This window comes from Penicillium coprophilum (genome assembly GCF_028826855.1).
Source record: "Penicillium coprophilum strain IBT 35676 chromosome Unknown utg000004l_segment0_segment0, whole genome shotgun sequence".
In the NCBI taxonomy this organism is placed as follows: Eukaryota; Fungi; Ascomycota; class Eurotiomycetes; order Eurotiales; family Aspergillaceae; genus Penicillium; species Penicillium coprophilum.
Window position 1 is genome coordinate 3,998,106 of NW_026622723.1, and position 1,067,254 is coordinate 5,065,359.

The 1,067,254-nt window shown below is 48.3% G+C and overlaps 391 protein-coding genes across 391 annotated transcripts in view, besides 2 other annotated features; 194 read left to right on the plus strand and 197 right to left on the minus strand.

The window, feature by feature from the left end:
- Positions 1-2,175: 2,175 nt before the first annotated feature.
- On the plus strand, positions 2,176-2,822 carry N7500_005957 (Zn(II)2Cys6 transcription factor domain-containing protein; the record flags this gene model as incomplete). The annotated part of the gene is made up of 2 exons (XM_056677101.1): positions 2,176-2,352; positions 2,457-2,822. 2 exons carry the CDS (start codon positions 2,176-2,178, stop codon positions 2,820-2,822), a joined length of 543 nt encoding a protein of 180 aa, XP_056532101.1.
- A 1,283-nt stretch (positions 2,823-4,105) lies between these two features.
- N7500_005958 (Zn(II)2Cys6 transcription factor) lies at positions 4,106-6,565 on the plus strand (the record flags this gene model as incomplete). Its single annotated transcript, XM_056677102.1, has 4 exons — positions 4,106-5,001; positions 5,053-5,487; positions 5,559-6,438; positions 6,521-6,565. 4 exons carry the CDS (start codon positions 4,106-4,108, stop codon positions 6,563-6,565), a joined length of 2,256 nt encoding a protein of 751 aa, XP_056532102.1.
- Positions 6,566-6,702: 137 nt separating this feature from the next.
- Positions 6,703-9,498, minus strand: N7500_005959 (ATP-binding protein; the record flags this gene model as incomplete). The annotated part of the gene is made up of 2 exons (XM_056677103.1): positions 6,703-7,719; positions 7,774-9,498. The coding sequence occupies 2 exons, from the start codon at positions 9,496-9,498 to the stop codon at positions 6,703-6,705; spliced, it is 2,742 nt and encodes a 913-aa protein (XP_056532103.1).
- A 444-nt stretch (positions 9,499-9,942) lies between these two features.
- Positions 9,943-13,022, plus strand: N7500_005960 (serine/threonine-protein kinase; the record flags this gene model as incomplete). The annotated part of the gene is made up of 4 exons (XM_056677104.1): positions 9,943-10,177; positions 10,228-12,119; positions 12,175-12,237; positions 12,294-13,022. 4 exons carry the CDS (start codon positions 9,943-9,945, stop codon positions 13,020-13,022), a joined length of 2,919 nt encoding a protein of 972 aa, XP_056532104.1.
- A 579-nt stretch (positions 13,023-13,601) lies between these two features.
- Positions 13,602-16,946, minus strand: N7500_005961 (DUF3591 domain-containing protein; the record flags this gene model as incomplete). The annotated part of the gene is made up of 1 exon (XM_056677105.1): positions 13,602-16,946. One exon carries the CDS (start codon positions 16,944-16,946, stop codon positions 13,602-13,604), a length of 3,345 nt encoding a protein of 1,114 aa, XP_056532105.1.
- Positions 16,947-17,401: 455 nt separating this feature from the next.
- On the minus strand, positions 17,402-18,258 carry N7500_005962 (RNA methyltransferase; the record flags this gene model as incomplete). The annotated part of the gene is made up of 4 exons (XM_056677106.1): positions 17,402-17,646; positions 17,696-17,988; positions 18,038-18,136; positions 18,185-18,258. The coding sequence occupies 4 exons, from the start codon at positions 18,256-18,258 to the stop codon at positions 17,402-17,404; spliced, it is 711 nt and encodes a 236-aa protein (XP_056532106.1).
- A 175-nt stretch (positions 18,259-18,433) lies between these two features.
- N7500_005963 (uncharacterized protein) lies at positions 18,434-19,612 on the plus strand (the record flags this gene model as incomplete). Its single annotated transcript, XM_056677107.1, has 4 exons — positions 18,434-18,607; positions 18,668-18,751; positions 18,805-19,279; positions 19,323-19,612. 4 exons carry the CDS (start codon positions 18,434-18,436, stop codon positions 19,610-19,612), a joined length of 1,023 nt encoding a protein of 340 aa, XP_056532107.1.
- Positions 19,613-19,860: 248 nt separating this feature from the next.
- On the minus strand, positions 19,861-20,779 carry N7500_005964 (MICOS complex subunit MIC26/MIC27; the record flags this gene model as incomplete). Its single annotated transcript, XM_056677108.1, has 3 exons — positions 19,861-20,499; positions 20,577-20,669; positions 20,753-20,779. The coding sequence occupies 3 exons, from the start codon at positions 20,777-20,779 to the stop codon at positions 19,861-19,863; spliced, it is 759 nt and encodes a 252-aa protein (XP_056532108.1).
- Positions 20,780-20,992: 213 nt separating this feature from the next.
- On the plus strand, positions 20,993-23,380 carry N7500_005965 (mitochondrial intermediate peptidase; the record flags this gene model as incomplete). Its single annotated transcript, XM_056677109.1, has 1 exon — positions 20,993-23,380. The coding sequence occupies one exon, from the start codon at positions 20,993-20,995 to the stop codon at positions 23,378-23,380; it is 2,388 nt and encodes a 795-aa protein (XP_056532109.1).
- A 999-nt stretch (positions 23,381-24,379) lies between these two features.
- Positions 24,380-25,267, plus strand: N7500_005966 (uncharacterized protein; the record flags this gene model as incomplete). The annotated part of the gene is made up of 1 exon (XM_056677110.1): positions 24,380-25,267. The coding sequence occupies one exon, from the start codon at positions 24,380-24,382 to the stop codon at positions 25,265-25,267; it is 888 nt and encodes a 295-aa protein (XP_056532110.1).
- Positions 25,268-27,913: 2,646 nt separating this feature from the next.
- N7500_005967 (putative RING finger domain protein) lies at positions 27,914-29,435 on the minus strand (the record flags this gene model as incomplete). Its single annotated transcript, XM_056677111.1, has 4 exons — positions 27,914-28,187; positions 28,244-28,684; positions 28,737-29,251; positions 29,310-29,435. Coding segments are annotated over 4 exons (1,356 nt in total), but the record flags the coding sequence as incomplete, so codon positions are not given.
- A 750-nt stretch (positions 29,436-30,185) lies between these two features.
- On the minus strand, positions 30,186-31,765 carry N7500_005968 (FKBP-type peptidyl-prolyl cis-trans isomerase; the record flags this gene model as incomplete). The annotated part of the gene is made up of 3 exons (XM_056677112.1): positions 30,186-31,127; positions 31,191-31,625; positions 31,679-31,765. The coding sequence occupies 3 exons, from the start codon at positions 31,763-31,765 to the stop codon at positions 30,186-30,188; spliced, it is 1,464 nt and encodes a 487-aa protein (XP_056532112.1).
- A 330-nt stretch (positions 31,766-32,095) lies between these two features.
- On the plus strand, positions 32,096-35,648 carry N7500_005969 (putative DNA damage repair protein Mus42; the record flags this gene model as incomplete). The annotated part of the gene is made up of 2 exons (XM_056677113.1): positions 32,096-32,150; positions 32,200-35,648. 2 exons carry the CDS (start codon positions 32,096-32,098, stop codon positions 35,646-35,648), a joined length of 3,504 nt encoding a protein of 1,167 aa, XP_056532113.1.
- A 320-nt stretch (positions 35,649-35,968) lies between these two features.
- Positions 35,969-37,497, plus strand: N7500_005970 (uncharacterized protein; the record flags this gene model as incomplete). Its single annotated transcript, XM_056677114.1, has 3 exons — positions 35,969-36,880; positions 36,936-37,076; positions 37,129-37,497. 3 exons carry the CDS (start codon positions 35,969-35,971, stop codon positions 37,495-37,497), a joined length of 1,422 nt encoding a protein of 473 aa, XP_056532114.1.
- A 565-nt stretch (positions 37,498-38,062) lies between these two features.
- Positions 38,063-39,889, minus strand: zrfD (putative plasma membrane zinc ion transporter; the record flags this gene model as incomplete). The annotated part of the gene is made up of 4 exons (XM_056677115.1): positions 38,063-38,321; positions 38,374-38,473; positions 38,533-39,594; positions 39,646-39,889. 4 exons carry the CDS (start codon positions 39,887-39,889, stop codon positions 38,063-38,065), a joined length of 1,665 nt encoding a protein of 554 aa, XP_056532115.1.
- A 642-nt stretch (positions 39,890-40,531) lies between these two features.
- N7500_005972 (serine/threonine-protein phosphatase 2A activator) lies at positions 40,532-42,078 on the minus strand (the record flags this gene model as incomplete). Its single annotated transcript, XM_056677116.1, has 3 exons — positions 40,532-40,984; positions 41,037-41,388; positions 41,453-42,078. The coding sequence occupies 3 exons, from the start codon at positions 42,076-42,078 to the stop codon at positions 40,532-40,534; spliced, it is 1,431 nt and encodes a 476-aa protein (XP_056532116.1).
- Positions 42,079-42,451: 373 nt separating this feature from the next.
- N7500_005973 (uncharacterized protein) lies at positions 42,452-44,088 on the plus strand (the record flags this gene model as incomplete). Its single annotated transcript, XM_056677117.1, has 2 exons — positions 42,452-43,925; positions 43,976-44,088. 2 exons carry the CDS (start codon positions 42,452-42,454, stop codon positions 44,086-44,088), a joined length of 1,587 nt encoding a protein of 528 aa, XP_056532117.1.
- Positions 44,089-45,182: 1,094 nt separating this feature from the next.
- Positions 45,183-49,356, plus strand: N7500_005974 (M protein repeat protein; the record flags this gene model as incomplete). Its single annotated transcript, XM_056677118.1, has 3 exons — positions 45,183-48,956; positions 49,072-49,142; positions 49,194-49,356. The coding sequence occupies 3 exons, from the start codon at positions 45,183-45,185 to the stop codon at positions 49,354-49,356; spliced, it is 4,008 nt and encodes a 1,335-aa protein (XP_056532118.1).
- Positions 49,357-49,781: 425 nt separating this feature from the next.
- N7500_005975 (Saf4/Yju2 family protein) lies at positions 49,782-51,006 on the minus strand (the record flags this gene model as incomplete). The annotated part of the gene is made up of 3 exons (XM_056677119.1): positions 49,782-50,871; positions 50,925-50,934; positions 50,994-51,006. The coding sequence occupies 3 exons, from the start codon at positions 51,004-51,006 to the stop codon at positions 49,782-49,784; spliced, it is 1,113 nt and encodes a 370-aa protein (XP_056532119.1).
- Positions 51,007-51,598: 592 nt separating this feature from the next.
- N7500_005976 (uncharacterized protein) lies at positions 51,599-52,156 on the plus strand (the record flags this gene model as incomplete). The annotated part of the gene is made up of 2 exons (XM_056677120.1): positions 51,599-51,678; positions 51,727-52,156. 2 exons carry the CDS (start codon positions 51,599-51,601, stop codon positions 52,154-52,156), a joined length of 510 nt encoding a protein of 169 aa, XP_056532120.1.
- A 3,625-nt stretch (positions 52,157-55,781) lies between these two features.
- Positions 55,782-56,716, minus strand: N7500_005977 (aromatic alcohol reductase; the record flags this gene model as incomplete). Its single annotated transcript, XM_056677121.1, has 2 exons — positions 55,782-56,633; positions 56,687-56,716. 2 exons carry the CDS (start codon positions 56,714-56,716, stop codon positions 55,782-55,784), a joined length of 882 nt encoding a protein of 293 aa, XP_056532121.1.
- A 1,348-nt stretch (positions 56,717-58,064) lies between these two features.
- N7500_005978 (Transketolase C-terminal/Pyruvate-ferredoxin oxidoreductase domain II) lies at positions 58,065-59,345 on the minus strand (the record flags this gene model as incomplete). The annotated part of the gene is made up of 2 exons (XM_056677122.1): positions 58,065-58,728; positions 58,786-59,345. 2 exons carry the CDS (start codon positions 59,343-59,345, stop codon positions 58,065-58,067), a joined length of 1,224 nt encoding a protein of 407 aa, XP_056532122.1.
- A 644-nt stretch (positions 59,346-59,989) lies between these two features.
- N7500_005979 (argininosuccinate synthase) lies at positions 59,990-61,694 on the plus strand. The gene is made up of 8 exons (XM_056677123.1): positions 59,990-60,023; positions 60,132-60,174; positions 60,229-60,270; positions 60,326-60,346; positions 60,401-60,597; positions 60,651-61,219; positions 61,270-61,345; positions 61,394-61,694. The coding sequence occupies exons 1-8, from the start codon at positions 60,009-60,011 to the stop codon at positions 61,679-61,681; spliced, it is 1,251 nt and encodes a 416-aa protein (XP_056532123.1). The 5' UTR covers positions 59,990-60,008; the 3' UTR covers positions 61,682-61,694.
- A 364-nt stretch (positions 61,695-62,058) lies between these two features.
- On the minus strand, positions 62,059-63,684 carry N7500_005980 (putative salicylate hydroxylase; the record flags this gene model as incomplete). Its single annotated transcript, XM_056677124.1, has 7 exons — positions 62,059-62,093; positions 62,145-62,473; positions 62,531-63,269; positions 63,317-63,374; positions 63,434-63,518; positions 63,574-63,582; positions 63,638-63,684. 7 exons carry the CDS (start codon positions 63,682-63,684, stop codon positions 62,059-62,061), a joined length of 1,302 nt encoding a protein of 433 aa, XP_056532124.1.
- A 1,348-nt stretch (positions 63,685-65,032) lies between these two features.
- Positions 65,033-65,358, minus strand: N7500_005981 (uncharacterized protein; the record flags this gene model as incomplete). The annotated part of the gene is made up of 2 exons (XM_056677125.1): positions 65,033-65,184; positions 65,256-65,358. The coding sequence occupies 2 exons, from the start codon at positions 65,356-65,358 to the stop codon at positions 65,033-65,035; spliced, it is 255 nt and encodes an 84-aa protein (XP_056532125.1).
- Positions 65,359-65,419: 61 nt separating this feature from the next.
- On the minus strand, positions 65,420-66,880 carry N7500_005982 (uncharacterized protein; the record flags this gene model as incomplete). The annotated part of the gene is made up of 2 exons (XM_056677126.1): positions 65,420-66,769; positions 66,821-66,880. 2 exons carry the CDS (start codon positions 66,878-66,880, stop codon positions 65,420-65,422), a joined length of 1,410 nt encoding a protein of 469 aa, XP_056532126.1.
- Positions 66,881-68,635: 1,755 nt separating this feature from the next.
- On the plus strand, positions 68,636-71,806 carry N7500_005983 (glutamine amidotransferase subunit DUG2; the record flags this gene model as incomplete). The annotated part of the gene is made up of 6 exons (XM_056677127.1): positions 68,636-68,833; positions 68,898-69,023; positions 69,077-69,208; positions 69,260-69,802; positions 69,861-70,047; positions 70,101-71,806. 6 exons carry the CDS (start codon positions 68,636-68,638, stop codon positions 71,804-71,806), a joined length of 2,892 nt encoding a protein of 963 aa, XP_056532127.1.
- A 472-nt stretch (positions 71,807-72,278) lies between these two features.
- N7500_005984 (putative LaeA-like methyltransferase) lies at positions 72,279-73,481 on the plus strand (the record flags this gene model as incomplete). The annotated part of the gene is made up of 4 exons (XM_056677128.1): positions 72,279-72,337; positions 72,536-72,637; positions 72,723-72,988; positions 73,057-73,481. 4 exons carry the CDS (start codon positions 72,279-72,281, stop codon positions 73,479-73,481), a joined length of 852 nt encoding a protein of 283 aa, XP_056532128.1.
- Positions 73,482-73,883: 402 nt separating this feature from the next.
- On the plus strand, positions 73,884-75,673 carry N7500_005985 (MDR family MFS transporter; the record flags this gene model as incomplete). Its single annotated transcript, XM_056677129.1, has 4 exons — positions 73,884-73,967; positions 74,017-74,354; positions 74,429-74,888; positions 74,939-75,673. 4 exons carry the CDS (start codon positions 73,884-73,886, stop codon positions 75,671-75,673), a joined length of 1,617 nt encoding a protein of 538 aa, XP_056532129.1.
- Positions 75,674-76,222: 549 nt separating this feature from the next.
- On the minus strand, positions 76,223-78,938 carry N7500_005986 (beta-glucosidase; the record flags this gene model as incomplete). The annotated part of the gene is made up of 4 exons (XM_056677130.1): positions 76,223-77,006; positions 77,053-77,804; positions 77,857-78,108; positions 78,159-78,938. The coding sequence occupies 4 exons, from the start codon at positions 78,936-78,938 to the stop codon at positions 76,223-76,225; spliced, it is 2,568 nt and encodes an 855-aa protein (XP_056532130.1).
- A 657-nt stretch (positions 78,939-79,595) lies between these two features.
- N7500_005987 (peroxiredoxin) lies at positions 79,596-80,525 on the minus strand (the record flags this gene model as incomplete). The annotated part of the gene is made up of 4 exons (XM_056677131.1): positions 79,596-80,024; positions 80,084-80,161; positions 80,215-80,318; positions 80,378-80,525. The coding sequence occupies 4 exons, from the start codon at positions 80,523-80,525 to the stop codon at positions 79,596-79,598; spliced, it is 759 nt and encodes a 252-aa protein (XP_056532131.1).
- A 2,970-nt stretch (positions 80,526-83,495) lies between these two features.
- On the plus strand, positions 83,496-87,949 carry N7500_005988 (putative DUF21 and CBS domain protein (Mam3); the record flags this gene model as incomplete). Its single annotated transcript, XM_056677132.1, has 5 exons — positions 83,496-83,635; positions 83,897-85,367; positions 85,501-85,617; positions 85,653-85,931; positions 85,997-87,949. 5 exons carry the CDS (start codon positions 83,496-83,498, stop codon positions 87,947-87,949), a joined length of 3,960 nt encoding a protein of 1,319 aa, XP_056532132.1.
- Positions 87,950-88,746: 797 nt separating this feature from the next.
- N7500_005989 (putative C2H2 finger domain protein) lies at positions 88,747-90,282 on the minus strand (the record flags this gene model as incomplete). The annotated part of the gene is made up of 3 exons (XM_056677133.1): positions 88,747-88,764; positions 88,817-90,005; positions 90,083-90,282. 3 exons carry the CDS (start codon positions 90,280-90,282, stop codon positions 88,747-88,749), a joined length of 1,407 nt encoding a protein of 468 aa, XP_056532133.1.
- A 493-nt stretch (positions 90,283-90,775) lies between these two features.
- N7500_005990 (HECT domain protein) lies at positions 90,776-94,924 on the plus strand (the record flags this gene model as incomplete). The annotated part of the gene is made up of 3 exons (XM_056677134.1): positions 90,776-90,978; positions 91,050-94,746; positions 94,802-94,924. The coding sequence occupies 3 exons, from the start codon at positions 90,776-90,778 to the stop codon at positions 94,922-94,924; spliced, it is 4,023 nt and encodes a 1,340-aa protein (XP_056532134.1).
- Positions 94,925-95,418: 494 nt separating this feature from the next.
- Positions 95,419-96,593, plus strand: N7500_005991 (uncharacterized protein; the record flags this gene model as incomplete). Its single annotated transcript, XM_056677135.1, has 5 exons — positions 95,419-95,454; positions 95,560-95,895; positions 95,979-96,141; positions 96,202-96,485; positions 96,546-96,593. 5 exons carry the CDS (start codon positions 95,419-95,421, stop codon positions 96,591-96,593), a joined length of 867 nt encoding a protein of 288 aa, XP_056532135.1.
- Positions 96,594-99,145: 2,552 nt separating this feature from the next.
- On the plus strand, positions 99,146-100,758 carry N7500_005992 (uncharacterized protein; the record flags this gene model as incomplete). Its single annotated transcript, XM_056677136.1, has 3 exons — positions 99,146-99,167; positions 99,246-100,002; positions 100,068-100,758. 3 exons carry the CDS (start codon positions 99,146-99,148, stop codon positions 100,756-100,758), a joined length of 1,470 nt encoding a protein of 489 aa, XP_056532136.1.
- Positions 100,759-101,037: 279 nt separating this feature from the next.
- N7500_005993 (uncharacterized protein) lies at positions 101,038-101,717 on the minus strand (the record flags this gene model as incomplete). Its single annotated transcript, XM_056677137.1, has 2 exons — positions 101,038-101,541; positions 101,664-101,717. 2 exons carry the CDS (start codon positions 101,715-101,717, stop codon positions 101,038-101,040), a joined length of 558 nt encoding a protein of 185 aa, XP_056532137.1.
- A 1,147-nt stretch (positions 101,718-102,864) lies between these two features.
- N7500_005994 (Zn(II)2Cys6 transcription factor domain-containing protein) lies at positions 102,865-104,533 on the plus strand (the record flags this gene model as incomplete). Its single annotated transcript, XM_056677138.1, has 2 exons — positions 102,865-102,921; positions 102,971-104,533. The coding sequence occupies 2 exons, from the start codon at positions 102,865-102,867 to the stop codon at positions 104,531-104,533; spliced, it is 1,620 nt and encodes a 539-aa protein (XP_056532138.1).
- Positions 104,534-104,704: 171 nt separating this feature from the next.
- Positions 104,705-106,313, minus strand: N7500_005995 (hydroxyacid-oxoacid transhydrogenase; the record flags this gene model as incomplete). Its single annotated transcript, XM_056677139.1, has 3 exons — positions 104,705-105,711; positions 105,767-105,825; positions 105,889-106,313. 3 exons carry the CDS (start codon positions 106,311-106,313, stop codon positions 104,705-104,707), a joined length of 1,491 nt encoding a protein of 496 aa, XP_056532139.1.
- Positions 106,314-106,594: 281 nt separating this feature from the next.
- N7500_005996 (Bys1 family protein) lies at positions 106,595-107,191 on the minus strand (the record flags this gene model as incomplete). Its single annotated transcript, XM_056677140.1, has 1 exon — positions 106,595-107,191. The coding sequence occupies one exon, from the start codon at positions 107,189-107,191 to the stop codon at positions 106,595-106,597; it is 597 nt and encodes a 198-aa protein (XP_056532140.1).
- Positions 107,192-108,564: 1,373 nt separating this feature from the next.
- N7500_005997 (arylsulfotransferase family protein) lies at positions 108,565-110,046 on the minus strand (the record flags this gene model as incomplete). Its single annotated transcript, XM_056677141.1, has 1 exon — positions 108,565-110,046. The coding sequence occupies one exon, from the start codon at positions 110,044-110,046 to the stop codon at positions 108,565-108,567; it is 1,482 nt and encodes a 493-aa protein (XP_056532141.1).
- A 2,544-nt stretch (positions 110,047-112,590) lies between these two features.
- Positions 112,591-113,702, plus strand: N7500_005998 (uncharacterized protein; the record flags this gene model as incomplete). The annotated part of the gene is made up of 4 exons (XM_056677142.1): positions 112,591-112,749; positions 112,816-113,102; positions 113,183-113,396; positions 113,451-113,702. The coding sequence occupies 4 exons, from the start codon at positions 112,591-112,593 to the stop codon at positions 113,700-113,702; spliced, it is 912 nt and encodes a 303-aa protein (XP_056532142.1).
- Positions 113,703-114,578: 876 nt separating this feature from the next.
- Positions 114,579-115,836, plus strand: N7500_005999 (zinc-dependent alcohol dehydrogenase; the record flags this gene model as incomplete). The annotated part of the gene is made up of 4 exons (XM_056677143.1): positions 114,579-114,729; positions 114,782-115,155; positions 115,209-115,287; positions 115,352-115,836. The coding sequence occupies 4 exons, from the start codon at positions 114,579-114,581 to the stop codon at positions 115,834-115,836; spliced, it is 1,089 nt and encodes a 362-aa protein (XP_056532143.1).
- A 28-nt stretch (positions 115,837-115,864) lies between these two features.
- N7500_006000 (putative C6 transcription factor) lies at positions 115,865-116,918 on the minus strand (the record flags this gene model as incomplete). Its single annotated transcript, XM_056677144.1, has 3 exons — positions 115,865-116,220; positions 116,281-116,741; positions 116,791-116,918. The coding sequence occupies 3 exons, from the start codon at positions 116,916-116,918 to the stop codon at positions 115,865-115,867; spliced, it is 945 nt and encodes a 314-aa protein (XP_056532144.1).
- A 959-nt stretch (positions 116,919-117,877) lies between these two features.
- On the plus strand, positions 117,878-118,502 carry N7500_006001 (DUF967 domain protein; the record flags this gene model as incomplete). The annotated part of the gene is made up of 2 exons (XM_056677145.1): positions 117,878-117,904; positions 117,957-118,502. The coding sequence occupies 2 exons, from the start codon at positions 117,878-117,880 to the stop codon at positions 118,500-118,502; spliced, it is 573 nt and encodes a 190-aa protein (XP_056532145.1).
- Positions 118,503-118,858: 356 nt separating this feature from the next.
- Positions 118,859-120,997, minus strand: bipA (Hsp70 family ATPase KAR2; the record flags this gene model as incomplete). The annotated part of the gene is made up of 3 exons (XM_056677146.1): positions 118,859-120,533; positions 120,587-120,751; positions 120,816-120,997. The coding sequence occupies 3 exons, from the start codon at positions 120,995-120,997 to the stop codon at positions 118,859-118,861; spliced, it is 2,022 nt and encodes a 673-aa protein (XP_056532146.1).
- Positions 120,998-122,009: 1,012 nt separating this feature from the next.
- N7500_006003 (putative translation elongation factor EF-1 subunit) lies at positions 122,010-124,829 on the minus strand (the record flags this gene model as incomplete). The annotated part of the gene is made up of 5 exons (XM_056677147.1): positions 122,010-123,217; positions 123,280-123,462; positions 123,513-124,253; positions 124,456-124,506; positions 124,601-124,829. 5 exons carry the CDS (start codon positions 124,827-124,829, stop codon positions 122,010-122,012), a joined length of 2,412 nt encoding a protein of 803 aa, XP_056532147.1.
- A 424-nt stretch (positions 124,830-125,253) lies between these two features.
- N7500_006004 (Translation elongation/initiation factor/Ribosomal beta-barrel) lies at positions 125,254-126,972 on the minus strand (the record flags this gene model as incomplete). The annotated part of the gene is made up of 5 exons (XM_056677148.1): positions 125,254-125,459; positions 125,521-126,200; positions 126,285-126,541; positions 126,599-126,739; positions 126,793-126,972. The coding sequence occupies 5 exons, from the start codon at positions 126,970-126,972 to the stop codon at positions 125,254-125,256; spliced, it is 1,464 nt and encodes a 487-aa protein (XP_056532148.1).
- Positions 126,973-127,327: 355 nt separating this feature from the next.
- N7500_006005 (fumarylacetoacetate hydrolase family protein) lies at positions 127,328-128,393 on the plus strand (the record flags this gene model as incomplete). Its single annotated transcript, XM_056677149.1, has 4 exons — positions 127,328-127,604; positions 127,658-127,794; positions 127,862-128,231; positions 128,287-128,393. The coding sequence occupies 4 exons, from the start codon at positions 127,328-127,330 to the stop codon at positions 128,391-128,393; spliced, it is 891 nt and encodes a 296-aa protein (XP_056532149.1).
- A 935-nt stretch (positions 128,394-129,328) lies between these two features.
- Positions 129,329-131,597, plus strand: N7500_006006 (putative monooxygenase; the record flags this gene model as incomplete). The annotated part of the gene is made up of 8 exons (XM_056677150.1): positions 129,329-129,412; positions 129,464-129,590; positions 129,650-129,775; positions 129,845-130,073; positions 130,132-130,272; positions 130,327-130,395; positions 130,455-130,628; positions 130,712-131,597. 8 exons carry the CDS (start codon positions 129,329-129,331, stop codon positions 131,595-131,597), a joined length of 1,836 nt encoding a protein of 611 aa, XP_056532150.1.
- Positions 131,598-132,455: 858 nt separating this feature from the next.
- N7500_006007 (uncharacterized protein) lies at positions 132,456-133,542 on the minus strand (the record flags this gene model as incomplete). The annotated part of the gene is made up of 2 exons (XM_056677151.1): positions 132,456-133,000; positions 133,065-133,542. The coding sequence occupies 2 exons, from the start codon at positions 133,540-133,542 to the stop codon at positions 132,456-132,458; spliced, it is 1,023 nt and encodes a 340-aa protein (XP_056532151.1).
- A 715-nt stretch (positions 133,543-134,257) lies between these two features.
- On the plus strand, positions 134,258-135,382 carry N7500_006008 (fungal specific transcription factor domain-containing protein; the record flags this gene model as incomplete). The annotated part of the gene is made up of 1 exon (XM_056677152.1): positions 134,258-135,382. The coding sequence occupies one exon, from the start codon at positions 134,258-134,260 to the stop codon at positions 135,380-135,382; it is 1,125 nt and encodes a 374-aa protein (XP_056532152.1).
- Positions 135,383-136,096: 714 nt separating this feature from the next.
- Positions 136,097-136,999, minus strand: N7500_006009 (fungal specific transcription factor domain-containing protein; the record flags this gene model as incomplete). The annotated part of the gene is made up of 1 exon (XM_056677153.1): positions 136,097-136,999. One exon carries the CDS (start codon positions 136,997-136,999, stop codon positions 136,097-136,099), a length of 903 nt encoding a protein of 300 aa, XP_056532153.1.
- Positions 137,000-140,573: 3,574 nt separating this feature from the next.
- On the plus strand, positions 140,574-141,075 carry N7500_006010 (uncharacterized protein; the record flags this gene model as incomplete). Its single annotated transcript, XM_056677154.1, has 3 exons — positions 140,574-140,592; positions 140,673-140,880; positions 140,922-141,075. 3 exons carry the CDS (start codon positions 140,574-140,576, stop codon positions 141,073-141,075), a joined length of 381 nt encoding a protein of 126 aa, XP_056532154.1.
- Positions 141,076-142,022: 947 nt separating this feature from the next.
- N7500_006011 (uncharacterized protein) lies at positions 142,023-143,231 on the plus strand (the record flags this gene model as incomplete). The annotated part of the gene is made up of 1 exon (XM_056677155.1): positions 142,023-143,231. One exon carries the CDS (start codon positions 142,023-142,025, stop codon positions 143,229-143,231), a length of 1,209 nt encoding a protein of 402 aa, XP_056532155.1.
- Positions 143,232-143,411: 180 nt separating this feature from the next.
- On the minus strand, positions 143,412-143,657 carry N7500_006012 (uncharacterized protein; the record flags this gene model as incomplete). Its single annotated transcript, XM_056677156.1, has 1 exon — positions 143,412-143,657. One exon carries the CDS (start codon positions 143,655-143,657, stop codon positions 143,412-143,414), a length of 246 nt encoding a protein of 81 aa, XP_056532156.1.
- Positions 143,658-143,909: 252 nt separating this feature from the next.
- pan2n2 (poly(A)-specific ribonuclease) lies at positions 143,910-147,531 on the minus strand (the record flags this gene model as incomplete). The annotated part of the gene is made up of 4 exons (XM_056677157.1): positions 143,910-144,813; positions 144,873-145,991; positions 146,045-147,336; positions 147,403-147,531. 4 exons carry the CDS (start codon positions 147,529-147,531, stop codon positions 143,910-143,912), a joined length of 3,444 nt encoding a protein of 1,147 aa, XP_056532157.1.
- Positions 147,532-148,241: 710 nt separating this feature from the next.
- On the minus strand, positions 148,242-150,837 carry N7500_006014 (Zn(II)2Cys6 transcription factor; the record flags this gene model as incomplete). The annotated part of the gene is made up of 9 exons (XM_056677158.1): positions 148,242-148,804; positions 148,898-149,081; positions 149,138-149,313; positions 149,366-149,514; positions 149,566-149,690; positions 149,745-150,292; positions 150,356-150,579; positions 150,632-150,751; positions 150,806-150,837. 9 exons carry the CDS (start codon positions 150,835-150,837, stop codon positions 148,242-148,244), a joined length of 2,121 nt encoding a protein of 706 aa, XP_056532158.1.
- A 165-nt stretch (positions 150,838-151,002) lies between these two features.
- On the minus strand, positions 151,003-151,992 carry N7500_006015 (type 1 glutamine amidotransferase; the record flags this gene model as incomplete). Its single annotated transcript, XM_056677159.1, has 1 exon — positions 151,003-151,992. The coding sequence occupies one exon, from the start codon at positions 151,990-151,992 to the stop codon at positions 151,003-151,005; it is 990 nt and encodes a 329-aa protein (XP_056532159.1).
- Positions 151,993-152,705: 713 nt separating this feature from the next.
- N7500_006016 (uncharacterized protein) lies at positions 152,706-153,465 on the plus strand (the record flags this gene model as incomplete). Its single annotated transcript, XM_056677160.1, has 2 exons — positions 152,706-153,362; positions 153,415-153,465. The coding sequence occupies 2 exons, from the start codon at positions 152,706-152,708 to the stop codon at positions 153,463-153,465; spliced, it is 708 nt and encodes a 235-aa protein (XP_056532160.1).
- Positions 153,466-153,621: 156 nt separating this feature from the next.
- Positions 153,622-154,425, minus strand: N7500_006017 (uncharacterized protein; the record flags this gene model as incomplete). The annotated part of the gene is made up of 1 exon (XM_056677161.1): positions 153,622-154,425. The coding sequence occupies one exon, from the start codon at positions 154,423-154,425 to the stop codon at positions 153,622-153,624; it is 804 nt and encodes a 267-aa protein (XP_056532161.1).
- A 1,805-nt stretch (positions 154,426-156,230) lies between these two features.
- Positions 156,231-158,717, minus strand: N7500_006018 (ESCRT-0 subunit protein HSE1; the record flags this gene model as incomplete). Its single annotated transcript, XM_056677162.1, has 9 exons — positions 156,231-156,865; positions 156,922-157,122; positions 157,181-157,816; positions 157,868-157,988; positions 158,052-158,150; positions 158,227-158,302; positions 158,381-158,415; positions 158,496-158,545; positions 158,678-158,717. 9 exons carry the CDS (start codon positions 158,715-158,717, stop codon positions 156,231-156,233), a joined length of 1,893 nt encoding a protein of 630 aa, XP_056532162.1.
- Positions 158,718-159,783: 1,066 nt separating this feature from the next.
- Positions 159,784-162,424, minus strand: pakA (mitogen-activated protein kinase kinase kinase kinase STE20; the record flags this gene model as incomplete). The annotated part of the gene is made up of 5 exons (XM_056677163.1): positions 159,784-159,888; positions 159,955-160,289; positions 160,339-160,438; positions 160,503-161,681; positions 161,768-162,424. 5 exons carry the CDS (start codon positions 162,422-162,424, stop codon positions 159,784-159,786), a joined length of 2,376 nt encoding a protein of 791 aa, XP_056532163.1.
- Positions 162,425-164,841: 2,417 nt separating this feature from the next.
- Positions 164,842-166,118, plus strand: N7500_006020 (uncharacterized protein; the record flags this gene model as incomplete). The annotated part of the gene is made up of 2 exons (XM_056677164.1): positions 164,842-165,235; positions 165,301-166,118. 2 exons carry the CDS (start codon positions 164,842-164,844, stop codon positions 166,116-166,118), a joined length of 1,212 nt encoding a protein of 403 aa, XP_056532164.1.
- Positions 166,119-168,007: 1,889 nt separating this feature from the next.
- On the plus strand, positions 168,008-169,107 carry N7500_006021 (Glycoside hydrolase family 43; the record flags this gene model as incomplete). The annotated part of the gene is made up of 3 exons (XM_056677165.1): positions 168,008-168,268; positions 168,339-168,809; positions 168,862-169,107. 3 exons carry the CDS (start codon positions 168,008-168,010, stop codon positions 169,105-169,107), a joined length of 978 nt encoding a protein of 325 aa, XP_056532165.1.
- Positions 169,108-171,085: 1,978 nt separating this feature from the next.
- On the plus strand, positions 171,086-175,147 carry N7500_006022 (putative RNA binding effector protein Scp160; the record flags this gene model as incomplete). The annotated part of the gene is made up of 5 exons (XM_056677166.1): positions 171,086-171,482; positions 171,538-171,785; positions 171,844-174,118; positions 174,172-174,764; positions 174,818-175,147. The coding sequence occupies 5 exons, from the start codon at positions 171,086-171,088 to the stop codon at positions 175,145-175,147; spliced, it is 3,843 nt and encodes a 1,280-aa protein (XP_056532166.1).
- A 787-nt stretch (positions 175,148-175,934) lies between these two features.
- Positions 175,935-176,706, minus strand: N7500_006023 (cytochrome b5-like heme/steroid binding domain-containing protein; the record flags this gene model as incomplete). Its single annotated transcript, XM_056677167.1, has 3 exons — positions 175,935-176,102; positions 176,261-176,393; positions 176,588-176,706. 3 exons carry the CDS (start codon positions 176,704-176,706, stop codon positions 175,935-175,937), a joined length of 420 nt encoding a protein of 139 aa, XP_056532167.1.
- Positions 176,707-177,482: 776 nt separating this feature from the next.
- N7500_006024 (putative ubiquitin C-terminal hydrolase) lies at positions 177,483-180,721 on the minus strand (the record flags this gene model as incomplete). The annotated part of the gene is made up of 2 exons (XM_056677168.1): positions 177,483-180,521; positions 180,578-180,721. The coding sequence occupies 2 exons, from the start codon at positions 180,719-180,721 to the stop codon at positions 177,483-177,485; spliced, it is 3,183 nt and encodes a 1,060-aa protein (XP_056532168.1).
- A 490-nt stretch (positions 180,722-181,211) lies between these two features.
- vps27 (ESCRT-0 subunit protein VPS27) lies at positions 181,212-183,596 on the plus strand (the record flags this gene model as incomplete). Its single annotated transcript, XM_056677169.1, has 5 exons — positions 181,212-181,279; positions 181,374-181,506; positions 181,570-181,851; positions 181,911-182,682; positions 182,737-183,596. 5 exons carry the CDS (start codon positions 181,212-181,214, stop codon positions 183,594-183,596), a joined length of 2,115 nt encoding a protein of 704 aa, XP_056532169.1.
- Positions 183,597-184,192: 596 nt separating this feature from the next.
- On the plus strand, positions 184,193-186,065 carry N7500_006026 (uncharacterized protein; the record flags this gene model as incomplete). The annotated part of the gene is given in 2 exon segments (XM_056677170.1): positions 184,193-185,066; positions 185,077-186,065. The coding sequence occupies 2 exon segments, from the start codon at positions 184,193-184,195 to the stop codon at positions 186,063-186,065; spliced, it is 1,863 nt and encodes a 620-aa protein (XP_056532170.1).
- A 307-nt stretch (positions 186,066-186,372) lies between these two features.
- N7500_006027 (cytochrome P450) lies at positions 186,373-188,228 on the plus strand (the record flags this gene model as incomplete). Its single annotated transcript, XM_056677171.1, has 4 exons — positions 186,373-186,696; positions 186,763-186,960; positions 187,030-188,109; positions 188,172-188,228. The coding sequence occupies 4 exons, from the start codon at positions 186,373-186,375 to the stop codon at positions 188,226-188,228; spliced, it is 1,659 nt and encodes a 552-aa protein (XP_056532171.1).
- Positions 188,229-188,626: 398 nt separating this feature from the next.
- Positions 188,627-193,528, minus strand: N7500_006028 (BTB domain and ankyrin repeat protein; the record flags this gene model as incomplete). The annotated part of the gene is made up of 1 exon (XM_056677172.1): positions 188,627-193,528. The coding sequence occupies one exon, from the start codon at positions 193,526-193,528 to the stop codon at positions 188,627-188,629; it is 4,902 nt and encodes a 1,633-aa protein (XP_056532172.1).
- A 1,026-nt stretch (positions 193,529-194,554) lies between these two features.
- N7500_006029 (uncharacterized protein) lies at positions 194,555-196,455 on the minus strand (the record flags this gene model as incomplete). Its single annotated transcript, XM_056677173.1, has 7 exons — positions 194,555-194,888; positions 194,950-195,212; positions 195,303-195,462; positions 195,571-195,818; positions 195,865-196,002; positions 196,058-196,126; positions 196,192-196,455. The coding sequence occupies 7 exons, from the start codon at positions 196,453-196,455 to the stop codon at positions 194,555-194,557; spliced, it is 1,476 nt and encodes a 491-aa protein (XP_056532173.1).
- An 802-nt stretch (positions 196,456-197,257) lies between these two features.
- N7500_006030 (uncharacterized protein) lies at positions 197,258-197,692 on the minus strand (the record flags this gene model as incomplete). The annotated part of the gene is made up of 1 exon (XM_056677174.1): positions 197,258-197,692. The coding sequence occupies one exon, from the start codon at positions 197,690-197,692 to the stop codon at positions 197,258-197,260; it is 435 nt and encodes a 144-aa protein (XP_056532174.1).
- A 2,169-nt stretch (positions 197,693-199,861) lies between these two features.
- N7500_006031 (Lipase secreted) lies at positions 199,862-201,271 on the plus strand (the record flags this gene model as incomplete). The annotated part of the gene is made up of 1 exon (XM_056677175.1): positions 199,862-201,271. One exon carries the CDS (start codon positions 199,862-199,864, stop codon positions 201,269-201,271), a length of 1,410 nt encoding a protein of 469 aa, XP_056532175.1.
- Positions 201,272-202,280: 1,009 nt separating this feature from the next.
- On the plus strand, positions 202,281-205,385 carry N7500_006032 (uncharacterized protein; the record flags this gene model as incomplete). The annotated part of the gene is made up of 4 exons (XM_056677176.1): positions 202,281-202,517; positions 202,592-202,690; positions 202,795-203,755; positions 203,854-205,385. The coding sequence occupies 4 exons, from the start codon at positions 202,281-202,283 to the stop codon at positions 205,383-205,385; spliced, it is 2,829 nt and encodes a 942-aa protein (XP_056532176.1).
- A 1,291-nt stretch (positions 205,386-206,676) lies between these two features.
- N7500_006033 (NADP(+)-dependent, decarboxylating phosphogluconate dehydrogenase) lies at positions 206,677-208,640 on the minus strand (the record flags this gene model as incomplete). The annotated part of the gene is made up of 5 exons (XM_056677177.1): positions 206,677-207,117; positions 207,178-207,606; positions 207,661-208,112; positions 208,174-208,310; positions 208,624-208,640. 5 exons carry the CDS (start codon positions 208,638-208,640, stop codon positions 206,677-206,679), a joined length of 1,476 nt encoding a protein of 491 aa, XP_056532177.1.
- A 1,005-nt stretch (positions 208,641-209,645) lies between these two features.
- Positions 209,646-210,698, plus strand: N7500_006034 (RNP domain protein; the record flags this gene model as incomplete). Its single annotated transcript, XM_056677178.1, has 1 exon — positions 209,646-210,698. One exon carries the CDS (start codon positions 209,646-209,648, stop codon positions 210,696-210,698), a length of 1,053 nt encoding a protein of 350 aa, XP_056532178.1.
- Positions 210,699-212,452: 1,754 nt separating this feature from the next.
- N7500_006035 (uncharacterized protein) lies at positions 212,453-217,104 on the minus strand (the record flags this gene model as incomplete). The annotated part of the gene is made up of 6 exons (XM_056677179.1): positions 212,453-213,090; positions 213,148-213,798; positions 213,846-215,033; positions 215,090-216,667; positions 216,728-217,013; positions 217,063-217,104. The coding sequence occupies 6 exons, from the start codon at positions 217,102-217,104 to the stop codon at positions 212,453-212,455; spliced, it is 4,383 nt and encodes a 1,460-aa protein (XP_056532179.1).
- Positions 217,105-217,613: 509 nt separating this feature from the next.
- N7500_006036 (WD repeat NOL10/ENP2 family protein) lies at positions 217,614-219,860 on the plus strand (the record flags this gene model as incomplete). Its single annotated transcript, XM_056677180.1, has 2 exons — positions 217,614-217,830; positions 217,891-219,860. 2 exons carry the CDS (start codon positions 217,614-217,616, stop codon positions 219,858-219,860), a joined length of 2,187 nt encoding a protein of 728 aa, XP_056532180.1.
- Positions 219,861-222,990: 3,130 nt separating this feature from the next.
- N7500_006037 (mRNA splicing protein SMD1) lies at positions 222,991-223,582 on the minus strand (the record flags this gene model as incomplete). Its single annotated transcript, XM_056677181.1, has 3 exons — positions 222,991-223,304; positions 223,419-223,468; positions 223,569-223,582. The coding sequence occupies 3 exons, from the start codon at positions 223,580-223,582 to the stop codon at positions 222,991-222,993; spliced, it is 378 nt and encodes a 125-aa protein (XP_056532181.1).
- A 2,592-nt stretch (positions 223,583-226,174) lies between these two features.
- Positions 226,175-227,641, plus strand: N7500_006038 (uncharacterized protein; the record flags this gene model as incomplete). The annotated part of the gene is made up of 6 exons (XM_056677182.1): positions 226,175-226,572; positions 226,638-226,717; positions 226,769-226,994; positions 227,046-227,120; positions 227,189-227,245; positions 227,308-227,641. The coding sequence occupies 6 exons, from the start codon at positions 226,175-226,177 to the stop codon at positions 227,639-227,641; spliced, it is 1,170 nt and encodes a 389-aa protein (XP_056532182.1).
- Positions 227,642-227,986: 345 nt separating this feature from the next.
- Positions 227,987-230,911, plus strand: N7500_006039 (uncharacterized protein; the record flags this gene model as incomplete). The annotated part of the gene is made up of 1 exon (XM_056677183.1): positions 227,987-230,911. One exon carries the CDS (start codon positions 227,987-227,989, stop codon positions 230,909-230,911), a length of 2,925 nt encoding a protein of 974 aa, XP_056532183.1.
- A 608-nt stretch (positions 230,912-231,519) lies between these two features.
- On the minus strand, positions 231,520-232,410 carry N7500_006040 (anticodon-binding domain-containing protein; the record flags this gene model as incomplete). The annotated part of the gene is made up of 3 exons (XM_056677184.1): positions 231,520-231,633; positions 231,699-232,209; positions 232,280-232,410. 3 exons carry the CDS (start codon positions 232,408-232,410, stop codon positions 231,520-231,522), a joined length of 756 nt encoding a protein of 251 aa, XP_056532184.1.
- Positions 232,411-234,191: 1,781 nt separating this feature from the next.
- Positions 234,192-234,506, minus strand: N7500_006041 (uncharacterized protein; the record flags this gene model as incomplete). Its single annotated transcript, XM_056677185.1, has 1 exon — positions 234,192-234,506. The coding sequence occupies one exon, from the start codon at positions 234,504-234,506 to the stop codon at positions 234,192-234,194; it is 315 nt and encodes a 104-aa protein (XP_056532185.1).
- A 1,443-nt stretch (positions 234,507-235,949) lies between these two features.
- Positions 235,950-237,756, plus strand: N7500_006042 (uncharacterized protein; the record flags this gene model as incomplete). The annotated part of the gene is made up of 4 exons (XM_056677186.1): positions 235,950-236,244; positions 236,304-236,877; positions 236,929-237,211; positions 237,289-237,756. The coding sequence occupies 4 exons, from the start codon at positions 235,950-235,952 to the stop codon at positions 237,754-237,756; spliced, it is 1,620 nt and encodes a 539-aa protein (XP_056532186.1).
- Positions 237,757-237,884: 128 nt separating this feature from the next.
- On the minus strand, positions 237,885-238,661 carry N7500_006043 (S-adenosylmethionine-dependent methyltransferase; the record flags this gene model as incomplete). Its single annotated transcript, XM_056677187.1, has 1 exon — positions 237,885-238,661. The coding sequence occupies one exon, from the start codon at positions 238,659-238,661 to the stop codon at positions 237,885-237,887; it is 777 nt and encodes a 258-aa protein (XP_056532187.1).
- A 347-nt stretch (positions 238,662-239,008) lies between these two features.
- On the plus strand, positions 239,009-239,576 carry N7500_006044 (succinate dehydrogenase assembly factor 3; the record flags this gene model as incomplete). Its single annotated transcript, XM_056677188.1, has 3 exons — positions 239,009-239,224; positions 239,337-239,436; positions 239,506-239,576. 3 exons carry the CDS (start codon positions 239,009-239,011, stop codon positions 239,574-239,576), a joined length of 387 nt encoding a protein of 128 aa, XP_056532188.1.
- A 713-nt stretch (positions 239,577-240,289) lies between these two features.
- On the plus strand, positions 240,290-241,102 carry N7500_006045 (GNAT family N-acetyltransferase; the record flags this gene model as incomplete). The annotated part of the gene is made up of 3 exons (XM_056677189.1): positions 240,290-240,671; positions 240,742-240,851; positions 240,932-241,102. 3 exons carry the CDS (start codon positions 240,290-240,292, stop codon positions 241,100-241,102), a joined length of 663 nt encoding a protein of 220 aa, XP_056532189.1.
- A 580-nt stretch (positions 241,103-241,682) lies between these two features.
- N7500_006046 (KAR9 family protein) lies at positions 241,683-244,775 on the minus strand (the record flags this gene model as incomplete). Its single annotated transcript, XM_056677190.1, has 1 exon — positions 241,683-244,775. One exon carries the CDS (start codon positions 244,773-244,775, stop codon positions 241,683-241,685), a length of 3,093 nt encoding a protein of 1,030 aa, XP_056532190.1.
- A 909-nt stretch (positions 244,776-245,684) lies between these two features.
- Positions 245,685-247,194, minus strand: N7500_006047 (uncharacterized protein; the record flags this gene model as incomplete). Its single annotated transcript, XM_056677191.1, is given in 2 exon segments — positions 245,685-246,686; positions 246,706-247,194. 2 exon segments carry the CDS (start codon positions 247,192-247,194, stop codon positions 245,685-245,687), a joined length of 1,491 nt encoding a protein of 496 aa, XP_056532191.1.
- Positions 247,195-247,842: 648 nt separating this feature from the next.
- Positions 247,843-249,051, minus strand: N7500_006048 (alternative oxidase; the record flags this gene model as incomplete). The annotated part of the gene is made up of 3 exons (XM_056677192.1): positions 247,843-248,380; positions 248,452-248,742; positions 248,795-249,051. 3 exons carry the CDS (start codon positions 249,049-249,051, stop codon positions 247,843-247,845), a joined length of 1,086 nt encoding a protein of 361 aa, XP_056532192.1.
- A 1,106-nt stretch (positions 249,052-250,157) lies between these two features.
- On the minus strand, positions 250,158-250,770 carry N7500_006049 (acylphosphatase; the record flags this gene model as incomplete). The annotated part of the gene is made up of 5 exons (XM_056677193.1): positions 250,158-250,337; positions 250,391-250,460; positions 250,533-250,545; positions 250,619-250,649; positions 250,756-250,770. The coding sequence occupies 5 exons, from the start codon at positions 250,768-250,770 to the stop codon at positions 250,158-250,160; spliced, it is 309 nt and encodes a 102-aa protein (XP_056532193.1).
- Positions 250,771-251,488: 718 nt separating this feature from the next.
- Positions 251,489-253,601, plus strand: N7500_006050 (putative glycerol:H+ symporter (Gup1); the record flags this gene model as incomplete). Its single annotated transcript, XM_056677194.1, has 4 exons — positions 251,489-251,732; positions 251,796-251,863; positions 251,941-252,519; positions 252,588-253,601. The coding sequence occupies 4 exons, from the start codon at positions 251,489-251,491 to the stop codon at positions 253,599-253,601; spliced, it is 1,905 nt and encodes a 634-aa protein (XP_056532194.1).
- Positions 253,602-253,830: 229 nt separating this feature from the next.
- N7500_006051 (putative HIT finger domain protein) lies at positions 253,831-254,688 on the minus strand (the record flags this gene model as incomplete). Its single annotated transcript, XM_056677195.1, has 1 exon — positions 253,831-254,688. The coding sequence occupies one exon, from the start codon at positions 254,686-254,688 to the stop codon at positions 253,831-253,833; it is 858 nt and encodes a 285-aa protein (XP_056532195.1).
- A 369-nt stretch (positions 254,689-255,057) lies between these two features.
- N7500_006052 (uncharacterized protein) lies at positions 255,058-255,565 on the minus strand (the record flags this gene model as incomplete). Its single annotated transcript, XM_056677196.1, has 3 exons — positions 255,058-255,138; positions 255,253-255,358; positions 255,432-255,565. The coding sequence occupies 3 exons, from the start codon at positions 255,563-255,565 to the stop codon at positions 255,058-255,060; spliced, it is 321 nt and encodes a 106-aa protein (XP_056532196.1).
- A 964-nt stretch (positions 255,566-256,529) lies between these two features.
- On the minus strand, positions 256,530-256,879 carry N7500_006053 (uncharacterized protein; the record flags this gene model as incomplete). The annotated part of the gene is made up of 2 exons (XM_056677197.1): positions 256,530-256,722; positions 256,791-256,879. 2 exons carry the CDS (start codon positions 256,877-256,879, stop codon positions 256,530-256,532), a joined length of 282 nt encoding a protein of 93 aa, XP_056532197.1.
- Positions 256,880-257,140: 261 nt separating this feature from the next.
- On the minus strand, positions 257,141-263,024 carry N7500_006054 (dopey family protein; the record flags this gene model as incomplete). The annotated part of the gene is made up of 8 exons (XM_056677198.1): positions 257,141-258,409; positions 258,462-259,927; positions 259,982-260,208; positions 260,260-260,543; positions 260,638-262,485; positions 262,545-262,694; positions 262,746-262,870; positions 262,934-263,024. The coding sequence occupies 8 exons, from the start codon at positions 263,022-263,024 to the stop codon at positions 257,141-257,143; spliced, it is 5,460 nt and encodes a 1,819-aa protein (XP_056532198.1).
- Positions 263,025-263,300: 276 nt separating this feature from the next.
- On the plus strand, positions 263,301-265,443 carry N7500_006055 (guanine nucleotide exchange factor MON1; the record flags this gene model as incomplete). The annotated part of the gene is made up of 4 exons (XM_056677199.1): positions 263,301-263,919; positions 263,967-264,823; positions 264,882-265,063; positions 265,131-265,443. 4 exons carry the CDS (start codon positions 263,301-263,303, stop codon positions 265,441-265,443), a joined length of 1,971 nt encoding a protein of 656 aa, XP_056532199.1.
- Positions 265,444-265,688: 245 nt separating this feature from the next.
- N7500_006056 (proline iminopeptidase) lies at positions 265,689-267,631 on the minus strand (the record flags this gene model as incomplete). Its single annotated transcript, XM_056677200.1, has 9 exons — positions 265,689-266,000; positions 266,077-266,173; positions 266,238-266,376; positions 266,434-266,454; positions 266,504-266,668; positions 266,721-266,806; positions 266,876-267,120; positions 267,182-267,435; positions 267,508-267,631. 9 exons carry the CDS (start codon positions 267,629-267,631, stop codon positions 265,689-265,691), a joined length of 1,443 nt encoding a protein of 480 aa, XP_056532200.1.
- A 361-nt stretch (positions 267,632-267,992) lies between these two features.
- N7500_006057 (Major facilitator superfamily domain general substrate transporter) lies at positions 267,993-270,099 on the minus strand (the record flags this gene model as incomplete). The annotated part of the gene is made up of 7 exons (XM_056677201.1): positions 267,993-268,327; positions 268,407-268,774; positions 268,830-269,186; positions 269,239-269,445; positions 269,503-269,626; positions 269,748-269,881; positions 269,939-270,099. 7 exons carry the CDS (start codon positions 270,097-270,099, stop codon positions 267,993-267,995), a joined length of 1,686 nt encoding a protein of 561 aa, XP_056532201.1.
- A 1,453-nt stretch (positions 270,100-271,552) lies between these two features.
- On the plus strand, positions 271,553-273,067 carry N7500_006058 (pyridoxal phosphate-dependent decarboxylase family protein; the record flags this gene model as incomplete). Its single annotated transcript, XM_056677202.1, has 1 exon — positions 271,553-273,067. One exon carries the CDS (start codon positions 271,553-271,555, stop codon positions 273,065-273,067), a length of 1,515 nt encoding a protein of 504 aa, XP_056532202.1.
- A 57-nt stretch (positions 273,068-273,124) lies between these two features.
- On the minus strand, positions 273,125-275,256 carry N7500_006059 (putative Kelch repeats protein; the record flags this gene model as incomplete). Its single annotated transcript, XM_056677203.1, has 3 exons — positions 273,125-274,552; positions 274,608-274,753; positions 274,812-275,256. The coding sequence occupies 3 exons, from the start codon at positions 275,254-275,256 to the stop codon at positions 273,125-273,127; spliced, it is 2,019 nt and encodes a 672-aa protein (XP_056532203.1).
- Positions 275,257-275,632: 376 nt separating this feature from the next.
- N7500_006060 (uncharacterized protein) lies at positions 275,633-280,299 on the plus strand (the record flags this gene model as incomplete). Its single annotated transcript, XM_056677204.1, has 3 exons — positions 275,633-275,948; positions 276,013-279,551; positions 279,610-280,299. The coding sequence occupies 3 exons, from the start codon at positions 275,633-275,635 to the stop codon at positions 280,297-280,299; spliced, it is 4,545 nt and encodes a 1,514-aa protein (XP_056532204.1).
- Positions 280,300-280,545: 246 nt separating this feature from the next.
- Positions 280,546-281,628, minus strand: N7500_006061 (uncharacterized protein; the record flags this gene model as incomplete). Its single annotated transcript, XM_056677205.1, has 2 exons — positions 280,546-281,394; positions 281,443-281,628. The coding sequence occupies 2 exons, from the start codon at positions 281,626-281,628 to the stop codon at positions 280,546-280,548; spliced, it is 1,035 nt and encodes a 344-aa protein (XP_056532205.1).
- Positions 281,629-282,408: 780 nt separating this feature from the next.
- Positions 282,409-283,930, plus strand: N7500_006062 (telomere maintenance protein PBP2; the record flags this gene model as incomplete). The annotated part of the gene is made up of 2 exons (XM_056677206.1): positions 282,409-282,906; positions 282,965-283,930. The coding sequence occupies 2 exons, from the start codon at positions 282,409-282,411 to the stop codon at positions 283,928-283,930; spliced, it is 1,464 nt and encodes a 487-aa protein (XP_056532206.1).
- A 381-nt stretch (positions 283,931-284,311) lies between these two features.
- Positions 284,312-285,084, minus strand: N7500_006063 (uncharacterized protein; the record flags this gene model as incomplete). Its single annotated transcript, XM_056677207.1, has 2 exons — positions 284,312-284,814; positions 284,898-285,084. The coding sequence occupies 2 exons, from the start codon at positions 285,082-285,084 to the stop codon at positions 284,312-284,314; spliced, it is 690 nt and encodes a 229-aa protein (XP_056532207.1).
- Positions 285,085-286,103: 1,019 nt separating this feature from the next.
- On the minus strand, positions 286,104-286,466 carry N7500_006064 (uncharacterized protein; the record flags this gene model as incomplete). The annotated part of the gene is made up of 1 exon (XM_056677208.1): positions 286,104-286,466. The coding sequence occupies one exon, from the start codon at positions 286,464-286,466 to the stop codon at positions 286,104-286,106; it is 363 nt and encodes a 120-aa protein (XP_056532208.1).
- A 653-nt stretch (positions 286,467-287,119) lies between these two features.
- Positions 287,120-291,977, minus strand: N7500_006065 (FG-nucleoporin NUP159; the record flags this gene model as incomplete). The annotated part of the gene is made up of 3 exons (XM_056677209.1): positions 287,120-291,096; positions 291,153-291,834; positions 291,891-291,977. 3 exons carry the CDS (start codon positions 291,975-291,977, stop codon positions 287,120-287,122), a joined length of 4,746 nt encoding a protein of 1,581 aa, XP_056532209.1.
- A 511-nt stretch (positions 291,978-292,488) lies between these two features.
- Positions 292,489-293,497, plus strand: pup1 (proteasome core particle subunit beta 2; the record flags this gene model as incomplete). Its single annotated transcript, XM_056677210.1, has 3 exons — positions 292,489-292,650; positions 292,723-292,770; positions 292,838-293,497. The coding sequence occupies exons 1-3, from the start codon at positions 292,525-292,527 to the stop codon at positions 293,495-293,497; spliced, it is 834 nt and encodes a 277-aa protein (XP_056532210.1). The 5' UTR covers positions 292,489-292,524.
- A 317-nt stretch (positions 293,498-293,814) lies between these two features.
- N7500_006067 (uncharacterized protein) lies at positions 293,815-296,119 on the minus strand (the record flags this gene model as incomplete). The annotated part of the gene is made up of 2 exons (XM_056677211.1): positions 293,815-295,751; positions 295,807-296,119. 2 exons carry the CDS (start codon positions 296,117-296,119, stop codon positions 293,815-293,817), a joined length of 2,250 nt encoding a protein of 749 aa, XP_056532211.1.
- A 569-nt stretch (positions 296,120-296,688) lies between these two features.
- Positions 296,689-297,967, minus strand: N7500_006068 (class I SAM-dependent methyltransferase; the record flags this gene model as incomplete). The annotated part of the gene is made up of 5 exons (XM_056677212.1): positions 296,689-297,395; positions 297,459-297,620; positions 297,679-297,758; positions 297,827-297,843; positions 297,950-297,967. 5 exons carry the CDS (start codon positions 297,965-297,967, stop codon positions 296,689-296,691), a joined length of 984 nt encoding a protein of 327 aa, XP_056532212.1.
- Positions 297,968-302,753: 4,786 nt separating this feature from the next.
- N7500_006069 (uncharacterized protein) lies at positions 302,754-305,756 on the plus strand (the record flags this gene model as incomplete). The annotated part of the gene is made up of 5 exons (XM_056677213.1): positions 302,754-303,320; positions 303,373-303,576; positions 303,630-303,987; positions 304,043-304,954; positions 305,002-305,756. 5 exons carry the CDS (start codon positions 302,754-302,756, stop codon positions 305,754-305,756), a joined length of 2,796 nt encoding a protein of 931 aa, XP_056532213.1.
- Positions 305,757-306,305: 549 nt separating this feature from the next.
- N7500_006070 (uncharacterized protein) lies at positions 306,306-308,288 on the plus strand (the record flags this gene model as incomplete). The annotated part of the gene is made up of 1 exon (XM_056677214.1): positions 306,306-308,288. The coding sequence occupies one exon, from the start codon at positions 306,306-306,308 to the stop codon at positions 308,286-308,288; it is 1,983 nt and encodes a 660-aa protein (XP_056532214.1).
- Positions 308,289-308,514: 226 nt separating this feature from the next.
- Positions 308,515-309,767, plus strand: N7500_006071 (BSD domain-containing protein; the record flags this gene model as incomplete). Its single annotated transcript, XM_056677215.1, has 2 exons — positions 308,515-309,421; positions 309,484-309,767. 2 exons carry the CDS (start codon positions 308,515-308,517, stop codon positions 309,765-309,767), a joined length of 1,191 nt encoding a protein of 396 aa, XP_056532215.1.
- Positions 309,768-310,302: 535 nt separating this feature from the next.
- N7500_006072 (RanGTP-binding protein) lies at positions 310,303-312,468 on the minus strand (the record flags this gene model as incomplete). Its single annotated transcript, XM_056677216.1, has 5 exons — positions 310,303-312,031; positions 312,084-312,184; positions 312,247-312,304; positions 312,362-312,393; positions 312,448-312,468. The coding sequence occupies 5 exons, from the start codon at positions 312,466-312,468 to the stop codon at positions 310,303-310,305; spliced, it is 1,941 nt and encodes a 646-aa protein (XP_056532216.1).
- A 445-nt stretch (positions 312,469-312,913) lies between these two features.
- N7500_006073 (translation termination factor GTPase eRF3) lies at positions 312,914-315,117 on the plus strand (the record flags this gene model as incomplete). Its single annotated transcript, XM_056677217.1, has 2 exons — positions 312,914-314,998; positions 315,055-315,117. 2 exons carry the CDS (start codon positions 312,914-312,916, stop codon positions 315,115-315,117), a joined length of 2,148 nt encoding a protein of 715 aa, XP_056532217.1.
- Positions 315,118-315,533: 416 nt separating this feature from the next.
- On the minus strand, positions 315,534-316,097 carry N7500_006074 (pre-rRNA-processing TSR2 family protein; the record flags this gene model as incomplete). Its single annotated transcript, XM_056677218.1, has 1 exon — positions 315,534-316,097. One exon carries the CDS (start codon positions 316,095-316,097, stop codon positions 315,534-315,536), a length of 564 nt encoding a protein of 187 aa, XP_056532218.1.
- Positions 316,098-318,447: 2,350 nt separating this feature from the next.
- N7500_006075 (uncharacterized protein) lies at positions 318,448-319,210 on the minus strand (the record flags this gene model as incomplete). Its single annotated transcript, XM_056677219.1, has 2 exons — positions 318,448-318,625; positions 318,672-319,210. Coding segments are annotated over 2 exons (717 nt in total), but the record flags the coding sequence as incomplete, so codon positions are not given.
- A 1,019-nt stretch (positions 319,211-320,229) lies between these two features.
- N7500_006076 (uncharacterized protein) lies at positions 320,230-320,841 on the minus strand (the record flags this gene model as incomplete). Its single annotated transcript, XM_056677220.1, has 1 exon — positions 320,230-320,841. The coding sequence occupies one exon, from the start codon at positions 320,839-320,841 to the stop codon at positions 320,230-320,232; it is 612 nt and encodes a 203-aa protein (XP_056532220.1).
- Positions 320,842-321,278: 437 nt separating this feature from the next.
- On the minus strand, positions 321,279-322,493 carry N7500_006077 (uncharacterized protein; the record flags this gene model as incomplete). The annotated part of the gene is made up of 2 exons (XM_056677221.1): positions 321,279-321,891; positions 321,949-322,493. 2 exons carry the CDS (start codon positions 322,491-322,493, stop codon positions 321,279-321,281), a joined length of 1,158 nt encoding a protein of 385 aa, XP_056532221.1.
- Positions 322,494-323,151: 658 nt separating this feature from the next.
- Positions 323,152-323,430, minus strand: N7500_006078 (uncharacterized protein; the record flags this gene model as incomplete). The annotated part of the gene is made up of 1 exon (XM_056677222.1): positions 323,152-323,430. One exon carries the CDS (start codon positions 323,428-323,430, stop codon positions 323,152-323,154), a length of 279 nt encoding a protein of 92 aa, XP_056532222.1.
- A 2,632-nt stretch (positions 323,431-326,062) lies between these two features.
- Positions 326,063-330,172, plus strand: N7500_006079 (putative alpha-1,3-glucanase; the record flags this gene model as incomplete). The annotated part of the gene is made up of 4 exons (XM_056677223.1): positions 326,063-326,149; positions 326,214-328,525; positions 328,575-329,415; positions 329,465-330,172. 4 exons carry the CDS (start codon positions 326,063-326,065, stop codon positions 330,170-330,172), a joined length of 3,948 nt encoding a protein of 1,315 aa, XP_056532223.1.
- A 2,070-nt stretch (positions 330,173-332,242) lies between these two features.
- On the plus strand, positions 332,243-334,418 carry N7500_006080 (Phenylalanine ammonia-lyase; the record flags this gene model as incomplete). The annotated part of the gene is made up of 2 exons (XM_056677224.1): positions 332,243-332,415; positions 332,489-334,418. The coding sequence occupies 2 exons, from the start codon at positions 332,243-332,245 to the stop codon at positions 334,416-334,418; spliced, it is 2,103 nt and encodes a 700-aa protein (XP_056532224.1).
- Positions 334,419-334,616: 198 nt separating this feature from the next.
- N7500_006081 (uncharacterized protein) lies at positions 334,617-336,083 on the minus strand (the record flags this gene model as incomplete). Its single annotated transcript, XM_056677225.1, has 5 exons — positions 334,617-334,779; positions 334,836-335,368; positions 335,412-335,462; positions 335,511-335,789; positions 335,844-336,083. 5 exons carry the CDS (start codon positions 336,081-336,083, stop codon positions 334,617-334,619), a joined length of 1,266 nt encoding a protein of 421 aa, XP_056532225.1.
- Positions 336,084-336,620: 537 nt separating this feature from the next.
- Positions 336,621-337,770, minus strand: N7500_006082 (uncharacterized protein; the record flags this gene model as incomplete). Its single annotated transcript, XM_056677226.1, has 3 exons — positions 336,621-336,934; positions 336,988-337,064; positions 337,112-337,770. The coding sequence occupies 3 exons, from the start codon at positions 337,768-337,770 to the stop codon at positions 336,621-336,623; spliced, it is 1,050 nt and encodes a 349-aa protein (XP_056532226.1).
- A 584-nt stretch (positions 337,771-338,354) lies between these two features.
- Positions 338,355-341,204, plus strand: N7500_006083 (non-ribosomal peptide synthetase; the record flags this gene model as incomplete). The annotated part of the gene is made up of 1 exon (XM_056677227.1): positions 338,355-341,204. The coding sequence occupies one exon, from the start codon at positions 338,355-338,357 to the stop codon at positions 341,202-341,204; it is 2,850 nt and encodes a 949-aa protein (XP_056532227.1).
- A 1,005-nt stretch (positions 341,205-342,209) lies between these two features.
- Positions 342,210-345,894, plus strand: N7500_006084 (uncharacterized protein; the record flags this gene model as incomplete). Its single annotated transcript, XM_056677228.1, has 6 exons — positions 342,210-342,320; positions 342,374-342,481; positions 342,840-342,892; positions 342,953-343,108; positions 343,165-343,614; positions 344,070-345,894. 6 exons carry the CDS (start codon positions 342,210-342,212, stop codon positions 345,892-345,894), a joined length of 2,703 nt encoding a protein of 900 aa, XP_056532228.1.
- A 3,767-nt stretch (positions 345,895-349,661) lies between these two features.
- Positions 349,662-350,132, minus strand: N7500_006085 (nuclear transport factor 2 family protein; the record flags this gene model as incomplete). Its single annotated transcript, XM_056677229.1, has 1 exon — positions 349,662-350,132. One exon carries the CDS (start codon positions 350,130-350,132, stop codon positions 349,662-349,664), a length of 471 nt encoding a protein of 156 aa, XP_056532229.1.
- Positions 350,133-350,759: 627 nt separating this feature from the next.
- N7500_006086 (DUF1993 domain-containing protein) lies at positions 350,760-351,272 on the plus strand (the record flags this gene model as incomplete). Its single annotated transcript, XM_056677230.1, has 1 exon — positions 350,760-351,272. The coding sequence occupies one exon, from the start codon at positions 350,760-350,762 to the stop codon at positions 351,270-351,272; it is 513 nt and encodes a 170-aa protein (XP_056532230.1).
- A 1,935-nt stretch (positions 351,273-353,207) lies between these two features.
- On the plus strand, positions 353,208-358,219 carry N7500_006087 (non-ribosomal peptide synthetase; the record flags this gene model as incomplete). Its single annotated transcript, XM_056677231.1, has 3 exons — positions 353,208-353,230; positions 353,330-354,142; positions 354,193-358,219. The coding sequence occupies 3 exons, from the start codon at positions 353,208-353,210 to the stop codon at positions 358,217-358,219; spliced, it is 4,863 nt and encodes a 1,620-aa protein (XP_056532231.1).
- Positions 358,220-358,619: 400 nt separating this feature from the next.
- N7500_006088 (Chloroperoxidase) lies at positions 358,620-359,361 on the minus strand (the record flags this gene model as incomplete). Its single annotated transcript, XM_056677232.1, has 2 exons — positions 358,620-359,197; positions 359,259-359,361. The coding sequence occupies 2 exons, from the start codon at positions 359,359-359,361 to the stop codon at positions 358,620-358,622; spliced, it is 681 nt and encodes a 226-aa protein (XP_056532232.1).
- A 965-nt stretch (positions 359,362-360,326) lies between these two features.
- N7500_006089 (uncharacterized protein) lies at positions 360,327-362,054 on the plus strand (the record flags this gene model as incomplete). Its single annotated transcript, XM_056677233.1, has 3 exons — positions 360,327-360,348; positions 360,402-360,435; positions 360,560-362,054. The coding sequence occupies 3 exons, from the start codon at positions 360,327-360,329 to the stop codon at positions 362,052-362,054; spliced, it is 1,551 nt and encodes a 516-aa protein (XP_056532233.1).
- An 849-nt stretch (positions 362,055-362,903) lies between these two features.
- N7500_006090 (type 1 glutamine amidotransferase domain-containing protein) lies at positions 362,904-365,197 on the plus strand (the record flags this gene model as incomplete). Its single annotated transcript, XM_056677234.1, has 2 exons — positions 362,904-363,641; positions 365,018-365,197. 2 exons carry the CDS (start codon positions 362,904-362,906, stop codon positions 365,195-365,197), a joined length of 918 nt encoding a protein of 305 aa, XP_056532234.1.
- Positions 365,198-371,848: 6,651 nt separating this feature from the next.
- On the minus strand, positions 371,849-372,553 carry N7500_006091 (uncharacterized protein; the record flags this gene model as incomplete). The annotated part of the gene is made up of 1 exon (XM_056677235.1): positions 371,849-372,553. One exon carries the CDS (start codon positions 372,551-372,553, stop codon positions 371,849-371,851), a length of 705 nt encoding a protein of 234 aa, XP_056532235.1.
- Positions 372,554-373,886: 1,333 nt separating this feature from the next.
- On the plus strand, positions 373,887-379,138 carry N7500_006092 (putative ABC transporter; the record flags this gene model as incomplete). Its single annotated transcript, XM_056677236.1, has 14 exons — positions 373,887-374,408; positions 374,460-374,631; positions 374,678-375,581; positions 375,636-375,758; positions 375,812-375,910; positions 375,960-376,084; positions 376,132-376,900; positions 376,953-377,030; positions 377,081-377,642; positions 377,694-377,945; positions 378,002-378,291; positions 378,346-378,799; positions 378,894-378,938; positions 379,004-379,138. The coding sequence occupies 14 exons, from the start codon at positions 373,887-373,889 to the stop codon at positions 379,136-379,138; spliced, it is 4,530 nt and encodes a 1,509-aa protein (XP_056532236.1).
- A 574-nt stretch (positions 379,139-379,712) lies between these two features.
- On the plus strand, positions 379,713-381,474 carry N7500_006093 (uncharacterized protein; the record flags this gene model as incomplete). The annotated part of the gene is made up of 3 exons (XM_056677237.1): positions 379,713-380,281; positions 380,335-380,861; positions 380,933-381,474. The coding sequence occupies 3 exons, from the start codon at positions 379,713-379,715 to the stop codon at positions 381,472-381,474; spliced, it is 1,638 nt and encodes a 545-aa protein (XP_056532237.1).
- Positions 381,475-381,745: 271 nt separating this feature from the next.
- On the minus strand, positions 381,746-383,629 carry gmdA (putative general amidase GmdA; the record flags this gene model as incomplete). Its single annotated transcript, XM_056677238.1, has 4 exons — positions 381,746-381,879; positions 381,931-382,339; positions 382,398-383,279; positions 383,354-383,629. 4 exons carry the CDS (start codon positions 383,627-383,629, stop codon positions 381,746-381,748), a joined length of 1,701 nt encoding a protein of 566 aa, XP_056532238.1.
- A 447-nt stretch (positions 383,630-384,076) lies between these two features.
- Positions 384,077-385,196, minus strand: alkB (oxidoreductase, 2OG-Fe(II) oxygenase family; the record flags this gene model as incomplete). The annotated part of the gene is made up of 2 exons (XM_056677239.1): positions 384,077-384,831; positions 384,902-385,196. The coding sequence occupies 2 exons, from the start codon at positions 385,194-385,196 to the stop codon at positions 384,077-384,079; spliced, it is 1,050 nt and encodes a 349-aa protein (XP_056532239.1).
- A 358-nt stretch (positions 385,197-385,554) lies between these two features.
- On the plus strand, positions 385,555-386,702 carry nimX (cyclin-dependent serine/threonine-protein kinase CDC28; the record flags this gene model as incomplete). The annotated part of the gene is made up of 4 exons (XM_056677240.1): positions 385,555-385,603; positions 385,666-386,171; positions 386,232-386,395; positions 386,447-386,702. The coding sequence occupies 4 exons, from the start codon at positions 385,555-385,557 to the stop codon at positions 386,700-386,702; spliced, it is 975 nt and encodes a 324-aa protein (XP_056532240.1).
- Positions 386,703-387,494: 792 nt separating this feature from the next.
- Positions 387,495-390,231, plus strand: N7500_006097 (uncharacterized protein; the record flags this gene model as incomplete). The annotated part of the gene is made up of 5 exons (XM_056677241.1): positions 387,495-387,926; positions 387,987-388,173; positions 388,230-388,918; positions 388,968-389,159; positions 389,212-390,231. The coding sequence occupies 5 exons, from the start codon at positions 387,495-387,497 to the stop codon at positions 390,229-390,231; spliced, it is 2,520 nt and encodes an 839-aa protein (XP_056532241.1).
- A 716-nt stretch (positions 390,232-390,947) lies between these two features.
- N7500_006098 (uncharacterized protein) lies at positions 390,948-392,216 on the plus strand (the record flags this gene model as incomplete). Its single annotated transcript, XM_056677242.1, has 1 exon — positions 390,948-392,216. One exon carries the CDS (start codon positions 390,948-390,950, stop codon positions 392,214-392,216), a length of 1,269 nt encoding a protein of 422 aa, XP_056532242.1.
- A 288-nt stretch (positions 392,217-392,504) lies between these two features.
- N7500_006099 (transcription factor domain-containing protein) lies at positions 392,505-395,726 on the minus strand (the record flags this gene model as incomplete). Its single annotated transcript, XM_056677243.1, has 8 exons — positions 392,505-393,423; positions 393,479-393,634; positions 393,681-393,905; positions 393,955-394,087; positions 394,150-394,358; positions 394,410-395,399; positions 395,492-395,574; positions 395,640-395,726. The coding sequence occupies 8 exons, from the start codon at positions 395,724-395,726 to the stop codon at positions 392,505-392,507; spliced, it is 2,802 nt and encodes a 933-aa protein (XP_056532243.1).
- Positions 395,727-396,104: 378 nt separating this feature from the next.
- N7500_006100 (lactoylglutathione lyase GLO1) lies at positions 396,105-397,343 on the minus strand (the record flags this gene model as incomplete). Its single annotated transcript, XM_056677244.1, has 4 exons — positions 396,105-396,280; positions 396,336-397,082; positions 397,138-397,185; positions 397,235-397,343. 4 exons carry the CDS (start codon positions 397,341-397,343, stop codon positions 396,105-396,107), a joined length of 1,080 nt encoding a protein of 359 aa, XP_056532244.1.
- A 1,016-nt stretch (positions 397,344-398,359) lies between these two features.
- N7500_006101 (uncharacterized protein) lies at positions 398,360-399,503 on the plus strand (the record flags this gene model as incomplete). Its single annotated transcript, XM_056677245.1, has 2 exons — positions 398,360-398,829; positions 398,882-399,503. The coding sequence occupies 2 exons, from the start codon at positions 398,360-398,362 to the stop codon at positions 399,501-399,503; spliced, it is 1,092 nt and encodes a 363-aa protein (XP_056532245.1).
- Positions 399,504-399,869: 366 nt separating this feature from the next.
- N7500_006102 (PH domain protein) lies at positions 399,870-401,546 on the minus strand (the record flags this gene model as incomplete). Its single annotated transcript, XM_056677246.1, has 3 exons — positions 399,870-401,180; positions 401,237-401,362; positions 401,427-401,546. 3 exons carry the CDS (start codon positions 401,544-401,546, stop codon positions 399,870-399,872), a joined length of 1,557 nt encoding a protein of 518 aa, XP_056532246.1.
- Positions 401,547-402,851: 1,305 nt separating this feature from the next.
- On the minus strand, positions 402,852-404,888 carry N7500_006103 (arrestin family protein; the record flags this gene model as incomplete). Its single annotated transcript, XM_056677247.1, has 5 exons — positions 402,852-403,727; positions 403,782-404,207; positions 404,258-404,576; positions 404,630-404,773; positions 404,827-404,888. The coding sequence occupies 5 exons, from the start codon at positions 404,886-404,888 to the stop codon at positions 402,852-402,854; spliced, it is 1,827 nt and encodes a 608-aa protein (XP_056532247.1).
- A 4,742-nt stretch (positions 404,889-409,630) lies between these two features.
- N7500_006104 (SNARE domain- containing protein) lies at positions 409,631-410,129 on the minus strand (the record flags this gene model as incomplete). Its single annotated transcript, XM_056677248.1, has 3 exons — positions 409,631-409,789; positions 409,908-410,016; positions 410,104-410,129. The coding sequence occupies 3 exons, from the start codon at positions 410,127-410,129 to the stop codon at positions 409,631-409,633; spliced, it is 294 nt and encodes a 97-aa protein (XP_056532248.1).
- Positions 410,130-411,892: 1,763 nt separating this feature from the next.
- N7500_006105 (fungal specific transcription factor domain-containing protein) lies at positions 411,893-413,300 on the plus strand (the record flags this gene model as incomplete). Its single annotated transcript, XM_056677249.1, has 2 exons — positions 411,893-412,732; positions 412,788-413,300. 2 exons carry the CDS (start codon positions 411,893-411,895, stop codon positions 413,298-413,300), a joined length of 1,353 nt encoding a protein of 450 aa, XP_056532249.1.
- A 161-nt stretch (positions 413,301-413,461) lies between these two features.
- On the plus strand, positions 413,462-414,809 carry N7500_006106 (NAD(P)/FAD-dependent oxidoreductase; the record flags this gene model as incomplete). Its single annotated transcript, XM_056677250.1, has 2 exons — positions 413,462-414,552; positions 414,617-414,809. The coding sequence occupies 2 exons, from the start codon at positions 413,462-413,464 to the stop codon at positions 414,807-414,809; spliced, it is 1,284 nt and encodes a 427-aa protein (XP_056532250.1).
- Positions 414,810-415,415: 606 nt separating this feature from the next.
- Positions 415,416-416,537, minus strand: N7500_006107 (RTA1 domain-containing protein; the record flags this gene model as incomplete). The annotated part of the gene is made up of 2 exons (XM_056677251.1): positions 415,416-416,361; positions 416,416-416,537. The coding sequence occupies 2 exons, from the start codon at positions 416,535-416,537 to the stop codon at positions 415,416-415,418; spliced, it is 1,068 nt and encodes a 355-aa protein (XP_056532251.1).
- Positions 416,538-416,952: 415 nt separating this feature from the next.
- On the plus strand, positions 416,953-418,454 carry N7500_006108 (transcriptional regulator family TF; the record flags this gene model as incomplete). Its single annotated transcript, XM_056677252.1, has 2 exons — positions 416,953-417,714; positions 417,768-418,454. 2 exons carry the CDS (start codon positions 416,953-416,955, stop codon positions 418,452-418,454), a joined length of 1,449 nt encoding a protein of 482 aa, XP_056532252.1.
- A 1,587-nt stretch (positions 418,455-420,041) lies between these two features.
- On the plus strand, positions 420,042-421,151 carry N7500_006109 (ankyrin repeat domain-containing protein; the record flags this gene model as incomplete). The annotated part of the gene is made up of 1 exon (XM_056677253.1): positions 420,042-421,151. The coding sequence occupies one exon, from the start codon at positions 420,042-420,044 to the stop codon at positions 421,149-421,151; it is 1,110 nt and encodes a 369-aa protein (XP_056532253.1).
- A 605-nt stretch (positions 421,152-421,756) lies between these two features.
- Positions 421,757-425,760, plus strand: N7500_006110 (dynamin family protein; the record flags this gene model as incomplete). The annotated part of the gene is made up of 8 exons (XM_056677254.1): positions 421,757-421,988; positions 422,149-422,427; positions 423,401-423,429; positions 423,549-423,824; positions 423,877-424,024; positions 424,074-424,161; positions 424,310-424,403; positions 424,453-425,760. 8 exons carry the CDS (start codon positions 421,757-421,759, stop codon positions 425,758-425,760), a joined length of 2,454 nt encoding a protein of 817 aa, XP_056532254.1.
- Positions 425,761-428,580: 2,820 nt separating this feature from the next.
- Positions 428,581-428,586: a sequence feature (Protein overlapping with rRNA (N7500_006111, KAJ5164281.1) was converted to a misc_feature.).
- Positions 428,587-428,870: 284 nt separating this feature from the next.
- Positions 428,871-429,110: a sequence feature (Protein overlapping with rRNA (N7500_006111, KAJ5164281.1) was converted to a misc_feature.).
- Positions 429,111-430,018: 908 nt separating this feature from the next.
- On the minus strand, positions 430,019-430,267 carry N7500_006112 (protein kinase; the record flags this gene model as incomplete). Its single annotated transcript, XM_056677256.1, has 2 exons — positions 430,019-430,183; positions 430,253-430,267. The coding sequence occupies 2 exons, from the start codon at positions 430,265-430,267 to the stop codon at positions 430,019-430,021; spliced, it is 180 nt and encodes a 59-aa protein (XP_056532256.1).
- A 550-nt stretch (positions 430,268-430,817) lies between these two features.
- On the plus strand, positions 430,818-431,052 carry N7500_006113 (uncharacterized protein; the record flags this gene model as incomplete). The annotated part of the gene is made up of 2 exons (XM_056677257.1): positions 430,818-430,952; positions 430,987-431,052. 2 exons carry the CDS (start codon positions 430,818-430,820, stop codon positions 431,050-431,052), a joined length of 201 nt encoding a protein of 66 aa, XP_056532257.1.
- A 953-nt stretch (positions 431,053-432,005) lies between these two features.
- On the plus strand, positions 432,006-433,751 carry N7500_006114 (uncharacterized protein; the record flags this gene model as incomplete). Its single annotated transcript, XM_056677258.1, has 3 exons — positions 432,006-432,689; positions 432,747-433,133; positions 433,191-433,751. The coding sequence occupies 3 exons, from the start codon at positions 432,006-432,008 to the stop codon at positions 433,749-433,751; spliced, it is 1,632 nt and encodes a 543-aa protein (XP_056532258.1).
- Positions 433,752-435,381: 1,630 nt separating this feature from the next.
- On the plus strand, positions 435,382-436,795 carry N7500_006115 (GPI anchored serine-threonine rich family protein; the record flags this gene model as incomplete). Its single annotated transcript, XM_056677259.1, has 6 exons — positions 435,382-435,430; positions 435,480-435,558; positions 435,616-435,756; positions 435,812-436,137; positions 436,278-436,564; positions 436,691-436,795. 6 exons carry the CDS (start codon positions 435,382-435,384, stop codon positions 436,793-436,795), a joined length of 987 nt encoding a protein of 328 aa, XP_056532259.1.
- Positions 436,796-437,580: 785 nt separating this feature from the next.
- Positions 437,581-439,442, minus strand: N7500_006116 (WD40 repeat domain-containing protein; the record flags this gene model as incomplete). Its single annotated transcript, XM_056677260.1, has 5 exons — positions 437,581-437,627; positions 437,679-437,754; positions 437,810-438,293; positions 438,348-439,281; positions 439,367-439,442. 5 exons carry the CDS (start codon positions 439,440-439,442, stop codon positions 437,581-437,583), a joined length of 1,617 nt encoding a protein of 538 aa, XP_056532260.1.
- A 719-nt stretch (positions 439,443-440,161) lies between these two features.
- On the minus strand, positions 440,162-442,106 carry gem1 (ERMES complex Ca(2+)-binding regulatory GTPase GEM1; the record flags this gene model as incomplete). The annotated part of the gene is made up of 2 exons (XM_056677261.1): positions 440,162-442,050; positions 442,097-442,106. 2 exons carry the CDS (start codon positions 442,104-442,106, stop codon positions 440,162-440,164), a joined length of 1,899 nt encoding a protein of 632 aa, XP_056532261.1.
- A 625-nt stretch (positions 442,107-442,731) lies between these two features.
- N7500_006118 (SYLF and SH3 domain-containing protein) lies at positions 442,732-444,152 on the plus strand (the record flags this gene model as incomplete). The annotated part of the gene is made up of 4 exons (XM_056677262.1): positions 442,732-442,774; positions 442,857-442,960; positions 443,021-444,078; positions 444,131-444,152. The coding sequence occupies 4 exons, from the start codon at positions 442,732-442,734 to the stop codon at positions 444,150-444,152; spliced, it is 1,227 nt and encodes a 408-aa protein (XP_056532262.1).
- A 1,393-nt stretch (positions 444,153-445,545) lies between these two features.
- Positions 445,546-448,427, plus strand: N7500_006119 (putative telomere silencing protein Zds1; the record flags this gene model as incomplete). Its single annotated transcript, XM_056677263.1, has 3 exons — positions 445,546-445,551; positions 445,742-448,141; positions 448,200-448,427. The coding sequence occupies 3 exons, from the start codon at positions 445,546-445,548 to the stop codon at positions 448,425-448,427; spliced, it is 2,634 nt and encodes an 877-aa protein (XP_056532263.1).
- Positions 448,428-449,675: 1,248 nt separating this feature from the next.
- On the minus strand, positions 449,676-450,155 carry N7500_006120 (YciI family protein; the record flags this gene model as incomplete). Its single annotated transcript, XM_056677264.1, has 3 exons — positions 449,676-449,708; positions 449,797-450,016; positions 450,079-450,155. The coding sequence occupies 3 exons, from the start codon at positions 450,153-450,155 to the stop codon at positions 449,676-449,678; spliced, it is 330 nt and encodes a 109-aa protein (XP_056532264.1).
- Positions 450,156-451,545: 1,390 nt separating this feature from the next.
- N7500_006121 (Peptide methionine sulfoxide reductase MrsB) lies at positions 451,546-454,743 on the plus strand (the record flags this gene model as incomplete). The annotated part of the gene is made up of 5 exons (XM_056677265.1): positions 451,546-451,575; positions 451,674-453,281; positions 453,752-453,977; positions 454,051-454,417; positions 454,707-454,743. The coding sequence occupies 5 exons, from the start codon at positions 451,546-451,548 to the stop codon at positions 454,741-454,743; spliced, it is 2,268 nt and encodes a 755-aa protein (XP_056532265.1).
- A 53-nt stretch (positions 454,744-454,796) lies between these two features.
- N7500_006122 (uncharacterized protein) lies at positions 454,797-456,762 on the plus strand (the record flags this gene model as incomplete). The annotated part of the gene is made up of 5 exons (XM_056677266.1): positions 454,797-454,905; positions 455,004-455,172; positions 455,224-455,268; positions 455,329-455,431; positions 455,485-456,762. The coding sequence occupies 5 exons, from the start codon at positions 454,797-454,799 to the stop codon at positions 456,760-456,762; spliced, it is 1,704 nt and encodes a 567-aa protein (XP_056532266.1).
- Positions 456,763-459,028: 2,266 nt separating this feature from the next.
- N7500_006123 (uncharacterized protein) lies at positions 459,029-463,809 on the plus strand (the record flags this gene model as incomplete). Its single annotated transcript, XM_056677267.1, has 8 exons — positions 459,029-459,223; positions 459,285-460,072; positions 460,123-461,834; positions 461,906-462,228; positions 462,274-462,437; positions 462,497-462,546; positions 462,614-463,010; positions 463,059-463,809. The coding sequence occupies 8 exons, from the start codon at positions 459,029-459,031 to the stop codon at positions 463,807-463,809; spliced, it is 4,380 nt and encodes a 1,459-aa protein (XP_056532267.1).
- A 468-nt stretch (positions 463,810-464,277) lies between these two features.
- N7500_006124 (putative integral membrane protein) lies at positions 464,278-465,602 on the minus strand (the record flags this gene model as incomplete). The annotated part of the gene is made up of 4 exons (XM_056677268.1): positions 464,278-464,693; positions 464,779-464,846; positions 464,901-465,274; positions 465,342-465,602. The coding sequence occupies 4 exons, from the start codon at positions 465,600-465,602 to the stop codon at positions 464,278-464,280; spliced, it is 1,119 nt and encodes a 372-aa protein (XP_056532268.1).
- Positions 465,603-468,531: 2,929 nt separating this feature from the next.
- On the plus strand, positions 468,532-470,847 carry N7500_006125 (putative C6 transcription factor; the record flags this gene model as incomplete). Its single annotated transcript, XM_056677269.1, has 3 exons — positions 468,532-469,017; positions 469,076-469,564; positions 469,639-470,847. The coding sequence occupies 3 exons, from the start codon at positions 468,532-468,534 to the stop codon at positions 470,845-470,847; spliced, it is 2,184 nt and encodes a 727-aa protein (XP_056532269.1).
- A 1,656-nt stretch (positions 470,848-472,503) lies between these two features.
- N7500_006126 (carotenoid oxygenase family protein) lies at positions 472,504-474,234 on the plus strand (the record flags this gene model as incomplete). Its single annotated transcript, XM_056677270.1, has 2 exons — positions 472,504-472,587; positions 472,636-474,234. The coding sequence occupies 2 exons, from the start codon at positions 472,504-472,506 to the stop codon at positions 474,232-474,234; spliced, it is 1,683 nt and encodes a 560-aa protein (XP_056532270.1).
- Positions 474,235-474,511: 277 nt separating this feature from the next.
- On the minus strand, positions 474,512-475,935 carry N7500_006127 (uncharacterized protein; the record flags this gene model as incomplete). The annotated part of the gene is made up of 2 exons (XM_056677271.1): positions 474,512-475,291; positions 475,348-475,935. Coding segments are annotated over 2 exons (1,368 nt in total), but the record flags the coding sequence as incomplete, so codon positions are not given.
- Positions 475,936-476,592: 657 nt separating this feature from the next.
- N7500_006128 (uncharacterized protein) lies at positions 476,593-477,556 on the plus strand (the record flags this gene model as incomplete). Its single annotated transcript, XM_056677272.1, has 4 exons — positions 476,593-476,731; positions 476,798-476,933; positions 477,002-477,257; positions 477,311-477,556. 4 exons carry the CDS (start codon positions 476,593-476,595, stop codon positions 477,554-477,556), a joined length of 777 nt encoding a protein of 258 aa, XP_056532272.1.
- A 548-nt stretch (positions 477,557-478,104) lies between these two features.
- Positions 478,105-480,445, minus strand: N7500_006129 (putative chromatin remodeling complex subunit (Rsc9); the record flags this gene model as incomplete). Its single annotated transcript, XM_056677273.1, has 3 exons — positions 478,105-479,960; positions 480,016-480,354; positions 480,412-480,445. The coding sequence occupies 3 exons, from the start codon at positions 480,443-480,445 to the stop codon at positions 478,105-478,107; spliced, it is 2,229 nt and encodes a 742-aa protein (XP_056532273.1).
- A 1,086-nt stretch (positions 480,446-481,531) lies between these two features.
- N7500_006130 (uncharacterized protein) lies at positions 481,532-483,146 on the plus strand (the record flags this gene model as incomplete). Its single annotated transcript, XM_056677274.1, has 4 exons — positions 481,532-481,747; positions 481,815-481,949; positions 482,020-482,275; positions 482,332-483,146. The coding sequence occupies 4 exons, from the start codon at positions 481,532-481,534 to the stop codon at positions 483,144-483,146; spliced, it is 1,422 nt and encodes a 473-aa protein (XP_056532274.1).
- A 353-nt stretch (positions 483,147-483,499) lies between these two features.
- On the minus strand, positions 483,500-486,162 carry N7500_006131 (putative C6 finger domain protein; the record flags this gene model as incomplete). Its single annotated transcript, XM_056677275.1, has 5 exons — positions 483,500-484,377; positions 484,436-485,025; positions 485,084-485,527; positions 485,580-485,692; positions 485,764-486,162. The coding sequence occupies 5 exons, from the start codon at positions 486,160-486,162 to the stop codon at positions 483,500-483,502; spliced, it is 2,424 nt and encodes an 807-aa protein (XP_056532275.1).
- A 2,791-nt stretch (positions 486,163-488,953) lies between these two features.
- Positions 488,954-490,550, plus strand: N7500_006132 (copper fist DNA-binding domain-containing protein; the record flags this gene model as incomplete). Its single annotated transcript, XM_056677276.1, has 2 exons — positions 488,954-489,029; positions 489,082-490,550. The coding sequence occupies 2 exons, from the start codon at positions 488,954-488,956 to the stop codon at positions 490,548-490,550; spliced, it is 1,545 nt and encodes a 514-aa protein (XP_056532276.1).
- Positions 490,551-494,163: 3,613 nt separating this feature from the next.
- N7500_006133 (Zn(II)2Cys6 transcription factor domain-containing protein) lies at positions 494,164-495,148 on the minus strand (the record flags this gene model as incomplete). Its single annotated transcript, XM_056677277.1, has 3 exons — positions 494,164-494,899; positions 494,956-495,112; positions 495,136-495,148. The coding sequence occupies 3 exons, from the start codon at positions 495,146-495,148 to the stop codon at positions 494,164-494,166; spliced, it is 906 nt and encodes a 301-aa protein (XP_056532277.1).
- Positions 495,149-495,824: 676 nt separating this feature from the next.
- Positions 495,825-496,850, plus strand: N7500_006134 (endonuclease/exonuclease/phosphatase family protein; the record flags this gene model as incomplete). The annotated part of the gene is made up of 1 exon (XM_056677278.1): positions 495,825-496,850. The coding sequence occupies one exon, from the start codon at positions 495,825-495,827 to the stop codon at positions 496,848-496,850; it is 1,026 nt and encodes a 341-aa protein (XP_056532278.1).
- A 536-nt stretch (positions 496,851-497,386) lies between these two features.
- Positions 497,387-499,308, minus strand: N7500_006135 (putative alanine aminotransferase; the record flags this gene model as incomplete). The annotated part of the gene is made up of 3 exons (XM_056677279.1): positions 497,387-497,641; positions 497,696-498,948; positions 499,185-499,308. 3 exons carry the CDS (start codon positions 499,306-499,308, stop codon positions 497,387-497,389), a joined length of 1,632 nt encoding a protein of 543 aa, XP_056532279.1.
- A 572-nt stretch (positions 499,309-499,880) lies between these two features.
- Positions 499,881-501,480, minus strand: N7500_006136 (proteasome regulatory particle lid subunit RPN7; the record flags this gene model as incomplete). The annotated part of the gene is made up of 3 exons (XM_056677280.1): positions 499,881-500,073; positions 500,129-500,955; positions 501,019-501,480. The coding sequence occupies 3 exons, from the start codon at positions 501,478-501,480 to the stop codon at positions 499,881-499,883; spliced, it is 1,482 nt and encodes a 493-aa protein (XP_056532280.1).
- Positions 501,481-502,932: 1,452 nt separating this feature from the next.
- Positions 502,933-504,746, plus strand: N7500_006137 (putative MFS phospholipid transporter (Git1); the record flags this gene model as incomplete). The annotated part of the gene is made up of 6 exons (XM_056677281.1): positions 502,933-503,106; positions 503,206-503,804; positions 503,854-503,872; positions 503,937-504,247; positions 504,310-504,580; positions 504,633-504,746. 6 exons carry the CDS (start codon positions 502,933-502,935, stop codon positions 504,744-504,746), a joined length of 1,488 nt encoding a protein of 495 aa, XP_056532281.1.
- A 1,475-nt stretch (positions 504,747-506,221) lies between these two features.
- Positions 506,222-507,192, plus strand: N7500_006138 (PEX11 family protein; the record flags this gene model as incomplete). The annotated part of the gene is made up of 3 exons (XM_056677282.1): positions 506,222-506,288; positions 506,483-506,960; positions 507,021-507,192. 3 exons carry the CDS (start codon positions 506,222-506,224, stop codon positions 507,190-507,192), a joined length of 717 nt encoding a protein of 238 aa, XP_056532282.1.
- A 2,026-nt stretch (positions 507,193-509,218) lies between these two features.
- On the minus strand, positions 509,219-510,289 carry N7500_006139 (CAZyme family CE10; the record flags this gene model as incomplete). Its single annotated transcript, XM_056677283.1, has 1 exon — positions 509,219-510,289. The coding sequence occupies one exon, from the start codon at positions 510,287-510,289 to the stop codon at positions 509,219-509,221; it is 1,071 nt and encodes a 356-aa protein (XP_056532283.1).
- Positions 510,290-510,818: 529 nt separating this feature from the next.
- Positions 510,819-511,401, plus strand: N7500_006140 (uncharacterized protein; the record flags this gene model as incomplete). The annotated part of the gene is made up of 2 exons (XM_056677284.1): positions 510,819-510,968; positions 511,033-511,401. The coding sequence occupies 2 exons, from the start codon at positions 510,819-510,821 to the stop codon at positions 511,399-511,401; spliced, it is 519 nt and encodes a 172-aa protein (XP_056532284.1).
- A 3,104-nt stretch (positions 511,402-514,505) lies between these two features.
- Positions 514,506-516,804, plus strand: acuF (phosphoenolpyruvate carboxykinase PCK1; the record flags this gene model as incomplete). Its single annotated transcript, XM_056677285.1, has 4 exons — positions 514,506-514,687; positions 514,747-514,822; positions 514,906-515,106; positions 515,464-516,804. 4 exons carry the CDS (start codon positions 514,506-514,508, stop codon positions 516,802-516,804), a joined length of 1,800 nt encoding a protein of 599 aa, XP_056532285.1.
- Positions 516,805-517,494: 690 nt separating this feature from the next.
- Positions 517,495-518,942, minus strand: N7500_006142 (cytochrome P450; the record flags this gene model as incomplete). Its single annotated transcript, XM_056677286.1, has 7 exons — positions 517,495-517,693; positions 517,750-517,910; positions 517,979-518,134; positions 518,187-518,471; positions 518,533-518,624; positions 518,678-518,792; positions 518,853-518,942. 7 exons carry the CDS (start codon positions 518,940-518,942, stop codon positions 517,495-517,497), a joined length of 1,098 nt encoding a protein of 365 aa, XP_056532286.1.
- Positions 518,943-519,938: 996 nt separating this feature from the next.
- Positions 519,939-520,163, minus strand: N7500_006143 (uncharacterized protein; the record flags this gene model as incomplete). The annotated part of the gene is made up of 1 exon (XM_056677287.1): positions 519,939-520,163. One exon carries the CDS (start codon positions 520,161-520,163, stop codon positions 519,939-519,941), a length of 225 nt encoding a protein of 74 aa, XP_056532287.1.
- A 1,666-nt stretch (positions 520,164-521,829) lies between these two features.
- N7500_006144 (uncharacterized protein) lies at positions 521,830-522,735 on the plus strand (the record flags this gene model as incomplete). The annotated part of the gene is made up of 3 exons (XM_056677288.1): positions 521,830-521,861; positions 521,915-522,140; positions 522,250-522,735. 3 exons carry the CDS (start codon positions 521,830-521,832, stop codon positions 522,733-522,735), a joined length of 744 nt encoding a protein of 247 aa, XP_056532288.1.
- Positions 522,736-525,551: 2,816 nt separating this feature from the next.
- Positions 525,552-526,597, plus strand: N7500_006145 (putative mitochondrial dicarboxylate carrier protein; the record flags this gene model as incomplete). Its single annotated transcript, XM_056677289.1, has 2 exons — positions 525,552-526,492; positions 526,549-526,597. The coding sequence occupies 2 exons, from the start codon at positions 525,552-525,554 to the stop codon at positions 526,595-526,597; spliced, it is 990 nt and encodes a 329-aa protein (XP_056532289.1).
- Positions 526,598-527,651: 1,054 nt separating this feature from the next.
- Positions 527,652-529,405, minus strand: N7500_006146 (DUF895 domain membrane protein; the record flags this gene model as incomplete). The annotated part of the gene is made up of 4 exons (XM_056677290.1): positions 527,652-527,970; positions 528,027-528,655; positions 528,732-529,046; positions 529,169-529,405. The coding sequence occupies 4 exons, from the start codon at positions 529,403-529,405 to the stop codon at positions 527,652-527,654; spliced, it is 1,500 nt and encodes a 499-aa protein (XP_056532290.1).
- Positions 529,406-531,323: 1,918 nt separating this feature from the next.
- N7500_006147 (SUMO ligase MMS21) lies at positions 531,324-533,475 on the minus strand (the record flags this gene model as incomplete). Its single annotated transcript, XM_056677291.1, has 2 exons — positions 531,324-532,680; positions 532,748-533,475. 2 exons carry the CDS (start codon positions 533,473-533,475, stop codon positions 531,324-531,326), a joined length of 2,085 nt encoding a protein of 694 aa, XP_056532291.1.
- A 1,806-nt stretch (positions 533,476-535,281) lies between these two features.
- On the minus strand, positions 535,282-537,012 carry abd1 (mRNA (guanine-N7)-methyltransferase; the record flags this gene model as incomplete). Its single annotated transcript, XM_056677292.1, has 3 exons — positions 535,282-535,316; positions 535,373-535,539; positions 535,592-537,012. The coding sequence occupies 3 exons, from the start codon at positions 537,010-537,012 to the stop codon at positions 535,282-535,284; spliced, it is 1,623 nt and encodes a 540-aa protein (XP_056532292.1).
- Positions 537,013-537,496: 484 nt separating this feature from the next.
- N7500_006149 (uncharacterized protein) lies at positions 537,497-538,965 on the minus strand (the record flags this gene model as incomplete). The annotated part of the gene is made up of 3 exons (XM_056677293.1): positions 537,497-538,248; positions 538,304-538,387; positions 538,452-538,965. The coding sequence occupies 3 exons, from the start codon at positions 538,963-538,965 to the stop codon at positions 537,497-537,499; spliced, it is 1,350 nt and encodes a 449-aa protein (XP_056532293.1).
- A 338-nt stretch (positions 538,966-539,303) lies between these two features.
- On the plus strand, positions 539,304-540,868 carry cox15 (cytochrome c oxidase assembly protein cox15; the record flags this gene model as incomplete). The annotated part of the gene is made up of 2 exons (XM_056677294.1): positions 539,304-539,680; positions 539,755-540,868. 2 exons carry the CDS (start codon positions 539,304-539,306, stop codon positions 540,866-540,868), a joined length of 1,491 nt encoding a protein of 496 aa, XP_056532294.1.
- A 338-nt stretch (positions 540,869-541,206) lies between these two features.
- Positions 541,207-542,502, minus strand: N7500_006151 (uncharacterized protein; the record flags this gene model as incomplete). The annotated part of the gene is made up of 3 exons (XM_056677295.1): positions 541,207-542,130; positions 542,191-542,223; positions 542,275-542,502. The coding sequence occupies 3 exons, from the start codon at positions 542,500-542,502 to the stop codon at positions 541,207-541,209; spliced, it is 1,185 nt and encodes a 394-aa protein (XP_056532295.1).
- A 607-nt stretch (positions 542,503-543,109) lies between these two features.
- N7500_006152 (lysine--tRNA ligase KRS1) lies at positions 543,110-545,235 on the minus strand (the record flags this gene model as incomplete). Its single annotated transcript, XM_056677296.1, has 4 exons — positions 543,110-543,509; positions 543,643-544,163; positions 544,212-544,949; positions 545,014-545,235. 4 exons carry the CDS (start codon positions 545,233-545,235, stop codon positions 543,110-543,112), a joined length of 1,881 nt encoding a protein of 626 aa, XP_056532296.1.
- Positions 545,236-546,868: 1,633 nt separating this feature from the next.
- Positions 546,869-549,307, plus strand: N7500_006153 (putative dynamin GTPase; the record flags this gene model as incomplete). The annotated part of the gene is made up of 3 exons (XM_056677297.1): positions 546,869-548,866; positions 548,916-549,057; positions 549,120-549,307. The coding sequence occupies 3 exons, from the start codon at positions 546,869-546,871 to the stop codon at positions 549,305-549,307; spliced, it is 2,328 nt and encodes a 775-aa protein (XP_056532297.1).
- Positions 549,308-549,981: 674 nt separating this feature from the next.
- On the minus strand, positions 549,982-550,334 carry N7500_006154 (uncharacterized protein; the record flags this gene model as incomplete). Its single annotated transcript, XM_056677298.1, has 2 exons — positions 549,982-550,096; positions 550,240-550,334. The coding sequence occupies 2 exons, from the start codon at positions 550,332-550,334 to the stop codon at positions 549,982-549,984; spliced, it is 210 nt and encodes a 69-aa protein (XP_056532298.1).
- A 1,387-nt stretch (positions 550,335-551,721) lies between these two features.
- N7500_006155 (alpha/beta hydrolase) lies at positions 551,722-552,517 on the minus strand (the record flags this gene model as incomplete). Its single annotated transcript, XM_056677299.1, has 2 exons — positions 551,722-552,045; positions 552,110-552,517. The coding sequence occupies 2 exons, from the start codon at positions 552,515-552,517 to the stop codon at positions 551,722-551,724; spliced, it is 732 nt and encodes a 243-aa protein (XP_056532299.1).
- Positions 552,518-553,082: 565 nt separating this feature from the next.
- On the plus strand, positions 553,083-554,441 carry N7500_006156 (uncharacterized protein; the record flags this gene model as incomplete). Its single annotated transcript, XM_056677300.1, has 5 exons — positions 553,083-553,244; positions 553,309-553,345; positions 553,410-553,477; positions 553,553-553,926; positions 554,012-554,441. 5 exons carry the CDS (start codon positions 553,083-553,085, stop codon positions 554,439-554,441), a joined length of 1,071 nt encoding a protein of 356 aa, XP_056532300.1.
- Positions 554,442-554,994: 553 nt separating this feature from the next.
- N7500_006157 (uncharacterized protein) lies at positions 554,995-556,644 on the plus strand (the record flags this gene model as incomplete). The annotated part of the gene is made up of 2 exons (XM_056677301.1): positions 554,995-555,456; positions 555,514-556,644. 2 exons carry the CDS (start codon positions 554,995-554,997, stop codon positions 556,642-556,644), a joined length of 1,593 nt encoding a protein of 530 aa, XP_056532301.1.
- A 505-nt stretch (positions 556,645-557,149) lies between these two features.
- Positions 557,150-558,649, plus strand: N7500_006158 (mannose-1-phosphate guanylyltransferase; the record flags this gene model as incomplete). The annotated part of the gene is made up of 4 exons (XM_056677302.1): positions 557,150-557,212; positions 557,263-557,319; positions 557,394-558,569; positions 558,623-558,649. The coding sequence occupies 4 exons, from the start codon at positions 557,150-557,152 to the stop codon at positions 558,647-558,649; spliced, it is 1,323 nt and encodes a 440-aa protein (XP_056532302.1).
- Positions 558,650-559,052: 403 nt separating this feature from the next.
- On the minus strand, positions 559,053-559,929 carry N7500_006159 (uncharacterized protein; the record flags this gene model as incomplete). The annotated part of the gene is made up of 2 exons (XM_056677303.1): positions 559,053-559,715; positions 559,768-559,929. The coding sequence occupies 2 exons, from the start codon at positions 559,927-559,929 to the stop codon at positions 559,053-559,055; spliced, it is 825 nt and encodes a 274-aa protein (XP_056532303.1).
- A 235-nt stretch (positions 559,930-560,164) lies between these two features.
- N7500_006160 (putative oxidoreductase, FAD-binding) lies at positions 560,165-561,937 on the minus strand (the record flags this gene model as incomplete). Its single annotated transcript, XM_056677304.1, has 1 exon — positions 560,165-561,937. The coding sequence occupies one exon, from the start codon at positions 561,935-561,937 to the stop codon at positions 560,165-560,167; it is 1,773 nt and encodes a 590-aa protein (XP_056532304.1).
- Positions 561,938-562,931: 994 nt separating this feature from the next.
- On the minus strand, positions 562,932-567,828 carry N7500_006161 (uncharacterized protein; the record flags this gene model as incomplete). Its single annotated transcript, XM_056677305.1, has 6 exons — positions 562,932-563,250; positions 563,293-564,971; positions 565,113-565,615; positions 565,680-567,069; positions 567,131-567,590; positions 567,632-567,828. 6 exons carry the CDS (start codon positions 567,826-567,828, stop codon positions 562,932-562,934), a joined length of 4,548 nt encoding a protein of 1,515 aa, XP_056532305.1.
- Positions 567,829-568,636: 808 nt separating this feature from the next.
- On the minus strand, positions 568,637-569,507 carry N7500_006162 (uncharacterized protein; the record flags this gene model as incomplete). Its single annotated transcript, XM_056677306.1, has 4 exons — positions 568,637-568,842; positions 568,902-569,091; positions 569,174-569,400; positions 569,450-569,507. 4 exons carry the CDS (start codon positions 569,505-569,507, stop codon positions 568,637-568,639), a joined length of 681 nt encoding a protein of 226 aa, XP_056532306.1.
- A 1,622-nt stretch (positions 569,508-571,129) lies between these two features.
- N7500_006163 (P-loop containing nucleoside triphosphate hydrolase protein) lies at positions 571,130-575,158 on the plus strand (the record flags this gene model as incomplete). Its single annotated transcript, XM_056677307.1, has 5 exons — positions 571,130-571,379; positions 571,464-571,696; positions 571,758-572,288; positions 572,350-573,612; positions 573,656-575,158. The coding sequence occupies 5 exons, from the start codon at positions 571,130-571,132 to the stop codon at positions 575,156-575,158; spliced, it is 3,780 nt and encodes a 1,259-aa protein (XP_056532307.1).
- Positions 575,159-575,903: 745 nt separating this feature from the next.
- Positions 575,904-577,704, plus strand: N7500_006164 (MFS general substrate transporter; the record flags this gene model as incomplete). The annotated part of the gene is made up of 6 exons (XM_056677308.1): positions 575,904-576,255; positions 576,338-576,451; positions 576,507-576,663; positions 576,691-577,096; positions 577,167-577,302; positions 577,400-577,704. The coding sequence occupies 6 exons, from the start codon at positions 575,904-575,906 to the stop codon at positions 577,702-577,704; spliced, it is 1,470 nt and encodes a 489-aa protein (XP_056532308.1).
- A 622-nt stretch (positions 577,705-578,326) lies between these two features.
- On the minus strand, positions 578,327-579,519 carry N7500_006165 (uncharacterized protein; the record flags this gene model as incomplete). The annotated part of the gene is made up of 2 exons (XM_056677309.1): positions 578,327-579,317; positions 579,380-579,519. The coding sequence occupies 2 exons, from the start codon at positions 579,517-579,519 to the stop codon at positions 578,327-578,329; spliced, it is 1,131 nt and encodes a 376-aa protein (XP_056532309.1).
- A 1,445-nt stretch (positions 579,520-580,964) lies between these two features.
- On the minus strand, positions 580,965-581,417 carry N7500_006166 (uncharacterized protein; the record flags this gene model as incomplete). The annotated part of the gene is made up of 1 exon (XM_056677310.1): positions 580,965-581,417. The coding sequence occupies one exon, from the start codon at positions 581,415-581,417 to the stop codon at positions 580,965-580,967; it is 453 nt and encodes a 150-aa protein (XP_056532310.1).
- A 19,115-nt stretch (positions 581,418-600,532) lies between these two features.
- Positions 600,533-601,332, plus strand: N7500_006167 (uncharacterized protein; the record flags this gene model as incomplete). The annotated part of the gene is made up of 3 exons (XM_056677311.1): positions 600,533-600,548; positions 600,606-600,956; positions 601,055-601,332. The coding sequence occupies 3 exons, from the start codon at positions 600,533-600,535 to the stop codon at positions 601,330-601,332; spliced, it is 645 nt and encodes a 214-aa protein (XP_056532311.1).
- A 790-nt stretch (positions 601,333-602,122) lies between these two features.
- Positions 602,123-602,428, plus strand: N7500_006168 (Zinc finger RING-type; the record flags this gene model as incomplete). Its single annotated transcript, XM_056677312.1, has 1 exon — positions 602,123-602,428. One exon carries the CDS (start codon positions 602,123-602,125, stop codon positions 602,426-602,428), a length of 306 nt encoding a protein of 101 aa, XP_056532312.1.
- An 832-nt stretch (positions 602,429-603,260) lies between these two features.
- N7500_006169 (uncharacterized protein) lies at positions 603,261-607,891 on the minus strand (the record flags this gene model as incomplete). Its single annotated transcript, XM_056677313.1, has 6 exons — positions 603,261-605,345; positions 605,381-605,948; positions 606,012-606,198; positions 606,565-607,543; positions 607,596-607,749; positions 607,803-607,891. The coding sequence occupies 6 exons, from the start codon at positions 607,889-607,891 to the stop codon at positions 603,261-603,263; spliced, it is 4,062 nt and encodes a 1,353-aa protein (XP_056532313.1).
- A 415-nt stretch (positions 607,892-608,306) lies between these two features.
- On the plus strand, positions 608,307-610,037 carry N7500_006170 (putative transcription factor Rap1; the record flags this gene model as incomplete). The annotated part of the gene is made up of 4 exons (XM_056677314.1): positions 608,307-608,414; positions 608,471-608,556; positions 608,610-608,850; positions 608,952-610,037. 4 exons carry the CDS (start codon positions 608,307-608,309, stop codon positions 610,035-610,037), a joined length of 1,521 nt encoding a protein of 506 aa, XP_056532314.1.
- A 347-nt stretch (positions 610,038-610,384) lies between these two features.
- Positions 610,385-611,459, minus strand: N7500_006171 (chromo domain-containing protein; the record flags this gene model as incomplete). The annotated part of the gene is made up of 7 exons (XM_056677315.1): positions 610,385-610,403; positions 610,470-610,495; positions 610,553-610,949; positions 611,013-611,092; positions 611,145-611,187; positions 611,238-611,376; positions 611,453-611,459. The coding sequence occupies 7 exons, from the start codon at positions 611,457-611,459 to the stop codon at positions 610,385-610,387; spliced, it is 711 nt and encodes a 236-aa protein (XP_056532315.1).
- Positions 611,460-611,803: 344 nt separating this feature from the next.
- Positions 611,804-614,029, plus strand: N7500_006172 (chaperonin-containing T-complex subunit CCT5; the record flags this gene model as incomplete). The annotated part of the gene is made up of 10 exons (XM_056677316.1): positions 611,804-611,813; positions 611,889-611,906; positions 611,967-612,015; positions 612,110-612,203; positions 612,256-612,339; positions 612,413-612,702; positions 612,756-613,404; positions 613,464-613,782; positions 613,844-613,932; positions 613,985-614,029. The coding sequence occupies 10 exons, from the start codon at positions 611,804-611,806 to the stop codon at positions 614,027-614,029; spliced, it is 1,647 nt and encodes a 548-aa protein (XP_056532316.1).
- A 10,745-nt stretch (positions 614,030-624,774) lies between these two features.
- On the plus strand, positions 624,775-626,594 carry N7500_006173 (uncharacterized protein; the record flags this gene model as incomplete). Its single annotated transcript, XM_056677317.1, has 2 exons — positions 624,775-624,868; positions 624,925-626,594. 2 exons carry the CDS (start codon positions 624,775-624,777, stop codon positions 626,592-626,594), a joined length of 1,764 nt encoding a protein of 587 aa, XP_056532317.1.
- A 6,365-nt stretch (positions 626,595-632,959) lies between these two features.
- N7500_006174 (CHY zinc finger protein) lies at positions 632,960-636,509 on the plus strand (the record flags this gene model as incomplete). The annotated part of the gene is made up of 11 exons (XM_056677318.1): positions 632,960-633,011; positions 633,338-633,478; positions 633,762-635,381; positions 635,442-635,529; positions 635,585-635,697; positions 635,758-635,805; positions 635,863-635,897; positions 635,953-636,041; positions 636,106-636,141; positions 636,200-636,390; positions 636,445-636,509. 11 exons carry the CDS (start codon positions 632,960-632,962, stop codon positions 636,507-636,509), a joined length of 2,478 nt encoding a protein of 825 aa, XP_056532318.1.
- A 686-nt stretch (positions 636,510-637,195) lies between these two features.
- N7500_006175 (4-hydroxyphenylpyruvate dioxygenase family protein) lies at positions 637,196-638,584 on the minus strand (the record flags this gene model as incomplete). The annotated part of the gene is made up of 4 exons (XM_056677319.1): positions 637,196-637,330; positions 637,387-637,744; positions 637,805-637,864; positions 637,923-638,584. 4 exons carry the CDS (start codon positions 638,582-638,584, stop codon positions 637,196-637,198), a joined length of 1,215 nt encoding a protein of 404 aa, XP_056532319.1.
- Positions 638,585-638,972: 388 nt separating this feature from the next.
- On the plus strand, positions 638,973-639,752 carry hmgX (the record flags this gene model as incomplete). The annotated part of the gene is made up of 1 exon (XM_056677320.1): positions 638,973-639,752. The coding sequence occupies one exon, from the start codon at positions 638,973-638,975 to the stop codon at positions 639,750-639,752; it is 780 nt and encodes a 259-aa protein (XP_056532320.1).
- A 189-nt stretch (positions 639,753-639,941) lies between these two features.
- On the minus strand, positions 639,942-641,447 carry hmgA (putative homogentisate 1,2-dioxygenase (HmgA); the record flags this gene model as incomplete). The annotated part of the gene is made up of 4 exons (XM_056677321.1): positions 639,942-640,065; positions 640,124-640,771; positions 640,823-641,332; positions 641,380-641,447. 4 exons carry the CDS (start codon positions 641,445-641,447, stop codon positions 639,942-639,944), a joined length of 1,350 nt encoding a protein of 449 aa, XP_056532321.1.
- Positions 641,448-641,711: 264 nt separating this feature from the next.
- Positions 641,712-643,001, plus strand: fahA (fumarylacetoacetate hydrolase FahA; the record flags this gene model as incomplete). Its single annotated transcript, XM_056677322.1, has 1 exon — positions 641,712-643,001. The coding sequence occupies one exon, from the start codon at positions 641,712-641,714 to the stop codon at positions 642,999-643,001; it is 1,290 nt and encodes a 429-aa protein (XP_056532322.1).
- A 230-nt stretch (positions 643,002-643,231) lies between these two features.
- maiA (maleylacetoacetate isomerase MaiA) lies at positions 643,232-643,912 on the minus strand (the record flags this gene model as incomplete). The annotated part of the gene is made up of 1 exon (XM_056677323.1): positions 643,232-643,912. The coding sequence occupies one exon, from the start codon at positions 643,910-643,912 to the stop codon at positions 643,232-643,234; it is 681 nt and encodes a 226-aa protein (XP_056532323.1).
- A 689-nt stretch (positions 643,913-644,601) lies between these two features.
- On the plus strand, positions 644,602-648,723 carry N7500_006180 (Peptidase T2 asparaginase 2; the record flags this gene model as incomplete). The annotated part of the gene is made up of 4 exons (XM_056677324.1): positions 644,602-644,806; positions 644,870-645,494; positions 645,550-647,160; positions 647,400-648,723. 4 exons carry the CDS (start codon positions 644,602-644,604, stop codon positions 648,721-648,723), a joined length of 3,765 nt encoding a protein of 1,254 aa, XP_056532324.1.
- Positions 648,724-649,442: 719 nt separating this feature from the next.
- N7500_006181 (cytochrome P450) lies at positions 649,443-651,187 on the minus strand (the record flags this gene model as incomplete). Its single annotated transcript, XM_056677325.1, has 3 exons — positions 649,443-650,597; positions 650,658-650,930; positions 650,984-651,187. The coding sequence occupies 3 exons, from the start codon at positions 651,185-651,187 to the stop codon at positions 649,443-649,445; spliced, it is 1,632 nt and encodes a 543-aa protein (XP_056532325.1).
- A 2,446-nt stretch (positions 651,188-653,633) lies between these two features.
- On the plus strand, positions 653,634-655,693 carry N7500_006182 (uncharacterized protein; the record flags this gene model as incomplete). Its single annotated transcript, XM_056677326.1, has 3 exons — positions 653,634-653,696; positions 653,759-654,185; positions 654,240-655,693. The coding sequence occupies 3 exons, from the start codon at positions 653,634-653,636 to the stop codon at positions 655,691-655,693; spliced, it is 1,944 nt and encodes a 647-aa protein (XP_056532326.1).
- Positions 655,694-656,106: 413 nt separating this feature from the next.
- On the minus strand, positions 656,107-659,130 carry N7500_006183 (TAPT1 family protein; the record flags this gene model as incomplete). Its single annotated transcript, XM_056677327.1, has 1 exon — positions 656,107-659,130. One exon carries the CDS (start codon positions 659,128-659,130, stop codon positions 656,107-656,109), a length of 3,024 nt encoding a protein of 1,007 aa, XP_056532327.1.
- A 632-nt stretch (positions 659,131-659,762) lies between these two features.
- On the plus strand, positions 659,763-661,970 carry N7500_006184 (ankyrin repeat domain-containing protein; the record flags this gene model as incomplete). Its single annotated transcript, XM_056677328.1, has 1 exon — positions 659,763-661,970. The coding sequence occupies one exon, from the start codon at positions 659,763-659,765 to the stop codon at positions 661,968-661,970; it is 2,208 nt and encodes a 735-aa protein (XP_056532328.1).
- Positions 661,971-662,821: 851 nt separating this feature from the next.
- N7500_006185 (Short-chain dehydrogenase/reductase SDR) lies at positions 662,822-663,813 on the plus strand (the record flags this gene model as incomplete). The annotated part of the gene is made up of 5 exons (XM_056677329.1): positions 662,822-662,842; positions 662,911-663,401; positions 663,471-663,521; positions 663,583-663,682; positions 663,739-663,813. 5 exons carry the CDS (start codon positions 662,822-662,824, stop codon positions 663,811-663,813), a joined length of 738 nt encoding a protein of 245 aa, XP_056532329.1.
- A 1,299-nt stretch (positions 663,814-665,112) lies between these two features.
- On the minus strand, positions 665,113-666,279 carry N7500_006186 (S-methyl-5-thioadenosine phosphorylase; the record flags this gene model as incomplete). The annotated part of the gene is made up of 3 exons (XM_056677330.1): positions 665,113-665,507; positions 665,573-666,082; positions 666,165-666,279. The coding sequence occupies 3 exons, from the start codon at positions 666,277-666,279 to the stop codon at positions 665,113-665,115; spliced, it is 1,020 nt and encodes a 339-aa protein (XP_056532330.1).
- A 279-nt stretch (positions 666,280-666,558) lies between these two features.
- Positions 666,559-668,097, minus strand: N7500_006187 (6-phosphogluconate dehydrogenase, decarboxylating; the record flags this gene model as incomplete). The annotated part of the gene is made up of 1 exon (XM_056677331.1): positions 666,559-668,097. The coding sequence occupies one exon, from the start codon at positions 668,095-668,097 to the stop codon at positions 666,559-666,561; it is 1,539 nt and encodes a 512-aa protein (XP_056532331.1).
- A 583-nt stretch (positions 668,098-668,680) lies between these two features.
- On the plus strand, positions 668,681-669,789 carry N7500_006188 (sugar phosphate isomerase/epimerase family protein; the record flags this gene model as incomplete). The annotated part of the gene is made up of 2 exons (XM_056677332.1): positions 668,681-669,070; positions 669,136-669,789. 2 exons carry the CDS (start codon positions 668,681-668,683, stop codon positions 669,787-669,789), a joined length of 1,044 nt encoding a protein of 347 aa, XP_056532332.1.
- A 227-nt stretch (positions 669,790-670,016) lies between these two features.
- prnC (delta-1-pyrroline-5-carboxylate dehydrogenase prnC) lies at positions 670,017-671,857 on the minus strand (the record flags this gene model as incomplete). The annotated part of the gene is made up of 3 exons (XM_056677333.1): positions 670,017-671,507; positions 671,563-671,670; positions 671,732-671,857. 3 exons carry the CDS (start codon positions 671,855-671,857, stop codon positions 670,017-670,019), a joined length of 1,725 nt encoding a protein of 574 aa, XP_056532333.1.
- Positions 671,858-672,528: 671 nt separating this feature from the next.
- On the minus strand, positions 672,529-674,473 carry N7500_006190 (uncharacterized protein; the record flags this gene model as incomplete). The annotated part of the gene is made up of 6 exons (XM_056677334.1): positions 672,529-672,891; positions 672,950-673,752; positions 673,813-673,922; positions 673,989-674,001; positions 674,058-674,210; positions 674,263-674,473. 6 exons carry the CDS (start codon positions 674,471-674,473, stop codon positions 672,529-672,531), a joined length of 1,653 nt encoding a protein of 550 aa, XP_056532334.1.
- Positions 674,474-675,863: 1,390 nt separating this feature from the next.
- Positions 675,864-677,359, plus strand: N7500_006191 (proline dehydrogenase family protein; the record flags this gene model as incomplete). The annotated part of the gene is made up of 2 exons (XM_056677335.1): positions 675,864-676,444; positions 676,501-677,359. The coding sequence occupies 2 exons, from the start codon at positions 675,864-675,866 to the stop codon at positions 677,357-677,359; spliced, it is 1,440 nt and encodes a 479-aa protein (XP_056532335.1).
- Positions 677,360-677,854: 495 nt separating this feature from the next.
- Positions 677,855-678,910, plus strand: N7500_006192 (putative proline utilization protein PrnX; the record flags this gene model as incomplete). Its single annotated transcript, XM_056677336.1, has 1 exon — positions 677,855-678,910. One exon carries the CDS (start codon positions 677,855-677,857, stop codon positions 678,908-678,910), a length of 1,056 nt encoding a protein of 351 aa, XP_056532336.1.
- Positions 678,911-679,746: 836 nt separating this feature from the next.
- N7500_006193 (Zn(II)2Cys6 transcription factor) lies at positions 679,747-682,475 on the plus strand (the record flags this gene model as incomplete). The annotated part of the gene is made up of 5 exons (XM_056677337.1): positions 679,747-679,826; positions 679,881-680,012; positions 680,077-680,342; positions 680,401-680,486; positions 680,538-682,475. 5 exons carry the CDS (start codon positions 679,747-679,749, stop codon positions 682,473-682,475), a joined length of 2,502 nt encoding a protein of 833 aa, XP_056532337.1.
- A 327-nt stretch (positions 682,476-682,802) lies between these two features.
- On the minus strand, positions 682,803-684,206 carry N7500_006194 (BUD22 family protein; the record flags this gene model as incomplete). The annotated part of the gene is made up of 2 exons (XM_056677338.1): positions 682,803-683,894; positions 683,955-684,206. 2 exons carry the CDS (start codon positions 684,204-684,206, stop codon positions 682,803-682,805), a joined length of 1,344 nt encoding a protein of 447 aa, XP_056532338.1.
- Positions 684,207-684,661: 455 nt separating this feature from the next.
- Positions 684,662-685,689, minus strand: N7500_006195 (complex I 30 kDa subunit family protein; the record flags this gene model as incomplete). The annotated part of the gene is made up of 3 exons (XM_056677339.1): positions 685,483-685,689; positions 684,769-685,418; positions 684,662-684,712 (listed from the first exon to the last, which is right to left on the minus strand). The coding sequence occupies exons 1-3, from the start codon at positions 685,649-685,651 to the stop codon at positions 684,662-684,664; spliced, it is 870 nt and encodes a 289-aa protein (XP_056532339.1). The 5' UTR covers positions 685,652-685,689.
- A 344-nt stretch (positions 685,690-686,033) lies between these two features.
- N7500_006196 (CCR4-NOT core ubiquitin-protein ligase subunit MOT2) lies at positions 686,034-691,577 on the plus strand (the record flags this gene model as incomplete). The annotated part of the gene is made up of 7 exons (XM_056677340.1): positions 686,034-686,086; positions 686,141-686,207; positions 686,321-686,436; positions 686,497-688,355; positions 688,385-688,678; positions 689,408-690,585; positions 690,633-691,577. 7 exons carry the CDS (start codon positions 686,034-686,036, stop codon positions 691,575-691,577), a joined length of 4,512 nt encoding a protein of 1,503 aa, XP_056532340.1.
- A 1,070-nt stretch (positions 691,578-692,647) lies between these two features.
- Positions 692,648-693,466, plus strand: N7500_006197 (spherulation-specific family 4 protein; the record flags this gene model as incomplete). Its single annotated transcript, XM_056677341.1, has 1 exon — positions 692,648-693,466. One exon carries the CDS (start codon positions 692,648-692,650, stop codon positions 693,464-693,466), a length of 819 nt encoding a protein of 272 aa, XP_056532341.1.
- A 267-nt stretch (positions 693,467-693,733) lies between these two features.
- Positions 693,734-695,308, minus strand: N7500_006198 (thiamine pyrophosphate-dependent dehydrogenase E1 component subunit alpha; the record flags this gene model as incomplete). The annotated part of the gene is made up of 5 exons (XM_056677342.1): positions 693,734-694,504; positions 694,559-694,768; positions 694,826-694,887; positions 694,940-695,127; positions 695,205-695,308. 5 exons carry the CDS (start codon positions 695,306-695,308, stop codon positions 693,734-693,736), a joined length of 1,335 nt encoding a protein of 444 aa, XP_056532342.1.
- A 238-nt stretch (positions 695,309-695,546) lies between these two features.
- On the minus strand, positions 695,547-696,029 carry N7500_006199 (Dehydrogenase E1 component; the record flags this gene model as incomplete). Its single annotated transcript, XM_056677343.1, has 1 exon — positions 695,547-696,029. The coding sequence occupies one exon, from the start codon at positions 696,027-696,029 to the stop codon at positions 695,547-695,549; it is 483 nt and encodes a 160-aa protein (XP_056532343.1).
- Positions 696,030-696,303: 274 nt separating this feature from the next.
- N7500_006200 (tyrosine-protein phosphatase) lies at positions 696,304-697,250 on the plus strand (the record flags this gene model as incomplete). Its single annotated transcript, XM_056677344.1, has 2 exons — positions 696,304-696,805; positions 696,901-697,250. The coding sequence occupies 2 exons, from the start codon at positions 696,304-696,306 to the stop codon at positions 697,248-697,250; spliced, it is 852 nt and encodes a 283-aa protein (XP_056532344.1).
- A 564-nt stretch (positions 697,251-697,814) lies between these two features.
- N7500_006201 (uncharacterized protein) lies at positions 697,815-700,821 on the plus strand (the record flags this gene model as incomplete). The annotated part of the gene is given in 6 exon segments (XM_056677345.1): positions 697,815-697,998; positions 698,021-698,051; positions 698,108-698,188; positions 698,238-698,464; positions 698,514-699,665; positions 699,680-700,821. 6 exon segments carry the CDS (start codon positions 697,815-697,817, stop codon positions 700,819-700,821), a joined length of 2,817 nt encoding a protein of 938 aa, XP_056532345.1.
- Positions 700,822-700,971: 150 nt separating this feature from the next.
- N7500_006202 (beta-N-acetylhexosaminidase family protein) lies at positions 700,972-702,915 on the minus strand (the record flags this gene model as incomplete). Its single annotated transcript, XM_056677346.1, has 1 exon — positions 700,972-702,915. One exon carries the CDS (start codon positions 702,913-702,915, stop codon positions 700,972-700,974), a length of 1,944 nt encoding a protein of 647 aa, XP_056532346.1.
- A 2,034-nt stretch (positions 702,916-704,949) lies between these two features.
- On the minus strand, positions 704,950-706,369 carry N7500_006203 (UPF0075 domain protein; the record flags this gene model as incomplete). The annotated part of the gene is made up of 3 exons (XM_056677347.1): positions 704,950-706,116; positions 706,172-706,246; positions 706,292-706,369. 3 exons carry the CDS (start codon positions 706,367-706,369, stop codon positions 704,950-704,952), a joined length of 1,320 nt encoding a protein of 439 aa, XP_056532347.1.
- A 387-nt stretch (positions 706,370-706,756) lies between these two features.
- N7500_006204 (putative MFS sugar transporter) lies at positions 706,757-708,796 on the plus strand (the record flags this gene model as incomplete). Its single annotated transcript, XM_056677348.1, has 8 exons — positions 706,757-707,150; positions 707,229-707,318; positions 707,400-707,809; positions 707,870-708,061; positions 708,112-708,206; positions 708,265-708,421; positions 708,475-708,535; positions 708,600-708,796. 8 exons carry the CDS (start codon positions 706,757-706,759, stop codon positions 708,794-708,796), a joined length of 1,596 nt encoding a protein of 531 aa, XP_056532348.1.
- A 655-nt stretch (positions 708,797-709,451) lies between these two features.
- On the plus strand, positions 709,452-711,741 carry N7500_006205 (putative C6 transcription factor; the record flags this gene model as incomplete). The annotated part of the gene is made up of 5 exons (XM_056677349.1): positions 709,452-710,038; positions 710,093-710,433; positions 710,565-711,175; positions 711,229-711,320; positions 711,375-711,741. 5 exons carry the CDS (start codon positions 709,452-709,454, stop codon positions 711,739-711,741), a joined length of 1,998 nt encoding a protein of 665 aa, XP_056532349.1.
- Positions 711,742-713,284: 1,543 nt separating this feature from the next.
- On the plus strand, positions 713,285-714,984 carry N7500_006206 (putative proline permease; the record flags this gene model as incomplete). The annotated part of the gene is made up of 2 exons (XM_056677350.1): positions 713,285-713,619; positions 713,679-714,984. The coding sequence occupies 2 exons, from the start codon at positions 713,285-713,287 to the stop codon at positions 714,982-714,984; spliced, it is 1,641 nt and encodes a 546-aa protein (XP_056532350.1).
- A 508-nt stretch (positions 714,985-715,492) lies between these two features.
- On the plus strand, positions 715,493-716,524 carry N7500_006207 (class I SAM-dependent methyltransferase; the record flags this gene model as incomplete). The annotated part of the gene is made up of 2 exons (XM_056677351.1): positions 715,493-715,679; positions 715,770-716,524. 2 exons carry the CDS (start codon positions 715,493-715,495, stop codon positions 716,522-716,524), a joined length of 942 nt encoding a protein of 313 aa, XP_056532351.1.
- Positions 716,525-716,831: 307 nt separating this feature from the next.
- On the minus strand, positions 716,832-718,255 carry N7500_006208 (Sugar isomerase (SIS); the record flags this gene model as incomplete). Its single annotated transcript, XM_056677352.1, has 2 exons — positions 716,832-717,779; positions 717,887-718,255. The coding sequence occupies 2 exons, from the start codon at positions 718,253-718,255 to the stop codon at positions 716,832-716,834; spliced, it is 1,317 nt and encodes a 438-aa protein (XP_056532352.1).
- A 723-nt stretch (positions 718,256-718,978) lies between these two features.
- Positions 718,979-719,956, minus strand: N7500_006209 (nicotinamide/nicotinic acid mononucleotide adenylyltransferase; the record flags this gene model as incomplete). Its single annotated transcript, XM_056677353.1, has 3 exons — positions 718,979-719,242; positions 719,304-719,577; positions 719,646-719,956. 3 exons carry the CDS (start codon positions 719,954-719,956, stop codon positions 718,979-718,981), a joined length of 849 nt encoding a protein of 282 aa, XP_056532353.1.
- A 1,755-nt stretch (positions 719,957-721,711) lies between these two features.
- On the minus strand, positions 721,712-722,422 carry N7500_006210 (uncharacterized protein; the record flags this gene model as incomplete). Its single annotated transcript, XM_056677354.1, is given in 3 exon segments — positions 721,712-721,804; positions 721,983-722,159; positions 722,174-722,422. Coding segments are annotated over 3 exon segments (519 nt in total), but the record flags the coding sequence as incomplete, so codon positions are not given.
- Positions 722,423-724,116: 1,694 nt separating this feature from the next.
- On the plus strand, positions 724,117-730,082 carry N7500_006211 (HECT-type E3 ubiquitin transferase UFD4; the record flags this gene model as incomplete). Its single annotated transcript, XM_056677355.1, has 5 exons — positions 724,117-724,211; positions 724,520-724,795; positions 724,857-724,936; positions 725,020-729,825; positions 729,886-730,082. The coding sequence occupies 5 exons, from the start codon at positions 724,117-724,119 to the stop codon at positions 730,080-730,082; spliced, it is 5,454 nt and encodes a 1,817-aa protein (XP_056532355.1).
- A 484-nt stretch (positions 730,083-730,566) lies between these two features.
- On the plus strand, positions 730,567-731,407 carry N7500_006212 (uncharacterized protein; the record flags this gene model as incomplete). The annotated part of the gene is made up of 4 exons (XM_056677356.1): positions 730,567-730,620; positions 730,679-730,720; positions 730,783-731,226; positions 731,285-731,407. The coding sequence occupies 4 exons, from the start codon at positions 730,567-730,569 to the stop codon at positions 731,405-731,407; spliced, it is 663 nt and encodes a 220-aa protein (XP_056532356.1).
- Positions 731,408-731,990: 583 nt separating this feature from the next.
- Positions 731,991-732,908, minus strand: N7500_006213 (PaaI family thioesterase; the record flags this gene model as incomplete). The annotated part of the gene is made up of 2 exons (XM_056677357.1): positions 731,991-732,017; positions 732,078-732,908. 2 exons carry the CDS (start codon positions 732,906-732,908, stop codon positions 731,991-731,993), a joined length of 858 nt encoding a protein of 285 aa, XP_056532357.1.
- Positions 732,909-733,172: 264 nt separating this feature from the next.
- N7500_006214 (uncharacterized protein) lies at positions 733,173-733,432 on the minus strand (the record flags this gene model as incomplete). The annotated part of the gene is made up of 2 exons (XM_056677358.1): positions 733,173-733,297; positions 733,330-733,432. 2 exons carry the CDS (start codon positions 733,430-733,432, stop codon positions 733,173-733,175), a joined length of 228 nt encoding a protein of 75 aa, XP_056532358.1.
- Positions 733,433-733,573: 141 nt separating this feature from the next.
- Positions 733,574-734,266, plus strand: N7500_006215 (uncharacterized protein; the record flags this gene model as incomplete). Its single annotated transcript, XM_056677359.1, has 1 exon — positions 733,574-734,266. The coding sequence occupies one exon, from the start codon at positions 733,574-733,576 to the stop codon at positions 734,264-734,266; it is 693 nt and encodes a 230-aa protein (XP_056532359.1).
- Positions 734,267-735,279: 1,013 nt separating this feature from the next.
- Positions 735,280-736,754, minus strand: N7500_006216 (URC4/urg3 family protein; the record flags this gene model as incomplete). The annotated part of the gene is made up of 4 exons (XM_056677360.1): positions 735,280-735,905; positions 735,983-736,156; positions 736,213-736,540; positions 736,599-736,754. The coding sequence occupies 4 exons, from the start codon at positions 736,752-736,754 to the stop codon at positions 735,280-735,282; spliced, it is 1,284 nt and encodes a 427-aa protein (XP_056532360.1).
- Positions 736,755-737,065: 311 nt separating this feature from the next.
- mak5 (ATP-dependent RNA helicase MAK5) lies at positions 737,066-739,482 on the minus strand (the record flags this gene model as incomplete). Its single annotated transcript, XM_056677361.1, has 3 exons — positions 737,066-737,944; positions 738,000-739,178; positions 739,243-739,482. The coding sequence occupies 3 exons, from the start codon at positions 739,480-739,482 to the stop codon at positions 737,066-737,068; spliced, it is 2,298 nt and encodes a 765-aa protein (XP_056532361.1).
- Positions 739,483-739,683: 201 nt separating this feature from the next.
- Positions 739,684-740,988, plus strand: N7500_006218 (tRNA methyltransferase TRM7; the record flags this gene model as incomplete). Its single annotated transcript, XM_056677362.1, has 1 exon — positions 739,684-740,988. One exon carries the CDS (start codon positions 739,684-739,686, stop codon positions 740,986-740,988), a length of 1,305 nt encoding a protein of 434 aa, XP_056532362.1.
- A 316-nt stretch (positions 740,989-741,304) lies between these two features.
- N7500_006219 (sulfite reductase subunit alpha) lies at positions 741,305-744,446 on the minus strand (the record flags this gene model as incomplete). The annotated part of the gene is made up of 2 exons (XM_056677363.1): positions 741,305-741,763; positions 741,813-744,446. The coding sequence occupies 2 exons, from the start codon at positions 744,444-744,446 to the stop codon at positions 741,305-741,307; spliced, it is 3,093 nt and encodes a 1,030-aa protein (XP_056532363.1).
- Positions 744,447-745,502: 1,056 nt separating this feature from the next.
- N7500_006220 (acyl-CoA dehydrogenase family protein) lies at positions 745,503-747,004 on the plus strand (the record flags this gene model as incomplete). The annotated part of the gene is made up of 4 exons (XM_056677364.1): positions 745,503-745,835; positions 745,904-746,154; positions 746,209-746,816; positions 746,871-747,004. The coding sequence occupies 4 exons, from the start codon at positions 745,503-745,505 to the stop codon at positions 747,002-747,004; spliced, it is 1,326 nt and encodes a 441-aa protein (XP_056532364.1).
- A 507-nt stretch (positions 747,005-747,511) lies between these two features.
- On the minus strand, positions 747,512-748,837 carry N7500_006221 (ankyrin repeat domain-containing protein; the record flags this gene model as incomplete). The annotated part of the gene is made up of 1 exon (XM_056677365.1): positions 747,512-748,837. The coding sequence occupies one exon, from the start codon at positions 748,835-748,837 to the stop codon at positions 747,512-747,514; it is 1,326 nt and encodes a 441-aa protein (XP_056532365.1).
- Positions 748,838-750,552: 1,715 nt separating this feature from the next.
- On the plus strand, positions 750,553-751,368 carry N7500_006222 (uncharacterized protein; the record flags this gene model as incomplete). The annotated part of the gene is made up of 2 exons (XM_056677366.1): positions 750,553-750,591; positions 750,697-751,368. The coding sequence occupies 2 exons, from the start codon at positions 750,553-750,555 to the stop codon at positions 751,366-751,368; spliced, it is 711 nt and encodes a 236-aa protein (XP_056532366.1).
- A 191-nt stretch (positions 751,369-751,559) lies between these two features.
- N7500_006223 (uncharacterized protein) lies at positions 751,560-752,051 on the minus strand (the record flags this gene model as incomplete). The annotated part of the gene is made up of 1 exon (XM_056677367.1): positions 751,560-752,051. The coding sequence occupies one exon, from the start codon at positions 752,049-752,051 to the stop codon at positions 751,560-751,562; it is 492 nt and encodes a 163-aa protein (XP_056532367.1).
- A 1,487-nt stretch (positions 752,052-753,538) lies between these two features.
- On the minus strand, positions 753,539-754,263 carry N7500_006224 (uncharacterized protein; the record flags this gene model as incomplete). The annotated part of the gene is made up of 3 exons (XM_056677368.1): positions 753,539-753,778; positions 753,819-753,903; positions 754,067-754,263. Coding segments are annotated over 3 exons (522 nt in total), but the record flags the coding sequence as incomplete, so codon positions are not given.
- A 1,348-nt stretch (positions 754,264-755,611) lies between these two features.
- On the plus strand, positions 755,612-756,515 carry N7500_006225 (uncharacterized protein; the record flags this gene model as incomplete). The annotated part of the gene is made up of 2 exons (XM_056677369.1): positions 755,612-755,720; positions 756,175-756,515. The coding sequence occupies 2 exons, from the start codon at positions 755,612-755,614 to the stop codon at positions 756,513-756,515; spliced, it is 450 nt and encodes a 149-aa protein (XP_056532369.1).
- A 1,222-nt stretch (positions 756,516-757,737) lies between these two features.
- On the minus strand, positions 757,738-758,776 carry pre9 (proteasome core particle subunit alpha 3; the record flags this gene model as incomplete). Its single annotated transcript, XM_056677370.1, has 4 exons — positions 757,738-757,941; positions 758,006-758,424; positions 758,507-758,721; positions 758,753-758,776. The coding sequence occupies 4 exons, from the start codon at positions 758,774-758,776 to the stop codon at positions 757,802-757,804; spliced, it is 798 nt and encodes a 265-aa protein (XP_056532370.1). The 3' UTR covers positions 757,738-757,801.
- A 269-nt stretch (positions 758,777-759,045) lies between these two features.
- Positions 759,046-760,785, plus strand: N7500_006227 (uncharacterized protein; the record flags this gene model as incomplete). Its single annotated transcript, XM_056677371.1, has 2 exons — positions 759,046-759,115; positions 759,173-760,785. 2 exons carry the CDS (start codon positions 759,046-759,048, stop codon positions 760,783-760,785), a joined length of 1,683 nt encoding a protein of 560 aa, XP_056532371.1.
- A 178-nt stretch (positions 760,786-760,963) lies between these two features.
- N7500_006228 (uncharacterized protein) lies at positions 760,964-761,725 on the minus strand (the record flags this gene model as incomplete). Its single annotated transcript, XM_056677372.1, has 1 exon — positions 760,964-761,725. One exon carries the CDS (start codon positions 761,723-761,725, stop codon positions 760,964-760,966), a length of 762 nt encoding a protein of 253 aa, XP_056532372.1.
- Positions 761,726-762,447: 722 nt separating this feature from the next.
- N7500_006229 (uncharacterized protein) lies at positions 762,448-765,069 on the plus strand (the record flags this gene model as incomplete). Its single annotated transcript, XM_056677373.1, is given in 4 exon segments — positions 762,448-762,454; positions 762,506-762,714; positions 762,726-763,229; positions 763,288-765,069. 4 exon segments carry the CDS (start codon positions 762,448-762,450, stop codon positions 765,067-765,069), a joined length of 2,502 nt encoding a protein of 833 aa, XP_056532373.1.
- A 1,609-nt stretch (positions 765,070-766,678) lies between these two features.
- On the minus strand, positions 766,679-767,700 carry N7500_006230 (LUC7 domain-containing protein; the record flags this gene model as incomplete). The annotated part of the gene is made up of 3 exons (XM_056677374.1): positions 766,679-767,158; positions 767,234-767,565; positions 767,658-767,700. The coding sequence occupies 3 exons, from the start codon at positions 767,698-767,700 to the stop codon at positions 766,679-766,681; spliced, it is 855 nt and encodes a 284-aa protein (XP_056532374.1).
- A 339-nt stretch (positions 767,701-768,039) lies between these two features.
- On the plus strand, positions 768,040-769,944 carry gpi16 (GPI-anchored transamidase subunit GPI16; the record flags this gene model as incomplete). The annotated part of the gene is made up of 3 exons (XM_056677375.1): positions 768,040-768,410; positions 768,466-768,860; positions 768,914-769,944. 3 exons carry the CDS (start codon positions 768,040-768,042, stop codon positions 769,942-769,944), a joined length of 1,797 nt encoding a protein of 598 aa, XP_056532375.1.
- Positions 769,945-770,194: 250 nt separating this feature from the next.
- N7500_006232 (uncharacterized protein) lies at positions 770,195-772,341 on the minus strand (the record flags this gene model as incomplete). Its single annotated transcript, XM_056677376.1, has 2 exons — positions 770,195-770,855; positions 770,912-772,341. The coding sequence occupies 2 exons, from the start codon at positions 772,339-772,341 to the stop codon at positions 770,195-770,197; spliced, it is 2,091 nt and encodes a 696-aa protein (XP_056532376.1).
- Positions 772,342-773,472: 1,131 nt separating this feature from the next.
- N7500_006233 (alpha/beta hydrolase) lies at positions 773,473-774,821 on the minus strand (the record flags this gene model as incomplete). Its single annotated transcript, XM_056677377.1, has 5 exons — positions 773,473-773,777; positions 773,854-774,148; positions 774,209-774,363; positions 774,434-774,559; positions 774,626-774,821. The coding sequence occupies 5 exons, from the start codon at positions 774,819-774,821 to the stop codon at positions 773,473-773,475; spliced, it is 1,077 nt and encodes a 358-aa protein (XP_056532377.1).
- Positions 774,822-775,218: 397 nt separating this feature from the next.
- On the plus strand, positions 775,219-777,252 carry N7500_006234 (Major facilitator superfamily domain general substrate transporter; the record flags this gene model as incomplete). The annotated part of the gene is made up of 8 exons (XM_056677378.1): positions 775,219-775,359; positions 775,412-775,467; positions 775,535-775,662; positions 775,717-776,107; positions 776,156-776,405; positions 776,458-776,614; positions 776,668-776,914; positions 776,976-777,252. 8 exons carry the CDS (start codon positions 775,219-775,221, stop codon positions 777,250-777,252), a joined length of 1,647 nt encoding a protein of 548 aa, XP_056532378.1.
- A 796-nt stretch (positions 777,253-778,048) lies between these two features.
- Positions 778,049-779,361, plus strand: N7500_006235 (FAD-dependent oxidoreductase; the record flags this gene model as incomplete). Its single annotated transcript, XM_056677379.1, has 5 exons — positions 778,049-778,077; positions 778,148-778,267; positions 778,338-778,536; positions 778,594-778,997; positions 779,055-779,361. 5 exons carry the CDS (start codon positions 778,049-778,051, stop codon positions 779,359-779,361), a joined length of 1,059 nt encoding a protein of 352 aa, XP_056532379.1.
- A 258-nt stretch (positions 779,362-779,619) lies between these two features.
- On the minus strand, positions 779,620-780,074 carry N7500_006236 (uncharacterized protein; the record flags this gene model as incomplete). Its single annotated transcript, XM_056677380.1, has 2 exons — positions 779,620-779,862; positions 779,925-780,074. The coding sequence occupies 2 exons, from the start codon at positions 780,072-780,074 to the stop codon at positions 779,620-779,622; spliced, it is 393 nt and encodes a 130-aa protein (XP_056532380.1).
- Positions 780,075-781,234: 1,160 nt separating this feature from the next.
- On the minus strand, positions 781,235-782,642 carry N7500_006237 (putative MFS monocarboxylate transporter; the record flags this gene model as incomplete). The annotated part of the gene is made up of 3 exons (XM_056677381.1): positions 781,235-782,143; positions 782,193-782,430; positions 782,485-782,642. 3 exons carry the CDS (start codon positions 782,640-782,642, stop codon positions 781,235-781,237), a joined length of 1,305 nt encoding a protein of 434 aa, XP_056532381.1.
- A 1,067-nt stretch (positions 782,643-783,709) lies between these two features.
- N7500_006238 (kinesin) lies at positions 783,710-786,510 on the plus strand (the record flags this gene model as incomplete). The annotated part of the gene is made up of 3 exons (XM_056677382.1): positions 783,710-784,005; positions 784,054-785,353; positions 785,431-786,510. 3 exons carry the CDS (start codon positions 783,710-783,712, stop codon positions 786,508-786,510), a joined length of 2,676 nt encoding a protein of 891 aa, XP_056532382.1.
- An 889-nt stretch (positions 786,511-787,399) lies between these two features.
- N7500_006239 (uncharacterized protein) lies at positions 787,400-788,723 on the minus strand (the record flags this gene model as incomplete). The annotated part of the gene is made up of 2 exons (XM_056677383.1): positions 787,400-788,161; positions 788,220-788,723. The coding sequence occupies 2 exons, from the start codon at positions 788,721-788,723 to the stop codon at positions 787,400-787,402; spliced, it is 1,266 nt and encodes a 421-aa protein (XP_056532383.1).
- Positions 788,724-789,215: 492 nt separating this feature from the next.
- faeB-2 (putative feruloyl esterase) lies at positions 789,216-790,848 on the minus strand (the record flags this gene model as incomplete). The annotated part of the gene is made up of 2 exons (XM_056677384.1): positions 789,216-790,459; positions 790,509-790,848. The coding sequence occupies 2 exons, from the start codon at positions 790,846-790,848 to the stop codon at positions 789,216-789,218; spliced, it is 1,584 nt and encodes a 527-aa protein (XP_056532384.1).
- An 852-nt stretch (positions 790,849-791,700) lies between these two features.
- N7500_006241 (Amidase) lies at positions 791,701-793,666 on the minus strand (the record flags this gene model as incomplete). Its single annotated transcript, XM_056677385.1, has 6 exons — positions 791,701-792,062; positions 792,124-792,307; positions 792,365-792,786; positions 792,842-792,983; positions 793,046-793,327; positions 793,385-793,666. 6 exons carry the CDS (start codon positions 793,664-793,666, stop codon positions 791,701-791,703), a joined length of 1,674 nt encoding a protein of 557 aa, XP_056532385.1.
- A 1,113-nt stretch (positions 793,667-794,779) lies between these two features.
- Positions 794,780-795,971, plus strand: N7500_006242 (uncharacterized protein; the record flags this gene model as incomplete). Its single annotated transcript, XM_056677386.1, has 2 exons — positions 794,780-794,972; positions 795,040-795,971. The coding sequence occupies 2 exons, from the start codon at positions 794,780-794,782 to the stop codon at positions 795,969-795,971; spliced, it is 1,125 nt and encodes a 374-aa protein (XP_056532386.1).
- A 393-nt stretch (positions 795,972-796,364) lies between these two features.
- On the minus strand, positions 796,365-796,881 carry N7500_006243 (uncharacterized protein; the record flags this gene model as incomplete). Its single annotated transcript, XM_056677387.1, has 2 exons — positions 796,365-796,377; positions 796,436-796,881. The coding sequence occupies 2 exons, from the start codon at positions 796,879-796,881 to the stop codon at positions 796,365-796,367; spliced, it is 459 nt and encodes a 152-aa protein (XP_056532387.1).
- Positions 796,882-797,114: 233 nt separating this feature from the next.
- N7500_006244 (GMC family oxidoreductase) lies at positions 797,115-798,832 on the minus strand (the record flags this gene model as incomplete). The annotated part of the gene is made up of 2 exons (XM_056677388.1): positions 797,115-798,551; positions 798,611-798,832. Coding segments are annotated over 2 exons (1,659 nt in total), but the record flags the coding sequence as incomplete, so codon positions are not given.
- A 397-nt stretch (positions 798,833-799,229) lies between these two features.
- Positions 799,230-800,886, plus strand: N7500_006245 (uncharacterized protein; the record flags this gene model as incomplete). The annotated part of the gene is made up of 2 exons (XM_056677389.1): positions 799,230-799,395; positions 799,448-800,886. 2 exons carry the CDS (start codon positions 799,230-799,232, stop codon positions 800,884-800,886), a joined length of 1,605 nt encoding a protein of 534 aa, XP_056532389.1.
- An 851-nt stretch (positions 800,887-801,737) lies between these two features.
- On the plus strand, positions 801,738-803,516 carry N7500_006246 (uncharacterized protein; the record flags this gene model as incomplete). The annotated part of the gene is made up of 1 exon (XM_056677390.1): positions 801,738-803,516. One exon carries the CDS (start codon positions 801,738-801,740, stop codon positions 803,514-803,516), a length of 1,779 nt encoding a protein of 592 aa, XP_056532390.1.
- A 798-nt stretch (positions 803,517-804,314) lies between these two features.
- N7500_006247 (uncharacterized protein) lies at positions 804,315-805,373 on the plus strand (the record flags this gene model as incomplete). The annotated part of the gene is made up of 1 exon (XM_056677391.1): positions 804,315-805,373. The coding sequence occupies one exon, from the start codon at positions 804,315-804,317 to the stop codon at positions 805,371-805,373; it is 1,059 nt and encodes a 352-aa protein (XP_056532391.1).
- A 53-nt stretch (positions 805,374-805,426) lies between these two features.
- Positions 805,427-806,131, minus strand: N7500_006248 (uncharacterized protein; the record flags this gene model as incomplete). Its single annotated transcript, XM_056677392.1, has 2 exons — positions 805,427-805,753; positions 805,844-806,131. The coding sequence occupies 2 exons, from the start codon at positions 806,129-806,131 to the stop codon at positions 805,427-805,429; spliced, it is 615 nt and encodes a 204-aa protein (XP_056532392.1).
- Positions 806,132-806,725: 594 nt separating this feature from the next.
- N7500_006249 (LSB5 family protein) lies at positions 806,726-808,098 on the minus strand (the record flags this gene model as incomplete). Its single annotated transcript, XM_056677393.1, has 5 exons — positions 806,726-806,738; positions 806,790-807,421; positions 807,465-807,816; positions 807,866-808,017; positions 808,084-808,098. The coding sequence occupies 5 exons, from the start codon at positions 808,096-808,098 to the stop codon at positions 806,726-806,728; spliced, it is 1,164 nt and encodes a 387-aa protein (XP_056532393.1).
- A 671-nt stretch (positions 808,099-808,769) lies between these two features.
- Positions 808,770-810,002, plus strand: N7500_006250 (3'(2'),5'-bisphosphate nucleotidase; the record flags this gene model as incomplete). Its single annotated transcript, XM_056677394.1, has 1 exon — positions 808,770-810,002. One exon carries the CDS (start codon positions 808,770-808,772, stop codon positions 810,000-810,002), a length of 1,233 nt encoding a protein of 410 aa, XP_056532394.1.
- Positions 810,003-810,200: 198 nt separating this feature from the next.
- Positions 810,201-810,983, minus strand: N7500_006251 (mitochondrial 54S ribosomal protein uL6m; the record flags this gene model as incomplete). Its single annotated transcript, XM_056677395.1, has 3 exons — positions 810,201-810,574; positions 810,650-810,763; positions 810,824-810,983. 3 exons carry the CDS (start codon positions 810,981-810,983, stop codon positions 810,201-810,203), a joined length of 648 nt encoding a protein of 215 aa, XP_056532395.1.
- Positions 810,984-813,256: 2,273 nt separating this feature from the next.
- Positions 813,257-815,070, plus strand: N7500_006252 (uncharacterized protein; the record flags this gene model as incomplete). The annotated part of the gene is made up of 6 exons (XM_056677396.1): positions 813,257-813,341; positions 813,388-814,202; positions 814,256-814,477; positions 814,544-814,600; positions 814,648-814,981; positions 815,033-815,070. The coding sequence occupies 6 exons, from the start codon at positions 813,257-813,259 to the stop codon at positions 815,068-815,070; spliced, it is 1,551 nt and encodes a 516-aa protein (XP_056532396.1).
- Positions 815,071-815,641: 571 nt separating this feature from the next.
- On the plus strand, positions 815,642-816,451 carry N7500_006253 (uncharacterized protein; the record flags this gene model as incomplete). The annotated part of the gene is made up of 4 exons (XM_056677397.1): positions 815,642-815,654; positions 815,735-815,941; positions 816,017-816,382; positions 816,435-816,451. The coding sequence occupies 4 exons, from the start codon at positions 815,642-815,644 to the stop codon at positions 816,449-816,451; spliced, it is 603 nt and encodes a 200-aa protein (XP_056532397.1).
- Positions 816,452-816,791: 340 nt separating this feature from the next.
- Positions 816,792-817,830, minus strand: N7500_006254 (DUF2011 domain-containing protein; the record flags this gene model as incomplete). The annotated part of the gene is made up of 3 exons (XM_056677398.1): positions 816,792-817,142; positions 817,201-817,738; positions 817,805-817,830. 3 exons carry the CDS (start codon positions 817,828-817,830, stop codon positions 816,792-816,794), a joined length of 915 nt encoding a protein of 304 aa, XP_056532398.1.
- Positions 817,831-818,194: 364 nt separating this feature from the next.
- On the plus strand, positions 818,195-818,906 carry N7500_006255 (LAMTOR1/MEH1 family protein; the record flags this gene model as incomplete). The annotated part of the gene is made up of 3 exons (XM_056677399.1): positions 818,195-818,245; positions 818,366-818,517; positions 818,612-818,906. The coding sequence occupies 3 exons, from the start codon at positions 818,195-818,197 to the stop codon at positions 818,904-818,906; spliced, it is 498 nt and encodes a 165-aa protein (XP_056532399.1).
- A 956-nt stretch (positions 818,907-819,862) lies between these two features.
- Positions 819,863-820,969, minus strand: N7500_006256 (E2 ubiquitin-conjugating protein UBC8; the record flags this gene model as incomplete). Its single annotated transcript, XM_056677400.1, has 6 exons — positions 819,863-819,999; positions 820,061-820,242; positions 820,305-820,419; positions 820,470-820,507; positions 820,718-820,794; positions 820,937-820,969. The coding sequence occupies 6 exons, from the start codon at positions 820,967-820,969 to the stop codon at positions 819,863-819,865; spliced, it is 582 nt and encodes a 193-aa protein (XP_056532400.1).
- Positions 820,970-823,154: 2,185 nt separating this feature from the next.
- Positions 823,155-828,672, plus strand: N7500_006257 (uncharacterized protein; the record flags this gene model as incomplete). The annotated part of the gene is made up of 5 exons (XM_056677401.1): positions 823,155-824,075; positions 824,136-824,384; positions 824,443-824,764; positions 824,827-826,540; positions 826,605-828,672. 5 exons carry the CDS (start codon positions 823,155-823,157, stop codon positions 828,670-828,672), a joined length of 5,274 nt encoding a protein of 1,757 aa, XP_056532401.1.
- A 257-nt stretch (positions 828,673-828,929) lies between these two features.
- Positions 828,930-829,785, minus strand: N7500_006258 (pyridoxamine 5'-phosphate oxidase family protein; the record flags this gene model as incomplete). The annotated part of the gene is made up of 2 exons (XM_056677402.1): positions 828,930-829,669; positions 829,722-829,785. The coding sequence occupies 2 exons, from the start codon at positions 829,783-829,785 to the stop codon at positions 828,930-828,932; spliced, it is 804 nt and encodes a 267-aa protein (XP_056532402.1).
- Positions 829,786-830,157: 372 nt separating this feature from the next.
- Positions 830,158-832,141, plus strand: N7500_006259 (aminopeptidase P family protein; the record flags this gene model as incomplete). The annotated part of the gene is made up of 10 exons (XM_056677403.1): positions 830,158-830,353; positions 830,409-830,573; positions 830,640-830,800; positions 830,858-831,250; positions 831,301-831,344; positions 831,398-831,431; positions 831,490-831,711; positions 831,760-831,878; positions 831,931-832,057; positions 832,112-832,141. The coding sequence occupies 10 exons, from the start codon at positions 830,158-830,160 to the stop codon at positions 832,139-832,141; spliced, it is 1,491 nt and encodes a 496-aa protein (XP_056532403.1).
- Positions 832,142-832,830: 689 nt separating this feature from the next.
- N7500_006260 (protein serine/threonine kinase activating protein nimO) lies at positions 832,831-834,942 on the plus strand (the record flags this gene model as incomplete). Its single annotated transcript, XM_056677404.1, has 3 exons — positions 832,831-833,325; positions 833,439-834,767; positions 834,823-834,942. The coding sequence occupies 3 exons, from the start codon at positions 832,831-832,833 to the stop codon at positions 834,940-834,942; spliced, it is 1,944 nt and encodes a 647-aa protein (XP_056532404.1).
- A 1,845-nt stretch (positions 834,943-836,787) lies between these two features.
- N7500_006261 (3-methyl-2-oxobutanoate hydroxymethyltransferase ECM31) lies at positions 836,788-837,934 on the plus strand (the record flags this gene model as incomplete). Its single annotated transcript, XM_056677405.1, has 2 exons — positions 836,788-837,246; positions 837,311-837,934. 2 exons carry the CDS (start codon positions 836,788-836,790, stop codon positions 837,932-837,934), a joined length of 1,083 nt encoding a protein of 360 aa, XP_056532405.1.
- A 115-nt stretch (positions 837,935-838,049) lies between these two features.
- N7500_006262 (ubiquitin-like protein ATG12) lies at positions 838,050-838,677 on the minus strand (the record flags this gene model as incomplete). Its single annotated transcript, XM_056677406.1, has 3 exons — positions 838,050-838,109; positions 838,166-838,365; positions 838,431-838,677. 3 exons carry the CDS (start codon positions 838,675-838,677, stop codon positions 838,050-838,052), a joined length of 507 nt encoding a protein of 168 aa, XP_056532406.1.
- A 1,035-nt stretch (positions 838,678-839,712) lies between these two features.
- On the plus strand, positions 839,713-840,374 carry N7500_006263 (kinase-like domain-containing protein; the record flags this gene model as incomplete). The annotated part of the gene is given in 2 exon segments (XM_056677407.1): positions 839,713-840,318; positions 840,336-840,374. The coding sequence occupies 2 exon segments, from the start codon at positions 839,713-839,715 to the stop codon at positions 840,372-840,374; spliced, it is 645 nt and encodes a 214-aa protein (XP_056532407.1).
- Positions 840,375-840,858: 484 nt separating this feature from the next.
- On the plus strand, positions 840,859-841,695 carry N7500_006264 (uncharacterized protein; the record flags this gene model as incomplete). Its single annotated transcript, XM_056677408.1, has 1 exon — positions 840,859-841,695. The coding sequence occupies one exon, from the start codon at positions 840,859-840,861 to the stop codon at positions 841,693-841,695; it is 837 nt and encodes a 278-aa protein (XP_056532408.1).
- Positions 841,696-842,140: 445 nt separating this feature from the next.
- Positions 842,141-843,176, minus strand: N7500_006265 (uncharacterized protein; the record flags this gene model as incomplete). The annotated part of the gene is made up of 2 exons (XM_056677409.1): positions 842,141-842,561; positions 842,614-843,176. The coding sequence occupies 2 exons, from the start codon at positions 843,174-843,176 to the stop codon at positions 842,141-842,143; spliced, it is 984 nt and encodes a 327-aa protein (XP_056532409.1).
- A 3,294-nt stretch (positions 843,177-846,470) lies between these two features.
- N7500_006266 (uncharacterized protein) lies at positions 846,471-846,984 on the plus strand (the record flags this gene model as incomplete). The annotated part of the gene is made up of 3 exons (XM_056677410.1): positions 846,471-846,512; positions 846,565-846,709; positions 846,794-846,984. 3 exons carry the CDS (start codon positions 846,471-846,473, stop codon positions 846,982-846,984), a joined length of 378 nt encoding a protein of 125 aa, XP_056532410.1.
- A 557-nt stretch (positions 846,985-847,541) lies between these two features.
- On the plus strand, positions 847,542-848,566 carry N7500_006267 (SIR2 family NAD-dependent protein deacylase; the record flags this gene model as incomplete). Its single annotated transcript, XM_056677411.1, has 2 exons — positions 847,542-847,881; positions 847,947-848,566. 2 exons carry the CDS (start codon positions 847,542-847,544, stop codon positions 848,564-848,566), a joined length of 960 nt encoding a protein of 319 aa, XP_056532411.1.
- Positions 848,567-848,884: 318 nt separating this feature from the next.
- Positions 848,885-851,399, plus strand: N7500_006268 (uncharacterized protein; the record flags this gene model as incomplete). Its single annotated transcript, XM_056677412.1, has 14 exons — positions 848,885-849,002; positions 849,069-849,102; positions 849,154-849,203; positions 849,253-849,347; positions 849,398-849,543; positions 849,597-849,780; positions 849,849-849,918; positions 849,969-850,253; positions 850,306-850,356; positions 850,422-850,729; positions 850,777-850,877; positions 850,929-851,101; positions 851,155-851,317; positions 851,372-851,399. 14 exons carry the CDS (start codon positions 848,885-848,887, stop codon positions 851,397-851,399), a joined length of 1,806 nt encoding a protein of 601 aa, XP_056532412.1.
- Positions 851,400-852,819: 1,420 nt separating this feature from the next.
- Positions 852,820-856,259, plus strand: N7500_006269 (putative SNF2 family helicase/ATPase; the record flags this gene model as incomplete). The annotated part of the gene is made up of 2 exons (XM_056677413.1): positions 852,820-855,798; positions 855,852-856,259. 2 exons carry the CDS (start codon positions 852,820-852,822, stop codon positions 856,257-856,259), a joined length of 3,387 nt encoding a protein of 1,128 aa, XP_056532413.1.
- A 733-nt stretch (positions 856,260-856,992) lies between these two features.
- Positions 856,993-857,405, minus strand: N7500_006270 (uncharacterized protein; the record flags this gene model as incomplete). The annotated part of the gene is made up of 2 exons (XM_056677414.1): positions 856,993-857,175; positions 857,205-857,405. 2 exons carry the CDS (start codon positions 857,403-857,405, stop codon positions 856,993-856,995), a joined length of 384 nt encoding a protein of 127 aa, XP_056532414.1.
- A 265-nt stretch (positions 857,406-857,670) lies between these two features.
- Positions 857,671-861,593, plus strand: N7500_006271 (hybrid sensor histidine kinase/response regulator; the record flags this gene model as incomplete). Its single annotated transcript, XM_056677415.1, has 2 exons — positions 857,671-861,225; positions 861,300-861,593. 2 exons carry the CDS (start codon positions 857,671-857,673, stop codon positions 861,591-861,593), a joined length of 3,849 nt encoding a protein of 1,282 aa, XP_056532415.1.
- A 182-nt stretch (positions 861,594-861,775) lies between these two features.
- exg2 (putative exo-beta-1,3-glucanase) lies at positions 861,776-864,504 on the minus strand (the record flags this gene model as incomplete). Its single annotated transcript, XM_056677416.1, has 3 exons — positions 861,776-862,187; positions 862,240-863,252; positions 863,305-864,504. 3 exons carry the CDS (start codon positions 864,502-864,504, stop codon positions 861,776-861,778), a joined length of 2,625 nt encoding a protein of 874 aa, XP_056532416.1.
- Positions 864,505-865,717: 1,213 nt separating this feature from the next.
- N7500_006273 (serine/threonine-protein kinase) lies at positions 865,718-867,764 on the minus strand (the record flags this gene model as incomplete). The annotated part of the gene is made up of 8 exons (XM_056677417.1): positions 865,718-866,055; positions 866,115-866,272; positions 866,329-866,813; positions 866,865-867,020; positions 867,080-867,284; positions 867,335-867,446; positions 867,506-867,628; positions 867,722-867,764. The coding sequence occupies 8 exons, from the start codon at positions 867,762-867,764 to the stop codon at positions 865,718-865,720; spliced, it is 1,620 nt and encodes a 539-aa protein (XP_056532417.1).
- A 2,486-nt stretch (positions 867,765-870,250) lies between these two features.
- N7500_006274 (uncharacterized protein) lies at positions 870,251-874,421 on the plus strand (the record flags this gene model as incomplete). Its single annotated transcript, XM_056677418.1, is given in 7 exon segments — positions 870,251-870,468; positions 870,540-871,844; positions 871,903-872,623; positions 872,677-872,727; positions 872,776-873,578; positions 873,593-874,332; positions 874,378-874,421. The coding sequence occupies 7 exon segments, from the start codon at positions 870,251-870,253 to the stop codon at positions 874,419-874,421; spliced, it is 3,882 nt and encodes a 1,293-aa protein (XP_056532418.1).
- Positions 874,422-875,025: 604 nt separating this feature from the next.
- On the minus strand, positions 875,026-875,403 carry N7500_006275 (mitochondrial 54S ribosomal protein bL33m). The gene is made up of 2 exons (XM_056677419.1): positions 875,361-875,403; positions 875,026-875,206 (listed from the first exon to the last, which is right to left on the minus strand). The coding sequence occupies exons 1-2, from the start codon at positions 875,371-875,373 to the stop codon at positions 875,037-875,039; spliced, it is 183 nt and encodes a 60-aa protein (XP_056532419.1). The 5' UTR covers positions 875,374-875,403; the 3' UTR covers positions 875,026-875,036.
- A 1,549-nt stretch (positions 875,404-876,952) lies between these two features.
- N7500_006276 (glycoside hydrolase family 75 protein) lies at positions 876,953-878,145 on the plus strand (the record flags this gene model as incomplete). The annotated part of the gene is made up of 6 exons (XM_056677420.1): positions 876,953-877,222; positions 877,274-877,339; positions 877,391-877,527; positions 877,586-877,734; positions 877,786-878,022; positions 878,072-878,145. The coding sequence occupies 6 exons, from the start codon at positions 876,953-876,955 to the stop codon at positions 878,143-878,145; spliced, it is 933 nt and encodes a 310-aa protein (XP_056532420.1).
- A 2,761-nt stretch (positions 878,146-880,906) lies between these two features.
- On the plus strand, positions 880,907-882,373 carry N7500_006277 (endo alpha-1,4 polygalactosaminidase; the record flags this gene model as incomplete). The annotated part of the gene is made up of 1 exon (XM_056677421.1): positions 880,907-882,373. The coding sequence occupies one exon, from the start codon at positions 880,907-880,909 to the stop codon at positions 882,371-882,373; it is 1,467 nt and encodes a 488-aa protein (XP_056532421.1).
- A 477-nt stretch (positions 882,374-882,850) lies between these two features.
- N7500_006278 (uncharacterized protein) lies at positions 882,851-884,538 on the minus strand (the record flags this gene model as incomplete). The annotated part of the gene is made up of 2 exons (XM_056677422.1): positions 882,851-884,298; positions 884,367-884,538. 2 exons carry the CDS (start codon positions 884,536-884,538, stop codon positions 882,851-882,853), a joined length of 1,620 nt encoding a protein of 539 aa, XP_056532422.1.
- A 607-nt stretch (positions 884,539-885,145) lies between these two features.
- N7500_006279 (Major facilitator superfamily domain general substrate transporter) lies at positions 885,146-886,712 on the minus strand (the record flags this gene model as incomplete). Its single annotated transcript, XM_056677423.1, has 4 exons — positions 885,146-885,519; positions 885,573-885,663; positions 885,737-885,869; positions 885,979-886,712. 4 exons carry the CDS (start codon positions 886,710-886,712, stop codon positions 885,146-885,148), a joined length of 1,332 nt encoding a protein of 443 aa, XP_056532423.1.
- A 1,669-nt stretch (positions 886,713-888,381) lies between these two features.
- Positions 888,382-889,614, plus strand: N7500_006280 (Oxoglutarate/iron-dependent dioxygenase; the record flags this gene model as incomplete). Its single annotated transcript, XM_056677424.1, has 3 exons — positions 888,382-888,768; positions 888,824-889,265; positions 889,307-889,614. The coding sequence occupies 3 exons, from the start codon at positions 888,382-888,384 to the stop codon at positions 889,612-889,614; spliced, it is 1,137 nt and encodes a 378-aa protein (XP_056532424.1).
- Positions 889,615-890,841: 1,227 nt separating this feature from the next.
- N7500_006281 (uncharacterized protein) lies at positions 890,842-891,501 on the minus strand (the record flags this gene model as incomplete). The annotated part of the gene is made up of 1 exon (XM_056677425.1): positions 890,842-891,501. The coding sequence occupies one exon, from the start codon at positions 891,499-891,501 to the stop codon at positions 890,842-890,844; it is 660 nt and encodes a 219-aa protein (XP_056532425.1).
- Positions 891,502-898,776: 7,275 nt separating this feature from the next.
- N7500_006282 (uncharacterized protein) lies at positions 898,777-901,044 on the plus strand (the record flags this gene model as incomplete). The annotated part of the gene is made up of 9 exons (XM_056677426.1): positions 898,777-899,198; positions 899,260-899,296; positions 899,358-899,535; positions 899,593-899,704; positions 899,763-900,050; positions 900,124-900,201; positions 900,276-900,603; positions 900,672-900,738; positions 900,800-901,044. 9 exons carry the CDS (start codon positions 898,777-898,779, stop codon positions 901,042-901,044), a joined length of 1,755 nt encoding a protein of 584 aa, XP_056532426.1.
- A 616-nt stretch (positions 901,045-901,660) lies between these two features.
- N7500_006283 (uncharacterized protein) lies at positions 901,661-902,226 on the plus strand (the record flags this gene model as incomplete). The annotated part of the gene is made up of 4 exons (XM_056677427.1): positions 901,661-901,666; positions 901,814-901,871; positions 901,895-902,181; positions 902,209-902,226. The coding sequence occupies 4 exons, from the start codon at positions 901,661-901,663 to the stop codon at positions 902,224-902,226; spliced, it is 369 nt and encodes a 122-aa protein (XP_056532427.1).
- Positions 902,227-902,607: 381 nt separating this feature from the next.
- Positions 902,608-904,544, plus strand: N7500_006284 (MDR family MFS transporter; the record flags this gene model as incomplete). Its single annotated transcript, XM_056677428.1, has 5 exons — positions 902,608-902,870; positions 902,939-903,242; positions 903,303-903,719; positions 903,780-903,798; positions 903,853-904,544. The coding sequence occupies 5 exons, from the start codon at positions 902,608-902,610 to the stop codon at positions 904,542-904,544; spliced, it is 1,695 nt and encodes a 564-aa protein (XP_056532428.1).
- Positions 904,545-905,846: 1,302 nt separating this feature from the next.
- On the minus strand, positions 905,847-906,950 carry N7500_006285 (uncharacterized protein; the record flags this gene model as incomplete). The annotated part of the gene is made up of 1 exon (XM_056677429.1): positions 905,847-906,950. The coding sequence occupies one exon, from the start codon at positions 906,948-906,950 to the stop codon at positions 905,847-905,849; it is 1,104 nt and encodes a 367-aa protein (XP_056532429.1).
- A 2,450-nt stretch (positions 906,951-909,400) lies between these two features.
- N7500_006286 (putative zinc metallopeptidase) lies at positions 909,401-910,727 on the plus strand (the record flags this gene model as incomplete). The annotated part of the gene is made up of 2 exons (XM_056677430.1): positions 909,401-909,413; positions 909,469-910,727. 2 exons carry the CDS (start codon positions 909,401-909,403, stop codon positions 910,725-910,727), a joined length of 1,272 nt encoding a protein of 423 aa, XP_056532430.1.
- Positions 910,728-910,913: 186 nt separating this feature from the next.
- N7500_006287 (NAD(P)-dependent alcohol dehydrogenase) lies at positions 910,914-911,932 on the plus strand (the record flags this gene model as incomplete). The annotated part of the gene is made up of 2 exons (XM_056677431.1): positions 910,914-911,390; positions 911,450-911,932. The coding sequence occupies 2 exons, from the start codon at positions 910,914-910,916 to the stop codon at positions 911,930-911,932; spliced, it is 960 nt and encodes a 319-aa protein (XP_056532431.1).
- A 592-nt stretch (positions 911,933-912,524) lies between these two features.
- N7500_006288 (uncharacterized protein) lies at positions 912,525-913,057 on the plus strand (the record flags this gene model as incomplete). Its single annotated transcript, XM_056677432.1, has 2 exons — positions 912,525-912,950; positions 913,004-913,057. The coding sequence occupies 2 exons, from the start codon at positions 912,525-912,527 to the stop codon at positions 913,055-913,057; spliced, it is 480 nt and encodes a 159-aa protein (XP_056532432.1).
- A 705-nt stretch (positions 913,058-913,762) lies between these two features.
- Positions 913,763-915,928, minus strand: N7500_006289 (DUF726 domain protein; the record flags this gene model as incomplete). Its single annotated transcript, XM_056677433.1, has 1 exon — positions 913,763-915,928. One exon carries the CDS (start codon positions 915,926-915,928, stop codon positions 913,763-913,765), a length of 2,166 nt encoding a protein of 721 aa, XP_056532433.1.
- Positions 915,929-916,160: 232 nt separating this feature from the next.
- N7500_006290 (Asp-tRNA(Asn)/Glu-tRNA(Gln) amidotransferase subunit GatC) lies at positions 916,161-916,736 on the minus strand (the record flags this gene model as incomplete). The annotated part of the gene is made up of 1 exon (XM_056677434.1): positions 916,161-916,736. The coding sequence occupies one exon, from the start codon at positions 916,734-916,736 to the stop codon at positions 916,161-916,163; it is 576 nt and encodes a 191-aa protein (XP_056532434.1).
- A 196-nt stretch (positions 916,737-916,932) lies between these two features.
- On the plus strand, positions 916,933-918,200 carry sec17 (alpha-soluble NSF attachment protein SEC17; the record flags this gene model as incomplete). Its single annotated transcript, XM_056677435.1, has 5 exons — positions 916,933-917,070; positions 917,156-917,279; positions 917,341-917,647; positions 917,727-917,901; positions 917,961-918,200. 5 exons carry the CDS (start codon positions 916,933-916,935, stop codon positions 918,198-918,200), a joined length of 984 nt encoding a protein of 327 aa, XP_056532435.1.
- Positions 918,201-918,644: 444 nt separating this feature from the next.
- N7500_006292 (small subunit rRNA maturation protein TSR1) lies at positions 918,645-921,128 on the minus strand (the record flags this gene model as incomplete). Its single annotated transcript, XM_056677436.1, has 2 exons — positions 918,645-920,956; positions 921,020-921,128. 2 exons carry the CDS (start codon positions 921,126-921,128, stop codon positions 918,645-918,647), a joined length of 2,421 nt encoding a protein of 806 aa, XP_056532436.1.
- A 309-nt stretch (positions 921,129-921,437) lies between these two features.
- N7500_006293 (WDR46/Utp7 family protein) lies at positions 921,438-923,093 on the plus strand (the record flags this gene model as incomplete). The annotated part of the gene is made up of 2 exons (XM_056677437.1): positions 921,438-922,067; positions 922,128-923,093. The coding sequence occupies 2 exons, from the start codon at positions 921,438-921,440 to the stop codon at positions 923,091-923,093; spliced, it is 1,596 nt and encodes a 531-aa protein (XP_056532437.1).
- Positions 923,094-923,400: 307 nt separating this feature from the next.
- On the minus strand, positions 923,401-924,415 carry N7500_006294 (urease accessory protein UreG; the record flags this gene model as incomplete). Its single annotated transcript, XM_056677438.1, has 3 exons — positions 923,401-923,941; positions 924,047-924,145; positions 924,240-924,415. The coding sequence occupies 3 exons, from the start codon at positions 924,413-924,415 to the stop codon at positions 923,401-923,403; spliced, it is 816 nt and encodes a 271-aa protein (XP_056532438.1).
- A 790-nt stretch (positions 924,416-925,205) lies between these two features.
- N7500_006295 (uncharacterized protein) lies at positions 925,206-928,123 on the minus strand (the record flags this gene model as incomplete). The annotated part of the gene is made up of 3 exons (XM_056677439.1): positions 925,206-926,534; positions 926,590-927,728; positions 927,889-928,123. The coding sequence occupies 3 exons, from the start codon at positions 928,121-928,123 to the stop codon at positions 925,206-925,208; spliced, it is 2,703 nt and encodes a 900-aa protein (XP_056532439.1).
- Positions 928,124-931,523: 3,400 nt separating this feature from the next.
- On the plus strand, positions 931,524-934,388 carry N7500_006296 (ATP-binding protein; the record flags this gene model as incomplete). The annotated part of the gene is made up of 1 exon (XM_056677440.1): positions 931,524-934,388. One exon carries the CDS (start codon positions 931,524-931,526, stop codon positions 934,386-934,388), a length of 2,865 nt encoding a protein of 954 aa, XP_056532440.1.
- Positions 934,389-935,582: 1,194 nt separating this feature from the next.
- Positions 935,583-936,282, plus strand: N7500_006297 (uncharacterized protein; the record flags this gene model as incomplete). Its single annotated transcript, XM_056677441.1, has 5 exons — positions 935,583-935,588; positions 935,645-935,661; positions 935,718-935,969; positions 936,037-936,085; positions 936,151-936,282. 5 exons carry the CDS (start codon positions 935,583-935,585, stop codon positions 936,280-936,282), a joined length of 456 nt encoding a protein of 151 aa, XP_056532441.1.
- A 625-nt stretch (positions 936,283-936,907) lies between these two features.
- N7500_006298 (DUF4050 domain-containing protein) lies at positions 936,908-938,098 on the plus strand (the record flags this gene model as incomplete). Its single annotated transcript, XM_056677442.1, has 1 exon — positions 936,908-938,098. One exon carries the CDS (start codon positions 936,908-936,910, stop codon positions 938,096-938,098), a length of 1,191 nt encoding a protein of 396 aa, XP_056532442.1.
- A 292-nt stretch (positions 938,099-938,390) lies between these two features.
- N7500_006299 (uncharacterized protein) lies at positions 938,391-941,853 on the minus strand (the record flags this gene model as incomplete). Its single annotated transcript, XM_056677443.1, has 7 exons — positions 938,391-938,780; positions 938,860-939,219; positions 939,303-939,885; positions 940,356-940,884; positions 940,949-941,080; positions 941,141-941,672; positions 941,725-941,853. The coding sequence occupies 7 exons, from the start codon at positions 941,851-941,853 to the stop codon at positions 938,391-938,393; spliced, it is 2,655 nt and encodes an 884-aa protein (XP_056532443.1).
- A 1,060-nt stretch (positions 941,854-942,913) lies between these two features.
- N7500_006300 (uncharacterized protein) lies at positions 942,914-949,834 on the minus strand (the record flags this gene model as incomplete). The annotated part of the gene is made up of 1 exon (XM_056677444.1): positions 942,914-949,834. One exon carries the CDS (start codon positions 949,832-949,834, stop codon positions 942,914-942,916), a length of 6,921 nt encoding a protein of 2,306 aa, XP_056532444.1.
- A 303-nt stretch (positions 949,835-950,137) lies between these two features.
- On the plus strand, positions 950,138-950,425 carry N7500_006301 (uncharacterized protein; the record flags this gene model as incomplete). Its single annotated transcript, XM_056677445.1, has 2 exons — positions 950,138-950,192; positions 950,268-950,425. 2 exons carry the CDS (start codon positions 950,138-950,140, stop codon positions 950,423-950,425), a joined length of 213 nt encoding a protein of 70 aa, XP_056532445.1.
- Positions 950,426-950,781: 356 nt separating this feature from the next.
- Positions 950,782-952,230, minus strand: N7500_006302 (PAPA-1-like domain-containing protein; the record flags this gene model as incomplete). Its single annotated transcript, XM_056677446.1, has 3 exons — positions 950,782-951,204; positions 951,264-951,370; positions 951,426-952,230. 3 exons carry the CDS (start codon positions 952,228-952,230, stop codon positions 950,782-950,784), a joined length of 1,335 nt encoding a protein of 444 aa, XP_056532446.1.
- Positions 952,231-953,109: 879 nt separating this feature from the next.
- Positions 953,110-954,453, plus strand: N7500_006303 (peroxisomal membrane protein PEX14; the record flags this gene model as incomplete). The annotated part of the gene is made up of 1 exon (XM_056677447.1): positions 953,110-954,453. The coding sequence occupies one exon, from the start codon at positions 953,110-953,112 to the stop codon at positions 954,451-954,453; it is 1,344 nt and encodes a 447-aa protein (XP_056532447.1).
- A 450-nt stretch (positions 954,454-954,903) lies between these two features.
- sec31 (putative protein transport protein (SEC31)) lies at positions 954,904-959,126 on the minus strand (the record flags this gene model as incomplete). Its single annotated transcript, XM_056677448.1, has 9 exons — positions 954,904-954,948; positions 955,002-955,300; positions 955,350-956,359; positions 956,403-958,084; positions 958,141-958,227; positions 958,285-958,518; positions 958,572-958,677; positions 958,740-958,856; positions 958,918-959,126. 9 exons carry the CDS (start codon positions 959,124-959,126, stop codon positions 954,904-954,906), a joined length of 3,789 nt encoding a protein of 1,262 aa, XP_056532448.1.
- Positions 959,127-959,572: 446 nt separating this feature from the next.
- Positions 959,573-960,090, plus strand: N7500_006305 (RNA-binding protein; the record flags this gene model as incomplete). The annotated part of the gene is made up of 2 exons (XM_056677449.1): positions 959,573-959,893; positions 959,953-960,090. 2 exons carry the CDS (start codon positions 959,573-959,575, stop codon positions 960,088-960,090), a joined length of 459 nt encoding a protein of 152 aa, XP_056532449.1.
- Positions 960,091-960,363: 273 nt separating this feature from the next.
- Positions 960,364-960,981, minus strand: N7500_006306 (uncharacterized protein; the record flags this gene model as incomplete). The annotated part of the gene is made up of 5 exons (XM_056677450.1): positions 960,364-960,463; positions 960,601-960,613; positions 960,677-960,739; positions 960,840-960,855; positions 960,922-960,981. 5 exons carry the CDS (start codon positions 960,979-960,981, stop codon positions 960,364-960,366), a joined length of 252 nt encoding a protein of 83 aa, XP_056532450.1.
- Positions 960,982-961,251: 270 nt separating this feature from the next.
- N7500_006307 (cytochrome c oxidase subunit VIb) lies at positions 961,252-961,913 on the plus strand (the record flags this gene model as incomplete). Its single annotated transcript, XM_056677451.1, has 5 exons — positions 961,252-961,318; positions 961,519-961,549; positions 961,614-961,695; positions 961,756-961,819; positions 961,879-961,913. The coding sequence occupies 5 exons, from the start codon at positions 961,252-961,254 to the stop codon at positions 961,911-961,913; spliced, it is 279 nt and encodes a 92-aa protein (XP_056532451.1).
- A 705-nt stretch (positions 961,914-962,618) lies between these two features.
- Positions 962,619-963,820, minus strand: N7500_006308 (uncharacterized protein; the record flags this gene model as incomplete). Its single annotated transcript, XM_056677452.1, has 4 exons — positions 962,619-963,314; positions 963,416-963,514; positions 963,605-963,609; positions 963,664-963,820. 4 exons carry the CDS (start codon positions 963,818-963,820, stop codon positions 962,619-962,621), a joined length of 957 nt encoding a protein of 318 aa, XP_056532452.1.
- A 1,078-nt stretch (positions 963,821-964,898) lies between these two features.
- N7500_006309 (phenylalanine--tRNA ligase) lies at positions 964,899-966,443 on the plus strand (the record flags this gene model as incomplete). Its single annotated transcript, XM_056677453.1, has 1 exon — positions 964,899-966,443. The coding sequence occupies one exon, from the start codon at positions 964,899-964,901 to the stop codon at positions 966,441-966,443; it is 1,545 nt and encodes a 514-aa protein (XP_056532453.1).
- A 565-nt stretch (positions 966,444-967,008) lies between these two features.
- grpE (mitochondrial nucleotide exchange factor MGE1) lies at positions 967,009-967,896 on the minus strand (the record flags this gene model as incomplete). The annotated part of the gene is made up of 3 exons (XM_056677454.1): positions 967,009-967,041; positions 967,113-967,538; positions 967,621-967,896. 3 exons carry the CDS (start codon positions 967,894-967,896, stop codon positions 967,009-967,011), a joined length of 735 nt encoding a protein of 244 aa, XP_056532454.1.
- Positions 967,897-968,731: 835 nt separating this feature from the next.
- N7500_006311 (2-hydroxyacid dehydrogenase) lies at positions 968,732-969,739 on the minus strand (the record flags this gene model as incomplete). Its single annotated transcript, XM_056677455.1, has 1 exon — positions 968,732-969,739. One exon carries the CDS (start codon positions 969,737-969,739, stop codon positions 968,732-968,734), a length of 1,008 nt encoding a protein of 335 aa, XP_056532455.1.
- Positions 969,740-971,273: 1,534 nt separating this feature from the next.
- N7500_006312 (zinc-dependent alcohol dehydrogenase family protein) lies at positions 971,274-972,430 on the plus strand (the record flags this gene model as incomplete). Its single annotated transcript, XM_056677456.1, has 3 exons — positions 971,274-971,790; positions 971,841-972,198; positions 972,256-972,430. 3 exons carry the CDS (start codon positions 971,274-971,276, stop codon positions 972,428-972,430), a joined length of 1,050 nt encoding a protein of 349 aa, XP_056532456.1.
- Positions 972,431-972,743: 313 nt separating this feature from the next.
- On the minus strand, positions 972,744-973,543 carry N7500_006313 (uncharacterized protein; the record flags this gene model as incomplete). Its single annotated transcript, XM_056677457.1, has 2 exons — positions 972,744-973,413; positions 973,464-973,543. 2 exons carry the CDS (start codon positions 973,541-973,543, stop codon positions 972,744-972,746), a joined length of 750 nt encoding a protein of 249 aa, XP_056532457.1.
- Positions 973,544-973,963: 420 nt separating this feature from the next.
- N7500_006314 (putative methionine permease) lies at positions 973,964-975,748 on the minus strand (the record flags this gene model as incomplete). Its single annotated transcript, XM_056677458.1, has 4 exons — positions 973,964-974,102; positions 974,149-974,549; positions 974,603-975,331; positions 975,395-975,748. The coding sequence occupies 4 exons, from the start codon at positions 975,746-975,748 to the stop codon at positions 973,964-973,966; spliced, it is 1,623 nt and encodes a 540-aa protein (XP_056532458.1).
- A 475-nt stretch (positions 975,749-976,223) lies between these two features.
- Positions 976,224-978,292, minus strand: N7500_006315 (uncharacterized protein; the record flags this gene model as incomplete). The annotated part of the gene is made up of 10 exons (XM_056677459.1): positions 976,224-976,239; positions 976,293-976,495; positions 976,553-976,588; positions 976,641-976,843; positions 976,900-976,966; positions 977,015-977,225; positions 977,280-977,445; positions 977,498-977,760; positions 977,818-977,990; positions 978,044-978,292. The coding sequence occupies 10 exons, from the start codon at positions 978,290-978,292 to the stop codon at positions 976,224-976,226; spliced, it is 1,587 nt and encodes a 528-aa protein (XP_056532459.1).
- A 454-nt stretch (positions 978,293-978,746) lies between these two features.
- On the plus strand, positions 978,747-980,422 carry N7500_006316 (uncharacterized protein; the record flags this gene model as incomplete). The annotated part of the gene is made up of 7 exons (XM_056677460.1): positions 978,747-978,920; positions 978,983-979,074; positions 979,131-979,380; positions 979,431-979,559; positions 979,613-979,649; positions 979,703-979,821; positions 979,871-980,422. 7 exons carry the CDS (start codon positions 978,747-978,749, stop codon positions 980,420-980,422), a joined length of 1,353 nt encoding a protein of 450 aa, XP_056532460.1.
- Positions 980,423-981,563: 1,141 nt separating this feature from the next.
- On the plus strand, positions 981,564-982,415 carry cbpA (putative calcineurin binding protein; the record flags this gene model as incomplete). Its single annotated transcript, XM_056677461.1, has 1 exon — positions 981,564-982,415. The coding sequence occupies one exon, from the start codon at positions 981,564-981,566 to the stop codon at positions 982,413-982,415; it is 852 nt and encodes a 283-aa protein (XP_056532461.1).
- Positions 982,416-983,219: 804 nt separating this feature from the next.
- Positions 983,220-984,353, minus strand: N7500_006318 (DNA-directed RNA polymerase II core subunit RPB3; the record flags this gene model as incomplete). The annotated part of the gene is made up of 3 exons (XM_056677462.1): positions 983,220-983,607; positions 983,679-984,244; positions 984,300-984,353. 3 exons carry the CDS (start codon positions 984,351-984,353, stop codon positions 983,220-983,222), a joined length of 1,008 nt encoding a protein of 335 aa, XP_056532462.1.
- An 866-nt stretch (positions 984,354-985,219) lies between these two features.
- On the minus strand, positions 985,220-985,801 carry N7500_006319 (NUDIX hydrolase; the record flags this gene model as incomplete). The annotated part of the gene is made up of 2 exons (XM_056677463.1): positions 985,220-985,647; positions 985,753-985,801. The coding sequence occupies 2 exons, from the start codon at positions 985,799-985,801 to the stop codon at positions 985,220-985,222; spliced, it is 477 nt and encodes a 158-aa protein (XP_056532463.1).
- A 1,122-nt stretch (positions 985,802-986,923) lies between these two features.
- Positions 986,924-988,889, plus strand: N7500_006320 (arginyltransferase; the record flags this gene model as incomplete). The annotated part of the gene is made up of 9 exons (XM_056677464.1): positions 986,924-986,978; positions 987,168-987,212; positions 987,301-987,376; positions 987,434-987,619; positions 987,677-988,081; positions 988,147-988,244; positions 988,304-988,369; positions 988,455-988,705; positions 988,764-988,889. 9 exons carry the CDS (start codon positions 986,924-986,926, stop codon positions 988,887-988,889), a joined length of 1,308 nt encoding a protein of 435 aa, XP_056532464.1.
- Positions 988,890-991,528: 2,639 nt separating this feature from the next.
- N7500_006321 (undecaprenyl diphosphate synthase family protein) lies at positions 991,529-992,387 on the plus strand (the record flags this gene model as incomplete). The annotated part of the gene is made up of 2 exons (XM_056677465.1): positions 991,529-991,726; positions 991,791-992,387. 2 exons carry the CDS (start codon positions 991,529-991,531, stop codon positions 992,385-992,387), a joined length of 795 nt encoding a protein of 264 aa, XP_056532465.1.
- Positions 992,388-992,469: 82 nt separating this feature from the next.
- N7500_006322 (ATP-grasp fold subdomain 1) lies at positions 992,470-993,719 on the minus strand (the record flags this gene model as incomplete). Its single annotated transcript, XM_056677466.1, has 3 exons — positions 992,470-992,628; positions 992,685-993,520; positions 993,578-993,719. The coding sequence occupies 3 exons, from the start codon at positions 993,717-993,719 to the stop codon at positions 992,470-992,472; spliced, it is 1,137 nt and encodes a 378-aa protein (XP_056532466.1).
- A 1,387-nt stretch (positions 993,720-995,106) lies between these two features.
- N7500_006323 (uncharacterized protein) lies at positions 995,107-997,063 on the minus strand (the record flags this gene model as incomplete). The annotated part of the gene is made up of 3 exons (XM_056677467.1): positions 995,107-996,410; positions 996,495-996,608; positions 996,751-997,063. 3 exons carry the CDS (start codon positions 997,061-997,063, stop codon positions 995,107-995,109), a joined length of 1,731 nt encoding a protein of 576 aa, XP_056532467.1.
- A 938-nt stretch (positions 997,064-998,001) lies between these two features.
- On the minus strand, positions 998,002-998,875 carry N7500_006324 (c-type cytochrome; the record flags this gene model as incomplete). Its single annotated transcript, XM_056677468.1, has 5 exons — positions 998,002-998,026; positions 998,077-998,171; positions 998,223-998,381; positions 998,450-998,481; positions 998,842-998,875. The coding sequence occupies 5 exons, from the start codon at positions 998,873-998,875 to the stop codon at positions 998,002-998,004; spliced, it is 345 nt and encodes a 114-aa protein (XP_056532468.1).
- Positions 998,876-999,909: 1,034 nt separating this feature from the next.
- Positions 999,910-1,000,796, plus strand: N7500_006325 (uncharacterized protein; the record flags this gene model as incomplete). The annotated part of the gene is made up of 2 exons (XM_056677469.1): positions 999,910-1,000,293; positions 1,000,407-1,000,796. 2 exons carry the CDS (start codon positions 999,910-999,912, stop codon positions 1,000,794-1,000,796), a joined length of 774 nt encoding a protein of 257 aa, XP_056532469.1.
- A 423-nt stretch (positions 1,000,797-1,001,219) lies between these two features.
- On the minus strand, positions 1,001,220-1,002,453 carry N7500_006326 (exosome non-catalytic core subunit RRP42; the record flags this gene model as incomplete). The annotated part of the gene is made up of 2 exons (XM_056677470.1): positions 1,001,220-1,001,825; positions 1,001,905-1,002,453. The coding sequence occupies 2 exons, from the start codon at positions 1,002,451-1,002,453 to the stop codon at positions 1,001,220-1,001,222; spliced, it is 1,155 nt and encodes a 384-aa protein (XP_056532470.1).
- Positions 1,002,454-1,003,835: 1,382 nt separating this feature from the next.
- N7500_006327 (serine/threonine-protein kinase) lies at positions 1,003,836-1,006,186 on the minus strand (the record flags this gene model as incomplete). Its single annotated transcript, XM_056677471.1, has 3 exons — positions 1,003,836-1,005,316; positions 1,005,360-1,005,966; positions 1,006,022-1,006,186. The coding sequence occupies 3 exons, from the start codon at positions 1,006,184-1,006,186 to the stop codon at positions 1,003,836-1,003,838; spliced, it is 2,253 nt and encodes a 750-aa protein (XP_056532471.1).
- Positions 1,006,187-1,011,485: 5,299 nt separating this feature from the next.
- On the plus strand, positions 1,011,486-1,012,560 carry N7500_006328 (uncharacterized protein; the record flags this gene model as incomplete). The annotated part of the gene is made up of 5 exons (XM_056677472.1): positions 1,011,486-1,011,556; positions 1,011,689-1,011,923; positions 1,011,998-1,012,207; positions 1,012,282-1,012,383; positions 1,012,447-1,012,560. The coding sequence occupies 5 exons, from the start codon at positions 1,011,486-1,011,488 to the stop codon at positions 1,012,558-1,012,560; spliced, it is 732 nt and encodes a 243-aa protein (XP_056532472.1).
- Positions 1,012,561-1,014,400: 1,840 nt separating this feature from the next.
- N7500_006329 (uncharacterized protein) lies at positions 1,014,401-1,016,434 on the plus strand (the record flags this gene model as incomplete). Its single annotated transcript, XM_056677473.1, has 3 exons — positions 1,014,401-1,015,150; positions 1,015,210-1,015,312; positions 1,015,365-1,016,434. The coding sequence occupies 3 exons, from the start codon at positions 1,014,401-1,014,403 to the stop codon at positions 1,016,432-1,016,434; spliced, it is 1,923 nt and encodes a 640-aa protein (XP_056532473.1).
- Positions 1,016,435-1,017,613: 1,179 nt separating this feature from the next.
- On the minus strand, positions 1,017,614-1,018,795 carry N7500_006330 (OB-fold domain-containing protein; the record flags this gene model as incomplete). Its single annotated transcript, XM_056677474.1, is given in 3 exon segments — positions 1,017,614-1,018,180; positions 1,018,192-1,018,328; positions 1,018,663-1,018,795. 3 exon segments carry the CDS (start codon positions 1,018,793-1,018,795, stop codon positions 1,017,614-1,017,616), a joined length of 837 nt encoding a protein of 278 aa, XP_056532474.1.
- A 335-nt stretch (positions 1,018,796-1,019,130) lies between these two features.
- N7500_006331 (putative DRAP deaminase) lies at positions 1,019,131-1,019,811 on the minus strand (the record flags this gene model as incomplete). The annotated part of the gene is made up of 1 exon (XM_056677475.1): positions 1,019,131-1,019,811. One exon carries the CDS (start codon positions 1,019,809-1,019,811, stop codon positions 1,019,131-1,019,133), a length of 681 nt encoding a protein of 226 aa, XP_056532475.1.
- A 388-nt stretch (positions 1,019,812-1,020,199) lies between these two features.
- N7500_006332 (DnaJ domain protein) lies at positions 1,020,200-1,021,150 on the plus strand (the record flags this gene model as incomplete). Its single annotated transcript, XM_056677476.1, has 2 exons — positions 1,020,200-1,020,353; positions 1,020,411-1,021,150. 2 exons carry the CDS (start codon positions 1,020,200-1,020,202, stop codon positions 1,021,148-1,021,150), a joined length of 894 nt encoding a protein of 297 aa, XP_056532476.1.
- A 571-nt stretch (positions 1,021,151-1,021,721) lies between these two features.
- On the plus strand, positions 1,021,722-1,023,796 carry N7500_006333 (universal stress protein family domain protein; the record flags this gene model as incomplete). Its single annotated transcript, XM_056677477.1, has 4 exons — positions 1,021,722-1,022,655; positions 1,022,711-1,023,444; positions 1,023,507-1,023,568; positions 1,023,619-1,023,796. The coding sequence occupies 4 exons, from the start codon at positions 1,021,722-1,021,724 to the stop codon at positions 1,023,794-1,023,796; spliced, it is 1,908 nt and encodes a 635-aa protein (XP_056532477.1).
- Positions 1,023,797-1,024,425: 629 nt separating this feature from the next.
- N7500_006334 (H(+)-transporting V1 sector ATPase subunit B) lies at positions 1,024,426-1,026,344 on the plus strand (the record flags this gene model as incomplete). The annotated part of the gene is made up of 8 exons (XM_056677478.1): positions 1,024,426-1,024,524; positions 1,024,588-1,024,672; positions 1,024,739-1,024,758; positions 1,024,815-1,024,850; positions 1,024,906-1,025,067; positions 1,025,124-1,025,712; positions 1,025,771-1,025,989; positions 1,026,058-1,026,344. The coding sequence occupies 8 exons, from the start codon at positions 1,024,426-1,024,428 to the stop codon at positions 1,026,342-1,026,344; spliced, it is 1,497 nt and encodes a 498-aa protein (XP_056532478.1).
- A 598-nt stretch (positions 1,026,345-1,026,942) lies between these two features.
- On the minus strand, positions 1,026,943-1,029,261 carry trpB (tryptophan synthase TRP5; the record flags this gene model as incomplete). Its single annotated transcript, XM_056677479.1, has 3 exons — positions 1,026,943-1,028,674; positions 1,028,752-1,029,055; positions 1,029,126-1,029,261. 3 exons carry the CDS (start codon positions 1,029,259-1,029,261, stop codon positions 1,026,943-1,026,945), a joined length of 2,172 nt encoding a protein of 723 aa, XP_056532479.1.
- A 1,323-nt stretch (positions 1,029,262-1,030,584) lies between these two features.
- medA (transcriptional regulator medA) lies at positions 1,030,585-1,032,957 on the minus strand (the record flags this gene model as incomplete). The annotated part of the gene is made up of 3 exons (XM_056677480.1): positions 1,030,585-1,030,923; positions 1,031,107-1,032,596; positions 1,032,666-1,032,957. 3 exons carry the CDS (start codon positions 1,032,955-1,032,957, stop codon positions 1,030,585-1,030,587), a joined length of 2,121 nt encoding a protein of 706 aa, XP_056532480.1.
- Positions 1,032,958-1,041,416: 8,459 nt separating this feature from the next.
- On the minus strand, positions 1,041,417-1,042,209 carry N7500_006337 (uncharacterized protein; the record flags this gene model as incomplete). The annotated part of the gene is made up of 3 exons (XM_056677481.1): positions 1,041,417-1,041,578; positions 1,041,643-1,042,011; positions 1,042,078-1,042,209. 3 exons carry the CDS (start codon positions 1,042,207-1,042,209, stop codon positions 1,041,417-1,041,419), a joined length of 663 nt encoding a protein of 220 aa, XP_056532481.1.
- Positions 1,042,210-1,042,491: 282 nt separating this feature from the next.
- N7500_006338 (putative alcohol dehydrogenase) lies at positions 1,042,492-1,043,655 on the minus strand (the record flags this gene model as incomplete). The annotated part of the gene is made up of 2 exons (XM_056677482.1): positions 1,042,492-1,042,788; positions 1,042,846-1,043,655. 2 exons carry the CDS (start codon positions 1,043,653-1,043,655, stop codon positions 1,042,492-1,042,494), a joined length of 1,107 nt encoding a protein of 368 aa, XP_056532482.1.
- A 1,077-nt stretch (positions 1,043,656-1,044,732) lies between these two features.
- Positions 1,044,733-1,045,203, plus strand: N7500_006339 (uncharacterized protein; the record flags this gene model as incomplete). The annotated part of the gene is made up of 2 exons (XM_056677483.1): positions 1,044,733-1,044,858; positions 1,044,922-1,045,203. 2 exons carry the CDS (start codon positions 1,044,733-1,044,735, stop codon positions 1,045,201-1,045,203), a joined length of 408 nt encoding a protein of 135 aa, XP_056532483.1.
- A 575-nt stretch (positions 1,045,204-1,045,778) lies between these two features.
- On the minus strand, positions 1,045,779-1,046,957 carry N7500_006340 (uncharacterized protein; the record flags this gene model as incomplete). Its single annotated transcript, XM_056677484.1, has 1 exon — positions 1,045,779-1,046,957. The coding sequence occupies one exon, from the start codon at positions 1,046,955-1,046,957 to the stop codon at positions 1,045,779-1,045,781; it is 1,179 nt and encodes a 392-aa protein (XP_056532484.1).
- A 994-nt stretch (positions 1,046,958-1,047,951) lies between these two features.
- Positions 1,047,952-1,048,165, plus strand: N7500_006341 (uncharacterized protein; the record flags this gene model as incomplete). The annotated part of the gene is made up of 2 exons (XM_056677485.1): positions 1,047,952-1,047,986; positions 1,048,045-1,048,165. Coding segments are annotated over 2 exons (156 nt in total), but the record flags the coding sequence as incomplete, so codon positions are not given.
- Positions 1,048,166-1,048,331: 166 nt separating this feature from the next.
- Positions 1,048,332-1,053,101, plus strand: N7500_006342 (GYF domain-containing protein; the record flags this gene model as incomplete). Its single annotated transcript, XM_056677486.1, has 4 exons — positions 1,048,332-1,048,426; positions 1,048,568-1,048,994; positions 1,049,053-1,052,728; positions 1,052,785-1,053,101. 4 exons carry the CDS (start codon positions 1,048,332-1,048,334, stop codon positions 1,053,099-1,053,101), a joined length of 4,515 nt encoding a protein of 1,504 aa, XP_056532486.1.
- Positions 1,053,102-1,054,108: 1,007 nt separating this feature from the next.
- On the plus strand, positions 1,054,109-1,055,170 carry N7500_006343 (ankyrin repeat domain-containing protein; the record flags this gene model as incomplete). Its single annotated transcript, XM_056677487.1, has 1 exon — positions 1,054,109-1,055,170. The coding sequence occupies one exon, from the start codon at positions 1,054,109-1,054,111 to the stop codon at positions 1,055,168-1,055,170; it is 1,062 nt and encodes a 353-aa protein (XP_056532487.1).
- Positions 1,055,171-1,056,630: 1,460 nt separating this feature from the next.
- N7500_006344 (MIP/aquaporin family protein) lies at positions 1,056,631-1,057,796 on the minus strand (the record flags this gene model as incomplete). Its single annotated transcript, XM_056677488.1, has 3 exons — positions 1,056,631-1,056,795; positions 1,056,865-1,057,411; positions 1,057,474-1,057,796. The coding sequence occupies 3 exons, from the start codon at positions 1,057,794-1,057,796 to the stop codon at positions 1,056,631-1,056,633; spliced, it is 1,035 nt and encodes a 344-aa protein (XP_056532488.1).
- Positions 1,057,797-1,059,356: 1,560 nt separating this feature from the next.
- Positions 1,059,357-1,061,404, plus strand: N7500_006345 (glycerol kinase; the record flags this gene model as incomplete). Its single annotated transcript, XM_056677489.1, has 5 exons — positions 1,059,357-1,059,490; positions 1,059,560-1,060,545; positions 1,060,599-1,060,765; positions 1,060,830-1,061,234; positions 1,061,279-1,061,404. 5 exons carry the CDS (start codon positions 1,059,357-1,059,359, stop codon positions 1,061,402-1,061,404), a joined length of 1,818 nt encoding a protein of 605 aa, XP_056532489.1.
- A 541-nt stretch (positions 1,061,405-1,061,945) lies between these two features.
- N7500_006346 (cytochrome P450) lies at positions 1,061,946-1,063,661 on the minus strand (the record flags this gene model as incomplete). Its single annotated transcript, XM_056677490.1, has 2 exons — positions 1,061,946-1,062,846; positions 1,062,937-1,063,661. The coding sequence occupies 2 exons, from the start codon at positions 1,063,659-1,063,661 to the stop codon at positions 1,061,946-1,061,948; spliced, it is 1,626 nt and encodes a 541-aa protein (XP_056532490.1).
- Positions 1,063,662-1,064,920: 1,259 nt separating this feature from the next.
- Positions 1,064,921-1,066,434, plus strand: N7500_006347 (mRNA-binding protein NAB2; the record flags this gene model as incomplete). The annotated part of the gene is made up of 2 exons (XM_056677491.1): positions 1,064,921-1,065,339; positions 1,065,405-1,066,434. The coding sequence occupies 2 exons, from the start codon at positions 1,064,921-1,064,923 to the stop codon at positions 1,066,432-1,066,434; spliced, it is 1,449 nt and encodes a 482-aa protein (XP_056532491.1).
- Positions 1,066,435-1,066,874: 440 nt separating this feature from the next.
- The window catches only part of hem14 (oxygen-dependent protoporphyrinogen oxidase), a gene marked incomplete at both ends in the record, with an annotated part of 1,985 nt that continues 1,605 nt past the window's right edge, over positions 1,066,875-1,067,254 (plus strand). Inside the window, 2 exons of the mRNA XM_056677492.1 lie at positions 1,066,875-1,067,177; positions 1,067,247-1,067,254. The exon at positions 1,067,247-1,067,254 is cut by the window's right edge and continues 709 nt beyond it. Coding sequence (XP_056532492.1) covers positions 1,066,875-1,067,177; positions 1,067,247-1,067,254 — 311 coding nt within the window. The remainder of the gene's footprint in view (positions 1,067,178-1,067,246) is intronic.

The following is a 1,067,254-nucleotide window of genomic DNA, read 5'->3' on the forward strand; positions in this document are numbered from 1 at the left end:
CGCTCTTCTTAGTGCCTTGGTGCCGAGAAACACTAAGTTAGGGCAATAATGTAACGGTGTACGGAGTAGACATATTGTGGATGATTGCTCTAGGGTAGCTTGGGGAGCTTTCTTCCTTGCGTCGCCGTACCTACTCCTCCATAAGGGATAAGTCAGGAATACGTACGGAGTGTGCTGTAAATGGGTTCTAGGGGCTATATAAAGTTGTGGCGCCGAGGATCTGTGAAACAGACGCAAAAGCTGTACTGATAGAAGCATGGGGGTTTAGGATAGGCAGGATAGGATGTGGTACGGAATATGTAGTATTGACACGGATCAAGTAGTGCAGAGGTTGCAGCTGTGCATATAGAATACTCCACACTTTGTACCGCTTCTTCGAGTAGACATTATATGTGGATGAGATTTGGATCAGAGACGGTTCTTCACATCCCTGCAGTTATAGGCCCTTCTCGCTTGATATCCGAGCCATGGGACTTTGGAAGCTTTCAAAGTTTTGTGGAGGCAAATCATGAATGGCGCGGAATTATTCTCCTGAGAATGAGTGGACGTCAGACAGCTATGACCAAGTTCGCGACATGTTCTTGCTTTTTTCCTTTCTCTTTTTTCTTTCCACCGAAAAAAAGAAAAAGAAAAAGAAAAGAAAAACAGTGGTTACAGCTCAAGGATGTATACTCTGTATAGCACACGGTGAAGTCTCTAGTAAGGAACATGACCATGGAACACTTCCAAGCTAGTTGGCCTGTCATTGCTACGCCCACAATTAGGTCCACTTGTGTGTTCTTGCTAACCAGATAGGTAAGCTACGTGTAACTTAAATGTTGGTTACAATCAGGGAGCAATATATCCCCCTACACAGGAATTTGAATACATGTCAAAAATCTCAGCAAGTTGTGGAACAAATAGTAAAAGCCCCGAATCCGGTACCACATAGATATAGTATACTCTCGGTTTCTATTGACTGATAGCTTGAAAGTGTGCTTGAAGCTCACATCCATCCGAAGTCAGAAGTGGCGAGTAAAATGGAAATTAGTACGGTGGCAAAACGGCCATAAGTGGGGTTTGTCACCTTAGGATTTCCGTTGACAGAAACACATGAATATTCTTATATAGGATGTACAACATAGTACAACATAGGTACATCCAAAACCGGGGTTATCTTCCGGAACCTTTAAGCGAGTGTTACGAGGGTTCTTCAGAGAAAAAGGGGGACAATCTATGGGACTCTAGATTTTTCGATCGACAGGACTGAAAATGGTCTTTTCCGAGCCAAATGCATTTGAATGTCAAGAGAAAAGACAGAAAAATAATCCAGATCGACCAATGATGTTCAAATGATATCGATCCTAGAATACAGATCCGTAGCCCTGAGACATGATTTCAGGTAGGAACGTGGCTGAGCCTATCAATTACCCTGGAAAATAACTCCGGGGTAAATGAATTAGGGTTGTAGGTATACAATCTAGGATGGATCTAGGGTGTAGGATATGGATAGGATAGAGGCTGGAAAGGATATAGAAGGCTATGAAGCATATTACACAAGATCATGGTAATCGACATATTCTATCTATTGTATCTTGATCGTTCGATTCCGTCAACTCCGTAGCAAGGCTATGAAGTCCGATCCCTTGTACTCCGTACTCCGTACGGAGTACTGATTTACCCCCAGCTCCTCGATATTCCCCTGATTTTGATATTCATTTTGACAGCCAATGTCTTATATACATATCAAGCATTTTCTGGGGGTTTGGGGGGTTTTTCTCTCACATCTTTTGACATCTGTTACTTATTTTTGCGACATACCTAGGCCCACATCCGCCACTCGATCCCTTTTTCCCTTTTTTTTTTTTTCTTTAATTCTTCCCTGTTATTTTCTCTGATTCTGATTTTCCTGTTTTTTAAGGATTTCTATTTCTATTTCTTTTATTTTATTTTCCATTACCTCCCCTCCCCCCCCCACTTGGTCCTCATTTTCCTCCTAATCGAGAGGCGCACAGTGCAGAATTCATTGAGGTCTAGCACGGCCCCAGGGCCCCTCTTCTCGGTCTCCAGTCTATAATTCGTTCTATTGTCCATCTCCCATGTGACTTGCTTGATTATCATGCTTTCAAATGGTGGTTAGATAGAAAGTTGGGTTTCTGATTTGTGATTTACGTTTGCGCTTCACTTTTGCGCTTGATGAGTGAACAGACACCCCGAGGCTATAGGCCTCTTGCACCTCGCACCAGACTCCTCGGTGGTAGCGGAGGGGATGGAGGAGAGGGAGGGAGTCCTGCTGGCGGGAATGCACCAGAAGAGAAACGTATGAGACGAGCATCGACCGCTTGTACAGAGTGTCAAAAACGCCGAACTAGGGTACACATTACACTTCCTATTTTCCTGAACATCTCTTCCTTGTTTCTAATCCATATGGAAATCAAATTAATCTGACATCTTATCTTCTTCTTATGTTTTGCTAGTGTACCGGCCCACCTCATTGCACCGAATGCTCAACCCACGCCCGCGAATGTGTCTTCGATGAAGCTGCCGACAGACGCCGGAAGGCCTCCGCCAAGCGAATCCAGGACCAATTGGACCATTTCCGCTCATTTGTGGACGATCTCATCGGGCTCATTCGAGACAGTGATGGCCCGACGGTGCAATTAATCGTCAACACCATACGATCGGGAGCAACCCCTGGAGAGATTCGAGACACTCTCACTCGGATCTTGGAAGATCACCATCAACCCACCCTTTCAGACATGCGCGACTCACACTCACACCTGAACCTAAACATTACTCCAAACAATCACATGGGCAATTACTTCAACCCCCTCGTTGATTGAATCCGACCTTTCGGGCAGTATACGCATCCCTGGACCAATATGTCCCAGCTTTATCCCCGTTCTTCCCCGACTCGCCGAAATTTCTCGATCCCAAAATCGAATCCAACAAATCTGGTTGTTTCATAGCGTTGCCTTCATAGCTTTTATATGTGTGTTTCTCCCGAGATGAAGCCAGCCGTCACATTATCCCTCGTTCTAGCTGTGTGACCAGCTCTCGATCTTTATGTTTATTGCCGTATCTCGAGACAGATTGAGATCTCGCAAAGAAACCAAGACTGTTCCTATCCTCTTACCCGAAGCCTAGATATCTTTTTTCTTTTTGTCGCATATCCTTTGCCATCCCAGAAGGGGCTTTTGATAGCTCGCAAAAAAAGAATTGCGGAGAGTCCCGATATACCTTCACAGAAGTGATCATGTCCAGAGATACCCACTTATAGCTTGTCACCTTCAGACTTTGTTTCTCGGGTTGGAGTTACATTCCGGGGGTGTTTGTGGTTTTGGAGAAAATGGGATTTTCTTTTCATATATTGACTCTTCCACGCAATTGAGCCTGACATGTTACTCGTTCAAGTCGTTCTCGGGTTTGGGGTAGAGAACATGCATATCCAATGTCTCCCCATTGCCTTGACTTACTCGGCTATATATGGTAGTCTAACGAGATCTTCCGGAAGGTATTTTCTGGTCAAGTACCTGGAGCTAGGGCTGATCTTCTTCCCTCATTCTCATCCTCATAGCCTTGATCCATAGCTCAAGGATTCTTCGGCAGGCTTTGTTCCAACCTCGATTCGATCAAATACTAATATGCTCCCTCGGTCTATGTCTGTGCTTTGTCTCCAGATCGAGCTCTCTGTTGGAATCCATAATCATACTTACATGTGCCGATCAAACCGTCTCCTAATTTCTATCTGATGGACAGTGCCAACGTCTGTGCTTTCCCAGCTAACAAGTGTACACGTCTATGGTAAATTTGCCTACTACGGTTCATATAAGAATATGAAATATCCGCTCAACTAGCTACAGAGAGCAAGATGATATCTATACGATCGTCGCATTCCATGAATAGCCTGATGAAACCCTAGGGAGATGATCTCAATCACCGGTGTAGTTCATATATCTAAAGTCACGAGAATCCGGGGAGGTGGAGGCATCCCCGCGACCGGAGACTTGCCGAGATCTTGTGCTTTGCCAACTTCCCCCTCTTCCTCGATACTTCTCTTTTCATCTATCTCCTTTCGATATTTCCCGGGATTGAATTTCCTGCGGCTTGTCTTGCCGATCTCAATATGACAACCACTAGCGTTGCCATGCAATCTCGGCCCGCGATCAAGCTAAATGAAATCACAGAGTTGCCGTCTAACAAGAGGAAAGCATCCGACAGATTAAAAGATGGTGTTGCACACCGTCAGAAGATTACCAGAGCCTGTGACTCATGTAAAGTAAAGAAAACCAGGTGCACGGGTACTCTACCATGCACAAGATGTACACGACTGTCACTGCCATGCAAATACAACGCCGCATACTCTCGGGGGTTACCACCAGACCCTCTTCCTGCATCGCCGAGTCCACTGACCCCGACTGGTCGTGCACTACAGGATATGGATAGGCAAACCTCAACCAGCCCCAATCTACAGGGAAATGATCGGGACTCGGTTGTGACCGACAATCTACTTCCCAACAAAAACCAGCACCAGCATGTGATATCAACACGGAACTCACCAGAGCCAGGATCAACCGATTTCGAGGGTAATTACCTCGGTCCTGCATCCGGCGTGTCGTTTATCAATCGCGTGTGGAGCCGTCTGCATCAAGATGAAACGACGCACTATCCGGATGAGCTCCAAAATGAGTCCTCGCGGAATACAGCTGTCTTCATGTTTGGCGACAAGCCTTACTCAAATTCCCAAGAGGCAGAGTTTACCCTCCCGTCTCTGGAAAAGGCACTGGAGCTGGTGGGAATATACTTCGATTACTCGATGGTGACTTATCGGTTCGTGCACAGGGGCAATGTGGAAGCGTGGACTAGACAGGTTTACCAAAATAACATCGGTCTCTCTAACCTCCCCGTGGGGAATATGGTGGCTCGGACTGCTATAGTTCTCATTATAATTGCTGTGAGTACTTTGTACGTGGAAATGAGGCCTGGGGGAATGCATGGTGGGCAGGGTGAGAGACTAGAAAGGTCAGCAATCTCTTGATGCGGCGGGAAGATTGGCTTACTGAGATATTACAGTGAGCGCTGGTATGCAGCGTCGAAATACATGTCTTCCCTCGAGTCAGGGCCGCCACGATTGGAAACCATCCAGGCCCGACTGGGTCAATGTCTATATTTGCTGTCATCGTCACGGGCTAACGAATGCTGGTACTCATTCGGCACGACAATGCAGATTGTGACTGCACTCGGACTACACAGGAAACAGCCAGCCAAAGTCTCAAATAACAGGTGCTCTTATCTAGAATTGGAGCTCCGCAAGCGCATTTTCTGGAGTGTGTACACTCTAGACAAATACCTAAGCATTATGTTTGGAAGACCCCGACTGCTTCACGACGAGGACATCGACCAAGAACTACCGAACGAGACGAACGACGAAGATTTACTTGAAGAAGATCCGACTCGAAGAACAGGATCCACGGACAGCATGATGATTGCCTCTATACTTCATTACCGGTGAGTCTCGCATACCTCCTACCCCTGCACTTATACTCATATAATACCTGGGCGCCTAACACAAAATCCAGACTCGGTCGAATTCTAGGCGATATATCCCGCCAACTATATAGTATAAACACCCTCCCTCGAGACTCCCCCCTCGAGACCGCAATCCGCCTAACCGCCGAACTCGAAAAATGGAAAGAAACCGCGCCCCCGTTATTCAACAGTGTTCACCCAACCAGTCTCATCCCGCCTCTTTGCCGCCAAAGCCAAGTCCTTCAACTCGCCTACTCTCATGCCATGATTCATGTCACTCGCTCGTTCCTCTTGAACGATTTCACAGACCTCAGCCGCAGACCGACAGTCCCACACCCGATGGTCAGCCCGCACGTCCAGAAATGTATCCAGGCTGCTGAGGACATCATGACGATAGTCGACGGCCTTGCGCATCAGGGTGTGCTTATTCAGTCCTTCTGGTTCACACACTACGTGGGCTTCTGTGCTGTTTTGGTCGTTTACATCCATACGATTCAACAGCATCGTAAATCATTGGACGGGTCTAGCTCAGCCTCGGTCTCTTCGGTCGGAAGTCCCGATGACCCAGATAAATTGCGCCAAATTTTTTCTCTTGCTGAATCTTGTCAGCAACACCTTGCCGAAGCCACGCGCAAGAACTGTCCAAGTCGTCGCTATGGCATTATTCTGGAGGAGCTGAGACGGGAAGTTCATCGACAGATTGGACCCAATGGACTCGTTGAAAATGGGGCTCATTCTTCTGGTGAAAATGATAATTCATATGTCTCGGGGGAAGTTTCACAAAATACTGATGTGAAATCTGTCTACTTTGACCCCCAGATGGTTGATTTTATGATGCAACCATCCGATGTGATGGTAAATGCCGGAGACGATGCAGGCTTCCTTGAGAGCTTCGAGGGATCTATCTGGTGGGCTCAGCTTGACTCATGGGTATGTTTACGTTTTCCTTGACGAGTACGAGTACGGGAAGTCAATCGCTTATACAGAGCTTTTGTTGACACTTCTTCTCTAGGCTTTGTCTAATCTCCCTAATGACTCATCTTCATTTAGCATTTAAGCACAGAATGGATGTAGCTCATGGATCATAAAGTCCAAATCGCGTTCAATTGCAAATATCCTGCTACAGCTCGCGTCACATTCTAGCCATCCTTCCCTCAACACGCTATCCAGTCATAAATTTGGATTCAGTGGCGCTCAAGACTGCATGAGACTACCACGGTGTATGTTCTCCAAGTAGTCATCAAACTTTGCAGACACCTCAATAACATCCTTGAGATGATTGTGCGTGAGAATCTCTTTTTTCCACTTCGCGTATTGACGAGCAGTGGTTATGGCATTCCGAATCTGCCGACCATTCAAATTCTCCCTTTGAAGCACATCCAAGCTTCCCATAAGATTCTCAACGTCAATAGCATCTTCATCAAACTTATCCAGTCGCTGGATAAAAGTCTTCCAGATGATTCGTCGCTGCTCTTCGCCGAGAGGGGGATAGTGCAGTGCCAACTGTATGCGCGATTTGAACGCTTCGTCGAATGTGCCTACCCGGTTGGTGGTCAATATCAGAATACCTTCAAAATACTCCACCACGCGTAGGAATGCCGATACGAGCGCGTTCCGGTTCAGATCTTCCAGACCGCGCTGCTCGAGGAAAACATCTGCTTCATCGAGCAAGACTACGCAGTCCCAGATCTTGCCCAGGTGTAGCACGGATTCGAGGTATTTCTCCACCTCCTCTGGCTTAGTGCCGACGTCGCCACATGTGACTCGGTACAGAGGCCTCTCGGCTATCTCAGCCACACTCTCTGCAGTCAGTGTTTTGCCTGTTCCGGGTCCACCATGCAGAAGCAAGATAAGCCCATTGCCTTTGCCGGCGATCAGATCTGCTGAGTATTCAGGCTCGACGTAGCTGGTCACTAGTGCTTCAATGAGATCTCTGGATTTGAAGTCAATGGCTAGACTCTCGAAGGCGTCTTTATTCCACTCAACATGCGAGATGCGGTCGACCGAGAGATCGAACCATTTCTTACGCCGGAGATTGAACCCCGTCACCCTCGGAGGCATCAACATACTGAAAGGCTCTGGCGGGGGTTGATCTCTGAACATGAATCGGTCATCGAGTGTGCATTTACGTGGGCCGTCACGCAAGTACCCGATCGGGACTGGATGTAGTCTTTTGTATGTCTTCATGTCTATGATGTATCGGTCGTCGGTCTAGTAACTATAGTTAGTTCGAGTCATCATGGAAGGCTGGCAACCAACACATACCATGGTCTGGAAGTTCTCTTCCTCGGTTGCTAGATAGGACACATACTTCTGTGTGCGGAATGTCCAGAAAATCTCACCACGGCGCCGAAGCTTCTGGATGAGATAATCATGGGCATACTTGATTGGATATACCGCAAGGTCTGTGATAGCACACTCTTTGTCTAGGTCATCGTTGGGTAGACGAAGGGTAGAATCGTGTGGCAAATAATCCACTTCCAGCGACGACGGGCTCTCCACGGCACGCTGTGACTTTGGCATCTCAAAATTGAGCCTAGTCTCGTATTTATAGAATTCGCCATCGAATTCCCAGGTCTGGGCATTGATCCACCAAAAAGCATTGCCAGTGCCATCAGTATCTAGGCTTTGAGATGGCCATCCCCTGGCTACATAACCTATATGCTCCTTGTTTTGGGTTGAAATTAAGATATGGTTAGGCTTGAATAGATATTGAACGTACTCCGAGCGAATTCTGCCTTTCTCGAAAAGCAGGTCTGCTGCAGTGTATTCATTGCCGCAAGCCTTTTGGACATAGTCCATGAAGAGGTCAAATTGTCTTTGTGCCTCGGAGCTCAGGCCTCGTTTGATTTCCGATTCTACAGCGCCCCTGTTGTGGTAGACGAAGAGGTACGGCGACTGGACCTCTCCCATGTGTCGGAAGCTGCTTTGCATGGATTGAAATTCTTTGCCCCTAAGAAAATCTGCGATCACGTCTTTGAGATCTTCAGAAACCGGAAAAATCGACTCGCTGAATGGTTTTGGCTTGCCATAATTTGTGTCCGATGATTGCCTCTCAGCTCTTCTTTTGTAGTTGCGAAAGACTACAAAGGATATGTCTCTGTTGAGAGCGAGGTACAGCTCGAAGTTGACCAGTCGATCATTGCAGCGCAAATATGGCGCACCCATGTTTCGCTGGATGAGTTCAGGTGGGTCAGTATAGATCCCCATCCATGGAGACCTGGGGTAAGACCTTGGCCTAGGTCTAGCCTTGCGTTGCTTGTGACTTGGGCTGAAATATTCGTCACTATCGTCCGTGCTTTGATCATCACTCGGAGACGTGTTATCTTTCTCAATCCTGTAGAGGATCTGATACTTTGAGGCTATCGGCAGGGCAGGTTTTCCTTCAAGCTCCCGGACCTTATCTCGGAGAGCTGTAATTTGGGCCTTGAGGTCATTGGCCTCTGATAAAGAGACACTTCCTTGGCTGGGAGGGGTATATGTGTCTGAGTGAACGCTGTTTGCATACTGTGGATCTATATTGTAGTAGTTCACAGACTGAGGACTCGGAACTTGGTGTCTTTCAGAATCGTATGGGAGCCTGGCGGGATATGCCGGGTACTGGGCATACTGATAAGGAACAGGACCCGGCGGGAAAGGGCCTGGCATGCTTTGATTGTCGACTGCAGTTGGCCCGAAAGAAGGGGCATGGATATGAGGCTCAACCGGCCTATCATATGGGCTGCCCTTGGAGGCAGCCATCTTGTTTCGTCGAGCGACGTTCTCCCGTTCATGCAGCATCAGTTGGAATGAGTAGTCCAGGTTATTGTGTTCTTCCTGTTTCGTTCTGGGATTTGGAATGTAAGAAGCATCATCAGAAGGAGGGGCTCTCCCTTGGAACGAAGCAGGGAGCGGTTGCTCTTGTGAGGTGTCTTTGCTCAAGTCTTCGGAGATAGTGTTGGTCATATAAAGCTCATCACCTGAGCGAGCTGACTTTGAATGAGGATACATTCCCACACACAGCAAAGACGCCTTTCAAGATAAATCAAATGAACTGTTCTACTGTCCAGAGAGAGTGGGAAACACACATTAAATAGGGAAACAGGAGATTCCGATCCCGACCACCCCCACGTCTTGAGCCTCTGAATTGTCATGTGGTGTGGCTGTGTGCATTCATATTGGGCTGGTTATATTTTCATGCATAGATACCTATCTCATGCACGTTGATGTCTTCCAGTTCTCCAAGCGCATCAGGTCCGTCGGATTATACAGGTCGGGTGGTGCTTACCCTCTTCCGCAGTTGCCAGCCCTAACAACATGAGTCCTCCCCTACAACCAGCTGCACTTTGAGCTTCATGCTTCATGCTTCATGCTCCATGCTTCATACATATATCCAATATATTGTTAAGGTCCACAAATGTGTCATTCATCGTTCATTGACTCTGAGAGGCAAAAATGACAACCTCCAGGAAAAAGGATGCAAATCGACGAAGTCTTTTCAATCTCTGGATCCCAACTAAAGTCGTTGTCTCTGGAAAGACAAACACATCTCCAACTGACTCTACTACAACAGAAAGCCCGGCATCAGAGCCAATTATCCCAGGGGCGGGAAAGGATCGGCTTAGAGTTCGTTTGACTCGCAGTGGCTCCAAAATCTTACTCTTGCTGGGCTTACGTGGTTCATCCAAGAGTGAGTGGTGTCTTTCCCTCTATAAACCATTTACTGACTATCTGCCGCAGGTAACAAGGGGTTCAGTGTCGATACTGATTGCTGTGATTCCGTGAAGGCCGGCGAGCAAAGCCCAGATCCCTCAAACTCATCCACCCCGAGTGGTAATGGCGATGATAGCCCAGGATATCTCACTGCAGTTGAGTCCCCACAAAGTGAACCACTACCTGTCACTCCTTCACTCAATGCCGCCACTGAAGGGGTTGAAACTTTATCTGAACCCCTACCCGACCTACGACCATCACCCGAGAGTGAGGGCGAATCGGCTGTTGTCGACGTGCAGCAACATGCCACAGGTCAGAACTCTTTACCAACTACTATCACTGGGCAACAGAGCCCAACAAATCCAAAATTCGTCGATCGCTTTTCGCATAAGATCTCACTAGCCTTTGGCCAGCCCACTGTAATACGCCGTGCGCATCTTCGGTCAAGGCCAAGTATTTTGCTCGGCAATTCTCCAGTAATGGACGACCTGAGCAAACAGAGTGATGGTGCCAATGATAGCTCAGACCCATCAACTAGCCCTAGTAGCGGTGCGTCTCCTGCTGGTGGGAAGTCTACTCCACTCACTCCACTCACGTCCGGAGGGCCTTCTCCTGCCTCAGATAAAGACAAGCTGCATGATGGGCACGACACCGCAGTGACACACTGGCCCTCTCTCTCCGAGATCAATGAAACAGCCAGTCAATGTGAACCCAATGCAATCACTATATCCCCGTCAATTAAAACAGTGGAAGCGACATCGGTGGCGAAGATTTACTTGGAACTTTACTTCAACTCCATTTTCCAAAACAGAGAACCCCGTCAGCAACGCCAGCTCGAATTGGAACAGCATATATATGCATTTGAGCTCACACCCGAAGAGCGGCTGATGACAAGACACAACTGGATCTTGCGAGAGAACGATTACCTGCGACAGTGCCGAGTGCTCAAATCAAATCGATACTGCACTCGAAGGGAAAACGCCATCTCTGCCGCCGGTTATAAAGCCATCAAGATATTGGGGAAAGGAAGCTTTGGCGTTGTGCGTCTTGTTCGAGAGAAAGGCTGTGATTTGGAAAACTCCGATGAAGACGACCCTCTGGCTCTTAAAGACAACAATGTCCAATCTAGATCAAATCCTCTTGGAGCTCTAATGTCTGCTGTCGAAGGTGCTAAACAAAGCCGTCGAAGATATATGACCGGCGAAAAAAAGGAGGTATATGCCATGAAAGTCATCAAAAAGGCAGAGATGATCCGCAACTCCCAGGAAGGCCATATTCGAGCAGAAAGAGATTTCCTTGTTGCCTCTGAGACCTCTCGCTGGGTTGTTCCTTTAATCACCAGCTTCCAAGATGCCAACAATCTGTATCTTGTGATGGATTACATGGTTGGTGGTGACTTTTTGGGGCTACTGATTCGCAAAGACACACTCCGCGAGGACTGGGCACGTTTTTACGTCGCCGAAATGATATTGTGCATCGAGGAGGCACATAGACTCTGTTGGATTCATCGCGATGTCAAGCCCGATAACTTCCTCATCTCTGCGTCGGGCCATTTGAAGATTTCTGACTTCGGTCTGGCTTTTAATGGGCATTGGTCACACGATCAAGCCTACTACAACAGCCATCGCTACTGTTTACTGGAGAAACTTGGCATTGATGTCCAGGGTGACTCTGAAGACCAGAAGGAGGCTGCGGAAACGAAAGAGCTTGCGCCTGAAATACAATTGCACAACCTGAATGACTATACTCTTCATGAACCATCCTCGGCAAGTTTGCTGGATTGGAGAGACAGCAAGGGACGACGCAGATTCGCAAAGAGTGTGGTTGGAACCAGCCAGTACATGGCACCAGAGGTCATTCGCGGTGAAATGTATGACGGGCGATGCGACTGGTGGAGTTTGGGTATCATTCTTTACGAGGTAGGTCGCTCGGTATTCACGTTCCGTGTGTATCGAATTCTCATGGCGTTTTCAGTGTCTATATGGTTTCACGCCCTTTGCCTGCGAAAATCGCCACGATACAAAGATCAAGATTCTTGTGAGTATTTTCTTAGTAGTTCCCCTTCCGCTAAGCACATTCTGAAAATCCTCAAGCAACACGCAAGAACCCTGCGATTTCCACGAGAGAAGTCTACGGACAAGTTAGTCTCCCAGGACGCCATGGATCTGATTACCAGGATTCTCCAAGAGCGCGAATATCGCCTGTGCTCTCCCAAGTATCAAGCCAATGATATTCTGAGTGGACGTCCTATCTCAACTCAACTGCTATACTCTATGGACCCGCGGTACAGAAATATCGCGAGCTACTACGTATACCCCAACGATGCAGCAGACATCAAGATTCATCCTTTCTTCCGGGGTATCCGATGGCAAGAACTCCACATGTGCCAACCACCAATGGTGCCTAGAGTCAGGAACTGGGAGGACACTAGATATTTCGATGACTGGAAGTTGCCCGGCGATATTGCTGAGAATCCTGCTGGTACTGACTCGGAGGATGTTGACCAAGACCCTGACGAGGTCCTCCCCAGGAATCAAGAAATAATTCCAGTGAAGGACGCTGCGCCGCCAGTTGCTGAGACTACCCCACGTGCAGCACCGGAACAGGCGAATGACGCCGAAAAGAAAAGGGAGAAGAGGCGACCCCGCGATAAAATCCTCCGAGACAAACAAATGAGCAAGACAGTCTTGGACATTCGCAAAAAGGGCGCTTTTCTAGGGTATACATACCGGCGACCCAACGACATCGCTTTGGCTTTCAGCGCAGATCGAGGGCGTCAGCCGTATACCAGAGGTCAGTTGGCCGGCCTCTATACATCGTGATTATACAAAGCAAAGCCATGGAATGGGGAGCTTACGCCCTACTCAATTTGTAACAAACCTGTCAGCTATTATTATATCTCCATTCACTCGAGAAACCACCATCCTTTCGGCGGGTCAAACACATCCGCATAGCCCTCTTTTCGTTTTTTAGAGCGCCTCATTCTCTCATAGATGATTGTTCGCCGTTGTTGGAACGACAAACTTCACTCCACTCTCCCTCTTATGTATTCTTAGGAATGAATATATTATTATGGACATAAGGTGTTGACCTACTGTGTACAAAAAGTGCCGTTATCAGGTTGAAAACATGCTATTTCCTATGATACTTCATCAAAGATGAATGAAGTGAAACACCCAAAATAAGAAGCGACAACAGGGGGCAGTTCATAAAGACAGCAGGGAGCAAGTGCCTATGTATGGTCTCAAATCATGTCTGACGGGCAGGGAACCGGGGTATCGGAGAGCAAATTCAGAACAGAGAGGCTTTTATGGGGTATCAAATTCGGAGTAGATGGATATAAGGGGGGGAATGATGAAGGGAAAACGTGTATAATTGGCGAAAAAACAAGCGAACTGATTTCACAGAACCGGGGCGCTCATGGAGAAAGCCGAATCGGTGACTCGATCCTCGGGCTTCATAGTACCATTGAGCAGTGGGCAAAGCTTCTTGTTTGTTTTGATGTGCCCGACCTGACCGCAGTTAGCACACTTGCGCTGAGTACCAGCAGGCTTGCCGTCCGGATCACCGGAGCGAGGTATGCCCTTTTGCTTCTCGCGGGCGAAACGACGCTCCTTGTTGCGGTTGAGACGGCCAAGCTCGGCTTCGATCAACTTCCTGTTGCGAGCATCGACTTCTGGGTCACCCGTAGGCTGAAGAGATTCCAGCTTGGTATGCATGGCTTCGTTGTGGTGACGGTGTTGGATGTAGTGCCTGATCACTCGGGGATCGAAAACATGTTGTTCTTTCTCCACAATTTCGCCGTTGTCCAGCTTGACCTGGCGGGTGATGCGCAACACTTTGCCGCGCTGGCTGTTGAAACTCATTTTGCTGAACTGACTTGTTGTCTCATCGTCACGACGATATGGTCCAGGTGTTGGTGCTTCGGATCGGGGTGTTGGTTTGTTGAATTGATCATGGTATTCCTCTTCTTGATCGACGTCGCTTTCCTGGTCGGAATGCTCGATGGTGGAGGACAAGCTACTTTTCTGAGCATCCCAGATCCGACGAATGGATGTTTCGTATGATCTTTGCTGGCGGGCAACATTGTAGCTGTGACCTCCAAGCTCCTTCAGTCGTTGTGCGTCCAGCTTATCCTCAACACTTTCGCCAATAGCCTTGAACCCGCCTTTCATGCTTGTTTTGATAAAGTTATAGCCCTCGCCACGGCCGGTGGGATCTCCTTCGCCATGAAGTTTCAGCATAGCCTTGCCCTGGGAGGCCAACAAGAAGTTGCGAGTTGCCTTCCAGGGAGCCATCTGCTGTTCAAAGCTCTCGAATTCTTCATCTTCTTCGTTTTCGCCGCCAGTCTCGGCATCATTGCCATAGCCGGTGTCGTGGAGATGCTGCTGTCCAATCTGCATTGATTCAAGAAGACAAACATCTTCGGGCTGGACCCACGAGCGGATTGTATCTTGGTCTGGGAGAACTGGATCCAGTGGCTTCCAGTATTTAGTATCTTTGTCATGTTGAAGGAAATCCTTGACCTTCTGTCGGTTCTGCATATCGGTAGTGTTTGGTATGTGAGCTGTAACATCGCTGATTGCGAGTCGCTCATCCGGGCTCTTTTTCAATAAACGATACACTAGCATCTTCATGCGATTTTTCGCGACAGTTGTCACCTTGCGCGAATGGGGTCCGGGAATGTCGACCGATGGGAATTGTTGTCCGGCAACGTAGAAATTTTCGATGTTGCGCAGGTAATAGTTACTTCCGCCAACTCCAGTAGTGTTGCGGACCACGAGGAAGTCCGTTGACTTCGGTTGGTGCGGGAATAGCGGTGCTCGGTACATGGAGTTTGAGATTGCGGGGGAGATTTCGCCAGGGTCAACATGGCCAAAAATTGAGTAGGGACTTTTGTCTTGGGGCAAGAGAACAACTGTCTCGCCGATATCTGCCCTTGGGCGAGTGGGATCATCAATGTTCTTTCGTCGGTAATAATTGATGAAACGGTTGCACATGCCGAAGTTGGCTAGCGTCATAGGTAGCTCTTCGGAGTACTCTACCAGCAAGACATTGGAGTTGTCTCCCATAGACAATGCCTTTGTAGAATCATAGACAGTTTTCGCATCTTTACCACGAAAGTGCTTGCGTCTAAGTTGAACGGGGTTCTTGAACCAAGCCGTTTGCCCAGGTCGGAAGGCCATAGCAGGTCGGTGGAAAGACCTAGCTTCAGCCTTGGCCAGCTCAGTCTTGTAGTACGGCCACTGCAAACGTAGGGCTGGCAGGGCGTGCTCAAGTGTGACATTACCGAGGGTACTGCGGATCTTGTTCTGATGATTCTGTTTGAGCATATCATATGCTTGATCATTCGAAATGTTATATCTCTGAGTGAGACGGCGTGTCAGATTCAGGTCCACTTCATCCCTGGTCCGAGGCGCAGCGTGTTTCGGCTTGTTTGCGACGGCATCCACTCTTAATTCGTCAACGAGAATGTTTGGATCATTGAGGTCAATTGTGACTCTTTTCGCGACTTTCATTGTCGCTTGTTCTGGGTCATCCAATAATGGGATATCAATATGTGATAGAGCAATGACATCCATTGGAGTCGGGCCGGTTTTTCGCTTCTTGGTCGGAAGCTCAGTCTCCATGAGCCAGTCGGCTTCATCCTCATCAAAGTTGCCATCTGTTCTTTTTGCCAATGGCATCTCTTCTAGATCAACGTTGGAGACATCATCCTTAACATCCCAATCCACACAAATTGTTCGAAGATCCTGCATGGTGAAACCACCCGGCAGTACTTCATCTCCGTCCATGTCATCCAAATCAATGTCTTCCTTTGCATCTTCCTCTGCCTCTCCTCGCTCGTCTTCGCGGTCCGATTGCGTGATCATCACCAAGCCAAGACTCTCATGGTCCAGGCCACGCTTCAAGGGTTGACCGGTTCTGAATGTACGTTCATGATCAGCCGCCAGCTCAATATTCACTTTCGTGGGCAGGACAGGCTTGGGTGGTTTGGTCGGCTGTTTCCCAATGAAAATGGCCTTCTTGTGGGGAATCAACTCGAGCCAACGTGGAAGAGTGTTGCGGTCGAACGAAGGAAATAAGGAATGTAATAGCTCTTCGTGGTTCTCAGGTGGCGCAGGTGGGTTTTCAACGCCTGACATGGCAAACAACTGCTGCTGAAGTTTCCAAGCGCGGAGTTCCACGGGATTCATGTCTTCAGACAATATACTGTCATCATCTGGGAATTCATCCTCCTCCATCATAGGTTCTGGTTGTGGTTCCGGAGCGGACGGGATAGGCGGTAGGTCAACAGGCACATCTGTTAATGGCATTTCTTCGTCTTCGAATAGGCCACGGGTGGAATCATCCTGTCCAGCAGGAGGCGGCGAAAAAGAACCTTCGCCAAAAAGATCATCAAGATTGTCATCGTGAGTCTGAGCCCCCTCTACCTGGTCACCAAATAGATCATCGCCGTTTCCGAAAAGAGCGGCGTCGTCCGAGCCCAGGTTCGCGAAAGGATCTTGATTGTTATCCACTGTAGGCAAGGCTGCCGCTGGGCGTCCGACGTCTTCTTCCTCCGGAAGTTCATCGTCGTCAAAATCCTCGTAGTCGATTGCATCATCAGCTTTTTCACCAACTTCCAGATCACGCGACAAAAAATCTAGAGAGGGGCCGTTATCTTCATAGCTGTTCAGTTGTCGCATCACATCGTCGAAATCAGTATCTTCCCCCTCCGGGGCCTTCGGTGTTGCGTGAGGCATGATAGGCGACTGCGCTTTTGTTTGAGGTGAGAAGAGTATTGTAAATGGAGAAAGCGTTAGATTCAACAAGTTGGTGAGAGAGATCGTAGGCTAAGAATGTAGGCGCGAGCCAGACAAGGCGACGACGCGATTCAGAATATGAACATCTGGGTATTATGCGAGTCTGCGGTTTGAACGTGGTTTTCGCCGTGGCTGTAGTCGCGCAGAGGAGAGGATAAGGAGGGGCGTGGTCGGACAGGTGGTCGGAGAGAGAAAACGGGTTTCCAAGATAATGCGCAAGGGACGGGCCACGCTAACCTGATAAGGTAATCAGCTTGATGCCTGAAGTTCAATACTTGAGGGTTCAATAGGATCTCTTCAATAAAGGCAACGAGAAACAATAGAGAATAATGATACATTTTTGGAAGTAAAAATACATTTCATGAGATTATTGTCAGATCAATGGTAAGCATAAGTCATGACACATTGAAATCGCCATAGAAAATACACAATGCCTTGCTTGCACCCTCCATGCAATAGTGCATTACTGTAGCCTTCTCGCCTTGCGGAACTAGCTTTGCAATCTGTTTCAGATCAGAGGTCCTTGGGATGTAAAGAACCATGTGCTTGCTGAATACTGAGTATTCATCATACAATCTTTGGAGGGTATATGGCTCCATAGTCTTCAGGTTGAATACCTGATCTGAACGATATCCCGGGCCTGCTACGTTTAGTTCATGTCACAGAGGCAAAGATTAGGGGACACTTACCTCCCCACGGTGGACTCGCAAAGACGACACTGTACGGCGCCAATTCTTTCAGTTGATTCTTGATAATCTCGAAACAATCGCCTTCAAACCATGTGATCTTGTCCTCCACGCCATAAATTTTCGCATTATGCTTTGCGCACTTTAGGACAGCAGGATTTTTTTCAATCGCGTAGATTCGTTTCCATTTTCCGGTCAAGGCAAATGCAATGGTGTTTCCGCCTGCGCCAGCGAAGGCATCCACGAGAATACTGCGCCCAGCAGGCGCTGACTTGGCAATCTGTGCAGCTATTTTGCTAAGCAAATGTTAGTAGAAAGTCCGTGTTGTAGAAAAGAGTCACGAACTTGGCGACTGGTTCTGGTGTGACGCCAAACCAAGCATCATCCGTCAACCATACACCATCATCGTACTTGGAAAATATCCGGTAGCGTTGTGCCCAGTAGCTGGTAATTGGGTTAGCATTGGTATTTTTCGATGACAATGACACTTACTTCTGGATATCCCAGGGCACCTCGTGCAAGCTGCTGTAGTGGTGCACCTCTGGAGGCGCGTCTTCGTCTGCCATGATGCAGTGCAGCGATAAAGCGAGATGATCGATTCATCGATAACTGATAAAGATGGATCATGTTTGCATGGTTTGCATGTGTATCTGGCCAGCTCGCCCAGGTAAACACACCTGACCACAGCTGCCTTATTCATCAATCGATCACCTCTCGCAATCTGAATTATAGCAGATAATTATGTTTGGCGCATTAAATCGCTTCATCGGTCGGCTAGACGGGGAGCCTGGCCAGCAGCCTCGCAACGGCCCCAGTGACAATGCATTCGGTTTCCAGGTCCTCCGCAACAAAGACCCAGAACTGCCCCTAGAGCCATGGTTTGACTTTATTGTGGGCATCAACGGTCATACAATTGTGAGTATAGAGGATCGTTTTGATCGCCCGCAACATAACATCACTCACACTGACATACAGGAAGATCCAGACCCGAACCTCTTTGCGACAGAATGTCGAAATTGCGCCGGGGGAAGCGTGACACTTGAGGTGTGGAGTGCGAAGGTAACCGTGCTAAAATGATACATCTGATTCCAGCTAAATTTATATCCTATCAGGGTCAGCGAACACACACAGTCACTCATCCTATACCGCCAACGAACCCCTCCCTCGGCCTCGCTCTGCAGCTTGCTCCCCTCTCTTCTACACAAAACATCTGGCATGTTATTGCAATTCCGTCACCCCTCAGCCCCGCATACCGAGCCGGGTTGCTACCTTACTCAGATTATATCATTGGAACCCCCAGCGGGACATTAAGAGGGGAGTCGGCACTCGGGGAGTTGGTTGAAGATCATCTAAATCGCACGCTGGTTCTGTGGGTTTACAATAGCGAATTCGATGTGGTTCGCGAGGTTGAGCTTGTTCCTACCAGAGGCTGGGGTGGCGAGGGCGCCCTTGGTGCAGAGTTAGGATTCGGTGCTCTTCACAGACTGCCCATTGGACTTGGAGAAGAGGTTGAGGGACCAGGGGAAGTCGTATTCGAGACACGCGAGGATGGCACTGCTGCCCCGGTGGGCGGGCCCTGCAAACGCTGTCCCGGGAATCACAGCTCCGCCAAGTAACTTCCTGGTTCCAGCAAACATCACAGCGCCCCCGCCCCTAGCCTCCGCTCAAGCAAGAGTTGCTTCGCCGTTAGAGAGCAGATCACCCGCTAGCCGTCGTGCGGGGAAATCACGGCCAGCGGCTTCGCCTAACAGGGCCTTTGATGATTATTTCGCCGAGGGCGAAGAGAAAAGTCGGGCGCAAGACTATGCGCCGTCACGGCATGGAACTCCACTACCCCCGCCGCCGAAGGCAGGAGTCTCGTCCTCTCACTCGGGGAGCCCTGCGCCGGAAGGATCACCAGGGCCTGCGCAGGAAGAATGAAAAGCTTAGAGGAATCAGAAATCAATTTAATGTAGAGTATGATAAAATCAAATTATATCGATCATCGCAAGCTACCTATTCCCATGTACAAGCGTACCCTCATAGGTGCTCTTGTTGGGCCACCAAGTTTATCACTGAACGATTGGAACAAAAGAAATCAATCCGGTTATGTCTTCGGATCTACGAGTTTTAAGCGTACATGTGCAATAAATGATTCCGCGCTATAGCCCCAAACAGCCGGGCTATACCTAGTGGCCCTTGCTCACCAGCTGCTCCAGCTTCTTCCGGGTGTCACCAATCTTCTCCTCCATCATCTGGCGCGCCATTGCACTGTGCGCAATGCCGGTATACCAGATGTGCTCCGCACGCTCACGGGCAGCCGAGTGCTTTTCCGCAAGGGCGGGGACCTTCTTCTCGTACTCCCAAACCAAGTCTCCGACATTCCGCATTGTCACGGGCAGGAGGGTGTAGGCAGCAGCAGTACCGAAAGCAAGCGGTGATGCAGTGCGGAGGAGGATGCCACGGTTACGCGAGACAATCGAGCCAGCCATGGCGGCCACGACGACGTAGACACCGCCGGGCAGGAGACGCTCGCCGGACTCGGCAGAAGGTGCAAGCGAGGCTACGGTATTGGTGAAGCAGTTTTCGATGTTGAGGGCCCGAGACAGGAAGTTGTTGAAGCCCTGCTCTGCGGCAAGGGAGTGTGAGTAGAGGAAGAGGCGAGCTTGTCGGACCTGAGCGGTCAGGATGTCTGTCGGGGTGGGCGAAGAGGGAGCTGGTTGGGCAGCTGGCGCAGAGATCAGCTTGGGGGTGGCAGGCGCAGCAACCTGGGAGGGCTTGGATTGTTCGGGGATGTCGGCTGGGAAGTCATCGTAGATAGGTTTCCGCTATATTAGGGAAGCATTCGGGTGTCAGGCCAGGTCTCTCGGACATTCAATAAAGCTAGGAATAGATATGGTCATACAAGGTCTCGGGGTTCTTCTGCAAATGCTGTCTTCTTAGGGTAGAGAGCAATACCACCCGCAAGGAGAGTGGCTGCGATCGGAGCCACAGCCCGCTGTGCACGAATCAGCATGGAAACGGGACATTGGGGAATCAATTGCATCCAAATTGAGAGCATGCAAATATATAAAGACATACCTGTTGCAACATCGGCCGGAATGACATCCTGAGGGTGTGGGGGGGAAGGAGAATGGGGGCAGCTGGTAGTGAGGATGAAGCAAAGTCGTGTTGGAGCAAGACGGGAATTCTTCGGCTCGGCGGAACCTCCAGAAAACTCCGTCATTGCCCGTTCTCCTTGACTCTATGTTTCTTTGAATAGGGGATTTGTGAATTCACAATTTCCGATGGTTTTAATCTGCTTTTGATACAATCTCTACAATGCTTCGCCCTTTGCGACGAACATGGACATATCGCAAATGCCTAAATCTGCGGCCTCAATATCGAGCCTTCGAGAGCGCCGCATCCTCTCCGTCAACATCGTTTGAGTACGTTTCAGCAGATAACAGTGCACCAAGCAAGAAGACCGATGACCATACCCTACGCCGTGTTTTTGACTCCCAACCGTTCTGGAATGAATTCTCCCAGCAGCGCCCAACCACAGTCTCAAAGCGAGCCGGATTGGTCCAAAACCAATACCTGACAAGCCCCGAGGGCTTTAGAACATTCGCAAATGTCTCGCTGCAAAGATGCCAGGCTATAGTAGCCAAGGTTCTTGCCGCCTCGACGGTTGAAGAATACAGGGCTCTGGCACGAGACCTTGACCAACTGAGCGATCTCCTGTGTCGTGTCATCGATCTGTCCGATTTCATTCGAACCATTCACCCTGATCCGCAGATACAAGAAGCAGCCACGCAGGCGTGGGCTCTCATGTTCGAGTATATGAACGTTTTGAACACAACTACAGGGCTTCATGAACAGCTCAATAAGGCCTTGAATAACCCCGATGTGACATCATACTGGACTGAGGCAGAACGGATCGTGGCACAGATCCTCAACAAGGATTTCTCGAACTCTGCAATTCATATGCCGCCCAATGTCAGGCAGCGGTTTGTGAATCTCTCGAATGATGTGAGCCAGTTAGGTTCCGATTTCATGAATGGCGCGGAGCCCGCAAGGTCCCAGGTAGTCTTTGGTGCCAACAGCCTCCAAGGATTGGATCCTATGGTTATCTCCAAAATCAAGCGGTGGAATAAGAAAGCACCAGTGCCAACAATGGGAATAGTCCCTCGACTTGCTCTACGCTCGGTGCATGATGAACAAGTTCGCAAAGACATCTATCTCGCCACTCGAACATCCAGCAAGCGCCAAATTCAAAGATTGGAGGAGCTTCTCATGAAAAGGGCAGAGTTGGCACAATTGACAGGCTACAATAGCTTTGCGCACATGACTCTCGGCGACAAAATGGCCAAGACACCGGAAGCAGTATCGAACTTTTTGACTTCACTTATATCAAGCAACCAAGGTCCAGTCCGGGAAGAACTTTCCAAGCTCCAGGAGTTGAAGGGAAGCTCCTCCATGCAGCCCTGGGACCACGCGTACTACGTTCACAAGCGCGTCCTAGCGTACTCCCAAGCTCGACGCTCTCGTCACATGGGTGTTATCAATGAGTTCTTTTCCTTGGGAACAGTTATGCAAGGCCTCTCTCGACTGTTTGACCGTTTGTACGGTGTGCGTCTAGTCCCTCATGAAGCATTGCCCGGCGAGACTTGGCATCCTGACGTTCGTCGATTGGATGTAGTGGATGAATCAGATAATCATATTGCAGTCGTCTACTGTGACTTGTTTACACGACCGAGCAAACACCCGAATCCGGCTCACTTTACTCTGCGCTGCTCGCGCGAAATATCTGCAGAGGAAGTCGCTGAGTGTGCGGCTATGAACGAATCTGCACACCCAAATGACGGCATGGCCACTGGTGTAGATCCACAGACTAAATCTTTGCGCCAACTCCCAACCATTGCCCTCGTTTGTGATTTCCAGGAACCTCAGGCCAATGGCACCGGTCAGCCAACCCTCTTGAGTGAGCAGAGTGTTCGCACCTTATTCCACGAGATGGGCCATGCTGTCCACTCCATTCTGGGCCAGACGCCCCTACAGTCCATTTCCGGTACTCGATGCGCCACGGACTTCGCCGAGCTTCCCTCTGTATTGATGGAGAGTTTTGCGACTGCGCCAGAGGTACTGAGACTCTATGCGCGACACTGGAAGACCGATGAGCCTCTATCTGAGAGCATGATGCAAAGCATGGAGCTAGACCGCACTGCGCATGGGTCCATCTATGGTGCTGTTGAGAATGAAGCACAGATCCTCATGGCGCTCGTTGATCAGGCATATCACTCGATCCCAGCTGAAATTAGCTCAGCTGGCATTGATTCCACCGATATCTATCATCGAGTCTTTTCGGAGCATTCCAGTCTGCCCGACCCCAATAATGTCCAGCCACGTACCTCTTGGCAGGGCTTCTTTGGTCACTTGTATGGCTACGGTGCCACATACTACAGCTACATCTTTGACCGAGCGATCGCGAACAAACTCTGGCAAGACGTCTTCCTGTCTGGTCGGGCGGCAACTGACCGCGCCGCCGGCGAGCGATACAAGAACGAAGTCCTCCGCTGGGGTGGTGGCCGCAATGGCTGGCAATGTGTAGCTGGGGTCCTGGGGAGCAGCAATCCCTCCAATACCGACGGACGGCTGGCTGAAGGTGGTGATGAGGCCATGCGTGAGGTCGGTCGCTGGGGGCTCGGGCGCGAAGGCGTGTCCGGATAATATAATAGTGTACTCTTATTTGCTTTCTAGTACATCTATATCTGCCTTGAAGGGCTTTTTAAATAATCAAAACATAGGTTCATGATATGATTTGGCCCTTGTCAATTAAACTCTTAACGATTGACCAGGTTTAGACCAAGACAGATGACTATAAGGGTCGAATACGACCGCACGGACATGCTATTTATCTGAACCATAACCAATGGGAGCCTATGTAATCCAGTGATCTCCTGCATTGGACGCAACGTCCGAGACTAGGCTACTAAGTAGCGTTGGGGGCCAATGGCGGGGGTGACGAGAAATGTCTCACTGCCCCTTTGTCTTGTACTTCGGATAATTTAGTAGAATGACACCCTGTTTACGCTGGAAAAGCCTTCGGGGAGGTGGGTAGGTACGGAGTAGACAATATCCTCTCTTAGTGAACTAGAATAGACAAAGTATGAGTTTCCCATGGACCTTATCGCACGTTGACACCTAGTCGCATCCGGGCAATGCTCTCTGACGTCCTTCCACATTCGGTCTGCATGGTGGCTTGTTATAGCGGGACGCCCTGGTAGCCTGTGCTAACAGGCGAACTGTGATCTTGTATATTGCCTAGGCAAGGCACATGCTATTAAGATCTGCGTCTAATCTACCCAAATCTCCCTGAGTACTTTAATAGATCTATTTCACCAGAGGTACATTGTGTTGAATGTTTAGAGTACCTCTGGGCTTGAGCATCTAGGCCTTCTTATCTTCTTATACCTGTAATCAAACCTGCAATATAAGTCCAGATCCTTCCCCCCATCTACTTCGTGAGGATTCACCGCTATCTCTTGCTCGGTATATGGGATATTGCAATTTCAACTTCCTTTCATCTGACCCCTGCTCAATCAAACTAACCGTTGGCTGCGTTTGGAGAAATTACATATTCCCAGCCTGACCTTCAATCTTCTTCTTCTTCTTCTTCTTCTTCTTCTTCTCTCATACTCACCGTTCACATCAGTCTATGCTATCAAAATGCCCAATGTCCACATTGTCAATGACAATGCTTCCTTTGTTTCAAGTGACACCTTCTCTACTCGAGATTCAGAGCAACCACGAAACTTCCTCCGTCGAACAAGCACAGTTTCCCAGCTCACAAGAAGGGTGTCGAAGAGAATATCTCAAACAATCCTCAGGACCGGAGGTCAAGAACATCAGCTGAGCGAAATGAATCTCAAAAGCCTCAACGACCCAACAATTATCGACTCACACAACCTAAGCTCGCCAGCTCACCGAGCTCATGATGTTAGGATATACGACCATATTTATGAAGAGATCGAGGAGGAATGCCCTGCTCTTGACGTAGGAGCAGTGAGAGAGATGCGTCTTCAACAATCATACGCTGCCTTCTGTCAAAACTTTACGCTATCGGGGATGACAACAATGAGTAGGACGTTCGACTTATCAATGGGAATGGAGGCGGCAAAGGAACACAAATGGGCCTCTCACACAGACCAGACTCTCCAAGGCAATGACACATCTGAGCTTTTGAGTTCTGATACCGATACCGACCACATAAGGGCCCGTTCAAGGCCCAGCCCAGACACCGTCGCATTTCCAATATCATGCCTATCTACAGATCTTGACAAGAAACCCATATCACACTCGACAACCGTCGATGGACCCTCTTTGGACTTGCCAGTCATAGGGCGGGCAAAAGTCGAGACAGATTACAAGATAATACCCACCTCCAATCACCCTCAGCCGCCACCTCACATCATCACCCCAACTGGCTGGATGGACATGCAGCGCGAAAAGCGAGAAAGCAAAGCATCTCGACGGCATAAAGTCATATTTCCAATACGGTCGTGGTTTATGACAAGTCAGCCCTCCTGGGGGCGGAGGTATGAAGTCCTTGAATAACGGTTTTTGCTGTCAACGGGTCCTACCGTCAAACAAAGCAAAAGCAGGTTTGGGATATTGGATGGCTTTCAAATTGGCTGGCTGTATTTTAAATGGAACTTTATCTTAATCACACTGTTCATTCTTGCTTTTGCTTAAAAACATCTCAGCATCACATGCCTGGATCCCGCATGGGCGATCTCATCTCATCTTCTAGACACCTGAATACTACGGAGTATATACGCCAGTCTTGAGAAGGGTCGGGATTTAGGTCTTAGTTTGTGTGGTTGAACCTCGTGAGGCTTATCATCGTATCATGCAAGATACAATAGGTCCATGGGTATTTAGAGACATCTACTTATCAATACGAGTCTGCCGAAGCCACAAACCTTCAGAGAGCAAGGCAAGCAAACCACATAGGCACATAATCATACCTTTCTTCGCTTATTCAGAGTGATCTTTACTTAAAGAAGAATCTCGGGCATATCAAAGAAATGTGGTTCATCAAAGGGGCTGAGATACGGCATTGTGGGATACTAGTAAGACAGTCGTGATCCCGATCTCTGCTCGAAGAACTTGATTCTTGTACGCCACCATTTTATGTTACAAGTAACCTTCAAAGAGTCCTAGACAGTTCGCCATTCAACTCGGATCCGAGATCATATGACAGCAGTTGCCACCACAGACGGTCAGTTTCACGATGCAGATCTTATCACCTATGGCAGATCGACCTGTCAAATTATGCAACGATCTGGGGTACAATTCCTTGAGAGGGCCTAGATGAAAAAAGAAAGGAGAAGAAACGGCGAGAATCAGTCTATTACGATACTTTTCCGGGTATGCTCAATCTGTAGTATCAAACGGTAACAACGGCTATCTCCCGGTCCATACGGTAATTGCCATTCTGACCTGCTAGGAGACCAATGGGGCTGTCAGGATTTGTAACATACGCTTGCGCTGGGTGTCTCCAATAACTCCTGCTCCAATTGTTCGAATAACCATTTCGAGCTCATGAATTATACCTATGGTTTTCGCCCTAAGTGCCGAACTAGCATGTATGCTCGAGCAAACGGTGGATAGCATGGTGATATTCTCGGCATTCGTGTGAGCGTTTGGGGGATAAAGTTCATATATTTTGACTTCTAGTAAATAAAGTCTACATTTGAGAAGTGTCAATCTTAACTCGGTGTTGGATATTTAATGAATAGGAATCTCGGGGTTTACCGAAGAATCTGCTTTCCTTGGGAAACAGAACCCTTTTCATTAGGTGCTGAAGAGTCTGAACTTTCAAAAAATTAGTATCGAAGGCTTAATATCTACTTTCTTTGACCTCTGACTTCAGGGCTTCACGGGGGATTATCCAGATGGAGATTTCCAAGCACTTCGATCCAGCTTTTCTCTTGATCTGGCCCTTCATTGGACGAACTGAAACATTACATGCTATACACTGGATGGCGACGCTCAGGGTGGACCTCTATGGGAGAAGATTGCATCTCATGGTAGGATGATTGTAACCTCTAAGATATCTAGATAAAAAAAACGCAAACTAGCTAATATTATATTATATATTTTGACCAGCACTACTCCGTAGTCGGAAATATATAACCAGCCACAACATTAGGTAAAAAACCAATAATAGATTAAAAAAATGAAAGGTATACCAAAAAGGTGTACACGATCAGAAAAATATGTAGCAAACCGTGCGCAACACGTAGAATCAATCAAATAACATCGAACGCACATAGTAGACGGAGGCTATTATTGAGCATCCTATGTACTCCGTAGGCTAGTAAACCCGAAAGGACACCTTTGGACGAGGTACCCAACCCTCAATAAAATAGTGAAAAAGAAAAAGCTAACCATAATATGACAGTTGAAGAAAAAGAAGAAAAAAAGTTCTTATAGAGCGGATTTGATGTATAGTGAAAAACCAAAAAAATGGACTTGCAGGGAATCGAACCCTGGACCACTCCCATGCTAAGGGAGTATTATACCACTAAACCACAAGCCCAATTTGATGGAAGAGGCATCCATTTAGTAATATATCAAGCACAGTTAATGTATTGTAGAAATTGTTCATGGATGGATAAAATGGATACGATTCCGTAATTCTAGACTATAGGACTATCATACGTCGCACATGGTGATAGATATCGCCACTATGACCTCGACCCTAAGGATCGAAGGGCGAGCTTCTACACACAAATGGCACCCATGGATCATAAACAAGCTGGAACAGCAATGATATTTCAGGTGTGATGCAAGGAGAAGCCGAACCAATGTTGCAGCCTTGTACTGTCTTGGAAGAGGAAATAAATCCTGCGAATTTGTCACGAGAGAGAATATCCCTATGAATGTGCGCTGGTTGATCCAGAGACAGGACGACAACGTGTGAGCTGAAGTATGTACATGGCGTAGCGGAGGAAACAATTTTACAAAAAGGACTCTCGGGGAAATCCCAGACAAGTTTCATTCATCTGTCGCGCGGAGTAAAAGTCGCTCAAAGAAGGGGGTATGAAGGGATGGAAAAATTGCCTGAAGAAAAAAAGAAGTGAACATGTCGAAGCCCTAAACCTGACAAATGAAGCATGGTGTGAAACACATCCCGAAAACCAAGGGGAGAAAGAGGCCCGCTGCGTGAAAATTATAACTGATGTATCCATTATTTTATGCACTGCCTCCAAATCGGTTCGTAAACCAATTTGTGATTCCCCCTCCACTGCTACCCTCACCTCGGCTAGGCCGTCGGTTGCTGGGTTGCCCTCCCTCTGGAGGAGGGGACCGACGGGGTGAAACCCGTGGAGAAATTAGGCTCGGCAATGAAGATAATGAGGATCGATCGCTGCGCACAGTGCGAGGAGAACTGTGACGTCGTTGGGATCTAGACTGCTCGGGGCTATCCTGGATCACTACCGGATTCTCACAGGTGCCTTCTCCGCTCCTGTGTAATATGCCATCAGCTGAAAGTTCTTGTCTACACAACTCAGATAGACTTACGCTGTGTTTGTATTGATGCTGCGCCGGCAATGGGGACAAGTGTCATGCTGGGTCAGCCAGGCATGAATGCAGTTGAAATGAAACCAGTGCGTGCATGGTAGCACAGTGACTTCCAAGCCGAGTTCGACATTCTCCATACAAATCGAACACTCTGCTTTCCCTTCCGACCCCATCATCTCTTCATTGACCTTTCTCTTCGGCAAAGCTCGGACAGCAGCATCAGATGCTGGCGGTGCCGCAGTGCTGGTCCCTCCAGTATTCTCAACCAGTTGTGTGATGACTCGGTCAAGCTCCTCTTGTGAATATACTGCATCCTCACTTCTACTCATGTTGAGGATGGCTGACAATATAGAAAGAGCATGTGGGCCTGTCGGGCCCCGAGCTCCACGCGCGCGTGGGGTAGTTTGTAACCCAATGTCAGCACGAATGGCGTCCATAAGTCTAGATTCTGATTAGTCTACAAATAGTCACATTGAGCAGAGCCATCGCATACTCAGCTAAGTCTGTTGGAGTGCGGTTATGAGGTTGCGGTGCATCTGTATTGCGGGGAGATAGGCCTGGGTGACGGCCCGTGAGGTGGTCGTCCTCGAGCCAGTCGGGGGAGGTAGATGATTGAGCATGGAAGGGATCCTCCCCAAATCCCCTGTATCCACGAGGGTTTGGTTCCATTAAAGCTTGGAGCATTGTGTCAAAGCTTTGCATCATCATTGGAAAAGGGTTCGGGCCATTGTTGCGCTGACCACCGGGTAATCCGCCATCAAGCGTCGCGCTGCTGAATGAGAAACGTCCGTCGGGAGATCTATATGTATGCAAGGAGGAATATAGAGGAGTGTCGCCTGGGGGAGGAGCGCCGCCTGCGAAAAACCCAGGGCGATGTCGTTCCTGTGTGTCTCGTTCCCATGGGTTGTTGTCTATCCACGGATTGACGCGTGGAGGCGACGAGGAATCGGCACGGTGTGAAGGGGAATTTGGGGAAGCTTCTGAAGGCTGCTCTGGGGGAATTTCAATCTAGAGAAAACAAGGTTGTTAAAATGGAATAAACCGAGAGAGAAGGCATTCACTGTACTATTTCTGTGAACTCAGATTCACAATGCGGGCACGTCAAACCGCCATCTTTGAGCCAAACTCCGCCACAGGCGTGACAGAACATGCGGTCGCCGTTTTCCATGTCGCGATACAAACTGATAATCACCTAGAGAGATATAAAATGTTGTACAACGCAGACGTTAGGATTGAAGCTGATAGAATCGATAAGCGCCAGAACAGTCACGAGTCATGGCCTTATCTGCGGGGAGGATCACTGTTGGTTAGATGGTCATGATTTCATTGGACAAAGAATAACAGGAAGGGAGTAATGTAGAATGGTGGCAAGTCAATGTTTTAAGAGAGGATAATTGAGGTGTGATTAATCGATTAGGAGCCCCAGAGGGTCGGAGGCAATGACGTGGATTAGCAATCGCCTCCTTGAGGCAAATGGGGACCCGTTGACTTATATCTAAAAACTACATGGAACAAAGAACACCCATGTTGTGTGTAGGCAAAAATAGATGAGCATGCATCAGGCAGCCTTATTTTCTCTTGATTAGCATGGTTCCGTATCGGGCAATTTGTTGCGGCAAGAAGATGAAGTATACAGCCCTATGTTATTATGGTTGTTTTTCAACAGAAAAAGTAGTGAAGCCTCTTTTTACACAGGAATTGAAAAAGACTCAATCATATGATCAATTCAGAAGAAAAGTAGTACAAAGTATATAATAAACAGCAATAAATGGTCACTTTTTCCATGCAGGGATACAAATTCCTCGCGATCATCTCATCCCTGCCAGATGCAGTGGGGGAGTGAACTGAAAAAAGAGACAGCAATGGATATCACAGGAATGATGCAATTGAACCGGTACCCTCAAACACCCCGATGAAAAGACGGATGGCAATCTCGAGCAGTTTACTTAATCTCGAGGAGCTTGACGTCGAAGATAAGCTTGGAGTTGCCGGGGATGCCGGGGAGGGCCTTCTTGCCGTATGCGAGAGCAGGAGGGATGGAGATGCGACGCTCGCCACCGACAGCCATGCCGGCGACACCAATGTCCCAACCCTTGATGACCTCACCCTTTCCGAGCTTGAAGGTGAAAGGCTTGCCCTTCTTGTTCGAGTCGAAAACCTTGCCGTCCTCGAGCTTGCCGATGTAGCGCATGGCGACAGTGTTACCGCTCTTGGCAGCAACACCCTTTCCAAGCTTCTTGTCGTCAATCTTGACGCCACGAATCTCCTTGACGCCGAGAGTGCCAGTAGGCTTGTCTCCAGAGGGAGTAGGGCCTTGTTCAAGGTTCTTGGCGAACTGGACCTTCTTATCGGTCTTAGCCTCCTTCTTGTCCTCCTTGACATCCTTCTTGGCCTCCTTAGGCTCAACAGCGGCGGCATCGCCGTTGTTCTTCTTGAGCTTCTTCTGCTGGGCCTTGGTCAAGGCGGGCTCCTCAGCCTTGGTAGATTTGGCCTTGTTGGCCTTGGCCATCAGATCATCGAGGGTGACCTCATCCTCGGCGGCGCGCTTGTTCTTACCCTTCTTCGACTCGACAAGCTTGGGAGCCTCCTCCTCGCTCTCGATTTCGGTGATTCTGGGGTCCTCCATGTCATCAAGGTCATCACTCTCATCGTCATCCTGCATGGCGATGAGGTCTTCCATGTCGAGCTCATCCTCATCGGGAGACAAATCGTAGTCATCCTCGTCCTCATCATCGTGGTCGTGATCATGGTCGTGGTCGTGGTCGTGACCCTCATCGAGACCAATGACGTAGTTACCAGTGAGGAAGACAGTGTGGTTACCGGTGACCTTGAAGAACACGGGCTCACCCTCGCAGACAGTGATATCCAGAGGCTGTTGGTAGTTCTACAAGGGTATTAGACGTCAATGATCAACTAGCCGTGAAACTCAAGGGAGTATTGGTCTTACCTGGCTGGGGCTGAGGGTGCAGATAACATTCTCATCGAGCTCCAAGCCTTCCTCGGACTCGGAGTCCTCATCGTCAAGGGCAGGGCCCTTGCCCTTGATGAGCTTGGAGATAGCAGCCTTCAGGTCGAAATCCTCATCATCCTCCTCCTCATCATCATCTTCCTCCATAGCGTCCTCGAGGTCCTTGAGGGCAGCGGCGGCCTTAAGCTTGCGGGCCTTCTCCTTGTCGCTAGGGCCACCGTTGGACTCCTCCTCATCAGAATCCTCTTCATCCTCATCACTGTAGTCCTCGTCATCCTCATCATCCTCATCGAGGTCAAGACCGGGAGGAGCGCGAACAATCTTCAGGGTGGAGCGGGAAGGCTTGCTCGAGTCCTGGTCATCCTCGAACTCTGGGGCCTCATCGGGGTCGATAGCGGCCATGCTGATGCGGAACTGGATTAAATGTCAGCACAAGCTATCACCTAATTGATCACAATGAAACTGACCGAAGCAGCAGCGTTGGGAACTGCTTGAACCATGGCACCGGGAGGAACCCGGAGCGCATAGACTGCGACAGGCTGAACAGCAGACATTGTGAATTATTAGATTGAATTGGAGAGATGGAAGAAATATCAAATCCAAGAGAGAATGAACCACGTGGAAAAAGATGTGGATGAAGGAAAGAAAAGGGAAGAAAAGAAAAGATGCTACCAAGCAACAAATGCGGCAAAAAATTGGGAGAAAAAAAAATCAATCAATGATATCAACGAAGCGTTCACCGCTAAGGTATTGCCATAGGTGACCGCTTCCTATAAGCTTGGATCCACGTGATGATTGCCGAGCTTGGCGTGAGAGCGCAATAAGCTTCTCTCTTTTACCTCTCTGTACTTTCTTGTTAGTCAAAATGGTCGTCGTAGCCCAACATGGGCTCCCGGCATGAGATAAACTCTAGTGCAGTGCGCAAACGCATTGAAAACCGTAGGTTCTGTCCAAATTTGAGTCTCCGCTCTTATCTGACAGTCTCTAGATGACTTCCACGATGAAGGAGGGGAGGAGTATGAGGCCTCTAGCTTTGGTGGTTTTGGAGACTACATGCGCCGGAAAAAATTGAAGTTACAGAATCTTGATGCGGAAATTCGAGCTTCAGCTGGCGATTGCTCGCCAATATTCCGTGGTGTAGTTGCCCATGTCAATGGATACACTCAACCTTCCCTGCAAGATCTGCATCGTCTGATAGTTAGCCATGGGGGTGGCTTTCTTCAATATCTAGATGGAAAGACTGCAGCCACTCATATCATCGCCAGCGCTCTGACACCCAAGAAGCGTGAAGAGTTTCGCCGCTACCGCATAGTGAAACCTGCGTGGGTGACAGACAGCATCAAAGCAGGACGTCTGCTGCCATGGGATGAATTTAGAGTAGTAGATGAAGGTCAGGCACAGAGGGTGCTCAAGTTTGATGATGGCCGGTTTATCAGCCAGACAAATAGCCCTCGCCCAGGTTACAAAGATCAGTCAAAGACTAGCTGGTATAACTCTCAGATCCGAGATATGAGCACCACTGAAGGGGGCTTTTGCTCTTCACCCAAGCCTGCGATCCCGTCTGCGTTGTCTGAAGCTTCACAGATGGTCGCATCCACCACACCGAGCCAGCCATCTCAGTCAGACTATGGTGATTTCCCTAGCTTCACTCTAGCGGAAGAGGAGGAAGCTCATGGCATTCAGGATCAACTAGAGGCACCAGTCGGTGATGCAACACAAGCTATAATGCCACATCAATTTCCCAATCCCAATCAATTGCCCACTTCACCAGATCCAGTCGTTGACCTCGAACCAACCTCACTTCTCGAACAAACTGAGGCAAAAAAGCCCAACTTGACCTCTGAAGAGTACAACGCACAGCTGCTTTCTGACCCACGGATGCACAATTCCTCTGTTGTCAATCCGGAATTTCTGCAGCAGTATTATAAGGAGTCTCGCCTCCATCATTTGTCAACCTGGAAGGCTGATTTGAAAGCCCAACTGCAAGCCGCAATGAAGGAGAATGCACAGTCACAGATATCGAAAAAGAAACCCGTGCCTGGATCGAGGCGGTACATTCTACACGTGGACTTCGACTCATTCTTTGCAGCTGTCTCACTTCTGAATCATCCCGAGCTCAAAGACAAGCCAGTTGCTATCGCTCATGGATCTGGATCAGGCTCCGAGATTGCTAGTTGTAATTATCCTGCACGTGCCCGAGGCGTCAAGAATGGGATGTGGATGAAAGGTGCTTTGCAATTATGCCCTGACCTCAAAGTCCTGCCTTATGACTTCCCTGCGTATGAAGATGCGAGTCGCAAGTTTTATACGTCGATACTTGCCATTGATGGTACTGTGCAGAGCGTTAGTATCGATGAGGCTTTGATTGATGTCACAAATTTATGTGTGGAAGCTGGCGGGTCAGACGGAAAGGCTATATCTGAAGGGTCGATTTACCGCGAGCAGGCCAAAGCGGACGAAATTGCTCAAGGTCTACGCGATTCAATCAAAGAAAAGACCGGATGCGCAGTCTCTGTCGGAATTGGCAACAATATTTTGCTTGCGAAAGTGTCTCTCAGAAAAGCCAAGCCTGCAGGGCAGTTTCAATTAAAGCCAGATGCTGTTCTAGACTTTATTGGAGATCTCACCGTCCGTGATCTTCCTGGAGTGGGCAATAGCATGGCAATGAAACTCGAAGAGCTAGGTGTCAAGTTCGTCAAAGACATCAGAAATCTCCCGAAAGAGAGACTGATATCTGGTTTAGGACCCAAAACTGGAATCAAATTGTGGGAGTACACTCGTGGAATCGATCGAACAGAAGTCGGCGACCAAGCCATGCGGAAATCCGTTTCGGCCGAGGTCAACTGGGGCATTAGATTTGTCAATCAGGACCAAGCAGATGACTTTGTGCGGTCTCTGTGCGACGAGCTGAATCGAAGATTGATGGAAAATCTGGTGAAGGGAAAACAGCTCACATTAAAGGTTATGCGCCGATCGATGGACGCTCCACTGGAACCGGTCAAGCATCTCGGTCATGGAAAGTGTGATACATTCAACAAGAGCGTCGCTCTTGGCGTTGCAACCAATGTACCAGAGGTCATTGGGAAGGAAGCAATATCGATGTTAAGAAGTTTCAATTTTTCACCAGGAGACTTGAGAGGTCTAGGTGTGCAAATGACCAAACTTGAACCAATCAAGTCTGGCCCTTCAGGTCCTTCAGGCCACGAGAGCAGCCAGCGGCAACTCAACTTCCATAGGTCTCCACCTCGCAAGAAGGTCATTCCAGATGTAGACCCCGACGAGCTGGAGAGTCCACAGAAAGATGACTCCGTTCGTATTCAAGCGGACCCAGTACTTGGCGATAGTGCCCACAAGCCACTCAATATATCCGGGTCCCAGTTTATTATGCCCACTCAAGCCGATCCCAAAGTCCTCGCTGAATTGCCCACGGATATCAGATCAAGGCTTGTTGCACAAGCAAAGCCGCGCCGGGATTCTCGCTCTGGGTCTCCTTGTCCTCCCCCGCGCGAAGGCCGACAGTCCGCTCAAGCAGACCTTCCCCCCCAGTCCCAACTGGACCCAGATGCATTGGCTGCATTACCAGAAGATGTCCGCAAAGAAGTACTGGGATATTATAACCACTCAGCCACTATCGCTGCGCCGCCGCCCGCGCCGGCAGTACCAGAGTCACGCCCATCAACCTCCAGCTCTCTCAAGCTGAGAAGACCGGTCTCACCACCCAAAAAGAGACGTGGCCGCCCACCCAAGTCGGCAACGATTTTGAACAAGCCTAAGCCCAAACCTTTGAACCAATCAAGCTTTGGGTTCGTTCTTCCACGCCCAGCAGCCGTATCTAATAATTTTGATGATGACACCTTGTCTAGACAAGCGTCACCAATCGTCGAAGAGCGAGTCGAACCTTCAGCTGAATTTCTGGCTGCTTTACCCGAAGATATCAGACAAGAACTCCTTGAAGAACAAAAACGTTTGCAACAGCGCTCGCGAGGTATTGAAACTGCGCAAAGACCTCCATCTCGGGCACAGGAGGCTCCTCATTCTGCACCAATTGCCGTAGAGAAGCTTCTACCTCTACCCCCTCTCCCCAAGCGTCCCGTCTTTACATCACAGCACTTATCCCAACTGCCAGACCTACGAAATGCTGTTGGCTCATGGCATGAAGTATTTGCAACGGGCGGCCCATATGGTGAAGACGTCACTTCGTTATGTAAATATCTGTCCAGTGTGACATTACATGAGAAGGATGTCGACAAAGCTGTTTCTGTAGTACGCTGGTTGATGTGGTTGGTTGGTGAACACTCGCAGCAGCAGAGGCCTCAAGAGCCACCAGGGTCCCGACCCGAGGGAACTATAAACTGGGAAGAGGCTATAGAGACTATGCAGTACAGTGTCCAGGTGGCTCTGGAACAGAGAGAGCTTCCCCCAGTGGACTTTTCGTAAATTGATACCCGAATATGAGACATCACAATCATTGACTGTACATAACTAGTTGAGACTACGAAGTTGAATAATTCATACCAAATCTGCATAAATATGCTTTACATATATATGACCAGTTGGTAGGTAGCCCTGTAGATGGGCCAGCTGAGTCCCAGCTAGGCAAATTGGAACAAGAGAATATCGAACATAACAATGGGGAAAAATGGAGTGTATCGAAAAGAGGGCGGCAAGATCGGAGTGGAGTCGTGGCATGCCCCACGTCTATTCTCCGATCCCCTATCTTCTTCCCCATACTTACACTCTTTTTAGACAAGCTTACCATGCCGCCTGTCACCAATGGTCAGTTCTCCTTCAACGTCGACACATTCTATGTCGCCACGTCTGGAGGACAGATCCACCGCCGTGCAGCGCCGGCTGAGATAAAAGCCCTTTACGATACATCGACTACAGACAAAAGCACACCCGACCACCCAGGTCATTGGTATGAAGCACAGCTCCTTCACTATGGTCTCCCACCATCAAAGGTCAAGGCGACTGCCAAGATGAGACTCTTGAAAGCTGTGCAAAACGGCGGCCTGAGTGTTCCCGAGGAAAGCCTACAAATCGAAAAGAATCTGAAAAAGGAATGGAAGAAACAGGATTCAAATGACCAAGCACAGGTCAATACCAAGATCACGACGACGAAGACTGTTACCACCAAGACTATTACAGTTTCCAAGACTACTGCGTCCAAGACCCCTGAGAGCAAGACTACTGCATCTAAAGGTGTGAATAAACCTACATTGCCCAAGGCTGCTGCCAAAACCTCAGCTGTTAAATCCGCGGCTACCAAAACTGCTACGCCCAAGGTCGCTCTTACCAAGAAAGATACCGCACCCAAGACCGTTGCCCCCAAACCCACTGCAGCTAAATCTACAGCGGCCAAACTTGCCACGATTAAAGCTGCTCTTGAAGCTGCAAAACCTGCTTCGATCAAGGCTGCTGCTAAATCCGCTGGTGGGAAGTCCGCGGCTGCTAAGCCTACAACGCCTAAGGCTGCCCCAGGCAAGAGAAAGAGGGCCTCGGACGACGAGACACCTGATCAACCGCAGATCGCCAAACGTCGCGTGAATAGCAAAAAGGCACAAGACAACGCGAATGCGTCCAAAAACAGGCACTACAAATCGAGCGGGTGGTCTGAGCAGCCTGAGCACCTCGATGCACCTCCCTCGTACGAATCCGCCTGCAGAACGGTAAATATATTCTCCCTTATTCACGAAAGAACACTTACCTAACTTGCCTGATCAGGGCGGAGGAGATTCTTTTGATTCCCTTTTCGATGTGAGCGAGGATTTTGGCCATCATAGGGAGCCCGACACGAACGCAGATCCACCATCTCCGCCCCGAGCCCTGAAGAAAACCCTGGGCATGCTCAACGGGACGTACAAAGTTCGGTCCTCCGACATCAAACGGAACTGACCGGACGCTATACCATCTGAAGGACTCACGTTATCTCTCCGCCTCAATGGAACGGAGATATGGGGGGGCATATGAATTCGGAGCGTTTGAGGGTGTATTGTGGATGCCAGAACGACCTATGAAGTCTTCGTTTGACAGAGTCCCGTTTAAATGGCGTGGGCGGGAGACCGGTGAGGGTGAAATGAGCTATGAAGACGACCAAGAGGGTTGGATTGAGTTCCTGGGCGATGGTGATATTGTTGGGATGATCAGCTGCTATGGAGATCTCCATTTTCGAGGCCAACGGATCGATAGCTCTGTCCGAACAGCAAGTGATCTGCGTAGCGAATGGGATGGCTACAATGACGAAGCTTGGGCAGAGGAGAACAGGCGCCGATGGGGTGGGTGGTAAATGGTGAATGCTAGGCAGTGGATAGCTTGATTCAATGATCCCTAGGTGGTCTACTTGACTCTAGCTCAGGATAGTTTGCCAATATCCTCCCTGGGTGGCCAAGTGAGTGAGAGACACGAGGTCATCTAATTGCTGGGTGGAACAATGACCACGGGATTCCATCCTCTTCAAGGAGTAGTTTGGAGGATTACCTTTTTTTTTTTTTTTTCTATCTCGTTCTGAATGTTACTTTGAATCCCTTCCCTCGGCTTGTCTCAGATGGTGGAATATATCCAACAGGATATCCTTGTATTGCTCTGGCTTCTCTTGTATTGATCCTGCTTGGGAGGTGATACTCATGGTATTCTCACGCACTTGACACTGCGGGTTACAACCAACCCGCTTACCGGTCTATATCCTAACGCTATAGATACTGGAAAATGGAACATGATAACGCCGTCAATCAGCGTTCTATATACACGTTTATGCCCGAAAGTTAGACCAGTTGTGGGTCTACTGACGAAGAAATCCAACTGTCCAACCTTTGACACACCAAAGATTCTAGAACACCTAAATCCCAGAATTCTTAGGCCCAGGCACCGACAATGCTCATACAGAAAGCACCCAAAAATACCAAGATGCAGGCATAAACCCTTCTCTTTCCACGGAGAATGCGCCAACTCTCGTCACTGAGAAAGTCTTCCGACATCAATTCCACGAGCGAGGCAAAAATCAGAAGTCCAGCTGACATGGCATTCATGACGCCAACGACAAGTAGACCAACCTCCGAGTCGGGGCTGTAGAGGGTATGGGTTGCGAGACCAATAGCTTGCCCGATCGGGGTTCTAGACCTCTGTCAGCACTGTTGAGTCCGTTGTAAGCGGGGAATTAACTTACGTGCATCCGTATGCAAGGGACATGATCCAAGGCTGGATTTGCTTTTCTGACCAGGGAAGCGAGGCAATCCGGGATCCAAGCGCCAGGCCTTCAAATGTTTCTATAGTCGGTTTAGTCAAATGCATTGCTCCGATCAACAGACGGAGATGGAGAACTTACGATGGAATACAATGGCAATCAGCAGAATCACAAATTCACTGCCGACTGATACGCTGAGTGACATGCCGATAAACACACTGTGGAAAAGAATGCCCATCTCAAGAAGGTAGACCTGCATGGTCTCTTTTTTCTGCTTTTGCTCAGGGGTCAAGACGAAGTTGTCTTCATGACGCTCCACGTCTGTCTGGATAGTCCCGTTATCCTTCTCGTGATGGGTTGGAGCATCAGGCGCAGATGCAACGCGAACTATATCTTCAGTGCCTTCGCCCATGCGATTGATAGCTCGGCTTATGCTCGCGGATCTTCCAATTAGCGGACCCATGTCTCGCAAATGGGATCGGCCATCATTTCCAACGGATTGTGAGCTAGGCGCTCTAGAATTGTCCGAACAGTCAGGAACATCGATGGTTGGAATTGGAGCTACCATCGCACCATCAGGGCAGGAGGCTGGCCTTGAGACTGGACTCCGGTTTCCCCCACGGCAGATATTCTGCGCTGGACTGAATACCATTTCGATGACTGTAACGAGGAAGATACCACCCAAGGCAATGGCACCCGGCATAGCTGGGTAATCCTTTGTCCAGAAATTAGATAGACATGGGTCTCCTAGCGAAGTAAATGCCGTGGGAAGAAGATGCACAAATGCTGTGGCGATGAGGACACCCGTTCCAAAATGAGTAACGAAGAAAAGGAACGCGGGTGGGATATGCATCCGTGGGAATCGAGTTGCAAGGATGGGGAATGCGCATGCAATACTCGAAGTGCCTAGGATGATGAAGAGGGCCGCAACGTGCAATGGTAGGTCGTATGCACCGCGGGTACCTCCCTGAGCACAACTGGATCGTTTGACTGGCTCTGTATACTGCTGGGTAACAGGTGCTTCCAGTATGAGGGGTGGTTTAGATGTGAAATATCTCTTCAGACTGTCGAAGGAAATGATTGCCGAGACAAGAAGCACAGAGAGGAGCCACAGGGCCCAATCCTTGATACTCTGATATGATGGGAAAACATTTGACAGTCCTTGATCGATTTCATGAATAGTATTTTGGGGAGCGAGGCGTCCTGTTCAGTTGTTAGAATTGATTATTAGAATATTCGCCTTGCTGTTCATACCTGACATTGTCAGGGACGCCTCGCACCCCACGCTAAAATGACTCCCCGCATCCTTTTCTTCTAGCGGATGAACAACTTTCCAATTACTTCCCCGTAAAATACCTGGAGACTCATCGTCTTTGTTCTCGCGCGTGTTTGAGATGCCATTGAGATCTTGACGGGTAGTCAGGTCGGGAGAAAGAAAGCGCGGGTTCTGATTCCACCCATCTTGCAGTAATTCATCGGTCCGGGATGGGCAATTCATGATGCTACAATGAATCTTCTAACTAAATGAACTCAAGAGGTGAAAATTACGATTAATTCGCCCCAAATGCCCAGGGCGATGAGGCAGCGATCCCGAGGTCTTGGCATTGGGTGGATTCCGGCCCGATTTTACTTGGCAGTGATCCAGCGATTATCGCCGTGATTCGCCTAGACAGCCTATTCGGTCCGGTATTGGCCGAACCACAACCTCCGGGGGCGAAATGCTTGTGTTGCAAGTCTAAGACATGAAACCGAGGTTATTGGAATATGAATTTAGGGGTTCCCGGCGGTGATATGCTACTACGACTGGGGTATAATGCTCAGTTGATGCTTGGACCGACTTTCGTGCTATACCGCCGCTAGTAATCAAGCAAAGCCGATGTGATAAGCTGTGCTAAAGAAAACCTCCCCACACATAATTGGGTCAAGCGCAGGCAGTAGAGGGGACCGCTCAGAGCTCATACGAAAGAACCCAAGAAAAAGGACACCTGAGCGAGGTTGATCAAAATTTGCAGACTATTACGAGTGGCAAAGGGAAAGCACCCAGGGCCCAACTTCTGGTTGGGTTGATGTGTGTCTACAAATTGATGCAGGAACAAGAGGCCATAGTGTACATTAAAAATCGTATTAGTTTTCTCCGTAATCATTTCGCCCAGGGAGCCTTGGTGTGCACATCGCCATTTCCATCCTGTGAATGTGAAGGCCGAGGTTGGACAGACCAAGGCGCTCTGGTGGGTGCCATGGGACCTGGAGGCATCCTTGAAGTATCTGGAAGAACAGAGGGAGCCCGGGTTGCACCGCTAGGCATGGAGGTTGGGACTCCTTCTCTTCTCATCCCCGCCCATGGAGCTGCTGTCGAGACCATTGGGGGAACAGACTGCGTGCCTGCCCCAGGCATAGGACGCGCACCGGCAACAGATGGAGGGCCGCAATCTGGCGCAACAGGGCGTGCCTGAGGACCAGATGTGGCATGAACCGTGGAAGGAGGCAGAGGGGCATTTGGATCACGGTCCCAGCTGAATAATGACCCGAAAGGGAAGTGCTGTACCACGGGGAATTTCGAGAGGACTTCCGCGTTATACATCTTGATCATTCCCTGGTGTGACTGGTCAGCGCGAACATTCCCAGTAATTATCAATATTGCGAACCTTATTGATCTTGCCCCAGCCAGCTGGAATGCCAGAAATGTCAAACAACATGCGACTGTGTTCCCAGAATGGACCTCTCTTAACATCATAAATAAAACCGATAGCGGAAAAATAGAGATTAGTTCGGCGTTCCCTTTGAACAATATTTGCATTAGCGACCCCGCCCGGGTCAGGTGCATTTTCCAGTGAGCCTTCTTCGGGAGTTAGGTCATTGTCTGTGATTGCAGGTGAGAGTTGTGCAGATCCAAAGATATAAGGGGCGAAGGAATGATCATCAAGACCCCAGACGCCGTGGGAGCCAGCAGGTTCAAGATTGTAGGTCTTGATGAGCAGTCTGACAAGTTCCAGATATCTAAGTGGTGTCAGTCAGTAAGGGACGAAGCATGTCTGGCGTGGCAAATTCTTGGTGGACGTACGGATGAAACACCCCGACCACGATAGCTCGTTCCTCGACGCCTGGACCGGCCGCGGGAAATCCATTCAGCCTCCATATGCCACACAGGAAAGCCAAGAAGCTCAGTTCATGACCAGTACCATAGTCCAGTCGCTGGCCGCTTCCCCAGCTGCCCAAAAAATATGATTTCAACTCCATCTCCGCCGTTAGGTCCCCGTTCGATGATCCCCTATCCAAGAGGTCGGCGGGTAGGCATTCCCTCAGTAGGTTGGATGCACGACTTTCGACCACCTCACACCACCTTCGAAAGCTTATATTTCCAAACCTCCGCGGGCCGGTATCTGGTGGGACCTCCTGTATGATATCTTCGAGTTTCGAGAGAAGTCGCTGCAATTGTCGGACCGGAGCGGAATATTGTATCGCATCGCTGTTTAGAGGCCATGTCTGTATAGTATCGTCGGCCAGCTTCACTGGAAACATAGATCGGTTGAGTTGTAGTATCCACGTCATGATATTAGTATAGGCTTTGGAGGTCAAGAAAGTCGAAACATCTTGCGATTCGTGGATCTTCTTGATCGGTTCGACAAAATTGTGCGGCTCAGAAGATTCCAAAGTGGGCAACACACGAATAACTAAGCCATTAGCCATGTTTGCTGAGCTTCTGAAAAAATATTTGAGGCTGAAGTGGGATGAATGAGAGAAGATTGGAGTGGAAGCGGGATGTTATCTGCGGCTCCACTAGAGCTCCCGTGCCGCGTCTTCTACGGTTCTTTTTAACTTCCCCACGCGTCACCGAAGATGGCGCCAAAAAGATCCAGTCGATCTACCGACTACAGCCTTGGACTTTTGAATAATATCAATGCACTCGGGCGCGATGTACCAAATACACAAAACCCCAAACGGCGTCGCACCCATGCCAACGTCTTTGAGGTTCCTATCTCCCCCCTCCCCGACAAAATCTGGAAAGAGTCCTCAAACCGACCTAAAAATTACAAGACGGTCGGGATTGAGAGACCGCACAATGCCTGAACTCGCTCAACCGGATTCACACCCCGGAGTTTCCGACAACGAAAAAGACAAGGAGCATAGCAATGACGAATCTGGGTCAAGCGACCACGAGTCCGAATACAATCAAGATGGATCCGGTAGTAGTGAAGAGGAACAATTGGTTGATGTCAGCGATGAGGTTCAGCTCGAGCCTGAACACGATCCGTTTCCCGAATCAGTGGATCTGTTCCCAGCCGAAGATGAGGACCAAGCTGATCATCAGGTTGTACATGAATCCAGAGAGGCACCAGATGACACACCTAGAGACGGATTTGAACCTGACGAAGAGGATGTAGATGGTCGAGCGGGAAAGGAAGCTAGAGATGCACAAGCCAATGCATCCGAAGGCGAATCCAAATATGGAGAAGAAGAAGAAGAAGAAGAAGAAGAAGAAGAAGAAGAAGAAGAAGAAGAAGCAGATGATCAAGCTGCTGAAGAAGTCGAAGACGCGCAAGCCATTGCGTCTGAGGACAGATCCGAATACGCAGATGAAGAGGAGGCAGATGATGATTCTTCACTCGAAGTCCAGAATCATCCACCAGCCCCCCAGCAGGTCGCAACTGCGAATATTCTCGAGGTGCAGATCCTCGAGAGTATACCAAGAACCCAAAGAGATGGCACACCTATGGATCGTGTGTCAGAAAATGCTCGAAATTCTCAGAATGCCTCATCGCAGCTTCCGGAAGTACCAGAGACACCGACATTCCAGCCATCTCGCCCAGATCAGGGCCCTCAAAGCACTCGCCCCAATATCTTCACGTGGCTAACCGAGACGACCAAAGAATCTGCTTTTCAGGATACCTGGGAAGCAATCCGCAAAACAAGGAAATCCCTTAAGGCCCACGCTGATCCCTCTACAAAAGGGCATTTCAGAGATATCATGAAGCTCATTGAGCGGTTACGAAAACTGTTTGAAACCATGACCAACGATCCTGCTTCAGCTTCCTCCTCGAAAAAACAGTGCAGTCTCATCGCCAACAGCATTTTTAAAGAAAACCAGTGGATCATTTACACCGAAGCACCCGAAGATGAAGAGAATGGTGCACACCTGGTAAATCAACTCGAAGCCCATGTTGTTCCCCGTCTGATTGACTTGATCATACTCGGATTCAAGACCTACAAGACTCTACATGATGGGACAGCACGACATTTTCGCATCATCCTCGATTTGATTTGGGGATCCTGTGATAGGATATCTTCCCTCGCCCAGATGAATTATGTGATTAGTGGGAGCGTGATGGCTCATTCTAGAAGACTGGTGCACCATGTGAAGACTCTCAAGGATGCACTTAAAGACGGCAGGCTACGAGAGATACCCCATCGCGTTCACCAACGCCCTCTACCGTACAGGCACTTTGAGTTGGAAGAGGTTGACAGCCATATCTCTTGTGGACGATGGACCTATGCGGAAAAGACCGCCCTCCGAGATGGTTTGCAACTGTATGAGGGTAAGTCTTTTCATTTCTGATGCTGTATGATGTTCTGACGTTATCAATAGGAGAAGATCGGTACATTGATATCAAATGTGACAACACAATCGGCGGTCGACTCTCTGATCGGATCTTACAACATATCCAGAGCCAAGCCATCAAACTCGGGGATGACTTATGATCCAAGCAAGTATGCATGGGTTAAGATAGACACAGATACATGTAAATAGTAGACTTGATTTCAAAATACCCGAGAAGTTCATAAAATACCAAACCAGATTTGAAAATTTCCGGGGTCGGCAAACCACAAGCGAACCACAGGCTTCCTTTTGTATATCCATGGATACCCAAGTATTATATCCACAATGTATATGCCTCGGCTAAAGCCCTACTATCTTTCTCTATGAGGGCAGATATTTTGGTAAAATTCACTGTGTCATTGACACTGAATATAGGAATTTTATTCTTGGGCTCCTGGCTCTGTGAGACATCTATGGTACCTACATACCCTTAAGATATATATACTAGTACTGTGGTATGGAGATGGGGCCATTGTGATAGACATAGACATATCTATAAAGCTGCAGAGCAAAGAATGAGCATACTAATTGATCCAGTCAAGGTCCGCATCTAGAAATAAAAAGATTGCTAAGACAATGCAAGGGGATACCCCGGACCCATTTAGGGGTTTGTCTATAGAGAAAGCAAAAGTATACAACGGCGATCCCACCCCCCTCCTAAATTGACACCGCTTTCTCTTTTTCCCGCTTTCCCCTTTTCTCCCCCAAAGTATCTCGACACCAATTGGCTTTGTCGGTTTATTTGCTTTTTCTTTTTTACAATTGTGGTTTGGACTTCTCTTAGTCCGGAGATCAGTTGAGTAATTGTGAAAGAATTGGAACGGTTGGGCGGCGCGTGAGTACATTCCTCTCTTTTCTGCATGTTTGTTTATAGACGGGAGCTTCGGTTGAGCTGGACAATGGCACTCAGTTATGCCATGGGTACAGTTGGATCATTTTGCGCAACTGGAGCAGATTTTAGGGTTGTACTCAGCATGCTACAAGCTCCTGAAAAGGCCATTGGAGTGACCTGAATTTGAGAGCTCGAAGCTGAGGTTCAAAGCAAACCGGCTGGACAATCAGGTGTTTAGGGGGTTCGAATTTGCTCAACTAAAGCTGACGACGCTTTTCGCAGACAGCTCACACGTACACGCCAGCTGAACTTTACCGCGGAGCTTGCCGTCTCTAATACTTTAATCCCGAACAATCTACCGATATGTCCTCAAACGACGAACCGGTCGTCGCCCCTGCTCCTGTGGAGGTCGATGAAAATGAGCCCCCGGCTACCCCGATAGAGGCGAGCGTCGTCTCCGAGGGCGAGGAGTTGGTTAAGCCTAGTCCCGATGTATCGAAGGAGAACCCGGCCGCCTCTCTGGCCAAGACCAGCCCTGGTACACCTGGTATCGCGAAGCGTCCTGTGTCTGGAACAGCTACCACCAAACGGCCCACGTCATCCTCTGCATCCAAACCCACGACGGGCACCACCCGCACGACCACCGCCAGTACCCTGAACAAACCTCCCACTCGTCCCTCGACCACGACTACCACCCGGAAGCCATTGAGCACCTCGACTGTCTCGTCTCATCGGTCTCGCATGTCAGTCAGCAGCTCTGCAGACGAGAAGCCTCGGTCTGTGGCGAGCTCGGGAGACGAGAGGCGGGGAATATCTGGCACTGCGAAGCGCATGTCTATGGCTGGTACCGCCTCCACCCGCCCCCCTCTCAAACCCACCTCGTCTTCCATCGATCGTAGATCGAGTGTTGCCGGCACCACCGCCGAGAGGAAGCCCGCCACCACAACTGCGCGTACCGCGACGTCGACGAGCAAGCCCGTGGGTAGGCTGACTTCATCAGCGACACCTGCAAGCCGAACTGCCGCTTCCACCTCCACCACTAGACCTGCTACTACTCGGGCAACCTCGTCTACGAGCAATGTTAAATCTGCCATTGCGACCGATCCCAAGAAGCGATTGAGTACGCTACCTGGCTCAACTGCCCGAGCTGGTGATTCTGAGAAGCTACAAGCCCTTCAAACTAAGCTCACAGAGAGCGAGGAGACCGTGGCCAATTTGAAGACTGAGTTGCAGGCTGTCAATGAGAAATTAAGCCAGCTTTCTGTCTCGGCCGAAGAACCCTTGGGTGATGCTAGTGCCACCGAGGCCATTCGTGCGAGTCACACCGCAGAGATTGAGAAGTTGGCATCGGCCCATACCGAGGAGCTCCAGGCCCTGCAAGCGCAACTAGAAGAAGCAGAGTCCCAACGGAAAGAGCTGGAGGAAAGCTCGCAAAAGGAATTGGAGGAAGCTAGACAATCCGCCGCTGCCCAAGGAGACGACAAGACAGTTGCCCTTCTTGATGAGCTCAAGTCAGCACACCAAACTCAACTTGAGGCCATCCAAACAGAGCTGGCAGAGCACAAGTCTGCAGCTGCTCACTTTGAAGAGCAGATTGGCGCTTTGAAACAGGAACTTGAGTTCCAGCAGCTTGCACTAAAGGAAGAGAAAGCCCAAGCCCTTGACCACTTCAACCGAGAACTCAAGGGTCGTGACCAGGTCATGGAGAACCTTAACATAGAGATTGTGAAGCTGAATACGCTCAAGGAACAGGAAGTTCGCGCTGCCGAAGAGGCTGCTCAAGAGAGTGTCTCTAGCCTTCAAGAGCAAGTAGCCTCCCTTGAGGCGAAGCTTGCTGCGGCCGAGTCTGTCACCCAGGAAAGCTCTGTGCAGAGCACTTTGATTGCCGATAAGGATCAAGAAATCACCGAGCTCAGACAGGCCCTGGAGAAGATTCAAAGTGAGCTGCAGGAGACACGCGATACAGCGGCCACTGAACTGTCATCAAAGATCAAGGAGCTGGAGACTGCCAATGAGGCTGCTATCGCAAGCCTCAAGGCTGAACACGAAGTTGCTATTGGTGATATTTCGGCTTCCCACGCAGAAAAACTCGCTGTTGCTATGGCGGCGGCAGAATCGAGCGGCACAGAACACACCGCACAACTCCAGGAACTCCGTGACGCCCTCGAGGCGTCTAAGGCCACTGCCCAGAAGGCACAAGAAGATGCTGTTACTGAGCTTAAGACAAGCCATGAAGCAGAACTAAAATTGCTGCAAGAAAAGCTGGAGGCTTCCGAGACTGCCCTCGGCGAGTCCCGCCGTGCATTGGATGAGGGCAATGCCTCTGCACAAGACCTTGCTATCCAAGAGATTGACGCTCTTAGACATAAATGTGAGTCGCTGGAATCGCAGCTGTCAACTGGCACTGGGAAAATCAATGAGCTGCTCGAAGAGATGCAGAGCAAGCAAGCCGAAGCCGAAGCTATCCACCGCACTCTACGGGATGTCGAAGATCACTCCAAGCAAGAGGGTGCTCAGAAGGACAACAAGATGAAGGCACTGGAGCAGAAGGCCGCAGAGGCTGTAGCCATTCTCGAGAAGCACACCTTGGAGGCTGCCGATGTGTCGGAAAAGCACGCACAAGCCTTGGAAGAGTTGAAGGCTGAGCATGCTGCCCACCTTGCATCCGAATTGGAGCGGGCTAAGGAGGCATCGGGATCCCATGACAGTGCTCTGAGTGATCTGCAGGCGCAGCACGATGAGTTGCTAGCCGCAAACAAGGATTTGGAGTCTATGTACGCCACCCGGGTCCAGTCGCTTGAGGCTGAATTGAAGACGGCACTTGAAAGCCACGCCCGTGAGATCGCCACCCACACTGAGGGTCGCGAAAAGGAGGCCGCTGAAATTCAGAATCGATTTGAAGAGACCCAGGCAAAGTTGCAAGCCGAGCTTTCTGCTTTGCAGAGTTATAGCAAAGCTGACACCGAGCTTCACGAGCAACAAATCGCGGAGCTGCAAAAGGGCTTCGAAGAGACCCGAGCCAAGCTCCAGGCTGAGATTGAGACCGCCCAAATATCCAAGGCTGCTGAGATCGATGCTGAGCATAGCAAGGCAATTGCTGAATTGCAGCAAGGATTTGAAGAGACCCAAGCCAAACTTCAGGCTGAGATCAAGGCTGCCCAAACATCCAAGGCTGTTGAGATCGATGCTGAGCACAGCAAGGCGATTGCTGAACTGCAGCAAGGATTTGAAGAGACCAAAGCCAAACTCCGGGCTGAAATTGAGGCTGTTCAAGCCTCAAAGGCCGCTGAGATTGATGCCGAGCACGGAAAGGCAATTGAACAGCTTCTAACCATGCACGACTCCAAGCTGTCCGGCCTTAGAGAGGAGCTCGAAACCTCGAACAGGGTCAAGATTGACGATCTTCAGAAGGCCCATGATGCAACACTGGCTAGTGTTAGCGAGCAGTTGTCTCAGGCCAAGGCTGTTGCCCAAGACACTTCCGCTCTTGATGACTTAAAGGCCACAGTCGCCGATCTGCAGGCCAAGCTTGCTGACTCTGCGAAGGCCCACCTTGCGGTACAGGAATCAGCTGCCACTGCTTCCAGGGAAATCGAGGGTCGCTACTCAGCTGAGCTCGCCAAGATCCAGGCTGACCATGCTACCCTTGGAGATAAATACCAAGCCGCTGTCGCCCAGGTGAGTGAACTGGAGAAGCTTGCCAAGGACTCGGACAGCCAGAAGTCGCATCTTGAGTCGATTATGAAGCAGCTTTCCGAGTCCCGCGATCAACTTCTTAAGGTTAAGGCCGATAACGCCGCCATCTCCGACTCGCTCGTTGATTGCAAAAACCAAAACAAGACCCTGTCCGAGAAGCTCGAAGCTGGTGAACGTGACCTGAACGACCAGATCGACAAGAACATGGGTCTCCTCAACCAGCTTGGCGATGTTGATTCCGACATCTCTGCCAGCCGGCGACGGGTCCGCGAACTCGAAACCGAGCTCGCAGTTTTGAAAGCAGACAGCGGGGAGAAGAGCAGCTCCTCGGGCTTGGAGGCTAGCCGCTGGGCGACAGCTGATGAGGGGAGCGAGAACGCTGAAGATGGGGGTCCAGCCACAACGGAAGGTGAGGACCTAGGCCCATCCATTGAGGGAACGGTGGGAGATCCCCGATTGAAGAAGTCTTCCTACTCATCAGATCTTCCCGCATTCCACCCATTTACATGATTATGAAGACTATATCAGCGTACACAGAGACTAATGCATTCCATAGATGGCAAGCATCCAGGAGCAGCTTAAGCACATCCGAACAGCCAATGATGATTGGTACAGCGAGCACCACAGGTAAGTCAAATATATGGTCGTGTTAATAAAAACCAATGCTGATTTCTCTAGACTCATTGGCGAACTTGCCAATCTCTCCCGGCAAGCATCCTCCGAGTCTCCCAGCCTCTCGACCACGCCCACCTCAGAAGTCCCACCAGCCCCCGAGCCAGAACCTGCTCGCGCTCGCGCAGCAACAGTCTCATTTTTCGGCAAACGCCAAATCTCGCGTTGAATTGGCATCCCCCTGAGCGCTTAGTCGTGATGCAGCATGACTTTCTTTTGTTGAATCCTGCTTCACTCTCTGCTCTTGTGATTCTACTGTATGTAATAACTACGCAGAATACCCTGTCTTATTATGTCGGGGTTTTCCCACTATTCTTGTTTCAATATCTTTATCCTACACATACAACTTGTCTGAGTTGAACTTCGTACCATCCAATTTGCGTCACCACAATGGCTATATTGGCTGGTTCTTAAGTAGGGAGTGATATACAAATGGTGACATGCTCGTATCAACTGTGCTGAGAGGGATAATCCAAGCGCAATGCTATGATTGAAAGTCAAAAACAAAAGTGGGTATCTTAATACACAATACAACAAAGTTCGATGAACGCTTCTCTTGATGTTCGGAAATAGTCCACGAAGCTGGGTTCAAGATCACTCCGAGTCGGAAGCGTAGCTGACCAGCGCTGGTGCTGGTGTCACGGCAGAGGCATCAAATTCTGTGCGGCTGGGAGTTTCACGGATGGACGAAGTTGATGAAGGGACGGTTGAAGCGACGGTTTTTCTCTTTTTGATACTAGGTTGCCATGCATTCGGATTACTTGCATCTTCGGCCAAGAACGGATCAATGATAGCACGAGTGTTCCCAGCCAGCTCGCGGCGGAGAGTAGCTTTCCGTGTCGCAACCAGATCATCCTTCCTAGGCCGCTTCGAAGAGCGAGACTTATTCTCTCCCGGCCCCATCTTTTGTGCAGGCTTTTCCGCTGGCTGCTCGAACATAGGCCGAATGCGAGTCACGCGGGCAGCATGCGAGCCAACATCAGCCGGGTTCTCACCAAACTCCACCATGCGCGCTCTCTGCCGATCCCCCTCAGTCTCATCCAACAACTCAATCCCAAGACTCATTTTATCCTTGAGGGCCTCGGTCTTCGCCGCGGCCTTCTCAAGGCCCTTCCTCTCTTGCCGGAAAGTCCTCCTCAACCGCATAGACTTCTCATACGGATCCTCCCAATCACGATTTTGTCGTTCCTGAAGCTCAAGAATGCGAGTCGCTTCTGTCTTCGCACGATTCTTGTCCTCGATCTTCCCCTCAATCTTCGAAAACGGATCCTTCTCCGCGGGGTCCATCTCTCGCGCGTACGGTTTGATGGCAATTTCGCCGGGCTGCAGCTCTTTGTCTTCGCCAGTATCCCGCTTGCGCCCGCCTTCGGTAACAACGTACGCCGTGTTTTTAGGGTCGGTCTTTATTTCGATAGTTCCGCCGCAGACGGTGTGTTTCATGCGGAAAGTGTAAATTGGTGTCGAGTAGTAGTTGCCGACTTTTTTCTTCTCTGCATTGAAGCGCACACCTTGGCCGATGATTATAGGGTGCGGTTTGCAGTTGTCGCACCATACTGCGAAGGGCATCTCGAAGCGCACGACTAATGCGCCGGTTGTGTGTAGGTGACGCGCGCGCGCGCCGAGTGCGTGCTTCCCCGCAAGTTTGTTTCCCGTTGTCACTCCTTCTTGGTCTGGCGGGACGTATCTTTTGGAGATATCAGCTGGGGGTTATGTGGAGATTTGAGCGTTCTTACTAACCGTCCCATGTCTAGTGAAATCATGTTAGTGGCTGTTTCGCATGTTCTTTGAGATGGGATCGGGACTTACTGAAGCCCTGCATCTTGGGCGAGCTGGATGGTTACTACGCTTTCTGTGTAGTTAGAGATCAGTGAGTATGTAGTAAGTTGGAGAGCTTGTCCGAGTTGATAGTGTCGTAGACGAAGTTATCGACAGACCTCGGGGCGGACTGTGGTCGGAGATAGCGGGGTTAAGCCAGCTGACTCATCACTTCCTTTTCATTCATTGGTCTGGGGGATCCCATAGCATCTGCCTATACTTGAAATTGGCATTACCTGGAAAGGAAAAAAATAATAATAATATATACACTGTTTAACAAACTAGACTAGGAAAAGAGCCTAGTGGAGTAACTACAATGATGGCGCTTGATACATCGACTTATATCGATCTCATACTTACAGCACGAATCGCCATACTTCAAAGGTTCGTCATACACTTCAAGTTGAGACAAGGTATTTTGAATAACTTTTCAGCCAAGACTCTTTATGAAGTTGAGGGGCTTTTGTGTGGGAGTTTAAGTCTTCCGACATTTACCAGTTGATCACTTCAGAGGTCACCTTCGCACCCTCTTTTCTACTTCTCCTTTCTTGCAAAACCCCTAGTGCGCTTTGATCGTCTGATAGTTCCTCTGCAAGATGGACCACGATACACTCCAAAATAAAAAGTCCCTGATATTGGTATTGCTTCCAAAAGACGTGAAAGACAAGCTCGGCAGGTTCGAAGCACAGCTGCAGCCGAAGAATACAAGTTAACCATTCAACAGGCCAGGAGAGATAGATCCCGATAGGGGGGTGGCACTTCTTAAATGGAAATCCGAAATCGAAAGTCAAAGAGATATATTGAATGGATTTCAAATAGCCACAGTTTTATCGCTAGGAGAGGAAGCAGAACAGACGTCGTCGCCTAAGAAAACGAAGACGTTCGTCAGGTTTACCTTTTCCGTGTATCAGAAGCTAGTCCAAACTCTCAGGGATATCATGCGTTCTTTGAAACCTCCGACTGCGGCTGACCCTGAATCATTCCAGTTCGAGGTCTGTACCTCCTGTAGAGAAGTCTACAGCGAAGTCTTCAAGACTCAGTGCTCCCACTTCTATTGCAGGAATTGCTTAATCCGCATGGTCACGAATTCTTTGGAAGATGCATCCTTGTTTCCCCTCAATGCTGTCAAATGCCAATTGAAGGATCAGAATTGACGAAAATGATAGGCCCTGCATTGGGCCAAGAACAAAAGAAGAGGCAAGTTGAGCTCAGCGACCCAGACCAAACTTACTGTTCAGATCCAGCATGCTCTCAATACATCTTCCCAGCAACAAGGAGATTTTGGCCAGATTTCATTTTTAAAACTGGTTGCACGTGCAAGTGTGGTTTACGCACGTGTAGGAAGTGTGAGAGAAGAGCCCACAGGGGCAGGTGTCTATATCAGCTGGACCAGTCATTGGAGAAATCGATGCAGCAGGAGAAATGGCAACGGTGCACTAGATGCGGCCGTGTGATTGAGCTCAACGAGGGCTGTCCTCACATCACGTGTCTTTTTCAGCCCTTTCCAAGCCCACTAAGCTACTCACGAAGCCCTTTACTGACACCTGATAGTTGTGTTTGCAGAGCCCAGTGATGCTACTGCTGTGGGAAGAAGTGGAAGACTTGCGGTTGTTCGAAGGTGGTACAGAGGCCAAACTATCAAATTTGATGAATCTAAGCGATCCAAGAATCACCTTGCAGATAATAGAACGGGGGTCATTCTGATGAGCTTGATCCGCAGAGTAAGGTATGTGGTTTGAGTACGTTTGGCTTGGAGAAATATGGGATATTATCTATCAGAAATCTGCTATCGCTCAGCGTACTTAGCCAGTTGGCCATGATATATTGCCAAGCGAGATAGGAAATATGCCTATGGCCATACATATGTGTAACAGAATGGTGTAGAGAACTTTCACGGTTCTACATGTAGAAGATCAGTATGTTAATTTGCCGATCATCGGCGCCACTCCTATCCTCATGCGAGCTAGAAATCCACACTTGAAGGTCTAGAAGACACTGATGGTCCTCAAATTAAAGTCATTGAATTATCACTAGTAGTATGTTATGCAGTATCAGTTACTTGTGCTGTGTGGGGGCCATGTATTCTAGGCATTCCCATACATATGGGGTTACGTAGTATCATTCTCACCACGAACTGATTTGCTTCTTTTACCTCTTTCACAGAAACTTCAGTATATATTCAGATTTCTTTCTGGTATGCCTTTGACTTCATACCAGTCAAAGTCCTTCTTCATCACATTGACTATGATAAAGATCAAGATACAAAATCTCAAGTTCTAGTCTTACAGCTATTCCTGGTGACAACCAACAAGGGGACCACAGTGCAAAAGAGAATACAAATAACACAGAAACTCACGCTTTACTGGAACAACCTTCAGCATGAGCAACTTCAACATGGGCACAGCGATGTCAATGGGACTAGAAACAGAGAATGATTTGTCCAAATACGAGAGCAGAAGATCTCCTTCAAACTCCCTCCCTATCGCCATTCAGCAACTTGGTGACTCACTCGAAAATGCCATCAACCTGGACAGCTCCCCAGAATCCGAGATTTGGCGTGAATGTGTCTCCTGCCGGGACGATCAACCCCAAGGCGATATGATCAAAACGAAGTGCTCCCACTTCTATTGCAGAGCTTGCTTGATCCGCCTGTTCACGAATTCTTTGCGCGATGAATCCTTGTTTCCCCCTAAATGCTGCCACAGGTCAATTGCAGCCTCAGAGGAGATGATTGGATCTGCATTGGTTCAAAAATACAAGGAGAAGGCGATCGAGCTCAGCGATCCAGATAGGACATATTGTTCCAATTCGAAGTGTGCTGAATATCTCCCACAAAAGGTCACACGCAATGAAATCTGCAAATGCACGAGCTGTGGGGTACACACATGTAGGAAGTGCAAAAAGCACGCCCATGGGGGAAAGTGTGTATATAAGCTCGATGCTCTCTTGGAGGAATTGGCGGAATCCAAGAGATGGCAGCGGTGCTCTAACTGCAGTCGTCTGATTGAGCTCACCACCGGCTGTAACCACATCATGTAAGGATGATTTTATTTGACATTGAACAGTTATCTGCCATTTCACACAGTGCAGATTTTGGGACTTACATCTGTCTACTAGGTGCTTTTGCAAGTTCGAATTTTGTTATTTTTGCGGAAAACAGTGGAAAACGTGCAAATGTATCTACGCAGAGGAAGATTACCTTTACGAACGACCGTGAACTAGCAACGCCCAAGGGACCGCTTCGGGTTTGCCTCGGAATGGACAGAATATGACATAACTTGGCATTCGGGAGATGGCTATGGATGCGATTGAAGCGCAGTTGAATTGGAAGGGCAATACATATGGTCTGCACAGTTGTCCTTGGGGTCAATCATTCTCGTTTACTTCTCAAGAATGATCAAATTGCTCAATCATTTACCATCTTCTCAAATGCTTGCCCTAAGAAAGTTGACAAGACGATCACTTTAGCGCTTGATATTTCAACACTTGAGTAACAGTCCTACGGAATTAGACACAGAATTTAGATTGGATCTTCTTGATTTGTATAGATTTTAGTATGCATTCTGCAAATACGATACATTGCTATTCTTTACAGAATCCATAATTCTGCTCATGACTTTACTTCAAAGGGAAGATTTGACAAACAAGCCCATCATTTTTGATCTTTCAAGAACTGTTTTAGCTTGCTTTGCATGAGTATTCGGTATTTGCCCATAATCTCAATAGACCTCTACATGGAGTTTGATATGGATTCAGGCCAAGATGAGCATACCGACCGAACACTGAACAAAATGGCCAAAGATATCATCGCGGATAATAGCGATGAGAAGTTATCTGAAATCTGGAGAGATGTCACTGAAAGCAAGGAAGAAATCAAGATGCATGATTGTGTATCTTGTACGGAAAAAAATATCCAGTGTCGGATTTTATCCAAACAGAATGCACCGACAGTTATTGCCGCGAATGTATTGAGCGCCTTTTTCAAAATTCTCTTGCGATCAATGCCTTGATTCCTCCTCGATGCTACCGCCTACCGATTTATCCTTCTACCGCCGTCGAGGATATGATAGGCATCGCGATGGTGAAGAGATGCAAGGAACGGGAGACGGAAGCCAGCGATTCTCGTGGTACTTATTATTCAAACTCAACTTGTGCTCGCCATATCCTGCCAAAACATTATCCACCGTGGGGCAGGCACCTGCGAGTTCTGGCATCACTCGAACTTGCACCCAATGCAAAAAGCAAGGAAATAGAGGGGACTGCACCTATGTGGACGCCAATATATACAACGGGGCTCAGGACGAGGAGAAAACCAATGATAAATTACTGCAAAAACAAAGAGGAAGAGGACCATTAATTGTTCCTATCGCTCAGTATCAAGACCTCATTCAAGAGTTGAATGGAAGTTCAAAGGCTATGCCCTTGCGGTAAGCAAATAAAATCTGGCAAGACCAGTGATATAGGAAAGTTAACGATATGGTATAGTCTAATGTGCTTAATTTGCTTGCCCTTGATATGTGTTGATGAACTGGACCTACACAGCTTACATTGGTTAGATCTAGGTCCTAGGAGCTCGATGGCAACTCTGAAGGCCAGCATTGCAATCAAATAAAAACATAATAACGATCACAGTCCACGCTCTGATAAGTATAGCAAGAGTGTAATTCATTGAATACACCTGCCTTCTCTTGAGGATAATCCTCGAGCTATAGGAGATGATAACCTAATAAAAGCATATGTGCGTGACATATGAGGCTAATTACATATTGAAGAGAGTATTCACTGGGGGATAAGACCGCGGATCTCCTCCTTGGACAGAGTCTTCAAGCCAAACAAATCGTTAGAAAGCTTCTCAGGATCGAAAAGAGAGCCATGTCCTTCACCGAAGATACCCCGCAGAACGAATTTCGTAGCAAAAATTCCCGGGTTAGGGGCCGGCTTAGCCAGTTCTGCATAAGCCTCCTGTTCCAGGTCTGTAGTATGAACAATCTTCGTCTCAACGCTCTTGCCAGACAATTCCAGCAGCTCATTCTGTGTGACTCTGGCCTCATTGATATAGACTGTGGAGTTCTTAGTGGCTTCGAGGTTGTTGACAATCCCAACAATTCCCTTGCCGATACCACTGAGAGTCGTTGAGCTAAAACGGCGATCCCCACCATCATATAACACAGCCGGACCAGCAAGATTGAGAATGAAGCCTTTCTCAAGACCCCAGTCAAGGAAGGGACCAGTAATGAGCAGTGAGTAACTGAGGCCCGATTTCTGAGCGACGGTCTTGAGATGTTCCTGAACGCTGACTTTATCGCCAAAAGCAGGCAATTTAGCAATGGTGGGATTCGTAGTGTCGCAGCCGTATTCCGAAGGAATGAATCGCTTCACGCCAGTTGCAACTGCTGCATCAACCAAGCGTAGATGGATGGGCTTGGGGACAGCGCCGACACCGAGAGTGTTGACTACAACATCCTGACCAGACAGCGCGGCCTTGAGCGAGTCGAGAGACTCATAGTCCACTTCTGCAACATGGGCACGGGAGTCAAATGATTTGCTACTGCCTTTTCTGGTGAGAACAGTCACGTCAAAGCCTGCGGTGAGCAGCTCTTTGAGCACGGCAGGACCGAGATTTCCGCTAGCCTGGAGATCATGTTAACCAATGGAAAGGTATGAAGGGCATTGGATTGACATACTCCTACAAGGGCAACCTTGGTGCTCGTCATGTTGATGTTGAGATATAAATCGGTGAAGATAATACCGATCTTTTTTTTTTCGATGAGAAAGGATTGTAGGTCTGGATAAAATATTTAGAATCAAATTGTTATGTGTGGAATGTCTACTTCGAAGCCCGACGCCCCTTATATAACCTCAATTATGATGCCATCCATGGCATATTCGTGATACTCGCATATTTTGGGGTGATTACAACATCCGGATTTGTCTAGGGTTGATTTCTAAAGGCATGCCCAGGTGTCATGGCGGAATTACGGCCGAGCCTATGTGAGGGCTTACGAATCAGGACCTCCGAGGTCGGGATATTTCCAAAATGGGAATACTCCGAGTCCTACATAGCCCTGAACGATGAACATGTGTTTTAGATACTTCTGGTCTCTGCACTTGGTAAAACTTTTCATTTAAAATAATCTTGAAGTGACATAAATGCTTGGTATCATTCCTCAAATTCTACCCGGAATAAGTAATATCCTTGAAATATCCAACCCATTCGGAACTCCTTGTGCCTCTGTTAGAACCTATGCATTTGGCAATTATTGCAGGCTTGGAGTCCACAATTACTGCGTTCGAGAATGTAGACAAGGATCCAGCCACCACATTCCTCACATTGAGTGGGGATATTACGCCTTTTCCACGCTACGTCATGATCACAATCATGCTCTGCGATTAGGGATTGAGTTGCTTGTTCAACAGCCTGCGGAATGATTGCGTTTTAGCCTAAGTGGCCACAAAGTCAAGGACATCTTATGTGGATGAGAGAAAATCCTCACACTATGATTGCATTCGCTACGGAGCTCAACGAGATGGCTGCTTTTCGTGCATCTTTGCAACCCTTCTGCCCTTCCGAGCCCCAGGACCTCTACACGATCATAAATCCCCGAAAGGGTATGAATACTTTGAGACAGACGGTGGATAGGCATTCGCATAGCTGTGTACTCACAACATAGGTTTAGAGTAGATGTGATTGAGATGAGTTAAGACAAATTGAGATCAAACAGGATACCTGGGTAGAGAGCTTGGGAAGATCGAAGAAAGGATAAAGATAGGTCGAGGGAGAGTGAAGGAAAAAAAAAAAAAGGCCCTCGAAGACAGGTGTGGTCTCTAGGGCATTATGCGAAAGCCCCAAAAAGAATTGAAAAGCGACACACATATTCTAGCAAGGAACGCTATGTAAAATTGTGAAGCTATTGAAAACAATTGTAATTTGTGTCAACATTTCATGCACTTTTTCTTTTGCTTGCAATTTCTTGCACTTGGTCATCACTAGACTGCAATTGAATAATGTGATCTGATAGGGATGACCTGCGTATTATTATAATATCCTACGGGGCATCCAGTTCAATATTCGAGTGTTTGTTTAATTGCGTCGTAGATTCCTTGAATAAGACGGTTGGTTAGTGATAATGGGAATAAGACAAAGGGCCTCGGATACTCACTTGCAACATCGGGCAGAATGAATTGCTCATAGCTCAGCCCAGTATGTGTGCTCCACCCAGCAACTCGTTTGACGGGGGCTTCGAGACGTAAGAATGCACTTTCTTGTATCGTGGATGCAACCTCTGCACCCACACCGTAGTTGATCATGCTCTCATGTACGACAATGGCCCGACCAGTCTTCTTGACACTGTTGATGACAGTTTGCCTATCCCAGGGATATATGGTTCGCAGATCAATAAGTTCCACATTGACACCCGGCATGGTCTTCTCAATGGCGGAGATAGCAGAAGAGCACAAGTAAAGAGGCTGTCCATATGAAATGATGGTCAAGTCCTTGCCAGGTTTGATAACCTCCGCCTTGCTGAGCGGAATGGTGTAATATTCGTTCGGGACATATTCCACAGCTGCACGGTAGAGGATCTTAGGTTCCATAAAAAGCACTGGATCATTGTGCTCGAAGATAGAAGACAGTAAAAGTCCTTTTGCTTGAGCAGGGGACCGTGGCATAACTACCCGCAAGCCGGGAATGTGTGCGAAAAGCGACTCTGGCGATTGAGAGTGATATCTATTCGAGCCAATTAGCATATCAATTTGCTTGGCACTAGGATACAACATGACATACAGAGCACCGTGTCCAACTGCACCGCACGGCATGCGGATGACGAGACCTCCAACATTGATACCTGTCCCACCTTCTCGATACCGGAACTTGGCCGCCTCATTCACAATCTGATCGAATGCTGGAAATACGTAGTCGGCGAATTGGATCTCAGCTATGGGCTTCATCCCTTCCGCTGCCGCTCCAATTGCAAAACCCGCAATGCCTTGTTCTGTCAAGGGGGTATTGAACACTCGATCCGACCCAAATTCTGTTTGTAGATCCATCGAGCATCGGAAAACACCTCCAAATCCAACGTCCTCGCCAAACACGATAGTTCGATCGGATTTAGATAGTGCTGTCCGCATTGCTGAGTTGATCGCTTGGTAGAGGTTGAGTCGTTTACTTGTGGCACCTGCCGGGTACTCTGATGTACTTGACAAGGAGGCTGCAGTGTGGTGTAATATTGGGGTGGTTTTGTAGTCAATAGGTAGGTTCAGCTTTGCTGCTGGAGTAGGAGCTCCAGAGTAAAACCGCCGAGGAGCTTGGGCGAGAGATCGCAAACAATTTCGTGAGGAAGCCATGTCTGGCTAGAATTGCGAAATATGGACAAAATGTAAATACATAGATTTTCTTCTCCGTAGGGATGATTGCCTTATAAATTTACTCCTTGTTCATTGTCCGGGGCATTGCGCGGGGAAACCGCCGCGGATAGCCGAGATAATGCAAATTGCGCAAACCAGTCAAACTAGTCAAACGGGAGCTATGACGAAGTGTGATGGCCCCGGGTCTGGACAACACAGTAGTCCAGGGCAATATTATATGCGCTATAGAACATAGAATGCAGACGGGGGTATATGCTGGTTTTAATGCTCTCTCTTGGAAATGTCTACGGGCCTCTAGTCGACTCGATCTTGTCGGGAGATATGTGAATACGTCAAACACGAAACACACACTCATTCTCTTCATAGGAAAACATAATAACCCTCGGAATTGAGAATTCTGGATTAGTTCCACTGGTTTACATATATGAAAGCCATTGGACTTATGTCTTGAGGCTCTGTGACTGTGTCGGATTTGATTCGGACTTGGAGGGGCAATGATGATCTTATCAGGGCTATCACCTTCGGACCCGTGACTTGTTCCCCGGCCCACCAAAATCGCCTTTTTTTCCCAATGACTCAACCTTTCCTTTCCTTTATACTCCACGTTTATTAGTCTTTTTGAATTCTATTCAATTCCTCAAAATGGCACAGGGAAAGGTATGAACCATTGCTTCCGCCTCCTTCTCAGGTCCCAACTTCAATTCCTTATTTCTTATCCCACACCGCCACCTGCTCCACACTTTCTCTGACAGTTGAATCGCACAGGTTTGCCTCGCCTACTCCGGCGGTCTCGATACCAGCTGCATCTGTATGAATACTATCGGTCAATTGATTCACCACAGCTACTAACACTGAGCTTCAGTGAAGTACCTCATCGAGGAGGGCTATGAGGTCGTCTGTTTCAGTAAGTCGTGATTCAAGGCCATGTCAATCAAGATCAAGTACTAATATGAACATAGTGGCCGATGTTGGCCAGGAAGGTAATTCAATCCTGTCGACATATCATCCGACACCGATCTAATAACTATTCGCAGAGGACTTCGAGGCTGCCCGCGAGAAGGCCCTGAAGATTGGTGCCCTCAAGTGCGAGATTATTGACATCCGCCGCGAGTTCATCGAGGAGCTTTGCTTCCCCGCCATTGCTTGCAATGCCGTCTACGAGAATGTCTACTTGCTCGGTACCTCCCTGGCTCGCCCCGTTATTGCCCGTGCCCAGATTGAGGTCGCCCAGGTACGCTTTCCTTCCCCGCCAGCAGAAAAGATGTCATACTGACCCAAATTTAGCGCGAGGGCTGCTTCGCTGTCTCCCACGGCTGCACTGGTAAGGGTAACGATCAGGTCCGCTTCGAGCTTGCATTCTACGCTCTCCAGCCCGATATCAAGGTCATTGCCCCGTGGCGCGAACCCGTCTTCTACGAGCGCTTCAAGGGCCGTCAGGACCTGCTCGACTACGCCGCGGAGAAGGGTATCCCCGTCACCTCTACCAAGTCTAAGCCCTGGTCTATGGACGAGAACCTTGCCCACTGCTCTTACGAGGCTGGCATTCTGGAGGACCCCGATACCACTCCTCCCGCCGATATGTGGAAGCTCACCCAGGATCCCCTGACCGCTCCCGATCAGCCTGAGGACTTCACCCTCTACTTCGAGAAGGGTGTTCCCGTCAAGCTCGAGTACACCGAGGGTGGCAAGCAGAAGGTTGCTACTGACTCCGTCGAGCTCTTCCTCGCCGCTAACACCATTGCCCGCCGCAACGGTGTTGGCCGTATCGATATCGTCGAGAACCGTTTCATCGGTATCAAGTCCCGCGGTTGCTACGAGACCCCTGGTCTTACCTGCCTGCGCTCTGCCCATCTGTAAGTATTCTGCTACGAAATGTTGATCAGCGTTACTAACTTGTGTTCAGTGATCTTGAAGGTCTTGTCATGGACCGTGAGGTCCGTGCTCTGCGCGATTCTTTCGTCACCTACAACTACTCCAAGGTAAGCACGATCTTTCGGATATTTGATTGTCTGATCTAACATATCCAGCTCCTATACAACGGCATGTACTTCTCTCCTGAGCGCGAGTTCCTCGAGGCCTCCATCACCGCTTCTCAGAAGTCCGTCAACGGCCAGGTCCGCTGCCGCGCCTACAAGGGCACCATGTCCATCCTCGGTCGCTCCTCCGAGACCGAGAAGCTCTACGACATGAGCGAGTCTTCCATGGATGAGATTGGTGACTTCTCCCCCGCTGAGACCACTGGCTTCATCAACGTCTCTGCCATCCGTCTCAAGAAGTACGGCCAGATGAAGGCCGCCGCTGGTGAGAGACTGTAAATTATGCCTCCAGAACCATGACATGTCATCTTCAATTGTGAATGATTGGAATGCCAAATGTTGACCATCCCTGGCTTCCTGGGGCCAACATGTCAAGTCTCCTTGTCTAATATTCCACCGATTTATGATGGATGGTCTTGGGCTTGAATGACTGTATAATGAACTAGAAAAAATATTAGCACTTTGGGAATTGGTATTAAAATTGCAATGTCTAGGATGAATTCAACGAAATTCCATATTCATTATGTCCAAGAGAATTTGATTCTCGAAAATGTTTAGATTTCTAAGATTATGTAGTCTAATTTTAGCCGTTTCTATCTAGACACTCAATGGCGATGCAACCGGGATATGAACGAGTGATGCATCGTACCGATAGCCTACAGATTCACATTAACCTTGAGCGGCTCTTGATCTTTTGCGCACAAATTAGCCCATGGTTACCAGAGATATGAAGGGGACATACCATTCCAAGTATCCAATGCCGCCTTCTCTGCGTCCCAGCCCCAAAGGAATTCCTGTGTCCTGCGATCCGACCACTTATCAGGATTATTTTCGCCGACTGAAGCCTTGAATTGCGCGTCTCGGGCAATTTGCTCGGGCCCATCTGGCAAATGCAACGTGATACGATTGTCCGATCCAGACTGCTGCACCATTTCAGCACGCTTTTTCCGGGACCTTTCATAAGCACTCAATGCTATCGGAATTTCCTCGCGTGATGAGATAGTCGACAACACGACGCCGAGCGCAGCCGCATCTTCAACAGCCTGAGCAGCACCTTGGGCAATATACGGACTAGACCAGCGAGATTAGTTTTCGAGGCCAATTCAGTTGAAGTTCATGAGCACATACAGCATGGGATGACACGCGTCACCGATCAGAGCGACAGATCCACGAACCCATGTCTTCAATGGATGATGCAAACATAATTCCCACTCTAATACTTCGTTATCACTGACTAGGTCAATCAATTTCCCCACGCTACTATCCCACCCTTCATAGTTGTCAGCCATAGCCTGCTTGGAACCCTGTGTGGTCCAAGACTCATCAACGTCATGGCTATCGGGATGAAGTAAAACCACATTGTACAGCTCATGCTTTCGCACAGGGTAGGCGACAATATGGCGCGAAGGGCCCAACCAACGAGTCGCCCGCGGCTCGTCAATGAGCTTCTTCAATTCAGGATCCTGCTCCATCATGTGCCGGGGTAGCATGATGCGGTACGCCGCGTCGCCAGTGGCAACTGCTTTAACAGTCGAGTCTTCGAGCAGGTGAGTACGGATGATGGACTTGATGCCGTCTGCACCGATCACCACGTCGCCGTGGATGATTTCACCGTTGGCGAGAGTAACATTGGCTGGGCTAAACTGCACGTGTGTGACAAATGAGTTCTCGCGGAGCTTGACGTTGGGAAGGGCTGTGGCCCTGTTGATGATAGCATTGTGCAGGTCTGCGCGGTGAATCACGACTTGCTGACCGAATGTCTTGTTCACTGGCATTGTGGCGAGGAGGTCGCCGTTGTCCCATCTTCGGACTTGGATGTGCTCTAGAGCTACGTCTTGGGTGTGAATTAAGTCCGAGACGCCCCAACCTAGTACTGGTCAGTATGCTTGTTTGATTCGCGGATGTCAAACTCACGCTCTAATAGTCGCATCATGTTTGGGGACACTTGGATCCCAGCTCCCACTTCCATAATCTATGATGAATGGTTAGTCTTTTGGGATACCATAGGTTTCCCTTTTCGATGGCGCATACCTTCGGTGCAGCTTCAAGGATAGTGACACGGTGCCCTCGCAGACCTAATGTGAGGGCTGCCGCCATACCACCGATGCCTGGTTCACTATTGTTAACACCATTTCTATCAGGGCAATGCAGCCCCTTCGCTCAGGAATCACATACCGGCACTATAAAACATCAATACAACAACCTCACAGGACCCATGCACATTGGAATACATACCCAACAACAATCACCTCTAGAGGTACACTTGCCATTGGAACCTCCATCCTGGTTTCTTTTCGATTTTCACTATAATCGGAGGACGAGAAAGATATGTGATAAAAATACAGAGCCCGGAAGGACTATTTCTGGGTTGGCAAAGCCAGGCCTTGCAGTATTTGGAGATTATCACCTCGAGTCTATTCAAGGGAGTGTGCCGTTCCACCTGCTCGAGATACTCCGGGAAAGAGAAGGATGGAATTGCCCAAAAGCCGAAGATAAACTTGCTACTTTAGCGCCTCCACAACCCTCTTATTCCTATATCGGGGGGATTCGTATGGAGACACAATGTGGATTCGCAAAGGGGGTTCCCCTGGCTGTCCCAGCAGTGCTAAGATACCGTTGCAGATTTAGACCAGAGACTCCATGTTGCATGTATGGTATTTGTCATTTTGCAATGACAAAATCAAAGCCATGTACTAATATGTGGTGGAAGTCCCTTTGCTGTTCGGGCCGGTAATGGGGGCCAGGAACGGGCCACGCAGAACCGGCTGTTTGAGATCCCTCCATTTGCCGACACAAATCAATTTCTTGCGGCCCATGAAACTGAGTTTTGTGACTTCAATCCTTACTGTTCTGAGCCATATTGCATGTTGTGTCTTGACAGTGTGTACGGCAGATATTCGGACTGTGTATTGTCGATGAGGTATTCTGATTGACTGCTCGATCAGTATCTCGCGAATTTATCAAGTAGCCAACCACTACTTTGTAAAACTCAGGTGACGGCCTGACTCAATCGGAGTGTCCCATCGAGATCATTGCTGACATGCGCCTATGTCCCAAAGTCAGTTCACCGAAAAGGAACTCTCAATCAGGTCAACGATACAACATCATTCACGGTAGAAACTTACCTTTCCAGTCAAATGCTGTTGCTCAGGTATCAAAAGCTCCTATACTTCCTATAAAAGTCTTTTGCCCCAAAAAGACCAAGGTTTGGAAAGCCAAACATCTAGATAGTGGAATGCGGAAATGGAGATGACTTGTTCAGGAAGCAAGAAGTTCAAACGCAGCTGAACAAATAGATTTACCATATTCGAACATGTATCCTTACCTATTAAGTGACATTTCATTGGCTATGCCAAGACCCGTGGATTCACGCTCATAGAGATGGTACATGTACTGTCTATCTCATAAATAATGGACCCCTTAACACTCACAAAGCTAGAGGCTGATCGTTAATCTACTTAGGGCCGTGATCATACACTAGATTATGTGCGTGTCTTCTTCATTCTTACTCAAGACGTAGAGGCGCGATCCATAGTCGTGGTTTTGCAATCAAAAATCAACAGCATTAATTATTTGCATCAGTTGAATGAAATTGATGGATGATTAGGCAGATTGGGATAGTTGTGGCTTCTAGGTATTGATAGCAAAGGACAAGTTGCAGAACCTGTTGATAAACAATCTTGATTTTGGAAGATACAATTGATCCAATTTTTTCCTGGTTGATGAGTATATGATACAGCAGATACCGACAATAAACGCCAAAACATGCTTGCGTGAAGAAACTGCATTGCTGAAAGTAGTTGGAGAAAGAAGAAGCATAGAATAGGTGGTATGCCCAAAAGAAATATAGAACGTGAAAGAGCGACATAGAAGTCATAGGTCGTCGTAAGAAGCGTTGGGTGAATCAACGTAGCTGCATGAATCGCATAAAGTGCATACCCACCCATTAATGACATCAGGGAGGCTGAATATATGTATGTACCAGTAATGATTCTGTCGGTGGCAAGAATGTGAGGTTCAGGAGGAAGAGGTGAACATAAGTCGTAGCCGGCTGGGACCTTTCTTTTTCTCCTTAGGCCGTTTCTCTGTTTCAGAGACATAGGTGCTATGTTTAGATGGGGTGCGACTGGGGGCATAACTGGGAGCTCGACTGTGAGATTTGCTTGGTGTTCTGCTGGGCGCTTTGCTGGGCGCTTGTGATGGCGCCTTGGACCTGGATGAACTTCGCCCGAAGAATCCACTCGGTGGCTCTGAGGGAGCTCTTGATCTCCGTTCGTGCCGCTCTGACGGTGCGTGCGTCGGAGCCCGGGTACTACGTGAACGGCGGGAGCGTCGAGACGAAGCGACCGAGGCATCTTCGTCGAATTTGAAACGAGGGTCCCGTCGCGCACGAGCAGTGGTCACATCAATGCCCGACATGGCCGCTGCGGTGGGTGTGATGAATTCGCCATCAACAGAGGTTCCAACGCTGTGGGCTTGTTCGTCAGCGACGCCGCGTCTCCACATTTCAACAGAACTGAGATCGTCGGTGTTCAACTCCATCATTTCTTCCATTTCCATTTCCGTTTCCGGTTCGGCTGGCTTTCCTTCTTCCCCAATAGCGCCGGCTTTGATTCTTTGGATAATCTTGTATCCTCCAAACATGACCACGGTCACGCCTAGACCGACACCGGCAGCGATGAGGAATTGAGGGCTGGAAAGAAGGGCAAAAACGGCTGGCGAGGCTGACTTGAGCGCGGTTAATGCTGCGGGCGCCATCTTGCGCCCCAGGTTGCTGATCTCCGCTAGAGTCAAGGCGACGGCGGCCATGGCATCTGGGTTCTTCTGGAGATGGGCGATGGTTGCGGTAGCACCATGTTGTACGCAATGTGCTTCTTCGAGAAGCCACTGTGCCCGATTGACAAGACTATCAAGTTGTTGTTGATCGGTTTGGGGATCTGGGGGGTTGTATCGAGATAAGGCTGCATGAGAGGCGTCCCCATATGCAAGATCCATGTCGATATGTGCATCAGATCTTGATCGAGCCGTTGATGGGCGAGGGGCATCTCGGGTCGCCACATCGTGATGAGTATGACGGCGGGCTATTGTCTGTGTGGGCTCATAATGAGAGTCCCGCCGTGATACAACTGTTTGTCCATCATCGTAGTGAGACGAAGCACGATGACTGCGGCCACTGTGATGTCTTGACCTGGTCCCACGGCTTCGTCGAGATGGGGCTACCGATGGTGAGTCATCGATCTGATAGTTGGCGAGTCCTTGGAGTGCTTGCTGTTCTGCAATTTTTGCATTGCGTTCTGATTGGAAGGCGGACTTGCGCTCGCGATAGGCGTTTTTGGCATGGCTGAAAACACCAAATAGTTGCTTACTCTAGTACTTGTCAGAATGCGGGGTCGATGTTCCTCAGAAGAGCGAACTGACCGTGCTCACAACTTTGCCGGACTTGTCAATCACAGCGATCGTTTGACCAAAGGGCGCCATAGCAAATAGCAAGTCGTTGCGACGACCTTACCGATAAGCAGTCATCAAATGGTCGAGATCGACGGCTGACAAGGAAGCGGTGTAGGGGTAAGAAATGGGTTTCAAAGAAATTCCCGGGGTATAGATCACAAGTAAAGTATGAAAGAACTAGGCGCGGTATAAAAGAAGAAGCAAGGCACAGTCTGGGAAAGTTCTTCTGACAGTTAATAAGGCAGTTGGGTTGTTCACCTCAGGCCTTGCTCAGTGCAAAAGTCCGATCGGAAGCGTCCCAACGAGGCTTTAAAGACGTAGAAGTGATGCGGACAATATGGAGCAGGGAGGCTGGGGATCAAGCACATCCACGTTGGGCAGAGCAACGAACAGCGGGCCAAGCTGCAGGAACTACAGGGCAGAATGGTTGGGTGCCACTTTTGGAGGCAGACACGTATCAAAAACTCGGTAGGTTCAATGAGCTCATATCACATATCACACTTGAAAGTTGTTGGGCGCCAAAGCGATCCTTGCGGTATAGCTGCATGTGGCGGAACCCGGAAGAGAATTTCCAGGGAATTCAAGATCACATTATTATATTTAGATGCACAGGAAGAAAAGGCAAAGAGATAATCCCGACTTTTTGACATAGCGTGCTTTGACATTTTAGCTGTTGAACGGTGTACTCCGTATGGAAGAAGTGCAAATGTGCAAAGAGCGGTGACATCTGACATTTGATTGGCTCACGGGGTCACCGTCACTGTGGCTGGTGTGCAAAGTCAAACATATCAGCTATCTGTGGCGGTGCTGAGGCTTGAACATGTGAGCATGGCTCGATAGTCCCCGAGACTGAGTTCTTTTTTCCCTTCAGGGATATATGTGTAGCTACAGAGTACTGATTCAACGGATAATCCCGAAATAGATTAAAGATCAGAATGGCGCCATTTCTGTTGTATCACTCGAATCCGAGTTTTCAAGGGTCTTGTAAGATGACCCTGGGCACATTGATCACAGATGGGTACATGCAGGCCAATGTTCTTAGTCCAGAACTGAAGGACGAAAGCCATCAGGGGTTGTACCTAGTAGGTCTCGGGCAGAGTCTAGTCATACCGACGGAGTACATGTAGGTATCTTTCTCCCTTATCAATAATAAAGAGCGAAGATTTCAAGATTGAAGTGCAGATCAACGTCGGTGTGCAATTCATTGTCTTCTCCATATTGGACCGTTTTCATTGATACTTCAAACTCACTCGACCTGAGTCCTCAATCTATCTTGAATATATCCTATACCCCTATATTATGGTCGGCCGTCGCCCCCATGCCCCCTTAGCACGGCTATTGTGGGAGCCAAGGTGCGTCTCATTGTGATACGTTTCAAGGATATTTGACCTCAGTGAATGGACATGCGACCGAGACATAGACAAGCCAACCTAAATTAATTGAAGAACTAATTGTTGTTCTATATAGAAGAACTTGTTGCTGGAACCAAAGGGATGCTAGGGATGGTGAGTCAGATATTTTATCGATGATGCAATTTTTGTTGTTTTTATTGCTTTTTCCCCCCTGTACCGCCTTGAGGATTTATAATTCCTTCATATTCCTCCAATTTGTTAAGAAATAAAAGAAAACATTGAAGTTCTTCAACCTCAAAAAAAGAAAAGAATGGAGTGAATTCGGGAGATTTCCAGTGTTCTGTTTGGTTGATTTGAAGCGGAGCGCATCCGAGAACACCAAACATCACTTCACTTTGCACTACCAAATATCAACCATTGGATTGGACTGATCATGGATTTAGTCGAATCAGAGAGCACCTCTGAGGAGGACCAGAAAAACTGGGAATCTGATTCTCATACTCAAGACCCCAATGCCCTTCCAAATAGTGACTGCGGCATCGGCCACCGCGTACTCGCCAGTCGCTCCGTTCTCGCTCTGGCCGTTGATGAACAGTGTGTTTTTGCTGGCCTGCAGGGAGGTGACATTGTGGTTAGTTTGAATCATTTCAAGTCCGCAATATTCTTGATAGGCCAGAGGCTGACCGTTTCATCAGGCATGGTCCCTTGAAACCTATGATCTCGTGGTTTCTGTCCATGCACACAAAGAGAGTGTGCTAGGCCTATATCTCTCTGAAGATGGAAATTTACTATTTTCAAGTGGAGGTGACTCGGTGGTCAACGTAAGTCATAGATACCAAGAATATCGCGAACCCGAGATTAATGACGCGGACAGGTGTGGTCCACGCGAACATTTGAACGTCTCTACTCGATTTATTCACACCACGATGTAGGCGATATATTCACGGTAGTCTATTCATCACAAAACCAAACCATTTATTGTGGTGCGCAAAACACAAGTATACAGGTACCTGACCCTTGTCTGCACCCCTATTTAACGACATTCTAACTCGGACAGTGGTGCGACCTCTCCGAGGAAGGGTCAACATTGAATCAAGCATCGTCTGCCCATCCATCTAAGCGGACGCATCGCTTCTTTGATTCCCGAGGACCGGACGGTACTCGCGCTCCAGGATCATCGGATGGTGCCCTCTCTGACGGTGGCCGTGTGTTGAGCTTCAAGCGGGATCACCATAAGCTCTTCGCGCACCATGGCTACGTCTACTCCATGCTTCTAGTCAAAGGCCTTGTCGAGACCGCTCCTTCTGAGGAGGTTCTTCTGACTGGTGCGGGCGATGGTGTGGTGAAGTTGTGGCGTCTGGGTCAGGGTCCCGGCGCGGCTCCATCCCAGATCGCCAAGCTGCAAAATGTAGATCCTGTGCTGACTGTTGCTGTCGAGGGATCACTACTCTACTGCGGATTGGCTGGCGGTGCGCTTAACATTTGGAATTTGGATTCTCAGCAGCTCGTTAAGCGGATCACTAGGCATACTGGAGATCTGTGGGCTGTGCACGTTATCCAGGGTATCGCTATCTGTGGTGACTCTAGTGGAACAGTCAAGGTATGTATTGATCTAGATTTTCGTCGCTTGTGAATCGACCTCCGCTGACCACTGGTAGAAATTCAACTCACGATTCGAAGAGGTCGGTGGCTGGGTTGCTCATGAGGGCACCATGCTCGCCTCAGCTGCCGGACGGTTCAAGGATCGCCAGATCTACGCCACTGGTGGAAACGACAACTCAGTAGGAATCTGGGATCTGACTGAATTCTTTATGACCCAGGAAGAGCTGCCTCCTATCAGCAATGGTACGTCCCATGCACGCCGCTCGCGTCGAAAACCCGCTAATTTTTCAACCTAGACGAAATGGTGAATAGTCTTGCCAAATTTGTATCTTTCAAGACGATTTCAGCAAGTCCCAAATTCGCCGGCGAATGCAACCAGGGTGCTGCGTTCCTTCGGCGGCACTGCAACTACCTCGGTGCCAAGACCAAGCTCCTGACTACCGGCCAGGATACCAATCCCATTGTCTTTGCTAGATTTAACGCTACCTCACCTGAGAAGGTGGACAAAACTATTCTTTTCTATGGTCATTATGATGTTGTGGGTGCAGAGACGAACCGACCCAAGTGGAGGACAGATCCTTATCAGCTTACCTCCATCAATGGATTTCTATACGGCCGTGGTGTGTCTGATAACAAGGGGCCTATCCTGGCATCACTATATGCCGCAGCTGATCTCGCCCGGACGAAGACCTTGCGATGCAACGTCATTTTCCTCATTGAGGGCGAGGAGGAGTCCGGATCTCAAGGTTTCCACGAAGCGGTCCGCGAGCACAAGGCTCAGATCGGATCCGTGGACTGGGTTCTGCTCGCCAACAGTTACTGGCTTGATGACTACAACCCATGCTTAACTTACGGGCTACGCGGTGTTGTACATGCCAACTTGATCGTTACAAGTGACCACCCCGATCTTCACAGTGGTATCGACGGCAGTACATTGCTGGATGAACCAGTCAAGGATATTACCATGCTCCTGTCCACAATCGTGGGACGTAAAGGCAAAATCAATCTGCCCGGCTTCCACGACGCTGTTAGGCCCCTCACAAGTGCCGAGCAGAAGCGGTTCGAGGCCATTGCCGATGTATTGCTTCTGCAGCACCCAGAGATCCCTGACAGCCAGGCGCTGATCAAGTCGCTGATGTATCGCTGGCGCGAACCCGCCTTGACTGTCCACTCGGTGGAAGTTCCTGGCAGCAAGAGCGCAACGACCATCGCGCGCCGAGCCAAAGCAACCTTGTCAATCCGTATCGTACCGGATCAGCATGCGGACGAAGTTGCAGCCGACCTCACCGCTTATGCACAAGAGCAATTTGCGCTGCTCGACTCACAAAATGACCTCACAGTCGAAATCACCGGCAAATCCGACGCCTGGCTCGGAGACCCCGATAACGAAATCTTCGCCACGCTGTCAGAGGCGATCACCGCAGCATGGACCCCGGCGCAAGAGGACCCGAAACGCCAATACCCCCCTATCCCGCAATCCACAAACACTCACCCAGCGACCGAGCCCAAACCTAGCGCGGGCCCAATCCCCGAACTCCGCCGCAAAGACTCTGACGAAAGTCTGGCCTCTCATGTTGAGCGGGTCATCACCTCGACAACGACCTCATCAGCAGGCAAAGAAGCCGCGCGCAAACGGTCCTCGCAAACAGCCGCCACGGTGCCAACGTCCTCCACCCTCACCCAAGCCACACCAACGTCGGCTGAGGAGTCAGTTGCATTGCCAATTCGGACCAAGTCTGATCCGGATGTCAAACCCCCCACAAGCAGCGCACCAGATGCGTCTGGTGTAACTAAAGTGAAACCGATGTTCATCCGTGAGGGTGGATCCATCCCGACAATCCGGTTCTTGGAAAAGGAGTTTTCAGCGCCGGCAGCTAACTTGCCTTGTGGACAGGCGAGTGACAACGCCCACTTGGATAACGAGCGCATGCGGGTGGAGAATTTGTATAAGAGCCGAGAAATCTTCCGGTATGTGTTTGCTAACTTGGTGGATAAGTCTTGAGCGCTTTGTCCCCTTTTTTTAGGTCTTATTTTTTTGTAAAAATATCAATCTCCTGGCATGTATATGATGTGTATATTTTCGGCCCCCAATAGTCTGTAGACTCAATGGGCTATCGTCGCCCGACTGGGGTGTAATGCCGTAAAGGGCAAGACCCTGTCTCTCGAAGCAGATCTCCCCATTTTCTCCGCCACTCCATCTGGTGTCCCGTGTCCCATGGCCATCCTCTCTGGAACCCGCTACGCCATTAGGCGCTCCATTCTTGGCGTGGGCATAGGGGCTATTTTTTTTTCTTTGTGTGCTGGCATGGAGAGTCCGAGCTAAAACATTGGTGATCTCTTATATTTTTATCTTTAGGAGTCCTCCGTGCACACGAGATATTCCAATATAAAAAGAAGGTAATGGACAGTTCCATTTGAATCCTCTCCCACCGACACTTTTCACTTGTTCAGCTTTTTTGGTATCTCAATTCAAGATGGGCAGTATCGGTGATCAAGTTTACCTACTGGATCGAGATGAGGTCGAGACTCAGCGGTATGTGACTTTGGTTTTCTTTTTTTGGATCTCTTGAAATGAATGGTCAAAATTTCCGATGTCTGAAAGATATTATTTCGTGTTCCAAGATATCAAGATATTCCCACATATTCCCACACATAATCCCCAGATTTTCCCTGCAGCCCAACCCGACAGTTCGGTAGCCCCGTTTTTGGGACTTTTGCTGACCTTTGATAGCCTCAATAATCAGCATCGCTTTTTAGTTGATTTATCCAATCTCATCCACCCTTCCATACCAAAAGATCTTACAGCCGTTGCCGACTTGGGTACTGGTACAGGGTATGTCTCTCTCCCAATTTTTGAAAAAAAAAAAGGGAAAGAAAGAAAGAAAGAAAATTGCTACATAGAAGCTAATCTACCGCAGTGTCTGGCTCGAAGATGTCGCCAATTTACTTCCCAACAAATCAGTCTACCTCCATGGCTTTGACATCTCATCGGCACAGTACCCACGAGGCCACGAGATTCCCCGACCTGACCAAAAGCCAATCCCACTAAGCGTTCACGACGCCCTTCACCCATTTCCAACAGAGCATTGTGGCCGATACGACCTCGTGCACATCCGACTTCTGACAGCAGGCCTGCAACAAGGTGATTATACACGAGTGCTTGCCAATGCGCGGGCTTTACTAAGTATGTTCTGTCCTCCACTAGAACACTGGCCAACATTCAACTCCCAACTAACAACCTTGAAACTGCAGAACCAAACGGCTGGATCCAATGGGAAGAAGTCGATCACACGGCTTTCTGCACAGATGCAGTACCAGAGCCAGCTGCGATAACTCGGATGCGGGACTCCGTGGTCGAAGCGATGCTGAAACTAGGCCTGTGGCCGTTCGCCCCAACGCGTGTGTACGAGGAGGTCTCGGCAAACGGGTTCACCGACGTCGTCCGTGAGACTTACACTACTGTTGGGAAGGAGCATATGCGGCCTACCGCACAGAAATGGGTCGCTAATGCGATGCGAGCGCTGGTGCCAGCTTCGATGGTAGTTACTGGCGAAGCTAAGGATGCCGATCAGGCACGTGTGGTTGTTGAGGGATTGATTCGTGAGTTTGAGGCTCATTGTGAGTCTGCGACAGCGCTGATTAATTTTGGGGTTACGGTTGGTCGGAGGGTGGATTAATGTTTCCGTGCAGATTGGTTCAATGCCTTCCTAGGGTCTTTTAGAAATAAGGAAACAATATTCATAAAAACATCACTTTTGCTGGCATTGAGTTAAAACATACATGTAGTATATATGTTGTGAGTAGCGCTTTCACAAAGATTCCTGTGTTCACCATAATTCGCTATGAAAACCACTGGTCAGTGAAAATCAGCCTTGAAGGATTCATGTACTAATACTGCATCTTCGCACACAAGTCTCATCTGTATATATCATAAACATCAGTGTCCATTTCCCGATTAGTATACATGTAGACAGGAACCGTAGAGCGCCCCCAAATGCCCCACAAAACCGATCCGGCGAGAAAAATATTTTCAGGCTGTCACATCCTAAAGACTAGAACCTCAAAATCTCAGATCTACCATGGCGGCATCAATGGAAATCCAGGAGGCTCCGTCCAAAGGGCGAAGCAAAATTCAAGTTACCGCAATTATGGTAGCGCTTGCAGTAAGAGATCAAATCAAAGACCGCAGATTCACCTACTAAATTGCACTAGTTGGCGATGTTTATTGCCGCACTGGATCAAACCATCATGGCTACAGCAATTCCAACAATCGCTGCCTACTTCCACTCCTCTGCTGGTTATACGTGGATTGGCGGAGCGTATCTGCTCAGCTCTGCCGCCAGCGCATGCATCTGGGCCAAGCTCTCTGATATTTGGGGCCGGAAACCTATCTTGCTCTTGGCTGTTGCGTGGTTTTTCCTCAGTTCGATTCTTTGCGCTGCTGCTACGAGTATGGAAATGTTGATTGCGGGCCGGGCGCTCCAGGGTGTTGCTGGTGGTGGTTTGCTTCAGCTGGTTACGATTATCATCTCTGATTTATTCAGTGTCAGGTAAGATATCTTGATTTTTACTTGCAGTTGGCTATCTATACCTTGCATATGGGCTTGTACTGACTTTGTGATAGACATCGCAGTTTATATCTCGGCCTGATGGAAGTCATGTGGGCTTTCGCTGGTGGTGTTGGGCCCCTACTCGGCGGTGCATTCAGTCAGTATGTCACCTGGAGATGGACTTACTGGATCAATCTTCCTATCTCTGGGGTAACATTTGTCCTCCTTTTCTTCTTCTTGGACGTGCACAATCCACAGACGAAAATCATGGATGGCGTCCGCGCTATCGACTGGTTCGGCAGTGTCTCCGTTCTAGGCCTTACTCTCATGCTTCTATTGGGATTGGACTTTGGTGGCGAGACATTTGCCTGGAGCTCACCCCAAGTGATCTGTCTAATTGTCTTTGGGTCTTTATGTTCCCTGCTGTTTATCTACAGTGAGAAGAAACTAGCCAAGTATCCCTTGATGCCTATGGATATCTTCGCTCGATCCTCTAACATTGCTACCTTGCTAGTAGCATTTGCGCATGGCTTCGTCAGTATCTTTATCTTATTGATCATCTTCAATCACTAACAAACCTATAGGTCTTCATCGCTGGGGAATACTACATCCCCCTCTACCTGCAATCCGTGCACGGCTCCTCACCAATGGGCTCTGGTGTCCTGATTCTCCCGCTTGTTGTCATGGAAGCATGCTCTGGTATGATTGCCGGTGCAATCATCCACCGCACAGGTCGATACCTTGAACTCGTTTGGATCGGCCTGGTACTAATGACCATTGGCAACGGGCTGTATATCAACCTCGGCGTGGGATCATCCGTCGGCGAAATAGTCGGGTACCAGATCATCAGCGGTCTGGGAGCTGGATTCCTCTTCCAAACACCCATTATCGCCATCCAGGCCATGGTCTCTCAAGAAGACACGGCCACGGCCACGGCAACAATTGGCTTCATTCGCAACATGGCAACCGCGGCGTCCATCGTCATTGGCGGTGTTGTCTTCCAGAATAGTATGGGCCAAAAGCAGTCCAGCCTATTGGCTTCCGGTATGTCGGATAGTATGGCGGCTCAAATGTCTGGGGATTCAGCTGCTGCCAGTATCGAGTCGATTAAATTCATTACCGATCCGGCGCAGCTGCTTGCTGTTCGGGAGGCTTTCGCTTGGAGTTTGAGAAATATGTGGATCCTTTACACGTGCATGTCTGCTGTTGGTGTCTTCTTTTCGGTTTTTATTCTCAAGACTAAGCTCAATAAGGAGCATGTCGAGACTAAAACGGGATTGAATGTCGAGAAGACACCGGTCACTGAGGACGGCATATAGATCATTTGCAATATACTGACCTCCTGATGTAATGCTATATGTTTACGCAATTCATTTCTGTAAATTTACTATCTCGCATGGGGTTCGATCTGAGTCCGACGAGGACGAAGGGATTAATAGTAAATGGGACGCCCAATCAAGGTTAAAGATGCATATCATCCGACCCACCTGCGCTGTTGATGGGTTTTGACTCATCTTATCCCCCAAGCTGCGTCAGATTGGAGCAAAAATCACCAAAACTCGAATTTGTCAATTCAAGATAAAAAAATTATTCACGTAAAGTTATGTAAAGCGTAATAGTATATTCAAACGCAACCACACAAACAAACAAGAAGTTAACGCAGACAAGCAAGACAAGCAAGACAAGCAAGACAAGCAAGACAAGCAAGACAAGCAAGACAAGCAAGACAAGCAAGACAAGCAAGACAAGCAAGACAAGCAAGACAAGCAAGACAAGCAAGACAAGCAAGACAAGCAAGACAAGCAAGACAAGCAAGACAAGCAAGACAAGCAAGACAAGCAAGACAAGCATCAAGAGTGAGCACTCCCTTATTTAGCGGAACACTTTCCGCCAACCACACAGAGAACAGGCAGATCAGCAACACTATTGCCAACCCAGATCTTAATGCCCTGTCCATTGACAGGAGCCTTCCAATCCTGTACTACAACATCCCAAACACTGACATCTTTCCGAGTAAGATGCAGCGTGACCGTCTCACTCTGACCAGGAGCGAGTTCCTTTGTCTTCTCAAACTGTCGGAGTTGCAAGGCCGGCGTATCCTGAGCCAGATCAGATGGAAGTTCAACGTACAGTTGGGCAACAGCCTTGCCACTTCGTTTACCCGTATTCTGGACCTCCACCTGAACCGAAAGAACAGTCTCAAAGAGAGCGGGATTTCCACCCTCGCCGCCTCCGGCCTGGGGAACTGCATGCGGCTCGGTGCTGTAGCCGTCCGGATAGGCGTATTTCTTCGTCGCAGTGATTGCCTGCGGCTTGTCCAGATAGGGGTAGAGGTAGCGCCAGATGCGAGTGAAGCTGGTAGAGGACCAGGCAACTTCTGATGCGTCTGGAATACTGGTATTGTAGGAAGGGGTCGACGGCTTGGTGGGTCGTGCAGCTGGGTAGGCTGAGTCTAGCGGAATTCCCGTTGACAGGGAAGGCTGGGAGAATTTGAAGGTGGTGTAGGAGAGGCCGTGGCCAAACGGATACCGAGGGGTGATATTGGCCTTAATGAAGTGACGGTAGTCGATGTATAGCCCCTCGGTATAGGTATCCTGGATCTGTCCAAACGGTTGGTTGATCAAGTCAACGCTATCCGGGTAATCATCCTCGCTGCGGGGAATAGTGTATGGCATGTGGCCACTTGGACTATAGTCACCAAAGAGGACATCGGTAAAGGGAGTTTCCAGCTTCTTGTCCGGGGAGATGGGCCACAACCACTGCTTTCACGGATTTGAGTTCAATCCACTCTTCCATCAGAATGGGCCCGACGGTGTGGACAATCACGACTACATTGGAAAACTTTTCTGCTGCTGCTTTGACAAGATCGTCACCATTGTGCCAAGCATTAAGTCCCGCTTTAGTTCGATCTCCTGGGTTTCCTTCGACTGTGATGAAGTTTTCACCTGAATCAGCGCTGATGAAAACAAGTGCTATATCGTTGGCATTGGCGGTAACGTCTGATGGGAACTTGTCCGTGATGTGGAACTCGGCATTCTTAGTGATATTAGATATTGCCTCTTCGGGTGTGATGAGATAGGGTAGTCTGGCGGTGCCACTGCCCCAGCCCATGGTCAATACGCCCTTGTTGCATCCTTTGTCGGCGCATGAGTTGAGACCATCTGGATTTCCACCTGCATCTGTTCCAAAGACCTTGAGGGAATCATTCCGGTGCAATGGAAGAATTTCCATGTCGTTCTTTAGCAAAGTGATTGCTTCCCGTGCGACGGCTCTCGCAGTGACATTGTGATCGCCCTTCACATCGATGAATTGGTTCACGACACCAGATGGAGAAAATAGAGCTCCGGGATAAAGTGGGCCTTCCTTATTCTGGGTATTGGTCGAGAAGTTTGGTAACGGATAGTCCTTGTCCTGTCCGTGTTTGTACCAAGTAGCAACGATACGTTGGACCTAGACGCGTATATTAGACACGAGGTAAGGTCCCAGATAACAAACCACGTACCATATCATTGAGCCGGTTAACGGGGACGCTTCCATTCAAGATCGAACGTGACAGCTCAGCACCCCAATATGAGTCTCCAAACAAGGGAACTGCTCCGTCGCCGGGCATTGACATATCCAAGCCAGCTATAGCGGACGCAACACCGGAGTAATGACCAAGCCAGTCTGTCATCACAAACCCTTGAAAGCCAAGCTCATCCTTGAGAATATCGTTGAGCAACTTGCTGTTTTGAGAGCACGCAGAGCTGTTGACCTATGATAATTCAACGACACAGACACGAGAATAGAATTGGAGAGACCTACGTCGGAATAAGCTGTCATCAAAGATCCAACACCCGCATGAACACCTTGGGCAAACGGCCAGAGGTACAGCTCATGCAATGTGCGATCGTCAATATTGGACGAATACCCCTGGGTGACAACACTGCTCATGCGGTACATTTCTTGCTCATTACCAATGTAATGCTTGATGGCCGCAATAGCGCCTGTGCTCTGCATACCCTTCACAGTTTGGGCACCTCCATAACCCTGGAGAATGGGGTCAGCACCAAAGCTTTCCCAGTTCCGTCCACCGCGTGGCTTGCGTCCAAGTGCTCCTACGGACGGCCCGAGGAGCACGTTGACTCCCTTGCCGCGCGCTTCTTCGCCGAGCCCAACACCTCGCTCATACATAAGATCTTTGTTGAAGGTTGCGCCAACGGTAATACCAGGTGGGAAAGCAGTGTTGTGGTCCGAGTTGCGGACTCCCAGAGGACTGTCCTGGAGGCACAGGTTGGGCACACCCAGGCGAGGCACGCTTCCTGTCTGTCCTACACAGGGTCCCATGAAGAAGCCAGTGCCTGTTGTCAGGTTGACCTTCTCGGCCAGAGTCATATTACTGACAAGCCGATGCGCTTTGGAGTAGGCTTCACTCCAGTCTGGAATCCAGCCTCCCGGAGGGGTGGGATAATATGGAGGCGATTCATAGCCTTCTTCTGCTCTCTCGTGCAGGTGTGTAGTAGACTCATATTCGTCTGGCACTGGGGAAGCCAGGAGAAGCGGGGTTAAAAGAGAGACTAGAGCTAGATGTGCCCAAGGAGCCATTGTGACTTATGAACAAAAAAAAAGGAGCAGATAAAGAAAAAGATTGTATTTGGGCCAGTCAAGCGAACGAGTGCATTATTTCCTCTAGATTGGAAAGTTCAGTGGAAAGTTCACTACAAACTAGCATCCCAGAAGATTATAAGAAAACTGCAGACCCCGTGGACGGGCAACGAGTTGCAGAACAGGGAAGAAGCAACGTCCGCGTGCACATCTCGGAGAAATGCATATCCTTGCTGGATTCGAGGAGGATCGTCATGAGTTCCTGTTCACATTTCACTTGGCAGCGCAGTGAGCACGAGGACTTGTCACAATTGTTCAAAGATCGACTCGTGGTGAATCTACTAGTGAATTCACTTGCATAACCGAGACTTACTGGACAAAAATCCAAAGGCTGTGCCTTTGACAAAAGTACATACTACCTGCTAATTAGCCGGATTATCCTTGCCCGGACGAGACATGGTGTCAGGGGCATCGATGATAAAATATGCAACCCCATCACGCCCCCTTTTCTCGAGACCTATGCTACGGCATCCTCCAATTCATATTCAATACTCCATAGTTCCAAGATATTACTTCAAGTACGGAGTAGAGCACATGACACCATTTAACCAAGATTGAAGTATTCAGTTTCATACATTGTTCTACATGTTCACGTCTTTAGATCTTGGTATAACGCAGGTAAGGCTTAACCTCGCGAACTTCACCAAACTTCTTCTGGGCATCCGGTGTACTGACGGTGGGCGGGACAATAACATCATCGCCAACATTCCAGTCGATAGGGGTGGCTACACCTTTCTTATCACCAGTCTGCAGGGAGTCGATGACCCGCAGGACCTCCGCGGAGTTTCGGCCCGTCGAGGCGGGGTACATCATAGTCAGACGTATCTTCTTGCTCGGATCGATGATAAACACGGAGCGAATGGTAAACGCGATAGCCTCCTGCCCGATGTGATCCTCGTCGATCATGTCGTAGAGGAAGGCGACCTTGCGGTCGGCATCCGCAATGATTGGGAATTGGACTTGTGTCGAGCCAACTTCGTTGATGTCCTTAATCCACTGGTCGTGGGAGCCGAGCTCATTGGCACTCTACAGAGAAGGGGCGCATCAGCTAAGGCTCTGTAGGCGTTGTAATAGCGCGGACTCACCAATCCAATCATCTTGACTCCGCGTGCGTCGAACTCATTCTGCAGTCGGGCAAAGGCGCCTAATTCGGTTGTACACACCTAATCATAGATGTTAGTTCAGTGTCTTCATACAGTATATCGGCGAGAAATACGGGTGTGAAGTCGGCAGGGTGGGAGAAGAGGATGGTCCACTTATCGCCGATGAACTCGTGGAAGTCAATCTCGCCCTGGGTGGTCAGTGCCTTGAAATTGGGGGCTATAGTGTGTTAGCATAATCTAGTAAATGCAACCAATTCAATTCTGTTGCAACTGTACCAATTGAGCCCAGGCGCAGACGCGGCTGTTCAACCTGGGCCGAGAAGAACCGGCGGAAAGCTGGCGCACGGGGTAGCTGTGCAGCCCACGGGACCCGTTGAGCAGCTCTGAATGCACCGAACATCTGAGGGGCGATTTTGGAAGCCATGATTGCTAGTGAAAATGAATTCCAAGATTCCAAAGTTGACTCGAGAGCTCACCCCTGTCGTGGATCCATCCAAGACGTCATCAAATCTGACTAATCACCCACTTTACCCGCCTCGGGCTCAGATACACAGACGCTTTTGTCCTTTGAATATGCTATGAGAAAAGATACCACCAGTATTTCACCATTAGAGCCCAAAAAATACCGTAACAAGAGCCACGGCTCTTGTATGGTGCCTAGAAGCCCCATATATGACGTTTGACGTTTGACATTTGCCTTTCATTGAATATAAATGTGTACATTCTATTGAGGGTCATGCGTATGCGACATGAAATATAGGTGTTGTGCAGATTTACGGAGCCAAGCGAAATATCACCAATATCACCAACGCCCGAGCTCATACTTACTGGACTTGCTGCTATCTTTTCTGACATCATTTTTCCAGATTGTATCGAAATTGGGAAAATAATGATCAGACATTCCCTTTACTCATGGGCCGTGTGTCTGCAGCGCAGAGGACAATGTTACTGTCGCCTCAGATGTTGATATAATACCCTCAAATCAGTCGGAGCATCAAGCTACCTCCCATTCGTAAATTCCCATCATCGTCACGCAGTCATCAATCTCATCCAAGCTCTGGCAGACCGATCCAATGAGGATCAACGACGACCGCGAGAAAGACATTCGCAGTTGGCTAAATGTGAACACACGTCTACAACAAGAGATTCTCACTGATGACAACGCATAAGAGCATTTTCCCGACTACCCAGGCGTCCTTGAACTTTATATACCACTCCCATTCCCGATTCTGTTAGCCGATTTCCTTCGACAAGTGATGTTGTACACCGACGGAGGAATTTAGAGCGATCTTGACGTGACATGTCACCAACCGATTTGTACTTGAATCCTGGAACAATACCAGAAATAAACAAATGTCGTTGTGGGTTCGGGATTTGATGGGCTTCAGTTCACGAGTTGGACGTCCATGACAAAACCGAAGACAAGCGATACCGTGGAGACCATCAATCTTGCCATATATGTACTGAAAGCATGTGCTGCACAGCACAATATGACCACTGTTGAGCTTAGGACGACGATCATCAGCAGCAATAGGGTAGATGCTGCGGTCACACGTGCGATGACTATGAAGATATTGGGTGTTCCTTTCAAGCTAACATGACCGGCCTCTTGACGATGTCCAATATTTTCACAGGTCCACAGATATACCCTGAGAATCAGTGTGGTCAATTCGTCTATCATCTGCCCTTCTGGCACTGATCATCCGTTGACAGGACCAGAAGGACGCGACTGCGAAACTTGCCATCAAAACAGCTCTCAATAAAGTGATTCTACTAGAACATTAACCAAGGTCAGACCCCATTCTTATTAGCAATAACTACAGTTCACCCTGGTACAGTCTGGCTGCCGACCTAGAACGTGCTCCGGAATAAGGCGGTCCATCAAATCCTAACCCCGATAAATGGTTCAGAGCCGACGACCATCATTGAGAGCATTCAGAGCCCATGGAAAGTAATATAGCCGATGAATAATAGTTGGAGGCTGAGTACAATGTTTCCGCTGACCAACTCGTGATTCCACCTTCCAAACATCCACCAGCGCAATAAGCGCAATTGACATTGTTGGTAAGAATCTTAGTAGGAAAGGTAAAGGCCAGACAATCTGCAAGCTACTGAGCAGTCTTACTTGCCCCCAGATACAAATTTGTCGATATCTCACTTTGAGGTATTATTTAAACCACATTTCCTCATACCCGCTGTGGCAACTAGCCTTGGATGCGATACCAGATGCATAACAGCCATGGTTCGAAGCTTTTGTGGCCCAGAAAATGGCCCGAGAGAGGGCTAAGTAGTGACTCTGGGCGAATCCTCATGCAATTGGCTGACACGAAAATCATTGTTGTCATGAACACAAGGGCCCAGTGGAGGAGCCAGTAAAAGCAGTGCCATCCTCAAAGGCCTTCCCCCAACGAGAGCATATAACAGCCAAAGGGGATACAACATCTGTTTACCAAATATCGTCCATTGGGGGAGGGGGCCAACTCCTTCGGATCCTTCGTTTTAACGCATACCACAAAGGACAAGCTGTGCCACGTCGCTACATTTGGTCCGCCTCATCCTCATCGCAGGCACTGGTTTGTCACAACAAATCATCTCTGAAGTTCGAAGAAAAAAGAAGCCACGGCAAGGAGGTCCGACACGGCGATTCCCAACGTCTTCCGGGAACCCGGGATATCAAACTTCGGGGGATATCCCGGGGGGGGGGGCTTGGCGCGCGAAGGATTGGGTCATTCTCGAGTCCGGCTGCTAGCCGTTGAAGACACCATAAGATAGTCTTCGATATTGAAGAGCCAGTTTTATCCGGTACTTACAGTTTTCGAAATGAGTTGCTTGTTCAAAAGATTGATGGCCCGCGCTGACATATACATACACCCAAAGTGCTCGGCTTGAGAGTGACTTTTGACGAGCAAGCATTGACTCGACAACCATGTAGACAGAGAAATTGATTCCCAATCAACAAAAGCCTCAATGGTAGAATGTGGAAGGCTGGGACAACCATTGTTCCGTTATCAGATCTTGTGACGTCAGACCGATGGGTACACCTGCCTGCATACAGTACAGAAGGTTCCAAGGCTCATGGATGTGCCCCACACGGGCCGCAAAGCTTAATCTATTGATATACTCCACAAAAGTAGCAATTGCAATGTTTCCCTATTCTACATGGCCATTGATGCTATTATTCTGATTGTTTATTCAAGAAATGCCTGGAGGTAAGTAGGCTGGGCGTTGTTTGAATAGGTATTCGCTCGTTTTAGGAAGGTGCACTCGGTTTAAGAACGAACGCTCAGTTTAGGAAGGAGCGCGTAGGACTGCTATTTAAACCCCAAACGTTGTTTTGATTTCTTTTCTTCTTTCTTCTCTCTCCCATCTTTCTCTTTTTACTTTGCAAGCCACAATGTCTAGCACTTCGTCGTTTGTGTTCCTTGTGCTGCTTGCCGCTATGGCGGCACACTGGCGCCGTGATCTCTTTGAACTTGTTGGAAGTGTGGTGGTGGTTGCTTGGGTGGTGGTTGTGGGGGCTTGCTGTCGAAGCAGGTAAGTTTGGCAGATTTCGTCCCTCAAGTAGCCCCTCCGAAGGGTCAAATTGTGGGCCATGTCTCATAACACCAAAGCATCCCAAGTCCCATCCCAAGTCCCATCCCAAGTCCCATCCCAAGTCCCATCCCAAGTCCCATCCAATTACCCATCCAATTACCCATCCAAATACCCATCCAAATACCCATCCAAATACCCATCCAAATACCCATCCAAATACCCATCCATGGTAGACCATTGAGACTAACAATGACTGAGTAGCTCCCGTGCTTGGCTCGCTACCTTGCTACACAATGTAGCAAAGTTGGCCTTGGAGCCAACAATTGAGGATGTCAACGCCGAGGCCAGGGAGGCCGAGGCCAAGGAAAACGTGAGGCTGAGAGCCCAGATGGTGGATTTGGAGCAGCAGCTCCGTGGCACGGAGGCACGAGCACGTTATTCCGAGATAGCCCGGGAGACCGAAAAGAAGCGCCACGACAAGGAGGTCCGACGACTGGATGCTCAATTGGCGTCCGTCTCCCGCGGTATCAAGGAATCCCTGCGCGCGAAGGATCAGGTCCTTGGCGAGTGTCGCCACTGGCGGCGCAAGTTTGAGGATCTGGAAGACCTACAGCGACAGGCCCAGGAAAACCCTGTTCGTGGGATCCAGGGACGTGCTCGTTGGGCCCCGGCCAAGAAATACGGAATTACGAAGCGGGAACGTGTTCGACCGGCAAGAAAGTTGACTGCCATTGCGCAGGTGGCGATCGTCAATGCGGTGTGTGAGTCCAAGCTGGCTAGTTGTGAGTCCAAACTGGCCAGTTTCGAGAGCGAGGCAAGAGACTATGTGGCCCGCACAACTGACCAAATTGGGTCTCTTCACGCCGCCGCCACCTCGCTCAGCGAGGAAAACGCATACCTCAAGCAGCAGATCCAGGCAAAGCCCGATATCACCCACGAGCTGGCCCAGCAGCGACTGGATGAAGCGGTGCAGCGCACAATGGTGTTTGCTGACCAGCAGCATGAGGAGCGTGTCAACTCGCTGAAGCAGACTTATCTCAAGGAGCTGATGGCAGCCAAGGTCGACTACGAGAGGAAATTAAACGAGGCAATGGAGGCAATCAAGGCAAAGGAAATCGCACTTGCCCAGCAGCGTGAGGTGGCTGAGGGAACGGCACGTGAAGTCAGTTCCCTGAAGCAGAAAATTGCCACTCAGGAAGCGCAGATGGGCGAGCTGCGTAATACCAACGCCAAGATTGCCGGTGACCTACAGGTCACGAAGGAAGCACGAGACAAGCTTACCACCGAGCTGGAGCAAGAAACAGCACAGGTGGTCAAGTACGTGCAGAAGAAGGATTGGTACTCACGTACCAACAAGGAACTCAAGGCCAAGTACGAGAACTTACTGGCCGAGAACGAGGGACTTGTGAGGGGTCGCGAGGACCTTGAGTTGGAGATTGAAGAACTAAAGAACGCACTGGACATTGCCGCCGAGCAGCAGGGGGCATGGGAGGAGCATGCTCACGAGGCGGATGCCAAGGCCCGGAAGGCAGATGCCAAGGCCCAGAAGGCAGATGCGAAGGTGGCAAAGCTGGAGGACGACAACCGGATGCTGGTGGACCACAACGAGGAGCTGTTCTGCACTTCAATTGCAGCTGATCTCCAACACCAGAAGACCCTAGAAAAAGTGGGAAACCTCGAGCAAAAAGTTCAAGACTACCAGACAGCAGAGGCGTCGGACATCACGTCGGCGGTCCAGGGTTTTGGGATGGATGCTGATTAAGCAACGGTCCCGGCCTCCCGACCCCCGATCTCCGCCACCCTGCTCAGTTGCTCACTCTATTGTCGTCCTCCTCCCAGTGCGTTCTCGTTCTAACCATCTCAAGGTACCCCCCTCTCCTTCCTTCCTTCCCGTTGGCTTTGTTAATTCCCTCACCCCCCCTTCATCTGCCCCATCCCCATCTGCTCTCCCTCTCCCTCTCCCCTTTTCGTCCCGACCGAGGGTCATTGCTCATTACATCACAGCATGTCCCCTTAGTCACTCACTTACGCTTCTCTTATGAATTCTTCGCCTTATCGCTCGTTTGCCGCTCGGCCATTGTTGCTGAGTCTGGCCAAGCTTCTCCTCGTTGCCGTCTCGCAAATTCCTTTCGCCGCTGGTGCGCCTACATTCTCACCTCTTTTTCTATCGTCCCGCGACACAGAATCACCAAAGGAACCGAGCGATCCAAGCTTATGGCTTTACTTGGGATTTTCAGCCGCTCTTGTGTTGAGCGGTGGAGCGTTTGCGGGTCTTACGATTGCCTTGATGGGACAGGTCAGCTCTTCCAAAGCGGCTAAAGATTCCGCGATGAACCAGACTGACATCCTGTCTGCTTACAGGATGAAGTTTATCTCCAAGTCATCAAGACCTCTGGCGAAGGGCATGAAAGGAAAAACGCTACTAGCGTTCTCAAACTCTTGAACCATGGAAAACATTGGGTTCTTGTCACCCTCCTCCTCAGCAATGTCATCACGAATGAAACTCTACCCATCGTCCTTGACCGAACACTTGGCGGTGGTTGGCCGGCTGTTTTAGGAAGCACGGCTTTGATTGTCATCTTCGGCGAGATTGTTCCGCAGTCCATCTGCGTCCGTTACGGTCTTCCTATCGGTGCCTGGATGGCACCTTGTGTTTTGGTCTTGATGTACATCATGTCTCCAGTCGCATGGCCTATCGCAAAATTGCTAGATAGACTCCTTGGAGAGGACCATGGTACCATTTACAAAAAGGCCGGACTTAAAACTCTCGTTACCCTCCACAAAACCTTGGGCGAAGCCGGAGAACAACTCAACTCCGATGAAGTGACCATTATCAGTGCAGTGCTCGACCTCAAGGAGAAATCAGTAGGCAGTATCATGACACCAATGAACGATGTTTTCACTATGTCTGCCGACACTGTCTTGGACGAACGCACGATGGATCACATTCTTTCCCAAGGGTACTCCCGCATTCCCATCCACGCGCCCGACAATCCTATGAATTTTGTTGGTATGCTCCTTGTCAAAATGCTCATTACATACGATCCGGAAGATTGCAAACATGTTCGCGATTTTGCTTTGGCTACACTTCCTGAAACACGACCGGAAACCAGCTGTCTGGATATCGTGAATTTCTTCCAAGAAGGCAAGTCCCATATGGTTCTTGTCTCTGAATATCCTAGTGAGGATCGTGGCGCTCTTGGAGTCGTCACCCTGGAAGATGTCATTGAAGAATTGATCGGCGAAGAAATCATTGACGAATCTGATGTCTTCATTGATGTACACAAAGCCATCCGACGAATGACACCTGCACCCAAGTCTCGTGTTGCAAAAGGGCGCATTGTCGAGGAACCTCCTTTGAATGGGTCTGTTATCACGGATGGCGACTTGATCGATGTGGATTCCACAAAACTATCATCTTCCCCCAAGCCTTCCGACTTGACTCGACGCCGTAGTTCGGCGGAAGCACCTCTTCCCCGCTTTCAACTCCGCAAAACCAATACCGATATCAACACCGACTCGGCAGGTGAATGGGTCACACAAGTCGGCACCACTGATGAGATTCGGGAGCACCTTAAGCATCTTGGTCCCTCCAACCTGGCCAGTCGGCCCCGTCAAACCCGTTACCATTCAGTCAAGATCAAGCGCAACAGCGCTTCTCCGTCCCGTTCCGCACAAACAGAGTTTGAGTCCGGACAAAGCACCTCTGACTCCCAAAAGCTCATCCCTTCCTCTACTGGATATCAAGGCGGTATAGGTGCAGGCTTGCTCAACTCCGCTGGACAAGATGCCAAAGATGGTGCGCATGCCCTCAAACTTGGCTACGGTACCATGAGTTCCAACGATACTGTGAGCAAAGGAACCGGTGCTCAGCAATACAAAGACCTTCCCCACGTCTCCATTCCTGAAGCTGTCCGCGAGGAGCATGAAGACCAACCGCGTTCTGGGTCGACGCGGAAGGCTAGTAGTGACGAAGGCAGTGTTGAATCGTCCGATACTCCAGGCTTCATTTACCACCATCGCGGGCCGGCGCGCAGTGGAAGCATTACAGAACAGGTTGTGGATGTTAATGGTATTCGCAAAGTTGTTCTTCACGCAAATTGTTCAAGTTCTTCAGAAGGTGAATCTCATTCACCTGGCCATCATCGCGACCACCGTCATGCCGATGGTGCGGTTGTCAATACTGATGATACAAAACCAGAAAACCCCGACAGTGCGCACGCAAAGTCCAAAAGGAAGCGCCGCCGAAAGAAGCACAGCAAAGCTTCAAAATCTGATGGTGGCCCCTCAGAGGACCAGCCGTTACTTCAATGAGTCGTTACTTCCAATGTTACTTGAATTTTCGTTACTTCAATGAAATATTACATAGTGTTAAATGAATCAGTCAAGATGATTTCCCTACTAGCAGACTGAATTGTACTCATTTTTCTTTGTAAGAGGATATGCCAAATATGCCAAATGAGAAGCCAAAGGTCTTTAACAATCCGCGGAAGGATTGGATAAACTGTATGAGTATTTGGGATTAGGTTGTAAAGTCATTGAGTCCGTAGCCTGACCCGGAAATTTTCTACGCATTTAAACGAAAAGTTGGAGAAGGAAAATAGGCATGCTGTCACCCCTAGTCTAACCTCAAGACACAGATATTGTGCAGATTTGCTTCGAATTTCTCAGACTAGATACATAAATGCTCTTTCCAAAAGAGCCCCTCATCCCCCAAATAACAGGATAAGACGACCTAAGGACAACAAAAGGTATATGCAACATGTGATCGTTATCCATCCATCCATCATAAAGTTGTTCAATGTTCGGTGAGGCCTCGTTAAAACCGCCCAGGTTGAAAAACTCATTTGAGAAAATGGCCCGGCTCGGAAAGAGTACCTCACGTAGTGGGTTCGTTGACTCGAAATGATTGCAGACAGAAACCCATAGGCTGCCAAAAGTTGAGCAGTCTTCGTGCACGGAGGTAACGGGCGTGCAGCTTGAAGTGGTGCAATGGTTGTCGATGCATTGCGAGTATTGGCGAATGTTTCGTCGGTGATGTCCAAAAGACGATGTCGTAAATGAAAACTAGTCGATTGATGTGATTTCCCGTTGGTGCTGTGATGAAGCGATCATTGCAAAAGGGGATCCTAGTAAAAAGTTAGTTTTGCAAAACAAATGAACAGTATAGATTGAACATACGCGGAAGTGCTTCTGGTGATTGTTGGCACGCTGGACACGGGCAACATAACGATTCTCTTGGCGAAGGGCACGAGTTCTCTCGCGGCGATCGGCAATGAGAGCAGCTTCCTTTTGCTCTTCGGTGACTCCAATCATGCCCATGCCACCGTTGGCACGAGTGACAAGAGCGCGGTGATGGTTGTTGCGGACACGGGGAGGTTCTTCCTCAATTTCTCCATTTGCGATAGCAAGCTGGCGAGCAGCTCGTTCGGCGGCCGAGGGGTATTTGTGCAGGTTTTGCTTGTAGTATTTGGCAAGCGAACGATGGCCGACACTCTTTCCAGATGGAAGGTGGAGCTCATAATCTGCTTCGTAGGCACCTGATGCGTTTCGGTATGAGTCAAGGTCATCCTCGTCGACAGAGGATGCAGAACTGTCGGTTTCCCAGCCTTGGTCCTCTCCATCACCGTTCACGTTGACGCCACCGCTCTCAGTGGCGGATTCATCCTCATCGTCGGAGTAGGTGCTCCGGAAATCGTAGTATTGGCCAATTTCAACTTGTTCTTCTTCGGATTCAAAGGCGATCATGCAATGACTCTTGTCGCGCATGTGGGTTTGTATGGCTTGCGCGTCGTTTTTGATGGCGTGGCAGTAGAGACATTCGAAGTTTTCGGTAATCTTTCGGTAAAGATAGTTCAAGAGGCCATCGAGATCCGCCAAATACTTTTGTTCGGGGATAAACATGCCATGATCTTTGCGCATGTGGTCCACGTTGGTGTGAATATCGGTTGAATCGGTTTTGCAGAAGAGACAGCGAGATGGCGAGAAGTTGTCTTTCTTGATATCTGCTTCCATATCCTCGTCTTCTTCTTCATCAATAGTGGCAGTCTTGAGGCCCTCGGTGACCTTGCTGACGTCATTGTCAGACTTAGTCACGGGTTCGCCGAGAGAGAAGGCGGAACTCTGGACGGAGGCAGCGTCGCCATCCTTACGTAGGCTAGCCGCACGTTGCTTATGCTTCGAGCTGTTGATGTGATTTTGGTACGAGTTTTCGCTGTAGAAAGCCTTGTTGCATGTGTGGCAGGTCTTTTCATACGAAGCCTTGGCGGCGGCTTCGTTAGATGTAGCTTTGGCGGCAAGTACTTTTTCGTTGAAAGTTTCGAGAGTGACGGGTGGCAGGGAAGCGATGCGACGCTTCATGTTGTATAAACTAGGTCATATAAGCTACTGAATTCACAAAGCAAAAAGAGAAATAGAGGGGGAAAAAACAGAAAATTTCAAACTTACTGCCAGTCCTTGCGCATGTGGTCTCTCTGCGCATCGCTGCGTTGGAAAGCAACAAGACAGGTGTTGCAAGTGTATTGCAGCGAGGCTGCATCTTGGTTGGTCGAAGACATATCGATGGGTTTTCCAGAGTCGTGGGTGGTTGAAAGGGTGGGTTTTCCCTGTGGGTTGTGGGATGAATATTTGTTGTAGGCGGGGTACATATGAAGGCTCTGCCTTCACCTGATTTCAATAATTTTTTGATGATCTGAGTATAGATTGTTGATGAAATCGATGAAAGTGATGGGACCGAGATAGATGTAAAAGAGAAGAATGAAAGAAAATGCTCTCGCAAGTCAGTCTTCAAGTACCTTAGACCGTCGTCCAGGGTTGATCTTCTGAATTTACTTTTCTTATCGAGCGACTAAACCCCTCTGCAATGGTACTAGTACTATCTCGGTCATTGGGCTAACCGTAAACGGTTTAGTGACTTCCAAAAAGGCTGGCGGGCTGAGTAATCCAGGCCTAGCCGGACTATTTGACTTCCGACAGCTCCGATGCCAAAGGGGGATAATAGTGTGCCTGAGGCATTATAGTCTTACATAGGTGAGCTGTCGCATCTTACTCTCTATTCAACACGTGGAGACGAACAATTTACTAGTGCCATTACTCCCATACAGCCATCCTCACTCCCTCAGATATGCTATTCTGTTAAAAATGACAAGGCTCCGCGGAGGTTCTATTGATGACCCAGCCATCACGCGATCCCCCGGCGGGCGAACTCACAGTTATCGGTCAAAACTCCCACCAAACGCACCGGATGCGCTCATACACAACACCATTGAAGTATCTGATCCCTCAAGGGTCCTCCCCCGATATCGCGATGATCGAAGACGAAAATTTAATAGCTTGGTGCGCAGGTGAGTGAAACCTCAATCATTGGGCCCCGACCTTTTGACTCCGCATGACACTAACTGGTTTCTTGAAAAAGGTACAAAGCTCAACTGCTTCACGGCTGCGATGATCCCTCGTGTCGAACCACTACATGTGCCAGTCACCGCAGAAGACTCAGTGAAGCTCCATACCGTCGATATACGGAACTGAGCGCGAGGACCCTGGCATGCTACCTCGCTAGCTTAGACGATGCGGAGACCGGTTTATGTCTGAATGTGCCTAAACCTCCACCACAACTAACAGCGGAAGATTACCATCGGATTTCTCTACGTCGAACACGTACACTTGAAGCACAGATAGCAGCGGCTTACAGATCACCAAAACTGGATCAGGACGATGAAGGCCAGTCGGCTCGCAACATGTCCGGGCCCACGCAAGATAGATCAGCCGACTCAAAAGTGAAAGAAGGGAATTATTCACCTCAAATTCCCTCCGGGGGCAACTATATTCAAGACCTCGACCATACCGCCGAACAGCAACTCAAAGACCCCAAATCTTTTACACAGAACCTCTTTGATACAATCTCACTCCGTATGGTCGAGTGGCTTCCTCTTCGCCGTTCCCTAGATGCATTCGAGTCAACGCTCAAGACACCCGCACCCGCACCGGAAGGTCATTCATCCACTGCTGAGAAGCGCCACTTCCATGTCGACAAAGTTTCAGACAGAGATCTTAAAATCCACGGCAGCTCCACACATGCGCGCCAGCCAAGCTGCCAACCACGTACTCCTTCATCACGAACCTCGGGATCTCAGGCCTCCGCAGTTGAGCTCAAGCTTCAGAACCAGCATGTCAAACGACTATCAGTCTCCGAGATCGACCATTGGCGCCAGAGTCCACGTTCAAGCCTTGACGATAAAAGGAAACCAGAATTCAACAAGAAGCTCCCGGTGGCTTCTTCTGATGATTTCGTCAGTTTACCCTCACCGCCAGCGTTAAAGCATCGTCCGCAAAAACACCGCGGAAGAATTGGAGATGTCGATCCAGTACCTTTAAAGGAACAGCGCAAAAGTCAACGGCGTGTCTCCTGGGACAGCCAGAAGTTGCTGGATGAAGTATCTCCTATCAACAGTACGGCAAGCACAGAGCTTATGTCTTCTCCTCCTTTTCCTCCTTCCGTTGCTCTACCCCCCAGTGAGCACACGAAAAAGCAGGCCTCTGCTGAAAACCCGCTAGACACGATCCCACTAGCCCAGACAGTCACTCATCTTACACCCGAGATCATCGATGGCCTGTCACAAGTCATGATAGGATCTGCGGAAGATGCTGATTGCTGGAAAGAGGAACTTGATCGTATCCAGTGCGCTGGCAGTTTTGAGCAGCCGGAATGGTGCTTTGCCTCTCTACGTCAGCGTGAAGTATTTCCGTTCGTTGCTCAAAGTGCATTCTTCGTGTTCAGCAGCCCCAGTCAGATCTTGCACTCCTTTAGTAGCGAGTCAACAGATATTATCGGGGCTACTTCCAGTCGTCTGGATGTTTCCAATTTGCGTTTATCACTACAGCGCTTATTTACAATCTGCCCTTGGGATATTGCACTACATAGCCTGTGGAGCTCTCTCGGCAAGCTCTTTGTTCCCCCACGGGGGTTCACTTCTTCTGGACGGCCATCCCGCCGGTCGTCTCGTAGTTCGACCATGACAGGAGCTGCGCCCCCTCCGGCCGTTCCCCGACGAATGTCTGAGTCTGCCAATGAAGATTATCTGTCGGATCCTGATGCCGCCTACATTGCCACGATTGCCTTGTTCACTTTGGTCAGCTTTGTGCCTCATGTCGACCCGGGGACTTGGAAAGCCGTAGTTCGGATGCGTGCCGCTGGGTCTGTTGCCTCACTATCGGATATGCGCAAGCTGCCTCCGAAGAATGCTCAGCAAGCCGTCGAGGTGACAGACAGATTCGAGCACGAGTTAGGTATCCGCCTCATTGGCCGCCTCGTGCAGGCTCTTACTGCACGACTGGCATACCATGAAATATCAAAGACCTGCCAAGTATACAGCCTAAACCTACCAAATCAACGAAAAATCAGCGTGCTGGACCGCGTGGTTGATTATCTTAGTGAGCATCACATCTCTCAGACTGCTAGCAACGATGGGCCCGGTGGGTCCATTTGCGCAGCCTCCCTCATTGTTGAGTGGCTTCGGACTCTTTTCCTGCGTGAATGGGACGGCAACCCTGAAATGGCTCGGAGCAGCCCAGCCGGTGGTGCCGTTCATATTCTAGCCTCAATGTACAAGGAACGAAATCGGCTAGGTCTCATACCCGAAGACTTCCATACACCTCTTCTCGCAGAGCGGCTGGACCCTTTGGATATGCCTGTGGCATGGGTTGGGGGGCTTCCGAACAACCGAACGATGCACCTGCTATCGTACTCTTTCCTTTTTCCTCCATCTTCCCTTGTGATATACTTCCGAGCTTTGAACTATTCCGCCATGACTAAGTCCTATGAGGCTGCTATGACCACCACGAGACACGTCAATCAGACTGCCTTCGACCCTATTCGAATTTCCGACGGTCATCGACTCCTCACCCGCATGAAAACATCCATGTCGTCCTATTTCGTTCTCGTTGTCCGCCGAGATGATATTCTCTCCGGTGCCTTGAGCCAACTATGGCGGCGTGAAAAGCGCGAACTGATGCGACCCTTGAAGGTACAAATGGGCATGGATGAAGGAGAAGAAGGGCTTGACCATGGTGGAGTTCAGCAAGAGTTCTTCCGCTTGCTCATGGGCCAAGCCTTTGACCCATCTCATGGCATGTTCGTCGTTGACACTCGACACCGCATGTCTTGGTTCCAACCGTGCTCATTGGAACCTCTCTACAAGTTTGAACTCATTGGTCTACTGATGTCTCTTGCGATTTACAATGGCGTGACTCTCCCTGTGAACCTTCCTATTGCCTTCTACCGCAAAGTGCTGGGCTTGAAGGTGAAGCATCTAGAACACATTCGAGATGGATGGCCGGAACTAAGCCACGGGCTCGACACTTTATTGGCATGGAAAGATGGCGACGTCGGCGACATTTTTACCCGAACTTACGAGTTTAGCTTCGAGGCCTTTGGAAGTATAAAGACAATCGACATGCAAAAGATCAATAGGGATACACCGTGGCCTCTTGCTAGCAAAATCGCCACTCCGGCTCCGGCTTCGATATCTATCGCGGGCTCTAGCGCTTGGATGGATGTACCAGCTTACTGCGATCCTGCGACATTAAACTCAACAACCTCCATGACAGCCGAGGAGCTTAAGAATGTCACATCCCGCGAGCCTGCCTCGGGCACGGTTGCCAATTCGGGGTCTGAGTCCATATCGCTTCAGTCCCCTGCACTCCCAGCTGAAGAGGCTGCGCTCGTGACCAATCAGAACCGACATCAGTTTGTCAGGGATTACATCTTCTGGCTTACAGACAAATCCATTCGACCACAGTTCGAAGCCTTCCAAAGGGGTTTCAACACATGTCTGGATCGATCGGCTCTGTCCATGTTTTCCCCAGAAGCCCTCAAAACCGTGGTGGAAGGTATCCAATCCATTGACGTAAAAGAGCTCGAGGACCACACTCGGTACGAGGGTGGATTTAGCCCTAATAATCGTGTCATTCATGACTTTTGGGATATTGTCCGAACATATCCAAATGAAAAGAGGGCCCAGTTACTTGAATTCGTTACTGCGAGTGACCGAGTCCCCGTCAACGGGATCTCGAGCATTATGTTTGTGATCCAAAAAAATGGCGTTGGAGATTCAGTAAGTTCCACTTTCTACAACAGAATATGAAGTGTCATGCTGATTGTTCCTCTAGCGACTCCCTACCAGCCTGACGTGCTTCGGACGTTTGCTTCTGCCAGAGTACTCGTCAAAGGACACCTTGGCGAAGAAGCTTGACAAGGCCCTCGAAAATGCCCAAGGGTTTGGCGTTGCATAGAAGGTGAAATTTCCATTGTTTTACCTATACATACCCATTTGTTCTATAATCCATTGATATGTTGGCATTCTCGGTGCAAATGACCTATTTTCATGAAGTACTCCTTTTTTTCGTACTCGGCCTTATACTAGACATCTGAAGAGGATCCCTCACTACGATAGACAAATCACAGGTTATAGATCTCCATAGGACTCCAGTGCAGAGCTGTGGTTCGCTTGATGATGTGGCGCTACGCAAAATTATATGACCAAGTCGGACTTCTGAGGTCCGGGAGGGATTTATGACTCTTACATTCATTTTCCATTGTATATTTTTATTTTCCGCATATATCTCTTTGTATTGAGAACTCGTGAGTCAAGTATTCCGTAAGGCACTCCGACTTGCATCCCTTGCCTAAGTCCCCGCCACCGCGATAAGAACTCCCGAGATTACTTTCAGGGTCTTCAATACCTGCTTCCTGACGGAAATTGACTAGATCACTCTCAACATTGAACATGCCCCCAATTATCCACTGCGTGCGCCATGCTCAAGTATGTCCATCCCGCGAGCAATGATCTTAGGAAACTCCCAAAGCTTTGACAATTGGCAACCTTGGAAGATGGCCATTTGCTGCTCGATCTAATAGACAATCACAGGGCCTGCACAATCTTTGTACCGCCAACCACGTCATCCAAGATCCTCTTCTCACTGATCTTGGACATGAACAATGCCAAACGCTCCGCAAGAACTTCCCCCGCCATGCCCATATCGATCTAGTAACCGCCTCACCCCTCCGTCGCACCCTCTACACTGCGCTCGAGAGCTTTGCGCCCGTCTTTGAGTCAAAGCCGGACTTGAAGATTATTGCCTTGCCCGATATTCAAGAGATCTCAGACGTTGCATGTGATACTGGCAGCGAGCCCACTGTATTGAAGGAGGAGTTCCAAACAGGTGTTGATCTTGATCTCGTGCATGATGGGTGGAATAACAAGGTATGCTTCTCACTTGCCTACAGATCGAGGGTCGCCTCACTTTTAATCTATACATGGTATACTCACATCGGTCTACCTAAAAGGCATCTGGTCGCTATGCCCCAGTCAACCACGCCCTCAAGCAACGCGCTCGTGCAGCCCGTCGCTGGCTGAAAGCCCGCCCGGAGAAGGAAATTGTCATGGTCACGCACGGCGGATTCTTGCACTACTTCACTGAAGATTGGGAAGACAACAGCCAGTTCCAAGGTATGTGACGTAACGCGCTACTATCACGGGGAAATATACCAACGTTCTCCATTTTCGCAGGTACCGGCTGGTCCAACACCGAGTATCGCACTTTCTCTTTCACCGAGGAAACACACACAGATGATCTGGAGGGATACCCGCTGGATGGTGACAACGCCTCACTTGAGGAGACAAGCGACTCCCGGCAGCGCCGGGGTAAGACTGGACCTGTCCCTAGTCGGGAGGAACAGAAGATCCTGTATAAGAAGGGCATCCAGGGCTGGGGTGACCAGGGATTGCAGATGAGCATCGCCGAACGGGAGGCGGCTAAGGCCACTGGAGGTGAGGAAGTGAATGGCGTTCGGGTATGAAATGGGCAGTGAACAAAAAGGTGTTTTGATGGACAATGCTATTGTACTTTCCAGCTGTCGCATATTGCGACGGCTACAAAGACAGAGCCAATATGTACATAGATCTTCCATAGACTAAAAATAATCTCTTGGGTTTCCAAGGCTTTTTATTCCATTGTTGGTTTACCCGCTTGAGCTCATCTCGCCTTCAGACAGGTTTCAACAAACAATAGAACAAAGCTGACAAGCATGCATTATGTCAACCACTTCATTGTCGAGTCCTTTACTCGTTCTTCATTCTTTTGATCTTTAACTGTGAACAATGACCCTCGGCCTCGGGAACACGATGAACCAGTCTACCGCATCCATTCTGACCTGACAAAGGGCTTGTGTAGGACAACTATGAGTTGGGTCACTCTTTGTGTTGAATAGGATTGCCTATATAATGGCCTTCAGGCCCTTCGCTTTTGAGCCCGTCATCAGGAGCATTCCAGCTCAAAACAGAACTCGACGCCTATCGTCCGCTACTATACATGCGATATATAGAGATTGCGAATCACTTGCGGAGTACCTTTCCCATTCCTTGCAAGATTGACACTGACGCTTTTATCTAGGGCCATTGACATTCGGAATACCTTACCATCATACATTCTTAGGCCACAGGTGGGCGTCCTCCCGGAAGATGATCATTCCTCCCGGAAGATGATCATTGCTAACATATAACGACCTAGGTCAACATCACATTCAACGAGTACCAGTCCGAACATGCTTTAATACCTGTATACGGCCAAGTTCTTTGATCACCCCCATCCCCGCCCTTTGCCTTCCCTACTAACGAGGTTTAGAGACTACAATACCATCTACCATTTCAGGCCATTCGAGTACCCCGTCTTAACTATCATACCACCCCCGGTAGGTCATTCCAGGTGCGAGATATGCTAACAAACTAAATAGGTCCGATCGAGGATATCCACCAAAGAAGATAACCGATGATGACCAACTCAATAGCTAAGTCCTTTATCACCATTGTTGAACACATGATTCAGTACTAACGAACCATAGGCCCGACGCAATCCTTTGTTTGGACATCATCATATAGTTCCCCTAGCAGGTGAGTCATTATTCACCCTCTTGTCACTAATCGCAATCTTTTAGATGCATCCCGACAATATATCCACAACCTTCCATGATCAGCCATTAGCCCGTGAGCTAGATTTGTTACTCCCCTCTGTGACCTGGATTCCGTACTAACGAATATAGCCCGAAATTGATCCTTTTGCCCAAAAGATTGCACAAAGTATTTTCTTTGAAGCAGCTAGGCTAATCCCTCGAGCCCCGTTTGAAACTAGCTCGGATTCTGACAGCCATTCATATCTCACTAGATCATTACAACAAACGGCCGAATGAAGCTCTGACTTCATCCTTGTCTTAAAGACTACCATTTACATGCTTTAAAATATCAAGCAGCTAGGTGATTCCTTTCATCCCGTCGTCCCTAACATATTACAGACATCCACGAATACTTCCAAAGATCCCGACGTGCAGGTCTGTTGTCTCCAGCTCAACCGACCTGCACACTAACTGAGTGTAACCAATCCTTTATATATTCCTCCTAATTCAACTTAAAAAACTGTGATTATTTCGTGGTTAGTCAGTTATTCTTATCTCAGCCTCGAACAGGGTTTGAAAGCACAGCTAAGTCTATCCCTCGAACCTTTGTACTAACATGGGTTATAGAAGCCACCCCTGAATGAGTCAATATAGGCACCACTTGATGATTATGTGGATAAGCATACATAGAAGTCCTTCCTCAGAATATGAACCGAACACTAATTGAGTCTGCAGCGTAGAACTTCCTCCCTTCTTCCCTCCACAAGTTACTCCGACAGCGAAGTCAACCCTTCCTTGCCGCAATCAACATGGGATGATAGTACGTCAACACAAACACACATTTTGCAACTTGAAGCGATATGTATTACACCGAACTCTTCTTGATATTGAACTTGTGGTGCTAAATTGATATAGGGTCGACGAGGGCTTGATATATCCAACAAAATATACGTTGGAGCCTAAAACAGTTTTTAGACAAAATTACCAACGTCGGATATACCTGAGCAAAAATACATAGGCTGAAAACCCCCGAATGTCCGGGTATCTTGAGTTATCGTGGTGATCCGCTTGGTGAAGGCGCTGTTCGGGCAATACAGATGGGTGTTGGGTGGCCTACAAAAAGCAAAGTTAAGCTGTTGACTTCGACTTGAAACACGATATGTGAGAACACTGCTCTTGAGAGCATCCAAATGTAGAAGAATTACTGCAAATCTACAATTTTTGCTGTGATGACAGCATGTAGATCTATGCATTCGATTAGCATACCTGTTTCGTATGTAGATCAACCTTGGAAGACTAAGCGATAGCAATAATTTATAAGCTCGAATGTCACGCATGCCTAGAATGCCGATGCCTATATCTCTCCAGCTTCCAGGGCAGATCTTACCTTGTAGAGTGCTTCAAATGCTGGTGCCTCAATTGACGTACGAATTAGCGGGTATAGGCCTTCTATTTTTAGGTGCCGATCACGAAGTCCCGTGGCGCAGACGAACAGATTTCAACTCCCGAGCGTTCAATATAACTCCCACATGACCAAGGTTGTCTCTTGAATTCCCGATGAGAAGATGATCGATGAAAACCTACCCAGTACGTTGTGAGGAGCCGCTCTGGTCGCAGGCTACGTCATCCCCTGGCTGTGTGATTATCGTACTGACCGCAGCGCAGCGTTCTTCCTCAAGAACAACTCAAAACAACCTCAAATCAGCACGATCTACCATCGTCAACATGGAAATGACCCCGAACCTGCTTACTCGTTGCGTGCTCTGGACCCGGCCGCCCCAACATCACAAAACCGTTACGGAGTCGCGCTGTACGACCCCTACGTGACAGACGTGGTCTACGGCGAGGTCGCTGTGGCTCCAGATTGGACCCAACCGAGTCTGTCGGCAGACACCATACGAGCAAATGGCGGCGTTGTACCGCCCCCCGAACCCATACTCCCTACAGAGTTCACCATCCAACTCTACAATCCTGACCAAGAGATCACAGTGAAATATCATACCAAATCATGGAACAAACCAGCACGGTGGGAATTCGAGATGCCGCAAAACACGTTCCGGGTTCCGTCCACCTCAGCGTTAGACCAGACACAAATCGATCCCTCTCTTGCGGACGTTACTCCGAAGTTGAGGTTCAGCTGGCGCAAGGATGGGAAACTGTCCAAGGATTTGACATGTCTGTTGCATGGTAAAACTTCAACAATTTCGGACACCCGCACAAAGAGCCGTGAGCCAGATATTACGGTCGCTCTATTTCAAGGGCTCAAGGAGCTGACTCTCTACGAGCCCAATCTCTATCGCGTCGAGATGGAGGATACCAAGGGTTTGGAGGTCGTGCTCCTCTTGGCTGCCGTTGCGATTCGAGATATTTTCTTTGGGCCTGCCAAGGAGGCTTTTCATATCACCCCCGGGGGGCTAACCAGGTCCGCAAGCAAGCAGTGGGGCCAACTACATCTGCGGCAACAGCCACACCAGCTGGTGATCCCAGGCGCGATCGGAGGAACTCACAGCCTCGCCCCTCTGGATCAGAAGTGAGCCGCAAGCCATCGAAACCTCGGCTTAGCATCCCGAACTCCTCATCCCCAGCCCCACAGGAGAGGAGGCGACAGGACGAACTCGCAAGACAGGAGGAGGAGCGACGAACCCAGGAGGTTCTCGCCGCAGAGCAAAAAGCACGGCGTCGGCGAGAGGCAGAAGTCGAAAAAGAAACCAAACGTCTGCAGCAGTTATACGGGAGAGAAGAAGAGCAAGCACGAATGCAACAACGTACTCCAGCACCATCTTCCAGGCCCTACCTCCCACCCCGACACACAGGGCCCGGTCAGCCTTATTCCCACCAATACTCTCAATCCTCAGTCCAACTTTCCTCCCAAGCTACAGGCCGTCCCTCCCATCCTCCCCATGGCGTTTCCAACAGCCCATACCTCCATGCACCGGGCCGCATGGATCCCCGAGCCCAATCCTCTACACACCTCATGCAGTCACGACCACAGCAATCACGCCCACAACCCCGACCTCAGTCTTCTGTTATGTTCCACCAACAACCCACCAGCAGCGGTGCGCTCCCAGCGGCATCGAAACCAACGCCTCAAATTCAACCAAAAAAGAGCAGTTTCTTTGGTTTCCGGCGTAACAAAGAAGAAAATACTGTTTCAAAGAAGCGGAGTTCTATGGTCTGATCATCTATACCCTGGCGTTTTTTTATCTTTTCCGGCATCATACTCAGCATTTTGTGGTTATACTTTGTCCTCGTGTCCATCTCATTGTAGTTGCACATCATGTTTTATTGCAGTATATCTACATCACACTTCCTATATGACAAATCCCAAATCTAGTAAGTTGGCGATTCATTAGATACTCTCGCTAGTTAGCGCTGGACCCCAGGCCTTCGACTGTCTGGGTGTTATAAGAGACGAGAAAAGGATGCTCTTCCTAACTAGCTGGTAGTAGGTGACCGGCTACGGGGATGAGTGGGACTTTATGTAAAATGATCTCAGACGCCTCCGCTGTCTAATAGTTCTGTACCTCGATCCTGTTGAGGGCGTCGGAGTCGAATTGCTCAGAGTTGGCGTCATCTCCATAAGGTTCTCGCGACCCCTCACAAGTTCCTCATTCTCGGCCAGTAAGCTCTCGTACTTGGCCTTGAGGTCCTTGTTGGTACGTGAGTACCAATCCTTCTTCTGCACGTACTTGACCACCTGTGCTGTTTCTTGCTCCAGCTCGGTGGTAAGCTTGTCTCGTGCTTCCTTCGTGACCTGTAGGTCACCGGCAATCTTGGCGTTGGTTTCACGCAGCTCGCCCATCTGCGCTTCCTGGGTGGCAAGTCCATGCTTTAGGGAACTGACTTCACGTGCCGTTCCCTCAGCCACCTCACGCTGCTGGGCAAGTGCGACCCATTCGCTTTTCCCTGGCCAATGGCCCTTCAAGAAGGTTATCTCTTCTTTGAGATATATTGAATATCTCTTTAGGCAAGATTTGAATTAGCCAATGGTTCAAGTATAAGCGGAGTAGAGATTCGACTCAAGGGGAGACGTAAGGTGAAGTGTGAGAAAGGTCAAGGGAAGGTAAGGAAGAGAAGAGAGACAGAAGGTGGAGAATGATGCATCTTGTTCCACTCGAAGTCGGCCTCAGTATTCATCATACATAATGAAATATGAGGAGATCAGGATCAAAGACACAATGTTGATAGAAATAGAGTGGAGAGAGGTAGCAGAAGTAAGTGAAGGGATATACATACCTCGAGATATATATAGGGAATAATCGAAGGAGGTAAGTGGACCTATGAAAAGCGTGAGAGGTGTGTAGCAAGAGGGATTGGAGAAGAAGAAGTGAGGAATGGGAGTATAAATACAGAGGGAGGATCGTAAGAGAAGACGAGGTGAGGGGATTGGAAGTTTTTATATTGGGATGTGCGGAGGGAAGGGGTATCAAGGATACCTCCAGAGGGATAGAGGAAAGGAGGATCAAAAGAGACAAGTAAAAAACAGGGGATCATAGGGAATGATGATAGGAAGGAAAGAAGTGGGTGAAGCATAGGTGAGAAGAAGGGGTTATATTTGTTGAGATATAGAGGAAAGAAGAATGCAAAGAAGACGTTAAAAGTGAAGGTAGTCAAGGCAGGAAGAGCCGAGGGTGAAGTGAAAAGGGGAGGTATTGAAATTCCACAGTAGAAAGAGATGATCAAGGCAGGATGGAAAAGGGCAAAAGCGTCGGGAGTGGATGTAGATGTAGCTGTGGATGGTTCTACTGTAGTATCCTGATCCGTCCATTGAGTGATTGTAGAGTGACTGTACTGATTATTTCCAAACCAGCAGAAGGCTCATCTGGTGAGTCGGCCATACTAAGCCCAGTGAGAGCCGAGATAGATTACTCTGTCATGCGATTTTGCTCGGTCTGAATGGATGTCGCAATTTATAAATAGGGGGTTATAAATAGTATTCGCTCGGTCTTGATCCGTTTATGCTGTACCATGAGGTGCCTGGAGTACGGTAGTTTCTAAGGAAAGGAAGAAAAAGGGATGGAAACGCTGAAATTGAATTCCAAGTCCAATCCAAGTGCTAAAGAACAGTCAAAGGGACATCTGAAGATCCAAAATAACCTGAAACGGCTTTTCCCCGCAGAGCCATTTTGACGCTTGGCAAAATGTGAACGGTCAACCAACGCCCAACATCCTAGGGCTGACAGCGCATTCTCCCCCTCAAAATCAGCCTCCAAGATCCCCAAAAGATGGGGACATAAATTCGAGCCTTTTTCCCCCGTGATGACATCTTCTCGATCTTGACACCATGGTGGGAGTTCCGCACAGTACAGGCTGTGCCCTGTGTCGCGAGCGACGAATCAAGGTCAATTTCCAATCCTAAGATTGTGAGGCTGGGCTAATAAAGTCCATAGTGTGACGAGGTGGTCCCAGAGTGTAGCCAATGCCAAAAATATGGTCGTGCCTGTCCGGGGTATAGGAGAACCTTTCGCTTTCAAGACGAAGGACCCAACCTCGCCCGGCGACATCGCTCCAATGCGCGGCGAGGGGGGAGAGACACATTGGCAGGCCCACCCGCATCGGCTACGTCTTCAACCCCAACTGACCGGTCGCCCCCGGCACACGATGAGTCTGCTGCCGCTGCAGATGTAGTGCGCAGCAATGCGATTGCCCTCATGCGGCGACACTCCTCCTTGCGTGGCTGGGATGAGAAAGTGTCGCCGTCGCTGGTGCGCCAGTCCTTCCGTGCCGCACAGCCACAATTATTTCTCAATTTCATCAGCACGTCATTTCCAACGCTCTATTATCATAATCGGTTCCGGTCTGGCGGTGCGCCCGGGTTCGCCGAATACATCGTGATGAATTTTGGCAAAGATGCTTACCTCGACTCCGCAGTTTGCTCCTTGAGCTCGGTCTACTTAGCACACTTGACGCAAGATCAAGCTCTTCTCAAGGCAAGTCGACAAATGTACTCCAAGTCGTTGGGGGCGGTCATCAAGGCCATCCCTCAAGCCGACCATGCCAAATCCGACAACATGCTCTGCACCACCATCATCCTCAGTGTCTTCGAGATGTACGCGCAGACCACGCCCGATGCCTGGGTTGTGCATTCCGATGGCGCCAAGCGATTGATGATAAGCCGAGGCCCAGAAGCGCACGAGTCCGGGTTCGGAAGATACTGTTGGATTGCGTTCCGCGGCTTCTTCATTGCTACATCAGTCTACGAAGGCAAACCCTGCTTCCTAGACCAAGAGGATTGGCAATCCTACGCGATGAAAGTGAGGACCGAAGACGGCCAGAAGTCCGGCGAGTGGTCTATATACGGAGAAATATCCGATCTTGCTTTCATGGAAATCGCCAAATGCCCACGGTATATCAGCGATACCCGCGATCTCCTTTCCGTCTCGACCGAGCCGGACCCAAACGCTATCACAAATCTCACCAAGCGCATACATGATACTTCCCGTCGGCTGCGCTCACTCGCCGCCGAGCTCCGATCCTGTATCAGCGCGCACAGTGAGCGCCAGCAAGGTATCATCCAGCGACCCGGATCCTTCGTGGGCCCCGTACCAGAAATCTTCCCGGATACCGGCCCGTCGCTGCTTCTAAGTGGAGCAGAAAATATGTTAGAGACGTTACAGCAGCTCTCCGACCGTCTTGAAGACCGATTACGCTTTCATTCCGTCGAGGATCATTCGCCGGAGTCGTATGTCGTCACGCCATCCAGCATCGATAGTGAATACCCTATATCCCCTTTTTCCACGACGGCGAAGAACTTCGGCCTCCCCTTTCGCATTCATTCGGAGCTTGGACAGGGTCCATCCAGGACCTCTGATCCAAATGATCCCAGTGCTGTGATCTGGTTAGATCGCATAGCGTCGTCGATGGGTGCCCTCGGCGCAAAGGTCCTCCCGGGTGATAGCTCGAGTGCTTCACTACAGCCGGAGAGCTCACCTCGATTACTGGAGCCCCAATAATCCACCGTGATGCCTGCGTTGACATGAAATGTGATACGACAAGGTATATGCTCCTAGCCGGCCTAGGATGAACTTCCCCCTACCCACACAACATTATCCTCTACTTTTCCGTCCCCACATGAACAAAGAAACAACACAGATATCCATTTGAATTTAGATGTATCTACCACCCTAATAATCCAAAGACTGTTCGAGCAAGTTCCTCAACTCGCCCCTCTCAGCCTCCAACTCCTTACTCAAATTTGGCGCAAGCATAAGCACCCGCTGCTGCGGGATGGTTCCATCAACCAATCCTTCCAAGTCCGCGGCCTTGAAACCTAGATCCTTCAATCCACGGGGCTGATCGCCAAGCGTAACAAGGAACTGCGCAATCGCCTCACCAAGCACTTCACCCGCACTTTCACGCTTAACATTCGAGATATCCACACCAAACGCCTCAGCCGCCGCAAGATGGCGATCGGGGTTTGACGCCGCGGTAAAGCGGAAGACGGCAGGTGCGGTGACAGCCACAGAAACACCGTGAGGGATAATTGTGTGATCGACCTGATAGCCCGCATGCTTATATCCAGGATTCTGGCTGGAGATGGGATAACTCATACCGTGGCAGAGATGAACGCCAGCATTTCCGAAGCCGACACCGGCCAGTGTAGCCGCGAGCAGCATCTCTGACTGTGCTTCGTGGTCATCTGGATCGCGGACTGCGCGCGGTAGGTATTTGACTGTTGCGCGCAGGGAAGCGAGAGAGAAGATGTCAGAGATGGGGTTTGCGCCCTGGTACGCGGGCCGGTTGATGGGGTTTGTCGGGCGCGGGGTGCGCTCGTAGTATGGGATTGCGGTCCAGGATTCGAGAGAGTGGCAGAGGACGTCGAGGCCGGAAGCAGCGGCCACGGCTGAGGGCATGGTGCGGGTGTTGAGCGGGTCGCAGATTCCAAGGGTTGGCTTCATGTTGCGGTGGGCGATGCCTGTTTTGGCTTTCTTGGAGACTAGGTCGAAGATTGCAGTACCTGTTGTCTCCGAGCCCGTGCCTGCTGTTGTTGGGACGGCAACGAGGGGGCGGAGGGGCTTGTCTACGGGGAGACCTTTGCCCAAGGGTGCGTTGACGAAGTCAAGGAAGTCTGCTTCGGGGAATACGGTGTATAGGTTCATTAGTTTGGCCGTGTCAATAACAGAGCCGCCTCCTGTTCTGGTGTTAATTCGTATCTGCCAGGGGGCGGAGATGAGGGAGACACATACCAACCGCCAAGAAGGCATCGGGGTTATAGGGCTTCGCGAAAGCGATGGCTTCCTTCACACTTAATTCAAAAACATATCAGTACCTATACAATAGCCACGCTTCAACCTCGAGAGTGACTTACGAGCTATCCTTGGGCTCGGTGCGAACTTTGTCAAAGATAGTAAACTCAATGCCCTCACGAGTAAGACCCTCAACAGCCTGTTTCATAGCATCCAGCTTGGCGACATTGGAATCGGTGACAATGCACACACGCTTAGCGCCGAGGTTGGTAAAGTCCATTCCGACCTCCTTGGTTGCACCGGGTCCGAAGCGGACGCTAGACGCCGCCATCTCAAAAGCATATTCCTTTTCGCGCGAACGGTCCACAGGTGTGGACATGCGACGCTTCACATGGTTCAGCAGAGAGGAGCTTTGCTTGTGGTTATGGTGATGGCTGGGGTTTTTGTGACACGGGCAGTTGGGTGGGTGAGTATATTGTACTGTGCGTAGCAAGTTCAGGGCCCGATTCGCCGCTGAGGGAGCGACTCTAATAGCTGGAGAAACCATTTTTGTGTGTTGAGAAGAGAGAAAAGTGACGGAGAGTCAATAAATGAAGGAGCCCGAGATAAATTGGGGAAATGCGGGGGGGAAATGCCCCGGACTTCTGGCCGAGACGAACGTCAATTTACTTGCCCCAAGGGGAAAATCCAGTGGGATCCTCCATCTTCTCCATTTTGGAGAACCATTTACTCCCGAGGTTCTTATTTATCGTACGAGAAAAGAGTAATTAATTTGACCTCACTAACGTATCACATAGAAGTCCAAATACGATCTCATACCCTTCCAACCTACAGGTCTCCACACAGCGACAAGACCAAATCCGTCGAAGAATCAACAACCCTCACTTGACTCCCAGCAGGTGGAACCCCGGCTCTCCAGCAAATGGCCGGCTCAGCAGGTCTAAGAGTCACCGTGTACCCCACAAACGGATCACCAAAGACATCGGAGAGATCATACCACACTTTATCCTGTCTCTGACCCTGTTCTTTTGAAGAGGAAAGGTTGTACGCAAAGATCATCTGCGGGGCACTGGTGTACAGCCCATCGCGGTTGGTGCTGATCTTGACTGCGATGCCACCAGTGTCGGGATTCTCGCGGAAGAGCTCCCTATATTGGTCGTTCGGGAGGATGGTTCGCACGGGTAAGACCGTAGAGGCCACGGACCAGATGTAGATGGGGAAATGGCAGTTGTTTTGCACGATTGCATGGCCCAGTCTTTGGTGTGTGGGTGCTGGTGTGCTGGCTGGTATCCATTGGCCATTGCTTGAGGGAGCAAACGCGCCGGAGGGGACGTCTCTCGATTCGAGTTTGTTGTTATGAATTGTTGGGCTGGAGAAGGCGAGAGTGGCCAGCGAGACGAGGGGCAGGATCGATGAGAGATACATCTTGCGTGCTTGTAGAGCTGTCAGAAATACTCTTGCGTTGATGAATCTTGGGTCAAAGGCAGGAATTAGTACAGCTTTATATAGATGTTCCGGTTCAATTGGTATCATTCCTCCTGTTGCTGTGTTGCACTGTGACCCTGGACATTGGATCCAATTCCCCAAGGCAAGATGCCTTTAGACATTTGCTTTGAATCTTGGCTCAGGGGAAATTGGACGCCAAGTTATGTTGTGCGAGGTAGATGTGCAAATGAAGGGATGTGAAAGTACCACGATGTAGCAGCCAAATCGGAGACATATCCGATTGCTCAAAAAAGAATATGAAGAATGTGATCATTCCACTATGTACATAATGATCTCGATTTCTCAGGTTCCCACGTTACAACGAGGAATGTAAGGGCCTTTAATTCTATGTATATCCCGTGTCGAGCATCGGATGAGAAAAGTCAAAACACTAGATATTTTACTCGTGTAGGATCAAAGATATTGAAGAATGTGACTGGCCAGCCCCCTCTAGGTATAACTATTTCAGACTAGAATAGTCAGGCATTGGACTAAGTTGACGAATTATACTGCAACAACCTTTCTAGTCAGTCACACCCGTGGACGGCATGAAACACTCTAGGTAAGCTGGTCGATACTATCCAGAAGCCTTGGCTGGATGGAATCGAGCAAACAAGCATGGGAAACTCCCGTGGCTACGGCCGTTCCACGCATTCATTCTCATTGGGGAATGTGAGCTATCCTTTCGAGAACTTACACGGAGAATTCTTTTCGGTTTGAAACCACCGAGGAATGTCAGATAGAGAATGGTAGTAGCCGATTGTGGAGCTCTATATCCCTCTCTCCAAGAAAGCTTCATCACATAAGACGAACTCAAGGAACAGGAAAAACTCGATTTAGTTCATGTGGCACACCGCAAAGGTCGAATGCTCATTTGTAAAACCATTGACATCTTCAATCTGCGTTGGAGAACATGGTGAGACACCTAACGGCTCCTGTGTGGCACACGAAATGTTTGATTGATGTAACACGATACTGTCATTTACTCGGCATTTCAGTCAAAAAGCCCAAGGGTTGGCATGGCTGGATGATATCTAGATCTGACATTCCAGATATATCCACTTTGTTTAGGCAAAGGACAAGCTTTTGACTCTTCAGATCTTCACCTGAGTACAAGATGGGCCAGGAAACATTGTATGTTCAAAAGACAACACGAAGTATGTACCGCAAGAAAGCGATGATATAAATTATGTGACCATACCAACATGTGGATGAAATGGGGGAGTCAGAAAAGACAGATTCTACCAAGAAAAGGATCACCAAAGCAACTCTGAATAGGTAGTGTGCCAGCTCAAAATGCATCCTAGATCTGCTCAGAATGAGACAATCTCAGAGGTGCTAAGAACCGTCGTCCCTCTGCGAGCGACAACTTGAACAAACTTTGTAGGAGGGTCGGCGATATTAACAGAAGTCTCAAAGCCGGTGCGTTTAGCCATAGCGATCTGAGTGTTGTTGGTAGAAGTGGCAGAGGAAGCCGCGTAGACAACCCAATGGTCATATTCGGTGGCGCCGTTCCAGCTCATGTAGACGGTGGCACCGGAGCTGGTGTTGTCAACCGATACCGAAGGCTTCCAGAAGGGAGTGGCCGTCCACTGGTACCGGTAGCCGCGATAAGAGGCAACGGCATTGTCGTCACCGAACTGAGCGCTGAAGACGACGTTACCGTCACCATCAAACTCCTTGACCTTGGAAATGGATCCGTATGCCAGGAAGGCATGGCTGTCCACTTCACTGAGGAGCTGGTAGCTGCCCTGGCTGACAGAATGCACGGGGTCGTTGGGGTCGGCCAGGGAGCGGAGGCCGGTGACCGTCTTTTTGTTCAGGTCGATGGCTAGACTGATGCCAGTGGACTCGGACTCTTCGTCGGTGGGAGTGTTAGCATTGTTGAAAAGGTTTAGGACGAGACCGTCATCAGTCTCGTTGAAGACACGCATGTCATGTTGCCACGAGAATTCAACATTGCCGATCTGCTTGAAGTCGGCACCGTCCTCGCCACTCACCTGCCACATCACGCTTCCATTGTGGGACAGATAGTAGCCTGACCACATGTGACGCAGCGAGATAAGGTAGCCATGGTTGGTGGTGGTGATGGAGTTGATATGGTAAGCATCATAGGGGGCATCCTGCGTACCGACATCCTTTCCGAGACCCTGGTGGGAGGTGGTCAGAGGAATGTCGGCTTCATGATCAAGCGCACTCCATGAGTGTAGAACTCGGTTGGTAGTGATATCAATCTCGTAGAATTGGCTGTCCAGCATCCACTGGGAGGAGGTCCCGTTGATGGAAGTTAGGTCATGCTGAGTGACGTTGTAGGCGGTGCAAATGAGGGTGTTGCGCGAAGTGATTCGGCTCTCGTGCAGATCACAGTATGAATCCTTGCTTGACCCGTCTGGGGTGACGAAGTCGCCGGTAAGTTGGACAGTGTAAATCTCCTTGTAGGTATCGTCAAGGATATGCACAGTTCCATAACCGTAGCCGATAGACATCATATCTCCGGCCCAGAAAGTGAGAACATCCTTGCCAAAGAGCTTTTGCACCATGAAGTTGGCAGTCACACCTTTGTTGCCTTCGTACACCAGGTCACCCGCATCATCGTAAATGAGCGCAGCGGAGCCGTCGTCCTGAACGTCTCCACGGGGACCAAGAAAGATGTAGCCGGAATCGGTAGTTCCAGTCTTGTTGACTTCGAATTTCGGTGGCTGGAATTCCATCGAGCTGTAAGTTGAATAATCCCAGGCAGTCGCCTGAAGAGAGAGAGCCAGGGCGCTGGCTGCTGTGTACCACCATGGAGCCATATCGAATTGTAACAGAACGACGTGAAAGGAGTGTACTCTATAGCCCAATGAAGGTAAATTCCAAAACGGAGACAGACGATGGGGTCAATAAGGAATGAATTGAGACCTGAAAATGGTAGAAATTCCTTCAAATAATCCAAGAATAAATCCTCGGTAGAATGCAGCCCTGAAGATCATTGCTCTTCTACGGGTATTCCACCAGCGGGGCCAAGTGGGTTGCGATGAAGCCATTGCCCAACCAGGTTGGCCACCAGCTTCAATTTGCTTCAGAGCTGGTGGGACTGTGAATCAATAGCCTTGGTCGTCGTCATTGCTCCACATACAGAGCCACCGAACTGATTGATAAATCGTGGTATGCGCGAAACAAGAGAGATGTTCCAAAGTGATCAGCGCCGGCACGGGAACTAACAGGACGGTATACATCGTAGTGCAACTGCCATCGATCAAGATACCACAGTTGCCTACATTGAAGGCTCGGGCTGAACAACCAGCGTGACGATCAGTCGCAGTTTCCTCGGCTGTGCGGCACTGTGACGTTCCCATCTTTTTGACATGTTTTATGGAGAATATGAGCCGTTTGGGATATCGAGCTGCAAACCTGTGTATATAGCATTGTTCGTGACTTGGTCTTCTATCCGTCATGGTATACTTGGTTCGTAGGTCTGAACTCCGCCATCCCGCTAACATCAATGGCCATCGACAGAACGACCCTATGGTGTACCATATCGACATTCGCTATCAGGAGGAAGAGCAACGTCGCCTTTAGTACTCCCTTGACCAGTCAACGTGGTATTTGACTATGCCACGCATCACCGCGAGAAGTCAGGCTCCGCATTGAAGAGTAATGGTCGGGGGTGTATCGCTGTCGGGAAGAAAGTCTCCAAACTGCCCCGGAAATTGGCTACGGTCATTTTCATGAATAGGGGTGGCAACCAGGATGGTGTTGGCTGAACAGATCATCCTACGGTTTTCAAATTGCTCCAAACCTATATTTCTTTTGTACCTTGTCAGTGATATCGTATGAACCTTTCTTTTCACCGGGAAAATGCCAGTGTGAGCTCCCCCGATCTGTATTTTCTTTTTCTTGTCGTTATAGAATCTTCTAGGGGATTTGGAACAAAGATAGGCGGAGCGAAAGACTAGATTCCACTATATAGGGTGGCACGTACGGGGGGGAGAGAAAAGGGGAGATAGAGGGAAAGACCTAATGTAGCTCCTTTCACCCGAGCCGGCCCAGGGCCCCGAACGTGTTTTAAGATTGCAGGCTTTTCTCGTATATCAAACGCGTATAAGCCCAGCGTACGGGTAACGGCAGGGGAATTAGGGTATCAACATGATTTACCCCGGTGTGTTCGGCTGAGATGTCGAGGAGATCCGGGGTTGGTTGCCTATTTCCAATGATTTTTTCGCGCTAGGTGTGACGGTTAGACGGTTATATCTTGGCCTACGCTGTCTCGTATGATTAGTCTAGGCGCATTAGCAAGTGGCTAGATTAGGACTACCAAACCTGGATTCCCAGTGTTGATGGCTAGGATAGCGCCGACGTCGAAATGAAAGGGAGAGCCACTCAACGGGTGTGGGATCTTTGACGTGGTGAAAAAGGTTGCTTAGGCTTCCCGTCCCACTCGGGTTTATACCCATGCGATCGCATTATATGAGATAGCGCTCGAATATTTGCAAGGTTATATTCCAACATATGGAGTCCTCGGGGATGTTGTCAGAGAGGAACTCTCCAAACGCCGGAGAGTTCTATATCGGACTTCACGGCAGGTATCCCACATGAACCTGTGGAGGTACTGTGGAGGATCAATTTCCAGAGAAATGTGAAACAATTCCCGACTAAAAGCTCGGTTCGAATGACTCTCTAGTCAGGAGTCGAGAGACGGAGAAATAGCGGGAATACGAAGGCCTGAACGTTATAGAGTTTTTAGTGTTCTCTGTTCTCCCTCCATGTTGATGTTCCTGTTCTTTTATTGCTATCGTTAACTCAATGGTCCTTTCAGTATTAACCCATTTGCTCTTTGATAGAAAAAAAAAATAAAAACAAAAAAAAAACAAAATTCCCCGGTGACCGTGCAGTGCCCGTGCAGTAGCTCTCCCCATCTCCCCAAGCGCCTTTCTCCGCAGGCACGGACATCCCGAGTCATATACGGATAAACCCGTCTGGGGATGAATAGGGATGGTTGGAGGGACCAATGGGCATTGGAAGAGAAATGTTTTGACGGTCTATGGAGTAGGTATCCCCATAATTGCCTCCCCTATACCCCTGTCGTAGGCCAGTGGCGCAAATTACTTTGGACAGGATTTTAGCCTGATCATCTTACGGTCTAAATTGCCGTACCAATGTGCGTTATAAATGATTTTCATCTCCTCTGGAGACTTGAAACCCTAATGTTGCGTTTGGATGAAAGCTCTTTGGATGACATGGCTCCATGAAAGTTGCCCTTTTCCTCTACTCTCTCAAACCCTCATCTCAGCTTGATCCTTGTTGACTCCCCCAAAATACCCCTAAGCAACCCACGCTTGACATGAATACACTCGACAATGGCCACCGATCATATCTCGAAGCCCACTGAGGCCGATGCCTTGATCCTCGAAGCTTGGGGTCAGGGCCTGATGGTCGGAAGTCTACTCATTATGGCTGCTATCACTCTGGCCAATATGAAGTCCCATATTCTCTTGCATAAGCTGATCTTCGCCGAGGTAGGTGGAAGTGAAAAAGGCCCATGCATGAGTCCAACCAATGGCTAATCTCTGGATTGTATGTAGCTCATTCTGGGTATGGCCCATGGTACTTTCATCTTCCCCCATGAGCCCGTCTACGGCTGGTATCTATCCGTAACCGCGATCGGTCTGAACATTTCCTGGGCTCTACATAATGTGATCGCCTGGATGAAGAACCGCCCATTCCTCTCGCGAAAGGTCTCCCTCATCTACATAACCACGGTTATTCTCTGTTGGCCCTATTGGGGTCTGGAGATCTATGCCAACTTCACATACTTCAACAATATCAATAAGATTTTTCTGACGACTCGGCCAATGGAGCCATTGTTTCGGTTCGTCATTCCCTTTCCGCTCAAACCTCAGTCCTCTTTGATCTTTGAACCACCTTGGCCCTAACATCCTCCGTCAACAGTGACCCATGGTGGGTCTTCACCACCGCCAGCCTGTTCTGGACAATCAAGCGCGAATACAACTTCGGATTATGGGAGCTAGTGGTAGTCAGCCCACGCTTCGGAATTATGCTAGCGGCAATGTGCCTCTCAATTATCTTCATGATTGTCGACACCTGCAGCGTGCTGAATGTATTTTCCAGCCTCCTTCCAACAGGTGTCGAGCCGTTCTGGAAAGTAAGTCACATCTCCCACCTGTTTTCCATCTCCCCACATCACTAACCACCCCAGCTATCCTTCATCTTTAAATGCCTCTGCGACACAGTCATTCTCGACGATTTCAAAACCGCCCTCGATCACTTGCGTGTACACTGGATGCGCAAGAAGAACGGCGAGTTATTCGTCACTCCGCTTACTGACCCCCACTCCAGCCCTCATGCCAACAGGGTGCACCGGGATCTGGAGAATGGAGATTCACATCTTTCACCTTTGACCCCCACGAAGGGTTCTTACGCCCGTGCAGTACACCTGGACGATGTTTAAAATGTTAACGAAATATCCGATATTCCTCTGAGGGCGCATGACTATCTGAATTACGATTGGTGTCTTGAAGCCAGGGCTTCCAGCTTCGCGTTGTACATATGTTGGGGATGGTGTTCGGGGATTTGAGTCTGGTTTCTTGACCTCGGCGTTTGGGGTGAGGTTATGGCGTACTCGGACATGGACTGAAATTATTGCGATTGTACATACCCCGATTTGCCTGTGAATAGCGATTTGAAGCGTCAAGTTTCAAGAAAAGAGAAAGAAAAAAAAAAGAAGAAGAAATGCTCACCTAGGCCCGATAGTGAATGGAACAGATTCTCGTCTTTTCTATTTGTAGACATCCTTATGTGGGATCAGCAATGCACCCAACCCCCCACCGGAGAATTGACTCGGAGAATTAGCAGGACTTCATGCAGTACCAAATCTATGAAGTTCTTTTCCTGGTCGAACTACCAATAGTGAGGAGTGCCTAGATTGGAAACTCTCTATTTATCCGAATATGTCTCGATATACGCATCTACACACAGGCTGCCTGGGGGCCACACGGTCTAGTTCCACATCTCTCACGAGAATATCACCTTATTTACCAGCTATATTTGGTGTTTGTCCTGAATTGGAGAGAAAAGTAACAAGGCAGAACAGCTTTCCCCGCTCGAGGATGTACATTCCACGCATCACTTGATGTGCTCTCGGAGTATTGGCGTGGTTTATTGATGACACGACATCCCACGATCGATTCTCAATACTACAGTACAAGCTGGAATTTTGGATATAAATATAGTCATGCCGCTTGTTCAATAGCCAGAGTCCTGTCTCGTCAATGCACACTTCAGAGTCAATCCAATCTTTCTTCCGCAAGCTGATATCCCAACAACAATGAACTCCCTCAGCATTCCACAGACCCAAACAGTCGCTCTTGTCCGTTCACTGGGCGGCCAAGTCGAGTTCAAAACAGACTACCCTGTGCCAGTCCCGGGACGCAACGAAGTCCTGGCCAAAGTGCTCTACAGCGGCGTCTGCCAGAGCGGTAGGTGCGCCAGGATGTTATCTGAATAAGGCCCAGGTTAACACACCGACAGACCTTCACACTAAAGCCGGCACCGCAGCCGGACCAGACGGCAACCCGATTACAAAGATCAAGCTGCCACACGTGGGCGGCCATGAAGGTATCGGCCGAGTGGTTGCGCTTGGACCGGATATCACGCACGCTGCGGGTCTGAAAGTCGGTGGGCTGGTTGGGATCCGGTTCGCGAGCCGCATCTGTCGACGCTGCGAATTCTGTCTTGCGGGGACAGAGCAATACTGCGTTGCGAGTACGAACCATCTCCACCATGAAGATGGCTCTTTCCAACAGTATATTGCGCTCGATGCGGATTACTTGACGATTTTGCCTGATGATGTTGATCCAAAGGTTATGGGGCCGGTGCTTTGTGCAGGGTTGACTGCTTATAAGGTGGGTTGGGTACTTTTTCTTGTGCGGTTCGGGCTTAATGAACACTCGAATAGGCCGTGCTGAACGCGAATGTTCGTCCTGGGAATTGGTTGGTGGTGGTTGGGGCCGGAGGTGGCCTCGGACATTTGGCTGGTATGTTTTCTCTTTCTTGTGAGCAATCTGGGATCTGGATTTACAGCCGACTAAAATTGTCCAGTTCAATATGCAAGAGCTCAGGGGGCTCTAGTAATTGGCGTCGACACTGGTCCCGGTAAGGGAGACTTTGTCAGAGGCCTCGGCGCGCAGGAATTTATTGATTTTGCCTCCGAAGACCCCATCAAGAGGGTGCAAGAGATTACTGGCTTGGGTGCACATGCTGCTGTAGTGACAGCTGGTAGTGCAAAGGCATTCGCACATGCCTGCGATATGCTGCGGGTTGGTGGTACTTTGAGTTGCGTTGGTATTCCCCCGGGAAGACCGAGCTTGGAGACTCCCATCTGTACTATTGTGATCAAAGGCCTCAAGATCACCGGCAATCTGGTGGGCTCGCTGAAGGAATGCATGGAGGCTGTTGATCTAGTACGACGTGGTATTGTCAATCCTGTGGTCAAGGTGCGACCGTTCAAGGATTTGGCTCAGATTTATGAGGAGATGGAGAAGGGTGATATCTCGGGTCGGATTGTCCTTCAGATCACAGAATAATTTGGTCAAACTGTCATCAATTTTGATATCAGATTATCTGAAGATCCGATTGTTGTAGCCAATCCAAGAAATCTAGCGTCAATTCATTTTGTTCATCATGCTCGCCGTTTGTTGTGAATCCGGTCATATGAGCCTGCTCAGCCGGTCCATGTTCGCCCGAGTACAAGCCCGCATCTTCCTCCCCAATCGTCAGTAGTCGGGCCGGGGCCGTGACTAGGGCTTCAGCAGTTTTACCACGAAGGATTGACTTTAGCATAGTATCCTGTTCGAGGAAGGGGACGATCTTCTGGTACAATGCATGCAGAAAGTCTTGTGGTCCTAATTCGAACCGCGAGTTTATTCTGTGTGGGGATAAAAGGACCGTGTCCGCGAGTGAGTTGACAACTTCGAAGCATTTCAGTAACTACAAAAGGATGTTAGCCATGTTGTGGGTTTCCTTTCTACCAAAGCTACTAGCCTGATCTCGTCCCAATGGGAGCAAATCCGTTTCACTGAATCCCCGCAGGGCCTGCAATAAGGCACGGCCAATTTGCGCTGGAAATTCAAACTCCAGGACGGATGTAGATGCTGACGATGACAACAGGCCCATAGTCAGTGCTTCCTGCCAAAGAATGGTCCTCATCCACTCCCGCGTGATGTGATAGTCTGCCGTTCGGGTTGAAACGTAATTGACCATACTGAAGCATAGCGAAGCAAGCTTCGCTTCGGTGTCGGTTAAATATGTAGCCGTGGTGATCCCAAGACGCGAGTTACGCCGTATGGAGATTTGATCAAATGCAATAAAGAGCTTGATGAGTTCTATTAACCCTTGGGCATGAATATCGAAATTCGTGTTTGTTTCCAAGTGTATTAATTCAGGTGTGTCAATATATGAAGGGGAGAGACCCAAGTGCAGTGAGTAGCCTCTGTGGAAAGTTAGTAAGTTACTCTGCGAGTTCGTAGTTTCCAGCCTACCTCTCTGATACCCAAAGCAAAGGAAAAATCAAGGCCGTATTTGTAATCAACTCATATTCCTTGCGTGAGGACTGTTCATTCAGTCGCAATATATGAGCTCCGGCCATAGCCTCGTGGATAAACATCATTGCCGAATTTCGTTGATTGACCTTGGCGTGGTACACATGCAAAAAGAAAGACACCAGAACGCTTCTTAGATCCAGACTTCCTCCATGAATATTGCAACATGCCCGCATTCGTAAACAACTCTGAGCCATTGTGGCACTATCGACTGTCCGGCATCCATCCGCCAAGGGATCAAGATGCAACTGAGCCATCGTCGCAGCACAGAGAGCCAGGATGAGACATGAAGTATTCCCAGCATTGCAGTCAAGCCTTTCCGGATATATATCCTCGAGCCTTTGCACAAGGACCTCTGCATTAATTACAGGCCAAACTCCGTATGAACATTGCTGATACAGACGGATCACCGACGCAAGAATAGTTTTCGAAATGCGCTGGGAACTGCAGGCTGTGGTAGATGGATACACGGCCTCATCGCTGGCGTTGTGATTATATGTATTTTCCTGATCATTTTGTGGGTTCCCTATAGATTGAATGTCCGGGAGGTCGGCTTCTCGATTGCTGACTGCTCGTCGGGATTTCGGGCCCCTCCTCTGTGCAGGCCTCAGGTACGTACAGCGCACCCGCTTGACTGCACCGCGACAAGTATCGCAGGGCCAGGAGCCGCTGCATTTCACTTTGCGGGAGATACAGGTATCACAAGCTCGTTTGGGGGCATGGGGACCTAAGTTCTTGACAGTGTGTTGAAGATGCACATTGGAATGCGGAGAGGGTGTATTTTATCAAGGAGGGGTATTCTTCGGCAGGCTTGCCGATGTACATACCTCAGAACATCGTGAGGATCTAGATCGAACGCATAGAAGTGATGGTCGAAACATGAACAGTCTAGAGTTCGGCGACGTCACCGATATGAGAAGAGGAAGGTCCACCCTTACCATCCCCCACTATGTTGTAGAAATACCATTTGATTCCCTCAAACCTCAACTTTTCTTCATTTACCTTAGCAAACTACAGGTCATATATCATGGCTCTATCAGCACCCAGCACGGACGTGAGACTCTCCTTTGTAACAAGCTGGAGCCCATAAGCTAATCAAGAAACAGCCGCAAGTCCTGATCGCGCAAGAAACAAGCACAGACCAAATATTCCACAAGTTCACAGCAGAAACTGCTTGGCAGCTAGGAAATGCACTGAGGGACCGAATCCTTCGCCTCCCGAACGGGCAGCGCAAACCCGCCCTGATTTCCATTGCACTCGCCGGCGGAGTCCCGCTCCACGTAGTGTTTCAGTCTGTGACGGAGAGCGGCACGATCCCGGACAACGAGAACTGGGTGCGACGGAAGCGCAATACCGTGCTCCGCTGGGGTATCTCGAGCTGGGCTATGAGACAGAAGACCATTAGTGGGCTTGCAGCTGGTGCCTCAGGGGATCAGGTCGAGGCTGCTTTTGTTAAAAAGTATGCTGTTCCGAGTGTCACCGGGGGTGCTGTTGCGGATGAGTATGCTATCCATGGCGGTGGGTATCCGATTCGCGTGCATGGTGTTGATGGGATTATTGGTGTGGTTGTTGTTAGTGGGTTGAAGCAGGAGGATGATCATCAGGTTGTCGCGGAGACTATTCAGGCATTTGTGGCCCAACAAGTAAAATAGATGTCGTATTTAGTGCACACTAGAAGAACGTGTGAAAATGGACATTGGAACCTTTAGTACATACGTGCGACACATGGTACTTTTGAAGATAAGAATTCCACACCAAGATTACCAAGGTATGCTGGCGAACAGTATTTGATTCGATGAAAGATCTAGTACGACTTGCCAAATACTACGACAGAATGCTTCTTCAATACAAAATGCAAGGTATCATTGTATTGTATTCTTAGCCGGCGTTCAACCGGGCCTAAAGGTTGGATGGGACACAAATAGTGTCCCGTGTAGATTTAAACACAAAGGTGACTCAAGCAAGAGAAAAAAAATGGAACTCCATGAATAATGCCTCAAAGATAATTTTACAGTTCGTCGTGGTCAAGGGGCTCGTCATCGTCCTCGGGAGGAGAAGCAGAGCCGTAGAGCTTGCTGGTGATGGGGTAAGCAACACCGGAAAGCTGCTCCTTCTGCTCCTCGAAGTCCTCCATGGTCGCGGTGGCGGCGTTGTCCTCGAGCCAGTCGTTGACCTCCTTCACGGCATCGAGGATAGACTGCTTGTCATCCTCGTCGATCTGGCCACCCAGACCATTCTCATCGTTGACCTGGTTCTTCAGGCTGAAGGCGTAGTTCTCGAGGCCGTTACGGGCCTCAATCTTGCCCTTGATGGCCTTATCCTCCTCAGCATACTGCTCGGCCTCCTGGACCATGCGGTCGATCTCCTCCTGGGATAGACGACCCTTGTCGTTGGTGATGGTGATGGACTCAGCCTTGCCAGTGCCCTTATCGGAGGCGCTGACCTTGAGGATTCCATTGGCATCGAGGTCGAAGGCGACCTCGATCTGGGGAACGCCACGGGGCGCGGGGGGAATGTTGGTCAACTCGAACTTGCCGAGCATGTTGTTATCCTTGGTCATCGAGCGCTCACCCTCAAACACCTGGATCAGGACGGTAGGCTGGTTATCAGCGGCGGTCGAGAAAATCTGCGACTTGCGGGTAGGGATAACAGTGTTGCGGGGAATAAGCTTGGTCATCACACCGCCAGTGGTCTCGATACCGAGAGTAAGAGGGTTGACATCCATAAGAACCATATCGACCATGGAGTCATCACCGGAAAGAATACCACCCTGAACGGCGGCACCGAAGGCAACGGCCTCATCAGGGTTGATACCCTTGCTAGCCTTCTTTCCAGCGAAGAACTCCTCGAGAAGAGCCTGGACCTTAGGGATACGGGTAGAACCACCAACAAGAACGATATCATCAACCTCGGACTTCTTGACCTTAGCGTCCTTCAGAACCTGCTCAACAGGCTTGAGGGTCTTCTTGAACAGATCCATGTTGATCTCCTCGAACTTGGCGCGGGTCAGGGTCTCGGAGAAATCCTCGCCATTGTGGAAAGCCTCGATTTCAATGCGGGTAGACATCTGAGAAGAAAGAGTACGCTTGGCCTTCTCAACCTCGCGCTTCAATTTACCCATAGCCTTGAGATCCTTCTTGACATCGGTGTTGTTCTTCTTGTTGTACTGCTTGACGAAGTACTCCATGACACGGTGGTCGAAATCCTCACCACCAAGGTGAGTGTCACCAGCGGTAGCCAGAACCTCGAAGACACCGTTGTCGATAGACAGAAGAGACACATCGAAGGTACCACCACCGAGATCGTAAACAATGACCTGGCGCTCATCACCAGTCTTATCAAGACCGTAGGCGATAGCGGCGGCGGTAGGCTCGTTGACAACGCGGAGGACATTGAGACCGGCGATGGTACCGGCATCCTTGGTGGCCTGGCGCTGGGCGTCATTGAAGTAGGCGGGAACGGTAACAACGGCGTGGGTGACAGTCTTGCCCAAGAAGCTCTCGGCAATCTCCTTCATCTTACCGAGGATCATGGCGGAAATCTCCTCGGGGGTGAAGGTCTTGGCGGACTGGTTAACGTCGACCTTGACTTGGGGCTTGCCATCCTTCTTGACGACCTTGAAGGGGTAGTTCTTGATGTCCTTCTGGATATCCTTGTCATCAAACTTGCGGCCGATCATACGCCTGCGGTGCGTTAGTGCTGGATTCTTGCGGTGATAGGTGTAGTAGAAGCTTACTTAATATCGAAGATGGTGCGCTCGGGGTTAGCGGCGTACTGGTTCTTGGCGGCGTCACCAACAAGGCGCTCCTCATCGGTGAAGGCAACGTAAGACGGGGTAATACGGTTTCCTTGGTCGTTGACAAGAATCTCGACCTTGCCGTTCTGCATCACACCAACACAACTGTATTCCAAGTCAGCAACCTGTCCCATAAAACATGAATGGGTCTCAAACTAAGAAAACGTACGAGTAAGTGGTTCCCAGATCAATACCAATAACATTGCCATAGCTCTCTGGGGAGTTGTCCTCCTGGGCATTGGCAGTGTTTCCAAAGAACGCCAGAGGCGCGACGAGGACGAAAAGGAGGTAGAAGATGGTAGTCCAGGCGAAAGGCTTGGACGCGCCATCGCGTGCGGATAGGCGAGCCATTGTGAAAGGTGTATGTATAAGTGGATCGAACTCCTTTTTTTAACACAAAGCCAGAGAAGCTCTTGTTATGAAAGCTTCGCGCGTGCCGATCTAAACAGCTGCGCGGACGAGTAAACACAAGACGTGTTCGACTCTATGAACCCTTATGTTAGTCGACGATGTGCGGGAAAGGGACCCGGGGCGAAGTGAGGAAATGGGAGAATGGATTGGAGAAGAATCGAAGAGAGAGGACTTCTTGTACACGGATGCGGCCCAGCGGCCATGCTGGCCTTTTCCCAGTTCAGGTCACTTCTCGTGCGCTGATTGGCTGGCATCTGTCTGATAATGGCTGACTCAGAAATCACCCTGCAGCCACACCGCCTTCTTCACCAGGAAGTTGCTCCCCAAAATAGCCTAGTGGCAGGGGTATATCCACGGACTACTCAGGGCTTCCACCAATCAACGACTGCCAAATGATCGAACTTGCTAGAAGGGGCCAAGTGTTCGCCCCCTTCAGGCTCTCGCGATCTACTCCGTCTAAAGTTTACCCGGTTGACTCATGTCTTGGTTATTGACCACGTGTTGCTACATCCCGCTCATATCTTGAAACAGCCTAAGTTGACGGATCATGACAAGTGGCATCTCGATCCAGCACGGGTATACTGAGGACTTACAAAGTACGGAGTAGATTTGGGGGATCTCCGGGTAGGGCGTGGCACAGGGCACCGTGCCCTGTGCCATTTAGTGTACAGCTTATGAGTTTAACTCTAATAGCACTACGGAGTACTCCGTACTCTCACACAATTCAAAAACTTATTCAATCATTGATGTTAGAATTCTATCTCAAATAATATGTGAAATCATATTTAGCGAGCACTGACTGCTGAGCTCAGTGAATGAAGTATTATTTATGCGTGAGAGGGAAAGATATATATAGTTTATAACGGGACGGCTGAGGAAGCAAGATACATAACTTGCGATTAACAAAAAATCAAGGCAAATTACCAATGAGATGATTTTGAATTGACAAAGCTCATTCTAATAAACCAGCAGCCACTGTTGAGCCTCCGGCGCGCAGGACAATCCTGGTCGGTGCCTCCAGAGGAACAGCTTGGTCCATTTCCACAACAACACGCACTACCACGCCTGGACCCACGACTTTAGGGCGTTTCTTGATAGCTACCCCTGACGCTTTGTCTAGAGAGGCAACCAGCTTGCTGATGCGACCTGGCACATGTAGACGTCCACGGTGCACATCCACCTGCATAGGCATCAGGTGTTCAAAGGCCAGAATCTTGGCGGTGAAAGAAGTGATGGTAGGAATGGGAGACGAAGGACGGCAGACAACATCACCGGAACGGAGGTGAATAGGGTCAATATTGGCGATGTGCAAAACAACATTTTGACCTGCTACCGCCCAGTCACATGGTTCGTTGTCCACCTCCAGACTGCGCACCGTTGCTGTTTCACCACTGGGCATGGTCAGGATTTGGTCGCCTATCTGCAAGCTACCTGCGTCGATCCGGCCAGAGATGGAAAGTGGATTCTGCACACCACCTCGGAAGACATCGCCAATCGTCATACGCAATGGTTTTTCAAGGGCATGGGTATATGGCTCCGAGGTTTCAAGTTCTTCAATCAATGTACGACCAGTGTACCAGGATGCACGAGGATCGTCGGTCTGCCGAGAAATGTTGTCACCCAAAACTCCTGAGCACGGCACAAACGAAATATTGGTGTCCTGGAAGCCAGCAGTTGTTAAGAATGCAGATATCTGCTGCTCAATTTCCTCGAACCGTTCATGATCCCATTGTACTGTATCCATCTTGTTCACAGCCACCACAATTTTTTGAACACCCATGCTGCGAACCAGAAGAGCGTGCTCCTTTGTCTGGCCCTTCAACCCTGACTCAAAATTACCTACACTGGAATCAATGACCAGAACAGCAAAGTCTGCCTGACTGGCACCAGCAATCATGTTCGGGACAAAGTCACGGTGACCTGGTGCATCAACAATCGTAAAGGCTGTCTTGTCGGTCTCGAATTTATTGGTGGCGATATCTATCGTCACGCCTCGTGCTCTTTCCTCCGATCCTTGGTCGAGGACCCAGGCTAGCGCGAATGAGCCCTTGCCAATCTTCTCGGCCTCTCGCCGATACCTATCGAGAGTCCTTTGGTCGATGGCACCTTGATCTGCTAACAACCGTCCCATGAGAGTGCTCTTTCCAGCATCAACATGACCTATGTTTTATGTGTCAGTCAAGGTCCGCATCGCATCTTCTCGCGGGAGGAGATCGACTCACCAATAACCACAAAGTTTGCTGATCGCTTGCGGGTGGACTTCTTGTACTCCGACAATACATCAAGATTCTTGCTCTTCACGCTCACTTTGTCTTCTACTGACAAATCTTTCATACCACCTGCCAGATCAGACTGGCCTTTCTTCACCGTTGCCGATTTCGATGCGGCTGATTTCGACTTCATACCTACATATTATTAGGCAATTGCCTTTAAACCTTCCTGCGGATCGCCAAACCTTTCGCTGTGTTTTGTGCGTTGAGAACGACATCGTCGGGGCTCGGTGCTGCAAAGTCAAAAGGTTCAGCATGATCCTGTCCATAGATCCTCAGCAGGTCTGAGCTGTTGGAGTGTAAGTGGCTGGGCTCAGCCGCTGTCGGGCCCGTTGCCGAGCCGACGATAGTGCTGGCAAATGTCGAGGGCGAGGCTCGAATGGTAGGCACTGTTTGCTCGGGTTCTGGTTCTTCTTTCGCTTCAAGCACAACCTTTTGCATCGATTCAGAAACCTCAGACACTGATGGCTTTCTAACCTCAGATGTGGGCTGCTTCAGTGTCGGATGCGAGGAGGAGCTTGGGTTGGCCAAGCGGCGCAAAGACCCAGTACCCTCTGAAGCTTTTGGTGTAGACCTCCCGCTAGCCGCAAGTCTGTCACGAAGGGAGCGTGAAGTGCCCGTTTGATCAAGCGAGGATGTTTTTGGTTGCTCGCATTTGGGAGTTGATGGAGTCGAAGCCTCCGGTAGAGACGGTACTTTCTCGCCCTCTTTCTTCTTCCGGGCTGCAGCGAGGGCGGCCAATTTGGAAAGTTTTCCACCACTCTCCGGTGCACCGCCTAACAGCCCCAAACGTGGGTAGAGTGGCTCAATCAGGATATCCGCTTTCCGATGAGACGGGACGTTGAGCCAGGGACAATCGCGAAAGAAATCGGCAGCCGAGAAGTGTGCCGTAGAAGGAGGAGCGGGATATGCTGGCACTGGAAGACCTGTTAGAACGTTGTTCAATCTTCAATAGCATCAGTTTCGAGCCTCTAGAAATTACATCGGATGGATTGTACCAAGTGTACACACATTTTCATTTGCAAGCAACCGCAGCACCCATGATCTGGGCGAGCAGAATATCTTGTGCCCCAGACCCCGAGCCCAGCGACACTTTAGGACAACAATTCTCCCATAAACACTGCTTACCTGGTTGAATCTTCGATTTCTGAGGCTTCGTGGCTTCCTTCTCTCTTTTACCTGCACGTAGAACTTCGGTTAGCTGAATTTCACAACAAACACGAAATTCCACGAATGCCATGCGGTGTGGCGTATCTGTGCAAATTGAACATACCCCTCAAATAGTTGACTGACTTCTCGATGTCATTGTAGTAGTGCCATAGCGCGTCTTCAACTTCTTGTTTCGTGGCGGTCACTGACGGTTGCCCCGCACCGAGCTGTTGCAAAACAGCGGTAGTACACTGTTGCAGAAACTCCTGTTCCTCAGGATCTTCTAGCGCATCATCATCATCATAGAGATCATCATCGTCATAATCGACATCCTTAATACGGTGTCGAGACATTACGGCGTCAGGGCGATGAGCGAGGGGTAGGTGACGGAGAGACCCTGGACGAACCAGTTATTTACGTAGGCCGAGCATTGCTCATTGAGCCGACCGCCTTTTCCACCGCCTACTCATTTCGAATATCACATTGTCATCCTGTCAACTACAACCTTCCTTGGAACAATAGGTGAGGAGAGTACAACAAATATGGCCCCCCTTAGGCTCTAAACAGGAACCGTGGCTTTTATCACGGTCTACTGGTAAATTACGCTGTCTTTCATCCAACGCATGCCTTCAATTGGCCCGAGAGCTGATTTCCAACTTGAAAACAGCATAGATTTGACAGAAATCACAACCTTGATGCCAAATACTTGAAGCCCAGAATAGCATATCCATTTGCATATTCATCTTCCACTATCTAGCTCCTTGTACAAATCACCCTCTAGCTTTGTGATCTCCAGTGCAGCCAGATAACAGGCAGGACACTTATGACCACCAGCGCAGACAGAAGCCCAGCACAATTTGTAATCCCCACAGTTTCAAACATGGCAGGGAACCAGAAAGGTCCGATGAAACACCATGTCTGGCGAATGAAGCCCAAGAAAATTGACGCAGTGGCGGCGTTATTCGAATGAACGTGCATGATATCTGAAGGAGTTGAATTGTTAGCTCCCGTTTCAGCAACCAAGATAACCTCACACAAACTTACAGTTAATCAAAAAGTTGGAAACCAATTGGTTCCCGAATCCTGCAATACCAATGCCAATGATCGGAGATACCTTGTAGTGCATGGGCAGTGTGTTTCCTAATAGGACACAGAAGACAACCAACCCAACAATCATGGAGACAAAACCCAAGTAACTTGCAACGAGGTAATTCTTGGGATTCACGGCATGCCGTTGCTTTTCCGCTGTTTTTCTGTTCATCAAGCTGAGGACCACAGCGTTGAACAACTCACCAAGGATGGTGCCAACGATGATACCCAGGAACTGGATACCGGTTTGCTCGGGGCCAAGCTCAAAGCGAGTGGCAAACAGTTGAGGGATCTCTACAGTCAGCATTGCAGCTGAGAGACAGAAGATCATACTGTGTGAAAGCACGGGCAGCAGCACGGTCATTTGCTTCCCCATTGAGAAGGGCCGAATAACTTCGGATATGAAGAAAGGTGTGGGATCAATTCGCGAGAATGTGATCAAGTTCATGAAGCCCGACTTGCTGGTTGTCTTCTCCTGCCGGATATATCTCGTCTCGGGGCTGAATAAGAAGTATAAGAGAAATTGCGCGCCACTTATGAGGGTAAAGATCCAATAGATCCACTGCCATCCAAGTCGCTCCGCAACAAATCCCATGACGAATGGACCGGTCAAAGGGCCAAGCGTGACAAAAACACTGAGAATGATGCGTCAGTACCCCATACACTGCATAAACATTTGCAAATAGATTGTCAAGGGATAGAATTCAGGGAAGACTTACGACCAGGTTCCTAACGCGATACCACGTTCGTGCTCTGCAAAAGTTTCCATCACAACAGGAGGCCCAAGAGCAATGGGAGCACCCAGCATGAGAGAACCTAGGATACGGCAAACCAACATGGGTGCGTAACTTTGGCTCTCTGCGCACCCAACATTACAGACCGCCGTGAACAGCGTGGAGATAAGCCACACAGGCCGGCGACCATATCTGGTGGATAGTGGGACTAGAAAGAAGGGCGTAAGGCCCGTACACAAAATCTTTGGGTTGGTTAGCTTCTCGTGACTCGGTGTTGACGGGAATGTTGAATGACTAACATGAATTGAGGTCAAGTAGCTAACGTCCTGAATCTCGATACCAAACTTCTCGGCGAGGGTAGCATAGACGGGAATGATCCCAGCACCAACGAAGTTGGTCACAAGGGCATGGAATGAGATGAGACCCAGGTTGATATTTCTCTGGAATGACCAATTAGTTTTGAGTCCAAGTTTGCTCTGATGAGCAATTTTACCTTGTACTTTGGCCAGTTGACCGGGTGGTTAGGATCATCACCTATGACGGTCGGTGCATTCTTTTTATTCGAATGCTCCATAGGAGGAGATGCATGTTCAACATGGTCGTTCATTGTACTGAAGGCAGCCTCTTCATCTTTCGACTGATAATGATTTGCATCAGCTGGCGGGACAGCCATTTTGTGAAAAGAAGATAGTCAACGGGGACTTCAAAAAAGATGTCCGCTCAATATAGAGAACCATACCTGGCATCTATAAGCCCCGGAATTAGACTTTCACTTTTGTGGGGTGAGAGCTTGGGGAAATTGGTGATATCCAGGTGGGCCTGGCGGGATAACTAGATTTACCGCATCGCCGTCGAAATAGGAGCACTACACACAACCAGCGCTCGCAGCCGAGATGATCAATGGCGGCGAAATTCATGAAATCCCGCTTAGGGCCGGTGGCTTTCACTTAAATTGGAATCTAGCCTGGTACTCGTTTCCAACTACATCTGCAATTCACTTCAATTCCGTCAACTTCTTCTGATCAATAATGTCTGTTGCCTGGGAACGTTTGATCCGATTCATCGCCACAGATGGGCGCACATTGCTTGGTGAACCGGTAATGCCATCGGCGGACTTTGACCTTGGAGATACTACAGAAGAAACCAAGCTGCAAGCCAAAGTGATTACGGGCTCAGATATCTATAACACTACTGGCGAAACCCGTGTCACTGATGAAATTGTGACTGTGTCGAGGCTCCTCGGCCCTTTGACTCCGCAAGATATCCCCATCCTGCGTTGCGTTGGACTTAACTACCTCACACACAGTAAGCATGCGATATTCCTGTGACACAGAAGCCAAGGCTCACCACTCAAATAGTCCGCGAGACTGGACGTTCGACTCCACCCACACCGTCTATTTTCTTCAAGCCAAATACGACGGTCACTGACCACAACGTGAATGTGAAGATCCCTAAGATCGCTCAAGATGAGCAGGCAGATTATGAAGGAGAGTTGGTAAGTTTTCTCCAAAGCTCTCTCTAAAATTTATGACAATTGCTGATTACATATATACAATCTTTAGTGCCTCGTGATAGGTAAAGATGCTAAGGATATCAGCAAGGAGGATGCACTCAGTTACGTAGCTGCCTATACCGTGGGAAATGATGTCTCGTCTCGTAGACTACAGATCGACCGCACTATTGCTGGCCCAGTTCCGCAGTGGGGATTCTCCAAGGGGTTCGATACATTCGCACCTTTGGGCCCCTGCCTTGTACGAAGGGATCTTATCAAGGATCCAAGTGAGCTGCGCCTACAGACTAAGATTGACGGAGAGCTTCGCCAAGATACTCTCGTTTCCGACTTGGTATTCGATTGTGCCGCTCTTGTCTCCTATCTATCGACGGGAACCACCTTGCAGAAAGGCAGTATTATCATGACAGGAACTCCGGGAGGTACGTCAATATCTTTGATTTACGGTTATGAAGGCCCGATGTTGACACTACCTAGGAGTCGGAAATGGCCTCAAACCTCCTCAGTTTATTAGACCTGGAACCCAGATGAACATCAGCGTGTCGCAGATTGGTACTTTGAGGAACGGCGTTGACTTTGTTTGAGTCGCAGGGTCCAACATGTGCTCAGCGCGATTAGACTACTAAAGAAGCAAATGTTGTTATTTTATAACCTTTCTGACTCTACATCGTAAATTGAGCATGACTTGTTCATGTGATAAAATACGGTGCTGTGGATCATTAATATTAACAGGGAAGCATTTGCTTTACTTGTAAGATTCTGTATTTGTATGTGAGCACTCGTCCTGATTTGGGTATGAATCTAACTATAAATCCATGGAGTCCAATATGACAAAATCCAGAGAAAGGTAGGTTGATTTGTTGAGGATGGGAGGGTTACGCTATACCTGGACTACCTCGCCAGACAATCCAGGGAAAGAATCACAAAATTCTCGACTCTTCAATTGTAAGTCTACTAGGGACCATTTGAAAAAAGATGAAATATGTTTGAGGTTCATAAATTGACGAAACGAACAGTCGCAAATTCGCCATGGACTGCCTTTATCAAGTTTGCCATATATCAATAGTACCTAAATACCATTTCCCCCACAATTTACTTAGTGACTAGCGCATGAGCTGGGCCTGGAAACACGGGATGCCCACTCATCAATTTGTATTGAAATATTGCATGGATTGCCCAATCCTGGATGTGGTCTCCATGTGGGACCGTCGGCCGAACTAGATATCGCGCGGCATTATGCGGAAAATGTAGAGCGGCTGCGCGACAACTGAGCCTGTATAGTTCTCTGCGGTAATGCGCGATATCTGTTTTGTAATAAGAATGCTTCGGTAAGAGGAAGTCTTCATCACCCGAGGTCCCTGTTTATAATGTTTATCTCCGCTTTAATGCCGACATAGCTTCACTTTCTTTGCATATATGACCTTGGATTACTCATGCCATTGTAGTCTCACGTATTCGTCTTTCTCTTCCAGCAACTCTTTTTCACTCTATCTCATTAGTCAGTTGCCTGAGTGCAATAATGGAGACAACCGACGTTCTCATTGTCGGAGCAGGGCCCAGCGGCCTCGTCCTTGGAGCTCTGTTGGGTCGTATGGGAATCAAGGTCAGTTTATCGACGTCCAGTGTAGCTAAAGAGGCTAACTACTATTCTTAGGTTGTTGTTCTTGAAAAAGATCAAGAAGTTTGCGAGGACCCTCGCGGAATTGTCGTGAATGGCGATGCGGTTCGAATTTCATACCAGGTCGGGATTGGGGAGGGATTGACCAAAAGAATTGGAAGTGGTGAGTTTGAATATAACTTGCGAATATAATTAAGCCTCTGACACCAATCGCTGTCTCAGATATCGGTGCGCTGAATTTCCACGCTGGAAACTTCCGTGAACGTCCGTTCATGGCTTTTGACTTGCGGCCTGACTGGGCGGAACAATCTCTCTCACAGAATATTACCCAGTTTCAACCAAACTATGGTCAGTTTTATGTGTTTCATTGACGGCAGGATCTTATGCTTCAGTATCATCATTCGCTGACATCTGCAGAACGCGAAATTCGAGCACTCCTCAAGACTATTCCAGCTTGCGATCTTCGTGTGGGCTGCGAGGTTCTCAGCCGCGTAGAGAACGAAGATCATACAATCATTGAATATCGCACTGCAGACGGCACACTTCAGTCTATTCGAACTTCTTGGCTCGTAGGGGCCGATGGAAAGCGTGGGATTGTGAGAAAACGATTTCTTGAGCCAGAAGGAGTCAAACAAGTGGATGCCGTGTAAGTTAGATGATATTTTATCGCAGGCTTGATACTGAGTTCTAACCCCGAGACAAAGCTGGCCATATGTTGGGACCTGGATCGCAGTCAACCTCGAGGTGGACCTGCCCACTCCCAAGACGCACCCTGACTTCCCTCTGTGGGAATTAGGATATACACCAGAGCAAGTGCACAGCAAATTCTGGCCTAATGGATTCCAGTGAGTTCATTCGTTGACAGCCAGTCTGCTCCTGTTTGTGCTAATCAATAAAAGCTTCTGTAATGACACAAATCGACCAGCAGTCAGTGGAAGATTTGGCCCTAAAGGTGCCCGGTTTTGGAGGTAAGCATCTTTTTGTAACGCGAGTGTAGATTATTATGACATGTCTGATCTGTTACTAGACACGAATTCTCCATCGGAAACGAGAAGGAGCCAGAAGATTGCGAGCAAGACTTTTGGAACCAGTTCGGACCTTGGATGGACCTCCCCGGTTCTCAGTTCTCGTCAAAATTGAACGGAATCACAGTCGCATACCCAAGGAACTGCATAAAAGTCATCCGCTGCCGTCCATTCAGGTATGGCTACACATCATCCCAGGTAGCCTTTGGGTTGACAACGAAAGCCCAATTTACTAATTGAATTATTCGATAATATCTAGATTCGCGACAAAAGTTGTAAACCGATGGTACTGCCGCCAAACCATGCTGATCGGTGACGCGGCGCACGTCTTCCCTCCATTCGGTGGCCAGGGCATTGCAACTGGCATCCGAGATGCTCAAGGCCTTGGCTGGCGACTATGTATGATGATCCGTCTCGGTGTAACGGGTGCGTCTCGCGAACGAGTTTTGCAAGGCTGGAGTCAGGAACGTCGCCATGCTTGGGAAGCCGCTACAATATCTACCAAACTCAATGGCTCTATTGCAAATATGGGCTTCGGGTGGCGTGAAAGCATCTACAGGCTTTGTATGCGTCTGCTTTGGTGGCTACCAGGTGGCGCCAAAATTCGCACCCGTCGAGCGTTCAAGGATAAGTTGATCTACAACTCTACCACATGCCCTGATGGTTTCTTTTTGCAGGCTGCAGGTGGTGGGCAGAAGATTGCACAAGTTTGGATGCAGCAAGGGAAAGATCTGCCCCAATTGTCTGATGAAATCCTACTGAACGACAGATCTCACATTGCTGTTCTGGTGTTGGCTAAGAAAGTATCGGACTTTGAACCTGCCTCGGTGGATGCCGCGGTTGAAGAGTTGAAGATGCCATGCGATTTATTGACTCCAGAAAACATTACCTACGTTAACTTGACGGGAGGGGGCCTGGCGAGCAAAAATGGAGTGACAGCATGGAAAACTTGTTCAACGGACGTTTTGGAACAAGCCAATATTACCCCGGTCCTTGCCTACAACAAAGATGCCCTTCAGAACCGGGTGCCATCTTCGGCAAAGTACATCATCTTGCGTCCTGACTTCTTCATTCACTCAGTTGCATCCGATCTGAGCGGACTCAAGGGCAACCTGCAACATGTTAAAGACTATTTCGGGGTCTAAAAATCTGCATCTTTTCGCATTTCGAACCTGTATAGGTTCTTTCATTTGTTCAAGAAGGGGATATTTTGTAAAATTCTGCTTTACTTTATCTCTATTGCATTTTTTTCTTCAACGTATTGAGAACAGACCTTTTCAAGTAGGCCCAAGTTAACTCGTCTAGAGATCCCAAATATGTCATGCCATGATGATTTTGGACAACATTACCATGTTTTCACTGAAAATAGGAGGTAAAAAACGTAGAATACTGGTTAGTTACCATATAGAACATTACCAATCAAGTTAGACCAGACCGAGATATTGGGTGGCGACGATGGGGGCCAGCGGGAGAACTTGTTATGCCGCCGAGCGCGAAGACTTGTCTACCCCATATTTCGGTGAGTCGATGGGGAACCCTAGTTGTTTGTGAGGCTATTCCAAAGTCCTTTCTTTCGCATTATGTTGTACTGGGAAGCTTGGAAAGTCAGGGTTGTACGTGCAAAATCCCAACGCAGCTAGCGTGAATATGCGGGCCATCGAATATCTACAGCATCTTGTTTGCGACGATCAACTTTCACCCTGGATTCCCAAAGTATTTTGTTTCTTTGTTTTCGAATGTAGACATCTTACACATCATCCATCTTTCTGATATACTTCAATAAAATTTGCCAGTTTGTTGTGGTCGCATGAGCTTCTTACACGCAAGACAATATATAGTAGGAACTTTTGGTGAACCAATATGGGCAAGGCAACATCTCAATGGTACCTGATTGGTATACTAAAGAAAGTATATATGTTGTCACTTCAGAACAATATATCAAAATAATTCATAACCAAATAGGCAGCATAAACTCATTTTCCGTTGAAGAAAGTCATCACTTCTCACTGTGCAACACCCGTGGAGGGTCTGATCGGACCCCAAATGTACATCGAAGCTGCGCCTTCACTCTGGAATCTCCCTGTGGGATTTTTCTCATTCACCACGTCACCATCAGCGTAGTGCTCAATGCTATACCCACTAGGATCTTGCCAGTAGTCGAAGATCTGGGATCCGAGAATGTGCCGTCCAACACCCCATACCAGCTTGTGGCCTTTGCTGAGTAGGTATTCGTGTCCAAGTAGCTGGGTGTCAAAGTCTTCCACCTCGAAAGAGCAATGGTGGACACGGTAGTTTACTGGGTAAGTTGAAGGGACCCGGTTGAGGAAGAGTGTGTGGTGGTCGGTGTAAATTGAGCCGTGATCAAGATGCATGAACGTCAAAGTATCAATCTCTTGCCCATTGATCTCTTCATACAAAATATCAGACGGGACGAAGTTGAAATTGCTGGTATAAAAGTCGATGTCCTCGTCAAACATCTTGGTCATGTAGCCATAGTGCCCAAGCTTATGTATCATGGCAGGTCCGAGTTTGAATCGCTGGAATTCTCCTGTCAAGCAAAGACGTGTTAGTTGATATTTACACGTTTGATTGTAGTAAAGTGAGAAACGAACCTTTCCTCTCTTTCTTCAAAGTTGTATTGTACCCTCCTTTATGAACCTCGGTATAGCTGACTGGAGCTTGAGGCTTGGGTCGATCCTGCTGGCCCCAAATAACGTGGATAGCAGCGCCAGAAGGCGATGGAATAGTAACGATTTTGCCACCACCAGGCCTTTTGTGGTCTTGAGTAGGAAATGCTCCTGGGAGAGCGGCACTTTTTGTGAAGTCGGCTTCAGTTTTGGCGATGAAAGCAGCGCCTTTGAACCCTTCATCGTTGGCATTGCCAGGGAGTGCGACGTAGGAAATGGTATCTTGACCCCAACCACGATAGCAAATGGCCGACTCGGTCTTTTCAACGATCTCAAAGCCGAAATCGACTGCAAATGTGTTGAATTTCTCTAGATCAGGATGCGAAAACAACACATGACTGAGTCTTTCGAGTTGGATTTTCTCGGGGTTGTTCGAGACGGGAGGGATGCGACCAGGAGGCATTTTTGAACGAATTTTAGAATGATATTGGCATCAAGATACACCTTTGGCGCATTTATATTTTGATATGGGAGAATGAGATCGGGTTGTTTTCACCGCGCCGCTCGCCGATGCGGAACATCTTGTTCAGCCGACGACAATCGCAATTTGTCAACGATGCTACCCTTTCCGTCTTAGTTATTATAAGCACATACCATATTCGATTTCAAATCCGGAGGTGTTCCGCTATCAGGTACCTCGCACTGTGAACTCTCAAAAATGACCCAAATCAAGAAGCGCAAAAGAGCCGAGAATGCATGTTGTCTCTGTAGAGCCAGAAAAATACGTTGCCATCGAGTGCAAGAAGATGTGGCGTGCACTGCTTGCTCAATCCGGGGGTTTCAATGTGTGAGAGCGTTCAAGTCTATAAGGAGGTACGTCTCGACCAACACTGGGATTACCTCTTGGAATGCTAAAATCGGCTCTTTAGGGGAAAGCCATGGGAAACAACCTCAAATACCAATGATTCTGGATCAGGCAATCATAGCTTATATTCTTCCGAAACCCCCTCCACCTCTAGTGAAGATTATGTATCTCCAAGGGTTGATTTGGAGATCGACTGGGGGACGCCAAAAATAGATTGTGAGATTGTCCTCCCACCACGATAGACCCTCTGCTTAGATTATGCCCTTCTGAGATTATTGACGCATTCGACCCAGGTGTCCAGCGGTTGTCTACTATGCAATCTCCATCCAACCCCGAAAGATCTCTCAATCCAACAAACATCCACAGTGCGAAGAAGAACACAGTGATCATTATACGGGGAAACAACAAACTTGGAGCAGATGAACTTGCCTATTTGACACAAAAGAGCGCTTTCATAATACCACCGCGCCCCTTTCGATTCACGCTTGTTCGAGCCTACATTAACAATATTCATCCTCGTGTGCCATTCGTCGATATCAAGAAATTACTGCACGCCATATCAAAAGAAGATCCGAGCCAACATATTAGCATTTTACTGCTTCAAGCAATATTATTTGCCGGATCTGCCTCCATCAGCGCCGCGGAGCTATCTGCAACAGGCTCTATAAACAAAGCCACTGCTTGTGGTGAATTCTTTGCCCGAGCTCGCAGTTTGTTTGACTTGGATTACGAGAAAGACCGCTTGACGGTCATCAAGTCGCTTGTGCTATTATCCTTTTGGAAAGTCAAGGGAACAGAGAAAGATCCACGACACTGGATGGGTATAGCCGTGTCCCTTGCTTATACAACGGGCTTGCATCGCTTCCCGGATCGCCGAATCTCGGTGGCAAGCCAGCGAGACCATATACGAACCTGGTGGAGCTTGTTTTGCTGTGACAGAATGTTGTCGCTGAGTGCCAAACGGGCTGGCATCATCGATGATGATGCTTTCGAGACCCCAATCTTGACACTGACTGATTTTGAATTTTCAACCTATTCCCCCAGAGAAATCTACGGGTTAGGCACATCAGAAGTATTCCAGGATCTGGAAATTCAAAAACGTCTCGCTTTAATATTCATCGAGAATGTGAAGCTCAGTCTTTGTATTGGCCGGGTTATCACTGCCCTAGAATTTCCGAGAGGAGTTTCGTCTGATTCATTGAGTGACATTTCTGGCGTGAGTCCTTCGCCAGATGGCATCAGCGTGCTCGCCAGATTTTATTGCATACAAGAACTGGAAAGCTGGGTTGCCAGCCTTCCTGCTACCATAACAGAACTTCCGCTGTTTTACTCGCTTTCGAGTGAGGCGAACAAAATATTCCGCTCGCATTATTGTGCGTTGAGAACACTGCAACTTGCAGCCTCGACTCTTATTTACCAATCACTGGAAAACAATTAGTTGGATTGGACTGTGAGATGTTATCACTCTAGCATTGATCACTTCTTTCGCTCAATCGTGGAATATTCCAATTGGGTGTGTTTGGAAAGTAACAAAAGCTCGTTATGCATAATATAATTTATTCGAACACTATTGATAACTCAAAAGAAATGTAACATCAACCTTTTCGGAATCGCTTCTGTAAGGATTGAAAGCCTTTCTAGAGAGCCCGATGAGGGAGACTAGCTTGCTAATATCAACAAAAGACCAGCTTCGTGCTGGCAGAGCTTGAAGCGAATCTATATGTAAATGAAATTAGCCTGAGCCTTCGGACTCGATAAGATTCTGGATTGATGATGAGAACAGCAGTTTGTGTAATATTTGTGCATACCTCTGAGGACACGTGCGATTGGCCACCACGGGGTAAAGCTTTCCAGAGATAGTCTCAACTTCTCAAGACTAATAGCTGCCGGGGAGCTGAAACTTGAACCGGACTCGTCCAGCCCGGACATACCATAAAGCCTCAGTCCACAGTAAGCATGCCAAAGGGCACAGCTGATGACTGGATCAGCATATGCAGAATAGCTGAATTGCCAATGATCGAACAGCGAAGCAATCTTTCGTGCAAAACCAATACTGTCTTTCCAGCTTTTCAGAGACGTCAACGTTGAATCAGATGAAATATCGGTACCCGTCACAATCTGCCTAGTGGGCTCATGTAATATAAGTCGCGCGCTAATGGTATGGTGGGTAAGCAAATCGACCAAGTAAAGATAGAGAAATAGAGAAATAAACGAACGTGTTTAACATGATATTAGTTTCCAGTCGTAACCTGTGTGCATGTTCTTGTTCCATGAGACGTTTAGTTGGACTGAAGAAACTGTCTGGTAGAATTAGGTGGAGGGAGGATAGTATGCGATTGAGGGTATCTGCTCGGGCAATCTCTTCTGGGCACAGTTTTGCATTGAGGCGCTGTTGACATTCGGAGACTGCTCGTAGCAAAGATACGGCAAACAAATGAGTGTTGAATCCATCTCCCGTATCCTGTAGATTGGGGGCCAAGATTGAACTCCAGGACTTGACTGGGTCCATTTCTGGTATCACCGGTACTATTGGTCCCACGGTATCGGCTGTGAAGTCTTGAACAGTCGTCGACACCAAGGCAGTCCCTATCATCCGACAGTCGATCCCGAAAGGGGTCACTGTTGAGACGTTGACTGTGGAGTCTAACTTCCAAATTGTCCACCACACGAACCGCCGCTCTTCCTTTTCGGGGTCGGAGAATTCGGCCAAAGAGTCTACGCTGTCGACCTCATGTAGCCGCGCAGCCAACGCGAGACTCATGGCATCTCTAACGAGTAGCCATGCCCGACGGCTGGGCGCTGACGTATAGTCGTATAATGCAAGGAGACATGCGGTTTTCACGTCGTTCAATTCCACCGGTCGATTCCGATCCATTTCCTGGCGGAATTCTTTATACGCAGCATCGAAATATTGCTGCGGCTGGTCTGAAGAGCCTGAATCAGTGTAACAGCTGATGCCAGCAAATCGAGATGAAACCGCAAACATCGAAAGTAACAGGGCGAGGGGAATCATGTTAGCAGATAGCTCGTCATAGAACAAAGTCTTCCGGAACATCGGGAAGGCGGGTTGGATATGCTCAAAATATAGGTTTAACCTGATTTTTGATTAGCCTTGTCATAACAGTGAAGTGTATGTAGGTTTCGCACAAAGTATCATTTTCCTCTGCATTCATGCTAGCAGCAGTTTGCTCCGTAATATGGCGAATGTGATTTTCCTTGGGAATTATTGAGCTTCGCGGTGATTCCTGATGAGCTGGTGCTATGGTCGGTGGAAGAAGGTTGTCAAGTGGTTGAGAATAATCATGGGCGTCCAGATTTGCCTCGGGTTGGATATTAGATGGTAGCTCAGTACCCAAGGGGTCCCATCCCTCTCCGTCAAATAATATGCCGCAGCTTTGACCTGGTGGAGAATATGGCAGAGCTGATGCATTGCCTCCTTCCACTAGGGTTTGCAGAGTATTTTCCAAGTGACCTGAACATTGAGGATTAGAGAAATCACCAAACCCATAGAAACAGCCTTGGAAATTACTTACGGACTTTATCAAGTAAGGAGCTGGTCCGAGACTGGACCGACCCCTTTGCGGGCCCCGGTCGCCTTTTGGTTTGTCCATATTGGCACTCGAGTCCACTCAGTTGACATCTTGAACAACTTGGCTGTTTCCGATCACCTGGAAAATGGTGAGTTCAGTCTCATAACAGATGTCTCGACTTTTGTTTCTCACATTTTCTCTTTAGTCTGCAACATGCATAGCATTAATATCATGTGTCAGTTTTGAAAGGGAATCCCCGTACCTCTTACAGCTACTACACACTTTCGAAACACTCTTCTGAACTTCAGTCTCGAGTGAAGATGTGTTCATAGTCAAAATCAGTTGAAGATGAATTTCCCCAACCCCCCGCGTTGGATCTAAATACTCCGAGTGGAGTATCCCCCGGATATGGCCAATTACCATTCTGTCAGTCTTTAGTGCCGGCATTTCATTTTGTACCAAGGCCGGCATATCGGAGGATGAGTTCATCCGGCATGTGTAATTCAGAATTAGTAATCCGCTTATATAAGGAAACTGTAATAACGTATTCGGTAAGCGAGCTGGACACGCAAGCGAGCTGGACACCCCACTAAACCCATTGAATTCAACTATATTTTTCTCGACGAAAATACCCTTAAATTTAATCAATTAAATTGATTTATCTAGCTAAACACCTATTGATCTTATGCCCTATTCCCCCACACCCACTGCACCTTGGTGGGGCCCGTTGACGTGGTTCTAATGCTAGCGAAGCACTTCTTGCAGTAGGGGGGGTGCTTCAGCTACTTCTATAGGCTTAGTAATCAATTGAGAAGCTTCTTGAACTGAGAGGCCTTCGTCGGCCTATATCTACTTCCGGGATCTGTTTCGCTTTTGCTTCTGCTTCTCATTTGAAGCGCGTAGTTCGCTTACTTCTTTCTCAAGTAAAGCAGTAGACTACATAGTGATTTGACAGGCCTTCAAAACCTGATTTATCGCATTGTTTAGCGGACTTAGAGGACTCCTCGACCTTGTACGAAGCAAAGCTTTAATTGACGAAGCTTGCTTTTGTAATTGCACATAGTTCGAGGGTGTTTTTGGGTCCCAATCGCTTCCTCTGCTCGGAGGGGGGTTGGGGTTCGGAGTTGAATATTGAGCTTCAAAATCACTTTATCAGGTGAAAAAGGTACTAAACCAGCTGCTTTAAAGCTATTCTTGATAGTCTCTGGTTTATAGGCCTCAATTCGTGCAAGGGGGTATGATTCAAGGAAGTCAAGTTTGTCAATATGGTTGATCCTATATCTCATTTTTGTCTCCACCAACCGACCATACGTATGTTTTAACACCGCAAAACAGCCAATATCAAGAGGCTATAAAAGGTGAGAGGAATGTGGAGGCATATAAATTGGTATAACCCTATTTTGCTCACAAATCTCATCGAATTTAGGGGTTAAATAGCTTCCATGTCCGTCAAGAATTAGAAGCCTATACCCCCCTTCGTATGTAGAGAAGTGCTAGGAATAAAGAGCTTTTCAAGCCAGCGAAGGCCTATTTTATCAGAAGTCCAACCATTAGGACTAACTTCGAATCGCTAGTCATTTAGTAGGCCTTCGAACCATGATTCCATAAAGACTTTGCCTTTAAAAATAATACACAGAGGGAGGGCCTAACCCGACGAATTTGTACACTCAATAGCAGTCACCCATTCGCGATTTCCAGGTTATAAAAGCGAGCGCCGACCGTAGTATTCACTCCTTATTATCACCTTCGCAGTAGCGATTAACCCTATTGCGAAACCAGTCTTATCAAAGTTATAAATATCATCGGGGTCGATTCCAAATTAAAGGATGGTATTTTGAACAAGTGTAAACCACTCTTGAATAATCTTCGGGTCTTCGTACTTCGCACGTTCGTAATTATAGCGTCTCGAGAATCGGGAGGAGAGGAGAGGATACTGTTGTACAAAGTTATAGGTCCATTTTTCGCCAACCGAAATCACCGGGGTAGTTCCACGTTATTGAAGTAAAAGATTCGCCATTTCTCGTATAGTAGCAGGCCGGGGGGCCGCTCCACGTAAATCCATAGAGAGAATCCATTTTTGAAGAGATTCCTCTTCAATTTCGGTCAATTTCGACGAATTAGCGCGAGAAATCGCGCGGTTTTGTACCCCACGGATACGGGTGGAGAGTGTTGACTTCGGTACATTGAATTGGCGTGCTGCCTCACGAATAGAGCGAATTTCTTGTTTTTTAATAGCCTGAATAGCTAGTAATATCCTACCCTCTTGCTCGATTGATTTTTTTGAGCTTTGAGAGCGAATTGGTGGCATAGTGGGTGGTTGAATTGATAAAGTGCTAATTTATGGACGCGTTTTGAGTGGGGTGTCCAGCTCGCTTGCGTGTCCAGCTCGCTTACCGAATACGTTACCGAGACTTGAACACTGATTGGACCCCCACATTTTACGATACCGAATAAATCGACAATATAGCTCTCTTTCTCTTCCCCTATATATAAGAATCCCGTTTCTGTATAGTTCCAGGAGTTAGATTAGGAGAATACTCAAATGTGTTCTGAGAGGACGATATTAGAATGCAATGTGCCCAAAAACGACTTGAGGGACAAAAGAAGCCACATTATCCACAACCCAAGTTCATCAAAAAATAATGTATATACATAATCCCACATCAACTAGTATTGAAATCAAGCATAAATTCCCCAGATATTCATAGGACGGTTGAAGGAGCACACGTACGATGGTCAAATCTGGCCCCAGGGACTCGAACCTGGCCCAGCCGCAATGCTCATAGAAACATGTGTATAGAATGAATCGTTCGACTGTCGCTGGATGGGCCAGAATTCATTCGTCAACCAGACTAAGAGATATGCTTTAATAACCTCATCAGAGCCAACTGTTTCAGATTGACTGACAGGCAAAAGGTGATGTCACCATGCACTAAATCCAGATCCGAGGCACAAGCCCAAATCATCAGAGTCCTACATAAGAAGAAGTGATGTGCCAGCTTCTAACAATGCATACTTCTTCTCTGTATCTCCCTATGCGACTCTCTTGGGTCTTATCAGTCCGAGTCATCACTATTCTTTCCTTGGAATACCCTCAAAATGACTGTCATCCATATCGGTCAGTAATTTGGCGGTACTCCGTTTGATTCGACGAGTCTAGCTGAAACTTGAATGAAGTTATGTTTGAATTTCGTCCAGACGTGGCAGAAGAAACTAGGGGTGATACCATTCGAGCGATGAAGTCTCTCAAAACACTAGATTGTGTAAAGGGCCACCGGCTAGTCGTTGGTGGTCCTTCGATCAACACTCCACCTGAGAGAACCAAGGGCTTTGAAGTTGTACTTCTCAGTTTGCATGAGAATATGACTTCCTATGAGGAATATCGCGACAGCAATGAGCACCAGACGTATGTAACGCTACTTCTCCCCATGCCCCTAAGGACACTAGTAACTACTTCATACTGAGCCTGTTTTTGCCTGATAGCATTACACGGACACACATTTTTCCAAATACAAAAGATATTTTACGATATGATTTTGAGGTGCCTCCAGAGGAAGAACATATGTGGAGTTTCAATGAACGTGAGAGTGGTTCTTCATGAGACAAGCCAGGCAACGGTTACCAGTCCGTGTACTCCTTATACACCCCTCCGAGGGAATACCGTTGAGTTTGTATAATTACATGATCCAAGAATAATAGTATCAATGGACCGTGATTGAACTCCAGCCTTTCAGATAAGCCAGAGGTGGAAATACATATCCAGCTCTACGACTAGTGATAAGTCTAGAACTCCGTTTTCATTTAAGCATGGAAATACGTCTCCAGGCCAAGACCCAATCTCCTTTCTAGGTCTTCTTTTTCTATAATAGAGCGATTCTAGCGTGACATCATGTATTTCGCCAGATGTTGGGCTCCTATAGAGCTTCAGGGTGAAAATACGGTCTAGATCGCCCTCTTCTATGATGATAAGATTTTATGGAAAGAAGTGGCAATGAACCTTCAAGTCTGAAACCAACTTCAAGTCTAAGTCTCGCTCTTTTGTGACGTTGAGATATCATTTATGACGTTGAGGTATCACTGAAATAGGGGGTAGAATACCTTACCGGGTCTATGGCCAATGTCAAGTCTAGATCTCGATGAATCGATCTTGGATGATATTCCATATTTTGGCTGGATATTAAGATTTTATAGGTTATTCTTTGCTAGCGTCGAGTCAAATACTCTCTCATCCTCTTTTAGCCACCAGTACCTTGATCTGCACTCATCCTCAATCAAGCCACGATGTCTCCTGTCCTATATTGGAGTTCTTCTTATCAACGTTTGGGAAAACTTCGTGACCTTTTTTAAAAATATGGTGTGGCAGATATAATTGAGTGTGAATCAGTCAGTAACCTTGAAAGATTACTTGACAAAGAAGTGGTGTTGGTAAATGGGGATCATGAATTCTCATGTGCAGCAATTCGACAGCTCACCTTCTGCAATGTGCGTTTGCCAAAAGCATATGCAGTCTGTGATGGTCCACTGAGGGAAGATCTCTTTGCCATCAAGATGTCAAGTCGTGATCTTCGAGAGCAACTGGAAGTCTGCCAGAACCTTCCCATTGTTGCTCATGATCTAGCAAAGCAGAAAAGTATGGTCACATTTACATACAAAGAATTCTGCTCAAACAGCGCATCTGCTGTCGGTGGATCCTTTTCAGATTCTGGCGTTCGTCAATACTTTGCTAAGGTGGCCAAGGGTCGTGGGGCCCAGAAGCTATCGGACGAGATTCGAATTTACGAAACCTTGCCGGATGATATCCAAGATCATTATCCGCAGCTTCTCTTCGCATCAAGGAAGCAAGGCATCATAACTATGGGAACGGAATTGAAAGATATTCCCAACCTCCGAGACCTCTTGTTGAACAATCATCTCTCCGTGGACGCTGCCACCCGGATATTATCCACAATTCTGGACTTTGAATACAACAAAGCATTTCTAAAGCATAAACAGCCTACTCCCCCACGATACATTCATGATTATCATTTTCATCGTGCCTGGCGTCGCTTAACAATTTCCACCGAGATGGAACCGGTTTTCAGTACACTCATTACTACCCCATGGTTAGAAATCAACGGGCGACGGATCTCAAATGTCCCAGGGATGCTCCACAGGCTAGAACGAGATGACGAGGTGGTCCGGCGCCTGGACCCAGGAGGTGTCTCACCCTTCATCCATGGGGACTTTCATCCCGGAAATATGTTATGCGACATAAATCACGATGATTTCTGGCTCATTGATCCCCGTGGATATCCAGTTTGTGACATATACTATGACTTGGGAAAGTTGGCCCAAAGTACTCGGAGCTGTTATGATCTTCTACATGAAGGTCGACACGAAGTAACATTCACCACAATTGGGGATTGCACGGTCATGAATTACCAATTTACATCATCATGGGCAAGGAAGCTATGGGCAGACCTGGATACTCGCCTACAGCCTATCATCCAGAACTTGTTAAACTCGACTTCAGACGAAGATGTGGATTTGCGCATTCGATTCAATGAAGCAATTCATCTATGTTCCCTCATGCCGTTCTATATCCATGCAGACGCACAGCCATCCGTTGCAATTCCCTTGTTTGCAGCTGGTGCATTGCGTTTGGCAGAGGTGATGGATCTTTTGGGAATCGGGGCCGAGGAATGTGTCTCAAACCATGCTGCTGGGCTTGAACGCCTAAATGAGCTAGGACACACAGAGTGGCAGTTTGAGGGATAGAAATAATAAAAGTGCTAGCCCTCGATAGAGAAATGCAGGTGTATTTACCGCTATTACCCAACGTTGTGGCGGGGCCGTATACAGTGCGTTTGCTATGATCTTGTGTAAACGACCCCTTCATTCAGATAGCTCAAGCTGTTGCTGGTAATATTCTGGTAAATGGTCGTTGTCTGCAAAGAGCTACGTGACATCTGCATCCTTTAGCTGATCATCTCTTTCATCTGGCTCTGTGAGATCCGTGCCATATTGATCAGCGCTCTTATCATCGAAGCTCCCTGAGCAAAGATGTTTGTCATCATTTAGGGGCAAATTGCCAGGAGCGAGCCATGCGGTGGTGACGAGGGATTCATTGAGTGGAGAGTTGGCGATGATTACTCGCGATGCTCGCGACAACAGGCAGGGAAACTTTATACGGTCACTATCCATGATTCAGCTGAAAAAAATGATATACGATCTAAATCAAATACCATATAATTGGTATGTTTATTCAAAATTCGGGTTTCCCACTTTTATCGGGGTTGAAAATGTAGTACGCAGGATACGTTGTTGCGACACACATGATACCAATAGAGCCAAACCAGCCAAGTGAAAAAAGGGTCAGAACATTCATCTATCGAAGTGGGCTACCGCCAAAGAAATCACCGGCGCCAGGTCCAGAAAAGCTCCCATTACTCGGGGTCAACGCAATCGATCGCCTGAAGGCTTGACGGGGGTGGTGGGGGCACTGGGTGTTCCAGCGATGGGAGCGGCCGATGTTGGGGCGATTGGCACCGCGGTCCGTGTGTCCGGGGTACTAGGAGTGTTGCGACCGCTGTCATTCTGCATGGTAACAGCAGTGCCAGGTCGGGAGAGAACAGTGATGGTGCCTCCATTCTTAGGAGGTGGGCGGAATCCTAGTTTAGAGCCTTCGCGGAAGATCTCTTCGAGCATTTGCGAGACAATTCCGGCATCTTCGTATTCCTGGAATTTTTTCCAGAGACGCAAAGCCATGCGAGCATCCTCGATTGAGTCATGGCCTTGTACGGCGTCGGGTGTGGGCTCCTCTTGGATGTGCTCCTTGAAGACAGCCCAGGCCAGGTACCTGAGACTGAGACGGCGGTTCTTCCCAGGGTGGAAGAAGAGATACTGTGTGTCCACAGTCTGTGCCTTGGGCACTTGAATGTTGATTTTACGGAAATCGGAGGCTAGACCATGACCAACAAATACACAGCCGAGGTTTAGAAGCAGCCAAAGCTTCTTGTAAGCAACCTTGAGTGGGACAAGATTATGTTCACTAGTGCGCGGATCCAGGTCGCCAGGCTTGATGCCGGAATACTGGGTCACATAGTCCACAATGGGTTCACGGATGGTGATATAGTCATCAATGAAGGGAACTCCTTCTTGAACACCCACACCGCGCAAGACGGAGACACGGGCCAGCCCGCTCTTGTTGGGGCGTACCATTTCTTGTGATCCGTCTGCCTTGACATCAATCTCGGCTTTTTCGAGATCAACAAACTCGGTGTCCAGTGCGACAGGTGTCCCAGGCTGTGGTTGTTCCTCCTCGGTGAGGGTTTGACACGACTCAACCTGACGACCGCCACTACAAGTCGATCGTTAGTGTTTCTTTTCAAAACCTCAAAGTTAATTTTAAAAACTTACTTCAAAGACCACTCGCGGAATAGGAGGGTTTTATCCAGAAGATTCTTCCAAGAGTCATCAACGACATGGCGCGGGTCTCTCACTTGGTAAGCTAGCACGCAAGGTTGTTTCCAAGGCTGTGTGAATCGGAGTGCTTCGTCTCTGTCAACCTCCGTGACCAAAAAGTCATTGAACAGGTGCCATTTGGCTTGTTCTTCAGACTGAGTACCTGAAATAGAGACATTAACGAAAGATACTAGATGAGGCTTTTGATGTTCCGGGATGTCAATCTCCGCAACCAATCCAACCAGATCATATACCGCGAGCCCCGGTGTTTGATTTTGGATTCGGAGGCGAAGATCATCACCCTCAAAGCACATAACCTGTCCACTAGCATCAACAACAACGCCAACGGCGTCGGGCAACCACCCTGGGATTGCCCAAAGCCGACGGCAAAGGGGGTTGGTCAGGGCGGCATTCAGCATGAGAATCAAAGGCATGCGATGAATGGTCTTGCGAATCGTCACTTGCTGGTAGCGACGACAATAATTGCACCATCCTCGATTTTGTGTCTCTCGTTCGATACTTGCGCGCAGAATATTGGAGAACCGGAATAGGGGATTGCGTCGCGCATGTTTGATGTCGATATTTGGGTAAATCAACTCATTGGCGAGTGAGTTGCCAGGGCGCACAATTTCGTTCTGGCAGAACATGCACCGAATAGACTCAGACGCAATGGTGGCTAAGCGCTGATCGAGCTCCTCGGAACTAGGCTGAATCACCCGGAAGTCTTGTGCTATTTGGGTGAGGAAGAAACGGTTGACTGCTTGGATCGCAGTCGACAGAGATTTGTTGGTAAGATTCTCTTCTAAGAGACCCAGATTTGAGGCTTCTCGGAAGCTGCTAAATGTCTTGAGAAGGTTGGTGGCCTGACAATTTTGTCCACTTGCCTTTTCAAGCATGTCGAACAAATAGCCCAGTTCACACAAAAGACAGTGCTCAAATATGCACGATCCGGCTGCATGATTCAGGGCGAGATTTCGGAAAAGTGGGATAAATTTGAAAAGTTGGAGAAGGGAATTGGTAAAAGAGTTGGCGATGTGAGTCTCAAGCCCAGAGAATGAGGTCTTGTTGTAGAATCTATAGAGAACGTGAGTGAAGGGCAACAAATGAATTTGAACAAAAGGACGTACCGGAAATCAAAGTCATCTACACCGAATCGGCTGTATTTAATCTCCACGTTGCTATATTTGAGTAACGGGTCATCATCGCTCTCTCCGTTGATCTTCGCCCCTGCCAGTGCCTCTGCAGCATCGCCAACCAAGCCGTCTGAATTGCTATAGTCTCGAGCCTTTTCACTCAAAAACTTTGGTGCAATAAGAGCCGGCTCGGCCGTGGTCAGTGCGCGAGTGTTTTCTATTTGGTTTCGACGAGTCTTTCTCGGGTTTGGAGCATGGTGGCCCATCTCTGCGGGGCGTAAATAGGGTAACATGGACTGATCCAATGGAGCCGGTGGGCTGCCAACCTCGAAAAGCAAATGACTTGGCCACGCCGAAAAGAGACGTTCGTGGTAATAAGGCATCCCAACCATGCTTAACGGAGACTCGGGAGACCAATCTATCTGGGAAGATCGTGTGGGGACGTCGGCAAATTCTGTCTCCTTGCTCAATTCGTTGAAATGAACCTTGGTTGGTGAGCCCCATAGGTGAAGGGAGCATTCGGCATCGTTAATGACCAATGCTTCTCCTGATGGTGACAGGTCAATACCAAGCACAAGTGACACATTGGCTTGTCTCAAGTTGACCGAATTGGGATTCATGAGGTCTATCACTTGAAGTTGGCCTGTTTGTGAAGCCACGAAGCTGGTGGTGTGAAGTTTGGGATGCATGCGCACGTATGCTGCTCCAGCATGGAAGGGGATTGGAGGCAGTGGTGTCAATGTTTTTAAGTCATAAACATTGGCTAGAGGATCCACGATTGGGGATCCAAGGTGGCGGACTGAAAAGCCACAGGTGACCAGGAGGTCATTCCGCGCATCCATGTCATTGACACCTGTTCCGTGAGCTTTCCATGACTTGACAACACTGAAGTCCAGCAGACTAAGTGCGTTAACTGATCCGGTATCTGTTGCAGCACAGAGGTATCGACTCTTTTTCATCATTGTGTAGCCATGCTCGGTGGGAAGCTTCTCGACAATTGTGCCCTTGTCAATATCTACGGTGAACATAACGCGCTGAGAACCTGCAACGAGAATTCGGTTGGTCTGAGCGGTGAAGCTCATGCAGCGGAGATCGACCATTTCATCGTGAGTAAGATGCCACTGTGTCAAACCCCGTCGGGTAATCATGTGCACACTCTTTGATGATAGCGAAATCACACCTCTTTCGTGGAATATTATTTGCCGTACTGCGCCCTCGGATACTGGATGCGCTCGAACAGAGGTATAACGTTGTAGCTCCGGCCCATAAAAGGAGGAAACCCTACCCTAGCAAATTGAACACACTCATCAGCATCCCGCCTTGGAAATCCTCCAGCCGAGATCAGCACTCACATATTCATTGCCTGTCCATAGAAGCTCCATCATATCATCAAATGCCGTCGCCGTTGCCACGGTGGGCATCGCATGCGGACTAGGCGGCGGCATTGGGATACGCGACAGCTCATCCCAGTCGGCCTCCATGTTTGTGGTAGGTTCTGTGGTCCAGCTCCAATATCGTGATTATCGTGTGCTTTTTGGCTTTTTTTTTTTTTTTAATGTGCAGGCCTGATAGGACCTTGTGTAAACAGCTGTCTTCACCCACGTGGGAACACAGCGAGTGTGGGCATCGTTCGGCGCGAGGGACGCGATTGCGGGGAAGCTTTCAGACGATTCGGTGGTGGGATTTTGACACGGTGAGGGATTTGGGGTCGAAAGGGCACCAGACGTGATATTCGAAGCTCGGCTCGAGATGCCTGACGCGACGAAATAAGGAACGGTCGGGCTCCGACTGCAGTGCATGCTGCCGGCGAGGAACAGGAACGGTGAGATATTGGCTTGATCACGTGATGGCAGACAACGTTCGATCGCCAAGTCTATGGGGACCAATGCAATCTGGAACTTTAGAGTGAAGATCACCGAGAGCGTTTCTTTCCTTGGAGCATACTTGATTATGAAAAACAAGGGACAAATCTTATAAAAGTGGGCGTGGCTTTCAGATCTAATCTCTAGCGTACGGTAGTCTATTGCCGCCACTTCAGATCTATAGTGATTTCGACCTTTTGTTGGCACCCTGTTTGGCGGTCTTTTTAGCAGTCTTTTCAATGTTTTTCTCGTTAGTTTTCTTGGATATCATTCTGCTAGGATTTCCTGACTAGCTTTAGAGCTAGAAGGATAGAAAATTCCCACTCGCTTTATGGACCGTTAAATACTTTCTCGATCTCCAACCAGTCGATATAGTCAACCCCGGTCAGTGGCAATGTCGGATTGTGAAAACTCGAATAAATCCCTTCTGCGTCCCCGGAAAGATCTAGATCCCAGTCTCCCTGCATATCAAACATTGCGTCTGGTACATCCATGTTAGACCATGGCTCAAGTAATCTGATCTCGTCTTGATGGTCACCCCGAGTGCTTGAGGCCACAGCCATATATGGGGGAGAATCGGAGGAGGTCAACACATCGTGTCTCGGAGCTAGGCTTGGTTCGAGTGTCCGGGGCTTATCATGGGAGCCTGCATCGCTGCTTGGAGTATTTGCATTGAAAATATGATTCGGCCAAACGTGGGAATAAGATTGTGCAATGTCCTGTATGCATCGCTCGGCAGCCAAGTTGCCAGAATGGGATAGAAACTGGAGTACTTTTGATGCTTGATCAAGCGCTGGAGGTGGCTGGCCTTGTGGTTTGTTCAGGAAGCCTACCATGACCAGAACAAATGCCGCGGAGAATGTAGCGTCCAGATCAAAAAAGCCATACCGGGCTTGGGGTCATGTATTAGCTGTTTGTTTTTCAAACATGCAAACATCGCGTGGGATTAGGGTTCGTGGGCTGAAACACTAGAAGAAAGACTCACGGATAGTTTGCTGTTGACGAAGCGATTCAAGAATTGCGAGACTTCTGGTGGCTGCCTCATCACATGTATCACAGAGACGCAGCAGCATACTCGGGGCTGGATTGGGTGACTGCGGCTGTTGCTGGCTCTGAGCTTTGAACCGGGCTCTTTGGAGTAATATTGGCCGTGTACATAGGATAATAGCCTTATGTTGAATTAGAAGCAAATCTAATAATGCGTTCTATTTGGAGGCAGCCTCACCTGAAAAAGCATTAGGTATAATGATGCACCTGTGCGAGTCACCAATTTTAAAGGTCGATTGAAATCCAACATTAAGGATTTGGGAAATGATCGACCTGTGTCATGCAGTTCTTGGAGAATTTGTTGGATTTTTTGGACCAGTTCCAGTTGCGTGATCGACTTGTTTCCATAAAGACCTGTTGTGGGTGCATTAGCACGATGTCAAGAGCTCAACGGCGTGTAGCTTACTTGACATTATATCATCGGTGACACGTGCGATACGGACATTTATGGCAAGGGCAATTGGTGACTGGAACCCCATGGCGTTCCGCGGGAGTTCAGTTTGTAGTTGTCGTTCATCGGCCCCTGCGGCCAATCCAAGGCCCGAGGAGAGGCGCCTGAAAGTGTAAGCTGAGACTCAAATAACTAAAGTTGCAAGAAAAACATACCTGTCGAGCATATATACTGTCCACCACAGTCTTAATCTGTGGGCACTCTGGGAAGGAAGGCAGCGTTGGTCAATCTCCCGTAGGTTGCAACCAAGAGCAATAGCCAGTCGCAGTGCGAGTCCAATCTACCACATGTCAACGAAACCGTGCACGAATATTGCAGGTTTTGCATCACATACATAGAGATATGCATCATGCTTACGGTCACACCACTGCAGATATGTTGCAATCAGTGTCAGGATCTCGACAGCGACAACACCTTCCCCACCCATATGATGCATCGGAGGAAGACGCTTCAAAGCTTCAGCGAACAAGTCCGCTCCAGGTGTCTGCGATGTCGGATGTTTTACATCCATGAGTTTTGCCATGGCCATGACCAAAAGATATTCTGTAAACCAAGGAGAACTTATCTGTCGTTGCCTTGTCTCTGGGGTCTGAAATAGCAACATAAGATCGTCGGAGAAAGATCGTGGATCGAAAAAGTGCTGGCTCACGCCAAGATAAAAGAGGAATTGATCAAGCAAGTGCTGTGATTCCTCCAAAGATGGGAAAGAAACTCCGGCAACATTGCCCACGAGCTCTTTGACCGACTTCCACTGAGGTAATCGATCAATTTGATATTGAAAATTTGAAGTAGATTCATGGAAGTTGTAGTCACTCGAATGTGACCTGTCAAGAAGCGACCTGACTTGAGACTCGAATGCAGGCCCTGAGGTCAGGTCCGTTGCTATACGTAGAGTCAGTTTATATTCGCAAGCAACCCAGGAAGACAGAAACCATATCACGTTACCAGGACTTATAGCAGCATCACTATCAGGATATAGTAGTTCATCCTGCCTCTGATTGGGGCGCTCTTGACTCCCAGTCGTCGAAGAACTTTGTTGCGCGGGTTGACGGCCTGAGGTCGCACCTGGTGCTGCAGGAGACGACAATGAAGAGCCCCCGGCCCCTACAGACTTGGAACTGAGCTGCTCTTCGTAGACTTGAATCTTTTCCAATAAATGTTTCACTTGGCTGATTGACGGTCAGCAAGACTGGTCGGAGGCTATAACAAGCATGAACTGACGCTTCAGAAAACCGTCTGCGACCGGAGTGTCCGAAAGTGCATTCCCAATGGTGTTTGATACAAGCGCGACAAGGCTTCTCACCGGAACATTTTACTTTGCGTCTTCGACATGTTTCACATCTATCCAGTTGTTATCATACATAGCTCCCAGCCGGGGAGGTATTGCACACTTACGCGTTAGTAGATCGTGGGTTGGAGCCCGCCATAAATGTAAAGAGCTTCGTACAGCTAATATTGATATTGATTTTGTAGTCACGATCAAGTCACAAGTGTGAAAACGTATGGATCGGGTGCTCACCCGAGGCTACGGGGACTTCGGCCTGGACCTCCGATGGCCCCGCAATCGATAATCAGGACAATTGCAAAGAATATCACGATGAGGTTGAATTGATATCTGAGCTCAAAATCAAGTCTTCCCCGGCAAAAAACAAAAGGACCGCATCCGCCGCTACCTTGGAATCATCGTGATCTTTACCAAGCACCACAGAGCGCCTGATGTTTTTGAGATGCGAGGCAAGCAGATCTGCAGGCCAGTCAAATTGATTGGCGAACTTATGACAGAGCTCAGCAGTGGCGAACGCATCGAATTCAAAATGACCTTGTAATGTGAGAACATGGCCGGGCTTGTAGAGGCCCTGAATGGGACATTTGAGGCTGCTTCCGACGCTGAGCCACGGTTCAGGCAACATCGGTCCATGTCCCCCAGGAGTTATTGTGCCTTCTGGTGAAGATATCACAGCGTCGCCATGGATGACCTGAATATAGAATGGTTGTTCTGGAGTAAACCGAGCTAGAGGTGGGAAACTCAAGACGAAAGCTGGGTTCAAGGTGATCGGATGCATGCCAATTTCATGACCGTTGGATGAAGGCTCGACAGTTACCTTGAACGATGAGCCATGGGATGTGTAGCTCTTGTCGCTTGCGAGGAGGGCTTGAGCTATAAGTTGATGCCCAAAGCAAGATCCGAAAATCTTGACCATAGGATAGTCTGCATACACCCGCTTGATAAAAGATCGCAAACCCGCAATCCAGTGAAGATCATCATATACGGCTGCTGCTGCTCCGGTGACGAGAATCGCATCGACAGGACCTGGGAAGCCAGGGGCTCGATTTTCTGTCGGCGACCAAGGCGTGACTCGTAATGACTCGAAATGTGGGAATGATCCCCCGACAACGTCAAATGCAGTGATTTTAACGCCTAGAGATGCTCTGTGCTGGTGATATTTGCTTGCATTGATGCGATCTGCGGCGGCAGTAAGAAGAACATTGAATTGTGAGCTGTACAATCCTCGTTTGGCGTAGACGGGATAGCAAGGAATATCGGTGTCAAGGACAGCAATATGGATAGGACGGACAGACATTTTGATCAGAGTAATCACAGACAAAGAAGAAAGATAATGTACAGATTAATCAACTAGCCATTTGTTTCTTTGTCGGGTCTCATCCGAAATCCTCGGGATATGCGGCCGACAGATCAATTACCATATTAATGTTTCTTGACTTTTCATCCAAAATCCTCCCTAATAGAAGGAGAAGTGATTTCTAATATAAAATTGAATGAAAAAGGTTGGCATGCATTCAGATCTGGTTGGATTGGTTACTATTGATATTCGCCTTGCACGGCCTTGAAACAATGAACTCGCAAAAGACTAAGCGAGTCTGAAGTACAACATACTTCAAGTTTACCTACCGTTTCGGGGGGATTTCCACCTTACTTATCTGTTCAGGCAACCTACGGAATAATACCTCGCAGGGGATAAGATCAACTCGTCTAACAATGTTTTGTCGATCATCGACCTCGGGAGACTTTCCTTTCTATAGTTCGCCCCAGAGCTGAGCCTCATCGACATCCCGAGCTGTAATAACACTCGAATCAAAAATCCAGTAAATAAGCGATTCTTGCCAATATGAGTTAAGAGATCGACAGTTTGGATTACGCGAATTATATTAGACGTCAAAGCCGAAAGTGCATCGCCCCAGTACACAGCCAACGCCCTGCCACAACAACCCAGGGACAAAAGCCCACAGCATCCCACCAGAAACTCCCATAGACTTCTTCCACTCGGCCAAAATCATGTCTGGAACCACATACTCCCATGCGCGAATGGACCGTGGTATCACACCCAAAAGCTCTGCCCCACGATATGCCTTGAAAGCACCAGAGCGACAAGTCGCCTTTCGGCAAGAACATATCGCGACGGAGAAAACAACGCTATTATTCAAGCCTCATGGCAATAGCGAGTCAGATCGTGAATATAAGATCTTAGATCAAGAGGGCTATTTAGCATTCACAGCGACTGGTCGAAAATACAATGATCGCTCGTGTCGTGAACTCCGCGACTCGTCCGGGTTACCGTTGTTCGATATCCACACCAAACCCTTGTCAAGTGCTCTAGGTTGGGTTGTTACCTTGCCCGGGAGCAAAATCAGCAAGGTGACAATAGCGAAAGCGACACCTAAGTGGACTTGGAATAGCATCAACTTGGTCTTCTCGTTTCGAAATGGCGCGGCCGAGGATAGAAAACGCGAGACGGACAAGGAGCTCACGCTGATGGTAAAAAAGCACGGGAAGGCACTAGCCTTTTTTGATATTGTGGATGTGGACAGGAGGATTGCTGAATTGCGCGAGAGTATCACCCACAACGAAAGATTGGCTTTGAGAAGAACGAAGCGCGGAGGCCATCGCCCTGCTTTGGATCTCATTGTGAGTCCTGGTGTGGATATTTCGCTGGTAAGTCGAGGCCTTGGCCCTTGAATGAGAGATATCTACTAATACATATTAGGTGACGGTAATTGCAGTCATTGTGTCTGACTGGTTTTTTGGATCGAGTTAATTTGACGGCAGAAGGAGGTTGGCTTTTTTTTTTTTTTTTTTTTATTCATGAAGAAGCGAGCAGCTTCGCGTTATAGACTCAATAAATCATTGTCGATATACTGCCAGCCGTAAAACTAAAGAATCCATCTTCAGCTCTCTGTATGCACAAAATGAATCATAAGTCAAACACTGGCTTGTCCAACCAGGCACTGATTTTGGCTAAAGCAGAAATATCATGCTCCTTTCTCGATATATTGTGGTCCTTGATTTCTCCATCTATCCACCCGTGAGTCCCTCTAATATGCTTCAAGTAGGTTCCAATAGGCTGGCATCCACCAAAATCAATCAAAACAGGCATGCCCTCTTTGCTCACCAAAATGTTCTTGGGAGTCACGTCGTTGTGGGCCAATCCATGTGTATGAAGATGACGGAGAGAGGACTCGAGCGCAGTGATGAAAGACCGCTTCTCGATTTCACCAACTCGGTGATGGAGATAGGTGTACAGATCATAGGGATGTTTGTCGATGACAAGTCCAATGAAGTACCCACGGAGAACCCGACAGCCGTGATAGCGGATTATGTTCGGGTGTGGATGCTGGGACAGCAACTCTAAGACTTCAGCTTCTGCTAGCAAGGCCGCTGAGAGTTGAGACAATACATTGTGTTCCTTCAACACTTTGTACATTTGTGGACTTGGTCGCTTGGTATAGAAATCCTCGGTGGATGTGGTTGGGGCTTGCATCAACTCGATGCCTGGAGCCGGCCACCGCGTGAATACTTCTTCATCGGGAACACTCTTGAGGGTATTGATGACCTGTTCGAAGGTAATCTCGGCTTTGGGAGCTTCAAGCATGCCGTAATAAAAGCTTTCGTTGCCATCAAACAACGCGAAGGAGGTTTGTCTGGTTTTCCCTGGTTCGCTATCGGATATTTCCCATACTTCAGTAAGATCATCCCAGCTGTCAATTTGCGGTAGCATGGTAGCAGCGAGTGCGTATTTTGCAAGGAGAGTTCGTTGGAACTGTTGAGATTGGCTGTGGGAAGTATGTGAAGTGGGCCAAGCGGCTTTGGGGCTATAGGACCCTTACCAATCTAAACGATCAAGTAGATGCATTTATCAACCGCAATACTACCAAGGTAAACAAAGATAGGAGAAACGTGAGGCCAACAAAGAGGGGAACGATGAGTACCCGATGAAACCTGAGGCCCTCAATAAAGAACCCCTGATCCCTGCATCTCTGCCTATCAGACGCACAGCTTGGTTAACCAATGGACGGTAACTGCTTTCTTGAAAGCCGACAAGATATTGCAAAAAGCCATGCATTAACTAGGAGAATTGCGGCGCCATTTGCTTATCTCGGTTATAGTAAGACTTGGTTGCATATGTAGCTGTCAGTCTCACTACTTGATGCTCAACTATTAGACGTTCTACCCATAGAATCGATACAACCAGCGTAGATATCCACACAAGCCAAGGGCACCATGACTAAAGCAACACTTGAACAAGTAGACATGTGCATTTGCCATATCACACATTGCTGATAGAAAAGGTTTGCCCGTCATTCCCATGGTGAGGTAATCAGTACTTGTGGTGACAGATACAACGGAAGGTAGTATCATACATAGACAAGAAGGGAGAGTTGAAAAGGTATTTTTATGTCCGCCTCAAACCATTCTCCAATTTTTTTCCAGGCCAAGCAGACATTCCTTATAACGACAGCGATAATCACTTATTTATGGGCATGTGGATAGATATGAAAAAGGATGGACAGATAGGATACTTAATTTCAAGAGCACTACTACCCCGATCTTCTGTGGAATATTCATATGCAGATTTCGGACGATGTACGCTGCGAAGAATGTCAAAAAAAGATATGTGGCGGTGTTGAAAGCTGAATGTGCATCGCATAGGTACTACAAAAAGTGTTAGCCCGAAAGGAGCTAATGGATCCACTGTTCCCTTACAGTTTGCACAACTGGATTCCGACAGCTTCCTGGGCCCGCAGCCTTATCCCAAAGGAGCGCTACATTGGTACACTGCAAGTAAACATGAACAGCAACTATGGCGTTGGCCACAAACTGTGCAGTAAACAGGGTCCACAGACCAGCACGTAACCTTTTTGTTATACCGAAGATGTTGATAAAGGTGGTAATTGTCAACAGGCGACCAAAGGTGAAGCCTAATATCCCAAATATCTTCCCAATTGTGTTGTATTTGAGAGCCTGAGTACGGTTGTGCTGAGATAGAACCCCCTGGTGCTGGCCCCAGCCATAGTGACACTAGACAGTAATGGTCGATACAAAGGTAAGAATGATGCCCTGCCTCACCTCATCAGTATTGAATATGAAAAGATATATCATGTACATGGAGGCATTATACCGTTGATATGACTAGCGGGGCGTCACTCAGTCCAAGGTGATGAGTGATCCGTGCTTGGGTGTATAGACGCGCGGTAGCGACGACGATAGCGATGGCGGAGAGCGTCCAGCACACTCCGAGTGCTGCTCTCTCTACAGATACGTAGGGTTATGTCTAGGAACGACACTAATATAAGATTATGGCACGGCATGCGGAGACAGAGATCAAGATCCCATATGTACTAACATACAATTGACGACATATTGAACCTGTTGGCTAAATACATGACAGAGAGACATCCAGCAAAGGAGGGATAACGAAACAAAGAATACTGCCTGCAAAGTCACAAATACAAAGCCAGCATTAAAGACAGTCAAGGTGTTTTTCCTATTAATCGAACGAGGGCAGTCATGATTAACTATCAATTACCGATAATAGGAATTTGGATTCGAGCCAGCTGCGCCGCCCTGTGGAGGCTGGTACGCCTGATACTCGCCCGTGCTTGTGGCCGGGGGTGCAGGGCTGTACGGGGTATACTGTGGCTGTTGCGCTGTCCCTGGTACCGGCGGAGGCTGGTGCGATGGAGGAGGTTGATGGGCACCAGGAGAGTTGGGGTACGGGGGTTGTTGCTGTTGTTGCTGGAACTGGTGCGGAATTTGAGGCATAGTTGAGGCAGGCGGAATCTGAGATGTATCATCGGCAGAGTATACCGAGGGCGAGTAGTCTTGCTGCTGCTGTTGCTGTTGCTGCTGTTGGAATTGATGGTGGCCAACAGGGGAGGCTTGGGCAGTTGGAGGGTACGGCACACGCTGGGCGGAAGCAGGAGCAGGGTGATCGACCGGTGAATCATATACGGAGGTCCCTAATTCTTGGGGATGATCGTATGTAGATTGCGGACGGTGTTCAACAGGTTTGTAAGGATCGGGGTGCGGTGACTGATGCGGTACGCCGGTCTGAGCCTGGTTGCGAGGATCAGGGGAGTGAGAGGCAGGACGGTATGGCATAGCCTGCTCACTAACAGGGTATGGTGCGTATGCATTCGCCTGAGTTGGCGTGGTGTCTAGGTAAGTCAAATTAGGATTGGGAGTCGGCGGGTAATTTGTAAACTCCACTAACCTTGAGGCCGGGGAGTAAAGTATCTAGGATCCGCCTGAGGAGCAGAGGGGTACCCGGCAGGCGAGGCGCCAGGATAACCATGCTGTGGCTGGGCAGGTCGTCCATATTGAGGCTGTGCCGGATGGGCTAGCGATGCCTCAAGGAGGGACTCATAGTCGCGACGAGCTTTGATGAACTTTTCATTAAGCTGGGTGAATTCATCTGGGGATGTGTAAGCAAGGCCTCATATCTCAAACCAACAAAACAACTAGCTGGGTACCTTTCTTCTGCGAATATTTTCCAATCAACTCGATAAGTTTTGGACGGATCGCAAGCGTAGCTTGATAGAGTGTAGTGATCTCTTCATTTTCTTGAACATTGAGGTCTGAGTTGCGGGTGCTCAGTAGAGTTAGGAGCTTCTCGACACTCTTGATCTGACCGAAGACATCCGCCTCCATTTGAGCCTCACGCTGCAGTTCATCGACAGTGGGATCTGGAAGTTTCTCCACGTAGTTGAGAGGGAAAATGCCTGTCTGGCCTCTCAAGGAGCCCTTCCACCAATCCTTGTAAACCGATTCCAATACTGCAATGGTATCGCCTTTGCGGAACTGAAGCTCTCCTGGCTCAGATGGCTGGAAGTCGAACAACGCTCTCACACGCGACACGGTAGCTACCGATGTACCTAAGAGAGCAGGTTGAGGCTCAGCGGGCTCTCCTTGATTTTGGGGGGCCGACACAGATGCAGCAGCAGCAGACGAAGCCTCTGCTCGAGGCGCTGCCGCGGCCGCGGCCCCTGGGGTCGCTTTATCCTTAATCGAGAGGGCTAAAGCCATCTGCAATTCCTCTTCCTCCATCTGACGATCAACATCGGTGATCTCACGCTTTCCAGGCTTAGACGGTGGCTGCAGATTTGGGTCTGAAAACAATCAGCGGAGTCCAATATTTTGGGCGTTCAAAAGATACTCACTGGTGGTTTTTAATTTCATGTATGCCTGTTCCATGATTCCAAAATCAGGGTTAGATGCGAACATCGCAGTCCATTCTTCCATGCGCTCCAGAATCTTGGACTTGACTTGTTGGTGCGTATTCTAAACACATCCATGATTAGTATTTGCTATTTTGAGAAAGTCTAAGGTCCCAGATATACTTACACGATCATTTGCCAAGCGTAGTAGCGCATCAGTAAAGCTTCTCGAAGCCAACTCGCGGTGGATCTTGAGCCCGCAGTTTTGTGACAACGAGTTTGCAAGCTAGAAATCGGAATCAGCTATGGTCATAGGCAGGGAGAGTTTGCGCTTTCAGGAGCACGGGGATATGGCGACGAACCTCCAATGTATAGAGCTGGACGTTGGCATTTCGGTGAGCCAGCCTTTTGATCATAGCAGCCACGGCCTCTTTCGCACTACATCGCGGCAAATCGCAATCAGTAATACTCTTGGGGGAGCTTGAGCGAGCCTGCAAGTAAGATCTAGCCACATACCCTGACTCCTCTGAACCAACTTTGTCACAGACATCCTAAACCACGGAAGTCGAATCAGCTCTCGTGTCCCCAAGCCACGGTTGTTCTGGCAATTTCGTATCCATGCACAACGCACCAGAATATATTCCCAGTTCTCGGAGGTCAAATTCTCGTCCGTCGCCTTGGCTATACAGAAATAAATATCGTCAGTAAGTTGTATAAGCAGATTCAATGTGGCTCCGAAGAACTTCCCTCCAAGCTAGCCAGCTGCAGGGGTACAGGATGTATATGAAGAGGCAGAGAACTGATGTGACTTACCAACGGCATCATCAAAGTGGTTCTGCTGCGCGCGAAACATCGCGAATGTATGTCCTCTAACTGTCGCAGGTGATCACTGGATAGTGTGTCGGGCAGCACTGTTCAGCTTCTGACAAGCGGCTGGCCTTGCTTTCACGTCGCCAAAGTCCGACGGTTGATTCCAATTCACCTTGGGTATCAAAAACCACACTGTTTTTCAAGATCCGGTCGTGTAGCTCGTAGCGATGGTTCTCCAGCACTGAATGCGGGGAGTCGACGACAGCAAAGGATGCGGCTCGGCAGGTTGTTGCGGGCGGTGTGAATGTCTCAGAGACAGGGTCTTGGAAAGGAATGGTGTAGCAAGCGACCGGTGTTTTAGTGACAGGTATCTGTTAATCAGGTCCTTGGGAATGATCAGGGACAGTGTTGAGGTACTGTGTACGGGGCGAAACTCGTCACCTGAGTCAGCATATGACGACGGTGCAGCCCGGTTGGGAGACTGCTAGTAGCTTGGATAGTAATTCGTGCAAGTTGACCGGATTTTTCTATATTGTGTCTGCCTGGGAATTGAGCTTCTATTCTTTTCTTTCGTTCTTATTTTTTTCCCTCACTTCACTCTAGGTCTTCGCCCTCCTCATGTAGGCTGCTACATTTCCTCTTCCCACATTTACTGGTCGGTGGCTGAACATACCTCCACTCCGCTATTTTTCTTTAGTACACCTGAGCATATTCTATAGAGACTGGGAAGGTCTTTCTAAGAAAGAGCCGAGTTCGAAGCTCATTAGTTGCTTGTATTCATCAGAAGCTAACAATAACAAGATAGACCAATAGAACTACAAAAAAATTACATAGAAACCATCAATAAGAGGCAGCGAGCGGCAAAGCAGATATCACAGGCAACGTGCTCATGGAATAGTCATTTTCATCAAGAATCGATGTAAAAAAAAAAGTAAACGGGTAGACTGGGTACATAAACGGATTCCAACAACGTACTGTAGTGCACGTCAGGATCTAGAAGAAACATCGGGAGTGACGGGGTATCTGAGCAAGGCGTCAAGAGATATCAAGTACGACGAAATAAAACCGAAACATAGGGGAGGGGAAATGGTCATTCATCAGCATCGTTTTCAAGCACCTCCTTTTTGGGCTTTTTCTTGGGCTCGGCTGAGACGAGCAGCCTTTACCAAGGGGGCAAGATGCGATAGTGGTGCGCAGAGAGACATAAATGGGTGCTAAAGGGAAATATGTCAGTTACCGCTGCAAGTAATGGGAAATGGAAACGAGCAATTAGCAATTACCTTCAGTAGGTCATGAGCCGAGGCCCGCTTCTCTGGGTCAACCTTGAGGGCAAAGTAAAGGAACTCGCGGAAGACGGGGGATAGATTGTGTTCATCTTTGATGGTGGGTGTTCCGTTCGTAGCAATCAGGTAGAGTGCTCGCAATGGAGACTCTGTCAGGTATGGCGGCTCGCCCTCTATCATCTCAATGGCCATAATACCTAAACTCCAGATATCGACTTTGCGGCCATACTCTTTGCGAGTCACAACTTCGGGGGCCATCCAGTACGGGGTACCAACCATGGTGTTCCGCTTGTTCTGCGAGTCATTGATTTGAGCACAGAAACCGAAATCGGCTGAAAAAAATGGTTAGCGTAGTTCAACACAGCACAAGGTCAAACTCACTCAGCTTGATGTTACCATCCATTGCCAGCAGAATGTTGTCGGATTTAATGTCTCGATGAATCACACCCTTGGAATGCAAATGCTGGAGGCCGCTCAGAGTCTACTCAAAATGGTTAGCATCTCATAGCCTGATCTTGAGACGGGACCAATTATCTTGTACTCACCTCTCGGCAAACAGCTGCAATCTGTCCTTCGCTCATAATGTTGAAGGTAACCACGTCTGTCAAACTGCCACCTTCCATGTATTCCATCACAACCCAAAGATCCAGTCCATGTAGGAAGCTCTCTAAGAAGTTCACGATGTTCTTGTGCTTGCTATCTTTCATGACCAATATCTCGTTGATAATCAAATCCTTCTTGGGTTGCAAGTCGAGGTTCATCTGCTTGATGGCAACACAGTTGTTGTGAGGATGCTCATACGCTGTGTACACACCACCAGAAGCACCTTGGCCGATTTTGTTGAAATTGTAGTAGATCTGCGTGGGGTCGCCAGGGTGGCAGATTGCCATCAAGCGTGCCCGGATATCCATAATGCTGCTCTGTCGCTGCTGACGCTGTCTAGGTCTAGCAGCAGGTGGTGCGCGCGTGGTGGGTGACACCCCAGATGAAAGATCCGGTGCCGGAGCAGCGGTTGATGTGGAGATAGTCGGGGGCTGCTGCGCTTGCTGGCGTTGGGTGCGGTTCCTTTCCAGAGTCTGCTGTGCCGCGGCCATGACCTGCTCCTGTTGCCGTTGGTATTGTGTTGGGGATGCGATGACATTCGGAATATTGGGAACGCTGGGTGCAGGGGTGCCATTTCGGGAGCTGGGAGGACTGCGGTGGGGCGATGCTGGCAATGGCTCAGATTCGGGGATGGTCGGAGTGCCAAATGTAGGAGCGTAGGTCTCCTGGGGAGCTCGCTGCGGGGCTCCGTGCGAATTTGAGACCGGGGGTTGAGGAGGAGGGCGGGAGGGGGTCATTCCGGTTGGCGGTTTCGGGGGAGCACGATGAGGCACCATGCCGCCTAGTGGAGGAGACATGGCAGGCGACGCTGCCGGAGGCCCGCGAGGAATCGGTGGGGGCGATCGCGGATTCTCAAAGCTGCTTTCGTGATTCTGCGGAAATCGTGGACTTCCCGGTGGCGATGTTTGTTCTCGTGGGCTGGTAGCTTGTGCGGCTTGAGCAGCTTGCGCATTGTCGAACTTGTGCCAAACTTCGTCATCACTGTCGCCACGAGTGTTCTTTTCGTAGAATCGCATGATATCCATCATAGTCTGTGGGTGCTCTTCCTGCTCCTTCTTCGAGATACCATTCTCCTGTAGTAGTCTCTGCCATTCTTTAGGAAGACCGGTAAATTGTCCGGTCTGGTTGTCGTAGCCAACGTGAGTGACATGGACCGGATTCTCTGGTGCTGAAATTTTCATATTGCGACCGGGGGTTCCAAGCATACTGTCCACAAATCTAGAGAAGCTGGCCTTTTTGCTCTGTCTCGTTCGGGGGCGGCTGGAGGATTGGCATCGTCGGAATAGCGTTTAGCGGCATTCGGAGGCCTCTCAGTCTCACGATGAGCGAAGGGATCCATTCGTTGCGTCAGAGTGGTGAAGCTAGCTGACTGACGAAGTGAGTGGCGTCCGCGGGTGTCGGGGCTGGTGTGGTGAGAGCGGAGTCCGGGCTTTTGCTGGGAATGAGGATCGGTCTCGGCACTGTTCTCGTCCAATGCACTGAGCATGCCCCGCGTTTCGTAAGGGCCGTTCAATTCATCCGAGCTCTGCTCGTTGTAGGAAAAACGGTTGGAACTGCGGGTGCGAGAGCGGGAGGTGAAATTAGAGAAGAAGCCACTTGATTCGTCGTTGGAAGGCGATGGACCGCCACTGTTCTGATCCAGGGATGACGAGGAAGAACCTGGAAATTGGGCGTTGGATCGCGATCGGTTATGCTCGCGACTGCCGCTGGGAGAAGAACGTGGATAGACGGGAGCGGAGGGGGTGCGTTTCAACGATGTGGTGCTTTGATGACTCCGAAGAATGCGCGAACTGAAGCTAGGGGGGTCCTTGTGAAGTTTGCTAGATGCTCGACGGAATTTCAATGGGAAATTATCCTGACTCATGGTGGGCAGATTTCTGTCTCTACACGAGACAGATTGAAATTGGGCCGAGGAGGGGTCAGATGCAGTTTGGTATTTTTTTTTGGGCCAACCAGGTTCGCGACCTGAGGTGATTTACGGCCGCGGAGAATAACCGGGTCCCAGGTGTTTTCGAAGATGGATGGAATGGAAGATTAGAAAAGAGAAGAGAGGAAGTTTAGCACGTGGAGTCTTGAGAAAAGGAGTCGGGTGGCTGGGGGGGTTTCGGGGGGGATTCATGGGGGTTAACAGGTGTATAATCCATCTTACATGTAGACTTCAAATATTTTACAGCTTTACTTTGAATTATCAATCTAAAATATCCCATTTCAGATTATAAGAATAATCTCGGATTCTTCTACCCCGTTTAATATTGGGATCTCTCAACGGCTATATGAGATCCACTATAAACGATACTAAGACATACTCCATACACTTTTCTACATCTTAAAGCAAACAGACTCTTCCCCTTTTTTTTTTGCCCCTGGCAGCTAGCCGAACACGTCCCAAAAAGGTTAAACATGGGTCTGACAGCACTCACATCTTGGGCATTTGGGCCATTGGGATCATTGGGATCATTGGGCCCTGGATCGGGGCAATCACGTTGTAACAAGCCCTCCTATGCGCCGTTGGGTCTCCAATATCTCCCCGTTTGCTACTCAACCAAACACTATCTGTGTACGCGATTTCTGTTTCTCCGTTTCCTTGACTCGGATCAGTCTAGAGCACATGACTTTGGCGTTTACATCCTTTGGGTTCCAATATTATCGAGGTGAAATCAGAGGTCCGGGCTCTAGCCATTTTTGACTGGCCAACTTCCATTCCAAGAGCATGCTCTGAATATCCTTCCAGTCAAGCCCGGATATTTTTAGTGTGTGCAAATGGCAACTTTGGCAGAGATTAGTGCCACTTATATTGTGAGCATTTACATCTCGTTATTTACCTACAGCATATCTACATCCTTATCATGTTCACTATACCAAAGTACTATTTGGGATAATGGGGTCGGCCGAAACTCGGGGATTATTGCCTGAATTATCAGGCCCGTCTCTCTCACATTCGACTTGATATCGCAGAGGTTGGATGCCAAGTGGATCTTTGACGTCACTTGTTCTTTTGAGCTTGAATTTAGCTGAAAATAGAAAGAAAGACCACTTGATCCACTTCAGATCGAAGCTGACCTCGTCGAAATCTATACCAATTTGAACATGTCGCAAATGTCTCTGTCGGGTCAACAGGCAAGCTCTTGATATCCAGCAACATCCAACAAGTCCACTATCCAAATATCAAGTCGGTATGAGTGAGCACCCGCTCACACCTGGGCAACTAACATCGTAGAGTGTCCGAGGCAAATGGCGGCGTCAACCGCGGCAATAATCTCGTCTGGACAAACTCCCTTGGTCCAACCCACCTCGGCCTTTCCATACATCTTCGCTGCCGCTCAGCAACTTGAATCGCCGTCAGTTCAGTTATCTCAATGACATCGCCGTCTATAGTACCAGGTCTGTCTAGTTCACCAATCCAGATTATTCCTAGCGGTAGAGAGTTCTCTTCAATCTGGAGCCGCCGAACCTGCTAAACCAGTTTTACTGCTTTGGTCCTTGATTCCTTGATCCTGTCAATAAGGATGTGCGTGATATTGCTGATGGCTTTGGTCGGCCTAATGGCATCACCTTCTAGCCTGGCCAAAATGGTGGCTTCTTTAATACAGTAGAGACCGATGATGGTGGCTCTAAGGGAGATGCTACTTACTCTGAGCCTGGTTTGTTTCTCGAATCTCACATGTCCATGCAAGTAAAATTGATAGAAAGAATTCTGGGCCCATGGTAATACCTAACAAGATGGAGAAAGGCTATCCTAAGATATGACCATAAGGACCAGGGGATAGGGATTGCTCACATAGCAACCGCTTGTGAGCGTGTACAGTTTTTCTTTTGTTTACCTCGACTACTCTTCTCCCATACCACCCTCCTCCACCTTCCTCCTCACCAAGCTCTCCTCCCATCCTTCTTACAAGTCACAGCCCCTCTGCATCACGAATACAGCCTAACTAGACAGCTCATCTGCTCAGGCTATCCCTTCATAAGTGATAGACCTGGTCTTGTCTTCGTGTTTCCTGCTCTTGTCGTCGCGTATTCAATTCATGATCCTAAAGCCTTACTCGCTTTTTGTCTGGACTCTCCTAATTCGTTCGGCGACGCCTAGCGCGGCGAGTTGTCTCTTGAAGCACTTTGTCTCTTCCAAGGTCTCCTGTCGTCTCTCAATACCGAACACTCTTATTTGTGAAATCTCGCAGGTTTTCTCTTTTTACTGGCCTGTTCGTCTTGACTCTAATTCTCTTGGTTGCATTTTTTTAACCCTCGCGTTGCTCCAGGTGCTTTCCTTTCGGAAAACATAGCATCATGGTCAACACCAAGTCGCCTCCTGCTATTAATGCAGGTGAGGACGCCACAGTCAGCTATTTGTTGTCCCGAGTCTTATCCGGAGGCAAAATCTGCCGGGCAACGGAACTTGCTGCATGCCTCCCTCGGTGGTTTAGCTACGTCAAGGAGAATAAGCCGACTGCCTTAGGTAGCCCAGAGTTACTATGTCGTCTTTTGCTCCCATTCGGCACGCCTGATATCCTGGAACAAATTGAGAGCCTCCAAACCTCTGACTCTCTGACTGATAGACAGAGGTGGATGGTAAAACTCCGTGTCCTCATGGACGATAAAGCAGAGGAAAGGTTGTTGCAGAAGTTGGAATCTTTGCAGGATCAAGAACTATCACTCGAAACTCTTTGTGAGCAAGAAAACGGTAAAGACCCTTTTCACTTTCGCTCTGCGCCGCGGTATACAATACTGACACACGGTAATTTCAAGGAGGTGGTACGGATGATTATCTTGTTGCTGATCCCAAAAGGACCCTCCAATTTGACTATGATATGCGGGATGTGATGATTCGGGGCGACAAATCCGCCATGAGGAAGAATCAGGATGTCTTTTACGTGACCGGCTCCGTTGCCTGGACCGTCCGATCTCCTTACTGGAATGTTGCATTGGCCACCGACAGTGACGGTAATCGATATCTCTCAGATGACGTTTTGGATGCAGTCCTTCCTAAATGGAGGCAAATTCTAACCGGGGAGACGGTCCCGACTCCGAAGTATGGTGTTGTCGATTCTTTTCGTTTGTGGCTGGCTAGTGAGGAGAAAAAGGCCAGTGATCTCGGCAAAATCTGGCCATCGACTCCTGTCAATACTGCTTCTTCGGCTCCGAGGCGCAATTTTATAACTACAGAGCCCTACTCTCGTTACCATTCCTTTAACACGGCCCGTTTCCCCCCATTTGACTCTACCCCCAAAGTCACTGGCAGCGAGCAAACTGAGTTGCTTCGAGCCATACTCACAGAAGTCAAAGAATTGAAGACAATAGTCGGCCAAATTCTCGAGCGCAAGCAAGACCTTGAGACTACAGAAAATCAGATGCATGACTCTTTGCCACAGAGCTATCCTCCTATTCCTCCCGCAATGCAACCTCCAGCACCTCCAGCAATACAGCCCAACTACTTCATGTCACAGGGTCAATTGGTTGGTTCTCAATATCAGCTGGAGTCAGATTTACAGCAAAGCTGGAACTCACAGTACCAAGGCCCGACTACCATGCCAGGCCCGGGACCTAGTTCAGCTCATCGTCTCTAAACCTGCCCATAACTAAGGAAGTGGTGGCATTCATGTACGATTTCGTAGGATGGATTTAAGCGAAAGAAAAACCGAGGGGGCAAAAAAAGCGGAACAGAGAAATATTAAGGAAAGGGTGACGAAAGATGATATGTGGGTAGGCAGCTATGGCTTTCTATCATGTTGAGCACTTGAGGGATCACAGTTGTTCCTCGCAATATCATATGAACGAGTGTGTCTGTTAGAGTCCAAATGAACACAATTTACTCTGCCGCTAGTTATATACAACATCGTATAGGGTATCTATACTATAGTAGTATGTCGACATAAAATAGGTGCAAAGGGCATATTTATTGTATAGAGTCTGGCCTGAATTGAATGTGTATAACGTCCCGGTACATATTAAATCACATTAACATGACATGTCGTCATGGCACATACATGTGAACATCTGACGCAGTTTCCGGATTATCCTGACTGCAATGCATGAGAGTATGTTAAACCTCGGTAAACATAAGACGCTGACAATGTTCATAGATATCCCGCTTGCTAATATCATTATGTCTCAAGTGCATGGGCTACTGATCTGACAGGGAGCAGGGAGTAGGAAACGAGAAACAATTCTTCCACGCCTGTTACTTGTCGTCATGACCGATATTGATATTATTAGAAAACCTCAGCCCTGTACGGAGTAGGCAGTGCGTCGATTAAGTAGACTAACCAAAGCTCTCACAAGCCACCCCAAATGACCCCAGTCCGACCCCAGATCGCTACCAGATTTGGCCCGGATCTCCAATATAGCGGTAAGTCCGATCGCTACCGAGACTCAGCCCAACTAGACGTTCTTGGCACTGACATTACTTGAGAGAAACCACACAGAGATCAAAGCTAACGCACCTCAATGTATTTGGCCCCAAGCGGGGCTGAAGGAGGCTCAATAATGCTAGCCATCTATAGGATGACATAGTATATCGGGTATTTTTCATTGTTTTCCGGTCAAATTGAGCATGGCTTCCCACCTGGACTGATTTATACGAATCATCTCCACTTTGAAGAGAGTTGATCGAATGACGGATTTATACACTCGTTGACTTTCAAATGTACTTGCACTTGTATCTCACATGATTCTTGGATGATTGGCCTACTATCCTCCGTGGTCCACATGGCCGCAGATCATCCACACGGCGTAAACAAGAATCAAGCCACGCAACTTAATGGCGTATGATGTATCCCGTTTTCTTTGTCGTGATAAATTGAGAGAAGGGAATTAAGATTGTAAACCAAAACCTGATATGGAGTCGTGAAACAGATTTCACTAGTTCCAGGTATGTGCTCGCTCCCTTGCTGGTGAGAATGTGGAGACCACAGACACTTGCAGCGAACAACACATGTATGCATGTTATATGTGCCTGCTGCCGAGACTGGTGCCGAGAGCTTTAGTTTATAGCCTTTGGGATCTGAGGGTCGGTGTAGCTCATAGATGTAGATCAAATGAGGTAAAGTTAGTGGTGACTGCGCCTGGCAAGACACATCACATGGATTCCATGTTCACACTAAGGTAACCCTTTATGCAGAAAATTGTTTTTGATTTCTGGCTCCACAGGAGCAGAACTCCTTGGACTTGAATGAATGAGCTCATCCCTTTCGACGCCGACTCCAGCTAGACCGGATTCACTGCTGGCATACGCCTTACATCGCCCACCTGGGCAGACACGATATACAGGGGCTAATGACCAATGATTGGATGAGTTGTCTCTATGCTAAATGCCCGACCTTGTAAGAGCTGCGAGTGGTGTAGGGCAAATCAACATAAATTGGACGCGATCCCTCCCCAGAATGTCAATCTCTTTCTTATTTTTAATTTACTACATCCCAATCCTCTATATCTCCTCTCTTTTTGTCTATACATCATGTTTGGTCTCATACCGCTTTTATTCACTGCGCTCGCTAGTGCCTACCCCAACCGGGGCCCTTGCACAGGCGACTGCTGGGCCCATGACCCTGCTATGATCCAGCGTGTGTCTGATGGGAAGTACTTCCGCTTTTCAACGGGCACCGGTGTCAGAACTCATAGCTCGCCATCGGTGAAGGGTCCATGGACGGACATTGGCTCAGCCTTGCCAGATGGGTCCAAGATTCCCCTGGATGGCGTGGACAAGACGAATATCTGGGTAAGAAACGCCCGAAGATGCTTAGAAAATCATATCAAGTTTCAAATAACTAACACAATTCGTCTGATAGGCCCCTGATGTCCACTTCCAGAGCGACCAGTACTATATGTACTACGTCCTGTCAAAGATCGGCACCCAGAACTCACAGATTGGGGTCGCAACATCCAAGAATATGGAACCCGGTACCTGGACAGATCACGGCAGCGTTGGTCTCCCTGCAAACGACAACTACAATCGTATTGATCCCGCCTGGATTGGTATCGGTAACAAGAACTACATGAACTTTGGCTCCTTCTGGGGCGATATCTACCAGGTCCAGATGGAAACTCCCTTGAAAGTCGGCGGCGCAACTCCTTACCAAATTTCCTGGAACGCTACCCTTAACCACCGCGAGGAGGGCTCGTACGAGTTCAAGCACGGCGATTACTACTATCTCCTCTACTCTGCTGGTATTGCGGGCAAATACACAAAGACATTCCCGGCGAAGGGTGCCGAGTACCACATCCGTGTTTGCCGATCCAAGACCGGTCTTGGTGATTTTGTATGCTTTCCAATATCCTCGCTCACTCCAAATGCTAATACTTCTCTTACAGGTTGATGCCGATGGAAAGTCTTGCAAGGAAACCGGCGGCACTATGCTCCTCTCCAGCCATGGACAGGTCTTTGGACCCGGCGGCCCTGGTGTTGTCCATGACAAGGATCTCGGCGTAGTCATGTACTACCACTACTATCCACTCGCCATCAAAGAGAGCACCACGGTCTCCGACAACGCGAACTACAGGTACGCGTGGAACGTCCTCGGTTGGAAGGACGGCTGGCCTTTCGTGAAGGCCACTTAATGCACATAATGATCATGGCTGGCCCGCGAGGCTGATACATATGTTCTATTTGCTTTTGTTTCTATTGTCAATGATTGGGCTCCTGTACTTTTGGAGGTGGAGGTATTGCACTCATTTATCGATACCCATGCCATCTTGATGTATGTCATGATGCGCTTCGTTTTGTGTCTGGCAAGTCTTGATCATATACATAATATGTTGAATCATAATAATTTGAGACCGATCGATCAGTTGATCTCTGCAAATTTTTGCTCCAGTATGATCCCGTTTCGTGGGATTCAATAAATCAGACATCCCATTCGTATGACCGGCCATAAACATCATGCCGCTCTCTTTAATTCCTCGTATACTCCAAAACATTGAGGGCACCAAGTACAAGATAAACGCAAACCTGTTATATTTGCCGAAGCCAATCCTCTTAATCATGTCGGCAAGCGCTTCAACAACGTCTCCATTGTGTCCACCGTCCAACCCGCAAAACCGCACCAGAATGTTGCAAGGCCCGCATACATGATCAACCAGAAGAATTGTTTCAAACATTCATCTTTTAGCTAATGAGGGTTCCCTTTCTGAAGATTGGCCAAGAAGATGGTTCTCCATTATAATTCTCCATGTGGGCTATACGAGCTGGTTCTGGCATGTAAAGCTTAGAGTGAGGGCATCTGCCAAAACCAGGGGCGACTAGATCACTCGTCGGACCTTGGCCAATGGGGATGAACATGGTTGGGCTGGGAGTGCGTTCAAATAGACAGTAATGACCTTGACGGTTACGGGGGATGGTTCGTGAGTTTGAGAGGCGATAGTCGAGATATATATATATTTTGTGAAGATCCAAAGCATGATTCATATCGACCGATAAGCTGAGCCCGTGCTGACACCAGCAACTAAGGTCGTCTGGACAGGAATCGTGACATGAAATGGTACCAAACATGTGTATCCTATCCATGTAGTACCGCAAATATCCATATCTCACCCAGTACATGGTGCAGGTCCTAAACCCAACCAGATTAGATAAATGGATATTGAATACCTCGGCAGCCAGAATCCCACTTAAGCTTTACGGCAAAGTAGATCATGTATGTATTTGGACAATATACGCCTATATATGAAGTTGACGGTTATTGGAAATGTGCCCTAAAATATCTCCGTAGACTCTGGAGCCACAGTGACGTGCATCATCAATTGGCCACTTGCCGCACTGTGGCCACGTGCGAAATCCAATTGAAGATATAAAATAGATACTGGCAGAGATAACAGAAGTGAATTCATTCTGAAATTCACACAAGTTTTCTGCTTGATTGCTAGGGGTTGTGTTACAACACATCTCCCCCAAAGGCAAACACAGCTATTACAGCAGCAATTATTACGCATTTCAGACTGGACAAGTTCAAGTTCAATTATTATCAATTCAGATCAGTTCCAGAAAGAAAATAATCAAGAAGAAAAAGAGTCAAAAAGGGTCAAAAAGCGCAAGTTGTAGAGGACGGACTCGGAGAAAACTTCCCCGGAGACTCAGAGCTGGCCTTTTCTGTACTCTCTGGATTGTCCGGGGTTCTCGACCTTTTTCTCTTACCTCTCACCTCTCTTCCTCTCTCCCACCTCGCTTCTCACTTTCTCTTCAGGTGGCTCCTCTCTTTGAGCCCCTGTATCCTTCTTTTCTTGATTCTCGGTGCTTTGTCAGTCCAAATCGCTATTGCATTTTCCTGAGCATCCTCGGCATTCTCCTGAACCCCAAGAAAATCTATATATCCCACTCAATTCTAAAAGAGGAAGGATATACTTTCACTTGTGAGTTCTTCCAAAATTCTTGCCATGCCATTGATTCCACCCGAGGTTTAGGTGATCTGTCCTGATCTAACTTGATCGGTTGTTATTGCATACTGACCCGGGCCTGTCGTGATTGCAGGATCCTGTGCATAGCCCATTTACCAACCTTGTCTCCAACCCCGATTTATCTTATCGACCTTCATTATTCGTAATGGCTTCCGAAGCATCCATCTCTGCCAACGGCGGATCCCTCGCTGCTATGTTGGAACAGCAGCACGCCCGCGACGAGTTGCACAAGCCCACTGTGGAGGAGACCGTGGACGAGGAAGACCTCAAGCACCCCCCTCCGACCGTGACACAGCCAGATCAGCCCCTCCTGGTTGACGCTGATACCCCCGAGCCTACCACCCCCGCGCAAACCGCTTCCCCGGCGCCCACCCCCAAGCCCGCCACCAAAAAGGCCCCGGCATTCGATGTTCAATCCGAAGAATTGTTCCCAGCTTTGGGCAGTGGCCCGAAGCCTGCTGCCCCCGCAGCTGCTACATGGGGTGCGAAGAAACCTTCCGCGACCGCTGCTGTCGCCAATGGTTCGCCCGCGAAGTCAATGGGTGCGTGGACTACTTTGAAGCTTCCCAGACTGGACAAATTTTGACAGAGAAACAGAAATTCCTCGTATCATGGCTCTCCCCGGAAAGCACATGGAGCAGCTCCGCCTAGCTCCCTCCCAGATGCAACCCCGTGGACAGATGAAGAAGCCTCTTCGTGATGTCCTCCGGGATATCTCTCGCAGATCAAAGGCGAATGTCGACATGCGCGGTGGCCCCGGTGGCTCAATCATTTTCGAAGGAAAGGGCTCCGTAGATGCAGTGCGCCAGGCTCTCCGCGAAGTGGCTCAGCAGGTTGGATCTAAGGTATGTGGATTGAACCTCTGTAAAACGAGTACTCAGGCTAACTGATTCGTCTTAATAGCAATCTGTCCGTGTTCCGATTCCCACATCTGCGCGCGCTCACATCATTGGCCGTCAAGGTACCGTTGTGCAGGATATCCAGACCCGCACTGGTGCCCGTGTTCAGGTCCCCCGCGCCGATAGCAACGCTGCTGGTGCCGATGATGACGATGATGATACCATTGACATTTTGATTGAGGGAGATGCCGTGGCTGCGGAGATGGCCCGCCGTGAGATCGAGGCCATTGTCAAGGAGCGCGGCTCAAACATGAGCTTCCGATTGAAGACTGTTCCTCCTGAGTTCTTCCCCTTCATTGCAGGTGCACACGATGCCAACGTGCGGGCCATTGAAGAGCGCACAAAAGCGCACATTAATGTTCCCCGCTATGATACTTGGACGAGCCAGCCTCCTCCGCAGGAAGCCAACCCTGGCCAGGTTCAATTCGTGGCTGTGCCTGATAAGCACATTTTGATCTCCGGAGAACGGGCTGCCGCACAGGAGGCTCGGGCTGAGATTGAGCGCTTGGCTGCGCAATTGCACCAGCAGCTTACTCTGCGCCAGCTGGCAATCAACCGTGGCCAACACCAGTTCATTTTGGGCAATGAGGCCGATGCCCTGCACCAGTTCGTTGCACAAACTGGATGTGCCATTGTCCTGCCCCCTTCCTCCGATGAGAGTGAGTTCCTCACCATCACTGGTCCCCTTGACCAGATCGAGGCTGGTATTGAACACGCTATGGATCTTGCGACAAGCATGCAGATGGCTAGCATTGATCTGTCCCGCCAGCATCCCGCTGCTCCCGCCGGTCCCCACGCCCACGCAAGTGCTCTCTCGCAGTACTTACGTCGCCGTCAGGTCATCAAGGAACTTGAATCGACATACGATGCGCACATTGCCCTTCCTCCTAGTGTTGGTGGGCCCATCACTTGGGAGGTGTACTCCCGTGACGGCAAGAACACCATCCGCGCCCGTTCCGATATCATGAACCTAGTCCAAGCTCTACCACCTTCTAGACTCCGCCACGTCCCTGTGGACCCTTACTTCCACCAGTACCTGCGTGATCGAAGCGCAAACACCCTTCAGGGTGATTATGGGGTGCACTTAATGGTGCCTGATGACATCAACTGCCCCGAGGTTGTTCTTGTTTATGAAGGCCCGTCCGCAACTGCTTCCCGTTTCGAGGTCCCTAGACAGCGCCCCTCCCCCGCGGATGTTGCAGCCTTCGAGAAGGGTCTGCAAGAGGCTCAGGATTACCTCCTCAGCACTCTCGGAGACCAGCTTGACATTGTTGCCAAGACGGTTTCCGTTCCTGCCAAGTACCAGGAGAAGGCGCGTAAATTCATCACGCGCGAGCAGGCGGCCAAGGGCGAGGATAGCATCCCTGTGCGTGCCATTGTCGGTGACGCCCAGGGTTCTCAATGTGAGGTTTCTCTCCGTGGTCCCTCAGCCCTGGTGGCTGAACTTGCCGCCAAGGTGGAGGCTTTCGTTGTGGAGCAGGAGAAGGACGACCTGGAGCGTGGTTACACCACTAGCTTTGACTTCCCCCAGAAGTACGCCAACTTCCTGATTGGCAAGCGTGGTGAGAACATCAACAAGCTCCGTGAGGAGTTCGATGTCGATATCAAGGTGGAGAACGGCAAGGTCGAGGTCAAGGGGCCCAAGGCCAAGGCAGATGCCACCCGCATGCGCATTATCAACATGGGCAAGAAGTTGGAAGATGAGACTACTCATATTCTCAAGGTCCCCGCCCAATACCACCGTGAGCTGATTGGCCAGCGTGGAAATCAGGTCAACCGTCTTCAGGATCGTTACTCTGTCCGTGTCCAATTCCCCCGCGCAATTGTTGCCAATGATGACTCCACGGAAACCGGCAGTGATGCTGGTGGTGCTCGTCCCCAGCGTGCTCAGCAGGCTCCCGATGAGGTCCTTGTCAAAGGCCCCAGCAAGGGTGCCGACGCCGCTCGCGACGAGATCCTCAGCTTGCTGCAATATGTCATTGAGCACGGTCATTCCGCCGCCATTTCTGTGGCCCAGAGCCAGGTCGCATCCCTGATCGGCCAGCGCGGCCGCGAGATGGACAAGCTTCGCGCTGATACCGGTGCCCAGATTGATGTCCCTAACGCCAACGATGCGCCGGATGCATCGGGTCGTGTGGAGATTCGGGTCAAGGGTACTAAGCAGCAAGTTGCCGAGGCCAAGAAGATCTTGCAGCAGCGGGCCAGCGAGTTCGATGCCACTGTGACCAAGACCATTGAGGTTGACAAGAAGTATCACAAGGCTTTGATCGGTGGAGGTGGTATGTTATCATGTAAAGTTATATCCTTATTTTCGATTACTGACTGAATATAGGTGCCAGCATCCGCAAAATTGTCACCGAGGCCGGTGGCCCTACTGATGGCAGTGCCGCCAGGATGGTCCGTTTCCCCCGTCCTGAAAGCACCGAATCGACCATCCGCCTCGAGGGCAACGGCAAGATCGTGGATAGCATCATCGCCGCGATCGAAGAGTTCGTCAAGGAGCGCCAAGACCAGGTCACTGAAATCATCGATGTTCCCACCGCCCAGCACCGCATGCTTATTGGCCGTGGAGGTGACACTCGCCGTGGCATCGAGTCCAAGTTCAACGTCACCCTTGATATTCCTAAGCAAGGCTCTGGCCGTACCGATGTGAAGCTTAAGGGCCCTAGCAACGCCGTCCAAAGCGCCAAGGAGCACGTCAAGTCCATGTTGAAGGAGCAGCACACGGAGACCATCGAGATCCCTAGCCACCTGCACTACTTCCTCGCGGACAATGGCCACATCTTCCGCCGCCTGCGCAACGACTATCAGGTCACCGTGGACCACGCCGGCCAGCCCCTGCCTGTCCCTGCCCCCTCCGCCGCCGAAGACACTCGCGCCACACCTGAAGGCACCGACATGCCTCTGATCATTGATGATCCCAACGTCACCGCCGACGCACACTCCTGGACTGTCGTCGACAACAATGCTAAGGAAAGCTCTCCCCCTTCCCCTGGGTTCTCAGCGGCACACCGGAGAACGTGGCCAAGGCCCGGTCGGTCGTCGAGAAGGCTCTCGCTTCCGCGATCCATCAGTCCACTACGGGATATCTGATTCTGCCGGATCCCAAAACTTACCGTTTCGTTGTCGGCCAGGGTGGCAGCCAGATCAACGCCATCCGCAAGAAGACAGGCTGCCGTATCAATGTGCCCAAGGACCAGGCTCTTGGCGAAGCGATTGAGATCCGGGGTAGCCCCAGCGGCCTGGAAGAGGCCAAGGAGATGATCCTCGAGGCCGTGCACAATGGCCTTCACGGTGCTGCGCGGTAGGTAGTTATTCATTATTGCGACTGTGGTTTTGATTTGATCTAGACAACAACTCTTACACCACCCCTTCTCTGCTTTAACTTCGAGCGAGCGGGAACAGTATCATTTTAGTTCTTTTCTTTTGGCTTTTTACTTCAATTCTTGTTTTCATCTTTATTTTTTTGGTATCTATTTCATGAATATTGGATTTTAAAAAGATTTTTTTTTTCCCTTGATCTTTCGCCTTTGACGCTTCTCATTTTACTATATCTTGTTCTTTCGCAGACCGGATTCAACTTGTCTATGTGGAATGGACTGGGTTGATTCTGATAGGTGGGATTCCATAGGTAATTTGACTCGTGGATTAGATATTCTAATCTCTATATAGTACGTACTCTGTACTCCGTACTCCGTACCTATTTGCAAGAACAGGATCGAAGGCTGTGGAACTAAGCTCGGACCTGATATCCTCTCATGCCTGCGCTATTAGCAAGAAAGTGGAGATATTGATGGGGAACAACCCAAAGGAGTAAAGAAATCCGGCCCAGATTGGCTTATCGCTAATTGTCATTTCCATTCCGAAAGATTAATCCAAGTTATGTCGATATGAATAGATAAAAGGGTAATAAAAAACAGAGCTGAATACTCGTAAGGCCCGAAACTCGAAAAAAAAACACACGCTCTCTTTGCTCTTTTAGCCATAGCGACTCCCGTATGACAGGTCTTTCAATCTCAGATCTGCATTCTGACCATAACCGCTTACTAGTTCTCTCACACTCAATCGTCTAAGTTCAAAACACCCTGGACCAGCTTACTGCTGCTGAGCCTGCTGGGCCTGGAGGTAGTTGTATGCGCCGTAGGCAATCGCGCCACCGATGAGGATGACAGCGTAGAGGCCGACGCCGAAGCCGGCGGTGGAGGAAGAAGACGAAGAGTCGGAGGAGGAGGGAGCCTTGGACTTAGGCACGGGGTCACCGGGCTATTTGTTCAAGTTAGTTTTGACACGGATCGTGAATGCGGGTTGGGGCATGTGATTGCGTGGGGTTAAAGGGGAGGCCGAGGGTAGAAGGGAGGCACATGGGATAGTGTGGGGAGAAGTGTTTCCAAGGAGGTTGGGGGTTTGTTTGGGTTGCGTACCATGCGCTTCACTGTGCCGATGAACATCTTTGGGTCGTCGAGGATCGCGCGCGCCTCATCACTGTGGCCGACATCGTCGAAGGCTTCAGTGCAGTCTTGACCGGCGAGATCAAGGAGGACTTCCTCGCCACCGCTGTTAAATTGGTTAGCCGGTTGGTTCTAGCAATCTGGAGTGGGTTAAAGCGATGCGAAACGAGTGAAGATAAAACGTCGAGTTGGCTGCTTTTTTTCTTTCTTTGCTTTCCTCGTCTAATCTCGCTTGTTGTCTTGCTTCGGGGTGTTTGGGGCTAAAATTGGTGGCAGTGGGTAGATATGGAGACAACATACGGGTGCTCCTTGGCGAAATCGGTGCAGTCGTAGATCTTGTCGTTGAGGATCAGGTAGAGATCTTTCTTGGTGGAGTGCTCGGAGACCTCCTGCAGGGTGAGTTCCTTGGTTGCAGACATGGTGAATTGAGGTATCTAAATGGTCCGGTGTTAGGTTTCTGTCGAGACTGGGCAATGAAGAGGGGGGATGTGTGGAGCTGGCGATAGGAGAAAACGGGAAATGTTTGGAGAGGTACGACAACTTACGGGATCTAGGGAGATGAATCCAAAAAGCTTGAGAAATAGCAGAGAAAGCGGGAGAAAGAGAGAGAGAAAGATATCAAAAAAGAAAAAGAACCCCCAACATGTTGCTGGTACGTGCGGCTGGGCGGTCTCGTGTATGTGGGGCCAGGTACCCAGGGACTTTGATGCCGTGAATCACACCCGGGGCTTATAAGGGGAGAGAAAAGGGGAATTTCTCATTGGATGTTATATTACATTCTATCTCATGTTGTAACGTATCTAATTGGAATCTCATACCTCTAGGGTACAGTATGTTGTACTAGATAGTCCTGACGAATCAGGGGGTTGCTTATTAGGTATGAAATCTGGCCTTTTATACAATCTCTAAATCTGCAAAATATAACTATGCTGTACGGAGTACTCCGTAGATATGTCAGAATAGATAACAGCATGGTATATAGAAGATATAAACACAACTGCCTGACTACACTGCCTGATTAACTATAACCTCGGGGATCCAATTCTCGGGTACCGCTGTCGGTGTCCTTCCGCCTTCCGCTTTCCGCTCTCCAATGTGTAAGCACGTACTCCGTAGGGGAGGTTGTGTATGAAATATTCATGTGTATAATAATATACCTCTATCTAAACGTGATCATGACTACAAATCAAAACGCTCATTTCGCTGGAACTCGCTCATAAAACACGATGTACGCCTGCTCATTCTGTAACCGGTCTCGCGCCCGGAGATCTCGCGGATTGAAGTCCGTGGCCCGCTCATCATCGAATTTTCGCCAACACTGCCGCTCCGCATCGCAGACTAGTGAGATGTAATGTCCACTGCCCATCGAAGACCCAATATGCCGCAGCACTGCAAAGGCATCGTAAGTGAAGGGTGGGACCGTGGCACCGGTGGCAGGTGGGACACCGGGCTCCGGAGGGGGAGGGGGAGGGTGAGCAATCACGAAGTCGTCCATCTGTAGACCGTGAAGCGGGAATTCGATTGGGGTGTGGATCTTTCGTGCACTTTGGGTCTTAGATGCGGAAAAGCGCTTGAAGTGAACAACGAGAATCTGGGGCGCGCGGGTGATGATGATCTGCTTAGTTGCCATTCGCTTGCATTTGCAATGTGGGCACTTCCAGACCTCATCGCCGCTCAGCATCTCCTCCTGGCAGTAGCTACGGAGGCACTGATAAATATCACCCGTACCTGTTGGTGGGATTTCAACACTGATGCTGTAGAAGGCCTCATAGGTCGTAGATGTTTGTCGGCAGGTCGTGCAGCGCAGTCGACTGGCATGTTGGCCCGCGAATAACGACGAGATAAAAGACTCCTCTCGGTGACAGTACCGGTCCCATTCAATTCGGGAAACTTTGGTCATTGGCATGCGCTCTCGTTGCATCTCCTCCGAAAAGGTCAAAGGTCGAAGCGGCGTTCGCTGCCAGTTGATATTGAGATCCTCGTGGAGGCAATCTACCACAAAATCAAAGAATTCTTTGGCATCTTGCTGTCGGTCGATGGCCCATTCTCGATTCAAACGTCCACAAAAATTCCGGAATGAGGTAGGCATGATGACCTCGACATCGTTCTTCCATAACGACCTGGTCAGATTCGCATAAAGTCCTGGCATGACGCCCTGAGACCCCTTCCAATTCTTTTGTACATAATGACGAAATCGGTTGTCGATGAAGAACCTACTCAGTGAAATCGTTGCGCTGAGACATTGGATGGTGGAATTCATATAGCAGGTCACACCAAAATTGGTCAAGCCAGTTCGCGGGAGTTTGAGGCGATCTAAGCGGGAGCTTGGAGTGTACAGGGCTGTCTGATTCGCCGAATTCTGGCGTTGTAAATGTGGTTGGATGTGCCGTCCATCGGAGACGCCGCTATAGCTGGGACGGGGCACAGCAGGGGGTGGCCGAGAGGGGGCCACTGAGATGTGTGCAGCATAGTTCGGGGAGGCGGTAGATGGAGGACGGTAGTTCGTCTGTGTCATAGACTGTCGGACATCGTGCGGTTCAGGGAAACGACGCAAGAATGCCTCATATGAGTCGATAAATGGACTTGGTGGCTCTGGTTTAGTCTCCTCGGGTTCCTCCGTCAATGTGTCTTCCTCAGCATAGGTGCTCGTGTCAATCTCCTCGACTTTAGATTTCTCCATCCACTCGGACAACTCTTTCGAGTTCAAAGGAGTGAACTCGCGCAGCCGTCTCTTCCTAATTTCAAGGCTCGAATTTGCACTAGCCATGGTAGGAACTCTGCCGAGAGGTCGGCCGGGTCTAGGCATAGGCTTTCTAGTCTGCAGAGAACTCATGACAGCAGCGGTTGAGGATGTCGCAAGGGATTGTTGCCCTAAAAGATCGATCCAGGCATCCAATCCACCAAGCAAGAGAGCTGGAGGCCGTCCGGCCTTCAACGGCTTGTATGCATTGAACTCGTAAAGAGTATCATAGAGAGCTCTCAAATGAGGTGCTGATGTCCCCACCGGAGATCCAGCAAGATAACTGACTGAATTGGCGTTTTGATCATAGTAAACCACCAGATCGTACTCGTTCCGTTTCTCAAACAAGGCCTGCTCATGCTCCGGTGAATGAACGAGTCGCTCCTCTAGCTCTTCTGCCGACACGTTCTCTTTCAAAACCACGGGTTCTATGCAAATGATAGATTTTGCATACACGTGACCGTTATCATACTGGGCTCGGGCCCGGACATCAATCAGGAGCACATTGAACTTCCGCAGATTTTCAAGAAGGCTCTGCGCAGTTATAGTTGTGCTGTACGGCAAGTCGGGTGAGTTGCTTCGTGTCTCTCGCGCCGAATCCAAACCATTTGGCGTCAGAGATCTATACGGGTTGTCATCAAACCCTCCTCGGGTTGGACTGACACGTGGTGAATTGCTGAATTGCGAGTATCTTAGATTGCCTGAACGTGTGCTTTCTGTTGAGCTCCTCGGTGGGTTTGATGTGGGCTTTGATGGCACAGTGAAGACAGGGCTATAGGCTGGGTCCGGGGCACGTGGTAACGATGTGTTAAGCGGAACCTTCGGTGGAATTGTCGGCACACTAGATGAAGGACCCATGCCACGAGGTCCTAATGGACGTCTTGACGGTGGGGGGCTGTATGTTCCAAGCGGTACGTTTGACGAATGAAGTGGGGTCTGCCCTGCAGATCCTACAATTGGGCTTCCCGGCCCAGCAGTACTTGCTCCCGGCACATACTGGTTGGAAGGCGGAGAAGCCTTGAGTTTGGCAAAACGCTGCGCAAGAAGATCGTCTGGAGGACTGGAGAATCTTTGAGAATGCGCCTCTTTGTCGGGCATTCTTTGAAACTGAGTCGGACTTGGCATTCTAGCTAAGTGTGTTCCAGACTCTCGATTCTCACGGCCTCGTGGTGTGACGGAGGTCTGTTCTGGGGATCTGGATGTAAAGACACCTGTTGGTTGCATACCGCTGACCAAATTATCCTCAATAATGTCCTGCTTGATCGCATCCATAGTGCCTTGCTTGGACCGCACCGCTTTCACTAGACCGGCGAACTCCTTATACCAATCAGGACGTTGGCTGACGGTTCGATAGTCTGGATGGTGAGGAATAAGATTTATAGTAATCTCAGAGGCGCGAAGATACTGGACGTAGGCTTTATCGTTGTAGTTGTCATCTGCGAGGTTCCTGGCCCTTTCGATTGCATCGGCAGCCGTTGGCAAGAGTATACTAAGCTATGATCCCCGTTAATAGGAATGATTCATACAACTTCAGCAAATCTTACACATACCGGCGTAGTGTCATCAACATTTAACGCAGCAGCCTGGTCTTGCAGGTCTTTTATATTGGGGTACCGAGGTCGCCGCGGTGGGATGGGAGGGGCCTTGCCCTTTGGGTACAGATCTTGTCTGTTTACATGTCCGCTAGAAATCATGTCGTCGTCCACCGAGCAAGGCCGCCGCCTGCCCTTCCACGGTGGTATATTGGGGGAGATGGCAAAGTCGCCGCATCGGAGGACATGGTAGATCCAGGCAGCGACAAGCGGACTTAGCACATGGTTATGTCCAAGATAGAGGTGGAGGGAAGGATAGAGCAAGCCACCGGCGTAACCAATCCGCCTAGAAATGAGTCAAGTTCAAATAACAAACACGAATAACGAAAGACAGACTAGAGTACAACATAAAGAGGACAGATCCAGGAACGTAATGCGGGATGCCTCTGGGGTAATCAGATGACAGTACTTCACCGCCCCCAGCCTATGACGCCAGGGGCTTAGTCACTATTGAGGTGCCTAGAAGCTCCTCCTCCAACTTACCAGCCTGATCTTCATATTTGCTGCATTGACGTGTCTTGGCTCTCTGCAACACTACTTTGATCTGTGTGCCGCTCAGTATTAAACGCGCATCGGGTGTTTTGCCTTCACTATGGCAGGCTGGTTTTCTTCAACCTCGCCGCTCGATGAGCAAATCGAGCGGGCGACAGCTTCCTCTTTGTAAGTTTTGAGGACCATCTTGTTGTCATGTCTATATGCCCCAGGGCTACCGGTTGTCCTAAATTGAATGGTCATATGACTAACTTACTACCAGGGAAGACATTGCTCTTAACCTAGAAATATCAGATATGGTTCGATCAAAGAGCGTTCAGCCTAAGGATGGAATGAGGTCTTTGAAACGACGACTCGAGAATAGGAATCCCAACATTCAGCTGGCGACTTTAAAGGTGAAAAATTGCTCCCCGTTGACGATAGGCTTGGAACAAGCGCTGATAAGCCCGCCCCTCCAGTTAACGGATACGTGTGTCAAAAACGGAGGCACACATTTCCTGGCCGAAATCGCGTCCCGGGAATTCATGGATAACCTTGTCTCATTGCTGAAATCTGAAGGTGCACCCCTTAATGCTGAGGTGCAGGGGAAGATATTGGAACTTATTCAGAACTGGGCTATGGCTGCACAGGGCCGTATGGATTTGACGTATTTGGGAGAGACATATCGTAAATTGCAGAGCGAAGGATACCGATTCCCCCCAAAGACAGAAATGAGCGGCAGTATGCTGGAGAGTAGCGCAGTGAGTGTGTCTCGAACCCACCGCTCCGAAGCAGAAGCTAACTTGCGAATTTGTCTCAGCCTCCAGAGTGGATCGACTCTGAAGTTTGTATGCGATGCCGGACTGCGTTCAGTTTTATGAATCGCAAACACCACTGCCGTAACTGCGGCAACGTTTTCGATGCTCAGTGTTCAAGCAAGACCATTCCTTTGCCGCATCTTGGAATTCTCCAGCCAGTCAGAGTAGATGATGGATGTTATGCCAAATTGACCTCCAAGTCATTTGCGCCACCAGGAATTTCGGATCGATTTGCGTTCAAAAACAATTCGATCAGCAAATCTAACACAATGGAACCTCGTGCTGGAAAGGCGGATACAGGATTCGATGAGGATTTGCGTCGAGCGTTGCAAATGAGCCTCGATGAAGCCGAGGGCAAAGTTTCTTCTGGATTCGTCCCGCAGACAGGCAATGCTCCAGAACCCCCCAAAACCGCTCCTGCGACGGACAATGTGGACGAGGAAGATGCAGATCTCAAGGCCGCGATTGAAGCATCCCTGCGGGACATGGAACAGCACAAGCAAAACCATGCGGCCGCATTGAAGAATGTGCCTGCTCCAAGTTCTATCTTGCGCGATACATCTAGCACTCCCACTCCATTGCCTAAAAATCCATACGAACTAACCCCTGTGGAAACTGAGAATATTCATCTTTTCTCTACACTGGTAGATCGGCTCCAGCATCAGCCGCCGGGCACAATTCTGAGAGAGCCGCAGATCCAGGAGCTATATGAGAGTATCGGTGCGCTTCGACCAAAGCTGGCTCGAAGCTATGGAGAGACCATGAGTAAGCACGGTGAGTTTAGCTGTCTCCATTCCCATGTATCGAACTGGAAACTAATCGCCACAGATACATTATTGGATCTTCATGCCAAGCTCTCGACGGTCGTACGTTACTACGATCGGATGCTAGAAGAGCGTCTGACCATTGCCTATTCGCAACATAACCTTGGTCATGGAGCTGTTCCCGGGGCGGCACACTATCCAAATCTTCAGTCAGGGTTCCCTACTCACGCCCCCGACGCCCAAAGCGGAGCCGAAAACTTCTATTATGGAAACCAAATGGAAAGCTCTCGCCTACCTGCTAGCATGTATGCACCGCAACAGGTAAACGGCAACGGGTTCCAAGGTCCACCCAGCGCTGTCCAGAATTCTGCCTACCCATCACAACCCCAACATGGAGCTCCCACAAATGAGTCTTATGGTCAAAATTGGGGTGGAAATACCTATCCGACCCTTGGATCACCTTCACCTAGCAACGCCATTCCCAATAACTATACCAATACCCCAGCACCAAGTGCTCCGGCTCAATATTATGCAGGTTCCCACAACCCAGACTCAGTCAAGTCGCCCGGCGCAGAACCCGCATACCAGCCGTCACCCATTATGCGCCGGGACTCCCAATATCAAGCCAGTGCGCCTCCCAGCGGTCCTACTCCTGTACCCGAGCAACATGCATCTGCTGGTTACGTGCAATCACCGGGCTATTCTGTGCCGCCCACTGCGCCAGCACTTCATCAGCATACAACAGGTCCTTCTCAGTCTTACTATTACCAGTCAGAGGCTCAGCCTCAACAACCCCCTAACACCGTGCCGTCCGCCCACCCCTCAATTAATGCTGGACAACCGGGGCCCTATGCACAGGAGACTTCGCAGCCGCCTTATCAGCAACCAGCCCGACCAGTGGAGGAAAACCTGATTGAGCTATAACTTAATCGCATTTTTTGGGCGTTATTTATGGTTCTGTCTTTGTGTGTTTGTGTGTTTTTCTCCGTCCGATGATACCTGAAGACCTTTAGCAGATTGAATGTGTTTATAGCTTGAAGCGGGTGAATGAAGAGATCTCAAGTATACATGAAAGAGCACTACCTAAGGGCACTTTTTAAGAAAAAGATAATCATTATTACTAGGTCCTTAGTTTGTTCCCCCAGATTCCATTTATAACCCCTTCTGGAGTACTCCGTAGAAGCGTCATATTTGCCTCAGGCATTCCACTACTCTTACCCGCTCCTTAATCGCCGAAGACAGCGAGATCGCCTTCTCGCTTCTTCACTTCTCTAATTCGCCTCGGATCTCTCTCCTATTCTTCTTTTTCGAATTCTATCTGATTCTTCATAATATTACTGGTGCAAACCGGTGTAACCCGGTTTCCAACTATTGAGCCTTGATTGCTTTTGCCTGCATGCCCTCCGATCTGCCGTGAGACCTCTTTACCAACTTGCCTCGGCCAATCCCCACATTCTACGCTCCGTGAGCACAGCTGATTACCCGCCTGTGGCTCCTCTGGGAGCAGTTCGCTTGCCGCCATGCCTACCTCCAACGCCTCAAATACTTCTTCCCCTGTCAAGCGCCCCGGTCTCGGTCGCCGTGCAGTGTCCTCCCATGCAGTCGTCACGCGCACCGCCAATCCTAATGACCTGTCGCTGTCTCACACGCAGAAGACACTTCTACATCATAAACCTCACCGCGCCCATGTTGTTGGTCGCAACCACCACCGAAACCCCTCCACCGGCAAAAACTTCAGCAAACTTCAACGATTCCAACTAGGTCCTGAGACTGCTGGGCGGCATCATCAGCGCAAGAAGTCGGCCCCCGCAACTCCAGTGGCGAGTCCAAAGGAAGGTGGACGCGTTCGCTGGGACAACACTGTGGGTGATCATTCCACCGATCCTTCCATGAAGAGAAACTATTCCACTCCTGTATTACGCCGGAATCCATCAGCTGTTGGCAAGAAAGCCTTGGTGACTGAGCGACCGACCTCCAGCACGGTAAAGAAAAAGACGGTCGGCTTTGAGCTGGGAGATGATGAGACCGACGAGGCTGAGTGGGAAGATACCACACAGTCACCCGAAAGTACGAGGCGCAACTCGGTCGTACCATCCAATCCCAGTGCAGACAATAGCACCGTTCTTGTCGATCACCTTACCTTTGTCAAGCGACCGTATCCTCAAATGCCTCGAGCAACCAGTCTCCCCGAGTCGATCACCACCAAGTTTGTTCGAGAACGCGGTGAGCGAAATGAAGATGAGGATGAGGATGATGAAGCTAAGCAGCAGGACTCGGAAGAAGAGGCTGAGGAGTCTAGTCAGCACACAGAACAAGGCGACAGAGCAACTCGTCTACTAAGCCCTACACACTCATCCAAAGCACCCCCCCGCCATGTCCTCTATCTCGGCTATGGTGAAGCCAGAAGCCAAGAGTCCTAATCCCGCATCGCGTAGTAGTGCATCTCTCAACCTGGCTGCTGGCCAGGACAACGCTCGGCGCACATTCTCTACAACCAGCATGGCCAGTATGCCGGGCTCTCACCCGCAGGCTACCTCATCCTCCATGGAAGGTGGAGTCTCGAGGTTCATTTTGAACAAGAACAGCATGCAGGCATCTTCTCGCACCGATTCAGACCCAAATACCCCCTCGTCGTTCCTCCCGCACTACCACCCTCAAACACCGCCCTCTCCAAACACTGCAGCGGCCAAATTGGCCGCGTCTCCTGCGCGGCCGCGTGGTGCTGACCTGCCTTCTCGCACACAACAGAAGCTATGGCTTCAGCGTACCGCCACCCTCAATAACTCTCCCCCTGATAACCATGGAGTGACCGCAGCAGTTCCACCGTCTGCCATTGACCCAACGTTTATTGCCGCTAGCCATGGCACTTATGACGCCGGCAGAGGGCTCAACGGCGACGGTCGAGCTGGTGGTGCAGGACACGACAGCGAAGCCCGTCACATCCGCAAGGCCTACGAGAAAACGTCTCTAGAATTGATGGTCGTGCGACGTTTTCAGTCCCCCACCGGCCAGAGCTTCGCTCGTCTTCGTCACATCATCCGAGCCAACAAGCCGGAGAAAGGATCAACTCCCGACAAATCAGTCGCCTCAACACCTTCGCTGCCCCTGGCGCAGCAAAACAAACGGCCCAATCGCCTCAGCTCCAGTCCTGCGTCCAAACCCCAATTGCGCAATCCAAACTCCACCGCTTCTGAAGATCCAGCGAAAGATAATCAACCTATCAATACCGCAGAGGCTGCCAAGTCCAACGATCCATCTCATCGCATCCTCTCCACTTCAGCCGAAGCTCCGCGTGACCTGAGCGGTGAAAATGACGAAGCATTCCAGATTAACGACAGCGCCATGCTGATCCGCCGGATGTGGGAGAGCCGAGAGGTCGCCATCCCTGGCTAATCCATGAATTTGCCCCGTGTTCTTTCTCTCGCCATTTATGTTTTATGACGGTTTGCTCTATGGTTCGGCGTTTGCATTCTGTTTTCATTTTCATTCCAGCGATCAGTTTGGACATAAGTTACCTTTGTCCTCTGCACTACACTCTTATATTGATATGATTAGCCAATGCCACACATTTACATGGTAATCACAGCCCCCTACGCCCACTATTTCCAGTAGACCCAAGACAAATTGGCTGCCTGACAGTGGCCCCAGGATATGCGCCGGCTGCTGTGAGATCCGGGGCAGGGGGCGATGGCCTGACCTGATGATTAAGCGCCAATCCTGCCCTCCTGATTTGTCCTACAAAACCCTAACTATATCCATGAACTCATACTGCAACCCTCCAAACTTCTATTTCGTATCGATTTCAGCTATGGATCTTGTCCCATTGGTAGCAGGTCAAATCCTGCACATCGTATACTATACAGTTGGAGTTATACTGGTGTTAGTCGTCCTCAATGTGATCAACCAATTCGTGTTCTACAACAGAAAAGAACCACCGGTTGTCTTTCACTGGGTTCCTTTCATTGGAAGTACAGTCGCTTATGGCATGGATCCGTACCAGTTCTTCTTTGCTTCTCGTGCAAAGGTGTGTATATCTTGTAGCACTCGATGCTTCCAAAGGGAAAGACAGCCTACTAATGAGAACACCTAGTACGGCGACATCTTCACCTTCATTCTGCTAGGCAAGAAAACGACTGTTTACCTCGGAGTCGAAGGCAATGAGTTCATTCTCAATGGAAAGCTGAAAGATGTCAACGCCGAAGAAATTTACGGAAAGCTGACAACGCCTGTCTTCGGATCTGATGTAGTCTACGACTGTCCCAACTCCAAACTCATGGAGCAAAAGAAGGTATATCTGCTTCTGGTCACTCTCCACACATCTCGTATCCAAAGCTCATAATCAACTCCCCCAACATAGTTTATCAAATATGGCTTAAGCCAAGAAGCCCTGGAATCTTACGTCCCCCTAATCGCCGACGAAACAAGCGCCTACATCAAATCATCCCCCAACTTCAAAGGCCAATCTGGCACCGTTGACCTCGCCGCCGCCATGGCCGAGATAACCCTCTTCACGGCAGCCCGCACTCTCCAAGGCGAAGAAGTACGCTCGAAAATGACCTCCGACTTCGCTGAGCTCTTCCATGACCTTGACCTCGGTTTCACCCCAATAAACTTCATGCTCCCCTGGGCACCACTGCCCCACAACCGCAAGCGGGATAAAGCTCACGGGCGTATGCGTGAGATTTATCTGGGCATTATTCAAGCGCGACGGGAAGCCGGAACAGAAGACAACGACAAAGGAAGGGATAAAACCAAAGGCACAGACATGATCTCGAATCTAATGCGCTGCGTATACCGGAATGGGACTCCAATTCCGGACATAGAGATCGCGCATATGATGATCACGCTGCTAATGGCGGGCCAACACTCGTCGTCCGCAATTAGCTGCTGGATCCTTCTCCGACTCGCGTCGCAGCCCGAGATGACGGAGAAGCTGTATGCTGAACAGATCCAGAACTTGGGTGCTGATCTCCCGCCGCTGCAGTACAAGGATATGGAGAAACTTCCGTTGCATCGTAACGTGATCAAAGAGACGTTGCGTATCCACTCATCTATCCACACGCTCATGCGCAAAGTGAAGAATCCGATGCCGGTGCCTGGGACTGACTTTGTTGTTCCGCCCTCGCACACGCTACTCTCTTCGCCTGGTGTTACGGCACGAGATGAGCGGCATTTCCGTGATCCGTTGCGATGGGATCCGCATCGCTGGGAGAGTCGGGTTGAAGTTGAGGATTCTTCTGATACGGTGGATTACGGGTATGGGGCTGTCTCCAAGGGAACGCGCAGTCCGTATTTGCCGTTCGGGGCTGGTAGGCATCGTTGTATCGGTGAGAAATTCGCGTATCTCAATCTGGAGGTTATTGTTGCCACGCTTGTGAGGGAGTTCAGATTTTTCAATCCTGAGGGGAGGGAGGGAGTGCCGGACACGGATTATTCAGTAAGTCTTTCGAAGTTCTTTTGGCTTGCGTGAATGAGGATATGTGGCTGACTTCTTTCTAGTCTCTCTTTTCACGTCCTGTGCAGCCGGCGACTGTGCGCTGGGAAGCCCGTTCATAGGGCTGGAGGAAATACTGTTAGTATTGGGTTTGGTTCTGGGAAAAAGGCGTCTGAAGTATGCATCTTGAAAGAGACAAGTCGATTATACGTTTATAAAAAAAGTAGTGTATCAATCATAGATGGTCTATCACGCTTTATATCGGTCCTTAGAAGTGACCAGCACTTTGATCAACCGCCAAATTTCCCCAAACACATTCTAAATTGATAAAAAAAGAAGACCGAACATTATGAATGAATCAAAGGGGTATGAGCAAATGTTGGGTGATCGCAAGGACCCACTGATATCGTATTTCAAGCAATCATATCTCGATGGACATTTCATAGAAGCCGAAAGTGTACAATAGGCCAACACCTCGAGTATCAAACAGCATAAGAGAAGCCAATGAGAGCTCATAGTTTTATGCATCGCTCTTGCCCCTTCCGCGTTGATTGCCACCTCCACGACGACCATTGGCATTGCCAGCAACACCTCCAGCCCGATTCTTATTCAGGTGTTTTTGAGACTGGGCTGGGGTCTGGCCATTCGGGTTCGTCTTGGGGGTTGTATGCCCGGAGCTTGGAGCCGAGACCCGTCTGTGATCTTGGGGAGTAGATCCATCACCGGGATTCCTGTTGCCTCGACGCCTCCGCTGGCCACCGCCAGCGCCAGGTGCCTTGCCGCCTCGTCCACCTTTTCCAGAGCTCGGTTCATTTGGCTCAGGGTCTACGAGTCCTTGGACACGTTTGCTTTCCTGATCCCACCACTGCTGGAACTCCTGCTCGGCTTGGATCTCTTGCATTTTATGCTTGGCTGTGGCTGCTTCACGAATCGCCTCCTTTTCGGTCTGTTGTTGGAGCAAAATGGTCGACAGAGAGTACGAGCCAGAGAGAGAATGTGACTCTATTGGATCAGGGCGTGGGATGTGACGAATTGATTGAATGGCTGGCTGTGGTGACGTCGTTTGATTGTTATGGGTTGCTGTCGAAGGTCCTGGCATGGACGGTTTCGAATGGGATGAGGGTCGTGGGTTACTTGACACACTGCGGCGTGGTGTTTGCATAGGTGTAGCCACTGGCTTTGACTTTGGCGGCGGGGTGCCAGCCACAGTCTGCCGCATAGTCATGGACCTTTGAGGTGATTTACCCGCTTCAGGAGTTGGAACGCTTTGGCCTGGCAAAGGATCGGGCTGAGGAAGCGACGCTGGAGAAGGTGCTGGCTTTTGCCAGGGGTTCTGTGGTTTATCCTTCGCTTTCTGTTGGGCAGCCAGCTGTTCTTGTATCTGTTGTTGCTGAAGTCTCTTTCTTTCCTTCTGGGAGATTTTGGGTACGAAGCTACCGCTACTTTCGCGTCGATCTGCCATTCCCAGCGTGAGATTTGATACCCGGGACTGTGATGCTTCTCCTATGATGTCTTTGATATCCTTTTTGGAGCTCGAAATCTTTGGTGAAGTCCATGGTCCAGAAGAGGGACTAGATGATGATGCCATGGCTTGTTTCCGATTCTGGACGACTGCCCTGTATTCAGACGGGGACTGTGCTAGTAGTGGGTCTTGCGGGGAAGACATCTGATTCTTCAAGAAACTGAGATCGTTCAAGGACTCGACATCTGGGACGCCTGCCCCCATAGCTGGGAAATCAGAGTATGATCGGTTTTCAGGTATGCCTTCAGTGAATTGAAGTCCACGCATAGCACCCTTGCCCTTCGAAGCACTAGGAGACATAGGCGCTTCATCGTCCATTTGAAACATGAGATCCCCAGCCGACTGCCTCGGCTTCAGCATTGGGCTACCACCAACATTTGGTGACTCTCCAGATACACTGGTCTTTGCTTTGCGCAAAGAAGGAGATGAAGTAACCTTCTCGTTAGGCGCTTGCCGGGCTCGTGCATCGTAAGTTTCGAGACGACCAAGGCGGGACTGCAAAGCCATGGCATCAATCCTTCGTTGCTTATCTGCTTCCACAGAGCTGACAATCTCGGGATATTTCTCGAAGACGTACTCCTCAGAATTGCGCCCACGGGATATGGGCCAGCATGCTAACTGATTCTCGCGGCAGATCAGATCCAACTCCCGAAGGAGGGTAGTATCCAAATCTTCAAGATATCTATTAGCGAGCATGGCCTCGAGATTGAGACAAATATATTCCAGGGCGGCATCCTTGAACTCTGTGACACAGCAGGGGGCGATGGAATTGAGCAGATAGCACACATTGCGCGTTGTGACAAAACGACCGAGCATCTTCTGACACACTTGAGATAGTCGGTCGATCATCAACTCATTTGCCACGAACATTACATCCAGCAGCAAGTCAACGAAGTCATCAAGATCATTGGTTCGGACTTCATCAAACAGCCGTTCCTCTGTATCGGCATACAGGTAACGCATGACGAATTCAAATGTAGAGCGATCAATGTGCTTCAAATCGACATGCACACTCTGATTTGGGTCTGCTTTGCGTGAATCAAGCCACCTTCCACCCGCATAACCATGGAAAAGGGTGTCAAAGAATGGACATCTCTGACACACAACTTGGCTGTGCACTTTAATTGTATCGCCTTTCAGCTGCACAATCACATCTGCGCTGTTAAATAAGAATGGGTCGTTGATGGCATGAGCCATATCCATTTTCAGGCTTCTTTGTGGCTCGACCATTAGACGTGCTGCCCGCTCCAGCGCTGACAGGCCTAGTTGCGTTGAAACCCGCATGACTTCGGTGCGAACTTGCCGGAAACGGGCCGAGTTTGCGGACGAGCTCCTTGCTAGGCGCCAAACATCGAGAGTGCCGTCTGTGTAAAGGAAAAAGACCACATTCATAACGGTCAAGAAATCAACACCTTGGAGGCAGATCTGAGGATGTCCGTCCTTCCCGTATTCAATATCAAATACATCTGGGACGGATGAATAGTATGATTGCCGGAATTCGGCCAATGCCTTTCCCAAGATTTGACTGCGGCCAGCTATAAGAAACTCGTGCACGGGAATACAAGAGTCAGATAGGGAGCTAGTTACCCAAACAGTCCCCTCGGTCCGTACAGAAAGAAATTGGCTTTCAATATCTGAGGATGAAAGTATGGCTCTTTGTATACTTTTTCCGGAGGAAAGTATAAGGGGAATATTCTGAGCGTCATCATCGAGGATAGAGTCTAACTCTTCCAGACCTGGCATTGTAAATGGGGACAACGGCAACATATCATCCCAAAGTCTGCTTTGCTCGACATGAATTTGTTCTCTTGTCACTTCACAATCACGTTGAGCGACAGCGTATGCCCCGAAGGCGTTGCTTCGCACTGCCACTGCCCGTGAGAGACCGGGTATGCGGGCAAACTTGTAATCTTTCGAGGCTCCCTCCTTATTCTTGGTCCGTCGTTCTTTTCTCCACGCAGATCCAGATGTTGTACAAATGATGATCGAACCGTCTTGCCCAACATCAACATCGCTTGCTGCCATGTACGATTTCTTAACGGACCATGCTCGAACAGGAGTGGCTAACGAATTCCGAATTTTTACAGGATTGGTTGTGGACGTTGAAGCCGAAGAGTTATCGGACTTGTTGGCTTGAACAGTGAACACATCACCTGAGCTGGATAATGCACATATAGTGTTGCCTCCACATACAATCTTGACGACACGATTTGCAGTCTTGTCGTATCGGGTTACCATGAAACTATCCCTGATAAATCTTGAGCTCACCTCCAGTGGGAATGAAAGCTTTGAATAACCATATGACGAGAATACCCAGACTTCGTGGTTCTGCAGAAGCACAGACGTAGCACGGTCGATGGCGGCCACCATCTTGATTGGACAATTGAAAAGGGATGCTCCAACGCGCCGTGGTGTCGTCTGTACCTCAAGCGAACGAGCATCGGAGTCAACCAAGCCAAGTTGACCTTCGTTCTTGCCAAACGTATAGAGGCCTGAGGTACTGAAGACCACCGAGTGGATAGACGAAGCTGCTGCGCCTATGATTGTTTCTTTCTTGAACGGGTTGAAGATCTGACGAGGAGTCGTCTGTATGGGTATATCGTTTTTGTTGCTAGTTCTCGGCAAGCCATAGCCAAGTTGTCCGAACTTGTTGCTTCCCCAGCTGAAAATCTCGCCCTGCTCTGTGATTGCCAGGCTATGATCTTGACCCAGAGCAGCCGATACGACTTTCTTGCCCTCTAGTCCACCCGTTTCAATACAAGCAAAGGTGAAACGCGTCGACTCATCTCCTGTTCCTAAGCGCCCTCCAGGTCCAAATCCACACATGAACAGATTAGCCTCAGGGTCATCAGTGATGATAGCGGTATGTAGCTTTGACATGATAATGTCTTGGAACCTCATTGGTTTGTTTGTGATCAGAGTAGGCAGCCCGGTGGATTGGCTCTTGGGAACGCTACCCTCAAGCCCTAGATGTTCCAATTTCTCTTGGTATTCACGGTAAAATCGATGCAAAAGATGCTCGGGCCGCTTCAACGTAATGCGCTCAGGAAATTGTCTGTCATCCTGGTCTCCTAGACCAAGGTTCAGATTTTTGTTGCTTCCTAATGTAAAGATTTCATCGGCGGAAATATTCACAGCCCCTTTCAGGGCAGTCCTAGGAGCGTATAACCCGTCTTCTCCGTCATCTCCAAAGTTCGAAGCAGCAGCATTGGAAGCAGCATCGCTTCCCAGGGCATCGTCATCAAGACCTGAGGTCGGCCAGTCTTCAGAGAGATGCTTGATGTCCCGGGCTCTAATGGTCGCCCCGAAGACGTCAAAGGGACTGCAACCCTCACGGTCTTTGATCTTGATCAGACCACCACTCGGATGGCTCGTATTTCCACCTTTACTGAAGTTCGTCATGTCCTGCACGTCACGCACCATGAGCGCCAGAGCAATTGTGGCGTTCCCGGCGTAAAGAGCCCGGTGCAAAGCGGTCCATCCACTCTCCCAATCCTGCGCATAGATATCGACGAGCGGAACATCCAATAAAGCGCGTGCGAATTTTGAGGCCGTAGGTTTCGTGGACGAAGCGACATGATGCAGCAGTGTGCGGCCGTAATGATCGCGGGCATTAACATCGGCGCGCGACAAAGTCGCGCTCCCGCGCGAGAAGGCCACCCGGTCAGGCACAGAGGCCCCAAGTGATGACTCAAGATTCTTCTTACTTCTCGGTGGATTCGGAGACGAGGCGATCATGGACCCGGGGCTTCCAGCCTTTGATGATGGGTTTGTCGCAGCTCCAGAGGGACCCCCGGAGCCTCCTGCAGCTCGCGGCCCCGCGAACGTCGCGTTCGCCAGAAACCGCTGGAACCGCTCGACATCATCTTGAATGAAACACTCCCAAAGTCTGTTACTCATGTGCCCGGAGTGGTCGACGCGCCGAATCTCTTATCAGACCCAATCTGAGCGTCGCCGTCACCACAGTGGGGTGAACCGCGACGGGGGAGGCTGGGTGTTAAGAGAGCTCCGGTTCAGGGGAAAGGATAAGAATTGCCGACGCTATATAGGTCGACGCGATCTCGATCTCGGTATCACAATTTTTATGGAGCGGATTTGACGCGAAATCGATTGTGGGCTCGGAGTATGCGCGTGTGGCGAAAGTGCTTTGGCGGGGCAACTCGAAAATTTGGAAGAGGAACGAAGGGTGAGCAGGTTGGGAGATGGGAGATGTATGCCTCGGGATGTCTAGATGGTTGGGAAAAGCAAGATCTCCTGGGGGTCGCACTTGTCAGAAATCCGGCCGGTTGACCCTCGATGTCATCCGTGGGTCCGCCCGCACAGTTGACGACAACGGCGTGCGGGTAAAAAGCACATACATGGTCATATCCAGTACGCAGCTGTAAATCTTCATCAATGACTCTGGGTCGTTTCGGACTCCTCTAATTGCTATAAATGAGTTATAATATGTCTCTGGGGTGAAGTATTTAGCAATTTAATCACAAGCAAGTATAGAAAATATGTATTAAAGCGTCGATTTATCAAGTCAAGAGTATGATTTCAATACTGTGGACATCTAAAGCTCATAGACTTACAATTCTTCCCAGGGATTATAATGAAAAATTAGCTTCCATGGTAGAAGTATTCGTTCAAGGAGAAGTAGTTTGGAGGAAAGCCAATAAAACCGTCCATACTATGCATGTCCATACTATACTATGTCTATATGGACGTTATCGTCCTCCAAGGAGCCCATTTGACCAATAACGACGCGCATGTCCCTCCATGCCCCCGGACGAGAGGCGAGGGTCAACCAGGGCAGACCCGTGGGGACCTGATAGGATGCGCTATTATGCATTTACGAGCTAGGCATGTATGATATTCCATTTCATTTCCGTTTTCTCATGTAGAAATTGCGTGGTGACTTGGACAGTCGGTACCGAATCAGATCTACATCGTGATCTTTCGACCAGTCTCCAGGTCCTGAATCCCTTTCTTCAGTTGCGTGCGTCTCCGGCTCAGTGCTGCATTTTCCCCCGCAATATCAGCTAGCTGGTCTTCCGTCAGGTCCGCAACAAATTGGGGCGAGGAAAGTCCAAGCGGTTTGCGTGGTCCGGTGAGCAGACAGCAGCCGGTGGCTTGCATACAGATATTATCAACGAACCGCCTGGATGCCACTGCATAGTAAGCCGCCAGAATATCATGAATGTAACGAATGGTCCGTTGGGTGTTGCTCATTGGGGCTTTGCTCATGCCCTTTATGATCTCATACTGCTCTCGGTGGCTGGTATGATAGTTTTAGCATAGTATTCTACCCATAGATTGAACGCGGGAGTCAAACACACCTTCTCTTTTGAGTCATCTCGAGGGTTTCTTGAAATTTATTGTCCAGCGTCATCAGGTTCATGCGCTCGACGTCGAGAACCATCCGGGTTTGGTCCATTGCTTCCCTGTATCTCTTGGAGAGTTCGTCAACGGGAACACTCACTAACTTGTCGCGGATTTGCTCCTCGGGACAGATAAATAGAAGGACTTCGAGAATGAATGTATGCATGATATCAATCACATCGCTGACATATCCGAGTGCGAGTTCGGTCCATTTTCCAGACTGCTTGTTCATTATGGTGCTCAGTAGCGACGTCTGGAATGTTCCCATTTCGAATCCACGTGAAGCGCGATATTGGTCCTCGATCTATACTAGGATGCTATCACCTGTTGGCTTTTTCATATGCTCCTGTTCGAAGAGAGTACCATCAATGGCGCCACAGTGATCTGAAGCATTCATGTTCTTACGAACAGGAACCTCATCGACCCTCCCATCGTCCTCGCCATCACCATTTCCGTTATTGTTGCCGTCACTGCAAGGTTCAGATTCAGTCTCAGGAACGGGCTCAGGCCCAACTTGCACTGAATTTGGCTGCTGGGCTCCTGTTACCCAATGAAGAAATTTGTACTCGAATCCATACTTTTCCATGTCGGACTTGAAAATATCCATGCGGTTTCTGACTATGGTTGCAAGTCGAGCATCTGGATATCTCTCAAACAGTTCATGTGTGCCATACGAAGTTGCCATGGCCTGCGAGACAATATCTTGAAACTTCGTTACAATGTCGAGTATAAAGCTTCTCTGCCGCTCTGGATTACCTCGCTCGGTACCAAGAGCATAGAGATCCTGCTCCATGGCCTTCAACTTTTGGCCCACCTCGGTGCGCATCTTCATATGTAGGTAGCCAGATCTGTTGAAAAACTAGTAAGATGACGTGACATGCCTTGGGGAACTGGCGACGAATTTGGGTGGTTTGCACATCTTGCAGGCGAATCTTGAGGCCAGCAATGCCAACTTTGTCTCTCGGAAGGTCCATTCCATGGGTAATCTTCGCGGAAGAATTGGACCTCGACTAAATCTCGGTCAGAGCTCTGGTCACGTAGCTGTTGCTGACCGGCATTCCGCACAACAATCCAGCCAAGCTTCAAGGAAGGGGTTTTGCCTTCCACCAAGTCGATGACATTTTCCTCGGCACCCTTATCCACCAAATCAGGTTTGGTAAATACACCCTGTGTGCGACTTCCCTCGAGATCGCACTCACGCTTCTTTTCGTGTCGGCTCTGGTGCGCCGAAAGATGATATGAGTAGCAAATCGTGTGCACAGCCCGCTGTCTCTGGGAAACGGCAATTTTGTAAGACCCTCAAGAACAGAGCTTTTCCCACTAAACTGGTCTCCCACCACAACAAGCTGAGGCAAGTTAACGTATTCAGAGAGGTTGCAAGCTAGGAGCCGATCAATCTTATTCAGCAACACTGGGTCACCGAGCCCTTGGCCTAGCAACTTTGGAGTAGAGACAACCGCCATATTTCTGGCGAGTGAGGATAGGTGAAAGCTAGAAGATTTGGTTTGGATTGTTCTGCTGAATGGGTGAGGAAGAGAGAAGAAAATAGGGATGAAGGAGGGGAGAAGAAGATGATATGAACAGAAAGAAGTGGGAGTTGAATCAGGTTTATGTTCTAGTAACCTCCCAGAATCCAACTCTCATCCTCTATATGTGCCTTTTTGAACTACCAAGTTTGGATGAAAGATATCTTCACTATGCATACCCTTCGATAAGGTTCCTCAGATCCCTTTGGGAATTCAAATATGGCGTCCTTGGGAAGTATTCTGAATTATTTTTCGCACGCTCGGTGTGTCGAATATCAATGTGTGAAATATGAGCTTCACGGCACTATTCGAATTACATCTTTTCACGTCTCAAATACATATACCACCGTGTGCTTGAAGCAGACTCAGTCATGTCTACCGTCGTATCTCAACGCACGCAATTATTTGCGATTAAGACATAATCGTACGTCGGAGGCTACGTATATATCTATCTCGTATTAGGGCATCTACATCATCACCGAGCGTGTGCTACCAGGAAGATGTTTGGTGACAAAATTCGTTAGAGGCGACACCGTGCCTACCTAGGTATCCAGTTACCCATCTACTAGTTTGAATGACCAAATTGTGTTCCTTTCAACCCTCTAACTAAGCTCGTCATTTGATATATTGATATATTGAGTTTATTGAATGTGATAGCAGATACAAAACTTGTTCACACTTCCCATCTTACTGGCCCACCTGGAGATACTGACAGAACAAGAATTTGCGGACCATTTCTCTAATTTGAATAGTCGGGTTTTTCCCACTCGAGAGGGATCACATCCAATATTCTTTTGGTTTCTTCTGTGGTACGGTCATCAATAAGCATCTTCTGGTTAATAGTTACCCTCTTTTGCTGAATTTGGACAAACCACCATGACGCCAGAGCTGCAGCTTGATCTCGAACCGCACGCATATTCTGCCTAGGTGTATTCCACTTGACTGGCAGCGAGATACAATGGTCCCCCAGCCCATGCAGTGGTTGATGGGTCATCGCCGTTCGACCAGCTTTGCACTTTTTGATTACAAAGAGCATAATCTCTTCATCGCTATAGGTACCATTTTTCACCTCCGGTGGGAGTATAACACTGACCCAGCAGTATCCCTTCCCATCGTCGCGAGGATCCGGAATATGGTGCTTTTCGGTTACGAAGGGACTCGCCTGCACACGCATCTCGCCGATTAGTATGGTAGATAAAGCTGAAATCTGACCTTTGGCAAGACAGGCCTGCGTTCTGTTAAATAGTCTCGTGTTCTTCAAAAGACAGTGCTCTATTTGTTGATAGCACCGAGTTATGACAGTACGAAAGGGCAGAAGAGGTTTATATGATAACATCTGACCTGTAATATATCGAGTCTTGCATGGAATAAAGAGAGAGAGAAAAGTAAAAGAACTTTTCCTGCCACAATGGCCTTTACTATTAACAAAGAGACCCGTTTCGTTGTGTCAAAAGTCCGACTTCACCTCGGAATGAGGATAAGCTCCAAAGACTACACCTGTATGTCAGCACCTTGCTTGTGAGGCAAGGCACCAATTGCTCAGCCTAGAGGCCCCCTTTGAAGGGAGAAAAAAAAGGATTTGGCAACTGCGCATTATCTACTTGATAAGTAGACAAAAAAATGAGGCTGACCCGATTTGAACGGATAACCTTGCGAACTGGAGTCGCACGCGCTACCGTTGCGCCACAGCCCCATGTTACAATATTCTGTGTTTTCAACTTATCTATGACCTAACACAACTTTTGTTTAATTGATCCCACAGATAAACTTGCCAATTGAGCAACGAATAAACCTCAGAGTGAATATCCGGGAAAAGCAAGCAGCGTAATAGATAATAAGTGATCTCGATAGTAACATCGTTAGCGGGTAGCTGTCTACGATAGGACTAGGTCAGATATCACGGCGTTCAAACTCAAAAGCTCTTCACACGAAGGTGGAGCCATGTCTCGGACTACCGCAGTTCGACAACTATCGATGACTAGCAAACTTTCTCGGCTTCACAGATCGAGCCGAGAATCCGGAACACCGCCGGATGTTCTGCAATGTAGGTCACAGTACGGAGGACGGAGTAGGGAGTAGGTGATTTACTCCATGCTAAACAAAGAATCAGCCCCAGCTTCTCCACTAAACGGTTCTTCACTGCAAAAATCAAGAGAAAAGCTCATGATTTCGACCACTGAACGGTGTTGAGGAAAATAGAAGAACAGGACGAAAGTCTTGGGGTCTGTCAAGATTACAAATTTGTCCAAGGCGCATAAAAAAGCTGACAAAGTACCTAGACAAGTGCCTGAACCTAAAGTTCTAGAAGAGCTGGGATGATCAACTGTGGGGTGAAACTAGCGCCTCCCCAGCCGTCATTCTGGGGTCTTACGGGTCAATAGGGAGAACTACTCCGTCTTAAGGGGAGAAACCATGAGAAAGGACCGGGGACTCAGACATCCGGGTATAACCTTATAGTATATTGTGAGTTGTGAAAATCCTTAGACCATGAGAAACGTATACTTTGTGCATCTATCTCTTCTACCCAATCGGTCTTATATCCCATTCTAACTTACACTTCTGACTAGGCACCGCCCTTACCAAAACGGGAACTGGTCATCTGCCTCTCAACGTCCTATATTAACACGAAGAATGCAACCCAAGCCCTTTTATGTGGAGCGCCAATGACAAAGTTAACGGCAGCACGTTATGCAAGTACCTGCTTCTTGCAAGATATCCTCCGCATAATGAGGGGTAACGCTAATAAAACGCCGAATTCAAGCGGTGCACCGTATAGGGATACGAAGACAGATGTGCTTATTCTGACCCAACGCGTATCCACGACGTATCCATTGCAGAAGGGGCTTTCTCCGCCATAATGTCTCATCTGCCTCGGGATATCCTCGGATCATTGCATTAGATGTGCCTGATCAGACAGGAAACAAGTTCGTGCGGGGCTGGTGTCGATCCTCCAGGTTGAAAGAATGTTGGACTTCAGCTTTCATCTCGATGTTGAACAAGAAGAAAGAGGTAAACAGATGAGTCTGTCTCTGAAAAGTTTCCTCATAGAACAATCTGCTAATTCTTGTGTTCATTCTGGGGGCTAATGATGTAGAAGTAACATATTAATATGGGGATCTGCAGAGCGTTAGACAGCTATGTCTCGGCCGGAGTAGGTAATTCCATCTTCGGGGACTAGGTGATGATCATCGCCATATTCACCAGCCTCGGTAATAGATATCAATCACATTCACAGGATGAGACCTGTCATGTATAGATCTAAGTATATAATGTGAAGATCATCCTCCCTTTTCTCGTGCAGCAGCAGCATCACAACCCTGACTCTCATAAATAGAGCAGTAAGATGGCATTGTCTATTGCGCGCATGGCGCGCCTTGCCCTGGTTGGCATGATGGCATTCACGTCGATTGCCTCCGCACTGCCTGCGTCTCCCGTCCCTCGCACCACGGTCCAGCCTCCCGATGCGGATCCGTTCTATCAGCCGGCTGCCGACTTCGCATCCAAGGCGCCTGGGACAATCCTGAGCCAACGCAAGATCAATGCCGCGTTCTTCGGCCTCGTCCCGATTGACGTGGAAGCCTATCAGCTGCTTTACCGCACAACTGCAATTGATGGCTCGGCCATCGCAACAGTCACTACGGTCTTCAAACCGAAGAACGCTAAGCTCGATCGTTTGGTCTCCTTCGCCACGGCCTATGATAGCTCTGCGACGAAATGCCAGCCTAGCTATGGCTACCAGCTCGGTGCGCCTCAGGACAGCTTGATCTCTTCGGTCGAGTTATTGATCATTCAGATCTACCTTGCTCTCGGTTATATCGTCGCTTCTCCCGACTATGAGGGCCCCGAGGCTGCCTTTGGACCTGGTCGCCTCGCAGGCATGGGTGTATTGGATGGTATCCGTGCCGTGGAGAACTTCAAAACCTTGGGTCTCGCCGCTAAACCCATGGTTGTCGGTGTCGGCTATTCGGGTGGTGCCATTGCTACCGGCTGGGCAGCCTCTCTGCAGCCCAAGTACGCGTCGGAGCTGAACATCAAGGGCTGGGTGCAGGGTGGAACTCCCTCAAACCTCACCGGCACAATGTATCAGCTTGACAATACAGCCTTCAGTGGCTTCCTCCCCGCAGCGATTGCTGGTCTCTCGAAGCCAAGTGCCTACGGTGCCGAGCTGATCCCGTTCATCAAAAAGATCATAACCCCAGAAGGTCAAAAGGCACTCGATACCGCCTCCTCAGAATGCGCCACTGGGGATCTCTTAGCATTCTTCGAGAAATCGATCCTTGACACTAGCTTCCAAAGTCTGGGCGATGCTTTCATCTTGGACCCGGTCATTCAGTCGGTGTTGGGGCACAATACTATGGGTGTCAACAAGGACGAGACTCCGACGGCACCAACCTTTGTGTACCACGCCAAAAAGGATGAAGTCATCCCCTACGACGACGCCAAAAAGATGGCTGACTCCTGGTGCAACTGGGATGCGAACGTCAAGCTTACTACTTACGCCAGCGGTGGTCACGCGACCACTGAAATCATCGCCATCCCGGATGCCATCAAGTTTGTCCAGAATGCCTTTGCTGGGACGACCAAGGCTGGCTGCCCCAAGAATACTGAGCTTGGCAGTGTTCTCAACCCGCTTGCTCTTGGTGCCAACCTTGAGCCTATTCTGGTGAAGCTCATTGATGCGCTGTTCCATCTGGGTGATCAAGACTCAAAGTTGAAGGCCGACCCCGTCAATGTGCTCAATACCAACCTTTAAGCTCATGCGGACATCAATAAATATTGGCCACAATGAGTGCTGAGGATTTATATAACGCACATTATAGGTTGCTTTCTGACAATCTTTTTGTTTTGGTCATTCAACTCTGAAGTATATAACTCTTTCAATACATAATGTTTATAATCGAATGAAGTTATGACGTTGGATCAGATATACACCATGCTCCAATGAAATATGGGGAAACGTAGGAAGATCCGAATATAAAATACGTAGATATTTATATCAGTATCAGCTGCCCTTGATACTTAATATGTACACACATCCATATGGATGTGAATATATCACGCCTTGTAAGTCGTGATCAGTGCTTATCTGTTCCAGGGTACCCTTGTCTAGGTATCCTTGCGACCGTGTTTTGTACAACAATTCTCTACCTAAATCTAAAGAGCAAGATATAAATGAACAAGAGCCTAGAATATATAGAATATAGGCAGCAAATCCCCGTGTTTACATCATCTGCGTGGCGTTCTAGGCTGACTAGGACACTCGAGACCTGTCGAGTCACCGGATGTGCGTCACAGATGAACTATCTTCATTATTACACCCCTTCTCTCTCTCCCTCTCTCTCTTTCCCTCCACATCCATCTTGTTTATCATTTCTGTTTCACTTTCTCATATATCTCTCGTTTCCCTACGCCTCACCCGGCCATTTCCTCTCAACTGCATTTGCCCGTGCGGAGAAGCTCTAGACTTGCTCCGAAGGTCCCAGGCCGGAGACAACCCTAGACCACATGCTGGGCATCCATTGTCTTATCGTGAATCATTTAGCGTCTCAGATTCAGGAACGTCCTTAGAAGATATCGTTCTCATCGCCTGTTAGCATGGCCCTCAGTACTGGAACCATCGCTGCCCGATTGCGTTCCTGATAACAGATTCCGGCGGTGATAACACTGAATCTACAGCACTTCCGCTCCAGGGTAAGACCATTCCTCTTCTTCACATGCGTGTTCATGGTCGCTAATCACGCGTCCACAACTAGGCGCCCATCATGCATCAACATCCCCGATCATCGGCGGTGCCCTCTCCGGCGCCAAACTTCCCCCTCAGACCGACAGCTCGGGATGACCGCAAAGAACAAGAAACCGCCCCGAGCTCCCCAACCGTCGAGATGGGATCTAATTCTACAAGGGGGCTGGGGATAGAGCCGGGGCCTCAGCCGTCTGAGCAGGGGAGGAGTGCGGCACTGGGAAAGGAGGCCCTGACCCGGTTAAATCAAATAATATCGGTATCGTCGCTCAGATCGCCCCTCCAATGGGCTTATCAGGATGGCTTGTTGATGGCTAATCTTTGGTTCAACAGAATTATCATACAAAAGCTGCTTTGATTATCCTGCACTCACGAGTTGTACTGCCTCCCTCCTATAACAAGGGCTCTGAGTCCCCAAGAGTCAACCGCTGGGTATGTTTCCATCTCATGGTCGGGTTTGGGATGCTTTTTGGAACGGTCAACCACGGTCAACCATATAAAAGTGACAGAAGCTAATTCTATTTCGGTCGCTTTAGTTCAATGTTGAATTAGACGATACAGATGCCCTTCGGGAACCCCTACGACCTTGGAGAACATGCGATGCAACGGACAATCGACCACCACCCCTCGTTATTGAAACATACCTAGACACAAAGGGTCTCACAAATAATCAAAGTTTGGTGATTCTTGATGAGAATGGGAAGCGTTGGGATGTGCGCGAATCGCTCGCGGCGCTTGCGGGCACCCGTGCAAAGCCCTACCAATCGAAAAATGACGAGATTATATTGGAGCGGTGGAGAATCGAGTTGGGAGAGTCCTCAAGTAGGCTTCCGGCGGATTTGGGCTCTATTTTGCCGACTGTGTATAAGAAAAGCATTGTGCTCTTCCGATCCTTATTTACCTACTCCAAATTCTTGCCTGCATGGAGATTCTCTAAACGCAACAAAAAGTTGCGGCAGAGTCCGGCTCTCCAAATCAAGTACCGTGTGGTAGATGGAAGCGCTGCTCCTGATGACCTCTCGCTGGATCATTTGACAGCCCCGTTGAGTGAGGGAAGCGAAAAAGTGGTTGACACCTACGGCTTTGGGGTCACAGAGTCGCCCGCAGGTCCCTTTTCAGTTCAAGTCACGTATCGGACGAACTGCGATTTCCGCGTTGACGACTCGGAAGCGCTCCTGAGCTCGCGATTCATGGGAGCCGACGACGAGATCTTTCGGCCATCGTTGCCTTCAGATGATACCAACCGCCCAAATCCTGAAGTTGGTTCTGTGCCAGTGGAGAGGAGGACCGTTGAAAATCCAGATTGCACACGTGCATACGGCAGCCTCTCGACCTTCCATCAGGTTGGCCCAACAACAGGTGCAAGTCCTATATCAGCACTTCGTGCAATGAGAGATTCGGGCGCGGGGTCTCCATCCCCGACCGACTCACCTAAGAGACTCCTTCCCCCTGCCAAAGTCGTTCCTTCAGGACGCGCTGCGCAGATTGCTGGCGAAGGTGGAGGCTCAAGCTTTCCACGCCGTCCTTCCATTTCATTCCAGCCCTTCAAAGCCCCCCTCTTTCTGCTTCCCCAGCTTTAGCAGACTCTCCCTTAGGTGTGTCTCCCCGTAACTTGTCTTCACGCATGCCCACAGGAACGTCTGCCGATTCGCGTGTTATGCCACCCCCTTCTTCTGCTGCTTCAGCGCGCAGACCTATAACCATTGCCTCCGAGCAAGCTATATCATTCTCTAATTCCGCATCCCCCAAACCTGCTCCGATATCCCGGTACAGCAGTTCCTTCAGTCACCGACGAGGTCGCCTTTCTGCGGGGGCAAACAGACTGGAAGACGACAACTCCAGTGGCCGAGCCAGTGCGACATCATCCAATGCACAACCCGGGTCCGGCCTACTCACAGAAGCTACAGGCACGAGTGCGGAATCCATTCATGCAGATGACGAGAATATATCAGATTTCTTAAAGATGCTTGATTCGAAGAAGGACCTAATGAATTCATCTACCTCCGCATCTATTCAGCCTGGCTCTAGGCAGCCGAACCCCACTGCAGCAGCCCTGGCCCGCTTCCGCGGTATGCGAGATTCCAATGCCGCGTTGTCCGACTCGATGTCACAGTCTATGCATATGCATCGGTCTTCCATTTCTTCGAGCAAGCAACTATCAGGAGTCCCGCCAATGGTTGCGGGCACCTCCATCTCCACAGCTTCTTCTCCTGGGAAACCCATATCTCCTCATACTCCCCACACTCCTGCTATCCGCTCTCGGCTGAGTTCGAACAGCGTTGCGGATGATATCGAAACCGACCACCGCTCAAGAATCCCTCGTATACAGCACGACTCGCCGCTGGAAGAACATCCTGGCATGGAAACTACGCGAGGACCTTCCTCTACCGCAGGTGCTATCGATATCCCAACATCGCCGCGGATTTTCGACCCTAACTACCGTCGCTCGAGCTCTGCAGCTCTGCGCCGGCCGATAGTTACAAGCGAAGATGATGAAATCTTCCCATTCGGCATGCGCAGCCTCAGTCTGGGGGCCGACGAGCCCTCAAACACCGCTCCGAGCGCTACTCAACGGCAGAACGAGTCCCAGAAAAACCAACAATCACCGGCTGAGGACCCAAGTGGCCCATCAGGCTCTGCCACGGGCCCGTATCGGGACAGTGCATCCCTCCGCGGGCAGATGTCTGGACCAACCAGCGCCTCAGTCTCCTCCAACCCCCATGTCTACCAGCCCCGATTCGCCAGCTCCCGTGGCCGCGGCTACTCAGGTGGGCATTCCCTCAGCTCGGCATCGAGCAGCCTCGCCCGGGGCGCTAATCTCGCCCCGCATCTGGCGGAACGTGACCAGGACCGCGATGGCAACGCCAGCGGAAGCAACAGCGGAAACTCCACGTTAGAGATCCGTCGAGGCTCTGCACAGCGACCAGGCACGGGTCGGACGCTGTCCGCACAAGCTCCAGATGACGACGAGCCGCTGCTTTTCGCCATGAGTGATTTCGGCGCCTCGCGGCGCAGCCTTGATGAAGGTAGACATGGGAATCACGGTGGGGCTGAATCAGCCGCTGGGTCCCGGCGTGGTAGTGGGAGACGGGGAGCAGGGCTCCCGGGCTTCCATGTTTGGTCGTGAAGTATAAGTATACATGGTCATTTTATTGATGCTTTTGGTTTTCTATTCTATCTCAACCTCCCTCGCCTACCTTCCAAACATCTATCTTATAACAGTGCGGTTCTCTTAGGCAATTGGTCCTTGTTTTGATTTTCAACCACTTACTACTTGCGCGGTTGGCTGCCAGTGATTTCATAGACTGAACACTCCAATCACAGATTGTTCGTGCGATGTGCATAGAGATTGGGTCTTATTGTTTCGTTCTGGGCGTCTTGTTTATCTCTTTCTTGTTCTTTTTTCTTCACTTTCACTTCACTTTCCATTTTCGAAGTTCTGGGATTTGCTTTGCTAATCTAGCATCTTCCCCTGCATGATTGATACGACCTGATGGTTTTTTTTGGCGACCGACGCTTTTTCTTACGACTATATGATTCTTGATCTATTTGATGATGTTGGCGGTTTTGACTTGGTAGAGCTAAACTATCTATTAAAAAAATTGAAACATTTGTGTCCGTTGCGATAATTGTACCAGGCTGTGACTAGTGAACAGAATACCAACTGAACGACCAGGGCCTCTAAACGCCGCAGATGAATTGTTTGATCGGTTAGGGAGGTTGAGATCATAATCATTTATCTGTAGACGCGCGTGACATGAAGACAATCTTGTTTGTTAGTATGGCTCTAGGTTGGAAAAATATATCGACAGTCTCATAACGGGTTAGACTTATATCTGTAAGACGATAAAGGTAGAACAGCTCTATATTGAGAAAATTATTCTCCTAGAAAGAATGCTGCCCGACTACTACTCTGGCTTCGGCTTCAAATAAATATTCAGCATCATGACGAAAATAGTGCTCTATATGCAGCGAAATTCTGCAATAACCCATAAGATCTATGCAGTTGATCAACATGGAAATATGCACGCCATTGCAAACAAAGCCGTCCAAGTACGGAGTGTAGTGGAACAAGATCGCGAAGCAGCGAGCAAAGATACTTTACATAGTATGGTTTCTCGGTGCTTCTCGCAAGGGGAATACTCAGGTTGGAAAATCTCTATGGACAATTTTCACAATTCCCATGACAGTTCCTCTTCTCGAGCTACAACCAGTGTCATTATTATCAGTTTGAATACGCGCCTTAGACCTCGTATTAGCCTGTGCTGGGCAGAGGCCACTTGAAATGTAGATGGAAAAGAAATATTGAAGAAAGAGACAAATGATTTCGTTACGGATCATGGGTATTCCATGGAGACATCTAAATACATTGAACATCCAATTTTTTTACCCTTCTAACAAACCTCGACTTAACACGCTTATGCGATGTAGGTAGAGGCCGACACGTCACCACCACGGCCGGTCCAGTTAACGTGGATATCCTTGCCCTCGGGGAAGGTCTCGCTGGCGTTCTCGGGCTTGATGCGGAAAGTGTGGGCACCGAAGTAATCACGCTGGGCCTGGAGCAGGTTGGCGGGCAGGTTCTTGGAGCGGTAACCGTCGTAGAAGCTGAGAGCAGTAGAGAAGGCCGGAGCGGGGATACCCCACAGAGCGGTCTTGCTAATCACGTTACGCCAGCCGTTCTGGGCGTTGTTAATGGCCTTGTTGAAGAAGTCGTCAAACAGCAGGTTCTCAAGGTCGGGGTTGTTGCGGTAGGCATTGGTGATATCCTTAAGGAAGACGGAGCGGATGATGCAGCCACCACGCCACATGAGAGCAATGGAAGGCTTGTTGAGCTTCCACTTGTACTCCTTGGCGGCCTATATCAAAGACGGGGGTTAGAAATTGACTATCAATGAGGCTGACAATAATGAACTTACGTTCTGGATGAGCATGAAGCCCTGAGCGTAGGAGATAATCTTGGAAGCGTAAAGAGCCTGCTCAAGGTCGTCGACGAAAGCCTGCTTGTCACCCTCGAACTTGGGGGTGGGACCGCTCAGGATGGTGCTGGCACGGCCACGCTCGTCCTTGAGGGCACTGAGGCAGCGGGAGAAGACAGCCTCACCGATCAGAGTGACGGGCATGCCGAGGTCGAGAGCGTTGATGGCGGTCCACTTGCCGGTACCCTTCTGGCCAGCCTTATCGAGGATCTTGTCAACAAGGGGAGTGCCATCGTTGTCGTTGTAGTAGAGAATATCACGGGTGATCTCAATCAGGAAGGAGTCAAGAACACCGGTGTTCCACTTGGCGAAAACATCACCAATCTCCTTGGAGGAGAGACCAAGACCGCGCTTGAGGATATCGTAGGCCTAAATCATGTCAATTGGTTGCTTGAGCGTATTTTGCTTGAAAGATTGTCTTACCTCACAGATCAGCTGCATATCACCGTACTCAATACCGTTGTGGACCATCTTAACGTAGTGACCAGCACCCTCGTCACCGACCCAGTCGCAGCAGGCCTCACCGTCGCTCTTGGCGGCGATGCTCTGGAAGATGTCCTTAATGTGGGGCCAGGCATCCTCGTTACCACCGGGCATGAGAGAGGGACCGTAACGGGCACCCTCCTCACCACCGGAGACACCGCTGCCGACGAAGCTGATGCCCTTGGAGGAAAGGTACTGAGTGCGGCGGTTGCTGTCGGGGTAGTGGGAGTTACCGCCGTCAATGATGATATCACCCTTCTCGAGGAAAGGCAGAAGGGACTCGATGAAGTCATCGACGGGCTTGCCGGCCATGACGAGGAGCATGATGCGACGGGGGCGCTTGAGCTTGGCACAGAACTCCTTGATGGAGTGGGCACCAACGATGGACTTGCCTGTATTATTATGAGTATTTTTGGAAAGCAAATAGGAGCTGTCATTCTCAGTGAAGCATACCCTTGGCCTCGTTCTCCAAGAAACGGTCAACCTTGGCAGTTGTGCGGTTGAAAGCGCAAACGGTGAATCCGTGATCAGCAACGTTCAGGATCAGGTTCTGGCCCATAACGGCCAGACCGATGAGGCCGAAATCAGCACTGGGAGCAAAATGCGCCGGAGCACCGACATTGATGCCGGCGAGACGGGCGCTATAGTCAGCGATCAATGTCTCTTGTCAATAGCTGGGCAAAAATCACAATGGAAATGAGAACGAAGGGACAGCCGTGGGCTTCCGACAAAGGGCTTTATCTCCATTGGTATCATCTTGCGTGAGCTTCTATCGGAAGACTTCCAAATAGAGCGGTTGCACGATGTCTGAGAAGCATTGAAGATCCATGCGCTCTCCCCAGGATGCAGGGAGGTGTAACCGGGAATTCTGGAATTGGTGGAGAGGGAAGGAAGATCACTTACACAGCTTGGTCAGCCATGACGATGAGATGTGAGATAAGAGGGTGAGTTGGGGAAAAAGATCTAGAGAAGAAAAGGAAGATGAAGAGGGGGAGGGGTGGGAGAGAAGAAGAAGTAGCAGTGGCCCGGCTGACGGAGCAACTCTTCCGTCATCTTTGGGTGGGACATACCGGAGTAACGTGTACCTCACTTGTTATTACTCTCTCCGGTGTAGCGCCAAGTATTAGATACAGGAGCAGAGTCGTCCGGTGTCCAACCCACTTTTACAAAAGCATTATCCGACCCGATTTCAATTACATACTCCGTACTTAGATAGCCTTGTAGACTTATATGTGATTGGAATAGCTTTTCTATGCAATAGCGGGGCATGGAGGGGTAGCTTGAGAACGTTGAGAATTGACATGTGTAGATGTACATGTGGGATATTAAGTATCCGATATAGATCATGATGGAACAGAAATTGGATCATATGTAATCCATGTAATCCATCGAAATCATCCGAATCAACTTGTCCACGCATCGGTGAACTGTTCTGGTAGAAACGGAGAAATCACTTGCCGATGAGTTCATAGCCCGCTACGTACGGGCTAGGCCGCTTTGGGACTAGAGTGGGGGTTACATTTGATCCATGAGTCAGCAGTCTGCTTATGTCACTACTGAGTCAGAAAAGCTTGATCGAGTCATGTGACACAGCGCCATGGCCTAGCCAGCGCATTCAGATACAAAAGTCATTTCTCATTAAACATCCTGATCGAGCGCAGTTCTTGAAGACGCGCATTGTACTAATCATCCAGCCTTATCATATTCATCATTTGCAAGCCGTGCAACGCTTCGCCCCTTGCAAGTGCACATCCTTCGGGTGCCTATCTTAAGCGTCACGTCTGGCGACTGACTGCGGCGTCAGTCAGGCCCTGAAGGTACGTTGCAGTTGCTACTTTGCATCTAGCATTCTCTCTATCTCTCTCTCTCTCTCTCTCTCGCGTGTCTCATTTCTCTCGTTTCCCTTTTCGAATATCCCATTCATCATGTCCCTTCCGCCTCCTCCAGGTCTCAAACAGACTCCCTCGTCGCTTCCGCCCCGCCCACCTCCATCCTCCAGCACTGCGCAGCCTCCCGCCAATGCTGCAGGCCATGGCAGATCTCGACCAACAGGCTACAGCGCCTTCACGGCGTTCCAGCCGCGCGCAGTAGCCTCTAGTCAACCACATCGCGCCAGTAGCCACTCGGTATCGCATCCTCCTGTCTCTGCTGCCGGATACGCAACACCCGCCAACAGCTACGTCAATCACTACCAGCAACCTCAGGCATACCAGAGCGCGCCTTCCTACTATGGACAACCTCAATACGCTGACAACGCATACGGCCCGACCGTCCCACACATTGCGAATCCCTTCGGATCTACGCCCAACCAGTCCAACACGGGGTTCCCACAAAACAGCAACGCCCCTGGCTTCGATGCGGAGACTGAAGCTCAAATTGCGCAGTGGCAGAGCGCCTACAACAAACCCATTGACGATTCCGCCAAGCACCAGCCCGGCTCAGGTGTAAACACCGGAGCTGGAACCCCCACTGTCGGCGCCGGCACTCCTATCCCCCAGGCCGAGTCACAAAAGACAGTCATTCGTTCGGGTGGAGGTGAAACATGGACCGACCCCACCCTCTTGGAGTGGGATCCGGCACACTTCCGTCTTTTTGTGGGTAACCTTGCAGGCGAAGTGACGGACGAGTCCCTGCTGAAGGCATTTTCTCGCTACACATCGGTCCAGAAAGCGCGTGTCGTCCGAGAGAAACGAACGCAGAAAAGTAAAGGCTATGGATTTATTAGCTTCAGCGGAAGCGAGGATTACTTCAAAGCGGGACGAGAAATGCAAGGGAAGTACATCGGTTCACACCCAATCTTACTACGCAAAGCCGAGACCGAGGTTCGCCCAGCTTCGAACCCCAAGCATGGAAAGAAGGGCAAAGGCAAGGGTCCCAGAGGAGACAACGCCGGAGCAGGTGGAGCCGGTGGAAAGGTGAAGCACGATGGAGTCAAAAAATCCGCCAAGACCAAGGGCGGCTTGAAGATTCTGGGTTAAGTCTATGGATGCGACCGGTAATTTCTGTCATGATACCACAACAGATTTTTACATCAGGTGTTTTCCCCCTATTATTAAATATGTATATTATTTGATTCTAGAGAATATAAGAACGATTTGCTCGATGACAGGTCCCATTGTCTTCAGGATAGATCACGTGACCACATCGTTGCCTTGGGCCTTCAAGTCTCATCTTGCATGGACTTCCACCTCTACTTCCGAGGTATCACAGTAAGACCTTCCAAGATTAAAACACCCGTCTTTGAATATTGTTTCATTGTGTGCATTTTTTGGTTCACTTTAGTGCTGTATCTAGGAGAATAAAAAGGATTAACAAGATTTCGATTCTAGTAAAACCAGCTTGACATGTGCACGGCTGTTCTATGTATTCAACACAACTGCTTTATAGTGTACATATGATAGCTGAAATAACTTGAGAATTGCTTTAGCAATTGACTTTTCCATCATACAGAGTACAGAGTACGGAGTACTCCGTAGATTATTTGAAGTATTCCATGTGGTGCCTAGCCACTGTTAGTACAACACATCCCCAGCCCCTCTAAAAACACATGGCTGGGAAAAAAAAGTCCTGTTTAAAACCCATTCACATTCCAGATCCTATTCTCTTTATCTCTCCCTTCTCACATTCTTACGATCTCTTATCTCACTTTTCTCGAAAAAGGAGAGTTGTGTGTTGCAAACAGAGCCTAAGGAGGCTGTATACTGTATACAAACCCGCATTGCTGCCCTGTACACGGCCTACCATCTTGATCTCCACGCCTTTATACCTATCCTATCAACTCAACAAGCAGCGATCAAAGCTCTCTACACACCTTGCAAATCATTTACTCTACTTTTCCATCACGATCTGTTGATCGTTCCCACCCAAGATGGTCCAGCGTAACATCACCATCGCGATCATCATCATCGTCCTCTTCCTCCTTCTTGCAATCGCGGGATTTGCCATTTGGGCGGTAAACAACCATGTCTCATTCTTCTCCAAGAAGAAGGAAGCCGATTCAGAGAGTGCGGACGGGTAATAAGCCAGAGTAGCAGCAAACACTGCACCCTTGACCTAAGCCTTGGGTCTCGCCTTACAGGCATTGATTGCCTCTCTTTCTCTTGGGAACACGCACACATACACGAGCACACACACAAACATTTACGACCACGACATTTTCTGCGACACGATACCCTTTCTTATGGCATTCATTATCTGCCACGATGACGAGCTGCGTTACGAGTCTCTTACGTTGACACACGCCTTTTTTGTACAATTGTTGGCGATTGGAAGCAATCAGTACATAGTACATACGCTGCTTTCGATGTTATCTTTTTTTGGGGTGTTTTCAGGTGGGAGTTAGGGGTCTTTTCTTTCTTGAATGTACTTTGGACGAGGACTTCATTTGGTGCATATTTCTATTGACAGCTTGAAAATATCCTTAGTTAACAAAGTCTCGAAAATAACTTCAATCCATCTCTTACATCTTTTCAAATTTGAATCAGAAGTGAAAACCAAGGACACATTGGTCAGACGTTAAGATGTATCCATTGCTATTGCGCAGAAGATTTTAGCCTTCTCGATATTTTGACAATCATGCACAATAAACAAAAGGAATTCAAATGCACTGCCTCCAAGGGTATACATATCTACCCAAACTAGGTAATAAAACATCCCACCACCGAAAAAGCCTTAACATACATGAGATCCCAAAATAAATAGACCATAACGCCCCAGTATTAAGATGCCTCGCTCAAAAAACATAACTCAAAAGCTCTTGTGCGCGAAGAGCCGTGGCGACATGCCAAGGCAGTGTATTATTTTGTACACTGCATATGCCCTTGGCCCGGGCAAGACAGCCCATGTCCCGATACATACTTAAGGTATCCTTGAGGACGTTATCATGAGATGGAGGAGGACGTGAGGAATAGATGAGATTGACGGAGATTGCAAACACGCCGTCGCCATCAGTAGCGCCTTTGCGGCGGAGGAGATACCCGCTGCATAAGGCGGGTCGGAATTCGGTGAGGTGTGGAGAGCTGTTGAGTCGGTGTGAGAGGATGGCTAGCCAGGAATCATCGCAGATATCAGTGAGCACGGTCTCTGAATCTGTTTCAAGTGACATGTCTGTTGGCGTGGGGGCATTGTAGGCAGCGGGACCGGCGCTGGTTGGAGTGGCTGCATTGCCTGATTGTTCGGGGGATGCAACGCTGGCACTTGGGTTAGGAGTCGAGACAGGGGTCGACAAGGACAGTATATTCAACATAGCCATCGAGATGGGCGGAACTGGTGGCTCAAGGATCAAGTCGGGAATAGTGTTGACAGCTAGGATGGTCAATTCCAAGGATCCGGGTTTTGACTTGTTGTGCTGATCTGCTAGACTAGCCCATGCTGTTTGGATGTGTTAGCGATTTGCCCTCGATATCAGAGAAGATTAAAATGCAGTACCTTCAACCTCATCGGTTTCCATAGGCTCGGTGGTTGCTAGTTGAACTTTCCATCGTGCTTGGAATTTGTCCATGATGTGTTTCGTCGTAGCCCAGATTTCATTCCTGACCTCGGAAATTGGTCTGGCGCCGCCCGACTGGCGATACCGCAGACAGTAGGACATGGTTCTTTGTATGGAACCTGGCAGATCAGACCATGCCACCGATATCCAGCGTTGATCAAGGCTTTTGGAATAGGCAATGTGAAGACTTCGCCCATCTTGAAGCGGCGAAGATCTTTCGGGGGCAAGCCGGAAACTGATGGCTCTCGGGAGAGCGTCAGCCAGAAGCATTGGTGGCGCGCAGAGCAGCGGGCTCATATCGCCATCACTTGGACGGCATCGACTGTAGACTTCCAGGGCTAGATTCAAATAATCTGTCTGCGGGGGTATAACCATCGTCTCGCTCGACATGACGAATTCCAGCGGAATTATCTGCAGAACAAGCTCGTTAGAAATACGAGTCTGTCTTCGCTCGGAACCGGCTATCAATTGCTGGAAAAGATGCCAGAAGGCGGTGCAAATATCTGCTAGTGCCGCAGCATGCGTAAATGGGTTGATGATGTAAACAACATGATTATCAGCACTCGCTGAGGATTGTGAGAGCTCCGAGCCTTGAGAATTGTTAGTATAATCCATGACCGTAGGTGAAAGCACATACCAAGCTGTTCGCATGTTTTCTTCAGTACCTGCATCATAGATTCATAACTAGATGTTTCAGATTGCCATGGCTTCAGCCCGTCTTCAAATGCCACGGACTCGTCTCCTCTCATATGGGTTCCAAGGTTGCAACTTTGGTAGAGAAGACCAAACCGTCTCAGGAACACATCGGCTGCCTCTGACGCAGCTTGTGGATGAATGCAATAAGCAGAAATGTTTTTTGGTCCATGGGCAGGCTCAAGACCAAACGTTTCCCAAAACGATACAGCCGGGGGAAGAGCCTCCAAGTATGCTTTGCCTCGACGCACACGTATGTGGGGCGCTGATAACTTAGAAATGAAGCTTTTCGGGGTATCTTTGGGCGCTGGTGGATGTTGGGGCGGTTGCTGTTGCGGGTGGTTCGTGATAAATTCGTCCTGCAATGATGTGTATCTTTTGAAGTCCAATTTACATGCCTCGCCCAAGAGGGTTGTGTCGTCGAGAATTTGCAGTGGAAGAGACTGGCCCTCGAGATCAAAAAGACCGATTTGCCCATCGAGTGGATGTTTGAGGGAGGACTGTGTGATTTGGTCGACTAGGAGTTGCGCAATTTCAAGCTGACCTTCACGGCGAAGAAGTGCAGGGAGTTGTTGGGGTGGAAATGCCGAGAAATAACCGGTTAAGGTCCAATCTGAAAAGTTGGCTAGAAAATTGCCGAGGAAGGTAGAGTTCTCGGCTGCGTATGCGGGACTTGGTTCTGTACCGGGCATTGTCTTCTCTTGGGATGCAATTGACATCATGTCAGATTCTGAAGGGGCTCGTTTCCGCTTCAGAGAAGGCACCAAGGGCATGGCCGCCGGCGTTGAAACGTGCTCAGACATGATTTCGATACTGTCATCGCTGCTGTCACTGCTCACCGATGCTGATCGTGGACCACCTTCTGAGTGAATGAGAGAGAGACTGGTCCTGTCCCGTTCTTTAAAAGAGCCAGATGCGTTGGCGCTGACTCGGTCACGGTGAGGAATGCCAATCGTGGGTATGGCAGAGTTCTGATCTAACGTGTCCACCAAGCTACCACCGGAGAACCAGAATTTGCCAGTTGCTCCGTACTTTTGATCCCAATCATCGAGTTTCTTTTCAAAGGCCACTGGGTGGTAGTGCCCTTGGCCCCGGTTATCTGTAGGCTGTTGATGACCCTCTCCTTCGGGTCCTGGAAATAATATCTTTTTCACCTCTACTGGACTCAAGGGGGACTGATCGTTTGACCTGCGCGATCCATAGGCGAATGAGCTGGTTCTTCGGGGGCCATGGGCCCCACAGATGACTCTAGGGCTTCGTGGTGTACCGGGGATGTGTGTGCCTCATTTGTTTCGACATGAGTTGAAATTTCCTGTGGCTGATTGGGGAAGGGTTCTTCATGAACCATGGGCTCGGCCTCCGATCCACTCTGAGGATGAGATGCTTCAAGAGCTTCATCTGGATTCTCTACTCGAGAGTCACCGTCCATGTCATCGAAACCAGGGTCATCAAAAAAGCTGAAGTCCGCATCGGTGATACCTTTCGACCCAAAATCTCTTTCGTTCATTTCTCCGAAGAGGTCTTCTTCGTCACTTGCATCATATCGGCCAGTGCCAACCCCGATGCCACTATTCTGGACGGGTGATATATCCGACCCCGATGCATTTCTTCTTGAACCTCGTTGCGTTGCATGAGGTAGTCCAAAGTCAGAGTCCTCAACAAAAGTATCAGATGGGTTTGCATTGTTCAATCCAACTGCTGCAGCTCCGTCCGGGGGAGTTGGGTAAACAAGATTCGTGCTTTGCAAATCGGGATACTGCGCGATTCGGGATAAACTCTCTATGCTTTCCAAGGTTTCGGCCTTGGGTGATGATGGCATTTCTTGGTCTTTTGGTCGTGAGTCTTGCGTGTTAGGAGTATTTTGGGCAGTTTGGGTAATATGATCTAGCTTGAGAGAGCCCACCATTGTTGACCATCGCTCTGCGAAATCTAAGGGTTCGTCACGAAGGGAAGTTTGAGACCCGGAAGAGAAATTTGATGAGCTAGCCCTTCTGAAGCAAAATCTCGCTGGCCATAGCATGCGTTTCAGCGGTAGTGCAGATTGACTATCATCACTCTGTCGCCATGCTTCCCCAGCAAGCCTTGCGAAAAATGGCTCCCAAACCTCCACTTCGACCCAGGGCTCTTCATCAATTGAGTTAACATGCAAGCCAAAATTCCGTAGCCACTGCAAAACATCCATTTTCCATTGAATTCTTTTTGCAGACAGATTCCCAGGGGCAGGGAAGCTCAGAGACGGGACGGTTGGCGAGTCAACATTAGCCGTGACAAGCCTAGCAATAGTCCCGTTTGGGGATAGCCAAAGATCAGTTCCAGGCTGTACGTCAATTATTTCGGCAATGTTCTCGCGTGGACTGCATAGCCGCATTATGCCCGTTTGGGATATAGTCTGAGCGGAAACGGTTATTGTTCCACTCATAGTTAGCTGGATGTTGAGTGTAGTCAAGCAAGAAGTAGAGAGAATGCTATCATTGTTGACATGCGGAGTTTCGTATCCCGACTGTTCGGCGGCAGTGAAAAGGGTGCGTGATCCGAGAGGCAGAGCACCATGGCGTCGAATCAACTGGAGGCCAATTGAACCAGTGACAGCAGATATAAAAGAGGCATAAATGGCCGCTGAACTGCTATAACCATCTTGACGCCGAGATGAGGGTTGGCTCTGGTTCGGTCGTGGCTGCCCAGCGGATTGGGTACCATGCTGACTCTGGTTGTCGGACGACAGACCTTTCACCAAGTCTAGTGACGAGACGCTTCCAAATGCAGAGACTATTGTAATAAGATTAACAATATGGCCTTGGATGAATATTAAGTTGATCATAGACATACCTTTCAAAGTTGTCGTGCCGACGAGGATTTTATTCGATTCCGCGTCACTTCCCCTCACATACAAAGGCTTTAAGCTTTCAAACTCGGGGGTAGGGGAGAATACCCAAAGCCCTAGACGTCTTGGGCATGACGCGAGGCAATTTAAAACTCTCAGTCGAGCCTCTAAATCTTTAAGACGACTCAAGTGCTTGAGAATAGTGTAGCCGTTGGCGGGGCCCTCCTGTGGATTATTTGTGATACCAGCTTCTTCTGTGTATATTCTCCAGTGAATATTGGAGAATCCATCCTGATGACGCGTTAGCACGCTAATGTATACTAGATATTACAACACTCACAATAAGATGTATGTTGGTGTTTGCGCCGCCAGGGAAGTCCATAATTCAACGGTCGCGGACAGCCCCGGAAGCCTTTAAAGATAGATGATATTTTGAGGCTGACTCTGGAAGTCATTTCCAATCGCAAATTGCATGGTCTGTGGCAAGGAGCGAAAGCGCATATCAGAGAGATCAACAAACAGCGAATACATTAGCTGATTGATACCATGTTGCGCGGGATGAAGCGGTCAACAAAGACTAAGATGTCTGGCACAACACTCTCGCTTGTCTGAACTTAGCACTCCAAATGAAACAGCAATGATTTAACCACAAGGCTCATCGCATGAAGTTAACAGAAAGTTGAAATGCGTAATTCCGGGGGACGTTCGCCAGGGACAACTTGAGCCAATCACCAGGCCGGGTTATCACGTGATCGCTATCAGCGGCTTTTTATCGTGGTTTTTTTTTTATCTTTTGCAGGTTTGCTTTCGCCGACACCGATAGGTTGCAAATAAGTTGCAAATCAGCTCAAAACAGCTGGCTCGGCATTCTTCACATCAGAATACACCAGCATGAAGCTGTCCAATCCATCCGAGGTCCCGGTATATACCATATCGGGATCAGACAGTGCTCGCCCGCTTCCCGAATGGCTTGCCAGACGGCGAAAGCGCAGCTTGAAAAATGACCCCGAGTATGCGAATCGTGTTGAATTACTGCAGGACTTTGAATTTGAGGAAGCAAGTCACTGTGTCCGAGTCAGTGAGGACGGAGAATGGGTTATGAGCACAGGTTCGTACTTGGTCACCATCTTTTCTTCAAGAGCGCATACCCTAACACTATTCCTCGCAGGAACTTACAAGCCCCAAATCCACACCCATTACCTTCCGCAATTGTCACTTTCATGGGCGCGCCATACCAGTTCGCTCAATACCACGTTCATCCTTCTCTCTTCCGACTACACCAAGTCCCTCCACCTCCAGTCTGATCGATCTCTCGAGTTCCACACTCCCTCAGGCTGTCATTACACTACCAGACTTCCCAGGTACGGACGTGACATTGTTTATGACCGCCAGTCGACTGAGGTGCTTGTTCCTGCAGTTGGTGTCAATCCAGATGGTATGGGAGAGGTCTACCGATTGAACTTGGAGTTGGGCCGATACATGCGGAGTTTTGAGATCGATGTTGGAGGTGACGATTTTACATCCACGGGTGGTGGAACTCTCCAAGGTGGAATCAACACAGGATCAGTCAACACTGGTGCTATTGCAGAGGAGAGTCACAATTTGTTGGCATTTGGAACTTCATTGGGAACAGTTGAGCTATGGGACCCTAGGGCTAAGGGACGTGCTGGAGTGCTGAGCCCACCCACATCAGTTGGAATACACGATGAGCGAACGGAGATCACGGCTCTAGAATTCAATCGCTCCGGTATGACCCTTGGAACTGGCTCGTCTAATGGCCTCATTCACCTCTACGACTTGCGTTCACCCGTTCCCTTCCATATCAAGGACCAAGGATATGGGTTCCCTATTCACACTCTCCAATTCCTCGAGCAGTCCTCTGCAACACAAGCTGCGACAATCGAACCCAAATTGCTCTCGGCTGATAAGCGCATCATCAAGCTCTGGGATATCGAAGATCAAAAACCTTGGACCTCTGTTGAACCGGCTGTGGACATCAATTCTGTTGCTTGGTGCAAGGATAGCGGCATGCTCCTCACTGCCAATGAAGGCCGACAGCAACACTCATTCTTTATCCCGCAGCTTGGCCCCGCGCCGAGATGGTGCTCATTCTTGGACAACCTGGTTGAAGAGATGGCCGAGGATCCAAATGACCCCAGCGCATTCAAGTCTGCCCAATCCGGTTCTGTTTGGCCCGGTTTCACACTTGTGCCCAGTGAAGAGGTCGCGAAATGGGACGCCAAGCTCATCAAGGCCGGCGGAGAACCCATTGATTTGGCAGCTTACATGCAGTCAGGAAAGATGGTACCTTACTCTAAGGGCTATCAGGTGTCGAACTTTGTTTATAACTCTATCACTGGGTTGTTCCCCGACACTGAGAACCCCAGAGCGAAGAAGGTGGCGGAAATTATGAACAAGGAGCGGGAGAGCCGTATCCGCGGCAAGAAGAAGGTTGCTGTCAAGGTGAACAGGAGATTGGCCGAGAGGATGCTGAACGCAGAAGAGAAGAGGGAGCGCAAGCATGCCAAACGCCTATTGGAAGGCTCGGGCGACCAGGAAATGACCGATGCTGCTGCCGAAGGCGAGGTCAAGAAGGTATTGGGTGGCGGCCGTTTCGCCCAGCTGTTCGAGGACCAGGATTTCGCTGTCGACGAGACCTCACGCGAATTCCAGCTGCTGAACCCCAGTACGGTTCCCCAGGCTGCTGCCTCATCAGCTCCGAGAAAGGAGCGTGGCTTGACGGCAGTCGAGCAAGAAACCATCGACGATGTGCCCGGTTCAAGTTCCGACTCCGACTCCGACAGCGAGGCGGAAAAGCCCGCGAAGACAACAGCTTCCAAAAAGATCTCTTCTGCAGACTACAAGCGGACGAAGCGGCCTCCGCCTCGTATGCAGGTATCTTCCTCGAACCAATCCCACTCCACCCGGGACCGCTCCTTTGGTTCCCGTGCGCAGAACATGAAATCAAAGCCAAAGCCTGCACGACGGGTTGGTGTAGTCGGCGAGCAAGAAATGAGCTTCAACCCGGCCGGGAAGCCGAAACGCGCTGCCCCCGAAGTGCGTTACGACAAGACCGACACATCATTCCGGTCCAAGGAACGCCGCAGTGCTTCCAACAACACTTTCCGCAACATGTAATATGTTTTGCCATTATTGGCCCTTTCTTGTGCCATTTTCTTGACATCATATGTAAAACCTTGTCTAGCCAAGAAGTTATCTTGCCCAAGGTCTACGAATCATGCTCTTGGACCTTTGATCCTCGTCACTGGGTCGAGTCTTCTTACAGGCACCCCTCTCCACTGCCGGGCATTAGGATCAATCACATTGGCAACCTTCATTGCTCTCATGTGCAATTAGGCGCTGTGTGAGGTGGTGCTGTGTTGATCCCAGGACCACACTTTTTGAACCTATGGCAACTTTTTCAATACCCTATTTGCACACTATCTCACCATCATAGACAGCTTTGGTGTGACGCCCGAGAATTCAAAGCTCTGGTGCACATATTTTTTTTGAATGACCACTCTGTATCTTAATGTCTCAAAAGCGATGCCAAAACTCTTGAATCTCATTCAGCTATTTTTTTTTTCCAATTGAATCTACCGACACTCTTCCGACACTATCCCTAGTCAGTTGTACAGTAGATGACTCACCATGCATACTTGGAAGTAGAGACTCACATCATGGGGCAAAATAACTTGGTCGTTTGTTTAGTATGCCCATTCGAGACACTCAGTATCCAAATATATTGCGACTTGTGGCAGACTCGGTCGTGTTGTTAGCTGCATGATTGATTTTAAGGTGTATAGGTCTGAATGTAAAAAGCTCATTTCCCAGCATAAGATTCATGAATTAGACTCCAATTCTGTCTATGGGCACATTCGCGATCGTTAGAACTAGGTGAGCTTGAAGGGGCAAATACTAGATGGTGAGTTTTGATGCATTGTATGCAACGGTGTTCCTCGATGTTCAGAGTATATCGGAATCTGAAACGGAGGGTCCAGAAGTCATTGCCGTTTAACCGACTTCGGTAGAAGGGGTAAAATGATGGGCTATAAACACATCAGATCTACCATATTGTATTGCATATATTACTGACCCTAAGATTATCATTTTAGACTAGTTTCCTAAACAGAATGGAGAACGAGAGGTTGAATTCTAGGCAACATACTCCGTATAGCGCACCATTTTCCTAATATGGAAACCGATAACATATTAAATATCCCCATTGCACTGGTGTACTACTCACTATGTATAGCCATGTAATTGGTTCGATTGAAGTCTCCGAGAACAAATGAAGTCCCCGCAATACCCACGTGGGCTGTCATATTAGATCTGCTACCATTTCCCTTTCATCTCAACGGTTGCCCAGGAGTACCGAGTACGGAATAGACATTTCGCAGTTCCAGACAGATCGAGAGCAGATCGATCGGATTCCGCGTTTTCTGGCCCCCACGTGAAACAAAACGGGACCGGGGGGCATTGAGCAACTCCGTAAAGACAGCAATCTTCTATCCACTCCAGTCCACCATATTTACTTCATTGAGATCGGCGGTGGCGGTTGTACTCTGAGCGGGTCGGGATGGTGCTCCATGCACTTTGTACTAGCGATGATCATGGGATACTTGAATTATTGGCAATATTTATCAAACCTGTAACCGAGAAATGAAGGCTTAGGCATAGGTTATCTATGCCTAAAGCGCTAGTTCGTAATCTCACGCAATCACCAAAAGAAAGATCATATCTGGATACTTCTCAATAGATGATTAGTTGGAAAGATGACTGTGACTCTATATGAAGTACTCCATACCATACCTAGACTTGTATAGAGAGAATTCGAGAGACGATAAAAGAAGATCTGCAGTTGATTTGGCCTTCAAAACATTCCAACCCCACCGGTTTCGGTAATAAAAACCGAGACGTCCTGATTTAGGCATGTACACGGGCATGATGCACGGGAACCCCTGAATAGAAGGTCCTTATCAGCCCCCAAACCACTCCGTACTCCCGTACTATATTAACCCTTGGCACTTGAGAGCCTTTAGCCAGAAACTACCGTGGCAACCCTGGTCTAATGCGCTGGATCAACAGACTCTAGTCCCTCTAGCTAGAAAAGGACTACGGTGACGGCCTTATTGATCCAAATAGTTCGGGACTATGTCCCGGTATTCTTCTAAATACCGAGAACATCTCCGCACGGAACACGGAGTACGGAAGTACAGAGTAGAGCCATTTTGGCAAGGGTTTCACTTCCAAAAGCCCAGACACGGGAAGACTGCCCCGTAAGACAATATTTGTAGTGTTGGCTGAGCTGAGATGGAATTTCTTTTTGTCCCTCTTTGTATGCAGATCGCTGGAGCGAATCCCAGTGGTCATGACAGCGTCTGCAATAGCACTCACGTGTCTCCAATTACCTACCCATTGGGGCAACTTATGACTTGGTGTCCAATTTTACCAATACTCCGTACTCCCGCATCTTGATGTGTACTGGCTTTGCCAAGAGGTCGAGGGGCCGGATAGTAATATATCATGTCTTTCCCGAGAGTAAGCCCTGATATGGGTGTTTTAACGCGACAACTTCCAAGCCCAATAGTGTCTCAGGTGCTTTTTGATAACATGTCTCAAGCTGAATTACCCATCTCGGATGCGGTGTGCGAGGTCCCGCAACCGCCATGTTTCTGTCCGAGAGTGCAACGGAACAAGGTGAGAGGCTAGAACACGAGAATGACAAGATACGTATGTGTTCCATAGGTATGTACAAAATAGCCTTGGACTTATGTGAGAGTTGAACCTACGATGTACATGCTCACAAAATCATATGATGTTTCGATATCTCTTTTGATATTGCTGTGGCCTGGATCATGTTGAGTTTCCTTTTCTAGACCCAAAGTCTCCACTGGCATACTGCCATTGTTGCCTCCACGCTCACATGGCTTGGGGGGCAAAGTAAACGGGGATATTATCACAGCCAAATCGTATGTATCCTTCTGGGGGTGATTCCACTGTACTTTTAATAGCTAATGTTCAGCTACTGTTTCTGCCAAAGCTTGAAACTCTAAACACTTGAGGATTGAGGAGCGCAAATTCAGAGTGGAAGGAAAATCCCCTAAAATTGCTTAATTTTTCGATATGTCACCCACCATCCAAATCGAGACCCTGCCTGGGGAGTAGAAAAAAGGAACAGCAGAATGTATCCCACATGATGCAAATCAAACCGAATTTCAAAGACAGAAACAAACGCCGGTTGTTCTCTGGGAAGAAAACAGAAAATCTAGAATCCACGTCCGCGACCACGACCGCGGGGGGGACCTCCACGGCCTCCACGGCCTCGTGGACCGCCACGGCCACCACCGCGACCACGGTCTGTCTCCTTGCGCGCCTTGTTCTTCGGCTTGGGTGCGTCGTCAACGAGAAGGGTATCAAGGGGAAGACTGTCAGGGAGGATATAATAGCGAATCGTGGAACCGCGGATGTTGATAGTGTCGAGAGAAACGGGGTCACGGCCCTTGGGGGTCATCTTGACAGCCCGGAGGGAAGTGTTCATTTGAGGAGAGACAGACACAATAGTGCCGTGAAGGATTGTACCTAGATGATGGGGTTCCAAGTTAGAGAACGCAGTTCTTCCAACCATTTCGAGTATTGGAATATTTGAGTGGGGGGTTAGGTTGGGGTTTGCGGAGATTGCGCGGGGGTTCTTACCATTCTTCAGCTCAACGGTCACCGTCTCGTTGGCGCATTTCATCAAAAAGCTATAAATATCATCAGACGTCAGCAGGAGTGGATTTGATGGTGCTTGGTGCGCCAGGCGGAGCTGGTGATTGCCGCGCATAGGAAATAATGATCACATACCGGACGAGTTTCATGGTGAATCAGTAAGCTGTAAGCTGAAGACGTTCTCAATTTGATATGAATTGTCAAAGCACTAGCAGATAGCTAGAGATTGTGGGGACAAAAGACGCGTTGGTTTTGGGATGCTGTTGGACCAAAGAGCCAGAGAAGATCTGATCAGGTAAGGCCAATCACGTGATTCCAATTTCACATCTGATTCGAGTTGCGAGGTTCAGATCCGACCTTCTCTATAACAAGGGAACCTTGTGCTGGATATGCCTACTGAATTATACTACATCAAATTTTACCAGCATTGTTCCATCTTCGACATACTTGTCTGAGGCAATGCTTAACCTAGACCAATCTTCCATCAGTCCAACTGTTGAGAAATGTCGAGTTTCTACGCTATCTAAACAAAATTGGACCTTCGGTCCTTGCCAGTAGGCAAAGTGATCAAAATTGGCGTGTGCTTCGACGAGTCTAGCCTTTGGAGAAGTTCCATGAGCTGTAACGGCGTCCATGCACTCATATTTGATATGCAGCTGAGCGGTGTGTCAACATTGCATCGTATCTCATAGGATCAACGGGAATACCATGCTCATATTTCTCCTCGAGCGCTTTGGTCATTGGTCTGAGGTTGGGCAGAGTGATATGATGGATATCGCGGCGCATATCTGCAAGTTCGGCGATTCTCGTCACTTTGTCACCGCACCTTTTAACCATTTCGTTTTCGAGAAACCCCAGAGACTCACAGAGTGAATGGATAGATATGCCAGATCCCGGTATATGAAGTCAGCAAGCCATACTTGAACAGTACAGCCTTGTAAAAGTAAACGAGGCCACATATACGTAGGAACGAGACCCCCAAGCCCGTCGGATGCAGAAAAGAAACCAAATCAATAGAAACCAGAGCGGCATTGAACAGGTTTGATAAGGCTGTTCCTCTCCAATTTTGTCATTATAGATAGTCCCAAGCCCCAAAAGTCCGGAAATCCACAAAACCCGGCTTTGAAAGAAATGTTGAGAACATAACCCTTATTTTCTACGAACTCTTTACTCGGCCACGAGGAACAGAACGATCAACCGTGCATGATATATTAATATGACCAGATGATATACACGGATACATGCATATTTGATCTATGATCTCCAATGCAGAAACCGCACATGTCTTTTGAGCAAACTGATATAACTGCGGACCCCCTGTGGAGTGAGCCGATCAGCGATTTTTTAGCAAGCGCCCTAGTCCAAAGAGCTTAGGGAAGTGACAAATTCTTAGGACGCTAAATTCGAGAACACCATATCATGAATTCCCTGGCAAATTACAACTTGTCTTGGCTGTGTTTTTCTGTAACAAGCTCCACCATTCCTTACAGCTTTGCCATCTTGATACACGACTGCCTACAATAGTCACCCAGCATTCCGGATATTGGTCCATTTTATCCAAGAGTAATTTCACTCCGTACTCCGTACAAAAGTATTTTGAAGCTAAAACGGACCGCCCGAGAGCCTGGTTCTACTAATCCTTACTAAGATGGGATTATCTGGGGCCGGAAGTCTTAGCATTTGCCTAGGGCGTCTAATGCTATCATTTATGTACCTAGATGGGGACTTCGGTACTTTTTAGGTTCTTTAAAAAAACATACATATACTATATAGTCTACATTAGGATATCTGTCATATCGCTCATAACATGTCATCTCCTTTTTCTTTTTTTTTTTTTTTTTTTCTCCAACGGCGCGTTTGTGGGGGCCAAGACTGATAGGGGGACAAGCATCGGGCCGGGGATGGCGGGCTCTTGACTTCATCTTACTGACTTTTTCGTATTTCAATTATGTTTCCCTTTCAAATTGTAGAAATTTGGGCGTATCAGCCACGCACTAGACTATCGAGAGCGTCATGGCCCCCAATCCGCCCCCATTTACTATAATGGGGCTAGAAACCAATGCCCAGGCCAAGATTGTCATCTCCCTTGTTTAAGAGGATCATTACTGTACACACTATGGCCCCAGTCGCAATCAGTTCCGAGACCTTTTCCCGCATATCCTCTTGTTTAACCCGCCATTTGTGGGGGTCAAATTCCCGACTCAGGCTCGTGATAGTTACCATCGGCCCACCTCATATGAAGATCCTGGGATTACTTTTTTTTTTCTTTTTTCTTGTCTTACTGATCTTCTTCTTACAGAACCAACAATTAATTATCTATCACAGATGCAATGAAGATGGTGAACAAGTGGGTAGTGGGAATAAGAGTAGTTGAGTAGACCCGGCACTGATGCATACCAAGTGGCGCACAGGAAATCTAGAAGTTGGTTTTTTTTTTCTGAACTTGTGGGCCAGCAAGGCTACCCAACGGGAACCTCTCAGATCAGAAAACGATTGCGGGGGTCGCTAGTAAACGCCCATGGCTGGATATGGGCTCTTAAATACTTCATCGCGCCCGCTCTGTGCCCCCCAATTGAAATCCTCACAAAGCTTTCGATTGACCATATTGACGACATATATAATTGGGATATCAAATTGTATGTTGGACTTCTCTTATGAGTGCCGTTCCCATTATACTTCCTCTCCCTTCCCTCCACCTCGATGCTTGCAATCTCACAGGTCTGGAACTTATATAGTTCCTAATGTTCCCCGGAGGCTCTGGCTCACAGGAACCCTTTTCTTCCAGCAGGTATCAATCAAATCCACCAAAACTCACGGACTCGCAATCCAACGTTCGGCCTTTGTGTCCACTGATCCAGTCGGTGGAGACTTCGGACTTTTCAGAAGGCATTCTTCCTGGACCTGACTCTCACTGGCCCATTCACCCCATTCAGAGTTCTATTTCTTCTGTGCAAGGCGGTGCACAATCAACACAAGAATTTGCACTGGCGCTTTCCTCACATCACTCCACGAAGCTGGACACCACGGATCAGCCTCACAATCTGACAGGATCGAACTATTCACCCACGGGGTCAATACCCCTGTCTTCTATCGAGGACACAACTGCCATTAAGGAAGAGATTGATTCGGAAGATTCACGGTGCGTCAAACCAAATCGTGAGAAACGACATAATTTCTGTGCTGACTAGGGCATCCCCTCAACAGCGGCCTTGGCATCTCATCATATCCCATGTCAGTAGCATCAGACACTTATTTTGCTGGCCCAATGCAGCAGAACACTCATCGTACGAAGTTTATCCAGACGCGGGTTAAGTGGTGTTGACTGACGCTTCCAGAATATGCGTGGACAAACCGGCCTTATCAGCCTTTGCAGCCGCCATCAGGACAAATGAGTCCGTCATTTCCACCTTCACATCCCTTATACTCTTCGTCGAGCTATCCAATGGGCTATCCCGGCCATACAAACGTGCCAATGCATGGATACCAACCGCAAGAATCTCAATTACCGGCTTCTTATCTCGCAGGACCTGGCAATCCTCCCCGTCACAGCCAGGCTCGAAGGTACTCCGATTGATTACCTGTCCTCGAAACATACTAACATCTCGACTTCAGTCCGCCTATCGCCCGTCCCTTCCACCCTCAATCTGCTTCGAGCACTCCTCAGCCCGGGCAGCCTCTCATGACATCGTATGTTGAATGAACCACCGCTCGAAGGATAAAAGTCCAATAACCCGCTTACTGACATCCAACGGTAGTCCTCCTTATATGATAAACCAACCTGCCTACTACTTTCCCGACACATCATCCATCCCGTGAGTCGAGAATCGATGAGCTTGAAGATTGTAGCCTTACTGACCAGAAACCAAACCATTAGATCACACCCTGCCTCCACCAGCTCTCACCCACCATCGACAGCTGCTCCCGAGCCAATTTATTCTTCACCAGAATCAGCTGCTGCTACAGACTCTGACCATCCAATCCGAGTGCTTAGCTTACGCCCGCGACCGCAGTGCTGGGACCATGGCTGCAATGGTCGTGAGTTCTCAACATTTAGCAATCTCCTCCGCCATCAACGAGAAAAGTCGGGAGTGGTAGCAAAGGCTGAATGCCCAATATGCGGCGCGGTATTTACACGTACAACCGCACGCAATATCCATGTTGCGCAGGGCAAGTGTAAAAGCTCAGGCAGGGAATCATCCGCTGAGTAGATGGGTATACGCACTATTATGATTTTCGGCGTTAAAGCGAAGGCGCTCGGCTCTAGTAGGACTGGATTCCTCCTTATGTATGTGTATTTGGGGAAGCAAAGTATTCTCTGAGAGAAACATGCCTGGTCTAATAGAACTTCTCGTACATACAATTTCTTGGCACCGGACAAACGGCCACGTGATGCTTCGGCCCGTGCCATTTGTGAGTCAGTTCAACGGCGTCACAGATCATTCAATTCTACAACAATGCCTTATTTTTCTCAAGTCTTTTTAGAAGTGCTCTATCTATCGTATCTGTGTCTATTACCAATACCTTTGCTACCAGTCTGAATTGTAACTGTGCCCATGGCATCTATCTTCACCTATGACCCTGACCCACCTCGGGTGTCGTCCCCGTGGTCAACTTCGGGATCATCGACTCCTCAAATCATTGCACCTGGTAGTCGGGGCTTACCCATCCGCACGCGCTCCAGTGCCACTCCACTACGCGCCGACCCTGACTTGTTATCTAACTATGGAATATCCAAACTGGAGCCCGAGCCCCAAGAGGGTCCCACTGAGTACAAAGTGCACCTTTTGCTTCGACCCAGGCGCCCTTATCTCTCAATGTCGACTGGGCATGTAGTAGCGGGTTCATACCACCAAAACCAACGCGTCATGCCAACCCCGTCTATCTCTGCCTCTCCAGGCTTAGAGCCAACCCCAAGACCCATGCAAGCCAAGTCTAGCCAGAGCCGCCATCAACGACTACAAGGGCTGACTACCCAGCTATTATGGCGTTTGCAACAATCCTCACCTTTTCACTCATCCACTACCTCTAACCTTGTGATCCCTGTTCTTCCCGAGGCAGCCCTGGAATTGGGTGTCCCCTCTAAACCCGCTCGCTTGCTTCCCGGTCTTGAAGAGAGCCAAGGTGCCTTGTATGAGATCGGTGTCGGAGATGATGGCACTTTTGTAGGCCTTACGCAAGATGAGTTGGATGAGAGCATGGCCAATCTTCAGGCTATGGCTGCTAGTCTTGGATGCAAGGTTGAGATCCTTCGCCGAGTTGTGGTTGGGAAATGTGAATGGACCGAGGACTTACCATCTGCGACTGCGAATCAACCCAGAAACAACACCGAAAGTCTCTGGGTCGCCGAGGCTCTGGTCAGTCCCGATCTTGACTTCTACAATATTTCTTCGACCAAGCCCAAGAACGACACAGAATCTGCTGCACACCCACAATCTGGCAACACCTCGGCCTTGGACCAGGATTACTCCCATACTGAGCAAATTCGCATTTCGCTCGCAGGTCCAAGCACCGCAGGAAAGTCTTCTCTGCTGGGTGCATTGACTTCTTCTGCGCTTGACAACGGTAGAGGCAAAAGCAGGTTGAGTCTGCTCAAGCATCGGCATGAAATCTCATCGGGCATCACTAGTTCGGTTGCCCAGGAACTGATTGGATACACGGATGGGGTGCCACCAACCGTGATCAACTACGCTTCCGGTAATGTTGCCGGCTGGGATGATATTCATGCCGCTTCGAAGGGAGGTCGTTTGGCTTTCGTGTCCGATCTACCCGGCTCTGTTCGATATTTGAAATCTACGCTGCGAGGACTTGTCAGCTGGGCTCCACATTATGTGATGCTTTGCATTCCAGCCAATTGTGGTTCTGGTTCTGAGACACCCGGAAGTGAACAGGCAGGAACCGAACAATCAGAAATTGATACGTGTTTGTCATATTTAGAACTTTGCCTAAAGTTACAGGTTCCTGTGTTGATTGTCATTACCAAATTGGATCTTGCTTCCCGCAGCGGACTGCGAGACAATCTTGGGAGAGTTTTATCTGCGCTTAAAACAGCTGGAAGACAACCTGCAATGCTACCTGCATCGCCTGCAGGAGATACACCACTTGACCTTCAGCAAGTCAGCACGTTGGATAGCACCCAAGTACAGAAAGTGTTGGCTACGGCTGATGGGAAGTGGGTACACACCGTACCTATCATGCTTACCAGTGCTGTGGATGGCTCTGGTATTGGAAAACTCCATGCCTTCCTTCGATCTCTTCCCATTCCCACGCAACCCTCTCAGAGAACTCTTCATGTCCCTAAAGGATTGTCAATTCCCTCTCATAGCTCCGCCAACATCTTTGATGTAGACGAAGTGTTTGCAATCCCTCCCTCCAAAGTTTATTCTCTAGACTCGGAGAAGGGCGGACAAGAAAACCGCGGCGTGGTTCTCTGCGGCCTAGTCCGTCGCGGGAATATTTCCATCGGCGACGAAATGGTCATCGGCCCCATCTTAGTGGATGTTCCAAACGACCAAGGCAATGAGCCCCAACCACCCGGAGGGTTATTGTCCCGCAGTGGGCCCGGCTCCTCGGGCGATCTCCCGGCATCCTTCCCGCAGAGCTCACTGTCCGGCAAAGATTCACAAGCAAGGTGGCAGCGTATCCGTGTCGTCAGTGTAAGAGATCTCCGGCTTCCTGTCCGGCGCCTAATCAAAGACCAAGTTGGAACCATCGGAATCGAACCCATCGGGCTTTCAGAGGATGGTCGCTTACCGCGATTCGGCCGGATCCGCAAAGGCATGGTTCTCTCAAATTTCAACGCCCCACTCTCGTGCTCAAAAGATACGTCGCCTGCTTCCTCTCTATTAACACTACCCTTCCACACGGGATTTACCGCCACCTTCCGGTCAACCGAGTTCTCGGCTCCAAATTCACCTCCACTTTTGCTTGGCGGTAACGCTATTGCCTACATTGCCAACATTCGAGCTACTGTCCGTGTCATCTGCATGGCGTTAACTGGGACTGGTGAGGAACTATCTTCCGAGCCGCCTTCTCCATCAGAGCCTGAATTCTTCAGTTTCGACGGCGATTCTCATACTCCTAGTGAGAAATCAAACAGCAATACTGGGACAAGCCATAGCGCGGACGGCACAGGTGATGCAGTTCGCCGCCATCCCTCAACAACGGATATCAGCAAAGTAATGTCTGGCGCTGCCTCTGCCTCCATCGTCGGAGTTGCTTCTTCCGCAGAAGCTTTGAAAGAGGACGTCAAGATTACCTTTGCGCTCGTATCTTCTGTTGAATGGGTGGAACTTGGGTCTCAGGTTCTGATCATGCCTGGCGTGTCTATGGCGTCTGTTCCAGCCCAATCTGGGGCCACAGTAGCATCTGCGCCTGGCTCTAGCTCTGCTTGTGGGACGGTGCCTATGTCAGGGTTAGAAGGGTTTGTGGGAACTGTCTGTGAGGTTGTTCCTGGGAGATTTCCAGTCGCGGAAAGCTAGATCGCAATCTTGCATCGCGGAAATTGCTGACACCTTTTTTTTTTTTTTTGTGAGCGTCCTTGTAGACTTTTTAGCCATCTAGATGTCTGTTTTTAGTGTTTATAGCGGGCTTGGTTTTTATTTGATTCCCATGTTTGTCAATAAATGGAGCGAGTCGTTACTGGCTTGTCAGATAGGACGCATCTACAGACTTTCCAGTGATTAAAGAGTGCAATATTATGTCCTAAGAAAAATGTTGTCGTAGCAATCGAGGTTACTATGGATTGTCTAGTATTCTCGGTTTGAGCGCACCGATCCGCCCAAAAACAAGAAACGAGGCAAATCAGTTGGAAGCAATGCGAATGGTCCAACTTGATTGCAGGCAGATATAATTTCTTAATAAGGCAAGTCATCCCCCAAACACCAGCGGTCAGAAACGCGCAGTGTCCCGTCGGATCCGCTTTCGAATCATCTCTATCCCATTGCGATATCGTTTTTTTTCTTCTTTTCGCTTGGGTATCTCCATCAACTTTGTTGATCAAACGCCACTAGGACACTTGAAACAATGCCAGGCCTATCCACGATTTGATCGGAGGACTGCATTTCTGGTATTCGCGTGGCTAGGCACACTATCCACCCTTGCGCTGGTCGTTAGGGACACTGGGGTGGCGAGAAAAGGTGCTAGTCGAGCCAATAGTTGCACTGGCATTGCGAAGCTCAATCTTCTTGCGCTCCATCTCGAGCTAGGTTCCAAGACGTTAGATCCTTTGTTTTACGATTGATGACTGAATTAATTAAAACAACTTACCACCTTGCGCACTCGAGCAAGAGCAGCCGTATCACCCTCCACAATCGACCGACAATCGTCAACGCGGTAAGGAGCAGCAATTGTCACGGCATCGGCGACAATAATATTGTGGCCATTCCATCGCGCGGGCATAGTGCGGCTGAAAGCATCGAACAGGTCTTGGGCCTGAGTAGTAACGCCCTTACCACGACGTGCCTCGCGGTCAAGTGCTTCGCTGATGGCCTTCGACTCGCGGGCCTTGAGCGCACGGGTATCGAGTGCCTGGATCGTGGGTTGTGCATCCGTGAACGAGGACGAGGTGGAGTTCGAGGGCGGGGCGAGTGCAAGGAGCTGGAAGTTCTGGATGCGCGAAATCGGGATCACATGATAGTCGCCATTCTGTGCCTGTTTGGCGTCACCGGGGTTGGGCGCGGGGGCCGTGTTGATGGCCACGAGGTTGGTGATCGGACATGCCGTGAACAATGTACCTTCGAGAATCGATTGAAGTGGCTGCGCGGTTGTAATACGCACGCTAAAACACAAGAACGGAAGATGTCAGCGCTGCGACTATGTATACACCAGCGTTGGCAGATAAGACTCACCGGGCACCGATCGCCCCGCTCAATGCTGCCTCCAAGGGCACTGTGGGCGTTGCCATCCCTGAGCCTACTGCGTTACCAGATTGTTTCTGCGCAGAGGCTTTTACTGAAACCTGGCGCTTGTTCTCCGCCATAGACCTATAGCTTTAATCTCCACGTATGAGCTGCTCGGCGGCCACGATAGACTGATCCCCCAGATGAGAGTCCCGTTGATCGATTGTGGCGCGGTACTCAAGTCCTATATGGGGTCAGGACATTGGAAGCAGATCAGCACAAGTAGAAATCGGCTTGCCCTGCGAGGAGCTATTGCACCCCCGACGGTTGGTGGAGGGTGGGCTGGACGGTGCTGCCAATAGTCTCCTCTGTTGAAAAACGAGCGTGGCTCAAGCGGAGCAGGCAAACTGGCACAACCCCAAAAGAAGAGAACAGAAAACAAGCACCACACCCAAACCAGGAATTTATGGAAGAACGATCGACTCGAGGATTAGATGGCAGGGTCGACGTTGCACGAATGCCCTTTTGGGTTTAGTGCTAACATTCGATTACTTCATCGTCGCCTCAGGCAACAACATAAAACAACATCGTTTCATGCTATTATAGGGCGTTGAAGCGAGTCATTACTATGGATTGTGAATTCCTACCAAGTGTATTACTGATTGAATCACCAATGTATATAGTCAATGTATTGCTATCTCTAAAATGGGGTGGGTACTGCTCCTCCAGTTACTCCAAGGATGTACAACATACAAACAAATTGGGAAATGTTTCTTGTGGAATTTCCAAGCTTAAGGGAATATCTCGAGTATGTTTCTTCATCATTTTATTACTCTCCTTCTCACCATTCTCTCCCCGAAAAGAAAAGAATCTCCAATGTTCTGAAAATGAAACGAACCCATTTTCAGTCTAAATTATGCAATATGTGCGGAGTAAATTGCAGGCCAACAGAAGGAGCGGCAAGCTTTCCAGCCATCGTCGCTCGCAAAGATGTCGACCTTGGGCTTTCTTCTCTTCCTAAACTTACAACAGATAGTTAGCTGCCAATACAGTCTTTTTAGTATCTTGAACAATCCTCTCAGATATTATACTTCTATTCGAATTTCTGGATACTCCCTTTCCCGTCTCAGTTTTCTAGGTGGACTACGCGCGACTGACTATGCTACTTGTTCATAACCCTCTCATTGAATAATTGCTTCGTCGCTGAGGGACCGTTGTGATCACCGCCTTTTTGAAGCCTACACGATTTCGGTTTCTCATAAGGTGCTTCTATACTAGTATCTTCGTCGCTATATCAGAAGTAATACCTAGAAAAGTCGCTTGCATAGACTATGCTTTCCCCGCCTTTTTCTGTAGTCTACCCATTAACACTGGAAAGGGGATCTTAGAGATATTTAAAGGGAATATCTAAAAAGAGCGCTGTAAAAAAAAAGACCCCTGAAAAGACCTGGAGGATATTATAAGCCTGCATCTGCATGAAGAACACCAAAAAAAAATAATGGGCCCGAGCCCGGGATTGAACCGGGGACCTCGCGCAATATTGCTTTGGGTTAACCCTAAGCGCGAATCATACCACTAGACCACCCGGGCGTTTGATGTCATATGCAACAAACTTTGCAATCAAGAGCACAGCGTCTTCTTAAATTATCTCTTCAATAGAGTAATCCCTACAGTGCCATTTAAGCTTCCTACTCTATACGTGCGCTCCGCTAAGGCTGCCGCAAAATCCCCAGTCGCAAAATGTATAAACTCAATATTAGTTGGAAGATAGCTCAAATATATATACGGACTCAATACTAAAAAGTACGACTAGAACACGCTATATCTAGTAGCCCTCATATGATATATCTAGGTCTCAACCTGATTTATACTTTAATATTACTCACAATTTGATAACTTATATCTTAAAAACTGTATTTTATTAGGTTCCCTTACAATATCCGTTTACCACTTCCTGTGTAGGTTCCTCGAATGCATCAATGACATATGTGGGTCTGCTGTCGAGGTTGTTCCGTGTCCAGATTGCTTTCTCGAAGTCCAGTTTAATTTGGGCATCGCTTGTGTATCTCAGGATAATTCCCCAGTAGGTTATTGCGTCGGACATTGTGCAGGCAAGGTCGGAGTATTCCATGTTGTCAAGCTTTTCTTTGAACCACGCTTTCGTGTGTTTCTTGGCCTTCTTGTGTGAGGGTTGTGGCATCGGGGATGCCTCTCTCTTTAGCTTTTGTTTTGCCATGATGGTTTTGGCCACGAGTAGATGGAAGTATGAAGTTGGAATGAAAGGATTGATGAAGTGATGGGTGATTAAGAAGTTGAAATGATAGGTTGAGAAGGCGGGGTCGTGAAGTGAAAGTGAGGTGAAAGTGTCGAAGGTTGAGTAGGCCCAATCACGGAATCAGACTACACATCCGCATACCGAGTACACCCAGACGCTGGGCGGTTATGGCAACCACAAAAGGCCATCAGACAATACCATCCACATTTTCTCGAGATGTAAGGTCAATGGACTTCGTAGCCGTCTCCGTAGACCTCTCGCAGAATTGAAGAATATCAAAGACTCTTGTCTATCTCCCCCTAGTGGGAGTTGTAGTTGCCATGGTGGTTAGTTAGATGAGAAAAAGAAAGTGCGGACTCGTAATTCCCTGCAAGCAGTGGTACTGGTGAAGCAAAGGTTCAGAGGCGAGGAACACTGTTCATTGTTTCATCATGTGCGATGTGCCTATATCACTCTACAGATTAAATGCATTTATGCAGATACAGATGTATAGATCAGATCCGTAGATGCCAACAAGATTCTATCTTCGGTAACTAGATACAATTGGAATACATATATATATATATATATACATGTCTGTACACAGATGTGTACCTCAACTTACAGTTATACTAACACGCGTGCATATGTACCTCCATATGTATATCCCGTGAACGTGGGTTTATTACTAGGACATAATACATGCACCAAGGGTTATATATGCTGTCTAACTATAAACCTACCGAGGTTTCATGAATCCAAACAGAATGTCTGCAAATTCCACCCAAAAATACAGTAAAATCAAAGATGTAAAGTCTCAAATTTCATCTGTGACTAAGGTTCTTTAAACACTGACTAGTTATCTCGTCTCACATTGTATAAGGCTGGACTTGGGCTGGAATTGTGCCAACTGCCAAAAAGCATCTTACAAGCAGACGTATCAAGCGCAAGAGCAAGTTCGAGCTGGTGATTGATCTTGTCATATGCACGAGGAAGACAAGCCCTGCTCATTGAGCGGTAGAAAATACCTTTATTCGAGAGGTCGCTACAGCCAACAGTTGCTCACTACTAGTTTCCAGGGCACTGTTTGCTGTGATGATATGTGCCTGGCGGTGACGAGGTTTTTCCTGCATTATTTAGGGCGGCCATCCAGCATCTCTAGGGGGATTGCTGAGGATTTTTCTGCTTTTTATTTTTATTCCTTCGCTTCGTTCATCGACCTTTCGACTATCTCCAGTTGTGGTTTCATCTTTCCTTAGCCTTGCTGGAATACTTCCATCATGCCAAGCTGCGACAAGCTCCTCCATCCCGCATTATGTGCGAATAACATAAACTCGCCATGTCCTAACAAGACCTCCAAGGTAAACAATGCCTGTAGCCGCTGTCTCTTGGTTGTGGTCAGTTTTTCAACCCTTGACCTTTCAAATGCCGCATCATGTTCTAACCAAGAAATCAAAACAGTACTGCAGCAAAGAATGTCAAAAAGAACATTGGCCCTCGCACAAGGAGGATTGTAATCACAGTCTGGCACAGGATTCATGGAAGCCAGATTGGCATACAGAAGGGCGAGAGCCAACTTTCTTCACAGAAGACCCATCTGAGCCGAACACGAATGAGGGCAAAATATCATGGTGGGGAACTATGCCAGCATTGGATTTGCTGAAACTGGATAGAAATGAAGGCCAGGATGTGCCCCCCAAGATCCGTATTCTTATTGCATGTAAGAGACTACCTGAGCTTCAACAGCCGGTTCCTTTTGATTAACATGCTCCCCAATAGCGTCACACGATATTCGAAACATGATCGAAACAATCGCTCGCCTGCCAGATACGTATTCGGGGCAATGTGAGATCCTGATGAATGGAATACACACCGGGATTTTCGCTCAGAATATCATCCTTCTGTTGACAGCTTTCCATTTTCGACCGGAGGAAGCTGCGCCTATGATGATCCACTTGTGGTATTCGGCTTTGATTCCCGCGTCTGTTCTCGCAGCACTTCAAGCAAAGCTCCAGCCGTCGATCCGGAAAGTCTGCTCCGAGGCTGCACAGAAACGTGCCCTTCAGTATTTCAAATGGATTTGGAAGAAGAACAAATCATCTTTACATGTGGAGCTTTCGAGAGATGATTGGGAACGTCTCCGAGAATCTCTTCAGGTTCCTGGTCGTCTTTCTGCTGCCACGGCTGCCCGTAATCGACAGAAGGTCACATTGCCGACAAACAGCGAGGACCTCCTCCATAGGTCTCTCCATGGACAGCCTCCATATTGGCGTGTCGCCACGTTGAAGTTCCGCCGTGATGGCATATTGTTGCCGTTTGGGTGCTCACGCAAAGATTTTGACACTCCTAACCCGTTAGTCTCTCCGACTCCTCTTTATAATTCTCAGTCCACTTACAAAATTAGGACAATTTTCTCTGCTAGCCATTCTTGGCCCATGCCAGACAATGCAGATCCGCGCACTAGTTGGAACCTTTTGGAGATATGCGATGGACCGCACGCTGCGGGTTATGCTGCGAAGAATGATCTGTACGGCATGATTTTCATCCATCTCCGAGAGACTATCTTGGAGTTCTGTCGCCAAATTTCGAAGCGAGATATTAGCATTCGGCTTCTTTCTATCGATTCACTTGAACTACCGAAATATTTCAACGAGTCGAGCGGACATCCAGGATTTGATCGAATTGAGGTAAATTACTCACTTTGAGTTCCCAACCTGTTTGATCTAGTTCACGATGTTATTGGAACGATGCTAATACGATACAGTCATACGTAACTGCAGAGAAAGATGTGCTTGGGATTGATCTCAACCTCGCCATATTTAGCCAGCTACTGAAGCCGAAGACTCAAAACCCAAAGGCCATGCTGCTTGTCCTCTTTATGCGCGACATTGAAAACATGTGGAATTTTGACTCACTTGGCAGGGACATGGCTCGTGCTGCAAAATACCTCCCCGAACCCGAGTCGTCGCACAGAGACGATGCAGACGAGATGAGACTCAGGCGATCGAGCTCTTTTTTCCGAGATGTCAGTAAATTGTTCGATCTTTACAAAAAGGCAACAGGGTTTAATGGACTCACCAGCAAGTACGGGCTGAAGATGAGGGGCAACAACACAATCGTGGCCCACTGGCCAATGCGACCCGGAAAACATGCTCTCCAGCGTGTGTTTGACATCCTTGAGGCATCCGGCGCCAGTGGTTGTGAGCGCTATGTCGAGTGGGAATGGGCATAATTCTTTTCTCTATTGTGAACTACTACCTAGGCAGCGAGCAATTAGTTGGTGGATGTGTATGTGTCTCCCGATTTCTTGCTCTTCGTCAATTCACTAATGGTATCATCGCTGTTCAATTTATCGAATCATCATGAGCTATCCTCTCTCCATATCCTCACAATGATCAATTTCTCCCACCCAGCCTGCATCCCACTCGAACCCGCCGTCTCAACCTGCCATCCGCCCCAGCCACGGATGCGCTCCATGACCTCATCAGGTCGATTTTGCTTGCAAAGTAAGACATAAGCCACACCACGCACAGATAGCACATCAGGAATAGCCTCAAGCAGCCTGTCCGTAGTTTCCATACCATCAGCTCCGCCGGCATAGGTCAACGATAAAAAGTACGAGTCATTATCAAACTTGGCAGAACGAGACATGGCCTCTGAAACAGCAGGATCATTTTCCGCCGCAGAAGGCAGACGCGGTAGATCCTCAGTCGGAACATAAGGTGGGTTGAAGAGGAGGACATCAACGCTGCCAGGGCGAAGAGGTGCACAAAGATCAGCTGTCAAGGAAGAGATGTGAACTGATTGAGGGGACGGCTGTTGTTCTGCCTGAATGGCTGTCGTTGCGGTTTTCCGCGTTGCGATGCAAGCATTGCGGTTCACATCAGTGCCTAGCGTGAGAATATCACGCCGGCCGAAGATATGTTGAGACTGTGCGGCTGTGAAGGCTAGCACAACACCAGAGCCTGTGCCTACTTCGACGACTAATGGTGATGCCTCTTGGTTCTTTGGGAATCGCTCAGAGAGCCATTTTGATTCGGATGCCGATGACAATGTGTCTAGAAAGAGGTAGGAGTCCTCAGATGGCTCATATATGGTGTCAAAGGACACATGTGAAGTGTCTGGTGTGGGAAGCATGGTGCGTGTGTTTAATACAGCCCGTCTTTTTTAAAAAGAGAATGTCGGTTCGGTCCTTGAAGATAGTGGGGTTATCTCGAGATTATATGCAAAATACGCAAGGCCCCAGGCGATCACAAGTTTCAGGGGAAAAAAATAACAAGGACCAATGTAGTCAATTGAAATTATACGCGGCAATATCAAATCCCAAAATATCAGCAAATGGCAGAGATCAAAAGGGCCAGATCGTCAAAGATCCCGAGACATCCCGACCCGTTGATTCGCGCGTTCGCCTCGCCGCCTTTGCCTCAAAAATCCCCGGAATTATGTCATATCCCCATCTTCCTTCAACATCCTAATTATTCAGAATGCGGATTGCTCAGCGTTTACTTATGGCCACGCCGGCCTCGATCGGCTCCAAATCCAGTCTCAGCGAGGCTCTCGCTCTCCTCCCGCCGCTGCAGCTTTACCGGCGCATTCTACGCGTCCATCGCAAACTCGATCCTGAGATGCGCGTCTTGGGCGATTCTTATGTGAAGAACGAGTTCCGTGCGCACCGCGGTGTGGAAAATCCATTGCATATTGTACGTTTTTTTTCTCTCTTAGTTGGTGTGGTTATACCGAGGTGAAGAGAAGGGGAGATATGGCGGAAGGGAAAGGGCTTGTTGATACAGCTACTAATGTCGGCAATGATAGATCGGGTTCTTGACTGAGTGGCAGCTATATGCGCAGAAGCTGGAGGGCGATCAGTGGGAAGGTGATAAGCTGGACAAGGCCAAGTTGGATAAGATGAGTGGTATGTTGTTCACAGTTGTTTGAACTCTGCCTCGGTCGATCATATTGCTGAACTTGTTTCTTATTGCAGATCAGCAACTTGGACAGTTACTTGAGCTTATGCAGGCTTTGAAGAATGAGGGTGAAGGAGAGAATCAATGAACTTTCTGAAGATTGCACTGGACCGAGGTTGGCACTGCTACACCGAGAATTGGCACTGCTACACCGAGAATTGGCGACATCAACTTCAAACAACGAGGTCTCGGCTGACCCATCAGTCCAAACCGATTCTCGAATGCAGTGCTTGATTTTATGGCAGTCAGACGTGCCTGGTAGGGTCATGCTGGGATATGCAGGCATCTCCCATGCCCCCGCCAGCCCATATGTACATACTATGTGTAGGAATAGAAGAGATGAAGCTTTTACTTGATCTTTCACAAGTTTGACCGGTCAGGTCCGCACCCAGGTTGTATTCCTCATAGAGTATAGTCTTTACAACTAAGAATCTTATGTTAGTTGGAGATTGCGGAACAACTCCGAGTGTTACCTGGGCATGTTCCACACCGTGACGTTTGGCGAGAGATTGACTTGCACCAAAGCAATTTCAGTCCTAGATCCATGTAGCATATTCTAGCAGAGGAACTATTCATGCACGCCAAACTATGTACTCCAACATCAGTGGAGAACGCCCTACCAATGACAAGCTGACTCATGCAAAATCGGCTCCGATACCGAAATGAAGATAGAGAAGACGATATATAAATCGTCAAATCCCTTTGACTACTATACAATTGTTCAATTGAGATTCTATCTTACCTCGAATCTATCCCCAAGCCTATTTATCTCACACATCACGAAAAAATAGTCCACTCACCATGCCCTCCATCCTGGAAGACCCCTCAACCCGCAATCCCCCACCAAAAGCACACACAGATGCAGCGCCGACCCTAACGGCGAGGAAGACCACCCTCCCCAAGTCCTCCTCCGCACCAATGACGCTCTACCCCATCACAGGAGGACCGCAAACAGTCCCAAAGGACCTGATCAAATTCCTGCACGAGGAGTTTAGCGCGGAGATCCTCCGAGGCGGTACATACCCCATGGAGCAGCCGATGGCGCTGGATCAGTTCGCAGACTATTGGTTCGGGACATTTGCAGCTTTGGCAATCTTAGACGATGAGGGGGAGGGCTTAAGGGAGGGAAGAAACTGGGAGAGTGTTTGTATGGGAACTTTTTATATCAAGCCTAACTATCCTGGTATGTGGATCTTACTGCCATATTCGGATAAAATCAATCTCTTTAGGAACAGTCACACTAACTTTAACAGGCCGCTGCTCTCATATCTGCAATGCAGGCTTTCTCACCACCACTGCCGCACGCGGCAAGGGCGTCGGACAGGCTATGGGCGAGGCCTACCTCGAATTTGCCCCGAGACTGGTACGACTTGACCCCCGGCTTTGCGATAGCAGCCTTTGCTCTGCTAAGCACACAACATGCGTGGCTAACTCTTTTCCTAGGGATACACATACTCAGTCTTCAATCTGGTCTTCGCCAATAACCCGGCCTCTATCCGTATCTGGGAGAAGCTAGGATTTAGCGTGATTGGACGGGTCCCCAAAGCTGCGCGGTTGGCGAATAGCGAGGACTTGGTGGATGCATTGATTTTCGGACGTGAGCTGGGAAATTAAATGGAAAGTTTCGGGTTTAGATTGGGCCGTGCATGTTTCAGAGATGAAGTTCATTTTTGAATTGCGGTTTCAAGTATATATATATATCGTGTGATTACGAATGATGAATAGATACTACAATGAGCCAACATCAACATATACAAAGAGTTGCCTGGTTGAAACGAGTCATGTCATTTCCAAGACCAAAAAAGCAAAACTAGATAAAACTACAAGGAATAATATTCACAGGGAAGAGAAGCGCAGTGGTAATCAATGAGAAAATAGAAAATAACCGGGAAACAGATGACCCCAACGCTCAGACCATACCATGCAAACAATGGGGATATCACGCAGAACTTGACTCTTCAAGATGATGGATCCCCTTCGCACGGACTTAACACCGATTCGGAAATCGAGATTGAACCGAGGGGAAGGGGTGTAATGCAGTTTAGAAACACATAGACAAAACAAGGGTCGGAGAGATGCAGATAGGAGGATAGTAGGAGGATAGAATGAGAAGAAGGGAGAGTAGATGGTGAGGGCTATAGGTGGCATAGGAGATGAGCTACGGAAAGATGGGAAATATACAACTCAGTTGTTATTAACGCCAGCGTGGACGCGTATCCACCTTGGGGGCTGCCGGCTCTTTCTCCATTCGCCTGGGAACTGGGAGTAGACTAGTTCGCCTGTTGCTGGAGTGGCCTAACGATGTACCTGGTCGTGCCGGTTTGCTTGGGCTCTCCATCCCAGCTGTAGTTCCTGACACACTTCGACTGAAAGATGTGGGCGGGCCCGCAAAGCTCTGGCGACTGCGAGGTGTGTTTGGCATCCCTGACGGTCGATAGAGCCGGCTGTACGGCGGTGGGTCGAGGAGCGAGGGCCGCGCCGGTGTCGGAGAGGACACATTCCGGCTGGGACTCCGGGAACCAAAGCGGCTCGAGACACGACTGGTTGATCGAAGACCACCGGGAATCGGGGAGGCAGACGTGTCTCGTCGGAAAGAGCCTGGGATTGCTGATGATGGCCGAGGTGTTCGAGCGAGTGGTGTGGATGACTTCCGTATTGTCGAGTTGTAACTAGAAGCCGAATTATTCAGATTCGTACTGGGATTCCAGCGTGGACGATTGGGAATTGAAGATGGAGGCGCTGGTGTACGCGAACGAGCACCTGGAGTCGGGGTGAAGTAGCTTGAGGATCTATACGATGGAGTGGGAGAAACAAGACCTGTCGGTTGAGGGATTGCGGACTTTCGAGTGGTATAACTTGCCGTGGGCTGCGGCAAGCTGGAATAACGACGGTTTGGGGGCATGGTAGAGCGGGCTGTGGCACTTCCAACTGAACTCTCGCGACGGCTTGAGCCGCCCATTGGTGTTGAGGCACGCTTGTACCCGTTGCTGTTAATGATGACTGACGACGCAGGCGAGCTCCCTGGGGTCTCGATTGCACTGCCTGTGGCTGGACTGTCCATGGTCATGATGCTGGAGATTGAGTCTCGTAGCTGGTGGCCTTTGGGAATGTGCACATCTTCAAGAGATGTATCCATCACCCGGATGCTAGCCTTGAGAGCGTCCATGCGGGATGCCATGTCGGAGAGCAGGCGCAGAATCTCACCATTGACAGTCAGGCGGTCGTTGACACCCTTTTGAATGATGGAAACAACACGTTCAATAGCAGGAACATAATGCATTTTCTTCTGCTCAAAGCTTTCAATGAGCTTGGCCAACGTTGATGGATTGTGCAGCTGCATGCCACTCTCCAGCCCGTCTTGTAGCTTTCCAATGCTACGTTCAACCGATTGAAACATCTTTTGTGCCTGGGACCCAGCATTGCGAAACACCAAGATCCACTTGTCTTCCGCCAACTCCTTCAATAGAGCCTCGGCATCGGTCTCAAGAACTTCATAGCTCTTCAGTAAACGCTTTCGTCGGTCCTCAATCTCCTCACATGCGCTCGGGAAAATGGCTTCGGCGCGTCCCTGGAACATTGATAGTCGCATAGGCAAAAACTCCAACGATGCGCGCAATGGCTGCATACGTGCAAAAATAGCCATGAGGTTAGAGTGACTCGTATCGTCCTGCGGTGTTTTGATAACGGGAGTGGCAGACGCCGAGGCCAAGAGCGGTCCAATACTCAGACGGTTCTGCGTATGCCCGCGGCCCTTCGAGGGGGACTCTTCCACAATCGTTTCCAGCTCATTGATGTCAAGACCGCCAGTGATATCACCCGTATCCATCAACGCCTGGTGCCGCTTCTCTTCCATCTCAAATATCAGCCCGCTCAAGTTGTCGACTTCCACACCGACATCGCCCAGTACGTTCGACCAAAGCTCTTCCCATTCCATTGCCAATTCAACTTGCTCTTTTACGCCTTTCAGCTTTTTCTTGATTTGAGTCCAGTTTTCCAGAATGCTCTCCATCTGGCTCACGATAGTGTTCAGGTTATCCGCGTCCACATTCGCAATGTCATCTCGATGTTGGACATTTTCAATAGCCCTAACGTAGACATTGACCAGGGACTCGAACCGCGTGATTGCTTTATCAACCTCATCTAGCCCCTCCCGGCCACCAGCCGCGGCCCATTCCACGTCATCTTCAGAGTCCAAGCCGCTCAGCACATCTGAGGCCTTCTTGATCCAAATTTGAATTTGCTCTGCGGCGCCATTCAAGGCCCGGACTGCAGACAAAGCCGTAGAAATGTTTTCAATGCTTGCCTCGAGCGAGGCTGGTTGTGGGAGAGGGATGGAGGTTAACTGCGAGAGCTGGTTACTGAAGGATGCACGGGAGAAAGAGTATATTGAGTCTGCGCGCTGCAAACCCATTGGGTTGAAATATGATTGAGAGTTGGAAGAAGAGCGTGAGTGCACGGCGTCGGCGGGAGGGGAGTCTTTGGGAGGGGGCTTCGGGGCGGACTCCTCGTCAGCGGACCGTTCCTCTCTTCGTGCGGTATCATCGACATATTTCTCGAAGTCGGTCCGGTCATCCTGGGAATCACTGGGAGGTCGTAGGTTTGGCATGGGGGCTGCGCTTAGCTGCGCGAGAACCGGCTCTGCGACAGACATGGGCGAGGGTGGGCTGATATTTTCCACGGGTTGGGCAGTCACCGGAACAACGATGGGCAGAGTGGGCAGTTCAGGACCGTCGACGACTGCTTCGGATGACTCCGGGCTCTCTCTTTGCGCGTCTGCAATCTCCCGCAGGATGTCCTGGTGGGGTAGCTCCAACTGGTTCGACGCGCTCCGTTTGAACTGGGTTTCTCCCGGTGATATGTTTGTACCATTCCACGCTTGGCCTTTCCTCTTCACTTTGATCGATAGGTCTTGGTGAAGACTATCAAGCTCCTTCAGGTGTTCTTCAGGAATCCGACCGACCGCATTGGCATGCCGGTTTTGCGTTGCGGACTTATTACTGCTGTCCAGCAGCTTGACCCGAGCCGCGAGGGCGGGAGAAAGTCGGCGGAGGATGGATGTTCGGCCGGCGTTTGTTAGCTCAGTAGAGACAGGTTCTTCTTCGTTATTGCTGCTCCCTAAGCTCCAGAGGGATGATTTGGACTTCAGGCGTCGGAGGGTGGAGGTACCGGAGTCATTTGGAGAGACGGGGAGCGCGGGGGTGAGTGACGGGGATGTAGATGTTGAGGTGTTGGGAGGATGCGTCGCGAGGTCGGTCGCAAAATTTGGAGTTTCAGCTGTGGCATGCATGGAGACCGGCCCTGGGGGAATTGAAAGAGCAAAAGGACCAAAGGATGTGGTTCAGACAGGGATACAAGGAATGTTTCGTCTTGTTCGGCGTTCGGTAACAGGGAGACCCCTTCTCACAGTTTAAGGCTGACTTTTTGGCTGTTCAGAGTGTCGGGAAGAAATTCTGCTACATGACAAGGATGCGTAGATGTTCTAGATGCAAAGTCTTGTGAATATGAGGGAGATATCGGGCAGCAACTGTTGAAACAAATCATAAGAGGGATAAAGTGGCCATGTACAGCCGTTTACTCTGCAGAATGGGTACCTCTAGCCCCGTACTACTAACTATGGGGCTGCATGTATCTCCTCGGTATGTAATTCAAGGGGATCAGCGAGATGAAATCATTTCACTTTTTTGGTTTTTGTGATTTATTTTCTTTTGAATTGTTTCAGCTAAATGGTATTGGATGTTTCTAGCACACTACAGATCGAAATCTAACAGTTTAACCCTAGATCATACATATACACTCTCTTTGCACGAGGTCGATCAAGTCACAGTACTCCATACCCCGTAGACGCGTTCATTTAAAAAAAATTAATACCCAAAGGAGTTAGTTCAACATTTCTATATACAGATCAACAACCATATATCCCAACGTAGACTGAGCCCAGAGGTAAGACAAGGGATGTTCAGAGCTTTAATCCGAGGCACGCGTGGAATGAAACAGTAATAAGATATACAATGATATACAATGGATAGAATTCCAAAAGAGACCAATCAAGGGGAAAAAAAAGCCAAAATATGAATGGGCAGAACAGTCGGCGACAATTCAGGGGTATCGTATCAAGTGCCCATAAAGATATCAAAGAAAAAAAAAATCGAGACGCAAACATGAACTTCGAACACTTAAAAGACTTCAAACACTGCGCTCAAATCAACCCAGCACTTGGGGGTCGCCCAGGGTTAGCCGCCTGCCAATCGCGCACTAGCTCTTCACGGACAGTTTTACACCAGGCCAGCAGTGCAGTATCGAACTGCTTCCAAGCAGTAGTCCCACTATTGTGTACAACCCCCATAACATCAACATCCAGCCGAAGCTCCCACCGGAGTTGTGCAGCTTTTACCCAGAACTGAAGATTCTCAGTCTGCCGGTACGGCTTGGCAATGTCTAAGTGGTAAGCCGTGATCTCGCCGAATTGGCGTTTCGACTTCTTGATCGCAAGGTTGTGTAGCTGGACCAGTGCACGGCCGTCCCGGAACCTATCAAGGAACGCGGTGGGAAGCGAGTCACTGGGAGCCTCCTCAACCGGTGTCCAGGTCGGCAAGGAGTCACCGCCAGGCAATAGGCTGCGTAGGAAGGACTCCTCGCGGGAGCGTTCACGACCTCGCCAATCTCCAGCAGCCCAATCCCAGTTCTCCCGTTCTTGGGCTTCAAGGTCTTCGAGCGCTTTTTCGCGGGCGAGCATGGTACGCACAGTCGCAATCCAACCCTGAATCCGCTCACGTTCCTCCTCGCGCAGACCGCTGGCAAAATGCCGCGCAGCCCACCGCTTCAAAACTTCAAGGACGTCAAAAAGCTCCTTGCGGATCTCCCGCTCACTCTTTATTGACGCTAAGCGCTCTGGCTTCTCGTGCGTGGTATAGTAAATTTTGGCTGCGCGGATTGCATTCGTAACATCGTCCAAAATGCACATACCCTGCCTCTCCTCCTTATTCATTGGGGTCGGCACCTGTCCGGATTGATCATCCTCCGGGACATCACCTGGAGAAAGACTCGACCGGAGGATTAGGCGGGGAGGAGGCTCCGCGCCGTTTTCAATTGCCTCAATATTAGTCTCTGCCTTATCCAGCGCGAGCGTAAGCTGCCGACGCAAGAAAATCAGATCTGGGGGCGGGGGGGATGTGGTGCGTTTTGATGCTGTATGTGCTGACTGTGGGGGGCAGCATCACCTCGGCGTCCTCATCGTCCCATTCACCCTCCGCCGGATCTGCCATATCTGTCGGGCTTGCGACCAAGTCATCATTCATATGTCGTTGATTGGGGGTAATCAGAACTCGTGGCACATTATCTCTGTTCTTCTTGCTCTTTTCCCACTCGCGGCCCCTCCCGCTTTTCCCGTCCAGCAATCCCGTCCGGGCAAAATAATATTGTAGGTGAGCGATACTGCCTAAACTCATGACGCTGTCGCGGTGGCGGGCGGATTCGGAGAACTCGGCACCCAATGCACGGGTATATCCATGGCGGCGAGAGGATGTGGATACGGACGATCTGGCATCTGCAGAGGTGGCGGAGGAGGCAGAGCGGGAAGACTCGGAAGAAAATGTGCGATCTGGAGAGGAATATGAAGATATAGCTGGCGTTGCCGGGATAGATGGCGACGGCGAAGAAGCGCGGTTGCGCGCCGCCTTGCAGTCCATGGAATATCGAGGCGCGTCCATCTTGCTTGAATGTTCAAAGCTATATGTCACCGGATCAAATTTAGTGGATCTGAGTCGCGTGAAGATCAATCACCGGAAGGTTCACAGTGACGGGGGAATATTCTGGGGAAAGTGTGACGTTAACAAGGCCTAGACAATTCTCAGACGAGCAACGGCTTTTATATAAATGAATTAATGAAAGGACGGAGGTTTAATGAGACCTGCAGGATCGACGGACGAGAAACTGCTTTTGGGCTAAAAGGGGGTTTCGACTAACGGGGGCTAAAAGGGGAAGCGGGTCAACTGCCCACATGGAGTTGAAAGAGAGTGTTTTGCACCAAAAATAAAAGCCCCCTTTTTGCGATTGCCCAAATGTTATGAAGTCCTCGAATGTGTACGAAGTATATGGAGTATAGTACTTCTCAGGGTGAACCTCTGTTTCTTACCCGGTTGGGCTTAGTGCCCCGCGTTCCATGGTTGGGCTTCTTGCCCGTTGGAACCTCCCAGGCTTGGAAGGCACTAAAGTACCGAGTCCAGGTATACCTTAGACATTGGAACATCTTTGGAGAGACGAGATTCTATTCTATCCTTTCTAACCTAATACCATTCTTGAAACGCCTTAAGAAAAAAAAAAGAAGAAAGAAAAAAAAAAAACTCATGTTGAATGCCTCAAGACTTGGCCTGTGTCGCTTCAATAGAATAGATTTCCTTGCGATCCCAGCCCTCTGGTCTCAAGTTATCAATACTCTTCGTCGGATGCTTTATGGTCGGATCGGTGTACTCAATCTGGTAGGGGTTGGGATCCACATTCTGCTTGAGGTTGGCGAGAGTGTGATTAACCTCGCGGTGCTTGGCTTCGTCCGCGCGGACATACAACAGCAGGTCCCTCATCTTGCGCTTATCCTCTGGCATCCGCCAATATTTGATCGCAATCTCGGGTGCATAAAGATCATTCCACTCCGGGAGCTTGCCCTTCTCGAGTTCCGCAATAGCGCGAGTGTATGTGATGACTGCCTCCTCCTCAAGGTATCCCACAAACCTGTGACAGATGCGTGGAGAGGCCAGATAGGCCAGAAAGAAGCCGTTGAAGAAGACACCCTGAGCGCCGAGAACCATCAAGCGCATGAACCAGCCCGGTTCAGCCAATTTCATGAAGGTAAGGAGATGCATGCGTTCGTTGTATGCTTCTTCGAGCAGAGTTTCAATCCTGGAAGATTTGGGGTTAGCATTGAGGTCATATGAGAGGATCTTGAATCCCGGTGTTCATAATTGACGTACCATCCATTGTCTCGCTTCATCTTGCGAAGACTGCGGAGATGTCGCAGCATGCCGCCCACCATCCCGGGGACACCGGCCACACTTTCCAAGAAGATAAACCGATTGAGCCACTTGCGCTCGGTCATTATGAACCTAGCCGGTAGTTCCTGGCCGGGCTTAGGATGTTTGTATCCTGTCACTGTGTCCATACCCCATCGGAAGAAACGTACAGTTCCCAGGGCAATCCAATCGGACCAGTTTGCGGCTTGTCTGTGGGCAATGCGAATATCTCGCATTTGCTGCTCGGTGTATCTGGCATAGAGTCAGCGTCTGGTGTATATAGAGTAGCTGTGAGTAAACATACACTGGATGCACCCAAGCTGTTTTTACCTCCTTGACATTTGGAGTCTTTGGTGCTGGGAAAAAGTCCTCAATCTGTTTCTGGGGTGTTGACGAGATAGGGCGTTTGGATGTGAGGCTGAGTGGTGATGTACGCTTGCTGGCCCCGCATGTGGGATTGAAGGTTGTAGCTGCAACGCCTGAGTAGGTTCGTACAGCAAGAGGCAGGTATTGCAGCCTTGCTGTAGCCCGCAAGGGAGCCCTCGCTGATAGAGTATTCATGATGTAGCCAAAGAGATCTAGTTTGGGGTCTGTCCCGATTGAAGAAGAAAGTATTGAAGTCAATGAAGGAGGAGATGTGAATGTGAGAAGATGATTCAGATATAAAGAGGTTCTAGGTGAAACCTATGTCGTAGAAGAGAGATGAAGATGGGCTCGCCCAATCTTTAAAGTTTTAAATACATCATCAAAGCAAACCCCTGGTGGGACACGAATAAGATCAGGGACATTGCCAAAAGAAAAATTCAAAGACAGACCCCGGAAATGTTAACGTTGGATGGTTCCTAGGTTGTCCAGATTGGAAATGATGACATTTCGTATACTTCATTGCCCAGGCACTTCATCTTTCCATCGGCCTTTCAGTATATCACCTATCTCTCAATCTTATATTATCATTGCTTTTCTTGAACAAGAAGCGAATAGATCAGCCTTCCCATTATCCCTGCACTATATGCACCATCATTCATTCCATACAGTATTTCCCGAAACGGTCAAGTCCTTGCAGGCAGGTGACATCGGAATGGGTCGGGAGCGGGAGATATGACTCAGCCCGTAACCGCCCTACCGCCGTTTGCAGTAGTAAGTCAATCCCGAGAGATGTTCGATATCAAAGCCCGGACTCTTGGTGTCATTTGACTTCGGGATATTGGAAAAATTCATTCCTTCCATCTCACCGGTGACTGTATTGACCTATTGACCCTGGTACCTGAAAAAAAAGGAGGGAAAATCTGCCCGTTTCCTGCCGATTCACATGCATCTCAATTGTTTTTCTACCTCGAGAGGTTTTTTCGGCATGAAAGATCTATACCTAGGTACGGAGTAGTATATTGATACATACCCAGTGAGCCTGTCAAATGTCATTGTCCGCAGGTCAAGGCCTGCTAACCAGTCTTTGCGGTTGTCGTTCTCCTTCGTTACTTTAATATCCGTCGCCCGCTCATACTATGCTAGTATTCACTTATTAATCACAAAAATGTCTGTTTCGCCATTTCTCTCTACGCGGCCAGGTGGCAACCATTCGGTTTGCTCAGTATGATGAATTAGAGGAATCTCTTTGCCTGTTCGCCACTTGTGTTCCGATCAACCGTATGCTGAAAAAAAGGCAACTCCTAGTTCCCCGATTTGAACATAGACTCTGCCGTTCGCATAACGGCAAAACCCTCCTCGTCATCACGCACATCCAGGTCCCGCTTCTCCAGCTTTACTACGTGAGCCATAGAAGGACCTTTATCAATACGCTGGAGGAATTTCTTCACTTTTTCGTCGCTGCCTTGGGCCTCGCCTTCGACCTGATATAAGATCTAGTTAGCGCTATATCGGAGCACGACAGGACATTGCTGACCCTTCCACAAGTAGTGTTTCTAACCCAGCCCTTGACCTCATCGAGCTTAGCACATTTCTGGGTGAAGTCTCTGTAGTGCACGACAAGTACTGGTTAATCGATGGACTGTGATGTCATCGGTCGAGCTAGGGATGTCTCCTACCTGAAGCCGACACCTAGGGGTTCAAGTCAGTAACAAAGTGAATGGTAATGTTTGAAAATTATGGACAAGCTATGTGGTCTACCCACCTTGAACCGTGCCGTGGACTTTAAAAGCAATCTGAAGTAGATAGAATATCAGTAGGGGTAACTTGTGGCCCTCGTGTTGCAGGCCAGCGATGGGTATAGTATGAGACGGAATAGGAGATACATATCAAGAGACATACTCGTGTGTTTGACATTTTGGCAGACAATATAGACTTAGTTGAAGAGTTGGAGGATGTCTAGGAGTAGAGTTGAAGTGTACGATGTCGATGCCAAGCCCCCGAGAAGATTGTGGCCCCAGCATAATAGTCGACATGTCCTTAAAGAGCCAGGTAGTATGACAGATGCAGCCTCAATTTGGACATGGTTTATTGTTCTATTTTATCAATTTATTCTTTCAAGTCCGCACCTTAATTGGACTCAATTTTCTATAACACACACAGTGCCCAGCTCTGGAGGATCTTGGCGCCCGCAAAGATATATTGCTTAACCCCAAAGGATATATTGCTTAACCCCAAAGGCCTCCGCCTATATCTTTGGTGCAAGATGTACGGAGTGCGTGTTATTCCGTACCAGAAGCTTTGTAGATCTCCCTCAAGCGGATACTTGGGCCTCGGCAATACTCGATGTGATACTGGCTAGCGCTGATTGGGTAAATGGGATCTACGTCTAAAGGGTACCTAGGTAGTCCCTCAATTTAAGTCACGTATGTTGATATGAAATGAAAATCCGTAGCGCCCGGTTCTTTATTCTTGTTTTAATTTACATTGGAATCCTTTGAGATCCGTGTCGAGTTAGTACATTGAGGCCACCTACCAAGTGGCGGTTCCTCGGCCCCTGAGTAAACACTGGAATCTCAAACATCTCCGACTTCAACTTCTCCAAACCCTGTGCCGGCCATGCCACTGTTATAAAATGCCCTCCATTTTCGCCTGGCTTCGGCGGATCTACTCGCTAAACACCCTTGACACCCGTTTCACTTCCACCGCACTCCCTGCCCAAGCCACACGAGGCTCCTCCGCCAAAGATGCCCGCGCCAATGCAATCGCCCAGGGCGCGTCACCTTCACTTTGGCGCACACCAGAATTCTTTGTCTATTACCTGTTCTTTATTGTTCTTGTCCCATTGATGTTCAAGACTGTCATTGATGTCTCGAAGGGTGAGTGCAGGCACTGGAGAAAACGCTGAGCCTCGAAATGCTGATTGGGGATCAATGTCACAGAAAGCCACCCAAGCTACTCTAAATACTCTCACCTTTTGTCAACCGGTTGGATCCCTGGCCGCCAGGTGGTAAGTGCGCCACACTTGGCGTTCAGCTACGTCTACGAGACCATTTCGGACTGACATTGTTGCTCCAACGCCCTTAGGACAACTCCGATTCGCAATATGAAGGCTTTCGCGACAATATCCCTATACTTCTACTACTCTTAATCGCCCATCCTTTGGCTCGCCGTGTTTATCAGTCGCTCACGAGCCGCCCTAAGGTGGAAACGAAACAATTGAGCCATGTAAATGGTGCGGCCGAGGCGCAACTTGAACAGCGAATGCGCTTCGACTTTTGGTTCGGACTGATCTTCATCACAGCGCTTCACGGGGTATCCGCTCTCAAAGTTTTGTCGATTTTATATATCAACTTCCGGATCGGCAAGGATCTTCCTCGTTCATACGTGCCTGCCGCCACATGGATCTTCAACATCTGCGTCTTGTTTGCCAACGAACTAAGCGGTGGTTACTCTTTTGAGCGGATAGCGAAGGTGTTTGCTCCCGGGTCTGGCAAGTTAGAAGATGATGCCACAGTGCTAGTCCAATGGGCTCAGACTCTAGATGATCTCGGGGGACTGATGCCGCGATGGGAGATCTTCTTCAAAGTCACGGTGTTGCGCCTCATTAGCTTCAACATGGATCACCACTGGAGTGCAGACTACCCTGCAGCAAGCCCAATTGAAGTAGGTATTCGCGTGGCCGATAAGCCATTAACCCTTATGTGACAATCAAACTGACCGAATTCTACAAGAAGAAGCAACTGGACCCTGCGGCCCTCTCTGACCGTGAACGGGTCAAGATCCCTGCAGAAGAAACCGCTTTTACATTCCGCAACTACATCGCCTATGTGCTCTACGCACCTTTGTACGTGGCTGGCCCGATCTTGACATTCAACGACTACGTATCTCAACAGCGATATACATCGGCGTCGCTCACTCGAGCTCGCATCATGATGTACGCCGTCCGCTTTGGCCTCACTCTGCTCTGCATGGAGCTTATCCTCCATTATATTTATGCAGTAGCAATCTCCAAAGCTAACCCAGACTGGTCCGTCTTCACCCCGGGCCAACTGAGTATGCTCGCGTTCTTCAACCTGCACATAATCTGGCTGAAACTCCTCATTCCCTGGCGATTCTTCCGTCTCTGGGCCCTTATAGATGGGATTGATCCACCGGAGAACATGGTCCGGTGCATGTCCAACAATTACTCCGCCCTCGCCTTTTGGCGCGGTTGGCACCGCTCCTACAACCGTTGGATCGTCCGCTACGTCTACATCCCTCTTGGCGGCGGCGGTGGCGGACGCCGGCCACCAGGAGCACCCAAACCAGCTTCATCTCCGCAGTCTAAGTTCATGGGAACGTTCCTCCAAGTCCGCAACTTCCTGCTGGTCTTTACCTTCGTCGCCTTATGGCACGATATCAACCTCCGCTTGCTCATGTGGGGCTGGCTCGTTACTCTCTTCGTTCTACCAGAAGTTCTGGGAGGTATGCTTTTCCCGGCCAATCGCTGGCGCTCTCATCCCACTCTATATCGTGTCATCTGTGGCATTGGCTCCGTTGGGAATGTCCTCATGATGATGATCGCAAATTTGGTTGGCTTTGCATTAGGTATGGATGGACTAAAGGATCTGCTTGCCGGCCTAACGGGCTCATACTCTGGCCTGGCATATATGGTTTCCTGCTGCGTAGTACTCTTTGTCGGCGTGCAGGTTATGTTTGAGGTTCGCGAAGACGAGCTCCGCGCGGGAATCAATCTGAAATGTTGAGCCTTTTCACGCAGCCTTTTTCTTTGGGCATGTTAGAAATTTGACTTTACCTATCGCATCGAGAGCCTATCTACATATTGAGATGATAAATAAACAAGTCTTATTTTGGATGTCACATTAATATTTGTCTATTGTACAGTTTTTGGTATCAATTCATCAAGTCATCAGCAGAACAGGGCCAGGTCAAGCTCCTTCTCAATAGTATACAGACACACGCACCAAAAACCTTCTAGAAGAAAGCACCACACCTCGAATCCTCATGAACCTTATAGCAATCCAAGCCACAAGTCCTCAAATGACAATTCTTGCACCGAATCTTCCCCCAATATCCACACATACAACAAAAGTGCCGCCCTGGCCGCCCCGACGTCTGCGGCTTCGCACGCGACGCATTATAAGAAAGCGGCGCCTCCGCCAGAAGCCGCTGCATCAGCCGGTCAGAAGGCACAGGGGGTGCATACGAGCGCAGCAAAGGATCATTATCATATTCAGACTTGATAAGTTTCGGTTTTCGCGACGTCTCATCGTCGACATCAGTTTCAGCATCTGTGGTTTCTCGCGCAGGCGTCGATGCACCTGTTCTCACACCCGCCATAGCCGCCGAGGGACGTTTGACGCCTGCTGTGCTAGCCGGTGTTGAGCTGCGCGCAGCAGCCTTGCCTCCCTTAGCCGCGATGATGTTCGCGCCTCCCGCACCCTGCATGCCAGCTACACCACCACTTCCCGAGGCTATTGCTGCTTCTTCGTCGTCTAGGTGGTTCCGGAAGGTCTTTTGGGATTGTAGGATGCGGCGGACGTTCGAGGTGGTTTTTGCTCGTGTGCCGCGTGCGCCGGCTTCTCGGGCCTGTTTCACCGGTGCTGGGATGGAGACGTCGCGCTGGTTCTCGCGATCTAGTTCGGCGATGTGACGTGCGATCGCGTTCGCTTGTCGGGAGGAAATGTCGCCGCCCTTGCCGGCGTCGCGGATGCCGCGTTTGCGGCCTAGGGTTGGGGCCATGGCTTGTGTGGGGTCGAAGCCCCGGGTTGGGGCGTAGGACCAGCCTGGTGTGGCCGTTGAGGTGTCTGATACAAGTTCGACACGAAACATCTTGGTTTTGCGGTGTTGGGATGGTCTGGTGGTGATGCGGAAGTGGACGATGGCCCGGGGATTTAGTGGCGATTGTGCATTGTTTGTCTTGTTTGCAGCGGAGTCTGGCAGTTGGAGATAGTACAATATAGCAGTAAAGCTTTACTTGATCAATTATTAGGAAAGGAAATGCTGGTATTTGAAATTTTGGGACTAATCTCATGTCAAAAAAGGAAGAAAAAAAAAAACAAGAAAACCAAAAGCTATGCCCCGACCCTTAAAAGAGTGATAGTAGACTGCATGTCTAGTGTTGACAAGCTTTATGCACAGAAATCAAACACACCCAACACCCCAAGCAATAATAGATACACATATCAGACATAATGGCATTTATTTCTTGTTCAATTGATTCACCTTAGACTCCAGCTCTGTAATGTATGACTGGAGCTTGATAGTAGCCTTTTGAAGCGCCTGTAGAGCAGACAATCAGTTATGCAAAGTTCAAAATCAGAAGGAAAATAGAGAGGCCCTCTGAGAGACCCAGATAGTCACTGAGACTCAGCAGTTGGCAAGCTATAGACGTACCGCAATGTCATCAGACAGCATCTCATTGGCCAGGCGGTACTCAGCTAGGATGTACCAGTACACCGACGCGCCAGCAGCGACAGATCCGGTCAGGAACCCAAAGACACTGTCAGGCATTAGCAATAGCACTTAGAAATGCTTGATTGTTGACATTGATCGTCAAGGAGAATTTTCCATACCCTCCTCGGAAAGCTCCTACGGGCTTGCTTGACGGTAGCGGCACGGCGGACTCCCAGCGGGCACGGGATGATGAGAAGGACCGAATACCGATGCGTCCGCGCAAAGGAAGAAAGATCTTGGTGCCAACAGGCATATTGACAATATAATTTCAAGTGTAGAGGGGAAATTTATGGATTGTTTGATGGAAGATGGTGGCAAGGTGAATTTGTTGGAAGTGACGTTGATAAATTGCGGAGGTCCGGGCGGCTCGGAACTTGGAGACCTGAGGCCTTTTTGTATACAAACAAGGGGGAGTCCATATCGAATATAAGACTTGTGAAATCGCCGCCAAATAAGCTCGACCCTATCAATCTTGATCACCACTATTCTATACCCACCAAGCCCTATTGGTCGTTATCCTAGTTAGATCCTTGTACTGGACCTTAATAGGTTCTCCTTTCCATTTACGACCACCGCGACGCCAAAAATAGCTCCCCTTGATAGTACTAGATCACCATTGCCTAGCCTAGCGTAGATCTATAACATACTTCTTCTCCTTCACCTCGGTACCCTCATACTATGAATATCTCTCTCCCTATCGTTTTTTAACCCCCTAGGTTAGCCATAGTAGAATTATTTCCTAGGTGAAAGCCTTTATATTCTCCCCCCCTTATTTTGACATCTAAATACGTCTATAGTACTCCGTAGCTATACCTATACCCCTAGTTTAGTCTAATAGGTATTATTATTGGATACTATTCTCCACAAGGAAACCTAAGCTAGACTAGAATACTTTTCAAATTACGGATAGCTCCCTCCAAATTTTAAAGCTAAAGATATTAGAAGGTCTCGCTATGATCAAGTGTTATTAGCGAAAGTAAGTACTATCTACTCTATAATAATGAGCACCCCTTCCGTGACCAACCTTTAATTCTAATTTATGTAGATCGCGGATATGGTGATCTATTTCCATGCAGATGATAAATGTTTTCGAATTGACGACGCATCCACACCTGCCAATTTGAATCACCTCTCTGCCGCCTACAGAGTGGCGAAAAGCCGCAACCAACGCACCTCCGCTACCAATGCATGCAACAACATTCGTACTCTCTCTTCATTCAGGGTATCCGCACTATAATCGAGTTTTCCACTTCACTGCTGTCCTCCTGACTCTCGCTCATGATGGCGGAGACAGTCCATAGATCCCATCCCCCAAAGAACCTCGCTTTCACGACGCCTTGCGCCGCAACTTCATTTTGCAATTGGATTGTGGGCAGCTGTTCCTCGACTCCATGGTGCGCCAATGCTGTGCTGATGCAATTAAAGCTAGCTTTGGCATCAGAATCTGCACCAAAGAGCCAATTTGTGCAATCGCATACAGTATCTGAAATCCCGTAGGCGTGATGTGGAAGGCCGGACAGGTGCTGGCTGTGGATAGAGTGAAGGAGGGCTTCAGCTGTAGGTGCATCTGGTGTTGCTGCAGGCACGATTACCCGCACAAGTGTTCAATCTACAATGCTGATTCAAGCGGGTCGTTCCTCGTTCCTGCCTGTGGAAACCGGAGGGACGTGTGATTTGGCCCAAAGCTCATCTCTTGGCTTCGAGCGCACGTACATTTCCCCTAGTAGACCTCAGCCGAAGGTGTAATTGTATACATAGAAAGGTCATATTTGGAGTCGCTCTGCGATATCTAGTAACAAAGCTAAAATGCATGAATTTTGGCTTTCGCTTAATTGGCCATTGTGCTCTCGTTGAAGAGATCCGCCAACAAATCATCCCGGCACACTATCAGATCTACGCTGCCCATGCCGTACGTGCTCTCAAACACATAGATACTCAATCGAGCGAAGAATGGCCGTAGGACCCGGTCGACAATCTCGTCCTTGGCTGTCTCTCGGATCCAGTCTGAGATGAGCCATGGCCGTTTAAGACCACTGTGAGCCTGGGGCTCGTTGGGCTCCGTGAGGACCGTGGGTGAGCCTGCACTGCGTGGGCCGAAAGTCTGAGAAACTTCGTCTGCAAGAGCAATGGGCTCCCAGCGGTCTGGCGGATAGACCGCATCAATTGTGTCGGTGACGAAAAGCCATTCAAGGAGCTGGAAGTCATCTGGGGCAAGGACAAGTAGTACGTCGAGAAGCTTGCACGCTTGGAGCAGTGAGTAGGGGTTGTAGAGCTCTGGCTGAGAGCCCTGAGGTACCGCAGAGATGGCTTCTTGTAGTTCCGTGTTGATCAAAGGCCAAAAGGGCGCCATGGTCGAGGCCGAGGTCTTGAGCGCGACTGCTCGAAGGACCATGAATACTTCCGCCCGAGTGGCAGAAGATGGTGACGAGGCGCTGGTCGCCGCAAGAAGGTCTTCCAATTTCTGGAGTAATGCCGGCAATTCACCAACAAAGTAATCGTCGCTAGCGGAAAGCACGAGCAGCGCGATTCGCCGGAGATTGAGCTGCGCTTTGCGATCAGCTTCCAACCGGGCCGCAGAGGCTCCTACGCCGAACATGATACCCGCTGAGCTTGGTGGTGGAAGGCGGACAAGAAGTTCAGATAGCCGTTCCTTGTCGGCAAGAACCCACTGGCGTAGCAGGTCCATCCAGCTGTTCTTTACCAAATCCAACTGCATTCCAAAGAATCGGGCATCATTGAACGCGTCAGATATGTCCTTCTTCCACATTTTCGCCGCAGCTGGTACTTTTGCCATTTGTTGTAGAAGAACCATGACATTACGGTTGAGATTGTTAGGGAAGAGACGTGACCGAATGAGAGGGCCAACTACATTAGTCGAGACACCAGTAATGGCAGTATTGATCCGATCTGAATCACCCAGGGTCGTGATGAACGACGGCATAGAGACCGCTAAAATACTCAACATGTCATCGGGTCCAGTGTGAGAGACCGAGGTACGATCGTGATCCACCGAAGATCTTGCCATAGACCCGGTATCTTGGTTGAGGCCTAGGGGCTTGCTGGTAAAGACTGCGGTAAGGAGTCGTAGGAGAACATCCTGCGATATGACTGTTAGTGGCGATAGTAGAACCAGCAGTGAATATACATACTCCAAGTTCCTTTCGCATCCGGCGATCTTCGCCAAAGGTTGTATTCTCCAACTTTACCCCCAAAATAGCTGCAAATTCAATCAGACGTGGAAGGATCTGTCGGTGCGGGAACGGATTGCTAAGAACATCGCGCAAGAAAGTTGTGCAGTCTGACCAAATCTCATCAAGGACATCATCGTCCAGTGACCGCGCATAAGTAACCAAAAAGCTAGCAAGCTCAGACTCAGAAAGATTGGACGTCAGCGAAGACTTCCGGCTAGGCTCCAACGCACTGGGATTAGTGCGAGTGTAGATTGCGTTGAAAATGGCAGGAATAGTAATTTTGGGGCTTGACCCATCGAGTGTATGGAGGAGATTGAAAATAAGTGACGCTGTCTCCGTGTCAGACTTGGTCCACATTTCCACCAAGGTTTCAAGACACTCGAGTGCCTCTGCGGTGAAGAAGTGCTCCAAGATTCGCCGTGAGCGATTTCTCATTCGCAACGAGGTGTATTGAAATGAGGCAAGAGATTCGCAATCAGGAGGGGATCCGCTATGATCTCCTGCACCCCATGCCCATATGGAGAAGCATAAGCGAACTGCGTCTTGGAAACAGAGAAGAACAGTGAGACGATCATTGGCGGTATTTGGACGATTTTGTCCGCCCTCCGAGTTGAATACTCCAGACACCATATTTCCGAAAAAGCCCTGTGCTTGATCAGGGCTCTTTACTGCTGGAACGTTGGACTCTTCCACGATGAGACGTTCGTGGGCATTTGCGATACAGGTCTCAAGACCACTCAAAAGAGCAATCGTGACATGCTCGGAACGATCCTGCGGCCAATCCTCTGTTTGCTGGAAGGACAACTGGAGTCTATCATATGATGCTCGGATTTCCCTGCAGAAACATTCCACAAGCATCAATAGGATCTGGAATATAGAACCTGAGTATAGAGGGAGCACCTCGCAGAGCAACACTATCCACTTGTCTACAATTTCTCGGGATTTTGGTGAGCTAATACCCTTCAGAAGGCAATTTAGAAGCCGGTCTGGCGGCTGCGGTAGCTGTGGTAGCGATTGTCTCCTGTCTCCCTTGTCACTGGTGAAAGACAAGATTGAAGGACTGGTCAGCCGATCTCGAGAGGCAGCTCGCAAATCTTTCGGCCGAGGAGGCGGTGGTGGTAGATATGCTTGCGCAAATCGCACCTTCAATGCAGCAAGGAGTGCGTCGATCAGTGCACCCTGCACCGTAATACTGCCCCCATCGGAAGATACAAGAAGGCGTTCCACTAAGAACTCATCAATGCCGGACTCCACTAATTCTTCTGCTCCAGGACCAAGAAGAAGTTGCCGCATGAGTTGGAGTGCGTCCTTATGCAGTCGTTCACCATCTAGATTGACTTCCATAGAAGCTGGGGGTAGTGTGCTGACAATTCGAAGACACGCCTCAAATATGGCGGAATGGAGGCTTTTGAAGTCTGCATTTTCTATCCAAGATTCCATATTAGCAACAATCATTCGTGAGAAGATGGACTACCCACCTTCAGAGTTGGGTGTCTCAAGACGCTTCTCATTGCCTAACACATGAGTAAGAAGTGCGACCCATCCATTTTGCGAAAGCGCAGAGATGATATTTGAGGCTGTCTGTAGCAGATAGTCACACTCCTTATAGTCGTCCGGGGAAATTGAGTAATTGCCTATCTTTTTACCGCTGGTTCCATCATGCTCGGACAGCTCATCAATATTTGAGATGACCACATGGAAAACCCTGGTAAAATATTAGATCTAAAAAGCGAGTTGGGACGAGGAGCCGACTTACTTGTGGATAGATGGCAAGTCTTGCAGCCATAGTTGAACGCTCTGCGAACTATCACTTGACTCTTGAGAGAGAAGATCAAGGACAATAAAAAGCGGACGCTCAAGCATAGAGCACTGGTAAGAGAACAGGGTCCCTCCAACATCAACCACTTGCTTTGGTGGCTGCTCATGTGTATTGTGATGACTGTGGTTCCACAAGACATAGAATCGCTCGGCTTGTTCCTCGGACGAGAGGTGGCGGGATGCTGCGGTCGACACATTGACCATTAAGGCTGTCAGGGACGCCTCAACGAGATGGTCAACCCAGGAAATTGAGTGCAGGAGCCATAAGCAGCGCACAGCTTCCACGTGGAATTTTGGACTAAGAGGTGATAAGTACCACCACAGCTGGTTGACAAGGGGGGGTGATCAGATCGCAAGCATCCTCATAGCTGACGTAGAAGCCGGGCGTCTGAATGAAAAACAAACTCGTCACCGTGGAAGTAATTGTCGATATGACTGAGAAGGAGGCGGTGGTTGGCTTGTCCTTCCCTGAACCCAGTCGCCGAGAGAGCGCTTCATACAGTTTTCGGTCTCGTAAAACACGGGACTTTGGAAGCTTCTTGAGCAAAGTCACAAGAACATCGAGTGGTTCATGGAGGGATAGATTGCCATCCCGACTTGCCAGCGCCGCGATAGCTAGTTCATGAGCCTCTCGAATGATCATTTCACCAAGATTCTTGGGAGCATAGGGAAGAGCTGGAAGCTCCAAGCTATTCTTGCTTTGCTCATAGAAATTATGGACAGTTCGCAAGATATCAGTACCGCGGCCCTTTGTATCGTTCCCAGCAGTCTTTTCAGGTCCCGCCTTTCTCGAAAACACACGCTCTGTGAGTAAGCCGGTCAACGATTTGAGAACATTGTTCAATGCAGCGGTCACGGCCTGTTTGTTGGCAGTGCTCTCCTTGGGTGAAATCTCTCTCATTTTCACAAGCACTGACAATGTAAGCAAAGGCACATGGATCTGAACCATGTCCTCCTCGCGCACATTGAAATTCTCAATGATAAACTGTGCAAGATCGAGGTCACGCAACACTTGCTCACTATCAATGTCTATACCAGAAGACCGGTAATCAACTAAACCCAGAAGCTCAGAGAATATCACACCACTTTCAACGCCATCAAAGAAGGCGCTTGCACTGCGGAAAACCTCTTCATAGTGGTTTTGGGGGGCTGTAGATTCAAACGCCTGAACACTGCGCACAGTGGGCAGGAAAACTGCAGGGACAATATATCCACCGATTTCCCAGCGATCCATTAGCGACAGAGCTATGCGGAAGGGTTTGGTTCTATCGGACGGAATGTTCGGTGCTTGTTTGATCATATCCAGTAGACCAGTGACTAATGGCTGTAAGCCTACCCGGCTAAAGTATTGTGATTGTGTGAGTTCGTTTCCATCAACGGAGGCAGAGCCGGCGGTATCCGTCGAGAATTTTCGATCATCCATTGAAGAGCTATCGTTTGGGGAATCCGGTCCTAAGAACCAAGCCCAGAGTCGGCGGTTCAAGCTCATGTCTCGCCGAGTGACCACACCAACTGCTGCGATTACTAAAGTTCGAAGATCGCTAGCCGCAATTTTGCTTTGCAGTATTGGAGAGCTGAGTGGAAGGTAGGTGACAAGAATATCGAGGAAGTTACGTTGGACAAGGAGCTGGTCATCAGATAAGCCCGATGCAACACACCGAATCAAGAGGCCAGGCTCGGGCAGAATGACAGAGTCGGCTGCAGCCAATATCTCCGGTGGGATGTTCTGTGGATCGCTCCCACCAGCCGTGCTTGGTCGACGGTCTGCGATACCTAACTTCGGGAGGTAGCGATTTAAATATGCAAGGACGCCAAGCCGTCGACTAGGGTTCGTGATAGATGCGAGAAAGAGGCATTGCCAGAAATACTGCCCAGATGCCCCGGCCTCAGACGTTCTTTGTGTTTCAAGTTGTCCAGCAGCGTCTCGTAGTTTATTAATTGTGCGCAGTGTTGGCTCAAAATCGTCACTTGTTTCCTCTTCAAGGCCTGGAAGTAGCGCTAGAATGATTGCTTTCAAGGCTGGCCGAATAGCCCATGGTTCCAGATCAACGATATATCCCTCTACCAAAGACAGAAACAGTGGACGGACAGTAAGCGAGGCGAAAGTCAATGTTGGCGCAAGGCCAGGGAGATATAAAGGCAGGTCGTGTGATAATCCCTCAAGCTGATTGTAAACAGATATCAGTAAACACACCATTCAGCCACTCAGGAGGCCATCCATACCTTGATCAAGCCAAATATGTACGTGTAGACTTCAAGTGTCTTTTGGTGCACACCTGATGGTAAGGATGGGTTCAAGCACTGAGCGAGTCGCTTCGACACTAACACTTTATGAGGGACGACGGGCTGATCAGGTGGATGGGTTTGGAGTGCCTAATAATTCATGCTTAGCGATGGTTCAGCTTTCAAGTCGAGCGAGCTCACCTTTAAAAGGCGACCGAGGAACGAGATATAGTCGGCCCATTCTTGGAGAGCGTTGTCGAAGAGCGAAAGCGCTCGTTCAACACTAGATGCATATCGGCGATAGTGCTTGTCTTTTTTGAGTGACCCTACAGACACCAGATATAATTAGACACAGTACTCTCGTGCGATTCTTCGAGGTGAGCACATACCTTCCTTGCCTTGTAAACGGGAACGTGTCAAGGAGCTCTCGGAGCTTGCGGGGGAGTCCGACCTCGGAAAGACACTGGGATCAAGGCTCATGGTGCCAATAACGGACGTGAAATTGTTGTAAAAGCTTTGAACTACCCTCCGTCATATTTAGGACATCGATGATGACCCTGTGGGAAAGGGAGTTGGCGGTTGAATGTTGACTAGAAGACACGCAGGCGGCCACGTTCAATTGTTTTGTTCCGCCTTGGGGTAGCTCCGAGTCGCCGACGTCAACGCCCAGCAACTATCAAAGCGCAAAACACAACTGATCAAAGACTCCGGAAATTTGGAAGAAACAATGAGTATTTAATGGCCTGAAGACCCGCGATGAGCGACCGCGTCAAAAAGCGCATGTCCACAGCGGGGATGAATACACAGCAAGACCCAAAGACCGACGGCCAGCAGCCTGTCGAGACATCAAAGCAATCATATCTTTCCAGCCCATCAATCCCAGATCACGATGGGCACAGCGACAGCTCGGAGGGGGAGCGACCACCTTTACCCCCGCGACCAAATACGTTGAGTCTACTGAACGATGAAACGGGTTCCCGAGCAGCTCTACAGGCAGAGGCAACGACAGCTATCTCACGGACCGATATTGAAACACAATTATCCGAAGCTGAGAGTGCTTACTCGACACTGGCTGTTCGCGGTCTGGGTCAAGGTCCAAAGGCCAGGGTGAGCCTCGGCCAGTTGGCGAGCTCCCGGGCTAGCGAAGCTGGGGACTCTGTTAGTATCAGAAGCTCAATCCCAAACGGCGATTCCGGTGATGTTGAATCGCTTTTCTTGGACTTTGCTGCTTCAGCGCCCGGTAACCAAAGTCGGGGAGCTACAGGTCTACTTGACTTCCCTGAATTTGCAGCGGACGACATAGATGACGATGGAATTATGAGCGAATTTGAAGCAGTTGGCGAGCTTAATGAGGAAGGTGATAATGAAGGTCTGGGTCAATGATCAATGGACTTTTTGTCTCAGAATACTAACCCGAATCAGATCTCCTGCTCCAACGGTGGAAATCAAAGCGCAAGCACTATGTGATCCTCTCCGCCGCTGGTAAGCCGATTTGGACAAGGCATGGCGACAGCGGCCTTATTTCCGGTTATGTCGGGGTCATCCAGACCATAATTTCATTTTATGAAGAAGCAAGTGATCATCTACGAGGCTTCTCCGCTGGTGACACTAGATTTGTTGTATTGACACGAGGATCCTTGCACCTTGTAGCAATCAGCCGTATGATGGAGAGCGATAACCAGCTCCGGCTTCAGCTGGAAGCATTATATATGCAGATTCTGTCTACATTAACACTGCCTTCTTTGACCCATCTCTTCTCGGTGCGGCCCTCTACCGATCTATCGCGGCCCTTACAGGGTTCGGAGTCACTTCTTTCATCTCTGGCAGACAGTTTCACGCGAGGATCTCCATCGACGTTGCTATCGGCATTGGAGTGTCTGAAGATCCGCAAGCAACACCGACAGACTATCAACAATGCACTTCTAAAAACTAAAGCTAACAGTCTTCTATACGGCTTGCTTGTGGCCGGCGGACGACTCGTCAGCGTTGTTCGACCGAAGAAGCACTCGCTACATCCAGGCGATCTACAGCTCTTATTCAACATGGTTTTCGAGGCCGACGGAGTTAAAGCTGGCGGTGGAGAAAGTTGGATTCCCGTCTGTTTGCCTGGCTTCAACAGCAGTGGCTACCTCTACATGTATGTGAGCTTTCTTGACATTCGAGAAGAGATCGAAAACAGCGCAGAGATCACCAAAGATGAGTCTGTTGCCATTGTCCTTATCAGTCCCGACAAAGAAGCTTTCTTTGAGATGCAAGCAATGCGCGATGCTCTTGTGGAGGTGAGATTGAACAATTCTACACAATCGAGTACGACATGTGGCACTGACGAAACAATAGCAAATGGAGAGAAACGGCACTCTGAAGGAGATCAAAACAGCAATTGACAATGGCCGACCCGCAACTACTGATATAGTTCCTGGAACTGTACTCCATCATTTCCTTTACAAATCGCGTGCCAACGTACAATTCACGATGTCATCTTATACCCCTGAATTTTCTTCTGTTACACGACGACGGAGGTGAGTACTGATCCCCCAATGTCCATGACTGTTTTGCAATACTAAATTATTGTGACTGTTTCTGTAGGTTGATGTCGATGTATAACAACTTGCACGCAAGTATCCACGCCAAGAATACCCACGTCAAAGTTCACCATTGCGTTTCGCGGTCAGCCACTTCGTTTGGATGGGTAACCCCTGTATTCGAATTCTATTGTATCGCTGAGCCGAACACTAATCGAAATGCACTTGCCCAAAGCGCTAGTAGGATTGCCCAGTGGGTACAGCGTGAGGAAGAGAGGTTATTCATCATCGGTGGTGCGGTACGTACTTTGCCTCTCTCTCTCTATGATTATTACCGCAAGGGTGAGGACACTGATCACATTGTACAGGTTTTTTGATATATCCTGATATTTTCACACTCAAACAATGAAGAACGTTGCCTGTATATATATACTATCTCATAATTTATTATACCCAGTAATGCGTTCGTGCCAGCTCAATATATATATTTGTTCCGCTGTAACGTATCTTGGTCCTACCTCTACATCTCGAATCATCTCGTAAAAGTTACTAAAAGATATTCTGAATTTATCGTGTAGCTAGAGAATCCATGATACGTACGCAATGAAAGACTGCATATGGACTAATCAATCGAGTCCTCTCTCAGGTTGAAAAGTTGACGCATGACCTCACCCGACTTGCTGCGCAGCGCATCGTGATACATAGTGTTGGTGATAAACTGCTTAGAGTTCTTGATCTTGGCAGCAGTGGCTGTGGCCAAATCAAAGTGAACGTACATGTCATCGATGTAGGTTGCAGCGTAGACTGGCACCTTATTCTTGGCCAGTTGAGCCTCATCGTACAAGGCCGGCCATTCGTCTGTCGTCGCGAGGATTTCAGCTGCTTCTTTGAGCTCGGAGAGTTCCGAGTAGGACTCAAACATATCCTTGAAGACCTAGAAAGTGAAAAATGGTGTCAAATCTTTTTTTTTTGGAAACAATTATGTTTATGGACTTTGCTGGGCTATTTACCATCTCGCCGGTGAAGTAGATCTCTGACAGGGAGTCATTGATTTGGAATTGCGGGTTGCTAGCGCGCAACCTGTCTGCAGCCCAGAGCGATGGCTTTCTATATTCATGGTTAGGCATGGATGGGTCACAGGAAATGGACAGCATGGGGAGCTTATCATTACCCTTGGCAATAGATTGATTCATGCAGAATGGCATAAATGATGTTTTTATCCATACCGCCATTGCTGTCAACTACAGAAAGAGTCGGCAGAGTAAGGAATCCGAACATCTCCAAATCGTTGGTGACTCTGACAATAATATCTAGACCCAAGTTAGTATTTTTTTTGTTGCACTTTTCACGAGAAAAACAAAGCTTACCGTGCAGACTATCGAGCCCACCTAGATCTTGTTAGCTTTAAGACATCGAATGTCTGAATACGGGTCTTACCGTGGAAACCGAGCAAAATGCCCAGCTGTTGGAAGCGAGATGGAGTGAGCAATCCGGATGGCAATGCAACCTTGTTTTGGTTCAAGTATTGCATGATATTCTTAACACGGTCCACGTCCTCAGGATATTTTTCGTAGTAAGCCTCATTTCTCTGCTTGACCTTATCTGTTTTTGTATCAGTGTTATGTATAAACCAGAAGGAAACAGGGGAGTGCACCATAGGTCTTCGCGTAGACAGCATCCGGGCCATTGATAAGAGGGGGAAGGCCACCAGCGAGGAAAGCTTCTCTCAGACCCTCTGGGCTGGAAGATGAAAAGCGTCAGCGGAATTTTCATGGACCAAACGTGGAGTGCGGTGACCTCCAAACATACAACTTTGATAGGTAAGTCACGGCACAGAAGCCACCGAAACTTTGCCCAAGGATACTCCACCGGCGCTGGTCAGCAGGATAATCCTGTGTCAAAACATCACGAATGGCTTCGCAGTCACGAACAATGCTGTCTGCACGGAAGTTCTTGAGGTATTCAGCCTGTTTGATTGCATCTCCTTGGCGGGCAAGGGTTCCCGCTGTGAGAGTCGAACTGAGGCCAGTGCCTCGCTGATCCAGAAAGAGCACCTATATAGAACAGCTGAGCATCAATCTATAATTGGTAGAATTTGCGAAAAGCACGACACACCTGATAACCCTTGCTGAGCACGAATTCAACCCAGGGGTAAGACTGCGGGGCACCACATCCAAAGCCAGGGCCACCTTGCAGGTAGACCAGCCAAGGAAGCTTACCCTCTTTGGTTTCTTTGCCTTCTTCTTTAGTAGGCTCAATAGGTTTGTTCAATCGGCTAATGCTTCGTGCAAAGAGCCTCAGCGTGTCCCCAGTAGGCTTGCTGTAGTCCACAGGGACGTCAAAGAACAACTCGGAAACCCGAAGTTTGCCTGGATAGGGACAGATTTATCAGTTTTGAAACCAGTGGATTAATAAGTGACAATTAACAAGGCAATACAGACCTGAAACATTATGGAACCGTCGATCGATCAGTTTTGCAGCCATATTTGATGTTGACGCGGACTGGAATGAGCGCGCGTTGGTGATGAGCCGTTTTTGCAGCCGCTTTGCGGAGAAATGCACCATTTTTTTTTAGTCTGGACTTTGCTGTTCACCTGCCATCACACAGCCTAGCAAAGGAACATATCTTTCCTTTTTTTTCTTCTTCGGTTTCATAGATTCATAAAGAGATGAATAAACCTAGTGTATATATGACTAGGTATATAGCTATGCCTAATGTCGAATGTATTTTTGTTGGACGCTACGCTCAATATCTTCTTCATCAAGTGATCCTCAAGAGATGCGCTGAATTGGACTATTTTTTGATAATGTTCGATACATTGTAGCAAATTGAAAATGGGCGTAATCGTGAGTGTTTAGTTATAACATCTGCATCCTGTCCGAAACCAAAGCAGTTCCAAGATTGAAAATAAAGAATTGTCCGTTCTCATCCTGGTACCGAACTCGATTGTTTGTTGGCCGCAAGCTGCCGGCCTCTCTTGAGCAGTAGTAGAGTCACTGGTAGCTGAGCAGCTGCAAATCCGATCATGACAACCAGCTGTGTATTGAAACTACTAGCGAAAACGTTCTTCACGTCCGCTTGTAGATGAGCAGGTAGAGTTTTGATCGTTTTCACGTTCTCAAGGAATAGGTGCAGTTCGTGCGATGTCATAACACCCTGTAAACGCTGCGCTAGACGGCCATTTAATATATTAGATGCAATGGCAAGGCCAATAGCACCGCCAAGGAAACGGAGCTGAACCACCGTGCCAGTGGCAATTGCTGCAACAAGGAGTGAAGGTCCAGTTAGTCAATGTATCGGTCACCTTGGAATTAGGGAATTTCTCGGGAGAACACATACCCAGGTCTCTATCCTCGACTATATATGGTGTCGACAGTACCAAGATACCCATTGTCAGACCCATTCCTGTCCCAGCAATGACTAGATAACCAATGTCTGTCGCGTGAAAGCCCCTAGAGGTGGCAATGGTCGAGAGAAGCCCTATACCGACAGTGTGGACTGCGGATCCCACGAGCAGAGTATAAATAAACGGGATGCGTCCCTTAGAGCTGGCGATATTAATAATGGCCGCTGCAATGGCCGCAACGGCAGAATAACCAATCAAAAATATACCGGCATCCAAAGGCGACTTGTCTAACAAAAGCTGTGCTTGCTGTGGAACATAGACCAGGACGACGTTGTATGGTGCGCCGATGATGAACGAAGAACTAAAATTGTGTCAGAAGAAACTGGACCATACTGGTAAGCTTTCAATTAACCCACACAAGAATTCCTATCCATGGGCGATCAAAAAGCCAACGCTTGGGAAATATGGGGTCTTTGCCTGGTATGCCCGAGATGTACCATTCCCAGGCAAAAAAAGCAACCCAGGAGAGTCCAGCTAGGACAAGAAGCGCAATTGCGTCTCTTGATGACCATGAGAATGCCAGGTTTGTTTCGTTCAAGACAGCGACTATCAAGAATGAGCCAGCCATCATCAAAGCCGATCCCATGATATCCAGATTCGCAAACGAGCGATATGAGGCTCGTGTTCGAAATGAAGGAGTGTGCTGATCAAGACCAAAGTTTTTGGGCATCGCAACCATGATAGCAACGATCGCAATAGCGCACAACGGCGCACTGGTGATTGAATTAGCATCTCTGTTAGCTCAGATGCCGAGCAGTTACATACTTCACGAGGAAAGTCCACCGCCAGGCCGAGTCTTGTGCAAGTGCACCCCCAATTATTGGGCCTATCAAAGATGCAAAGACAAGGCAGAATGACATGAGACTGCTGTAGGTCGGAAGCTTTGTTTTAGGAGCTATCTCGTAGACGCACAGGATTGTCAATGCGTATGCACCTGCACCTCCAATACCTTGGAGTGCTCGGAATATTATACTGCCTCAGTAGTTAGCCTCTAGACGGAAAGCAAGTGCAGAACTACGTTAGACCTACAGTTGGTTAACTGTATGAGCACAGCCACACCCAATGGAAAACGCGAGCAGAAGAACAAGAGAAGCGATTGTGGTTTGTTTCCTACCAACTATATCGCTGATTTTTGTCCATATTGCCATAGACCCTGGGAGTAATGTGACGTCAGTAATGAGAGCGCTAGAGACTGTAGGAAGGCGTTTCCGGATACGTATGCTTGGATTAAGACAAAAGAAATAATAATTGTAGGACTGCGTTTCGGATCATACCTGTGTAGGTGGCCAAATATCCAGTAATAATCCAGCTTCTCTTCTCGAAGCCTTCCAGATCATCTGTGATACTCGTGAGAGCCGAGCTTACAATTGTGACATCCAGGTTCGAGAGAAAAAATCCAATTAAGAGTCTGCAGATCATTAGTCGTCGTAATACAAAGCCATATGGCACCTGGCTGAGCACATACCCTGTGGTGGTAAGCATCAGTCTCCATCCTGTCGGGTAAACGATTTCACTTCCTGGAGAAGGTGCTCTCTGTGCCGGCCCCTTTTCTTGGTTGATCCCCCTAGCGCGGCCTTTATTAGCTTGAATTGAAGTTGGCTCTGCAAATTTGATATGGCTAGGCATGATTGTCGGCCTTTCAACGGTCGATGGTGGCTTCAACAGTAGGTGAAGACTGGAGTGGTAGCCATTGTTGCATGAGCGAAAGTTTTGAACGTGACCACTGTCGATGTAGGACCAAGCCCCGCGTTATCTTCACCCCAGGGGCTTCATGTGGAACGCAGGAGACGCGGGATGATAGAATGTGGAATATTTACCTGCAGAAGAAGAGTGATCTGCGCCGATCATTGAACCTAAATACACTGCATTGGATATGGCTTGGCATGGATTTGCTATTCTAGGGCATGCGCAACTTGGATTTGGAATTTTGACCAGTTTTTGAGAGCCTTTTTTGGGTCTTTTCCACTGCTACATGGTCTAGAAGAAGCGATAGCCTTGATCATAGGCATTGGTCCCACTGGTTTTATCTTTGTTATCCGAGACAGCTTCTCCTTGCTCAGGGCTAACTATGTACCCCTGGAATAGGCGTACATGAAGATAAGGTTGCTCAATGTCGTCAAGTAAGGACTTGTGCACTGCCATAAATTCGGAGAGTAACGGAAACTTGTAGTGACTTAGCAACTCATAGACGAAGTCAGGATCAAGCATCCGCTCCGTACCTTGTTACCGAACTTGACAGGTGGTTAGCATCCAATAAGGTGTCAGGGGTAACGTGGAAGAAGGTCTGATGAGGATGAGAAACCGGGGACAATCCTGGAGATAATCTGCATAGTAATCCGTACATACACCAAGTGAGGTCCTAGACAAACGCGGTCGGCACCTAAGGCCCTGCGCTATGAATATCTCTACGGAGTCTAGGGCTATAATAGGCCTCCATCTCCAGCTTATTAGTCAGCTTCTCCAGGAGTTCCAAGGCTATAATACAACTAGAACTTCGGGCGTCGGACTCCGGACTTCAAATTGCCCCATTTTTCCAACGTTCCTTATAGGCGTGTCTTTCAAAGATGTTGAGAACTACCCACTGCCCGCTAAATAACCTCGGGTTTGTCTCCCGCTGGCCATAGTCGAATAAACCAAGTAAATTATTTCAGCACGGAGTACGTAGTATTCCGTATCCTTATAGTAATTGAAACTCTTATCACATGACCCACAATTTTACCAGAACACTCTTGAAGTGGGGGATAAATAGCGTCTACATCTTTTTTAGGATCAATCTACTTAAAAAAGTGTTATGGTAAGATCGTGAGTCACATAATACTTTACACGGTTTAATGGAATATGGCTAGCGGGAGACAAACCCGAAGTAGTTTAGCGGGGGAAGGTGTCGCAATATAAAGAGCATGTCGGTAGCCGCTCCCTATTTGCTTAGAGGTGCTTTTATATATTGTAAGATCTGTCGCTGTTTTTGGGAGGTACAGCCGAACCTTATAGGGAGCCTCAACCTCCAAATCCCGAGACCCCGGTATATTGGTATAAATTGGCGAGGTTGATTGATTCCTCCCGCACACAGATCTCAGTCATGCAAACGGAATTTCAACAAGCTCTATGGAAGGCTGCCCAGGGACCCTGGGAGTCGGGCGTTCTCCCTAGTACCGAGAGCCTGGCGCGAGCTAGAGCTTCTCTGCCCGTGACACTTCCAGATACAGGATCCAGTCTCGAATCTGTCCAGCAACACATCATCAATGATATTGTCCCGGCATTCAACGGAGGAAGCTTAAGTGCCAACTACTATGGTTTCATCACTGGCGGAACTACCCCGGCAGCACTCTTCGCGGACAACGTTGTATCTGTTTACGACCAGAACGTCCAGGTGCATCTTCCAAATCACTCAATTGTCACCGATGTGGAGTACAACGCAATTGGTCTCCTCTTGGATCTCTTTCGACTAGAGCGTTCTATCTGGTACAATGGAACGTTCACTACTGGCGCTACGGCTAGCAACATTCTCGGCCTAGCATGTGGGCGTGAGTTTGTTTTGCAAAAGGCGGCGGAGAGACAAGGCTGTCAACTCCAGAGTGTTGGCGAAGAGGGTCTATTCCAGGTATTGAATGCACTGGGTCTTTCGGGAGTACAGGTGTTATCAACACTGCCACACTCGTCCCTCGTAAAAGCTGCTGGTGTATTGGGCATCGGTCGTGCCAACGTACACAATATCTGCCGAGCCGACGACCCACTCCGCTTTGACATTGATAAGCTTCAAAGAGAGCTTGCGAGAACAGACAAGGTCAGCATCGTCGCGATATCGTGCGGGGAGGTCAATACTGGTCGCTTTGCAACAAGCGGTGCGGACTTGAGAGAAATTCGCCAGCTGTGCGACAAGTACGGAGCTTGGATACATGCCGATGCAGCATTTGGACTATTTAGTCGTGTTCTTGACGAGAGCCCGGAGTTTGCAACAATCAAGAAGGGCAGTGAGGGAATAGAACTGGTGGACTCGATCACCGGTGACGGCCATAAGCTTCTCAATGTTCCCTATGACTGCGGCTTTTTCTTTACTCGACACCCCAATGTGGCATCGCAGGTATTCCAAAATGCAAATGCAGCCTACTTGGCTGCTGGAAGCTCTGATGGCCCTTCCATCCCCTCGCCTTTGAACATTGGAATCGAAAACTCTCGAAGATTCAGAGCGTTGCCGGTTTATGCATCGCTGTTATCGTATGGCAAATCTGGGTATCAAGAAATGCTAGAGCGTCAGATCAGACTTGCCCGGAAAATCTACGGGTGGGTCCTTGAGCATTCTGCGTACACAGCTCTACCACAAGTGTCGTCCAAATCCGAACTGCTTGATCAGACATTTATGACTGTTCTGTTGCGCGCAAACGATGAGAGCTTGAACCGCGAGTTAGGAAGCAGAATTAACGAAAGTTCGCAAATGTTCGTCTCGGGTACTAGCTGGGATGGATACCCTGCTTGCCGCATTGCGATCTCGAATTGGCGAGTTGATGTTGAACGAGATTTTGCGCTGGTGACAGACGTGTTGACAAAGGTTGCCCAGAACCAGGGAGGCATTAATACACAAGAGAAGCAGACTTAGAATCTCAACAATAGGGGCATCAATGCATAAATTCTTTTGACATATTTATAGAGGGTATCAGCGGCGACGACCAGCTCCTCCCATGTTTTCAGTTCGGTCAGACATGCTAACAACCTCTCCAATACCCGCGGCTTCCTGCTCATCTTCCAGAGCCATGATCTCCTCTCGGCTATCCCACCACTTTTCTTCGGACAGGGAGAAAGCTTCCTTGCGCAGTTCCTTGATTGTTTTCTCAGCAGACTGCTCCTTCTCCTTAACAATTTCCATCACGATATTCTGCCATTCTTCAGAAGTGCGGCTGAAGAACTCTCGCAAGCTCTCGAACGGCCGAGGCAAAGGTCGGCTGTCATTGACAATTTGCTCTTCCTCAACCTCGAGTTGTTCCATGTCCTTGGTAACAGATGGCACCGTCACATCTGTCGGGGCAGGTGAAGCAGCATCAATAGACATCGCTTCGGCATCGGCCTCATCCTCTTCGTCCATTTCATCATCGTCGTCTTCATCATCCATGTCTTCGTCACTATCTTCAGCCTCGTTCAAGAGGTTCCAGTTCTCAGGCTCCCTGTAGAATATTTCTTTGACGCCGTCCAGTTTGACTAGATCAATGGAATACATGTCGTCGAAAGTGAATTCTCGGTCGCCCTTTTCAAAAGTACCACCAAAGATGAAAAGAGTATCATCTTGCACTGCTAGCTGGGCATTGAATCGCTGGTGGGGCATTTCGAAGCGAACGACTGAGGGCTTTGTGGGCTCTACGGGCTCCTCTGGTTGGGGCGTGCTTGTTTCCATATCGTCGTCATTTTCATCACGAATTCCGACCTTAGCTTCCAGGGCTTTAAGATTTGCTAAGAGTTCCTCCTCGTCCGCCTTGCCCCTATTTTTAGACTTTGCATTTTGGTTTGCCAGCTGCTTTTTGCCAGGCGCGCGGGGACGTCGCAGGGTCAACGGGAAGAATCGGTTTCTGTCAGTGGTCCAAGCAAAGAGGGTATTGAAGAACTCGCTATCAATGCCCTCCTCAGTTAGTTCCACGTCGTGGACGCCACCAAACATAATTCCACGGCCCTTGTGGTATGCCATGGTAGTACCGACACGGGGCGGATTGGGTGTATTAGCGGGCTTCTTTCGTCGCTCCCATCGGACTGTAGGCACTGTTGATGATGGGGCCTCAGCTGGAGGGGGCGTGATTCTTAGGAACCAAGTATCCTGGTGAACCATGGGGCGGAGAGCCATCTTTTGAGGGCCACCACCCTTTCCTTGCTTACCACCACCCGCAGCTGCCTTCACTCGGGAGTAACCTCCGTAGATGACCGCTCCAGTCTCGTGAGGTAGCAGGGAGAATGATGACCGAGGGTCGGGCTTTTGGGAAGCCAAAGTCAACGTGGGGTTGGACCAGGTATACTGGTTGCAATCATAGATCCACAGGTCCTGCAAGTACTTAGTCTGCTGGGAGGTATCTTGGAATCCACCAAAGAGAATAATGTAGTTCTGTCTTCGTATTAGCTCTCATATTGAAGACTGATGCGGAAATCAAATAATATACCTTGAAATAAGTCATGCGGTGACCACTTCTAGCGGGAGGACTTTTGCCTTTGGACTCGAGACGGGTCCATTCTCTTGTGGCTGTGTCTAGGTGCCAGAAATCATTGTAGTGATAGAACGTGCCTTGCTTCGGCGACGAGAACTCTCCTGCTAATGGTTAGTTTCCGCACGAAAATTTTCAATATACCAAGCAAGACAGTGTTACCTCCAAACATATAGATGCCTCCGGAATTTCCTCCCCGACACCAGGCATGGCCACTTCGAGGCAGGGGACTGTTGGGGCTAGTCACTTCTCTCCATTCGCCGCGATCAATCAAATAGACGAAGAGATTATTGAAGAAAGTGGCATGCGTTCCGTCAAAGTACTCTCCACCGTAAAGGAACAGCTCATTGCGGTTTGATGGAGATGCTAGCAACGTTGCGGACGAACGTGGTATCGGCGGCTCGGAAGGAACTTCAGTGACCTTCAAGAATTTGGCCTGTTCTTCGGCGTACTGGGCCAGAATGGCATCCAAGTCTGCGTCTTCAGCATCGCTGTCTGCATCTTTGCCCTTGGCTTTGGATCTCTTTTCTTTCTGCGCGGTCTTCTTTGACTGCTTTGCTGCTACACGATCCTTGTGCTCGGCGGACTTTTTATTTTTTTTACCCATTTTGGCTCAATGTTGAACACTGGTGAATTTTCGCGATCTGCTTTTCGTGGGGCAAAAATTATGCCTTTCCCCACACCGAATTGCCCCCCCTTCTATAGCAGATCTACGTCCGTAGGTATGTTGCCTTGCACCACTAGATCTTATTTACATTATAACTTTTGCAGATATGAGAACATAGAATAAGAAAGATTGATCTTGTACAGTTTGTGTGTTTTGTTAGTCCAATTTGACCATGTATTTCTCGGTTGAACGTACTTGCTGCCATAGATCTCGATTTGTTTGACCGCTCACGTGCCGACGCGTCCATATCAGTTTCGCGATTGTACCCATTGCTCCAAAACATCAAGATCGACGGCCATGACAGCAATAGGCCCCCATGACGAAGAATAACTTAGCGATTCATCTCAAATGGTTGATAACCCAAGGGAAACCTCTCTGCAATCCTCTGGCTCAAACTAGCCTGCCTGAAGACAATCACGTATCGCAGCAAGCAATTTCCCCCGCCGACGAATCCGCGACTCTCGATGATATCCTTGAAGACGTGGAGGATGAGACGGATGTATCAATGGCTAGATTGCTACCCCAATCGGCAAGCAAGCCTCGAATGCTGAGCCGACACGACGCGGTCCCCACCAGCACTCCATCCACTACAAAGAAACGGGCTTCGCCGAAACAATCAAGCATAGTGCGAGGTATGCCCGAGTAGGACGAATCTTGTTGAAATCATTAGACTGACACTACTTGCACAATTATCAGAGTCTTTCCGAGACCCACCATTATCATCATACAAACCCGCCTGCCAAAAGTCACTTCCATTGCGACCAGATAGTTTCCACGCACCTGGACGTGATGATATTGAATCGATTGATCTGACAGGAGAGCTTGATCAATCCATATTATCATCCTCAGATACTATCCCAGCCAGTGAGCACCGCGTATCATGGGCAGAAGAAAGCACACCATCCGGAACTCGTGAGAAACGCGGCAAAAAGCGCAAAAGCGATGAGTACACATCCGATCTTCTTTCCCCATCGAAACATGCGACCAAGATTCGAACTCCCTCGAAATCGGCTCGGCCTCCCGCCGTTAGAGACGTTGTATCGGAAAAGCCCACCATCGCACGTCAACCAACTCAAGCAACTCACACGAAAACCCAAAGCGCGACAAAACGACCTGAACATACTTCACCTGTTCCCCCACAGAGCCATCGAAAACGAGTGATTGCGGATTCAGATGATGATGAGGATCTCTTTGACGGCTGGGTCGATAATGAAGATACAGCCGATAAGATGATTCTGGATGCCGAGGAGAGTCTGTACCCAATACTCCCCGCGATGAGTCCAGCGGCGGACGAGGAAAAGGTCGAGATCAAACATTCGCAATTGGAATCTACACCCAAAGCAGCTTTTCCAACTGCGCAACCGTCAACTCGGCCGAAGAAAAGGACAGCTGCTAAAGACCCCATACCGTCAACACCTTGGTCGAAGCCGTCCAACTCACCGGAAAGAGATCCGGACCTTGTGAAGTTTTTGGCCCTTGGGAACAATGCTTTCGCGCATGCAATCTCCAAATTGAGGTCTACTCTGCAGAAGAATTCTGAGATAGTTTATCAGCAGGCCATGGAGGGTCAACCAGTCCCAGAATTGATTGCTGAAAACAAGGCTCTTGTCGCTCAGATCGAGGTAATTGAATCGCTACAGAAGCATCAAAACTCGCACAAGGGCAGTGTTTCTCGTAAGCAAGACTTGAAGCAGAATCTGATACATGCGATTTCACAAGGTCTTGACCCAACAACTATGCCAGAAGAGCTTGCGCAGAGTCGAGCAGTCGAGGCAGAGTTGGAGCAAACCGAAAGAGAAATCTGCCAGCTTCTATCCCAAGCCGACATCCTCGAGTTGGCACATGATTGTCCATCCGACCCTTCTCCCCAGAAATTTACTCAGCCTACCTTCGAAGCTCACGCAATCACCCGGGGGGCCCCTCTTTTCTCTTCTTCGCGGGCCGACCTGAACACAGCCCAACAACGATCATCATCAACAAGTCCTAGAAAGACCAAAGAGACACATCGGCCGGATACCTATGAGAACTGTGTTTCTCGGAATATGGGCTCCCCGCCGTTGGGTTCGATGGATCTTGATGAATTCGACTGGAATGTCAGCGACGATGAGATATTGGAGGCGGCAGGGGGCTTCAATGGTGCTCATTCGATACCTGTTCTCGAGCAAGCCAGTCAAACGCGCAAAGTTTTCGCAGAGACCTCCGGCAACATCCTCAAGGCTCCCGTCCCGAAGAAGTCGCCCGGCCATAGCGCCTTCTGGTCAAACCATCCATGGTCTCAAGAAGTAAGGAAAGTGTTGAAAGATCGATTCCACCTCCGCGGATTCCGACCTAATCAACTTGAAGCCATCGATGCAACACTTGCCGGTAAAGATACCTTCATTCTCATGCCTACTGGAGGAGGAAAGTCGCTATGTTATCAATTACCTTCTGTGGTTACGGGCGGACGCACCACTGGAGTGACGATCGTGATATCTCCGTTGCTGAGTCTGATGGAGGATCAAGTATCACATCTCCGGAAGTTGAGCATTAAAGCCTTTATGGTTAATGGCGATACCAACCAGGAAGAAAAATCGTGGATCATGAGCCAGCTCTCAAATGGAGGTGGCGAGGGGATGGAGGTCCTGTACATCACTCCTGAGATGCTCAGTAAAAGCCAAGCCTTGATCAGAGCCCTAGAGAAGCTTCATCGAGCAAAGAGACTAGCACGTCTGGTCATCGACGAGGCCCACTGCGTTAGCCAATGGGGACATGATTTCCGACCTGACTATAAAGAGCTAGGAGAGGTTCGAGCCAGGTTTCCTGGTGTACCTGTTATGGCCCTCACAGCCACCGCCACTGAGAATGTCAAAGTTGACGTGATGCACAATCTCAAAATAACCGATTGTGAAGTGTTTTTGCAGAGTTTCAACCGTCCTAATCTAACCTACGAGGTTCGGTCGAAGGGAAAGAATGATGAAGTTTTGGCCAGCATGGCGGAAACCATTACAAGCTCATACCGGAATCAGTGCGGAATTATCTACTGCCTCTCGCGAAAGACGTGTGATAAAGTTGCAGAAGATCTACGAGAGAAATACCGCCTCAAGGCACTCTCTTATCATGCGGGTATGGCTTCGAAGGCAAAATCGGAAGCTCAGAGTAAGTGGCAGCTGGGCCGAGTGCATATCATTGTTGCCACTATTGCATTCGGAATGGGAATTGACAAGGCCGATGTGCGATTCGTCATGCACCACAGCATCCCAAAGAGTCTCGAGGGTTATTATCAAGAAACCGGTCGTGCTGGTCGAGACGGCAAGCGTTCTGGCTGCTATCTTTACTATGGCTACAAAGATACAGCAACTTTGAAGCGTATGATTGATGCAGGAGATGGCAATGGTCAGCAAAAAGGCCGTCAAAAGCAGATGCTGCGAAATGTGGTTCAATTTTGTGAGAACCGCAGCGATTGCAGACGAGTGCAAGTCCTCGCTTATTTTGCAGAATACTTCCGCCGAGAGGACTGCAACAACACTTGTGACAACTGCAAGTCTGATCTGGTGTTTGAGCTCCATGACTTTACCGAGCAGGCATCCTGGGCCATCAAAATTGTGAGACAATTTCAGAACACACAGGAGAAGGTGACTGTGCTCTACTGCTGTGACATACTTCGTGGAGACTGCAAACGGCCTAAAGCTCCAGAGCATCGCAAGATGCCGGGATATGGAAAGGGATCCGACCTCGACCGTGGAGCAGCCGAACGTCTGTTCTACCGGTTGTTGGGCGAAGATGCATTGGCCGAAGACAACGTGATCAATAAAAGTGACTTTGCTGTTCAGTATCTCATTCTCGGCCGTCGTGCAGCAGAGTATGAGAGTGGCCAGCGGCAAATGAAATTACAGGTTCGTGCCTCGCCAAATAGTAAGACCAAGGCCAGGAGCAAGCCCACGGGTGCCGTGCAGAAGAAAAAGTCAGGCAATTCAAGTGGCGACCCCCAGTCCACCATGGTCTCTTCTCCGGTGCAAGCTGCTCAAGACCGTCGTCTTGATCGTTATCAATACACCGGTGCTCCAGCCGCACATTTCTCAGCCGGTGAGGATAGTGATGGCTTTGAACCGATTCGAACGACTGGCAAATCTCGTCGCACAAATACACGTGAGATGGGTCCTCCAATCACCAGCGATGAGAAGTTGGATCGACTTGATCATATGCATCGTGTAGTCGTGGAGGACTTCCAGGAGCATGCTAAAATCATGCTTCAAGACGTGAGTGTTACCGCAGGTGTCTACTGGTACATCGTCAAGAAACTGACCATCGCTATAGCTTGTTGTTAAGAAGGGACTTCGGTGCCAACCGTTTTCTGATCAGGTGCTACGCGATATGGGAATATCCTTCCCCAAAAGTAAACACATCTTTCTCGATACATTGGAGGACCTAGTTAACAACGAAATAGATCTTACCGAGCTTTCTGCGATCCCGGGTATCGATCCAGACAAGGTACAACGCTACGGCCGGCAGATCCTGGGGTTGGTTGATAATGCAAAGCGGCGCTACCTGGAAATGACGCAGGAAGCAGAAACTAGCGGCGTCGTTCCGGATCCCAACCACCATAACGTCATCAATCTCAGCAGCAGCGATGAGTATAGTGACGACGACTTGTTTATGGATGAGGTTTCTGCCTTTAATCTGGACAATCCTGTCTCGACCGCACCCAATAATGCAACCGAAAACATCACAAGCCGCTACTTCCCTCCACCAGCATCTCCGGGGTATGACTCTGGTGACGACTGGGAATCTGGCACTGCGCCTTCTGGCTCCAAGAGTCGCAAGCGCCAGCCTGCCAGTGGCAAGCGACCTGCCCGACGGAAGCATGGCTCTACTGGCAGCTGGAAGGGCAAAGGCGCGCGAACAAAAGCAAAATCCGCGGATCGTTCTACAAGCCAGTCTTCTGCCCCGCGAAAGAACGCCAGGGCCAAAATCCCCAAGTCCACGATTGGAATGATGCCTATTTGATGTGTTTTTATTGTTCTTTCCCCGCCTTTTGTCGGGATGTTGATGATTGATTTGGCGTTCACGCAAGCATCTCTAGGTGTCCACGGTGGGGTTTTTTTTTCACGGTTTACAGGGAGTAATTCAAGGTACTTCATAGGTGCAGGTTGGTATTTGAAATGTTTACAAGACTAGGATATAACAAGATGCATGTACACATCCACGAATCAATAATACCATGTTCTCAGTCAATCGTGGAAACCTCCACATTCAATTCCCCAGTGAGCGACCAAAATCTATTAGTCGAAGCCGCCGTGCATCTCGAGGGTGAAACTGGGCGATCTTGGCTCTCACCAGGAACCTCGAAGACGCCGAATCGCGCTTCAATTCGATATAGGAGTTGGCCTCCAACATGGCATCGAGAAGAGCATGCATCTCCTTCGCAGCTGCCTCCCTCTTGTTTGTCGAAACCCCGTCCGCGTTACGTTTCATAAACTTATCAATCCGCTGCTGTGATCCGTCTTCTGTTTCTGCCAGTTCTTTTTGCTTCTTGGGTTTGCCGTGCGCCGTATAACCTGCCTTCAGCGTAGCATCTGATATCGTGAAATCATCGCCCACAGTCGGGCCGCCTAGATCCTCCGCAGCAAGCATTGGAGCAAGAGTCTCATCGATGAACTTATCCAACGAGACCTTGAGGCTTGCGGACGTGCGGTCCAGTTCTTTATTTTGCTTTTTCTGCTGGGCGAGCTGCTCGCGTGCCACCTGCGACGGAGTTTGCTCTTCCTTTCTCGTGTTCGCATTACGGATTCTCTGGATCCGCTCTCGGAGCCCGCTTGCGATTGACTGAGAGTCACGTAGATTGGCCTCTTCGACTCGCAGACGCCCGCGGTCCACAGACAGCTGTTCGGCGGTCATTGTGACCGAGACCTTGGTTTCTTGAACAAGTCGTGCCGTTTCTTCTATAGCTAGAAGTGATGGCAACACCGAGTCTGTTGCTGGGAGCTCATCGTTGGACTTGAGAAGCGAGTCGTATGCTTTCTTGGCCCGTCGGGCTTGAGAAACGCGGGCCCAGGTATCGGTGTCCGCTTCTGTTAGGTCAAGGGAATTGAGCTCCCGCAGCTATAACACGTCAATCGGGGCATTCGATCATAATGAGAATCAGCATACCTTGTTCAATTCATCCTGCTGGCGTTTGACTTGCTCTTGAAGTCCTTGCAAGGTTGCATCTAAGCGTCGCGTGTAGACATGCAATGCAGTTCCACTGAGAGGCTCTTTCGCCGCCTCATACTCTGCTTCTTGGCGTTTTTGTGCGAATTTCTGAATCTTCTGCACGGTCTGGTCTGATATGTCCATGCTTATTGAGTAACGCGAGATGTGAATATTTTCCTTCTAGAAGTAACAATATTTTTAAAAATTGTCATTTAGACTTGTAAAATGTTTGAAGCCTTTAGAGGCAATCAAAATATTTGAACACGAGACGAGATGCATCACGCCCATGCAACGCGTCATGTGACCAACCTTCGCGCCCTCGAGTTCCTTCCCCCATCGTCAACTTCACCTCTTCTCCTTACTCACCGTGATTTCGTTTCATCACCTTCATCAATTTGCTTGTTCTCGCCTTTCTTTGCCTTTTTTTCCACCTCATTTTCGTCAATCAAGCTATCAAATCGATCTCGAGTTTAGCCCACACCCTTGACCTCAGATTCAGACGTTATCGGAGGCTACAGTGTGGTACAGCAGGCAACGGTTTCTGGCGCTTGATATCTTACTTGCCTCATTTCCTTTTTCCCATCGCATTCACCCAAGGATCCCATCTTCACCCTTTCCGCTTCCTCATCCCTTTCGAGCATCTCGGCAAAACCCGTGAAGCTTCCCCGGTCGTGACAGCAAAGCCCTCTCACACTTGAATCTACACTTCCTCCCGTCTTCCATCGGCACTTCCTCAGTACCACATTTCCTTCACAGCCTCTCCAATCTTCTCCAAGCACCAATATCCCCTTCAGATCGCCAGCACCAGCACCTTCCGTGGGAAATTCTGGTGTACATAAAACGATCATAAAAGAAGATTTCATTCTTGACACCTTTCCGATTTCACTTGTAAGTGAAAACAAACAGCAGCACAGACTATTCAAAATGTCGGCTTCTCCATCCAACCTTCAATCGGCCAAGCGTCCTCTCGAGGACCCTTCGTCGCCCTCCGGTCCCAATGACCAGCCTGAGGCCAAGCGCCCAGCACTGGACAAAGTAGTCAAGAGCGATGCCGAGGCGGAAACAGATGTATCCAGTAGCCAGGTTCCTGCTGTGGACGGTGCCAAGGATACCCAGGGAGATACCGTGGTTCCCGATGCGCCCAATGGCAAGGGTCTCCCTGTCGACACCCAACCCATCCAATCAACAGCTTCCCAGGCCGACCGAGCAGGATCTGACCAAACCCCCCAGGACGAGTCGAGCTGGGTTCATATTCGTGCTGTGATCTCCAGCCCGGAGGCAGCCACCGTGATTGGAAAGGGAGGTGAGAACGTGTCCCAGATTCGTCGTCTGTCCGGTGCCAAGTGCACTGTCAGTGATTATTCTCGTGGTGCGGTGGAGCGTATCCTGACCGTCAGCGGTCCACAGGATGCTGCTGCCAAGGTGAGTTATCCATTTGATGGATTTTATAAACTACTGGATTGCTAATGACAAATATCAGGCGTTTGGTTTAATCATCCGTACCCTTAACAATGAACCTCTTGAGGCCCCTTCCACTGCCCAGTCCAAGACGTACCCTCTGCGTTTGCTAATTCCTCACATTCTAATCGGTTCCATCATCGGCAAGGGTGGCAGCCGCATTCGCGAGATCCAGGAGGCCTCCGGCGCTCGCCTGAACGCCTCGGATGCTTGTCTCCCTCTTTCCACCGAACGATCACTCGTTATCCTCGGTGTTGCGGACGCCGTTCACATTGCCACTTACTACGTCGCCGTCACCTTGGTCGAACAGCTATCTGAACGTTACGGAGGTCCCGCGGCTTCGGCATATGCCACTCGCAGCGGTGGTCCTGCCGGTGCTGTCCCTGGTGGTATGCAAGTTGTGCCGTATGTTCCTCAGCCCGCCGGCGGCCAATACGGCCATCCCGACACGTTCAAGCGTCACCCTCACTCCAACCGTGCCGGTGCTGGTGCATTCGGTGTTCCCTACCTGCCCGGTCAGCCAGCTCCTGCTCCTGTTCCTCAGACCCCAATGCACTTCCCCGCCGCTCCCCATGCCCCTTACGGCGGTGCAGGACCTCACCAGCCCGCTCCCTACGTTGGTGGTCCTCAACAGCCGACCCCTGGCCGTGGACCCCCAACCGCCCCTGCTCCCGTGGGCGGCGCCATGCCTGGTCAGCCACTGACCCAGCAGATCTATATCCCCAATGACATGGTTGGCGCCATCATCGGCAAAGGAGGTGCTAAAATTAACGAGATCCGCCATCTCAGCGGCAGCGTGATCAAGATCAACGAGCCCCAGGAGAGTAGCAACGAGCGTCTGGTTACTATCACTGGTACCGCGGAGTGCAACCAAATGGCCCTCTACATGCTCTATTCCCGACTTGGTTCGTATTCCCCTTCCCAGGATGAAGATTCTTATGCCCAGGTTCTAACGGATGGACCAGAGAGTGAGAAACACCGAGTCTAAGTCGAGCAGCGCAATACGCTTGCTATGAGAGTCTCATTGCGGGGTTCTGCCCAAAAGTATACGGTGGTTAATGAAGTCTCTTTTTCTTTGCCTTCGATTTCTCTCAGGGTGTTATTCCTTTCCTTTTACTTTCTCGTTGTATCTTATTCCAGGGCGTGTGATTTGATTTTTCTTTGCCTTTCTAATAACAATTCCCGCAATTATCCCTTTGAATCAAGTAGCCCTCTCCCATTACACTACCTGCTCTAATTACCACCGACGTCCTATGATCCACAGAACACAGCTCAAATTACATGCAAGCCCCCAACACTAATCCACGGCGCCTCGCTCTCCTTTCTCTCTTTTTGCCCCCTTCCACTCGTCGCTACCTTCTTGGAACACCTAACCCTCAATCTTTTGAAAACTAACATGTTTCATCTCCAAACCAGGAATAGGCGGCAACATCTTCTCTCTCAGAGGCGCAATACTCGTGATAAACTTCTCCGTCTCCTTAACCTTGAGATGTGTCTCTATATCATCCCAACCAACAGCAAGGAGGTGCGCAAAGACTTCCCCAGTTGGGCTCTTCTCGTGCGGCAGCTTACTTGGCCGGTCGACATGTCCCATCGACCACGACCGCGGCCCTGCTGACTGTGGCAGCTGTTCGACCAGCGTAGTGCGGAGATTAATCAAATCCGCGTTGATTTTTCTTACCGCTAGCACATCGAGATCACTCGGGAACGACAGCGTGCACAGCTCGGTCACGGGGTTTTTGGTCAGTGTTTCTGTGCAGGAGAGTGGTGGGCTAAACGTGACACGGAGTGACGACGGTGGCTGGGAATTATCTGGGGCTAGGAATGGGTCAAGCACTCGGGTGTTTATTGAGCTGCGGGCGTCGGTCCATTCTGTTGGTCTGGTTAGGCCGTAGTTTGTAGGTTGGTGGTTATATTGTAACTTGAGGGCTGTTTCTAGAGGGTGCTGAACTCACCTACAACCCAGACGATAGTGTCTTCGTCTTCGGAGGTACGTCCCCAGGATGAACATTCATGGCCGCTTTGCTGTTGAGCTGCGCGGAAGATATTCAGTAGAGCCTCGCCTTCTTCACTAGATGGATCTTCGGGCTTGACGGAAGATTTGACACGGAAGAAGATGACCTGACTAACGTTGTGAGACATGATGGGCTGGTGCTTTTCCTAATGATAATGTGCTTGGGGGAGATATCAAAATACACATGGCTGATGTCACGGGATGATGTCACTTATAGAATCCCAATTAGGAAACTACCCCTGCACCTTCCTTGTGTAGCCCCTCAAGTACCTTCCTCAAGAGAAGGCCAAGTGCTTGACTTTCCTCTCCCTTCTTCCCTTCTTCCCTTCTTTCCTTCTCTTCCCTCTCTTACCTTCTCTTACCTTCTCATCCCTTCTCGTTTCTCTCTTCCATACCATGCAATCATACATCATGCACATTGACCGGTTTGTCCCTCCCATTCAACCTCACAGTAACTCGACTGTACTTCTTGGCTCTCAGTTCAATCTACCTTACCTACCCTAGCTTCGCATTTGGTCTAGTGAGATGGATATTCTTCTGGGCCTTTGGGGCTTTACACGTGCTATTCCAATTCATCGCCTTCGGGCTTTGGATCGTGTGGCTTCTTGTCTGATCCCAAACTGAAACCATGGCTCATGTCATACACGTGTAGGCATGATCTAGGGTAAGAAGATGCAGAGTATACCTTTCATGGCCTCTAATCTCTGTGTTCTTTGGCACTCTAGGTCCTTTCACCTTCCGTCTCGGGCTAACTATATGCTACAGCTATCTTGTTGAGCTTGTGGCTCAGATGTCTTTCGGCCATTTGGTAATTTATGACCTTGGTGGTGGTTCAACTTCGTTGAGCCAGGATCGCAGACTATAAATTTCGATCAAATTGCGGATTTTACACGTTGGGACTTATTGTTTAGGTGCTATTTGCTAATTATGAAGCTCTGCGTCTTTTTAGGGAGTCCTGTTATTTGTTTCTTTTCAAGTTGGCTGCTTGTTATGTCTATCAGATACCCTCACAGAACCATATCAACTGCACACCTCAAAAATCTCGCCCTTAATCCGATAGAAGAATAGTCACTTGGGTGGTCCTTCTTGGGGGGGGTTTGGTAGTGCTTTGGGTGATCATCTCCATTATCACTGTTTTCTCGTCGAATTAAGGGAAAATCACATTCCGGTCAATATGAACCTTGTGCGCGTGGATCTCTCCAAGCCACCAAAGTGCCAGAGTCTCAGCCAGAGCCATGACTGTATCAATATGTTCCTCATCCCTAGGGTATCCAACAACTGGTAGTGAAAGACAGAAGTGTCGCCGGTAATGCTGCGCGGAAGTAGAAATACTGGTGTTGTGGTTTTGAACCTGCTGAACCACAAACTCCATCAGCTGTTCGTCGCTGTGGGTAAACTTCATTGCTTCAGGGAATTCTACAGTAACCCAGAGAGCGATGTCGTCCTCGGGGTCCACCAGACGCTCCGAGCCCACCATGAAAGGACATCTGTTTGTCTCACGTCCTGCCATTTGGCTTGTATATGTAGATATAATAGGTTGAAAGGAAGACTTGGTTGGAAATATGTTTAGAGGGTTGCTGGTTGATATGGGCTTGAGGACATTGGACTCTTATATGAACTCGAAGTCCTAGGTTAAAACAAAGAAGCTTTGCCATTCATTATAGTACGGCTTTTGATAGACATGTATCTATGTCTTTGATGAACAGCCCTTAGAGCTTGTTATGTTCTATCTTGAGCTCTAAGGACGTGCATTCTCTTTATATGTATTCATTTTGCTCTATGTCATTGATTGAAATATCTTTCTTTGTCAAGCGGTATAGAGGCGTCGAAATATGGAATTGATCGACTTCGACTTCCATGGTAAGAGCAGCAGGTTCCACCTGTGACTTGACAACTACCCAAGTAAACCTCAGGAGCTGGGCTTACATTGAGAAGTGTATGTAGATAGGGCTTGCATTTGATAGCTAATTTAAGCCACTCACCGTGGCGCTGAAAAGAACACCCCGCTACATACATATGTGCATGCCATGACTCCCTGGTCCAATTATGACCATTCACCGGATACCAATCCACGCTGAAAACAAGTTCCCCAAATTTCGGATAAGAATCTTTGAAGAAAACCAAATAAAAGCAGAAAAGACAAAGGGAGGAAAGAAAAACAAACTACCATTCATCGACACCGCGCACCTTGGCCTGTTTGTCCTCGAAGGCCTTCTTCAGGTTGGCATTCAAGTGCTGGCGACGTGACTTCTTGGCCTTGTATTGGATGACATCTTCTTGCAGGAGGGCAGGCTCACCAGCACCCTCCACGCTGCGGAGACGGCTCTGTCTCATCGAGCCATTGATGCTGGCCCGGAAGTTGAGACCGCGCGAGACGGAGTCGGGGGTGTGATAGGCGCTACCGTCGATTGAGCCTCGCGATCCCGGAGTCATGGGAATACGGCCAGCAATGTTCTTGCGAGGAGTAGAGAAGGGAGAACCCTCGCGACTTGGGGGCCCAGTGGGAGCAATGTCCACGCCGAGCTTGCGCATCTGTGCCTCGAGAACATCGATATCTGTGCTCTTTCCCTCCGCCATGCTCATCATTGTAGCAATGGTCTTAGTGACAGCCTCGACGGTTGGTCGGTTCCTGCCTGCGCCATTCGCCTGGGGAATGTCGGCAATTTTGGCACGCAGCAGAGAGACTGCTTGTTCAAGCGCGGCCATCTTGACCTGGACATCTGTGAATGTGGTGCGCAGATCATGCTGGAGCGCACCTTGCTCGGCGGAAAGTGGTGCTTCGAGAATAGCGCCGATGTCAGTGTGCGCATCAAGGGTCTTGCGGATACTTGCGAACTGGCCTCGCAGGGTGACAATCTGCTTTGTGAGCAGGTCACGGCATGCATCGAGTTTTTCATCCACTCCCTGCACCCGCTGCTTGTCCAATGATTCTCCAATCGAAATGATCATCTCTTCAAATCGCTCGATGTCCTTCAAGGCCATCTTCGTGTCGAGAATATCGGCGGGCTGGTCGCTGTTGAGGACCATTACCCACTCGTCAATATCTGAGGGCTTATTGGGCTGCTGATACATGAGGAATCCCGCCAATGACCTAGCATTTATGCCCAATGTATCTACCATAGAGTTGATGTCACGATAGAGTCGTTCGACCTGACCAGCAATCCCTGGCTTCGCGGTTTCGCCCATGTAATTTTGGTGGGGTAGGAATGGATCCAGGGTATCAACGGGCTCAACGGGCTGAGCCAGCTCATCGCGGAGTCTATCATCATCGTCGTCGTCTGACAAAGATAGAGCATCCTCTTCCCGAAGTTGAGCTGCTGCATGTGCGCGTGCTTGCTTCTCTTGCTCTTCGCGAGCAAGATCGCTGGCCTTCCTCATGAGGCCATCACGCTGGGCAATCTGGGTAAGAGATGCCTTACGTGAGTGCAGCGCACCTGTGGACCCCTTACGGGCATGGGGTTTCTCGGAGAATAGCACATTCTTTTTCCCTCCGACCCGAACCGGGCTTGGTGACCGGTAGGGCTCACGATTACCTGGGGCAATGGGACCGGGGGGAGGAAGCAGCGGCTGCTTAGGCATTTCCCCAAATAGCTGCCGGGGAAGGCGGCCTTTGTCATCTGTGTTTCGAGCAGGACTGCTGAAGAATCCTCCGGTGGAGCTTTGCTCAGAAACTGCACCGAACGAACTCTCAGCTGATGGCTTGCATTTGGCGAGTAATGCTTCGTCGTGTGTGATTTCTTCGCCGCTATCACTGAAGTCTGACTCGTGTGCGACCTCGGAGTCTTCGTCGGAGATACCTGATTCATCAGATTCATCTGGAATTGGGACTGCCTCTTCGGAAGATTTGGCTTTTGGTTTTGCGGTAAAGTCGGGCGGCAGAGGTGCGTCCTCGGGGACAACCGCAGCCTCGGGCTTTTTAAGGAAATCTGGGGGAAGGGGAGCGTCGTCTGTCTTGGTTGCAGATTTCTTCTGGGCGATGAAATCAGGAGGGAGAGGAGCGTCATCCGTCTTCGGAGCCAGCTTTTTCTTAGTGATGAAATCGGGGGGGAGAGGAGCATCGTCTGTCTTGGGTGCAATCTTCTTCTGGGTGAGGAAGTCGGGAGGCAGAGGGGCATCATCCGTCTTTAGGGCCGGCTTTTTCTTGGTGATGAAATCGGGAGGAAGAGGAGCGTCGTCTGTCTTGGATGCAGGCTTCTTCTGCGAAAGGAAATCAGGCGGGAGAGGAGCGTCATCTTCAGGTTTCGGTGAAGGCTTCTTCGCTTTAGTGAAATCGGGAGGAAGCGGGGCATCCTCGACAGAGAGATTCGACACGTTAGAGGAAGCAGAAGTATCTCCAGCTGCATAGCTAGCCCGGCTGGTAGAATCCGGTGGCAATGGTGCCTCCACATCGATACTTGATGTGTTAGACCAATTCTTCTTGGGTGTCTCTGTCTTATCAGACAGTACTGACAATGGACTGGTCACGCGGTTTTTGTCGGCATTGGGACCAAACATCGACATAGTGTTCCCAGCCGGGGTTGTTGTCTTTGAACTAAACATTGATGTTGGAGTCTGTGAAGCAGGTTTGCTTACTCCGCCGAAAATTGAGAATGTCTCCTTGTTCACTGGCTCAATATCTTCAGTGTCGTCCATTGATTCACTCGGCGACGAGCTTCCCTGGCGGGATTTTGACACCATATCACCAAAGGAGCCACCAAATGAGAATGCTCCGGAAGAAGATTTGTCTTCTTTTGGCTCATCATTGACAGGCGAGACTTGGCTCTTGAACGTAGACTTGAGCTCAAAGCCACCTTGCGCAGCGCCGCCAAAGGGATTCTTGACTTCATTTGCAGCTGGGGGTGGGAACGAGGTCTGAGGTTTGGCTCCAAAGGGTGAGGCAGAGCTCTTAGCGAAAGCACTTTCACCAGAAGAGGCGGCTGCGAAGGGTGAACCTTTTGACTGTGTTGCGGCGAACGGTGACTCGCCTGACTGCTTCGCCGCAAATGGTGACCCGGTCGGCTTTGCTGTTGCAAAGCCACTGGGGCCGCCTCCACTGGCGTAAGAACCGAATCCGCCACCGCTAGGTGCTGCTCCACTGGCCCCGAATGGGTTTGCTGGGGCATTAGGCTGTCCAAGTCCAGATCCTGTGGCCCCAAATCCAGACGTCCCGAATTTTGGCTGTCCAGGAGTACTAGGGGTGCCGAAGGATACGCCCGGCTGGGACGGGATCCCAAAGGCGGGAGCACCAGCCGGGGTTGATGGCTTTCCAAAGGGCGTGGCAGAGCTTCCACCAAGCTGGGATGGACTGCCAAACGCTGGAGTACTTTGTTTCCCAAAAGCAGTTGCGCCCATGGTCGAAGCACCCATGCGTGATGGGGTACCAAAGGCAGGAGCTCCCGCCGGCTTCCCGAAACCTGACTGGCCGAATGCTGGAGTTCCAAACGAGGACTGGCCAAACGCAGGTTGCTGTGAAGGGGCTGGGGCTGGGGCCGGGGTCGGCGTTGGAGCTATAGCCTGTGGCTGAGTGGGAGCTTGGGTTGTCTGACCAGACGAAATCAACCCAGAATAGGGGATGTTTTGACGAATGGAATCAGCGTAAACGAACCACCACGATGAAAGAATTCCATCATTGTTCAAAAGAAGAACCCCGGGAAGAGGCGTCGAACTCTCCAAGATATCAGAACCCGCAAGTGGTGCAATGACATTTTCTGTGGCTGACAGGTTTGGTGCCAGGCCAATGACTGACGTCTCATCTCCAGAGTCTTTTAACGGAACACTAGCACGTTTGGTATCGTCGCTTACTTCTGTGGTCATGAACTGACCAACATGAAGCTTGGTTCGCTCATCGTTCGCCAGAGGTTGGTCAGATCGCGTGATGAGGCCGAGATCAGTCGACGCAGTCGATGCGACGATCAAGACATCTTTCAAGTGAGGCTTGTAATCTCTGATTCGGGTGATAAATTGAAATGCGGGGCCACGTTTCAGCATGAATCCCATAGTCGAGCAGACTTCTGGCAATTTTTGGATGAGGAACGGTGCCTGCTTACGGCGGGTTATGATGTAGTATGAAGAAGGGGGGTTCATTCCCATATCATCCTCTGCAATGTTTGGTGTGTATGTCACGAAGAAAACATCGTTTTCAAGCCATGAGATTGATGAAACTGTAGAATCGTAAGTAAACACACATCTTTTGGTTCCGATAATGTTTGAAACTTACTGTGGCAATCTCCCTCCAAATCAGATGGCCGAGGAACTTCGGCCTTCTTCGTTCCATCCGGGGTCATCTGGTATCCAGTGCCATCGGCCAATCCAGCAACAAGCTGCTTTCCTTTGTTGCTCCATGAAGCACAACTGACGCCGTCCTTGAGAACCGGGCCATTGGGTCCAGGAACTAGGCTCCCAGCCTTGAGATCGGCGATAAGAAGCTCGCCGTTAACAGTGACCATGGCGACAAGTGTGGAGGAAGGGTCGGGGTTTGGCGCCAGTGCTCGGAGCGACACGCCATTCGTGGGGATTGAAATCGCTGGCTGCGCATTCCCTTGCATGAGGGTGTTTGTATCGAAAACTGAGATTCCGGGGCCATTCTCCGTGGCGAGAATCAAGCCATCGTCTCCCGGAGTGAATGCCACATGTGTGGGACGAGAAGGAAGGGGGATTGTGGCGATGGGTTGGAACGGCTTCGTTTTCTCCATATCTTCTCCAGCCGGCGCCTCGATTGACTTTCTCACGACATCAGCGGTGGTGATTACCAGCGTATCTGGACCAGCGCCAACGATGAGGCCTTTGGTGTGTGCGACAGCCAGAAGTGAGGAAGTAGGAGCAGGAAGCGCGTCGTCGGGCCATGCCGTTGGGAGGAAGCGGATATTTGCGTCCCCAGAGACGCCTTTGAATCCGACCTCCTATAGCTATATTAGAGGGAATGATCATGTTGAGGTAAAGTTGTGGGGGGACATACATCCGTAAAAACATCGGGAAGCTCTGGACCAAGCTCCGCAGCGGCGCTTCCCCCAGCGGGGTTGGATGCACCGAAGTTGAAAGCCATTCTAAGCTTTTCCGAGTTGAATGTCCCAGAGGGAGAACGTGTGCTTTCGCTTAAAGGAGAGATATGTCTGATAGCATTAGGTGAAGGTGAGGTGGGAGGTGTAGAGAACGAGCGTCTATGGAGTGAGTGAGGACTCCGGGAGAAGAGGTTGAGAGTATGCGCGAAAATCTTGGGTTTGCGCGGCTTCCCAGGAATGAGAAGACAGGGAGAGAATAAAAAGGGACACAACGGGTATCGCCGATGCGCAAAGGGTTAGAGAGAGAAGTCAAGAGAGACTACATAGAGAAGAGCATTGAATTGGAAAATAATGTCCGGGCAAAAACACCTTGTTTATGCCTGATAATTAAGGCTCCAATTTAGGCTGCGGGAGCTTCGTCACTCCAAACAGCTCACTTCCTCTTCACTTCCATCTCCAGCTTGCTATCCCATTCGTCCATCCATCCTTCTCGTTCTGCCCCCATACTCGAATTTTGCTCTTGTTTCTTCCTATACATACACTCTATCTTGATAATCAGTTCAGCTGGTCGCGAACACCAGCGTTGTCACGATGCCGGGCTTCGACTTCACAAACTACAACCGCAATGCGGCGCTTCATGCCAGGGGTGTTCCCCTTCCCAAGGCTACAAGTACCGGTACAACAATTGTGGGCTGTATCTACGATAAGGGTGTTGTGGTACGGTCCCAGGCGATGCGAGGAGATTCAAAAGAGCTGTAACCAAGGAGCTAACTCAAATCGCCATTACAGATTGCAGCAGATACCCGAGCTACCAGCGGTCCTATAGTAGCAGACAAGGTAAAATATACGGATCAAATTATGTGCATTTGCTTTTGACAAGCCATCTGACGTTCTTTGTCTTTAGAACTGCGAGAAACTACACTACATCGCGCCGAAGATCTGGTGTGCTGGAGCCGGTACCGCCGCCGATACCGAATTCACCACGGCGCTCATCAGCTCCAACGTCGAACTTCACTCGCTATCAACGGGCCGCGACCCCCGTGTGATCACCTGTATGACGATGCTCAAGCAGCACCTCTTCCGGTACCAGGGTCACATCGGAGCGTACTTGGTTGTTGCAGGCGTTGACCCGACCGGTACGGGATTGTACACTGTGCACGCACACGGATCCACAGACAAGCTGCCGTATGTGACGATGGGTTCTGGATCGCTGGCTGCGATGTCGGTGTTTGAGTCGACCTGGCAACCAAACCTGGACCGACAGGGTGCCATCGACATCTGCGCTGAGGCAATCAAGGCTGGTATCTTCAACGATCTGGGCTCTGGTAGCAATGTCGACGTGTGTGTGATTGAGAAGGACCAGCCCACTCAGCTGCTCCGCAACTACATCAAGCCCAACGAGCGCCCGCAGAAGGAGCGCAACTACCGCTTCCCGCGGGGTACCACTGCTTATCTGGACCAGAGGGTTATCAGCAAGGAAGATATGAAGAAATATGTCACGATCGAAACTCTGTCCGGTGATGATAAGCTTGCTACTGGGGACAGCATGGAAGTTGATACTTAGATATTCTTGGAAATGCACTGACCAGTGATTTTCTTGGGTTGATTTAATGCACGCATGGGTTTCTTCTACCTCATTAGATTTTCTGTACGATGTACTCAGCCAAGACTGCGAATGTTCGTGGAGCCTATGCTACAAGGTTTAGAGCAGGCAGGTATAGCCAGGACAGGAATTCGGAGTTCTCAAAAACTCGATGTGTCTTAATGTAGATTGTATGCTCAGCTCAGCACCCCTGGGCAAGGGAATATTGAAGCAGGGGTATATCGTATCGCTCTATTTTACAAAATTTTCTTGTGTATACATCCATTGACATACCGCATCTACTGCCAGTCAAGCCTCGATCCACCGATTTGAGGCAGAGCAGTGAGCTCTTCAACGACCTCAGGGCCTTCAAACTTTCCAACAATCCAAAGGATGTACTCATACTGAGTAGCCGAGATACGGCGACCGTCGCGGCGGTATCGCACAACACCGGCATGATACATGGCCCGCACGAACTCCGGATCCACGGGCCCGCCGTGTCTTCGAAGATACCGATAAAGCCAGTGAACCATATGGAAGGATTGACATGGCGTGAGGTGCTTGCAGCAGGAGAGAGAAACTGCCAGCTGGTTTATGAGGTCGACCGCAGCATGGGGATCGGGGCATCGGCTGTCCCGCGGGCCCGGATGATATCGCACGAGGACTTTCTCGTCGGGGTGTGGAATTGGCTGCCATGCTTTGTGGAGGCTGATCTTCAATGGGGTGTTGCTGTTGAGAAGTGTGAGGATGGGCCAGATGTTATTAGAGTCGCCTGATCGAACAACAGACAGGATCTCTTCAACTGTGGCTGGGTTGGTGAGGTCCATACGATGGAACATTTGGTCAAAGGTGGTGTGGAAAAGTCGTCGTATTCCCTTATATACGGATGGGTTTTTCCACACTTCTGCTAGGGAGAGCTGGGAGGTTTCGAGTTGTTCGAGGGTTCTGCGGGTCGTTTTTGTAATGGAAGTTTTGCCCTTTTTGTTCAGAGCTAGGAGCAGAAGGCTGTTGTATGGGAGATCGAGGTCATGGATTTCTCGCATGAAGTCCGGAAAGAATTCTCCGCTAGTATCTTGTATCACCGTTTGGTAAAGATTGAGTAATGAGCAGATTGGTTGATCCGTTTCTCTTGCACTCTGGTTGTACATGGGTCCAGTGGATCGGCCAAGTGTTCGTAGAAGCCAGAGTCGCAAAATGATCTGACGTTGAGTTGAGTGGCTCATGGGTGCATGCTTGATCTGTGTTTCAATACATGGGAGAGGGAAATCAAACCAGACCTGTGACTTGGCAACGGTCGAAATGACCTCGGCATTGGAGAGACAATCCCGCCATCTTTCAAGCAATTGATTTCTGGGGACTCTGTCCGCTGAGGACGATGCCAATGACTCTGTTACACGAATGACACAGTCTGCTGCACTGTTCGCATCAAGCTGGCTGAAGATCTTGTCGGGAAACGGCAAGCTTGTCTCCGAATCAACTTCCATGGTTTCCAACCAAGCCTGAACCAAAGCAGAAGGCCATTGGCTGCGACTGTTTGCATCATGGGTCTCGATGATGATTTCCTCGGCAAAACGAAAGCTGCGAGTACGCAAGAGCTCTTCAAGCCAAGCATCAAGAATGCCTCTATCCAGATCATGATACCCGAGAATGTTACAGCACCCGATAGCTTTCCACATTGCCCGGTAGTGCTTCAACAAAGCTTTATGGTCCCATGACCCCAGAGTCTTGTTTCGTTCGACAATAATATTTGGTAAAGCGGTAATGATCAGACAGATCTCATCAGTTGAAATCAACCCCAACTCCAACGCACGATTGATCGCATTCAAAACCGCGGTTCGTTTACCGCGTTTCGTTTTTGTTCGAACGAAGATTTCGATAGCTGCAGCGTAGTTTCCTGATCCCCGGGTATTCATGAATGGATCATCTAGGAACGCAATTGCTTCTGTAAGGTCTGGGTCTGGCCGGGCAAGTAAACGCTCGAATATCTGCCGGCTGTATCGCGGCTCCCGGTGGAGGTCAATTCTTAACCGACGAGTGAAATCCCTTGCATCTTCAATGCCCCAGTTCTTCCCATCCAAGAATTCCTCTAGAGCTTGCTCACGGGTAGATTGATTGGTAAGGTACGACGGAGGAGCATGTGTAGTTTGAAATTCACTGGGTTCGGGTTGGAGCTCTGAGTTCTGGTCGGAGAAGGAGAAAGGTACTGCAGGAGGACCCATAGAATGATCGGCGAGACCTTCAAATAGAGATTAGCAGATAATCAGAAGACTTTGTGTTTTCTTCACACATACTCTGGGTCTCGAATGGTGCTCTCTGCCATGGATGGTCGGTCCATTTCATGTGTTCCCTTCCATTGCGGCCAAACAAACACGCGATATCTTCAGCCGGGCTTCCCCCTATGCTTGCCAGAGCCGTATTTCTTCGCTTTGCTAAGCGTCGCCGTGCTTCCAACGGTCCAGGAACACAACTCCCATGGCGTCGTTGACCGTTGGCGAAGCGACGAAAGGTGGCTGCGAGTAGGTCATCGCTGATCCAGAGATGGTCAAGTGTTGGAGTAGCTGGTGGCTTAAGAGCATGCCGATAGGCATGTCTGCCGAAAGACATGGGATTGGCTATGGCATGTGCAGGCCAATTGCAGTCTTAGGCTTGTCGCAAGCACTCGGAATCAACTTTGGCATGGCTTTCCGGTTCTTGGCGTGATGACTAATCCCGCGTCGACCAGCTTCAGGGCTAGCGTGGACCTGTCAACAGGCCAATCTTGAGACTTCCATTTATCACCTCTGTACGGAATATATTTCGTACAAATGTGCATAATATATTGTCATCCGTAGTGTTTTATTTAGACACCAGTTGCTGGTTAACACATTCTACTTGGTTTCTACGTCTAATCTGGGCTTTATGTCATGTTATGCTATTGAACCGTTTCAAAGCCGAAGTTGTTTGGGCGCCTCGGATGTATACCAAGTTCACATCATTTCATAATGGATAGAAAGAGATTTGTAAAGAAGGCACAAGGAAAGATGTTGAAATTATAAGAACAACGCCAATGCAATGTATGCAAATTTTGGCCTTCCAAGGGTATCACATGCTAATCATCTGGGAGAGGACATAATAGAACGGTGTGATAAAAAAGTAAGACAGTCATGACGAGAAAGAGGGGATATAACAGGAATTCAGGGAGTAGTTTTTCCTTCGTCGGGCAGGGGCTTCCGTCCTGTCACCACATAAAAGTTCATATAGGCATGGACATTTCTATCCTGGATACTCCTCCTCACGTCAACGAGGAAGACCTCAATTTCAGGTTTCGACCAGCCAAGGGCAAGAAAAGGCTTGTATGACCATCCAGACAAGGCATCAAGCCAATTACTCTCACTCCAGGCCCCAAGAGTCCTTAGCTTCTCGTCCTGCGGCCAGGTGTTTGTAGGGATTTTGGTGAGCCGTTCTTCAACATCAACGAACCCTATATCTCTCATATACTGTGCAATCCGGTGGGCGATTCGAAATTGTCTTGGTGGATCTGACTCACGGCCGGAGCGCACATTAAGGTCTACCCAATCGTGCATGGCGTATGCACTGTATCCTCCGTCTAGGTTCTCGGGAGGCATGGTGTCATCGTCGCATTCCGGTTTGGGATCTAATTCTTGACATTCCATGTATCCCCCCGGTTTGAGATGTTTGAATGACTGGCGTATTATACGTTTGAATGATGGCACGGCTCCGGTCATGTGGCCGGTATGAATTAAATCGAAATAGCCGTTCTCCCATATCCAGTCTTCTTCAGTAGCATCATCGACCAGGAAATGGACGTTGGGTGGTACTTCTGTGGGCTGCACTGGTGATAGATCCGTGCCTGTGATTTTGGCGTTTGGAAACAAGGCCGCTGCAATAAGACAATTTTAGATGGTGAGACAGGAATCGTTGAGACCGGAATGGGTGATCGTACACATCTCTATTGGCCATATTCCTGAACCAGTACCAATATCAAGAATATGCTTCGGGTCTTGGAGTGGGACTTGGAATATCTTTCCGTCCATGGCCATTTTGAACATGTGATGTTGCATGTCCAGACGATCCATCTCTTGTTCATCATTGGGGTATACATAAGCTAGCACTGAGTTAGCCATGCTGTGCGAAATCTGACAGAGCCGGGAATGTAAACCAACCTCCCTCGTGGTACTTGTGATAGGTCCTTCCATTTTCGACAGGATAATCGATTACACTGTCAGTCAATGACTGGGTATCACTGTTATGATATGGTCAGTCATTTGGTGGGGCAAAACAGGTGAGACGGGCGAATGGAGATATGATTACCAGTCATCATTCAGTGCCTGCATAGGTTTACGTTAGCAAGAAATAAAACGATAGTCAATTGACCACCAGAATATCGATAGCTATAGAGGATTGATACCGCATCCGCCACGAGAACAAACTTACAGTTGGTATAGCCCCCATGGTCATCTCGTTCTCGTCCAGTAGAATCAATAGTGACCGGTATCAGTTCTAGATGGCAGACGAGCTATCTTCCAAGTGGAATCAGGACTCAAGATTTTCCATTCGAGGTTCCAATATAAGAAAGGAAAAGACGCAAACTGCAGCAGATATTAAAGGAGGGGAAAGAGCCCGACAGCTTGGGTTAAGTTATAATCTGGCAGAGGGCGGACAGTCCCGACAACTATAATTTGCAGGATCGACCTAAATGTTTTGTGAAATGTTCGGAAATCAGAAAACAGACCCCGGTAAGTGGAGTAGAATTCAATGTAAAGTCAGATTCCCAGGCGCTTCAGGCGTGAAATCATTAAAAGCGGAAATTATAACCCACGTATTAGTTTCTGTGGGAAAAAAATAAAATAAAAAAAAAGAGTATAGTGGAAATGATTGGATGGAATTGATATATAGGTATTTCACTGGGTTTGATTTATTTTCTTGTCTTCTCTTTTGTATTCTAAAAGACCTTAAAAGGGCACAACATAGTAAGCCCGTACCCCTTTGAGAACTGAAAAAAAAAATTCAAAAAAAATCTGATATATTCCAGTCGAATCCAAAGACTTTTCCCGATCCGTCTGGAACCCTAGGATGGTACACATGTTATGTGTCCTGGAACTGAACATATTTCGATCACGATCGAAGACTGCTGGGCTCGATCGACCAATAGAGGTGGGTTCCACCTGGCTGGGAATATGCCGCTCAGCCACGGGCCGCCTTCAACCTTGCTGCTGGGATTTACCCATTTCCATTTGGATCAGCAATTTCCATGCATATTCTGTAGTCAGAACGCCGTTAATCCCCGAGGTCCCCTTTTTGTATAAAGTCGACCATGATTTTTAAATTATTGGGGCCTTGATGGATCTCTAAACGGAATTCTTGGCTCCGTAGAAGCGTGGTGTTGGGGTTCCGACTCTCAACGTAAGGTCATACAATCCGTATCGTACAGTTCTTACGCCAAGACCAGCTAGTCACTGCCTATGTCCAGGTTGCTCGGTTCGGGTTGCAATTTCAAAAGACCGGGACAATTCCGGAAGATTTAGAGTATGTATAGGGCTCACAGTTTCCTCGGTTATTCTTATTTGGTATGCGCGTCCCGACCCTAATTGCCAGACTCTTTCTGTATTGAGATCTAGCGGTGGGAAAAGAGGAGGTGATCCATCAGAAATAGCGTCGGGGGCTGGAAGCCTGGGTTTCATCCCAAATTGCTCCAAAAAGGAGGGGCACTAGGTAGATGTGGATGTGCGTCAACATGTACGGAGTACAATAGTTTCCGGTTCTCCGGGTCTGCATATTAATTTCGAGTCTTTTTTTTTCATTTATTTCGGTTATCTGAACTTCCATGTACAGGGTATCACCTATCGTGTACTCCGTATATACGGAATACTACAGCTGCCATCTCGAATCGCTAGACTCAATGACTTTCTATTAATTTGGTGCAGTCAGAAAGGCGTGATCTTATATATGGTGTAGCACTGTATATGGAAATGAACCTATACCACCAAAACATACAAATTGTATGGAATCTATTGTCCTCGGAGTACTCCGATTTAAAAAGTTATCTAAAATATTATGCAAAATGGAAAAATAAAACACGTCAACAATAAGCAGATAAAAATCCCAAGCACAGCATCCCTGCAGCCCGAAAAAAAAGACATGGTCTCGATGCCATGGAGCCGGGATTCCATCCAAAGGGGACAGACACCCCGGAAATTAATTGGGTTAAGTCAAAACAACCTTGAAATTCACCCGGACCCGGTGACTAGGAAAGTTGCTCGGGTTCCAACGTGTCGGTAACGGCCCCAATTTTCGAACTACACACTCTAAGGGCTTTTCAGTCGAATTTCTTTCCCACTTGTCATATGTCGATCTAACCATCTTTTGTTGAACTCCTCGTCTCTGGTGCTACATAAGTACGACGGTAAAATTGTCGATATTCACCGAATCACAAATGAACCGCTCAATCGTCACTCCGCAGTGGAGCAACTCAGTAGTGGAGACAGCTCTTGGCGGTTTATCTCTTTTGAGATCCTTGCCTTAGTCGCTGACATCGAAAAGTACCCACCATAGGTGGAACTTGTACAGAGGGGGACTCTGTTCATGTGGAGAGATAGGATATTGGAATTTACAGGGTCTGTTGGATGTTCACGACCGAGCAACTCCGAACATATATATCTATATATGTACGCCCAAGCCAAGATGCATGTTACACAGATTGCCCAAACTCTGGTAATCAGATAATGGCCTATTAGGTCCGTCTCCAGGAGAAGACCACGTATTCGCTTTTCAATGCTCACGGGGTGAGTCCGTGCATATATCTAGTACCTACTAGGTATGGTTGTGCATCGGAAACTTCAACCAGTGAGTCTGTATTGGACTCTTGGAGGAGCAACTGACAGGCGTGCTTAATCAAATGTATGCAACGTGAATCACTCTAAGCTGCACATTGCTTCCGCCCTCGGTAGGATGCTAACTACATGCACCTGGACGTATGTGCCTGGCTCCATTCTTGACAACTCATCGACTGCTAAAATAGTAAAGGTCTATTGGAAGTACTTTGAACTCCCGTAAGGCATACGGCTTGTTATTCTTGACAGCATGCATATTCAGCCCATCCGCCTTGGGCTACGGGGTACGCTTGATAATACGTGTCTTGCATATTATAACAGTTGCCTGCTGCCCAAAGGGTAGACCGCTCTAGTATTCTCACAGATAATCATTCTCCACAGACGATATCACTGGATTTTATTTTTATTGGCTGCGGGTGAGAAAGGCCTGTTGATCCGAAAGAATTATTATTACTTCGTAGGCCAACCCTCAGCGGCTGATTGCACTAAAGACGCACGGCAATCCAGATACGAAAAATTAACCATAGAAAAAGAATAGAAAAGAAACATCCTCGTTTCCTTTCAGAAATCACCAACGCCTAATAATCAATCCACTCTGAACCCTCTTGTAGGTGCGGGGTGACTTATTCACAGGAATGATCGGCTAGAGAGATCCACACAGTTCAATTCACAGTCTCGGCGAAAAACCCACCACGTTCTCGACTTTGTATATTGGAGGAACGAAATTTTCACAGGGACCCATCGCCTAAGAAAAGCTAAAACTTATTTGGAATTGGAACTGCAAATCATTCGCTACAATCTCAATTTAACTGGCCCTGGGGTGAAGGCCAGACGCCTAGTCGGCACGGTTTAGGATTACGCCAAGGGGACGTGCACCACACAACTGTCAAATGCAAGCGAAAACGTAGATCATGCACGTCTACACTTGGTATAGAGAGGAAAAACTTCCCATCAACGCCGCAAACATCAAATGAGTTGGTGTCAAAATGTTGAAGCTATTGTCAGTGCTGTCTTATTACAGCCTGGTCTCATTTGAAACATTCCCTCCATTGTAGGTTGCCTTCTAGAAGGACCTGTGTCAAATTTCCAGTACACTCTGAATGATCAATTGGCATGCAGGTTATATCCACTGGTGTGACCTCTATTGGTGGGAAGCTGTCCATCCAATGAAATCCACGCGAATCTGCCAGGGAGAACAAAGATTGGCTGAGATACTCATCGGAAGGCAAGTAGGTAGAATAAAATGATACTTCAAACATATGAACATTATTTGTATATGCATGTCGCTTTGCTTGGTATCCCTAATTTCCATATATTTTTGGAAGACAACGTATGATCAGACAACTTGTACAATCATATTGTCAGCTCGTCATGTCTTCTATGATGCTTAGCCGAACAAAGACTCACTGTCAACTACGTGTCTTCAACCCATGTCCCTAGAATTCAATATCTTATCTGGTCACGGAATATTTGGCGTACCAAATTTCAGCGCTTGATTTTATTTCGCCCGTGAAAGTCGTGGTTTGTCATATTCGTGGTCAAAGAGAAGATAAATCAACACTCAAGTAGAGTGATATATATATTAGCGTTCTCGCCCAATTTGGTGGTTTAGACATAAGTTGAAGGGCTTGATAATGCCAGAAAGATCCTTGACTACAGAGATTGTGGACTTTTTAGTTTAATGAAAGACTCATGATAGCATGACCTTTGGTATTCCACGTTAAAGGTCACAATTTCGAAATTAGCGTGGCTGATTATTCGTCATGACAGGCGTGCCAAACCCCTAGGGCAAAGACCCTGATCAGGACATGCACCATTGCATTACCAATCCCGTAGGTGAGAGCATCGATTAGAGCTTGAGCCCCCGAGCAAAGAGCCCTGTCTCTTTCAAGCAAGGGGTGTGTTGTTGAATATGCTACAAAGATCCCCAACCACTGCAATTGCAGGCTTTCCATCAAATTGAAAATTCCAACAGAATGAGGCTTCTTTCAGCTATAAACATGCACTTCATTCAGAGACTGGAAAAATCAAGATATCAACGAATAGATATTTAAATTGGCTAATATATTGATGTATAGGACAAGACGCAAACACTTCACTTCCTAATCGGGTTATATTGATGTCGGCACGGATCAATAAGAATCCGCCATGACGCAACTCGTTATTTGGAAGGATTCGAAGTGCAGTGCATCAGCAAAGCTTCGGCGAGGATATATATCTATTCTGCAAATACTATTTCGAAGCACAAGTGAACATTTCATTCTTCCGGATGTTTTATCCCATTAAATCACCGGGGAGAGCGGGGTACTAAACCGCCAATTCGAGTGCTGACGCGCGACGCGTAGAGCTTCATCTGCCAAAAAGCCTGAAATTTCGCATGATTCTGCATTTCAACGATCTGGCTTGCAATGGTACGCCGAACGCCAGCTCGTTCCACAAGGAGCCGAGCCAATCCCGTCGGTCAACTTAAACGCCAGAGACAGACAGATGATTTTGCTCCGGATGCCTATCGAGAACTGCTGGAGGAGGCCGAAGCCAGAGATCCTGCACAATTTGCTTCAGACAGACCGATAAAGAGGCGGAAGGCTGGGGATATGAAAGCTATCCCTGTGAGATTAGGTACCTCGGAACAAACACATTGGGATGCCGAAGCAAACGACCATAACACACAACCAGTGCAAACTGTTTATGACTCGTCCACATCAGAAGAATCAGACGTTGACTGGGAAGATGTTGAATTACAACAACCATCTGAGTCTTTGGTAAATAGGCATCTTACCTCTCAAGGCGACGATGAGGTACTCCAGATCACACTAGAGCAAAAACCCGAGAAGCAGAAAAAAGCAGCCCAAAGAAGGAAGCCATTGAATGGAGCAGAGAGAAAAGTCAGACTGGACGTGCACAAATGTCACGTTCTCTGCCTTCTTGGCCATGTACAGTTGCGCAACATGTGGTGCAATGACGAGGAATTACAGGTGAGCGTTTGCCGGTTCCAGCATATCAATCAATTGTCTAACAGAAGCATAGGAGTTCTTGAAGAAGACACTGTCTAGAAATGTAGTTGCTCTTCTTCACCCAGATGAGGGTAAACCAAATTACAGCAGATCAACCACGTTCATGGACGGTCTCAACCAGGCTGGAGATGCCTTCGCACGCAGATTTCGGGTCACCAAACCAGGAATGAAACGGGCTCACTGGGTGGAAACTGAAACGCAATTGAAGCAGAAATTGGTATTCTCTACGAGATGTTCCATCAGCAATTATTCACTGACACAAATATATAGAAGTCAATCATGTCGAATGCCGAAGTCTTTCTATCCAAAGAGGATTTCCGAATCCAAGCAAAGATGATGGAAGGATCCCGGGACTTCGGAGCTCAGCTATTCTGTGCCCTATTGCGGTCTGTAGCCGTAGAGGCGAGACTTGTATGCTCGTTGCAACCGTTGCCATTTTCTGGTACCGTGAAAGACATTACGCCATCTAAACCGAAGCCTGAATATATCGTGATATCCTCAGACGATCCTGGATCCTCAACAGATGAACGCAGCAAGGGCGAAAAGTCACCTGCGGCTCAAAGGCCTCGACGGATTGGACAGCCTAAATTCACTCCGTCCCGTGCTCCTCAACCAAAACTCCACTCGGGCATGTGACTTTCAGCGATTGCTTTTACTAGTCTACGCCATACTAACATCCACAGGTTTGATTCCGACACCACGGGAGTCATCATTTCCAGTATTTTGGGTGGAAGCTTTCAATGAAGCTGCACAGAAATGGGTTCCAATTGACCCTGTCGTCACGAAATCCCTTGCCAAACCTTCAAAATTTGAACCGCCCGCGAGCGATTCCTTGAACTTGATGAGCTATGTGGTTGCTTTTGAGGATGACGCATCCGCGAGAGATGTAACTCGCCGATATGTTAAGGCATTTAATGCAAAGACGCGAAAACTCCGCGTGGAAGTCACAAAGAATGGCGAGGAGTGGTGGGATAAGGCGCTAAAGGCCTATGAAAAACCGTTCTTCGAGGACCGGGACGAGGCAGAGATTAGTGAATTAACATCCAAATCAGCAGCTGAGCCCATGCCACGAAATATCCAGGACTTCAAGGACCATCCTGTCTACGCGCTTGAGCGAAACATCCGTCGCAATGAAGTGATCCATCCGAAACGAGTCATTGGGCACGTGGGGCTGGGAAAAAGCACAGCACGGAGTGAGATATCAGAACCCGTCTATCGACGATCTGACGTGCATATTGTACGAAGCTCCGATAGATGGTATCGCCTCGGACGGGATGTTAGAGTTGGCGAGCAGCCTCTTAAGCGTGTTGCTGCCAGTCGAAACAAGGGCGGGGGCTTCAGTGACGAAGAAGATGAAAACGAGCCCCAAGAGACTACACTCTATGCCGAGTTTCAGACAGACATCTATGTCCCACCACCGGTGGTTGATGGAAGGATTCCGAAGAACGCATATGGAAACCTCGACGTCTATGTGCCCAGTATGGTTCCGCCTGGCGGGGTCCACATCAAGCGGCCGGAAGCAGTTCGAGCTGCTCGAATCCTTGGGATTGACTACGCTGACGCAGTCACTGGATTTGAATTTAAAGGCCGCCGTGGTACGGCTGTACTCGGGGAATTGTCATTGCCGCCGAGTACCAGGAAGCGCATGAGGAAGTTTTGAGGGGTCTCGAAGATGAGAGGCGGCACGCTGCGCTGGAGGCAAGAACTGCGGAAGCTCTGCGGGTCTGGCGACTCTTTTTGATGAAGCTTAGGATCGCAGAAAGAGTCAAGGAGTATGCCAGCGATGATGAAGAAAAACAGCCCGAAGACATCGAAGACGAAGCGGATGTTGAAGGTGGTGGTGGTGGTGGTTTCTTTCCCGAACCAGATCAACTAGCCAATAGTCCACCTCAGAAAGCCCCGGGAAACAGCAAAATAGTGCATGATCAGCATTTACCCGAAGACTACACAGAAAGAGAAATTGAACCGTCACTGGAAGAGGAGGAGTATACCCTTGGAGGGGGCTTTCTTCCCGATGACCATGATCCAGCTCCAAACCCGGTGGAACCTCCAAAGCATGCGGGGTTGGCTACAAAACCGACATCGATTCCTGAGAGTATTGCCAGGAATAGAGCATTGAAAGCGCCTCGCTATTCACTGGTGGTGGTCCCAACCCACAGCTCAAAACCGACATCCGCACCTCAGGCCCTCACAGGATCATCTGACAAAGTTCCTATCAGCGTAGAATCTTCCGCAAATGGGGGCTCCAAATCTGCAAGTGTGGTCACTATCTCTCGACCACCGTCACCAGTGCTCAATTATGATTCTGACAGCGAGATCGAGAAGGGGTCTTTGCTTTCTGAGGACCCTGAAGATGAGGATGCAATTCCCGAATGGCTAATGTCTGATGAGGACTAGTCCTTGATGATGAGAACTGTTATATGCTATCTAACTCGCTGAACATGAACTTTTTTTTTTTTCCAAAAGGTCAACTTCCTACCTAAGACTGATTTATTCGCCATCACTCGTATTCGTGATTGTACTCCCAATGTTTGGATTTTGGATTATGTAGCATTATGTTCCTGCTCACTTCAACAGCCCGGCCGGGCTAGCTCAATCGGTAGAGCGTAAGACTCTTAATCTTAAGGCTGCGGGTTCGACCCCCGCGTTCGGCTATTCCTAAAATCAAACCTGAGATTTTCTTTTTTGCTCTTGAAATGAACTTTACTACGTTACGGCGTAGTTGAAATATAATAGTCCGAATTGAAATATTTTGTACATAATGGCATTGTGATTTTTGTTTGTGGTCATTGTTGTGCATGGGCCTGGAAGCCTTGAGATCAAAATGCACGTACCGATATTAGCGACGCGTCGGCGCGAACCGCCTCAGGCACCTGTCCCCTAACGTCATATCTTTTACCTCTAGGCCCCAGTCTCATGTTTCAGCCTTGAACCATTGCTGTTGCGATGAAAGAACCGCATGAATCTAGAAACCTGCCAGAGACTCCTCGAAATCAGTACCGTACCCCGAGAACGCCTAATACACAAGGTCTTCCAACAACTACCACGAAAATCACCGCGCGAAACCGATCACCACAGTCATCGACATCGGCGAGTACTCGTAAACGAACATCACTGTCACGAGTGCAATCTACTCTCACACAGATTGACTTTGTGACACAATCCACACCTACGAATGATGACCAGCTTGGCTACATCGACGAGCATCAACGTCGTAGCGATACTCAAGATACCAATGAGCGGCCAACTGTAGATGATGCGTCCGACAAGGATTCAGACTGCCTCCCTGCTCCACCAGCTCGGTCAGCTCGTATCTCGAAATTCAAGATGAGCGAACGAGATCGCAATACGGACGAACGCCCACAGAAGCGGAGAAGCTCTGCAATCGTCAATCGAGAGACACACCGAGGCCAAGGACCACGAAAAAGCGAGACACCAAGGGCGAGTGTTCGTCCTAGGGGTGGTCGAAAATCCCTGGAAAAGTCAGTGGGAAAACGGGACAAGACATTGACCCAGATGGACTTTGTACGACGTTATATTACCATCGATGATGATGACGACGAGGTGAACATGGGGTATATCCAGCCGACACCGCAAAAGACGGACACAAAAGGTAAACAGACAGATCATACGCCCAAATTGAATCAAGCAAAGCCTACGAAGCGTCATACCCCCGCCAAACGAAAGCACAGAGTCTTTGAAGAAGAGCTGGATCTCTCAACCGGGGAACCTATATCTCAGCAAGACGAAACACAAGACTCAAGTATCGGAAGCGCAGCTGAGGGCAAACAGGCATCTGCAGCTCCTGTTACACCACGGAAGCTTCGGACGCGCGAGATACCTTCTTCACAGACACCGGAAAGCCCTGGTCTAGCTATTATAACCTCATCTCAATTTCGCAGCGCTACTCGCTCTCCTTCAAAACGGAACCCGTCAAATACCAACATTTATCACATGCAATCCATCAAAGAAGAACCGCTGGAAGCTCGGCAAGTGATTGAGGATTCACAAGACCCAGGAGGCGAATCTTTACCACGGCCAACAACATTGGATTCTCCAAGCATCAATCACACTCTGATCCACCCCGATCCAACTCTTACTGAGCAATTTCTTTCATCTGCACCTCCGACGGAGTCGACTGACCAGGAATTGCCCACCCAAGTAAACGGAAACCCGAGAAATGAATACACTAAGACGGAGAGGACAGTTGTCTATGAAACTGATGCGGATTCAGAATACGGAGACTTTGAGGATAGCCTCGATAGGCGTTCCGTGACACCATCCCCAAAGAAACCACACCGAGCAATTGGCCCACCGGACGGCTCACAGGGGATCCAACACAGCCCAGAATCGCCCAAGGATGATTCCCAAGACCTTCCCCTACCAGCTGTGCAATCAAGCCCTGGATTAGATGACGCCCCTCTATCCGAAGGTCCAATGTCTGATGCTTCAATTTACTATCAAAGAATGCACGCAGCTACACAATTCCCGCACGAGCCAATTCCAACGCTAAATACGCAGAAGATGTCTGAGCTATTCCCCCATGGAGGCAGTACCCAGTACACCAATCTGGAGCCATGGAGGCCTTCTCTTCAAAAACAGGCACCGGGGCTGTCCTCACAGACACACACGCAGAGCCAGGAAGGCGAAAAAGAGTCTACTGAAATGGTTCCGGAGTCGTCGCCCATCCGGGAACGAGAACGTAGGATCGAAATAAGCAATGGTTCGTTCCAACGGCCTCGTGTTCCTGGCTCAGTGGTTCAAGTTGAATCCTCGCAGGCGGTGGACCGAGATCCCCAATGGCAGGGCCGAGTCCTCTCTCGCAGTCAGCTTCTTACATCGAGCGTCATGGAGAGCATTCCGCTCCCAAACTTTTGGATGGGAAGTCAGGATAGTGTGGGAGAGCCTTATAGCTTACCTGAAGGATGATGCCTTCGAGGTCATTGTTTAATAATTTATGAATTATGAATAACCACAACATTGTAAAATACGATTACTATATAGATCATCTTTTGTTAACCAATGTGTTTGTATGTTGTAGGTAGTTTTGAAGATCGTCGCAAGCGGGGCGGTCGGGCCATGAACGCGGAGATACTGCAACCTTGTGCTTCCAATCATTTGATCCTCTTCCTTCTTTTCTTACAACTTCCCAATCATGGATATCGCCTACGATCATATTTTAGAGGAGTCATACTCTAACAAAGAGGGAGCCTCCGACTCTAAGCCCCAGGAACCTAACCCCAACCTCAACGATGAGCTACAAGAGACTTTCCGCGCCTTCTCCAACAGTCCGTGGGGCTCCCGAATTGGAGGACTATGGGACAATGTACGCAAACAAGGAGAAACATACTACGAGGGTGCTCGCCAGGAGTATGCAGCTGCTAGCGAAGAAGCTGTGAAAGGATTTTCAGATCTTAGGGAAACACTCGCCGACCGGACAAAGGGGCTGTCTCTCAGCACAGCTTCTGTGACGGGCAGTGGCGAGGGACAAAGTGATGAAACCGCCACACCCAAGGCTGTTGTAGAAGGAGAATCCAGCGACAAGGGAGAAGGCGCTGGCGTTAGTGGAGAAAGCTTTATTGCTCGGTTGAAGGCGGAAGCCGCTCGGCGGCTGAAGGAGATTGAGAAGGCCGAGGAAGCAGCCGATGAAGCGATCTTACGATTCGGGTTGAACATCGGCCAGAAGCTGCGCGAGGCCGTCAGTATTTTACCTCCCGATGCCGATCAGTCCGGCAAGCTTCTTTTCGAGAGCAAGGATGCTGAGGGAAAGCGGGTTATTCATGCTACACGGTTCGAGGCACAGTTGCACGTCATTCATTCAAACCTGGAAAGCTTTAGCAAGGACCCGGTCAGCGACGAGTGGCCTGCGTTCAAAAAGGAGTTCAATGTTGAAAAGAAGACGGACGAGATTGCGGCTGATCTGGAGAAATACCCCGAGCTCCGTTCGGCCATGGAGAAACTCGTGCCGGAGCAGGTGGAATACGTGGAATTTTGGACTCGTTACTACTTCTTGCGTCTCGTTGTGGAGACCGAGGAGAAGAAGCGCAAGGAACTTTTGAAGGGTATATTAAGTCCATCGCTCCGGTAATCTTTGATTTAAGTTCTAACCACTTCTACTCCATAGGTGCCAATGCCGAAGAAGAAGAAGAAGTCGGCTGGGACGACGATTCCGACTCTGAGTCCCAGTCTCCTTCTACTCCGCAGGTCCCCTCTGGAGCCCAGAGTCTCGCTCCCACCAAAGAGACCCAGAAAACCGAGCCTCGCAGGTCACACGACCTGCAATCCCAAGCCGACAGCGAATCCAGCTACGATGTTGTGAGTGGCGCTGCTAGCCGCACACCTGGCAGCCCCAAGGAGAAGAGCCCCACCGCTGCGAAGGCGGACGAGAGCGACGAAGATTGGGAGTAACCCACCTATCTCTTTTCAAGGCCGCATCAGCAAGTGGATCTAAGTTACTTTCGCGGGCACCTGTCTATACCATATATCCTTCAGAGAGCGTGGTCTTGCTGCTGCGCTTGCTAGACACGGCCAATTCCCTGCCGAAGAAATCTGCTTTGGTTGGAGTTCAGGAATATTGGGTCTTTTTTCTTTGGCGTTCCGGGCTTTTCTCTCTCATTTTATTCCCAGTCCTGTTTTCCGCAACATGCTTTCAGCGAGCGATGTTACCTGTCTATGCGGTTGATATCTGAATACGCACGTTATTCTTTCTATCTACATAGTATCTTAACCTGGGGACCTGACTACCTTAGCTCCCAGATGAACCATTAGTCGACCTTTGATGGCCGCTTGAATTATGGCATTCGCCACAACAATTCTACATTGTAGAAAATCAGTCCGAAGGATAGGAAACTAATAAATTTTGTAATGCACTCGCTATCTCATAATCATGATCATAATACATGTACAAGGCATGATAGTTCATGGATTTCCAATTCCTTCCCATTCAATCTGTCGTGCCAGACTTGAGATCCCCCTCATTCGGAGACCTACCCATCTTTTTCGAGAGCGGCGACTCAGCATACGCAGGCCTCATACCACGCAAACCACTTGGACGGACGTTCGGCGAGCCCTTGCGCACTGGGGTCTCCGGTGTACTCTCCCTGGAACGAATATGAAATCCCTGCGCCCGCCCGCCAGGCGAGTAAGAATCGCTGCCATATTGGCGGGGACTACTACCTGGCTCCCAGCCGTACTGATAATCCTCGCCGCGGTGTTTGACAGGGCTTTCATTGTAGGGGTCCCAGCCCACGCGACGGCGGGCCTCAGAGCGGAGCCGCTGACGATGCTGTTCGTCACCGCCAGCGCCGGTGGTGGATGATTCTTCCAGGAAGAAGTTGAGAAGTTCATCGCTGATGGAGAGGTGTGATTGTTGCTGGAATTGCTGGAGGGATGTTAGACGGAGAAGGGTTTCGAGGAGAGAGAGAGATGTGCGGATGTTCTCGAAGTGAGGGTTGGAGACTGTTGTTGTGGCAGCGGCGGATGTGAATGACTGATTTAGCGGAGACAGGGAGTGGGATGAATGCCCCTTTTCATTAAGCGACAGCTTGGCCATCATATTTGGGTCGATTGAGGGTTCATCTGGTTCGGGGTTTTCAGCTTCGGACTCGGTATCAGAGGCTTCATCTTCGTTGTAGACTTCAAATGCGATCCATTCTGGGTCTAGCCCGGGAGGCAGACGCCATTCTTCGGGAATGGAATCTTCATGCAGATAATTCAAGCTGCTAGGATCTGGGTTTCCGCCTCCGTTCAGCTGTGCATCGAGTTGGGCTTGCTCCTCGTCTTCTGGTTCCTCTTCAGATTCTGCGTGAGGGAACTCGTCCTCCACCTCGTCACGTTCCATCATGCGCCGTGGCGGGAGAGCGTTTAGATCCCGTTTCAATAGTAGCACTGGATTGTTTGTTTCGCCCTCTGTGCTGATGTTGAGGATCTTTCCGGTGTCTGCGTAGAAGATCTTTGAAATTTGATGGATAGGAAGAATCTCCCTTATTCCTGCCGAGGTAACACCTTCATATTTCTGGGGCTGTGGATCATTCTCGTCGAATGTGTGGACTCGACCATCATCTAGGTCTTCGATGATCAGGACTTGATAGAAGTATTCATCGGACCCGGCCGGTCCTGGAAGCTTGCTTCTCGGATGTTGATCTGGGGACTGCAGTGAATCTATTGGAACACGACGCAGCTTCAAACGTGCCTTATGCATGACTTCCTTCCACGTGGCCTCGCGGACAGATTCTTCGTCATGAGGTCGCAAGTGGCTGGCAAATAGCATGTACATTGACAAGGTAAAAGTCGGCCCTACCTGAACTGCCTGAGATGGCGTCATTGAATATTGTGTATCTCCTGCCGTGAGAAATGTGCTTGCTTGGAGGAGTCGGGATGGCGACACCGTTGCGGGCAAGTTGGTGGATAATTTGGCCCCAGAGGTGGTTATGGCCAGATTCATCAAGGGCACTGTGTCCTCAATGCGAGCCAACAGCTTCTTGATATCTTTGATAATAAGCTTAATTTCTTTCTCGCTGTTCGTCTGATCTTTGGCTGAGCTGGCTCCTTTGCGTCTCAATTCTTCAGATGCCGCGGCTCTTGCCAACCGCTGCCCTAGCGCTTGGATGTCCCATCTCAAAGATTTTGTGAGGGCGACAGCTGATTCCAATGACGTATTTCCTCGAGCAGCACTAGGCCAATTATGAGCTTTCTAACAATACAACCCAGTGTCGGGTGACTCACATTAATTCAATCATGTCAATAGATGGGGCGATAACTTGGATCTTGCTTTCCAGGCGTTGTTGCAAGGAAAGTAGCTCATCTCTGTCCTCACTTTTGACATTCTGGTCAAGAAAATGAACTGATCAGCGTTGGCTTGTTCCCCAACTGGAAGAAGGTCACTTACTTTGAGCAAGCGCGATGACTGGCGCATTGCATAGCTGGCAGTTATCGCGATTCCTGACCTGCATGACACAGTTTTAGCATTGAGACTATTATTGTTCAGTCATCATCATCCATACCGAATGGCATAATTCATGGCCTGCCGGGTAAGCTGTACGGAATGAATTAGCTGGCTAGCCCCTAACAAGTAATATAGGCGACTAACCCCCGTTAGAAAAGCATCCATCTTGATTAAAGCTAAATGCCAATGGCCTTTAAAATTGTAGCGTAGATTGTATTGGCAAGCGATATAAAAGGCACCTTAACACTGGACCTGCAGACACGGAGGGGTGCTTATCGATAAGAGAAAGGTCAAAGACGACGAGCCCAACTCTCCGAGTACAGGGCTATGCCTCTGAAAAAAGACTATGTAGTGAGATCGGCTCCTTGAAAACCTATGAAACATAAAACAGAGATGAATACCTAATAAGCATTCACTCACCATCTCTCAGAGAAAAAAAAAGACTTAAGGCTGTATCACGTGAAAAGAAAATATCGCGGGGTCTTAGTCATTCACCTGTGCAAAATCAAAAGGCACTGGGGCCCCTCTTATTGACCCAACCTGTTTTTGTCCAAATCCGTTTTGGTTAGTATTTTCGTGTTCTTGATTCAACCTTGGATCTTCTTTCACGATGTCGAACCAAACCCCTGAATCCTGGGAGGATGAGCTTTCCCGACAAGCTGAGGGCGTCAACCTGAACGCACAATCTCGCCCTCAGCCCCAGGCACCCTCTTTCCAACCCGGCGCCGCCTCTTTCACGCCTGGAGCCTCTTCCTTCGTTCCCGGACAGCCGTACCAGCAGTATGCTGGCTACCCCCAGCAGGGATACCCCCAGTACGGCCAGCAACAAGCCTACGGTGGTTACCAGCAACAGCAAGCCTACGGCCAGTACAATGCCTATGCCCAGCAGCCTGGTGGGTTTAATCAGTACAACAATGGACAGCAACAGCAGCAATATGGTGGCTATCAACAGCAGCCTCGCCAGAATGTGCCAGTACAGGCGCAGCAACCCCAGGCTGCAGCACCGGCTCAGTCTGCTCCCAAGTCCGCATCGAATACCGCTCTGCCCAAGACCAAGGTTCTGTCTATCGGCGCAACCTCCTCCAGCGCTGCTCCCAAGACCAAAGTTCTTTCGATTGGCACTCCTACCCCTGCAGCAAAGCCTGCCGACGCCGCCCCCAAGGAAGCCAATGGTGATACTAAGGGCGCTGCGGCTGCTGAGGCAGGCTCAAAGGTGGCGGCCACCAAATCCCTTGATAAGTCTGACAAGGCCGCTGCCACTGGTAAGGCTTCTCCCACGCCAGCTTCTGGTCGCTCTAGCCCTGGACGTTCAAGCCCAGCCCGCGGCGAAACAGCCAAGCAAGCCCGTGAAGCCAATGCTGTCGCAAAGTCGCAGCAAGCTGATGTGGATGAGGCAACTCTGAAGGAAATTTACGGTGAGCGGAGAGAGCATGTCAATGTTGTCTTCATCGGTCACGTCGATGCTGGCAAGTCCACTCTGGGAGGTTCCCTCCTGCACGCCACCGGCATGGTCGATGAGCGTACACTGGATAAATACAAGAAGGAAGCCAAGGAAGCCGGTCGAGAGACCTGGTATCTCTCGTGGGCTCTTGATCTGACCCAGGAGGAACGCTCAAAGGGAAAGACAGTCGAGGTTGGCCGCGCCTTCTTCAAGGTCACCATCCCGCACCCAGAGGGCGATATTGAGCGTCAATTCTCCATTTTGGATGCCCCTGGTCACAAGTCCTATGTTCCCCACATGATTGGTGGTGCTTCTCAAGCCGATCTCGGTTGTTTGGTTATCTCTGCCCGTAAGGGTGAGTACGAGACTGGATTCGAGAAAGGTGGCCAGACCCGTGAGCACGCACTCCTTGCGCGCAACACTGGAGTTAGCAAGTTGATTCTTGCTGTCAACAAAATGGACGACCCTACCGTCGAATGGAGCAAGGCCCGATTCGATGAATGCACCATCAAGGTCATCAAGTTCCTGGAAGCTCTGGGCTACAAGAAATCGGACATCTTCTGCATGCCTATCTCTGCCCAGCGAACTATCGGTATCAAGGACCGAGTTCCCAAAGACGTGTGTGATTGGTATGACGGGCCGTCGCTGCTCGAGTTCTTGACTGCGTTCGAACTTCCCGAGCGTAAGGTCAACGCACCATTCATGATGCCAATCAGCGCGAAGTACCGTGACATGGGTACCATGGCAGAAGGTCGCATTGAGTCCGGTATCATTAAGAAGAGCGGCACTTATCTCATGATGCCTAACCGTGAGGAGGTTCAAATTTCTGCTATGTACGGTGAAACAGAAGAAGAGATCCCTACCGCCAAGGTTGGTGACCAGGTCCGCCTGCGTCTCCGTGGCATTGAAGAAGAAGATTTCTTCCCTGGTTTCGTGCTGTGCTCACCTAAGCGTCCCGTTCACTGCGTTTCTGCTTTCGAAGCCAAGATCCGTATTTTGGATTTGAAGAGCATTTTGACCGCTGGTTTCAACTGTGTGCTGCACGTTCACTCCGCTGTTGAGGAGGTTACTTTCGCAGCTCTTCTCCACAAGCTTGAGCCCGGCACCGGGCGCAAGAGCAAGCGCCCTCCCCAGTTTGCCAGCAAGGGCCAGACCATTATTGCTCGTCTCGAGGTTACCAGCACCGCTGGTGCTGTTTGTGTCGAGACATACGACGAGTACAACCAATTGGGTCGTTTCACCCTTCGTGATCAGGTATGTCTTTTCACATTCTTCTTAATATTATTTCTTCGCTAACATATCGATACCAGGGTCAAACCATTGCTATTGGTATGATTACCAAACTCATCACTGCTGAGACCGAGGCCCAGTAAAGTGCTTTTGCCACCGAGAATACCTGAATGTCCATATTCTCAAAAGCACAATGAATCACCAAAAAAAGCGATGTCAGCGATGTGCTTGCGAGGAGCTCTGAACAGGGAGGTACGGGTGGGCAGAGGTCGCGTAATGATACCACAAACAGCCCACAACTGACGATGATGAACATTTCTTTTTCCACAACATTGCCTCCATAGACTTTTTGCTCCATCTATGAATCCAAGCGGTTGAACCGTATACGGATTCTTGGGTCATCTCCAGCCACATAGGGTAGCACACGCAAGCCATATTTGATGAATGATCAATCATTGGTGATAAATGCATCTATGTAATTTGAAAAGGATATCTATCCGAGGGGTTTCCTCTTGGCACCAAGGTATGAAGATATAAAATGATCAACAAAAGCCCACATCTACCTCTTCTTTCCAACAACCTTCGTAAACCCATCATCATCGATCTCGGGCTCAGCCCGCTCCCTTGGAGCCCGCACCAAGTTAGGCGCATCACCCATCTCAACATCACCTTCCTCACTCTCATCATCCGTCTCCTGATCCTCGTCCCCGGCCTCAACCCTCTGGAACTGACCCGCAGCAGATCGATTTTGGCTCTTCTTCTGGAAATTCTCCAACATTTGCTGAACAGTGCCAAACTCGCCACGATCGATCTGCGTCTTCAGCTCCATGATCATGTCCGCAACGTCCGCGGCGCTCTCGTCATCCACCGCCACGTCAAACTCGTCGTTCATAACCTGGACAAGTACTTCCTCCAGGTCTTCGGCGTCAGTCTCGGGTCGATCAGATAGCATATCGGAGATTGCGCCACACAGCCAGTCCCGCTTCTCGCCTGAGTTGGGGCCACCCCAGTTTGATTGCACGGCTAGTGAGAGCGCCGGCCAACTGTTGATTGTGAGGGTAATGGCTAGGTCTAGGTGATAGGCGGCATCCGCGGACGGCTGGGCTGTGGAAGTTGTCGCCATTTTGGAGGCTGTGTTTTATATGATTGTTGATTCTGAGGTGGGTTGGCGATTATTTTTTTTGGGACGAGTGTTACCCCGCGGTCTCGGTGGAGAAAAGGCGCTTACTGATGGAGTGGGAAACTTTGGGTTGAGTAGTATTGATGGAAGCTTTCAATTTGTTTGCTTTGAGGCTCTCCGCGATGGGTGTATGGTAGTGCAATTGAGCTCTTTTAATATTATCTTGTGTACCTTGGAATTTTTTTTTTTAAAAAAATCCGATTAGATATGATAAGGTCATGTGATCAATTTTCTTGGCACGTTTCAAGGTGGCGCAGGCCAACCTTAAAAAAAAATACTGCATAACATTACCTCGCCGGGTTGGCTTTCCAACTTATATAGACTTGTCCAAAAATTTTACCATCGATAACGAAGGAACTTAGAGGACCAAAAATGAATCTCCGATAGGGGGAATCGAACCCCCGGCTGCCGTGTGAGAGACGGCGATGTTAGCCACTACACCATATCGGAGGAGGACTGCGAACTTCTTTCTTAGGTTTAATCCTAACTTCTTGAGCTTAGCGCACTTGGTCCTTGTGCAGATCCTAGCATTAGCACCTTAGCGATTAGCTTGCATAGCAACCAGGACCTATCTCGCCCCTTCACTCTTATTCAAGGTATTCTTGTTCGAAGCATGGGTGGGTGTCTCAGGCATCTAAACCTGGGGTCACATGACTGCCTCTCTGCTTCTTCCCCCGCTCTCAGTCCTCTTCTCTTCTTTCTTCTCTCTTGTCCGCGCCAGTGTTGTTAGTGATCCGGCTAGGTAGACGCGGTTTAAGTCTCTGATTCTCCGATCCTTCCTTCTCTCAGGTTCTGAGCCCGAGTCTTCTCTCAATTCTGCTCGGACCTGCTAGATAGCAGTCCTCTCAATGAATGTATATGTATAATGCGTCCGAGGTAAAGGATGGACTGACAACGCCCTCAAAAGGACAATTGCTATTGTTGTCAGTTGATAGGTCAAATTCACGTTTTCACTGATTTACAAGCGAGCCTACCTAAATAGTCTTGGAGGTATGCTGAGGTCTATGGATTTAATCTAGGTTATACTAGTCATTCAGAATCAACCGAGAAACTCGCTTAGGCGCGAGCGAATGATCCAATCCTTTTTAGAAACAGGAAATTTTCCAAGCAATCTTAACAATCTATAGAGCTCTGCATTGGGATGAGCTTTCATTGATACCCAGTTTATGATTAGGACACCATTAAGTTCACGTAGACTGCGTCATCGAGCTCCTGGAAACTGGCGCCTGGCAACCACACGCCTCTCCCTCACTAGATAGATCAGACGAAAGCTTCGGGAGATCAATTGCCTGGTTGGAATAGTCATTGGAGGATCTCACAAACAACGCTGTGGATTTGCCTTTGGATACACTTTTACACCTTCTGAAACGATGTTCATTCTGTCAGCTTATGGGTGTATCGACGAATACAGTCTCTTTCGGGGATAAGTGAGCTTCAGTGCTATTTGTTTTCGAGTTGAAGTGCGTAGACTTAGGCAGGGGGTCGCAGGAAACGAGTGGATTTATGGCCTCAACATCGGTTAGGTGAACGAATTGGTTGTCCCTGTTTTCGGTGCTGAGTATACTTATGCAGTGTGGAGAGGAATTGTCTTTATCAAACAAGTTGACTCACTGGTTGGTTCGTCGGAGAGATTGAAAGCCTAGAATCCGAAAATACGAGGACTGAGGCACGAGGAGAGCCCTCCTGCCTTCCTAATTTTCTCGCCTCCATCTCATTTTTCCCATACTTTCATCTCACTCTTCGCACTTCCGAAATTACTATCAACGGCATTCACCTACATCATGGGTAAGCAGATCCACGTGCGTGAGACCGTCAACGAGGCTCTGCCTCCTCTACTGAAGACAGATTTCCATATAGATGCCAATGCCGTACACCGGCTTATTTACAACGGAGGATTGAGTTATTAGCCGAATTGTCAAGATATACGAGCAACAACGGATAACCAACATTGGAGCAGCGGGTTATCGGATACACCCTGAATACCCGCGATCTTGATGATACTAAGGTCTTTGTCGGAGATGAGACAGGTGTACCGGGGAGGTTCCAACAGGCGATTGGTCAAACACTTGGAAAGGTGTTTGAAGCTCAAAGGCTTGATATCCAATTTGCCGATTTCAAATGTCTTCCTAATCTAGGGAAAAAAGTCCCTGATTGTGTTATGAAGACATCAAGGAATGAGTTGAAGCTTGTGGGTGAGTTGAAGGTGCCGTGGACCACTGAAGTGGCACCTGGGTGTTCTCCCTGTCACCAATAGAAACCTGTATCACCACTCCCATTCATAAAGGTTCTCACAAACGCCGGACGCGGGTGGCTTGACCAAGCGGTAATAAGCCAGAATGCAATCCTCCCACTTTTCGTCAGTTGGATACGAACTGCGAAACCCCGAGATCCATAGATCGGCGGATTCTTTGTCCCATATAATCTTTGTGATGTTCTCCCCTCCTGGACCCCAGCCAAAGGACGACATTTCCCTGATTTTGCGTGAGCATGATCTCAAGGACTTAACTCCGCACTTACTCATATGCAGCCCGGAACTTTCGGCGAACGAGATCACGTTTTGGTCGCTCGAATGACCAGAATATCTCCGGAGTGAGGACCTGTCCGCGGACCTTTTCCCAAACAAGATAGGTTATGTATCCTCCGGGTACAGGTCCGTGTTCCCCTTGCACGGATTGGCCATATCCAAGTAGTGAAGGTACACTTTTGCATCCACCTTGTCTGAACTTCTTCCGAGCTTTAGCTTCCTGCTTTTCAAAATGAGGATTTGCCTGTTGGGCTCGAACTTCCGGCAGAAGGAATTTTGTTCCCTCATCAGGACCTTGACAGTAGACTCTCATAAAGGCTTGATTATATGGGAAATGGTGATTGTGACATAGATACTTAGCCTCCCAACCGGATGGTTGTTCGTCAGGATCAGAAGTAGGCTCACGCACTCCATCGATTCTATTCTCATAAAGCTCCTCGTCGATTACCCATGTAGTCGCGTTCAGCCGGAGAGCTACGGAGCCAGGAAGGGCGATCTGAGTGCCTTTGAAAATCTGAGAGATATCAGTCATCTTGAAGGTTACGAGGATAAAAAGGGAAGAGAGTCCTGAGAGAACAGAAGAGGAAAAGAAGGGAAAGTTTTGAAAGAAATGAAGGGAGATAGACTTTGTGGGCCAAATGATCATTTGGTGTCAAAGTCCGAGGTTGAATACATGGATTTACATGGTATTATACCTTGGAGATCATATGACGCTAAGTACCAGGCATACCACATATTAAGTTTAGTCATCATTACCGCTCAGATTGTTGGAATAGCGGGTTTTCTCATTTTAGAAAGAGTTCTTAATAGCTATTGGTTTTTGTACCCTACATTAGAATACGGTCAGATTTCTGTCATTTAGTGGTCATTGTCACGATCTACATGTTGATCACATACCACACTAGATCGTTTAATAGTTAGTTTGTTTCTTTATTTCCTTTGTTTATCTTCTTTGTTCTCCAGATTGCTACTATACCTAATCGGGAAGGGAGATTGGTTGCTTGCAGAGATCCTCTTACTATAAGAACCTCCAGGATCTCTCTCTCTCCCTCTCTCTCCCTCTCTTCCCCATCTTTGCCTTTTTAGTTAGAATGCACTCTTTCTTCTTGATTGACCTGGCATGTAACAGTCATTGGTTTACACCGTGATACACTATGGTACCTAAGGCAACACCTCACTGTGAAATACAACCCCGCAGGCGACCCTCTATGACCTGTAGCGACCATCGGAGGCATAAATTTCTAGCGCTTAGCCTAATATTATATTCCGTCAATTTTACAGCTATTTTTCTTAGCCATCTACAGGAGAAACGTGGAAAGGTGAAACTTGAACGTCCCACAATATTACCTAGGTATATAAAGTGCTTAACCTACACTAATAAGAGAGTTCAAGTCCAGATAATCTATTTTTAAGGCAGAAATCTGGGATATATCTTGACACACTCTCTAGGAATCAAGATATCATGTAAAATGTCCCATATTAATCAAAATGAGTAAGATTATGATTCGACAATTTCCCCGGAACCATATCGAAGACATAGCCTTCATATGATTAACTTCGCCAGAAGCCCGGTTGCATCGTCTCGTCATAGAAATAGTCAATCATCTGAGGTGGCCGAAGATATTCATCATGCCATAAAGCCATGTGAGTCCACGCAAACCGGTCATACATTGAAACGTAGTCCGCGACAGACATGTACATCCAGCCAACATCCTCTTGCTCCTCATCCGTCGTCCCATCATGCCACTCGGAAGCAATTTCGTAGTTTCTTTCCTCGGGGCTCAAATTCCCCCATTGCTTATACATAATCTTCACAACAGGATAGTCCATATGGTCCAAAGACTCCAAGCAGATATCATCAACAAAGAGAGCCAAGTTGAACCGTGCCCCAAAACCGTATTCAGGCCCGGGGAGCTCCCTTTTCTTCTCGAAATGCGATTCAAGAATCCGCTTTAATGTTGCAGGCGTGTCAACCACTTTTGGTAATTGTTCTGCCACCCAGCCATGGAAATGATCGCGCACCTCATGTGAAGTTGCGCCGTCGAACTCCGGCTCGTCATGGATGACGAGGTCATGGGACTCTAAGAGCTCGGTTCTCCCCTTTCCAGGTGGCAAGGAGCGTTCAATGGATTTTTGCACGCGTTGCTGAATGAGCTGGAGCATTTTGTGCCACGCATTGTTGTCTGTGAACGAGCATCGATAAATGCAAAAGCCCCATGGAAGATTTGGTTTTCTCTGAAAATCCGATCGTGTCATTTTGATTCCCTCCAATGGGATCTCTCCCCTGATATTGGGCCTGTAGTTGACATTTTGCAGATGATTTGATGAAAAGGCCGGCGGAACGAGTTGATAACTCGCATTCTGAAGAGCAGCATTGATATGTCAATGGGGAGTCATGCCAGGAAGGATATCTCTAACTGGAAGATTTGGACGAATTTGATATTCTTGACAGACAAGAGAATGAGGCGAGAAGCAGAAGAGTAATATAGGCCACATCACATGACGAGAAATTCCCCCTATGATCTGAATGAATTGAATGTATTTGTCTTCCAATACCTGAGATTGGGGCTCAAAACTTGCATTAAAGAGAACCCATCGTATCATTCAACAATAGTAAACTCGACAAAATTAGACGAAGGGATCATTATGAAAGGCCTTCCATCATTATCATCGGGGTCGACGACATAATCTTGCAGCCAACATGGCAATTTCACTACTGTATTTGCATGCTCTTTGAAATCACCCCAAACCCACCAGTCGACGCAGCCACCACAGTACTGGTAACGATATGTGTCGCCGACCACTGTATCGGGATGCAAGTGGAAATCTTCAAGTTGAAGAGTTTTGACAAAAGATTCTCCGGGTTTAAGGCCGCGGAAATACTCGGAATCCGTGACGTTGATCTCAACATCCGGTTCATCTACAATCCTCCAGCCCGGATTTCTTTCGTTGTCATAATAGGTCTTCCACTGTGTAGAATCCCCGCTTGAATCTTTTGACGGATCGTAATCGGGGCAACGGCGTTGCAGTCGACAGTGACTATGACGAAAAGGATAATTGTGGATGATGATCGGCTTTGTGTCATCATTGATCGCCCCGTGGTCCTCATTCGTAAGACCATCATAGGTAATCTTCATTGTGATAGAGATTCCTTCTGTTCTGGACATTTCTGATGGACTTTCCAGAAACACACATATGCAAGGGGCTCCAGGACTGTGAAAGGTTTATCAGCCAGTATAAAGACGGGTATTGGGTTAGATAATTACGTACATTCGATCCGATTTCTCTATCAGAGAAGGCTCGTACGGTTCTGGCTCTGCAAGTTCTTCCACATCTACGCCGTAAAAAGAGCGAGAGGCCCCACCCGGGATGACAACAAGGGGTAGCCTGGAGTTATCCCCAATTTCTTGCTCCCAATGGTCGCGCAAGGTGCCCCAAGCCCACAAGGCATATTCAGCCCCAAGCCAAACTAGCTCATATCTCTCACCGACCACCATATGATCCAAAAAGGGGCTCATAGAGTTTATATTTCGACTGATAGTTTGTCCAGGAAGAAGTTCTTCTGTTTCAAATTCATATCCTGTGATCTTGACAGTCCGAGGAGGTGGCCGTCCAGGCGTTCCTTCGACCCTTTTTAGACCATCTGGTGTGTGTTGAAAGACTACGAAGCCGGAGGGACCCCATGCATCATATATGCTGCTCCAGCGAAAGATACAGGGCTTATCACAGTCATCCTCTGCCCGACGAATAGTGACAATAATTGCTAGTCTCGGGTTCGAGAGACACACAACTGGGGGCATCGACTCAATCTCCATTGAAAGTCTGGGCGTGTTTGGACTGGGATATTTGTTAGGTTGGAACAATGGCCAGGGGGAAAGGTGGTTGAATCTCACGGTCTATCATGTTCAAAAAATCTCATGTGAGATTTGAGTTCAGGATCCATGGCAGCTGTAAGACAAAGTATCGGCGAGAATAGAATAGGTAGATATAAGCAGGGAAAGAAAAGGATAGCATAAAAAAGAAAGAGAGAGAGAGAGAGAGAGGCCTTTGAACTAGCGGTTGAGGTGGCGTACCCAGGAGCATAGCAATTTAGGTCTTCGGAGCTTTGAAGCTTCCGGTAGTCGGACGTACTAGTATTCACTCCGTACTGAAAGATTCACGATACACTGTATCATAGGACTTGAAAACGGTCAGCTTAAGGCCAATATCAGGCCAAATTGAGGCCCCGAGGCCTCAATGCATTACATTAGGGCCGAAAGTAACCCTGGCCGCTATGCCTTTGCGTGCATAAAATGTCAAATTATAAATTGTTTATGAATATCCTTGGATTTAAAATAGCAGATCGTATTTACTGATGGAAAATGGCACAAGAAAAGGAGTTAATGACATCCCAATAGAGCATATCACTGTAAAGGATCTATGTGACCTGAAAGTCAAAGCCCTAACTATGGTGAGATACATACACATAACGTATCACCCCAGAAGCGGCTGTCTTTCCTCGTCCTCTGCACGCCGTATCTGCTGCAAAGACAACCACAGCAAGAAGCCTTGCCCCAGAGCAAAGAATGCATCGTCGACAGCGACAAACCCAACCATGTGGTACCATGAATTGACAACCATCATGATTGGGTGTTCACCATCTAGATATAGATCCCATGGAACAGAGACTCTTGGGACCCAGGAAATGGCTGAGAGCATGAAAGCAACTGCCTGAAACTTTAGTCCAGTCAGACTCTGAGTTTGTAACGGCATGCAGGCTTGTTGGAATATTCCTATGCCAAGTGGTATGGTCGTAAGATATGGCAGAAGTATGACGGCATGAAGGCCCTGGAAGAGCGCAAGTGGATCCCGCTCAATCTTGGGGCAGTTCGGATAGTGTGGAGGACAGAATATATCAGAAACTGCATCTGCCATAACAGGGACTATGGATACAATGAGAAAGCAGAAATAAAACACTACTGTCAAAGCCTTCCTAAGGCGACTAGTGGGTCTGTAGTAGAGGTTGAGCCCCAACCTAGACATTTTGGTCAGTCTCTGGTCGCTATATGATCACTAGGAAGTGCGATGTATCGAACTCACAGGATATTCCACAATGCCCACACGCCTAGAACTTGAAAAAAATTAACCCAGTCAAGTGCATTACGTGGATGGTGCGTCCAGTAACCTGTCTCAACAGGGAAATTGATAGTGTAATAGAAAACAAAGAGTAAATGCTCCGTGGAACAAACGACATTGAAAAGTAGGTAGAACAATGAAATGTCTCCAGTGCCCTTGTCTAGCCAAGCCTGACGTATACACGGAGCGAAGGAGGCAAATACCAAAATAAGGATAATGCTATTTGCTTGTTAGGGTCTCTGGAAAAATCCGTGGTTCTAGTTCCACATGCGCAGAGAGGAATACTCACAAGCTGACAATAGCTAGCATCATACTGTGCGACTAAATATTAGGACTCGGGGGGATAAGGTGAATGAATGGAATATATTGAAAGAAAGGGGACATGAAAAGTGAAGGGAAGCGCAGAACGAGGTGCCAAAAGGAAGTCAACCAACTAGGAATTCGGACAAAGAGCTGATTATTCCGTACGGAGCATTCTCTAACGAGATAAAGATTCTCATTTCTTTTTCCAACGGCCTCATCTCGAACGGCAGTGTTGTACTCCGGCCTCCGTATGGACTACCGATTATGGTATGTAACCCGTTGCCAAGACATACTAGCAAGATTCAAAGGCGCCTAAACGTTGCATTCGCCTCATCGGTAATAGAGCTAAGCAAGTGGCTCAGAGATTTATCATGAGCTTGGCCTAACTAATATTTAGTCTAATCCAATTCTCTATTAGGGCCACTCCATCGAGCGGGGCCTACAATACACAACACGGCAAAAAAAAGTTCGGTTAGAAAATCACCGTCTCCATTTGCCAAGATCTGCTAGTTCAGTAGCTCAGTAAAGGGACTAGGGACTAATTTATCCCACTATCGCCGGGCACGATATACATAATTAATAAACATCCGATATGGAGTATAGAGATAATAATGAGTTATCAAGCCCCCCCAAGATCTATTAGATGCTAATAGAAAAATTGAAAATTCTGAACCTTTAATTGTGATAACATGAGCTTGATTCACCGCAGAGAGGCATAAGCAGGGAACATTATTAGCAGGAGTCCTGTGGACCTTGTATCAGCACTAGTCGGAAAACTGTCGCGAGTGCTCAAAAGGACAATAATGTCGAGCCTCCGCCAAGCGAGAATCTTATAGACATCCACTTAGCGTACAAATTGTTCTCTTCTCTTTCTTCGCCCAGGCACCTAAAACGGTCAAGTCTATGGTGTCCCAATCTAAGACAAGACTACGGAGTACATATTGAAGAGGGGAACGCTCAAGGCAGTACACTCTGTAGTATACGGGTCGATTCAGCAGTCGTAACTAAGCTTCATACCTTCCAGAGCGCACAAGGCAACCCGGGATAGCAAACCAAAATCAAGCAAGAAAGGCGTAGGAGTGTGTTTCTGCCAATACGCAAACTATCTACTACTCGTAACCTTTGAAACACCAAGGGCTTACATGGCTTATTCACTTGTATAAGCGATCGTAAAGGCGGAGGCGCAAAGTAGCGGAAGAATCCCTCCCCTACCTATTACAATATGTACAACATATGGATATGGACACTCGTTCTTAGCGACTAAGCAATCAGGGCTAGGCGGCGCAAGGACTGCGCCGGCATCAACCGAAGTGGGCCGCTAAACTGTCTCGAGCGAGTTCCTCCTAAACTTATGGCCCCTGCCCAAGAACACCCATGGTCCGCTGATTACTGTCAGGGGCCCCGAATGGTGGCAACTCATGAGAATATCTCTCATGATTTGCCCCGTCGGTACTCACATAGCTGTTGAGATATCACGATTTCACAGAATAATTCGACAGAGATGTATTCAGTATGCCGTTACACCTACGCGAAGACAGGCAATGCCACTAGCTGTATCGAATCTTGCAATAAACAGTAAATTTTAGATGTAGATGTCATTTCGCGAGTGTACTAGGTTGCTCGCCTTCATCGTCTGGTACCTGTGTATTAATCGTATCCAAAGAATTAGGGCTCCCCGAAACTACTTGACGCTAGAATGAATGTTACAACCTAGTCCAATTTCGAAACTACTAGAGATAATAACTGATATACTATAATTTCCACTTCATATCTCGGGTACCGGAATGTGAGCGAGGCTATAGCTCTTTACGGAAAAGTAGACTTCTGTGGTGGAAATTTTCACCTGTTAAATGTCCTGCCCCGGTGGTGTGAGGCGATAGGGGCTTGATTGAAAGATTATAAAAGGACTGTAGGTGTCTAGCAGCGGAGTTTCTCATCAATTTTCCCTCCGCCCACCATTGCGAGAATGAATTGGTTTGCATGGCTTGCCATGGTGGTGACCTTTCAGGTCATCCGCCAGGCGGATGCAAAAGCTGTGTTTGCCCATTTTATGGTATGTACCTCCACTCTAGATGGTATTATCTCAATGTCAAAGAACGATATTAAAAATATTCAAGGTCACAAACTCCGAGAACTATACTGCTTCTGACTGGCAGTCGGACTTCAAGTTGGCCCAGGATGCCCATATCGATGCATTCGCCCTCAACATGGCATGGGAAGACAAGACCAATGACGCTTCCGTGGCCATGGCCTTCACTGCTGCCGAAGCGAAAGGATTCAGGCTATTTTTCTCATTCGACTATGCTGGCAATGGGCCATGGGACCAAGATGTTGTCACCAGCATGATCCAAAAATACAGTTCCAGCTCTTCATACTTCCAGTATGACGGGAAGCCTTTTGTGTCTACTTTTGAAGGACCTGGCAATGCAGATGACTGGGTGACAATCAAAGCAAAAACAAATTGCTTCTTCGTGCCAGACTGGTCTTCTGTCGGTGCCAAGCCGGCCGTGGCATTGGCAAATGGAGTTGCCGACGGATTATTCAGCTGGTCTGCATGGCCATGGGGAAATCAAACCATGGATACCTATACCGATGCCTCCTATATCCAATATCTGGAGGGGAAGCCATACATGATGGCCATTTCTCCTTGGTTTTACACCAATTTGCCAGGATACAACAAGAACTGGCTTTGGAACAGTGGTAGCCTCTGGCATGACCGCTGGCAAGAGCTTTACGCTCTTGATCCAATGCCGGAGTTTGTTGAAATCATCTCTTGGAATGATTACGGGGAATCTCATTACATTGGCCCGATTCGCAAGAACGCTCTGGCTGCCCTTGATATCGGTGAAGCTCCATTCGACTTCGTGACAGGCTACCCCCACGATGGATGGCGTGATATGCTTCCTTTCTTGATTGATTTGTACAAGACTGGAAAGGCCTCGATGGGCAACGATCTAGCTACTTTTTGGTATGCTCCTAATCCGCTAGACTACTGCAACGGTGGGGGAACAACACTCAATACCGCTTCTCAGCTACAGATTGAATACAACCCAAAGGAAACATTGGAAGCTCGAATTTGGGTTATGTCATTATTCAGCAGCGGCAATGCAGCAGTGCTCGTCAACGGTGAATCTGTGAAGTGGGACTACATACCCGATAGCTCGGCGGGAGCTGCTATCCGGTTTGGGAGCGTAGCTGCACCAATCGGAGCGGTTCAAATCATTTTAGTTGTTGGTGACACAATGGGAAAAAGTCCCAAGACCATTGACATTACCACATCATGTGATGGGGGCTTCAACAACTTCAATGCCTGGGTGGGAAGCGTTGGGGGAGGGAGTCCCTATGGTGACCTCTACTCTACTTCATTCGACATAAAAGACCAGAAGTGCGTCCAAGGGAAGGGCGCCTACGATTTCAATGGCCTGTGCAACTTTACCTGCTCTTACGGGTATTGCCCTGTCGGTGCATGCACCTGCGAGCAGATGGATGTTCCCCTCACCAAGCCCAATGCGACGGGTACAATAGGGTTTCCAGCAGAAGGGAAAGATGCCAATTATGTCGGGCTCTGCAGCTTTGCCTGCAACTACGGCTACTGTCCTTCCGCGATGTGTGACAAAACTGAACATGCTATGCCGATTCCTACAGTTTCGGACTTCCTCCCTCCGGCCTGTGTTGCTGGCACTGGTGAGGGTAGTGTCGCCGGGCTATGTTCGTACGCGTGCAACTTTGGGTACTGTCCTATCAACCTTTGTTCATGCACAAAGACAGGGCCTCTCATCCAGCCGCCCGCGCAGACAGAGGGTGCTGGTCAGGCAGGTCCCGGCAATTCGAAAATTTATGACAATTTGTGTGATTTTACCTGTAGCCGGGGTTATTGTCCATCTGGAATCTGCATATCGAAAGACGGCATATCAATTGCAAACATGAACTATCGCTACATTAATTCAGATGCTTCAAAATGTACAGACGCGAATAAGAAGGTGATTGAACTCGAACTCCAGTACGCAGTGGAGATGGCACAGGTGTCTGCCTCCAATCTCGAGACCGGTGTTTATCTTGACACTTTCTTCAATGGCCAAGGTGATACCAAATTTATATCCGACACCAAGAAGACGTTCCAACGAATTGCAAGCCTTCTCGCTGGCAATGATCCAGATTTCCCCCTGTCTCTGGCCTGTGACCCAAAATTGGCAACAGATATGTGCATTGAAGGTTATGTTGCTTATATGAACAACAAAAACAAGCTCTTGACCTTCTGCGCACCCTTTTTCAAAGATCCCATACTTAATTCCAAGAAGCCCCAAATTTGGCCCACCGAAGACGTGCTGGAAGACAAGTCGGTGGATCTTCGCAAGGCTTCCAGAGCAAGGTCTGCCGTTCTTGTACATGAAGCCACACACACAAAGTACGGGATGCTTGATAAACCATTGTAAGTCACTTCAATGATCTTTTCATTGTTCAAACTAATTCTCCGGAAGTACCCGTGACATCGCATACGGCTTCATCAGTTGCTGGAAGCTCGCCCGTGGCACCTTCGATCGTGGATGTTGGCTAGAGGAAGTAAGAAAAGCCAAGGAAGAAGCCGAGAAAGGGAAGCCACCTAAGCCACCCAAGCCAGGCAAGCCAAAGAAAACACCCACTGTTGAATGCCCTGATTCTGGACCAGATGGGAAAGCTATTGAAGGTAAATGCGATCCGGCGTTTGCCAGGAAAAACGCAGAGAATTATCAATTATTGGCAGCAGGTGTCTATTTCACACAGAAAACTCGCCGCGCAATTCCTCTGCCGGCACTCCCCGCTTCCACAAGTGCAACTGAGTGTGTTCTAGCCGACGACTTTATCCAGTGGGATAATGTTAACGAAGATATTCCCGATGTCACCGGCCAGGCACATTTCGGAGACTCTTTCGCCGCAGGAATGGGCACCGGAAAAACACCTACGGCGCAAAAATGCCGAGTTGGATCAAATAATTTCGGCCAACTGCTACACGATTCGTTCGTTGACGGCTTTGATTACCAAAATCTAGCTTGTTCTGGAGACACTGTCGCCGGGCTTTACGACAAGCTTCACGGGTGGCAGAACCCGGCAGTGGACAGCTTGGCCACTATGACGATCGGCGGGAACGACTTGGAATTCTCGAATATTGTCAAGCATTGCCTCCTGAGATATTACAACTCCCCACTTGGTTGGGATGCTGCGTGGTGTTCTCGCTACAAAAGCGCCGCCAAGAAGCTCCTGGCCGATACTGGCGCAGACGGGCTGCAGTATAAATTCACCTCTATTTACCTTCGGATTATTGGCTGGACCCAACAAAATCCTGTAGGTAAATTTTTGTCCTGATTCACGTGGCTGTGCTGACCTGTTGTAGGATTTCAATCTTTACATCGCTGGATATCCACAATTTTTCAATGCGGATACAACACAATGCAATGATATCTCGTTTCGCTACTGGGGATGGGATAAAATAGATCGTACGGACGTTTGGCTGACAACCTCCCTGAGGACTGAGATGAATGACCTGGTGAAATCCCTCAACAAAGTCATCGAAGCCGCGGTCCTTGACGCAAACAAACTGGTCGGCAGAAATGTCACTCACTTTGTCGACGTGGATCCCCGTTTTGAGGGTCACCGCTGGTGTGAGCCGGGTGTGATAGAACCAGATCCGAGTCACATGAGCACTGCCTTTTTCCTCAGCGGGTGGCCGGATATTGAAGAGGGGGCCACGGTTGCGGCAGCGGTTGACGATAGCGCGGAGTTGAGCGTCCTGCAAACAAGTGGCAGTCTCCCACTCCCCGATGGAAACACATGCAACGCAACCCTCGGTGTCGATCCCGATCCTGTCGACGTCTACTGGTGTGATCTCGCGTCAGCAGTTGTGTCCGACCCGGGTGGAGATATCGCGAAGCAAGTTGCACTCGCAAATACAGCGCTTGCCAGCGGCGACTTTACCGCTCAAGATGTGTCGTGGTTTTTGCCAACTCGGCAAATCAAAGCCTTCCATCCGCGAAGTATCGGTATGGCTTTCTACCGCGATGCCATTCTCGCTGTAAGGCAGCAGGTGGAGTACGGCTATTGATGGGTGTTTGAGCTGTTTTTTTCCTTCTAGCATGTCCATATAGATCTCTATTCTCCTACGATCCCCTCCTTCTCCGGAACTGTGGCATGTGGCCGTTGAAGATATTAGTAATGTATCAAAAAAGTCCAATTGTTTTAACTTTCTTCTGTTCCCTGATTATTTTCATAATGGTTGTACTACTGGCTTAATGATGCTCAAGCCCGCTGAGTGCGAAAGGGGAAAAGCAACAATGCCAGCTCTTGCGCCAGAGTGCCCAGGTGATTCCTATGTATCCAAGAATCCACCAATTTTTGCATGACATAAGATATAGGTGAAGCGTGAGTCTTTCTAAGCTGAGAAATTGACGTGCAAAGAATTAGAGATAAGCAAAAGTGACTAGAAAGGCACCAGAAAAAGCGCTCGATCTGCAGACGTCCAGCAGCCTCTGGAAGGATCTAACAGAGTTTTGCCATCTTGCTTGCCAACCTGAATCTAATCTGAGTTTCCTAACACATCCCGCTGTCCATCAACACCTACTCCAGTATTGTCTGACTTTGGAATTGACTCCCCCGATTTAGCTTTCGTGCGAGAGCAGGGAATTTTGATTTTCCTAGTCTCCATCTCAGCATCCGTAGCAGTTTGCTTAATTTCCACAGCGTCGGTTGGCCTTAGAGCCTTGCCACCCCTGTCCTCAAGAGGTAAAACATTAATGAAGTAACGGAGATCGGATAGCTTGGGTAGAGTTTGAGGCAAGTCTGAGTTCTCTCTTTCTTTGATAAATCCAAGGCAGAGGTCTTCAAGAAAAGGCCGTGGAACTTCTTGTCTTTTTCCAAAGCCCTTTGTGGTCGACCTTTGCACCCATATATCCACCGCCAAGAGACGCATTGGGGATTGAGGTAGGGTGTGAGAGTAGATGTAATCGATTGTGTCCACACCAAGAATGCCTAGCGATTCGTCGACCCTTTTTTTACAGACTAGCATCACCTGATTCTGCAGGTCTATCATTTCGAAATTACCTGCAAGAATCCAAAGTCGCACGAGAAAGTCTAGTTTCTCACCCGCAATCAAATCAATGGAATCGTTACCACGATACATCCACAGAATGATTTGAGCGAAAATTTGGGGATCGTCATCCGGAAAGGAAATCACCTGCTCCGTAAGAGGTTGGTCGAAGCGGCGTTGAAACAGGTTATCGAAATAGGGCGAGCAATTACATAATAGCTCTATATGGACGTCAAAGGGGGTTTCTGTTTCTCCCACATCGATCTTCACAATACCGCCACTGAGGTCGCTGTTCAATTTGGTCAGTACGGGAGGGCGAGGTTGTTATGAAGAGCCCACATACGCTTTAAGTAGATGGCTTTTCATCGCAATCGTTTCTCAATGATCCTCTATGTCCGTTGTTATTCCGACACAAGTAACCCCCAAAAGATGTACACAAAGTCAAATCGTATATCGAGGGACGCTTTTGCAACAGTAGCGCCGAGACACAGATGCTCCCAGTCAATACATTTCTAAGCGACTATTTGGCGCTAAGTTATCCACGAGTACCCCCCACTTTGGAGAAAACATCCCGAGATATCTACGGAGTACTCTGTACAACATCAGTCCTTGATTCATCCGAGTAGATCCTCACCATCTGAGCTAAAACATCCCAATAACCCGTGTCCTACCATCGTGAAACAATGTGTAACGAAGGTAGCAAAGCTTCATAGTCTCTAGCAAATCACGGTACTTTGTCGTCGGGTACTCTTGAACGCTTAGCGACTTTGGCCCCCACGTGTGATTGTACGATGCTCCCGTAAGAGCGCTAATGCTTGCTGTTCAATTGGTTTTTTGACTTTGTGATGAAATAAAAATTAAAATCCACTTTCGGAGCGATCATTTCCAGGATCGTACTAGCTCTCAGAGAGATCCTCGATACTGCACCGTCTGGACAGAGAGCCGGAGCCATGCGGTGCCTAGAATTGCTGGACAGGGGTGACCGATTTACATTTATGTCTGTCCCCCCTCGGCTTGCGTTGCTATGATTTCAATTCACCTCCTTCATTGACTAAATCCAATTGCTTCCCACTGGAACATCTTGTGACTATGGGCGAAGCATTCCCGCAGTATCAGAATGGATATGGAAATCCTCAGGGATTGGGGTATATCAGCTCGGTTCTGGATTCATGTACCCAGCTGGACGAAATTGTTGGTCGTGGGCGGAGCATCGTACTTGATGGACAGTCGCTAGACTTGGGTTCAGTCGTCGCGGTCAGCTTGTATGTGCATGTATTCCACCGTCTTCTTCCCGTGAGACAGGTAACCGAATCGAGCACTAACGATATGACGAAGGCGCAAGATTGTGGCCGACATCACTGATAGCGAAAATGTGCTATCTCGAATGGAACGCAGTGTAGATCTACTCGCAGAAAAGCTTGGGAACGGGGAAGTGATATATGGAGTGACTACTGGATTTGGAGGGAGTGCCGACACTCGTACCAACAACTATGCCGCCCTCCAGCAGGCATTGATCCAGCATCACCATTCTGCCGTGGTTCTGCCTGGTGACCGAGGGTCCGCAGCAGGCTCAACGCGCCTGCAAAGTTTGAAAAGCCATGCAATGCCTATTCCCATCGTGAGGGCAGCTATGTTAATTCGATGCAATTCCTTGCTGCGAGCACATTCGGCCGTTCGCATTCAGGTTGTTCAAAATATTCTTGCCCTTCTCGCTCACGATATGACACCAGTCGTACCGCTGAGAGGAAGCATTTCCGCTTGCGGGGATCTCACACCTTTGGCCTACATCTGCGGGGCGATAGAAGGGAATCCTGACATAGCAATGAATTGCGGGGAGGGCCAGAACCATCGAATCATTCCCGCCAGCCAGGCGCTCCAAGAAGCAGGGCTGACCCCGATTGAATTTGGGCCAAAGGAAGGCCTGGGTCTTCTGAATGGAACTGCATTCAGTTGCGGTGCAGCTACTCTAGTTTTGTATGAGGCAAATCAGCTGGTCATTTTGTCGCAATTGCTCACCGCAATGGGGACAGAGGCTTTGCTGGGATCGCGATACAACTATCATCCGTTCATTGCCGAGGCTCGACCTCACCCAGGCCAACTAGAGTCAGCCGCGTTTATCTTCGAGTGTCTAGCTAATTCTAAGTTGGTGCGTGGTGCGGATCCCGACGGGGAAGGCTTAGCGCAAGACCGGTATGCATTGCGCACATCGACGCAGTGGATTGGTCCACAGCTAGAGAACCTCGCACTTGCACTTGAACAAGTCCAGACGGAACTGAACTCTACCACGGACAACCCACTCCTGGATCTTGCTGATGAGCGGGTTCACCACGGAGGAAACTTCCAAGCAGCATCGATAACATCGGCAATGGAGAAGACTATGGGCGCGATGCAGATGTTAGGTAAAATGATTTTCTCGCAGTGCTCCGAGATCCTCAACCCGATGCTTAATAAAGGACTCCCACCAAATCTCAGCGCTGATGATCCGAGTCTTTCGTTTGCATTCAAAGGTGTTGATATCAATATGGCTTCATATATGTCGGAACTAGGATATCTCAACCACCCGGTCAGCAACCATGTGCAGTCCGCAGAGATGCACAATCAAAGTCTGAACTCTCTCGCTTTGATTACAGCTCGTTATGCAGGCGACACTGTCGAGATCCTGGCGTTGATGTCCGCGACATACCTATACGTTCTGTGCCAGGCTCTAGACCTTCGTGCTATGCATCTTGAGTTTGTATCTCAAGCCCGCAAGGAGGTAGATCATGCAAACGCGGAGCTGTTTCAGCCGAGCGGCGCGGGTGCCCAGATCTCACAGAGCCAAGAAATCATCTGGAAAGAACTCATGGGCCACTGGGAAAAAAACAGCACCAGCGATCTGCACAAACGGAGCCAAGTCACTGCCACTGATTCTTTGGGTGTCGTCCTAGATCTTCTGGGCGACCAGGTCGTTGGAAAGGAACTTCGACAATGGAAGAGTAACGTTGCCAATGTGTTGAAAACGAAGTACGAAGAGAACCGGAAACTTTTCTTCGTCAGCAAGTCGGCTGCACCGTATCTCTGTAATTCATCAAAGAAGCTGTATGGATTCGTGCGTCAGACCCTTGGAGTGGCCATGCATCGCGGTCTGGTGGATCATCCGACCTATGACTCCGGCGAAAAAATCGTCAAAGAATCGATCGGATCGAATATCGGCAAGATATATGCGGCTTTACGAGCGGGCGAGTTTCGTGAGGTTATTCTGAGCTGCTGTGACATTGCTCGGTAAGGGGAGGAGTTTCAGGGGACTGTCACATGTCATTTGTTGGTTGACTATGTGGGATCATCACGAAGAGAAATGAAATTCTTATTTTCATCTCAAGAGGGTTACAATACATCTGATTTTGATAAAATTCTTCTTGCTTAGTTGATATCTTGAATTTATTTGATAGATTTCCCGATGACACTGTCTTGGATTCTTCGCACATTAGCCTTCCCAGGTCACCTCCATAATGGCGAGGTACGATTTAGGTGGCTGAAATATTCTGGTAACATTAAATCGTGAGTCTGTATCTCTGAAAAGAGTTTTCCAATCATCTGGTGTACGCTCTTGGGCATTCTGCAAACCGAGCATGTACAAATCATAGTCCCTGGTTTATTTCATCAGTAAATAGTCCTATAACCCCAATGAATATAAAGCTCTTACCGTGCCTCACGCTCTTTCAAGTAATGCGCCTCTCCATAGCCCGGAATGATACGATCGTTGAGAACCACCTTGGCCCCAGGCTTCAAAGCCGGGATCAAAGCCTGCAGAATTTTCCGCGCATACTTATTGGACCAATCATGCAGTACATGACGCAACAAATAAACGTCAGCGCCATGTACCGGTTGGGGTTGGAAGAAGTCATGGGCCTGGAAGCGGATACGATCCTGGAGGTCAGCCGGCAAGGTTTCTTCTGCCTGAGAAATCACCTCGGGCCGATCTTGTACAATGCACTGAATTGTGGGACAGTGATCTGCGAGTGCCCGGGCGATATGGCCAATGCCGCCGCCTACATCGACAACGGTGATATCTGCAGATCCGAACGGGAAGTGATCTACCAGATACCGCGGGGAATAGCCTGGTAGCTGAGCGAGCCAACTCATGGCTGTAGCAAAGACCTTCGCACGTTCAGGCATGTTGGCGAGGGCTTGGAAGACCGGGAGATCAGTGCCATTTTGTATATTCCATCCCTGCTGCTATTAGCCAACTTGCATTGTGAATAGTCACTGGAATGATTACGCTATGTTGTGGCTCTTCAGAGTCGTTGTGTTGCGATACGGCTTCGGCAATCTAGGGAGATCAGCGTTTGAACAGGAGCTTGGTAGAGTTGTCGCATACTTTAAGGGCACCAGGCATGGTCTCGCCGAGTCCGACCAGCATCCAAGCACGCATACCCTCATTCTCCACCAGAACACGGGAGCCAGCTGTGTGGATGAAGAAATCAGGCTTTTCTTGGAAAAAGACATGATAGGTAGCGGCATGAGACATCAATCGGCGAACAATATTCTCATTGCAAGTCACCCGCTCAGCTAGATCTTTGATGGTGGTTCCCTCACTTGGAAAATTCTCAAAGATCTTTAGACGAACCAATGCCAATATACTCAAAGAAGGGTTACGCTAAAGAGGTTAGTCATTTCGAAGATGTCTGATTCCTGATTTCCTTCTACTCACCAATTCAGGGCTACCCAATAGTGAGGGATCGGTTAAGAGATCACGTAGCTCATCTAATAAGCCCAGTAGCTTCATGCGTGCGGCTAGGGCGTTTGAGTCCGGCGCATCGTTCTGCAGGACAGCGGGTAATCCATGCTCGAAAGAAGGCTCGGGGATACCCTGGGAAGACAAATCGCCCACCAGGCTGTGAACAACCTCCGAAATTTCGGTGGCGCGACTGGTCAGATTTGCGCGGTCCATTGAGAGCAATAGTGAGATGTGTTGGAGATTAGTTTGCGAATAGCGCTTTCGAACGGAAGCCACCACGTCTTAAGTGATAACACCTGCAGGTAGTATGTACGTCGGAAACCTAGAATCACATTTGCCCCCTGCTCACTTATACATATGTGGCATGATTTATTCGCAAACCTTGAGAGTGCTGGTCTCACTTGGCTTTCGGGGCCGGTTCCAGCCAAGCCCAGAACCCCTCTGTTCAAAACACGCCATTGCACGCCAGTTGCAACAAGGTAAAACAACGCTAAGGCCATTTTCTATGTTTGCCACGGATGATCTTCCAGAGCAGGGATTATACTAGAATGGTGGGGGCCGAAGGATTTTCACTGCATGGTCGCACCTGGTAGTTCCACGTTAGCCTTTCAAAAGAAAAAAACAAGAACTAGTGCTTACTATGACAAAGTATTGAAAAATCATTGTATTGAATACAGTACAGCATATTTACATTGCATTTAGCGTGACTATGAACCGAAATAAGAGAAGAAAAGGAGAGAAAGTCGAGTCTTAGGAGAAACTTGCAGGCTTAGCTAGCTTGCCTCCGTGATTCCTGTCAAAACTGAGAGAAGATGAGGCTTCTTCTTTGAGCTGACGTCCGAGCGAGCTCATTTCAACATCAAGTTGGTCATCGGGGTCCTTGCGCTGCTTATGAGAATTGATTGAGTAATACTGATCGCTCTTGAAGCGTGAGCCGCTTGAGGAAGAGTGCGCCTTGAGATTCGTGCATGCCTTAAAGAAGGAACGCACAAAGGGCAAAAGGCCGACCATCAAAACAAAATCGTTTTCGATACGATTCCAAATGCCGAGTTGGGCACAGAGGTCTGCTAAGCTTTAGCTTCAAGACTGCTGAGTATCAGTTGGAGAAGACACTCACAGATGAGCTCCACGGGAGGGGGATCGGCAAGCAAGAATGTCATATAGTAGAGCTTGACTACAGAAAAAGCGAAAGCTCTGCGTGGATTAGTTTTGAATTGAGTAGAGGAGATCATCTTACTTACACCAGCCCCAGGCCCATAAGTCCAATCGTACCGACTTTCTTCCAGCGGGCCATTTGCAGCTTCCAAACAACAATAGCTGGATATACGGAGAAGGCAATGTTGATGAACGAGGAGATGCCGCATGAGACGCAGGCGTAGGTGATCTGGGTCGAGCGAGGCCAGCACTTGGCTGTGGGATATTTCCAGGGATTCCATTGTGCGGCCACTGGGTTACACATCACCCAGGTTATTATAAAGCCGCCGACTGCCACTACATTAATTATCACACAAAGGCCCCAGATGGCAATCCGGAGCCAGAGTGCCGGTCGAAACAGGCGAACAAGTAGAATCGCGACGCAGACTTTCGGAAGTTCTATGCTCAAAAACGACCAATTGTTCATCATAATCGCCCAAAACGCAGCCTTGGGGACGGTGCCCGGTTGGTTATTGATGTCGAGATCTTTTGCGGCGTTCAGCGCTATCTGAAGAATGACAGCCTGCACGATAGCGAAGCTCCAGGAAAGGGCTAACATGAGATCTTCCCAATACGACCTTTGAGTTGTATGCCGTAACTGCGCAAATATGCGCATGAAGAATAGCACAGTACTGATGCCCGCGAACGGCCATGTTACCGCAGAGGCAACAATGGCAATGTGATCGATTTGCTCACCAGTAACCATCGTTGAGTTGGTCGGGGAGATGGCCTATCATGATAGGAATAAGTGAACTCTTTGTATTCTCTGTATTCTCAGATAGTCGAAGCGGAGGGGTTTTTCCTGCACTTTTGTGATTGATTTTCTTAGTCGACATGGGTACGGCTAAATGGCGTGCCTAGGCTGATGTCTTATGTGGCCCCCTGCAGGTGTCATCATGCAAGTAGGCAAGCGATGTAACCAACTTTGCTTCAGTGTACATCTTGGCCCCCTGAAGGCGTATTTATAAAAATCGAACCAATTGAACATCGACATACACAGATATCCGGCCTTACATATATGGGCCAATTCCCCCTTAGGGAATTGGGCCAGTGGGTCGAGTATGGACTAAATTTGAGTCTGTGATATTGAACGAATCCCAACTTAGTGTCAAATCCGGCGCTAATTGACTCCAACAATAGGTAGATGATAGTATAAGGCCAAAGAAGCCGATGCCGATGCCGCTGTATAAATCCCCGTTTCCCAAGATGGATGAATGGGCGCATAATCCTTCCATCAATTACCCCTTTCACATCTCATTACGTTTCTCATTTAAAGTCCCAACACCAAATATGGGTTCTGTCTCAAAGGCCAACATCAGATCTCTTCTAGATCAAGTAGGCGCTTTGTCCACCGGAATTGTTGCCTACCCCGAAGGCGACCGGACTCATCCGGTAACGATCAGCTATGCCGAACTGCGCAATCGAGCATTGCAGAGAGCGTCCTGGCTGAAGAGCCGTGCAGAATTCTGTCCCAGAAGTGTCATCCTTGTTCATTTCCAGCGTCATTTGGATAATATCACATGGTTCTGGGCCACTATCCTGGCTGGCAGTGTGCCAGCCCTATCTCCTCCTTTGGTTAGCACGAGCGAGGGTCGTAAAGCCCATTTCAAACATCTGCACAATATGTTGCAAGATCCTTTGCTGCTCAGTCGTCGGGATTTACTTGCAGACTCGTTCGGGGAGAACGAGGTCTTACGTACGGTAGCAGTGGAGGAATTTGAAGATGCTAACCTCAAAGAAACAGCGTTGGACAGTCCTACCTGCAGCCATGTCAATGGAAATGGCGATGTTCATGTCGGCGATAGTGATTTGGCTGTCCTCATGCTGACTTCTGGGAGCTCTGGCAATTGCAAGGCCGTTTGTTTGACACACGAGCAAATGTTTGCCTCGATTCGTGGAAAATTGGCGGTGATGCCAGTCAGCGATGGCAGTTCCGTGCTTAACTGGATTGGTTTAGATCACGTTGCCAGTCTGATGGAAACGCATCTTCTTGCTATGTATGCGGGAGTCGACCAGATCCATATACAGGCACCCGAGGTGCTCAGCAATCCACTGCTCTTCCTGCGGTTACTATCTAAGCACAAAGTCTCCATGACCTTCGCCCCGGACTTTTTCCTGCGCAAGCTTCTGGCAATGTTGGATACGATCTCCGAAGAGGCTAAGCAAGAATTTGACCTCAGCAAGCTACTCTATTTGGTTTCGGGCGGAGAGCCTAACAATGTCGATACTGGCTCACGAGTTACAAGCCACTTGCAAAGCCTAGGAGTTTCACCATCAAACCTCATCACCCCTGGTTTTGGTATGACCGAAATCTGTGCAGGAGCCATTTACAATCGCAACTTCCCTGATATCGATATCAAGGCGCAACGCGAAGCTGGTGCTCTTGGCTCCACAATTCCAGGGATCGAAATACGGATATCGCCCATTGACGCAAACGAGCCAAAAACTGAAACCCAGTCTAATGGCGTGAGCGGTGGCGCGGCCAATAACGCGGGTGTACTGGAAGTACGTGGACCTGTCGTATTCTCAAGCTACTTCAATAATGAAGAGGCTACCAAGGCCGCCTTCACGGAGGATGGATGGTTCCGGACGGGAGATCTTGGTACAATCGATGCCGAGGGCCAGCTAAAACTGGAAGGCCGACTCAAAGAGTTGATCAACATTAATTCTGTCAAATTCCTACCATATGAAATTGAAGGTGCTATTGAACAAGCACGTATTCCAGGAGTGACTCCCTCGTTTGTTGCATGTTTCTCCCATAAGGAAACCAGCACTAGCCCCGAGGAAATTTTTGTCGTATATCAACACGATTTTGCAAGTGATGATATTGAGGCCCGCATGTCGACGCTGCACACGCTGATGCGCACTGTCATTCTGTTTACATCCGCACGGCCACGAGTTCTACCCTTGCCACCTGGCATCCTGGAGAAGACGACTCTAGGAAAGCTCTCACGGCCGAAAATTCAAAATGCGTTGGCAGAAGGAAAATACAAGGATCAGGTACTCTTCAACGACCGGGTACTGCAAGAATACCAGGAGTCGCACTTCTCCGGGCCCAGTAATGATGATGAGCATAAAATTGTGGCGGTTTTCAAGGAAACACTCGGACTTGACAAGGAAGTTAATATTGATATGCCAATTTTAGACACTGGAATCACATCGGTGGATTTGATTCGACTGAAAAGAGCTGTTGAAGTTGATTTTGGGATTGAAGATATTCCCATGATCACCATCATGACCAACACAACCATTCGATCCTTAGCAGAGGCTGTCCAGAAGCTTAAGGCATCAGATCTCAGCAGTGTGTATCAGCCAGTTGTGACACTACAACCACATGGATCCAAGACGCCTTTGTGGCTATTCCATCCGGGAGTCGGCGAAATTCTAGTCTTCCTCGCCTTGGCTCAGCATTTCCCGGACCGACCCATCTACGCAATGCGACCCCGCGGTTTCAACCCAGGCGAGGAAACCTTCCAGGATCTCGCTGACCTCCATGCGACATACTACAATGCCCTAAAGCAAAAACAGCCTACTGGGCCTTATGCCTTAGCGGGATATTCCTATGGCGGAATGGTCGCATTTGAGCTCGCCAAGAAGCTTGAAGCAACTGGTGACGAAGTCAAGTTCATAGGTAGCTTTGACCTACCGCCATACATCAAGCATGTCATGAGCCGACTAGACTGGACAGGGTGTCTGTTACACGTTGCATTCTTCTGTGACCTCTTTTCAGAAGACCGTGCGGATGAATTGTCACCTGAAATACGCTCCTTGTCAAAGTCAGAGCAGCTGGCACGGGTGATGGCTGAAGCGAACCCAGTCCGTAGGGCCGAGTTGGGAATAACACTTTCATCACTGGATACCTGGACCGAAGTGACCTTCTCCCTTGCAAATATCGGTCGTAACTACGATCCATCCGGTACAGTTTCTTGTATGGACGTTTTCTTCTGTGATCCGTTGCGAGGCGTGGCAGCATCGAGGGAAGAGTATCGCTATACACAACTGAACCGTTGGGAGGAGTTTGTCAGTAATGATCTCAAGTTCCATGAGGTGGATGGCCAGCATTATACGATGATCTCCCCAGAACGTGTACCGAAGTTTCAACAGAAGTTGAAAAACGTGCTCTCTGCGAGGGGTCTGTAGCCACATAGTGACTACTTTGATTATATCTCATAACATATTGTCTCCTATCGAGCAAATTGAAGAGCTGTGCCGATCCCTTCGGTGTGAAATATAAACGCCAGTAATTTCATTTCGAGAAATGAGAAATCTTTCAACGAGACTCCGCGTATCATATTTAGATGCATCCCAAGGTTCTTGCAGGTGTTTTCATCCCGAGGTCGTGGCCCAGGTGTTCCATTTTGCTTACAAATAATGCTTACGTGCTACGTGCATTATCCGCCGTGGCCCGCAGAAGTGCTGCACCTCGGGACGTTCAATGGATAGAACTTGATTCTCTAACGTCACGTAATACGCTGTTCTGACACTCTGACCCCCGGAGGCAAAGTAGATCATCCAGTAAAGCTTGACTTGATTCATATGCCACGCCGTGTAGAATCAGACAGAGACTACGGAATACACTTTAAAGGAGAAAGCAGCGGAGCCATCTACAGGAGCGTGCTATAATGTGGAGTCTGGGACACGTTTCGGTACAGTCCCGAACAAAAATTGGGAAAATGGGCTCAAGCGCCAACCTGGGGACTCTGAGCTGTCTGATGTATCCCGACATTGCTTTCATGGCTCTAGACTGAGCAGTACTAGCCGACCGACTGAACGCAAAGCCTTACAACATATGCCTCGATTGAAAAGGGAAAAATACTACTAGATGAGTGAACTATGGGCCGCAGGACAAGTGATTTAATGATCGTCAACCTTGAGGTGCTTCGGTACTCAAAAGGAGTTTGCCGCAGAAATAAAGGTGAAGAAAATCCAGAGTGTGAGAGTTAGCAGAATTTGTGGAGTGAAGTTGGGGTTTTGAGTGATTTTAATTGGCAGGCACGGTAACGCAAAAGCGAGATCAATGCACAACGCTCGATACATCCTAAATTCTAATATCGAAGCTGATTTTTAAGAAACAGGGTAGAAACAGGCTTGTTAATTCTTGTTTCTTGCAAAATTTTCCTATCACATTTCTTTCAGGGTTCCATCATGGTTTCCACTCCCCACGAAGCGCCCTCACCTGAATCTCCATTGGTACCCACAGCCAGTGAGATTCCTGTTGATGGGCGCAGTCCAATTGCGATCGATAATTTTAGCGATGTAAGTAGACGCAACTGGCTTAACGTCATCCGGAATTCAACTCCGTTTTGTAGGACACCAACAGTCAATTCGATGATGATCTCTCCGATCTCACCTCCCTATCGGAGAGCGTATTTGAATTTGAGTATGAGAATGGTCGGCGATATTGCAGTAACCGCACAGTAAGTAGTCTTGCCCAGCCTGTGATTTTGGCACTAAATTGCCAAACCACTCACTGACCTATGGATGACTAGGGAAATTATATGTACTACTTCTACACTTTTCTCTGGAGGCTCTTGGCTAGAAAAACTAACCAAGTTAGGATGCCAAATGACGAGGAAGAGCAGGACCGAATGGATATAGTAAGGCGCCATCCCTAGGGCTGTCTATGTTTCCATGCTGAACTCTTCCTTCAGACACACCATATGTCGGTGAAGCAACACACTCCCGGTGAACGAGCGCTACTGACCAGAGCGATGCAGATGGCTAATGCTATTGGGAGGGGAACTCTACAATGCCCCGATAACTTCATCACCACAGAACATTCTGGACTTGGGAACCGGAACAGGGATCTGGGCTATGGATATTGCCGAGTGAGTTGAATACCTCGTCCTCCATTTTTGTATGCCAGCATGACTTACCCCAAATCCAAGGAAATTTCCTCACGCCCACGTCATTGGAAACGATATCAGCCCTATCCAGCCCAGTTGGGTGGCCCCAAATATCGAGTTCATCGTCGAGGACTTTGAAAGCGAATGGGATTATGAACGAAACCATTTTGATTTTATTCATGCACGATGTCTGGCAGGGTAGGGTCTCTCAATCCCATGTTTTACTGAAAGGAACACTCACGCACACCGAGCAGATGTGTGGCCGACTGGCCCGGGTTTATCGGCCGGATCTACGACCACGTCAAACCCGGCGGTTATTTTGAATCGCACGAGAGTGCCGTGTGGGCCCGGAGCGACGATGGCTCCCTGAAGAATAATTCAGCGCTCATGGAATGGCAACAGGCCCTCAACTTTGCCGGAGAGAAGATCGGCCGGGAGCTGAACATCTATCATAAGCTGAAGAACTGGATGATTGCGGCCGGTTTCAAGGATGTCAGCTTGAGGGTTTACACGCTGCCATTCTCGCCCTGGCCACGCGATCCCCATTTGAAAGCCCTCGGAAAGTACCAGGCAGTACAATTGCAGCAAGCCATCGATTCCTATTCGCTGCGCTTGTACACGCAGGTGCTGGGCTGGGGTTCGGATGCAGCCAAGATTCATAATGCTGTGGTCAAGCAGGAGCTGCGAGATAAGAGGCTACATGCGTATGTCCAAACGTACGACAAAGTCCACTCTCTATAATGGTCCAAGTACTCGTACTAACTATAAGCAGAGTCGCCGTCTATGGAAGAAAGCCTCTTGATCTCTAATATTGTGTGAGAAAGCTAGTCGACGGCCATTCAATCATGAAGAACAAGTTCTCGCGAAGCATCTGATGAATTTGGTTTCTATAGGTCTATTATGCAATAAAATAAATGCGGATTATGCGATTGGCATGGTGTAGTTTATCACATACTCCCGAAGTTGGTCCTGGGTGGACCCGTGGTAATGGAAACGGGACCTCGGGAGGATCCGAAGATGACTCAGCACGATAAAAATCCTCGAAAGCCCTAGAGAGCTCCATAATTAACAACTTCCCGCGAAGAATCCTCTATGAGGGTCTGGTGAGGCAATATTCACTAATTCACATGGCTTTCAATCGCCCACTACCCATCTCCAGGGCGTGGGAGCACCCTGATGCCTACGTTGAAGCTCTCCTCGGCTTCTCGACCACGTCGGTGCTCTTTATGAATTTGTGCGGTGGCGTGCATATGGTCGACTTCCTGACCCGTGAGCCCGACCTCTATACACAAACATTGCCAAAGGAATGGATATCTTTCTTTGAACAGCATGATGTTCAAGATATCATCCGTTTACTACTACGGGAAGACATTGAACACTTAGGAGGCGCCGCCGAGCCTTCCTTAGATCAACGCCGCGGTACTTGGAATGGAGGAGCCTTTCCTCCACAGACCCTCTTGGAATATATATCCAACGTCCGTTTACTGACACTTCAACGCGAAATGTGTCCCTCATCCCCAGAGAGAGTCGAATTGCCAAAGCAAGTTGCTATGCATATGAACCGAAAGAAAGTACACGAAGTTCAATGCTTTTCTCAACATGTTGCATCTTTATCAGAAACTGTCAATAAACACCGAGGTGAACCAGTCACTCATATTGTGGATTTTGGGTCTGGACAGAACTATCTTGGACGGACACTGGCCAGCTCGCCTTACTACAAGCATATCATCGCAATTGAGCGTAAGCATCAGTACATCAACGGTGCCAAGAGCATGGATGTCCGAGCCAAGTTGGCAAAGAATCCGAAGGCTCAAATTTCTCGCAAGACAAAATTTTCATGCGATGGATCCGATGGAACCTCGGAAGTGACTGTTTCTGAAACGACGGAGACCTCCCAACCACCGACAGAGGACTCGCAGGTCTCGGATGTCCCTCTCTTCGAGATGGGCAAGATCAGCCTTCAATCTGACGAACTAGCTGGATGTCCCGTCAAAATTCCACAAGAACAGCTGCCGGAGCCAGAGATCCAGACATGTGGTACTCTCAGCTACATTGAGCATGAAATCCAAGACGGCCACCTAGAGCCCATTATCGAGCATATTATCCAGCCATCTCCCACTGGAGCTTCAGATGATAAACGAAAACAAGATAACGATGCTAGGGTGATGGTAGTTTCCCTTCACTCTTGTGGAAACCTTGTTCACCATGGTCTACGATCCCTGACTCTAAATCCTTCGATTGTGGCCGTTGCTATGATTGGCTGTTGCTACAATTTGTTGACAGAACGCCTCGGTCCAACCACACATAACCTCCCTATTCTTCAATCCCTCCACCCTCGGCTAAAAGAGACTGGAACATCATACGATCCGCATGGGTTCCCTATGTCCAAATATTACGAGAATTACCGAAGCCCCGGGGCAACTACCGGCATGAAGCTTAACATCACAGCTCGTGCGCTGGCCGTGCAGGCTCCATACAATTGGGGCGTCAATGACAGTGAAGTATCCTTCACCCGTCATTTCTTTCGCGCTCTTCTCCAGCGGATCCTCGTTGATCGAGGTATTATTCCTAAACCCTCTGTGCCGGAGGACGGCCCATCGGACAGAATCTTTCCAGAAGCTAGATCTATTATATTAGGAGCATTGCCTAAAGCTGCCTTTAAGTCCTTTACTGCATATGTTCGTGCCGCGACGACCAAGATGAGCCGGGACTCGATATACGGCCCCCAGGTGCAGGAGAAGATCGCTACTCTGACCGATGAGGAGATTCAATGCTACGAGACTCAGTATCTCCATGCGAGGAAAAATATGAGTGTTGTGTGGAGCTTAATGGCGTTTAGTGCTCAGCTTGTCGAGGCTATCATTGTTGTGGATCGGTGGCAATTTCTTCGTGAACAAGACTTGGTCAAAGAATGCTGGGTTGAGCCGGTGTTTGACTACAGTGAGAGTCCACGAAACTTAGCGGTCATTGGACTCAAAAAGTGATGACTGGGAAGAAAGGCTTTTAAGGTGCGGAGAGTTTGAATGAATTGTACGCATATGGAAACTTGTTAGATACCATAGGCTTCCATGCATATAGATCAAACATGCATGATATGGCATCATATTTGGCAGTATAAATAGGATCTCAGTATCCTAAATCATACTTGCTTTCTCGTCCTTCTCTCTCTCAGTCTTACTTCTAGATAGAGAATATCATCATCTTCTCTGTCATAAAAACTCTGGGAAGGAGACATAGATTCATCATCAAGACCCCTGCCCGCAGCTCAACGTAGACAGCTAACTCTCCTGTAGAAGAAACAACCCAGGTTTCTGCCGCAATAGTGCTAGTCCTTTTCCACAACGTTCTGATTCCCAAAAATGACTTAACTTTGTAAACACCCCGTTTCAAGGTCTGAACGCGAGTCAGTTACTCTGCCTGCCCTTCTGAAGTAAGGAAAACTGCAGCTCCTTCCATTCGTCTCTCTCACTCGACAGGATGTCGAGTGAACAGCTCGTAAGTATTGATCCCCACTACCTATTTTTCCCCATCCAGATTCCCAATTCAGCAAGGCTTCAACCATGATTACCATCCTACCAATCACTAGGACATATTATTCGGATATTCGCTTATGGATAGAATAGCCCTCATTCTGCGATTTTTGTTGAAAGACCGGCCATTTAATGGCTGTGTGTAGTGTGGCCGCTGGTGTGGCCATGATGAGCATGACGGTGGCCTTGGCCCGGGTATGACCTATGCGCTGATTTCTCAAATAGAAGGGAAATACTCATTTGGATTTATTGATGCAAACCAGCATTCCCGATTCCCGAAAGTTTCATAGCCGCCCCCGCTCCGACAAGGCCAAGATTATTCGATCGAACTCTTCAGTCTATGATGACCTGAGTCTTCCCTTTCCCACTTCTATAGCCTGACTTTCACTCGGCTCTCACTTCACTTGACTCTCACTTACCCTTCACTATGTTGTGTCACTATATTGCAATACACAAATGTTAGCCAACACTTATAAGCAGAGAAAGCCGTTTCTCTGCTGTATAACGCCCTCAGACGCGATATGCTGGCATGTTTTGCTGCCTCCCCATTCCTGCTCGTGCCCTGTATATAACCCGACCGAACTGGTGAACTGGGTGAAGGAGTGATGTTGCGAGGGCCGGATTTGGAAGAGATGGCGTGCGCACATATAATTATAATCATGATACTCCTTGTAAATAAATGTCCAGGCCAATCGTATATATACCACGACCAAAAATATCATCATCCTTGTCATTGACTCCCACATCCATACATATCATTTCATGTTTTTTGGGCCCTAGTGGGCTTTATAGTAGGCCTAGAGCTCCACAAAGCCCATGGCTCAACAAATAGCCCACTGTGGGTAGGGCCGTGGGCCCCCATCGAACCCATTATTAGGTAGGCGCTGATAAAGCGAACTCTGTAATCGTTGTATTACGACCTTCCGCTGATCGTATAGATTTCAAATTCGAATTTTTAAGTATAGCAAATACCATAAATATATATTTTAATTTTAAACAGAATCTGATAGTTAGACTTCAAGATATAACCGAAAGTTGAATATTGATACTTTGACACTAAATATTTATTTAGATCTTATAGGGAGCATCACCACTTTCTAGTGAACCTCTATAATTTTAAAATCTTTTGATTGACATGTTTTCTGATGTTATTTTACGTGATATGAAGAGAATACTAGTTGTCAATTCTGAAACATTGAATTCGATTCAACATTACCTTAGGGAGTAGGGTAAGAAACAGACGTAAAACAGAGGTAATTTAATTTATCCTAAAAGGGGGGTTCAACTTTTAGATTTGTATTGTTTAGGTCCTAACGGGCCCCATTGAAGCCCAATGAGCCTTCACCCCGGGCCCAAAGCCCAGCCCATTTGCGGGTTGGGGTGGGCTGGGCTTTGGCTTTATGGGCTTTGCGGAGTTCTGACTAGGCCCATAGCCCACCGGAAGGCCTTCCTACCTATGCAGGCAAAGCAACATTGCCAGCGCACTTTTCAACAATCCTTCTTGGGCTCCCAAATACCGCGCAGATTTTCCATCTATCCAGCCCCTCAGCAGTTTGCTTATCCCAACGTGCATAACTAATCATTTCAACAATCCGACCTCACCACCTTCATCATGTCGCGCATTTCGCCGTATCTTTAGAACATTTCCGACTCACTTTTGGCCTCACAACTCTCGACAAGACACCGGTTGTAGACGAATCACACACTCAACTACATTTCGTGAGCTCAAGGATCCCGACATAAGCTTAAGCGGGAGCCACAGCGGGCCGCGGAGAGGGGCCGGGTATCCCGAACGGGAGCTAGAACGGGGCGCTAGAGTTAACCCTCTATCATCTTCATCATCCTGGCAGCTTCATAATTTCGAAATCAGAAGACTTTCAGCGAATTTCGATTTTTTCTTCTTAAAACGGACCATCCCTCCATCAATATAGAATGACACAAATTTTAGTGAACTATAGGCCCCTGCGGGGCTGGCTTCTTTACGAGTAGGAACCGAGTACGAAGGGCGGGATATTGATGAAGCAATATGACCTTTGCTGCTCACTCAGATTGGTGCCCCTTCCTATGGTTCCTTTTTCTATCCCAGTCAGCATATAATCCCAATCCATACCTTCTTTTTCCGGACTTGCTTTTTATACAAGTATTTCGGTCACATTCCGATACAATAGAAAGGTCATTACCAACAGTGCCGTGGAATCTTCGGGTCAAGTTCTAGCATCCTCTGGTGCCACAGATCTCAAATCCTTTTTTACTTCACTATCATTCCTGCTTACGCGCCAGAACTGGAAAATTGGTCAGAAAGTCCAGCCTGGGTCCACCACAACCCCATATTCCATCTAATATAGACCTCCGCAAAGCCCACAGCTCAACCCAGTAATAGGCTGGGCTAAAGGCGCAGAGTGAAAGCTCACTAGGCTTTGAATAGGAGTCTGTTAGGGCCCAAAAAGCACCAAAAAATACAAATATTGCGAAAAACGTGACATTTTTAATTACCATGTGTATAGATCGCGTTTCTCGCCTTTATCTAGGGGTAACACGTTATTATGATAAATGATATTTAGTAAATGAAGGGCTAAATATATTAATCACAATTAAAAACGCAAAAGAACGCGCTGTTCAAAACACCCATAATTGCAGAGGTTCACTACAAAAGAAAGTGGTGGGACAACAATACCCCATAGATCTGAAATATATATCTCTGCATCTATACCAATGATTTCGTCACATCTCGACATTCATTGCTCAGATTTCATTTAAAATCAAACAAAATACATTGATGGTCATTAAAAATAACTAAAAATACAAAAACCAAATTGAAACTCTATACAGTTGGTCGAAGGGCCAGAATACAGCGATTATAAGACGCTAGTTGAACCCCATAATTGGGCTTTGCAGAGGTCTAATCTGATATTGCTGGAAATTTCTATTTGGGACATGGATGGGAGCAGTATAATAGCTACTGGAGAGCCTTAATTTTCGCTGAAGTAAGGAAGGGGGGCTAAAATTGTGATATATTCTGTATGTAGAATACTCTCACTGCATAGCCTCATATAGGGAAAGCCACAACAAAGACCACAATAGACAAAAGAGAAATCTAACAAACTACTTGAGAAAGCAACCGATCATCGAGAAATACCCTAGTGCAACATGACCACTCATCTACTTCTTGATTAATCTTTCCTATACCTCAAGAGTTCTTGATCATGAAAGTCGTAATGCTCTCAGGCCGTCAAGGTGTCAACCCACCCTTCCAAATCCATGTTGAAAATGGAGACATCGCCCCGTGGAACGCCCATCATCGTGGTCAAGCGATGTTTGATCAACCACTTTGTAGTGCTTCCCTCAGTCACTTTCACGAGGCGATCAAAGTATTTGGCTTCGGCGAAAAATGACTTCGCGCCAACGTAATGACTCGCGGAGCAATACGTCGTCGCCTCGGCCGTATCGTTGCTAGTGAGCCGTATAGTTTGTGTGCTCAATGCGTGAAAGGTAGTAACATGCCCGATGGTCTTCTGCAGCTGCTCAATGACAGTGTCGATGCCATGCATGAGGCCAAGCGACCCCGTATAGTCCGCCACACAATCTTCTGTAAATGAACTTTGAAGATCCGTATAGGTGTTTGTGTCAAATGCAATTGCTATGTTTGCAATTGTATTTCTGATGAGCTCGTGATTGGATGTATTTCCCTTCATTGTTTTGATGATTGCTTGGGTTGGACTTTCGATCCAGCGTAACTTGGCTGTTATGAGATGATTGTATCACTCGGAGCGTGCAGATATAAGGTAATACAGAAAAAAAAAACATTGAATGTGATAGGAAGTATATTTCGATTTAAGACGGCATGAGAACGACATGTACCTTTTATAACTCATTGCGAATAAGGAGTGCATTTAATTTGCCAGACCCAGTATACAGCAATTGATTGTAAATGCGGGCAATACGATCTCAAGAAATGCTCCCTTGACCACCCAATATCATGCTCAATTGTTGTTGTCAAGAACCCCAGCAAGGAGAATAGACTACTACATACTCCGTAACGGAACCGGAGTTCCGAGCTAAACCGCTTGGATCCGTGAGCCGCGTCTTGGGGACCGTGCAGATCATCGTCTATTCATTTCTTCGTCTTTCCAGCCTGACAGACACGCGGCGGGGCTTGGCAATTCGATTAATAAGCCATGGATTTGAAATCAAGCGGAGAAGTGGTGAGAATGAGAACTTCATCTGTTGGTACAGAATACATAAGGCTGACATTTCTATTTAGAAAAGATTATTGCTCATCCAAAAAGCTCAAGTACGGAATTCAAAAATCTCAAATCAATATGGCTTCCCCATTCTGCAGTTATACTATCCCCACTTTCACCAGGGGCATCAAGACCCTCTCTGCCCTCCTAAAAAAGGCGGAAGAACATGCGAAAGAAAACAACATCCCGCTTGATGAAGTCCTCAACGCTCGCCTTGTTGAGGATATGAAGCCTCTTTCTTTCCAAATTGTGAGCGTAACAAACACCATCCATAAGACCCTCGCCCGCGCGTCTTTCGTTGAGCCTCCGCCACATGAAGAGCCCGATAAGACCTATGAAGACCTTTACAAGCGCCTCGATCGGACACTTGCGGAGCTGGAAACGGTCGATCTGGCCAATATCGCCTCGAAAGAAGGACAAAAATTCAAGGTTCCACTCGGAAATCATGAATTTGATTGGACATCGGAGGAGTTTTCGGTGCGATTGGCGATCCCCAATTTCTACTTTCATGTCGTGACGGCGTATGGTATTTTGAGGGCGAGAGGTGTGCAGATTGGGAAGATGGATTATCTATCGGAATTTACGGCGTAGCCAAACCCGGTTTCAACCGCTTTAGCCTCACTTGCCGATGCAAATTAAAGTACCTGAGATATGCTGGGCATCTTGGGACCATGTCACCTTGCATACAGGACGGGACGCAACCCATCCTTGTATTTGCTTTGAATTGAATTTGGTACCTTATTCCTGTGGAACTCTATTCCTAGCCCTAAGAATAGCAGTATGCAGCCAATTTCTTGTCATCTACAATGGCCACAACCACGCGATATTCAGAAATATTCAGGATCGGAATAACTATGTTATTCATTATATCTGTTACAATAGCCTTGAAATTTCTCCTGGGTTTGGTGAAAAGTACCTCCATACGGAGTACTCCGTAATGAAGGCGACTTCGTCGTATTCGCCACGTTGGCCCCATTGAGATCATCAGCCTAAGTGTTGATACCTCAGAGCCATCGATGAGATTAAGACTTTCTCACCCCCTCCCACCCCCACAGGCCTGTAAGATTTCCATTAAGCAGTTGCTGAAACGGTCGCTGGTGGGGGGCAATGGCGTTCATGGAATTCATGAATGGAATATCGATTGGAAAAGTCAGAGTTACATCGATCTGCACGGCCCCCGCCAAGTCTCTTGGCAAAAGGTTAGGTTACTTGGCACGAAACGTCCACGAGTATAATCAATTGTATAGATTGCAGATGCGGGAAGGCTGGAAGGGTGGATTGTTTCCCCTTAGTGAGTAGTGGGGTACGACGGTTACATACAAATTGCAGATCACATACATGATACCATTAGGAGTAAATCTTATTATAAGAACCTCACAAAGAGTAGATCATTTCAGTACATTGACCGAATACGGTAAATGGCCAAATTCATCGTCATTTGTATGGGAAAACGCGAAAATTCGCCGTCGTCCGGCCGTTGAGTCCATGTATATGCAATATAAATATACGTAGCGCTCAAAGTCTTAGCTGATCATCCCCAGTAGTTACTCTAAAACTATACACGGCCCGAATCTCGTGGATGCGTACGGAGTCCGACAGGAGATTCCCGTGTTTGACCCATGTGATATGCAGGGCTGGCTTGGCTCTGAATTGCCGATCAGAGATCCTGCGATCTGCATAGATCCATTTTATACCTGGTTTGAACTACTCCATGCAATATTAGTTAGAACCTGATCATCTGGGGCGACTCGAACGTATTGTGTGCACCATGTGTCGAGGCGTAAGATAGACACTTACCCTTAGAATATGTCAGGTATAACGCTAGGTCGTTCAAAATGGGAAGACTCTGCAGCTGGGCTTATCTTTCCTCATTATCATACCGGTGATCTTACTAGATTCGTGAGAAGAACCCCGAGCAGATTAAACACGAAGTTTAATAACAGAAAGCACTTGAAACAGGGGTCTAACTGTAAGGTTCGGCCTCCGGGGAAACTCCAATATCTATCAAGACCCTAGGACCTTAGCACATCACGGCCCGTGGATGGTATACGTGACGATAGCTCTATCTCTAGCCAATACCATCCCGTTGCCCTGCACGATGTTGCGTACTATGCGTGGAGCCGATCTCTCAATCATGAACGGAATTCCGAAGGATGTCGAGATTTGAGATTCAGATGCCGTGCGGATCTTTCTGAATAAGACCCTGGCCCCGTTTGCCGCCGTATTTTCTACGAAGAATCCATGATAAGAATTGAGTATATGATGTGATTTGCAAGCCATTGGTGGATCGAGTGGGTATGACCGGGGTATGAGTTGTGAAGGAGTTGTCCTTTTGGGTAGTATATCGGGATATCACTGGGATGCGGTGGCGGCATGTGCTATGAAGGAGTTCTCCTTGTGATCTGTAAGCCGTGTTGATATTAATAGCGTGCTCTGGCAGCATATAAGTTGTCGAGGGCTTCTCCTTTTGGGTTGTATATCAAGTCAAGTTGAAAAGTTATTTGCACTGGATATACTATATACAAAATGGCGGATCTACCAGGATCTTCGTACGTTTTACCACATCTTCTTATTCTTCTTCTTCCTCTTGTCCTCCCCGTTCCTTGGCTTTTGAATTGAAGTTTCATCCAATTCTGACTGTCAGACAGACTTATAGATCAGCTTCTACGCCTCCGTCGTGAGGCCTCTCACCCAGACTCTGCCCACCACCTCTCCACTCTACTATCCTCGTACACCGGGTCGTGGCCCATTAGGCACCTCATCACAACCTTTCAAGACATTAATAAGTCCGTCCCTGAACATATCAAGGCCAATAACAATGAATCAATTGCACGCCTACGTGCACAAGTCAAAGCAGCCACACCCAACGTTGCAAAATTAATAGGGACAGACTCCCGTCCCGGTCTCATCGATGCCAATACGGGGAGGCACCTGACACATAATGCCATTCGGCAGTTCTTGGAGGGTTTCCAGATTCGCGTTGGCCCTTCCCATCATGGAAAGCCACGCATTGCTGTCATCCTACCTAACGGCCCTCTTATGGCATTGGCTGTTCTTGCTTTCGTCAACAGGTATACCATTGTGCCTATGACATCAAACACGGTGCCAGAGCAACTGCAGGTCGATATAGAAAACTCACAAGCTGATGCTGTTGTCGCGCTGGACGCTGACATTGGCAAGTTGCAGCTAAACAATGGTACACGGCCAGTGTTTGGCATTGAACAGCTTGAAAACATGACTTTCCGTGTGGTCTCCGCACAGAATGCTTCTAGTGGATGCGAGGTTCCTCCCAATTCTGGGGATGATATTGCCATTATCCTGTTCACCAGTGGTACCAGTGGTACCAAGAAGCTGGTTCCCATTACAACTTACAATCTCATTGCGGGTACGATGGCTACCATAGAGTCGGTGGAATTGTCGGAGAAAGATACGTGTCTTAATATGATGCCCCTGAGCCATGTGTATGTCCCCTATACCAAAATATATGATAGGAAAGTACTGACAGCATCAGTGGTGGCATTATGCGCAGTATTTTCTCCCCCATTCTCGCTGGTGGTGCAACGATATGTTGCCCATCGTTTGACCCCAGCATGTTCTGGGACACGGTGGAAACTCCTCATATGTCACCGACTTGGTACTACGCCACACCCACAATGCACCAAATGATCCTCGCGGAGGCTGAACACCGCCCCGATGCTGTCAAACAAAGTGCCATTCAGTTTATCTGCAACGCTGGTGGTGGTCTTCCCCCAACCCTCGCTGTGCAGCTCCATGATCTTTTTCACTGCACTGTCCTCCCCAGCTACGGCATGACTGAATGTATGCCTATTGCTGCGCCACCAAGGGACTACAAGCTTGATCGCCATGGAACCTCCGGACGAATTGTTGGTCCCGAGGTTGCAATTTTGACCGAGAGTGGCGAGCCTGTCTCGCAACCTGGGATGCTCGGACACATCTGCATTCGTGGGTCACCCGCCTTCGAGGGATATCTGACACCCGCAGGCAAAATTGATACCAGCGCATTTAACAAGTCCGGCTGGTTTGATACTGGTGATCTTGGACATCTTGATGCCGACAACTACCTGTATATCACTGGTCGCAGCAAGGAGGTCATTAACCGTGGTGGCGAGATTATATCTCCCGTCGAAGTGGAAAACGCTGTGCTGACTACGGCTAAGGATCCTGAATCCCCGCTGTATGGTCGCGTCACTGAGACACTAGCCTTCTCCGCCCCGGACGAGGTGTTGCAGGAAGTCGTGGGTGTGGTTATCGTCACACCTCCGGGCTTGGCTAGGCCCGATCTTCGTCAGATACACGAAGCACTGCAGCCTATCCTCCACCAGCCTAAGTGGCCGGCTTTGGTAGTATATATGGATGGTGTTCCGAAGGCCAACAACAAGATCCAGCGCATCAAACTCGCTGAGCGATTGTCATTGGAGACATTGACCACGGCCACACCCCTAGCGAACAGGCACTATGAAGCCGTTTGCCCACCCACTGGCGCTCCGCTCACTGCATTAATCCCTAAAAAGGCGTGTGTCATCGATGATAAAATCATTCGCTCGGTTCTTACCAAGAAAGCCAATACCCCTGAGGTGCACGTGCAAATCAACCCGCGCGACGGGCTTGCGCAGGTTGTTTTGTTTGTCCAAAACCCAGATGATAACCATGTGACACCTAGTGAGCTTAGCGATCACCTCGATGGCTACCTCATACCGACTCGTATCATCCTCCTCAAGGGACCCATGCCAGTCGATTTCTACGGAAATCCCGATCAGGCGGCTATCAATGAGGCCATCCACGCTCGAAACTCGGATGGTGATCTGTCGCCAGTTCAGCGCCGCGTGCGGGAGATATTTGCTACGGCTCTATCTTGTGCACCGGATGAAGTATCCGCTGCTACAGACTTTTTTGCTGCTGGAGGTGATAGTCTGAGTGCTGGTCGTCTGGTTTCGCAACTTCGCCGCGAGTTCAGTATCTTCCTGGCTGGTGACGTCCTCTTCCATCACAGCAGCATTGGCGAAATAGAGTACAAGATCACTGAGGCCGTTGCGGTTAAGGCTGCCAAGGGCGACGATGGGGAAGTTGAATTGCCTGGCTGCGAAAAAACATACAGTAGTACGAACCCAATTATCCTGATTCTGCATTTATTCCCGACTGTGATATTCTTCCCCATGAAGCGCGCCTTCCAGTGGATGATGTTCGCCTACGTCGTCGCCGAGTGCTCAAATCGATTTCCCATTCGCGGTAATCTCATCGGTCGCTTGATTCTGGTTGTTTTCGCCGTGATGTCTGCTCGCTTATGCTCACAAATTGTGTCTCCCATCTGCGCCATTGTCTTCAAGTGGCTTGTCATCGGTCGCTATAAGGAGGGAATGTCACCCATGTGGGGCCCGTACCATACGCGCTGGTGGTTGACCCAGAAGGCATCACAGGTATGCGGAAAGGGCCTCTTCAACAACTACAACTGGTCCCGTATCCTCTTCTACCGTCTAATGGGCGCAAAGATTGGAAAGAACGTCACCATGTCCGCATCCGCTAAGCTTGGTGAGTATGATCTGATTGAGATCGGCGACAATGTCGTTTTGGATACCTGCCTTTGTCGCCCGTTCGCCGTGGAACGCAACACCTCTATGCTTTTGAAGCGCATTCGCATTGGCAAGGACTCTTCTATCGGTATCAAGTCCGTTGTCGCTCCTGGTGCCGATATCCCCGAGAGGACCTGCATTGGTCCCAATTCGTCAAGCTGGGAGCTCCAGGACGCCGATGAGTCTAATCGACAATTGCTCACCTCTCAGATCCCTAAGCCTCACTGGGTTTGGATCCTCCTCATTGTTGAGCCAATCAAGCTGTTCACATGGATGGCTGCACGTATTACCTGGATGGGTGGTCTTATTCCTATGGTACTGCAGTTCCCTACCCCTGCGGCCGACATGTTCCGGTCTACCCTAGATTGGTACACCAGTGATGAACGGGTTGCATTCCATATCACCGCCAGAATATGCCGTTCTATTGGTGGTCCAATCGTGCTCTTTATTGCGGTCTTGGTCGTAAAGTCCTTGCTCGATCTCATTTGTGGCAAGCCTAGACCTGGTCCTGCCTCAAGACAGACTACTCGCCAAAAGGTGCGGAGTGCTGTGCTTGCGCAGATTTTGCCTGCAGGTGACATCCATGAGCTCACCCGCCTTACTGGTCGTCACTACGAGTTCGTGTCGATGGCTGTTCGTGCCCTTGGTGGCAAGGTCGGCAAGCATGTCTACTGGCCCAGTGTTGGTCCCGTCACTGTCGACTTTGATCTCATTGAGGTTGGCAACGATGTGGTTTTCGGTTCTCGCTCAACACTGGTGACATCTGATGGCTACGGTCGTGACCGGATTGTGATCGGTGACGGTACTATGGTCGGTGATCGTGTTGTCGCTTTACCAGGTGCTACTATTGGCCGTGAAGCCATGATTGGCTCCGGTGCTTTGCTTCGCCGTAATGGGGAATATCCTGCCAATACTGTCTGGACGGGTAGCAAGGGTGGTGAAGCTATTCAGTTCCCAAGTTCTACTACCACCTCGCCCTCCAGTTCGACTGCCCCGACCATCGTCGGAGACAGTAGCAGCAGCCCCAGTAGCCCCAGCAGTGACAATGAAGATGCAAACACCCTCAACGAGAAGCAGGCCGACCTTGGTAGTAAGAATAAGACCTCTGCAGTTACCGAAATCGTGGAACAGGATACAGATACCTGCAAGCCTTTCGGTCGTGCCTTCTACCGCCGCGAGGCCAACTACTATGTCCTGCGCATGTGGCAAATTGTCATCTATTCTTCCATTTCGGTCATGGCCACTACTGTCTATTGGCTTCTGACTGTTCTGTTCTCTCTTTTTGTTCTCCGTGCTGTCCTAGACCACAGTAATGTTGCTGCATTTAAGCAAGGCGCCTGGCGCCCATTCGCCCTGTACGGCCTTCTGGCCTCAATCCTATCGGTCATCACCGCTGCTCAAGTTTTCCTTGCCTTCGGCATCATTCTTTGCATTAAGTGGACGGTTGTGGGCCGCCGCAAAGAAGGCGCCTATCACTGGGACAAGAGCAGCTACAACCAGCGCTGGCAATTCCTCCTTTCGTGCGAGACGCTGATTAAAGATTGCTATGACGGGGTTGGTCTTCTGCCCATGATATCTGGCTCTGCTTATATTTCCTGGTACTACCGTCTCTTGGGCGCGAAGATTGGAAAGGACTGTGCCATCCACGCCAACGGTAGCCCCAGTATCTTCTTCACCGAGCCCGACCTTCTAACCCTTGGTGACCGTGTCGCTGTCGACGATGCTAGTCTCGTCTGTCACTTGAACTCACGTGGTGGATTCGAGTTACACACCTTGAACGTTGGCGACCGGAGTATTCTACGCGCTGGATCGCGCTTGATGTCCGGCGCTTCGATGGGCCAGGATGCTTGTCTTTTGGAGCACACCTTGGTCCTGTCGGGTGACCATGTTGAGAACGGGGATACGCTTCAGGGATGGCCCGCCGAGGGCTTTGAAGGCAAACGTGCTTAGAATCTTCACATTGCTCTTCTCTCTTTTGGCATTTTTTTTTGTTTTAGATTTGTGTTGGAAAATAAATATATATATACTAGAATCTATCTTCAAGTTGGTAGACATGACTTTAAGAATATTTAATTGTTGCTATGCTGTTAAGAAAACATCAAGGGCTATTTGCGCTAGCATTCTATGTACCCTTTCCTCACATATCACTGACGGCCAATCTCGACAACAATAGTTTTCGTAACGAATCCGGCGTCCAATTTACTAACTCTAAGCGCCCGCTGCCGACACTCTCTTGTCATTTCATTGACATCTTCCATGGTCCTTGGGACTTTAGGCACTTTGTACCCCTCAAGGTAAGGGATACGGTCTTCTTCTATCAGATAGTAAGCATCTATGTATCACAATAGTGTTAATATTGACAGAGATAGCTAGGAAACATACCAAATAGAGCCCGAACCCAAGACTTTGGCGCGGCACCTACTTTCTCATCCCACAACGTCACCAAATAAAGAGCTGTCGTCCCAGGGTTGCCCATAACCTGCATGGAGGAAGCATTGAAGCTGGGATTAGCTCTCTTGGCATCGGCCGCGCGTGCTGCACAGGCTTTACCCGCGCTCTCCACGGTAACATATTGATTCATTTCGGAGCCCAGAGTGTCATAGAGGTTCAGGTTCTTAGCAACCGTCGCCCAAATGTTGTGGTCAAAGTGCACATTGTCACCGAAGTAGATATCATTGCGCGACAGTGAGCCATCGAACTCGATTTCATCGTGTCTTGCTAGATCAAAGAGGTTGAAGGTCGATTGGTTCCCGGTGGTGGAGAGGTTGAAGTTCAATGCTAGATTAAAAAAGCCGTCCATAGACGTGGGCTCATAGTTATAGGCACCAGCTATAGCGGATCGGAAGGTGGGTAGGTCGATGTTTTTCCCTGAACGAGGGAGCCAGCCGTGGTTGGACAAGGCGTTGAGACCAGGGCATGGAGATCGACCTGAGACATATGTTAAATTGCTATTTGGGGACGTCAAGAGAACTTATAATTAGTCACTTACTGTCACCTGGTAGTGGTGGGCGGAACTCATGGCTTTTATGCTCCCAGCCATACGAGCTGGCTGCAAGGCTGAACAGAAGTGTTTTGATCAAGCTTAACTTCATGGCTGTTCGGGTTGATATTGATAAAGTAGATTTGTGATTCAGGTTCTGAAAGCTAGTGCTGGTCTCTCTAGTTCGGCATATATGGGCCTTTATATATCTGTTGTTACTGTAGACCAGCCCATGATCAACGAGCGTATTCAATACGCCCTGCGCGCAAAATATGGAGTCTCAATATTCACATTAGGCTTTCTCAATCCTTGAGCACCGGTCTTTTCTTCGGGATAGGCTTTAAATCATTCATCGCTCCGCGAAGAGTATCTACCCCCTGGCTGCCAAGCCTAAGCGAATACGCACTTGCATGAAGCCGTCACGCTGATTCTCTTGGCGCTTATTCTCGTGGCATTGAACGCGGGAAATTGAATCTTCGACGAATGTCTATTACTTGAATTGCGATAGAAAATGCTTGGAATGTTCTACGGAAATATTTAAGTGTGGCATTTGCCATATAGTAACCATTACACCCACTTAATGCCAAGTATTGACACTGGGGGGCGCAGCGCGGGCTTCAATAATTTTGAGGCTCACAGCCTCCATCCCCGTACTTCGTACTTTCAGCCATTTATATCCTTGATGTTTGATGCGGCTAAGTACCATGCGAGACAGCCCTACTTGAGTCTAGTGGGCCATGAATTTCAACTCTACCGAACTGCCATATAGTCGATCGCCCAATTCCTCAGCCCCTGGGACTAATCCAGCTGAGTCAGACAGCAAATGTGAAGTCGGCATTGGGCAAAGTATTTGGAATTATCAATCTCCAAGGCACTAAGAAGCCACTTAGGCAATGGGATTTGCAATTCTGCAACAGAGCCTCACTTTACTAATTCTTATAACTTCCGATGTTCATCACTCTGGTCTTTCTCACTTACCTTTGGGCTGTCACACATGGATAGATTAGACCAGGACGGTACTTGGATGAAGATCAAGACGCGCAGGCCACATAGAAAGTCGCGATATGGTTGCCAGAAATGCAAAGCACGCAGAATCAAAGTATGTACAACAGATCATCAACAAAAATGAGGATCATTTGCTAATATATACAGTGCGACGAGCTCGAGCCAAAATGTTCAAGATGCAGTAAGATGAATTTGATCTGCCAATATCCCAGAAAATCCAACAAACTAGCCCCGAAAGCTAAATTTGATGAAACGGAACCTTTTCTGGAAGATGAAAGCTCACACATAAACTACGGAGTGAACAGTTCCGAAAGTTCGCGTTGCTCGTCTGCGGCTGTCGGAAGTTCAAGGTCATCACCAGAGGTTCCTGTTGTGCAATCACCACTCGATCTATCGAGACATGAGAGACACCCCAGCTCGCCCTTGCAGTCACAAGGATCGTGGGTCCTTACACCTACGGAGTCTGCACTATTCAATCACTATCTCGAACACACTAGCAAAGACAAGTGCGTTGACGACGAGGACCAATACACTTTGCAGATCGGAATTCCGAATCTAGCTTCCCAGAACAAGGTTCTTATGAAATCCGTGCTGGCATTCTCGGCAGTGTGTAAATGCTGTGATATTATCAACCGCTCGTCAATATCCTGCGCAGACCGTGAACAAGTCCTAATACTTCTGTCTTTCGCCGATGAATATCACATGGAATCACTGCGGGAAATTCAAGCCACTCTATTTGAGACTGATCAATACGATCATATTCTTGCAAATGCGGCTATGATGGGGATGTATGGATCGGGCAGCCACTGTATCCGAATCTGGCTAGCAGAAACATCATCTTCCGACGACCCTGAACGGACCCGGTTTATGCCAAAAAGTTTTCAATGGATCAGTCTCTTCCGCGCTGTTCGCGTAGCCTACACCGGTCTACTCAATGACAGGCTTAAGGCGGAGGATGTAGTTCAACTTGCCCGGGCCGCTTCGCCCATTGATCCTGTCGCAAGTCATGGTTTTCAGATGCATTCGGAATGCAAGGCGTCCACTCCCGTTGGGCAGAAAAATGATCCTCAAGATCATGTTCTGTATCCTATTCTGGCCAATACCGTGGAATCCGCACTACAAAGGCTGGGGAAGAAGGCCAGAGAAATTGTCAGACGCGAGACGGGTGAGTGTGGAAACGAGGAGACACCGGCTACACATACCAACTCCGATGTTCAAGCATGTTTCGTTGCGTTGAAACTATTGAAGAAAATTGTATCTAGGACATTCCTTGATGAAAGTCCCATATCAAATACGCCAGGAAACTCCCATTTCGCTTCCGAGGTCGATGTCAATCCAGTGGGACAAGTCTCCAAAGTTTCGCCCTGGATGCGGAGGTACACCGCCAGAATAACTTCGATGATACCGTCGAGGCTTCCGCGAAGATTTATTATGGCATTTGTACACGAAGCTCCTACAAAGTACTTGAACTTGGTTGAAGACACGATTGGTCTCGTGCAGAACGGTGCACCAGGCCCAGACGACCACGGAATAACATCCCCCTTAAAGGCCATGAATCAGGAGCCGAGTCTAGCACAGCAGTTGGCTGTGGATATATTTTCCCATTGGCTTGTTCTGGTCATGTTGCTAGATAAGGTGTGGTGGATTGGTGGCATTGGAGCTTGGGAACTTGGACGACTTATCTCCTTTCGGCAAAATACACGATTACATATGTCCCTGTGGAAGATTGGTGAAGATTGGTGGCCGGAAAGCATGTTCGAAATTAGTCGACAGTTCAACAAACATCGAGCGAAGGGTTGAGTATGAATTATGAGACGAGATGAACCTCGCGAAGAGAAGACATGAAAGAACGATGTACTTTTCGTCAATATTAAGAATAATCAGAAGTATGACGCGTCCCAGAAGCCGGCATTTCAAGTCCATTGTGCCCGTTAAATTGACATCGTAGACTTGTGTTGAAAAACTTGAGATAGGTGTCAATCCAGCTATTTCGCTTTTCTAGGTCCTCCATCAGATGATTCAGATCTATGTTAGATCCACATTGTGAGAATCCTGGTATGCCTAGCTAATTATGTGAGCATCCATCCTGACGATGGTACTTTTGGCTTCTCATTCGAGAGCCCGACTGCCACTGTTATTATAAGTTTCAACGCCGCTCTCGCAGCGCTGTCATCCAACTGGTCAATATAACCATCGCCAAGCTCCACCCGGGCAGGTTGATGCCACCGTCAACCTCCTTTCCGGTGATGTCTCGGTCTTGTTCAATACACACTGAAAGGATCAGGAAATGAGTCGCGGATGATATCCTCATCCCTAGGGTGGTGCCGCTTCAATTCCGCTTGGATTGCTGCCGCACAACCTTTCTTCCATGCAAAGACATACGGTCCAATTTTGGAGGACTATTCCCGTGATATTCTCAGCCATTGGTTTCTAGGTATTAGTCAAAGAGGATCACTATTTAATTTGTCAACTTGACGAAACCACAAAACCTGATGGGTGGTGGCTAAGTAACAGGAATCTGACACGTCATATCCATGTCATTATGGTCAACTTCTGTATTTGAGGTATATAGAAGACCGGGGAGATCGTAAGAATTTATTTCAATATTTGTGAAAAGTCCAATTCTGATACATCCTGAAACCTGTCATAATGCCCTCTAAGAAAGTCCTCATTATCCTAAGTGACGCGCACTCCTTCCCGCTGAAAAGAACTAGCGGACACGATGCTGGCAAGATAGTCGATCAGCCTTCAGGAGTTTTCCTCCAAGAGCTGGCAAAGCCATTAAACAAAATCCTCAGTGCAGGCCACGAGGTGACATTCGCCTCGCCAAAAGGTCACGAACCTGCCCTAGACCCGAGCAGCCAATCACTCATCGCAAATGCCGGCAATTTCTACGAACGTCAACGCGAATATGATCTTATCGATCGCATGAAGCGCGAGAATGGATTCACTAGCCCCAGGCCATTCGGCACCATCAGCAACGATGAGCTGACTACCTTCGCGGCAGTCTTCATCCCGGGCGGACACGCACCGCTTCAAGATCTAGGCGGAGATGCGGAACTGGGACGGATTCTCCGTTATTTCCACGAGGAGAACAAACCCACGGCTGTGATCTGTCATGGGCCGTACGCTCTGTTGAGTACGAAGAAAGCGGGAGATGGGTCGTTTGTCTATCATGGGTACAAAATTACGTCGTGGAGCGATGCGGAAGAGAAGTTGATGGAGACATTGTGGGGTGGGGAGGTCGAAAAAGTTGAATCGGCGTTGAGAGACGAAGGTGCAATAATGGTTGAAGGTGTACGTGAAAAGACTGGTGGCACCACATTGCATCGGGAACTGGTCTCTGCTGGTAATCCTTTGGCTGCGAACGCTCTTGGTGATCGGTTTGTGAGAATGATCAGTGTATAAGTCTTTCTCTCATGTTGAAGAATATTGTGGGAAACTGTACAATGCCCTTTTTTGCCTCAAAGGAGTCAATGAGTGTGTGATCTGAAAGGTGGATTACCTGCATGTATATATCACTACAACCATGTCAATTCCATGGATTGACTTTGTTATGACCTTCAGTCTAGTGGGTAAATGCTTTGAGCAGTGGCCAGCGTATCTCAAATATAGACTATTGGAGTTGTAATTTCATGATAGACATCTTGTAGAAATCATTGATTTCCATAAACAGATGTCATACTGACGAGCTAGTGGTGCATACCGCAAACACATCTCTATAATTTCACCCAATCCCTTGCACTGTGCTTTTTCGAGTTCCTTCTAGAAGGCAGTAAATCCAAATCGCAAAGAGTATGCCATCTGAAATTTACTTTCATGGCTTACTTGCTATAATAGAAAACCCTCCATAGACCCTCACGGTATGAACTTACTATCAGCAAAGCAATATAGAGACTAATCATGTTAACTCGCAGAGAAGATCAAATGATGCACTTATTGAGGAGCTCTTATGAATTAAACAACATGGATCTGAATAGGTGGCTAGCTATAACGCTTTAGATCCGTTGTTTCTCCGGAGACGTCATGAAGGTCTGGCGTATGATCGGGTTTCAATGGTTAGTTTAAGCATCGTAGTAAGCTTGGTTCACTTCCAAGATTTTTTTGGGAACAACTCCGAGAAGTGAAATGATGTAACAATGATAGCACTCCAAAGCTTTGAACTTGATATGCTCCTCTAGTCCACTTAATCCAAAATCTCTCCCGTCTTAATCCCAATCTGGTTTTATAGCCTTATTGACTATCTTCTAGTTTCATCAACCCATAAGCATGAGCTTTATCCGCCATTACTCTCCACATACAGCAGTAAGACAGCATTTTTACCCATCTGTTGGACTGCGGTCATCTCGACCGACTCCTAGCCAAAGGTTCTTCGCCACCGAAAGACCGAGTGGCCAGGCAAAAAGCTCCCGGTGGTTAGTCTCCTTGATATATATTGCACTGGTCGCCTCTGACTGACACTTAATTCTGTTCGATAGGTTACTTGTATCAATTGGTCTAGGGCTACCAATAACATTTTACCTGTGGCAGAAAGGCGACATAAAGAAGCCTAGCACCATGACCCCTGCTAGAGAGCCACGCGGAGCAAATCAAGAGTACATTCAAGGAGCAGAGGGCAATGAAACGATCGGACAAAATGGTAACTCAGAAACTTTCGATCGCGATGAGGTTTGTTCTTCCCTGTATCCTCCCTTCGCAGCCTGGCTCGCATTATCGCCATTGAACCAGGGAGTCAAGAAAATATAAATCTAACTTTTACATAGCCTCGAGGTATGGGCCCACCTGATGGACCTGGGAGCATCTCACTCAAGCAGGAAGGCCTCGACAATGGGGATACTATGAACCCATTTGTGAACGATCCTGGCAAGAGCAAAAAGGGCGAGGGTGAGACGGACAGTGTCAAAGTAAAGGGAACTGTTAGGTTAGATCGACCTCAGGTTTGAGCTGTGAGATCATTATATCTTTGAATACAAGTAAATCAACAAGCATATTGGATTTAGACCTTTCTGTCAGAGATCATGTGACCTCTGGTTGCTCCCAGCATATCATAGTCTTCATACGTAGATAGCTTTCTCCCTTCTCCACGCATTTCAATACAGTTTTCCAGAGCATATACTGCTTCTTGTAAAACCAGTATTCTCAGGTTATGAGCACCTTGCTCGCCGTGGAATCCTTGCAAATCAAGCATATTCCACGACCTCGAGTCCTCCACTGGGTGCTTACGTCGCACCCCTTGTTGATTTAGACGAATCAAGTCTCATCAACCCCTCGGGGACCCACAAAACCAAGTGGTAAACCCCATTTTTCTTACTGTCACTGGCCAGTCAAAAAGCCGGATTTCAATTCATCCTCCCATTCGTCGAACCTCCCATTCGTCGAACCTCCCATTCGTCGAACCTCCCATTCGTCGAACCTCCCATTCGTCGAACCTCCTATTCGTCGAACCTCCCATTCGTCGAACCTCCCATTCGTCGCACCCCGCCGGTGCTCTACCCACAACCATATCTCATCCCGGCCCTAAGAGGTATAAGGACCTCGATATACAATACTATAAACAAGGTATTAAGGATACCGACCTCGCTAGCAGCTATCCAAAGCTCAAAGGACCATCCAACTAGCGAGATTAGGAGTCTGCTTTCATGACTGCCATCGGTAGTAACAACCGGTACTACGTCGGTATAGCTCTTTATAGGGTTCCTTACCCTATACCTCCACTATACAAAGATACCGGAAACGATTATATTCATAAACTTCTTATCGAAGAAGGCGTTATAGATATTGACACTACTACGATTCGTGCTCGTGGAAGGGAGGTCGTCGAAGACAACAAGCGTCTTATAGAGATCTATCAAGATAGTATCTCGAAGTAGGATCTATACAATAATAAAGTCCTAACTCAGCTTCGCAAGACCCTCGACATCGGGCCTACCTCGTTGATTACTGATATCTTTAACGCTTATACTACCTTTATTAAATTGAGAAACAACTACTATACGACTTTGTACCAAGAATATTATACTCGATACACCAAATTCTATGATTTACGATACAAAGGGGGTTCCGCCTACGATTTTGTTCGTCGATTCTAGGATACACTTCGTGATTTTAACCAGATAGCTGGTTCTTCTTAGAAGATCCTAGCACTGATTAAACTTTGTTAATTTAAACAAGCCCTTATAGAGAATCCACGCTATGCCTCTTTTATTTAGAACCTTATTATCAACGAGAAAGATAAGAACTTTATAGAACGGGTTTATATCCAATTCACTGAGTTAGAAACCACTAATAAATCAATCTCTAGCACTATAGCTTCGGCTAATACGACTATATTATATACGCCTACTTCTTCTTCGACTAATAACACAAAAAAGGATAAGAAAAAGGATAATAAGGAGGCCGAAAACTTAGCCAAAAAAGCTAAGGATAAGACCTCAAAAGGTAAATCCACAGCTTATATAGATATTTTTTGTTATATTCATAGTATATAGGGTAATTATTATACGAATAAGTGTCCCCTTAAAGCCACTGTCTAAGTAAATACTACTAAGCTTTAGGTTCAACCTTAGTAGCCCTAGTAAGTTTCTGTTCCTATACCTAGTTAAATCATAGGCTATATAGATACTACCGGTAATATTGTCACTAATTAGTAGTAGTAGTAATAGCCTCGAGCTAATACTATCTATAATCCTTTCTCTAACCCAGTACCTTAATAAGGACCGCCTACCGGAGATCCATTGCTTAAGTACAATAGCCTCTTCACAAATACTTTATATTTAGGTCATTATATTAAGAAAGATCAAAGTTTATTTAATAAGAGAAAGGACTACTATTATATTTTAAAAGAAGGATATCTTACGGACGATAGCAATAATACTTCACGATAGATAATCGATTTAGGAATAAGTACTTATATAACTCCCTATAGATCTATATTTATTAACTTTAGAGAATATATTCTACTAGTTTCTACGGCTACTAGGGATATTTTTTATATAGAAGGATATAGTGACGTTATTCTTTAATTATAGAATCATAATTATTCCGAATATCTCGCTTTACTTACCTTATAAAAAGTATGGCTAGTACCTCGATTAAGATCTAGTCTTATCTCTATATTAGCTCTCGATAAAGCTAATATAGGCACCTAGGTAAAGAATAGGATAATAACTTTCCTTTATCAAAATAAATCTCTTGGTTTAGCAATAACAATAGTCGGTTATACCACCTACGAAGGTAAACACTACTGGCTAAATTACCTAGGAATTAATAAGCTTAATTATATGATCTCGGTTAATTTACTCTCCGGATCCTTAAATTCAGTGTTCGCCCTAGATAAAATAGCCCCTATTTCTATTAATCTAGTATATCGCTATACCTACTATACCAGTGAAGATTAAGTACGAAAGATAGAGATTTATACTAACGGTATTAAACTTAAGAAAGGTATCGGCGTTATATACCCTTACGCTCCCTATATTAAAGGAAAAGGATATACCTTACCCTTTAGGAAGTAGAAATAGATTAGATCTAAACCTAGAGAGCTGATTTATCTTGATATTTAGGGCCCTATCTTAATTACTTTATACGGTGGTGAACGATATTTTATTACCTTTATAGATAACGCTATATAGTTTATATAGGTATTTCTCCTTAAATTAAGAGTAGAAGTTATAGAGAGATTTATTTAGCTCGAAGCCTATCTAAATATATAGTTTAGATATTTAGTTAAGCGAGTACACAGAGACAATACTATAGAGTATAAGGTACTAGTATCTTACCTTTCTATAAAGGGTATTATTTAGGATCCTATACCTCTATACACTAAGTAATTAAATAGGGTTACTAAGATCAAAAATCGACTTCTTATCGAACCCCTTATTGCTGTTATAACTAAGTATTAACTACCTAAATATCTCTAGGGATATCTTCTTAGAGGCGTTAATTATATAATAAATTGTCTCTATTCCTTACGGATTAGAATATCTCTGTATAAAGCACTCTTTAGGAAGAAACCTAACCTTTTAAACCTTTATGCCCTTGGCTACTAATACTGGTTCTTGATCCCTAAAGAAAAGCGGTCTATAAAGCTAGATTCTCATATAGAAGAAGCTAAATTAATCGCTTATAATAAGGGTGATAATTATATTCTCTATAATATACGCACGAAGAAGATTAAGCGGTCTCGTAATATGATTTTTAACGAGACTCCCGCTAAATAATTACCTGACCCTACCTATGATTTGAATATCGATAGTATAAATCCTGATTAAGAGTATAAACCCCCTAACTATAAACGATATATTCTAGTTGATTTCTTAGATTAGAACACTTTTAGTGATTATTTCGGAACCGAATCGAATCGTCCTTCCTCTCCTCCCTTACCTATAGTCGAAGACTTAGCTAATAAAGATAATACTCCACGAAATAATCTCCTACCGATAAACCCCGTGTTATTCGAGGATAATCCTGAATAGGATCGATACGAAGAAATAGAGGGTAGCTTTAGTAGGAATATAGAGGTATAACGGGAGGATAAAGGTATCCACTTTAACGTAGGTGGATTAGGGGTTCTTGTGGAACCATAGTCTCCTTCCTAGGGGACTATTAGTATAGATCACTCTATGGATTCCTCGCCTTAATTAAATTATTAAGATATAGATATAGTTCCTAATACCTATTAAGATAAAGACTTCACGCCTACTTCTAAACTAGAAGCTCTATAAGCACTAAGGCGTTTAACTTAGATTCGAAAACCTAGTTAAGTATTCCTTAATATAGTGGCTTTAAAATCATTCTTTGATACTAATTTAATAAAGCTATTTACTGATCATCCTAATATATTACTCACTCTCTTTACGGCTACTATATCTAAAGAATTATTTACTACTTTAGATCTTAAGCTAATAGACCCTAGTTTCGAACCTAATAGCTAGAAACAAGCTATATCCTATCTTAAAAAAGATAAATGGCTTCTCGTAGTATATAAGGAATTAAATCGCTACCTAATAAATAGTACCTAGAGACGAATTCCTCGCCTAAATAATAGGGGTAAAAGGGCCCCTCTTACCCTTCGCTAGGTATTCAAGATTAAGTATAACAGCACCTACAAAGCTCGGCTTGTTACCTAAGGCTTTCGCCAAGTCAAAGACCTGGATTTTCACGAGGTATATACTATTATTACTAAGCCTATATCTTTTAAGATCTTTACCGCTATTGTAGCGTCTAAAGGCTAGTACCTTTATTATATTAATATTATTACTACCTTTCTTTATACAGAACTAAAGGAACCAATTTATATTAAGCTTCCTAAGATTCAATATAAGTAGTATCCGGACTATATAGGTCTCCTTAAGAAGACAATTTATAGTCTAAAGTAGAGTCCTAGGGAATAGTATAAGCTTCTTTATAATATCCTCTTATTAATTAGATTCTCGAAGATATAGTTAGATCACTCGATCTTTAAGAAAGAGATTAATTAAATCCCTATCTATATATTGATCTATATCGACGATTTACTTCTATTATCTCCCTTAGAGATAGTAATTGGTTATTTTAAAACCGCTATCTCTAAGCATTTCGATATTTCTGATAAGGGTCCACTTCAAAGATATCTTACTATTGATATCTATAAGGATTAAGATGGTTCAATTTATCTCTCTTAGAAGGATTATATCGACAAAATCCTTACGCACTTCGGCCTCGAAAATTGTAAAGCTATTGTAACTCCTATAGATGAAAAGGACGTGCTTACTCCACGATTAGAATCTAATAGCCTAGCTACAAAGCTAGAAATCAAGGAATATTAGACAAAAATCGGTATATTAGTATAGCTAATGGTGTTAACAAGACCCGATATCTCTTTTACCACTATTAAGCTTACTAAACACGCCAAGAATCCTAGTGAGTAGTATTTTCGCGCTTTAAAAAGGGTATTTCGATACCTTACTAGATCAAGAGATCTAGTTATCTCTTTTCCCTTAATAGCAAATTCATCGGTAGAATCGATTGATTCGACTAAGTCTACCTCTCTAATCGGCTTCTGTGATACCGACTAGGCTGGTCTATATAGTGAAAAAGGTATATTAACCTCCGGATTCCTATTTAAACTAGGGGGTAGTGTTATTTCCTAGACCTCTAAAAAGCAACCCTACGTTACTTTGTCAACTACAGAAAGCGAATATATTACTGAAGCTCTTGCTATATAAGAAGCTTTATAGTTAACATAGTTACTTATCGAATTAGGGATCCCTAGGTTTCTCTATAAACCTATCCCTATCTTTGTAGACAATAATAGAGCAATTGCCCTAGTATCTAACCCGGAATTTCATGCTAATACTAAGTATATCGCGGTTCGATTTTATCGACTTCGTTAAGAAGTGGCTACTGGATCTATTAAATTTATTAAGATTCCCACGGTAAGTATAGCTACTAATAGCCTCACAAAGCTATTACCACGTCTCCTGTTTAAAAGGTGGATTTCATAAATAGGACTATATACCTATCGGAAGCAGCCTACAATTTACATGGATTAATAGAAAGGATCATGATTTGTCCAGGCTTCGGACAATTTGGATCATCTCCTATACTTACTCTGTCCATGAGTGGATCATCTTGAAGACAAATACTCGAAAAATATCTGGTTTTTTACACTGAGGAAAGGGATCTTTTAGGCTAGTATGGGGGGTGCAGACTAGGATTCGCTAGTCGTGGGGGGTGTCAGAGATCATGTGACCTCTGGTTGCTCCCAGTATATCATAGTCTTCATACGTAGATAGCTTTCTCCCTTCTCCACGCATTTCAATACAGTTTTCCAGAGCATATACTGCTTCTTGTAAAACCAGTATTCTCACTTTCCTTTCTCGCACCCTGATAGTGGAAGTGGCAATTCGAGATTTGAATGGGCTCAAGGCTTGTTGAGGTATGTATTAGATGCCCTCTACATGTTCCAGGTCTTGTTGCATTAGTTCAAACATGGTTTCTGATTCGGTCTAGCTTTCATACAACTCATTCAGACCTGAAAAAAAATTGACGGATATGACCAGGTGCAAAAAGATGTCAGGAGCAAAGATAAAAAGATGGCTGGGTGATTCGAGTTCGCCTCCGAAGAGAATTTATTTCCAGTCCAGGACCGCTCAGTTGAATATTACGTCAAAAACGGCGATAGATTCGGACAATAGTGCTAATGCTATGTTTATAATGAACCTCGTACACTTAAGAGGTAGTGGACCTTGGATGACAGTGGCAGTTGAACTCCTAAATCTTATTGACAGCGAAAGACACTGGTGAGGACTAGAAAGAAGGCCTCTCCGAATTCAGAACAAGGAGCTCTACAATCTCTAATATTAGCATCAAGCTTTCTGAGCACTTGTGAAAACGCAGAAACCATTTCTCATCATATCTCGTACAGGCACGGGTAAATTTTGTTATTATCATGGATCTTTGCTTTGTAAAACTTCGCGATTGTTCAATCTGATGAATATAATTATTACCTAGATAAAAGAATAGCCTGATATTTGATCCATACCATACATATTGTACTCAAACCTCAATACGAGTCATAGTGAAAGAGGGCACAGACGAATCCAGAAAGTTCTCTACCACGCATTTGGAAATGCCTTGTGGTAAACATATTCCCCCTTTTGTCGCTGATAGAAACCCATTGCCTCGTCACAGATTTCCGCATTCACAACATTCATTCGGATATCGTATTGTCTGATGCGCTTCTCCATCGGCTCCGCAATTGCCATATACTCAGTTCTGACAACAGCAGTTTGAGCCAGGTCTGCAGTCTGGTGCAGTGCAAGCTGACCACTTCGCAAGATGGAATAGAGCAACCTCATGTTTTCGATTTCATTTTCATAAGCTTCCAAAATATGAATCACAGATAAGAGGGTCGAAAGAGACAGCCCCTGGAAAAGCTTCAGTGAAGCAACACCATTGTTGGTCTCGCTTCGAAGAAAATGACGCCGGAGAACTTGAAGTTCACCTACTCGATAGGTGCGAGCCAGGCCGGCTCCAAGCGAAAGGGCCTCGAGCCGCTCGACATGATATCGATCCTCGTTGTCATCAATCTGATAAAGGCCCAACCAGACTTTCTTCCAGAGTTTCACGATGCGACTCTCCAGTTGGCTGCGCGTTGAGACCGGCTTTTCAAGAGCCGCACCCCCAAAGGTTGTATACTGAGGAGGATCATCAACTTGATCATTTACTTCAGCCTGATTGCATCCTCTGACAGCGCAAATGCCGTGGAGAGGAGATGTGGTCGTAGCAGCACACCACAGCTTAGCACTGAAGTACATGTCAATTTTCCATGATGAAGACAACAGAAAGTTGGAGACCTACTTGCTGCGAGATTTGACTGCACGTTTGGGGGAGGGGGAAGATAAATGGAAGAATTCCAATACCTTCCGGAGGAATCTGTGAGCGCGATGGGGCTTCATTGCTATCAGGGCCGCAAGAAGTGTACTGCACAGTGAGTTTAAGGGTTCTGTAGGCCAAGAAGTACATCTGCTAAAATCTTAGACTGGAGTCTCGAGCTTTATCACTGCTGAGTCTGAGAGTAGTATGTTGTAATCATGGCGTGCTATCCCATTGCTGATCAGGGAATGATAATCCGTTCATACTTTCTTACTGTTCAGTGAATCTCCATAAGCTCTCCAGATAAGTAGCAAGAGCCGACCAGATATTTTGCTATCCCAAGCCTGTAAGATAACTACCGAAACATTCCACGAGTAATTCACGAACAAATAGTTACTCTAGCCTTGGACTAAGAATCGTGGTCAAAATCTGTTTGATACAGTATTAACTACCATTTCGCGGAATGACGAGATCATGATAATAAAATTACTCTCCCCGTCTCTTTTTGGTAAACTGAAATAACTAGACTTTTGTCGTGCCGTAGTAAATAAGTTCGTGAATGTCAACGGGAATCAGTTCCGTGGATGTTTATATTTTCCTATACAGGTAGCCCAGGGGGTAATGCTGACAGCACGGCCCAATCGAACATCATGCCCTGAATCAGGAACCCGAAATAGGCGTCATAGTATTTACAGTCCTTATAGATTATGCGAAAATCACGCAGTGGATTTGATGACTTCCTAATCCGGGATTGAGAAGTTCAAATGCGGAATTATCTATATGCATCGCGTGTATTGAATGACTGGGATTTTCTCAGATACAAAAGACATCCCTACATTAGTTTACGTTTTGGTATAACATGAAGCGTCATTGCTTCGAATAGGTCCACAATGATAAAGATCGCACGGCATAACAGAGATGGTGTAGACAGGGGTACACCTCCTTGCCTGCAGCTGCAACTAACAAAACAAGAAAAAATGAGGTCAAAATAATCTTCTCGGCTCATTTCCGGGCCTTGAGATCTTGTTTCTGCATTGATGCCTGACGTAATCGCTACATTCTTGAGTTCTGCTTTCATTTCCATTCCCTACTGATTCATATCCACATGTAATTTTGGTTGTATTCCCTGTCGGTAACCGTGTCGCGCTCAGCTGCATATGCATCCATGGTCATCCCGTATCACCTTGTCTCATAATCGCGTGTCACAGTCCTGGAGATATTTAGGTTGAGCGTCTGCATTCTGAAAGCTTCCAACTCAACCCAAGAATCAGGACGATGGCAAACGGTGATTCTGCGGAAAGCGAGTCGACGTCAGCTGCAAATCAAGAACATCTTCCTCGCCCTTCCATTTCTTCCTCTAAGAGCTCAACTTCGTCAGTCGATTCGTCTCCACCCGAAGAGTTCGCGCCAATCCGTACCACACCATCAGACTCGCAGGCAGATTCTACAGGGTCAAACCTAGACGAGGATAGTGTCGCGCATACTATATCGCGTCGTCGCAGCTATGCCTCCGGTCATGATACCAAAGGAGAGGAATGGGCCCAGATAGAAAAGCTGGTCTCACGGATGTTCGGTGCTGAGCGTAAGGCAAATTCCGAAGAAGAAAAAACACGACATGTGGGAGTTGTGTGGAAGCATCTCACCGTAAAGGGCGTTGGCATTGGCGCCGCTATCCAACCTACAAATGGGGATTTCTTTCTCGGGTTGCCACGGCTCATTAAGCAACTCTTCACTCGGGGCAAGAAAGGTGCTGGGAGTGGAAAACCACCAATACGGACCATCTTGGATGATTTTACAGTAAGTAAATTCCCCACCGCAAAACCTCGTCTTGACTAACTTTTCATCAAGGGATGTGTGCGCCCAGGGGAGATGCTTCTTGTTCTGGGACGCCCTGGGTCTGGGTGTTCCACTTTCTTGAAAGTACTCGGCAATCAACGAGCGGGCTACGAAAGCATCGAAGGCGATGTACGGTATGATGGCACTGACTCAGAAACTATGAAAAAGCACTTCAGGTCTGAAGGTGTGTACTTGTTCATGCGGTGGTAATTTCAAGCTAAAAGTATCAGTCTTGTACAACCCCGAGGATGATCTCCACTATGCAACTTTGTCTGTGCGTGATACACTCCTCTTTGCCCTGAAGACCCGAACTCCCAACAAAGCCTCACGCATCCCAGGAGAAAGCAGGAAAGAATATCAGCAGACCTTTTTGACGGCCATAGCAAAGTTGTTCTGGATTGAACATGCTTTGGGAACCAAAGTTGGGAACGAACTCATTCGAGGAGTTTCCGGGGGCGAGAAGAAACGAACCTCGATTGCTGAAGCCATGGTCACGAAGGCTAGCACACAGTGCTGGGACAACTCCACCAGGGGCTTGGACGCTAGTACGGCACTGGAGTATGTTCAAAGTTTGCGAAGTTTAACAAACACTGCCAACGTTTCAACAGTGGTAGCTCTCTATCAGGCCTCAGAGAATCTTTTTGATCTTTTTGATAAGGTGATTTTGATTGATGATGGAAAATGCTGTTTTTTTGGACCTAGTCAGGATGCAAAGGTGTATTTCGAGCGGCTGGGCTTTCAATGTCCCCCACGATGGACAACTCCCGACTTTTTGACTTCTGTCGGTGACCCTCATGCAAGACGTGTCAAGGACGGCTGGGATCACCGAATCCCTCGGAATGCAACTGAATTTCAAGCTGCATATCGAAAAAGTGATACCTACAAACGCAACTTAGCAGACATTGAAAGCCTGGAGGGCGATATCGCAGCCGAAAGGCAGGAGAGGGAGGCTGCAAGAAGTAGCACCAAGCGGAAAAACTTCACAGTCTCGTTCTACAAACAGGTTATGATTCTCACGCACCGTCAACTTTTGGTTATGGTTGGTGACAGAAAGTCATTGATTGGAAAGTGGAGTGTAATAACTTTCCAAGCCCTCATTGTAGGTAGCTTGTTTTACAATCTCCCAGATACAAGGTAAGCAATCTACTCTCCCAAAATGACGAGACCCGTATAGCTCACCTTCTCAAGCAATGGTGTATTCACGAGGGGAGGTGTGATGTTCTTCATACTGCTTTTCAATGCATTACTTGCTATGGCAGAGCTGACCGCAGCATTTGAGAGTCGACCAATCTTGCTGAAACATAAAAGCTTGTGAGGACCGCAAATAAAAAGAGAGAAAAAAAGTCAGGATTAACATTCTCTAGCTCTTTCTATCGCCCTTCGGCATATGCACTTGCCCAGGTTGTTGTTGATGTGCCTCTTGTGTTCATACAAGTCGTTATATTTGATATCGTAGTATACTTGTGAGTCCTGTCGGGTGCTTTGAATGAATCAAACTGATGAGTTACGTAGCATGGCAAATCTTGCACGAACAGCTTCACAGTTCTTCATCAATCTACTTATCATTTTCGTTCTCACAATGACCATGTACTCGTTCTTTCGAGCCCTTGGGGCTCTATGTGCCTCGTTGGATGTTGGTAAGTGAAACGCTTCCCGCTATCGAGAAGTCAATAACACTATATAGCCACACGTCTCACTGGTGTCGCTATCCAGGCATTGGTTGTGTATACAGGTGAGCTCAGTTTAATGAATCCTAAACTCGAACAGAATGGCCAACATAATACAGGCTACCTAATTCCTCCATGGAAAATGCACCCGTGGTTAAAGTGGCTCATTTGGATCAATCCTGTACAATACGCATTTGAGGCGCTGATGGCCAATGAGTTCTACAATCTACAGATAAAATGCGAACCACCCTGGATTGTGCCCGATGGGCCAAATGCAGTTCCTGGCCACCAAACCTGTGCAATTCAAGGCAGTGAGCCTGACCAGTTGGTGGTTGATGGTTCTAAGTATATCAAAACAGCATACACCTACACGAGAGCTCACCTTTGGCGAAATATCGGTATTATCATCGGATGGCTGATATTTTTTGTCTGTTTGACAATGATAGGAATGGAATTGCAGAGACCTAATAAGGGGGGCAGCTCGGTGACCGTGTTCAAAAGAAGTGAAGCTCCCAAAGGAGTTCAGGATGCCATCAAAAGATCCGCACCCCCACAAGATGAGGAATCTGCGGAGAAAGATGGCACGGCTTCCAACAAAAGCGACAGCCACTCGACTGAATCCACCGACAAAACTCAGAATGTTGCTAAAAACACAGCAATTTTTACATGGCAAGATGTCAACTACACCATTCCGTACAAGGGTGGACAGAGACAACTATTGCAAAATGTTCAAGGATATGTTAAACCTGGTCGGCTCACTGCATTGATGGGTGCTTCTGGCGCAGGGTAAGATAAAAAGACAATGTTGAGACTGTTCTCGATGCTAATGTCTGGACAGGAAAACCACTTTGCTCAACGCGCTAGCACAGCGAATCAACTTCGGCGTGGTGACGGGCAACTTCTTAGTTGATGGCAGGTAGGGGTCCCTTGACGTATGTGGTCAATTATGCAGTCTAACATTTTCAGTCCTCTCCCAAAGAGTTTCCAGAGAGCGACTGGATTTGCTGAACAGATGGACATCCATGAACCCACTGCTACTGTACGCGAGTCTCTTCGGTTCTCTGCTCTGTTACGGCAACCAAAAGAAATCCCATTACAAGAAAAGTATGATTATTGTGAGACGATCATTGACTTGTTAGAAATGCGGTCCATCGCTGGCGCGACTGTTGGATCCGCGGGCTCAGGTCTCAACCAGGAACAGCGCAAATTGCTTACCATTGCAGTTGAATTGGCAAGTAAGCCGGAACTGTTACTTTTTCTTGACGAGCCGACATCTGGTCTCGATTCTCTGGCAGCATTCAACATTGTACGCTTCCTTCGCCGACTTGCAGATGCCGGTCAGGCTGTACTATGTACAATCCATCAACCTTCTGCAGTGTTGTTCGAGAATTTTGATGAGCTTTTGTTGTTGAAAAGCGGCGGGAGCGTTGTTTATAATGGGCCGCTTGGGAACGACTCCAAGACGCTTATTGAATACTTTGAGCAAAATGGCGGGAGGAAGTGCTCACCAAATGAAAATCCGGCTGAGGTGCGTGTCTCAAAGCATGAGCTCATGTTCCCTGCTCATATTTTTTTCTAGTATATGTTGGAGGTCATTGGAGCCGGAAACCCGGATTACAAGGGGCAAGACTGGGGTGACGTGTGGGCCAACTCGCCAGAATCCAAGCAGCTTTCTGCCGATCTAGAGGATCTCATAGCCTCTCGTCGCAATGCTCAAACCGACGACAATGTCAAAGACGACCGTGAATATGCAATGCCTCTTTCTGCACAAATAGTGGCAGTCACCAAGCGCGCATTTGTGGCCTACTGGAGGGTGCCAGACTACATTATTGTAAGGCGCTCCCTTGCAAATACTGAGCTTGAATGACTGGACTGACCATGATTTAGGGTAAATTCATGCTTCATATATTCACCGGCCTTTTCAACACTTTCACATTCTGGCATCTTGGACATGGCAACATCGACATGCAGTCACGACTCTTCTCTGTTTTTATGACATTGACGATAGCTCCACCACTGATTCAGCAACTCCAACCGCGGTATCTTCATTTCCGGGGCCTCTATGAATCTCGCGAAGCTAACTCCAAGATTTACTCTTGGGCTGCCTTTGTGACGAGCACAATTATCCCAGAACTACCCTACTCAATCGTTGCGGGGTCAATCTACTTTAACTGCTGGTAAGCTTCTCTTGAGTTTAAATGTATTCTTTGCCTCTGACGAAGTTACAAAAGGTACTGGGGAACTTGGTTTCCGCGCAGCTCGTTCATCTCCGGCTACGTTTGGATGTGCCTGATGCTATTTGAAGTATACTATGTTGGACTTGGTCAATTCATCGCTGCCCTTGCACCCAATGAGCTATTTGCCAGCTTGCTTGTGCCGACTTTCTTCACCTTTATTGCTTCATTCTGCGGTGTTGTCGTCCCTTACGCCGCGATGCCGCATTTTTGGCAGTCGTGGATGTACTGGCTTACGCCTTTCCAGTATCTGCTTGAGGCACTGGTTGGAACCATCACCCACGACGTTCCTGTACGCTGCATTGAGCGTGAAGAATCGCACTTTAGTCCTCCGCCTGGCATGACCTGCCAACAATATGCTGGGTCTTATGTCGCGAAAGCCGGTGGATATGTTCGAGACGCTGCGAATGGAATGTGCGCATACTGTCAATACTCGGACGGTGGTCAATATGTAAGTTTTGTACTATCATGAGTGGCTTTTCTTGAATACCTCGATTAGTAGACTTGAAGTATGGCTGACTTTAGGACTTCGCTACACTCTCTAGTCTAAGAGCATCAATGTTTTCTACTCGCACAAGTGGAGAGATTATGTGAGTATCGTGTCTTGTGCCCCTTTGGCCCGCCTTGGAGCTCAGGTAAATCTGACAACTGTTAGGGAATCCTCTGGGGATATATCATCTTCAACTTTGCTCTTGTTTTCGCCTTCTCGTGGTTATATTTGCACGGCGTTCGCAACATGAAACGCTGGCTCAGTGCACGTAAGACGAGAACGGGCAAGGACCGTTCTTGAGCGTGGTTACACTGTGTTTGCCATGCAGTGCAAGTGTGCAGGTCTCTCCAGCCTTCCTGTGTATACTCCCTCTCCGTGTATGTGATTGACTCCACGTAATCTCCGAGTCTTGATCAGGTAGAGGATGTTGCGGCTCTATACTCATAATACATACAAAATCATTCCTGTCTTCTCCGGACAAATAGACCTTTTCCTTGCTTTTGATTTGCCGAAGTACATAGTCTATGTACGCAGTCACATCGATTCTGCTTAGTCCATTGGTTGGAGGCCTTAGTTACATTGCGCAGAGACTACCTCCTACTAGCATAGGTAGCATTCCAATAGTTACACGTATGAAATTCATTAGAGATCAATAAGTCCGACATATGATTGCTGAAATCAATCTCCATGTGCCTTGGCCAACAAAATTGCTCATCGCGCAGCTCCGCGCCCAAAAGCTTGGCATTTTTCTGTCCTCCTTCTCACCTGGCGCGTTGAATTTTGCCTATACCAACTTGTTGCTTCCGGCCTATGCCATGACTTTTTAATTGTACTTGATTATTTCGATCCAAATCCTTCTTCTAATTCACCAATTATGAAGGAAGAGACAGAACCCAGAGAAACCCCCGAAGGCTCGACTGCCGGTGACGAGTCGAAGGCCAGCCTTGCTGCAAAGGATCGCAAATGCCAGTACTGCCAACAGGCGTTTACCTCCTCCTCACTAGGTCGACACCTCGACCAATTCCTCTTCAAGAAGAAACCCGACGGAATCCACGATGTTGAAGAGATCAGACGAATTCGCAGTGGAATCACCCGGCGCCAAGCCCGAACATCCACAGGGAAGAACGAGGGCAGTCCTGAACGAGGCCAGAAAAAGGGTGCATCAGAGCCGTTCACAGCTGCAGACCCGGGGTCGAAGTCGCGCGAGGCTCCGGTGCGCATGATGTTTAACACACCCACCTGGCACGCGACTGGAGTGATCAATGATATCCCCAATCCCAGTCGCGTACCGGATGGGCCACGCATTGCGCCATCGCAGTCTCGGACAGGGTCATTGCAACTGCCGGACTATGCGAGTCGAGGTGCTACTTCCAGCAATCCGGATACGATGCGGGCGCTAGAGCTAGCACTACGCGAGGTGCTTGATAATATCAAAGCTGCGAGGTATGTTAGCTCATTCATCGTTATATCTAACCACGATGCTCACAAAGCATTAGCTCTCGTACCCGACCTCGGCTGTCTCCTTTCGACTTCGACATGCAAGCTCAGACTTTCCCCTCCATGTGTCTGCAGCTGCTCCCTCCTCCACCAAGCCTGTTTGCGACACATCCGTTTCCCTCCTCTACCTCGTTTCCCCTCCAGCCTCCCGGCGTCGAACACCTTGATATAATCCGCCAAGCCCTTCGCTCCAAAGTCGCACAATGGCAGACCGACCAACTCGCAGCAGACTCTACTGGCGCGGCTCACACGAGGCATGGAAATAGCGGGGTGGATCCGAACATGATATATCGGAGCGCACAGCAACACGAAGATATCAGTTTCCGACATTTAGAACTGGCGTTCAATCATTGGAATTCTCTGCCTCACGAGACCCGTCGCGAGGCATGGCAATTGGAGATCACACGCGCATTTGCGCGGGAGGTAGAGAGGCGGAAGTCTTCGGACGAGCAACTCGTTCGAGTGCAACAGGAAGCAAATCAGCTACGCGCACAGGTTGAGCGCCTGGGATCCTGCCAGTGGCCCCGTGAGTTCGCACTGTTTCCCCCGATACCCTCCCCCTACCACGGGAGGTAACGCGGGAACTGGACGCACAAGACAGTCACATCAGCGCGGACTCTACACGATGGGACTATGACAGCGTGGTCGCCAAATGGAAACGTGTTGTTATGCACGATAAAGGCATGGGCCGGATTGGAGTTGGCTACGGAAACCCCCCTCAGCTGGGGGATCCAGAACAAAGTCAGTCCCAGCAAAGCCCTGATGTCCGGCCTCCACGCCCAGGCGAAGACACCACCTCTCATCCGAACCGCCTGCGTCCCTTGCAGTCTGCTACGGCTTTGAGTCCAGAAGCCGCAGCTGTTTCCACCCCTGCTTCATCTAACCACTACGCTTCACCCCATTCCTATGCAGATTCTCGCAGCCCGCCCAGCTCCTTTCCCAGTGGTCTGGCCCAGGCGGGTGCGCTGCCTCCAGCCAAGCGGCAGCGCCTCATGAATGGCTCAGAAGACCCGTCTGGTCCCTCGTCCGAGTCTTCTCATGCTCCTGCTGCAGCTGGTAAACCCTGGGGATCTTCCACACCCCATTTATCCAATCTTGCTGCACCATCGGGACAGACGCCTCCGTCTTCCAGGAATTGATATTTGGAATATATATTTTGTAAAAAAGCATTGAACAAGGCGCTTGGGGGCTATTATTAATATTTTGCATTGATTTTAGGCAATAGGTGGTTTGATCCACTCCGTCTTCTTCGTCTTTCCCTGGATCTATTCGTACTAGAGAATTTCAGGATCAGACGAAATTCCAATGTTTTATCCTAATCGTAGTTCATGCCCATGTGCTCTGTTACAGTGACCTCATACTGACCAGAGGAAAAAAATACGTACTAGATACAGTTTGGTGTACTTGGAACTAGTCTCTCTCCTTCGCATCTAGAGCAATCTCTTCGCCCAGATACTCAGCTAGAGTCAACATTTTCTCTTCCTGCAGCCTCCTGCCTACAAATTGCACCCCCACCGGAGCTCCATCGTAGGTATCGGCATCATCTACACGGCGATCAGTATGGAGTTGTGAGAGGAAGGCACAGGGAAACTCACAGTCCCACTGAATGTTCTCAGAGTCATCGATAGACCCATCAGCCGATTTCGTATCGACCTCCTTGTTTGCAAATGTCACTGGAACCGCAAGACTAGTGTAGTCAAGCAGATTCACAAATCCAGTATATCCTACATAATTGTATTCGCTGGGAATGACGGCAGCATGAGGCGCCAATGGACAAAAGAGCCCATCAACAGGACGCCCTGTGCCTGTCACCTCCGCTGTGCTATGCCAGTAGTCCATGTATTGTTTCTGATACTGACGCTTTGCAACATTGAGCGCGGCAATCTCAGATGCTGTCATTTCAGTACCATGGTCGGCACTGATTACTTGCGGAGCTGGAGATTCTCCAGATAGACTGAAATGATACTTCATGTCTGCGCCGCCGTCCATGTCGAACACTTTACCCTGCTACAAGTTAGTATTGTGCATAATCCCACGTAGGCGCAAAGACAAGGTAACATACAACCAGTTCAACGGCAATAGCGTGGGCAGGAGGTTTCCATTCGATGACTCGATGACCCAACCGCCGGAGCGTTTTCTCGACAATCCTGAGCCCCCGCGCAATAGGCGGATGAACAGGTGCCACGCCATCGTATTTCATAATCCCGAATGCAAGCGTTGATGCCCCACCCCGAGCCTGCTCAATCAATGCCCTGGTCTCCTGAACAATCTCATCTCGCCACGGCAGCTCTAACGCAAGAGGATCGTACAGCCAGGGCTTTTGACTAAGAACAGCCTTGAATAAGAGCGTCAAAGATCTCGCAGTTGGCGCAATCGGCCCGATGACAGATAAGATGGAGCCCTGGCCATCTATCGAGTTCGCAGCACCCTGATAAGGAATCCTGCCCGCCGAAGGACGAAGCCCATAGAGGAAATTAAACCCAGCAGGGACGCGCACACTGCCTCCGATATCAGTGCCAAAACCAGCGGGCGATCCGCGGAGCGCCATCAAGGCGCCCTCGCCGCCGGAACTGCCACCGCAGGATAGCAGCCGGTTCTTGGGGTTCCAGGTGTAGCCGATGATGTTGTTGATGGTTTCCCCGGACATTAAAGTGGCTGGTACGCTGGTCTTGCAGTAGAGGACTGCCCCGAGATTGCGTAGTTCGCGGACGAGTTCGCTTTCTTCTGTGCCGCTGCGCGGGTCGTTTGGTTGGCCTTGGAAGGTATTTATCCAGCCTACATAGCCCATTGTGGTTTCGACGCCTTTCACGTGAAACTGATCTTTGAGACTCACTGGTAGGCCGTGCAGGGGTCCAATTGGGGTTTTGTGTTTTGCGAAGTATTCGTCCTGGTTTTTGGCATCTTCAATTGCTGCTTCGAAAAATACTTCATGGAGACAGCCGACCTAGAGTTTGAGTCATGATAAGCTTTTATCTAGGATTTCATGTTGTATTTTTGTTCATTGTTATATAAACGTACGAGTTGGTGAGCCAGTGCGGCTCGGTGACAGAAGGCTTCTGTCACTTCTACGGCTGACCAGCGTCCTGTGGATGTCTGATTCACAATGTCCACAGCATCTGTCTCCGTGATTTCAATTTCACGCTTGGTGAGATACTGTTGTATATAATGCCCGGTGACATCACGCACTTCTGTAGCTGGGGGTACAGGAGATTTCAGCCGCCATTTCTCGGGGATGGCATTTAGAATTGCCAGGCGTTTGACTTCGCCTTTCAGTTCCCAGGATGTGCCAGCCATTGTGGATTGTAGTTGGATCAATTCCCGAGATCGCCTGAGTTTTCGCAAACAAAATACTTATCCACCAGTGCGGGGTTATCGGTGAGACACTCGGCATGTTGACGCGTCTTCGGCACTTCATCCGGAGGACTTCAGACACATCGCCATATTATTCGTTCTATAGAAGATTGATTCGTCTAAGGGATGATAGATCTCTCCACCGGGATGGACTTCGCGGAAATGGAATCCGCATTGTTATCCAATGAAAAGACAGAGCGACTTGTCAATAGTAGCAACGCTTTTGGATATTGATTGCAAGATGTGGCCGAACTCATTAGAAAAGCACCACTGTCTCTGTGGTTAAGTAGGCCATGATAGCATGTTGTCCATGTCCGGACCAAAGAATCTGAGGATGTTGCTGACGTCTAGATATCCCATTTTCAAATGTGATCTACTCTCTTCAGACGCCTAAGTCGTCATTTGTCGAACGTTCAGGTTGACCCGTTTGCTGGACATCCAACCCTTCCACATCTCGTATGGACCAGGGGGCATCCCTGGAACAGACTCTTCAGAGGATGGCCAGTTGGCCAGCCATTTTGGGCAGGTAGAGGGCAAGATCTTCGGGACTCCGTGCCAGGCGAAGCGCGATTTACCGTTCATGTAGACAGTATCGCCCGAGCGAAGCCGAATGATTTCGCAACCATTCCCATCATCATGACTGGCCAAGAACAATCCATCACATCCAAAACTTACGCTGATCAAACCTACGTCGCACTCCTCACTCACATCCCGATGCACGCTCAGTGTATCCCCGGGGGAATAGAGGTTCAAAATGGCAGCCTGAGCTGAAGTTGCTGGAAAGGCCGCACGTAGCACCTTTGCAATATCTGGCGGGAACTCTGGCGGGGTTCCAGAGGGGTATACTTTGGCGGTCCAGTCGTATTGTCCACCCAATGTCACCCAGCGCAGCTTTTTCTCCAAGAGATTTTGAACTGTCAAAGGCTTGTGCATTTGAGGATCTTTCGGCTGGAAGACACGAGCGGGATCATCTGCAAAGAAAGATTTGGGCATGTGGGTGTCTTCTGATTCTTCGGGGTACGTCACATCATAGTGCAGGTGTAGGTTTGTCTGATGCTCGGGGTTCGGTAAGTCTCGGTGGAATAGTCGAGAGAGCAATTCGATCTGGATAGTAGGAGGAAATAAGGCGGGAATCATCAGGAGACCTGTCAGGAGGTCAGGCATGGCTCTTAGTCCTGCTCGGTCAGTTCCTAATTGAGGCGATACAATGCTAACCGGAGATCGATTTGTGAGCGAATACTGGAATATCCTCGGTCAAGGGAGCATCTTCTGCTGCTGCTGCATGACCTCCGCGGTAGAAATCATCAAATGCCAATCGCAAGTTTTGACTGGACATATACTGCTCGATCGTCACTCCGTCGGGCAGTTGGTCGGGGTCGATCCGTTGTAGGTCAAGGATTGCCGGATCAGTATCAATTTCGGACAAGGCAATCTTGGAATATTTCTTATAGCAAAGTCTCACTGGATCAGGAGGGCGATCGTAAGCACTCAGACCCTTGATCTGCGCCATTGCGAAGAGATGAAGTCAGAGAGAAAGTTGAACAGGGAAGGAAGAGGTACGCGCTTCACCGCCCTACGATAGGCGCGGGGGGTTGTTTGTTTTGTGTCTTCGTCTCCCCACCATTGAAACACTGTCTTGTCAATTATCTCTTCAACGAATTACTTTCTTTCAATCTCCCGGTGAAACTAAGAGAGCGTGCTGTTTCAGCTGTTCTCAGAGATCAACATCCCCAAAGTAAGTAGTGACCAGCCCCTCTCCTTGCTTCTACAAATTCTTCTTGGTAACCTCGCTCCAATCTTTGCCAAATACCCACTCCGGCCCTCCTAGTTTGCAATTGTTAATCTCATCAATAGCAGCAAAGGATTGGATGTCGGCCACCATGGAAAACTACCAGAAAATTGAGAAAATTGGCGAAGGTATGTACCATTGACGCGATTGTTGTCACCCACAGCTTAACTCACGCGTCGATCCCCCATAGGCACCTACGGTGTGGTCTACAAGGCCCGTGAACTCAGTCACCCCAATCGGATCGTTGCACTGAAGAAGATCCGACTCGAAGCCGAAGATGAGGGCGTCCCCAGCACTGCAATCCGCGAAATTTCCCTCCTCAAGGAGATGAAGGACCCCAACATTGTCCAGCTGTTTAACATTGTCCATGCCGATGGCCACAAGCTCTACCTTGTCTTTGAATTCCTCGACTGCGATCTTAAAAAATACATGGAGGCTCTGCCTGTTAGTGACGGCGGGCGAGGGAAGCCCTTGCCTGATGGATTGGGTGGTGTGACCCTGGGCCTCGGAGACGCAATGGTCAAGAAGTTTATGGCCCAGCTGGTCGAGGGCATCCGATACTGCCATAGCCACCGAATTTTGCACCGTGACTTGAAGCCCCAGAATTTGTTGATTAACCGGGAAGGCAACCTGAAGTTGGCCGATTTCGGTCTTGCCAGAGCGTTCGGTGTCCCCCTTCGCACCTACACTCACGAGGTACGCAGTGCATTTTTGACTACACCAGTGAGATTGTCTATTTACTGACTCGAACTAAAGGTTGTCACATTGTGGTACCGTTCTCCAGAAATTCTGCTGGGTGGACGTCAGTACTCCACAGGTGTGGATATGTGGTCGGTGGGCGCCATTTTCGCAGAGATGTGTACACGCAAACCACTTTTCCCCGGTGACTCTGAAATTGACGAGATCTTCAAGATTTTCCGGTAAGAGTGGTGTCTCTCTATGCTATATTCAACCGTATTAACAAATCACAGTGTCCTTGGTACCCCTGGCGAGGACATCTGGCCCGGTGTGACCTCGTTCCCCGATTATAAACCCACTTTCCCCAAGTGGAAGCGCCCTGATGTTGAGATCGTTCCCGGGCTGGAAGAGGCTGGATGCCAGCTCTTGGAGTCTCTGCTCGAGTTTGACCCTGCGCACCGACTGTCGGCCAAGCAGGCCTGCCTCCACCCATACTTCCGGCACGGCACTGCACACTACTCCGGACGTGGTCAAAGTAACGGCTACTAATAGTGTAAAAATTCCTCACATTTTCTGTGTAATATTATTCACAGTGGGGAATGACAGGGCATGTTTTCTTTCTCCTCTTTCGGCGTTCAATGGGGAGTGATATGGAGGGCGGACTTACAGGATACGAAGTGCTTTAGTGAATAACAGGCGTACATACCATTTCTACCCAGATATGACAAAAATGATGTTACCATTGTATTCTCTTTTCAGCCTCAGGACAATATCGGTCAAGAGTTGGCAGCTGAACTTCGCCCCGGGGCCCCACATAACGTTGGGAACTAAGCATCTCCCAGTTTAGTTCCTTTTCCTTGTTTTCCCATTGCTGTCTCACATCTCTACCAATCCTAATCCAATCTAGGCATGACTTGGAATTCATGCTTATTCGTGTGGTCCTTCATAGCAGGGGGCTGAGAAGCGAGGTGGGGGCCGAAAGCACGATGTGTTGTCAGATTCGCTCGTTCGTACACTAGTCCAATGCACATGCAGCCTTACGAACCTTTCTAAGGGATCCCAGCGAATCAATACGAGCGAATTGAGGCTGAGGCTATGCTGTTGGCTCGGACTGGCCGTGTGAGGGGAAAATTGGGGAATGTTCCAATCCTCGATCTTCTTATTTAGAAGAGCAATCCCATTTCCATCCGTGATCGCCATTTTGGAATAGCCAGTGTGACAGGAATAGCCGCCCAAGGATTCCTATAGCGCGTGTCCCTCCGAAAGAAAAAAAAACATTCCCAAAGACAGCAGAACCTAAGACCTCAAGCAAGCAAAACCAACCCAGAGACACCCAAAGCCATGGAGTTTGACGACGAGATGGGCTATGCCGTCGCAGGACCAGGCTCCTCGCGCTCAAACAGCCGACCGCCCCGTCCACGCTGTCAAGCACCCCAGGAATCTGTCAAGCAGTTCTGGGAACAGTTCAATACCAAGTATCCTGGCAAAGTATACACGGTGCTACCGGACAATCCGTACGCACGGACTCGGGCCAAGCGTGTACCAAGCGGTCGTATCCAAGGCCACGAAGCCGTCAAATCGTACGAGCAGGCGCGCCAAGAATGTCGAAAATCCGTCGACCGGATCGTCAAGGAATGTGAGCGTGTGAATCAGAAATATACGGACCCCCACTTCGATATCGAGCTCGACCTAAAGACTGGCCGGAGACACTATCTCGATGGATTGGATAAGCCGAATACGTATATGAGACCCCGAGGCGTGAAGAGAGTGACCGTAAGTTCGAGAGCGATCTGTCATGGAGTGATTGGAGGGTTGCTAATGACGTTCATGTAGGAAATCTTTGAGAATCCGCAGTTCTTCGTTAATGGGCCTACCGCATCAGATGTGCGACAGGGATATGATGGGGATTGCTGGCTTATGGCTGCGCTTTGTACTATGGGCAATAAGGAGGAGCTCATCCGGAAGATTTGTGTTCACCGCAATGAGGATGTCGGGGTTTACGGGTTTGTTTTCCATCGAGGTAAGCATGTGCGCGAAGTCCGATACTTAGAGTCGTGCTGATTTTTCGGTCATCAGACGGCGAGTGGCAGCAATGCATTGTAGATGACAAACTATATCTCCGCGCTGCTGACTATGATGAGTCTGTCGACGAGCGACCCCTCTGGGACGACATAACTCGCACTGATACGGAGGAAGAGTACCGTCGAGTCTGGCAGACGGGCTCGCGGGCACTGTACTTCGCCCAATGTGTCGATGACAATGAGATATGGCTACCCCTTCTAGAGAAAGCCTTTGCAAAGGCCCACGGAGATTATTCCGCTATCGAGGGTGGATTTGTTGGTGAAGCTATCGAGGATCTCACTGGAGGCGTGACGTCTGAGGTCTTATCTAGCAACATCCTGAACAAGGACCGCTTTTGGACCGAGGAACTTATGAAGGTCAACAAGGAATTTCTGTTTGGTTGCGGGACGGGCATGTACTCGAACTGGTTAGATCCCAAGTACCAGGGTCCACCGAGGGATCGCAAGGGTATCGCAGAGGGCCACTCCTATTCCATCATGGAAGCCCGGGAGATCAACGGACATCGGCTGCTGCGATTGAGGTACGTACATGAATTGGCTTGTCAAAGGCAGATGGACGAAAAACTCACAACTACTAGGAACCCATGGGGTCGCAAAGAATGGCACGGTGCCTGGGGTGATGGATCCAAAGAATGGACACCCGAGTGGATGGAAATTCTTGGCCATAAATTTGGCAACGATGGTGTACGTATCAATTGATTGCCCTATCGCTGAATACGCTGACCTGGCCCAGTTCTTCTGGATCTCTTATAAAGACCTCCTTAGGAAGTACCAGCACTTCGACCGGACTCGTCTTTTTGCACTTGAATGGACCATTACCCAGCAATGGACTACCTTGAATGTTCCATGGTCTGCGGATTATCACAGTACCAAATTCATGATGGATGTGACCAAGAGTGGTCCGGTGGTCATCGTCCTATCCCAGGTTCGTGATGCGCTGCTAACTCCTGATCTCTCATGGTGACTGACAGACACAGCTTGATACGCGTTATTTCAAAGGGCTAGCCGGCGAGTATAGCTTCGTGCTCAAATTCCGCCTACAAAAGCAGGGAGAAGAAGATTATCTCGTGCGCAGCCATAGCAGCCACTTCATGGGCCGATCTGTCAACGCCGAGATTGACCTTGACCCGGGTCACTATCACGTCCTGATGAAGATCACTGCTTTCCGTCACGAAGACGTAGCTTCGACTGAGGAAATTGTTCGCCAGGTTGCCTCGACTAGAAGAGAGAAACTGGTGCAAGTCGGCCTTTCATACGACCTCGCGCATGCCAAGGGAATGATAGGCGAGACAGAGCAAGAAAAGTGGGAGCAGGAACGCTTCAAGGAAATTGAGCGAAAAAAGCTTCGCGATGAGATCAAGAAAAAGAAGCAGAAGGATTGGATCCGCAACCAGAAGATGAATGCCCGACAAGAGCGCATGGAAGCACGGCGCGTTACCCGCACCCCCAGTGGTAGCTCCTACGGTCATAACCCCGAACACGATCCTATTCCGAGTCAGATCTTAGCAGAAAAGCCAGTAGAGGATTCTCCCATTGACACTGCAAGCATTTCAAGTGAAACCAGTGACCACCGTGTTAATGGTTCCGTGCCGGTCATCCATGTCAACGGCGGCCAGGGCCTACACGCAAGACACGCAAGCAGTGGCTGGCGACGCGGAGCCGACTCTCCACATCCCAGTCTAGACACTCGCATTGCTACAGAGGCTTTGGATCCGAGTGACCTTGAGATATTAGAAGGATTCGAATTTGATAGCGATCTCGATATGCCTCCTGACGAGGCGAATGTGAAGAACCATCCCCCATCAATGGACCACAATGAGCCTCCTGTCGACCCATGGAATGCTGTCTGCGTTGTGGGACTGCGCGTTTACTCCAAGGATCCGATGTTGGGTTTGCAGGTTGTGCGTCCTGTGCCACCGAATGATGTTGAGGCTCCTCTGGACCGGGACGACCCTGCGGCGTCAGCGACTACCTCTCGGCGAGATGCTTCTTCGTGAAGGGACTCTTCAATTAATTAGTTATCCATTTAGTCCACGGCTCATAACCCATATTTTCGGTTTCATTCAAATTGAACAGCGATACAAAATTGAAATTCGTGCATGATTATTAGCTTACATATGCAGCACTTTGTTTTCGGGTTGCAGAATGATGTGGAGACTACATGCTATTACAATCCAGGTTTTTATAGAATTTATTAAGATGAATATTCTCTTCAAACACACATCATTGCCATTCAAGTGTTTTGATGTTGAGATCTTTCTGTGTAGCCAGATTATTCAGGCATCCTCAGGCATCAATTGCCTTCGGATAGCAAAGCCAACAACCCAAGATCCTTGACAAGTTTTATCAAACATTAAGTGCTTGTTCAATAGTGCTATGCGAGATATTCTCTGCGCGCCCCGCAGGGTAGCCCTTTTTCTGCGTAGCAGCAGAGGAGCCACCCGCATTTCCGTCGCGTATTTCCAGAGCTCGCGGTATTCAACCGTTTCATCTGATTGCACAGATGAGACAATTTCTCTTCCTATTGGAAATAACGGGGCTATATCTCTCCAGTATTTTATACCCTTTTCTATCAGCTATAGCCAAACATGCTAACTTCGTCCCCAGAATTACGCGACCGAGCGCGTGGAGCCGGTCTCAGCAGGGGCAGTCATCCGAAGGCCCAAATGTAATCCTCTACCTCCCGCCTGGACCTTTGTTACAGGGGAATGAGATGAGCGGATCTCAAAAACATGAAACCTCTAAGATCGATTACCAAAAGATCGGCGCTACCAACACCTTGGCCTCTGCAGAAGGTTCACACCAGCATGTCCTGGCATCTACTGCATCTGCATTGGTGGTCACAGTCAACTACCGCCTCGGGGAGATACAAACACAAGTTTCCCCCTCTTCAGATAGAAGCTCTATCTCCCAAGAGCCAGTTGAAGCACCAGACCAAATCCTGGGACCAAGCAACCCTCAAGTCACCTCTTACAAATACCCAACCCCCGTCCACGATACCCTAGCTGGATTTGACTGGATCCAAACCAACCTCCGACCATCTCAACTAGCCATCTTCGGCACACACTTTGGAGGCTCCCTGGCTCTAATGCTAGCTCTAACAGAAGCGCGATCCATCCAAGCCGTCGCCGCCGTAGAACCCATTTGCGACTGGCCGGGTTTAGATGAGTACTGCACACGCGAAAGCACTACCACAACACCCAAGACTGTTTCAAAGGACAATACTGCCTCAATTCCAACACTATCAAAAAACAAGCGCCAACCAAGAAAAAAGACCCCAGCACTACCAGACCTACTCCCCCTCCTTGAAGCCCGCTCAAAATTCTTCTCGACACCAGAACGCTGCTTCGACTCCTTCGCCTCGCCAATCCTCTTCCTCCGCTCTGCAGGCCGGGACGTGCCGCGCACATTCCCGCAGTACCTCACGGGACCGGAATATCCTGTCCCCGTACTGAAGGAGACGCGAAGCACAACAGCTGAGCAATACGGTGCCGCGGACGGGTCGATCTGGGATCGAGATGTGTATCCCGATATGGATGCTGACGAGGTTGATATCAGCACTACTGTTACGCGGCGCCGGAAGGCACTTTCGCGCTGGCCGCCGTTCGGGCTGGATTATGGGCTTAGTGGTGACACGTGGTCTGGGCCTGGAGATGGGATTGGGCGATTGGAGATGGCTTTGCCTTGGGTTCGGGTATTGTTGAGAGAGGATGGTGCTGCTTTGGCCTCTGGTTCTCTGTCCTCGTCTGCGGTTGAGACGAAGAAGAAGAGTAGAGAGGGTGCCGCTGGGGATACGGTTCTTGCTAGACAGGCTGATGAGATGGTCTCTGTTATGCGTCGGGCTTGCTTTTGGGGACGGGAAAAGGGGGTTGGGGAGCGGAGGGTTACTTTATCGAGGGTGGGGACTGATAATAATGGGAGAGAGGAAGTGGGTGATTGGTTCAAAGGTGTGTTTCAGGGCAAAATGGATGATAGAAATTGAAACTTATTGCAATAAATACAAATTCGGATATAAATATCGAATTGTATGTGCGAGGGATTCATAAGGGTCCAGATTTGAAGTATGGAATCGTGGGAATAATGATACATCTATGTAGGCGCCGCTGGTGGAGTGATATATATCAACGGGTTATGCATGTTCATCCGGGTAACAGGGAGAGGGGGAGGACAAATTCGACAACTCGGTAGATTAGATACTCTTGGCAATACCGTAAGTATCCAGACAGGGAAAGCAAAGAACAGAATGATAAAGTGGTCACCCAATAACGATTTATGGCGGCATAGAGCTCCTATAATTTTCCGAGGCCCACCATCCGTCAATGGCCACAACATCTGAGAGCATGTTAGGGTCCTCTGGAAAAGGAGGAGAAGGAATTTGGCCCATGCCATTTAGTGCGTTGCCATTTTGAGTCTCTGACAAAAGACGCATATCCGAGTTGGGGATCCAGTCTAGATCGCCTAGCTGAGACTCCGGAACTGAGACAGGGAAGGGGACTTGGTGTTGATAAGAGTTTTGCTGGTGATATTGGTTATGAGTGGGCATGGTTTGCTGTGAAAGGTGGGAGTATTGGTTGGCCATTACAGATGCTGTTGGCTGATCATGAGAACGGGTCTCAGAAACAGATAAACGGGACTTCTTCCGCATGCCATCCATTCCGTGAACATTGTTAGCACGACTATGCTGTATAGACGGCTTCTGCGAGCCAAGCGAGCCCAAGTTAGCATTGTTATTTTGGCGTTTCGTCGCTGAGCCGGATCGGCGCATGTTTGCTTGCCAGCGTCGCTGGAGGGTAACAAGGTAGTCGCGGGTGCGCTTGGCATTGTCGAATGATTGGCCGAGTTCATCGAGAGCGCGGAAACATAGATTGAGATATGCTACCATTTCTGCGTTGCGGGGGAATGTCGGACTGTCACCCTGTTTGGCTGGACTCATTGGGGAACTGGATACTGTTACGAAGAGAAGCATGAGTGCTGCGCTGAAGATTATCGCTACAACTTGGTTGTTCATGCGGCGGAATGTGTAGTGTTTCTCGAAGAGTTGGAGTATTCGTGCAATGGCGGTTGCTGACTCCACGCACATGCGCCGCGCATGGTGATACCCGGGGCCTTGACGAGGACTGCGGGGCTGGATATAGCTTTTAGAGAGCCATGGGCGGTGGAAGAAGATGATGATCTGATGGTATTGCATGCTACCAGAGACTATTAGTATGACTTCAGGCGCCTATGATATTGATATAAACTTACTGGAGCATCATCAAATGAGGCAATATTGGGGATGTATCATCATCCATATTAATCTTGAGGCTGGAGGGAAGATTTGCCTTCCAGGCGAACAAATCTTCCGTCACTTGGTAGCAGATTCTTTGCAAGTCGTGCCGAGAGATGTCAGAACATCCATACCTAGACATGTTAGCATTGTACTAAATAACACACAAACATCACATACAAAATATGACCAACCGGGGAGATCATCTCCCATAGAACGACAAATTGCCTGCATATTAGCTCCATGGGATTTCTCAGACCGTTCTCGGATAGCGCGTGGGCAGCTTGGTCGCCGTATGGATGCCAGTTTTCTTCCTTTTCGGGATAAAGAGCAGAGCCAGGTTTCGGAACGCCTATGTCCCCAGCATTCATACGGAACGGGCGGCCCAGGTAAAAGCCCCAGAAGCTATATACTGTTAGAGATATAGATGGTGTAAAAAAATAAGAAAACTCACTGGTCTGCGACATAGCTCCCCCAAAAGGTTGCGCGGCGCACATCGGCCTCGAACTGGGTGATATCGCCCTTGTTGACGTAGGATGTCATATCTAGATGCAAACCAAGATCGAAAGCAAGCCGCATAGACATTCCTGTAAAGCCATTGTTCATTCGCGTTGATTCTTTCTCATCTTCAAGATACATCGAAACTTACCACTATACAGCCATCCTCGAGCATCTCGATTTGATGCGCCTTCATGGCAGCTCATAATGACAAGCGCCTGGACAGTAGCAACACAAGGAGAGTCTAGTTCAATTTCCAGAAGGGCCTTGGCGCGATCTGCGAAGAATTCTGAGAGAGACTTAGGAAAAGTGATGAATGTGGGGTGATAGCGAGCCTCGAAGGCGCTCCCAATCGCGCACCTGCAACAAGTCAGGATATCCCTTAAGGACTGGTGATTGAAGGTAACTCACATTGCATTAGTCAGAACCTCTGAGTAGAATGGAGTATCATCCAATTCGTTACGCCATTTAGTTCGTGCCATTAAAAACATCTCTTTGTCGACAATGTATGTACTGGGGTTTTGCCAGGTGAAATAAAGCTCCACAAGATGATCTTCCAGGGCTTGATCAACAGGTTGACCAACCCGGAGATGATTCAGAATATCCTGACCATCATGGCGCACAGTCCGTGCGTCTGGTCGCTGTCGCTGCTGTGTCGCAGAGACGTCCACCAGATTGAGATTGGAGGTAGCACCGTAGAATCGCAGATGGCCGTCGCCCGCAATTTTCAAAGTGCCAATTCGGTGCGACAATTGCTCTATAACGTCATTTTCTGCCTCGTCCTCTTCGTCGGTGTCCGAATCATTTTCTCCGTCATTGGGTAGCTGGCCGAGCAAGACCCCCGGCTGCTGGGCCATGTCCATACCAAGCTGGTAGCTATCCGGGCTCGTCTGGGTGTTGACTGGAATTCTAGGCATTGCAGGGGTGCCCGATCCACCGTTGAGATTGGCATAAATAGTGTCCAGGCTTTCAGCTGTTGGCAAAGTGAAGCCCCAATGGACGAAGTTTTGATTGTCGGAAGCGCCTTGTACCATTCCGAATGGATTCCAGCCCTCGGGCGATGGGACCTTTTCAGTGGGTGGAGTATTTCGCGCTGGGGATGCACCAGAAACTGCCAAATTAGTGACCGGGGTTTGTCCCTTGGGAATTACGGCGGGCGAATCTTGGATCGGGGATTTGCTTGGAATCCCGGCCCTTGGCTCATCGGGTGGCCGTTTGTCATCGGCCGCCGCTGAAGCTTGAGGGAATCCGCGCGGGATCTGGAGGGTATCCAGTACCCTGTTCATCCCAGCCTCATCTTCTGGGTTCATTGGCGGTGGCTCTAGCCCCCGCTCCTGGATAAAATGACAAAGCTGATCAATTCGGGCCGAGAACAGCTCCGTTGATGCTCGAAGAGACACTCTGGTTTAGATTAGTCTTTGAACATTGAGTGTTGTATGCCTGTAAGGGCTGGTTTGTCATTTGGATATGAACAGTGAAGAAGTCCTACTTACTTGCGCTTGTCATCTCCATGTTGGTATTTGCATTCTTTTCCCTTACGCTGACAATTTTGGCAGTTCGGAGTAGCTCCATCACACTGATATCAAGCACATCAGATTATTTCGATCCCACCAAGGCTTTTTGCAAGCTCGGAGCACGTACCCTGATTTTGCTCTCCCGACATGGCACACAGGCGGTTGTAACATGTTTACGGGGTGCCTTTTTTGTTCTCTCTGGATCAGGCGACATGACTTATATATGTTCGAGGCCTCCCCGATTCTTCCCAGTGTTGAAACTTGGGGTTGTGGAGTATGTGGCGATGACTCCCCGCAAATAGGAGATGGACCTGATCACCGTTTAATTCATCCCGCGCAGAGGGTTCAAATTCTCACAGTTTTGATCAAGCCATTGAAAAAAGGAGGTTTATAAATCACAAAAAAAAAAACTTGTCCCCCAAAGAACAAAATATTCTGGGCGGGGGGGAAGAGGATCCACCGCAGCCTATGAAATGGTGGGGGATAAGCAGGGCTGTTGGTCAAGTGACATCCAATTTACACGGAGCACAATATATACATCAACAACAAAAGACGGAGTTAAATAGTACATGTATTGGCTAGAGTATTTGTACTACCAGTCCCCAGTACGCTTGATGCCCTCGTTTTGCACCACCTCAATCCAATATCCATCGGGATCCAAGATAAATGCAATGTTGTGCATCCGTCCATCAGTCAGGCGCTTCTTAAAGCTCACATTCAGAGACTCGAAGCGCTCGCACGCAGCCGGGAGGTCGTCAACAGAGATACCTGGTTCAAATTAGAAACCTTGGCAAACTAATCAGAAGTCGTGTGATCCACTTACAGATATGACCGAAACCTTGGGGCTCAGTGTTACCGTTGTGGTAGACAGGGCCCTCCTGCTTTTCGGTGCCGTAGTTCCAGGTTAACTCGAGCAGACCTTCCCACTCCGCCACTCCATTCTTGCTGCCCTCCTTAATCTCTGGGTTGGACGCAGGGTAACCCAAGAAATATAGGTTGAACTTGTTCTCTGGGTTCTCAATGGTGCGGACCAAAGTCATGCCCATGGATTCCTGATAGAATTTCAAGCTAGCTTCGGCATCCTTCACACGCAGCATGGTGTGGTTCAATCGGTAGCTACCCGGGTCGGTGGTGGTGCTGAGGTTCTCATCGGCGCGACTGATGATCTCAACCCAGTATCCATCGGGATCCTTGGCAAAGGCAATGTGTCGCATACGGCCTTCAGTCAACTTCTTCTGGAAGGGGTAGCCGGCATCTTCGATCCGCTTGCAGGCGGCTTCAATGTTATCAACTGAGATGGCAATGTGGCCGAAACCACGGTGGGGCTCTGTGTTTCCGTTTACCACGCTGTAATTGGGATCGTTCTCAGTGCCGTAGTTGTGAGTCAATTCCAAAACGGCATTACGGTCGGTCCAGTGACGGGTACCCTGGAGAGAGGCGGGACCGTCATATGCCAGGAAGTAATTGCAGAACTTCCACTCAGGCATGTCAATCTTGTTGACCAAGTTCAAACCAAGGAACTTGTAGAATTCCACCGATCGCTGCGGGTCTTTGACCCGCATCATCGTGTCTATCATTCTGCCATGTCAGTGATTGTGTCGAAAGATATTGATCGGTCCACGAACGGTTGAGTTTATAGGTGGAGGTATCGGTAGCCATGGTTGCTAGGGATCCTAGTAACTTGATCAGTAATTGAGCTCTCAGCTGATAAATTGAACATACTGATCGGTACAAATCTTTGCTGGATGGCGGAAAGACGAGCGAACATTTTAGGGGATGGAGGGGCGAAAAGCGAGCTTTTTGTCAGCCGTGAGGAGATTGTGGGGCACATGACGCTATAGCTGGTACAGCTCTTGTAGCTCTTGTAGCCCTTTATAGCTTATAGATGTATATTGTATATAGAGCTGGGATTAGATTCTATATAGTCTAATCACTTGCGATATGTCTAAGCTATGTCAGACTGGTTAACCTATAGGAATGACCTGAACCCTGAAAGGAAATATATAATATATAATAAACATTTTATAACATAGCTAACATAGCTAATATAGCTAAGAATCATATAGCGATGTATATTGTCTATTTTTGAGCTGAATATGAAATGTTATAAGTAGGATACCAGGTACTCTATATATACACCGTAGGCAGCTATATCTCAACGTGTTCAACGTCATGCGGGAACTCCCCACAGGTCCTTCTTATCTCCAATTCCTCTTCTCTTCCTAACACCTCAACATTGAAACTTCACCCTCGAACCCCCCGATTCATCCAATCCAACCCCAGCTTCACATAGACCAGGTTCGTGGAATTCCTCTTGCATGCTCCTCCACACTCGCTCCCCCGCTCCCGGTTGATCCCTTTCCTACCATTGGCCTCATTCTCCCCCGGGCTTCGTGTCGCATCCCGATCGGTCTCTCAATTTTCGACTTTCTCATACTGCCGCGCTTAGCTCTCGGCTTCCACGTATACTCCCCCTCTTCTTCTCCCAATCATGTTTCTGCTCATGTACACACGTCGCTCAGATTTGCCCGATCGCTGAGCTGCTCCAGCGTGGAGCTGCCTCTACGGTCGTACCGGGCCTCATAAGGCTCGCTTTCCCTGTTTTTCCCCCTGTGCCACCGGACACGATTGCAATTACCGTGACTTTTTATTTGAACCAGAGACCCCGTATGCGCATTGAGTCAACGGTTCCGAAGCGCTGCCTGTTCCCCTCATTCCCTGTCATTTAGCTGGCCAAATCCCGGCTATGAGAACATTACCTGCTTCCCTCGTACCCTCTATTCATTAATTTTACCTTTCTTGTGGGGAATAAACAATCGCGTTATAATCTCTGTGGATGCAGTATCTATGGGTGTGAAGATGGCTGAATGCGAATCTCCTCCAGTTCCCGGCTTCTCTGATTCGATCTCCGATTGCTCCTCGACAACTACACCCACATCCCCCTCCCAGCCTCTCTTCGAACCAGAATTTCTGCCTTACTGGGCCCGTTACGAGAGAAAGTGTGCTCAGAACCTACTGGACTACTCTGACGAGCCGATCGAATACGACCACGACGACGAGGACTATCACGACAACTGTTTCTTTTTCCCAGAAGACTGCTCCTGGACACCACCAAAAGATCACATTGCGGAAGATTGCATATCGCAGCAGGAGGAACCAGAGATACAAGAGCAGTACACGCCGCCGGTAGGCCAGGACACCGACACCGACACTGACACCATGATCCCCGGTCTCCCCGATATCAAGATGCTGGACGCAGAGGCGTTAAGCGACCTATTGGAAGATAACCTGTCTCCGCCAGAGATCACAACAATCATGTATGCCCGCCTCGCTTCCATCACAAGATCCACCTAGTAACCCCATCTCTAGTGTCTTCGCAACAAACGGCGCCGTCTTCGCCCACGGCTCCTCCCTCTCCTCACGCCAACTACGCAACCTTAGCGCAACCTACGGCGCCGCCTACACATGCTACGCCAAAACAGCCTCAACCGGCAACCTAACAGGCGTCAATCCAGCCAGCCATCCCTCATCCTACGTGACCGCCAAGTCAATGTCGCTAGGCGACGTAGGCTCGATCGTCTTTGAACTAGACGACTCCGTCGCCGTGGTAACCCGGATCGCGGATAAAGTTCTCGTCGCCGCCGTCGGCCCATCCAGACTAGACACAACCGAGCCAAACGGCGGCACCAACGCCGAATCCATTACCGACAACGGCGTCCTTGACGCTGGAAATGGAACTCTGACCCCCGACGGCTCGCAGGGTGATGTCTCGCGCACACTTGCATCTGTACCTGCGTCCCCGAACCCACCTCACAACGGCCACCGAGACCCGCAGTTTGAAATCGATCGTAGTGCCGATCTTGCACGCCTGGCCAGCTTGAATCTCACTGCTTCGCCGGCTGTATTACTTGCTCTAGAGTCTAAATGCGCTGCGCTAGGACGTTTCCTTGGGGAGAAGTTGGATGACCTTGAAAGTCCGGAGGATTTCTAATTGGAAATGAAAATGTCTACAGCGACGTATGCTGGGACTATTGAGTTAAACCATGCCCGTGTGTATTTCATAGGCTATGTTATGATTTGACGACACATTTCTATCCGCTTTGTGTATTTGATAGTTGAAGGATCATTGATCCGATTAGCGTTGATATTTGATTGCATCTATTTTGAGAAGGAATTTATTAAGAGGTATATATATATCAAGTTGACTGGGGGTGTTTCGCTCGGATGTAATGAACGCTACACCCCAATAAACGGACGTATGCACACGCGTTATATCAATATGTGTGGAGATAATCCAAGTTCAAAACCAAAAGAGCATTTCAAATGCTTGAACAAGCACTAGGAATAACTATCAATCTCATGATTTATCCACAGCAGAGCCGCCGGGCGAGGTGTGGTAGTGGCTAGCTGTGCTGCCCGTGCGGCTAAGAACGGCAGTCGGGCTAGCAGCACCAGTGGCAACAGGAGCAGTGGAAGCAGCAGCTGGAGCAGCAGCCGGAGCAGGCTGGGTATCTTTCTCGGCGTAGGTAGGCGGCAATGGCTGACCGGATACGTTATTGGCGGGGCTGGCAGAGGCAGCAGGCGACGTTGCTGTGGGAGAAGCCTGCGTCGGGGCAGCAGTAGCGATTGCCGGGGCAGCGGTAGCCAGCGTCGGGCCACGGGTAGCGTCCTTAATGACGGTCCACCATTTCTCAGCGTCATTGGGGGTGTGAGCCTTGAAGCTGAGCTCGGTGTTTGTGTGGAAAGCATTTCCAATTTTACCGCTAGAGACATCCTTGCCCTTGACGCTGAACTTGATACCGTCGATAGCGCCGACGACACAGTCTGGCAGGTACAGCGAGAGCTCGGGGGAGGGGTCGCGACGGAAGTCGTCGTTGTCCTTGAACTCGTGCAGATAGCGTGCCGGCGTGACAACGTAGTAGCCGGTGCTGTAGCCCTTGATAACGGCGCGCGAGCGACGCTCGAGGGTGCCCTCAATGAGAGGCTGTGTGGAGCGGTGCTCCATGTTTGGGAAGGTGATACTGGCGAAGGAGCGTGGGGGTGAGTCTGGGTTGACTAAGGCTGCGTCGTTGCGCACGCAGAAGTTGACCCATTCGAAGTCTGGTGGGATGCGCTGCGCTGTGCCGAGGATGTCGGCGTACATGGCGCGCTGGCGCTCGAGTTGGCCGCCCATGTGCTGGTTGAATTGATCCAGGGTGCCTTGCACGGTCTGTAGGACGTGTGCTTCGAACTGCTGGAAGGAGTTCTGCACGGCGAGGATATCCTGGCGGTGGCTGTTTTCCTCGTTTACTTGATTGTGAAGACGGTAGTTGATGCCGCGCTTGAGGAGGTAGGGGTCGTGGTGCGCCTCAATCTTGCTGGAGGCGGCGGCGTCGAAGGTAGCGGCGTTCTGACCTAAGAGCTCGATGTGCTTCTGGGTTAAACCACGCGCCTTTTCGACGGCCTTGGCTCCCTTGGAGGCACCGGTGTTGAGCTCCTTGGACTTGGCCTTGATCTCTTTGTGGAGGCGTTCGAGGGTGGGGAGGACGCCGCTCTTGAGATTCTTTTCGCCGTCCAGGTACATGTTCACCATGCCCTGGGTGTTGTTACGGATGTTTTCAAACAGACCAGCTACGCCGCCCGCGCTGGCACTGAAGTGATGGCCCTCCTTGAGAGGTTCATTCACGGTCTATTCCCATTCTTTGTTAGTCCCGGTTGCTTCGGCTCATTAGGATAGGTACCGACCTTCAAGATCTTCTCGTAATCCTTGGACTGCGACTTTTGAACTTTGGCGGTAGCAGAAACATAATCCTCGAGATATCCGCACATATGCTTCCAGGCTCGAAGACGCTCAAGTAGGAGAGTGGTAGTCTGTAAACACGCGCACTGTCAGTCCAAGGTATTCCTTGTTTTCTTGGACATCGCAAATACAGACCTCACTACTATCAGTCTCAGGAATAGCTTCATCGTCACTCATGGACGTACGACGAGTGAAGGCGCTGCTCACGGTACCAGACCGCTGCGGCAGCTTCACGTCCGCGGGGCTCGTGGACATGGCGGAGAAACAGCGGGATGAGGTCGATGCGTGAATCCAATTCTGTAGCGACAATTCAAGATGCCGAAGCTATCTTGTCCCAAACCTGTGGCTGAAGAGTGATGTGGCTTAAATGAATAATCGGGGGGTTAAAGTTGTGAAAGACTAAGGCGGGGATGCGCTAGTCTATGGCTGGACTAGTTCACCTGGTTAGCAAAGAGATCCATAGTGGAAGAGCAGACTTACAAGTTGACAGAGGTGACAATTCTGCGGAATATTGTCAGATAAAAAGAAAGGGTGAGGGAAATTCATTCTTAACCGATCGACGTTCATGAGGTCATGCCCCTCATCGAGCCCAAAGCCACTAGAACCCTATTAGTCTATCAGGCCTGGCTCGTCCAATATTCAGGTTATTCAGGTTATTCACAGGCTGACTTGGTATATACCATGGACATCTTCAAATGTACCGATGCAAATGCAATACTTCCATCTACACTATACTCGAGGCAAGTTATGTTGACTAGGACCGGATAGCTGGCAACTCTAACCAAACCTAGAACGCAAAATGAACATACACAGGTCCTCATCAAAATTGCCACAAGCCATATACCATGGCAGTCCCCAACGTAACATTTAAAAAGGACACAATGCCATTGAGACTGGAAGAATAAGGAAGAAACTGAGTCCTCAAAGTGCCAGGGGCCCGAGATCCATTACATAATAAGATCGACAGCTAATTTCCTAATCGGGCAATGATATCATCAGTGCAGATGTGAACTCTGCTAAGCATTGAATTGATCTAATCAACAACAAAAAAAATCAAGTACATGAGTTCAAGGCTTCGAATGCGTGGCTCGTGCTAATGGCCATGTGTTTTTGGTTTTTCAATGTCGTGCAGCTCGTTCATATCGGATTCCATTCGTGAGATAGTAAAAAAAGGCAATGAAAAAAAAATGAAAACACCGCGCGTGACCATCTATGGAAATTATTCCTGCCCGTCTATGACCGAACGCCTGAGAAAGAAGATGATAGAAAAGAGATGAAAAGGGGTAGAAAGCTACCATGGGGATAAAGTAGAACGGTTCAGAACAACGTTGCGCTCGAGGATGACCGAGACGAGGGCTCGAAAAGGGTAATTTATGCTAGGGTTGGGCCGTAATCGGTCGTGGGAAAAGAAATGCGAAAAAGTAGAGAGAAAAAGGCGGAAGAAGTGTAAAAGCGCGAGGGGTTCGCGGCAGTCTCAGTGTCCAGCACTGGTACAGCAAGAAGACTTTTGGTGAAAATCGAAGGCGGATCATGGGCGCATCGAAGGATCATGATCACACCTTATGCTCTGGCGCGAGCTTGCACAATTCTAAGTCTGCGGTCCTCATCATCAGCATTGGCGCCGTGAGAGTTGAAAAGGCTGGGGCGATTCTGCACCTCTAGGGGAGTTGCAGTTCCACTTGCACGACCGCTGCGGATATAAGCCTGCTGGGGAGACTGTGGGACTGATAGCGTAGGAAGGCTGCTAGCGATCACAGCGTTGTAATCGGGGAGACCGGAGTCACGGGGACGCACGGCGCAGCGCACTGCAGTCGAATAGCTGGGAACTCGGCTGAGAGTTTCCACCTCGTCGTACTGGGGGTGAAAGGGGGTTGCCATACCCGAGGGAAGGCCTTCGGGTTCCACTTCATCGGATGGTCGACGGGAGAGTTCCGGACTGCCATGGCTGTGTGAGTTTGACCCGGAGGACGGTCCGAAGTAGTCGTTAGGAACACCCAATTGGCGATGAATGTGGTGACTGTCTATTGGGGATTGAGATCCATGCAGCGCTTCGCCAGGAGTGACTGTACCAGGAGTGACGGAGTGGTGGAAGGGACTTGCGTTCAGGTTTGTGAGGCGATGATGCAGTGCCGAAGCTGAGATATTGGTATTGGTTAGGGCGTTCATGGAGGCGAGGTTCTCGGACGAGATGTTGCGACTGAGAGGAGTGAATGGTGTGCCCGGGCCACTGCCGGGACCTGGTGTGCGATAGCCGCTAGGATCCAGCTCGCTATAGAGCTGATCGAAGGTGTGTTCGCCATAGAGGGGAGGGGCCTGGTGTGCAAGCTCGTCGGCGGTAATTCGGGTAGATTGGGGGGTTTGCGCAAGAAGGTTGTTGTTGTCATCGATGGCAAGGTGTGGTGAGATGTAGATCGAAACTGGAAGAGTAGCACGGAGCTGAATTCATGTTAGCCAGGCAGAAGAAAGGTCAATCGTGATATAAGTACTCACCTCACTGACGTGACCGTCAGGATTGTGCAACTGAATACGGAACTTCAACTTGTGGCGGACTTTGATCCCCTTGGTATCAGTATCCTGAAGGCAGCGCGTCAATGTCTGCGGCATATCTAGGATACGCGTGCATTGGTATCCCTCCGCCGTCTCATCAATGACTTCAATGTTATCCTCATCCAGCTCATGCTCGTCGGTCAAGATCGTCCTTGTGACCTTGTATGTATTGCGAATGGAATCGGGGTCTTCTGGATTGAGGGTCAGGTCGTGACTTTCGATCAACTGTGACGTAATTTGACCGATTCGAAGGCCTTTGAGAAGGGGAATCAGTTTGAAATCGACGTGGATGGCGGTTCCGAAGACAATGGCTTTTGTTGGGGTGCTGATAGAATATTCAATCTTGTTGGGCCAGATGTTGTCCACGGACTAGTGGATTCGTCAGTAACAGTATATCGCTTAGGCTGATGGATACTTACCATTGCGTGTGATAGCTCGAGAGCGCTGGGATCTAGAGTTCGGATGATCCTGAGCGGTTTGCGCGCAACGATGTCCTTGACGTATTTGCGACCAATCTCGGCCTTGAAGCGGTACAGCACCCATGTCTCGGTAAGACCTTCCACACTTTCGGGCATAGAGCCTTCAAGTACCACATCGAAAGGGTACTCATAGTTGCCTGCAGGGAGGACCTCAGTTTTTCCTTTACCTGGATCTCGGAAGCTCCAAGTTTTTTCGTAGAAGACTCGCTCGCGCCATGACTTGCGGCCACCAGCGGCTGCACTAGATGGAAGTTGCCAGCTGTGGAAATATTATGTTAATGGTGCTCATTGAAAAGTGATTGCGACACATACCAAACGCGGGACATGCCCGTAAGCTGGAGTCGGAGGTGTTTAATGGTGAGTGGTTCGGACAAACAGAGGATCAGAGTGCCCCGCAGATGCGCGCTCGCAGCTTCATGTTCACCACCACGAAACACGATGTACTCATCATTCAACCTGGATAATGTCAGATATGCAGTTCACATGTGCTGTCGGTAACCCCCACTCACCTAATGTCAAAGTACTTGGCGCTGCTGGCGCTCCCGCCACCACTGAAGAAGCTGAGAGCCATCTTGAATTTGCCCGCAGCAATGGGCCCGTCAAGAAAGTCAGGAGTAAGAAGGATGAGGAAGAGAGAAGAGAAGTAAAAGGATCCAGTCTTGTAAGTATCTGTGTCGGTATTTTTCCGTTTTTTTCGCTATCGCAGATCTACCGGAACATGGCCAGATACGCAAGGCTGGTCCGACTCGCGGGTCCTCAAGTGGAGTGTTCCGGAAGCGGCGATTTATTCTTTTCGTGTTTTTTTCTATTTCTGTTCTCTTTTTCAGTGGCAAGTGAAACTGACTAAGCTTAGAAAATCAAAAGCTAGGCTCCGATAACCTTGGCATATGTTGTATGAATAGATCAAGAGAATACAAGTGAGAACCAGAGGGATTATAAAGAATTTTGAGAGATTCTGAGGAGAACCTTGGGAAGCGTTCTCACCGGTTAATCACATCAAGATGAAGGCCTGGTCTTTTACGTCAGCGCTATCATATGAATGTCAGGCCTTTGGTACATACTGCCTAGGTACATACACATGTGTATCTCCCCTATTGACCACGAATCACTTGGATCATTTACCCTCTTCGGTATCAAATACAAATCACACGGTACTTGAAATTAATTTTGAATCCTATCACATACGTTGTACATGAATGAAATCATTCCTCAATGTACCCCGGTCTTCCGGGTCTTTATTTACCCATTTTATGCATCGTGCCATGCAATGCTGTACATACCGCGGGATCACCCGCATGCTTGCAAGATCTCTTACCTAGGTATGCACAATGTCAACGAACATATCCCTTTTTGAAGTGACACGACATGAAGTGATATAGGTAGGGTTCCAAGGTTCATACTTCAGAACTTAATCGCCAACTTGGACCCCCACTTTGATAATAAACAGGTATCTACAAAATATATCCGAGCTAGTCCTATATGTGCATTCAATCAGTCGCGGCACATGTACTACACGACACCTACCCGGTTCTAGATGGCGCCATTCTTGGATCGTTAGGCGTTTTCAGCCCTCTAACTGCCCGTTCACGCCAAGAGTCAGCACTCTACACCCCGATAAAAGTGATTTCAAAGCAGGCGGTATCTCCCTGCAGGTGGCGTGCCTGAAAATCCCAGGCAAATTCCTGCATGAAATCCTCGCTTTGACTTTGATCTGGCAAGCTTGGCCTATCTTAATCTCGGAGCATTCGGGAAATCACCCAACACTTACATCACCAAAGTCCCTGATGAGCATCGCGGTAAGAGCGGGAACCTGGTATGATAAAGCCCCACCTGGCTGTCAATGCCCGTGGCGTTGTGATAGGTTTTAAAGCGGGTCGGAGAGATTATGAGGCATTTCAACCTTGGGCGGGTAAAAATCAAACAAAGATAAGGTCTCGGGCAACACAAACAGCTAATTACGGTGTGGCCCACTTTGGCGTTGTTTCGGCCACTTTGGAAATAATTTAGGGGGTATCTCAACATCATCACGCTAGAAATCGGCCTGCTCCCGATTGTGCAAAGCCGACCGCGGGCCTAGTCGGGATGCCTTCACGTATCGGGCATTTTCGCTTCACCGGATCGGAATCCCGATGCCGATTTAATCTACCCGAATGCACCTCACCGTGTCTTTTTATACTAGGCTTCCCGGTGTGATATTTAGGCTAAAACCTGTTTTTCTTGAATTATTTTTTTTTTAGAGTGCCACGTCTAGAGCTGGGCAACAATATTCATTCCCATGGTGTGCGACCCGCACTAAGTTCATCTTTCAACCCTGGAACCTTACCTGGGTTGATTGATAGGTCTAGGATTTTCCAAAGACTTGGACAATCGTGATCTCTCACAATCCCTCAAAGTTTCGAAACTAGCCCAGGGTCAAAGCTACAATCTACAAAATTTCAACGGCCCCACCCAGCAGATCATTCAACTTTGGCAGATCCACTATGAAATTCTCGATGGGTTCCAGAACTTCCAAGGTTCTTTCATGTCCCAAGGCTCGGATTGCATCATCCCGAAAGAAAAGTCAATAAACTGGGTACTCTTTGTTTACGCGTTCTGATAACACCGTAATTACCTTGATCGTCGTCATTCTCATTGACTCATTCCCGCTATTTTTATATCTATCCTATATATGTATAGGTTTATATCTACATAGTCATATTTTCACCCACAACATACAGAGTATGTGTGTATCATACTAACGATATATGAAATATGCACAAGCCACGCTACACTGAGCGGAAACCATTGAAAGCTAGAGCTAAACCATATCAACAGATAACAGATGTCAAAGAGCAGATACCTAGGTAGGTATAAACTTGAAATCACAAACAGTAAACACCAGCTGGGCAGGCCTGGAGGTACGGGTAGCTTATCAGCTCGGTTAATATTTTCCGAACTGGCCAGATAAGAGGCACTTTAGGGAAGTGGAACCTTGGAACACCCTGGACCTTCCTACAACTAATAATAATTGTGAATCGCATGTGAAAGATCTAATCCCTACGTAAGATTAATGCCAGAAACTCCTGGTTATTCAAGAATCCGAACAGTTCGTTAGCAAAGACGATTATTGCGTGCATCCAAGCACAGTGCACTACTTATCTTCAGCTGTTCTCATGTCAAATACCTATAGCGTAATACAGTCATCTTCCGGTGATCGCCAGGGGCAAGGTTGAAATGACTAGAGCGGGAACTAAAAAAGATCGCGTGGATCACTAAAAGAATTTTCACGCTTGCAAGGGCCTCGGTTGGACCAATTGTAGACCGCAATCAGTCCACATGAGCAGTCAGGGTATTTGTTTCGGGCTATTTTGTTTCGGGTTTTCCGTTGGTCTAGATTGGGCGTGAGATGTACATACGTAAATACAGCTCGGACTTCTTGTCGACACAGAGCTAGCGCGCCTTCAATGCTTATAATCTAGACATCGATTTCTATGGACCGAACATCTGAAATTGCAAGTCAATTATAGGGAGTCTGATTAAAGAACACCCGGAAACGCCCGACAATTTTCATATACTCGGTTATATCACAGCGGGTTGATCGAAGCCAGGGAGACCATTGACTATGCCCAGCTGCTTAACTTACAAGAGACGGTTGTCCGATCTGGCTCAGCAAGCCTTGAATACCGTCATAGGTATATAGGTAGGTAGCCTCGGCTGTCGGAACTCAATAGCATCCAGCACAACCGGCTTCAATTCCAGAATCATACTGACACCTCGGTAATGAGGATGAATGTCTGCATTTGCCGGGCACGTGGAAGTGCTGCTCGCTTTATGCATCAGTCCATGTCGTCCGCCATAGAACCGGCTCCTCCGATATCACTAGAGGTCGTGCCACTCAAATGTCGTTCTACAACGTTCCATCCGAATTTGAGCCAAATCATCAGGCCGTGTGTGCAGTGTATCCTTGTCTAGGGCTGTGTCTAGGGTCGAACCCTGCGCTGCATACGCATAGTAATGTCAGTGTTGGATCTTGATGCTCTGCACTGGGGACGTTTGATCAGAGACATTCACAATGTTCCAACCGAGATTTACCGAGGCACCAGTGACAGCTTCTACCAAAAATAGCTCTTCCATGATCCCTGTGCCGACCACGACGGAGTTTGAGAATTGTGCGATGAGAATCCATTTCCGAGGGTGCCGTTTGTTGCTGTCGTGATGGCATGGTAACGATGTTTCTAACATGTGGCGGCCACAGAGCCAATGAGATTCAACGATGCATACCTTCACGAATCGCGATTAAACCGAAAACTTGGTACTTTTCCATGAGACTGGTTGCCCCGAGCAAAGGTTAGCTGTCCAAGGCACTTGTGCCGAAAACAGCGTTGTGACGTCAAGGCATGGAATGTGGCACACGACAAAATCTCACCTTGGAAGTGTTCAGCATAACAAATAAACTTTCCCGGTCGGGTCTTCCATTCAATCGAGCGATGAGAAGAAACGGGGTAAACAAGGATCCGAAATGGGCTTCAATGTTTCATTGCCTCCATGGCACCAGGGTTCCATTTCTGATTAGTGTTTCTGACTGCGATCTTGGTAAGGTTAAACTCGCGATCGGTGATTAGAGTTTTTTGGGGTAGACTGAAATATATCTGGGGTGATGGACCACTTGGTGATGTCAATAGAGCCTTCCGAAGAACGGACGGATGTTCAATGACATTGATGAAATTGGCCACCAGGCACATATATCCACCCGATCCGTTGTGTACTTTGATTACGCAAGGAGTAGACACTGGAGCATGACTGAATAGATCTAGTGAGCCTGGAGTGAAGTATGTATTATGTTCACGAGTAATCACAAGTATGAATGACATGGAAAAAAGGGAGGATACAAATGCCAAATTGGGGCAAAATTCAGAGCAAGCTGCTCCAACTCAAAGATCAGAACCACTTGGGCCGGTTTGCAAATCATAAAGACGTCAATCAAGAGAATCCAGAGGTCAAGGAATGACCAAAAAGGGTCGAAGGAGGTAGTGGGAGTCTTGTCATTATTTCTATGGCAGGCACAGCCCGAAATCAGGATGAGTATATCGAGGACGATGGGAAAATCCTGGAGCATAGTAGAGACTGCAAACTGGCATGCCATGACATGTTAAGATTGAGCGAAGCACAGATGCGGTCTGTGAGACGACCACAACCAAGCACCATCAGATAACACGACAAGGTCGGATCATGAATGTTCAATACGAGTCTCGGTCCAGCAAGCGCATCGAATATTGAGGGCGTGGGTGAAAGGGAGCCGAGGAAGCGGCAGGTTGGAAAGACGCAAGAGGTTCTTCAGAAGATCCACCCGAGAATGATATAGAGAACGACACCAGCGGCAACACACATGGCCGCAATTTTCATGACGGCCACAGAATCGCCTTGTTTCGCCATCCGTGTAAGTCGAGTGGCGCTGCCTTTTAGGTTTGTTGAGAAGGAGGAGAACACATCGCTCTAAGGCAAGATTGTCAGTCGCAACTTAACTAGATCAAGTCACCAGTCACAAGTGTCTTAAGGTGACAAGCAAATGTCCTGAATGATTATCGGACCAGAGAAAGGTTGATAAGCATACCGTATGGTCGAGTGTGTCCTGATCCCGCGCATTGTCATGGATATCGATCGTCACGGATCGGAGTGCTGAGACTTTCGAGGATAGGGAATTAAGGAGCGCATTGTTCTGCCTGTTTCATAGTGTCAGCACTCGAATCAAAACATGACTCGTTGCACAGGGGCGTCCGACGGGACAGGGTGGAGAAAGGGGGACATACTGCTCGCGTTCGTAGGCGTCACTCATTTTGGATATCTTCAAAATTTCCCTCAATCTCTTGCGGAGTGTTTGTCAGGAGCAACGCAAAGCCTGAAGAGATTGAAAGACTGTAACAGAAATGAGTGAGGCGGAGTTGAGTGGCCAAAAGCTGCGAAGGCTGGGGAATCGGAGCCGACGTCAGTCTATGGTAGTGACGGATCACATGATCGTCGATCTTCACTATATGGCACATTTCAACTCTTCATCTTTCATCACAACTTGCCAGAAAAATCAAAAAGCGCCAAGTTGAATGGTTTGAAATTGTTCGAGTTGCCAAAATACCCCTTTTAAGTATAGAACACCGGGTCCAAGGTCGCACATAACATACAACGAGTAAATTTGATCACCCCTGCCTCGGATATCATTGTGATAGCATGGGCTGAGCCTGAAGATGTCTTAAGTAACCTTTAGCTCTCCTATTAAAGACTAAATGAGCCCTCGGCTGTTATTTCTGTCATTTTTTCTACTGTTAGAGCCCCTTAGAGCTAAGTGTAATCAACCCTGACTTGGAGTATACTGTAAATGCATTCCAGGCTTAAATAGAGTTATACCGATCAAATTTTCAGTTGGTCACGCTTCTTGGTATACTATCAAAGGGAGATGGCAGAGTAAAAATGTATCAGAACACATTGTAGCGCGGTGATATATATTATAGACATTGAAGAGGAGCTGGGGGAGCTTTGTATGCAGTTCTCTTCAGACCCACATGCGTTCCCCGCCCTGGATCGACATTTTACCCGCGAACAACTTATATCACCACATTTTATGGTGACAAACGCAAAATGGCATCGACTGAAGATGAAAGACCATCGAAACGAGCACGTCAGGCTTGTGAACCATGTCGGTGAGCTTAGATCTTCCAAAGATAAGAGCTCATTTGGACTGACCTTTTTTTTCAGCCGGAAAAAGTCGCGTTGCCCGGGAGAGAAACCGAGCTGCTCATATTGCGAGCGATTGGGTCAGCAGTGCGTGTATGCAGGCCCTGAAACTGGAGAGGAAGGCCCGGGGCACTCCGTGAAGATGATGGCAAGTATCATTGATGCCTATACATGTAGAACAACAACGTATTCTAATGTAGTATAGGAACGACGCATTTCTGGCATTGAGGGAAAGCTGGAACAGTTGATGGAATATATTATGTGTGTTGTCATCTTCTCTATACTCTGCTACATTCGGCTGATTGAAGATGAAGGCGGCCTGCATCATATAACCTCTCTTCGCCAGTTGCCCCAACGAATCACGCTCCGATACCAGAATTTTCCTCCCCTGAGAGCTCTTCTATGTGAGTTGAGCTTCGCATTCTCTTGTCGGATGTGTTTATTGATGAATGAGATAGAAGCGGTTCATCTGGGACCCCCAACGCTCAACTCTATCTGACCTTTTGCAATGCTCAGCCACTTCTGTTATTCCCCCACAGATCCTCTTTAGACTCTCTGGGGAAGCGAGACTCTGAGCTTCTGCTCGCGATTGAAGCTCTTGGGGTCCGCTTCAAAAGACCAGGGGTTAGTGACCAGGATGTACAAATGGAGATTAAGAAAAAGACAGAAAGAGCCTGTCAGGTGGTCATGATGCGTTTAGCATCCGGTACTGTGGAACTATCTACGATCCAGACCCTTTGTCTTTTAAGCATGCTGGAATTCACAGGTACAACAGCACCAGTCTGCATCGTTTTGTTCATTGCTAACTTTTTCATCTGTCCAGCGGGACATATCATTCGTGCAGGGTCTTATACTAGACTCGCCACATATTTGATGAAAAATCTCAGAATATGTGGTCTAGAGTCTCTAAACAACTTGGAAACCGAGCGTGATGAGCGCAAGCTCTGCTACATAACCCTCGTCATGCTTAAGAATATTCAGGGGTCCCTACACCCACCCGGAAATAGCTTGGACTTACTTGCAGAGCCTGGTGAAACCGTCTCTCCGTTGGGAGCCATGATCTTCAACAAAGACACTGCCCGTGGTAACGGCAGTGACTCCAAGCCAGACATTGGCATCGTTGGTAGCAGTGTTTACACCAGCGAGCTGTGGGCGATGGCATGTAATTATGCTGCCAGTCACGTCGGCGTTGATGCTCATCCCCCCTGGTCTCCGAACTCTGATTACACTATGATAAATTTTCGACACTGCGAGCACGAGAGCCTCATGCCACTGAGGTTTCGACTTCATGCAAGTCGCTTCCAAGATTACCCCCCCGCCGAACTTCAGGCTCATCGTGACTACTGGAGCCCATGGCTATTTTTCCAGTTGGTTTGGCATGCGGTACCTTGTTTAGTAAACCATCCGTTTTTGCTATCTATGCGACTTCGCAACTTCCGCAGGACAATGCCTCAGTCATTCCTTCGCAATTCTTTCGAGCAGCTGACCTTCCACTCGGGATGGGTTGTTCATTTTCTCGAGTTGATCGAGACGAAAAGTTTTGAGGTGTCAGACCCGACTATAGGGCAATGCGTGGCAATTGTCGCTACAATCTACCTTCAACATAGTTTTGTCGAGGATCAAGCTTTTAACAGGAAGGCGCAAACGGGATTTGAGAAATGCCTCAGATTTCTACGCAACATGGGGCGTCGGTGGCCACACATCGATCGCCAGGTCAGTTTTCACTCCGCCCCTTTTTTCGGTGCGTTGGTTCTGATATCACCGCTAGGTCCAGCAACTGCAACAACTCAAGGATAGCGTTTCTCCCGGAGGCCTTATGACAGACAACACCGCCCCAGGAGGAATCCATTCTCGTCAGAAGTGGTCCGTTAATCTGCAGCTGTTATGGAAGATCTTAGTATATGCCCATGCAAGCAATACATCAGATCCTGCCGGCGACATCTTCGGCCCGGAGCTTGCCAAAGACAGTATCGGATGCTCAGGGGACCCTTCCGCTGGGGCTATCACCGAGCGTGACTTTGCTTTGATTGGATCCGCTGGAATCTCAGGCCACAAGACAGTGGCTTCCGAGTGTGTCACCTATCCACCGGAGCAGACTGAGGATCCCATACAAGCGCCGACTCAAGCCTCACCGAGAATGGACCTTTCAGGGCTTTCGGGAGATCCCAATATTGAGTTTAGTGGTGGTGACACGTTGTTCCTCCAGCTTCAAGATTACGGGAAGGCATTTGAGGATTGGTTGAGTGTTAATCCAACGTCTGCAGGTGAAGTTGGAATCTAGACGCGTCTTCATCCATCTTCTCACCCGGGGAACACGGACCGGGTGCCGACTTTTCCGGACGCCAAGACCCGGTACTGAGCCCGCCTCGGCATTTTATAACGAACCTCCTCCGACCGATATAGTTTAAAAACACCTCTCTGGCTATTAATCTGTCTTCCAAAATGGCCACAGCTAAGACAGACTCAATCCTGATTGTGGGCGCTGGCGTCTTCGGTCTTTCAACTGCTCTTGAACTCAACAAGCGCGGATACACCGATATCACCGTTGTCGATCGATTTGTCCCACCATCAGCAGATGGAAGTAGCGTTGACATTTCGCGCATCATTCGCGCCGACTATGCAGACCCAGTCTACTCTCAGATGGCCCGTGAGGCATACAATGGATGGACCACCGAGTACAAAGATGAATTCTTCGAATCCGGATTCGCCTTGTTCTCGGAAACGCCCAAGAACGAATACATGGAGAAATCCAAAGCCATCATTCGGGCCGCAGGTGGGAAATTAGATGATCTGACCGATGCCATGGATATCCGCAAAATCTACCCTAGTGTTCAAGCCGACTTTTCCGGCATGAACGGTTACCACAACCCGAAAGGTGGCTGGGCCAATGCTGCAGGCAGTATACAGAAGCTGGCTTCCAAGTGTACTGTTGCGGGTGTTTCAATCATTTCCGGGCCTCGTGGTACTGTTAGTTCTCTGCGTCGGGCGGGCTCGCGTGTCGTTGGTGTCAACCTTGTCGGAGGGCAGGTGTTGCTTGCTTCACAAGTGATCTTGAGCACCGGCGCGTGGACTAACCGTCTTTTGAACATGGGTCATGCGGCATCTTCATCTGGTCAGCCTGTTGGTTTCATTCAGTTGACCGAGGAGGAGGCTCTTGAGATGAGAAAGATCCCAGTCATGATCAACATGAGCTCCGGCGTGTTCTCCTTCCCGCCTACACCAGACACAAATGTTCTCAAGCTTGCGCGCCACGGTTATGGGTATGCAACTGATATTACTGTCAATGTGGATGGTGTTCAGAAATCGCTCTCATCACCGAAGTTCGAGACCAGCAATGCGGCCACTGGATATCTGCCTGATGACGCAGACGAATCTTTGAGGAAGGGTTTGCGTCAGTTCTTCCCCAAGCTGGGTGATCGCCCTTGGATGAACCGTCGACTTTGCTGGTACACAGACACCCCAAATGGTGACTTTATCATAGACCATCATCCAACCATCCAGGGACTGTTCATGGCTACTGGTGGTGCAGGACAGTAAGTGTTGATTGAAATCATCGTTCTGCATGCAAAAGCTTTGTACTAACGTACCTCATCCTAGTGGATTCAAGTTCCTCCCCATTTTGGGCCAATATATCGCGGACTGCTTTGAGAACAAAGCACCCGAAGCTTTGCGCCAAAAGTGGAGGATGAACCCGCCCCAAGATGACTCAGAAGGGCCGATGGCAGGCGATGGAAGCAGAGCAGGTCCTCCGCTCAGGAGACTGACTCCACTTGAACAAGCCAAGCTGTAAATACAGGGTGCGATGATGCAACGATAGTTGAAGCGCTGTTTGTAAGCTCACCGGGCTCTTATAGAGATACACGCTCAATGAAAAATACATATCATGAAGGATTTACAAGATCACAGGACTAGAAACCGTCGTAGTTGGCTGGATTGCGAAGTAGTCCCCGGCGCCGAAATATTGTGATAACGATCCACGACATTGGAGACAGCATGTATAGTACTAGGACACCAAATTGCTATGCTCACCGGATCTTTCTTTGTCCCACAATATAAATAAAACAAGACGGACGGACATTAACAAGCCTACATCTATAGAGGTTCACCGAGCAAATGCACGGTCAGGTCATATAAACTTGGAAGGCAACCAGTCTCTTCGGACTCGACATGATAATTATACTAGACCTTTGATGAGTTCAAACTAATAGTTATGATAGACCAATTCGTAGATCATATAATAAAGACGAATGCATCATATAATTCAGGGCTTAGTTTTAAAAATCTATATGAACATATTGGGAATTATTCGCGTCTCACAGGGAAGAAAAGAGCTGCAAAAAAAGAAAGCACGTTTTGGAAATGGAATATAGACGTCAAATCAGATCACACCCATTATTCAAACAGAAGGACTAAGCGGAGCAAGGTCCCTTTCGTCCTCAAATGCAATCCTCTTGTTGGTAGCAGTCCCCATAGCAAAGCTACCCTCCTTGCACACAGGCCATTCATCCGGTCGTAGCCAATACTTCTCGTGAGAAGGTGTGCCTTTGAGCATCCCCTTCAAATCCAAGGGATCAGCAAAGGTCTCCCACTGAGACCGACGGTCAATCCAGCCGGGGCCCATCCGCTCTGTTCGACCATCAGGGCACAGATAGCGTTCTTTTTCACGAGGTAGATGCCGACCAGGATGCATTAGGTTAAGCCACCAAGTATATAAAAGCATAGGGCCCAGCTCAAATGCATACAGATACCATTCGTTGCTGAGAATAGTTCCACAGTTCTCCCGGCAGCCGAGATCGCTAAACTTCTTGAATGACTCGACCGCACGGAAGATACAGCGCAGCAAGACAAGAGTCGATGTGCCGTAGAGTGTGATGCAGAGTATACGGACGTTTGGCGAGAGCATTCGTGCCCGAGAGCAGCGGACGTGGACAGTCGCAACGACAGCGATCACGCAGCATTCAACAACTGCTTGGAGGACAAGCCCCGCAGCGACGAGCGTCCCGCCGGTTTTGTACTTGTCCAAATCAGAGCCGGCTGATGCATTCTTGGCTGCTCCTGCAACCGTAGTTGCTTCTACAGCAGCGCCCACATAGACAAAGAAGATGAGGACACGGTTTGGGTTGAGGACCGCGTGCATAGGTAAGTAGTTCATGAGGCGTCCAATCAGATTATATGCGGCGGCTGAGTACACCGGTGGGCCGACATAGATGAAGACCGTTGATGCGATATACAAGTTCAGGTTTGTTGGATGGTAACTCGATATGCAGCGGAGAATCCAGCCCGCGGTGAAAAGGGCTCCACCCCAGGAGATGAAGAAGGTGACGCGCCAAAATCGATAGCGACTGTAGGTGTTAGAAGAACCTTGGTCTTTTTCAGCCTGAGTTCTCACTACTTACTAGTTTTGGTAGACATGGAGGAGGAAAGACAATCCAACTAGGGCGGCGAAGACAGCTGGTAATATATGACTTGGATTGTACAAGTAGAGGGTTGTCTCTCTATCTGTGTTATTTGAGGTCATGGTGAAGTCTAATGAATTGCAAATGGAAGCACTGCTGGGGAAGTGCATGTTCTTATATATTCTCTCTCGCCGTGTTGATTTACACATATGAAGCGCTGCATATGTCCCTATCGGGTTAGACAGAGCTCGATGAGATCCAATTCAGCCCCAGCATATACTTCATGACCTGACCAATCAGCGCTGTCCAACTCAGCCTTGCGGAGCGGTACATTTAACCCGAAGCGGTTAGACCTCTCAGCCCGAATAACCTCGAATTGGGCGTTTGAGGCGTTTTCTCCTTCTCCTTGTTAGAGCAATACATCCCAATTTCATAGTCTCCTAGAGTGCTTCCGTACTAGATCAACCCGTACCTGAAGCCCTGCGGTGTCTGTTTTGAGATCTACGCTCCGTTCCCCACACTTGGGCTTTCGCCACCATGCCGGGTGTCCCAACAGGCCGGGCCTGTGACGCGTGTCGAAAACAGAAGAAAAAGGTACGTGCGACAGAATCGAGGCATAGGATACTTTTCCTAATAATATGTCAAGTGCGACGAAAAACAACCTGCATGTGGACGATGTATTCGTTTGAAAGTGACCTGCGTGGGGTCCGGTCAGCAAAGATTCAAGTTCAAACAGGAACAATTTTCCACCAAGTCAAAACAGAGTGGTCAAATGAGTGTCATATCGAGACCACAATCAACAGAAAAGAAAAATCATTCTTTTGGGACCCCCGGGCATGCCCTAGCAATGGAATCACATCGTTGACTAGTTCGTTTGTCGGCGCAATAAAACGATCCACTGACCTCAGATACAATATGTGGTGGTCTTTCGGCATTTACCTGGAAGAGATACCCCGACGACTTGGTAGCAACCAAGCACTTGACAGTGCAGTTGACGCTGTGACTACTATCCACGCAGGGTTCTGCACCCGCCAACCAGCTTCATTTGAAGCACTCGCCAAGTATTCCTCTGCGCTCAAAACCCTAAGAGATCATCTAGATAACCCGCTCCAGGCGAGTGCTTCCAGCACACTGTGTGCCGTGATGCTGCTTCTGGTCTGTCAAACATTCATAGGAAATAACGGGCAAATGGTATCAGGACATGCACAAGGGGCCGCTAGCATTCTAAAAGCGCGGAAGAACTTTGGCCCACGCGATGACTTTGAGCGTAAATTGTTCCTCTCTTTACGCGGAAGTGTGGTAAATCATCTCAGACTCCCACGACCGAGAGCCAAGCTGATCATACCTCCAAGTTATTCGAAGGATTATACAACGATTCCATTGACCTAAGTCCCGAGGAGTGGGATGCCTTAGTCACGAATGACTTTGATCAAAACCAACCCGAAGGCCAGATTTTACGATGTCTAGCAGAAGCCCCGGTCCTGATCAAACGCGGTAAACGAGCTATACGCAACGGCGAAGATTTAACACCCTTGAAAAACGAAGTCCGACCAATATACGAAAAATGCAAATTGATACTAGCAGAATTGAAAGAACGAACAGTCGAAGATAAAACACTGGAGCTCATTCCTAGGACAGAAACATTCATGACTAGGATCCTGCGAGCGCATTATCTCCGCACCTACGGAATTGGCATTGCAATCACAACATTTTTCAATTGCATCCTTCAAGCCCTGGACCCCAGTGACAACGCCTACATATTAGAATCGAGATCTCTGGTTATGGAGACCCTCGTACATGCGCAGAAATCCAATATACATAGACCTGTTGGGGCAGGATATGTAATAATGTGTCTGTCGGCAGCATGGGTCGTCAATTCAGACCCTCACCTGCGCTCAATGGTGGAAGCCGCCTTGATTGACTATTTTGGTGACTTTGTGCCTCATCATGGTTTGAATATATCCCGAGAGCTGGGACAGATGAACGAGAACTTATGTCTCGGGTCAAATGCACAGGTCAATGCACTCTTCAGCCCTTGAGAATATATCATGGCTTGAAATACCAAAGTATAATTCATTGCCTCTATTCTGCGGGGATTAGTGAGAGTAGTTATCAAGAGCCCAGAATGAACACCAGAGCATCAATCTTAGCTCGACGAAGCAGCACTACACCCGGCTATCGAACAATGTGAGAAAATTGGTCGAGCCCCCTCCGCGCGAGCCATTTGGTTGTGTGCTTGTTGTTTTGTGGCACATCTATGTACGGCAGCATGGATATACGTAGTAGAATAGACCTATTGCAATCTCTCGAGGTCTGAAAAATAGTAGTTCATTCATCTTGCTTCCCTCATTCAACAATAGATCATGTACACCGAGCATATGGTCGTCTAGACTCATGGAGACAACCTATCCAGCTAGGTTTAAAATCAGTTCATGAAGAACTTCAAGTGATACGTTTGTTTCCAATACAAATTGTCCCCAAGCTTGACGCAATTCTTTCCCACAATAAGATGCCCTGAGTCTATCCCCCTGGTTCAAGACTTCGAATCCATTGTTCTGCCTTTATATGCAGACGCCACAGGTAAGAATGGGAAAGCAAAACCAGCTTGGAGATTTAAGCACAGTCCTCCTTGTTTACTTCACACATTGATCTACATGGTAGAAAAAGGAATTGGCTTGTGTGCACGATTATTCAGTCTGGGTTATGGCCCTAGGGAAGTCGAAACTCCTGTGGCAAGGTATCATTCACATCTAATTCTTGGTATTTTTCATTCTCGAATGGGTTGGATCAACTGGTTGGTGATATCACCTCTCACGCGACCCAATATATATTGAACGGTCTCTCCATACACACACACATGGAACCATGTTCTGATATTCTGGGAGAATTTGTTATATAGCGAGTTTCACTTTTCAAGAATGCACCTTAAAGGGGTAAGAGCATTTTTGTTGACATGGACCGGGGCTAGGCCTTGGATAACCAATATTTGCCCCAAAATCAGACCTGAAAAAATATTCACTCTCCGAGCTTGCTGAGTTGAAGAAGTAATTGTGGTGGCAGATTGACCTCTCAGGCAAGACATTATATCGCCAATCCACACATTAGAAAGAAGGCCAGGATCTTACTGAGTTGAATAGTAACAAACGGTGTTCTGTCAAAACAGCCTTTCAAGGCTATGAAGCTCATTTATATACCATATATTACTACCGTGGCTACCATGCATCTCTCAGATTCAATCCAGTTTCAATGAGCCCAATAATGCCTAAAGTGAATAGTACAGGAGAGAGGCCTGACAAGGAAAGGCAATCTGTTTGTTGGAAAAACCCTCTAACCATGATGTCTCCATCTGATTAGAATCACATTAGTATCATTCGAAGATCGTGTCAGTACTTCACTTCTCACTTCTTCCCTCGTCTCCCTCTCCTATCTTCTGTCTTCCCAGTTCGGCAGTTTCGAGTCTCTCACCCTTATCCCTCATGCGTTCAAATTTCTTCCTCTGTTCTTGACCCTTACTCGTTCTTCGTCCAAGCAGTTGGCATCTCCATCTTTGTGATTTCTTCCTCCCGGTCGCCTCTCTCACATCCTCAGTACTCGGTACTTTAACCTTGCATATGGTGCCAGCAACCATGTCATTTGTCCACCTACCTACAGAAATCATTCTCATGATTGAGAGCTACCTGGACTCCAAGAAAGACCTCAATGCCTTGATTCGCACGAGCCCACGTTTCACGACCATGTTTGGCGAAAAGCTCTACAAGGCCAATACGGCACACGAACACAATTATGTTATCCTGTGGGCAGCTAAGCGAGGCCTCGATGGCACCATCCGCAAGTGTATCAAGGCCGGCGCCAAGATTACGCTGCGAGATCGATTCCGATCTCATTTGAGAAATACCAATGCTCCCGAGATTATGAACGTCATCCCACGACACCCGAAATCACACCCATTGACTGTAGCAGCCGAAATTGGTTCGATGTCTTGCGTCCGTCTTCTCCTTAACCAGGGTGTGAATCCCAACATCCTCGACGAACACTACGAAACCCCGATGAGACAGGCCGCAGGAAATGGCCATGTGCACATTGTTCAGTATCTACTTGGGAGGTATGAAGGTGCGTTCGTGGGTGCCTTCAAGCTGCGACGGCCCCTTCACCTTGCCGCAGCTCGAGGCCATATGGACGTACTCAAGGCTCTGTTTTCTTTCCTTCAACGTCCTCGTCAATTCCTCGCCGTCAAAGAAGCTGCACAGATTATCCTGTACGAGGGGCTCTGGCACTGCAAAGAAGATGTGGTCAAATATGCACTCCAAAATGGTGCCGATGTGAATGACGAAAGTCTCACCCCGACCTTGCGGTTCGCTCCAGATGTATGTGCGAATGAATTGCCTCATAGACCACGACCCAGACTCCTTCAAGCGCATAAAACTAGGGAACGAATTCAAGGCATCGAAACCCCTGGTTGGTCAGCCGAGATATCGAATACACTCTACGCTGCGCTCATCGGCGGTGATGAAAACCTGCTTCGATTGATCTTTGACCATGGCTGTGACCTTGCTCGGCTGGGGCCCGAGGCCCTACGCTACGCAATTCTCCGTAGAGAGCATAGACTCATCTCTCAATTGATGGGTATGGGAATTACCTTCACCCCTAAGGTCCTTGGTAAGGGTCTCGAAAATGAATCACTGGTTTGGGAACACATGATGAGGAATATCCTGAACGAACTAGGGTTTGAGCATTGACCGGACTGGTCCATTCTTTCCGCGCCATATCACCATCTGATCAAAATGCATATTCTGCTCTCAAAAGAAGCCATTTGATCAATCCCTATTTTTCCGGGCTCGTTCTCCCCGTCTTCTATCCAGGAGTGGAGGAACACAAGGACAGGGGACAACCAATTTCAGAACCAAAAAACCCCAAAACAAAAAAAAGCATTTGAACACTGCAATGTAAGGTCTGCACCGTCACTATTTGATTTCCAGAATTTCCCAAGTAGGCCGCTAAACCAGCTTTCAGTCAGATGAGTCCGTTTACGTAGTAAAATCGTCTACCTAGGTAACTCCACGTAGCGTTTTTTCTATGCCGGGTGGGGCTTTTCTATCTTGGCTGCCGCCGCTTTTATGAGGGCGCTCAGTGTCAGGCTCACTGAGTAAATCTCAGTCCGGGCTCATACACAGTGTAAGTCCTCAATCCGCGGACTGTCCTGCAATGCCCACCCTGGGAGCTCGTTTGCTGATTTTGTAGGTTTGGGATTGGTATTCGTAACACGAAGAGACCGCACTTCGCATCTGGCTATATCCTTCTGGCCCTTGCGCTTGAACATGGCGCACTTTTCCAGGTGCATACTATGAATGATCTGGCACAATTCGATATTTCGAATGGGCCGATTGAGTTACGCTGGAATAATGAATACCTGGAAAAGCCTGTCCTCCGAAATGTTATAGCTGAAGGACCGCAAGACATCCCTCTCGCTAAGGACTTGTTTGGCGAAGGCTTACAGGCAATATTTACTGCTGCTGGTTATAGCAAGACGCCAAAGATTCACGAGATTCGAAAAATTCTTGGGAAAAAGATGGAAGGTAAAGAAGAAACCCGACAATTCTCACATATCGAGAACTGATTCGATATATTCTGATACAGGGAAACATGGGTCTGCGTTGGTCTCACAAATTTATGGCCATAAAGGTTCAGGAACATATCCGAACGACTATTTACGATATTGTTCTTTGGTTGATACAGTTTCAGCTATTTTTGATGAAAAAGATCAATCGGATCACATTGAGTACTTTCAGGAGTTTGAAAGATTCTACGAACCGGGATTGCTGGGTGAGCTCCCAGCGGATATTGAGGAGTACATTCTGGAGAGCCCAGAAATATTGGAGATTGAAAGTCGGATTGATCTGCTTGAAACCCAAACCACCGACAAGAAGTCCATAAGCGCAGAGAAAGTCAACTACAAACAACCCTTACTTCAGCACCGCATTCTTGAATTGGAGAAATACCGGGCTCGCTGGGTGCGTGAGAAACGAGACCAAAGAATCCTCAACAGGGGCAAAGGAGGGCCAATGAATTCATTGGAATTGCCGGTTCTTCGTTCTTTCAAAGAATTGGCGGTTTTCCTAAGTCGGTGCAGGAGCTCCTCGAAGATCAACAAGCAAACTTGCACTTTGGTCGTGAAGACCATCTAGTTGCTTCCTGGCCTTCAAAAGGCAAAAAGGAATTGTTACTGCTCCCCACTGGTCAAGCGGCAAGTAGAATTCCTAGAACCCGCCCTAGAGCATATCTACAACCATAATATAAAGTGAGCGGCAACAAAACTGCATTATTCGTCGAAAAAGCCCTCAAGACAAAATTAGATAATGTACTCCGTATTGTTTCCTTGATTCCAGTATTCCTCAATTACATAAATAGGTACAAGAATGTGACTTCCTTGAGGATGCATCGAGAGGCATTCTTTGGCGATTGCTTCATATTTATCGCAACTACAGTTGTTGGGCACTTACTAAGAGAACGACTAAAAGGGCTCAATTTGACAGTTACATTAGCGCGAGCCTCTTTCGGGCAGCCACCCAGAACCTTCATATCACTAAACTCATATCGTACTGAGTAGGAGAGAGCAGAAGATATTCATATGTCTACCACTATAATCTTACCGGGAAAGAATTTCATCATGTAGCGTGGTATTACTATTGCCAATTGCAATCTTTTTTTCTGTCATTGCAAACTTCAAGCCAGTTACATATCAGGCCCAAAGAAAGTCGGCCAAAGAATGCTACATGGATGGGTGTAATATAGTTACATTCAATCTCGTGGTTGGAATGGGCTTGGATGCAGTGACCAAATGATCATAAATAAAAGGATCCCTAGTTCTTGCCAACCGCCCCGCAGCATCTAAATCAATTCAATCCCCTCAGACCTGCCATTGCTTCTTTTCTTTCATCCTCAAAATCGGCAAGGAAAATGACTAGGAAACGTGCTATAAATCTTACAGGGGCAGACGGGCTGGACAATGAGAAGCGAGTAAGGCTCTTAGGGATTATTGACCGACTTCGAGAACTAGGCATCAGTGAGAATGTCTCTCTTCCCCAGGCAAGTGAATATATCGGATCCGCCCATGGACTCTTACTGATCAATTGTAGCTCGTTGTAGTTGGTGATCAATCGAGCGGCAAGTCATCCCTTCTAGAAGGTTTGACGGGCCTTTCATTTCCTGTGGCCAGTGACCTCTGTACAAGATTTGCCACTCAAATCGTTCTTCGTCGAGCTCCAGAAGGGGAGGGTCAAGCCAGGATCACGATCATTCCAGGACCAACTTCGCGACTTGATGAAACCTTGAATCAAAATCTTCTCGCCTTCGAAAAGACTCTGGCCGCTGCAGACTTCGGATGCCAAGAGTTCGAAGAAATATTCGATCAGGTCCGGATCTCATTTTCCTGGCATTTTAAGACCCGTGTTGATATCATAATAGGCTGCGAGCTGCATGGGCATACCGGGACCAAATGCGAAGAATTTGGAAGATGTCGAAAAAAGATTCTCAGACGATATACTCAAGATTGAGCTCTCAGGTCCAGATCATCGACATCTCAGTGTTGTGGATGTTCCGGGTCTCTTCCACAGTGAGAAGACCCTATACTATTTTAATGATTTTGCTAACCTCGATACAAGATCCGACAAAGTTTCAAACCGAAGAGGACCGTGCCATTATCCGGAAATTAATCGAGGATTATATGACTGACAAGCGTACCATCATCCTGTAAGTGAATAGCTGTCAGAGGATCATAGAAGAATTGTTAGGCTTACATATCGTTAGCGCAGTTATGGATGCACGTAACAATCTTGCCAACCAGGAAGTGTAAGGAAGGTGCTCCCGGTTCGGTGTTGAAAGTGCTCACTTATACTAGGTTTTCAATGGCACGTGCCGCTGACCCAGCAGGTAAACGTACTGTTGGAATCGTCACCAAATGCGATGCGCTGCAGGCAGGAGATGAAGCTGGTGTAAGTGTCTGATTATTTTGAGATGAACGCCATACTGAAAACGCATCAGGTTTTGCGTATCGCTAAAAATGAAGTTGAACGGCTCACTCACGGGTGGTTCGCTGTAAGAAACCGCTCCACAAAGGAAATTCAAGAAGGTGTAACTATCGAGGGCCGACATCGAAAGGAGAAAGAGTTTTTCTCAACGGTGCATCCCTGGACGGAACTCAAGAAAGATCGAGTCGGTATCAATGCCTTGAAAACCTTTTTGGGCCACCTTTTATACGACCACATTCGCTCTGAATTTCCTGCGGTTGTGGCAGATATCGAAAAGCTTTCTCTGGACACGCAAAAAGAGCTGGAGATTCTCGGACCTTGTCGACAAACCCCTGCCGAACAGAGAAGGTTCTTGACACGTCTAGCATCTACTTATCAAAATGAGGTTGATAGAGCATTGACCGGGAACTATAGTGCCGACTTGGAAACACAAAGCCCGCTCAAGCTTCGTATGCACCTGCGGCAGCATGCAGATGATTTCGCTACGTCAATGGCTACAGAGGGTCATGCCAAAGTTTTTTGCACAATTCATGATGAAGACGATCCGGAATTCAGCAGACCAGCAGATGACTTGGAAAACATTTACGACTGGATACGACGTTACTATCTTGAGTCGCGCGGCTCTGAACTACCTGGCACTGTCAACCCTGTTGTGCTCCAGAATATGTTTCGACAACAATCCAGTCCGTGGGAGAAAATTGCGATAGTTTATCTCGAAGAAACTGCCTCTGCAGTGCACTCCTTTAACCAACAAATTTTTGCAAAAATCATCCCCGAAAACGATGTGAGGGAGAAAATAGAAGGAATTCTGTCTCAACCCGGAGAGGAGATATACCGCCAGGCCCACGACCAGCTGCTGATGATAGTGAATGATGAACGAGGAGGAATCCTTCAGACCGTGAACCACTATTTCGCTGACACTTTGTCCTCGATCCGCCAGGAAAGAGTCATAGCCAGACTTGAAGGTCTCGGGTGCCAAGACGGCTTTGATTTCGACATGAAAAGAGTATTGAAAGGTGTTCACTTGAGCAACGAACAACAAGCCGTTTTTGACATACACGATATCTTGAAAGCATACTACAAAGTGGCTATAAAGCGCTTCATGGACAACGTCGTCGTTCAGGTTTCTGAAAGATACATAGTAGGGGAGGAAGGCCCAGTGAAAATGTTTTCACCAGATCTCGTCGGCGGCTTTGATGATGATATGCTGACGGATCTTGCGGGAGAGAACTTCTCCACAGCAAGCCGGCGAAACGACTTGGTATCCATGGCTGCACGGTTGAAAGAGGCATTGGACATTGCGAAACGCGCTGCGCTATAATTTCAGGTATACTGAGTGGTATTTAGTGGTTGGGGAGCCTCCGGATTTCCCCAATAGCGAGGCTGATTTAACATCTCCGCATCGGGTATTTTGTGTGTAGTTCTTCTGGGCATAGGTTTTTCCCACTGGGTTTTCCTATCCCCCAGCGCGAATGCGGGAAGAATTTTTTTTTGTTCTTGTTGCACCTGCGCTTGCCTTTTCACGCGGTTTACATTCTTTTTCTGTTTATTTCTGTTTATTCGAGGTTTTCTGTTATCATCTCCATAAAGTGGAATTTCACAGTACAGACTAGTGCGCTACGCCTGGAAAATGACCTGTGGCTTAAAAAACCCTCAAATCAATTCAGCCGCCGATAATTAGCCAAAGTATTTCCGATGTCCATTTGTTTCAAGTGTAGACCATTATGAGAATCAAAAGTTACGTGACACGCCGGTTCTTCGACTGCCTCAAAAGAGAAGCCCCCAGCTTTGAGAGGAGTCGCCGTACCAGATATCTGTCGGATTACAAAAGAAATGTTCGAGAAACAACCCGGACTATTCAACGTTAATACAGAAGCTATTTTTATTTTGTCATTTATGCAAATGTAATGAATTACTGTCAAGACAGGGATCCAGGGGAAGAGTAACTGTAATAAGTACAGTGTGTTTCAAGAGAGGATTGGAGATAGATTTTCCGTGTGCAAGTGGTGAAACTAATTTTAATCCATCCTGTATATACTTCGCCACAAGAGCAGCCTAACAACGGGAGCGGCAATGGGCCAGGGTAGGCCGTGACGAGGCTCTAAGTTCATGTCGGAGTAAGATACAGCTATGTTACCACTAGACCATAACAAAAACTAAGGTTCCCATTTTTAGCCTAGTGGGCTCATACTGCTGCTTTGTCAGTTCGTGTCAGAAAGTGGATCATTCTAAAAGTGCATACTCGGATATATAGTTGTTGTATCCTGCATCTCGTTCGCGAGAGGGGACAGGGTAAATGAACTCTACTACTACTACTACTACTACTACTACTACTACTACTACTACTACTACTACTACTTTTGCTGCTTCCTGTATATACTTGATAGCGGCCCCAACCCTACTTATACCGGCGTATACTTGAAAGAGTTGGCTCGTGAGCCACAACACGACAACAAACAAAAGATCATAACCTCCCCCTCAGGTTTGTGGGTTAAATCTTACCAAATTATCCTCTGAAAGAGCCGCTTCGATTTCGGTACATTGCCGGTCCAGTCAATAACTTTACGAATACCAAAAGCGGATGGTTAACAAACGATTAGATTTTGAGAATATGCCGCAGCTTCAATTTCATTTAATTAAATATCATGTGCAGTATTCCGCCGGCCCTTTGTACTCGGCTAGGACTGCAGGCCTGGCTGAATAGCCGAAAATAGCGGTGACCAGGGAGTCGCCATCGGGTACCACACCGGTCTGTGTATTGGGGTTTGCGAATGTCGGAGGGTCACGTCTACGTATCTTTGACAAGCGGGAACGCGAAGATGCTATGGCTTAAGCGAATATACCGTATACCAGTGTAAGGCTATCCTGGTCAAGAGTAGAATTTCATTATGACTGGATGGCGGAAAACTAAGATTTGCAGACAGAAAATGCTGGGTGGCCGGAAATTAAATAGGTATATTAACCAGGCTGCATTGGGGGAGGAATGATTCGACGGGTTAGGCAACCTGGTCAATATTTATGCAAACAATTATCTTTAGAGTTATTCAACCGGACTACCTCACAACCTGGTTCATTTGGTCATATCAAGAGAGTTCTTCGAAAATCGTGAGGTTGTGCAAAACGAGTAAATACAACCAACTGTTTACTTCAAACCTCGATTTAGCAGATTGTTCATTTCGTCCAAACATAGGCAATATGATAAGACAAGTAGTGGGTATCTTCACAACCCTAGAGACTTTGATCCAGGTCTTCAGTATGAATATAGAACGCTGAGGGGCAGCAGGTAGAATACGACCTTTTGGTTATCTCGCCAAGTCTCAATAGGTTAGCAAACCATAATGCCGCGTCTTCGCTCCAATATATGAGCTTTTCCTGTTTTCTCGAATATCATGAGTCGATTGAAGGCTTCCAAGTCCTACGACAGGAAGAAGCATGGTCAGACAAGCTCTAGGGCCCGGGGGCAAAATGATGCCTATAAGTTGTGGTGGAATGATACAACCGAAGGACAGGTAAGCGAGACTCTCGATTAACGTGGCATGACCGATAATATATAGTCATTATTGGACACGCGCTCATTAGTGATGGAAGGGGTGAGGGCTCATTTCCAAGCCTATTCGTGTCATCTTCAAAACGTCTCGCCTAATACTCCACCAAGGCCTTCTGAGTTTCTGAAGGAATACTATTGTACCATATAAATCTCTTGTAAATAAGTAATATTTACACCAACCTCGTGAAATGCTTGGATATCTCATAGCGAATGACCTATATCGGTGTCTGGCAATTGATGGAGAAGAACAGGCGCCGCAGAGCAAGCTCACTTACGTAGAGGGGCAATCGTTGGTCTAGCTCAATCAGGTGAAGCACACTATTCGCGTCTAGGTAAATGAAAAAAAGAGCCTTTATAAATAAATTTGGTTTTAGTAAGTGTAATCAGACCGAGATATCAAGCTAGGATATATTCTCTCTTAGATCCTAGTTAATTTAATGCTACTAATTTCCAGGAGAGACTCAAAACATGCGAAAAAAAGCAAAAAACATACAACAGTGAGGATTCGCTGGTGGTCACCCACCCAACTACTAACTCACCGGCGTGTGGCTTAAGTACGGCTGAGCGGACGGGAAGCCCTGTTTTCCACACCCTATGGTCGTATGTACTCAGCAAATAAGTAGAAAAAATTATAGCTATAGTAAAAATTATACGTTAATAGTGGTAAGTGCACTATAGACTGGGTGAGAATCAAAGTGTGGCGGACTTTCGATTCAGTCTCAATACAATGACATCGGCCAGATCGATCTATCTCACTCAGGTCTTGATGAACTCCAACATTGTGAACTCCAACATTGTGTTGTCTTTTGCCACAATGACCTCGAACCTCGCAACATCTTGGTCAGCGAATCATTCTCCGGCAAATTATCTATTACCGCAGACAGAGTGCCACCACCAAGTTTATCAAAGCCGGGAGAATTATCGAGAAATCGAAGAAGAAAGCCATGTCAGGAAATGTTGGCGTTCGAGTGCAGGAAAAGCGGATACAAAGGGAAAAGGTCGAGGAATCTTCCTACATCCGTGAAGGTTGGATCCGCAAAGCAGGGGAGAAAAGTCAAGTGTTCACTAAAGAGGATATGCAAGAACTTGAGAGTGAGATCCTAGAGGAACTAGGATATATCTAGGTGGCATAGCTTAGACCTAATCTCTGGTCAAATGCACTTGCATTATGTTTCTATATCCCGATTTGTCCGTTTTGCGTGTACTCGTCGCCTGGGGGGCATGTTGATTAGCTATCGACCACCCCCTTCCCAAATCCAAGAGTTCTGGCTACATGCACATACGAAGATTGCCTGTATACCCAGCGGTTTAGGCGCCAATCGCCAAAACCCTATGTTGCTGCCTTGATGCATAGCTTTGGCCTGGCTGCCTGAATTAAAGAAGAGTTGAAGTATTCAAATAACTGTCTGAATTAACATAACTAACACTTCCCTGAATAATTAAAGTGGTCTTATTTTTCTGGCATTAACAAGTTTCAAAAATGAAGCTTTTGATCAGCATATAAACCGAGAGATCTCGACTTTCTTGCATGGGTTGTAAGTGTCGGAAATGAAGCTTTTCATCTCCATACAAATGGTAGTATAGCCAGCTAATAAACTACGTAAATCGTGATATACTTATTGACAATGGGGTGTAGAACTAATTAACCCGTACTATTGGATAAAACTAGTATAAATGAAGTTCGTTAAAATTTGGAAGAGGAAAACATATGCGCAGTCATCTTCCCCACATACATATCTCATTGCATTAACCCATCTGATTCCCTAAAAACACCAAATCTTCCTTTGAAGACTGCCTCATCATCCACTCATCTTGAATGAGCTCGTACGGGTTAGCCCTCACTTCTGGATCCCAAACTAGTATCCTACTTATGAAAAGAAGAGCCTACTCTTTTTCCTCACCGATTGGGATTGTGGCGACGAAGTCATCGAGAGAGGTTTCAGGGATTGGCGGTTCGGACGCCCAGTTGCCTCAAAAAGAGAATTGGGTAAACTGAACTTTCGTAAAGTCCAAAGATGTAGGCAGACTTACCCTATTCATCGACATAGGTTGCAACGAGCGGGCTTTCGCGAATCATCTCAAGCGGCAGAGGACCCAGATATCCGATGTATTGGGTTAGTGTTAAGGGGAGTACATACTGATCATTCGCCCGATCAAAGGGGTTGAATAGATTCTTCCCTTCCATAAGCTCAGGTGTCTGGTTGTTTTAGACTTGTGTTGGAGATAATCTTGCAAAGTTTACGCGTGTTGGTACTTACCACCACACCGATAGACCACGCATCCACAGGATACTCCTAAGATAGACCTAATGGGGCCTCCGGGGCTCTGTATAGATCAGACATTGCCAATTTCTAGTTAATTTGCCCTTCTGCTGATCGCATTTGCCCGAAAGCAGCAAGGACCGGGGCGCCTGACAGCTCCAACTTGGTTTGTCGAGACTTTCAAACAGGGGCCGCTCCATCCATCGTGATCATAGGGCTTCTGGGATCCTGCACTTGCTGGTCCTCCACTTTCTTGAGGCTACCATCGTCCTCGAGTTTCATCAGAACATTCTGAGGTGAAATATCTGCTCAAAGTGCGATGAGCGAGTATAAAAGCCGCGACCATCTCACTTGAACCTACTGATGTGTATGAAACCGCAAATTGCATGAAGCCAGTTGACAGAAAGCCACAATCGGTGTATGATTGATTTCAGAAGAAGCTTGGGCAGGATGCTATTTGGAAATGTCTCCTGTAAGACACGCATATTCTAACCCTGATGTTTTGAGGACTATGCAGTAGTGCCGACCATAGTGGAAGCTCCTATCGATTTCAAAGATATCGACTGCAAAATGGGTGAATTGATCCGTATCCGCGACTCGCTTTATGTGCCGCAGAATATCAATTTCGTTAAGAACCGGGGAAGATTCGGTATTATGGCTAACACACACTTTGAGGGAAGTGTACCGCTTTGCACTGTAGACCGGGTAAGTCCTATTACCCCCAAGCAATCTTCCCCAGAGACGCATAGGATTTGCCAACCTCTTATCCCAGAAAAGCCAGATAGTGATCCAGGCTTTGCAATAACCCGGTACTGGCCTTTAAACTCCTCCCCGATTTTAAAGGGATAGTAATGTCTTTCATGATACCACGACAAGCACTGTTCTTCAATAGCTTCTCCAAAAGCTATCGTGTGTTTTGGTCGACTTAATATCAGAGGCACCTGTGGGAGATTCGATCGTGTAGGACACCATATTGATTCAGCGAGAAGACACATTCTGATTGTTGATTGTGTCTCTTGAACATAAGACTACCCCTTGTTGTTTGACATGCCCTCTGTCACATCACATGATCCCCCCCTCGTAGTAGACTTCTACGAGTCCTCCTCTCTTCCCTTCTAGACAGTACACACTGTCTACAATACGACTCTTTTACTTCATATTTGCGATCTCAACTCCGTGGAATTCGGCTCAAACATGCTTTGGGGGGGGTTAACTTAGCTGCTAGCTACTAAGCATATGTGGCATGCCGTCAATATATAGGCCCGCGCGAGATACCGAGTCCACTAGCTAGTGAAAATGTATCAATAAATTGTGCATTTTGACATCTTATTGGAGCTTGTCTAACAATAATACTAGGATTCTGAAGATAGATCATTCCATCAAGGGCTCTATAAGGAAGAATGGAAAGTATCTTGAGTCTCAAAGCGGGTGGAATTAAGTAGAGCCTCTGGAATTCATGACACAATCCTGGAGATAGATACATCCCGAAATCGAAATTCGCCAATAAGGAGACAAAGCAGCAAGCTTACAGCAATAGAAAGGCAATACGGATGCTTGGTGGATTTCTGATTGCCTAGATGCCTGATCAGGATGCGCTTTATGTTTGAGGCTTTGTCCATATCCGGCTATAAAGCTTGCTGTTTTTCTAATCTCGCTTAGCCCTCATCATCGTTCATTTCCCACAAGCCCCTCAGCAACAATATCTCACGATCATCAAGAAGCCCCAGCAAGAGCTTTCTTGTGTGACCACCTGACACTATGGCATCTCCTTATCTTTGCAGGGACACGTTGGAGACAGGGGGGCACATGAAGCTGGTCAAAGCTGACACCGATTCTTCGAGATACGAGAACACCCGCCTGGAAGAGGAGCTCATAACAGCACCCCTATTCTCACTCTCAGCCTGTGAGACTTTGGATAACGACCGTATGAATAGCGAGCAAACTACCAATAGAGAGCGGACATACCCACAGTATGGACTTCTCGGTTTGCGCAATCGATCTGTTGGCAACGCACCGGCACAGGATGATCTGGTGTATGCCAATGTCTCGGCACCGTGGTCTGCCTTCATCTGCGGTAGCCAAGGAAGTGGCAAGAGTCACACCCTGGCATGCCTGCTGGAAAACTCGTTGATCGCATCCTCCCCTGCCGGGAAGCTATCGTCACCTCTTGCTGGGCTGGTTATTCACTATGACAATTTCAGAGCCTTTTCCAGCACGCAGCTTTGCGAGGCGGCGTATCTGCACTCATCAGATATTCCTGTCCGAGTTTTGGTGTCCCCTACCAATTACCTTGCGATGAAAAAGGCATATGAAACACTGGCAGGTGGTTCGAGAATGCTCAAGGTTGAGCCATTGTATCTGCCGCAGAAGGATTTGAATATTGGCATGATGAAAACCCTGATGGGTATCAACAACGGAACCGAGCAGCCTCTCTACATTGAGGTATACCAAAACACCTGTGATTCATGATAACAATGTACTAAAAAACTTTTAACGTAGGTCGTTATGAAGATTCTTCGGGATATGGCCATAGCCAACCAGGGCAAATCCGGATTCAACTACAGCGCATTCAAACGTCGTCTTCAGGGCGAGAATTTCTCGAAAGGCCAGCTTATGCCTCTGAAAATGCGCTTGGAGGTTCTCGAATCGTTTTTTGAGCCTGGATCTGTGCCTGGTGCAGCTCCCCATAAGTCAGAGAAGCATACTGCTGACGATCTCTGGAATTTTCTTCCAGGCACTCTGACAATCATCGATTTGAGCTGCCCCTTTGTTGGCCAGGAAGATGCATGCGCACTTTTCAATATCGCAGTCTCCTTGTTTCTGAATAAGCGTCGCGACGCAGGTCGCATCATTGCCCTGGATGAAGCACACAAGGCTCGTAGATCTGTTCCGATTTCTTGAATCATTCATGCTCTTCCATACTGACACCTGGTTCACTTTTAGTTTATGACTTCGACTTCTCCAGAAGCCGCAGATCTGACAGAGACGCTGCTATCTGTTGTCCGCCAGCAGCGACATCTGGCCGCACGTGTGATAATAGCAACCCAGGAACCAACTCTTGCACCGTCACTGCTTGAGCTTTGCAATGTGACCATTATCCATCGCTTTTCATCACCAGCTTGGTTCAAGGCGATCAAGTCGCATATCGCGGGAGCTGAGATTGGGGAGCTTACTCTGAATACCACGGCGTCGCCGACCATCTTCCACAAAATTGTTCGTCTACGGACTGGGGAGGCTTTGGTATTTTGTCCATCAGCTCTGCTAGACATTGCAAAGCACGATGACCAGCAAAGTCGGGATTTTTCAACTGACTCCTCTTCCATTGGGCCAGATATTCCAGATAGCCCGTCCTCTGAAGAGAGCACTCAGATTCCGACACCCTACTCAGACTCTCAAGATGAGCCAACTTTCCATCGAGTCATCCAGCTTGGGACAGCCTATGCCCACATTCGAATTCGGAATAGGATCACTGTTGACGGTGGTCGCAGTGTGCTTGAGCGTTAAGGTGGCCCCTATGTTGGAGTGCAAATGCAAGGTGCATTACCGTGCATGGAGGATTCCTCGCTATGGGTTGAATTATCTAGAAGGTGTGTTTCTTTGTACTACCTAAAATTTACAAATGATCAATCAAATTCCTGAAATTATCTCTTGACCTCTGTTGCATGTAGGCTTGTTTCCGCATCGGGTCACTGCTTATAGTAGAGATCCGGATAACTGACAGCCCGCTCACAAGACGAATCACCTACAGTGACTAGACCCAATCTTCATTTGAGATTTTCTCAGACATTCCGCGTCATATTTGAGGCTTCGTTAAATGCTTACGACGACAAATGGTCTAGCCCAACAGTGGTGGAATTGCCGGAGAGCACAAGCACACATGCTTGAGACTGAACGGGGGCCTTTTGTTACGACAGCAAGACAAGGATTTCTCCCAACAAGTAACCTAGATACTATATGGGTTATTTCAATATCTCCCAAGAGCTGCCCAATAATTGCTGTTCCGATCTTGTGTTTATGCTTTGTACAACTCTCTATGTACTCCAAAAGCGGCGTCCAAGGTGGCCAATTTGAAATATTAGAGCCTCTCTAATAGCGCAATTTCCTTTGGACTAGTAAACCTGGAAAATCAGCAATTTTCTGTTCATCTCCAAGTCATTTTCGTTTGTGAACCGGGAGGTGGTTGGGAATGTGAAACACCTGTTCCTTGGCTTTGTGCTACTTATATTCATAGCAACCAACAGTACTCAGACTATAATACTTCCGGTGTGCTCAGGCCTTTCGGGGTTATTGTCTTACATTGATCAAGGTATCGAGTGCAATGATAGTCAACAATCATAGAGTAGTAGCTTCAAGTGTCCAAGATGAATTCAAAGGCATGGAAATTTAAAGCTCCGTCCAAGCTTAACTATGGTACTATACTTTATATAAATGTAAGCTCCAGGGGTTTCTTGTGGCTATTTCTCACTGCATTAGCACCAATTGGAAGGTTTCGTAAAGCTCATCACCCCAAAAATCCCTGGCAATCGCCATCGCATACAAATGGGCCGCAGCAGTTACCCTAGGGGTCCCGTGCCCTAAGCAATGACTATCAGTCCACTCAGTATATGAAGAGGCAACATATCATAAAATATTCTCATTGCAATACCAACAGGAACTGTGACGCGCGGCCAGTCAGAATCGAAGATGTTGTACATCATGGATTGAGCTAACTAAAAATTCCCATCTGGGCTGAAAATGAAGTTGCAAGCTACAGAACTAACAGTCCCTCCACTAAATCTCTTAAACTGCAACACAGTAGTGAATTCACATCACGGGGACTAGTAAATGTGGTCCTCGCCTAGCTATCTTGTAGCCCAACAGACATCCGGGAGCACGAGGCGTGATGGATCAAGGCACCACGGGAAATCAGCCCAAAAATAAAGCTTGCCATTGAAATTTCACAAGACTCTGTGAGAGACACAACCTCCTGCAACTGACATTGGGACTATAAAGTATCATATTTCCGTCTTATATCGCCCCTGACTTTGATATCCTCCAACCTAGCGAATATATATTGTGGCCTAATCCTCCAAGCTGGGCACATACTTTCTCGATATAATTCATCTGATATTGATGATCACAGAGACCAATCAACATGCGTGTCAACTTTATCTCTTTCGTGGCTCTAGCCACTACAGCTACAGGTATGGCATTTTGTCCGGGGGAATCCAAACACATCTAATTTGGAATTAGCTCTCCTTGTCACTTCGCCACGAATTGGTGAAAAGATTGACCCCGATATGCCCCTTACTATCAAGTGGCAGACTGTCGCGTAAGCTACCAGAGCTTTGCATGAGCATCGGTAATATACTCATCAAGAATCTTATAGAACGGACCCAGATACCTTCACCATCGAGCTGGTCAACCAAAATGTCTATCCTCCGACAACAGAGGTGGTGGTAGAAGATATAGACTCTTCCAAGGGCTCCTACACCGTCAAAGCAAAGTCATTTACAGGTGTGGACGACGGGTAGGTCCAGTTCGATTGAATTGCATTGGAGCTACTGACCTGATTTTCAATATAGAAAGGGATATCAAATCAACTTCGTCTCTCCAACCAGTGGCATTCTGGCTCAGTCTCAGCAATTCCGAGTCACCGAGCCCGGTGCACTTGCTAGTAGCTCTGGTAAGGAAACCAGCACTGCGCTTGAAACTTCGTCTGCTTCGTCTTTGATGTCTTCCACCGCGTCGACCAGTGATCTTACTTCGACTCCTTCCTCGAATGCTTCCTCTTATCTGTCTTCGACCGCTCACTCCTCCACCAGTGCGTCTACCCCTACCTCGTCCCATTATTCTTCTGCTTCTTCTATCTCCACCCCTACAACATCTTCTCTTATAACCAGCTCTGCAAGTGCGTCTACTTCCATTTTATCTTCTGTCCCTTCCAATCCTGAGGCACCTTCTCATTCCTACTCAACATACGTTCCCATCACTCCTTCCTTCACTCCAGGTGAATCTTCTACTTGGACATATACAACTTCTTATACCAAGACCTTGCTTTCTACCTTGACGCTTACCACTCCCACTTCTTCTTCAGTCTCTTCTATCTCTACACTGGCAACCTCTTCCTCACTCTATTCTACATCTACACCTTCAACCTCTTCTTTCATTACAACGTCATCCTCCATTATATCCACCTCTGCTACCCAGACTACTTCTACTTCCATTATCACTTCGTCTATGTCACCTACCAGATCCACACATTCCATCTCGACTCTCATATCAAGCACTATCTCTCCTACATCCCATTCTACCCATATTTCCACTACCCCTGGTTAGTAAAGACGGAAAACATAACTTCCGAGACAGCATCTTTGCTTTTAACTCAATTACATCAAAAAAAAATCACTAACTCAATCCATAGGATCGACCTCTGCTTCAACCATGACCTCCACTTCGACTAGCATGTCCACCGCTACCCATTCGAGCACCACAACTTCGACAACTACTCGCCGCACGTCTTCGACTACAACCTCCACTGCTACGGAGTCGGCAACTACTACCACTAACGCTGCTGCCATCTTAATTCCCCCTGCTGGAAGTCTGCTTTTGGGTCTGCTCGCTCTGGTCCTTTAAATGCCAAGATTGGTCCTGTGCGGTCCGGCTCTAGGCAACCGGGCAGCTGGGTACTCAGGACCTTAGATATATTCGTTGGAAATAATAGTGGTTCGTGTGGTTCGGATTGGGCAAAGGCTACTACCCTTTGAAGACATTTTGGAACCGAGGGGTTAGTCTATTAGTGATGATTTATTTTGCTTGATGATGCTGATGCTGATGTTGATGATTTGGTCTATGGACCCGTGATATGCCCCTTACATTAATGAGAAATGCGATAACTCTATGCCTGTTTTATAATTTTGGAACTACGCTGCCAATCACATCTTTAAGTTGACCGTTACTCTATTTGCTCCCTATAATCTGACCAGATAGCGAAAAAACAAAGAAACAAAAAAGCGGAAAGGAGCTCGACTTGATTAGTAGAGGAAGCTGAAAACCTCGATTGTGGCCTTTGGGCTAGATTTGATGCCAAGGTCAGCCTCATAGGTCCATATATAGAACGATCCTTAGATGAGTAATCAATATGCATAGATTGGAAAAGGGAATATAGACATGGAAAGATATCATAGATGTGAAAAAAAAAAAAAGAAGAGCAACGCTAAAAAAGTGAACCACCCATTGGTAACCTCCAGGGCCTCCAAGATTGTTGAATCGAGTTCGATCACATGGTACATTTGTGATGGAGCCTTGAGCCATCCTGTACCTGAAAAGCGGACCAAAAGCCGCAACTGGAGCATCATGACTTGACGCTATCGCTGGGTCGATTCCAAGTACGAATATGGCCTGTGTCAGAAGGTTAGTATCATTGGCCACGAGCAATCTCATGATACACACCTTCAAGAGAAGAAGTCATTATGCAATCTTTCTGGAAGCCAAGCCAGCAAGTGGGATCTTCACCAACGATTTTAGACTACGGCTCGGTTAGTATTTTGTAGCTCGTAATCTGGAAGCCAATCGATGCTTACCATGATCGGGGGCAAAAGAGCTGTTCGAGACCGGGGTTCCACGGGGTGACTCGGCGTCTGATCGATATTTTCACTGTACTTTTCGGTTTCATTGGAGTCCGAGCGCACACGGTTGTCACCACTGTCTGCACGGTGGCGGTTGGAAGTTTGTGAATTTGGCAATACGATGCTGGATCGGCTTCGAGTTGAAGCTTGGTGTGCACGAGGACGATGCAGCATTCCAACGCTGAAATCCCACAACAGAAGGCGGCAGTCGTCGCCGACGCTGCCGAACCGATATGTCTTCTGGTCACAGCGCCAAGGGTCAAATGCTACTGATGAAACCCAGGAGTTGTGCCCTTGACATCTGGCAACAACCTTGCGCTCGGGGAAAGACCAAATCGTCAGCAGATCATCCTGGCCTCCGGTTACGATGTATTTGCCATCCGGCGACCAGCAGACGCAGATCAGCCCGCCATAGTAGCTGCGGAAAATATCCAGTACCCTAGAAGGTGTTAGTTGGACCTCATTTGATTATCTTGGTATAAGGCAAACATACTCCTCTTTCAAGTAATCCATAAGCCGCAACGACCCATCCTCGAGAACCACGGCCAAATGCCTCTGATCCGGCGAAAAGGAAAAGCTTGAGATCTTCTGATTTGCCATCTTCCAAAATGAGACCGGATTAGTTTTCTGGTTTTTGGAGTTCACAGATTTAAGGACATCCAATGGTAATCGTTCGACCTCTTCGGAATGGCCATTCGCCTCGGGGGTGAAAAGGGCATCCTCCTTCTCCTTGTCGTACACGACCAGCACACCATTGGCGTGTGATGCCATGAACAAGTTCTCAGACCCAGGAAGCCATTTTATGTGGGTAACGGGGGAGTTGTTGATCACGCCGTTCTTGTTGATCCGAGCGTACTTTTGCGACATGGGCTCATACCAAATAATGTCGCCTGCAGAAGATCCCATCACAATATCCAAATGTGATGATGTCTTGGTGTGTTCGTTGACGTCGTGACAGAGCATGTGTGCTTTGGTGAAAAGAACTTTGGTAAGATGCTCCTCTTTTATGGGCGAACTCAGATCAAGCCATTGGAATGCTCGGTTGATATTCGCAAAAGCAAAAATACCACTCGAATCACGATCGCCCAATCGCTTGGCAGATGTCTCGTGGGTGATGACTCGAGAGACGAAGGAAGAACTGCTCTTGATGATGTTATTCTTGGGCTTCCTTCGCTTCGCTGCGTCCTTGGCTGCCACCGGTGGCGCCGCAAGGGCGGGGTTTCCATCTCCAAACTGGGGAGCTGTAGCAGCCGATTTCAAGAATGTCGGAGGTTTCTTTCGAGGGTCGAGAGTAACAAGAGATAGCTTCACGCCAGAGGTAGGGGGTGTGGGTAGCGTCGCAAGAGGGTTCGGGTTGATGATAGGAGCTTCAGATGGGTGGGGAGGGGGTGTCGCGAGGAGTAGATCATCCTGGAGGATATAGGTTCCTGTCGCAATATAAAATGTGAGCCATCTCTGAGATTCTGAAGGGATTAAGATATTGAGGTGAGATCGACGATCGAGTACACATACCCTCGCCAACTTGCAATGGACACCCACGCTCCGGGTGTGTAATAGTATTATTCGTTTCCACAACAGGGACCGCCATACCGTTTGCCGCCCCCGCCGCATATGCGACAGGGATGGTATAGCGCGGAGGGGGAGGGGGAAGGACACTGCTGTTGTCAGAAAATGAAGTGATATCTGGTAATTGAGACTGGTCCCAAATTATGTCCGTAGTGACAAGAGCCTCAAGTTGCAAATCGAGACCGAGAAGTGAGAGAGGAATGCTTACAACATGACTAGACGTCACTCGTACAGGGTCAATTTGGACGAGAGTGTGACCGTTCAACCTTGGAACCAAATAAGGCAAATGCGCAAACTTTGCCAGGTCCGCGATGGCACTTTTTCCAAACTTTCCTGTCTCGGGTTTTATATATCGATAGCTGCCTCTTATGTATTGTGCCTGGCGTTGAGGCTTGGACTGACGGATGAGGCGCAGGTAAGGCTGCAGGGAAAGCGAGTGAGGATGCGCAATAAGTCGAGGCGTATATATGTACTCGATAACAAGACGTGTATAACAAGATGTGTATATTGATATGAGGATTCGAGGTTCAGAGGTTGGGGGTTTGGAGATACAAGGGAGGGGAGGATCAGCAAGGGAAACGATGTCCGGGGTAACGTTCGAGCGGAGAAGAAACGTCCCTGGCACCGGCTTAACTCCGGCTAAGCCGGATACTAAGTCGATGTGCCTAAGTATCAAAATATCTCATATAACATTTATTTGCATATTAAACTAGTATGGCTAGTATGTCATTGTACATGACCTTAATTTCCGCTTCCAACTCGTCGCCATATCATGACTGCGGCGGCGCCCGCACAAACCACCGCTCCGAGGGCAATTCCCCACGACATCCATTTACCCTCTACATCCTCTTCACTACGCGGGAAAGCGGTGCTGGGCTCCATGGCAGCCTCAGCAATATGGACAAATACCTCCTGGATAGAACTCCATGTAACACTCACATGAAGTGGCGGACTGGGCATGTTCAGCATGGCGGTGTATTCATGGGGTTGGTGCTCGGCTCGCTGGGTCGTCCGGTCCAAGTCGGCCTTGAGGGCAACGAACACACTCGGAAGCTCCTCCAAATAAGGATATTTTGCCAACAATGCAGGAATGTATGAAAATGAGTCCGGGTCCGAGGAATCATATGTGTATGCAATCACGTCGCACTGATCCAGTACTTTCGACTGGTTCTCCAACAAAGCAGGCTCCAGCTCACCTAGTTCGTCTAGAATCAGGTAGCACTGTTTTCCGCCCGGAAGCTCCACTGTATTCACTGCGGTACGTGGTTGGATGGTTGGATGGTAGGTCGTACTGAATCCACGGGAAAGAAGTGCATCGAGCAGGGCCGATTTTCCGGATCCAGGGGCTCCCAGGACATGACATTGGACAACGTTCCGTCCCACACGGCCTGGGCGGCGACGCTTTCTTCGTGGACGTGTGACTTTCAACGCCGCCGTAATAGATTGATCGCTTTGGTCAGAAGGCTCAAAGCCTAGGTATGCCAAGTATTCAAGTGTAGTTTTCGGGGACAGGAAGGTAGTCATACTCCACTGAGCAAGCCAGCCTTGCAGTGTTACATGTCCTGCCTCGTTGCGGACTGTGGAGGACGGGAATGACCCGTCGGCCCATGACGCGGGCAAGCCTGGGGTGGGAGCAAACAAGGACGCAAGTTCAGCTTCATTCAACCCCCCGTCATTATCCTTGTCGGATAGAAGAAAGAGGTTCACAAAGAACCGATAGCCTTCAGGTGACAGTTCGGCAGAGGCGAACGGCGGTACTTCGAATTTCGGGTGTAAGAATTTCTCCTGCAGGGAGAGATTATCCGTGTACTGGAACGCTCGCAAGATGATCCAAACGGTTTCATGTCGCCCTTTCTCCGAGTACAATTTGTTCAGATGAATAAACCCTTGGCAGTCAATTCCCGACTCCGTAACCGAGTCCGGGCACGCTTTTTGTATAGTGTCCTTGATGTGATTAAGATCCGCTTCGTTCAATGGTTTTGAAAAGCACCGGACCTGAAAATCTTCAAGCTCCTTGTCTGATAGATATCCATCACGATCTTTGTCGCAGAGATAGAATATCCTTTGTAAGGCTGCTACCGCAGCAGGCTTCAAAGCCGCCTCCTTGGAATCGAACAGCGGCGCGATCGGGTGAGTGACTGCTTTCTGGCAAACAAAGAAGGCTTCGTTGACATTACGATGCTCCCGAGCACTTGTACGTATACACGAGTCAATTTCCTTAAACTCTGCCATCAAAGGAAGCATCTCCTCCTCAACCACTCGTGTCTCACTGTGACCAGTCGCAAGGTCGGACTTGTTGGCACATAGGACTACCGGGACATTGACACCCAACGAGCGGAAGTATGGCAGCCAGAACAGAGCTACCCGTTCATAGCTGTAGTGATCGGAATAGACGAGGAGAATCACGTTACATTTCCGTATCTCTCGCGCGAGATTGTTGCGTTCCTGGGGAAGGGCCGAGGTGTCGACGACGGTGGTGGTGGTGACATTTTCGGGGGTCCCGAGAGTAGGAGGGATGGTAATCTGGGGGAGCACTGGTTGGATCTTGTTCGTAACAAACACACCTTTGACGAGCGAGGTGATGAGACTGGACTTGCCAGTGCCCTCGTCGCCGCAGACACAAATGCGAACTGAAACCTGTTAGCCGTGTTTCAGAGATTGAGATATCTAACAAACCTAAGGCCATTTTTCGCGTCTAGCGAAGTCACTTATTGATCATAATCTAACCATGGCCTTGTAGTCTCAACCTTGGAAGTGCATGGAGGTGGATTACCTAGGTAAGTTCTAAGGTTCCGGATGAGAGACGACCGCCATATGATAATGGCCTTGGCGCCTGTGGCATCTACAAGTGCACCGATGCTATACAAGGGCCATACAACCTCTGTACAAACAGGAGACTAGAATTTGCTTACAATCTCTTTGTTACTTTTGTCAAAATATATATGAATTCAAAAGTTCGTAAACTGGCACTTTGCCAAGCAACACTCGTTTCGCTCCGCCACAGACAAGATATCTCAAAATTGACAAGATACATGAAGTATCAATGACTACTGATGAGGATGTTTGATCTTGAATTCAATGCTTGGATAGTCCATTGAAATTATCCCCAGAGTTTTCCCTATTAATCCAGCCTCGGAACTCTGCGAGATACGTCTTGAGCCTCCGAACCGGTGTCCCGCGTCAGCCGTCATCACCTGGGCAGGCCCACACCTCAACTGACTAACCGTTACCCTCAAGACAGCAACAGTTTCCTTTTCTCCCTCCCCAAGTCGAGTTTCCATTCTTTTCTACCTCGATAATCGCCACTCAAGATGCCTCTCGGGATCAACAATCCGTTGCCCTCGTCTATGGCCAGTAAGTTTCATCAATCTCCGAATCCCACTTCCCCGCAGTCGTATGCGGCATATCCGGCTGACAGTGGATGCTCATTTAACAGGCGAGTGCAAAAAGGCAGCAAAGATCTTGACATCATTCGTTGATCCTAGGCAATCATTTGGTCCCGACAAGGTCATCCCCCCCGAGATTTTGGCCAATGCGAAGGTAAAAAGCCCATTCGGCCCCGGTTGCAAACCTTCCTGGCTAACAGACTTATCCCTTTAGGGTCTCGCAGTCCTTACGGTTTTAAAGGCCGGTTTCCTAGGCTCTGGTCGATTCGGCTCCGGTATTGTTGTTGCTCGTCTCAGCGATGGTACCTGGTCGGCTCCATCCGCCATCGCGACTGCAGGTGCCGGAGTGGGAGGACAAATCGGGTTTGAGTTGACCGACTTTGTTTTCATTCTCAATGATTCCGCTGCTGTTCGCACATTCTCCCAGGCAGGAACACTGACACTGGGTGGTAATGTATCACTTGCTGCTGGCCCGATTGGCCGAAATGCCGAAGCAGCTGGCGCAGCCAGTATGAAGGGCGTTGCGGCCGTCTTCTCTTACTCAAAGACCAAGGGTCTGTTCGCCGGTGTCAGTCTCGAAGGCAGTATGCTGGTGGAACGCAGGGATGCGAACGAGAAACTGTACCGCAGTCGGGTCTCCGCAAACCAACTCCTCACCGGCAGCATTCGCCCCCCGCCGGCCGCAGATGCTCTGATGCGCGTGCTGAATTCTCGTGCATTCCAGGGAAATGCGCGGGCCTATGGTGACTCCATGTACAATGATATCCCTGTCTATGATGAGAGCCATGACGATGTGGTTTGGGAGGGACGCAAGGGCGATGCCTACGGTCAAGGTACCCAGCGTGGTCGATCCAACACTGAAAATGATTACGAATACCGCGACAGGCCACGCCGCGCGAACACCTGGGCTGATGATGTTTATGATCGGCCTGCCTCGGGACTTGGTCGTTCCGCGACAACCCGGGCCCCTGCCGGCGATACATTTGATAGCTATGGGCGCAACCGGAGTAACACTGCACCGTTCGAGGAGGAATATGTCTATTCAGATCGCAGACCTACCCGCCCAACTGCCCCTAAGCCAGTCTTTCAGCAAAAGACTGGTGCCGCCCAATTGCGGTCAGACCAAGCCGTTGCCCTTTTCACATTCGATGCGGATCAGGAGGGTGATCTTGGATTCAAGAAGGGTGAAATCATTACCATAATGAAGCGCACGGAGAAGGCGGAAGACTGGTGGACTGGTCGCATTGGTGATCGCGTGGGCATCTTCCCCAGGTAAGAAATTATTCCTCTCACTATCGAGAGTTGTTGGCTAATATCCTTGCAGCAACTATGTTGAGGCTTCTTGAGTTTGTGCGTGTCCAATGCTGGTCCATATAGCACACGCTGTGATGAACTTTGATCCACATTTCTCTGGGGCTTAATGAACATACATTTCCCCAACTTTTGCCCTACATATATCCTGGCGCATACGGATTCGTCAAACTCTTTTCATTTCCATTCTTTCGTTTATTTATGATCGAGGTGCCATTTACATTCTTCAGCGTGGAGTTTCTCGTCATGTTTTTTTCCTTGTTCTGGGGGCTCGGGGATACTGTCATTTTGGATCTTTTTGGTTTTTTGCAGAGCATTTCCCATCTGATTATGATTTCCCCCGGGGCTTTTCCAGACTTTGTTCCATCTATGCCTCATTAGTATCTTGTTAGAATTTCAGGTCGAGTTCAGCTTTTAGTCCCATTTGGGTGGCCTAGGCTGACATCTTGGGTTTGATCACATACAATTCCATGCACTCAGCTCTCTCTCTATCTCACGACTGGTTGAAATTTGTGTTCCGGCCTGGACCAACTCGTGTTATTGATAAATTGTATAAACACTTGTATGCTAAGGTGCGCGGCATATCCAGCTATTGTCTTCGGTCCCCGAGATTGAATCAAGTTACACGACGTCCTATGGAATCTCAGGTCCGACCCCATCTACGTTGTCCATAGGAGCATACTATGGGCAAATGGATATGTATTGGCTCTGCCATGGTAAACTTGAACTTTTTGCGTGATCAATCTTCCCAATGTCAATCCGGACCTTGCGTCAAAGATAAATGTAATGAGTCCGAGGGGAGACGATTCAGCCCTTGAGGTACAGAAATGCGGTGTCACGGATCGAAGAAAGATATTATCAGTCAGGTCTGAAAAATAGGCAGTACTTACTTTGGAGTCGAATGTTAGAATCTGAACCAACAGCAGGTATCACTGAATTCAAGTAGAAGAAAGAAATAGAACGTGGAGGATGTAGATCAACCGATCGTCCACCATATCCCCCATTTAAGTGGAGCCAATAAGTTCTCAATGAAATAAGACCTAAAAGACTTTATGGGCCTAAAATCAAGAATTAAAAAAAAGAAGCCCCTAGATAGAAGCTCTTAATATAGAAGGATTACAATTTGAAGGGTAAGATGTCAGGTGCGGAAGTCAGTACACAGTCTCTCACCCTCATCTGCTCTCCGCCCGCTAAACTCCCCCATCCGCCATTCTTCTCTTCTCTTTCCTTTCCTCTCCATCCATGACGCTCATTCGGACTCGGTAGTATCCGAGTATCTACGGCCCTTTGTCTCCATTCCTCTTGCCCCGCTTCGATGACCGGTTCCTCCTTGCTATCCAACGTGGTTGACACTGCCCCCTCCTCCTAAGCTTTCGCCCTTTGGGCTCCGTCTTTGACGTCTTCTGGTTCCTGTACAACTGGCTTCCCATGCAGGTGCGTCGCTTCCTCGGTCCCCGTTTTTTTGGTCCAAGTGGGCGTGACTTTTTGCCGGCCCCCTCAACCTCGAACCCCTCAGGCACAACCATATTCTTGTGGAATTGGACCCCTTCATAAGGACCCCGAGAATAAGATCTCGGCATGCAACTCGCGGATTTGATTCTAATGTTATTTTGTATCCGTTCAGGCTTCCACGAGTGCCCATGAGGCTGGCGGGCATGCGACGCGGAGAGGTCATGCCGCCCATCTATCAATCAGCGATCCAAGCCACCATGTGACAGAAGCCATCGGACACATGTATGACGATGACTACGAGCGTAATGATCTCAGGCGCCTGAGCTATATAACAACCCCTCTCGGCGAGTCAATAACCACCATCCCGCGCGCCGCCGCAGGATCCGAGTCCTCTCTTTCCCCAACCTCACCACATCACCCATCCTCCTCAGATAGGCAAACAATACGGACAAATGGGAATCCGCGGCCGCCGCTTGTTGGAAACCGGTCTTTTGATCGGGAAAGTGATCCCGGGAATTCCGATGGTGCTCGTATGCCTTCAGACACTGCAACGTCCTCTTTTCCTCTGAACGATATCGACTATGAATCGAACCCTGCAGCCGTCGTTCAGGAACTGAACAATCTTGCCGCGATTCGGCGCATGTCGATGGATGTGGCTGCCGCCGGTGACCCTGACCTCCCAGGCTTCGCATCACCCCCCTCGCCCTCGGCCGACGAAGATGACGCCTCCCGGTTGTTCTGGGTTCCGGCGCGACTGCACCCCGAACTGGCTCCGAAAGAATTCAAATCATTTCTCGATAGCAAGGCCGACCATATCAAGCGCAGATCAGGCGAGTATTCAACTTTGGGTTCGGAACGTCAAGGATCTGGAGGTGGTCTTGGTCGGAAGCGCTCCATGTTATCAAGACAAATCGACAATTCTTCCGGTTATACAGATGGTGCGGATCGGTTGGAACATCAACGCTCTCAATCAAGTAAGCGAGCTGGCATGTTGAGTCCCAACTTGCAACAGTTGGAAAGCTTGGTGGATGACACTCAACCGATGAACAAAGAATCACTCGTGCGCGGTATACAGAATATCGATATCACAGGAATTGAGGACAGACCAATCCTGCCCCCCGCACCTCCGGGAAACAGTCTACGCCGATCAACCCGGACACAATACAAGAAAGCGGGCAGTTTGAAAAAGGGCGAAAAGTTGCCCTACTCTAAACGAGTTGGACGGGGGGCATCTGAATCCGCAGGGAGTGATACAGGACCTCCGGTTGTTCTACCATCTCAAGAATCCTCAAATTCGGGGCTCACCCGTGTCTCCACTGATCCTACTCCCAAAACGACACGTGCGGCTCGGGCCCCCTCTGCCTCATCTCATGGGTCAGCTTATGTCCCTAGTTCACCCGTGAGCTCGACATTCGATTCGATTGTCGACCAGCCCGAGCCCGAGGGGGAAGGCTTGTCCGCCTCAGTTGGACAACCGGATGCTGCTCTAGATCGATCTGAGCCAGGAGACGGGGCCAATTCCCGGAAATGGCATTCGCGTATTAGCTCGAATGGCCGATCTACCTTGGACATTGCCGCAGGCGACCAGAAGATCCCTGCGATAATTGAAACACCGCCTGCCACTGAATCCAAACGTATACCAAGTCCCCCTTCACAAACTAGGGGGCCATCGGACCGTGCCGCAGCATCTACACCGTCGTCAAAGCCCGCACCTTTGCATGACCCGGCACCAAAACGTCCCAAAATTCCTCGCCAACCTCCCCACGAACCCGCATCTTCACTCAATGACTTTGCCAATAACCCTCAGATGATACCTGGCAACACCACCCGTACCGACAGTCTTTCATTCATCCCTACTGTTGCAGAGGAACGCAAACCCGAAGAACGAAAATCCGAGAGCAAGAAATCAAAAGACAAGAAGGATTCTGATGGTAGCCGCAAGTCTAGTTGGCACTGGTTGCTGGGCAGCGAAGAAAAAGATAAGAAAAAGGACAAGGACAACGACTCGAAAAAGACCAAGTCAAAGATTGTCGACAAAGCCCATGACAACACACGTCTAGATGTTTTACAGTCATCTATTGAGAGCACTCCGCGGGGACGCGAAAGTCTTGTTCTGGATCGTCTCGATCCGAAGCTTGATGAAGAACGTCGCAAAGACGGCGTGAGGAGAGCGTCGGGAGATTCAAAGAAAGAAAAGGATGGGATTTTCTCTTCTATTTTTGGCGGTGGACGAAAGAAGCACGCTAATGAAGGCCACCACCGAAAACATTTGTCGCGAAACCTTTCTCCCGATCCCCCAATGCGGGTACTTCGCGCCGACGTCGATTATCCATGGTCTCGCTTTTCCATCTTGGAGGAGCGAGCTATCTACCGGATGGCACATATCAAGCTTGCGAATCCAAGGCGAGCTTTGTACTCTCAGGTATTACTGAGCAATTTCATGTACTCATATCTGGCCAAGGTGCAACAGATGCACCCGCAGATGCCAGTTGCTTCATCTGGCTCGTCCCAGAGATCTTCGAAATCAAGAGATCAGCCAGATGAGTATCTGCAATACCAGCGATACCAAGAGGTAAGCAAATATGGCTCCTGTCCTAGCAAAGTAGAAGATCACTAACAGCCTCTCACAGTCACAGGAGCAACAGCAGCAACAACATTACGGGGAAAGTGCCTACGACGACTCTTCCATGTACGACTATGATGACGATCCGCATGATCGCTACGGTAGCCATTCAAGGAGCGACAAGCAGAGCTATGATAATGGCCAAGCTTACGGCCCCGGCCACTACCAGTACGGGCACTCGTCCTTTGGCGACGACGTCCAACTCGACGACGACGATGACGATGATATGTGGTGAATCTGGGGCTGGCATCCTCACTCGATTCCTTTCTACTTTCTTTCCCACACTTCTGCCTTCTCGTTTTTAGCAGCGCACGGAAATACCCATGCTTTTTGTCAGTTCAGGATGTTCCTAGAACATGTACACTCAAGCCGCGTTCTCCCATTTTCATGCATTACACATATCCTTTCACACATGTTTCTCCATAATTCCCCGTGTACCAACTCTCAAGGCGGATCATAGTGTTACACACTCATTAGCATCTTACACCAGGGAAGGTGAATTGAGGCTCTGACAGGGGGGGTGCCCTCTTTGATACTTGCCTCTCTTTTCCTGGCTCGATATCATGATCACCTGGCAGCAGAGGGTGCGGTATGTTCGGCCAACACGCGGGCCGGTTGTGGTGTTTGGGCACAAGCTTTGATTTATCTCTTCGCATAGCGTCTGGGGTTTTCCTTTTTCTATTCTCTCCCTCCTTAACACACCACAATCCTATACTTTGTGTGTTTTTCATTATTTTTTTTTCAAACGCTTAACATCCCCACATGAATGAATTACGGACTCATTGTGTGTTTGTCAATTACTCATCTTGTTGAACTCTGAAAGTTCCCAACATAATGTTAGTTCATACCTAGGTATACCATCAAGATTACTTTGACACTTGGATTTACATTCCCAAGAATAGTTGGTGCCTGGTGCAGCCTCTGTACTTGACGTAGGACTTCAATAATTGGGGTTGGGCAGTAAGCGTCGGGCCGAGTACTCCGTCGTAGATCTAAAATATATGTCCATATTTATCCCAATATTTCCGCGATATCTCAACATATATCGGTCGGAATTTATCTAGGATTGAGACGTACACTAATTAATATAGCTGCTAGTATCATGAATGCTAAAAGCCGAGAGACCATACAATAAGTAGGAGGTTCGAATCCAGCAATTACAAGATGTTAGTTGATCCCCCTAAGTGGGCTATAATAGGGGCCTATATAGGCCCCCACGAATGGGCTTTGAAGGTTAAGCTTATGGCCCACTGCTGGTTGGGCTCTGGGCCAGGGGTCCGGGCCCATTTCTCGGCTTTGCGGTTCACTATGTAGAGACTCTCTTCTGGCCCCACTGCCGAGACCTCAGTGATAATTTATTAGAGTGAACAACCTCAATGCTACAAAATACCCTTTTATATGGACAACATACAGCCAGAGATCGACTGGGGATTACTCTACTCATTGTATTGTATAATTCAGTCTCTGAACCTCACGTAAACTCTCACATATGCTGCTTCTCATAGATGTCGGAAATCTATATTCCTCATAGAAGCGGCTGCCGAACAGCTGCGACATACTACATTTATTAACGATGACTGATGGGGATGAAAGACTCGACTCACAGGTAAGATTTGTGCTTTACTCAAATCCCACACACCACTCGTGGCGTAGATGTCTTTCTCGAGAATGGCGCGGACCTCTTCGGCATTCTTAGCCGAGTACACAATAACGCTACCCTTAAACAAGGCATCTTTTCCCTCTTCGGGATGTTCCTCAAAGATAGCACCTCCATCCACCAGCTTTCCGGCAGCTATTAATGGCTTGATTCCATCGTAATGCACTCTAATCAATTTTAGCTGTGTTCGGCACAAGCTAGCTGTCTAGAAATTCTGGTATATACAGACCTTTTAACTTTTCTTCTGATAGCAAGGACATTTGCATTGTCGGGGAGGATGCAGAGAAATTCTTTTCGTGCTGCCATGAATTTTGCCCTGGTGCTTGAAAAGTTTCGCAAAGGTTGGGAAAAACAGGCTGAAACTGCAGTTCCCTTTGTTCGGAGACAATGGTATAAAAACATGATGAAATTTTCCTTTGATGCTTTAGATAAAAGATAGAAATTTGGTTGAACCATATATTTAGAGGGGCCTGATTGTTCAAAGATATCTTCACGTTAGTAGGCACTCAAAAGTCGGATGGACGCACCGAAGTAAATTGGACTCGGGGTCAGTTCCCGATGTTCGCTATGCGACATTGGTGAAGCTCCTGGACCTTAAAAGGCAAATTTTACACATTAATATCTGACCTTACCTCTTTCTCTTTATAGTAGGGCGTTATGCGTAAGTCAAATATAAGAAGGTTTTTGCAAGAATGAATTTTACATCGGACATACATATTAGTCCTGATACATTTGAGTTACTGGATTGGAGTGGGGTTTCTACTTATCTACTTACTCCTCATCGCTTTTCGATGAAGAAATATAAACCTGTTGTATGGGAGGATTCGGCTAATGGTTTTTGAACGGCAAGCTGGAATCAAGTCATCTCATTTGGAATAATGTGATTTCACGTTATGTCACCTGCTGTTTCATGATTCAAACTTTGAAGACCCTAACATATTGTATGAAGTAATGATAATCCGAGTACAACTAGAGCTAATTGTACACTGTGGTGATAGCTGATGTTGAAATGGGTTACCTACGTACCTAGGGTCCCAATGTATATGTGGGAGAGGAAACAGAACCAGCGGAACCTATAGTTATAGAAACGAACAAGCACTGCACCATCTAAGGCAATCTAGGAAGTCAATAAAGGGTGGCCTCTGCATATAGACTAACTCCTTCGTGCATAATTAAAAGCCTTGGCTTCATAGACACTACGGTTGCTGACATGCGGCAGATAGAGGGATCTATGTAGGTGTAAGTATGGATTCAAGGGTTCTTGCATAGTTGAAGCACATTCAAGTAGAAAGGTTCTTGTTGGAAGTCTTTAAAGCATAAAGGGACAACACCTTTGTCTCTTAATATCCGGTTGGCTTTATGTTTGAGGTTTAGTCACTTCGTTTTAAGCGTTCCCATTACCACGGCACGTGATCTGCGCGTGCATGCGACTTCCTACCTGGGCTACCCCATCCACGTGACCATAGCACGTGACTGCCACATGGATCTGTGATTGGTTTCCCAATCATGATGACCCACATTGATCTCGGTATCTCTACCTATCTTATCGGATGTATCAAGATCATCACCAAAAAAGCCACTTTTCACCTTCGTCACTCCTGCCAACGTCACTTGCAATTGTCCAACCTCACAGTTCTCCACAGGGAATGAGACAAGTACTTTACACATCACTGTAACCAAATCCACCACTACAGCCATGGGGGACCACGACGGTGAGCTCTTTAAGGTATGTCGCGTCCCACTGGTTCACGCACAGTTGAAGCAGAGCTTGTTGCTGCATTGCTTGCTTATCAGGCTCTGGTCTAACGTTGGATCCCTATTTAGGAGCTTGAAAGCACCTACTGTCCGCCAATTGATCCTGCATTGTTTGTTGCGATCGTCTCAGACTTTGACTTGGCGATCCCCGCTCAAGTTGAACAGTTGCATGAAACCCTAGACGTGCTGAACGCGTCTGCTGTCGAGCAAGAGGACTTGCCATTTGATCCCACAGGCACAACCAATCTCCGAAACTCTGATGTCTCAGGATCTTTGATCGATGAATCATCCAACGATGCTCCCTCAGATTTTACAAGCTGGCCATCGCTTGACGATCCGGAACAAGATGGCAACAACCCCGACAACGTCAGTCATGAGGCTCAGAGGCTCAGAGGCTCTAAGCTTGCATACACATTCTTGGGTATGACGACTGCTGACAAGGCACAAAATTTGATCAGCATGTTCCCGAGTATCACCCGCCTAGAAGCTGAACGCATTCTTGAAGACTGTCACGACAACCTTAGTCGTTCCATGGATGTCTTGCTCAATCTTGCTTTTATCGAAGAGACACAAATTGCCAAAGCAGTTCCTCAGGAAACTCCCAAAGAGACCGCTCAGGACAGCCAATCATCCGTTCCCAAGTCAATTGATGGCTTCCAGGCGAAGGACGATTTGAACAGCGGCGGCAAGAAATCCCGAAAGAAGAATAAGCAACAGAAACAACGTCGAGTCGAGTTGGCTTCTCAGGCCATGAACAACACCGCCACTAATAAATGGGAGGCAGGAAAGAAGGACATCGACTTCCTGTCCTCGCGGGCGTGTGCTCTGCAGAGGGAGAAAATTGCATCGACTTATCATGAAAACTCAATGTCACTCTGTGCAACAATCAGAGCCTTGGCACAGGCCCATGCACCCAAGGACATCCATGAGATTGAGGATGACCCTGTACTCGTCACACAAGTTGGGGAGCTCAGTCACAAGTACCCCGGCGTCCAACCCACAACTCTAATTGGCTTGATTCGACTCTCAAATAATCAGATTTCAGCCGTAGATGACCTGGCCGACACCTTGTCTCGTCGGCCTGATCTTACGTCTGTTTCAAATATCATCAGTTTTGTCTCGTCTCCGGTCACCCTTGACGACGAGGAAGAGAATGTGGCTCCCGCTCAGCAGATAGATACTGCTTCGGATTTCATGGACTTCAACGCCGCTGCCGCTGCCGCCAACTCTCACTTCGCAGCCCGATCAGCTGCCCTCGCCCAAGCATCCCAGTCCGCCCGCCGCGCCCGCTCCAACCCCCTCTATGGAGGCGCTTCTGCCTATTACCGGGATGTCGGAAACGAGCAACGTCAGCTCGCCATGCGCCATTTGGCGACAGCTTCCGACCGGCTGGTGGCTCGCCAGTCGTCGCATTCTGACCTGGATCTGCATGGCGTGACAGTCGCCAATGCGGTCAGAATCGCTCGCGATAAGGTGCAGGCATGGTGGGATGGACTGGGAGATCAGAAGTATGTTCGTGGGGGAGGTCAGAGCTCCCACGGTGGGTTCAATATTGTGTGTGGTGTTGGTAACCACTCTCTCGACCGCAAATCACACATTGGACCTGCCGTGTGGAACATGCTGCAGAAAGAGGGTTGGCGTGTGGAGCTCAACCGGGGCTCCATGCTGGTGACCGGAGTGAACCGCCGTTGAAGTTTCTTTGGCTTGTCCTTTTCTTTTTTTTTTTTTTTTTTTCAATCTTCTTTATGTCTGATTTGATGTTGAGATACCCCTGCACTGCTGGAGTTTTCCCAGGTGGGACCTGGTGCCATTTTGAATGAAAAGCATTTATGAACAAAATTAAACAACCGACTTTGGAATAATGTAGATCTGGGGATATACATAAATCTATTTCATGCTATATATCTTGGGAGCAATGTCTAGGCCTGAAAGAGTCCCCGACAGTCTCCCCGCATGATGACGTAAAGGCCCCAACATCAGGCGCCGATATGGGATTAGCCTCACTCCACTCTCATTGCAGGTGCTTCAGTTGCCAGTCACTGCTTATTCTTTTTTCACCTTGCTATAAACGTTGCCTCTACGGTTCATTAGTCTTCTCTATGCGACCCCAATTATCCCGTAATCTTATTTCGCCCTTGAGACACCAGACTATCCCTATCCGACTTGCACCGACATTTTGCTCCTCCCGATTCTTGTCCTCGACGCGCAAGCCTCCGCATTCGAAGACAAGCAACAAGGTGCTTAGAGCTGCACCAACCATTCCGTTTTTTGGTGCCTTCTTCAGTTCCAATCACAACTCTGAGAAATCAACCGACTCTATGTCGCCCCCCGACCAGAGAAGTGAAGACCAGTGGAGAGCTGTTTTGAATCCAGGTTCGTACACCGCGAAGGGGCTTGAAGTCGGAGGCGATACCTGCTTGATCTGTGCTCACACAAATGGCTATAGAACAGTTCCGTATCCTCCGTGAAAAGGGTACTGAGCGCCCTGGCACCGGTGAATATGATTCCCACTACCCGTCGAAGGGCGTCTATAATTGCGCTGGTTGCGATGCGCCGCTTTACACTGCCGACCACAAGTTCAAATCTGGCTGTGGCTGGCCAGCATACTTTGACTCTATCCCTGGTGCTGTAACTAGACATGTTGATAGCACATTTGGTATGAAGCGGACCGAGATCGTGTGCACTAACTGCGGGGGTCACCTCGGCCATGTATTTGAGGGTGAGGGTTATCAGACCCCCACGGATGAGCGTCATTGTGTCAACAGCGTCAGTCTGCGCTTTACAGAAGATACTAGCGCTTTGAAGAATCCTCAGTCCAAAGCTTGATGCGATTTCATGAGGTTCGATCATCGTGCGGGAACTAAGGCTGCAGAAAGGCCGACATGCATGATACGGAGAGGCGTGAGTGGACCAACCAGGTGTTATAGATCTCAGCTCTAAAGAGATTATTCAAGTGGATATTCAAGTAAATAGTACAATATAGCTGATGTGTTTTTTCTTCTAAACATGTATTTACTACTATTGGCTAATGACCCATGTTACTTTATATCAAACTGCGTGACTGGCATTTTCCCCCATCCGTATCCACACCCGCAGCCTTAGGCCGCAACTGTGCCGACCGCCACCTAAGAATAATTAGGTTGCTCTCATTGTTCCCTATCCATTTCACCCATCAATTCTTGAGGCGCTATTATGTCTCGACGTCCTACTCCAGGCCAAGCGGCCCAAAACTCGCAGACTATCAAGGCTCTGCTGAAACTCGAGCACAACAAGATATGTGCCGACTGTAAACGGAACAAGCGTCGGTGATCCCCGATCCCCTCCTTGAGTTGCGCCCACGCTGGCTTCATCTCTGAGGATTTTTCTTGGCGCTCATATACTGAATTGTCTTCCGAATAGATCCGCGATGGGCTTCCTGGAACCTGGGAGTCTTTGTGTGCATCCGGTGCTCGGGCATCCACAGGGGTATGGGCACGCATATCAGCCGAGTCAAGTCCGTAGATCTCGATGCGTGGACCGATGAACAACTTCAGAGCGTTGTGAGATGGGGCAATGGAAGAGCCAATAAGTTCGTCGCAACCAATTGACTGTCTACTGGGCATGGGTTAATAGAATACAGATACTGGGAAGCCAAACTAGCACCCGGCCACGTTCCCTCTGATGCGTAAGTGCATTTGAACGGTCGATCGGTGATGACAGCGTTTCTGACAACTGAGGTGAACAGGAAAATCGAGAATTTCATTCGGACGAAATACGAGAGCAAGCGATGGGTAATGGACGGTGAGATGCCGGACCCTTCCACCCTGGATGACGGCGATGACGATCTGGTGAGTGATCGCACGATAGACCAGCCAGTTAGCAGCAATCACTAACCGACCAGCCTCTTGCGGTCGTACAGGAGAAAGCAAAGATTGAACGTTCTGGTTCGCAACGAGTCCCTGCTCCCAGCCAGCCCCCGGCACACCGTCAACAAGCCTCGATTGATTTATTCGGCGACGATATCTCTCCTCCGCCTCGCCCTAGCACAACTGGACCTACTCCGCGTGCGCCACCCAGACAAGCACAGCCTGCACCAGCCAAGACCCACAAGCCTAATGATTCATTGCTGGGTCTCGACTTCTTTGGTAGCACCCAGCCTTCCACTGGTAGTCACCCGTCTAGCACAGCATCCACACCAGCACCACCAGCCGGAATGTCTCGGCCAGACCTCAAACAGTCAATCTTGTCATTGTACTCGAAGCCGCAGCCAGCACAACCCGTACAGCACCAGCGGGGCAACTCATTCGGCGCCATGTCCTCGCCTCCTGCCCCCTCCCCTTCGTCTCACATGGGCGGTCTAACGGACGCATTTAGTGGACTGAGCTTCCCGACTACTACTTCTCCCCCATCCGCCAAAGCCGCCGAGAAGCCATCGGCATTCTCTAATCTTTCATCTTTCGGCGGCGCCAAGTCGACCCCTGCTGCCCCGAAGGTCACATCGCCCTCGGGATCTGCGGGCGGAGATTTCTTTGATAGCTTAACTTCTCCGACCGTGTCAGCCTCGAAGCCCCAGTCCCGAACGACTTCCGTCTCTTCCCATGGGCAAGATTTCGGATTCGGCGGGTTTACCTCCCCGACTGTCAAGCCTAACCCTCCATCATCCTCCCTGTCGAATGATCTGTTTGGATTTTCTTCGCCTCCTCCTGCATCTGCCTCCCCGGTTTCACCCCCAAAGTCTACTGCAACCTCTCCTCAGCAGGAAATGAAGTCTGCGTTCAATATTTCTGCTCCCCCGATGCAGCCCCCCGCACCCCCTAGAGCCCCATCGGCCAGCGCCGCGAACACAGCAGCAGCCAGCATGATGTCTGGAAGCATTGATCCATGGGGCGGTAACGCATGGAGCACACCAGATCCTGCCCCAGCGCCTGCTGCTTCAGTACGCTCGCCTGCATCTATGATGAAGGTCCCTGACACTTTGACCCCGAACGACGTGGGCCACGGCTGGGGCGCGCCCAGTGCTGCTTCCAAGCCCGCGCCCACTGTGGCAGCGGACGAGGACTTCGGCGGCTGGGCCAGCGCCGCCCCAGTCTCCAACCCTACCTCCACAAGCACGAATAACAACAAGACGTCTGGTGGATTTGGCGGATCTGATGACCTCTTCTCCAATGTTTGGGAGTAAATTATATCCTCGTTGCAAAAGATCCAGAGTTCACGAGCATCTTGAGGTTTCTAGGATTTGCATGATGACATCTGCCTATTTGCAAGCATAATTTCGCATTGCACATTGCACATATGGGTGCCCGTCGTTTTCAAGATTATTCCCTAGAACTATTTTCTCTTTTCTCTTTTTTTGCATCCTTGTCACGAGCCTTTGGTCTTGAAATACGGGCGGCTTTCGAATGTACAATGGGCGGGTCTCATGCATACTGAATGATCAGCTCGTTTTGTTCGCTTCGACATCTGTACACTTGTTACAATGCATTCATAATACCCTAGATCTCGTGTTCGAAAGGATTTGTCGGTAGCCCATGTTAGTAATTGTTGTAATAACTAGACCTATGCATTTTACTTGAAGTTATTTTCCACCTTGCTTTAGTGGCCTAATATGCTGTAGCATACGGGCATTTGAAGTATGCGCCTTGATTGATCTGCGTTAAGGCCTCGGGGGTCTAGGAAAGAATTAGCAAGTGTGTCTTGGTCGAGGCGATAGAAATACTATTGGTGTTTGCTTCTATGATGGCCTCCTAGTCTTCATTTAGTAGAGACGAAATCAAATTGTTATTGGCATGTCTTTTTCTGTTGGTTGGATAACTTTCAAACCGCCAGTGCGCTATAGTAGATTTCGGCAGTATGTTGCAGTATGTTTTGCAATATCAGAATGTCATACATCTGAAGATGCTAATGTCGCGCTAATTCTCCATCATATGTTATACAAGGAGAGTCGTCTGCGCAGTTTAGGCTCTTTCCTTCTTTTTCTCTCTACTATCAAACTAGAAAACGGAAAAGGGAAAGGAAGTATCTACTAAAAAAAACCACTGAGAAGACCGCTAACAAGATGACATACAACGTAGGACCGTAATAGAGGCAACCAAGTATTCTTGTCCGTAAAAGCTCAAAACATAAGTTTAATGCCTGATAATTGAGCCCTGAGTTATTGTATCCTTTACGCTAGATGGGTCAATGCTTAACCACTTGAATCCAAGTATTCTCTGTTCTAAGTTCTATTCTATATACTTTTACGTTCAGGTTGTTCGTATTATAACTCTTTCTTCAACCCGTATAGCAAATTTATAGTTTAAACCGAGTGATCAGCTATGGGAAAATCTGTTATGGCGCACTGGCGTTCAAAAATGGCCACTGGCCCCGTCATCTTCTACCCTATACCATAGGGAATCATCACCATCATCAAGTTACCTACTAGCACGCCTTCCAAGAGCACCAGGGGCTCCTAAGCTCAACATCCCGAGTGTCGACATTTCAATGCCAAGCTGACCTTTAACCAAGCTCGCAGCTCCACAAAAAAGAGCAAGTTGAGCCTCACATCGGCCGGTTTCTTGGCGATGTCAACATCCACATCATCTACTACTAAGAAGAGACTGAAGAGCTTCCTGACAATTTCAATGATGGGCGTCCTGACGGAATCAGGAGCTTGACAAACGTCAGATTTGCTCATGAGTTATCCAGATCGGAGCCAGCCTCAGCGCCAGCGCCACCGCTGCCGAGATTGTGGTAGATGGTCACGTTGACGTCGAAGTCCTGGTCTGCTAAATCCTGCCACTAGCGGGGACATCCCGTCGAGACAGTCTCTTCAGTGGGTCTATGGAGTGAACTGATTAGTATTTCAAGATCTTTCTTTATTTTCCTTTTTGTGTAGTGTTTTGTCCAAGTAGGGATATATATATATACGGTTACTATGTGCCGCTTTTATCTTCAAAAATTGCCCCCCGATGCTTCCGCTGACCCAATGTACTATGTCATGGTATTGCTCTATAGCATAGCAGAGGGATTCAATGGGGTCTCATTTGTCGAACGTCCTTACCGGTGCTCATACGTTCAAAATGGCCGGATTGATGCCTTTGATGAATTTACACATCAGAATTTACTGTGTTTTCTTAATTTCTTTTTTCTCTCAATTTAATTCTTTTCAGAGGGAAACAAATAGAAGCCCATGTGTATGACTGCGCATAATGTGTGCTTACGGTCCAACTCCGAACCCCGATCCCTGCCTCTAGCGCCATTGATTTCTCATCAAGCCTCTATATTAGGCCTCTCGCGCCTTAATATCTTGAGATTTCCCAGCGATTTGTGCTGAAGGATTCTCCTACTTTCTTGTCTTCATGCCCTATGGGTCCATTCACGATGCCTTGACTCGCTTTTGTCCTTCGCTAGAGCATCTGATAATCCAAGTCATTCCAGGTGCCTGATAGCTTGTTACTTAGTACGAAATGCCTTTCAATTCCCAAAATGGTTCGCTTTTTGAACAGAACGGCGAGCAATTTGACTTCAACGTGGACTTTGAGCAGGTCTTCTTCTCCATCATCCCGTCTGCCCTCTTCATAGTGCTCGCAGCATGGAGAATTGTTTCTCTTGCTCGAAAGCCCACCATGGTCAACGCTTCTGCCTTTCGGCTAGGGAAAATGGTGTGTATTATTCTAAATTACCCCACCCCCTAAGTACAGCAGCTTGCTGATATCGTTCCAGAGTGCCATTACAGTGTACGCTGTGCTGCAAATTGCGCTCGTCATCCTGGCCGCTGCAGGTCACTTCGACGCCACAGCCATGTTCATAGCGACCTCAGCCCTCAAGCTGCTAGCGGCTTTTATCATGCTTCCTCTGAGTGATGTTGAGCACACTCGATCACCTCGACCGTCTATGCTATTGATGGGATACCTGCTCTTAACGCTTCTACTAGACGGAGCCCAGTCGAGAACTCTCTACCTGTCCTCCACTCTGGCTACGGAGCGCGCCTACAGCAATCTATTTACTGCTGCTTTGGCTGTTAAAGCTGTCGTGCTACTGCTGGAATCCCAGCATAAGTCCAGGTGGATTCAGGCTGGTTGGAACAAAGATGAGCATAGCCCAGAGGAAACCAGTGGCATAATATCCATTGGTGTCTTCTTTTGGCTCAACCGCTTGTTCCTGTCCGGATACAGCAAAGTCCTTTCCGTCAATGATTTGTACCCCCTGGACGGTGCCATGGACCCAACAAGCCTCCACGAGAAATTCTCTCAACATCTAGACATGGACAAGATGAAGGGCGACAAATTCGGTCTGACCAAGGCCCTCATTCGTACACTTATAGGACCACTTCTCCTCCCTGTCATCCCCCGCTTGGCCCTCTTCGGCTTTTCTATCGCTCAGCCGCTGTTCATTGAGGGGCTTCTAGACTACCTTTCAAAGGATGAGCTCAACCCAAACTTTGGCTATGGATTAATTGGCGCCAGCTTTTTGATCTATACCGGAATTGCTATCAGCTGGGCCTTCTACCGGTAGGCGCTTAGTGAGTGGATTATTTAGGCACCGCTAACATATATACAAGATATTATCATCATCGCATGCGCACTATGCTAAGGTCTATCCTCGTTACTGAGACCTTTATCACGGCCACAAGAGCTCGCATCGGAGCCGACGACAGCGCAGCGCTAACTCTCATGAGTACCGATCTTGAGAGAATTAGAATAGGCTTCCGACAACTACATGATATCTGGGCAAGTCTGATCCAGGTAGTGCTATGTGCGTGGATGTTGAATGGCCGCCTTGGCGTTGTCTTCGTCGTTCCTATCGTCGTCGTGGTTCTCTGCTTCTTGGGCCTAGTCATTCTGATGAATTTTATCGGTACGGCACAGAGAAGATGGATGTCACTAGTCCAGAAGCGCGTTGGCCTGACGGCTGCTATCATTTCCAGCATGAAGAACCTCAAGATATCCGGTCTTTCCTCGTCCGTGAGCACGTTCGTGCAGAAGCTGCGCGTCGAGGAGCTTATAGCGGGAGTTCATTACCGCAAGATCTATATTGGGGCGGCGGTCTTTGGGTTCATTCCGCTGCTCATTAGCCCGGCCGTGACATTTGCCTTTGCCCAGAACCAACACCAACTAGACTCATCGAAGATATTCACAAGTCTCTCTTTCTTGACCCTCATGACGCAGCCTCTATCGCAGATTTTCCAGAGTATTCCCGAAGTTATCTCTGGCCTGGCTTGTATTGGCCGAATTCAGGCATTTCTGGAGTGCGAGACTCGCGAAGACTTTCGTCAAGTCGTAGCCTCCTCTGAAAAAGGCTTTGAAAAGAGCTCGCTCAACCGTGAGCCTTCATACGAGTCCGAAGTGGTTATTGAGAAGGGGAGCTTCGGCTGGGAACAAGACAAGTTCATCCTACAAGACATCAACACCAAAATACCAAAGTCATCTCTTACCCTTGTTGTCGGACCAATTGGATCGGGCAAGTCTACACTTTGCAAGGCACTACTTGGAGAGATTCCCTTTCACCAAGGTAGAGTCACACTAGGTGCAAGGGCCGTGGTCGGATTCTGCGACCAGGCTGCGTTTATAATGAATGGAACCATCAAGGAGAACATAATAGGCTTCTCTCCTGTGGATGAGGATAGATATGCACAGGTGGCTGAGGCAACAGCTCTCAAATTTGACTTCAACACCCTACCACAAGGCGATGAAACAAACGTGGGATCCGACGGTATCTCCCTATCCGGAGGCCAGAAGCAGCGCATTTCCCTAGCACGGGCCCTATACTTACAAGCCCACTTCCTTATTCTCGACGACGTCTTCAGTGGCTTAGATGCGGACACCGAAGAGCAAGTCTTCCGTCAAGTCTTTGGACCAGAAGGATTGTTGAGACGCCGCCAAACCACTGTCTTACTCTGTACGCACAGCGTTCGACATCTACAGGCGGCAGACTACATTATAGCCCTTGGGGACGGTGGCATTAGTGAGCAAGGCACATTCAACACACTGATAGCTGGTGGTGGCTATGTTCACCGTCTGGGCCTGAAGAGATCCGAAAGCGAGACGTCCTCGGAGGAATTAAGTATCGAAAAGAGCGCAGAGGAATCTTCGTCGCCGGTGAAAAATGAAAAAGCGGCCAAGCTTACTGTTGACCCTAATATTGACGCATCGCGGCAAGTTGGAGATGGCACCGTGTATAAGCATTATATCAGAAGTATGGGGTGGCTGCTCGCAGGATCTGCCGTTTTCTTTGCTGTGCTCTGGGGCTTCTTCTTGAACTTTTCGACTATCTGTAAGTATTCCAAATCCTTTGATATGGGGTTGGTTCCAAAGCAGCTCTCAGAGGCTGACGGTCTACTGCAGGGCTTACGTACTGGGTTGGGGACATAAAATCGCAAAGTCCAGCCCACTCTTCGAGTTACTGGGCCGGAATCTACGCGCTCTTTCAGATCTGTGCTTTGATCTCGCTGTTCTTACTTGGTGCCTCCATTTGGATAGTATCCATCAAACGTGCTGGCGCCAACCTGCATGAAGACATCTTAAAGACGCTGTTTCGTGCACCACTTCGCTTTTTCACTGAAACCGACATAGGTGTCACGACTAATCTATTTTCACAAGATTTGAATCTCATTGACACGGAGCTGCCAGATGCCACCGTCAATACCCTGTTCTCGATAATCCAACGCGTGACGAATCAAGACCTGAGTCTAGCAGCTAACATGCATGGATAGATCACACAAGTTGTTGGGCAAATGGCTGTTATGCTCGCGTCGTCTCCCTATTTGGCTATCGCCTTCCCATTTCTCGCCGCCCTGCTTTACGTTCTACAAAAGTTTTACCTGCGCACTTCGAGGCAGCTTCGATTGCTCGACCTGGAAGCCAAGAGCCCGCTATAGTAAGTGAATGGGAGCGTACCGTCAAGTATATTCACTATCGTTGCTGACACACGCTTAGCACACACTTTCTTGATATTGTCAAAGGCATCACAACATTGCGGGCATTCGGTAAGTACCAATCATTACACCTGCTGCGCATTAATTAGATGATTTGTTGCTCACAAATTCTACACAGGCTTCATTCATGAAGATATCAAAAAGAATGCTCGTCTTCTCACTTCGAGCCAGCGGCCTTCGTATCTCCTTCTTATGATCCAGGAATGGCTGAATGTCGTTCTGGATGTGGTAGTCATGCTGTTAGCAGTAGCGCTAACAACGTTCGCCGTGCGCTTTCATTCTAACTCTGCTTTCGCCGGTGCCGCTCTGTACAGTCTTCTGAGTTTTGGAGAGAACCTTGCTGGCATTGTTCTGTTTTGGACCAATCTTGAAACCTCACTTGGCGCAATTGCCAGACTAAAGACATTTAACGAGACCGTAATACCCGAAGACAGAGATGAAGAGGACATCGACGCACCCGAACCGTGGCCTCAGCGTGGGGTGGTGGAACTGAAGGGTGTTTCGGCAAAATATGAGTAAGGATCATAGACCCCATACTAAAACAATGCTAACTATGTTATTAGCGCTGACAATGGTGATGATGTGGCCAAAAGCCTAGCTCTCCGCGATATCCACCTGACCATCAACTCTGGAGAAAAGGTTGCTATTTGTGGTCGCACAGGTAGCGGCAAATCTAGTCTTGTCGCTTTAATTCTCAAGCTCCTCGATCCGATATCCGCCACGGCGGAAAACATTGTGATTGACGATTTACCGCTCCATCGACTAAATCGATCCGTGCTGCGTCAGCGCATCATCGCAGTGCCCCAAGAGGCCGTCTTCTTACCCGACGGATCTACAGTCCAGAAGAATCTTGATATTGCCGAGGAGGCCACCCTAAATGAGTGTAGAACTGTGCTCGAGTCCGTCGGCTTATGGGACATTGTTGAGGAAAGAGGTGGCCTAGCCGGAGGAATGAATGCTTCGAGTTTCAGCGCTGGACAGCGGCAGCTGCTCTCATTTGGCCGAGCCCTGCTCAGACACTCAGTTCGAGAGCGCAAGTTTGGGGCCGCTGGGAAACTAGGTGGCATCCTGCTTCTAGACGAAGTAAGTTCAAGCGTGGACCAAAAGACGGAACGCATCATGCAGGAGATTATTAGAACCGAGTTTACAAACTACACGGTCATTGCGGTCAGCCACCGACTGGACATGATTATGGACTTTGACAGGGTGGTGGTTATGGATACTGGCGATATTGTGGAGGTGGGCAAGCCGGCCGTGTTAGCGCAAGAGACTGGAACTAGATTTGGTGAGCTTGTCAGAGCAGGGAACAAGTAGACATGGGGGTCTTAATGCAGTATTCGGTCAGATTGTTTGAATAGGAGAGTAGCAGTACGTTTGGAATTTAGCAATTTGTGTTGCAAATTTCCTTTCATAATCTTTTCAATACTGCATGTATTGGGAACTAGGACTATACTGTCAGTGCTGAAGAAGAGTAGGATAACAAAGGCCAGCGACTGGACAGAACCGGATATATGTTTGATGTCTCGATTTGACCAAGCCTTAGCGGTCCTTTCAGCGGGCCTCTTGGTTATTCTTCTTTGACATCTTCAAGATAGTGTTCCCCTTTCCAGTCTTATAGCGTATAGGTAAGCGACAGAAAGAAGCGGAAAAGGCATACTTTGTGCAACAGATATATATGACCTCCGATGTATGAGATAAAAGAGAGTACTACCAAACCAAAAGTAGGAAGCAATAAATATATTTAAAGAATGAACTCATTAGGCCAACCCAAATCATTATAGATCAAAAGCTATGCTTCTTCACCAACTCCTTCGTACTACCCATATCATCATTGACAGCAATCTTTGAATGCGAGGTTCTCTCTTGCGTGACATTAGTCGTAACCTTAATACCCACAAAGACCTCCTTCACAGGCTCCTTAGTATAGCTATTAAAGGAGCCAGATAGCGAAAGATCTTCTAGATCATGATCGTATCCTAGGCTATGATCACGCCCACCAACGACAGAAGCTAGGACCTGCGTGTTGCCGTCTCCTGTTATGGCGCTGCGGCCGTTTCGTGAAGGTCGTGCGGTCTTGCTGCGGTAGCCGTTGCTTCGGGTGGAGAAAATGTGCGGTAGGAACTTGGAGAGGAAGGCGCGTGTGCCCGGGAGACAGGCGCAGATAATTGCTACGTTGCACTCCACGGCAGACCATGTTGCTGCACCAACGTTATCATCTGGAGTATTTTGTTAATTTCGCTCGTGGGCCTGAAAAGGTCATTGGCAGGTGTTGTTAGTACTTACAAGTTGGGTCGTCTGAGTTTGAGATAACAAGGAGGGATTTGAGGCGGAGTATACTCGTAATCAGGACACTGGGAGAATCACTGTTAGCATTGTAGAGGAATCGCGTCATATGCTGGACTTACAATCCACCTAGCGCGAAAACAGCCATGAGAGCAAACTTTTGCCTCTTAGGCAGTTGAAGCGATTTCAGGACTGGCATTGGGTATATGAGAATGACAATATCTGTAATAATGTGGATAGCCGAGTTGGAAAACCACAAAGCTTTCTTATCAAAACAGAAACCTGGGACACTTGGATCCCCGAACTTGGCGAGAGGAACACAGTTAGCCCAGGCGCTAATGATGGTCCAGGTTCCGTAGACACCTAGAACACCGATCATGATCCAACATGCTAGGCGCATGCGTGGTGTGGAGAAGACTCGTTTGTATTGAAGAAGGATCGACATCTTTGTGCTGATGAGGCTTGTTTGGTATATAGGAATTGAGGCCCAAAAGTACTGGAAGGTAACTATGTCAATAAGACTGCACTGCGCAAGGGAAGTATTCTGCTGAGGTGGGGCGTACGATCATCTGAGCCTTGAAAATCGAGGCGGGAATATCAATGTAGTGCTCTCCCATGCCATGATAGACTTCGCCTACCATCAGGCCGAAGAAAATCCATGAGAAGCCTAAAGAGACTAGGACGACATAGTCGTCTGCCCCCATCTGCTTCACGAGAAATGCTCGCGTAAATATACGGACGGCAGTAATGAATGTCGCTATAGTCGTAAACACAATGCTAACGGCGAGGGCCTGGTGACCACGGGATGTTGATAATGTTGTCATCGTGTCATGAAGGCGTATATAAATGAGTGAAAGCCAAATGTCGTGCACAGATTGATTCTGAACAGGAAGGTATTCAATGCGCTGAAGGAGAGATCGCAAAGTTCCTCTATTGAATTATAGTAGATATGGACGCCACTTCGTCAATGTTCGAGACGAAGTCTCCCGGGATCATGGTGTGGGGGAATGGCCCGCTTCTTAATACATATGTATAAAAGAGGGAAAAAAGACTGAACTATTCCGCACAAAAAAGAAAAATATGTAGAGAGTAGAAAGCTAAGAGAAACACGAGATCCTCTCCACCCGATTTGAAGATCACCATTCAGCCACCGTGCTAGAAGAATAAACTATATAATTCTTGAAGAGATATTGATATTGGTCCCGTCAGCCTGGTCGTCAAATCCCAGAAACGCTGGCCCCATACTTGTCTGGTGATTATTAGAAACCCGAGACTATGTGATGACCAGTAGTCTCGTTTTGCATCATGATATACGAGAGAGTTGCCAGGATTTGAAGCAAAAATATATACGCGTGTCCAAATTGGGCATAGTCTCCACATGGCATGAACTCTGTCACCAGTGAAACGGCCTCTGATTCGTTGATAAGGCCACTGATCCATGGTAATCGCACGGTCAAAGACCACATAGACGGCCTATACATCCATAATAGGAAACTTTCCCCTTCTGATGTTTGCAATCGCACTAGACGCACATCCCTAAAACGTGGGAAGAATTGCTTTTTTTTTTCCATAATCTGGGATCAACTGGCTCACACAAATGTTCAAATAAGCCCGAGATCATTGGCCCCATAAACCGGGCCCCATAGTAGTGGCGTGAGTGCCTGTGAAGGTAAGCCAAGAACACTAGTCTAACAAAAAAAAACTAATCAGATATTTCACACAAAACGCAGGTGGGTTAAGCTGCAGGATGACTTTGCTTCATATCTGAACCGACCTACCGGTACTCTACTCCGTATGGTTTTTTCACATCATTTATTCATCTATCCGCCTTTCACTCGCTTGCATTTCATACTTGTTGTTCATTCTTGTATGGCTAAATGCCATTGTTGAATGTGTCCGCAAAATCAATAGTGTCAAATAATCCCCATTAAAACCCAAAGAAACAAGGGCAATAGTCCAAGTGGGGGGCAACCGTATTGTTCCTGCGATCTGCAAACACCTCTGCAGCCCAATTTGGTACCTGCACGATCCTGGACCCCAAAAAACTCCAATTTCGGGGAGTTCGGGGATATCTGTTGGTCATCAAAGCAGCTCAATAACATCTACTGCTTTAATCACAGCTGATCACTTTCTCGAACGCTTTATCTGTCGGTGAAATCCAAAAAAAAATTCATAATTGAATGCTGATCTAAATCAATTGATACCCCCAGCCGCTCTTCTCCGAAAAAATGCCGCGTGCACGGTGTCGGAGAATTTGAATCGATAACAGAGCATTGACCGTTAGATGATGCAATTTTTTGTCCATTATTGATTGATATTGTGATCTACTCATGCAAATCCATTCCTGGTTTAGAAACCTCGTCTGTAGAGCGATAAATGAGCCCCGCATGTCCGCTCTATACAACATACGCGCTGTATAATACAAACTATTCTCATTCCCGGTGACATTTCCATGGCCAATATTATCTTTCTAACCCTTTGAGATGCTTTTCTGGGTGTTGCTTCACAAATTTATTACTTGAATATTCTCGAAAATTTCCACTGAGTAGCTAAAACGCTAAGAATGGAGGAAAGATCCGATTGCTATATTCGGTAAATTTTCCTCATTGCTATTAATGTGTCTCTTTAGGGCATCCATTCTACCACCCGGGGTATTGAATCAACTCGCCCTTGAGCCAAAACACAAATATAAATGCCTTGATGGGATTACTGAAGTCCCTCACTGTCGCGATCTCCCGGGTATGGGTCTTGAAGTATGCGACTCGGTCGAACATTCCATACATCGTCACAATGCGAGGATACTTTGTAAAGAAGGGAAACAATCTATATTTTTCTCGTCTGCTATTTGGACATCGAGTTATGAGTTTGATAATGAAAAAGTAGCATTTTAGTATGCTTCGCGAATACTTATACCTAGACATCAAGTTGGATTGATGCAACATCCATCTCGGCGGTTTTCCTTCCAACTTCGCGAGTAACATGGCGAATTATACCTATTTATATCAACTCATGCATTCCGATATCGCCTGTAGATTCTAAGTTAAGATACCCGTGTATGCTAGGCATTGGAGGACGTCCGCCTGTAGAAACTCGGGGGGTTTTTTTTCTAAATTGGGGCTGCTCTAGTCAAGTTAGCATATATACACCCAAGCAAGTACTGATAAATTGACTATATCGTAATAAGTACATAGGCAGCTGGACTATTTCGTCTTTTGCCATGTGAAATCGGTGCAGTCATGTTCTGTGAGGGCATAAAGGTCTCGGTATCTCCAATCGCTCTAGAAAATTGATTGCTTTGGACATAATCATCTTATTCTGAGACGTTGTAATCTGATGGGTCCGATAGAGGTAGAAGGGGAACATTGTTGATTGAAAACAAAGGAATGTTGCGAACTGGAGGATACAAGGCTGTGGGTTGGAGGGTAGCACCTTTCTTGAGTAATACGTAGAATAAGAAGTGTCAACTATCACACACCTTCTTAATTAAAGGAAACACTGTCGTCTAGTTCATAGCTTTAATATCTCTTTTTATACGAACTTGACTCAGCTCATCACAGAACGTACCAATTTGACCTCTGATTGGCCAGGAACATCGAATGTGGATCGATAGGTTTCGCGGGGGTCAAAGCAACAGTCAGGCAGAACCTCGCATGCAAAGGTCTTGAATCTACAACACACATATATGTACATTGAAGTACTCAATTCACCTCAAGTCCATTTGCCTATCCAGACTGATTGGGTCCGCGCAAAATAATGGCCGATCCCGAGGGCCAAGCCGGGACAATCCACTCGCGCTCCTCCGCGCCGCGGGTCCGCCTAACCTGCGAAGCATGTCGCCAGCGCAAAGTGAAATGCGACAAGTCAAGTCCTTGCACAAGCTGCCAGCGACTTGGACTTGTGTGTGTATCGGTCGAGCGTGCGCGTCTCCCGCGCGGTCGCACGCGAAGACCCGAGCGGATTGTAGGCTCAGACAAAGAACTATCCGAGCGGGTAGCGCGACTTGAGAACCTTCTGAAAAGAGTCGCCAATGAGCGGCAGGATAGATTACAGCTTCCTCAAACTACCCCTGCGCCCGCGTATCCATACGCGAAGCAGGAGCCGGTGACAGAGGCTAGCAACGCCGGTCTAGATACCCGGCAGTATCACAATGACTACTTATCCAGTGCAGGCCAGCCACATCTTCCTCGCCCTGCAACTGCATATGTAGGGGGCTCCTTTTGGGAGGATATTATGCAGCAGGTGAGCTTGTTGAATTAATGATTTGCGGATGTCTTTTGACTCATATCCCAATTACTAGACCCAAGAATTACGCAGTGTACTGGAAGGTCGTCTAGAAAATGAAGATCACAATGTCAAAGATTCGGCATCTGGTTTTGGTACATCGCTTGTGAGCTCAGAAAGCCCCGAGAGCTCGTCAAATTCACCTCAAACCAACAAACCATTAAACCTTCAACCCCAAATCCGACATAGGTTATGTGACATTTTCTTCCACAATGTCGATCCTGTCTTCAAAATTCTACACCGGCCGTCCCTGCAAGCATTTATTAAAGATGGCAAACCTTATCTTGACTATGAGCAAGATCACCAGGCGCCAGCCACCCTTGCCTCGGCTATGTATCTTTGCGCTGTGTGCACTCTGGACGAAGTTGAATGCCAGTCAATGTTCAACACGAGCAAAAAGATAATAATTGCAGAATTTCAGAAAGAAACTGAGCTCGCGCTCGCAAGGGCGGACTTTGTCACGACAAACGACCTTACTGTCCTCCAAGCTTATATTATCTCTCTGGTGAGTACGACTACATGTTCCTCCTCTTTCGTGTCCTTTATCTCAAGATGGGAACTTAATATGAACGCTTCTAGCTTGCTGCGCGGTGTCAAGACCAAAGCCGAAGGGTCTGGACCATGCTGAGCATGGCGCTTCGAGTGGGCCAGGCATTATCTCTCCACGTGCGCCAACCGCCATTCACAGTGCGCCCTTTTGAATATGAAATGCGCAAACGAGCATGGCTAGGAATTGGCCTTCTTGATGTAGCAGCTTCTTTAGACAGGGCATCCGAGCCGATGATGCAATCCGCCTGGCTCGATTACAATCTACCGTCAAACATCAACGACGACGACCTATGGTTCGACATGCCTGGGCCAATCCCCGAACACACAGAAGGTAAATTTACCGACATGACGCACACGTTAGTTATCGCAGCTTCAGCGTCCGTGACCCGAACCCTTGCCTTTTCCGACCTCAGCGAGCAAGCTGTAACCATCATGAGTTTACGGCAGCAAGTTGTTCACGATTTCCAGCAAAAGGCATCAGACCTTTTGAGCGGCTGCAGGCCCGACCTATCTGATTTCCAATGGTACGCGCAAAAGACAGCGGGAGTTATGGGTAGCTGGCTGCAGCTAGCATGTCTACGGCCGCTAAAGCGAAGCCGGGACTTCATACCCCCAAAGATTCAAGAGAACGTCCTCCTCAAGATAGCAGCTGATAATCTGCATTGGTCGCAGGAGGCATACGACTACCCAGGCGCCGGGCCTTGGCGATGGTACGGCTCTATGTGGGTTCCGTGGCATGCATTGGCTGTGGCCCTTGCCGAACTCTGCGTCTGTAAAAGCCCGGCGGTGATGTCAAAGTACTGGACTGTCGTTGACAACGTTTACCAGCGCTCGCGACTCATAATTGCAGATTCTGAGCACGGGATGCTCTGGAGGCCTTTGGAGAGGCTCATGTCACAGGCGAGAACTCGTAGAACCGAGCTTCTGGGTATTGAGGCAGTGCCTCGGTATCCTTTCGATAATATGTCTCCCGGGTTACTTTCCAAACAACCCGGGCTTCAACAGGGTCTCACGGATTTTTCGCTTGGGTTGGGAGAGGCCATGTGTGAAACGCAAGAGCCGCAAATCGCGGAATTGCCGACTTCCTTTGCGCCGGTTCCCTGGCCTAATGTGTGGGATGCGATGGATCTCAGTGACCCGACCTTGCAAAACAATTCCGATGACACGGCTTGGCTGAGCTATGAGAACTTTATTGAGAATGTTTACGATAGCGTTGATTCTATTTTCTTGCCGCGGTGAAAACACATATCGGGGAGCCAGTGAAGGGGAGTCCGGATTTCACAGAGATATACATGGATAAATCTCCACTCTTGCCATGACCACCAAATAGACCTTTTATATGAGTTTAATATAATATATGCAAGATCTGCACCTCAGATGGCGCTTGCTCGCAGCTATCAAGCATAATGCAGACCCGGCTCTGACCATCTTGCTCTTATTTTTTTTCATTGGATAGTCCAGGAAAGGCGAGAGAGTATGGAGTCGTTCAATCCTTCAAATTCCAATGACACAGTGTCCTAAGCGGAAAGTACGCCGTCATCATTTTTCGGAGGAACCTGAGCCGAGCTGTTCTCCAATAACATTTGAATATCACATTCAGTTTGTGTCATACCGTCAAGGGCGCATCTTCACCCGATAGCCATACCATTTGGCTCGCAATCAGGCAGTCGATGTATGCCTCATCCCACATGTGACTGAGCGTTACTAAGTATTAGCCTTTCCTATCACCCGAGAACAAACCCACGGCGCCGATCAAGAACTTCCTTATTAGATGGATAAAGCGTTGCAGGGCCAAGGTCCCAACTCGACTCGGAAGCCTTCGGGACCATATCCTTCGCACCTGAACTTTCAGCGGGGATCTCTAGTAAATTCTGCGATGTCGATGACAAGGAAAGCTCGTCTGATATGGATGGTAAGGGTCTCTCGTCGCCGAGAAGCCGTTGATAAGTGCACTGTTTCTCTCGTTGGGTGCATTCAGCACACGGCATTTCCCCACTACAGGCTTTCCTGAGGCTTGCACAACTATCACAAGCACGTTTGTGTTTCCCACCGCGCTCCGGTTCGGGGATTGCATGGCCGCTGTATACACGGGCCTTGCACGATTTCCAATGCCGCCGTAGTACATCTCTGGGTGGCTCTTGTCAGCACACATGACAGGGTGACATCTCTCTCTTTGGAAGTGGTGGAATATGACACACCCTCGGCTGAATGCAGAGCCGCAAAATGAACAGAGGTGGCTCTTTGCCGTGTGATCTGTAGGAAGTCATTACTGTACCGGCCCTGGGTATAATTGGAAACATACGAGTAAGGGCATGGCGTTTCATGTGATCTAATCGCTGAAAATTGGCGGAACATGTTTTACATATCCACATCTTTAGACCTGTCCGGTTTCGGAGTTCCATACTTGTTGTTTTATGGGGGATTGGCATCGGTGTAATAGACGGCCCCGAACAGCATCCGGGGTTGTGGATTATTGATCTGTCGGCAGATTGGCTGTAGACAGCTTTCAAGTGGGTGTATCCCGCTGAGATGTGCCGGATGAAACCAAAATCGAATATGCAATCCGAGATCCAAAGTCAGTTGCAGACTTGGCGCGGCTCGAAATGACGATGATGAGCGAGACTCGGTAATTCGACGCTGACGATTGGTGAGGAAAAGGAGAAGTCGGTTGTGTAATTCAGCCCGTCGCGATTCCCCCGCTAAAAATGACGATCCCCCAAATTAGGCTTGCTAGATAGGAGAGTCTTCGTTTAAAACAAGATAATGAAGTGTTTAGAAATATATATAAAGGGTGAATGGTCAGAAAGAAAGAAAAGACACGCTCTCAGAACTGCTAGCCTGAAACATCAGGCAATTATCTCAAGACCGATCTAACTATCACAACATTGAAAAGAAATGTCTTCTATTGGTCTAGACCCGGCAGTCATGGAGAATTATACCAATGAAGATCATTACAATAACTGGCCCAATGACAAGGGTGTAAGTGAAGTTGTGGACATCTCGAACTAACTTGCTAATCCCTGCTAGTTCGATCCTGAATACGAACAACCCAAGCCCGTCGAGCTATCTATGACTGGACAAATTCCTGCATACGCCGCTGGAATTTTATACCGCACAGGTCCAGGGAAAAGCCAACTTGAAGCAGAAAACGGAGAAACACTGCGGCTCTCCCACTGGTTCGATGGATTCGGTCAAACCCATCGTTTCCAGATATTTGCTCCAGATGATTCTCATACTTCATCTCGGGTCTTCTACAACTCTCGCTTCTCAACCGATGACCTGATCGAGGAAGCAAGAAAGGCGGGATCTCTAGACGCGGTCAGTTTCGGACAGAAACGCGATCCTTGCAAGAGCGTCCTGGGCAAAGTCCAGAGTGAATTTATCCCACAACCCACTCCGTCGAGTAGGAATATATCCGTCACCCTTTCGATCAACGTTCCGGGCCTTGATTCTCACCCTGATGAGTCGACTTCTCGCTGGAGCAATTCCGAAGGAATTAGAACTCTCTACGCGAAGACCGACTATAATGCCTTCAAGAAGCTTGATCCGGAAACCCTGGAGCCTATCGGCCTGGCCTCGCAGACTATCTTGCACCCTGAACTCTCGGGGCAAATCTCTGCATCTCACGCACGCTCAGACCCTATCACGGGAGACATGTTCAACTTCAATCTTACCCTAGGACCAACATGTACATACCGTGTCTTCAGGGTCTCGGCTTCAACGGGGGAAACTACAATTCTAGCAACCTTCCCGGCAACCCCAGCATATCTTCACTCCCTTCTCATCACTGAAGACCATGTTGTTCTTTGTGTGTGGAACGCACACATAAATCCACAGCTGTTGAACTCCTCGTTCATCGAGTCAATCTTGCCAACGGACCCAACTCAGCCGGCAGTGTGGTATGTCATTGACCGTAAGCATGGTAAGGGATTGATCGCGACATACGAAAGCCCTGCATTCTTTTGCTTCCACACTATCAACGCATGGCTCGAACCATCAAAGGAGAATCCCGCAGAGATGGATATTGTGGCAGATGTTGTGAGAGCCAGCAGCTCTGGCTTTTTGCAATCTCTCTATTACGAGAACTTGATTTCTTCGTTGGATACAGCCAAGGAATTTCAAAAGAAGAGAGACGATTCTTTGCGTACATCTTTTACCCGTTTCCGTCTCCCTGCAGTGCCTTCTACTCCATGCACCGACGCTAGGCAAGCAACAGTCGAGTGGTCCGTTTGCAAATCTTTGTCGCCTGAGCTTCCGACTATGAATCCAAAAATAGTCACTCAGAAGCATCGATACGTTTACGCTACGACCTTCCGTGGAGAGGCTACCCTGACAGATGGTATTGTGAAGCTCGATTGTGATACCCAGCAAGTTCAGCTCTGGGCATGCCATGGCCAATCGCCTGGTGAGCCCATTTTCGTTGCTAACCCCGAGGGCACTACCGAGGATGATGGTGTGCTTCTCAGCGTGGTTCTTGACGGGATGCGTGGCAAGAGTTATTTGCTCTGCCTTGATGCTCGTAGCTTGTCGGAAATTGGCCGGGCAAATGTGGATGGGGCTGTTGGGCTGGGATTCCATGGACAGCATGTTCCGACTGTGGGTGGAATTCCTACAGGTGACTACTAAATGTGGAGATCTTTTACAGACATTGTTACTGCCGAATTCCATAGTCTAGTCCTAGCTTCTGCTCTCTCAACTCTTTCATGGAATTACATTGCGCCATGTACTACGATATCTCGTTCTCAGTAGATATCTCTGAACAAGGTGTACTACTAATTATTTCAGAATTAAGTATATGCACATGTTAAAAACTGCGAGGCTAGTATGCTGACTTATGTCTAATCTCATAAATAGGTGCTCGCATGTTTATGTCTCTTCTTCATTTGCCCATCTACTGAGTTGATTATATATCCACATCTTGTAGAACACGAAGTCCTTTTCGCCGAACTACCACCAGGGCTGCTTGTATCCACGCAATTTCTCTATCATGACCAGGGCGATTCCGTAAACTATCAACCACAATTCCAAGTGCAGGGCTAACAGTTAACGGCCCCGCTAGCAGCATCTCATCCTTGAGAAAGTATTCCACAGATTGACAGACTTGATGTCCCACGGATAGGTACGCTCCACAACGGTCAATAGGATTGACTGTACCCATCTCTTCCAAAAGAGGACTTTGATCTAAATCTTGCCCAAGATCCACACAGCTTAGTTTCTGGAGGGATGTGACGCTTTCCAAGTGCTGGTACATATTGGAAAGACCCGACCACAGCATCGTTCGCGTTGCCCAAAGAAGCATCAGTGTAGCAGCTACCTGGGCGTTTAGAAAACAGAAAACGACCGGGAACAAATCCCCAGAATTCCTAAAATCAAAGAAAGGCTCTGTTTGTGAGGGCACCTGCCAGTATAGCACGTCCGACGTTGATTGGCGCATGTCATCATGAATAGCATCCAACTGCTTGTCAATTTGCCAGCATTCACCAATCAAACGGTGGAGTAAATCGAGCTGTTGGACTATACTTAGTTGGGGCAATGACCGCACTCGCTCGAGAATCACAGGGGCTTGGGCGAGGCAATCTACAACGCGATCGTGAGACGTTTTGGATATTTCTGCCCAAGGCTGTTCCATCCAAGTGGGCTCGAACAGAATAGTCGATGTATGGTTCATCAAAGAGAACAGAATCTGAGAGCAATTTCTTTAGCAAACAAACAATACTCCTGGGCTTTCACAAGACCTACCCCTGGGACTCGAACACCAAGAAACAATCGATGTCCCGTGCCCGAAGAATGTGCCCCATGGCCGCGGGATTGGATTAAAGCGATAAGACCACGGCAGTGATTGAAATAGCCTTCTGATCCCAGATTGGGACATTCAAGAGCCTCATACAGACTTAGAGCCATGCACGCCGCCAGGGTTCCATCTTCTCGCATGAGACTAGGATCCCATAATGCTTTCTGTAGCTGTCTAAGACCCTGTGTATAGTAGCTCAGACCTTGCTTGACTAAGGCATGATCGTGAAACATATGTCCAAGCGCCGAGGCTGCGACTGCTGCGCTTGACATCTCCAGTGCTTCACTTTTGGAACGCAACTCCCCAAGTAAGGGAATCCAGGAGCGGGATGCCTGGGGCCAAGGAGATGGGAAACAGTTTAACAGGAAGGCTTGAATCAAGCTTTGGCATTCAATGCGTCTATGTAGTATCGCATAGGCGGAGCTTGTCTCGGTAAAGGAATGGGTAAATTCATTGTCTCGAACCACAGTGGCTGGACTAGAGATAGTGAATTCCAGCTCTGTACTTTCAGTAACGCCCTGTGGAGAAGCAGAAGGTCTGAGAAAGATGTGTGTTTTCTCCGCGGCTGGTTGAACCAACACAAATATTGTATCTTTCTGGTACCCGCCACATACTCGGTTTGAGCGCGTGCATTTGGCACAGATTGGCCTTTGCTGGTCACACTAAGCCCAAGTCAGTGGGGTCTTTATATATGGATCTTACGGCACTCACTGCAATCTTTCTCTTCCGACAGGTGTTGCACCCTCGTGATTTACCAGCTACTCCAACCATCTCGTAAGCCGAGGCTTATATGATGTCGTATTACAACATTGGCAATTCGATTGAAGAACGGGTATCACGACTTGGCAAGTAAGGCTTAGTGCTTCTCGGACTCACTTGGTTTGAGTCAGAGTCAGATTAAGTTCGTGGGCTTTGGAGGCTTTGGGGGGCTCTGGCTAGGTGGAGCCAGTGGAGCTCCAGTGAGCCAATCAAATGCCCGGCCTCTCATGGTTCCCGACGCTAAACCCAAAGAGGTGCTGATCTTGCGAGAGCATCTATGCAGAGGATTTCAGCACAGCCGGGTTGTTTGTCAGGAGAATCGAGGAAGGATGTCTATAAAAGGCTCAATATTCCTCTTACATTCTATATTGATTATTTCTTATTGACAAACTCCTCAGAGGAACAAACTACCCCGAATCAACCTCAAAATCAACATGTTGGGCAGTCATTCAAAATTAAGTATCGCACAGATCGTGTTTTATATACCGGTAACGGCCATTGCGCTCTACTTTGCGTGCTATCGACACAGGCGACCTCGCATGGCATGGATTATCCTGACTTTCTTCTCACTCGGTAAGGATCTTGTTACAAGAGTCTCAAGGTTTCGGATCTAGTATCCCTAACATGATCGGGTTTTAGTTCGTATCACTGCAGGCATCTTGGTCATCATTGCACAGAAGACTTCCAGCACTGGCGTGATGGTAGCTTCGGTCATCTTCCTCAATGCTGGCGTGTTTCCCTTGATCGCAGCAACTTTAGGATTTATTCGAATCATGTAAGTTGACATTGCGGAATACCATACCACTATATGTCATGAATGTTCAACAGTCTAATACACTACAGAGTTGCTCTTGAACGAGACATGAGCCGACAAATTCGGCAATGCTTAGTTGTATCCCGAGTCCTTTTTATTGTCGGGATCGGACTTACCGTTGCAGGCGGGGCTCTGGAAGGAAGCGACACCAACAGTGATGTACTCATCGGCACTAAACTTGTCAAATCCGGATACATCATCGTGGTGGTTTTTGTCGGGTGTTTACTGGCCATGCAAGTGTATTTCTGGACACATCGTTCTTGTCTCTCAGTTACAAGCAGAACGGTTCGTTCGCAGACCCCAACATATCTACCTTTTCAGGGCTAATATCTTCCAAGATTCTCAACGCCACGGCTCTGGCTACGCCCTTCATAGCCGTTCGTATCATATATCTCTTTCTGTCTGTGTTCCAGCCATCCGACTTGAGGTGGAACGACCTGAGTGGTCCAATTGCCCCATTCTTGACTATGGGGTTGTTGATGGAATATTCTGTTGTTACGATCTATCTCATTACGGGGTTCATTATCCCTAGTTGGAGGCATATCTCAAAGCCGGAAATTCTCTTGAGTGAAGCAACAAGGTGACGCGGCTATCGAGCTATAAGAACTCGTGAAGTCTAGGATCGTGGGCTCCTGTTTCATTGGAAGGGAGCCGGGAACCGGAACTTGGAGTACTATACCAATTATCATGTTAATCGTTGTGAATTCTCTTGACCTTTATTCGACACATTTAAACAAGAAAAAGGAAGTAAAACGAAAGAAGGCGTGAATTAAACGAGGCTCAATATACTAACTAATGAATCCCGAATTTCTATCCTAAGAAACGCCGGGAAAGTCAAACATCAGCCACCTACCCATACCTAGGTAGTAATACAACTCCACTCTTCGGGGGCCTTTTTGCGAACTTAGGCTTAGATCAAAGTGACAAGCCATTAAGAACAAAACAGAAACCAGCAAACACCGCAAACATGGCCCTGGCTCTTAAATATTGTACATTTAGACAAAATGGAGGACCGGGGAGCCAGAAAGACAGTGGGAACATGAATAATCAGGGTATTAATCGTACAGAGATATTGATTCATGAGAAAAGAAAAAGAGGTAGTTGCGAGATCGAAAAACATGTGATAGGAAATTTAATAGTCTACCTCTTTCTCAATGACCATGATCAACTCGGTAAGCTCCTTGCGCAACGCACGATTGCGGTCCCAGACTTCGACGATCTTGGGGCGCTGGCTCGTGAAACAGGCCTTCTTCCAGGGAAGACCACCGTATTTCGACGTTGTTCGATTGGGCAGGCCTCGGGCAATGTTGCGCAGCACCAATGCAGCTTTATAGGCCACGCCGAATGGCTCGCCCTTCTCATTAACCGGAGTATCCATATAGTACCATTTACGGACGATTCGCTCTTGAAGAACCACACGCTTGGCGGTTGTGGGCCGTGCATCCGCGGGACGATCCTCGGGTAAATGGGACGAAACGTGGCCGGCAACCATAGATGTGTTCGCGCTGGGCCCAGATGCTCGGAATCGTGAACAATGATCCCATTGACAGGTATGGACGGGAGAATCTGCGGGATCAAGCTTGTATTGACCGGGGGTGTCTGTAGGTTCCAGGTTCATGTGGTCACCGAAAACGTGATTACGAAGATCTGTCGGAGATGTGAAGGCGCGCTGACACATCTTGGAAGGCTTTGAGTTGTCTGCCCATCTGCAGTAGGAATAAGGGAAGCCCTCGAATGTGTGAGCGGTTTCTAGAGGTCGGATGCCCTTGATAATAAATTTAGTGGCAGTGCCGGGGCCATTGATGACCTGTGCTTGAGCGTTTGTGAATGTGTTGCTGACATTCTTGATGAATTCTGCAGCGGGAAGAACGCCCCCTCCAGTCACACGGGGGTCTGCGAATCGGCTTTGGTAGGCTTGCCATAAAGCGATCTGCGTGATCTCGCATTCTGGATCCTCGATAAAGCAGCAACGCAGCCATTGGGAGCTTCGTTCCGGCTCAGATAACTCCATGAGTTTTTCCAAAAGCTCGGGAGAGACACGAGGGATGTCAGTGGGGGGAGGTGCGACTTTTTCTTCCTGAAGAATAGTTTCCTTTTTGGTAGGCCGCGCTTCGTAAGTAAGAAGCGCGACCATGCGAGGAACAAAGACAATTGGGAAATTGAGGACATCCATCAATGTCTCGATATTGTCATGACTGAGCGTGTATTGATACCAAAAGTCCAGCGCACCACTCAGAATATCCTTGTCAAGATCAAGAAGCGTGTGATAGTACATCTGCTGGAGGGTCGGTTTGGTCAGGGTTTCCATGGCCCGGTTCGCATCCGCATCGTCCAGCTCAGTGCCGAAGTGTGTCAAGGCCCACAGAGATCGCACAACATGGGCGCGGTCTGGGGAGTCGAGACAATTCACCAAAGAAATCCACAGCGGATCTTCAGGGTCAGTCCGCAAGAACTTGGTGACCTCTTCCGCAATATCTAGTGCATCATTTTTGATTTCATTGAGTCGAGGTTGATTGGGAGCATTGATCAGGATAACCAAAAAGTCACGCAATAGACCATTTGCGTAACGCGACACATAAAAGGCGTTCTCCTTCAGGAGCACCATGTTTCTCAACACCAACGTAGCCTCTTTGATGTTTCTCAGCCGATGATTGAATTCGTATGTCTCCAGGCTGTCGCCTGGGAGGTTAACTGGAATTTTGCTAATTTTGTCCAGAATATCCCGGGTGCCATGTAGAGAATTGAGCACGTTGACACGGTCAGTTGGCTTCCGAGGATCATACTGGAATTCCCACTTCACCCCTGTGCACAGCTGTGTGATGTCTAGTGCTTTCTGCATCAAAGTTTCCGCAAGCAAGGGAAACCCTTCAAACTTGAATTTATCCCATCGTTGATTCGAAATTTGTACAAGGTGGTATAGTGCGAAGTCGACTTCGTCTGGGATGCCTGATTGCAGGCCATAGTGGGCACGCTTGTAGATGTGATCCGCTAAGACAAGACCGTCAGTATTTCTGATCAATTAATGGGATGCGAGGGGACTAACTCCTTGGAACCTCAAGATATCTCAGTGGGAAATAAGGGTCATGATAATCCAATTGCCGTGGCATTTTCGAAGGGTCACGCAGATGTGCAAAGATGACCGGTCGGTTCCCTGGGGTTGGGACTTCCCTCGTCGACATGGGAATCTGTCGACTGTCTTTTCCTTCCCAGCTATCGACCGCAAACTGCGCACTCTGGGGATTGGCGGCGGGATTAATGTTTACATGATGGGGACTGGTCGATGGTTGTGGTGATGTGAGCCCATGGTGGATGTGTGATCGACGGGCAGGGGTCGTATCGGGGATGAAGGGTTGGTTAATTTTTGGAGCATGGCGCAGGCCCTCTGTTGGTGGTGTTAGTACAGATGACACACCTGTCGGCTGAGAGATGGCAGTCTTACGTCGCAGCGAGGTGCGAGGAGTAGAGGCAGACATTGTACTGTCGAGGGAGCGCGACAGCTTTGCGCCGTTCACGTTTTCAGACACACGAGGTGGTTCTGTCCTCGTAGGGGGGGACGGACAAACTTGAACTCGAAATTCGAGGGGCGGTCGGGGATACGGCCTTCGATCTCAAGATCGCAGACTTCGGAAATATGACTTGAAAGATGCTGCCCTTGATACGTCTTTGTTTGCAAACGAGTCAAGCAGGAGAAATTGAAGGGGTGTCAAACTGGCCACTTCGTTCGGCTTCTGAAAGGTCAAAGTAAGAATTTGATACAACGTTGAGTCTGGCCGCAAGAGGTGATAGCGACGGCCAGTGACTGTGACTCGAGCTGAGTCGCAGTATTCGCGCGTTTGAATGTCGGAGCACTGGATGCGACAGTGAAAAGAGCAAAGTGCTCAGCAGCAATGGCAGTTCTAAGGCAGTAGTAAATTTGCGCGTAGGTGATAAGAGTCAACGAAAAGTTTCAAAAGTAAAATAATCATCAATGCCTTGCGGCCCTGGAGGGCTAGAGCTGGGCTTGCGATCAACGGCACTGATCAGCCAAAAGTCCGCGCTTCTCCAGGGCGCGTTATCGGATTATTAGTTGTTCCCGCTGCTGACTAAGAAATGGCGTTTTGGTATACATTGATGCTTCAGGCATACTGTTTCTTGGATAGGAACAATAGAGACAATAGCAACAATAGACACCGGTTGATTGTTTCATTCCCCGTTTCGAAATAATTCAAATAATCAAGATGAAAACCTCACTTGATTGCTTGGTCAGCCAGACTGTTTCTGGGAGAGCTGTCATATCTTTTCAAGAGCCAACATACCAAAGGTTTAACAATCTGAGGGTATACGTACATACATAGAACTTGCTGAATCATAATGATATAATATAGATATATAACTGCACTCTAATGAGCTTTGCTGATGGTAGACACTGCTCATTAAAAGTGGAAGTGTTGGGCCAAAAGTTCTCGCAAGCTCGCCCTCATCTCGAACATCATTCCACTACGACGATCATCATCATCTATATTATGTCCATGGATGACTCCTGACCTGGCACTGTTGACTAATTGATCTTTTTCTATAAAATGCAGCATCTTCAACCACCAATACCTCCCCAATTCCTTCGTCTAGCCATAGCCAAGTTCTCCCATACAACCACTGCTATTGATCATGTCGGTCCACTGACTTGGAATCATATCCCTGGAAATGGAGATCTGGCTTGCATCTTTGAGAAATTCCTTGACTCCGGGCCAGTCCCATCAAAGATGATTCAGAAAGTGGTTCGAGGCGATAGTATCCTGGTACACCCTCACTCACGCAGAAAGGTTGACAGCTAGCAATGCTGAACATGCGGGTCATCTGATTTAGGAACAGCTTGATCTCGTCTTCTTCACTCGCATGGCAGCAATGCAGGCCCAGCTGATTCCACCCTCAAGGCCACACTTTGCCGTCGTTGTGAAGTCGCCTTGTCTTGCAGTCAAGTATCCTCATGGTGGAACACATGTATGTATATTTTGTGCTAGGCATGACTACGAGTAAGGATTTCTAACAGGAGCATCTTCTGACTCCCCAGATTCGTCGGTTTCAGATCAAGTTCATCACAGAGCGTGACTACTTCACGGCCTTGGCCCTTCTGGGCGAAATAAACTGCCCATTGACAGAAGGCAAAATACCACTTCCAGCAATGCAACGATTCCCTTCAGTGTCATCATGGACATCAGGACATATCTCTTCCATTGGTCCCAGGACTACAAATACAGTGGTAAATTCAACTGGTAGCAATGGAGTCCACTTTTATCCCACTGGGGCATTAGGTTCTGAAAGGACAAGTATGTGACGATTCCCCCAACCACCGCTCAAACAACTAACATTTCCGCTTTGATAGCACCCATTCGAGCATCATCTCCCGCGAGCACTGTCTCACACCCTGTGTCCAGATTTGGCCCTATACCAGCTTTCAATCCCTCATCCAAAAGCACGGAACAGCTAGATTTCTTCCAACTGCCCCATAACTCTGCCCACTTTAAGACCTTTGACAAAGAACCTGATCAACCAAGCTCGCAGCTTTCCACCGTATCTGCCATCCATGACGTCGAGCAATTAAATCAGATGCTCCCTCCCAAGAGAGACCTGCCCTTCTCAAAGCCAACCGCAAAGAAACCGCCCGCTGCAAGCATGACTCGAACAACACAAGAACATTCCCGTTCAGTTCCATCGCCAAGTTGTCAACCTATAAAGTCAACCAAGGATCCAGAACCCCGTCCATATCATCCTGTGGTCGAACCTAGTACTCATTCTGGTGTGCCTGATTCGGATTCCCAAATCTTGTCCCAAACAAATCCTTGTCCCGAGGCAAGCCAGCCATTATTACTATATGAGGAGCCCGCTGTTTCGCAGAACACAGCTCCAATCCGCGAATCCACTGATCAGGTATCTCAAGTACCAAACTTCCTGAACACATCGCACACACAGACTAATCTATCCGACTTGAACTCCAACCACAACACATCTAGCAAGCCAAATGAAAAAGACCCAGCCCTGACAGAAGACCATCTGGCACAGTATCTGTCTTCACCAACAGCTGAGCGGATTGTCTTTCTCGAGAACTGGATGTGCGAGTTGATCGACGATGACAGTTTCATGACTCTGTGCGAGGACGTGGATGGAACATGGAGGCGGTTTGCATTCGGGCAAAAGTAATGAGAGGGTGAAGGACTTCTATTAGCTTGTTCTCTGGTATATTATCTTACTATATCATATCGTACCGTATCATATCATGTCATTGCCATATGGGGGAATGTGACTACAGAAATGGGATATGGGGATATTGATATCTCATATATGAATCATATATGTATTCCATCCAAGAGCTAAACTCTTCATTATCGAGACACGACAACGGCATAAGATAGCAAAGACAAACCTAAGCCATAGAGAAGCCAAACAACGCAAATATTACATAATGAAAAACATTGTCCGAGAGGCCCCCTTTTGTTCAGAAGCTAGACAACAGAAGGATTAAGAAAAGATGCGGCTTGATCGCGAGGCAGACTTTAACGTGTGCGACGGTAGATCAAGCCAGAGAAGACATTCAGATAACCCTCCTTAGTGAGCATAGTGAAGTCAACAACAACACGACCCGACCCGCCCTGTGACTGGGTCAACTGAGGAGCGAGATTCTGCTCGGCTTCGCCCTGCTCATTAGATATACCGGGAGGAGGCGTAGACGGCGCATTCTGACTGACAGAGCCCTCAGCGCCAACAGCAAGATCTGCAAGGTGCTGGAGAGAACGCTGCTCGTTAGGGCCCATGACCGGCTGCTGGGACTTGGCGAGGCCACCGAGGTCAGCTTCCTGTAACTGGCTCTCCTGGGACTTTATACGGCGCCACTCAATAAAGATGCGGATCTTGGAATCCCACTCTGGAGTGCCGAATATATTGTCAAACTCGGAGCCCTCTGCTGCGCGCTTGGAGCGGCGATCGAGGATCTCTTCAACTTTTTCGAGGGTGGCCCAGCATTCGTTTGCGTGTTCTGGGAGAACGGTCGCCTCAAGAAGAGTCATTGAGGCGAGGGCTAGACTGTGTAGATCGAAGGGTGATGGGAGGCGGGATTGCATGGTTGACTTGTGCATCTCGTTGATGACCTCCTGCGCGCAGAAGATGATTTCGTAAGGGCTATATACGAAGACGTGGCGCTTGATGAGCAGACGAACGGTCCAGTATAGTTGGGCCTGGAGGCTCTCGTAAAGTGGGCGAGTGTTGGAGTTTTCGGGTAACTCGTGGATCTGGAATATATCCTCCATCTCCGCTAGACGCTCCAGGGACGAGACAAGGTTCGCGCCGATGATCCGACCCAGACCGGAGTTAGTTTGGCAAACGTTGTGGTCGACAGTAGCCAAAGTGACCATCTCCGAAAGGAACGTCGAGTAAGCTGGTGCAAAAAGGGTCAGCGAAATAGCACAATTGTGAAATAGGGAACGTCAACATACAGGCAATTCCGGTTGTGATTTGGCCAACAACCCTTTCATCTTCACGGCCGCCAATCTCATGACCGGCCAGAACAGTAGCATCTGCCACACTGATGGCGTACCACCGGGCCAAGATGACCAAAGAAACCCAGTTGCGCCGGGTGAGGTTGGCATCCGAGTCAACATCCGGATCCACAGATCGCTTGTTCCTCAGCTGGCCTTGGCTCTTGGCCAACTCGTATCCAAGCTTATTAGCTGCTTGGACTAAGGTGCCCTTGGGGACACCATCTTTCAGGACGAAATTATCTGGTCCACGAGAGTCACAGTCGATAATCATCAGCAAAAGAGACTGAAGCCAGATAAGGTTGACAGAGGTCGTTTGGACAATCAATGGCTGGCGGGTGTGGAACATGAGGAGATCCTGAGCATTATCAAAACCGGTGGTCTTCTCGAAATTTCCCGCCACACGCGACAAGTCAGTTCGAGTGACGCTGTACAATGCATGGCAGAAAATCTCCTGTGCCTCGCGATTGCATTGGTGCAAAAGCTCCAATGTTCGCTCCTTGGTGTGGGGAAGAATTGGCAGTAGGGTGTGGATTTTTTGATAATAACTGCAGTCCGATGTCAGCCGAGTGTCTGGTAGTTACGAGGGTTATACATTGCACGTACGCATCAAGAGCTCCTTCATCCAGAGTCACCGGTGTCATGTCGTCATCGCCTTCATGTTTCGGCAAATCCGTCATCTCAAGGCCACTTGGGAGATCATTCTCATGGCCCGTCGGGTTCCAGAACAGATTACCAGGTTTCGGTGCGCCACCGTTGGCGACAGCTGGGTTATACGGGTCTGCTGCTGTCTCAGACGCGTCGAAGGCATTTTGCGATACGCGTGCGTTGAAAGAAGGTTGTGCAAACGAGGAACTGGGGAGACCTTCGAAGACCGAGTAAGTTCTCTTGCGATTGCCCGAAGTCGATTCCACCGGCGAGGCGAAATCCTGGTAACCCCTCGGGAGCGACACCTCGTTCATGGACTGGTATGGCACGTCAGGCTGGACGATTCCCGGTTGCATCTGGTTCTCGAGAGTATGGAGCCGCTCGGCGAGTTCTTTGATATAACTGTGTCCGTTAGTCATGGCGATTGTTGGGGTGGCGCACTTGTTTTTCCTACCCTTTACTGGGACCGCGCTTCATCGGGACACGACTGAATTGACACACAACGCCTAGGCGTCTGCAGTTGGAGCATGTTTCAAGGCCGGTTTCCGAGCTCGCATCGCAACGGACCTTTAAAAAAAAAAAACGCGTGTTAGCTTCCAGGGTACACAATCGCGTTGGGGGGAAGTTTGTCATCTTACTTTCTTTCGACGGCACTCGTCGCAAGCCCTTGAGATCTTGGATCGTTTCCGCGCACTCTGTTCGCCATAGCTCAAGTCGTGGTTGGGGTCTACGCCCACCTGTTGACTCGGGGGGAACTGGAGCATGTGCTGGTGCTGGTGTTGATCCTCCGAAGAGGTTCGACCCATGTCGGCAGCATTGGAGGAACCCAACACCATAGACTGGCCATGGTGAACACCATTGTTCGTTTCGCCAAGTCCTGGACCAGAGGCATCACGCGAAAGTTCCGCGGACAGCAGCTCATCGGTGGTCATTTGACGGTTGCCATAATACGAAGGCACGCCCTGGGCCATCTGCGCACCGTTAGGAGACGGATAAGAAGGCGCCGGAGGCATGTCAGACTGCTCGCGAGAGTTCATCGCGCGATATATGACCCAAAACCTCACGAAAAATGATGGGTTGTGGGCAAAGCGGGCCTCCGGGAGATGGAGGGAAGAGAGTGTAGGACGCGAGGTGCAAGAAATGAAGTTTCAACTAAAATTTCGCGGGGGAGGAATTTTCAAGGGGGCTAGCGCCGAAAGCGCCGCATTGAGCAACAACATTTGTACAGAGGATTCATTGGTATTAGATATTATTTTGAAGCTATATACAGTTGTTTACTTCCCCGAGTCTTTTTTGGATGATCGCACGGAGGACGGCCTTTCGTTTCTGCGTGTCGAACGGATTAATACTATTTCCCCTTCGGCGTCGGATGAACTACACAAGGTTACTCTGAAATATGCCAAGTTAGAACACTTCGACATCTATTGTACTTCGTTCTGCTATATTTGAACATATTGACTCGGTTTGTACTGATGAGAGTCTACACAAATCCTCTTCAGAGAACCCTGCAAATGTCTACACCGTCCATGTTGAGATGAGCATGTACCTACACCTGTCCCAGTGCCGCCACTTTACGAGGGCGCTCAATGGTGCCTTAGTGAGTATCTAGCATGCTTTTTAAGTGGCAAATGATATATGACTATCCAGCGAATGCTTTCTATATTTTAACATGACTTTCATCCTTCCGGGGATACCTTTCACCTAGCGTCGTAGCTGATGTCCCCGTAGTGGTACTATGTAGTTAAACCAATCATTTTCGAGAAATCGAGAAACCAGTAGTCTTTGGTTACATGTATCGCACCTCTGCCCGACAACCTACGGAAAGTGTCGAATGATTTAGTTTCCTAGACTATCTGTACCAGCCTGATGCCAACAGGTGTCCATGGCTTGAGTTGGAGTCGCTATTATTAATTATGTGAGATCAAATGAATCAAAAAGCATCAAAGAGTATACAATTTATGATTGGTTTACTCCTACCTTTAATTACGTATATCTGGCTATTTCTTTGCGCAATGAGGGCCTGATTGTATCTCAGACTTGCTAATAGTATATCTCCTGGATATCGGCGCTTGTCTTTCTGGCCTATATTAGTAACAACCTACAATATATCTGGTAGTTGACATCTGAGAGAGATAGCGCCACATGGGCACCTTTTTTTTTCTCATCAATAATGATTTTTGGTTTTTGGTTGAGAAACCTGCTGGGCATTAATCGGAGAGACTGTAAATCCCCATATATATCACTTCCAAGTCGCTCGATAGTTATATGGCTTCCACTTACATCATACTCTGTACATACTACCCGGGTAAATTTCCAGGGTAACCAAATCAGTTGAATCACAAAGATATTGTCCATCAATTCCGAATGCAAGAGTATATCTTACCTAACAAATTGCAAACGTAGATAGGGTAAAAAGGATGCCGATCAGGGCCCCAAACTCACTCTGCAGGCCGCTCGAAGCAGGAACACTGACGCCATCAACCCACTTGGGTATGGCACGCATGTGTATTCTTGTGTATTGATACGTAACTATGTATACGTGGACTCCTTCCACTGGCCTTTTTTTTCCCTTTCTCTTCATTTTTTTTTTTCAATGTTTTTCGGTTTTTTTCATTTTTCATTTCTTTCTCTTCTTTTCCAATCCAATTTGTGTTCTATAGTTGAGTACAGGGATTATGGAAAGTTCTTCAGATCAACCGCTAGGACCCTGAAACACAATCTCAGAGATTCAGCCCCAGGCGCACAATATTATTTTCTAGTTTGTGTCCTTTGGAGGGATGTGCGGCCCCAGATTTGGGCTCCATTTTTTTTTATTAGTGGAGTTACGCTAGATTTTTTTTTTTGTTTAGGGAACTCCTATGCGTTTACGTTTATCTATCCGGTTGGGGCTGCCAGTTTGGGCATTAAGATAATTTAATTCAGGTACAGGGAGAAGAGGAGCCGAAGAAAACTAGTAGATAAAAAGAAGCAAAACTAAATTCAAATGTGCGTTGTAAACCCTTTCATGTGGAGTCATGGAAGATCAAGGGATTGCTGGTGTACTGGTGTGCTGGTTTTCTTGATATCATGTACATGGCCAGTATCACACAGTGTCAATTAAATGTAAATTTAGTACCCTGTACCTATTACTGTAGGTGAAAGCAGTTCTAGGCAATCTAAAAGTAGCCAAAGCAGCAAAAGTAGCCAAAATAGCCAAAAGTAGCCAAAATAGTCACAGTCCCCCGTAAGATACGCTCGTACCGGTACGGCCACCTATAAAGACCAGTGGCGCAGCGAAAATCCTCGTCCCATACCCCGTTATTAACGGCTACCCGCCCTCCTTCCTCTCCTCTTCTTTTCCTCTTTCATAGGGTGTCCAACGTCTTCCTTTATCGAACGCTTTTTATCTTGGCCGCCACTACCGGTACTTGGTGTCCTGTCTAACGGCCGGCGCCAAACGGTGCGTAGGCTTGGTCCCCCTCTCTCCTCTCTCTCTCTCTTACTCTCCGATCCCTGACCACCCCCTCCTACCTGCGCCTGAGATACCCTTTGGATTTAAATATTTACCTTTTGTTTTCTGTTCCAATCGAAGACTGTGCGGTGGCTCTCAACGGCATTTTTACACTAGTCCGGCGTTCTGTGAACTCCTCGCATTGGGACCTTCGACTACACGACTATACCCTTTCATTTTGTTTTACTCGGACCGACCTCTTAAAGCGGTCGTTGCCAATCGCCTTGACGGCTTGATATATTGGTCTTTGCAACCAATCTCTTTTATTTCAATACTTCGATTTTCTTTGATATCCTTCGCGAATCATCGCATGTGTACCTTCCAGTAACACCGCAGCGATGCTCATCGATGGTGAAAAGTATGCTTGTGAAGCTTGCGTCCGGGGTCACCGAGTCAGCAGCTGTCACCACAGCGGTACGCCAATCTTAATCATCGTCCAATGAATCACTATGCTAATTCTCCTTAGACCGCCAATTGACCCACATCAACAAAAAAGGCCGCCCAGTCTCTCAATGTGCTCACTGCCGCGGCCTACGCAAGTCTCGGACAACTCACACCCAGTGTGATTGCGGTGACAAGAAGAAGAAGGAAGACTGCCATACCGGCGTTGCCCATGGTCGCTGTGGCTGCTGCCATGGCCAGCGCTGCACCTGTGCACTCAAAAAGGAACACCTGGATACCGTGCCCGAAACAGGTCTTCCCTTCTCTCCACCCCCGCTTACAATTGAGACCCCTCGGAAACCCCCTCTGACGTCTACCAAATCGGAATCGACGCTCACGATTTTCCGCGACGGTCATCATAAACCCGCTCACAAGCATAATGACATGGCCCACAAATGTGGATTGCCTTATACGATCCCACGATCGCATACCATCCACCACCCAGCCGACTTACCTCGTCGGTCCGTGGATCATTTGCCGCTCGGCCAGTCGGCCTTCATCAAGGAACCCCTTAATCTCTCCGAATTCGCCACATCACAACAGACGTCGCAAAATGGTTCTCCCAACAGCGCGCTTGGCTCGGGTGCCGAAGACGATTATAATCCTCCCCCTCGTGATCACTTGTACATCGACAATTTCGCTACGCCAGCACCGCCCGCTCCGTCAATAGACCGGCCCCATGATGTGCTGTCAAACCCAACATCTACCCCCGCAACCATGGACAAATTCCCTCTGGATCAGATTGTCACTAGCGTTCCTCCCCTTGACATCTCCTCTTTCGCCTCCTTCCCGACCACGAGCACCAACTCTCCCATCACCTGTATGGCATTCCAAGAACCTTACCAAGAATGTTATTTTACCTCTCCAGACTCCGACATGCCCCTGGGGTCTGCTGGCATTGGTGCTCCCTCGGTTGACTGGTCAAGTTTCCCTCTATACTCCGACGTGCCCGCTGCAAATAGCACGCAAGCTCCTTCATATGCTAGCTTTGATTATAACGCCTATCCCTCGGGTCTCCCGCCGCCCTCGTCATCCGGGGACATCTCCGAGGTTGACGAATTTGGACCGCTTCCGGGTTTGGGTCATGCTAGCAATGACATGCACGATCTGCACAGCGTAAGCGAAGCTTCTGATATGGAACATTTCCGTGTCAGCTCTGCCTCCTCATTGGTCGGTCTACCTCAGGCGCGTCTCCTGTCATCCAATGACTTGGAATCGATCAACATCGACGACTTCCTCAAGTCGACTAATGAGTCCACCGCTGCCCTCGAGCACCGGCTGCAAGCCAGCATGAGCATGGAGCCAAAACCAGTCCCTGCCCAGGATATCTACACCATGTCACAGATCCCATTGTACAAGCCTATGACGTCGGCCCCGATTACCAGTGCGCCTTCGCCGCCGTCGGACTCCGTTCCTATCTGGCCTGGTCTTTTCGATGCTGGGTCCACTTCGCCCATTGACGACAACTTTTTCCAACAAAACTGGGCTCAGTAAAAAAAAAAATAAACGGTGCTCGTTTATCCTTGCTTATCTTCTCTTCCTCTTTTACTTCCTTCGTCCTGGGGCTTGCTCTCTTGTGGCAATCAACCACCACCTCTACACCGTCTTCACGACCTTGATGAGAGATGATGATAAATGCCTGATTTGTCCTGTTCAATTAGCCAGTCTAGATTCCTTCCTCGATAGCCATTTAATCTAGAAGGGTTTGCGATTTGGACACTTGCACGTGCCTGTACATTCTTTTGCTTTGGCTTCCGTACACGCTTGCTTTTACTTTTGCCTTGCATTCTCGCTGATGTATAGAATATTCTCTATTTGTTCTGTTTTTACATGTACAATGACTCGGGCGGTCCATGTCCATACCACTTGCCTCCGGACAACGATACCCAGATACGTGCACAATGCGGATCAATACAGACCCCAATATTTGCCTTTGAATTTCCATCACCCTGTACCCCATATTTTATTATATAGGGCCGCACAGAACGCTAGCTGATATACCCCAAGCCGATGATATCACGAATCAATTGCCTATCAACTAGGTAACGCAATTTAATACCAACTATGCTACCCCCTGTATTCATCAACACTAGTAGCAATCACCCGGCCCGGAGTCGATCGAATGCGAAGAGGATCCCGGTCAGGCGGGATCTAGCGGTGAGAAAATCCAAGCTACACCCACTGTGGCCCTCAGCTGCCTCATCAGATCGACTCCTGGATTGGTCAAGGTAAATCGTCTAGCCCTAATACCCAACGACCGAGTTACACCTTAATCCTTCACCCTGATCCTTCACCCTGAGACATCTACAAGAGCCTTCCCCAACTTCTGAAACAGGGAAACGGTCTCGACATCGCACAAGGAAATTTACAATACCAAAGAAACAGATTACACACTACTCCGTACCGAGTACGACATTACATAGTATATCACACTACTCCACACTAAACCAGAACTAAGCGTATCCATGCTTCCATATCAGCTATGTACTACATACTAATGTACATATACATACCCCCTACAATAGTTTGGGTATCCCAGAGCAAAGCCCATCCATGCACAATACCGTGCAAGGAAGACCCCTGTACCAACGCCAACCCATAGCTAAGCATTAGCCAAGACCACGCAAGTCAGGACGTGGAGCACGAGGTGCGGTGTGACTACTGTATGCTGCACCTTGCTGTACGATCAGGTGTTGCGTGTTCGATGGAGTGTGAGTGGGTCTGATGTCGATGGCCGGTAACCGAAACCATAGTGTAAGGTGTATGTGAGTGGGTGGATTTGTTTATACGCCTTGCATATGTGGATGGGTCTTGAGTTAGGGATGATGTGCGACGTGCTTGTTGGGATTAGGAAACTGTTGTGGATTTGGATAGATCTAGAAGGATGAATCTAGAAGAATAGACTTAGCAGGATATAGTTCTATTGGTTCTCTGAGGTCATAAATAATTCGGTGTATGTTTTTGTCGTGACTTTTATTTTTGTCTACATACCTCGGAAGGACGGAATCTCACCGCTTCTTTGCTTCTCTTGTGTCACAGGACATGTCAGATTGAGGTATGATGTATATATTTGGTGCTGGGTTATGTGCTAATATCAATCCGGTTGTTGGGATGGAATGCAGATGGGTACTAGGTATCTCCTAGAACACACTCGGACAAGGAATGGAGTTCGGTCTTAGCTCGCTGGTTGAAATAAGGGGTTATCAAGTGGAAGAATAATGGCCCCTGTATGTTCTCTAATGAGTTGGATAAATTATCCCAAGCTGCATATCAGGCTCAAACGCTTAAAGTCTTTGGTTATTACCTGATTGTCTTTGGCTGTCTCTTTTTAGGGTTGCAGTGGGCCCAGCAGAGATCAATCCCTCCCTCTTCCTCATATATATCTTTCCATTATCGTATAAAAAGCGACTCAAGCCACCACGACAGCTAATTCTACCCTGGCCCAGATATTTATGTGTTGGCCAAAGACGATGGATTGGTGATGGCTCGATTGCAGAGAGGGCGAGTCCTACGACATTGACCAAACTATCTAAAATACCCATTGCTCTCATGCCTACATCTTCTGAAACCACCGAGTGTTATTCTGATGGGACATCTACTTCGAGCTTTGCGTGATGTATCGAACAATCGTAGTTTTCAAAATAGCCGCAACTTCCTCAGGTTATAAATATCCCAGGTCAAGCGCAGACTGCTCCTCTCTTCTCCCTTTCTCTCCTCGCGTGAATCTACAATATTATCCAAAAGTAAGTAATACCTATTCTCTATAGTGACAGCCGAGGGAGAAAGAATCACGTAGACACACAGTTCAGAGGTATCTCTGAACCGTTGCCCAAGCTTAACTCTCCATTTGAAAACACCGAATCACCTGTTGACCTGATCCAATATACAGCAACTCAGAATATCCAAAGCCTCTGACCGAAGCGAGGAAAAATTGAGATAGATGACACTTATACCCTTGGTGCAGCATTGATGACTACAATAGTAAATACAGCCATACAAGGAATCTCCATAGCAGAAAGTCTTAGAGAGAACCTGGGCGTGGTTTGGCTACGGCCTGGCCGCGTAGACATTGTGTGCCTGCATCTCCTATTGTATTTATCAGCGCTGGACCAATGGTATAGGTCATCATATCTAGAACTCCTTCTAGCAGAAGTAGGGTGCTGCTTCCATATTTGGATTTGGACGCCTAGTCAAAGATAGTTCCCACGATATCGAAATCCGAGGGTCGATACTGGGGCAGACAGCGTATGCGTTGAAGGGTACCAAGCTTGACTCATCAAATTATCCAAGTATTCCACTACTAATTCCAAGATTATAAAAATAGATATACCTATGGATACTATATCAAATAGTAAAAGCTCCTGCATGAACTCTGAATTCGGCATCGGGAAACTATAGGATCAACGTCAGGATTTGCGGTCATCTTCGAAAACACCAAATATTTGCAAACGAATGAACTCTGACATTTTCATACAAAAGCACAGATAAAAAGCCACTAGGCATTTGGGTGTTGGCCCGCAGATTCAGGCTAATTTACGTGATATTGGTGATGTAGCGTGCATAGATAACGAAATACTACATCTCAACAAACCCTGGAAGGTTACCTCTCTGCGCCTGGGCAATAATCAAGGCTTATCTATGTGGTAATATCACTTACCATCCATAATATATGTGAGCACTAAGCTCGCTATCGCCATCTTGCTGATATCGACGGAAGGTAGTCGTTAAATCGCCCACGTATTATCATAATTCCGAGGGGGTGGTATGACCCTAGAAAATATATTACTAAACCATCATAATTTGTGAACAAGCCCAGGCAGATGTTCAAGCAATTATATCGCCGAGCAGAATCCGGTCGGCAAGCTCATTGCGATAAATCGCTCAGCTATACGAGTGATGCTAGCATTACTCGTTTTCTTTTATTTCCCGTCTTTATACAAACAATAGGGTATATGTGGTCTCATAAAGATCGACTTGCGTCGGTATCCTGGTCTTGCTCTCCTTACGATACTGATCTCGTCCAAGAACTGGATACTAGCAATGTCCACTAGAAATACCGTAAAAGACAAGTAACATGAATCACCAGAGCATTTGCAAGTGGCATAAGCTATTGGGATTTAGCAGCGTCGAGATTGCGATTTTGCCGTTCAAACGCTTCGACCATACATCGAAGCGAGCTAACTGATACTGGTCTGGGTACTCGGCCTTGCAGTCGGTTCCAATTCGGAGCTCGTTCGATAGGCATAGGTCCATGCGTGCCATCTTGCTCAGACGAAGAAATATCGCAGATCAGCTTGTAACCATACTTGAAATGCATTTGTGCCTCAGGGTATTTGTTCTCCAAGCAGCAGATAGAGGTGAAAAGAATGCTAAGGGTAAGAACCCGCCACCAGCCCTCGGGTGAGTATGACTTGAGTAGGTTCTGGACGGCTAGGTTATAGTGGAGAAGGGTATGAACATTGTCAGGCGTTGTAGACGTGCCAACGGGTACAGTAGAAACAGCAGATTCGTGAGCGGACGCGAGACTGATGATGGCGTGCCAGATGGCTCCGTCAAGGTAACAGGCTCTGGGAATCTCTGCCTTCCAAAATGTAGGATCAAAGACGCCTCCTAGCATAGGTGCTGTTACATCCACGAAGAAACGGAAGCTGCGCAGTTCCCTGGGCTTTTTGTCAGGGAGAGGCGGGATAGGGTTGGGTACAGCTTGAAGGGCCCAAGTCGGAGGGTTGTGTGGCTTTGAGAGCTCAGCGGCTGATATAGTCACAAAACTGTCGCATTTTCGGCCGGTAGATACACATTGTGTGCATGCCGGCCTCATGCCGTCGCAAGGTACTTTCCGAGTCCTATCAATGGTGGGTTGGTTAGAGCTCGTCGCTACGCACAGTTTCCGGGAGCGTACCTGCAGGTACCGCACCCATTTCTACCGCTGATGTGTTGGGCTCGTTTAGCCTTAGTGTTTGCGACTCGTGGCTGACTGTCGTCGGCCCTGTGGGCTGTAGTGGGGACCACAATATTGGCCGAGCTCTCGGTAGGTTGCTCTTCTAGCTTCGAGGTGACTTGCAAGTATTGAAACTTGAACCGTCGGGCTCCATTGTTGACACACGGAATCCCTGCGCGAATACACCGCGAACATTTGGGTTTTAACTCATCACACTTCTTTTTTGCTGTCGACACCCCTCACAGGCTCGACTTGATGGAACGCCGGGCATTGAACGGTTGCATACGAGTTTCTGTTCAGGGGGCTCTGCCGAGCGAGGCAAGGCACTAAGATGTGCGGGTAGATAAAGGCTTGGTTCCTGTCTCCGATATTGGCCCCTGAGGGTCTGTTGCAGTTCCTAGTAGGGACCGTGCGACAGGAAGGGTTGTGGGGGCCATTTGTCGTCACTGAAGGACTTGTCAATCTCAACCCTTTTCTCTTACCTTTCCTATGGATATTTGGGGTAATGTATCGAGCAGCAGATAGTCATCTCCAGCTCACTGCCATTGGAGTGATATTCGACCACCGGCGAGTTCCTCATCAGGCCTTGATGTCCTTGCATCAAAGCATGAGATAGTCGCTTTTTCCCGCTTTCTTCACTGCTCTTTTAACTACAAAAGACCAGTAAACTATGAATGTGATGATTTCTACATATTATCACTTCACCCCTGTCACTCCAGCCTGAGGCCTAATGCTTAACTAATCCTAAGGCTACCCCGAGGCCCGGGCAAACCTTCCCAGGACATACACCTCATCAGGCAACCTTGGAAGTAATCAACCTCATCATCATCATGGATATCTACGCACGCGTTCGGACAAGCATAGCGTCCTGGAAACACGACACACCCCTTCCAACTGACCTATCAGCGGATCCAAAATTCCAGTCCTGGCACCAGTTCAACCCCAACTCCAAGCAGTGGGATCCAGTAAGCGCGAATGAAAATGCAGAAGAACCCCACACCGATGGAGCATCATCCGATCTAGTACTATTGACATGGAATATCGACGCACTATCCGAGCGGACGCAAGAACGCGTCACTGAAATTCTCACATTCATCACTCAGCTGAATACCAAGGTCGACGTGATATTCCTGCAAGAAGTTTCACAGCGTGCTTTGCGACTGATCTTGAGCGATGAACGTATCGGCGAATCGTGGTTCTCGAGTGAACATGAGAACTCGCCAACAAGACATTCGTTCACGACAATGACATTAGTTTCCAAAACACGGTTTCGATCACCAAGCTCCGGAATAAGCAGGTTCGCTCTAGGGCCTGTGTGGAGGGTAGCTTTCCCTAGTCACTTTGGAAGAGATGTGCTATTCTGTGATCTCTTCATTTCTTCACCTACAGACGCTTCTTCTACCACACGAGTACGGCTTGCAAACGTTCATTTGGATTCATTGCCGATCAAACCTTCGCACAGACCCAAGCAACTCTCTATTGTCTCCTCTTTTCTGCGTAGTGCAGGCCGCGGGCTGGTTGCTGGTGACTTCAACCCGGTTCTTGAGGAAGATGCCGTTCTCATAGAGTCCAATGGACTTACAGATGCCTGGATAGCCCTTCGTGCCGAAGAACCTGGGTATACATGGGGAGCTGATGGGAAGCAGCGATTTCCGCCAAATCGGATGGACAGAGTTGCGCTGCTTGGTCTCAAAGCGCGTGGAATTGAAATATTGGAGGCTCAGCGAGTGGGGGAGTCAGATGAAGAACAGAACCCTCAAACTGACACGAATACCCCCGAGTCCCAGGAGACTCAGTCTACAGTCACGCTTTGGAGCGATCATCATGGTTTGCTTTGTTCTTTCGGCCTTGAGTGAATAGTGATATTTGCTGCACCTGATATTTGCACTATCTTGATCGGATGGAACAAACGCTTTGTCACCCTTTTTTTTACCGCTAATACCCCCGGCTACTCCCCCTCTTCTCTCATTTGTTTACCTTCATCAGAAGATGACATCAAGGACGGGGACAGGAGGACCGAGATAGAAGAAATTGCTAGTAATCAATGAAGTAAAATTCATTCTCTATAAGAGGAAAGAAATATACAGGACCCAAATCAAACAGAACGATGCAAATGTATACCGTTATTCAAAATGCGATGCATAAGTGTCTCAGAGGAGTATCCAAAAATGAGAATCGAAGATAGCAAGCCCAATAGAGTCAGTAGTCTATAGGTGTCAAGGGCGAACCAATTCCAAATCCATATGCAAATTCAAATATTCCGAACATTGCGTCGTAGAGGGGTATGAACATATCGATATATAAATGGAAGCCGATCCATCTCATATATACGTGAAACAGGTGGCGATGGACGGCCAGTTCACATTTATATACCTTTATGCATTTTAAATGTTCAGCGGTACTTTTCCAAGAACTCGGAGTGGAACTTGACGATGCGCTCAACCCAGTCGGTGCCAGGGGCAAGGAAGGTTGTGCGGAAGTGGAGGGTGTTCTCCTTCTGGCCGAAGCCAGAGCCGGGGACGACGCAGACACCGGTGGCATCCAAAAGGGCCAAGCAGTAGTACTCATCGGCGGCGCGGCCCTCGGCAGCGGCGGCGTCAATGGCCTTTTGGGGGAGGTGAATAGTGGGGAAGAGGTACATAGCACCCTGTTGAGATGATTAGCAAATGTCTAACGATGTGAGCAAGCTTGTAATACATACCTGGGGCTCCTGGAGCTCAACACCCTCCATGCGCTGGAAGGCGTTGAACAGGGAATGGGCGCGCTCGCGCAGACCTTCCGAGATGGAGTTGTACTCCTTTTGGTAGAGCGGGTAGCTAGGATCGCCCTCGAGGGGAGGGTTGACCATGCACTCGAGCAGGCACTGTGAGACGACCGGCGGGCACAGGCCAATGCTGACGAGCTTGTAGATCTGCTCCTGGACAAGGGGGTCGAAGCCAGCAAGCTCGAAGTAGCCACCGCGGTGACCGCACTCACCGACCATACCCTTGGAGATACTGTGAAGTGAGACCAGCTCGACGTCGTCGTACTTGCCGGGTTGCTCCTGCTGAAGCTGGCGAAGACGCTTCTTGAAGGAGACGAACTCGCCCTTGAAAACGTTGGTTTGGTACACCTCATCGGCGATGACCACCAAGTTCTCCGCGGCAGCGACATCAAGGACCTTCTTGATGTCGTCGGCGCTCAGGGAGGCACCGGTAGGGTTACCAGGGTTGATGACAACAATGGCGCGCACATCGGTGCCGGCGGCCTTGGCCTCCTCCATGGACTTGAGGATGGCGTTGACGTCAGTACCCCATGCCTTATCCTCCTCGAGAAGGTAAGGAACGCAGCGAGCATTCAACAGCGTCAAGCTTGCAGTGTAAAGAGGGTACTGGGGAATAGGGACCAGGATACCGGCCTTGGGATCGTTGCAGATGACATTCAGCATGGTGCTCACACCAGACGAGGCACCACTGGTCAGGAACAGGTCCTGAGGGTTGGCAGGGAAGCCATCACGTTTCTCAATGAACTTGGCAACGCTGTCCCGGATACCCGGTGCACCCTGGCTGTGACTGTAGGCACCAACGCTCTGAACATTGGCCAAAAGGGCCTGGGCACGGTCAATCACATCCTGCTTGTATCCAAATGACTCCTTGAGGACCTCGGGGTTCTTCAACAACAAGGGGTTCTCGACGAGACTGAGGACCTGGCGGAAGAAGGTGATGGGCTTTTGGTCGAGCTGTTGGGGGTTACCGATGTTGGCAAAAATGACGCTTTCAAAAGGCAGGGACTTGTCGCCATCGTTCAGACGCTGGCGGTAGGCCTCAGCCTTGACGGCCAATTCACCGCGCACGGCGTATTTGGCCTCCTTGACTTGCTGGTTGATGTTGTCGACGTTGAGACATTTGCGGGTCTGGACGGCCGAGAGGGTGCGCTTAGCGGTAAATGAGACGGTGGTTTGAGTCATGATGGGCTCTGTGTTAACCCGAAAGAGGTTAGTCAGGTCTGGGATGAAGAGACTATGTAGTATCCCTGAAGGTGGGAGGACAATCAAGTATATAAAGGTTGCCGAGAAATTGAGATTGCAACTGGCAATGGGAAGATATGGCCAAGACAAGGAGTCACACCATAAAATGAGGTAAAAAGCCAACGCCAAAGGATTGCGGAGGTCCCAACTATGTAAGCTGGGGTGATATCGGGATCTCACGTACCTGATCTAGCGGAGAGACACCCCGCAGCGCCACGTGCGGCCGGGCGATGTAGGAGGCCATTAGGGCCAAGCGCCCGTAGCGGAGAGGCCCGCATGCTGGATGCGAGCTTATATTGCCAGGACATTTTGACGGATGGTCAATCAAAGATTGGATTGATCAATTAAACAAAGTCCTTTTGGACACCGCCGTCGTGCTTATTCTGCGCTCGGGAGAAGAAGGAGGAAAAAAAATATCTCTGGCCATTGGGCGGTGAGCCACTGACTCAGCATTTCCCCACAAGCCGATTACGATAAGGATGTTTGCGATATCAGACATTTGGAGACACCGGCGGGAGATGCGGCTACAGAGGATTTGGTCCATGAGAATGAAAACTATGCGTATACAGCGTACACATCCCAATTGGAGGATCATCCACGTTCATGCATGATAACATGATCGGCGACGATCATTTTCCGAGGGAAAGTCAGACTGGTTGCCCGATGCTGAGCGATTTTCCGCTGCCCCGTGCGGGTAAAAGGATTTACTTTTTTTTTTGTCAGGGGATGGATCATGTCATGGTGTGGCATGTTATAGGAATTATGGTGTCAATGCGTTCAAGGACACACACAGTAAGATTCTCCATTCAGGCATACATAGTTGATCATAGGTTGTAGTTTTGAGGTCTAAAATGCCTCCCAAGTCCGTAGATGTACCACTTTAACTTCGCTCACTTCCCCGGAGACGCACAGCTTGGCCGTACTTCTGAATCTTGGTGATCAGAGAGTCACCGTGCTTCACCACATCGGCATATTGCTTGTTCTTGTCATCTGGTCGATTCGTCTCGATGATACCATTGACACGATCGATGGTGCATGCGATGCGGTTGTTCGAAATGAACTTGGCAAGATCCCTGTGATTACGGTCAGCAAATGACTTGATATTTGAAGAAATTCGACAGCACATACCGGTCCAAATAGTCCACCGTCACACCGAAGTCGTTAGCCATACCACTCAATCCCACCACACGGTAGCTCTGAAGAAGCTGCTGGTAAGCGCGCAGCCGCATTTCACGAACGAACCAAGCCCGGTGCTCATGCAGATATCGGTCTTGTGTCAGGAACTGATCCTCAACGGCTGCGAGTGCCTTGAAGAACGAGCGGTAGTTACCGTTATAGAGACTGGTGACCAGGTTCGCGAGCGGGGCGAAATCAACTGGCACCTCAGCCTCTATCGGTGCACCGGAGCCGGTTGAGAAAGAGGAGATGTTGACAGCGGTCTTGGCACCGGCGGGTGTGGGCAGTGACGCCGTTGCATCCTTCATCTCCTCATCCCGGGCACCTGGACCTGAGGAGATTTCCCCACTCAGTGCAGCCAATTGGTCTTCCCCGGAGCCAAGGATGGCCTTAATCTCTGGTGCATCCACTACCTTAGCCTTGAAGTCCACACGCTTGAGGGACAATGATCCCGCAAGCACCGAGTAAATCACTAGCGAAGAATAGCTGCAAAGTTCGTAGCTTGTGAATGTAGACAGACTGTCGAGGAGAAGAGGAGCAGCAAGGCTGTAGGAACGAATGGTGAGTAAATGTAATCCCTTGTATGCCTTGAGACGGTTTCTACGGTCCCAGTCTCCACCACTCTCCACCAAGGTCTCTGCTCGCTCAATGGTCTTGTTCACAAACAAAAGGTCGCCGAAAAAGAGTCCAATGCGGAGCATGGCCATCACCAGATCAATCTTGGTGCCGAGGAATCCGGTCTTTTCGAGGAGGGCTTCGTGCGATTCAAGTGCTTTGTCCTATTAGAATAGTGGTGTCAGCTAGCACACTCAAGAAGCTTGATAAACAATATGAATCCTCACCTTATCTCCCACACGAGCCCAGAACTCGGCTCGCTTCCCACGCGCAGCTTGTACCTCGGTCTCCCCAGCAGCCTCTTCTGCGTCATCTTCCTCCTTCTGGAAGGTCTCCAGTTCTTTCTTGTTATCCTCCAGTAGAGACTGGTAGAGATTCTCATCCCAAGGGAAATCAAACTTGAGCGGTGTTTTGCGAGATGCAAGAAGATTGGACGTGATGAGAGGCTTTGTTGAGTTGCCATTTTGTGGGAGCTGTGTTACGCCCTCGCCGGAGTTGTTCAAGATGCCTTCGGTAGGATGGGCGAGATGCCGATAGAAGGGAGCCATTTTTTGCTCCACGATAACATCTTGGAGTTTCTTCAATGATGATTGCTGGACGGCTGGAGCGCATGCTGGGTTGGAGAGGTTGAAGACATGTTGGGCGATAGAGAGGTTAGGGAACTTGATGTATTGCGGATCAGACCCCATGATGACGATGGGGAGCTGGAGATGCTGACCGGAGTAGCACGAGAGAAGAAAAAAGACGATGCAATAGAGCAGGGAGAGGATGGAAGCTGGTGATGTTGGGGATGAGATCAAGCCAGGTGCATCACCGTAATCCGAGCTCAGCTGGCGGAAAGTTCTTCCGTGCCGAGCCTTAGTCTTCGCCCTTCGAACGTCAAGACCAGTCTTGTATGAGATTCGGCCGCATCAGCGTTCAACATATATTTCTTCTTCTATACAAAAGAAATATCTGCACCTCTAGATTTCGCTATTGGGGGATTATATGCTTGCAATACCTTGTGTACTCTGGTTTATAATAGTCACATTAGATCAAGGTCGACCGAAGACATTGTACGTACTTCCTGGGAATACCGTATGTTGATTTTATCCAAGAAAGGCTTTGGTAAACGAACTTCAACTACGGAGTACATGTGCTCCCGTCAAGGCTCAAGCCGAAGACTTAAGCCCGAAGATTCACGGCCTGATATTCCACGAACTTAAGGCTGAACCATTATGAAAATGGTTCCAAATTATCTTGGCCCGAGCATATCACTACTTTAGGGAGTTGGTTCCAAATGCAATCCTTCGAAAACCTTTTCATTTCAATGTTCGAGACTATTGGCCACTTGACGTCTGTAGATTCTCCATAAAACCAGTTCAGTCAAAATCCGGCAGGTGGTTCCAGCCCCCAATCCCAATGGGGTAACTACCAAAGCACGGGCTATATACGATTGCCCATTTCTTCTCGTATCAACATCCACATCCTTGACACTTCGAATGGATGGACCTGTCTGATATAGATGGGAAACCACGTGTTCACTGTCATACTGATATCAAGTCTTCTGCCTGGAATTCTCGGAGTAGCCGACTTTTTTTTATGGCAGACTGCAACATACCCCGACCGGCTTTTCTAGTCCGACACACCATTGGCTGGAGAATCGCCCTTGATATTTACTATGTCTATCATTGGCCTATACATCTTAACAAGCTGAAATCCCCAAAGCTAAATGCTTAGAATGATCAAGCTCGGCGGCTGGGTCCCACCAGATTCCAATACTTGGCCAAATACCGGCCTCTGCACTCTCTGATAGGTACCTGGTACTTATCCCCATGCGCCTTAGATTGATGCTGTTCCCGAGCAATCTTGATGTTTTTTTTATTAATATTTCTTTTTAATATATATATTTTTTAATTGTCTAGCATTTTTTTCCTCCTATGGGCTCTTTATCTTTTTTCACTGCTTCAAATCTCTTCTTTCTCCTCGCTTTCAGAGTGAAAACGCTCCTACTCGATCGACGCGACTCTTGTTATCGTGATCCGGTGACACAGTAACTGTGCATTGGTCTCGTGCCGACTTTACTACCCCTTTCACGCTCAAGCTCGCCGCGTGATTCATCATAGCAAAAGTTTTTGTTGCTACTTCTCAGCACGATCGCAATGGCAGAGCCTCAGTCCTACTCCAAGGAGATGCCTGAGAAGGGCGCGCATCCCCTCGAGGAGCAGCCTGTTGAGCTAGCACCCCTTGACGAGATCAAAAAGGGTCGCTGGGAGCGTAGTTGGCCCACTATTGCCTGTGGTGCTGGTCTGTTTTCTGATGGCTACTTGAATGCGGTATGTTGGGTTTCATGTAGCCCCGCAGCTATACTATTCCACATGAATGTGCAGCTTGGCGAATGTTCATTCATGGCTTACTAACACACTTGTATCTAGATCATTGGTCCTGTCGGTACCATGCTCCAAAAAATCTACGGGGATGGATACACCAACTCGACAGCCCAACAGAATGTCTCTTCGATTGTTTTTGCCGGCACTGTTGTGGGTATGCTGCTATTTGGCTACACTAGTGATCACTGGTCACGCAAATGGTCTTTGATGATCTCCACTATTATCCTGTTTGTCTTTGCAGCTCTCGGTGCTGGCTCATATGGAGCTGGCGGTAGCCTGGGTGGCATGCTTGCTGCTTTGACGGCCTACCGTTTCTTCTTGGGGGTTGGAATCGGCGGAGAATACCCTGCTGGATCAGTAGGCGCGGCGGAGAATACTGGAGAGCTCAAGCAAGGTCATCGCAATCGTTGGTTTGTGATGTTTACCAACTTCCAGATTGATTTCGGTTTCGTGGTTGCTGCTTTGGTGTCCATGATTCTGGTCTTGATCTTCACTGAGAAGCATCTGCATGCTTGCTGGCGTGTGGCTCTGGGGCTGGGAGTAATCCCTCCTCTGAGTCTAATGTACCTCCGACTGAAGTTGAATGAGCCCGAGGAGTTCACCCGGGAGCGCATGCATAAGTTTCCCATCCTGCTGATCATCAAGTGAGTACGACATTCCCCAGTACATTAACTCGTTGGCTAACAAGTTCAGATTCTATTGGAAACGTTTGGTACGAACCCCGTCTACATGCTGCCCCTACCAGCGTGAACTGACCAACTGACTGGGTGTGATAGGCTGTTGTTTCTATTATCTGGTTCCTTTACGACTTTTCTGCCTACAGCTTCGGTATTTATTCTTCTGCTTGGCTATCGATTATCTTAGGTGACAACGCTCCCTTGTGGAAGAGTTTCGGTTGGTCTACCTTGGTCAATTCTTTCTATATTCCAGGTTCCGCCCTTGGAGCTTTCATGAGCGACTGGATTGGCCCTCGCTACACCCTTGCCATTGGTGTTGGGCTCCAGGGCATCATCGGGTTCATCATGGCCGGATGTTACAAATGGCTTGCGACCCCGGAAAACGTGGCAGCCTTCGTTGTTGTATTCGGGTTAGTTTACCAACGGAGTTCTTCGAATTTACCCATTGTCAATGCTAATACTGTGAGAACAGAATCTTCTCTGCCCTCGGTGAGATGGGACCTGGCGACAACATCGGTCTCTGCGCCGCCAAGACTAGCGCGACTGCTATCCGTGGCCAATACTACTCATATGCTGCTGCTTTCGGGAAAATCGGAGCTTTTGTGGGCGCCTATGTGATTCCAGTCATCCAAAAGAACGCACCCAACCCAATCCGCGCAGGCCAGGACCCATTCTTCGTCTCCAGCGCACTGTGTATTTTGGCCGCATTCATGGCCATTTTCATGTTGCCGCAGATTAACCAGGTCTGTATTACTGGATATGGAGTCCATTGTTGATGTGCTGACTTTTTCTCAGGACACCATCACTTTCGAGGATGCTAGGTTCCGCGACTATCTCCAGGCTAATGGCTACGATACCACGACAATGGGCGATCGCAACCGCCAGACCGAAACTCGCGTACAAGAGTAACTTGGTCACCCAATCACTAACCCCACTGCGCCCGACACATATTTGCTCACCCTTTGGGGCTATTGTCTTCCAACCAGCCCTGCTTAATTACGGACTCCACCCATACGCGACAATGCACAATCAGTAATATCAACGAGGAATTTCCATCAATGCGACAGCGACTACCCAACCCTTGCGACCTAAGATATCCGACCCCCTGCCCCTGCGACGTGGCCCATGAATGTATCAGAGACTCGCGGGCATATCCTGCCTAATCTGCTGGTGATTAGGCTAGGTGGCGCATTTTGCTGGACAAAAGATGAGCTCCTGGCTTGTATGATAAACAATTTAATAAGTGGGCACTACAATGTTGCCCACATAACCAGATACATAAAATGGCTCCCACACTAGAGATCGAGACTTTGAGCTTGTTTTACAAACTCCACTTACCTTGCCACTGCCTTTTGTTTCATTTGGTATTCCCGTGTTTTTCAACTACTTGTGATAATATTTCAAATGCGAATGCTCATGGTTCCGGTGTCCATCCAAGATACCCGGGCGACCTTGGAGAAGTTCCAACAACCTTAGCATTGGCCACTGATCTATAAAGCATCCGAAGACTCATTTTACCCACTGTATCTACCATTTAGATCTCAGTGGACTAGCGCATACAGTGATATCAAATGCCGGATAGAACTACATCAGTGTTGCAGTTTGTGAATTCCGCCAATCTCTATTTTTCGCCGATATACCCCGGAATTGCTCTGAAACCGCACGATCCACTTTCAAATATTGTAAATCCAATCTTGCGATGCCTCTTGCCTCTAAGAGCAGATCCGAGGTACTCCGTACTCGATATAGTAAAAGAAACACAGATTCCTTCCACTTTCCTATTGACGACAGAGTTTTTGATAGCCATCATCAAGAGGGTCTGCTAGAAGGGTTATAGTACGGTATCCGGGAGAGCATGGGAAGAAGAATCCATTTGACTGGCCTAGGATGTAATCTGGTCAAGGACCACTATGACAAGAGTGCTTGGTTCAATGTTGATATCTATTTGGTCCCGGAAATTGGAACTAGACAAAATTTGGATATAAGGTGCGAAGGGATCTTCAATGTCGAGGATAAAAGCGATAAAATGTGAGATTATACAGATCTTATAACTCTTCGAATATATGTAGACTCACGTGAAAAGGAACAAGCCGAGTGCACATGCGCATTGAACGATCAAACCAGAGATCAAGCATTTCGTAGTATTTCAAGGGATTTCATACGACTCAGGCCAAAAAGGTCCTTGAATGCTGTATTAATGGTAAATACCATTACATCTTACCTCCGGATCTCCCCCCACACGCACGAGTTCAGCCGAGGTCGGTCCTCCGGCTCCATACGCCGGTCAATTACCGACTCCCCTTTCCTTATGAACTATCACATTTAATTCTTGATATCCTCCATCCTCAGGTGTTTGAAGCTTTTCATCCATTTCCAACACAAAAATGGTCGCCAACACTCTCATCTACCACCCTGCGCTGGCGCACTGGCTCCGCTTCGTCGCGACAACCGGTAAGTGATGACATCCCCAAACTCCAAAAAGCAACCTCCCAGTTTCTCTACGCGTGCACGAACAAAACACTCCCATTTTGCATCGCAACTGCGGCAAAATACCCCTATGTGACGAACACTCGGCCGAGAAACTCAGCTGAGCTCTCCCCCGCCCTTATCCGAGCATTCAAGCTAACCGTATACGCAATCGATAGTCGGCCGCGACAAGCTCCTCCGCACAATCCAATACTTCTCCCGCTTCTACGCGTGGTACCTATACAGGACGAACAAGCCGCAGTCCGCGATCGACCCTTACAATGCCGTGAAGAAGCAGTTCGGCACGACTCGCAAGATTATGCGTATCGGCAAATTCCTCGAGCATCTCAAGGCCGCCGCTATTGCCTTTGATAACAAGAACCCCGTTGACCCCGTTCTGCGCTACTTGGCCATCGGCCGTCAGCTCGGTTATGCCGGTTACCTGACCCTCGACGCCGTCACAGTCATTGATGCGATCGGCATTCGGAAGCTGGCTTCCGCCAAGCGGCTACAGGATTCCGCCTACCGCTCCTGGGGCGCTGGTTTGATTTTCAGCGCCGTGGCTGGTGTTTACACTCTTGTTCGTCTCCAGGAGAAGGAGAAGACTATTGACCGCAAGGAGGGTGAGGGTGTTGTGGAGGCTAAGAAGATTGAGAAGTATGGATTCTTGCTTAATACCCGAATGAAAACTGGATGGTATGCTAACACTGTTGTTAGGGAGCGCTCTGCTGCCCGGATACAGCTCATCTCCGATGTTTGCGATCTGGCCGCGCCCTTGTCTGCCGTTGGTATCGTAAACCTCGACGATGGCCTCGTCGGTATCGCAGGTACCGTCAGCAGTTTGATCGGTGTTTGGTCCCAGTGGCGCAAGACCGCTGTTCCCGTTTAAGTAGTGTATGGTCAGCCCTTGATGAAGTTGGAGGTTAGCGACCCTCTACTTGGGTGATTTCGGGACCCCCGGGCCCAAATGGGAACGAGACGAGGAGGTATCCTTATTGCGCATTCTATATCCTGATGGTTGTTCTTTTCTCTTACGACCAGTCCTATATCTTTTTTTTTTTTTCATTTCAGGGAAATGTCTTCACGTCGTTTCTTTTGTTTTCGTACATAACAATCGCACTTGGTTTCGGATAGATTTGAGTTCATTCCCGTTGTCATATTATTCCTATGAACATATTGATATCCAAGTTCCGCCCTGCCTCATCCTCATGTTATCGCTACTGCACGCAGTCTCATCTCCGATATCATTCATCCGGAACATTCAAATGCATCCTGGCATATTCGAAAGGGTATGATTTAAACAGGGCAGGTCTAGTGAGGTTAGTATAAGCTCACACAGAAATAATGCAGAATCAACTCACAGCACCGCAGGCGCCACAGCTCTTGCCGGAGCCATCAGTGGCGACACCGCACTTGGGGCAGGCAGCGTGTCCGTTCATTGTGAATGAAGTAGGTCTGACAGAGAGTTAGTAACCACCAAGGTCCTCGGGAGATGCAGACAAGACATAGTCCGTACATTTCAAGTAATTTGAAGAATCGCAAATGTGTGAGAAGTCAAGTAGATTGGGAAAATTGCTGACTTTTCTACCCCGCCTGACTGGCTGCCCCGCTAAGGGTCATTTGTTCAGTGGCACATGATTCGATAGCCCTGAAGTGTCACGTACATGCAGTCTATTGACAGATGATCGTTAATAGGTCTGGATAGAGAGACCTTAAAGCACCTTGGAATGGCTTGACTTGGTATCCCGTTTGTTGGTCTCAGAATCTATGCAATCTAGATGCGAATGGAAAGCAAACATATCCCCTACATGAAATGTCTAGTGATAGAACTAGACAAATAGTATTTTTACAAGTAAGCTCGTGCATTGCTCCTTTGGGATACATATAGTTTGGATACATGCCAGACAAATACCTGCAGTTATCCATCCACGTTTGAAGTTCATCGACAACATCTCCACCGTCCTACTGGCCATTGCTATCCACGATTGAACTGACTGACTTGATTCCCAACGACCGGGCGACTGTCCTTATTAACAGGGTCTGGACACAGTCACTTTAGAGACTAAGAGCCGCATATAATGGGGCCACAGCTGCTCAGTCAACAACTGGACGCACTGAGAACGTCCACTCGCTATCGCCTACCATGAAGCTGCTCGACTACAATCATCAGCCAAGGTGATACCCACGTCACGGACACCATCTCAAGCAGTCCAGATTGCTGTGCAGTATAAAAGCAAGGCCGACTATATTAGAGTGAGAGCAGTAATACTCGACATATGATTCGACAAGTTGACTAATTTTTCGCATTGGGAGACTGGGACTGAATAATGACCTTCATAAAAGTCCATACTCCATCTTCCGCTCGTCAGTGATATTGACAAGCCATCTAAGCAAACCAATCGTGATAGTAAGAGTATGCATTATACAATTCACCTCCCTCGTGACCTTGAGCCTGGCATACTGTCAGTCAGCCGATGCCACTCAAAAGTTGGTCTGACGTTACCAAAGCTTTAAAGTAATCTATCATTTTATTCTCTTACTCAATCCAAGTCCTTTATCTCGCTAAAAGACTCTTAGAGAATGTGTCGGCAGAATCAAAATCTACCTAGGGGACCCTACCCTGGACCCTAGAAATAATCATATTTCTCGGCATAGGATCACCATGAAAGATCCCCGCGAGATGAATGTCCTCGAGTATATCCCTGAGCTTCTACAGGTACTCCGATGAGAAACTGGAAAGGTCTATTGACTGCATGTTCGGGACATATTCAGCCGTGGGTTGTAAAAACATCCCAAGGCCGCATAAGCGGCCGCTACCCTTGTGTTCTTTTTTTTCCAAAAGGAATTCGGGGAAGGGTATATGTTGCCGCAAGGGTAATAATGTAGTATGTAAAGAATCAACTTGGTGAATCATCTCAATCCACCTTCCACATCATCTTCAACTGTTTAATAGCATCCGCATACATTCTCTCACGCTTTTGACTTCCCTTCCAAAAAGACGGCTTCTTGTCGAACCCATGCACAACATCCTCAACTACAAACCCACCTACACTCGCCGTCCTCCCTTCCTCAACAAACCCACCAAGCCTTTCCCGAAACGTATTCCCCTCAACAAGCAACTGATCCCACCCACAAGTATAAATCGCGACAGCATGTGGATACGCCGCAGACAATAGAGATGCAGGCGCCAGACCAGGTGAAAGAAAAGGATGCGACATATCCACCCGATCTGTGCCAGGCCGTTTCGGCAGTCCCGCAGCGACAAGATATGAATTGTCAAAGAAATTGAACATCGAAGGGGAGATCATTGATTTCTGTGCGGCGATAGGATTCGTAGCATTGCGCTGTATCCGCGTTCGTGTCCAATCTGTACTGGGGTAGAATACAACCAATCCAGCCAATGCTATCTCCCCGCGTAGCGATGTCCAGCGCTTTTTCTGTAATTCCTCATGAAGCCGGAATGGTACTGCCAGAGCGAGGTTACCACCTGCGCTGAATCCGCTGAGCACAAAGCGCGTTTTGTCAAGGTTGTATTTCTGGGCTTGTTGCCATAGCCATAGTATTGCATCGACGCCGTCTTCCAGGGCGACGGGGAAGGGATGTTCAGGTGCTAGACGGTAATCGAGGCTGACCACTACTGTGTCTGGGTAGGCTTTTAGCACGTATCCAGCCCAGCGGGCATCGTCGAGAGCGTGGCCGATTGAGAAGCCACCGCCGTGGAAATTTATGAGGACGGGGCGGGGCGGGATTGGCTTTGTTTGCTTACGGGGTGAGAGGGGGTTTGAGGGTGCTGTGAAGAAGTAGAGCTGGATCGATCCTGGAGCTTTGCTTATTTTTGAGGGAATGGCGATGTCGATGCTTGGCCTTGGGGGAAGGGGCCAGGAGAGGTATCGGTCTAGTAGGGAGAGAAGGCTTGAGAGTATGCGGTATCTGTGGGCCTTGTTGCTGAGTGTGGCGCGGGATGGAGGGGGCGAGGTGGATGCCATGTTTTATTTGGACGTTTTCTTTGTGAAAAGGAAAGAATGGACGATACGTCTTGTTTATATGGACGAATGATGTAAGTTATTAGTCACTCAGGGCGGGACCTGAATGATCTCTGTCTGATTTTAAACTCAACTGGAAATAGTACGCATTGGGTGTTGATATTAAAAGCAAATTTTTTGTAGGGTGCCCATAACCCCAATGGTGGTAGTATATGACGGTTAGACACATTGTGGAGTCACATCTGGCCCAGGGGTGGAACCAGCTACCAAGTTGCAATCCATGATAGGTACCTAAGTAGTGGGCATGAGTTTGATGAATCTATCGCTAACAGCCTAAGTCGAGACATAAATTCCACCTGATTCTCACTGTCTGGAACTACTATACTCCCGCATGACGCTAGTCCCAACATTAACCCCGTGGGGCTCTTTTGTCTCCATTCCCGAGCCGCATCGAGTAGGTCGGACTCCGAACCTCAAAATAAAGATAGAGATGTCTGCTCGGTTTATAAGTTCCACTGTTCAACTTTCTATCATGTCAGGAGAAAAATATAGACAGTCTCACCCGTCTTTCACACCTCCAAAATGCCCCCCCCCACCCCTAATCGTGCTCTGTGCCCTAAACTCCGGGATCGGCAAGCCGGCTTGGGAGCTTCTTCTCCCCGTCTTCTCCCCGGACTTGAAGGTCCCTAGAGCATACATTACTTTTTTATAACAGACCCTGAATCGTTTCACGGCAAGCTAGCTAGCACTCACTAGTAACCCATTTCATCCAAAGCCTCTCAGCAGCGCAATGCGAAACACCTCATCTTCTCGCAGGCCAGGATCCCCAATCTCCCCACGCCAACGACGTCGGCACGAAATACTACAGCTGGCCTGTGCGTGCAATTCTCTTCGGTCGTGGGCTTGAGTTGGAGGATATCGAAGCATTGCGCGTGAACGTCGCTTGTATCTCGCAAGATCCTGTCCTTTGGATCGCTGGTGACCCAAGCCGAAAGCATCCTCTTGATGCTGTTCCGCCCCCTAACTACCACCAGCTTGTTACTGGCGTTGCACGAAACTTACTCGGTGAATGGGTGGAGGTCGGAGCTACGAGTATTGAGGTTATTTTGTATTAGAATTTTTTGACTCTTTCTAGTTCAAGATATTGATACCCAAAGTCAAGTTACTCTGACGGCCGAGTGCTACTAGAACTTGTCTATATCAAACCACGATACATTTCCTGATTCGAGCTTTGCACATCGACTAAATCCCCAATGGCTATCCGAATCAAACTTGATATCATCATACTCTAATTTGACATTGGCTGGCGAATAACGGCGACAGATCTTAGAATGCTAGAATTTGTACAGGTATTTTCGACTTATATCCTCCAAAGACTGAGACATATTCTTGATCGTCATTGATCTGGTATCCGGCCTATCTCAAAAAGCGATCAGTCCTTGAAAGCTCCTGGTGATTTATTGGGAGAGCCGAGTTCAATTTGGGGAAAGCTATGTAGTGCGGCCCTGGAATGGGGAATACCTGAAAGGTCCTCCGGCCTGAATCACCCATAGAGCTAACAATAGAGTAATCCTGTTGTGCGGATCAATATACAGAAATTCTCGCTTTACTGCACTGGAGAGATGAGACCAATCGACTTCCGTCTAAACGTAAATGCTAACCATCCGACTTGATCGCGTATAGATATATATATATATATATCCGCGTGTGTTCCGCGTTCTTGCCCTTATAAAGGTTATAGGAGTTCCTGGGAATTTGACATCAGCTAAACGAGAATTACTATGATAATTCCAAATTCGAAGTAGTATACTACAGTGGACGGCCCTTTTAGGTCAAGAGATTAGCGTCTACCGTGGCGAACAGCTAAACTATATTGTAGGGATTTCATTTTCAAAAACGCGCAATCTGTTCTTGCACCTGAACTCTCTGGAGATCATGCCCCGTTCTAGTATTTGATGTCACATTTCCTCGCCTTCCTAATCCGCCATTGACGACATATTCAGCTGCCAATGCTACTGTAAAACTCAGAAAATACACATCCTCGACCATAGCGCAATAGGACGTGGCATCGCCAAATTACAATCCAAACCGCATGTAGCATATATTGGAAATCGCCGAGTCAGTAATCTGTGCAGTAATCTGTGCCGTTTGACTGGTGTTAACTTCAGCGCTATACCCCGCATCCGCAGGTCGAGACCACGCGACAATTTCCCCAGATAAAAGCCAAGATGCCAAGAAGTGCGCCTCGACCGAAATGTGTCAAGATCGGAGAAAAATACGTGATGTCAGTCATGGGATCGGAGTCAAATATCCTAGTCTTTTTTTGTATGGATTATTCCAAGGTTGAACCTGTTCATTATTGTACTCCGATGAAGTAATAATATCAATGACGTGCAGCCGAGCGCTAGAGGTAGCCTCGGGGAAAATAGGAGATGAGTCGATCTTAGTTCCCCTTCCAATCGGCCCAGGCCGTTTCGAAATCGGCACTGGTTGGGCAGATATTTTAGATAGATAGACTCGAATGAAAGACAAGAAGCATATCACAACGGGTAAATTAGGAAGCTAAGTTTCAGAAATGATTGGTGATTAATATCAAGCACCGAGAATTTCGTTATGTTGGTGAATGTTGACCCGGATAAGAAAATGTGGGTAAAAGGGGCAAATCCGGGAATGTGTGAATAGAGTCATGGAAGATCACATGGCTTCTACTCCGGAGTATGACTATACATAGTCTGGTTTTGTGGAGGAGAGACAAGGGGAAAACCCCTTTTCTCCACCAGTCCTTACCTCTTCAGGGTGTGAAAAAAGCCTCACAATGGCCGGCAGTTCTAGCAATCAAATATTCGTGTCACACGCAAGGCCAAAAAATGGAAAATGATCAGGCGGATTGAAAAAAGAGAAGCCACTACGTAAGATGAAACAAATCGCGCAAAAATAACTACTTGTTTCACGAAGAATGCAAGGAAATGAAAAAAAAAAAAGCTCACGTTCCCGAGGCCGTAGCCGGTTCGGGATCCGCCGCTAACGGGGAAAAGGATCTGGGGTTGATTTTGCCATACGCCACATCTGTACACAGCCCGACGGCGATGGTGGCCGATAAGAACCCTCAAAATCACGGCAGACCGCCTCATGTGCGAGATTTATGCTTTGAGTCAAGAAATCCGTGTTCCAGGCCATCGCCTTCGGCGTTGGGACGTAATATGCACGGAGTTTGCTTTACTATAGGGCTTGGATTTGGAGACCCAGGTACGGGGAGGCGTCCTATTGCACATGTGTGATTGTTGCTCGGCCAGTGAAAACCAGTCAAACCCTGTAGAAATCAGTATAAACCAGTGAAAATAGGGCTTAGGCCCCAGCGGCAATATCTTCTGCCCACCCGACCATCCTAGGAGGTGGAAATATATGCGTTTTGATTGGTCTCCACCGCCGCCATGGATGGATGCAGGTGCCATCATCCTCGGCTGGTTAAACGCCGTTATTTGCTGCTGAATTTTGTCCGATTTGCAGCCGAACTTGTCGTCATCCGGGGTTCTCAGGAAGAGGATTTTTTGGTCAATTTTTTTGATTTCATTTTCTTCGGGCAGCACATTCCGATATTCGGGTTGATTGAAGCCGAAAATGGGCGATTCTGCCTTGAAAAAAAAAAGATCACTGCCCCGAAGATCGACGATTATGTCAGCCCCCCGCGATTCGAGGTATGAATTCTTGAGATCATCTCAGTGAAGTCATTGTGCGTCATTCTGTGGCTGAAAGAATTATCTAAAAGTTGAAATATATCCAAAATTCAAGTCTAATTCTGAAATGATTGACGAAATTTGTAAAATGGAACCTAGGTTAGATAGGTTAGGGACTTCGCCGCAACCGTCAGAGCAAGCATAAAAGAGCTCATGCACTGGACTCATCAACTTCCCCTTGTAAAACCACTCAAAATTCAAATGAGTGATTTTTGATTCTAGAACGCCTAATCGTTTTTTTCCGCTATTCGCCTTCCCGGTCATAGAGCCCTTGTTAGTTCCGAATCAACTTCGTGTCCACTTGAACCATTCGGGTCAACTCGGACTGCGCCTCGAGGCATTTGCAACCTACGGACTTGATCCCATCACCAACCGCGTGTCCGCTTCAGCTCGGCGTTTCAGCCCCGACATCACCCGTGGAACTGTGGAGAAACACCACGGAAACTGCACGAGAACCTCCCTTCATACCAAGACCGATCGCGACTATGGCCTCTGCCGGAAAGGATTATATACCCCTCGACCGCTCCAACTCTCCTGGTCCTCTGGCATCAGATTTCACTCAACAGCAGATCGCGAAACAACGCAACAATAACTATCACTCTACTTCACTCAGAACAATGGTTGCCACATCTGTAAATCGCACTGCTTTGCACCCTGGTGGTGTTCAGTATGTTACCTTCCTACCTCACTGTCCTCACCTCATCGTCGCTAACCGTCTTTACTTAGGCCTAGCAAGGGTCACACCGAGCTTGAGGAGGAACTTCACGAGACCGCTCACATTGACTACGACCGAGTCTCCATTGTAAGACCTCGCCACCCTTGCGCTTGACATTAGATAATGTCTATGCCATTCTTTACTTTGCTTCATGAACTAACATGAACTAGATTGCCAACCCCTCTGTTCCTGCCCTTTATGAAGATGCTCTTGTCTACGAGACTGGTACTGCTGTCACCTCCAGCGGTGCTTTGAGCGCATACTCCGGTGCTAAGACTGGCCGTTCCCCCTCCGACAAGCGTATCGTCCAAGAGGCTTCATCAGAGAATGAGATCTGGTGGGGACCCGTAAACAAGCCCATGACACTTGATGTGAGTTCCTTTTTTTTTTTTTTTTTTACTTTCTATGCGCCATTTTACTTGATACTTCATTCTCGATGTTGGAGCACACCCTTGCAGATAAGCCCGATGAGATCCACTTGTATCCCTTGCATATGCATCGGAAGGTCAAGCTTTGTGGCAGGACTTCGTGCAACATTTGAGATGCCTTCTCTGCCAATGTATCTCTCATTCCCTTTTGAGAATACTTCCTTCCATCATTTTTTTCCTTTTCGCCTCCACCCATTTGCCCCTCGGCTTTCAGTTGTTGCTCCGCATCCCCGCCCTTCGGCCGAGGCTATCACGTGCATGACGTCAATATAAGGCTGGTGACTAATACATCTTCAACAGGTCTGGCGTATCAACCGTGAGCGTGCTGTCGACTACCTGAACACCCGTAACCGCATCTATGTCGTTGATGGTTACGCCGGCTGGGATGAGCGCTACCGTATCAGCGTTCGCGTTGTTTGCGCTCGCGCCTACCACGCTCTCTTCATGCGCAACATGCTGATCCGCCCCAAGCGTGAGGAGCTCGACCACTTCCACCCCGACTATGTCATCTACAACGCTGGCTCTTTCCCCGCCAACCGCTTCACTGAGGGTATGACCTCCGCCACCTCCGTGGCCATTAACTTCGCCGACAAGGAGATGGTTATTCTCGGTACCGAGTACGCTGGTGAGATGAAGAAGGGTGTCTTCACCGTTCTCTACTACGAGATGCCCGTCAAGCACAACGTCCTCACTCTTCACTCCTCTGCCAACCAGGGTGAGAACGGCGATGTTACTGTCTTCTTCGGTCTGTCCGGTACTGGCAAGACCACCTTGTCCGCTGACCCCAAGCGCAAGCTGATTGGTGACGACGAGCACTGCTGGACCGACACCGGTGTCTTCAACATTGAGGGTGGCTGCTACGCCAAGTGCATCGGTCTCTCTGCCGAGAAGGAGCCCGATATTTTCAACGCCATCCGCTTCGGTTCCGTCCTCGAGAACACTGTCTTCGACCCCATCTCCCGTGTTGTTGACTACGATGATGCCACTCTCACCGAGAACACTCGTTGCGCCTACCCCATTGAGTATATCGAGAACGCCAAGATTCCCTGCGTCAGCGACAACCACCCCACCAACATCATTCTGCTCACCTGTGATGCCCGCGGTGTCCTGCCTCCCATCTCCAAGCTCACCCCCGAGCAGACCATGTTCCACTTCATCTCCGGTTACACCTCCAAGATGGCCGGTACCGAGGATGGTGTCACTGAGCCCCAGGCTACCTTCTCTTCTTGCTTCGCTCAGCCCTTCTTGGCTCTTCACCCCATGCGCTACGCCCACATGCTGGCCGAGAAGATCAAGGAGCACAAGGTCAACGCCTGGCTCCTGAACACCGGCTGGGTTGGCGCCGGTGCCACCACTGGTGGTAAGCGTTGCCCTCTCAAGTACACTCGTGCCATCCTGGACTCCATCCACAACGGCGAGCTCGCCAAGGCCGAGTACGAGACCTACGCTACCTTCAACCTGCCCGTCCCCACCTCCTGCGCCGGTGTCCCCAGTGAGCTCCTCAACCCCGAGAAGAGCTGGACCGCCTCTACTTCCTTCAAGGATGAGGTCACCAAGCTTGCTGTCCTCTTCAACGAGAACTTCAAGAAGTACTCTTCCGAGGCCACCCCCGATGTCCTTGCCGCTGCTCCCCAGGTTTAGAGAGTTGGAGCGACGGTTAAAATTTGCTTTTTCTCCTTGTTTCTTGTTCTCCCAAACAGGTTGAATAAGTCTTTTGCATGGCGTTCTTTTTTTTTTTGGTGATGATCTTTAGATCCTCTCGCCGACGTCTGCCGCTTGTATCGGGACCAGCGATGGATATGTTTTGATTTCCCCCGATCTGGGTTCTGCTTTTGTATTTCGCCATCTATTTCGACTGGCGGAATGGAGTTAGTGATATTAACGAAATATTTTCCTACATGATAGTCAATGCAATCATACATTTCAAGACTGAATTCTTTTGGTAATTTAATAATTGCTTCTCGTAGACCACGCGATTGGGTTGTTTTTGAGCTCTTGCCGACAGTTTCATTGATGTTAAAACCTTGTCAACGATGATTTGTATATAACGACATTGACGTAGCTGTTTAGATCAGCCATTCCCTTTTCCACCATATTCCTTCCGACGACGAAGACTTAATGGTTCGAGGAGTTGTATTGTACTAGCGATGGCAAGGCGGAGTTGACAGAAGATGATGTAGTTCAGCTTGGGGGTATCATCGGAAAACACCTGCAGTTTGAGCCTTCTACTAGGGCATCTGCAAACAATATATTGAATGACCGATGGTTTAGGGATATGGTATAGAAAATGATATCAAAGCCAACAGTTTCTCATTGATACTAAACTTTGACTTAACAACTAGGCAGGCCTGTACGGTCCTGTTCACTTGTCCAGTGATCAGCCAGCACTCTCACTTTGACTGGATGATCAAGATCAACGACGAAATGATCTTTCCAATCCAACTCTGGGCTCGGAAGCGGACTCTCAAGTTCAAGGACGAATCGACTAAAGAGTGTAGTGAGAGTCATTTGCATCTCAAGATACGCTAGACTTTTATGAATTAGTGACGACAGCGAAAAACATAAAAATGATCTGAGCCTGCTCACTGGATTCCGGGACACATGCGACTTCCACCGCCGAATGCTATGATAGCCCTTTCCAGCTCAGGTGTGTTGTCACCTAGCCACCGCTCCGGCTTGAAGACATTCGGCTCTGGGAACAGTACCGGATCTCGGTGGATGGTGTACGGGGACATTGACACAGTCGTCTATGCGATGGTCAGACTTTCCAAAGCTACGATAGAGGTACAGAGTCATATTATCAGAGATTGCTTACACCACCCGGTATGAATTTCCCATCGTAGGATTCGCCTTGTGGCGGGACAATGCGTGGCAGTCTACCTGGGACTGGGGGATACATGCGCAAAGCTTCCTTGATAACGGCTGCCTGGAAGATTGTTAGCGATCCATACGACGCGAAACGGTGTTGGTCCTACGAGATATGGCAGTGTTCGGATCCGTTGCGAATCAAGTTTATCGCGTACAAAAGGCGTTGCTTCTTGTGCCTCCTTGTACACTTGACGTTGGATCTCCGGGGATGAAAGGACATGATAGAGCGCGGTTGTCATGGCGAGTGATACTGTGTCTACCCCTGCACCAACAAGGTTTAGACCATGATTGACCATATCATCTCGGCTAAGATGGATTGATTCTTGCCCTGGCAACGGTGCCATAAGTAAATCGAAGAAAGTGGCATTGTTGTGATTCTTGAGTGGAGTAGACTTGGTTTTATTTCGTTCGATAGCCTTTTCAGCTTGTCGCATACACAACTATGCCCGAAAACCTCAGCAAGTACAGATTACGGATGAGGATAAGGTATGAAGCTCGTACCTCTATCAGACCCGCAAATCCCGGAAATGAGATCTTGAGAACGAAAATCGGCATGTTTACCAGGACGCTCGCGAGATACGGAATATGAATCGCTCGTCGGGGGGTTAGCACATGTTTCCATTTTGGGAGTTTGCTTTGGACATACAGTACCACATCTGTCTGACCATTGTGTCGATGCCATCCCAGAGGTTGCGCGCATACTCGGGTCTGTCGATGAGGTTCATGTTCTCTCCGAAATAGTGTGCAGAGACGATATCTCCCTGGTTTCGCAAGTTTGTGAGAATACACCCGATACACCATAAGATCTAAGGGATTCATACTGCGATTGCGCGGAAGAAAAACTGAGCATCGAAGTTAGTTGAAACCCTGTCGCAGGCATGCTCGATTTTTTTCTGGATATCTCCCGCCATTTGATTAACAGTCTGTTGACTGAAGAGAGGATTCACCCGGCGGCGTAAAATGCGATGCTTATGAGGGTCGCATAGACTTCCTAATGCATTGGGAACGCCCAGATTTCCGTAGAATTTGGGATCTTTGAGGTAATCCGAGTTGACTTTTGAAATTCTGTGGAATTTGGATTAAACTGGTATTTATATGGGTTGTAATCATCTCTGAAACATACTTGTAGTGAAAGTCCAGATCATGGATATGGAGGTGATTTGGTGCGATACGAATTACGTTGGAGTTTAAGAGATGGTTAGCTGAAATGGTCTACTTTCTTGTTGATATCACCTACTGTGTTTTCGATGGAGCTCGTTTATGGATTGTGGGAAGTTGCCCTGGCAGATTATGTCCTGCCATACCTCCCAAAGACTAGAGATCCTCGCTAATGGGGGGGCCAGGAAATTGACTGAGTGGGTGAAACCAATATCGATATATGATGAGAGTGAAAATAGCCCCGATAGATAGGCTGGTAAATAATTGGATTAGACTGGACGAAGAGATCTTGATTTCCGAAAGCATCGTGCGCACTATTACTTAGATACAAATTATCGGTGAGGGAAAAGATTACTAGGTAAGACGGTCTATTTAAACGAAAGGGGGCGAATATCATGTTGCCGTGAGAAATAGGGGGACCAGGTCATGCACAGATTGCCAATAGATCTACGCATTATCGCTTACATTCGGTTGGATGACTTCGATGAACCCCTACATGCCAATCGCATAGCCCTCTCTAACAGGCGAGTCGAGTATGGATTATGCTTCCATCCAATCATAAGCAACCAATGTATTGGGTGCCACATGGATATGTTGTGCATATTACCCTTTGGAGTGAGATTTTCATTTAGATTGCATTGAATACTCTATCACTTCGAATTCAGATCATGATGACTGGCAAACTTCTATTCAAACAAAAGCAAGAAAGGAAAATAATGCTTCGGGTAAGTATGGCCAAATAAGCCAAATCACAGGTAACTTTGTCCTCTCCTTCGTGTTTGGCCTTTTGGAGTGTGGATTTCGGAGTTCTTGTTTCCAAGATCATCTTTGCATGACCGAAGCAGTCTCACCAACTCACAAGCCAAGTCAACCATGAAGTCGCCAGTCTCTTCGTGAAATTTGGCAAAATCGCCACTTAGCGTGTCATAAAATGAGGCAATGAACATGACTAGCGCTTTGCGAGCAGCATCCATGTTGGCATTTGACGACAGAGTGCTTTCATAAATAATCCGAACCGCTTCTGCCAGACAGCCACTAGTTGCTTGGGGAGAAGAGCTGTATTCTTTCATGCAAGGCTCAAAACAGTCCTTCATCTTGGCCAACTTCAACCAGATAATGATAGCCGAACAAATAGACCTTTGCATAGAGCACTATAGCATCTCCCGTGTAGCTTCGAGTGGCGAGCGGGGTGAGAGGTTGAGTATCTTGGTAAAGAAAAAAAAGTGAGTAACCTGAGAGCCAAGTCCAGGATACCCAGGATCTTGGATACTTCAGCTAACTTACCGCTATCAATCCCTGGTCTGGCCAACACTAGATCTAGCTGTAGCCCTGAGTCTCCGCTGTTGATGGCTGGTTGGCATGGGATATCACATTGCCGCAAACCATAACAAAACTTCAGGACACAGTCGATGGTTTCTTCGTCAAAAGCAGACCAGTCCAATGTTTCTTGCCCGGCATTCTTCCATGGCCCAATCAGCCTAGCAGTCAACGCAGAGTTACCCCGAAGTAAAGCACCAGGATGGACGTAAAAGATGGTTTTGCTTTTGCCGACAATGGCCTTCCTCGGATCTTCCACGAAGATGCTTTTTGGGCATTAGTCAAGATTGGAATGAGGCAATGGATATAAAGTGATGTCGGTACCTTTCAAAAGATTTCCCTTCTAGCGACCCCATGATGCATATCACAATTATATTCCACAACTGCATGTGCCAGTGGTCGATGAAGAAAGGTAGAAGAATGAAGAAAATTTATTTGGTATGAAGAGGATATAAAGGTAGACGGAAGGATTATGTTTGTGTGGCTGTATAACAGGCGTCCATCGTCAGTTGAATTTCGCGTTCATCAGACCGACGTTGTGTAACTTCCTACAGATAGGTAGGCAAATAAAGCCCGGAAAGCTGCAGGTGAAACAGAATTGATCAAAGATTCTAAGTGGGTAAAGACAATGAAGTTAAGTGAAGCGATAGTGGAATGAGTAGGCCGACGCTCTGGTTGATTGGACCAGCTTGCATGATAGTAGCTGATAAGATGCTTCTGAAGGTTGCATATATTCTGTATATGTATATATTTGTCGTAATATTTGAAAAGACTTATAAATGAGGCCGATGGATAGGGCTGTCTTGGATAAAATCTGGCTTGCTTTACCTGACCCATGACAAAAATAGATGACCTTGTTGTCTGTCCTGGGCTTGAATTCGTTCTTATAGTTTTGAATATGAGACAAATCACCAGTCAGAATCTTATGCCGACCTCGAGAAGGATGCGGTTCCAAGATAGATCATGATGTTTTGATGTTCAAGGAAACATCCCCGTGTTCCGGGTTTGTTGCGAGTACTTGAGCCTCCCTCCACATTCAAACTTCTCTTCTTATTCAACCGTCTCTTCTCATCATATTTTCTCATACAACCATCTCTCTCCATGGCTTCATTTTGCCAAATACGTCCACCGAGCCCTTCAGCTTTCTAAGAGCAAGTTGCGACAGCTCGTTCTCTCGCCGAAGAGGAACACCCCAATCGAGACCCGGGTGATCGGATCATCAAGTGCGGACCTCTTGATTATCTCAAATTCTTCATCTCATCCTTGATTACACCAATATCGTGAATTCCTCTATCTTTCTTGACACACTGCACGAAGTTCATCATGACCTCAGTCGGGGAAGAGCCATTCAAAAGGTAACAATACCACTTCTTCCTCAACAAAACTCAAAAGCTAACGACCGAAAAAGCATATGGAGGGAAAGCACAATAAAGGCCCTTGTGGGGGAAAACAAGACCGTTTACCATATCCATCCCGGTGCTCTGATCCAAGGCAAATCTGCATTGACCGCCAGGGTGACTGCGCCTTGGAAAAATGCCGGAAAAGAAGAATTGGATTGGTCCGATTTCGATGAAGAAACCATCGACTGTGTCCTGATGTTCTGCTATGCGGAACATTGCAGGGCCCCAGGGCAAGTCCTTCAGACAAAGAGGACCCAATCCTAAAAAAATCATCCACTACACGCAGTAAGTCACCCAGAACAATTCATCTCACGGCCTGCTGATTATGTTAATAGATTCCAAGAAAAGCTTTCCTTCAACTCTTCGAAGCTGCGCGGGAGACGCGCTAGTGCTACATGCGAAGGTCTACTCATTCGCCTTGCGTTACCTTGTCAAAGACCTGCAACACTATGCTCTTGGCCAAATGATAGATTGTTTCGAACCTCTTCTGGAAGAGCATGACTTTTCATCCGAACCAGCGTCTGCCCGTCTAGCAGATACAGTTCGGATTATCTATGGTAACACGCCTTCATCGAATGTTCGCACAGATTATGCTCGAGGGGCGCTGTGCTCTTTCATTGCTCATTGTCAAGAAAAGTTCAGCCAACATTATATTAAGTTCCAAGAAGACACAGGGGAATTCATGAAGGACCTGGCTTACTCACTGTCTAAAATACTGTCTTTAGCTGACCCCGAAAAGGAATTTGACCTAAAGGAGGACCTCAAGAGAGACCTACGGTGGATGATGGCAGTTTCCAACGTGGAAAAAGATATGAGGCTGGATAACTAGCTAAGGAGCTGTCAGAGGGCTGATTTTTTCAGAACAAATGCAGACTGGGTTATTTTGCGAATTTGTGTCCTTTACCATAAAGTATATGTAGAGCTCCTCTGGCGTAGAACCAAAATTAGCAGGCAAGAAAGACCACGACAATACACATCAACGAGCAAAATCTTGTACAGATAATTATAGAGCAATCGATTCAGGGAGCCTTATATAAACCCGATACTTGCATCTATAGTTTCAAGACTATAACATGTATCCTTGTCAATTCGCGTTAGTTCAAACTTGCTTTATGTGTCTTCACTCCCCAGTTGGGTAAGTAATCAAAGACACCCGAAAAGTGCAAATAATAAGAAGCTGGTCAAAGATGTTCAGGGGTCAAATGCCATATAGATCAAATAATGCTCACCGGGAACTTGCAAATCGAAAAATCCCTCACTCCCGCTTCTACATTCCGCCCCCGGCTCTTCAACACAATACCCCGGTCTGACAACGCCATACATAAGAAACCTTCCCGAACTCCCATGCCGGCAGGCCCGTGGGTCTACATCGAGGCTTGAGGCCGGTGGAGTTGCCGACTTGCCGAGAGCCCTTCCCGCGGATAGAAGAGTGATGCGCTTTGAGTTTGATTGACACATTCCCCTTGGGAACTATTAAGGGTTGAGCTTGGCACGGAGTGGATTCCGCGGGGACGTTTGGAGACCTCGGGAGCTATGGGTGCTTGGACTTTCACGATTGGTGGGGTTGCAATAGCGGAAGTTGGTGTTGTTTACAAGGTTTGGTGTGGACAGCAGTTTCCGAGATGAATGTGAGTTCCATTTGTCGGAGGGCGATGCAGGTAGCTGGATGTGTTCATGGAAATTGGAGGTCCGTGGCTATGTGCGTGGGTTGTTTGGTTGGGCATACAGGCTTCGTTAGAATTGGAGGTTCAGGGCTTGATTTACATTCGGGGCCTCGGACTGAGGCATATAACGATTCAAACATGGATTAAACGGGTCGTATACTACCAAACGGTCATATGCGGAAGTTTCTTGCGCATTCACTGCTCATAGTTTAGTCTCATATCACTTTGCTAACCTTCCCTGCCAATTCTACCAGCGAGCCCATCAGAACAAGATCCCGTCTCTTCCCCGTGCCATATTCAGAACAGGTATTCAGGGGTTCACACCCCGGACAAACATATGACGCTATTTCCCGGAGAACAGTCCTCCGTCACATCCTACACACCGACATGCCCGGTCCTCTTGTGAAAATTGAAAGTTGACGACTTATATCCGTAATCGGCAAAATCAAGCAACACACGGAGTAGATGCAGCACTAGAGACGGGGGTGAGAATCCACTGAAGCTTACTTGACATAATAATTGCCGGTCATCGGCGGAAAACGCCAGCAGCAAGCCCCCAAACCGGAGGAATGTGTGTAGACTAGCTCTGTCAACTCAACAATAGTAGCGTGAGCCGCAGCTCCACCCAAGGCAAGGAGGGTCCTTTGAATCTCGACGGATGGGATTGGTGGGCGATTCAAGGGCTGGTGCAAGGGCCCAGGGCCACAACGTCAGCGTCAGCGGAATTATGTCAGGCCGATTGGACTGCCGTGTGAGCATCCCCGGATCGTGGCCCGAGGGAGCGGGAGAATTTTACTCAGGTGGAATAGCCGATCAGACCCATCCGATATAGTTTCGTTCTGATTCTAGACTCTTTGAGAAGTGCCCAACAATTCAAGCACCGATATACGGCTGATCGTGGACCCCGTTTTGCATGGAATGCTCAACGTATTTTGGGGGATAGTTGATCCGGGCTGTGTTCTTGAACCAGATGTGATATTAGTCTTTGTACGGGGTAGTATGAGATGTCCGATGTATGCCCGGGGACGATGTGCCACAGCTCGGCCGAGAAAGAACGCTAATGCATGACCCTTTTCCTGGTCGTAATACCAATACTGATATTTGACGTAGCTCAATCTAAAATATGGGGTCTCTGTATATCCTTGCATATTGAATCAGTATGGGCTTGAAAGCATGGTGTATTTAATCTTGATGCACAGATATTAGCGTCTTTTCTCGGCCGCCGTCGGGTATGTCAGCACGGGATCCCGATACGTTCTCGTGGGGGAACCCAAAAGGGTTTAGCGTGGGTGGATATTCCGAATTTAGCTCGTGGCACTAACGTATCTGCCGTGTGTACATAGTAGACGAGGGTCATGAGAATGTTTGTGTATTAGAAAGTGTTGCACAGTAGACAGAGCTCTGGGAAGTTCAACTTCTCTAACTTGAGCATGTGTATATGGTGAAAGGCAAGTTGAAGGATCGTCAAGCTGCCCCCCCGCATTTTGACAAGCTCCATAGCGTGCAGGGATGTGCATCTTGCATTGATGTAATGATGTAGATATAATTGGGCCACGAAAATCTTGGGGGTCTCGGGCGACACTCGCTCTTGTCTCCATATTGTACTGGCGGGGAACTCGCGGGTAGGTATTCGGTTGATCGGTTGAAGGGAGTAATCTCCGGTTCGGAATGAATATAGGAGTATATAGACAAGGCTCAGGCCCCGTTGGACCAGAGTACTAAAGACACCCCGCACCTCTGTCTTGTGACTTTCTCTTATATTCTTCATCTTCCAACTTGACAACGGTTCATCTGTTGACTGCTATCCTTTCAAAGACTACGTCATCGGTAAGTACCACGGTCCAAGACGTAGACAATCCTGGCTTCTAAATCCACCAAAGAGATCCTACTAACCCTTCGAAAAGGCTTTCTTGTTCGTGCATCTGCCGCTTCTTTTCTACTATACATCGTATTGACCCCGCTTCCAGTATCATACTCCACGATGGCATCCACTATCAAAGACAGCGCCACCGACGCCGCTGTCTCTGCTCAGAACGCAACAAAGTCCGCCATTGAGAACCCCACCGACTTCCTCCACCACCCATACACCCGCGCCGTCCTTCCCTTCGTCAACGGTGGACTTGCCGGCATGACCGCAACAGCCGTGATTCAACCCGTCGACATGGTCAAAGTGCGCCTGCAGCTCGCCGGCGAAGGAGCACGTACCGGTCCCCGTCCCTCCGCTCTGGGAATCACTCGCGACATCATCGCCTCAGGCAAAGTCCTCGATCTCTACACCGGTTTGTCCGCCGGCATCCTCCGCCAAGCCGTCTACACCACCGCCCGTCTGGGATTCTTCGAAACCTTCATCAAGAAGCTCAACGCCAACGCCGAAGCCGCAGGCCGAAAGGTAACCTTCGCCGAGCGTGCCGCGGCAGGACTAACAGCCGGTGGCATCGCAGCCATGATTGGAAACCCAGCCGACTTGGCTCTTGTGCGCATGCAGTCCGACGGACTCAAGGCCCCCGAGGCTCGCGCAAACTACCGTTCCGTCTTTGATGCTCTCGCGCGCATCACTCGCGCCGAGGGACTCGCTGCTTTGTGGGCTGGTGCTTCGCCCACGGTTGTGCGTGCCATGGCTCTCAACATGGGTCAATTGACATTCTTCTCTGAGGCGAAGCAGCAGCTCAAGCAACACACTTCTCTCTCTACTCAGAACCAGACATTTGCGGCGTCCGGTATTGCTGGTTTCTTTGCTAGTTTCTTGTCTCTGCCTTTCGATTTCATCAAGACTCGTCTGCAGAAGCAACAGAAGGATCCTAAGACCGGCGTGCTTCCTTACAAGGGTCTTGTGGATTGTGCGCGCAAGGTTGCCAAGGAAGAGGGTTGGATGCGATTCTATCGTGGCTTCGGAACTTACTACATTCGGATCGCTCCTCATGCGTTAGTTGCCCCCACTATTTTACCCTTATTTTCCCCCCCACTGACTCCATTTGCAGCATGGTCACTCTCATCGTGGCTGATTATCTCAACATCCTCACCAAGTAAACTGGTTTTCTCAGCTTGAAAGCCTGAATCGGGCTTCATTCTTTTACATCGCTCTCCGATTACACATCGCATCGACCTATTGCTGAGTTACGCGATTTAATATTCCTCATGCCACTGTCTATCATTAGACACACGTTCTGCTATTTTTAACATCCATGGGAAGCGCAGCGTCCGGAGGAACACAGCCAATCTGACTCCCGAGACATTTTATGCTCCGCGGTCTGTGTGCATCACACAATCACTCCCTGCAATGAGTCAATGACAAATCAGCCGTGGTAGATTGGGTTCGGACATCATGGTATCGGCGAAGGAGCATCCCCATGTGCAATTTCTTTTTCATTCCCGAAGAGAAAATGGAAATATGTCGGAGGATACGTGGCTGATTTTTTCTCCGAAGTCAGCATGACAACAGAATACAACACATAGTCTTTGTCAAGCGCTTATTTTTCTATTCGTTTTGTTTTTGCTTTCGACAAGCGAATACCCCCTTGTCTTGCTCTTGTTTGCCTCGCCATACTCCATGTCGATGGTCTTACGTCACGATGTCTGCTAGGTAGGATCCTCAGTGGATAGATAGCTTACTTGCCTATCTCATTCTCTTTCGAAAATAAGAAGTCCAATCAGTAGGCTTGAAGATGTGAGCTGACTCGGATCCTTCAGACTTATTCATCCAAGTGTACGATACATTTGTGCACATAGTAAAGTATTTCCATTGTTTATGTGAATGATCCCATTCTACAGGCAAAGCAAAGGCAGGCCTATAGAACAGGAACAGAGAAAAGTATCCACATGCCATCATGAAAGTAAAAGAAAATTCCCCATTAAAACCGATTTCATAAAGATAGAGATGCAAAGTACACCACTGGCACCACGCGAGCCAGATAGTCGGGAATCACAAGGCAACGTCAAAATAAGATCACCAAGGCCCAACCCCGGACTCAAGTACCAGCTCGAGGCACATTTCCAAATCCACCACAAGACGACCCGACGCCCTTGCGCAAAAACGAGAAGAAAAAAAAGATCACATTCCATCCAATTCTCTTCCGAGTTCATATTACTTCTGATTAGATCTTATCATCCCCAACACGCTTGGACTCGATAGCGCCGGGGGAAGCACATCCTCAAGCGTCTCGCCAGTACCCGCAAGCTCGTCTTCCACGGGAACGGTATCCTTAATCTTGAAAAAGACGACGGGGACGGCGATGAGGATCGAGCCGCACAGCAGACCGAAGTTCGAGGCATACTCGTTCATAAATGGGATCTTCCTCTCATCCAGAGACCACATCACAGCCGCACCGGCGGATTGCAAGCCCTTGTAGAAGCCTGCCAAATTGGCGAGCTTACGGCCGGAGTTACCGAGAGCGCCCATGATCCTAGGAAAATGTTAGTTATGAAGTGTAGTAGAAAAAAAAAGAGAAGAAATCTTTACCAGTAAACAAGACCCTGCCAGGCAGCATCGTACATGCCATAGAAGAAGTAAAGGAACATGGGGCCGACATAGCCGGAGGTAGTCCAATCCCAGCCCTTGAAATCTGTAGTCTTGGGATCCACATCCGCACGGGTGTACCGCACCTGCCAAGCGTATCCACTACCCCAGATAACGACCGTGAGGACGAAAAGGACGACCAAGGCGATCTTGGCCCGAAGAGAGCGACGGACGCGTTCAGTGTCGAGCAAAGGACCCATGATCACAGCGGCCACGATCTGCGCAAACCAGTACAGGAAACCGTTCAGGGCCTTGGTGCGAGTGTTGAAGTAAGCGCCGTTGATGGCGTTCTGCTGGTATGTGTAGAACCAGTTGGAGGACCAGAACATGGGGAAGAGGAGGATGATCCACGGCTCGGCACGGACGGTATCCCACAGTCCGACGATCTCGGATTTCCACGAGGGGTTCTTCATGAGGATGACGCGGGAGCCGTCGCGACGGATGACTTTGTCTGCGTCGCAGAGGAACAGGGCAAGAACGGCACCTGCGAACATGAGGACGATGAAGGCAATGTAGGTCCCGTCGCCGACGGTCTTGTTCTCCTTGACATGGATGTTTTGGCCGAGGGGGATCTATATAGATTGTCGTGTTAGTTGTTTGATCCATTGGGCCTATCAAGTTCCGATCAACGGACGGGTCTGGTCTTACCAAGCTACCGATACAGGCGCCGACGTTGAAAATACCCCAGAACCAAGAGAAGTAGCGACCCTTCTGTTGCTCGATCGGGTAGGACATCATGATGGTTCCCTGTGCGGCCCAGAGCAGACCGGCGCACACACCGAGGAAGGCGCCGGCGAAGATATTGAACCCGGGGACATAAGCATGTTCCGAGACGAGCAGACTGATCGAATAAATGCAATAACCGACTCCACCGAAGGAGAGGGAAAGACGGACACCGATACGGTTGACGACAGTTCCGGCGAAGAAACCAACCACGGCGAAAGTACTGTTCAAGGCGATGTTCTGTTGTTGTTAGATAGTGAATCCATGCATGCGACCAATCGGGGGGTCGGGGTATCGCAGTATCAGATGTCAAAGAAGTGGGGAAAAGATAGAGAAACAAAAGTCCCGAGGCTCGATCGTACCATTTTATCAGCCAAGCTGGGATCGGATTTTCCACCACCGCCCATTCCGCTCAGGGCGTTAAACATGCCTGGGCAGAGGAAGCAGACAAAGGCGACCATACCCAGTTGGATGCGTGGGGAGGCATACCAGCTCGTGGAGAACTTGCCGATCTTGGTGTCTTTGTACATCCATCCTGCGGGTCGGGGGGTGTGGACTGGTTCGGCGGACGCTTCGACGGGAGTTTTCCGTTCATCCATTCTGAATGGAGACCGCTGAAGAATAGAAGGTAAGATATGGGATGGTAAGAAGTGTGGGGGAGGAAAGATCAAAAAGGAGACATGGAGATCTTTAAACCAAAAAAATTTCCACCGATTTAGAAAGATAGCAAGCTCGTACAATGTACCCCTGCTTCAGAGAAGTATAGGCCAAGGAGCGCGCTAGGGTTCAGATTACAGATAGATGCGAATTAGCAGGGTAGCATTGAATTTACGGGGGGCCTTTACAATAGACGGGACTTCCATGATCACTACAATTGGCCGGGGGATGCTGCTCTTTGGGGTTTAGGTCCTCGGGGGGTCTGCGCTTTGATAGCAGTGTTACACCCTGATGGCACTGTTTCTTTGTGGGGCCTGGTAGACCGGGGTTGTCGCGTGCGAAATGTAGTATCTGTAGGGTTATCAAGGTAACTATGGGGCTTTTGCTAGAATAGAGTTAACAGATCTGGAGTCACATCTGACACTCAGAGAACAGCAAAGGTGCGTTGGAGGTCCCACAGCTGACTGCGGGGGAGGCACGAGGGCCCTTCGGCAGATGAACTCACGTGATTCGGACATTATTCTGTGATTTCCATCCTGGCCTAGAACACAAGTGATGCATTCCCTCGCTCAATGGAATCTCGAAATATGGGAAGCAAGAGGGTGCTGAAATGAACGTTACCCGAAGCTGCATAGTCAGGGGTCGAATGCCTGATTTAGGGTTAGCGCCTGATTGAGTATGACAGAGACCTTAACACCCAACGCTATATATATTCCCACACAGATCTGTACCCCTAGGTCGATGTGTGAATGCCATGGCAACCGTAAAGCAACATATCATGTATGCCTATGAGAAAAGAGAAGATCAAGCACCTTGTGATGATGATCCAGATGAACCCGAGGGACCTCTACGGTCGGGCCTTCTTCAACGTCTATAATTCCGTGGACCAAGAGATGGATAAGGTGGGAACAACTTCAACCAGTACAGAACGGTGATAAATTACAATACACGGTATAAGGCGGTGTCAACCGGGTTTAAGTTATGCCCAAGTCACCAACCATTCTTACCTAACCATCACGAGAAAACCTTGGAACTCATGAGAGCATCATGTGTATCAGAGACACTGGGCAGACATAAGGCGGAGAATATGCCCAGTGAGAGGATATCCAAGTACATGTGGGTTAGTCAAGCAAGGTAGAACCAGACGAGCGAAAATCAAGGTTCGCCACAGATGTGAGGATAGATTGGATGTAGAACGCTGTGGTTAGCGGCAGCGGGAAGCCCGAGACAGTGGGGAAAATGCAGGAGGTTCGCCAGGGGGCGACGATTGATCAAATTCCCTGGAATTAAAAAGACAAATGATCTAAAAAGAAGTACAATGCCTTCAGGCCATGGCCAAAAATCAAGGCGACCGGTAGGTGTTAGGCTGAGATGGGAAACTGAGTATCATAGAGGGAAAGTCCAGACCCTCGTGGTAGAATGAGATGAAGTTTAGCAGGGTCTAAAATGTGGATATCGCATCCCATATCTACAGCAGGAGTACGGCCGGAAACACCGAGTCTGAACTACTATCAATAATCCCGGGCCTTCTAGATTAAATCTCTGGTTGCATACAACTATGGAAAATCGATTGAAACTGATAGTAGCAGCTGGTGTAGCCGATGAACATCTTGCATATGAGCACGAAATACGGAGTAGCATCGAATTTATTTTGAAATTTCCTAATTTGACAGGCTTGAATATATAGAGGTGTGGCTTGAACTTCGACGCACGATCTATCAGACATATAACCTCACCTTTTAGGTAGTACAATATACCTTTGGATCTCAAAGGACAAAAGTCCCGACTTTGAAACGTTACATCTCGGCTAGATGGAAGGGCACTTCATTCGACGCTAGAAATGGAATGGTATCATGTAGATCAATCACTATGGCTTTCCTCTTCGGATCCACTCTCGACTTTGGGCTCGATATCGCTGTCTCCACTTTCACTTCCACTGCCTTCACTGCCTTCACCGTCACTGTCGCTGCCACTCTCCGTATCACTCTGCTCATTCTCATCCGGCACAGCTTTCTGAGAAGCCACAGCTTCGTGCCCTTCCCCGCCCTCAACATCCCCCTTCACCGCTTCACTCCGACCGTCTGCATTGCGCTCCTCGTTCTCCGTGTCCTTGCTTGGAACCTCCTCACTCCCAACTTCATGTTCAGAGTCAGTCACCGTCTCTTCCTTCTGCTCTAGAGCGTTCTGCGCTGGTTCAATCTCACCATCTTCGGTCTCCGCCTCTTCGTTGTCCGGCTCATTATCCACATCTTCATTGTCAGATTCGTCAGTTTCCATCTCTTCATTCTGCTCTTCTTCATTTTGCGCTGATTCAATCTCACCCTGGTTGGTCTCAGCTTCTTCATTTTCAGATTCGTCAGTTTCCATCTCTTCAGTCTGCTCCTCTCCATTCTGGGCTTGTGCAATCTCACCCTGGTCGGATTCCACTTCTCCATTCTCTGTTTCTTCATCTTGTGCATCCATATCCACCTCTCCATTTTCTTCTCCTTCAATCTCCGCCTCTTCATCTTCCCCTTTTTCACTCTCCCCCTCCGCACTCTCAGCGTCATCGCTAGATTCATCAGATCGAGCGGCAGCAGCCTGGCTAAGCGGCTCCTTTTTGATATGCTGCGAGGCAGGGGCATCAACATCCATAGCATCGTCGTCGCTTTCCACGTCACTACCCAAGGTAATGCCGGTACTTCGATCCTTCTTCTTTCGACCGTCCCCTTCAAGGTGATCATCCTCTTCCTCGCGCCGTTGAAGCTCTTGTGCTCGGCGAACACGACGTAGTAGAACAGGATCTGGCCGCAAATCCTCCGCGCTCAACGGAATAGAACAAACAGGACATTTAACCACATGGACGCGGCGCTGGCCCCGACGAGATGCAGGAGGCGGAATGGTCGTCGAGCTGCGTTTGATCATATCCATAATAGCCTCCCGCTCGAAGCTGTGGGGACACTTGGTGCTCGTCACGGGATCCTGGTAAGGCGTGAGAGTCAATGGGCATTTGAGCGAGATGCGCTCGCGCTCAATGGCAATGTCGTCGTCGGAGTCGGCGGGCGACAGGCGACGGTTCTGGTTGCGCGTACGTGCCGGGACTCCAGATCGCGTATTCGTATCTTCCATGTGCCCAAACCATGTAGATGAGTGGGGCAACGGTGGGACATCGTCACCAGGGAACTTGGAGTCGTGTACCATCCGATAGAACCCGATGTAGGAGTTATTGCTGGCATATCTAGATCGTAGTTGTCAGTCACGGCACTTTCGAGTATAACAGCCACATTTAGGGGCCTATTCCATACCTCTCTGTCAAAGAAAGCTCATTCCATTTCTGAACGCCTTCCGTCAATTTATCGACCAGCTTGCGACTGGGCGGGTTCTGTGCATTGCGCTCCCGCAACTCTCTCTCCTGCGCATCTTCGTAGTCACCGTCGGTGGGATCTTCAGCCCCGTCGGCATCATCATCCTCATTGGCTCTTCGTCTTGCCCGCTGTTGACGGGTCTGTCTGACCCCCAGAGCAGTAGCAACATTCTCACCCTCCTCCCTTTCAATCTGGCCCATCGCATCTGTCAGTCCCTGGAGCTTTATTTCTGAATCGACAACCTGTCGTGTCTTCTCCTCCATCCGCGCAGTAATAGCATCGGCTCGAGTCTCTAACTCAGCAAGCCGCTGGTATTCTTCATTGCTCTCGTCGTCGTCGACATTCTCGTCGCCTTGACTTCGACGCGTCTCTTTTGATTTTTCGTATCGGACCCGGGCATCGCTGAGCCGTTCGTTTACTTCACCGCCGGAGTGTGTGAGTTTCTCGGCGGCATGTTGGAGATGGGCGCGGAGATTGCGGAGATGGTGTGATGCGAGGAGGGTAGCGATTTGGCGCTGACTTTCTGCTGTGAGGGGAGCCTCGGGAGTCTGATATTCCGGCAAAGGTCTTGCTTCCGAGACCGAGGTGTGAGTTGAGGTTCGTCTGCGTGATTGTGCTGATTGTGGATGGGCCTGAGATGACTGCCGTCGGCTTGGTGTTGCCGACATCGTTGTTGGGAGAAATTCCTGTAGATGGCGAGTTGGAGAGTTCCAGGTTACTGTGGGATTTGCTTTGATTCGAATACCGGCTTCCAGGGCATCGACAAAGAAAGGCTATGTAACAAAGCGCATCTCGAAATCCCGACGCGAGACGCGATAGCGCTAGTCCTGTTTGGGGTTATAGATATTAGCGATAAGCCTTATCACTACGGGGTGGGCCTTACCTAGCACCCCAGGTTATACAGAAAAGTCCTCTTTTCCCAAATGCCTTTTTCCCTCCATTTTCTTGCTATCTGCTTATAGAATTGGCGAGAAGAGGAAGACACCCTATAGACCGAAGAAGAATAACCGAGAAGCCCACTGAAAAGCCCGCTGAAAATACTAGTCAAGAGCCCTACACATCTCTTGTTGGAAGCTTTACCTCTAAGCACAAAATGCTAAGATGTACCAACAACACTGGAATTTTGTAGCTCAGCTGACTTGTCCTCGCTAGCTGGAGAAGATCCTGGAAAATGATCAGGCTATAAGCTGCCGCTGTTCTTATACCTTCCACAACACTGTCCTATACGACCTTCACAGATAGCATTTCTTTCAACTACAGAGGGTTCAAACGCTCTTGAATCCCTCCTTGGGGCAAGTCAAGCCAGCGCGTTTATTTGAACTATCTCGTTCGTGTGACAAACTTATTCACGTGACAATAGACATACATTGTTCGTCAAGAAATATCGAAGTATATACCGGTGCTATTTCGTGATACTCGAATGACAAATCCCGGTATAGCGATGCAGTCAGAACAAAACACCGAGGTCTCCTCTATATCAATTCATTCGTGAGAATTGTGCGATGTGATCGGTGGTGGATAAACCCCTGTCATGCCAGTTATATATTCAGCTGGGAGCCTATCCAGAATGATGGAGTCATCACAGGATGCCTTGATTATGGGAACTGACCTACCAATAAGAAGGATTCCTTTTGTTACAAACCTGCATAATCTCCCGAGGTCGTATTTGCGCTGAAACCCGCCCCAATCGGAGGCCAGTTCTAGCGACCTTCACGCACCAATCCAACTGCCATACCAAAGATACGGGGTGGCTTGGCGTCCGTATACACAACTGATCTGAGCACCGATCTGCATTGACAGAATACTATAGCATGACAGCCCGATGCACTGCTCTACTGTCTGACCGTGCACGCTTGTACATATGTATATGTCCCCACCAAGGGACCCAGTGGCTGATCACCCGCCCATAACCCGATCACACCCCACAATCAACCCTAAGAGCCCGGAAATTGACAGCACATAGGACATCTGATGCATCATTAGACCCTGGGCCTGGGCCTCAGTCTGGGCATGTCGCCAGGTCGTTCAATATAGAGCTAGCCTTGGGCGCAGTCCCCACTAAGCCGACGGTTGGTCAGGCTATAGAGGATTTAACCGGGCTTGTGTCGATTTCGATGGGCATCGGGGAGTTCGCTGGGTTACATCTTACGGCTAAGAGGACGCTTGTGAAGGTTCAGGGGTTGATTGGGTTTAAGATGTTTTAGATGGTTACGGATCCTGATGGATTTATAGATGAGAGGGTGTTGGGACTAGTGGACTAGTAGATTAAGGGCAACCGGGGTTTATACTGAGCGAATTGAATATGTCTGCAAATGGGAGTTGGAGATTGTAATGATCAACGGTGATTTATTTCACATGGGTTTTGTTGCAACTCTAGTTATTCCAGGACACAAAAAGATGGTTATTATGCAAATGCTGAGCGACGAAGATTGTACAAATAAGGTGAATGCGAAATTCGAAGTATTCCTAATAGGTTATACCTTGTAGAAGCAGTATGCATGGTAGAAGCCTAGCGACGTCATCTATTAGCGACCGAGAAAATCAAAGCACATTGGGAACACTTACTGGCGGCTTCCTTCTCTTCCTCTGTCATATTCAATGTACCAGTCACACGATCTCTTACGCCCATTCGCTCACTGAGCGGGCCGAGCTCGGGATGATTCTTCTCGTCCTCCCAGATATCCAAAAATGGCTTGCGGTATTGTAGCTCCAGGTTGTAATCTTCGGTCAGGCTGCGTGAAAGTTAGTCATAGATGGTCGTAGGTGGTAATCTCCGACACTTACGCTCGGAAAGCTTCCCATGGAACAACGTATTCGGGAACCTCTTCCACTGCCTCCTTCATGAAGTAACTATACTTCCACCCGAAAGGCGGACGGAAAACCCCATCCTCGGGGGTTGGGCCAGGGAACTGAACGCGGTAGATATCATTGCCCCACTGGGCGCGCTCATCCTCCTCGACTTCACCATCCTCAGGGCCTTCCGGCTCCGCAGGTTTGGCAGCCTCGCGCTCCTTCCGCTGCTTATGAAAAGCGGATACACGGCTGGTAATGACATCGGAGTTTGGGCAAACGCCAATGAAACGACCTCCTTTCTTCAAGCAACCCGCGACATTGCTGAGCATTTGGCGTGTTTTCTCCTCAGTCTCAAAGGCATAGTGAATGGCAAACATACATGTGACGACGTCAAAGCCACCACCACCATAGCGAGAGGCCATGATAGATCCACCAGGGCCAGCATTGGCATCGATACCAACCCGCTGGATGATGTCGATATTGCCCAGCCACTCGCCAAAGCAGTCTTTCGGGTAGAACTCGGCATGGAAAATCGGCTGGGGTGGTCGACGGCCTCGTTGACCACGGCCCGTGCGCATTTGATCATATCGGCCCCGTGCTTGCTCAACCGAGATATTGGCAGGGTCCAGACCGACATAGAGGTCAACCGGCTGAGGCGCCAGCTGCCATTTGCCTAGATCGCCACCCTTACCACAGCCCAGATCCAGTACAAGAAGCTTTTGATCAGCAGAAGGCGGTGGCCCTTGGCTGTCATCCGCCCAGTCCTTGCTATCCTCGAACCGCGCAACAAAGTTCTCATCAGGAGAGAACTTCTGGATCAGGGTACTCTTCACCCAGTTGTTGAAACTTCGTAGACCCTTGATCTTGCTCTCTGTCTTGCGCCACTCACGACCTCTCTCAGGAACCGCGTTGTAGTGTTGTCGGACCACGTCCGTGACGCCACGCTGTTGGGAGTTGCGCATAGCCTCATCATGCTCTGCGCGTTCACGCTCCTCCTGCTTGCGTCGTAGTGTCTCACGGTCTAGGAGTCCCTGTCTCGCTCCACCGCCCGGTCTCTTGCGTTGACGCGGTGCTTCGGGGGAGGGAGAGCGGCGTGGTTGTAGTGGCGATCGAGAGCGTCGGTCTTCGCGTGGTTGGGGGCCGCCTGGGCTGCGGGAACGATTACGGCGCGAGAATACTGACGGTGGGGTTCGACCCCGTTTTCGGAGGGCTTGGTGTCTCTCTTGGAGTCTCTTGCGTTTGATTGCTGCGGTTGATAAATTGCTCGATCCGTCTGCTCCACCATCTCCTTCTATGCTCCTGTGTCTGCCGGTATCTGTTGGAGGGTGTGTCGCATTCGTACGGGCAGGCGAGCGGGGGACTGAGCGTCCTGGAGCTCTATCACGGGCTCCATCTCCGTTGGGATGATCCATGGCGATGTAAACTGTTCGAGTGAGTAATTCGGCAGAACAATGGTCCCGGGAATCTGGTGAGGAAAAAGCGGTGTGTGCTGATATTAGAACAATATTGGAAGAAATAGAGAATTTTATAATGATTTCACAGAAAGATTGTCGGCGGAGTTGTGGAAGTCAGAGTTATATCAGCGCAATGCGGTTCGAACAACCTTGAAAGGCCAATGAGCTCCGGGTCTCGGCCAATCAGAACGATCGAAACCAACCCTAATTCCCATTCATCTCAGGTTGTCTACAATCGTTCAATTAATAAGTTTACAGTCTATAGAGATGAATATACAATCGATGTATTCTTATCATTGCGAAGTGTCGTGTCTCACAATGGCCATAAATCAAAGCTAACTAGAAAACACAAGCCGCTGAAAGACGCACTTTGACCCTCGGAATAAAACCCACGCTCCCAATTAATGTAAAGTTGAACAGAAATGAAGATCGAAATGCAAGATTATTGAGGCAAGACAGGTTTGCGTTTTGGCGACTTGGCTGTCAAAACAGATCTCACTCGTCGAATCTTTGCCCACCACTCCCGATCTGCTTTCTTTTTCGCATCCGCATTTTCTTCCTCGCCTACAGTCTCGGTTGATGTGCCTGGGTCCGTCCGCAGCGTATCAGTAGAAGCCATGGTGCGAAGTCTGCGGCGGTGTTTGACCTTTACGGCCTCCGCGACGATCTGCCACCCAGCGCGGAGTTCTGCCAACTTCTCGTTGGGACGCCCCGTGCCACTTTGGGCAACCTTGTCAATCCAGGGACAATACTCCATGTGCTCATCAGCCACATTTAGGGAAGTATAGACGGTCACATCTCCGTTATCTTTGGGTTTGTACATCCATAGCCCGAGGCGACGGAAACACGCACCACATCCGACCAACCCCGCAGCTCCATCAGAGGCCGTGTCCCAGCCGAGCAATGCGAGCGCCAGTGCAGCGCGATTAACAGGTTTAGGCGTGTCTGTTGGGTTTGGGTTGTCGATGTTTGCAGGTCGAGTCTCTCCATCGGTGTGTACAGCAGGTTTCTCGGCCTCTTTAAACCATTCTTCGGGAAGTCCTTTGATAAGGACATCTAGGTCAAGCCCTTCCGGAGTCTGGATGATATCGTCGGATGGTAATTTATCGCCCATTTCCGATATATTTGTATATCGCTTGTGAAGACCCGATAAGGCAGACTCACAATTTGTCAAAGGAAGATGTTGAATAGTTGCTGATTCAATGTTAGTTCCAGGGTAAAATACTGTGAGCATTAATTTCAGACTCACCGTCACAGCTCTTGTTTCGCCATGGACAATTTTCGCCATGAGCACTGCTTAGCATCTTCGCATACTCATCCACCAGCCTCGCACCTGCAGTTATGTAGGTTAGCAGATAACCAAACGCAGCTGGACCAGCAGTATATGTACTACTCACGGACTTGCTTGCGCTCCTCCACCTTCTCAATGTCGAAACCATCCAGCTCATCGATTTCATCGGGAACCTTCACAACGACTGCGCCGCCACAATCACTCACACAGGTGACGCGCAAAACATCCGTACATATCCAACCGTGTTTCGCCCATTGTACTTCATTGATTGGGGATGGCTTTGAGGTCCACCGGTCGACACGACGGAAGGTCTCTAACCGCTCGAGAAAACGTTCGCGATCCCAAGGAACAAAGGTTGGGCGCTTATTCGAATCCGCAGAGGCAATTCGGTGTCCTGGTCGGGATATTTTGCTGATTGAATTGCGCACTGCTGTGAGCTCCGAGCGGTCGGCACTGGCCAAGCGTACTTTCTTGATCGATAAGTTGGCGGAGATACGGTCTTGCACCGTCGTTGGCGCCGCAGGGGCTGGTTTGGGTGCGTTGTCGGGAGTAAGAGGCTTGGATATTGATTCAAGAACACGGTGAAACTTTCGCTTTTTGGATTCCAGAGCGTAGGACATGTTGGCGCTGCGCTGGGAAGAAAGTCAAGTGATGCGGATCAATACAAAGCTGACGGTTGGAGCTGCGGCGATCACAACGCTCGAGGCGTAGCCGCCTGAGGCACCAACATCGATATTAGGCCCGTACAAAGATAGTCACGGACAAATCTGATTCGAACAATGTAGATGTTAGTATTCTCTCAATTATTGATATTACATTCCGTAGTCAGCAGTTGTGTACTGCTGACAGTGCTATTCCACTCCGACAAATGCTCCGCTGCTGATTGGCCAAAGCATTCCGCGACATCGTACAATCCCCGAACTTCACCAACTTTCTTCCTCACTCATCTGCCTTAACCATGGCTTCTCTGAGGAGCTCTCTGTCGCTCTGGCGGAGTGCTGCGCCTCTTTTGGCTCAGGACTTTTTCACATCTCAATCCCTCCCTAGTCAGCGCTACGCAGCCAAATCAATCCGCCAATTCGGTGCCCTTCAGTTCCGTCAACCCACCAAATCGACCCTTCTCAACAACCAAAACCGCGAATTCTTTACATCCAGTCTCAAGCGTTCAAATGCCGCACCGGCCGTTGCAGAGGCGGTCGCAGAGGGCGCCGCGAAAGGCAAATCGAGCTTCCCTAAAATTAGCGACAAGACCGTTGGCTACTGGCTTCTAGGCAGCGCAGCCAGCGTTTTTGGAATTGTGGTCTTCGGTGGTTTGACACGGTTGACAGAATCTGGGTAAGTGGATTGCAATGCTTGGTTCTCACAATAAGTAAGCTTCCAATGCTAACGGGACATTTTTTTTGGCACAGATTGAGTATCACCGAATGGCGACCTGTTACCGGCTCCCTTCCCCCAATGAACGCAGAACACTGGGAGGATGAGTTTGCAAAGTACCGTGCATCTCCCGAATTCCAACTGCTTAACCCCAACATGACTCTATCCGAGTTCAAGTCGATCTACTATATGGAATGGATTCACCGGCTCTGGGGCCGGTTTGTCGGAATCTCGTTTGTGCTGCCTGCTGTCTACTTCGTCGCCCGGAAGAAGGTCTCCACGCCTATGGCATTGCGTCTCTTTGGAATTGCTGGTCTCATTGGTTTCCAGGGATTCCTTGGCTGGTGGATGGTCAAGTCCGGCTTGAAGGATGATCTCTTTGCTCCGGGCAGTCACCCGCGAGTGAGTCAGTACCGTCTGACTGCTCACTTGGGTGCTGCTTTCGTTTGCTACGTCGCCATGCTGTGGAACGGTCTTGCTATTTTGCGGTCCCATCGGTTGATGGCTGATCCCGCTGCTGGAATCAGTCAGCTGAATGCGTTGCGCGACCCGAAGCTGGCCTTCTTCCGCCGCTCAGTCGCCGGTATCGCTCTCTTGGTATTCACAACTGTCATTTCCGGCGGTCTTGTCGCTGGTCTTGATGCTGGTCTGATTTACAACGAATTCCCATGGATGGGCAAGGGACTCGCACCTCCAAAGGAGGAGCTGTTCGATGCCCGCTACTCCCGTCACGAGGACCGCTCCGATCTTTGGTGGCGTAACATGCTCGAGAATCCTTCTCTTGTTCAGCTTGACCACCGCGTCCTCGCAGTTACCACGTTCACCGTCATTTGCGCTTTAATGGCCTACACGCGCCGCTCACCCACCATGAAGCGCTTCCTGCCGGCACCTGCTAGAAAGGGCGTCCACGGCGTGTTTGCGTTCGCTTGTTGCCAAGTCGGACTTGGTATTACTACTCTCCTCTACCTCGTTCCTACTCCCCTCGCTTCTGCCCACCAGGCTGGCAGCTTGTTCCTTCTGACTTGGGTCATGATCTTGGGCAGCCGGGTTTGGCACCCATCCCGCACAGCCAAGCTGTTGCAGATGGCCGTGAAAGCTCGGTCCCAGCAGCTTTCTAGCACTGCTGCCTCCGCTGTGAAGAGAATCTAAAAGCTTTGCTTCGCGAGTGTATGAATATTTCGACCAGCATTGATTCCGATAATCAATCGCCTTGGTCATTGATACCATCTCCATTCATCTGTTGACTCCAGCAATTATTGAGTCTTATTGTATAACTATTTAGCATTGTAAAAACACATTTTGAAATTAAACAAAATTTATTGGTTGATCTGCCAAACTCCAAATTGATATTCCCCAAAGCAGACCGATTTTTTTGATTAATCCTTTTCTTTCACTCCTTTCATGATTCTTGGCTTCATCTTCCATGCTTTCATACGTGCCTTCCACCATTTTCTTACATCCACTTTCTAGACTTTGGTGATACTTTCTTACTCCGCCATTTTCGAAGGTCTCGCAGCACGCGCAGGGTTGCGCCTTGTAATGACGTACCCAAGGGGCAGACCGTCCTCACCAATAGGGACATCAGACTCATCCTGAGGCCACTCCTCATCTCCAACAATCGACAATGTCATATCAGAATCAGTAGACAGAGCATCAACCTGCAGCTGCAAGCCCCGGCCACGTGCAGCCACTTTCTGTCCAGCTGCCCTGTTTGCCACATTACCAGCGCGAATAGTAGTCCCAGTTCCTTTACGGAAAGATCCAAGATCAAGTAGGGTTTGCGCAGCCCTCAGTTCTGCTGTTGACGCGGGGGATCGACGCTCTTGATTCCCATTCACAGATGGCAAAGATACCGGCATATCGCCGCCGCTCTCGGGGACATGAGTAGCTCCAAAAGAAGCGTGGGCTCGGTCCCCGTTTCGATCGGTCAGACACTTGCGGCAGATTTGCCAACCGCAATTCTGGCAACGAGCCATGCCGTTTTTGTTGCGCTTGTTGCATACATCGCACTTTGCGGTGTGCGCTGCTACCTCCGAGAAATCGACGCCGACTCGTCGTCTCTGGACGCGGTGGTTGGCCCCTGCATCGTGCTTGACCCTTTGGCGATGGACTTGCTCGTTAGGTGGCTGGCGGTTTGTCAAGATTGATCGAGTTCGGCTGGGGGAGACATTCTCTGGGGTACCTGGAGAGAGCGGTCCGCGGAGTGTCGTCTGCGCGGAGCTGAGAGTCGACTGCGTGGGACTTGGTGATGGTTGGGGTTGCTTCAGGCGCAGGGAGAGTTGATGAGTCGGATTTATGTCTGTGTGACGGCCTTGTAAGCTGTACTTTTGGCTTGAGATGGAGGTCCGCGTTCCCTCTTCCTCACCTCTGTCCATGTTCACAGTGGGTTGAAGCACGCTGGCAAAGTCCTGCTGTTTGGATGTTAGCTTTGTATGACACTCGGTCTTGTATATCTATCATTCTGCACGCACATTTCGATAGGCAAATCCTGGCTCTCGAAAAGCCTAACTAGATTTTAGCTTCATGCCTCAGGGGAGAGATGGATGGTAACAAACATTCTGGCTGGGGTCAGGCGGGACAAGCCATCCATTAGCAGGATAAGGCGGATATGGATTGGGAGTGGTGTTGATATTTTGTGGTGAAGACGAGGAACTGTTGTCTATTCCATCATACGTATTGTTAGAAAGATGCGAGCTCATTTGGCTGTGTTTGTTGGCTTCGATAGACTCGTCGAGCTCTCGAAAAGACGGGAGCCTCAATTCTGGGATGCGAGGGAGAGGCATGGTATGACGGGACATGGTTCCAATAGAGCTGCGCTCGATGATATTTGATAGGATTTGAAAGAAGTGTTGCTTTCAGAAAACAGAATAGAAACAGAATGGGGATGTACGAAATGAAAATGGCAAGGCATATGTCGTAGGTGTAGATAAAAGGCTTGGGGTTGATGAAGGTTCTCAGATGCAAGTTGTACTGGGCATTGTTATATACAGTCTCATGGAATCGGATGACCCCTATTAGTTTGAGGGGAGCGCCGGTTGAGGGCAAACAAACAGATCGGAGCTCTCGAGATAAGTTACAGGTATATGTGATCAATTGAGCGGTTGCTCGGCCTCCGATCAACCTCTTTAGGGTTAAATATAGATTAGACGTCCATAGCCTGCCTACTGACGAGCAAGTAACTGACTCGCCTACATGTAGATACCGACTCTGGTTTTGGATTCAGTACAAACACGGAAATATATTCTTTGAAAACTGGCTGTTCAGCCGAGATATTCTTGAGAAACACTATTTTATCTGCTGCATTTATCATAAGACAGAGAATTGCATGCAAACCCCCATGACGCATCACACATCAATAGCATCAACATTATGTTGAGCAATCATATCACTTTATTCATTTGTGGGCTGTATATTCATCGTCAGTGATACCGGCTCGTGGAAATTTGCTGATATTAATAACATACGGATTCCTTCTTCGGGACTGGGCTCGACGCCGGCGACTTCGGCAGCAGTCTTGGGCTCGGCAGCGGTCTTGTCATCCTTCATCATGGGGAAGGTCAAAACCTCCTTGATGCTGTAGTTGTCGGTAAGGAACATAACCAGGCGGTCGATACCCATACCCCAGCCAGCAGTCGGAGGCAGACCGTACTCGAGGGATTGGCAGAAAGTCTCATCAACCATCTGGGCCTCGTCATCACCCTGAGCCTTCTGGTTGGCCTGCTCCTCGAAGCGCATACGCTGGTCGAAGGGATCGTTCAACTCCGTGTAGGCGTTTGTGATCTCCTTGGTACTATAATTACATTCAGTTAGCTAATAGTTCCCCGGAAGCTGATTGGCCAATCCTGGGCAGAGCAAATTTGGACCAATCTTGAGCAGGAAAACTTTGGAGATAACAGGAAGTTACAAGTTGAGTGAGAACTTACCAAACGAAGGCTTCAAATCGCTCACAAAGACCGGAAATTTCGCGGTGTTTCTTGGCCAGTGGTGACATCATCTGGGGGTGACCGGTGATGAAAGTCGGGTTGATGCAAGTATTCTCGATGAACTCGCCAACAAGCTTGTCGAGCATGCGAGCATTAGTTTGAGGAGCCGAGCATTCCACGTTCATCTTCTTCAGAATGCGCTTGAGGAACTGGTTAGTCTCCTCGGTGTGGAGCTGGTCACCGGTAGGGAACTTCTCGCCGCAAGCCTCCTCCAGAGCAGGCATCATCTCCACTCGCCGCCAGGGAGCCTTCCAGTTCACGTTGTAGGTTTCACCAGACTGAGTGTGGAATACTGTCTCATAGCCGCCAGTAACATGCTTGACTAGACCCGAAACAAGATCTTCGGTCGTCTCCATCAGATCGAACACATCTGCATAAGCCTGGTAAAACTCGCAGGAGGTAAACTCGGGGTTGTGAGTGAGATCAATGCCCTCATTTCTGAAGTTCTTGCCCATTTCATACTAGGAATTTTGTTAGCGCAAGCATACGAGCTCGAGGGAGCGACTTACTACTCGGTTCAGTCCTCCTACGACCAGCATTTTGAGGTAGAGCTCGGGGGCGACACGCATGAAGAGCTTCATGTCGAGATCATTATGGTGAGTCACGAAGGGCTTGGCTGTAGCACCCCCAGCAATAGCATTCATCATAGGAGTCTCAACCTCAATGAAATCACGGCTGTCAAAGTAATTGCGGATATAAGACACGATCTTGGCACGAGTTCTGAAGATTTCACGACTACGGTCGTTCATAATGAGATCCAGGTAGCGCTGACGGAAGCGCAGCTCTTTATCCTGGAATCCGTAGTGCTCGGAAGGAATGGCATGCAAGCAAGGTGTCAGGAGAACAACCTCCGTAGCGAAGATAGAAAGTTCACCATCGTCACGGTTCTTGGGGTTGGTTCGGCCGGGGAAACCAACGATACCCACGATATCACCTCGGCGAAGTAGCTCGTGCTGTTCTTCGAAGGGCTTTCCGGTTGCGAACTGAGCTTGACACATCACCTGGAGCTTGACACCCTCCGAACGGATGTCGTAGAAGTTCAGCTTGTTGCCGGAGGTACGCTTGGTGTAGATACGGCCAGCAACGCGAACGGTCACCTCGGGCTTCTGTTCGCCCTTCTGGAGGCCCTCATAGTTCTTGAGGAAATCGCGGAGGTCGGTATCGACATGGAACTTGTGGGGGTAGGGTTCCGGCTGGTTGGTCTCGCGCAACTTCTGGATCTTCTTGCTCCGAATTTCAAAGTATTGCTAAATGATACATTAATTAGCTTCACAGAAACCATTAATTGGCGTAGGAACTAAAAAGACTAACGTTGGGAGTCAAGTTGGCCTCGTCCTCCTCGGCAGATGTTTTCTTCTCGGCCTTAGGCTTGGGGGGAGCAGCAGCCTCCTTCTCCTTCTTCTTGGCGTCCTTCTCACGCTGCTTCTGGCGTCTCTTCAATTCGGTCTTGGAGACTTTCTCGCCGGTGACATCGTCGAGAAGAAGGTTGGCAATGGAGGCGGTAGCCTCTTGAACAGGGTTGGGATCCGCCATAATGTGTGGTTACAGAGAGCAAAAAGTGGGATGGTGGGATGGTGGGATAAGACACTTGAATTTTTGGGCGGGATCGGCATGTCATTTGATTGGACGGTTGCATATCACTCTCCATGTACGCGGGGACCTCAACCCTCATGACTCATTCGGAACTTCACTTTATGAATGGCGAAAAGATAGGGCATTAAAATATTTCCCTTTTGTGAAAATTGTGCTCTTCTGTCCGGACTTGACTCACTCTTCCCTGTTGTCATGTATAGTTCATGGATACTCAATTGGGAGGTAGGGTTTAGGGCACGGATATATCTATATCGTCTTCCAAGAATTCCAATTTCTCTTCCAATGGCACTCTATATGAGCTTAAAAGTGACCTCAGACGGGTCGCTTCTTATATTATATAGACTATTTAACTCAAATATAGTAGGGACTACCTGGCCACAACTCTGGGTAGTCATTACAGCCCTGTCTACCACGGCGTTGCCAACAGCACCACCGGTCTGCTCGATGGTCCTCTCCCTGTAGTGGGTAGTTATTTTTATATGTGCAAAGCATTGATACCTTACTTGCTATCAGAGAGACTTCTACCTACTAGATATTCACGATATTCAATTGTGACAAAACACCCAAAGGACTTTGGTTAAATCTTGGCAGTATCAATTCGGACACAAGGAATCAACTAAGTTCGGCTTTTTGACATATAAAGAGACGCCAGGCTATTATTGACTGCCTAATGCTAACACCATATACTGCCGAGGGGGGCTTAGCTCTCCACTTGTTGCAATTCCTGCCCTGTTCTCCCATGTATTGGCTGGTGACTGTAGGTGCTGGTCATTTAAATTTGTATATCTTCAATTTGATTTATATAGATTTAGCAAGATATGGCATGTGAATGTGGAAGAAAGATGATTTTAATCGCACTTTTTTGCCACGTCGCGGTGTGAACTGTTTTCCATCTCTTCTTGTGCCCTCGTGTAGCTGGTGAGCTCTGGCGTACTTTCTTTTCTTTCTTATTTCTCGTTAGCAATCACTCTGCGTGTATTCTTTACAGGCCATCCTTGCCTTTTCGCTCTTCCTTTTCCACCTGCCTATCTTTCCTCATCATATTTCTTCATCGCCCATCTCCTCATCTTCGAACCCGCCTTTCTCTCCTAACTGCTGATACCAGTCTATTTGTTTCTGCGCCATTTGCTTTTGCCTATCTATTTGAACCCTGGTCGTTTCATGAGCTGTGGTGACCTCCACCCTCTCGGTCAACTTGTTTCAAGCATCATACCTATCTGTGATTTTCTTCCTGCCGTTTTGTGTCTCTTAGTATGTCTCATTTGCCCTGCTCCTTCAGCCAGTGATTATGACCATCACTTCTTGCTTCCTGTCTTCCTGCTTCCATGACTTACAGACTCCTTCTCAGCTCTAGTCTACCACGATGGCAGGTGTGTATGGCCGGGTTCCGAAGTCGGAACCCAACCCAATTATTTGTGAGTCTGGTCTCTCTTGATGTTAATCGCCGCCTTATTAACGAGCTGTCTCATTCTCTAGCTGGCTTGGCTGTTGCAATGCCGGTATCTCATGGCCTACCTGACACCAATCCCCCAATCCAATTCCCGCTGCCTCTCTTGAACATCTCACCAGAGACATGAAAAATCTGGTAAAAAAGATTCAAGACCTCAGCCACTTGGGTATCGAGGATAGCAAAATCATGCTTCCCAAGATATGTGTCGTCGGTGATCAGAGCACCGGGAAAAGCTCCCTTATCGAAGGTATCTCCGAAATCAAGGTGCCTAGATCCGAAGGAACCTGCACGCGATGCCCTTTGGAGATAAATCTTTCCGAGAGCGACGAAAATTGGAAATGCGTGATTCATTTATCACGCCGCTACATCTTTGACCCATCAAAGCGCGTGAAGATGCCGAAAAAGTCAGAGCCCTTGGGGCCATGGATTGCCCTTGGCGGCCAGGATGACGAGCATTTCGTCACCTTAGACAATAAACAAGAAGTGAAAAGGGCTATCTGGTGCGCCCAGCTGGCGATATTGAACCCAAGCACAGACCCACAGGATTTTGTGCCTGGAACTATTGCCGAAATGTCACATATTCCTCAGGTCAAGTTTTCTCCGAACGCCGTTCGTTTGGATATCTCCGGCCCAGGTCTTCCGAACCTATCGTTCTACGATCTTCCTGGAGTGATTAGCCAGACGGAGCAAGATAATGAGAAGTACCTAGTGAATCTCGTCGAGAACCTCGTGAAGGACTACGTTTCTCAGGAGCATTGCATTGTACTCCTCACGCTGCCCATGACAGACGACGCTACGAATTCAAGTGCTGCTCGTCTTGTTCGAGACATCAAAGGTGCAAAGGAGCGTACGCTTGGAGTGTTGACCAAGCCCGATCGGCGACCATCTAGTGAAGCCTTTGACCAATGGCACGAAATTCTGGATGGCAGCAAGTTCAAGCTTGGCCATGGCTACTATGTCATTCGGAACAATCCTAATCCCGTTGTGAGCCACTTGCAAGCCAGGGAGGAGGAAGAAACGTTCTTCAATTCTTCACTGTGGACAAGGGATCTCGCAGCATTCAAAGACCGCTTCGGTACCCGCCAGCTCCAAACGGCGTTATCTGACCTGTTGATGCGTCAGATCTTAGGATCCCTGCCCTCTATCATTGCCCAGATTGATGAAAAGTCAAAAGCCATTGACGCAGAGCTGCAGACATTGCCCAACCCTCCCACTGAAGATGTGCAACGTATTCTCTGGGGCAAAACGTCAGATCTTGAACGGAAGATTCATGAAATTTTTGATGGAACTCCTAGCATTGAGCATGGTTCTTCCCAGCGCAAGCCGCTGCAAGAGCAGTGGAACAAGATTGTCATGGATCTGCAGACCGCACTTGCAAAGACACGTCCTATCTTGGACGTTGCTGCGCGGAAGGACAATGAGGACTTGGCTGAAGTCGTCGATTCAGATTGTGAGATGAAGATTGTAGGCGTCAACATATCAACACCCAAGAAGAGGAAGTCACCCGCGAGTGCTAGTTCTACATCCGAACCTGCAACTCCGAGAAGGACTGTGTACAGCACCTCCTATTTTGAAGGTTCCAAGTCAGCTCGAATCACTCTCCAACAGCTTACCGAACTCAAGATTCGGTCTAACACAGTCGGCGTGCCAAACCAGCTTGACCCTCGTGCGATCGAGAATTTGAACAAAAGAAGTGTTGAACATTGGGGAAAGCTCATGGAGATTTTCCTGAAGGCTACGCATAACCTTGTGCATAGTATGCTGCTTGAAGCTCTGGAGGAAGAATTTGCACAGTACCACCAAACTGGTCTCTATCAGGAGCTCAGTAGAATCTTGAAAGAATTCATGGGCAAGCTTCGCCGCATTCATCTCCAAATCGCAAAGGACTATTGCAAGTCAGAGCACGAGATTCCGTTCACGATGGCGCAGGGTCAACACCAAGCGTTGATGCAGCAAACTTTGACTTTGTTGAAATCTCGGCGTCACAACGCTCGCGCCTTGTGCTGGCTTAAAATTCGTGGCCACGATACATGTGACGAAAAGATTTCCGACAAGATCAAAAAGATTCAACTCGAGCACCTTGGTCCCGATAGGTACTCTCAAGAGATTGAGATGATGGCCGTAAGTCTTTCAAGGAATGTTTCCTACCATTTACTGAATGCTTTCATAGAGCTCGCTGGCCTACTACGATATCGCGTCTTCTCGCTTCTTGGACGTCTTGTGCCAGTCCACTCATATGAAGTTGTTCCGAGCTTGCCGTGCGGGCATCGTGAATACTCTTCGTGATGACTTGGAGATATTCGGCGATAACGGTGAGTATATACATCATGTACGTCGAAAATGACGCTAGTGCTTGTACTAATAAGTAATATAGGTCGTGCGCGCTGTCTCGATCTCATGACGGAGGACCCTGAACGCCAGCATCGCCGTGCTCAGCTACAAAAAGAGCGAGAGAAGTTTTCCAAGGCTCAAGAATGGCTGGACTCTGTTCGGGATGAGGACTTGGAGATGGAAGATGTTGATCACACTGATCTCGCAGACATCAAAGAGGATTGGACCTAATTTACAAATTTGTTTTGTCTTGTGGTCTTGATGACTTACGCCACCACATCAATGTTGATTGAGCCAAATTTGGCTTGAGTTATCTGTTCTTGGGGAGGGCCTGTGATCTTCCCTACATGTTTCGAATACGGTGGAGTGATGGAGCTGTGGATCAAGTGGAAAATTGTAAAAAAAAATGAATGGCATAGCAAAAAAATAAAAAAAAGGAACGTGTACTGATTAACCTCAATTGACAGCATCTACATGCTATAGTTGGAAGAACCATTTCAGAAACAATCATCTAGATGACAAGGTAGTGTTTCACACGGCCCCAGCTTTGTTTTAACAAGTAAAGTTACATATATATGCGGAAACCAAGATAATGTGTTCACATAACCTATAGCAGTCGTGTCATAATTGACCCCTCTAGTGATATATCCACCCGATGGTAAATTTGCTCGAGAGCCGGGGCTACCTGGCAGATGTGCAACTCTGATGGAATCTACTTCAGATGATGAATTTTAATGACCTTGAGAATGAGAATCAATATCAAATGTCTTCGACGTGCCAATCACTTGTGTGTAAGCTCGAGGCTCACTTGTCAGTCAAGCCGGGGAATAAGAGGTATCGGCCGGCGACTGGCTCGCTGCGTTTTCCCCATTACTTTGCGATGAGGATCAAGGAGGCCGAGGTGGTTATTGGCGCCATTCTTGCTTGGATACGGCTTGAACGCCTTGGAGCTTGCGGAGAATGAGAATTGGATTGGGGCAGTAGAGAAACGATTGGAAGAACTCACTGTAGTAAAGCAAACTGGATAAGACATAGTATCGGAAAGCAAGAGAGATGTCGAAACAGAAAAAGAGATAGTGGAAAAGAGCTTACGGGTAGGAAGAAAGGCGAATCAGGTCCACGGATTGATGCAAGACAAGATCGTAAGCAGCCAACACATTTACTCGACATCCATCAGATCCTTGTCTTTCGCGGCCTTCGCAGCAATAATTTCATTGGCCTTGAAGTCCCTCTTGAGATCAATAATGGGTAGAGCCATGGTGTGCTTTTAGGTGAACGTCGAGCATTCGAGAATTGCCTTTGTGGATGCTGGAATGATCTCCTCAATATCTCAGTGATTTTGGCCACAGACATCTTTGGGCTAATCGTTGGAGATAGAGACGGGATTGGCTAGGACAATATCTTGAGCGTTATATTATGATTATTGTTGTCGTCGTCCCCATTGTTTGTGTTGTCTTCATAGTCTTCGTCATCGTCGTCGCCGTCGCCTTCCATACGCATCCACTTCCCCTCAATGAGGTAATCAGAGATTTCGACAGAAACAAGACTATTGTCGAGAGAGATGCCTTTATAGAGCACCTTGATGGTAGGATCCGGAAATCCTTCGTGTATTGAAGAGAGAGAAGGTTATTTTATAAATGACTGGCAGCAAACAATATCATATGACCTCCCACAGGGGGACGGGAAAGATTAGATGAGGAATAAGATATACAATTATAAATAATAAGGTCAAACGTTGCAAGGCGAAAGTAAGATGTAAGTGAGGCAAATTGAGAGCGAAGTATGAGGGAAGTGAGAGCAAGTCAGCCCATAGATAGTCCATACCCTGTGGGCCCTGCAGGCTGAAAGAAAAGATGTAAACATAAAGGAATAAACATAGCAAAGATATGTGTGAATTAGGATCTGTGTACATGTGGAGTAGATTCATATCAATTGATGATGTACCGGCTGATAGATGGTGCGATTTACATGGAGTAGATCTCCTTAATATATACAAGCACCCACTTCGGGGAACATTTTCTTTTTCCGGTCAGCTTTCAATTTCTCTTTGATTTCATTTTTATCATGTATTTTATGTAGGATATGATGAAATTTGGAATGTGAAGGATGTGCTCTTTCGAAAATGATCATCCTTCTACAGTTGAGGACAGGGTTCTCCGTGCAGTCGGAAACATCTGCCGAGGGCCAGATCACCGGGACGAGACTACCAACACACTAACCGTCTGTGTGGGAGCAACCTGGAAGCGATCATAGAGTTGATTGGTGGGATGCCACTCCTTTCTCCACCTTGGAGTACATAACGGCCATACAGCATACCCTATGTATTCAGCCTAAGTACGGATTCGTACTTTGGTCTGGTTTCAACTGCCGAAGCGCTACTCCATGTGTCTCAACCGAGTGCCGTATTTCAAACAAATCTTTTCAAGGGCTATATACAGACTTCCCGAGGACTCCGTACATTTGGGGGCGATTGGGGGCAATTTGTCTCACATCCAATGTGGGGGGGCTTGAGGCGAACAATTAAAATAAGTTTGTCGGCTGTGATATTCGCTCAATGGAGGCTCGATGATATATTAAATAATGCATGGGGCGATTTGAGAAGGATTTTCAAAATCAAGTGAGTCAATCCATAATTGAAAAGCCATTCAGGACTTAACAATCTGCTGTAGGACCTCGGCTAAACGATCTGGCATACTCAAGAACGGCGAGTGCGAGCTGGGCAACCGATAAGTGTTTTCCGGCCCACCCATCTTAGAAGCAAATAGTTCTTGGAATGGGGGTGGCAGGGCACGATCCTGCTCACATACAATATAGGCACAGGAGATGTCGCTCCAGGGCTCATAAGTCGACTCGCCGGAAAACACCGCACGCGAGGTATGTAGTGCTAACGAATTCCACTTCTCCTGCTCTTCGAGAGAGATATCCTGCCAGCCAATCTCTCCGGCACCATCTGCCTGGACGTAATCACCCTATGTACTAGTCAGCTTTGTCCTCTTGTGGCGCACAAAGCAGGTAGTTCTGGGATAGGCTTACCTCGACCTTCATCCAGGGTAGATAATTTCCTCCAAGCATACCCAACAAGCTTTGGCCCTTGTCTAGGGCAAATGCAGCAAGGTATACAACCTTCACAACACCACCAGTCTTGCCCTCGGCTGCACGAGTAGCTTTATTCAGTCCTTCAACAGACGAAGAGGCAACCACGCCGCCATAGGAGTGTCCAACCACGACCAAGTCACGCCCCTCGTCTGCGAGCTTTGTCAGAACACTGCGCAGGGAGGCAGTATCATCAGCTAGAGTCTTAGAAGGCGGCTCCGCGCCAATTGAAGGATGCGCGGGGCACTCGGAGGGAAACCCGAGGGTTTCCAGACGGGAGCGTGTGGCATCAAAGACGGCTGGAACAACCCAGGCACCCAGGGAAAATACGAATGTTGGGCTCGTCATTGGAAGAGACTGGGATTATGAGGCAGATATATTTTATGAGAATGATTACAGAAACAAAGACTATTTACGAAAACCCCAAAGGTGGAATGGCCGGCATATTAGCGTACTCGTAGGTTCACACATTGTTTTCTGGAACACAAGCATAAAATTTATCCTCGTTTCAGGCCTAACCTATCTCAATGCTCCCTGTACGAAGTGTAACTAGACGAAGTGGCGTGGTGTGAGTCCTCGGTTCGCGGTAGCGTTGTTTGATGAAGAAAATCGATCAATGAGCATTAAGCATTGACATTGCCCATGGGACTAGACAAATTGTTCCGTGGAAATTTTTATTGAATCGACTCCTATAGTGCTATACTAGACCTATTCAGGTAATTGGCAATGTAAAATGGCCTTGGCATCTTGGATAAGTCCCACTTTGGCACCTTGGAAGGTAGGGCTAAAGGATTCACATGGCAAATCCTTCGTAGGGGGACTACAATTCTAAATAAATCAAGATCTGCTACCCCTGCTTCTTCAAGATCATTGCTCAATTGTTAGGTATTTCCTGCAAGGTCATGCGATAACAATGGCGTCTAGCGATGCGCATGAGAGTACTCAGCCCAAGCAGCGTATCACGACTATTATTTTTGCCGTGTTGGCCATTTTCTTCTTGGCGCTAAGACTAGTTGCTCGGGGTATGAAACATGTTCAACTAGGAGCGGATGACTGGACTTTGATTCTGGGATTGGTACGCAGCTCTTGATCTCTTCGCATCCAGCCGTCCGTGATAATCCGATCTAATGCCATCCTAGATCTTTACATTAGTTATTGCAGGAATCAACCTTGCCTGTAGGTCTTCATTGAGCATTTGCCAGCGTGTTGCAAGAGTAATTTGAACCAACCATATCGACAGGTATTGAATATGGCATGGGCACACATACTCATACCATCCCTTCCGGGGGCCAATCCATGGTTTTCAAGGTACGAGGAATAGACCCACGTCTGGTCAACTCCAGAGCGTAATCAATGGCGTTATCTAATTATACTTCTTAACAGTTGATCTACGCTTTTGAGCCGCTGTATATCACAACAGCCGGTATTATAAAATTTGCTGTGCTGCTCATGTACTATCGCATCTTCCCTGTCCGTTTTATCAAAATCGGAGGTCTGATCCTTGGTGGAACTACTCTCGCTTGGGTGATTGCCATGGATTTTCTCGCCTTATTTCAGTGCTGGCCCATCGCCAAAGGGTTCAATCCCATGCTTCCTGGTCACTGCATCGTTCTCAAGGGGGCATTGATCGGGAACGGGGTACCGAACTTTGTGATCGACATGTGTATTTTGGCTATGCCAGCAAAACTCATTTGGGGGTTACAGGCAAGTCTGTGGCAGCGTGTATCAATTATATGCGTGTTTTTGACGGGAAGCTTGTAAGTGCCGTCTATGCTTTCCAGGGCTTTTCCAGCAGAGTTTGACGGAGAATTGGATATTTGGACGTGTGCTTACAAGATTTAGCGTCGTGATTGCGAGTATCTATCGCTTCAGTCTGATATTTATATTCGATATCACCGATGTGGCTTGGACCATCGCCGATGCGCAAACTTGGTGTGTCGTTGAAAGCGCTGCAGGTGTCATTTCCGCCTGTTTACCTACCCTCGCCCCTATTGTCAAAATTTTCACCAGAGGCGTGGTTTCAACCGCTCGCTCACTCTCAAAATCAAATCTGACACAGTCTGGAACTGCAGCTCTTTCACAAGTTGATGCTGGTGAGGCAGGGCTGATATGTGGAGAGAACAAGGTGACCATCACAGCTGGTGACGCACATCGTCATAGTAGTGGGAACTATGCGATGGGAGATATGAGCCCTAGCAATCGCGGAAGCTCGCATCTAAAAGGCAAGGGTTGGACGATGATGAATGCCGAAACAGATAGGGACTCAACTTAATATGAATACTTCCACAGCTATGTGAGACAAGCCAGAGCCCTTTTTAGATCACATTCGCTGATGTCCCGACTACTGTGATATCAGGCTTGTGATAGGCCGAATCTTCATTTCTTTTCTATTTTGCATGACCTCAGCCAACATTCGTGAAATAGAGTCATGATGGCATTCAGCCAGAGAACACTTCAAAGAACGAAGATCATAAGATGGCCGATATTGACACTCAACACATCGGCGCACTCTGAGCGGGACCCTAGTTATGACAAGCCAAAGTTGATTTTAGTAATGAACGAAGTCAATCATGCTTTTCCGTATGTTATTCATGAACATTGAAGACTCCATACCATTAACCAAGGGGAATCGCTGTCAAAATAACCCAGGTTTACTCTTAAGGCGGTAAAGAGTATATCGTGCCGCCTTTTTGAAAGGGGGAGTCTCGCACCCAAATGCGCATTGATTTACCTCAACCAATCGACCCCTTTTTCATGTCTGTCAAGACGCAGTCAAGTGTCCTGGCTTGCATTGTGTGCTCTGTCCAATCATAAAAACCCCCGCAATGACACATCGGGGGGCCACCCTGCTGCTGCTCAGGGGTAACACCACCTTGGAGTCAGCGCTGGAGCAAGAGGAGAATGTTCTCCTTGATTTGGATTACCCTGAACAGCGTATTGACTTCTTCGTGCTGCTGTATAGCAATCGAGATGAGATTGAGCGTATTGCATCATATCATCTTGGTCTAGGTCCTTCAGATACTTGCCGGACCGGCGATGTAAACGAATGGGTCCACGGCAGCTTCAATGTCTGCATCCCTCTGTATATCAGCGAACAAAGTCAAGAATTAGGGAAAAGAGCACTTATTCGGTTTCCCTTGCCGTACAAAATAGGGGAATTCAAGAACCCAGGCAATGTGGACGAAAAACTTCGCTGTGAAGCCGCAACATTTATTTGGATACATACGCATTGTCCGGAGATATCCATCCCGCAACTGTGGGGGTTCGGACTCGTCGGGGGTCAAAGTGTACGGAATCTCAATTGGTTGGCTATGAACATGATTTCTGACATATTTTCTATATAGTTTACGAAACCGGAGAGTATCTCCCTTAGCACTAGACTTCTCTGGAATCTCAAAAGATCTATCATGTGGCTGTTTGGACTCACTTTGCCCTGCCCCTACATATCTCATCAACGTGTGTCCTTACTCGATACCGGGTACTTGGTGATGGACTACATTGGCAACTCAGAAGTTCAAATGCTTTCAGAGACATGGGATGAAGACCGTCAAGACCAAGTCAAAAGAAAAACCCTCTTTCGGGGGCTTTCACGTATGATGCTTTCACTAAGTCAGAGACCACTCCCCCGTATAGGATCTTGGACCCTAGACTCGAATGGAGTTTTGCGACTCTCCAATCGACCTCTCACACTTCGGCTTCATCAATTAGAAAATGGTGGAATTCCGACGAACATCAGTCGAAGCTTGACCTACTCAACAGCGGACACATACCACCTCGATCTTTTGTCTTGTCATGATAGTCGCATACGGTATCAGCCCAACTCTATAAACGATGCAGACGATGGCCGAGCCCAGATAGCAAGATTGACGATAATGAAAGCACTCCTACCTCATTTTTCCAACAAAGAGCTTCGAGAAGGGCCTTTACTTTACAGACTTACCGATCTCCATCCTAGCAACATATTCGTTGACAGCGATTGGAATATCAAGTTTGTCATTGATCTCGAATGGGCATGCTCACTCCCGGCGGAGACGTTACGTCCTCCATACTGGTTAACCGGTTGTTCAGTGGATGAACTAACAGAGGAGCACCTTGAAACCTTTCGCGAGGCCTACGAAGAGTTTGTTGGTGTTTTTGAGGAGGAAGAAAAACAATTCTCTCCTATCAACGATGACCATTCTTATAGGACAAATCTTATGAGAAATGGTTGGAAACTTGGAAACTTTTGGTATTTCCATGCTTTAGACAGCCCAAAGGGTCTATTCAACCTGTTCTCTCAACACATATATCCCATTTTTGGACCTTCCAGTCAGTCCAAAGATGATTTTGCACGGGTTGTTTCGGACTTCTGGGCCCCCGATGTTGCAAAAGTGTTAGCGGCCAAGCTCCGAGATAAGGAAGAGTATGAGAGGTCACTTTGTCAAAGGTTCAAAGATGCTGATATTGGCGAGGAAGATCGGGATTCGGGGCATTAAAATGGGTCTGGATATTTCTATACCGAAGGTCTGATGTATCAAAAATGCAAAATTCGGCGGCAGAGAAGCAAAACCTTTCCAAGTTTGACTATTCCAAAGGTGTTTGATGAGTAGTCATGATGTCTATAATCTATGCTCAAACATAAAAGAGCGAGAACGTGAGCTCTGGTAAATGCAATATTCTCTGCTCTTACCTTTGGCCCAAGCCTTGCTCGGGTAGGATGTATAGGAACAGACCCCATACTCCACAACTATCCAGATGATTAGAGTCTGTCGAAATAGCCCTTGTCAAGGAGGATATATCTGTAGGATATGTATAATCAAGATACACTCATTCACACCCATATCAATCACATAAATCAGATCCAAGAAAACATTGAAAAGTGGCCGAAAGGAGTAAAATGTTGTCAGGTGCCCCACTGAAACCACCGTCTTGGCGTCTGGGAGCTTCGGTGTTTCTCTGGCCTTTCCTGGAATTATATCCTCTTCACATCTCCTTGCCGTCATGCTTAATATACCAATGCGCGATAATCACACTACTCAGGCTTCCACCAAGGCCGTGATCTTGGTGAGTGACGGAATCTTCGCGGTAAACAATAGCTGACACCTTGTCCACAGGTCGGAGGCCCCTCAAGAGGTACCCGATTCCGCCCATTGTCACTCGATGTGCCCAAGGTATGCAGTTGCATCTTATTTAAATCTCCGTGGGGACCTGTCACGGACAAAAATTGACACTGCAACTTCCATAGCCCCTATTCGAAGTCGCCGGCCACCCCATCATCCACCACTGCCTAAAGGCGGTGGCCAAGGTCCCCGATGTACGCGAAGTGATGTTGGTCGGATATTACGATGAGAGCGTATTCCGGGATTTTATCAAGGATGCCTCGAAGGAATTCCCCCAGCTTCGCATCCTCTACCTGCGCGAATACACAGCGTTGGGCACCGCAGGTGGCCTATACCACTTCCGTGATGCCATCCTCAAGGGCAAGCCCGAGCGGCTGCTCGTTCTGAACGCCGATGTCTGCTGCTCATTCCCGCTGGGCGAGATGATGCGGTTATTCGAGGAGAAGGACGCCGAAGCTGTGATTCTGGGTACACGGGTGTCAAACGAGACCGCAACGAACTTCGGATGCATCGTATCCGATTCGCACACCAAGCGTGTGCTGCACTACGTCGAGAAGCCCGAGTCGCACATCTCTAACCTGATCAACTGCGGTGTCTACCTTTTCGCTACCGAGTGCATCTTCCCCGCCATTCGCAGCGCCATCAAGCGCCGCACCACCCGCCCCCGCCTCCTCTCGTACCCCTCCTCTGATAACCTGGAATCCTCCTTCATCGCCACCGGAGACGACGAGGACGCCGAGAAGAGCGAGGTTCTCCGTCTGGAGCAGGACATCCTCTCCGATCTGGCCGATAGCAACCGCTTCTTCGTCCACGAAACCAAGGACTTCTGGCGCCAGATCAAGTCCGCTGGCTCTGCCGTGCCTGCCAACGCCCTGTACCTCCAAAAGGCATTCCAGGCCGAGTCCCCTGAACTCACTCCCCCCTCCGCCACCATCGTGCCTCCGGTCTACATCCACCCCACTGCCTCCGTCGACCCCACCGCCAAGCTCGGTCCTAACGTCTCGATCGGCCCGCGTGTCGTGGTCGGCGCTGGTGCCCGTATCAAGGACTCGATCGTTCTTGAGGATGCTGAAATCCGTCACGATGCCTGCGTCATGCACTCGATCATCGGCTGGAGCAGCCGTGTCGGTGCCTGGGCTCGTGTGGAGGGTACACCCATCCCCGTGACCAGCCACTCGACCAGCATTGTCAAGCAGGGTATCAAGGTGCAGAGCATCACCATTCTTGGCAAGGAGTGCGGTGTTGGCGATGAGGTCCGCGTGCAGAACTGCGTGTGCTTGCCTTACAAGGAGCTCAAGCGGGTATGTATTACTCCTTGTTTCTTCGACGTGTCATTGACTAATTTGTCCTATAGGATGTGTGCAACGAGGTCATTATGTAAACGAACTATTGGTCATCTTTGGTCCAAAATCACCCTGATCTTCTCGAGCGGCTTCATTGTCGGGTTTGTCCTCTCTCATCTTATCTTATGGTTGGATGGTTATTTGCTTCGTGAGCGCAGCCGATCTAAGGATCTTTTTGTTTTAATTTATCTAGAACGAACCCAAAATGAAAGAGTCGTTGGATTTCTTGCATTGGTATTCTGCTACCCCTGTGTTTTATCTCGTATGAATACCACATATCTCAGTAAAGGATCCTCGAAACGCCGTCATGCAAATTCCGTATCAACACAAATGATTCAAATAAGAACCTTCAGATGCACCACAGATAAATATCATAAAGTCCCGCTTGCTGTCATGAAAGCAAAGAAAAAGGAAAACGAAAATCAAGTAGCAAGATCCCACTCAGCGATACATAGCAGGATCGTATCCAGTATGCTCGGCAGGCCGTTGGTGCCCATCCTGTTCATAGGCACTAAAGCGCACTCTGGGTGCACCACGGTGACTCATCCCAGGCGCAGAATCATAATAATCCTGCGCATCACCAGCATGAGCATACTCCAAATTGCGCTCATACACCGGCGGTACATGCGTATGGCCCTGGCCATAGGCACCGGACATCGCGGGGGGAACATTATCATAATCGTGCAAAGCAGGCGTGGACTCGCTGTGGCGGTCATCCATCTTGACATCGAATGCGCCCGAGTCATCGAGGCCGGGGTGTGATCCCATAGGATCGTAGACACCGAGACGAGTCTGACGACGGCGCACGACCACGTCTAGCCAGACTGCAGCGATGTAGCTAACCAGACCGGTGACGGTGAATGTGAAGAGGGCTTTGTAGCTCCTGCATACAGCGATGCCGGTCGAATTTCCCCAGTGTGTTGTTGTGCATGTTGTGGTAATTGTGCTTGCTACGCTCCAGCTCAGGAGGCCTAGAGATAGGGCCCAGAGGATTGTTAGGAGGATGTTGACGGATATAGAGAGTTTTGTTGATAGGCCGCAGCTGCAGTGGATTACTGAGGTTAGGAGGATATTGAGGAGGGAGAGGCCTGCTGAGACGAAGAGCTGGGGTTTCCATTAGTATTCTATAGGAGATATAGGTTGGATGTTTGCTTACCACGAGGAATGAATATGGTAATTTGAAGCCATCGGCGTGGAGATGGTAGGTAAACACTGCCAAGATCACGCCTACGACGATTGAGGAGAGGAAGATCAGGAAGCGGATGAGATGAAATGGCAGCGGCGGGTATGCCGAGGGCTTCACTGAAGGTGATTTCATGTCGAGATGTGAATATGTGAAGATGAAGGATAGATTTCGGCCAGAGAAGTTCCTACGCCTACAACATACGGGTCTTGATGATCGGCGCTCCACTTTGACACGTTTGGGGCTGCGTACGCTGCGGCATCTATTTTTATCCAGCAGATTGTCTTGGGTATTTTGGAACTGTTTCGAATAAGTTATTAATTAATGGAGATATTAACGAGAACGTCAGAATCATCATTGCAAGATCCCTTCAATAGTTGAAATCCTCATAAACCACGGTCTTTCCAACAAGCCAATTCAGAATCATCCGCTTTAACGCAACACCAGCGCAAAGAAACCAAACATCCGCTAGCGCGAGGTCTAAATCCTCAGCTTGCATCCTTCGTCGTATCATTTTCACCCCAGACGACTGAATGCCGTCCCACATCTGCCGATCAGCGTCATCGAGCTCCACATTGGTGATAAACAAAGTCGTTGACAGGGGCAACTGTGGCCACCGCTGGAAAATATCATGCACCAGCCCCAAATCATTGAATGAGATTGACCAGAATAATCGCAGTTGGGAAATATCCAATTCTGGAAGCTGTGCGAGAAGGGGTGTGATGCCAATACCACCCGCCACGTAAGGGATGATGGACTTGCCAGTCGATATGTGGAAACTTCCCCCGAATCCCTTGAGTGGTACTTCCAGGCTGGCTCGCTCATCTATGCGAGCGAGATATCCAGTGACGGGGCCATGTCGTCGGACCATGATCTCGAATTGATCAGCGGGTATATCGCGACCGGGATACGAAGACACAGTAAAGGTTCGAACATAGTCATCATTTAGACTGCTTGGATCGTCATCGCGCATGTGGCTATACCCCATATTTAGCTTGTCTTCAAATGACAGTGTGACATACTGTCCCGCACTCCATGAAATCGGTTTGCGGCTGGAGATACGGAACCGAAACCGTTGGATGGACGGGGTGATATCTTCTTTCTTTATCAGCGTGGCCATTGGGGCTGAGCCGCTGTCTTCTTGGGTGCCAGGGATATGTTTCTCATTAACGAGATATCGCACGCTAGGATTGTATGGAGAAGGATCTCCGGGCTCGCCACGAAATGACAGCCCATTTTCAACAAAGATTGCTGCCGCGATGGTGACTCGCACAGCGAGATTCGATCTGGGTAGAATAGCAGCTGCGTCTTTTCCGACTAGTATCTCGGTCGATCCGGTGAAGTAAAGAACGTTGCCGCTGTCAAAATCGGGGACGACAAAACCAGCCAGCGGGGTGGTCTCTAAATTCCCCAGCGTTTGATAGAGTCTATTCCCCGAGTACTCAGGATAAACAAGAACAGCACCGCTAGCACTGTTCGATTCAACGCGCATGAATCCCGGGGGACCACCACGCGTGTTTGTATCCATTGTTGATGCTCCATGAGACGAGGATATAAACATAGTATCCGCACGAGCGAGCAGCTCAATTGCAGTAGGGCTCAATTGTGGTGAGTCGGAGATCAGCTTTGAATCAGACTGCGCTGGTACTATATGCTTCTTGTTCATGTATTTAGGGCAGTTGCCCAAGCTCTCTTCAATATGAACAACCAACTGTGCCTCTCCTGCATCTCCATCGGAGAGTGAGCCTGCCACCATCCTGCCGTACAGCTTCACTCTCCGACGGTTCTCCAAGTCGATTGCCAGCCCCGAGACCATTTTTCCTGTGTATGCATGAGTTTGATTGCCGGTCAATAAGGCCTGCACAACGGGGTCGTATCTGCCGTCCACCTGTGCCCGAAGGTCGACTAGCGATTCGGCAACTGGCATTGCAAAGCCCGCTGTACCGCCCCATATCGTTGACCATGGCCGGCCTTGGGAATCCAATGTACCCAGGGCAAGCAGGGGACATTCTTGAACCAGAGATGCAGCTCTCGGGCTCAGGTACGGAGTAGTCGGGTTGTCACCGTGAGGTACTTTAAGCCAGTGGTGTAATTTCTCCTCGCCCTCGTGCCAGGGCACGGTGCTTGTTACTAGTGAGGTCATTGGGTAGGGAAAATTTAGATACTGAAAAGCTATAAGATCCCCCATGTTCAAGGAGAGTGTTCTTACCTGGGTAAGCGAAGGGATGATTATTCATCTCATTCCGTACAGCCCTGTGTCCAGGCCTTGGGGATGACATATATATATATCTACACCGGAATTTGGGCCGCGCGACATGGCGTTTCTTTTCCGCTCTAGTGCTGATTCACTGCCGCCTTTTGCTCTTTGGGTAGTCAGTACCGAGCGTAGACCCTGGATAGCGCTTCGCAAAACCCAACCCAACCCACAGCCCATTAATGGGGGCCTTATGGGCCCTCATCAAAGCCTGTCTTAACGCTGATAAATCGGTCTCAGTAATCGTTATATTAGAGCTTTCTACTAGTCGTATCAAGTTTGAATCTAGTATGTAGGCTTACAAGACCTAGGTATGCAAGGGTATATTTATATTCTTAATACCCCTTTGGCCTCGCGACGAGGCTATCAAGTCAGTGCGTATATCTATCATCGGGCTATAATTTAGCTTTGAGCAGGTAGACGATGCATCATCCTCACCATACCATGTCTTTGTCTTTATACAAAAAGGTGTACAGTAGTCATTTCCTTCAGTGTGCTAAGAATTTACGCATCTCCATAAGGGGTAGACGGTAACCTAGTCTAGTGGACCTTGAGCGTAATCGAATCATTTTGAAGTTGCTTCGAAGCCCCCTGCTCATCCAAGTGCCCTTTCAAATAGACCGACACTTCATTCTGAAACCCCCTGGAAATCGTGTTCGCATACCTAAAACTGGTCTGACTCTACGATGGGTCCAGATTTATCAGCGGTTGCTCCAGGTGTTCGCTACACCGGGGTGTCATAGTCTTCTTCCATAGCCAAAAAAGACCTATTCTCGCCATAAATGAGAGAAGACAACACCGAAAACACAAGTCAATTCATCAGACAGTCTCCGGTGCTCATCCTGGTGATGGTCGCATGATATCAACCACTCGACCCTGAGTGTCACATCAAACCTGGAGCGTTTCGAGCAATATCTTGAAACCCAATGAAAAAAACCTGCCCAGAGTTCATAGCCAGGGCAACAAGGTTTCCTCTCACAAGATGACAGAGCACATCATAATCTGTAGTAGCTCGCAGAATTTCCTCGCCCTTGTACTCAATCCATTTCGACCCCACTTGGATGTCGCAGTCATTAGGTGAAACATCTAAAACTCCATTTTCTTCATCGTAGCCAATCGTGTATGACTGACTGTTCATTTGAATAATTTGATCATCTGAAAACGACAGTTGTGGCTCCATGATACCGACTTCTTCGTAATAACTGGTATGTTTTAGCATGCCAGAAGCAGTATCCCATACATACATGAACGAAAACCTATAATTTGAGGAGCAAGCAGCTATCAGCCTACTATCAGGTGAAAATGCGATTGAGACGACATGTTGACTATTGTTATCATCGGACCCGAATTGTAACGTGAACAGCAATTTCCTTGAGATGTTATCCCATATACTGATGGTCTTGCCGTTGCCAGCTGCTAATTGCTTTTTGTCACGCGAGAAGGCAAGGATCTTAGCTTCGTGGTTCATTTGGATAGTCTCCAGTGACTTGCCGGAAGCAATGTCCGACACTATGATGGTACCATCTGCAAAACCGGAAGCCATTTGTGTCCCATCGGCCGAGAGCGCCAATGAGCACCCTTCCAAATCAAAGTCAAAGTCAATTGCTCTGATCAGCTCACCGGTGCTAGTCGACCATGTGCGCACTTCCTCCATATGCCAGGCTGTGATGGTCTGGCTATCAGTCGAAAAGACCGGATGTCCCTGATCCCGGCCACCTAACAAGGAGTACAGACGTTTGCCGGTGAGAGAATCCCAAAGAGTGATCGTGGACCCGGCTTCCGAAGCCAGAAGGGTTTGGTCAGGTGAGAACAGCATGTAATTCAAGTCACTGTGCCCCTCTTGGTGGTCCTGCTGCGACCCGCATTGAGACATCTCCCATAGCCTCATACTCTGCTGTCTATTGATTGAAGCCAATAGTCTACTGTCAGGCGACAGAGAAATAAAGTCGGCCGAATCCGCCTGTTTGAGGGTGAACTTCTTCATTCCTGAAAATGTATCCCACATATTGATTTCGCCGTTACGGCAGCCGGCCAAACAGAGTCTCCCGTCTGGTGAAAATGCGATCGACTCGACAGAACCATTGATTCCAGTTAAGGTATGCTTTAATTTGCCCAAATGAAGATCCCAAAGTTTCAAGACTCTCCTTTCAGTCGACTTTGTCAGCAGAAAACAAGTATTGTGTGAGATTGCTATCAGTTCCCCAAATCCCTCGGGGGCTTTGAAGACATCTTTTCGTGTGACTGGGCGAGAAAGCGTATTCCACATGTACACAGTGCCATCACCGGAGGCCGATGACAATGTGTCTCTATCGGGAGAGAACGCCGCTGTCAGAACAGCCTCTCTATCTTCCTCGAGGGTTTGTAAGAGAATAGGTGGATTAAGATTCCACAATGTAGTCGTCTCGCCAGATGACGAAGCCAGCATTTCACCGTTGGGCGAGAACGCCAGTTTGTAGATGTCTCTCACATGGTCCTGCAGGAAAGTGTGCTGACGCAGGCCTATCCCTGTGGTCAGATCCCACAAACTAATCTCCTCCCGCAGAGACGTCCGAGAGCGGTCGACCTGGGCTATGGCCATCATTTTTCCTTTTGAAGAAAACGTGAATGAGGTTACATACAAGTCACCATTTGGTTCAAGAATTTGCTGAAGTGAGCCTGTTGCAGTATTCCAAAGGACCACAGCACTTTGGGATGCTGCAGCAATTGATAAACCATCCGGTGAAAACTCAACCAAGCCATTGAAAGTGTGATTTGAACCTTGTTCAATGGTCTGCAACAATGGCCCCCAGTTTGTCTCTGGCAGGAGCGGCATCTGAGTAATGCATTGGGGCTTGAGTACCTGAAATGCGTTTCTGACTGTACATTCGCTGGGAGAAAATACCAGTCCAGATGCATAAAGCTGAAGGGGCGCCTCTTCCGCCATCTGTTTAAATTTAAGCAGAAACCTCTTAGCATCATACAGGAATCGCCGACAAACGGAGCCCGATTGCATCTAGTTCATCTCAATGGTCAGCGTCCGCACTCCAAAATATCCTTCTCCAGTTGCAGAACAAAAGGCACCCACCGAAACAAAGGACTGTAGTTTATCAAGACTTTGAAGAACCTCATCAAGGTATCCCAGAATGCACATTGCTTCAAACCAGGGAAGCAAGCTGGATTGCAGGAATGAATGAATCGCATCATTATCAGATATAGGAAGCCTAGCTTTCTGCAGATGGTCGACCCAATGTCGACAGGCATACTGAAGCTCCCGAGATAGATGATCGGCGATCCTGTCGTCCTTAATGTCCTCGCGCAAGGCCCCATACCCGTCAAGATGACAGATATTCTTTTTGAGGCCGCCCTTGTCTCTTTTCATCACTCGTATACAACTCAATGTCATCTTTTCATGCATTGCAACTTCATCAACGCCAAACCCATTCTTTTTCGTCTCGGGATCGAGCATGAAATCGCGGAAGGATTTATGGAAGACTCTGACCGGCTCGTCTTGCTTCTCGGATACTTGGAGAACAGATGAGACCGATTTGATTCTAATGATGACATCTTCCAGACGTTTGTTGAGAAGCTCTGCAAGTGGACCTACTGGCAGTGGATCCCCAAGAATGACAATTGCTCCCACAATATCACGAACCTCTTGTAAAACCTCGGTTCGTTCGCTGCTTATCAAGGCCCCTGGTCAACTTGTTTAGAACCGGAAGATAGATAGCCGCCATATTTGCGCTCTCAAGTCTGCTGGCAAGAATTTCACTCAGTGTGGCTTTAGCACCAAAGCGAGTATCCCCCAATTCACGGCAAATGGTCGCAGCAGAGATGAACAGCGGTACGGACATTTTGACAAGCGCATTGATATTTTCTTGTCCTGGCCAATCGACTTCGAGTCCGTCGTCTTTTCTCTCGTCTCTTATCTCGACTAGCCGCTTCTCAAAGAATGATAGAATATCCCGCTTCACCGTTGACTCGTCTATTTTGTGTAAAAGGGCTGTCTGCTCCCCAGTCACAAGGCGTGCGAGGGGACGGGCGACAGGATCCTCTGGTCTACTAGTCAAGAAGATTCGGAGATCAATCGAAAATTGGGGACCCTGAATCTTTGGGAGGAGTTGGATCAGTCGCTTAACGTTTCCATCATCGCACTCATCCAACGCATCAATCACTATGACCAACAGGAGCCTTTGTCCGGTATCTGTGGTAAACCTCGATAAAGGATTTACAAGAATCTCTTGAAATTGTGCTGGAATATCGGACGAAGCAAAGCTCGCTGCATCTATGAAGCTTTGTCGCAGGCCGGGCAAAACATCTGCGAGCTGTCTGGCAATGGTCGATATAAATTTGGAGAGGTTTGCACGATCACTCTCGCCTCTTTTGAAGAAGAAGCTTGCTCCTAAAATTCCTCTTTCTTCCATCGATCTAGCGAGACTGCGCGATATGGTTGACTTCCCGGTTCCTGCCATACCGTTCAGCCAGAAAAAAGGGTCCCCAGAAGAGCCATCAACCCAGTCCATTATGCTTTGGAGAATCTCAACGCGCGTACCTGGAAGACATTCTTCGTGCGGTGAGGGGTCATACGAGTCAAAAACAGCGGTTTTCACGATTGGGAGCTTTGAAAGTTTCCTATCTTCATCAATATCCTCAACGATTTTGAGAATCTTTGCCCCTTGCTTAAACTGTTCTTCTGCCTTTTCAGTCATTTCCAAATAGCGCTGAATGCTAAGCCAGTCCTTCAAACAGGATTCTTGGGTTTCGACTGCCGCTTTAATGCTTGTCAAAGGAAGTTCATTCATTGGGGTAATGATGAGTTTGAGAATTTTTTTCCCCTTGTTGGATTGATGAATTGCTCTCGCCGCTGCTGCGTAACGTAAAACCTCCACATAAATTCCAACCAGGGCGTCTTCCACAAATTTTTTCGTTGCACGGTTTTTATCTCGGTAAGTGGTTTCAACCAGAGTGATTCGAGAAATAGTGCTTGAAAGATATTCAGAAGATTCAAGCCAGGTCTCTTGTTGTTGGCAATAATTTTGTGTGATCTGCGTGATGGTTAGCATACAAAAGTCCTTCTCGTGATTAGGTTGACTCAACACTACTCACATTCAACCCCATAGACACCACAGACCAAGCAGCCGAAGCGTGGCCTGTGGGATCACACGCTAACACTGCCGAAATGCTGTCTTTGAGGACGAGCACGGCGCTAAGAATCCTTTGCGGATAATCACCCACTCTGCTCTCCTTCCTTTTCAGCTCGCGAATCTCGAGATGTCTTCGGGTCGTATCTATCACTGCATCGAGGGCCTTTTCAATGTTCCAGCTAAAGACATTTTCTGACTCATCGCTAGAGCCCGCATTACTTGGTTTCAAAAGACGTTGTTCTTTTTCATCTAGCGTGTCGAAGGCCTCTTTCCAGAGATTCGGAGCCTCATAGCCTCGAGCCTTGTGTGCCGTTGCCTCATGGCTCTCACTTGCTTGCGAATTAATCGACGTAGTAGTTGATGAGGGTGGTGGTCGCACTGGCAGGCCCTCGCCGGGTTGAGGGCTCTTATTTTCGCACGGCCTGTCGTGTGTTCGATGAAAGAATTCTTTGAAAGGACGTACGATCTAATCTTTGTGCCATTTCCCCATTCTTGTGATGCTTTGTTTGGAATGGCTGGGCTCAGTCCTTGAAAATGGCACCCATACCAGTGCGAATGACTTATCACAGCGTTCGGCACGCGTTGGGGTATTTGGGCACCAAAGCGAGATGTGGGGGTGGTGAACAGGGATTCATTCAAGGCAGAGAGGGACGACTGCATCTCATAATCCACTAGACAAATATGCGGGTTTCATCTTCTGCGCGGCCTCATTACCTATCACACTTCCGGGGCTACGCCGTCCGTATCGAGGTGGCGACTCCTAAGTGTCTAATCCCTGGAGGTCGTCATGGAACAAATCACTGAGTGACACGACCCCCCATCAAGAGAAGCATCCCGGTCGTATCCCTGTTGTTTCCAACCACCCATTTTACCACCGAAACCCAACTGGTGAGATGTGATTTGATCAGGCCTGTAGTACAGACGGCTAAGTATGCCACACGGGGCATAACCCTCTCATTGGATGATATTGCCTGGCAGTATATTAGCTCCACTCTAACTCCGGGTACAAAGGGGATGGGGCCAATGATATGTACAATATAAATGGCCGGTTGGGCTTTGAGCATGATGGCGGTTGCAGAGGTCTACTTTTGTTCGCGCCTAAAATTTAGAACTTAGCACTGAGGCACTGTAGATAGTTTCTTCTCTTTACTAGGCTTCGACATACCCTATCTAACATGTTGCTATGTAAGCGGGCAATGCCCGGCGCCCGGGCCTGGGCCAATCTAGGGCTTCCTTTCTCTCTTCGTCGACTCCATACCACGCAATTCACCATTTCGTCCTCCCTTTCCCGTCTCATCATACGTATTATTCAGTCTCCCTCTGTCCGACTGTCAATTATTGTCAAGGTTTATCTACCAAAGTTTCACTTTTGAGACGCATTTCCAGAGAGAGTAGGATCGCAATCAGTGATTAAACCAGCCACCGACCTGCAAGATTTGGAGGTAGAGAACATGTCCTTTCATAATGGTCACTGAATCAGAGAGGACAACCATTTCTTATCAGCCAAAAGCTGATGTTGAAATGCAGGATCTTCACGGAGTAGTTCAAGTAGAACTCCATGTGTATATAACTCTAGGATCTTTCTGAAGAGCTCCTCTATCTTTTGACAGAGAGTTCGTTTTTGGGCTTGCAGGGTGCTGACGGCTCTTTCCATGATCTCCTGGTTGGATTCCACTAGGATACGAAACACGCAGGTTTAGTACGCTATTTAAGCACTACGATATGGAACTTACTACTTGATTGTCCCAGGCCATTTAAACCGTTGATAGCAGTACTGTCTGCCAGTCCATTCCAGCCAGGGGTAGCATAATTCGTAATCTTAACTCCATTTCGGCCCTCCGCCTTGCTATGCTCCATCTGGTTGACCAATGGCAGCTGAGAAATATCGAGGGACGAGTGTGGTGTGAGCAAATGATGATCGGACTAGAATCTATATCAGCATATGGTTCACCTCACCCAGTCCGACATCCGCCATCCGGTGATAAATCAAAACAATGGTGCTTACAGTCTTCACACTATTTGCTCTATCAAGCAGGGATTCAGGTGTTGGGGCTGTGCTGGTCCTCAGATCGCAGGAATTCATCAAGTCCAAAGCACAAGGCCATGGTGGTCGGCAATCCTCGCCTTGTTCAAGTATAGGTGTCGGAATAAAACCTGTCTGACACCAGCTTTCGAATGGTATTTCTTGTCGTGCATGCTCTCCGAGGCTTGTCGTGCGCTTTCTTTTTTCACCTAGACTGATCGTTAGCACAATGCCGACAAATAATTCCAAGACACATACGCCACTTTCGTTGCGCATTCAGATTTTGAATCCTTCTTCGTTCCTCATAGTCTTCCATGCTCGAATTCAAGTCAGTATAATGTTTGAAATCCTGAAGCAAAGCTCAAATACTGAGGAGACTTCAGTCGGGGAGTCACATTCTACTTATAACTCTACGTAGCAGCATGCGGAGCCCAAGTAAGAAGTCGGAGCAGGATTTGAATGCGGAGCACAATGAGCCATGCTATTCATCCCTGTCTAGATCGGATAAAACATCACCTCCTCTTTATCTCTTACGGCGCTAAAGAGACAGATGTGACCCAACCGCATTCATTGCAGGTATGTTGTAAAAAACATCCCAGAATTTTAAAAAAGATCTTTATATCCAGGATACAGAATGACCAATATTTTGTGCAAGTAATTCTCTCCTTACTTGGTATGGTGGATGCCATGATAATGGGCCCCCACAGTACTTGTGAGCTTCTCAACATACTAGGCCGATCCTCCGGCTTGGCCCTTTCAGACCCGTAATTTTGTGCGTATGCAATTTGTACGGAATGTATTTTACTGTGTTGGCATGTTGCCACACAGCCTGAGAAGGAGCGCTAACGTAATTCGGACATGCACCTATATACTTGATTGTTTTTGCCTTGTAATCTTGGTACAAACATTGTTTTGTAGCGGGTAGTATGTAGCTCATGGCTTTTTCTGTGACCAATTTGGTTTATAAATTTCAAAAAAGTGGTATAATTTATGAACCGGGGACGTGCGTGCATTAGCACCCCTCGGCCTGAGCCGTCGTGGCAGGGTTCATGATATCGGTCATAACCTCGGGAGGAAGGTTGGATATTGAGATAAGAGCACCAATAGCAACTCATTGAGATATGCTATACTGATACTATGACTTACTATATGGAGTAAGAAAGAGGGGAATCCTTGTAGACTTCTAAGGTTGTATCCCGCCCCATGCCTGATCTAGTAAATGCTGATGGAGTGACATGGCATCATATTCAATATAGCAACAGTGCATCTAGCCTAGCTGAACATTACCAAGCATCTTTTTGGTTAGCCGCCACAAATATTATCAGGCTTTATCGCCTAAACGCACACAATGGATCTGCAATGGTACTTAAACTATGTGCATCGGTCGGCTGATCGGCTACTGAGCATACTCGCATTTGAGATTATACCAGCATGGCACATATTTGCAACCAAGCGGCTGACGAGGTATTCGGTCCTCAAATTCAAGGATGTCATTATCTAGACTTTACACTTCTGTTCGAACAGATTGTGTTGAGTATCATTCCTTCGGCATGTTTTATTCCCGCGGCGATCTGGAGACTAGAACGACTCCTTAGGCAGTCCACTAAAGTCATATTGCAGCCAAGCAAGCCAGCCGACCGTGCAATCTTTGCTAAAATTATGCTTAACCTTGGCTCGCTGAGCACTCAACTTGTCGTACTCATTCTATGGGCAAGAGCTTCCCAGTATCGCAACCAAGCTACCATTGCATCGGTTTGCCTGTCATTGACATGTTCCCTTTTTGTCTGTGCTCTATCTTCGATGGAGCATAAAAAATCAGTGTCGCCTTCGAATTTGATATGTTTCTATCTCCTGTGCAGCATTTCATTCGATGGAGTACAGGCCCGCACATTGTGGTTGAGGGAGATTCCCCCTAGTATTGCTACAACCTTTACGGCAATGTTGGTCATCCGATTCCTTCTGCTCATAGCAGAGCTTCAAGAGAAACAGAAATATCTCATCCCACCGTTTTCAACGTATCCACCTGAGGCGTTGGGTGGAATGGTCAATCGAGTGGCCTTCTGGTGGCTCAACCCATTATTGACTCGAGGGGCGCGTGGCCTGTTGAATCCCGCCAATCTCTTTTCACTCGATCGCAATCTCAAGGCCGACGAGTTGCAAGAACGCTTCAGTGCGAAATGGCATTCTGGTACGTTCACTTGTATATTTTTCTACGTCATCCCATTAATGATCCATTTTGGGGCTTGAAAGCTCACTTATCGCATCCATATAGCATTGAAACGTTCCACGCAACATCGCCATGTACTTGCCGTGGTTGTACTTTCTTGCGTTCGACGGACATTACTATGGGCAGCTATTCCTCGAATTTGCCTAATCGGTTTCAAGATTGCCCAGCCGCTGCTGCTTTATCGCGTGATAGATTATCTCTCCTCCACCGATACTACAAGCGAGGCTATTGGGAACTCACTTATTGGGGCCACCGTGCTGGTTTACCTTGGTATTGCGGTACGTTTCAAACACCCAAACAACCATTGGATGACTTTTAATGACATCGCAATGTCATTAGGTGACAACAATGTTGTATAAACATGGGATAAATCGTGCCATCACTATGACAAGAAGCATACTAGTGGTGGCTCTATACAAAAAAACACTTTCTCTCGACACCACTATATCAAAAGACGCAGCTGCAATCACGTTGATGAGTACTGATACGGAAAGCATTTGCAATAATCTACTACGGCTTGATGCAATGTTCGCCTCTCCAATCGAAGTGGGGCTCGCCCTGCTCTTTCTTGAAAGAGAAGTCAAACTGGCGTGTTTAGCATCGGTCGGTTGTGCTTTAGTAGCAGTAGCGCTTAGCTATGTCATTGCCAGCTACTCGCCATTACGCCAAAGGGAATGGAATCAAGTGGTCCAAGAGCGTGTTGCAACCACCGCTTCTATCCTTAGAACAATTCAAGGCGTGAAGCTGCTCGGTATATCTTCCTTTGTGCGACGGAGGATATGTGATCTGCGTGATGTGGAGCTCGAGCGGTCTCTGGGGGCTCGCATGTTGATCATGTGGAGAAATGTCATTGGTACGCATTCCCGTGAAGTGATCAGTTGGCAAACCATTATCTCACTGCTTGTTTAAATTGATAGCAAACATACCACAGATTGCTGGGCCAGTTCTCACGTTTGCCATCTTCACACTCGGGGGGAGTGGTACAGTTGAATCAGCACAATCTTTTACAATTCTCGCCCTAATTGGTCTCATAACCCAACCGATTCAGGTCTTCGTCCATGGAATTACCCAATTGGGCGTGGCCCTAGGTTGCTTCGGGCGAATCCAAGATTATCTTTCATTGCCAGGGGTTCACAATGGCCAGAATAATTCCAATAGCACAGAAGATATCGTGGTCGTGACGGAAAAGGGGACCCCCAATGACAGCATAGTTGCGCTTCAAGCTCTGCCGGTGAAAAGTGTACGATATCTTTCAATGCACAATGCAAGCCTGAAATACCCCGGGGCTACGACACCGGTGTTGACTGGTGTGACTATTGAGATTTACCCCTGCACTCTGACGATCGTCACAGGCTCTGTCAGTTCTGGAAAGTCCTCCTTTCTCAAAGGTCTCATCGGAACATTACCTTGTGTTGCTGGTTCTTGCAATATATTCGTGACGATTGCTTACTGCGCACAAGACCCTTGGCTTCCGGACATTCCCATCCGAGCGTTGGTGACTGGGTTTTCTTCCTTCGACAAAAATTGGTATGATACCGTGCTTCATGCTTGTGCTTTGGATGAAGATATTGCTACATTTCCTGGAGGTGACTCCACCCAAGTTGGGTCGGGGGGCGCTGCTTTGAGTGGTGGTCAGAAACAACGCCTGGCTCTTGCGCGATCCGTTTACTCGCGTAGGAAACTCCTTATACTTGATGAGACGCTCAGTGCATTAGACATTGTCACTGCCAAAAAGGTCTTTAACCGCATGCTGGGCCCCCAAGGTCTGTGCAGATCCCTAAACATGGCCGTTATCTTAGCATGCAGCGATCCTCGTTCTTATCCCACTTCTAGTGCAAGTGTTATTACACTAGCTGATGGGACAGTTACCTCTCGGGATCCCTGCGATTTATCTTCAGAAGATGTATCCGTCACACCACATGGGATTGGGATCACAACAACAGATAATACCCACCCCGTGGCTGCTCAAACACAAGATGAGCTGGTAAAAGCACGGGACGATCTGTCGCGCAGAGATGGGGACCTCTCGACCTACAAGTACTACTTCAACTCTATAGGCTGGAGATCCTCTGCAGTCTTTTTAATTCTCATAGTCATCCAGACGTTTGGGTACAAATTTCCCACTCTGTGGCTGATGTACTGGTCAGACGATGAATTTCATTATCCGCTCAGTGTTTATCTGGGCGTATATGGAGTTTGTGCCGCAGTCCAGCTGTTTGGAACAATTATCAGCATAGTCTTTCCTTTTTGTTTCTTTGGTACCAAAAAGCGCTCGTCGTCTGCATGCGCAGCTGTTGATGTCTACTTTGAGGGCACCGTATCTTTTCTTCACCAAGCATGACAGCGGGACACTCCTAAACAAATTCAGTCAAGACCTTTCTCAAATTGACAATCAATTATCGGGTGCGCTTCTTATGACCACTTTTGGTGCCGGCGCCGCCATCGCCGAGGTTATGCTCATTGCTTCTGGCAACAAGTATATTGCCATCACAATTCCGTTCATGATTCTTATGATATATGGCTTACAGAAGTTCTATCTGCGAACTTCACGCCAACTGCGCTTCATGCAACTAGAAGCACAAAGCCCTCTATATACTCATTTTCTAGAGACTGCATTGGGAACAGACACAATTCGTATCTTTGGCTGGGAATCGCCGTGGGTGGCACAATGTCACATTTTAGTTGACGCCGCGCTCCAACCATACTATGCTCTCTTCTGTATCCAACGTTGGCTGGACCTTGTACTGGATCTGGCGGCGGTGGCAATGGCTGTTATAGTGATCAGCATCGCAGTTACGCTACACTCCTCAGTCAATCACGGGGCAATTGCCGTGTCTCTGCTGAACATTCTGAGCTTTAGCAGCAGTCTGTCCTTTCTGATTACTTCATGGACACAGCTGGAGACTTCTCTAGGTGCTGTTGCACGCATTAAAGGTCATGAAGCCACTACCCCTAAAGAGGACGATCCGAACAAGACTATACGGGAGCCTCCCGAAGAATGGCCTGCCCATGGCTCAATCCGATTTGACCACGCTTATACAGGCTATGAAAGCATCGAGCACACTGAGAAGTCAACCCTTCGCGATGTCACTGCCGTCATCAATGCGGGGGAGAAAGTGGCCATTTGCGGTCGAAGCGGAAGCGGCAAGAGCTCTCTTTTACTCCTGATCTTTCGCATGCTTGAGACCAGCGCAGGTGGTGTGTTTATCGATGGCATTAATCTGGGCGAGGTTCCTTGTGGGATTATTCGAGACCGTCTTACTATTATACCACAAGATCCTGTCATGTTGCCTGGATCACTTCGCTTCAACCTGGATCCTAAAGGACAGGCCTCCGATGCCGCAATCCTTTCTTCTTTGAACACAGTAGGATTGCGGGATGATCTCCAAATGGAAAACCACTATCCATTAGATGTGCTGGTGAGCGAAGGAAACTTGACACGTGGCCAGTGGCAATTAGTGAGCTTAGCAAGAGCGCTTCTCCGCAAGGCCCACACCAAGATTCTTGTCTTGGATGAGATTAGTGGCAGCGTGGATGTTAAGACTGAGCGACTAATGTTTCAAGTCATTCAAGATCACTTCAAAGATGCCACAGTGGTTGCAGTCACCCATCGATTGCGATGCATCCAAGATTTTGACAAAATTCTGATCATGAAAGGGGGTGAAATTGTCGAGGAAGGGCCTCCGTCGTACTTGCTTAGCATCCCGAGTCTATTCAAGGAACTCTGGGACGAACAATAGTGCTCTGTTTATGTAGTGTTACTGTTTTACCAGCTTCCGGTGCTGTGTGGTAGATAGAGATGATAGTTTCCTTCTCATTTCTCCTTTCCCGGTTTTCTCTCTCTGTCTAGCACATCACTATAGATTGTCTTTTATTGCTCCCACGCTTCTTTGCTATACAAGAACTAGCTCTTTTCAATCTTATAATCAGTTATAAACAGGAGCAGCAGGACTTGCATTTTGACAAATACCCTTGCTCTCGAGGTCTTCTCTACCTAATCCGTAGGCAGTGCAAATCTCCAGTAGTCACAGTCAAAATACTGCATGATTTGAACATACCCAGATGCATAAATTTCATGGTTCTTTTAGCTCGAAAGTGGGACAAAATCTGGCATGAATCAGGCACAATGCATGCCAAAATCAGATACCAAGAGACCATCAGCCAAAAGAACTATGTGCACAGACATACACCTGGGGTGCAGGTAGCTATCTATACCACTTATCGGAAATTCTAAGAAATTAGGTACCATGTCTAGATATGGACAGTTATTACTCATATATGTAATAATACTGAGCATGGGTACTGACCGACGGAGTCCGCTATCATGCTTCCAATACACCTAATATCCCTGCAGTGCAATCCCTGTTGCAGTCGGCTAATGGGTGTAAAACACTTACCGAGAGGACCCCTCTTGCGCTGTCAGATAACAGTACTTTCTTGTTATACTACATTTCTCGTCTCCGTGTGATAGGAAATCTCAGTAACATGTCTACAATCAGAGCAGTGCATGATGAGAGGGAGCCGACTGTCGCTACCCCTTTACTTCAGGATCACATTCATGGAATCCCTCAGCAGAAATGGAGGGAAAATTCCGATACTCGTGCCCTGGTTATATGCGCTATATTTATCTTCGTCATTAGTTCTGCTTCTTCTTTACAGCTTGCGCCTACGAATCAGCTCCTGGAGCTCTCCGTTTGCCGATCTTACTATAGCTCTACTGACCCCGGTATATTTTCACAAGATGGTAGTTTTTCAGGTGAAGTCTGCAAGATACATGAAATCCAGAGTGAAGTCGCCATTTGGAGAGGATGGCTAGGGCTTGCACAGGCTGCCCCAGGTATGTTGACATATCGCAATCGCTGTTTTACCCGAAGCCCCTTTTTCTTCAGCTCCAAAAGTTTAATTACCAATCACTACAGGTTTGCTGCTCGCTGTACCATATGGGATTCTGGCGCAGTCCACCGGTCGGAAGCTGGTGGTGACCCTCGGACTTACTGGGGAAATCATAGGCGCTATTTGGATTTGGGTCGCTTGTAAGATTGGCGTTTTCATCAAATGTTTCTTTGCTGATACATTAATCTATATTAGGCCACTACTTGGAGCGCCTTTCTATTTGGGTCATGGTCTTATCGGCCAGCATTTGGTGCATTGGGGGAGGGAGTTCTGTTATGTCTTCCATGGTCCTAGCAATGGTCGCGACGTTTACATCACCACGTAGCCGGTATCACTTGAACTCCCGCCTAAAGTAGATACCATGCTAATGATCTGCTAGAACAAGAGCATTCTTTTACATGTCAGTTGTTATCATGGTGTCTGAGCTTCTGTCAGCTCCGCTGAGCTCGTTTCTCATGTCACAATATGGGCCACATATACCCTTCCTCCTCGGAATTCCTCTTGAAATATCAGGATACCTAACTCTTTATCTCTTACCCAACCCGGATATGTTGAAGTCTGATCCACGCAGCATGGATGGGGGTGAATGTGAAGCTCGAGCTAGCTTACCAGCCAAGACTCAGTTTGCTGGGGTGGCTCAGCTGAAAGAAATTTGCTCTTTTGTTCTTTCTCAGCCTGCCCTGATCATGCTTCTTTTTGCTCTCATGGTGAACAAAGTGACCCGTCAAATAGAAGAACTTATCGTTCAGTATACGAGAGTTCGCTATGGCTGGACAATACCCCAGGTATGTATAAATACTTTGATTTCTTGATTTGACGCCCTGAATTGACTTAACGGAATTTTCATATGATCAGAGCGGGTATCTGTTGTCTTTGGTCGCTGCTACACATATCTTTTTATCATGTTCAGTCTTGCCCTGGGCCCACCGCTCGCTATTGGCACGAAATGAAGGGAATGTGGCCCAGGCTGATCTTGTGATGGCAAAAGCAAGTACTTTCTTTCTGAGTTTAGGCCCACTGGTGATGGGCCTTGCATTTCATCCAGCTGGGTTGATGTTGGGTAATCATCTGTCCTCAAATCAATGCAGGTGGTTTACTAATCTTGATTCTGACTCAAGGCTTGTTACTCTTCCTTTCCGGTTCAGGATTTCGCCCTGCAGTGCAATCATACATAACTAGTGCAGTACCGCCGGGGGATATCACGTTGCTCTATGCGTCGCTATCCGTGGTTGATGCCTTGGGATCTCTATCTGCAGCACCGCTGCTTGGATACATGTTAGCCGTTGGAATCCAGATAGGAGGCATGGCGCTGGGTTTACCATTCTTTTTGTCATCAATTCTCTATGGCGTTAGTGCTCTTGGTGTGTGGCGCGCCCACATCAATGTCACCTAAGAGGATGATTGTGGCAGTGTTGAGCTAGGTACCTTATGTGAAACTAGAGAAATGGCTCTGTTTATTTGCCCTCCATCAGACCATGTCGAGCTTTTGGTGGTCTGGAATTATACACCGGCTTATCCTAAAACTTCCCTAATACAGAAATCTGACCGCGAAGTTTCACCTCCAGATATGAGATCCATCACACTGGCCAAGGGTTGAACCCCTATTTTACATTGATTAAATGGCTCAGTCCACATATTTGTTTGTTTGCAAAACATAGTTCATCAGAAAATTTTAGACGATACTGCGTTTAGTTCTACTTGGACTACGCATAAGTAACATGGAGCTGGCAGACCTGATTATGGGAATTGAAGAAAGAACTGTTGAATGCGACATTTCAGGAGACCTAGATACAGATTCATAAACTAATCACACGACAGTCAAAGGAGGAAATGCCACATTGAGGAGAGAGGCTTCGTCTTCATTGTGTTTATATACTAAGGGCCAACCAGTCCCCGGTTTCCATCGGGTCAGAACCTATATCTTATGTCATTCCCTTGGAATGACACGAACGAAGGGCTTGATATCAATCAAGAGTAAATAGATTGTCATGAAAGTGAAGCTATACGCTTTCGACTCAGATACCATTCACGAGAGCGCCGGCCTGCTGGGACTTGAAGCAGAGATTGTGACGGCTCTGGATGCCGTCTGCCGGAGCATCGGTCTGCTGGGACTTGAAGCAGAGATTGTGACGGCTCTGGATACCGTCTGCCGGAGCATCGGTCTGCTGGGACTTGAAGCAGAGATTGTGACGGCTCTGGATACCGTCTGCCGGAGCATCGGTCTGCTGGGACTTGAAGCAGAGATTGTGACGGCTCTGGATGCCGTCTGCCGGAGCATCGGTCTGCTGGGACTTGAAGCAGAGATTGTGACGGCTCTGGATGCCGTCTGCCGGAGCATCGGTCTGCTGGGACTTGAAGCAGAGATTGTGACGGCTCTGGATGCCGTCTGCCGGAGCATCGGTCTGCTGGGACTTGAAGCAGAGATTGTGACGGCTCTGGATGCCGTCTGCCGGAGCATCGGTCTGCTGGGACTTGAAGCAGAGATTGTGACGGCTCTGGATACCATCCTTATCGACATGAGGGCTTGGCTTTTCGACAAACTCCCATACAGTTTGAAAAGCAGGCCCAGTAACCTCGCTTGCAGGGATCGCGGGGACCATGATCGAGTTCCGGCCATAGGTGACTTCCATCAATTGCACATCACTCTGGCTTGCTTCTCTTCCGTGTTCAATCTGGGTGATGCCAACGACATTTTCCAAACCATTTGATTTCACGTATTGACAGAAATCATCGAAAAATGCTTGAGTAAACTGAACTTTTCGCACATTTGGAACCTCCAGCATTGGGACAAAGCGAAATTCGACCGGGTGAAGTTCATTCTCAAACACACGCCAAGTATGCGGTAGGACAGAGCCACCCATCACGGACTCTTCGTGGGCAGCAATTGGCCATGGGGATGAAACAGGTCCCAGCTCCACGAGCTTTTCGTTAGATGCCATCTCAAAGTGGCGGTGCAGAAGTGAGACGGCGAGCTCGTCATTTACACCATGACGCATGAAAATGTCTCTAGATGGTTGTCAGTCTGCCTAAAGTCTTTTACTTGAGCAACAAGATACATGACAACTTACCTAAGCCCGGACTTCAAGTGCTCATAGCCGGCAAGCGTCTCAAAAAGACTAGCAGACTCGTCAACGTCCAATAGGGCGTCAAAAGCGCGATGATCATACTGCGCTTCGAAATATGGCTTTATGATAGCAGGAGTGGCCATTGTTAATTAACTTGTCTGGGAAAAAAAGTATATGGAAGATTTGTGACTGGTAAAGAGATGTTCGTAAGTGATTCAGTGCTTGGTAGGTCAACGTCCTCAACGCAGGGCATATGTCATGAATATATAGTTTCCTCGAGTAAATCAGACAAAGCCTTACCGAATAATCTAATTCGCCGTCTAAACATAGTATCATTGGAAGTTTTTGACCTCAGGGTCTATTACCACAGCAAACCTCAGCGCAAACTAGCACCCAGGGCAATGAACCACCCTTCCCACTCCCCGGCGGTACCACATGAGTGCATGATAAGACACCCCAGGGCCCTTCATGCATTGTGAATCTGCAACATTTATTTTTAGTCATTTTGATTGGAGGTGGTGAAATCTGGCCTTTAGAATGGTAGCATTGGAAGCAGGCAATATTGGGATCGCCAAAAATGGTAATCAAATCGAGTTTCATTGACTGGGCACAGAGTTGGGGTAAATTGGATTCTAGTTTACTAGTATTCGTCAATTGGCTAAGCTTAATATGGTGGAGCCCAAAAGGGGTTTGGTGCTTATAGTGCTTATAGTGCTCATAGTGCTCATAGTGCTTATAGTGCTCATAGTGCTTATAGTGCTTATAGTGCTTTTAGTGCTTTTAGCGCTTATAGCGACTTGAGTGGCTTGAGTAATTATAGTGCTCGAAAGTATGCTCCCTAAGAATCTAGTAAACCAACCTTGAAAGTCTGGGCTCCGGTCTGTTGTCAGCTCGAATCAAAGATGTGGGGATATGAAGATCTGACCCTCTTCCATCTTCCAGCGTGGAAAGGGCAGTGTTACCTTCCTTCTCCGTTCTCCCTCTTCTCTTCCTCCTTTCTTCCTCCTTTCTTCCTCAACTCCATGATTGTCTATCTTCTCCTTACTGGAAACTTACCTGGGTTATCTCGAAAGGTTCCCATTTGCTGTAAGGTGATCACATGTCAACAAAAGTACTGAGTACAAGTATCATTCTTGTTGCATAGGGATTTCCTGTAGCTAGACAATCAATATGGAATCAATTTCATTACTATAGTTATCTATGAGGAGACCACATGCCTGGAAATTGTAGTTGTAGGGGAATCATAATCCCGGAGTCACTGGGGTTTCCTGAGCTCTGAAACGGTTTCACTGTGGTCCTCGATCAGCCCACCAAGTAGCCTATTTCTTATACATTGTATACCTATATTTATAACTATGAGCTGGGAGAAAAAATGATGTTGTCGAATTTCAAAGCTTGATAACTTGATTTCTTCAATTCATTCTCTCACATTGCACTATGTACCTAACCGTAGACATCTCCGGGCAGGTGTCAAAAAGACCAAAAAAGAGAGAAAAAAGGGGAGAAATGACACGAGATATGAGACAAGATTGACCACACCATTTAAATGCTACACACTGCTTGAGTAGTACGATCGAATCGTAATACTCTAGCACGCAGCAGCATAAGGCACAACCTTAAAGCTTTTAGGGTCACCCACATCAATGCAGGTAACCTTGCCTCCATTAACACTCGTGCGCAAAGCCCCGCTGCAGCCGGTGCCCCCATAAAGACAAAGTTTGAACAGTCCACCGCCATTGTATGAGTACCGAGTGCATCCCTGTGCCCCAATTGGTGAGCATCCTTGTTTGGCATGGGATCCAGCAGATGTGGTACCGGTTCCTCTGCATGCTATCGAGCCAGCATAACAGTCGAAGGTCCACGAGGTCTGCAGTAAGGGAGAATTCAATGTGGTATTGCTGATAGCAATGTCGTATGATGAATCTGGCAATGGGGAGGTATGAGCGGTGCCAATGAGTGCGCTGGAGGCGAGGATCAAAAAAATCAAATGTCTTCCACCATGTGGAAGCCATCCATGATCGATTCCGGTGAGCCAAGCCATGCTCGAAAAAGCTCACCGAATGCGTCGATATCGGTTGTAGGGGCTGCGAAGCTAATAGAGAGGCTTTCGCGTGAGGTTTGAGTGACGCCGGGATGGATCTCTCTGAGTGAGTTTTCGATGTAAGAGATATCGTCACTGGAGGGAACTCGCTTCAGTGTCAAGGTGACTTTCATGATTGAGAAATGAGAGCTTCTGTCAACGATTTAAATGAGAGGGGGTGCAAGTTCAATGAAAAGGCTAGATGAAGAGCATGAGATGTGGTGTATGCTCACACATGCGATAAGCCTGCGTATACGTGTAAGATTTCAACAGGTCCGGCTTTCTACCTAGGTAGGCCAATGAGTTTTGATTATCTCTACCAGGATGTATATTAGCGCTTATAGTGCTTACTACATAGTGTTATCAGTGTAGTAGGGGACCTCGCCATCCACTACGGATGGATCTGCCTAGACTTCCGCACCGGCCCACAAAGCCGAAAGCCCAACCCGACCCACCCCGTAAATAGGCCGGGTTTTGGGCCCGGTCCTTAGGCCCATCGATGGGCTATAGGCCCAGGGTGAAAGCCCACTAGGCTTTAATGGGGGCCTAATGGGCCCTAAACAATGTAAATATACCAAGTTAAACCCCCTAAAAGGGTTTTTAGAATTACCCTTCGTTTTACCCCCGTTTCTAACCCTTATTCTAAATGTAATATTTTAATATTTTAGATTATTTAGAATCAAGTACTAGTTATCTGTAAAGGATAAAGGTCCTTTCAATTCTGATACTCGGTCATTTACCTGAGCACGTCATTCACGTCCCGGGGTCAAAGCGGGGTTGATTCGTAATCGGCTCGGCACTCGGTTCGAGTAGATGCGGGGTCTTGTACCCAAGCATAAGAACCCCTAGATCCTTAGGATCCTGTTCCCTCCTGCAAGAGTTAGTCTTGCAACTTGAGACAATACATTGATCCTTTCTCTCCCAATCATTAAGCCTTGTATCTTACCCGGTTGACAGGCCTTACACCTGATAATCGTATACTCTTACATTATCTCTCTATATCACGTTTAAAAATGCGAGAAAGCGCGTAATTTAGATAATTTATAAATTATAGAAGTTTACGTAGAAAGTAGTAGTGTTCCTATATAAACCTAAAATATATATCTCACTAAAATATTAATATTAGCCTATTTTCGGAGTATCTCGACCTTTACTGGTCAGATTTAATTCAAAAATTTCTAGAATATATACTTATATAGCTAGTATAACTCTGAATTCTGAATTTGAACTTTATAGACCTAGTGGAAGGTCGTAATACAGCGATTACAGAGGCCGATAAGATAGGCTTTAATAGGGGCCTATAAGGCCCCCATTAGTGGGCTATAGGTTGGGTCGGGTTTCCAAAGTTAGGCCTATAGCCCACTACGGGTTGGGCTTTAGGCCTAGGGTGGGGGCCTATTTGTGGGCTTTGCGGAAGTCTAGATCTGCCTATCCATATTTAAGTACAGAGGACCTAGTCTGATTATAAATGCACAGAGTATCTAACTGTATGGTGACCTTGTAGATAGCTATATATTGTTGTTGTAATGGGCTGGTACCTCAGGCATTGACCTCATCAGGTAGATAGTGAAGAGGGGAACGCTCAAGGCTATATACTCTAAGGCATATAGGTCGATTCAGCACTCGTAGTTCAGTCTTATACTCGATTTTACATACAAAGGAACCTAGGCATATAGCCTAAGAAGTCAATTAAGAGAGGTATAGAGGTATCTCTTATTTAATCTATCTCTCCTAACTACTTATACCCTCTAACGTATTCGGTAAGCGAGCTACACACGCAAGCGAGCTACGCACCCCACCCAAAACGCGCCCATGAATTAGGACCTAATTAATTCAACCACCCACCATACCACCAATTCGCTCTTAAAGCTCTCAAAAATCAATAGAGTAAGAGGGTAGGATTTTATTAGCTATATAGGCTATTAAGAATTAAGAAATCAGATCTATTCGTGGAGTAGCGCGCTACTACGAAGTCCCCGAATCGATACTTCGGATATACCTATATAGGGTTTAACACCGCGCGATTTCTCGCGTAAATTCTTATAAATTAACTAAAATTAAAGAGGAATCTCTTAAAAAATAGATACTCTCTATAGATTCTTATAGAGCTACCCCCTAGTATTCCTTAGTATAAGAAATAGCGAATCTTCTCCTCGAAAAGTGTAAAACTACCCTAGTTCTTTTAGTTAGCGAAAAATAGGTATATAATTTTATATAATAGCGGCCTTACCTATCCTCTTAGTTCTTAAAATAGTATAATTATAAGTGTATAAAATATAAGGACCTAAAAATTATAGAGAAGTAGTTTAATCTTATTAAAAAAGCTATTATATAATTTAGAATTAACCCTACTAATATTTATAACTTTAATAAGACTAGGTTTATAATAGGCTTAATTACTATAGCGAAAGTAGTTATAAGGAGTAAATTCTATAGTTAGAACTTATTTTTATAACCTAGAAATCGTAAATAGGTAACTACTATTAAGTATATAAATACTTTAGGTTAGGCCCTACCTCTATATATTATTTTTAAAGGTAAAGTCTTTATTAAATTATAGTTTAATAGTAGCCTCTTAGGTAATTAGTACGTTAAAGTTAGTCCTAATAGTTAGACTTCGCTAGCTTAAAAAGGTCTTTATTCCTAGTACTTTATATATAAAAAGGGTATACTAGCTATTAATACTTAATAGCTATAGAAGTTATTTAATACCTAAATTTAATAAAATTTATAAATAAAATAAGGTAATACTAATCTATATATCTCTATACTCCTCTTACCTTTTATAGTCTCTTAATATTAGCTATTTTATAGTATTAAAATATATATATAGTTAGCTAGTTAAATTAAAAATATAGGTTAGGATAAATTATATCGATAAACTTAACTTCCTTAAAGTATACCCCCTTACCTAAATTAAAGCTTTTAAATTAGAGACTATTAGAAATAGCTTCGGAGTAGCTAGTTTAGTACTATTTATACCTAACTAAGTGATTTTAAAGCTTAATATTTAGCTTTAAACCCTAACCCCCCCTAGCTAGAGTAGTGATTTAAGCCGGAATTTTACCCTAAAAACACCCTTTATAGAGAAAGAATTACGTTAATAGGCTTTATTAATTAAAGCTTTACTTTATATAAGGTCTTAAAGCCCACTAAGTCCTTCTAACTATATATTAAACTAGTTTATAAAGGGCTACTATCTTATAATATAAGGTACTATCTTACTCACTAAAGAAAATAAGGATTTACGCGGTACTAATAAGAAGTAGAAGTAAAAATATACTTAGTCCTAAAGGTTAATACCTTCCGAAGAAGGTCTCTTAGTTTAAGAAGCTTCTTAATTAATTACTAGGATAGTAGAAGTAGTGGAAGTACCTATACCCCCACCGTAAATAAGTGACTCGCTAGCTTTATAGCTATATATATAGGCCCCACTAAAGTGTAGTGGCTATAGAAAAATAGGGTATACAATCAATAGGTATATAGGTAGATAGATAATTTTACTATATTTAATTTGTGAGCACTTTAGCAGAAATAATATTATAGCCTAATAGTAGGTTATAATATTTTGTAGGGGAAGGTGTATTAGGTAAGCTTTATCTTATATAATATTGTATTATATAAGATATAGAAAGGTTTATACTTAGCTTAAGTAGATAATAATAGGTGAGAGGTAAGAAAAGTTGTATTGAATTATTATTATCTAGCTAGGAATCCTTCATTCCTTATATAGGCAAGCTCTAGCAGTATAGAATATCATAGAAAGTCATTAATAATAGAATGACTTCATCATGATATCCTAGATTTATAGCGATATATTGTGAGTCATAATATAGTTTACCGTAAATAATATATCTAAGGTTCTCTTAGATACTACCGGTAAAATATATATCTTATCCTCACACACTATAGTATATAAATATATATCTTACAATTACTATTATACTTACACACCCCCTTAATCCTTATAATCTTTATAAGGATTACAAGTATAAGTATATAGTATAAATATATATATATATATATATATATATATATATATATATATTATAGGTCTTTATATAGTATCTAACTTAGCTAGATCTATAAAAGCCTTATATAAGATATTATTAATATTTTTTGTTAAAAAATCTACTAGTATATATTTAGAAGGTATTTAATTAATAGTGATTTTACCTTCTAATAGAGCTTACCTTGTAAAATAGTATATTATTTCAATATATTTTGATCGTTTGTGGAATTCTAGATTCTTAGCTAGTTTCTTAGCTGATTCACTATTAACTAAGATAGTAGGTATACTATTTATATATCCTAGATCTAGCTCTATATTTAATAAATTAAATATATTAGCTAGATATATAGCTTCTTTAGTAGCTTCTTTTAGTGCTATATATTTAGCTTTATAGCTACTAATTGCTATTGTTTTTTGTAGTTAAGAATTCCAACTAATAGGGTTATTAATCCCTATATTAGGGCTTAGGCTAAATATATAGCCTAACGTAGATTTTCGTTAATCTAAATTATTACCCTAATCAGTATTAGAATAGCCCTTTATATATAGGTTATTACCTAAGCATATACTAATCCTATATTAGGATATACTAGTAAATATTTCTAAATCCTATTTAGGGCTATAAAATAGTCCTTACTAGGATTGCTTATATATCTAGTATAGTATATAGTAGCAAAGGTTATATTAGGCCTAGTTTTTAGGGCTAAATAGAGTAAAGACCCTATTTATTTCTGATATTCTTTAATATCTTATAGGCTTATATTTATAGTATTCTTTTTAAGCTTTAAACCCGGTTTACCCGGTATTTTAATAGGCTTATAACTAGGATTATTATAAATAGAGAACTTATTTAATAGTTTCTCTATATATCCCTTTTAGTCTATATATAGTATCTTATCTTTATAGTTAATAGATATACTATTACCTAAGAATATAGATACTATACTAATTTCTTCTATCTTTATATAGTACTTTATTTTAGCTACTATATTATAAATATAGCTTAAATCTTTGTATATTACTAATATATTATTAACGTAATAAATTAGTATATATTGATCTTTAGGATTTATATATATACCTTTATCGTATATAAAGACCTTAAAGTCAAATTTAGCTAATATATTAGATAGATATTTATACTAAAGCCTAGGGCTTTGTTTTAGACTATATAGTGCTTTCTTTAGATAATAGCACTTATTAGGGTTATTATATACTCCTATAGGTAGGATAGTATATATTTTAGTATCTATATTAGTATATATAAAGGTATTTTTAATATTATATTATAGTATATACTAGCCTTTATTAACTACTATTATTAATATTAGATACTAGGACTTAGTTCTATATATAGTAGAAAAGGTTTCTAGGAAATTAATACCTAGTTTTTACTAAAATCCTTAAATTACCTACCTAGCTTTATATCTAATAGTTTTATTACTATTAGTTATATAGTCCTTATCCGGATTAGGACTATTAATAGGTTTTTTCTTAAAAACCTATCTACCCTTAATAGGTTTTATATTAGGTAGTATATCTATTATTTTGTAGGTTTCTTGTTTTTCAAGTTCTTTGACTTCCGCTAAGCAAGCCCTAAACCATTCATCCTTTTTAGGACTATTTATAGCTTTATTAAAGCTATTAGGTTTAGTTAATAGTGAAGCGGTTAATAGAAACCTATTATTTATATTAGTCTTAATAGAGCTAATATAATTAGTTAGTATAGTATCCTTAATAGTATATAATATAGGTATTTAAACTTTAACCCTATATTTAGGATTAGTATTAATTCTAGAGGTTTCTCCTCTAGTTAATACTCTATTATTATTACTTATATTATCCTTAATAGGATTACTAGGATCTATACTAACTTCCCTAGAATTTAAGTCTTTATAACTACTAGGGTTTAGCACTTTAGGATTTAGATCTTTAGGACTAATTAACTTAGTCCTATAGGGATCTATATCTCGAGATATTTCTCTTAGGAATTGATTTTTATATATAGTAATATCCCTAGACTATAGGCATTTTTACCTTTTATAGTCCTATATTTTATAGTGATTATAATCACTATATCCTATTAAAATAGCTTCTTCCTTTCTAGGAGATAGCTTAGTCTTATATTTATTTATATAATAGTAGGCTAAAGAGCCCTAAGTCCTAATATTTATTATATTAGGCTTTACCCTATTTAATGATTTATAAGGGGTTAAAAATCCTAAAGCCCTATATAGGGTCCTATTATATATATAGGTTATAGCTTAGAGTGCTTCTCCCTATAGATAATTAGGGCTTTTAGACTGAATAAGTACTACCCTTACTTTATTAAATAAAGTAAGGTTAATTCTTTCAATTAGCCTATTAGGTTCCTTAGTATAACTAGGAATAGTTATATAACTAATACTATATTTATTTAGGGCTAATTGAAATTGCTTATTAATATATTCTCTGCCTTTATTAGTAAAGAACTATTTAATCTTTCTTTTTATATAATTTTCTATAAAGACCTTAAAATCTTCGAATACTTTATAAGTATTATCTTTAGAATATAATAGGCTAATCTAAAGATATCGAGATTTTTTATCTAGGAAGGTGATATAATACCTATATTTATTATAGGTAGGTAGTAATAGACCACCTAAATCACTATATATCCTATCTAAAATATCAAATTTAGTAGGATTATTTAACTTCCTATATATATATCTATTATCTTTAGATAAAAGATATACTTTACATTTCTTATTAAGGAAAGCCTTAATATATTCTAGGGTTATATTAATCCCTAGGGCCTTTAATAGAATTTTTAAGGGCTATATATTAATATACCCTAGTCTAATATACCACTTTTGTATATTATCCACTATATTACTATCTATAGTCCTTTTAGGAATATAGCTATTATTACTATTAGTAGGTATACTAGGTTAATTAGTCCTAGTAGCTACTATAGTATTTATAGTTCTTTATAATATAGTGGTTTTTATATAATATAAATTATCTCTCTTATTAGCTATAGTAACTATTTTCTTTAAAGGTATATATAAGTATACCTTATTTTTTATAAATAGGGCTATTAAATTAGATAACTAGTGTATACTAATAAGATTAATACCTAGATTAGGTATAGAGAAAATATTTCTTAATAAGTATATATATCTAGTATTAGATTTTATATATATATTACCCTTATAGGTTACTTTAATAGTATTAGCTTTACCCCACTTAACTATAGTAGTGGTAGGCTTAGTAGAAGAAAGATATTATAATTTATATATAGTACTAATAGTGGTAGTACTATTAAGAATAAAATCCACTTTTTCTTTTATAGGATTTAATCCTATATTATCTAGTGGTTTTTTAGTTAATAGTTTAGTACTATATGATAATAGAGGATATACCTCTTCTATATTATTATCTATATCTAGTAGTTAATTATTAGTTTTATTATTAGGCTGATTTTTAACACTAGTATATAGCTCTTTATCTAATTTAGGTAAATTAGATATATTAGATAGTATATCTATATCTTTAGTAGATTTAGGGGTATCTACTATATTAGATATAATCTAATCTTATGATTCTAGCTGTTTAGGAGTCCTAGAGCCTATTAAATTTTTAGCCCTAAAGGATTCCTTAGTAGTAGAAATAGGGGGTTTAATAGTCTTTTTAGCCATTTTACCTTTCGGAATCTAGCCCTCAGGAGCTAGATTAGGAAATAATAGCTAGTAGGTATTAGTATTATAACTAATAACCTTATAGTATTAGTAGTATTTTCCTTTAAAAGGCTTATTTTTATACGATTTATAATACTTATATTTAAGTATTATAATATTCGTATAATAACTACCTTTATATATAGAAGATTCCCTACCCCTAGCTTTATTAATTAAGCTAGAAAACAAGGTTTCCACTATATATAATTTAGGGTTATTTCTTAATAATTGGGTTATATTTTGAATAAACCCTTTATAGTTATTATTTAGACTATTAAGAACCTAGGCTATCACTACCTGATTAGGTAGATCAATACCTTTACCCTTAAGGTCATCTACTAAGGTTTTAACCTTATTAAGATATTCTTCTATTGAATTAAAATCATTTAATCTAGTGTTAAAGAAATCTTTTAGGGTTAAATATTTAGTAGTAAAACCCTTAGGGTTATATAGGGCTTCTAAGCGAAGCTAGGCCTTATTAGCACTCTCTATATCTTTTAGATATAGGAGGGGCCTATTATCACAATAAAGCTTTAAAACAGATATAGCCTTATTGTTTTTAACACCAATAGAAGGAGTTTCTATAGGTATATATAGGTCATCTTTTATTAGGGCTGCTTTCACCCTAATAGACCATATAATATAGTTCTCCGAGCCCCTAAGTTTAGGGAGATATATCTTATCTAGGGAGGCTATAGTAAGATATATAATAAATATCGGAGATCAGGTATATATTGTAGTGGGGGGCCCTATCTCCCACTACGTACTGACCTCGCCTGTCCTATCGTTTACTAAGTGTTTGATTAGGTAATCTAGGAGCGCTAGAGGGTACAAGTAGTTAGGAGAGATAGATTAAAGAAAACACACCCCTATACCTCTCTGGATTGACTTCTCGGGCTATAGGCCTAGGTTCCTTTGTATACAAAATCGAGTATAAAACCGAACTATAAATGCTAAATCGACCTATATACCTTAGAGTATATAGCCTTAAGCGTTCCCCTCTTTATATAGTGACCGACGTAGGGAATTCGTCCTAGGGTAGCTAAGCACACAGCGTAGTAAGTTAACTCTCAATAGAGTATCAAGGAATTAAGCGATTTAGAGAGCTCTAGGGTATCGAAAAAAGGTATAGATATAATTTAACCCTATAAGCTACTAGTAGGTAGGATAGGCTAGTAGAGAAGGACTCTAGGTATCCCCTAGATATATCACTTTAACCGAAAGAAGTAAGTTAAGCTATTATTAGAGCTAGTCCGGTAATTAGTGTAAAGAGGAACAATAGCCTTCTTTTATAACGAGTATACTTAGCTAGTAAGAGGCTTACTAGCTAATAGGCTAGCTAAGCTATCGGAGCTATATATATTAGCGTATATAAAGCCTAAAGAACTATCGATTTTAGCTAAAAGAATTTAGCTAGGAATTAGATATCTCTAGAGTAGTATACTTGTAAGCATAATAGTAATTGTAAGATATATACTATGGTGTGAGAGTATAAGATATATATTTTACCGGTAGTATCTAAGAGAACCTTAGATATATTATCTACGGTAAACTATATTATGACTCACAATATATCGCTATAAATCTAGGATATTATAATGAAGTCATTATATTATTAATGACCTTCTATGATATTCTATACTGCTAGAGCTTGCCTATATAAGGAATGGAGGATTCCTAGCTAGAAAACAATTATTCAATACAACTTTTCTTACCTCGCACCTATTATTATCTACTTAAGCTAAGTATAAACCTTTCTATATCTTATATAATACAATATTATATAAGATAAAGCTTACCTAATACACCTTCCCCTACAAAATATTATAACCTACTATTAGGCTATAATATTATTTCTGCTAAAGTGCTCACAGGTTATGAGCCCGGCTTGCTATATATTTCCTAAATAGGAAATACCGATATATTGCCGAGCCTTCTCCGAATAATTACCTAATTACTATATTTAGTATATTACTAAATATAGTACTATACTATATACTATAAAGTATATAGTGATATATTCTCACAATTATATATAGTATATATTACTATATATATAGTGAGCTATATATATAAGTATACTATTATATATAGTATACTATATATATATACCTAATCTCCGATATTTATTATATATCTTACTATGGCCTCCCTAGATAAGATATATCTCCCTAAACTTAGGGGCTCGGAGAACTATACTATATAGTCTATTAGGGTTAAAGCAGCCCTAATAAAGGATGACCTATATATACCTATAGAAACTCCTTCTATTGGTGTTAAAAACAATAAGGCTATATCTGTTTTAAAGCTTTATTGTGATGATGGGCCCCTCCTATATCTAAAAGATATAGAGAGTGCTAATGAGGCCTGGCTTCGCTTAGAAGCCCTATATAACCCTAAGGGTCTTACTACTGAATATTTAACCCTAAAAGATTTTATTAACACTGGATTAAACGATTTTAATTTAATAGAAGAATATCTTAATAAGGTTAAAACCTTAGTAGATGACCTTAAGGGTAAAGGTATTGATCTACCTAATCAGGTAGTGATAGCCTAGGTTCTTAATAGTCTAAATAATAACTATAAAGGGTTTATTCAAAATATAACCTAATTATTGAGAAATAACCCTAAATCATATATAGTGGAAACCTTATTTTCTAGCTTAATTGATAAAGCTAGGGGTAGGGAATCTTCTATATATAAAGGTAGTTATTATACGAATATTATGATGCTTAAATATAAGCATTATAAATCGTATAAAAATAAGCCTTTTAAAGGAAAATACTGCTAACACTATAAGGTTATTAGTTATAATACTAATACCTACTGGCTATTATTTCCTAATTTAGCTCCTAAGGGCTAGATTCCGAAAGGTAAAAGGGCTAAAAAGACTATTAAACCCCCTATTTCTGCTACTAAGGAATCCTTTAGGGCTAAAACTATAAATTCAATAAGCCCTAGGACTCCTAAACAGCTAGAATCATAAGATTAGATTATATCTAATATAGTAGATACCCCTAAATCTACTAAAGATATAGATATACTATCTAATATATCTAATTTACCTAAATTAGATAAAGAGCTATATACTAGTGTTAAAAATCAGCCTAATAATAAAACTAATAATTAACTACTAGATATAGATAATAATATAGAAGAGGTATATCCTCTATTATTATATAGTACTAAACTATTGACTGAAAAACCACTAGATAATATAGGATTAAATCCTATAAAAGAAAAGGTGGATTTTATTCTTAATAGTGCTGCCACTATTAGTACTATATATAAATTGTAATATCTTTCTTCTGCTGAACCTACTACTACTATAGTAAAGTGGGGTAAAGCTAATACTATTAAAGCAACCTATAAGGGTGATATATATATAAAATCTAATACTAGATATATATACTTATTAAAAAATGTTTTTTATATACCTAATCTAGGTATTAATCTTATTAGTATACACTAGTTATCTGATTTAATAGCCCTATTTATGAAAAATAAGGTATACTTATATACACCTTTAAAGAAAATAGTTACTATAGCTAATAAGAGAGATAATTTATATTATATAAAAACCACTATATTATAAAGAACTATAAATACTATAGTAGCTACTAGGACTAATTAACCTAGTATACCTACTAATAGTAATAATAATAATAGCTATATTCCTAAAAGGACTATAGATAGTAATATAGTGGATAATATACAAAAGTGGTATATAAGACTAGGGTATATTAATATATAGCCCTTAAAAATTCTATTAAAGGCCCTAGGGATTAATATAACCCTAGAATATATTAAGGCTTTCCTTAATAAGAAATGTAAAGTATATCTTTTATCTAAAGATAATAGATATATATATAGGAAGTTAAATAATCCTACTAAATTTGATATTTTAGATAGGATATATAGTGATTTAGGTGGTCTATTACCACCTACCTATAATAAATATAGGTATTATATCACCTTCCTAGATAAAAAATCTCGATATCTTTGGATTAGTCTATTATATTCTAAAGATAATACTTATAAAGCATTCGAAGATTTTAAGGTCTTTATAGAAAATTATACAAAAAGAAAGATTAAATAGTTCTTTACTAATAAAGGCAGAGAATATATTAATAAGCAATTTCAATCAGCCCTAAATAAATATAGTATTAGTTATATAACTATTCCTAGTTATACTAAGGAACCTAATAGGCTAATTGAAAGAATTAACCTTACTTTATTTAATAAAGTAAGGGTAGTGCTTATTCAGTCTAAAAGCCCTAATTATCTATAGGGAGAAGCACTCTAAGCTATGACCTATATATATAATAGGACCCTATATAGAGCTTTAGGACTTTTAACCCCTTATAAATTATTAAATAGGGTAAAGCCTAATATAACTAATATTAGGACTTAGGGCTCTTTAGCCTACTATTATATAAATAAATATAAGACTAAGCTATCTCCTAGAAAGGAAGAAGCTATTTTAATAGGATATAGTGATTATAATCACTATAAAATATAGGACTATAAAAGGCAAAAATGCCTATAGTCTAGGGATATTACTATATATGAAAATTAATTCCTAAGAGAAATATCTCGAGATATAGATCCCTATAGGACTAAGTTAATTAGTCTAAAAGACTTAAATCCTAGTAGTCAAAAAGACTTAAATTCTAGGGAAGTTAGTATAGATCCTAATAGTCCTATTAAGGACAATATAAGTAATAATAATAGAGTATTAACTAGAGGAGAAACCTCTAGAATTGATACTAATCCTAAATATAGGGTCGAAGTCTAAATACCTATATTATATACTATTAAGGATACTATACTAACTAATTATATTAGTTCTATTGAGACTAATATAGATAATAGGTTTCTATTAACCGCTTCACTATTAACTAAACCTAATAGCTTTGATGAAGCTATAAATAGTCCTAAAAAGGATGAATGGTTTAGGGCTTGCTTAGCGGAAGTCAAAGAACTTGAAAAACAAGAAACCTACAAAATAATAGATATACTACCTAATATAAAACCTATTAAGGGTAGATAGGTTTTTAAGAAAAAACCTATTAATAGTCCTAATCCGGATAAGGACTATATAACTAATAGTAATAAAACTATTAGATATAAAGCTAGGTAGGTAATTTAAGGATTTTAGCAAAAACTAGGTGTTGATTTCCTAGAAACCTTTTCTACTATGTGTAGAACTGAGTCCTAGTATCTAATATTAATAATAGCAGTTAATAAAGGCTAGCACGTGCTACAATATAATATTAAAAATACCTTTGTATATACTAATATAGATACTGAAATATATACTATCCTACCTATAGGAGTATATAATAACCCTAATAAGTGCTGTTATCTAAAGAAAGCACTATATAGTCTAAAACAAAGCCCTAGGCTTTAGTATAAATATCTATCTAATATATTAGCTAAATTTGACTTTAAGGTCTTTATATACGATAAAGGTATATATATAAATCCTAAAGATCAATATATACTAATTTGTTACGTTAATGATATATTAGTAATACACAAAGATTTAAGCTATATTTATAATATAGTAGCTAAAATAAAGCACTATATAAAGATAGAAGAAATTGGTATAGTATCTATATTCTTAGGTAATAGTATATCTATTAACTATAAAGATAAGATACTATATATAGACTAAAAGGGATATATAGAGAAACTATTAAATAAGTTCTCTATTTATAATAATCCTAGTTAGAAGCCTATATAAACACCGGGTGAACCGGGTTTAAAGCTTAAAAAGAATATTACAAATACAAGCCCACAAGATATTAAAGAATATCAGAAATAAATAGGGTCTTTACTCTATTTAGCCCTAAAAACTAGGCCTAATATAACCTTTGCTACTATATACTATACTAGATATATAAGCAATCCTAGTAAGGACTATTTTATAGCCCTAAATAGGATTTAGAAATATTTACTAGTATATCCTAATATAGGATTAGTATATAATTGCTTAGGTAATAACCTATATATAAAGGGCTATTCTGATACTGATTGGGGTAATGATTTAGATCAACGAAAATCTATATTAGGCTATATATTTAGCCTAAGCCCTAATATAGGGATTAATAACCCTATTAGTTGGAATTCTTAACTACAAAAAACAATAGCAATTAGTAGCTATGAAGCTGAATATATAGCACTCAAAGAAGCTACTAAAGAAGCTATATATCTAGCTAATATGTTTAATTTATTAAATATAGAGCTAGATCTAGGATATACAAATAGTATACCTACTATCTTAGTTGATAGTGAATTAGCTAAGAAACTAGCTAAGAATCCAGAATTCTATAAACGCTCAAAGTATATTGAAATAATATATTATTTCATAAGGTAAGCTTTATTAGAAGGTAAAATCACTATTAATCAAATACCTTCTAAATATATACTAGCAGACTTTTTAACAAAGAATGTTAATAATATCTTATATAAGGCTTTTATAGATCTAGCTAAGCTAGGTACTATATAAAGACCTATAATATATATATATATATATATATATATATATATATATATATTTATACTATATACTTATACTTGTAATCCTTATAAAGATTATAAGGATTAAGGGGGTGTGTAAGTATAATAGTAATTGTAAGATATATACTATAGTGTGAGAGTATAAGATATATATTTTACCGGTAGTATCTAAGAGAACCTTAGATATATTATCTACGGTAAACTATATTATGACTCACAATATATCGCTATAAATCTGGGATATTATAATAAAGTCATTATATTATTAATGACCTTCTATGATATTCTATACTGCTAGAGCTTGCCTATATAAGGAATAGAGGATTCCTAGCTAGAAAATAATTTATTCAATACAACTTTTCTTACCTCGTACCTATTATTATCTACTTAAGCTAAGTATAAACCTTTCTATATCTTATATAATACAATATTATATAAGATAAAGCTTACCTAATACACCTTCCCCTACAAAATATTATAACCTACTATTAGGCTATAATATTATTTCTGCTAAAGTGCTCACAGAGAGATAGATAAATAGGAAGTTAAGAAGGTCCTAGATACTAGGATATATTATCGGAAGCTATAGTATAGGGTATAATAGGTAGGATATAACCTTAATCTATAGTGGTATCCTACTAGTAATATAATGTATATACCGAGGAAAGTATAGGAATTCTATATATAGTACCCTTCGAAACCTAGTCCTCCTATATATCTATAGGAATAGCTTAATACTAATAACGAAGATCGAGTCCTTAAGGACTATAGGGATAATAATAAGCTAGTATTTAGGGACTAAATATATTCTTAGTTAGGGGTTATATAACGATCTAGAAGGTAGATCTTTTTCTACCGAAAAGATTTCCGCTAAAAGGATTCTACCGAATCTTTCCGCCTTAATAGAGTTTATATTGTTTATATACTTAGTGGTAATAGGGCTATACAAAGGATCCGGTCCTAAAGTTTTCCTTCTTCCTTTTCCTTCTCTCTCTATACTTAGTATTCTCGTTAAAATACACTCTTTTGTTTAAAGAACTAGCTGGTAACAGTAATAGTGGATTGTGTGCGGGAAGTAATCTTTACCTCCTACTAGAGGTTAATCTTATAAGATATACTCTAGTAAGTCTTAGAGAAAGATTTGAATATTATAGCTTCCTAATTAACTACCTATATCACCTAGCTCTATAGTAGATATAGTAGCTTTAAGTATAAGTCACACTTATAGTTCTCCTTAATCATAGTGGCTTCTTCTATAAGCTATATAAACTTAGTAAGGAAATCGGTAAAGCTATCCTTTAGCTTTGTTATTAATTTATAGTACGCTATATAGGCCTTAGTATATTAGTTTAGATTTATAAAAATAGTTTTTAAGTAGATAATTATATCCTTAGTGTCTATATAGGGGTTACTTAACTTAGAGCTTATTTAGGGTCTAATATATAACTAGGCCTTCCCTTTATAACGACTCTATATATAGAGCTTATAGTACACTAGTAATAGGTAGTAATTAGTATTTACTTCGAGTTTCTATCGGATAATAATTTCCTACACTTTAAATCGGACTTCTTTACTATCGCTAAGTATCGGAGTATTAGGTATCTTCGTAGACTTCTAGGTAGTAGCGGCCTCTATAATCGGCGCGCTAACACTAGTCTAGTTCTAGAGATTTATAAGGCGAAAAGTAAGATTACCGCGTTTATAGATAGCGATATCTCGGTAGGTAATCGCCTTATCTCGCTCCTAAGTAAGCGCCTTAATAATTATCTTAGCCTTAATTTTGTTAGAATATAGGATAGCTAACTTATCCTCTAACTCCTAGACTCTCTTTCTTAAGTTCTAGTATTTATAGGCGAGTTTATAAAATCGTTTATAAGTTAGAGTCTTCTATAGTTACTTATAAATAGAGGAGCCTTCTCTATTATTATTATCTTCCTTATATTCACTAGTATTAACTAGTCTCTACGGTTTAGGGATTAGGGTATTTAGGTTATAAGTAACTATCTCTTACTTATTACTATCTTCTTTATTAGGTATAGCGATAGGCTACTTACTATAACTAGTAGCTAGGTTTCGCTTCGATCTAGCTATTCTAATTAGTCGGATATTAGGTTTAGGTTTAGGTTTCGGTTCGGATTAGGTCTTAGCTATATAATACTAAGGAACGAAAGTAGGGTAAAGCGGGACCGAGACTAATTACAATAATAGTCTATATAGTTATACTACTTTGTTAGAATAAGAGTGGTACTTAGTATTATATTACTAGCTAGTTCTTTAAACAAAAGAGTGTATTTCAATAAGAATACTAAGTATAGAGAGAGAAGGAAAAGGAAGAAGGAAAACTTTAGGACCAGATCCTTTGTATAGCCCTATTACCACTAAGTATACAAACAATACAAACTCTATTAAGGCGGAAAGATTCGGCAGAATCCTTTCAGCGGAAATCTTTTCGGCAGAAAAAGATCCACCTTCCAGATCGTCACACCCTTAAGCTCTCTAAATCGCTTAATTCCTTAATACTCTATCGAGAGTTAACTTACTACGCTATATACTTAGCTACCCTAGGATAAATTCCCTACGTCGGTCACTATATAAAGAGGGGAACGCTTAAGGCTATATACTCTAAGGTATATAGGTCGATTTAGTATCTGTAGTTTAGTTTTATACTCAATTTTGTATATAAAGGAACCTAGGCCTATGGCCTAAGAAGTTAATCTAGAGAGGTATAGGGGTGTGTTTTCTTTAATCTATCTCTCCTAACTACTTATACCCTCCAGCGCTCCTAGATTACCTAATCAAACACTCAGTAAACGACAGGACAGGTGAGGTCAATACGTAGTGGGAGATAGGGTCCCCCACTATAATACCTAGAACTATCTTCTAGTAAGATAATACCTATATATATACTATAGGTATTATAGGAGAGTGGTTTAAATAATATAGGGTATATATTAAGGATTAGCCTCTATATTCACCTGATCTTAGCCCTATTAAGCCTTACTAGTAGATACTAAAGGTTAAATTATTAAATATATACCCTAAATTGATAGAAATAGGTAGGAGTGTAGAGGATTAGATATATTTTAAGAGAGCTATATACACTATATAGGATACACTTAATTAGGGTATAATTAATAATTTAATTCGCTCTATACCTAGGAGATTGCTTACTACGCGTAAAGTAAAGGGGTATTATACTAAATATTAAATTTATTAAATTTATTGGCTATTTCTCTATCTATTGATATTAAAATTAATATATATTTACTATATTAGTGGTATAAAATATATAGTTAAATATAGTGATATATATTTGATAGGGTGTGGGTAAAAACTGACTGTTATAGGACTTTTGGTCATAGAGTGTATATTTTAACTAAATAGGATTAGGATAAGAAATTAGAGATATAATAGGAAGATAGTTATAGTATAGAATTATAATTATAAACCCCCCTTAAGTATAAATTCTTAATAAAGATAAAAATAGAGAGCCTTTATTTATAAAGGAGCTAGCCTCGAAAATCCTATTAGAATCGGGGTCTACTAGATAAAGAAAGTATACTACTTTAATAATTCTATTTTAGGCGTAGATAGGGATATCTATATAGGAGAGGGAGGATAATTATAAAGGATAAAGGTCCTTTTAATTCTAATACTTAGTTATTTACCTAAGTACGTTATTTATATCCCGGGGTTAAAGCGGGGTTGATTCGTAATCGGCTTGGCACTCGGTTCGAGTAGATACGGGGTCCTATACCTAAGTATAAGAACCCCTAGATCCTTAGGATCCTGTTCCCTCCTGTAAGAGTTAGTCTTGTAACTTAAGACAATATATTGATCCTTTCTCTCCCAATCATTAAGCCTTGTATCTTACCCAGTTGACAGGCCTTACACCTGATAATCGTATACTCTTATATAGAGTTTCGTCTCTGAAATATATCTCTCTGCCCCTTTACCCCCAATCTAGTTCGCTTAACATAGATTGCCAATATAGACTCCTATACCTTTCTGATCTCTCTTCTTAGACAAAAATATTTCTATATGTACACAATAGTGGGTGTGGATGCGGTGTTGGGAGTGCTAACTAAAGCAACCTATATACGTAAGTGTATACTAGTACCTAGAGCATTGCTTATTTCACTAGATACTCAGTGCTTACGATGCTCATGACGCCTAGGTATACGAAGTACAGTGAATTTGTTTGGCTATCTATAATTACTTGATTGTTAGTCACAACCTAGATACTTCTTGTTGTATACCGCCGATGAATATTGCTCGTTGACATTATGAATTGATGACTGCTAGTAAAGTAGAAAGAGCTAAAAAATATATATATAGTCAGAAGAACAAAAGAAATAAATGTCTCTAGTATGTGGACAAAATCGAAGAGGACACGATGGAACCTGGCTTTAGTCCTATTCTACACACGCAAGAACCCAGCACGCTTTAAAGATTGAAGCTTTCAAAAAAATTAGGGAGGCCAACGAATTTAGTAATCTCGCTCCGAGTTTCAAATATCTTCCTCGCGTCGAAATGTGCGTCATTTGAATATGAGCATATCAATATGAGCCTTCTAGGAGCTTAGATGGCGAGGAACCAATCAGAACTGCCGCGCCGCGTTATCGACTCTGCCTAAAGGGAACTTCTTTATAAAAACAACCAACCCCCAATCCCCATATCCCTATATTCCTTGAACAGCTCAATCTTGTATAGCGAAAAGCAAACAATTTCAGAGGTGTCACACAATACACGGGCTTCCCCCCGCCCCAATTCCTCAAAAAAAACAGCTCCCAAGGCTTTTGAGCCATCCATCCCCCACCATGTCGACCTACGAAAGTACGAACTCCCAGCCCTCAAATAAAATCAGAATCTCCATAACTAACACCATACCAGTTGAACACAACACCACCGATCCCTCAACGGCCCCAACCCCTCGCCGCCGCCGCCCCGACCTCTCCACCTTCTTCTCAACCCTGTCCCAGATCACCCCAGCTCCCGACCACAGACCCCATGCAGTCCCCGTCCCAGGAGATGTGAGCGCAGCATTCTTCTCCCTTGCAGAGGCGCTGGACATGATGCGCCGTGAGGCCGACTCAGCACCGCAAGCCGACGCGCAGGAGGGAACCGATAACGCCAACTCAGATACCGGCCGTGATCTTCTCACCACGATGATCCAGTCATTGCTCGCGCAGGCAGATACGCCACCACGGGAGGTGGAGGGTGTAAATGAAGAATTCTGCGATAGTAAGTGGCATTCCCCTGGCTCGCCTTGTCATCAACTTCACCCCGCAATCGGCGGGGTATTTCTTGACCGTTAGCTAACCATATCTGGGTCTCGCTAGTGCTCGAACGCGTCCCTAAAGCATCCCTTAGACCCGCTGATACATGTCCTATCTGCAACAACCCCTTCGTGGAAGATCCGTATCCGCTCGTCGTTCAGCTGCCCTGCCACCCGACACACCGCTTCGATTTGGAGTGTGTGCGACCCTGGTTGCGCCTGCGTGGGACGTGTCCGCTTGACCGTGTGGATTTTGCGAAGCAATTGAGAGAAAAGGAGGAGGCGAAGAAGAAGCTTGTTGAGGAAGATGAAGAGGAGGAATGGGATGGCATGTATGGCTGAACGGATTGAGAGACTATGCATACATGTGCATTTTAAACTGTCTGTTGTCATGGATATTACATGGCAGTGGTTCATATTCTTAGCATGAGTGAATGACTGTTGCATTTGCATCTATCGATCATGTACATTCTAATGAAATGGATATTCAATGTAGGCTTACTGGTCAGCATATCTTGAACCCGAACAAGAATATCAAGCTTTCGACCGGCCTTTCATGTGAAAAGACGTAAAGATGCCATAGAGGACATTAATGGTGTCTGGGTGTGTGATCTAGGCTTTTGAGATTCCACTGCATGCCCTCGATGATATCCGCGAGTCCTTCCCTCGTTGGCTTTCATACTCTAATTATCGAACTTCCTTTAAAGATCTTTGTTCTCTCTTTGATCTCAGTTCCATTCATGTCTTTGTCTATATATCTGGTGACCTTAACAAAGAGTATACAATTTCATTGTGAAGTTACAGTCTTTGTCGAGGATCTTACCGTAACTCATATATAAATATCAAGTCCCCAAGTCCTAACTGATATAATTTCTCATTCCACATCACATCCTCTTTACAACCTTACAACTCATACAACCCTTCTCTATACTTGAACCGAGTCACAGACAGTGGCTTCTCCGGAGTATCACACAACATTAGGGTATTTCATTCTCCCATTCTTCACTATGCAATTCACTCGCTTACTCCTCAGCAAACTAGGTATCTCCACGTTCATATACCTCCACCACTTACTTCTCACAACCGAGACACCTACTCACCCGTGAGTATCCCACCCCATCCAACCCCTACAATGTCTCCCTCACCCCTGGAGACCTTCGCAATTATTTTCTTTTTTCTTGTACTGGGACTGACCATCATGATAATCATGATTCTTGTCAAGGAGTGGACCGAGTACCAAGCTATGCAGTTTTGGCCGAAATTGCGTAGTACTCACACTCTCGATCTGGAGTCGGGCCTTTACTCACTCAGAGACGAGTTAGTAAAGGACATACAGGAACTGACATGGCGCCTTGAGCAGATGGAAGCAGACATTGGTCGCGGGATCCAGCTTGCTGAATACCTCTCCGAATACCATGATGAACCCCCACTGCCTTGACCGCTTGATAATGTCAGTATGCCTTCCGATAAGAGACGCAAGACACAAAGACCGGATATCTGGATGCCTCCTATGCGTAGGGATAGTGCATGAGATTTCGGCCCGAGTGGGTCACCCCAGTTCTCTACCCCATACTCCCATGTCTTTCGAGGCGGCTCACCTTGATAGAACTGGAGTGGGTAGGGTCATATGAGCCAGACTGGCACTTTAGTGCAGTGCTGGCGGCTGAAGTCCTTTAGGTGAAGCCGAGTTTGGATGTGCATATGGTGGATATGGGGATATGTCTATACCAACCCATATCGACCATAGACACTGTTATTGTTTATTTTAATTTTGGAGATATCTATAAGATGTCTTGCAAAGGTGGTGGAGAGAAGGATCGTAGGTGACTTTCGAGCAGTAATCAACTCATTATCTGTAGTCCTGGTAAAAAGGTCGGATAGAGATAGCTGCCGAGATAACTTGCTAGACACTAATAGGATTAGCAACTACCTTGCTGGTCGAAGGTAGATATAGATTTGCTAATCTTGAAATCAAATGATCTTAGTCGACTAATTTCCAATATCCTGGTAGACAGTAAAGTGGTCTTGTGCCTGTAGAGCAGAATCAGGCCAGGATCTGCAGGCAGAAATATCGGATGTTCAGGCAGCACCGTTGATCCACCTTCCTCTTTTGGAATCCATAGTTCTCGGGGACCGATGGCATCTCCGGTGAGTTTTTGTACAAATCATGGACGGCGCAAAGAACAGTAACTTGGAATTTTCATTCACAGAGACTGAATCTACTCTATATGTAATATTTCAAACTTTCATCACACGTAAGGTCAAGTGTTTCATAAAATTTCCTCGGCCCGAGCCTTGGGTCGGATGGCCAACTTGCCTGCCTGGTTGATCATGGCTTCGTAGCCACTTCGCTCCAGCACACCTCCGTCATTATTGACGACCTCACGAGCCTCGAGTTCCTCAACAAGACGCTGGTTCTCACGGTTACCTTCCAGCAAGAACTTAAGACACATCACAGCATGCTCCTTGATGTATGGGTTGTGGGCGTCAAAGGCGGTGCAGCAAAGAATCGCCTCGACACCACCGTAGCGACGGATCTGCTCTTGAACATCGGGACACTTCCAGACAAGCGAGGAGAGCACAAGCACGACCAACTTCTTGAGGTTGCGCCATTCGAACTCGGAGGGATCCTCTGTGATTGGAGGAGACTCGGGTCGAGAGTCAACGCTGCCGGCGCCGGTGTCGGCAGGGTCTGGGTCGCTGGGATCGTAAGGACGTTCGACGGCGACAGGGGCAGGGGGACTGGCACTGGAAGCTTCGTTGGGGGCGTCCGTTCGGGGAGGAGGCGGAGGGGGTACGGCGCCAAAGGACAATTGGCTCAACTGGCCCTTGGGGATGCTTGCTTCCAACTCCTTGATCAATGTCACCAAATCGTAGACAATCTCCCATTTCACCAGCAGGTTCTTCCAGTCGTTGTTTTCGGTCAAGACGGCGAAGAACTCCAAAAACTGGTAGACACCTTCGTACACCCGTTCCATGTCCCATAGATTGAGCGGGAAGTCCTCCGAGAGAGCCCGCTGGGCGCGGATTTGACCTTGGAGATAGATCAGAGCACAAGTCTCGGGGATGATGTTGCCACGGAAGATGGTAAAGATGTATCGGACAGTGAGAATATCGACTCTGTTGAGTGAACTCGGGTTGCGGGGGATGTTGGGCTGAGCCGAGCCCGTCACCGAAGCAGGAGAATACTTGGCTCTGAAGATGTGGGTGAGTATCTTGATCACAACAGCCTGTGCCGGTGAAATTATGTCCTTCGGCTGGCCGAAGTCCGAGTAGGCATGAGACATTAGGCCGTTCTTGAGCACAGCCTCCATGATCTGGACCATCATCTTGAAGTAGAGCTCGTCGTCGGGGAGATCCCATGCCGCAATGAAAATTAGTAGCTCGCGCAGTAGGTTACGTCCTGTCTCCTGTGTGAGCAGAATATGACAACGGAGCGCTTGCATATTTCTGGATCCATTCCGTTCGCCGCCCTTGAGACCGAAGCTGTCCACGATACCAGCCTGAACAATCATAGGCAAAGCTTCGATTTCTGCCGGTCCAAGGACCAGAGGGATATCTGTCAAAAGACCACGCTGTTGATCACCAGGACGGCCACGATATTCATCGTCTTCCTCTTCTTCATCGTCGCCTTCTCCATCGACGCCATCGTCATCCACATCATCCTCACCATCTCCATCCACGCTTCCGTCAGCCATGTGGTCTAGGCTGTGCGAATCATCATCCCCCACTGTGTGTGTATCGCCGTGGTCATAGTCATGCTCTTCATCGCCATCAATATGGGATGGCTCCTGAAGCCGAGCCATCAGTTCGTCCTTGGCCTCTTGGAGCGTCTCGGCGGCAGATTGAGCTGACCGAGGCATACTGGTATCTTCATCCGTAACAGGTCCATCCACAGCACCAAAGTCGTTGATCTCCGGAAGATCGGCCCAGCAAAGGCGAGGGAAGCCAGCCGTAAGGCTACGATCAATAGTCAGGATGGTCTTCTTCTTAGTGACTTCGTGTTCCTCTTCTTCCTCTTCATGGTCCCTGGGGTTTCCATGCTCCTGGTCTTCGTGGTCTTCAGGCTCTTCATGCTCTTCTTCGGGAAGCGCAGCCGGGAGCTCACGAGCCCGGTCCTGAAGATCGGACCAACCGTCAACCTTGGCCCCAAGGATTGCAGTCAAAGCAGCCCTGATATCCTTGACCTGGTCTGGGTCTCTGCCCATTTCCTGAATAGCGCTGAGATCCCGCCCCAGAATTCTCTCCATGTGATCTTTAATGTTGGCCAGAAGCAGCATGGCAGCCTCTTCCTTGATAGTCGCTGGCTCCCGCGGGAACTTGGCGATAGTCTCCAATAGCAAATCCTCCGCAGTCTGGTCATAAAGCGCGCGAATAGGGGGTTGATAACACGCTCTCCAACTTGCACAATTGGTGCCACTCCTTCTCGCGAGCTGGCGTCGTCCAAAGGCTCCTTGGGCTTTATGATGTTCGTATCAGCAGTTGAATGGTAACCAAATAGATCTAACCAAAGCACCATCTTGCGATGCTCGTTGTGCATGATGAAGTTATGAAGGTACTGGAGGCACGTAATTAGAAGGCGCTTGTACAGGTTGACGACTTTCTGCCATCGTTCCTCGTTCCGCGCATTTTGCTCGCCATCGAAGGCTCGTGCGGTGACGCGAACACATGTGTCGATGAGAGCAAGTATTCTTTGGTCAAATCCTGTTTCTGCCGCGAGGTTCTGTGCCTTCTTGGTTGTGGCGAGGAGGTTGCGGGCGATTGTACACAAATCGTTCAGGCGCTCAATGTCTTTGACCAGCGAAAAATAATTGTATGCGATCAAATTGGCTGATGAGTGTTCATAGCTTGCCGCGGGGCTTTTCCACGCGAAAGATTGGGACTCGAGGACGGGAATTGCTTTGGTGAGGACGTTCGTGAGACCTTGCCAGATATCCGGTGACATACCGAGATTGTGACTAAAAGCGCGCAGCAGATTAGTATAAAAAGCATGCAAACGGTCAATGAGATATTTATCTTACCGAACATCACTCTCCTGGTGTGTCTTGTACAAGATCTGCTTCCCAGCGGCAAGCATATGCTCCAGCCGCTTGTCATCGATCATGCCCCGAACTTCGTAATGGCTCAGGGTCCCTGCAAGGATCACCTTGAGCATAAGCTCGGCTGGCGTGCATAGCGGCTTTGGATCTGCCATCTTGCAAAGAGAATCTCAACGCGAATTCCTTCGAACGATAAACAGCGCGGGGAGATCACAGTGGGATGAGAGAATCAAAGGCTCGGAGTGGAGAGACAAATTTTCCGCCCGCACTAACGTTATCGTTATCGCTCATTCGCCCTTTCTGAGCTCTCCGCCTCAAGGATGCACGTATATACTCTTTGGAAGATCGAAGCTTTAGAGGCTATTTTCATGTAGTCTGTTCATACAGCAAACATCTTTCCCGCTTTTGTTGTCTTAGTTTGAATGTCACTGTCTCCTAGTTGTGGTAGAGACTATATTCCATGTAGATATTCTAGACATTCCATGAAATCAAATTGTCATCAAGATCGATGATATATACAAAGAAGCTTAAATACCGGGTATGTCCTTAGTTCGACGCACAGATAGTCCCACCACGTCCCGAAGATTATACCAAAAGCCCATATCGTAGATGTTGTCGACGTCTCTCATAGAGCGAAGTCGCTTCCATCGAGGGTCAGGAGGTAGGTCTGATTCCGGGCGACGAGCAATGCAATTGGAGTTGGAGGCCAATAAGCATCCTTCAGTTGGAGGTTTTTCATCAGTGACAAGGATTTGATCAGTATGGACAGGCCATAGTTGATCATATGGGTCCATAGGAAGGGGGCTGCTGAAGATGAGACTTCGTCTTGTCTTGAATACAAAGCCGTCTTCCACATCCTCCTTCCAATCAGACCACTTGGCGCTCTCATTGGTTGTCACCCCAGCCCATATGAGATACATATGGTACGCCAGGAAAGATATCGCTAGCGGGGCAGTCATAAGCATTAGTAGAAATACTGCCCCAATTTTGGGGTCGGAAGCGACCACAACGCTCCATGTGTTGATCCAGGCTGTCCAGCCTTGCATGGCCTCCTGTACCTCCGGAGGAAATACTTGCTTCAGCATTTGGGAAAGTAAGGAATGACCAAGGTAGGAGCCGTATATCAACATGACAGAAAGAGAGACCAAGAGTGAGATGAAGTAGACGCAGTTGTTGGCCCCGACGCAGTTCATCAGCCATACACAGTGGTGGTCATGCCGAGAAACACAGGCCTGACAAAAGCTACAGTGCTTACTGCGCGCTGGTTTGAGGAATTTGCAGGTGCTACATCGATGCCCCGGATGAAATAGGACTCGGTCGTACGGATATCGCCTCATCTCTTCCTCATGATTCTCTGCGGTGATGAATGACTTGGTCACAATACACTTGTAAAGCAGGAGATAGGGTAAGGTGATAGCCACAGTTACCCAGAGCCGATGGATGCTCGAAAGCCGAGGCCACGCGGCCGGGACAAAGACGCCCTCTCCAATGACCAGTAAGGAAACAAAGAAAATCTAGTGTGCATGGTTAGTATCTAGACAAGTAACGAGAAGTTTTGAGGCTCACTAGGACAAGCGGGTGGTTCTCTTTCAATACATAGCTGCCAGATCGATTCCAGCCTCGTACTAACCTCCCGCCAAACAAGCAATTGTCGACAGCGGCAATTCCATTTGGAAAGTACACCCACAGTGCCCGATGCAGCCAGGCAACCGGAGTTTTACTTGAGCAGTCAGTGCAAAGCCTCAAAGAGTTGTAAATTGACAACTTCCTCACCGGAAAGCTGGCAGCCTGCCAAATAGCGCGATAAAGGTGAAACCCGAGATCGCTAGAATCACCAGACCAACGGTTCTGAGGGCCCCCATTCTGAAGCTTAAGTTCTCTCGAGAAGTTCAAAGGATATATTATTTGCTCTGCATCCTCTAGCAATACTTTTCGCAGCTCCTATCTTTCTTGACTCGTGATCAGTCAACGCGCTCTCATCGCACGTCGTGAACTTTGTGTATCCACGTGACCGCGTTTCCTGTCTCGGCGTGAACCAACCAATTCATTTATGACCCTTGTCAATTGAGACTACCGATTTCATATACAATAAAACTGAGGACTGAAAGTGAGGCGAACTAGACGACACCTATCTTGCATCACAGGCCGCTGTTTAATGTGGAAAAAGCCCCTTGCGACACGTCAGCACGTGATACCGCGTCGCAGACAAAGCCGGCCTATCTTGAGGGTGGGAAAGCTCGAATAAAAGTCGTGAAGCTTGGACTCACAAGAGCCTAAATGGCCTCGTCTCGAGCTGAGGATACGACAACAAGTCTGTTCCAGGGCGCACGCTTCTGGCTATCTCGAACAGTTCCACAAAGGTCAAGGTTTAAGGAATTAATCAAGGTACTTAGGGAGCGCGTTCTCTGGTGTGGAAAATGCAAAGATTAATGGATACCTAGCAATATGGTGGCACCGTGGTGCTGATGGAGAAGGATGCCGATGTGAAGCTTGTGGATCACGCAAGAAAAGACCTGCCTGAGGACACGTACGGAATCCTTTGCTGCCTTGAAAGCAACTTGTGTACTAATATCGAATCAGCTTCTCTTATCGATATGTAGAGCGTTCGATCAACAAGGGACGACTTGAAGATTTAGAAGCCCACCGGGTTGGGCCATCCGCACCTCGTCCGATGGGTGCATTCAACATCCCTACAAAAAGCACAAGATCATTCTTTACCCTTAAAGAGGATCAAATTTTGTTTGACTGGGTTGCACACTTTGAGAAAGAGCCAGGGGCACCTATCCAAGGCAATAGAATTTACCAGGATTTGAGTGAACTGGTATGATGCTTTCCTGTTACTCTTAAGCCTACGGGACACACACACACACACACACGCACACACACACACACACAAGTCTGATACTGACTGGTAGCACACAGTTTCCAGCCCATCCATGGCAGTCCTGGCGTAGCAGATACATGAAGCACTTGCGTGGCAAGGGCCGTCCAGGGGGCGGCACCCCAGTATCATATTCTGAGCTTTTACAGTCTGCACCACTCCAAGGAGAACGCCCGAAGACCTTACCTGCACGGAGTTCTCCAAAAGATTCCACGGCAAAACGAAGTTCAGGTGTCCCTCAGCTGGTACCATCTGCTCCGGTCCAAGCAGGTATAACAAACAGCCCAAAACGAAAACGAGATCCGGTCCCTGAACCGCCAAACCAGCGGCGGAGGGATGTTTCACCTATGAAAAGAAGAGCAATCGAAGCGTCTACAACTGCAGGCCATTCCTCACGCCGTCCCCGTCCTGATAGTCAGGTACCCCAACCAGAGTCATCAAATGCGGCACCCACACCACCCTTTACTGCACGCTCAGAAAGAGGCTCTGCCTGTGTCTCATCGTCGAGCACAAGACCGCTGCAAGGCCTTGGGATTCCAGATATCTTTCCAGTCACCAATCCTTCCGTACAAACCCCTCGGCGCGTGACTCGGGAAGCTTCACAACCACCACCAAATACAACATCACCGGCGCCGCCGGCTCCACCCCGACCATTGGGGGACAATGCCTTCGCACAGTCCGGCCGATTCAAGAAACAAGCATCCAAAACAAGACCACAAGTCAAGAATATCTTCGAAGACCCAGTGGACCCCATTTTTCTCGAACTTCCATTTTTACCATCAAGCCCAGCATCCGAGGTGGATGACGATGACGCCTCAGATGTGCCCGACGTCGATACTTGGATTGATCAACGCCTGGCTCGGGGTGCCAAGGAATCTCACGTGTTCGATGCTCTGCGATGTACAAGCATGGTCCCAGAGATGGCAGATAAGGTTCTCAGATATCTCAACGCTGGGAAGAGTATTCCCGATGATATGCCCGGAGTCTGGACAGTCGAGGATGATGACTGTTTACAGGCGAAGGAATATTCGCGTGTACACCGAGCGTTGACGAAACACGGCGCGGAAGCGTACAAGGATAGATGGGAGTATTTCAGCATGGCTCGACAGACAGGGCTCATTGAATGAGACCAATGGGATGTGGGATTCGAGAAAGCCCACGAAGGACAGCTACAATGGATGAGTTGCAATTGTGAAGTACATGAACATTAGCGTGTAGCTAGAAACGAAATACTCTCCCAAGACACCGGTATTGACCTGCCCAGAACGCAAAGAGGGAATTGGAACTCAAAACTAAACATCAGTTGAAGGGCAGCAGTGCCATGCTCAAAACGCGTTGATTGCAATAGTCAAAAAGCATTGTAGCGATGGCCACTCGCTATTGCAATTCCGAAAATGAAGAAACAGCCTAGAGATATCACTTGTGGACTATTTTTGAGTTGGTGATATATCAACTTGTCGGCGGACGGATGGATTTAATTATCCTTGAAAACACTATGAGATGTCAGGAATCCATTTCTAGCTTTCATTAGGAGGATGGCTTGAGGGGGTTTGACTCACAGGTGCGATTCATAGAATTTGAGCATCTATTGTGCCGTTTAGTATCATTGTCGCTGTTTCAAGCACGGTGGGGGAAGTCATACTTTCATTGGACACTTTTCATAGCAGGCCTGGACAGACAGTTTCGCCTTGCGTCCATTGTTGAACTCAAGCCAGGCCATGAGACCTGCATCACCCTCCCGGACAATCGTGTCCACCGTTTTAACATCCTTATCCCAGTTCTTCCCCTTGGGAACCCATTGAACGCCATTTTCTTCGGACTCGGCAGAAGGTTGCTTAGTCGTCTCCTTGGGCGCTGACTTTCGGCGCTGTCTCTTAGCTTCGCTCGCTGCGGGAGCCGGTGTGGTCGTAGCAGCCTTCGAATCACCCATAGATTTGCGCTTGCGACCTGGCTTTGCTGCCGCGGGCTTATCTTCGGGCTTCTTCGGCCGACCACCGATCTTCTTGTAGTATGATGTGACAATGTCGCGGGCTCCATCCCTACGGTGTTTGTCAATAAATGCGCGCAGCATATGTCAAAGCTGAGCGAGTGCATAGACGTACATCAGGCCTTCCTCATCTTCCCATGTGTGGTCGTCTATATCTTCATAACCCTTCCACTTCACGAAGAGCTTTAGGGTTCCCTGTAGTTGATTAGTTTCTTGGGACAATGAGGTTGAGTGTTGCGAAACATACATCATCAAGCCAGTCATGTTCAATAATATCCTCGACGACGTAGCTTCGTTCGGTTAGAGACATGTATCCATCAGTCGGGAATGCGCAACTCACAGTCCCTCTTCTTCACCCTCATCCTCCTCTTCGTCTCCTTCGTCTTCCGGGGAGTCCTGGGCATCCTTGCCATTGGTCTCTGGCGCATCTCTGAAAGGAATATCGCCGGATTCCTCGTCGGACAAATCTTCAACGGGAGCTAGGGAATGAACGGGGTCAACCGACATGCTCACCACTGCGCGCGCGACAAATCAACATTGGGAGAGAACACTCACGAGGCATGTTTCGTTTGAAGGGTGAGATAATCTTGGATAGTTTAGAAAACAGATTGGCGACTAGAGGATCAAAACCTCAATTGCAGTAATAAAGTCAGACGAAAGGCTGTCGCATTCAAAGCAATTGGAGTCGAGAAGCAGAAACGCGTTGAAGGCGGACAAGATACGCTATACCGCTTTGGGCAGTCAGAATTTCATTTGTCAAAAGTGCTCTTCGGGAAGCTCCCCCTCAAGGCTCAACTTACAAGTTCACTGCTTTGTCGTGTCACCTACTTTTGATTATCTCTCGGTCTCCTTGTGCCCTCTTTTTTAAAATCTTTATAATTTGCCAGGTGGCAACCCACCGTCAACATGGCAATGCGTAAGGCCGCACCCCCATACCCCTCATTCTTGGAAATGTGCTGTTGCTAACTATGTGGATTTTGATCTTGAACAGAGCTTGATATGTCTAATGGTGATTACTCATTCAATGCCTTGGGACAACTCAGATCCGGTCGCTGACATTAAGGGATAGCTCAGGTCTTGAAAGACGAGCAGGGACGCCCGTTTATTGTCGTTCGGGAGTACGTTCACCGCTACGCCTTATCCTCCGTTTCAAAATACCATTGAGAGTTGGAGGGTTGAGATATGGGGCTGACGGGGATTTTCATAAAATAGTCAGGGAAAAAAGAAGAGACAGCATGGCACTGAGGCCGTTAAGTCACACATTGTTGCCGCAAAGACGGTGGCCAGCATTGTCAAGTCTTCTCTGGTATGGCACTCGACAAGCGATGGATGACAACACATCTGACTCCTGGTTCTAGGGTCCCCGTGGTCTTGATAAGATTCTGATCTCCGCTGACGGCGATATCACCGTCACCAACGATGGCGCAACTATTCTCGGACAGGTTCGACCCCGAAGTCCTTCCCCCGGAGAGATTCAATTCTTGCTCGAGATACTGATATGACGGGTACGGCTAGATGGAGATCACAAACAACGTCGCGAAGCTGCTGGTCGAACTTTCGCAGTCCCAGGACGAGGAGATCGGCGATGGCACGACCGGTGTTGTGGTGCTGGCAGCGGCCATGCTTGAACAAGCCTCGGACCTCATTGACAAAGGGATTCACCCCATCCGTATAGCCGACGGATACGACCAGGCCTGCGAAATTGCCGTTGCCGAGCTCGACAGGATCAGTGATGAAATTACGTTTAGCAGCGATGATCACACCAACCTCCTCAAAGTTGCCAAGACCAGTCTGGGCAGCAAGATGTACGGACTCCTGGCTGTACATTAGTTCTGGTTGATGCTGACAATTTACGTAGTGTCTCCAAGTCTCACGATCAATTCGCCAAGATCGCCGTTGATGCCGTGCTCTCAGTTGCTGACTTCGAGCGCAAGGATGTTGACTTCGAGTTGATCAAGGTTGACGGCAAGGTCGGCGGATCCCTCGAGGACTCTTTGCTTGTCCACGGTGTCATTGTGGACAAGGACTTCTCTCACCCCCAGATGCCCGACGAAGTTCGGGATGCCAAACTGGCTATCTTGACCTGTCCCTTTGAGCCCCCCAAGCCCAAGACCAAGCACAAGCTCGATATCACATCCGTGGAGGAATTCAAGAAGCTCCAAGACTACGAGAAGAACAAGTTCACAGAGATGATTCAGCAGCTGAAGGATTCGGGTGCCAACCTGGTAATCTGCCAGTGGGGTTTCGACGATGAAGCCAACCACCTTTTGCTCCAGAATGACTTGCCTGCCGTTCGTTGGGTTGGCGGTCCTGAGATTGAGTTGATCGCCATTGCCACAAACGGCCGTATTGTGCCCCGCTTCGAGGATCTTACATCTGACAAGCTTGGCTCAGCTGGTGTTGTCCGCGAGATGAGCTTTGGAACTACGAGAGAGAAGATGTTGGTCATCGAGGAGTGCGCCAACACCCGGGCAGTGACGATTTTCGTTCGTGGAAGTAACAAAATGGTGAGTCAATCCCTACACCATATGTACTGCGATGTGCCGGTAGCTAACCTCACCTACAGATCATCGATGAGGCCAAGCGGTCATTACACGATGCTCTGTGTGTTGTCCGCAATTTGGTGCGCGACAACCGTGTGGTCTACGGTGGTGGTGCTGCTGAGATTGCTTGCTCCATCGCCGTTGAGGACGCCGCTGTCAAGAGCCCCGGCATTGAGCAATATGCCATGCGCGCTTTCGCTGATGCGCTGGATGCCGTCCCCTTGGCTCTTTCCGAGAACTCTGGCTTGAGCCCCATTGAGACCCTTGCCTCTATCAAGTCTCGCCAGGTCAAGGAGAAGAACACTCGTCTCGGTGTTGACTGCATGATGACTGGCACCAACGGTACGCCTCTAGAAACCCATTCCCTACTCAGGCCTGTTCATCGACTAATTGAGCTCTGTAGATATGCGTGAGCACTTCGCTATTGACCCCCTGATCGGCAAGCGCCAGCAACTTCTGCTTGCTACCCAGCTGTGCCGTATGGTTCTTAAGGTACTGCTCTCATTCTTCATTCCCATTGCGCTCGATGTTAACCTTTGATCAGATCAACAATGTCATTATCTCCGGTGATGATCAGTCCGAGTTCTAGGTCACCCCATTCTAGTCCTATTCCACGATGGTAAAAGAAAAAAAAACTGATGATTCTGGTTTGCTTGCTATGTAAAAACATGGTCAATTACATAGAACCCTTTTAGTTTCAATAAAAACGAGAGGATTGATAATGTCTCAATCTGGGCACTGCCTTTAGCCTCGCTCATGAGATGAGGATTCGGATATACGACAACTTAGTATTTATGTTGATGTCAATAACCATACGATAGCCCAAAACGGCATCTAATTCCCTACAACTATATGAGCGCCACGCACATACACCGGAGAACCAACCAGACACCTGTTGGTACAACATACTCGTCTTACCCATGATTCCCAAACATCCAAAGTTCCCAATTCGGCCTCACCATTTCTGCCTTTGAACAGCACGACGTCAACCGGAAATCCTTGCCAAAGCCACAGCAAGCGCGAAATACATACCATTACTGCATGTAAAAACAACAAGCGTAGACGGCCGCTTCTGCGGTCTTATGATGTCTTTCTTACAGGGCTTTTTCGTGGTCTTTTCAGTGGTCTTCCAATAGCCTTCACAGTGGGCTTCCCATTTTTTCTTGGATATCTATAAATAGTTTCCCCCTTTCCAGTCTAATCAAGGCGGCAGAAAAAGGCGGAAAGAGCATACTCTGTGCAAGCGACTTTTCTATGTATAACTTCTGATCTAAGCCATTCCACTCAACATTCCCACACCACCAGACAGTTTCATTTTCGTGGGAGATCCGTGCCTCCATTCGGGATTGTGTGGGATTGCCTGTGTTCACGAGGGTCACCCGATATGCCGAGGAACAACGCACCCAAAAGAAGACAGACGCACCACCGCAACATCAACTGACAAATTTGGCTTTTCGGAGTCTGGCTTCCGTTTACCTCGGAGCGCATCTGTGGGGGTGGCTGCGTTTCTGTCATTTCTTCTCTCATAAGGTCTAGATTAATGGACGAATGGAACTAGGTAGCCGGTGACATTTCCTATCATGGGGGACTACGCTGCCTTGTTACCCGGATACGAGTGTGGAATCTTGATATTTAGAATCGGCATTCAGGAAGCGATATATACTTTTTTTTAGATGGCACCTGAAGCCTTACATGCAAGGTTAGGTCATGATGTTCTATCAAATGGACGATGCGTTGGCTTCTTCATTCTCGTCATTCTGTTTCTTCATCCCCCCCCTCAGGATATTATTCGGGATTATCCTCCGATTTGTTTTCTTTTTTCCCGAAGAAATCGTCGCAGGGCGAAGATCAGTCGTCTCTGCACAATATAGAGACCCCACACTCTAGGTAATTTGTACGACGAACAGATGCCGATATCAACAGGAAATAGTAACGATCTACACTATTCATACCCGGAGTGACGTTTCAGTACTCTTTATACATATTCAGAACCATCTCGTTATCCCAAATGTGTTGGGTTGGGTTTTGTTGTATCGATCGTCGTGACCCCAGAAAACTACCTCGGGCAACAAAGTATCGGCCTATAGGACTATCTGGAATTGTGGATTGAACATGAACTCGATAATGCCCATATCTCAGGCAATTATCAGAGCGTTCTTCGCTAGGACGCCTGGATCGGAATTTTGTGGTCAAGGCCGCGTACTAAGTCTCAGTTTTCGTGAGATATATTTCTAGCTCTGCAAAGATGTAACCATCACGAAAAAGACATTATCATTTTCAGGACCTTCCAACCCGTAGATCTAAAGATAGCACCTTGGTCTCTTTCCCCATCTTCCCTTGAATGGGCGTGATAGAGCTTTGAGCTTTGTGCAGGGATTTTGGTGTTGATTGCAGGGTTTCACAAATGCATGGAGGTACGACCCCAGTTCCCCGCGACTCGTGGACCACAAGATTCAGAATTCTGCTATTTACTACAGCTTGACTGAAGGCGAGTACGGCAGGGTTTGGGATCTATAAATATCTCTGTATATGTAGTCTTCTAAGCTCCAGGCATACATAGTGGTATCAGAGGTTCCCTACTAACAGGATTAGGGGCTATTAGCCATCATATTCTGAAAGCCTACTAGAAAGGACCTCAGAAAGGACCGATAGAAAGATGATAACAAAGTGGTTCTTACAGTAGCGCTAGACTTTCTCTATGGAATGTACGAGGGATTTACATATTATAGGGGTTCTAGAGTGGCATATATCGAGTCCATAAAACAATCGCTATAAAGTAGAGAAAGGATCTGTATAAGGGCTTGTACATAGATTGGCACGATGGACCCCCGAGCCTGCTGTAGGTGAGACAGGCCTAGACTAGTTCTTTCTCTCTGTTTCTTCTCACGTGTAGTTGTTGATACTGGGAGCGTTGGTACATTGGAAGCTGACTAGCATGATCTGAAGTGCCCACGACATGTCTACCTTGTACGTTCGAGTTCACATTTACGGGCAGTCAAATGGCGGTCAAATTGACTGGATGAGAAAAGGCCCGACAAGTCATTGAAATATCGTTAGCCAGACCGCAACTGTATACCCAGACACAGAGAAGGAAACAGCCATCCGTATTTTGAGACATCAGCCACGCCAGAAAGCTATCGAACTTGAGATACTGCATTGCAGCACAATTCAAAAGCAAATGAGACAACAGTAAGTGCGGTGCCAGGATAAAGACTTTATAATGTGGACACATTCACCCAACTGGATCGAGCATACCTGTACATAGCATACGGATCCAAGATGCATTGCATCCCGCGGCAGATCAGTTTAAAGTCCCCCATGACCTGCAGCGGGTCGTGTTATAGAGCGTCTTTATTGGAACATTGAAAAATGGGCGACAGCCGCCACTACAGGAGGCAGACGTCAGCTCCAGCATAACCGTAGGTGAGTACGCCGGGGCACAGCGTACCCTGCCTAGGTAGAGTCGGTACTTGTGTACATGGACTGGTTCGAGCTTCCGCGTCGGCCCAAATGCAAATCCATCACTGCGGTGTGACACCACTGACAGGTACGAGAGCAAGCCTTGATCTGGCGCCCATTTTCGTGGCCGGGGCGAGATTGTAATCTGTGGGACAGGCGGATTTAGATTGGTTTCACTGTCCATTCTTCTTTTGCTTTTCATTATCTGGTATATTTTGCGTGGGGAGGGCTGAATCAAGGGTGTGCTGCTGGTCGTGAGTCCTAAATTCTATGCCCTGCAATCTCAATAGGACTGGGCTACGCTGTATAGCCGTGTAGGAGACCAGACGATAGCTTGTGTGTCTGTTTTTACGGTAGTCGACATAGCCGCGCTATGCTTGGAGAAATTTTGTACCGGAGATACTATTTCCGCCGTTCAGATGACCTGGTAGTGGCAGACCCGGCTCCATGTGGAACATGATGAACCATTGAGCATAATGCAGTCAGAATCGATATGTTGGTCAATCTGGGTGTTGGCTGTTGACTCCAAGGGAACTCGGACCAGGGGTCATTATCGCGTCAGCCTCATCGCTAGAATGTGAATTACATAGCTTGTTCACATGGGCATGGATTGACGTGGCTTCGCCCCGCCACAAACCCAGTGGTCGAGGTTTGTGACAACTCGTCTTGGGCATTGATCTCACCGATCTGTATCTGTTTCCGGCCTGAAATAGTCAAATCCTGTGTAAGGCACCTATCATTCCGGAACAATACCTTTTGAGAACATCTGCACGTGTTTCATCTCTTTGTAATCTATTCGCGTCAGCTTGGCCGAAAGCGGCCCGGGGTCCGGGGTCCGGGGTCCTCAATGTTGCTTCCCCGGATTTTGATCCGAAAAATTGTGACATTTTTTCTTCATGGTGAAAGGTTGTATTTGGAATCTACATGTCTACTGTGCAAAACTTCGACACAGAAATGCAAAAGCTGGGTTCGATACCATGTATCCTTCTTGCAAAGCTAGATCGCAAAAGTTAGAGCTCGACCCTCAAGCCCAAACAAACATGTCTGATTATATGTACGTAACAGGCTTTGTTTTCAGTCAACATTTAAATGCTATGCGACAACAGCGGCTCGCGGGGAAGCAGGTGCCAAACCCGGAAGAATTAGCCTGATTGCAGGAGGCTCCATATCCACAGCCTAACGCGCTGGCAGGTGATCAACTGCATAGAACAAACAGAACATCAAAAAGGAACTGCAGGGCTTTGAAGTCAATACCCGGTCCCCGTCCACAATCAGCAGTGACAGGGTGCCAGCGCAAACAATCAAAGAGATGAATCGATGATAAAGCCGTCGCGTGGCGCGGTATCAAAGAAGCCACAGTGACGACTGTACAGAAGAGGCTTGTTATCAATCAGGGATTCCACTCCTGATGGCCCAGGCTACATGCTGATGAAACCCTACATCGCAGCAAAAACAAGCAATCAAACACAGCCATCTCAGCCCATCGCCCGCCACAATCACACGCCGAGAGACACCACACCGGCGGTGATAAGAGAAGACTTTGTATACAGCCGCTACAGCCGTTCTGGTCAAGGGAGAAAGGCAAAGAGAGCCGTCGGGGAATAGCCGCCCTAAATGGCCACCGGATGTCCATGGCCCGATGCAGTCAGCTTGTATTGTGGGGTATCATTGGTTAGACAGCCTAGGATCAGCACGTATATTATCCAATTGTTTGCGCAATGGCAGAGTACCAAAGGATCATAGGGTTTCTAAGTCTTCCGAAGATAGATGAGTCTAGGCTTTTAGTCAGGTGGTTTTGTAAATTGAACTATTTCTGGGAGTCTCTTGTCTTTGATTCCTTCGTATCTCCGACCATCGCACCAAGAAAACCCAATTACGACCTCTTTGGGGAAATGAATGACCTGGGCTTCGTATTGACAATTGGTTTTTCACAAGCATACTTCGTCCAAAAGGAGTTAATAAAAGAACTTGAATCAAAGGTCTCGAAATCCACAATTGAAAATAACCATGGCTGTGACAGGGGCTGTTATTCACCAGCTCAAATACCAGACAGCCCGAACGAGTAAAAAAAGTGAATGAGACTGTCACCAAAATTCAATATGCATTTCTTTATCGGCTTCCCTAGCAGGGTGCTTTCCCAGAAACAATATACAATGACGAGGTGGCGGTTAAAGCATAGGGCCCCAATACTTGCTTTGCTGTATGAAGCAGAGTATAGAACCCTACGGAGTACATAAGGTTCAATATCAAGGGAAGTGGGTCCATAACGTTGAAAAAATGAGAGGAGATATGCCAGGGCTACCAAATACCTGGAAATATGATCTGCAGAAAGTACAGGGCGGATGTATTATTGGGCCACACCTCCAAACAAGGGAGCTGTCGACGATCCGGGCCCAAGGGCCGCACATTAGATATGATGGGCTAGATCTTTCGACGGTATGCACAGATGCCCTCTTCTGTTTTCGCTACGTTGTACTGGTAGAATGAGTAACAGGAATTGCACACATGACCATCCGAGCCGATCATTGTGATGAGTTCTACTCCGTAGATGAGACCGCGATATCGAAGGGCGAGGGTTATAAACCAAAAACAAAGACACAACACCTAGGTCCAGAGCGATCTTCGTCTAGGATAGGGATAAATTGGGTGTCACCTGTTCCAGTAGACCATGATGTTTAGAAGTCGACTGCCTGTACGGAGTACAGAGCGAAATATATGAAAGAAGCCAAAGACAATCGGAAGAAAATGATCGTCGCGGCAATGCAAGTCCTGCTTCCGGCTGGATCGCAGAATCCAGGAACCCACATCCCATCTTCGTCTCAGCCAATTTCACGGGGCCTCCCAGCCTCGCGGATACAGTAAGCTTTGTTCCGATCTGGAAGATTCCCCGGATATCCCTTGTTGAAGGTCACATGCATTATCCAGCAAGTCGATCTTTGCAGAGTAGGGAAACGAAACAAAAGGACACGAACACATCATTACGTACTTAGAGTGCTCCGTACCTGATAGTAGAAGGATATCTCGACTGAATACTGATCCGCCTAACTTGGTATGAATGCTTCTAGATTGAATTCATGGAATCAATTGTCCACCTGACTCTACGAATCTAGAAAACTATGCCCGGCTTCGACTCCCGTAGCCCGCAAGTATCCCTTGTTCGTACCAGTCAACTTTTTAACCTCAAAACTGATAGACCTCTTGGATACCAAGTCTCAAAAAATCTCTGATACCTGATCAATGCCCCCTTTTTAGATCAATTGATCATGGACTAGACCATATCAGACACAAGTAAACACTAAGCGATCTGAGCACGGACATTCATGCCGGGGAAGCGGGCTACAAATAGAGTGGGAAAATAGAGGAATATGATTCGCTACTTAGTTGTTGTGATACAAAGAGAACCGGGGACGCCTAGAGGTCGCTACCCTATCAACTCCCATCGACACTCAATTTTGGATCTATATCAACATCTAATACAAAGAGTCACGAGGTCGATATGGTGGTAAAAGATCAGCGATCCCCCTGAGCTGTGCTCAGATCTTGAGGATGAATCAGAAATGTGGAGTGAATTATTCAAACACATCACCCTCGTACACCGTTATATGCCACTTGTTTGGCTGTCAAGGTAGTGCCAATCACCGACGTCGCGCCCCGTCACATTGAAAGAGGGACAGCTCTGGCCGTTGGTTTGTTGACGCGAAGCGCGAGGATCCAGGAACGGTGACACATTGAAGCTCCATCTATCGTTTCCAAATTACAGGGTTTCCATGTTCTTTTATTATCAGCCGTTGGATCCCTGAGCTCTTTGATACTTCCAGCCACATTACATAGGTGCACCCTGAATATATAGGCGCATTTGTCATCTCGTCTATCGACCCGGCGTATGGTGTTGAATCCCATGCATGAGTCGCGAAATGTTACATGGGGTATATGCTACGATAGGAGATGAACGAATATGCTGTATGACAGTGATACTCGCCCGAGAGAGGATCTGGATACCCCTGACGCGTCAAAATCCCTGTGGATCAAATTCAAGAAGCTGGTACGGAGTACTCCGTATATGCTGTTAGTAGCTCACATAATTGGGTCGGAAATGTAGCTGTCATCGGAAGCCGTGCATATCAACAAGCTAAGGCAGTCGAACCGCTATTGGCGGTTCAATAAGTAAGCAGAAACGGAATTGACCAAAATGAGACAAGAAAATGGGGGTTGAGCCGATGCATTTCCGTGTCACATGGACTCAGGTGATTGACAAGGAACCAACATAGCCCAAATCCATCCAGTGGGAGATTTCGTCAAATCGGGGAAGTCACGAGAGCCCCTGAGGTGGCGCGCTGTTCCTGGAACCCCCACATCATGTGACGTGACTTGCGCGTGACCTTGCCACTTTATGAGCTGCCGGGCGTATTGCTCACATTAGACAAAATGGAGTCCATTCTACCTGGATACACCACTTGTACTGCATAACACTGTGGGTACCAATACCCCAGCGCCTTACTTTACCCTATCGGCATCACACAGTGCTATTGTAACCTGAAGCGCGCTCCGGGGCTCCTCATCATGATTTGCGTCTACATCAGCTGTCATCTGCCACAGCCCCAGGCTCGGTCAAATTCCTCTCTGGCGGCTCGGTCTACCCGTGATCATCCTCGTGGCAATGGTTCTGTACAGCGCATAATATACTAGTGACCCACCCTAACTTTGGTCTCCATTTACCTAGAGGGAATTCTTTCTGTCGCTTGGGAGGACCTCGGCCCGGTATCATGGGATTTTGTCCCCCATGCCTTGGTTGAAGGGGGGTGACTTTCCATTTCCCCAGGCCCGATCTATTGGCAGCCGCAGCCTTAACTGAATCATTATGCAGGGTGCCTAATCAAACGAAGCATCTATGTGCAATTTCATATTGCCACCTGGTACAACCCGAATGCTAGTCAGTGATACAGGAGCTGGACATATAGACGAGTAGATGAATGGATGAGTCAAGAGAGATGAGTTTTTCTGTTGAGTTATCATTGTTCCTCTCATCAGATTGCTCACCGAGAAGACTTCCATATGTCATTGATATTGTTGTGCAAGCTTTGCAGACAGGGGGTCAGCAGCTATGAAAAACTCAGGCTGCACAAGCGGCCAGACAATGCTTTGCATCCTGTAGAGGATTGTGTGGTGTCATACATCCGCAGGGATACGTCTATTACCAACGAACTGTTTTGAACGAATCAGACGACTTGGGTATATCTTTTGCGGTCAAAGAAGATACATAATGGGTGATTGGTAGATACTCTTTCAACTGAGACCTACGAGGGAAATGAGATATCAAACGGTCTTCATACACCGGTTTTTCCGATATATTGATTTGTAGCCTTTTCCATCCGAATCCCCGCAAATCCAACTGGGGCCTCTGGTTACACTCTTGAAAACTCACCTAGTCATCATGACAGCTTGCGAACCTCCACGTCAAATGTTGACAGGGAATAACAGACTTGAATAGATATCTCGGTCAGCTCCAACTCACCTAGGTAAATAGTAGTTATTTGCTCCTATAGCCAAGGATCTCATGGAGCAATATCACATGATAGATGAAACGTGCGCCTGGTGTGACTTTGCCCTGGCAGGGGTCGTGTCCTGGAGGATCGGCCTGCCAGGCGCCCGGTTAGAGGTTTGGAATGATGGAGTAGGGAAAGACACAGTTCCTTTCCGCCAGTCCGAGCCTGAGCCCAAGGGTTGCTGTAAGCGTTTAAACACTCGTGACAGAAAAAAAAAGGCCATCTCTAAACTGGCTTCTTACGTATTGACGCCTTCCTCATGTCGACCGTCATCTGTCAATCCCACCTCTCTTTAGGAAAAGCAAGAAAAACCGAGGACTATGACAGCTGGCAGACTCGTGACTATGTAGCCTGGGTTTGTGACACTGTCGACTGTCGTGTCCTGTTTGAATCAAAGATAGAAAATCTGGCCAGGATGTGTCCGTTCGGAAGATAAGAAAAGAGAAAGGAAAAGGGCGGTAAGGCTGCCTTGCTGCTTTGAGTGAAGCTGTGTGGCTTACCATTTCTTTTTTTCCCCATCCACATGATTGAAGCCTGAAGTGATGTACCAAAATATCCCTCTAAATTCTCACCGATGAAATTGTGTAGAATTTACCTGTTTTTAAACAAAGCAATGCATCTAAAAGAGAACACGATCTACTATGGAATAGGTACGTTTGTTCCCCGGCATGCAGCCTTGGAACCATCCCTTTCTCCCGGCTAATAGCTTGCGGGGGTAAAGAACTGGGGAAGACTACATGAATCAGCCGGAACAGAAGAAACCAAAGGAATGAGGTGCTTACAGGCAGGTGTAATAGTTTTGGAATTATTTGTGTTTCGACCTCTATAATGTCACGCTTGATCCAGGTATAGACTTGAGAATCAACGAGCCCCAAGTTTCATATCTATGATCACAACGTGGCTTAAGATCTTAGACCGATCCCTAGCCCTTTAGACGCGGTGTACCCCATAGTCCGTGTATAGAGTGTCCGTGGCGAAAATAGCTGAAAATAGCTTAAATGCGACTTGAGTTCCGCTAATAGTCAGCAGGACCTTCAGTTCTGTCAGAACCAATAGCTAGTAGTTTGACAGCTCATCAGTCAGTAGACCTTTCTGACACAGTCAGTCTCTTATACAGTAAATCGTCAGTGGCAAGAGGTAGTGCCTAAATGTCAAATGTCCAAACGACCATCGAGATACATTAAGTGGCGTAGAGAGAGCCCTGGTCTGGACTTCCGGCAAGTCACTGCAACTACCGCATTAGAGGTTGTCTTTCGATCAGTACTCCGTACCTACTCCGTACCCTTTTAGCATTTTTCTTTCTCTGTCTTTTTTGGCTCAGGTCACAGGCTTTGGATATCTCTCATTCTTTATAAATGTCCAAGCTCTTTGAAATGTAAGAAACTAGGACATCTCGCGAAGAGCTCCAGGGCTGATATTTAGGTAATCAGGAAATCAAAACGGAAAGTAACATTACCGTAGTATTTTGGTATTTTAGGGAGGAACTCCCGAGGTCGGAGAGGTCAAAAGTACTGGGTAAATACCGTGGGAACCATGGTAGAGGGAATCTCAATACATGGACATGGTATCGATGTAATTAAGGGCCCCGTGATGCGATTGAATTTTCCCCTTCACCGACCCTTATCCTCGGTCTGGAGTTATTTCGGAATTTTTCTTTTTTCTTTTCTCAATTTCCCCTTGTATTGTCATGTTCTTACCAATAATTTCGAAATTCTTAATTTTTTCAAAAAAGAATTCAATTTTTAATTTTCATTTTCCTTTTTTTTTTTTTTTCAATTTTGAATAATTTATTACCGTCCCCCTCTCCTTCCACTCCACTCCACCAAGTGCCGCCCCCCGTCATTCTTATTATCGTTCCGACTCCCTTCCTCTTTTCCTTCTCCAGGATTTTCTATTCACCTTACTCTCAACCTACAATCCCCCTTTTCAATCTCGAAGGATCATCTCAATCCGCTCTTTCGCTACCCGCTCCGTCTCTCCGACTCTTCGCCCCGGAATCTCCGCACTGTGGCGCTCTGACGGAAAATTGACGGACATCTGAGACCCGATTCTTCGCTTCACCTGATCCGAATACTGACGCAACCATCCTTCGCCTGAGCATTCGATTGCATATTTGACACTCAAATCGATTGATCAACTCTTTGCAGCGTAACTGCAAGACCCAGACTCAAATTCTAAGGTCCATTCCAGAAATCGGTTGATTTTTACGAACCTTAACCACCGCATCTCAAGCGCCGTACGACCACTATCGGGGGAGACGGCGACCCCGGAACATCACTCAACGATTTTTCATAATCACAATCGCTCCACTGCTAGTTGTGGCGTTGCAAGAATGCCTTTAACGACACCGGTTCTCACGGTGGACGCGGACAATATTCACAAGGTGGATACCGCCAACGCTCAAAGTCTTCATGGAATGTGGATGGGTGAGTAACAATTTTGCTGGTGCATTAAATCTCGTTATGCTGACTTAAACGGGCAGTCTTTTCGAAATGTGCCGACTACATGGACCAGGGCCGTCGACTTGAAAACCTCAGTTGGCGGTTGTGGACCCGCGAAACCTTCTGTGTCGAACCTGAAAATTCTAACCGCACCTCTGCCCTCCCATTGCTACGATCCGAAGCCGGGGATTTGCCCGAACTTTCCGCCAGTGTCGAGTCGGCCGCGTCTGACCAAGCCGAGCGCATCGAAGCTCATATTAAGCGTCCCAAGTTTTCCGACTATCGACCAGCGGTTGTCCGCGAGGACTCACTAGCCAGCCTTGGCCGTGGCAAGGAGAAGCACATAACCTCGTTGGATTTGGAGCGGATGGTTCTCAACATTAAGGAAAAGAAGCAACTAGAGCCGATGTCTCATCCCGTCGAGGCTCCTGCCCCGGTCGTCGACATCACTCCTCGCCCATCCACCCCTACTCCTACTCCACCCTCTGTTTCGACCGCTCGAAACGTCCCTCACTTCTCCGTCCGACCGACCCCATATCCTCATGAGTCGACTGAGTCATGCTCAACAACTGCCCCAGAGGGCAACGAGAGCGATACTGCACAGGTGAACGCATCCGATACCAGCGTCTCTTCTTCTGGGATTCTTCCCAGCCGGTCCGAATTGGTCAAATCTACCAGTATCGTTCGTGGATTCTCCCCATCACACATCTCATCTTCATTCAGATCGCAACCAAGACTGTCTATCGACCCTAGTCCCTCCCGTTCTACTACGCAGCTGAGGCCTTCGCCCTTGAAGAAGAAGGGAGGCATGTTTACATTGGGCGGATCCTCTGGAGATGACGATGAAAGCTCATTCGAGGAGCGCATGGGTCCACAGGCAGCGCAGGACAACGCGACCGGTGGAGGGTTGAAGCCGAAAAACAACAGCACGAACTCTAAGAAAACTGCTTCCTTCAGCAATCAGGTCTCATCCCACATCATTCCGAACTCGAAGGACATGAATCTACCCGACGAGGACGCCATTGAGACAGATGATGAAGTTTCGGAGAGCGCCATTGAGGATGATGAAGATTCTGATTGGGAAGACTCCATCACAGAAGGTGGCGAGTCCAGCGTTGACGAACGAGGAGAGATGTTCCAAAGGGTTGATTCTCGGCCCAATCTCGTTTCTCGCCGCTCGATGCTCACCATGATGATGCACCAGCCGGCCCGCATGCAAGGGAACGCATTCCGGTCTAGTCCCGCACTTCAACGATCGCGGTTGACCTCACCCAGCGGTCCATCTATTCCACAGTCCCCTCCCAGCAAGGAAGAGGAAAGCTTGGTCATGCGTGGGCCTGATGTTCCTCGATCGAAGCCTATTGTCATGAACACGAACGGCTCACATTCTATGGCACACTCTCCACGAACTACCCGTCGTAACATGCTCGCTACTGAATTGACCGAGTCTCTCCGCCGACATCTTCTCTGGGAACGCCAGCAGAAGAGCGCGACTGCGAACGCCTTCCTCAAGCGTCGCCACACCGCTCACGACGTGAAGAACCTTCAGGAGTACCCTGGCCCCAAGGGACCACACAAAGGAGTTGGTCCAAACCAGGCTAGTGTTGAAGCAGACCCAAACGCCCCTAACTCCGACCTGGGCAAGAATGGTTCGTGGACCAACTACACTACCGACTACGGTCCATGGGAATACCATGTGAAGGGATGGTAGTTGATTCACCCACGATTCAATTCACCTTCGCGTATCTCAATTTTCGCACACTGGCTTTGCAACACAGCACAGCTTTTCCTTGACACGTACGATCACGATCATGCATTGCATATATGGCGCACATCTGGAATTTTTTTTTCTTTCTTCGTTCCCAATGATCTCATCGGCTCCGGGGGCCGCGGTGTTCATCACAGCATTCACTGGGCGTTTGTCCTGCATGGAGATTATGGAACACCCATTTCGACGGCTACTTCTTACGACATTAATATCCATGTACAGCTCATATCTCTTGTGCTTCTTTCGGGTCACCAACGGTTGATGCCACATGGGTATTCTTTTTTCTTCATCTGCTTTTCGAGATATTTCCGGATGGGGGGTTTTATGCCCGAAAGTTCACCAAAAAAATGGTTTTATTTTATCATCTATCTCAGCGCTGCGTCTCTTACTGTATGTCTTTTGACTGCAGAAAACGCCTAGCATTTGTTTTACTACTCCCGATTATCATCGGTGAGATAGTCATGTTCTTTTTCTTTCTCTGCGATACCTGATACCACACGTTTGTCTTGCAATTCTCATCTGGCACCGATCTTCACGGCCGGGCCACCACTTGTACGCTACCTGATGACAGCTAAAAAAACAAAAAATCCAATGAACGAAATCAGAGAATACTTACCCTCACATGCATATCGTATTTCCTTGACTGCAGGCTCAGATATCAGAAATAGAAAGACCTGCGTAGGCCTGAATTGGCGGTCTGGATTTATGTTGTAGTACGCTAGGTAGCTATAGCTCTGCTGCAGAGCACGGAGGATAGCAGAGGTGTGCGATAACGGCGCCAGATCAATCATGCGGAAATTCAGTGTTGACTTTGTGGCGCTGACACGTAGAGGTGAGGAGTCTTCTGGCTGATAGCTTTCTGCATGTACCTAGTATGCAAGAGGTCATGATACGTTTTGATTACATCGCCTAACTGCACGGGTTAAACATTTCTTGACTCCATACATGCGTACTTGCGTTAAAGCCTCGTAGATTCATCTAGAATTGTTGTATGTTGTACTCCCCACAACCTAGGCAATCTATGTTGATCTACAACCACTCCCGGGGTATCAAAAGAAAGGATTCAGTTACACTCCATTATGAATTGAATCATCGCATCGAATTTCCTAATGCAGTACCACCTGCCTAGATAGGTATATGAGAAGACTTCAGTTATCAGTTCACGAATAGACGTTCTACAGGTAATCTCTGCAGATCCCAGGGCGCCAAAAATAATTTGGGTCATGTGGGAAGCGAAAAAAAAGATACAGGGGAGGCCAATCTAAAAGCCGCCCACCCAATATCCCGGGGTCCCCGTTCGGAATGTTGGAAGAGATGTCAAAAGTACCTATCTCTCCCAGAGAACAGTTCGCGCAGATCTAGACCACAAACCAGCAACTCGGATTGATTTCTAATTATAATCGGACCATATATGCATGTGTCATATCGTTTCAAGCTTCAAAGGTCGTGATGCTGGGATATCCTACGAATTCACTTTATACCTCCGTATAAACCGGAATCTTTGAAGAGAGTTTACATAATTACTCCCAAAATCGATCAGATCGACCAGATCCTTCCTCGGCGCCAGCTTCTCCATTCGGCTTCGCACTGGTCGCTGGCACATGCGAGACAGGAAATCATGACATCTTCACATTAGTTTGTGTTAGAGCTCCCGCGGAACTCGGGAGGTGGTGGGCTTGCCATCGACTCGACGAGATAAGTGCTCAGTTCGCGGTGGCTTTCTCGCCTTGCATGATTTGCAGGGCCAGCTCATCGGAGATCTCGGGGTGGGTGGAATTATATGAGAGGGGAAGGGTGATTGGGTTGGGCCTGCGCTAGGTGGCTGGCAAAATGGGTTCTAGGCCCGTAGGTACGTTGAGATTTGTATTTTCCTTGATCTTGATTTGAATCTAGGAGGCTTATTTAGATTGGGATTGTGCTACTGGTACGGAATACTTTGTACGGTGTGAACACTACTGTTTACTTCTAAGGGATGTTGTAGGAAGGGAATCATGTTCCGTTAGGGGGCCTCATTATGACACTATGAGTAATTCTTACATGGATCTGACCTGGGTTGTGCATGATTTCATCATGATTTTGCGCTCGCTTACATTTTGCCATCTCGTTATAGTGGTAGTTGCCTGAAGGATGAGGATTTGGCGTGCAGATCTTGACTAGCTGCACTGAAGGAATGGTATCACGCTGATGTCATCGGCATAATTGTCGTTTCGAGTGCTGACTTGGAGTTGTGCTTATTTTCATTCAGCGATGTGTCAGAGTTGCAATGCCATGGGAGTTTTTATACAAGATACATCGTAGCGCCGGGGTCAGTTCGGGTGTCCACAGTAATCATGTGGCAACTGCACATGACCGGCGCACATGATCCGGGGGTGGAGCCTCGAGGATTTGATGCCCGAGACCCATTTCTATATTGCTCGTCTTCTATCTTCGATCTTTTTCTTACGTCCCATCTCATCTTTGAATGATACCAGTATACATGATGTCGAATATTATCTAAGAGCCCTGAGAATGTGGGACTCGTACGGTTCAGGACAGGGTCTCAGCGAATGACGTATTCACAACCTTTCCTCTCCAAATTTTGAACTGTGGGGATGAAGACTTTTTCCTCCTAAAACGCCCGACACCATCTCCATCCTACGAACCTCTCCAGTCTTTCCGGTCATACCCGGGTCGTGGGGCTCTAACAAGGATCATTCGATGCTAGAGAAACAAAGATCGGAGAGCCAAACAAAGCTAACATGGGTATAACAGACTTCATGTCAGATTGAGGAAAGTACTTAGGAAAAGCCACCTTGGCACACTCTAACCCAGATCGTATACTTTGATATCACAAGCCTCTTTCTTCAGTTGCGGTCCAATAACAGCGAAACAGCCAAGGTGATACAAGAGCTTCTTGAGACATCACCAAATTCTATACATACCCTGTGTGAACATTCCAGCCTCCATCTCCAGAACCCACCTGCCCGGTTAGGGCTAAATCTCTTTTCCGGCCAGATGAGTCTTCTTGATCTCAGCTACCAACAGGCTCAAAGGTGGATACCCCAGTGGGTCATTGACAACCCAGAAACAGACATGATTCGCGGCACCTTTTCCGTGCGTCTCACCGGTACTGAAAGGTTTCTAACTGACGCTGTACGTGTGTGACAGCTTCGGCTCCGCATTTCCTATTTGGGACTTCACACACATTGTTATGTTATAGGTATCGCGTACAGCCCCCCACGGACCTCCCCACGATCAAGGTTGCTTGAGGCGTGGTTAAGAAAAAAGTGGATATCGCCTTCTTGATACAAGATTGACGCCTAACTGGCTCCACGGGTTGGTGATGTGCGCCCGACGTGCAATCGGCAAGCCGATGCAGCATGTAGCATGCAGCATCTTCAAGAAAAGCAATAAAACAGGTGAACATAATGCCCTTGAGCTAAAAACGGAGGGTGTCTTTGCGCAAAGAGTAAGACGCTTTGTATGCAGCTTGGTCTTTCTGTCTTGAGTCTTCGATGATTGAAGCGAATCCTAGCCACGCAAAAATCTTCGTTCTCTTCTTGATCGTCCCCCACTACAAAGTGATCGACCAACCATCACCTCCATACGACCCCTGTCTAGGCCTTTTGAGCTCTAGAACAGAGCCGATCTTGTTTCAATGCAGAGTTATTTTAAAGTTAGGCCACGCTTTACTGCCTTTTTGATATTCCTTCAATTCAGGGGAATTCCTCTCTCATTACAGAATTAGTCCTGAACGAGGACAGATCTTCATACCGACTCGGAACGACTTCACAAAATTTGCCATGCACGACATCCCGCGTTTCGTGGGTGTTCCGAGTGAAGTGCATCATTTTGACTATTTTTGTTCGGCAAAATCCCGAATGAGGCGCTCGGGATTGGCCCTCCGCCTGAACTTCCGCATTCGTTTTCTCTGGGCCAAAAAAGGAAATCACCCAATGACATTAGACCGGCAAAACCCAAGCCAATTACGGCGTCTTTAATTGGTCAATTCATTATTCTAGGCCTCCCGGTGGAGATTAGTCACGTGTATCAGCTCTTGCAGGAGCTCTGTACTCCGAACCCCGCAAGCTGCCAGTATCCTCATTGCTGTCCGATGAGACTTGAAAGTTAGATTAGTAGTACTGTTAACTACAAGTTACAAGGCAAATCGAGCTATAGACGAAGTAGAAATGCCGATATAATGCTCAAACCATCGAACTGCAAGCTATGCCCATGGTCAAACGCGCCAACATCCACGGAAGACCGTGCGAGATTCTGGAAGGCTTCTGGAAGGATGATCCGGTTGGCCGGTGAGTTCCAGGTCCGATTCACGCCTTTCCGCTTTGGGTGTTTTGTTTACTGTACTGTATTTTGGTCTTACATTACAGTATATACAGCGGAAAGCTCAGTACCGCGGAGCGGAGCTCCCATACATCTCCTTTACAATACAATTGACCGAGGCTCAAATCTACTTGCAGTCCGTACGGAGGTACCCTGATGCGGACTCCGGCCCCTTAACACATCTTACTTCTTTATAAGAGCTTGGAAATCTTGAAATCACAGCTCGGCTGCAAGACCCCTGGCAATTTAAGCATCCGTGTGGAATCGTATAATCTAAATCGATTATGTCTTGTAACTCCCTTAGGACATGGACTAAATACCGGTGTCCTACTAGCGGCGGCCACAGACAGGGCTTATGCACACCAAAGGTCCCACTGTACATGTGACATCCAGATAGCTTCGCTAAACCCGTTCCTTCAATCATTTTATCCATGAGCAGCCACGGCCGTTGTGTGGGATTTGAGGGTTTCCTTTAGATTGTGAGGTTTTTATCTGTATCACTTAGTCACAATGTGCGTGTGCCTTGGTCGCATTCGATTTTTACACTTGGTTCTATTCCCTACTTCTGGATTCTCTCGCCTATTTATGTAGTAATTTATCCTAAATGTCGGGGTAAAAACGGAGAACCCCATCCGATATGGACCGTTATGTGGGTATTCAAAGTTTGGTAGAGTGTGAAATATGACTACAACACACCTAAACCTTCAGTCCCCAAGAGAAATCGAGATAGCCGTTAGGTCGAGTGGATCGATGTTGCATCCCGGCTCATGTGTACCCTGGCGAAGGCGCACCTATCGCGCAGGGATGGAGTTCTAGAAACCCTCCAAAGCAAACCCCTCATCTTCTCCCAGCGCGGACCGACCGCTGTCCGTGACTGGCTGTTGAGTATCTTGTATATTGTGCTGAGCTTATTGCGCCCCGTCGGGTCGTATTACTCTTGTGGATGGTTCGCGTTTCCTCTTATGTTATTATGGCGTCGCTGCTTGGGGTTGGCTCCTTGTTAATAGGGATATCCCCCGGCATGGATGAGGGAGATAAGGCGCGTGCCGCGCTCCGAGGAGTACATGCTCTGCTGGCAGATTGAAATTTGGAATCTTGTTTTCCTTTTTGCTTTTTCGGTTGGCGTTCAGTTCGTGTATCTGTAAGCATTGGCGATGTCTAGGTAGGCTATTGTCAATTAATGCTGGCACTTAATGGTTTTGGTTTTGCCGCCCGTTGTGGCTTCGAGCAGATGGTGTGCTTGAATCCTCAACGCCACAGCATTGCATTGCGGTTTGGACGTGAAATGACGAAGGGTATCATTGAGGTGATATTAAATGTGACGACTGTGCAGTCCTTGTCATTATTAATATAGCAAGCCTGAACTTGTACCCCTGGACGTTGTACAAAGTATAATATAAAATATAGGCAATATGTGTGGAGTTGGACGGAGCGACAGGGGAGATCTACAGTCCAGCTCCATATTAGAACCCCTACGAACATTCCATGTCTTCAACTAGAACCCTCAAAATCGATTGTGACTAAAATTGTGACTGGAAATGACTGGAGCAAAGTAGTGTGTGAGTCAACAAAGGCGAATGAGGTCATCGGTTCCGTCTAAGTCTTGGCATTCAACTGCCAGCAAAACCGTAAACAACTATAACTTCTTGTATAGCTTCATATTCTCAGACCTTGAGGATATAGCACCGATTGCTTGCAGTCTACTTGAACGTTTGTTACTTCGGTATCACGTGGTTGTATCTCTTTTTGTCATTTTTCTCCCGTGGGTTTTTGTTTTTGCTTAGCGCCGTGACTTCAAAGATCACTACGGAGTACTCCGTACAGTTCAGACGGTCGCACATCTCGGCTTACTTACTGCGCAGATCTGGTCCTGTCGATCTCCTCAAGGTCACCCGATCTCTGCGTTGGCAGTGTGCGTCACCTCCCAAGTCGCTCAGAACCCATCCATTCTGGATCTTTCGAAGAGCAGCTCAAGTCTCAATTTCAGTATGGAGAACAGGTCATTTGATCACAATGCGGGTCCGACACCCCAGGTCCAAGGTGAGTCAAGCATGATTCTATTATTGGCGCGTAAACCCCCCATCTAGCCGGAGGCTTTTGTCCCAATCAATTCCATAAGATCTACTCCGTACTTGGGCGGATTATCGGGACCCTCTACTACAGGCTTTCGTATTTTCAGCCCCCCCTGTTGCATGTCCATGCACCACATGTTGCATCAGCCACAAAGCCTATCAATTTCCGTGTTATCTCCTCCGAGGTTGGTGTGCAGGGTGGCCCTGGTCTCCTAATACGCCAATATGCCAGGATCGGACTCGTTGGCTCACAACCCTTTTTGATCACACGCTCATGATACTTTTGTTAAACAGGTACAGAGCTACCATCCTCTTTGACAACTGATGAGCTGTCAGCGGCCCGGTCGCATGGCGTTGCATCCATCGATGAGACAAGTGGTGCTCGCCAGTCATCGACTCGGCGACAGAAATGTCGCTTTTTCAAATCCAGAAAGGGTAAGTCTGCGTTCTGATTTCTTGTTTGTAAGGGCTCTTTGCCTATTTTGTCACTGCAACGGTCGACGCGTCATTGAATACGGACCGGGTGCCACGAACAGGCCCATTTGGGAATGCTTGTACACAGCATCGGCCATGTGCACCCAAAGGGTCAATGATACCGAGCTATGACCAACATTGCATGGTTATACTATACCCTAATCTTTTGCGCACGTATTCTCAGTGGTGGTCGTTCGCTAGGAAGACGATGTGTTGTTAAGGTCATATGCTGACATTGTCGAAGGTTGCCGACTTGGAGACGCATGTCCGTATCTACATGATGCCTCGGCTGTTGAGGCTAAGAACCCTTCCTTGGAGCAGCAGAAATCAACCCAACCCTCGGGAAATGAAGAACAGAGTTCGGCACAAGCCATTGTCACTGGGGTTGGAAGATTGAACATTGGTGAAAACCAGTCCAGACAACGCTCTGCCGCAGCCCCCATGCAGCCCCAAAGGCCAGTTTCTAAGTTGGAGCAATCAGATCCGAGAGAATTTCAGATCAACCAATTGAGGCGGCGTTACCGCCCAAAGGAAGTCAATGACGCCCAGGGCTGCACTTTGACCTTTGGCTTGGTACCTTCTGATCCGGACTTCCCCTTTGAGCTTGAAAGTCTACAGTGTGTCCTGCATGTCCCAAGCTCTTACCCTAAAGGGCGACCCACTCTTGCGGTGGTCAATTCTGAAATGGAAGCTGCGTATCAAGCAAATGTCGTGAGAGGCTTCGATGAAATTGTTGATTTTACTTACCGCACCAATGGCCGAGGAACTCTTTTGGGATGGCTAAACAGTCTGGACAAAAAGCTTGAATCGTTGCTAACCACCCTGGAGCGTGGGCCAACGCTGAAGTTTTTTGCTAACCTTGGTGATGGACCCACAACGAAAGAACCCATCAAGGCCCCAGAGAAGACCATCAGCCAGCCAAGCTCGTCTCAAGATCATGGTAAAATGCCGAGTGCTGCTACTAAGCCAGTACCACAAGTACGGCCTGTAGCACCTAGATACACAGCTGAAGCAAAAGCTACAGCCGAGAAGAGACGAGCAGCCGAGACGAAACAGCTCGAGGCGCGCCTTGGAAGACTGCCGATGTACCAGAAACTGCAAGATGGCAGGACATATGTCATTCCTATCCAGCCAACCAAAAAGGACCGCCTGCCGCGAACACTTCAAGCACTCAAGACTGTGAAATTGATTGTGCCACAGTTCTACCCGCTCGAGCACAGCTCGATCAAATTGCAGGGAGTCGAAGGCCCTGAAGTAAAAGCCACAGAAGTGGGATTCACTCAGTGGGTAGAACAGACTTCGCAGTTAAGTCTGGTATCTCAAGTCAACTACCTGGCGAGCAATATCCATAAATTCGCCGAAACACCCTTACCAAAAGAGCAGGAATCTGCCGAGGATGTACCTCCTACTGTTGTAGAGGACGAGGAAGAGGACGTGGAGGAGCCTGAAAAAGCACCCGTTGCGTCCTCAACTCGGGAGGATGAAGACAGGCCGCATCTTGTTGTCATTCCACGACCACCTGAGTGGTCGGTTCCTAATCCCAACAGTGGCGCCGAGGGGACATCAGGCGAGTCTAGCTACGAGGAAGACGAGTATTCAGATGAAGAAGAAGACGAAGATGGCGGTGCACCTGTTCCCGCATCAGTGGATAACAACGCGCCCGGACGAGGCGTCGCACTTTCCTTCCCATTCTTAGAGCTCTACGGAATTGAGCTATTGGAAATCTTGAACCTTAACATCACGATCAAATGTGACAGATGTAAGGTGTCAGTCGACATCAAGCATGTACCCCAAATCACCGACGAGAAGGGCCAGATGCCGAAAATGGAGTCGTGCAGGAAATGTGCTAATAATATGAGCGTCGGTGAGTAGACAATTAGCCCTGTGCTTCTTGTCGGATTCGACAACTGACTCCGTTGTGCAGCGTTCCGAAAGCAGTTGATGCATTCTCATGCCAATCGTGCTGGCTATCTTGACATGGGTGGCTGTACGATTGGGGACATGCTTCTTAGGTTGGTTCTTTCATCGTGTCATTAAAGTGCCATGTGTTGACTTATATTGCTATAGCGACTTCATCCCAACTTGTTCTGAGTGCTCAACTCCTCATCCACCACCGGGTATACCTGCAGTTCGCGGCGAAAGTGCCATGGGTATATGTCGCCAGTGTCATCGCAAAATGGGTAAGTTCAGGTCTCATACACAGCGTCTGTTGTTTAGCTATTAACACATCTAAAATTTAGTCTTCAAGATCCCTGAGGTGAAATTCCTCTTGGTGGGAAGTGCAGCAAGTAAGTCCTGATGTCGACCGTGTGAGAAACGCTTTTGCTCATTGCTCTACCATCTAGTCACTACTCGTGGAGCCCTCCCACTCAAAAGAAAGGTTCGTACATACAGTCTGCCGCGCATCAAAATGACAATTCTGACTATTATTCCAGCCTCAAGAAGTCCTCGGCATTGTCGCAGGACAAGAACTCCCGCGACGTGGTCGTTGCCAGCACTATTCCAAGAGCCACCGCTGGTTCAGGTATGTGGTCCCCTTTCGATGACTTAATAGCGCCCAACAAGCAGGTGATACTGACCCCTTACAGATTCAGCTGCTGCTCAAAGGTCTTTCCTTGTGACAAGTATGATTCTCCACTCGATATTTCCCCGCAATCTCCCACATGCTTATTGATTTTCTAGATGCCACGACGCGGAAACCGACCACCCTAACGAACACGCAAATCGTATGATATGTGGCTACTGCTCCCGCGAGCAAATCTACAGGCCCGAGAATTGCGGTATCTGCAAAGCTGTCCTGATTGGAAAGGCAGGTAGTGGATTCTGGGAGGGCGGAAAGGGAACTAGAAATCGGGCTTTGATGAGTCGGAAAGGTACGTCTTGCATTTTGAACTTTCTGAGAGTTTGCCCGTCTAATAGTCCTCTAGATCCGAGGAAATTCAAGCGAATGGGAGCAAATGCTCCCACTTCGAGTTCATCGAAGCGGAAGTAAACGAGGGATGGAATAAGGGAGAGACTAAGAACTATCATATCCATGGATATATCTCGATAGGACTCCAAGCCTCTTGTATATAAGATTCATTTCGACCTTACCAAGAGGAATTTCCAGCATTAGTGGCGGAAACTCGACTTTAACATCATCCAACAGTGTCTCATTGTCACCTATCTTGGACATCCCAAAAGAAATTCACAATCCATTTCTTTCTGTTACTCGCTGAGTATCCAACAGCCAGACCCCAGCGACTACAGACCAACTCACAAAATGTCCATGATATTGGATACGCTAGTACCACCTGCCTTGCTATATGGGTAATCCTATCTATAACCATTGGCGGTGCTGGAGGTGCTTGTCAATCCCGACAAACCTCTCTTTTCATCCCTAAACACTTGATCTCATCCCTTTTTCACGATGGGCTATTAAGCAATACACATCCCAACATCTGGGTCTTCTCTGCTCCTACGAGAACAAGCCATTTCATACCGCCAGGAAGCTGGAGCGCACAAGAACCGACAATTCGATTAATACCTCTTGATTAACAGATTCAGTTATCAAGACAATGAGATAGTTTCAAAAACTTCATATTAAGGAGAAACCCCTAATTCGCTAAATGCAAGATGCAACTTCCAAACCCGTAAGGGCTCATCAAGAAAATACCCAACTATATGAACTTTTTACCCCTAAACCAAGTTCCCGCGAAGCTCCTGCTCTCGTTCGATAGCCTCGAATAGTGACTTGAAATTACCAGCTCCAAAGCCTTCAAAGTTGTGTCGCTGGATAATCTCAATGAACACAGTAGGCCGATCCATCATGTGCTATTTGTCAGATTAGTATGTATTCATCAATACCGGGGTCATAAGTTTCCACATACCTTGGTGAAAAGCTGGAGCAGATAGCCACCCTCATCGAAATCAATCAAAATGTCCAAGCTGCGAATGGTCTCGAAGCTTTCCTTAAGTACTAAGCCGGACTGTTTCAAGCGGGCCTGCATGTCGGTGTAATATGTGTCAGGGACTTTGATGAATTCGACACCACGTGCTTTGAGATTGGTGATATCACGAATAATATCGTCGGTGTGAAGTGCAATATGTTGTACACCAGCACCATTGTAGAAGTCCACGTATTCCTCAATCTGGGATTGCTTCTTGCCCTTTGCTGGCTCGTTGATGGGCATCTTGACGATCTCGTTGGGTGATGCCATGACGACACTGCTTAAGGCTGAGAACTCACTATAATTATACAGTCAATTGTGGTGCCTGAGGATCAGCCAAAATATGTTAAACACTTACGTGCAGATTTGGTTGTCGTCAACGGACCAGAAACGGTGGAAGCCAAGAGCCTTCTCGTAGCTAACCCGCGGTGTCAGTAAATGAGGCCCAATTAAGCAATAATCTGGACTGAACTCACTATTCACAAATCTTATTCATCTCATCCCAGTCCTGGTTTCCAACGCAGTGATCGATACGCTTGAGGTGAACACCGGGCAAGAACTGCAAGATTGAATCTTCATCACCGGCTTCAGCACGGTAGCCTGGCATAAAGACACCGCGGTACTCGCTGCGCTCAATGAGGGTATGTGTGGTTTGCCCATATGTCTGGATGGTAGCAGTCTTGACATGGCCACTCTTATCTTCAAGAATCTTAGGCTTGAAGACAGCCTTGGCGCCATTCTTCACGGCAGCAAAGAAGACAGCGTCGACGTTGTCAACCTCAAAGGCAACATCCTTGACGGCATCACCGTGCTTCTCGAGGTGGTCGTGGATCTCCCTGAGCTCGGCTTGCTCTTCGGGATTGAAACGGTCGATCTGGTCCAAGGACCGCAGAGGGGAGGTGAGGATGAAGGTGATGTCTCCATTGCGGATGACATGGGAGCAGATATTGCGGCTGCCTGTTTCAAGGCCTCTGTAGGCAATACGCTTGAAGCCCATGCGGGTGATATAGTAGCTTGCCGCTTGCTTGGCATTGCCGACGTACCAGTGAACATGGTCATAGCCGCGGTAGCTGGCCACTGAAGATGCCTCGTTGGTAGCTGGGGGAGGAGGGCTGTTGGAAATTGCTGAAGGTGCCATTTTGATGAATCCCGTATATTTGTGTGATGATATTGGGTCGATGAAATGTAAATGGTACAAGTTGAAAGAAGATTTCTTATTTAACGTCAAGTCTAGTCTACCCTACCCTTCTTAAATAACTCTGGTAAGCGCAATTTGTACCGGCGGATATCTAATCCAATCTTTGTTAGATCCATGTCATAGTACGCGGCTATTCCAGGGCCCTGAGATATCCGGAGATATCCGGGCCCACAAAGGCTCATGGTTAATATCCGGAGATCTTCAATTCCTCGGCTTCCTTTGCGACACTTTGCTTTGTTCTTTTCAATTCAGTGACCACAGTGAGCTCAGTTTGAACCAATCTCCACAGTATCCTCCCTCATCTCTCACTTGAACGTCAAATCTCAAGATGACGTCTATCACACCTGCTCGCCCATCATTGACATCTAATGATTCGGCTGTACTACAAGCTCTATTCGATGCCGAATCTTCTCCATCATCAGGAATCACCATTGATTCCTCGCTTCCCTCATGGCCCTCATCTCTGAAGATATCTGAAACAGATCTGGCATCGCTCAAACAACGCGAAACAGACATCATCCGCAAGCTGCAATCCAATAAATCACCAAGTATAGAAACAGTCCAGTCAGCACTGAACGACTTCGACACTCTCCTCACCCAGCACCCAACATATCCCTCCGCATACACAAACCGAGCACAAACACTGCGTCTGCTGGTCGATCTGATGTACAGCAAAGAAGCGCATAATGACCAAAGCACTGAGACCGAGCTAGCTGATGCTGCCTTGTTCGCCCCAGAAACCTCCCAGCTGTTCTCCCGCATCTTCTCCGACCTAGGCCAAGCCATTAATTTTGCCACACCCGCTTCTCCTGCAGATGCCGTCTCGGCCACTCAGGCACGGTTATTGGCTGACGCGCACACGCACCGGGGTTACTTGCTTCTGAAGGCAGCGCGGGTCAAGAAGACTGGTTCTGGTGATGAGGCGGGACCGGAGCGTCTGCGTGGACTTTCGGCTGATCAGCTTGAGGAAATGGCTAGCCGGGATTTCTTCTTTGGGGGTCGCTATGGGAATAAGGTTGCACAGCAACTTTCTGTGCAGACAAATCCTTATGCTAAGATGTGTGGGGCTATTGTTAAGGAGGCGATGAGGAAGGAGCTTGAGGGATGAAGGTTTTGTATCATGAAGAAATAATATAATGCACAAATTTGTCGTTCGGAATACTCGCATTTGGATAATGAAGCAATAATCTAGACAATCTGGATCGATATGATTGAATTTTGGTATCTTCTTAATGCTATGGAACTAATTGAAAGTGTGCGTTTACCCTCATCGCAGTGATCAGGTCCACACCACAGCCTATGCCTTTTTATTTGGGTTTACAAAGTGTCTCTTCAGAGGTGTCCAGCTGTGCTCGTTATATTCTGGCTGCACCTTCTCGCACGTCTTAAGGCCCCATTCGGAGACTCCGACCATGAGAGTACTAGAACATTGTTAGCGCATATAATGAAACTCGGCAATGATAGGGAAATAAAACTAACCTTTCAAACATGAAAGCCATACTTCCATCACCAACTTTTTGAGGCTTCAGCTCAGCATTGCTAGCTCCCTCAAAAGCACCCGAGTCGGGACCATGAGCACTCATGACATTGTGCAAGCTAGCACCAGCTGGTTTGAAGCCACCACCAACCTTCGCATCGTAGTCGCCAGAAATCAAGCCCATGAACTCCGACATCGTGTTGCGGTGGTACCACGGAGGACGGAAGGTACCCTCTGCGACCAGCCAGCGGGGAGGGAAGATAACAAAATCGGCAATGGCGGTACCAACGTGATCCGATGGACCTGTCAGCACCGTGAATATAGAAGGGTCGGGGTGATCGAATGAGATCGAACCGATAGTGTTGAATCGGCCAAGGTCATATTTGAAGGGGTAGTAGTTGCCGTGCCAGGCGACAACATCGAAGGGGGTGTGGTTCTGTCGCGCAGCGAAGAGAGTGTTGTTGAATTTGCTGTAGAGCTTATACTCGCTCTCCTCTTCGTCATCGAAAGCGGCAACGGGAGCTTGGAAATCGCGAGGATTGGCCAAACAGTTGGATCCAATGGGGCCAAGCTCTGGGAGCTCGTAGTGGCCCTGATATAATTCACAAATGTATCCCCGCACAGGACCGTCAGGGAGCGTCACTCGGTATCTGATAGAATTATTAGTTATTGGCCCTATGCAGGATACTCAAGAAACCCACCTAACACCACGAGGAATGACACAGATTTCATTTGGTCGTAAAATAATGCGACCGAGCTCTGTCTGAATGTCTAGCACACCGTGCTGAGGCACAATCAGGAAGTCTCCATCCGCGGAGTAGAAAGCTTCCTTGCCCATGTCCTTGCCTGCGGCATACATCAAGATTCCCAGTCCCTGCTTCAGAGTCGGGTCTCCGGACCCTGCAATCAAGTGCAGTCCATGCACCCAGTCGACCTTCTCATCTAGATCGAAGGGGTTCCATCGCAACTGGTTAGGGATATGGTGAAGCTTGTGGGTTTCGGTTGTCATGCTCGTATGATACGAATCGGCATCTTCCGCGATGAAGTTCTCATGGGCTGCTGCGGGCAGAATCCGATAGACCCATGTTTGCTTATTCTCATGACGGGGTGCAGTGAATGCTGTTCCCGAGAGCTTCTCAGTGTAGAGCCCATATGGAGCTTTCTGTGGGGAATTTTGACCAATTGGCAGAGCTCCTTCAACGGCCTCCGACCTATTAACTTGTTAGTCATGTTTCTTTGAAACGAGGTGAATACATACTCGTGGTGCGAGTTGAAGCCCGTCTGGTACTTGTAGGGATCAGGGTAGTTGAAATTAGTGACAGGCATATTGAAGGTGATGATTAGGAGAATGCAGACCTGTCTTTACAAATACCCTCCGATCTACCGAGGGTCTCAGCCTGAGAAAAGCAATTAATGTGAGGTCACACCATTTGCATGCCCATTCCGCGCATCTGATAATTCCCGCCATTAACCTTCCATTCCGCACCGGCTGGATGCGGGGGCTGCGGACCAATTCCGCACTACTTGAAGGTGTTAAGGTCGTCAAGTCGCTCTCTCTTTCTCTCTAAACTCGTCAAACATTAATCCATCATGGCTTCCTGGCTTCAAATTCCCAAGAACTCGCCCTTCTCGCTGGCAAATATCCCGTTCGGTATCATCTCAACACAATCTACACCAAAGGCAGCTGCCATTGCAATCGGTGATCATGCATTGAACTTGAGCGCATTTGCCTCATCTGGAGGCTTCTCACAACTTCCAGCTATCGAGAAGCACCTAGCTGTTTTTAGCCAACCCACATTGAATGACTTTGCTGCCCTCGGTCGTCCTGTACACCGGGAAGTGCGCGAGTATCTACAAAACATCTTCCGCGCCGACACAAAGTTCCCACAGCTCCTGAAGGACAATGCTTCCCTCCAGCAGTCAGCTTTGCTGCCCTTGTCTCAGATCACCAACCATCTACCCATGCAAATTGGCGACTACACCGATTTCTACGCTGGCCTGAACCACGCCTACAACATTGGCGTCCTCTTCCGTGGCCCGGACAATGCGCTTCAGCCTAACTATAAGCACCTGCCTGTTGCTTACCACGGTCGTGCCTCCTCAGTTGTGCCTTCAGGCACTCCCCTCCACCGTCCCCAGGGACAGATTCTGGCGAACCCTGCCGCGGACCCCAAGGTTCCTACTTTCTCTCCTTGCAAGAAGCTCGACATCGAGCTCGAGCTTGCTTGCTTCATCAGCAAGCCCAATGATCTCGGCAAGCCTGTCCCAATTGACCAGGCTGAAGACCATATTTTCGGTCTGGTTCTCATGAACGACTGGTCCGCCCGTGACATTCAGGCCTGGGAATACATTCCTCTTGGTCCCTTCAATGCTAAGAACTTCGGTACTACCATCACCCCCTGGGTGGTCCTGATTGATGCTCTCGAGCCTTTCCGTGCTCCCGGTTTGGAACCTGCAAACCGCGAGTCTCTGCTCCCATACCTGCGCGAGAAGCGCGCCGACAGTGCCTACGAGATCCCCCTCGACGTTGAGGTCACCAACCCCGGTGGTCAGCCCACTGTTATCTCTAACAGCAACGCCCGCAACTTGCTTTACTCTTTCCCTCAGATGGTTGCTCACCACACTATCACAGGCTGCAACTTGCGCACTGGTGACTTGCTGGGATCGGGTACTATCTCTGGTAAAGAGGCTAAGACTCAGGGTAGTTTCTTGGAACAGACCAATGGCAAAATTCCTCTTAAGTTGGCGGATGGCTCTGAGCGTATGTTCCTTGAGGATGGTGATACTGTTACTCTGCGCGGTATGGCTGGCACAGAGGGCAACTATGTCGGCTTCGGTGATTGTGTTGGCACTATCCTGCCTGCTGTTTCCCTGCAGTAGATGACTCAAAATCAAATTAAATGATCAATGTGTGATGTTGCTCTTCTACTTTTGTTTCTACACTATAGAGCTTGGAATAAATTGCTTCGGCCAGTTTTATTTAGTCAAGACAATCTGGATGAACAACCCTCTCCTCCTACGCATTAAATGCCAATACTATCAGTATAATAACAACATATCTTATGTACGTTGTCTGAGACTAGAGAGTGCACTACGTAAAGCCTTTCCAGTTATTCCTTGATACGAAGTTCCTCAGGAGTATCCTCCTGCGACCTCCAATGCCCCTTCTTCACAGCCTCCTCCATCTCCAAGTTCTTCACAATCTCATTTGTAACCGGGTACTGAGTCAAGTCAACACCCATTCTCTGGGCCGCCCATGCAGCAGGAATCAAACACAAGTCCGCAATGGTAATCGAATCTCCAACACTAAACTTCCCCGCTGATTCCTTGGCAACGGTTTCATAAGCCTTAAACCCATCTTCCATCAAATCCTTCGACCAGGCAGCACGCTCCACCCCCAGCGGCGCAACCCGCTTCACAATCCTAAGGTTTGTAACAGGCTGAATATCGCATGAGATAATGTCCGCCAGCGTGCGCACTACAGCGCGGCCTTCTGGGTCCGAGATCGGTGGGAGTAATGCGGGTCCTTGGTCTGGGAATGCTTCTGCAAGGTACTCAAGTGCGGCGAGAGATTGAGTGATTGTCACTGGTGCTTTGGAGTTGCGTTGGATTACTAGGGCGGGCACAGTTCCTGAGGGGTTGATGGCCAGATGGGCTGGGGAGGATTGCTCGCCCTTTAGGAGGTTCACATAGACGGATTTGAAAGGGATTTGCTTTAGGTGCAGGGCTATGCGGAGTCTTCCTGAGCAGGAGGAGTAGAAATAGGTGTGGAGAGTCACTGTGTCGGTCATTGTGGCTGAAGAGTGTTGATTTTCGATATATGGGGTACTGCAGTACTCGGGGAACGATGAAGGCACTAAGAAGGGTCTAGACAGAGGATCGAGAGAAGATTTGTGCTTATAAATGAAGATAGATCGTTCAAATTTATAAGCTGAACCACTGTCTACCGCTTGTCTATTGTACATATCCTCCGTACAGCATGGCGCTTTAGCAATTGCGGAATTTGTTCCGCCATCTTGAGCCCGAGTCCAAGCGCTGTATCTTGTACAGTTCGGCTATAACGGGGTTATTCTTTATGTCTATATTGTTCCAATTTCTTTGCCTAGAAAATTGCCTAACTGATCTAACAACGTACATGCATTAGGGCCTGGAGGCTTGCAGCCACCCTGGTCTGCGTGACATATGATCTACAATTTGTTCCTCTATTGGCTTTTGACTGCGTAAGAATCGCGAGTAGGATAACCTAACTGGTTTCAATCTCTACTAATGAGAGTCATGAATATATATAATAATGAATAATGTATTAATTTCTAGGTCTGATTCTGATCCGAAGGTACACTGTAGATAAAGACGCGTGGGGCCCGACGGATATCGCCGGGTAATTATCCCTCCACATTTCTTTGTCTCCTTGCAATTATCCAGATCACCAAATATCCACAGAATCCACTTTGAAACTGAATCCGCCCAGGTACGGTTGACGATGGATGTCAGGGCATCCCGTCCGGACAAGCCGTATCAGCGCACCTACAAGGCGTGCATCCCTTGTCGGCAAAGGAAGGCCAAATGCGACCTAGGAACAGGCCCAGATGGCCTTCCGATCGGCCCACCATGTGCGCGCTGCCGAAGGGAACTAAGGGAATGTGTGTTCCCCGAGAAACGCGCCTGGGAAAGGTCCCGCAAGCGAGGTACGCTAGGATTGAGTGCTTATTATACCTAAATCGGCTGTTGTCTAAATGGTCAATCTCTAGCGCGATCACCGGAGAGCTATGAAGTCGATGTGTCACCCCGAGACGCCAGACAACCTCCAACGGCTTCGCCTGCTAGTTCTATTGTTGCACAAGGACAGACCCCCAACACACATGTAAACAATGTAGCCAACTCATCGCCCGAGATGAACTTTCATCAAGAGCCCAACTTGCCGTCGGGATGGCCATATCATCGGAACCAAACGGGATCCCATGGTGGCTCTCTCGATCGTCCTTCCGTGGGAACATCACAAACTGATCAATCTCCTTCTCATGTATATGAAAACAACGGACACCGAGCGAGTTCTACACTTGCGAGCTCTATGATGCGCACTGTTGTTGCTAGTGGCAATGATGCACTCAACATTTTATTTGAAGCTGCAAGTGCTCAGGAGGATGTCAATCATGATACTAGCTCCGAGTCATTAGCTGGGCCTTCATCGGCAGGTCCGAGTACTCAAGATCGCACACCGGGGAATTACGATGCCGCACTCGAATCGGTGGCACGGGTAATACATCCTGTCAAGCTATCCGACGCAACCCAAGACACTCTGAATGTCTGGGAAGCTTGTCGGTTTGTCAAAATGGGCTGGTTTACTGCTAGAGAGGCTGTTACTTATATAGATCTGTGTGTTCCGTCGCATGTTCCATGCCTCCGCCAAATAAAAGCTAACTAGAAGTAGGTTCTACAAGAATATGTCCTGTTTATCTCCGATTCTGACTGATTTCTACGCCAATCATCGATACCACTACTGGCTGATTACTCGGGAGCCAGTTCTATGCTCCACCATTCTCATGATCTCTTCCCGCTACCACGTCCTTCCTGGAGCAGGGGGAGAGTCGAGGAATTTCTTTATCCACCACCGATTATGGTCACATTGCCAGAAATTGACGATGCGGCTGATATTCGGGCAAGAAAAATCAACGAAATCCAAGGTACGGAGTCTGGGTACTGTGGAGGCACTTTTATTGATGTCAGAATGGCATCCGCGCGCCCTGCATTTCCCACCCGAGACGGATGGCTGGGATGATGATTTGATCCCATCAGCCCCCACACACCATGAGAACAATGATTCAAGCTCAGCACCTGACCGTCGTGGGGTAGAAGATATCATTGAGCCAGCACGCCGATCTGACCAAATGTCCTGGATGCTGCTTGGGTGTGCGCTGTCTCTTGCGCACGAGCTGGGCATATTCGAAACACAAGGATACAGCTCACCAGCTGATGAACCAGAATGGAGAGATCAGATGGAAATTCGTTGGCAGCGCGTACAACGTTTACTATTCGTTTACATCAATCAATTGGCTTGGCGAATTGGATGCATGTCACCGATCCCTCAATCATCAAACCAAGCTATCATGGGTGTACGAAAGCCACTGGGACTGGGTCCACCAGGCAACACGTGGTTGACGTTCATGGACTCGTGGATTGAGCTTACCAAGCTAGCCAAGTCTGTTACTGATATGTTCTTCCCCTCTGCCGCGTTTGCACGCCAGCAACTACACAGCGGCCGATATGTTGGCCTTCTGGAGCATTTCCGACCTCTCCTCAACCAATGGAAAGACAAGTACCTCCAGCCCCAAGTACTTGATCAAGCATTCTACAACGATCTATTCATCGAATACCACTTCGTCCGCGTTTACACCCATTCAGTGGGAATGCAAGCAGTAGTGGAGCGTGCTGTCGCAGAAAACGATCCCAACAGCTTCGACGGAGTACGAAACATGACCATCGACCGAACAGACTACGAATACATCCAAGAGGTGATCGACGGATGTGGCCAGATCTTGCGTAAAGTCACCCATCTAGCCGAAGCAGGGGCGCTACGGTTCTCCCCAGTTCGAATTGTTCTTCGTATAACCAGTGCCTCGATCTTCTTGATGAAAGCGCTCAGCTTGGGTACACGGCAAGCCAAGCTCCAGGAATCAATTGAAATACTAGAAAAGAGTATTAAAGCCCTCAAGTCCAACGCCTTGGATGATGTGCATCTGAGCACGCGCTATGCCACGCTGTTAGACATGCATGTTTCACGCTTGCGACGCAACCTGCTTGCATCGTCGAAAGCTATGAAAAGTAGTCGAAACACTACCCGAAGATCATCCATGGGGCCTCCGCCTTGGCCAGAAAATGGTGATCAGTCAAACTCCATGAGAGCCCCTGTAATGCAGGACCCACCTGCGGATCTGGGATTTATCCCATCATTGAATGATATCGGTGCAGATAACTGGCTTTCCTTGCCATTTGATCCATCAATGGCACCGTTTGATATGAGCCATGGATGTCAATTTCCGATGTATGAAGGGGGAACATTAGATTTTCTGTGGAATCTGCCATCGCGATGAAATGCAGCATATATAATCCACTAGGTACCTTTGTATATAGTACATATTATATAGTGGATGCAGTGCACTTAATACTGATACCCCAATTCATCCCTTACTATCTTTCCCCGCACCGGAGTAGAACAACCAACACCAAATAATCCCAACATTGTCAATAACACAATCAGACAAAACAACATGACAAAGCCAGCATCATTCAAACCAGCTCTAATCATCCACGGCGGCGCCGGCAATATCCAACGCTCCAAACTCCCCCGGATCTCTACGCTGCCCACCACGCCTCTCTCCAATCCTACCTCCGCTCAACCCACATTCTCCTGAAAAACGGTAGCACAGCCCTAGACGCCGCCGTCCACGCCGTCTCTCTCCTCGAAGATGACCCTCTTTTTAACTGCGGCCGCGGCAGCGTTTTCACAAAAGCCGGCACAATCGAAATGGAAGCTTCAGTAATGGTGACATCCGTGCATCACGACACAACACAGCCCGGCTCAATCAAGCGCGGCGCAGGTGTGATGGGCGTCCGTAATGTACGGCACCCTATTTGTCTCGCGCGCGAGTCACTGCTTAGATCCGGCGTGTCCGTCGATGGGTCTCCTGTTGATGACGGAGGAAGTATGCATTCGCAGTTGACTGGGCCGTATGTCGAGACGCTTGCTCGGGATTGGGGGTTGGAGTTCTGTCCTGACGAGTGGTTCTTCACGCAGAAGAGGTGGGATGAGCATATGAGGGGTTTGGAGGGGGTGGAGGAGCCTGTTTCGTTGACTCAGGGGACTGTGGGCTGTGTCTGTCTTGATCAGTGGGGGAATTTGGCTGTTGCTACTAGTACTGGTGGATTGACTAATAAGCTGCCCGGGAGAATTGGCGATACGCCTACTTTAGGTGCTGGGTTCTGGGCTGAGGCTTGGGATGAGATTGTGTCGAGTGAAGAGAGAATTTCGGATGATTCCTCAATGGGTCGTTTGCTACGTGATGCAAGGGATTGGCTGGGCGATTGCATGCCGCGCTTCTTGTGGGATCAGAGAATCCCTACTTATTCGTCCCTTGAGGGTGGTGATTCCTCTCCACAGCTGGACTTGGGGTCCGAGAAGGCTTATTCGTATCAATCATCTGCTCAATATTCTCGTCGGCGAGCCGTTGCGGTCTCTGGGACTGGGAATGGAGACTCTTTCCTTCGGGTTTGTGCTGCGCGCTCGACTGCGGCAATGCTACGGGTTTCTTCTCCCGGGAAGTTTTTCTCTGGTCTCGCAGATGCCGTAACAGCTGTATCTGGGCCTGGGGGTGAACTTCAACGTTCTGCCGGCCCCAGGTGGAATAAGACTGGTGAAGGTGAAGGAGGTATTATTGGTATAGAGGCAGAGCTTTCCCCTGTAAACGAGGCATCAGATGTCAAACTACATCGAGGCAAGGTTGTATTTGACTTTAACTGCGGCGGTATGTGGCGTGCTTGGGTAGAGGAAGATGTTTCTGGCAACGAGGTTGAGAGGATCATGGTCTTTCGAGAGGAATATAAATAATAGAGTCTTTCCATTTAGGTTCATTGCAAGGCGAATATATCAATACTATATCTTATCCAACTGTTCTCGATTGCTTTGACGCGTGTATTTGCAAAGCATAGAATTGCTACGCAACTTATCATTTGCTAGACCACCTGCATGTAAACCATCAGGTAGAAAGGCTTGGTTACCTGTTCAACCCGAAGCAACCAACTGGCGGGTAAACCAAGAGTAAAACAACCTAGGAAACGGATGGGCCATACTCTGTGACTCTGCGGGTGGATGGCGTCTTGCGACAAGTGAAGCTTGGTTTGCCCATCGCTGCTGGAGATGTACCTATGTATTGTAGGTAGACCCGCGGAACCTTCTGCGGCGATGTCTGTCGCGGCTCCACGGGATATCTTGGCACGTCCACACGTGACATGTCTTTTATGCCTGAGGTTTTCAGTCTGCAGTTTTGTTTTTCTACCATTTATATACTGATCTAGTATGGAGAATGATTGTAGTATGAAGCACAGTGACGCTTCTAGAATTTGCTTTTTCTCCACAATGTGGACAAGCATTACTGTTACCCGTAACCCTGAAATATATATCCGCAGAGCACAATTCCTAAGCTCAGTATATACAAAAAAACACTCTGATGGCTTGCCTCAAACCACGCAAACTAATAAATTATTTCAAGGGACTAGCAATATACACTACAAGAACCACGCAAAACTAACAAACCATCTGAGATAGACCTACCACCCCTCCAATGGTGTAAGCAAGGCCAGTACTCCATCTTTAGGTGAAACGGTAGCTCCCTCCCGGATCTCCAACTTGGCATCCGGAAACTTCAACTCCATGTGAAATCGACCGACGGTAGCAGCAATCAAGCAGGCAAGCTCCGATTTTGCAAAGCCCTGCCCGATACAGCTACGCGGACCGTGCAAGAAAGTTAAAAATGCATAGTTGCTGACCGCACCGCCGGTATTGGCCTTACCAGGACCCATGAAGCGGTCCGGGTTGAACTCGTCCGCGTCTGGCCCCCACAGCTCTTCCATCCGGTTCAAGATTTGCGGAGCGAGGATCAATGTCGTGTCCTTGGGAATATGCGCGCCAGCAAGAGTCGTGTCACGAACCGCCTTGCGTATAGTCATAGGCACAGAGGGGTGGAAGCGGAGGACCTCATTGCACACTGCGTTCAGGTAGGGCAGGTTATCGACAGCAGCTGCAGAGATTGCAGTCGGGTCGTCGAGAGAGGGGAGATTGGTGCGGATTTCATCTCGCAGACGTGTCTGGACGCTGGGGTTCTTGCAGAGTGCGTAAACGGCCCATTGTAGTGCCGTGGCGGTTGTCTCGTGGCCTGCGCCTAGGAAGGTCATGGATTGGTCGACGAGGTTCTCTTCGTCGAAGGTGCCGCTGCTTAGTGCAACGGAGATAATGTCAATGCCGGTTTCGGCTTTGGGGTCTTCCATTTTTGCCTTCTTCTGTCGGATCATTTGTCGTGCGACATTGCGAATGACCTCGCCGCTCTCCTTGATATCTTTGTTGCGTTTCGTCGGTAATGCGTGGACCCATGCTGGATTACCGAATAGCATACCTATAACAAAAAGAATCTTCATAATGAGGGGTGGTGAGGACATGATTTTGCGGTAGGATTGATTGAGGGTGTTGTCGGGGTCTCGGAGAGAGTCAAAATCGTGGTCCATACCGGCGACGCCGATAATGTCCAGGGTTGCTCGACTGGCCCAGTTACTGATTTGGACTGTGTTATCGTTATTTCCGTTGGCCTTTCTGCTCTGTAGGTCTTCCTCGATCATCTTGACCATTTCTGCGCTTTTTCCCCAAAAGACTGGATAGAGGTTCTTGATGTGGCGGTAGGCAAAGGCTGGCATGAGATTCTTGCGTTGAATCTAGGGGAGGAATTGTAAGTTTTGATCCATGGAAAGTGGCATTTGAAGGGCCAAATCTACCTTGTGCTCTTCACCTTCGGCAAGTAGGACTCCATCACCTGTAATGCGCCGCAAACTCTGCCGAACCAATTCGGGTTTCTGAAAGTCGTAAACTTTTGTGACAAGCAGCTCACCCAATGCCTTCGGACTTGTCAAAATCACTCTTTCGAGGTTTCCGACAATATAGTACCGAAGTAGGTCTTGATTGGGTCTCTCCTTGACCCGCTCCCGTAGCTGTGGATAGGGGGTCTCAAGCAAGAAATTCGGAGAATTGCCGGTGAGCCAGCTTCGATCCTAGATAGCATTAGACACATTGCTCAAATAGATATGGAGAATGGCTTGCTTACTGCCGGCGAGTCAATGTGTTTCAATGGAGTGAAGTAGTTGGGATACAACACTAGCTGATATATCGTCCTCGACACAGCGATGATCCCGAAAAGAACAACAGCCGTCACAATTCTGGAATTGAAAATAGCATACTCCGGCTTGAAGTATATCCCGGCGGCGAGGCCGAGATAGAGAATGGTGAAGTTATCGCTGATGAGTCCCATTGCTAGATTTCCCGGAGGACCAGGGAAACAAAATTCGTAATGTGACAGCTCGGATTTCACATGGAGCGAGAAGACCAGAGAAATGGTTCCTGGGCATCAAAGGTTTTCTCGGGTTGGATTAATTCTCCAGTGCTGGTGACGCGTGGAACCAAATGGAGTAGACAAGACGACGAAGTGCTGATTCCAGTTGAATTTGGATTCTACAATCCATACAGTTGTAGAGATGGAAATGCAGAGGATATGACCTTTGCACAACGGAGATGGATGATATTCAGTTTTAGGATGGTTGCCTGGGAGTGACAAGTGGGGGAAATCATGGAACCTCAAAACGTCCAAGATCCACGCAATAACTAAGCCCGTTACAATGATGGTAAAAACAAGCACTTTCCAGATTGTTTTTGATCTTTTCCTCAACCTCGCAATGATTACCGGATTAAGCCTGGATCCGCATATCACATGAATCGAATTACACCTGCATAGGGGCTCCTGGCGTGATTATGTCAGCGACTTGGCCGATCTCAGACTCCAAGTTCTATCCAGAACGGAAGGGACCATCGTCTTTTCGGTATTATTGCTCAAAGATGGGGACGAGTGAGGGTAGATATAATGTTCACTTCTTTTGGGTTCGAGTATGCCGTGCAAATTTTGACCGCAATGTATCTATCGGATTGCTCATCACACTCCAGCCACATAGTTGAATAAGACCCATGGCCTAGGTATTTTATGAACAATTCGATATCGACTGTGAAAGTGATCTCCGATTTGAATGGGGTGATAGCCTCCTGGTCGATAGTCCTGAAGTCTCTCGACTCTTTCAAAATGCTCGTACAGGATATGAGTGTTGAAATTATCATCAGTCTCTATCAAGTTGAATGCGGTGGAGGTAAATGCATAGCGGGGTTGCTTGCGACAAAGCAGTGGTATATGCGTATGAAAAAGGATAGGAGAATCAACTGGGGGCATGGAGCGTGTGGGCGCAACAATCGAATAGACAATGGCAGCAATTTACTCATCGCTGTATCAGGCGGGAAATTTGACCCAACAAGTAGTTTAAGAAGACGGAATCTCTTGTACTTGAGTCATGTCGTCACGCAACATCAATGCTCACGAAGGCTGGAGTGAAGTATGAGACGCCGCGCACGGGCTTGTCTTCGATATGTGGGGTGGAGTCGACTCAGTCGAGCATGCTCGTGTCAAGTCTTTTCGAGAGAATTCATATAAACGATGGACTGAAGGAAGCTGAAAGATAAAATAGAAGAAATTGGTAGTTTAATATACGGGGTTGTATGATCTCTTAACGAGACTAAACAATGTCAGGCCGAAGTTACGACATTATTGGATAAGGCGAAGGCAAGAGCTAAGGACATTATTTGGGAGATCAATGAGACTCACCTTTCCAAGAGTTTAAGCCTGGCCAGTCTCATCAAAAATGGCACCTTTGTAGTTGTCGATGTGCAATGGAGCTGGGCATTAGTGCTTATCGCTGGGGTCCGTCTTGGCGTTGAAAAGCCGAGGTCCGATTGGAGCAGATGACTAACGAGAAATGACACCTCAGGTATCAAACCATTCAATGTTTGTTTACTCCGTGAGTACTCCGTACATATAGTCCTCTTTCGAGTCCCGAGGTCAGAAAATATAAATAACTACGATGGCGCCGGCCACGTTGAAAATTGTATCAGACCATGTAGCGGAGTCAAGCGCTTAGGTACATGGACCCTCCCCTGGCGCGTGCGGATGGCCAGTGAGGAGTAGGGATGGAGATTACAGACCCATTTTCCCTTGATGACTGTCGCACATTGTGTTCCGAGAATAGTGACAGCAATAGGGAGATGCCAATAAGTACATATTGATCAAGGTAGCCTAGGAGATTCCTAAATTAGAAAGACAAAGAACAAAGGAAGGCCCTTTGATTTCAGCCCTAAAAACCCGCTCGATGTAACTTCCCGCAGTCCCCACACTTGCCCTCCGATGTTTCAGTCTTCCCCTTTCTCAACTTCCATGTCAATCATTTTTCAGGCGTAGGGACCTGGCCACACTCATTCAATCCTATTTCCAAGTCCGGAGTACTTGCGCATTCTTTCTCCACCCCTTTCTTGGCAAATCGTCTCTGAAACTCTGTCTATCGCTTTGAATACGCCAATGCGCATCTGAGATACCAGCGCTGCATTGTGATCATCTACACGTGGCTTGCAGCCTTCGATACGTGACATTGTGCTCCACATCCCTCCTTGCCTTACGCAGGTATGCGCCACTCGCGCGGTTAAGACATCATCATTCCCCTCGTTGCGCCTGAGCTTTGTCTCTCTATTCTTTGCACCTATTTCAAACCTCCAAACACGACTTTGCCCGGCTGGCCCGAGGAAGTCAACCTTTGATCACCCGCGATCCCGTCATTCTTTTCAATCCTCCGTGATCACTTCCTGGCTGGACCAGGTCAATCGATACAATGCTGTGCTGTGGGGACCGCGAGAAGGGCGATGTAGCGATGGAGGAGAAGTGGGACTACGTGGTAGGTCTACATAATGACAGTGTGGTATAGATGGCTCGATATACTGATAATTAATTCCTTAGAACTTGGACGACTTTAAATCCGAGTCTTGCTGGACAGGTTTCTCATATTTCTTCATATGGGTGTTCCTGTTTATCTCCATTGCAGTATACGGTGTCGATACATTCACTGCAATCAACTTGCTGGCTTTCTCTCGGTGGTCCGGTAGAGTTGAACCCGCAATTCCCTTCAATATTTCCCGCTGGATTTTCGCCGCCTGTATCATTGCTTCATTCGTTCTTTTGGCCTATCGATGGATACATGCCGTCCGCGCCATCCGCTCGGGTAGTATCACTCGCAGCTTTCTGGATCCGCTGGCTGTGCGCATTCAGAGTATTCGCTTCGGGAAACGGGGTCGTGGATACCGGAGATTCCTCGTCTTCGCTGAATTAACGAAAGACAGAAAAGCAGCAGAATATGTTGCTCTTTATGCATACTTCTCTTTCCAATGTAGGTATACTACTGTTGCTCAACCGATATTGGAAAATAGCTAACAGCTCTTAGTCTGGATGAACACGATTTTCGCAGACGGTCCACGTCAAGTTCTCAATGGCATTACTCTCTATTCGGTCATGCAGATGGACCTCCTTCCTGGGGGTAAGAATGCAGCTCACGATGATGGAAGCTCTGGAGCCAGTCAATTCTTCAACAATGTCAAGATTCTAGCCGAGGAGAATAACCTTCAAGCTGTGGTCCTGTTTGGTATGCTTTTCACTTTGGTCATTTGGGTCCTATCGGTTCTCAAGTTGATATCGGCGATTGTACTCTATTTGATTTTCCTCTTCCACCATATCCCAGCGGAAGACGGTACTCTTTCGAGGTACTGCCGACGGAAGGTTGGTCAACGGCTGAAGCGCATCGTGCACCGCAAAAACACCAAGGCTCTGGCAAAAGGTCTCAAATTACAGAACCGAGCGCCCACTCAGCCAATGCTGGCATCTGATTCAAACCCGACTCTGCCCTCTCTCGCTGGAGATAAAACCCCCGCAGTGGCTGTATTATCGCGAAGTACCACCCAGACCACTTTGCCGCCATATTCGCGATCGACTTCCTCGACGGCGCCGAGATCCAACCCGACACTGCCAAATCTGGACTTCGATGCCAAACCAACGCTGGCTCGAACCGGAACTTCATCTTCAGTATTGTCCGAGTCCGCTTCACTGACAGGCAATGCGGCCGGAATGGGATACACTTCCCTTGATCGTCAAAACCCTACGCTTCCCCCGGTTCCTCCTTTGCCGGCTAACGTACCATCAAGGATGGCCACTCCTCAATCTCGAACAGCTCCCGCGCCATATGGCAATGGTGATCATCATACCCCCGGCTCTGGATATCGCAACTTGACCGATAGCTCTGATTCTCGGCCATATCAGGGCCACACCCCAGCGCCTGATTATGCTTCGGCTGACATGGAAGCCTCCGATGATCACGATTATTTCAACCGCGGCCATGCGCCTGCTCAATACGACCCTTACGGCCCTCCGAGGGCTGCATACGGCGAAGAAGATGGATACGGACCAAGATACGGGGCTCCCAGTCGCCAGAGAGGCCCGGCTCATGCGCAGCAAGATTACTACCCACAAGATCCATATTCAAGAGATCCATATTCGACAGATCCTTATTCAACAGACCCATATTCAACAAGGTCCTACACGCCAGCCAGCACTGGTGGGACACCTGCTCCCTACCGGTCCAACACCCCGGCAAGCTACCGACCTACGCCTCCCCCACAAGCGGCCGCAATGGCACAGCCTCCACCAAGGACCTTCACTCCAATGAGTTCTACCACCCCTCAAAATGGTGGCTATGCAGCTTTCAACCCATCAATGGCCCATCAAACACCTCAGCCTCTTCCTGGTCCGTCCAGCTATGCTCGAGCAAACACTGCTTCTCCCTCTGCTATGCATCGCGCTCCACCAGGGCACTCATTCAATCGCTCAAATACCCACCAATATTGATAAGGCTCACATCCATACGCTTCATTTGAAGGGCATGACACCTTATTATGATGAAAATCAGGAGCTGGCTCTCCTGTGCTTGATGACCAGGACCACTCGCTTATACTGATCACGAACAGCGAGCCTCTCGAGATCTTGTACATACCCCCTATTTGCCTTACTCCGATATCCTTCCTCGAATCTTTATTCCCCATGATACGAATTGATCACTCTTTATTCCCCCTTTACCGTGAATGTATACACCATAAGTAGCTTGAAAGTAATATTGATATTCCTTCTTACTGCGTGTATCATTGACCCGTAATAAGGTAAACGAAAAATAAACCGAATATTATACACCTATACTCTACTAGACACTACAGGTGGCAATAAGTTACACTCAACACCATCTCACCAACCACAAAACATACCAATCACCAAATCTTCTTGGCAATCATCTCATATCGCTGTACATGGTCAACATTAAACTCCCCATCCTTACTCTTATCCTTCTCCTCCTTCTCCTTCACCCGCCGCAGCCCATCCGGATCATCAGCATAGATCAATTTCCTCTTTTCATCTCCAAGTTCAACAACACCCCACCCACCAACACGCTGACTACCCTCAACATGGAAATCCCGAGAGCGAGGTGCCCCACTCTCAGAACCAGATTGTTTGCGCTCACTCTCCCGAGCCTTTATTTTCCTGTAACGCGAACGCGCAAATGCAAGCAGGACCATCCCCAGTAAGAGTTTCAGAATGAGCAGGACGATGAACCCCGTCAAAAGCAGGATACCGGTGAAGATATGGACGGACTGTGCTGGAGACGGGATGGCGTTTTCAAGGACGGTGCGGAAGAATGCGCTGACGTGGGCTGCGGAGGCTGGGAGGAGAGTTGCGAGTGTTAAGGGTGGTGCTGAGGGAATTGGGGAGGGAGCATAGTTATTGTGGATTGAGGTTAAGGAGGTTGCTCCATTTGCTGTGGAAGATGGGTTTTGGGGGATGAGGGCTGCTAGGAACATTTGGTATGTTTGGACGGAGACTCGGAAGAAGAGACAGGAGAGCGGGATGACAGGTAGACCGATGCGACGGGTTAGATTTTGTTCGCCGAAGGCGTTGGTGTAGTAATCCTTTGCTAGGACGTCGAGGAAGCGGCCGTAGATTGCTGGGCGGTTGTTGTTGAATTTGTTGATGTAGGCGTGTTTGAGCCAATCTACTAGCATCTCAGAGCCTAGCACGACTAGGAATGGGCCTAGGACTTGGGCCAATGTTGGGATAAAGGAGTTGACGCTGTTGAAGGATGACAGGATTGAGGATGGGAAGAGGGTGAATGCTTGAGGGAGGATGGATGATGCAGTGCGTGGAGGCGTGGATAGTGGGGTGCTGTTGGTGATTGTGGAGGATTGGCCCGGGAAGCTAGATCCCAACCCGAGGTTGCCGATGAAGTTGAATGCGCCCGTCTCAACGATGTTACGAGAAGCGATGATAGTAAGCATCAGCCATAGCTGGAACCGTTCCACGACGTCCGCGCAGGTGAGCTGGAAGAGGTTTTCTTTCTCGAATTTGCGAAAGACGGTAGACTTGATCTCCACAAATTGGTTGGATAGAAGTAGCGTTATCAGTGCGTTGGAGTATGAGTTCACTGCCACATTCAGAGTCATCACCTGGTAAAACAGAGACAAAGCATGGGATACTGTGTAGACCAATGCCACCAAGAACAACCAGAATGGACGAATAATCTTGCTTCGGCCGTCCGGACGACGCTCGAGGGCCTCCCGTGAAAACAGACATTCGAGGACATCTTGACCTATAGCAGCCAAGAGTCTGTCGCTTACCTCCAGCACATTGTAGATGACGTACAGCTTGATAGCAGCCTGTCCTCGAATCCAGTGGTACATTCGACTGGCATCGAAGTACATCAAAACACAGCATGTGGCTATCATCAGCAGACCGGTCAGGATGTCCGCCTTGTCGTCTGGAAGTAGGGCCGAGGGCATCGACTTCTTCCGCCGATGGTGGTGTTTGCGAGATTCGGAGGATCGGTGTTTCCGGGTAGGTCCCATGGCTGGCCCGGCAGAGGAGCCCCGAGGAAGGTGAGGAGTGGCGTCAGATTCGCTTTCGCGTCTTCCACGCTGCTCCTCCTTCACATTATGATTCCTCCTGCGCCATACTCGGCCGATTCCATTCACCACAAATTTCCAAATGAATCGGATCTCGGCTCCTAGGTTCATTACCCATGACTCGCCCAAGATATACACAGCCTTGATAAACCGCAATGGCATGATCGTGAAAGAATAAAGCCAGGCATCAAGGCAAGCAAGACTCCCGAAGCAAAGTACCTGCTCGAGCATAGGTGCAAGCATAATGAAGTTCATGAGCCTCTCAATCTTCACTCGTGATGATTCATAAGGGAAGTCGTTGGCTGCGTCACGGTGAATGTACAGTGGTGAAGGTCTGCCAGAAGCAAGCTCAAGCTGAAGATATGTTGGCAGAGAAACTGGCGGCAAGGGGATAGATGATGGCAAGGGCGAGGACTTGGGCGATTCTATAATCTGAGGTGATGCAATGAGGTGGCCCTTTAACTCGCGGTCCAGCGCGGGTCGGTCCTGTCTCGAGCGCGATGCCCATGTCTGGGTTAGACGGTCATGACCTGGAGTAACGGGCAATTGACGCCGCATGGACCCAGGGGTGGAAACAGTTCGAGCTGGCTGCGGCCGGTGGCGGAGGGAAGAATTTTGAGTATTCCGCGGTGGACTCGTGTGCGTAGAAGCATCTCCCGCCAACGCCTCTTTAGTGGGCCGCAACTTTGGCAAAACGTCTGCGGGTGATGGCTTTTCGCTTGGTGGCTGAAACACAAGCTCCGGCATCCCCGGCTGTGCGGGAAGGTTGTTCAGGTGCACATTGTCCGAGACTACTCGCCTTCCACTGTTCGATTCTGATTCCACAGGGCGGTAAGGTATTGAGTCTGGGGAGGACGTGAGGGCCTGGATCTTCTCAGGAGACAGCTTCATGACCTTCTCTTTGTCTGCTGGTAGTTGGTGAGACAGATCAGTAGACAAATCAGCCAAAGCAGCCATGGCCTTGGGGCCATCGTATACATCCACTACCGACAACTGGCCAGGATTAGGTCCGTTGTTTGGTGAATGCTCAACTAGGATCCCAAGTCCCTGCTCGTGTTCCATGCTGGCCAATTTATATCGCCCTCCGGCAGGCTGCCGTACCGTAGTCGTATCGTGCTTCCGTTGCCCATTCGTGTTGTCGTCTCCATTGGTTGAGCATTGGTCGGTCTCGCCGTTGGACTGTGAGCCATGAGAATTTACTCGACTGTGTTTCCGCTCAGCAGAATGAGAAGGGCATTGCTTTTCAACCTTTAAGCTCCCATTGCTCCCGTTTGCGGTACCATGTTCGGTCGTCTTCCGCTGTGACAGAGCTTCACTGGTATCTACAGCAGGGCTCATTCTGACGACCATGCACCACGCGATAATACAATATGTTCCTTGAAGATATCCACAATCTTAGAGTATCACCACTCATACCATCAGAAAGCACAGATATCCAGCATGCATCATTTGAATTTGGCTCACGACGGGTGACCAACTATGTCCGAAGGTGAAGAGGCGTAAAGAAAAAGATAGGAAGGCAACAGCGGCAGAGATTGTATTAGCAATGGCAGTAATCCAGCTGGTACATGCTGAAAACTAATTTCCAGTATGTGTTATTCAGAGCACTTGTTGATGTAGGTGTCTGGGGAAGATAAGGATGGCAGATTATCTGGCCGGTCGGTGAGTCGGAGGTTAGCGTCATTGAACGCCTGAGGCAGTACGGCTTTATCACGTGCCTCCCAAATTGGAACTAGTCAGGCTGGGATATGGCCCCTCTATGTTGTAGGCCCTAAACAAGAATCGACAATTTTATTCTTGTCTAGTGGTATTTCGCTGTTTGATTTCTCAAAAAATTACATCACCACTAGTTGGACGGAGAACTACGAATTCGACTACATCATCACAGAAAAATGTCTCTATCTTCACTGCCCGTGGAGCTCTTACTCTGTATATCGTCAAATCTACAATATGCATCAGAATTAAACGCCATGTCACAGACTTGTCGCCTGTTATATACCATACTCAATCCTCAGCTTTACTCGAGATTTGCGAATAGTTGCGATCCCAATATTCTGCGCCTTGTTAAGACCGGCAATTCAGATGCCCTACGCATGCTGCTGTCTGCTGGTTACAAACTTTTCGATTTCATGGACACACCACAACTTTGGTGGAGAGAAGGTGACACCTTCGTGGACAACAAAACATGCTCGAGTCCTATGATAATCGCAGCAACACAGGGTCATCTGGGGATTCTTCAGATGTTAATTGACAATCTGCCTTCAATCATCACAAAGTCTGCTTTTCGATCCTGGCATCTTCTATGCCGTGCAGCCATGTGCGGTCATTTGGATATAGTGAAGTTCCTAATAGCTCAAGGTGTCCCAGTGAACTATATTGACAAGGTGGGGACCACTCTGATGCAATCGGCAACTAGGGGAGGACATTTGCCGGTGTTTCAATACATAATCGAAGAGACTACGTGCAAAGATCAATTACATGCTGTGGCAGCTGATCTGCTTTATCGTGCTACAAATGCAGGTCATTTGGAGATTGTTAAATACCTGGTAAAATGCGGTGCTGACTTTACCTATCCAAGCTGCAAACATAGCCCTACCTCGGCTTTTGACTCTGCCATTACATGGGGCTATGAAGACATAATATCATTCTTCCTCGACAATGTCCCTCCCAAACTTCTGGATAATATGATCATCAGCGGCTGGAATTCAATGTTGCGACCTTGTTACCGCGATAACCCCAACCCCTTTCGGCGATCTCCATGGGAAAAACCACGCCTTGCTCAGGCAATATTGGACCGAGTCGATCTGGAAACAAAACTCGCGGCTATTACTCCACTTGAGCAAGCCTATTTACTTGCTGTAGCAGCAGAGACAGGAAACATGCCTCTTACTCAACGACTCCTTGATAGCAGTCGTGGGCCTGTCTTACCCCGGATTAGTTACACACCTGTGTGCTGTTCAGTCAATAACGGGCATGCCGAAATCACAGAAGCTTTCCTTCGTTTCCCGAATTATCCTGTCTCCCAAATTGATGTTTTCACCGCGGCGAAAAAGGGGGAAACAGCCGTTGTGCTCAGGCTTCTCCACAAAGTTGAAAACAAGGATTTCAAGAGATTTGCCGCAGTTGCATTGAATACAGCTTGCCACTCAGACCAATTCATAGCCGTGATGGAAAACACTCTTGGTGCTCTCAGCAAGTATGACGTGGAGACTTTGATATCGTTGGCGACAAGTTCGGCTGATCTCCAAGCTTCTCGTGCAGGCCGCTTGGAGGTTACGAAATTTTTACTTGAAAAGGGAGGCATACAACCTTTTGACGAGATAAACAAACAACTTGATTATCTGGGTCGACATTCTGCTAAGCCGATTTCGTTCCTAGAGCATGCAGCGGCCGTTTGCCCAGTGGATCAATTTCGAGCAGCACTTGCGCAATGGAATTTTGAGCTTGACCCATACAACGATTACTGCAAAGCTGCACTTGCTGCTTCTGCTCTTCACAAGAATGCAGAAACACTTCAGGTATTTATTGAGAGAGGATTCGATGTTAATTCGACACATCTACACGGTCAGACCATCTCGCCGTTGCTACATCTAGTCGTGGAAACATTGGATGAGAATGGCCGGGTCGTTGACAGGAACGATGAACGCGCGCAAGTACAAATTGATCGAATCGACGGGCATACGTGGCTGGGTCACATAAATCCACACTCATCAATACAATTGCTCATCGAGCATGGTGCTAGAATCAACCAAGCGGACTCGGATGGCCGAACTGCTCTGTTCTTAGCCACAGAAAGAATGACACTAGCTTTAGCAGAGGAGCTGCTGAGACTAGGAGCCAATCCTCTAATCAAGGGGTTAGGAAGGGGCAGCGCTCTCCAGCTGGCCATTTCCCAGGCCCAGATAAAATATGTGAAAGCCTTCTTGAAGGCCATGCAGGCTCGCTCTTTCACCTGTGATAACTTTCTCGCCCTCGTCCCTGAGACTCTGCCAATTGGGATGCTGCCAAATAGGGCTTCTGGCGAGCGATTTTCTGTCCCTGCAGGACATCCATTGTCGCAACATCGAATGCTTGCTCGAGATGGACACATGGGACCTACCAAAACATTTCCATCACCTTGGGGAGATGGGGATAGGCGAGGAAGTACAAGTTCAGAGTACCCCCCCAAGCACAGATGAAGAGACCTACGGAGAGGAGTTTGAAGATTCGCAAGATAATTTCATATCAATCTGGTCTGCATTCAAGGACGATGACTGCATTAGTGATCTACGGTGGGTGCGGTTCTTCATTGCAAAGGCTATGACTCAACATCACTGGCGAATGATATACCCAGTGTCAGATTAGATTGAAATCGAACGGCTAGAGAAGATTCACTTCATGATGAATGAGATATCAATTGACAAGTCACTGGTTTATAATAAGTGCTAAATCGTTCAGGTCCCCACTCAGACTCTTGTTCGCTGGGATCTAACAGCACAGGATGTGCACTCTGTGACACTTGGTTATACATTGTTAACAATCTGATAATACTCAATGATGCTCGAAATAGGATTTACCCGCACTCCGGCCATGCTTGCTGAGCAGGTATGTTGTACTGCCGAATGCCATAAGGCTAGACAGCCCAGAGGATTCGCACTAGGCTGGTCCAGGACTTATCGTGATATCGCAAGGATAAAACGAATCGAATGGCCCCAAAGGGAGTTACCAGAAACTGGAAGCCTAGCCGCTAGGCCCTCTTAGTTCTTGACAGGGGCCCATTTCACGACACTGTACTCCGTACTCCGTAAATAATGGTCAGTAATCCCGAGGTCCCGATTTCAAAGCAATTGTGAAATAGTATATGAGAATTATAAATCGCTTATAGAGCTATTTCGCAAACATCTCCCTGATCTGGCTATTTAAAGGCCGCTGTGAACATGAAGCTATATCATCATTTTCTCATTATCCAATTGATCAAGTGTACTGATCCGATCGCAACCCTCCTAGACACGACTCCCACTCGAATCGTTTTATTATCTATCCTCCCACCATGACAATTTCCGACAACACTGTAGTTCTCATTACCGGCACTAGTCGAGGCAAGACCTACCTAGAGCCTTACTTGGATCGAGCTGACAGAAGATAGGAATCGGACGGACGTTGGTGGAATCATTCCTGCTCCGCCCTAAGCATACCGTTATTGCCAGTGTCCGCGACACAACCGCAGACTACGTCAAGGAACTAGAGGCTTTGCCCAAGTCCGATGGTTCGCGTATACAGCTAGTAAAGATTGAAAGTAGCAACTCGGCCGACCCAGCGGCAGCCATCAAGGACCTCAAGGACGTCGACCATATCGATGTGGTGGTGGCCAATGCCGGCGGAGCCGGCGAGAAAGGCCTTATTTCATTGGATTTGGTGAGCCCCGAGAGCGCGGCTGATGTATTTACCGTGAATACGCTCGGGCCCCTGGCCCTGTACCAGGCCGTCAAGCCTTTACTGGAGAAGGCCCAGGCCCCAAAGTGGGTTTCGGTCAGCAGTGCAGCCGGTTCAATTGGTCGACTTGAGGTTCACGGGGCTCACATCGTTCCGGCGTACGGAATCGCCAAGGCAGGCTTAAACTGGCTCACTACGTAAGATGCTGGCAGCTCCGGCCTATCCTAACTGGGAAAAGCAAGCAGCTAACTCCGGCGGACGCACAGTGCTATCCACAGCGCCAACAAAGGCTTCATCGCCTTTGCCGTGCATCCTGGGTAAGTGACTGGAGACACTAAATGGAGAGGAGATTTTGAACCGCAGCTGATTATCTGACAGTCTCGTGCAAACGGAGCCCGGCAACAAGGCTGCCCGAGGAATGGGCCTTTCGCAGGCCCCTATCTCCCAGCGTCAAAGTGTTGATGCCATGTTGAACCTCGTATGTGATGCCCTTTCATATCTTGAGGGATGAAAGTTGAAAACTGACTCGTGCAGATTGATAATTCGACCCGGGAGACGACCTCGGGCAAGTTTTGGTACGTGATTGATGGTACGGAGGTCCCGTGGTAGAGGCACGCGACAGTTTCGCTCCCATATGAAATGTAGTAGGAAGCCATTTATAAGATGCAGGATTGATAGGACATGTAGTTGTGTGTCCCGCAGTGTCGATCACTCATCTGTACTCCGTACGGAGCTCAATGTCAAACATTAGTGCTCTTTATAAATGATATAAGCTTTTTGTCTCACCACTGCCCTTCTATAGATACCTTTTGAGCCCTCCATTACAATCTTTTCAATATGGCAAGGTATTCTCTCAAATCCGAGCCTACGTATATTTGCTGCTCGGGCGATTAATTCCATACTTTCGCCTAACTAGAACCCCACCGGTTTTATCATATTGATATTAGGCGAGTTCCTAGGCCAAAGCACGCCTGCTTGGCCTGAGAAATCATTTGATTTGTATAGGATTCAATCAGCATCTATACCCCCGGAACCGGGGCCTTGGAATCAATACCCAAAGCTATCAAGACCTGGGACTCGGAAAAATCAAGAAATTTTGCGTCAGCAGCATGTCCAGGGTTGGATTGAAAGTACGGAGTACTGCGTATGCCCTTCGATATTGAGGGAGTTGCTGTATTGTACTAGTGAAATGGTAGTCGTCAAAGGAGTGAAAAAAGGGGTTGTATCAAGAGAAGAAGATTATAAGCGAGGGGTTAATATAGCAAAAGTACTGTGCACCAGCAGTCCCAACTATCCGTATGTAGTGTTCTATTCTAAAATAAAAACAAATTCACTGTTAAATCTTCCGGCCTCTGTGATATGCTCACATTATGAGAATGTCTCGACATCTGAGGACGTTATTTGTTGGTGTCTGGGGCACTACAAGCTGTTCGCCCTATAGTATTTCATAGTGAAAGAGCTTCTCTTCTTCTCCTTCACATCCCTGTCTTTCTTAGCTGATAGCATGATGCCTCGCTTGTTACTATATTTCCCCTGCATTGTGTACTTTCGGGTTGTAAGCTTTCTCTAGCCGTTGACAGAGACCTATAGTTCCGTCCGTACACATTGTTGAGATATAACTCTCGAATAAGTAGTTCTTTGCCAGGAGAAGCTCGGGTTCTCGGGTGCACACGTTAAATTAAAGACTGTCACCTGGGGTGTCATATGTTCGGCACCGTCTTACGGTGCGGACCAGAAACAGGGCCTTTGATAAATCAACTAGACATGCAGTCATAACATTCCAGATTCGTGTATCAATCATGCCTATCATGTAAGTATCCCATAACTATAATGCATATACGCTATCATCAGATATACGTCAAGTGACAAGCCAAAACTTTATGTGCCTCAATCCCAAAGCCACTAAATCTACCAGTAGCCAGGGAAAAGCCAATCAAGCTTCTCCTTAGCCTCGGGCTTCCAGTTAGCCTGAGGGGTGCTAACACCGAACTTGATGCTGCCAGCCAGGTGCTTAGCCTGGACCAGCTCGGTGTGCTTGTCGCTAGCCAGAGCATCGAGAACAGCTGTCACGAAACGGCGAGCGTTCTCGGCGTTGGACTTCATGTTGCCCATGACCATCTCGACGGTCACGTCGGCGGTGGCCTCATGCCAGCAGTCGTAGTCTGTAGACATGCAGATCATCTGGTAAGCGATCTCAGCCTCGCGGGCCAGCTTGGCCTCAGGGAGGGCAGACATGTTGATAACGCTGCCGCCCCAAGAGCGGTACATCTTGCTCTCGGCACGAGTGGAGAACTGGGGGCCCTCTGGGTAGTGTAAAAGACACGGTTAGCGATATTTCACAATGAATACAGGCCACGGCTTCACATACCCATGCAGATCAAGGTACCACGGTCGTGCAGGACGACACCATCACCCTCGAGACTGTGTCCGCACTCACGCACCACCTTAGCGATACCCTCATCGAAGGGGTCACCGAAGGGGACGTGAGCGACGATGCCGCCCTCGAAGAAAGTCCACGGGCGTACGCCCTTGGTGCGGTCAATGACCTGGTCGGGGATGACAAAGTCACGGGGCTTGATATCCTCCTGAAGACTGCCGACGGCAGAGAAAGCGATCACGCTGCGGACACCGATGGAGCGCAGGGCGGCGATGTTGGCGCGAGCGGGAACCTCATGAGGAGCGATCTGGTGGTGCAAGCCGTGGCGGCTCAAGAAGGCGACAGCGACAACCTTGTTGTTGTGCTTACACTCGTGGTGCAGAATAGTGATGGGCGAAGAAGGGGCGCCCCAAGGAGTTGTGATATTCAGCAAAGCCACCTGGGTGAAGCCGGGCAACTCGCGCAGGCCGGTGCCACCGATGACAGCGATTGGGACGGGCCCTGTCGGATTCACTATTGTCAGCTTTTTATCGAAGTGGGGGTGAGGGGTACCTAGATGATGCGAAGGCAGAAGTATACGTACCGTCGTATGTGGTAGGAAGGGAAGCCATTCTGCGAGCGAGTTGTTTTGGGGACTCAATTCGACGAAACTGTTTCGATATAGAAGAGAATGAACGTAAGCCTAAGATCCAGCGCATCTTGCGCCATCTTCAAATCTCTGAGGCTGCGGCCAGCCTACGCTTCTCCGATTGGCTGCCCACTGACCCACGTGCTGCGGGTTCCTGAGGCCGCCACCTGCCTTTTTGGGCGATCTATAAAACTTTAAATTACCCAGCACATACACTGTCTACTGTCATTGCAGACCTATTGTCAGAACGATGTCACTCTTTGAGTTGAACACATGTACAATTTTTGATACTAAATACAATTTGAGGTGGTGCATGATACAGAATCCGAAGTAAAACAATCGAGCCAATTCAAGCCGGTAGCCACTCATAATGATGGGGGCCCTTGTGAACTGGTCCTGGATCCTCACCTGGAAGACCAGGCTTGTTGTAGTTATGTGCACCGAAGTAGTCCATCTGCGCCTCCATGAACTTGGTCGGTAGTCCCAATCCACCCTCATACTTCAGATATTCCAGAGTAGCTGAGAGAGCCGGAATATACTGATCAAACTTGGTCCCCTCCATGACAACCTGCTTAAGACTGTGGAAGTTCCGGCGTAACTCATGCGCGACTGCATCCACAAACTTGGTGTTCGTCAGCTCGTTCTTAACTGCAAGCGGCGGCTGCAGCAAATCCGCAATGTGATCGGACTTGATGATACATCCCGCTCGCCAGATCTGCAGACAGTCTCCCAGGTTTATGTTCCAGCCTTCGTCTATCGAGGCCCGGGAGATCAGCTCCAGGCCCTGGCAGAAAGATGCCAGGAAGGAACAATACACAGCTTGTCGTAGGTTCTCAATGATCTCTTTGTGGTCCCTGGTCCCCTCGATGGGTTTGGGGATGGGCATCTCTAGCTTCTTCGCAGCACGTGCTCGCTCTATGCGATTTCCACTTGAGATTCGCATATAATGGGCAGCCGCTAACGTTGGACAAGATACATGCCGGGCGGCAGACTCCATAAGGCACCAGAGTGGCGTGCCTTCGGTATTGTCGTCGTCTTGAACCACCTTGTCAAGTACATCATCGAGCACATATCCATCATCCCGGCTGGCTCCTTCGCCTTTACGGTCGCCTTTAGGTGTTCTTCTTGTGTGTAAAATGTTGGCGCCGATGTTAATCAGGAAGTTGCCTCGAAGCTCGCCAGACTCGTTCCATTTTTGGAAGACATCTCCAATTTTGCCATGCTCCATTCCCAATCCCTCATGCATATATTGCCACGTTTCAGCAAGAACGGAAAGCATTCCACCTTCAATGCCATTATGAACCATCTTGATGTAGTGACCTGATCCACCGGGGCCCATGCGCTTCACGCACGGAGTTCCCGATTTGGGATCTTGGGCCGCGTACGACTCCAAGAATGGCATAACACGCTCGATGGCTCTGGCATCTCCACCAGGCGAGAGACTAGGTCCCCGTCGCGCAGACTGATACCCACCCGAAACACCCATTCCGATCCAGTCAACGCCGATGGCAGCACATTCTTTCTGGCGTCGCTCGGTATTCCGGTAGTTCTCGTTTCCGCCGTCAAGGATAATATCGCCCTCTTTGAGATCGGGTTTAAGCATGCGAAGTACTTCGTCTGCAGGCTCACCGTGCGTGATGGAGAACATGAATAGCTTCCGGTCGGACTTGCCCTCCAGGCTCTTCGCGAATTGGTTGATGTCATAAAAGCCCTGAACCCGACCTGTGATGCTCTTATCTTCTCGTGCGTAGTTCACCACTTCATCGACATTTTTTCTTTCTATGTCCCAGACCGATACCAGAAGACCAAGTTCGGCGAAGCGGAGGGTCATCATAGAGCCCATGTTTCCGGCTCCAACGACACCGATGCTCTTGATGGGGGGTGGCATTTTGGATTGGGGTTTGCTCTCTAACACTAGTTCCTCCAGTGGTTGTGATTCGCAGTTCAAAATGCAAACTAAGCCGAAGATATTTGCACCAAGATCTATCCGACGACTTTCGCTCCTCTTGAGCGAGAGGCTTGTGGCAATCGGATCTATGATCCGGAGGATTGTCAATATGCAATCAGACACGCCACGAGCCGCTCAACGGGTCATGACGCCTCTTGATTAGATAGCATTGTACACAAGAGGCAAGTGAGGCAACCCCCATTATTGTACAGTCTACGGAAGATTCAAATTGTGGCCAGGTTCAACATGAGCTGATACTATGATGTATCGTGACGACACAGGCCCTGACCAAGACCACTTACATCACGATGGACACAGAATGAAGAAGGAATAGGCAATACAGGCACAATTGAGGCAAATATATACTTCATAGGACCGACCATGGCAACCTTCCAAAGAAGTCCTTCCTCCTTATGTCCAGTGAATGTGCCTTTTCGCCGATGTCAACAACCCCCAATAAGATCGCAAAACACAATAACCGCTTTTCTTAACTCTGGGTTTCTAAAAAGAGAAGAAACGAACAATGTCAATTCCATACTCAAGCCTCCAAAAGATCCCCCTCTCATACGCCTCCTGCTCAATCGGCTGCGGTCCAACCGACACACTCCCGCTCCGACTCCAAGCGATCAGCGAAGCGGGTTTCAGCGCAATTGAGCTCTCTTTCCCAGACATCCTAGACTACGGCGCGCAAATCACCGGTAGCGAAATCGCGCCAGACAACTATGCCGCAATCATGCCGGTAGCTATGGAGATTCGCAAACTATGCGAAGAACACAAGTTGAAAATCATGATGCTACAGCCATTCGCAAACTTCGAGGGCTGGGTCAAGGGCTCCGTTGATCGCGAGGAGGCATTTGCTAGGGCGATAGGGTGGATGGAGATTATGAATGTGGTGGGCACGGATTTGTTACAGGTATGACAACGATATATATACGTTGAGCCCTCGAAGTCAAGATCAACAAGCTAACAACTATCAAGGTCGGAGCAACAGACACGCCGGAACACATGATCAACAGCGAACGCGAAGCCATCATCTCTGACTTACGCCTTTTATCCGACCTCCTCGCAAAACGCAACTTTCGCCTCGCTTACGAGAACTGGTGTTGGTCGACCCACGCGCCTGGGTGGAAGGAAGTCTGGGAGATAGTGAAAGCTGTAGATCGCCCGAATTGCGGGTTGTGTTTGGATACATTCCAGACTGCAGGCAGTGAATGGGGCGATCCGACTACGGAGTCTGGCCTTATTGAGTCAGTCTCGCAGTCTGAGCTACGGAAGCGGTTTCAAGCGAGTATGGATGAGCTTGCGAAATCTGTGCCTAGTGAAAAGATCTATCTGCTTCAGATTTCTGATGCGTATAAGGTGTCGCCGCCGTTGGAGGATAAGGCTATTGGTGAGCTTAGGGCGAGGGGTCGCTGGAGTCATGATTATAGGCCTATGCCATATGACGGCGGGTATTTGCCTATTGAGGATGTTGCGAAAGCGGTTCTCAAAACGGGGTTCCGGGGTTGGTTTTCGATGGAGATTTTTGATAGTGGACCGCAGGGGACTGGGAAGAAGTATGAGATGGGGCCTTTTGCAGCGAGGGCTATGGATAGCATGCAGAAGCTTTTGAAGAGTTGTGCGACGGACTGAGAGGGAAATTGCCTACAAAAGGTTTATAATATTCGAATAAATTGTACTGGGTAAATTTGGCACATTGTCTATTAGACGGAAATAAATACACATTCTGAGGATTCCTCGGAAATTCGAAGACATAATTTTAAGAAAACGCCGGGGTGAGATGCAGGATTGACGCCAATGAGATCATAAAGCATGCGATGTCAGCTTGGAAGAAGCCATGGATACATGTCTGTTATCCATTAGTTGGCGTTGCTGGGGTATGCAACGGTGTATGTGGGAATGAACTCCTCCTTGATGGAGCGCAAGCTGACGAAACGGGACATCAGGTTGGCACTTCCGGCCTTGTCGTTGGTACCGCTAGCACGCGCACCACCGAAGGGCTGCTGGCCGACAACGGCACCGGTGCTCTTGCAGTTGATGTAGAAGTTGCCAGCGGCGTTGCGGAGAGCCTCATCGGCGACCTGGATAGCGGCACGGTCCTGAGCAAAGATAGAGCCGGTCAGAGCGTAGGTGCTGGTGCTATCGATCTTGTCACAAATCTTGGTGAAGTCGGCATCGGTGGCGTCGTTGTAGGAGTGAATGACCAGGATGGGGCCGAAAAGCTCGCGCGAGAGGAGAGGGTGGTCCGGGTTGGAGGTACGGTAGACAGTTGGCTGGATGTACCATCCCTTGGAAGAATCGTAGGTTCCACCGACGAGCAGCTCAAGCTCGGGGTCATTCTTGGCCTCATCGATGACACCGGAAAGCTTGTTGAACGAGGCCTCGTGGATGACGGGACCGCAGAAGTTGGTGAACTCAGATGGCTCGCCAATCTGAATCTTCTGCACCTCGGCAACAACCTGCTGGGTGAAGTCCTCGGCGATCGAGGAGGCAATGTAGGCACGGGAGGTGGCACTGCACTTCTGGCCTTGGAACTCGAAAGCACCGCGCACGGTCTGAACTGCGGCGTTGCGGACATCTGCGGACTTGTGTACCAAGTGGAAGTTCTTGCCACCGGTCTCACCCACAATGCGAGGGTAGCTACGGTATTTACCGTCCGCCACGCCCTGTGAGATCTTACCGTACAGCATACGGAAGACATCAGTGCTTCCGGTGAAGTGAAGAGCGGCAAAGTCGCGGCTTTCAAGGACGGTGCTGGTCACCTCCGCGGCATCACCAGGAACGAACTGAATGACGTCCTTAGGGAGACCGGCCTCAAGCAGGATCTGGTGCACGAGCCAGTTGGAGGCAATCGCGGAGGGCGAGGGCTTCCAGATCACGACGTTACCCATCAGAGCGGGTGCGCCAGCCAGGTTACCGCCAATTGCGGTGAAGTTGAAGGGACTGATAGCGTACACGAAACCCTCAAGAGGACGGTACTCAAGACGGTTCCACACACCAGGGGCGTTGTGGGCAGGCTGTTGTGCGTAAACCTCTTCGGCATACTTCACACCGAATCGGAAGAAGTCACAGAGCTCAGCGGCAGAATCAATCTCGGCTTGCCATGCGTTCTTGCCCTGTCCGTGCATGGTCAAGGCCATGATATCGTAGCGGTACTTGGTCGCAATAAGATCAGCGGCCTTGAGGAAAATGCTAGCACGCTCGGCGAAAGGAGTATCGGCCCAAGACTTGCGAGCGGCAAGAGCCGAATCAATGGCGGACTGAACATCGGCCTTGGATGCATTGGAATAAGTTGCCACAGGAGCATGGGTTGCAGGGTTAGATTGTGTGAAGGTTTCATATCCCTTGAGCTGTGTGATTGTTAGACATTGTTTCGTAGACATGAGAGTTCTTGTTAATTCTTACCTCCTTGCCCGCAACTACCAGAGGCACGTTCAAAGGGGCCTGTTGCTTGTAGTTTGCCAAAGCCTCTTCGAGGCCCTTGCGATCTGGGGAGCCAGGAATATAGTGTTTCTTCATGTTCAAAATTAGCCCTTTTGTTCAAACATACTCGATTCCAAAATGCTAAGCTCACGTTAGGTTCATTGTTAATCGTGGGCACCTTGAAAGTGGCATAAGTGCCCATGGAGCGTGTAGTGGAGCTCGGAATGCGGCATGCGAGGCGCGAGATGGGCGCGCGGATGCGCAGAATGGAGGACATTATGATGGTAGTTTGAGATGAAGACACTGATTCAACTCCAAGCTTGCAAAGAGAAGATAGAAGATTTGGAGAAGAAGTAGACGCGGGGAAGTTGAAAAGGGCCGGCTATTACCGGTCAGAAGCTCATAGCTACCCTGGTAAGGCGGGCGGGCCTGGGACTGGTCAGAAATGGCAGCCAATCACAGGCTGCCGGCAGGTATCCCGGGTGGATCCCACCGGGCCGGCGTCTATATCGGCTTTGTCAAAGAGAATTCACTTTGTTCACCGGGCCCTGGTCTTTCATAGATGTTCTTATTAGTCAAGAGATGATAAACAATTGACATTCCCCGCAAATCTAGATAAGCTTGATAGCGACGATTAAGTTGCGTTAGATTCGGAAAAATTGAAGATCAATGGATCGGCGCTAAATGTATATACTTCGAAAGTACAGCGATCATCCCTGGACCTTAGCGAAGACAAAAGTATCTGGGAATATCATCAGCCTTGGGGCTTAAATGATTGTTGGATAATAGATAATGTATAGAGTTCACGGGAAAACATAGTTAATTTCTTGATTGGTATATTCCAATATCTATCTCTAATATCTATATCTCCACAACCTGGTATCATATGCACGTAGAAGCGCCATCTAGAAAGGAGCATTTCAAAAGTAAAAGCAGACCAAAAAATGTCTATGCAATCCACCACCACACTCGCTCTAGCCAATTGCGTGGCTGCGGCTCGATCTCCTCTTCTTCAAGTCGGTCGATCTCGTCCTTGCCGCTGAAAATGTCAACCTCCGATACCTTGATCATCCACGGCGTCTTGTAATACAACTTGTGGCCGAAATACAGCACAAAGAAGATCACAAAGACAATGTAGGAAACAAGGAAATTCGAGGCAGTAAATGAGCCCGGGAAGAATATCGTGTAACCGTTAGTAATAGACAGTAGTGACACAAAAACGATAGCGTAGTAAGTGCCATACGGCTGGAAGGGAGTAATGAAGGGCCGCGACTCGAGTAGCCCGTGGAACTTTAAAGCGCCGCGGAAACGCTGAAGATATATTGTTAGCAAGATCATCCATGCAGCGAACACAAACAGTCCAACATACCAAGTATGCAACTCCCACGACGACCCAAGAGATGAAACCTCCAATTGTGGTAATGTTGGTAAACCAATAAAACACAGTTGCACCCGAGGAAGACAGGTTCAAAAACGAGAGCAGACCAATCGCCCAAGTGACGAGAACAGCATAGTACGGCACACCGTTTTTGTTGCAGCGAAGGAAAATCTTGGGAGCCTGTCCCTCACCCGCGAGCGAGTAAAGTGTGCGAGACCCAGCAAAAACCCAAGAGTTACCCGAAGAAAAAGCAGAGATAAGAATAGCAGCATTGATGACGTGGTTTAATCCGGAAATACCAGCATTTTGGATGCCGACAACGAAGGGCGAAGCTCCAGCACCTGATCCACCGCTGGCAACTCCTTGCAGCAGGTTTTTATCGTTGTATGCCACAGTGACGCCAATGACCAAGCTTCCCAAGATATAAAATGCAAACAGACGGTAAATAAACCGGTTCGCCGCCTTGGGAATGTTGCGGCGTGGCGAGGCAGCCTCACCGGCGGCGGTAGTGATCAGTTCCGGGGAGAAAATGAAGGAAAATCCGGACTTGATCATAGCGGTCCAGAATGCCAAAAAGCGGCCTGTGCTGATGCTCGGGACTAAGTAAGGCTCCACAAATGCGCCTGGCGTTTGCCAGTACCGGAAACCAAGACGGTCATGGTTAGGACCGCCGCCGAAGAAAAGTATGACACCCAGAATGATGAGACCGAGAATCGCAAGAATCTTGAGTGACGCGAACCAGAATTCGGCTTCGCCATACCAGGCGACCGCGACAATGTTTAGAAGGAGGATGACTATAGTGATTTTGTCAGAGGTTCCACAAATGCCGGGCTACTGGGGAACTATATACTCACCAACGAGAATGATTGCGATCCATACACCGACGTTGACTGGGGACTGCCAATACTCAATGACAAGAGCGGATGCAGTGACTTCTGATGCTAGTAACATTGAAAATGAATACCTAGATAGTGACATTTATTAGTTTGACGGGTTTCAAGGTTGGACAATGAAAAAAATGAGTAATCACCAGTAATTGTAACCTATTGGTATTTATTAGCCTGGGGCTTATCAAGACTTCAAGATGAGTTCGTCGTACCAACCGCAAATCCAAGACTGGGCTCCGTAAACCGAGTGATCAAATAAGGCACAGAAACACCTTGAACGGGGAGATAGGTAGTCATTTCACCAAGCATGTTCATGACAAAGTATACAATACTAGACATGACAATATAACCCATGAGCAAAGGAGCTATCACACATTAGCCCCATATCAGATTTGTATTTCGCACAGATATTCTCACCAGGACCAACTGTTGACAGCGCTGCGCCACTGCCAACAAAAAGACCAGTGCCGATACAACCACCCAGAGCCAAAAATTGAACATGACGAGAGCTCAAACCTCGCTTAGTTTGTGAGTTGTGACCGCCTGTGATCTCTCCCCGTATGGCTTTCGGGTCGTCGTACGGGGAGGCGGGACGGACGTCCGCCTCGAGACTCTTTGAGTCTTCCATGATGCGTGAAGAGAGACAGGAGAATTAACCAATCCACAACACGACTCAGGGGAGAAGAAGAATAAGAAGAATAGCAGCAAGACCGCAAATTCTAGGCAGTGGAGAAGCTTATAGAGTAACTTGTAATATCCGGGGAAATATACAATTCTTATTATGTATACGACTAACCAATCTAGCCCCCAAAGCGTTATCTTTACCGATGAGACATATTAGGCGCTATCATAATGTGCTCCAATGGGAGAGAACTCCCCGTTAGGACGATACTTCTTTGAGCTTAGGGCTTTTTTTTTTTATCTAGGGGTGGAAATGAGCTTTCTCCGTCAGTCGGCGATTTTAAGCGCATGTATCCATCAAGCACTATGAAATGGTGTGGCCAATGCCCGAAAGAGATCTAGAAGCATGCGCCATTGCGGGGGCAGCGAGTGAGTTTCTGGAGAAGATCATCCACATTGCCCTTGAGTTCTAGTTTGTTATTGGTGGCCTGCCTTATCGAGTTTTTATTTTTCATACGTGCAGGATTTCCGAGGTCCCAACAATGTCGCATGTTATCTTATCATTGACACATTGTCGATAAATATTTCCCACCTGGATAGCTCCTAGCGTTCTATTTAGTCCAGACCTTCTTCATGGGCAACAAGGTCTACGATTGGTGGGCAGAACAAATTGGCTTTAAACATTTGCCACCCGTTTGCCACTAAAATCACGTGGTTTCGTCTGGGGAAGAATCCGGGGTAAAATAGGCGAATTCATGAGACTAAATATAACAAGGATAAAGCCTTGGAATCCATGAATTGAAGCAGCTGACTAGAACATTCCAAGCACTAGGCCGAATGTAACCGGAAGCATGTCAGGTGCAAAAAAAAAGCCTTTCTAGCACCGGCCCGGTTACTTGTGCTTATCGCTTATCAGTGGGCCATGTCCCAATATCAAACCGGCCCGTAACCGTTCGGCATGTTGACGCTGCGAACCTACTTGCTGCAAGGGAAGAGGCGAATATCAAAGCGTCATTCTCGCTCGGACACTTGGATCTCCTTAGCCTTGAACCGATCGTAAATCATCGTGGCGTTATAATCTTATATCTTAATGTCTGTAGTTTAGAGGAATCATGAAGAATAGCAATTTCATCTATAGATGCAAAAAAATTGTCAGACAATGCCGGCCCGTTAAGATGGGACTGCTGACCGTACCGGTGTACCTTGCGGTTGCCACCGGCACTTACCCAATAAGTTCCACCAACAGATCGCCATATCTAAAAGGTCGCCTTCAACCGTGGCTCTTCTGTTTCTTCAACGATTTGTTCTAAGTCTTTCACCTTTCACGACTTCAAATCTACACCCTTGCCTTCCCTTATCTAATAATCTATCTCACAATACTACATCTACTCGCACCCATGAAAGGTGCTCCTTCCGTGCGTGCGCCCCTCAAGGCTGCCGCACAAACCACCAGACTGGTCAGCGGCACCAGCAACTCTCGATCCTCAGTCGCCTCAGTTTCAGCGGCCAACGTATGGCAACCACAAAAGACCTCGTCTGCACTACCCCGCAAGGCCCTGACAGCACCCTTGGCTAAGCTCCCGTTGTCATCTGTTCTACGCTCCTTGCTGGTACTGTCTGTTTCATCATCAACCCTCCTTCTCAAGCCATGCATCTACACCTTGTCTTTGTTGGCTCATCCACGCAATGCGTTCTGGGATGTTTCCAAGAATCCACTGCTGAACATGCTTGTTAAGCACACCATCTATAAACAATTCAACGCGGGCGAGAACAAACTCGAAGTGCAAAATTCGATCAATCAAATCAAAGCACTCGGATGCCGTGGTGTACTCCTGGGATATGCCCGAGAGGTCCTTGTTGGAGAGAATTCCGATGCTGTATACGACGAGAAGGTTGCCCTGGCTGAGATCCAGATGTGGATGGATGGCACGCTGCAGACAGTTGATATGGCTCAACCCGGGGACTTTGTCGCTTTAAAGTATGTTTCATGACTTGGGTTCTCATTTTGCAACAGGAACTAACTGGATCCTTCAGATTCACTGGAATGGGTAATGACGCCCTTCGCCTGTTGCAGTCTCAGACTATGCCCTCAGAGATTATGGACAAATCTATCCTCAAGGTCTGCGATCTCGCCATCTCCCGTGGCGTCCGCCTGCTGGTCGACGCCGAAGAGCAGGCCGTGCAGCCCGGCATTGAGGCATGGATCATGAAGTATCAGAAATACTGCAACTCGCAGACCCCCGGCCGTGCTATCTTCTACGGAACTTACCAAGCCTACCTGCGCTCTACGCCTGCCACTCTGGCCCGTCACCTCGAAACTGCTCGTGCTGAGGGATACACACTTGGTGTCAAGCTGGTCCGCGGCGCCTACATGAAGACTGAGCCCCGCCAGCTCATTTGGGCCGAGAAGGAGGAGACTGATAAGTGCTATGACGAAGTCGTTGAGGCTCTCCTCACTCGCAAGTACAACTCCATGCTCAAGGCTCCCTCAAAGGATACCCCAGCCGAGCTTCCTCCTCTGAATATCATCATTGCTACCCACAGCCGCGAGTCCGTTCGCAAGGCTCATGCTCTGCGCATGCAACAGGCTGCCCGCGGCGAGGACTACGGAGTCGATGTTAGCTACGCTCAGCTCCAGGGCATGGCTGACGAAGTTAGCTGTGAATTGCTTCAAGGATTCGAGAGTGCCGAGAACAGTGTCGGCATTACCCCCATGGATGCCCCCAACGTCTTCAAGCTGTTGACCTGGGGCTCGGTTCAGGAATGCATGGGCTTCCTGCTCCGTCGTGCCGTGGAGAACACCGAAGCCGTTGGCCGTACCAAGGACTCCCAGATCGCTATGTTCGCCGAGTTGAAGCGTCGCTGCGGCAATGCTTTCCGCAGCAGCAAGTGATATTCGTTCCATTCCTGATTTTCCGTTCCGACTTTCGGGGGCTATCTAGATCGTTTTGTTTTTACTTAGCAGCCCACGGGCTGTTCTGCCGCTGTTTTTGTTTTTGCTGCATTTTTATTTGCGAATAACTGGGTGCATTCTTCATGGCGTTGCTATTTGCTTTGTATAAGAACTTTTGAAGTCTATTCGGATGATGATCAATGAAATGAGTGTTTTCCAATTGAAGTTACCATATTCTTAGATCATTCTTTTAGTCAAAATAAGAAGCAAAATAAGAAATCAGGCCAGAGATAATCTAATGCTGCCCACAACCGGCATGTAGTCCCCACCGGGCTAACTTGCCCCTCAGTATGTGTCGGAGGGTCTACCCGATCTTCGGTCCCCATATATCCTACGCATCGCCTCAAAAAGCATCTCATTGATTTCATCAATATAAGAAAATCCCAGGAAAATCATTTTCTAAACATTGAAAAAGCAATCAAAACCTCAACCAAAATGCATATCCTCTCCGAGCCAAATGTCTCCAAGATTTTCCGCGGTCTAACACAAGACCAATGCCACAGCTTCATCTCAGCACTCGCCAACGCCCTAATCAGCATAACCCAAGAATCAAAGCCCTCAACCCCATCATCTGCCAAAAAGATCCACCAACCCCTCCGCACAGTCTTCACCACAAGCAATGAAAACACCTGCATCTTCATGCCGGTATCGGACACCGCATCCACCGGCATCAAAGTTGTAACAGCCAGCACCGCCGGAATCCAAGGCGTAATCAACATTTTCAACCCAGAAGGCCGACTCCAGGGCCTCCTCGCCGCCGCAGAAGTAACAGCCTTCCGCACAGCACTGGCGACAATGACCCTCTTCGTGCGCTGCACCACCCTCCGCAAGGACAACGTGCTTGTTCTCGGCAGCGGTCGACAGGCCGAGTGGCATGCCCGTCTCGCGCTCCTACTGTACCCGGAACAGGTGCGGCGGGTGACGTTTGTGAATCGCGGTGCGAAGAGACTAGCCGAGATGGAGAGGGATGTTGTTTCTGAATTGCGGCATCTTTACCCCGGTGTTGCCTTTGGGATGCTTGCTAAGGAAGGTGTGAGCGATTACGAGCAGAGGCTTGGGGAGGAACTTGCTGCTGCGGATGTTATTTTTAGTTGCACACCTGCTACAGTACCCAATTTCGGATATGAGGCTCTGCAGGTGAATCCCAAACAGCGGTTTATCTCACTGATTGGCTCTTACAAGCCTGAGATGCATGAGATTGACACTAAGACGCTGCTTTCGGGGGGTGGGAAAGTTTATGTTGATTCGAAGTCGGCTTGTCTTGAGGAGGCTGGGGAGTTGATTACTGCGGGTCTTGGAGAGGAGCAGTTGATTGAGATGGGGGATCTCTTGGGGGCGAATGGGATTGCGGAGGAGGCCATTGATGTCCCTGCTGGTTGTAATGTTGTTTATAAGTGTGTTGGTATGGGACTGATGGATCTTGTCGTTGGGAAGAAGGTGCTTGAGGTTGGGGTTGAGATGGGGCTTGGAACTCATGTCGATGGGTTTTAGATTTTTTTTTTGGTACTTCTACATTTTAGCACGAGAACAGCTATCATTGATCAAAATCATGATTACTAGTTTCACAATGCGTTCGCTGGTGGGACTTCCTTGCATACTCCAAAACAAGGCAGCAAGTTACTGGCATGGCTTTTGTTCTCGAAGTCGTGATACTCCAGTAATTCAGGGTCATTGTATAACTGATCACGCATCGTTAGATCAACAAGATCAATGTAAGCCCTTGGTACCTATTCCTGCGACGAAGATACCATACAGTTGTATAGAAAGATAGGAATCAGGAGCATATAGATAAGAAAGTCGAAGGCCAAATAAGCAGACCGCATCGTCCTGGAGACAATGGAGGCAACGGATAAGTAACAAAATGATGTATGCCAAGTGATTTAGAAATCAGGCAGTAACATGGAGATATAGGACCAAGTCCTATAGGAAAATGATGTATAGCTAAGCCTATTGTAGGAAGTCTGAAAATGGGGTTAATGATGGCCTATACCGGGTTAGTGCTACAGCTGAACCGTCCGTATACCCCGTAGATAAATCATATGAAATCCAGTAAAAATAGAAATAGAATGTAGCCCCCAAATACCAAATATACCTGAGAGGATGCGAAATATACCAAAGATACGCGAAATACCAATCTCGACCCCAAATAACAGACCGACGAGCGGAGCAAAATGAGTCCGGAATATGCGGGGGTGTCCTTTATCGATTAGCTTCCCTTTTTTTCTCCCCATTTACCATCCTCGGACATTGGGTCTGTCTGTGACCTTTTCTCTTTTCTGCCATTCTTTTCTCTTCTTTTCTATATCATACAATGCCATGACACTGTAATGGACGACTCGATCCCGACACCCACTCAGCAAAAACGTCCTCGCGTGGCCGAAGAAAACCGCAAGCGAGCTGTCCGAGCGTATGCTGTTGCCCTATTTTAAATCGTCCGTTCCTCTAACACGGTTTTTCGCAGGTGCGATAATTGCCGCCGGGTGAAAGAGAAATGCGAAGGAGGTGTGCCGTGCCGGAGATGTTTGCGATACCGCCGCCAATGCAATTTTACTCACATCGACCCCAATGAAAAGACCCGGTCAACGTCCGTCTCGTAGGTGGACCGCATGCCTATCTTCTACTTCAATATAGACCGCTAATGGTGCACCGGATACCAGACTTTTGGACCGAGCGGCCGCCCAGAGTCGAAATGACATCGCCGAGGCAGAACGAGTACGACTGATGGAACGTCTCCTATCGCATTATGTACCCAATATCACTTTCGATATTCAGTCTCTGCGCCAGGCTGCAGAGGATATCAAGGTGAAACACCGCGATTCTGAGTCGGATGCGATCTCTACTCGTGAAGACCCCAATGAGCTGGAGGACCTTGCAATTGATGAGGAGGATTTTACAATCAAGGCTATGCCCGATAACACAACCCGTATGTTGAGAACTTGGGGACCTTACATGAAGATCTCTCTTGATTGACTATTTCTCAGAATATTCCGGGGAATTTTCATATTTGAACTTCACAATGAAGATCCGGAAGAAAATTGATGAATGGATGAAGACTGCAGCACCCGAGGTAGGTTGCCCATGAATTGTCGGTGAGCGAATGTTAAAACCGCCCCCGCAGGCAACTTCCGAAGTTGAGCCTTTTGAAGAACGATGGCGAAGTACACAACTCCAGTCCACATCACCTCAGGTGTCTGCCTCAATTACCTGTTTGCCGCCGCGATATGTTGCCGATTTTCTTGTTCAGATCTTCTTCAAGTACGCACAAACAAATAATTTCTACATTGAGGAAGACTGGTTAGTTGAAAAACTAGGCATCTGCTACACTGACCCTGACAGCTTGTCATTTGACGATGCAGGAGCGGTATGCTGTATTCTTATGGTTCTGGCTGTGGGCACTCAATTCGCACATATGGAGTCATCCACACCCGTGAACTGCTTACCTTCAGGCTCTACGGCAAATCAAGACCATCACTTTTCAGAAGACGAGGTCGGGCTCACATTCTACCAATTTGCCTCAAGGCTTCTACCAGACATCATCGCCACCGCTTCGGTTCGAAGTGTACAGGCTTGTTTACTTATTGGGACATACTTGCTTCCGTTAGATACTTCAGGATTATGCTACACATACTTTGGTCTGGCACTGAAATTGGCTATTCAAAATGGAATGCATCGGAGGTATCACGGCGAAGGCCTGTCCCCGCGCATGATCGAAGTGCGCAATCGAGTTTTCTGGACAGCTTTTACCATCGAGAAACGTATAAGCATTCTCCACGGCAGACCATCTTCGTTGTCGGACCCCGACGTTGATGCCCCCCTGCCGGTCGATTTCCCGGGGCTGATGCCCGTCAATCAACCATCAAACCATACAAACATGGTAGCACTCATTACATTGACTTTGAAGCTCGGGGAAGTCTCAAATGAAATTACCTCATTGCGAAAAACCCGCAAAGAGCAACAGCAGGACTGTCTGGAACGAATCCTAAATCTTCGGAAACATCTCGTTGATTGGTGGTCAACTCTACCAGAAGAGATTACCTGTCGTGATCTGAACCCCGGAGGACCGCTTTTCAGATCGAATGTCCATCTCAAGCTAGACTACTGTCTGACTCGAGTCTTCATTGGACGCCCTTTTCTTTTCAGTAATATCAAAGGTATCTACCAGACTCCCTCTCAAGGCTCGCGGTCTGCGACTCTGTCCGGTGTGTCGAAGAATCGCGCGACTCTTGTCACAGATTGCGTGGAAGCAGCTCTGGAAATCATCGATTTGTGCCGCTTGCTCCGTGATGAGACCGGTCTGGCGCGAGCCTCCTTTACTGAATTCAGTTCATGCCGTGCAGCATTACTAGTCATTTTGGCACAGGGCCTGACCAAGCGAACTGAACGACTTGGGGCTGCCCTCGAACAGGGAATTTCCCTGATCAAGATCATGTCTATGGGTGTTGGTTCAGCCCGTTCAGCTGTCAGTGTCATAGAGGCTCTCGAACGTGCCATCCGTCGTCTCGAAGCATGGAGCGAGACACAGCCGGATATGAGCAGCGGAGGTGCCGTCGAATCTGCCTATGACAGGTTCAAAAACTGGGAGATGCTTTGGAAAGCAGGGCCTATCTCACCATCCACGCTCGCCTGGCAACAACAGGAACCTTATGCTTCAAGTGACCACAATGTCCCGCAAAGCGTTCCATCACAAGCCTCTACGATGGCAGGTCCTGCTACTCTTCTGCATGGCATGGCTCTGACACCTCCTTCTGCGCCCATGATTGGCGTGAGTGGTACTGTTCCTACACCGGCTGCTCCTGATCAGAGCATCCCGGAAGGCGAAGAAGTCCCACTCTCCGACAATTTCTCCATTTCCCAGCAGTCCCTGTCACAGATGCCGCACTTTGGCTTCGATCATTTTGTGTCCAACTTCCCGCAAGAGTTGGGCGAGTTCACTGCTATTCCTTGCTTTGAGCCAGATCCTCAGACTCAATCTAATGGTTTGCCTGGTAATGATATGAAGGCTCAAGGTAGCAGGTCTGACCCCCCTCACTGGCTTCACTTCATGAATTCCTCATGATAAATTTTTCTGTGCTTTTTTCTCAAGCAGCCACTCATCTGCACAGCATGTTTGGGTTGAATCTTATGATTTTGATTCTTGTTTTCTTGGTATACCATCTCGCGACTGTTTTATGTCTCACTACTGTTTATTGCGCCTGGGTGGTGGACTCTCGGAAATTGTACACAGCTGATTCCCATTTCGTATTTAATGCAATCAATCTTTTACTTCCTCTTAGTCGGGTGGTTTCCAGTCTGCATACACAGAGGGATATCTTAATGTCTGGTCGTTTGCTTGCGACGACGAACTTCGAACATTGATTCATAGATATACACAGTTACCATAGCCCTAATCGAACGTAACCTTCTTTCCAGAGAAAGTAGCCGCAACCTGCTCCTTGGCCTTCCGCTTTGCCTCCCAGGAAGGATGTAATGGGCCCTCATCCTTAGGCGGCCCTTTAGGCTTGCCACCAGAGTGCTGTCCAGACCGAGGCGCACCAGCGGGGCCATCTCTGTTCTGAGGCCGCCCAGCTCCACCACCAAAAGCACCACGTCTACCTCCTCTACCTCCTCTCCCTCCTCTCGCACCGTCAGTTGCACCGCGCTTCGTGTCCCATCCATTATCTCTGCCACCATACTTCGCAGCCATCTGCTCCTGCTTGATGTGGTTTGCAGTGGCTCCGAACTTCTTTTCCCACAAAGCCCGACGCGCCTGCTGACCCATACGGTTCTTGCGGACAGGCTTCGCGCCAGAATCTTCCTCATCAGTAGCTTCTTCTGAGCCAGACCAATAACCACTCATGAGAGTCGGCAGGAACGTTGTGCTTTTCACTGGCGCAGCAGCACCCTTGGCTGCCTTTACTTTCTTGGATGGCGGAGAGTCTGCAGCGGAATAGGAGGGCGATGGTGAACGGGAGATAGAATCTGAGATATCGCCTGCGGCGCGGTCTTCCTCGTCGCCAGATTCCGAATCAGCTTCAGAGTCTGAACCCGGTCCAAGTCGCGAGTCGAATTGTGAAAGGTCTTCGTCTCCGGATTCGTCTGTAGAGATTTCCATGTCGTTCGTGGAGCGGGAGACCTGCTCGCCGCGCCTGGGGTTTGACGTCGTCTCTGATTCAGACTCGGACCCGGTGATATCCTTTCGTGCCTTCTTTGCTGGCGCATCCTTCTTGTTATCCTCTTTCGTCGCCTTGCTGGCCGGCAAGTCATCGACTCTTAGTAGTTTCCGAATACCAGCCATAATGCCGGGAATTTCCTTCTGCACAGGTGTCGATTTGAATAGTCGCGCCAGGATGTTGGCTTCGGCGGTACTCTTCGGTCCTTCCTGGGAGACTTTCTTGACGGCCTGAAACTCGCCGAACGTCCGTGTTTCTGCAATCCGCTTCGTCCTGACAAGTTGCTTGAACAGGTATCGTTCGGATGTGGCATGGTAATCGAGACCCTGTAAGAATGAAAATTAGCGATCGGGTTCTGGACGTAGATCCTTCACAGAACTACGTACTTTCAGAGTCTCAATTTCTTCCTTTAGTCGCGCCAACGCCTTATCGTCCTTCTGCGCCTTCGCTGTCTTCTCTCGTCGACTGAGCTTTTGTCGTTCAAAGCCGCGCGATGTCTTGAGACCGCGCATGATCATCAATACGCCGTTCTCGAACATTTGCGTCAACCGGGTGCCGTGAATGGACATTTTGCGGGTGTCGCTGGACGGGCGCGGGAGCGCAGGTCCTCTGACTTCGTCGAGCTTGCGTTTGGGCATTTTTGTTGTTGTGCTAGGTGTATGGCAATTTGGCGGTATGGAGAGGGCCGAGTCAAATAGTATATGGCTCGTCGAAATAAAATTTCAGGGCGATTTCGAGAATCGTGTTGATCGTCGGATGTTGGTGTAGCTTAATTTTTTTTTTCTGGGCGGATCCCGGCGCCAAGACAAAGGCCTGCAATGGCCATCGTAAATCAATCGCTTTGATTTATAACTCAGGTTGTGTATTTCTTTGTAGATTGGAATTCATTGTAAATCGGAATTAGTAGATACATAATGGTAGAATAGTATTAGCCAGACGGTGTTGGCTTACAAGCGACCTCGGGAAAATTCACTACTAGATGTGCTGCTACATTGCTTGATATATTGCTCGGACAAAAAAAGACCATCGATTAACACTGACGGATATGTACATACAAACATGGCAAAGAAAATGATACGCATACAGTCCCTTTCTATTTCTTTTCTTCCGTCTTCTCCTCCGGCTTGGGGGTCGGAAGCTTGAACTATAGTTGAACAGGTTAGGACAATATCTCTCAACAACGAAGAAAATATGACTTACGGATTCGGGAGTGCGGTTTTCACCAGCACCCACGGGCTCCCAGGCAGTGGAGCCGCTCTCAAAGTTACGGAAGGCCTGGGTGAGCTCGAGGGGCTCAATAACGATGCGCTTCTTCTCTTCGTCGTAGCGCAGCTCAGTATAACCGGTCAAGGGGAAGTCCTTGCGCAGTGGGTGGCCATCGAAGCCATAATCGGTCATGATACGGCGCAGGTCAGGGTGACCGGAGAAGAAGACACCGAACATGTCGTACACCTCACGCTCGTACCACAAAGCACCCTCGAAGAGACCAGTCACACTGGGCACGGGAGTGGCCTCATCCGCGTAGGTCTTGACACGGATGCGGGAGTTGTGGCGAACGCTGAGCAGGTTGTAGACGACCTCAAAGCGCTGGTCGCGGGTAGGGAAGTCGACACCCGTGATATCGGAGATCTGGGTGAACTCGGCGGCAGTGTGGTTCTTGAGGAAGCTCATCACGGGAACGACACCAGCGGGAGCGGTGTACACAGTGAGCTCATCCTTCCAGACGGTGAACTGTTGGATATATTTGGGGAGACAAGACATAACGTATTGTCCATAGGCGTGAAGGCTGTCGGCCATGGGCTGGTACTTGTCGACCGGGTTAACCACGGGAGCGCGCAGGGGTCCCGGGGCTGGAAAAAGACAGTTCGGTTAGCTCAATTGTGTCCTATGTATCGGCTAGTCCATTGCACATACGCGGGCGCTGCGCCTGGCGCATGTTCTCAGGTTCCGGACCCGGTGCTGTCGAGGCCTTGGGGGCACACTGAAGGGAGGCGGAGGAAAAGGTGCGGGCGGCCATGGACCTCGTGGCGGATGCCACAGAGCGTCCAGAGCCCAGGCGCATCAAGGATCGTGCGGAGGCCATTGTGTAGAGGGAGCAATGGCAGATGCAACAGGAAGAGGGGACGGAGGCACGTAAGTCGGATTGTGAAGGTTCAGAGTGGTCGATGACTTTGGTCACGTGTTGGGCACACGCTAAACTCGATCTGGCAATGCCAGCAAAATGAAGCCGCGCTTCACAATTTCCTTCCTTCCTCTCCCCGTTCACCCTCTTCTATCAATAATCCTTGCCCTTTTTTTTGCCCTCTCTTCTTCTCGCTCCTCCTCAAACATCTACTCGTCGTTTATCTTCCTACACTTTACAGGGCAGCGTATCTCTTTTATTTTCACAGTTTCTCATCCGTTTCAATCGGTCCACGTTTGAGATCTCGTGTCCCTCTCCGGTTGTCACAGTATTTCCTGCGATCATGTCCAGCCTTTCATTGATCGATTCCGTCATCGACGATGACGACGAGTTTTGGTAGGTCTTGGAACTCATCCAACCTGCACGATCTGTGTACTGATCACCCCACAGCCCCCTCTGCATTGAAGAGTTCGATCTCTCCGATAAGAATTTCAAACCCTGTCCTTGTGGATATCAGGTATGTTTGATCATAATCCTCGATGCGCCTATCTCAGTGCCTGGCCTTTTGTAACGGAACAGGTGGCTCGTCTTTGTCTCCCTGTGCTAGACCTAACATGTGATCTCTTTTAGATTTGCCAATTCTGCTACAACAACATTAAAACGCAGAATGAAGAAGGACGATGCCCTAATTGTCGGCGCGGATACGATGAAAGTACCATCCAGTACAAGATTCCTGACGTCGAGGAGTGAGTCAACCCATCCTCTGTGACATCTTCGCCACATCCCAATTAACACACTTTGTTTAGGTTCAAGGCAGATCTGGCACTCAAACATCGCAAGGCGGCTGCTGCGAAAAAGAAGGAAGCCGAAAAGCGTGAGATCGAAGCTTCTAGTCGGAAGAACTTGGCCGGTGTCCGTGTCGTCCAAAAGAACTTGGTCTATGTTATCGGCCTCAACCCTACGATCCGAGACGAAAACCAACTCCTTCAAACGCTTCGTGGGCGGGAATATTTCGGTCAATATGGCGAGATTGAGAAAATCGTAGTCAGCAAGGCTAAGCCCGGCGGCAACCCTAACCAGGGAATCGGTGTTTATGTGACTTTCTCGCGTAAAATTGATGCTGCGATGTGCATCAACGCTGTGGACGGTTCCGGAAATGGCGATCGAGTGCTCAGAGCCCAATACGGAACAACCAAATATTGCTCCTCTTTCCTTCGCAATGAGCAGTGCAACAATCGGAACTGTACTTTCTTGCACGAGACTGGAGAAGACAGCGACAGCTACAGCCGCCAAGACCTCTCATCCATGAACTCGATCTCCACCCAACGTCCGAACCTCCCACCCACACCCTCTCACGTGAGGTCCGCTCAACCCATCGCCCATCCTATGCGCCGGCAACCGAGCAAGGATGACTCGATCAGCAGTCGCACCGGCATACCAGATGGCCCGGCTCTACCGTCAACTGCCAGCTGGGCTAACAAAGATGTAGCAACTGCTATTCACCGAACCAGAAGGACTAGTCTCACTGGCAGCCAAGCCTCCAATAGCCCACGGCCCGCAAGCGTGAATGTTGCAACCCCGGTCGAAGAACCAAAGCGAGCAGAAAAGCCATCTCCAATTTCCCAAGAATCCCAACAACCTACCTCTCAAGTCGATCCCCAATCACCCGCCCCGCAACCGCGTCCTCGCCGTGTGGCTCAACCACCCAAGCTACCATCACCGTTTGATACTTTGCTCAAGGATATCAATTCTCCTGATTTCAAATTCTCCTTCAGCACGGCCGAGCTAAGCGCTGAAGAGGTCAAGTTGATCAAGGATTACCCATCTTTCATCGATCCATATGGTGGCGTCAAGCGCAGAGCAATGCGCGAAAAGGTCGAGCAAGAGCGTCTGAGTCGCGAGCACGAGTTGCTCCAATCTGTCGCAGCTGAGGAGGAGAGTCGTGAAGCTGGTAGCCTGCAGCTTGGTGGTGAGCCAGAAGAAGCAAACCCCCCGCGCAATCGCCAGACACGAGAGTCTCACGGTGCTATCCAACCTCCCTCGCAGCAAGACACCGCGGACAATTCGACTGTTGGATCACCTGTTTCTGCAACTAGCCATCAATTCCAAGGCTTGAACCTCGCTGGACGAAGCTTAACTCCCTTGCAGCAACAACAATTGATGCTACTCAAGTCCGCCGGTAATCAGCAAGCTGGTCTGGCTGACCATCTCAGCTCTGCCGCGCTGGACCAAGCTGCCCAAGCCCGCCAAGGTCTTGTGCACAGTCAAATGGCACAGTTCAATGCGCTGCAGGCAGCACAAAACCGACAGTCTTCTCGATTTTCCTTCGCCAACGAAGCTGGTTCTAAGAATATGCCTAATGCTCGCATGTTGGGCCAGATGCAATCTTCATCGCCTAACCCTCTCTCTGCCCCAAGCCCTCAACATGGTCTTGCAGCAAGTGGGTTCTATGCCAGTGGTGTGCAAGGTCCTCCGCCAGGACTGAAGACAGCCGGTACCCCTCCAATCAGTGGTGGCGGAATGTTTGCCCAGGGACATGGCTTCACCTCTGGACTTAGTGGTAATGGAGTAAAGCAAGACCCAACTCCCGAGCTAATGCGCGAGCTCTTGCGTGGACGAACTGGTACGAATGTTGGTGGTTTACAGGGCCAGGAGGCCGCTAAGCGTGAGTTCATGTTCCCCTTTCTTCAACAGCACAATACCCCTCCCCCATGACTCCTGCCAATGGCCTTCTCAGCTCCTTCTATGGGCCCCAAGTGGGTATAATGCCTGATTCTGGTGGCCCACAGAAGCAGAAGAAGAAGGGGAAGAAGCACAGAAACGCTAACACTTCCTCCGGTGGAGGTGGTGTAGTAGATCTTGCGGACCCGAGCATTTTGCAGGCGAGAATGCATCAAGTCGGTGCGAATGCTACTGCTGGGCAAGCGTTGTACGGGAGTCAGGGTCAAGGTGGGTACAATCCCTCGATGGTCTATGGTGGCGGTATCAGTCGGTGGTGAATCCCTTGACCTCTCATCTGTTCCCGTGTTTTGATTTGCTGCATCTTCCTGCTTTTTCGCTATGACCTTGTTCCCTTGATGAGCCTGCTTTATCCTGATGACATGATATCAATTCCCTTTATCCTTCCAAATGGAGGTTTTGCATTTGTTTCTGTTCTATTCGCGGTCAAACAAGCTCCGATTTCTACCATGACCGGACGTTCAACTTGTTGAATTGCTATCTATTTCTTGCATGTTTTCGCTGGCTCCAGGTGTCTTTGCATTTCACGGACATAGGCATGTGTTCCGGGCTCCCTTTGTATTCGGCGGCTGTGTATTCCCTTCCTACTATTTTTGCATTCGGGCCTCCATACATCATCTGCGTCATGAAGACCGCGGATGTTTATCATGGATTAATGTACGTTAAGATCTCCCTACCCTGATACCACAAGCCGGAAAGGGTCTTATTCGAAATCAGTTTACCTCACAGCCGCCGTTTACATAGACGCCCTGTCCTGCACTGTTCCTGGTCCGGGAGGTTCCCATCATGTAATTATCTCATGCTTTTTTGTATCGCTTAGTCGTGTTTTTTGTGATCGCTTAGTCGCGCATCTGCTTAGTCGTCGCGCTTGACTGAGGGGATTCCGATCTGATTTATACCACTTTCCCTTTCCCTACCTCATCACTCCGCCCTCACTCTGTCTTTTTTTCTCTAACATTCACTGACCCAATACTCTAGTGAATGAAGACTTTCCTCCTCTTGGAGATCAATCTAAAGATCGGCGACCTGTCGACAGCTTCGGGTTTCTAAAGTCTCAATTACCTAGCGAGTCAGCCGCTCGTTCTGGGACTCCCACTCTGCCACCTGGACTGCCTCTACCTCATGCCCACCCCTCGTCTTCCGTCTTCCAGGAACATAGTTCTTCTAAACCTTCATCCCCTGCGCCAATTGTTCCGCCTGGCTTGACGCCGAACATTTCACGACTCAACAGCCCATCGCAGAGCCGTATTGACAGTCCGTCTCGTCTTTTGAGTCCCGAACTCACAGTCGGCGCCCCTTTAACATCAAGCCGCGTGAAAGACGCTTCTCAGATCTCCTTTGGATCGCCAGTGCAAAAGTCCGCGAGCAAGGCTCGTACCCAACGCAAGAACGAGTTCAACATTGGAGCCGATTTTAAGGACTCTTCTGCCAAGACTGGAAACCAGTCGCAGCCGGGTTCTGCTACTAGAAAAGCGAGCCCACTGGATCTTGGTACCTCATTGCCCGTCTCCAGCAAGAGTGAGCAGATCCCAGCTCCTAGCTCTGTTTCTGCAATCGGCTCGCGGCCCGACACGCCCCAAACAATCGCTTCTCGCCTTTCCGACTCCCCTGCGCCTCGTCAGCCCCGTATTCTTCGTGTGGTAGAAACCCCAAAACCAGAAACTCCCCCACTTGTCACCGCACCCTCTGTGCCCGCTTCCATGGTTGGAGGAACCAAGTCCCGCTCTAGGAGACAAAGTATGTCATCAAGCAGTATTCCGGATACCTCTGTCGATATGGGATGGGAAGGTGATTACTATCCTTCCACCTCTGTTTCTCGTGCGAATTCTCCTCCCGCGTCTTCTCGTATCGGTTCAGCACCCGTGCGCTCCATGACTAAGAGCCAAGTCAAGAAGGAACGCAAACAAAAGGCGAAGGAGGCCGAGGCTAAGAAGGTTGAAACTGCGCCTGTGAGTGAGGAAACTGTTCAAGCGCCTATCATGGGGCGGAAGCGCAAGACCAAAAAGGCCCCCACAGCCACTGTGAGCACAGTCGATGCATCGGCTGCCAGTGCCCCCGAAAAGATGAGCACTGCAAAACCAGCAAACGCTTCTCCAGTCAAGGCCGAACCTAAGGCGGATACCGCAAAGAAACCTAAAGCCAAGGAGACCAAGCCTGTCAGAGAGCCTACTCCTCCCCCGCTATCGAAGAGCCACCTGTTCAGAAGGAACCGCCTGTAGAGCCATGGCGCTCGAACAATACAATTGGACAGTTGGTGAAGGATTCCGAGGCTTTTGGAAGGTCAATTAAAGATCTTTTCGTCGAACGAACTAAGCCTCTTCACGAGTTGCTCGCTGAGATGCACAAGTCCGGCGAAATTGACCTCAACAAAAGTTCCCTCTTCAACCCGAGCAATCTCAGCCAACGCACCGACATGAAGTGCACTGCGGAGGACTACGATTATCTTCAGTGTCCCAATGAGTTGACCGAGGAGGATCGGAAAACCTTGCTTCGCGGAGAGCCCGTTCGAATTGGTGATGAATTCCTCAAGACTCGATGCCTCATCACGCCCCGCGGCTGCGTCCTCCGCCACCTCGACCCAGAAGAGGAGGAGCGGTACCTGGAGCTGGAGAAGACTACAGCCAATACCTCGGATCCTTTCATGATTGGAGACGATGCGAGCAACCCCAGTGGAGGTCTGGAAGCTCTTTTCGCAAATCCGGAAAAGTTCAACCTTTGCTGGGTCGACGACATGCCCACTCGTCTCGGTGCCACGTCCCCGTCCTCTTCTCTTGAGGCGGCGGAATCTGTAATCCCACCTAACGTCCTCTCAGCTATGGAGGCAGACAGCACCCGCAATCATGACTGGGCCGTCGCCAACTCGGCTGAATTTCTTAACACCACCCCTGCTGCCGTGCGCTCCTTCGCCGCTGTAACCGCGCAGCACATGCTGGGCAATCCGGGCATGGTTGGTACTAATCCGACTCTCGATGACGTTGCCAGCTTGACCAACGAGGAACTGAAGGATCTCTCTGCTCGTTCCCAGAAAGACCTTGAACTCACCCGGAAAGAAATGGATTCGCTGGACAAGAAGTTCGCAGCTTTGCTTCGACGCAACAAAAAGCTTCAGCAGCAGGCATTGAACTTTGCTGCTGGAACGGAGGTGTAATCAATTATTGACCTTTTATCTCGAATCGAAGCCCTTGAAACCCTTTGCAATCTCCCGCTGGCAGGTTCTTAGGGGGACTTGGAGTTTCTGTGAATGTACATATGGACTTGCATGATACCCCGGATGGTGGTATTTTACCGCGTTCCTCCATTCTGTATGATTATCTGTTTTAGCTTGAATGAATCACTGTACAACACTTACATCTGTCTATGCAGATCCTAATCCAATGCACTTCTCTGAGTTTGCAGTGTTCGGAGTCAAACACATGCACCTTCTAGCCCTATCCCCAATAGTGTACTTGGCACATAATGAGCAAGCGAATTGATCCTTACGAGATCCCTTGATGCTAAATGGACGTCAGAACATTCATCAAATTTATTGTTTTGAGTCGTAGATGTAGTAATATATATTGCGCCTCAATTTGCCTACCTCACACCCGAAACTCGAAGACCGAGAGCAGAGACCTGGCATGTTGCATGAATTGCAACAGTTGCGCATGAGAAACGAATCTGTATTTCCAATCTCGTCAATTAACAAATCCCAAGACACCAATGGCTACTGTTCAACAAGGAGGTGCGCCAAGGGGGGGATATCAATCACCGATTCCGCCAGGGCTGGATCTCTATAGGTCCACATTCCTCCGTAGGGAAGACATTTAAATTAAGACCAGACATTTAATGAAGGCTCATTACTCCGAAGGGATCCGACATGAGTTCATTTGTATGGTGTTTCCCTCAAATCACACAATATCTCCTTGGCTACTCAGGGTTAATTATCACTTCGCCTCTCTTGAAACACGTGGCTGATTCATCTTAGGTCTCTTTCTACTTTCGATCTGGATACAATAGGGATTGGGACTGATCTATCCCTTTCTCCCTATAGGACATTATATCTCCGGGTATCCTGGCTGGCATGTAGGTATAAAGCATGCGTCACTCACTCTAAGTATACCATCTTCCGTCAATTTCGTTAATCTTTTGCTTTCTTTTCACTGATTTCAGCAGACTTGACTCCATTGGGTGCTACATGTATTCGTTTATTCGTTCACGTCCAGCCCAAAATATAAAACGATGTTTCGATTACTCTCTATCATAGCTGCCGTGTTTACCCTAGCCTCAACAGTCGTATCAACCGGCCTACTAGTACCGCTATACTCCTGGCCCGACACAAACGCATGGAATACAATCTACGACACAATCGCAGCACATGCATCCATCCCCTTCTACCTCATCATCAACCCATCCTCAGGTCCCGGTAACACAGAATACCCAGAAGATGTCTTCATCACCGCCATCGCCAAGCTAAACAGCTATCCCAACACCCAGGTCCTGGGCTACACGTACACAAAACAAGGAACGCGAGATAGTTCCGAAGTCGAAAAAGATATAGATACCTATTCCAAGTGGGCAACCTATGCAGGGCAGAATATCCGTCTCTCCGGCATTTTCTTCGACGAGGCACCGGACGGCGAAGATCCGAGCAAGCTGGCCTATTTCCAGAACCTGTCTCGGAAATCTAAGAGCAGCAGCTTGAATACTGTTGTTTTCAATCCTGGAGTCAAACTCAAGGCTGATGTTGCCAAGTGGTTCGAGGCAGCGGACTTCATTGTCGAGTATGAGAATACTTATGCTAATTGGGTGGCTCGGGATCCGGATGAGCATCTCTCGACGTCTGAGTATCATGGGAAGGATGCTGTTATTTTGAATCAGACGCCGGAGGACGCTAGTGTTGATGATGTCGTTCGGTTGGCGAAGGATATGGGGCTCGGTGCTATTTATCTGGCTTCGGACGATGATTATATGAGTCTTGCTACTGTGCCCAAGGTCGCTGTTGCTGTTGCACAAAATCGAAGTGCTAGGCGCAGGGGACGCAGTCGGTACTATAGCTGAGCCCATATATAATATGCTCAGATGCTTGCTCATTGCTATGCTATGACTACATGTGGTCGAGTGCTGGAGTTAGGGTTTGTACATTACGGTCTTGGCCGAATACATCAAATCTGCGACAGATCCCCGAAATTAACGCAGTGAGAATTTACAATAAGCGTTACGATAAAAAGTCCTCCTGGACATCTCTGGAATATGTATGAACAAAATTCCTATGTTGTAATGCTCTATACCCCGAGAGTCGCATATATATTTTGTAGAGACGAAGTCTTATTCCAAGCCCTTGATCCCATCTTTATACGGCCGCAGATCATACTCATCTGGATAAGTTTCCAAGATGCGTTTGAGCTCCGTCATCTGCTCCCTCTGTTCCTCTGTAATCTCCTCATAGACATCAGTGAAGGCATCCCTAAGCGAAGGCTTACTCTCCTGCTCCGCCTCACCAAACTCCTTCAACACGGCCTTCCGCATCTCATCCCGCGTCTCCTTCTCCTGCTCCTCACTCCAAAGCCCCTGATTTTCGAGCCACTTCCGCAGCCGGATAATGGGGTTATCTCGACGTTTCCAATCCTCAACCTCGACACGCGCGCGGTACGCAAAGCTGTCGTCACTGGTACTGTGATGCGAGACACGGTAGCTCATAGCTTCGATCAGCACGGGTCGTCCGCCCTCACTAAGGGCAATCCGACGTGCCTCTTTCATTGCTTCGTTTACGGCGAAGATATCGTTGCCGTCGACGCGGATCGTGTCGATACCGTACCCCACGCCGCGGCTGGCGATTCCATCGCCCCGGTACTGCTCTAGTGTTGGGGTTGAGATCGCGTAGCCATTGTTTCGACATATAAAGACGACCGGGCAGGAGCGTGTTGCGGCAATGTTTAGCGCGGCGTGGAAATCGCCTTCGCTGGCCGCTCCCTCACCGAAGTAGCAGGCCACAATGCGTGGGTCTCGGTTTGGGTTTTGAAGGTCTTGGAGTTTCAGGGCGTATGCTGCGCCAGCGGCTTGGGGAATTTGTGTGGCTAATGGGGAGGAGATTGTGTGCTGTTGGATTTGTTAGGTTGGGGGTACTTTGCTGTACACATGGGTGGTACTGACCATGCGAGGATAGTTTTGTCCGTAGTGGACTGGCATATTTCGACCACGGCCTGTATCATTGGAATTGGCGAAGAGCTGGCTCATAAAGTTCTTCAGTGTGAATCCACGTTGCTGGAATACACCCGCCTCGCGGTATTGTGCAAAGACTACATCATCTGGTGTCAATGCTGCGGCTGATCCAACGGTGATGCCTTCCTCGCCAGCGGAAACCTATCGGCAGCCGGTCAGATGAATCATTTTATTCTTCCCTTAATCAATTGGACATACCATGTAGAAACTTAAGCGACCCTGCCGCTGTGCCTCAAACATGACCACGTCCATAACACTCACTGCACGTCGAAGTCAGGTACTTGAGACCGTATCCAACGTAGGCTAACTAACCAGACAGCATATTTTTGTACCATGTAAGAACCTCCGCATCTGTAACATCGGGTGCGGGTCTCGTCTTATCAACCTGGTGACCGTCTGAGTCCATCACTCGGTAGGTAGGGATAGCGGGCAGATCTGAGGCTTTGAGAAAGGCCATCTCCGAGGTAAATTTGCTATTCACGGCCCCGGGGAATCGAACACTAAACAAATCATCATCATGTCAGCGTCTGCCCTTGAAAAAAAAAGGAGATGTTGTCTTTGAAGCTATGTCTCTCACCTATCTGACCCCGGCTGCTGCGAGATGGAGCTACTCCACCTCCGTGCGGGGAGGCGCGCTGCGGACTGGCGAAGGCCATTCCGAGTCAGAAGCTTTAAAGACATTTTGGTGTATCTTAATAACATTTTTCATTTGATTTCAATGGAAGAAAGGGAGTCTTTGAATGTCTGGGGATTGCGGAGAGCGGTTGGCATCGGCATTTCAACCCTCACGTTACTCCGCAGCCAACCGATCCAATGCGGGGAAGGGAACTGGTCGACTGAGAGCGACACTACTGGACACTACTGAACATCATGGAATTGGTGAACTTCTTTATCTCAATGAGATCTCAAATATCACACCTCAAAGGGTTGACCGGTAAAATGTAAAGCCCTGGCGTACCACCTCCTTCATTGCATCAGGGATGTTGAGAGAGTGATACCGTTTTTCTTCCACCCAGTCATACCGAGAGAACTTATCGCCGATCACGACTTCATCGGACGAGGTATCGATGACCAAAAAGTTGAGGTTCGTGATGGTCTCGGGTCCAGATCCAGCTACCGTTGACTCCACCTCCTGGAGTTTATGGTATGACCGGAGTCCAAGACCAGACTTCTCGAAGACTATACGCCCCACTGCAGCGGTCATGGCCACATCAGTTTCTAGAGCTGGACCTGATGGAAGATTCCACCAGTCATGTGATGGGCCTTGATCGGCTTTCTGCAGAAGTAGGACGGCGTATCCCCCAATCCTTCGGCATCGGAAGACTGCTACGCTGATGCGATAGCGTTTATCCGGGGCCAAGTGGGTGATTATGTTGACGCCTGCGAGTGTTAGAGGTTCCATGACTAGACAACCTTTGATGGAAGATGGAGTTGGAAGAACAAGTTACATGAAGGTATAAATGCTATTGATTATTCTGTTTGCTAACAATGGTCTCAACAATTCACGTTCAAGACGCGTAGCTCAACGTGAAAGTGTTGAAAGTGTTCCTGGCACTGGATATCGTCATCGGGATATGATGACATTGCCCTCCCCACTCTTTTTGGTGATGACATAGTTGGAAAAAACCAATGTCTTGATTCATTTGCATTTTGTTTTCTTTGTCAATTCTCTAATCATGTTCGAAAACAATCAAATCAGCGAGGTATTACATACCGATATCAGAACTCCTATCCCCCCGGCCCTCGTAGCCAAGATCACATCTCTGCCGCCATTCATCCCTATACAAGGTGTATCCAACTTTCGCGACTTAAGCCATGACGGCAACAAGTTACGCAAAGGATTCGTGTATCGGTCGGGAAGCTTGTCTGAAATCTTTGGAGCCGGGAAATCCATCATCGCAACCGAATTAGGAATCACCACGATCTTCGATCTCCGGAACGAGAACGAGCGACAAAAAGCCCCTTCACCTGATATCACGGGAGTCGAGACAATATGGTGTCCATACGGAGCGCGACCAGCCACTTTGAATCTGCGCGATTTCGCAGGCGAAGACAACGGCGCCTCCGGGTTCGTGAAGATGTACAACGGCATCCTCGAAGCGGCTTCCCCTTGTTTTACCATGATCTTCCAGCATATCAGAGATAAACCAGACGATCCGTTTGTCGCCCATTGTTCAGGTATGTTTCACATGTGTTACCTCGGTTGATCTTTGCATGGTCGCGTCCAATTTCCCCATTCATAGTCGATGAATACTGACCGTACGTTCCCACAGCTGGTAAAGATCGCACGGGTGTCTTGGCCGCGCTCATCCTCCTCCTGGTCAACCAACCCCATGAAGATATTATCAACGATTACATCCTCACTCGCGTTGGACTGGAAAGCGCCCGGGAAAACCTCATGGAGGCATTCGCAGTCAATTTAGAACCTGATGGAATCGACATCGACCAACTGAGCCCCGAGGCACTGGGTATGCTCGAGCTCTGTGGTGTTCGAGCCTCATCCATGGAGGCTTTCCTGATCTCTTTTGAGAATACCTATGAAAACGGCATCGAGGGGTATCTCATTGATAAACTTGGGTTCTCACAGAGTGATTTAGCGACGATGCGGCGTAACCTGACCTAGCGGATTAACCGCAGACATCTGTACAGATATAGACAATACTGTATATATGTAGTATCTATCATTTGCATTAGCCGGGTTTCAAATGAACCAATTCCAAGGGGGAATGTTATGTCTTTCTTGCTGCTTGGAATCCAGGGGGTTCATTCCAATACTTCTTGATACTAAGCATATTAATATGTATCACTTCAATCTTGGGGAATGTAAGGTTGAACGAAGTCATCATCTCCGCCATGACGCGCTAATAAACTAAGCCTTAAGCCTCCCGTCTCAACTTCCGCATAACTCCAATACCATTCACTATATCGATTCCTGATTCCAGACTCGAGATTCAGGACTTTATCCCTGATGGCAATACATTAGCGCTGCTACCGTTGCTCTCTTTTCTCATGCGAGGGGGTGTCCAGATTCCCCCACCTCAAGAGCTCAGACTACAATGCAGGCTGTGTCGCATCAAGAGCATCCTAAGGTACTTCTGTGTGTGCCCAATGAAAGGATAAATTAGACCTATATTTTACACCAACCCCCTCGATTTTACAGATCTCGGCATCTTTTGCTCTTGACCCTATGTATCTTTGGAACCAGCTTGTGCTGGCAGTGCTTCCAGCGGTACTGCCCAATACTCTTGGCCAGAACGTTTTGGACCTGGGCGGCGATGGATGGACTGTCAGTAGCAAGGCGCTAAACATCAGTGTTCCTGGCAATGTTCCCTCGCAGGTGCATTTGGATCTTCTTGATGCGAATGTGATCGGTGAGTCTTTCCAAGTCCAAAGCGTTGACTGATCTAACAAAAACAGATGATCCGTCAGTACAACGCTCGTTTCCCTGTACTCGCTTTACTAACTCACATCGCGCCGAAGTTACCATGGTCTCAATGACTTCAACTTGCGTTGGGTCGCGGAGCACAATTGGACTTATACCAGTAAATCAATTGATGGCTTGTTTGTGTTCTTTGCTGTCTTAGTTGGAAGTCCCACTGACTTTTCACAGGTCAACTACCTCCAAATCCTCATGGCTTGTGTTTAATGGGCTTGACACTTTCACAACAATTGAATTTTGCGGTCAATTTATAGGGACTACAAATAACCAGTTCCGACAGTACACATTTGACATTTCCAATGCGCTGAAACGTTGCAAAGGCTCTCCAAGCGTCTCTCTCGAGTTTGGAAGTGCCACCAAGATCGCAAATGCAATTGCCGCTGATCCAAGCTCTCAAAGTAAGTGTTCAACGAAGAAATCAACCACTGCATCTAACGATATCTGCAGAATGGCCTAGCGGTGTTCAAGGAACCTTTGAATTCCCTAACCGCTGGTACATTCGCAAAGAACAGTCCGACTTTGGCTGGGACTGGGGCCCAGCATTCTCCCCTGCTGGCCCATGGCAAAATATCTACCTGGTGCAATCTGAGGCCGAAGAAGATGTATATGTTCTCAACACAGGCTTCGACATTTATCGAAAGGGCCAGATCAATCATCTTGCTCCTGATCAAAGTCAGCCTTGGGTTGTGAATGCAAGTATCGACTATCTTGGGTCTCTACCTAGACATCCATCCATGTCTATCGAGATTAAGGACCTCGAGTCTGGCAAAACATTGAAGTCCGCATCGCTCGACAATGTTGTTGTATCTGGACAAACCATCACCGGTACCACCATAGTTGATGCCGATGCACCGAACCTCTGGTGGCCCACAGGAATGGGCAAGCAAAGCCTATACAACATGACAGTCACTATCCAGAGCGCAGATGATGACCTCGCCAGCGTAACTAGACGCATTGGCTTCCGCACTATTTTCCTCAATCGATCCAATATCACCGATGAACAGTTAGCTCAGGGTATCGCACCCGGCGCGAATTGGCATTTCGAGGTAAACGGTCATGAATTTTACGCCAAGGGCTCAAACCTCATTCCACCAGATGTTTTCTGGCCGCGAGTCACTGAGGCGAAGATGCAGCGATTATTTGATGCAGTTGTTGCTGGAAATCAAAATATGCTTCGAGTCTGGGCTTCGAGCGCATACCTTCCGGATTTCATGTACGATCTCGCCGACGAACGCGGAGTATTGCTGTGGAGCGAGTTCCAATTCAGCGATGCATTGTATCCCACAGACAAACCGTTTCTTGATAATGTTGCCGCCGAGGTTGTCTACAATGTAAGACGAGTCAACCACCATCCATCCTTGGCTTTATGGGCTGGTGGAAACGAGCTTGAAAGTTTGGAATTACCAGCCGCTAAGAAACATGATCCTGAATCATATCCCCGCTTGGTTGGCGATTATGAGCACCTTTTTATCTCTCTGATTCTTCCGTTGGTGTACGAGAATTCGCGATCGATTTCATACATGCCCAGTAGCACCAACAACGGATTCCTAGATGTTGATCTGTCGGCCCCAGTTCCCATGACCGAGCGTTACGATAACGGTACAGAGAAAAAGGATATTACTACGGTGATACAGACTACTACAACTACGACAGCAGTGTAGCATTTGACTTCACCGGTTACCCAGTCGGTCGCTTCGCCAACGAATTCGGCTACCACAGCATGCCGAGTCTACAAACATGGCAACAAGCATTGGACGACGAAGACCTCCACTTCAACAGTAGCACCATCATGCTCCGGAATCACCATTACCCAGCAGGCAGTCCAGACACCCACAATTACAAGAATACATCTCTGGGCATGGCCGAGATGACCCTAGCGGTAGAAAGATACTACCCGATTCCCAATAAACAAGACTCAATCGCCAACTTCAGCGCCTGGTGTCACGCAACCCAGCTTTTCCAAGCCGACATATACAAATCCGAAATCCAGTTCTATCGTCGCGGAAGCGGAATGCCAGAGCGTCAGCTCGGTGCCTTGTACTGGCAACTCGAAGATATATGGCAGGCTCCGACGTGGGCTGGAATTGAGTATGACGGTCGCTGGAAGGTTTTACACTACGTAGCACGCGACATCTTCAAACCTCTCATTGTATCGCCGTTCTGGAATTATACCACTGGACATCTGGCTATCTATGTGACATCGGATCTCTGGGAGACAGCTCGGGGATCTGTGAAGCTTACATGGATAGACTTGTCTGGCAAGTCGATACCAGGGAATGCGGGTACACCTTTGGTTAAGGAGTTCTCTGTTGGAGCACTCAATACTACCAGTATCTACGAAGCTAATTTAGCAAGCCTATCTGTGCCCGATGCGAAAGATGCGGTCCTTGTCATGGAACTCACTGCTGAAGGCCGTCTACCAAACGCCGAAAAGAAGACTCCGACTACGTTCACACACCGAAACCAGTTTACGCCTGTCTTTCCTAAGAATTTGGCACTGAAAAACCCGGAACTTAAGCTGTCTCGTGATGTTCGGGCTGGCACGTTTACCGTCGAGGCTCGTAATGCGGTTTCGTTGTACACATGGCTTGACTATCCCGCTGGTGTGGTGGGATACTTTGAGGATAACGCGTTCTCTTTAATTCCTGGTGAGAAGCGGACTCTTCGATTTGTTGTACAGAGGGATGAGACTGGGGGAAAGTGGGTGCATGGTGTTACGGTGCGTAGTCTGTGGGATCAAACTACCGAAACTTGATGGTTGAACACGTTGCATGTAGTTTATTCTACCGGCTTGGTTTTATTCTACTACTCTTGTTCTATCACACCGATTTGTTCTTCATATGAATATTTGTATTTCATGTACAACGCGTGAATTATAGTCTATTCGACTTATACTATCAAGAATCTAGTTACCATTGTAAATAGCCGTCGCATCAGCGAGGAACTTGTCAAACGCCTTATCACCTGTTGTCGGGACGATCGACTTAGGAAGGTCTTCACCGTCTCCATTACGGTCATCAACAGTCTTAGCCTTCGTCTTCTCAACCCACTCCTTGGCAGAATTGAACTCGGCATCTGCCTTACTTTGATCCTTGGCATCGAGCGCCTCGAGCATAGAAATCAAGTGCTGGCAGGCAGTCGCCCACTGCTTAGCAAGAGTTGACCAGGGTGCCACGTCAGTAGCAAAGCCCTTGGTAGCCATTTTGGGGAGAACGTCGGGAATGGTGATAATCAGTGCAAGGCGATCCTTCAACGCCTTAGTGCCGTCGCTGTTTCCGGCTTTGCGAGCAGCCCAGAAAGCTTCAATGTCCTTGCTAAGCTGGGGCGCATTGGTAACGGGGTCTTGGTATGGCCAGTTTTGGTTGAGATCGGTGAAAGCGATGACTGCATTGTGGACGGTGGTGTCACTGCCGGACAGCTCCCAGAGGCTTGCATCCATAGACTTGGTGGCGTCGTACTTGGGTCCGTTCCATGTATAGTCGGCGTAGTTTGCGAGCGAGGCCATAGAGGCGAAAGCTTGGTTCATCGGGTTCGAGGTGAATCCAAGAAGGTGCTTGTATAGTTCAGCGGCACGCTTGGTGAGAGGGTTGAAGAACAAACGGTCGCGGTTGCCATCGTTGACTGGGAAATTATCCCATAAGAAGAGGTTGTCGGTGACGTAGCTCTCGTCGGCTTTGACGACGCTGTCGACTGTGATCTCATTGCTGAAGACTCCTTCACCGGTCCACTGAACGCGAATCTTCTTGTTTAGCTTAGTACCGAATTCTGTCTTGTACGGGGATGATGCACTGCCAGCGTAGTTGGTCGGGACGGTGTCAAGGTCTTTGAGATTGTTAGGTTCGATGTACTCGGTCTGGACGCGGTTCAGATAGAAGGCCTGTGCATCCGCAATCCATTCGTCATTCTCGGTCTTGGGCCACTTCGCCTTGTCTGCATCGCAATGGAACTCGAGGCCGATATCATCGAGAGCAATATAGAAGCTGCTGACACCGAAGTCACGTAGCTGGTCAAACTTAGCGACAGTAGCGTCGAAGTCCTCGTCGGACGAGTAGCATACGCTCAAGCCAGGCGAGAGAGCATAGGTGAAGTCGACATGATTAGCATTGGCAGTGGTGACAAGCTCCTTGAGCTGAGTCAACTCATCACCACTGTAAAGAGTGCGCCATTTAGCACGGAGAAGTGGGTCATCCTTAGGCGTGTACACATAGGTGTTCATCTTGTGCTTTCCGTAGTAGACAAGCTGTTCGAGGCGTGCCTCGTGAGACCATGGAACACCATAGAAACCCTCAATCGAGCCACGAATAGACATAAGCGGCCAGTCGTGCATCTTGACGCCGGGAATGTCAGCACCATCGAGAAGTTGACGGAGAGTTTGTGAGGCGTAGAAAGTGCCGCGTGTATCTACACCATTTAGGACAATGGTTGGCAGTGTCTCGTAATGACCACATGCCAAAGCGTAGCCGTCGGCATCGAGGCCATCCGCAGACTTGTCCGCCAGAGCCTTGGCTGCAGCGACAGCGAGGCTAGAGTCCTTTTCGGTGCCAACGAAAATCTGTGTACCCTTGTCGCTGGGCTTGGATGCGATAACCACTTTACCGCCGGCGGCAGCCACGACCTTCTTGATCGTGTCGATCGTGGCAGAGTCCGTAAAGTTGTCGGTCACGACGGTAACATCACCCGCAAGTGAGACTTTCCCACCGGTGAACGCGATCTGCTGAGGAATCGGGAACACCTCAGGGCCTGCATCGTCACGGCTAACGATTTCATTAGCAATGGGTGCAGCATTGGCCCCAAGCGCTAGGGCAACAAGAAAAGCCCGAAGGCAGGTGATGCGGTGTAGATTGAACATTGTGTGAAGAACTTACATGTTGGAGGACGTGGTTTATATAGAGAAGGTGGGGTTCACGAGTTACTTTCCAAGATTGGAAGTGACGGGTGCCATCGGTTACATCATGCGATGATTTATTGCAGTACCCCTAGAAAGGGGGTGCTATCAGGGTTTAATTTAGTTTGATTAATCTCTTAGGTCGTATGCAGTGATGTATCCGATGAATGATTGAGAACATGGAGAACCCCAAACAGGGTATTTCCGGGTCGCTCAAAAGATAAGATCTACAGTGGATATGGTGTTTTCAGGTAGTAATGCTCCATGATGGTAGTGCTCTCAGGTAGTAATGCTTTGTGATAACAGAGCAGAGACCCGACGATCACTTCGAACCGCCAGGGGTTGTTTTAGCATCTGGTCTTGGCAGTTCGCCAACCTCTCATGAGCTGCAATATAAAATAGATTATAGTAAGGTGGAGGTAGTATAGTATTCTCCGATATCGCCCCCATTGATTGGGCAATCAACTTGAGTACGACATTGTAGATCGTCACGGAACAATTCACGATATCTCGGCGAAATCTTCAAGCCATTCAAACGCCTAAAGCTTCTCTGGACTGTAACGTTACACTACTTAGACTGCGGGGTAATGAAGAATTGACAACATTAATATAGATGCATAAACCCGCCTATCTGAATAACGTCTAGTATGAGCCACAAATCGAGTTTGAGGTCTAACACCGATCTAGTTATGTATTTTTGTAGAAATTGAGCATAATTAATACAAGTAGATGGTGTCTCTGCCCTTAACGACGTAACACTTTTACGACATGATATCGATACACACATTATATCTAACCTTTCTTAGTGTCATAGCTAGAATGAAAACAATTAGCTGTAAGGAAACAACCGTGGAATAATATATCGCCTTTTCAATTGATTCCATATAAACACATTGCAATGATAGATCTTGACCGACGATCCTCGACCCCTGTGGTGTTTTCACGAGATTACGGTTTTGATATTCACCTGCCTAGGTGGGCATATCACTCGACTGTTTAGTCATTAAGATTTTTGCTTTCCATGGTTAGCAAGTTCTTACTGTTCTAGACCCTTGGTTCACCTAGCGGAACCTATGAAAGCATAACCTTGGAACTACATATAACATTCCAACTCGATATTGATATGTAGGTAGGTGCCAGAAACATGGCCAGTGTACTAAGAATTTACGCGATTCCAATGGAAGAATGCGCTGTCAGTCTTCATCTTTGCTCAAGAGGAGGTCTGCGTCGTCGGGGTTAATATCTGTCTTTATGTAGATGCACTTATCGTTAACGAATATTATCCTTTCATCTACGTATAATTATCATTTTCTTCCATCGACACATATACACAGAGAGAGAAAGAGAAAGATATATATACAGAAAGTCCGGGGCTACATACCTCCTCGTCGAGACTAAGATCCTCCGAAATCTCCGAGAAGGACTAAAAAATCGCCCGCACAAGGACAGCCCCTAAACCTGGGGAAAGCGTTATGTATCTGCAGTCTAGATCATACAGTGGAATTCACCCCCACAGTCTATGGAGTGAAAACAAGGAACTCGAAGGCCCACTGCAGCTACGGATGATCAAATGGACCCGGTTGAAGCTCGGCCCGAGCCTCTACCGATGTAAATAGCCTCTGGAACTTGCTCCACATGCTCCATTGGTATTCAAAGGCAAAACGGCTGAATGGGTATTTATGATTTCCAATATGGAGCCAGATGGAATCTGGGTTATCGAATTAGGGATACTACATTATAGTGGATCGCCTGGCTAATCTTATACTGAGAACGCACTATGAAGTAAATTGACATCAATTTTCGTTGTGAGATATTACCGATCTATCGGCGAAAGGTAACATGAGACAAAATTGCATTCGTCAGTCTATATATATATATATATATATCAAAACTCATCATTGTGGCATTGCACCAAAAAGAAAACACCAAATAGTATGCACATGCATCCCAAAACCATTATGCAAAGGACCTGATAGGAAAAAGTCTGTAGATCTGGGATCACCACTTATTGTCGAAAGCCTTGCCGTCAATGTAATTCACCAGCTCTTTCACGGGGGGCAAATGATCCCGATCAGCGCCAAACATCATGCCATGTCGCATGACGCTGCGGTAGTTCTTGCCCGGAGCCACCTTGCCGAGTACATATTCTTGGCGAGTCTCAACACGAGTGGGGACGGGGATAGAGCGACCAACAATGGCCTCCATGCCCTGCCAAGCAAAAGTGATGGCCTCCTTAGCGCCACCAGGGATACCAGCCTCGTCGAGCATCATGATGCGGGTGTTGGGGTAATTTTCCTGGATAAAAGCGGCGATGTTAGGGTTGTAGGCACCACCGCCGCACATGAATATCTCAGCGATCTCGAGGTCCTTGGGCGCGTAGCGACGGTAATGATCCACAATAGCCTGGGCGGTCACACGGGTGATGCTTGCGACGACATCATCAGGCTTAAGGCCCTTGGCCTCCGCCTTGACGATGAACTCGTGGGCAAGGGTATCACGGAACACTTCACGACCCGTTGTCTTGGGTGGTTCCAATGCGAAGTACGGATGTGTCAGGAAGTCATCGACAAGTGCCTGGTCGACGGTCCCGCGGGCGCCCATCTCGCCATCCTGGTCGTACTCGCGCTTGCCATTAGTATAGTGACGCACGACAGCGTCGATGAACACGTTTCCTGGACCAGTGTCGAAATCGTAGCAGGCGTCAACGCCGCCGTGGCTGTCCGGGAGGACAAAGCAGACGTTCGCGATCCCGCCGATGTTCTGGCATGCACGCAGTTTGGTCGGGTGGTGCAGCACTAGGGCGTCGAAAAACGCAATGAGGGGTGCTCCCTGACGTCCAGCGGCCTGATCACTTACCCGGAAGTCGGTGACGGAAGTAATGCCCGTGCGCGAGGCGAGGAATGTGCCCTCGGCCATGGTCAGAGCGCTGCGGGTCTCGCCCGCCTCCGGCATGGAGAGTAACCAGATGGTTTGACCGTGGGATCCGAGGACATCGATTGATTTGATATCCACATTGTGATCCTTGCAGAACTGGTGCACGGCCGCGGCGAAGGTCTCGCCTAAGATCACGTTTACTTCAGACAACTCGGAAGGGGAGGTCTTGTTCAGAAGAATCATGTTCATCACCCGCTTCTTTATCACCGGCTCAAGTGGAATTTCGCCATACTGTATCATTGGTCAGTATTTTCAGACCTGGTGGGGCATTCTCGCGGATACTTGCCTTGAGTAGTTCAAAGTGCATAGGTGATTCAGGGGTTTCCTGGCGAAATTGACAAAGGGCACAGTCAATGCCATCCTATACCTGGTTAGTCGTTTCTCAAATAAACGAATAGTCGCCTACCATAGATGTTCCGCTATTCAACCCCAAAACTGTGATGTCTAGACTATGGCTAGTGCCATTAAGCGAGTCGGACGCCATGTCTGATTACAAATTCCGATTTGTAAAATGTAGTATCTATAGGATAACTCCAAGGAAAAGAAAGAAAAAAAATAGTACCCAACTCCTCGGGATCAAGACCCTATTTAACAAACTCGGCTCTCTCAACCCACATCCATAATATGTGTATCTGGTGGAGACGGGAAATCTGCGACATTCCCTGATAGATCTTATTAGAAGGGATGACCGGTAAAACGGTTATATCGTATTGCCTAAATGTTAAGCTGTTGTGTGGGACTTGGGCCCCCGCATGTATCTATCCACCCCAGTCTTACCGCGCTCCTTCAAATTCTTCCAAGGTCGACAAGGGTCCCATAATAAAGCTCCTCCAAAGCTGCCTTTCGTGATCTGAGGATCAGCATATCCATCATGGGCTATACCACACTATGGAAGCGACTCTCACCGCGGCAACTGAATGCTGCTATCCACATATTTTCGCTTATCTCAATCTTCTTCGAGGGATATGACCAAGGTGTGATGGGTGGTGTAAACAGCTCACCGAGATATGTCACTGAGGTTGGCATCGGTAAACCTGACGGGACAGTGACCGACACTACACACCAGGGTGGCATCGTCAGTATCTATTACCTGGGTGCGATATTCGGTTGTTTTGCCGGCGGGTGGCTTGCAGATCGAGTTGGTCGGATCAACGGGCTACTCGCTGGATCATTATTTGCATTGGTCGGGGGAGCCCTGCAAGCGGCCGCGCAGAGTTCGAATTTCATGCTATGTGCCAGGGTGCTTACAGGGGTTGGAACCGGAGGTGGGGATTCATGCTAAGCCTGGCTTACTTTGGGGCCCGCAATGAGAATTATCAATTCTGATTCGTTATTCAATATAGCCCTGACAGGCATTACCCCGGTGTTAGTGTCGGAAACTTCTTCTGCGACCCGTCGAGGTGGCTTCTTGGGATATGTTTTCATTGCCAATTGTGAGTCGTCATTTCATGAGATTCACTAGCTACCAGGGATCATTTTTGACATTTGTTATTTTTTTTTCTTCTTTTTTTAAGACCTAGGAATCTCCGTCGCATATTGGATCTCCTTCGGTCTCGCTTTCGTCGATAACGGTTACTCGGACGTACGATGGCGTTTCCTTCTCGCTTTCCAGTGTTTCCCAGCACTTCTTCTAGCTGTCTTCATCAAACTGTTGCCAGATAGCCCCCGCTATCTGGCCTCTGTGGGACGGAATGATGAGGCGCGAGATCTTTTGAACCGCATTCGCAAAGATCGGGCCTCCCAGGATGAGATTGACCAAGAATATCTTGAAATCATAACCATTGCTCGGGGAAGCAAGCGCAGCTCCCCCATTGAGTTTGTCAAGATATTATTTGGAAAAGGCGGAAAGCCGGGGCTGAACCTCGGCCGACGAGCTTGGTTGTGTGTTTGGCTTCAAATTATGGCATCTTGGACGGGTATCACGGTGAGTTAGGCCGCTTCAACCAGGTCCTTGAACAATCATCGGTGCTAATTGCGATTGTAGGCTGTTACTGCCTATTCCCCGACACTGCTTGCTCAGGCAGGTTATGGTGATATAAAGCAAAATGGCCTTGCTGGGGGAATTAACACAATTGGAATTATAGGTACTATTATCAGTGCACATATTATTGACCGCTTGGGCCGACGGGTTTGTTTGATGGCCGGGGCTGCTGTTTTATTTGCAGTCAACCTTATTGTGGGTTTTTCTTTTTCGATTCGAAGCGTTTTCTCCTGACAATTTCATAGGCTGGAGCTGTATATGAAGGCTCGCTGCATCATCCTGAAAAGGCGTCTCAATATGCGCCTGGTGCCGTGACCATGCTCTTTTTGTTTAACCTGGGGTACGTCAGCATGAAATTACAACACTCTATACATTCATACTAATGTGACGACAACTAGTTATGCCGCCACGTGGGGCACGGTTGCTTTCTTGGTCCCCACTGAGATTTTCCCCAGTGATCTGCGAGCTCAAGGAAATGGATTCGGGATCACAGGGTGGGCCATTGGAGTGGGTATGACCACTCTAGTCAACCCTATCATGTTTGATGTCATGACCGTATGTTCTTTCCCGACCTTTCAGCTCCAATGCAGATATTGACAATCCTTTAGAGCCGTACATACTTTTTGTTCGCTGGCCTTAACCTCATTTGGATCCCGATCGTCTACCTGTGTATGTTCTTGAACTTTGATTTATTTGCATCTTGTTCCGAGACCTAACATCATAATCCTCACAGTCTATCCCGAAACTCGCAACCGGTCTCTGGAATCGATTGACGCTCTTTTCTCGACCTCCAGTCCATTCTATTGGAAGATGGAACAGGCTTATAAGCTCCACGGAGATGTCCTCGCCGAACACGGAGTCAATAGGACCGAAGCTCTCAACAGCGGCAAGACCGAACTGAGAACTGAGGTGACAATATCCCCAGCTTAACTTGCAACTGACTGAAGCATCGCCATTTATATACCATATAGAGCTCGTTCGTGTGACAACCTCGACGCAACATGTACAACACCATGTACTCAAAGCTGTTGTCATGCCTTAATGTATATAGTCAATATTAAATTCAAATCAGTCTTTTTTTTTCACTTTGCTCTCGCCTGGCTCTGATAGTGCCCTGTAATTGGTCTAACATTGTATATCAGAGTAGGTGATCTATGCATGACCATCGTTAGATGTTTATTTATCACATGCGAATCAGAATCTACAGCATTGTATGTAATATCTACTCTTTATTTTTCCAATGATCGTCGAAACCTCCACCACATTCGATCCCGGCGTCAACGTGAAATGACACGTCGCTGACTCAGCTTCTGTGGCTTGCAACTTTAATGCCGACTTTTATCCTCGGTCTCATGTTCATTCAATTGCGCATCGATGTCGGAGAAGATTGTTTGGGTTTGATCGTCAGTTTTTTGCGTGCTTTTTCCATTCTGTACAGTTATACCCCAGGATCTCCCAAACGGCGACCCGTGTCTCTGTGCAGACCCCGAACCCCGTTTTCCGATCGAAGCTCGGGGCCCACGAGTTGGCTCCCGCTTCTTTGCGCCTGAGACCACAGTGTCCAAGGAATGAACTAATGAATTGAATGTCGCAAAAACCCCGAAAGCTCCAACGCGTCTCCAAAGCCTGTAAGATCCCCACGTTCAATTTTGTGCTCCACTTGCGCTTGGCAATTGTCCCCCCGGATTGCACCAAGTTCCCAGCTCATGTTGCATCCACAGGCGACTTCTGCAATAGACGCAGCATAAAGTGCGGCAGAAGTGAAGACCCGCTAGGCAGATGTCAGAATTGTGCGGATTTTGACGTCCCGTGCACCTTTGATCGCCCGGCAAAGCGCCGGGGCGTCAAGGCTGGCACCAGGGCTTCTATGCGAGAGACGCCATTATTGGCAAAAACGCCTGTCCCAGAGAATGTCCTCCCCTTGGCGCCTTCCTCTCAGGCTACAGGGAGGATGTCAACCTCCTCTGCGTCTAGAAGCTCATATTACCCCGAGTCGGCCCACCGCCCATCATTGACTGGAGATTTATGGTCTACCTTCAATGCTGGCGGCGTGGCAACGGAAGGTTATGATGATGATGGCGCATTGCGCAACTCATGGAATGCATTTGCCGTTGCTTGTGATCGTCAAATACGAAATCTGGTGCAAGTATACTTCGAGATTGTATATCCAATGTACGAATCGATCTTTATTGCCTTGCTCGTTTTCGATGGCTGATAAATTTCCAGCTTTCCCCTTTTCCACAAGCAATCTTTTATTGAAAGAGTTCATAACCAAGAGCATCTCAGAAATCCTGGGCTATTTGCCTGCACCATGGCAGTTTGCGCCTTGGTTTCTGGGCGTGCGCGAGACGGCGCACTTTTTACTAATAGGTGGCATCGCGATGAACTCGCTGAACCACCATCCGAGGCATTTTATGCCGCCGCCAAGGATTCTATTCCCCGAGACCTTGCAGCAGCAAGGGGAATTAACTATATGCGTGCCTGTGCTATTCTCGCAATTGCCAGCATTCAGAATAGCCAGATCAAGAATATGCAAAAGTACTCCGGCATGTATCATACTCTCACCAGTATGGAGGGCCTTCATGACGAAAAACTTTGGCCAAAAAACTTGAGTCCTATCGAAACCGAAGAGCGGCGAAGACTAGTACGCAGCCCTTCACCTTATGATTTTGCTTTCCACTAATTCATAGGTCTGAAGTTCTGGTCTATCTATACGTTGGATATTTATTCCACCATTGTTTGGGGGGCGTGATTCGATATCGCGAAGCGCATTCTCTAGTGCGATATCCGAGTGAAATTGATGATGAGTTCATCACACTACATGGCTACGGGTTACCGCCTGTATCTCCACACTCGGGCGTCCTCAATCCAGATGATGTGCCCGTTGTATCACGGCAGCCTGTAGCGTGGCTCCGGGGTTGGAACTTTACCACCGATCTGTATCGAATTCTAGAACACGTCGTCGATGGCAATCGGCGTCGTTTCTCATCAGCTAACGGAACCTCACAGGTGTGGTCTCTCTTTACCCCGGCATCCATGTCGGAACCAGCAGTCATGGAGAGGGTACTGTCCATGTATGCCGCGCTGCCGTCGCAATTCAAAGAAACCCCTCCTACTACAGGCGACATGGCCAAGGATCTGTTCGGGTTCCAGTCTGCCAACATCCAGGCAACACTCCAGCTCCTTCGGATGGTGCTCTTATCGGCGGAAGAACTTGGCGTAGACCGCAAATGTGACGTGGCTGGAGAACTTCTCAGTGTCTTCAGCAAGGTTCCTGTGGAGTATTTGAACGCCATCAGCTCCCCTTTGGTAAGTCACTCACGACTGCTTTTCTCAAGCGCTAATTTACTAACACCTCGCAGCTTCATCACCTTGGCGGAATCGGCTATATCCTCGGCTCTGTAATGGAAGGTAGTTTATCAGAAGCATCCTACCAACGCGTGCGCACGTTGCTGTAAGTCTCTGACCCATCCCCAGCCAAGCACCCAAACTAATAAGCTCCCTCAAGACTCGAAATGGCCGACCTACTCAGCCGCCTCGAGACAGGCCTCCAGCGCGCCGCCGGCGCCAGCCAACGACTTCGATCGCAGGTAGACAGAATCGACGGCTACATGCGCACATCCCGGTTACTCAACCTCACAGCACCACACCTGCGCGCTCATCATACCACAATTCCCCTCGATACTAAACGCGAAGTGCCAATTCCACCCACAACGTACATTCCTCGCAGTGGCCCAGTTCCGGCAGTTGGTCCATCGACGGCAATAAGCGAGCAGATGATGCAGTTCCAGCTGCCGCCGGAGTTGCTGTCGGATTGGCCGTGGCCATTGGATGGGGCTCATGCGGAGGGTTTCCTTCCTATGGCGTTTGAATAATTCACTTGGTGATTGATACGTGGATTTGTGGAGCTGGAAGGTACGTGGTTCATTACTCTATAGAGTAATTGTATTTAATCATCTGTTTATATATCTCTGGCGGTTATCGAGGTGAACTTGTGTATTGTGGTGTCTTTTCATGTTCTTTGTTCTACATATGTACCTATGTTTGTGGATTTCATAGTTTTCGCGCGTTCGGTTTCAAGTTCACTCAATTATCAATCTTGGGCTGGGCTCTTGGATTCTTTTGTGCCTTCCACAACCACCAAATTTCACGCGGCCCCGATTTTCAACTCTCAGTCAATTTGCTTCCTTTGTTCAAAATTGACCTGTGGGCCCTTTGGGACACCCAGTATCTATTGATACTAAGCAAAGTCATTTTAACAGCACATGATATATACAACCTACATTAAAGAGAGCTAGGTAGTATTAGGAAAAGTCCCCGGCATTCTGCGAATTTCTACAAGGGCCTATGAACAAGTAATGTAACTAGGGAGCAAACTCTCCTTGGGCTCCAGCGTGACGCTCAACATAATCTATTTATATTGAGTGGAGTGGTGGGGACGGAACCCGGGAGGCTGTTTATACTCAAATTGTCCACTTTTTATGGAGTACCGCAATCAAAGACATTCTTTTGGAATTTTTGACATCCTCAAGATCACAATCCCGCCACAAACCTAGAATTCAACCAGTATGTACTGACTTCACTTCACTTGGAAGACCAAGGAAGGTTCTACCCGTCATGGGGCTTAAACTTGGCTGTAGAAAAGAGCAAACAATACCGAGCTGGCGTCTAGCGGGCGGACAAGCCCCGCTGGCTTACCCGTCAAAATGCGGGGATAGACATATTGGCTTCAACTCTTCGGCCGCTCTCCCCAAAGCGAAGTGAGAAAAACATACAATTTACTCCGTGGTCCAAAGATGAATGGAATCGAGAGAATTAGAGTGGTTCTGGTTAGTTATTGGAGGCTGATAGGACATTTTTACAGTTTGAAGCTTGTTTGAAGATTACTCGGTTGATATGACCACCGGCCAACTTCCGATATCATGGCTTTATTTTGACTAAGAGTTTTTACCCCGCAAATAAGAGGGAGGTCTTTCTGCGCCTCTGAGGCATTAAAACGGCTCTTATCAAAAGTATTAGCTTCTAAGGTTAGCACTTGTGAGCCATGACCCATGGTCAATCCCCTAGTCAACCATGGTCTACCCCCCAGTCAATACTTGATAAGCTTATCACTTGGCAGATCTTCCAAGGTTGGTATCGCTTTCTCCTCCCCCTTTTGGGATGGTCCCGATAGACTCTCTGACTCTGGCCGATTAGCCCTCTTATCAGTGGTGTACGCGTTTTCATGTTTCGCCGAGTGATGTTCTTGGCGGTTTTATAGTCTTGTATCGTTGCATGATCAACATGGATGCCGTCTATCTATCAATGTTCTTAGCGTCTCTCTCCGCGCGCACTTGAGACAAAAATTAGTGCGCATATAAAGGGTCATGCTCCCGCCTCTTGAATTGGAGTCATTCCAGGCTCAAGTAATATTTCGTCATGGAGAAAAAAGATTCTATAGACGTGTCCATCCCTGAGGATACTAGCTCAGGCGATGTATTACCCTTCCGGCAGACGAAGCGTGGTCTGACATCTCGACATGTGCAACTAATGGCCATCGGAGGCTCAATCGGTACTGGACTTTTCGTCGGAATTGGATCCTACCTACGGGATGCAGGTCCGCTGTCAGTGTTCCTTGGGTATCTGATTTGGGGATGTCTCTTTATTTTGCCTGTCAATCTGTGTGTTGGAGAGATGGCTGCATACCTTCCTATCCGTGGCTCAATTTTTGAGCTTGCTGCCAGGTTCATTGATCCAGCATTTGGGTTTGCTATGTAAGTACTCCCATACCCTATATTGCTTTGCTTGACCATGCAGACACTAACTCTTCTAGGGGCTGGGTATATTTCTATGGTGGTGTAATGCTAGTATGTACGGAGTACTCTGCAGTCTCAACAATTATGCAATACTGGAACACAAGCGTCAACCCAGCCGTCTGGGTAGCCATGGCACTGATCGTTTGCACAGCGCTCAACCTTATCTCCGTGAAATGGTACGGCGAAAGCGAGTTTGTCCTAGCGTCAACCAAGATCCTTCTCCTCATCGGACTCGTCCTCCTCACCTTCATCACAATGGTTGGCGGAAACCCCAAGCACGATGTCTATGGCTTCCGGAATTGGACCGAGGGCGTCATGTTCGAATACTATACCGAGGGCAGCACGGGCCGATTTTTGGGTTTCTTCTCCGTCATGGTCTACGCCGCCTTCTCTGTGGCTGGACCCGATCTCCCAGCCCTGGCCGCAGGAGAGATCCAGAACCCCCGAGTGACCATCCCCCGAGTTGCGAAGATGACTTTCTGGCGTATTGTTGGATTCTATGTCGTCGGAGTCCTGGCTGTAGGCATCATCTGCAGTCCACGCGACCCCCGTCTCATTTCCGCAATTAGTGACGGTGCCGCTGGCTCCGCTGCTTCACCATGGGTCATCGGCATCGAAAACCTCGGCATCAGAGGTTTACCCGATCTGATCAACTTCCTGATTTTGTTATCGGGCTGGTCGTGTGGCAACGCGTACCTCTACAGCTCCAGTCGCACACTTTACTCTCTCGCTCGCGACGGCCAGGCGCCGAAGTTCCTTTTGAAATGCACTGCATCCGGAATCCCTATTAACTGTGTCATCACGGTGTCTATTTTGTCTTGCATCACTTTCCTCGTTGCTAGTACCTCATCCGTCGAGGTCTTCTTCTGGTTCGTTGATCTGACCACCATTGCCTTCGTGCTCACCTACACTGGCATGGTCTGCGTCTTCATTGCCTGGTACCGGGCCATGAAAGCGCAAGGAATTGACCGCAAATCCTTCGTCCCCTGGGCTGCCCCGTTCCAGCCATACGGGGCCATTCTTGCTATCATTATCGGCTGCCTGACCGCTGTCTTCAATGGCTTCTCTGTCTTCAAGCCTTTCAGCGTGCAAGGCTTCATCACCTCGTACTTTGGTCTGGCGTTCTGGGTCATCATGTTTGTCTTCTGGAAGGTGTATCACCGGAGTTCTTTTGTGAAAGTTGCAGAGGCAGATTTGTACTCTGGGAAGGCGGAGATTGATGAAGAGTGTAAGATCTGGGAAGAAGGTGGTTGGGCCGAGCGGCGGAAGCAGGAGCTGGCTAATATGCATTGGGTCCGGCGAGTGTGGGAAAAAATGTGGTGATTGTCTCTAACTTTGGAGCTTTGTATATTTATACCTATATTTTATATCTTCATGGAAATATACTCCCATCATTTGATATTTGCTATCTCTAGAGCCTATAGTATAAGATACTCCTCTGAACAGCAGATCGACTTACTTCCTTCTCTCTTCTTTTCTATATGTCCAGCGTGTATCATTTCATTGGTTCTATTCAAAAGATCAAACCTCGAAATTACAATGTAGGGGCTGTCCAATGGAACAAACCATTTATCGATACTCATCGCAGTCGGCAAAAACAGTTGAAAATACAATAAGGTCAAATCTATTTCAATTGTAAATTTCAAACAATCTTTCTGCATCTAAACAGGTATAGAAGAGCTAGACTATAAGAGTCGTACCTCTCATAACCAGACGGTCTGATTGGTCGGCACGGGTTCTTTAAGGGCACGCACCGGTGGGGACCGGGAGTGGAAAAGAAAAGTTGCCCGGATCAAGCTTCTCCAGACTCACAAACAACATCATTTCCACCATGTCCACCATGTCGACTCGCTCCGCCTGGCGAGCTTTGCACTACAGCGCCAAGCGTCGCTCGTTCCAACCCTCCACTCCCTACCGTTGCTTCTCCTGTGCCAGCCGCGCCCAGGAGCAGAAGCCAGCGGACCGCATGACACACTTCGGCTTCACAAATGTCCCCGAGTCAGAGAAGGAGACGCGAGGTAAGGATCACCACCAGCCTATCCAATTGACTACTGCACTCTCAATTCAATCAAACCCGAACTTATAACTAACCACCACACCCCCTGCAGTCGGCGCCGTCTTCAGCTCCGTAGCAGCCTCTTACGACCGCATGAACGACCTAATGTCCCTCGGCATCCACCGCCTGTGGAAAGACCACTTTGTGCGATCCCTGAATCCAGGCGCCTGCCTACCCGCCATGACCGCCGACCAGCGCGGCTGGAACATCCTGGACATCGCCGGCGGGACCGGCGACATCGCGTTCCGCATGCTCGACCACGCCACGAACGTCAACCACGACATGGAGACCCGTGTGACGATCAGTGATATCAATGCGGACATGCTGGCTGAGGGCCGCAAGCGCTCGCTCGACACGCCGTACTACAACACGCCGCGACTGGACTTTGTCGAGGCGAATGCTGAGCACATGCCGCATATCCCCGACGCCTCGGTTGATCTGTACACTGTTGTTTTCGGAATCCGGAACTTCACGGACAAGCAGGCTGCGCTGAATGAGGCGTATCGTGTACTCAAGCCCGGTGGTGTCTTTGCTTGCATGGAGTTCAGTAAGGTCGATAATCCTATTCTGGATGGCATTTATAAGCGTTGGAATTTTAGTGCTATCCCGCTTATTGGTCAGGTCGTCGCTGGTGACCGTGATAGTTACCAGTATCTCGTTGAGAGTATTGAGCGTTTCCCTAGCCAGGAGGAGTTTAGGGGTATGATCCAGAAGGCTGGGTTCATGATTCCTGGTCAGGGCTTTGAGAACCTTACCGGTGGTATTGCTGCTATCCATAAGGGTATCAAGCCGATTGTTAAGGCTTGATTGCGGAGGGTTGCTATGTGTGTGAGGAGATGGTGTTATGTACAATATAGACCCGGGACTTTGCATACTGATTGTATTACTATGAGAAATATTATTGGCGTTGGTTTGCATCGTGTATGAACAGCCTTGGCTGTGAGGCCCGGGCTTCGATTGTAAATGTGCATCTAAATGCAATATGTATGCAAAGAGGAACAAAGCTATGTGGGCGTAACATCGTCAACCGGATGCAGGATAATGCAAACGATATGTAAAATCAAGGGAGTATATCCAAGAAAGATTAAGAAGACTAGGCCGCTTTTCAGCCATGTCATTCATCCGATAGATCCTCTGCCTCCATCACCCCTATGATACTGCCGGGAGAGGCCATATCCTTCACGACAGCAATGACAGAAACTGGGTCTGATCCGTTTCGAGATTCAGAAACCGTACGCCGGATTTCACCGAGAGGCGTGGATTCTGGCACCAAGAGCCATTTACTCTGGGGTACGATGAATGGTGTACCAGGGTTTTTGGTTACAACCTCAGACACACGCAAGTCCATATCTCCACCAGGAGAAACGAGAGCACGAATGCGCCTCGGGGGTATTATTTCAGAGGGAGACAACGAAACCCATGACTTGGCATTGGGATGCTGGATAGCTGTGAGAAGGATATCAAGAAGTCGGACATCGCTAGGTGACTGCGATGAAGACGCAGAGACAGTGGGAATTCGATCGAACGGGACCAACATGTCTCGGGAAAGGAAGCGTTGTTCTGGTGGCGACTGTAAATTGAAAGGAGGGATCACCGGCGCATTCGTGATATCCTCCCATGGAAGAGACACAGATGACGTTGGAGAGTCGAATGTCCTCGTTGACATGCCGCTGGACGGCGTGGTCAGCGGCGTCTCTGCCGCCGCCGCCGCTCCAATAGCACCACCAGGATGGAACCCACGGAAGACCTCCGCAGGGCTCTTGCCTGTCGCAGTGTGCAGCTTCCGGGCCGTCGCAATCGCCAGCGCATCGCCCAGCGACAAAGCCACGGTGGTAGACGAGGTGGGCGCGCTCACACCGAAAGAACACTCTTCATCCTCATGAATCGGGGCTGGTAAAAGAATACCCATTCCCGCAGGGCCATGCAACGCAAGAAGCGGACATGTCGCTGGATGTGTATGGGATGTAAGAGCGATCACCGGAACAGTAGCGGGAAGATGCGGAAGCAGAGATAAGAGTTCAGGCGAGCGACCCGAGAAGGATATAAGAAGAATCGTATCATTCTGGATAGACCAGGTTAGTATGGAAGTTTCCAATGTCTCTAATCAATAGTGCAGATAATTGGGATTCAAAAGTAGACATGTGCAGGCGCAGGTGCAGGTGGGCTTACCGGCCGAACCAATCCCAGATCGCCATGCAAGGCTTCAGTCGGATGCAGGAACGCGCTGTATACACCCAGACTATTCATCGTAGCCTCTATTTTGCGTCCGACCTTTCCACTTTTCCCGACCCCGCAAACGACCAGTTTCCCGCCCTCGCGCACGCTCCGCGCAATCTGATCTACAGCCCGGGCGAGATCGTGCTGCGCTCGCGCATCGGTCTGATAGATGTGCTCGAGGTGAGCGAGGGCTGCTCGCTCGGTTGAGATCACATGGATTGCTGTTACCACCGACGAAACATCTTTTGGTGCTGGTGGATCGGATGAATTAGGAGGGGTGAGAGGCCATGAGGGGAGGCCGTGGGGTTCGAAAATTGTCATGACGAATAGTTCTCAATGTCTATAGCATATTGATTGGAAGGAAGGGGTTTTTATGAGCGAAATGGGTTCTGCGCACGCCTGGGCGCCGGTTTATTTGCGGAGGCCGAGAGCAAAGATCAGTCGATAACGGAAGATGATAAGTGGGCGATCCGGATCGGTGTTTTGCCCAGACGTGAGACGGAGAATTACCTGCTTCGGGGTCTTTTTAAAGGGGCAATTTGATTTATAACAATACTCCTTTTCTCACATTGATTTCATGCCATTATACATAACCCCGTCTAACAATATGGTGTCATCCTATGCTATAATGGTGAATGTGGAGGCGATCTACCTGCCTATTCGAGTATTTCCGAGGCCGATGCATATAACATGAGACATCATTTGAATATTAGTTTGAACACATTCTGAGAAATAGATGTCTAACCCTAGAGGTCTATTGAGTCCTCATATGTACAGTGGGTTTTGGCAAAACAGAGAAAAATCAAGCCCGAGGATAGTGGTATGTACATGCGGTTGGCCGGGATGATTGCAAAATTCTCCGGCAATAGCTTCGAGAACGAGCAAAAGCAAACATGTTTAGAACTCAAAAGTACTCCGCAAACTCCAACAAAAAAATTCATCATCTGTCGCACAGAAAAGGACAGAGGGCAGGGGTATCGCATCAGGATGTCGCGTCGCTAGGGGTCATTATGAGTATGCCTCAACAGGCAGTAATAGGTCTTATCATCCTGATCGGCCTTCCTGCCTCTCTTTACCCTTCTCTGCTGTGCCATCATCTTCGTATAGATGATGTTGCTCAATGTAATGAATGACTGGAACTGGGATGAGGTAGCGCACACTCATCTCACGCCGCAAGAAGAGTCGAATCTTTGTGCTGCTAACGTCATTCTGAATGAGCTGTTGGATGACATGAATATTGTCCTTCCAGGGCTGCAAGCTAGCTAGGGCTTCATCAATATCTGTGCCACTGCGCTCCACAATGAAAGACTGAAAGGTGTTAGCGGCCTGTTTCTCAAGCGCGAGATGAAGCAAATGCTTTGGAACTTACGCCGTATTTGCCTAGAATGTGATCCAAATCCTTCTCACTCCATACACCTGGTGTGGACATGGTATGAATCAGATCCGCGCCGGCTAGCAGAGCAATGCGAACGGGCTTCCGGGTCCCGTTTCCGGTGTCCACTCCTCCACGGACGACATTGATTTCATGATCGAAGTGGTCCAGTACCACGGCAGTTGGCTGATAAGCCTTTTGAGTTGGCTCCCATGTGTCCACCATCAACCAGTCGGAGGTTTGATCGACTGCAAGTTGGCACATCGCAACCCTGTAGATCAATGCTCGTTAGCATTCTGAAACGACCAAGTCAAATAGAACTGAGGTAGAAACCCTTACCGATGCTCCGCACTGGCCAGACCAGCCTTGCGATAGGCGTCCGACACCGGCGACAGATATCCCCCAATGAGTTCGAAGTCGGTGCTAAATCTGACGTGATCGGCAGCCATTTCGAACATTCGCAGGTGTAAATAGGTAATCGGCGAGAAGGAACCACAGGCGACCAGCAAGAGAGGAGTCTTTTCTGGATCACTCATCGTGCGCTTGAGGCGCAACTCCGGGAAGGTGTAATCCTCCATCCGAGCGGGGGTGATGTCGGCGGGTACCTGGTGGACATCATCGCTCTGCCCGCCGACCATTTCGATTGCCATGATAGAGTAGGAAGAGTATATGTTCCCGAAAAAATCCTTAAAATTCCGGGGAAAGCGAAAGGGTACAGGGGAAAGGCGGGGGTTGAGAAGTGCAGAGTTGAAGTTATGCCGGGATGGGATGGCGGGGGGCAAACCCAAGGCGGCAAGAGAATACGCCGGAAGAAGGCGAGGGAGTGAAAAGTGATAGGTAAAAGTTGAAATTTGTCAATGTTTTCTTTTTTTTTTATCCCTGTGTTCTTTTTATTTCTCTAGGCAGACCCCAGTTTCCTTAAATGTGATTAATAAGGTCACTACCTCGGTGAGTCAATCGAGTTCTCTATTCGGTGTGTCTCCGTCCGGATTGAATGCCGCTATATTCCATTCCGAGGTAAGAAATTATAGGAGAGGTAAACAATGTTTAATCGGGGTTTTCTTGGCTCTCAAAGTCCTTACTTCAGAGATTATACATAGAAGTGTCTCTTACACAAGGTATGCTTCTTTCGCCTCTTTCTGTAGTCTGAAGAGACCGTTAAAAAGACCGCTAGAAAGACTACTGAAAAGCCCTGTAAGAAAGACACCATAAGTCTGCATAAGCGGCCGTCTATTCTTATTATACAAACCTAGGTTGCACTACGTACTTGATTTCCTCTAGGTGGAGCTTTCCCATCTTAGCTGCCGCCGCTTTCAAAAGGGCGCTCAAAATTGGGGTTGAAGATGAGTGAACAGTTGCATCAAAGAGGGCTTGATGAGATTTCTTCTTCGGGGCTACTCAGCAGTTGCTTTCCAGCCCTGTCTCGAAGAGATTCTGCGCAACTTCGCAGACTCTCGATGTGATCAAGTGCCAACGGAGATCGAGCATGACTTGAGTAGATTTCAGTCCGGGCTCAGAGTGAGTTCAATAACGTGATAGGCCAGTGAGATCCTCCTGAGTGCTCACTGAATCACAGATTACTCAGGGTTTGATTAGATCAAGCATCCAATTAGCTACGAAGTATCCCTTTGTATTCATATATCACCGGCTCTCACGCTTGCTTTGTCTATCTCGACACTATGTACACAAATGAAATAACACTTGTATTCACCAAAGCCTTGTTAATAGTAGGTGAAATCAAGAAAGCAAACCCTTGCTAATAATATCCTTGCTCTTGAGGATCATTTCCGCTCCAAATATTTCAGAGCCGCTTCATACATTCGGTCAACGCACTACGGTCGTCAGGATCGGTATCTCGAATATCCGCTGCGAGAATCATACCTGCTTGTAGATTGTGGGACTCATCGGCTGAAATCTCAAACGTCTTATTCTTAACAAACCCACCAGGGAGCTCACATCCAGAGACACTTGAGCGAGGATTTTGAGGGTGGACTTATTCAAATATGCACCACCGGACAGCCAGAATCCTCGAGCCCCTACCTTTGTAGTTGTATCACCGAGATTGAATCGCTTCACGTGGAGGTAGGAGATCAAGGAACGGAAATAGAGGTATCTAGGGCGAGGGCGCTTCTCAGAAAGGAAGCTCAAAATGCGGTCCTCGAGGTGCTACGCAACTGTTAGCCTGTACTCTTCCATTTTAGGCCTAGAGATAGAACTGACCTTGATCTTGATTCTTAAACAAAATTCTCATCTTTCAACTTATCCAACACAATACATCTCCACGTGGTTGGTTCGGTTATCGAGCCAGGTATTGGAACGACAGCAATCACCCCACGGTCGAGCAGGGGTTCAATGGGATTGCATAAAGACAGCCCCATCAAGAGTTTCGTCGGATTATTCTCTTCTCAACCGAAAAGGGTATTCTTGCCATTGCGTGGGTCAGAGAGCACACCGTCCTGAAGTCCGAAAATATGGGACACTTCTGCTTTGCCCAAGGACTTCAGCAAAAGATGAGCTGCTGTGACTGAAGTGGCGGGCAAGAAAAATCCGAGAACACGACAGAAAGATGTCTTTCCCCCACAGTGGGTTGTCAAGCCATAGTATCAATTCACTGCTTTCTCGAATTCTTTCTGGTTGAAGGAGCTTTTTGAGTCTTCGCAGCCGCGCCCATTACACGTGGGATAATCGAACCCATGTATGTTCTCTCAACAAGTCCATAATCTGAATTGCAGTGGTCCTTCTGCGCCCGACCTTCATTTCTAAGTCTTCCTCGATCAACGTCCGTTGGCGCTTGATGACATCGAGGGTCTGCGACGCTGCTCGGAACTTACTCAGAGCAGGACCAATATCTGCCTAGAAAGCATCACTGCTGAGTAGCCCTGGAGACGCAAAATCATCGAGATCCTCTTTGATGCAATTGATGTCCTCCTTCTCTTCCTCGAGTGCAGGGATCTTAGCGTCAAAAAAGTCCGATGGGTTGACTGCAACGAGTCTTGCAAAACCTCAGAGAGTCTTGATGAATTGCTGACCAATGACTCCTGATAACCACACAAAGCCTGGCGGTGGTTTGCTGGTATCAGGGAAGAAATTTTCTCATTGCCAGGGAAAGGGATCTTCTCTGGTATTTTGAGTGAAACAAATAGTAATTTAAGAGGTAATTGATGAACAAAAGCAAAGACTAATAGAAGAAGAGTGGGTAAAAAGAAAGCCGAGTTGTATTTAGGTACCTAGGTAGTATGTTTATTATGATTTCCGAACCAGGTAAGTGCAGTGATCTCTTCCTGCTGCGTCTTACTTTACATGTTGAGAACTTTGGATGTCTACGGACGCTCTATTAGGCATCGCTCTTGTACAAGGTATACTTTTCCCGCCTTTTTCTGTCGTCTGAAAAGACCACTAAGGAAGACCACCGACAAGACCGCTGAAAGACCGCTGAAAGAACATCATGAGGCCACATAAGCGGCCATCTACTCTTTGCCTCTCGCGCTTTCGGATCCTGGACCTTTTCCTCTTGCACGTTTTACTCATATACTTTTCTATCTCCTACCTTCTCTGAGTCATGCGAGGGCGTATAATTGTAGTAAAAAAAAGAATGTAAGGGCCGAGACCACTTGGTTAAACGGTAAACCTGTAGGTCTCTATACTTCATCTTGGCATGCAATCTACCAATAGGCGTGCTTTGTTACTATCACCTTAATCAAGGATTTCAATTCCACGAATGACCTTGGTTACCCGCGGTCTCTCCTTTGCCTAGTTGGAAAAGCGTGGATCTACTCTTGAATCACAGCCATTACACTGCACAGAAGTATAACCTAATTGGGTCTAGCCCTTCTACTCATGTTTTCAATACAAGTGTCATTAATTATGCCTCAGGCCATACCTCGATGAAATCATATCTGGATGGGTTCAGTAAGCATGACATTCTGCCCATATTGTACATTGTTGGTCATGATCGAGTGGTGCTTAAGGAGCGGTTTCGACGATGATTATGTAAGGCTCCGGACTGTGCTCAGGTTTACTCGGTGAGAAACACAAAAGCGGCATGAGGTGAACACTAAAACGGAAAGATAAAGCCCAGAAGTGGCAGCAGAAATTAAGTACAACGTAAGTAGCTACATGGGTTAGTCCCGGCATGTTCATTGAGCTCTCTGTATACAATGAAACGAACAGAGGATGAGTTGTTTAATGTCTTTGGCTATATTCAAACAACCGGACCATGTATATCAAATACAATATCAGAAACCGTTTGATGATGTATATATATATATAAGGATCCCTTGAGATATTTATTGCCACCCTGTCGGACAGGTCTCGGGCCCTCCGTGCCCAATGTCAGGCTAGATGTAAATGTCGGGAAATAAAGAGGGTGTAGGATGTTTACAATCAAGCATAGGTAAGCGTAAGCAAGCATACCAAATACCGAAATATAGGTAATAGTATGGGTAATAGTGTAGGCAATTGTATACGGTTGTTCGTGTATAAGTATCGGGTTAGATCATCGAAATATTGCACTTCCGCCGCCTGACGCTCCCCGAATCTCATCACAACCACCACGTCAAATCCTCCTTCTTTCCAATTTATCCTTTTCTTCTATTTCTTGCTTTTCAACCCACCCATCGGGGGAAAAAAATTCATCTGCGACTGGCATTGGTATCTCATTCTTTTCTTGAATGATCTTGCAGCCCCGACGGCAACGATAAACAGCTACCCGAACGCCCTCGCCAGCCCTTTCGGCTAGCCTTTGACAGGTTTGCGGATGGCGGGTTAAAAACGGCGAATACTCAATCGAGCCTCCCATACCCGATAACTTATGGCCAGGCAAAGGCCTTCCGCCAACCGCCAGGACCCTCTCGAGGATTATCCCGTCTCCCCCGCAGGCACTTCCACGGCCTCTTCTTCCCTGAGGTAGTTTCCCACCCGTTCTCTCCGCTTTACACACTGTGGTCTCTTGGAAATTCATACTCCCCTTTCGTGGACACCCACTGGCGAGAATCCGGTGATTACCTGAGCCTTACCCCGTTTATCCCCTGGCCTGTGAAGTGGATCATTCACAGTTCACTATCGTTCTACATCTCTAGATTCGTCATCTGTCTACCCAACTATCTGCCTATCGCTTTGACCATCCCGGTCTTCCTTTTCTGTCTTTCTCTTTCTTCAGGCCCTAATTTCGTCACACATAATTAAAAAAAAGACCACATTCTCATGTCATCCAGAATAACTCGCTCCTCCGCGAGACTCGCCACAGACCCTCCACCTACTGAGTCCGGTGCACCTCTACAAACAACCGGCTCAAGCTCTTCCCGGAAACGCAAGGCATCTTCCCGCCACGACCGACAAACAGACGCCCCGATACAACCAACACCGCCGTCGCCCCAAAGAAAAACCAAGCGACCCCGGACCGCAGCATCCCAAACAGCTCCATCTACTGGCCCTGTTCCTGCTGCACCCCGTCGAGGCGCCCGCAGCCGTCCAGCCATGTCACAACCGGGGTAAGGCGATGAAGCATAGTGATGAATAGGAATAGGGAACTAATTTGATTCTCTTATCTAGACCATCATCTCGGCCGTCGGAGGAATCATCAAAATCGACGACCTCTCCACAACCATCAAGGCGAAAGTCCAGCCGGAATGGTGAGTTTCATACGTCGAGTTTCAGCCGTGTGATACAACGTTGGTATCTAAATGCGATGGTTACTGATTCCTTCTGTTTATAGATCGACCTGCGACAACCCAATCTCCACCACCGCGCCGCTCGAAGAAGCGTTCCGCCAAGCTCAATCCCGATGTTTTGATGAAAGATGCAGAGGAGGAAAGCGAACAGGAGGAAGAGGAACACCATGAAGAACATCAAGGATCCCAGACGGGAGAGAGCAACGATGGCACCAACCCCTCAGCGTTTGGAGATGATGATATGGATCCGTTCCACAGCAGCCTGTTCGGTGGTCGAGGCCCCATGGGACTTCAGAGCACTCTACGTGCACTTACTGGCATGATGAGCGGCATGTCCTCGCGTCTTCGAGATATTCTTAGCAACTTGAGAGCAAAAGATGATCAATCACTCCAATTGATCGCTCTGCAAGAGCTGTCGGATCTTTTGCTTGTCTCGAACGAAGATAACCTGTCTGGTCAATTTTCGCCGGACCCGTATGTGAAGGAGCTTGTGGCTCTGATGCAACCGAACCAATTCGGCGAAGAGAACCCCGAGATTATGCTTCTTGCATGTCGCTCTCTCGCGAACCTAATGGAGGCCCTCCGGGGCTCCGTGGCGAATGTTGTATATGGTGGTGCTGTGCCTATCCTTTGTCAAAAGCTTCTTGATATACAGTTCATCGATCTGGCTGAACAGGCTCTAAGTACTTTGGCCAAGATTTCAGTTGACTTCCCAGCCTCAATTGTGCGAGAAGGTGGACTGACCGCTTGCCTCACATATCTGGATTTCTTTCCAACTAGCACTCAGCGTACAGCAGTCAGCACGGCCGCCAACTGCTGTCGTAACCTTCCCCATGACTCGTTCCCTGTGGTGCGGGATGTGATGCCCACCCTGCTGAACGTCCTATCTAGCAATGACCCCAAGGTCGTGGAGCAAGGATGTCTATGCGTTTCACGGATTGTCGAGAGCTTCAAGCACAGACCTGAGAACCTGGAGGAGCTGATTGAGCCCGCAATGCTCAAAGCTGTTCTTCGACTCCTACTGCCAGGAACGACTAATCTGATCGGGCCTCACATACACACGCAATTCCTCAGGGTCTTGGCAATCGTATCAAAAACAAGCCCACGGTTGTCAAACGAGCTTCTCAAGATGGATGTAGTAGATACGCTTTACCAGATTTTGACTGGCGTATCACCACCACAGGATGTCGATAACACGGCTGTCAAGATGGACAGTGTGCTAGTTATGCAAGCATTGATTCATCGGCCCCGTGAACAAGTATTTGAAACTTTGAATGTCATCTGCGAGCTGCTGCCAGGCGTTCCAAGCCGCGATGCCTCGAAGACTGACAATCTGTTAAGCTCATACTTTGATAGCCAGATGTCTATCGGACTGAGGTCGCCCAAAACTAAAGAGGCAGTAGAGGAGAGACGGTCCTTGCTTGTTAACTGCAAGTCTGAGCTTAAGCGGTTTGCGATGATTTTGTTCCCAACTTTAACCGATGCCTACTCGAGCACTGTCAATCTGCATGTCCGCCAGAAAGTTCTGATTGCTCAGCTGAAGATGCTGCACATTCTCGAGCCTTCTTTGATTGAAGACGCCCTACGCACAGTTCCTTACGCCTCGTTCTTGGCTGCTATTCTGTCTCAAAAGGACCACCCTTCTCTCGTATCTTTGGCTCTCCGCTGCGCTGAGCTATTGTTCCAACGGCTTGAGCATGTTTATCAGCATCAATTCCACCGTGAAGGAGTGATATCCGAGATTATCAAACTATCCGAAGGGTCTCTGTCAGGAGATCAGGAGATTACCGATTCATCCGATCCCACAAATGTAAACACGACCACAGATCTATCGCGCGGCCCCAATCAAATTGCCGGAGAGACTGGAGCTGGCGGAGAGGATGAGGATGAAGACGACGAAGCCGATGACTATGACGATGAGGATGGCGAGGATGATGACCACGATGACATGTCTGATTCCGAGGATGACTTCATGGCGGGCCCACGCAGTCTACAGAAGATGGACAATGCGCTCAACGACGTAGTTATCCGAGATGCTCAAGCTTTCCTCGAGGTATATGAAGCAAGCCATGGCGAAACCGTCCGAGCAGAGGCTCTGAGGATATTGACAGCGTTGAAATCTCTCGCCTTGGAAATCAAGTCACGCTATTCTCGTGGCGGTGAGGGCGGCCTCCTCTTATTTAAACAGCTCGCATCATATTTTGATGGAGACGCACTGGAGAGCATCACCAGCTCTGAATTGCTCAACTCCGGCATCATACAGGTTCTTCTGTGTGTTCTGGGTAACTTCCAAGCTCGTTCTATTCGCGATGCTAGAGCCGACTTCCTGCGGGCGTTTATGGGTGTTTCAATCTCAGATAAGGCTCAAAGCCAGAGCACAGCCACGACACCTTTCAGCGTACTTATCCGCAAGCTGCAAGACCTGCTTAGCAGGACGGAACATTTCGAGGTCCTCACCGTCAGCCATAATTCGTTGGAGAATACCCGTAGCAACGCAGCCTACATGTTGAGCAAACAGCTGCGACTCAAGTTGGTTGCCGAGGAAGGGTCCGAAGTTCCTCGTCCTTATCGTAACATCATGGTCTCAATCCATGCCATCGCCACATTCAAGGCCTTGGATGACTTCCTTCATCCACGAATTGCCGTGGCGGAAAAGCCTCGGCCCTCGCGGACCAGGGACTCGATTCTCTCCCAAATTGCCAATGCGTCCCGGCTTCGTGAACAGCTGGCTTCAGGGTCTGGTACGAACCTCCCCGGTCAGGCAGGGGGACCGCATGACACTACTGCCGATTCCACAGACGGGGCCTATGATCCTGCAACTGGTCACTCGCATCATCAATCAAATCGCATTCAAGAGGATGAAGATGAAGACCACCTTGACGCGCCCCTTGAGTGCGCAGATGAAAGACAACTGACCGACGAAGAAGAGGGTGGCGACGAAGACGAGGACGAAGAACTTAACGCCATTGTTGATGATCTCGATGAGGATATGGAAAATGACAATATCTCTGACCCCTCGGCAGTCAACATGGAGGTGGCATCCTCGGGCAAGGTCACAGCCCGCAAGGAGGATGGTACTCGAGTTGGGACTCCTGCATCCAAACCTTCTTCCTCGGCCCCTACCTCTCTCCCAAGCCGCATGAGCAACAGCTCGCTTGCTACTGCCGGGCGCCCGTTCTCATCTTATGCCGCTGCGATGGCCTCGGTGCCCCAGGACTGGCACCTTGAGTTCTTCGTAGATGGCAAACCCGTTACTAATGAGACCACTATCTACCGTGGTGTTCATCACGACCGCGAGGACTTGGACGAGAGTAGTGCCAAGAACGTTTGGTCGGCTGTTCACACCATCACATTTAAGCGCGTTCCTGGTCCTCCTCCACCGGAACCTTCAACCCTCACTTCGACCGCCCAGGCTTCTTCTTCCGAGGGTGATGCTCTCGAAATTCCAGCCTCTCTCGACAAAGACCCCACAACTTCATCCATAATTCGTCTGCTTCGTGTTTTGCACGAAATGAACGCAACGATTGATGATATTTTGACCGATACCAAAGACTCTGCCGCTATCACATCGGAGCCCTTAACCCAATTCATCAACACGAAGCTCACCGCCAAAATTAACCGCCAACTCGAGGAGCCATTGATTGTGGCAAGCGATTGTCTTCCAAGTTGGAGCGAAGACCTAGCCAGGCTTTTCTCCTTCTTGTTCCCATTCGAGACAAGGCATCTGTTCCTGCAGTCCACTGCATTCGGTTACTCGCGGGCGATGATGAGATGGCAAAATTCCCAAAGTGGCGAGGACAGCCGACGGGACCTGCGCCGCGATGACCGACCATTCCTCGGGCGGCTACAGCGCCAAAAAGTTCGAATCTCTCGTTCTCGCATCCTTGATTCTGCAATCAAAGTCATGGAACTCTATGGGTCTTCTCCTAGCATTCTTGAGGTTGAATACTTTGAAGAAGTTGGTACTGGATTAGGACCGACTCTTGAATTCTACTCTACTGTTTCTAGAGAATTTTCGAAGAAGAAGCTTAAGATTTGGAGAGACACGGATGGAAGCTCTGCTGCAGAGTACGCGTTTGGCAAGCGCGGCCTGTTCCCAGCGCCGATGAGTGATGAGCAAGCAGACCAAGACATCGGCAAGAAGCAATTGAACATCTTCAAGGTGCTAGGAAAGTTCGTGGCCCGCTCGATGCTTGACTCTCGGATCATCGACATTTCGTTCAATCCAGCCTTCTTCCGTATCGCGGATACTCTGTCCTCGGTGGCGCCATCCCTGGGCACTGTCAAGCTGGTTGATCACGACCTCGGAAAATCTTTACTCATGCTCAAGGAATTTGCCAATGCCAAAAACGCTATTGAGGCAGATAAGTCGCTTTCGCCAGCCCAAAAATCCGAAGCCGTGCAAAATATAACGGTGCAAGGTGCCAAGGTCGATGACCTAGGTTTGGACTTCACCCTACCTGGGTATCCTACTATTGAGTTGATTCCTGGCGGCTCCGAAGTGCAGTTGACAATTGAAAATGTTGACACTTATATCGAACGGGTGATCGACATGACTTTGGGCAGCGGTGTCCGACGTCAGGTGGACGCCTTCCGGGCTGGGTTCTCGCAAGTCTTCCCCTACTCCTCCCTCCGTGCTTTCACTCCAAGTGAGCTCGTCATGCTTTTCGGGCAGGCGAAGGAGGATTGGTCTATCGAGACCTTAATGGACTCCATCAAGGCCGATCACGGGTTCAACATGGACAGTCGGAGTGTACGCAACCTGCTGCAGACTATGAGCGAGCTGGACAACCAGCAACGCCGAGATTTTCTTCAGTTTGTCACTGGTAGCCCCAAGCTCCCCATTGGAGGTATGTTCACCCTCTTTTTTCCCGGACCTATGTAAATTTTCACTAACATAATCAATATAGGTTTCAAGAGCCTCACGCCGATCTTCACTGTTGTGTGCCGCCCAAGCGAACATCCATACACACCAGACGACTATCTGCCGAGTGTGATGACTTGCGTCAACTATCTCAAGTTGCCAGACTACAGCGATCTGGACGTCCTCAAGAAGCGCCTCTCGGTCGCCATCAAGGAAGGCCAAGGAGCTTTCCATCTTTCCTAGACCCGTGGACAAGTGTTCACCCCCAAAATGTTCACTATCTCCTCTCCCCCTCTTATCTTGCTAGCTTCCGTCTTTCTCAACCAGGACGAGAAATCCTTCACGATGTGACGACGCGCGACCTGTTTCTGCTTTGTCCCTCCAATCCCAAGTCTTCGGACGGGCTGTTTCGCTGTTCTTGTCTTTTTCTTCTTCATATGCCATCTGGGTCGAAAGGCGTCATGGCGGGGGTTCCTTCGATAGTGGTATTAGATAGCAATGATCACTTTTCCCTCAAGTTTGGTTTTGCTGTAGGCTTCATAAGTTTGTATGGCTGCAACGTCGGGTACGGAGGTACCATTTGTACAAACGTACTGTAGCACAAACGCTGTTCACGTAGAGCCAATTGCCCCATTAAACACACTGCGTTTCTCTCCTTCCGAAGTCCCCAAATTTCGAAATCCATTTACATCACTTTGCCTTTTAAAAATAAAACCATCCCTACACTATGGCCGCTCCTCAAGTGATTACCATTGAAAATCTCAACGGTCACTGGGTCCTGGTAATTCTACCATCTCCCTTCGAAAGTAGCATATTCCTAATCACATTGCTATCTACAGAACAAAGATCTATCTAGCGAAGCAGACCCTGTTCTAAAACTAGTCCGAACGATCCCTCCTATTCCTATTGCAAATCCCCAAGCTAAGATTTATACTGTCTATAGCAAAAAGTACCATGGTTACTCCGCAAAGCATTCAAATTCGCAACAATATACATCCAAGTCACCCAATACGAAACACCCTCTGAGACAACCCAACCATCAACAAACATCGACTTCCTCCAAACAGCCACAGCAGGTCTAGCCGAAACCAAAGAAGAGCGCGTGTTAGATTGGAAAATATCAGACCACGAGGATTACTTCTTCGGCCAGGTCCACGCTCAGAGTGAATTGGTTCATGGTGTCACTGACACAGATGGAATTGCTAGGCCTGGATTTGAGCTTAAGACGGCTAATGCCAATCGAGAGATAGAGAAATACCTGCGAGGTGAGGTCGAGGCGGATGGGAGGAAATCTGGAGGGTTTATTGTTGAGGATTCGATGGCCGAGGGTGGGCTTTGGGTACATACATTTGAGAGGAATGATAAGTCTGGATGGACGGCTGAGCAAGTGAGTGGATCTGGGTTGGTTTTATATTGCCATTGGTATCAGAAGCTGATTACTGTAGATTTGGGGATTTGAGATGTTTGGGGGTGAGAGATACTTCTCTCGTCGGGTGGTGGTTATGACGACGAAGGGGGAATACATGTGTGGGAGGATTGTGTTTGATTTTGTCAAGCATCGAGACTAATAGCCTCAAACATTGTCCTGAAGGTGATTATCCATAGGCATACTCCATGCCCTAAAGCGTCTTTCATTCCCGGCCCTTCATGTTCATTTCTCTTACCTTAAGTACACACTCCTATTACTTGGTTTTACTTGGTTTCAACATACCCTGCACAGATCTTGCATCATTGAGGATATCGATGTTTTCATTTCTGTCCATATGGATAGCATTGGCGAGCGAGATGTATTAAAAGCTTGGCTATCCATAGGCTCACTTGGACCCTTGATTTCCCCTTGCCAGAAAGTAAAGAAAAAGGCGCGCTTGTTGAGTCGCGGATTCGACTTGGCAAATATGGCTGTATAAAAGACATTTTGTTAGAAATTGCGGACCCTGATGTGAATGCGAAGTACTCCATGTATGGATGGATGAGATACAGACTGTGAACCTTGAGGGAAAACATTCTAGTAAATGCTTCGAATATCTGGACAATTTTATGAAAATTGAGAACGTTCTAATAGTCTATTGCAATCTATGATTCTAAATCTATAGCTCTATAACTCTATAACTATGTACAATGGGGGGATATATCGACTTTTCACAACACACTCTAGTTCGAATAGATCGAAACCATAGACTGCAAAAACTGTTAGCCACGCTTCATGTAAATAGTAAATAGAACAAAAGGATGACTCACGTCTGCAAATTTAGGCTCAATGAACAAAGCCTTAGCCTCAGCTACCATCACTGCACCTTCACTATCCTCCCGCAGTAAATTAGCATCAGAAACGATGCTATGCGAGTCCACAGACAGTGGCAAGGTCAAAGGAAGATAAGTCATCTGACCCTCAACCCAAGCCTTCCTACCCTCAACCTTAGTCGTTTTTGTGCGCAGAACATACATCCGATCAGGGAGAGCCGGCTTCCGGAAATCCACGTTAAGATTGGCTGTCATACCCAGCCCGCTGGGGAAAGCCGCAGACACGCAGCGCGCAAACACCTCATCAAAGAGAACAGTGAGGAGACCACCGTGGACAAAGCCAGGATGACCACATAGATCCTGGCCGATGTGGAATACTGAGACAACGCTGCTAGCTTGGTCGTTACTTTCGGCTTGAGACCCGGACTTGCCGGCAGATAGCCACATGTACGGTGCAAATGCGAGCTTTCCTGGACCGCTCAAGCTTCCGCCCACGAAGTGGTGTTGTCTGATGGGGGGTGGGATTGCGAGATGGGGACGTGTTTCCTTGTAGGTGCTGTGGGTTTCGCGGAGAGTTTGAACGAGAGGGATTTGGGAAACAATTGTGTCAAGGGTTGTTGATTCATGGTGTGGTGATTGTGATTGGGTCTGAGAAATGAATGCGGGTGTTTCTGTCTGGCTGGGGAGTGCTTGGTCGTGAACAACTGCCGACCGTGTTGGGCCTTGCTGGTGAAGACGTGCAATAGGCACTACGGGCGAGTATGGCCTGAATGCTGAAAGGTTTTGCGATCGGAAGAGCCGACGCGCTGTTTGTGCAATGTTTGACATTCTGGAAGTATGTATGAATCCGGTATTGACCCTGGTCATGCATGTTAGAGGGGCTTCAATTGCCGACCGGGGTACATACTTTGTACTGCAGAATCGGCCCTGATTACTCGGTCGGGTTTTTGAGTTTGTCGATCTCCGTAGTCTAAACTAGGGCTAGGTGATATATGATGTATACCACACTTGCACTTTTGCAATGACGAAAAAAGAGGACTGACCTGCAATTTAAAGAAGAGACCCGCCACCGTCTGGATTGGTCCTGTTTTTTTAGAGCCGATTTTTCTCTCCTGGGACCCAAACAGTGGGGCTCAAAGCCTTGGAACAGCCGATGATCGGACCGAGGTGCCAAGGAATATAGTTCGGTATGCCGAGAATGCCAAGACTCCATAGATCTATATCAATATAGGATCATACTTCAACATACCGCAATTGAAGAGGATCATAGATCGTATCATGGCATGGTAGTATGGTTGTTGGAGCATGTCGGGGAAGGGACCTTCCGCGTTGGGGGTAAACAACGCATACATGTTGAGTTCTCATAACACGAACGATACCTTACTCTTGTCGTCTCTTCTTCTGCATCTCGCAAAAGTATCATCATCATCAAACCTTGATACCATCTGCTTCTTCTATTAGCTTTCAAATCAATTGATTCATCTGATCTCAAGATGACTCAGATTCACCTCTCTTGTGGCGGGCTCTCTTCTGGTGGGGACACTGCCACCACCACCATCACCATCACCACCAGCAACTCTGCCGGTTCTGGCGCGGGCAACGTCCCCCAGACCACCACCAACCCTCTCTCATCTGGTGGAGGAAACCCCTCCCAGATCAACAACTCTGGTGCTTCTGGGGTGGACAACGTCCCCCAGAGCATCATCCTTTTCCGACCTGCCTGGGCCGTCACCCCCAAGGTCGTCAACAATCCCCTCGGTCCCGTAGTGGGCGCCAGGTGGCGTGTCGCTCGCCCTGACAGCTTCGACCCCCTCCAACTACCCCCCGACGATGACGAGATCACCGCCCCGGAAATCCCCACCCACGACCCTGACTTCCTCGGGGAGGGGGAGGAAGAGGATGAGGATATCCTCTTCGGCCAAGCCCTTGGGGATTTCGCTGGTGGCCTTGATGAGTTGGGGTGGGAGTGGGAGGTGCGAGAGGAGGATGGGCCGGCACGCCCCTTTTCTCCCGGTTACTATGAGCGCCTGGAGGCCGAGCTGGATGAGATTATCGGGTGGCAGACCGACCAGCCGGCCGAAGGGTCTGACTCTGACCGGGAGGACGTCCCCCACGTGACCGAGGTGGAGGATATCGCCGATGAGGCCAGAGATGGTGACGAGGACGCCGCTCTGGAGGAGGCGTAGGCAAGCAGATGCTTACTCAAATGCAAGGTATGTCTTCACTTTACATTCTCTTTTCTCCTAGATCTCAGTCAGCTTCGGTTCTCTTTCAGTTCACTCTCAGTTTCACTTCGGAGTCATATCAAGTTCAGCACTGACTCATCTTCTTGTCATCTAGGTGCTGGTGAGGAGAGCGGCTGCTTCCTCATCGGCGTTCCTCGACCTTGCAACGCCCCACCACGGCTGACCTTAAGCGTGGTGGGGCACGAATGCTACGATAAAGGGGTGTGGGGAAGAGGGGGAAGGGGGGAAAGCTTCTTGTTTGAGTATCCCCGGGGGAGGTTGACAATGTATAGAATGGACCGGCGGCATCTGTCGTTTGTGGTTTCATTTCGGACAGGCGCAGCTCTTCTGAGTTGTGGGCTGTGTTGAGTATATTTCCTTTTGTGTTGAGCGTTCCTTGTTTGAATCAATCATTGAGATGATCATTGCTGAATATCACTCACATCTACCTCCGCCATTTGATATTATGGTAACAGGCGTGTCAAGAGACCAAATCAAAGGTGTTTCGGAGAAGCAGATTCGAGAAGGCCGGCCGATACGACAATACGACAATACGATACGAGAGCGATACGATGCGGAACCATGAAGCTTGAGCCACCCTGGACTCATCTATGAAGAGTTACAAAGGGCTGTCATCCCGAGTCCGGCTGATAGGGCATCAGAAGTGGCTTCAGCACACGGGGCTGCCACGGACTCACTGCACGCAGTTCAGGACAGTACGACTGGACCGCTCCATCATACGTTCTTCTACTCTACCGGATTAATGATCACGGCTGCAAGACTCAACATCATGATTCAAGACCAGACTTGAAGCGGAGATGGATACACTTGTCTACAATATAAACCGAAGAAACTTGGTCCATATATTGTTAAATTTAAAATGTATTCAGGCCGGGAAGAGCGCCGATACATTGGATATATCTATTTGAAAAGGCTCTTCATAAATTTGGTACTGAACACTGACAGCACAACGTCTAAAACAAAGTGCCATCGCCAAAGTTTAAGATAGGACTACACTTAGTCTCCGGACGCTTAGCCGCCGCAAGCTCACGACCCGCTTTCCAAGAACCCGCCTCCAACACCTGAGGCAGGGACAATTGAACACCATCCAAGCGGGAGAGAATCTTTGTATGCAGCACATCGAGAAGAGCAACAGTCATCGCTCGCCATTCCACAATCTCGTCATCGCCGGCACCGAAAGAAGGTAAGCTACCACCTGAAAGACTCAACCCTCGCTGCAATGCCTCGGGCTTCAATTCTAGAACTCCCATATCGACAAGCATTCCTCCATTGCGGTATTCCGGAAGACCAGTGCCCAGCTCGGTATTAGACCAGGAGACTGAAAGCAGACGGGAGAACGGCACCATCAATGAATACGCTAGCCATTGGGTCAGCTTATGGAACGGTTGGATATTGGAGTAGGGCTTCGACTCCGATCCAGCCTGCTGCTCAAGCACTCGCAGGGGCCATGCATCGCCGATGGGCTGTCCGTTAACGTGAGTACGATCGGACGGCCAGATGGGGATCAGAAGGCGCTGCAGCACAGTCCAGAGATCCTTGTAATCAAGCTTTCCGTCATTGGATTTGGCGATGAGGTAATCTATGTGTGGCAATTGTTTAGTTATTTTGATATGAACGTCTAGGGTCAAGTGGACTTCAAGAACGGTATGAACTTACCAACAAGATTACCAGGACGACCAGAGGGACCAAAGATATCTTTCAAATTCACCAAGGACTCGCCGAGCTTACGGAGAATATCAGCACGCGCCGGTACTCCGATCATGGGGTTTCCATCGTCGACCTGCAGTCCACGGGATAAGATCTCTACATTGATATTGCGCAATGCATCACCTAACACGAAGTGTCAGCCAATATCGCTATCGCTTTGATTGAAAGCAAACGCTTACCGTTGGCGGTGTGTTTCACCGCTGAGTCTGGATCAGCAAAGTCGCCGTTCAAGAACATGTGCAAAGCCGCAACTGCAATACCTTCACTTCGATTGAGCGTCAGGCCGCTTTGTGACTCGTTGAATTTCCAGAAGTCTCCAGCGCCAGCATCCAAGAGAACAGAGACGAAGAACAGATCTATCAATCTGCGTGTCTTTTCGGTGGTGTCGCATTTTTCCTCATCCCATTCGGCCAGAAGAGTGGCTATGCGGGGAACCCCGCCGACTTCAAAATGCTGCCAGCGTCCATGGGGTGGAATGAGATGATACTTGTCAGGACCGAAGTCGCGCTATGATATTGTGAGTTGTTTGATACTTGGAAATGTAATTGTTCACCGCTAGCCCTACCTGAATTAGTTTAAGTACATAGTCGGTGGCATCTTCCATGCGTTCAGGGTGGTAGTTGAAATGATTCAAACGACCCTCTTCGGCGAATTTGAGGACCACACGGGCTCTTGTACGAACGGCTTCTAGGCCCAATAGCTCTTCAATTTGGGGATCCATGTTGGTGGAGAGAATGACTGAAGGACAGGAAAGGCAAGAAAAGGGTGTTTTAATACTCCGAGCCAGCAAGGCGGGGGAATATATGCACTTATGTAAATCGCTGCATATTGAGCGAACTAGTTACATTTGGGGCCAAATTGGCCATTGAATATGGCATAGTCCTATTCAGAAATTGGAGTCTTTGTCACTTATCAGCTTCTGGTCTGGTATCTTATCTCATATCGGAGAAGTCCGGCGAAGGATTTATGAGTCAAGTATCCATTTGATATAAACTAATATGTGCTTTTTTTACATACGCTTCAGTTTCAAAATTAGAATGTCAGAGGGTCAAGGTGGCCAAGGAACGCGTCGTTGCCCTCACCACGAAGAAGAGCATCGATGTCAATGCGACCGGCAGTAAGATACTTCTCGCTGACACCGATGTTCACTCGCTGAGAAAGGAGTTGTTTGAGCTCCGCACGAAGCCCGGCCATCTCGCTCTTGGTCGTTTCGCTGGCCTCCTTATCACGTCTTTCGCGGCCACCACCACGACCACGGCCTCTACCCTTAGACTGATCGAACTCGTCACTGTCATATTCAACACCGAGATCTTCGGCCGCAGAGCGAAGCCAGTTGTCCTCGGTGTTGACCTTCTCTTTGGCAATGGTGGAGTCGGTAATTTTCTTGGCAAGACCCATGCGGGGTTTGAGGCGAGCAACCACTCGGCGATCAATGTCAAGAGACTCGAGGGGGATCTTCTTGCTAGGTCCCTCGGGGTCATCGGCCTTCCGCGCCTTCTTGGCGTGGATCTTGCCGGCGAGACGGGCAACGCCGACAACCTCGTCAGGGGCACAGATGAGAATGCTCTTTCCGGACTCACCGGCACGAGCAGTACGACCAGATCGGTGAACGTAGGCATCTGCTGTGCGGGGAACGTGGTAGTGGATGACGGAGTTAATGCCCTTAATATCTAAACCACGAGCGGCGACGTCGGTGGCGACAAGAATTGAGCTTGGGTCGGCAGTAGGCGATGAGAAACGCTCAATGGAACGGAGTCGGGCTTTTTGGGCCATGTTGGAGTGAAGTGCGAACACGGGAAGCTGAAGGACTTGCAATAGCTGAGTGATGCGGCGGACAGCGGAGATGGAGTTCGTGAACACAATTGTGCGGTGTTTGGGATAGTAGAGAAGGACTGAGTAAAGATAAAGGTCCTAACCGTTTAAGTTAGTATATGTATTAGAGCGATTCAAAAAGAATGTGCCTTACCTTTTCCATAGCAGGGCATTCAACAATTCCTTCCTTGAGTCCGACGGCCATCTGTGACTCTGGGTTCACATCTACGAACTTGGGCTTCTCTTCGTGGAAGTTTAATTTCTTGAGAAGGTACTCCATTGACGCTTTGTTGTCCAACATATCGCCGTTTGACCAGCGGCTCTTGCCCGCGAGCTTTTGTTGAAGATCCTTGTGGAATGTGGCCGAAAAGACAAGAGTCTGCCTATGAGATGGCTCCTCTTCCTCTTCTTCCTGATCCATGTCTGCAATATCTCCGGCTTGCTTTTTGTCTAGTGCATTTAGGATATCTTCCATTTCCTTGAAATGACCTTCACTCAGCAGTCTGTCCGCTTCGTCGACAACCAGGAACTGGATTTTCTGCATCTTGCGGATCAACCCCGTTCCTGTGCTTAAAATCTCCCACACTCGGCCCGGGGTTCCAACCACAATATCTGCCGAAGCAAGTTGTCTTTGCTGCTTCTGAATCGACATACCACCGGTAATAAGAGCGACACGTGCGTTGGTGTCGGGAGAATTCGCAATGAGCTCCCCAATATGCTTTCCAAGCTGATGCGCCAGCTCTCGAGTAGGAGAGAGAATCAGTGCAATCGGGGCCTTGTTTTTTTCAGACTTGTCGGACTGTTCCTCCTGTTTCCCTCTCTTGTCCAAGTAATGCTCGATAATCGGAATACCGAATGCCAAAGTTTTACCGGAACCTGTGGAGGCCTTTCCAACAACATCGTGCCCATCGAGAATGGCAGGAATACTGGCTTTTTGAATGGCCGATGGGGAGGTGAACTTCATTTTTGAAAGAGCCGTGTAAATCTCAGGCGAAAGGTTAAGCTCGTCCCAAGCAGACACGTCCACACCGTCGTCCTCTTCAACATCATCGAGAGCCGCGAATCCAAGCCCGGCCTTGATGCTCTGGCCTTGCGCAAGTTTGGACTCCTTAGTCTTCTGCTCTTTAGGCTTTTGCTCTTCTTTCTTGGCTTTGATTTGCTCCTTCTTCTTGTCCTTCTTCGACTTCTTATCTTCTTTCACTTCGGTTTTAGCGGGAGTCTTCTCGGCAGAAGGCTTGTTGGGCGATTCTTCATCACTGAAACCACCCCATTCCTCTCCATCATCTTCAGACGGGGGCTTGAGGATCGATTTTGCTGGCTTGCCAGACTTGGCCTACCCATGCAACCATAAATTAGCGTTTAGTCAACATGATTGATCAAAACATGTACACTCATACCTTGAACTGAACACCTCCATCGCCCTGTTTTATGATCTCGACACCTTCAATTTCTTCTAGTCCAAAGAATCCCTCTGCATCATCCATGCGATCTGGCATGGCAACTTCTTTCCAGTTGAGGTCCTCAACTGCAATGGAGCCATGTTCCTCGCTTGACGTTGCGTCAGACTTAACTGCCTTCTTGCGTTTGTTTGCCTCAGCTACCTGGGCTTTGGGGTCGCGTGCTCTCTTTTGACCCATTATGAACTGAGTAATTCCAAAGGATTACAGTTTGTTCCAGTTGACAACTGATTCAAGCTGCCTTCGGGGAAAAGAAAAAAAGCGGCAGAAATTTTAGTCCGCCTTTGGAATCTTATCTTTTCGTTCCCCACGTTGGTCGCAAAATTAACCCACTTTGAAAGACTATAATTTCCAATTGCGCCGGGCCAGCCTGTTTTCAAGATGGGCAAATCATCAAAGGACAAGCGCGATGCTTACTACCGTCTTGCTAAGGAGCAAAATTGGCGCGCCCGTTCCGCCTTCAAGCTTATCCAGATCGACGAGCGATTCGACCTATTCGAGCATGAGAACCCGGACAATGTGACGAGAGTCGTGGATTTGTGCGCTGCACCTGGAAGTTGGAGTCAAGTACTCAGTCGTGTCTTGATCAAGGGCGAAAGCTTCGGGCGACGGGCATGGCTCGAGAAAAAGCGCATAGAACAACAGGGTTTGGAGGGCGCAGAGACAACGACGGCCGATGATGATAAAATGGACTATGATCAGCCTTCTTCAAGCTCTGAATTAAAGCCTCGGAAGAATGTCAAGATTGTATCCATCGACCTGCAACCCATGGCACCGCTCGAAGGTATCACAACCCTCAAAGCTGATATCACACACCCCTCTACGATTCCTCTACTCTTGCGTGCTCTGGACCCAGAAGCATACGAACAACCTTCCACTCCCTCCGATTCTTCATCACAAGTCACAGAGGCTATCAGACAACCTCACCCTGTCGACCTGGTCATCTCCGACGGCGCCCCAGATGTGACAGGCCTACACGACCTAGACATTTATATTCAATCACAACTCCTCTACGCAGCTCTAAACCTTGCTATGGGCGTTCTCCGACCAGGCGGCAAATTCGTCGCTAAGATTTTCCGCGGTCGCGATGTCGACCTCCTCTACGCACAGCTGCGAACCGTCTTTGAGCGCGTCAGTGTCGCAAAGCCGCGCAGTAGTCGCGCTAGTAGCTTGGAGGCATTCGTGGTCTGCGAAGGCTTCATTCCACCAGTCAGTGACAGCGGGGTGGTCGGTATGGCCGCATTGAAAAATCCGCTGTTCGGTGGCGCCGCCGCCCCAGTAGCCGTGTCAGAAGATGGCAACGTGGGCGTGGAAGTCCGCGAGCAAATCGACCAGGACACACAAGCCCGAAATACCGTGGCACAACCCGAGGCAATTAGCAATCCTGCGCCCAATCACTCTCTTGAAGTCCGCCATCTTCAAACTACAACATCACAAGACAAGCCCCAGCCCCAAAAACTGTCCAACAAGTTCTCCGTTGAGAACCGTTGGATTCCGTCGTTCATTGCTTGTGGTGATCTTTCCGCTTGGGATTCTGATGCATCATACACCCTACCTCCGGATTATGTCAATCTGGATCCTATTCAGCCACCCACTGCACCACCTTACCGTCGGGCATTGGAGTTGAGGAAGGAGAAGGGTGGTGCCTATGGAAAGACCAAGTACGGATCCGCTGGGCGCGTTTGATTGTTACGTTGCATGAGTTTCAAGAAAAAGTTATATGTATAGACGACCTAGACACGACATAGCATTTTCGAGGGTCATGCTAGGAAGGCATTGCCTTCGAAGCAGATACCCGAATATATTCCATTAAAGCATATACATTTAAGCAGGGAATTTAAAGGGGACAGATTTGATTTAAACCCATGAAATTCAATGTTCTAATGCATTTTCGAAGTTCAAGGCCAGTGCGCTAGCCGAAATGACGATCTAAATACAAGGGGGAATAAAAAGCAAAAACATGCCAATCGTACAATCATGCCATGTAAGAACAGAACAGAGTCTAGTAGACCTCCAAAACATAGCGCTCCTCGTCCTTGAGCTTCTCAATCTCCTTGCGAGTCTCAACCTTCTTGCCAGTGTTCTTGGCTTCGGTGGCGATAGCCTCCTCCAGAACAGCGGTGACATCGGGCACGGGCCAAGTGGGACCACACAGGTAGAAAGCACCCTCCTCACGAATATAGGCCTGAATGATCTCGGGTAGGGTTTGACGCATACGGTCCTGAATATAGATCTTCTCGGGCTGATCGCGAGAGAAAGCAGCGCCGAGGAGAGTGATGACACCAGCCTCCTGGTATGCCTCCCATTCCTCGCCGTAGCAGTACTCCTCACGCTGGTGACGAGATCCCATGTACAGCAAGACAGCACCAATCTCCTTGCCCTGAGCCTTTTCGAGGGCGCGGTGCTGGACGAAGGCACGGAACGGTGCAAGACCAGTACCAAGACCGGCCATGATGATAGGCTGGGTGGACTTGGGGGGGCAACTTCATGACGCTGGATTTGACGCTGACGGTGATCGGGGAACCGGCTTGCAGGCGGCTCAGGTAGCGGGTAGCCAGACCGAAACGGTCGCGGCCGTTGGGGTCGACCCAGTTCACGGCAACAATCATCAAAGCGACCGAGGTCGGAGTCACCTTCTGGCACGAGGCGATCGAGTACTCGCGGCGCTTGAGAGGACCGACGATGCGAACGATCTCGTGGAACTCTGGGTGAGCAGAGGGGTACTCGAGCAGGATGTCGGCAAAGGTGACGGTGTCAACCTCGGCACGGCGCTTGAACTCAGTGGCACCGTCGGGTCCACCCAGAATGAGCAAGTTGGCCTTCTCCTTCTCGTCAGAGGCAAACTCGGCAAGGGCCTCGTAGAAGCGCTTGGGTGGGCGACCGAAGATGTCAACGTTCTGCATCAGAGCCTGGTAGACAGTGCGGTTCTCCAAAACGGCAGGGTCCTCGCGGCTGGGAACCTCGACAATCGCGTCGCGGTCCAAGCCGTAGAACTCGATGAACTTCTTGATGTCTTCGGGATCGTTCTCAGCATGGATACCAAGGGCCTCACCAATGTCGTACTTCAAACCAGTCTCACCGAGATCGAACTCGATGTGGAAGATGTTACGATCATAGGTGGTGGGTGTGAGACGACGGTTCTCCTTGACGTGGACAGTGAAAGTCTTGTGTGCAAGGTCAGGGCGAAGAGCAGTCTTGGTGCCATAAGCCTCCTTGAATGCAAGGCCACGAGCAGCGGTCTCCCAGTCCTTGAGAAGAGTGGGGGGCTCGGATTCGTCCTTGTCAAACGAAACAAAGCTGTTGGCGACGATGTCCTTGGGGAGCTCAACGGCCTCAGTGATACCCTCAGGCTCCTTCCAGGACTCGGGAACCTCGATCTGGCGGAGCAGCTTCTCGAGATCCTTGGTAACGTTGTCCAAAGCCTCGGCATTTCCGGTAATCGAGGCCAGCTTCTTGGTTGCCAGGGTCTCCTGGGCAGGTAGGGCGACGCGCACGAACGAAGCCTGGAGGACAAGGGCGTTGAGAGACGAGTCATCAACAGCAGATGAATCAAGAACATAGAGGGAGATGCCACGCTGGGCGACAGACTGCTTGAAGGAAGCAGGAAGCTTTTTCTCCAGATCTTCATCATTAATGCCCGGGGCATTGACAATGACCTTAGCGTTGTCCCTAACAGAAGCCAGAACATCAACATCGTTCAGCAGTGAAAGGTTGCCAACGTAAGAGACCTCAGCAGCAGTGACCGCGTAAGGTGCGTCAACAATCTTAGCGCTCTTGCGAATGTCAACTCGGATAGCACCACCCTGGACGAGGTTGTCGTGGGTCTGGCTGAGCGTGACATTGCTGGCCGAGTCGGCGCCAAGAGCCTGGCTCAAAGTCTGAGCAGCCCCCTCGGTGACGGAGGTATCAACATCCCAGAAAGTGTATTCCTGCACAGATGCAGGGTCTAGCAGCTGCAGCGAAGCATTGGTTTCACCGTCGGCGATGAGGATAGGCTGGTCATACACGCGCTGGAATGCAGCAGCGATGGAGATGAGATCCCAACGCTGGGAGCGGGGGTACTTGATCTCTACACAAGCCGGGTTGTGTTCACGGCCAGTGGCAAAAGTCAGAGAAGCAAGCACATCCTCATAGAGAGCGGAGTGGATGCCATCTTCCTGAACGGCCTGCTCAGAGGCGACCTGGCCAAGAACTGCGACGATCTGAGTGGACTGGGGGAGAACGCGCAAGAACTCCTCCTCGATGAAGGGACGGTAGACGCGAACATTCACAACGCCGACACGGACACCATCCTTCGCGAGGGAGCGTGCGATTTGGGCAGTGAGGGTAGCCTCGACAGTGCCGAAAGCGATCAGGACAGAGGTGGGCTCGGAGTGACCGTGGTACTCGAAAGCACCATAGTCAGTGCCGAGTTCGCCATTCAGGCTCTTCAGCAGATCCAAAACCTTGCCTTGGGCGTCGAGATGACGGTTGCGGGACTCATCAAGAGTCTTGCGGACAGTCTCATAGGCGCGAGTCAGGCCATCCTTGTCGAGAACATCAATGACGCGGGTAGTATCGCGGCCAACACGAACGCCATCATAGATGTGAATCGAGGGGAGGACGGAGGAGAGCAAGGTTGTGAAGAGAGCCATATGCTGGGACTCGTGGGCAGAGCCGCTGGAGACCAAACCCAGACCGAGGTCCTCGGCCAGAGAGAGGGCGGACGCATAGTCAGAAACTAGGCCATCCTCACCGGCGTAGTCTACGGCGGCTACGTGTGCAGCGACTGGGCTAGCGACGGAGTACAGCAGAGAGAGCTGCTCCAACGCGGCACGCATATAAGGGAGAGTTGCTGAAGAAGCAACAATACCCTGGGGAATGTGGCGCTTCTTCAGATCAAAGTCCTGAGAGAAGAGGTAGCCAAGGGCCATGCTTCCAGCACCCTGGCGGGTTTCCAAAGCCTTGACTGAGGGAGACTCGCCATTGGCATTAGTCTCGCCTTTGGAAGTCCACTCCTTGAGAGCAGCATCAAGATCGAAAGTCTCCGGCGAGTAGGAGAAGATCTTATCACTCAGCAAGTATGCAACTTGCTGGATAAGCGTCTGGGCTGTAACATAGGTCGGGCCATTCAAGGCCGACAGAGCTGGAACTGATGAACCCATGGCTTCTTCTTGATACCGGATACAAGACCGATATCTGTTGAATACAAAAACAAAGAAGAAGGTGGGGGAAAGAGAGAATCTCCCCTCTTCATAGCTTGGTTATAGAGAAAACCCCCAGGTAACTTGCCCAAAGCGGTTAGTGGCAATTGCGTGCTTGTTATCGGGCGATAAGATTTTTCAAGGCGTGGCGGATCCAGGACCGCTTTCGGAGCCTTACTCAGCCGTGGCTGAAGCCCGTGTGTTAGTCATGAAATTATGGCGCTTCAGGCATCAAAAACTAGCACGTGATGTGCACCGAACCAGGTCAGTACATAGGACCCTAGGTACCCCGTAGGTACCTGCAACATAAGTACTCTGTATTCCGTACTCAAAACTCAGTACAACATGGTGCCAGACCATGCTCAGTGCTACGCCCTTTGTTCTCGCCTAAATACTGCGGTTTGACTTCAAAATCTTGTGCTTCATATACTATGCCATTCCCATAGGTATACATATCTATATATATATACTGTATTCGACAATAAACAGATGTATTATAATTATATTCATTACAACGTAGTTTCAAATGGCCTATGTCCAGTCATTGTACCTCTATAGAAATACTTATATAGAGGGAGTACTTCCAAGGTTTATATACGATTTAGTTATACCGATGGAATGGTGCTGGTGCCGTAGGAATAAAAAAAAGCAGTATAATACTACTAGTATACTGTAGATGAGGCCTATGAGGTTGCAGCAAGGTATTAAGGTAAAGTAAAATGCAAGGCATTGATTTTCTCCTGGCGCAGTGCTTACATAGCGCAGCCCATTGAACTCTCAGCAGAGTCCTACGTAGGTACTGCCCTATGGTCACGTACACATGATCACCGATGTATACGCTTGTGCACTGCACAAGATTGGTCTGCCCAAATCACCGAGGCTCGGCTGGGCCGCCTCACCGCGGAATGGGGAAAACCATTCCACTCATAGGCTATTGATCCTGATTTATATCAACACCCCTATACATAGACCAATACTTGCCCCTCCCTGATAGCATAATAGTTGTACGCTTCCATCATGGCCTATAACTCACCAAATCCCATCCCATTTTCGGAGCCGCCTTACATTCGAGGCCTCCCTTCCCCCTATATAACGCCTGCCCACCGCCGCTTCCAACAAGCATGCCGTAAATTTGCCACAGAGAACTTGATTCAGCACGCGTTGGAGTGGGAGCGTGAGGGAACGGTCCCTGAGCATGTCTTCCACACTTTCTGCAAGCATAATATGCTGTTGCCAAACATGCCGAGCCCATTACCTGTGGATTTGCTGAAGCGCCTAGGAATCAACGACATCCTGGGGGTCAAAGTTGAAGACTGGGACTACATCTACACCGGAATTTACTGTGATGAGGTATGCCCTAGGGATCATTAGGCTGTATGTTAATATTGCAGCGTTATTGACCGATCTTTTGCCTATAGATGGCCCGTTCGGGTCTCAGTGGCCCCGCTGGCTCTCTAAATACCGGGTTCGGTTTTGGAATTCCACCAATCTACGTATTTGGCAGTGCCGAGTTGCAAGCGCGGTTCTTGCCCAAGATGCTCACAGGTAAGAAGCGGAGTTGTATTGCCATAACGGAGCCCGGGGCTGGCAGTGATGTCGCGAACATCGCTACAACTGCTGTCAAGAGTGCCGATGGTCAGCACTATATCGTCAACGGATCAAAGAAATGGTAAGGAACAACTCTTTGGTGATGATAATGCTGTGACCTGATACAAATAACCAGGATCACGAATGGTATTTGGTCGGACTATGCCACCATGGCCGTGCGAACCGGTGGACCAGGAGCCGCGGGCCTTTCCGTTTTGATTGTGCCTCTTAAGGGACACCCCGGTGTCGCGATGCACCGACTCAAAGTCTCGGGTCAGATCACTGGCGGGGCCTCATTTATTGAACTTGACGACGTCAAGGTTCCTGTGTCGAATATTGTTGGCAAAGAAGGCGACGGCATGCGTATCATCATGACCAACTTCAACCATGAACGAATTTGTATTGCTGTTGGAGTCACTCGCCAGGCTCGTGTGGCCCTTTCTACTGCTTTCTCGTATTGTCTCAAGCGCGAGGCTTTTGGAAAGACGCTCATGGATCAACCTGTAGTCCGCCACCGTCTTGCCAAGGCAGGCGCTGAGCTTGAATCCATGTGGGCGTGGGTTGAGCAGATCTTGTATCAGTTGACTCATCTCAGCAAAGAGGAAGCTTATCGTCAACTTGGTGGCTTAACAGCATTAGCTAAAGCAAAGTCTGGTATGGTTCTGAACGAGTGTGCCCAGACAGCTGTGTTATTATTCGGAGGAAGTGGATATACCAAATCTGGCCAGGGTGAATTGGTCGAAGGTATGTTCGCTGGACTATCAGGATGTGCGTAAACCAAGCTGACCAAGCCTTCAGCCATTCTTCGCGATGTCCATAGCGCCCGAATTCCTGGTGGATCGGAAGACGTGATGCTTGATCTGTCTGTGCGTCAATTGGTCAAGCTCTATCAGGCCGAAGAGAAGAAGCTCTCACAGAGCGCCAAGATTTGATGGGATAATAAACAAGATTCCCATCTTGTTCCCTCAGGGATACAAATCCAGCTATATTGTACAATCTTCCAACTTTCATTCAAGTCTATAGACAGTACAATATTATCATCTACTTTCGGGGCTTTCTCCAACACAACCGAGCAAAATGAAAATAAAATTGGAAAGGCTAAGATGTCATAGCGCTTATAGTAGACTCTTTAGTGTCACTCAACTGAGTCTGCAGGAGTACATGAAAATAGAAGACATAGCGTGATATCGAATGAGGTCGAAATAAAATATGGTCATCAAGTATTCTTTGCCATGGCTGTCTTTGCATTTGAAACCTAGATCGTCTTCAGTGATATTTGTAGCAGGTATGCCATAAACTGATAGCAACTAGCGATGAACGCTCCCCTTGCTTTATCCCTCGGTAAGATGGAAATTGATCTCCGAGCAAGTCGTGTACATTGGGCTTCCATACCCGCGCGGAATCCCTTAAGGCTAATACCCGCGTGGACTCGTTTCAGTTCAGGCCTTGGGAGTTCTCGGGGGCAACCTTTTCGTGGGCCTCCTGGTCTTCTTGTGTGCTGTGGCTTTTCTGATGGATCCGCTATCTATCAGGGCCTTGGATACATTCTTTTGGGGAGTTTTTCTATGAGCCGTTTTGGTTGAAGCCACCCTTCTCTTGCTTTTCAAATCTTTCAGCACTGGGTATAGGCCTGCCGCACGCAAATCCAATGGACATTCTTCGTCATCAATCATTTTATCTCCCAAAGCCCCGTGTTCCACTAATATCTCAATCAAGAGATTATTGATGAAATGTTGCCTTGTGTGTTTCGTTTGCTTTTGGTATGTAACCTTCAAAAGTGTCCAAATCAGTTTGTCTCCTTTCTTACTGTGACAACGCGTATTTGGTGCTGGTTTCAAGAAACTTTCCCAGAGCCCCGGGTTCTCGAACCAGATACCCAGTGGTACCTCTCCATCCCAGTTCTGTAGATGAACATCTGCACCAGACTTCAAGAGCAACGCCACGTACTCCTTCTGGACATCTCTGTCTGCTGGAAATGCGTTGAAGGCGAGAGCGATGTGGAGGGGAGTGTTCCCCGTCCAGTCTTGTGCATTCAAATTAGCACCAGAAGCAAGAAACAGACCTAAAAGTTTCTCTGTTGATTTCCATGGGCTCCCGGGAATCCTGTGTAGGCAAGTAGACTGGGATTCCTGATCAGACTGGAAATGCGAATCTGCCCCATGAGCCAGCAGCAATTGGATCACAGCAACAAATTCATTTTCTGCCTTGCACCTCGACAAGTCATGGCGAGTGTCAAGCTGTCGGAAGTACGGATTGGCTTCCCGAATTGCGTACCCAAGTTCCAGAGCACAACCTAGTGGAGTTAACCCGCGCTTTGCACCCACGCGATCCACATGGGCACCATGCTTGAGGAGTAGACTAGTCATATTGTAGTCCCCCAGGGTTGCAGCATATTCCAAGGCGGAAATATCCGTTGCGAGATTGACTTCGGCTCCATTTCGCAGAAGCAGCTCCACAATATTCGAACGACCGAACCCAACGGCAAGAAGTAGAGGTGTGTTGATCGAGGTGTACCGGGGTACCACCGCCTTGTTCAAGTCTAGCCTGTTGCGTGAAATTATCTTCTGGATTCCCAGTTCAAACCCTCTGCTTAGCAGCCATCGCAGTGCATAATTTGCAGTCAAGCTGTCTTGCTTATGAAGGACATAGATAGCAGCATCATGAAGCATATGATTGCATCGTACAAGTGACAATTTGTCTTTGTACCGTGGCAGATTTGATGCAATAAGACAGATTACTTCCACGGGCAAGGAGTCAAGAGACATCTTGAAATGGATTTAGAACTGTGTCCACGCACGGCAAGAGGATGCACAAAAGTAAATCAAGAAGCCGAGAATTTGGATGTGATGATTTTCAATTCAGTGGTTTTTGTTTGACTCTATAGCTTCTGGATATGACAAGCCTATGATGACTCAATGAGGTACTTCACCATCCATTCGTTAACCGCATGTTGATATCTGCAAACACATCTGGTGTCTAGTCATTTTTGGGAAATACACAATTCGCATTGGTTTAAAAGGCGTAAAAATTCATTATGATTGATCATGTTTTGCAGGCATTGAGGTGACAATTAATCATACAATTCTAGGCTTCAAATTCAACCTTCGGATAGACAACTAGAAGAATCATGTATCTGCATGGAACAATCCACTTAGGAATACAATACAATAGCCTGTTCCCTTAAACTGATATGTACTATGAATGATACATAAATTGACATCTCCAGACTGCTCAATTTTCGCAAAAGCTCCAGGAAAACTATAACCCATCACTAGGTTCAAACGAACTGCATCATGCTCCCTGCTTTCTAGAAAACCGCAGCTGTAGAGCAGAAAGTAATTTAGTACCAGGCTGGTCAAGAGGGCATTGGCCAGTGTCGTCCACATAGTCTGGACAAGCACCGTATTCAAGAAGCAACCCTATCAGATCTTCCATCTCATGAAATTGAAGTTGATATGGATACTCCAACTTCCACCAATCCTTTTCCGAGTAGGACTCCCTTTCCTCCAAGCCCCGCGACGACCAGCCTGCGCCCAAGCCAGTAAACTCCCATGTTCTATAGCACGAGACCAGATGATTCTATCTCTTATTTTCGCGCCATTTGAAGAAATAACAAAGTCATGACCCCATTACCCTGGCCTGCGACCACATCCAAGGGAGTGAGGTTCTAGTATGTGAGTTCACATTTACATCTGCACCATGCTTCACTAGCAGATTTGCCATGAGCAAGTTGTCATCTTCGACAGCCAAGTGCAGGGCCAAAATTTGCTCCCATATTGGTAATTGACCCTTTTTCTTCTTCCTTGAAAAACAAGCTTTTGTTCATATCTGAATTCCAGGATGATACGTGATGTATCCCTTGAATACCACCATTCATTGCACACCAAAGCAAGGCATATCCCAGTAGATCTGTATCAAAATTTCGCTCATAGAGATCACGGATTAGAAGGTTGTGAAACAGTTTGCTGGTGCACACCATGCTAAATATGTCTTCATATGGCAGGTTTGACGCAATAATTTGAATGACTTCGAGCGGCAACGAAGCGAGGGATAATTTGAAGGTCAAGGGTCCCAGAGCCAGGCCTAGAGCAATGCGAGAATGAAAAGCAGAAACACAGTCCGGGAGCTTTGCTATGCCCTTCCTGCCTATCTCCACCGCCCACACATATCAACCATACAGAGCTCTATAAATGTGTAGCTCTCTTAAGGCATTGGCTGCGCGGAAACCAAATGAATTGCCAGAAATCATATAGTTTTGAGTATGGTATATACTAGCAGCTATTATTTCTTCTGGTAGACTTGGCTTCACATTGCACATATGATCGTCAAAGTTGAGCTTACCCAAAGTAGTTTAGCTCAACCTCGGCATGACGAAAGGCAGTGCGCCTAGATTCCTCTGGTCTCCTACTACGCTCCTCTCTTAGCATCTTGTACAAACACAACAGACATTTACTTGTATAACAATCTCATAGCTGTCAACATGGTGAATGTCGCATTGATCGGCGGTACGGGTATGGTGGTAAGTGCACACGTTGCAAGCCTAAGCTCCTCAATCTACTCGTCTGGAATTTCTTCAAATCGAGATACTGAGGCCAGAACTTGAGCTAAGTCACGTAACCGATAGGGCTCGCACATCCTCACCAGCCTTATTGCCAACCCCACTGTAACCCGTGTGGACACCATCTCCCGTCGCACCCCGCCAGCCACTAGCGGTACGCCCCCGGCCAAACTCACCAACTTCGTCTCTGGCGATACCGCCACCTGGGCAGGAAAGCTCTCCACCCTTGCCCCGACTCCAAGTATTTTCATTTCCGCCTTTGGGACTACAAGGGCAGCCGCAGGCGGGTTCGATAATCAATACAAAATCGAGCATGGGCTGAACGTTGAGATGGCCAAGGCCGCACGCGAAGCTGGTACTAAGGTCTACGTGCTGATCTCCTCCAGCGGTGCCAACAAGGATTCCAACATTGCCTACCCCCGCATGAAGGGTGAGATTGAGGAAGATATTAAGAAGCTTGGCTTTGAGCACATGGTCATCCTGCGCCCTGGACTGATCGCTGGTACTCGTGAGGAAAGCCGGCCGCTTGAGGCTGGGGCTCGGTTCATTGCGAATTGGGCTGGCAAGCTGTACTCCGGTCTGAAAGATAGCTGGGCTCAAGATGCGGAGGTGATTGGCAGGGCTGCTGTCAATGCTGGTCTAAAGGCGCTGGAAGGTGATGTTCCTGAGGGGAGCGAGAAAGTTTGGACTTTGTATGGAAGCGATATCATCAAATACGGCAAGGAAAGTTCGTCTTGAATAATAAGGTGTGTTGAAGTGTGTTATATCTGTATGTAATTCTTGTGCTTGGGATTCATGACGTTACGCGGCTATGGACGAATAATTTGGTAGTAGCATTAATCGAAACCTGATCTCACATGAATTTTAAAAATGCTGAACTCCCTACATAATATCATCATTTACCGCCCGCGATACTATGGACAAAATATTCAATCCCGGTACGAAACATGAGTCCCATCCTCCTTCACATGGATACCACGGCCCTTCTTTGTCGCCCCACGAGAGCTGGAGGCCTCGCGATCCCGATTCCGATCAGGCCCGTCCTCAGCCTGGCGCCTCCAAGCGCTAGCATCCCTATTGGCCGGGCTCATATTTAGAGGGCTCTCCGTCTTGCCTTCTTGCTTGCTTTCCTCTTCGGTGGCTGCGAGCTCGGACTCTGGTGCTGTGTTCTTTGGGTCGAATGCAGAGGGGTGTTTGGCCACTTCACCGTCAGTGCCGGATTTGGCAGTCTCTGAGCGTTCCGGGTTTAATGTTTCACGGTCAAGCGAGCCCTGGCCCTTTTCAATCTGGGGGAATGGGGTTGTACTGAAGGGCGTTCTTGTTGATGTTGGGGTTGCGAGGGATTGCATAGTGGTTTTTGAGACCTGGCTCCGCGTGGCTCGGGTAGCTTGCTGACCGGCTGAGATGATGGTTTTCAACATTTTGATGATGTTGGAAATGAGATTGGGTGTAAATCGAAGTGATTTGTAGAGATATATTGTTGAGGAGAAGGTTGCGTGTCAAGTTTGTGAGGTGCAATAATTTGGAGAATAGCAATTTGTTTAGAGAAAGGAATTGCTTGTTACTATCAGCGAGAACTCATTAGAAGTAGTCCGTCAGTATCCTCTTCCAGGTTTCCCTGGACCCAGGGATCATGTTGACGTCACTTAGTGACAATCAGTCAGGCTAACCCAATCGGGTAATGAGCTTGCCCTAAGAGGCCGCTCGATACAAATAGAACGGACGGGCCCTTCGGAGTTCTAGATGTTAATTTGCAATGGTTTGATATTTTATGAAAATCATGGCTTTGTCAGAAGCTGTAGAATATCCGTCCCGTTCAATATGATCATATCATATGTATGCAGCTCAGGAACGGCTTGATGGGGCCCACTATGTGACCTGCGATAGAGACAGTGGTGATTCACACCATACATATTTTTGAGCTCGCCATGGGGAGCTCCACCACATGCGCTTTTCTGGTCTCCTAGTCAGTCACACTATGCAGACCCGTGGCTTATTGTGACGGCTGGCGGCCCGCCAGCCGTCAAAAGCAGTCGCCAAATGATGCATGCCAAGCTGAGGTTGCGCATGTCCAAAGTTCCGGTAATAAGCAGATGCGCCACTAAAGGTGGAGTTTTGATTCTGTGCGTGGCTGAAGGGCTGGAGCGAGAATAAATCATACCTAGACTAATTTGGTTGTTCAGACAAAAGCCATTCCTCCTTATCAGTCTTGTATGCTCTTGCCCAGCCCGCTTTGAAGCTCTTTGGTATATTTTCAATGTCATATCGTAACATCAAAGCTTAGATTGGCTGGAAATACGAGCTAATAAGGCTTAGAGTGATCCTATGTTTCTTTCATTCGGGGATAGACAGGAGAGTAATAAGAATGAAGGAGAGCCGGATAGCAGACCTCGTGAGAGTTATAGAACGATTAGATTGGTAGTCTAGGGAATGCTGGCCAGATAGTCAACAGGAAGTGAGAAGGCGAAGAGAGCAAATGCAAATTATGAGCCCGAACTTCAGATAGATGAGATTAAGACAGAGAGCGTAATTATATGTGATAACCCAAATTACTTCCGCACCAACGCATTCGATGGGTTAAGACAACCTACAAGCTCAAATATTCAGATACCCTAGTTACAAATTCGAACAGCCAACCCGAGGTTCCCTTGAGCCAATTAGCAATGTTACGAGGTAAAGGGCTTTATAGACATGGCATCCCACAGAGATAGTGTTGAATGGTGCCAAATGAAGAGAAAACAGAAATATATCTCCTGGAACGTGATTTGGGACTGTATTCACAATGCCTGTGCGAGGAATGACAACTGGGAGCACACGAATGCGCGGATCCACCCAGAGAGACCACGACGTGCCAATAAGAACTAGGCCTAGGCCTCACCCATGGCAGGTGCTGATGAGATGCACATACCTCTTTGGTGCAGGACGGGTGGGGAAGGGCTCGTTGGTTGCATGCGACTGGCATACCGGCTGACGGTTTCCATTGGATGAAAGGGCCGACTGCAATTGAGGATAAGTTGACCGGTCGACCAATCCCCGTGAAGCATGAGAGATTGTAGGCAGTGGGATTTTTGCTATCCAACACCGAAGGTAGCGTTACCATCAACGATTTGTCGCCGGTCAAAGGCAGGCGTGTGTAAGGTGCGGGAGCCTCCGTTCACTTTCAAATCACGGGATCAAAAGAGCCCGACACTATGGGAGCCTGTATGCGGGTCCTGGAATTCAATTTCAACGTTGAGGCACGGGCTTCCCCGGTTGATAGCACTCAGAATCGGCCTGCGGTAGCTTTAACCAGATCAAAAATGCTCTAATTTTCCACCCGGCAACTTCGCTTGTTGGGCAGAAACAAGAACCATGCTTTTCCAACCCTCGGCCTGATCCTTGCCAGGGAAAAGATTGGTACACTAAGGATAGGCGAGGGGGAATTCGGTGGTAAGACGGAGCGAGAGGCAAAAGAGCAGGGGGCTCAGAAATTGAATGAGATTTTTTGGGGCTGGATGCAACCAGCTCGCCGCAGCAAACGATAGATCCGCCGAATGTGACGGCCATTTCGAGGCTATGAGCCATCATCAAGGATACCAGTTGCCAACTCAACATCTTGTCATGGATCATCTTCCTGGGTCTGATTCTGGGCATGATTGAGCGGCATTGCCCGACGATCGCTTTTCGGATTGGTGAATACCCAGAACAATCGGAAAAAACGGCAAGCACAGAAGTCTGCAGGATCTTCCGTTCCATATTGGCCATCAGTCATATTTCGTCATTCTCATTGATGTGAATGGCATCTGAGTTCCTGGTGGAGCTTGCAGGGGATCCCTAAACGGCGACCCACGGCTTTCGAGCCATCCCTGGCTACCCGTAATTGACGCAGAAAGCCAGAAGCAACGTGCCACGTCAGAGTCTCTGAGCTTTGGTGCAGCTGCATATGGTTCAGCAATATGTGGAAAGTGTCACGGTTCGTGTCTGCGGCGAGCGCCGTACATCAATCCGATCCTATCATTTCCGCCAACAGAAACAAGTGGATGATGATGAACACACACATGAGCGGGGGCAAATGCAGGATCCCTCTTTGCAGGAGTGAGAGATCAGCTGAACGAAAATGGATCTATCTGGCCTGCATCCCTAATTTTTGGGGTCTGGCACAAGAAATTTCAATTGCGTGGTCCGTGTCCTTGAACCCGGGTTGCCAATGATAGAGCCTCAGAGACCCTACCATTGCCACTGAAGGGAGGACTATTGGCTGAAAGCCACAGACCGGAAAGCTGCGGCAGGGATGGAACGCGGTCGAGTCTAAATTATGATAGACTGGCAAGTAAGACTCGGCAGGAATAACACAGAACGACAGGGGCTAATGGTTGCAACCACATGCTGAGACCCAATATTGATTTTCATTATTGCCCAAATGCAGGAGACGTAAGAGCAATGAAGAGGAGTAAAGGCAATAAATCGGGATGCGCATGCGTATGCAATAACACAGAAAGCAATATCGGATAGATACTTCTGTGGATAGAATATGGCGTTCGGTCGAAATCCCGTGTCAGTGCTCATGATAGATGAGGCATTGGGCCAATCAACAATTGCAGCCATCAGAAAAGTGCATCAAGATAGAACAACCCATTGTGGTGGAGTCACAAGTGGCGTGCAGAGTCCCATTACACTCGCGAAGGCAGTAGCTTTTCTCTTGCATAGAGACAGGGTTATCCCTGGGAATGAAAGCCTGATTATTGCATCAATACGACAGCTAGCAAGTGCCGAGACCAACTCGGCCATGCAGGATCAAGCATGCAAAACGCAAGAGAATCATAAGAGTGCGAGTCCATGCGAACAGCATCCACATGAAAGCGGGGAGAGGCAGATGGCGACGGCATAATTGCAGTAGTCGAATCTGGAAAGTAGAGGATTGCAGGCATGGATTGAGGGATTTTCGACCCATCGCACATTACCATGAGCAGTGAATCGCCACGGCTGAGGGTTGCATGCATCCATGAAGCAACCGGTTGTTCATAGTGGCTCCATTCGAGAGACCATGGCCATCATACCGTCTCCACTGCTTGGAGAACTGCTCACAGCCAACCGGATCAACCGTCAGGCAGGTGCGATGTGAAATCCACGGACTGGAACCACGGATGATAAGCCATCGGGCACTGAAAAACGTCGATCAACAGTGGGACGAGGCAAACATGAGAGAATAGAGCTGTAGCATAGAAACTTCGTCCGAAACATAAATAAGCCTGTCAATGCCCCCATGATGCCGTGAAGTTCTCAATCATCCCTCCCGTTTCATAATTCGAGTCTGCAATATTCAAGCAAGGCCAATAGATCTTCTTCATAAAACCGATTCATTCGAAATTTGTTTCAACTGCGTTGAACCTTCCGAGCCCTTGAAAAACGCAGAAAAAAGCCGGCCTATCAAACCCGACAAGCGCGGGTGTACTGTCAGGTGCAGCCAATAAAAACCCGGCATTCAATCTGAAACAGAGACGGAGAGCCGTGAGCAAGTGGGTCATGTCGTACTTGCAGATTATACAGCACTAACAGATCTGATAGACATGTGCTTTTACAACCAAAAGAGATTCGCGTGTGGAGACTGGAGCTGGACCAGCTTTGCTCACCGATGCAACTATGAGTATCGTACCGGCGAGACATGCGGTATGAGACTCGTCAACATGACCGAGAATGAGAAGACCAACTGTCGTCTCTGCGAAAAGATCGAAACCAAATATCGCCGGCGTAGTGCTGAACTTGACCGTTTGGACCGGTGGAAGCGAGAGGGTGCCAACCTTGTGGCCTCAATGGACCGGTCCCACAAACTCATTATGGACTTGGAGAGAGAGATCCGCTCCCTGCAACGGGAGCGGGACGACCGAAGAAGCACTCTCCTAAGATAGGACTGATTGGCTTGGAATTACAAAACCGGTGTTCCTTTGGTGCTTTTTTTCCCTTTGTTTTCTTTTTTGTTGGACTGGTGAACAGCAATTGTTCGGCTTGTTTCGGATTCTTCGTGACCAATCGTTCTGTTGGTTTTTTTGTTGTCTGTCACTGTTTTTTTAGGGGTATTTGCAGCGAGTTTCATGTTTCACCATTTATCCGTGACATCAAGTCCGAATCGAGTTTCTGCAAGGTGATGGGAGAACCATGTCACCTTCGAAAAGATTGATAGGAAATTTAATTGTTTCAGACTCCATATTTCTTTCTGTCCATAGGCTGGTAAGCTCCTAAAATATGTCAATAGGGACTAGCCATGTCATAAGCGCCCTTGTTCCTGGGTGAGCGGTTCGCTGAGACAAATTGAGTCTCACAGGACAGGAAGTGGCACACTGCTACAACCAGACAATAAAGCCATTGAGGCTTGGAACTGATCAAATGGTCAGTTAGAATCAAGTTGATATTTGAAACGAGAGCAGTGGTTTGTGATGTCTGGTGTCAGAGTGAAAGCACATAGTGTGGAACAAAATGCCCCTCATCACATTCCCTCACGTGATGATGCCCTGCTTAGATAACCTAATTAGATGAGACCTGTCACATAGAAGGATATTGAAAAAAATCTTAGGAAATGATGGAAAGTGGAAGCTGTTCTGCAGAATGTTAGTATTGTGAGAAGAATCCAGGGCTAAGTGGGCTAGGTGGGTTCCACTTCACTTGCTCTATACCCGGCAATTCCAACATTGCAAACCTTCAACCCAACTCCAGAGCAATGGTTTTTGGTAGGTTAGATGGTATGAAGGGGAATTTTTAGACTTAAATGGCATTGACAAGAGAGAAAGAGGATAGAAAAAGATGAGTCGAGCTGGAGGCCACGGAACAGCGAGCTGGGCTATATATCATGGCACTATAATCGGAGAATTTACTAGTGCTGGCTAGAGCTTGCATGCCCCTAGGCAACATCCATGTCTCTTCAGTCTACGTGTACCTATCTGCTTCAACATCTTCAGGGCAAACAGCGTCAAATTGGAATGCAGAACTGAAGGAGAGCGCTGAGACTGGGCCGATGTGCATGCCACGTCACAAGAGAACAACACTAGATGCAGCCATAAACAAAGGGACACACGACAGGTAAAAAGACCAGTGGTTTGTTTGGATATAAGGTGATGCCAGGATATTGCAATCGGCTGATTATGGTCAAAGTATTGGATTCGAGTATCTGAAACGGAAAAAGAACAAGAGAAGATTTAATCTATTTTATGTCACCAGCCTCGGGCTCATCATCGACCTTGGCCAGCCCTTGTTCCCGGAGAAGGGAATCAATTTCATCCGCAGTCCATAGGTGGTGGTAGATTTTGCCATCCTTGGTCTTGCCCACTGTTGCGAACTCGACTGCGTAAAGTAGAAATGTTAGCATGATTAAAGACAATGTAGAAATGACATCTGAGAGACTCACTCTTCTCACTGCTCAGCTTTGTGGAGTCCATAGTCTTGCTCAGCACCTTGACGGCCATAGCACAAGCCTCCTTCAGATCGCAGTCCTCCTTGTAATCTTGCTTGAGGAGACTCTGCGCGCTTGCGTTGTTTGCACCGACGCTCGTCGCTTTCCAACCCCCGTAATTTCCACTGGGGTTGCTCTGATACAACTGGAATTGACGGAGGTGGTCGTATCCGGCGTAGATGAAGGAGACACCGAACGGACGGAGACCGCCGTGTTGGGTATATCCTTGCTTCAGATCACACAATCGACGGACAAGCTGTTCACATGGGATGTCTTCATTGTACGTGAGGAGGTAGCGTTGGGCGTTCTGGCGAGCATAGTTGATCAGAATGTTGGCATCGGCGTTCATACCCGCAACGGCGCAAATCATGTTACTGGAAGATATTAGCTACTTGTACCAATACTAAAGACAGTAGCCCTGGCTCTTCGACTCGGGACAAAAAGGGGGCGGCTTACTCGTTGATTGTGTAGAGCTTCTCAGCAGAGGTATCCTGCTCCAGCAGCTTGCTGGTCACCTTCCTCTCAGCAGCGAGGACTATTCCATCCTTGGCCAAGATACCAAGGGCTGTACCGGCATGGGAAATAGCCTCAAGCGCATATTCAACCTGATAGAGACGACCTTCTGGAGAGAAGATGGTGGTCTTTCCAACAGCGTCATAGGTTAGCTGGAGCTGCACAAAAGGAATAACGGTGTGCACAAACCCTCGAATCGTATCTCCGAGACATCGTGTATGAAAAAAGAGAGCAACAAAAACTCGGATATGGGCTATAGGTAACGGTTGATTGTGCGAAACAAGTGGTTCGGGATGGTGAAGGTCGGTAGTGAAGACGTAGAAGCTCCAGGCAACTCGCCCTGGCGCGTCCTCTGTCATCCGCCAAGCTCGGACCACTTCACCACACCAAAGCTTCGCTGCGACGATTTCACCACTCGGACTTGCAAAGACGGACTCTAGGGCCGATTTACCAAATACTGTGAATTATTGATCTCGATCGCCATGCTCAGATCGACATACACTGCTCCTCCTCCTTTGCCTTCGGGGTGGACACAACATCGAGCCCCTACAGGTTGGTCTTGCGCAGGGTTCGAGTGAAAACTTTTGGCCGTTCTAACTATTCAGCTAGGTCATTTATACTATTATAATTCTTCAACAAAACAATCGACATACACCCGCCCCCAAGAAACAGCCCCTCAGCCTATTCAGGTCACTTCCGACAGCCCAGAAGCAACATACAATCCCGAGACCCTACCTGCGTTTTCTTCAACGCCATATGGACCGCCAGCAGGGCTTGGCTCTGGGCCAGCGCAAAACTTTCGCGGCCGTGGGGGATTCCGTGGTGGGAGAGGTTATCATGATCGTGGGCGGAGAGAACCCGAAGATCGGCCAAAAGCGAAGCATCCCATTCCTAACTGCGCGCCGTGGTTACTAGTGAAGACGAAGCTTGGGAGGAGATTTGTGCATAACCCAGAAACTAACGAAAGTTTTTGGAAGTTTCCTGAGCATGTTTTGAAGGGTGTAGTCGAATTCGATCGCCTCGAACGTGAGAAGAAGGAACGGAAAGAACGGGGTGAGCCAGAAGTGCCAGTCAAAAAGGAGTCGCTTCCACCACAGGGTGATGGTACGGATACACAGCCGACACCGCAAGAAGCGGAGCATCCAGATTATGACGACGACTATGAGGAGGTCGAGGTTACAGACAGCGAGGGAGAAGAGGGCCAACCATCAAAGCGTGCACGAGCTGAAAGTGAGGGTCCCAAGGATCAGCCACTAGAATTCAACGAAGAGGACATGGCATATCAACTAGCAGCCATGGGCGAAGACTACGGACTGGATCCCGGGGAATATGGTGAAGCCGGGGAAGAAGACTGGGAAGAGGGTGCAGGGGGCCTACCACTAACTGAGGCTGATGCCGAGGCCCTCTTCCGCGACTTGCTGGATGACTTCCGAATCAACCCCTTCACAACATGGGAAAACGTCATTGAAGAAGGCCGCATCATTGAAGATACTCGGTATACTGCGCCCTCGAACATGAAGACACGCCGAGAGATCTTTTCCAATTGGAGCCGGGACCGAATCCAATATGTGAAAGAGCAGAAAGCAAAGCAGGAGAAGACAGACCCGCGGATTAGATATCTGGCGTTTTTGCAAGAAAATGCCACTCCGAAGCTTTACTGGCCGGAATTCAAGCGCAAGTACAGGAAAGAGCCTGAAATGAAGGACTCTCAGCTTGGAGACAAAGAGCGCGAGAAGTTTTACCGGGACCACATCTCGCGTCTAAAGCAACCTGAAAGCACCCGCAAGTCAGACCTGTCAGCCCTCCTCAAATCTGTTCCTTTAGACTTGTTGCATCGGTCGTCGAGCTTGGAAGCTCTGCCCAACACGATCATCACCGATGTTCGTTACATTGGACTCGCGCCCGAGATCCGAAACCCTCTGATTGAGGCATATATCTCTACTCTGCCTCCGCCGCCGGAGGTACAGATGACGGCAGAAGAGCTAGAAGAAATCGACCGAAAACGAGTTGAACGGGAAAAACGTGAGAAGGCCCTTGCAGATCGGGAGAAGCGGGTGGAGGAAGAGAAACGGAGGCAGCGAGGAGATCTTCTCCGTGGCAAGCATCTACTCCGAGAAGGCGAGGCCGAGATTGAACAGGCAATGCGCGTCAACAAGGACGGACTAATGAGCTATATGGATGTTGACCAGGCGGCGGATGATGGACTGAAGCCGGGTTCATAATACTTGTTCACAAAATATTACATGTCATTTTTGTCGAAATAAGGACAGCCGAGTTCATATTGTACATCAAGAGGCAGATTGCTTATACCAATGCCATTCGGTTCCTGAGGGTATCACTGTATATGAGGGAAACCATTTCCCTTCACCTAGACGATTCGTCATTTCACCATCGATTCAATCATTTAAATCTCCAATCATCCCAGTCCTCGTCATCATCATCATCATCTTCGTCTTCTTCACTCTCGCTCTCATCCTGTTCCACTGCGCCAGATCCCATCGGCTCATCCTGTGTCTGACCTTCGGCGCGGGCTTTCCGCAGCTCTTCGCGTTTTTGTTTAAGTCTTCGCACCCGCTCCTCTAACTGGTCCATCTCATCAAACTCTTCCTCCAAAAGCCGTGCGGCATCCTCCCGCTCCCCTTCCAACTCTGTCTCTCGAGTACGGACTGAGGACGCCTTCGCTCTCTCTTGCTGCGCAGCGAGTTCTGCAGCTGTCACTGGTGCTGCGGATATCGTAGCCTCGGCTGTAACAGCGGCTGGTGCACGAGGCTCGTCATCCTGCTCAGCGACCTCGCGTTCAAATGCTGCCCAAGCTTCTTCGTCGATAGGCGTGGATGGGTCTTCGGGCGGTTGCGTGTTGGATTCTTCTGCGACGTCTGTGGCTGGTTCAACAGTCTCTTGCTTGTCGTCAAATGGAAGTTCTGGGCCGGCAATATCATCCTCGAGTTGCCCCGAACCTTCTTCTGGGGTTTGCTCGGCGCTTGTTGCGCCAGATGGAGACTGGAATACATCTAGTTCAGCGGCGCGGATCTTCTTTCGCATCACGCTATCACCGCTGTCAACCTTGCGCTTTTTGGTGACGCGATTTCCTGTCGCATTTGGTTGAGATGTGCCCTTGCGGGAAGCTAGTTCGCTACGGAGGAGCGATCGGACGTCGGCCATATTTTCGAGTTGTAAGGCGTTGACGGGATAGAAGATTTAGTAGTTGAAATGAGGTCCGAATAAAACTGGCGGCAATAAAACAGTCTGTGATGAAGAGTGGGGAACCTGGAGAAGCTCAATCTTAAGATTATTCACTCAAGGGCCTTTCGCCGCGAACCTGTGGCTGGTGACGAATATCACGTGCTACCGGTGAATGACAAAGCCGGGAGCCAAGCCACCCATTATTCATCTCTCCTCTCCTCACATCGCGCATCGCATCTCTTTTCTATCTTTTACCATCCATCTTCGCCGCTATTGCTTTCACCACTTGATTTGCGCGCAAATACTATTCTCATCTTAACTCGAACTATCTAGTGCCATTCGTGACTGCAAAGTGCGTGATTTGGGCTCATATTATCTCACGCGACCCCGCTTAGCGCCAAGTGTCGATTTGACGCGCAGCAAGGGATTGCACAGTCCACCATAACACCCGCTTGAGCGTGTTCTTCGCCACGGCGTGCCAGTCCAAGAAATATTGCGCAGAGTCTGGATCGGTTCTTTTATTCGATCAAGCAAAATTGTGGGCTAGACAGTGACGCTGTTTTGCTGTCTTCTTGTGTATTACATTAGCGCCTTGAGCTTGTAGAGACTTTTGTCAGCCTGGGGTAACACCCGAATTTCGAGCAAGTGAAGAGACCTATTATCCTTTCACGCGCTGTAGTACGCGCCGAATCACCATTATCATGGCCGGTAAGCTATCGTACATCATTCACCGCACACCTTACTATTCAACCACTTGAGAGTGGCAGGGCAGCCCCAAATCCGGGGTTGTGGATCATTTTCCAGAAGACAAGCTAACAGCGAGATCAGATGAACCCCGACGCTCCGGCCGAGCCACCAAAGGCCAACACAAGAACCTCGAGCTACCAGATGATCCCGCGAAAAAGGCAAAAGCAAAAGCCCGAAGGAGAAGAGCGCGAAGTTGTCTGCTGAACCTACACCCGGTCCTAGTGAAGGCGAGGGAGGCGAAGAAGAGATAATACGATGTATTTGCGGTGAATATGAAGAGGAAGAGGACGTGGAGCGCGACATGATCTGCTGTGATCAATGTTCAGCATGGCAACATAACGACTGCATGGGCCTTACATTCACGAAAGGTCACGAACCAGATCAATACTTTTGCGAACAATGCCGACCGGAGAATCACACAAAGCTTTTGGCGAAAATCAACGCAGGCGAAAAACCCTGGGAAGAGCTTGCCGAGAAACGTCGCCAAGAGGCTGAGGAGAAGAAGTCCAAGCGGAAAAAGGGCAAGAAGGGAGGCCGCAAAGGAAGGCCAAGTGAGAGTCGAACAGATGCTAGCACACCAGCTCGCACCGCGCCATCCATTACACCGGGTCCTAGCGGTTCTCCTGCACCTGCCGTATCTGTCTCCGTCGAACCAGAGATAAATAGCCATGCTATTGATTCTCGGCGATCCAGCACCAACAAGCGCAAACTTGAAGAGACAGTGGGGGTAGAAAATGTGAATACCTTTTCCCCTCAATCATAACATACAAAATGCTAACTCGTTTATCTCTTAGGGACCACAGGTGAAACAACAACGGGTATCCCCACAATCTACCCCAGCAGCTGCTCCCGAGGCAATTGGGCCTCAAATCAAGACAGACTCTACCCCCGAGGCACCTGCCATTGGAGCCTTAGAGGAGCTGATGCCTGCTCGCAAGAGTGTGGCCACACACCTCATCAAGTTGTTCGTAGACCAGGTTACTGCAGCGCAGAAAGCAGGCTCATTTACCTTACGTGCAAACCAGTCAGCGGAGGACGTGGCACAGAAACTCGCTCTGTCTATCGAGGATGCCATGTATGAGAGTATCTGCGGGCGGTCAGGCGAGCCGAATGAATCATATAAGGCGCAATTACGGTCGATCATGTTCAATGTAAAGAAGAATGCTTCTCTGCGAGATCGTCTCCTCATAGGTAGTCTCTCCCCTAAGGTGCTGGCTCAGATGACAACGGGGGAGATGGCCAGCAAAGAACTGCAACAGAAAGACGCGGAGATCAAGCGCGAAGCAGAGAGGCACCACACTATTGTCCAAGAGCAAGGTCCTCGGATTCGACGCACCCATAAAGGAGAGGAGCTGATTGAAGATGAACACCATGGCGCAAGCGAGTCTGTTTTCTCCCGTGGACCCCGTCGTGCACTGGGTGATGACGGCAGTCCAGCCCACAAATCCCCAACTAGCCCGACGGGACAGCAGCAATCCAAGACAGAGACAGATGGATATGTTCGAGGTCTATCGCCTGAGGGTGCTCACCATGACCACGTTTTCCCCGAAGTGGCCCCCGCTATCTACGAGCCACTGCCTAGTGGCAGGGTCCAAGCAGACGCTGAGATCGATCAGCTCTTGCGTGACGATGAACCATATTCACCACCTTATTCGCCCAAAGACTTTGATGACGACGGAACCATCTGGCGTGGCAAGGTAACGATGCCTCCAATTGGAGAGTTCTCCTCGTCCGCAAAGCATGTTGGAGGTGCAGACTTGAGTGGCCGAATCCCATGGAGCCAACTTGCGCCCTCCACGCTGGTTGTCGATGGCCGTATCGATATCAGACGAGCAACCGATTATCTCTGCGGCCTTCAATTCAGCAAGTCAACCGATGTGTCTGTGATAGCAATCAGCAGTCCTGACCAGCCCGAAGATCGAGCAGGCTTCGACAAAATGTTCGAATACTTCCATAGTCGTGGTCGTTATGGTGTCATTGGAAAGCACCCGCTTTCCGCCGTCAAAGACACCTACATTGTCCCAATGGAGATTGGCACAACGACGATGCCCGAGTTCATTGAGCTGCTGGAAAACATCTCACTGGAGGGGCCCATTACTCAACGCATGCTCCTTACCATTTTCGTCGTCAAGACTGGCGATTCCAACCCTTCATCTGTCCAGCCGCCATCCCATCAGGCTAGTCAGGAGCCACCGATGTCTGCGAGTCCCGCCGTTGCAGCCACTCCCCAGCAGCCTCAGTTTAGCGCTGGAGTTGCGCCAACTCCCCCTTCGCACTTCGGCGGATTCAACCCGAATCCCGCGCCGTACGGCCAACAGGTCCCTGTACAGCAAGGCCAGGTCACCCCTCAACACCAGCCTGCTCTGACCGGCCTTCCCGCCGCGGTGCAAGTCCTCGGATCACAAGTTGATGCTCCCGCCATTCAACAACTTCTAAAGACTGCACCCAACGTGGACATGGCGCAGCTGAGTGTTGTTCGCGACATTCTGGTCCGTCAACCTGCTGCCGCTGCTAATTACGATACTTTGATGCAGGCTCTATTCGAGACCCAAGCAAACGGCCACGTGCCCCAGTAGGGTGTGTAATAGAGCTATGCCCATGATAGCCAATTTTTCTTTTTTCACCTGTACAGTCTATCCCGTTTGTATTTCCTTTTACAAGGCTGCGCAATGCTAGTCTGGTGTTCGGGACTGATGTCTTCAGGGATGGGAAAAGGGTTTGTTTTAGGAAAGTGGAATACCCACCAAATGTTTTCATCTCTTATGCCTCCTGGTTCTCTACTCAAAATGAAACCACTTCTACCAGGGTCCTTCTGCTGTACTCTTATATGGCTTGGCCCTGGACTCCCATATGTATGGGTTTGTAGCCAAACTGAAACCATTTACCAAAGTCAGGGTTGTATTTGTATAAGTATTCTTCCTTAGTACCGTACTGTTCAATACTAGTTATCCCATTCATTCGAGCAAATAGACATTCTGGGTTTCTTTCCACACAGATCTCATCCAGTGGTTCTTACGACTTTCACTCGACACTCCTAGCAACGAGATGTTCCTGATCTGACGATAGTGTACGTTCATATTTCTTCTTCTCGCAGTCTTGACCTAAGCTTAGGGTTGAGTTCAAACCCTCGAAAGTTCTCACAACAAAAACATTCAACAGTGCAATGGCCAGCGGCAGGTTTTCGTCCGAGTATGTTCTCGCGATTTGAACAACACCCACACTGTCACCCACCCTTTCTTCCGCAGCATCCTCCCATTCGAGCACAGTCTTCAACAAGCACACGATGCATATACCATTTTGGCCGAGAGCGCCAAAAGTCGAGGCCTCTCCTGGACGGGCTATCTGGGAATGATACTCTAACCACCCACCAAATCGTTCCTTCAACTAGTATAGCTCCACGGATATTTGAATCTTGCCGCGTAAATCCTGGATGACTGCTTTATCGTAGGTAGGATTTTCTTTAAGCCTTTGCACTTTCCCCTTGGCATCGTTTCGCTATGAGTATTCTCCCGCTGCCGAGTCTCATTTATCGGAAGTCCCCTTGTAAGAGTCAAGCTTCCAGTCCTTGATGTCTTGTTTGAGCGATAGGTTCCATCTATGTCTTTGAAGAGCACATATCTCCTGGCTTCTCTAAGTCGATTTCCCCCTGCTATGGATCATTAGAAAGAATCATTGGAAAGAGAATGTTTGTCCACATCTAAAGTAAAGAGTTGGTGCTTTTCCTAAGATAAGTTGTACAAGTACAGAACAAATTTGAATCTACACGTTAGGTAGAATATGACCTGAATCACACCCGCTATCTAAAAGTCACATCTAGGAGCCATGCCACGGACTAATCGGGGTGTTACAGGTCATCCATGGATGAATCTATGAATCGAGTCTCGCATGATCAATACTTTCATTACTTCACATCAAGATAAGTGAATACACTCCATGTGAGAGTATCAATGAATATTTCGGGAAATGGGGATACACAATGTATACTGTACACGATCTTTGTACTTAGGTGGTTGTGAGATATATATCGACAAGAAGCATGAAAAATGAAATGGATATTGAGCACTTATCCTATGACCTCCCTAACCGTTGTCTGAGCATCATACACGAGATAATAAGTAAAAACGCCTGCGCTATGCAATGGACCCAGAGCCCGAATCTTCAAGAATGAAGTAAAGACAACGAACATCACCATCGACCACCTCCACGGCGCCGATATCCACCGCCGCCACCACCACCACCGCCATAACGGCCGCGACCAGCACCGGGGCGACCACCAGAAGTGTAAGGGTTATCATCTTCTTCATGGTGACGAACTGGCGGAGCACGGCCCTTCAGCTCAATGCTCAGCTTCTTACAGTTCTTGCGCATATCTGAGTATCCCATGTGCATCTTGCCGAAGAAGTGATCCGCCAACCGGCGGTCGTTGTCAAGACGAGACAAGTAAGCACCGCAAACGTCACAGACTTGCAGCTTTTGGTGGCCAGATGGACCAGAAGTATCTTGAAGATTCTTGAGATCGCGCTCAAGACTTTCCTTCTGGTGCTTGGAGGTGCGGACTTTGTGCATTTCATTGAGTGCTAGTGCGACAGAGCCTGTTTCGCCGAGAATTGAGACTTCTTGGAGGCCGGAGTTGATTGTATTGGAAAGATCAGCAATTTGTTTGAGCTATATAGGAAGTTAGCGAAGTCCATGGGAGCTACTCTCATTGGAGATTGAATATAGTAGTAAAGCTGGACATACCAAGTCATTTGTCTGCCGAATCTCATCTGGCGTCTTTTCCAGTCGGCGCTGCGCAGTGTCAATTCGGCGGTCACAGTCGTCAATGTACTTCTGCATGTCGCGCATGTAATCGAATTCGAACCCCCATTTTGCCTTCTCAGAGGGAGATGCGGCCTCGTATTCCGCCTTCAAGCCTTCGCTGTGGACCTTCGGGCAAGGTCCGAGGTCTTGCTTGGTGTTGGTGAACAGGTCGTGCGGGCAGGTGCCAACAAGGTAGGATCGGCAAACTTTGTTATCTGTAATTGCGAGCTGGGAATTGCGACCCTGTGCGCCGGTTCCAATGAGCTGATCAGCTATCGACAGAAGCAGTGTTAGCTCTAGTTGGAGACTTGTCGGGGTGGGCTGGAGCTTGGAGATTTTGAGAAGGGCAAAAAGCATGACATACCTCCCATGAGCTGCTCAAGCAGCTTTCTCTGTTCTGCTGCCATGTTGATAGTAATACACTAAGCTGAAAAGGAAAGGAAAGACGAAATTGTGTCAACGGGCTGATTTGCGGCAAACGACGAAGTCTTTCGCTTTTGATGCTTTTGGCGCCAAGGAAGGCGGTGAGGCTCCGCAGTCAACAGACCAGATGGACATCTCGGGGGTCTTGGAGTTTGGCCTCGATCATTCTTTCGATGCGGAGCTTTTCTATTGATTTGGTGAACACTTAGGTCTGATTTCCTGGGGCCACAGCCAACATATGCCCATCACCTCGCCGATAACCCCTACCAATTGACCTGTGATACCCGTATGGACGAAGACCGAGCTCCGGCAAGCATGAAGTCATGACGGTCCTTTCACTATTCTCACTTCCTTTCGTCGCGCTTATTCTCACATTATGGGGCTCCTCTGCCTTTGCATCGTCGGATTACCATGAGCAACTCCTCCTACAACCACTCCCGCAGTCCTCCTTACTAGCTTCTTTTAACTTCCGAAGCAATACATCACAACAATCATTCGACCAACAGCATTTTAGATATTTGCCTCGCGCCCTTGGTCAAATCCTTCAACACGCGCATACAAAAGAATTACACCTTCGCTTCACCACGGGAAGATGGGACGCTGAAAGCTGGGGTCCACGGCCATGGAACGGCAGTAAAGAAGGAGGCACTGGCGTCGAGCTTTGGGCGTGGATTGATGCGCCAAGTGACGAAGAGTATGTTAAACACTCAGAATATGTCCTACTAGGCACACAATGCTGATTTAATCAGGGCTTTTGCCAAATGGATCACCCTGACCCAGTCCCTCTCTGGTTTGTTCTGCGCCTCGCTGAACTTCGTGGACTCGACCCGGACCACTAGACCTGTGGTTTCTTTTGAACCAGCCGGCGATCACTCAGCTGCCAATCAGCTGCACCTTTTGCATGGAACTCTTCCCGGAGAGGTGGTTTGTACAGAGAATTTGACCCCTTTCTTGAAACTGCTTCCTTGCAAAGGCAAGGCCGGAATCTCCACACTGTTTGACGGGCACAAACTGTTCGATGCCGCATGGCAGAGTATGTCAGTGGATATCCAGCCGGTCTGTTCTGCAGATGGGGAATGTGTGGTGCAGATTGAGCAAACTGTGGACATGGTCTTGGATATTGACCGGTCTAAACGCTCTCGTTGTGCGTATCTTTCTGCGGTATACTCTGGCTTAAGAATGCTAACATATCATTAGCGAACCCTATCCCGCGGCCTGTGCCTAATGAGCAGTTGGTTTGTGACACTTCCAAGCCTTACAATTCAGATGATACTTGCTACCCGCTGGAAAAGACAAATGACAAGTCGTGGAGTCTTACAGAAGTCTTTGGGCGAAGCATACATGGGGTTTGCCCTATTACAGATCTCGATGGATCTAGCGACCAAAGTGTCTGCCTTCGGGTGCCCCACGAAAGGGGTGTCTTCATATCCGAGGGGGCTGATGAAATCAAGAAAGAGGATGGCTTCACGCGCTGCTTCAAATTGGCGCCATCGGTTTCCTTTGATATTTCAATTCCGCAGCAGCAAGTGAACACTGAAGTCCCTTTAGACGAGCCTGTTTTGCACGCAGAGCGTACTATCGTTGGACATGGCCAGGAGCGCGGCGGAATGCGCATTATCTTTGGCAATCCATCCAACACCAGCGCAGTTGATTTCATCTATTTCGAGTCTCTTCCGTGGTTCTTGCGACCATATATACATACCTTACGCGCAACAATCACAGGCCATGACGGAGTCTTGCGCGAGGTCCCAGTCTCTGAAATCGTCAAAGAGACGTACTACCGGCCCGCCATTGATCGCGAGCGTGGAACACAATTAGAACTGGCGCTGTCTGTCCCCGCCGCATCAACCGTCACGTTAACTTACGACTTCGAGAAAGCCATTCTTCGGTACACTGAGTACCCACCGGATGCCAATCGCGGGTTCAACGTTGCACCTGCAGTAATTCGGATCTTGGATCCGGCGCACAATGCGCCGGTATACATCCGTTCTACGAGTCTACTGCTTCAACTTCCAACGCCGGATTTCAGCATGCCATACAATGTGATCATTCTCACCAGTACCGTGATTGCCCTTGCTTTCGGAACTATCTTCAACATCCTGGTTCGACGAGTTGTCTCTGTGGATGAGGCTGCCGCTCTTGGAGCCCAGACTTTCAAAGCCCGGATACTGGGGAAATTGGTGGTTCTTCGTGATCGACTCCGCGGAAAGGGTGTCAAGGTAGACTAGTTAATATCTAAATATGTGCATTACAACTACACTTTTTAACAGTTCATGGCCCCGTAAGAGACTTGAGAGAACCCTAATTCATTTTTCTATTGCCATTTTTCACATAGAATGCGAGGACCAATGACATCGAAGCAAAAGATGACCAGTCACAAAGTTCTTTCCAATCGATGCATCCATGTTATTATTTGTACACATCTGCCTCTAATCTCAGTGTTCGAAATCTATTAGTACATATCAATGCAACACATGCTCACTTGGCAGAAACAGCTATACCAAGAGGCCGACCAATACTTGAACCCGATGCAAACGCCTGTCGAACATGTTCTTCCAAATGTAACACATTGTTAATTCCTTTCCAAAATATAGAGTCAATCCGTAGAAGGCCAAGATGAAGGCAAGGCAGAACATCGGCCTTCAGGCGCATATCCCGGCGCACTCTGTGCAGACACGCAACCCATTTATCTGCCTCGCTCCTATCAAGGGAGCTGGCAGCCATATGCAGGATTTGGAAACAGATGGACGAGAATGCAGTTGCACTCCATGCCGGCCATAGAGCCTCAAGGTCCTCCGGCCGCAGTTCGTGAATAAACCCCGCTGCTGCTGAGATGCAAGTTTCTGCTCGGATTCGGGCTTGCTCACGCGCCATTATATATTCGGTCTCATTCGGGGTTTCGGCGGTTCGCTGCAGGAACGGTCTCAAAATAGCTCTGCAAATACTCAGATGAATATAATGATAGTTCATCTCGAGTGTTTTTGCTAGTCCAATTGGTCTGCCTTGATTTGATGATCTCAAATCGGCCGATGATGCAGATCCCGGTCTGTGCCATGAGAATAGTTCTTCAAGTAGTGGCCCAGTCAGTGCGATGGTTTTCTCGTAATCGGTACAAATGGTATTAATGGCACGAGGTGAGCTAATATTGGTGAGTTGCGGATAACAGCGATATGACAGAGATGTGAGATCACTTACTATAATTTGGTTAGAACCTGATCAAGCAGAGAGTCAAGTTTCGCTCGCTTCATGATATTCGTCCAAGCTACAGGGTCAAGTCCACTGGCAGGAAGATCGTCTTGGCTAGGACTTGTCACGAGCCAGTTATCATATTGAAGTAAAGGTGGCCGACCAAGGCTCAACGCAAGCCACTTGTCTGTCGAATAAATGAAATAGGACAGACAGCGTCGCTGGGCAATTTGCCACGGAGGTATCCGCCATGACTTTGGATCCAAATGTAGTCCAAGGGTGTGAGCACAAGCAATAAGAGTGGCAAATTGGGACCATTTGAAGCCACTGTCCAGAACAATTGGATTAGGATAGGGTCGAATAGCCAAAAGAAGCATTGTCTGTACCACACAAAGCTTGGGTGCATGTATCTCATATGGTAGTGCTTTGTTGATAATCTCATATAGTGCCACAGCTGATGGCTTATCATATGCGAGATCAATGCATAGTCTTTCGTCAAATTTAGTGAAGGGTTCGACAATTAGGTATACGCTCGCAAGGAGGTATGGCGGACTGGTGCTGGTATTTAACTGGCCAGGTGGGCCAATTATTGGGTAATCTGGTGCGACGATCCTCTCAAACAGGTTGATTAGTCTCAGGCCGATATCTCCCGGGACCAAAGATTCGAGTTCCTGTCTTAATCCAAAGGCAGATACGTTATTGCATCCATTCTCCTCCCTGCTGGCAGTAAATATTGATGGTTTTGACAGTAAAAACTGTGTTGCGTCGTTCCCTGAGGATATGGATTGGATATTGAGATTTTTGAAATGAAAAGCGCCAGATATGTCGTATTGATAACGATTCATCAGCAAAGGATCCATATCACCACTACTGCCAAGCAATTGCGGTGTCATTGGACCTTGAGTGTCAAGGCAAATCGACGAGTCAGCCTCCTGCATAGGTAACAACAAAAAAGCGGCTTGCGATGAGCCTCCATCCTCTGAAGGGCCAGTCCCTGGCAGCCTAGGGGATGGATAGATGAAGCTACCTGGACTAAATCCAGTTGGCCAAGTACTATCTCCAAAGCCACCAGGCAATGACACATCGGCTCCATTAAAGAAATCATGAAACTCCCCAGGTGCAGTGGCAGCTGAATGGTCTACCCCACCACCATCGATCGACATCAACATATCGTAGTGGACGGAGTCGCCAACTGGGGAGACCCCAGGCAGCTCTGAGCGTGGGCTCAGATCAGTTTGTTGGGAATTCCGTGAGCTAACGGTCTGAGTAAAGTTCTGGCGCGGCCTTGAGCTTGGCTGTAGGAATGTGCATTCTTTCCCATGAAGCGTGCAAAGATAACAGGGAGGTGCTCGATCAATGCGACAAGCTGCCTTACGGGCCCGACAGGAATCACAAGCGCGGTCCCTTTTACTCATGTACCTACGAGCTCGACCTGACATCCTTTCATTGAGAAGATTGTTATGAGTACATATATCTTTTGGTAAACCCTGGGAGTTCAGGACCGAGGATGACTACAGTCCGTTTCCGATGCCGGCCCCACATCCCACGTGACTATAATCGCTCTTCATGGCTTATCTAACTCGGTTAGTTCCGGGCCCACGTGGGCAGGCGGACCCGAAGGTTGGTGGGCATTCCAAGGTTCTTCACATGTGGAACATGCCTTATCTTATTATGATTGATTTTCCCGGTTAGATGATTCCTTCTATTTCTTCTCTTGCAGACCGAGTGGACTAGAATGAATTGGTTTAATTGCCCTTGATATACCAATTTCACCTTCAAAAATCACCACATTGCCTCTACAAGCAGACTACACTGCACTGTCAAAAGTCGGGTAAAATGGGTAGGTACTGATAAAGACAAGAAGTGACATCCACCACTAGTAGTTTGGAAAATTCGTTGAAGGAAATTTTGGATTCTTATAGCCAATTTCATGACATGACCCTCGGTCTCTTGGCATGACTATAGCATGATAGGTGATACGTTGATAGATGAGCTATTAGACGGTTATGTTGATTATGGAGACCCCGTTCATCATGTGCCTAACAGCTGAACAGGGTTTGAACTGTCCGCAATGTTCGTTGATGTAACCAACTGGCCAGTCACTGGACTCTCTAACATTTCTTTGACTTGAGCGGTAAACGACTGAATGATCAATCCAACTATTGCTGTTCATTTGAGGCACAATATTATGTTCAAAAGAGATTCGATATTATTTAGATCAATTCCCAGTTCATGCCCAGTCCGTGGCTTTGACTAACACGAATTAAAACTTTAGGGTTATCGGGAACGATAACCTTGTCCCCGCATCTCCCGGGCCGACCTCGGTAAATAAATAAAGATTTGTCATAGCATTCATCCTGGGTTGATTGAACTTGAGACAAATGGTGAGAGGCGAATTTTGAAACCCTGGGGAAGATTGATATAAGCCAAAGGAACGCAAAACAAAAGGCCAGAGCTATCTACCGAACGATATATATCTCGGCTGTACGGTCTCTTCAGGGATAATTAGAGTTTGAGTGATGTAACTTTTTTTCTTCCATATACTTTCTTTGGTGCATTTGTGCTGCCAATTACTCTTCACTATTGCCAAAGTGCACCTTCCGAAGGAGTCGACTGGTATCCTCGATATATACAAAGCTTTGCGAGAGTCCCCTTTCAGGATGATTGAAGTGCCCAAATGCATGTGGCACGCCTGGGTATCTCTTCATTGTGACATCGTTTCCAGCCTCTTGCATAAGCTGGCCATAGTATTCTCCTTCATCGCGCTCGAGATCAAATTCTGCGGTGATGATGTGTGCCTTGGCAAGGTTTTTGAATGAAGGAGCCAGTACCGGGGTACAGATCCACTCCTTTGTCAAGATTCTCTCTTGGGTAGCTAGAACAATATCAGTACATGCATGAAGGAAATTACAACAGCAGAACAAAAAAAGAAAAAAAAAAAAAAAACTTACCATCATCATCGCCGAGCCAATACTTCAAGAACCATTGCTCCCTGCCCAGTGGTCCCCAAGGGGCATCATGGTATAACAGAACACTTTCGTAGGGACATGTGCTTTCATTCAACTCTCTGGTCTTTAGACAGTAGCGCATGTCTGTCGCCGGAACAATGATCAATTGAAGTTTCAGATCAATACCCTCATCGCGGGCGAAATGCGCCATTACTGCAGTCATTTGACCTCCAGCTGAGAGACCTCCGATAGAGATACTCGTCGGGTCAACGTTGATGGTTGAGGCATTGGCAATTGTCTGTTTAAATATCATGTGTTAATGAAGCATATTTCAAACGGCATTGTTTCTTGTACTTACCCATTTCACAGCATCCCATGAATCGTAGATGCTGGTGGGATAGGGAAACTCCGGAGCCAGTCGGTAGTCAACATCGATAACTTTAATTTGGGCTTTGTTGCACATGTGTCTGCACCAAGCAGCTTCAGAGTTGAGATTGCCAAGAACCCAACCCCCTATAAAGTGTGGGTTAGAGTCAAAAGTCCCATGTTGGAGAGTGTGAGTGCAGTGTCATAATATACGTACCTCCGTGGAAGTTCAAATGAACAGGGAATGGGCCTGGTCCCTCTGGCGTGTAGACCCGGATCATAATCTTTCCCGCTGGTTGAGTGACCGGAATCTCGATGTCCTCGACATGGAAAACGGACGGACCTTGATCGTAGTTAGCACTTGTTCATGGCTCCAATTTAATGATCGAAGCTATTGCATCTGACTTACCGGGGCATGTTGGGTAGGTAAAGCTATATGTCGCGGGACTTTTGCGATATTCTTCAAGAGATAGCTCGTCGGCTCTCACCATGGAACTGCCATGCTTTTCCCATAGCTCTACCCATTCAGGATCCAATCCCTTCAGGAGCTTGTCTGGGATAGACAAACGCCCCTTCTCTTCCACTGGTGTTTGTGTACTGGCCATTGTGATATGTCAAAGGATCGATTAGGTTTGCGATAGAGAATGTTAAAGACAAAAAGACGATCAATGGTCAATCTTAAGCGAACGGTCAAAATAAATCGACGAAAAAAAAATGTATTAATAAATTTAGTCACTTAGCCTTCGATACGTCTCGGATAGAATGCAGGACTCCGGTTGGCGGCATCGGCCACAGTATCGGCTCCGATCTAAGGCGATAGGCATTGGTGTGGACCTCGGGAGGTTCTCCTATCTGCGGGTCCAAGGTGGATCCTGCACCCCGGATTCGTTCCTAATGTTGAACCTTCCACTGACCGAGTTGGTTAAATTAAAACGCTGTTCCTCTGTGACATGGATTTTTTTTTCTCACACATCACTTTACACACTACCTTTTATATCCGAGATGGATTCTGTCTCAGTCGATAACCGAAGAAACTCAGAGGAACTGGACAAGGTTGACCAGTCTCCTAATGATCCCTATGCCGGACTCCGGCGTATTCCTGACAAGTTCCCACGTGTCGCATTGTTAATTCTTGTCGTTGAGGTATGTTGCTCCACCTTCCACGTGGTGAAGCACGCTAACATTGACGTATTAGCTTGGCGAACGGTTCACTTATTTTGGCCTTAGCGGTCCCATGCAAAATTATATCAAGTACGTTAAGCCTTTCCACAATTAGTGGAGATCCTGGGAGCAATGTCTAACTGCTTTTTGTATCTAGTAACCCCTATGATCCTAGTTCCGGTCTCCCTGGTGCTCTAGGCAGAGGACAATCCACTGCATCTGCTCTTGGAAACTTCTTTAAATTTTGGGCTTATGCCTCCACAATCATCGGCGCAATCGTTGCAGGTTAGATCAACATTTCCCTTGGATCTTGTAGCATTGTTGCTAACAGTGCACTAGATCAATATCTAGGCAAATTCAAAGCCATCACAATTTCTCTGGGAATTTATATCGTCGGGTTGACCATCCTGGTCGCCACCGCGACGCCAGCGGGCCTCAAGAGTGATGCGGGCTTTGGTGGGTTGGTTACTGCAATGGTCGTCATTGGCCTGGGAACAGGTGGAATCAAGGCCAATGTCACTCCCATGTGTGCTGAGCAATACCAAAACGCACAGCCAGTTCTGAAAACTCTCAAATCAGGCGAGCGTGTCGTTGTTGATCCTGAATTGACCGTACAACGTCTTTTTATGTGGTTCTACTGGGTCGTCAATGTTGGCGCCCTCTCCCCATTAATTACCGTCAATGTTGAGGCAAAGCACTCTTTCTGGCTTGCATATTTGATCCCATTAATGTAAGTTGGAATGAGAAAAATATTGGTTACATCGCTAATGACCTCCAGTGCAATCGTTCTCTCGGGTATCATCTTCTTGTCCGGGCAGAAGCGATATGTGAAAACTCCTCCTCAGGGATCTGCTATTATTGATGCATGCAAGGTCATGAACATTGCTCGACAGGAGAAGAATTTCGAAAGCGCAAAGCCATCATCCCTACAGGCTTCCGGACGTTTAAGCAAGTATTCATTTGCATCTTCACCACGTTACACGGATCAGTACGTCTCGGATGTCCGCCGAGGCTTCAAAAGCTGTAGAGTAAGTCAAAGTTAAAAACTTCTGCGGTGAGCTATACTGACAAATATTACAGATGTTTATTTTCTTCCCCTTCTACTTTGTTTGCTGGGTCCAGATTTGGAACAATCTTATCTCTCAAGCTGGACAAATGGCGCTGCACGGAACCCCGAACGATCTCCTGCAAAACCTCGACCCGATTGCGTTGTGCATCTTCATCCCCCTTCTTGACTGTGAGTATTGACGGGTTGATATCAGAAAATATTCGCTGACAACGTATCTCTAGTGGGCCTGTATCCAGTGCTTCGCAAGTTCAACATCAACTTCAGCCCAGTCCGCCGAATATTCGCCGGTTTCCTTCTTGTCTCGATCTCCATGGTCTATGCCAGCGTGCTGCAGCATTACATCTACATCTCCCCAGAAAAGAGCATCCACGTCTGGATCCAGGCCCCTGCGTATATTTTCGTCGCATTCTCCGAAGCCTTTGTCATTGTTACTGGCTTGGAAATTGCCTTCACACATGCTCCGAAAAAGTGAGTTGAACCAACCCCTCCAGGATACTGTTCATCTGAAACTAATCATATCTTACTTTAGCCTGCGCTCCTTTATCTCCGCACTTTTCTGGCTTATGATTGGCATTGCGGCGGCTATCTGCATTGGTTTAAGCCCAGTTTCAGAAGATCCAAAGCTTGTTTGGATGTATGGATCTCTCGCAATTGTGGGATTCGTGGCGGGATGTCTGTTTTACCTTTGCTTCAGAAAGAGCGACTTGGATGATCCCATTATCCCAGAACTCGACGGAGTTCCAGTTGAGGGAAATGGACAGCATGTTACTCAAGTTGCTGACTATGGGAAACATAGTGAAGTTTAGGAGTCGTTTTTTTCTGTTAAATAGCCTACATAATCAATACCTTTCCACACATTATTCTCACATTCGTGTTTAATTCTATGACATGCCCAGGTAGATGCTTAATTTGAAACCCTTTACAGCTATTTTCCACGACTCACCATGCATTGTCGCGCCCAGTGTGTTCATTCTATGCCTGCGCTTTTTGTAGACCCTTCTCAAATTGTTTTGTAGCCTTGCAGGATTTTCTCAGCTCAAAATCCTGTATACCTACTATACATGGATTTTTCTCCTAGCTTTTTCAACAAAAGCAATAAATTTTCACTCACTTGACTTTCGACTTTGGATTATTCCATATCTCCAAAGATTGTCCCAAATAGGACACCGCAAGTTTGGCAAACCTGAAAATTGGGAGATATGAGCCCTTCGATTGGGATCCACTTTCCCCAGTGCCATGTGCTGATAATCAGTCCCCAAACCCTTTATCAGCCGAGATATACATACATTTCCGATTGAGGCGACACGAGAATCACGGGCGCCAATCACAAGCTACACCGCCTACCCCACAGCTCAATGCCGCCAATCGGAGCATCCCCAAATCCTGCGCCTCCGAGATAGGCGCTCGTTTACACGTGGAATCTCATCCATGGATCTATATTGCAAGCTAGACATAAGATAAGAATATCAAATCAAAATGAGTCAAAGAAGTCTCCGAAGAAACCGACAAGCTCTAGTTTCTTTTAATTTAAATTAGAGGCGCCCCCTAGGCAAATTGAGTTCCAGTCATTTTATTGAGTTTTCGAACATCAAGCTAGTCACAATGAAGAGCGAATCTGTGGTAATTATTGGGTGCGGCTCCAAAAAAGAATTTCTTCACTGCTGCTTGCAGATTAGAGCTAACATTCTTTTTTTTCTTAAGTGCTGGCATCATTGGACTGAATGTTGCTCTTGTTCTTGCTGAGCAGGGCTATGCCAGCCAAACAACCATCATAGCTGAGCACCTCCCGGGTGATACATCCATAAACTATACTTCGCCATGGTAAGTCGGCTCGACCTTATTCATATTGGTAGATATCGAATGTGTTTTCAATGATACTAACGTGATCTAGGGCTGGCGCAAACTTCTCTGCCCTTTCTGCGAGTGATAAGAATGCCTTGCGATGGGATCAACTCGGGTACAAGCACCTTCTTAAACTTGCAGCACAAGATAGCATGAAGGCATTTGTTCGGGAAACTCCTTCTACCGAGTACTGGGATGAAATGCCGTCGCGCACAAAGCTCGATTCCATGGCTAGCTATCTGAAGGACGTGAGTCGATTACCAATAGCTGCTTCGATTCAAGTTGCTAACACAATAAACCTACAGTACAAAGAGATTCCCCAGAAAGATCTACCAGAGGGTGTTGCATGTGGTGTCAAATTCACCACAGTAACTCTCAATGCCCCAATGCACATTCGCTACCTCCTTCAAAGACTCAGACAGGAGTACGGTGTGCGGGTCATCCGCAAAAAGGTCTCGGGTGTCACCTCAGGATTCCTCAGCAAGGATACAAAGGTGGTCTTTAACTGCACCGGTAACGCTGCTCGTACCTTAAAGGGAGTCGAGGACCCTAAGTGCTACCCCACCAGAGGCCAGATTCTGCTTGCGAAGGCAACACACATCGATCAAAATGTGATGAGACACGGAAAGGATTATGAAACATATATCATCCCTCGACCACACTCGAAGGGTAATGTCATTCTTGGTGGATATATGCAGAAGGGAGTCGGGTGAGTCGAATAGATCCATATTTTTTCTGTGGATGCTTCAAGGACTAACAGTGATAGCTTGCCTGATACACTGGGAGAAGAGACCGAGTCTATATTATCCCGCACCAAGGCCATGTTACCAGAGCTTGAGTCACCCAATACAGAAATCCTTGCAGCATTTGCAGGCTTGCGCCCATCACGAGAGGGAGGTGCGCGAGTTGCCAGTGAAGTCGTGCAAATTGATGGTTCGGAGCGAAAGGGCCTCGTTGTTCACAACTACGGCGCTGGGGGAACTGGATTCCAAGCTGGATATGGAATGGCAGTTGATGCCGTTGGATGCGCGTTGGGTGAACTTGAAAAACTTCAGGCCAAATCGTCTCTCTAGGCTTAATACCCTGAGGCTGATGGCACTTGTCTAGATATCACAAGAGTTTGTTCGTGTAAGATATTCCACAGTTTTACAATTAGGCTTTGAAATTTTTGAGACGCGTTCGACATGTTAAATTCCAATTTACAATTAAGATACGTGTGAGTGTAGCAAATCCACCTTTATCCTAGTAGCATAACCGGTTTTATCCGCTGTGACAAATTGGATTTGATCAATACCAATCATGCTATGTATCTTAAAAAAAGACGAGGGAACTCACCTGCCGAAAATGTTCTTGACTGTACTCCATCCGGGATATGTGTCCGGATCTCCAGCCTTATGCTTCATGAAAGAATGATCCTCACTGGCGCAAGTGGGCTCTCCTTCGGCATTGATAGGTCTGACACTGGTCTTCTCAAAGTCGACCAAGTTCTGACGTTCAGAGAGTTTGCTTTCTCCGCGCGTCTTCTGTTCATCCAAAGCAAGGAAGCCGCCCATTGTTGATTTCGGATTAGGAGCCTGCGATATGAGAAAGACTAATCAACTTCTGCCATTACTCCTGGCAACACTATACCACGTACATCTGCATGACCCAGTCCCTCATTTTTGCCACCTAGCCATAGCCTGTCGCCCCATCCTGATCCGTCGTCGGAGTTAGCGGGTGTGGGTTGGGCACTGCTACCTCCGTTGACGGCAGTCGTTTGCTGGTTGAGGCTGCTCTCGATACCCATTTTGTTATAGTTGAGTTTGACTGCACATGAAGCTGTTAGAAAAATTATCCATATCGATAGCTAAGAGGCTGTGAGGCGATAGACTTATGAGAGGAGTGGATGGTAGGGTGCGGTGTTGTAACAAGAAGCTTGTATACTGACGATTTAAGTGTTGATAAATTTCCCTTTTGTAGGTGAGTGTAAATATTTGTGGTTGAATTTGTACAACTAATGGGTATTTGATCTAAGCCGAGTTACTCGTGCACTTGGACTTATATATGTTCTTTTGGCCTTGACCTCATTCCTTGCCATGATCCCAGATGATGTCATAATGAGTATACATCGCCCTTTCTTGATTGGCCTATCATTAAGGTACATAGTCATGTGTATCAATCATGTAGACCATGAATACCCTATTTTTGATGAACGGGGTGTTTATATCTAAATTTGATTTGTATACATAGTGAGCTGTTTGATCTGCCAGCTGGTTTTTCTTACCACCGTTGCACCAACCTATTTAGTAAGAACAGTCCAATTTGTGACCTTCGGCAACCCAGAAAGTCACATTATTGTGCAGAATATTGCATCACTAAGATGTAGCTTGCTCGGTGAACTTGTGGGATTTGTGTCTCCCCCTTTGTCTCTCGTGCCCACGGAGTTATATAGATAGATTTATGGCAGCGATAGCACTATAAACTTCATATTCTCCAAAATAACATCTTACCTCCGCTCCATGTGTGGATGGTACACGCATCAAATATATAGATATATACGAATATCTGAGTTGAAGGACATGGCGGATCAACAGCGCTTTCTAGGACCAAGCAAAGACAAAACAAGCATAGCAAAACTTTTTTCCTAGGATATTGATCGGTGAACGCATAGACTGATAGGCAGCTGCTTATGTGGCCTTAATCATGTTTGTGCCAAAGCTCATACACTGTCTGTAAATTTTCTTCAATACTCAACCAACTGGTATCGTATTTGCCCGATGCACCTAGACGACCTAGCAGCCCTCTTCTGGAAAGTATCCTTTAACAGTCTTCTCAGATAGTAGTTTTACATAGAATATACCAAGAAAGTGTGGAAATTATGACTAGATCTACCATAGACTTCAATCATATTTACTTAATTGGGGTTGATGCAGAAAGTTATTCTTACGCTCCAACTTCTAGTATTGTTTATTTTTTACGAGGATGCTCTAGATCATACCGAGCCACCCTGAAAGTTGGCCAAACCTGCAGCAAGACAGCACCAACCATCATGCACCCTGCAAAAACCTGAGCACGCAAAAACTCCGCGGTCTCAAGATTTACCAAAGCACCCGCAATCGGAGTCCCAGCAAGCGACCCGAAAGACGATATCCCCCACATCATACCCAAACGGGTCCCCAGAAAGCTCGAATCCGGACAGAAAATCGGATGCGCCACAATGGAAGTCGGCGCCGTGACCAACACACCACTCAGAGCTCCCCAGTAGCATGCCCAGACCATAAAGCCAGCCATACCAGTAGCCGCGATCCATGTGAACATCGCAATCGCCGACGCTACCACGGCAAATATCAAAATCCCAATGGGCTTGATATATGCGACAAGCAGATATGGGACGACACGACCGATGACCGACGTGCCGTTGACAATGGCAACCATATAGAAGCTAAGATCGGTGCTGGTATGCACGACCGTACGGGCGTAGGAGGCGATATAGAAAATTGGCACGTAATATGCGAGCATGACACACGTGAGTGAGAGCGAGAACATCATGAACGAGGGCTCGCGGAAGGCGCTCCAATCGATCAGACTTCTTGCATGGGTTCTTTGGCCTGGTTTTCGACATAGAATTACACATGATATGATAGCAAGGAACAGACTGATGAAGCCGATGCTGCGGACAGCCCATGGAAATCCGATTTTAGGTTGCAGTTGGCGGAACATGATGGGGAAGATGACGGCCCCCACGCTAGACCCGATTGAAGCGCAGCCGATGGCAATTGGGCGTTTGGTGGTGAAACTGGCGGAGATCACGACGAGGGCTGGGATGTAGGAAATGCCGCCTCCCATTCCGACGCAGAATCCTTGTGCGAGCAATACCTGGTCGTGTCAGAACACGGGAAACTCCAAACGATAGATTTAGATTTACCTGATAGTAGGAAGTGGCGAGACTGGTCATCATCATTCCGAATACAGTCAAGAAACTTCCGGCCAGAATTAGAGGGCGCAAGTATCCCACATCAACTAAAGGCCCCGTAGCAAGACCGACTAATGGGATAAGAGTGCCTTGGATACTGCCCACCCATGAGATTGTGGATGGTGTCTCATTTGATAGAAGGACTGTCTGGTAATACTCTTGAAACGCGCCATAAGTGGTCAACAGGCCCCTGTAGCAAAAATTAGCTTAATACAAAGGGAATCTGGCAACAATCTCAACTAACCATGAGTTCACAAAAACACAGAAACCTGCGAGGACATTTAGCCAAGCATCAAGGCCCCCGTTGACTCTTTTTTCCGGGAGTACATGTTCATTTTCTTGTTCGGGCACCAAGCTGGGTGAAGGTGGTTGGGCGTCATCTGTCTTCTCCGTTGAAACCATTTCGATGTATAGTTTCCCATCAAAGAAGAATAGGAGAACCCTTTAAGACTCCACTTGGAACTTGTGGGGAAATTGGAGGTTTTCATTAGTCAACTCATTCGGTTCAACCGGCACTCAGTAACCGAGCTCTCCCGGGGTGTCGATGCAGCTAACATACTCATTGGGGATCCCCGGATTCCCGCAATTTCGAATGGTCCTTATACTATACTTAACTTGTGTATCATGTTCACGTATTGTTTATCGCCTCTACTCATCGAGGAGACCACATTTGTGCTTTTTTATTACCCTCGATCTGAACACTTCTACGTCATTCACATTTCATACAATTTATCCCGTATAGCCGTTTCGTTCTCGGAGAATATCTTGGCTGCATGCACCTGTACACCTGCCAGTTGACGCGAGACTCCACCAATCATATCCACTTTGGATTCTATACGGAGTATGAGCAATCGAGATCTGATATGGTTCACTCGGACGTTTTGTTTTTCACCTCGAAAAGGACACTGAACAATGCCTGGGCTTTCTGGAAACATCTACTCTGCTATAGATAAATTTTCGCAGAAAAATGGCCGCCCGAAGACTAGACCTCCGCAAAGCCATAGTGGGTTGTAGGCCCCAGAGCCTATCAATGGGGGCCCACAAGGCCCCCATCAAAGCCCATTATTAATACATATATAAAATAGCTGTGGAACAGCTGTTTTCTGCGTACGTCTAGCTTATATATACTAGCCTGTATAGGCAGGGATATTAGAAATCCCAGCCACCTAAAATCTGTCTATAACTGCAGGTTTCCAGAGATCTAGGAGAGATGAATGGGTCAAAATTTTGGGATTAGAGGCGAGACGCTCTCGAGTAAAAAGAAGCGTTTCCCATCTTCGAAAAACCCCAGAAAGCCACAAAAGTCCACCGGTAACCATTCTTGCATTGTTCACGATGAATCCTTACTCTTGGGAATGCCGGAATGTAGTCTTAGGCATTGGCGTGACCCATCACGTGGAGTTAGGGCCGATGATTCCTTAGAATGCACCTTAAAGCACATCGACATTGACAAGCAAACAGACTACAAAATGTCATCAAACATATCTTTTGGCGATGGAAATTATGGGATACAGGTCGGTATCAACAGCGGTGTAATCAACGCTCAGTTACATCTACCTCCAAGTGAGTTAGTGCAGGTGAATAGTCCTGAGAGAAGCGCTGCTGACAGGGCAGAAACACCCGAGACGCCACCTCTACCTTTCTCCACGGTCCCATTTATCCGTGACCCTGACTTCATCGATCGACAAGGCCAGATTGACCAAATCGATCGATTGTGCGCTACCCCTTCGTCGCGAGTGGCGCTGGTCGGCCTTGGTGGGATCGGGTAAGCCCCTATCAACCCTCATCGGTTCCAATACTGAAAAACAACAAGAAAATCACAATTGGCAATTGAATATTCGTATCGAGTGCGTGAGAAATCCCCTAATGTTTGGGTTTTCTGGATACACGCAAGCAATGCCGCCCGATTTAAACAAAGTTACGAAGACCTCAGCAGACGGGCCAAGATCCCAGGCTACGAGGACCCAAATGTCAACGTCTTCGAGCTAGTTCACGACTGGCTCCTGGATTCAAAAAGGGGCAAATGGATCATGATCCTCGATAACATTGATGACGATGACTTCCTTCATGCGCGACCATCGCCAGATCAAAACATCAAACATCCTCTGATCACTTACATCCCCAGATATGAAAATGGATCAGTGATCCTGACCACCCGGAACAAGCAATCTGCCTGGAAAGTTGTCAATGACAGCAATGTGGTTCACATTGAGCCAGATGAATTACATGCCCGAGCACTGATACACAAAAAGCTCCGCCTGCAGGAAAGTGAGGAAGATATCCGGAGTCTAGCTGAGACTCTCGAATATATGCCTCTGGCTATTGTTCAGGCTGTCGCGTACATGGCACACCGAGCTCCTCGACGCACAATCCAACAGTATCTCGAACAGTTCCAAAAGAGTGAACGAAGGCGCATCAAGTTACTTGAGCATCAAAGTGGAAACCCGCAGCGTGACTGGGAAGCTTCCAACTCTATACTCATAACGTGGCAGATATCCTTTGACTATATTCAGCAAGCTAGAAAATCTGCAGCTGATCTTTTGTCTTTGATGAGTTTCTTCGATCGCCAAGGGATTCCTGAATATGTGTTGCACGACGACAAGAAGGATGAAGCCTCGAGTCAAATAGAAAACAATTCATCCGATGAAGATGACGGCGAAGACAGTGACTCAGATGATGATGAAATTTTCGAAAATGATCTTGTTTTATTGCGGAACTATTCATTCGTCACAGTTGGCGAAGAGAAAATATTTGCGATGCATGCATTGGTTCAATTGGCTACACGGAACTGGCTTGATTTCCATGGTGGAATTGAGGCACCGAAAGCAAGATTTGTCCACAATCTTTGTCGCGACTTTCCCGGTGGTGGTTATGAGTATTGGGAGAAGTACCAGGCGCTCTTCCCTCATGTCAAAGCCGCTGCGTCAATGTCAAAACGTCCAGCCTCAAAAGAATCCATCATGGATTGGGCCTTTTTACTATACAAAAGTGCGTGGTATGCATGGAGAAGTGGAGATCTGGCAGAAATGAAGCGAATGGCAGAGAAATCCAGGAGCGAAACACAGAAGGTGCTGCCAGCGGAACATGAGCAGAGCCTTGCTTGTGCTTCGCGGGTAGCACTTGTCTACATGCAAACAGGCAAATGGGCAGAAGCCGAAGAATTAAACCAGCATGTGCTCAAGCTCCGCAGGAAGATGAACACCAAGAGACTCTGACGTCCATGGCTAATCTTGCCTTGACTTACGACAATCTAGGACGACTCCAGGATGCGGAAGCACTTCACCTGGAAGTCCTTGACACCCGAAAGAAAGTTCTGGGGGATCGTCATGAAGAAACACTACATGGAATGAATAATCTTGGGAATAACTACTGGCTGCAAGGTCAATGGAAAAAGGCGGAAAATATTCACATGCAAGTTCTTGAAGTGCGCCGCGACTTCGGGGAGGAAGACCCAGATAATCTCACCACAACGAGCAATCTAGCTCGGTCATATGATAAACAAGAAAGATTTGAAGATGCAGAGGTGCTGCACAAGCGCGTTCTGGAATCTCGGAAAAAACTGTTCAGCGAAGAGCACCCTGATGTCTTGACGTCAATGAACAACCTTGGAATGAATTTCTTAGACCAAGGGCGCTTCGGAGAAGCCGGGCCACTGTTTATGAAAGCTGTCGAGGGTCGCAGAAACGTTCTTGGGGAAGACCATCTTGACACAATAAACAGCATGGAACAGCTTGTTGTTGTCTACCGCAAACAAGAGAATTGGGCTGATTCCCAAACGCTGTTGAAACAATTACTCGAAACCCTCATGAGAGTGTTTGGAGAAGATCATCCAAGAACGCTTAATACTACGAATAAGCTGGGATTCTCTTATTGGGTTCAAGGCCAATACAGAGAGGCCGAGGAACTGTTTAAGCGTTCTCATGAGGGTTTCAAAAGAGTTTACGGGGAAGAGGATCCCAGAACGCTTTCGGCCATGAGCAATCTCGCATCCTCCTACCGACGTCAATCTCGGTGGCTGGATGCAGAACCGCTTGATCGAAAAGTGTTTGAATGTCGCAGTAGGACTCTGGGTGCCACAGATGTGGATACTGTGCTTGCTATGTTCGAGCTTGCGGTGACCTGCAAGAATCTTGGCCGGATGCAAGAGGCGACTCAACTAGCCATGGAGTGTGTCACCATTCAAATTTTGACTCTAATGACTAAAATTCCAAAGGCTCGATCTGCCATGCCTAGAAGATTGGGCCACGACTTTGTCGTTGCTAGGCGATGAAAGAGGGTGTGAGGTTGACTTTCGAGTCCCGAAAAGTGAAGGGTATAATGCGAGAACCGACTCGTACTTTCACACATTGTCAACAAAGCCAGCATGTATCTTGCTCGTTCCATCAGCACAGAGCCAAAAGTATGACAGAACCCTTGAAGAGACATATCCAAGATCAACCACTGAGCATAGAGGGAAGGTAGAACCATCTATCAATTCGGTAAGATGATCCAGACATTTCAGTTAATCTTTACCTCTTGGAAAGGATTTCTGCGGTATGCTCCTCCGCATCTAGCCCTGGGGTAGCTTAGTGATGTAGTATGCGCTCAAGTATGTAGTCTCAAAAGCAGTTGCTCTCGGTATCAACTCACAGGGACTTGGGAAGAATATCAACACAGAAAGTAGAGTAATATTTTCTACTTTTGAAAGCACATCCGTTGACACTCATAATACTCATAACTGTACCAGAACACTTGAAGAGAGATCTGAATGAACCACAACAAAAATTTCGAAAGAACAGTCTAGAATAAGCCTGAGTACGACGTACCTCATATCAGGTTGAACTAGATGAATCGATTACTGAAATTCGTCCTTGAGGACAGAGGCGGAACCAATAGCCGACCATGCTGTGTAAGATCAATTACTAAAAATATAACAAATGTTACAGCTCAAGAAAGCAGTGTATGCTATGAATGTCAATATGCGTATATGTAATGCTGGAGGACCTATGCATCTGAGCCATCTCAGCCATGTCAGCCACCAAAAAGGCGTTAGGACAAGCGGGATATCAAATTGCAAGTGAGGGAAACAAGAGTCTTTTCATGTCATGAATGCAAAAGGAAAATCGTGAAAACCAATGAAACCAAAATTATCAAGATTCATATTCCAATGAGACATTTCGTCACTCATCGTCAAACTGGTCTGCCCAAGTTCCAGTGATTGGTGAGAACGTAGAATCCAATTTGTCCATTGCAGTTTGTGACTTGGATACCGCAGGGGCGGTTTCAGGCTCTTTCTTAGTCTCAGCCTTAGTCTTCGTCTCTGACTTAGGGACAGGCTTAGCCTCAGGCTTGACCTTTGTCTCCGGCGTAGACACAGGATTAGTCTCCGTCTTCTTAGGTCCCTCGGGCAGAGCCGGGAATGCATCCTTGTCGTCCAATCCTGGCGCGGGAGGGCTCGGTGTTGCATATATACTATCAGATAGGCCCTTGCGTGGCCGATCTCCCTGGGGAGCACGTGGAGATCCACGGTCACGGCCACCTCGACCTCCACGTCCACGACCCCGGTTACCACCGGAGTGATCTTCCGCATTTTCTGAACGGGCTTCTTCGAAATCTCGTCGCACGGCGCCAGACACGCCACCGTGCATACCGCGTCGGAATTGGCTGCCTCCACCGCGGGGGTTGTAATCTTCCTCGCGTTTCTGCGAGTCCCACTCGCGCCCTGTTTGGGCCTTGAGCTTGCGCTGTCTGTTTTTCTCACGCTCTGAGTCCATCACACGACGGTGTGCGAGTTCCTCGCGACGTTTCTTCGCTGCTTCCTGCTCGCGCTCCATGAATGACGCTTGGTCGGCTTCGGCACGAGCATGTGCCGCAGCCTTCTTTACAGCGTTTTCCTTGGCTGCAGCAATGCGTTTGGATAGTTCCTCTTCTGTGAGTTTAGGCTAGAAGTAAACAGTCAGCTTGGTACTCTCGTTTATTAGTAAGAGAAGTACTACACACCTTTCTCAGCCCACCAGTGGCACTCCGATCACCACGAACAGCTGGCACACGCTGAGCCTCGGCACCACTCGCTGGCACATCTTCACCATTACTCTCTTCGACCGGGGCAGCCTGCTCTTTGGTCTCAACTGACTTCTCTGGCTTAGAAGCGCCAGCCTCGCGCACATCCGCAGCAGGCGGATTGACAGGAGTCTTTTTACGCGGAGAGCCTTCTGATCGCTTTTGCTCTGAGTCCCGTCCTCCGCGCGCTCCTTTGCCCCGGCCCCGTCGTCCCCGGCCTCGTTCTCCACGGCCCCGCTGCGGAGTATCCCCACGTGGAATTGACTGCTCGGGAACTGGCTTCTCAGGTATATGTGTTTCCTGCACCTCGGGCTCTGGTTCGGGGGTGGAAATGACCTCTGTCTGCGCCTGTTGCTGTTCCGTAGAGATAGGGATAATCTCATCATCGAATAGATCGTCGGCGCCGCGAGTCTGTGCGAACTCGTCCATCTCGGGGTCTGCCATTGCAATTGGGGCTGGATAATTTGACTGATAGGTGGGAGAAATCACGCGTAGGGTTTGTGTGTGAGCTTGAGACACGCCGAGCGCGGGATTGTCGCCGCTATATACGCGATCCGAGGGGTAGCTTCGATTGGGGGCCTCAAATGGTGATCCGTGCACGGGCCAGTGGAGAATGCAATATATTATAGTCTTTCAGAATTTGCAATGATTCATGTAGGAGTGATATATAATGGGGAAGTAATGAGCCAGAATTATAGTGGTCACACAGCTCAACTGATCTGCAAACCAGCCGGGCAGTCTGCTAGGCGGTCTGCCACTGCGGAGCGCGTTGTTTTGCCGATGAATTCCGTTTATTTTCTGCCGATATGACGTCCTTTATGGTTGTTTACATGAGCCGGATGGAGGTTCATCGGACTTGGATTAAATCTGGCAGTTTTTCAATAAAGACACAAGCTAGCTCGAAAGAGGGCTATACACAAAAAGTGGCAAACAGGCTTAAACACACTGCCAAGCGTTCTCATTGGTGTAGTTCCCAGGACCCTTGAACACATTGCGTCGAGGCCAGCGGCAGTGCTTGCGCTTATACTCAACCTTAGAGCCAGGACCGGTAGAGAACTTGGCACCGCGAACAGTTTCCGGTGCAATACCTTCCTCGACCCACTGAACCATTGCCATAAGCACATTGTCCTCGGGATTTGTTCCACCGTAAGTGCCGAGTCCCTGGCCAATACCATAGGCACCATCGCCACCCCCACAATGGCCCATGCCGCTGATCGGGAAAAAGCGATAGAAATCATCCAATCGGGCAGGAGGAAGTCTCATGGTGTTCGAGACATGAGAATAATACATCTTAGAGTCCTCGGAACTAATCAGTTGGTCTTGGAGGCCGTGGTAATGTAGGATTTTCCCGCCGGCCTTTTTGAAGGAGGAGATATCGCCATCCCAAGTTTGGATATTGTATGGGTTCTGGGCGACAGCGAGGGCGGCGTCGTTCACTGTGAAGTTGACACCGCTCCAGGACGGGTTGTTGTAGACGACGTAGCGGTACCAGTCTTCACTGTATTGGAACGGTTTGCCATTGTACATGATAGGTGCGGCAAGAATCTCGGAGCCAGGCTGCATACGGGGGTACAACAGGGTGCCATTAATTCCGTACAATGGCGATAGCACTTGCTGGGCGGTGTTGACTTGAGCGCTGGTGAGACAGCTTGTTTTGTTTGAGACACTTGGGTCACACGTCAATGTTTCCAAGACAGGACGGCAGAGATCGGGATTCTCGATGATTCCATCTTTGGCGCCATCAATGGTATCACATTGCCGGATGATCTCTTCGTGCACAGTCTTCCATTCAGCTGTGGAGAGAAATGTGTCGGAAGTTGGGGATCCAGTGATAGAATAGAAACTTGCGCTCCATGAAAACAGGTTAATTAGGTTGATAGCAGGAGCGCCGGCAACCACCCCGTCAAAGTCATTGGGGTATTTTTGAACAGATTTCCAACCTTGGCGGCCACCAGTGGAACATCCAAGGTAGTAGCTTTTGTTGAAGCCCTCATCGTAGAATCGCTTGGTGAGCTCCTTTCCTATTACAACTCCAGTGTGAACAGAGCGATATGCATAATCTTTGATTACTTCAGGGCGGCGGTAAAATGGCTTCCCCGAGGTTCCATTATGTCCATTATTGGCTCCAACGGCAGCAAACCCTAGATGTGCTGTGTATGCGAGGTCATAATATTGAATGCCTGGATCAAGGTCAGCAGGATTTAGAATCATAGCGGATACAAGACTTACACCCCGAGACACCACCGTTCCCGGTGCTTAGGAAGCGGCCCTTGTATTGACGAGGGAACCAAGCCTCTAGGGTGATCGCGCTGGTGTTCGAGGTTGACACGGCCATAGCAATTCGGCATAGATCTACCGAGACGGCCTGGTTGAATGTACCACAGCTAGGCGGATTGTCCGCTAACGACAAATTGGTATCTCCCTGCACAAACTCGGCAAAGTTGACTTTCACATTGGGGATGTCGATCTCACCCCCGAATTTTAGACATTTTGATTTAAACGCATCTTGGCTGGCCAGGGCAAGCGAGCCTAGGGCTGCCAATAAAGGAAATGCATGAAGACGAGTCATATTGAGAAGGGGCCGTTGAGGATATCAAATCAGTTTCTGTATGAATTGTATGAATTCGAGCACGCTGAGATGGCTGCAGACCAGCGGCTTTAATATTTGATATATGTCCCGAGGCATGGTCGCTGCTCCCCTGACGGTATCAATCGCGTAGCAATACGCAACATGAGGCGGTAAATCGATTTGCCGTGGATTGAGTCTAGTCTTGCAGATCTGTGACGAAAAGGCTAGAATGGCCGAAGTTTGGCCGGATAGCAGTGGTGATCGGAGGGAAAAAGAGCGAATGAGCGACACCATGCGGAGAATGCTGCAAAACAGACTGGCTGAGCGTTGAAGGTTTGGAAAAGCAGTCAGAATCAGTCAAAAACGAAATTCTCATTTCCTCGAGTCAGAGGGAAATCCGGGGTCTCCACAAATGCGGAGAGCACTGGTCCACTTTATGGCTGTTGGAGTCGGCACTTCTCGCCACTTGTTGGAGATGTAGCCGGGTATTGATTCAGAGTAATATAATATTGAAGACCTATTTCAAGCTTAATTGCTCAGACCTTACAAATGTTCAAAATAACGCATTGAAAACTCTTCGTTGGAAGGAAATTCTTAATAAGGATCCTCTTGGAAATGATATATTCACATGAGATATACTACCGCAAAGTACAAGCCTCAGAAGCCTGCAAGAGGCCATATGTCGAATGACACCGCTCTCACAGATGTATTCCCCCTTGAGCAACCTTCCTAGTTCAATAAGGGTGACCTATGGATCTTACCCTAGACAAGTGTCTATCCTTGCAGATGGACCTGCGCAACATATGTATCCGGTATTTTCTTTTAAATAAATTCAATGTCCCCGAGACTAATTCATGCCAAACAATCCACAAACGGCAGGCCGATTTTCTCCTGGATCTCTTTGAATGCCTGGAGTAGTTTTTCTTCCTCGAATTTCTTAGCAACTAGCTGTAAAGAAACAGGTGCATCCTTTTGCTTGACCGGGTCATAATTCTCGTATGCCCAGCTGTCGAATTCGTTTTTCGGAATGTAAGCAGTGTCCTTGGCATCCCTCTCGAGATCCACCTTGGTGACAGGGAACACAAGAGCTGAATAATCGAGAAGATTGAATAAAGAAGTGTAACCCCAGTACCTCGAAGTATCGTGAAGGGGGGCGGGCGTGGGGAATGCGGGACAGAGTATAACATCCATTTCAGGAGCAACATTGTTCCACTCTGTATTAAACCGAGTCAGATCAGAAATGAGAGATTCATCGTGAATGATTGATGTACTAACCTTGTAGGTAGCTGTAGCGAAACATCTCTCGTTTGCCAGTCCAGTCCCACAAGCCCTGGTGGCTGAGTTCTTCAATGCCAGGGGTATCACGCAAAGTCCAAGCAGTGAGCGGTGTCAATGGCTCACCAGAGGCCTCGGCATGTCTGGCAAAAGCCTTTCCACCATCTGGAGCATACAGCCTGGTCTATACATGCTCGTTAGTAAGTTCAGCACGACCATTGAGGTGATATCGACCGCTTACAAGAATTTCGAGAGCCTCCTTCTGTTTATATGCTTTCCATTCAATAACCTCGATGTTGTCCACCAATTTAAGACGCTCCACCACTTCCTTCAAGGCTCTTGTCACTGCCGGCGCGGGAGTAACGACATCATCCGTCCACATTACTCCGACGGTCAGCTTTTTATTATCTTGGTGAATGTGCTTTTCCTGGTCTCTCCAAGGAATTGGAAGCATCATCGAGTCTTTGACCCAAGGCTTCGCTTCGATGATCGTCTTCATAAAAAGTTCAACACCGCCAAGTGTGGGTGAAATAGGTCCTAGTGTTCCCATAATTGCCTCACATCCGAGAAGGTAGGAAGCGCATCCGATTAGCGGTAGTCGACCGGTTGATGGCTTTAGGCCGTAGAGGCCACAATTAGCGGCAGGGGAGCGAATACTACCACCTGAATATAATTTTAGCAACCAACGAAAAGCAACCCAGAGAAACTGGCAGCATACCGATGTCTGAGCCAATTCCTAAAGGACTGCCGTAAAGGGCTTGTAGGGCCGACTCTCCACCGGAAGAACCGCCTGGCGTGAGAGCGGTATTATGTGGGTTGGTGGTGGTTCCAGTGATATTGCTGTAAGTTTCAAGAGCCATCTAGCCCGAAAAGCAGGGCATCAGCTATAGTTCAGCATAACGGGATATTCAAATCTACTGACCAGTCCTTGTGGCTCCGTTGTTCTTGCGTAAACAACTGCACCAGCATCTAGGAGAATCTTCACAATATTTGCATCGTCTTTGCTCACCCGATCTAGGCCACTGACGAATCCAGCAGCCAAGTCTCGTCCTTTAAGGCCTACATGTGCTTTGATGCTAATTGGTAAACCATGGAGCGGACCCGAAGGCTTTCCATGCTTTGTAACATAGTCGTCGAGCTCCTGAGCGCGGGCGATGGCACGTTCAGGAAGAAGCTCGTAGATACAGTTGGTCTTAGTAGATGACTGGTTAGAATTCCAAAGTCAAGTCGTTGGCCAAAAACAACCTGCAGCTCCACTCACCAACTTCTGAGCAATCGCAGCCCGCCGAAGAAAAGCCTTTGTCACCGCGGTTGCCGTCAGTTTGCCCGTTGCAAGCGAAGCCACCAAGGACTCAGCCGAAGTCTCCGTGATGGCAATCTCTGTCTGTGAGAGGTGCTTTCTGGGGAAATCGATCACCCTGCCCGTATGTGTATCGGGAAACGCAGCGATTGCGGGGTCAACGCTCTCTATGGAGAGATCACGCACTACCTGGACCTGGCGAGCTGAATCTTGCCAGGAGAGCTTTGGTTGAGGTACGGTCATTGTTCCAGCTGATGTTGAATGGTCTCAAGTTCGGGTTAAGTTGGAGTTGTAGAATGCGGACCTGTACTTAATAAAACATCTGGGCATTCTCCGCCTCCGACACGGGCCCTCCAATGTGCGACCAGAAGGGCAAAAGCTCCAGTTCTCGGCCCCAGTGTTGCACAGGGCAATAGTGCGACCCTCAGTGGGCCACATCTCTGTGCAGTGGCGTTAGGATCAACATACTCCACCGAGTCCCTTTTTATGTATTAACGGAGTAACAGATCAATCAAGTCGGACCTAATCTTCGTTAAATCCGGGTATCAAAAGCTATGCCGGTTCAACGTATGAAAGACATATAATTATCTTGATTCTAAGTTTCTACTCTGAAAAAGCGCTTCAAATGTTTTTATTACACCTATAGCTTCTCGGCCTATAGTAGCCTCTCATATTGTATAAACCTTTTATGAGTAATTCATTATCACTCAGGAGGAAGGCCTGGAGACCTCCATTGAACTTTGATATTATCCGGACTTCGGGGACCTTCGATGAGAAAAGAACCAATCAACGAAGTTTGTAAGAGGGAAGTGTGTTCCTATAATAAATTGATTGATCGGGGCACCGGTATCCGTTCGTCAAGACTGGATATTCTTGATTATAAATGGATTCTGCTGCATTTTTCTGCAACATAGGCACAACTTACATCTACACTAAACAGGGCAAAAGTACCATGCGGGAAGTTGAACTAGGTACGGTATATAGACCACGGCGTACAATACTCCGTACTCCGTACATATATGAACTCCGTACGGCATAGCCATGATACCCGCTATGCCGTCGGGGGGCCGAATAATAGCGGGCCCTGGCTCTACGATCGTTACCGCGAGCGTCTCTAGTTCCACGCTATCAGATGTGCCTTGGTTCTTTCGTACTAGCGCCAATATAGTATGGCAGGGATCTTTGGGGGCGGCTTAGTTGCGTCGTTCCAGTCCCCAACATCCTTGAAAAATTAAATTTGAGAATGGTTGCCGTCTAAGACATGAGCAACATGGAGGTGCACACACGGGGCAGCTCTCTGCATATAATCAGAATCTTGACTCGTACAAACCAGGGACTTTACAATTACTGGCACATATGACTGAACTCCAGGAGGACTCTGGACCAGCACTATGGGTAGTGAACACGATTTTCATTGTATTGGCTACACTCGCTGTTGTTGCCCGCTTTGGTGCTCGACGACTGCGAAAGTTGCCTCTCGGTGCAGATGACTGGATCATTTGCGTAGCCCTTTTCTGGGACTGGATACTATATGGGATATTTGTGGGATGTCAGTACTTCCACTACCATTGCCCTGACGCTGGTTATAAATCCTAGTAATGTTAACGCTCTTTCAGGTCGGATCAATGGCCTCGGCAAGCATCGAGAAACCCTCTTACCAGAAAAGGTCGCTGTATTCTCGAAGCTCCTCTACTTCTTCCAGATCTTCTATGTCCTCGGACCCCCAACTGTGAAGCTCGCACTGCTGTTTTTGTACCGACGCATTTTCGAGCATTCAAGTTTCTTGCGAATTGTCAATGGAATGATCGTTCTGGTCTCTGTATGGGCAATCATTATGACTTTCCTCGCTATTTTCAACTGTAATCCGATTAGCGCCTTTTGGACAACGGAAGGAACTTGCTTTGACTTTAAGCAATTTGCTGTCGGCTATGCAATTGTAAATATCATCACTGATTTCGTAATTTGGTTGATGCCAATTCCGAAAGTGTGGAATATTCAGCTTCCGAAATCACAGAAAATTGCATTGTCCCTCATTTTTGCATTGGGTCTTTTGTATGTCTATTCCTTTTTCTATCTCAAAGTTGCAGATGACTTGGAATTCTACCTTGCTAATACAATCGTTTTCAGTGATTGCGCTGCAGCTATGACCCGCCTTCTCCTCTCAATGCTTGTCCTGGGCGATTACGACTCCACATGGCTCTACGCCAAGGGATACATGTGGTCTATCATTGAAGTTTCAACGGGCATTGTCTGTACTTGTCTGCCAACGATGCGAGTCCTCTTAAAAACGGTTTTTGGTGGCGCGTTGGCAAGAATCCTTGGCATGTCAAGTGGAGATGCCAGCCATCCGCCGTCAAGCAGTACGCTTTGGTCTAGGAACAAGCAGTATTATAACGACCTTGGCGGTGTATCACCAGCGAATGTCTGTTCCAACCCCCACCGTTCAAATATAGGTTCGAGTTCGAAGTCGAATGATCAAGAGTGGGAGAGTTGGCAGGGGATTGTGGTGACTGAGGAGGTAAACATTGAACTTCAGCCAGTCAAGTAAAGGGCATCTGTAAATAGAATAACTTAGTCCACTCATAATAGTTTCTGAGAAATTCCAATCAAAGTAATTGACTACAGTGCTGACTTATCCCAAAAAGGAGACTTCTATCAAGAAATCCTTTCAACTGCAGTGTCTAGTCTTGCTGGTGTTATTGATCTGTTTGGGGTTGTTACACACGAGTTCTTGATGCTGATGCTAGGAGTGGATCAAGGCTGGATGTCTCATAATGGGTAATCAAGAGTAGATACATCGGTTGTGAAAGATTGTTGAGAAGTAGTAAAAGACCCATGGTGGTGAAAATGGAAATGAAAAGCCAACAAGTGACTAAGTAAGCTCGATACGTAGCCATAGACAGCATCGAGTTGTGGCAAACTGCCAAGGAGGTAAGATTGGCTATCCCTGAGTTCTATTCATCATTATCAGCAAAGACCAAGATAACTGGGGAAAAACCGGTATGTACTAACCGCCGTAGGTCGATCGATCGCTCAAGGATTGCCAGCCTATTAAGCTGGACTATACGCATAGCATCAAGAGACTTTCTGACCTTCCATAGAAGAAGAATCTTTCTTCGAATCATGCGTGTGCTGGCCTTCAACCTCTCTGTCTCGTCACGTAGACACTCTGCTTGTACTGGGGTGAGGGTTTCTTGTTGAATCGTGTGCAGCCGGTTTTCCCAAACCGGTGGTTTGGCCAGTTCCACATTCACCTGTTTCTTGAGCTCACGAAACTCCTTCTCCCAGATCGTCATTCTGGCATGATAGATATCGATATCCCTCTTAAGGGCATTGAATGATCGGCGGATCATCCATACGTGGAGCCAAAGAAGGAAGGCCTTGATCCATGTTGCTGCCAATGTGATAAGAGGAGCCTCGATTATAGGGAACACAACGAAGAAAATGAGGCCGTCCATGATGGGGTGTTCGAATTTTAAAGCATTGGAGATGAGAGATCGCGAAAAGTTGGAAGTGAGAAAGTGAGCGATGAGCGATGAAACAATGTTGGAATGTGGAACATAGGAAAGAGCTGACTCAGTTGGAAAGAGCTACCTGCTCAGCTACTTCCTGTCATTTTCTCTTTTCTTTGCCCTCGTTCTTGTATTCCCCTCGAAAAGAAAGAGAAAAAAAAGTCTCTCAGATCTCACCTCTCAACTGTTGATCCGATCTCAGGGCAGATTCCCCGAATAATATCAGCAGCCCGCTCAGCCACCGCATACACCGTTGCAATAGGGTTTGCATTGGTGATGAGCGGGAAAATACTCGCATCCACAACCCGCAGGTTCTCCGTCCCGTATACCCTCAAGTCTTGATCTACTACACCTCCCTCTTCACGGGGAAGCATAGCAGCAGTACCGCATGCATGGTGACACGTCAATGCTGACGCCTCGCGCAGCTGTTTCTTGATAATCTCCAAATCCGTTGGCCCTGTGCTCGGCTGCATAAATGGCTGCAGAGCTGGGGTTATGGTTAGACGATGTAAGCTTTGCACATGTCGAGCCAAAATTTCTATATCTAGATTATCGCTGAAGTATCGCATATCAATGATAGGCATCTCACTGGGATTTGCCGATGTGATATGACTACTCCCTCGCGAGAAGGGGACGCTGTTAATAGCACCCAGTATAACCATATTTCCAGGTATTACAGACATCATAAGGACCGCAGAGGCTTCATCAGGACTTCCCAAAATTGATTGCATGACTTGTTCCGATGAGCTCACTGGCTCTGGGCGTCCAGCAAATAGCCCGTTCTGCTCTTCCCGGTTGAGGCGTGCAAAGGCCAAACCCTTCAATCCAAGAGTTATTCCATCAAGATCTGGGTGAGCGTTGAGGGGAACTGGAAACATGCTCATCACATGGTTCTGGAGATTCTCGCCCACCGCTGGCTGGTCACTAACCAATGGGATTCCGAGACTCTCCAATCTGTCTTTGGCGCCAATTCCAGACAGCTCTAGTAGCTTTGGTGTGTGTAAAGCACCAGCCGCAAGAATAACTTCCTTGGTTGCCTGAATGCTCGTGATCTTGCCATCATATAGAAATTCCGCTCCAGTGACCATGGTCTTATTCGAAACAGAGGAAAAAAGGACCCGACGAGTTGTTGCTCTCGTGATGATACTCACATTGGCACGCTGGGATGCTAATCTGCCATATTCGTTGTTCGCACTGCTGCGAAGACCCGAGTTTGGATCTACGGTGACTAGATTATCACGGGTGCCAATCGTCTTATTTTCCGCAAGAATGTCGACACTATGCTCATATCCCTGGCTCTTGAACGCACCCTTCCATGCTTCTCCGAGAGGGAGGCTCTTCTTGTCGTTCAGGGCAGGGAAAATGATTTGGATTGGCCCGTGAGGAGAATCATGCACAGGCTCAGTCTTATGTGGAGCTATGTCTGGTGGGTTCAAAGTATAGGATCTTTGAAGATAAGGTCTCAATGTCTCCCAGTTCCAATTTGGATTTCCAAGCTGTGCCCATGCATTGATTGCAGCCGGTGATGGGGGAGTATATATCAGCCCATTGATGGCGGAGGACCCGCCGAGGACTTTTCCTGCCGGATGATGGAGTTCTCGGTTGTTGAAGCCAGACTTTGAGAATATGATGTTAGGTAACTTTCTGCTCGGCTCGAACATCAGAGCAAACCAACCTGGGGAACAATCTTCAGCTTCCAGTCAAGCTCTGATCCGCTCAAAGATTGCCATGCTTCGGGGTCTTGAACTCGATGGTCATCTGAAGCATCAGGGCCGCTCTCCAAGACGACAACCTTGATAGTTGGGTCCTCCGAGAGACGGTATGCAACAACCAACCCGGCTGTTCCTCCGCCTACAATTAGATAGTCGGTAGTGGATGGGAGATTCGGGAATGCCATTATCAGAAGTCTTGTTCAATATAGCAATGGTGTTTCGATGGTTATTTGGAGTGTAAAAACTGTAGCTCAACACACAGGCAGTCAACTCGGGAGTCGGGACTCAATGGGGGGCACATACTGTGCCAACAAGACTTTCCAGTCTCGGCAAGGGGTTTCAGCCAAACTTGTCATCGTCACGTTTCGAAAGACTATGCACTGTACGGAGTAAGCCAGTTGCTTTTAATTAGTGGATAGCAATGCATACATGCATCAACCAATAGGATAACCGCCACAGCCGCTATAGTAGACCCCACAATCTCCGCAGTCCCTTCGGAGATTCCACCGAGTCCCCGAGCACGTCAATTCGCAATTCTCTGGAGAAAAAAAAAAAACACTGTAGTTCACACCCAGACACACCATGGCTGCAGACGATATTGCCCGAGAACCTGCTTCTGAACAAACACCCCTGCTTCGGGATGCTCCCGATGCCAATGAGAATACCCCACCACCTCAGGAACACAGTACAAAGGAGCTGATTTGGATCCTCGGAAGCATCTGGCTCGGTGTCTTCCTGGCTGCTCTCGGTATGGACTCCGCTGACACTTCGCGATAATTAAATTAACCTAAGCTTTACAGATACTACAATTGTCGCGACTCTCTCTGCGCCCATTTCTTCGTCCTTCAACTCATTCTCGCTGCTCTCATGGCTAGCCACCTCTTATCTGATCTCCAATGCCGCCTGCCAGCCTCTCAGTGGCCGATTGACTGATATTTACTCGCGTCGCTGGGGGCTTGTGTTTTCCAACATTGTATTCGCCATTGGCAACTTGATCTGCGGCCTGGCAAGTGCGCAATGGGTTATCATCCTTGGTCGCGTCGTGGCAGGTGTCGGAGGAGGCGGTCTTACTGCAATCTCGACCTTCGTCACTTCGGACCTTATCCCTCTTCGCAAGCGAGGCATATGGCAGGGCATCGGAAACATCTGCTATGGTGCTGGCATGGGACTCGGAGGTGTGTTTGGCGGGTGGATCAACGACACTCTGGGATGGAGATGGGCATTTTTGCTCCAGGTTCCCTTCCTGCTCATCTCGTGCGTTCTAGTCACAATTAAAGTCAACATTCCTGTGAAAGAGTCGGATACCGCGCGCATCAAGCGCGTCGACTTCCTCGGCGCTATCACTCTGGTTCTGACACTGGTCACATTATTGCTCGGTCTCAATACCGGCGGAAACCAGGTGCCCTGGACCCACCCGCTGGTTGTGTCATCGCTGGTTGCCTCCGTCGTCTTCCTGGGTCTCTTTATCTATGTGGAAGCCGAGGTTGCTTCCGAGCCTGTCATTCCCGTGCGCCTTTTGATGGACCGCACTGTGGCAGCTGCTTGTCTGACTAATTGGTTCAGTACCATGGCCGTATTCGGCTTGCTATTTTACCTGCCGGTGTACTTTCAGGTGCAGGGACTTTCCGCGACTGCTGCGGGTGCGCGCATAATCCCTCAGGCGATCGGCACCTCAATTGGCTCTTTGGGATCGGGTTTCATCATGCGTGCCAGCGGTCGGTATGCACCTCTCAACTATGTTGCCATGGCCATTTCAGTTCTTTCCGCCGGGCTTATCTGCACTTTGAATCTTTCCACGCCCGTGGGACTGCCGTTCCTCTATTTCTTCCTAGGCGGTGCATCCTATGGTAGCATGCTGACCATCACCCTGGTGGCACTCATTTCTGCCGTGGACCACCAGCACCATGCGGTTGTGACATCTGCTTCGTATGCGTTCCGTAGCACCGGAAGTACGCTTGGTATCACGATCGCTTCGGCCGTCTTCCAGAACACGCTGAAGCTCGGGCTTTGGTCTCGACTGGGCGGACGCGATGACGCCAAGGAGCTGATTGGACGGCTTCGAGATAGCTTGGACGAGATTTGGAAGATGCCCGCAGACTTGACACCTGGAGTACTTGATGCATACATGGACTCCTTGCGGGCGGTATTTGTGGCATTGTTGGGCGTGGCTGTTCTGGGATCATTGACTAGTCTCGCCATGAGAGAGCACAAACTCCACAACAACCTGGCCCGACGCTAGAGTGGGTATTCATTCGGGCATTCAAGTTAATGTTCGAGTGTTATTTGTATAGATCAGTATATATACATTGCATGGGGAGTCGGCCTATTTCCGCCCCTTTTTGTACCGCTTTATCAGAGTTCGTGTTTTAATTTTGAACATGAATTCAACATCTATCAATGTACAAAAGAAGACGAATAGACAAGCAAAAAACAACATTTGAAGTATTGATGAAAATGATATCTAAAGGGTGCACATGCATATTAGGCATTGACCGCTTCCAGCTGAGAGCGGAAATGCCCAAACAGTCGCCAATCAACTTGAGCGCCTCCTGTGCGGACGCATCTTTAAACCCCATAGACCCTCGAACTAGCATTTTGCCTCTCTTTCATTGGTGGATCTCATTCTTGGGAGGATCCAGGAAGGATCTCGGCATTTTTTCGCTGTTTGGCAACTCTGTTCATCTGGCAGCTTATTATTAAGTAAGGTGTGGCAAAGACGTGGCGACGCAGACAACGCAACGACCTCACCGCTCGAAACCAGTTGATCGCGTTGATCGCTGTTGCACAATAAAGCGCCAGTCTCGATTTCAATCCTGGGTTGCATGATTGGACTCTGATCAGACCACAGCCTGATAACTTATCTTTCAGGAGTACGAGACCTCGGAAGTCCACTGTTGATTTTGTTTTCATCGCCTATCGACCTCGATCTTTTTCATACCTTTCCTACACATTTATTTGCATTCGACCGTCTTATCCTTGTACAGTTCCGCTTGTCTTATTAGTCGCGCTGGCATGACTGTTGGATTTCGATTTAATACTTCACCAATTACACAAGGCAATAGCATTACAAAAGAGGCGTGGTCAAGGGAGATGGAGGTGGATGGAGACTGTGATGAGACCGTGATTGGAAACAAAGCGGTGGAAAATGCGACATCACCGCATCCTCAGCGGCGCCGTTTGCTCTTGTCGACAGATAGCGCTTTCGCCAGCATCGTTCTCCCGTCCCTCGTTCAGAACCCATACATCGAACTGCGACTGATCACAGACGAACCTTCGGCTTTGCTCACGGGCACCAACAAGATCCCACACTACATGGATACGGTCGACAGCCAAACGTTCGACAAGAAAACCTGCGCGCGGAGATGGCTCAAGGCGAAAACGGCGGAGCTATGCGAATGGGCAGACATGCTTTTGGTTGCGCCCATCGATGCCGGGACCTTGGGGGCGATGCTGGCCGGCTTGACAAATACCTTGACGTTGGCGCTTCTTCGTGGCTGGGTCTCGAAGAAACCTGTGATTCTCATTCCAGGAATGACTGTGTCGGAATGGGATCACCCGCTCAGCAGTCGACAACTCGGTGAAATCAGTCGTTTTTGGCCTTGGATTTGCACTGTTAAGCCTGTGCTCTGGAAGTCAAATGGACCCGAGGACCTAACGATTCTGCCTTGGGACGGCTTGAAAGAGTTACACCAGGCGCTGGAGACAACATTAAAGTTACCCCCGTGGGAAGCCACCCTATCGGCTAGAGCAAACACCCATGTCGCCGCGGTCCCGGCTCAGACTGCATCGAAAACTAGCTCTGGGAGTGCGACCAGCTCCACACCACAAACGAAACATTCGGGTAATGCCGACTTTTTACCACTGGAAATATGGCTGAATGTCTTCGAGGATCAACTACGAGACTGGGAAACAGCGAAGGCCGTGGGAATTCCAACTCACCTCCCTGTTCCCCAAGAATGGCAAAGTCATTTACCTAAAATGTCCACCACGGCCACACTTGAATATACTATTTTGCGAGGATCTTTCGCTGCAATAAAAAAGCGCATCGATGCGCTCCCTCGCTGGAAGCCGCTGTCCGATCTTGCTTGCCACCTAATTGTCAAATTTTCCCGCACTGACATCCTTTCCTATCTCACCGAAAATCACCTGGACCTTCTCTGGACAACTTCTCGACTCACCAATATTACATACCGAGCATCCGCAATCTACGGTAACCCGAATGTTCTGACATGGTGGCGCGATGCGCCCGCTCTCCCAAACAAAGAGTACATGGCCGATGCTATGGACGGCGCCTCCCGAGCCGGTTTTGTTGACGTTTTAGACTGGTGGCTCCACTCAGGGCTCCCGCTGCGATACAGCGAGCGCGCCCTTGAAGCTGCCAGCGCTGAAGGTCGAGTCGCCGTGCTTGACTGGTGGAAAGCCGCTTCGGCCAACGCCCCAAAGACCAACCCCTTGCCTCTCAAAGTTGGCAAGTCCGTCCTGCTCGCCGCGCAATCAGGCCGCACCGCATCCCTTGCTTGGTGGGACGCATCAGGTATACCTTATAGCCACGCCGAAAATGTTGCCCGCATCGCGAGCACGCATGGCCATGTCCATGTGCTCGAGTTCTGGTATAAACTCAAGGGCCCGAAGATGATCTTTGATAACCAGGTATTGGTTGGCCCGACCAAGAATGGCCATGACCACATTCTGCAATGGTGGAAAACCTGCGGTTTACGGGTTGAATTCAAGACTTGTGATATTGAGGAAGCGCTTGAGGATGCTGATCCAAGCTCTGGAGCTGAGGGTCGTGTCCGGCGTTGGTGGGAACGAAATGGGCTTAACCTTGGAGTTGGTACGAGTGAGTGGATGAGATCGAAGGTTCTGTGAGAATTCATTTTGCATCACTGCATGGTTGGCTTGCGGTTTTGGTCTTTTGGCGTCTTGGGAAGGCATTCATCTTTCCTTTCCTGTTGCGAATGCGTTTTGTTCTTTTTCATATCATGACTCCAGGTTATGACCACCCACAATACCCATTTGGATTTTCACAATGCTATTATTTTCATCACACGTTGGAGTTTCGATCTTGTTCGAGGCCTGAACGAGGAATATATCTTGTTCTATATCTCAAATTGAATATACTTTTACATATATTTTGGCAGTAAAGTGACAAAATCAAACCATGCTCCTATTGTAACAAACACCCGAGTTAAGCCCATGAGTCAAGTGTGAAAAAGCGCTTCATACTGGCTGTATGCGAGAAATGCCTGGAGCATTGGAATTGCTGAGTCAAGGCCCAGCCCGCACCTGGCCAGTATCTAGCTCCAATGCTCCACTCAGTACGTCGCAGCCGCCCAACAACCTCCAACTTAACCAATTACTTGCCCACCAGATCTGCCGATGCTGGCACGCTGCGTTCTACGACGCGCGCTACACGCTTCAAAGCCAAGTGCAATATCAGCCCGCACGCGACAGCCATCACAGGGCTGTCACAACATCCCGTCAAATGGCATCAATTGTCTTCATGGCATCACCGGAAAGAGACAGAAAATCGCTCAAAATGTACAAAAAAATATTCAATCACGAAGTTTAATGACAGACGCCATTCCAAGCCTTGCTATACCGCCTCTCATGTTCATCGGGCTCCTACTCGGCCTATGGACCTGGAAATGCTTCTGGATCATCGTCATGCAAAATAAGCTTCTTTACCTATCTTGGCTGCCTCCATTTACAAGATCTGAAGTCATTTCGGACTATCAGGCTGAGTGTAAACCGGTGCGGTGGGAGGAGAAGCAGATTCGCAGTTTGGATGGAACTAAATTGGCTGTTTGTGAGGGTCACATTCCTGTTCCTCGCAAGGACGATGAGTCTTTTTCAAAGTTTGGTGCTTTACAAAATAAAAATCATGTCCCGAAACGAAAAAAGTCTGTCGTGATATGTTATTTTCAGGGCAATGGTGGATCCACCCCTATGCGACTACCTCTTCTCTCTCACGTCTTGCGCGGAATTACAGAAGCGTTGAGGTCAACTTCATCTCCTATGTCTGAGCCCGAAGTCTCTCAATATACTATCGCTGCTCTATCATACCGCGGTTACTGGACATCATCAGGTCGCGCCACACAGTCCGGTATTGAGATGGATGCCCAGGCATTCTTGACTTGGGTTTCAGAAACTTATGCGTCCCCAGAAAGCGATCTTGAGATTGTAGTTTGGGGACACAGTCTGGGTGCTGCCATTGCAAGCTCAGCAGTATCCACATATATTGCCCGCCAACACGAGGGGCAAACCTCAAATACCAGCAGTAACAGATCCCTGGCGCCTGTCACTAGGCTCCTTTTGGAGGCGCCAACATCCAGCATTAAGGATATGCTCATCAGTCTCTATCCTCAAAAATGGCTTCCATACAGGTATCTTTGGCCTTTCTCCTGGAATACCTGGGACATCAAGGCAAAGATGAAACAAATGGCTACATGGCGAGACCAGCCTGTGTCTCAAATCCCTAATTCTGAAGCTACGGCATCAACACCTCGGTCGCTCCCACCAATTCTTCTTCTCTCTGCTGAGAAAGATGAAATGATTCCATCATACGTACCAGAACAGTTAGAACAACATGCCAAGTCTCTCGGCTTGGAGATTGAGAGGAAAGATGTCCTCGGCGCCATGCATATAGAGGCACCACTCAAACTGGATGGTAGAAAGGCAATGGTGCAATTTATCCTGAATGGCACATCCGTGTCCAGGACATAACCTAATAAACTCACAATAGATGCCGCGTAGATGAACGAAAGTCATATAATAATTTACTCCCACTTCTCAATACGTACATGCTTAACATCCGCATCCTTCATCAACGCCTGAATCTTCCTAAACTCCTTGGAAATCTCAGACCCTGCGAAATCAAAATGATCCTGCACTTGGTTCCATCCACTGAAAAGTACAAATTCCTCATCGTCGGCTTCTTTATCGATGCGCCATGCACCGCAGGAAGTGAACGGAGCCGTGGCGGCATTCAAATCAGCCACGCCAACGTTGAACACAGCGTCAAATTCAGCTTTCTTGCTTGACTCGACAAAACAACGAGTTATAGCGATGACAGGTGCATCTAGTGGGATTTTGGATGTGGATGGCTGTCCGCTCTGTTAGTTTATATATTCCTTGATAACACCCATGAGATAGAAAGATAGGAAGTAAGATCATAGCAACATTGAGGAACTCACATCAAGGTCCAAGTGAAACATCCAACTAGCATCAAGAGTATCCTTCACTTTCGCATGTAGGTTCTGGTTGGCTTCGGATGACGTCCACACGCCTCCGCTTGTATGTTTCTCGATAGATTCCCACCCGCCCAGCAGATAAAAAGATTCCGGGTCTTCAATTTGGCGGAGATATGTAACTTGATGGCCTGAATATTCGGATACTGCCTTCTGGGCTTCTAAGACAGTAGTATTCGCGGAAGATAGGGCTTGCGCTTTTAGGCGGAGGAGGGCGAGTTCGGTCACCGGCATTTTATGTTCTTTTTTTGAACAGATGACCGGGATTTAGTGTTATGAGAAGTGGTATCTTGAGTTTGTTCTCGATCATCAGACATGCACGCTATTTTATAGGTTTCTTTCTGTAGTCCGTCGGGACCCCGAGAAAGACGCGAAAGAGGCCGAAGAGCGAGTCAAGGGCGGGGCGCTTAGCCCTCTCTACGAGGCGTTTTCTAGTTAATTCCAACGTACTCGGCGCTATTTGACTAATCATGGTCAATGTGTTTCATGCAAAGACTGCTGCTGGGTTCGGCACCATTGATCGTCTCGAGGTGGGCTTTAGAGCTACTAGCTAAGGCGTACTTTTAAACAAAGCCAGTATATATATCCGTTTTGGAACTTGAAAAAGGTTTACAGAAATGGCTATGCAATCAATGTCCAATTGATTTAAGAATATATACACACTGAAGACACCAACGATCAAAATGAATATTCACCTTTCAGCAACACGATAACCGATGGCGTTGGGTATACCGATAAAGCACAAGACCAGGCAATGTATGAAATAGACCAAAACTGCAAACCGCAAAAGTACAAATCATCCGAGCTTCGGCTTTGTAACCACATGGATCAGACTTCTTTCCTGTAGGGGCATTAGAAACATGAGTTGTCATCAAGAGGGAAAATGACGCACCAAGTATGTTGAGGTTTCTCAATGGCTGGGGTCTTAATGGCATTCTTGTCCCCAAAGGGATTGTCTTCATCATCCTCTTCTTCCGACTCACTCTCGCTCTCAAAGATCGGGCGTGTGTGTTGCGACGAAGATGCAAGGGGCAGGCTATCAGGACGACTCGGCCGTGGCGGCTTTGAGGGATTGATATTAAGTCCGGCAAGGCCATCATTCACGTCCGTGTCATCCAATCCAAGTCCATGTTTTTGCTTCCAATTGCCTTCCAGACCTTCGTCCTCACTATCACTGTCATAGTCCACGCTCTTGTCTAGCACCTCGAATGCCATCAATGCATCCACCAGCTCATCGTTTGCATGGATCAGACCGCCCAGGAATTCCTCGGTTTCTATATACTGGATATATCGAAGGATTCCATGACGAAGCTGTTTGCAGGTGTCGAATCGGTTGATGCATTCTGCATCCTCACTCACTCGATGCGTCTCGCGGTTGACGAGTTTAAGGGCATTCAACAAGTTGGTGCTAGCAACGGAAGAGGCAGCAAGCGCTTGCAAGATCTCCGGGCGCTCTTTTTCCAAATCAAACCTCTTGCCGCTAATTGATAGTTTCTTATCTTTCTTGACTTTCTTGGGCTTTTGCTTGGGGCTGGTCAGCAAAGTGGATGGCCCACTGCCTCCTGACACGGATACAACATGGCCCATTGGGGGGGTCGTTTGGATTCGCAGTTGAGCCCTCCCGGAGAACCTTGGCCTTTGCCTGCGTCGCAGGCTGCTTTCGCTTGGGAAGTTGCTTGTATAGCGCTGTGACTCTTGCCATACCAGGAGTGTCTTTATAAGTTGCCACCCATTGTCCAAAAATCTGTTTGCATTTCTGTTTGACGAGCGGATCTGAAACAGAATCAGTAGCTGCAATTCGCAGACGTTCGAGCAATGCCTCATCGGCGAAATCGCGTAAGAAACGTTCTCCTGCATTTTGGACCAGGAAGTCGAGAATAGTAAGTGCGCGAAGTTGTCGATGAATGTTGCCGTATTTTCTGAATCGGTCAGACTGATTTTCAGCACTGTTAATACTCGTACACTCACAGCTTCTTGCGAAGAGCCCGACTTGCTTCCATAGGGCCGCTGGCCTGGATGCGAACTACTTCCACTAGATCGACGATACCGCTTGAGTCTTCGACTTCATATTGTTCGCTAGTAAGGACCTCAATTTGTACGGTCACTGCCGAATACGGTTTCTATTGAAGGCAGTATTAGTCAGTGCTAAAGGTTGCATGATCTATGATTTCCATGCAATAACTTACGTTGGATTGGAACATCCTGGCCTAGTCACGAGGATACCCTCTAGAACAGCGTATACTTGTTCTGAGTAGAAACCGGTTGGGAAATTGACGATTTTGCCCCTGATATCAAACAACCCGCAATCACCCCGCGCTGCGATGTCGGTATAGAGATGACCCCGCACGGCCCTGTTTACACAAACGTTTCGCAAGAATTGGGTATATACGGAGTATCGGCGGCGACAGGATGCAACTTGATTCGCTAGAAAAAGAACGCCGGAAATGGATCAACTGTGTGAAAGCCAACATAAGGTTTCAGGGAGCGTTCGCGATACCTTCACGTGGTGTCGGTGACGTCGGAGGCCCCAGGGGTGTCTTGGCGTCCGTTAATCCGATAAGCGCAATGAAAGGTGCGACAAATGCACAAAGAATATGTAACCGTTCCCAATTTATTCAACGGGGCATCTATTTTGCAAAATGACCATGTTACAGGAGAAAAGGAGAGTTGAAACAACGCTGAGACAGTTTAAGCTTATCGGCTCCTCGTGACTATTTTCGGCCCAAAGAGGATTAGGGCGGGGGTCTCCTGCCTGAGGCCAAGAATGAGGAAGAGGTCCTGAATGACGACTTTGGCAAACCAATGTGTTAACCAATAAGACCACGAGAAAGTGCAGTCGATCCTGACTGCATTTCTTGCCAATCGATTTCGGATGAAGCTTTCGTCTGCACACCGGACAGATCCATCCCCACGTTCTTATTTGTTACGCGTCCTGTCCCGCTTCGTGGTCTGCTCCACCCTCATTCTCGCCGTCAGCGTGGCTCTGAAATCTCGCTCTCGTCTTTCCCTTCTTCTCCCCCACTTCTCCTCCAACCATCCTACAATCATGTCTTACCAACAGGAACGTTACATCGCCGAATTGGCCGTCCAGCGGGCGTGCCTCCTGACACAGAAGGTCTTCTTCGAGAAGGCTAAGGGCACAGTCTCCAAGGACGACAAGTCCCCTGTCACCATTGGCGACTTTGGCGCTCAGGCCCTGATCATCTCAGCCATCCGCAAGAACTTCCCCAATGATGAAATCGTTGCTGAAGAGGAGGCTAGCACCCTACGTGAGGACAAAGGCCTCAGCGCTGAGATCTGGCGCTTGGTCAAGGACATCAAGCTGGATGATGCAGAGAGTGATAATATCCTGGGTGGACCCCTCACCAGTGAGGAGAGTATGTTAGACATCATTGATAGTGGCAACAGTGCCGGTGGTCCTAAGGGTCGCATCTGGGCTCTCGATCCCATTGATGGCACCAAGGGCTTCCTTCGTGGCGGCCAGTATGCCGTGTGTCTCGGTCTGATGGTTGACGGTGACGTCAAGGTCGGTGCTATTGGTACTCCTAACCTCCCCATCGATGATGCAGCCCCCATTGATGCCAGCACCGGTGTCCAGCAGTCCGCGACTGCCGGTAACGGTGTCCTGTTCTCTGCTATCCTGGGTGAGGGTGCTACCAGCCGTCCTCTGACCAGTGGTACTCTTGCTGCCAGCAAGCCCATCTCCATGCGCCCCGTCGCCAAGATCTCTGACGCTGTTTTCTGTGAAGGTGTCGAGGCTGCTCACTCCGCCCAGGGCGACAACGCTGCTGTTGCTCAGCTCCTTGGCATCACCGCCCCGAGCGTGCGACTGGACTCGCAAGCCAAGTACTGCTCCATTGCCCGTGGCGCCGGTGACGTTTACCTGCGTCTCCCCGTCAAGAAGGATTACCAGGAGAAGATCTGGGATCACGCCGCTGGTGACTTGATTGTGCGCGAGGCTGGCGGCCAGGTGACTGACATCTACGGCAACCGGTTGGATTTCAGCAAGGGCCGGACCTTGGCTGTCAACAAGGGTGTTGTTGCTGCTCCCAAGGCCCACCAGGACCAGGTCATTGATGCCGTCAAGATCGTTCTGAAGCTGTAATTGGTTTATGATTTTTAATTTCGTCGCCTCTTCCACTGCACTTGAGCTCCTGGGGAGCAGATTCAGTCTGAAGTAGATTTGTGATACCATCGCTTGTGAGAGGAGGAAAAAAAAAATACATATATGACGATAAGAGTACAAGACACGGAACCAAACACAAAATGTCCCGCGCAGCTGAAAAAAAAATGCGCCTCCAGTCTATTTGATTTTCTTCGCCTTGAGTTTGATAGTCTCTCCGTTGACGAAGATACCCTTACCCTTGTACGGCTCGGGGCGTCTCCATTCTCGGATCTCGGCCGCGAATTGGGTCACAATGCGCTTGTCGACACCCTCCAAAAGAATTCTGGTAGGCTGGGGTGTGCTCGCCACAACACCCTTAGGGATACCCAATTCAATCGGGTGAGAGAAGCCGACCTTGAGGGAAACGAACTTTTGGCCGGGGTAGGTGGCTTTGACGGTGGAGGCCTTGTCCTCGATAGTCGCCCTGTAACCGACACCAACCATACTCAAGACACAGACGTGGCCTTCGGAGACGCCTAGGATGTGGTTATGGAGAAGTGCGCGAATGGTTCCTGGATAGAAAAGCGAAATGTTAGACATTGACTTGCCGCATTAGACCGCCGTGGAGAAAAGACAGGAGAACATACCCCACATGGCACGCTGGTGAGGGACCTCCTGATCCAAGATTGACAAAGTAGCCTTCTGGCCTGTCTCATCAGGGGTGATAGTGAGAAACGAGGGAATGCTCAGGCTCATCTCGCCTGTGAATCGGACCAGTTAGCATCCATAGATCGGACCAGATTTCAGCCTCGACACATTACCCTTAGGCCCCTTGATCTCAGCCATAACCTTAGGGATATCCTTTCCTCGTGTCCGGCTGAGAGTCGTGGGCAGATCGATGAGCTTAAATGACACCTCCGGGGGATGGAGAGAGGTGCACCTCCGACTCGGGACTGCGCCGGGGATGTGGTTGAGAAGCATTGTGTGCGGGGGGAGAAGGCGGGTGCGAGGAAGATGGGTAGAGACCCGCGCTGAAAGGGCTCTCGAAGAAGCTGGCGGGCACAGCGCTGGGGTATGGAGCACGACATGGTGAATTGCGCGTGTTGGTCGGATGCTGTGTTGCGGACTTCGGATTTTGTCGCAGATGGTTTGCCCCTAATGGGGTTTAGCGTGCACGTGACGATCTATATAGTCTGCTTTTTCTTTTTGGTTATTTTTGCAACCGAGATCTCAATGTAATTAAATATGCTCTTGACTCCTGAGATACGATACTCGAGCCTATTGTTCAATAAGTCGACCTGAATCTAAGTGATTGCTTATTGAATGCGTCCATTGCCAAAAATTGCTAAACCATTGCCCGTATATCTAAACTCGGCGACCGTTCTGATTCTCCCTCGCACCGACCAAAGTGAAAGAAAAACGACAATGCAACGCAGTCTGTCCCATTTCACATACATTTATGCCTTCAGACGCCGAGATTTGTTCAGATAACACAGATCAGGCTTCATCAACCGAATCTCACCACCAACTCAGCATCAATGTCGAACTCGTTCCCCATGAACTCTTCCTAGGTGTTCGGTCATGTTGTCCTTCCGATTGAAGGATCTGGGACGCAAAGGGCAATTGAATGATTGCGGAGTTATATGCTGCGTGTCGATATGTCGCAACAACGATGGCTTTCCGGAGAAGAGATCGCGGTATGTACAATCTTTCCAGTGGCATTCGAAAGATCGCTTAGGTTTTCTAAAACGGAAGAAATGGTGCTAGTCGGTACAGAGCTTAATGGTGAATCATGGCATTACTAACCTCTGCTTTTGCTGTCGTCCTTGGTCACGACGAGAAGCTCTTTTCCCCTTGGAATAGCTATCGCTAGTAGCTTTGACCTGATGTTCCTTTTGAACAGATGAAGCAGATTCTGGCACAGATGTGCGAGTCATCTCGTGCCCAGGGTTGAGATGGCTTGGCGCTAGGGTTATGGCTGCACATTCATAGTTGATTGGAGATTGCCATCCAGCATTATGGTTGAAGCAACATAGATTGGAGCAAGCCGGGGGAGAGGAAACAGATACCGCAAAGCTCGGTGCAATTGGATATTGTATAAGATGGCTATATGGAATAGGATCCACATATCCTATAGATGGCTCAATCAGTGTGGATGCAGATGATTGATAGGCAAGAGGGGCGAACTGGGGAGAGTTCAATTCCTCAATAGCCGAGTCATAGGCACCCAGCGCTGTTATATGGTCCAAATGAATTTCGCAAGAAGGCGAGGCCATACTAGGTGACTATATGGTAGGTGAACAAAATAAAAAAAGAAAATGGCTGGGAAATCAAGCAATATGTTGGGTATTTGAACTGAAGTAAAAGAAAAGCACTCTGGAAGAAGACGAAGGAAAAACTACTACCTCTTTGCTTCCAGTTCTCACATGGTATTTATCTATAACCTGAGGGTCAAAACGAGCTGGAGTGGAAATGTGTGGTCGGATAGTACCTATACATGCATGACCTCAAATGCCATATCTACACATCTGTTGAACTAATTGGAACAAGGCACCATCCAAATGCTCAGCGAGAAATTCTGTTTACATGGCGCCTTTTCCGGAATACTGTAGGCTTTTGTACCGTGAGTATAGATTGAATCTTCCGTCCAAGTCCTGTGTATCCTCGGGGAAGTACTGACCATTTTCAAGCTCAGAAGCCAACATTATGACCAGGGTCACGCGTATTTAAAATGCCATTGGACAAGGAGTCCCCTGAAGGGCGTACATCGCAATCACCATCGAAATAATATTTACCATAATTGTCCGGGCAATTTACCAAGAGCGTTCACCCAACATGCATTTCGGACTGGGATATGGCCATCAACGTTTCTCTCATGAATGATATTGTGCTGTCTCATGTCCAACAAATCCCATACAACACCATCAATTCGCCCTTTTATTCTCATATCTTAATGATCGCATCAGCATTTGAATAGAAAGAAAAAAACAATAAACCCCCAAAAAATGTTATAGGTGAAAAAATGAGTACCAAGGGGGAATTCTCCAGGCAAAAGTAAAGCGAGGTGTGAGCCCAACAACTTGGATGTCAAATCTCACTGTCCAGATCCATACCTCATCCATTTCCTTTCTTCCAATACTCTTCTCTCCTATCTTCGTATGGACTCATACATCTCAGACAATATCCACGAGTGATCCATAACCAGGACCAGTCCAGGGCAACACTCATAGTTCAAGTCAGCGAGACCGTTCACCATGAGGGCAATCGACAGCTTTCAAGCGCTTTCATATATCTTCCTGAGACTTGCACATCTCAGTCGAGCAGATGCCTCTCAGCACAGTAAGGCTATCAGATATGTCTCTGATCATTCTGCTAACTCAAAAAGGCGTCCCAATTATCGCGCCAAGCGCACCAAACATCGACGCGATCTCGTTTCTCAGTTCGCGATCGCAAGACCAAGACAGCATCTTCAACGAAGCTGTCAAAATTCTAGACTCAATGAAATCTTCACCCTCGTGCAATCGACTTGCAGCAACGAGATTAGTGAGCTCGTGTCAAACATTCAGCGATGGCAAACATGAAGCACAGATAGACAGCTCAGAGACGCTTGACTTCCTTCGGTCTATCTATGCAGCGCGTCTGGCATTATGTGAAATTGACGGTGCTGGTACTCAAATACCTCCATCATGCCTTTCAATCACAGTGTCGCCACCTCCACAAAAGAATCGATTCAGCTTTGTGAATCGACAAAGAGGCTCTGATCCTGCATCAGACGAAGTCCCGAAAGCATTATTAGAGCAATGTCTGAAGACACTTGAGTCGCGACCCCAGTGGTGGACTTCTTACAGTAACAGTCGCCAGAATGCTCTTGTGATCTGCCATGCCTCGCGAATGGAGACGGAAAAGGAGGAGCTTATTGACTTGCATCGATCCATTGCCAAGAGCAGTCTTAAACTCAACAACGGACTTCAAGAGGCTTTGCAACATGCAGCTGCACAATCCATGGAGCAGCAATCTTTCATACACGCTGTTCAGTCTCTGCAAGAGAGGATCGTGACCGATATGGAAGCGACTGACTCGGTGTTCAAACGAAAGTTCAGCAAGTTTCTTCGTGAAATAGAAATTGGGATATCGTCTCTGCAAGATTCTATATCAGCGGCTTTAGCAAATGTGCGGACCGGGACAGGGGCCCTTGAAAAGGTAAAATTTGAACAAGCCAATCAGAATTGAAGCATGTACTAAATGTCCACTAGGACATCCGGAATGTATCGAGCCAAGTGGTAACACTTCAACAGGCTCTACAGAGTGCGCATCAAGATGCAATGGCTCGAAGCCAAGAGACGTTGAAGGTCCAAGAAATCAATGCTGTCGCCCAGAAGGATCTCGCCTCCTCTTTACACATGTCGCTCGAGTCGCTTCTTGACTCAGACATGGACAGAATATACCGAGGCATGCAGAAGTTTGATGCTGCTATGGTTTGCCAAATATGGATTATCCCTTAGGCGTATACTGTGCGACTAATGTTTTGCCCCTTTTTGTAGGAATGGCTGACCAGCCGGATGAACATGATTCTTGAGCAGGAAACCAGGATGGCGGAGGTACGAGTTCATTTCCCACATCTCACCTCCCTCACTAACCTTCATAGCGACTTGAAACCATGGAAACATTTATACAACAGTCCGAATCGAAAGCAAGCGAGTTGCAAAAGGCACAGGTCCAACAAACAGAAGCCCTATCTGCACAATCTCGAGCCCAGGAGGCCATTCAGTTCCATGCGCAAGTATCGCAAGCTTTGCTAGCCAAGACTAGCACTGCCGCTGCCAATTTGCAATCTGTTATCGACGATGCAGCTTCCAAGTCCAACCACCTCCCGAGTTTTGGTGGAGGATCCTCCACGTGGTCTCTCTGTGCCGTCCTCCTCATGGTCATCGCCGCCCAAAACCTTAAGATTGCCATCGCTTTGTTTTTTCTTATTTTAGGTGCGTCTGTCCATGATAAAGATTGATTGGTGCTAATATAACATGGCTCAGGGCATTCTGTTGCCCTGATAATCTTCAAATTTCTTTAGTTATACCCATCCTGCGCAGTGATTTGCGAACTTGATATTATTGATACCCCGGCGTTATTTTTTTTTTTTTGCCTTGGGTTTTTTTCATTTTATTTTTTACTGTCCATCTTTGCCATTTATGCTTGCATTGCTTATGCTTGGGACTTTGGGATTCATTACATCTAGATCTATATCAACGGAACGATCCTTCCACTATTGAAATTCCCAGCTACTCCATGCGGGCTACGTATCTCCCCTTTCTGCTAATGGTATGAAACAACAATAGAGTGTTTCTAAAAAATAAAATGAAACCAATTAGCGCCGACACAGCCACAATAGCTGTCAGAGGCCAAGATAAGCTGCGGGATAGGACCCAGTTGCATTGGCAGCCAATAAACGTCCATTGTTCAGGCATCGGAAACAACAGACGTGCGAAAGTAATTCCAGAAAAAGAAAACTAAAAAATAGACGTAGACTGTCACGTGGGACTAAATAAACTGAGCGCTTCTCCTTTTCTCGATTTGAAACTTATATCCTGATTCCCATATCCTTTATCAAATCTCCCTATAACCAGATCTCAAACTCGATCAAAATGCCTGGTGTTCGTGAGTGATCCAAACAATCATCTATACTCCCGACATTTGGCGCTCGGAACCACAGGTACACAGCGCTAACATCTTCCCAGCCCCCGACGCTCTTGAACAGGTGAAGAAGGGCTTCAAGCGCTTCTTCAGCAGTCGCAAGAAGTCAGCTAAGAAACAGCCCGCCCAGAAGACCGAACCTACCCCTGCTGCCGCCACTGCTGCTACTGCTGCCCCCGTTGCAGCTGCGGCCAGTGAGACAGCTCCCGAGAAACCCACCGCCCCCGCTGCCACCCCGGACTCCGTCCCCGGTACGATGCTCTCCTATCGATTTGATATTTATTTTCTCCCGATTTGGCCCACAACTGACCTATGATCTGATATAGATGCTACTAAGGCACCAGAAGCACCGGAAGCAAAGGATGCGACCACTGCGGCGCCTACTGCCCCTGAGATGACCGCTACTGCCGGTCCTGTCGAGACCCATTACGAGCCTGCTCCTGCTGCCGCTGAGTCTGCGCCGGTTGCCCCTGCACCCGCTGCGCAGTCTGAGGCTCCCGTTGCTAAGCCCGAGGAGCCTACCAAGACTGAGGAGGCTGCCATCAAGCCAGAGGAGCCTGTCACTAAGACCGAGGCCCCTGCTGCTAAGCCCGAGGAGCCTGTCGCTAAGACTGAGGCCCCTGCTACCGAGGAACCCGCTGCCACACCTGAGGCCGCCCCTGCTGCACCTGCGGAACCTGCCGCCAAGACCGGTAAGTCAATTGTCTTGAGCACGGCACAAGACATTGCTAACAGTGATGCTAGATACCCCTGCTAAATAGAAGTGTGACCATCCACCCGATTGGCGCGGACTGGTTCTTTCATTGCGAGTTTGATCTAACCTTCGAGTGCTTTCTTCCCGCTCCCTATTTCGTTTCATACCCTCAGCGTTGTATATTATTCATTCTTACGAAGCGATGCATTGCATGCTGCTTTCTCATATCGGCCTCGATCAGACCGCTCAATACCATGCAAAGCTCTACTCATCCACTCCAGAATGCTTACACAACAGTAAAATGCCGCTTTAACTCGATATATTATGGTACTGGTGCTAACGGCAAAGGAAAAATTAACACTCCCACGGGTATCACATTAGAAAGTCTATCCTGGTGCTAGATAATTTCATTCCTCCCCGCCTGAGGAATGATCATCACCATCCGCCATAACGACATCTTCAACACTGACACCTGCCGCCGCAGCCTTCTGTTCTCTCGCCTTTTGTCTACGCTTAAGCTTTCTCTCGCGGTTCTTGCGAGTCCGCTTCTCTGCTTCATTTTCCTTAGCAGCCTGCGCAGCCGCAACCCGCTTGCGCAGCTGCACTCGTCGCTTCTTGCCTGGCTTCTTGCGTGTAAGTGGACTCTTCGAGACAGGTACGCCTTCTACCACGTAGACGGGAAGACTATTGGCTGGGCGTGGCATTTTGGTCTGATGGCGTTTGAGGTGGATGACTCGCCAGGGGAGATGACAACCGGGCTATAAACCAAGTCAGCAGTTATAAAGCTAGCCAGATCCCAAATGGGTATCTACTTACCCAGACTAGCGAGTTGGCCCATGTCAACACGTGCTGTCCGCTAACGGCCATATCCTCAAATTGTTTCTTCTTTTCTGCTATCCGGCTCTCGTCTTCAATGTTAGTTTCTCCGCTCCGAGTGCCCTGGAGAGACGGTGTAGAGAAGTAATAATCCCATCCGCGGGAGGCTTTCACAAATCGTCCTTCGGCGCCGGCGCCAGGTCCCGGTGTAGGTGAATGCAGCCGAATCCTCAATTTTTGTGTAGTGGCCACTGGCTTTTCCTCTGTGCTTTTCTCGTCTGTAGCCTTTCCTGACTGCTTCGTGGTATCTTCCGTTGCTTTGGCGGGGGCGCTGAATAGGCGGAACTCGAATTCTTGTTCCTCGTCCTCGTTCTCCACGGGTTGATTATCCTCACTCGTTGTCTGCTGTGTACTGTCCAATTGATCGAGATTGAGTAGCTTTCCTAGCCGGGCGTATGCATCTTGGGCGGCGCTGTCATCTGGTGCTGGTGATGGCGACCGGGAGGACGCTGGAGAACGCATCTCATCGCGGCGGACGCTGCATAAGTCAGATTAGCTGCTGTGTATTTTGAAAAGTATCTTGGTTTGTATCTTGCTCACATACCGCTTAGCATCTGGTAGATCAAACATCGTGTGCTGTGTACTGGGAAGAGGATTAGGAACCAAATGCCAAATTGAGAAAAACGGTGTTTCCACGGCACACTGCGGCCACGGCCTAATGACATGGCACGGGCCGCCCAGCCTCAACCTCCGACTTCGAAACAAGTCCTTTTGTCTACAGTGTGACTCTCTACTACGCCATTTTGTTCATTTCATATTCTCTGTTTTCTGCATATTCCACACACTCATTACCCTCCGATAATCCTCACATTCTCTAGCAAAGGATACCCGCATCTCAACTATTGGGGTGATTAATGCCTCGTGTCCCTCGCATAGCGTAAACGTGCAGCCAAGGACATCCCCGGTTCTGAATCCCTGATCCCGATCCTCATAAATGGGTATCTGTGCCTCCTGCCTTGGCGGGAATCGCCACGAATCTCCTGAGGTGAGTTCCGAGTCTGGAGCTAGGTTAACCATCACATGTTCAGCGCGCATTATCTCAGTCTGATACGCAATGCGTGGGATGTTTTTCGGAGAATACAATGTCTAACTTTCTTTTTTCCAGCCTGAATCTGCGCGTCTACTTGAAGAAGATCCTTATCAAGCCGGGTATGGTTATGGAGCACTGAATCATGCTCATCAGGCAAGCCAGCCGGATTCGGAATACGTGAGACGTGAGAGGGAGGCGCTGGAATCTATTTGCCAGCGGACATCTGAGTAAGTATATCTACTGGTTTACTCTGTTCTTATACATGGCAAATTAGCTTCCGATGGAAATGAATTTATGCTAATAATCTAATCTCTCGTTTAGCTCCGTCATTGATATCTGGTCCCTCCAACCACAACCACACCTTCAACCTCAAGCAACCCTCCACACACCAATATCTGCATCCCCCGTGCCATCACAAAAGACGGACAGAACAACACCCGTGGGATCTACTGCGCGCACATCACCATCAAGCCGTCCCACCTCCGGCGCTTCAGGCACCGTCCCAAAACATTGGGGTGAAGTTGTCATAAACCCAAACAAGAAACGGTCTCGCACCGATATCAACACAGATGCTAAGACTAGCCATGATGTGTTTGGGGTTCTGAACGTCACCTAAGATCAGGCGTTTGGGCATGCATCGCTGCACATTGACTATGACGCTGTACACGACAAAAGAGGGTGCGGGCTATGAGGATTGCATCAACGGATGCAGATAAGGGTACTGGAAGACCCGTTTTTTTTTCCCATTATTTTCTTGCACTGCGCTGTTCTTTGAGGGATTATTGTTTCTAGCATGGATCGCAGGCCGACTGTTTTTTCGCACTTACATAGCCATTCCTTCTTTTTCCTCCATTCTTGGTCTGCTAATACCCAATGGCGCAGACTTTCTCCTTTGTTATCAGAATCTTCTCTCTTATCATACGTTTGGTTTGGTTTCCGTCGGCGTGTTTTGTTTCTGAGTTTGATTCTTTGTCTTCATATCATATTGTCAGTCGTAAACTGCTTGTATATGTATTTTTCTTTTTTGAGTACCGGCCTTCATCTTTTCTCTTCGCATAGACACTCAATTTGAAATATGTTATGAATCGGGTTGCTGGAAATCAGGACAATGTACGTAGATGCTGAAGGCGCCAATTCTTCCAGGGAAGATAGACATCATAGGCGAGTCAACCCGTATAGAAGTTCGGCTTTGGGTGGAATGGTCTACATGCAAAGTACTTGAGGCTTCTATACAATTCTAACATAATCACAAACTTTAGAAAAGAATATCATTCCCCACACTTATGAGAGATCTGGTATCAATGATTCAACCCATGACGTGACTCCGTTGGTCATTATTCGCAAATACCTGTTGGGTAGGCCGAAATAGATAAGAATAAGCAGGGTAGAATAAGACAAAGATAGACATTGAGAGGGTAAAAGAGAAATGGATACATGATAACTCCCCTATGTCAGAAAAGAAAACGCCCGCTGATATCCAGCACCGTGATGATTATTGAAGAAAGTAGAGTGATGCAATATGTTCGTGCCGGGTCAACCCAAGCGCGACGGAAACCTTCGCACTGCAGACCATCAGACATCGTCCATCGTACCCGCGGGCTCTTCGCCGCCCGATTCGTAACTTCCTGCGGAGCTGAGCTCGTCTTCAGACTCGGTGTCTTCGCCTGCTTCGTCCACGGCCTCCTTGCTAGCGTATTTGGCAACGTATTCTGGTGATAAGCTGTCAGTATGGCATTATGAGGAATAATCTTTTGAAAAATTGTAACACACCTTTGACCTTTGCTTCGTATGCTTTGGGCTCCCGCATCATCAGCGCTGCTGCTTCCCCGTTGAGAGGATCCGAAGGGTTGGGGTAACGGAGGAGCTGGGGAAGGAAGACCTCGAAGATATTGAGCATGTCGTACATTGGCGACCAGGTTTGATTGATCACATCGAGGCAGACCGAGCCGGACCTATACCGGAGGATGGGATTAATCTCTGACTCTCCACACATGTCGGAAGAACCATAACTCACAGCTCATCAATATTTGGGTGGAAGATTCTGTTGACAAATCCGATGCTTGGGCTTTTGTAGGGGTACTGGTCAGGCAACTCGACGTGGATTTTCCAGAGGCCTCCGGTGAAAGGAGCTAAGAAAGTTAGTATGATAGAGTACTGGTTGGTTATAGTCGAGACATACTCTCTTCCGGGCCCTTGAATCGAACATAGAATTCTTGCCTGTGGATAGTAATTGGTATCGGAAAGCTTCAAATGGTCCAAGGTTTAATCGTGGGGTACAGAAAGTACATACACTGGATTTTCAAGTCAGTATATAGATCAATAGCCTAATAGCCAAAACACGGTCACAACTTACTGTTATCATTGACCAGAGTCACCTCATAGTCACTCATCAACCTGAAGATACCGTCAGATCAAATCCCGGCAAACAAATGTACATGCCGAAGGCCAACCAAAGAGGTTGGGAAAAGCGGCGGAAAGGGTAGGGGGGTTGTTAGTCGTACATCCTAGATAAAGGTTAGTAGCTGTGTATTGTAGATATTGTTAGGCTTGTGGAGCATACTTCATGACCTGTATAATCAATCACAACCGTTATTAGCATCTCCGGCGACGCTGGGGGCTTATCGGACTATCCGCAACATTACTCACATCTGTCTCGATTCTGCGCTTTGGGCTACTCATGTTGGCGGTTTGGATAGCGAAGGCAGGTTTTGATCTTAAGAATGCTGTCAGAAAGGGTCTCTCACAGCGAAAGCAGACCTAGCAGGGTCGGAACGCGACGATTGACAAGAGCAGCTATTCCCGGAATCGGCGCGGGGAACTACTGGGCGGGGCAACCAACTTTGAAAGAGAAGTAGTTCAATGGTCAATAAGTAAGGGATGGGAAAGGGATGCGGACAACAAATATCGGAGAATGCTTCACTTCTCCGACCTGACAACAAGGAGAGGAGAATGAGGTTTCAGGTGAATGATTCCAAGGTTAGATCGGGCATGATGAGTCGATGACTCAGCGCCGAGGCCCAGCGCCATGACGATGGCTGGTTCAGTATAGGTGGGGAAATATGTGGGGCCATGCCCTGATGCAACTTGCTACACTCATATCACAAGGTTATCTCGACATAGTTCCATGATGATAGACCTCTATACGGTGATCGCTCAAAAAGGACCATTGAACTTCAACTATATATCTGCGGGCTGTTAATCTCTATTATACTCCTTTTATTGTATCTCCGACAGGCAGGTGCGACAAGAAGTGCGAAAGGCTTAGGTGGGCCTAAGCGACAGATCAGCTCTCTGTTCTGATCACTGGGTTAGACTTTATTTCTCTTCTTCGGGTCTCAGGCACTTGTGAGTATCCCCCAGTTAGGTTTGGCTGAGTCACGTGGACCCGACGTGAATAGTATGTATGTACGTAGCTACATGACGGGCTATCTTCTCTTGCCCTCTAGAGTTCTCAGGGATATACTGGGCTTGATTATCATTTCATTATTGGACATACCGTCACTTGGTAAATTATAAAATCCAAGACTATAAGTGGGCTGCACAGGGTTTATAGGATGTAGCTTTTGAATATGGAAGAAATGAGTATTGCACATTTACCTAAATAACACTCACCTCAAAACACTACCCAATATCTATCCTAGTCGTATAATAACTTTGGAAATAAGCAGATCCAAGACTTTTCCGAGCAGGAAGAGGGATATGAATGCATCGGTCCACAGGCTCATCCCACGAGACAACCCCCAGAGAATTGACTGTATAGTCTAAACATTCTTTGTTTTTGAAGATATCAATTAAGTCACAGATGAATTGGGCTCCAGCTGTAAGAGCAAAACTCAGGAGCTCAGGCACAAACCCAGTTTCTGTGGGGATACTGGCTTATATCTCTATGGTAGTGTTAGCGAGGTCATGGCCGCTGTATGGCATTTAACACTTGCGTATATAATACCGGTAGATGTTTCCAACAATCCCTTGATATATGGCGTGTCCATTCTTTTTATCATTCTTTTTTTTTCGCCTATATCTGCACATCCGAAAGGCCGGTCTTTCAAACGGCAGTTTAAATCCCAATCGCCTTCTGTGGGAGTCTGAGCTAATTGTAGTTCTTTGTAACACATATAGGAAATTTTACCTCACACCAATTCAGGTATACTCGTAGGATCACGATCAGTTTGCACGAAGGCATACGATGGACACACAATAATCGAGAAACACAGGTTTCATGCAAGTTTGCCACCTTGGTAGTATGCTGTATATCGTGGTGCACAGCGACCACCAACGATATTTTTCGATCTGGCTTCTAGAATCGATTGCTTGCCTCTGAATTTTTAAACTGATTTTCAATACTACAAAACATAAGTTGTTATACCAAATTCGTGCTGGAAAACTCTTGTTGTTTTGCACGTTGTGTATATATATTACAAGCTGAAAACTATGGGATCACATATCAAAAAGCACAATTCCGATAAATGGACTTCTTCATACATACACACAGGTTATTTTGACTTTCATGTCTGAAAAAGCCTGATATTTGTGTATGATCTGCACTAGGCTTCCAACTGAGAAATTAGTCGACAGGTCAATTGACGTCTCATTAATCAAGATTTAGGGAGCAAACGAAGCGAGCGGATAGCAGGATCTTGTTGATTGGTTGTACGGAAAGGAGGCGATTGGTTGAAAAGTGGCAATAGTGGAGCTGTTGCCTAAGGTTGCCTAAGGATGCCTGGACGCTAACGCTAAGTGGATATCAGCGATATGACCCTAAACATTGGGCCTCTCTATATAAACCTCAGGAGATCTCTCCTGACTTTGCTATTCAATTGATGCATTATTACAACATCATTGTTACATTTTTACAGTTGAAAAGATGACCTCGTTGCCCTCCCTCCCAGTGAAGCACAATGACTTCGTGAAGTATGTCAACGATAACCCAGAAAAGCCCATGAGAGACTTGGTTCAGCCATATAACGAATATGATGCTATTTTGCGCAAAACATTTGCACAAGATCCAGATCATCCATCAGTCCGGGATAGCTACGTCAATGTTGTGCCCTTGTACGACCAGAACGGTTCCACAGATCTTTCTATTCGAGCCCGGGACCTTGCCTCAGAAACGCCAGAGCAAGCGGAGAAGTATCTTTTGCCTCTGAATGCAAAAGACCGGAAAGAAAATGGTGTCGCAGCCGTGGTACCCTCGCTAAATGAGTTTCAGAACAACTTTGCGCTCTTCACAGAGGGCTCATTGAGTGAAATCGACTGGTCCAACGTTGTGGTTGCAGGTAGCGCTGTAGTGACCTCCCTTTTGCCCGTGCCAGAGAAGTACCGCAACTCAAAGCGTGGGCTTCGCAAGTACTATCATGAAGAGTTTGCTCCCGCGTCAGATGTGGATCTCTTTCTATATGGTCTGGATGAGGAGCAAGCCCTCGAGAAGATCATGCATATCGAAGATAAGATCAAGAACACGATCCTCTATGAGACCACAACTATCCGGACCAAGAATACAATTACGATTGCTTCCCAGTACCCAAACCGCCATGTGCAAATCGTGCTTCGCATCTACCATTCAGTAGCTGAGATTCTCACCGGCTTTGACGTGGATGTTTCTTGCGCAGCTTATGATGGTCATCAAGTCTATACATCTCCACGTGCAATTGCCGCATACATCACCCAGACGAATCAGATTGACCTAACCCGACGATCACCATCATATGAGAACCGTCTCTCCAAGTATTCACGCCGTGGATTTGAGGTTTTCTGGCCTGCCCTTGACAGATCGAAGATTGACCCGGTGAGAACTGAGCCCCTGGTTGAATGTATCAAGTTTCAGTGAAACTAATTTCTGAAAAAGACCATCTTCGAGAGGAGCTTCACCAGAACCGAAGGTCTTGCAAGACTTTTGGTTTTGGAAAAGCTTCCTCGGTCTCAAGACCGGGATAACTATCTTCAAAAAAGGCGCGAGGAGCGAGGTCGCCCTCCTCTAGATGTGTACCTGCAGCGTCGTCATGGAAAAATGCTGCATGGAAACATCAAGGATGACTGGGAAGATGAAGTGCCTGAATGGCAAGAACAAGACCAAGTATCTGATTATCATACTTTCGTTCGTACCTTCACTGCAACAGACTTGCTGCCATTTGATCTTACTGACCATCGGATAGACTATTCCTTACGGCCGAAGATTCAATGCCAGGAATATTGAGAAGCTGCTCTACACCAAAGATCTCTTGCTGAACGCCCAATGGAACCAGCCCAAGGACCGTACAGTCTATCTTCATCGTCATCCAGCATTCTTCGGCGAAGCAGAACATGTCATTGGCGACTGCTGTGGCTTCTGCCCCAAGCCCGTTACCGAGGAAGAAATCAAAGTCGCCGAAGAGGAGGCTAAGATTTATATCTCTGGTCAGGTTACTTTCATCAAAGATGATCCCGGTCGCCAGGAAATCGGAAGTTTCAATCCGATCACTGAGACTGATTGGACGGGTGAGTGAACTGTCCAGGATGTCTCTTCACCAGCGAACTATACACTAATACGTACACGATAGAAATGGCTTACGTTGGCCGCACCGAGAGACTGTGCCAGGCAATCGTGGCAAACGATGTTGACTCTGTGAAAGCTTTCCTTGCAGAGGAGGGTACTAACCCGGATCGTCGTGATTACACTGGGCGAACACCCCTCCAATTGGCGTGCATGTGCTCAACACCTGAGGTCGTACAATGCCTTGTTGATGGTGGCGCTCGCATGATCCCCCGTATGGCTGATGGAAAGACCGCACTCCATCTTGCCGCCGCCCGGGGGCACGTGGAGATCATTCGAATTCTACTCACAAAGAGCAACGAGAATGAGGAAGAAGAGTCTAAGAAGCAGGATGCTCTGAAAAAGAGTGACAACTCAGAGGGAGAGCCCAAAACAGATGAGGATGAAGATATTGATATGATTGACCAAGCTGATGTCATGTCTCACACCTCTGCTTCTTACGTGAAAGTCGATGCTGATGAGAAGGAAGATCTGACCACGTACGATACGCTCGAGGAGAACGACATTGAGCCGGATGTCTATGACATCAATGTTGTTGCATGGGATAGTCGGACTGCTCCTCTGCATCTTGCAATTCTCCATGGTCACACTGAGGCTGTTAGAGAGCTTGTCACGTCTTTCGGTGCTGATATCTTGATGCCAATCAAGATTATGAACGAGCACAACAAAACACCCTCTGCTGCAATTCTAAACTTGGTTCTCATCCATGCCCTCCCATTCGAGAAAGCAAAGGAGATGTCACAGACCCTTCTCGATCTCGGCGCCTCACCAGCACAAGCAGACCTCAAGCAGAAGACGCCGCTATATTACCTTGCCCATTCCAACAAGTTTGATATTCTTGATATTTACATGCAGCATGACGAGCCGGCCGTAAAGCGGGCAATCAATCACTTAGCAGTCCAGGGGTCTTACTGGACGCCAGAATTCTCCTCAGTATTGATGGCTGCTCTCACTGCGAAGAACGCTCCCGCAGCGACCAAGCTGTTGAATACAGGTGCTAGCCCAGAGATTGACCTCGGAGACCTTGTGAAGGCTATCACAGAATCTAGAGGAACCCAGACCTACTACGGCAACATTGAACAAGACGCACAGTCTAGTGTGAAACAGCCGATCTTACTGGCCATTCAAAATGATCTCCCTCTGGTTGCCATTGATATGCTCAATCGTGGGGTTAACCCCAACAGTCCTACTAATCAACTCAAGACGAGATATCAAGAGAAGGGTCAAACGGTGTTGGATGTCATGCGCCAAACCTTGAAAACTCTCCGTGAATTCTTGGTCGAGCGAAAGGACCGATACTATTATCATTCCATTGTAACTCCGCTTGACCCAAACGATGAGACATATCTGTCGGAGTTCCAATCTGGTAGTTACAAAAGGTTCACTGCAAAGGATCTGCTCCGCAACGTGCGCAAAGCGAACCGAGAGGCCGAAAAGGAAGCCAACAATTACCAAAACAACCCTGCTGATCCTCCTGGCTTGGTTGAGAAAAAGGCGTTTATTGCGGAGTTGATTCACGACTACGAGAAGCTGGAATCCGTTCTCCTCCAAAAGGATGCAAAGACATGGGACGAGCTTTATCCTCCACAGAACGTCCCTGTGAATTTACCTGCCCAATTTTATACTGAGCAGACACAGCAAGCCACTAAGCCTTGGGAAATCGAATTCAAGTTCAATGTACCGGCTATTACTGACAATGTCCGCGACGGATACCTACAACTGTATGTCTCCCCTCCTTAACTCCACGGCCCAATATTCTCTTACTAACGATGAATGATTCCACAGTTTCGAAGCAGCTTGGAATGGTGATATTGATACCATAAAGTCCTTGACACTGGGCAAGTGGGGATCTCTCAATGACCAAGCACCACTTGAGATTGCTGTGACCGACAAGCAAAACCTGTCCGCTCTTTCGATTTCCATCATGCGTGGCCATTTTGCAGTCGCTAGGGCCATCCTTCAAATCCTTCATGTGCAGTACAGAGTGAAGGAGCCTCGGGGTCGGACGCGCTTTGAAATAGATGTCGACTGCTCCGATGACTCAGACGACTCAGATGCAGAGAACGAGCATCTCAATATTGCCAGTGACATTGTCGACGATACCTTCACATATGAAAACATCGGTGAAGTTACCAGTGAGGTTAAGAGCAATACGTCCCCTCTTGCTGCTTTCGAGGCACGATTCAATGGCTTCCTCTTCTTGGACGAATACAAAGACGAAAGGTCTTGGAATAAGAGAGAGAAGCATGTCAATGTTGACAGCTTTTTGAAATACGCTGTTTACACAAACAACATTACTCTATTGGAATTCCTTCTCAAGACCGGGCTGGATCTTGCTCGCACCAATCCCTCGGGCAAGTGTGAGTTCTCGGTAGCCTCCGACGTGTTCCAACTTGCCATTTTGCTTGGACGTACCGATTGCCTTGCCAAAATGATTCAAAGTGCCGGAGCAGGCCTTCCACTCACAAAATTGAGCGAGGATTGCGGCGTCGAGGAGAAGAAAGAGCCTCAGTACTACCCTGGGTTGTCAATTCGTGGCACCAAGCGCGCCGATTGGGCTAGCGCTGGCCGGGAGCAACCGATGAAAGCCATCACACAGCGTCCTCCCCTTCTTATCGCTGCTCGTCAGGGTAATCTGGCCGCTACAGAGTTCTTCCTTGGTACTGCGGCTGCTCGCTATTACTTGGAGTACCTCAATGCAAACAATGATGACGAGAGAGTCAAACGATTGACTCAGTCCAAACTCGGACTCGAGGGAACACTCTCAAATTGGCTCAAAGCAAGTAGTAAGTGTCCAACCTATTCAGGAACCTTGACAAACAAAGCTGACCATGTAAAAGATAACCTCGTTCTCCACTGCGCAATCATGTCTGAACCAAGCGACGAGACTGTTCGTCTCGTTCAGTATCTTGTCAATCATTACCCTGAATGCTTGGAGGTCCGATCCACGGAAGGACTAACGCCTTTGGCCTGGGCCATGTCCCTCCACAAGGTCCGCTTTGCCCGCATTTTGGTAGAAGCCGGAGCCAACCAGGCCGTTCGTGACAAAGAAGCGCGCAATCTCCTCCACTTGATTCTTGTATCAAACAATGGTCGAGTCTGCAAGAACTCTAGCCGATTCATCAAGCTACGAGACCTACTGGATGAACAACTTATCCCAACGATGCTCATGGAGCGCGCAGGTGATGGCTCAAGAACGCCATTTGCACGATGGCTTGACGCCTATCCCCACTTTACTCCAGACGATCCAGCCATCCCTCGACCCCCAAACAGTCGCCAGACTGATGACGAAATGATAACCTCCATGACGAACCTCGTTTTGGACCTAGCCAACTCCACGGACCAAAAGCATCTCGAGCTCTTTGACGAAGCTGGAAACACACCAGTGCATACTGCTGTCAAGAAAGGCTTCCCTCAAGTGCTTGGACAACTCCTCGACCGTCGTCCTGACATGCTCAATCGGGAGAATGCCACTGGTACAACTCCTCTCGAAATGGCAGTTGATGCTTGGGTCAATAAGAGTACCTCTGGGCCGCCAAATGGTCCTTCAGAATCATCGCATTGCCACCCCAAATGGCAAAATGCCGTTCAGCGTGAGCCCCGATTCTTCATCCCCGGTAGTAGATCGAAGTATAGCAAGGAGAAGGCTATGTTCCGGGTCTGCCGTGAACGGGCTCAGCAACGGCCTGCAAAGAGGAGACTTGTCAGTCTCTTCGAGGCGAATGAGGTCGCTAAGAGATTGGCAGCGGCGGGACGGAGCACTGGTCAGAATGTTGGCCTTGAAGATGACAATGGACGTATGGGTCCTGAAGATCGTCCTGAATTGTGGGGAAGCGTGGCTGCTCATTGGTAATTTGCATGTGTGGAAGATGATAGTTTATAGTACAATGTGTATCGACACTCAACAATCTTGCTTGAATATATCTCAGTTATGTCTCTATATTCTTCATTGTAACCTACTCGCAATTGAGTATTCCCAGGACCTACTTTCCAATGTACATGCTGGAGGCAGGGGAAGCAAACCCAGGAAGGCCTCGGGAGGCTACTGTGGGAGACTAGAAAACATAAAGTCGTATCATGAATTGAACCAACCCGATCTTTTCTTAGTCCTCAGTGTTGCTCCTCAGGCGGCAGCTGAACCTTCACTGCAGCCTCCGCCAGAGCTTGGTTCTGACTGTTTTTACTAGCGATATACGATTTGATATACTCTGGCACTTCAGCGACATTACCATCACCGCTTGGAATCGGGGTTCCAAATGTTTCCCAGACCGGCACTACACCAGTCCACACACTGCTAGTGACCTGCTCGTTACCGGTGTCCTTGCGCTCATCCGAGACACCACCATCACGGATCTTGCCGCTGCCATCCATAATCTTGACCTTCAGGATGACAGTCGACTGCATCTCAGCACGGTCCGGCGGCACACGCGAGTGATCCCACCGGTCCGCGAGAACGGAGTTCGTGATCAGTTTCATGGCCCAGAGCTTTTCTTCCTCGTTGGTGACGAGGGTTGCGTAGCCGTGTAGGATGGCAGAGCGGTAATTATAGCTGTGCGAGTTGGGCGTGAGCGACAGGATTAGGCCGTCTATTTTGCTTGTTGCCACGCAGATGGGGAGGCCCTCGCCATCACTGCAGCTGCGGGCCAGGTTCATGATTCGTGAGCTGACATAGCCGTGGAGGTAACACTCTAAAGGCTCATCGATGCTCGCGGAGGGAAAATCGAATGATCCCATTTGCCCGATCATTGGTAGGATTGCGGGGAATGGGTCATCTGGCCCTGGGTTGAAAGATACATGGAGAACTTGGGAGTCATTGATGATTGAATGGATTTGACCCAAGCCATATGTGGCTAGGATATAGTGTTAGTTGGCTTCGATGTATTTCTGTAGTCATTGTTGTACCTCGATGGTTGTACCTGTTGACGGTGTTGGAAAGCCTCTTGGGGTAGGTCAAGCTTCGTCCCATAATGTGTATGACGATCTTGAGAGTGCGGTTGGAAGGGAAGACAAGCAAGAAGAGAGCGAACTACGCATTTAAGTAGATAAATAGCGAGTCGCGATAAATGATGCGATGAGCTAGGGCATGCCTCCAAACGCCCTTTTTGGCAGGTCCATCCGGACAAGTGTTCTCCACAAGGCTAGACAAGGGCATATTGATGGCAGACGCACAGAATCATGAAAGTAAGCATGAAATAACAGGGGATGTGGACAAATAGGACTGGTCTCCGATGGGAAACGCAGTCGGGGTGATTGGCCCACACCGCCGACTGGATCATCCACGGAACCTGGCGATAACTCCGGTTTACTCTTATCACTTATTTTTTGGGGACTTTGAAGCATGGCGGCATGCAGGTCTCTTGTGCGCCAATGCGCTATCAATTTGCGTTCAGCGAGGCCTTTGAGTCATTCATTGCGCCAATTGCCTAGATGCAATCCTCTGACTCGCAAGTACGCTACCTCCGTGGCCGCCGCGGAACTCAAATTCGGCCAGCCGTTGCATGAGACGCACCCCCATATCCTTAGCCCAGGCGAACGTGAGTCATTATCGGTGTTTCGACTCGTTCAATAAACTAATTGACTTTTGTCTAGTTACGCCTGGAATCAGCGCCCTTGAATATGCGCAACGTCGATCGAAACTCGCCAACAAGCTACCTAAAGGTGCAATTGCGGTGCTGGCTGCCTCGGAGGTCAAGTACCGCGCCCAAGGCATCTTCAATGAGTACCGCCAGGATTCAAATTTCTTTTACCTGACTGGTAAGTTTGTTTTGTACAACGGTGATGCTGTGGAGGACACCCACTAAGCGTTTGCGCGTTGGATAGGTTTTAACGAACCGAATGCACTGGCGATCATCGGGAACGACGGCTCAGGCGATAACCATACCTTCCATTTATACGTGCGAGAAAAAGATCCCAGGGCAGAACTCTGGGACGGGGCGCGCTCCGGCACCCAGGCTGCTTTGGACGTCTTCAATGCGGATGAGGTGCGAGAGATACTGGCCTAAGGATCCGACAGATCATCACGTTAACGTCTCGAACAGACAGGAAACATTGAACGAATTGGAGATATTTTGCCAAGCATCGTTCAGGGAGCGACGGAGGTTTACTCGGACATCCCCGCATTTGATGGCTCAAGATCATCTTTGAATCGTTATCTGTATGGACCAACAGTCGCGTCGGAAAAGCTGAAGAAGGTCATCGATAACCGCAGGGTCAAGCCCTTGAAGCATTTGCTCAACGAAATGAGAGTATTTAAGAGTGAGAATGAGGTTGTACAGATGCGCCGCTTGGGACAAGCGTCAGGGAGAGCTTTCACCGAAGCTATGCGACAGGATTTCACCCGGGAGAAAGATCTCTATTCTTTCCTGGAGTATCAGTTTAAGGTGAATGGCTGTGATACCAACGCATTTGTCCCGGTTGTCGCGGGTGGCCAGGTAAATTTACCGACCTCTGTTAAAATGAGCTCGATACTGACCCAACCTAGAACGCCTTGGCTATTCATTACACTCGAAATGACGATGTATTGAAGTTCGTGTGCATTCCCTGAACTATCGTGAGACTCTGCTTACACATACTTCTAGGGATGGTGATTTGGTTCTCGTTGATGGCGGTGGTGTAAGTTCTTTACCCTGAGCTTAGTCTTTACAGTTCCAGGATACTGACCAAAGTACAGGAATGGGGAAGCTATATTTCCGACATTACTAGGACCTGGCCTGTCAATGGCAAGTTTACGGATCCCCAGCGGGATCTATACAATGCTGTGCTCAACGTGCATCGGCGCTGTCTAGCTCTGTGCCGCGAGACCTCCAATCTTTCTTTGGACAAGCTCCATGGCATCGCTGAGACTGGATTGAAAGATGAGCTCAAGTCACTTGGCTTTGATCTTTCTGGCAATGTAAGTATTCAGAGTCCTTCCACGCCGGTGTATGCTGACTCCGACTAGGCACTGAACGTTCTCTTCCCCCATCATCTTGGCCACTATGTCGGCCTGGATGTGCATGACTGCCCTGGGTATTCCAGAGGCTATGATTTGAAAGCAGGTCAATGTATAACAATTGAGCCGTGTGTTCCCAGCCTCTTTCCCCCAGATCTGAAACAAGCTAATGCATGCCAGGGGCATCTATGTTCCTGACGACGAGCGATGGCCCGCCCACTTCCGTGGGATCGGAATTCGTATTGAGGATAGTGTTTGCGTCGGCGAGGAACATCCGATTGTCTTAACCCCCGAAGCTGTCAAGGAGGTATGTTAAAAACTGTAGTTTCGCCCAAATTTGATCGTTACTGACTTAGACTAGGTTGAGGACATTGAGGCACTACGTAATTAGTTATGACGTATATGGTAGCCGTCGAATCCCTCCAATTCCCATGTACAATAGCATAATGGCTTTGAAATATCATCTCTGAGCCCCTTCATCTTATTTTATATTACTTTGTTCCATGAAAGTATAGTCTACATGTCTGAACCATCCTTGCCTCATTAGGTACTTTGTGGTGGCTGGTCTGTTTGTTTGGGGGCTGTTTGGAAGGCTGGTCTTGGGGAGGTTGGAGATCATGGATTTTTTTTGAGTAGGTTATTAAGAAGGATAATATCGGATCAAATAACAAAGAATGAGAACGAGAATGAAGTATTGAAGAAAAGCGAAAAAACAATCTCGTCGCGGTCAAAGAATGCAATGTTGATGTTCATGCTTCGCGCACTGCCGTTGGTTGTCAGGCCTCCGCCCAAAACAAACTGAGCTCCACACCACACGACTTGCTTTGCTCTTCTTTCTTTCCAGGTCTTCCACCTCGACTTTTTCTTCCCATCCCACCTTCGAGTCCTTTAATCTCTTCTTCTCTACTTGGGCTACTTGCTATTGCCTTGCGGGATACAATGTCCATTCTCTGATCTTCACTAACCCTGAAAAGACGTGTTAGTACGCGTGCTCTTCACCGAGTACCCCTCTTTGATATCTGACTATTTGTCACTCTAAAACATCTGCACGCGTTCTCAGCCTTGGGAACTCGTTTTCAAATGGCCACTGTCTTCGTACCTCCCTCGCCACGAACCTCCTTGACCATGGCTACTCGCCGTCCACTTGCAAACGTCCCGAATGCAACAAATTCCCCACGCAGGGCAGAGCTAGTGCTTAAACGAGCTCGCCCTACTCGAGTGGACATCCCGTACGGACAGCCACCGCCGAAGAGACAAGTGATGGAGAATCTCGAGTACGAGCCTCGCTCTACCACCTGCCAAGCCACGAACACAGACTCGAAACTCTTCGCGCGACGATCGAACAACAGCAACCCTAGTGCATTCGAGAAGAAGCTTGTTGCAGCTAGGGAGAAAGAACGTCAACCGCAAGTCAAGCATGTTAGAGTTGAGAAGGCCCCGGCAGATACTATGGATTCCATCCGGCAATGGCAGCGGCACTATAGGAAGGCGTTCCCTCAATTTGTGTTCTACTTCGATAGCATCCCTGAGGATGTCAGACGGCGGTTCAACCGCCAGGTAATTGCTCTTGGAGCTGTAAGTTATACCGCCCTACAGAGCATTCAGCTGGTCTTGGTTGCACTTCATGTCTCCATCTTCAGTGATTGATCACCTTCCATTGAAATCGTCTCTAACCCACTGCAATACAGCGCGAGGAGAAGTTTTTCTCGCGTCTAGTGACCCACGTTGTCACCTCGCGTGCTATCCCCCCGGAATCAGCCACTCTAACAGAACCGGAGTCAACTGCAGACGCCAACAACGTCGATAGCAATGTCCAGACTGTCAACCCTTCTCTTCTGGAGAGGAACGGTGAGACTCACCTGCATACTTCATTGAAAACCGAGACGCGTCGTGAAGTCACTATGGACATTTTGCAACGGGCTCGGCAGATGGGCATGAAAATCTGGGCATTGGAAAAGCTTCAGCGTATGATCACTACAATCAATGACAGTGACATCGGTGCCCAATATGAACAAGCTGCTCGGAACAAGGCTGCTGGTGGTAACGTCGCCAACGGTAGGGGCGAAAATGACCTTTCGCGGGTTCTTCGCCAGGAACTTCTCAACGGACCGTCTGATCGCGATCCATTGACCTCAATGGAAATGATTATCTTCAAGGGACCATTCGTTTACATCCATGACATGAATGAAAAGACCAAACCAGTGATGGTTCGAGAATACTCCCGAGTCGCGAGACGCCAGGATGGATCTTGGCCACAGTTCCGAAGTGCTCCCCTCGGAAAGTGCCCTTTCATAGATGAGCCCCCGAGCAGGAAGGAGTACGACCGACACCGATTACGTCAACTCCACAAAGAGAAGAAGGCTGCCTCTCTCAAGGCTGACGGAAGTCGTGATGCTAAGACAAAAGCTGCTGTGCCAATCCAAGCCCCCGAATCTGTGGCCACAGAGATCGCACATTCCCAGCCGCTGACGAAACAAGAAGAGCGTGTTTCACCTCCTGTTCAAAACGAAATTCAGAAGCCATCACTTGATGAAACTCATGAACGAAAGAGTTCTGAAAGCTTTATTCCTCCTCACTTCCCTCGCACCGGGCCTTTCTATGCTGGCCATGAGCCTGCTGCCTCAGGTGTTCAGCCGTCGAATATGACATCTGCAATCCGCTCGCAGATGATCTCGTCTACTGCTGCAGCACCTGGCGCAAAAGCTGGGCTCAGCAAGGAGGTTCATGGTCTCAAGCGGAAGGTCCTCGAGAAGGGCACTGGTGGATTCGCAGTGGGATCTATGGCTGCTCCTCAGCGTCGTGGAGATGGGTTTGCGACAGTTCCGATGAAGAATAACGTCAATCCCCCTGGGAAGCCCAACATCTCTCACGATGAGGATGAGGCAAAGCAATCCGAGATGGCTGGCTCAAAGCGGCAAAGGGAGGACAAAGATGAACAAAGGAAACCCGAACGTCGCAGAGATCCCAAGCCTGGCTATTGCGAGAACTGCAGGGATAAGTTTGACGATTTCGAAGAGGTATCATTCAAGTTGTCCGATTTCTCAGATTCATATTAATACTGACATCTCTTAGCACACTCAAACTCGAAAACATCGCCGGTTTGCCGCGAACTCGACGAATTGGGCTGAGCTTGATGCATTGCTCGCTGAAATTCAGCGTCCGCTCAAGGTCGACCATGAATATGATGAATAGACCTGCTGTTCCTCACAGCATTCCATGATTTCCTTTGCACCTCGGCCTTCTCTTTCATGCAAACAGTCTGCATCCCAGTACAGGTCAAGCTCTCTATTTTCAAGTTATCTTTCTTCTGCCACGTTGCAATTTTGATTTCCGTCATGCCCGATTTGCACTTCAAAACATTTGCATAACCATACCCTCGGCATCGACATGCATGGTGGCGTTTTCCTTTTTTCTTTCTGTTTTTACGCATCAGCAGTACCAGTACCCAGTCCCTTCCTGAGGTGCGGTCTGCTTGCCTTGACCTCGATGGAGGTCGTCCACTCCTTTACAGCATTTTCACTTCTTTCGATTGTATTGAATATCCGATTTTTAACCAGCATCACATCACCTTCGATCTCGTTCACCGACCTCCATCGACCGCCGACGCCAATTTTGGATAATTGCATTCATCATCTTGCTCCAAAAAAAGTCATCGTCGACGCTGTTTGCCTCACATGCAATCAGCTTGCGCTTTACGGCCTTTAATAATCGCCGGTTGCGATATACCTAAGGTATAATGGACGATTTAGCATGAACTCAAGGGTTCCTAACCTTGTATTGCATTTCATTCTAACACATCATTTTCCTCCTTTTTGGTCCTACGGGCCCATGTTTTCTACCTTGATCGGCTTTCCCTTGTGTCTTTTCATTGGTGGTGTCTTATTTCCCGATGCCAGTGGTTGTTTAACCCAGCGCAGGCGGCCGAGTCTATTGAGACTTTTCCTTTCTCGTGACATTACTTACCTGAATAAGCATTTATTTGACTCGACGATCTGTATGCATTTTGTATCATGCTAATTGAAATTGTCTGCTAAATGGATTCTTCACTAAAGATTAGCCCATAGAAGTAGAAGTCCTAGGCCCCTCACTTAGCCTAATGCGGTAATCACCTTGAAGGGACGTAAACTGCAGGCGGTGAAAGTGAAGTAAAACACATCGAGCTTCCGAATCCGATGTCAACAGATCAACCAAGGCCTTTAGTATGTTGACAAGTGGACAGTCGTCAAATTGACCTATAGCCATTAGCACCAGGTCCGAGGGTTCACATTATGCTCAAGTCCAAGCACCTGGTAACCCCGCAAAATTCCTGCCTACGGGAATCCTTAGCAGCCATCGTGTCAATTCAGTCACCGCTTTATTCTCGCCTGTATACATAGGCTTAGAGTCCTCGTTAATTCAGATCCACTGAAATAGATAAATCGCGCAATTTTCATGGCAATATCATTTCTAGGCTGGAAGGTTCGCTCCGCTACACTGCATAGATGAAGATAGAATGAGTTCAGAAATTTTGTGAGCATGATGCCTAGGCTCCAGCTGTAGAGGATCCGCCGGGGCGGAGATGGCCCCGGTTGTGCCTCGTTGGCCAATTTTCTGCCGGCCAAAATCGGGGCTTGGTTGGCTCGATGGCTGCTAAAACCAACCCTACTCGGCACTCGGCCCCGTAATCAGCGGCAGTAAAGAAGCTCTTTGACTTCAAGAATTTTTGATGCTCCCATCTACGCCGCATAACCCAGCACGTTCATTCGGACAGAAGGATATTTGGAAGCCGCAGCTCCGGGCATATTCCTCGATATAAGATCTTAAGACCTCCTCGTCTACATTCGCGCATTTGAGAAGCTGCAATTCGCCGCTGAGGTCATCGTTATTCCTTTGTTATTGCCACTTTTACAGCTCGAAAACAATACAGCTATTGTATATAGCATTACGTTCTGGGACATATCGAGATATATATACACACCACGGAGATAGTGTCGAATTTTCACATTGTGCGTCACCGTGTGCATCGCGCCACTTGTTTTTTCACAATCACACCACACAATGGCCGCGCCAGGCTCTGCGCTGCGGCGCACAGCGCTCGTTTCTTCGTCGCTACTAAGGACGAGAGTGGTCCCCGCTGCCCGAACTCAGGCCACACACACCCTTCGTGCCGACCGCCGTCCTGCCCTATCCTCACTTGTACCGATGCCACGCTCCCTCGCCCAAACCCGACACAGCTCTTACTCCGCGCCAACACCGGGTGGAAATGGAAAAGCGCGAAAGAAAGTTACTATCCAGACGCTTCAGAACATGCACAAAAAGGGGGAGCCAATCACGATGCTCACGGCGCATGACTTTCCCAGTGCTCATGTGGCCGATGCGTCGGGGATGGATATGGTCTTGGTCGGGGATAGTTTAGGAATGGTAGCTCTTGGACTGGAAAACACGACGGAGGTCGTTATCGAAGAGATGATCCTTCATTGTCGGAGCGTAGCGCGGGCTACCAAAGCCGCGTTCATTGTGAGTTACCAGGATTCCTTGACTAGCATGCGCCACACGACTAACAACCATACTCTAATTCCAGATCGGGGATTTGCCGATGGGGTCATATGAAGTGAGCGCAGAGCAAGCAATCGAGTCAGCCCTGCGCCTGGTTAAGGAAGGCCGCGTACACGGGGTCAAGCTCGAAGGCGGCGAGGAACTCGCACCCACAATCAAGCGAATCGCACAAGCTGGCGTTCCAGTGATAGGCCATGTTGGTCTTACGCCGCAGCGTCAGAATGCCCTCGGCGGCTTCCGTGTACAGGGGAAAACAGCTGCCAGCGCGATGAGGCTGCTCCGGGATGCGCTTGCTATGCAAGAGGCTGGCGTGTTCATGCTTGTCCTCGAAGCTATGCCCTCGGAGGTTGCATCGATCATCACGCAGAAACTGCGGATCCCGACTATCGGTATCGGTTCTGGAAATGGCTGCTCCGGGCAGGTTCTTGTGCAGGTTGACATGTCTGGGAATTTCCAGCCTGGTCGGTTTGTGCCAAAGTTTGTTAAGCAGTATGCGGATGTTTGGGATGAGGCTGCCCGTGGCATTTCGCTGTATCGAGATGAAGTCAAGAGTCGGGCGTTCCCTTCTGAGGAATACACGTATCCCATTGCGAAGGATGAGCTCGATCAGTTCCGGAAGACGGTGGACGAGGTCTTCCGGGAATCATGATGCGTCTGGTTGCCATCTTTGTTTCTCGGTCATTTCTTGCATGTTCTGTATATAGCATTATCATCATCTGTACATATCATCATTCAGCAGTTCGCGCTGCTTGTTCATAGCCTGCTCAGCCGAAAGCTGGTGTCATTGAATAGGCGACGATCAATTGATCGTCAGTCTTGAAACACTATCACAAACTTAGCCTTCAATTTGTCGAATGTGCAGGTAGAACGGGAAACCCACCCTCCATAGTCCGCCCATGCCTTCATCTAACCCGGGTGCAAACACACTATTAACGTAACAAAAAACAGAATCGGTTTCTTTGCAGTCCAGCTTCTTGCGCAGAAACTTCACAACCGTTTCGAATTTCTGCGACGCGCTAACCTTGAACACCCGGTTCTTTAAAATCGGCGCGGAAGGGAGAGGCTGAAAGCGCACAGTGACTTGATAATCGTTAGTTGTTGACATCGCAGTCTGACCCAAGAGCTTGGAAAAGGAGGGGTCATACCTTTTCCGGAATCAATACTCTCCACGTCCGCAAGTGCCTGGTGCGCATCACGAGGTAAGTTGGTCAACATGACCGATGCAGACATGTTCATCGGTAGATCAGCACCATGGTCGTCATCTGGAATTGGGGCGTTGGCTGAGGTGTTGGGCGTGTCCGAGCTTTGGGGTCGCGGACTTGGACGATGACTGAGTGTACTCTGATTTGAAGCTGGGGAGCCCTGTGGAAAGCGAGTGGAAGATGAATCCATGATGTATGCAGAGTACCTACAATGATGGGATGGAGTGAAGTTGGGAGAGGAGAATCCTTAACGCGCTTTAAGTTTAGCCTGAACGTGGGGCTGAAATGTACATAATCTACATACGGAGTAACGGAGTCAGAGTATACATGCAGACTTTCATATAGGTACATATTCGTTGAGAAATGAATACTTCATAGTAAATAAATAAATCTAATGATCCATAGAATGATCCATAGCTTAGAGTGAAGGCTATTTACATGTAAACCAATCAACTGGCGTATATCTCTATATCCTCACATTGCATGATTCATGATTCATGATTATGTCATCTACTAACAGCCCTGGGAGCTGTACTGGGCTTTCTTGGTCTTCGTCAATCTTTGTCGATAAGAAACATATGGGAAATACCAATAGCCATTGAAGAAACAGAGAATGCAAACATCTCATCTACATAGCCCCTTCCCCCATGTCGAACCACCGCCACGTCCCTTGCCATCTCATACTCACCATACAATACGAGAGAGTGACAAAGAGAGGGATTGGGAGCTCCCTCACATCCTTGGAGGACTAAGCAATATTATACCTGGGTGGGGGCAGTCAACACCTGAATGCGAGGGTCGTTCGCATCCAGAAGAGACGGCGAGCAGTCCGCACGGGTCAGATCAGGCGCAAAGAATTACATCCAACACCAAAGCCCAGGGAGCGTTGCAGACTACGTTCGCGGGGAAGTATGGAAAATTTAACAGAATCGTCCATTACGATCCCACCAATACTATTGAATTATTTAAAAAGAGAGTACTGGTTGTTGATCCAATCACGCCCACAGCAAAACCCCCACAACACCATATTCTGGGGGCCATGTTGGGGGGAAATTCTGCCAATGCAATTTTTGAACTCTACGCAGTCAAAGTGTTTCGCCATACCCACATCACCCTCTCCCCGAACAATCTTCAAGATCTAAGTCAAAATGGCCCCTTATGTCATCCCAATATCGTCCCAGTCATCGACATTCTCTACAATCAGAAACAGAATATATGTATTGTCATGCCGTACTATGCTGGCGGGGATCTACGCTGTTTCATTGCACGAAAAAGACGCCCAGAAGATGAACCTTCCACTGAAGAGTTGGATTGTTTAGCCATTCAAGTCCTGCGCGCGGTGGGTTTTCTACACGAAAACGATATTGCCCATGGTGATATCAGGCCAGAACATATACTTTTAACGGCCAGAGGCTCGGTGAAACTGGGCGGGTTTGGCGAAGACCGAGAAGCAATTCGAGAGATAGTCACACTCACAAAAGATGAGAGTCCTGAGTTGTCCGTTTCGGTACCAAACCCTGACCCAGCTCCGGATTCCAAATATGTGCCAACTCTGTGCATGCGGCAAACAGCCTCGTATTCCAGTGTTCCTTATCTTCCTCCCGAGAGGTTTCCCCGTCGTGGTGCTCGCCGTCGAAGCCATGAGAATCAAGATATCTATGATTTCAAAGCTGGAGATATATGGGCATGCGGCGTAATCTGCATGTTACTTCGATCGGGCCGCCTCCTATGGCTCAGCGCTCATACGGTTCATCCTGAGGAAGCCTTTGCTGATTATCTCCGCTGTCGTCTGGAGGAAGATGGCTATGGTCCCATACAGGCTCTGAGATTAGTAAGTTACATCTATAGTTTCCTTCTAGCGAGGCTGATTACGAGAATAATATCTAACCTGTCGGAACTTGAAGCATCACCGAAATGTAGTTTACGCGATGTTACATCCAGATATGGGGGCTAGAATTACTGCTGCAGAGGTCTTGAGGTCTGAATGGGCTCTTGAGATTCCAGCGTGTGAGATTGGAGAGAAGGGGTTGTGATCAAAGGTCCATTCTCATGACACCGACGTGAGAGGTAAAAGCTTCGTGGATATCTGAATCTATACCCTCCTACTATTTCACCACCCACTTCTACATAGAAAACGTCAAAGCCCGAGTAAAAAAGCGGAAGGAAGAGTCAAGTAACCAAGGAAATCCGTTATGTAGATGCCACACCACGTACTCGCTCAAACGGCAAGTGTATACCACATCAATCTGATATCTTCAGATACCCATGTGATTAATGAATGCATGATTGCTGACGGGGTAGTTGAGCATTTTGTCTTCATTTCACCTTTGATTCAACTAATAGCCTTCCTTTACTTATCACACAACACGTCATGGCACCTGTCTATCATGGTCAGTGGTCATACAACATAGACACATTCTACGCCACTTCCTCTTGCGGTTATGTCTACCCACGCGCCACATTGTCCGAGCTAGATGAAATCTTCAGTGCACCATTGGGAGTCAGAAGAACCAGGCCAGACAATCCGTCCCACTGGTACGAAGCCCAACTTCTCCATTTTGGACTGCCGCCGACCAAGTCCAAAGCCACAGCAAAGATGAGGTTGATGGATGCCTTCCAAGACGGGACACTCGATGTCCCGGAGGGAATACTACGAATTGAAGAAAATCTGAGCAGGAAATGGATGAAACAAGATCTGGAAACCCGTATTCTGGGTCCTTCTGTGCGACCTTCGCTCGATCCTGGTATCACAACCGCTCTGGCGATTGGCACAACGCGACTCAGGGCTCAGAGAACGTCTGGTGGTGAGCAGGAGAATGATGTATTCAGTGCAGGGTTGGCTGGAGGAAGCGGAATGCAAGGTAATATGCAATCTCAACAGAACGATATGCAACCACCCCATGCTCAGACAAAGAAACGAAAAGGCTTTAACGGAGACCCATCGACCCACCCTATGAAGCATTTCAGAGTTCGTGGTGAAACTGGTGCACCTGACTTGCAGGCCCAGACCCAAAATCCAAACGACGAGATCTTCCAGCAGATGTCAAACGATATTCCCGAGTCAGTAGGAAACGGACGTGGACGCTCGGCTCCGGACAGAGGATTACAGCAAGTCGGATATCAAACCGTGCCTCTGTCGTACCAGGGTACTTACGAAACAGTGAGGATATCCTTTTGTGCGCAATGGATGAAACAAAACCATCTCTAACCATCATGAATAGGCTACCCAAGTACCTCCGCCAGGACCGATGGATCTTAACGGTGCAAATGACTATTGCCGGTATGGCTATGAGTCAGTGATCGGATTGAGTCATTCTGGATGGGACTTGAGAGACAGAGATTCCATGGCCCAGATATGAGTCGACCTTGGGATTTAGGTTGGTTGAAACATATTGAAATTATCTCCAAGTTTGGGGGTATGAGGTCGTACGTAAGCACGTGTTTCCCAGGGGAGATGAGGATAGTGAAATGTTTGGAGCCCAAGTTGACTCAAGATATCTACGGCTTCTAAACAGAGAATGAAAGATGCAACAAAAGGCATTCGTTCTTTTAATGCAATACGAACTTATTGTATCAAGCTCGATGGCTCGCCCATCTATGTGTGTGAATCATGTCTATCTATCCTCAGAATGTCCCGAACCTAGAAGCAGGGTCTACTCAATAGTTTTCAAAAAGCCGCGTCTCTCGACATCAGCAATCGCAAATTGAAAAGGCGCATCGACAAGTCCAGTTGACTTTTCCCACTGTGGATCCAGATACCATGGCTTGATGAGCAAGACGTCAAAAATAGTCGGCTGTTGGATCTGATGCAGCGGTATGAGCCAGTCATCCAACCGCTTCGTGACATGAGGATACAGATGGATGGTCAAGTTCTTCAGACCAGGCAACTTCGTGGCCAGAACCTGACAGCATTTATTCCAACTAAGGCCACCAGGATCTAGAAAGCTGAGCTGTAAAGTGCGGATCATGCTCGCTCGCTGTGGTAGAAGTGTATGCGCAAAATCGACAATTGTATCTGTGCGGTTAAAGAGAAAGGTGCTCTTTTGGAAGATGATATCGATAGTCTCGGAGTATCTGACACACCTGTTAGTTGGGTTATATTCGAACATACATGGAAGGTACTCACACCCTTCGACAAGTTTGCAAAAGTGGCACGAAATCAACTCTTCTCGTGTCAAATCTCCACTCGGAATTCTCATGGTAATATGACCCATAGTCCATGGGTGTGATGCAGTTCCCCACAGGGCGACGGGCAAGGGGTCCCCAGCAATGATGACTGCATGGGCAGAAATTGCGAGGCTCACTGCATAGTATCCCGACAATTCGTTTATGGGATTTTTTCCATTTGCGCTGGCTTGGTCGAACAATGTGTAGCATGCGGCTACAGAGATAGTGTTCCCAGATAAGAAGCCGGACTTCGGCGGGTAGACATTTGAATAGAGGAGATTGGGCTTGGTCGAAGGTAGATTGTTGCTTGCACCGTCTTAAAGGGGATAACCGCCATCCAAGACTAGTTGGTGAGGCTTGAGGTTTGAGGTCTTTGTTGTCGGGGAAAGGTAGAGTGAGTGGCCTAGGGCGGGGGTTTGGGGGTGAATTGACGTTTTTGAAGTCGTCATCTTGAAGTCGACTCTTCTTCACCAATGCAAGTTTCTTGCCATCGGACTCGTCACCTAGGTTTGAAGGTGCCATATCTGAACTGAAACAGAGTGAACATAAAGGTCGATAGACAGAGTTGTGCTGGATGTTATTGGCGCGAATGTTACACGCCAGCGCGCGTTTGGCAAAGTCAAGCTTGCACCACCAAAATTGAATATTCAGATCTTAGCTTGGGGGCCAAAAGTGACACAGGTCAGACAAAGCAGAAAGGACGGAAAACAAAGTTTCCAAACTAGAACAAACCAGAGTCTGTCTACTAAAGGTAAACGTATCGTGCAGGGCCGTTCAACGGCTATCTATAACCCAGTTGGTCAGAGCCTACATCGGATGACATGACCGAAAATTGTAATAACCAAAGCTAAATAGATCTCGAATATAGTAGAGCGGTAGATAGAGCCGCAGTATTGGAAATGCCCTCCATATGGTTGCTACCCATGCGCTTGTTGATGGTATCTGTGTTTCCTCGGCTTCGGTTGGCTCAATATCCTTGACAATTGATACAAGGAACAATCGAATCGTACAAGTCTTCATATCAATACTCTCAGCATATTCATATGTGTGGTATGTCAATTGCCATGTTGTGGTTTCAAGATTGTGATAAGGCCTCGGAAGCTTGCAATGAACAGCATATGCATTCGACATTTATATTCTAATGCACTAACATATAGTTTTGAGGATACAGTGTTTACAAGAAACAGGATGTTCTGGAAAACTGTCTTGAAATGCGTGAAGAAAGGAGAAAGTTATCTAGGTGTGGAGACTACTCCGTATGCTGAGAGCAAACCACAGAGATCACGTGATCTCCGGCAAGCTTGCTCCGCATTTCTTATCCCTTCTCTTGTTTCTTTCTCTTCTTGAAACTAACCGGCCCTTACATTTTTTTACAAAAATTACAGACCCTCCTTACGGAGGGTCCGCCACCCAAACGTCAGGGATCACCCAAACGTCAGATTTTTTGACACTTTTACTTTAGGCACCATTTACTAAACCATAATATAGTAAATTAATTAAATAAATAGGATATATAGATAATTTAATCAATTTACTACTGGAATATCAAGTTGTTTTTAATTATTTACTCTTTTTTTGGCCCGTCCATGCCTCCTAATTTCGATCAATACCTTCTTCCACTTCTGCCTTGTGCGATCTTAATCGGCTTTTTCACTCAATTTATACTCTTTTCTTTTGATTTCTTTGACCTAGCGAGTATTGACAATACTAGTGATTTAGATATAACGATAAGAAGTGTTATACCTAGCGTGGCGAGTACCTATAATAGCCTATATCTAATCGAATTACCGCTAGAGCTATAGTACTAAAGTAGCCTATACTTCGGCCCCCTTTACTAGCTTTATAAGCCCTTCTTTAAAGCGTAATAAATTAGGGAATATTAATTAAGATAATAGCTAATTCTCCTAACTTTCTTAGCTATTTTTAGGGTACTAAACTCGGTATATTAAGAGGTTATTAATAGGGTATTCAACCTAAATAGATTATTAGGATATAGGTTATATACTACTAATTTATCTATAATTAGCTCTAGATTAATAGGCTAAAGGCCTATTAATTTAAATCTAAGCTTAATTGTATAGGGATAAAAGGTCTTTTTTCGAATTTCTAAGATTAAATAGAGGAATTTATCCTTCGAAAACTTACGGTATCCGGATACTGTAGTAGCTTTAATAGCCTTACTATACTAGTGTTTATAGATACTAAATATACCTATATCTAAAGGCTATAGTATATAGCTAGTATATATAAGTAAAAAGAATAAAATAATATTATTCTTATCATAAAACTTAATAAATTAGCGAGTTAAATAGGACCTAAAATAATTATATAGAACTAGGTATTTCGCACTAATTATATAAGGCTTTATCTATTTATAAAATAATTAAATCTATTAGAGAGTAAGAGTATTATTTATATAGCTAGTATCTATAACTACTATATACTTATCTTCCTTAATAGTATTAAACTAGCGAAGGAGAGCTTATTTTCTACTTAGAATAATAAGTAGAGGATAGGTAAAACTATTAGCCAAAATAGCCTCTAAAATAGTGACTAATTTATAACTAGTAATAGATCTATTAAATAGCTTCCTCTTTAGCTCTTTTATAATAATAAATTAATTATAGCCGACACCGATTTAGAAGCTAGTTTTATTAAAGTTATAGATATCTTAGTGGTGAATCCTATACTCTATAACTATACGTTTATAGTTATCAAACTACCTAGAAACCACTAATTTATCGAGGGTAGTAGCTCTCTTAATATCTAAAGCCCTCCGGCGCTATATATAGTACTTAGGATAATATTTAAGAAAACGTTTTAGCCAATAGTTACCGATTTGTAGGGGGTCTATTGTGGTATCTCGGTGATTATCTTCGAGGATTAAATTAGCAGCGATCGCAATTTAACAGCGATTTATCGAGGCTCCTACTAAATCAAAGTAGTCGATATATTTATATAAAGCCTTCTCCTATTCGAAACTAAGTTTCCGACCGTTAGCTAGGCGTTAAAAGAGCGTTTTTCCACCTTTCTATCGGCGTCGGAGTCGGCTTTCTAGGACCGCGAATTCTCGTGCAGTTCTTACGATATTAGGTTTAGATTGATTGGATAGGCTGTCGATAGCCTTAGTTATCTGATCCTCGATAGATTTATTAGTTTTAGGCATGGTGGGTGGAATGGTTGATGGTGAAAGATAAAAGTGTGAATTGTCAAAAAATCTGACGTTTGGGTGATCCCTGACGTTTGGGTGGCGGACCCTCCGTAAGGAGGGTCTGTAATTTTTGTAAAAAAATATAAGGGCCGGTTATGTTGTATATTATAGTGGGGACCGCTGTCGTTGGCGCGTAGTAATACCTGTCTGCGAACCAGAGCAAAACCAGTGCAGGTTGTTAAGTAGCGGAGGATAGGGGAAGGAAACCCAGGGGTAGTTTGTAGAAGAAAGGTGGGATAGTCTTCTATTCTCTTGCTTCTAGCACTTAAATACACGTATTCCGCTCAGTCAGCTTACACCGCTATTTCTCACGTGTCCCTCTACAATATCTAAGTGATTTATGGTAGGCATAGTGCTCTCCTTCGTGGGAATATTTGTCAGCGACGACTCGCTCACATGACCGACGACCCCTCATAGCGACCGACCGTAGCTAGTAATATCATCTTGATCTTTCCCCCAAGTTATCACGCTTTCAATATTCATCAATCACTTCCTGCTTCCTCTCCACACGTAGATATTTGCATCACATCTGTATCTGGGTTCCAAATTTAACATCATCTCGGATACTGATCCGCTTGAGTCACGTAGCATACCTCTGCTGGATCATGTTTTCCACCTTCGAACAAGCTTTCAATTTCACGGCCCAGGTAGGTTACTCATTCTCATACATGATAAACTTGCAAGTAATCACTCCGATAGGCGGGAGCCTGGGCTCTCGAGAATCCCACTTTAGCTGCATGTGCGGTAGCTGGCGTTGGAGGAGTTGCTGTTGCTGCAGCTCCAGTACTAGTAACAGGCCCAGTGCTATCAGGCCTAGGATTTAACGTCGGTGGTGTCGCTACAGGTACTTACAACCACTCAGCAATAACGTCTTATTTATATGATACTCATCTACTGTGAAGTTGTGTTAACATGCTACTGAGGATAGGGTCTATCGCTGCTGGAATTCAAAGTTCTATGGGTAATGTCGCAGCTAATAGCCTTTTTGCCGTGGCACAAAGTGCAGGAGCAGGAGGTCTCGGTGGTGTGACTGCAAATATTGCTGCACAGTCATGTGGTGTGCTCACGACTATGGGAAGTGCTGGTTTGGCCTGGATAAAGCGCAACTCGACTGGTTGAGTTGTTACTGTTCGGGTGCTATACGCCTCGATGTTTGCCTCCATATCTCTCGTATGGCTACTATGATATTCCGAGGCCCACTTGGTTCTCTTTGGGACTTCTAATCTGAAACATCTTACTCGGTTTCATTGGACAGAGCTTCTAGCTTGCATAGAATAGTAGCTGGTGGATTCTGCTTCTTAGCTTTATTTCGCCAGCGTCTCTTCTCAAATTGCTCCAATATCAGGTTTACTGCCAATATTTTAAATATCAGTGTATATTTTATCCTAGAATGATATACCTGCCTAGACGAATATATTCAAAGCATATAGTACTAGCAATCAACGAAAGATAGCCCCTGCTAAACTGTCAATTTTCTCTTATTTCAAGGGAAAAGGAAAGAAATATCCCATAGTAAGTCAACCGATACTCCAATGGTATATGTTTGAACAAAGAATTGTCCTGGCGCCTTATAGATCAGGTGTTGATGGAGTATAGATTCCCCGCATCTCCACTTCGGCCCCTGCCACGAGCCTCAGCTCTTCCACCTTCAGATTTCTTGGTGTGACTCCAAAGTCATGGCTTTACCTAGAGGGAGCGTTGTACCTACTGCAGACCTTCAATCATTTACTGAATATTTAAAAGGCTCCAAACGCATTGTTGCTCTTCTCGGGGCTGGAATCTCAGCATCATCAGGCCTACCCACTTTCCGTGGCGCAGGTGGACTCTGGCGTGCGCACGATGCAACCTCCCTCGCGACTCCAGAAGCCTTCGATAGGACCCCCGGCCTCGTGTGGCAATTCTACAGTTATCGACGACACATGGCCTTGCAAGCCCACCCCAACAAAGCACACTACGCCTTGGCGGAGCTATCGCGAAGGAATGAAGATTTCATTACATTGAGCCAAAATGTTGATGGTACTAATGTCCAACAGATTTCTGGTTTGTTTTCTTGACTAACAGGTCCCTCGCGTTTCTTTCAGGCCTCTCCCAGCGAGCGAACCATCCCTCGAAGCAGTTGCATCTTCTTCACGGCACTCTGTTCAACGTAAAATGCACCAATTTCTACTGCAACTACAGCGAAGAAAACTACACAGACCCCATCGTGCCCGCCCTCGCGATCCCCCAAAAGGGTTCAGACCTTAACCCCTCTGCGACCGACAAGACTGGCGAGGAAGCATCGAAGGCGATTGCAGGAGCGCTGGAAGACACAAGCAACGAGGTCGACATATCCGATCCCAGTAATCCGATCGCCACAGTGCCAAAAGAGGACTTACCTCAATGTCCCAAATGCAAAGATGGTTTGCTCCGACCGGGAGTCGTATGGTTTGGAGAATCCCTACCGGAGAAAACACTCACAGCTGTTGATCAGTGGATCGCAGCGGGTCCAATTGATCTATGCTTGGTCATTGGCACCAGCGCAAGGGTCTGGCCAGCCGCGGGGTATGTCCATGAGGCTCGTTCGCAGGGCGCCCGAGTTGCAGTGTGCAATATGGACCCCAATGATACACCGGGTGACCTTCATTACGGTGATTGGTTCTTTCAAGGAGATGCGGGTGTTATTATCCCTGAGATACTGAAGGGCGTTATTGGTGAGATCTGAATTTGATAGCGTTGGCATAAACTGGCGATGAGCGTAATGAGGTTGGGGTTTTCATAGAAGCTAGGAGAATCTATGGTGCAATTTCAATATTTCTAGACCAATCGTGAGGATTCCGAGACACCAAAATGCCGGTGAATCTGCCGATCATTCCTCCCGAGGTTGGGTACTCCTTGTATGGACGTGATGGGCGGAAACCATTTCATAGCCCCATAATTAGCGGAACGAGCTGTGTGAGTATGCGGGGTATATAGAGCCCTGACCTTCCAAGGGGTTGACATTGAAATTTTCCCATTACCAATGCCAACTCAATTGCAAGAAATGAAGTCAGCAAGCACAGTTCCCCAGAAACGGAAGAAAGTAGAAAGTGAGGATGAAGACGAGATTGTCAAGGATGGTAGCCTGACATCTGCAGCTGAGAATTTCTTCGAAGCGCTGTGTATGTGATCTAAACTCCACAATATTATTAGAAAAGCTCAGTTCGAAAGGCTAACCATGCTCACAGCTGAGGCCGGCATCACCCATTGCTTCGTCAACCTGTGAGTCCCTATAATCACCATCATTGTGATGTGTTTTGACCCGTTCGATAGGGGCAGCGACCATCCCGCGATGTTGGAAGCAATGATCAAGGCCAAGCAAGGTGAGCACCAGAGATATTATCCCATAACACCAGGGCTAAGCTGTGGCAGAAAACAAAACCAATTTCCCAAATATCATCACCTGTCCTTCTGAGCTAGTTGCGCTTTCAGCTGCACTGGGATATGCTCAAGCTACAGGAGTTCCGGTAGGTGACTATGTCTATCGTGTCAATCGATTTGGCTAACTCCTCATTAGCAATGTGTAATTGTGCACGTTGACTGCGGCACTCTCGCTATGGGTCAGTCCATACATAATGCCTCCGTTAGCAGAGTTCCTGTCCTGTGTTTTGCGGGCTTGAGTCCTTTTACCCAGAATGGTGAACTGTTGGGTTCCAGAACAGAGTCAGCAAGCTCCAAATGGAATACTTACATGGAGCCTACTGACAATCTAACAGGTTCATCCATTGGCTGCAAGACGTACCCGACCAAGCAGCAATTGTTCGACAGTACTGCAGATATACAGGTGAAATAAAGACTGGGCGCAATATCAAGCAAATGGTCTCGCGAGCTTTGCAATTTGCTACATCCGACCCCAAAGGCCCGGTATATCTAATGGCTGCGAGAGAGGTACTTGAGGAAGTAAGTACCCAGTCTTCGAACAACAAGAACAACAACTAAAATAACCACTAACCAAATATGTTATGTAGCGCGTGGGAAAAGAATGCGTAGATGGGGATATTCTCAGTTCAGTCACTCCAAGCGCTTTGCCAGAGCAAGGTAGGGTGGTATTTATCCAACCTAGAACTTCACCCTACTAACATCAATAGATGTGGAATTGATTGCCAAGTCGCTCCTGAGCGCAAAACGACCACTTGTCATCACAGGTTATCTTGGTCGAGACCGCAATGCACCAGCCCTCTTAGCTGAGCTTTGTGACAAACTTCCAATCACTGTCGTGGAGATGGTCGGCTCTGATGTTTCCCTGCGGAGTGACCATGAAGCATATCGCGGCGTTACCGTTACTACTCATCCAGAAGTTCTTGAAGCCGACGTTATTCTTATTCTCGATTGTGATGTGCCTTGGATTCCTACTGCTGGCAAGCCTCGGAGCGGTAAGAGTACTCAGCTAAGAATCTTTCAATTTTTTTCTGACAGGCATTGTAGGCACCAAGATATTCCATCTAGATGTTGATCCGTTGAAGCAACAGATGCCACGTACGTTCACCGATTGACTATAGGGCTGCCTGCTGAAGTCTTCTTGCTAATATTATTTGTACCAGTATTTTCAATCAACGCCACTCGTAAACTCAAGGTCGGCTGTGGAATTGCGCTTGGGCAAATCAATGCTTTCTTGGATAAACAAGATATCGATCGGGCCATGTATACCCTGGAGTTTGAGGAGCGGTCAAAGAACTACAAAACCTGGAGGGAAAACTTGAAATCACTTGAGTCACCATCTTCCGATGGTGTTGTCAGTGTGCCGTACCTCGCATCAAGGCTGCGTGATTCTCTCCCCGAAGACACTGTCTATGTTTTGGAGGCTGTAACCAATGCAGGAAATCTCATTCATCATTTGAACTTGACCAAGGTATGTGCTCATGCTAAGCTGCAGACCCGATGCTGATTGAATTATAGCCAGGAAGCCTAATTGCCAGCGGCGCAGGTGGCCTGGGATGGGGAGGTGGTGCAGCACTAGGCGTGAAGCTAGGCAAGCCCGGTTCTTTTATATGTGCGATGTAAGTGCTCACAAGCGTGCGAAATGTCCATGATATCTAATGTACGCCCAGTGTCGGTGACGGAGTTTATCTGTTCTCTCAGATGGAGAGTGTCTATTGGATTGCTAGACGTTACGATATCCCGTTCCTTCTCATTGTATTAAACAATGGCGGATGGAACGCACCAAAGGTGTCTGCACTTCTGGTCCACAAAGACGGGTTATCGTCGAAGTCAAACAGACGAGGTCAGCTAGATCTGAGGTAAATTCTTTTGGGCACAGTGGCTGATTAAGTGTAGATCTCAATATCTCGTTTGATCCTTCTCCCGATTATCCAGGAATCGCCGCCGCAGCTGGTAAGGCGTGGGGTGCGACAGTCACTTCGCAAAGTGAGCTTGATCCTGCCATCAAAGAGGCAACCGATATTGTTCAGGGTGGGAGATGTGCTGTGATCGAGGTTTCGTAAGTAATATTAGTGGCTTCTAACTGGCCACCGGCTAACATTTATCTATATAGTGTTCCGTCCATGTGGAAAGATAACTGAGAATAAAAGGGTGCATTCACTTCCTGCCCCCCCCCTCTTTCGCTTTGCCATTCTTCCAGCAAAGACATAGAAACAAGAAGATATCTTTTCTTGTTCTTTCACAATCTTTTTCCTAGTATTTAGTCCAATTTAGTCCACAGGTATGAGCCGATTAGATAGGTACTCGATCTCATGACAAAAGAGGAGGCCTTTCGGACTCCGTCCGCGGAAGGTCCGAAGGAACAATGACCCTGGCGCCCAACTATGTATGAAACTATCTATGCGTAGCTTCTGAGCCAAGCTTCGTAGAGGCACAAACGCCTAACGCGCTATTGGATTAGAGGTTTCCTCGGATTTACTGTAGCCGTAGGCTAGATATGGTCAAGGGTGAGGTTCAGTCTATATGCGTTATTAATCGCTAGTGATCCTCCGACAATAAGGATACGCTAGCATTATAGGCGATAGCCCCGACTAGAGTCGCACGTTAAGCAAACGCCCATGGTGTAAGAAGCCGACCGATCCACAGCGTATTTTGCCGAAACGCAATCCTATCGAGGGTTGTCTTGCACCCTCTGGACAATGAGCGGAACGTCAGAGCGCTAGTAGCGATTTTCAGCCTATTTGTTAAGCACGACAGCACAGACTGAAAATGCCCCTGCTGTAAATGACGATCGTGGGCTTTCGAGGTCTACTCAAGTGCCGCGAGCTCTTCTTCCATATGATAACCTCGATCAAAGACACAGAGAATCTAGGCGGGAATTGGGTCATGGCGGTCAGTGGAAATTTGATAGTGGCCCGCATGTCCAGGCCAGTTGGAATGTGATAAAGATGATATTAGGGCTGTGATGTATCGTGCATGATTCGGGTATCTGCCTCAACAGTTTTTATATAGTGTGATCTGTCTCTCGACACGTAGTGTTCCGAAGAAACATCCAGATAGTGACATACGAGGTGTCAAGGTACTTTATGAGAATACAAGTCGATTTTCATGGACGAGAGGTATGGATTGCTGGGACTAGAAGGGCCATTTCACATGTATTTATTCCTTTCTGCCTGAGGCATCAGCCGTTGCCAGGCCGACCGCAAACACAACGATAACCTTTTGATCGATAACGACCCTTTTCTTTGATGTTTGCAAACCCCCACCATCGACAAAACACCCCAGGGCTTCACATTCAAGGCATGACCTAGAGGTTAGTATCTCCTATCGAATTCGCCCGAGTGAAAGAAATAGATTTTGAAATATTCCGCCTCCAAACCCCAAAGTTGTAGAGCCCACACAACTAACGCCAAATTCCAGTGGCCTGAGATTGCTCTTCGCGTTTAATTGATGCCCAAAGATCGGATCATTCCCAACTTGGTCATTCGGCGAATTCAAAAAACCAGCCTATTCACCCATTTGACAAGATATCGCCCAAACCACATCACTCGTTAAACCAAGATGGCTAGAGAAAGCAACGCTCCATTGGAGCCCCTCACTCCAGGGGCAAAGCCAACCAGCCAGTCTCACACCGCGCATATCCAGGGACCTGAATTTGGCAAACCCTCGCCGATCGGTCATCCACAACACAGATCAAACCACCTTTTCAACATTCCGAAGCCGAATCAATCTCGTGCCGAACATCATCGACCTGCCCCTCGACCGCAGCCGCAACCCCAACCACAATCGCGCCACCATGGTCAGTCCAGTGCTACGCCTCACGCTTATCGTCCATCAGGCACATCGGCTGCCCCAGTCGCTACGCCGATGACGAAGCGCAGCGAGCCATGGGATCCATTCAAGCCGGTGGCACCGTCGGCCTACAACAATCCTCGCGGAGGATTGCATCATGGTGCAGTCAGTATAAAGCGTCCTGAAAATGTCACCTGGACAACTCCTCGGGCTCCTAGGCCTATCTATCAATCCAAACCTGTTCCACCGAGGGCAGGGGCATCGAAGAACATACAGAAATTCATCGACCTCACACGCGATGACACTGACCCTGTTCCAAGGGCATCGGCCTATGCAACGCCGAGCTTCGGAGCCATGGATATGAATGGGTATGTGGACACGGCGATGGCAAACGAGAACATCAAAGCACTGCTTGAAGGAGCATTCGAGGACGATGAGGACAAAACTGAGCCGAAGCGTAAAGGCAAGAAGAAGAAGGGTGGGAAAAAGAAGTCCAAGAAGTCATTAGACAAGAAGAAAGATGAAATCGTCGTGGACAAGAAGAAGGAGCAGGCAATTGACGACCTTGATGATCTTGCGGCTCAACTGCAAGGTGTCACGGTCAACGATCCGAAGCATGATGATGCCAAGTCTGAACACGATTCGTCTGCCAAGGTTGAGCAAGACGATGAAGTTGACAAGCAAGATAAAGACAACGAGCCAGCAGAGGAGGAAGAAGAAGAGGAGGAGGAGGAGGATTCCGACGATGAAGATGAAGGAGTTGTCGAAGGCTTAAAAGTGACCCTCCTCCCCCATCAAATTGAAGGTGTGAGATGGATGTGTGATAAAGAGACCGGGCGAAAGACTTCAAAAGGAATTTTCCCCAAAGGTGGAATCCTTGCAGATGACATGGGTTTGGGCAAAACAGTTCAAACAATTGCTTTACTGCTTAAAAACCCCAAATCCGACCACGAACAGAGCGACAATACCGAATCTGAGGGCAAGACGACCAAGCTGCCCCCAAACTGCATTTCCTCCACTTTGGTAATTGCGCCCCTTGCTCTCATTAAGCAGTGGGAGGCAGAAATCAAGGACAAAGTTGAGCCGTCTCACAAGCTGCGGGTTTGCCTCTATCACGGTACAACACGCGCGAAGACTGCGACGACATTGGACAAATACGATGTTGTGATCACAACATATGGAACTCTTACCTCCGAGTTCAACTCTTCTGCATCAGACAAGGCCAAAAAGTCGGGCATTTTCGCTGTTCATTGGTATCGTATCATCCTTGACGAAGCGCATACAATCAAGAATCGTAACGCCAAAGCCACACAGTCAGCGTATGCATTAGATGCCCAATACCGCTGGTGCTTGACTGGAACGCCGTTACAAAACAACCTGGATGAGTTGCAGAGTCTGATCAAATTCCTTCGGGTGAAGCCCTATGATGACCTGGCTGCATGGAGAGATCAGATCAGTCGGCCTCTGAACAATGGCCGTGGAGGCCTGGCTATTCAGCGACTGCAGGTCTATCTTAAGGCGTTTATGAAACGGCGCACGAAGGATGTCCTCAGATTGAACGACACTGCGGAGCCTGGCGAAGAAGGACCAGACGGCAAGCCAAAGAAGTCCTCGAATGGATTCCATATCACCAAGCGTGAGGTCATCAAGGTCGACCCCGAATTCATGCCTGGGGAGCTGAACTTCTACAAACGTTTGGAACAGAGAACTGAAAATAGTCTTGAGAAAATGATGGGCGGTGCTAAGGTTGATTACGCTGGGGCTTTGGTCCTGCTGTTGCGTCTTCGACAGGCATGTAACCACCCAGACTTGGTCAAGGGTGATTTAGCCAAAGACAAGGATATCCTTCTACAAAATGGCAGTACAAACAGCCAGTCCACACAGTCAAAGCCGGATGACCTCGACAGCATGGCTGATCTTTTTGGAGCAATGAGCGTTGTTGCGAAGAAATGCGATGTTTGTCAAACAGACCTGAGCTCAGGCGAAATCAAGGCCGGTAGCAGTCGATGTGCTGAATGTGAAGCCGATTTGAATACCAATGTTATCGGGACAGATAGAAAAAAGAAAAAGAAGTCAAAGAGCAGCCACAAGGAGCGTGATATCCTCGACTCCCCGACAGCCCGCAAATCCGATGCACCGCTTGCTCGTTCCCGCAAAAACCGACGAGTCATTATTGACAGTGACGACGAAGATGAAGAAGAAGGCGATTGGGTTGTACCTGAAGACCAGCGCAAGGTTGGCCTCGGGAAAGCAGGTGGTTCGGACGATGAAAATGCTGAAGGAGGTGGTGAATGGCTCATTTCAGACGATGAAACCGATGATGAGGTCGAAATTGAATCGCCCTCCAGAAGGAAGAGCAAGCCCATCATTCTGAGCGATTCCGAGGATGAAAGCGATTCCGAAGCGGAGGACATCTACAACGATGAAGGAGAAAATGGAGAGCTTCCATCCACCAAGATCCGCCATCTCATGCGGATTCTCAATCGCGAGGCACCGGATTTCAAGTTCATTGTCTTCTCCGTCTTTACATCCATGCTTGATAAGGTCGAGCCTTTCTTGAAGAGTGCGAATATTGGATTCGCTCGCTACGATGGTGGAATGGCAAATAATCACCGCGAGGCCAGTCTCGAAAAGCTTCGTAACAACAGTGGCACACGTGTGTTGCTCTGCAGCCTGCGTGCCGGTGCACTCGGCCTTAATTTGACAGCTGCGAGCCGCGTTGTCATCTTGGAGCCCTTCTGGAATCCTGTACGTTGCAATCGTCTATATTTTATTATGCATTACGCTAACTATGAAGCTAGTTCGTGGAAGAGCAAGCCATCGATCGTGTCCATCGCCTGAACCAAACTGTTGACGTGAAAATCTACAGGATGGTCATCAAGGGTACCGTCGAGGAGCGCATCGTTGCCCTGCAAGACCGCAAGCGCGAACTAGCTAATGCCACTATCGAGGGCAAGGCGGGCGCTGGCAAGCTAACCGTGCGCGACATGATGGCGCTCTTTGGTCGGGATGCGGAATCCAAATTCACAGATAATCAGACAGCCTTGGACTTTAACCAGCCCGCTCGGCTGCTGAATGCCGGGGATGAGACTGGATCTGCTCCTTCTTCTTCTCGGGAGTCATCACAATCCGCCCCGCGCAGCCAGAGAAGCGAGGTCCAGTCTAACCGGCCGCGACATGAGCATTCGGTTTATGGCCGGCGCTGGTAATCAGCATGATACCTTTCGACGAAATTACGAACTTATACTCGGCGAGGACTTTGGGGGAGTCTCGGTTGGCGTCGGGAACTTGTTTGAAATCTTTCAGCTAGATTTATCCTATTTCTTGTTTTATATTATTCTTTATTGGGTCTTGTCGTATATCTCTAGGTCGAAAATCGCGTCTCCATATCCTCCGCTCCCTATACTCGGCCTAGTGTTCTTCCAGGCCGAGGATTAATGGAACCTTGGTCGTGTCATGACTGGCCTCACGCCTCCCATTTATCCGGAAACAACGCCCACGAGTCATATTCCCGTCCAGCTCTAGATATGGCAATTTTACAACGGGGCTCGGCATTGTGGTCCGATTGGAATACCTGCGATCCCGGATGATAACTGCTGTCGCTACGAGTGAGGGCATCTCGAGTACCATTGCAATGGTGCGATATATATCTTTATTTGACATGCATGGAAGAATTCGATCTCCATGGTCTATTCCGATCCATTCCCACATCATCTTGATACTTGATATCGAAGGACAGAAGCTCATCAAGAATCCAGTTGCCAAATCCAAGCTCTTTTCAATGTCGCCATTCAACGCGTTTGTCATACACACACACTACCTAGCTGAGCACACTGTTCGTCTTTTGTGGAACGCGTGGGGTTTTAGCCATTCAAGCTGAGCTGATCCTTGATGGGCAAGAACAGGTACCTCCATGTTAGGTTCTATGGTTCTCGTCCGGGCTCACCGAGTATCGCCTTCGTGCGCTTCAACTTGATTGCCGGTAATAGCGATTGGATAGTACTGGAAGCACATGGAATTAACCAGCTCGTCAAAGCTCTCAAGTTTTGAGAGTGGACGAGGCTTAGCGCAAAGATTCTCACTCCTAAGAGGCATCGGGGATAGTTTCAAGCCATGGCCATCCGACTGATCAGACCATTTGCCGAAGCTCATACCATGGATCTCCGAGTCTGGTCCAAAGGATTGCGAGTGATTTTCTCATGGTAGTCTCCGGCGAACCGGACAAGGGAACCGAGGGCATGGTCCCAGGGAGGAAGCTTGTTTCCGGTGGCTGCTCTTTTGATAGGTTGAAAGCTCAGGAGAAAACATGAGCTGGGGAAGAAACCTCCTTGGTAACCCTGGTTGATATATGCCATTTCGTGGAGATCTTTCAATCATACACTACATATACCCTTCAACTTTGTTTGATCTCCTTCCAATGCTCTGTGTGCTGCTCAAATTACACTAGTTACACAATGACTCGGATGTTGCTAGGCAATTATTAACTGCGTGGATACATCGCTACCTCTCCGTGACCAGCTTCTTGTCAAACTCGGTGTTTGAATGAGAATTAACGCTGTTAATCTCCTTGATTAAGACCACTCTCGATAGCTCTTTCTACCGAGGATTGAAGACTGAAATATGCCTTCGCCATCCGACATTAAAGACAACGGCGATTGGACGGTCATTTACGATGACCCGAACGACGATGACCAAAATGACAAGAAGGAAGAAAAGCCTTCTGGAAGGAGGCAATCTCTCGCACGAACGTTATACATATCAAATACCATGTGCATCATGTCCGACGACAAGACTGAGATATCAACGGTAGCCGAACTGCTATCCCCGAAGTTGAAACTACCTCAACTGGGAACTGACTCGGCGGAAAGAGTGTTCCCAGTCCGCTCAGTCGTCTCGTTCGATTCGACGCCTTCATCTGCTCTGCAAACACCTTCCCTCGATAAGCTCGAAACATCGATATCCCCATTTTCAGACACATGGAGTGCAGGGATCACCAATGAACAAGCGGACCGTCAGCAGAAGAATCAGAGTCCCTCGGGGAGGAGCGTGAATTCTGAAAATGGTGTCTCGAATAGGCCTGACTATCTGACTCGACTGCATCAAAAGAGCGGCGGTGGGAGGGAGACTTATCAAGGACAATCTCACGCCAGCGACAATCTCGACATTTTGGCACAATTGAAGAGTACAGTGCAGAATGGTGGCGAGATCCTTGACTTCCACAGAACCACAAAGGGGATATCCTTCTCGCACGAGGATGAAGAGGACATTTTCATTCAGTCATTCGGTGCACTCATCGTGTTGACGGAGTCCAATGGCAACTTCGAAGTGCAGATAGTGAGCGACAACTCGGAAGAAATCATTGGGCATTCTCCTGGCAAACTCTTTGAGCTTCAAACGTTTTTGGATATATTGCCATCCTCGCAACATAGCAACTTCCTTTCTCATATTCAATTCGTCTTGAGTGATGCCTACTCTGTCGAGGATTCTGGGCCCGAGGTTTTCTTCCTCTCCGTCTTATTATCGGACGGCTTTACCCAGGGTACTTGGTGCACCGTGCATACGAGCACAATATATAAGAACTATGTGATCTGCGAGCTCCAGCCAGAGGGTCGCAGGACAATGGATCACCCCAATTTTGAGAATCACGAGAGTCAAACGACCGCAATAGATAGTCGGAACTTGGACGTCACTTCTGGGGCATTCTTCGAGGATATCAGTTCTCCTGGAAACCATGTCGACGCGAATAACAGACCTGTGCCAGACTCATCGGAGCTTCTCAATAGCATTCCTCGAATACTCCAGCGACTTGCAAATGCCCAAACACTGGAGGCACTCGTTCAGCATACTATCAACACTTTGAAAAGTCTTGTTCAATTTGATAGAACGACCATGTATCATTTTGACAGTGATCGCAACGGAATCGTGGTGGCTGATGCAGTGAATACTTCGTCAGGGTTAACTTCGTTCGAAGGCATGCATTTCCCAGAATCAACATTCCCCGAAGGATTGAAGAAGTTATACACACGGAGTACTATATGCTCCTCTTCTGCTGGAAGTCGGGGCATTTCAAAGCTTGTGTATCGAGCTTCCACCAACAAAAGGGCCCTCGACATGTCAAACACGTATCTCTCTGCAGCACCCGCGTTCTCAACACCGAACACCAACAATCCTATCGAGACATGCTTGTCAATTCAAATCAATGTTTTTGGCAAGCTTTGGGGTCTTATATCATGTCAGTCCTGTGACAACAGCCAAAGACTTCATCCCCTTATCCAGAAAGTTTGTTGGTTTGTAGCCACGGCGGTTTCAAGTAACATTGAGCGTCTGTCCTACACTTTGCCGTTTCAGCTCCGAGAATCGAACATTTCCCCGAGTAAATTGAGCACACCCCAGGCCATCAAGACTCCACCCGGCGATCTTCTCAGTCTTTTTGGGGCGGATTACGCCGCAGCGTCAATCATGGGGGAGGCTAAGATCTTAGGAAAGCCAGTTGACTCGCAGGAAGTTTTGGCTTTGTTTGAATACATGAAAGCCAAGGAGAACGACACTGTGTTTTGGTCTGGAGATATCGGTGCCGATTTTCAGGACCTCAACTACTCGCGTGGCTTTCATCATCTTTCTGGTTTGCTGTATGTTCCTCTTTCAGTGGACGGTCGTGAGTTTATAATCTTCTTTCGGGCCGGTTTGGAAAGCAACAGCCTCGCATCTGGTTTAGACAGATCGAGTCGACAGCATGAGTGGTCATCAGCAGATTTTGGAAAGGCGTCTGTTCTGTCTTTGCTATATCGCACTTTTACCGATATATGGCAAGAGAAGGAGGCGACAATGCAAAACAACCAGTTGATGAGGCTTTTACTCGCCAATTCTGCACATGAGTTTAGAACACCCCTCAATGCCATCATCAACTATCTGGAAATTGTTCTTGATGGATCTCTGGATCACGAAACACGAGATCACATTTCTAGATCTCACTCGGCTTCCAAGTCGTTGGTATACATCATCAATGACCTTCTGGACCTAACAAATGCTGAGAATGGACAACGGCTTATAAAGGATGAGGTGTTCGATCTCTCGGAGACCCTCACGGAAGCAACAGACCTATTTTGGGAAGAGGCAAGACAGAAACATGTCGATCTGCAGGTAGTCCAACATGCAGCCTTACCTCCCGTCCTCGGAGATCAACGACGGGTGCGCCAGGTGATCACAAACTTGATAAGCAATGCTATTCAGCACACATCCACTGGGGCAGTAACAATCGAGTCTTGCGTCGTACCAGAGGTCCTAGAGCCAGATCATATTTGCGTCGAAGTGGCAATACACGATACCGGGTCTGGGATGTCCCAGGAGACTGTCGAAACATTGTTCTGTGAGTTGGAACAAGTGTCCAACAAGGGATATATGCAGAATCCAAAGTCATATGATGGCAATGCAAGTGGCAATGTGTTTGAGACTGACAGTGTTCTTGGCCTTGGCCTCGCACTGGTAGCCCGAATTGTGCGCAATATGAACGGGCAGCTGAGCTTGAAGTCAGAGGAAGGCCAGGGAAGTTGCTTCAAGATCAGGCTTGCATTTCCTCTTCCGGATGAAGATAGTAGCCAAAAGCAGACCTCTCATGCTATGTCAAATGAATATCCGCCGGAAGATGAAAGAAAACAACACACAAAGCAAAACGCTTCATCCTCGCGCTGCATAACAAATCATAAAGGTGGTAGTATTCCATGCGAATGTGGTCAAAACTCAGAATTTGGATCAGGGGAATCCATCGTGAACGTTGATGTCAACTTGAAAACAGGCGAATCAAGGAACCTCTCACTTTCTGGCCAACAGCTCGACCAGAGCAACCAGCCAGATAGGCCATCCACTATCTTCCCAATTCAAGATCCCAAGCAATTATCAGAAGCACGCACATATCCGATCAAACAAACCTCCTCTGGCTCACCAACCACAAGATCCCAAACCAGCCAGCCCCAAACTCGCCAACCAAGCACCTCTACCACAATGGACTGGAATCTTCACGTCCTCATCGCAGAAGATGACCCAATCAACAGCAGGATTGTCCAAAAGCGCCTCGAGAAATTTGGCTACACAGTCCACATGACAAGCAACGGCAAGGAATGCGCCGCCGCCTACAAAGCGAATCCCACTCGATTTGACGCGGTGTTGATGGATCTACAAGTACGTACACGAAACAATCAAACATTTCCTAACTCAATGTATGTATATACTAAAGCTCGGACCTCCATCCGCAGATGCCTATTGTCGACGGCCTCGGTGCAACACAGATGATACGCGAATACGAGCAGCAAGAGCTGGCTAATGAGACCACGCCTGCACCTCGCATTCCCATTTTCGCTGTCTCTGCTTCCTTGCTGGAGGAGAACCGGCAGATGTATATGGATTCGGGATTTGATGGGTGGGTTTTGAAGCCAATTGATTTCCAGAGAGTGGATCGATTGCTCGGGGGTGTTAGGCTTCAGTGGGTGCGGGAGGAGATTGTCTATCGGCCTGGTGTGTGGGAGGCCGGAGGGTGGTTTGAGGCATAAGAGGGATGATATGCTATCGAATTTGAGGCGGAGGGTGTTTTGACTTCGGTAGATATCCAATATCCAGATCGGGGCATTGAGATCAATATGCAAGAAAGAAATCTAGTCTTTATCCATGGTATCTATGCAAACAAAAATATGAAACGCAAAATGCAACATGTAGTAAATGCAGTAAAATTAGATCAGAAACTTTCCGCTGCATCGGAAAAGTCGGGCACTGTATCTCCGCACTTGAACGAAGGGCTATATGCCTTGCTAGGCATATATCCATTCTTCCATGCAGTCCGGTAGCTCCACTGGGCAGCTGACTCTGTCCGCCAGGTCCAGTAGAACCATCCCATCGCCGTTTCGAATGCAGACATCTGTGCCTCGGCATAGGTCTGTAGGTACTTCTTGTAGGTGGGCGAATAATCGGATGGGTCTTGGTTTGCATCTGCGCAGCTGCAGGTTCCTTTGTCCGCTGTTGGGCAATATGCCTTTGTGGAACTGGTATCGTAGGTCCCTTCCCATCGGGCACCTCGGCCGACGTTGTTCACATATTGTGCACAGTCGGTGTCGGCCTGTGACCATTCACCACAAATGGTTGGTCCCCACCTGAGTGTATGTTAGCATATGAGATTACCAAGAAACAACGAGCCCAGCTTACCCAGAAGTTGTCGTGTTGATCTCCTTGATCATGGGATACCAACTATTGCAGATGACATCGAGCTTGGCGGTGTGGTTCAAGACGATCTCACCCGTGTTGAAGGTGGTGTATTGGTGTGTGTCAAGGTACATGTCATCTGGGTGAGATTGGAACATGGTATCCCACTTGGCGAGATTCAGAAACCCATCATGCAGGACAAGGGTGGCAGTGACACCGTTCTTGCGGACGAGTTCTGCGGCCTCCTTGGTCCAATCGAGGACCTTTTCAACAGGCAGCTTCAGCATCAACGGCTCGTTCGCCAGACCGTAGATTGTCACCACGTTCTTATACCGATCTTGGGCAAAGAACTTCGAGAGTTGGTCGTGAATCTCAAGTGACCGCTTACGGTTGAGATCACCGTCTGAGCCTTCCAACCAGTTGACGCTTCCCTGTCGGCCGCTGTGGTTCCAGCCGTTCTGACTGCCGGGGAGTCCGTGGAGGTCGAGTTTGATCCGCAGTCCATACTTGCGGCACCACTCAATTGCACGCAGTAGATAACGCCACGCAATCTTGGGGACGTAGGGGTCTCCGTCGTAGGTGGTCACAGCCCAATAGGAGTATGGGATACGGACATGATCAAGGCCGGCTTCTGCGATTTCCTTCAGATCTGACTCTGAAACGAATTCGGCATAATGTTTCTCTATCGTGCCTGCCGCTGAGTTCCCTAACTTTTTAGTCAAGGTATACTCATCGATGATACCAGCGCTGGATGGCCACTTGCTGAAAAAGGACGGGGTAATAAACGGTTCGATAGAAAGCCATCCGCCTAGATTGACTCCGCGGATCGGTTGTGACCCGTAAGGGAACGGCTTATTTAGAGGAGGCACTTTGTCGTTTGGCCGGGCAGAGTCATCCCACTTCGAGTCGATACCCATGACGGAAAGACCACCCACGGTGGCATTTGTGAAAGTGAGGTTGAACCCATCGGTCTCGTACCATATAAATGGGTCCAAGACGGTGCCCTTGGCGTAACTCTGAGGTACTGTCGTCAGCAAATGCCATGAATATGGTTGACTCAAAATTTACCGGGATGCTGTCGCGGCTGATACTGCCCAAATTAGAGGTGGGAGAACTGCTATCACCGGACTCCGAGGAACTCGAATCTGAATCTGACCCTTTCTTTTTGGACACAACAAGTGCAACCGGTATGATGATGGCAAGCAAGAGGATCACCGCCAGCAGGCATCCAACCAAAATACGCTTCTTTCTCGACCAATTAGACCAGAACTTCCAAGCCGGTGGTCCACGGCTCTCCAAGCTACCCTCCCAGCTGTCTTCATCTTTCCAATGATCATGCACAGCAGGTCCACCGCCACGACGACGAACCCGAGCATCAGAGCTATGCCCTTCTTCCAAATGGGCACCAGACACAACTCGCGCACCCGCTTTATGGCGTGAGCGACCCTGCGCAATTTCAGCACCAAGCGCAGCACCGGCAGCTTCGTCTAACGCAGCTCTTTTCCGCTGCCGTCGGGCTTCCCTTTCCCGGCGCGTCTCATCTGCTCCGCGGGACCGCTCCATGCGATCCGCCTCCTCGTGCTCAGCAGCAAGACGCGCCATAGCATCCACACTCAAGAGATGCGCGGCGCTACTCGAAGATTCAGTGCTGCGATGCTTCCTCGCCGGCGACGCAGCAGCATCGTATTCCCGCTGCCGTTCCCGTTCTCTTTCCCGCTCGCGCTCGCGCCGTCTCTGTCGACGCGCTTCAGCCTCAGCATCAACATCGTAATCTCTCCGTCTTTCTCTAACAGGACTGGCACTTGGACTCTCTTCTCTGAGGTAGCGTCTCTCACGATCCCGCCGTTTAGTAGGCGACGCAGCAGGTGAGTCCTTCGCCCTAGAATTTCCCCTCTCTCGTTCCCGCTCCCGATCCCGTCTCCTCCCCTCCCCAGGCTCCCCATAAGCAAGACCAGCCGCTTCATCCTCTTCCTCCCTCCGTCTGCGCCTCCGTTCCCTGCGCCGCTCACGCTCCTCGTCGTAATCATCACGTTCATTATATGAGTTTGACTCGTACCCTGGTTCCCCACGAAAGCGATATTTCGCGGTGCGCGCGTTTCCAGGGCTGGATGTGGCGCCTTCGTCGTCTTCGTAGCGGCCGCGGATATACTCGCGGTCCCGGTCTCGGTCTCGGCGGCGCGAGCGCTCTTGCTCGCGTGTTCGGTCGCGATCCCGATCCCGATCCCGGTCACGGTCACGGTCCCGTCTGTCTCGGGATTGGCTTGGCATGCCAGATGGGTGGGGGGTTTTGGTGTGGAATGCGCTGATCGGTGGGATACAATGTGGAATTGTTGATTGCGCCTGTGGATGATTGGTGGGTTGTTATTAGATGGGAAGGGAAGAAGGAATGGAAGATGAGTCGAGGTTGGGTTTGATAACACGTGGGATTTGGAAAGTCCAGGCTGTCTTGGAATTCTTGGAATCTATATCGGGTCGGTCTAAGGGATTTTGTATGGCTTTGTTTTGCTTTTTCCCCACACAGAAGATCCTGCCAAGATTTTGTTAATGCCAATGTGTAATGTTGGGTTTGTAGGGTTAGAGGGTTACCTTAAATCCCTTTGTACATAATATTCTATATATGGACTATACTCCGTCGAGTTCACGTGTTACCGTGCAGCATACGTACACGATCCATAGGTGTGCATGGTTGCGGAGCAACGGATATATAAGGATAGAAAGGTACGCGCATACACACAACAATAGATATACAACTGTTTGGATTGCAGCACCAAAGAGTCAAATTCATTTTGTATATTGATATGGAAATGACATTAGATACACCTATTCCAGTCCACATGGACATGCAAGCTCCGGTCCATTCTATCCAAAATATAAAGGTTCATATCAACGAGTCAGGGTATGCAAACTCCAAAGGACAATACAAGGTGAAAGACATCATTGCCAATAAAAAGTGACAAAAGTGAACAAAAGCTACCGAAAAGACTGGTAAAAAAAAAATCAAAGCACGGTGTCTGCCATGAGTATCTGTACAGTTGTGAGGGGGGAAGATGGGGACATGGTGCGAAAACATGATATGTAGAGATGATAAAAGATGAAATAAATGAATTCTCGCTGTGTCCGGGGAATCTAATAGAATGAAAGGGAGATGGTGCCACGAGCACTGCATCTCTTGCTGCAGAGATCAACGCAGAGAAATGCAATCAGACAGGGTCAACAAGGCCGTCTCCCTCCGGCCACCCCAATGGAGCGGAAACCGGAACGTGTCAAAGTAGTGGCGACCCAGCCAAGGAGTGAGAGCATTGAATCATCGACTTCCTTGGGTGCTAAAATGGGTAGCACTGGTCTCGGGGTTACGATTTCAAACTCAAGTGTGAGTAGAAACCACATAGGTTGGTATGATAGCCCATATCGTGCGGGTATATTGTCAGCGACAACGCCACCCGTATGAGCGCCAATTGGATTTTCATCAAAGGCGAGCCTTTCAGCTAATGATCTGCCTGGCTCCCTCTTTGCCCAGAACACCTGGCTCAGTCGGCTTGGGACTGCGGTCGCGGCCCTTCTTTCGACTGAAGAATGATAGCATGCCATTGGCTTGTTTGCCCTTGTCATCACCATTTTCCATTCCGTCAGCGGGAAGGGCGTTATGGGCCAGCTCACTCCAGCTACCATGTTCGTTCAGAACCATTTGTACGCCTCCACTTTTGCTCATTTGACGGGTGGCACCGCGGTGTCGACTGTTGTGGTTGGGGGTAGGGGTCGGTGGAAAGACGGGGCAGGCGGCGGTGAAGGGGACACGCGGGTTGATGGGGAAGATGGAGCCTGACCAGTTGTGGGGTCATTGGGGTCGATTGTCTCGCTGAGTGTGGTCATGGTTTCACTTGGTGGAGCACGGTATTGCGAGCCGTCAGCTTGGATAGGAGATGTATTTTTAGACGGGTCGGGCTGTGAGAATTGACGAGCATGTACGGTTGGGTTCGCTGGTGTTGTGATGTTCCCTTGAGTTGTGGTGGCCATTGGGAAGCACTCCTCAGGATTTCTGGAAGACGCTGTTAGCACAGAAGGACAGTTTTCTGCATGGTGAGAGAAACCCACATTACAGCAGCAATAGCTTCAGCGGCATTGCCTTGGTAGCTGGTTTGGGTGTAGTCAAACGGTTCAAACATTGTTTCAATGAGGCGATGAAGCTCATCATCTCGAATTTCTTTTGCGGTGGCATCATCCCTTAGTTCAGCGCGCGGCTTTTGCCGGCGCGCTCTGGCTTCCAAGGGCGCTTCTTCAAGAAGCAGTTCCTCCAGATCATAGGTCGCGTCGAAGTTGGTTTTGTCGCTTGATGGGACGAATACTGGCGGGATCTGTTTGCGCTCCAGCGCGTTGAAGTCGATTTCGTTGAAGAACATGTGTGAGGTATAGCTCTCAAAGCTGATAGCGCCAATTCGTTGACTCCGATCCTTTTGCATCAATGATCCCAACGCCCGCAAACAAGCTACTGATACGGCAGGGTTGGTGACGTAGTATTTTGGCTGCGCCTTTTTGATGTTCTCGCTCAGTGTTTCTTGGCTTCGGCCCTCAAATGGTCGCTGCACTGGAAGTTAGAAGGAGGCGCTAGACAAGGAACCGACCTCTCGTACCTTATTGTAAATGCACTCATAAAAAGTGACACCTAATGACCACCAATCGACCTCAAAGGTATAACCAGTACCTTCGTAGACTTCAGGAGCTAGATAAGCTAGTGTGCCAGACTTGCTTGTAAGAGGCTTCCCCGGTCGGTAATCCGATGCCACATTCTACAATTCATGTTAGTTGAAGCTCACGTGAGAATGCAATTCATGCCGGTAGAACTTACAAAATCAGCCAAGTGAACATGTCCATCGGAATCCAATAGGACGTTGTCTGGTTTTAAATCTCGATGAATGATGCCCTGCGAATGGATATACCTCAGAGCACACCCCAACTCCGCCATCCAAAACCGCACCGCATCCTCTGTGAAGCATTTCCGGGAGATATGGAATCGAAGATCGCCGCCATTCATTAAATCAACCACAATATAGCTTGAGTTTGGTCAGCTTGGAGTGATGAGAGCCGATTTTGGGATACTCACATGTACTCCATGTCCTGGAAACTGTATCTCAAGTTGCAAAGGAATGGATGGTTCAGGTGCTCCAGCATTCTCCGTTCACGAATTATATTTCGTACGCTTTCCGAACGAACCACTAAAACGAGCTGTCAGTTATAGCTCTCTCGGCTTGGCAAGCTTGGAGCTCCAACAAACCTTCCTCTTTGCGAATATATTTTAGAGCGAATGTAAGACCTGTGTCCTTCCTTTCGACGATTCGTACCTTTCCAAATGCGCCTTTTCCAACAACTCGCAGGAGTCGAAAATGATTGAGGTTGACTAGCAGAAAGAAGCAAGCAATTAGCATGTTATTCAGTATTCGTCGGCGACTCGGCAAGTCCTGGCGTCCGAATCCGTGTCCAGTGAACCTACCTGCATCGTTGCAATTCACCGGTTTCCCCTGGGTATTCCCCATGTTGTGAAGATAGACCGATGGTCGAGGTAATTAAAGTTAACTAGTATCTTTCTAGCAACATCACACTTGTCTCAAATGTCCTCCAGTTGAATAGTGATCGCGTTAAGAGCGGTATTCGAGAAAACCACGAGTAGATATTAGAGACGGGTTTTCGGCGGATATCGAGCTTAAATCGCAATCTCCATGAGAAGTTGAACTCCGACGGTAAAACGGCTGAGCGGGTGTCAAATGTTTCAGAGTCCAGCGAATACTATCGGTGCAGGTCTAGATATGAAATTTTGCAGTCTAGACAAGACTGGATGAAACAAGAAGGCGACCAGAAGTGAAGAGAAATAAAGATCCGAGGTTCCAAGCCTGCAGGATATGTATATCATAAAAACGTGCCCGGGAGCTCGCGAAACACACCAGTCTCGGGTTTGATAAGACACCACCCAAAAAAGGGGGGGACAAAGACAGAAATAAAAAGAGATATGTCAAATGACACACCACGAATATCCTGTCTTCGGGAAGTGAAGCAGATGAAAGAAAGGGGATGAAGTGAGCGGTCTGGAGAGAATGGCAGTAATTGCGGGCCAATCACGCGTGACGCGCAAAAAAATGGGGGAAAGGGGGATGAAAGAAAAAAAAGGGCCCTTTTACACTGTTCTGGTCTTGAATGCCGTGCGATCGACATTGTGCAGCTACGATTCAGGATAAGTTGGTTGAAGATACCAATTCCCGTGTTTCTTGAATTTACATATTGCTATAGAAGTGAACAATGACTATGACTTCTATACGGAGTACTCCGTACTACGGATATACATATCCTTCCCCCCACGCTCTCCGAACATCGGGTTCTTGCGAAATGAAGCTAGGTGGAGAGGATATAGCCCTGGCCCAGTTCAATCGGGGGCCCGCTTAAACTGGCCATGATATCCGCTAAATGCATAGACTTTTCTCAATTCGGTGACTTGTCCATTATGATCCTAGACGAACATCCAGGTGATCAAAATTCATTTTGAAACAAGTGTTCGAAGAGATTTGGGGCAAATTTAGTATTTCTACAAGAGAGAGTGTGTGGATTATAATACAATGTAGATCACTATTTGCGCAATTAGCATGCTCTACGCTCTACAACATACACTCCCACTTGTGAGACTCTGTGAAACTTGAGATTCATCTTACCAGGTGTTCTGTCTCATTCCGATCTGAAATTGCAAGGTGGAATATCCCGAACCACCTTAAGTTTGATCCTATAACCAGGAGATATCCTGGAAGCCGTGTTGCAAATGACTGATCACTGTCGGCCGTGTGAGAGATTTCTCCCGAATCTCGTGGACGCCACGTTATTGACTTCCCTACAATGTAAGGCCAGACACAGAATTGTCTCGGAAACCGCTATCGAAGGGCCCTGGAATACCTGTAGAATATTCGATGCTCGATTTGATCCCTCACATGCGGGACTTTTGTGCAGTTGGAATCCGGATTCTAGACGGGTCTTTGTCGCCCTTCACTCCACTAGGGCACAAATATGCTGAATATGTACAGATAGTGTTTGTCTAACACTTTGACTCTATCAATTTGAATGTCATTGGTTCCACCAAACTTGATATGTGCATGTGAGCGCAGTCAGATTGTTGGTGCAGGGTTCTTAATCCCTGTCAAATGAGAGATGGACTAGAAACCTTGGAGAGTGTCCACTAAGCTTATAATATGACTCTGGGGCTCCAATGGTGATCCTTGTCAACTGGGCGTTGGGTCAAACGAACGTGTACAACGTACAAAGGCAGGTTCGGCTATTTTGACTCTGAAATCAAGACAAGGCTGTTTATACTATTTGATTGATATTATTTGTATTCTTATATGCACGAACTTTGTGATGAATCGAGATATCATGTTGCATGACAATTACACTCCCTACCTACGTGGCATCCTTTGTGTCGGCACATTTACTCTTATTTTCCAGTTTAGCACAAATAGAATACAAGAGAGATAGGAATAATATATGCTGTTAGCTTTAGCTGATACAACCTGGTACCTAGACTTCTTAAAACAGTTGGTTGATGCTCTTCATGAAAAAGTATAACCATATATGTCTCCACGCGACCTACATATGTATCCCAAAGCATGAACAACAGCTCGGAGAAATATGCTTCCCCCCGGCATCGACTCCTATGTAGCCAAAGGAAATCGATATTCCTGTCCAGTGTTCATACTCCTAGATCAGCTTCAACTAAACGCGGCTGACTAGCCAAAATGGCGATTCTTACCATATTGCGTCTAGATGAAAGATTTTTGACCCTTTTCGCTTTTCCTATCATCCTAATTCGACTATTTCAAACTTTCGGCGTGAAAACGTAGTGCAAACCTCTGAAGATGGAAGTGTAGAGATGGCTCGGTCACGGGGTAGCTCCTTCCCATGTCCTCCTTGACGTGGATACCATTTCTTGACCTCGCCATTTCTTCGTCTTCCGTACTTACTCCATCATTTCCAATAAATGTCCACTATGGAGAGCTCTGAAAGGCCTCCGCCGCTGTTGCAGCGCCCAGAGAGTTCTGGCATTGATGTCCTAGATTTCTCTTTCAGCAAGCCTGCCTCACACAAGCCCTCGTACTCGCGAAGCCTGGCCAAGCAACCACCCATGCCTCATCATGCAATCGATAATTCCCGTCCTTCAAGGGAGCCCATGGGAGAGGGCGACTATCAGATATCAAGGCCAGATACGTATGTAGATGATCCAGGCTGACCCCAGACAACACTGTCCACAATGGACTAACATGTTCTCTTGAGATCAGACCTTCCAATCAGTGCAGTGTTGTGAAAGAAGGAATCTCCACGGCACCAATTGCCGCGGGACAACCTATATTTACTCGGCCACCAAGCCGGCTCTCGACAGCAGCCGGACCCAACAAAGACAGCGGCAGTCGATCTACACCTAGACATCTAGATAACCCGAGTTTCAGAAAAAATCATGAAGTCATTATTTGCCAACCAAAGAAGCCCACCGGAGCTGATATCCCCAGGGAGACAGTTGGCTCTGCAGGAAGCGTTGTTGGCCTAAGTGCAAAGCGTGTTGTTGACATTGACAAAATGGTTGAAGCTGAACCTGTCTTGTCTGAGCCACCCCACGTACAAGGGCCTCATAAAGAGGGGCAAGATATCCCGGAGAACCCATGCTCCCGAGTTCCTCTCATGCCTGTACACAATCAGCCCCATACGTCGACGCGACGTCGTGTCTCCGAGAAAGAACCGTCTTCGAAACAACCGGCCCCGCTCGTTGGTGGCAAGAATGGCGTTCAGCTCAGTGAGGATCATCTTTTCGAGCTTCTGATCACGAAAATGAGACAGCGCGAGGAGAGCGAGCAAGCAGCTGCAGCCATCCAACGGCAACTCAAGAATGAGAACATGGCCTTGAGGGAGGATAATCTCAACATGCAAGACCGCCTAAAAAGATGCCAAGGACAGCTTGCCAGAACATCAATCGAGTCAAGGTCTCAGCGAGCACAAATAGACAAGTGGAAGGCAAAACTTGGTACCTTCAAAGGTGTCCTTAACGAACTTGGCCGTGAATATGACACAGTTCGGGAGCAAGCCACAGAATTGAAAGCAGCAACAATATCTCTTGGTAGAGAGAAGAGCGAGATCCAAGACAGTTTGGACGAGATCAAGTTGAAGCTTTCAAAAAGTGAGGAAATCATGCGGAATCAACGGGAAAGGCTTTCAACCTCCGAGCACACGGTTGCCAACCTGAGAGAAGCTTTGGATCATTCAGAGAAAAGGGGCGATTTGATCAAGTTGCAGCTAACCAATGAGAACAAAAGAATCGCGACTCTAGAAGCCTACATTCAAAACGAGTCTCAGAGCCAATCGCGGTGCTTGGCCCTTGTCAGAAACGACCAGCGCAGGATGGCCGAGAATTTTGACTCTGCCTGCGAGCTGTTCACCACATCTTGCATCAAATCCCAGGATGAGATTTTGTCGAAACTGAGTCCTGCGCTCGAGCACTGTATTGCTTCGGTTCAGACGTTGAAAGAGCAGTGCTCGTCTGAGGTCACCAATGTCCAAGCCTTCACCAGCAGTGTTCAGGAGGTAGCATCTCGGTGAGTTAAGTAGAAGTGTAGAAGAGTAACAAGTGTTGTTGACTAACTATGTCTTTAGTTTCAACTCCTTGGCTGGGCAGGTCACAAGCGATGTTGACCGAAGCACAGAAATGAACAAAAATGTGTTCCAAGCCCTGCAAGAAGCCCTTCGAGCAATTGAAAGCAACATTGGTCCGTATTCGTCGATTTCCAAACAGCTTGCTAATAACGAGAGTTGCTGCGGAAACTTACAACAACAGCTTCAAATTTTTGAGCCAATGCTCGGTAGTCTTGAAGCTTCTATTAAGGCTGTAGGAATGACAGAGACAGGCCTTGTGTGCGGTCTAGAAACTTTCGGTCAGAAGCTTTCCGAGGCTCAAATCCCAGCAGGAAACCCTGTTCTGGAGATGGAGGTTTCCAAGAAATTTGCTGAGAATACGCAGTTGCAACTGCAACTACAAGAAATCTCACTTGAGGTCGAATCGCTTCGAAAACAACTTGCAAGCAAAGCGTCTGAGAACGAACATCTTCAGCATGCTTTGACTGACGCCGTCACTAATGAACAAGCATCCAAAAGTCAAAGCTCCCGGCTGGAAATTGAAAATACGGCCTTGCAGGGTGAACTTCAATTTCTCGAGCAGAGGATCCGAGAAGAGTTGGGCGCCGCAAGTACCAAATTACAGGGTCAGATGAAGGCTAGAGTTGAAGAACAAGTCCAAGGCCTTGAGACCGAAAGGGCGAGGCTAGAAAATTACTCCAGTAACCTTCAGGCGCAGCTTGCAAATGTCCAAAGATCTTTGGTAAGCCCGACCGTGCCTGGTGAGAGACTGGTCCACTAATAGTACGTATGAAGATCGAAACAAAAAGGACAGCCGAGGATGAGCGACTGGAAAAGGCCTCCATGGTAAGCGATGCGGAGGATCGTCATGATGTGTTTTACTGATAAGCGCAGCACCAGGAATCACAGAAACGAATTGAGGCGCTGGACGTTTCTTGCTCAAAATACATCACAGAGGCCAAGGCCATGGAGACTCGATCACAATTATTGAAAAGCTCCGAAGCCGCTCTCTTGGCGGAAAGGGAGAGGCTCCTTGAACAGCTTGAGCAAGCGAAGGTAAAGACAATCGAGCTTGAAGCGAACTTGGGGATGAAGACCGAGTCTGCAGCATTGAAAGAGAAAGCGACACAGGAGGCAGAAAGGAGGGCTCAGGTACTTGAGCTGGAGACGACTCAGAAGACTGAAGAGCTTGCAACGATGAAAAAGACCGTTGCCATGCTCGAATCACGGTCATCGGCTTTGGAAAAGGTAGGAGAGGAGGCTGACGCTGAGATAATTTCACTCCTCCGCCGTGCTCAGGAAGCTGAGAATTGGCAAGCGACTATAAGAGAAGGGTTTGCGAAGGTGATCGATGTACCTCCCGATGAGCCTTTCGAACAAACATGGCAGAAACTGGAAGACATCATTCAGTCCCCGCTCGCTCAGCTGTCTATCACTGGCGATACGCCTTGCACCAGGCTTGATGGCACGGCGAGTATGGAGGGGGCTGAAGGTACTAATCTCACAATAGAACCAAGAGAAAGCAGACATGTTGATTCCTTGGACACTGATGGATCAAACAACAAGGTTCGCAAGCCCGTTGATCAGATGCAGACAGATGGACATCTAGCATCCAATGATCTCAGCCCCCGAAGGCTTCGAAACATGGTGATTGTGCTGACTCGCTGCCAAAATTCCCTGCTGGTCACAGTCATATTGTTCCTTTCTCAAGCCTCCATGACAGGCTTTCACGGGAAGATAGTCTCTCACTTTTCAACGATCCAGCTGAGCTCGAAATGCTCCTTATGTCAACTCCGGATCTTCAGGGACATTCGACGACAGGTGATGACCCCAAGAAGAATCAAGAACAGCAAAAGATTGAGCCTTTGAAAATGAATCGAAATACCAATGAAGCTGACCCAGTTTTCCGGATGGAACCTCCCCGCGCTGATGACGGCACAACTGAAAGACCCCAGTCCGCTGTTGAAAATGTCGATAGTTCGGTGGTTGACAAATCTGCCAACAACCAACAAGCCAACATCAAGCGTAAAGTAGTCAGCTTCGAGGGTACACGGGTTTTCACCAAAACAGAGGTTGGCAAAGCTAGACGAATGTCAGACGCAACGGACAACAGCTCCGGTAGAGAGTCTGAAAGCAAGGAAGTAAAGAAAACGCATAAACGGACTTATAGCCGCCTTCGCCAGTCCATAGCACAGGAGGAAACCTCGATCGAAGCAACTTCAGAAGGGCAGCCCGCCAGCAAAACTTTAGTGGGAGATTCACAACAGAGCTCAATGAAAAAGACTGGGCATCCTTCAAACGCGCACCCAAGGCCACCGAAAAGACCTCGAAACGCATCCGATGGCCCGGAACGACGGCTGAGTCCGAAGGGCTTGGCTTCTGGTAGCAGCAGGGGAAACGCAGCCGGCCAAGCCAGCATTTCGCGAGGCCGCGGTAAGCGCCGCACTCGAGGTAAGATGCTTGATGCTTTTTCAAGGTGTCCCAGCTCACAGTTAGAAGGTGATCGCTATAATGAGCGCTTCAGCCAAGATGTCGGCTGAGCAATTCAACGTGAGGTAACCCTGATACGCCATTCCTGCATTCTTACTCTGATCATGTTACGCAATTTCCCTCTTTATTCACTTTATCGAACACAAGATGCGTGTGACAAGTCAAATATTGTCTAAAACATATGTCTTTGTCATAACCAAATGGAGGAGAGGAGCCACCAAGGAGGGCTCAGGGTTCGGAAGGCGATAAGTCGGAATGTGGGATGTTTATTTTAGTTTTATTGAGGTACCCAAAGCAGTATTGCTCTTAACGCCAAACACAATGCTCCAACAAAAAGGAGGTTTCACCGCAGAAGATCCGGAAAACCGGGGAAACCGGGGAGATCGCAATTCCCCGGTTGCATCCAGTAAAATAATGTACATACAGGGGTGGTTCCCCTGACATCCTTATCGCATTCCCCTGAATCCGCAGAACAAGACGAGATATCATTCGACATGTCGGGATAGCGAGTGCGACGAATGCAAGAGGCGAGGTTGGATTCGGTGGAGAAAAGATATCGAAATCAGTCGGAATCACGGTGGAAAGGCGGATATCTCTCAAGGCGCACAACAACCGACGTGATACAAACAAACAACCAGCAGAACTCCGACTTGAAATCGGATAGCTTATTTGTTCTTTCCACCCTTGGTCGCCTCGAGGAAAAGCACCTGCTTCTTAACGACAGGGTCGTACTTCATCATGCTGAGCGGACGGTGTACACGGGGCCGGATCATCGTGCGATAATAACCCGTCATGGCCATGGAGATCAGCCGAACGGCAATGGTACGGGACTTCGCTGTGTCGGAGAAAAGACGATGTTAGCCATCGGCCGCAAATGAATCCGGGGGTTCTCGGTTTTCGCTGCCCAGCGTGCGTTTCGCGTCCCAATTACGGCGCGGACGGACAAATGCAAGATGTGATTCAAGAGTCAGTTGTTTTGTCCCACGTACCTTTCTTGGCCATCTTGGGCGGCGTCTCGGGTTTACTTAGTCGAGTTGTCGCTCCGAAACAATTTCAAGGTCGGAGTTGAGCGTTTCCCATAAATCACGTGCTAATTGCTTAGTCACTGCCATGGGGCGGGCTCTTTATTGCCCAGATGGCCGGTGATCAACGTGGACATTTCGTTGGCTGGCGATTGAAATGTTTTGGGTCTTTTTATCATTTTCATGCCAGACATAAGTACGTCCATGCATTAATCGTGCCATGCTCACCACCATTTACCTATTGTTGATGGGCCCACCAGACCGCGATCATAGGATGGTTTCTTTTGCACGGCGTTGACACCGATAAAAGGTACGTAAACACATACTTGCATAGCTTCCTAAATTCTCCCTGGCTAACTCGAGGGAGATACACCATAAAGGAAGTTCCAACTACTTAGTATTTACCATGACAAGAATTGTTAAGTATGCTTGAAGCAAGAGAATGGTTAAGCTCGTGGAATATTTGTAGAGGATTATTTTCCAAGGTCCTCTTTACATTTCCATATATATGTATATATATATATATATATTCTGAATTAGTTTTAGTGGATCGATTGAATCAGACTTACGTTATAGCTTTGACTTGCTATGATTTATTTAGGCTGCATCTAGTTGGAGGATTCAGAATAATCGGGGTTGTGCTTATGTGTATATGTACTCTTTGTATAGCATGGCTATACAAAAGATACATTACCCTTCCAGCTTGGTATCTGATGGGGCGCAGGAATATCAGGAGTAATTGAAGCTCTAATAAAGATCAACAAAGTCTTCGCTATCTATATATATCCCCGGGGCCTATGGATGGACGAGGGCCTATCACGCCCTTAGGAGTTCATCGTTAACTTTTTTTCCACTCGCCATAGCTGTTACTCTTTTTGGTCATCTATGAAATCTTGATCATCCTCATGGAGCTCGCCAATTCAGCACAAGCTTTAACGAGAGGGTGAGTGATTAGTATGATATTGATTATTGGTTGCCTTGTAAGCTGTGGATGTCCCCCCAAATATGCGAACTGAAGTGCCGATCTTTCCCAGCAGTTTCTTAATGCGGAACAGTCCGGCGTAAGCGCCCTGATAATTAATCTAGTCTCTGCAGCTAACATACTTCTCGTTCGGGCTACGTTTACATCACCGTTTTGCCGATGTGACGCTATGCAGGCCCTGAAACTTTCGCCCCCCCCGCAGTAATCCTGGTCCAGGCACGAATCTCCTGTCCTCTCCTATAATACCCCAAAATCAGCTTGACCAAGGTCCTGTAGCTACCTAGAGACCGTTATTGTGGCTGGATCATGTAGTATTTTGGCTTTTCTGGGTTAGTGTGTCTTACCCCTTATGCAGAACTAAAGGATCGACTGCATGACCGAAGCTGACAAGGTGATATGAACTATGTAAAAAGCAAAGTCATTTGATGGCAATTTGCCGTTCGGTTCGCCGGAGTAGTATTTACTAGTCAATAATTGCTTGATGTTTCAGGATCCAGTGTTGATAAAGGACCACTTGCCCCAGCTCTGAGAAGCAAGAATCTTCTTCCTCCCACATCGCAAAGCTTCTACCGCAATCATGATGACCTACAGCCGCTCAATTCCCTTTGCCCTCCTGGCCTTGTTTGGCACCGGCTTGGCCCAAACCGTGTCTGGCCCCGAGTTCAACAAGCCTGACGCCGGCCCCCCAGGAAGCTATTTCGCTGCTGGCTCGTCTATCCCCGTCGCTGCTTTGAAGACCGCTGCTGGCAAGGCTAGCACTGCGGCAAAGAAAGCCACTTATCCCATCAACGGCGATGAAGGTGCTAAGAAAGTGACCATCTACAGCGACTGGTCCAACTTCAACGAGGTATATATTCTTATCAGTATGCTGCGAGAATTACATGTTAATTTATGATAGGGCGCGGCCTTTGTTTGGACTGCTGATATGGATGTCGACTGCGATGGCCTTGACCACAACTGTAAGGTATGTTGAACATGACTCTCTGTCTGAAATCTTCTTACTAACCCCGTGCAGGGCAACCCTGATGGCCAGCCACAGACCAAGTTCGGTGCTTTGGCTGCCTATGAAGTGCCATTCATTGTGATTCCGGACACCTTCGCAAAAGCCTATGAGTCTTCTCTGAAGGGAAACAACATCGGTGCAGTGATCTGGTATTTCCTCCCCCTTTGGCTGCAGTTCCAGCACTGTCCTGTTCTAACTAAAAGCTAGTGATGGAAAGATGTTCTACGGCATCTTCGGAGACACCGATGGCGATAACCCCGAGGTTATCGGTGAGGCCTCGTGGCTGATGGCCCGGACCTGTTTCCCCAATGATGACCTGAATGGAAACAGCGGCCACGGAGATGCTGATGTTACCTGTAAGCCTGGTAATTTCATATCTTTCTTCTGACATATACTAATCGAACAAGACATCCTCTTCACTGGAGACCACGCGGTACTCCCCAGCACTGCTTTCAACAACCACTACGTCACCAATTTCACCAGCTTGCGCACTACGGGTGATGATCTCGTGGCCGCTCTTGCGAATAACCTCAAGCTGGGAAGCGGAGGTGGTGGTGGTTCTCCTACTACCACATTGAAGACCACAACTACCTCTGGTACCAGCCCTACTGGAGGAGCTTGCGAATGGGAGGGACACTGTGCCGGTAAGAATCATTCTCATATATTCCTTCGAAGTTATTAATGATTTCCTAGGTGCCTCTTGCTCGGACGAGAATGACTGCTCGGATGAACTGGTCTGCAAGAGTGGAAAGTGTGCCCCCGAATGATTGAAACCAGGTAGCTATGTGGTACTTGACCCAAGCAAAAATGTGGCATAAATGGGAGAGATCTGCAGGCTTTTACTATAGTTGTAGATAGCTATAAACAATGTGTTATGCTAGATACGGAGAACTCCGTAAGACAGAGAACAAGACTTGAATGTGGAGTAAAGGATTCCTTGGCTTTGCCCTCCAATTTCCGTAGAATCCTTCGCCGATCTACACTTCAGCCGGCTTGGCCTTGACATTGGCACATCGTGATTTCAACGGCTTGAACGGGAAAGTGGAGCTTGTCAGACTGCATATGACAATTCTGAACCTGAATTTCTTATGATCTAATGAAAAAGTGGGTAGTTAAACATTGTGGAGAGTAGGGGATGAAACAGCTAGCGAGATCTCTCTCATGTATCATGTTCTTCGTAAATATGATATGCCGTGTCTGCCATTGTAGCTTTTGTGTAAATGAAATGATCGTGGTTGATTGTAATGTTCGAAGGGGTTGTATACAATTTTTCCTTGCTCTGAGGGAATTTCTCAATCTGACTGGCTTTACAGGTAAATCAGACAACTCAATTACTGCTCTTGTCAAGAGTTTGGTCGAAATGGATACCGAGGGCATGAAATTGGAGAATTATTGTATGGGCATAATTTTCTGTGTAGAAAAAACCACTGTATATCCAACTAAATGATGTGTTGGCTGATCCAAATGTTCTTGTCGCTGTAAGCAAATTCAAAATCCGATTTTATACAGTTCCGAGTCACTTAGTTGTAGGCAATCTTGGGTAGCTATTTGAGGATTTGAGAACAACATCAATTACCAAAACGAGGTAGAAATGGAAATTGTTGCTGTCTGTGTGGGGGGAGTCAATTGTCCCTGCTAATGTGGAAATAGGACTTGGGAGAAGCAACAAAAAAACCACTAGAAATGAAATTCAACCCTTCTAGAGGTTTTTAGAAGCGTCAAGTCAATACTGGATGTTCGAACAAAACAGTTGTTCATGACACGAGTACTCCAATATCAAAGAATCTCTTAGGGCTGGCAATAGCGCAATAGCCCGTATTTATCTGAAGATATCTTGCTTTTTCTATGTGCAGTTGTAACCCCAGCCAAGCTTATGCTTGATCGGTTTGTATCTAGCAGAGTATGCTTGTTCCCCGGAATCTGTCTGTGGCCCCCTGCTGGCACCTTGTCGCCTATAACCTCATGGTTTTCTTGTTGATACGTAGTCTTCTATAAACACCAAATAGATGCACATCACAAGCCGCAGAACTCAGTCAAGACCCCGACTCAGTGGTAGTATTCGCGATCGTAATGATGATTCTAGGCCGAGCTGACAAAGAAGCGTGATCAAAGTACTGTGAAGCACTAGAATACTCTAGCAATCAAGCGGTATCGGTCTTAATTGCTTTGGTCTAGACAGACCTACTATGCCGTTAGATGTACATGCTGACGCCCGCATTTTAGACGCCCGGGAATCTCAGAATCATCTCTCTATTGGCTGGGCTGGATCTGTTCTTGTTGGTTCTGCAAGTCCTGTTGCAGTCCTGTTGGAGGAACGGACCTGGGTGGCGGATTAGAATCAGTATGATTTTGGGTATATGCAAACGCTTAGACAATTCGAGGATTTGATTTGGCTCTTGTGCCAGAATCGAAGAGAAGGGGGTATACAAGCCCCTGTTGAGGGTAGCACAACAAGGGAGAGAGTGCATAGGCCTGGACAGAGGCGTTTGCAGGAGGAAATTTGGGGGGAAGTTAATGAAATTGATGATGACCAATAAGCTACTCACAGGGGTACTATGCATGTTAAATTGGTCTGACTTGAAATATGCGACTACGCACGGATATGTGGAAGTGGTTGAGAATTGAGACCTGTATACCAGATCTTGTATCTAATTTGCACCCAACTCGATTGCTTATATATCACTATTTAGGGGTAAAATAAATAAAAAAGGATAAGGGGAAGATAGTCATTTAAACTATATAGAAAGATCCGGGGACATCCAGAATGAAACCCTTTTGTACATGGTAAGCGCCCTTGGCAATGTCCTAAGCAAGGCCGGAGAAATTTAACGGATTCAACTGTTTTAAGGAGACAAAGGATTAACCATGTGGCTCAGGAGTGAATCACTGTAATTGGTTCAACTTGATTGAGGCTTGACGCTATGAAAATCTGATCTGTACGATTTCCTAGTTGTGAAACGAGACAATTCTCCGATATGCATTCTCAAATCCATCTAAGAAAACTCAGGATCGGATTAGCATATATATCTCATCAATTGATTACTAGACTGAAGCCTCTTGTTCATTGCTGCTGGGACATGTAAGTCAGATAGTCAGCTAAATATCCAATGAACGGACGACGTCTACCGCGAGGCGTTTCTTGGCAATTCTTTCATGAGGTTTTTATATTTTTACTGATCCTGAAATTAATCTGTGGTCTAAGCTATCGAATCTACTGGGTTCGATTTTGCTTGGCTTCGTTTAATGTCCCCCGCTAGTGGTTCAATCTTATGGTTCTCTTATGCGTTCGATCTCATCTGTGGAAATCTGAAACGGCTCGATGTAGGGTATCCAAACACTTGTCAGCATGTCCCGGACTATAAGTACTAGATAGCAACTCGCGAACTCTTCCTGTCTATCCTTGTTATCCTTCAGTCTTTCCTTTCTCTGACACTTGCTGGATTCAAGTTGTCTATCCATTCATTTTTTACAAACACATTCATTTCTTACATTCCTTTTTTGAACATTCCTTTCAACTTTATCAAAATCATGAATTCTTCTCAAACTTCCGGCTGGCAGGTCCTAGCGACCAGCAGAAAGCTCCTCATATTCTGTGTTCTCGGACTCTTCCTCCTCGCCATCGGTATGGACCTCCGAGGAGAGCCCGGATCTAGATACAACCAAAAAATGTCCAAGCGCGACACCACCAGCCCTGACAACACCGACATCTGGCAACCAGAGGCTGGAGTCAAGTGGCAAATTCAACTTGTCGATCCAGTCGAAGATACCACCGTCGATGCCGACATCTGGGACATCGATCTCTTTGAAAACACTGGTGAAACAATCACCGCTCTAAAGAGCAAAGGCCACAAAGTTATCTGCTACTTCTCTGCCGGCACGTACGAAGACTGGCGTCCGGATATCAGCAAGTTCGATCCCAAAGACTTTGGCAGCAACCTCGATGAATGGCCAGGCGAGCGCTGGCTCGATCTCAAGTCGGATAAGATCCGCGCGATTATGATCTCGCGACTGGATATTGCCAAGGACAAGGGCTGCGACGGTGTGGACCCGGACAATATCGATGCGTACGGAAATGAGAATGGTCTTGGGTTAACGGAAGCCGACTCGATCGACTTTTTGACTTTCCTGGCAAAGGAGTCGCATTCCCGTGGCATGGCTATCGGGTTAAAGAACGGGGGCGATATTATCGGCTCTGTTATTGATATGATGCAGTGGTCTGTCAATGAGCAGTGTGCTGAGTACAATGAGTGTGAGACGTATGCTGCATTCACGGAAGTCAACAAGCCTGTTTTCCATATTGAATACTCCGGGGAATCTCTTGAGGCTCGGGACTTTGATGATACTTCTGCCACCCCCTCAGCTCTGACTGGCAGCGGGGCCACCGCTGCTGGCAGTATTGGTCTTACCTCTGTGGCCTCCGATGATACTGGCAACCTCGCCGGCCCCCTTGAAGTTGCCGACCCTAAGGAGGGTGCAACTAGCACCACTACCCAGGCGCCCAATGGGGGTGGCGACACCGCTACTGATAGTGTTTCTAACAGCCTCGCTGGTCTCCTTGGATACATTGATTCCAAGGAGGGTACTTCTGGTCCTACCACCGAAGCTCCCACAGGCAGCGGAGCCACCGTTGCGGACAGTATCACGCCTCAAGGCTCTGGCGACATTTCTGGCAGCCTCTCTGGACCCCTTGAATATATTGACCCTAAGGAGAGTGCAACTAGCACCACTTCTGAGGCTCCCATTGGCAACTCTGATAACACTCTGGACAGCGTCGCTGCTCCAGTTGATTATCTTGACCTCAAGCCTGAAGCCGGTGGTGATGTTAACGCCGATGTGACTAAGGAAGAAAACCTACGTGGACACGGTCTCTACAAGGTCCGATCCAGAAGTGTGCTCTCCAAGTTGAAGATATCAGCCTGTAACGCAGCAAACGCCGACAAGTTCTCGACTGTCATCAAGAACATGGATCTTGATGCTTGGGTAGAATATTGTTGAACAATGATCAAATGGCGGTGTTGGTCCCGTCGAGATGCGGGATCCTGTTGTCGATGGTCTTATTGACCATGATTTTACCTCTGTTTTGCATCCAGATTGTCATATGGTGTATATAACATCTCTGCATTCCATATTTTTGTATCAATTTATCACTCTTCTAGTATATTCTTCTCGTCTGACTAGGTTCCTAGAGAGATTATATTACACACCAGTTGGCTGAAGGAACTGGGGGAAAACAACTGACGCTATCTGTTACAACTCAAAGACAGAGCTTAAAAAATGACAACTTCCACAGTTCTAACTGTTTAGAGCGAGAGGATGTTCATTGAATTTGTAAATGATGAATCCACACTTAGGCACATGTTTTGATTGTGAAGTTTTTTTTTCTGCTGTTTTTTGAATTAAGATTACTTCTTGTCAAGGAACACGCCAGTTGACATAGAATAGATGTAACCGGTTGTCATCACACCACCCTCTTCAGACAAACAGGGTCTCGCAAACCATGAACTTCTCTTCCCTAGCAATTGTCTCCTTCGGGATCACATTAGCATCCTGGACCTCACACCCCTTCAGCACAGATTCACGACCAATATGAGCATGTCGACCAATCACACATCCGGTTAATTGAGCCCTAGATTCAACGACGACACCCTCCATCAGAACGGAACGAACGATGCGGGCAGAGCTGGCAATATGGCAGTTGGCGCCGATGACACTCTCCTTAATAACGGCAGCCGGTTCAACAATCACATTCTCTCCTAGCAGACAATCTTTCTTTGTAACAGTGCTAGGCGAAGCCACGCCCTCAGGGTAGGCAACTTTGTGGGCGTGCGCAAAAGGTGACGCTGCCTTGCGGCCGACTTCCTCAATAGATGGCAGCTTTGCCAGAAAAAGCGAAGTTGAAAGAAGGATCCCAGTGTTATCGACTCGTCGGATGAACGGGACTGGACCTCGGTGGACATAGGCCAGCATATGTGGCAGCTCAGTGGCAGCCGTTTGAAAAGGATTCACTGGCTGCACTTCAGATCTCGAGCGAGCTCTGGTAGTACTCATATCCCGGAGATCAATAACATTCTTCACAGGGGCGCTGGTAGGACTATGTGGGGGGCTAGTAGGTTCTTGTTCGCTGGAAATTTCTTGATTAAAGATCATCGTCAATCCTAGCTTGTCGCCGAGACCTTCCTGCCATCCTGATTTGGCCCAGTTGCCGATCAGATCTTCGCTGACGGATTCTAGTCTGCTTTGGTGATGGAGTAGATCTTTGACCCAGTATGGGAAGACGTAGATATGGGCGTCACGGAAGGTGGTGAGGTTCCTGACGCGTGCACAATTCTGGATGAGAGAATGACGAATAAGCAGGCAGTCGTCTTGCTCCATTTTTTCCTTCATTGTATCCATCGGCATCGACATGAGGAGCTTGGATAGGTCGAACCGTGGGAGTAGCGGTCCCTTGGGGGATGGGACAATGGTTACTTCATCCTGCTCTAGCGGTGCGATGGCTACGAAATCGGTTGCTTCGTCTTGGATGCTCTCCTCTCGGTTGTCGGTCTGATAGTACACAGCGATACCGCCGGAGCGAGCTTCCAGCGGGCGGTTGAAGTAGGATTTGCTTGGAGGGGATGAAGGGTGAACGCCTTTAGAATCGTTGCTATCGCTCACCACACACTGAGTGGACATCCAGGCTTCGAGGATTGACTCGCCCGGGATTTCACAGATGATGTCACAAGGTAGAAGGAGAAAATTGGTGTTAAGACACCTCTGGACTTCGGGGAGGCGGAGCAGCTCTGCGGTTCCCATGGTCATCTCGAGGGCTTTTGGTGCGACAACTGAGACCGAAAGTGAGTAGAACGATGTCAGATATGGATTTTGGTCCAAGGCGGCTCGAATTGGAGGGTAAGACAGTGGAGGGGTGATCAGTGTGATGTCTGAGATATAGTTAGTCGATTCGGCTCAATAAGGGAGATCGAGGGACGCAGAGAGTACTAAAACTTACTGGTGACACCTGATCGTCTGCAGAAGTCAATGGCATAGAAGACCATCGGTCTGTTTGCGACTTGGATGAGGCACTTTGGATACTCCTCGGGTCTGGAAGTAAAGGTATTGAGTGAACTTCCAGGACCACACAGGATGAGGGCCTGGAAATCCATGGGACCAGCATGAGGCATTGCTATTAGAGTAGGTAGATGGTCAAGCAGGCGAGTCTTTAGCAAGCGTTCAGGCTGCGATTTGCTTTCTGGTGAGCAACTGTTTGCGCGACAGGTGTCAGATGGAAAGGGCGAAGAAGTTGAAAGAAAAAAGCGTTCAAAAGAGCTTGTTTGCCTGACAGCAGGTAGTTGAGACCAACTGGTCACGGGTTGTTTCTTTGGCTAATTTCTGCAGATATTATATCCAAGACTCCTGCATCTCAAGGTACATTCTCTGCTATCACAAATCTTTGCTGTTTTAACGCTACAGTTTGAGAATATCAAAACATGAAAATGTTGGATGTCTCAACGAGCTGGTGTAGCATTTTCCTAGATGAGAGCTACTAGTCCCAAGCAAATGATAGTATAGGTGATGCTAAGAATTCATTCCTCCAATTCCTGTAGAATGAATGAATAAAGCCGTAATAAACGTATCGAGTAGAAAAGAAATCGAGCAATATAGAAGGATACACCAAAGCTTTGACTCCATATACGTGTTTGAGTAAAAGCTATAAATCGATAATGTTCCTATCTTGTTCATATAAAAATCGAAGTGCCACCTTCAGGGTAAGACTTGTCTCCAGCATCATCATGCATCTTCTCCAATTGTGTCTAATTCAGTTCTCCTATCTTTCCTCCAGACAAGCCACCACGAAGCCAAAATGCCCAAGATGGCCGCACACAAGAAGCAAAGACAGATAACATATGACACTTTATAAGTCGGCCCAAACACCGTACTGTATATATGGGGCCCAGCAATGCCGCTAAACTGAGCCATGGCATTTGTCAACCCAATGCCAATTCCCACGGCCACTGTGCCCTCGAGCGCACGAATACGTTCTGGCCAAATGACAGGGTATGCAGATCCGGCACAAGCGGTGGCTACAACCAACGCCAGGTATTTCACGACTGAGTTTGGAACAGTAATGAGGATGATATAGCATATGATTATCGTGCTTTCAACTATTTTCGCTATTAGTAAGAGCTCCATGTGCATCTCAAGGGATTTTGCTTACTCGCGACAGCAGTGGTCCAGGGTCTAATCCATCCTTTGTGTAGCCAATACCCAAGGGTATTCAAGAAAAGAAAACATGCGACGTATGGAGGCTGTTGGTAGCGAGTTTGGTTAGCAATCATTTCCTGTCCGCCGGTTGGATTTCTTAGATTGAGCACAACTCACAATATTCATCAGCTGTGATAAGGCCGTCGAGGTAAAACCAAGCTCGTAGATAACAGTAGGCAACGCGTAATTCACTCCGAATCCACCAATACCATGTCCAATCCAGTATACGGTGAAGGTGTACAGGGTTGGACTCGAAAGGAGTGTTTTTACATCCCCCCCAGTTCCAGCTTTTGTCTTTGCCTGAAGGTGCTGTGGAGGATAGACGACCCTTAAGGAAGGTTCTCTCCTCCTCCGTCAACATGCGAGCGTTCTCGGGATAGTCTGGAAGACCGAATAACGCTACCACAGACAGTGCGATTGCGGGAAGACCTTCGATAATAAACAGCCACCGCCAGCCTGACAGCCCACCGCCTCCATCCATAAAACTGATAGCATATGCCAACAGCCCACTCAATGCACCGGAAATCTGACCAAGAGAGTAGAAAAGAGCAATCCTCCAGCGCAGCTCGGACGGCTTGTACCAGAATGCCATGTGATAGAGCACAGAGGGGTAAAATCCGGCTTCAGCCATTCCAATTGCAAATCGCACACACATCATCCCCGGAAAGTCCTGTGCAGCGCCGGCAGCGCAAGCGCAGATACCCCAAGACAAGATTAGAACGAACATCCATCTCGAGGGCGTGACTCGTTTGAGGAGGATGGTGTTTGTTGGCTCGAAAATCAGGTAGCTGTAGGAGAAAATAGACTGCGTCCAGGCCCACTGTGAGGAGTTGAAGTTGAGCTCTTTCTTGATTCCAGTGCCGGCTTCTAGATTAATTATGGCGGCATTGGAGTAGTTGTTGGAATCAATGACCCGGAAGATGTATACGATTGAGTAAAACCCAACGAGCCAAAAATCAATCTTTCGCATCACTCTCTTCTCGAGTTTGGCTTTATATTCATCTTCTAAATCATTTCCATTGATCTCATTGGGCGGAGTCGAAGGTATACTAGAAGTAATCACTTCCAGTTCGTCGCGCTTATCCAACATCATACTGTCGGTTTCTGAAGTCCGTTCTATGCAAGATGAATTGCTTTGAGTGATTTGGCCTCATCGACCAAGCAAAAAGAAGTTGTTCTCCATGCCAGACCTCGATTTTTAAGTGTCACTGGAACTCCCCGACTCTTGGCGACGCGGGTTATTAGAGCAAGGTGCCATGATAGTTTGGATCACGACATCTCAATATTAAATGCTCCTTTCCCGGAAACGCTCACTTTGATTGAACCCTTATTGCTCATTCTACCTTCAGATGGCGGCATGCATAGTCTAAAGCAGTATAATTATGGGGAATCGACAAGGTTGGCGAGGTGGTTTGAGTTCTGAACTTGGTGGCTTATTTCCTATCAATTTTCCCCTAATCTAGTACAATCAATGTGCACAGTGGAACTCTTAGGGTTTTAAGGTTCTATAAAATTCAGATACAACATACGTCGGAGTTTAGGCCGCGAAACGCGGCTTTCACTTTCCTTCTTACAGAAGAATCATATCTCATAATCTTTTGAGATACACATGCATTTTCCGTTCCTTTCTCTGTCCAATTACACACAGTACTCCTCCACCTTATGCTGCACGGATCAATTTTGCCTTCGACACAATATATTGGGAAAAGATTGATCGGCGATTCTTCAGACGGACCTTATGTCAAGAAGACGAGATTTGCGATGTATGGCGGGAGAGACTCCATCTCTTAGAATCAGAAGAGACTGAGCTCATGGAGGATTATGTGGACCTGAAGCTTAGAGGAAGGGACACAGCTGTTCTCGCTTGGGAACCAAATGAGTACACTTTGGAATGAATCAAGAGGATGAAGGAGAGGGTGGAGAGGGTGGTAATGGAGTTTGAAATACACATGGAGTTTGAAATACAGAGGAAGGTGGAGCCGGAGAAAAAGAGCAAGGTAAATAGGATCAAGGAGATGAAGGAGACGGAAAAGGTGGAGAGAGAATGAAAGGGGATGATAAAGGACATGAAGGAGATGGAAAACAAAGAATAGATTATGGAAATGAAAAAGATGAAGTTGATGGAGTGGGAGGAGATACTGAAGGAGCTCCAATTGCTTCTTTGGGCTGTCCGAAAACATCTATATCCTCTACGTGGTGATTCCTATTAGGTTCAATCTATCTTTGGGATAATATTGGGATAATCCCAGTTTTTTCTCTTTCGGGTAAGCATTTCCCTTACCAAAAATTATATGTAGGTTTTCTGTCCTCAATGTTTGAGAGTGTTGTAATCCTTCGAGCGCAGAGCCGCTGAATCTTCGACTCGTCTTTACTGACTGTTCTCTCGAAACGCCGTTCTTCTTTATCGGTATCTTCTGTCAGCGTAGGGTTAACCATTCTAGAGCGACATCCTGTCATCTCCAAGCGGTTTTAAGTCTTTGACGCACGTTTCAATGCATCCAAGTGGATTGCGCAAATCGCAGTGCGAAGGCTGTTTCGATCAGAACTTAGCCATTTGATTGACCGAAATTAGTACGATGTTGGTATAACGCCATCCTAGCGAGCATGATACCATAGACCCCGCATTGGAGCAAGTACATGGCACATACGAGGGTGCACAATTGTAGATCCCAATCAGAGTCTTATTCCAAATGAGTTATATAAGTCCAGTCTTCTCGTCTAGGTTATCTTTCTAGTGTTCATTGTTGTATCCTAAGACAAATATGGCCCCTTCCGCTATAGAAGAACAAACCCCAATCGAAAAGACCACCATCAAGCCATGGAGCCGACCTGCGCCTACTAGTGAGAAGCTGGATTGGGCGCCCTTGGTTGAGATCGATCTTTCTCGTTTCGACGAACCGGGCGGAAAAGAGGAGCTCGCAAAGCACTTATATGATGCCGTGACACGAGTTGGGTTTTGGGTAGTAGTCGGACATGGAATCGATGACGAGCGGATTCTACGCCAGTTTAGTATTGGAAATGCATTTTTCAAAGAGAGCCTTGAGGAAAAGCGCAGCTTCGAATGCAATTTTGCCGAGGGCGAGTATTTCGGCTACCGTGAAAACTCAAGATGGATTGGAGAAACGGGTGTGAAAGACAATATAGAAATGGTGCGAACTTACTAGTCTTCATTTAAAAAGAATTGAAATGAACTAACTTATATAGCTCAATATCCCCAAGGCCATCCCTGCATGGGATGATATCCCTAAACACAGGATCGTCCGTCAAAACTACGATGAGATTTCAACCTTCCATCGAGATCTTTTCGACAAAGTTATCCGCAAGTTGTTTGTGCTGATGGCGATCATTTTGGAACTGCCAGAAAACCATCTTGTTGAAGCTCACGCCTATGACAAGCGCTCCGATGACCACTTGAGATACATGATCTACAACACTCGCACACAGGAGGAATGGGATAAAGCGCAGGCGTACACCAAGGGCGGTCACACGGACTTCGGCAGCTTGACGCTGCTGTTCTCGCAGCACGTTGCTGGCTTGCAGATCAGGGCGCCAGATGGGGAATGGAAATACGTGAAGCCTGTGGAAGGTGGGATTACGTGCAATGTTGCTGACACATTATCATTCCTTACCAACGGCAAGTGCTCAAGTCAGTCCCCACAAGAGGATTTAGCTAACACACGACGACAGGCTTCCTCAAATCAACGATCCATCGTGTCGTTACCCCTCCCAGAGATCAGATCAATATCCCTCGTCTTGGGTTGCTCTATTTTTGTAGACCGGGTGATCATACCGTAATGAGGACTGTGCCTTCTCCTGTGCTTGACCGTCTTGGTCTTCTAACGGAAGAAGACAAAAGTCAAAGCAGCCCTGCTCCCACGGGGACCGAGTATGTTCGAGCTCGCGTTCGGGATGTTCACCATAAGACTGTGATTGACCGGAGGGAGAATACTTTGTTTGAGTTCAAAGGACTGAAGGTGCCGAATTATTATCAGTGACAGAATGGCTGTGTTTGGCTCAGAATTCTAATTCCATGCCTATATATGCGAATTATGAGGTAGTGATCGGATCAGGAGTCGAGAAACAACTCAAAATGGTCGCCGGTGACTCTACTTTCTTTGTTAATTTCTTCGTCTAGGCATCACATTCTTGGTATCACTTGCGACGTCGTGTTCCAAGGAACTCACGTGTACCGGGGAATTTGTACATGTGATAAGCAGAAGATAAATGTTTCCGCGCCTGAGGCAGATCAGTCGCCTCAGCCACAAGGCAGTGAGTCATGTAAAGAACCGTAAGAACCTCAGAATGTAGTCATGTAAAATATGTAGTGAAAATGGGGAACACAAAAGTGTTGGTGGGTATGATCGTCGGGACTTGATTAACGTGGGGTAGCCTCATGACTAGACTGTCCGCCGATGAAGATACCTGTCTCATTACGTAGGATTTGTCCATTCTCTACTGGTTCTCTTGAGAAGTGTTTGCTTTTTCCAATGAGACATTCAATATTTCGATTCATAACACATGTTAAGTAACTAATCCCAGGAGCTGTCGAAAGAGTGTGAGGCTGACAGCCTTGTCCCGAATGGGCAACATCATATCAAAGACAAAGGAAATTCGGCAAAACAAGAGTGGGAGAGAAATACAAGGTCCACATAAAAAGTGAGTCACAGTAACAAGAGCCAATAAAGCGTGCAGTAAAACCGAACAAAAGACATGCATGAACATCGTCGACTTTCCGCGTCCGTTATTGGCCAATTTTCCCCACACCTGCATGCTCCTTCCGGGAACACACCAGTAATGGGGACAGGCCAAGCTTGCAGATAATTGCGTTCAACCAAAACAATCGAGTCACAATCAAGTCGGGGTCCGAGACTGGGAAATCCCGCAAATCCAGAACCCCGAAGTGTACTCGAGTCAGAGAATCAAAGCTGGAAAACAGAAAGGTGAATTTCCGAGGGCGCATCCAGGCAGGCCCTATCAATCCAGATCATCAAAGACTGGGGTAAGGGGGGGTGTATGCCCATAATGTGCTAAATTCCACATTACAGGCAAAGACCGTCTCGCGGTCTATGGGTGTGGGCAATCAATGCCCATCGCCAGTGAATTGAAGCTTGTTCAAAGCGATTGGGGTAGGGTGGGGGCTTGTGTATGGGTGTTGATGTGTGTGCTCGTAACAGAGAAACCAGAGTCGAGATCCGTTGCCAGGTACGTTACCAAGTATGCATTCAACGGTGCTTGGGTGAACGCTCGACGTAGCGGCGAGGAGTCTCGGAGTTGCGCTCCACACGCTCCAGCCGGTCCACACTGTACAAGGATCCACGGCTGGAGGATGGTCGAGCGGGAGAGCCACCGGGTGAACGGTACATGATGGAAGTGGGAGAGCGAGAGAGGCGCGGGGATCTCTCGACGAGCTGGTAAGCCTCGGGGGACATGGAGCGAGGGCGAACCTGCTTGCCGCTAACCTGGCGAGCTGGGACGTGGTAGGTCTGATCGTAGCTCCTCGAGTGGGAATGTTGAGCGGGCTGGACGGGCTTCTGAATGACGATGGCCTTCTCGCGGATGCGCATACCTTGCTCGAGAGCTGTGAGGAGCTCACGGGTAGCGAATGCATCCCGGGGCAGCTTCACTCGTGTCGACTTGCCGCTCTCAAGGTCCACGGTAGAGTAGTGCTTTCCGCTTTGGCCATAGAGGTAATTTTGGAGAGTACGGGCGCGGGTGTTGCCCGACTCGCAGAGTGAATGGCCATCCCGGTATGTCTGGACAGCGTGGGAGCAGGGGTGGCAGTGGTTGGCGTGACGCTCAAAGTCGTCGACCACCAGCTTCTCGTCGTCGTGGAGATCACGCACGACAGCGAGCGGATCTATCACCTCAATGGGGGCAGGCATTGTGTTCGTACGACGAAGTCCCAGTAGGCGTCTTGTCAGGCTAGGACGGGGAGGAGATCTCTCCTTGGTAGTTAAAGTCGAAGGGTCGACGGAGTACGAGGTCGAGCGGTAGGGCGACAGCGTGGCTGATTTATGGAGGGTCACGCGAAGATAGTAGATGATCACCGTGTGTAGATGATCGGATGTGAAACTCAAGTGTGACAATGGATGTAGAATAGAATGTGAAATGTCAAATGTGTGTAGATTGAAGTAGATATTCTAGTGAAAAGAGGTGGGGGGGAGGCTATTATATAGATATGCAGGGTGTATAGATCGCGCCCTGTAGCCTGGAGTGTAGGGTGTCTGCTGGAGCCTTAGAGATCTGCAATACCTCCACAATACTTAGCGTCTCACGCTAAAGATACGGGAAATGCAAGTGCTATTCTGGTACCTCACTGTATTTACTGACTGTGGCTAGTGAGGCTGTGTCTTTGGCTTCCAATACCGCCAGTATTAGCACTTCTCATCTCCCTGATTGGCTCAACTCTCCTGATTCACGGTCAACTGTCACCGCACTTATTCAATTCCCACTATTCCCACTATCTCCTTTTCGGTTCCCCGACCCCATTTCCAAGGCATTATTATTTCCACCTTATTTTTATGACATCAACTCTCTTACTCGATGGTTTTATTACGCATTTCATGCACTTTACCATCTCGTGTGGCTTATTCTTCTCGTGTTCCTGCGCCATGACAAGGGTCCCGTGCCCCCCCGGGTCCCCCCTGAGAACAGGCCTCAGGCCCAGCGTCATTTGCAACCCTTTTGACTTGACGAGCGGAAATAGAATCCTGAAGATTTGATCAGAGCCAGTACATACAGACGGAGATGTTTGATCGCAGGGGTTCTCTCCCACCCCTTCCCCGCGCTCATAGGCTCTCGCAACCGCCGCATTGCCATGAGCGTCTACCGAGACACTCTGAAACCCCCTAAACCACCGCGTTGGGACTTCGAGGACTGTTCTCGTGTTCCATATCTGGATATATCGGAGCGTTTCAAACTATCTAAGAATAGTGTGCGACCATGGATTGTTTATTTTGGACCCCACGTTTATGAATTCTCACCAGCCTCAAGTGCCCCTCTTAGCCGCAAGCCACAAGGTATACGATGAACTCTCATCCAGTGCTTTTTCCCCTCTATCCCCAATATAGGACAGTTTCTCAGCCTCAGCCTCAATTGCGCTATCTCTGATCCATGATTCGACACACCAGCCACTGATGTCTTTTTTCTCAGAGACTGCTTACTCGCAGTTTCCTGTTTATCGCTGCGCCGATGGCGCTCAAGCCAACAGTCTCTGTTTGGCCATGACCCTGTCTTCAATTCTTTCCATATCTTTCTGCATCTTTTCATGTACGTCGCCTGACGCACACGCCAGGCTACCGTTTCTTCAATCCTTCTTTCCCTACCTTCACACGCGCCAAAGAGCCACATTGTTTATTCCAGGGGGCCTGAGTCTAGGATTGCACATGACAACCTCGAAAAGGCCAGGTTGTTCTTTTTTTGTCGTGCTCTGTTTCATCACACGCCGACGGACTGTTTATTCATAGATCATCTTGATATGTCTCGTGTCAAGGTATCCCCCTAAGACATTCATCCCCGGTTTCCATACTAACTGCCGACCAAATCACGCCCTATGCTAGCCCTACCACAGTTCCCATGTTGGTTATATTATTGCAACCTCTTTCAACAGCCCGGCCGGGCTAGCTCAATCGGTAGAGCGTAAGACTCTTAATCTTAAGGCTGCGGGTTCGACCCCCGCGTTCGGCTATTCCTAAAACCAAACCTGAGATTTCTTTTTTTTTTGTTGCAGAAAATTCTGCTTGAGCCTCACCTGTCTATAATCGAGTCTGGTTGGTCAGTGTATCCATTGGGATCCACTAGTGGGTCGGGCCGATGCTTGAGCCAGATGGGGGTTCATCGACGGGAATTTACATACATGTCCTTCGTATGTTTTGCATGATATCCGCAAGAAACAATTGCACGTATATTACAAGCATTCAAGTTTGAAAAATTCTTCACTGAGTATGACTAGCAAGGTATTATCCTGGCAGCCATTTGTGGCTTAACATGGCCCGAGCGCAAGGCAGAAAATGCCTTGTCCAGATAAGGGCGCGACAAGGTTTGTCCTTCAGCTGGACATGGATCATTGGAGATTATAGTGTATGCAGGCATCAAATTGACCTTGCCAGGAAGTTACCATGCCATAATTCGTATAATATGTCATCACCGGCTTTACGTTGGGGATCCTGCAGAAAAATACCTGGGCTTCTTGTAATATATATCGCTCAGCTGAATGAGGTATGTAATAGCGGCTTGACGAATATGCAGGTTCTTCGTTGTGATCCTGGACCTACTTGCATATGGTTTTCGATCCAAATTTTCCGAGACGGAATATGTCCACCGTCTACCCCGGTAGATCTATGTTGAGAAGTACAGGGTTACTCCGAGTATACCAGCCTAGCATGGTAGCCTACAACGGACCACACTCCCGGGTCGAGAGTGAAACATCGAGATGAAATTCGCCACCTAGGCTGATTGCTAACGGCTTGTTCTAAGGTTGGCTACCCCTCAACCTGGTCGTCTGCCTTAAGTCGTAGTAGCCAGTATTCGAAGTTATCGACATGAATATTCTAGGCTTACTTTACCTACGCTTTCCCCTTTCTATCTACCATGGCAGCCTTGCTGGAACAAATGAGCCTATAAGTAATGGATTGCTAATCATGCTGCCGCTGGGAAAGGGATATAGTTGACTGTGTAAACTACAGCCTGATTATAAATGATGATTAGTATACAATCAAGGTATCTGACTGAGCAGGACCATTCAGGTATTCTCCCTCTACGGAAGACATGTAATGCCAAGCTTCTTCTTGCGCACATTTACTGTCCATCGGATCAATGGCTGTCGGATCGAGCTCCCTACTTCATCCTTTGACGTCACTGATAATAGTGACCGGACAAGTGAGCAGGGTAACCACGATATGTTTCATACTTCTAATGCTCCATTGAGTAGGTAAATGACTAGGAAGCTTTGTTGGACACTCGCAGCCTGCGATGTGTGTGAGGTAAGAGTACTATGAAATTCCGATCTCTATCTGGAACCGGTCTTCTACCAATCGTTGACCTAGAGGTCGTGTTTTTAATTTTTCCTTCGAACTATCACCACTTTTACTAGCCCACTCCATCGTCATGTTCGTTGATCTTCGTGCAGGTAGATCGACCTTTCTTCAAACCATCACCAATTTCCCAGCGCTCTCCATCTTCATCTTCGTTGATTTCCAAGCACACAAATTGACGCACCTGTACTCCCTTCTGCTCGCTCCTCCTCCATCTAACATACTGAGATCCAATATCCAATTGCCGTGGCATCTTTGACAAAGCCTGAAGCACTATCTCTCAATATTTCTTCGCTTATTCCAGCGATGGCCGACTTTATTGAAACTCTAGAGGCAAAGTTTCGCTCCCTCAACACAAAAGTTGCCCGCTTTACTTTCTTACATGGCTTTTCAGTGGTCTTTTTAGTGGTCTTTTCGGCAGTCTCTCCAATAGCCTTCTCAGTGGGCTTCCCATTTTTTCTTAGATATCTCTAAAATAGTTTTCCCCTTTCCAGCCTATCTAAGACGGCAGAAAAAGGCGGGAAAAGCATACTCTGTGCAAGCGACTTTTCTATGTATAACTTCTGATGACTTCCGTAATTGCAGGTGCTAATATAGATAGGGATGATCCACCACGCAAGGAAAACTTCAAAGATGTCTGACACGTCAGCGTATGGCATTGCGATCGATAGTTTCGAGTGGCAGTCTATTCACATTTGAGAGAATAGCGAGGTAAGAAAACCCACGAATCATACTAGAATTTAACCAACAAGCCATCTAGTACGTAGTTCGGAGCTACTACTTGGAATTCGAAAAAGCCAAGATCATCTCACTTCTCTACATGGTCTTTGAAACTGCCGCAAGTTCTTCGGTTGGATCGCAGTGTAAATAATGGCGTCGAGGTTCCGAAATCGATTTCACAACTGAGTTGGAGAAACCTAAGTCGTCAATCCTTTTTTGTTTTCTTGCTCTTACCGTTTCCTGGGAAGTTTCCCCGATGGACCGTCGGGCTACAGTATAGCATCGGGCATATGGTCTTCGTGACTTGTATTGGCCTAGCTAATTAGGCTTGAAATAGGATATTTTCCCAGTACTCTGAATGGGCAGTCTATATTGTACATTGTACGCAATAGGGTCTTATCTAGAGCCATGTGGGGAGCGAGTTCTTGTTTCTCTTTCCCCTTGAACTTGAAAATTTTACCTCCCATGCAATCTTCCTGATATGCAGTTGAAGAAGCAATGATTTCCCCTGTAACATGAAAACAAAGATGACTAAGAAGAAACGAAGGACCAGGAAATAAAAACACATGATGCAACGGTACTACATTCGATCTATGGCCGCACTGTTATCCGATTCAGCGACAACCTCGTCGTGAAGTCGGGTGATCTCCGCCCTCACGAAGGGGAAACACTTCGTTTTCATTGCAGCAAACACAAAATTCCCTGTAGCTAAGGTTTATAATGGTCGCTATGAAGATGAAAAATTCATCGCTCTCGTGATGGACTAGATGCCTGGCGAGCGATCTGATGAAGTATAGAACACTTTGGGTTCTAGTCAGAAGCTCTCTATTGCTGATGGGTTGCACACCCACATAAACCAACTTTGCGAACTGAAAGGTGACTTTATCGGGGCTGTTGGTCGTGGTAAAGCTATTATGAGAAATATCTCGTCAATCGGAGGACCATTTGATACCGACCAGGAATTTAACCAATTTATTCCCGGGGATATGTTCAAATCAGCACCAGATATACTACCATATTATTCCAAATTTGCGCTTATGGATTATCATGAGAAGTTCTTCACGCATTCTGATCTCGCCCCGCGAAGTATTCTTGTTGAAGCCGGCCAGGTTACAGCTATTCCTGACTGGGAATATGCTGGCTGGTATCCGGCATACTGGGAATGTTGTCAGGTGCTTCGGCACTTGAGGCCAATGTACGACTGGCCAGAATGTCTGTCCCGTGTCCTTACACCCGAATTCGAGAGAGAGTACATAGGCGTGAGCTTTTCAGCTCGTGTTTTAAGTCGCTAGCTGGTCAGCTACACTGTGATACGCTGTGGATACTATCCTTTCAACTACGAATCCAGCTAAGTTCAGATGAAAAAAAAGCAGCTCACAAAGAAATCATCACGTTTCTCTCGAATAATATTCAATGAAGCCTTCAAAGTAGATGCAATCAATATAACCCCATCAATCCTTCGCAAAAGGCACTGGCGTTGTTTGTATGTAATGCTAGCCCTTTCATGTTAGCAAAGAAGTATTTCCTCCCAATTTATATATTGACCGGAAACACGATTTGGTCACGGGGGCCGAAGACTATCATGTTTTGAATTTCTCGTCCTTCACATCCCAGCACACATCGACCATTGCGTTAATGATCGATGTACGTTGGGAAGTAGTCCCATACTTACTACCCACTTGTAAAACCCGCGAGCGGCAAAAGGTCCTCTCAAACATGCCACTCAACCGTGAATATAGTTTTACTTCCAGAAGATGTTGGTCACTTTAATTCGTCATATATCAAACAGCTGCAATTTCCAGTTGGCCCACCTTACAACCTCCACAACTCAGACAGAAATATTCTGTTGACGTCAATTGGTGCACCGGGTGACCAGAGTTCGATGACGTACAAGGCTACATGACTCAAGCGTCCTCAGCGAGCTCTTTTCGGGATTCACTTTGGTAGCCATCAATTGGATAGCATGGGTTTGACAGAGCTAATGTCACAGCTGGAATAACTAGGTAGCTGCTGGTAAAGTAAAAATATACAGAAAAAGGGGGAGGGAATGAGACAGGGTCTGAAGGAGCATAGTGGGTAAGGCTAGATGTCGGCTTTTTCGTTGCGTATGCTAGATTTTACCTGGATTGAGCTGCTTTCGACACGGATACGGGAGCGAACTCGATGGCGAGCTTGGTCTCAGGGGAGATTCAAACTAATAGCCCCATTAGCTGCGTAAGTTTGCGCCTCAGTGACAGCGGTCTTGTCATCTTGCCTACTGATATTGTTGCTCGATACGCAGGATTGATTTCTCGCCGGACATCAATGAACCATTCAGAGGCGCTGTCTACTAGTGCCGGTCCATCCAAAACTCGCATGGATTGCCTGAGCTAGAAATAGTTCTAGCGAAGCCCCTAGGATTATGGATTGTAATTTCCATTCGATTACTGGCGTTTGGGACTACGCCCGACAAGGCAGCAACAGGGATAGTTGCGGTGGTAGCAAAGTAGTTCTTAGTGGGCCGGCGGTCGGGCTGTTGATCTGGGGCCATACATGTTTCGGGAAATTTGTGCTAGTCAAGGCAAGGAGAGTGAGATCAACGACTGAGTATCATATATATGGTGACGGAACAGTGGAAAGGTACCAGATTGACACATTTTCATTCTGAGGCCAAGGATCAGTCTCTGGAATTGAAGATTAGATTCATGCAAGGCTTGGACACAATGAAGAAAATGCACATAAATATAACATGCACTACTTGACTATGCTGTCATTACCCCATACATCACTCAGCTTCATTGTAGTTGATCCCCAATTTCCACAACGTTGAAACATATATAATCCTGCCCTCGGCAACATCACCGAATTGGCATCGCTGTAGGAACATCGTGCTTCGACTGTGTGGCACAATTTGCTTGGTACTTCATTCACCTCTGGGTATTCTTTTGGGGGCCATAAAGAGCCACGTACGGCCGATGTCATATTTGTCCAATACTGAGAACTCAAGTTAATAAGAAAATACACTATAAAGAAGGAACATCAACGCTTTGAGCCAAACACCGGAAGGATGCGAAACCTAAATAAGGCCCACGCCACGTGAAAATTTGGGCTTCACTGATTGGACGAGTCAACCATATGCTCGTACTATAAGTAAGCCCTGAGGACATCATTCACCCCCGGCTACCAACTTCCTTTTGGGGAAGTCACAGAACATTGCTGGTAGAAACGGTCTACGGGATGCTCTTCTCAAATTAACAATTGTCACCTGGCTACCTGGGCGTCTGGGCATTGGGAGTTGTTCATCAAGGATGTTTGGTCTATTTTTGTCGAAACGGGAATATAGGGGCTACCATGTATAAAAGGATCAAGTGCCTTCGCATCATTCTGTTGTTAAGATTCTTCTCACTACCTACAGTTGAATTCAAAATGCGTTCGTTCTTCCTCGGGACGTCTCTTTCACTCCTTTACGCGGTCAGCGTAGCTGCTGTTCCTCACTCTACCAGAGTTTCCACGACTCCTTCAGCACCCTCATCAACCCCTGACTTTAAGCTCAAAAACCTGGCTGCATTGGCAGATCAGGCCACGGGAGCTTGGAAAGATGCTCAGTGTACTACCAATATCACTGATGCGACATTAGATCCCACTGCTCGTTGGAATGCAGCCAACGCCGATGATGCCCTGAAATCTGCCTTGGATGCCTGGGCCACGTCCGGTCCTTCCACTGGCCTCGGCTTTCCTGAGTTTATTAGCAATTACTTTTCTGGTCCTGACAACTGGAACTGTGCGGATATTGGCAACACTGCTTGCTCCACAGTGCTGACCTGTAACCAGGCAGAGTATCCTGCCGGGTAAGTAAGCCCTGAGCTTTTGACAATATACATAGGATTGAGGGCTTACATGGGCATGCAGATATCTGATTATGAATTCTTTCTCCTCGATCCACCAGGTATATTGTCCTTTCCCTGGGTTTGATAGACAGTCAACTAACTAAGGCACTTTTCTACTAGCTTCATCAACAAACCTACAACGCTCTCGGAGATGCTCTGAATAGAATGCAAAATGATATTGGTGCCTTTTCGGGCATCTTTGCGCCTCAACTCAAAGACAACACTGAGCTCATCAAGTTCATTATAGATGCCATTGTCTTGGTGGCTAGCATTGGCAGCTCTTTTGCATGGAATATTGGTATGTGTCTGTTCTAGCCACGACCTGATTTGTGCTAATGGGGTATCACAATATTAGCGTTCAAGGGCCTCAGTATGGCCACGTCAAAATATTTCTCAATGGGCAAAGACGTGACTAACGCTGCGCTCATTTCTTTTACCACTTCGATGGGTAAAGACTCAATGAAATCGTGGGTCACAATCTCCCTGTCAGGTTTACTCTTGAACAAATATCTAAGCTACAAACAGCACCAAAGACGCATTGGGCACCCAGAATGGCATTTCCTCCGCCCTTGGCGTATACTTTTCTGCCTGGACTGGTATGGAGAGCGGATATATGTCCTCGCTCTTTGATGGAGCGAATGATGATTCTTCAATTTCTCCTCTGAAAACTTTAACGTCCAGCGGCTCAATGCTTCTACTTTCGTCAAAAGTGGACTTGACTGGGATGACCGCTCAGGCGCAAAAGATCCTTTATGGACAGTTAATTCCGGCGGCTTGGGCGCAAGGACCTGGCACCCTCTACCCCCGAATCCTGTAAGAATAGCGCCCTTCTCACCTTTTTACGAAAGAAAAATCAAGCTACTGACCAGTTCTCTTTTGTTGGCAGGCGGAAAGCTGGAGCTTGTTCTACGGCAATTGACCAAGACGTTCTCGATTACATGGATAAGGGCGCTCTAGTCGGCGGGTATGTCTGCTACAATAACGATGCTTTCTACGTCGTGAACGTTGATACCTCTGCTGGCATGCAGCCCTTCGAAGCCCCCCTGGTGGGGACCATCAGACTCTTAACGGAGATGCCTGGGGCGGTGTCATCCTGGAGGATATAGTTCAGAGCTCTTACCAGGCCTACCAGCTGAATGGCAACAAAAATGGCTATGAGATGCCCGCTCTGTCAAAGATTGTTGATGGAGCAGGCACAGAGGGTGATTTGGTTTTCGAGAACGGAATCCGAACTCCGGGATTCTTCAACCTACCAATCTGCGACGATATTGCTGCAGCGGCTGACGTTGTCAGTTGGGGCGGAACAAAGGGAAAATACTGGCCTTGCGAAGCACCAGAAGGATACAACGCTGGTGGAACTAATGTGGTAAGTTTCTGACAAAACCAAAGCACATAGCGTGGCAATTTGCCTTTTGCTAACATAGAACTTCAAAGCACGTCAACAACGGATGCATCAATGTGGACGGTGAGACCCTATGCAAGTCAAAGACCAAGTCTACCAGTATGTTTCCGTGATTCTCGAGGTTCCCTTGTGCTAAGGTCATTATCTAACAAGACAACAGATATTGCAGACCAGGCTACGGGAGACAGTGTCGCGACCATCTACGCACAGTTTGATGGAGACAACAAGACTTCCTACAAAGTTGTTCCTGGCTGCAAGCTGCAAGCTACCTGGCCCCGCGCCTATGGCGACGTTTACTTTGGGGCCGATAACTGTCTGTATGATTCGACTGGCACCAATATAAATGGCCAGTGCTGTACCGAGAAGACCGAGGACTCGATTGTCAACCCGTACTATGGATATTAGGTGAGGTTGTGCTGAGATAGACGGTAGATGGCCATTATATGATGCTATCTCTCATTGTTTGGTTGCAGACTGAGTGGGTTGTTTCCCAGACACCAGGGCATAGATACTCTGCTTTTTCTTAGATTCAAAAACTATGTTTCTTCTTTCTCTTCCTCCCTTCTCCCAGTAGCCATGAGAAAACTGAAGAGGTCATCGATTATAATGGGGGTATTGGGGGGTTTCAGATTGTGGATGACAGCATTTCGAGAGAGTAAGTACTCTCGATTCGTCCATCCAGGTCACCAAGCTTTGTTCTTTCTGGAAGAATGAATTGGTTGTAGGAAACCGGGTTTCCCCCTGAGGCTTCCCTATCTGAGCCGCTTCTATGAGGCTCAAGCTTAGGCTCAGTTGATCTCAGCACGGGTGCGAAGACTTGACAGACTAGACGATCAGGGTCCAAGCCCCGTTTTAAGACGAGTTTTAGGATCGTAGAGCTGGGAATTACGATACCTGAAATACTACCTCGGTATCCATCATATCCATTGCGTTCCATGCTGTGTCCCTCAAAGTCCCTCATTCTGCTGGTGTTTGCATGTCTCAAAAGTTTCAATCGCAGATCTATGAATCGCTTACAAATATGGAGGTACTTGGATTTAGGTAAGATGAAAAACCTCGCCTTGGAAGTATCTTGCATTAATAAATTTACCACACGCTATACTGAGCGATATTTGGCACTTCCCCCGCAAAGTTGACTCCCGATACTGATGATGGTTCCTTTGCCTTACTGCAGCATGCCCGACAAGGGGCTCGCTCCGGTGATGACCACGACTGGGTCGTTGCAATTCGTGGTAGTCGACATTGTAGTGCACAGTATGGGGACACGTTAGTCTCAACAAGAGGAAGGCTCGTATGTTTGACAATGATGTGTTTGGGTACCTTCATGTTCCTGCTTCATCTTCCCAAATTCTTTATGTCGGAGAGTATATTGCTCCCGACGATGAATTAGACCCACTTGCCGCACCCGCGCCCCTGCCAAGTCGTTCCCTTCCCGGCTTGGCTCGATACCTGGGGATCAGAATTGTGGCTCCGTATTTTGGAGCCTCACTGGGCGATCCGCTTAACCTCTACTGGGCAGCCCTCAGCCTGGAGCTGTGCGGTGTACGTGTATGTATCTCCTACGTATAGATACCGTATGACCATTAGGTGGATCTGATTATCTATTGAAAAATGAGACCAATTTCTCTTCTATCCCCTTTTCAACTGAGCAGGTGATCATTCCGTTTCCTCTTTCTCGAACACCGCCGTACTTCGACATCCAGATTCCTTCAATATTCGTAAAGGTTGACTAGTATTAGTAGTAATACTAATTTCAAAACTCCCAAAAAAAACCCCATGATTGAGATTGGTATGTTTGCGGGGAGGCGGTCAAGCTTTTTGAAAAGGGAAATTGCTCCATGGGGTAGTTTGCGTCTCCCGTAGTACCCCCGTGGTACCCGCAGTCGTGTTGTTCTTTGAAGCTTAGTTTGCCCCTTGAAGTCCTTACAATATTCACTCCTTCATCTATGTTAAACCGAGTTCACCAGGATGACTGCAAATCCTACCCTTAAGAACGAAGTCGCTACGACAGACGTGGCTGAGGCCATGATAACCCAAGTTCAAGAATCGGAACAGACGGAACAGACGGAACAGACGTCCCAGTATCTAAAGCTCCCGAGTGTGGTCATGGTCTCCATTGTACTCTGCTTGGCCACTTTTTGCGTGGCAGTGGACAATACGATCATTTCGACCGCTGTGCCCCGGATTACAAAGGATTTTGACAGCATTGACGATGTGGGCTGGTACGCATCGTACGTCTCCCATAATGTGCCAATGCTGAGAGGGAAAATGGCCCCCAAATTGACCGATCCCCGAACAGAATCTATCCACTGATGTCCTGTGCATTTCAACCATCCTACGGAAAGGTCTATTCAATCTTCTCCAGCAAAAAGATTTTTCTAGCAGCCTTGCTCATTTTCGAGATTGGGAGTGTGGTTTGTGCGACCGCATCGAGTTCTCATATATTCATTGGGGGACGGGCATTGGCAGGCCTCGGGTCGGCTGGTATACAAGCAGGCACCACTCTGGTTCTTGCGGAGAGTGTGCCGCTACGCCAACGACCGACATGGAACGGCATCGTCGGCAGCATGTTTGCAGTTGGAAGTGTGGTTGGACCGTTACTGGTACGAGATGATACCCCCTATTAGCAACCAATTCATGGCAAGGATTGACACATGGTGCAGGGAGGAGCCTTTTCGGATTCAACAACATGGCGGTGGTGTTTCTACATCAATCTTCCCCTCGGAGGCGCAGTCATGATCTTTACCATCTTTTTCTATGATGGAAGTCGTGGTACCAACAAATCCCCCAGGCCGGTCGGGCTCCGCGGCCTGATCGAGCGCTTCGACTTGGCTGGTACCTGCGCTTTTGTGGCAGCAACAGTCTGCCTTCTCTTAGCACTATCATGGGGCGGCTCCACATATGCATGGGACGACGCTCGCATCGTCGCCCTACTCACCCTCGCGGGTGTTTTGTTTTGCTCGTTCTACGGTATTGAACGCTGGAAGAAGGATAACGCCATTATTCCTTTACGCTTGCTCCGCAGGCAAAGTATAGGTGCCGCTATCTTATTTGGTATCTGCCTCGGAGGCGTGTTCTTTGTATGTATTTCTAACACTGACTTCGCACTGGATCCCGCTAAGACATTACTATCGTACTAGGTCAATGTTTACTACATACGTGAGTACCCAATGAATCAGGGTGGCAGAATAATTCCTAATCAAGTCTCTTAAGCGCTATGGTTCCAACTGGTCAACGGTGTCTCTGCAGTTGAATCTGCAATCCTATTTATCCCATTTATGCTCAGTGTCGTCGGTGGTTTCATGTTCGCTGGCTTTGGGACCGCTGCAACGGGATATTACACACCTTTCGTCTACGCTAGTTCAATCCTTATGTCGATCGGTGCTGGCCTGCTTTCGACTGTCCAACCTCATCTCACCTCGCGGGCTACATGGATCGGATTCCAGATTTTGTGTGGAGCCGGAATTGGCTTTGGAGAGGAACAAGGAATCTATATGGTACAGACAGCCCTCCCCGAAAAGGATATAGCAATTGGCGTTGGTATCGTTTTCTTCGCACAAACATTTGGTGGGGCCTTGTTTGTGTCAGTGGCGCAGACTATCTTCCTAGCGAACATCAGTAAAGTACTGAAAAAGGTCGCACCGAGCCTAGATCCTCAAAGCGTTCTCGATAGCATATACGCGGGCTCTTCTCAAACATCACCAGAACTACAGGCGGCCTACGCCCCAGCAATCAAAAGCGCTCTCCGGGTTGGTATGATATTAGCAACTATCTCGAGTTTAGGTGCTTTGCTCTATGATTGGAAAAGTTTAAAGGCGAAGAATGATGATAGAAACAATGAACCTAGCAGAGACTGTGGGACAGAGCAGGAGGCACAAGTTCGAACAGAGGGAAAGGCGGAGTAAGAAGTTTACTGTTGCAATAGAACTAATGCGCATTTCATAGAAATTTATTTCATAATACAGACTAATACCTACTCTTGTGTCTATCAATCTGCATCATTTTCGAAGGCGACTCGCTCCTGACGGGCCTGGATCTCCAATGATCAGTCCCTCTTGTAGCCACATGTGCACGATTTTCGTTCGCATGGAATCTTTCTTCTCTTAGTTACTCGTGGCAACGTCAATGATATCCGTCTTTCAAATTTGGGTTCTTGTCTTAACATCTCTCCTAAGTCGTCTACTTCAAGCACTTAAATGGTCAAATCAAGCAGCAGAATGGTTTTCGAATTGTGGTAAGCAAAGCTCTCGGAAGTCGGGTATTTCATATAAAACTCCCTTTTACCACAATTTATTACTCTGCACTTCTAGTCTCCTGCATTTAGTTCATACGCACTGGGTCTCCTCTTAGTCCTGTCTTTTCCCTGAGTTATCCATCCTTCGTGGCTACTTCAAAGGCGTAAGTATTAGTTCAAGCTCACGCCCTCATCTATTACTATGGCTCAACTTGCGGTCCCGATTTGACTGGCTGACAAGGAAACTCCCACTCTTTTACCGGCTGCATGGACTGCGTTAGCGCAATTACCCTCACTTATTTCGTTGCTGCCTACTGGACTGCGCTACGGCTGGCGTTGGCGTCTGCTCGACAGCTATCCTACGGCCTAACCTAGTTGTGAAGAATATGTCACGTCCGATGCCGGAAGAGCTTATACAAAGGTAAGTCATTTTTGTCCCTTAAGAAGCAGCGCTGATCTAGACGTGGTTCAATAGATACAGTTCCAGTGGATCTGAATCGATGGTGTGCGGACATGATACACTAATTGTGCGGATTAATATAATTCAGACCGTCAATGAAATTGTCTTATATTTTCTTCATTCAGATAGTTCGTTGCATGATCATTAGTGAATAATCGGCTTAAGCCAAGAAGCCTGCCTGCATGAGGCGCTGTAGTCTGTGTCCGTCCTGAACCCTAATTTTGACATTTTCGCAATGTCCCAGCCAGAAACAGAATCTGGGCTATCAGGTACAGGCCTCCCCATCTGTATCGAGTTACCAAATCGACAATTATTGGAAGAATAGGAAAATTGCAGGCAATATGGGTCCGCGGCGCAGGCGGTGCTGCACGCTGCAGCAGAAGAATGGGCAGGGGAATTCTTTGGTCGAGGAATGTCCGAGTGATTGTCCCAGAATTTTCGAGTGGGCGCATCGCGGAGATGAGAGTGAGTATATGCGAGGAGCGACGAGTGAAGGAAGGGTTGCTAACGGCGTTAGTAGGGGACAGCATCTTCAGCAAAATGAACGACAGATACCTCATTATATGGTCTCGTTCGCTCCCATTTCCACAGCGCCGTCATCTGCTCTGGCGACATTCTATGAAGTGCAAGCAGCGGAGTACACCACCTTTCCTTGTTCACTTTGAGGGACCCAAGGTCTTCACCAGCAAAGGTAGGATAAAGACCTTCTAGCTTCACTCCAGTCTTATCCAGGATTGCATAACCAAGCACGGCATCACCGCAGCAGTCCTTCTTGGCCCAGTCTATGTATTGAAGACTGAGGCTTGTTTCAGTGCTGGAGTCTCCAACCAAGCGTTTCATTACGCCCGTTGACAGCACAAATCCTGCGCCACCATATGCGAAATATTTACCCTCGGGTCCCGGCACCGGTGACCCCATATAGTGCATTCTGGATGGGTCGAGCTGATCGAGCATGCGGAACAGCGTGTCCCAAAAGTAATAGACGTCGGCTTCGATGAAGACATACCAATCGGCGTGCGGGCGCATATGATATGCTTTCTCAACCATAGGTAGAAACTTAAAGCGGTCGAGTCTCCAACCTTCCTGCGAATAGCCAACCGACCCTCCTTGTGAATGAGCCAGCTTCTGAGTATTGTAAGTCGCGAAATCCGGATTGTCAATGGCATATTCTGGCGGGAGATCGGCGAGTACATCAATGAAATGATGTTGACCAATTTGCTCATCGTGATCGGAAAAGACAATGAGGTTGGTGATGCAGGATGTAACGGAGGCAAGATGCGCTTTGTTCTTCTCAGGCTCGCCAGCACCTGTTTTGAGGATGACTTGGATGCGATCTAATAGGTGCGTGGGAAAGCTTGCACAGAAGTCGGACGCCGTCAGGTTTCTGTCTCCGGCATCGATGAGCGGCGGGAAAAAAGGCGTATTTCTCCATGAATAATAATGGTTCCAGCCTTTAGAATAATATGGTGATTTCGTCGGGGAGGACGCATTCAGGGAAAACTCATATCGTTGTCGGTGTGCATAGTGGCCCAGACCCAACACGAACAGAACGATCAGAAGGATTGATAAGTAAAGTTCACGCCTCCGAAGTGGCCATGAAGATCGAAGAGTGAGCATCCTTAGATTTGTAGGGCATATAGACGAGAATGCCTGGTATGAATCGTTCAATCCAATTTTTTCCACAGCGTCACGCCAGCACACCAGAAAATATCACGGTCGCGCTAGTTGGGTCGAAGATGGCAATTACGTACAGCTACCTACTATCCATTTTATTTGTACGCAGTACGGAGTACGCCATTTTCATCTGTCTTTTCTTTGTAATTGTGGGGCTCAACATGTTAGCTTTAAAGTGTTCCGCCTCCAAGACACAAGGAATTGGCCCCCTTGCACGTATCAACTATGTATTCACAACTTACAAAATCCGCTGTGCTGCCTAATGAGCACGTCCAGCAATATCAGCCAACGGTGTACAACAGGAACACCCATGTGGGGCCCTGCGGCCTTGGAAGTAATAAACTCGGACGAGATCTTATTTCCACATCACACCTATGAAGATCACTCGTATTCGAGGCGGGATTATTACGGGGTTCCAAACAGGTATGAGGCTCAAGCCAGAAAGGTATTGCTAATAAATTACTAGCGTGTAATTTACTTGAATTCATATTTGCCTAAATATTACAGAGTGACATCACCTCCTTTGTGCTCTGAGAACCCTTGGCGCTAGTAGCCGACCGATGTGATTGAATTACCTGACTGGATAGAGAAAATATTAGGGCGGCTACTAAAAGTTAGTGGGAGTAGGGCAAATATCTGGATAGGCCTCGGATATTCCAAGGTTGCTCGTGTCCCGTGCTCCAGTACGCCGGATCGGCCCGCGATCCGCTGGTTCTTCTCTGTGATTGGTAGCTCTTAAGCTTTAATGGGGCTCAACCTTCTTTTGAACCAATCAGGGTCCCTGATCTACCCCTATCAGGGCGAAAGCCATGATTATCGACATCGTATACTAGGTACAACATAGTCAAGGAGCATTTTTCGATTATATCGCAAGACAGCCAAGCCATTGGCTTAATAGGCCTGCATCTATTGTATCTATACACTGCAATCCCTTCGTTCCCTGCCTCATAAGGCACGATTGTAGGCCTGAAAGACGGTCCATAAAGCAATATGCCCATTTCTTGCTGACTGGATTGTTCTTACTAGCCCGCAATAGCGCCCGACTTGTCTAGGTGTTTCGGAGCCTAGGGGGTATCAGCATAATTTAATCATTCATATACGACCTCACTAGTATATCAAAGGTCGGTATTCAGAAATGTCATCCTAGGCTGCTGCATCTGATTTGATCACATGAGAGAATATGACGGGCACTCGGCTAGAATATCATACCTCCGATTCTAGCCCGAGCTGGATATATTGTGAAAGAATACTAGTTTTTAGGCCAGGTCCTTGTAGATCCTTGGGTGATGTTTAATCGGATATTTAGGATGAATGTGAGATCGGGAGATAGAGATGAAAGGTGTAGCGTCTTTCACATATGATGAAAGCTCAATTGAACTCCTTTGTAAATGTGTCCCCAAGGAATTATGCTACGGGAAAGACTATGTGGGAAACTCCATGAGGTCACACTTTAAATGCATGTGCGATCGATACGACGTACCTCCTCATCGATGACATAGAACAATTCGAGTAATAGATTTATCCATCATCTCCAGGGCTATGCCGCTGTGCGATTCATAGTTACTAACGGTTTCCTCTGATATTATGATTGATCCGAGCTGTTCATAGCCGGTCTTACATGGTAGGTTGATGGGTGTGTCTCTATCCAGTATACCAATTTAGCCCAAATATATATATCGATTTTTCCCCCTATGTTGTTTTACTGTTTGTCTGCTTGTCTACTTGTCTACCTGATTGTCTTTATTTTGGAAGATGATTGCTAACTGTATTATGAAAAGTTCTTTGAAGATTGAGATTTATACATGGCCCAACCGTGATGTGACCATCATACACCCGATCTATCTTACCTAATTCATATTCATCCCATGCTAAGCTAATATGGATAAAAACAAAAAAAGAAATCTCAGGGTTGGTTTTAGGAATAGCCGAACGCGGGGGTCGAACCCGCAGCCTTAAGATTAAGAGTCTTACGCTCTACCGATTGAGCTAGCCCGGCCGGGCTGTTGAAGACGATGGGAAAATGTGGCTACTTATCCCTGATCCTGTCATTTCAGCCATAAAAGCATCATATCAAATACCTCATTACTTTCCAGTTCAGGCAATTTTGCAGTTTGGCTAAAAAGTTCAGGCGTATTCCCAGAGAGTGGAGGTTCCAACTCAGGAACCGGAGTTGACCGGCAATTGGCGAGGAGAATTACACCTGCGGGGAATCTCTTGGAATGATTCGAGGATTTGCCGACGAGGTGGGTTTGTCGACCGGAAGAGGCAAGACAATGACCAAGGTTATTGTCCCCCGATTTGCTCGGAAAATTGTTCGGGTATATAAACCCCGGGTCAAGGAAGGGATGAAGTGACATTTGGCTTTCCGAAAGTACTTTGATACTACTTCCAATATGCAATTGCGAGGTATGGTCACCTAAACTCAAATCAATTGAGCCAGTATACTCACCTATATATATAGAGAATCACAATGACCTGGCTGAGATCATCAATTGCCACCGACCAGATCTAAAGCAGTTTGAAGATGTCTATCGCCACCTACACACCAATCCCGAACTATCAGGCCAAGAAGAACAAACAGCCAAATTAGCATCCGACCACCTTCAAGCCATTGGCTTCGAAGTCCACACCAAAATCGGCGGCCATGGCGTAGCAGGAGTTCTTCGAAATGGATCAGGCCCAAAAATTCTTTTACGGGCGGACATGGACGCCTTGCCCGTAGAAGAACAGACAGGCCTGCCATACGCAAGCACCCGCCACGTCAAAGACGAAACGGGAGCCCGCAGGCCCGTTATGCACGCCTGTGGACACGACTCCCACGTCGCAACCCTCATGGCCGCCGCAACGCTTCTGCAGTCCGCGCGCGATAGCTGGTCTGGAACATTAATCTGCATCTTCCAGCCCGCCGAGGAACACCTCGACGGCGCACAGGCAATGCTCGATGACGGGCTATACGACAAGATCCCCAAGCCGGACCTTGTGCTCGCGCAGCATGTAATGCGCATGCGCGCGGGGACGGTCAATCTCCGCGCTGGCCCGCTACTCACGGCGGCTGATGCCTTCGACGTGCGTGTGTTTGGGCGTGGGGGTCATGGTTCTGCGCCACATACGACTATTGATCCGATCGTCCTTGGGGCGGCGATTGTTACGCGATTACAGACTATCGTCTCGCGAGAGGTCACGCCGGGCAAGTTGGCTGTCGTTACCTGTGGTAGTATTCATTCTGGACACTCGCCGAATATTATCCCCGCGTATCTCGATCTGCAGCTGAATGTGCGTACTTATGATCCGGAGGTGCGGAAGCGTGTGTGTGCTTCTATTCATCGCATTATTGAAGGGGAGTGCATTGCTGCCGGTGTCGAGAGGGAGGCTGAGATTAAAGTGACTTCTTCGACACCGTCGACGATTAATGATGGGAAGACCGTTGATGCTCTTCGTGAGACATTCCAGCCGTACTTTGGTGATCGCCTGGTAGATGCGGAGCCTCCGACTGCTAGTGAGGACTTTACTTTGCTGGCTACGGCTGTGGGCGCGCCTTATGTTATGTGGATGTTTGGTGGGACTGATCCCGAAACTTGGGATGATGCTGTTGCTAAGGGGACTGTTGATGAACTGCCTAGTAACCATTCGCCTTTCTATGCGCCAGCTATCCAGCCCACATTGTGTACGGGTGTGGATGCTCTCGCACTTGGGGCTTTGACTTTCTTGAAGAGGACATGAGGATAATATTAGTTAACTTGGGTAAATAATATATTCAATTAGTCGAACATTGTTTTCCTCGCGAGATATCAAAAGTGATCATGGAAGGCGAAGGGATAAGTCCGGGTGAGGTCATCAATCGCGCTCTAAAAAAGTGGCAACGCCCATTCTTCAACATAACCACGTCAAAACAACATATCACACAAAATGGCATCTGCCCAACCCACAGAGATGAAAGCCTGGCTCTACTCCAGCACAAGAAATGGGCTAGAAAAGAACCTCAATTTCGACGCGTCGGCACGCGCGCCGCCAGCCGTGCACGGCAACAATGTCCTAGTCCAAGTCCTCTCAGCTTCCCTGAACCCAGCAGACTTCAAGGTCCCCGAAATGGGCTTAGTAGCACGCAAATTTGTCATTGGCACACCGGCTTCACCGGGAATGGACTTCTGCGGACGCGTGGTCGTCACCGGCGATGCCGCGACCGAGTTTTCTCCCGGCCAGCTCGTGTACGGATGTCTCAGCAAGCCGGGGCAATTCGGCTCTTTGGGCGAGTACCTAGTGGCATCTGCAAGTTTGCTTGCGCCCGTGCCGGAGGGCGTGGAGGTTGATCATGCGGCCGCCATCGGTATTGCGGGACAGACGGCGTACCAGTCACTGGCTGGGTATGTTAATGCTGGCGATAAGGTGTTTATCAACGGGGGTCTGGGGGATGTGGAATTTTTGCGATCCAAATTGCTAAGGAGTTGGGGTGTCATGTCACGACTACTTGTTCGACGAAGAATGTGGAGTTTTGTCGTGGGCTCGGCGCTGATGAGGTTATTGACTACTCGGTTGAGACGGATTTGGTTGCTACACTGCGCAATCGTGGAGTCATCTTCGATCATATTATTGATCATATTGGATACCCTGCGCCGATGTATCGTGAGTCCCATCACTTCTTGGCGGCTGGGAAGGCGTTTGTGCAGGTTGGGGCGTCGGCCATGGGGACTTTTGTTGATAGGTTGATTTGGCCTGCTTTCCTGGGTGGCGGGAAAAGAAAATATGTTATCTTCTTCTTCAAGAATACCCGTGAGGATCTTGTGAGGATTGGGGAATGGGTGCAGAAGGGGGCTGTCAAAATTCAGCTGGATACTGCCTATGAGTTTGAGGATACTGTTCAAGCATTTGAAAAACTTCGCTCTGGCCGGGCTAGAGGCAAGATTATTGTGCATGTCGCTAAGCCATGAGTTGAGACCAAACCCAAATGTTCCTCAGTTGAAGCCGTCTTTTTAGGGTTTGAGCTGACTCTACTTCTCCGCGCTAAATCGGGAAATCCTCACATCTTAGAAAGGCATAGTAGCGAGTTTCGACGTAAACTTGACGATGTACTTGGCTTCGTGAGTAATGCGCAATGCTTTTCGGCACTGATATTTCGCTCCTTTTTCCTCCATCGCTGATACTTTGTAATCATCTACACTTCAACGCCTTCGTTTTCCCAATATGAAGACTACACTCCAATGTCTAGGCAGATTTTCCATGCTTCCTACAGAGATTCGCCTGATTATATGGGAATTTCTTATCTCGTCCATCCACAGAAAATCAGTCTTGCCCAAAGCCAACCCCCTATCCATCCTTTGCACTAGTCGATATCTCTACAATGAGATTTCGTCCCATATATTTAACAACTCCGTCCAGGTCGTCTCGCTCAATCCAGAACATTGTAAGAAAAATTGGATGATCATAAGATTGAAATCAAGAACCGTGGACATCCAGTGGGTTCTCAGGAACAGAACGGACACCGAATGCCATTTCCATAACTTCCCGCATTCAAAAACGACCATGGAAGTGCATATTCACGCCCCAGACCAAACAGACCCTGGTCAACTAGTATTGATTTGGCAGAAAGTCAGCGCACTTGTTGATCTTGTCATCCCCATTACTCGACCGGATATAGAGCTGGTCCCAAAGGGGTCATGGCATTCCAGAGAGCCACCAGCTCACTGGCGAGCCGACAGAGGTTTATTTTATGAGATGGGGGGTCTACAGGAGTCGATCAAACCCCTATACACACACCGTCCTGACCAAGACATTGTTCTGTTACCCTTCCTTCGTCTGGAACTATGGAACGAGAATCCCGCAAAAAATGTGCCCGCGATGTCAGACCAACAGTTCGACAACCTTCACCGACGCCTCATGGGTCTATTTAACAAAACCGGCATCGAGCTCAGATTAGAGGAGCTTCACACGATGACCCAAGACACAGCTGTCAGTCAAATCGAAGACACACTCGTTGAAACCAACTTATTCTTAGAAACCAGCCTGGACGAGATACCGGGCAGAACGGCCGATTTCCTTCGTCTCGCTCGATATAAAAGCTGGTTCCAAGATGGAGATACCTGGGAATCACCATATGAGAATCAACTCCGAGACCAGTTGTATACCAGTCCCTTTGCTGTCGCGAACACGGATCCCTGGCTCCGTAGATCGAATCGGAGATACATTCTTCTCATTCTACTTCACCATGCCATTCATGCGTTTAGATCAAGTTCATGCGATGGACTTGGGGTTTACCACCAAGTTATTTATATGAGTTGGGACTCAGGACTGTGGTCGGATGTATTTCCGGCTGGCATTCCGCCGCTGAGCAATGTTCAAGTCTGGCTTTCGAGGTTCTGGTCCGATAAATTCCAGTTTCGAACGTTTCATGTCTATTTGGATTGGTTAGGTCAACAACGGACAATTGAAAATGGCGCTGAGAGATCCAAATGTTTAACTACGGATTGTTTGAGCTTGTAGGGGTATTGAAGGGCATATTTAACGCATCAGCATGCGTGCGATGTTTGGAATATTGGAAGTTGCCTTGATAGGCGAGGGAAATTAGCTAAGAATACTTACAAGTGATATTTTCACTACGAATTATTCATGCCTATAGTTATTATGTCCATAGTCGAGATAGAATGTCAAATGTTCAGCCCATCTTACTGCAATAATTGAGAAGTGACGAGAATTTGTGTATTTGACGAGGAAGATTTGAGAGGTGTGTGGAAATGACTGTACTATGAATCCCAAATCCCCATCTAGAGGGCAGGATGCTTCGACGGATCTTCCTTCAAAGGCGCCGAATAATCATCGTCGTCCATATCGAGCATTTCAATCCGATGGGTCGTCATGTTCTCCTGAGTCTGTGCCTCGACCTTCTTCTGCAACCGTTCATCTTCCCCAAAGCCATGCTCGCTGTTCAGGGTATCACGGGCAGAAAATGATTCCCGGTCCTTAACACCAGCCTCACGCTCATTCTCCAACCGCTCCTGCTCCATCCGCTCGTCCTCGGAGGCGAGAGCAGCTTCTTCGCGTTCAATCTCACTGGGATCAAGGTCCTGGAGCCCGATGAGGGTAAGGATTCTGCCGAGCAGAAACTGGTATCGCAAGTGACCGCTGATCATCTCGCTTACATTCACGTTTTCAACGCCCGGAACACCTTCAACTGGCTGCAATCCGGCAACGCCAAGTTGAAGACTGCTTGTTCGGTACAGGAAAGCGAGTACGGAGTCATTTTCAGAGAATACATTCACAACACGTCCGCTTACGACGCTGCGAATCTTTTGCCAGTCCTCCTTGTCTGAAGGGGTGGGTGACCCCATCAAAATGACCGTCTCGACCAGCCCGTAAGCATTTCTTCTTTCCAGGCTCTGGAGGCAGGAGAAAATCAGCCGAGAACCCAAAGAGTACCCCATCAAGATCACCGGCCGTTCTCCCTGAGCCTTACTGATCAGGGCATCGGCGAGAACCTCGCCCGCTTTGTCAGCGCGGGCTTTGGCCACGCTGAACGGGTTGTCGACGATACCAGCAACTTTCATGAGACCTAGGGGAAGCATCACCGCGCTCATAATTGTAGAGAAGACAGTACGAGCCAAGACCTCACGCCCGGCAACTGACCATGCTGCGCTTGTCACAAGAGCTGAGATCGCGTTGCCCAAGTTCATCAGAGGCTCCATCTCCCAGCGGAGACCGAAGACCTCAGAGTCGGCGCCAATCACCCGCCATGGGATTACGAAGTTTGATTCCTCCTTGACCCAGCCGGTGACACCAATGGTAACTCGTAAACGATGATCTTGCTCAGCAGACTCCTTCTCTTTCACATTGCGGCGGCGTTCTCCTCGGATCGGAATAAATGCAAAGTCGTCCACTTCACGGGCGTACTTTTCCATCATGCGACCAGTCATACGCCCGCCGTAAGCGCCAAATAGACCACCGACAACAACGCTACTCCCAGCCAAAGTACCCAAGAGCCCAGCAGCAGCCGTAGCGCCAAGGCCTAATCCACCCATAACAGTTCCCAGACCCGCCGCTACCAATGGAGCTGCGAGCCCGCCAGTGAGGCCAATCAAAGCGGCTCCAGCCACAGATGCAAGGCCAACTTTCCATTTGCGCATGCTATCATCTTTCTTTGGTTGCTCTTTGGTATCTTGGTCTGCCGACAGCGCCAAAGCTGTCTGCAGCAGCCCGCGGGCGACACTGACTTCGTCTTGATTGAGCAGGTTGATGTCTATGTTCAGACTGGACGTGACATTTAGCATCAAGACTCTTGAGTAAGCACTGTAGTGCTCTAGACTGAGCATTAAAAGGAGAAGCGAGTGAAGGATAAGCAGCCTTGTTGCTTTAGGGAGTTTAGCCAAGGGTGTTTCCACGGGGTGGTATATTTCTTGTAATTTGGCGATTCTATCTTGATCCTCATCCAATGGGAGAGCATTAGACTTGGAAGCGTTCTGCAGCTTTTCTTGGCCTTCCTTTTCCCCTTGCTGATTATCATCTTTATTGACGACTGTGCCAACACGCAAAAGAACAGAGTCCCTCCAATCCTCGAAAGCAGAGAGCGCAGTAACTCTCGCCTGAGGGGCCAACGGCTTGTTAGTAGAGCCCTGTCGCGGACTTCTATTGTTTTCCGGAACCGGCTTGCGTTCTGGTTTTGGGGGCAAGTGTGGTGTGTCTTCATCGCGGCCCGCCTCCGGAGATGAACGCGGGCTGGAACGATTGGGAGAGTCATCCTTTGGATTTGTATGTTCATAAAGTTCCAAGATCCGAACCCGCATTGACTCAGCTACCTCAGCGACGAGGACGGTTAAGTCACCGCGCTGCGACCGATCTAGGATCGATGATAGATCTTGACCGCGGTCGCTTTCCGAGGCATTGGATTGCTTGGATTCGAAAAATCCTCCATGTTTTTCTTTGAGATTTTTGAACATTGCTGGAATGAAAGTGAAAAATGGATTGGAAAAAATTGAAGGAGCAATTAGGCCGAAGTCGATGTTGTCGGAGAGGGGGGGGCAATGCTGTCATGGCCCCCAATAGTCACGGGTATCGGGGCCACCAATAGCCCGAGGCAGAAACATCGGACTGTATTGATATCATTCAGCCTCGTTTCATGCAGGGTATCTAAGTCTCCTGCGTATTCCAATGCCGTAGAAAATCAAGAACTCAATTGCCGATTTCAACGACGAAATATTTCCCCTTTGTCTTTGTCGCGGATCCGAGCGCATTCCCATCCCAAGCTGTTCCATCCGGACGATCGTTCTTTTCACCTGGGACACGTTGAATTTTCCCCCGTCGCCCGGACACCTTTTCCTTAGCCAGAGCCTCCCTGAGTCTCTCGATTCCAATTGTCTCCTCTTCCATAGCAGCAGGGCTTTCGTCACGAATTCTAGCCAGCGGCGCGACGCCGGTAGTATCAACAAGTTGGATCTCCTTCACAAAATGGATTTGAGATTCGAGTGTATCCAGCATAGTCTGCTCTTCTTCTTCATTGGCAGGCTGGGGAAGAGCCGAGATGCGCAGAAGATGATGAAGTTGTTTCGGTGTGATGGATGGTGGCGGTTTTGAGGCTGGGTTCGGGAGCAGCGACCTGACGGACCAGTTTGGAGCGCCAAGTATGGTCTCGATAGGTGCACTGTCGGGTTTTTTCGAAGAGTAGAAGCGAGAGAAGGTCGGATTGAGTCGGGAAGAACCTAGGCGCAACGACTTGGATAGCCACGCAGCAGTGCGAATAGAGGTCATTGTAGAGTCCGTAGGAATCAAAACCTTTTCTAAGGGTAAATAGAGAGAAATGAGGTCGATTGAGATAGAAGTACAGTCTAATCTGGACAGCACGGTGTAAAAATAGCCAAAGTCGCCGAAGTCGCAAGACAACACTGGGGAGCTTAGGCGGAGACCCGAAAAATAAACGACACCGCCTCCACGGGCCCGCCGATCGATGCTCTCATCGATAGCAACTCCATTTGGCCACAACACTCCAACTTCACATCAAATATCCACGGACTACGGCCTATCGCAGCGAAAACGGACACATTCACCCAATATGACTCAAGATCCCCGTGTCCTGCTCCAAAAAGTACGCATATTTCCCCGTCGTGTTTCCATAGGCAATGACGATAGTCCGCATATCTAACCGTATCTCGCCTGTTTCGATGAAATAGGCCGACAAAGCGCTCTCTGGTGCTAGTGGCGGTTTCTCTTGGTTCGGAGGACGATCAGAGAAGTATGAGAGCGCCGCAGATCTGTATACCCAGGCTGCAAATGCGTTCCGAGTACAGAAAATGAGTGAGCTACCCCGCGGCCTAGCCAGTATTGAGCCCGATGATTGATCTGTTCTTCCAAACAGACAAGGAGGCCGGTCAGGCTTTTGAGAAAGCTGCCTCCATTCAAACCACGAACCTCAACGAACCTGACGATGCTGCCAATAACCTCCAGGAAGCGTTCAAGGTCTACCGCAAGTCAGACCCCGAGGATGCTGCCCGCGTGCTTTCCAGTGCCATTCAGCATTATGTACTACGAGGAAACTTGCGCCGCGCGGCAACGCAGCAGCAGTACCTAGCTGAGCTGTATGAGGTTGAGCTTGGAGATATGAAGAAGGCGCTGGAAGCGTACGAGAAGGCTGCTGATTGGTTCGACGGTGATAATGCTGAAGCGTATGTATCCTATGATCTCTTTGGTGTCTCTGAATTCGAAAAAAAAAAACAACTCAGCTAATACATACTTCGCATGCAGCCTTGCAAACAAACATTACCTCAAGGTGGCAGACCTGGCCGCCTTGGAAAGTGACTACTACAAGGCCATCACCAACTACGAACGCATCGGCCGCAGCTCTATTAACAACAACCTGATGAAGTGGTCTGTGAAGGATTATCTCCTTAAGGCAGGCATCTGCCACCTTGCCACAAAAGTATGTTGTTTCCTCTCACTATTTTAACGGGAAACAGAGTATTAATTACGTACTTTCAGGATCTTGTTGAGACTAACCGTGCTTTGGAATCATACCGCGAGCTTGATCCTTCTTTTGCTTCTACTAGGGAGCACCAACTTCTCGTGGACCTAACTCAGGCTGTTGAGGGCGGTGATCCGGAGGGCTTCGGTGATAAGCTCCGACAGTATGACCAGCTCAGCAAATTGGACAAGTGGAAGACAACACTCTTCCTGCGGATCAAGAATAACATTGAGGAAGCCGAAGAGGACTTTTCTTAAATGGCGATTTAATTTCTTCGTTGATTCCCCGCGCGTGATGTCTAGAGAATACGAACTCTCAAGTTTTTTTTTTTTTTTTGGCTTCTCGTTTTGTTTGTTTATTTTGAACTTTTTCTGGTCTGGAAATGAAAACAGATCGATGCTACAATCCATTGGCCGTAGAGATTTATTTTGCCTGAGCTTCCTGGTGATAAGCAGCACCCTTCGCCTGGGAATATGAAGTCCTCAAATCCTTGATCCTGGACATTCAGATACTACTGTTAAATACGGAACGCAAGTGCAGAAGATTCGTAATTCATCATTTTAAGATGCCACAGGTCTATATGTACTTTTTGGGTAAATCATGCTCCCTTCAGGATGAGCAGAGCTGCCCTCATCATGTAATCAGTTCAGTCAAATGGTATCATATCATCCTACCTTGCCGGTGCTATTGACATCAACAGCTTACGCAGCAATCGCATCCAAAGCCTTCGCCTTGCGAGGGAAGACGCGCTTGTACAAACTGACACCCACGGAGTCTTGTGGGTTGATCTTGGCGTCGAAGGTAGCCTTGAAGTATCCGTGTGTACCCAGGCTCTCCTTGAAGTATCCACTGCGGCCACGGCGGGTCCACAATTGAAGTGCTTTGAACCACTGGATATCTTCGGCGTTGAAGAACATGTATCGGATGGTAACGACCCTCTTGTGAATCTTGTAGGGGTGACCGGTAAGAATAGCACGTTTGGCAACAACACGCTTCTGATCGGGTGCAACAACAGTACCGGTACCGATCAGCTCGAGCTGGTCTAGGGCAATAGGCTCCTCCTTGGCATCGGTGGTATCCATCGCCTCGTCACCATCCTCCTCTTCAGCTTGCTTCTGTTTGAAGACGAGGATGGGAACTGAACCCCAGGTCATGGGTCCAATCCAGGATGCAATAGCACTACGACCAGGGTGCAGGAATCGGTCGTATTTGTGAACGTTGTTCGGCGTGTTATCAGCCGAGGAGAAGATGGGGTTGACGACCAGGCGGCGGGCACCGCACTGGACTATGAGCTGCTCCTTAGCCTTGAGAGGCTTCTCCACCGTGGAGTTCAGGGTCATGCTGACGTTAACCACAGTCTGCTTGTGCTCATGGCGGAGCAGAGAGAATAGCGAACGGGGCATGGGGCTGTTGCGCAAAATAGAAGGAACTGCGCGAAGGTGAATATCCACGCGGACACCAGGGTTAACACCGCCAATCAAAGCCTCTCGAATGATGCGGTTCTTGGAGCCTCTGACATCAGCAAACTGCAGCAATCGGCGCCAATCCTCGGGCTCATAGGGACGATCCTCAGATGTTTCCCAGTGGCTGAGCTTGAGGTTCTTCAATCCACGGAAACGGGCCAGACGTTCTCTGGCAAGCGTGTTGGGATGCAATTCAATTTCATCAGGGAACTCCAAGTCCTCTTCGGCCTCGGTCTTGCGGCTGGCACGGTAGTCAGCCAGTTCCTGGGCCTCGTCCTCTGGGGAGGGGTCGAGGAACATCTCAGATTGTGGGTATTCTGAAGGAGCACCTTCGGTCATGGCCTCATTGTGGTCTGGGAACACACCATCTTCAGGTGCTCCAGCAGTGTCCATCTGCATGGGCTCATCCTCATCATCCATGTCAGATCCGGAGTCTGAAACATCTTCAAGGTACCAAGCAGACTGATAATTTGAGGTACCCTTGGGCAACTTCTTAGGTACTGGTGGAATGTGCGAGTCGTCATCCGAGAAGTAATGGTAGTCATCCAGCAGAACACCCTTCTTCTCTGTCTCAGCCATGGAAATCATGTCGTCATCTGCCATATCAATCTCTTCGGGAGCAATAGCAGCCATGTCATCCTGGTCTGCGGTGGGAGTATCCAAGGTTTGTGTGGTCTCATTACCGTCAACGGCCATTGCATCATCCCGTTTGGGCTTGGTGGGTACTAGAGGCGCAGCTGTGATAGAATCAATCTGGAAATCGCCCCATCCAGGGAGGTGAACAATGCGGTCTGCCTTCAGGCCCTTTCCACGGACAACTCCGGTGATGACGACGTCGTCAACCACCTCCAGGTTGGACTCTGGCCACTTCACATCCTCGACAAACATCCAGCTGCGATCGTCACGCCAGTGAATGCCCTTAGGTGTAGCAGTGCAAATAGATCGGATAGCGTTAGAAGATTCCTGTCTCGAGTCGAGAGACATAACCTTCTCAATATTGGGAAAGAAGTGGTTAATGAAAGATTTCAACGAATTAGCCACCTGGGGGCGCTTCTTGGGGGGCTCAATCTTGTCGAGACCTTGCACGACAGCCAACACATTCGAGATACCCTGTCCTTGGATCGAGCGCAACAGCATCTCACTCTCCTCATCCACCTCAACTTCAGACGACATGACCAAAATGACAAAGTCGGCCATACGGCACACGTCAAGAGCGCTGATCAAGTCATACTTGGCGGGCATATACTGCACACTTTGGCGGAATCGCTCAATGCGCACACGGGTAGGTCCATCGGGCGAGACATCAGTCAAAACATCGACACTTTCGTTGATAGAAGCAATAGCGGCGGCGGCATCAATATCGGCGGACAACGGCACAATTGCGACATGACGAGGAGCACCACCCTGGCCAGCGAAGATGCTGGTTGCTTGGGATCTTTCCTGGTGCTTCAATGCCTGTCTTTGGCGGGCGGTGTTACGGCGATCGAGTTTCGTCTTGAGTTGTTGGTGGGGTGTCTTACGACCGCCCCGCTCATCACCTTCAATTTTGCCTAAAGTGATATAAGCGTTAATTTTGGAGTTTTTATCATGCTTGGGTGGTTGGTAATTCATACCTTTAGCCAAATCCTTCAAGGCGCTCTTGGAGGCATGCTTGCTCTTGTAGGGCTTGTGCGAAACCTTAGTGGTCGAGCGGTGGTGGTGCACAGTCTGGGCAGGCGCCATATTGGCGTTAGACCCTTTGAATCGGAAAGGGAGGGAGTCCAGATTGAGGCGAGTCAGAGGTAACTCGACAAATCTTTAGCCAGAGCAGCTTATAACTGGCAAATACAGAAAAAAACGAAAGTGCCTCTGTAGAAAAAAAAAGATGCAACGATAAGAAAACAAAATTCGCCAGTGGAGGATAAGCGAGCGGTGAGCGCAAATCTTGGCGAAATTTTGGGCAAAACACTTTTTTTCTTGAAGCTACGCTTTTCGTCCGCCTTGTTATCTTCCCGAGTTCTTTCGCAAACGAACTTGAGAAATTGCCAGAAAATGGCCGACACAGCCTCCGACATGGCTGTCGCCAAGGGTGACCATGAAGCGAAGATGAGACTCGCAGCAGCCGAGCAAACCTACGGACGAGGCAAAGGTGCCAATGCGAAGAGTGCACGAGACAAGAAGCTGCGCGCAAACCTCAAGAGGCAAGAATTCAAGCACAAGGCGGCTATTCTCCAAGCCAAGGATGCAGAGATTTTGCTCGAGCACTCGGAGGGATTCCTCGAACCCGAAGGTGAACTCGAGAAGACATACAAAGTTCGCCAAGATGAAATTCGGGACAGCGTTGGAATCGAGACAGCGAAGAAGGGATTCGAATTGAAGCTTCCTGATATGGGCCCCTACCGCATGGACTACTCTCGGAACGGACGTGACCTGCTGCTGGCAGGACGGAAGGGACATGTTGCGACGATGGATTGGCGTGAAGGCAAACTGGGCTGCGAATTACAGTTGAACGAGACTGTGCGGGATGCCCGCTGGCTGCATAACAACCAGTACTTCGCTGTCGCACAGAAGAAGCACACTTATATCTACGACCACCAGGGAACTGAGATTCACTGTCTGAGCAAGCACCTGGAACCTCTCTTCCTGGAATTCCTGCCATATCATTTCCTCCTCGCAAGCGCTGTGAGTATCCTTGATTTTTCGATTCCCTAGATAGCCCCCGCTAATCAAGCTTTTATACAGCAAATGAGCGGTCACCTCAAATACACAGATACCTCAACCGGCCAGACCGTCGCCGAGCTAGCTACACGGTTGGGTAAACCCACCGCTCTCGCGCAGAACCCATGGAATGCCATCCTCCATGTCGGACATCAAAATGGAGCCGTGACCCTTTGGTCACCCAACTCTCAAACCCCTCTCGTAAAGGCACTTGTGCACCAGGGACCTGTTCGGTCACTGGCCATGGACCGCACAGGCCATTACATGGTCTCTACAGGCCAGGACCAAAAAATGAATGTGTGGGATATCCGCATGTACCGCGAGGTGCACTCATACTCATGCTACCAGCCCGGTGCATCTGTGGCGATCAGTGACCGTGGCCTGACTGCAGTCGGCTGGGGCACACAAATGAGCGTATGGCGTGGACTTTTCGACGCCGCGCAAGCCGACCAAGGCAAAGTACAGAGCCCATACATGGCGTGGGGCGGAGATGGACAGCGCATCGAGAACGTGCGCTGGTGCCCATATGAAGATATCCTTGGCGTAGGCCACGACCAAGGATTTGCCAGCGTCATCGTTCCCGGCGCCGGTGAACCCAACTTTGATTCACTGGAAGCCAACCCTTACGAGAACGTCCGACAGCGCCAGGAGCAAGAGGTTCACTCGCTGCTCACCAAGTTGCAGCCGGATATGATTTCGCTCGACCCCAACATTATTGGAAAGCTCGATACCATCAGCGACAAGAAGTATCAGGAACAGCGCAACCCGGATCACAAGCCCGAGGATCACATGGAGAAGATCAAGAACCGTGGTCGTGGCCGCAACAGTGCCTTGCGCAAGTACCTCCGCAAGAAGGGTGGAAAGAACGTCATCGACGAGAAGCGTGTCAAGGCGGAGATGTTGCGCAAGGAGTACGCTGCTCGCACCAAGGACAAGCTCAAGCAGGAACGGCTAGAACTTGGGCCGGCGCTGTCTCGTTTCGCCAAATGAGATCACTGAGTTTGTTTCTTGCATGTGTGACATCTTGCGGAGCAGTAGAGAAACAGCCTCCCTCTGCCCAAAACCAGATACCCAGCCCACACGCGGCTTCTGTGACATATTGGAGATTTGGCGACAGCTGCATTCCAGGCGTTCTCGGGGAATATGTTTGTATTCGGAAGGAAAAAGTAGTCAACGTGTGTGCCATTTTTCAACTGAATATATTGAACTTCATAAATGCCTAATCTTTCCAATTCCACGTCGTGTTCTCTTTCCAAATCTATCCAAAATCTTGATCCAATCTAAGCCTCTAAAACATCTACTCATCAAGGCTACCAGACCCCCTAACAGCCCCATTCTTCCATCTCTCCAAACTAACATCATAAGCTCCGCTCCCTTTCCAAGCACTAAGAATCAAATTAACAATATGGTCCATCCCCTTCCCATGCTTAACAACAGCAAACACAGTAGGACCCCCCTCCCTCATCTTCGCTGCATCCCTCTCCATAACACCTAGATCCGCCCCAACAGCCTCAGCAAGATCAATCTTGTTCACAACAAGCAAATCAGACCCTGTGATACCAGGCCCACCCTTACGAGGCACCTTATCACCCCCTGCAACGTCAATTACATAGATGATAAAGTCAGCCAACTCACGCGAGTAGTTCGCAGCCAGGTTATCACCACCAGACTCGATAAGCAGCAGGTCAGTCGAGAACTGCTTCTGCAGCTTCTGCAGTGCGAGGAGGTTGGCGCTGATATCCTCGCGCACAGCGGCGTGCGGGCACCCGCCTGTCTCAATGGCGCGGATGCGTGACGGTGCGAGGGCTTTGTGGCGGGTTAGGAATTCGGCGTCTTCTCTGTTTATCAGGAGGGTGGTTAGTGTTGATCTTGGAGATATGCGGTATAGCAGGTAGATATGAGGTGTGTTGTTTTGGGTGTGGGGTTTGTAGGTGGGGTATTACCTTGTGAAGATATCGTTCGTCACGGCGGCGATATTATACTCGTCCCGAAGGGCGCGAGCTAGCTGCAGCATCAGAGCTGTCTTGCCAGATCCTACGGGTCTGTTGGATTCGTGTCAGTCATTGGACGAAGGGATATGCATTGGCATGAAGCGGGTGAATTAAGTTGATTGTGAATGCAAAGTTCTATACATACCCACCGATACCGATAGTAAAGGCACGATCCTTCCAGTCTCGGCCTTCGATCAAAGGCATCTCGCGGTTGGCGTAAGAGCCTGGACCATCGAGGATATCGTGTGAATGGCCGTGGCCGTTGAAGGGGTCATCGTGGGAGTGGTCAATTCCGGCGTCGTGGGAGTGAGAGTGTGCCATTGTTGAGCTTCTTAGATACCTCTCGGTAGATGTGAATACAAAGATGTTTGGGAAAAAATGCAGAGGAGGGGCAGTTCTATGCTTTGAAGAACCGGTGTGGGGAACTGATATGATAACGAATGCCGAGAGCAATTCGCCGATGAGTTCGCCGCTCGGCCTCTGTTTCATACTTTGTTAACTATGATTTGGGAATTTAGAACCTATCCATATCTAGGCATAACCCCTTCAACGTACATCTAAGCGTACAAACTACAATGCAGGATGATTAGAAAGCAGGTGGTTATGGATTCGTCAAAAGGCGGCAGAAGGAGGATAAGTCACGGAGAGATGTCAAGCCAAATGGAGCATGAAACACCCTTATGCACGCAGACGTAATTCTCAAAGAAACGTAAGAGCCGGACGCCATATCATTCGCCAAACACGGATATCAATAGTTATGTCTGTTCAGAAGAGAAATGAACAGGCTGCCAAGGAAACAGCGAGCAATGGGCAAAAGCCTAAACAAAGACCAATCCAAAAGTCGTCAAAATCCCAGGCATGGATGACAAGAGGATCAAAATGAAAACCGAACGGGAAAGAGATAGAAAACATGCAAGGGCAGGCAATGATCCCAAGCCAACCAAGGAAACGCTGAAAGGAAGATAGAGTACATTAGGTCAGAGTTGAGCAGGATCGATGAGGCCTGATGCCACTTCCAAGACATGGAAGATGGGAGGGGGCCTCAAGCACTAATTAAATCCCGTCAATTGTGAATTGAGTCGTCATGTGCCGAGATAGCAAAATAGATCTTTCAATGTGATGAAAGACCTAGATGAGAGGAGTAAACAAACAAGAAGGGGCGCGACGTGCCTCGCCCAGGTATCCAGTCGTACGCCGGTCCTGCACCGCTTGAAACGGCGAGGAAAAATGAAAGCAAAGGGAAGCAAACCAAAACTCTCAATATGATTAGGCGGCGGCGCCCTTTTTGTCGCTTCGGCACCCGAGGGCTAGCCTTTACTTTCGCTGAGCCCTGTTGCGGAGCGCCGTTAGCTTCTACTCCACCACCATCCTCTGACTCCATTTTGACGGTGCTTGCCCGGCGACGTTTGCCACCTACATTTGGACTGTTGTTCACACCAGCTGGGGATGGTTGCATTGGTGGTTGCATTCCGGGAGGACCGACAAGATTGCTTTGAGCTGGGCTCGCATGCGCTGAACCAGTCAGATGAGGTGAGCCTTGCTGCCCGGGAAGACCAAGATGAGCCATTGCCGGCGAGGCAAACTGGGACGGAGCACCCATGCTATGTCCCCGAACGTTTTGCATGGGCATGCCTGGGTTCATGCCCGGATTCATGCCTGGGTGCATTCCTGGATTCATGGCCGGACTCATACCCGGGTGCATCGCCGGATTCATGCCCGGATTCATTGCTGGGTTCATGCCTGGATTCATGCCTGGATTCATTGCTGGGTTCATGCCGGGATTCATGCCTGGGTTGATAGCTGGATTCATGCTCGGGCTCATGCCTGGATTCATACCCGGGCTCATACCCGGACTCATGCCTGGGTTCATACCAGGGTTCATGTTGGGATTCATGCCTGGGTTCATGCCAGGATTCATGTTTGGGTTCATGCCGGGATTCATGTTTGGGTTCATGCCTGGATTCATACCCGGATTCATGTTTGGATTCATGCCTGGATTCATACCCGGATTCATGTTCGGATTCATGCCCTGGTTCATGGGTATAGGAGTTGGCACAAAGCCTGGGTTGGGATTTTGTGCCTGAAGGGTGTTGACGAGGTTTCGCAAAGCGTCGGGAGGCGATAGCTGCGGATTTGCCTGCGAAAATTGGAACAGCATTTGCATCGCCGAGATTGTTTCAGCCACTTCCATAAATCCCATGACTGGAGTAGGTACGCCATTGGCAGTCACGTTGGAGTCTGGCACTAATGATGGTGCTTGCTTAGGCTGGGCACGTTTTGAGTTCTTGGCGACCTTCGGACTTTGCTTTTGGGAATCCGCCTCCATGGCCAACAATAAAGACCGCGGAATATACTCGTTGTGGCTGACGACATGAATATCAAGCATCTCGAGCTTGTTGTGCATATCGAAATGCGCACGAAGGGTGCCATTAGTGAAAAGCTAAACAGAATGAGACATTAGCAAGCGGAAAAGAAAAGAATCATGCGAGTTGTACCTGGCACTCATTCTTGAACCAATAAATGAATGAGCATTTTGGGGCTTCCACATAATGCCCTCCATTGTGAGATTCCCGCTCGCGAGCACCTTCCACCACCATCTGGATTTGACTAATCCCGCTGGTAAATTGGGTGAAATAATAACGTGCCAGAGCAGGAGTCGCAATTTCAAATTGCTTAGATCCAATTGAGCTGTTCCAAACACCCTGCCGCAACACACCTACAGGGGAGTAGAAGCGATCGACGAACGATTGCCAGTACAGAAGATCTTGCGTTTCGTTGCGGGGTTGGAAGTTGCCCAGATGCTCGGCATAGGCGTGAATAGTCAAGATTGCGTTATTCTTCCTTTGCTGCTGTTGCTGCTGCATAATAAGAGCATTTTGGTGCTGTTGTGCTTTCAATTGAGCCTCCTGCGCGGTCATCTGTTGATTTTGAGGACCCGGCTGCTGGCCCTGGGCACTCTGGGGAGGTTGGGGCTGTGGACCAACCTGCCCCTGCTGACCCGGCTGTTGAGACTGCGGCAATTGCTGCGATGGGGGATTAGGTGTTGCGTGGCCTTGAGGGGGTCCCTGTGGTTGTGGGGGTTGGGTGGGTGGCGGCTGAGAGGTTTGAGAGGGTTGTGGTGTGCCGCCTCCTGGTCCGCCATGCTGTGACTGTGGAGTAGCACTCTGTTCGTGCAGATTCGGGGGTTGTGCCGATGCACGCTGCGGGGTGTGCTGGCCTGATTGTCCATTATTTGCCTGCTGTTGAGCATGTTGAGCCTGCTGGGCCTGCTGGGCCTGCTGCTGAGCCTGTTGAATAGCAAAAAATTGCTGCTGTTGTTGGAGACTTGGCGGCTGGCCGTGTGGCATTTGCTGCTGAAGCTGCATCATGTTGACGGGTCTCATTCCAGGGTTCGCTTGCATTGCAGCCATTTGAGCAGCAGTAAGTCCTTGTGCATTAAGCCCTTGTGTGCCATTGGGCATGGATACAGGGAGACCATGCTGTTGCTGTTGTTGTTGCTGCTGCTGTTGTTGATGCTGCTGCTGTTGCTGCTGCTGTTGTTGCTGCTGCTGGTGTTGAAGCATCATTCGTTGCCGCATTAATTGTTGCTGTTGCTGTTGTTGGTGCTGGTGTAATAGATGGGGATTGTTCGCAACTATAGATGAATCAGGACGTAAGTATGCGATCGAGCAAGACGGCTGCAAGAGATGCGGGTATAGCGGGGGAAAGAAATCACCGCAAAGGGCGCCGATCGCGTATTCCGTAACATCACTCGCACACCATCGCGTCAAACAACAAGGAGGTTGTATACTAACAATTTTGTTGGAATTGGGGATTCTGAAGCATATGCGCCTGCGCGGGATTCAGATGGGAGAGGGCATGAGCATTTGGACCGGGGCCACCAGGACCAGCTGTCCCAGCGCCCGGTGGCATACCACCCATCATCGGGCCCGGTTGGCTAGCTTGAGGTCCTCCCGGCGCAGATACACCGGGATGCATTTGCTGTACCATTCCAGCGCCCGGGTGTCCATTTGGATGTTGCGCAGCCATTGGGTGGCCGGGGGGAACCCATGTTGCGGCATGCCTTGGTGGGCAGGAAATGGCTGCGTCATCATCATTGCTGAGCGACGAAGTCACCACAAATGGGGGACTTCAGAATGATCGCTCGCGATGGCGAAACGGTGGTGTGCGAAACGTGGTGTGGAGCGCGACTGGAGTAGGAAGACAACAGGCCGCTTTTAGCGTTCGGGGATGGGCCAAGACGTAGCGAGCGACTTGGACCGGTATTCAGCAGACGCGAGGTGCTGAATTATCGATCGGGGGCCTCCTGGCCAAGTCACTCACCCGCGCAATGAAGAATCTTTTTTTTCCCTGAGAGAACTGAGCGGTCAGTGTGGAGTGATAAGAGGAGAAGATGTCGGGGGAAGCCTTAAAGTGATGGGGCTAGGGGAGGTGGAGGGGCTGGGCTCTCAGACAGAATCACAAAGAGGTACAACTCACAAGATAGTTTCTTAAGGGATCTCTGATATTAGGGGCTAGAGGTATTGCAAACACCCAAGTCAGGAATTAAGGATGATCGCCCGGTGGGAGAGAGAGAACTGGGGACGGAGAATCCGGGTCCGTAGGGTGGAGGATCTAACCGAGACGACAACGCGATCCCAGAGAGAAACAGTGGGAAAATAAAGGACTAATGAGATAGGGAAATTGTATAGATCTTAAAGTATAAGCTCCATTCAATCTTTTTCCCTTTTTGAGGCTTTTTTCTTCTTCTCCCTCCTGCTCTGATCACAATAACACGCTATCCCCGATTGGGGTATCACGTGATTATCCTCTGCCTTTTTCTTCACAACTTTTTTTTTTTTTTCTTTTTCTTCTTCTTCTTCTTCATCTTCCTTGTCTTTCAATGTTTTTTTAGTGGTACACGACAAATGAAGACTCCTACAAAGAGTTCTTCTTATTTTCTATTCAACTGCACATTCTTGTCTTTGGGAACTGTCACTCTTGTGAACAGTCTTCATTGAGACTTGTTACGCGTTGGACTTTGTGGCTCTACGTTCCTCAGATGTCCTGGGCTCTCTTAATGCAGATTGCACCTGATTTCTGAGGATAGCATGACCAATGTTCCTAGTACGGGTATCTTACGATGCTCCAATCTCGCCACCAACCTGATAGGTCAGGTGCTTTGCACCTCGTGCTTAACGTGAGTCTACATCCTTTCTCATTCTGCATTTGCACCTCCTATCCGTTCAAGGATGACAAAACCTTTTCTTCTTTACCCTCCAAATCGACAATGCGGAGATAATACGGACCTTCCTTCCCGGTTGGTCTGCTACTTGCCAGTACATATTGTCTGAGAACTCTTATATTGCAATGCATCTTTATCATGTTTTGGCTCGAACATTCACTAATAATGTTCCCAGTTTTGACAGAAACTCACAAACACAATCCATGATGCTTTGAAGGATATCGCCTGTCGTAATGGCGAATTGATCAAGTGACGAAAAATTTTCGGATGTAAACTCACAGACCTGTTCTGAATGCGCAAAACCATGTAGAGATTTCCGTTGCCTTCCTTCTGATGATCAATTCGCCATTACACCTGTGTGTTGTCTGGATATATACTTGTGGAATATTTGAATAATGAATCTTTTTTTTTTTAAGAATGTCTTTCCCCTTGTACGTTGTATGGAGTAGCTTAAAATCACTTTGTACCTGAAGTTATGCTTCATCAACCTATATATGTCGTACTATCGTTAGACCATCTACAACATAAGCCACAAAACGATATGTGAATATGCCTCCGAAGGTTAGATGATTGATCAGGCCCTAAAAATTCAATCATAAAATTATAGCGTACTGATTGGGTGCAGACCACATACGTAAAAGCAAGTGAGCAGTTTCCATCTGACAGACTCAAATACGGTCTTGGTCTGCAAGGCTTTGCTTTTCAGTATAATTATCAAACGAACCACAGTGGGAAGGGTATTATCGTGCAGATGCCCAGAAAATGCCTTCAATTCCATGAAGTTGTGTCTCAATCACTATAGGATGGCTTGTTTCCCAGCAATGTGAGTATTGCATTTTAAAAAATTTGTATTCTTCGAGATTCTCTTTGCAGTTGCTCCCGGGCATAATGTCATAGACATTTTGTCCACTCTATTGTCATCTGTTGCATATCTTGTTTCAGAGGTCCTAGTCATATACCTGCGGTGCTTTCAAAGCAAGATTGAATAGGTCTTTTTGGTTATTATGAGGCTTTGATATGCGCCTGCCAGAGGCCGATGCTCTTCACACAGAAGCATCCCGCATTTTGCACTGTATTTAACAGCTGGTTCGACGATGACTGCTTCTTTTCTGGCTTTATTGCTTAGAAAGATTCAACGTGACAAGGTCATCAACTTGACCCAATTTTCAAGTACAAGCAAACTTCAGTGCATGTCATTTGGGAATATACATAAGAAAAAGTCTGTATATATGAAACCCAGAAGGAAGAGAGAATTATCATTAGAAAAAAGTATCTGGGAAGTGCTAAAATATACCACTCAACATACATGACAAGGCCGCGCGAGCGGACGGCTATGGCAAGGTTCTCATGGGTAATCAGTAAGATAGGATAGTCAAGGGGCAACTGTGTCTGACCAGATTACTTGTAAGTCTCTCACAGAGTTACTTTGTTCCATTAGTGGCTACAATGAGTTGGATGATGTCCAGGCGGCACGCCCGGGGTAGCTGGGAAGGTGACAAGTTGCTGGTAACCTTCCACTCTTAACAGAACGCTTTGAATATGGCAATATAGTCACCCATTTGTGGAGTTGGAATTTGACCTATATATAACGGAGACATAAGTCTGAACATGGATATAAATCGGTGATTGGAAATCAAGCCCAATCATCTCATAGATGTGCCCATGTGATTTCCGCATAGCTCGAGGCTGACCTTGATGGTTCATATGATAGCACTGTGATGATGTCACTTTCAAGATAAAGATAACTTGTACTAGAAATGGAAAGGCGATTCCTAATGTCGATCCTTAGATGTTGTGGTCAGGAACTTGAAGATTGACAAGAGGTGCCTTTTATACGGGAAGCCAATACAAAATATACTTTTGCTATCACGCAATGGAGATGGGAGCGGATAGGATCCTCGACGAGGAATATATAGAGAGCAAACCCGACAGTAAACTGTACGCCTGCGAAATGGAGATGTGTGCACAGGCTATGTGAAGTTTGAGCTAACAGTTTTTTTTGTATGGCACACGTAAAATATACCTGCTATCCCAAGGACCTTAGGCTGCAGCAGATACTAGAAAATCAGATATCACGTGATCTAGGATTTATTCTTCGTAAGGCCTGATAGAGACCCTGCGCCACTCTCGACTTGATACATATATCTACTACTTTCGGCGATATCACATAAAGCTCCGGTGACACTGTCCCGGATGTATTCGTCAATGCAACAAGTCCGGCTGTCAGTTGCACGCCCCTGTCGATTTGTTGCTCGCCGCCGCTATTCCGCACCCTTGTCCGCGCGACGATTCCATCTGTCACGAACATGGCTGGCATCTCCGTCTCAAGACCCCCAGGATGCCGCGTCTACTGCGCCCGGGAATACTGTGGAAGACCCTTCCCTCAAAACTGAGAATTTCTCTGACAATGGCACGCCGCCCACATCTCCCTCTGCCGAGTCGGCCAAACCGATCACCAAAACCTACGGATCTGCCGTGCGCAGAGCGATGCGAAACAGAAAGTCCGCACAGCAACTTTCCACATCAACGACAACCGTCCCCGCATGGTTCTACGAGCACAATAAGGTGTCTCACACCTCAGAGGACCGCCCTACACAATCACTACAACAGGTTAGGATAACCAAGTCAGTATCACAAAAGGAGCTGGGGGAACTTGGAAATGAAATTCAGGCTTCTGGGGGAGGCTCTGACCCATCTGCATCCAATGAACCACCAGCAGCAGCAGAGAATCGATATGCGGTGGCTGAGGAATCGTGGGAAGAGCTGCGGGCCTCCGTTAAAGCAGGCTTACGATTACCATCTACAAAATATGCTAAAGAGCCTTCCGTGAAGAAGTCACATCTATCGCTACACTACCCGGGTATTGATGGCATACCATTCTTAGACGCGGTGGTGAAGAAGCTTGCCCACGAGTTGGGCACTGACCTGGTGACCCTCAACGCCCAGGACATCGCACAATTGTTCAGCGAGCAAGATCTTGCAGATGTCGGAGTAACCTCGCCCATTCGATCTCTCGGCTACGATGTATACCGGCAACCCGTCACACCTTCATGGTCGGAACTTGAAGACCCCGAAGGCGAGGCCGAGGATGACGTGGCTGAAATTGGAGGAGGTCCCCGTGGTATGCGCGGTGATATTGGTACACCTCGGTTTATCACAATCGAGAGCAGCAAAGAGGCAGGTGACATTCCTCTTCCCAACTGGCTTGGGCTGAAAACCCTCTTGGGGGGATCGATCAATGGCCAAACGGATCCGGATCCCGGAGCCGGCGCCTCACGAAGTGGTCAGCGCGCTGAAACTCGGTGGATACAACTAGTCAACGAGCTCCTTGGCTCATCAGGCCAATCCGCACCAGCAATATCAGCCCCCAGTGAAGCGACAGAAAATGTCGAGACAAAGGCCAGCGAAGCTTTGCCATCTCGAGACATCATTATGCATATCCAGGACTACCGTGATATTCAAAACACCCGAGAGGGGTCCAAGTTCATTTCACTCTTGCACAAAGTCATCCAAGACCGGAGAGGGGCAGGGTCCAAGATTCTGTTGATCGGAACTACCTCGCAGGAAATCCATCACTCGCCCTCACAAGATGGTGCTGGTTTGCTGCAAAATGTTCTCGATGATCAGTTCTCGAAGACCTTGTTCATCACCCCTGCCATGAGCTCGAAAGATGCCGAAGAGGTCTTCTCAGAAGACAGAAAGAAGCGCACCATGGATATTAATATTCGCCACCTACAGAGCATGCTTCGCTTCCGATTACATGAACAGGCTCTGCCTGTAAAAGACAACATATTCAGCGATCGTGCGTGGCCGCTGGAACCTTCAACTATCAAAGAATCAGGAATCGAGGATCGGTACTGGTCGTACAATCAAGTGCATTGGATTTCTACCCTTGCACTTGGCTGTGCTGAAGCCAACGAGCCCCTTGGATTCGAGCATATCAGACGTGGAATCCAGCTCATGGAGAAAAGCGACAGAGTCACCAACGAATGGCTGAAAGAGAAGTCACCAAAGCAGAAAGAGTCCGAAGCGGGACAAAGCAGAGAACAACTGATCAGCTCTTTGCGCAAAACGTGCAACACGCACGAGAAAAAGCTACTTAACGGTGTAGTTGATGCAAAAAGCATCCGGACCACATTCAACGATGTGCATGTGCCTCCCGAGACCATTGAAGCTCTGAAGACCCTGACCTCCCTCTCACTCATCCGCCCCGAGGCATTCACATACGGTGTCCTCGCCACTGACAAAATCCCCGGTCTCCTCTTATACGGACCTCCAGGCACCGGTAAAACGCTACTTGCCAAAGCCGTAGCCCGCGAGAGCGGAGCCACAGTCCTCGAAGTCAGCGGGTCTGAAGTGTACGACATGTACGTCGGCGAGGGCGAGAAGAATGTGAAAGCGATTTTCACACTTGCCAAGAAGCTCAGTCCCTGCGTCGTCTTCATCGACGAAGCAGATGCTATCTTCTGCTCGCGCACCGGAGCCAGCAGCCGCACCTCCCACCGCGAACTGATCAACCAGTTTCTGCGCGAGTGGGACGGCATGAACGACCTATCAGCATTCATTATGGTCGCCACAAATCGACCTTTTGACCTAGACGATGCTGTCCTCCGCCGTCTTCCCCGTCGTCTACTAGTCGATCTACCAACCGAGGAAGATCGCGAAGCAGTCTTGAAAATCCATTTGAAAGAAGAACAACTCGAACCCTCTGTCGACCTTGCTGAACTCGCCCGACTCACGCCACTGTATTCTGGTTCCGATTTGAAGAATCTGTCGGTGGCGGCTGCACTAGCTTGCGTTCGCGAGGAGAATGACGCTGCGGCCAAGCACACCGGTGACGAGCCATATAGCTACCCGGAGCGCCGCATTCTGACTCGTAAGCATTTCGAGCGCGGAATGGAAGAAATCAGCGCGTCGATCAGTGAAGATATGTCTTCGCTGGCGGCGATTCGGAAGTTCGACGAGCAGTATGGTGATCGCAAAGGTCGTCGCCAGAAGAGTCCTGGGTGGGGTTTCATTCCTGGTGCTACCAGTGATGCCTCCGCTGATTCGGCGCGCGTTCGGACATGATTTTTCTTTTCGTCGGAGGTTTCTCACCGGCTTGTATACTGGGTTATTTTACGTGGATTGGGGGAAACTGGGATTCCCTATGTACTTTTAGCGATATTATAGACCTGTACCATTACTCAAAATGTATATATTGCCCTCAATCTTTTGGGCAACGGAGCAATTCCATTACTTCATGTTGAGATGCTTTAAATCGGGTTTACAATGGGCCAATCCTCAACTACTGGGCTCGTCTAGTACTCCCTAGCCACGTATCGTTTTCTACCCGAAAGCGGCAACGGTGACTTGATTGAGGGCCCAATGGTTGATATTACACATCACCTCAACGGGCATGTTAGGTCAGTATGATTGGCCGAGTGCCTACACTGTATTTTGGGTCAAACAGAAATGATATAAGTCAGGGAATCCTCTTTAGATTCTTCGAAACACCGTGAATACTTTCATTTGATAGGTCATAAGCTACTAGCTCTGAAGACAAGTCAAAGTGCCGCAAATAGTTGTATAGACAGACTAAAGAACTCGTTGACTTTGTCCTTGAACCTGATGCAGTCCGGGCAAGGAGACGAACTGATCAATATGTAATGACAGGGCGATTATGCAAATGAACAATTCAAAGGGACAATTTGCTCTGCGATAACTTATGAATGTCCGCAGAAAGAAGACATAGTGAATACGCCCGCATTGAGTTGTTCTCATCCACCACTAGGCTCAATGAGAGGGTGCCTATACCGACTACTATGTAGGTACTGTAGCACCTAAATAACATCACTATCTATTTATTCGTCTGTAAACTGAAAATCCATATTTGAGTGCCTGTCATGTAAGTCTTATCTAGAATTGATCACTTAAAATATACCCCAGCCTTTCTGGTTGGAGTTTGCCCTGTGAAGCAATCCTGAAGCAATACCAGCCCAGACAGAGACATTTGTTGTTGCATATTCACCGATTTGCTACATCTATGTGCCAGGGAGCCTTTTCTTTGTATGTTCCTCAGTGTAAGATATCTCAATCTAGTCAGACACGGGAAGAAGCTCGCGGAATCTATGTAGAGTCAGGGATATAAGATAACCAAAGTAGCTATTTGCTCCCCATTTCTCATCACTTTCCATTCAACACAACACTATCCATTCTGCTCAGTCAATTCATTTGAACTGCAGAAATCTCGTGGTTGCAGGATACCAGTTACCAAGCTCCAAGATGTCGGTACGTAGATCCGCTACATGCCATGGATACAAGTACTAAGATCTTGCTTTCTGCAGTATCCACAGGGTCACTTGTACAGTTCCAAGGAAAGAATTCGGGAAGAACATTCCACTAATCAATATATATCAGTATCTTCAGCGCTGCCGACTGCATATCTGAGTTCAATCAGCTCCGATCAGGGCCAGAAGCCACCAGACCCAAGTTTATGATCTGGAAAATCTCCGATGACAACCAAGACATTGTAGTCGAGGAAACATCGACGGAAGAAGACTACGATGCCTTTGTGCATAAGCTATGGGAGGCAACCGACAATGATGGCAATCCGGCTCCACGATATGCCATCTATGACATGGAGTATCATTTCGGGATCGCGGGGAAGCGGTAAGAAACTAGTGACTTGATGAGTGCAGTGAAATATTGTTACTGATTCTCGGTACTGGCTGTGTAGTAACACGACCCTGTTTGTCTGTTGGAGGAATCGCCACGCGCCTTTCAAGGTATTTGCCTTTTGACTCGCTGTGTCCATTGCATGGCCTTGAAGTGCTGATTGTATTGGTCTTAGCAAAACCTGCGCTCCCTTGGCAGGATGCAATTCCACGGAGTTGATCCTAACGTTTTGGTTGTTGAGGCAGATCGCATACAAGATCTTGATTGGGACTACCTCTTGACGGAGGCCAGTGGGGACCAAGAATAGATGGATCTGGGGAAAAGATCGGCGTTGCCAAAGTACTATGCATGGAGATATTGTTTTAGAATGAAGTACCAAAGAAGGCTTAGTAGGCGAAGCACTGGATATGAAATAGTGATATTGAAGTCTTTCGGCTCGTGCTCAATTAGATCCCTATGTCTTTGCAAGGATACACATGCTTTGACATTTTATGATGCAGCGTCCGTGTATTCCATCCAACCAGCTTGTATAGCGTGAGCCACAAGGAATGATAGTACCGCTTGGCGTTGCGTCACTCCATACGTTGGGCCGAATACACGAGGTCCTTTTGCCCAAGACAAGGCCAGAGTCTCGAGAGACAAGAGACAGTTTAGCATGAAAATCAAAGTCAGTAGGGTTAATTGGGAAATTGGGACATAGAAGAGTACTCCGGAGGGAAATCAAGGCGGAGAGGAAGGCTTGTATCTCCGCATTCCGGCACGTGCCATATGACATTTGAGTCTGATCATCCCGCCACTTCGACCTTTAGAGTGTTTTTCTTGTTCTTCGCCCCTTTGCGTCTTTTATTAGTTGACAGGTGCACGGGGAAAACCCTGCTCCCACAGCTCCCCACTTCCTCATCCCCCAAACCCCACCTTCAGAGATCGCAAAAATGATGGCCACCGGGTCTCGCGATTCCTCAGTCCGTGAGGCCAAAGTCTTCGTCAAGGAAGTCGTACGCAATGATTGGGATTTTGAAGCCGGTGTCACCTCCCCGTCGTCCGCCGATGGCACCCTATGCCACAACCGTGAAGTGTGCGAATGGCGAGTTCGAGAATTCGACACCCCAACCTCGGAACTTGAACCACAGAGCTCAGATAGCGAAGCTGAATATGGAGAATCAGCTGCGGTGAAATCTACCCCTGGGGATGCAGGCGTGGAGCGGCGTCGCAAGCGTCGTCGACAGATAGACGACGAAATGGCATGGAACGATGGGCTACGCGTATGGATGGCGAGACGCGATGCGTGGTGTGGTGCGAAGACTCGTCGGCAGATTCGGGCAGAGGAGGCAAAGCGTGCGTTGGCTGGTACTCAGAAAGATACAGCAGATCAATCCAATGGCGTGGGGTTGGGAGAAAATAATGCGAATCCGTCTGGTCAAGGCAGCGAGGGCATTGGCGCTTCTGATCTGGCAGCCCGAACCGAGACCTCGCTTTCTGTCGCGGATCGAGAGAAAAGTGAGGAGCTTCAACATCGAGCGGATTTGACCTCGGGACAGCGAGAGGATCAAGAGGAAGGATTGTCAACTGCCCCAGACGAGGGCGCTAAAAGAAAGGCCTCGTCAGAGACCAATATCACAGTGCCGGATCAGAAATTTGCCGCAATTGTACCCACTCAACCAACCTTACCGGCTGTGGAAGACCAAACAGAAGAGGAAAAGGAGCAAGAAGAACTCGATGAACCACTTTGTCCCGTTGCTCCTCCTTTTATTTCAGATGACAACCCAGTTCGCGCAACAATCAATCCCGCAATCTACCCTTCGATTTACACCAAGGTTGTCGTGCAAGGCATGACCCCCACAGTCCCTGTCAACCTCGCCCATTTGACCAAAGCCATGGTCCAAGGCTGGAAAGCAGACGGGCAATGGCCACCAAAGCCCGCCGTGACATCGATTGTCCTTGCTGATGATGCCTCTGTGCCCAAGAAAAACACAGATCGTTCTCCCGAGGAAGCGCCACAGGGCAGGAGGAAGAACAGCATTACCAATGCTGTGAAGAAAGTTTTCCATTTCGGGTCGCATCCATTCCATCGCCGCCCTAGCCAGGATACCGGGAATGGAGGTGCCACTGGCCCGACGAACTAAACGGGCCTTGATGTCTATTGATGGATCATGACTAATTGCATAGCCATCAACGCTAGTGCGGAGAAAATGACTTCACCTAGGGTTGCTCTGGCTCTGGCGTCTGTTCTGGGGGATCTATTGTTTCGCATGTTCATAATCTGAGCATCCATGGATGCCGGTGTTTGATTTACCTTTTAGCTCTGAACAATGAAGGAATGCCGTATGATGTGTAATTTATTCAATCTCACGCAGTAGGAAGAGGCTGCTGCCTCGCTTCAACGTGTTCTGTCTCCTTGGACCTCAAGATAAGCAGTTAACGCGAGATGCTACTATTGACACCAGTCTTCGCAAGTTGTTCATAATCCAACGCACGATTTTTATCTCGAAGGGCCACCCAATGCTGCTTCTTTGCCAGCAATATCTCTATATCACTCTGAACCCAATTTTCTTCAAATTCCGGCAACAGATATTCGGTGGGCTTCCCTTCTGCGCAGCCTGCAAATTCTCGCAACCAGCCATAATATTCCACAAAATCGGGCATTATTTCGTGGAAGAGCTCGGTAGGACCCTTATACTGTAATCTCTGTTCCACCCATTCATCTTGTGCTGCTATGCTTGGCAAGTCTTGAGAACGTCCGGCTAGGAAGCGACTGACTGCCACAGCCTGGTACTCGTAGATGCGAAAGCTGATGGCTGCTCTGACCTGCAGGCGAGTTAGTACGGACTCCTATGCATCCAATGTCTTCGAATGCTGTAATTTATAGTGGAACCGGGATACTCACCTGTCCGATAATGGCAAGGGAAGGGTCCCCAATACGGAAAATGTGCTGGTAGAATCCGTCCAGTCTGTTCTGTGGAGTTACAGCCTCGAAAGGCAAAAATGGATAGGAAAGTTTGTATCCCGTTGCGAAGATAATCTTGTCGAAGTTGATGCTTGTTCCATCCTGGAACTCTACCGTGCCACCGGCGGCAGGAGATATGCGCGAAATGATTGATTTATCGACCACATTGGGAAGACGCCATGCATCTTCAAGAAATCCGACGTTGCCACGTCGAGAGACATAAAGCGGGCCTTTGACGATTTGATGAAGGTCTTCAACAAGGTCTGCAGCGGATATACCACCGCCAACGATGACAACTCTCTAATCGTCCAAGACAGGATCAGCATGCAAGTGATTGGAATAGGGTGTTGTCGCTTTCCCTTGTGTCAATCCTCATGACGCACCTTATTGACATATGAGTCTGGAGATCTCCAGGATTTAGAATGCTCGAACTTGTCCGGAAACTCGGCAGAGGTCTCGATCAGACCTTCGATATTAGGAAGACTTGGAACAGTGAAATGTCCCGAGGCTACCACCAATGCATCAAATTGCTCCTCCCACCAGTAATCTCTGGGTGCATTTGACGTGCCGTGTTGGACATTTCGGCGTCGTAGCGTGAGCTTCCATTGACCATCATCTGTTTTTGTGGCATTTTCAACAGTGGTGTCAAGCACGAGTAAGTGTAGAAATGGAACAAATAGTTCCTCCAGATAACGTAACACAGTTTGACGCGGTCGAGTTGGATTGTCTCGGCCGAATTTTTCTATTGAGGCTATCGAATTGGCCATTGGGATTGCCGTGTGCGTGAAGGCCATTGTGCGGGCCCCGGCATTAGTGTCAAGGGTATCATAGGCCGATCCCCGGAGACCCTGAGGCTCTGGGGTCGCTGGCATGAGACATGGAGTCCTAGGTCCAAGTTTACTGGGTATTTCAGTGCCCTCAGGTTGAGTGTTCACTTGAAAACTGTCTGGTTCTGGGTCATAGGCCCTAGAAATCTGGTCAGTAATTCTTCTCAAATAACAAAGGTGAATTGTGGAGGTTTGATCTAAAAGTTCCTTGGTATAAACGGCCCCCAGGGGCCAAATAAGAAAGGTGACGGGACATGCTAACCATAAACCACCAACTCTATTCTTTCGTTCAAAAACCCGGATATATTCAAAGCCCTCTTGCTCCAGTGCCCTCACGGCTGCTAAACCAGAAGGTCCTGCTCCAATAACAGCAACTCGACGATAAGGAGCCATCTTTTTATTTCGAATTGTGAGAAAAATGGACCTGGCTAGACGAGGGGTCAAGAGCTTGTAGAAATTTCAGCAATAAAACTACATGTTATATAGCAGAAGAAAAGGAATAGCACAGGGGTCTGCCATATCTGCGGGAATAAGTCCGATCTTTTCGAAAGTAGTTTAGCCTTGAGAGGGTGCCCATCCGCTTAATATCGGCAGATATCAATTTCCTACCCAATCGAGTTACTAACACCATTGACACCCCCAATTGACCCAACAAAGACATTGAAGTTATAGTAAACACAGCTGTTCTTAACCGCAAGGCCACCTTGGCCACTCAGAATTGTCTGCCCATTCCGAGTCACCTTGAAAGACTGACCACCCACCCCCATAGCCACACTTGAGGTGACAATTCCTGCCGGAACGTCAATGCTAACAGGAGCATTATTTCCACTCTGGACAGTCAAGGTAGCCGGGCTCGTTAACATAGTCGCGACAAAGATACTATCACTGAGCATGTGAGCACCCATTGGTGCTGAGAGGGTATCACCCGTGCACACAACGCCCTTGGGCGTAGGTCGGTACCAGTACACCACTTCATCCGCCTCCACGGTAGGGCTCTTTGCACCGGATTTGTAGGCTGATATATAGGGCTTGAATAGATTCCGCCAGCCGTCGTGGGGCATGTCAGCTGCCCATTGTGAAGAACCGTCGTCGCTGTGGTGTGCTGAGTACGGGCCGATGTAGTGGGATTCACCGTAGTCTATAGATATATCGTTAGCAGAGAGTCATTCTTAGCGTTCGCCCGGAACATAAGACAAATGTACCATTCCATGAGATTATCTCGATAAGATCTGGCTGAAGAGAAAGCATTTGTTCCCAGCGTAATGTTGGCAGGTTCTCACAAACAAACACCCAGTTCTTGACGTTGAAGTGGGTTGAGAACCAGGGCGAGACGGCTATCGTTGCGTTAGTTTACTATCCGCCCAGATATTTGCGCAGATTCAAGGGTTTCTTACGAGCCATGTAGGTTTTTCCCGCAAGGAAATGAACAAATCTGTCATCCCAGACAGTAGTCATCGGTCCTGGGATGATACTATTCCCCCCGTCGGTAGGCCAAGCCAACCACGAGAACGCACCATCCGCGCTTTTGGCAGGGCCGGTAGTAGCCTCGGCGGGATCTTGGAGATTCGGCAAAGCGTAAATTGGATGCGGTGTGCCTTGTCGTACTGCATCCCAATTGAAGCTGTCTCCGACAAATGTACTTACTACGGCAGCTCCTTTGTATTGCATCTGTGCTGGGTGCCCTGCATATTGTTTCATATACTCTGTGATCTTTGCTGTGTCCCCGTTGGTCCAGTAAGCGAAATCGAATGAAATGAATACTTTGAAGTTGACTTGTTCGGCTGCTTCGTAGGCTAGGGCAAGCTGGGTGGGAGTGTAACTATCTATACTTGCGCAATTCAGTGCGAATGCGTCGATGCCGATGGCTTGGGCTGCGGTCATATCTTCTTTCCAGTCTGATAGCTGGTAGTCTTTTACTATACCGACCTAGATGGGATGTCAGTAGTAGAGGACGATGAGTGTTTATATGTTGATATACCATAAAGTGGGCAAAGACATATTTGCCTGGTGATTGACTAGACAATTGTGAATCCAGAGTTGGGGCAGCTAAAGCTGATAGTATATGTGCCAATATGGGCGCCGCACTGAAGAGAGCTTTCCAAATCATGATTGCTAGATTTATAAGTTGCTTCATGTGAATCTCCGAGGTCTATCAACGGACTATATAGCCAATTCACCCTTGACGGATGTTATTATACTTCCAAAATACACTAGACTTGAAACGAAGGAATACATTTGAAATACTCATATCAGACTTAGACAATAAGTTCAACGGCGAGTATAAAACTGATTTCTTTTTTTTTGCCGGACAAGACTGTAACACCCGACATTCCAGCACATCCACGTGAGATTGTGTAGTATTCGCAGATTCCCCCTGTGATTCCAACGTTTGTTTTTTCTTCAATTTTGCATATGCTGCCATATGGTATCGCCCATTCACTGATTCACCACACCGCGGAAACGGACTCAAATCCTTGAAATGCTACAGTAGTGCTGAGTATTACAGACGCTATCCTCAAATCAGGCTCTCAGATGCCAGCTGATCGAGGCAAACGAATGTGTGAGGCGTATGAAAATGATTAGTACAACTCAAATCGGGGATCAAGACCGATATCGCCGTGCAATATACTTTGGCCGATTGATCATTGCCTGCGGCTTTCACTCGTGTCCTACACGCATGATTGAATTTTGAAGTGAAATAATCCATCACGGGGAAATTCGATTTCCGCAAGTGTTAGTGAGCTGGATTATCCAAACATGTCAAACGCGCCTTAGGGGGATCATTTATGACAGATGGGATATGAAACACAGGTAAATCAAAGGGTGTTGTGGATGACGACCAGCGGAGATTGGATTCTACGGTGGCCTGCATCTCCAGGCCTATATTGGACATGCGGCTTTCATTGTTTCTGGGCTGTTTGCATTGGACCCGATGGCATAATGCATTGCATGATGCAGGACTCGGTTCTCTGCTTCACGGCATGTTCTTTAATTTGGAGAGAGGGCATACTGAATCGCCACTCAAAGTAATTAGTCTTCATTATATAAATCCCATACAAACAATATGGCACAAGAGAACATTATCTATCTTTTTCTAATACTCGTGACACGTGAAAACTCCTCCGAGAACGCCTTGGATATAAAGACCGAAACGAATGACCTCACGGTCAAGACACCAATTCCAGAGCCTTTGCATGATCAAAGAATCCCGTCGCCGCAGTCTCAAAGACCTTCTGCGCTTCATCCTGACTAGATACCAGAACAGCAACCTCAGACTCAATTGTTATCTCCTGCGACTCATGACCCGGACGAGTAAAGTAGTACTTATCTTGATGATACGACCATTTTCTGAGATAGAGCTGGAGGTCATTCGAGGCGAGACCGTGAGCCGTTCTGAATAGTTCAGTCTTCCTGCTATCGGAGGGCGGCACCACAGGGAATGTGATGTGGGCATTGCTCGAGGGCGATTCTATGTCTAAATCTGTGCTTTGTAGACATTTGCTCACGGCTTTCGCGAAATCGCGAATCCATTTGATGTGTGCAAAAATACACTCCCCTGTGCCCGCAGCTCGATCGATGTAATCTACCACTGGCATGGCCGAGGAGACCATATCAAGAAAGGCCGCAAGCATGAGTAAAATTGTAGGACTCCGCAGACGATGGCGAGGATAGGCGACCAGACCCAATGCTTGACAGGAGGCTCGGCACACAACATCGATCATATCGATAACAGAAGACACGCAGTCTTCGTCCAGTGTGTCTATATTACACAACATGTTCTTGAATTCCAGCGTGATGGTTTGGATGATAGGACGGCTGAGGATCCATGCGGCACGGTTGGGAAACGCCGCTTCCAGGTACGCTGGAAACACGCATTGCAACAGGACGGCGCGTAGAGTGGGTTTGTCGTGGTCACCAGCTTCGTAGGTATCCTTCATCGATGTGTGCAACTGATCAACCAAGTAGCTCTGTTGACCGTCAATGGCGGCGCGCTCCGAAATGCTCTGGACGAACCCGGTTAATGTCTGGATCTCTTTGCTGGAAGATAGCTTCGACTCGTAGCGTTTGAGCTTCGCAACAATGTAGCGTGGATCGGTAGACGGCAAAGGGAACGAAGCAGGGTCCGTGAAAAAGGGGTCGATGGGTTTGATGTCGCTGGTATGTTGCTGAAGGAAACCGATGACCCGTTGCACGAACTCGACGTATTCTCCTTGAGCAGCCTGGACTGTTCCATTACCTAGCTCTTGGTAATTGTCTTTCATAGAAGTCATCACCCGCCGAAGCATCTCAGAGTACTCTTGTTTCGTCACAGAGAATTTCCGATTGCCAGAAAGTTCCATGCTCTGGAGCTGCTCACGCATATTGGACGATATGCTCGAGAGGAGAGATAGTCGCCGAGAGCCTATTTCCTCCAATGTGATTGTATATCGGCCGAGCTTCGTATCTTTGGAGAACGGCAGATTGGCAAGCAAAGGATCTGTGGGACTCCCGTTCAAAAGCGCCTCCGTGAGACGATGTTGAAACTTCATTATCGAGGAACGCTCGACAAGCGATGACATCCACATACTCATAACTTGGATTCGGCAATCGGAAACAATATGGGCGTCCTTTTCAATGCATGCCGCAAGGAACAGCGGCGCAAACTTTCTTGTCTGAACTGTCTGTCGAAGCCGTGTCCAGGAGTCATCGCCGAACTCGCTCAGATAATTGTCCCAATTTCGGAGACCATGGCGAATGAGGACCTGGGCGATTGACGTCCAGCATTCTATCACGTTGAGGAGGATCGCATCCTCTGGACAGTGGTCCTCGCCAAAGCAGTTCGAAACGAGACGAGAGACAATCGGATGGAAAGCCTTCTCTACATGTTCAATGACTTCGCTGGGAGAACTTTGCTGGTCCCAAACAGCCTGAATGGCATCCCAATCACCAAACTCTTGGCTGTCCTCATCCGTGTTCACTGCCGCAGAAGCATTTGATGTGGATGTAGCTGGAGCGTCTTTCTGGGTGTACGCGACCAGGACCTGCAGTGCTTCCGAGACAACGACGTTCACGCGCGGGAGCTTGGGGTTGAAAAGTGTAAGGATAGACTCGAAGGGAGCTTTCAGAACAAGCCTGTGTGCATGCTCTAGTTTCGGAGCTAATTGAACAGCGATTCGCAGGCCACTGAGCGCACTGCTCAACAAAGTCTCTATCTGTCGCTGGTTCTGGGAGATTGTGCGTTCAACGAGCTTTTGAGATACACGATTGTCACCTGTGTTCTGCGCTTCAATCTCTTTGCGAGCATACGAATGCTGTTGCTGCAGCTCCGTAACAAAATAGCCGTACCAGTCTCCGAATGGATCTAGCCCCACGACATCTTCATCGGTAGAAAGCTTGAATCGAACAAGCCTTGACCATGAGCGCAAATTGATGCTGCACGCTTCACGATGTGAAGTGGCAGGATGGACCAGATTGCGTATCGTTTCCAGTCGAGGGCGACACCCATCGGGAACAGCCCAGTACAGAGTGCTTAGAAGATCGTGGTGATTTCTTAGTGCATCGAGATCCTCATGCTGCAACGGCTGCTCTTTCGGGTATACACGGCCGTGGTTGGGTAGCAGACGCCAGGCGAAGTTGCGAATCTTTTTTTTGTCATATCTCTTGGCCAAGAAGCGGAGACCACTTGCTACAATCTTGAGAAATGTGTGGAAACATGGTTCACCCACTCGGGCATCCAGAGAGGGATTGTTATCGAGTTCGTCAAGAAATGAAGGTGAGCCACGAGCTTCCTCGAGTTTTAAATTGTGAAGGGTGTTTTTGGCGAAGAAGTCGAATAGCGTGTCCAGGATAGGTTTGCATTCTCTCCACCCCCAGATATTGATAAGCCGATGACACCGGAGGAACAGGGTTCGACAGTAGCTATTGTATGAGATGGGATGTGCCTTAGAGTTGGACTCGAAATCGTCCAGGGCTGGAGCGAGAAGCCGCTTGACTAATTTCCAATTGTCATTCGCAGCTGTCAACTGATAACCAGGGTGCGCAATCCCGAGCGCATTCATTTCGTTGAAGGGTAGGACAGTGAATATACCACGCCATCCAGCCTCTAGGCTGGTCACATCCCTCTCACTGCGAACAAGTTCATTGTTGAAAGTTTCAAGCTGCAGATCTTCAAAGCAGCCCTTGTAGTTGTCTGAGCTGCGCAGAACATGTCTAACGACAACGTAAGCCTCCACCGATGGATACTCATCACGAATCCCCGACTCGCGGTGTTCAGGCTCGCTGTTTTCCTTGAAGATCGTTCTAAACTCAGAAGAGCCGACTTTGGACGTGATCAAGCCTGCAACGTCTTTAGCGGATATTTGGACAAGATCCAAAGCTTCAGTCGCAAGGGCAGGACTGACGAGCTGATGGGAAGCAATCTGATAGATCTGGTTTGCGAAAATCATGTTGAAGCAAGCAATCTTGACAAGCCCGCTCTTGTTGTATTCATCACTCGCCAGAAACGCAGCTAACGGGTCTCTCACCTGGGAGACCAGCCCCATTACTCTAGTGACAAACCCCGTACGATCAATCGGGTCGATGAAAACCAGATTTTCCGTGATGTATTTGACCAACAATCTGTATAACCTCGACGCCACACCCAGAGCAGCCGTAATGCCTGTCTCCGGGGAGGTAACAGCACTTCGCTCAACATTATTGATTATCACATCAAAGACCTGCCCCATCTCCGACGATACTTTGTCGTTCCAGCGGCTCCATTGGAATGTCTCGTCTTTGAGCTGGATGGAGAATGAAGTGGCATTGCGGTCAAAGTCCCGCTCTACGATTCGTAGCGAGCGAGAGAAGTCCCCGCTTCCTATGAATGTGGTCTCATGGAAGAATGTGTTGTCACGCAGGGGTGATACCCCGAAGTCGACCGGATAGAAGCGTTGCCAGTTGAAAAGCCCACCGACGCCGAAAGACGAAGAACCTGTGCGTCCAACGTGCGTTATGGTAGGAGGCTCCGATTCATCGGAGATTATGGTAGCAGGATCTGGATTATGACGGAATTCGTCGGCATCGAGGTTGATTCGGTTGGGCGGATTTTTCTTCAACCGCCGTCGAGACACAGGTGCTTGCCGTGTCGGTCTTTGAGTTCGTGTCTCAGCCAGGACGGCAACAGCAGCAGCTGGAGCGTTCATGGGCGAGGTATTTCCTTCGGTACTCAATGATCCATTGTCGGAGACATATCGATCCAAGGTTAAACTGGGCTTGTAGGATTTAGATGTGCGCTGGTTTTTATAGTGTCGGTTAAGGATAGACAATGACTGATTGAATACGGCGGGAACCACTTTTCGGTTTTTACCAGGGCCTGCCAAACTAGTTGCCGCAGGTCTAATGGTGTTCCTCTTCAACGATGTTATGGCAACATTTCTAGGAATAACCCATGTGTGACCGTGCTGCTCAGGTTTTCGACGGGAGGACTCGGCCGCCGGAGCTTGGTTTGACGGGACTGGGATTGCGCCAGATTCAGGTGGTGCCTGTGCCTGTTCCTGTTCCTGTTCCACTGTGTCGGTGTTCGAAACATCAGCGTTTGCCTCCGTATCAAGGAATTGGTTCGGTATCCGGCCATTTTTAGCGTTCGATTTTGCTCGAGCACTGAGCATTGAAAGATTTGTCGTCCAATGCCGGTGTCGACGAGCTCTGGGATGAGGTGGGCTAATCTTGGCCTGTCGAATAAGTCCTCTTTTCCAATCTAGTAAAGACTCATTTGCATCCACTGTGTCCCCCCTTGATGCCAGTTTCACGAACTTCTGAGTGGGGCTTTGCCTGCCTCCATCTTTGCGTGAGCGTGGTCGTCTTGCCGCTACCCGGAGCAGTCGCGATTGCTCTTGGCGAGGCTTCGTGGCGACATCTGGTGCATCCAATATCCCTATTCTTGGCCGCTGAACACTTGATGGCTTCTTGGTCCTTCGTGCTCCGTAGGAAGCATCGGTCATTCGGGTTTGTCGGGGTCTCTTCGGCTGTCTCTCTCCATTGAGCAGACTGTGTTTCGATTTTGGCCTTTTTAAACTGTTGGCTTTATGCCGAGGGCCTGTTGAGTGGCGCGAGACAGGCGCAAACATGTAATCGATTCGATTGTCCTCCGAGATATCACCCTCTTCCAGCGTGAAGGGGTCTTCGAGACCAAGAGTGCCAGTCAGCCTCTGGTTGGAGTCATTGGCTGTAGATGCATTTCCTGTAACATCATTGATGCTATCCTCATCGTCCGACTCCGAATCTCCAAGGTCAAACAAGCCTCTTGATTGTTGTGTTGCTGGTTGCCTTGAGCGATCACCCTTTCGAATCAGCTTCCGCGCAACACCCTTTCCATCCAGGCGTTGCGAAGAGGCATGGCGATCTAATTGCGCAGCTCTTTCTTTATCTGCCATTTTCTTCTGATCCAGTCGAGCATGGGATGCGGGGAGCGCCCCTCGGATCATTCGTTGGAATCGTCGAATTTCACGTTCTTCGGCATCTGATTTGGTTTCTTCTTGATCACTCTGGCTATTGGACGAGATGGACTGTATGTCCTCCTCATCATCACCTGTACCTGCACCACTTAATCGAACCTCGCTGGCTTCTTCGGTTCCCTGTGCCCTGGATTTCGCAACTTCACTCGGTGGCGACCATCCACGAGGAAACCGGAACCCTTCTTCTGAGGCACGAGGGGTTCTTGAGCTTGAAGATAAACGGCCTGTGTGTGGGGGGCTAGAGGATAGCTCATATACGGAGATACCATTTCTATTTCCAGTAGGTGTATCTTTGTCTCTAATGCCACAAGGTTTCGACGGTTTGTGTAAATTCCGACGTTCCTTAGGAGTTCCAGAATGAGAGATCTTCTGTCGCTTTGTTAGATGAGTTTGTGATGGCCGACGATGCTCAGCGTCGTTGTGTTCCTGTCCCTGTGCAGCAGAGTGAGGGCCACGATGCCGTTCATGTCTTACTGGCGGAAGATACTCTTCCAGGGGAGGACTAGACGGAGGTGCATCAGGATCATATGAATCTTGCCCTTGACTTTCATCGGTAACATGCTGTTTTTGCTGTGAGGGTCGACCAAAAGGCTTGACACCCCGCGCTTGCAGTTGCTGGGCAAACTTGAGCTGTTCTAGATGGTACGGGTGCATTTGGATGGCATTGCGCTTTCGAAATGTTCTTTGCGCAGCACGCGGCAATTCTCGCAACACCTGTTCGGAAATATCAAGATGAGGTAATACATCTTCTGGGTTGGCGCCTAGCTCAGCGAGCATTGCATTCCGTATCTCTGCCTGCCTGTCCGCCGGTCTTTCTGGTTCTGCCTCCAGCACAACATCGGTGTGTATTTCTGTTGAATTTTTGGCCGACGGGGAGGAAAATGATGACGGCACAGAGGATAACGGAGAGTCATCTTCTGAGCCCTCCTGGGGTGGTGGTGGTAATGGTGGGGGCTCTGTTGACTGGGCATGATTGACCATAGGCTTATTCTTTCGAGTTGGCTGAGCGATCAACATTAACTCGTCAGGCGAGGAGCTCCTAGTGCTTGAGGTACCATCCTGTGTGTTGGCGTTTGAGATGTGTGGCTCCACTATAACTTGTGATTGCGAGGGCCAGGTGGTCTCCAAGGGCTTCGGTGTAGACTCGGGGCTCGAGGGCTTTATTTGAGGCCTGTCATGTTCCTGCGATGACGATGGGAAATCATATATGCTGCCTGTATCCTTTGCGGCGATATGCAAACCACGCAACTCGCTGCTGTGGTGATTCGTTGATTTTGTAGCCGATGATCGAAGTCCATAAGTCTTGCGTCCTCTTCTTTGTTTCGGTGTCGTTTCGTCATGCGCATCATTCATCAGATGAGGACTTGTTCTATTCGTATCCCAACGAGCCGCCTTCTCGGTATCTGAGAGTGTGACGGAGCCATTCTCAGCGCGTTGTTCCTTCGTTATACTCGTCGTCCCTTCCTTCGGCGATGACGAAGGGTTATCGATGTATTCGAGATTTTCGATAGCAGAGCTATTCTCGACATCACCCTTCTTCGTATCTAGAGAATCGAAGCCATCTTCCTCGTCCGAGTCGGGGACATATCCTCGTTGTCGCCATGATTCCATTTGCATCCTTGGCGGGGATCCCCCATGTCTCTAGACAGTCATTGGGTGATGTTGAGGTGATAAGAAGACGAGGAAAAGAGGGTTCAGGTCAAAATTCGCGAAACATGAGAAAATTAAACGTCGAACAACTATTCAAACTGTCTGAGTGCCGGGAATTTGATTCTGACGCGTGCCAACGGAGCAATTTAGCAGACGCGCCGGCTGCTAATCAGCCAACTGATAACCGATTTCCCCCGGGGCCGCATCACCTCCGCAACCTCCAACCACCAACTGCAATTCGACCTCGCTGTCTACCTTCATCCCTTCGAGATGAGTCGCAATCTCTTCCCTGCCCTTTGCGCTATTGGAGTGGGTGTCTTCACAGGTAAATCAACTCTACGGCATGGATAACTCTTGTATGGTCTCAGTCCCTAATCTCGAATTTTTCTACCTGCTCCAGGTTACTATACCTTCCAACCGACATTCCAACAACTTCAATATCAGAAAGAGCAAGCTCAAAAGACCTCACCTCCGTCCGATCCTGCTGCTCTGAAGCAAGACACCAAGACCCCCGTCAAAGGCGACTTTCAGCAAGATCCAAAGTCGACTACTCAATGACGATGACCGGCCTTCCCCTTGACGTGCTATATGAACGTCAAATTGGCCTGAGTACGAACAATCATGATCGTGTCAGTAGTTTGCTCTCTGTGCACTATACTGTATTGGAAACTGTGCTTGCCCCCGCGCTCCGAGGTCCCAGCGCACACTGCACCATAGGCCTCGCTGTGTCACACTTGTCAGGTCTTATGAGTGGCCCTGGAGGCCATTGTATACATGGAATGTAGTTGTGGGTGAAGCACTGAATGATGATCTAGAATCGACTAGCCCGCGTACCAGTGAGGGTTTCCAACTAGTTGGATATAAAAGCCGGATTTCCCGGCGTGTATCTGGAAACACTTGAAACAGTTGATGTATTATTGCATAATCTTTGAACCTTGACATTTGGAAGAGGCGCGTTTTGAACGCCGCTTGCTGCACACGCAGAAAATCAACCCTAGTCCCTTGCAATGATGTAGTCCATTCCCGAATACCTTGATAGAAAATCCTTCCATAAGCGCCAATCCATTGTAGTTTCTGCATGTGACATCAAACTTCTTCAACCATTTTCCCCCGGGAAGTGCAGGTGCACCGAAGACACGCCCGGCAGGGGTGCCCAACCATTCTTCTGGCACGCTGACTTTACAGCCATTTGGACCACTGATCCATCGCACTAGGGTAGGGTCAGCTTTCTCGACCTCCACACCTTCTTGGCCGGGGGTTCCATCAGCGGCTTCGGCCGCCTGTCGACCACGCCGCTTGGGGGCCTGCTTCTTTAGCAGCCGATTAATTGTGTCCATCTATTGTTCAGAGTTAGCGGCCGTACTGCAATGCAAGTATGAAGTGACTCTGCGCATACCTTCTCCTCTTCATTGCGCTTCTCACTTAGGTTCTTTCTTCGCCGCGCCATCTCTGCGCGACGCATCTGGCGCTCTTCGGCGGTCAAATGCTTCTTGACCTGGGGCTCTGTTTTCAATTAGCTTCGGTTTCGGTTAATCGTTAATTGACTGTGATTTCTCACCCATGGGAAGTTGCAAGAAATCATTTCCAAGGTTCCCTCGCTGGCGCTTGGTGGTCTTTCCACTTTGCATAGCGAGGGCATCGCTATCCATATCGTCTATTTCATCCTCTTCGTCAAGCTCATCCAGATCATCAGCGTTGAGGTCTGGAACTGCAATTTCATCCTGATCTTCGCCTTCCGCTTCGGCATCTTCATCCGTATCGGAAATAGGCTCCTCCTCGTCATCCTCGTCATCCTCTTCATCTTCATCCATTTCCATCTCCTTGGCCTCCACACTCTTGGAAGGCTTGGCGCGAGATGGAGGACTGATCTTACCGCGCCTGGGAGCCGGCTGAGGCGGCATGTCATCCATATCGATGTCACCGTCAGCATCAGCGTCAGCGTCGGCATCGGCATCTTCATCATCATCGTCATCTCCAGGGGCGTCTTCATCGTCCACTTCATCCTCTTCTTGATCGTCAATTTCTTCTTCGTCGCTAGTAGCAACTTCTACAATCTTCTTTCGGTTCCGACTGGAGCGGGGTCCCGAAACAATGGGATCTTCACGGAACACATTGACTGAGCGCCGTCCAGCAGCGCGACCAGCACCCGTGGCCTCCCGCAATTTGCTGGAGGGCATTTTGACAGTAAGACGGAGAGATCTTTTCCGATCTCCTGAATTCAATTCAGATCGAGAGACCGAGACTAAGGTAGAGGCAGAAGTAGAGGCCCGAGTTTGTCTCGTAGCCCTGGTGGTCATGTTAGCATCTGTTTCCGGAGTGTCATCTCGTGTCTTTCGCGATCGAAGAGACCGACGGAGCGACATGGTGGCGGCTTTATCAAGTGTGACAGAAGTCTTGGGAAAGGTAAAATGCAAAAGCCAGAACAGCAAAAAGAAGCGGGACAGGGAAGGTCGATAGGCAAGTGTGTGGCAGTATGAACTAAGCCATTAACCCTTTGGGGGAGGGGGATTCTGGATAGAGAGAGAAAGGAAAAGTATCCAATCACTTCATTCACTCCGATGCGGAGCTGCAAACCGGGAAGATACAGATTTGCTTTCTATAGGGGAGTTTCCAGTGCGAACAAAGCGCACTGGTTACAGGGGATCAGGCTTTTGGGAGGTTTCTCCCCTGGGTTCGGGGTCTAATGAACGCCCGCGGGGAGCCTTGGGCAGATAGAAAGGAACGCAACATGATAAACGGGGAAAACGCCATACTCACAGGTACTTTTCTATAAGTTTTCGGATTCTTCAAGTGTCCAGTCGCTGACGCTGGATGAACGAATGAAGTACGGAGTACTGCGCGGTCCATTCTGCCGGGCGGTCTCGAGTACGCCATTGAAACTATATGATCTTTCAATATTCAATTGTATCTCCAGATAATATATATAGAAATAGTTAGTGTATAGGACTCTGTAGCCCTCAATAGGAGCTGGAGTCAGGGGTTATGGCTTGGTCTCACAGGCTTATTTTCGGTATAGTTGAAACAGCGCATGTGTATCTTTCGTTTTCTATCTCGAATAAATGGATATGGCGGCCCAAATACGATTCAAAATAAAAAATATATTTGGACTTGTTCTAAAGAATATCGTATCCTAGTAGCTCGTACAATGTGAACACATATCAGTATGATGTATTTTTCCTCAAGATGTACGGCAATATTGATGCCTCAGGTGTAGCCGGCGTAACAGCCGAGGTCGGGCTCACATGGCCCCAAGTCCGGGGAAGGTTCGCCCTCCTCTTTGCTCCCTTCCAACGTCTTTACTTTCTCACATCTCTGGCGAATGCTTCAGATACCTCATCATGCCCGACGACACATCCAAACCAACATCTATTCCCTCATGGCAGAGGCCCAATAAGGCGGCCGAGGAGTCGCCATCGTCGACCTCCGACGATGCGCCCGCAACTACAGACTCTACATCCCGACAAGCTCTCCGAGACCAAGCACTCAAATTCCTAGAAGACGTGTCAATCCGTGATGCACCAACAGATCGCAAAGTGTCATTCCTCGAGTCAAAAGGTCTCAGCTCAGACGATATCGAGCAGGTCCTCGGTGTCTCCCGCAACGCAGAGGCGAGCAGCAGCTCAACCCCAGTGGAAGATAAACCACAGGAAGAGACACCATCTACCCCACCTACTCAATCCGAAGCCATTACTTCTCCTCCCACTACATCCTTGCCATCCTCCAACACCATGCCTCAATCGCACTCCGCACCAGCGCCAACGCCAACTCCCGCCCCCCGCGACGTGCCCCCGATAATCACATACCCAGAATTCCTCTTCGAGTCCTCCAAGCCGCCACCGCTAGTGACAATGCGCAGTCTTCTGTACACACTATACGGCGCCGCAGGTCTAGGAGCCAGTCTCTACGGCGCAAGCGAATACCTAGTGAAACCAATGCTAGCGAATTTAACAAGCGCACGACACGAACTCGCCAGCGCAGCCGAAGCAAACCTGCAAAAGCTAAACGAGAAGCTGGAGAAGACCGTATCTGTGATTCCGGCAGAGTTAACAGAACTCAAGCTCAAGCCCTACAGCGACGAAGACGACGACGCCTCGTCGATCACCTCAGACCCAACCGAGCTGTTCCACCGAGACGTCGCAACGCAGACGAGCCCAGAGCCCACTCCGGTTCCGAGCACCGCCGGCGTCGTCAACTCCGCAGACTCGGCCGTCTCTCCATCAACGGCGGTGAACAACCACATCAGCCGCGTTGAGTCTATTACTTCGAAGCTGCGCGAGATCGTCAATTCGGAGAAGGAAGCGAGTACGCTAGATGACTCTATGCGTACACGCCTCACGGAGCTGCATCATTATTGCGACGGGTTGATCTATAGTGGTCCAACCTACTCTTCTGGGTCGTCGTACGGGGTTTGGAATTCCAATAACTCAGGCTCGAGTGATAGCTCCGGTCACCGAAAGGCGGAGGACGAGGCTATTGCTGGGTTTAGGGCGGATATTCGTGGTGTGAAGGGCGCGCTGTTGAGTGCGCGTAACTTCCCCGCCAGTCGAGGTGGACGGCTTGGTGGTCTTCCTGTCGGTGGACGGTGATGCGGTTGGATGATGGGGCTTCGGCGTTATATCATGAATGTAAATAGATCATAATAGGATGCCTAGGGGATTCTCTCAGATTCCAGGTTTTATCTTCATTTGCTCGATTGACTCTGCCAGATCATAGCCCAGATCCTAGTATACCTATTCTCTTCACCTGCATTTGATTTATTTCTATATAGCAATCTAAATAAACACGCACCAGGGAGCTAAGACTACCAACCACACTTGAGAGGCGTTGGTAACGTTTCGCTTTGCTCATGACTGGACTCATGCCCCCAGGAGAGAAGGGGAACGGAGGGAGATACGCAAGACATTAATTATAAAATGGACAAGGAAAATGAGATAATTTAGAGAAACGCTGAAGTATAGAGAAAACAAGGCCAGAAATACATGAGTTATACCAAGCCTTTAGCATTCCCTCCACTCGACAAGGTAGAAGGGTGTCATTTACGGGGTAGCGCGGCTCATGCTAATCAGTCGCTTCACACCGACCTATGATAATTGTTAGTGAACGTTCAAAATTCATGGGACCAATATTCACGCACCATCCAGTTGCCACATTCATCAGTCCGGTTGGTCATGATATCAACGTGAATAGCGAGGGCGGTATTGAAATCACGTTGCTGAATTGCGCGGGCCAGGTTCGCCATGTCCTCAATGGTGTTAGGCTTGAGTAGATCCTCGTTGTTGAGATGATCAAAGAGGATGTTCAAGCGGCGCTCAGCATCATCAACCTGTGCCTTGAACGCAGCAGGGGCACGGGACTTGACGCGCTGCATGTCCGCCGATAGAATCTCGTAGACAGGCTGTGCGTTTGCGGGGATGTGTGAACGGTCACCGGGTGCTGTAAGGGTCAATTCGCTGAAATAATATTGTTCATCAGGATTACTCACGATACTTGGGAGCCGGAGGAGTTGGCCTCTGCGACTGGGCTGTGGGAGGTCGAGATCCCTGAGGTGGGGGTGGGATGCCCTGGGCCATGGGCGGAGGCTGTGTAGCAATAGGCGTCGCGGGCCCATATGGGTTTGCCGCAGGTGGTTGTGATACTGCCTGTGGGGCGTATGGCGACGCAACGGCCTGAGGAGGAGGGGCCACCGAGCCGCGTGCTTGCATCTGGGGGTTTGCAGCCTGGGCAGCCGGGTTTGGTGCATACCGATTGGTTGGGGGTGGCATGCTGGGAGGCGCGTTGTATGGCGACGCTCCGCGGGGGATCGATGCCGGGGGAGCCATGGTTGACCCCTGATTCAGCGGTGGTGACTGAGGGAGGGAAGCGTACGGGTTGGCAGGTGGTGGCGGGGAAGGTCCAGGGATGTTAGAAACACCTTGGCCACCAGAGAGCGGCGACATCATTCGCGGCGGAGGCACCGAGCCCATCTTTGGTGGGGGAGGCACGGATGGTGCGCGCGGAGCACCAACCGGGGGAGGTCCCTGAGTCAAATTGGGTGACTGGTTGGGGAAAGGAGAGGCGATGGGTGCAGAGGCTGCGGCAGGAGTTCCACGACGGGGCGTAGGAGCCTTCGCGAAACCTTCTGGTAGATCATTCCATGCAGGAAGACCAGTGGCCGTGGTGTATGTTGTGATTGTGTTGGCCGGCGACTGGTTAGATGAAGCACGCGGAGGGGGAGGGATACCAGCACCTGTGGGCTGCTGTCCACCGAACGCAGATGCTGGATTATAACCGGTAGGTCTCATCCCCTGAGTTGGCTGATACCCAGCTGCTGGTCCGTAGGCACTGGCACCTCCGGTCGACATAGCAGCGTAGGGGTTGGCAGGTTGAGCTGGTGAGGTCGCGGGAGGGCCATATGGGTTGGCCTGCTGGGGCACTGCAGGCGCAGGAGGCGCATAAATGTTAGGGGGGAGCAGCAGGTGTTGGAGTAGCAGCAGGGCTGTATGTCTGCTGCGGCTGGTACATATTAGGCTGTTGCGGGAGGGGCTTGAAGGGAGACTTGGCCCCGACAGCGGCCTGGGCCTTCTGGGGTGCCTGTCTTGTAGCAAGCTTAATACGGTTGCGTGCCACCTCAGCTTCGGGATGCTTCTCTGGGACAAGGTCGAGGTACTTCTGGGCAGTTTCCAAACGTCCATGTGTTGCGACAACATCGGCATATTCGATGTATTTGTCGTACAAGACGCTCAAGCGCCAATCCGAGTCCTTGTTCCGCTCCGTATCCTGGAACTTGGTGACTTGGCGGAAGATAGTTACCTTCTCGATTAGGCCCTGGAGAGCACGGACGTGGATAGAGAACGAAGAGTTGTCAGTATCGCTTTCAAGTCCTTTCTGCTCATTCTCGCGGAGCTCCTCAACCCAAATGGCAACAACCTTCTCAAGCTTCGAGCCAGCCAAGAAACAGAAAGAAGCATCCTTTCGAGCACTCTTATCGTCGCTATTCTGGATCTCTTCCTCCAGGCGGTCACCAAGAGCATCGCAAAGGTCAGGGAATTCTTTCTCGTCGGCAAAGGTACACAAGGCAGCCATAACTTCCTTCCAGTTGGACAAGTCGGCATTATGTACCACATCCCACAAGTTCTTACCCACAATAGATGCGAGCAAGCGCATGTAGTTGGGGCCGTTAGCCTGCTTGGAGAAGTAGTACTCCTGCGCCTTTTCGATGCACTTCGGGCCACCGCAAATAGCAATCATGAAAGCATCGGACATCTTATCCTCTCGCAAAGCAACATCCAGAGCCTTCTCAAACTCTCCAAGGAGCAAAGCCCGAGTGATCTTTTGCTCTGCCTGGCTTTCGGAGCCATTGAAAATTTGGAATGGGTTGTTGGTTTGAGCACCCTTGGAAGCCGCCAGTTCGGAAAGGAAGCTGTCACCTTCAGGGTTGGGATCAAACATGGATTGCAAACGCTTGTGCTTCTTGACCCCAGCCGGTTTGGCGGCAGCGCCATTGGTGTCCTCGCCTTCCTTCTTGTCCAACCCGAGGTGTGCGAGACTATCGGCGGTATCATCAACCTGATCCTGGAACCCTAAGTACTCCACCAAGCCCTTACGTGGGTTTTCAGAAATCAAAGCTTGCATCACCTTCCAGTCTGCCTTTTCTGCTTCGTTGGAAGCACCTGAAGCTCGCGATTCACAGATGGTACGAATATCGCCCTCTTTCAATGCGGTCTCAAAGTTCTCGGTGGCTTTGCCAACACTCTCATCAACTTGGAACGATGTGATTTTGATACTGGATGTACGCGATCCTTTCTCGGTCAGACCGAAGGAAACAACCCGACCTCCGAAGCCAAAAGTAGCACCGCAAGGCCGCTCAAGCCAGCGAGGGGCCTTCGGGAGAGAGAACTTGGAGACCTGGGGCTGCGTTTGCGCCTTGTTGAAGAAGTCTTCGCCGTCCAAGGCTTGGTTGTGATCGGCGATGGCCTGGGCGTTATCGGTCTTCGTGTTCTGCAGGGTTTGGACACAGATCTTTCCATCAAACGATGCGGTTGCGAAGAAGTTCGGATTGTGGGGGTTCCAGCGAGTCTGGAAGGTCCAGTTTGTGACCACGGGGAACTCTCCGTATGCTTGACCGGTTTGCGGGTTCCAACAAATATTACGGTTATCTTTGCCGGAAGACAGGAGGAGATCCGGGTCATGCTCGCACCAAGAAAGTGAGAGCACACCGGACTCGTGGCCGGTAAGTGTCTAAAAAAATAAACATCAGTGTCAATTCATACCTAGAGCCTGGCAGAGTGACCTACCCGCTCTGGGGCGTGGGAGTTGCGCAGGTCCCAGACATAGAGTACTGGGTCTGACTCGAGGGGCGAAGATGTGATAAGCTTTGTGGGCTAGACATGAAAATGGTCAGCAATCCTGGAGTAAGCATGTAGGAGCTGACAACATACCCTCTCGGGGTCCCATGCGACTGCGCTGACAGCCTTTCGGCCCTTGTTGTTCAGTGTCAGACTCTCCTTTTTCGTCTTGACATCCCAGACCGTCACAAAGCCGGAGCTGCTACCAGTGACTAGAATGTGAGGAACCTTCCTGTTCCAATCTAAACAGTCAATATCATCGGTACGGGCCGCGTTGTTACCCAGACGGAATGGGTTCTCAATGTTGTTTAGATCCCAGATGAAGAGCTATCCAGTAATTAGTCACCTATTCTACTCGTTGTCCTTGAGTCGCAGCTTACCTCTCCCTTTGCGCCACCGGTTGCCAGAAGGTTCGGGTGTTTTGGGTTGAATTGGAGGGTCTTGATGGCGCCGCTGTGTTTAGTGGTTCTTGAGATCAATGCATCACTAGAATTGATCGATCAGCGGAATATCCTAGGAATGTGGTCCATGTGTACAATTCAACCAACCTGGATCCAGCAAGTAGCTTATCGGCATCCCACAGCTCCAGCGAGCCATTCTCCAGGCCACCCGCAATCACACCCCGTTTGTTATCTTCCGACGTTGTCCAGGCCACATCATTGAAGCTAGTCACATTGATCAGTCAGTGTGCCCATATTCGTTCAAGTTCCCAAAGTATCCACTTACCCAGAGTCGGTATCAAGCTTAGCTAGCGGCTGCAGCTCCTCGCTCGCATCTTCGCGGTCAAGGCCCAGATCCCACAGCTCGAGACATGTCTTATTAGAGAAGTCGGCATCGACAGCGCCAGCGCGAGTTCCAGTTGCGATCAACGGTGACGCAGCCCCAGGCGACCAGGCGAAGGTGGCCGTCCTTGGGATTTCCCTTAGACGTACCATGATGATGGCAGGGGAAGTATGTGTTGGTGAGGATCAAGACCAATAGAGTGTGTGAGAGGTACGATCCAAGGAACAATAAAATTCAAGTAATGTGGAAGTAGAGGGATCAAAAACCACCCCCTTTGAATAATTGCCAATGGGGTGATGCTCTAGATGTTCCAAGTATAGCAGTAACCAAGTGGCCTCCTGGACTTGGAGGGACCGGGGAACTCACGCTAGACCGCTTTGAGACTCGCCAAAACACTCCGAGGTGTGCTGCACGTGATATCAATCTTCCGTTCTGGGCTGATAGCAAGATACAGCTTAGATTCAGAATCTGGAACAAAAAGCTTCCTTTTGTTGTTTGAACACCATTTCCTCCCCAGTTTCTCCACCCTGTGAGATCCTGCCACATCGCCACCCCAATCAAAGATCGATCAATTTGGCCCGAAGCGCAACTACACATCATGAGCGAAACAACGCGGCTCAAGAGCACTGTCTACGTAGGAGGTCTTGACCAGGGAGTGACCGCACATACACTCGCAGAAGCCTTCGTTCCATTTGGTGAAATTGTTGATATCTCGCTGCCCAAACCGGAGCAACCCAACTCGGCCGAAGCTCACCGTGGATTTGGATATGTGGAATTTGATCTGCCACAAGACGCTAAAGAGGCAATCGACAATATGGATGGCAGCGAGATCTACGGGCGCACCATAAAAGTTGCCGCTGCAAAGCCACAGAAGGATGCCAACGAGGGACTAGGCAGCAAGACTGCGATCTGGGAACAGGTACGCTGGGCTCGATTTTATATCCACTCCCAATCTATACTAACCAGTATATCTTATAGGAAGGGTATTTGGCCAAGCATGCCGTCAGCGAGGAAGATCGGGCAGCAGCGGAGGAGGCTCAGGCTGCAAGCAGTCGTCCCCAAGATGCTATGCAGGGATTGGAACAATTAGATGTTGCTGGGCCGAAGCCCGAGTGAAGCACGTTACACTTTACGATAGCTACGACGAAGATGACAAACAAAAAAGCACAAGTCACACACGACAGTACAATTTGCCAATTACACAACTATGATCCAGGATCGGGAAGCTGGAATTTGTACAAAGGCTCCAATCTCGACCTCCTGATATCTCCACTGGCTTTTCTCAAATCATGCCCATCGGCTTCAAATTCTCCTAATCAACAATACAAGCAGCAAGAATCCAAAACTGCGAATCGTATTCTGAGAGCTCAAATAAACATGGTGGTACATTTAGTGCTCACGGCTCTCGGGGCTGTTGCGGTAGAGACGCAGGGTCTTATCGGTCATCAGCTTCTTGCCGCAAGAGTAGACAGCAGCGCCAAGGGCAACACTGAAATTCTAAGTTAGCATCAGGGAAATACATGAGCTTGATTGCCAGTGAGGGACATAGGGGATGAAATTCCGGCATGTGTCGGACATGTGATCCGGGATCAAGCGGCAAACAGTCTCAAACAGGGGGAAACGTACGCGAGGACGAAGCCTAGACATCAAGCAGATAGTTAGCTAAATTTTCCCATCTCAAAGTCATGACGATAACACATACCAATGGGAAGCAACTCGGGGGGCACACGCTTAAGCTGGCGCAGACGCTGGGAGATAGTGTGAGCTATAGGCGCATGGTTAGTTCAATGGCTGTCCTCATGAAAGTAAAGTCATTCTACATGACTCCGTTGGTGACCGGATCCGGTGATCATGGAGGTGCATACCACTGTGTTGCTCCTTCTACAGAGAAGAGTTAGTAACCGAGCCGATCGTATGATCACAGAATTGCCGAGGGAAAGAACATACAGGAGTAGGGAAAGCAAAGGCCCGAGTGGGCTGCATCCGCAGCATGCGAGTGGGATACATGTTGAGATCTGTGGTTCAACACTGGAGTAGTAGAAGAAGAGTGGGATAGAGGACGAGGTTGGAACACCAGCTTTCCAAGAACGTGACTGGCTCGGGTGTAAAAGCGAGACGCTCAGTGGCTCTCGCTTGACCGCCCGCGGTCATACCCGGCACTTCACAGCTTCAATCACCCAACGTCGCTCTTCCCGGCTCACTTTCTCCCCTCCTCTCTTTCCACTCCACTCCAATTCTTTCTCTGTGTTGTTTCTCAAGAAGCTACACGTCGCAAATATGGGTGCTATTCCGGAAGCCGACCCCGATGAGGTCCTCGAGACAAAGCCCTTCAAGTTCGTCACTGGTAAGTCCACTAACCCCCTCCCGCGAAAACCGGGGCCAGGAGCCCTATAAAGAGTCAATGGCTAATTTAATAATTTAATCGCAGCTGGTGCGTAAACCTTAGATATGTCCCCGCTTCTTTCGCTCGTCGCATGCGCGTGGACCGATATCCCCCGATCGGCTGATGTATGGTGTAATTGACATTTTTTGATCGAATCGTAGGCTACGATGCCCGTTTCCCTCAGCAGAACCAGTACGTGATAAACTGTTATTCGGTTGCTCTTTTCATATTTATCTAACGTTGATTCACTTCTCAGGACCAAGCACTGCTGGCAGAACTATGTCGACTACTACAAGTGTACCACTGCCAAGGGCGAGGACTTCCGTCCCTGCAAGCAGGTAATTTCGACAACGAGTCTCTTTTGAAAACCTAGCAGTTCCTAACAGCTTTTCTTGCAGTTCTACCACTCCTTCCGCTCTCTTTGCCCCAAGGCCTGGACCGATCGTTGGGATGGTCAGCGCGGTACGCATCTAGAAATTTTATCTGGTGAGGTTTCTATTCATACTGACTCGTGTTCACAGAGGCTGGAAACTTCCCTGTCAAGCTTGACAAATAGATGACCAGCAGCTGTTTTTGGTTGGTCAATTTTGGGTTGGTCAAGTGAGGCGTGTCAAATTTTTATGTATCGACAAGTTCCAATGTACTCTACTGGGTCACTCGGGGACACAACTCCTCTATATCCTAGGTCGTTCCGTCCGTGTAAAGCAAGGATATGTTTATAAGCTCGCCGTAATGTAGCAAGAAATCTATTAATGGCTGGTGCTTGTTCTGACTCGTTTGAAGCCCGGGGAGCCCCCTCATTTTCCACCAGTAGACGCTTGCAATAACTACAAACCATTTGAAAATCAACTTAGGATCTCGAGCAGGAGGCTAACGCCGTTGCGGAAATGCTCTGAATGCGATTCAGTATGTATCTATCTAATTCTATGTAATCCCAGCTCCGATAAGAAAAATACATAATCCAGCACACTGTACAAAGCCATAGGGCCATGTTCTAGATATGCTCCAAGGCCGACTCCGGCCGTCATTCGAATCTTCGACGGAAGAAACATTCGAAAGAATGCAAGTTATATACAAGCCAAAATGAAAATGGTGGGTGTGAGTCCCAAAGTGCACCACCCAGATAGAAAGCTAGAGAAAATGATGAAAAATCGTATATACCGATAATATATCGGACAGAATGCGTAAATGCTGTTGGAAGATTGGGCGAGATCTAAGGGGGCAAAAGTGTCACAAAAAGGATTAATCACTCTTTGGATCTTTAGATGCCCTTCAGCTTGCGGTAGAGCTTTTTGTGCTCCTCGAGGAAGAGGAAAGTGGCAATGGTATGGGGGCCAAGACGAATGAAGCTAGGCACCCAGCCACGGAAAGTCCATCCCAGGCCTTCCTTGCGGCAGATATCCCGCAGAAGACCAACGATGCTCTGGCTAGCGCCCTCCGCATGAGAAGCCGTCATAATGCGAGTCTTGATCACGTCCACGGGGCTGCAGACAGTGGTGGCAACGAAGCCTGCCATGAACGAGGCCGTGAAGTGTGTGCTCAGATTATCAGCCATGCCGGCTTTCTCAATACACATGCGCTTGAAGGTATCGTAAGAAGCAAGCTGCGAGGCAGTCATGAGGATTGCGCGGGTTGAGTTAGGCCACACACCACGGAAAAGAGAACTGAATCCCTCTGTCCGCGTCATCTGGATGAGTCCATGGAATGCGTGTCGGTAGTTGCGTCGTTGGGCGGGAGGAAGGGATGCATCGTGTTGCATGCGGACGTTCATCACATCAGCTGGGTTGCCTGCTATGCCGCCGACGAACCCGGAGGCAGAGGCGATCCCGATGAGAGTGAGGAGGCTTGGTGTGCCGGTGGAATCTGGGGTGGGCGAAACAACGCGTGACTTCAATTCTTCGTAAATACCGAAGCGCGTTGTGGAGTATGTGATTTGACGTAGCATCGCGGCTGATAACTATATTTCCATACCCAATTTGTCCTTCGTTAGCCAACTGTGCTCGTTTACTGATAGCCATGGGGTATTCGCTGTCGACTGGAATTTGGCATTGTACATACACCACCGTATAAGCCCGTGAAGCCATTATTCTTCACGACGTGGACAAACGTCCCGACCATAGTCTTCGGCGCATCGGGTGCACGAGTCTGTAACCGAACCTATTATGCGACAAACGGGTATCAGCGTCGGAGGTCAAAATCGCGGCCATGAATGGGCCATCGGACGAACGACTGGGAGCTTAGAAATACCTTAACTATAGGCGCAAAGTCAGCATATGTAGTATAGACTCGAGGGGAGAAGAACATACCTAAATCTAACGGGTGCGTCACGGACGCAGCAAAGCATGAGGCCGAACCTCCAAACCAAAACGGGTAATGCACCTGCTTCGGTTTTGACTGCGCGGGCGTCTGAACGGGCGCGACCCGGGGCTGAGAAGCAACCTCCAACATCTTGCCGTCTGCCATCTTGCTCCTAGAAAACAAGACCCTTTATACAATGTACAAAAAAAAAGGCGGGGAGAGAGTTCAGCAAATATGTTTTTTTTTTTGGACTTTTTTTTCGGCTTTTCGAACGTGACTTGACGTAATTTTTGAGCCTTCTAATACCGACGGAGACAAATCAGAAGCCCGAAGTCACTCGGCCACCCGCTGAAATGTGAAGAAGCAGCCAATCAACTCAAGTCGTTCGATGGGGCTTTGTCACTTGCGCCAATCATATCCTCGGTTTTGCAGTCTCCTTTGCGCCGGGCATCTCTTGTATAACATACAGCCTTGGCCTAAAGACAAGTGATCCTGTATATTGTCCGTCGGTCGTTGAAATGGATGCCGAGGGTATCTTTGCGCATATAGCCAGTATGATTGCTTTAACGGAGCAGCTGATATGTGACGAGATCGGCTGTCATGGGGATCTTCGGAGTTTTTACGGATATTGGTCGGTTGGCCTCGGCCTAGGAAGGAGGGGTGCAGCCCTAAGGGGAAATACATGCATTAAGGCTGCCTGGGGAGGTATTATGGTTGTGAGGGATTAAATCGGGGTATCAAAGGTACAAAATATGCTATGACTAGAATTAAGGCTAGTTTGGTGAAATATGTTGTTTGCCTGGTTTCATCGGCGCAGATGCGATAGTATTTGTATTCAGTCGTGGTCGCACGTATCAAATAGAAAAGAAAGATATGAAACATAACTCAGTATCAGCCGGAGTGCTATGTTTTGTTCGGTACTAAGCATGTATACTAAAACCGACGTATACTCTATACAATATAAAGATGAATTGCATAGTAGACAGAGAACCTTATATTTAGATATCTGAAGGCTGAAATGGCCAAAGCTTTCAGCTGTAGCAACCATAGAGAAAATTGAATATTTTCAAATTATAACCCTCTCTCTCTCTCTTCTAGAAAGAGTTAACTGCTAAGCTTTCTATAGTCTTGTTGGGTGTGCAGATTGGCTCGACAAATGTACTTCGGGGACTAATTTCGCCGACCCGAAACATGTGTTGATAGTGTTGATAGACAATTCTCACACTGATTGTCCAACACAACCATGAGGCTATTCGCTACCGGTCGGGCCCTGCGTGCGAGCAGTGGCCGTTGGTCAATTGCCTCAATCCGACCCCAAACCGCCATTCCGCGCTCCCTCGCACTGACTCCTATTCTCTCCCGCAACCGCGAATGGAGCTCAACCACAGCTCGCCGGAGTGAACCGAAAGCAAGCACTACCGCTAAAACACACCAGCAAAAGTCGAGCCTCAAACTTGAAGGGGAAACATACCCAACCGACCAGTGGACCAACACTCCCGATACAATTCTATCCCATATCGGACGACGACTTTATCTCGACGACAACCACCCTCTCGCCATTACACGCAAACTCATCGAAAGCCAATTCGCAGCCCCAAGTTATGGCAATTACTCAGAGAAGAACCCGGTCGTTTCAACAAGACAAAACTTCGACGTCCTCGGTTTCCCCCCAGACCACCCGGGCCGCAGCCGGACAGATACCTACTACGTGAATGACAAAACAGTGCTGCGCACCCACACAAGCGCACACCAGCAGGCGTATTTCCAGCAAATTGCTCGCAATGAGCACACCCGCCCCGAAGAGGTCGGATACACCGTGATCGCGGACGTCTACCGTCGCGACGCCATCGACCGCAGCCACTACCCAGTTTTCCACCAGATGGAGGGTGCCATGCTGTGGAAGCGGCCAGCGACGAACCCACTTTCCGCATCGGCCGAAACAGCAGCGAAGATTATGGCAGACGTGGAGAAGATTCCGCGTCACGACGTCGTGGTCGAGGACCCGAACCCGACTATCCACGCGCAGCGGAACCCGCTGCAAGACGAGCACCACAGCGCAGAGGAAGTCGAGGCTGTGGGGGCTCACCTTAAGCGCTCCCTCGAGCGAATGGTGATTAAGATATTCACCGAGGCGAGCAAGGCCGCTGCGGCGAGTAGCGGTGGCGCGGAGCCTGAGCCGCTCAAGGTGCGCTGGGTCGAAGCTTACTTCCCGTTCACCAGCCCATCCTGGGAACTGGAAGTATTCTGGCAAGATGAATGGCTGGAGATTCTCGGGTGTGGCGTTATCAAGCAGGATCTGTTGATCAACTCTGACGTGCCGGACCGGATTGGGTGGGCGTTTGGACTAGGCATTGAGCGCATTGCTATGCTTCTCTTCAATATCCCTGATATCCGGCTTTTCTGGTCACGCGATGAGCGGTTCTTGTCGCAGTTCCGGGCTGGCCATATTGCCCGTTTCGAGCCTTTCTCTAAGCACCCGGCTTGCTACAAGGACGTCGCTTTCTGGCTGCCTCCTGCGGCTGTAACGGGTGGTAGCAGTGCTGCTGGTGGGGCTGTGCCTTTCCACGAGAATGATGTTATGGAGATTGTTCGTGGCATTGGTGGGGATCTTGTTGAGGATGTTACTCTCATTGATGAGTTTACGCATCCTAAGACTTCGCGCAAGAGCATGTGCTACCGCATTAACTACCGTAGCTTGGAGCGAACTTTGACGAACGAGGAGAGTAATGCGATGCACCAGAAGGTCCGAGAGAAGCTAGTTGGAGAGCTTGGAGTTGAGCTGAGGTGAGCCCGGAGAATGTTGGATTATATGTTGTACTATACTGTGATTATTATGGAGAATATGTAAGATATAGCATTCCTCTCATTAGACCAATATGAATATATGGATATCAATAAGTGAAAGTCGTAAGAGATATAGACCATAGCCAGCTTTTGTATTATATTAGAATGTAATTTAGGAGTTACCAAAGGTGGAAGGAGAATGGAGTCATCAGAGGCTACAGCCGTGCCCCAAAGAAGTGTGTATTATACAGACAAGGAGGAGAGAGTTATCAGGAGACACAGAGGCACAGAAGTCCCGAAACAAGTGAAAAGACACCGCCAACATGAGACAATCCGTACGCCTCCAGGCACATGCAACAAGGGGTGTATGATACAGCCGAATCCAAGAGACGAGCAGAAAGATAGCAAGGAAGAGTAATTTTCCCGGGTCCAAAAGCCAGCCGTATCCGAGCATAAAACCCTATCGTGATCATGATGTATGACATATGGTACAGAGAGAAGTAAAGAAGAGTGAAATAGTGAAATTAGAGGTCGTCGAAGGATTGAGAATCAAAGTTGTCACCGACGATTTAAGCGTTCTTGACAACACCAACCTTGGCAGCCTATACGAGAGAAGAAAATAGTCAGTCACGATATTCCGCTAGAAACTCAGATCTTAGTGGGTGGCACTCACCCGCAAAACGCGGCCATTAAGCTTGAAGCCCTTGCTCTGGACGTGCATAACATCACCGTCCTCAAGACCAGCAGCCGGGGCCATGAAAGTAGCCTCGTGCATGTTGGCGTCGAACTTCTGGGTCTTGCCGTCGACCTTCTCGGCGGGATCGAAGCGCTCGAGACCGTGCTTCTGAAGGGTGTTCAGGAGGATATCCTGGGTCATCTTGAGACCGGCGACGAGATCAAGGAGGTCCTTGTTCTCTTCTGTCTTGGCAACGGCGAGCTTCTCCGCAGGCACGGCCAGCAAGGCACGGTCAAAGTTGTCGATGCTGTCGAGGAGGTCCTTGGCGAAACCCTGGATGGCGAACTTGCGGGCAGCATCCATGTCGCGCTTGTTGCGCTCAGTGAGGTTGCGAGACTCGGCGACGGAGCGGAGCCATTTGTCCTAATTAGGAGCTTTAGTAAATATTGGTCGGCGAAGGGGCTGTGAAGCTCCCTGTAGCAGTCGGTATGGGGAAATAGCTTACCTTGAACTCAATGGCTTCCTTGGTCTTTTGTTCGAGCTCCTTCTTGGTGGGGTCCTCGGCCTCTGCGTTCTCTGCGTTCTCTGCAGTCTCCGTTTCGGTGGCCTCCTTGGTCTCTGTCGAGTAAAGACGGGTAGACCGGGGAGCGAATGTCCGGATAGCCGGGATACGTGGTTGTTGTGTAGTCCGTCGCAGCGCCAGCGATGCGGTGGAGGGAGAGGAGGCAGAGAGGATGGAGCGGGCGGCCTGGGCCTGTCTGAGGATGGTTCGTTGGAACATTATGAATAGTGTGATGTGGAATTGAGAATGGAGCTCTGTGAACTTGAGGCGGAACCATATGTCCTCGGATAAAATTCATCGGGAATCACCTGACCGCCTTGGCCTTGGCCTTGGTAAGGAAAAACGCTGGGCCGAGAGGACTTTGATGTTCTTCTGACTTCTATTAGATCGAGGATGCTTTGTTAAGGTGTGAACGATACAAATGATACATGTAATTACATACAGTATCATGGGCAGCTTCCTTTTGGCCTGATATCTAGTAATCAATGCGTTGACATCATAGCCAATGGGCAACTACCACTAGCTACCGCAGGGCTTGGATCATTGATCACTGTATGTTGTATAGTTGTACATGGACCAGGACTTTGTTGAGTTGTGACTTGCAACTATCGCTCAATGGGCCATTTGAAACCCTACGAAGGATGAAATTCCGACGCCAATATGTGTTCAACCTGAGGTCCATTGCTCAAGGCATTCTTTGTTATAGGTAGCTTTGGCATAACGACCAGGCATCACAAAACGTCAACACGGACTGTGTCAGCTGGCCTTGTCATATGCCCCCTTGGCATGTTGCTTTGAGTGGCTATATTTGATTTTCTCTACCACTTATTGGCCTTTTTCCATTTTATCGCGAATGCTTTGAAGACTGACGATATGGTCTTGAGCTATAAGTCGCTGACTCTAACAGTATTCTCATGTAGAAAAGTTTTGAGCTTCAGGCTGTGGGATGATGCTTGATTACCGATGCCTCACTTAGAAAGGTTCTTACGCTAGGTCGAGAAGCTTGAAATTCAACTCATATTTGACCCCGGCTATTCATTTACCAATGCTGCGCTCACGATGCTCTCACTATATGGCTTTTCTCCACCTGGCCGCCATTCTTTTCGAACTGTGCGACGTTTGTCATCGTGATGTCCGCGATCGAGTCCAGCGCTTCATGAGATAACCAAGCTTGGTGCCCGGTCAAGATGACGTTAGGGAGCGTATTCAAGCGCTGGAAGACATCGTCTGAGATGACCGTTTCGGATAGGTCGCGGAAGAAGAGGGGCTTCTCTTTCTCATAGACGTCCAAGGCTGCTCCACCAACGTGTCCAGATTCCAATGCGTCTAGAAGAGCTGCGCTATCAACCAACGAACCACGTCCGCTGTTCACAATAACCACTCCTGGCCTGGTGGTCTTCAGGCTATCTGCATTGATGAGATGCTGGGTGTCTGGCGTCAGAGGACAGTGTAGACAGACGACATCAGCTCTTCGGAGCAGTTCATCCCTGCTCACATACTTCACGCCGATGCTAACAAGATCGGGATTTTCCACAACATCTTGTGCGAGGACTTCACACCCAAGGCCTGCTCGAAACGCTCGAGCCACTAAAGCACCGATATTGCCCGTGCCAACGACACCGATGGTGCGGCCGTATAAATCATTGCCAACAAGACCCTTGAGTGCAAAGTTGTCCTCTCGAACCCGCAGCCAGGCTTTGTGGATCTTGCGTTCCAAACAAATGACCAGACCCAGTGTGTATTCCGAGATGGCGTTGGGCGAGTAAGCAGGGACGCGACATACGGTGATGCCTGCAGCTTCGGCAGCCTTCAGGTCCACATTGTTGAATCCAGCGCATCGCAGGGCAATCAACTGTGTACCGTTGGCCGCAAGGGTGCGGATGACATTGGCATTCACTTGGTCGTTGACAAACACGCAAACCACGGGGATACCAGAAGCGAGAGACGCGGTTTTCTCACTGAGAGCTGTGTCGTGATAAACAATCTCATGATTGAAGTGCTTGTTCGCCTGATCAAGCGACGCTTGGTCGTAAGGCTGTGTACTAAATACGGCGATTTTCATGTTGATCAATGCGAGTGTGGAATTGACCTTGAGTAATTGATAGGTCGCTGTCGTAGACGTACATAAACTAGGCTGTAAACAATTCCAACTTATTATAGTCTTAAATGTGTGGCTTTGTACTTTGGAACGTCAAGACCTCTCTATGATGGTACAGAGCCTGGCTTCACAAGTCATGAACGCCTTTTATTATGGGTCATGATGAAATCCCACCAATGGATCCTAAAGTGTGAAGCTGATGACTTTTCCAGTCTTGTCACATAGTACAATACTCATGATATATCTTTCGTCATTGACTCCGGATAGTAGGTAATGATATCATCGAATTGAAGAGCAACTGCCGGTCTATCACAAATTGTCAAATCTGTTTTGCGGAATAAGTACACACTTTTGGCTGTGTTCATTATGCACCTTCGCCAGTATGGATGATGTTGCCCTGAACACAGGAAGGACTGGTATTTATATCATTGATGCCCTGTTATCAGCTGAAGCAATCTTGGAAACAAAGGATTGGAGAGTTTAGCCAAGAATATCAAGCCCCGCAAAGGTTTGGAAACATGAAGTGGTTTTTTCTGGGTATGAGATACTATAGACATGAATGTGAAGCATGCACTGCATAAACCATCTGTTTCATTCAGTATGGGCGGACGTCCTTGGGTGTAGATCAGCTACCATGTACGGTGGTCTGTAGGGACCTATCATGCAATTAAAAGCTCGACCCCTAACATCACAGGTACCTCCAGAGCCTGTGAGAAATTAAATCAAGATGGTACAGAAGTATTGATGAAGATTGAGAATAAGAGGTCACCAGAATGATGGAAATTAGACATGAGTAGGCAATGATCTTCGCGACACATAGTGTCGACCTGGTCGAGTTCTTAAGCGGGCAAGGTTGCTTGTTTGAATATGAAACTAAGAAAATGTAACCCAATTGCCAACGGAATATTGAGTTACATGTGTACAGATAGGATACTGACGTATGCAAAAATAGGTAGTTCCAACGCACGAGAGGGGTTTGTTCTATCTGGAAATAATTTCTACTTTACTGAACTTGTCTGTCTTTCAAGTTTAGCATATATCATCTACAGGTTTCATTGTTGAGCATGTCAAGTCTTATAAGCCTATACTTCAAAAGTCAGATATATGAGACCATTCTTGCTGGTCGATGGCCCCTAGGAAGACGACCTACGCGTCGTCTAGGTGTAGACTTCAAACCAACACTATAATTCGCTATTACCCCTTGCTCAATCTTTTATCACGTCAGTTGTTGTGGCCAGAAAATCTCTCCTAATAGATAACATCAGAAAAAGAGAGGTGAACAGTTATGATATGCAAGTCACACGGATTCTTGTATTGGAAGCCCTAACAATACCGATGAGAACAAAGATTTCATGTATCCAAAAAAATAAGGAGGGGTAGTTATATCCCTGCACATAGGAGTGACATCAGTATGCAAGGATATTCGATATTCAGTATAAAATCAGAGCCATTTCGACAATTTTGAAGATTTCCATTACCAACAGCCCTAAAAAAGAAAATGTCGAGCCCTCAAGTCACCCACCGTCGTGCCTTTAGACGAACCGACGATTATAGTCCAGGAAAGCCAAAGTTAACGCTTATACAAGAAGCGCTCTCGCTACCACTTGCACCGACCGCAGTCTTGGTCAAAGTCCACGCCGTCGCTCTCAACTACCGGGATGCCAACATCGCCAATGGAGGGAACCCGTGGCCGGTGGTTCCAAATGGGATATTGGGCAACGATGCGGCAGGCGAGGTTCTCGCAGTTGGAGACAAGGTGAAAACATTGGTGGTCGGGGATAGGGCCGGTCCTATCACAGATACCGAGAATATCTCAGGACGTGAAGTGAAGCGGTCCTGGCTAGCAGCAGACGAGGATGGAATTATGGCGGACCATATTGTTTTCGACGAGGATGCTCTGTGTAAGCTCCCGGAATATCTTGACTGGGTTGAAGCTGCTATGATCCCTTGTGCTGGTGTTACCGCTTGGTCGGCGTTGAAGGGTATGCAGATTGGGCAAACTGTGTTGATTCAAGGTATTTATTTCCGGAGCCAAGGCTTGTTTCAACATTAACAATTGGTTAAGGCACTGGAGGGGTCAGTGTCTTTGCACTCAAGCTTGCAAGAGCTGCGGGTCTTCGGGTGATTTTGACATCTTCGAGTGACAAGAAGCTCGAACAAATGAAGGTCAAGTACTCAAACCCACCGGTCATGACGATAAATTATTCTCAAACCCTCGACTGGGACAAGGAGGTCCTCAAGTTGACCAATGGCGTTGGCGTGGACATTGTTGTTGAAACTGGCGGGTCAAGCTCTTTGGTTAAGAGTATACGATGTACTCGACGTGGGGGTGTGGTCAGCCAGGTCGGATATCTGTCACAGCAGGACCCCAATGATTTACGAGAGCTGATTCCGACCATTATCGATCGAAGGACTATCTTGAGGTGAGATTGATTCTACAATACTGGTCTCTTGGATGGATTCTAATTGGGACAAAACAGAGGTATCAATGCAGGATCAAAACATGATATGGAGGACTTCTGTGTTGCTCTATCAGCAGCTCAAATGCCGTTGAATGACCTCATTGACAAAATATTTCCATTTGAGCAAGCCGAAGAGGCTGTTGAATATGTTTGGCAGGGTAAACAGATTGGGAAGATCGTGCTCCGTATCTAGCCAAAGTTGTCGTCCCTTTGAATATACTGTGCAATGTGTAAATACGTAGACGATGCCTAGGGCCTAAGGAATTCACAGTCAATATCAAGGACCAAGAGAGGATTCAAAATTCAGTCTATGCAACATTTTTTCTTAGACTACGAAGGAAGCATGCCCATTGTGGTAGTTATGTCGCTTGATTGGGATATTTGAAATCATATGAAACCATGGGAGACTGGCGACTTTGACGACTTGCTCAAATACACCTGGAAAGCCACCGTCCATCTCCAAAAGAAACCACTTCCTTTCAATATTGCTGCAGGCTCTTCTGGCATCAAACTATTGGCTCATTCTCAGCATGGGACTTAAGAATCCGCATGATAGCACGGCCTTCCTCTCGATGCTCCTTCCTGTGTTTGTTCAACCCGTAGGCAAGTAGAATCGCATCTTCGGACATATGCCTCTTCCTGAACCAATGTCTCTCAGATTCTGTTAGCGCCTCTACGCCTGAGGCTTGGACCAGGCCGCGGGATTTCAAGATTGCAAATCTCTGCCGTTCATGCTGAGGCCAGAAGGCATGAATCATATAGTGCCCGTTTGGGAGCAAAGGCGAAGCCCCAAACTGATAGCCGTATGGAGGCGCGCTAACCTGAAGTTGGTACAGCCGGGGGCCTTGACTCATGGACTTGAAGTAGGCCACGGTACGACCATCGGAGTCGTCCATAATTCGACCGGAGCTAGTTGAGGTGGTGGGCCCGCAAACGATAGTGTGACTGTGCGTTATGGGACTTCCAATGATGTTGCAGAGTATCGCAGGTGTGTGCAACACGTTCTTCAAGCTGATGGAGCTGTACGACTCCTGATCGGTCTGGGTTGGCGAGCTCATGGTGGTTATGTTGACAGTTCCCATCCCAATGACTTCGACCGAGCCTCCAGCCATATCCGTGACATGAGACTTGAAGGGGATGTAGTCTATTCCGAACCAACAGCGATCTTTGGCAACACTGGTCTAGTTAATAGATGCATTCAGCCCTGCGAAGAATAACTTACTTACTGGGTGTTGGAGTGAATGGAAAAGACCCAAGCGGGACATGGAGGAGGTGGATTCCCAGGCTGTCGAGGCACTGATGCCATGGTGAAGTAGTACTTTGTTTGAGGCCTATTCAGATGAATCAAGTGAAATGTGCTGAGAAGTTCAGTTGTGATTTCAGCAAATACACACAGAGAGGGAGATCCATATGCTGTATTCGCTCTAGAAAGAAAATGAATGGGGAAAGAAGAGAGTGACAGGGAGAGAAAGATAGAAAAGAGGAACTGAGGAAGGAAGAAAAGGACCTGTCGTGCGTGATTGCTCACTGTAGCCTCAGACCTCATCCATTTTACATCACAAGTGAGTCGGCCACAAACATTGTGCGCTGGATATCGTCATAGGGGACTAGGAGCTTCTCAACATTGATCAGACTTTACATTCTATGAACCAACACTGCTTGCCCAGATGTGAGCATGAAGTCAATAACAAATTTCAAAAAGTGATCATTATATGCGTCGACTGTGTCAACTATCATATAAATGAACTAGCTTGATGATACTAGTCCCATCGGCCAGAATCTCTTTCTCTTCCTCGAGTTGATAGCCTCCCCATCGTGGGAGTAATACTGTCCAGACATACCAGTAGAGAACCCCAAAGAGCACACTGTGATTGTTAGCAAGGTACCTCTATGGAAATAATGACCACTCACATTCCAATACCGACAAGTGCATAGGTGGCATAGAAGAAATCAACATCCCCTTTCCAATTCGGCGGCGGAATAAAGGGTGCTATTAATAGGACTAAGCACATTACCACCCGTAACCACACAGCTGGCAACCATGCTTTGAATGGTCGTGGAAGATGAGGCTCCCGGTATCGTACTACCAGCAGACCGATTGTGATTGCTAAGGAAAACATCTGCCCAGGGTATCCCTCCAAGTCCAGAATAAAGTTATAAACGTCCCCCTGTGGTGGTAGGGCGAGAACCAACACGGAAGGGATATAGTGTACAATAAGTCCACCCAGTGGAGTACCAAATGGTCGCGAGGAGGAGAGGATATTCTGCCATGGAAGAAAGCCTTGTCGAGCTATCTCCTGATTCACACGTGCCTACCAATGTTAGTATTCGTTAGCTATCAATTCCACATATCTCGAGAGCGTACCAAGGCAAAGGTCACGACCATCACATTTCCGGCAGCTGAGATGGCAATAGCAAGTGGAAAGAATATTTTTCCGACATGATCTCCAAATAATCTCTGGAATAGCAGTGCACCCACTAATTCCCCATTATTTTTGATCTCCTCGAGCGGAATGACCAGGAAGTATGAAAGATTAGCAAGAAAGTATAGAGCACCGGCTGTGACCAGTGCAGTGGGACAAACGGTCTTCACTATTCCCACAGGATCATGGACCTCACTGAGAACATTGTTCACATTGCTCAACCCAGCATAGGAATAATAGACTTTGAACAAAGCCGACGAAAGCGGACTCCAGCTCCAGTTTGACCCTTCCCATATCGAATCCCAAGAAAATGAAATGCCGGCTGCTGACACTGGAAACATATGATCAGTATCTCCATGGAACTGGAGGAAAACAACCCAGATTCCTGTCAAGGATATCGCGCCAATGAGGAAGATCTTCACCCAGCCAAGAACATTCTGGACAAAGATGCCAGTCTTCAAGAAACAGCCATGGATGATAGTGATCGCCGTCAAGAGGCCAACAGCGAGCATCTTGTGCTGAAATTCAGTGGGCTCAACGCTGAGCGCGAAAAATGTGTATTTGGAAAAAATAATGCAGTTGCTCGCCGTGAACCCCAGGAGCACTACTTGGGCTGTTATCAAGCTCGATGCGAGAAATCGCGGTCGGGGATAGGCATACTCGAGGTACACCTGCACGAAAAGGAGAGTATTTTAGCTGACGTGTTTCTGCAATCCTGCAGCAATGTCTTTTACCTTCTCTCCCCCTGAGCGAGGTAGCATGCATCCGAATTCCATCGAGACGGCTAGACCGCAAGCTGATAATATCGTCCCAACCAGCCATACTAGCAGGGTCAATCCGATGCTTCCGGCGGATTTGACGATTGATCCTGGCGTTGCAAAGATCCCGCTCCCTATCACGCGTGAAACGACTAGTATGTATGCGCTTGACCAGTGGATGCTCTTCCTGTGGGGCGTTCCTGGTAGGATGTCGGGGTATGGTGCGTGGAACTCATCAGATGAGATGCTGAGTGATTCTTGTTGAGAGGTGTGAGGTAAAATGTTGGGAATTGATGAGCTTAAAAGAGGCTGTCTTTCTTGGATGCTCATCGTGAAGCTATTGTGAATTGCTGGAGTATTTGAACTATTTATTTATAGCAGTTATACGGTGGAAATAGTTCTCACATTTGAACGGGCTCAATCCAAGGAGGATCATCGAGAAGATAAGGTGTTGGGTGCTTGGAAATCATGTTAGATTGGCTGGCACGTCATTCAGGCTGAGTGTTGTGTATCGGATCCTTGCAGCTCGGTGGTTGACGCCATAGGAATGTGATCGTACTCACATTAGATGGGAAAGCTTATTGCGCCTTGGGCTTTGAAATCAATGTGGAACTATTGCCGGATTCTCTATTGAAGATAAGTACCTGGTGTTATCCCGTAGATCTGGAGCACATGGGAATTATCCAAGGAAAGATATCAACAAAACAAGTAACATTCCAGTATAAGGACCACCCTTTTATTTCATATCAGAATTCCTCGGCTCCCCAAACCCCATGTCGAATATTTTTAGAGAGCATATAACCCATTAGAGTACATATCGGCTGTTTTCAAATTAGAATTGAATCCCAGGACTGGCCAGTGGATGAAAGCTTACAAGGTCAAGTTCTCCCTGTCAGTCAGATCCAACTGACTATTATCCACGATGCGAGCGACTTTGCCTCCATCCGAATCAACGGTCTCGACAATTCCATTGCTCGCGACTTGGTCGGTTTCCGCGAGCTTGTTACGACGTTTGTTCTCTCGGCTTAGGTAGGTCCGAAGGGCGATTATAATGATCGAAGGAAGAATTGCAGCGACCTTGAAAGAGCTATAAGTCAAATACTCTGCATGTAGCTTCACCAAAACAGAACTTACCACAAGCAAAATAATCCAAGTTGGTCTGTACCGAGGCTTGAATCATTGTTAGTAGCATAACAAAAGTCAGGTCAAACGAAGAACTCACTTTCCATTGCGGTCGGAACAACTGTGGAGAGATAATATTTCCCAATCCATATCCAATATGATAAAGTGCAATGACGGTGGTCTTCTTTGTATGACCCGCTGACGCATTGGCAGCCCAGATCATCACAACTGCATACGGGATACCGGTTGTAGATCGAATCCAAATTCCAGCGATGAGACCCCATCGATTGGACCAGGGCAAGGCTGCCGGGCTAATTAGCAGTGGAGCACACTTTTGAAAGAAAAAGAAAATTGCTAACCGAATAGAAGGATACTTGAAAGAGCGCCTGGAATGTATGCAATGAGTGATACCCATGCTCGGCAGTTCTGGATGTTTTAGTCCAACGTCACGTTAGAAGTCCGATTCTGGCTTACTTTGGTGTGATACAATGTGACTGCAGCTGCCATAAGAGAAAAGAAGGATACGACTCCCGTCACGGTTCCTAGTAGTGTTGTTTGGAGAACGGTAAAACCAAATGAGTTGATGATCAGTGAGTATTGATTCGTTATTCCGTTTGCCATTTCCTGGGACCAGGCGTGTAAGAAGAAAAGCCATGTCTTGGGGTCCTGAACTGCTTCGATAAACCTAAGAGCTAGTCAGTTAGTGACTCCCGAAAACACTCTAGGCATGAGGTCTGACTGATATCTTTTGAAAAGCTTTTGCTCGATCCCGGAGTGGTTTTCTCTGATCCGTAAAATGGCCTTTGCACGCTCCTCGTGTGTGAGGAAATTGGCATGGATGGGACTATCAGGAAAGAAAAGATATACAAAAATGCCAAAGATAACTGTGAGGACACCAGTGATAACTAGAACGGAGGTCAGCAACCCGAGCGATAAATGATTGGGGAACAAACATACCCATGAACCATTTCCACGGAGAAAAGCTGCCTGTTTCGATCCAAAGGACACCATAAGACAGCAGACCTGACGTGATGGGACTTGCATTACCAATGGACCACATAACTGGCATCATCACGGCCTGCTCGCCATAAGTAAAGAACATGGACATGGAAAGCAGAAATGCTGGAACAATGGATGCTTCTGCTACACCAAGGAAAAAGCGAACGACAAAAAGAGAGGCAAAGCTGTTGCAAGGTATATGCAAGAGGGTAATTCCACCCCTTAAGAGTCAGTCAGTAACTGTTGTACCATTATCTGAGAGCCAATGAAGAACTGACCATACTACCAGATTACCAGCCAGCCACTTCCCAACAGGAAACCGCTGCAAAGCCCAATTCTGTGGCCATTCAGCCAAAAGATACCCGAAATAGAAAATTGAAGAGAGCCAGTTATATTGATTCGAGTTCAGATGCGCATCTTGCATGATCCCTAGGATCGCAGAACTTCCAAGCTACTAGCATGTTATCACTGGACTCTCATATTCGGGGAATTGAATTGACATACCGTTTGCTTATCAACATACATCAAGTGATATCCGATGCAGAGAAAAGGCAACACCCGCCACAAGCATTTGTTGCGAATCTGTATGGCTTCTTCCGGAGTCGGGTCTGTGACTTGAATTTTCGAGAATAGCTTGAAGCTCTCATCGGCAAACTGACCAGGAAGCTTTGGCGCGGTATTAAATTCATCATCAGTCTCTTCATTAGCTTGTGTTTGCGCCCCAAAGCCGGTCTTGAGGTTTTCTACTGCCATCGTGGGAGATATGAGGAATGTAGAGTGTAAACAAGGCGACTCGATTGAATGTCCATGGATAAATCGCAGTCCTGCATAGGTACTTATGATACTTAGTGGCCTCCAGATAAATTGCGCAATGTTCTCGAGCTCCGTCGTCTTCACACTAAGAAGTTCTGTAGATAAGAAAGACGACTGCGGGGGTTTACAATAGTCTCCCAATCTGGTAGGTCGTGTAATAGTACATTAGCAAGCTCTGAGAAGACTCTCCAGTTATCTTAACGCGATCTTCAAGATAAACGCGACTCTGACCCCAAATCACGCCTAAATTCGCAATTGTGGGGTTGCGCCAGCGCTGCATTGTTGGCGTGCTTAAGAGCTTAAGGCCATAGACCTCAACTATAAGAAATTCGTTTCTCCCAGAACCTTTTGTCCAAGCCGACCCGCGCTGAGTCAACGGAAATCCCATTATATCATGACAGAGAAAAGCGAGCCTATTCGTGTCTTGATTGCCGGTGCAGGCATCGCTGGCCTTGCAACGGCTATATCTCTGGCACGCATACCAAATCTTCCGAATTTGGACATCCAACTATATGAACAGGCCCCGGAGCTCTTGGAAATAGGAGCTAGTATAGCGCTGAGTCCAAATGTGGGTATCCTGCGCATGATTCTGAATCATTTAGACAATCTGATCAGAATGATGAAAACTAGGGCATGCGCACACTGGAAAAACTCGGCGTACACAGTGCCCTAACAGACGAAGTCGGGTTTAGAGGCCCAAGTGGAACCCCGCAGATCTTCCGGTATGAATCCATCTTATACTCAAGTTGTACTCAGCGCGCTGATCATAGATAAATAGCCACTGGAAAACGGACCAAGTCGTGTCTGTAGACACTCATGTCAACGTCACTGATCCCCGCCATCATACTACCCGCTTCCACCGGGCACATGTGCACTCTGCTCTGCTTGAGCATGTTCCCAAAAAGTCAATCCATTTGGGCAAGAAGATTGCGCGTGCGGAAGCTAACCAGGCTGGTGTTTCGTTGTATTTCGAAGACGGGGGTAGTGCTCACGGAGAAATCCTCATTGGGGCAGATGGGATTCGATCGGTTAGTGATGTAAGTTTGACGAGAACTGCGCTTTGCTAACCCAGGTTCAGTGTGTCAGACAATCGTTCATCCCGGATTATAAGTTACGGTTCAGTGGGAAAGTATTCATGAGGGCGACGTTTGATGCCTCGTTAGTAGAGGGCAAGATTCCCGACCTACCTGCTGATTCGATGCATTGGGTATGTAATAACCGTGTTGATCAATGTCAAAACAATTGCTAAAAATATCACAGTGGGGTCCTAAAGACAAGTTCTTTGCCTCTCGGCTTGGTAAGTGGCAATGATTTAACGTTTCATAGCTAGATAGGTCTGACAAGACCCAGGCAAGAACCAATACACCACCGTGGGTGCATACGATGACCCACACTCAGCAGAGGAAGTGGAGAAAAGCATTGCATGGGATCAACTGGGAAATGTGGAGTTTTTAAGACAGCGATACAAGGTGCGTTCTTAATTGACCTGTCCGAAGCCACTTGACTCACAGCTCTAAGGACTGGAACCCCACCGTCAAAGCTCTGACAGAGCTCACACCATCCACAAATCTTTATCCCAATTTCGCGGGAGATGCTCTCCCAAGCTGGGTTTTTGGGTCACGAGTGACTCTTGTCGGGGACGCAGCCCACGCTCACGGCGGTGCCTTCGCAGCCGGAGGCTCGCTGGCACTAGACGACTCACTTGCTCTTGGTCTTGCGTTCAAACAAGTGTTCTCTTCTGGAAAGGCCACGTTCTCAGCTAGAAATATCAACGAGGCATTGGGGCTATACAGTCAAACCAGGCAGCCGCACACAGCTCGGTTGCTGCGTATTGTGCACAACCAGATCGATCAAAAAGGTACTGTTTTTGCGACACGTGAAGAAGAGGATGCCGCACTTGTTACTCGAATGACTGGCAGGCCAGATACGGTGTGGCTATCGGAACACGATGTTGAAGCTGCGTTCAATGCTGTTGTTGAACAACTGGAAGGGGAGCAGCGACTGGTACGCCTCGCTGAGCCGGAGAGAAAGGTAGGCGGATTGATCCAGTTCCAGGGAAGCAAGTTATAGAATAAATTTCATTAATTACCTCACAATTTATTCGATACATAGTTCAAGCTCATGATGGGATTGTGTTTATCCTGGGTAGTGACTTTTTCTTCGCATTTTGTAATGGCAGGACATCCTTAAGACATTCGTTTGTTGGGATCCTTGTATACGAGTGAATTTTGCGACATTCGGCCCAAGATAAAAGCGAGGCTAGGGTCTGGTGTCCTGTACAACTGATGGGACACTGAATTTCCGACCGAGGCTTGTGCTCCGGATGTGCCACAAAGAGCTGTGCCAATGCCATAGCCTGCTTTGCTTTCACCATGTCTCGGGGAAAGGAGATATGTTCCATAAATAATCAATTGAGTAGCCTTGCAATTAAAACAGACCTGTCTAGTCTAAAGTTTACCATTGTACAGTAAAGCGTCGGGTTCGTTATCCAAGGCTTGGGGAAAATGCGGGTGGCAATGCATGAAAAGTGGAGGCCCTGAAAGATGTATGGAGTACCCCGTAGGCAGAATGATAACAAGCCAACGGGGGGCTTAGGCAAGGCAAAAGTTAAGAGACCTCGGGATTAAATATGAGAGTTCTACATACAACGCTGTATTCATTGTACTCCTGTTCCATGATTGAGTCGGATGTCCCGGCAGAAAAGGGGCGGAGTTTCTGTTGAAGGTCACGGGGTGTGGCTGGTGCACAAAGGGGAGATGCAATAGGTATGGATGTGGCGTGTGTGGCACATGCAACATGCACTACTATGGCTGGGAACGTTGTAGTTTATTCCAGTAAATTCCACTAAATATCACAAAATAGGTTAAAATACAGTAGATCACACATTCCTTTGATCTGAAAAAGTTAGGCTTGAGCTGGGAGCAGTGGATCTACAGGAACGTGGAGGCGTGGGTGTAGAGGCAGTGCAGGGAGATGACGATACATAGCTGCGCCTCACCTTAATTTGACACAGTGCTCTGCACTCTGTATTAAAGAGAGTCAAACCCAGAACCTTTCATCCTCTTCAAAGTTTTCTGCATCATTCTCGCCATCCAACACTCTATCAGAAGTTCTAGAACGTTTCTCTAAGCCAGTTCTTATCCGGTGGCAACCTCCTTTATCTTCTCCATACCCAACCTCTCCTTCAAACATACAACCACATACACACAAAATGGCTACTTCCGTCTCACCACCACGCTCACTGGATTCGGCGCCTGAGTTCACTAGCTCACCTCCCTCTTCCTCGCGACCATCCTTAACCCTCGATATCGCCAACATGCCCGCACTCTCTCAGCCAACACCACCCTCCAACACCCTCCTAATCACCAATCTCCACGATCTACTCGTCTTTCAACCCTCAGCACTGGAAGAAATCCGCAACCAGATCACCGCTGTGGCACCTCTAAACTCCTTCTCCCCACTTCCCTCAATGCGCCGCATCGTGTGCTCCTTCCAGAATGAGTCCGACGCCACCGCCGTGCGCAAACTCCTGGACGGCAAGCGCCTGCTAAACCGTGACGTCTACCCCCGAATCTACTTCGGCGAGCCGACTGCAATCCTAGATGGCGGCCGACCAAAACTCCTCGAAGCCCCGCAAGTTTCCAAGATGTTCTTTATCTCACCGCCGCCCAGCCCGCCACACGGATGGGTCGTGCGCAACGAAGACCCGCCCAACAAAGAAGTTCACGCCACGGATCTGGCTCATGCGTTGTCCAAACTCAATACAGACCAGACGCAGCCCGAGGCGTCTGCTGTTGACCCCGCGACACCGGTCTCCATCTCTTCCGATAAACGCACGTCCAGCTGGCCGCTTGCAGGCTCCCAGCAGCGTAGCAGGAGCAGCACGATCATCTACAATCCTGAGGACCATGGCGATAGTCCCAATCTTCCAGCTGTTATGGTTGAGGATATGACGCTGGGTATTGAGGATGTGGATATGGATACTGAAATGAGCCCGATTGAGATGTCGGTTAACCAAATGCCGCCCAAGACTTCTCGTCCACCGATTGAGTTGATGGAGTAGATTGTCCTCCCAGATAATATTCAATTGTGCTCTGCATTCTGTTTCTATTTTTTAGCGAGGCATGGTTATGTGTTGTGTATAGTCATTGCATCTTGTGGCATGCCAGGCGTTGGGAAAGGATGGGCATTTCAGCAGTTTCGGGATTTATTGCTTGTTTTTATTGCTCTACACAGGACTATGGTTAATAAGATTTCACAACAAAGTATCTCATATTCATCTCTGATCTCTTCAAGTAGAATGTTCAATTTCCCGTCTGATCACGAAGTCAGATATCTTATGATCACCCAAACATGTTATATACCCAAGTAGGGTCTACCTATGCGGCATATGCAACGTCTTTAGGAGCGTTACAAGAATCACAGATCATCACACTACTCTGAAGTGGTCCTCACCCAGGACTACCCCAACTATGTAGGCGTAGGGGCCAGGAGAAGGTGGTTCTGACCGGTCTGCTAAGAAACAGGATGCGGGTTTGGGTTCGTCGTGCTTCTTTGGTTGTTAAGGGCATAGGCTGAGATTTAGATTGTTTCCACTGGCGTGATATAGTAACCCTTCTATGGAAGATATTTGGTCATTTTAGCAAAAGATCCATGATATTTAGTATTTTCAGATTTCAGGTTCATTGAACCAACTAGTTGATATTTCGGATACGGAGACCAGTCATTCTCTGGGATCAGAAGACTGTCTCCAACAGCAAAAGGTACAAAGAACGGAAAACTCCAGAGTACGCCCCCATATTCACCAGGAAATCAAAACTCCATTGCGCATGCTCGAGCTCTATTTTTCTTGCTGGGTCTTGCACGTTTAGAACCCATAGCTGCTCTGTCCGTAAGGCGTAGCACCGTATGGTGTCTGTGCACTAGCGCCCCAAGCACTAGCCGCACCGTTTCCATAGGCAGTCATATTTCCATCAATACCCTCGGGTGGCTCATAGGCATCAGGGTCGTTAGCACCCATCATCTCAGCATCCTCAGCGCCTCCGGCATGTCCATCCTCGCCTTCACCTAGGAGGACAGAGACGGTCGTTGCGAGCTTGCGCTGAAGGGACACAATACCCTGCTGGATGATCATATCGGGCTCAAGATTACCAATGCTCTCGACGTCGAAGTAGAAGCAGTTAGGCTCGGCATCATAGTCAAAGGGCTGGTCAGGGTTGGCAGCGGGTTCCCATGCAGCATTTTCAGAGACAGGCCTATAGAAGCCGATTTTAGCATAAGGATCAAAGCAGCCAGTGGATACCAAATCAAAATTCAAGATACATACCATTCCTTTGCCGGATCCTGCTCATACCAGTAGTCCACATGGCGCAGGTTGTTGTTGGGGTCATATTCAAATCCGACAGCAGCAGTGGGTGCCCACTTAGCATGTTCCTTGGCAGTTCCCTTCTTTGCTAGACAAGTCATCTTAATCTCCTGCCCTTTACGCAGCTTGCAGATCAAAGGACCCTTATTCTCCGGATCAGTGACAACAGGATCACCGATCTTCTCGTTGATCCGCTCGCCGACGACAATCAGATCTCGCGCATAGACTGACATGATACCACTACCGCAGCGCGCGTGTAGAGACAGCGTCACGCTGCAGCGCACACAGTGGTCTTCGCAGTCGCAGTCTCGTGTGTAGTCGAGGTCTTGGTCGCAGTTGTACGAATTCAAGGGGATCATGCCGAGGCGGTGGGCGAGGAACTCATCGGGGAGGACAGATGTGTTACTTTCAATTTCAATCAGGTCGAGTGCCAAAGTGGGCACTTCGGCGAGGATGGTTCGTCGGAGGGAGTTGGCGAATGCGAGGTCGACTGCAGTCAATCTGAAGTCGACGTGGTAGGGTTCCGCCTGTAGGATTTGTGAGCGTTTCATCCTGGCGCTTTGAAGATGTCTCTCGGCTTACCTCGCGGACTGTCACTTGGGGCCCTGTGGGCTCGAGATCCATTTCGTAATCCATGTTGGTATGTATGCGGCAGCGCTGCTCGCCGCCACCCTTGTCTGAAGCTGAAGGTATTTATCCGCGGGTCATAAAAGTAAAAAATTAAGGCGAAAGGTTCGGAATACAATGGTGAATGAGAGGGCAATGAGAGCTGTTGTTGTAGATGATTCGAGCGCGAAGTTGTTGGCTTGAGGGCACGCGGATTTGCTCCCTCGGACAGCTTTTTGCGCTTTGCCTAATCGGGTCACACCCTCTGAAAAGTGCCAATATCAAATCATTCGTTTTTTTAAATTTACATTTACAGTTATAATAAAATAATTTCTGCTATTCATTCCCTTCTTCTCTTTCTCGAGTTAGAGAGCGGAGGAAGTGGTTCAGAATTGATTCAGTTGCTGGGTATAGACACTGGATCCAGCATCCAAAAAGCCATGCAAAAGACTGGTGTCTAGAACTAAGGGAAGTGTGGCGCTCGACCCAAATCTGGCGAGTGAAACAGTGCAAACAATGGATTCAGATAAAATAGTCCGATACCATCGTTGATAAAACAAGGGATCCTCCAGTATCAATGCAAGAACGTCTCAAAGCCCTCAAGCCTATTTGTGAAAGGCGTCTATCAGAGCGAGACAAAGCAAAGCACGCAGGCTCATATGATTCATTCGCAAATGAAACAGAGGACGGGTAGCGGCAGCCCGTTAAAAAGATGCAAAAAAAAGGTAGACAAAGCCAATAGTAGAAGCGACGAAGCCACCGTGTTTTTGGAGTTGGTCATGTCGAGTCATTATCAGGGAGTAGCTCTCTCAGGAAAGCGATGCACATAGAGGTAGAAGAGCGGGGAGGGGAGAGTAGTTGATATAAAAAAGGAATGAATGTGCACGCGATAGGGGCTACCGCTTTAACGAGCTGCGGTTCAACGCTTCGAGCAACTCGGGTCGATTTGCGAGAGCAGTGGCAGCTTGGGCATAAGGGACCCATTGCCGTTTCCGCTTGTGCATCTCGGGCCACTCCGTTTCCTCTCGCTCAACGGAGACTTCAAAAAATTGATACGAGGCTTTGGGCGCTTGCGCCGTGAGAAGACCGGAGGGTCTCATGTCCGGAATGAGTCCCAGATCTCTGATGACGATGCAGATGACACCGGCTTCCTCCCAGGCCTCGCGGCATGCAGCCTGCTCAGCGGTTTTTTCATCAAGCTCCCATCCACCCTTGGGGAGCACCCAACCTCCGGGTCCTGCGGACTGAATCATGAGAACTTTGGTCTTGTCGGCGGAAATAGGAACAACGCCGGCTACCAGTCGCTCGCCTTTTGAACCGTAGCCTATGACAAGCCGTTAGAGTCAGGAAACACAGGAACGGTGTATACGTAAGGGGGACGGGTCGCCCCCACGTGCGCAGCCGTAAAGCGACATTAACGATAACTCACGTTGGTTTTTCCGCCCAACGCGGGCTTCCATAGAACGTATTTGAGCCATTGTGATAGACAATCGAGTATCCTTGGATTTACTCCGAGTATTGAGTGTGGAGTGGAAAGGAAAGTCCCCGAGGAAAATGAAGAAATAGAGAAAAAAGAGTGGAAAGACCAAGGGTGTCAAAGAGATCAAGGAAAATCCAATAGATGATGCTCTCGCAAGCTCCCTCGGAGCCTGTCAGGTCTCTGAGGTGAGAGTGGAAGCTCCAGGTGTCTGGGGGTGGTGTAGAGCGGGAGTACAGCGCGAGGGCGGTCGGGGGGAATTTTTTTTTCCCTTTGGATATTTGCGGAGGTCAATGGAGATCAGGTCTTCCCGTTCATGCCTGACGGGGGATTGGAATGGTAAGTGGAAATAGGCATGGTTTTGAAAAGAAGATCTAAGAAATGGGAGGTTATTGAGGAATGGAGAAATGAAGAGAAGTGGGAATGGAGGGGCACCGGCGGCGCAGTCCGGGAGAAGAGTCAAGGTACGTTGCTTTTTGTTTTCTTTTTCTTTTTCTCTCTGTCTCTCCTTTTTTTTTTATTAATTCCTTTGCATTCTTACAGTCTTGTTTACATGCACTAGAGACACTAGAGTCACTATAGAAAGAATTCCTGTCATCAGTTCGATGATCTTGACTTTTCTCCTTTTCACTCTATATATGGTCATGTGACTCCCTAGATCAAAGAACTATTTGGGATGTTTCAATATATATGGCTATAGATGTTGGTATACTTGCTATCATCTATCATAATCGAATAGAATCTACTATAATCGATTATAATCTACAATCATTTGGATCACTAACCTATCGTTCAGCCCACATCACCTTCGAAATGTGCGGGTAATGAGCCTCTTAAAACTCACGGGATTTGCTGGTACCGAGAAGGAGGAAACTCGGGCGATTTGACCAGAAACTATAAGATCGGCTATGTGGCTTGAGCGATGAGATACATACACGGCTAAAAAAGCTATAGACCTAAAACACATCAGTCCACATAAACGTAGACACATCCCCCTTACCGTATAGACCGTATAGACCGTATTTACAAACCCCCGACTTTCCCGACTTCAACTTTCAGTCCCTCCTCTCTTCCGAGACTACAACTCACACTCGGTGCACGCCAACACATCTCTAAACTAAACATGCAGCGGGTTGACGCTGAACGCGCGCGAAAGTTGTCGCTATTCCGTCCACTGGGTACGTCTAATACGTCCCACTCTCCTGCAGGGAACCACTGAGATAGACCTCTGTTACCCCGTGGCGCTTCCACTGGCCAAGAGCATTACCACTTAGGGGAATCCGGCGGGGATATCAACGCCAATTGCTGCAGCTCTTTGATCGTCCAACCCCTCTTATGCAAAGACTAATGTGATGTGATCCTGTCAGGATACCAAAAGAACTCGTGTGGTTACTGCAAGTCCAAAGATGGAAGTTTGTTGTCCCTACCCCTGTCTTGTTTCGTCCTTTTTTCTTCTTTCAGGGCTAGAAAGAGTTCGAAAAGGATGCTGACATGACAAAGGTGAATCGTACTACACCAACTCCACGTCCGTACACCCGGAACATTATGAAGAGCTGATCAACGGCGGCTGGCGGCGGTATGATTCCCCGATTTAATTTTCCTGTAACCCACCAAGCCATACTGACATCTTTAGATCGGGAAATCTCTACTACAAACAAAACCTACTTCGGTCTTGTTGTCCTCACTATACTTTGAGACTAGAAGCATCCGCTTATCGGCCCCGCCGCGATCAACGCAAGGCCATCAACAAGTGGAACAAATTCATCCTAGGTCCCGAGTATATACGAAAGGCAGCCCGACTTTGTCCGCGAACCCGCGAGTATGCAACCCTATATGTAGTAAATTTGATATCAGATCACTGCTAACCAATGCAAAGAGAGAAAAAGCATCGCAAGTGCAACTTCGACCTTCTGGCAGCTGTCCACCAGAGCGAGTACGACCACGTCAGACGGCCAATCGACCCTGCCACCAAACTTCCTATTGAACCAGCGCACCGCTTTGAAATCACCATTGAAGGTGACTCTGTGTCTCAGGCAAAGTTCGAGCTGTTTCTCAAATACCAAACGGCCATCCATAAAGAGGATGTCTCTCACTGGAAACCCAAGGATTTTCAACGCTTCTTATGCTCAGGCATCAAACGAACTCCAAATCCCCTAACAACTACGAATTCTTCTGAGAAGAAACTCGGTTCATGGCATCAGTGTTATCGTCTTGATGGCGAGCTCATTGCTGTTGCGGTATTGGACTTGGTCCCCAGTGGGGTCAGCTCCGTCTACGTCTTGTAAGCTGATGGCTGAGTGCACCCCGAAACACCAAAATATGCAATAAGCTGACAGTACCACACAGTTATGATCCCACCTACGAGCAATGGGAAATCGGCAAGTTGAGCGCCATGCGCGAAATTGCCTTCTCGATCGAGAATCAGTACATGTACTACTATATGGGTATGTTACTATTGTGGAATTAGTCCCTATTTGATTCGCTTTTGACAATCGAAATGTAGGGTACTACATTCACACCTGCCAGAAGATGCGTTACAAGGCCAATTTCCGCCCCCAGTACATCCTTGGTATGTCCCAATCGTCTCTTAGTACATGTTATTTGTACTACGTAAAAATTGTGCCCAACATCTGACCCTTTTCTCTGTTACTCAGACCCTGAATCCGGCGACTGGGACCCGCTGGATGGCGAAATGACAGAGAAGCTTAATTCTCGTTCCTATGTCTCTTTGTCTCGGGACCGATCATCCTCCCCTGCGCCCCAAGTCCCGAAAAGTGACGCCGATCTAGAGCAGGTTTCCCTCTTTGATATCGGTATGCCCGGTGTCCTTACTGTTTCCGAAGTGGAAGCACTGGACCTAGATCATTGGCTGCTGTTCTTTAACAACAACTTTGTTCACATGAAGGTAAGCAATTATATCTTTTCTCGGTCCGGAGAGAGACCTCCTTACTAAACTCAATTAGGATCTCGTCAAATGGGAAACCATGTCAATGACTTCGCCAATGTCTATCAAGGGAATCATTGCCGAGTTGGCCGCAGTCCTGGGTCCTAACATTGTCCGAAACAGCGCGGTGGACTTGCTCGGTTGATCAAAGACGATGTTGCAAGGACAAGCTTCGAGCATAAGCGTACTATCACGAAGACCGACTGAGGCTCCAAAGCATGAGGAAAGGAAATAGATTAATTGTGTAGAAAAATTTATCTACGTGCAACCCAGTCAACTCCTCAATTGAATGAAGATAGTCCCTGCTAGATACCCATGACCAAATCCTTGGCAATGATTGTTCTTGATTATAGAATCTCCCAACTTATATTGCTGGCCTTAGGCCCCAATCAGGTCATGAGGTCAGGATCATGTAGCCGGTTAAATCTCTCCCTCTTTCCCTTTCTCCCTGTCCACTCCGTTCCATACTGAAACCAACAAACTCTTTCTCTCTATAAAAATATATCCTAGTTTTAGGCCATATACGAAGCATTATCTATAACTTCTCGCCTTGATATGTGACATGTATACTCAAGTTCCAACGTCACATATTAATCGCTCTTTCCTCTCCATGCGTACCTACCTAACTAGGAAGCCACGGTTTTGTATTTAAATCCCGCGATCGAATCTCTCCTTACTTCTACCATCTTCCTATTACTCACCTTTTTGCCGGACTTGTTTGTTGGCATCTGGGAATCCCGAAACTCTCATTCGTGTCTCATATACGCTGTCCGTCAAAAGGGAGGTGCTCGGCCAGATTTAAAATCACAGATCACAGACTCCGTCCAGGAATGGGAAAAGGATCTTGGTTCACGGTAAGAAGCATCTTCTAGACATTGGAAATTTTCTGCTAACTCGACGAGTATGGTTTTAGTGGATGGGATCACGCCCATGCTTGCATATATTGGACAGATTTAGTAGCCTCTATCAAGGAGGTCACAGTCAATCAATCGAAAGGGAGCTGCATTTGGGACATTGTTCCAGGAACTCCGTTCCAGGCATGAATCAGCAGTTTGTGGGCGTTTCGACGGTACTCAATACCGTTACGGGAGAACTAGCAGCCGCTTGAAGAGACCTCTTTTACTAGAGAGGTCTAGCTATCCCTTTTCCTTTCCCTCCAGGGATATCTTGTGGTCGGGGTACACAGACAAAAAGACACATTCCTGGCCTTTCCAATCAAATCGACTACCTATTCGACCTCCTCGACACACGCCGTTCAATATATTCGAACTACTCAAAATTTGGCTCCTCGTCATCAGCGATACCAGGCTCAACTACTCTTTCTGTCTCTCTTTCTCGGCGTTTCAGTTCTCCCCAGGGATATTCAATGCGCTCCAAAGGTGCAACGTGCAACGCCAGGCCAGATTAAAACGATTTCAGGCTATCCAAAGTGAAGGATCACTCAAAGTGGAGGTTCTACGTCAGCGTGATAATAACTCTTCCGATTATAACAATATTCGAGTTTCATGATGGCTTCAAATATCCAGGGGCAAGATAGTGCCTGCCAATAAGCAGTCCGGCCCTCTTCATCTCATATACAGCACGAAGGAGTTTATGCCACCTAAAAATACTTCGGTTCTGCTAGATAGCGGGACGAGATCTTGTTGAACTTAGCCGATGGGCGCTGGACATGGAAAGGTATGAGGGAAGCTTCGACGGATGCGTATGCTTTTGTGGAACTTCGACTAGCCACTGAATTCAACCATTGTGCTCTTCAGATCATAGACTCGTATTGATTTATTTATTGTATACCTAATTGCGGGAATATAAGGTGGATGGTATATGGCTGTATATTACCTCCCACTGCAGAGTGGCTTCGGTTATGGAAGGGAAACAAGGACCAGGAAATAATCTATAGGGGAAGTCCATGTTGCGTTGATATTTTGAGGATGTTATTCCATTCAATCAATCTTACCGAATTTGCATTGGTTCTCTCTCATGGGAAAATAGTCCGTCTAACTCAAGAAGAGCCCGAACGTATTAGAGTATTATAAAAATATGAACCCGACCTATTGCAAGCACTCTTCAGACGGAAATGTCGCCATTGTTCGTCAATACAAGCCTCAGGGCAATGCTTATCAACGCCGACCAATCCCATCAGAGCCTTGAATTCGCGATGGAGTGGCACACTATCTCTCGATACAACACCGCATACACAAAACTGACGCACGTCATACTTAAGAGCAGGATAAAGTAACACCAGTGACACATATTAAGGGACGTGATAAGTGGTGATTGGTCGCTTCGGTAGTTCCTATGGTGATTCGCTCTAGGGTTGCTTTTGCTTTCTTTTGTGTGTATTTTTATCAATATATATATATGCGCGTAGGTGGAATGTTAGGCCAGAGACCCCCAAGTTGACATGGATCTAGTTTATAAAATAGACGAGTTCAGCTTTAGATACTGTTCAAATTTAGAATACGAAAGTACTTCCGGAACCTACCTAGCACCCGAAAAGTGCAACTGAGACATCTAAATGAGCCAAATCACTGGCATTAATATTGGTACACATGATGATGGCCTTGGGAACGACAACCTCAATGTAGACATGATCCCGTGGTAGAAGCCACTGTGATTGGGCACTACTGAGTATTTGGAATGAGCACAGATGCTTAAAATTGTATATAGTACCTTGTGAAACATGTTTGCGGATCTTTCGAGGAAGGGAGCTGGAGCTCCGTATAAACATCGACTCCACGGGTTGAGAGAAACTTTTCGATTTGCCTTCGAGATCTTCCACTTACAATGCAACTTTTCCATCTAATCTATAAAGCCCTGGAGAATGCTTTTATATATATCAACCAATTCGCGTTGAAGACGTTGGCTCAAGGACCCATCCCACAGCATGTGGCATTCATAATGGATGGAAATCGACGGTATGCAAAAGAGAACACTATTTCCCTTGCGGCGGGATATTTGGCTGGTGCAAAGACTTTAATGAAGGTGAATTACCATGCTTGATATTCCAAGTTTATATCACCCACTATTGAGATAACCGGACAAACAGATCGTGGATCTATGTTTCGACTGTGAAATCAATGTTATATCCCTCTACGCATTCAGCCTTGAGAACTTCCACAGACCAAAAGAGCAGATCGGCATTCTTATGAAGCTGCTAGACGGGATACTTGGAGCGATTGGCGAGAACGATCCATTGGTGAAGAAATATGATATGAGAATCCGGGTGTTGGGTCGTTTGGAATTGCTAGAAGATAACGCTTTGAGGGCAATTAACAACGCTATGAGTGCTACAAAGAATAACCATGGCAAGGTTTTGAATATCTGTGTCGCTTATACTGGCAGGGATGAGATTGCCTCTGCTATCAGGGGCACTGTTGCTGATTCTGGTTTGCCTGGCAAGATCACGGCGAATTCTCTGACAGAGAAAATGTTTATTGGATTTCCACCGCTAGACATTTTAATACGTACATCGGGCGTCTATCGTTTGAGTGATTTCATGCTTTGGCAGTGTCACCAAGATACCGATATCGAGGTCGTGGGAATGAACTGGCCTGATTGGAAGATGGGATATATGTTTGATTTTATTGAGATGGCAAAGCAGAAGAAAAGCACTGGCTTATATGTGATCCAGGCTGCTTTGTAGTTGCATTATGCTGGACTAGGTACCAGCCTCGTCGTTTCTCATGCCTACGGCCTTGATTGACATGGGTCAACATCACGCGTGTTCATAAAGGAGTACGATATTGACGTAGCGTCTCCAGTGTCGAGGCCCCATTTAGTATATTTTCCAATAGCGTAGGATAGTCCCATCCACATTCAGCCGCTGCCATAGCAGTCAGGCTAGCTTGATCCTCGCGACCTGGTCGACCAGGACCAGTCATGTTCTAGCAGTCGAGGTCAGCACACAGATCGTAGTTGCTATTTAGAAGGAAAGACATACAGGTTTCATATTAACATCAAAAATAGCAAAATCTGACCCATGTCGGAATCGCCGGACGTCAATACGGATGGGAGCCGTAGCCTTGATGAGACTTGCTACCCTTTCACATTCGCGCATCGCCTCCTCATAGGCTCGATCTCGCATCTCATCCTTGGAGACAATGCGGGAATTGGCAGTAACAGCCACTGTGCCATTGTACGGCGCGACACCTTGGTCGTGGTTGAATCTGACCACAGGAGACATGCTCCAATACTTCGGTTGGTTAATTGAAGGAGGCATGACGGTGATTGTAGCTTCCTCGCCAGCTAGGAATTCTTCTAGCAAAACCACAGGTGATTCTCTGAATAGCGATTCAATGTGACTTTTCAGTTCACGGGGAGTATCACAGACTTTCACGCCATGGCTGCCGCGCCCACGAACTGGTTTCCCGACGATAGGGTAGTTGGGAATTGACTGAATCAAGGCATCTATGTCCTCTCCTACCTCCACTGCCCATGACTGAGGCAAGGTAAAACCCCCTCGTGCACGCAGTTTATCGTTCAGGTACATCTTGTCATCGAAGTTCTCTACCAGACCCGGCGGTTGGCCTACGACCTGTAGAGTCGGAGCATAGCTATCCAGACATGATGCTGTTTGGAGAGGATGGGAAGCAAATACGATCGTATTTGCCCATATGTGTGTGGCGCCCTGGGTTACTGCGGAATGTATGCCTTCTTCTGAATCTGGGAAACACCAGCCCTCATGCTGGGCACTAGACGGGGAGGGATGGGGCGTGATGACCTCGATTCCCTTAGAACGTAATGTGTATGCAATATCTGCACCTGAATCCTGATATCCTGGGATGAATTAGCACAAGCAATTAGATTATGGGGCTATGTTTTGCGGCATCATACCGCCTGGTTTGCATGGTTTATAGACTCCGTTGATCATAGGGGGATCGATTGCTTGAAATAACACTGCGACAGTAGGTCTGCTGGAAGAAGTGTTCCATTGCGATCCTTGGATGCCCAGTATGGACTGCGAGGTTTTCGACATGGTGAGACAGTTGAAGGAGTCACAAAGTTGGAGTGGAACTAGGCATATCCCATGCCCCCACTCCCGGGTATCTTATACCGATCTTGTATCAGGCGAATACACTTGACCATGGCAAAAGCTGTACTTCTAGAATCCCAACAGTTCTTCAATTTAGTCTGAAAAAAAGCATGTCATTCTCACTGTCGCCTTGATTTTGGCACCTAGAAAAGACTTGCGCGGTGTTCCATGCTAAGAAATCTCTAGGCGAATTCAAACTAGGAGAGATTATAGATTCATAGAAAAATCGTTTACTTCACGCCTATATAAAGCCTCTCAACCTTGGGTCTAAGGTTGGAACTTGGAACGGAAGAGAACCCTGCATGGTCTCTACATGGAGTCTTGCAGCTAGCTCAATAGGGATCTCTGCATTGGCGTCTGCGTTAACGAGCGATTCACCGTTGACTATTATCTTGATGTCAGTTGAACAGCATGTTGACCCGATCCACAAGCGCCTTGAGGACCTCCCTTTCTCATTGGTTAGGAGGGTTTTGCTTAGGCACATTTCTGCGGAGCTGACAGGCTCGTGGGGAAGCAATAAGTTGCTCCTAGATGGCCATCCCCGGAGCTACTACCTGACGATTCTTGTCAATGAGGATCATCTTGAATTCAGTAGGCTTGGCTTGAAGACTTTACAATGGTTTTTTTTTTTTTTAATCTATCAACGGGAAAGCAAACAAGCAGAGGAACAAAGAATGAAGATCCAATTTGCATTTACATCCAGACTAGTCGGCTGCACATACGGCCTCTGTCCTTGACAACGGAGGGGCTCTAGTTCTACCTTGATATGATATGAGGAACCCCAGATATAAGACAACTCTCATACGTGTCTTGTATCCTTTTAAAAATATTCCCCGTCGGTTTTATCCTTAGAAGAATGATCACTATGTCGCTATGAAAGGTGTGAACTCTACGACAATATCAGGTGGGAGAAAGCGTAAACAGTATAAAGAAAACTTCTATATAAACAGGGACTTGTATGAAAGCTGCATAAAAAACATGGCTATGAACAGCAAGAAGATTCATTCATACATCCACAAGAGAACCCCATAACTGCACGGCTCCAAGAAGTGAAGTAAAACAAGCTGGCGCCAATGTTTCTATCCCTTTTCCTCGCAATCCTGCCAATTCGCCACAAAATCAAGAGAAAACAAAAACAAAGCAGTCATCCAAAGAGGCACAGCAGGTGAGCCACCATATTCCCAAAAGCCCGCACCCGCAGATGCCCTGCCACATATGCCCTAGAAAACGCCAGAGAGGAGACAAAAGAATCCAACCGAAAACCGGATGCTATGCCACAAATGAGGTCAAAGGAAGCAAAGGCAACAAATAAGATCAGGCCTGAGGCCATTCACTCATCATCATCCAACCCATCAATCATAGCCCGGCTCGGCTTCCTCCCAGCCCCATAGACTAGCTCCATAAGCTTCGCCTTCTGCTTCTCGCGAACAGTACGCAGATAATCATACGTCCCCTCCAACCCACGAATCTGTCCATCGATAACGGCTTCAACAGGGCCAAGCATTCGGCCTGTAGAGCCAGAATTCCCATTCCCATTCCCTCCACCTCCATCGATCGAGCCAACAAAGCTAACGGAGTCATTCCGACGCACGAGCGGACTAACAAGCTTTCTGCGCAGCGTCTCAAGATTGACCTTCAGCGTGAGCAGTCGGCCGCGGTGGTCAACGAGAAGGTGTTTATTGGCGACCGTACGACTGCGGACATTGGCGAGGAGTTTCTTATTCTTCTCGTACTTGCGAACTGCCGCAGCATCCGGTCCAAGCACGCGCGTCCACAGAGAAGAAAGCATCTCGCCCTCTGCGCGTTCCTGGGCGTCTGATTCGCGGACTACCGTGCGCTGCAGATTGAGGAACTGGCGGTCAATGGACTCGAAGAGCGCGAACAGCGCGGTTGAGTGGGTGAGTTCGCTGTTGATTGATTCCTCCAGGACTGAGAGGAACTCCGTGAAGGTGCGGGTTAGGGTTGTACGTGTGCGCTGTGCGGAAGTTGGCCCGAAGACGGCCATTACGAGGTGACCGAGTGGGGTTGTGGTCGTTGAGGTTGCGGAGACGCCGTTGTCGGAAACCTGGGCCGAGCGTTCGAGTGCGCCGAGACGTGAGAGCATGTTGTGCATGTTGTCAAAGACGATGGTAGGGAGGGTGCTTGGCGGTTGCGCAGAGAGGGTTTCGAGCTCGCGCTTGGCCCAGTCCATTACTATCAGGATGGAGTCGATGTCGGAGTCGACGTTTGCGAAGAAGCGGGTTAGCTCGAGGGAAAGGGACTTTAGGGAATCGGAGAGTTCATCGAGTTGGCGCACGATTATGGGTGCGCTGGTCATATTTGTGCCGCGGACGGACTCGCTCAGATCCCAGACTGCGACACCAGTTTCTTGTAGGGTGCCGATTTGCTGGACGCCGTTCTCTGAGTAGTATATCAGTGGTTCGAAGGAGCGCGCAAAGCCGGATAGCTTTACTAGATCGGGGATCGATTGCGGGAGGCCTGGTAGGACTAGGGCACGCATGAACGCGACTGAGAGGAGGAGGATTATGATAGATAAGGTGGTGTTAGACTTGGAGCTGGTCATGCGCTCGAACTTTGAGCGCAGAAAGCCTAACAATGCGGCAACGGGTTCTCGGTGCTGGACTTCTGCGCGCACTGCAAAGCGAATGTCTTTATTCATTCACAATAATCGTTAGTATACCCGCACCTGCAACTGAAACTAGATCAGACAGGGCCTACAGTTGCTCAGATTTTCCGCACCAAAGCCCACCCCGTCGTCCTCGGGACTGTGGCGAGGTGTGCGTCCTGTCGGAGCCGGAGGCGGACTTGGAGATCTTCCATGGAGGGGGGTATCTGCACCCGCCGGTAGAGGCACATTAGCCGCGACAGAGATGTCGCCCGGGGTGGCACGATCGACCTGTCTACTCTTCGTTGGGCTCTCGAGCGCATCCTCATATTGTGGACTTGGCTCGCGCGACTGGGACGGGGGAGATACTCAGCCCGATTGTGGGCTTGAGTTGCAAGCGATCCGTATTGAGGTTATCTTTGCGTAGATAGGGCTGGTGGCGGTACCATCCACTGCCCTGGACGTATTCGGGTTGGTGAAAGCCTGGAGGTGACCAACGCTCCTGGGCGGGGTCCTCGATCTCTGCATCTTCCCCATCTGAGTCTTCAGACCGGAATCCGGAGTGTTGGGATGGCAGAGCGAACATTGGGGATCTGTGGGGGTTGGTATTGTTCTCAAAGTCTTCGAGCGACGCGTCCAGGGATGGATGGTCGTCGAAGACGTTGTCTAAGTCATCCAGCATCCCGGACGGCGTATCGCGATAGTCGCGCCTCGGAAGAAGAGGCACTGCAATTCTCAGCGACGAAGCGCAGATCAATGCCTATGAATGGCGAACACTTGCGGTTAAACCGCTTTGGCTTGAGTAAGTAAGATAGAGCGGTTAGTACAGCACTGGGACGGGTGTCTCATGCGCTAGCCGTTACAGAAGATATATGCGCAATCAACCTCACGACAAAGATGCGATAAGGTATGATGCGATGCGATGCGACAAGGCAGGGACTGAATTCTAAATGGCGATACGGGATATCTCCGCGATAGCATTCGATAGTGGTTGTGGTTGTGGGACAAGATATGATCAGCAAACGCGCTGGGTATTAGTATGAAACTGGGATCGAAACGCCTTGAGCAATGCAGGGAGAAGACGAGAAAGCATCCCCTCACTTGTATCCAAAGTCGAAGAGGTTGGGCCAATCAGCCTGACCCCTGCTCGGTCATGTGCTGACTCTGGAGACTCGAGGGCCAACACGCGTTGTACATATCAGATACCGGAAAGATACGAAAGCAGTACTCCGCAGGTACTTCCAATTTGGGCGGTCTTTACGACAGTACCCCTGTACTTGAGAAGTACACGTCAAGTATCTCCGTGCCTGACCGCCCATGTTTGCCCAATCGATACATCCAGGCCCATCAACCAATCATAACTCAGCCCTCCATGACAATCCGGAGAATCTCAAACACTTGAAACCTTGCATGATCCCCGTTTGCAGTGCGTTTGTTCTATATTAAGAGAGGAATATCAGAATGTAGAGGAGAAGATCAAATCTATTGTTGGTCATGGAAATTGTAGTAAAAATACAGGCCCGGTCCTTGGGAAGAGTGATCAGCCCATGGCGCCATCCCAGACTTCTATGGGGAGAAACAGAACAAAAAGCCGGGGAATAAAAAAGAACATCAGGTCGTTTATGCGGTGTTATCCTTGAGCCAGCTATGGGGTTGTTAGTTGGATGCTTAAATGTAGATTCGCGGGTGACGTACGTGATGAGATCGTTGCGCTCCTTGGTCTTCTTGAGACCACCGAAGGCCATCTTGGTACCGGGGATGAACTTCTTGGGGTTCTCGAGGTAGGAGAACTATGAATCGTTAGCGGGCGATCGGGGGCTGTGGTGGCGGCTAGCACTTACCAGAGTGTCCTCGTTCCACTCAACACCGGCCTGCTTGTTGGCGTCGGTGTAGGCGTAACCCTCGGAGGAGCCAGTCTTACGGCCGAAGAGACCGTGGAGGTTGGGGCCGACCTTGTGGGGACCGCCGGCCTCGGTGGTGTGGCACTGAGCGCAACGGGTCTAGAAAAACAAGAGCTATTAGTTTGCTGTCGTTTCTTTGTCTGCGCGTGGAACAATAAAGAACGTACCTGGAAGAGCTTGGCACCCTTGGCGGCGTCACCTGGAAGGAAGCTGAGATTAGCGATCATGTCGACTTCTTTTTTGGCGTGTTCAATGAGGGCCTCTGCACGCTCGACCTCGCGCATGTCGATGGTCGTCAAGGTGCAGAACACATCAAAAGTGGTCATGTTGAATGACTGATGTGGTGTTTTGGAGTGAGGTTGCGGCGACGCGCAATTGAGAGAGAGTTAGATTGACGAGGAGTCGCAAGGTGAAAGGCGAGGAATTGTATCAATCGATATCCCAGTAGGTAACAGTGTTGCCATCGTAGGAGTCGGATACTCTCACTTCCTTCCTCCATGGCGTCCATCGCGCCTCCCCGTTCAACCTGTAACCTCAATGGGGGAAGTAGGTAGCTTACCAGGGGCGAAAGATTCTTGCTTCTTGGGGGCCATTGTGAAGTATTAAATGAAGATAATAAGAAGTTATTATGACACTGTACTGTACAGAAAAAATCTGGGAAGGGAGAAAAGAAAATCTGGTTATTTGTACTTGGCCCCGACGCTCCCTCTCGTAATCCGTCTCTCCGCCAATCAGAAGTCAGATGATTCAGGTAGACGGGCACAACCGGGAACTTCGGTGTGTCTGTTATACTCCGACACTTCTACACTTCTTGTTTCTACTTTCTTGCTTGGATTCACCAATTTCATCCATGGGAACAGCTTTGAAATGACAGTTGGCTTGTGGCAAAGAAGTAATATGTACACTCCATATTCCGCCCCATGATCTCATCACATCATCATCAGCTCAGTTATCCTGAATGCAGGTTCCTGACTAACACGCTTGTGCATATGCAAGCTTCGAGCTTCACAAACTGAAGCCCTGGATTCCTATTTCATAGAAACCCGTGTCCATATCCCCCAGTCATATCTTGCGCGCGTCCCCCCTTCCCCCTGGAGAACTGGAGCAACTTCCCGATCCACCTTGGCTTCGAAATGGCAGGATTCTCATTCGCCCGAGCTGATCCGCTGGTGGTCCGATGTGTAGATCCTGAGGCAGAAACGGTTTATTATCGACTTTGCGTCATTCTCGGCCGTGAATGCAATTTAGTTTGTTGCCGAGGCAGTGAACTTGGACGATAATCATTATGTTGCTTTATGTAGCGTGAAATCATGAATAGGCTGTATACCTTAGAGCTATCTCAGACCATTTCAATTCGTAAAAAAACACGGGAAATCATGGATACCCATCCATGTGAAATTTGGCAAGGTCAAGTGGCCTCACTCTTTTTTTCCAGCCCCAAAATAGTTAGGATATGCGGTCAGCCGGGTGCGAGCATCTCGACTCAATCGGCATCCGCTGTCCCGATAGTGTCACGTGATATAAAACCTTCTCCAAAAATTGCATCTACGGTTCCACATCTAGATCAAGTCAACAAAATCAGCCCAACCCCTCAACACGAGCAAAGGGGAAGAACAGCACCTCAAAAATGCCAACTTCAATTCCTGGCTTCCTCCTCCCACGAGGCCCACCCTCAGCGTTGACCCTGCGCGCCCTCCAACGCCAAAGCGCGCAACGCAGCTTCACCTCGACCAGCGCCGCGCTGAAAAAAGCCAGCAACACCAATGCCAATTCCAAGCCCCGCGTTCTCGCAAAGCCCGATAGATTCCGCCCGCCCTCGCATCCCCAGCGCCTCACGACTCCATCTCCGAAGAACGCACCCCCAGGCCAACCATTCGAGTATGGCCCGCGCACGACGGAGAAAGAGCGTTTGCAGCAGAACAAGACGCAGTACCCAGGCATGTTTCCGCCAGAAGGAACAGTGATGTTTAAGTTCCTGACAAGCAAGTGGATCCACATCTGGATTGCATTGGTGAGTGGCCGGCTGCACAGATTTAGTTCTGGGTCTATCCTCAGATCTAGCTCTTGATCTATCACAAATCCCCCAGCAGAACTGAGTGCATCTTCAACTAACAAATAATACAGAGCGTCCTGATCTCCTGCGCCGGATTCACCTTCACAACAAACTTCAAAGCGACCTCTCCGTTCGCGCACCTGCTACCATCCTGGTCGGGTCTGCTGACGTCGCCCATTGACACCATCTCGCAGGCATTCTCTGTATGGCGCATGCATGTGCAGCATAATTCAATGCGCGTGCGGGAGCAGCGACACCGACGCGTTGAGGATGCGGAGAAGAGGAAGCAGTACCGTATCGCACATGGCCTTGAGGAGGCAGAGCCTGAGAAGAAGGATGAAGGTGCAAATGAGGTCGATACTCAGTCCCCTGTCGCTGCCGTTGAGGGTGCCGACGGTAAGGAGTTTGTTGATTGGGAGGGTAACAAGAAACCCGTTAAGAAGTGGCTCGGAATTTGGTGATTCTTATTCCCTACTTACCTTGGGAGAGGTAGGCTCTTTGAGTCAAATTTACGGTTGATGTAGCTATATAAGCATAGCATATGCTACATATGTTACATATGCCGTCTATGTGGTTTGGCCGTGAGCTTGTATTATTTGGGTCCTGCAAAAGGAGACTGTCAAACACCCCTCCAGCAGTGAGGCTGGAGTAAATGGAGTTAAGTCCATTTTGTACATTAGTGGACTGCAAGTCCAGCTACAATAGGAGAATTATCTCAACTTCACTCGAACGATGAACGGGAACGATTTAATCAAAAGACAACGCTTTTCTCCAAACTCCAGAAGTAGCGACCTATGAAATCAGATATCACAGTCGCAACCTGAAAGTAATGCTGTACTTTATTACACATGCATGGCCATGAGATATGGATTGACATAAAGAACTCATTGCACTTCAACCCCTTCAAGTCCCTCAAGAACTTCCTCACCAACACCGCCCTTGCCAAGGACAGTCTTAATCATGCGCGCAATGACGCTGCGCTTGACACCACCCCTTCGTGGACGCCAGACACCCTCGACCTCCTCCTGACCACCAGACTCCTCGCCAGGCGCCGCAGAAGCACCGAGCATATTCACATTTTCAGCATTGGGGATACCAGGCTGAGTGAGGCGAGAGGGGGGATCGATTGAGCGGATAGAAAGCAGCTTCAAAGTCTCCGAATCACTGCTGCGCGTAATGGAGATGGCCAGAACAGCGTCTGCGACAGCGATTTCCTCGCGGTTAGGATCGAAGATGACGTTGTCACCGACGGAAATCACAAGCAGTGTTACTGGTGGGCGAACAGGGTATGATGGTGCGGCGGAGAGAGGAGATTTAGAAGTATTGGAGCGCGGGTAAAGATACTCCGCGGCGGCCCAGTCATCGTCGAAGAAGGGATCTTCTTCACCCGTGGACTTGAGTTTCGGTAGCTTAGTGCTGAGGAGGGCGAGGTGGGTTGTGAGCGAGAGGAGGGGAAGGGGGTATGCGAGGGGCTGGGAGAGAAGCAGTACCTGGAGAATAACATGTTAGCAATGGCCAAATCATACGTTTGGAACCATAGGGATTCCATGTATGGTGTGAAAAACTTACATCAATATACAAGCGCCAATGCCACCGCTTGTTAATCACAAGTCTTCCCTTCAACCCGCCGGCCATCTCTTTCGCCCCATCTCCATTCCCACCGGCAACGGAACCAACCAGACTCTCCCGCATCATCTCACTCAAAAACACAGGCAGGGCATCATCGTCCCTAAACCCGGGGATCTCAATCGACATCTGCACCCACTCTCCCTGTCCCGAGACAGCAGCCGAGCCTTCCTCGCCCTCGCGATTCAGTGCATCACCATGCTGTGCCAGACTGCGCGAATCAAGCGTGTCGGCCGCGAGAACAGTCTTCTCCACTTCGGCTTTCACGCCCACGATCGCTTGCGTGCCATCTGCGAAACCGATGCGCGCGCTACCATTCGTGCCGGGGAGAATTGTTGTCTCGGCAGAGAGGGGACGGAATTGTGTAGGTGAGCGGCCGTCTGGTCGGATTGGGTTCTTGGGTAGGCTGAGGGAGGTGTAGAGGTAGGAAAGTTCGGCGGGTGAGAGGTGGGGGACTTGGGAGGCGGAGGAGGCTTGTCTTTGGTTTGACATTTTGGTAAATTTATTTTTGGCGTATGGCGGGTACAATAGAGCGCTGTATTCTTGGGGGAAGAGCTGGAGTTCGCTTGCCCCAGGTTAAGCTCGTAGCTGGCGGGCAATTTGATTTTGTGGTGATCGGCCGGCGATTTTTGAAAAGTGCTTGCCGGGTCGCGTCTGGATATGCCAAGGTGTTGGTAGCTCGGATTACAAGCTATGCCCAGTCTAGTTTCGACCGGTGAGATGGTGCTAGTGGACAATTGAGGACAAGAAAAAAAAGTTGGTAGAGTGAAGCAGAGCAGTCTCAATCAGGAAATCTTGATGAGTGACGGATGATCATTGTTCCGCTGATATGGATTCATGTACCCCGTATGGGAAGTATAGATGCAAGATGATCATTCAACATGTAATTTTGAGGTGGAATGGTCTGTCTTCTACGGTATGGACTTAGCCTCTGCGCGAATTAAAACCTGCAGACTATCAGACCCATGATTTCAGCTTCCCACGCTGTAGATCATTTTCATCGCCACCGGCTCCAACTAAGCCGATATTCACTTGGGAGAAGATAATGAAGCAGGTGAACATTACAAAGAATTGTGAGACCTCGGTATGATATTTTGAGTAGATTCAATGCATATGTAGTGAGATGTATGTATGGGCATGACACAACGGCCAAAGGCGGAGGTATATTACAAGAGTATAAACGGGCTGGATCCAAGCCAGCATGTGGAGGTTGTGGAGGAAATGATACAGGAAATCAAAGCAGGTAGGGCTATGACAGGAGTATGTAAATGCAGGGATAAATAAGTGGTAGAAAAACGATAGACAGGAAGAATAAAGACGGGAATGGCGGTAGTCGGACAATGTACAAGTGGGGGAGAAGGGGGAATTATATAAACAAAAGAAAAAAGCGCAATATTCATCAAGAATGATGTGCAGATGTGCAGATCCGATATATCTCATATCAGATGAAGAGAGGGTGACCTAATAAGGTAGCAATGCGGTATATGATGCGACTCGCGCATGTGGTATCAAATGTCAAGGAAAGAAATCACGCCCCTGGTAAATGGTAAAACGAAAGGACTCCATAATAAGGGGGAAAAGCGAGGCCCGTATCCATCTATAAAAATGCCTGTAGGGGTATGAAGTGGGGGAAATGAGAAACTTGCAAGAAAGGGCGAAAGCCCAATGCCCATATGTAAAAATAAAAAAAAAGACAAAAGACAAAACACCTTCTGAAATGGCCAGACCTTGTGAAAAAAACAAAAACTATACCCGAATCCATACGCCTTGAGCTGTGTTGCTCGGTGTTTGTTCCGTTGTGCAATTTTGCTGAATTTTTGTGCTTTCCTTAACTGAAAAGGATATGATGCGGTTCAGGATTGTGGCTGAGAGACTCAGATGTAGTTGGATCCACGGGCGAAGTAGTCCGGTTTCTTGTTGTGAAACTCGGCCTCCTCGTAAGGAGGGGTGGGCCAGTGGCGGTTTGGCGCCGTGGGATCAATCTTGTGAATGTTCAATTTGCTAGGTGTCGACTGTTGACCAAACGTGGCATTATCCTTGGCCGTAGGTGACGGCGTAGGGTAGGGGTTCTGCGCTGCACGGGAGTTGTCGGACTGTCGGTGGATACGGCTGTGCGAATCGACAGCCATTGACTGAGTCTGAGCCAGGCGTCTAGCCGCCTTGCTGGCGGTGTGCAACACCTCGTCAAGCAACTCGTCTTCTTCTTCAGGAGTCTCGTACCGGTGAACCGGGTGGGTAGACATCTGCATGGCACGTCGAGTTCTACTGGAGATAGGAGCTGCGTTGCTGCTAGTCGCCTGAGGCATTGACTGACGCTTGGTGTTGCCGTCAGCGGAATTGTGCAAGTGCACGGGGACGTTGCTCATTGTAGACGAGTCCAAGGAGTACTTGACACATTGGAGAGCCTTGTCCAGCTCGGTCAAGTCGGAACCTTGCTTTGGATCACTAGTAGGCCCATCAAGAGCCACTGATGAACGGTTCGACCAGGGGATGCAACCTGCGTTAGCCTCAACGTCGTCAGCAGGTGCTGATTGGTTTCGCCCAGACAATCTGCGGGCGCGTTTGCGCAGATGCGAGAAGAAACTCTCCTTTGTGGTTGGAGTGTGGGTCCCGGAACCATTGAGTATCCTTTCAGCTTCTTGACGATTTGCGTCCGAGTAGTGATTCCCATTGGAATTGACAGACAACTGACGGCCGATCTTTGAACTAGCTGATGTGTCGGAGGACTTGGAAGCCTCGCTGTGCGCCACAGTGGCGTTTGCCTGTGCCGTAACTGAGTTGGAGAGGGGGGAGACGGGACGGATAGAAGGAAGAATTGGCATTGGGGCACCGTTTGCCCAAGTAGCCCGCTTGGGGTTCGCGGGACGCGGCTTGATGGCCTGGATCTCAGGCACAGTGACTTGCGCAACAGCTGGTGGCCGAGCAGGGCTGTCATCTGCAGCAGGTACGGGGCTGTCTGACCGAACGACCAATGATCTTCGGAACCATGAAGGTTTCGAAGACAACGTAGGAGAGTCACCGGGGGTGAGAATTGGTGACTTGAAGCTCTTCTCGGACTGCTTGCGGCCAAGCAGTCTCGACGAGGTGGAGGACTTGGGTCGCACCGGATCAACCGCATCGGCAAAGTACTCGTGATTAAGCGCCTGGGTAGACGTTGGGCGGTTCTTAGGGTCCCACATGAGGCACCATGTGACGAACTCGCTAAATGCCGCGGGCCACATCGGGGGCTGAAGCACGGACTCCATCGCGTGAGGTGCCATCTTGGGGAATGTGAAACCGAGCTTGTGGGCCAGGCGCGATCCTTCACGCCATTCACCACCACCAATCTTAGCGCCCGACTTGCTGTACCAGTTCCCTGGGCTACCCATGATCTCACACACACGCCAAACTTGATCTACCTCGTTCCCCCCCAGGGAACAGGGGCTTCAACGTAGCAATTTCGACCGCCATGGCGCCCATCGCCCACATATCGACTGGTGCCGAATATTCTCCCGCTCGTAGAAGCACTTCAGGTGCGCGGTACCAGCGTGTGGAGACATATGTGGTGTATGGTTGTTTGGAGTGGGTCTCACGAGCAAGACCAAAGTCGGCGATCTTCACAGTGTAGACAGGAGGGGTGGAAGGAGGGGTGACAAGGTTAGAGTAGCGGCTGAAAGCAGAATCATTGGGAGCGGAAGTCGACACGAGGATATTCTCGGGTTTAATATCGCGGTGGAAGAAGTGGTGTGCGTGAATGTGGTCCAGTCCGGACAAGATCTGGTAGAGAATACTCTTGACATGCTTGCCTTCAAAGTATTTGTGATCACGGGCCTTCATCAACTGGTATAAGTTGCCATCCATATATTCCATACAGATGTGAAGCTTATGGGAGAGGGGATCAAGGAAGATGTCCAGGGCAGGGACGAGGTGGGGGTGAATAGGTAATGTCCGAAGGAAGATGACCTCTCTCAGGTCTAAACATGGACCCAATGAATCAAATGTCTTCTTCATTGTTTTGATTGCAACCTGTACCAATCAGTCAGTAGAAGCACAATGCACCACCGATTTCGTCATTCCATACCATAGTGCCTCTGCGAGCGATATGAGCACCGGCGGTCCGTACTCGTGCGACGGCAACACTACCAAAGCTTCCATCGCCAATCTCCTTGATGACTTCGAAGCGGTCCTCGAGGGTTGCCATGGAGGTGTGTGACCCCCGGGTGGGGGTATCATATGTGACGGTCATCGTGATGATGTATGTCTCTTCAGGTCTGCCAGCAGATCGGGAGAAGAGGAATGTGACGGAGGGGGTTTCTGATGGGGGGGTTCAGGTCAGCTTGCCGACATTCTCGGAAGATCAGGCGTTCTTACAATTATGTAGAGGGGAAAGTTTCGTAGTATCCCCGAGTGAGTGTGTATGTATAGATGTCAATTGCAGCAGGTGTTCATGTCCGAGAATCAGAGCCAGACGATTGGGTTTCCATTGACGGAAAAGTAAGGAGTGACGAGGTAGTTGGAGGGGAGCGACGGTGGTCATGTAGTGGGCGATCTGGAAGGACTGAGGACCGGGCACGATACAATAAAAAGGAAAATCCAGAATAGGAGAAGACCCGTTCTGGTGGAAACTGGAGGGATCGGAGGACCGAGGGTGAGCCCCTGACACGGTGACAGCTTGAGCTCCTAGACGGGGCCGTGGAGACGGTAAATTAACGACTTTAGGTCGTTGCAGATCAGTCCACCGTGGCAAAATATGGACGAAGATGAGGTCAGTTGGATCTATGTATAAGAGAGAATCAAAATATAGTATAAGAGGATATGTATAAGAAAAAAGAAATGAAAGGAAAGAATAAAAGAGGCATCGCACACACATAAGGCGCATAGAGAGAGGGGGGGGTGTTTCTCTGGTATGAGAATTCGGACTTCAATACTGAATACTGAAATTATACGGAGTACCAAGCGAAAAAAACAAAAAAGAAAATAAACTGATTTACGAAAATAAACCAAACAAAAAAAACCAAAAACAATAAAGTGAAAATAACCCAAATAACCCAAATAACCCAAACAAACCAACCGAAACCAGCTAAATCCCCAAATAACGGGTTGATCCCGTCTCAACCAATGGGACGCTCATCATGGTAACGGGTACCTTATTTTACCATACAAAATCCCAGAGCTCAAACATGAACTCTGAGAAAAAGAAAAGTGACTCAATTATTTATTCTTTCCATACGGAGTACTCCGTCGGATGTTATACATATTCTATATGTTGATCATATCTGGATACCTGATTCCAGTGTATTTATCATCAGATGCACGGCGCCTAATAATTGAGGAGGTTGGGCATATAAATATGTGCAACCTGTAACCGTCGCCCACGCAGCCCTAATCTGCACTGTTTGGGGGGTCAGAAGAGGTTGGGCCGCCTTGGTAATTTATTAGACTCGAGCATTAGAATTGGCTGCCTCGAACTACTTTGTGTTACTTCAGGACTAACACATATTCAAACGTCTTCATTTACAAAGACATCTCATCTCAAATTTTGAAACAAAAGTACACACGAATCACCTTGCTTACCACATCTTTGTACGAGTCACTTCGATCGGAGATGTAGCTGGCTTCTCCGTTGACGTACCAGATGTACCATGTAAGATGTACTACCGCAGACACTCGCAGACTGGGCGAGAACAGCAAGGAGATTCCTGTCTACTTCATCATCGCATGTTGGTTATGTCATGTCCTACCTTCGGAGTTCTCCCCCTCTGCTAGTTGCATTCTCGCACGGAGATAGTAGAACACCGGTCTTACTGTTCGGCTCCTAACGGACAATCCTTGTTTCAGGCCTCGCGCATTTCTGGCTTATTAGCTTGAATACTTGTTCGCCGGCCATCCTGTTGTCTCGTTTTTTTTTTTCTTTTTTCGCGCCACCCTGATCTCCTGATGCATCGGATAGAAGAGGTATCTCACTGCCTCTTCTCTGACTGATCCTCCGACTGGTTGAGGCCAATCATACGGACTAAACCGGGGTTGGTTGCTGGCATGGCCATGTGGAAGCGAATAATTCAACTAGGTTCACGGGTGGACGGAAAGGTTCGCGGGATAGAAACGCATGTACGGAGTACATAGCTTAGGCCGCAGTGAGCTGGGAGTTGCATATGATGGGTTCTCTTCTCTTTGTTCAAAGGTACACGGGTCTAGCCCCCCGTATGCTTGGGAGATCATTGACGGATTTTCCCCAGCCATCTCCGATTGGGAACGGCGTAGGATTCGCTTCACATTCGGGTTTCTTTGTTGAGATCCCGTCTCAAAGACATGTTAGAGTGCCTGTTGCCATGGATGCGGGATGTGATTACAAAATTCAAGAGTCTGGTATGGAGCATATGTACTCTGTATGGTCAAATAGACTTAATCAAAGTGATGACAGTAAAATCATAAACCAAGCCCGTTAGAGCTCTTTTGCGGCAAGTCTCTAACCGCATCATTTCGGTCACTCCACTAACTTCAAGGCGCGATCCAACACAGACGTGGGAAAATCATACGTGATCGAACTGGGGCCCAACTTTTACAACATACTCCGTACGGAGTACACAGTAATTACCTGCAGGAAGCGGGATGGAATGCACCTGTCAGATGGACGAACCCTGGGGCAACCGTTATGGCCGGTCCCAGATTCATTCTGCAAGGCTGATTTGAATAGAAATTGATCAGTCTATTTCAACTCATCAACTCATAACATGCCACTGTTTCAATGTTCGGGGTTCGCCCCTGATTCGATCTTTACATATTTGACATCCCAATATAACGCAAATCCAAGGGCCGTACCGAAACGAAACCAAGGTTCGAACTTAGTGGGCCGACCTACTTTTTTTTTGGATATTTTTCTCTAGACCGCACAATAGTCAGACTACAATATATTTAGGAAGAGAAAAAAAACAAGACGTGGAGTACGGAAGATATTGTACACACCGCGTACAATATACCGATAGGAATCGTACTCCGTACTCCGCACACCGAATACAGAGACAATAGTCACTCAATCCACTTTCTCTCACTTTCGAGTTGTGATTCGTTCAGTGGGGCTTATTACTCCACAAGCACTAACCGTAAGCCAATTATCACCTACCAAAGATCAGTAGTACGATGGAGTCTATGCGCTAACAATGCCATTGGCTCCATCACGAAAAGAAAATCCACTCCATCCAGTTATTGTGCCTATAATGACGCTCCAGCATCCCTCACAAACGCCTAGTCACGCACCGTCAATTCGGGGGAAAACGGAATTCTCCACAGTGGGCTCATCCAGGCCCAGTCCATATACTCGCGGAGGGCGCGGAGAGCCCCTATAGGGGGGAGGAGTGCAGTGTCGCCACTTGGGAAAGGAAACTATTTGCTTCCCAAACTGCCGGGAGGCGCCGTGTTCCTTTGGCCTTCGAGAAGGCGGTTCCTGGCAATGTGATCATCAAATATTCAAATATTCAAATTTATTGCGAGGCAACGGTCTCTGAATGGTTATGCCTTGAGATGGGGTCATTTGCTTAGACGGCTAGCTCCATATGTTGTAAAGCGAGAGGTTGTTGGGGGCAAATCCGCCTCTCTTGCTTCGTTGCCCCCCTAACAGACCCCCTTCTCCGGAAATAAACACGCTGACAAACGAACACACGATCCCAAGGATGTTCGTACCGAACTTCCTAATGAACTTTCTAGCCACCGTTGGCAAATTACTTCGAGGTTTAGACCTTCGACTCTCGGCACTACCTTCGATATTAAATTGCGGCCCACTCCAAACGCCGAAACGTCTGTGTGAATTTCCAGAAGCCGTGGAAGCCGCGGGACAACCCCTTGATCGCTGGAACTGTCAGATCTGAGTCCAGTAGATTATCCGTCCCAACTGCGCACGAGGGGCCTAATTTAGCTTGAAATGGTCCTCGGTACTTAATTTCTTTCGTTGGAATGTCATGAAAAGTGGTCCCACTGTCACTGCAGTAACCCTTACATTTTAGCTCGACAACAGACGAAGTAATATATGAAGCTTTTGCGAATCGGGAAGGTGTCTACAGCAGAACACACACCAACAGATAGTCTGTACTTGCAGAATTACCTAGCACTAGCCCTCAATCCTACCTAGTGAGAGGATTCTACTGTGGCAGTGCCACTTACTGCATGTCATAGATCTTCTTTGTGTCCTATTCCGGCTCCGGGTATATTTAGATCGCCAGCTAAGGCGGCCGCAATGACTTGCGTACCACGGTAATGTATCTACATTGTGAAGTGATAGATGCCCCTCCTTCCTCCCCTGTCCCTTTCATGCTGGCCTAACTGGGTCCTCCATGTGTGTCATACCTAACTAGCTTCATCCATTGCTCTGGGAACTAATGTCCGTGGTCCGGTTGGGTTTGAAACTAGCCCCTGTTTAGATTGGGGGATGCCCCTATAGTGTATCTAGAGAATATCATTTATGCTTCTAATTAGGGAATTTCTCCGCTTCTTCTATGGTTTTCTAGAACGAAAATAGAGTAGTCTCACATCTGGGTGCCTTGATGGGAGGTGAGACTGCTGTTTGGCTTAATGTCACTCCTTTCTTTGTGGAAGGAGCTGGAAGGGGTCTGTTTACTATACCCGCCTATCCATCATTGCCTTACTAAGGAATAGACTTGGTAATTTCCAAGTCAGCCTTCATCGTGTCATATGTTTTCTTTTTCCGAAACTCATTACCTAAAACTCAAAAGAGCCTTGGGATAGTCGGCGGCTGATGCGGCCTGTTCATACCTTTTTAGTGGTGTGTGGCAATGCTTTGCAAGATCGTTTTGGTATCTGCTCATATAGACTTTAGAGATGTCCTTTTTCAATATTTCCCCCTATTGCTCTGGGGTTGTCGCTAGCATGACAAAAAGAATCAGCGGTAAGATATAGAGAAATAGCGAAGAGGGTTGTAAGATGCGGTGCATCGAAGTAATGTGAGAATGGATGTCAGTTGAAGATTTTACTACCTTGGAGACGCTTTTCAAGAGAATCTTTTCGGCAGTGTCTGTTGTAGCCCTAAGCAATAGACTCGATGTCCAAGATGACCTTCATTGTGTTGCGTGTTTGCTTTCCGGCACACAATGCCCTTCATGTTGTTTGTTGAGGGCTTTGATTTGTAGTGTTTGCATGGTACCTACATGCTTAGCTGTGTGCTCAGCTATCACATATCTACTTCAGAGTTAATACTTTGAACTGCCTCTCCCTTCCAGCACCAATTTGATCTTTATTTCTTCAGTCCTTCTTTTCCGCAGAGCCCCAAAGCCAAAAGAGCAAGCGAAACAATATTTGTGATAGAAAAGCAAATTCGAGGTGATTGAAGAGACCAGCCCAAAACCCTCACTTTCGGAAAGACCAACCCACGCAGCTTCCTCACTGTGCCTCCCCCTGTCAGTATAAATCAACTGCCCTTCCCTCTCTGTTTCTCTTCATCTCTCCTCTTCAATAGCTACAAGCCCTGTGCGCACATCCGGTGAATTTATGCTATTTACTTACCTGGGTCTTCTGGCTTTCTGAACTACCATTTGACCATGCCTCAGCGACGGAAATGGGTCCCCTTGAATCCGTTTGCGCGGGGATACACACAGGAAATCAGAGAAGCGTCTGTTAACGAAATCCCATTTCCAGAAGCCAGGCAATTGCTAACAACGGATCGATAGCGTGGACCGAATGCCAATCCCAAACGAGTCAGTATTCTTCATCTGTCTTGGTACTCACCTGCTCATCGTCATAGGATCAAATGTTGCGTCTGCAAACGGCGTCGCCCAAAATCCCAGTACTCGAGCAATCAGCTCAACTTCCTCCGCCAGGCAATATTCGAACTTGGCTACAGTAGCATTCGTGACCAACAGGTTGCTAAATGTGGTCCATGCACAAATGCTCAGGTTTGTGAGGAACTGTGCCACCATTGCGGCCACTACCGTGCCATTGATCAATTCGCCAGGAATCAAAGGAATCGTGAGAGTCCGGTGTGTTCTGTTTTTTATTCTTGAGCTATGAAAGCATAAACTTCGACTGTTTCTAATACTTAGTTTTTCAATAGCTCTGCCAGCCCTGCATGAACTATCAGATGTCCCTCGATCCCATTAATCAACCTCTTGCAATCGCAGATAAAGTTGCGGTTGGGGAAATGGGAAAGAATGAGGAAGAGGAACCCAACTCCGAGTCTGCAGCTCACTCTGGATCTGTGGCTCTGTCTGGGTCTGCGGGATGCCCTGAGTCTGTCGATCTCTCAGGCTCTCTGGGTCAGCCGGTAAGTGATCAGAACTATGTGATACATCAGCTCTGGCCAAACGTTGGTTACTCATATATATATTTTTACTACAGGAGGAGAGCCTGAAGCGTGGCATCGAGAAAGCTCTTGTCCTGCGTGACGATTCCTCGGATAGTGATGGTAATACAAAGCGAGGGGGCTTTGCAAAAGTGAAGGTGGGTGAATGTATCCCAACAATACTTATAAATCAGGTTTTGACAAAACTTCATATCGTGTAGGCGCACCGACCTCGTCAACAGCCTGTTCCCGATCCCGAGCCTGCCCCAGGCTGGGCACCTGGCACCCGCAAGTTTAATGATGGCACTCCTTGGAAAGGAGGAAGATTCCTCTAGTCGTTTCCACCACGCTAGGCTGCACCTAGTATTGCAGTCCGCAGATTCCTCTTCTTCCCAAGCCGTGCCGTACATTTCCTACAAACGACACTCGGGCTATAATCGACGATGCTTCTATTTATGGGAAGTGTGGCTGCAAGCATATGCCAGGCCATGCCTAATATTGCACGTCGCGGCTTGCTCTTCATCGTCGCTTTATCTCATCTCTGCAGTGCACCGGATTTCTCGTTCGCATTTGCGTGCACAAGGTTCGACTCCTGCGTATCTTCCCATGAAGTCCCCCTATCCACATTAGCTTTTTTTTTTTTTTTTTTTTTTTTTTTGTTGTTTTTTCAGGAAGGCGAGCTTCCAGTGATTCCAGTCCCGGAACTGCTGCATGCTGTACCTGGGACCTTTTTCATCTTCCAAGTGACAGGGCTTATTTTCCGGGTTGGGGGGAGGGTCATCCAAGTCCGCACCTAACATAACCCTGTTGACTGTGCCTTTTCTTTTGCTTTCTTTAATGGAGTACAGAGGGCTGGCTATATCTTATGAGGAGTCAGGTACCAATCCAAGTTTAGTTTTGTTTTCTTGAAATGGGACAGGAGGTACAGAGTAGTAGCGCCATGGTTATGACATCGGTGGTTCCGTTGACCCACCTACTATAAATAAGCCCCCAGTAGAGTGCATCACTATACAACATAATCATTATTCAGGCATGTTCCAGCTGTTTCTGGTAGACGGGATGGCTAGAGGGACAATGTCAAGCACCTTGTATCTGAGGTATCCGATCAACAATTTATTCCTAATAATGGTATCAAATCAAAATGTGAGAATGAAAAGGCAGTCCTACATAATATTTAGACAGCCCTCAAGGCCACAATGAGTTGTGGATTGGAACCCAACCGCCGGATCCCAGCCGAGATTTGGTGATGACATAGCTCGATCTTTGCAATTATGTCCTTCACAACTCTGATAGGTGCAAGGAGAAACTGTAATACATACACCGCATGGAAGATGCATGTATCGCAGTGCACAGTGACCACTGAGCTCATTGTATTGAATTCACCGCTCGCTCTGCCTTTGAAGTGCTTCCTATAGAGTACTTAACTTGCTATATCATTCCTCTGATAAAAGTTTCTATAAACCCATAATAAGCTAGCCGAGTATATAAAAGCAAAATAGCTCGCATATGCGACCATTGTGCTGAGCGATATAGGACTCGAATACTTTGGGTATCCGGTCGGTATCAATATATTATAGACATTTCAAGTATGATCCCACTACGATGTCCTTTTCAATATACAATACATCATCCATATGACTAGAAGTACCTCGCCATTTGTCGATTAATTTTCAGCTGTAGTAGCCTAGGAAACCACGAAAGTGCCCAGTCTTTGGCAATAAAAGCTAATAGGATCATAAAGCTTTCAGTGGTTGCTATGCACTGCGATATGCATGCTCCATCTGCCGATCGTGTCGCTCTAACCCAGTCTAGCGATATGACAGAACATGTGTGGGACTTTAATATAACAAAGGGCTAATAAATTAAAGAGCAATGTGACGTCGAGGGAGTACAAAGAGAAAGAATCTTAAACCTATCTTGCACTTGGTGACGATGTGATCGCCACAACGTTTCACTCGCCCCCCCACTAGCCCCTCCACCATAATATTGGTAATTCGTAACCTCTCCCAGATCTGCATTTTCTCTTCCTAGAGCTTCCCCAAATCGACTCCTTTACTTGCAGCGGAGGATTACACATTTTTGTGCTATCAGATCAACCTACCCATATCTCACCTCCCGAACCCCTGCATGGCCTACAATGGAAATTACCCCAGAGATACCTATCAAACGGGTAAAATGAACCCAGATCCTAACGAACATGGGTACTCGCAGCCACCTCCATATTCATCCTACCATGAACAAACCCACTTGAATATGCCGCAGCCACAGGTGCCGTGGACTGGTTCGCGGGCCCCAAGCCCAACCCCAGAGCCATACAGTTACTCTGAATCCCAGCGCTCTTCCCCAAACATGAGCACTGGACATATCGATGATGCAGTGAGCTCCGCATTTCACAATAGCGGCTCCACAGATTACCTATCCCCGGAAATTCTATCACAGATTACAGCGACAGTGATCCAGCAGCTTAAGACAACTGGGTTAGACAACCTACATGGATCGGGTGCGCCCCCGCCCCGTTCGCAATCGCAACAGCCACCATGGCAAACGGATACCTCTTTGCAGCCGAACGCAGAGTCCTCTGGTATACCCTCTCAGCGAAGCAGTTCAATCCCCCCGCCCAGTTCAGCCGCCGACAATATCCATACTGGGAATTTCCAACCATACATCTCCCCCAGTCACACTGGTGATAGTCGTCTCAGCCCCAAAGCTACTCCTGATCCCCTTGCAAAAAGACGCGGTTCTGTATCGAGTCAGAATAGTGATCTGAGTCAGCATAGCCACAAGGCAGAGCGCCCAAAACCTCCAGATCGGGACGCTACCGCTATGGAGATGACCACCCTGGAGCGGATTTGGGGAAAACTATTTGAGGATGGTAAAGCGACCAAGAGGCTTGGCCAGTTTTTACGTGGGATTGCAGTCCATCTGGTATGTGAAATTTATGTCTGCTCGTATGGAATATGAATTTTGATCGCTAACTTGAGTAGATTGAGGACTATCCGCCGGGAAATACTCTTGTTATTCCCCCTCACAAGCTGCAAAAGTTCTATCGTGATACTCACGATCCAAATGACCCTTATCCATGGCAAGGTTGGTGCTTTGATCTGTTCATTGACATGCCATATTCTAACCAAATATCTAGACATTTTTGACGATCGTACATCTTCGATTTCCAGACTTTTCCGCGAAATCAAAGTCGAACATCACCTCGTCCAAGATGACATAGAAAAGCGCCCAGACATCCCAGGTCTAACACCCAAAGGCTTCGAGACGTGGGCCACCTTGATGATCCTCGCGAACCCAGGGCGCGAATACGAGCGGCTCCAAAAAGCAGTCCTCCACATGCCCATTAACAACCCAGATGACAGGAAAGAGCGCTTCCCAAAAGAACTCCCGCGCCGCCTCTTCCCAGAAATTGGAGATATCGCAATCAGAGAAGACATCGAGGAGCGTATGATGGTCCACTGCGGCGTCGATCTACCATACATCACCCCGGAAGAGCGCAATCAATCCGCCTCCCGACCGACCCGATCATCCACCACGACCGCATCACCCACAGAGCGTACTCACTCATACGAGCGAGGCCGACCCCGCGCCCCAGGCTCGACTCCAAGACCAGCCCAACAACCACAACCAAGACCCGTCTCGAGTGTCATCACCGACGACGAAGAAGATGAACCCACCCCCTCAGTGCCAATCGAGCGCGAACGCAAGCCCTACAGCGCCAATCCAGGCGTGGGCAAAGTTTACGATGAATCAGGCTCAGGCCGCAGCCATGCGAGCTCCTTTTCCACGCCCCGGCCCACAGACTCTACCTACAAGGCACAGGCATCGGGACCAAGTTCAACACACCGCATGTCCGAGTCCTATGACCGCGATCCACATTACTCACGCTCCGGATCTGGTCATTCTGCTGATAAGCGGTTCTCACATGATTCCCGCAGCTCGTCGCAAAGCGTGAAGCACCGCAGTGGTGACTATAGGCATTCAGAGGGTGACTTGCATGGTCGTGATCATTCGGCTAGATATGCGGGACTATCGGCGCATGATTTGGCGTATACCGAGTCGCCTGCTGCGAACCTGTCTGAGGATGATGGGCGCAGGTATCACCGCGGTAGCCGGGGTAACGATGATGAGTATTATCGCGGAAGTGGGCAGAAGGGAGGGTCTGGGCCTTGGTATGATAAGTATGACAAGTATGCATACCGTTGAGGTGTGTTTGTTTTATATACTGGTGTCTTTAGTTTGCTTTTGGTGATTACTGTATGTCAGTGTTTTTTTCTGTTCTGCTCTGACTCTCTATCTGAACTGTTGGTCTTGCTTCTGATTCTGATTCTTTTGGCGTTGCATGGATACGAATATACCCCTTCTTTCTGGGGTTGTGTATGATTGACGATATATTATGTGATTGATGTTTTGTTCTGATCCAAATACATGAGATTATACTCAAGATATCAATCTTCACACCTCCTTCCTCATCCGAGCATCATACCTTGTCAGTTGCTGGGGGATCCCACCTCAATTTCATCTCTCTTGTCGCTCTCACTCTCCCCTCACTTCTCTCTCACCTGAAACCCTCCTTTTCCTTTATCAATTACTACTTCCCCAATCTACGCCAAGGCCCACGCCGGGATCATTGAGCAAGACCCAGAGTGGAGAAAGGTGTTGAAAAGACTGAGCCCTTTCAAAACATTGGAAGAGTCTTACCAAGCCTTCAAGGAGTTATACAAACAACGGATCAAAGACAAAATGGGTTCATCAGAGGTCGAAGAGATGGACCAGGAACTAAGCGTTCCAGGAAACGCAGGTTCCATTCTCCTTAGTGACGATCCCAGCCGTTGTCCTACTCCAGGAGCGAATACGACCTGATCCAGTCCCATCCTCTCAACCTGATAAATGGGATTCGACGATTTCAAGGGTCAGCTCGGCCAGTAAACAATGAAACTATCATACATCAGAGTTGTTTTTTTTTTTTTTTGTGTTTTTTTTGACTTGCGAAAACCACTTTGTTGAATCTCTCGGGGATCAATCCCAGTCTGAAAGGCAACCAGAACTCTCCCTCCCATCCCAGCACATGTTGATCTTATATCTCGGGATCGGGATTGGGAATGAAAAGTGAATTCTGAGAGCATAATTGCCAGTGGGATATCAGGCCCAGTGTCAGCTAATCGACATAGAAGGAACCATTTTAAGGACATTGCTCATTGCTCAGTGGAGAGTGATTGGATCTGCCTAGGTGATCTTTGAATGTTCACATTCGAGGGGGGGTTATAGTATATTCCCTGTATTGGGTTGCGTCTTCCAATTTATATATGTTCTCAAACAGAAGGAAATTAGTGGTAGAAAAGGAGATTGAATCAGTCTCTCGCAGGTACCGAAGTGGAATTCATCTCATCCTGCGCCAAACCCAAACTTCCTCATAACTCTCTTTCCATCCTCTCTAATCTCCCTAAGCTCTTGCTCCCTCTCATACTCTTCCTTCTCATACCGGCGTGCAATAGCCTTGGCGTGTCTCTCCTCCCGTTCAACCTTTTTCCTTGCAACTCTTTCCGCACGCCTCTTATCCTCCAGCGTGCGCTCGTCATCCCTCTCGGCATCAGCACGCAACGTCTCAATCTCCTCATCAGTCAGCACCCACGGCACAGACAAGACCTCAATAAGGAACCGCAGACGGGTATCCAAAAACTGCATTTCGGTGTTCGTATCACGCACGATCCAGAAACGTTCAAGATTTAATTGCATCTGTAAGCGGAAGGTTGACAGTGTCCCTTTGACCCGGACTAGCGTTCCTGGTTGGAGAGCTGAGATGTCTATCTCGTCGCGGTCTTTGGAGGTCAAGTGCGTTGTTTGAACAAGGCTGGTGGCTGTTGGCGCTGTGAGAAAGAATGAGGACCATTCTGGTTGTTCTGAATCTGTGGCGAGGATTTTTTGACTAGTGGTGCTGGGTTTTGGTTCGGTCTTTTTAGTACGGCTATATCGATTGTTGCGCCGCTACTGTCGTCTAGTGTTAGGATTGTGCGCCATGGGAAATCAGTTCGCGCCACTATGACGCCTACGAGGCTGACGAATTGAATTGGGTGGTTGTTGTAGAAAAACATATTTTGGCCTGTGGGGGTTTGTTAGTTAATTTGCTTTTACAACATGCAGAGATAGTCTTGGCTGGTTTTGGTTGGGGGAAATATGGGGTAATAGGAAGACAGAATATATTTGGATATGTCGGAAAGCCATGGCAGAGAGCATTGTGACATAGGAAGTTCACGTGTATTGAAAAGGCAGTATCGACAGCCGGATGGGAAGTATCAAATGGACTTCATCACACTAGTGCCTCTCTTCCGAGCCTTCACGCTAGAGGACCCCAAAATATGCACTTGCGGGCTAGGCGCGTCGATCTCCGGGGGCACAAAAATTTTGCAGCAAGCTCGGAAAGAGAAAGAACATACCCACAAAGTTGCTTGATCTTCGGAGACGATGCACATCAGCTGCACCCATTTTCACCCAGGTAAAGTGCGTTGGTGATGCCTTGAAGCAGAACGCGGGATAGAATACAAGGCTCTCATTGTTGACAGTTGCCATTGGGTCATCTTTTTTCTCGGGATGTTCTTTTTTGAAAATATTGAGATATCAGGGTTTCATGCTGGACTGGAAACTGGAACTCGCGTTGAAAGGCAGGTTGATGTCACGTGATCATATATAGATAATGTCAGTTGCGCGTTATTTCGTATTTGCTCGAGGCAAGTATTCTGTGTATCTTCAGATGGAGTTCCGAGATGTATCTTGATGATACATCTATTGATCTACTGCATAATTCTCGAGATGGCCTTCAACTAACCGAAAATGGCACTGGAGCACATACTAATTGCTGCTTTCTGTCAGCGCTACTTTTAATACTCAAGCATACCCCACAATCTTTATAGATAGACATGCTTATCCCCCTCCATCATCCTCTTCAACGGATTCCTCGGCATCGCCTCCTGCCTCTTCCTCTCCTCAGCACTGATGTCATCAACATTAGTCTCCTTCTCTCCCAATGCGGCCCTGACCTCCTTCTCCGCATTGTCGTGCCCCGCAAAAGCAACAGTTAAAATCTCCCTTTCCAAGCCACTAACATGCTCCCATTCAATGCCAGCCTGAGTTAACATCCGACACCCCTCAGACTCGCCAACAAACGTGCCAGGCTCCTTGACTCCAAAATAAACCTTATGGATACCCTCTCGCCCGCCCTCCGCTGTCTGCGTGATGCGCTGCACACATGGCGTATTCCCAGACAGCCGCTTCCCGCACGGCTCCATCGTCACATACATGACAAGCTTGCGTCCGGGCTCAACGGGGAGGACTTCGCTCACTTTATCGTCGGGGACATTGTGTACTGCAGCGTAGTTGGCGAAGCAGCATTGCTCTGCATGTGTGTTGCCTGCGAGCTCCATTGTGTACCCCGTCGAGAGGATCCGGTCGTCTTTGAAGGTGGGATCGTTGTCTCTCCGGGATATGAGGACTGCGCCAACTCGAAAATTGGTAGGTCTTGGGGGTGATTTTTCCGCTAGGGAGAGGCATTCTTTCATGTAGGGCATGTGAGGGGAGGTAGTCGTCATAGTGAGTGATGTCAATTGCGATTGGGTTGGGTTTCTCAGTTGGGAGCGAAATGGGCAAGGTTGTTGTTTAATATGTAAAATGAGGATTTTGACTATTAATCGAATGCTCTGTGTAGGTCTTGGAATCAGAACTGAGTGAAGTGGCGCTGTCGAGCTTGGGGTATGTACTTGAAAGTGGATTGATAGGCCAGGCGGGAAGCAGCAGCAGAATGACGAAATGGCCCCGTCGCGTCTAAATCGCGTTCCGTTTCTAGAGTGTAGTTACCACTCTTATTGGTCTTTCATCTATTACATTGTGATCCAGCTTAATATATCTTGATCGTGCTCAGCTCTTGCCCCTAGTACTCGAGCGACCCACAAACACCTATAGCGTCACCGAGAACTCACAATGGCGAAAACCGCGAAATCTGAAAATCATGCCTCAGACCAAGAGATGCCGTCTGTTGAGGAAGATCTCTACAAGATTCTAGGTGTTGCATCCGACGCAACCCCAGAAGCCATCAAAACTGCATACAAAAAGAGCGCTCTCAGAAACCATCCCGGTATGAAAACCTCCGCAGGTCCGAAAAAAGCATCAAAGATACTAACCTTAAGAGTAGACAAGGTGAGCGAAGAAGCTCGCGCAGACGCTAACGCAAAATTCCAACGAATCGCTCTGGCATACGGAGTACTCTCTGATGCGCGCCGACGAAGCGTGTATGACCGAACCGGCAGCACAGACGAAGCTTTTGGCGAAGATGGCGACTTCAACTGGATGGACTTCTACCGCGAACAACTATCGGCAATGCTCGACTCCCGGGCGATATCGGACTTCCAGAAAAAATACCAAAACTCAGACGAGGAGAGAAAGGACCTGCTCGCTGCGTATGAGACGCACGAGGGCAACATGGATGATATCTACGATACCGTGATGCTGTCTAATGTACTAGACGACGATGAAAGGTTCCGCGGTATCATTGATCAGGCCATTGCGGATGGGGAAGTGCAAGATTACGAGCGATATTCCAAAGAGCCCGAGAAGAAGAAACAGCAGCGCGTGAAGAAGGCGCAGAAGGAGGCGCGGGAGGCGGAGAAGTTGGGGAAGGAGATTGAGAATAAGAAGAAGAAAGCTGGGGCTTCGGCTAAGAGCTCGAAGGCTGCAGTGAATGAGGATGATCTTCTAGCTATTATCACTAAGCGCCAACAGGACCGTGGTGCAGGCTTCCTCGCTCGTTTAGAGGAGAAGTATGCGCAGCCTGGGAAGAAACGTGGTGTTGATGATGAGCCCCCCGAGGAAGCTTTTGCTGCTGTTGGGGCTCGAAAGGGAACAAAACCTAAGTCGAAGAGGGCTAAGGCTTGAATGCGGTCTTTGTTCTCTATAGTCATGTGTCATGTCTAGGCGTTTATCATGAGTCTAATATGAGTTCTGTAATTGCATACCACAATGCCCTTTCATTCCTCTGGCTAATCTACAAAGAAAGTCCTCTAACATAACACCCCAAAAATATGTGCAGGCAAGACTATATCCGAGAAGATGTCATAGAATATGAATGTGTGTATTTTAAACAGACATGGTAGAAGATAAAAGATGCAGCCACTGTGGCTGCAGTTAAAAGCCTCACCTTGGGCTCCTTCTCCCAATCTCCCCTTTTGCTTTTCTATTCTACTTTTCAACCCCAAGACCATACTGCAGAATCCAATTGCTGAATATTGGACAAAGACAAGTATCAAATGTCGACTGGACTTGTGATTTTTCCAATTGTGTACACTGTGTTAGATGCCAGGACCTATTTTCTTGAATTTTTACTGATCCATTGCAGGTTATGACCCATTCCTAACACCGTCATAACAGGGTGATCTACTCCGTACTCCACATTCCTCAGTGCTTGGCGGAGTTGAATGCTGAGTTCCCCACCCGGAGGCGGTACGCAATGTCATACCACACTGGAACTTCTCCTGAACATCAAAGCTTGAATGGTACTATATCAACCCCGATAAACGAGAAACCATCGGGCATAAGCCGCACTCTACAGAACTTGCTGATCGCCCCGTCCATAAGTGGCGCGACAACCTATTCGCTTAGAGGCGGAACCCGCAGCCCAGTCGAGCCACTCGTATCCTCGCCTTTGCGCATCAGTTCCTCAGATATGGCATCCGCTCCAAGCTCGCCGGAGAGGCACACTGCAGATCTTGAGGCTTCTCGTAGATCGTCCGACCAGGCTGTTGATACTGTCCGCTCAACCTCGCGTCGCCTGAGTATTAATGGTGGTGCAAAATCTGATGTCGCTTCTACTTCTCCGGAGCAAACGCACTCCAAAAAGCGATTTTTGCAGGCTCGAGATAGGTCGCAGAGCCGCAAGGGTGTGGCTGCTATCATGTCCGGCCGTCTTTTCCCGAGAAGCTTTTCCCGTGGCAGAGACAGAGACTCATCACGGGGATCTTCCCAGCGTGGATCGTCTCTCGAAGCCCATTCTTCTGCTTCGCCGGAACGGGGTCGCCCTAGTTCGTCCAGCAGTCATTCTGTTCACGTTGAAAACTCGACGCCCGCCCCTGTTGATTCTGAAAAGTCGTTGAACATGCACGGCACATTCAGCAAGTCAGACGAGACCCTAGCTAAACCTCATGAAAGCGTGCCTGATTATATCAAACCGACACCGGTGGAGCACGGAGGGGAGCGACTAGCCAAGGATGTCTTTGATCGGGACAAGAACATGATCGAAAGCAGTGAAGATGAAGATACTTCGAGCGACGAAGACAGCACTCTGGACGGCGAACGAGGCCGCAGGAAAAAGAAGCACTCGGATATCACATCTATAACGCCAAGCGACTTCGAAAAATCCAACAATTCGAAGCAATTCGAAGAACGTATGTTGACTTCTGTTCAATGGGAAATCCAACGTACTAATTTTGCATCTCATAGAAAAAACTTCCGAAAATCCAAGTGCACGACAAGAGAAGAGACCGCGAAAATCTGCTTTGAAGGCTGTTGTCCATCCACAGACCAGTTTCGACATACCCACCCCGCGTGTTCAGTCAGTGGCTGGCACACCTTACGGCTCAGAGGATGAAGCCGAGATCGGTGACATCCATCGTGCACAGAAGCTTGGTATTTCCATGTCAGCTATTGATAACGGTGTGCACAACCGATCCATCCGTACAATTGTCCGCGGGAACTTCTCAGGTTCACAAGATGATGGAAGCCGCCGTCGTCGCCGGAAATATCTTATCGCAACCGACTTGAGTGAAGAGTCGGTATATGCCCTTGAGTGGACTATTGGAACGGTTCTAAGAGATGGAGACACGATATTCGCCATCTACGCGATACATGAGGACTCCACTACTACGTCAGCGGTGCAGGTCGGTGAAGGTGCCAAAGTAATGAAGGATGCAACGGCTGTCATTGGCACCCAGACGAAAGAAGCAACTCAGAATCATGCATCCCGTACGATCCTAGGTCGGCTTGGCTCTGGTACTGCTAGCAGGACACATTCTGCTGATTCTCGGGCATCGTCAATAGCCGAAGCGGAACGGGTGAGAGCAGTCGAGACTGTGTCTCAGACTTGTGTGAACCTGCTACGAAAAACGGTCTTGCAGGTCCGTATTGCTGTGGAAGTGATCCACTGCAAGAACCCGAAGTCTATGATCACTGAAGCTGTAAGTATTTTCTTCGCTCCCAGCATTGCTGCCTACCAATTCATACTTACATTGTCTTTCAGATTGATGAGCTTGAGCCCACACTCGTTATCGTGGGTGCCAGAGGTCAGAGTGCACTTAAAGGGTGAGTGACACTTGATCCTCTTGTTTAATTGAGGCTAACCTTACATTCAGTGTCCTTCTTGGCTCGTTCTCCAACTATCTTCTATCTAATTCCTCTGTACCGGTAATGGTTGCCCGTCGAAAGCTGAAGAGGCATACATGGAAAGAAAAGCTCAAGGGCACTGCGAATGTGCGCCTATCCAACAATCTAATTACCCCGAAGAGTCTAGCTCAAGCCAAAGTGGACTGATTCAATGCACTCTATTTTCGTGTCTTTACTCTCTCTGGCTTTCATTTTCCTGGATGATGGCGAAGCGCCTATCTTGCGAATGGTGCATTAGATCTGGATTCTCAGTGTCTCTATTTAATGCGTATGGATACCCTGCTCTTAATGAGCTCAAGATCTCACACTATGATGGCTTACAGTCTCTTTTCTTTTGACGAAATTCTCGTTGATAATTGTTATTGCTTCGGAGTTTCGGTATTAACATTGCACGCTATCGGCGCAATCTTGTTCTTAATTGCTTAGTGAACAACATACATACATACATTACACCTTAGATAAAAGACGTCCACCTCGGCTGGACTTTATACCCCGTAAATCATGGATAAATTCCTGCGCTATTGCTTCATCCATAATGTAAGTGTTCTATATGTATGGCTGGCAATCGAAGATATACCTCAGGCTTTGGTCTAGTCCACGTCGGGCTTAGCCCGCCCAAGAAACCAGGACCCGGCCCACGCAATCTTGGACCTCATCACGTGCAACGTCACCGCCCGAGCTCCCCATCGAGACAGCTAGACCAACCCCCAGGTCCCACATTTGCTCTCTCCTCCATCCTTGCCCTTCTACTCTGAATTCGGAGGATCAGATTCGCCATGGCCGACTTTATTGACCCCCGGATGTCCTCCATCAAGCCCCGGTTCCGCTACAATACCATCGGAGGCATCAACGGACCGCTGGTTATCCTCGACAATGTGAGTTGACGTAGGGTTGGACGATATAGCAACTATAAGCTAATTATTTACACCCACAAACAGATCAAATTCCCGCGCTATAACGAAATTGTCTCCTTGACACTTAGCGATGGCACAGAGCGCAGTGGTCAAGTGTTGGAAGCCAGAGGTCCGTTCCCCACATTCTACTGTTTAGTCTAGGAGTATGTGAGCTGACTGCTATATTTTCAAATAGGAAACCGAGCTGTTGTGCAGGTGCGGACTAAGATCTGACCCCTAATATTCAAGACATTAACGTCGCTGTCAACTAGGTGTTCGAAGGCACTTCCGGTATCGATGTGAAGAAGGTACAATCACCCGTGGGAATGATTCGAATATGGGATATACTGACAGATCGGTCAGACCAAAGTCGAGTTCACCGGCCACAGCTTGAAGCTTGGTGTTTCCGAGGACATGTTGGGTCGAACATTCGACGGTTCGGGACGAGCTATCGACAAGGGTCCTAAGGTGTTAGCGGAGGATTACCTGGATATCAACGGCCAGCCTATCAACCCCTACTCGCGAGTATGCGCACTTCCACCTATATGAGACCCAGTACAGGAAGCTAATGGATGGACAAGGTGTACCCCGAGGAAATTATCTCCACCGGTATCTCCGCCATCGACACGATGAACTCTATTGCCCGTGGACAGAAGATCCCGATTTTCTCAGCTGCCGGTCTACCCCACTCAGAAGTTGCTGCTCAGATCGCCCGCCAAGCAAGTCTGGCAAAGCCTACTAAAGACGTTCACGATGGCCACGAGGAGAACTTCTCTATTGTCTTCGCCGCTATGGGTGTGAATATGGAGACTGCCCGTTTCTTCAAGCGCGACTTCGAGGAGAACGGAAGTATGGAACGTGTCACTTTGTTCCTGAACTTGGCCAACGATCCTACTATTGAGCGTATCATTACTCCTCGTCTTGCCCTGACCACCGCCGAATACTACGCCTACCAGCTCGAGAAGCACGTTCTGGTTATTATGACTGACATGTCCGCCTACTGTGATGCCCTACGTGAAGTCTCCGCTGCCAGAGAAGAAGTCCCCGGTCGTCGTGGTTACCCCGGTTACATGTACACAGATTTGTCCACCCTTTACGAGCGAGCTGGACGAGTCGAGGGCCGTAATGGTTCCATCACACAGATTCCTATTCTGACCATGCCTAACGATGGTGCGTTGTTCAAGCTATTCGTTCCCAAGCCGAACTTCACTAACCAATACTCATGCAGATATCACCCACCCCATTCCCGATTTGACTGGTTACATTACCGAAGGCCAGATCTTCATTGACCGTCAGCTCGATAACCGCGGTATCTACCCACCAATCAACGTCCTGCCCTCTCTATCACGTCTGATGAAGTCCGCCATCGGCGAGGGCCGCACCCGCAAGGACCATGGAGACGTGTCCAACCAGCTGTACGCCAAGTATGCCATTGGTCGTGATGCCGGTAAGCAACCCAGCCCAAAGAATACCCTATTCCACAATTCCAAAAAAACATCTAACAACCCCAACCAGCCGCCATGAAAGCCGTCGTCGGAGAGGAAGCCCTCTCCTCGGAGGACAAGCTCTCCCTCGAATTCCTCGAAAAGTTCGAGCGCACCTTCATCAGTCAGTCTCCCTACGAGGCGCGCACTATCGAAGAATCCCTCGATCTCGCCTGGAACCTCCTCCGCATCTACCCCAAGGAACTCCTCAACCGTGTCCCCAAGCGCACTCTCGACGAGTTCTACGCTCGCCACGCACGTAAGATTCCTAACAAGGATACCCACGATAACTCGCATGAGAACCTGATCGACGCATGAGGCGGTGCTGTGTGAAGAGAATCCTGGGTCTTGAGACTATGTTGAAGTAAACTATCGCCGGGGTTTCTATTTTAGTGCGATGTGGAAGTGGAAAGCCTCAGAGCGACCTGGCGAGGGGATTTAATAGGCCCTATTTTTGTCGATGTCAATTGCATATACTCCTATCTTTTGTTTTGCGGTTGTTCGTATTTTTTTTTGGTTGTTTTCTCTTGGTTCGTTGATACATTATCGAATCTATTTCAGGGCTGATTTTGCTCTCTATAAAACATGGAATGGTTCATTGATTTTGTGTGTATGGTGGTATTTTCGAACCTAAAGCTATCTATGTACGGTTATGAAGACAGTTTGAAAAGAGGGAAAAAGTAAAACCGAGAAAGTGATATCAATCGGTGAAGGATATCAATGTGTATTTTTTTCTTTTTCTAATTTCTAACCAAAAAGAATGAAAAAAAAAGTCTGCAAGAACGCTTTTCCATAACCATCCCGCAATGTAGAGCATAAAAGCATCAAGAATCATGAAACCCTCTGGCAAAAGAGAGGACCGAAAAAAAATATGGAACAATACGGGGGAAAACCACTCAGAAAGGCTGGAAAGCGCCTAGAAGCGCAGATCCCAGCCGATCTTAGGGCCCAGTCGGGGGAGCTCGTCAGCCACCTGCTGCACATCCTTGTCACCGCGACCGCTCAGGTTGAGCACAATATTCTTGCCCTTGCCCATGGCCTTGGCTGTTTCCATGACACCCCAGACGGCGTGCGAGGACTCCAGAGCGGGGATAATACCCTCGTGTTGGGCGAGGGCACGGAAACCAGCGAGGGCCTGGCTGTCGTCAGCGGCGATGAAAGTGGCACGGTTGTTGTCTTTCCAGTTGCTCAGCTCGGGGCCGACACCGGGGTAGTCAAGACCGGCGGAAATCGAGTGGGTTTCGGAGATCTGGCCATGCTCGTTCTGCAGTACGTAGGTGCGAACACCGTGGAGGACACCGTGAGAACCTCCAGAGAGGGTAGCAGAGTGGCGGTTGGTATCAACACCATCACCGGCAGCCTCGACACCGATGAGCTTGACACTCGGGTCGTTGGAGAAGGGGTAGAACATTCCAACGGCGTTACTACCACCACCAACACAGGCGATAACGGCATCTGGAAGCTTGCCAATCTGGGCCTGCATCTGCTCCTTTGTCTCGTTTCCGATCACAGACTGGAAGGTGCGGACGATAGTAGGGAAGGGATGAGGACCAATAGCGGAGCCGATGATGTAGTGGGTAGTATCAAGTTCAACCACCCAAGCGCGGAGAGCCTCGTTGACGGCATCACGAAGGGTGCGGCTGCCGGCCTCGACAGCAACGACGGAGGCACCAAGGAGCTTCATGCGGAAGACATTAAGGCCCTGACGACGCACGTCCTCGGCACCCATGAAAACCGTGCACTTCATACCAAACTTGGCACAAACAGTGGCGGTAGCAACACCGTGCTGACCAGCACCAGTCTCGGCGATGATGCGGGTCTTGCCAAGGCGACGAGCAATCAAAATCTGTCCAAGAGCATTGTTGATCTTGTGGCTTCCAGTGTGGTTAAGATCCTCACGCTTCAACCAGATGTTGGCACCGCCAACGTGGTCAGTCAAACGCTGAGCCATGTGAAGGCTGCTGGGGCGGCCCATGTAGGGATAGTAGGAGCGGAATTCTTCCCAAAACTTAGGGTCGTTGTTAGCGACGTCGAAGCCGCGCTCAAGCTCAGCTAAACAATCCATCAGAGACTCGGGGACATACTGTCCACCGAACTCGCCGAAGCGAGAGGGTTGGGAGGAGACATCCTTTGTGACGTTGAGTGCCTCAATTTGATCAGCGAGACCAGGTCCGGCGGGGGTATCGGCATCGGTGATGACTTTGCTGGGGTGGACCTGAGCGGTAGGCTGGGCCTTCTCAATGGCCTCGATAACGTTGATTTCGCGAGTGAAGGCACCGGTGGCATCACGCTCACGCTTGCGTCCAGTGATGCTGGACAGGTACTCTTCGGCAGCCTTGGCTGCCTGCCCAGCAGGAGCCTTGCCAACGCAAGTGATAATTTGGCTGCCGATGACGACACCCTCAGCCTGGTCCTGGACGGACAGGAAGTGCTCACGAGTGCTGACACCGAATCCCAGTGCAGCAGGGACGTTGCCTGAGTATTCGTGAACCCGGCTCAAAAGTTCGGGGATGTTGGCGCTCAGTGATCCGGTGGCACCGGTCACACCCATGCGGGAAACGACGTAGATGAAGCTGTCGGCGATCTTGCAGAGGAGACGCATGCGAGCATCTGAAGTGGCGGGGGCGATGAGAGGGACGTATGAGAGACTGGAATTGGGTAAGCATTCGGACCATCATAGACAAGTAGTGAATATTTCAAAACAAGAAAAAATCAAACCACTCACCCAGCGCTCGAGCAGAGGTCACGGAAACGGACAGCCTCCTCCGGGGGCAAGTCGACCATAATGAAACCATTGACACCAGCCTCTTTGCAGTCACGGAGCATACGCTCCTCACCATACTTGAGGACGGGGTTGAAGTAACCCATGAGCATCAAAGGGGTCTGCAGACCGCGCTTGCGGGCAGTGCGGACAAGGTCAAGGACAGTAGTAAGAGTAACACCATTCTCAAGGGCCTTGGTGTTGGCCGTCTGGATAGTGGGACCATCAGCGATGGGGTCTGTAAAGGGAATGCCAAGCTCAATGATATCTGTGATGTGACCCCGGAATGTTAGTAAAGACCATGCCTTTAAGCAACTTTCACTTGAGTTTTGGATTACCGGCGCCGCCATTCTCAAGACCAAGGAGGATATCAACTGCCTCCTCAACAGTGGGGTATCCTGCGGTGATGTAGGCCACAAGGGCCGCGCGCTTCTGCGCCTTGCACTTCGCGAATGTCTGCTTGATAGCTTCCATAGTGAAAGGCGATGTGCGAGTGGCGGGGCAAAAGAGTGTGGTGATAAGAAGAAAGGGAAGAGACCAATGGAAGGCAAACAGTCCCTATATATATATGCAGAGTTGGGATAAGTCACACCTGGATGCTTAAGTGAGGGATGGGGTAAGATGATGTTATAAAAAAGCAAACCGTCTGTTATGAGTCAACTGTAACTGCCCTTTTTCGAGGCCGGTGTCGCTGGGCCCCGCAAGTCACGTGTTTCGATAAGATAATCTGTCAGCTGACCTTATCGTGCCTGACTCGGGAGGGACCTCGGGTTGGATGTAGGTAGGGTTGATCTACTCACGTGACGTGGTTCACCATCCAGGATGAAGTTGTTTATTACTTCCTTCGTACAATGAACAACGTATGTTTACAATGGGTTATATGAAAAGAATCTGATGATTTACTTGCAACAAATAAGACCCAGAAGAGGTAAAATAAAGGCAAAAAAGTTGGATGACGAACGGTCCAACCGTTCAAGTCCCGAACGCCAGAACAATGCAGTAGGTAGTAAGTGACAACAACCCTCAGCTGAAGTAACAAGAAGTGGTAAACACCAAATCAACTCCGAACAAAAATTCAAACAGGGAAGTCAAAGTAAACAGAGATCAGAGGGGAAGAGCTGAGACTAGAGGAGGACTCCAGTGCCAGACGTCTTCGCCTAAGAACCCCGTCGAAAATGCACCAAAGAATTGGATAAAAGGGACAAAACCACCAATATTATCCAAGAACAAAACCCAAGTCTATCCCATTTCCAACCGAAAAGAACCCGCAAATGCAAAAGGAATGACAAGCAAGCGCCCGCTATGCTGAATGGTAGTACAAAGGCCCAGAATGTATGTTTTTTTGCGCGAAAAAGGGAGTGGAAGCCGCAATGCCCGACATGTAGAAGATGCAACCCAAAGAAGGAATGAACAAGACACCGTCTAGATGCGAGGGACAGGTCTCAAAGGGGAACCAAGTCCAAAATGTCAAGAAGGAAAATCGAAAACGAAAATGCAAAGGCCAAATTTTTGGGTGTATGGTTGGGGCATCAGGCATCGTAAAGTTGTAGTGTAAGGAGGGACATAAAATCATGAACAATGTGCGGGATGCAAGGTCTGGCAGATACAAGGGCCTTCGCTACCTTTTCAGGTTGGGAGAGACCTTGTGTGCGATGAGACGGCAGCCCGCTGTCTGGGCTTGGTAAGGAGTGACAGAGAAAAGAAAATCGTATCATCAAAAAAGGCGGAGGCGAAGTATGAAGAATAGAATGGAACGAGAACGCAGCAAGAGATCAGATGAAGGTTCAGCCAGGAGGATCAGTGGCCGCTATGGGCCGTGTCGTGCATGGAGTACACAGGATCCAGGTAGGTGTAGCATGCTCCATTTCCTGATGGACCGGTGTGGGGAGGATTGTGGCCGAGAGTGTGCATATCCCAAGATGGTCGCGGAGCCGGGGCTGCCAAAGCGTGAGCACTTTGGGGATGGCAGATGGCCGGGTAGGAGTATGCTCCCATAGATGTATAGGGTTGAGTCACTGCGATCATGGATCGAGGATCAGGGGCCGAGGCCATGTGGGAGGCGGAAGGGTCTGCCTGCGAATAGCTCTGTACTGGCATGCTAGTGTAGGTGGTGCCCGGACCAGCGTCGGAGATGGACTGGGGGAGTTGGCAGCGTGAGGCTCAGTACCGGAATCCGAACCAGTGCCATGGCTGGCGTGGCTGGTGTAGGTGGTCATTGGTGTGGGGAGAGCACTGGCGGTTGAGGAATAACTGGCAGACTGGGCGTAATACAGAGATTAGTAATTCGTCAAGATGAGCTGTGGAGTTTCAGGAACTTACGTATTTCCCAATGATCTTCTTCAAAGCGTGACCTAGAACCTTCCAAGGGAAGACCTTGACATCCTTCTCGATATTGCGAGGCTTGGGGGCAGGGAAACCCATAATAACCTTGAAGAACTCTTCGCTGTCAACCTTGGCCTTGGAGACGGTCAGGGGGCGGAAACCCTCCAAGTTGCGACGAATACGATTCTTCTCTTCAACAGTGAAGCGCACGGCCACGAGGGACTCAAGCAAATAGATAGTATCCACGCTAGTTACGTAGCACTCATTCTTGTCTTCCCATGAGATGCAGCTGATGCAGATACTGCTCGGGGCGCGATCCTCGGGAGTGACAGCCTTGAATTCGCCCTGAATAGTGCTACCAGTTTGCGAGCGGGTGAATTGGACCAGGCGGCGTTGACATGCGCGTTCTTCTTTTGACCAGCCTTGTGTCATACTATCGAGGTCACCGTTAAGCTTGAGGATGGCCTTGGTGGGATAGATGGCATAGGGGTTGAAGGCTGGGTTGTGGGACATGGTGTGCGTTTGTATGGTGGAGGTGCGGATCAAGGTGGGATTTGAAGTGTTACGCTGGGTGGGACCCTTGTGCTGAGGAACACCGTTTGTCAGGGCGAGACCTGAGTTGCGACCATCATTGCTCACAGGAACGAAGGATGGGCTCCAAGCTGGGGTGATAGGGGAGGGGGCACGGAGGGCGGGCTGGGGGGTGGCAGACACCGAGGAGTATTGGCCAGAGCCGGTCTGAGGAGATGATGCAGCGTGGTATGGTGCGACAAACCCGGCCATGGCTGGGAGGGGCTGCAAGTAGGGCGAGTAAGATGCAGACACAGAGCGGCTGTGATATCCATCGTGGTGCTCAACCTTGGGGATCACAGATCCGTTGTGTCGCTTGGCAGATGCCATAGGAACATCAGAGTATGAGGAGAATTTTCTCTTGCGGGAATCGGCTGATGGCGAAGGGTGGGAAACTTGTTCGTAAGTGTAAACACCAACCTGGAGAGAAGTTGCGGGACTGTCATCCTGGGTCTCCATTGAAACGGATAGAGGAACAGCAAAAGATGGAGATCCAGTGGACAAGAATGCTGGTACATCAGCGGAAAGCCCGTACTGGAACGCGGAGCCCTGGAATCCAAGGAAATGCGGGAGCGATTCACACTTCTTTGAGCCAAAAACCACGTACAAAGCTGCGTACGAGGAAGCGTGAAGGTCATAGGGGCACTGGATCTGGACCATCACCCTCGTTCCTTCACTTCCTCGCTGGGGGCTGTATGTCACAATTTCGGGTAGCTGACGGTGGCGTGCGCCCATCATGGGCGACTGAGATTCTTCGTACGAGCTAGCGTACTCGTTGGGCAGATATGGAACACAATCAGAGATCTGACTTGCCTGATCGGCCATGGGTGAGGGAACCATCGGGGTCGTCACATAAGGCGATTGACCGTAGTTCGAGTAAGAAGCGGCATCATGCAAAGATCGAGTGGAACCGTAGTCTGTGTGTGGTCTCAGCATACGGGCTGGTGCTAAATCCTGGCACACCAAGTTCTTCAAGTGCAACGTACCGATTATGGCGCCGGCAACGGGCTTCTGGAATGCAGACATGGACAAGATGGGCTCGGACTTGGCCCACAGGCCCTCTGAAAATGCACCGACAAACTGTGATTCTTCTGAGTCCGACAGATCCAACGACTCGCCGAGTATTAGAGGCGTTTGAAAATCCGGGTCGAACTGCGACGGAAGAAGAGACAAGGTCAGCGGGAAGGTTTCTTGCGCACACGGAAAAGATTGCAAGGGTTGAGAAGATTCAAACCGGATGAGCTGGGATTGGAACATCCAGGCAAAACATGCGGGCATCCACAAGGAAAGAAAGAGACAGGTCCAAGGGTTGGGACTTCTTACCAAAACACCGTGTGTCTTCGAATAAGCCAGCTTGAAGATGTTGCAGCAAGTGCAACGAGACAGAACCTTTTGAAGCGAATGACTGGGGATTTATTCCAAACGATTGTAGGTCGAAAAAGCACGAGCAAGAATGGAGAGCTCTCCGAGACAGAACGAGCGACAAGATGAAGCTGATGTTGGTCTCACAAAAAGGGCGGCAACAAAAGGCCTCGAATCACTATCCAGGAATAATTCACTAAGGCTGAGACTAGGAACGGCCGGCTGCAGAATTCGACTCAGATCTCGACAGTGGTGCCCAAAGGTTCATAAAGAGAAGCAGAGGAACCAGTCAAGAGAGGTCCAGGAAATGTCCACCGCCAATTGTGACGGGGAGAGCCGAGATTGGTTGGAAGACGAGAGCAACGAGCGTGGACTGGAGAGGTTTCTCTTTTCTTTATTTGCTTGATCCGCGAGATGTTTCGGGAAAACTTCCAGCAGATTGGGCCACAATGAACAAGATCAAGATGATAGGCTACTCAATTAATGAGTATACGAGACGGTTTTGAGACTATGAGAACCGGACCGGTGAATAGGGGGAATGAACTCACCGAGATGATTTGAAGTGAAGTAAAAAAGAAAGAAGCTCTGATGTGAGACCGGTGCTGTTGACCTTCCAAGATATGCAAGATCCGAGGGTCGTTAAACCTGAACAAGAGTCCAATCGTCAACAACAAACACTTGACAATAGCGGGACGGGGAAGCTATCCGACGGATTTGACATTATCGTCATTTCCTGTATAGTCCAGAGAGTACAAATTCCCTGCAAGGAGATCACACCCAAGATCAAGATCCCAAATAGGAAGTATGCAAGGCACGAGGGGACGCAAGTGAGACCGTGGGCAAAGGGAGGCACATCGATAACTAACCTTAAGCTGATGAACGGATCTGCTTGAATAGTTCCTTTCTGGTATCCAATATTTCCTAATGACTCTGAGACCCTTCCAAAGGCGAAATTCTGGGAAGTGGTCTTTAGCCGAGACAATCGAAGCGAATGAATTTCAATCTCCAGTCGGGGAGTATAGCGGCCAGTACACCAGAGAATCCTTTTTTTTTTTCTTGAACGTTGGAAGTTCGACTGAGACCGCGGAGCAAACGGGATCTACAGAGATATTGCGCAAACGGGCCAATAACCCTTAGATCCAAATTGGGGGGATATAAAAAGTCGGTTTAAGGCGGAAAAAAAGAATAAAATATTAATGAATCCCCGAAACGTAGCGAACGTGGTTCTCGTAAGCGGTAGCGAACGTGGTGAGCGAATGTGTGACTTAGACAGTCATAATAAATTTCAAAGGGGGATGGAAAGTGGGATGCAAGGAAGATGGGACCAGAAGGGTTAAGAGTAATGATTATATGGGGGATTATTATTAGCAGTCAAAGTACACACCTAAACTGTATAAGGGTTTATTTCGATTTACGATTTTCGATTTTTCTTTTTTTTTTTTAATCAGTAATTCATAATTCTGAATAATATAATAAACATTCTCTCGTAGACTAGTGGGAAATCCGTGGGGGATGCACAAGAAAAAACTTGGCAGTATTAAATTACCCTATGGGACTATGTACTAGTATGTATGAGAGAGTATGGGACTATGTATGGGACTAGAGTATACGTCGTACGGAGCATCGGACTAGAGTCTATGTATAACTTCTCACACGTATTCTCGAGTCTCTACCATGTTAGTATCCGAGATACCAGAACTTATGCTTTCCGGGCTGTCCGACTGAGATCCACCTATTTTCTATGATCTTTGACATAAATCTGCTATAACCTTGGAACTTAATCGAAAGCAGGAACGTGTGAAGTGCTCGGGGTAAACACCAATCTGGTCTACGCCGAAGAAAAATAAAAGTGGACCAATTCAACCTGGGAAAAAAGAAAAAAAGAACGAATTTCAATGAATTGATAGAAGGTAGGATATCCTCATGTTTTTTTTTCCCACTTGACTAAGCCACTTTCATTGTCTGTAACCTTCCAAGGTTGGGATGTCAAAGGTCCAATCAGGGATTGTGGCTATAACAAGTACTCGCTCCGAGCTCTCTTACTATATCCGCTGCCAATCAGCTTCACCGACAACCCTGTTATGTTTTTTTTGTATTTTTTTTCTCATCAGCAGCCTTCGGGTATCTTCTTCGAATCCGGAACCCTTTTTCGCATTTTCTAGTCCAATGATTCCCTGAGATGGAGAGTTGACTTTAAGCATCTCCTTACGCCGACCCTTGGGTATCCGAACCAAAGAGGAACACGAGGACCCTTCCCTCTCTATAGATCCTCGGATCAAGCATGATATGTCGTCATGCCGGTCAATATGATAATTCACATCTCCCCGACACGAGGCTGCATGTATGTGTCTTCCTCGTTGAGAATGCCCCAGATATTTCCCGAAGCTCTTGGGCTTCCTTGGGAAGCCATGAAGCTTACCATCATCTGACCAACCCCGAAGATCAAGTCCCCCAATCCCCCAAGCTAAGATTTTTTCCCAAAAACCCTCGGTCTATGTTTAGCACACCTTGCATTTTTCAGGTGACTCGGTGGCCTGACTATGCAAGGGTCCCAGGCTGTGATTGGTCGTCCGGTGCCTCTAGACCCGATCGGGTCTCGTGAACCCGAGCATCCGTGTTCCCTCGTAACAGGGCCGTTCCACTATCAGCTGGACATTTGGGTACTCTGCACTGTCACCTTATTCTATATATATTTAGACCTCTCCAGCATTTGGAATTACATGTACTTCATGTACGACATGTACCGGATTCCCATTCCAACGGCTCCCGGACCATGGGCTCCCCAGATCGCGCAAATTATCAATGCGCAGGAGATCATACAGAACGAATTACCCCCGAGTGCGTCAAGGTCTGCAGTTCCGTAACGTCAACCATGTTATTGTTACAGAGATGCAAATGCAGCTGCAGCTGCAGGTTGAACGTAGAATCCCAAAATGTCCGTCAGGATTATTTTCAATGGATATTTTTTCCAATTCCATCCATGGAGTCATACAAGGGTTCTAGGTATTCAGAAGCGTTGTTGGAAAGGTGATCGCTCAATGGGGACGTTGTTGAGTCCTAGAGAAAGAGACAGAAATAGACAGAAATAGAGATACGCTAAAGCCAAAGTCGGAGATAATAACGGTTCGGATGCACGAAGATTTCGTGCAGCTCTATGGAGGGATTCAAGGGATGAAAAACTTACGCGTTATCGATAAGACATGCAACTCCGCGATTTTGCCACGTTCAAGGCCTCCCGAGGTATGTGCAGTGGACACTTTGGATATTGAGAATACCGAGTCTCCCAAACTTCGGTAATGGGGCCCATCGGAACCATACAAAACGACAGTGGAGCGATCAGCAATCTGTCCATGAAGCTTCAGTCCGATCAGCGATCGCGTCTAAAACGGGTGTGAAAACGGGCTAAACGGGCTAAAATGGGGTTCAAAACGGGTTCTTCAGACATTAATTGTTACCTTCCTTGCTATTCGTTAGTTAATTCCCCTACCTACCTAGGTACCTACTGGTGCTGTCTGTACCCCGTACATGGAAAATCCACATGTGTTTTCATGTCCCTTTCCCAACCACCCACCCAACCACCCCAAATATCAACGTCAGAGCAAGGAGCACCTCATCCAAGGGACCAATCTATCTGAAATCCTCCCCCTGTAGAACTTCTAGTCAATGGATAATCTGGTGAGTTTGTAACGGAATTTCCCCAAGGAAACCCCAATCGGCGTTTGTATTTCCTAATCGGCTATTCTTCGGGAGGGACGTCAGTCCCCACAAAATCCCCAAGAGGAAAAATCGCGGAACGCGAAGAAAAAAAAGGTCCAAAAAAAATCAAAATATATTGACTCCAAGGACCAATCCCCTTATCAGCTCCGTCTCCTAGTTGTTTCAAGCAAATCATGTTTCCAATCCGTCAAGGGATCACATCCAAGCTTCAAAAAAAAGCGGACCACTCTATCCTCAGGGCTTCGGACCTGCAACCTTGTTTGAAGCCTGCTCCGTCATTACCGTACTCGACATTACTATTGGCAGGTGATGGTTCCATGCATATCCATTATTATATTATCGAAACGGGTAAGCATCCACTAGGGCTTCGGGCTCTCCGGTTCCTGCTTCTATCCTTTATTTTCCTATTGGCGAACCTTGAAAAAAAAAACCCCTTCCCCCGTGCCTATTATTAATTATTGATTTTAGACTCGGAATTATCTCGCGGACATAGATGCTTTGCATCCACGATCTCCCTTGTCTGCAGACGGGTTCAAAGGGTTGCAGGTTAGCTTGGCCCATACCCTTTCTAGGAAACATTTGAAATATGCAGGTACAACCGAACTATTGCCCGCACATCTACTCCGTATCCGTCAATATTATGTACGTGATCTCACCACTCGTGCCTGTATATGTGTGTGTGCCTGTCTTGCGTATGTGGGGACAAAAGTGCATATCGAGCACGGGTTGAGGAAGATTATTGGGATTATTGGGTAGGGATTTTCCTCGTCAATCCCTTCGAGGGAGAATTCCAAGGAGAAGATTGAGCAAAGACCTTGCTGCATAGTGGGATGAGATGGGGGTGCGGATCATGGGGAAACAAGACCCCTCGGTGTGAAACATCGTCAGAGACACTGACGGCTCTCTCTCTCTCTGTTTGCCCTGGTTCACCACCCTTACATTTTGTATCACGGGCTCCTGGCTCTGTTCGTGAAGGGGGAGACAAACGGCAATGATCCTCGGTGTTTTGGAACCCCGTGTCGATGGTGGATGGAAGATCACTGGCTAACTCTTGTCCACATGAGGGTTTTGTCTGCACCACAGTCGGAGGAATGTGAGGTGGACCCGCTTTAGGTTTCAGGACTGCTCGGCTGTTCACTTACATCCATGTCTGTTCTCAAGAGAGAAAAATCGGTGTCGAGTATCTTACCGAGCGAAGAGAAAGGATCTAGACTTGCTGTCGGTGTTGTATATCGCACCCTTGGACTTGGGTGGTAGAGTGACATCGGGTGTCACTCTCGTTCCATGATGGACGGGTGATCGAAAAAAAAAAACCGCAAATCACGACCTAGAATCAACTGCATGTCTTCGATGCGCTTTCCTTGTTTTTGTCCCCCTGCAACAAAGATCGTCACCTGCTGAGCAGGCTCATTCGTTGATGATCCTTCCATGGCGGCGGAATATGTGTACTCCTTCTCGTTAGCTCTATCCCCGCTGGCCACTCACGGATACAAAATCATACACCGGTGGGGACCGTCGGTGCTAGCCTCAACCTTCGTTGGCTCCTGCTCAAGAGAAAAGTCGTTAGCAGCAGAGTACTCCATACCGCCCGCGCTTCCGGGGAATGAACGCTAATAGGGTTCGACACCTTCCACTACGGTACTTAGCTGCTCCAGTGAGAGGTCAACGGTTTCAGCCACGGATCGAACAGTTGACAGTGCTGGCGGGCTATGCCGCCTCGGATGGTATGGTCCAAGCTGCCACCGGTACTCTGTACTCCGTATTTGCCCGCACTGTCTCTCTTCTCCGGTAGTAGCCTTGATACTGTGTCAATGACACACCCGTGGTGAAAAAAAAGTGATCGCATCGACTTACGATCAAAACTGACCGCAGCAAATAGGGCTTGCCTTTGCCTTTGAGATCGGGGTTTGCCACGGTTCTAATTTTGCGTTCAGACGGGAAAGAGAAAAGAGGGTTGGCTAAAATAGATGTCTCCATACGAGATCAGCCATGTCTCTTCCCGCACTATCTGAATCGAAGCCACTTATGTCGAGCTCGTATGTTTCAGTGTGGAGAGAATAAAAAGGATTGCGAAGCCTGTATTCATTTTCAGAGGTTCTTTGATGTAGAATATCTTCAACACGACCAGGGAAGAAACCGCCCCAACTCTAACCCTGTTGATCTTACACCGACTTGGTTGTTCTCCACTGCTTTCACGTTTCCCTGCATCTACTCCGTGTGGTAGCCAGCTTTACAGAGTATCTGGGGCGCTTTAGTAGTATATCTTAGCTGCTCTCGTGGGTTTGATGCGAGATCCCGTGTCTTTAGAGTTTTGCTTTTTTTTTTTGTTATCTCTCCCCGTACCAAATATCTATAGGTGAAACAATATCGACGTTGGATTTTTTTAGCAGTCTGAAGACAGTCGCGCGTTTTTGGAATGTATAGCTCTTTGAATTCTTTGAGTGGTCTAGACGAGTCAGGGGCTGCGAAACAGATCCTTATGACGATCCATTTCGGATAAGAAGCTTGGGCGTAATCTCGGATCAGATAGGTACCTAAGGACCATAGCTTTTCGGTATCGCGATATTCTATTTAAGTATTAAGTGGGAGATAAGAGCAGATTCAACTTATTTTATGTCAATTTGATCAAAAAATGGGGTCCGGAATTACCGTAGAAGTAAATATATATGTTGCATATCGGTGTTGTGAACCAAAGTATATATCACGACAACCTCAGGAAAAGTGGTCCGTACACCCTTCGACTATTTCACAGGTCATAACAACATTCAAAACCGATCAATGCGATCGCTCCAATCAAGTCACGGATCGAAACCATCGAAGTCAAAGTATGGTTTCAGGTTGATGGAACCGCGATTGACTCTACCAAACCTGTAGTGGGACCTATAAAACGTTCTCGAAACTCCGTACCTAGGCTCCGTATTTAGGGGTGTATAAGGTGTCAGCCCAAACTTTAACCTCAGGCTAAAGAAAAGAACCTTTAATAGTCATTTATATGGAACGTTGACTCTATATACTTATACATACTCCGTACTGATATCTAGGAATATCTGGAGTGGAGCTCGGAATCGAAAATCAAATTTCACGGGTCTTCGGGACCCATGATTCCCGACAAATTTCCCTTTTCGCATTTTGGCAGTTCCGCCCAAACTTCGCCTCCCTGATTCCTGGTCAAATATCGGACCCTATGTCAGGTTATGTCGGACCCGACTATAATCAGATTCATGACTTCAACGTGGTCTAGTGTCCGGAGAAATTCCATCCACTTTTTTCCTTTCCCAGCCGAAAGGTGGATGTTATGAACACATTATTCCGGTAATGCCAAGGTAGGCAGCAACCATTTTGGGCTGGTAGTTTACCGGTATTTCCGCGCTTAGAAACCACTGACCTTTGCTTAGTCTATCTCGGTACCGTCTATCTAACATAAATTCATGTACAAAATATATACAATGTACGACTTCAAATATATTCTGATATACATAAGCGCCCTACAGGGGACAGTTCTTGGCGAGGCACCAGCGCAACCCTCGTGGATCGTTTTTCAGGGTCTACCAGCCCCAACTCACCTGACTCGGCTATCTTCCGAAGGGTCTTGCTCTTTGGTCGGATTTTTTTTTTTTTTACTTTTGCTTATTTTAGGGCATTTGGCGACCTAGGCTTAGACATGTATCCGTTCTTTCGGTCGCACTGCTACTGTACCCTTTCAAGGTTGTTAGGTTCTCCATGGAAATGTAGATTTTGGCGGATTATGGATATGTGGTGCGCAAATTTACTATTCCTGGGGTTCTTTTTTAGCGGCATCTTTTTTGGGATATAATCCAGTGGATACACGTTGAAGGAGTGATGGAAAGATATACCGCTTAGGGTTGTCTCACTCTCTAGTTCGCACTTAGCAATTAGTATCAAGCTTATTATATTGTACTCGTAAAAAGGAGCTATTATTAGCGAGCGGAAACTTTATGGTGTAACTGCTATGATATTGACTAACTCATTAACTGCGTCATGCAGCATGCGGGATGATATAGGGTTCTCGAGATCGTGGACGTGGGGTGTATCGCATGATTGCAAATTGCTTAGTGTTTGCTGCTCGACCGTTGGATTGTTCAGCCATCCGACCAGAAGGACGGGACTAAGTGCCAGCCACATCAGAAGGCTTGACCCGTTTGACATCTAGACTGTGGTTTCTGGATCAGAGAATACTAACTGTGGTGGGTAGGTGGCTTATGATCTGATGCAACGGTGGTAATATGTTGCTAGATAGGCTGGATGTACTCCGTATATATGTACACGCATTGTTAGCCGTCAAAATGAAGCTGAAACATTATCTGCTAGTTCTCGCTTAAAGCGAATTTGAGAGAATATGACCCAAAAACAGGCACTGCGTTCTGACACGTCAAAGATAATAATAGGCCTGGTACCTACATGGAGAGCTGAGATGAGACACGGTGAAACCGCACACCGCAGAATGAGACCAAAACACAGAGCGATGACCCACAAACCTCTAGCAAGAGGATATCTCTAAACGACGAAGCAATATTATATCCACAAAACAATCCCCTTTGGATGCTTGGCTCACAGCCACAGGGAAGGAAAGAAAAAACGTGACATGACGTGACGAGACGAGACGGGGCAGAATGATGAGGTCAATCCTTTAGAATCCCCTAGAAGATGGAGGCGCTCTCCTGGACACTGCGGTCATAGCAGACGGGGAAAAGCTTAGACCAGAATCCATACAGTTCCGGTCTGTCGTCCCGCACCTCGATCAGCCATTTGGCGAATGCAAACTCGGTCTGGAAGGGATTTGGGCTTCGATAGGGAGCAACCTGATCCAGGTTAGACGGAGACTAGGTCAAGGTACGTGGAATCAAGACCACGGTCATAACCCACCTCTGAGTACCGTTGCAGAGCCTGATGATACTTCTCCGACAGACCCAGTTTACGAAGAGTCGGCATCCGGATTGCCTTTGCCGCGATGCTGTATGCATGATTGAGATTTTCGCGTTCGGCAAATGAGAATTCTCCGATCACGACGCCACCCGGTAGCTTCTTGTGCTGATGGGCGTGAGCAACCTCGATAAGACGGGTGAGCATGTCGGCTTCCCAGTTCTCGAAAAGAGGATGGCGAAACTCTTTGATGTGTCGCTGGAGCAGCCACAGTTCACGCTTCAGGCGGATTGTATTGGCTTGCAGCTTTGCGAGCCTTCGTTCGATGTGCTTGTTGAGAGTTTGAAGTGCATAGTGAGTGGCATCAAAGGACTATATTGACTGTCAGTATCAACAGGACCAGTTCATAGGGTCGATATTTTCCCGGCGTGGCAATACCTCGAAACTACCTTCGTCGCACGAATCCTCTAACACACGGAGGGAGTCCGACACACGAGGCACGCGGCGTATTTCACGAGAAACGGAGCGAGAGATTTGTCGGGCGGGAATACGGTCCTTCTTGGAGTTCATGATGGGGTTGAAACTGGAAATGAAAGGAAGAATTTGTTATACAATGAGCGGGTTCGAGATTCGGTTACTCGGTTGGATTTCTAATAAAAGATGATGGGGGTGATATGTTGCAAATGCATAGAGGTCATGATGTGGTGATAGGTGAAGTGAGCCGGCCGAGGGGGAAGGTACGAAGAACACTCGCAGTTGCTGCAGGATATCTCCATTGGCATGTATCAGGTGTATACATGTAGACGGCCATACCGGCGCCGTGAATCCTCGGGAATCGTCACAAGAATATGTTCACAGCTTACTGCCCGAAGACTTGCCAAACTCAATCACTAATTTGCCGAACTGTGTGCCTTTTTTCATGTCTTCAAATAGCCCGTCAATTGCGGACAGGTCATCTAGCTCAGTCTGCAGAACTCGCGACACTATAGGGCGAATCTTCTTAGCATTGATGAACTCAACCATCTCCTTGAACTCCTTCCGGGAGCCCATTGTGGAACCGCGAACGTCAATGTTCTTAAGGACTGCAGCCATCGTAAATGGCATCTTAGGAGACACAGTCATTCCATAGACAGAGAGGACGCCGCCGGCCTGGAAGTGTGAGCGACTTCATCCATAATTGAGCGTATGTCCTGGTGTGGCACTCACCTTGAGCAACTTGACAGATTTCTCAATAGAATCACCACCGGCACCATCAATGATGGCATCAAAGTTCTTCTTCCCAGCTGGAAGCATACTCAGTAGCTTTTTTTCCCATCCATCTTCCTTATAGCTAACACCACCGGTCGCGCCCAGTTCAATAGCCTTCTGAATCTTCTCTTGGCTCGAGCTCGTCACAAAGACATGTGCACCTCTAGCAACAGCAAACCGCAGTACCATCAGAGCCACACCACCACCAATGCCAGTAACCAGGACAGCAGCACCATCCCCTGAGTTTTTCTCACCAGCCTTGGTAATTAAAGCTCTCCAGCCCGTCAAGCCTGTCAAGGGCAGGGCTGCAGCCTCCGCATCAGAGAGATGCTCAGGGGCCTCCTCAACCTCCGAGTAATCAATAGTAATATATTCCTGCAATGTACCCTTATCAAGAACCTTGGTGCCTCCCATAATCCGTTGTCCAGCGGGGTCCTCCGGTCCATCGGGTGAATCCTTCCAGCCAGCACCGGGGCTCAAGATCACCCGCTTGCCTTGCCATTTTTCTGGACTGGGGACGTTCGGGCCAGCACCGACAACATGACCAACTCCGTCGGCGAGCAAGGGCACATCAAAGGACACGCCAGGGTAGAGATGTTGGCGGATGAAGAGGTCGCGGTGGTTGAGCGCGGCAGCAGTCAGTTTCACCAGTAGCTCACCCCCTTGCGGGGAAGGCTTGGGCACAGTGCGTAGGGAGAGCGGGTAGTAGACTTGGCCTGGCTTGCCAGGCTTGCCGTCAATTGGGGATATGTAAATTGCTTTAGACATCTTAGATATATATAAGAATGAAGTTAGTCAAAATCAATTGACCTTGAAAGTCCGGACGCTTGTGCGGGGATGTTTAAATGCTTATCGATATTCTAATCGATAGCCGAGGTTCCCCCAGGTCGAATTGCGCGTCTGGGGCCGAATGTCCGAGACCACATGTTGGATTATCAATGGACATTGCGAATCAGCTGTACTATCTGAGTTAGTTTAGAATCCAAAGTCGAGCTGAAACAAACGTATGACGAAAACAACGAGATATAGTACGTTCGTCTATCGCTAGAAAGCACGGGGTGTTTGGGTTGTCGCTACTGAATATATATAGTGACCTTTGCGAATATATATTGTAGCTTTAAACAGCAACTCAACGCAGCTGATAAACAGGAACCCAAACCAATCATCACAGCGAGAGTAGAAAGCTCAACCTTTCTCAATTGAGTATACTTCTGTGAATTAGGTACGGGGCACAAGATATGGCCGGCAACGGAATATCAAGAACCATTGATCAAAACTGCGAAAAGATCACGCGTATATAGTAGATCCTCCTTGTGGCTTCTGTGCCCAGTGTTTTTTTTATGGCCAGAAACGAAGGCATTCACAATCATATGAATGAGCTAGGCTGACGTCCAGGTCTAGTCTGTGAGTCGGATAAGTTTGTGGTAGGCGTATCGAGCGACACTATGCATGACCCTAGTTGATAATAAGCATTCTTTGTTAGGTGAAAAGGGATATTGGACCATGAGATACTAGCTTATAGATTACTTTATACTCTTTGGCTTAGCAGCTCATAGACAGCGACTCATCGGATGCGCAATATTAGAGGCGGGAATGGGACTGGTGACTCGTATATATGGTAGGAGATCAAACGCAACGACTTAGCGGCAACACTTAGCGACGACATCAGCGATGCAACGACTCAGCAACCTCTATAAGAACACAGCCGTTTGTTCCTCTCTTCGTCCTCTCTTCTTTCCTCTTCTCTCTTACCACTTCCATCCCGTTGACTGCTTTGATCAAACCAAAATAACCTATCAACTGTTTATCAACTTTCTCTATCAACTTGCAGTTATCCCACCAACAATGGCGCCAAAAAGGACTGACACCAAGGCTCGCTCTGCCGTTCGCAAGCCCCAGGCTACCACCTGTAACTTCAAAGATGAAGACACGATGCTCATCTGGAAGGCTTTTAAGCTGACCAACAAGGAAGTAATATCACCCCGCCCTCAGTTCTATAGATTGCACAGCATATTGAGCTTACATTAATGGTAGATCAGCCTCACTGCTCTAGCTGAGGACCTTAACCTCAATGTTGGTGCCGCTCGCATGCGATGGACCCGACTCAAGACCCGACTCGAGGCCTTCGAGAAAAAGGCAAACGAAAACAAGACTGCCGCTGACGCTGCTGCGGATACTGCCATTTCTGCCACTGACTCCACCTCTGTCCCTGCCTCTGTCTCTACCTCTGTACCTGCACCTGTCGATACCACCATGGAGGGTGTGGATGACCCCGAGGAGGCTAAGGGTGCCAGCGATGATGAGGATGAGAAGTGAGCACCTTGACGACTGGTTTTCTGTGCCTTTGTTTGTGGAACGCTTTGAGGAGACGAGATTTTCGTGTTGTACCTTACTTCCAAATTAAAACAAGGGTTTTTTTGATGATCTCAATTGAGATGAGTAGTGAAAGCAAAATGGAGTGAAAATGAAATGGCTACAATAATCTTTCTGTAGGCGACAATGAAACTCATGCCATCGTCATGAAGCTATTGACCACGTAATTGAGGGGGCCCACGCCTCGACCCCTGAAGCAGAGACGACAATAGTGCCAAAGGAAACATCGGATTTGAAGGTTTCATCACATCAAATCAATTTTTCTATAAAGCTAGAGCTGAACGAGTATCCCAATCAATACCCCCGAGAGCGCAAGTTAGACGGACGAAAAAAAGAGAACAAAGAGCTTTCCTGGACCTCTGACTCGGAAAAGACAGTCTTCCAGACAAGAATCTCCATATATAGGATTGGCATCCCAGCCCCAAGAGGTCGCATAGCGAGAAAAATAAAGAAAGAAAGCAGCAAAAGAAGGCAACATGGGTCGTCCTTCCATTGAAGTGGAATACAGAAAGCCTTGTTTATTTCCTCCCGCACACCCAGCCGAGACCACACTCGAATCTCGGACGACAGCGGTGATGGTAAACACAAAACGACTCGTCCACATCCCTATCATGGTCATGCATGGCTTGAATAGAGGTCTCAGAAGCAGTGTCGTCATAATAGCCAGAATCATCAGCATGGTACCCATCCATGTAGAAACAGGTACAATGCTGAACATCAGGCCTGGGTGATGTAATCTTCGGGGACGGCGCTGGGCTTTGGGGGAGGCACTTGCTTTGGAGGAGAAGCAGACCTTCTGCAAGTGCATTTTGGCTCTGATTTTTCCTGCGAGCTGTAACGGGACTTGTCACTCGACCGGGGGAGCGTGTCGGAGTTCGCGTCAGTCTCGGCACCGGAGACGGTGCAGGTATCGAAGCTCGGCAATTTTCCGGGTGACTTTCGCAATAAGACGCCTTGGGACAATGGTAGTAGTGGACTACTGGGCTGGGGCGTGGTGCTGTCGTGAATGACGCACGCGGGGAGTTGTACCTCTGATCTGCTATGACAGGTGTAGTGAGAGGGGATGCGTGGACCTCGCATTGGCATTTCTCCACCTGAGGATGATGCTCTGGTTCGCGCTGGGGGATGCGGCGACCGCTGCGGCGTCTTCTGGGAGGATCGTAGTCTGAAAAATCACTGCTGTTTGGCGTGGTAGGACGTGTATTGTTGGAGCGACGCTCGCGTCTCATTGAGTGACGGCTACCGTAGCGTTTTGTGGTTGATTCAGAGCTCGAATGTTCACTGCTGCTGGGCGTAATAGGACGTGATTCGTGCGAATGACATTCACACCGATACTTGCAGGTGCAAATTACTTTCTCCACCTGCGGAGAGAACTCGCGCTCGCGTCTGATAGCATGGCATCCTCCGCAACATTGTATGATCTCATAAAGAGATGAGTCGGTGTTGCTGGGGGATGGGGAGCGTGTCCCGTGAGGGTGAGCCTCGCATCTATTGCTGCAGGAGCAAGGTGCCTTTTCTGGACTGGGAGATGGCGACGGGCATCGACTGTGGGCACAAATCTCCCTCTCAGGTCCGTAGCGAACTAGCCTGATTCGGCCGCCTCGAGAGCGTCTCTTCTCCATTGGCTCGCCAGCGAAGTACCAGCCAAAATCTGTATCGTTGGATTTAGATTGACCAGTGACTCTGGACCGCCTCATCTTCTTTGATCAAAGACGATATGAACTTGGATATCGGAAGCCACGAGAGAGAGAGAAGGAGCTTTGTTATGCAAGAAAGTCTATAGCTCAGAGAAACTTGACTGAATTGTCTTGAAGCAAAAGGAATGTAAAGAGGAAATTGCCGGCGAAGGGAATGTCGCTTTTATAGAGTCTTGATGACATCCGTGAAGCTCCAAGACTGAGCCCATCATATCAATTTGGGCTGAACCGTTCATTGTGTCGTTTGATGTTGTCTCTGTGTTACACTTTTAGAGCGAGCAAACCTCAGAAAGCATTGTAGTTGTATAATGAATCAAGTCAAAGGGCAAACAGGGGGAAAGTAGAGGTCAAAGGGCAATACAATGATCCAGCCCTATCCACAGGGACAGCAGATAATGGGATTCTTAACCCAACCGGATTCCAGCCCAAATCTCAAGATATTAAGACCGTTGAATCTATCTTTTTAAGACACATGTTTGCCCAGCATTGTAGAGGTTGGGCAACAAAAGGTAGATGTATTTCAACCCCCTTTGCATCTGTGGAACGTCTATGGAGTAGGTGCTCTCCTTTGTTCTAAGAAGCCCAATCCAATCCCTAACTTACAAGGTGAACTGCTTGAAAGCAGATGAACACCCAATCAAAAGGGGAGCGTGGTTATTGTGGGGAATACAGGTCTATCCTGTTGTTTCCACAAATCTCTGCTTGCGTCAAGCCACCTAACTGCATACGTATTTGCTATCTCTGGTCTTCAAAGTTGACAAAAGAGTAAAAGTCTGAGTCAAAGCTCGTGTAGATTATTTGGAGACTCTCTTCACATCTTTTATACACCGTCTCTTGTTTATGCTACACAAAGTTGGGCAGAACGGTGTAAAGCAAGGTATCAGGTACATTGGGCAGAGTATGAAGACACAGTGTTGTGCGTGTATCGGATACCTGCTCTTGGCGGTATGTAATTGTGATTCCAACAAATGCGCTGTAATCATCTCTCTTAGGCGGCAAATCACGCGACCACTATGAGTCCCATACCGGGTATTTACCGCAAGGCACGCGTATTGCCACGGCCACCGCTTAATCATTTTTGCTCCAGGAAACTTCCCAAGCGAAATCGAAACTCGATCTCTCTCTTTCTCGACCTTGTTAGTCTGGCGCTCGCATATCTGCATTACCTCTCTTACAGCTCTCCACTTCTTCGATTGACTAGCTCCTAGCTGTCATCCTCCAACTCAACCCAATTTTCCAATCTCGTGTCCTGCGACCTATTCCGTTCGCATCACACATTCTCTTGCAAGCCCGCCACAGGTTTCGCGATAATTATCTCAGGATCGGTTTTTACGTGGGGGATCAACATCCGACCGTACAAGCCTCTTTACCACAATGCCTACACCACTTCCATCGAGTTTCGCTTCGGCCGCTGCCGGCAACACCCATGACCCCAGCCGGAGGGGGGATGGTTCGACTAGCGGAGAATGGTATGCACCTATTGTTTCACCTTCTTGAAACCCCTCCATTAGCTGTTGCTTAACAGAGTCGGTTCAATATCGTTGTTTGCTGTCGTGACCGTCAATGCTCTAAGCTCCAGATATCCGATGCTAACCTTCGATACCTACTAGGTCTCGAAACCGCATGAATGGAGCTACGCAGACCTTCCGCCGTCCTTCTGTTGCGACTACCCCATCTCAACACCGGGATGGTAGCCAGCCTGCATCTGTCTCGACAACCACGGCCGGCGGCGCGTATATCCCCCCACACCTGAGCTCAAATACTTCTAGCATTGCACGGAATGGGGACGCCCGGTACTCCAAGGATCAACTTCTAGAGTTGTATAAATCGCAGCGGGAGGAGGGAACCTTGAGTAAGAATGTGGAGGAATACTTCGTGGCCGACTGGGATCCTCACACTGTCTCAGCCCCAGTGAATGGAGCTTGGGGGAAGCGGGATGACCACAAGAACAACTCCGCGGGGCCTGAAGTTTGCTGGGATCATGGCGGCCAGGTCGAGCCTCTCGGAATCACTGGTATGACGGAAGACGAGAGAGAGGTTTGTGTTTTGTTGTGCTTTCGGGCCTGGGTGAGTGCTTTTACTAAAAGGTTCATAGATGTTCGCCGCTTCAGTCAACTCCCCTCTGAAGCCACCCCCAACAAACGCCGCGAAGGAAAATGTCATCCCGGGAACTGGAGGCCGCAAGTCATCGATCTCCTATCCTCAGGGCCATATCAATAACTACACCACCTCCTCCCCAACCGCCGGTCGCCCAGGTCCCCGACGCCGGGAAACGGGAGAATCTATTGGTAATCCCATGTCTCCTACCGGTTCCAACTCTCGATTTTTCCGCGATGAGGCCAATACCTCTACACCCCCACCGGCCCTGTTGCGTCGCAAAACCGATTTCCGAGAACCTAATCTGAAGGTGGATGAGAAGGCCAAGGATAGCAGGGAGGATCCTGCTTCTCCCTTTGGCACCCTAAAGCGCAGCTCCACCAACCCCATCAATACGGGCGTTAGTGGACCGAACTCTCCCTGGGGTTCAGCCTCCCATAATGCCAATTTCTCTCCGATGGGTGCTTTTGGTGCCTTTTCCCTTGGTTCTGGTTCCGCCTCCGGTACTCCCACGGCTGAGAAGAAACCGGGATACGGAAGTCTCCGCGGAGAAAGCAGGTTCAAGGGGTTGTTGTCCAAGGATAGCTCCGAAGATATGGCCGGCTCCGCTAAGGAAAAGCCTATGGGCAACCTTGAACGTCTTGCCGAAAACGAAGGTGATGGACGTTCACAATCGCCCTGGGGGGATTCCGTCAAAACTCGTGTCAACCGAAGCGAAACTAATCCGTTCGACGAGCCTCGCAGTGGTAGCGCCGCTCTTGGTGGGTCTCAGGATGTTGAAGGTCCCGCTCAACCTGATCTCGGGTTTGGTGCATTTGGAATGACCTCGAGCATTCCTGGATTCCGGGAGCTGATGCAAAGCCAGGAGAACTCCCGGAATCCAACTCCCAGCCTGCTCCAGGGACACGAGCCGACCAGTCCAACCAACACCAATCCGTACCAGAGCCCGCATGGTGACCGCCATGGCGAACGTGTGGAACCCGAAGATGTCGACACTGACGGATCGGATATTCAGCAGGCCCAGCATCCTGGAGTCAGTGGACTTCGGGATACCTCTAACGCCTTCGGCTCGATGAGACGGGTTGGCTCTGGAATTGATCTTCCTACCGTGGACCGCAGCCAGAACTCAAGTGTCAACGCTAACCGCACTTTCTCCGGCCTCGGTGGTTTGGGTGGCCTGTCTTCCTTGGGTGGAGCCTCCACTTGGTCATCTGGTGCTGCCGTCGGCACGCCCACTCGTGAGCGTTCTGCATTTGGTGGCGGATTCGGTGACCCCATATTTGGCTCTATGGGCGATCTTCAGTCTCCAAACTTGTCAACCCTTGGTGGAGGTGGCCTATTTAGCCCCCACGCCGGTATAACTGGCACTGGAAGCATCGGCCGATCAAGCAAGCTCGGTGCTCTCTTCTCTTCCATGCAGGACGAGCAAGGAAGGCCCGACTCTGTCGGCCTGGATGGACTCGACCCTTCGCAAGGCGACAAAGCGGGCCAGGCAAGCCACCCTGGCTCAACGCCTGCTTCGCAGACACCCGTTTCGGCCGTTGGGTCTATTCCCAACCTGGCTGGTCATGACATTCCTTCTAGTCAAACTCCTGGTGCAGGCATCCCTGCTTCCCAGCAGCGTACCATGGTTATGCCGGATAGGATGCGCTGGATCTACCGGGATCCCCAAGGCAATATCCAGGGCCCGTGGACTGGGCTGGAGATGCATGATTGGTTCAAGGCCGGGTTCTTCAGCCCAGACTTGCAAATCAAGAAGCTTGAGGATACTGAATTCGAGCCATTAGCTCAGCTAGTGAGACGCATTGGGAACTCACGCGAGCCGTTCCTTGTGCCCCAGATTGGCCTTCCTCATGGCCCAGAACCGGCCGTTGCCCAGTGGACCAACACAACTGCCGGATCTGCGCAGCCTCCTTTCCCGGGTAGTTTCCCAAGCTTCGGCACTACCTTGACAGCCGAACAGCAGAATGCGCTTGAACGCCGTAAGCAGGAAGAACAGTACCTGATGGCTCGGCAGAAGGAGCACTTGGCTCAGCAGCAGGCCATCATGAAGCAGATGGCCCCTCCTGGTGCTCCTTCATCTTCTATGAACCCTCCGCTGCAGCACCAGTCTAGCGCACACAGCCTTCAAAGCCAGCCTAGCTTCTCAAGCATCACTTCACCTGTTGGCTACCAGCCGTCCCCGATTCAGGCGCCCATGCAACAGTCCCAAGGTGTCCCTGGATTCTTCGATGGCGTTGCACCGAGACAGGGTGGTTTGAACGTGGGACCTGGAATGCTGGGAACGGATTTCGGCAGCCAGGATCAACTCCCCACTTTACTTGATCGCCTCAATGTCGGCCGCCAGGATCCATTTGCCTTTGGTAATGCTGGCTCATTCTCTGGCCGCCAGCCCGACAACTTCTTGCAGTCCCAGCAGGTTACTCAGATGCTTCAGGATCGTGCTCAGCTTCAGCAAGAGCAGGAAGACTTCGACAAGGCCCACGAAGATGATCCATTTGATCAGCACGCTCGCGAGGAGCGTCTTCGCCAGTTCCATGCTCTTCGGGCCCAGGAAGGCGAGATGGGCATGCGCACTGCCGAGGGCCTGCCGACCCACCCTGCCGCTGTATCTCAGCAACTTGAAGCAGAGGTTGCGGCCGAGATGGAGGAGGCAGCCCAACAGCTGACCGACTCTGTTACCGGCTCTGAGCCTCTTACTCTTTCTCAGCAAGTTCACAAGGCTGCTTCTGCTCAACGCCAGCAGCAGGAACATGACCATAGCCATGGCCCTCCCGAGTCCGCCTGGGGAAGTAAGGTCGACCACGCCATGCCCCAGCCTTTCCCTCCCCCACCCTCCGCCTCGCCGCTCCCTGCACCTACCGCCCAGCGTAACCGCCAAAACGTCGCCGAGTCTCTGGCCACTGGGTCCCGGTCCCAGACACAGACTCCCGTTGACGCTGCGCCTACCTCTGTGGCACCATGGGCCAAGGAGGCAAATGACTTGCCCAAGGGTCCCTCTCTCAAGGAGATTCAGGAAGCCGAGGCTCGTACTGCCGCCCAACGCGAGGAAGTCGCCGCTGCAGCACGTCGTGCCCAGTTCCTTGCGGAGCAAGAGCGTCTCAGCCAAGTGCAGGCACAGGCAGCCCCTGGCCTTCCCTCGTCGGCTAATTGGGCTAGCGCTGGATCTCCGGCCACACCTGCCTCGGCTGGCTCCCCTTGGGCCACCAAGGCCCAGCCCGCGCCAACCGCCACTACCGCTAAGAAGACCCTCGCCCAGATCCAGAAAGAAGAGGAGGCCCGCAAGAACCGCGCAGCTGCTGCCGCCGCCGCTGCCATGGCTGCGACCCCAAGCCCCCCCATTCCCTCCTCTGTCGGCAAGCGTTACGCCGATCTTGCTAGTAAGGGCCCTGCCCCTACTTCTCCCGCTGGCCAGGGCTCCAGTGCCTGGACCACTGTCGGTGCTAGTGGTAAGGTCAAGGGTGTGCCAACTGCGCCGCCCCTCGGACCCCGCACAGCGAGCGGAACAGTCCCAATCTCGCCTCTTATCGCTAAGCCCCGTCCTGCAGCTGTGACCACTACCCGTAGTGCTGCAAGCAGCAGCATCTCTCAGTCTAACCCCAACCAGGCCGTCGAGGAGTTCACCAAGTGGGCTACTTTGGCTCTGAGTAAGGGGTTGAACAGCAGCATCAATGGTGAGTTTCATCTTTATCTAATCCACACCTTCTCCATGTTAACATGTTATCTCCAGTCGACGATTTCGTTCAGCAATTGCTCTTCCTGCCCGCCGAGGCTGAAATTATCTCTGATTCCGTCTACGCCAACTCCCAAACTCTGGACGGACGCCGCTTCGCGGAGGAATTCATCCGCCGCCGCAAGCTTGCCGACAAGGGCATTGTCGACCCAGTCTCACCCAGTGCTTTCGGTGAGCAGAAGAGTGGCGGTGGCTGGAGTGAGGTTGCCAAGAAGGGATCTGCTGCTACCGTTGCGGCTGCTGCTCAGCGCGAGGAAGAGGCTGCCAGCTCTGCGTTCAAGGTTGTCGCTCCCCGCAAGAAGGGCAAGCGGTAATGGTGTGCATTAGATTTTTTGTTCGAGGTGCTCTTTCTCTTAGCCTTGCTAGCTAGCTGACTTGGATCTTCTGTTTCTATTTATGTGAGATACGTGTCATGTTCATTGCATGCCTTCACTATGCCTATGTATCAGTATCATATTCATACCAGCATTGATATTGCTTCTCAATTGTGCATGTATTTTGGACGTAGAGTTACCTACTTTGTAGCACTATTTGTAGACCTTGCCCAGGTGCAAGCGTATGAAGCTGGTTCAACACCCTTCCGCTTGGGAGCTGGAATGCCTTGGAGACTTTACAAGTCGAGGATGCTTCTTCAAATCCATCACATTACCTGATATCGGAAGTCGAATCAATAATCGAATCCAATTGACTCCAAATCTGTAGCCTCCTATCCATGATCAAGATCCCTTCTGATCGCCCTCCACCAAACATCTTAGCCCGTGGCATTTTTTGTCTCGAATTTGTACTAAGCACCCCAACTATTTCACATATTCTGACTGACCAGTTGACACACCTACGGAGCATGGATGACACATACACACATACGCTAGCTACCTAGTGCGGTTTCCTTTGAATCCAACATATCATTGATTTGAAAGAAAGGACTAGGCTTTCTTATTCCACAGTACTTTTCGATCCTATGATTTCTTTACTTGAATTACCCAATGAGTTGTTACTCCTGATAAGTACGATATTGAAATCCGATGAAGACCTCTCACACCTACTACAGGTGAACCATCGCCTATACGACCTTCTTCTTCCCTGTCTCTATCAGCAAAATGTGAAGTTCTCCAAAGGAGAAGGTTTATTCAAATGTGCTACCGATGGGAATGAAAGAGGCGTTCGACATTTTCTTTACTGGGGGGCCTACGTGGATGTCCAGCCCATGTCCGAGTCTCGAAGACGGGAAGCAAAAAACTGCTTTCCACCTGTGCTTCCACCTGGTAGACACTCTGGGCTTCCACCTAGGGTTATAATTAGGGTTGTACCTGAGGTTCTACCTATGACCCCAAGACAGACACCCCTGAGCATAGCCGCGAACGGTGGACATGATGCTATAGTAAAGCTGCTCCTAGATCACGGAGCTCAATTAAACGACGTCGTCAAAGAAGAAAAACGCTGGGCAGGACGAATGTATCCCGCGGTCAGAGCTCTTCTTGCGGGTCATGAGAGTACCCTCAGGCTACTTCTTGAATCAGGGGCTCAGACAGAAGGATCTAACCTGTTATTCGGAGGGTTGATTAACTGTGCAGTGGCTTCCGGCCAAATGCCGATGTTGAAACTTCTCATGCAATTCGGTGTCGATGTAAATGCTCAAGTCCACGGAGTCTCTCCGTTGCTTTGGGCAGTGCGCAGAAAGCCAAACTATGCATCTTTGGTGGAGGTCCTTCTTGATCATGGAGCGGACATTGCCTTGGCTGATGATGACAGGGGGGGATTGATACGTGAAGCACTTGAAAAAGGAACCCTCGAAACAGTCGATTTGCTTCTTAGACGTGGAGCAAATCTTCATGCGAGCATGTTGAAATTGGCTGCAAGTCGATGCACTCTCGAGACGGTCCGCCTGCTTCTAGACCATGGAGCTCGGGTTAGTCTCGCATCTGTAATGCGCGCTGTAATTTCTAAGAAGTGCGACATACTGGAGCTGCTTCTTGGACGTGGATTTGATCTCAATGAAAGGACCCCTGAGGGGTATACTGTTTTGCATCACGCCATTCACTGCTGCGAAATCCGTCCCCCTATACGTGCCAGTCTACGTCCCCCTATACGCCGACAACATCCGGCCATTGGGGGTTGCGACGGCAGTGATATATCGACACTGACTCCTGTGTTTCCACAGAGGTCTAGTTCACTGCATGTTGCAGCATATTGCCGGAAAGAAGATGATTCAGGCACCTCAGAAGAGATAGTGAGATGTCTTATACGTTGGGGCGCGGATGTGAATGCTATGGATGGAGAGAGACAAACACCACTTTACTATGCTTGGAAATATGCTTCTCCTGCTGTGCAGCATATGCTGTTGGAAAACGGGGCTGATTGGACCGCTATGCTGACGAAATACTGAGAACAGAAGCTGTCAACATTATGGGAATTCTACCTTCCAGTGGATCAGCTTTCTTGTGATACCTATGGTCTAATCTGAGGTCTGATCCAAGCTTTTCTTTTTTTATGTTTGATGTTAGTTTCTCCAGTAACCATAGACTCGGTGAGGCTTAGGATAGAGGTTGCTGAAATCGGTTCTTCGAGTGTCAGGAAAGCACTCTGGAAAGAAGCTAAGTGAGGGCCAATATTGCGTCTCAAGATATTGTCCCAGTTGTCCTATCAATTACTGATCCTTCTGGCCATAGTACATCTGGTGTTGAATCAACCCAGCTACATGTTGCTGGCGTGGACAAATCAAAGTCTGACGGGATCAATGTACTTGACATCATTTGGGTCCTCAGACATGACTGAGGTTTTGGAGAAGCACAGGATGGTATGGGCCGCCAGCTCAGTCATAATTCGGTCCCTTGTGGGTTCTCTGCTGGCAATGTCGGTATCTTCAAATTGACAACACACTAGGTCGAGGTGACAATATATGCATAACAGTGGGTCTATAAAAAGATCGCGGCGATGGTCAAGAAGGTCAAGAGGAGGCTTTGGGCTAGCGTCAGTCATTGCGACGAAAATGCAGATGCCTATAAGTCGTCAGATGTAAGTGCATAATAATGCGGATAGAGGCAAATGGGTTCTGCGTCGTTCGCCTTCACAGCAAGTGGACTACCATGTGCTTACTAGGTCTCTCTACCTGATACAAGCTTAGAGAAAGTGTAATTGAAGTAGCACAGGAGATATGAATTCGATAGGAAGGAAAGTAGGAGAAGAGTACTCCTGGAAGAAGCAAGGCCCTACTGTTTAGGGCAAGGCCTCAGCATCCTGTAGGTCTCTGATAACTAGCTTAGCTACGATGTATAAAAATGAATATTGTATATTGCAAATTACAACCCACTATCTTTGATATTATTTCTTCAGAAGCTCAATATGATTACAACAATCATGTGCCAGTTGGAAAGCACAGCAGCTGCAGCTGCTGTGCTTTCTTCTGGAATCATGCAGCCCAGATAGATAGACATGACACATGGATTGGATGAATTTCTTGTGAATAAAGGAATAAACATATAACAGTCATCGTGCATGAATCCTGAGGTATGAATCTCGGAGGTTACCTATAGACCCCATGACCGATAGATACGGCCGGCCCATACATGTACTCGATACTGATCAAAGCACATCGTTCAAACAGGGAAAAAAAGATTAAATCACTAGTAATGCTGGAATTGCGAAAGTAGATTGCGCAACGCTAAAAAGGAATGCTGCAGAAACTGGCTAAAAGTGCAAAATACAAATCATAACGACCGTAGCTAAGTTCCACCCTTTTTTACACTGTCATTAACAGATCATGAATAAGATAAAATAGAACAAGTCCAGTGCAGGGATCATCATTCCACGCCTACATGTGATGTAACGCGTAAGAGCGGGATTCTGTCAGACTGGACTTTGCAGTACGACTCGCCTTTGATTAAGGGGTCCAAACAGCCTCTTGATTCCCATCCAGGGTGTGTTAATCGGACTATCCATCCCAGTATACAGGAATAGATCGTAGATCCATCCTCCGAAGGTGCAACCCAATATTGGTGCAACCATAGGGACCTAAGGCAGAAGCATTGGTAAGCTGAGAAAGTGCAGAAGGTTGATTCATGTCATGTAGGTAGAACGTACCCAGAAGTAATAGTCTCCTGCAGCCCATACTTCATGCCCGTATCCAATCATGTAGGATGTCAGCCGGGGCCCAAAATCCCGTGCCAGGTTGATAGCATATCCGGTCTCCCATCCAAAGCACGCGCCAATGCCAAAGATAACGAAGAAAAGCGCCAAAGGCGTCAGCTGCCCGGCACCTAGATTGCCGTTGTCTTTCAGGGCGAATATCATGAACATCAACACCGCACTAGCAAGGAACTCGGAGAAGAATTGCCCCGTCTTTGTCATGAATTCCGCTGGATAAGTGCAGAAGATGCCGGCTGTGGCTGTCGTCGAGTAACCGGGAACTGTGCGGATATTTGGCCCACCCTCATAGATGTTGATGGCTGACTTGTAGTTGCCGTACACAATGGCAGAGCCGCACATTGCACCAAGGGTCTGGGATAGTGCATACACGGGGAGTTTGCGCCAAGGGAACCCGCGTAGGACGCAATTTGTAAATGTCACGGCGGGATTGATGTGACCTCCTGATGCCCCGCTGGCGTATACCCCGAGCATGACACCGAGTCTGTTGAATAAGAATTGGTTAGAAGAGAGCATGAAGAGATGACAGAAAACAAAGAGCCTTACCCCCATCCCCAAGAGATAGATTGATAATCCCCCTTCTCGCCATGACTGAGTAGCACCTGAGCAACGACTCCGTCTCCAAATAAAATCAGAATCATCGTCCCAAAGAACTCTGAGAACGCATCACGACAGTACTCCCTCACTTTGAACCAGAGCAGGGGGCGAGTATAAGGGCTTTCGACTTCCGCGTTGATATGATGGATAGCCGTTTCGTTCTTATCAGCCAGACACAGCGAGCCACAACCACTGTCATGACTTGTAGAGGAAAGAATCTCACGGGGGACTTTTGACATTGAATCAAGCTCAAGCTCTTTCCAGGTAGCCATCGAAAGGAGATCCCAACCTCTGGGAGCCAGGGTTGGGGCTTCGAGTTGATATAGTACGACCAGTCGGGGGAAACTCCTCAACAGCACCAAAAGAATGTAGTAGTCCGGTATATCAACGGCGTAGAACCAGGGACTACCGTGTAACCGGTCCTTTTGCACTCAAGCTGGGTTGTCTCTCGTACAAGACGGTGGTTCTATTGGCTGATGCAGGGACTTGTCCTGGGGGATAGTGTGTGTCTGTGAGTTTTGTCCTCCTTGTCCCAAGCTCCAGAGCTCCAGAGGGCGTGCAAGCTTGCAGGGAAACTACCAGCTGAAGTCAAATCCGGACAGACTCGGAATCATCAAGTGCACATATCATTTTGATTGAACTGGTTAGGCCGGTCATTGTCCTTTTTGTTACCGGTTTTTGTTTTGTTTCTTTTCCCCACAGAGCAGACTTTTTGTGACAGCGCATCTCCGATAGTTCATTTCAGGGGTCGTTTGTAGGAATGACCGTTTGGCCTGGGTAGCCGGAAGTCACTGTCCGATCCCGGGTGGGTTGTTTCCGCTCCTTTAGGTAATTTTTGGACACCGCAATGTTGTGTATAGTTCCCACTTACCGGTATTTGCCATGACTGCTCAGACCAAAAGGAGAAGCTTCTATGTCTTCTGTTACTCATCGCCAACTCGGGTGCCAGACCTTAGGCAGGCCCAATTGCAATTTTCTGGAAAGTCCAAATTGTGTCATCTTGGCAGAGGCGGCAGTCTTCAAAGGGAGGCGAAAGTAGCGGAAAGAGATTGGTTCCCATGACGCCGAGGGTAGTATGTTGTCGCTCTCGGTTTTCATCGGTAGTGGCACAATTGACCGCTGGCTGTGTGACTATCTGCTTGGAGGTGGCATCACCACGACCGGGGGTGTTCGGATTTGACTCTGTGTGTGTGGTAAAAATGAGGTCTTGTCCTCCAGTGGTTCAAAGTCACAAAAAGGCCAGTGTAGAATTGCTGAAAGAATTGCAATTTTGAGTCAGACAGTTCCAATTTGGGTCATCCGGGCCATATCTTTTGGCAAATGGCTGTCCTGCTGCTATATGACAATAGAATAAGACCGAGTCAATGCACGATTCCCCACCAAATTGGATCTGGCACTTCGTCAAATGAGCCGAGTCGTCCATCATCTGCTGATCTCTCTCCACAGTATGCAGGAAAGTCACGCTGACAGGGGTTAGGGGGAAAGTCGGGATGAGAACGATCATCCGAGGATATGTTTTCCCGAGGGCATTGACACTTGACTAAGACCATTCTAATTCCAAGTTCAACTCCAGTATACGAAGCGCCAATACATGCCAATACATAATCTATGTCGCTTAGCCCGTCACCTTTCTCACGTCTGACCAGGGGTAATCCCACCAATCCCTTCTCTTTCCCCTCTCCCCCGTGTGACTGAGATCTTATGTACCCGTGGACGATGACTTGACTTATGTCGCCCCCTGTTGTATCTTGGGGGTTTTCCTTTATTGTATTCCTTCAACTTTCACTGAAATAGACGGTTTCTGTTCCTGAATTCCTCTACACTCTACAATCATGCAGCCCGCAGACACCTTTGTGGGGTCAATCGACCAGGGCACGACGAGCACGAGATTCTTAGTTTTCAACCGCGAGGGTGAGCCAGTAGCATCCCATCAAGTCGAGTTCAGTCAAATCTACCCAAATCCGGGGTAAGTCCCACTCCGATCCAATAGCTAGACCATAAGTCTACCTTGGATCTGATATTAACCATCCCCCAGCTGGCACGAACACGACCCCCTCGAAATTGTAACCTCAGTAGAAACCTGCATCGAAGAAGCTGTCCAGAAGTTCGAAGCGAAAGGCCATAGTCGAGGCAACATTAAAAGCATCGGAATAACAAACCAGCGCGAAACAACCATAGTCTGGGACCATGAAACCGGCGAACCCTTATACAATGCCATTGTATGGACGGACACACGGTCTCAGGCAATTGTCGCGGAACTCAAACAAAAAGCAGGGGCAGCGCAGCTCCAGACACTCTGCGGTTTGCCGTTGTCAACCTACTCGTCCGCTACAAAGCTACTCTGGATGTTAGCGCATGTCCCAAGAGTGAAGGATGCATTTGAACGCGGCACACTGGCGTTTGGTACCGTCGATGCTTGGCTAGTCTACCGTTTGAACGGTGGCGTGGCTGCCAACGTCTTTGTCTCGGATTCGACAAACGCTTCGCGGACCATGTTTGTGAACCTGGAGACGTTGCAGTATGATGAGACGCTTCTGGACTTCTTTGGGATCAGAGGCAAGATTCACCTGCCTAGGATTGTGCCCTCATCTGATGCAACGGCGTATGGAGTCGTTGCTTCTGGGGCCTTGGCAGGGATTCCGATTATGGGCTGTCTGGGAGACCAGTCTGCGGCCTTGGTTGGGCAGAAAGGGTTCTCACCTGGAATGGCAAAGAATACTTATGGCACTGGATGCTTTCTTTTGTACAATGTTGGCGACAAACCGGTGCTGTCGACACATGGATTGCTGGCTACGGTTGCCTACCACTTTGGTGGGAAGCCTATCTATGCCCTTGAGGGGAGCATCGCTGTTGCTGGATCTGGGATCAAATTCTTGCAGAACAACTTGAATTTCTTCCAGGAGTCTAAGGAGGTCAACGACGTTGCTTACTCGGTGGACGACAATGGTGGATGTGTGTTTGTCACTGCCTTCAGTGGACTGTTTGCGCCTTATTGGATTGATGACGCGAAAGGAACAATCTGTGAGTCTCTCGATGCCTGGCTATTAGTATATTTAATCTGACAGTGTACGCAGTCGGTATTACCCAGTACACCCAGAAGGGCCACATCGCTCGCGCTACCCTAGAGGCAACCTGCTTCCAAACCAAAGCAATTCTAGACGCAATGGAGAAAGACAGCGGCCACACACTCTCCGAACTGGCAGTAGATGGGGGTATGAGTAACTCAGACTTGGCGATGCAGGTAAGATATTATGATTTCCTCTACATCGATGAGTGTACAAGAATTATTCTTATCGCGAATGTAGACCCAAGCAGATCTGATATCCATTCCTGTCTACCGCCCCAAGATGCGAGAGACTACAGCTCTCGGTGCAGCAATCGCAGCCGGCCTTGCTGTTGGCCTTTGGCGTAACTTTGCCGAACTACGCGATATCAATCGTTCCGGTGGGGCTGTCTTCGAGCCCCAGGTCTCGCGACAAGAGAGCGATACCCAATTCGGACAATGGGAAAAGGCCGTGCAAATGAGTAGAGGCTGGGTGGGATCAAAGAGCACCGAGCAAGAAGAAGTTGTTGGCGTGACCAACGAGACCTATGTACCATTGAAGAACGATGATCTCCCTTCACCCAAGGCCACACAAACCTCGAATCATTTCTTAATCTCTGAGGTGGTCAAGACCTCTACCTACAACACAGCTACCAAGGGGGAGCTCGTATCTCGGTCAAGGAGATCGAAGTCCGACCTCCACCCGTACAGACGGCACTGGGGAGTGTATTGGGTGATTTGGATGATGCAGACGAAGAGGATTTGTTCTTGGAGTTGCGGAAAGTCGAGATCTTGCAAAGGCTTAGGAAGCTACGGAAACAGTCAACTTGCTATTAATTGTATTCTGATTGGATCAGAGTTGTGTCTAATATGGCAGACTTATCAGATAATGCAATGTCTCCAAATACCTTGTGAGAATATTCAACCTGCCGAAGTGTTTCCCCAAATATGTGCCTCCCTAAATATTGCTCGATATAGTCGCTGTTACCAGCCAATCGGATTGGAAGATACCCCTTAATGTCCGCTGAATTGCAAAGGGAGCGAGGGCTGCCCGGGGAAAATGGAATGGCCGGAAGGGTGGGAGTCTTGCCGATTTCCCCGGATACGTGTTAAGAGGTCCGAACACTCTCTGTCTTCTGAGTCGACTCGCCAGCAACCTGTTATTGAAGGCACTCTTTCTCTGCACAAGGTATGTAGTTATGTTAGGGTTTGCAATTAGAAGTGGAGGCCTGTGTGGGCTTTCCTTTGAGATCTTCATATTGACTACTAATGATGGAAGAGCAACATAGAATCCACCTACTTCGAAACGCTGAAGCCAGGGCATTAAGCTCATGTCGTGAATATTTCATACTATGACCCGAAGAATCAACCAAACAGCTCAAGCAAAATTCGACTGTGTGGCACTACGCGCAGCCTCTTCACCCTCCTTGAGGAAAACGCAGTTCAACTCAGAGCCCGGACTGAGGGTAACTTCAAACCGAAGCACCGGGTCGTCAACTTTATCTTTGCCACCAACCGGTAGCGCAATAATCCGCTCATAATTCTGTAAGATCCGAATGACCGTGTACCCCATCTCAATAGTAGCAAACTGCTGGCCAATACAGATCCGTGGGCCACCATTAAAAGGAACAAAATGCCATGGCTTAGGCTGCCAGCCGGAAACCCACCGCTCAGGAATCCATTTCCCAGGATCAAAGTAGTTCTCCGATTCGGGGCCGTCATACAAATCAGGATCTCGTTGCATTAGCATCGTTGAGTAGATAACCCGCGAGTTTGCACGCACACCCACTGGTGAGCGTCCGTCCGGTCCACCGCCGCGTGGGAGAGTGGTATCGTGCAGAGAGTTGCGCACGTTGAATGGCACGACTGGGTATACACGCATCGTCTCGTGTAGCACTGCATTAAGGTACTTCATTTCCTTAAGATCAGTGTAGCTAGGTTTCTGGGCATTGATGCCAACGCCGAGTCTGTCACGGATCTCGTCGCGCAGCTTGGCAACGACTTCTGGGTTGCGTGATAGCTCAAAGAGGCAGAAGGACAGTGTGGCGGCTGTAGTGTCGCGGCCTGCGAGGAGAACGGCAACGAGTTGATCACGGAGCACACGGGGATCGCGGGTAAAGCTAGCTAGCGCGTCGAGGAAGGTCTCACGTTTTGAGAGCTTCTCGTTAGGTTCACTGGCTGAGCGGGCGAGGACCGTTTGAATATATGGCTGAATGAACTCGTCCATTATCCTGAGGTTCTTGCGAAACTCGGTGCGTGACATGGCACGGCTAAAGATTCTGTTTTAGTGTTGAATGTTAGATTAGCTTCCACAAAGCTCCAATGACAGGCTGTACTCGCGTCACACAGGATCGAGTATCATCACTCACCCGAAGCGGAAAAATTCCGCTTGGCGCTGTTGCACATATCTGAAGGCTTCGGCGAACCGGGTCGCCGGATTATCTAAACTGTCGGTACCCTTGCCGAGCAGGTAGTCTGTTGCTGCATCGAGAGTGTACCGGAAAAAGAGTGACCCGACGTCCACTATCTTGCTGCTGCTGGGTGAGTCGCTGCCGCCGAGAAGCGGAATGAGTTTTTGAACATGCTTCTCAAAGATTTCTGTGTCAACTATGCGGTCACGCACGAACATGGGACGGATGAGCTGGCGGGAACGTGACCATAGTTCCCCGTCTGTGGCAAAGATGCTGTCGCCTAGGAACTCCTTCCACTCCTGGTGGAAGGACTCACCCTTGCCATAGTCGGCGAACTGGCCTGTGAGGACTGCCTTAATGTTTTCTGGATCCTTGGTAAGGATCATACGGGTGGAAATGCCAGCATCGAGTTCGGCTGTCTTCACATTTGTCAGGCCGCCTGCTTGCCCCATTTGTTCGTCCCAGAACTCTAAGTCGCGGTTCACTTGGTTGGCTTTGTAGCCTTGGAAGATGAAGTCGAGAGCATATGGGAGATGAAACTTGATCCTAGGAGCTCTCAACCCGAGCCGGGCGATTTGTGCTGAAGCTTGAAATTTTCTGAAGACGCAGAATGCAACGAATAGCCCTAGAGCCCACAGTGAGGCCCGACTGAGGGTCATCCGTACGAAAAGGTCTTCAATCATGGTGCCGCCAAGTTGGATCTAGTTTGTCTCCCGGCCTTGAGGAAGCACGTTCAGATGAGAAAAGAGAAATTGATATGTAAACATATACTAGCAGGGAAGGCTAGTTTAAGAAGAACCTTTCCGACAACACGGGCCATACGGGTTATAGTGAGTATCAATCTGGGGCCACAAGCACCCCAGTTCTTCAGATATCCAATGATGTGTGTTCCCCATCCCTAAAAGGCGTACGGAGTAGGTGGCCCAAAGCAGCGGTGCTTGCGAACCCCGCATTATGTGACTTCATGGTTCGCTCATCCATACCGCTGTGAGATTTGAATGATTTATCGATGTAATATGGGGCTAGGCACAGATCTCCAAGGTGCAGTTTTGGTCTCGGTTTCACGCTGTACAAAGTATGTATATTTGTGGGGATAACCGACGATCTGGGGAAGATAGGCAAAATGACACCTCGGCAGACAGGGTTGATGGCATATGATTGCGAGGGGACATGAACGGCCTGCAGCCACATAAACATATCTGCACTGCAGATTATTGTGCACATGCAGGTGTCCTTAGAGCCTGATATATCAGGAAATTCTATTCTTGTGCCTTAGGCCACACAGTACCGAAGGCCTTGAGATAATTACTGTTCCCTTGTCGGATGTCACTTGAACAGTCAGTTTTTTATCTGGATACTTCCCTTTGTGTATAGAACTCCCATATACCTCATTCACTCCGTTCACAATAACACAGCTCAATAGCTGAATAGAAGAACAATGGTCATTGTGAATAATATATAAACATAAAGTCTAGTAGTCAAACCTCTACTCCTTATGTCTTTCAGCAGCTCGTCTTTTCTATCCCTCCCAACTCGCTGTCAAGAAATGATTCAATAGGAGCAAGGGCTCTTCATTGATATCCCCAAATCAACTTCGACAGTACATGCGGTTGTTTGCACTGTATGTACTGCCCCACCTCACCGCCGGACAGCCACATCCACGTGACCAAACGTCCGTTTCGGTCATCGGGTCATTAGCTTCACTTCAATCTGCTTGCCAAAGTCTTGCTCTTTCCTCCAAGAAACTGTTACTGGTCTATCAATCTCTCTTTCTATTCCAACTTTTCCTAGATATCGTTCTCATCGCATCTTCATTGTTAGTTGTCCTGATAAGATCTGAAACACCTTTATCGGGTGGCGCAAGTTCTTTTATCAGCACTGCTCTCTTTGTGAATTTCTCACCAACCCATCACTTTTTCCTGACTTCCTAATCGCCTTCGCCATGCTTCCTCAAATTACTTTGGAGACTCCTCTTGCGCAAGCAGTCGCAAATGTTATCCAACCGAAATTGGTGGAGATGGGCTGGAGTGAGGGCCAAGAGTCGCCATTGATTGAATACATCGTTCTCATGCTGGTCAACGGCAAGACCGAAGAGCAAATCGCCACCGAACTCTCAAATGATTTCCTCGGCCTTCAGGAAGGCGACACTGCGGCCCTCGAGTTTTCGCAATGGCTTTTCAACCAAGTGGAGATGCTCAATCAACAAATAAATGGAGCTGCTCCAGCCTCGACCAATGCTCCCATGGGACAGTTGAACCCTTCTGCGATGGAATTTGACAACTCAGCTCAAACGATGGCCAATCCGTTTGGTCGGGCCAACGGCCAGGATGCCGAGATGAGCGAGGCCGGAAACGAGTCAATGTAGGTTTCCTTTTACTGTGCCTCTCTACTAATGCCTACAACATGCTGACATTTCTACTTAATAGCCCCACCGGGCCGAAAGCGATGCGTAACGGTAGAAACGGCAAGGGAAGGATGTTGAATCAAATCAATCGAAACCTGGATCGTGGTTCGGATGCAGCCCTACACCGTGTGCGCGGACAAGGAAACGGGCGCATTGGCCACAATGGCCGTGGCCAAATGAGAGGTGTCGGACAGCAACATGGTCGTGGTGGCCGTGCTATGGGAATGCCAGGCAACCCCATGGTGCAGCTGACCCCCGAAAGCCAGATGCAGCTTATGTCAATGTTGGAAGAACAGGCCCGGTTGATGTCGCAAATCATGCCTGGCTTCATGCCTCCTGCTGTTAACCCCGCTTTCCAAACTGGCTCCCAAAATGGTCCTCAGGGTCGTTCGCTCTTCAGTCGTGTCGAGCGAGGTGGCCAGCGTGGAGGAAAGCGCGGTGGCGGTTACAACAAGTCAAGACCCGCAGAAGGAGCAGATGTTGATATGGACGGCACAGCGGGTGGTGAACAGGATGAAAGCAACCCCGACAGTGTTTGTCGCTTCAATCAACGATGCTCGCGCCAGGATTGCCCGTTCGCCCATCAATCACCTGCCGCCCCTGAAGGTACATCAATCGATCCTTCTGATACTTGCTCATTTGGTGCAGCTTGCAAGAACAAGAAATGCACTGGACGTCACCCTTCGCCGGCTGTGCGATCCGCCCACCAGGCAGAGGCCATGTGTCGGTTCTTCCCGCATTGTACCAACCCCACCTGTCACTTCAAGCACCCAAGTATGCCGGTCTGCCGCAATGGAGCCGACTGCAAAATCGAAGGATGCAAGTTTACACATATCGAGACTGCTTGCAAGTTCAATCCCTGCTTGAACCCCAAATGCACCTATAAGCACGCCGAGGGCCAGCGCGGTGCTTACACCGACAAAGTATGGACCCCACGCTCTGGAGAGCATGTCAGCGAGCGCAAATTTGTTACGGATGTGGATGGTCCCCAAGAGTTGATCAAACCGGATAATACCGAGGAGAATACCCAGAACCCTGAGGTGACCGCGTGACTCCGCCTGACATGACCCGATGAAGAAAATCCACTGTTCGAAAACCAAAACCCAGCAAAATCAATATGCCACAACGGTCTGTTTTCGAAGCGAAGAATACCATATGTACAATCCGATCTTGACCAATGAACGAGGAATGGCTGGAGGGAAGGGCGTTGATACTCTTTATGCATTTGCTTTTGTTTCAGATACTATTATCTGTCCTGTTCATAGATTCCCCCGTTGATCTTCCAAAGAATAATACGAACGCGAGAACCAATTCGCGAATGTCTCATGAACCATGTGCAAGCTTGTAGGGTTGTAAGGGGAAGATCTAAGCTCCAGGGCTCCACCTACCCACCCCACGTAGCTTAAGTAAGAACGGAAGCTTCCGAGGACCTGCACCTTTCGCTTGAATGCTCCAACCGACCTCGAATCAAACCTTGCTCTAATCAGTAGAGATGCGGCTATCACATGTCTCTCGAGCATTAAGGCCAAGACAAAGGCAATTGAATCTTCTCAATGACCAAAAACGCACATACACAGCTGCCGTGCTTGGCGGTGGTATCACCGGCCTCACAGCCGCCTGGCAACTCGCGCAAGACCCTACGTGCAAAAGAATTAACGTGTTCGAAAAGACGGACCGACTCGGTGGCTGGATTGACTCCGAAACAATCCCTGTTGATGGTGGCAATATCGTGTTCGAGTACGGGCCGCGGACGTTAAGGAGCTCGCTCCCAGGATCCCTCCCTCTGCTTTACCTGGTGAGTATTGCTCCCGTGTACAACATATTCGGAGATCGGTTTGCCTTGACATGCTGACCTCCTTCAAAGGCTACAAA

Bases quoted from the DNA above. Each gene is read 5' to 3' on its own strand.
- N7500_005979 (XM_056677123.1), top strand. The intron at 60,347-60,400 runs GTAATTCAATCC...AACTATTCGCAG, and splicing joins GGCCGATGTTGGCCAGGAAG to AGGACTTCGAGGCTGCCCGC. The intron at 60,598-60,650 runs GTACGCTTTCCT...ACCCAAATTTAG, and splicing joins CCCAGATTGAGGTCGCCCAG to CGCGAGGGCTGCTTCGCTGT.